Consider the following 1,153,433-nt stretch of genomic DNA (forward strand, 5'->3'; position numbering starts at 1 on the left):
AGACCCAAGGCCCTGGTGGCATGGACTCATGAGGGTATCTCCTGATCTGAGGGTTGCAAAGATCCATGGGAGAATTGTGGCTTCCCAGGCTTGCACATTCTCTCACAGCTTCCATTCACTGGGAGTGGGGGTCCTTTGGCTCTGTATCACTCCCTGGTGGGCTGTCACCCCCCCCCCCCGTTTTTCTTCATTCTCCATGGGTTGAGTTGTTTTCCTGGTCAGTCCTGATGTGAATACCTGGATATCTCAGTTGAAGGTGCTGTATTCACTCGCCTCTTCTGTTTCTCTCTGTGAGAGCCACACACCACTGCTTCCACTTGGCCATTTTGACCCCCTCCAAATTATAACTTTCAAATCTACCAGTGTTGTATTGTTGCCATCAAGGATGTTTTTCTTTTAAGTGACTGCTTAATACTAATTCCACGTCATGTAGTGATTTCTGAAATTGTGATAAAGATACAAAACATCCGCTGCGTTTTGCAGAAAATTGTGCCTCAGGGGCAAACCAGGTTTAGATGTAATCAAAGTTCGTCCTTTGGATCCTTATTTTGCCACGGACCCACTGTGTGACTTGAATTAAACCCATTCTTTGTATTCATAATTTACTGAAGAAGCAGACTAATTTGGTCCCACTTGACAAACAAGGTTGTTATTTGTGAGTGATTTCTATTATCTAATACAAATTTAGCACACAGAGAAATTAATTAATGAAATAAAACATTTACTTAAGTCATAAAAAGTGAAATAAAGAATTGAGAAAATTATCTGCAATAATTCAGACCTAGAGTAACTTTCACCTAAATTTTGAAATAATGGAAAAAAATATTATGTGAACTTTTTGTTTTGCTTACATTTTCTGTTCAATTGCTTTATCTGCTGTGTGTATAAGGAAACCATCCACTCATCCATCTTCTATTCTATAAATGTTTATTGAACACCTTGTCTGGCTAAGAACTGGAAATATGTGGTGAGATGAATAATACCATCCCTCCAGAAACTTGTCGTATTGCAGAACTCTTAGTCTCTTAGTAACTGGTTTTATTACTTTGTAAAATATAAATATAATACAGATAAATTTAAGCAGTTTTAAGGCCCACGCTTGAGATGTTAACCATCAAGAACAAAACCAGATCAATTGCCAAATATTCTGAAAAGCAATAAAATATTCACTTGAGTCTCTTGAAGCATGCCAAGTGGGATTGAAATAATAAATCTCAGCTAAATCTCCCACTCCCACCACTTCTCACACGAATGAACTCCGTCCCTTAAATCTCTGAGCTCCCTCTCTCTGAATGCCCTAAAAATTTCTTCAGCTTTTGATTTCTCCCTTCCATATCTCCATATTCTTTTTCCCAGTAACTCTGACTTGTCAGAGTTCCTCAGTTCTTCCCTTGCTCACTCCATTGACTTGGGCCAAAAAAAGACATGTCATAGAGATAGAATCTTCCTTTAGTAAGGGACACACACATCCTTTTTCTCCCATACCATCACCTCCCCACATACTTTGTTTTCTGTAGCATGAAACTTGCGAAAGAGTATTTGAGTTAGATTTCTAGGATATCTGAAAATCTGAGAAAAATATATTGTCAAATCTAAAACATCAGTTAGTTTATTGTTCCAGTCACTTAATATTAATGAATTGAATATAATAATTTTCTTTTGGTTTAGACCTTCATAACCTTGGCCCAAAGCAGTATGCCTAGGCTAAACCATTTTGCAGTTGTGGAACAGCCAAGTAGGCTATGATATATGTATTATGATTGTTTCATAAACAAATTTATTTTTAAATAACTTTTATATTTTTAATTACTATGAGTACGTAATAGGTGTATATACGCATGGGGTACATGTATTCTGATAAAGGCATATCATGTATAATAATCACATCATGGGAATTGGGGTATATATCATCTCAAGCATTTACCATTTCTTTGTATTAGGGACATTCCAATTCAACTCTTTTAGTTATTAAAAAACGTACAATAATTATTGTTCACTATAGTCACCTTATTATGCTATCAAACACTAAATCTTATTCATTCTATTTAACTATATTTTTGGACCCATTAACCATCCCCACTTTTTTTTCTCCTGCCTCCCTCTACTCTTCCTAGCCACTGGTAAGCATCATTCTAGTCTCTATCTGCGTGAGATCAATTGTTTTAATTTTTATCTTTCACATATGAGTGAGAACATGAGAAATTTGTCTTTCTTTGCCTCATTTATTTTGCTTAACATAATGTTCTCCAGTTCTACCATGTTGTTGCAAATGACAGGACTGTATTTTATTTAATGGCTGAATAGTATTCCATAGTATATATGTACTACAGTTTCTTTACCCATTCATCTGTTGATGTACACATAGCTTGATTCCAAATCTTGGCTATTGTGAATAGTGCTACAAAAAACATGGGGGTGCAGATATCGCTTTGACATACTTGTTTCCTTTTTTCTCTCTTTCTTTCTTTCTCTCTCTCTCTCTTTCTTTCTTCTCTCTCTCTCTTTTTTTTTTTGACAGTCTTGTCTGTCACCCAGGTTGGAGTGCAGTGGCACATCTCGGCTCACTGCAACCTCTGTCTCCTGGGTTCAAGCGATTCTCCTGCCTCAGCCTCCCAAGTAGCTGGAATTACAGGCACCTGCCACCATGCCCGGCTAATTTTTTTATATTTTAGTAGAGGCGAGGTTTCACTATGTTTGTCAGGCTGGTCTCGAACTCCTGACCTCAGGTGATCTGCCTGTCTCGGCCTCCCAAAGTGGTGGGATTACAGGCATGCACCACCATGGCTGGCCTCCTTTCTTTTTAATTTTCTTTTTAATATGTACTTAGCAGTGAGCTTGCTGGAAATGTTAATACTGTTCACAGTTTTTTTGAGGAACCTCTTTATTGTTCTCCATAGTGGCTGTACTTTTCCATTTCCACCAACAGTGTACAAGGGTTCCCCTTTCTTCACATCCTTTTCAGCATTCATTATTGGCTGTCTTTTGGATGAAAGTGATTTTAACTGGGATAAAAAAATCTCTTATTTTAGTTCTGATCTGCATTTCTGAAGACTGATCATTGATCACTGATGATCAATGATGTTGAGCATTTAAAAAATATACCTGGTTGTGAGTGAATAAACTGTGGTATATGTATATATGATGGCATACTACTCAGCCACAAGATGGAATGAATTAATGGCATTTGCAGCAACCTGGATGGGGTTGGAGACTATTATTTGAAGTGAAGTAACTCAGGAATGGAGAACCAAACATCATATGTTCTCACTCATAACTGGGAGCTAAGGTATAAGAATGATACAAGTGGGTGATATAATGATATAATGATCATAATTATAATGATATAAGTGGATGCAAAGGCATAAGAATGACATAATGAACTTTGGGGATTCTGGGTAAAAGGGTGAAACGGGGATGAGGGATAAAAGACTACAAATAGGGTTGAGTGTATACTGCTCAGGAGATGGGTGCACCAAAATCTCACAAATCACCGCTAAAGAACTTACTCATCTAACCAAATACCATCTGTTCCCCAAAAACCTATGGAAATTAAAAATTAAAAAAAAAACTGGTTGCCATTTATATGTCTTCTTTTAAGAAATTTCTATTTATATCTTTGCCCATTTTAAAATCAGATTATTAGTTTTTTCCTATAGAGTTGTTTGAGCTCTTTATGTATTCTGGTTATTAATCCCTTGTCAGGTGAGTAGTTTGCAAATATTTTCTCTCATTCTGTGTTGTCTCTTCACTTTGTTGATATTTGTCCTTTGCTGTGCAGAAGCTTTTTAGCTTGATGTGATCTCATTTGTCCATTTTTGCTTTGGTTGCCTGTGCTTCTGAGGTTTTACTCAAAAACTTTTTGCCCAGTCAAATGTCCTAGATAAATTTCCCAATGTTTTATTCTAGTAGTTTCATAGTTTCAGGGCTTATATTTCTCTTTAATCTATTTCAATTTGATTTTGGTATATGGCAAGACATAGGTGTCTAGTTTCATTATTCTGCATATAGATAGCCAGTGTTCCAAGGACCATTGATAGAAAACACTGTTTTACCCCAATATATGTTCTTGGCACTTTTGTTGAAAATGAGCACACTGTAAATGTGTGGATTTATTTCTAGGCTCTCTATTCTGTTCCATTTGTCTCACAAAATGCCAGTACCATGCTGTTTTGACTACTATGGCTCTGTAGTATAATTTGAAGTCAGGTAATGTGATTCATCCAATTTTATACTTTTTGCTCAGAATGGCTCTGGCTATTCTGGGCTTTTTGTGGTTTCATATAAATTTTAGTTTTATTTTATCTATTTCTGTTAGGAATTTCATTGGTATTTTGATAGAGATTGCAGTGAATCTATAGATTGCTTTGGGAAGTATGGATATTTTAACAATATTAATTTTTCTAATCTATAAACATGGAATATCTGCATATTTTTGTGTATTCTTTAATTTCTTTATTCAAGTTTTATAGTTTTCATTGTAGAGATTTTTCACTTCCTTGGTTAAGTTTATTCTTAAGAATTTGATTTTATTTGTAGCTAATGTAAATGGCATTACTTTTTGGATTTCTTTTTTTAATAGTTCACTGTTGCCATATAGAAATGCTACTGATTTTTGTATGTTGATTTTGTATTCTCCAACTTTACCAGATTTGTTTATCACTTCTAATAGTTTTTTGGTGGTCTTTAGGTTTTTCTAGATAAAGATCCTGTCAGCTGAAAACAAGGATAATTTCACTTCTTCTATTTCAATTTGGATGTCTTTTTTTTCTTTCTCCTCTCCAATTGCTATAGCTAGGACTTTCAGTACAATGCTGAATAACAGTGGTGATAGAGGGCATCCTTGTCTTGTTTCAGATCTTAGAAAAAAGGCTTTTAGTTTTTCCCCATTCAGTATGTGGGTCTGTCATATATGGCTTTTATTGTGTTGAGGTATGTTTCTTTTATAACAAGTTTTTTTTGACAGTTTTTATCATGAAGGATTGTTGGATTTTATCAAATGCTTTTTCAGCATTAGTTAAGATAATCATATGGTTTTTGTCCTTCATACTGTTGATGTGAAGTACCACATTTGTTGATTTGTGTATGTTGAACCATTTTTGCATTCCTGGAATAAATCCCACTTGGTTATGATGACTGGTCCTTTTACTGTGTTGATGAATTTGGTTTACTAGTATTTTGTTGAGAATATTTGCATCTATGTTCATCAGGGATGCTGATCTATAGTTCTCTTTTTTTTTAAATGTGTCTTTGTCTGGTTTTGGTATCAGGGTAATACTAGCCTCGTTGAATAAATTTGGAATGATTACCTCTTCTTCAGTATTTTGGAATAGTTTGAGTAGAATTTGTATTAGTCTTTCCAATAAATGTTTGGCAAAACATGTATTATGACTTCAATCTCATTACTTGTTATTAGCCTGTTCAGGTATTGGATTTCTTTATGGTTCAATCTTAGTCTATGTACATATACATAGACATATGCAACATATATGTATGTGTCTCCTTTTTCATCTTTGATTTTATTTATTTGGGTCTTCTTTTTTTCTAAGACTGGCTAAAGTGTTTTATTGTGTTTATCTTTTTTAAAATCAACTTTTTGTTTCATTGATCTTTTGTATTTTTTCAGTATCATTTATTTCTGCTCTCATCTTTATTATTTCTTTTTTTCTACTAATTTTGAGTTCGCTTTGCTTTGTTGTTGTTGTTTTTTATTTCTTCAAGATACATTGTTAGGTTGTTTATTTGATGTTTCCTACTTTTTAATGTAGGTGTTTATTGATATAAACTGTCCTCTTACTACGCTTCTGCTGTATCTTATAGGTTTTGGTATGCTGCATTTCTATTTTCATTTGTTCCAAGAAATTTTTAAATTTTCTTCTTAATTTCTTCATTGACCCACTGGTCATTCAAGAGCATATTGTTTACTTTCCATGTGTTTGTATAGTTTCCATAATTCCTGATATGGTTTGGCTCTGTGTCCCCATCCAAATCTCATCTTGAATTGTAATCCCCATGTGTCAAGGGGAGAGACCTGTAATCCCCACATGTCAAGGGAGGGACCTGGTGGGAAACGATTGGATCATGGGGGCAATTTCCCCTATGCTGTTGTTGTGGTAGTGAGTGAGTTCTCACAAGATCTGATTGATTTTATAAGTGTGTGACAGTTCCTTCTTCACTTGCTCACACTCTCTCTCCTGCTGCCTTTGAAGAAGATGCCTGCTTTCCCTTTTGTCATGATTGTGTTTCCAAATTTATAAAGAAAATTTGTCACTAGGAATTGACAAAACTGTAAGTCAATTAAATATCCTTTCTTTATCAATTACCCAGTCCTGGATAGTGTCTTTATAGCAGTGTGAGAATGAACTAATACAGTAAATTGGCACTGAGGTAGTGGGCACTGCTATGAAGATACTTGAAAATGTTAAGAAAGTGTGGCAGATATACACCATGGAATACTATGCAGCCATAAAAAATGATGAGTTCATGTCCTTTGTAGGGACATGGATGAAGCTGGAAACTATCATTCTCAGCAAACTATCACAAGGATAAAAAACCAAACACCGCATGTTCTCACTCATAGGTGGGAATTGAACAATGAGAACACATGGACACAGGAAGGGGAACATCACACACCGGGGACTGTTGTGGGGTGGCGGGAGGGATAGCATTAGGAGATATACCTAATGCTAAATGACGAGTTAATGGGTACAGCACACCAACATGGCACATGTATACATATGTAACAAACCTGCACGTTGTGCACATGTACCCTAAAACTTAAAGTATAATAATAATAATAATAATAATAATAAAAGAAAATGTGGAAGTGACTTTGGAACTGGGTAACAGGCAGAGGTTGGAACAGTTTGGATGGCTCAGAAGCAGACAGGAAGATGTGGGAAAGTTTGGAGCTTCTTAAAGACCTGTTGAATGGTTTTGACCAAAATGCTGATAGTGATACGAACAATGAAGTCCAGGCTGAGTGGTCTCAGATGGAGATGAAGAATTTCTTGGAAACTAGAGTGAAAGTCACTTATGCTATGCTTTAGTAGAGTGACTTGTGGCATTTTGCCCCTGCCCTAGAAATCTGTGGAACTTTGAACAACTTGAGTGAGATGATTTAGGGTATCTGGAGGAAGACATTTCTAAGTAGCAAAGTATTCAAGACGTGACCTGGATTATTCTGAAAGTATTCAGTTGTACATATTCACAGAGAAATAGTTTGAAATTGGAATTTACGTTTAAAAGGGAAGCAGAGCATAAAAGTTTGGAAAATTTGCAGCCTGATGATGAGATAGAAAAGAAAAACCTATATTCTGGGGAGAAATTTAAGCCAGCTGCAGAAATTTGCATAAGTAATGAGAAATTGAATGTTAATTGCCAAGACAATGGGGAGAATGTCTTCAGGCCATCAGAGAGCTGGAGGCATAGGAGGAAAAAACTGACCTGGAGGTATAGGAGGAAAAAATAGTTTCATAATCCAGGCCTAGGCCCTTGATGCGTAGTGCAACCTTGGGGCTTGGTGCCCTTCATCCCAGCTGTGGCTAAAAGGGGCCAAGGTACTGCTCTGGCCGTTGCTTCAGAGGGTGCTCTCTCTCCCTCTCTCTCTCTCCTGCTGCCTTTGAAGAAGATGCCTGCTTTCCCTTTTGTCATGATTGTGTTTCCTAATTTATAAAGAAATTCAACCTTTTGTTGAACTGACTGCTTTATCATTATGTAATAAGCTTCTCTGTCTCACAATTTTCTTTGTGAAATCTATTTTGTCTGATATAAACATAGATAACCCTGCTCTTTTTTGGTTTCTGTTGGCATGAAATATCTTTTTTTATTTCTTTATTTCAATCTGTGTGTCTTGGTAGGCAAACTATGTTTCTTGTAGGCTATAGATTATTGGGTCTTTTTTTAAAAAAATTATCCAGCCACTCTATGTCTTTGATTGGTTAGTTTAGTCCATTTACATTCAGTGTTGTTATTGATAAGTAAGGAATTACTCCTCTCATTTTGTTATTTGTTTTCTGGTTATTTTATGGTCTTCTCCTCCTTTTTGTCTTTCTTTTAGTGAATATGATTTTCTCAGGTGGTATATTTTGATATCTCAAACTTATAGGACATGTCCTATAAGAAATGCTAAAGAGAGTTTATCAGTCTGAAAGAAAATTATGTTAATGAGCAATAAGAAATTATCTGAAGGTGCAAAGCTCACTGGTAATCGGAATTATGGAGACAAAAATAGAATATTCTAGCACTTTGAATATGTCATGCCATTCTTTCCTGGACCATAAGTTTTCTGCTGAGAAGTCTGCTGCCAGATATATTGAAGCTCATTTGTATGTTATTTGTTTCTTTCTGTTGCTACTTTTAGGATCCTTTCTTTTTTTTTTATTTTGAATGTTTTACATCTTTTTTTATTTTTTAAATTATTATTATTATACTTTAAGTTTTAGGGTACATGTGCACAATGTGCAGGTTAGTTACATATGTATACATGTGCCATGCTGGTGTGCTGCACCCATTAAGTCATCATTTAGCATTAGGCATATCTCCTTAAGCTATCCCTCGTCCCTCCCCCCATCCCACAACAGTCACCAGAGTGTGATGTTCCCCTTCCTGTGTCCATGTGTTCTCATTGTTCAGTTCCCACCTATGAGTGAGGATATGCGGTGTTTGGTTTTTTGTTTTTGCGATAGTTTACTGAGAATGATGATTTCCAATTTCATCCATGTCCCTACAAAGGACATGAACTCATCATTTTTTATGGCTGCATAGTATTCCATGGTGTATATGTGCCACATTTTCTTAATCCAGTCTATCGTTGTTGGACATTTGGGTTGGTTCCAAGTCTTTGCTATTGCCAATAGTGCCACAATAAACATATGTGTGCATGTGTCTTTATAGCAGCATGATTTATAGTCCTTTGGGTATATACCCAGTAATGGGATGGCTGGGTCAAATGGTATTTCTAGTTCTAGATCCCTGAGGAATTGCCACACTGACTTCCACAATGGTTGAACTAGTTTACAGTCCCACCAACAGTGTAAAAGTGTTCCTATTTCTCCACATCCTCTCCAGCACCTTTTGTTTCCTGACTTTTTAATGATTGCCATTCTAACTGCCATTCTAACTGGTGTGAGATGGTATCTCATTGTGGTTTTGATTTGCATTTCTCTGATGGCCAGTGATGGTGAGCATTTTTTCATGTGTTTTTTGGCTGCATAAATGTCTTCTTTTGAGAAGTGTCTGTTCATGTGCTTCGCCCACTTGTTGATGGGGTTGTTTGTTTTTTTCTTGTAAATTTGTTTGAGTTCATTGTAGATTCTGGATATTAGCCCGTTGTCAGAAGAGTAGGTTGCGAGAATTTTGTAGGTTGCCTGTTCACCGTGATGGTAGTTTCTTTTGCTGTGCAGAAGCTCTTTAGTTTAATTAGATCCCATTTGTCAATTTTGGCTTTTGTTGCCATTGCTTTTGGTGTTTTAGACATGAAGTCCTTGCCCATGCCTGTGTCCTGAATGGTAATGCCTTGGTTTTCTTCTAGGGTTTTTATGGTTTTAGGTCTAACATGTAAGTCTGTAATCCATCTTGAATTAATTTTTGTATAAGGTGTAAGGAAGGGATCCAGTTTCAGCTTTCTACATATGGCTAGCCAGTTTTCCCAGCACCATTTACTAAATAGGGAATCCTTTCCCCATTGCTTGTTTTTCTCAGCTTTGTCAAAGATCAGATAGTTGTAGATATGCGGCATTATTTCTGAGGGCTCTGTTCTGTTCCATTGATCTATATCTCTGTTTTGGTACCAGTACCATGCTGTTTTGGTTACTGTAGCCTTGTAGTATAGTTTGAAGTCAGGTAGTGTGATGCCTCCAGCTTTGTTCTTTTGGCTTGGGATTGACTTGGCGATGCGGGCTCTTTTTTGGTTCCATATGAACTTTAAAGTAGCTTTTTCCAATTCTGTGAAGAAAGTCATTGGTAGCTTGATGGGGATGGCATTGAATCTATAAATTACCTTGGGCAGTATGGCCATTTTCACAATATTGATTCTACCTACCCATGAACATGGAATGTTCTTCCATTTCTTTGTATCCTCTTTTATTTCACTGAGCAGTGGTTTGTAATTCTCCTTGAAGAAGTCCTTCACATTCCTTGTCAGTTGGATTCCTAAGTATTTTATTCTCTTTGAAGCAATTGTGAATGGGAGTTCACTCATGATTTGGCTCTCTGTTTGTCTGTTATTGGTGTATAAGAATGCTTGTGATTTTTGTACATTGATTTTGTATCCTGAGACTTTGCTGAAGTTGCTTATCAGCTTAAGGAGATTTCGGGCTGAGACCATGGGGTTTTCTAGATATACAGTCATGTCATCTGCAAACAGGGACAATTTGACTTCCTCTTTTCCTAATTGAATACCCTTTCTTTCCTTCTCCTGCCTAATTGTCCTGGCCAGAACTTCCAACACTGTGTTGAATAGGAGTGGTGAGAGAGGGCATCCCTGTCTTGTGCCAGTTTTCAAAGGGAATGCTTCCAGTTTTTGCCCATTCAGTATGATATTGGCTATGGGTTTGTCATAGATAGCTCTTATTATTTTGAGATACGTCCCATCAATACCTAATTGATTGAGAGTTTTTACCATGAAGGGTTGTTGAATTTTGTCAAAGGCCTTTTCTGCATCTATTGAGATAATCATGTGGTTTTTGTCTTTGGTTCTGTTTATATGCTGGATTCCATTTATTGATTGGCATATATTGAACCAGCCTTGCATCCCAGGGATGAAGTCCACTTGATCATGGTGGATAAGCTTTTTGATGTGCTGCTGAATTCGGTTTGCCAGAATTTTACTGAGGATTTTTGCATCAATGTTCATCAAGGATATTGGTCTAAAATTCTCTTTTTTGGTTGTGTCTCTGCCCGGCTTTGGTATCAGGATGATGCTGGCCTCATAAAATGAGTTAGGGAGGATTCCCTCTTTTTGTATTGATTGGAATAGTTTCAGAAGGAATGGTACCAGTTCCTCCTTGTACCTCTGGTAGAATTCAGCTGTGAATCCATCTGGTCCTGGACTCTTTTTGGTTGGTAAGCTATTGATTATTGCCACAATTTCAGAGCCTGTTATTGGTCTATTCAGAGATTCAACTTCTTCCTGGTTTAGTGTTGGGAGGGTGTATGTGTCGAGGAATTTATCCATTTCTTCTAGATTTTCTAGTTTATTTGCATAGAGGTGTTTGTAGTATTCTCTGATGGTAGTTTGTATTTCTGTGGGATCAGTGGTGATATCCCCTTTATCATTTTGTATTGCGTCTATTTGATTCTTTTCTCTTTTCTTCTTTATTAGTCTTGCTAGCGGTCTATCAATTTTGTTGATCCTTTCAAAAAACCAGCTCCTGGATTCATTAATTTTTTGAAGGGTTTTTTGTGTCTCTATTTCCTTCAGTTCTGGTCTGATTTTAGTTATTTCTTGCCTTCTGCTAGCTTTTGAGTGTGTTTGCTCTTGGTTTTCTAGTTCTTTCAATTGTGATGTTAGGCTGTCAATTTTGGATCTTTCCTGCTTTCTCTTGTGGGCATTTAGTGCTATAAATTTCCCTCTACACACTGCTTTGAATGTGTCCCAGAGATTCTGGTATGTTGTGTCTTTCTTCTTATTGGTTTCAAAGAACATCTTTATTTCTGCCTTCATTTCCTTATGTACCCAGTAGTCATTCAGGAGCAGGTTGTTCAGTTTCCAGGTATTTGAGCGGTTTTGAGTGAGTTTCTTAATCCTGAGTTCTAGTTTGATTGCACTGTGGTCTGAGAGACAGTTTGTTATAATTTCTGTTCTTTTACATTTGCTGAGGAGAGCTTTACTTCCAAGTATGTGGTCAATTTTGGAATAGATGTGGTGTGGTGCTGAAAAAAATGTATATTCTGTTGATTTGGGGTGGGGAGTTCTGTAGATGTCTATTAGGTGTGCTTGGTGCAGAGCTGAGTTCAATTCCTGGGTATCCTTGTTAACTTTCTGTCTCGTTGATCTGTCTAATGTTGAGAGTGGGGTGTTAAAGTCTCCCATTATTATTGTGTGGGAGTCTAAGTCTCTTTGTAGGTCACTCAGGACTTGCTTTATGAATCTGGGTGCTCCTGTATTGGGTGCATATATATTTAGGATAGTTAGCTCTTCTTGTTGAATTGATCCCTTTACCATTATGTAATGGCCTTGTTTGTCTCTTTTGATCTTTGTTGGTTTAAAGTCTGTTTTATCAGAGACTAGGGTTGCAACCCCCACCTTTTTTTGTTTTCCATTTGCTTGGTAGATCTTCCTCCATCCTTTTATTTTGAGCCTATGTATGTCTCTGCACGTGAGATGGGTTTCCTGAATACAGCACACTGATGAGTCTTGACTCTTTATCCAATTTGCCAGTCTGTGTCTTTTAATTGGAGCATTTAGTCCATTTACATTTACAGTTAATATTGTTATGTGTGAATTTGATCCTGTCATTATGATGTTAGCTGGTTATTTTGCTCATTAGTCGATGCAGTTTCTTCCTAGCCTCGAAGGTCTTTACAATTTGGCATGATTTTGCAGTGGCTGGTACCGGTTGTTCCTTTCCATGTTTAGTGCTTCCTTCAGGAGCTCTTTTAGGGCAGGCCTGGTGGTGACAAAATCTCTCAGCATTTGCTTGTCTGTAAAGTATTTTATTTCTCCTCCACTTACGAAGCTTAGTTTGGCTGGATATGAAATTCTGGGTTGAAAATTCTTTTCTTTAAGAATGTTGCGTATTGGCCCCCACTCTCTTCTGGCTTGTAGAGTTTCTGCCGAGAGATCCGCTGTTAGTCTGATGGGCTTCCCTTTGTGGGTAACTCGACCTTTCTCTCTGGCTGCCCTTAACATTTTTTCCTTCATTTCAACTTTGGTGAATCAGACAATTATGTGTCTTGGGGTTGCTCTTCTCGAGGAGTATCTTTGTGGCGTTCTCTGTATTTCCTGAATCTGAATGTTGGCCTGCCTTGCTAGACTGGGTAAGTTCTCCTGGATAATATCCTGCAGAGTGTTTTCCAACTTGGTTGCATTCTCCCCGTCACTTTCAGGTACACCAATCAGACGTAGATTTGGTCTTTTCACATAGTCCCGTTATTCTTGGAGGCTTTGTTCATTTCCTTTTGTTCTTTTTTCTCTAAACTTCCTTTCTCGCTTCATTTCATTCATTTCATCTTCCATCACTGATACCCTTTCTTCCAGTTGATCGCATCGGCTCCTGAGGCTTCTGCATTCTTCACGTAGTTCTCGAGCCTTGGCTTTCAGCTCCATCAGCTCCTTTAAGCACTTCTCTGTATTGGTTATTCTAGTTATACATTCATCTAAATTTTTTTCAAAGTTTTCAACTTCTTTGCCTTTGGTTTGAATTTCCTCCTGTAGCTCAGAGTAGTTTGATCATCTGAAGCCTTCTTCTCTCAACTCGTCAAAGTCATTCTCCGTCCAGCTTTGTTCCATTGCTGGTGAGGAGCTGCTTTCCTTTGGAGGAGGAGAGGCGCTCTGCTTTTTAGAGTTTCCAGTTTTTCTGCTCTGTTTTTTCCCCATCTTTGTGGTTTTATCTACTTTTGGTCTTTGATGATGGTAATGTACAGATGGGTTTTTGACGTGGATGTCCTTTCTGTTTGTTAGTTTTACTTCTAACAGACAGGACCCTCAGCTGCAGGTCTGTTGGAGTTTGCTAGAGGTTCACTCCAGACCCTGTTTGCCTGGGTACCAGCAGCGGTGGCTGCAGAGCAGCGGATTTTCGTGAACCGCGAATGCTGCTGTCTGATTGTTCCTCTGGAAGTTTTGTCTCAGAGGAGTACCCGGCCAGCCATGTGAGGTGTCAGTCTGCCCCTACGGGAGAGTGCCTCCCAGTTAGGCTGCTTGGGGGTCAGGGGTCGGGGACCCACTTGAGGAGGCAGTCTGCCCGTTCTCAGATCTCCAGCTGTGTGCTGGGAGAACCACTGCTCTCTTCAAAGCTGTCAGACAGGGACATTTAAGTCTGCAGAGGTTACTGTTGTCTTTTTGTTTGTCTGTGCCCTGCCCCCAGAGGTGGAGCCTAAAGAGGCAGGCAGGCCTCCTTGAGCTGTGGTGGGCTCCACCCAGTTCGAGCTTCCCGGCTGCTTTGTTTACCTAAGCAAGCCTGGGCAATGGCGGGCGCCCCTCCCCCAGCCTCGCTGCCACCTTGCAGTTTGATCTCAGACTGCTGTGCTAGCAATCAGCGAGACTCCGTGGGCGTAGGACCCTCAGAGCCATGTGTGGGATATAATCTCCTGGTGCGCCGTTTTTTAAGCCTGTTGGAAAAGCGCAGTGTTCAGGTGGGAGTGACCTGATTTTCCAGGTGCTGTCTGCCACCCCTTTCTTTGATTAGGAAAGGGAACTCCCTGACCCCTTGTGCTTCCCGAGTGAGGCAATGCCTCACCCTGCTTTGGCTCGCGCATGGTGTGCTGCACCCACTGTCCTGCGCCCACTGTCTGGCACTCCCTAGTGAGATGAACCCGGTACCTCAGATGGAAATGCAGAAATCACCCGTCTTCTGCGTTGCTCATGCAGGGAGCTGTAGACCAGAGCTGTTTCTATTCGGCCATCTTGGCTCCAGCCAGGATCCTTTCTTATCCATGACTTTTGAGAGTTTGATTAGTAAATGCCTTGAAATAGTCTTCTTTGGGTTAAAATTGCTTGGTGTTCCATGACCTTGTAGCTGGATATCTTTCTCTAAGTTAGGAGAATTTTCTGTTGTTATTTATTTGAATACATTTCTACCCTGATCTGTCTCTCTAGTTTCTCTTTCAGGCCAATAACTATTGGATTTTCCTTTTGAAGTTATTTTTTAAATCCTGGAAATGTGTTTAATTCTTTTTTATTTGTTTCTCTTTTGTTTCCTCTCGCTGTGTATTTTCAAATAGACTGCCTGCAAGATCACTAATTCTTTCCTTTGCTTGACCATTTCTGCTGTTGAGAGGCCCTGATGCATTTTTAATTTGTCAGTTGAGTTTTCCAGCTCCAGAATTTCTGCTTGCATTTTTTTTGTTATTTCAATCTCTGTTAAATTCCGCTGATAGGATTCTAAATTCCTTCTCTTTGTTTTCTTGAAGCTCATTGAGCTTTCTCAGAATGGCTAGTTTGAATTCTCTGTCTGAAAGTCACATATCTCTGTCTCTCCATGATTGGTTGTTGGTGCCTTATTTAGTTCATTTGGTGAGGTCATGTTTTCCTGGATTTTTTAATGCTTTTGGATAATTGTCAATGTCTGGGTATTAAAGAGTTAGGTATTTAATCTTTGAAGTCTGGACTTCATCCTTCTTAAGAATGCTTTCCAGAAATTCAAAGGGAATTTTGTGTTGTGATCTAAGTCTTTGGTCACTGCAGGTCTGTCTGCAGTATGAAGTGCTCCAAGGCCAGGAATACTGTGGCTCTTGCAGACTCTTACACCTTGGGTTGCTTGGATACCATTGAGGAGAATTCCCCACATTACCAGGCAGTCTTTCATTCTTTTCATTCACTTTCCCCCAAAGAGAAAGAGTCTCTCTCTCCATGCTGGAGTGCCTGAAGTTGGGGGATAGGTGACCCAAGCACCCTCGTGGCCACTACAGCTGGGACTGCAGTGGGTCACACCTGAAGCCTGCACATTTCTGGGTCCTGCCCAAGGCCCATGGTGACTACTGCCTAGATCCTGCTGATTTTATTCAAAGCCTAAGAGCTCTTTAGTAATCCAGTAGTAAATCCTGCCAGTAATGGATCCTTTCCTTCCATGCAGGAGGCTCCCTTCTGGCCCAGGGTGAGTCTAGAAATGCTGTCCAGGAGCTAGGGCTTGGAATTGGGGGCTTCAGGAATCTGCTTGGTGCTTTAATGTGGCTGACCTGGTACCCAAGTTGCAAGACAAAGTTCTCTTTACTCTTCCCTCTCCTTTCTACAAGTGAAAGGAGTCTCTCCTGAGCTGCACTTCCTGGAGATGAGGTAGAGGTGATCCAAGCACTTCCTTGGCTAACACAACTGGTGTCTTGCTGGATTGCATGCATTCCAATTCCACTGGCTGTGAATCTAGTGCAGCAACTGAACTTTCCCAAGATTGCAGTCCTTGTAGCCACACTACCTTTCAAATGTATTCAAGACCTCAGAGCTCTTTAGTTAGTTGGTGTTGTAGCTAGCCAGAACTTGGATTCCTGCTGCTGTGACAGAGAATTCCCTTTAGCTGGTGCTAGTTTAAATGCTCCCTCTCTGGGCACTGACAGAATTCTTCCCTGTGTTGTGTTCTGCTGTGACAGGGCTATGCTGAGTTCCAGTGCAAAGTCCCAGAATCACTTCACTCTACTTCCCCTGTACACACAGATTCTCTTTTCATGCAGTGTGGTGCTGCTGGGAGATGTAGAAAAAGTGGTATAGTTAATGCAAGATTAATGCAAGACTTTCCTTCCTAACCTCTTCCGTGCCTCTTTCCTTGATATAATGTTAAAACCAGGCAATGTGATAACTCATCTGATTTTTGGTTCTTATGAAGGTGTTGTGTGGATGGTTGTTCAATATGGTGTTCCTCTTGGGGGACAGCTGTTGGAGGGTTCTATTCAGCCACCTTGCTTCACCCCCCCAGCTGAAAAAAATTAAGTTAGGTATCTTCTTTCCACACTGGAAACATGGTCTGATGTACGTCAATGGCTGTTAGTCTTTTAAATCCAAAATGTTTAAAAAATACTCAACTGTTTATGTTTGGAAAAACTGCTGCTTTGTGCAGTAGCTTGAGTGTGTGCCATAAAAATTTGATCTCTAATGCTACTATACCTATAAGATGTTATGGCGGCATTGCAATTATAATAGTTCTGTTGATATCATAATTGCTCTGAAGAGCCATTACAATGTAAATATGCAAGTGCTTCTGACAAGCTGTGCTGTTAAATTAAACTACCTCAAACAAACTAAATATAATAGTGTGGATATAACAAGCTGCTGGAGAAGTGGTGTTGAAGACACTGCCTTCTTCCTTTGCTAAATGAGTAGGGAATAAGGAAGCAAATTGTTTGTATTTTAGTTTAAGAATTAAAGTAGAACCACAAACCTACAAGGGCCTAAATAGTCATTTAGCTCATCCCTTTTACTTTTGAGAAAAGAGGAAGAGGCACAGGTAGGTTAAATAACTTACTTGAGGTTTCACAGCTAATGGCCTAACCAGAACTAGAATTTGAGGCTTGACTTCTGTTCAGAATTTCTTTCACTAGATAATTCCCATTCAGCAACAAAGTGACTTCAAGTAAATATAGTTGTTCTAAAATACATGTTGTTTCTCCATTTTGGGGAAAGTCTTATTCCCTGTCCTCTTATAAAATCTTAATCATTTTATCAGTCTGTTTTTACTCTGCTATAAAGAAATACCTCAAACTAGGTAATTTATTAAAAAAAAGAAGTTTAATTGGCTCAGGATTCTGCAGACTGTACAGGAAGCACGGCTAGTGAGGCTACAGGAAACTTACAATCATGGTGGAAGGTGAAGAGGAAGGGGGCATGTCTTACATGGTAAGAGCAAGAGGAGGAAAGAGTGGGGAGAGGTGCCACACACTTTTAAACAACCAGATCTTGTGAGAACTCACTATCACGAGAACAGCAAGGGGGAAATCTGCCCCCATGATCCAACCACCTCCCACCAGGCCCCTCCTCCAACATTGGGGATTCAGTTTGACATGAGATTTGGGTTAGGACACAGATCCAAACCATATCAATCACCATGTACCTTGTTCTTCAAATGAGGGTGAAATGTTAACTAGTTTTTTGTTTCACTGGCAAAACTAACCCAAATTAACAGTAGAATGCTCTTCTCATATAAATAAAAAGATTTTGGTGGGATAGAAGAAAATGCCTTCTGAAACAGTATTGGACTATCCCTTTTCCAGGAGGGTAATCAGGTGACTGCCTGGGAACATGTTCTTTCTGGCCATTGTAGGATAGGGACAAGGAAAGCTTGGGGCAGTGGATTAGTGAGGTCAGCAGAGGCCTGCTAGCCTGGATATTTAACTAATCATGGTATTTGGGAGTGGCCTGCTTGTTGGTCCTAGATCAACTGCATAATGAAAGAACTAAAGAGTTTGAAATGTTAAATTTTATTTTGTAGAGCATTATACATTTTAGTGAAACATTTCCATTGGAAACTGTTGATATAGGCTTCATTTCTCATGTTTCCTTTCCATAAAATTAAGTGTGGGTAAGAGTAAGCAACTCCAGGAGAAGGCAGAACATCTTAATTTAGTGATTTATTAATTAAATATATATATTTTGAAAGGGGGTCGTGCTTTGTTTCCCAGGCTGGAGTGCAGTGGCATGATTGCAGCTCACTGCACCCTCAAACTCCTGGCTCAAGCATTCCTCCAGTGTCAGCCTTCTAGGTAGCTGGGATTACAGGCAATTTGGTGATTCTTCATTAGTGATTTTAACTAGTGATTCCTTAGAGATAGCTGTTAAGCAACCATTGACAATTATTTGAAAAGTTACGGTTATGTGTACTTTGTAGGAGAATCCTGGAGCACCTTGAGAGGGCAAAACCACAGCTGGCTTCCTTCACAAAGTGGCACTTGAGCTAACCTCAAACTGAGAAAGTAGTAGGAAATAAAGAGGCACAGAACAGAGGAAGACCTTTCCAGCAAAGGGCAAAGATCTCAAAGTATAAAGGAATATGGCTTATTTAAGAAACAGAAAAGGTTATTATAGCTGGGAAGCAGAAAAAAGAACAGGAATGGCCAGAAAAGAGGCTCATGAGAGTGATGATCAGATGATGCTTAGTAATCAGATATTTAATAAACTATAGATGTATATGTATTTGAGGCAGTTTGATTTTTAAAGAATATAGTGGAATGACATTTTAAATTAAAGGTTTTGTACTTCTAAATATTTCACTGAAGAGAGATTAACTGAGAGAATATTAGGAAAGAATATATTGATGTGTGAAGTTAATAATAGGCTTAATAAATTAGTTAATTAGTTGATATTTTATGAATGAGTATATTTCAAAATCAAGAAAGATCAATTATTTTATTTACAAGCAAATGTAACACATGCCTAACTTATAATGGAGTGCATTAAATAATGAAACAGATTGATTTTAGTTATCACTGTCCTTTCTCCAAGATGAGACATACTTGATTTTTTCTTTTCTAATAATTCATTTTTATTGAATTAGCTTTGTTTATTCATTCAACATTTTCCTCATTTTTCTTACTCTTGGTTGATTATATTCTGAAAGATTGCAACTTGTCAGTTTGAAAATAATTTTAAAAGTTATTTAACTCTAAATTGGTTGATTCATGTCTCAGACTTCAGACTAGTTTGCCATAGGTGCTGCTGGGAAATATATACTAACTCTGGCTATTGAAGTAATGATAGGAGATGATCAAGCAACCAAAGGGAGTAAAACTTGTGACTGAAACTTTTAAATACAATTTTCTGATGAAAAGTCAGCCATTAAAAATAGTTTAGCTCTATTTTTAATGACATAAATTTACTAATGCATTTTATTTGCAAACTTAATAATATTAAATAAAAATCCCTGTATTGCCCAGCCTTAAGTAGTAATAATATGGTTACTTTTAACTGGTTTTTATTATACTCTTTTTTGAAAAACTGGTAGTCATATGATAACACATCCCATTACCAGTGTAGGAGTCAAATTGAATATTTGTTATTTTTTATACTTCCCAGATAAATTTATTATTTAGGTATTCACATGTTTCTAATATGGGGTCATGTCTCAAACAGGTGCAGATGCAGATGGACTTTGCAGTGAGCATCAATCGAAGGCCAGGTGCTGTATTGGGCACTACAGCACAGTCAGGAGCTTTTCAAGACAGGAATGATATTTATGCTCATGAGACTTCCAGTCTGGGTGGAGAGAAAGACATTTTAACTAATTATTTAAAATACAGTATCAAGTTTACAAGAACACATGAAGAAAGGGAACTAGCTTTATGTGGTGTGGTCCTGAGTGGGTGAGGGCACCCAGAAAAATCTTTCTTCTGTAAACTACATTTAAGCAGAAAGCTGCAGATAATTACAAAAGAAAAATGGGCTAAGTGGGAGGAGCCCTTGAGGAAAGGCCTTGAAGTGGAGGGAAGTGGGATCAGGTCAAGGGACTAAAAATTCTAGACAGAGGCCAGTGAGTGAGAGCCACCAGAAGTCAAGTATTGCCACCTTCACCACTCTACCTGCAGAGATTCTTTCTCTTCAGATATTAAATTTGTTGTTAAGATTTTTTCAGGTTCTTTTTACTTAACAGATTAAGAAAAATAAAAAAAAATGTTATTTTCACTGCCTTTTCTTCTCTTATGCCATACATTGAAGATCATGAAAATTTGCTTGCTTCCAAAGAATCATGAAAAACTGGAATTTAAATTGGACTGTTTCACAAAAATGAAATGTAAAAAGCTTTCCAGGAAAAGATGAAAATAGAAGAAATTATACAAGGAGGAGTGGGAATTATCTTTTTGTATTTTTTTTAATTGAAGTCAGGGAAGACATCACAAAATATGAACCAGGATTTTCAAAGCTTGAACTTTTAGGTATAGATTCTAATTTGCCCACAGACTTAAATTTGCAGAAAAAACAGGCAGGCTAAATGGTGTTTGCCTCAGGCCAAATCTGCCACATTGTACCTACAGAGTCTAGTCTACTTTTGGGCAGGACTATTTTAAAATATGTCAGAAAGTAGAATATGTTCTCTTTTAAAAAACTGAAAAACATTTCATGCTGTATAAACTTCAATTTATTGTCAAAGAATTGTGATTAAATTTCCATTATGCTTCCTGCTGTATTACTTTTACAAACTGCTTCTCACAGGCTAGGCAGAGACAGAGGCAATATAGCTTACAAGTTAGAAAAAGACTCTGACCATAGATTGCTGCGGGTCCTATCTTGGCTCCTCCAATTACTGGCTGTGTGCCCTTGGACAAGCTTCTTGAATCCTTTTTGTTTAAAAGGGATAAATATTATACCTACTTCATGGAGTCAGTGATGAGGATTAAATGAGATAATATGTAATGCATAGAGGAGTGCCTGGCATATAGTAAGCAAAAAGTAAACATTAACTGCAAAAAGACCTTAGACTTCCTGTGTCTGCTCAGGTGCATGCACTAGTACAGTGTAAGTCTGGTACAATAAACCAGGGAGGAGAAAGAGGTCTCTCTTACAGCCTTGAGAGGTGACATAAATTTAATAGTGGTCAGATGAAAGGCTGGTAGTGCTGCTATTGTTTTATTTTCTGTAGAAACTATAGTTAATGAAATAAAAACATTCAGATTATGCCTTGCTAATTTTACAAACTCAAGTTCAGTGAATCAGGGAATGTGAAGCTTTGTTCAGGATTGATATGTAGAGGAGGCTTATACTTGTTCCTGTCTTACTACAGGATATGAGTGTTGATCCCACAAGAGGCTGTGATTTCTTTGAATTTAGGCTTAGATAAAATAACAAAAGGTGAGATTTGTTGATCCTACCTCTACTCAATCCCTCATCTTTCTCATTTCCTTTTTAAAAAATCTCTAAAATATTTAAAAATAAAACCATGATGTACTAGTTATCATCTGCTCCCTATTTACTGTCCTCCTTTTATTCCTTCTTCAAACCTTTCCTGTTGTCCTTGCTCCTCGACTGCCTTCTTAGATCCTATACTTTCTCATCATCTTAATCTGTGTCCTCCTTTCTCTGAATCCTGCCTATCTTTTCTTCGTATTGAAGAGAGAAATGGGAAATGTTAGCTTGGGCCAGAAGTAAGGAGAGAGAAGGAAAAGAGCAAAATGTAGCAAAAAGGGAGAGGTGGTCCTAAGAGACACATTAAATATATCTGGCTTATGCACTGAATCCTCAACTCCGGCTTTTGCTGTGCATTTCTTGGACATAAACATGTTTAATTTTCTATTTGTTTGAGATGATTTGTGTATTATAATTCACTATTTCTAACTAGGCTGATTTTTGTTTCTCTCTTTTTTTTCTTTTTCTTTTCATCAAGAACATAGAAGAAAAGGGACAGAATGAGATCAGAAAAAAAGGAGATAAAATCTCTGGAAGAGCCTCTCCCCTGTTTGTCTTTATTTTTTAATTTTATATTTATTTAGCTGATAAATTACTGTTGCACTCCCAGAGTTCAGATTTGCTCCATCACAGGACCATTTATTTTTCATGTTGGGAGACCATTTACCTGACCTGCTTCCCCTGGTTCGCAGTGGTCCTACTGAGCTGCTATCTGACTCTGGCTGTTTAGACCTTTGCCACCACACCCCATCCCAGCCTGGCAGTGAAGATCCATCTCACGATGCTCTGACTCAATGTCTGGCATCCTCCTGAGCGGCAGGCCCGCAGCTCACTTCACTGAACCTTTTTGTGCTAAGACCCCTCCTGAGCCCTGTTGAAAAATGTCAGACAAATTCATGGACTATGTGTATTAGCATGTTATCAGAGAGGACTAAAATCTAAGTTACCATGCTCGCCTGTTGCTAAGCAGTGTCCTCAAGGCGGCCTTAAGCCCCTACTGGGTCTCAGAGGAAGAGCAAGTTCATAGAAAGTTCACATCCTGGTAGCCACACAGGTAGCTCTCTGTGGGCACTAACTTCCTTTGCCAGTCTTTGTTTTTGCTTTCCGCTCTATCTATCAGGAACACCTTTGTTGTCCTGGTCTAATTGTCAGTACCTAGCCTACACATCTTTCCTGACACTGTGCTGGGTCAGTTATACGTGATTTATGTGGCAGAGAACCATGCACACTCTTCTATCACAGGGCTTTAAACATTTGGATCTGATTTTGTACAGACTGAACTGTCTACTCCTATGTTCCCACCATTCTTGAAACTCCTTCAGAGAAGGCCCATAGTCTCTTTATTTTGAATTACTAGCACTTTGCACATCACTTGGAACCTTGTAGGTAATCAACCCAGTATTAACATGTTGCAAGAACATTCTATCTATGGTGGGAAGACTAATAGAGAAAATTTTGGGGCAGGTGACAGAGGTTTTGAGGGGAGGCAAAGAGCCACGTGTGGACTATGTAGTAGTATCCCAGATGGTGTTGTTTAAGGTGCTGTTTCCAGGATCTGTTCCTAAGCTCAGATGATTATTCTTTGAAGGCATTATTTTGTACATATCTGCAATTAAATAACCTGAATGATCATGTCTTTATTTTTATATGTGTGGCATAAGAGACAATGTGATTGATTTCCTGAGAATAGGCATTTTTAATCTTACATTTCTATTTTTTAAAATTTCTTCACTAAAATATCAATTTTGGGTTAAACAGTTTTGGCTTTTATATATAAGCTAATATATCTTCTCAAAGTTTCAATCTTGACTTTTCATCATTTTCTCTCATTATTTTAGCTTGCTTGTAGCATTGTGGGTGAAGAAGGTCCATGTAGAGAGGTCATTTCTTTGTCCTCTTGCCCCAGGTGGAACAGCTGTGTCATCCAGACAGTTGGCCAGAATCTTGTAGAGGGACATGATGAAAGCTTGTCAATCTGTTTGTCAGTCTGTGTTTTGAAGCAAATGACTAGTTTAGAAATCCTTATAGTAAAAGTCAGTTCAAATACTAACCCCTTGTTGCTTTATCTCAGTTCTATACTGCACAGAAATGATTTTAAACACTGATGATTATAAATTGGTGCAAGAAAGAAAATGTAATCCCTTATAATGTACATTCTAAATGGTGTGCACATATATGTTACTATTTCTCTTTGAAATATTATAGTTTCTCCCATTCATTCCAAGTAGGAAAAGAAACTAGGAATGAACAGATCTATGGATTCTCTCTATCATATATTATATAGATATTTGAGGCACATGGTTGATTAAAAATGCTACTAACAATATCTATGTTGTTTTGAGAAAAAAGTAAGCCGAAAATAAAAAATAACTTATACCAGTATTGCATGTTAAGAAAAATTAAGATCTAACGTATCCACTCACCTAGTTTCTAATATTCATCTTGTCTGTAGTTTGATCTTGGATAAGAGTCACTTTTTCAATGTTAAATCCAGACAACTCTTTGCTCTTTGCGTCTTTAAAATGTTTTATCAAGCATATGTTAGTAACATTTCTGTTAATTGTCTCTGAATATACTGAAAAACTTATGTGAACGTAGAATTGTTACTTAAGTAGGATTGGAGGCCTGCAGAGCAGATTGTAAATTTTGCAATTGCATTTTAGAGCCGGCTCAACCTAGCTTATAATTATTTTCTTGGCTTTTATTCATGTAATGGACATGGGTGGTTTCTGTGAGCACCAGATTGAAATGAATATTGAAGTTTGTATTTCTTTACTTGAGAAGAGTGACTTTTCCAGTTAGGCCCAAAACACAGCCCTCCTTATGGACAAAAATAATCAGAACATTCTTCAAAAAGTATATTTCAGCCCTTCATCATATTAACAATGGAATGAAGATTGAGAACTGCTCCCTAAAAAAGTGATTCTTAGGGTTTTGATGTGAATTTTTCACATATAGAAATATGGCATAATTGCTTTTCTATCCTCCTCTCCTCCTCTGTCCTATATTCCTCCTTTCTTTCCCTGCATTTGGTGAGGTTAAGCAACTCTGATGAAAATGTAAAATAAAATTTAAACTTTATTTTCCTTAGTTTACATTAATTTATTTTCTAAGTAACTGTATGGTATATAAATTCCAGTGTAAGAACCAATTTGTATCCCATAAAATCAGTGTGATTTGTACACATACTTCCAACATACATATTTAAAATGTTTATTTATTTATTTTTTAAAAGGACTATTTTTAGAGGAGTTTTAAGTTCACATCAACATTGAGGAGAAAGCACAGAGAGTTCCTACATACCTCTGCCTCCATGCTTGCACAATCCCCTTCACTATCAACATGTCACACCAGAATAAATTATCACCCAAAATCCATTGTTTACATTGGTTCACTCTTGATGTTGTAATTCTATAGGTTGTTTTTTTTTTTTTTTTTTTTTTTTTTTTTGAGATGAAGTCTCACTCTGTCGCCCAGGCTGGAGTGCAATGGCAGGATCTTGGCTCGCTGCAGCCTCCACCTCCCAGGTTCAAGCAATTTTCCTGCTTCAGCCTCCCGAGTAGCTGGGACTACAGGCACACGCTGCCAAGCCCGGCTAATTTTTGTATTTTTAGTAGAGATGGGGCCCATGTTGGCCAGGATGGTCTTGATCTCCTGACCTCATGATCTGCCCGCCTTGGCCTCCCAAAGTGCTGGGATTACAGGTGTGAGCCACCGTATAGGTTTTGACAAATGTGTAATGACATGCATTCAGCATTATAATGTCATATTAGAATAATTTCACTGCTCTGCAAATCCCCTGAAATATTTATTTTTAATAATTCTTTAGTATTCCATGGTGTGTGTGTGTTAGCCATAACCCTGTTCTTTGACATGGATCATTTTCAACATTTAAAAAAATTTATAACTTTAAAAAAAATGTTGAAAATCATCCATATGTCAAAGAATAGGGATGTAGCTAACACTCATTGGAGAAGTTGATTTTTTCTTTGTTTTTGGATAGTATCTTTAAGTCACAGTGTGCAAAGAAGAATTGGATTGGTGCATAGAAGAAATGTTATAATACTTGTTTCTTTCATCCAGTAAGCATTTGCTGAACACCATCTGTGCCTAGTCACTAAGGTTATAGATGTAAATGAAGTGTAATTCTTGCTTGCAGTTCTTAGTATGATTAATGAGGATAGGGGAATATACATGTAAGATAGAAAACAAATACTTGATGCAAAATGCCAAGTGCCATAACAGATGTGAAAAATATCTGTTCTTTTGGTTCCTAGAGGAGGTGTGATAGCAAAGAAATATAACATAGTAAAATAAAAGACAAAAAAATGTAAGACAAAGGAAAATGTCTTTTCAGGTGGGTCTTGTGGTGGTTAATTTTCTGTGTCAATTTAACTGGACTAAGGGATGCCCAGATAGGTGGTAAAATATTATTGCTGGGTGTGTCTGTGAAGGTGTTTCTAGAAGAGATTAGCGTTTGAATCAGTAGATGAAGTAAAGGTCACCCTCAGCAACGTGGGTGGGTATCATCTAATCTATTGAGGCCCCAGATAGAACAAAAATGTGGAGGAAGAGTAAATTTGTTCTCTTTCTTCTGGAGATGAGACATCCATTTTCTCCTACTCTTGGACATCAGAACGCCAGGTTCTCAGGTCTTCACACTCTTGGACTTGACAACAGTGACCCATCAGTTTCTCGTGGCCTTGGACTGAGAGTTATATCGTTGGCTTTCCTGGTTCTCAGGCCTTTGGACTTGGAATCAGACTAAATTATACCATCTTCTTCCCTGGTTCTCCAGTTTGCAGACAGCATATTGTGGGACTTCTTGGCTTCCATAGTTGCATGAGCAAATTTCTTTAATAACTTTCCTCCTATATATCTCTATTTATCTTATTGGTTCTGTTTCTCTGGACAACCCTGACATACATGGAGGAACAGTGAAAAGTGTGGGAACTGTGGGGAATGAGACTGGATTCATAGGCTGTGAGAGATCCTGTGTCATTAAAGAAACTTGAGCTTTAGCCTGTGGACAATAGAGGGTCAGCAGGGTTTACCAGAACTCCCTGTGATAATCTGGGGGCAAACAGGCAAATGGTGTGAATGACAACAGCAAATACTATGTAACCCAGTGGTTCTCAAACTTTGATGTGATTCAGAGTCACTTGGAGAGCTAATCCAGACATAAAAATGAGGCTTACTGAGATAGAATAGGGCACATACCTCTGGATTTTGCTAAGTCAATTTCCAGGTAATTCTAATAGATGACAAGGTTTGAGAACCACTAATGCATATGTGACAGCCATTGTATGACTCACTTTCGGCAGCAAAGAAACTTCATTTCACACAAAATTAGAACAAGACAATTTAAGTATTTAACAAAGTCACTAAAATAACACCAAAGTAGAATACCATTTATAACTTCATGCATCCTGCTTTCCCCAATTCTCTTTTTATGTACTTAAATGAGTTGTAATATAAACTCTCTATGCGTTGATTTCTTTACTTTTACCTTCCTCATAGCCTTGTTATAGTGAGTAAAAAGTTAATATACATAAATTTTTAGAATTGTACCTGGCACATAGTAAGGTTTAAAATATCTCAAATTTGTTTCCTCTAAACTCCTACCCTCCCTGCTCTTTCTCCCACTAGTTTTCTTAGCTCTTGAATTTTTCATGGTTCATCTCTCACTTTCTTAACTGATTCTCGTTTTTGTTTTGTTTTGTTTTCCCGCCAGCTGCTATATGTGCTATATGTTCTCAGCATAAATCTTACAAGCCCCTCTGGCCTCTGTTAGGCTTCTAGATTTGATAGTTAGCCCGCTTTAACACCACAAAAGGCTTAAGACTTTTTCCCTTAAAATGGAGATTCTAAGAAGATTTTTGTTGTTGTTTGTGTGTGTTTTTTTCTTTTCTTTTCTTTTTTTTTTTTTTTTTTTTGAGATAGGGTCTCACTGTCACCCAGGCTGGCTGGAGTACATACAGTGGTTCAATCACAGCTCATTGCAACCTCAAATTCCCAGGTTCAAGTAATCCTCCCATCTTACCTACTGAGTAACTAGGAATACAGGTGTGTGCCATCACGTCTGGCTAATTTTAAAATTGTTTTTGTAGAGATGGGGGTCTCACCAGCCCAGGCTGGTCTTGAACTCCTGGCTTCAAGGGATCTTCCTGCCTCAGCTTTTCAAAGTGCTGGGATAAAGGCATAAGCCGCCAACACCTGGCCCAAAGAAGGTTTTAATTGAATCATTTTTCTTTTGACTAAAATTATATCAAAAGAATCTTTGATAATAAATACTTCACTCAATTAGATTCCTTTCTCTGATAGAGTTTCTGACGGCTCACATACTCCATGGTGGTCCTTAAAGCCCTACTCCCATCATGTAGTTCAATTTTAATGTCTCTTTGACATGAACCCATGCCCATGTTGACACTGTTTGGTCAATAATGATGATGATAATAATTATAACTATTAATATTTATTGCATGCATATTATATGTAAAACAATAAGACTTTTACATGCATTAAACATGCAAAAAACACCACACTGTCCTAATCCCCTTTTAAATATTATTTATTTAATCCTTACAACTGTTCAGTGACATAGGTCCTACTGTGACCCAGTTTGGGAAAGAAGTCAGGTAACTTACAAGCTTACCCAGCAAGTGAGCAAAGGACCTGAGTCTAGATCTGAGCTCCCACCCAACCAATGTTGACTGCCTCTCACACTTCCTATAACTATCCTGCTTTCTGCTAAGTGTATTCATAATAATTGAAAGTATAGTATGTTTCATATAATTCTCAAACCACCCTATTCAGTAGGTATATTGTCATCCCTATTTTATAGGTGAGGAAAAATGAGTCTTGGAGAGACTGATTTGACCAGCTTTGTAAAACTAGTAAGTGGCAGAACCCACATTAAAACACAGGTATTAATAATATGATCTTAGCTCCTGGTATATTTAACAGTATGATAAATGAATCTCTTCCTTTTCTTCAGAGCTAAACTTCTCAAATCATTTCAGCTCCATCTGCTTTACTGGATTCTCAGCCTCTGCATCTCTCCTGAATGTTGACATTTCCTCAGACACGTGTCCGAAGCTCCCTTCTATGACTTCAGTAGCTATCTATGTACCTATTCTTCCTCTACAACTCTACCCACATCTTGCTCTTGTGCTCAGACCCATATACCATATACATCTACATTTCACTGGGCTATTTGCACCTCACATACAGGATGTCCCACATAAAATCATCTCCCCAAAAACCTGCTGCAGCTTCAGTTTACCTCCATCTCAGTGATTCATACCACTTTCCTCACAGTTGCCTAATCCAGAAGTTGGGGGTTCATCTTTAAGACTTTGTTCTCTTTTATCACCCAAATCCACTTGTTATAAACCTCAAATTTATACTTCCAAATCCACCTAATGTTCTCCATTTCTGCTCTACTATCTTGTGCCACCGCCATCTCTTGACTGAGTTACTGTAATAGCCTTCTAACTAGCATCCTAACTCTAATCTTGTCCCAATCTATTTATTTATTAATACCAACAGAGACTTTTAATATATGAAAAAATAATTATCAAATAATCAAATAACTTATGGTTTATAGGGCCCACCATCATGATGCTGTCACTGACCTTTTCTTATCACTCACCACTTTCCCACCCCATATTCTATATTTCAGCAATACTGAGTTGCCTTCAGTTCCTGGAAGTCATTGCATCCTCTTTCTTTGGAAAAGATAACATATTGTTCTCCTTGCCTCAAAATACTCTTTTCCCTATTCATCTCTCCTCACCTTTCACCTTGCTAAATTATCCTTATCCTTTAGAGCTCTGCTTAGAAAACCCTTCTCTTGCAAGATTATGCTTGACACCCTGAACAATTGTGGGTATTTTTCTATGTATTTTCTGCCAGATGTTCCTAGGTATGCTTCCCAAGAGTCCCCAACATAATTACATGTCGCCTCTATTTCTTCTGTAGACTGAATGTCTGTATTGCCCCCAAATTCATGTGTGGAAACCAAATCTCCATTGTGATGGTATTAGTAGGTGGGGACTTTGGGAAATAACTAAGTAATAAGGTACAGCCCTCAATATGGGATTGGTGCTCTTACAAAAGGAACTTCAGAGAGCTTTATTGTTCCTCCACTATGTGAGGACACAAGAAGAATACAGCCTTCTATGACACTGGATTGATGTTTGGCCCTCACCAGACACTGGATCTGCCAGCAACTTTAAACTTGGACTTCCTAGCCTCTGGAACTCTGAGAAATAAATTTCTGTTGTTTATGATCTATCTAGCCCAAAGAGACAAAAGCATGCGTATTGATGTCTTTTCAACAGTTTTAGAAATATTTTTAGAAAATTCTTGGTCATTGTCTTTTCAAATATTAATTCTACTCCATTGTCTTTGTTCTCTGCTCATGGTCCTACAATTAATTATAATGTATATTATAACTTGTTGCAATGCCTTCTCTCTTATCCTCTCTTCTATATTTTTCATGCTTTTCCTCTCTCCTTCATTATGTTCAAGATATTCCAGTATATCTTCCAGTTAACTAATTCTCATTTCACCAGTGTCTGTTTTGTTTTAAAATGCATCCTCTATGTTCTTAATTTTAATTGTATTTCTCAGTGTTAAAATTGCTATTTAGTTTTGCTTCATAACTATGTCATTTTTATAGTTTCTCATTCTTTGCTTAAAAGTGAATCTTTTATTTATTTGATAAGCATAGTTATTTTAAAATCTATGCCTGGTAATTCTCATATCTATAGCCTTGGTGGCTTTGTTTTTATGGTCTGCCAATTCTATTCATTCTTGTTTATGTTGTCTTGGTATTTTCATTTGCCATGTTTTATTGTTTGTCAGACATCATATTGAAAAAACCCTTTGCAAAAAATTTAAGTCCTATCATGATGTTATTTTTCTTTAGAGATGACTGGTTCATTCTGCCAAAGCATGTGGGTACGGTAGCAATTTGGATATTTAGTAATTGTTTTTCTTGGGGCCATGCATAGAAATGAAAGTTGGACTGCAGTCTGTGCAAGGTTTATGTTACTTCTGATTCACTCTAATTTTCTTTTTCTTTCTTTCTTTCTTTTTTTTTTTTTGGATCACTGAAACAAACATATTGGGGCTCCATCCCATTGTGGATTCTGGCTTCTAACTCCAGGTTTTCAAAAGTACTGCTTCCCTTCTCATCCATCTCTTCTGGAATTGGCAAATGCCCTCAGGGGTCAAGCAACCACCAATAACGGGTTTACTTTTCTGGGTATGTCTGTCATATATCATGGCTATAATTCTTCACTACAATGTTAGCTCTCTTATGCATTCATGTAGATAGTTTTAATGCATTTTATATTTTGCGGCTCTTCTAATTGACCTAAGAGAGTTGATCTGAACTCACTCATTTATCATTTCTGAATGTGGAAGTTCAATTTTGCTTTCTTTTATTTTCTACTTAAGTATGTTTTTAATAGATGATTCTTAAAGAAGTGTAGAGGATAGACTGGAGGAGGGGAAGAACATATAGTTAACACCAAATGGTTTCCAAAGCAGATATGCCCATTGGCACTTCCACTAGCATTAAATGAAAGTTACAGTTCTTCCTTGCGTATTTCTTTAACCTTGTTTGCCTGGCTAAGAATCCCTGAAAACTATCTTGTGTGTAAAACAATGGATTCTGTCTTCGTTATAGGAGCTGAACTTCTGATGTGTGGATGGGAGGGGAGATGGCATATGGCCTGGTGAAATAGGTAAGTGGCTTTTTTGGCGGGGGTTCATGCAGGCTTCTGGCTTACATTAAGAGCTATAAAAATACTGCCTGCTTTTCTGGCACCAGTGCCTACTCAAAATGTATCATCGGAACTTATCTTCAGAACTTATTTAGAATATTATCCTGGGGATAAATGCTAGTATTACCCTCAAATATTCTGTTCTTCAATAATTACCTGGTAGGACCCCATGGCCCTCTCCTGTCTTCTGCTCCCCAGCCCATGTCTGTATCCTTCTCACAGTTTCTATGGTTGGCTGGGAAAACGACCTCAATTGGAAGTTCCCTCTTGTCAGTTGTGTGTAGTCATGGGTTTTTAGTCATTGGATTTGCCCATTAATTTATTCTCATTTGTTATATATTTTCCAGGAATTCTTCATTGTTTTTTCTAGCATTCATTTGGTTACTTCCAGTGTTTTAAAATAAAATATTTGTCACAAACAAATGAAAAAACATTCCATGCTCATGGATGGGAAGAATCAATATCGTGAAAATGGCCATACTGCCCAAAGTAATTTATAGATTCAATGCTATTCCCATCAAGCTACCACTGACTTTCTTCACGGAATTAGAAAAAACTACTTTAAATTTCATGTGGAATCAAAAAAGAGCCTGTATAACCAGGGCAATCCTAAGCAAAAAGAACAAAGTTGGAGGCATCACGCTACCTGACTTCAAACTATACTACAAGGTTACAGTAACCAAAACAACATGTTACTAGTACCAAAACAGACATATAGACCAATGGAACAGAACAGAGTCCTCAGAAATAACACCATGCATCTATAGCCATCTGATCTTTGACAAAACTGACAAAAACAAGCAATGGGGAAAGGATTCCCTATTTAATAAATGATGTTGGGAAAACTGGCTAGCCATATGCAGAAAGCTGAAACTGGACCCCTTCTTTACACCTTATACAAAAATTGACTCAACATGGATTAAAGACTTAAACATAAGACCTAAAACCATGAAAACCCTGGAAGAAAGCCTAGGCAATACCATTCAGGATACAGGCATGGGCAAAGACTTCATGACTAAAACACCAAAAGCAATTGCAACAAAAGCCAAAATTGACAAATGGGATCTAATTAAATGAAAGAGCTTCTGCACAGCAAAAGAAACTGTCATCAGAGTGAACAGGCAACCTACAGAATGGGAGAAAATTTTTGTAATTTATCCATCTGACAAAGGTCTAATATCCAGAATCTACAGAGAACTTAAACAAGTGTACAAGAAAAAAAAAAAAACAACCAAAAAGTGGGGCGAAGGATAAGAATAGACACTTATCAGAAGAAGACATTTATGCAGCCAACAAACATATGAAATAAAGCTCATCATCACTGGTCATTAGAGAAATGCAAATCAAAATTGCAATGAGATACCGTCTCACGCCAGTTAGAATGGCTATCATTAAAAAGCCAGGAAACAACAGATGCTGGAGAGGATGTTGAGAAATAGAAGTGCTTTTACACTGTTGATGGGAGTGTAAATTAGTTCAACCATTGTGGAAGACAGTGTGGCAATTCCTCAAGGATCTAGAACCAGAAATACCATTTGACCCAGCAATCCCATTACTGGGTATATACCCAAAGGGTTATAAATCATTCTACTATAAAGACATACACACACATAAGTTTATTGCAGCACTATTCACAATAGCAGACTTGGAACCAATCCAAATGCCCATCAGTGATACACTGGATAAAGAAAATGTGGCACATATACACCATGGAATACTATGCAGCCATAAAAAGGATGAGTTCATGTCCTTTGCAGGGACATGGATGAAGCTGGAAACCATCATTCTCAGCAAACTAACACAGGAACAGAAAACCAAACACTGCATGTTCTCACTCATAAGTAGGAGTTGAACAATGAGAACACATGGACGCAGGGAGGGGAACATCACACACGGGGGCCTGTTGGGGGGTGGGGGGCTAGGGGAGGGATAGTATTAGGAGAAATACCTAATGTAGATGACAGTTTGATGGCTGCAGCAAACCACCATGGCACATGAATACCTGTGTAACAAACCTGCACGTTCTGCATGTGTATCCCAGAACTTAAAGTATATATATATACTAACAAATATATATATATATATATTTGTTAATAGTCTTTCATTTTTAGGGAGAGGAGGTAAATTTTGTATACTTAGAAATCTTGATATAGAAATGCTCCATAAATTTTTAAAGTAATTATCATTGATATATTTCAAAATGGCTATTTTTGTAACTTCTGCTATTTATGCTGTCACCAAGCAAATAATGCACACCCCCAAGAGAATCTAAAAATAATAATTGCTTGTATGTACATTTCCAATCCCCCATCTGTTCTTCATTGTTTTATCTTGATAGTCTTAAATTTATCTGAAATTAAATGTTCAAATTTTATGTTAGTGAAGCTATGTTATTTAATAAATGTTTAATTAAATAATGTTTACCTTAGTTTTCCTCACTTTCAAATCTGTTTATCTTTTATTAATATTTTTCATCTTCTAACTCCCATGCTTTATTATTTTGACTATCACGTCTGTAAGAATCGTTCCAGGTTTTGAAATATTCTTCTACTTTTGAAGAGAAAACTCTGTTGCTTTTTACTCTCTTTGTAGTATCAATTCTATCCTTTTTATATTTTTATAAATTTTTTTTCAAGCTTTTAAAATTATAGTCTGAGGGAAAAGGAAAAACCCTTATTTTCTTGTTATCTTATTATCTCTAATTATCTCTAATTTAAGTATTGATTCTTTTCCTTTTAGATTGCACTGGTAATGTGGTATCTAATTACTTTTTTTTTTTTTAATTTAGAGACAAGATTTCACCATGTCACCCAGGCTGGCGTCAAACTTCTGGACTCAAGCAATTTGCCCGCCTTGGTCTCCCAAAGTGCTGGGATTACAGGCATGAGCTACTGCACCTGGCCAGCCTAGAATTTTAATTTGGGGGAAGGGTCCCAAGATCTGTGAGGATCTTGAGATGCAGAGATAACTTGTGCTCTTGGTGGAGTGATAAAGGAGTTTAGTTCAGATGGTGAGAATAATAGGTAGTAATAGAAAAAGAATGCTTCAGAGGGAAACTAAATATGGGTTGGTTCAACATCCTCCTGTTAGAAGTGAAGATATTTTTAGGCTTAGCAAGGTTGAGAGACTTGTTCAAGGTTGAATAACTTATTCAAGGAAACTAAATTGATGACAGACTTAAAATGAGATACCATGTCTTTTGCATCCTAGAGTAATTTTTGTACATTTAAAACTACGCTTCTGCACAAAGTTTTAGTAGCAAGCATATCAAAGCATTTTTGTAACTGGTTTCTTGGCACCACTATTATCTGCCGCTGTAATTAGATTCCATTTCTTCTCCACTTGTCTTGAGCAGTCTGTACCTTTCCCTCATGTCCTTTGAAGTTTCTGCAGATAGTTAAAAACAATTTATTTTTTACTTAAACTAAGAAAGAGAGAGAAGGAAAATGAGCACCCATAAATGTTTAACTGTGTCCTTATTTAAAAAATTTTTAAAATATTTTTTAGGGCAAGGTAAATTTTTATCATCAATGTGTTAATATTTAGTTTTCTTAACCTCGAATTCTGTAAAATATTATATATATTTTATGATGAATTTCATTTTACTTATACTATAATTTGATGATTTAAAAATTTCCTATATTACAAATGGTGACAGTATAAATGATTTTGTAAAAAAGTGGTTTTTAAAAACTTCTTCCTAGATGTAAAAGAAAAAAAATACCCCAAACCAAAAATAACCTTAATGTTATTGTGAATTTTTAATCTTCTGGTATGACTTACTTTATTCGGAAGTAACTTCTCATTAATGTTATTATTTCAATCTTATATGGGGATGCTTTTATTTTAGAAGAATTTGTTGTCTAGTTGGGTGAGTTATTTTTAAATATTTATTTTAGGTTTGAGGGTACATGTAAAGGTTTATTACATAGACAAACACGTTTCACAGAGGGTTTTTTTGTACATATTACATTACCCAGGTATTAAGCTCAGTACCCAGTAGTTACCTTTTCTGCTCCTCTCCCTCCTCCCATCCTCCCCTCTCAAGTAGACCCCAGTGTCTGTTGTTTCTTTCTTTGTGTTCATAAGTTCTTATCATTTAACTTCTACTTATATGTGAAAACATGCAGTATTTCATTTTCTGTTCCTGTGTTAGTTTGCTAAGGATGATGGCCCCCAGTTCCATCCATGTACCTGCAGGGATCATGCAAAAGATATGATCTTGTTCTTTTTTTTGGCTGCATAATATTCCATGGTATATATGTACTACATTTTCTTTATCCAGTCTGTCATTGATGGGCATTTAGGTTGATTCCATGTATTTGCTATTGTAAAGAGTGCTGCAATGAACATTCACATGCGTGTGTCTTTATGGTAGAATGTTTTATATTCCTCTGGGTATATACCCAGTAATGGGGTTGCTAGGTTGAATGGTAGTTCAACTTTTAGCTCTTTGAGGAATCACCATACTGCTTTCCACAATGACTGAACTAATTTAAACTCCCAAAAACAGTGTATAAGGGCTCTCCTTTCTCTGCAGCCTTGCCAGCATCTGTTTTTTTTTTTTTTTTGACTTTTTAATAATGGCCATTTTGACTGGTGTGAGATGGTATCTCATTGTGATTTTGATTTGTGCTTCTCTAATGGTCAGTGATATTGAGCTTTTTTCCATATGTCTTATGGCAACATGTATGTCTTTTTTTGAGATGTGTCTGTTCATGTCCTTTGCCCACTTTTTAATGGGGGTAGTTTGTTTTTCTCTTGTAAATTTAAGTTCTTTATAGATGCTAGATATTAGACCTTAGTCAGATGCATAGTACATTTTCTCCCATTCTGTAGTTCGTCTGTTTACTCTGCTGATAGGCTTTTTTTTTTTTTTTTGCTGTGCAGAAGTTCTTAAGTTTAATTAGATCCCATTGTCAATTTTTGCTTTTGTTGCAATTGCTTTTGGTGTCTTTGTCATGAAATCTTTGCTTTTTCCTATGTCCAGAATAGTATGGACAAATGAGTTCTAAAATAATTGTAGAAATATACACAATTTGTGTTCCTCTTAAACTTCTACATAGTATTTTTTTAAAAATAAGATTAATTTGAATATAAAAAAACAACCAATTAAGAGTATTCATTTATTGATGAAGGAAAAAAACACTAACTTAATCTAATTGTATTAAGTACCATTACTTACCATCCTGGGATATGTGGGCATACAGAAAAGATATATGTAAGGCATAGATACAAGGATAAAAAAGTGACACACACACACCCACTAATGCACAAATACTGACATTTTCTGGCCTTCTCATTCATCAAGTCATAGCCTCATTGGCCTGTAAAATTTATAGTCATACTGGATTTTATACAGTTACTTTAAAACACTATATTATAATACAAATTCATGCCTTTTCTTGTAATGTTCCCTCTGTCTAGAACATCACTCCCCCTTTTCTCTCCTGATTTACCTACTTTATTGCTTACCTAGCTGTAAAGATTCAATTGAAGGGTCACTTCCTTTACTGCAGTCCTTCCTAGTAACTCCTTCCCTTAATGCACCATTAAAAATAGTCCCTTTCTCTGTGATCCTTCTGTACTGTATACATACACCTTTTGTTAGAGCTGGGACCATTTGATTGCTCTAAAGATCTGCAACAGCAAAAAAGGAGTTGTGTGTCTGTGATCATTTATGGACTTCATTATGTGTTAGGTAATTTTCTATATAGAAAAACACTTATTTGCCAAAATCTGTAGGGAAGAATACAAAATATTAACTGATCAACTGCCCCCCACAGTGGACCTTTGTTTTCTTCATTGTGAACTACTTGAGAAGAGGGAGTATGTCTCATTCATTTTTTAATTTTTTTCTCCTTAGAAAGGTATCTTATATATAGAGGAATTCAACAGATGTTTGCTGAATGAATGCATGAGCACTCAGAGATTGTGGTATATAGTGTAATTTTGTTGATTTCCTTGCTTAATGTGCTGCGTATTTCCCATTTGCCCCTCCAGGTCTATTCTCTGCCCTTACCTACTCTTCTGTCTGCCCTGGGGGCCTGACTTTTAAGGCTTACATTAATGGGCTCTCTTGTCCTCTGGCTCCTGGTTGAGGTTTATCAATGGGGAATCCTGGAAGGAGATTGGAGAGAGGGAGGGTTTATTTCTGGCTCTTTTCTTGTGAGGTCACTTCAGGTTAGTTGTACTCCTCATTGAAGATCTTTGCTCCCCTCAGGGTAGTTTCTCTACAGGATTCCTTCCTTCTTGGATATAGTAACTACTCCCTTCCCTCATCCCTTTGGTCAACGCTTCTAAGTTACTATACTACACCGTCTCTTGTGGTTTCTCTACACCTTAGTTATACCTTTGTAATTATTCCCTTTAAAAAAATTTTTTTTTGAATTACCCTAGTTTGAATGTCCCATTTGTTTCTTTTTAGGATACTAACTGGTAAATCCAGCAATGATTCTGCCTTTTTTCTTTTATGAAATTCCTTTTTTACTTTCAAGAACAGACTGCCACCATGTGTAATTTATGGGGCTGATCCCATCCCACTACTCCAGGGATTGACACATGAATCAGACTCTGCCAGAGTATCCATAGCCCTAGATTGAGTTATTGGTTTATGGGTGGGCTCAGGATCAGAATCTTTCCTCCCCCTTGCTATTTTTGCTAGAATTACTGGAAAGGAGGCACTCTCTCCTGAAATAAGTAAGCCTGGATTGTCTGGAAGCCATCTTTGCCTTCATGCAGACAAAGTGTTCATAAAAATGAAGCCAATGTAAAGGAATACTAGAAGAGGAAGAAGACTTAGGTCAGTTTGGGTTCAGTCTCTGCACTTTGTAGCTGAAAGAATCTCAGTCAATAAATATTATCATTGCCATCCTCAAACTATTGTTGTGTGTTAGAAACTGGGCAAAGGAAAATGACTGTATCTGAAGGATGTGTTGTGCTAACTTATGACAAAAAGTCTAAAGAACAGAGGTCATTTTGTTTCTGCATATGTCTACATAACTATTAACTTGTGATTGTCAAAATATAGACAATAATGATTCTAATTCTGAATGCTTGTAAGTTTATCTGTATTAGGAAACTCATCTGTGTAAAATTTTCTTAATACCTTATGGACTCAATCTTTACCACCAGTCTTATATATTTTGGTTTTCCAGATAGTGTTCTATTTTTCCACCTGGAAAATATACATAAGCTTTGTCTTTTCATTCCTCTATAGGCCATTATTTTTCAATAAAGATTGGTGGGTTTAGACTTAGTTTGAAAGAATCCATCATATTGACTTCACTTGTGATCTACGTTTTATTTTCACTTAAATCTCCAGAGCAGGAAACCTACCAGTTGCACTAACTCTTCTGTTAGTGAGAATTCTGGATGGCGCAGACAGCAAATTGCCAAAGGCAAATAAAATATGCTGTTGAAAAATGTTCTGTTTCTGGCTGCACCTCAGAATAATTCAAACTTGCTTGTTTCCTCAAGCAGGAGTTTAAAGTAAGTAGTTTAAAGGAAGTATTTGCTTAGACTTCAGCCAATTAAATATGCTGAGTCTTAGAATTCAAAAGTCATGGTTGTATTTTTATTCAAATGAGCCTAAACATTCAAACCATGTTTCTCTTTTCATAGGAAATAGAAAATAAAACAATGTGTTTATTTTTAAGGTTTTAGAATGAAGATGTTGTTTCTTGATCTATTTAGAAGCTAATAAAAGAGTTACAAACTTAAGTTTGTTAGTGTCAAGTTATTATTTCGGAAATTTTTTTAAGTTTTTAAATTATTTTTAATTTATGTGGGTACATAGTTGGTATATATATTTGTGGGGTAAATGAGATATTTTGATATGGGCATACAGTGCATAATAATAATAACAGGATAACTGGGATTATCCTGTTATAATAATAATAACAGGATAACTGGGATATCCGTTATCCCAGGAATTTATCATTTCTTTTATGAACATTCCAATTATACTCCTTTAGTTATTTAAAAATGTGTAATAAATTATTGTTGACTGTAGTCACCCTATTTTGTTGACTGTAGGTATCCTGTTATGCTAACAAATACTAGATCTTATTCATTCTATCTAACTATATTTTTGTACCCATTAACTATCCCCACTTCCTTCTTCCCCCAACTACCCTTCCCAGCCTCTGGTAATCATCATTCTTCTACTCTCTCCATGGATTCAATTGTTTCAATTTTTTTTTAGCTCCCACAAATAAGTAAAAACATGCAAAGTCTGTCTTTCTGTGCCTGGCTTATTTCACTTTATGTAATGACCTCCAATACCATCCACGTTGTTGCAAAAGCTATATATCTCCTTTCTTTATACATTCATCTGCAGATGCTTCCAAATTTGTCTATTGTGTATGGTGCTGCAATAAACATGGGGGAGCAGATATTTCTTCAGTATACTGATTTCCTTTCTTTTGGGTATATATCTGGCAGTGGGATTGCTGGATAAAATAGTAGCCCTATTTTTAGTTTTTTGAGGAACTTCTATACTGTTCTCCACAGTGGTTGTACCAATTTACATCTCCACCAACAGCGTATGAGGATTCTCTTTTCTCCACATACTCACCAGCATTTGTTATTGCCTGATTTTGGATAAAAGCCATTTTAACTGGCATGAGATGATAACCCATTGTAGTTTTGATTTGCATTTCTCTGATGATCAATGATGTTGAGCACCTTTCATATAGATACCTGTTCACCATTTGTTTGTCTCTTTTTGAGAAATATCTCTTCTGACCTTTTGCCCATTTTTAAATTGCATTATTAGATTTTTTTTCCTATAGAGTTGTTTGAGCTTATATATTCTGGTTTTTGATCTCTCGTCAGTTGGATAGTGTCCAAGTATTTTCTGCCATTCTATGGCTTGTTTCTTCACTTTATTGTTTTCCTCACTGTACAGAAGCTTTTTAACTTGATGTGATCCCATTTGCCCATTTTTGTTTTGGTTGCCTGTACTTGTAAAGTATTACTCGAGAAATCTTCACCCAGTCCAATGTTTTGGAGAGTTTCTCCAACGTTTTCTTTGAGTAGTTCATAGTTTGAGGTCTTAGATTTAAGTCTTTAACTTATTTTGATTTGATTTTTGTGTATGGTGAGTGATCGGGGTCTACTTTTATTCTCTGCATATGGATATTCAATTTTCCCAGCACCATTTACTGAATATACTATCTTTTCCCCAGTTTATATTCTTAGCAACTTTGTCAAAAATGAGTTCACTGTAAGTGAGTAGATTTGTTTCTGTGTTCTCTCTTCTGTTCCATTGGTCTATATTTTTTTATGCCAGTATCATGCTGTTTTGGTTACTGTAGCTCTGTAGCATAATTTGAAGTCAGGTAATGTGATTTATCCAGTTGTGTTCTTTTTGCTTAAGATAGTTTTGGCTATTCTGGGTCTTTTGTGGTTCTATATAAATTTTAGGATTATTTATTCTATTTCTGTGAAGAATGTTGGTATTTTGAAAGGGATTGCATTGAACCTGTAGATTGCTTTGGGTAGTATAGACATTTTAACAATATCAATTCTTTCAATCCATGAACATGGACTATCTTTCCTTTTTTTTTGGTGTTATCTTCAATTTCTTTCACCAATGTTTTATATTTTCATTGTAGAGATCTTACCCATCTTTGGCTAAGTTAATTCCTAGGTATTTATTTGTAGCTGTTGTAAATGGGATTACTTTCTTGATTTCTTTCTCAGATTGCTATTGCCATGTAGATGTGTTTGTGAGTTTTGTATGTTGATTTTGTATCCTGCAACTTTATTGAATTCATCAGCTCCAACAGATTTCTGGTGGAGTTGTTTGGTTTTTCCAAATACAAGATTATATCATCTACAAACAAAAATAATTTGACTTCTTCCTTTCCAGTTTGGATGTCATTTATTTATTTCTCTTTTCTGATTGCTCTAGCTAGGACTTCTGGTACTATGTTGAATAAAATTGGTGAAACTGGGCATCATTGTCTTATTCAAGATCTTAGAAGAAAGGCTTTCGGTTTTTCCCCATTCAATATGATACTACTGCTTTTATTGTGTTGAGGTATGTTCCTTATATATGCAGTTTTTTGAGTGTTGTTATTAAGTGGTGTTGAATTTTATCAAATGCTTCTTCAGCATCAATTGAAATAATCATATGCTTTTTCTCCTTCATTCTGTTTATATAATGGATCACACTGATTGATTTGCATATATTGAACCACCCTTTCATCCCAGGGATAAATCCCACTTGGTCATAATGAATGATTTTTTAAGGCATTGTTGAATTTGGCTTGCTAGTATTTTGTTGTCAATTTTCGCATCAATGTTCATCATGAGTATTGGCCTGTAGTTTCCTTTTTTCATGTGTCTTTGTCTAGTTTTGGTATCAGGATAATACTGGTCTCAGAATCAGTTTGGAGGTGTTCCCTCTCCTTGATTTTTTGGAATAGGTCGAGTAGTATTAGTATTAGTTCTTCTTTAAATGTTTGATAAAATTCAGCAGTGAAGCCTTCAGGTCCTGAGTTTTTCTTTGCTGGGAAAATTTTTATTATGGCTTTGATCTTATTACTTGTTACTGGTCTGTTCAGATTTTGGATTTCTCCATGGTTCAGTCTTGATACGTTGTATGTGTCTAGAGATTTATCTATTTCTTCTAGTGCTTCCAACTAATTTGCTCTTAGTAGTCTCTAATGATTCTTTTAATTTCTGCAATATCAGTTGTAATGTCTCTTTATTCATCTCTAATTTTGTTTTTTGGGGTCTTTTCTCTTTTTTTCTTAGTTCCTCTGGCTACAGACTTGTCAACTTTGTTACTCATTTCAAAAAACCAACTTTTCATTTCATTGATTTTTTGTACTGTTTTCTAATTTTCATTTCATTTTTTGCAGCTCTAATTTTTATTATTTATTTCCTTCTATTAATTTTGGGTTTGATTTACTTTTGCTTTTCTAATTCTTTAAGATATATCAATAGATTGTTTATTTGAAGTTTTTCTACTTTTTTGATGTAGTGCTTATTGCTATAAACTTCCCTTTTAGTACTGCTTTCTCTGTATCCCATAGGTTTTTATATGCTGTGTTTCTATTATCATTTGTTTCAAGAAAGTATTTAATTTCCTTCTTATTGTTTTTCATTGACCCACTGGTAACTCAAATGCACAATGTGCAATTTTTATGTGTTTGCATGGTTTCCAAGATTCCTTTTATTATGAATATCAAGTTTTATTCCACTGTGATCAGAGAATATGCTTGATATAATTTCTTTTTTTAAAATTTAATAGTTGTTTTGTTGCCTGAAATATAGTCTGTACATATATCCATATCCATATCATGAGAATGATACATGTGCTATAGAGAAGGATGTAAATTCTGCATTAATTGGATGAAATGTTCTGTAAATATCTCTTAGGTCCCTTTGGTCTACAGTACCAATTAACTCCATCATTTATTTGTGGATTTTCTGTCTGGATAATCTGTACAATGTGAAAAGCAGGCTGTTGAAGTCTCCAGATATAATTGTATTAGGTCTAGATCTCTCTTTAGCTCTAATAATATTCTCCTTATATATCTGGGTGCTCCAGTGTTGGGTGCATATATATTTACAGTTGTTATATCCTCATGTTGAGTTGACTGCTTTATCATTAAATAATGACCTTCTTTGTCTCTTTTTATAGTTTTTGTCTTGAAATCTATTTTTTCTCATATAAGTATATGTATTCATGCTCTTTTTTGGTTTCCATTGGCATGAAACACTTTTTTATTCTTTTATTTTCAGACTACTTCTGTCTTCATAGGTGAAGTGTGTTTCTTGTAGGTAACAGATCATTGGGGGGTTGTGTGTGTGTGTGTGTGTGTGTGTGTGTGTGTGTATGTTTTAAATCCATTCAACCACTGTTTTTATTGGAGAATGTAGTTCTTTTGCATTTAATGTTTTTATTGATAAGTAAGTACTTACTCCTTCTGTTTTGTTATTTGTTTTCTGGTTGTTTTGTGGTTTTCTCTTCCTTGTTTCCTGTCTTTTTAGTAGTGAAGATGATTTTCTCAGGTGGTATGTTTTCTTTTTTTTTTTTTTTGAGAGGAGTCTTGCTCTCTTCCCCAGGCTGGAGTGCAGTGGCGCGATCTTGGCTTACTGCAAGCTCCGCCTCCCGGGTTCATGCCATTCTCCTGCCTCAGCCTCCTGAGTAGCTGGGACTACAGGTGCCTGCCACCACGCTCGGCTAATTTTTTGTATTTTCAGTATAGATGGGGTTTCACCGTGTTAGCCAGGATGGTCTCGATCTCCTGACCTTGTGATCTGCCCGCCTCGGCCTCCCAAAGTATCAGGTGGTATGTTTTAATTTATTGCTTTTATTTTTTCTATTGTAGGTCTTTTGATTGAATGCTACCATGAAACTTGCAAATAATGGCTTATAACCCATTATTTTCAACTGATGGCAACTTGACACAATTATATAAACAAACTAACAAATAAGCAAAGAGAAAACTACTAAAATCTCTATGCTTTATCCACCTACTTTTAAAGTTTTTGTTGTCTTATTTATTTTATTCTATTTTCTTTTTCTTGAAAAGTTGTAGCTATTATTTTTGATTCATTCATCTTTTAGTCTTTTTACTCATGGTATGAGTACTTTACATATCATAATTACACTGTTATATTCTATGTTTTTCTTTTTGCTTACTATTACCAGTGAGTTTTGTACCTTCAGATAATATTTTATTACTCATCAACATCTTTTTCTTTTAGTCTGAAGAACTCCCTTTAGCATTTCTTGTAGGGAAAGTCTCGTGTGGATGACATTACTCAGCTTTTATTAGTCTGGGAAGGTCTTTATTCTTCTGTCATGTTTGAATGATATTTTTGCTGCATGTACTATTCTAGGAGAAAAGTTTTTTCCTTTCAGCACTTTAAATATGTCATGCCACTCTTTCCTGGCCTCTAGGGTATCCACTGAGAAGTCTGCTGCCAGACATATTGGAGCTTCTTTTTATGTTGTTGTTTCTTTTCTCTTGCTAGTTTTAGGATTCTTTCTTTGTTCTTAACGTTTGGGAGTTTGATTATTAAACGTCGGGATGTAGTCTTCTTTGGGTTAAATATTCTTGATGTTCTATAACCTTCTTGTACTTGAATATTGATATCTTTCTCTAGGTTTGGGAAGTTGTCTATTATTATCCCTTTGAGTAAACTGTCTACCCTGATCTTCCTAACTTCTTTTAAGGTGAACAAATCTTAGATTTTCTTTTATTGGAGCTGTTTTCTAGATCTTGCAGGCATGCTTCATTCATTTTTGTTTTTTCTCCTCTAATTGTGTATTTTCTTTTTTTTTTTTTTTTTTTTTTTTTGAGACGGAGTCTCGCTCTGTCGCCCAGGCTGGAGTGCAGTGGCGCGATCTCGGCTCACTGCAAGCTCCGCCTCCCGGGTTCACGCCATTCTCCTGCCTCAGCCTCCCGAGTAGCTGGGACTACAGGCGCCCGCTACCACGCCCGGCTAATTTTTTGTATTTTTATTAGAGACGGGGTTTCATTGTGTTAGCCAGGATGGTCTCGATCTCCTGACCTCGTGATCCGCCCGCCTCGGCCTCCCAAAGTGCTGGGATTACAGGCGTGAGCCACCGCGCCCGGCCTAATTGTGTATTTTCAAATAGCCTGTCTTCAAGCTCACTAATTCTTTTTTTCTACTTAATCAATTCTGCTATTAAGAAACTCTGATGCATTCTTCAGTATGTCAATTGCATATTTCCATTCTATAATTTCTGCTTGATTCTTTTTAGTTATTTTAATCTCTTTGTTAAATGTTTGTGATAGGATTCTAAATTGCTCCTCTGTGTTATCTTGGATTGCATTGAGCTTCCTCAAAATAGCTATTTTGAATTATCTGTCTAAAGGGTCACATATTTCTGACTCTTTGGGATTGGTCAATGGTACCTCATTTAGTATGTTTGGTGAGCTCATGTTTTCCTGAATGTTTCTTAGGCTTGTAGATGTTCATCAGTGGCTTGGCATTGAAGAGTTAGGCATTTGTTATAGTCTTTGCAGTCTGTGCTTGTTTGTACCCATGTTTCTTAAGTATTTCCTGGTATTCCAAGGGATGTGGGTGTTTTGATATAAGTCTTTGGTCATTGTAGCCATATCCGCTTTAGGGGGCACCTCAAGCTAAGTAACACTGTGGTTCTTGCAGACTTGTAGAGGTACCATCATGGTGGTCTTGGGTAAGATCTGGGAGAATTTCCTGGATTTCTAGGCAGAGACTCTTGCTCTCTTCTCTTACATTCCCTGAAAGTAATAGTGTCTTCCCCTGTGCTGAGCTGCCTGGAGCTGGGGGAGAGGTGGCACAAGCACCCCTATGGCCACAACCACTGGGACTGCACTGGGCCAGACCCAAAGCCAGTGCAGCACTGGGTCTCTCCCAAGGCCTGCAGTGAGCACTGCCTGGCTACCATGCATGTTTACTAAGGGCCTAATGGCTCTAAAATTAACTGGCAGCAAATCCAGTTACACTTGTTTCGTATTTTTCAAGGAAGTGATTTCCCCTCGCCCTGGGTGTGTCTAGATATTCCATCCAGGAGCCAGGGTCTGGGATTGGGTACCTTAGGAATCTACCTAGTGCTCTATTTTACTGCATCTGAGCTGGCACCTAGGCTGCAAGACAAAGTCCTTTCCACTCTTCCCTCCACTTTCCTCAGACAGAGGAGTCTCTCTCCATGGCCATCCTCACCCCAAGCCTATGGCGAGTGCTGCCTAGCTACTGCCAATATTCAGTCAAGGCCCAAGAGCTCCTCAGTCAGTTTGTGGTTAATGCTGCCAGTCCTGAGTCTGTCCCTTCAGGACAGTGGGCTTCCCAAGGTAGGTCCAGAAATGCCATCTAGGAAACAAGGCCCAGAAGTGGGGAAACCAGGCTTGCTTGGTGTTGTACCCCACTGTGGCTGAGCTGGTACCCAGGTTGCAAGACAAAGTCCCCTTTGTCTCTTCCCTCTCCATTCCTTAAGCAGAAGGCATCTGTCCTGATAGCCACCAGAGCTGAGAATGTGCTTGGTCATACCTAAAGGTCACATGGTTCTGGGTGTCCTTTGATTTTGGTATGAGTGTAATGCTGGTCTCATAAAATGGGTTTGAAACAATTTCTTCCCCTTAAATTTTCTGAAATAGTTTGAAAAGAATTGGAATTAATTCTCCTTGAAAAGTTTGGTAGAATTTAGCAGTGAAGTTTTCTGGTCTTGAGCTTTTTGTTGTTGTTGTTTTTTGATTGAAGACTTTTTATTACTGACTCAATCTTGTAACTTGTTATTGGCCTATTCAGATTTTCTATTATTCTTGGTTTAATCTTGGTAGGTTGTATGTATCCAGACATTTATCCATTTTTTCTAGGCTTTCCAGTCTGTTGGCATATAGTTGTTCATAATAGCCTCTAAGGCACCTTTATATTTCTGTGGTATCAGTTGTGATGACGCCTTTTTCATTTCTGATTCTATTTATTTGGATCTTCTCTTTTCTTTTCTTAGCCTAGCAAATAGTTTGTTGAATTTGGTTATGTTTTCAAAAAAACAACTTTTCACTTCAGGAATTTTTTTAGTTTTAATTTAATTTCTTTCTGCTCTAACCTTTATTATTTCTTTCCATCTACTAATTTTGTTTTAGTTTGCTCTTGCTTTTCTAGTTCCTTGAGGTGCATTATTGGATTGTTTATTTGAAATCTTTCTAAGTTTTTGTTTTATATATTTATTGCTATAAACTTCCCTCTTAATATTGGCTTTGCTGTGTCCCATAAGTTTTAGTATGTTCTGTATTTATTTTTATTTGTTTCAATAAATTTTACAATTTTCTTCTTAATTTTTCATTGAGTCCTTGGTTGTACAGGAGCATGGTGCTTAATTTCCATGTATTTGTACAGCGTTTTGCATTCCTCTTGCTATTGATTTCCAGTTTTGCTCCATCATTGCCTGAGAAGATATATTACATGATTTTGAGTAAAAAAAATTTTTTGAGAGTTTTTGTGGCCTAACATATGGTCAATCCTAGAGAATGTTCCATGAGCTAATAAAAAGAATGAGTACTCTGCAGCTGTTTAGTGAAATGTTTTGTAAATGTCTGTAGGGTCCATTTGCTCTATGATGCAGTTGAAATTAGATGCTTCTTTGTTAATTTTATGTCCAGATAATCTGTTAATGCTGAGAGAGTGGTGTTGTGGTACTTAACTATCATTGTATTGCCGCATATCTTTCCCCTTAGCTCTAATAATATTTGATTTATATATCTGCATGCTCCAGTGTTGGATGCATTTTTATTTACAATTATTATATTCCCTTGCTGAATTGATCCATTTATCATTATATAATATCTTTCTTTCTCTCTGTGTACAGATTTTTACTTAATGTCTGTTTTATTTATTTAACTATAGCTAATCCTGCTTGCTTTTGGGTAGCATTTGCATGGAAGTTTTTTCATCCCTTCACTATCAGTCTATGCGTGTCTTTACGGGTGAAATGAATTTTTTTGTGGGCAGCATATAATTAGGATTAGTTTTTTTAATATACTTTATCGGTCTACATCTTTTAATTGAGGAATTTAATCTGTTTACATTGTAGTTTATTATTGATAGGTGAGGACTTACTTCTGTCATTTTGTTAATTGCTTTCTGGTTGTTTTATCTTTTGTTACTATCTTCCTCTTTTATTGTTTAACTTTGCAGTTTGATCATTTTCTGTTATGATAAAATTTGATGCCTTTCTTTTTCTTATTCATGTTTCTGCTCTACCAGTGAGTCTTATATCTTCACATGTTTTCATGATGGTAGTTACTGCCTTTTTCCTTCCAGATATAAAACTCCCTTGAGTATTTCTTGTAAGGCTTGTCTAGTGGTGATGTATTCTCTCTAATTTTTGCTTTTCTAGGAAAGACTTTATTTCATCTTCATTTCCAAGGGATAGTTTTGTTGGGTGCAATATTCTGTATTGACAGTTTCTTTCCTTTACCAGTTTGAATATTTCATCTATTTTCTCCTGGCCTTTAGGGTTTCTGCTAACAAATCTGTTTTTAGTCTTATAGTAATTTCCTTGTATGTAACTTGCTGTTTTTAGAATTCTCTGTTTTTAGCTTTTGACAATTTGACTACAGTGGGGACACAAGGAGGACTTTTTTGGGTTGAATCTATTTGAAGACTAAGCTTCCTGGATGGATATCCATATTTCTTCTAAGACTCGGAAAGTTTGCAGCTATGATTTTATTATATACAATTTCTTCAACCTTCCCCATCTCTTCTCCTTCTGTAACTCCCGTAATATGAATATTTGTTTTCTTAATAGTGTCCCATAATTTCTGTATATTTTCTTCATCCTTTTTTTCTTGTTTGCCTGTGTTATTTCAAAGAAACTGTCTTCAAGTTCAGGTGTTCTTTCTTCTGCTTGGTCTGTTCTGTTATTGAATCTCTCAATTGTATTTTTTTATTTCATTAATTAAATTCCTCAGCTCCAAGATTTCTGTCTGATTTTTTTTATGATAGCTATCTCTTCGTTGAATTCCTCATTCATATCATCTATTGCATTCCTGATTTTATCGAATTATTTGCCTATATTCTTTTGTATCTCGCCAGGTTTTCTTAAGATTATTATTTGGAATTCCTTTTTTGGCATTTTTTATATTTCATTTTCTTTGGAGTCTGCTACTAGAGATTATTGTTTTCTTTTGGAGGTGTCATGTTTCCTTCTTTTTCATGTTTATTGTATTTCTACATTAATATCTCCACATCTGGTAGAATAGTTGCCTCATCCAATTTTATGAAGTCATTTTTGTAGGGAAAAACTTATTTTTATTGATGTGTCCTAGGATCTTGATTGAGTGGGGTGTGTTGGCTTTGGTCCTGGTAGAACAGAGTAGTGTAGTCTCTGTACCATTTCTTCTGCTGTAATCATGTTAGCAATGTTTGAAAGTGCCTCAGTGTCCTATGCTATAGAAGTGTGTAGTGGTGGTCATGTGCCTTTTTTGGGAATGGGCTAGGCAAGCTGTTTCTCACACTGGGGTTGTGCATGTGCATGCTGGAGGCCAGATGCATTGTGAGTGTGTCAATCGGGGGTGATTTCGCCAGGCTGTTTCTCTGCTATGTGTGGGCACATGATGTCTTGGCACCTTGGGGGAAGGTCTTCTGGAAACAGGACTACTAGGCTTTTTCTCTAGCTGGGGTTCTTGGAAGGTTCACTAAGGGCAGGTCCTGGGGTTCCAGCTAGGGATGCAGACATGAGGCTGCTTGGCTAACTTAAGTTTGGATACCCTAGGCAGCTCCAGCGGCTATTTCTCTGGCTGGAAACATGGGTGCATAGCAGCTTAGCCAGTCCAGATTTGGCTTCCCCACTGTTCAGGACCAGAGTCACAGCCATTCCTGGGTTCAGGCTCTAAGAATTTGGAATTACGGTATTGCAGCCAGCCATGTAGGCTTCATGGAGTGACCTTGGAGCTCCAAGGGTGGAGAGGCACAGTGGCTACTGGCTCCCAGAGCAGGGTGCACTCTGGCAGTGTCTATCATGTTGCAACATATTTTGCCATGGGGGTGGTGGAGGGTACACAATTTGTACTCCTAATTTGGAGCAACACAGCTGTGTGAATTCCAGGAAACTCTCCAACCTGGGCTCAGGACTTATGAGGACAGTGGAATTCTCTTGTAGTAAGGACTACAGGTGTCTGCGGCGGTAATGGGGTTGGTAGAGGGTCTTCTGCTTACCTTTTCTCCACAAAGGGAAGCCCTACCCAGCTCTGAACCAATTCTATTGGGAGAATTGGGTTGCCAGAGGCAGGGTGCCTCACTCCTCTCTTTGTGCTGCCATCCTGGGCCTGTGTATTCTGCAGCGATCTTGCCACTCCCTTGCTCTACTCTAGCACTCTCCCTCAGACACTTTAGTTGAATTTTAGTTGTTTATTTATTGCCTTTTCGTTTTGTGAGAGAGACAAATGCCAGGTGCCTGTAGTCAGCCGTCTTTTCAGTTCTTTTTATAGTAATGATTCTAACCTTGTGTTTATATTGCTCTCCTTCTGCTCACTCTCATCCCATTTCCAGATCCCTGGGGTCAGCCAATGATGATACTCTTGAAGAATTTCTGGGAAGGCATGCTGGCCCTGTCTACAATTCCCTTTTCCTGGCACTCTGTGTAAATAATCAGGGATGCACCTGTCTCATTACAGAAAAGCGTATAGAGAAATGATCAGTGTATGGGTTTTGGATTTTAAGAGCAAAATCTATTTTGCAGATTGGTCCTGCTAAGGACAGACCACAGAAAGCTCAAGGTAACATATTAATAAATTTGCTGCAAGAAATGACACATGGCAGTAATTTGCTTGAATGAGTCTTCTTATGCTTTTCCAAGATTTGGAATATTCTATCGTCCCACAAAACTCAAAAGTCCAATTCACTTTGAGTCCATTATAGAAATCCAAATATGTAGGAAGGATGTGACATTTGTTTGGTTTCCTAAATCAATTCTTGGTTCTAAAAATAGCTTACATTTTTGTATTTCTGTGAGTTTGCCTTATATTAATCAGACTTCATTGTTCAAAGGGGGTTAAAGAGTAAACATTATGCAGTTGAAAAGTACAGAATGATCGCTTGAGCCCAGGAGTTCAAAACAAGCCTGGGCAAGGTAGTGAGTCCCTGTCTCTACAAATAAAAGTAAAAAAATTAGTTGGGTGTGGTGGCACACACATACTTGTATTCCCAGTTACTTGGAAGGCTGAGGTGGGAGAATTGCTTGAGCCCAGGAGGTTGAGGCTACAGTGAGCTATGATCATACCACTGCAATCTAACACTCCAGCCTGGGTGACAGAGCAAGACCCTGTCTCTCACACAAACACACACACACACACACACACAAAGGAAAAAAAAAAGGAAAGGAAAAAGAGGAATTTGAGTGATTATACTCTGTCACCAAATTTTTTGCACTAACATTTTTGGTAGTGGATTTGCAAATATTAAAATTGCCAATACTATAAGTAGAGTTATTAGTGAAAGAAGTCCCAACTTCAATTCTGTTGGTTTAGTTTTTCCATGGTGAACTTTAGCAGTAGCTACTTTAGGCACTAAGCCTTTATACCATTTGGACTGGTCTTGTTCTTTACTGGCTGTGACCAAATATTTCCTATTATTGTACTTAGTGTGAATTGTTTAAGTCTGTTTTCATTGAGTCAGAAAGAGTGTTCCTAAAATGATACAGCATAACTTTGCTTCAGCCTGAGTTAATTTTTCTTCTCTACCATCAAAAAAATCATCACAAAATTTTGAGGAGCATTATGAAAACTCTTTATTAAGATAAAATTATTAAGATATGAATCATAGATGACAAAATTCTTCAGATCACTTTGATTGGTATTGGGCATTCTAATGGAGGTAACTGGGGAAGGTAAGAAAAATTGGATAGTGGCTGGGAGCTGTGGCTCACTCTAGTAATCCTAAAACTTTGAGAGGCTGAGGCAGGTGGATTACTTGAGTCCATGAGTTTGAGACCAGCCTGGGCAACATGGTGAAACCCCATCTTTATAAAAAGTACAAAAAATTAGCTGGGTGTAGTGACACACACCTGTAGTCCCAGCTACTGAGGAGGCTGAGGTGGGAGGATCATGTGAGTCTGGGAGGTGGAGGTTGCAATGAGCCAAGATCACGCCAGTGTACTCCAGCCTGAGTGACAGAGGGAAATCTGGTCTCAAAAAAAAAAAAAAAAAAAAGGATGATATATGCAAGGAATAAATGATGCTGAAAACATAATCTAGTTTGTGCATTTAAAAATTGTATTTCCTTTGAAATAGTGCCCAAGTGTTTTGAAGATACTTAACATGTGGCTATTTGATGTAGAGTTATTTCAAGTCAGCTGCTCATACTTCTAGTCTACATTGTTATATGGCTATCTCCAAAATTAGCCAAGTTCATTATATTTAAGATTATAGACTTTTCTGAAGCCCGTTTTTTTCTTGTTCCTTGTGTTTGCAGAATTGGTATATCCTCTCCAGATGAAATAATTCTTTCAGGAGCCAAAAAGCAAAAACCGAAAGAAAATTTTACATCTGAAGGAAAGAGCCCTCCTAATCATCAGGGAGACATGTAGCTATACCATTGCTATCATGCTCCTGTGAAACAGCAACATCTTATTTTTACTCTTTCAATGTCTTTATTTAGAAAAGATGTCCCATTGTGACATAGAATGAGCTAACATCAGAAATTCCTGTATTTTTAAAGTAAAGGTAAAAATGTCTATCTTGAAACTTTAGCAACATTTAAACAGTAACTTGAAGCTGTTTCAACCACTTAGTACACAGATCAACCATATCTCACAGCTCTGGTTGAAGAAAAAAAGAGCAAAAATTTCACCAGCTTAAATACTTTACTACTTGTATAATCTGTTTTGAACCAAAATATAGAAGAAATGCCTGGGTCTCTAAAAAGGTAATATTTTGCTATTATTTTATTTTAATAAACTTCAGCGTAAAAATTATCCCAAACTGGGTCTTTTCAACCTTAATTTTCTACTGTTACTTTTAGTAAATTTTAGGGTCAAAGATTATTTAAAGTCATTATACTCCAAAAAAAAAATGGCTACTTCAAGTGTGTGGGGCCTTTTGTACAAAATCTAGAAGATGTTCTTCATATCTAATTAATCAATCACCCAAGTGGTTCAATCTGACTATAGGTGTTCTGGTCTGGGGATGCTGCTGTGCTTAGTCCCAGGAGATAGTTTTCAGTACTTTTTGTATCATTTTCCCCACCATAACAGGTCTCTGTTGAAAGTGGTTTCAACTTAATCCACAATGTTTTGGGCCAACTTTCATGAGACCCTCTTGAGTTTGTTTCGAACATACTGGATTTAAGCTGACTAGCGGGCGTATCCAAATGGAAATATCTAAATGACTGTATCAGACCAAGTTCTCTGAGAAACAATCACCAAGACAGAATTTGAAGTATAAGAGAATTATTAAGTCAATACCTGTGAAAGATAAAAGCGGAGGGAGCAGGAGCCCATAGGGAATCTTACAGATGCAGATGTGATACCTGTAAAAAGAGAAAGGGAAAAGAGGTGGATTGGTAGGAACAGCCTGACCATAGTGCTGTCTTGAACAAGTTTTGGGAAGGCCAGTGAGAGCTCCAGAGAAAAGACTGTCCACCAGAGAAGTCCTGCGTTGAGCATGAGTGTCCTGTCACTAGTATTCCCATTGTGTTTGGTCACTGGCATGGAGCAATCAGGAGAGATGTCACTTCTGCATGAATGCTGTTGTGGTGGATCCTAAAGGTGAAGGTCATCAGCTACCTATATTCCTTGTAGCTGGTTCTTACTCGAATTGGAATCTGAGCCATACTCCTCCATGGCCTCCACAAAGGCATGTGGAACTTGGTTTAAAGTGGAACTTGGGAAAGTTGTTTTCTTAAGAGCTGGCAAAGCATTCATTTTAGGGAGTTGATATGGAAAACTAATTTAATAAGCCAATCGATGTAAAGAGAATCCCTGCAGAAGCCCAATCACTACAAACATACAAATGATAGCTAAGATTATCTGTGTGAAAAAACTCCTTTTATGGTGTACTTAATGAATATTTATTGAGAACTTATGGTATTTCAGATATTGTGAAGATAAAGCATAATCAAAACAGACTACAGTTTTTTCCCTCACAAGGTTTACATTCTAGACAGGAGAGAAAGTAAGCAAATATATAAACAAGTTATATAGACTGTCAGAAGTTAAGTATTCTGTAGAGAAATAAAGCAGGGAAAGTGGATGAGTAATTGGGAGGTGAAGGGTTGCTATTGTAAAAATGGTGTCTAGGCCAATAACAAGTTCTGAAATTGAGGCAGTAATTAATAGCCTACCCAACAAAAAAGGCCCAGGACCAGACAGATTCACAGTTGAATTCTACCAGAGGTACAAAGAAGAGCTGGTACCATTCCTTCTGAAACTATTCCAAAAAATTGATAAGGAGGGACTCCTCCCTAACTCATTCTATGAGGCCAGCATCATCCTGATACCAAAACCTGGCAGAGACAAAAAAAGAAAACTTCAGGCCAATATCTCTGATGAACATTGATGCAAAAATCCTCAATATAATACTGGCAAACCGAATGCAGCAGCACATCAGAAAGCTTATCTACCACGATCAAGTCAGCTTCATCCTTTGGATGCAAGGCTGGTTCAACATATACAAATCAATAAAAGTAATCCATCACATAAACAGAACCAATGACAAAACCACATGATTATCTCAACAGACGTAGAAAAGGCTTTTGAAAAAATTCAACATCCCTTCACGTTAAAAACTGTCAATAAACTAGGTATTGATGGAACATATCTCAAAATAATAAGAGCTATTTACGACAAACCCATAGCCAATATCACACTGAATAGACAAAAGCTGGAAGCATTCCCTTTGAAAACTGGCACAAGACAAGGATGCCCTCTCTTATCACTCCTGTTCAACAAAGTATTGGAAGTTCTGGCACAGGCAATCAGGCAAGGGAAGAAATGAAGCATATTCAAATAGGAAAAGAGGAAGTCAAACTGTCTCTGTTTGCAGATGGCATGATCCTATGTGTAGAAACCCCATCATCTCAGCCCAAAAACTCCTTAAGCTGATAAGCAACTTCAGCAAAGTCTCAGAATACAAAATCAGTGTGCAAAAATCACAAGCATTCCAATACACCAACAATAGACAAGCAGAGAGCCAAATCCTGAATGAATTCCCATTCACAATTGCTACAAAGAGAGTAAAATACCTAGGGATACAGCTTACAAGGTGTGTGAAGGACCTCTTCAAGGAGAACTACAAATCACTATTCAAGGAAATAAGAGAGGACACAAACAAATGGAAAAAAATTCCATGCTCATGGATAGGAAGAATTAATATCATGAAAATGGCCATACTACCCAAAGTAATTTATAGATTCAGTGCTATTCCCATCAAATTACCATTGATTTCTTCAAAAAATTAGAAAAAACGACTTTAAATTTCCAGTGGAACCAAAAATGAGCCCATATAGCCAAGACTAACCGAAGCAAAAAGAAGAAAGCTAAAGGCATCACTCTACCTGACTTCAAACTATACTACAAGGCTATAGTAATCAAAACAGCATGGTACTGATACCAAAACAGACATAGACCAATGGAACAGAACAGAGGCCTCAGAAATAACACCACACGTCTACAGCGATCTGATCTTCGACAAACCTGACACAAACAAGCAATGAGGAAAGGATTGCCTATTTAGTAAATGGTGCTGGGAAAACTGGCTAGCCATATGCAAAAAACTGAAACTAGACCCCTTCTTTACACCTTATACAAAAATTAACTTAAGATGGATTAAAGACTTAAAAGTAAAACCCTAAACCATAAAAAACTCTAGAAGAAAACCTAGGCAAACCATTCAGGACATAGGCATGGGCAAAGACTTCATGATGAAAACACCAAAACCAATTGCAACAAAAGCAAAAAATTGACAAGTGAGATCTAATTAAAACAAAGAGCTTCTGTACAGCAAAAGAACTATCATCAGAGTGAACAGGCAACCTACAGAATGGGAGAAATTTTTTGCAATCTACCTATGTGACAAATGTCTAATATCCAGAATCTACAAGGAATTTGCAAGAAAAAAACAAAACAAATAACCCTGTGAAAAAGTGGGTGAAGGATATGAACAGACATTTCTCAAAAGAAGACATTTATGTGGCCAACAAACATGAAAAAATCTCATCAAATAAATTCATTAAAATCAAAAAGATCATTAAATAAATGCAAATCACAATGAGATACCGTCTCACGCCAGTCAGAATGGTGATTATTTAAAAAGTCAGGAAACAATAGATGCTGACGAGGCTGTGAAGAAATAGGAATGCTTTTACACTGTTGGTGGGAATGTAAATTGGTTCAACCATTGTGGAAGACAGTGTGGTGAGTCCTCAAGGATCTAGAACCAGAAATACCATTTGACCCAGCAATCCCATTAGTGGGTATATACCCAAAGGATTATAAATCATTCTACTATAAAGATACATGCACATGTATGTTTATTGCAGCACTATTTACAAGAGCAAAGACAGGGAACCAACCCAAATGCCCATCGATAATAGATAGGATAAAGAAAAGCTGGTACATATACACCGTGGAATACCATGCAACCATAAAAAAGAATGAGATCATGTCCTTCGCAGAGACATGGATCAAACTGGAAGCCGTCATCCTCAGCAAACTTACACAAGAACAGAAAACCAAACACTGCTTGTTCTCACTCATAAGTGGGAGTTGAACCATGATAACACATGGACAAAGTGAGGGGAACAACACACACTGGGACCGGTTGTGGGGTGGGGAGCAAGGAGAGGGAGAGCATTAAAACAAATACCTTATACATGTGGGGCTTAAAACCTAGATGACAGGTTGACAGGTGCAGGAAACCACCGTGGCACATGTATACCTATGTAACAAACCTGTGCAGATGCACATGTATCCCAGAACTTAAAGTAAAATAAAAAAAATAAATAAATGGTGTCTAGGAAGGTTTCACTGAGGTGGCAATTGAGGAGAAACCTGAAGAAAGTGTGAGAATTAGGCAGATTGATAACTGAGGGAAAACTCTTGTAAGCAGAGGGGAAGAAGACTCTGGGGAGGAATGTCTTCAAGCAAGGAGGCCTTTGTGGCTGGAGCTGATGAATAAGGCAAGAATGGTAACTATTATATTAAACCTTTCATTTAATAGTTTCTAGGGGACCAGGTTATGTAGGACAAACTGTGAATACTTTGGCATTTACTCATAGTGTGATGAGACTCTATTAAAAGATTCTGAGAGAAGAGTGGCATGAACTGATGAGTTTTCAAATGACCTTTCTGACTGCTATGATGGAAGTGGACAGCAGGAGGGCAAAGTGGAAACAGAGAGACCAGTTAGGAGGCTGTCTCAATAATCGAGGTAAAAAACGTGATGAGTTCATTTTTCTCCCAAGATGAAAAGGTTACAGATAGGAGAGGAAAGGGCAGTAGACACAGGAGCTATATGAAAAGGGGCTGTAATGGTGACATGGCCAGTGAAGATTTATCATTGTAGGGTGAATAATGGACATTTTAAGAAGGTGGATGTCAAATATTACCTTTGAAATTATTGTCATGTTTCTGGTTTTTCTGCAGATTTCCAGTCATGCCTATTTTTGCTTACAAATACATTGTATAAGAGAGTAGACAGATAGGTAGAGCTATATCAATATCAGTAGCTCAATCAATCAATCAATCATCTTTTTTTTAATCAAGAAAGGTTCTGGGTGTTACAACTGGGTTGGAATTGTTCAGAAAAGAGGGTCCACAGGGTAACAGAAGCTTGAAATCAAACATCATCAGGAAAATAGAAGCTATGGGAGTTGGCATTAGTCTTGGATAAAGCTTTGAATCTTGAAACTGGGAATTGAACAAACCTTATCTAGATTGCAAGAGTCTTGAAACCTTCATCTGACTTCTGACTTGAGAGATTTACATTTTTGAACCACTCCTCGTAGAGATGATGAATACTAGAGGGGTCCTTGGAGGAAAAACACAAGGGAGAAAAGGTCTGTACTTCATTAATTATTCCAGATAGAAGAAAGAGATGGTCAATTTAGTAAAGGCAGTGAAAGATGGAATGATAAATGAGAAGCAATGTAGCACATTGTGGCAGATTCCGCTTGTTTTCTATCAAATCCACATTTCCACTTCATTTTTACAGAACTCTAATTTTTATTGGACGTCTAAAATACTATATTCTCTATCCTCCCTTTGCAACAAGACTTGACTCAGTTCTGGCCAATGAGATGTAAGCAGATGTTGGATGAAAGTTGTTGCAGAATGGGAAAGAGCCTGAAAACTGAGCAGACATTTGGGATTAGTTACTTTGTTTTTTCCCCTTTTTTTCTGTCTCTAAGAAGTTGAATATACTAAGATGGTTGGGGCTTCTGTAGTCATTTTTGACCAATAAATGCCCTTGAAGATGGACTGTAACTGCTAGGATCATGGAACAAAACATAGGAAGAGCCCTGGGCTTCCTATCTCAACACTTGTTTTATGTGGAGGAAAAATAAATTTATTTTTTATTTAAGTCACAATGAATTTAGGTTTTCTGTCTATGCTAATATCTGCCATGTGATAACTACAGCCACTATTTATTGAGCCCTATTACATTTCAGGCACAGTGCTAAGAAATTTATATTATTAGCTCAATTAATAATCACAGCAATCCTATGCCATAGGTGCTATGATTTAAAGAGGAGAAAAATGAAACTTAGAAGATGTACATAAATTGCCCCAAATCACACAGTTGGTGTGTAGCAGAGATGAGCTTCAAACTTGTTTGTTTGATTTTAGTGCTTGGGTATTACCTACTACAGTATGCTGTCAGGTGGGGATAAAACTTAATTGAAGTTCTGAGAGTCTTATTTGAAGCTACTATGTTTCTCTAAGTTTAACAACTTTATCATTGACCAACTGTGCCTCTCGGCTTGTCTTCACTCACATACTGTTTTGACAAATCCCTATCCTACCCAACACCTCATTCTACTACAGTTATGCTACAGCCCAGTAAGACTTTTAAATCTTGCCAAAATCTGTTTCACATAGTTCTCTCTGATAACAATTCCTAGGTAGAGGGAGAGCTATTCTCTCAGAGGGTAGGTCTTTGTTCAAAATCGAAAGGATGTAACAGCTGGCCTAAAATTATGACTGGCATCTGGTCTCAGACTCATTATGGTTGACCTGATGCTCTCTTAGATTCTCTGAAATATTTTTCCTCTGAGAGCAAAGCTTCTAGGAACCTAAAACACCTGTATTAACTGGTGACCTAAAAGGAACACTTACCTGCTAACTTCCTGGCTAATTTTCAAGTAGTGAAGACAGCAGTGTGCATTAGCTTATGTAGATGTTTTTGTTTCAGAATTAATATAGATTGCAGAGATAAAAGACTATAAAATCGTTTTATTTGTGAGTGTGATTGGGAGTGGATTACGAGAGGGTAGGTATGAATGGAAAGGGTTGCTTAGTCTATTCAAAATTAGGTGGATATTTACCATTTATTGAATGCCTATTAGGTGCCAGATGCCACATGATGTACTTTACTTCTCTCATTTGAGACAACCCTTATACCAGCCCCTATGAGGTAGAGCACAATTTGTAAATATGATGATGTTCATGACATTGACTGAATTGCCAAAGGTCACACAGTGGGAATTTATGTACAGATCTGTCTTCAAAGTGCAGGCTCTTTCATTTTTATAATTCCATGACAAAGTATTCAGTGCTTTGGAATATTTTGAACAGAAATCTGTTTTTTTCTTCTTTTTCTTTTTTTTAAAATTTTATTATTATTATATTTTAAGTTTTAGGGTACATGTGCACAATGTGCAGGTTTGTTACATATGTATACATGTGCCATGTTGGTGTGCTGTACCCATTAACTTGTCATTTAGCATTAGGTATATCTCCTAATGCTATCCCTCCCCCCTCCCCCCTCCCCTGACCCCACAACAGTCCCTGAAGTGTGATGTTCCCCTTCCTGTGTCCATGTGTTCTCATTGTTCAATTCCCACCTATGAGTGAGAACATGTGGTGTTTGGTTTTTTGTCCTTGCGATAGTTTGCTGAGAATGATGGTTTCCAGTTTCATCCATGTCCCTACAAAGGACATGAACTCTTCAGTTTTTATGGCTGCATAGTATTCCATGGTGTATATGTGCCACATTTTCTTAATCCAGTCTATCATTGTTGGACATTTGGGTTGGTTCCAAGTCTTTGCTATTGTGAATAGTGCCGCAATAAACATACGTGTGCGTGTGTCTTTACAGCAGCATGATTTATAATCCTTTGAGTATATACCCAGTAATGGGATGGCTGGGTCAAATGGTATTTCTAGTTCTAGATCCCTGAGGAATCGCCACACTGACATCCACAATGGTTGAACTAGTTTAGAGTCCTACCAACAGTGTAAAAGTGTTCCTATTTCTCCGCATCCTCTCCAGCACCTGTTGTTTCCTGACTTTTTAATGATCGCCATTCTAACTGGTGTGAGATGGTATCTAATTGTGGTTTTGATTTGCATTTCTCTGATGGCGAGTGATGATGAGCATTTTTTCATGTGTTTTTTGGCTGCATAAATGTCTTCTTTTGAGAAGTGTCTGTTCATATACTTTGCCCACTTTTAGATGGGGTTGTTTGTTTATTTCTTGTAAATTTGTTTGAGTTCATTGTAGATTCTGGATATCAGCCCTTTGTCAGATGAGTAGATTGTGAAAATGTTCTGCCATTTTGTAGGTTGCCTGTTCACTCTGATGGTAGTTTCTTTTGCTGTGCAGAAGCTCTTTAGTTTAATTAGATCCCATTTGTCAATTTTGGCTTTTGTTGCCATTGCTTTTGGTGTTTTAGACATGAAGTCCTTGCCCATGCCTATGTCCTGAATGGTAATGCCTAGGTTTTCTTCTAGGGTTTTTATGGTTTTAGGTCTAACATGTAAATCTTTAATCCATCTTGAATTAATTTTTGTATAAGGTGTAAGGAAGGGATCCAGTTTCAGCTTTCTACATATGGCTAGCCAGTTTTCCCAGCACCATTTATTAAATAGGGAATCCTTTCCCCATTGCTTGTTTTTCTAAGGTTTGTCAAAGATCAGATGGTTGTACATATGCGGCATTATTTCTGAGGGCTCTGTTCTGTTCCATTGATCTATATCTCTGTTTTGGTACCAGTACCATGCTGTTTTGGTGACTGTAGCCTTGTAGTATAGTTTGAAGTCAGGTAACATGATGCCTCCAGCTTTGTTCTTTTGGCTTAGGATTGACTTGGCGATGCAGGCTCTTTTTTGGTTCCATATGAACTTTAAAGTAGTTTTTTCCAATTCTGTGAAGAAAGTCATTGGTAGCTTGATGGGGATGGCATTGAATCTATAAATTACCTTGGGCAGTATGACCATTTTCACGATATTAATTCTTCCTATCCATGAACATGGAATGTTCTTCCATTTGTTTGTATCCTCTCTTATCTCATTGAGCAGTGGTTTGTAGTTCTCCTTGAAGAGGTCCTTCACATCCCTTGTAAGTTGGATTCCTAGGTATTTTATTCTCTTTGAAGCAATTGTGAATGGGAGTTCACTCATGATTTGGCTCTCTGTTTGTCTGTTATTGCTGTATAAGAATGCTTGTGATTTTTGTACATTGATTTTGTATGCTGAGACTTTGCTGAAGTTGCTTATCAGATTAAGGAGATTTTGGGCTGAGACAATGGGGTTTTCTAGATATACAATCATGTCATCTGCAAACAGGGACAATTTGACTTCCTCTTTTCCTAATTGAATACCCTTTCTTTCCTTCTCCTGCCTAATTGCCCTGGCCAGAACTTCCAACAGTATGTTGAATAGGAGTGGTGAGAGAGGGCATCCCTGTGTTGTACCAGTTTTCAAGGGAATGCTTCCAGTTTTTGCCCATTCAGTATGATATTGGCTGTGGGTTTGTCAAAAATCCTCAATAAAATACTGGCAAACCGAATCCAGCAGCACATCAAAAAGCTTATCCACCATGATCAAGTGGGCTTCATCCCTGGGATGCAAGGCTGGTTCAACATACGCAAATCAATAAATGTAATCCAGCATGTAAACAGAACCAAAGACAAAAACCACATGATTATCTCAATAGATGCAGAAAAGGCCTTTGGCAAAATTCAACAACCCTTCATGCTAAAAACTCTCAATCAATTAGGTATTGATGGAATGTATCTCAAAATAATAAGAGCTATCTATGACAGCAATCTGTTTTATAGAACTTCAGGAATATTAAAGACTAAATTGCTGCTTGTAAACAACTCTGGATCACTGACTGTGGTTTGTTTTGATGTGTCCGGATACCACATCCTTCTCTTTCTTGCTGCTACTCTTTGACTACTTCATATATGGTCAAAGAAAGAATACAGTTAATTAATTTTTTTATTATTAATTGCTTTGGCAAAAGTTTTGATGTGGAAGGAAATGGAAATTACTTATTAAAATGAACTTTGTTTGTTATCTTTCAATTTCATTTAATGGTACATTACCATTCTTCACCCCCATGATTTCTTGAATTGACTTAGTTTTAAAAAAACCCTCGAAATTGCTCTCCTTTAAGCAAATGAATACAGTATTGTTTATACAAATAAGAAAACTAAATTATATTTGCTTATAATGGTTTGTAATTACCCTAATGGTCACACAAAGAAATAAAGTACAGTCATGTGCTGCAGAATGGCATTTATTCAATGACGGACTGACCGCACATACGACGGTGGTCCCATAAGATTATAATATCATATTTTAACTGTACAGTTTCTATGTTTAGATATGTTTAGATGCACAAATACTTACCATTGCACACAATTGCCTGCAACATTCCCTACAGTATTTAATTTGCTGTACAGCTTTATAGCCTAGGAGCAATATATACTATATAGCCTAGGTGTGTAAATTATACTACCTAGATTTGTGTGAGTATACTCCATGATGTTTGCATAATGAAGAAATTGCCTAACAATGCATTTCTCAGAATGTATCCCCGTTGTTAAGTGACACATGACTGTAAATCTTTAAAGCAACCAACTGTGTTGCTAGGTGAAGAGGGCCAATAGCCACAAAATAGTAGTCTTCGATCTGGGACGGCTAAGTGTGGCAGAGTGTCAATGGAAGGTCATCTTGGTACACTTGATGGCTGACCTGGCTATTTGTACAGTTGATGCTTAAAATCCTTAGCAGTATTCATAAGATTATATCACCATTAATAGTAACACACATACTGCAGTATACTCTAAAGTTTCTACTTCAAAGAAATTTGTCATTTGCTAAATTTTACATAAAGGCAAAGCAACATTGACTATTTTAGTAGCTATAAAAAATGTATGCCCTTACTGGCTATCCTCTGTGGAAACTTTGAATTGACAATTAATTTTGAATTTCATTTATTATATTGTTCCAGCTAATACAGTTTGAAGAAAGTAATAATCAAACTCTTGAGTTTTTTCTCTTTATATTAAAATAAGGTAAGTGTTTTTCAGTTTTCTTTATGGATTGGATTGATATTGACTACATGTTATTACTGACTTATGAAATTATACAATAAATTGATTGTTCATGTGTGTAGAACGTTTGTCTCTTTGAAGGTATATAAGGGATAGAGAAAATATCTAAGTATTTACAAAGTATTTGATGAGATTAAATAATCCTATTACCACTAATTTGTTGCTGGTGGCATTTGTGGGCAAATATGTAAGAAAAAGAGGGTTGATGTACAGATTCAGCCTCTTGGGCCTTCGGCCTGCCATTTTCACAAAATACAAAAGCTTTCCTAGAGCTGAAGGACAAGTGGGAATCATGTACTTCCACTGCAAAAAAAAAAAAAAAAATTTTTGTTTGAGGGTATAATTTTGCCTGGATTTTCTTTGATTTATAAAGGATTACTTGCCTGGCTTTGTTTGTTATACAAATATAGGTGACATTTGTAGCATGTGTTCTAGGATTTGGTTGCAGCAAATTTTGGGAGGGACTTAAGTGGCTATTCCCTGAAATACCAGGTGTGAAGAAGGTAATTGCAGGAGAGAAAATAGTTGCTTGAATAATGAGTTTTTCTCATTCCTTCTCCCCAGGATTTCAAACTGGAGAATATTAGGGTAGCCTCAGTCAAGGTTCAGGGGCAAAGGCAGGAAATAGGGCTTAAGAAATAAAATGACCTTTAAGAAAGATAGAGTCCTGGTTGGACAGGCCTAACATAAAGGACCAAAGGTTTGTGAAAGACAACTGGTTTTCTAACAGTTTGTGTGTGGCTGAGACCAGTTACCCTAGTGTGGCGGTTTGCAAACTGGCATGCATAGGACTCTCTTGGAGTGATTGGTAAACACTGATATTTGAGCCTCACACCCAGGCTTTCCCGTAGTTTTCTATCTAGGGCAACTATAGCTTTACAAAGTGTATTTCTTAAATTATAATATTGGAAAGTCAAAATTCCTCCTGGATCCATGGGCTGAAGAATGGATATTGTATTAGCAGGTATGAAAACAACATTAATCTTCTTGTACCCCTCCATCAGAACCCTTGGGTAACAAGGTATATTGTCAATGAGCAGTAACATTTTGAAAAAAAATCTTTTTTCTAAGCAGTAGGTCTCCATAGTGGGCTTAAAAATATTCAGGAGACCATCCTGTAATCAGATGTGTGGTCATCCAGGCTTTGTTTTTCTGTTTACAGAGCACATGCAGAGTAGATTTAGGTTAATTTTTAAGGGCCCTAGGATTTTCAGAATGGTAAATGAGCATTGCATCAACTTCAGGTCACAAGCTGCATTAGCCCCTATCAAGAGAGTCGGCCTGTTATTTGAAGCTTTAAATCCAGGCATTGACTTCTCTTCTTTAGCTATTAAAGTCCTAGACGACATCTTCTTCCAATCGAAGGCTATTTTGTCTATATTAAAAATCTATTGTTTAGTGTAGCCACCTTCATCAATGATCTTAGCTAGATTTTTTGGGATAACTTGCTGCAACTTCTGCATCAGCACCTGTTGCTTAAACTTGCACTTGTATGATACGAAGATGGCTTCTTTCCTTAAACCTCAAGAACCAACCTGTGCTAGCTTCATACTTTTCTTTTGCACCTTCCTCACCTCTCTCAGCCTTGACAGAATTGAAGAGAGTTAGAGACTTGCACTGGATTGGGCTTTGGCTTAAGGAAATGTGGCTGGTTTGATTTTCCATCTAGACCGCTAAAACTTTCTCCATATCAGTAATATGGTTGTTTTGCTTTCTTATTATTTGTATTCACTGGAGTAGCACTTAGAATTTATTTATTTTATTTTATTTATTTAATTTTTTTTGAGACGGAGTCTTGCTCTGTCATCCAGGCTAGAGCGCAGTTGTGTGATCTTGGCTCACTGCAACCTCTGCCTCCCGGGTTCAAGCAATTCCTTGCCTCAGCCTTCTGAGTAGCTGGGATTACAGGCGTTTGCCACCACGCCCGGCTAATTTTTGTATTTTCAGTAGAGATGGGGTTTCACCATCTTGGCCAGGCTGGTCTTGAACTCCTGACCTCGTGATCCACCCGCCTCGGCTTCCCAAAGTGCTGAGATTACAGGCGTGAGCCACTGTGCCTGGCCTGAATTTATTTTAAGAACTTTTTCTTTGCATTCTGAACTTGGGTGTTTGGTGCAAGAGGCCTAGCTTTCTGCTTATCTTGGTTTTCGACATGCCATCCCTATTAAGCTTATTTCTAGCTTTGATTTAAGGTGAGAGATGTGCAACCCTCCCTTTCACTTGAACACTTAGGGGCTATTGTAGGGTTATTAAGTGGCCTAATTTCAATAGTGTTGTGTTCCAGGGAATAGAGAGGCCTGAGGAGAGGGAGACAGGTGGGGGAACAGCCGGTAGGTGGAACAGTCAGAACACACTCAACATTTATGAAGTTCCTCATTCTATATGGACATCATTCATGGCTCCCACAAACAATTGTAATAGTGTCATCAAAGATCACTGCCCACAGATCATTATAACATACATAATAGTAATGAAAATGTTGGAATTATTGTGAGAATTACCAGAATGTGACAGAGAGACAGGAAGTGTGCACATGTTGAAAAAATGGCACTGATCGGCTTGGCTTAAGGCTGAGTTGCCACAAACCTTCAATTTGTAAAAAGCTCAATATCTGTGAAGTGCAATGAAAGGAGGTATGCCCAAACATCATAGTTGATATGATCTGTTTAGAGTAAATAAATTTATGCGTATTGAAATTCTCTTCTCATGTTCTGCATTTATCTACATAAAAATGTAGTGTACTAAGTTTATTTGATTGACTAATTACTATTGCATTATCTTTCAGCCTTTGTCTTTTTTCTCCTTCTCTATTTGGTGGATCATTTTACTCCTCCCATTATTTTATCTGTTAATTTGACTTTGCTTTATAGTCAAATGTTCACTCAGTTAATAATATAAAACCTTTCTGATATATTTTTGGTCGTTTTACTATCTACACCTTAGCTAGATAATACAAAGTTGAAGACGTTTCACACTTTTTGAAACTTTCATTGCTTCTCTTAATTTTCACATAGTTTAATTTTTACTCACCTATTATTAGTCTCTGTAGAATTTGTCTCATGAAAGAACAACATCGATGCATTTTTGGCATAGTTTTCTTTATTGCTAGGACATAGTATGCTCGGTAGTGTAGGCAATAAATTGGCTTTGTTTTAGTAACTACCAGCAAAAGTTCTACATAACTACATAATTTAAAAAATTTTTAAGAATTGAAATCTCTTGAAATGTTGATCTTGTGAGATTACGCAACATTTACATATTAAGGTCTCAATAAAGATTTTGTTCAAATATGTTTCTAAGCCTCTTTATGGGCTTTAGATCTGTCCATATTAGTAATCTTCTTTGGAAATAGAATCAGGAAAGGACCTCTTCTAAAGACTCTTTGGGTTAAACTACCTTAAAAGAGAAGCACTCTTGTGGACCTGACAAAGGTGAATTTTGCAAGTTTTTGCGTTTTATTCAAGGCAAGGAATTTAGACAGAAGAACCATAGGAGAAACACTTGCTTTGAGTTTCTGAGTTAGGCAGAAAATGTGTTCACAGTGGCTCTGGTCTTTGTAAATATAGAACAAATTAAAGAATTAGTAGTGTAATTAATTAATAATGCTATGAGAGAACATTTCTCACTAATTCTTCTGTAACTCAGAAGTTCACACTAAAGTTGGAAGCTATGCTGCCCTGTGGAGCCCATTCCTTTTATATTGCCTGCTACTTGTTGGAGTGCCTATCTCTGCTTGGTAAAAAGAGCATCAGGCTGAGTCTTCAGGAGGAAAACCCCAACAGTGTTTAATTAGATAGGTAAACTTCCATGTTTGATCATGCAGCTGGAAAACTTAATAGTGAATTAAATGTTGGACATATACGTTGTCATTGCCCATCTGTTTGCAACCAAACATAAACTAGAGAACACTCTCCTAGCTTCTTTACCTCACTGATAAGGTCAGAAAATGTTTGAATGGAAGCACCAGAAAGACTTTTCTCTGAGGGAAATGATTACACGTGAAAGTGTAAATTCTGGTTCTGTTCATGCTAGTTTATTTTATAGTCTTCAGCTTCCTGTAGGAGAATACAATTCACTTGAAAGAAAGTAGCGTAGAGGAGGAGGTGAGGAACTGCACAAGGGCAGAAATCAGCAGGGCAGTGTGGGCGATGCATGTGTGCATGCACATGTATGCGTGTAGGGAGCAGGAGAGCTAGAAAGGTGGGTCAGGAATGAAATAAGAAAGGTCTTTTTTTTTTTTAAAAAAACACAATATTGTAAGAGTTAATATTTATTAAAAATTCACATGTAGTTATAGGTAAATACATGAACTGAAAATATAATTATAGAAACACTATGGATTATTTTATGAAACTAAAATGGGTAATATGATATTCTTAAAGTTGCTTCAGTGAGGTCACACATTTTCCCTATTATAGCTATTTCTTACAGTCTTCTTTTAAAATATAACTTTTTTTCATTATTCTTGTCAGTTAGGGAAAGATGGCTGTGTCTCCAAGTTTATTAACAGAGATGCTTTTGAGTTAAATCGGGAAGGATACTGGAGTTTCCTCAAAGTGCATGCTCTTGTTACAGAAGACGGAACAGGTAATGCTTTCTTTAAGAAGCCAGACCCCAATGGATATCACTGTCTCATTCGAATTGTTACCTGATTGCCAACTATACAATGTTAATACAATCATTTTCCCTGAGGGCTTTTCATTGGGTTTGTCTGATTCAAATTCTGAATGTTTCATATATCAACCAAAATTTTCACACACATGTTGATGGATGGTCAAGTACTAAACTCAAATAAGGCTACAATAGAAGTAAGAATGCCAATTTTTTTTCCCATTAAATTTGTCATAATTTATTACACAGTAATACAAAACAAATACAATCCCAATGCTTTATCTGAGTCATAGATATTTTGTTCTCTAGGAAAGAAAACATAATTATATAGTTTTAGGAATATTTACTAATTCTTATTTCTTTTTTTATTATTATTATACTTTAAGTTTTAGGGTACATGTGCACAATGTGCAGGTTAGCTACATATGTATACATGTGCCATGCTGGTGTGCTGCACCCATTAACTCGTCATTTACCAACCAAAAAGAGTCCAGGACCAGATGGATTCACAGCCGAATTCTACCAGAGGTACAAGGAGGAACTGGTACCATTCCTTCTGAAACTATTCCAATCAATAGAAAAAGAGGGAATCCTCCCTAACTCATTTTATGAGGCCAACATCATCCTGATACCAAAGCCGGGCAGAGACACAACCAAAAAAGAGAATTTTAGACCAATATCCTTGATGAACATTGATGCAAAAATCCTCAATAAAATACTGGCAAACCGAATCCAGCAGCACATCAAAAAGCTTATCCACCATGATCAAGTGGGCTTCATCCCTGGGATACAAGGCTGGTTCAATATACGCCAATCAATAAATGTAATCCAGCATATAAACAGAACCAAAGACAAAAACCACATGATTATCTCAATAGATGCAGAAAAGGCCTTTGACAGAATTCAACAACCTTCATGCTAAAAACTCTCAATAAATTAGGTATTGATGGGACGTATCTCAAAATAATAAGAGCTATCTATGACAAACCCATAGCCAATATCATACTGAATGGGCAAAAACTGGAAGCATTCCCTTTGAAAACTGGCACAAGACAGGGATGCCCTCTCCCACCACTCCTATTCAACATACTGTTGGAAGTTCTGGCCAGGGCAATTAGGCAGGAGAAGGAAAGAAAGGATATTCAATTAGGAAAAGAGGAAGTCAAATTGTCCCTGTTTGCAGATGACATGATTGTATATCTAGAAAACCCCATTGTCTCAGCCTAAAATCTCCTTAAGCTGATAAGCAACTTCAGCAAAGTCTCAGGATACAAAATCAATGTACAAAAATCACAAGCATTCTTATACAGCAATAACAGACAAACAGAGAGCCAAATCATGAGTGAACTCCCATTCACAATTGCTTCAAAGAGAATAAAATACTTAGGAATCCAACTTACAAGGGATGTGAAGGACCTCTTCAAGGAGAACTACAAGCCACTGCTCAATGAAATAAGAGAGGATACAAACAAATGGAAGAACATTCCATGCTCATGGGTACGAATAATCAATATCATGAAAATGGCCATACTTCCCAAGGTAATTTATAGATTCAATGCCATCTCCATCAAGCTACCAGTGACTTTCTTCACAGAATTGGAGAAAACTACTTTAAAGTTCATATGGAACCAAAAAAGAGCCCGCATTGCCAAGTCAATCCTAAGCCAAAAGAACAAAGCTGGAGGCATCATGCTACCTGACTTCAAACTATACTACAAAGCTACAGTAGCCAAAACAGCATGGACTGGTACCAAAGCAGAGATATAGATCAATGGAACAGAACAGAGCCCTCAGAAATAACGCCACATATCTACAACTATCTGATCTTTGACAAAGCTGAGAAAAACAAGCAATGGGGAAAGGATTCCCTATTTAATAAATGGTGCTGGGAAAACTGGCTAGCCATATGTAGAAAGCTGAAACTGGATCCCTTCCTTACACCTTATACAAAAATTAATTCAAGATGGATTAAAGACTTAAACATTAGACCTAAAACCATAAAAACCCTAGAAGAAAACCTAGACATTACCATTCAGGACATAGGCATGGGCAAGGACTTCATGTCTAAAACACCAAAAGCCAAAATTGACAAATGGGATCTAATTAAACTAAAGAGCTTCTGCACAGCAAAAGAAACTACCATCAGAGTGAATAGGCAACCTACAAAATGGGAGAAAATTTTCGCAACCTACTCATCTGAGAAAGGGCTAATATCCAGAGTCAACAATGAACTCAAACAAATGTACAAGAAAAAAACAACCCCATCAAAAAGTGGGCAAAGGATATGAACAACACTTCTCAAAAGAAGACATTTATGCATCCAAAAGACACATGAAAAAATGCTCATCATCACTCGCCATCAGAGAAATGCAAATCAAAACCACAATGAGATACCATCTCACACCAGTTACAATGGCGATCATTAAAAAGTCAGGAAACAACAGGTGCTGGAGAGGATGTGGAGAAATAGGAACACTTTTACACTGTTGGTGGGACTGTAAACTAGTTCAACCATTGTGGAAGTCAGTGTGGCGATTCCTCAGGGATGTAGAACTAGAAATACCATTTGACCCAGCTATCCCATTACTGGGTATATACCCAAAGGACTATAAATCATGCTGCTATAAAGACACATGCACACGTATGTTTATTGCGGCACTATTCACAATAGCAAAGACTTGGAACCAACCCAAATGTCCAACAATGATAGACTGGATTAAGAAAATGTGGCACATATACACCATGGAATACTATGCAGCCATAAAAACTGAAGAGTTCATGTCCTTTGTAGGGACATGGAGGAAATTGGAAATCATCATTCTCAGTAAACTATTGCAAGGACAAAAAACCAAACACCGCATGTTCTCACTCATAGGTGGGAATTGAACAATGAGAACACATGGACACAGGAAGGGGAACATCACACTCTGGGGACTGTTGTGGGGTGGGGGGAGGGGGGAGGGATAGCATTAGGAGAAAGGTCTTTTTATCTATGCAGAGCAACTTGTACATTGACCTAGGCCTGCGGTTTCAGACAGTGCTCCAAGAGCCCTTTCAGGCACCTATGTGGTAGTGGGAGGGAATGGGGCTTTGGAATCCTTATCTTCATTTCAGCCATCGTTAATATACATATTGTATAAATTTTGTTTCTTCTTATCCTCTTTGTTAAACAAAGTGCTTTGCAGCTTTCATATTTACCCTTGGTGGTTATGCCTTTGTTCCTAGTCTGGGATAATAGTTTAATTTTTGTCATGTAGTCATTAAAACCTTGTGTTACTGTCTTAGTCTATGACTTGCTTGGACCACTATGTTTATTTTGGTGCTTCACATTCTTCTTTCCTAATAAAATAATTTTTGATTGAATAATCAGAATGATTCCTGGGGAGGCTCTAGTCCTTTCAGCCTATCTTCCCTTTTAGGATTGCATGCCATAAAATCCTGAATATCTCTGTGAACTTTCAAATTCTTGACTTACTCTAGTCTGGACTTATATCAAGCCATCTACTTCAACCTTTCCCTTGCTGGTCATCGTAAGCCTCTGTGTGACAGGGCCCTTGAACCCTTAAATTCACGTCACTTTTGCTTCACCAACCCATTCATTTTTTGACCTTAAGTCTCTAAATAGTTTCTAGACTTTCTTGGTGCTCAAACTATGAAGACTTGTCCCATGCTTTGTTTGCACTGAATGAGACACAAGAGCTGATAGAGTTCCTCATTACAACAGTGTCTATTTTGTGTCCTGTCTCAGTAGTGTATTCTAGAATGGGCTCAGGAATGTTACAGTATCATCACAATACTTTTCATTTCCTTCCTCCCACTAATTTCTAGTAAAATCTTATTCTTTGTTGATTTATTTCTATTGCAATTACCTTCTACCTGCCCAGTGAGTTTTTTGTTTGCTTGTTTATTTTTTTAATAGGGTAACTCATTTTATTGTTATATTTGAAATATAGGCATATTCTAGCAATTATCAATACTACCTATATTGTCATAGTAATTAGCCTACATTACAAATTTAAGCTTGATTATTTCAATTCAATCTTGATTTTCAGGGCTATTTACATAGTTCTGCAGCTATGTTAACTTCAGCAACTATAAGTAGCATCTGTGATCTTTAAAGTTGTTTCCTCATGGTAATTGTTAGATACATACTCTCCAGTTAGATTTTCTGGTAGGCCGATGGGAGAGATATGTTGGGCAGGATAGAATTTTCAGCATTTCTCAATAGACATAGAAATGATTTTCTACTCTGTGTGCAGAGTTAAGCATTCGTAATGTAGAAGTTCAGTTGAGAGGCCTCTTTTAAAAAGAGTGGCAGAAAACATGAGAAAAAAGTGGGAAAGTTTGCTAGTTTTGCACACCCTTGGGGATTTGGCATGCTTCACATGTGATAAAACTTGATTAATTTTTCTCCTTTGTGGATCACAGTTGGGGACCCCACCAGACTGAGGTACACAATTATATTAATCCATCGCAAAACAAAACTAAAACTGTAACGAATGTATTTGAAGAGAAATATGAAAGAAATGAGATGTAGTATGACTTGATCATTTTGGCATGGTCTTATGAAATTTGCTTTTGCTTATATAAGTAGGTTCAGTTAGAGTGGTTCTGCTACAGATGACCATTAATTACTATTTAATTTATTGGTAGTTTAAAAACCTGATTTATTTGATCAAGTGGAATAATGTAGATTATTCTTGATAAACACTAGTTCAATATTATAATTCATGCTTTTGAGGATCATGACCAGTTTATCTTTAGAAATAGGCGTTATCTCAGTAGATGCTTTTCCTCTCTTTTTTCCTCCTTGTTGAGATGATTTTAGCATTAGTGCTCATATGCACAGAATGTTCACTCTCATCATTTCATTGCTCTTGATTTTGTTTTAAGCAGTGATTTTGACCCTTTTGTTTATGACTGTCTGAGGTTATTTGTTCATTTCTAGTGTTATTGGGGGAACTGAATGAACTAGATTGTTCTAGTTCAGCTATGTTATGGTTTCTTATATTTTAACAATACCTTCTCCATCCACCAAGGAAAATGGATGGAAACCTTCCATAGTAGGTGAGCTCTATAATGGTTTTCATCAGGTGAAAGCATGACAAAGCCTTCTGATGAGACTGAAGAGAAATACATAAATAAAAACACAACTGCTGCTTGAGCTCTTCCTGCAGATGGCACTGGTGTTACTTGGATAAAGAACATTTTTGTGTTCAGCAGCTTTTAGTACATTGTGCACACTGGAAAGGCTCATACATACCAGGAAACTAAGTAGATGTTTTGTAATAAGTACTCACTTATCTGTGCATGATTGAACCCCAGCATGGTTCAACCCGTCCTTTTGGAGGTCTGCTTTTCAATGAATGCATTCACGTGGACAATAAAATCTGATGCAGTACTCTTTTTGACTAGGGAAGAGACCTACCACTAAAATCACATAAAAAAGTAAAGCTCCAGGACCAGTCTCCCAGTTGCATCTGCTTGAAAAATCCAGCCTCGTCTGAGAATGCATAAATATCACAGGGGTTTGAAGGGAGATATCATGATTTTTTAAAGTAAAAAATATGTTATTCTGATAAAATCCTGGGGAGATTTATTCTGATAATCTTAAAAGCGAATTCGACAAAGATTTATTGAACACTTATGTAAGGCAATGCATTGTGCCAAATTGCTACAGAAGGTTCAAAGATGAAAAACAGAAAACAAACATGATCTGTATCTCCTCAGATCTCTCAAGCTAATTGCAAAAACAGACATAAGCACAAAGATGTGAGATGCAAGTTAGTTTGGTAAGTGATATAAAAATTACCAGTAAGATGTTATTGGAGTAAGGGAGGGGTATCAAAGAGGATTTGAGATGGGCTGTGAAAGAAGGGAATATTCAGTGGAATATGAAGTGGGGAAGAGACAAAGTAAGAATTTTCAATAAGGGAACTGTACGAGCAAAGGCATAGTAGAGAACAGTATTCTGTTTGGGTTTAATGATTTATTTAAGGACTGATACACTCAAGGCTCCCTGTAAGTTGCTCTAAAATATGACTCTATACCACTTTCTAATTTTGGGCTCCTGGGCATGTTAGTTAACCTCACTGTGCCTTTGTTTCCTTGTTTCTAATTGAGGGTAGTAAGACTACCTCCCTGAAAAGGTTTCTGAGAGGATTAAATGAGCTAACATATATATAGTGCCTGACCATAGTAACAAATATTACTGTCATTATAAAAATGAATATTGGATGGGCACATTTTATGCCAGTCATTCTACAAGGAGAATTCTAATTCTATCAGGAGACTAAGAATTAGGTATCATCACAGTTGTACAAGTAACAACATTTAGGTTTAGGTAGATTAATTAACTTGCTAAAGATGTTACAGAATAGGTTTGTACTCAGGCCAAGTCTATCTTTTTTTCTGCTTCATTTTTCACTTTTTATATAATAAGTTGATTGTAATCAGTCTGTGTGGTGAGTGGGTGGAAAGGAGCTTCAGTGACTTAAGGATGGTAGGGGCCCAGAGCAGAAGCCTTCTGATGCTTGGCCAAGGGTTTAATCTTTATTTGTTATGCAATAGAAAATTACTTATGGGTTATCATGAACACCACCTGTCTCCTTTGGCAAAGAGTGAAAGATAGTTGTGACCCATAGAAGACAATTAATAAGTGTGACTTAAGGCTAATTAAAAAAATTTCAAATATTAACTGAGGGGTTTCTTTTAGTTTAGAGGAGGGAACACAGTAGTATTTGAAGAATTATAGTCAGCAAAGCAGAGTGAAAAGAAACAGATGAAGGAAAGGAGAAAGCAGTAGGATATTTTGGGAAAGGCACAGGCATGATGGCTGAGTGAACTCAAAGGAGTGATTAGCAATGACAAGTGCAGAAAAGAAATGGAATAGAATGTAGACCACTGTCAGAAGAGTGTTGGTGGAGGAGTGGGAATAGACACTGTGCGGTAGTAGGTTGAAGAGTGACTCTGAGGTGTATTGTGTGAGAGGGAATTTAGACTGCTTCTTTGAGGAGTTGGCATTCTTCATTATGAAGAGAGAGAAGAGAGGCAGCCCCAAAGGTGTCATCGTAATCATTTTTATTGTGTGTATATGCATGTGTTTTTCTCTTAGGGATGGGAGTGCATTGATAGTATTGAGGAAGCTGCCAATAGAGCTGAAGCCAGAGAATGAGAGGTGAGTGATGGTCAGGGAGGTGATAATAGTGAATGTAGCCAGAGGCTAAAAGGGATTAGTCATCCAGTGCAATGAAGATTGGAAAGTAGGAAGGTGACACGAGAATAAGATTGTGGGTGTAGAGTATTGAAGGAGAACCTTTTTGCTTCACGGAAAAAATAGTGTGGCCAGAGGCTATTAAATACATTCTGAATTCTCATATGTGACACATAAATCCCTTAACTAATTCCTCAGTTTTAATGTCCTACTCCTTCAACGTGCTACACCACCATTTTAGAACTGTTACCAAATGCTATTCATATCCTGTATTTTGGCATATGGTGTCCTCAATATTAGAAGGTTTTTCTTTCAGATCCTCTATGGTTCAAGTATAGTTTAATATCTCTCTTCTGTGGTCCACTGGGTCTTCAATTCTGTAAATTCCCTCCGAGTAGACTTCATTAGATCGAGAGCACCTTAATAATAAGGACCATTTTCCAACATAGTTTTGTATTCTTATCACTTAGCATACAGTAGTTGTCCAATAAAATTTGTTGAGTCTAAATTTCATTTTCCAAAGTAAGATGTTTTGTGTTTTTAAGTTTTTGTGGTGATTTAAGATTACTCCAATTTATATACTTTCCATTTGTAAAGCTGAATTAGAAGCAGACTTGATTTTAAAACTGGTGAAAATGATACTTTACTTGCTAAATCACTCTCTTAAATGCACACTACCTTTGCTTTTTTGATTTGGTGTGTGTATCTGTGTATCTGTGTGTGAATTATGGGTCATCAACAAGCGTTAAATATATTAAGGGTAGAATTTTAGTCTTAATTTTTGAATCTACAACAAAGGCTTGCTAGACTCATGATCAATAAATGCCTGACAAGCAACTAGTAAACTTTTGTTTGTACTCTGTTATGTATTATGTATGCGTCCAGAATCTTCTTGGAGGGTTAATTTTATATCCCTGTGTCTGAGTTACTTCTCTGTGAAATGACTTCCTCCACTGACTTCTACACAATTATAGTTCAGAATTAAGGAGGCTATATTTGATTAATAATTTCTGCTTATAGAAGAAAAGTACTATGTAGATGAATATTCAACAAGGAAAATGTTCTTAGTCATATGCTGGCCTATTCAGTGGGTGAGTAAAATGAGTACTATAATCTGTCACAACCATCTTTGTATGCAAAGTTTAGTAATAAATCATAGAGGATTTTGCTTTTATTTAAATGAGCATAGGCCTATTGCCTCTGTTCTTTAAAAGTTCAGTTCTCTCTTATTTAGAACACTTTTTATTTGCAACTTTCTTCTTTCATAGTTTACTATACTTCTAATCTTGGTCCAAGATATTACTCCCTGATTTCTTTCTTTTTCCTTCTGTTAGCCCACAGAGTTTCTTACCACCTGAAGTGCAAACACTGTCAGAATGAATTGATGGCTTTCATATTATATGTTGACAATGCTACTACTCAGGAGTGGGAATGTGGTCAAAAAGACAGATATGACTGTCCATCCTTTCCAGAGAATATTGCTGTGATAAGAAACATTCACAGGGACCTTTTTTGTTTTAGCTCCCAAGGTTACTTTGGTGTGTACATCTTACTTTTTATTTTCCAAACATATTGTTGCTATGTTTCTGAAAGCTTTGTTTGACATCATATCCTAGGGTTTTTGCTTCTCTGAGTTTTGCTTAGCATGCATACAAAGAATTGTGGTGTTGACATTCTCTATCTTATTTAGAATATTTTATCCAGGGCCCATTGTACTGTGTAATTTAATTTTAAATAATAAATTGAATAGAAATGAAAATAGTGTGCTGCCTTCCAAAACATACTCCCTAGAGCCCTTTTCTTGAGATTGCTGAGAGGAAACTGTTACAGAAACATTACCTCATTTACTGACCCATGTTTGAATGTGTTTTTGAAGGGCAATGACTCAAGATAGTGGGTAGTTACATTGTATTTTAAGTCTTTCAGAAATTAAAAAATTCAGTGTATCTGGAGTATGATATTCTTTTGTCATCCAGGCTGGAGTGCAATGGTGCAAACATGGCTCACTGTAGCCTTGACCTCCCAGGCTCAAGTAATCCTCTCACCTCAGGTGTGCCACTGCACCTGGCTAATTAAAAAAAAATTTTTTTTGTAGAGATGGGGTTTTGCCAAGTTGCCCAGATTGGTCTCAAACTCCTGAGCTCAAGAAATTCACCTCTGTTGGCCTCCCAAAGTGCTGGGATTACTGGTGTAAGCCACTGTGCCTGGCCTGGAATATGATACTCTATAAAATTCATCTTATGATGTTGCATATGAACCAACTTCTTAATTGATAAATATTGATAAAATTACTGTTTCATTGAGACTATAGACATCAGAATCGAGAAGAATGTATTAAATTGAGTGAAAATGAATAAAACAGAAGCATATAGTTTGAGGTGGATGAAGGATAATCTGTTTTTAACCCATGGTGGGAATGGTTATAAGATTAAACACAAAATGTAGGATATTTAGTAAGGAGATTGATAAATGTGATCATATTCAAATTTAAAACTTTTATTTAAATTTGATACAATAATGTCAAGTTAAGCAGTACAATGGAAAATGTTTACAACCTCTTTATTTATTTATATGCCTTTTCATTCTTTCAGTAAACATTGATCAAGCACATACTATGTACCATGTGCTCTTTTAGACCCTAGGGTCTGGTAATGAGCAAAACAGGTTAAAAAACCCTTTGCTTTCATAAAGATTACAGTGGATTAGTGTTCAGAAGATATAAAAAACTGCTTCAAATTAAAAAAAAGCAAAAGCCCAATAGGAAAATTAGCAAAGAAAATGAGCAGGTAATTAAAAAAAGAGAAAGTACAAATGGCCAATAAATATTGTTCCTCTTTTAAAACTTCAGTAGTAACTGGAAGACACAAATTAAAAAATGAGATAGCAAATTTTTCTCAAAAATTAGGAAAAAGATAGATTACCATTGCCATATGATAACACAGCACAGAGGCCCTCCCCAGATGTCAATGCCTTGATCTTGAACTCTCCAGCCTTCAGAACTATGAAACAGTAAATTTCCATTCATTTTAAATTACCTAGTCTCAGGTATTCTGTTATAACGGCACAAAAATTGACTAAAACAAGCTGTATTAGCTTGAGCTGACATAACAAAATACCACACAGTGGGTGGCTTAAACAAGAGAAATTTATTTTTCACAGTTCTGGAGGCTGAAAGTCTCAGGTCAGGGTGCCAGTGCTGGTATAGGATAGGTGGTAGCATTGTTAGAGGATAATGGGCAGTTTCAAGCACTTAGGTGAGCATGTAAATGGAGACAGTCTTTCAGGAGACAATCTGATAGAACTTTCCTCTCTGAAACTCATTTCTTAGCCATATATCTACTATAGACTGCATGTGTGTCCCCAAAGTTCATATGTTAAAACCCTAATCCCCAATGTGATGGTATTTGGAGATGGTGCCTTTGGGAAATAATTAGGTCATGAGAGTGGGAACCTCATGGTGGAATTAGCTATCTGCAAGCCAGGTAGAAGGCCCTTACCAAGAACCCAACAATGCTGTCACCATGATCTCAGACTTCCAGTCTCCAGAACTGTGAAAAATAATTTTCTCTTGTTTAAGCCACACAGTTTGTGGTATTTTGTGATGTTAGCTCAAGCTAATACAGCTTCCGTTTTAGTCCATTTGTGCTGCTGTAACAGAATATCTGAGATTGGGTAATTTATAATGAATGAAAATTTATTGGTTCACAGTTCTGGAGGCCGAGAAGATCAAGGCACAGACATCTGGTGAGGCTGTTTTTGCTTTGTCATCACATGACAAAATGTAGAAGGGTGAGAGCACAAGAGAGCAAACTCACTCCGGAGGGCCCTTTTTATAATGGCATTAATCAATTCATGAGGGAAGAGCCCTCATAATCTAAACACCTCCCATTAGGCGCCACCTCCCAACACTGTTGCATTGGAGATCAAATTTCCAACAGATGAATTCTGGGGCGCACATTCAAAACACATTATTCTGCCCAGGTACCCAAAATTCATGCTTTTCTCATATGAAAAATTCATTCATTCCATCTCAACAGCCCTAAAAGTCTCAATGTCTTTCAGCAGCAACTTTAAAATGTAAGTCCAAAGTCTCAAATCTAAGCATTGTATGACTGAGACACAGTACCATTCATCCTGATGCAAATTATATTCTAGATGTAAACCTGTGAAATTAAAACAAGTTACTTGCTTTCAAAATACAGTGGTGGGACAGGCATAGGACAGATTTTTCCATTCCGAAAGGAGAAATAGGCAAGATGAATGGAGTAACAGGTTCCAACCAAGTTCAAAAGCTAACAGGGTAGACAATACTAAATCTTAAGGCTTGAGAATAATCTTTAACTTTGTGTCCTGTCTTCTAGGCACATTAAAACTGGTGTTGGGCCTCCAAGGCCTCAGGCAGCTCTAACCCTGTGCCTTTGCTGAACTCACCTCACTGAGCAGCTCTCATGGGTTGGAGTCTCATGCCTGCACCTCTGTAGGCTGATGTGGCATGCTGGTGGCACTACAGGTCTAAAGTCTTAGGAGTGGCCCTCATCTCATGGCTCTACAAGGCATTACCCTAGTCAGGACTCTTTGCAGTGGCTCTGCCCAAGCAGCAGGCCTCTGAAGCATCCTTTGAAATCTAGGTGGAGGCAGCCATGCCTCCACAGGGCCAGAGTTACACCTGGGCCTGCTTGAGCCACAGCTGAGGTGGCTGAAGATAGCAGCACCAGAATGTGGGAGCAGAGGACTGAGACAGCTCTGGGCAATGAAACCCAAATTCTCAAGAGTTTCCTAGGTCTCTCCCTCAAAACCTCAAAGTGCAAGGGACTTGAGGGTAGAAAGGTTTTGGCAGCCTTGAAGATCTCTGAAATGCTTTTAGGATAATTCTCCCATTGTCTTGATGAATGGCACCGGGCTTTCTTCTCTCTATGGTAATCTCCTTACCAAACAGTCACTGCTCAATCCCTTGATTTTCTCTTCTAAACATGCCTTTTCATTGTTTACATGTTCATGCTTGGGGTTTTCCAAATCTCTATGTTCTGCCCTTTTGATTATTAATTCCATCTTTAAATCATTTCTGTCTTCTCACATTTTACTATATGCAGTTAAGAGAAGCCACACAGTCCCTTCCATATTTGCTGCTTAGAGATTTCTTCTGCCAGATATCCTAGCTCAATTCTCTTAAATTCTGCCTTCCATAAAGCCCACGACATAGACATAATGCAGCCAAGTACTTTGCCACTTTACAACAAGGATGGCCTTCCCCCAGTTTCCAATACTTTCTTCCTCATTTCTGTCCAAGACCTCATCAGAATGGCCTCTACTGTCCGTATTTCTACCAATATTCTGTTTATAACCACCTAAGTAATTTTTAGGACATTTTATACTTTCCCTACAGTTCTCCTCTTCTTCTAATCCCTCACCACAAGTGCCATTATTGCTATGTTCGTGGCAATATAGGCATTTTCTAGCCTGCTCCTCTAAATTCTTCCAGCCTTTATCCATTATATGTAGTTCCATAGCTGCTTCCACATTTTCAAGTATTTATTATAGCAACACTCCACTTCTCTCATACCAGTTTCTGTCTTAGTCTGTTTTGTGCTGATATAACAGGATACCTGAGACTGGGCAAGTTGTGATGAAAAGAAACTTACTGGCTCCAATTTTGGAGGCTAGAAGTCTAAATCAAGGCACCAACATGTATCTGACAACGTTTTTGTTACATCATTACATGGCGGAAGGCAAAAGGGCAAGAGTGCAAGAGAGGGAACCCGCATGCTGGGCTTAATACTTAGGTGATGGGTTGTTAGCTGCAGCAAACCACCATGGCACACGTTTACCTATGTAACAAACCTGCACATCCTGCACATGTGCCCCAGAACTTAAAAATAAAAGTAATAAAAAGGAGTCAACCCATTGCCACAAGCCCTTTTTATAATTACATTAATCTATTCATGAAGGCAGAGCCCTCATAATCTAAACACTTCCCCTAGGCCCCACCTCCCAACGCTGTTGCATTAGGGACTAATATTTAACACATGAATTCTGGGGGACACATTAAAACTATAGCAGTATCTTAGAAAACATAGTGCACAGTCATGTTCATTGGGTTTTTGTAGCATTTTTTTTCAATGGCAAAAACGCAGGTAATCCAACTATCCATTGGGGGCGGATGGTAAAATAAAGCATGGCATGGTCACACTTGGAAGATTATAGCAAACCTTTTATTTATTTATTCACTTTTTAATATTTCAGCATTTATTTTAAATGCAAGGGGTACATTCATAAAATTTTTACCTGAGTATATTGGACCCAGGTAGTGAGCATAGTACTCAATAGGTAGTGTTTTTTTAACCCACAACCTCCTCCCTTCTTCCTCTCTCTAGTAGTTTGCAGTCTAATGTTCCCATGTTTATGTCTGTGTGTGCTGAATGTTTAGCTCACATTTATAAATGAGAGCATGTGACATTTGGTTTTCTGTTCCTGTGCTAATTTTCTTAGGATTATAGTCTCAAGCTCCATCCATGTTGCTGAAAAGGACGTGATTTCCTTATTTTTTTATGTCTGTGTAGTATTCCAAGGTGTATATCTACCACATTTTCTTTATCCAGTTCACCATTGATGGGTGCTTAGGTTGATTCCATGTCTTTGCTATTGTGAATAGCATGGTGATGAACATATGATTATGTGTGTCTTTTGGTAAAATGATCTGTATTCCCTTGTGTATATACCCAGTAACGGGATTGCTGGGTCTTACATTAGTACTAAGTTTTTTGAGAAATCTCCAAACTGCTTTCCACAGTAGCTGAACTAATTTACATTTCCACCAACAGCATATAAGTGTCCCCTTTTCCCTGCAGCCTTGTAAGCATCTGTTGTTTTTTTGACTTTTTAATAATAGACTTTCTGATTGGTGTGAGATGGTATCTTATTGTAGTTTTGATTTGTATTTCTCTGATGATTCATGATGATCATTTTTGAAATGTTTGTTGACTGCTTATATGTCTTCTTTTGAAAAGTATCTGTTCATGACTTTTGCACATTTTTAATGGGGTTATTTGTGTTTTGCTTGTTGATTTGTTTAAGTTCTCTATAGATTCTGGATAGTGAACCTTTGTCAGATGCATAGTTTGTGAATGTTTTCTCCCATTCTGTAGGTTGTCTGATTAGTCTGTTGATGATTTCTTTTGCAGTGCAGAAGCGCTTTCATTTAATTAAGTTCCATTTGTCTATTTTTGTTTTTGTTGCAATTGCTTTTGAAGACTTGACCATAAATTCTTTGCCAAGGCTGATGTTGAGAAGGTTATTTCCTAGAGTTTCTTCTAGGATTTTTATAGTTTGAGGTCTGACATTTAAAATCCATCTTGGGTTTGTTTTTAAATACGGTAAAAGGTAAGGGTCTAGTTTCATTCTTCCATACATAGCCATAGCTAGCCAGTTGTCCCTGCAATATTTATAGAATATGGAATTCTTCCTTCATTGCTTGTTTTTGATGGCCTTATGGACGATCAGATGGTTATAGGCGCACAGCTTTATTTCTGACTTTTCTGTTCCATTGGTCTCTGTGTCTATTTTTGAATCAGTACCCTGCTGTTTGTGTATGTAGCTATATATTTTGTAGCTTTATAGTATAGTTTGCAGTCAGGCAGTGTGATGACTGGCTCTGTTCTTTTTGCTCAGGATTGCTTTAGCTATTCAGGCTCTTTTTTGGTTCCATATGAATTTTAGAATTTTTTTTTCTAATTCTGTGAAGAATGATGTTGGTAGTTTGGTAGGAATAGCATCAAATCTGTAAATTGCTTTGGGCAATATGACCATTTTAATGATATTGATTCTTTTAATTCCGTGAGCATGGGGTGTTTTTCCATGTATTTGTTTCATCTCTGCTTTCTTTCAGCAGTGTTTTATGGTTCTTCTTATAAAGATCTTTCACTTTCTTAGTTAGCTGCATTCCTAGGTATTTTATTTTCTTTGTGTCTATTCTAAGTGAGATTGTGTTCTTTATTTGACTCTCAGCCTGGATGTTATTGGTGTATAGAAATGCTACTGATTTTTATACATTGATTTTATATACTGAAACTTTGATCATAGGACATCTTTATTACTGATGTGAAAAGATCCTCAGGAAAATGGATAAGAAAAAATTTAAAAAGTATTGATGTATGATATTATTTATGTAAAACAAACATGTAATCATACAAAAGTCATATATTTTATAAGTATATATGACATGTGGTTATATGTTTTACACATATTTATGTCACTGTATATAAAAGAGTATGCAACAGTGGTTGCCCATCTGGAAAGGGAAGAGGAATTGGACAGAAGTCCAGAGGAAATTTATCATCACCTAACTTATTTGAAATTCTATGCAAAAATGAATTCATTTAATAATTGTATAAAGTTGTTTTAAATGCAGACAATTACTGGAAATAGAAAGAAGTAAATGAGCAGCTAAATGAGCAGCTGAGAGTATTACAGAAACTGAGTTCTTCAAAGCACCAGAAGTTAGTGCCTAGTCAGATTTGTTTGAAGCACAGATCATTGTTTGAGAATAGAGAAGAAAAATGGGACAAACTTAATTGGAAGTGTTTGCTAATGGTTTTTAAAGTTGGACTAAATTTTATCATTAAATTTTAAGCAGAGATATGAGATTATTAGCTCTGTATTTTACAAAGTTTTATTTGTTGTACAGGATGAATTGGAAAGAAAGAGACAGAAGAGTTTGTGTGTGTATGTGTTGTGTGTGTGTGTGTGTGTGAGAGAGAGAGAGACAATTTCAGGGAGAAGGCATGTGTTAAGATACATGTCTCATAAAACCAACTTACAAATATACTACTAGTGTTCAGATAGTAGAAATAACTTTGAGTACACTACACAATATATAAATACATCTCATATCTCAATTCTACATAAAACTTATAGTATAGATGTAAGCATATACATTTCCCACCTTAGTTACTGCTATCTCTTGTATACACTTAAAGAAATTTCAAGATCTCAAGATGATTAGGAGTCAGCAAAAAATTTTAATCTGATCTTTGAGAACACCTATTTCAATTTTTCAATTCCCTTGACTTCAGATTCTTAAGAAACTATGAACCTTATATCAGGCCAAAAAGACAGATGATACCTACTTCAGCATCTATGTCAAGGTATATTTCTAACTTCTTTAAATAAAAAAGATGGATATTGGGAAAGTCATTAGTCACCACTGCCTTTCCATTTGCTGGTGATAGAGATGAAGTCAATCAACCTGAGCATCTGCCTGGGTCAGCAGACCAGAAGAGACTTTTGACATGGGAATATATAGCTCTCCCTCCAGAGTGCTTTCTAATTTCAACTCTGGACTCCTCTTATTGTTTTTAAGAAGGAAGGTTGATGTTCTTATCTCAGGCAAACTGTCTACCTTCTCTTATGCTGTTTTTCGTCACCAAGGCTTTTTAAGACAATCCATCTCATAATTTTAACACAAAACACATTTTCCGATTGGATTTTTACCTCCTAGAGCCTGATTTTTTAAAGTTAAAAGGGGAAAATGAAATCTGTCTTCTGCAAGACATTACTGCTACATATTTGTCAAGTTTCCAAAAGTAAAATTAAAATGGGAATGATAAATGAAGGTGGTGTTCCCATGTTCCCTTCTCTTTTTAAGTCCACTTAATTCTCCTCCTGTCTTCACTGATCAATATTTTACCCTTAACAACACCAGTTCCTGTTGTTCACATTATGTTTAATCACACAGACATCTGTCCAGTTCTTATTAAGTTCAAGTCCTAGAACAATAGAGCAGTCTTGTTTTAGGTGTGGATAGGAATGCACATTAAAAAGAAGTGGAATATAGTGTTCATGATTTATTAAGCACATAATTATTTTATTCAACAAATATTAAACACCAGGTACTCGGGACACAATGATGGTTTAGATGCCAACTCTGCCCTTGAAGGGCTCAGGTTATTAGGGAAGGACTATTAGAAACATGCAATTAGAATCCTAAGTGTTATAATTGAAGTATGTACAAAATTCTGCATGAGTTCAAAACAAGAACTCATACAGAATAAGAACTTGGAACTCATGGGGAGAGAGGTCAAGAAAGGTGTCATAAAGGAAGTGATACCCAGAAACAAAGGAGTAGTGCAGCAAAAAGAAGGGTATAAAGGCTATTCCAGGCAGTGTGTGTGCTATGTGTCAAGGAATGGATGAGGAATACATTTATTATTTGGGGAAAGGTAAATTGTTCAGTGTTGCTAAAGGACAGGGTACGTAGAAAATTTGGTAAAGAACTGGGGGTGGGTGGGGAAGGACTGGATGAAGTCTTGCATTGGCAGAAATGACCAATCACTGTTCTCAGTGTTTTATGTTTTTTTCACATTTACTCTTCACAAAAATTGTGAGTCAAGTATTATTACCCTTATTTTGCAAAAAAAGGAATCAGCCCAGGTAATGTAAAAACAAAAATAAAAATTTTCTAAATATATATAGATAGAAAATGGCAGAGCCAGTAATTGAATTCAGATCTAATAGGCTTTAACATTTGTGTTCTGATTCATAGAAGAGTGAATGGTCAGGGGGAAGACTACTTGTGAAGACCTTGAATGCAGTGGGAATTTGAATTTTATGTGTATGCAGTAAGAATTCAAAGAAATATTTTAAGCAACAGAAAAGGAACGTCCACCATATAGACAGAGAAAGAATAGTGCTTTCAGGACTTCCTTTGCTAACATTAGTAATGTGCAGTCGTTATTATTAGTCAAAGACTTGCTTCAAGTCAGTAATTGGGCAAGTACAAAATATAATTAAATTGGCTCATGGTAACTGGATATACTTACCTACATAGACTTAAACTAAAGTATAATTTAGTGAAACATGCTGAAAAGGACAAAAAGCTGAGGTATGATTTTCAGTACATTTTCAGCTCATTGATATTTAAATGAACTAAGAACTCAGAGACCAGCACAAATACATCTGCAAAAGCACTGCTTTTATGATTATTTAGGGTTGATGTTTGGATCAACACAGGATCCAAACAGAAAGCTAGTATGACACAATGACTATCTTAGCCAGGCTTTTCAGACTTGGCAATAAATTTAAAATCTGTATAAATTTGAAGCAAAAATGTTAGCATCATGTGGAGGTCAGTACAACACTGCATTATACGTCCTGATTTTATCTGAAACAAAGGCATACTGTAATCTGTTGTTCTACAGGAAATAAAGTATAAATCAAGAAGGGGCTCTATATCAGGCCCTATGTTGTCCTTGAACTACATGCACAGAAACTGAATTGATAATAAAAGCACAGTGGCCTGCTATGTGGCAAATGACTGCATTTATTTCCTTTCCTTTTTTTTAAATGAGTGAAATCCATAATAAGCCAGGCAGCTTGATGCATTAATCTGTTTATGTTGTCTTTTATTGCAAAGTATATGTGTATGGTAAAAGAAATCCTAATATATAAATTACCTTGAAGAGAGTTTTTTTCAAAGTATAAAAGTAAATAAATAATACTTTTCCTCTGAATTCCATATTTAAAGATGACAATTGTAGGTTGAGTGGATGAATTTGAGTTGATTCTTTTACTTTGAATTCTGATTGTTCCACTTATTGATCTGAACAATTTACTTAGCACTTCTGAGCCTTAGTTTCCTCAACTCAACTGGAAAATGGAAATAAAACGGGTCCCTTCTAGGACCCGTGTGAAAATTAAATATGATAATATATAGGGTGGAGGTAGATGCTGGGTTCATGTCAGCTGCCCTGCCTACAAAATGCCATATTTGAATTGTTTTGGTTTCAACATTTGGTTTGCTGCCAGAGTAGATAGTCCTACAGAGAAATATGTTTGTTTGTCAAAACATAAATTAAAGATGATTATAGGTCTTAAACTTTATTTGAATTTTAGACTTTTTCTGAATATTCAAATGTTTTATATTCATATTATTTATTAGAAATTTAGAGTTTTGATGCTTTTGCCTTCATTGAAGCAGTTGCTGTCCATAAGAAGAGATTTAAAAGTAGATAACAGTAGGACAGGGTGGCCTGTTCATGAAGAGAGCCTCATTTAGTGCATGGCTTTTGAAAATACTTTCTTTCCTCCCTAAGTCTTGTATTAGATTTTTGCCTAACGGAAGACAGCTTGCCTCTAATTGCTAATTTGCAGGAGAAAGCACAATCTCAGTGTCTCCCTTATGACAGAGGTGGTTTCTGAAACCAAACCAAAAAACCATCAGCAATATCGGGATAAGTCTGCCAAAAACTAGGGCGAGGGTCTTTTTTTTTTTTCAATTTATTTTCTCTTTTCCTTGCAGCTGACTTTGGGACCTGTAATTTACAGGCTGTCATGGAAACAAGTTGCACATGTGAGTTCCCATGGCCAAAGTGGCAGTCTGTGAATGGTGGATATTCAAGGTGGCACCAGGCTCATCTATGCTGAGAATAAATTCAGTTCTAAAACATCAAAAAAAAAATCTTACTAGACATAGTCATAGCAAAGAGGGCATTGTTTCAGTGAATTCAAAGACAATTGCCTAATACATGTCTTACTGATTCAAATGTGCTTGCTTAGAAAAAATAGTAAGTTCCCAGGTGTGAGTGCATCACTGTGCATATTTACATTTTGATCAGGACACATTGATTTCTTCCCCACAAATAATGAATACAATATTAATAAGAATATTGATTTGATATTTTAGAGTTAATTAGCTTTACTCTGGCAAAAGGCACCTTTGGTAGCTTTAAAGCGATCTTGAAAAATAACTCCTGCTAGTATTCTGCTTAAAAACCGATACTCATGAAACTGCTAAGAAAACAAATAACTGTAGATTGATACTGTTGATTGCTAGTCTAGTTGTCAGTGAAGCTGATAGCACAAAACCTCACAATAAAGTAAGGTTAAGATTGACCGATAGTGTATTCTCATGGCCCTGTGAGTTGTTTCATGTACTTTACAAAGGGGAACTATTTAAGTTTTATTTTTAGGTGTATTTTTCTGACCCTCATTCTTTTCACCCACTTCCCTAACTTCTTCGCTTATGAAAATAGGTAGCAAACCATAGAATAGATCAAAGAGATATAGAAATTTCCATTGGTATGTGTCCTGAATATATCATACAATTTCAGAGGTCAGGACACCAGAGATGTCACCTCTACGCATGATCAGTATTTTCATTTTGTTTTGGTACACTTTGCACTTGGAAGCCCCTCACATGGCTAGTAAAATAGATTTATTTTAATGACTAAGAGGTTCTAGTTGCAGAAACACAAGCAGACTATTTCTATTGTTTTGACAAGCACAAAAATAAAATTTTAGCTTATTGTTGATATGTATGGTTGGAATTCCCATTCTAATTCTGTTATCATAATTCAGGTCTTAATTCTACCACCTCTTCCATGATTTATTTATTTATTTATTTATTTTTGTTTTGTTGTCTTTTTTTCAGGATTTTGAATCTAGAGAAATACTTTTTTCTTTGCTATGACCACATTGAATATTTATACTTATATGCTTTACCTTTTATATACAGTTTTCACAAGGACAACTCCTTGTATATGTAGGACATATATAAGCATATCAATATTTTATTACCCTCTAAATCTTACATATGAACCAAACTTTTTCTTCTTTATTTATGGCTGCCTTCATTACAGAAGATCAAAGGATTGTATCTGAAGCTTACAAAATTTGCCTGATGTAGGTGTCAGAAACAAGTGCTAAAATGGAAAATGTGGAATCACTAGCCTTCAATGATAACATTCCGAATAATTCATACTAACACGCAAGGAAGCTCCATTCCCTAGCTCTCCCACCACTTGGTATGTGTTGAAAAGGTGCTGTGATGAACAATAGACAGGCTTTTGTCAGATTTAGTTTGCCGTATTGCATGTACATGAAGCCAAAGAGTGACTGGGAAGAATCCCAGCAGAGCACGAGAGAGCAACAAACTATAAAAGAAAAAATGAGAACGGAAAGAGGGGAAAAGGTGAGAACTCAAGAGAACATGCTAAAATGAAGCCAGAGGGAAATGTTGAAAAGGGAGAGAAACACTACAGAGGAGGGAAAAAAGAAGAAGTAAAGTGAACAGACTGCAGGCAGAATCGTTGTAGAACTGAACATATCTGAAGTGTCAGGCAATATATCTGTAAAACTGTATTTGGGAGTGCAGCCATTTCTTTTTAATAGTGGGCTATTCTCGAGTGTTAGGAAAGCCGTGTGAGATTTGATGTCAATTTTATTCTTGGCATTCAGTCTCTCTGTATGGACACAAAAGGAAATCAGGAGGTTAGACAAAAAGGTAAAAGGAAATTTTCATAGAAGGGGAAGAAGGAAACAATATATTGACATTGAAAGAAGCATCTTAGAAATACTACTATTCTAATTGTTTACACATCTGTGCTGTTAATTGCAGGCAGATTTGGTGGTATTGAAGTGCTATTGTTGCCAAACTGATTTGAAATCAAATGCTTTGCATTCTTAACATTTCAGTATACTATCTTATATTTTTAAATGCTCTCCAATAAAATATCCCTGTTTGGGATTTATTCTCTCTCATGTAATCATAGCACAAATGAACTTAATTTGGAATCTTATAGGTGGACAGAGACATAAAGTAGACTTCTGAAGGCCTCACCAACAATTAGAACAAATTACTATTTGGAGATGTGATATGATAAGTAAGTTGTAAACACATAAGAAGAGATTGTTAGGAGACTTCATTGATGAGTTTGTTTCTATAATTCTTTTTTTTTTTTCCCACAGTCTCACTCTGTCGCCCAGGCTGGAGTTCAATGGCGTGATCTCGGCTCACTGCAATCTGTGCCTCCTGGGTTCAAGCGATTCTCATGCCTTAGCCTCCTAAGTAGCTGGGATTACAGGTGCCTGCCACCATGCCCGGCTAATTTTTCTATTTTTAGTAGAGACAGAGTTTCACCATGTTGGCCAGGCTGGTCTCAAAATTCTGACCTCAGGTGATCCTCCCACCTCAGCCTCCCAAAGTGCTGAGATTACAGGCGTGAGCCACCGTGCCTGACTGTTTCTATAATTCTTAACAGTTCTTTTGCACGACCAGACTGACAAAGACAAATAAACATCTTATACTAAGTATACAGCATGTGTTGCATGATGTTTGTAACTAGTTTATACTCAAGGTAACTAAAATGAGGGCTAAGAGTCCTTAAATTTATTCAATTTTTGTACTCTTTTCTCTTCTGGATAGGGAGATACATAACATTAGCTAATACTAGCTATTCTCAAAACATTTCCTTCCAAGTCCATTCTAAGTACCTAAGATGCCAATATAAATCATAAAAAACATTGTGAATTTCAATTATTCCTAACTGACAATAATAGGAGTTGCTGGGAAATGAATCACTAATTTTCACACTAAAGCTTTTAATTTTACTATAGTTCTTCCTTTAAAAAGGAAGATTATAATTCTTCTACATGTGATGAAATTCACTTAAAGTAGAAATCATTTCTCAAATATTGTTTGGTAGGAAAATTAATGATGGACTCATCAGTTTAGGAACAAAGATAAAATATACAAGATTTTAGCACATGTAACTAATTTCATAGAAAACCTTATTAAACTTGTTGTAATAGGTTTAGAATATACATATCCTTGAAAAAAACACAGATATATGTATATATGTGCATGCAAACACAAATATTTGCATATGTGTAATTAAGATTTAGTGCTAAAATTGTTTCTCCAAATTTCAATTTCAGGATTCTGTTCCATTCTTATATTTTTTCCTTCTTTGACCCAAGTGTTCCAAATACTGTCTCAAAGGGAATGTATATTTTAGAGTTTTTATTTTGATATATCACTATCTCCTTGCAAAAAGTGCTCAAAGAGCTAAAATATTTTTATTTTAAAAGAGATGGCTTAAAAAATTTCTTCACTTTTGGATTAATCAACTTTATTATTTAGAGAGCTAAACTGAAATAAAAAGCAACTTCTATGTAAGGAAGATTATTAATTTTTTATCATAATGGTAATTTAAAAAATAAATATATGGGTTTGACTACTTCCTAAGTCATAATAATCAGACTGCCCTGCCTTCCATTTTATACCATATCCTATTGGATTCTCTGTTGAAGGACTGTACATAGCTTAAGCTTTGTATAAAATGGCTAACTGAATAATGTAGAATGTACTTGAAAGAAATATCTTAAAGTTTATTTTAAAACTCCTGAAAACTAAACTATAATCCGTTATCTCTCATGAGCACAGACACAAAATCTACTTTTTGTGTGTGTGTGGGTGTGTGTTTTTTTAGACAGCCTCTCGCTCTGTTGCTCAGGCTGGAGTACAGTGGTGTGATCTCCACTTACTGCAACCTCTGCCTCCGTGGATCAAGCAATTCTTGTGCCTTAGCCTCCTGAGAAGTTGGGACTACAGGCTCCTGACACTACACCCAGCTAGTTTTTTTGTATTTTTAATAGAGACGGGGTTTCACCGTGTTAGCCAGGTTGGTCTTGGACGCCTGAGCTCAGGTGATCCGCCAGTCTTGGCCTCCCAAAGTGTTGAAATTACAGACGTGAGCCACTATGCCTAGCCAGACAAAAAATGTTCAAGAAAATCAACAAAATAGTAGTAAACAAAATCCAACAATGTATAAACAGAATGATATATCCTGAAAAAGGGAGATTTATTCCAGGTGTGTCAGGCTGGTTCAACATTTAAAAATTAATCAGTGTAAAGCATCATATCAATTGACACAACACAAACATTTGAGAAAATCCAATTCCCATTCATAATAAAAACTCTCAGCAAACAAGATTCAGGAAAAATTTCTTAAGTTCATAAAACAGTCTACAAAAGACCAACATATAACATCATGCTTATTGTTGGGACAGTGCATGCTTTTTCCCTTAGATTAGGAACAAGGCAAGAATGTCTTCTCTCACCTCTGCTGTTAATATGTTACTGAAAGTTCTAGCTAATGCAATAAGACAGGAAAAAATAAATAGAAAATATACAGATTGGAAAAGAAGTAAAACCATCTTCAGTTGCAGATGACATGATTATCTGTGTAGAAAAATACCAAACAATTTACCAAAAATTTCCTGGAACTAATAAACAAGTAGAATTAGATAGAATGTATACAAAGTTACCATTATCACTTTGAAAAAATATTATGTATTAGAACAATTAAGAATAATAATAAAAGGTTTTATTTTACCTTCAGTTATTTTCTCTCTGATACTTTTTCTTTTGTAAAAGTGTAGATCTGAGTTTCTGACATATTTCCCTTCTCTCTGAAGAACTTCTTTTCACATTTCTTTTCAGGAAGGTCTGCTGGCTATGAATTACCTCAGTTTTTGTTTCTTTTACAGTGTATTTCTTTTTAAATTTTGAATTCAATTCAATTTTTTTCATGCCTTTTAGAATGCCTTACAAATTTTTGTTGCAATGTGGACATGATATATTGGGTAACAGGTATTGAAGTTAATGGGACATTAGTGTGAGATTTATCTGAATCTGACTAGCAGTTGGACTATGTTCAATATTTGTTGTAGCTATTGGTGTCAGATAATAAATTTCACTAGTGTCCTTGTTTTTGTTTTCTCTGTTAGCTTTGGGTTTTCTTAAGATCTTTCATGGAGTCTGAGCTTTGCAGCTCTTTCAGCTGTAATTCACTGTTTTATTGTTAATGTGATGAAAAAGAGTTGGGGAGGAAAATGCTGTATAATCTTAGTCTTTTAATGGGCCTATGTCCCTGGAGTGACCTTCACAAGTAATTCTTACATTCATTTTCTTCACCACTTAGATGAAAGGCTAGAGGGGGCTGGAGTTGGGTATTACTCTCCTGCCTATGGGAGATACAACTTCAGTAATGGCTTTTTCATTGGAGAGTAGGCTTTTGTTTTAGCATTCCAAAATAATCACTTTCCCCATCCATCAGTCAAACACATGGTGATTTTTTTTGGTTCTTGTGAGTACCTGGTGGCATCTTTGCAGGTAAAACCCATAAAATTGTGAGCCACGAGCTTAGTATACAAAAGGCAGTTGTTTTCCTATGTATCAGCAATGAACAATTGGAACTTGAAATTAAAAAAAAAAACAGACCATATACAATAGCACAAAAAATTTTACTTAGGTATATATCCAAGAAAATATGTACAGGTTGTGTATGCAGAAAACTATAAAACATTGATGAAAGGAATCAAGGAAAATTCAAATAAATATGAGATATTTGTAGTTTATGGATTGGAAAATCAAATATTGATAAAAATGGCAGTTCTTCCCAACTTTATCTATATAGATTCAAAGTTAGGATACACCTATATATATATTTTTTTCTTGTTGCTTCAGCTGAGAGAGCCTAGAAACAATGACATGCTTGTAGCAATAAGCACAGCTAGCACTCAGGTCTTTGTTTCTAATACCATTGTCCAATAAAATAAACCAGGGCTTCATGGCTCATTTTAGTACTGGAGTAGGAAATATACAAGATGAGCCTGGAACATAGTATAGTGCAAAAAAGTAAGGGAGAACTAAAAAAGCCCACCCTGTTCCAACAAAATAACAACCTCACAATGACAAGGGTATTTCAAAAGGACACAGGAGCCAAGAGAAAGAGCTCCCAATTACGAAACCTGGAACAATTTGAGCAGCAAAATAAAGTTGTATTGGATTACAATCTAAAGTAAAAAACAAATATCCATGAGTTTTTACTGATTAAGTAACTGCATAAATTTCTTCTTTTCCAAAACACATAATCCCATTTGAATCATGAGAAAAATATCAGAAAATGCCAATTGAAGGACATTCTGTAAAATATCTGACCAGAACTTTTCAAAACTGTTAAGATCATCAAAAACAAAGAAAGTCTGAAAACTGTCACATTCAAGAGCAGCCTAAGAAGAAATGGCTACCAATCTAATGTAGGACTCCAGATGGAATCTTGGAACAGAAAAAAAGAATATTAGGCATAAACTAAGGAAACACGAACAGGGTATGGACTCTTTAGTTAATAATGTTATGTCAATACTGGCTTATTAATTATGACAAATGTAAGATGTTAATAAGAAACTGGGAGGGAGTTATATAGAAACTCTTTTTACTATCTTCTCTAATTTTTGGTAATCAAAAATAATATTGTAATATAAATCATTTATTTAAAAACATTGTAAAGCGTACTTTTACCTGGTTTTATCTACTCTGGGCACTAGAATATGAAAGGACCACCTAGGCTAGATAATATTGATTTAGCAAACAGTATGTCTGCCATTCATTTTGGCTGCCCAGCAGCTTATGCCTTAAAATAACTGAATGGATTTTTTTTAAACAGAAAACTTTATTAAAAAGTAGGAGAGGCTGGGCGCGGTGGCTCACGCCTGTAATCCCAGCACTTTGGGAGGTTGAAGTGGGTGGATGATGAGGCCAGAAACTCGAGAAGACGGTGAAACCCTGTCTCTACTAAAAATACAAAAATTAGCTGGGCTTGGTGGTGCGTGCCTGTAATCCCAGCTACTCAGGAGGCTGAGGCAGGAGAATCGCTTGAACCAGGGAGTTGGAGGTTGCAGTGAGCCGAGATCGCGCCATTGCACTCCAGTCTGGCAGCAGAGTGAGGCTCTGTCTCAAAAAAAACAAAAAGTGGGAAACGTTGTTGAGAATGCCTAAACTCGTGCCAAAATGAGAATTACATACTTTTTATTGGCTAAAGTAGAAGTTAATATTATAGTCTATACATAATATAGAGGGAAATTCTGATATTGGCATATATGTCATTACGGAATTGATAAGGTTTTTAGGCATATATGACCAAGATACGTATTTCTGTTCTCCTAGCCCTGAGTTTCTCTTCTCGTGGTCTTCAATTCCTGGTATCCTCTTCTGAGTGTACATTGAGTTTCTTGGAAAGGGCTAGTCCATTTTGAGATAATAATAGTCATCTCAAATTGAATTAAGTTTGTTCTAAAGCTTTCTCCATACATATTTTAGGTATGTATGGAGAAAATACATACTGTTCCAAAGGCTTCCTTATTCATAGTGAATTGTAACCTACCTTGACGTATAAACAGACTATAACCTACTCTAGTAACAAGTAGCTGTTTGAGCCAGTCGCAGCAGCTGAATTTCAGCCAATCACAGGTGACCAGCTGTTCAAACCATGTTCAAATAAGATAAATGCTGAGCTGTAACCAATCCAGCTGTTTTTGTATTGCACTTCTGTTTCTGTACATCACTTTTCTTTTGCTGTCCGTAAATGTTGTCTGACCATGTGACAGTCTTGGAGTCACTTTGAACCTATTCTGGTTCTGGGGCCTGCATGATTTGTGAATCATTTTTTGCTCAGTTTAACTCTGTTAAAATTAATTTGTCTAAAGTTTTCCTTTCAATAATACCAAATAATTATACAGCACTCATTATGGGCCCAGTCCCCTTCTAGGTGTTTTATAGTTAACCTAATACAACAATTCTGTTGGATGGCCTCTGTTATTAATGTCCCTGATAACAAATGAGGAAAATGAGTCACACATCCTGTAAGGGGCAGTGTAGAGACTATGAACTTTTCTACCCTATTAGTAGTTAGCCATAAAGATGTGGCTTTATGGTTTTAGAGTCCATATAACTAAATTACTACATTTTTAGTTCATATGTGAAAAGTACTTGAAACACAGGTTTTGAATAACAACTAGTAAACTATACTTGGCACTAGGATGCCTTCATACCTTGAGTTCCTATGCAAGGAATGCAACCTAATTTAACACATAAACTGAGAGTCTAATTTAGGATGTCTTAGCCAATCATAGCAGCTAAGTTTCAGCCAATCATAGGCTACCAACTGACTGGAACTTGTTCAAATAAGGCAAACACTGGGCTCTAACCAATCAAGCTGTTTCAGTACCTCTTTTTTGTTCATAAATGCTACCTACCCACATTGCAGAGTCGAGCTTTCTGAACAGTTTCTGCTTCTGAGGGCTGACCGATTTGTAAATCATTCTTACTCAGTCTGTTAAATTTAATTGTCTAAGTTTTTATTTTTTCACAATTATGTTCAAAGGAGAGTTTTGTTTCCTCCAAAATGCTCAAAGGAATACTTGTCGTGTGCTTCACATAATATCGTGAGGGATCATCAACTTCTGCTTGGCACTGCCTCTTTGCTCTCTAACCTCAGCTTTCAGTTTTCCTTAACGTTCTGCCCTGTAGGTGTTCTGCCCTAGCTGCCATCCTGGAAAGGAGTTCTAACGTGTTTTGTGTAATTGGAGAAATATGTTCTTGGTTGAGATACAAGAGGAAAATAATTTTCAAACCACTCCCCGCCCCGGGCCAAATGACATCAGTGATCTTTAGTTGTGACCTTGGTAGAGTTTTTGAACTTAAAACTTTCAACCTACATAATGAAAAGTATTTGAATACAGATTCTAAGATATCAAATGCTAATAAGAACCATAAAATACCTAATAATGGTTTTCTTTGCTCTATCAAAGATCTCCACAGGAAGGAGACTGGCAATTCAGTAGGTGGCACTTTTTCTACTGAGCCAGAACTAAAGCAAAACCTCAGGAATTCAACCTGCCCCAAGAATAGGTGTCTTTCCACTGAGAGATGGGACAAAGGAGGTATTTATTTGTGGTATTAAAAATATTTTTTTGAAGTGCTCAGGTGTGTTGGTTAAAATTCAGTTTGGATAATTACATTCTTCTCACAGAAATTCCACCTACAATTTTAACTGCCACTTCCAATTTCACCAACAGTTTAAATTCTAAATAGTCTCTTTTTGACACACACTGTTCTTTAGTTCCACTGCAATGGCTGGCCAATTGTCCCCCTCCTCCTTGTAGCTGAAAGTAAAGAAGTAGCCCTCTCCCTCTCCCTCTCCCTCTCCCTCTTCCCCTCCCCTCCCCCTCCCCTCCTCCTTCCCTCCCCCTTCACCTCCCCCTCCCCCTCCCCTCCTCCTTCCATCCCCCTTCCCCTCCCCCTCTCCTCCCCCCTCCCCCTCCCTCTCCCTCTCCCCTCTTCTTTCTTCGGTCTCCCTCTGTTACCGAGGCTGGACTGTACTGCCATGGTCTTGGCTCGCTGCAGCCTCCCTGCCCTGGGCTCCTGTGGTTCTCCTGCCTCAGCCTGCTGAGTGCCTGGGATTGCGGGTGCGCGCCACCACACCTGACTGGTTTTTGTATTTTTGGAGGAATCAGGGTTTCGCCCTGTTGACCGGGCTGGTCTCCGGCTCCTGACCTCGAGTGGTCTGCCCGCCTTGGCCTCCTGGGGTGCTGGGATTGCAGATGGAGTCTGGCTCACTCAATGCTCATTGTTGCCCAGGCTGGAGTTCAGTGGCATGATCTCGGCTCGCCACAACCTCCACCTTCCAGCCGCCTGCCTTGGCCTCCCAAAGTGCTAAGATTACAGCCTCCACCCGGCTGCTACCCCTTCTGGGAAGTGGGGAGCGTCTCTGCCTGGCCGCCCATCATCTGGGATGTGGGGAGCCCCTCTGCCCGGCTGCCCCATCTGGGAAGCGGGTAGCCCCTCTGCCCGGCCACCCTGCCTGGGAGGCGGGCAGTGCCTCTGCCCGGCTGCCCCGCCTGGGAGGCGAGGTGCGCCTCTGCCTGGCCGCCCCGCCTGGGAGGCAAGGGGCACCTCTGCCCGGCCGCCCTTCGTCTGGGAGGTGGGGAGTGCCTCTGCCTGGCTGCCCTGTCTGGGAAGTGGGCGCCTCTGCCCAGCCGCTCCATCTGGGAGGTGAGGGGCGTCTCTGCCTGGCCGCGCTGCCTGGGAAGTGAGGAGCACCTCTGCCCGGCCGCCCTTCATCTGGAAGGTGGGGAGTGCCTCTGCCCGGCCACCCTGTCTGGGCGGTGGGGAGCGCCTCTGCCTGGCCGCCCCGTCAGGGAAGTGAGGGGCGTCTCTGCCCAGCCGCCCTTCGTCTGAGAAGTGGGGGGCGCCTCTGCCCGGCCGCCCCATCTGGGAGGTGGGGGGGTGCCTCTGCCCGGCCGCCCCATCTGGGAGGTGAGGAGTGCCTCTGCCTGACCGCTACCCCATCTGGGAAGTAAGGTGCGCCTCTGCCCGGCCGCCCCATCTGGGAAGTGAGGTGCGCCTCTGCCCGGCCGCCTCATCTGGGAAGTGAGGTGCGCCTCTGCCCGGCCACCCCATCTGGGAAGTGAGGAGTGCCTCTGCCCGGCCGCCCCGTCTGGGAGTTGGGGAGCGCCTCTGCCCGGCCGCCCCATCTGGGAGTTGGGGAGCGCCTCTGCCCGGCCGCCCCGTCTGGGAGGTGGGGAGCGCCTCTGCCAGGCCGCCTTGTCTGGGAAGTGTACCCAACAGCTCCGAAGAGACAGCGACCATCGAGAATGGGCCATGATGACGATGGCGGTTTTGTCGAAAAGAAAAGGGGGAAATGTGGGGAAAAGAAAGAGAGATCAGATTGTTACTGTGTCTGTGTAGAAAGAAGTTGACATAGGAGACACCATTTTGTTCTGTACTAAGAAAAATTTTTCTGCCTTGGGATGCTGTTAATCTATAACCTTACCCCCAACCCCGTGCTCTCTGAAACATGTGCTGTGTCAACTCAGGGTTAAATGGATTAAGGGCGGTGCAAGATGTGCTTTGTTAAACAGATGCTTGAAGGCACCATGCTCGTTAAGAGTCATCACCACTCCCTAATCTCAAGTACCCAGGGACACAAACACTGCCGAAGGCCGCAGGGACCTCTGCCTAGGAAAACCAGAGACCTTTGTTCACATGTTTATCTGCTGACCTTCTCTCCACTATTATCCTATGACCCTGCCACATCCCCCTCTCTGAGAAACACCCAAGAATGATCAATAAATACAAAAAAAAAAAAAAGTAGTACAGGAAACTATTTTTGGGTATAATTAAGTGACTGTAAATGAATGGCACTATATTAAAATGATGTAATATTTATTATAACATGATATGAAAATGCAAATTCGCATAGATTTTGAAATTCCTTTGGTGAAAAAATTTTGGCATTTTCTTTGTGATAACTGCCAACCTTAAGATAGCCATGCTTTATGATGCTTTAAAAAAATATGTGAGTATGTCACCTGCCTGATGACATACTTTGGTATTCATTTCATTTGGTATGACATGCTTTGGTATTCATTTCATTTGGTATGACATAATGCATTTGAAAGATAAGGCACTTTACCTGGAGAACAGAATACTTCAGTAACATGTATTAAACCCCTTGGTTTAACTGAGAAATGTATGAAATAAAAAAAAGGTTTTTGTGTTCTCAAAGAGCTTATGATTTTTAAATTGAAAGAATCAAAATTAATAAAAGCTTACCCTAAACTTAGTATTCAGAAGTGGTTATGTTATATCCCAAGTGGAAAACAGTTTTTCTAACTAATCTCATTAATATCCCTTGGTTTCCTCCATTCCTCCATCCTTTCACACCATCATTCTTATCCCAAAATCTCAGAGAAATACATTCTTAGTTTCTTATTCTTTCTTTCTACTAGTTCCTTTTGCATTACTGTCTCATGTCTTTCCTTTCCTTACCTTGAAGCCTCTTCTAAACATTGAGCATGAATAATGAATTTCATGTTTTCATTAATGCTTATAAAATACATAATAATCACTATTCAGACAAACAAAACTAAATCTCTTTGAAACAGTGAGAACTTAAAAACAGAGTAGTGCAAAGCATTAGTCATTCAGTGAATAATTATTGTACACTCATCATAAGACAGACATTTAAAAATGTAAGATACAATGATTATTTTATTTTACCAAATCAAAGTCTGAGTGAAATCTCAAGGCCTCACAGCACATCTTGAGTAAAGCCTGGCTGATACATCTGCTCTTTTTCTTCCACATCCTGTTTTTAGTTATCTAATGCCAACTGCTTATATACTGTAGCAATCAGCATCAACAACTGTACAGGAGCCTCCTCGATAGTCTGGTATCACTCCCTCAAAATATGTCAACCTAGCTAGGTGCAGTGGCTCACATCTGGAGTTCTAGCACTTTGGGAGGCCAAAGAGGGATGACTACTTCAGTCCATGAGTTTGAGACCAACCTGTGCAACACAGCGAGACCCTGACTCTATAAAAGATTAAAAAAAAAATTAGCCAAGCATGGTAGCATGTGCCTGTAGTCCCAGCTACTCTGGAGGCTGAGGTGGCAGCATCATTTGTTTCTGGGAGGTTGAGGCTGCAGTGAGCTGTGATTGTGCCACTGCACTCAAGCCTGGGTGACAGAGCAAGACCCCATCTCTAAAAATGAAAAAATAAAATAAAATCCATGTCAGAAACTCCTTTTCATATAGTAAGGGAAAACAAGTGTTAAAGAAAAACCAGAGCTTGACAGTAGTTGAAATGGTTAAAAACTTACACTATTGAGGAAAAACTGCAATAGGGGAAAAGAGACCTCAGTATAGGACTGGGGTCCATTCTAACTGCAACAGGGAAGAGGAGATTTATAGCCAAGGATTAGATTAATGGGGTTGGTGGATGAAAAATTATTAAGAAGGTGGGTTGATTCTTGCTAAATTGACCTAACATAATTCTTCCTGAAGGAAGGCCAGTCTAATCCAATATCACATGGGGATGGTGGGGATGAGAAATTTGGTCAGTTATTCAGGGTGATCAGACATTGAGAGTGGGAGATGCTTGATAAACTGACCTCACAGGATTTTTGCTAAAACTGGGCAATGCAAAGGTGGAAGCACAAAGTTTGAGGCCTGCTTGGGAAGAGGAGCCTGACTGAAGTTTGGTCAAGGGGACAATCTTTGTCACAAGCATACATTAAGGAAAAGCATGTTACTCATCTGTATGATGTAATTCGGAGAGTAACATTAGTTTTTTTTTTTTTTTTTTTAAACTCAGGGTAAAGGCAACAGGCAAGAACACAGGAACTTTGAAGTTTGGATAAACAAAATCTCTATTTGAAAAATAGGAGTTCTAACTAAAGTTCTTTTAGATCAGCAAATGAGACAATCACATACCTGTCTGATATACTCTCAAGCATCTGAGAGGGCTATTGCATACTTACGAACTGACAAGGATCCCCTTCTTGAATAAACTAGTCAGGCTCCTTCAAGTCTTTTTCTTGATTAGACTCTGTCTTTGGTCTGCTGAGCCTGCTTTTAGCAAGAATTATGCTTATCTAGTTTATATAGAATCCCATTTCCTCTAACTGTAATATCTAATCAAGTTCTTCTCTTCCAACTCTTGATATCTAATCATGTTCCTTTTAGTAATTCTCTATCCAGTAAGTCCACCGTTCTGCCCATAAATCCCCAGTTGTGCCTGTTATATTCAGAGTTGTGTTAAATCTCTCTCTCCCATTACAATAGTCTTAAATGAAGTCTTCCTTGCTTACCTCTATCTGGTACCTTTTTTTTGGACATAATTAAATTATTAAGCACTTGCTGTGTGTCACCCAGCTAGCTATGTTGGTAGAGCATAACTTGCTCCAAATATCTTTCCTCCTAGCCTACCACAATATAAAGCACCCATGCTAGCAGGCAATTTTAGACTGTTTTTGAGTGGTAGATTTACAAAACTGCAAACATGTAATATAGAATTCTAAGCAGTAAAACTTGGTAGCCCCCAAAGATAAGACCTTTCCCTGTTCATATTACAGAGCCAATACACGGAACCAAAAGTGAACTCAGCCATCCTGGAGTGGTTCTGGCCAGTCTACGGAGGATGCACACTGAGGGTTTTTGTGTCCTCTACTTCAGCAGTCTCTAACCTTTTTGGCAGCAGAGACCAGTTTTGTGGAAGACCATGTTTTCACAGACTGGGGTTGGGGTTGGAGGACGGTTTCAGGATAAAACTGTTCCACCTCAGATCATCAGGCATTAGATTCTCATATGGAGCATGCAACCTAAATCCCTCGCATGTACAGTTGACAGTAAGGTTCGCGGTCCTGTGAGAATCTGATGCCACCCCTGATCTGACAGGAGGCAGAGCTTAGGTGGTAATGCTTGCTTGCTTGCTGCTCACCTCCTGTTGTGAGGCCCAGTTCCTGACAGATGACTGACTGGTACCAATCCATAGCTCAGGGTTTGGGGACCCCCTGCTCTACTTCACCTTTTGACATCAGAGGACCCAAAACTCCACTCTCAAATCATGCCAACACCACGATTTTTGTTAATTGCAATTCATGAAGGGGCTTGAAGCTGAATTGTGCATGGGCCTGTTACTCCTTTCATAAATATTCAATACTCCTCCTATAGGTTATTGAATATGTATATTTGGCCACCTCACTCAGCATAAATTCCTGTTCCGTTTGCCCCTCCCTCAAAGTGTCTGTTTCTGGCTTCTGACCAAAGGCTATTCTTTCCAGTCTGCCGGAATGGCCAACCTGTACGCTGCAACCGTTAATGAGAAATGAAGCTCTCCTTTCCAACTTTATGAACTTCATCATTATTCCATTAACAATGGTCCACTTCCACTTATGAATAGTAAATCTATCTTCCTTATGATTTTCTCAATAACATTTTCCTTTCTTTAGCTTACTTTATTGTAAGAATACGGTATATAATAGATATATCATACAAAATATGTGTTAATCGAGTATATATGTTATTTGTAAGGCTTCTGGTCAACAGTAGGGTATTAATAGTTAAGTTTTTGGAAGTCAGACATTATTTGTGGATTTTCAAATGTGTTGTGGTAAGTAGTCCTAACCCCTACATTCTTCACAGGTCAATTGTATACCTCATGTATAAATGAGACACACTCAGAGAAATGAAATCTCAGAGATGGCTTTGAATACCATCATCCACTGAAACATAGAAAAAAAGAGTTGGGGAAAGGACAGTCATGGGGAGATGCCTAGGGAAAGAAGATAAACAAAGATAAGGTTTATTATGTAGATTTAAGTTACTGCCTTCTCCATTAATAAGCATTTCTACTGATTCAGAGTCATCCTTTTCTTCCTGGTGCTGAGCAGGAGATGCCCTTACAAACGATTTACTATATAGGTGTAAATTTCCCTTCAAAAGGGTAACTTCTCTGTTTTCAGAGCTTCTTTTCTGTCTGCAATTTCTTAAAATAATCAGCTCAAAATAATCCTTTGGGGTGGTATATTCTGGTCTCTTACAGTATACTGCTATTATTGTAGGATATGCCCTTTAGATTGATTTTCAAGGATCAGTGAAATATTTGCACTGATCTATACACATTCCTTTCCCTTATCACCTTTCAGACCAAGAGCATGTATTGAAAACAGATTTTTTTTTATGGTAACCTTTAACAGAGAAGAAAAACAATCTAATTGTCTTGCAAAGGTCTTAAACCCACGACCTTGACCAAGTTCAGGTCTATAGCAAAACAAAAGCATTGAGAAAGACAGTTATTTCAATCATTTTTATCAGAGACCATGGCTTTGAACATATTTTACAGAATCCATACCACTCTCTAAGGATCATAGTATTCTCTCCAAAGAGATAATATGAACTATGAACACTAAAAATACCAGCCTGAAAGCCTTAGAAACAACTTTTTTTTTTTTTTTTTTTTTTTTTTTAATTTTGCCTGGGGAATGGTTATCCTCATTCTTATATGAGTCTTCTGGTTCTATTCATCATTTACAATATGTGGTCCTTAGAAAGGATATCACTCTTGAATAAACTTGGGTTGATTAGTGAATTTTTTTCCAATATGTTTACAAGGATGTATCATTATGATACTTGATTTAACAAAAATAATGATTTCGTTTGGTCATTTCATTTATTTTAATGTGTGAATAATACTAAGCTACTCAGAATAGTAGGAGAAAAAACCCTGAAAAAATAGTATTAAATATAGAGATGCAAGTAAATAAAAAAATTAGAAAAAGATGAACTTTATTCTCAAATTCTAGCAGTATATTTATTTTGGCAGAAACAAAACTGATTTTTATGCATTAAATTTTAGCTTAGATTCTCTGAGTATCTGCATTAGAATCAAAAGCTGCTTTCATGGCTCTTCCCATTAAATTCGAGGGGTATTGTCTAAATGCATCAAATTCATCATATACTGCCAATTCCAACAAAGAATCTGATGAGATTCAGATCATTTGAAGGTAATTAAAATGGAACAGTAAACACAAAGCTCTTCTACTCCCACAGCAGAATGTTACTTTTCCAAATGTAAAGTGAGTACAAAGAACAATTGTGTTATACTGAAGTATGAATAGAGTCAGGAAGTCACCACTTATGCTCCTGTCCATTGAGCACATCAGAGGACACACAATCAGAAATCACTCGAAGTCTTTTAGACTCTGCAGGCACGTGGTTAATTATAGAGACTAAGACACTTAAAAAGGCTAAAACACTCCCTATTTTCACAGCAAATGTCTGAGTGAACACAATTATCATGTGAGTCTTTCCACTTTACAACAAAAACATTTTTAGCTTATATGTAACATGATTAACAACTGTGCAGCTAACTAATGCAGTCTGATTCTGTCATGTACAAGTTCTCCTTTGTTGCACCCACAAACTTGACAGCCCAACCCAAACAGGAATTTTCACCGTGGGTTGTCATCTTGCTCCAGTTGTCAGACCCATGAAACTGCTTTAACAGATTTTTCAAGAAGCCTATTGATCTACTCAGATTCATCTGCTGGAACATGTACAGCTTCTGCCTGCTCTGCCATCTTTCCTCCAAAATGTCTTTGCTTCATTTTCCCGGGGGTTTCCCTTTCCCAAAAATGTTCACTGTAAAAACGACCTTTAATACATCCATTTCAGCATATTTCCATTAGTCCACAAAAGTCCATTCTTCATAGCTCCAGAAATCAGAGTTGAATCTTCATTAAAGTTCCAGTCACCTCAAAGCATGGCCACCTTTGTTTCCCCATTCATATTGTTGTCATGTGGTTTAAAAAATATTTTTACCTTTTGCTTTATTCACTTTATTTTATTCCTTAAAATTAAAAATGTCCTCTGAAAAAATAACACAAAATAATTTTGACTGCAGCCTTCACCTTCCAGTTTTTTCATGCTGTCATTTGTCTCCTGAATGAATATAGTGCTTCTCGCCCCTATTTAGCCAAGATCATGTCAAATCCAATACTTAGAAATGCCACCTAAGGCTGGGCACAGTGGCTCACGCCTGAATTCCCAGCACTTTGGCAGGCTGAGGCAGGTGAATCACAGGGTCGGGTGTTCGAGACTAGCCTGGCCAACATGGCCCATTTCAACTAAAAATAAAAAAATTAGCCGGGCACACTGGCGCCCGCCTGTACTCCCAGCTACTTGGGAGGCTGAGGCAGGAGAATTCTTGAACCTGGGAGGCAAAGGTTGCAGTGAGCCGAGATGGCGCCACTGCATTCCAGCCTGAGTGACAAGGCTAGACTTCATCTCAAAAAAAAAAAAAAAAAAAAAAGAAATGCCACCTAAAATATTACAATAATCTAATAATGTTAACAGTTTTTTTTTTCAAGTTTAATCCAGGGTAAGACTTTTATGTTCCCAATATTCATTTAAACCAAATTCAAAATAAAGTTTCTAAAGTTTTCCTAACTTTTGACATTATGGCATTATTTTAAAATATGGCTTCAGTCACAAAATAAGGAATGCTTTTTGTACAATGTTTTGTTATAGTTTGATAATACTGTGGGTGCATATAGTTCATAGACTTGCAACTAAAAAAAGATGTACATGGGCCATCTCAAACACACACACACAGACACATATATTTATGCCTACATATATATTATGTATTTATCATGTATGCATATATTCATAATAAAAAACTAGAAGGCAGTAAATAAGCCCATGCAATGTATTTGAAGTGCAAAATTAAAAAATAATTTTCTGACTCCTCAACTACTGTTTATAGTTCTCAAGAGAAAAAATGAAATTTAAACTAATTGTCAAACTTCTATGAAATATATCTAAAATGCCGTTCTTTCCTTAAACCTTACACAATCACCTACCCTCCATCCCAGATAACTGAATGTATTTTCTACTTTGACTTCTCAAAGCAGTGCAAATCTCATTTATCTATCATCCATTTATCCATCTGTTTTCTTATTCAATTTATAATTAGTTTCCACCTTGTTACTGAAACTATATTAGGAATTCAGGAAAACGTGCACAATCCCTGCTCTTAAAGTGCTCATGATCTTGTCAGAGATAGACAGTAATTTCATGAAAACCACATTTATAATTATAGATTTTGACCTTACTTCTTTTGTTTTCTTGAGATGAGGACATTAAAGGTAAGTCCTGTATTTTCTTCGTCTCTGTATCCTCTTATAGTGTCGAAAATATTACTCGCAATAGCTATTCAGTTAAAGATTTAAAATGTACAAGGCTTTGTATACAATTCCAACTTAATTTTAATGACAATTTTTGTTTTAATCATCTTTTATCTCCCTCTAGTCTTTATGGTAATTAACAAGAATTCTAGCTGTTAGGAATTTCTATTGTTAGAAATTATCTTGCTCTAAGTTCACAGTAAAATATGAAAGATTTCTAATGATGACTGTAGATATCAGCCAAGAAGTTCTCTGAACTATAAAGTTTCAAGCAGTTATGTTTTCTGGGGAGAATTTTTAAAAATAATTGTATTTTATTAGAGAATACAAATACATACAGATTTCTTCTGGCATAAGTATGCAACTCTATGATAAAATTTCCACAAAGTAAACACCTGAATGAACACCCAGAATTAAAAATTGACTATTACAAGCCTCCAGGAAGCCCCCTCATGGTACTTTCCAGTCAGGGCCTCCACCCATTCTTACCCCAAAGGTAGCCACTATACTGACTGCTAACACCATAGCTTGGCTTTGCATCTTTTTGAACTTTTATTTATTTATTTATTTCATTATTTTATTATTTTTAAAAAGCATGTGCATTTGATTACTTCACTACATGCACTACAGTGTGGTCCCAACATCTATTCCTTGAAATAACACTGTTCTCAGCATAGTGCTCAAAGAGCACTCTTGGAAACATCTTTTTTACATGTGCGTTTAAACACATGCTTTAAAATGTGGGTCACCACATTCATTTTCTGAAATAACACTGTTTTTGAACTTTATTTAAATAGATCACTTAATATAAACTGTTTTGTGTTTAACTTCTTTTGTTCATTATGTTTGTTAGGTTAGTCCATGTATTTGTTTGCAGCAGCAGTTCATGAATTTTTTTTTTTTTTTTTTTGAGATAGAGTTTCACTCTTGTTGCCCAGGCCGGAGTGCAATGGCACCATCCTGGCTCACTGCAACCTTTGCCTCCTGGGTTCGAATGATTCTCCTGCCTCAGCCTCCCGAGTAGCTGGGATTACAGGCACTGGCCACCATGCCTGGCTAATTTTTGTTCTTTTAGTAGAGACGGGGTTTCACCATGTTGGCCAGGCTGGTCTTCTCCTAACCTTAGGTGATCCACCCACCTTGGCCTCCCAAAGGGTTGGGATTACAGGCGTGAGCCACCACACTCGGCTAGTTCATGAATTTTAATCAATATTTGGTATTCCATTCAATGAATATATCAAAATTTATTTATTTGATTATTGATAGGCTTTTGAGTGGTTTGCACTTTGGAACTTTTGAAAATGATCCTTCCAGGAGCATTCCTACACATGTCATTTGGTGAACGTATGTGTGCATTCGTGTTTAGTATACAGCTAATAATTGATGTATATATATGTTCAGCTTTAGTAGACCCTGGCAAACAGTTTCTCAGAGTATTGTGCCAATTTACAGTTCTACTAACACTGTATGAAAGTTGCAGTTGCTATGCATCCTCTGTAACACTGGTTTTATCTATCTTTTCAATTTTAGTCATTCTTATGAGTATATAGTGGTATCACATTGTGATTTTAATTTGCATTCCCCTGATGACTAATTATTTGAGGATTCTTTTATATGTTTGTCGGCCATTTGGAAATTGTCTTTTGCAAAGCGCCTGCTCATAGCATTTGCTTATTTTTCTTTTGGGTTGTCTACCTTTTCTTGATTTGTAGGTGTTCTTTATTTATTCTGGGTTCAAGTACTTTGTTAAATTTATCACAAATATCTTTTCTCATTTATTAACTTGCTTACTTATTCCCTTATGATTTCTCCTGAACAGCTGATGTTTTTAGCTTGAATAAAGTCCACTTTATCAATCTTTTTATTTATGGCTGGTGTCTTTAGCCTTGTTTAAGGAATATTTCGCAATGCCAAGAGTATAAAGATAGTCTCCTATATTATTCTCTGGCAACATTATTGTTTCATCCTTCAACATTTAGATGTTTATCCAAAATTTATTTTATTTTTGATTTGGGGTAAGGGTTGCTATGGTCTGAATATTTGTGTATTTTCAACATTTATATCTTGAAGCCTAATCATCAAGATGATGGGATTAGAAGGAGTGGGGATTTGGGAGGTGATTAGGTCATAAGTGCGAAGCCCTCATAAATGGAATTAGTGCCCTTATAAAAGAATTGTGACGGAGCTTGTTAGCCCCCTTTGCTCTTCTACCATGTGAGGATGCAGAAAGAACATGCCATCTTTGAAGCAGAGAACAAGACTTCCACAGATACTGAATCTGCTGGTGCTTTGATCTTGGACTTCCCAGTCTTTAGAAATGTGAGCAATAAATTTCTGTTTGTAAATTACCCAGTCTAATGTATTTTGTTACACAGCAGCGGGAACAAAGACAGGACTCAAGTTTACTTTTTTTTTTCTTTAAGGATATTTCATTGACCTAAAATTATTTATTAAAAAGATCTTCAGTGAAGTATTTAGTTCGCCTTTCAGGGTGAATTTAAATTCACTTTTCAGGGTGGACATTTTCTGTGTTTTCAGAAAAAGCTATTACAATGAAACTTTTAGATATATGAAGATCTCAATATCTGCCAAAGTGCAGTTATAGTGACATTGTGGCTTTTGGAACCTGGGAGAATATTGCTTTTAAGAAAGTTGACATCTGTAATTAACTAGATTGTTCTGTGGAAGGAAATGAGTTAGACACAGATGAGAGGGAAAAATAGAGAAGGTGATTTGAGACCAGATCTTTTTACTGGTACTAGGTATGTACTTATTTGATTAGAGGGTTAAGGACAAGGAAGAAAAGCTGACAGAATTATTCTCATGAGACTCCTTGAGAATCTGATTAAAGATTAGTTGCTTTGTGATCCAGGTGGCAGTGTGTTACACAGAGCTATACTGGAGCTTGTTTCCTGGTTCCTGCCTAGGCCTCAGCATTGCTCTGATTCTATTAGTACTGGCAGCCTTGGGAATATCTGAAGACAGTACACTTCCTAGGAATATGAGTGTTCTCACAGTGGGTACAGATAGGAGTAGCTATGGGTGATGAAAGTGGACAAGTGTGAGACACAATCAGAGAGAATTAGCCTGGCTGGTGGCAAATGATAGCTGCAGGCTGGTTTGTTGCCATGAAAGGTACCACTTTGGGAATATGTTGAGGTAAATGCTGTATCTGGCTATTATGTGAATGGGCCTATCAAATCAGCCTTCCTTTAGGTTATACTACCTTACAGTTGTAAGAATTCAGTAAATGCTATAAAAGTGCTTTATGAACTATAAAGGCCTATACAAATACAAAATCATGTTAAAACTCACTTTATGCAGTGGCTATACCATTGCCCTGGTACAGATTGGTATTTAATGTTTTACAAGAATGCTTAATAATTTTCATAAAGCCTGGCTGGATTTGTTTTAGGTAAAGGGGCTATGCTTATTTTTATGCTTGTCCCATTAGGTAAAGTAAAAAAGCACACACTTTTCCATAAATACATACCAGGTGGGCATTCACATCCCCCCCTGGCATCTTTGTCCTTTAGGCCTTCTGTTGCTCCTGCTTTGATGGCTCCCATGCTTGAGTGAGTCTCATTCTCTGCTTCTGCTCTCAGAGCTTCTCACTATTGCTGGATCCATTACAAATTCATGTTGGATAGTCACTGGTCCTTAGAAATCCTTTGATTCATTTGTTGTTGACTTTTATTTTTTTTCTAGAGGTGGCAATTCCAATTGGTTTGGAATCTGCTTCCACTCTTAACTCTAACTTTTGTAATTGATTTACTTTGTATTTACTGAGAAGTGTGAATGTTTCAAATTTTATAATTTCATTCTTACTTTGTTTTCTTGTCAGTGCTAATGTCCCACTGGCCTTTTTATTGCCCCGTTGCTCAACCATGTTCTTTACTCAGTCCTAGTTCTTCTCAACTCTTTGCAGCATTCTACGTTGTTTATGCCTCTATAAGACCTGGATGTATTAAGTAAAAAGGAAATGCCCCATTTTCTCTTCTCCCTCTGTGCTTATATTTTTCTCTTTCCTTGGTTTCCATCATACTTCATATGTTCTGGTTTCTTCGCTAATCATTGTATATATTCATAGCTGAGTTTTCTTCTCCTGTCCAGACTAAAATGTTTGAAGGAATTGACTTTTAAAATACTTGTATTTTTATTTAATAAATCTGTATTTTTGGCTAAAAATCTGCTGAAATTCTCTCATTTTTCTTTTCTCTATTAATCTTCTTTTTATTACTTCATTCTTTTATTTTTCTCTCTCTTCTCTATTTTTATAAAAATTCTTCTTTTTCTGGCAACTTTCCCAAGACCTGTATATAGGCTTAAGTTACCTTAATTGACACATAGACACAGAATAAACATGTGTAGTTAAATTTTTTACTTGCAAACAATGGTAACCAATTATGGTTAAATTAAACACAAAAGTTATTTATTGTGAGTCTTGGGGAAGCTCATGAAAACAGTGGGAATGATAGAAATCTAGGATCTGGTTAGAAGCTTGACATATTTATATTTTCAAAAAAGTAGTATAAAACATAAAACAAGTAACAGAAAATAACTTTTCTTCAAGTTTCTAAATACATATTTATGTCCTGCTTAATCCTCCATACTCTCCTCCCTAATGTTCTACCAAGGGAAGTAAACTCCATCCACATGCAATTTCAGACTGGCTTATGATCAACTTCTCTTCAGTTCTGTTGTGATTCTATCTTGATATTCTGCAACCTATAGACTGAATTGTAAGGTTACAGACACCATAATACTTTATAAAAAAGTGGCAAGGGAAAGGAAAAAGTAAAGGGAAATTATACGTCTAAAATTATTTAAACACATGCTCACACATGTGCACATACACATATGACCCATTGATGGAGGAAACGCAATAAGCTTCAGCCTTTATTTCTGTAACTAGTCGTGAAGTTACATTGCTTTTGTGATTTCATCCTCTAGTACTCCTTTGATGTTCCCAGTGATTCCCTTAGGAAGGTTTATGGCCTCTGTATTAGTTTGTGGTGGGAAAAAGAAGCTCCAGGGTCTTCAGCTTGGTTCTATCATAATAGCTGGTAGAAGCATAGCAATATAAGAGCATGAATTCTCTCAGGTGTGAATCTTGGACTTTGCCACTTATTAGCTTTGTGACTTTGGGCAAATTACCCAGCCCATTTGTGCCTTAGATTCTTTATCTGTAAAATTTGTAAAACAAGGATAATAATAATACAGGTTTGCTGTGAGGAACAAATAAGTAAATGCAAATGCGTGTGAAGAATTTATAACAGTGTCTGACACAGCGATTTTCAAGTGTCTTTGCTATTAGTATTAATATTAGCAGTAGTATTAGCAGTACGAGAAGTGTGCATCGCCTCAGGTCTGAGAATTGGATGACTCCCAAATATTATGAGTCTGAATGTATCTTAGTAAGCTACATATCTGTTTCCTAGGGATCTTATGTCACCAAATTCCCTGTGGTCAAAATATTCTGATTACCACACTGGCTACACTTCCAATTATAGTAAACAATCTCACTTGCATCTTCTGACTAAGGATCACTGCTGGGCTTTTGCCACCACAAAATCCTTCCTACCATTTTGGAATCATTTTCTGTACTTTTATCCCAGGCCATTACTGTTTTCACTAAATGTCACTCATTTACTATGTTATAAGTATTTCTTCAGAACACCAAATTATTCCTAAAATTTTCTTCTGGTTTTCTATAATATATTACTTTCAGGCTTCTGCTGTTCTTCTGAGTCTTCATGCTTCATAATGAGCTTTTTTTCCCCTTTGTTTTCCACTTTGTTTCTTTCATTTTAAAAAAGAAATAGCTAGGCATGCTGGTTTACCACCTGTAATCCCAGCACTTTGGGAGGCTGAGGTGGGAGAATCTCTTGAGGCCAAGAGTTTGAGACAAGCCTAGTCAACATAGTGAGAACCCCATCTCTACAAAAAATAAAAAGTAAAAAAGGAATAGTTTCTCCAGACACAGTATTTGTCAAATGTTTTTGGCTTTTCTGACCACATGGATGGTGGTCAATCTCCTTCTGGATCTTCAGTGGGGGTGTACTTTATAACCAAGTTCCAGTATCTAGAAAGTTTAATGTCTTGTGGTTCTGCTAGTCTATGATGCTGACAACTGCCTGAACTTAACATGAAAATGGCAGTTTTGAGTACCCAGTTTTTCAAAGGGTTTTTTGATATTAATTCCCTGCCTACTAAGTTTTTCATAGGCAACAGACCTCCTAAAATGTCAAATATCCCTTCTAGTCATTTCTTCACCCCCTTTTCAACCAGTTTTCTGGAAGCTCTGTCTCCTCCTGGGTATATAAAGAGAAACATTTATTAGGATTGTGGGCACAATTCTGTATGACTTGAAAATCTGCAGCAATGGGATGGTTGGTAAATTTCCTGTCTTCTCAGATTCTGACATTAGGTTGACGTTAGGCTGTTCTTGCATTGATATAAAGGAATACCTGAGACAGGGTAGTTTATAAAGAAAGGAGGTTTAATTGTACAGGAAGCATGGCTTGGACATCTGCTCAGCTTCTAGCAAGGCCTCAGGGAACTTTTACTCATGGTGGAAGAAGCAGGAGCAGGGATCTCACATGGCAAGGGGAGGAGCAAGAAAGATAGCTGGGGAGAGGTGCCACACTTTTAAACAACCTGATCTGCTGGGAGCTCACTCACTTTGGCAAGGTCAGTATCAACCCTTGAGGGATTCTTTCCCATGACTCAAACACCTACCAGGCCCCATCTCCCAGATTGGGAATTACATTTCAACATGAAATTTGGGTGGGGACAAATATTCAAACTATATCAACTATCAGCTACTAATCCTAATTTGTATGGATAATGTGAATTTCCATTTTTTTGGTCTTCTTAGTGTTTTAGTGAAAATATGGAAAAGGCTGCATCAAGCACAAATGCCCCTTTATATCAGAAGCTTTCATGCATAGAAGCTCTTGGGCAGAATTTCCCAGAGTGTATTTTGAAAACATTATTTCAAAATATTACATTAAAAATGTTTCCCAAGACAATCCTGGACCTTTGGACTATATTGAAATAAAGAAAGTTAAATGTATTCCTTTAAACTAGGGCTTCTCAAAGCTTTTAATATGTGTATCAATAATGGTTAGCGATAGAGGGTGCTGTGCTGCCCAAACTTATTTGGAAACAAATCCCTCCAGCTGTGTTATTTTCCATAAATTATTTCTTGAGACTAGCATTCCATGGAACATATTTGGGAAAAAGGCGGGTTATAGGCCATTTTTTATTTTCTGAAAGATGCTGAGATCTTACTGGAGGTATTCACTTTGTCGTTGATTATCATTGAGAGAAGAGAGAAATGGCAATGGAGGGCATAAATTCTCAGCTAGAGCTTTTTCTTTTCTTTGGGACTAGTACTCCAAAGAGTTTGTCAAAAAGTGGCATAAATATCTAAACAGTTCATGTCCAGCAAAAAGTAATACATGTTTTCCATTTGCAAATAAATTTACTTCTCAGGTGGTTGACTGTGAAGGAAGTTCACACACATATAGTTCACTTCATATCACCTTGTTTGCTTCTATTCTGACCTCTATTCAATCTTCCCTGCTGATTTAACTCAACTGCTGGGATAGGATGAAATTTTGGCTTCTGAGGGAAAAGGAGTAAAATGTAGAAAGATTAATATCACTGTATTTTGTTTTCTGATCCCGTTTTTTTCAGAGCCCAAGCAGCTTGTATTTGACCATGAGTAGAATGGGTAGGTCTGGTTTTAGGAGATCTAAATTGGATCTCAGCTTTACTGCCTTTGGAGACTGTAAATCCTGAGTATCAAGGACGGCTCATTGTTGTCTCGAATAGTGCTTCCCTACTCAAGCTATACTGTAGACTGTTAGCCACATTAGCCAAGGGTTGCAAACTTTAGGGATCATGCAGTTAATAATATTTAATGTGAAACAGGCTGTTTGTTCTATGACAAAGCATAACACTTGTATAGATACGTTGCCTTTTAAAACTTTGTGAGGGACAAAAAAATGCTGTCAACGCCCTCCCTCCATGTCCATCACTAGAGCCTGAAAGTCACCAGTTGATAATCCTTAATCTGAATACACAACAGCGAAATGCTGAGAACAGGGACAGAGGAGGAACCGGGTAGCACTAGTATAGCTATAAAGTCTAAAGGGAAAGAGAAATGAGGTGGTTTAAGGTGGTAAACATTTACTTCACCAGCATTTGGGAACTTCTAGTGTAGAATGTCCAGGGCAACTGTGTACTAGCCAGCCCCATCCTAGCTGGAGCTTGTGGAATCTGAGTCTGTATTTTTAGGAATTTTGCCAAGAATGTAATAACTATGAAACTAACAAATATTTACCACAGGGCAGACCCCATCACTGTGGTGTTAAAAAGCTTGCCAAATGCCAGTAAGTTATGCTTGAATTCTATATCTTAGATAAAATAACTATCCCTAATGTGTCAAAGATTGTCAAATGTTTTTCATATTCTTTAACAAGATCACCAACAGCAAATATTCCATATGGAGTTTACCCAGCAGTTATAATTAATTTGTAAGCTTGTTGATGGAAAGGATTGTTAGTTAAGATTGTTGATTGAGAGCAAAAATTCAAAACAGTTTTAGTTCAACCAAGAGATTTGTTTGAAAAGTACTGGCTGGATCACAGTGTTAATGGAAAAGCTGTTAAAATCCAGTTTTAGTAGGTGTGGTGGGTTATACTGAGTGTCAGCTTGATTAGATTGAGGGATACAAAGTGTTAATCCTGGGTGTATCTGTGTGGGTGTTGCCCAAAGAGATTAATGTTTGAGTTGGGGCCGGGGAAGGCAGATCCACCCCAGATCTATATTGTGGGCACAATCTAATCATTTTCTAGTGAATTTAAAGCAGACAGAAAAATGTGAAAAAGAGAGATGGGCCTCACCTCCCAACCTACATCTTTCTCCAGTGCTAGCTGCTTTCTGCCCTCAAACATCGGACTCTAAGTTCTTCAGTTTTGGGACTCGGACTGGGTCTCCTTGCTCCTCAGCTTGCAGACAGCCTATTGCGGTGCCTTGTGATCATGTAAGTTAATACTTAATAAACTCCCCTTTAAATATATATACATATATATCATATTAGTTCTGTCCCTCTAAGAAAAACCTGACTAATATAGTAGGCTACCTATGGATATTTGATTGCTATGAGGGCTCTCTGTCTCCATATCTCTATCTTCTCTGCTTTTCTCCAAATTTTGATCCTATTGTCCCTTTCATGTAGGTGAGATGTTTCTTTTGAAAAATCCTCATTGAAGCTATGTTAAATTTTGGCTTTGGTTCTGGAGGAATTCTGGAAAAATGCAGGTGGTCTTGGGATGACAGATGACTGGGTACTGAGTGGAGAAGGATTTTAGCCTCTGTCATTCCAACAACATGGCTTATGTTTAGATGAGATTCATTGCTGTCTAACACTGACATAGGGTTAGATGGGTCCCTTGTCAGGGGGAAGGGAGGAATTTGGTACCTAATCTTATTATGGTACCCATGAACATAATGATTAATTTCTCCCTAAATGCTTCTAGAAATAGGGAATCCTTGTTTCAAAGAAGTACACTTTAATAGCTATATCATTACATTATTTCTGTATATTGAGATGTATTATTACCTCTTAGATTTATAGAGATTCCATATAATCAAACATTCTTACATGATGCAGTTCTTCAATATTTGAATACTGTTCTCAAGTCCTTTGAAGTCATCTCCTCAGGGTTATTTATCTTCTGTTCTTCCAGTTACATCGCTGGTGAATGACACTTTAAAATTGCTGCAACTATTTAGTAGTACAGATCAAAACCTTGCTAATGTTTTGGCTTATTAGTCCCACTTCTAAGAGTTTATTCTAAGAAAATAATTATATATGTAAAGCTATGACTTAAGATACTTTGTGTGGAAAAAGGAGAGTAATTTATACTACTTGAAAGATATAATGGCTTAAATGTCCAATGATAATAAATTGGCCAGATTTTGATTTGTTCATATGATGGGGTATTATACTGCCATTAAAATACTGCATAAATTTACCAGTTGACAGAAATTATGTTCATCCTAAAATATGGTTTCAGCTTTTTTTTTGGCTGTATAATGAATCTCCCAGATATTAACACTGAGTTTTTGTCTCAAAAAATTAGTGTCTTAAAACAGAAACGATTTCTTTCTCATGATACCGTGGGTCAGCAATCTGGGGGATTTGCCTGTCTCTTCTGAGAGCACTTATGTAGCTGTAGTTATCTGATGGTTTTAACTGATGTCAAAGAGCCCAAGATAGCTTCACTTATCTGAATGGTGGTTGGTGATGTTGAATGGAGTGTCTCAGTTATTTGAAGCTCCATAACTCACACAGTGTTACTTTTACCACATGGGTCAAAGCAGCTCACATATCCAGCCCAGATCTAAGTGATAAGGAAATAGCTTACCTTTGATGTGATGAATAGAGCTACAAATGATTTGTGGCCGTGTTTAAGATCTACTAAAAATATCTAGTAAAAAAAAGGTTGTAAGAACTTCACTCATTTTTTATAATGTTGTTGTTATACACACACACACAAATTTCTGGAATGGTAAATGAACAAATGTTAAAAGTGACTTTTTATGGGTGATAGGATTATAATTATTTTGTGGAATTATTTTTATCAGTGGTTTATTTATGATTATCTAAATTTTCAAAACTAATCAATTTTGTCATTAATGTAAGACAGACCTCTCAAAATCGAAATCTTTGTGTTTTTTGTGTACATCCCTACTCTTCTGCTCTCTTACAGGTGCCCTGAAGGTCATTTTTCTCTTCCCTAGCTTAAAAAGCTTAAAAAAGCTTTGCAAAGGAGGAGATTCAGATATAATTTATCAATAAGAATGGGGAGAGGAGGTGGCATAGGGGCAACTTGGAGTGTAGAGAAAAAGTGGAGTGACTCCATATGGGGAAGGGGAAGGAGGGCTGTCTATTCCTACACCAGGAACACCTAAGCAGCCTTTAAGGTACCCCTTTCATGAACCTGTTATCTGCTCACTGCCCTCCATCCAACATCCAATTACGTGAGACACCTACAAAAACTCAATGGATAGAATATGGTGGAAAGGAGAGAGGTTATACTGTTCCTGACCAAGGGATCAGGAAGTAAAAAGATTCTGCAATTTCCCTATCAATGGGCAAAAGAAGGGGAAAGAGGACACACTGCCATTGTTGTATTTAAATTTAAAACGAAAACAAAACCTTAAAATACTTGAAAAAAAATCCTGGACCGAGCATTGACTTTCTAGTAATCAGATGAGAAGAAATCATTAGAATAGCTTCATTTTCTTGTTCCAAGTACAATTTCTTTCGCTAGAAGCTTCTGTTGCTCCATAAATCAACATTTGTTAGATACAATTATTCAACTAGGTGTATCAAACTGGCAAATTATATTACCATCTAGTTTCTATTTCCCTATCTTTAATAGAACACCACAAAAGGGGTTTTGTTAAATACTTTTCAGAAATTAATATGCACTTTGTTTATAGTCTTCCTTTTCTTAGGCTGCTAGACTGACTTATAGAGGATGAGGTTATTTGGCAGAGCTTATTCTTTGTTGCTACATGGTGGGTTCCAATGATCACCACCTCCTTTTCTAAGTGCTCACAAATTGCTTCCTCAAATCTCTTTAATGAGGATCTTGCTAGGGTTGTTGGAGATCTTGTTAAGCTCGCTGGATAGCACTGACAAAATTATAATTTAATCAGGAAAACCAAAATCCCCTACATGAAATAATTGTTAGTACTTAAGGGATTGTCTTAATGTGTAACTACCCGCTTCCTGAAATGTCTTCCCTCCAGCTTTGCCTCTTAAAATGGCCCCCCACACCCACACCAGCTTTAGTTCTAATTCCTTTTCAAAGCCTTCTCTGGTGTCTGGTGTACGAGGCCACATTTAACTCTTATTTTTCCCAATTTTTATTGCACCTACTGTCTGCACTTTGCAACCTAGTATTCAATATATTTTTGTGTTGCCTCAGAAAGTAGGGATACATATCTTCTGCTGTATCTCGGCAACAAGTTTATTATGTAATACTAGACTCCCATCAATAACTTAGCAAACGCTGATTCACTTGGCAGTTAAGAATTATTATTTTTCTTTGTAGTCTACTTTTTCTGAAATTGTGTATTACCTTCTGAACTCTAGAATATTCTTTTTTTTTGACCATTGTGTACTATCTTCTTAGCCTTCCTTGCCCTGTGTCTGCCCTGAACTTAGAATTAGAATTTTGCCTTTGTCTTTGTAAATTTATTATTTTTAAAAATATTGATAATTTTATGAGAGTGCACTAATATCTCAACAGAAGGTTGAGAAGATGATACCTTTTGAATTTTTAAATCTGATATCCAGAATTTGAAAATTAACTTAGTTTCTTATTTATTTATATCAGCATTCAGGAATTTAGTGCAAGGGATAGCAGTGTATCTTCTTTTAAGCACTCAAGAGCAACATTCTAAGAAGTAACATTATTTGAATTTAAGTAATAGACTATACTTGAAGTATCACTTAGTGTCTATGTGTGTTTCCTTCCTTTTTATTTAAGACTTTGTTTTTTTTTAGAGCAGTGATAGATTCACAGCAAAATTAAGAGAGAAACGTTGAGATTTCCCATGTATTCCCTTCCCTGCACATGCACAGTCTCCTCATCATCAACATCCCCCAGAAGAATAGTACATTTATTACAATTAATGAAGCTACACAGACATATCATAATCACCCGAAGTTCATTGTTTACATTAGGGTTCATTTTTGGTGTTGTACATTCTGTGGGTTTGCAAAAAATGTATAATGACATGTATCCATAATTAATTATCACACAGAGTATTTTCATTGCCCTCAAGATGCTCTGTGCTCCACTTATTCATCCTTTCTTCCTCCAAACTCTTGGACACTACTGATTTTTTATTATCTCCATAGTTTTACCTTTTCTACAATGTTATATAGTTAGAATCATACAGTATGTAGTCTCTTCAGATTGGATTCTTTCACTTAGTACTATGCAGTTAAGTTTCCTCTATATCTTTTCATGGCTTTATAGCTCATTTCCTTTTAGCTCTGTGTAATACTCCATTGTTTGAAGGTACCACAGTTTATCCATTCATCTACAGAAGGACGTCTTGGTTGCTTCTAAGTTTTGGCAATTATGAATAAGACTGCTGTCTGTACCCATATGCAGGTTTTTGTGTGAACACGTTTTCAACTCCTTTGGGTAAATACCAAGGAACACCATTATTGAATTATATGGTAAGAATATGTTTAATTTTGTAAGAAAATGCCAAGCTTTCTTTAAAAGTGGATATACCATTTTACATTCCTAAAGCAATGAATGAGAGTTCCTGTTGCTTCACATCTTCACCAACTTTTGGTATTATCAGTGCTCCACATGTTGACCATTCTATTAGATACGTAGTGGTATCTCATTTTTGTTTGTATTTGCATTTCCTTGATGACATGATTAGGAACGTCTTTTCATATATTTATTTGCCATCTGTATAGCTTCTTTGATGAGATGTCTATTAAGATCTTTGGCCCATTTTAAATTGGGTTGTTGTTTTCATATTGTTGAGTTTTAACAGTTATTTATATATTTTGGATCATAATTTTTTTATCAGATTTGTCTTTTGCAAATATTTTCTCCCGTTCTGTGGCTTGTCTTTTCATTTTATTAACATTGTATTTCACAGAGAAGTTTTTATTTTAATAGAGTTCAGCTTACCAATGATTTGTTTTATGGATTATGCCTTTGGTGTTGTATCCAATAAGTCAGTGCCATACCCCAGGTCATCTAGGTTGTCTGCTGTTATAGTCTAGGCTTTTTATAGTTTTGAATTTTACACTTAGGTCTGTGATTCACTTTGAGGTAATTTTTATCAAGGGTGGAAAGTCTGTGTCTAGATTCATTTTTTTTTTTTGCATGTGGATGTCCAGTTGTAACATCATTTGTTGAAATGTCTGTGTTTCTCCATTATATTGCCTTTATGCCTTTGTCAAATATCTATTGATTGTATTTATGTCTATTTCTGAGCTCTCTATTCTGTCTTCTTGATCTCTTTGTCTACTCATTTACCACTACCACACTGTCCTGATTACTGTGACTTTATAGTAAGTCTTAAAGTTGGGTAGTGGCAGTCCTCCAACTTTGTCCTTTTCCTTCAATATTGTGTTGGCTATTCTGAGTCTTGTTTTTACACAGAAACTGTACTATCAGTTTGCTGATATCCTCAAAATAACTTGCTGAGATTTTTATTTGGGTTGCATTGAATCTATAGATCAACTTGGAAAGGACTTGTTAATATGTCTGTAATATCTATGTTTTGATAATAGTGAGTCTTCCTATGCATGAACATGGAATATTTCTTCATGTATTCAGTTCTTTGATTTTGTTCATCAGAGTATTATAGCTTTTCTTTTACATATTTTGCTAAATTTATACATAAGTATTTCATTTTCTTGGGTGCTAATGTAAATGGTATTGTATTTTTAGTTTCAAACCCTCTTTTTTAAGTTTGCAAATGCAAATTAAAACCACAATGAAATATCACCTCACACCTGTTAGAATGGCTGTTGTCAAAAAGACAAAAGATAACAGGTGCGGGCAAAGATATGGAGAAAAGGAAATCTTGTAGACTGTTAGTGAGAATGTAAATTAGTACAATCGTGTTGGAAAATAGTGTGGAGAGTCTTCAAAAAACTAAAAAAAATAAAATTACCATATGATCTTGCAATCCCACTACTGTGTATCTATCCAAAGAGAAATAAAATTGCTATGTAGAAGAGATGTTTACATTCCCATGTTTATTGCAGCATTCTTCACATTTGCTTTTATATGTTAACCATTAACCCTGTATCCTGCAACCTTGCTATGATTGCTTATTTGTTCCAGGAGTTTTTTTTTTTTTTTTGGATTTTCTACATAGATTATCATGCCATCTGTAAACAAAGACTGTTTTATTTCTGCCTCTCCCTTCTATACACCTTTTATTGCCTTACTGAATTAGCTAGTACTTCCAGTACAATGTTGAAAAGGAGGTGAAAAGAGGAGACAATCCTGCCTTGTTCTTGATATTAGTGTGAAAACTTTGATTTTCTCACCATTAAGTATGATGTTGGCTGTATTCTTGTTGTAGATATTCTTAAGAAAATTCCCCTCTATTCCTAGTTTGCTGAGAGGTTTCATCATGAATGGGCATTGCATTTCTCAAACATTTTCTCTGCATCTATAAATATGATCATGTGATTTTTTTAGCCTCTTGATGTGGTAAATTATATAACTGAGTTTTAAATGTTGAGTGAGTCTTGCATACCTGGTATAAATCTCAGTTGATTGCAGTGTATAATGTCTTTATACAATGTTGGATTCAATTTGCTAATATTTTGCTGATTATTTTTGCATTTATATTTATAAGAGGTTTTGGTCTGTAGTTTTCTTTGTTTTAATTTTAATTTTAATTTTAGGTTTGGGAGTACATGTGAAGGTTTGTTACATAAATAAACGCATGTCACAGGGGCTTGCTGAACATTCTATTACATCACCCAGGTATTAAGACCAGTACCCAGTCGTTATCTTTTCTGCTCCTCTGCCTCCTCCCACCTTCCATCCTCAAGTAGACCCCATTGTCTGTTGTTTCCTTCTTTGTGTTCATAAGATCTTATCATTTAGCTCCCACTTATAAATGAGAACATGCAGTGTTTTGTTTTCTGTTTCTGAGCTAGTTTTCTGAGAATAATGGCTTCTAACTCCATCCATGTCCCTGCAAAGGACATGATCTCATTTTTTTAATGGCTGCATAGTATTCCATAGTGTATACGTACCACATTTTCTTTATCCACTCTATCATTGATGGGCATTTAGGTTGATTCCATGACTTTGCTATTGTAAATAGTGCTGCAATGAACATACACGTGCGTTATAATAGAATAATTTCTAATTCCTTTGGGAATATACCCAGTAATGGGATTGCTAGATCAAGTGATATTTCTGCCTCTAGGTCTCTGAGGAATCGCCACACTGTCTTCCACAATGGCTGAACTAATTTACACTCCCACCAATGGTGTATAAGGGTCCCTTTTTCTCCACAACCTTGCCAGGATCTGTTGTTTTTTGTCTTTTTAATAATAACCATTCTGATTGGCATGAGATGGTATCTCATTGTGGTTTTGATTTGTAGTTCTCTAATGATCAGTGACGCTGAGCTTTTTTTCATGTGTTTGTTGACCACATGTATGTCTCATTTTTAGAAGTGTTTGTTTATGTCCTTTGTCCATTTTTCAATGGGGTTGTTTTTCTCTTGTAAATTTAAGTTCCTTATAGATGCTGGGTATTAGATCTTTGTCAGATGCATAGTTTGCAAATATTTTCTCACATTCTGTAGGTTGTCTGATTACTCTGTTGATAGTTTCTTTTTCTGTGCAGAGGCTCTTAGTTTAATTAGATCCCATTTGTCAATTTTTGCTTTTGTTGTGATTGCTTTTGGTGTCTTTGTCATGAAATCTTCACTCGTTCCTGTGGCCAGGATGGTATTGCCTATGTTGTCTTCCAGGGTTTTTATGGACTGCAGCAGTACCATCTCTGCTCACTGCAGCCTCTGCCTCCTGGGTTCAAGTGTTTCTTGTGCCTCAGCCTCCCGAGTACCTGGGACTGCAGGTGTGCACCATCACACCCCGCTAATTTTTTTGTATTTTTATTGAGACAGGGTTTCACCATGTTGGTCAGGCTGGTCTCGATCTCCTGGCCTCAAGCAATTCACCCACCTCAGTTTCCCAAAGTGCTGGGATTACAGGCATGAGCCACCACTCCCATCCTTAATCCATACTGAGTTGATCTTTGTATATGGTGTAAGGAAGGGGTCCAGCTTCAACATTCGGCAAATGGCTAGTCAGTTATCCCAACACTATTTATTGAATAAGGAGTCTTTTCCCCATTGCATGTTTTTGTCAACTTTGTCAAAGATAAGATGGTCATAGATGTGTGGCCTTACCTTTGGGCTCTCTAGTCTAGTCCATTGGTCTATGTACCTGTTTTTGTAGCAGTACCATGCTGTTTTGGTCACTGTAGCCTTGTAGTACAGTTTGAAGTTGGGTGATGTGATTCATCCAGCTTTATTCTTTTTGCTTAGGATTGCCTTGGCTATTTGAGCTCTTTTTTGATTCCATATACATTTTTAAATAATGTTTTCTAGTTCTGTGAAGAATGTCATTGTCGTTGGATAGGAATAACATTGAATCTGTTAATTGCTTGGGGGCAGTATAGCCATTTTAATGATATTGATTATTCTTATTAATGAGCATGGAATATTTTTTCATTTATTCGTGTATTCTCTGATTTATTTGAGCATTGTTTTGTAATTCTTATTGTAGAGCTCTTTTACCTTCCTGGTTACCTGTATTCCTAGGTATTTTATTTTTTTCATGGCAATTGTGAGTGGGATGACCTTTGTGATTTGGCTCTTGGTTTGGTTGTTGTTGGTATATAGGAATGCAAGTGACTTTTGTACATTGATTTTGTACCCTGCAACTTTGCTGAAGTTGTTTATCAGCTGAAGGAGCTTTTGGACTAAGACTATGGAATTTTCTAGATATAGGATCATGTCATCTGCAAACAGAGATAGTTTGACTTTCTGTCTTCCAATTTGGATGCCTTTCATTTATTTCCCTTGCCTAATTGCTCTGGCTAGGACTTCCAATACTATGTTGAATAGAAGGGGTGAGAGAAGGCATCCTTGTCTTGTGCCAATTTTCAAGGGGAATACTTCCAGCTTTTGCCCACTCAGTATAATGTTGGCTGTGGGTTTGTCATATGTGGCTCTTATTATTTTGAGGTATGTTTCTTCAATACCTTATTTACTGAGAGTTTTTTTTTAACATGAAGGGATATTGAATTTTATCAAAAGCCTTTTCTCTATCTATTGAAATAATCATGTGGTTTTTGTCTGTAGTTCTGTTTATGTGATGAATCACCTTTATTGATTTGTGTATGCTGAACCAACCTTGCATCCTAGGGATGAAGCCTACTTGATCATGGTGGATTAGCTTTTTGGTGGGCTGCTGGATTTGGTTTGCAACTATTTTGTTGAGGATTTTTGCACTAATGTTCATCAAAGATATTGGCCTGAAGTTTTCTTTTTTTATTGTATATCCGCCAGGTTTTAGTATCAAGGTGATGCTGGCCACATAGAATCAGTTGAAGAGGAAGTCCCTCCTCCTCAATTTTTGTGGAATATTTCAGTAGGAATGGTACCAGCACTTCTTTGTACATCTGATAGAATTTGGCTATGAATCTATCAGGTCCTGGGCTTTTCTTGATTGGTAGGATATTTATTACTGATTCACTTTTGGAGTTCATTATTGGTCTATAGGGAATCAGTTTCTTTCTGGGTCAGTCTTGGGAGGGTGTATGTGTCCAGGAATTTATCCATCTTCTCTAGCTTTTCTAGCTTGTGTGTGTAGAGTTGTTCATAGTGGTTTCTGGTGGTTGTTTTTATTTCTGTGGGGTCAGTAGCAAGATTCCCTTCATTTCTAATGTGTTTATTTATATCTTCTCTGTTTTCTTCTTAATTAGTCTAGCTGATTAGTCTAGCTAGTGGCTTATCTATTTTATCAATTTCTTCAAAAAACAAACTCCTGGATTCATTGATCTTCTGAATGTTTTTTCGTGTCTCCATTTCCTTAGTTCAGGTCTGATTTTTGTTATTTCTCACCTTCTGCTAGCCTCGGGGTTGATTTGTTCTTTCTTCTCTAATCCTTTCAGTTGCAAGGTTAGCTTGTTAATTTGAGATCTTTCTACCTTTTTGATGTGGGCATTTAGCGCTATGAATGTCCCTCTTAACACTGCCTTAGCTGTGTCCCAGAGATTCTGATAGTTTGTATCTTTTTTCTCATTATTTCAAAGAATTCATTGATTTCTACCTTAATTTCATTTAGAGGTATGTAGTCAATTTCCATGTAATTGTGTGGTTTTAAGCTACTTTCGTTGTGTAGACTTCTATTTTTATTGCACTGTGGTCTGAGAGGATGTTTGGTATGATTTTGGTTGTTTTACATTTGTTGAGGATTGTTTTATGTCAAATTATTAGAGTATGTGGTGATGAGAAGAATATATATTCTGCTGGTTTTGGGTGAGGACTTCTGTAAAGGTCTGTCAGATCCATTTGGTCCAATGCTTAGTTTAGGTCCTGAATATCTTTGTTAATTTTCTGCCTCAATGATCTGTCTAATATTGTCAGTGGAGTGTTGAAGTCTCCCACTATTATTGTGTGAGAGCCTATGTCTCTTTGTAGGTCTCTAAGAACTTGCTTTATGAATCTGGGTGCTCCTGTGTTGGGTTCATACATATTTAGGATAGTTAGATTTTCTTGTTGAACTGAACCCTTTACCATTATTTAATGCCCTTCCTTGTCTTTTTTGATCTTTGTTGGTTTGAAATCTGTTTTGTCTGAAATTAGGATTGCAACCCCTGCTTTTTTCTGTCTTCCATTTGCTTGGTAGATTTTTCTTCATCCCTTTATTTTGAGTATATGGGTGTCATTATGTGTGAGATGGGTCCCTTAAAGACAGCATATCATTGAGTCTTGCTTTTTTAAATCCAGCTTGCCACTCTGTGCCTTTTAAGTGGAGCATTTAGCCCACTTACATTCAAGATTAGTATTGGTATGCATGGATTTGATCCTGTCATTGTGCTGGTAGCTGGTTATTATGTTAGCTTATTTGTGTGGTTGCTTTATAGTGACACTGGTCTGGGTTTTTAAGTGTGTTTTTGTATTAGCTGGTAGCAGTCTTTCCTTTCTGTATTTAGTGCTCCTTTCAAGATCTCTTTTAAGGCATATCTGGTGGTAATGAAGTCCCTCAACATTTGCTTATCTTTAAAGGATCATATTTCTCCTTAACTTAGGAAGCTTAGTTTGGCTGTATATGAAATTATTGGTTGAAGATTTTTTGTTATTTTCTTTTTTCTTTTCCGAGATGGAGTCTCACTCTGTCACCCAGGCTGGAGTGCAGTGGCCCAATCTCAGCTCACTGCAACCTCCACCTCCCAGGTTCAAGCAATTCTCCAAGTCTCCTGCCTCAGCCTCGTGAGTAGCTGGGATTATAGGCATGCACCATCACGTCTGGCTAATTTTTGTATTTTTTTTTTTTTTTTTTTTTTTTTTAGTAGAGACTTGGGTTTCACCATGTTGGCCAGGCTGGTCTTAAACTCCTGACCTTGTGATCCACCCACCTCGGCCTACCAAAGTGCTGGGATTATAGGCATGAACCACCGTGCCCAGCCCATTTTTTTTTCTTTAAGAATGTTGAATATGGGCCCTCAATCTCTTCTTATAGTGTTTCAGCCGAGAGGTCTGCTGTTAGCCTGATGGAGATCTCTTTGTAGGTGACCTTCCCTTTCTCTTTATCTGCCTTTCACATTTTTTCTTTCATTTTAACCTTGAAAAATCTGATGATTATGTGTCTTGGATGATCTTCTTATGTTGAATCTTGCAGGAGTTCTCTGTATTTCCTGAATTTGACTGTTGACCTCTCTAGCAAGGATGGGGAAGTTTTCGTGGATGATATTCTGAAATACATTTTCCAAGTGGTTTGCTTTCTCCCTCTCCCTTTCAGGGATACAAATGATTCATAGATTCATCCTCTTTATATAATCCCATACTTCTCAGAGGTTTGTTCATTCCGTTTTATTCTTTTTTCTTTATTTTTATGCCTTATTTCAGAGAACCAGTCTTCAAGTTCTGAGATTCTTTCTTCAACTTGGTTTATTCTGTTGTTAATACTTGTGATTGCATTGTGAAATTCTTGTATTGTGTTATTCAGCTCTGTCAGACCTGTTAGATTCTTGTTTTATATCGGTTATTTTGCCCTTCAGGCAATTTATATTGAATTGCCAGGCAGAAACGCTTGTTTTCTTTCCTACTTTTCCCCAAACAAACAGTGTTTCTCTCTTTGTTCCAAGCCACCCAAAGCTTGGGGGTTGAGTGACACAAGCACCCCGTGACCTCCACCACTGTGACTGTGCTGGGTCAGACCAGAAGCCAGCATAGTACTAAGTCTTGCCTAAGGCCTACTGTAGCCATTCCCTGGCTACTGCTTATGTTCGCTCACCTCCCTGGAGCTGTACCTACAATCAGCAGGTGGCAAAGCCAACCAGGCCTGTGTGCTTCCTTTCAGGGTGGTGAGGTCCCTCAGGCCCAGGTAGGTCCAGAGGGACTAGAGTAAAAAACCTTAGGAGTCTACCTGGTGTTCTATTTTACTGCGGCTGAGCCGACACTCAAACCACAAGACACAGTCCTCCTCACTCTTCTCTCCCCTTTCCAAAGGCAGAGAAGCCTCACCCTGTAGCTACTGCCACCCCAGGCCAAAAGGAGTACTGCCAGCCCATTAGCCAATGTTTCTTTAAGGCCCAAGGGCTCTTAAGTGAGCTTGTCAAGAAAGCTGCCTGGCCCAGGACTCCCTTCAGGGCAGTGGGCTCCCTTCTGACCCAGGGCAGGTCTAGAAATGCCATCCAAGAGTCAAGTCCTGGAATCAGGAACCCTAGGAGCCCTCTTGGTGCTCTGCCATGCTGGTACCTAAGGTGCAAGACAAAATGCCCTTTACTTTTCTCAAGCAGAAGGAGTTTTGTCCTGTAGTTATCACCACTGGTAATGCACTGAGTCTCTTTCACCTGAAGCCCACAAGTCTCAGAGGCTCATCTAAGGCCCTCGATGTAGTACCTGGGTATCATTGCTGGTTATTCAGGGTTCAAAGGCTCTTCAGTTAGCAGCTGATGAATGCTACCAGGACTGCATCCTTTCCTTCATGGCATCTCAGTCACATGTACCCCAAATCTACTCTCTCTGAGCCTGGTTCTGCCCTAGGATTTGCCTAAGAGTTGCGGTCTTTGTGACCTAAACTGCCTTTCAAGTTTACTTAGAGACTGTGAGCCCTTTGGCCCTCAGTGGCAAGGTTTGTGGGCACTCAAGTTTGGACTGCTGGGATTGGCAATTCCCCTCTCGCTAGGGCTGGTTTAAATGCTGCCCCTCTGGGCAGGCATCAGCTGAGTTTGGTTTGGTTTTCCTTTCTGCTCTAGCAGAGCAGCACTGAGTTCATGCCCCGCAATTGCTGTGTTCTTCCTCCCCCAGTGCCTAGAGATGCTCTCCGCACCACACTGTGGAGGGGTGGCATCAGCGATTTAGGACTTTAAAAAAAATCTCTTCAGTGCCTCTTTCAGTGATATGAAGTTAAAACCAGTTACTATGAGAGCTTACTTTACTTTTGGTTTTTATGAAGGTGTTTTTTCTGTGTAGTTTTTGTTGGTGTCTTTGTGATTGGGGTATGATCGGTGAGCCTTCTATTCGGCCATCTTGCCCCACCTTCTACATTCATAAAATTTGTAAAGCTCACCAAGGTATTACGCCTAGTATCCATTAGTTATTTTTCCTGATCCTCTCCCTCCTCCTACCCTCCACTCTTTAATAGACCCCGGTGTGTGTTGTTTCTCTCCATGTGTTCATATGTTCTCATCATTTCGCTCCCACTTATAAGTGACAACAAGTGGTATCTGGTTTTTCTGTTCTTGTGTTAGTTTTCTAAGGATTATGGCCTCCAGCTCCATCCATGCCCCTGTGAAGGACATGATCTTGTTCTTTTTTATGGCTGCATAGTATTCTATGATGTATATGTACCACATTTTCTTTATCCAGTTTTATATCTGGGTGATGGAATAATCTGTACAACAAATCCCCATGACACAAGTTTACCTATGTAACATACCTGCACATGTATCCCTGAATTCAAAATAAAAGTTAAAAAAACATATAGATAAAAATCAGTGTAATTGAGATATCCATCATCTAAATATTTGTCTTTTTTTCTGCTAGAACCATTCAAATTATTCTCCTCTAGGTATTTAAAAAAATACTGTAGATTATTGTGAACTATAGTCACCCTACTAATTGATCAAACACTAGGTCTTATTTCTTCCATCAAACTGTGTGTTTGTATCCATTAATCAATCCTTCTTTGCTCCTCCCTCACCCATGTACTTTCTGGCCTCTATAACCACCCATCTGCTCTCTATCTACATGACATCCACATTTTAAGTTCCCACGTACAAGTGAGAATACGCAATATTTGTCTTTCTGTGCCTGGCTTATTTAGATGAATATAATGACCTCCAGTTCCATTCATATTGTTGGAAAGGAAAAGATTTTGTTGTTATTTTTTTTTATAGCTGAGTAGTATTCCATAGTGTATACCACATTTTCCTTATCTGTTCATTGGCAGAAGTTTAAGAACCAGCGAAAAATTCAGCATCCACAAAAAATGACACTAGGCCCATTGGAAGAGGGCAAGCCTGGATCAGGCTTCTACAGTTCCTTGGTACATCTGGCATTCCTTTCATTTATCATTAATTTCCAGCAGCCCCACATGCTTACAAAGATTCCTGTTACCGTGTTTCTTGGGCTTGAGAAGGGCACTATGGCCCTAACTAGTATGTTAAAATATTATAATACTTTTAATTTTTATGAAGATGAAACTACCTTGAAGTCATGTAAGTTAAATTTTCCTATATTTTATTTTAAAATATATATTCAGAAAAATAGGAGGTTGCTTACATTTTGTTCTTGGGCCATAGATTTTATCTCTACTACCAATGACAACCATGCAATTTTCTAGAGAAAACTTTAACTTAAATCGGTGCAATATTATCATATGGTTCTTTATAAGATTTTAAATTTGCCGATGCATTATGAATCTAGTGAGTCTAACAATGATTAACATGACTAATTAACATGACTTTTACCTTCCTATTAAATGATATGTTGTAACATATATTCACTTACTTATGCTGAGAGATTCATTCTGTAGAAATGTCCTTCTTTTGAAAAATCTTGCTAATATAATGATGTATATTTCTAGAGGAACAATCTAATGGGTGGCCTGAGAAGAGTGGCAGATGGTCCAGCATTGCACAGAGATGTAAAGTCAGGTATGATGCCTAATGGTGTTTACTAGGATCACGGTGCAGTAGGAGTGAATGAAAGAGTGCTCTCAGTCTGAATCCTTCACATGTAGGCCAGTTATAGGAACTCAAACTTTTAGGCTTGTCCACAAGTTGGGAAGGTGGAGTACATCTGGAAACTCGACTAAGATTCAGTTTCCCTGTTTCATTTACTCTGTCCCCAGGTTACCTAGAGGCCAGAAAACATGGAGATGGAGATACTGAGGAGTATTATGACTAGTCCAAGAATGATCACTGTCAACTTTTCTACCTTCATATGTAGATTAAAATTCTGTAACCCTGACAAAATTCAACTCTTGAGGAAATCTGAAGAAAATAAAAATTCGGAACCTAGATATTTAATAATTCTTGGGTCTTAGGAATCATATGAAATTTAGGGGATATAGTAAAACAGCACTATTTAATCATTTATTTGTCCATTCATCCATCCACCCAGTAATTATTCACTGGCTCTTAGAAATACCAGATGTTCTGCTGGGTGTTAGAGTAGACAAGCAGATTAAGGACAAGGTTCTAGGCTTCATGGACCTTGTGATTTAGGTTAACAATTATTTTATATTTTTCTCTTTCTTTCTTTTTTCTTTTTTTTCTTTATTATTATACTTTAAGTTCTAGGGTACATATGCACAACGTGCAGGTTTGTTACATATGTATACATGTGCCATGTTGGTGTGCTGCACCCATTAACTCGTCATTTACATTAGGTATATCTCCTAATGCTATCCCTCCCCACTCCCCCCCACCGCATGACAGGCCCCGGTGTGTGATGTTCCCCTTCCTGTGTCTAAGTGTTCTCATTGTTCAATTCCCACCTATGAGTGAGAACATGCAGTGTTTGGTTTTCTGTCCTTGCGATAGTTTGCTGAGAATGATGGTTTCCAGCTTCATCCATGTCCCTACAAAGGACATGAACTCATCCTTTTTCATGGCTGTATAGTAGTCCATGGTGTATATGTGCCACATTTTCTTAATCCAGTCTATCATTGATGGACATTTGGGTTGATTCCAAGTCTTTGCTATTGTGAATAGTGCCGCAATAAACATATGTGTGCATGTGTCTTTATAGTAGCATGAGTAATAATCCTTTGGGTATATACCCAGTAGTAGGATGGCTGGGTCAAATGGCATTTCTGGTTCTAGATCCTTGAGGAATTACCACACTGTCTTCCACAATGGTTGAACTAATTTACAGTCCCACCAACAGTGTGAAAGTGTTCCTATTTCTCCACATCCTCTCCAGCACCTGTTGTTTCCTGACTTTTAATGATCGCCATTCTAACTGGTGTGAGATGGTATCTCATTGTGGTTTTGATTTGCATTTCTCTGATGGCCAGTGATGATGAACATTTTTTCATGTGTCTGTTGGCTGCATACATGTCTTCTTTTGAGAAGTGTCTGTTCATATCCTTTGCCCACTTTTTGATGGGGTTGTTTGTTTTTTTCTTGTAAATTTGTTTGAGTTCATTGTAGATTCTGGATATTAGCCCTTTGTCAGATGAGTAGATTGTAAAAATTTTCTCCCATTCTGTAGGTTGCCTGTTCACTCTGATGGTAGTTTTGCTGTGCAGAAGCTCTTTAGTTTAATTAGATCCCATTTGTCCATTTTGGCTTTTGTTGCCATTGCTTTTGGTGTTTTAGATATGAAGTCCTTGCCCATGCCTATGTCCTGAATGGTATTGCCTAGGTTTTCTTCTAGGGTTTTTGTGATTTTAGGTCTAACATTTAAGTCTTTAATCCATCTTGAATTGATTTTTGTATAAGGTGTAAGGAAGGGATCCAGTTTCAGCTTTCTACATATGGCTAGCCAGTTTTCCCAGCACCATTTATTAAATAGGGAATCCTTTCCCCATTTCTTGTTTTTGTCAGGTTTGTCAAAGATCAGATGATTGTAGATGTGTGGTATTTTTTTCTGAGGGCTGTGTTCTGTTCCATTGATCTATATCTCTGTTTTGGTACCAGTACCGTGCTGTTTTGGTTACTGTAGCCTTGTAGTATAGTTTGAAGTCAGGTAGCATGATGCCTCCAGCTTTGTTCTTTTGGCTTAGGATTGTCTTGGCAATGTGGACTCTTTTTTGGTTCCATATGAACTTTTTTCCTTGAGATTTTTAGGTATACAAAATAGGGCTACCTATGTGGTACTGAGGACTACCTTGTTCTTGATCTTTTCCATGTAGTGTACATACCTGCTCAATAGTACTTTGGTAGCCAATGTACCAAATGCAACCATACCAGAGTTTGATCAACACTTCTCTTAAAATTTATAATATACTTTTACTGGAGGAAAGTAGGTTTTGAAAATAATTCTTTTAGTTCACTTGCCCTCCTTAATTCTTAACACTTCATCTACACCATCTACTTTAAGAGTGGGTTTCATAGTTTAATCAGAGCAGTGGAGGGCATACTTCATTGTAGGTAGGCATCCTTTCCACTCCCCCTACCCCAAAACAAAAATGTCTGTGAACAAAAAGAAAATGTTTGTGAAAAAGCTTTCATAATATTTATCTCTAAAAAAGATAGAATTACATTTGCATTAATAGTGGACTATTAACAAGGTACTGTTGATCCCTGGTAGTTGAGAAGGAAAAATAATTTTAATTTTTTAAAGGAAGTAACCAAGACTTCACCAGTCCTTTTATGCAGTGGATCTAGGTGGAGAAAGCTATAAAGACAGCACGAAGTGCACATAAGAAATCATTTTTTATTGATTGTAAAAATAATAATAAAGAGCTAGAGAGTGAAAACAAAACTCAGAACTTTAATAAATAGGCATTTATTAAGTAACTACTGTGGGTAAAGGCACTGTGCTGAGCACTGCGGAAGATACAAAAACAACTGTAATCTTTGGTCACTGACTTTTAGGAAATTGCAGTCATTGAGGGTAGGGATATGACAAATATATATAACTATAATACACATCATAATACATTAAAGATTTCCATAAAGAAAATCAATATAAATGGGTAAAAGTGTTCAGGAAAAAAGAGAGCATCTGGTTGCATATGTGTTTAGGGCTTAGGGGCACTGCTGAAATTAGGGATATGGGATCTCTGTTGAGTCTAAAGATGTATGTCATTTAAATCATAAAGATGGGCAGAGGTGCAGAGGTGAGAAAGCACAGTTGAGGAAATGACCAGTAATCCTGTATCAAGGAATACAGATCATTAGTTTGGGGGTTAAATGGCTGATAAAGCTGGAAAGACAGGATAGGGAAAGTTACAGATATTTCTTATATATTTTTATCCTCTTAATTTTACATATTTATATATATATATTTTGGCTGACTCCTCGTATCTTCTCTTTTTTCTTTGCACTTACAAAAAAAATCTGTCTATCAAACAATCATTTTGCTTAATTGTAAGGTCATTTAAGCGTACATTAGTCAATTGTCTATGATATGTGATCAAAAATCACTGCAATGAAAGAGTAGTACTCAGGAGTCTCCAGTGCAGCAAGTCTTAGAGGATCAAAAAAGAGAAAAAGAATAATAGCTAAGCTTTAAATGTATGGATGTGAAACCAGGTGGTTTTCTATAGCAACATTTTTCTCCGCAGGCATATAGTTTTGATGTGATACCTTTTAACTTCTAGTGTATTAAAGAGAAAACCTGAGTTGAAACAGATCAGTAATTAGGTTTTTTTCCAGTCTCTTTACTTTAAGGAAGAAAGTAGGCTACTCTGTAGGTCTAGTTAGTTTATTTTTGGCTCACCTTATAGTTGTTCAGCTTTGAGACATCTCATGTTTAGATTAAGCATGCCTTTGGGCAAATTTGATTTTTATCAGAGTATTTTCAAACCATGTTGCAGTCACAAAGATAAAGATATAAGAGCTATTTTATGATCATGTTTCATAAGATAATGCTAGTGCTTTTGTTAATTTTAGAGGTAAGGTCTTGGATAATGTAATTGTTGTCATTGTTATAGCATAGATAAGTTATAATCAAGCACTTGCTGGTTAGAATTATAAAAAGTCATAAATGATTAGAATTGTCAAAGCTTGATTATTACTCTTATGGTTAATAATAAACCTACTTTTAAGTCTAAATCATATTTACTTTAGGTATGAGTTTAATTTATTAATTTAAAAATGATTTTTTAAATGCCAGATTAGATGAATTTCCTTTATGATGGAATCAGTTTATTTATTTTCATAGTTCCTGGGTTCAAGTTTGTATAACCTTGCAAAAAGTACTTAACCCCTCTCTATTCAGCTTTCTCATTTTATTTTTTTGTTTTTGTTTTAAAAATAATAATTTATTTTTATGGATACATAATAATTGTACATATTTATGGGGTACATGTGATATTTTGATACATGCATGTAATGTATAATGATAAAATCAGAGTATTAAAAATATTCATCACCTCAAACATTTATCATTTCTTTGTGTTGGGAACATTTTAAATATTTTCTTCTAGCTACTTTGAAATATACAATAAATTACGTTGACTATAGTCACCATACTGTGCTATCAAATACTAAAACTAATTTATTTTATTTAATTGTATGTTTGTACCCATTAAACAACCTCTTTTCATTCCTCCCCGACTCTTCCCAGCCTCTGATAACTGTTTTTCTTTCTACCTTCATGAGATACACTTTTTTAGGTCTCATATATGAGTGAGATCATGCAATATTTGTCTTTCTGTGCTTAGATTATTTCAGTTTACATGTTGTCCTCCAGTCCAATTCATGTTGCTGCAAATGACAGGATTTCATTCTTCTTTATGGCTAAATAGTATTTCATTGCGTAAATATATCACATTTTCTTTATCCATTCATCTGTTGATAGACCCTTAGGTTGATTCCATATCTTGGCTATTGTGAATAGTGCTACAATAAACATGGGAGCGCAGATATCCATTTGGTATTTTGATTTCCTTTCCTTTGGATAAATACCCAGTAGCAGAATTGCTTAATCATATAATAGTTCCATTATTAGTTTTTTGAGAAACTTCTATACTGCTTCTTGTAATGGCTATACTAATTTGTGTTCCCAACAACAGTGTATAAGTCTCCTTTTCTCAGCATCCTTGCAAGCATCTGCTATTTTTTGTATTTTTGATGATAGCCATTTTAACTAGAGTGAAATGATACCACATTGTGCTTTTAATTTGCATTTTCTTGATGATTAGTGATGTTGAGCATTTAAAAAATATACCTGTTGGTCATTTATATGTCTTCTTTTGAGAAATGTTTACTCAGATCCTTTGCCCACTTTATAATGGGGTTATTTGTTTTTTTGGTGGGTTTTTTTTTTTTTTGCTGTTGAGTTGTGGGATTCCTTATATATTCTGGATATTAGTCTTTCATCAAATGAATAGTTTGGATATATTTTCTCACATTTACAGATTGTCTCATTGCTCTGTTGATTATATACTTTGCTGTGCAGAAACTTTTTAGTTAGATATAGTCCCATTTGTCTATTTTAATTTTTGTTTTCTGTACTTTTGAAGTCAGTCATAAAATCTTTGCCGGAAGTGTTTCTGCCATGTAATCTTCTAATATTTTTATAGTTTGTAATTTAATCCACTTGTAGTTTAAGTATTTAATCCATTCTGAATTGCTTTTTATATATGTGGAGAGATATGCCAGAGAATCTAATTCCTTTCTTCTGCATATGAATATCCAATTTTCCCAGCATTATTTATTGAAGAGGGTCACGCTTACCCAATGTGTTCTTGGAAAGTGTCATAAATCAGTTGAGTGTAAATATGTAGATTTATTTCTAAGCCCTCTGTTCTGTTCAATTGGTGTATGTGTCTGTTTTTATGCCAGTACTATGCTGTTTTGCTTACTATTGCATTTTAGTATAATTTGAAGTCAGGTAATGTGATGCGTTCAGATTTGTTCTTTTGCTCAGGACTGCTTTGATTATTCAGGGTTTTTTTGTGTGTTTCCATATAAATTTTAGGTTATTTTTCTATATCTGTGAAGAATGTTGGTATTTTGATGGGATTGCATTGACTCTGTACATTGCTTTGGATAGTATGGACATTTTAACAATATTGATTCTTGCAAGCCATGAACATAGATATCTTTCTTTTGTGGTGTTCTCTTCAATTTATTTCATCAATGTTCTATAGTTTTCTTGTGAGCTTTCACTTCTTTGGATAAGTTTATTCCTAGGTATTTATTTTGTTTGTATCTATTATAAATGGAATTACTTTATTGGTTTCTTTTTCAAATTGTTTGCTGTTGGTATATAGACATGCTACTGATTTTTGTATGTTGATATTCTATCCTGTAGCTTTAATGAATTTATTCATCAGTTCTAATAAGTTTTTGGTGGAGTCCTTGGTTTTTTTATATATAAAATTATTTCATCTGCAAAGAGTAACAATTTGGTTTCCTTATTTCCAATTTGGACATCTTTTATATTTTTCTTTATCCTGATTGCTGTGGCTAGAATTTCCAGTACTATGTTGAAGAAAAATAGTGAAAATTGGCATCCTTGTCTTGTTCCAGTTCTTAGAGGAAAGGCTTTCAGCTTTTTCCCATTCAGTATGATATTAGCTGTGGGTTTGTGATATATGGTCTCTATTAAGTTGAGATATGTTCCTTCTATGTCTAATATGTTGAGGGTTTTTATCATGAATGGATGTGGAATTTTATCAAGCACTTTTTCTGCATCTATTGAGGTGGATACTTTTTTTGTCCTTTATTTTATTGATGTGATGTATCATTTATTGATTTGTGTATGTTGAGTTAGTCTTGTATACATAGGATAAATCTCCCCTTGATCATGGTATATTATTGTTGAGTAACTTTTGCATATATGTTTGTCAGGGATATTGGCCTGTAGGTTTTTTGTTTGTTTGTTTATTTTTGGTCATGTCTTTGGTTTTGGTATCAGGGTCATGCTGGCCTCTTAGAATGAGTAAGAAAAAATTTCTTTTAATTTTTGGAAGAGTTTCAAAAGAATTGGTGTTAGTTTTTCTTTAAAAGCTTGGTAGAATTCAGCAGTAAAGCCATCTGGTCTTTTGATTTCGTTTGTTGGGAGAATTTGTATTATGATACTACTTTGTTACTCATTATTGTTCTGTTCAGGTTTTCAATTTGTTCCTACTTCAATCTTGATAGATTGTATATGTCCAGGGATTTACCTATTTCCTCTAGCTTTTCCAATTTGTTAATGTACAACTGTTCATAATAGTCTCCAATGATCTTTTGTATTTCTGCAGTATCGGTTGTAATTTCTCCGTTTTCATTTCGGACTTTTTAAAATTGGGTTTTATTTTAGCTAGTGGAGTATCAATTTGTTTATTTTTTCAAAAAATCAACTTTTCATTTTATTGAGGCTTTGTATTTTTTAGACTATTTTGTTTAGTTCTGCTCTCATCTTTATTATTTCATTTCTACTTTTTGAGGTTGTTTTATTCTTTGCTTTGTAGTTTCTTGAGGTGTATCATTTTGTTGTTTGTTTGAAATTATTCTACTGTTTTTCACATAGGTGTTTTTTGCTATACACTTCCTTTTATAATTGCTTTTGATGTATCCCATAGATTTTGGTATGTTGTATTTCCACTTTCATTTCTTTTAAGAAACTTTATTTCTTTCTTAATTTCTTCATTGACCTTATGGTTATTCAGGTGACTATTATTTAATTTTCCAAACAATGTATGTTTAAAGTGTCCAAAATTCCTCTTGTTATTGATTTTTAGTTTTATCCCATTGTGTTCTGAGAAGATAATTGATATGATTTTAATTTTTAAAAATTTTTCAAGACTGGTATTTTTGGCCTAACATATGGTCTATTATAGAGAATGCTGCATGTTCTCTTGAGAGGAATGTGTGTTCTTTAGCTGTAGGATGAAATGTTCTTTAAATGTTACGTGCATTTGTTTAAAGCTCATTTAAATCCAATGTTTCTTCATTGATTCTCTCTCTAGATGATCTGTCTAATGCTGAGAGTGAAGTGCGAAAGTCCCCAAAATTATTCTATCGCAGTCTATTTCTCCCTTTTGATCTAAGAATATTTGCTTGATATATCAGAGTGCTGTGGCATTGTGTGCATATATATTTAGAATTGTTATATCCTTTTGCTAATTGATCCTGTATATGTCACTTTTTTTTTTACAGTTTTTGACTTAGTCTCTTTTTTTTTCTGATGCAAGTGTAGCTACTTCTGCTCATTTTTGGTTTCCATTTCCGTGAAATATCTTTTTCCATGCCTTCACTTTTAGTCTATATGTGACTTTACAGATAAAATGAGTTTCTTGTGGCAGCATATAGTTGGGTCATGTTTTCTCGTTATTCAGCCTGTCTATATCTTTTAAGTGGGGGAGTTTAATCCATTTGCACTAAAGGCTATTACTGATGGGTGAAGAAATTCCTGTCATTTTGCTAACTGTGATCTGGTTGTTTCATATATCCGTTGTTCATTTCTTCCTCTCTCATTGTTATCTTTGTAGCTTGATGGTTTTCTGTAGTGGTAATGTTTGACTCCTTTCATATTCTCATTTTTGTATCAAGTGTAACAGTGGGATTTTATTTTTTGTGTTTTTCAAATGATGGTAGATATCATTCTTTTGTTTTCAGATGTAAGACTCCCTTAAGCATATCTTGTAAAGCCAGTCCAGTGGTGATAAATTCCTTCAGTTTTTTATTTTCTTGGAAAGTATTTCATTAAACTTTTTTTGCATAAAATGAAATTGTCATTGTTTATAATCTCAGATCCAAAATTGATCATCCAGCCTTATTGTCTTCCATTCATTTATATTAATGATCATAAACTAACATGCTAGAAGCTTTATTTATTGTACACATTACCAGGAAATGATGCTGTTTGTGTGTCAGTATACTCTTAAATTTAAAGACCTCCAAACTAAAAAAAAATTATAGTTTTGTATAATTTTGATATACGTATTTTGTGTCTTTTATCCCTAAATGAGTGTTTGCTCTAATAATATTAGATAACAAATTTATTAAATTTTATTTTGTCTTCTTTTACTCTAATAATATTAGTATGTTTATTAAATTTATTTAGTCTTTTTTTCTAGCCCTTGTTATGATGCTCAAACAATGTTTCCTTTTTATTACTCTATTTACCAGTTAGATTAGATTTTAAAATATTTAGATTAAATGTGAAATAAGAACCTTACTTGTAATTTCCATTTTTCTTTCTTTGGTTCACTGAAGAAATTCTTTCATTATTAAGATGCCACTTCAGCATCATGTTGAAATAGAACATTTTTTATGAATTGTTAATTATAGTTGTTAAGCTTGATAATATCTTTAGAAAAAGATGCCTCTGGCCAAATGTTCAGTGTTGGAAATGAGTATTACTGATGCAAATAACAAATTACACTCAGACTGTCTCCATTAGGGAGGGATGAACAAGAGTCTCTTGTACAGAGATACAACTTGAATTTATGTGAAAATTAATTTTATAACTAATGTACTTGTCTACACTAAGAAATAGACTTGTCAGTCTATAATATCCATCGTGGGTGAGGAAAATTGAATGTCTTTTGGAAAAAAGTATAAAAAATAACAGTCCCCTTGGATGAAATGATCTCCTCTTTGAAAAAAATAAAATCAAAGTTTCTCTGCAAGACAAGATAAGCCAAGCCAACCTTCTACAATAATCTTGCCTAAAGAACAGAAACAACTCATTATGACTGACTTTAGGTTTGTTTCTAAGAAAGGAGAAGTGCTCTGGTTTAGTGCAGTTACTAAAGTATAAACTCAAAGCTATTTGTGGCCTCTTTCTTTGTTCCTATCCTAAAGTTGGAGTGCTTAAAATTTGTAAGGATGACTTAAATTTTAAAATTAAGCGTATGTAGAAATGCTTAAAGATCTAGGCAAATATCCAGTTCGGAGATGGGAATAACATTTTTGTTGTCAGTATTTTCATTCTATTAACACTCTTGGGTGGTTTAATTCCCTAGAGGCTGTCTTAATGATGTGTTTACGGAAAGATTGCCAGTCCTATAATCTTGGCTTTATAGTGCAACTGATAATGATGGAAAATAACACAGAAGAAATAGCCCTGTTCTATGTGGCTAAGCTCTGGTAGACACATAATTTTTAAGTTCCAGGAAATATGAATAATTATTAATTACTATTGCAGATATAGAATGTAGGTATATATATAGCTGTGCATTTTTGAAAGAGCACAATGAAAAAAATTGAGGGTATATTATTTTCTCCTGATTAATTTGAACTCAAAGGTAATGCTTTCTTTCTGTATCAGCATTCCACTGAAATTGTTGAGTGGAAGTGCACAAGACCAGCATATGTAACATTTTCCTACTCAGTTGAGAAAATAATGATGTAGTGAGTCAAACAGACCTTTTCTTCTAATTTGTATCCTTTGACTTTTGTCAAATTCTTATTCCTAACAATTTCCAGGACCTGTGGGATAAAGTCAAATTTAATATTTCTATTTGATACAGATGCTTTTAACCAGAATGTTAATTTCTCATGGAAAGAATCTACTGTATGTATACTTCAGTTCAAATATATAGTTGAGTTTTAAGACAAAGATTCTACAAACTTTTGTTTGGACTTAAAAATCTCCATCAGATGGAGCCAATGAGTTACCAACTGGTATAAACATTTCATAAAATGAATTTTCATTACACTTGTAAATAAGAATGATTTGAAGAATTTATCCAATTAGCACATTCACACAATAGCTATTTTTCTCTACTTTTAATTTTGGGAATACTTTTTTATGAATGGAAAATATGATAAAGAAGTAATGAGGTTATTATGAATTCTTCCATTGTCAATGTCATTGTTTGCTAAAAGAATTTAAGCTGAATTTTTTATCATTTGTTTTCTGATTGATTCCACTCTGAGAGCCCACTCTAGATTTTAAAGATTGTATTTTATTTTTAATTTCTCATAGTGCCTAGCATAGTGCATTGAATGTAGGATAACTATTATTGGGTTGAATTAATATGACAGTCATGTTCATCTAAAACTTCTCTTGCACTTTTGATAAGGGAAATATTTAGAGGAGAACAATGGGCTCAACTTGGATCATCATACCTGGCTATTCTACAAAATTTCCAAGACTTTGATGCAGATTCTTATTTGAAGTTACAAGTTGAAGATACTCCATCCTGTATTACATGTTGGGTACAATATGGGAGATCACCTAGTATTTGACGTATTATTGTGTTTTGGATATATAACTGCATTCATGCTTCTGGCATATTAGGATAGGACAAGTCCTGAGAGTAGTCTGATAACATATTAAACCACTAAAAGCCTATTTTTGTTGTTTGTTGACTTGGAAATTGCAGTTAAAATGACTTACATGCAGTTGGATAATTATCCTGTTAGTATTCTGTTTACTTGCATGTGTGTAGCATAGATCTCTTACATATTATAACAAATTTCAATGTGGAATGTGAGAAGACCAAGCAGTAGTACTTTAAACAAAGATAGGACTCAGTGTCTGGGCACTTACTATATTCAGTGTGGCAAATACCATCTTTTCTTTATCCTATCTGAATTTGACATATCTTCCAGGTCACTGTAAGGAGTGTTTTCATGGTACTTTTTCTCTTTGTTTTTTCTCAGTAGTTTAGGAAGTTTGGCTTAAAAAATAATAAACAGGCAAATCATTTAACTAATTAAAATATGGGGAAAGAGACTTTTTCAATTTTAACTCCAATGATTGCTAAATCAATAACAAAGCACAGAAATTAGAGAATAGAGTTGTTTAGATTAATGAAACCACTTCTTCTTGAATAGGAAGAGTCCTATAAATATGGCAATTGGTGTTTAAGATTTTTGTTTTTAGTTTTGAAATGTAACTTTTAAATATACATTTTCCTTCTTTATCTTAATGTAATCACTTTGCTGGGGAGATTGAAAATTGTAATAAACCCAAAAAGAGTTTTGTAAAGAAAAATTTGTCCCAGACAATAGTCAGCCAGTTGAATTCTGTTCCATTAGCACAGAATTAGTACAATGGGAAGAACAAGGTTATATCTGTTTTGTCTTTCATATAAAAATACTTTGTTTCTTCAAGCATCATGGAGCTCAATGGGATTTGGTTTTTGCATATAGGCAGATAAACCGTAATGCTCTCTGTACACAGCTTGCTCAGGCTTCCTCAAGCCTTACAGCCAGCAATAAATGCCTTGTGGTCAGATATAAATGCAGTCCATGAATTAAAAAAAATAAATCTCTTAATGGCACAAGCTTACAGATGGTGTTCAAATTTCATTCAGTCTCTGGTATCTGAAAGTCTCTTATGACTTTCCTATTTCCTTTTGCTTCAGGACATTGAAATGAGTGACTCAGAGACAAGATATGCATATTTATATGTGTTTTATAAGAACAACTAACCTTGAAAAAATGCAGAATAACTTGGAGAGGGCTGAATTATGCTTACTTTTCAAATTCCTAATAGTCTTTTATTTTCAGAGCTGTGATTTAAAGTCCTTGTGAGTGAAGAGCTTTTGAAAGAGGCATTTATTAATGTACTCAATATATTTATTTATGACCAAATATATTTTAAAAACAGCATGTGTCCTAGATTTGGAAAATGTTATTAGGCCTTTTTTTTTTTTTTTAGTGTCATTTTACTTGCTTTGGAAGACTTATATTCTCAGAAAGTATTTTAATTTTGACTGGAGAAAAAGACAGAAAAAGGAAATATACTGAAGTATTTTTAGTATACAGTTGTTTATTCAGAATGACCTTTACCAGACATCTCAGATAGTATATCTGTAAATCATACATGCAGTGATAATTGATGTTTATAATGATAAGTTTTAGTTATTGCTACATATTGAAGAGCCTCTGAATCATTAAAGAGACATTATGATTAGATTATTTTTAGTGTTAAGTGTTTAACATTTTATCTCCTTTCAGGGTACAATGCTTTATTCATAGAGATGACTTTCAAATTGTCTTTTGCCTGGGAAAGCTGGGCAAGGCTGGTTAAACGTCCTTTATGTTAGAGCATACTATAGTAGATTAAAAGGGACCTTTTTCTCTCTCTCTAATGGCTTTGTCTGTATTAAAATATTTTAGAAATGGCTCTGGATAGTAGCTAAGTCCATTCTGATCATGTCTGGTTTTAAGAGGCCTAGTCTTTGGATCAATTTGGGCTATCCTTTGCATTGGTTGTCTTACTCTTTTTTGTGTTGTTATAAAGGAATACCTGAGGCTGGGTAATTTATAAAGAAAAAAAGGTTTATTTGGCTCATGGTTCTGCTGACTGGAAAGTTCGAGATGGGGTATACAGTGAGAGCCTCAGACTGCTTTTACTTAAGGTGGAAGGCAAAAGGGAGCTGGGTGTGCAGAGATCACATAGTGAGAGAGGAGGCGAGAGAGAGTAGGCAGGTGCCAGGCTTTTTTTAACAACAAGCCCTTGCAGGAACTAATACAGTGAAAATTCACTCATCCCCAACCTAGGAAGGGCATTAATCTATTCACAAGGGACGTGCTTCCATGACCCAAACACCTCTTATTAATCCCCACCTCCAACATTGGGGATCAATATGAGATTTGGTGGAGACAACCATATCCAAACTACAGCATTAGTCTTCTCATGTGTCTGTGTCTTGACCCTTTCTGCAATTCATGCTTCACAATTTTGGAAAGGTAATGATGCTAAAATATACTTTCATTTGTGCCACTCTTACGATCCTGCCATTTACTCCTTTGTCTATCCATTCTCCCTTTTTAATTTCTTTTCTGGTTGACATCTGAAGTTTGAGATAGTGGTCAATGAATGAAAGGAGCGTATCTGGAGGAAAAAACCTGAGATGGAAAAGTGAAGACAAAACAAAGATAAGTTTTGGTTATTGGACACTCAGGACAAATTATTTACATTTTGGTTAATTTGCATCATGCTACAAATTGGAGGTATTGTTTTATGGTCCTGGAGATGTTTTTATTACTTAGAGTGATGACCTGGTGCTGATTCCTTTGTTAGAAATTATGATTTAGTTTGCTGCCTTGGAAACCAATGTGTAACACTTCTGCTAATATTTTCCAGAACACTTTTGTTTTGATGATCCAATTAACATGTATCTCCAATATTATTGACATTTTAATTTTTCATTATGCACAATTATATATGATATCTAGAAAATATGATAGCCTGAGAAATTATCCTCTGGAATTTGGCTGGGAAGGATTATTTCACTCTTAGGCCTCCATGTGGCTGTCCCCCAAAGATAGCACAATACATTCTGAAAAGAGATATGAATTAGGCAAGACAAAATTATGAAGTTGGAGAAATTAATCATTCTCACCACCGTTCACTTCCCTATATGGTGGTTCACTTTCTGTCCTCCTTGTAGAATCTTGTTATCTCAGGCAGTTTTTTGCTTTTCACTTTTACCCCAATGGGGCCTCTCCTCCCAAAGAAGAAAAGTTAAACATTATTGAATCCTACTATATGTCAACCCTGCTTACATTGTAAACCATGTTTATTGCAAAAATAAAACACAGATACAGGAATTCATCCAAGTCAAATGTATGGCTTGATGAATTACTATAAGGTAAACATCACCCATGCCAAGAATAATAACTTTTCCAGCCACATGAGAAGCCCCTTTAATTTGCCTCTTCCCAATTATAACTCCCTCCTGCCATTATTCTAGGTTTTACGGTAATGACTTCTTTGTATAGTCCTTTTTCCAGTTTTATTACTCAAATATAGACACTCTAGTCTACATTAAAAAATTTTTGACATGTCTTTTAAATCTTTTAAAAATGTATGTCTTTCTCTTCCATCCCTTTCATTTCTCTATCATGTCTATTGAAGAACTAGAAAATTTGACAGGTAGAATTTCCCACAGTTGTGGAGTTTGAAGATGCTGTCCTTGTGCAGTTCAACATGTTTCTTTCTCATGGGTATTTCTTGCACATCCAAACAGCAGTTGATCTGACTTAGGTTTGATCCCTTTGACAGGACCTACATAGTATTTGGAATGATTTAGATACATGATATCTAGTTTTCTCCCTTTTTGTAACTTTAGCAGCCATTGATATTTAATGGAATTAATTGGCATTTGTAAATGATGTTTTCTAATTGTGGTATTTATTTTTAATTTATAAATTAGAATATCTTTTATAAAGAGACATTTCCCTCATCTCCTATTTGGTTACCTAGTAGTGCGGTTCATATGGGAAAAGTTGGACACATGCTTTATTCTTTTCCTTTATTTACTAGTTTTTAAGATAACCACTTAGTTCTGTACCACTGAAAGGAGATCATTTTTTAAAATATTATTAATTTACAAATGTAAACATACTTAATAGATTTCAATTTATTGCAATTTATATCATTGTTGAAGCTCACCTACTATATGATTAACTTTTATTTAATTTTTATGTGACTGGATAGTTTTGATTATCTAGCTAGGGATGTCTTCTTCAGTAACTGAGTTTTATAAAGATAAATTTTATTTTTTTTTCTCTTCTATTTCCTCCTGCAGACTGTAGGTGGCTTTATTCTATTGTTATAACATAAGAAAATGGTCATTGTAAAATAAATCTGAAAATATAAAAAATAATTAAAAGAGAAAATAAAAGTAAGTCATATTTTCATTACCCAACATAATCACTATAACACTTTGGTAAATACCCTTCCAGAATTTTATATATATAGAAATAAATTCTTACTCTTTTGTTTTGTTATTTATTTATTTATTTATTTATTTACATTTTTAAGTTATAAAGACAAGTTATACATATTTATAGGTACATGTGATATTTTGATACAAGCATACAATCTGTAATGATCAAATCAGGGTAATTGGAATATCCATCCCCTCAAGCATTTAACATTTCTTTATGTCAGGAACATTCCAATTCCACTCTGGTAGTTATTTTGAAATATACAATACATTATTGTTAACTATAGTAGCCCTATTATGCTACTATGCACTAAATTTTATTCCTTATCACTGCATTTTTGTGCCCATTAACCCTCTGCTCTTCCCCTCAATCTCCCTGTCTCCCCATTACCCTTCACAGCCTCTGGTAACCATCATTCTACTCTCTGTTGCCATGAGTTCAATTTTTTAGGCTCCCACATATGAGTTCAATTCATCTTGTTGCAAGACAAGTAGACAAGACTACTTTCTTTTTCTTAGCTCTGTGATATTTTATTGTGTATTTGTACCACATTTTTTTTTATCCATTCACCTGTTGATGGACACCTAGGTTGATTTTATATCTTGGCTATTAGGAATAGTGCTGCAGTGAACATGGGAGTATAAATGTCTCAGTATACTGGTTTCCTTTCATTTGGAAATATACCCAGTAGTGGGATTGCTCGATTGTATGATAGTTCTATTTTTTATTTCTTGAGGAACCTCCATACTGTTCCTAGTAGCTGTACTGATTTGCAGTCCCACAAACAATGTACAATGGTTCTTCTTTCCCCACAGCCTCACTAGCATTTGTTATTGCCTGTCTTCTTGATAAAAGTCATTTTAATTGGGGTGAGTTGATATCTCATTCCAGCTTTGTTTTGTATTTCTCTGGTGATTCGTGATGTTGAGCATTTAAAAATTTAATTATTGGGCATTTGTATGTGTTCTTTCAATAAATCTCTATTCAGATCTATTACCAATTTTTAAATTGGATTATTTGTTTTTTTTCTTTTGAGTTGTTCATCTTATATATTCTGGATATTAATTCTTCATCAGATGGGTAGTTTGCAAATACTTTCTCCCATTCTGTGGGTTATCTCTTGACTTTATTGATTATTTCCTTTGCTGTGCAGAAAACTTTTAGCTTGATATGATTCCATTTGCCCATTTTTGCCTCGATTGCCTGTGCATTTGAGGTCCTACTCAAGAAATCTTTGCCAAGAACAATGTCCTGAATTGTTTCCTCAATATTTTCTTCTAGTAGTTTCATAGATTAAAGTCTTAGATATGTCTTTAATTCATTTTGATTTTAATTTTGTATATGGTGAGCAATGGGTCCAGTGGATATCAAATTTTCCCAGCACCACCTATTGAAGACTGTCCTTTCCCTATTGTATGTTCTTGGCACTTTTGTTGAAGATAAGTTTGCATAGATTTGTATCTGGGTTCTTCATTCTGTTTCATTGGCCTATGTGTCTGTTTTTATGCCAGTACCATACTGTTTTGGTCATTATAGTTTTGTAGTATAACTGAAAGTCAGATAATGTGATGACTCTAGATTTTTTTTTTCTCAGGATTGCTTTGGCTATTCAAAGGTTTTTTTTTGAGTTCCATATAAATTTTAGGATATTATTTTCTTTCTGTAAAGAATGGCACTGGTATATTGATAGGAACTGTATTGAATCTGTAGATTGCTTTGAATAGTAGTAATATTTTAACACTATTTATTTTTTCAATCCATAAACATGGATTATCTTTCAATTTGTTTGTGAACTCTTCAATGTTTTGCATGAATGTTCTAGAGTTTTCATTGTAGAGATCTTTCTCTTCATTGGTTAAGTTTATTCCTAGGTATTTTAATTTAATTTTTATCTATTGTAAATAGGATTACTTTCTTGGTTTCCTTTTCAGATTCTTTCCTGTTGACATATGGAAACACTACTGATTTTTCTATGTTGATTTTTTATCTTTCAGCTTTACTAAATTTATCACTTTTAATAGTTTTTTTGGTGATTTTTAGTTTTTCTAACTATAAGATTATATTATATTTTCTGCAAACAGGGGTAATTTGACTTCTTCATTTCCAATTTAGATGCCCTTTATTTATTTCTTCAGCCTCATTGCTCTGGCTAGAATTTCCCATACTATGTTGAATAAAAGTGGTGAAAGAGGAAATCCTTGTCTTGTTCTAGATCGTAGAGAAATAGCTTCTAGTTTTTCTACATTGAGTATGACAGTAGCCATGTGTTTGTCACATAAGACTCTTATTGTGTTAAGGTATGTTCCTTCTATAGGTAGTTTTTGAGTGTTTTTATCATGCAGGAATGTTGAATTTTTATCAAATTTATCTTTGGCATCTGACTGAAATGACCATGGCCGTGCATGGTGGCTCACGCCTGTAATCCCAACACTTTGGGAGGCTGAGGCAGGTGGATCACGTGAGGTCAGGAGTTCATGACCAGCCTGGCCAACATGGTGAAACCCTGTTTCTACTAAAAATACAAGAAATGGCTGGGCATGGTGGCATGTGCCTGTAATCCCAGCTACTCTGTAGGCTGAGGCAGGAGAATCGCTTGAACCCGGGAGGCAGAGGTTGCAGTGAGACAAGATTGCACCACTGCACTCCAGCCTGAGTGACAGAGCAAGACTCTGTCTCTGAAAAAAAAAAAAGTATTCCCTCCTCCTTATTTTATTTTATTTTTTTGGAATAGTTTGAGTAAGATTGGTATTCATTTTTTAAATGTTTGATAGATTTCAGCAATATAGTCTTCAGGTTCTGGGTTTTCTTTGCTAGGAGACTTTTTATTACTGCCTCTATTTCATTACTTTTTATTGGTTTATTCAGGTTTTGGTTTTCTTCATGGTTTAATCTTCATGGCTGTATGTGTCTAGGAATGTATCTATTTCTTCTAGGGTTTCCAATTTATTGGCATATAGTTGCTTATAATAATCACTAATCCTCAGTTGTAATGTCTCCTTTTTCATGTCTGACATATTTATTTGGGTCTTTTCCTTTTTTCTTAACTAGTGTGGCTAATTAATGGTTTTCCAATTTTGTTTATCATTTCAAAAAAACACTTCTTTTCATTTTGTATTTTTTTAGCCTCAGTTTTGTTTATTTTAACTCTGATATTATTTATTTTCTTCTATTATTTTTGGGTTTGGTTTGCTCTTGCTTTTCTAGTTCTTTAAGATGCATCGTTAGGTTGTTTATTTAAAATGTTTCTACTTTTTGATGTAGGCATTTATTGCTATAAACTTGCCTCTTACTGCTAATTTTCCTGCCTGTCATAGATTTTGGTATGTTGTGTTTTCATTTTCCTTTGTTTCAAGAAAATTTTAAATTTTCTTCTTAATGTTTTCATTGATCCAGTGGTCGTTCAGTAACATATTATTTAATTTTCATGTGTTTTTATAGTTTCCACTGTCTTGGTTTTTATTGATTTCTGGTTTTACTCCATGTGGTGAGAAGTTATACTTGATATGATTTCATTTTTTAAAAATGTTTTTGACTTGTTTTTTGACTTAATACGTGGTCTATTCTTAGGAATGTTCCACGTGCTGACCAGAAGTATGTACGTTGTGCAGCTGTTGGATGAAATGTTTATAAATGTCTGTTAGGTCTATTTGGTCTATAGTGAAGATCAGGTCAGATTTTTTTGTGTGGATTTTCCATCTAAATAATTTGTCCAATGCTGAAAGTGGATGTTGAACTTCCCAGCTATTACTGTATTGTGGTCTTTCTCTCTCTTTAGCTGTAATGATATTTTTTTTATTAATCTTGGTGTTCCATAGGCCGATAGAACAGAACAGAGAACCCGGAAATAAGACCAGACACCTACAACTATCTGATCTTCAAGAAACTTGACAAAAAACAAGCAATGGGGAAAGGATTTTTTATGTAATAAATGGTATGGGGATAACTGGTTAGCCATATACAGAAGATTAAAACTGAACCCCTTTGTTACACCATATATAAAAATTAACCCAAGATGGATTAAAGACTTAAATGTGAAACCCAAAAGTATAAAAAGCCTGGAAGACAACCTAGACAATACCATTCAGGATGTAGACACGAACAAAAATTTCATGATGAAAACATTAAAAGCAATTGCAACAAAAGCAAAAATTAACAAATGGGATCTGGCTGGGCACAGTGGCTCACGCCTGTAATCCCAGCACTTTGGGAGGCCGAGGCGGGTGGATCACAAGTTCAGGAGATTGAGACCATCCTGGCTAACACGGTGAAACCCCATCTCTACTAAAAAATACAAAAAAAAATTAGCTGGGCGTGGTGGTGGGCGCCTCTAGTCCCAGCTATTCGGGAGGCTGAGGCAGGATAGTGGTGTGAACCAGGGAGGTGGAGCTTGCGGTGAGCCGAGATCGCGCCACTGCACTCCAGCCTGGGTGACAGAGTGAGACTCCATCTCAAAAAACAAACAAAAAACAAAACAAAACAAAACAAATGGCATCTAATTAAACTAAAGAACTTCTGCACAGCAAAATAAACTACCAACAGAGTAAATGGGCAACCTACAAAATGGGAGAGAATTTTTGCAATCTATGCATTCAACAAAGGTCTAATATCCAGCATCTATAAGAAACATAACAAATTTACAGGAAAAAACTCAACAACCACTTTACAAAGTGGGCAAAGCACATGAACAGGCACTTTTCAGAAGAAGACATACATGTGGCCAACAATCATATGAAAAAAAAAAAACTCAACATCCTCGATCATTGCAAAAACGCAACTCAAAACCACAATGAGATACCATCTCATACCAGTCAGAATGGCTATAATTAAAAAGTCAAAAAATAACAGTTGTTGGTGAGGTTGTGGAGGAAAAGAGACACTTATACACTGTTGGTGGGAGTGTAAATTAGTTTAAACATTGTGGAAGACAGTGTGGCAATTCCTCAAAGATCTAAAGAAAGAAATACCATTTGACCCAGCAATCTCATTAGTGGGTATATACCCAAAGGAATATAAATCATTCTATCATAAAGACACATGCATGTTTATATTCATTGTAACACTATCCACAATAGCAAAGACATAGAATTAACCTAAATGCCCATTGATGATAGACTGGGTAAACAAATTGTGGCACATATACACCATGGAATACTATGCAGCCATAAAAAAGAATGAGATCATGTTCTTTGCAGGGACATGGATACAGCTGGAGGCCATATTCCTTAGCAAACTAACACAGGAACAAAAAACCAAATACCATATGTTCTCACTTATAAGTGGGAGCTAAATGATGAGAACACATTGACACATAGAGGGGAACAATACACACTGGGGCTTATCAGAGGGTGGAAGGAGGGAGATCAGGAAAAATAACTAATGGTTACTAGGCTTAATACGTGGGTGATGAAATAATCTGTATAACAAATCCCTATCATACAATTTTACCTATGTAAAAACCCTGCACATATACCTCTGAATGTAAAATAAAAGTTAAAAAAAATCTTGGTTTTCTAGCATTGGGTGCATATATATTTACAGCTGTTATATCCTTTTGCTGAATGATCTTTTTATCTCTCTATAGTAACCTTCTTTATTTCTTTTTACAGGGCTTGTCTAGGGATCTATTCTATGTAAGTATAGCTACTCCTCCTCTTTCTCTTTTTCAATCCCTTTATTTTAAGTCTGTGTCTTCTTATAGGTGAAGTAAATATCTTTGGGGAATATAATGTTGAGCATTATTTTTTATATGCATTCAGCCACTCTATGTCTTTTGATGGAAACATTTAGTCCACTTACATTCAATGTTGTTATTGATAGACAAGAAGATACTACTGCCACTTTGTTGTTTGTTTTCTGGTTGTTTGTTGGTCCTCTCTTCTGTCCTTTCTTTCTTCCTGTTTTATTTTGTAAACAATTTTCTCTGGTAGCATGTTTTAATTTCTTGCTTTTTATTGATGGTGCATCTGTTACAGGTTTTTGTTTTGTGACTATCATAAGGTTTGTAAATAATGTCTTATAACTAAATATTTTTAAACTGATGACAACTTAACTCTGATTACCAAGAAAAGAAAAACAAGCAAAGCGAAAACTAAAAAATGCTACACATTAACTCTATCTGCCCCACTTTCTGACTTTTTATTGTATCTATTTATATATTTTTAAGTTACCTACCTCTTAATAAATTTTTGTTGTTATTTTTGATAGATCTGTCCTTTAGTCTTCCTACTAATGATATGAGTGTAACAATCAGAAATGATAATGAGAATAACATCACTGACCACACAGAAATAAACAACCATCAGAGAATACTATAAACACCTCTATACACATAAACTAGAAAATCTAAAAGAAATGGACAATTTCCTGGACAAATACACCCTCCCAAGACTGAACCAGGAAGAAATGTAATACCTGAGTAGACCACTTATGTGTTCTGAAGTTGTGACAATAATAAATATCCTACCAACCAAAAAAAGCCCAGGACCAGATGAATTCGCCACTGAATTTTACTGGAGGTATAAAGAGGAGCTAGTACCATTTCTACTGAACTTATTCCAAAAGATGGAAGAGGAAGGACTCTTCCTTAACTCATTTTATGAGGTCAACATCATCCTGATACCAAAACCTGGCAGAGATACAACAAAAAAGAAAATGTCACGCGAATATCATTGATTAACATCAATGCAAAAATCCTTTATAAAACACTGGCAAACCAGAAGCACATCAAAAAGCTTACCCACCACAATTAAGTTGGCTTCATCCCTGGGATGCAAGGTTGGTTCAACATATGCAAATCAATAAATGTGATTCATCACATAAATGGAACTAAAGAAATAAACCACATGATCATTTCAATAGATGCAGAAAAGGCCTTCAATGAAATTCAACATCCCTTCATGTTTAAAACTCTCAATAACCTAGGTATTGAAGGAATATACCTCAAAATAATAAGAGCCATATATGACAAACCAACAACCAGTATCACACTGAATGGGCAAAAGCTGGAAGCATTCCTCTTGAAAACTGGCACCAGACGAGGATGCTTCTCTCACCACTCCTATTCAACATGATATTGGAAATTCTGGCTAGGGCAATCAGGCAAGAGGAAAACCTAAAGGCTGTTCACATAGGAAGAGAGGAAGTCAAATTATGTTTGTTTGCAGATGACATGATCCTATATCTAGAAAACCCCATGGTCTCAACCCAAAGGCTTCTGAAGCCGATAAACAATTTCAGCGAAGTCTTAGGATATAAAATCAATGTTCAAAAATCGCTAGCATTTCTATATACCAACAACAGGCAAACAGAGAGCCAAATCATGAATGAACTCCCATTCACAATTGCTACAAAAAGAATAAAATACCTAGGAATACAGCTAACAAAGAAAGTGAAGAACCTCTTCAAGGAGAACTACAAAGCACTGCTCAGAGAAATCAGAGAGTGTACAAACAAATGGAAAAATATTTTATGCTCATGAATAGGAAGAATCAATATCGTGAAAATAGCTATACTGCCCAAAGTAATTTATAGATTCAGTGCTATTCTCATTAAGCTACCACTGACATTCTTCATGGAATTAGAAAAAACTATTTTAAAATTCATATGGAACCAAAAAAGAGCCCAAATAGCCAAGACGATCCTAAGCAAAAAGAACAAAGCTGGAGGCATCACGCTACCTAACTTCCAACTATGCTAAAGGCTACAGAAACCAAAACAGCATGGTACTGCTACAAAAACAGACACGTAGACCAATGGAACAGAAAAGAGAACTCAGAAATAAGACTACACACCTACAGCCATCTGATCTTTGACAAACCTGACCAAAACAAGCAATGGGAAAAGGATTCCCTATTTAATAAATGGTGCTGGGAGTACTGGGTAGCCATATGCAGAAAATTGAAACTGGAAATTAACTCAAGATGGATTAAAGACTTAAATGGAAAACCCACAACTATAAAAATCCTAAAATAAATTCTAGGCAATACTATTCAGGATATAGGCATAAGCAAAAATTTCATGACAAAAATGCCAAAAACAATTTCAACAAAGGCAAAAATTGACAAATGGGATCTAATTAAATGAAAGAGCTTCTGCACAGCAAAATAAACTATCATCAGAGTGAACAGACAACCTACAGAATGGGAGAAACGTTTTGCAATCTATTCATCTGACAAAGGTCTAATATCTAGAATCTACAAGGAACTTAAATTTACATGAAAAAAAAAACAACTCCATTAAACAGACACTTCTTAAAAGAAGACATTCACATGGCCAGCAAACATATGATAAAAAACTCAACATCACTGATTACTAGAGAAATGCAAATCAAAACCACAATGAGATACCGTCTCCTGCCAATCAGAATGGCTATAACTAAAAAGTAAAAAAACAACAGATGCTGGCTAGGTTTTGGAGAAAAAGGAACACTTTTACACTGTTGGTGGGAGTATAAATTAGTTCATCCATTGTTGAACAGTGTAGTGATTCTTCAAAGACCAAGAGGCAGAATTACCATTGATCCAGAAATCCCATTACTGGGTATATACCCAAAAGAATATAAATCATTCTATTATAAAGACACATGCATGTGTATGTTCATTGCTGCACTATTTATAATACCAAAGTGATGTAATCAACCTAAATGCCCATCAATGATAGAGTGGATAAAGAAAATGTGGTACATATACACCATGGAATACTATGCAGTCATAAAAAGGAATAAGAGCATGTCCTTTGCAGTGACATGGATGTAGTTGGAAGCCATTATTCTCAGCAAACTAATACTGGAACAGAAAACCAAAAACTGCATACTCTCACTTATAAGTGGGAGCTGAATGATGAGAATACATGGACATGTGGAGGGGAACAACACACACTGGGCACCTGTTGGGTGGCGTAGGGGAGGGAGAGCATCAGGAAGAATAGCTAATGGATGCTGGGCTTAATACCTGGGTGATGGGATGATCTGTGTAGTGAACCACCATGGTACACGTTTACCTATGTAACAAACCTGCACATCCTGCCCATGTACCTCTGAACTTAAAGTTGAAAAAAAAGATGAGTGTATGATACACTGAAATTATAGTATTATTCTGAGATTTTTAAAATGTACTTACTTTTACCAGTGAGTTGTATACCTTCAGATACTTTCTGCTTGCTTGCTAATGTCTTTTTCTTTCAGATTGAAGAACTTCCTTTAGCATTTCTTGTAAGATAGGTCTGATGTTGCCCAAATCCCTTAGCTTTTGTTTTTGAGAAAATTTTTATTTCTCCTTCAGATTTGAAGGGTAATTTTTCTGGATACAATATTCTAGGTTGAAACTTTTTTCCTTCAGCACGTTTAAAATGTCATCCCACTGCCTCTGTTCAAAGATTTCCATTGAGAAGTCTTCTGCCAGACATATCAGAGCTCCTTTATATGTTATTTGCTTTCTTTTGCTGCTCTTACGATCCTTTCTTTTCTTTTGAGGGTTTGATTAGTATATGCCTTGAGATAGTCTTATTTGGATTGAATATGCTTGGTGTTCTTTGACCTTCTTGTCCCTCAATATTCACATCTTTTTCTAGGTTTGAAAAGTTCTCTGCTATTTTTTTTTTTTTGAATAACCTTTCTTCTCTGATCTCTCTCAACGTCCTCTGTAAGGCCAATAACTCTTGGATTTTCCCTTTTGAGGCTATTTTGTAGATCCTCTATGCATGCTTCATTCTATTTCAGTCTCTTTTTTACCCTCTGATTGTGTATTTTCTTATAGCCTGTCTTTCAGCTCACTACTTCTTTTGCTTGATCAATTGTGATATTGAGAGACTCTGATGTATTTTCAGTTTGTCGATTGAATTTGTCAGCACCAGAATTTCTGCATGGTTTTTAAAAATTATTTCAATCTCTTTGTTAAATTTATCTAATAGAATTCTGAATTTTCTCTGTGTTATCTTGAAGTTCACTGAGATTTCTTAAGACAGCTATTTCGAATTCTTTCTCTGAGAGGTCACATATCTTCACCCCTCTGGGACTGGTCATTGGCACCTTATTTAGTCCACTCGGTGTGGTCATGTTTTCCTAGATGTTTTTGATGCTTGTTTTGTCAATGTCTGAGCATTTCCTCCTTAAAATCTTACTCTTTTTTATTTTATGTCTTTAAAAAATCTAAATATATATATATATAATAAATATATTTCCATGTGAATAAAACATAGTCTGTATTGTAACTTTAAATATGTGGATATGAATGAAGAGGTACTTAGTTTTTATTATTACACTTAAAATAATGCTACTAAATAGTTACTGAAAATAATGCTACAGTAAGGAATTCCTTTTGTATTAGAAATGCAGAACATTTCCTGACCCATCCATATCTCCTTATGAATTTCAAATGGGCAGTGGAATAGAGGATATGGCATTCAGCATTCCCTCCACAAATGGAGGATTAATCTAGGCTTTCATAACTTTTGGCTTGGCTCAAAAAGATGAGATGAGTACTAGCAGGTTTCCTGCTCAACAATTTGGAACTATGGAACTAAAAAAAACTGTGCTAACCACTTATAGTTGAGTTGCAAAAATCCTTAATGAGATACTGGCAAACTGAATCCAGCAGCACATGAAAAAGCTTATCCACCACAATCAAGACATATATGACCATGTGTAAGCTGGGGATTAAAAAGAAATTGGAAATCTATAGAAAGAGAAAAAATGGAGCAGACATACGAGCACCTACTATGTGCCACTTATTGTTCTAGCTGCTTGGGATACATAAGTGAATAAAACCAAGATTTTTGCTTTCATATAGTAAGCATTCTAGAGAAGGGAGGCAATAAACAACTGACATTTTAAATGAGTAAGATAGCATATTGGAATGCTATGGAAAGAAAAGAAAGAGCAGAATAAGGGGGACTGGGAGAGCAGGTTGTGAGGATAGATGATTTGGTTCTTGTGAGGTGGTTGGAGAAAGCCGCTGCCTTGGTTTTGACAACTTTCTAGTTAGTAGTTTAAGTTTGCATGAATTCTTCCCAGCTGTACTTATTTACAATACATTGCTTTTATGACCTTTAGGTATCCTTCAATATGTCTCCTTTTATATTTGAAATAGTTTCTATCTGTTTCTGTTCTTTTAAACTTCGATAAAAATATTCTTATGCATTAATTTTTGGGCACTTATCCAATAATTCTCCTAGGATAATTACCTATTAGAGGATTACCAGATTAATGAATATGCATATTCAAATTTCTCATTTAGTTTTTAACTGAATTTGTGTTTTAATTTTATAACTCTCATAATATTGAGCGAGATGAATAAATATTCATGTGACATATTTCCAAACATAAACTATATCAGATAGAGTCCACTCAAAAGACAGAAACTGTGTCAGTAATTTAAGCAGGGAAAATTTTATATAAAGTATTTTTAATGAGATAAAAGTGGTTAACTATTAAAAAGGGTAAAAGAGAACACTAAAATGTACAGAGGAAGCATCTGTAGAGAGTAACTATGGGCTACTACTTCCAGAGATAGGGGGAAAGTACACAAGAAAGGAATTTAGAGAAAGAATCAATAGGGCTGTGATTCAGATCTCTGAGTAGAAGGTGTGGCTGCCACTGGAAGATGCTGCTCACTACTACAGTGATCAAGGAATTTGATGGAGACTGCTTGGCTTAATAACTTGAGAGCCACCACTACTATGGTGGCCTTTGTTGGAGGGCATCTGCTGCTGAACTGCCAGGATAGTCACTAGCTCCTGGAACTTCTGCAGATCCCTTCTTTCTCTTCTAACCTGGCAGAATCCCTCCAGGACTCTTGATTGGCTGTGCCTAACAATGAGCCAATTAGCAAAAAAGAAATGTAGTCTGTGTAGGAAAAGAAGATGGGTTTGGATTTGAGAGAGGTAATGTATTAATATACCTGCAAATGTAGTCATCATATTCTTTAAATCCATAAGCAGAGTGGCTTTTACCTAGTAGAAAATAAGGCAGAAAAGCAAAGAATCCTTACAGTTTTCTCTACACCAAATAGTGTATTTGGGTACAATCTTATTAGATATGAAGCTATTTTGAGCATGAAGAAGTTTCTAATCTTTTCAAAATTTCATCTTCAGGCCATAATTCTGGCTGCTATATGGAAAAATGATGGAATGGTTTGTTTCATTATTCAGTTTTATCACTCAAGTGAAGACCAGATAGTACTTGAGTCCAGAGAGAATTTTATTGATTTAAGTTTAATACTGTGTATTAATCTTGCTTTGAGCAGTCCTTTCTACTCGTCAGATTCCCTACATACTGCTTACAATTATTTTCCACGTATTACCTGCAAGCCTTTTCAAATGCATTTGTCTCATGGGAATTCAAAAGCTCTAGAAACATTTTTTAGTATGTATTTTAGTGGTTGCAATTTCAAAGAGCAGCAGCACCTGGTGAGATCATCACCATTCATCTGGTATCTCTTAGAGAATGTGGTAAGTTGTCCAATGAACTAGATACTTTTCTGTATTTATTTCTCTCCTTTTTTTCATATTGCATCTGCTCAGCAAATTATACTAAGATAAAGAAACAAAAATATTCTACATGACTACAAGTTTTATTTACATGGAATAATCATCAAAAGGCATCCTTTTTTTTTTTTTACCACTCTGTATTATACAGCCTAAATTCAAACTCCCCTCATGACTATTAGGCTAGGCCACTAAATTGTCTCCTGGACTCTATTCTTACTTGCCTCACTTCTGTCCTTCATACTATTTCTTTTTGTCTGTGAAGTATTTCAAAAAAGTCCTAATCTTGTTGAAAATCAGCTCTTTCTCCAGAGTTAAAAGTCATAATTGCTTCGCAGTGACCAAGTTCCATTGCAAGGCAGACAAGGCTCCATCTCCAGCTGCTCACCCCCTTTTACTCTGTATTTCAGTTTCCTGAGCCACCAGCTATTATGCACAACTGCATTCTGTTTCTTGCCTAGTGAGTTCCTACTCATCCTTCCAGACTCATGTCAAGGGTTATCATGAAGATGTCCCTCAGGCTTGGGAAAAATGGTTTAATCTTTGCCACCACTGTTTTCTTACAGCATTCATTCAGACATTTCAAATATTTGAACACCTGCTATGGACAGAAGAGAATAGAGAGGGATGAGGTAAAAGATGGGAGATTTTGGGTAGAATGACTTACTTCTCTGAGATAACATCGAACAGGGTGTCAAATGAACTGGTGAAGTGAGCCACGTGGCTCTCTGGGCAAAGAACATTTCAGACATGGGGTACAGTAACTGCAAAGGCCCTGAGCCAGGGATATGTTTTGGCATAGAAAGAATAGCAAGGAGACATGACTGGCAGAAGAAAAGCAAACCAAGGGGAGAGTGGTTGAAGATCGGCTTGATATTGGGGTGGAGTGAGGGCAGATTGTTTAAGGCCTTATGAGCCATGGGGAGAATTTTGTTTTTGATTCTGAATGAGATGGGAAGAGAAATATTGTATAAAAGTATATGGGATTGAGTCCCATATACTTTTACCATGGAGAGAAAATTAATCCTTTAGAATATGGGAACATGATATTTCCTAATTAAAAATCTTGTTACTTTTGCAGCAAAACCTGAAGTGCAACAATGGGTAAAGCTGCTGTTTTGTAGGTAGGAGATATATTTAAATAAAATGAAATGATGATTCTTGGAAAATTCAATTTCTTCTTATCAAATCTCTGAAAATGAAAAAGGCTTACAATTTGTGCAACTCCTTTGAAAATAGTCTTCTAGCCAGTAGTAGGTTTTGATTATGTATTAACCTATATTGCAAATCAAACTATTGCAATGGCACATTGGATTTTTTTGATCACTTTGTGTCTGAATACATGAACTATATTTGTAATTTAAATTACTTTTTAAAAATTCATAGTAAAATCTTGACAGAGGTAACAAAAATAACACAGAAGTATACAATTGTTTTCAGTATGGAAAGGACTTTTTAAAACAGATGATATCTTTATTATTTTATAGAATGAATTAACGTGCAATTTGCATAACTCTAGTAATTTAATGAGAATTCTAAAAGTAATAAAAGTACATAGGCTGTAAAAAATACTGACTTTCAACTTATTTTAAGAAATGAAAGTACATAGGCTGTAATAAATACTGACTTTCAACTGATTTTAAGAAATAAAACATATTTGAAAATCATGGACATGCTTAGGATTAAAACCACGGTCTATGTTAGAAATTGTATAAAAATCAGGGACTTGGGGAGTTTCAACAGTGCTGTAGTTCACACAATCAAAGGTGCTAAAGTTATGACATTCTCTTTATAGTATGTGGTCCATTTCACCATCTAGTTTCTATATGCATTTCAGAAGTGCAATGCCCTGTGATACTGAATGTAATTTATCACTGAAGAACTATATTAACTCCTTTTTAATAACTGAGGATGTTACATGACTAACATCTAAGCCTACCACACAAATTGATCAAAATTGTTTCAGCTACATAAAACTGTACCACAGCAATTTGAAGTGCATTAGAATCCAATGGCAGCACAGATTTTAATCCACACTCATGTTCCTGCTATCAAAAAATCTTATATGCGGTGTAAGAAGGTGATGATGAAGTTGATTTCCTTGTCTGTATGCTTAGAAGCAGTCACACCAGAGGAATAGAAGGAGGATGAACCAGAATGAAAGTTTCTCAGAAAATATTTTAAGGAAATGTGTTTCTCAAATCCTTATTATATATTATGTCCATGTTATTCAGTTTTGGATACTTGATATTTTGCCAAAAATGAAGTGTTTCTTTTCTGCTAAAGTCACATGCCTACTCCAAACATCTCCATGTTTCCCAGAATTTCATTTGAGTTCTAAGAGATACTAAATATAGAACTAGATAAAAAGAAAGTAGATGAATAAACAGCCTGTCCATTCATCTGCAAGTTTAGACCATGCCCACATAATCCAACAAACACCATTTCACTGACAATTCTTTTCTGGCATTCTTTGATTTATATATTTTCTCAGAATGACAAAATAATTTAACATAATGCAAATAAGAATGATTTGTGTAATGTTACTAATATGGTTTGGATGTTTGTCCTCTCCAAGTGTTGACATGTGATTCTCATTTTTGGAGGTGGGACCTGGTGGGAGGTGACTGGATCATTGAGGCAGATTCCTCATGAATAGTTTAGCACCATCTCCCTGGTTATCAATGAGTTTTCACTCAGTTCATGTGAGATCTTGTTGTTTAAAACAGTCTGAGATCTCCCTCTTCTCTCTCTTGCTTCTGCTGTTGCCATGTGACATGCTGACTTCCAGTCTTGGCCTTGTGCCATGACTGTAATTTCCTGAGGCTGTCACCTGAAGCTGAACAAATGTTGGTGCCGTTTCTTATACAGCCTACAGAACCATGAGCCCCTTAAGCCTCTTATCTTATATACTACCCAGCCTTAGGTATTTCCTTGTAGTGACACAAGAATGGATGAACACAGTTACATAGCCAATGTATTTATAGAAATAACTTTTGAGTAGGGTAGTAAATCTTGCCAGAGAGAACTGATAGAGCAAGCAAATTTTGTGCTCAGTACACTTTGAAGTGGCCCAACTACCTGGTCAAGCTGCATGCAGGAATCCCAGCAGTCCCAGACGCTTACTTTACTAGCTGTCAAAATATCCTCAGGTAAATCAGGCTGCCTAAATGCTTTTGTTGTCATGTGTTCTAATCCTAGTGTATCTCATCCTGCATGTTCTGGCCATGAAGAACTTGGGAACAGAAATTACCTAGTTGGGGAGATGGTGGTAGATAGGGTTTGTCTGGTAATTATTCTCCTAGAGGACATATTTTTCCTATGTCTATTCAGTCTGCAATTTCCATATTGCAGGCAAGGAATACTGAGGCAAAAGATCTAGAAAAAAATGCACAAACAAGTGTTCTGACAAAGAGAAAGTAAAAGTTAAAATCTGTGGAACCCAATAATGGGAAATTATTTGAAATGGAAATTATAGTAGTCTTGTAAGAGAACAAATAAGATGTAGCTATAGAATTTATCAAAGGCCAAAGAAAGGGAGAAATACTGAAAAGGAAATAGAGAAGGTAGATGAACAAATGTTTCATTTGTCTTTCCATTATGTAAAGCTCACTTAGTTACTTCCCACAATTCATTAATATGAAGTCATTTTCTAACAAGAATACTTGCTTTTGATGCTAGAGGACCTAACATGAGAAATGTTCAGACTTTCCCATTCTGCATTTTCTGAACATTGACAGTTCCTCTCACATGGCTTGGCCCTTTAGCAATGTTCTTGTAACCGCATTTCTCCTGCTAATCAACCCGGCAGGCCTTGGAGGTTATTAACACTGGCCTACTTTCAAAGTCCTGAGTCAAAGCCCCAGGGTATCCAGTTGTGAAGGGAAACACAGACAGGAGAAATGGCACCGTTTCTGTCTTTTTACAGGAAAGAAATCATTCATGTTAATTAAATGAAGAGTTTGAGAGGTGTTTGGAGAATTGTTTGTCGCTCTCCTGCTGAAAGAGTTTTCTTTTTCTTCTCTCTGGAAGTCAAGGTTCCAGTTCAAGCTTTTCCTTTGTGAATTAGAGTTTGAACTCTTTTTCTTAGAACAAATTTAATATTTGCAATCAAGCCACTAATTATAAATAAAAACCATAGATTTCAAATGTAGATTTAAACTATCTGCCCTTCTACTCTTAGTTTTAGTTTTAGGGAAATGATTTGAGAATCAAAGTGGTGAAATACATCATAGATAGCAGCCCAACTTTTAACTGATTTTAAGCTGCCATTTGTCTGATCTCTCTCTATTTAATATCTGTTACGAACACTGGGACTTGAAAATGCCATCTGAAGGCAACTAGGGCTCCAGACGTTGATCCTTGAACTTCTTTAGGCTGTGTGTTGCTGTGAAGTTGATGGCTTGTTTAAAATGCATTGTCATTTTGCACACTAAGGAACATGGAATGGCAGATGTGGGATACTGAAACAAGTCTTATTCTCTTTGCTAAACAATGGGAAAGAGCTTGAATTTTGGAGCCAAAGCTGGGTTCATATGTCTGCCTTACCTGTTTATAAGTGTGTGACCCTAAGAAGGTTACTTATTTTTTCAATCTTTATTATATAGATGAGAACTTTTTACACTGTTTGTATCACCTGAGACATTGCCAGCATCTGATAGGCAACCAATAGATGGTAGCTATTTTATTATTTAGACATTGATTAACAAAGTATTGGTTGTGTCACCCTGACTCTTTTGTTAGAGTCTGAATACATCTAATGTTCATACACAGCTCCATTCTTGATTCAGGTACATAAGGATTCAGGCATTTGGAAGAGATGGTTTTACTTTTTCTTCTGTTTGCATGCAAGTTTTCATAGGGAAGGCATTACATTGCATTTTGAGCACCTATTACCTCCAATATTGTCTCATTTTCCTCCCTTTTATCTACTTTTTATTAGTGAGAACAGCATTTTGTTGCACTTTAATGTTCTCTGTACTATTGCAGCTATTATAAGAAAGGCTATTGATTTCTTTTTCTTCATCTTCTACCCTAAAACTCAAGGCAAACATATATATAACCTTTCCCCACTGCTATTTCATACAGTAGACTAATAACTTTCTCCTTCATAGTATCTTTCTAATGAAGTCCGCCTTTACATCTAGAACCCTAAATTAAACTTACTCTACCCTGGCCATTGTCACCTGCATTGGTATAAGTGGTAATTGTACAAGGTTACTTAAGAGTACTTCTTTCAGCTGCTTTATAACTTGAATTCCTTAGAGACTTTCAAAGGGCCAGGTTTCCTTTAGTCTGAAGATTTGAAATTAGAATAAAATTCAAACAGAATTATACTGAAGATCCTTCACACTAAAGTCATTTGTTTCTGTGTTGCAATCATGCTTCTCCTAAGCATTAAACATGTAAATAATGTTGCTTGCTTTTGTAATTCTGTAAGAAACAAAATAAGATTAACAAGAACACTGATTTTAGTTCAGCAGGAGATGACAAGTTATAGCACTGGTCAAAATACAGCTCACTGTCTATCTCTATATGGCTTTATATTTAAGAATGGCTTTTACATTTTTAAATGGTTGGAAAACATTAAAAGAACAGTAATATGTCATGATACATGAAAATTATATGAAACTCAAATTGCAGCGTCATAAATAATATTTTATTGGAACACAGCCACTCTGATTTGTTTGCGTATTGTCTGTGGTTGCTCTTGTGCTACAATAGCAAAGTTTAGTAGTCATGACAGGGATCTTATGGTCTGGAAATCCTAAAATATTTACTCTCTGGCCCTTTACAGAAGGAGCTCATTCACCCCAGATTTAAAATCTTCCTTGTAGAGAATGTTGTTTACCTACTTTATGATTTATATAATATTAGACGCTCCTAAGTGTCTAAGCTTCTTTCATGTTATTAAAAATTTGCCTAAGATCACAATGTTAGTGGCAGAGTTTGGGTTTCACTTATCGTCTCACCAAGACTGACATGTTAAATTTAATAAAAATATTCAAAGAATGTTCATATTGGAAGAAAAATCTATATTTTAAAAACATACAGTAGTTTTTCTATTTATTTAATAAAGATTTGTTCATATCCAGGAGATTTCCCAAATAACTTATGAGTAATTTATTGGATTTTTTAATAATATAATCAATTAGGGAATGAATAGATTCATGAAATGGCTAGTGATTAAATATAGGGTAAGTCCAAGATTGAGCTACAGATTTTATACACACATCTATATTAATTTAGCAAAGGGGGAGTGTCATGAAAAGCAGTTAACTTGGGAAAGAGTTAAAGAGTAGCATTCATTCTTCTAAATTCTGTGATGTGTGATTTAAAATTTATTATACAGATTCAACATGACATATCAAACATAAAACAAAACTGTTAGATAAACTAGAATAAGTCAGTTTTATGTTTTAATTGTCTTTGCATTGATTTCTGAATCAGTGATACTCAGTAAGTGGCAGTTATTACTCTATGATATTTTTCAGTGGAAAATTGATGGATTGAAATTCTCTAGATATAAAAAGAATATTTGAAGATTAAATGACTGATTTTATAATCAAATATATAAACAAGAGGTAAATATTGATCATTTTATAATCAAATATTTGTTGTCTTCTTTTGGCTTAAACTTAGTTTGATGTGGTATAAAAAGATACTATGATTTAGCAACATACTTCCAATAATTTTTTATTAAGACAATTTCAAACATACACAAAAATAGAATAGCATAACAAATCTTCTATATAGCCATGACCGAGCTCCAATAATTTTTATTTTAGGGTCAACCTTGTTTCATCTTTAAAAGCTCTCATTTAACCCTGGATTATTTTAAATTAAATACCTATGAATAGTGCCTGTTTATGTCTCTAAAAGTTAACTACTTAAAAAAATAGTAACACTACCGTACCTAAAAATAATTTTGTTAGGATCCAAATAAAAGACGCATTTTAAATTCCTTGCTATGTTTCTTAAATCTGTATGTTCCCTGTCTCTCTTTTCTTCCTCCATGCAATTTATTTGTTGAAGGAAACCAGGGCAGAGTTTCTCATATTGTGAATCTTGCTGATTGCACTACACTGGTGTCATTTAACTTGTCCCTACGACTACTATATTTACTGTAAAGGGTATTTGGAATTAGAGGGTTGATCAAATTTAGGTTCAGTTTTAGGGCAGGAGTACTTTACAGGTGGTTCCATCAAAGGCATGTGAAAATTCTGTGTGTCTCTCTTTTTGTGACATAAGGGCCCTGGGGATCATTGATTAGATCTATTATTTCATTATGGTGACATTATAATTCTATAATTCCTGCTTCCTCTATGAGTTAGAAAAACTCTGATAAGGAGAAGCTTTCCCTCATTAATTATGTTACCTCAGGTATAGCTCATACAGGAAAAACATAATGTGATTTTTTAACGTAGTGTATTAGTCCGTTCTCACGCTGCTGTGAAGAAATACCCAAGACTGGGTAATTTATAATGAAAATACGTTTAATTGACTCATAGTTCTGCATGGCTGGGGAGGTCTCAGGAAACTTACAATCATGGTGGAAGGCACTTCTTCACAGGGCAGCAGGAGAGAGAATGAGAGGAGCATGAAGGGGGGAAAAGTCCCTTATAAAACCATCAAATCTCATGAGAACTCACTCACTATCACAAAAACAGCATGAGGGGAACCACCCCCATGATTCAATTATCTCCACTTGGTCCCATCCTTGACAAGTGGGGATTATTACAATTCAAGGTGAAATTTGGGTGGGGACACAGAGGCAAATCATATCACCTGACATTCTCTTAAAGTGCTGTATACATTTTTTTCCTTGTGCATCATTGTGGCCTCACTGATTTAAACATATTTGAAGTTTAAATCAGTTGCAGCTATTATTTTTATTGTTTCTCAAAATGTTCCTGTTTTTTTTGCCAGTGGGAATTTAGCCATGAAATTTAAAACATATTTTTAGAAAGTTCCCTTAATATATGTCATGAGAGTTTCTGTGTGATTTTATTTAAAATGTAATTTAAGTAGTTTTAATGTATTATCCTTATACATGCAATAAATTTTACTGTATTATTATTCGACTAGGAATTAAAACTAAATTTGAGTTTTGTGCTAGAGATGCCATTATCGTGACTCTTCTAAGGGACAGCCTTGGAAGTCCTGTGATCAGCCCACCTGGGATAAGGTTCCCTGCTTGTCTTTTCCCCTCTCACCATTTTCTTATTTGAAGTGGTTTGAACGTGTTTTTGTGACCAAAAGGGCCTAAGACAGACATGAGAAGACTTGGTTTTTGTTCTGACTCTGGCGTTAACTAAGTTACAATTTGTTGAATTGGTCTAGATCAGCATTTTCCCCAATGATATCCCTCAAAACACTAACTCTGTGGGATCCTCTTTAAAGGGTTTCTTGCTGAAATAAATTTCAGATATATGGCCAATAATTTTGGAGTATCACTAGGCCTAGTAGCATAAAAGGCTATCAGAATTTTACATGAAATAAATGAATTTAACTTGGTATAACTGTGAGGTTTCCTTAGTCTATCCTGCCACAAAATCATTACCAGTACTATGCTGTGCCTCTAGAGTTCCAAGGAATACTTGGAAAATGCTGGGTTAGCTAATATCTAGGTCTCTAGTTCTAACTCTGAAAGTTTGACTGCAATGACAAAATGTGTCAGAAAATCAGAGTTCTTTTTTTTTTCATGTGAAAGCTGCTTTCCCTCTTGTGTCTTCCTCTGCTTAATAATTGATACTGTCTCATCTTAATGGGAAAATTCTTTTCTGGCTCCCAAACTTCAGACGGGATGTGAATTTTTGTTGCAATAATTTCTAATGAGGACTAGAGAAAATTAGGGTTGGCTTTGTCAAGGCAGACGAAAGTAGATTTGTAGGAAGATAAGTGCAACATTGCGGTATTAGATAATTAATTTAGAAGAATGAGATTTTGGAGTCATCCAAAATAGAGATTAAAATTTAAGCCAGGGGAGTCATAGTGGAAATAGAAAATGGAAGGATGAAGTTACTCCTTATAAACTGGGAGGATTTTTACTCTTCATAACAAACATTTAGCATCTTGGGGCTTTTGGTTTATGGACCTTTTGGTTTATGGCCACTAACTGGGTCACTCTCAGTAAATCATATTCCTCTGTGGGCCACAGCTCCTTTATGTGCAAAATGAGAGTGTTTCACGAAATGGTTCCTTCTGTTCTAAGTCAGTGATCCCTATGAAATGTGCTTAAAAGCCTTCTGTGTTTTGTATACTATTGGTCTGTGGAGAAACACAGTCAAAAAGACTTTCCTTCTTAAATGTATTTATACTCCCAAGAATCAATCTGGCTTAAAATATGGGGTGGAATTTTCCTGAAGATATTGGTAATGTTCTTGGTGGAAATAACATGGTGTTGGGAAAGGAATTAGTGACAAGCAACTTAGAATTAAGGGGAAGATATAGTAAAACTCTAAAAATTATTTTTTCTTTCTAGTATAGAAATGCACAAATAAATTTGAGGTAATTATTAGAATCAGAGTAATACAGAAAAAATGCTGAATGTAATTAATTTTGATTATTTCAATAGATTATTGAAAGCAGAAAACACAGATATAGGCAATAGTAGTGAAAGAACGTAGACTCTGGGACAAGTAGAGCATTTGAGGTAGCTCTCTACACGGTGGAAAAGACCTTAAGGGCAGGCTGGGACATCATTTCAGATTTTTATTTTCAATTCCCAGCATGTTCTTTTGCTAACCTTTTTCTTTTTAATTACATTCTCATTTCATCCAAGCCAACAGCTTCAGAATTACCATGCTTTTCGTTTCATGCAGTCGGTTTGCAAATAGAGCATGTCTGGGTTCCTCTGTGGCAAAGAAATTAAAAAAAAAAGTTAACTTTGATTCTGTGACAAAATGTCTGTAAACACAACAAAACTTAGTCATGGTCCCACACAGAGTGGCTTTATTAAGCTGTCTGGTCCTGACTTCTCCCAAAGTAAAGCTTTAAAACTCCTTAAACATATTTACTAGCCTTAAGCAATCAATGGTAAATGACCTTAATGTTTACTTCTAGTGAAGAACACTTCACATCTTAAGGATACAAAAGTAGTCCAAGCATTCAATGGTTAAATAGAGCAAACAATTTTTTATTTATCACCTCGGGCCTGAAAAACTGTTGCATACAGCAGTCATAAGCAGTGTCCACTTTTAATACGGTATTTGCAACTCAAATGTTTTCTTCTTCAATTTTAATCTGCAATTGCAAATTCCATAGTCCCTTTTGTTTGCATATCCTCAGGGTTTTGTTCTGCCAAATCGTTGGCTCACCACTTTCCATGGTAATTTATAGAACCCGGTTCACTTTGTGTCACTACAGGTTATAAATGAAAATGAAAACAATTTGCTGTTAAGAAATATTTCTGAAACAAAATGCAAATAACATATTGAAACAAACTACAGCTATTTTAAAAGAGCAGTGCAGTATAATTATAGGGATTGTATGATAGTAAATTTTCTTTTTAAAAACATAGTCTTTCTCTCTGAGGGTATTCTTCTGTATTTAAATTAAAATACTTTCTCTTAGGAGCCTTTTTTCTATTTCTGCTTTTCCCAGTCATTTGGCTTCACTGGACTGTGGTGGGAGTGGGGTTCTTAGAGATATTCCTGAGGGTTTGCAAATTCATCTGTACACCAAGAATTGCTGCTAAATAATCTATACATTCATGGACCATTATTTTAAAATATGACATAAGTTGTAATTTATAATATTTGAAATTTATTTAAAACTAGGCCAGGTACAGTGGCTCACACCTGTAATCCCAGTACTTTTGGAGGCCAAGGCAGGTGGATCACCTGAGATCAGGAGTTTGAGACCAGCCTGGCCAACATGTCTCCACTAAAAATACAAAAATTAGGCGGGCGTGGTGGCGGTTGCCTGTAATCCCAGGTACTTGGGAGGCTGAGGCAGAATTGCTTGAACCTGGGAAGAGGAGGTTTCAGTGAGCTGAGATTACGCCTCTGCACTCCAGCCTGGGCAACAGAACGAGATTCCATCTCAATAAATAAATAAATAAAAATTTATTTAAAACTAAAATGAAATCATGACATTTTCCTGTTGTCCATTTTCTTAACAGATTGTCAAATATCACCTGTATCAAATGAATATTCTACATGTAAATCTAACAAGGAGTTTCTTATATTTGTAGCGAAACACTTCTCTATGTAATTTGTTGATTAGTAGTTAGAATTGAATTAGTCATTAAAAGAATCACCATGAATTGATAGTGTGATTCTTTTAGAGAAGAGTCTCTTCCTCATGAGCTCATGAACTTCTGGAAATTACTTGCTAAATTTTATGTGTACAAACATATATGTTTATTTTTTTCTGAAGAGAAACTCGATAGCGGTGTTCATCCAGTTTTTAAAGGTGTCTGTGACCATAGTAAGATTGGGAATTACTGTATGAAGAAACTATATGAGGCTGAAAATAGTGAGTAGACTGAATTTTCTTGGAATGATTTATATTTTTAAAAAATGTATAAAAATTCTCAAGTCTGCAAGTAAGAAAAGCTTTTGTATGTTACTTTGTAGTAGAGTGTGGCATATTCCAACAATAAATTGAATACACTCTCGTAATTGCCTATAAATAAGGAAAAACTCAAACTCTTCATTCTTTCAGGGAACTATTACCAATACTCACCTGTGTTTTTATAATTAAGTCACTTTTATTTTGTCCTCTGTATTTGTAAGGAGCTATCATTTACTGGAAGGAATATTCAGACCAGAAATTGAGAGGTTGGTTTTAATTTCTTTTCTGTTGCCTGATCTTTTAGCGTTGGGATAAAAAATTGTGACTTATATTCTAAAAGATGGTAAATTAATTAAAATAATTTTTTAGTTGTCTGATTTTAAACAATCATGATATCCAGGCAACTGACTGATAAAAATGTTTCTTTTTAAGCTAGTCACACTGGTATCAAGTAGTTATAAATTTAATTTCCCTTTCCTTCAATATTTGTACCTATGGAACAAATTTAACTATATATTCCCATTTGTTTACTGGAAATGCTAAGAAAAATAGATATCTGTAAACACATAATACTCAGAAAATTGAAATATGCTTTGTATTTCCTAGAAAATTCGGACTTAGTCATCAGAAAACACATAGCGCACAGACCACACATTTAATGCTTTTTCCACTTTCTTCCCCATACTTCATTCTAGTTTAAGACCTTGAATTCCACATCTATACCTTTGATCCTAGATAACCTGGTAATGTAATTTGGGCAAAGGTGGATTGTTCTTTAGTAGCCATATAGTGGTGTCCATAATTAAATATGTACGGACACAACATTTCTTTTTCAAGATTGTGCTATGGCCAGCCAACGAATAAGAGACCTTAGGCTTTCAAATATCACAAAATTCTTCAACAATATTCTGTGTTTGAGAACTCATATATTTCTTACTGACACCAGGTAATGTTATTTCAGCAATGACTTTTGACTAGTAAGCTAGGATATTTTATATTTTTAAATAATTTATTAAGATCAAATTTACCTACATCAAAATGCGTAAATCTTAAATGTAAAATTAAATAAGTCTTGACAAATGAACACACACAGGTAAACAGCATCTCCATCCAAATATAGAACATTTCCATCTCTAGCTAAGGTTTTCTGTACACACCACTTCCACAGGCAACCACTGTTCTGATTTTTATCCCTATAGACTAGTTTGGATTATACATGAACTTTCTGTAAATAAAATATAGTATGTACTGTTTTGTATCTGGCTTCTTTCATATGAACTATTTTTAAAAATCTGTCCTATTGTTTTCTCTACAGTTTGTCTTTTTGTCCCTATTTTGGTACCACAGTATATATATATGCCTGTCCTGCTAATGGACACTTGGGCTGTTTTGGCTACTAAAGACAAAGCCACTACAATTTTTTGTTTGTTTGTTTTGTTTTTTACAGAGTCTCACTCCTGTCACCTAGGCAGGAGTGCAGTTGTGTGATCATGGCTCATTGCAGCCTTGACCTCCTGGGCTCAAGTGATCCTTCCACCTCAATTTTTATTTTTTTTTGTGATCCTTCCTCCTTGGCCTCCCAAAGTGCTGGGATTACAGGCAAGAGCCACCATGCCTGGCATAAAAACATTTTATACAAGTCTTTGTGTCAACATTTGTTTTCATATTTCTTGAGTAAATACCCAGGAGCAAATATGCTCACTTATAGGGTAGGTGTGATGGTTAATAAAGGTGTCAACTTTATTGGATTGAAGGATGCTTAGATAGCTGATAAAGTATTGTTTCTGGGTGTGTCTGTGAAGGTGTTGCCAGAGGAGATTGACAGTTGAGTCAGTGGACTGAGAAAGGAAGACCTACCCTCAATGTGGGTGGGCACCATCCAATCTGCTGCCAGCACAGCCAGAACACAGTAGGCGGAAGAAGGTGGGATAGGCTGGCTTGATGAGCCTTCTGACTTTCACCTTTCTCCCCTGCTGGATGCATCCATCCATCCCTCCCTCCTGCCTTCGGACATCAGACTCCAGCTTCTTTGGCCTTTGGACTCTTGGACTTACACTAGTGGTTTGCTGGGGGCTTTTGGGCCTTTGGCCACAGACTGAAGGCTGCATCGTCAGCTTCCCTACCTTTGAAGATTTTGGACTTTGACTGAGTCACTATTGGCTTCTTTCTTCCTCAGCTTGCAGACGGCCTATCATGGGACTTCACCTTGTGATCAAGTAAGCCAATTCTCCCTAATAGACTCCCTTTCATATATACATATATCCTATTAGTTCTGTCCCTCTGGAGAACCCTAATACAGTAGGCATATGTTTAACTTTATTAGAAATTGCCAAGCAGTTTTCCAAAATATTGGTACCATTTTATAATTCCACCAGCAATGTTACAGGAGTTTCAGTGTCTCCATATCCTTATCAACATTTGGTGTTTTCAGCTTTTTAAAATTTAGCTATACTAGTGGGTGGGAAACAATATTATCATTGTAGCTTTAATTTGCATTTTCCTGATGATTAAAGATGCTGAACACTTTTAAATATGTGTTTTATGTATTTTTTATTATAGTATGTTCCCAGTTTTAAAAATTAGACTTTTATTAACTTGTATGATTTTTTGTGTTTTCTGGACGTGTGTTATATGTGCGTGTGTATGTTTGTGGCTTGACTTTTCATTTTCTTAACACTTTTTTTAGAAGCATGGACATTTTTAATTTTGATGAGGTCTAATTTATTATTTTGTTTATTTTATGATTAGTGATATTTATGTACTCTCTAAGAATCATTACCTCCCCTAAGATTGTGAACATATCCTTCCATGATTTCTTATAGATTTACAGTTTTAGCTTTTACCATTAGGTCTATTATCTGTCTTGAATTAATTTCTATTATAAATTGAAGTAATTTGCATTCTGGTCACTTGTCCCACCACCATTTGTTGAAAATATTCTGTTTTCCCCACTGACTCTAAATGTGGTGATCTATTTCTGGAACTCTATTCTGTTTCACTGATCTATTTTTCCATCCTTATGCCAATGCCATGCTATTTTGATTACTGTAATATTATAAAAAGTTTTGAAACCAGGTTGTATTAGTGCTCTAACCTTGTTTTTCTTTTAAAAATCATATTTGGCTACCTAAAGTTCTTTGGGATTTCTTAAATATTTTAGATTTATCTTGTAAATTTGTATAAGTAAACTTACTGGGGTTTTGATCAGAATGGTATTGAATCTATACAGAATTTGGGGAGAATTGACATTGTTTCAATATCGATTCTACTAATTCCTAAACATGGTATGTTTGTTTATATAGGTCTTCATTAATATCTGTTAAAATATTTGTAATTTTTTATTGTAAATTATTTTTAAATTTTACTTTCAATTAGTCATTCTAGTATACACAAGCACAGCTTTTTTTCTACATTGACTTCATATTCTACAACCTTGCTAAATTTACTTATATCTAGTGTTTTTTGGTTGTTTGAGATTTTATAGATAACATCTATATGATAAATTTATATACTTTTAAATTTCTGTGAATAAAGACTTAATACTTCCATTCCAATCTTTATCCCTTTTACGCTTTTTTGGTCTTTATCACACTGACTGGATTCCTGAAGTTGAGGGACAAAGGATAATATCCAGTATTTTGCCAATAAATATAGTGTAAGTTACAGGTTTTCACAGATGCCCTTTATCTGAACGAGGAGCTTCTCTTCCATTCTTAATTTGTGAATTTTTATCATGAATGGTCCCTGTATTTTGTTAGAGCCTTCCTCTTCTTTATTCTGTCAATGTAATAAAATGTATTAATTTATTTTCTAATGTAAATTCTACTTGGCTATGACATATTCTTTTAAAAATATATTTCTGCATTTGATGGATATTTTTAAATTTTGCATCATATATTCATGAGGGGTATTGGTGGGGTAGGAAATCTGATCAAGAGTTTTGCTACAAAGGGAAATTTTAAAATGGGGCAATAACTCGGAAAGTATAAGGTGTGGTAAGATTTTTTTTCTTTTAGCGTGGGAGAAATTAGAAGTGATCTTAAATAGATGTTTTTCTTTTTTTTATATTTATTTATTATTTGCTCATGTTCACTTTTCCCCAAGTCTTTAAGATAGATTACCAAAAAAAAAAAAAAAAAAAAGTAAAATAGAAAGGGAGTCAATTAGTAACTTTACCTTTTTATAAGGCCTTAAAACTTATCCCTTCCTAGGAAATAGAATGGGCATCATCCTGTATTTTGGAAGAGAAACAGGTGTAGTTACTGTATGGCTGTCCAGGTAGACAGAAGAACTCAAAATGTGATGTGGATGCCGGTTTTATAACCCTGTGACATACACACCACAGAGCCCAATCCCCGGCTTGTGAATTATTTTTTTGTTACTAACATTAGAAGTATATAACTTTGGTATTTATTTTGCCTGGCTGCTCCCAAAATCTGATTTTACGTTACTTTTCTTATTACAGGTAAAATAGCATGATATGCTGGTCAAATTGCTTTTTTATTTATGAAATGAGTTCTGGAATGTCATCTGTCTTTACAAGTAGAAACACACTGGCATTTTCCTACTTTTATTTTAACAATTTATTCTCAAGGTTATGCTTATCAATTCTACTTTTACATTTTATAATCTTCATTGGCCAAGAATAACATAATTCTTTTTTAAAATTAAGTGTAGAAAGGTTTTGCTTCAGAGTAAATGAGCCATTTTGGCTGGTCAGCTGTTATTAACATTTGTAATCCATATTTGCTTTTTAATTTTCCTGATAGCTGAAAGGAGTTAATGAAACAATTTCCTTATGAATCAGATACCTTATCGAAAAGTAAAACTATTTTTACCCTCAATTTTCTTGGACTTTTGTTAAAAAAAGAAGATTCACTCAATCTCTCTACCATATATAAATTACCACAAGTAAAGAACCATATTATTCTACTTTCTTAGATTATGAACACCTTAAAGGAAGGCTCTTTTTTATCCTCACCACCTAGAATAATGTTTGATATGTTGAGAGGCACTCAATAAACATTTAAAGAATCAATTTAAATGCCTTAAAATTTCTAAATATGCCAGTCCTTTTCTAGAAAACTCATTTTCCAAGGTGCTTTTGCTTATATAGTTGGTACTATAATTTAGATTTGGTAGATCTACTCTTATAATAAAACCTATATAGGGCTTAGATCCTATTTTTATTTTATCTTCAAATTAAATTTGAAATTTGAAGAACTATTTTAAGAGATTTCTAATTTCTAATTTCTTTAAAGGATTATAAAACATTTTGAAGAATTTTAAAATGGGCAATTTAATATGCTCTAACTTCTCTTAAAATATTACTTCTGCTTATTTTAATTTTTTCTTTTGTATTTTATATTCTGTTCCAAATATGCTCTCCTCTTAATTTTGACATTCCTTTTTTTCCCCTATGGTAGTAGCTCTTGAGAGCATCCAGATCTTTGTGGCATTTCTAATTGTGACTTCTCAGGTCTTTTGAAATCTGAGATAGTTGATATTGCCTAAGTCTATTTCATGCCTACACTCCCTTTTACTCATATATCCACGTTCCTTTTCATGTATTTAGAGTTAATTTCTTTTGAATGTTCTTCCTTTCCCTAAGGACTGATAAACTTCTACACTTTGGCTGTTTTCTGGAGGCATTAAAAATACTGCTTCCTCCGTTTTATTTTCTAGGATTTACTTATTCATTCACTTGTGGCAGACTGGCATGTTTACTACTTGAGACCGTCATTACAGCAGTTACTACTGTTACTGCTTGAGACCATCATTTACGAGACTGAACGAAGGGACGAACATAGAAACGAAAACTTAAGACAAAAGAAACTGTTTTAAAGGATCCAGGGGAAGAAGAGAGCTCCCTGATTCTAGTGATCAAAGGCAGCCCCCTTGAGCTTCCACAGCCCTTCCTATTTATTGGGTAGAAAGAGCAGGGAGGAGGCAGTAACGATTGGTCAGCTGCTCAATTGATCACAGGTTCATATTATTGCTAACAAGCTTCAGATGTGCCTAATCATAAGCAACACTGTGCTTAGGCCGTGACTGCCCTCAGCGTTCCTTCTGGGTGGCAGATGCAGTTTGTCAGTTTGCCAACATCCTGCTTTCATGAGAAACAGTTTGCAGGCCAGGCATGGTGGCTCATGCCTGTAATCCCAGCACTTTGGGAGGCCAAGGCGGGCGGATCACAAGGTCAGGAGATCGAGACCATCCTGGCTGAGATGGTGAAACCCTGTCTCTACTAAAAATACAAAAAAATTAGCCGGGCGTGGTGGTGGGCGCCTGTAGTCCCAGCTACTGGGGAGGTTGAGGCTGGAGAATGGCGTGAACCCGAAAGGCGGAGCTTGCAGTGAGCCGAGATCGCGCCACTGCACTCCAGCCGGGGTGACAGAGCGAGACTCCATCACAAAAAAAAAAGAAACAGTTTGCTGTTTGCTCATATAGCCTCCAGTGGTATACTGACTTGATCATGACCCTCATTCTTTCAGCCTCCAATTCATCTCTCCCTTTTTGTTATTGAATTACTTGAGAAAGGCAATTGCAAAATGTGCAACCTTCAATTGCCGGTTGGTGGTTTGTTCTGTCTTCGTATTCAGCTCATACTGGGGGATCCAGGCCCACGGTTGGGATCCATGTGTCCCTCCGATCTCCCATTCCATGGTAGTACACACCTTGAGGGCACCCACACTGTTTGTTCATTTCCTGCAAAAACAAGCATACCCTGGTCCCCAAGTTAGTAAATCTACCAAAACAGAAGCAAAGGTTTTTGTGGCTGTAGCCGGGAGGCATGCCATTGCAGAAGCATTTGTTCTGCAAGCTACAGCTCAGCCTCTCCCTCTTTGGTTAATTGCCACGGGGTAAAACTTTCCATTGATAATGAGAAGCAGGCTCTTTCTGATTAACAGAAGGCACAGAGAAAACAAATCGAAGCCTCTCCCTCTCGTGCAATAGCATAGTAAAAAAACAATCCTTAAGCCTTCAATTTGTACTGTACAGGTGGGTCTATTAGATGCTATGGGTTGTGATAGATAAATCTCTCTCCTAGTTGTACTCCCAAATTCCCGACCTCCTCGCTTCTTCTTACATAGAGAAGAGGGCAATTTACAGGGAATAAGCAACAGTTGAGCCAAATCCGCAAACTCATTTCTCCTTATGTGGAGAAGGGTGCAATTTACAGGGAATAAGCAACAGTTCTGCAAGATATTCTCCTGGTTTAAAACCTAAAATCTTATGACATTACCGCCACCTGAATTTCTCCTTCACAATCCGCATCAACAACTCCCGGGACTACAGTAATACCCGTAAGTTAAGATGACTTTTACCGAAAATTACTCCCATAGATCAAATTTTTCTACACTTATAACATTTAGCATTTTTGCAACCACAAAAGAAGATGGTACAAGCCAATTTTCATCCTCCCTCTCCTGTTCATCACTCTCGATAGGTGCTGTAGGTGGGGCAAAAAATTCTCTCAACCCCTGAAATAACAGAAGATGGCACGTACCAAACTCCAAACAAAAAAGAGAAAAGAAATAACCAAATTCTTCCCCATGTTACCCTGATCAAAAACTTCCCGTTCTTTGTACCTCTAGGGTACTGACCAGTACCTTTTTAGAGCACTGACCTTATGTTGCTGCCAGCTGACTTGTAACAGTGTTTCTTGTTCGTCTGGTTGGTTGTAGTTCTTTTCTTTTCCAGCAGATCTTCCTCGTTCAAGTCCCTATAGGACCCTATCTGTCCCTATCTGTCTCTGCCTGTCCCTGCAAGTTTCTGCTAGTCTTTGCTAGTCTCTGCTAGTCCTTGCTGGTCTTTGCTAATCTCGGCTAGTCTTTGCTAGTCTTTATCTATCCCTGTCTGTCCCTGTCTGTCCCTGTGGTCCCTGTTACTTCCTGCAAGTCCTTGTCTTTCCCTACCTATCTCTATTTGTCTCTATTTATCTCTATTTATCCCTACTTATCTCTATTTGTCCCTGCAGGCCTCTTCAGTTCCCTTCAGGTCTCTTCAGGTCTCCGTTTGTTCCTGATAGTCCCTGTTAGTCCCTGTTCAGGTGCCACTTGTGGCAGACTGCCCTGGTTACTACTTGAGACCGTCATTACAGCAATTACTACTGTTACTGCTTGAGACCGTCATTTAAGAGACTGAATGAAGGGACAAACGTAGAAATGAAAACCTAAGACAAAAGAAACTATTTTAAAGGAAGGATCCAGGGGAAGAAGAAGAGAGCTCCCTGCTTCTAATGAGCAAAGGCAGCCCATTGAGCTTCCACAGCCCTTTGTATTTATTGGGTAGAAAGAGCAGGGAGGAGGAGGTAATGATTGGTCAGCCGCTCAATTAATCACAGGGTCATATTATTGCTAACAAGCTTCAGTTTGCCCCAAAAACACTGCACTTGGGGCATGACTGCCCTCAGCATTCCTTCTGGGTGGCAGATGCAGTTTGTCATTTTGCCAACATCCTGCTTTGAACATCCTGCTTTCATGAGAAACAGCTTGCTGTTTGCTCCTGTAACCTCCAGTGGTATACTGAGTTGATCGTAACTCTCATTCTTTTGGCCACCAACATTCACTCTATTCTTTAAAGAAGACTACATTAAAATTCTTAGTTCATTAATATCATTGCAAGAATTTTTCATAGAGAAAAAGTGATTTAAAAATGCACTGAGAAGATGAAATTGTCATGAACTGGAATTTTGCTACCTATATATCCTCAATTCTTTTATGGAATCACTTTTTTATATATCAGAAACATAAGCTCATCCAACAGAGCAAATAATGTTTCCTGTTTGACTTGGAATTCATTGGTATATTAATCCTAGCTACCCTATGAAAGAAATGTGCAGGGTTGAAATATGAAGGCACATCCACTGCCGGGAAAAAAAGTCATCGAAACCATTATTTACTTGTCTTCATTTTCTGAGTTCAACCCTTAAAAACATCTAGTGTGGTGAACAGAATGAATGAGAGCAAATTAACTTTCATTTTCCAGCAGGGGGAGATGGGAGATGTACGGGAGTGAATCAATCACTCCGCCACTCGCTGCACTGACAGCATTCATCCGCGTGAGCAAACTTCTGTGTGGGCAATGCCAGTGAAATTTATTTCTCAGAGCCAGTTTACTGCTTATATTCAGGGTGTCTCATCTTTCTGGCAATCAGGATAAATTGTGTCTCGGTAATAACATTGTAGCAAGCTATTCTTTACCGTGAGGAGCCTGTAATGACTGTGTCTTACATTTGCATTAATTCTGACAAGATTTACTGGTGCTTGCTGATCTGTAAATTTCAAAATGGCAAACAGCAGCAAAGGTCAACACAGCAATAATATTAATAGCTTTAGAAAAAGGTTGAGAGACTCGGAGATTCCAGATGATAGCTTGAGTGAGGGAAATTCAGTGGATGTTTGTTATCTTCGTGGGTCCTATTACTCTACCCTTTCTTTTATGAGGTAATTATAGCACCCTAGCAAAGGAAGCATGAGGTCGTAAAGGTCAATAACGGGGAATGTAGTTTAATCATAGGTAATATTTTTCCAGAATAGATTTCTTATTAACACACTTGGAAAATCTGGTGAGAAGATATAGATCCTTAAGTGTTATAGTTTTTATCTACAGCACATAGTTAAAACTTTTTTGAAGGTTAAGGACAACTCAGTAACATTTACCACTCTTCTTTATAATATATTCCTCATTAAATGAAAAACTCAGGGTTAGAAAAGCATGTTTAAATATAAAGAAATATACTTTCCTTGATTTTTTTAGGTTTCTTGTAGGAGAACATCATCCTGGATTTTCTCTCTTGCTTGAAACATTTCCTGATGCCTCTAGAACAAGTTAACCATTCCCCCTTCTGTATCATCTCTTACCCAGATGGCACAGAGCTTTTTGCTGCTGATGCTCTCTTTGCATTGTCCTGTAATTGTTTTGTTTACTTATACTGCCCCTGTCTATACTCTATTGTCTATGGGGTAGGAATTGTGTACTTTTCATGTATAAGAGTACTTAGTTTATAATAGCTGCTTCACAGCTATTGTAGTGAAACCTAGACTACCTGAAGGCATCTTGGTAACTGTGTACGTTGTGGACAAACACCTCTTTGGTTCATATATGAAAATAACGGTCAGCTAATTTTAGTATATGGAGCAAGAAGTTCCTGTGGGAAAGATGTTGAATAGCTGTAATGTATAGAACATCCAGATTGCAATCACCGCAACGACATTGATCAAAATAGTTGGACATGGTTTGACTACTCCAGATGTTCATCTTGAAGAAAACCTGGATGAGGTCTTTAGTTTAGGCAACCTGAAGACCACAAAGCAATGGATGTAGAATAACGGGATCTACTGTGTGGGAAGAGAACTAAGTGCAGTTTGCTCTATAGTCAAACTTAAGGGGCATTATATCCAGCAAATGCTAAATGATATTGAGAGGTCTGGTGTAAAGCGTGCTAGCTTTTCTCACTAACGATATGAGGAAAATACTAAAGTGGAAAAGGAAATTTATCCTTGTGTATGCATTCTCTTTTTATTTTGTTTCATGTCTTTTAGGCCCTGTGGTGATCTGAGCCAAGATTTTGCTTGTGTTAGAATCCTTATTATGCTTTGTAGGAAAATCTCAATCTTTACCCACAGAGTCTTCATTGACTAGATTCCAAAGGAAGTTTGGTTCCACTAATGACTTGGTATAAATACTCTTGGATAACTTTTCTGTTTGTGGGCCTGCACTTATTTGTCTTACATTGATCTCTGAATGCTCTGAGTTTTTCAGGCTAGATATTAAATTTTCCCATATATGCCAATTAAAAAGGCTGTTTTCTGTCTTTTTGTTAAGGAGAGTTGTTTCCCGATTGGGTTCTGAACCAAAGCAGAGTTTACATTAGGCTGAAGGACTATGCCAGCTACTCTGTGACACAGTTCAATATCCTTGGCAAAAATGGCTCATTGTTTTTCTTTTGAATCATTAAACATCTGGTGAGACGTGAGCCTTGGGGATATAGACTAAGGATGAAAGAAGGCAAATGTATGTATTTATGTAGACACTTGTCTTGTAATTGCTAACATGACTAACGTCATAAAGAACAGGAGAATTAAAAGGGATGGCCACCATGGGGAAGATACTTCTCCCTCTGCAGGTGGACTGTGGTAGAGTGAATTACCACCACTAATTCTTCACCTCTCCTTATATCCATGCCCTTTGCTTTGTAATTGGAAGTTATTCCACTGCTGACCAAATGTGCTTTACTACCTTTAACTTGGAGGTTGGTCTTGTGCGTTGCTTTGGCCAATGGGATGTCAGCAGAAATGGCACAAGCAAAGACTTGAAATATGCTTGGATGGTTGGGCTTTACCTTTTGTTTGCCATGTAAAGAGTTTCTGCTCCATAGCTGCCATCCTTTCAGCATGGGCACCAGAACGAACATACTGGGGTGAATCTGAGACCAACCTACGAAGAATACATAAGCCCATCAGGATCCTGTAGTTTGAAGCAGGTTTGCCCAGCTGAGGTCAGCTGAATTCCCTCCACATGACCACAACCCCGTGAGTGAATGAGAGTAAGTGGTGGCTGTTTTTTTTTTGTTTGTTTGTTTTTTGAGGTGGAGTTTCACTCTGTTGCCCAGGCTGGAGTGCAGTGGTGCGATCTTGGCTCAATGCAACCTCTGCCTCCTGGGTTCAAGCAATTCCCTGACTCAGCAGTCCAAGTAGCTGGGATTACAGGCAACTGCAACCACGCCCAGCTAATTTTTGTATCTTCCGTACAGACAGGGTTTCACCACGTTGGCCAGGCTGGTCTTGAACCCCTGACCTCATGAACCATCCGCCTTGGCCTCCCAAAGTGCTGGGATTACAGGCATGAGCCACTGTGCCTGGCCAGTGGTGGCTATTTTAAGGTAATGGTTCTGAACTGGGAACAAGTTTGGTGATGTCTGGAAGTATTTTTGGTTGATACAACTTGGGGAATGGCGTCTAGTGGATAGAGGCCAGAGATGTTGATAAACATCCTATAATACACAAGATAACACCCAACTACAAAGAATTATCCAACCCTAAAACATTGATAGTGCCGCTGTAAAGAAGCCCTGTTTTAAGGAAATTGCAAATTGATACCCTCACTATCTTCTACTAAATGCTCTCTGGCCCCTAGAAAAGAAGAGTTATAATTGGTCAGAGGCCAAAACCGTCATTGGACCAAAGCTTACTAGTGAGCAGAATTTTTATGCATTAATGCATGACTCTAAGCTATGTTTTATCTTGTGTTTTTGTCACCATAGTAAATAAACCTAGGTAGGACCTATGTCCTTAGGGGTAAATCCAACCATCTCCCTCTTTTCTTCTTCCCCCTTTTCTTTGTCTAGGACCTGCTTTGCATTTTTTTCTCACTCCTGTTCTTTCTTTTTGGATACTTTTGAGCTTGCCTCAAGGGCCCATGATATTAGGTTTGGTTTGATTAATCATGAGGACTTTCTGTTATTTGCTCGGCTATAAATAAAATGGTACTTTGATTTCTGTTCTGCTATTTTTCTTAGTGCTTGGGACTCCCCTAGGAACTCTGCAGACAAAAAGGGTGTTTGATGTGACAGAATGCAAGCAGTTCTTGGTCTCAGGAGGGACTACCATCGAGTAGCACTGAAATTTCTCCCTTAGATCCTCAGCTTCTCAGCTGTTAAGTTGTCTGGTAAAAATGTTAAATTCAATTGAAGTTCAAAGAAGGAGGTATAGAAGTCACTGGGTAAGACTTAATGAAGAAAATGAGAAACATTCAACAACTATTTGTTGAACCAATTTCGAATAGGTACCCTTGGCTTTTGAGCATTCAGCCTTTCAAATTGTAGCCACAATATTTTTCCCAGTCTTATCTACCACAATTTTCTGTTTGTTTGTTTCTCGTACTCCACATGCTAAACCAGAAGACATACCGCTGTTCAAACAAGCCTGTAGCTTTACACTGCTGTGGGGTTGTATGTGCTATTCTTTGTGCATCTAACTAATTTCCTTGAATCTATGGAACCCTTTGCATTTTAATGTTTATAACCAATATCTAATGTTGGTTTCTTTTTTTTTATCTGTGTTATATTTTCTTCCTTCAAACTTCTTAGAATTGTGTTCGTGTATCTCTTGATGTTTCCAAATTTCTGACAGATATTAATCTTTGGTAGTCAGGAATGAGAAGTAGGAATTTCCAGGAATACTTTGGAATTCCTGAAGCTTTAAGTTAATCTTAAAATAATTCATTATTTTTATATTATTATGATTTCTCAAAAGGTGAAATTAATAGAGAATGTTAATTTAGGAGTATTTTACAAAGAGAATAGCCTAGAATGAACATTCAAACACTGGAAAATGCCAGTCAATGTTACTGAGTAGTGTTTGAACAGTATAAAATTTGGGTGTCTTAGCAAGGTTATCAGCACTACAGAGAATCACTTGTCAAAACTGTCAAGTTAAGGATTTATTATGCTTCCATTTCTGATTATTTCTTTAAACTTCACTCATAGGATTTGTTTGCAATATAGTATATATATAAACATATTAATATTTATTTTATCTGTAAGAATGACTATTAGCAGTAGATAGGAACATATTCATGAGTATACCCTTATTATAAGGTACCAGTTACAAACAACACTTACTGACCGGATCATGAATGCTTCCTTCCTACTTGCTCCTGGTTCTGATTCCTGGAAATATAGACTTTAACCTTCAGCCCAGTGTGTCAATATTTTCTGTCTTGCTTTCAATTTGATGTCAGTGATTCCTTTTACCAGTAATACTTTGTTGTTAATTGTTAAACTTAAATTTGTGCAGAGAAATTATGATACTTTTTTAATTTTCTGATTCCTTGGCAGATTTTTACTTGGGTTTGGGATTTGGCAATACATAAAATTTCCTAAAATATGCCAGGGAGGAATTCCTGCTTGGAAATACTAGTACTTCTCAACTTACATGTTGTCTCCTATATGCATATCCAGACTTTCACATAATACAGACCTGCTAAATCTGCTGTAGGTTTTGTGAAGAACAGCAACATGCTAGATGTAGGCCTTTAGTGAGATTAATCTAAGAACTGAGAAAAGTCAAATTGCAGGTGGTAGAAAATAAAATGAGAGTTTAATAAATTTAGGTAGAGGTAAATTATAGAATGTGAATTCAGTAATTCAGATATGAAGAAACTGACCAAGAATAGGAAAAGAAGTAACAGATAAATGAGTTACTAGTGATTGAAGCTGGGAGCAGTGGCTCACACCTATATTCCAAGCATTTTGGGAGGCTGAGGCAAGAGGATCACTGAAGTCCAGGAGTTCAAGACCAGCCTGGACAACATAGTGGGACCCCATCTCCACAAATAATAAACAAAATTAGCTGGGTGTGGTGGCACAGCCTATAACCCCAGCTACTTGGGAGACTGAGGCAGGAAGATTGCTTGAGCCCTGGAAGTCAAGGTTGCAGTGAGCCACGATTGTGCCACTGCATTCCAACCTCGGTGACAGAGGGAAGTCCTATCTCAAAAAGAAACATCTCCCAAACAAAACCAAAAGACAATAACAATAACAGCAACAGCAACAACAAAAAAAACCACAGTGACTTGATAAAGACAATGGGACAGAGAAATAACCTAAGAGATGAGCTATTAAGCTTGGGACTAATACAATTGTGGGGTACTAATAGAAATCAAAAATTTGAGAAAGGAATCTGACCTTTATGAAGCACTAGCTAATAAACCAGGTACTATGTTACTCACTTTCATATATTATCTAATTTACAAATAGAGAAAATTCAAAAAGAAAACGTATGTGTTTGGAAATCGTATGTGGATTTGGAGGACATGAAACAGTCAGTGGTCATGTCCAATTGGCAACTGGAAATATGGGACTGGATATAGGTGAGAGGTCAGGGTTACACATGTGTATTTTTTTCTGTTCTCAATATTGTAATTTGTAAAAGCAAAACAATTTTATTACTTATTATGGAGAAAGTTTGAGTGGTCTGGATAGAAGATCAAGCCAACCACGAAGTTCTCTTAAGCCAAAGCCTAATCCAGAGCAAGGCTCGAGCTCTCTTCAATCCTATGCAGGCTGATAGAGGTGAGGAAACCGCAGAAGAAAACCTTGATACTAGAAATTCATTCATGAGGCTTAAGAAAAGAAGTCATGTACATAATATAATAGTGCAAGTTAAAGCAGCAAGTGCTGATGTAGAAGCTGCAGCAAACTATCCTGAAAAGTTTTTAAAAGCTAATGTCATTGATGAAGATGGCTACACTAAACAATAGATTTTTGATGTAGATGAACCAGCCTTTTATTGGAAGAAAATGCCATCTAGGATTTTCATTGCTAAAGAGAAAAAGTCCATGCCTGCTTTAAAAGGATAGACTGACTCTTTTGTTAGGGGTGAATGCAGCTGGTGACTTGAAGTTGAAGCCAATGCTCTTTCCCCATTCTGAAAATTTCAGGCCCTTAAAATTATGCTAAATCTACTGTGCTGGTGCTCTATAAATGGAATAACAAAGTCTGGATAATACCACATCTGTTTATGGCATGGCTTACTGAATTCTTTCACAGTATTACTGCTCATTGACAACGACGTGGTCACCCAAGAGCTCTGATGGAGAGGTACAAGGAGATTAATGTTGTTTTCAAGACTGCAAATAAAACATCCATTCTGCAGTTCATGGATCCTGGAGTCAATTCAACTGTGAAACCTTATTATTTAAGATATATAAATATATATTTTTAAGGCTATAGCAGCCATAGATAGTGATTCCCCTGATAGTTCTGGGCTAAGTCAACTGAAAAGTTTCTGGAAAGGCTTCACCTTTCTGGATGCCATTAAGAACATGGATGAAGCTGGAAACCACCATTCTAAGAAAACTAACACATGAACAGAAAACCAAACACCTCATGTTCTCACTCATGAATGGGAGTTGAACAATGAGAACACAAGGATACAGGGAGGGTAACATCACACACTGGGGTCTGTCGGGGAGTGGGAGGCTAGGGGGGGTGATAACATTAGGAGAAATACCTAATGTAGATGATGGGCTGATGGGTGCAGCGAACCACCATGGCATGTGTATACCTACGTAACAAACCTGTACATTCTGCACATGTATCCCAGAACTTAAAGTGTATATATATATATATATATATATATGTGTGTGTATATATATATATATACACACACATATATATATATGAATATTTGTGATTAATGGGAGGAGGTCAAAACATCAACATTAACAGGAGTTTGGAAGGAGGTGATTCCAGCCCTCATGTATGACTTTAAGGAGTTCAAGACTTTAATGAAGGAAGTAACTGCAGATGTAGTAAAAATAGCAAAAGAACTGAAATTAGAAGTGCAGCTTGAAGATGTGATGGAATTGCTTCAATGTCATGGTAAAACTTGAATAGATGAGGAGCTGCTTTTTATGGATGAGTGAATAAAATGGTTTCTTGAGGTGGGATCTACTCCTGGTGAAGACATTGTGAACATTGTTGAAATGACAAAGAATGATCTAGACTACTACATAAACTTAATTGATAAAGCAGCAGCATAGTTTGAGAAGATTGATTCCAATTTCGGAAGAAGCTCTACTGTGGGCAAAATGTTATCAAACGTTTTTATCAAAAACGTTATCAAACATTGCATGCTACAGAGAAATATTTTGTGAAAGGAAGACTCAACTGATGTCATTGTTTTATTTTAAGAAATTGCCACAGTCACTCCAACCTTCAGCAACCACCTTCCTGATCAATCAGCACCCATCAATATTGAGGCAAGACCTTTCACCAGAAAAAGAAACTATGACTTATGGGAGTCTATGGTAATTGTTAGAATTTTTAGCAATAAAGTAATTTAAAATTAAAGTATGTACCTTTTTTAGACATAATGCCATTGTACACAGTATAGTATAAACATAACTTTTGTATGCACTGGGAAACCAAAATTTGTATGACTCACTTTATTGTGATAGTAGTTTTATTGCATCAGTCTGCGATCTGAACCTGTAATATCTCCAAGCTATTCCTGTATTCTGAATTTGACTACTTACTTACCTTTACCAATGAGTTTTATACTTTCATATGTTTTCATGCTCCTGATTAATTTCCTTTTTTTCAACCTGAGGAAATCCCTGTGGCAATTCTTGTAAGGCAGGTCAAGTGGTGATTTGCTTTCTCAGCCTTTATCTGAGAAAATCTTTATCTCTTCCTGATTTTGGAGGGACAGCTTTTCTTGTTATAGTATTCCTGATTAACAGTTTTTTTTTTCTTTCACTACGTTGAATATATTATCCCTTTCTCTTCATCTCCAAAGTTTCTGCTGATAAATCACTGATAGCATCATAGGAATTTCCTTGTATATGAAGAATTTCTTTTCTCTTGCTGCTTTCAAAATTTTTCCTTTTTCTTTTTATAACTTTATTGTAATGCACCACAGTGTAATCTTCTTTGGATTGATCCTGTTGGGGAAATTCTGAGCATCATGGATCTAGATATTTATATTCCTCCCAAATTTGGGAAGTTGCCAGCCATTATTTCTTTAAATAAGCTTTCTGTCCTTTTTTCTCTCTCTTTTCCTTTTGAGATTTGCATAATGTGAATTATCTTTCTTGATGGTGTCTCATGTATCTTGTAGGCTTCCTTCATGCTTTTCCATTCTTTTTTCTCCTATGGTCAGATTTTTTTTTTTTTTTGAAACAAAGTCTCACTCTGTTGCTCAGGCTGGAGTGCAGTGGCATGGTGCAATCTTGGCTCATTGCAACCTCTGCCTCCCAGGTTCAAACAATTCTTGTGCCTCAGCCTCCTAAGTAGTTGAGATTATAGGTGTGTGTCACCATGCTAGGCTATTTTCTTTGTATTTTTAGTAGAGATGGGGTTTCACCATGTTGACCAGACTGGTCTTGAACTCCTGGCCTCAAGTGATCCACCTGCCTCAGCCTCTCAAAATTCTGAGATTACAGGCATGAGCCACCACACTTGTCCTAAAATTGGATATATTCAAATGACCTGTCTTTGAGTTCATGGATTCTTTTATTTGATCAAGTGTGTTATTGACTCTTCACTGAATTTTAAAATTTTTTATTCATTGTATTCTTGAACTCCAGAATTTGTTTGATTATTTTTGTGATTTCTACCTGTTCATTGAAGTCCTCATTTTGTTCATGTATTAGTTTCCTAATTTTCTTGAGTTTTCTGTTTTCTCTTGTAACTCACTGGACTTCCTTAAAACAATTATTTTGATTTATTTGTCATATCTTTGGTATCAGTTACTGGAGCTTTATTAGTTTTCTTTGCTGTTGTCACATTTGCCTGATTCTTAATGTTGTGTTAACTTTGTATTGATGTCTGTGGATTTGAAGGAGAAAACACCTCTTCCTGCCATGTCAGCCTATTTTGGCAGGTATACAACTTCTCCTGCAGGCTTCCTGGATTGATATGACTGACTCTGGGATTTCAGTCAAGTGGTGCTGGAGTAGAGTCACATGACTGCTTGCTGGTCTGTGAGCCTGTTACCAGATATCTTTTCTGCCACATCGAGGTGGATGGAGTGACTTTCCACCAAGTTCATGGGACTGCTTCCTACCAGGTAGGTAGGACTCTCTAGGACCATGGTCATTGTCAAATAAGATTGGAGATTGTTTGTGGGGCTACTTCCGGTTCCACAGTCAAGTTTGCAGACAGTGGGCCTGTTACTATGGTTATAGATGAGTGTGGCTGAAGCATAGTTTCTGAGTGGGCTCCCACTGGGTCTCTGAGAAGGTCTCTGGGTGGGCAGGACTGCCTCCATGACAATGGTAGAGAGGGACTGGAGAGGGACAGCCTCAGTGTGTTCAGTTGGGTCTAGGTTGGCAGACCTGTTACCAGGAGCATGGATAGGTATTTCTCCTTGATGAATGGGTTTCAGGACTGTGACCAAAGATGGCTAGAGTTGGGTCCATAGGGATATGGGGCTGCTTTCAGTCTGCAATTGGGATCATGTTCGCAAACCTGCCACTAGGGTGGGGGTCTGCCTTCTCAAAGTGGCTCTCTGTGGTCTGGGGCCTCACTGGTGCTTCTCCTACCTGGATCTGAAAACACCACAGAGGCACTTGTGCATGGGTGCCAGGTCATTATTTGTGTGAGGGATGTGAGTTGGATACCTTCTCTTCTTCCACTTTGCTAGTGTCACTCTCCCACAGATGTATTTTTGAGGAATAAAAATAGGGTCAATGTTTGCAGCTGTGGGAAATGAATATAGCCCTCCTTGAGATTATCTGAGTCTCCCCCATTTAGAACAGAACACTTAGGCATGTTAAACTGAAAGGATTTGGGAAAAGTATGTCTTTCCATCATCATCATTGGCTTATGCTGGACAAATCCCAGGTTATGATTAACTACCTTCCTTCTAAGTTTGAATACAGAACCAAGTTTATTAATTATATAAGAAGCTTCTAAACTTAAGCTGTAATGAATTTGTTAGGACCTCTTCGGCTTGTGACCTACTATGCTATAACAAAATGACTTTTAGTCTTAGGTTTCAGTGAGCAAATGGCCTTTTTGTGTTTTTGAAATGTAATTAAGTTGCTTTTAAAAAAATCAATACCATGGATGATTTGTTGTTAGAATGGAGGAATGTGCAGCAGATATAGTTTTAGGCTTAGATGTCAAGCTCCAGTGGTATTCTCCATTCTTTTGTTGATTATATGAGTGATTAAGTAATTCACTTGTGGCACTAAAAGAAGTCAGAGGGAAAATAATAAGCTGAACTCTGACTCCAGAAAATCTCCCCACTTACATCTTTGGCTTCTGAAATGTAGCAGACCTAGGAAAAAATAATCCCGTGAGGAAGGAACAGTGACCTTCCAATATAACTAGTAAACATGACATAAGGATGGGATTGGTCAGGATTTGTGTTAGTATATTCGTTATCATGAACATCTTCTCCTAGAAGAACAATTAAAAAGTGACAAAGAGATTGGAAAAGAAAACTAAGAAAGTGGTTAGAAAGTGCAAACATGAATACTTATGATCTTTTGCTCTCTAAACCCATTTATTTTTCAGTTGTGTGCTTGTCTTCACTCCTTAAATTTCTTCCTTGACATGTATATTTATAGCTGTTCTTTTGCATAATAACATACTCTGCTTGTTTGAGTTTGATGTGTCTCCTTTAAATATATGATGAATGTAGCTTCTCTGTATGCTACATGAAGAATATGTCTCACCAGCACAGGAATAATACACTTAAGATGCATTAATGAAACTAGGTTTAAAAGCCATTCTTCATTTCATACCATCCAGCACTCTTCTTTTAAAAAAGAGTAGGTTTATTATTCAAAGCCATATTTAACCAGAAGAATTTCCACCAGTTAGCCATTCTTTCACAGAGCAGAAATGCAAATTGTATGCTGCTTATAGTCTAAGTGTAACTGTCTTATTGAACATTTTAACAGATTGTAACAATGCTATGATTATAGAGAATCTATTATGAGAAGTTTTCTAAGTTACAGGCCAAGAATTGCATTGAATTTCAGTCAAAAATGGTACATGTTGAATTGTAATTATTAATGGAGTCTTTCCACCATTTCAAAAAGAGAGAACACAACAGCTCAATGGTTCTCTTTTCTTTGTTTTGCATTCCCTTAGACAGTTTAAGTGACCACGATGGAATCTCTTGTTAATTTTTGTCCAAACTTATTTTGCTACCAAATAAATGATGCCATTTTAAAATAATTTGTTCAGCTACTGTGATTTTAAGGTTTCCATTTTTGTTCATTGAACAAATTCTTAATTATCTCAGGGAAATTGAAATGCTCCACAAATCTTTGTGCAGTCAAAGTTATTTCTGTGAATAATGTACAAACTAACCTCTTGGGAGCCCATCTATATTTGAAAGGTTTACTAATGGGCTGCTTCTTCCCCTTGCACATATGCTGGTTTATAATTTACAGCAGGCTTCCAGGAGCTATGTCTAATTTCACAGCCCTGCCACACATCACAGCACATAGCTCTCAGCTGCCACAAATCCCTGGATGGGAACTTTCTGTTCTCTTTTTTGCCTACAGTTTATGGTATTTTGTTTCTATGGCTTTAGTGTTTCCAATTATTTAACTGAGTCCAAAACATGTTAAGCTTTATGTCATTAAAGAAGTAACTTCCTTCTTTGAAGATATAGGTTTACATTTTTTATAATATTTTTACTTCTCAGTTCAAGACATGGATCATTATCATTTCTTTTTATGATTAAGTGATTGGTTAAGGAGTCAAAACAAGTGGAATGTTCTGAGAATATTTTTATGGCTGTTTCACCCATTGTGGTTCATTACCACTCATCGTTCTGCTAGTTCTCTTGCTTCTTCTGACTCAGCGGATATTTCTTCAAGAATGAATCTCTTTGGAAATAGCAGTTTTCTTTTATCTTTATGTTTCTTAGGCATATGTTCACAATTAGATTTGTGGGATGGATGAAAGCCAAGTTAATTGCATTTTATTCTTTCGGTTCTTGATATACATCTTCAAACAGGTTGCTATCATGTTAACTTAATGCCTCCTATATTAGGGGCCTCTATTAAAGAGATTGGATTGTGTTATGTTATTTTTAGTTTTTACATTCCCAAGTAATTTAAAGAACTAAATTAAGACTATGTTTTTAGTGTTTTTCCTCCCATTTTCTAATCAATTTTTTTCATAAATACAGCCCATACTTGTTTAATTTTTTATCTTTTCTACTATTTTACTGGTTTTTATTGTTGCACACTATTTTTTGCTTAATTGTACTTCTGGTTAGATGCAAATTGGATAGATTAGATTTGGGTTCTGAAACTAACAAAGACTTCAGATCTCTTTCTTTCAAGAGGAAACTTTCTTCTTACAAATAGTGAGAATTTCTTTTTGCCTGCTGAATTTAGAGCATATCCTGTAGTCAAGCCATTTCATTTAATAATGAATCATTTTTTTCACATTGCTTTTAATTTTATTTTGCTTTTTTTGTATAATCCTAAGAGTTGTGTATTTTAAAGGGAAGAAATTGTTATCTGTCTGTGGTATTTGGAAAGTTAGTTTTTGCACCACTGCTTCAATTGATTAAAAGCTGTATTTACAAAAGAATACACCGTTAAGAACAAGTTGTTTGTTGCACTAGTCATTCTTCTAAATCTTTTAATTGTCTTTTGAGCTATCTCAAAACTAGCTATGGGGACAGGAGATATGCTGTATAGTAACTCTTTCTACATTCTACCCAATTTTTTTGTGAACCTAAAACTGCTCTAAAAAAGTAAAGTCTATTAATTTTAAAAAAGAAAGAAAAACTAGCCAGGTGCCTGCAAAGAAGGAAGATTCAGATTACTTGGACACAGCAGTGTGGGATTACCATGGAAATATAGCATTAAGGCCATAATAGCTGATTTACATTGGTAATACAACATTCTCTTTTTCCTATTAAACTTTTTGTCGGGAGAAATGATTAATTATGTGACATTTCTTTTTCATTACCTTCTTTGTGATGAGAATATGAGACTGTGAAATGCTTATTACATTTTATGAATGATGGCTGGGTACAGTAACATTTTGATTTGGTTTTTGACTATACTGTTTTGTTAGCCAACGCTCTCATTTGGTTTGACTATGCAGTGTTCTACAGAATGGTTTAAAAGAGTTAGATAATCCAAATGCAGAATGCTAAGAAGGTATATTTCAAAGGCAACGTGAATCACAGAAGGCTACTGTCCAGTTAAAAGAAGATTGTGGTGAGATTTGATAATATCATAATATGAACTATTCTCATTAAAATATTGGCATTCAAGTTGGACAAGAAACCAATACTACTGAAAGTAATTTATTGCATTTTTCTTAAAACATGCAGTAGCATTGATGAAACATTGAGTACTTATAGCATTTTTTAATATGAATACAAAAGGCATAAGTTGTATAAGGATCATAGTTTTGAGTTTTAGGATGTTAGTGTTAATAACTGGGCATATTAATTGTAAAAACCCTCATGTGGTGGCAGTAGCTCTGGAACATAGAAAGAAATAAGAATATGGGAAGGATAATGTACTTCCTGTTCTATTGGGCAGTAGGCTGGGCCCCCTGATTCTTTTTTTTTTTTTTCTCTTTGCCTCAGACTCTTGTCATAAGACATTCCATTCTCATCGATCTCAATCACCAATCCCTTCTTGGGTACCACAACAGCACCTCTGTTTTCCTGGGGAAAACAACCAAATATTGAGATCTTGAAAAATCTCAGATGAAAATGTTCAACAAAAATCTCCTTGTTAATAACAAAGGTTCAATGCTGTGGCAGCTCAGCTGAAATTCCTAAGGTGACTCTGAAATGATTCCATTGTCTGTAGGTTTCTTAGGTTTTTATTAATAGAGAATGACAATATGCTAGTTGATATACTGTGCCTGTGTACCTCCATCACATTCATAATCACCTTAAAAGCAGCAACATTATATGAATTTATCATTGTATTCCTCACAGTTTTAAGTATGTGGTACCTCATGTTTAATAGGTATTCAATAAATATTTATATAATTGAGTTGGTATCCTAATAAGAGGAAATGAGCTTACATTCCACAGCAGATAGGATTTTAATTACTTTCACCATGGAGCTTACTGTGTGGTTATTAAGGGACACTAAATGGCAATTTCTAAATGTCTCTTATTTGTTCAACTACATTTATTGAGTCCTACATGCCCGGTGTTGCGCTGGGAGCTGTGGACAGAAAGAGAGATCATTAAGAGCCCAGGCCCTCAAAGGGCTTCTAATAGCAGGGTATCTTTAGGGATATTTAACTGGAATAGGTGCTAGATTAGATCAGAGGTTAGATAACAGTGTTGCTGAGATCCATATAAGTAATTTAACTTTTTCAGTCCATTTAGCCAGACACCATTCTCTAGGATTTCTCTCAGGCCTGTGTTGCTGGTCACAAGTGGGACCTGGTGATAGAATATGTGTGAATCTGTGTCAAGTCATTACTGCTATGGGGAAAATTCCTCTAAAACATATTACCAAGGTGATCAGTAGCATCATCTCCTTTTACAAAGAACATTTTCACTTCTAACACTATTTTTATTTGTGTTGTTCTTCTAGTCTTTCAGTTACGTAAAATAATTCTTTTAAGTTTCTACTCTTATTTAACCCAGGATGCTTGACAGAAATATTGCTTGGTCTATGGGAACTTCATTGTGTAATATCGCTGACTTTATTTGTTTTATGACAAGCTGTAGTGCTAGTAGCACTTGTCCAAGGTCTGTTAGCCTACCAAGAGTTTTTGGGAAAATTGTTAATAGGAAGCTTTTCTAAGAAGGTGAATTAGAAAGAGGTATCCAACTTTTTTTTCGTATAGGCTGATTCAGCCCACTAGGGCATAGGGTTTGGTGGGCAGAGCTCACTCATGGATTGGAGTTTAGCCCCACTCATACCCTCTGCCGTATCTCCACTTTGTCTTATGTGGTGAAATGCACAACTCTAGGCGGTGGAGTTGTTAACCTTAAAAAGAGGGCAGATCTTATTTTCATAAAGATTGTCATTTAAAAAATAATAAAACGAGCTACAGGAAACTTTTGGAGATGATGAATAGGTTTATGGCATAGATTGTAGTGATGGTTTTATGGGTATATACTTATTTCTAAACTCACCAAGTTGCATGCATTAAATATATGCAGCTTTTTGTAGTCAATCATATCTCAGTAAAGTGGTTAACAAAAACTCTTAATCTGCTAATGACACATCTCAGGACTCATTATGCAAGTTCTCTTACATAATGCTTTAGAGAACATGGTGTCTTGTGAGATTAGCTTAGTGCTACTTCATGGGTTCTCTGGGATAGGTGTGGAATAAAAACAGTGGGAAAGTGAAGAGCATTAAATAGTCTGAGTGTTTCTCATTGAGGGACAGGTGTGTAGTACATGTTATCATCTTTATACTACTTGACAAAAAAAAATGCTCTCCAGTTTATATTGCTTTGCTTTGTGAAGAGCCTTGTAGAATTATGTTTTTTAACTGCATGATGGTGTGCTGCAAGATTTCAATGTTAATGGCCTAGGTTTTCTTTTAAATAGAATGCATTAAAAAGATCCCTCTTAATGCATGTGAATCTAAGCAGGTGGCTCTGTACTCCTAGTAACACATAAGTTGTTGACCTTCACTTACTCATCTGAACATGTACTGCATTAAAGTACATTTTATATCATTTAATTTAAATACAATTGAAAATGACTTAAATTCTCCTCTACTTACTTGGCAGAGGAGAACAATATAAATAGTGCTGTCCTGACCATGATTCTTTCTGACTCCTCCTCCATTGCAATGTAAATTCTCCTGGAACAAGGGCCATGTTGTCTGGTTCATTCCAGTATGTCCAGATCCTGTAACAGTGTCACCATATTGAGTATATTTCCAATATATTTTTAAATGGGAATCAATGTCTGTTTATTATATCACCATTAAAATTTCATTAAATATAAAATGTGGTGATTTTTCACACCTACACTAGGACTAGATGGAACATCCGATTAAACTTAGGATATTTTAGTGAATTTTGAATTCGTTGCTCAGAAGGTGGTTGTTGTTGTTGTTGTTGTTTTTGAGAGACAGCTTGTAGGGAACTTACAGGGAGTAGATCAGTATGTGCCATAAATTAAGAGAACACTAGATATGGCTGACTAGAAATAAGAAGGTACTTTACCCAGCCATTATCTTAGCCCTCATCTTATCTCTGTGAGTGGTTCTGGTTAGAAGGTGGCTAAAGACATGAGGGTGGAACAAGTTTAGAAAAACGTGCTCTGGAACATAGTATGGCGATTCCTCAAAGACCTAAAAACAGAACTACCATTTGACTCAGCAATCCCATTACTGGGTATATACCAAAAGGAATATAAATTGTTCTATCATAAAGACACATACACATATATTCCCATTGCAGCACTATTCACAATAACAAAGACATGGAATTCATCTAAATGCCCATCTATGGTAGACTGAATAAAGGAAATGTGGTACATATATACCATGGAATAATATGCAGCCATAAAAAAGAACAAGATCATGTTTTTAGAGGAACATGAATGGAGCTGGAGGCCATTATCCTTAGCAAACTAAAGCAGGAACAGAAAACCAAACACCACATGTTCTAACTTATAAGTGGAAGCTAAATAATGAGAAGACATGGACATATAGGGGTGACAACAGACACAGGGGCCTACCAGAGAGTGGAGGGTAGAGGGTGGGAGAAGGGAGAGGATCAGGAAAAATAACTAATGGGTACTAGGCTTACTACCTGGGTGATGAAATAATTTGTATAACAAACCCCCATGACACAAGTTTACCTATATAAAAAACCTGCACGTGTACACCTGAACTTAAATGTCAAAAAAAAAAGAAAATGTACTCTGAATTGAATGGATATTTTATAAAACTTGCATTTACGTTAAAATTTTATTATTAAAAATAATTTATATTTTTGCCAATTTTAATATCAACAGAATAAATTTTCTGGCAAGCTGATTATGTGGTTTGATTGTGGACTTACCCTTCAAAGATATAGTGAATGATGTATATATATGTGTGTGTGTGTGTACAAATAACTGTATAAATTCTATTTGCCAAAAATAGCTCTGGTTTATTTTAAGAATACATGTTTTGTGAGTTCTAACATGAATTTTCTGTGTTTGGACAAAATAGGAGAGATCTTGTAGATACCTAAAATCACATATGAATGCATATCAGATAATTATTAGCATTTTCATTTCTGTTGCTAATTAATTGGCAGATATCTGTAGCTCCACACAAGCCAACACTCTTATAAATTATTGCATTAAGTATTCAGGAAGGCAGAACATATTAGAATGACTGTCATATGATTATACTCTGAAGTGATATACAGTACATGTCTTGTTCCATAACATCCTAAGAATAGACAAAATAACTCAGCATTATAATTTGATCCACTTGGGACTTAAATGTAGAGCTGATTTTACCACATGGCATAGAAGCAATAACGTATTTTGTTTTAGAGACTTGAGGAAGAGCCCTTTTTCCTAATATCTCTGTCTCACTTAGTGATGAGTATACATTATTTTACCCCCAGATCTATTCTGTTTTACATTTGTTGCCAGGGCATAATTGCTAATCCCTCTTTCACTCTCTAAATTGTCCCCGTTTTGACAAAAAATTATCTGGACACACTACTGCTAATTATTTGCCCTGAACACTAGCCTTAATCATGTGTACTTTAGTGTGAATGCCATTTAGAACGTTTCCTAAAAGTAGATTTTTTTAATTTAAAAAATCAGATGAGGAGGTATAGACTCTAAAAAAGGGTACATGACTGGAAAATTGGGAAAACAGAGGCCAAGTTAATTGATTTCACAGTTTTTTTCAGAGAAGTGCCTTTCAGGAATTTATACTTTAAATAGATTTACTTGATTTTATGCTTCTAATTCCCCTTCTCTTTAATGTGGAAACTAAGATGTCGGAAACAAACAAACAAGCAAAAAACATGGAAAGATTATTGGTCATTTTCCCTTAGTTACTCAATAACTGCCTATTTTGGGGTCATTTTTATTCCTACCATATCGACTTTATTTTAATGTCTGTCTCCTTCTGCTTCTCTCTTTGTCTCTGAGTTCCTTCTGCTTCTCTCTTTGTCTCTGAGTTCCTTCCGCTTCTCTCTTTGTCTCTAGGTCTCCTATTATATTTGCCTCTTTCTAGTTCACACTTTTCCCTATGTGTCTGTCTCATTCTCTTTCTGTCTCTCTTTGCATTTCTCTGTCTTATCTCCCTCTACCTCTTCTTACATTCAGTGCCGTTTTTGACTTTTTGCTCTTTCTCCTAAAACAGTAAGTCCAAGACCTCAAAATGTATAGCAGAATATGCTGAAATGTTTACAAGGTTTGGCTTTCAATACATGCTGATATCATTATTAGCTTTGGACAACTGTCATGTATGAGTTTTCCTGGGACCTTAATTATATTTAACAACTTTGCCTTTTGACTGGTCAACAGCATTGTCTTGACCACGTGCTGTAGATTAAAGACTTTTAAACTTGTGGAAAATTTAGCAGAGTAGAGCTGTAGCTCTCATATCCCAAAAGGTGGTAACAGTGTAGTTGGGGAAGATATTGATATGATTATAATACCTGGAATTTTAGTGTGTAGTACAAGTCAGAATGTGCACTGCTCCCAATCTATAAATAGGGTATGTTTCACGATGATTTTTAAGATAGTACCTTGAAAACTGGAATGCTTTTTTTCAGACAGAAAAAGAATCAAGCATGGCCAAAATAATGTAGTATAGAAAAACTAGTTATGCTTATAATTGATTGTTTTAATGTTGCTATAGAGCTTAAATGCTCCTAGAATAAAATTGTCCTAAATTTTAACTGGAATAGTAGAAACATATCTTCCTTCTCTGGGGTTGGGCTATCTCTCTGGTAGCAGGAGGATAAACAAGAACCGTGAAAGAGGAAGGCATAACCGTTTGGATGTAGAAGTGGTTTCCAAAGTCAGATGTTCACAATTAGGGCAATTTGAGGGTAATGAGATTCCAACCTTTGTGGCAGAAACAGTACATACTATAAAAGGTCCAAAGAGAGCTGGGCACAGTGGCTGACGCCTGTAATTTCAGCGCTTTGGGAGGCGGAGGTGGGTGGATCACTTGAGGTCAGGAGTTCAGGACCAGCTTGACCAACGTGGTGAAACCCCATCTCCACTAAAAATACAAAAATTAGCTGGGCATGGTGGTGCATGCCTGTAATCCTAGCACTTTGGGAGGCTGAGGCCCAGGTGGATTGCCTGAGCTCAGGAACTTGAGACCAGCCTGGGGAACATGGTGAAACCCCATGTCTACTAAAATACCAAAAAATTATCTGGGCGTGATGGCGTGCGCCTGTAATCCCAGCTACTCGGGAGGCTGAGGCAGGAGAATTGCTAGAACCCAGGAGGCGGAGGTTGCAGTGAGCTGAGATCACACCATTGCACTCCAGCTTGGGCAACAGAGCGAGATTCCATCTCTAAAAAAAATTTAAATTAAAAACAAAAATCCAAAGAGGAGGAGATTAATGAAAGGTTGAGTGGCCATAGCAGGCTGTAAAAAGGACATAAAACTTAAACTGAATATTAAAATGTTGATGGCTTCTTATTTACATTTTATATCATTTTCTTATATATTTATTATAGTTAGTTACTTCCTGGGTTAGTCTCTCTATCACCAAATGTCTTAATTATTTGAAGTCTGCCAGTTGACTATTCCCATACTATTGCCATGTCTATGAAGCAACTTTTCAGATGGTAGAAAGCAAAGGTAGCAAGAGAAGATCTTTAAACCATGATTTCATACTTCAATGATATGCACCTGACTTAATTATCTGCATTAGAACCATCTGTATTTGAGGACTATCTTTTAGTTTAGAGAGATATGAAGGCTGGGAAAATTTCTCTTTTATGTCTCTTATATTCCTACACTGTTCAATTTCATGTTAAGGTTTATATACTCAACTCTGCTAAGTAAAATTGGAAAAGTGTGCATTTTCTTGAAAGCTAACAGAATGTGTTTGAAAATGCAGTTTCAAAAATCTGGGTTTTAGATCTATATGACAAATATGTGGTACAGGAGAAAGATCGTAAGACTTGGAATTAGAAGACTCAGGAGTTGGTCTTGTTGGCTCAGTTTCTTAAGTCTGTGATCTTGGTGAAGGCATTGACCTCTTTGAGACTCAGTTTCTTCATCTGGCAGAAGTAGGTAATAACATAGGCCCATTTATCACATAGGAGGTTGTGAGGTTCAAATAAGATAAACAGAAAATGACACTGCATTAGAAATGACTCCATAAATCCACTTTATTATTCTCTTGGCCTTGAATTACAATCTTAGGGCTTGTATGCCAAGGCTTCTAGAGTCGAATGGTATCTTAAAATACCATTTAGTCTATCCTACTGCCATGAAGCAAATAAATAAGGGAATATAATCTTATTTTATAAATGCAGAAATTGAGACCTAAAGAAGTTAACTGACATATGCATTGTCAAATAGACTACTAGTCCTGGAACCCGCAGGATAGTTGTGTTAGTCTATTGGTGTTATTCTGAAGGAATGCCTGAGACTGAGTAATTTATAAAGACAAGAGGTTTATTTGTCTCATGGTTCTGCAGGCTGTACAGGTATGGCACCAGCATCTACTCAGTTTCTAGTGAGACCTCAGGAAGCTTACAATCATGGCAGAAGGTGAAGAGGGAGCCAGCGTATCACATGGCTAGAGAGAGAGCAACAGACAGATGGAGGGAGTGCCAGGTTCTTTTAAAAAACATCCAGATCTCACTTGGACTCATAGAGTGAGAACTCACTCATTACCATGAGGACAGCACCAACCTATTGACAAAGGATACAGCCTCATGACCCAAACACCTACCACTAGGCCCACCTCCAACATAGGAGGTACATTTCAACATGAGATTGGAGGGGACAGAACATCCAAACCATATCTTTAGTGTTATTTCCATTATATCAACTAGCTTTTGCAAAACATAATGAATTTCATTACAGTAGAATATTTTTAAAGTGTACAATTGTTTATTGCCTTGAAAACAAAGACACATAATTTTAAATTTTTTCATTGTTTAAATTGACATATAATAATTATTCACATCTATGGGGTACATAGTGATGTTTTGGTATATATATATATCTCTCTCAAATGCATGATGATCAGATCAGGGTAATTTGCATATCCTTCATCTCAAACATTTATCATTTTATTGTGTTGTGAACATTCAAAATCCTACTTCTAGCTATTTGAAACTGTATATTATTGTTAACTATAGTCATCCTACAGTGGTATAGAACACTAGTGCTTATTCCTCCTATATAGCTCTAATTTTGTATCTTTTAATTTTAATTTCGAATCTCCTTATTCCTGCTTCCCCCTACCATTCCAAGCTTCTAGTATCCTCTGTTTTACTTTTTACTTCTATGAGATCAACTATTTTTAGCTTCTGCATATGGATGAGAATATATGATGTTTAACTTTCTGTTCCTGTCTTATTTCACTTAACATATGTCCTCCAGTTCCATCCATTCATCCTGTTGACAGGATTTCATTTTTTTATGGCTGAATAATATTGCATTGTGTATATACATCATATTTTCTTTATTCATTCATCTTTTATTGGACACCTAGGTTGATTTCATATTTTGGCTAATGTGAATAGTGCTGCAGTAAACATAATCGTGCAGATATCTCTTGTATATACTGTTTTCCTTTCCTTTGGATCCATGCTCCATAGCAAGATTGCTGGATCACACGGTAGTTCTAGCTGTAGTTTTTTGAGGAATCTCTGCACTTTTCTCCATTGTGATTGTGCTAGCTTATGTTCCACTCAACTGTGTATGAGTTTCTTTTTCTCTACATCCTTGCCAGCATTTATTATTTTTTATCTTTTAGATAATAACCTTCCTAACTGGGGTGAGATACCTCATTATGGTTTTGATTTACATTTCTCTGATGATTAGTGATGTTGAGATGTTGAGCATTTTTTTCTTATGCCTGTTGGCCAGGTGTATGTCTTCTTTTTGAGAAATGTCTATTCAGATCATTTACCCATTTTAAAATAACTTTTTTTCCTTTTGCTGTTGAGATGTTTGAGTTCCTTGTATATTCTAGACATTAGTTCCCTGTTGGATGGATAATTTGCAAATATGTTCTATCATTCTGAAGGTTGTCTTTTCACTCTGTTGATTGTTTTCTTTGCTATGCAGAAGATTTTCCTTTAAAGAAGAGATATGGAATGTCTGTAATAGCTACCACTTTCAGAGTGTGAGTTTAGAACTTAGGGAACAGAACACCCATAATTGTACTTCTTAGAAGAGTATACAGTTTAATTTAAAATATCATTAGAATGCAGAAGAGTTTGTATTTGGCCCTTTCTACTTGAGTGACTAAGATCACTAAACATTGCACAGGTTACTCATCAATGCCAAATTTGTGAGAATCAGAGCGGGAATGAGTATCTTGTAAATAAATAGAAGAGTATTTACAATGTTTGCTAATTAAAACAATTGATATTATTTAAGTAAAAAGGAGGCTAAGCCATTATTGAGCATCTTACCAAGTGATTAAGAAAAATCGATGAAGCTCAGCCTCAGACTGCTGAAGGCTATAAATTGGGAAAAATTACACTTATCCAACATTTGCCTTACTTTATCCCTATGGATTTAGGAAGCTATTAGTGAGTTGTGCATGCAGGGAATCAACAAACTACATTATATATTACTCTCCTGATGAGTTACCACTCTAGCAATATCAAAGCAACTTAAAAATAATGAGCAAAATGAAAATAAGATCAGTAAACAACTAGCAGAATTTTTTTATGTCTCTGGTCTAAGAGAGGGTTTATCAACTGTAGTTCAGCACTAATTGCTACAAAATGCTAAACAGAATTTTTCAATCTTGCTTGGCTATTTTCTTTCCACTCACAGCATTCACTGTGGTCAAAAGCTTTTTGCAGTAGGCTGTGAACCCTGATTTATAGCTATTTGAATAGGACAGAAGCTTGAGAAAATTGTCTGTAGTGATATCATTTAATTAGCTCATTACTATGCTTGATATAAGGTGGTAGAATATGGTTCTTTATAGTAAAGTCTCAAGTAAACAAATACAAGTTTAGCTATTTACTAATATTTTTCCAGTTGGAGAAATTGAGTAGTAAATCGTGAGTGCTTAGGCCTTCTCAGTAGTCTTCTAATACTTCTGTTCAAACAGCAAATGCATGAAAAGAGCTTTGTAGTGTTGATCAGTTACTTCTGGTTTTAAATAAACTCAGAATAGTGGGACGGCAGAATAGAATAACATAACAATTGTATGGTAACATAGTGAGATGGCCCCAACTTTCCTTAGTCTTTCAGGGCTCTACATTTCCCAAATTTCTCACTTATCCTATTTAACCTAAACTCTGGGTCATTATATATAATGACCCATTTTATGCTTATTATGGTTCTTTGATGTCTATAATAAGGTGACAACTGTATAAGTTAGAAAAAAGAACATGGCTGATATGATCACAAAAATTTATTACAGATCTCTGAACTAAGAAATAAAATGAAAGAACTCTGGTCAACTCCTCCATGCATTTAAAAAGTAGCCCTGTGTTCAGAGAACATTTCTAATTTCCTGAAAGTTTAGGGGTTCAATTTTTGATGCAGGAAATTTGTAAAGAGAAGTCAAGTAATCAAATACATGAATCTTTTCCTCAATTTTTTAAAAAATTTACTTATTATTATTTTACTTTAAGTTTTAGGGTACATGTGCACAATGTGCAGGTTAGTTACATGTGTATACATGTGCCATGCTGGTGCGCTGCACCCACTAACTCGTCATCCAGCTCAATTTTTATTTACTAAAGGTATTTAAAAATGGTGACTTGAGAAGTCTTTTGGGAAAGTAGGCAAAGAATTGTACATATTGCTAAAACGAAATGCTAAATTGCTAAAACGTGTCATTAGTTAAAAACATACTATGAATAGTTTCTAAAATAACCTTTTACACTTAAATTTTTAATGAGTTTGTATTATTTCATTAAATGGAATGAAATAATTTGTTAACTAATTCTTACTAGTGTTCTTTTAGGTTATTGGCCATATTTTTAGTGTCATAGGTTGAATATTGTGTATATGTTTGTATGTATCAATGTATGTATGTGTGTATATATATGCATATACATGTGTGTATGTATTTTTGTGTGTGTGTATATATACAAATGTATGAATATATTTATATATATAAAATGAATATTTTTTATGTATATATATATATATATATATATATATATATATATATATAAATGTGTTGGGTCAATGGACATGCCCTTTAAAATTTTTGTTGCATATTACCTAATTGGTGTGCAGAAAATCTGTATCACTTTGTATTCCATAAAAAATATGAGAGAGTGCCTGTTTACCTGCATCCTTGACAACAGTGGGTATTATCATTACTAAAGTAAAACTAAAATGGAAATCAGGCTTGAAAAATTCCTAAGCAAACAAAATCAAAGGCCTTAAGAATAGCCTTAATCTTGCTAAAATTACAAACTTAAGTGAATCTTACTTTAGGTGATAACTACAAATATAAGCAAAACTTAACTTGGGTCATTGGCAATAAATGCTTATGTTAGACAGAATTAAAACTTAACCCCAGCCAATTATAAGCAGCCAACTGTTAACAACAGACTATGACATCTGCAAAGGAAAAAGAGAAAGCTTTCTTTTCTATCAAAAAAAAAAATCTGAAGATTGGGGAAGCACAGTCATTGGTACAAATCAAAATGTGCTCTCCAAAGGAGGAAGGAAAACTCTGGTTTAAATAAGAGAAGTTCTCCCCTGATTCTCAGTCAGGTCCATTTATGCACATGAAGGATTCAAACTTGTTCAGTTGTGATTGGTCAAAATAGTTGAGCTCTGATTGGGTGGATTCCAAGCGCCAAACCGGAAGTCTCTATCAGATGTTTATTTCATATGTTAGTGGGGGTGGTAAGATGTGGGTTGGGGGTGGGGTTCCTACTGCAGTTTATCCTGACACCAAAAATGGGAACTGGTTTGGTTTGATTGTAGAAAGGAAGGTCCTGTGACATTTTCACAACATCTTTCTGAGAACACAGAATACATGACTGCTCTTTTACCCAGGCTACTTGATTCTGTATAACCTTTAGCACTTCAGTTAGCCATAGGAAGTCCATTTTGTCTGTCAGCCAGTGGACCTTAACACCACTAACATAGGATTATATGACTAGGGACTTTCCAACAAGGTACCTATAAAGGGGCAATTTTATAATTGCAAGCCAATTAAATAATTTCTTTATTTTGCTTCTGCATTTTCCCAATAAATACTTATATCAGACATTTTGTCACTGGAATGTTAAACCTTTTTCCATCTGGCATTTCCCAATTCATGAATGCTTCTCATCCAAATAAGCTCTTTAAAATGTTATTATGCCTCAGAGTTTTCTTTTACATAATTTAAATAAATCTTTAGCAATTTCCTAGGTAAAAGTTGCACCTTTTTGTTTTAATTTTAATTCCTTCCGTTACTAGTGAGTTTTTGTTTGTTTTAGAGAGAGGGTCTCGCTCTGATACCCAGGCTGGAAAGCTGTGGTGTCATTACAGCTCACTGAAGACCTAAACTACTGGGCTCAAGCTATCTTCCCACCTTAGCCTCCTGAGTAGCTAGGGCTACAGGCACATGCCACCATGTCCAGATAATTTTTTAATTTTTTGTAGAGACAGGGTCTCACTGTGTTGCCCAGGCTTGTTTTGATCTCCTGGGCTCAAATGATCCTCCTGCTTTAGGCCTCCCAAAGAGAACAGTGATTACAGGTGTAAACTGCCATGTCCAACCCTACTAGTAAGGTTTTGACTATTTTTCTTTCTTGAATTGTTGACTTATAGCTATTGCTTGTTTTTATTATTCGTAGGTTATTTTTTTCTCTATTTAGTTCACTTGGTGTCACATAGAAGTTAATATGTTTCTTCTCTTGTGTGTCACTTGCATTGACTGTCATATTCTTTGTGACTTGTGGATGTGTTTAATTTTTACTAAGTCAAGTATCTATTTGATGATATCTGCTTTCTGTGGCACACCGCGAAAGGTGTTTTCCACCCTGAGATCTATTAAATATTTTTCTTCTAGAAATTTTATTTTTTTATATGTAAATAATAAATTATTTAAGAAAGCATTTTCTGTTGTCATGTATGCATCTAATTCTAGTTTTTTCAATCTTTAGCCAGTTATTTTTTAAACCATTTGCTGATAATATCCCCTTTCCTCACAGATTTGAAATGTTCCCTATATTAGATACTAAATTCCTATGGGCATTAGAGTAACTTTTAGGATCTTAATTCTGTTTCTTTGCTTTTTCATGCATTCTTGTACTAGTGCGAGAATAATTGTTGAGACTTTAAAGTACATCTTAACATCTGGTTCTACAGGTTCTACTACCTTCCGTTTACACATGTGTTCTTGTCTATTCTTGATTACCCTTCCAGATGAAGAGTAATTTTGAATTGATGTTTCAAGTTATAAAACAATTTCCAATGGGATTTTCGTTAAGTTTTTTAACTAATTGTGAGAATTGTGTAATATAGTGGTTTCAAATGCTATCTTGACCCAGTTTGAGGCCCTGGCTAGAGAGTAGTCACTTTTTTCCTTGAACATTTGATTTTGTTCACGCCCCAATCATGTACCCCAAACTCTGGGCCACTATGCATCAACCCAAATTGCCCCATAGCCAGATACCAGGCAACAAGGGCCAGTGCCTAGTCCTCAGAGCTCACTGAAATTATTCACACCAGCCAATCTTAAACCTACTTGCCCTGCTTCACAGTTTCATTCCTGCAGAAACCACAATAAAGGGACGTGCCCTCAGTTGCCCTATCTCCCTCTGCCTCATGACTGACTGAGGTGCGTGACCTGAGTGGCCTTGTGTGGCCTGCTGCTTTCTCCCCAGTGAACTGTGAATTGTGAGTATACAAAACTGTAAAACTCTTTCTGGTTTCTCTTTCTTGATCTGTTCCCACTATACGTCAATGAATATACTATGGAGGTATAACAAATTGTTATAATATTCGCTTTTCTCAACCAGTAAAAATATAGTAGTTTAAAAACAGTATTATCAACACGTAAATGTTTAGATAAATCTGAGTATACATTTTAAGAATACAAAGGGTAAACAACACATAGGCAAACTTTAAGGTAAATAACTTACAGGTTGCCTATATGTTGATGACTCTCTAGTTTGTGTCCTGACCTCTAAGTGTCAGGTTTATATTTTGAGCTGTTTACTTGACCTCTGAATTTAGCTATATAATGGTTGTTTTACAGTTAACATACCCCAAACTGAATTCTTTGTTTTCTTTAAATTTGCTCCTACTCTGTAGTTTTCTCACTCTTAGTTGACACCATCCCCATACACAAATTTTCTAGAGCTAAAAACTTGAGTCAATCTTTATTTCTATCTTCCATCATTCCCCACCCAGTCCATCCATTAATCCTGTTAACTGTCTCTTCAGAAGTAAATGCAGATTCTTTTCATTTTTCATCATCTCCACTACTGTCATCCTGGCCCAAGTTCCATCATCTTTTACCTGCACCACTTCCTTAAGCTTCTGTTGGTCTTTCAGTAACCAGTCTTAGCCCATTTCAATATAGTTGCTATAATGCAATCAGAATGAAATAAACTTTTAACCATGACTCGTGCTATGCCCTCCAATGGCTCATGATTGTTGCTTTATCTCCTATTCTGTCTCTTACTGTGACAATGCCACACTGGTCTTCTTTCTGTTCTTTGAGTGTTCCAAGCTCTTTTGGACATCAAGGCTTTTGCACTTTCTAGACCCTCTTTCTCAGATCTTCACAAGATTGCCTTCTTTTAAGTTCTCTTAAATTCAGTTCTCAGGTCAGATACCTTCTGAATTTCCTATTTTCCTCAAAACATATATGATACTTGAAAAGTATTTTGCTCATTTAACTATGTGCATATCGTTCTATTTTCCAAATCATTAGAATGCCCTTGTTAGAGCAGGTGCCTTGCTTTTCATCTCCATCAATGGATCTCCCCTATCTACAATGGTGCCTCTTCACTCATAATGCTTGGTTGGGGAGTGGGGTGAAAAGAAGTTGGTTAATGAGTATAAAAACATAATTAGAAGGAATAAGTTCTAGTATTTGATAGGACAATGGGGAATTTATAGGTAACAATAGTTTATTGTATATTTCAAAATTGTAAGAATATTTGAAATGTTCTCAATGCAAAGAAAAGACAAATATTTGAGGCAACGGATATTCCAATTAACCTGATTTGATCATTACACATTGTATACATGTATCTATATATCACGTGTACTCCCAAAATATGTACAACTATGATATATCAATTTAAAGCCCATATAAGTCAATTCAATACATTAAGACATAAGTTCCAAAATTTAAGGTCACAAGGAAGCATATTCTAGCTTAAGTAATTGAGGAAAACAATAAAAACAGGTTACTTATGTAACAATAACATAAAGCTAAAAGATCTTTATAACCTAAAAATAAAAAACAACCACAAACCCAATAACTGAAGTCAAGAGAAAATTATCAGCTTATTATGCTATAATGTTGTTGAAGTAGTAAATATTAAATAATAGGGATATTAAATAACATTTAGCCTCTCCCTCATTCTCTATTCTCTGTCAGGTAAACAAAATAAGAAATGTATTTAGGTTGAAATCTTGAATTATAAGTTAGTTTTGAAGACATAATAAGTTTTTATGTATGTTTCATGTATTCTGAAATTAATTCAATGGAAGACTTGGTATTAGCTATGCTCTTTGCTAATTGATCTTTTATTTAAAAGTAAAAAAATTTTTTTTTGAGATGGAGCCTCACTCTGTCGCCCAGGCTGGAGTGCAGTGGTGTGATCTCAGCTCACTACAACCTCCACCTCCCAGGTGCAAGCTGTTCTCTGCCTCAGCCTCCCAAGTAGCTGGGATTAAAGGCACCCGGCACCATAGCTGACTAAGTTTTGCATTTTTAGTAGAAACGGGGTTTCACCACCTTGGCCAGGCTGGTCTTGAACTCCTGACCTCGTGATCCACCTGCCTCAGCCTCCCAAAGTGCTGAGATTACAGACATGAGCCACCGTGCCTGGTCAAAAATAAGATTTTTAACTTAGAATATTCCCTTCAATTTTAAGATTTTAAGGATAATATTCACCAATTTCTGAAAAAGTTGTATTGGTCAATATATATTATTTAACTCTGATTTAGAATAAGTTAGATTGTACTTTATATAGTGTAAGAATACTTTTTCTGATAATGACTTATATAATATGTTGATTATTTTATTAGTCCGTTTTCACACTGCTATAAAGTTACTACCTGAGTTACTACCTAAATTACCTGGGTGATTTATAAACAGAAGAGGTTTAATTGATTCACAGTTCTGCATGGCTGGGGAGGTCTCAAGAAACTTACAGTCATGTCAGAAGGCAAAGGAGAAGCAAGCACCTTTTTCACAAGGTGGTAGGAGAGAGACAGATAGCACAGGAGCAACTGCCACAGGCTTTTAAACCATGAGATCTTGTGAGAACTCCCTCACTATCATAAGAACAGCATGGGGGAACCACCCCCATGATCCAATCACCTCCTACCAGGTCCCTCTTTTGACACCTGGGGATTACAATTCGGGATGAGATTTGGGTGAGGACACAGAACCAAATCATATCAATTACAGTTCAGCTTAATAACTGTCCTACTAAAAAGGCACAATTTAATTTTCTAATTGACCATTGCAGGTATATTCTCTCCAAGTATAGTCCTTTGTCAGTTAAGTGTTTATGAGTGTCAAAACCTCTCCTGCAAAATGGAATGAATAGCTCTGTCCTGTCATATGCTACTAAAAGATAAAAGAAACAAAAGCCTTGGTAGAGCACTGTGCAATCATCGGAGTGGGAGGAAACATCTATTATCTGTTTCCGATGAACCAAGCATTGTCCTAAAGCGATATGCAATATATCCTTTGCATAAAGTTAATCTCACAGCAACCTGATGATGCCAACAGCATTATTTTATGATTTTTTACCCGCTTTACAAATGACATCTATAACACTTAGAGAGGTTAAATAACATGTCCAAGGTCATACAACTAGTAAGTGGCATAGCTAGGATTTTAAACTTAGGAATTCCAACCCTAGATTCTCATGTCTCTTGTCACCTAGTCCTTTGTGTAGTTTAGTTTTGAATATTTTGTGTGTGACAAAAGTTTACCATGAATTGCCTTGAAACATGGAGATAGGTACAACTTTGTGAGAGTGTGTGAAGGAGAGTACAAAGGTCTGGGAAGTGTACTGCATGGGTGAGTGTGGGAACACCAATATTCTCCTAACACAAGTGTATGCATCTCACAACAGAAGACCTTCTATCAGCCATGACTAGCATCTCATTAACTTAGTATTTATACCATGGTTTCCCCTCTGTTTATCATATATTTTAAGTATTCCCAAACCTATCTTAAAATTGAACAAACTCTACTGGGCACTGTGGCTCACGCCTGTAATCCCAGCACTTTGGGAGGCCAAGGCGGGCAGATCACCTGAGGTCAGGAGTTTGAGACCAGCCTGGCCAACATGGTAAAACCCCGTCTTTACTAAAATACAAAAAATTAGCTGGACATAGTGGCCGGTGCCTGTAATCTCAGCTACTCGGGAGGCTGAGGCAGAAGAATTGCATGAACCCAGGAGGCGAAGGTTGCAGTGAGCCGAGATCGTGCCATTGCACTCCAGCCTGGGCTGTAAGAGTGAAACTTCGTCTAAAAAAAAAAAGAAAAGAAAAGAAAAAAAAGGAACAAACTCTGAAGTATAAGATACACAGGCAGAGTAAATAAATATCAGAATATAATGGCTGCTCAATGTTAAAGAAAAAACAAAGTAATTTTGAAACAAAGTACTTGTAAAAGTGCCTAAAAGAATAGAAAGGTAACAACTGACCCTACTATAAATGAAATATTAATTTCGTTATTTAGTTTTCACTTTACATGTCTTTGTTAGTTAATAATTGTAGGCCATTATTCTCTATTAAAAAAACAAAGACTGCCTTTCTATTCTCAAAACAACATTTATTTGAGGTGGATATATGCTTTCTGGATGAAAAAATATTTTCAGAATAAATTTCAAATTTAATGTGTTAAATGGTTGTTTACCACCAGAGTAATCCTACGTAACAAACTCCCACGAAACTTCAGTTCTTACGACAAGCTTTTATTGCTTTCATGGAGTGGGACTGGCTAGTTAGGCAGCTTTGCTGGTCTTGGTTGGGCTTACGCACTGAGGGTCAGCTTTCTAAGGCTGATCTAACCTGGCCTGGCTGAGACAACAGATGGGACTCAGCCCTTACTCATGTGTTTCTCATCTCTCTGTAGACTAATTGAGGCATGTTTTGTGACTATGGCAGAGGCAAAAAAGTACAAACAAGTAAGTGCTTCTTCAAACCTTATTTATATATTGTCTTCTAGAATCTCATTTGTCAAAGGAAGTCACGTGGTCAAGCTAAGAATCAAGGGTTGGGAAAATATACCTTTTGAAAGAGGGTGGTAAAAAGTCACATGACAAAGACCGTGAATGCAGGGAGGGGTGAAGAATTGGGGCTATTAATGTAATCAATGGTTAGATGGCAGTATTTTTAAATTATTTCTAGCCATCTCAATCAGGTAAGTTAATATAATTAAAACCCATCATTAATAATATTGGCTTTAGTAGAAACAATCATATTCTTTCTTTTTCATTACTTTAATTTTAGGGTAGCTTTAATATCTGGTTGTACAGGCTACTCTTATAATTCTTTTTTAAGATGTTCTTGGTTATTCTCACCTACAGTTTTTGTTCTTGCAGAACTTTAGGATCATTTTGAGAAGTTTAATTTCCCATGGGTTTTGACTAGATTTGCACTAACATCTATAAACTATATTGAATCATTCAATTCACAAACATGTTACATCTTTCCATTTATTCAGGTCTTCTTTTATGTAACTCCATAGAATTTAATAGTTCTCTTTCCAAAAGTCCTGCACATTTCCTAGTAGCTTTATGCCTAAGTCATCTATATTGCTGTTGTTATAGTAGATGTAATCATTTTTAATTTTTTTCTTTTACTTAATTATGCAGCAGTACATGAATACAAGTCATTACAAAACATTAAAGACGAGTAAAACCAAACACTCTTGTCATTAATCCTACAAACCCTCACTCCTCCCACCAAAGGGGACATCTCTAAAGAGTTGGGCTCATGTCTATCAATACAATTTTCCATGCTCCTTAAATATTGTTGAGTTTTTGGCTTTGTTATGTTTTGCATTAACAAGATTGTACTGTGGATTTTCTTTATGACTTTTCTTATAGCAGTGTTGTCTTAGAAAAGTTTCCAGGTCGGTAGATATGGCTATACCTATAGTTGCATATTATGCTATCATAAGAATTGGACAACATTTAATACATTTCCCTGCTAATGGACATTTAAATCACTTCAGGCTTTTCACGATGAAAGCACTATTTTACCAAACATACATATATATATGTTTATGTGCATATTTTATGCTAGTATTTTTGTAGGCGAGATTTATGAAGATGGGAGTTCTGGGTCAGCATATGAGCATTTTAAGAAATTGAAAGCTACTATCAAATTGCCCTGAAAGAAGGATTTACCACCTTGTGCCAACATTCTGAAAAAGTTAATTTTCCCACACCCTATTTTATTATGAATATGGATCTCTCATCTGTTTTGTATGCATCCCATGCTGTCATTTTCTTTTATTATTATTATTATTATACTTTAAGTTCTGGGATACATGTGCAGAACATGCAGGTTTGTTACATAGGTATACACATGCCATGGTGGTTAGCTGCAGCCATCAACCCGTCATCTACATTAGGTATTTCTCTTAATGGTATCCCTCTTCTCGCCCCCCACCCCCTGACAGGCTCTGGTGTGTGATGTTCCCCTCCCTGTGTCCATCTGTTCTCATTGTTCAGCTCCCACTTATGAGTGAGAACATGCGGTGATTGGTTTTCTATTCCTGTGTTTGTTTGCTCAGAATGATGGTTTCCAGCTTCAGCCATGTCCCTGTATGAACTCATCCTTTTTTATGGCTGCATAGTATTCCAGGGTATATATGTGCCACATTTTCTTTATCCAGTCAATCATTGATGGACATTTGGGTTGGTTCCAAGTTTTTGCTATTGTGAATAGTGCTGCAATAAACATACATGTGCATGTGTCTTTATAGTAGAATGATTTATAATCCTTTGGGTATATACCCAGTAATGGGATTACTGGATCAAATGGTATTTCTGGTTCTAGATCCTTAAGGAATCACCACGCTGTCTTCCACAATGGTTGAACTAATTTACATTCCCATCAACAGTGTAAAAGCGTTCCTATCTCTCCACATCCTCTCCAGCATCTATTGTTTCCTGACTTTTTAATGATCGCCATTCTAACTGGTGTGAGATGGTATCTCAATGTGGTTTTGATTTGCATTGTGGTTTTGATTTGCATTGTGGTTTTGATTTGCATAGTGACCAGTGATAAGCTTTTTTTCATATGTTTGTTGGCCACATAAATGTCTTCTTTTGAGAAGTGTCTGTTTGTATCCTTCACCCACTTTTTGATGGGGTTGTTTTTTTTTTCTTGTAAATTTGTTTAAATTCCTTGTAGATTCTGGATATTAGCCCTTTGTCAGATGAATAGATTGCAAAAATTTCCTCCCATTCTGTAGGTTGCCTCTTCACTCTTATGATAGTTTCTTTTGCTGTGCAGAAGCTCTTTAGTTTAATTAGATCCCATTTGTCAATTTTGGCTTTTGTTACCATTGCTTTTGGTGTTTTAGACATGAAGTCTTTGCCCATGCCTATGTCCCTGAATGGTATTGCCTAGGTTTTCTTCTAGGGTTTTTATGGTTTTAGGTCTAACATGTAAGTCTTTAATCCATCTTGAATTAATTTTTGTATAAGGTGTAAGGAAGGGGTCCAGATTGTTTGCTGCATATGGCTAGACAGTTTTTCCCAGCACCATTTATTAAATAGGGAATCCTTTCCTCATTGCTTGTTTTTGTCATGTTTGTCAAAGATCACATGGTTGTAGATGTGTGGTGTTATTTCTGAGGCCTCTGTTCTGTTCCATTGGACTATATATCTGTTTTGGTACCAGTACTGAGCTGTTTTGGTTACTATAGTCGTGTAGTATAGTTTGAAGTCAGGTAGCATGATGCCTTCAGCTTTGTTCTTTTTGATTAGGATTGTCTTGGCTATACAGGCTCTTTTTTGGTTCTGTATGAAATTTAAAGTAGATTTTTAAGAATCTGTGAAGAAAGTCAATGGTAGCTTGATGGGGATGGCATTGAATCTATAAATTACTTTGGGCAGTAGGAACATTTTCACAATATTGTTTCTTCCTATCTGTGGGAATGGAATGTTTTTCCATTTGTTTGTATCCTCTTTTATTTCCTTGAGCAGTGGTTTGTAGTTCTTTTTGAAGTGGTCCTTCACTTTCTTTGTTAGCTGTATTCCTAGGTATTTTATTATTTTTGTAGCAGTTGTGAATGGGAGTTCACTCATGATTTGGCTCTCTGTTTGTCTTGTCTATTCTTGGTATATAGGAATGCTTGTGATTTTTGTACATTGATTTTTTATCCTGAGACTTTGCTGAAGTTGCTTATCAGCTTGAGGAGATTTTGGGCTGAGACAATGGGGTTTTCTAAATATACAATCATGTCATCTGCAGAGACAATTTGACTTCCTCTTTTCCTATTTGAATACCCTTTATTTCTTTCTCTTGTCTGGTTGCCCTGGCCAGAACTTCCAATACTATGTTGAATAGGAGTGGTGAGAGAGGGCAACCTTGTCTTGTGCCAGTTTTCAAAGGGAATGCTTCCAGCTTTTGCCCATTCAGTATCATATTGGCTGTGGGTTTGTCATATTATTATTATTAAGCTGTTATTATTTTGAGATACATTCCATTAATATCTAATTTATTGAAAGTTTTTAGCATGAAAAGATGTTGAATTTTATCAAAGGCCTTTTCTGCATCTAGAGATAATCATGTGGTTTTTGTCATTGGTTCTGTTTATGTGATGGATTACATTTATCGATTTGTGTATGTTGAAACAGCCTTGCATCCCAGGGATGAAGCCGACTTGACTGTGGTGGATAAACTTTTTGATGTGCTGCTGGATTCAGTTTGCCAGCATTTCACTGAGGATTTTCGCATCGATGTTCATCAGGGATATTGGCCTGAAATTTTCTTTTCTTGTTGTGTCTCTGCCAGGTTTTAGTATCAGGATGATGCTGGCCTCATAAAATGAGTTAGGGAGGAGTCCCTTTTTTTCTATTGTTTGGAATAGTTTCAGAAGGAATAGTACCATCTTCTCTTTGTACCTCTGGTAGAATTCAGCTGTGAATCCAGCTAGTCCTGGGCTTTTTTTTGGTTCGTTGGCTATTAATTACTACATCACTTTCAGAACTTGTTATTGATCTCTTCAGGGATTTGACTTCTTCCTGGTTTAGTCTTGAGAGGGTGTAGGTGTCCAGGAATTTATCCATTTCTTCTAGATTTTTTATTTATTTGCATGAGGTGTTTATATTATTCTCTGGTGGTAGTTTGTATTTCTATGGGAACAGTGGTGATATTCCCTTTATCATTTTCCATTGTGTCTCTTTGATTCTTCTCTCTTTATTAGTGTGTATAGCAGTCTGTATTAGTCTATAGTGGTCTATCTATTTTGTTAATGTTTTCAAAATCCAGCTCCTGGATTCATTGATTTTTTTTTTGAAGGGTTTTTTGTGTCTCTGTCTCTTTCAGTTCTGCTCTAATCTTAGTTATTTCTTGTCTTCTGCTAGCTTTTGAATTTGTTTGCCCTTGCTTCTCTATTTCTTTTAATTATGATGTTAGGGTGTCAATTTTAGATCTTTCCAGCTTTCTCCTGTGGGCATTTAGTGCTCTAAGTTTCCGTGTAAACACTGCTTTAGCTGTGTCCCATAGATTTTGGTAGGTTGTGCCTTTATTCTCATTGGTTTTAAATAACTTATTTATTTCTGCCTTAATTTCGTTATTTACCTAGTAGTTATTCAGGAGCAGGTTGTTCAGTTTCTGTGTAGTTGTGTGGTTTTGAGTGAGTTTCTTAATCCTGTGTTCTAATTTGATTGCACTGTGGTCTGAGAGACTGTTATGGTTCCCATTATTTTGCACTTGCTGAGGAGTGTTTTACTTCCAATTATGTGGCCAATTTTAGAATAAGTGCAATGTGGTGCTGAGAAAAATGTATATTCTGTTGACTTGGGGTGGAGAGTTCTGTAGATGTCTATTAGTTCCTCTTGGTCCAGAGCTTATTTCAAGTCCTGAATATCCTTGTTAATTTTCTGTCTCATTGATCTGTCTAATATTGACAGTGGGGTATTAAAGTCTCCCACTATTATTGTGTGAGAGTCTAAGTCTCTTTGTATGTCTGTAAGAATTTGCTTTATGGACCTGGGTGCTGCTGTATTGGGTGCATATATACTTAGGATAGTTAGCTCTTCTTGTTGCATTGATCCCTCTACCATTATGTAATGGCCTTCTTTGCCTCTTTTGATCTTTGTTGGTTTAAAGTATGTTTTTTTATCAGAGACTAGGGTTGCAACCCCTGCTTTTTTTTTTGCTTTCCCTTTGCTTGGTAAATATTCCTCCATTTCTTTATTTTGAGCCTATGTATGTCTTTGCACATGAGATGGTTTTCCTGAATATAGCACATCTATGGTTCTTGACTCTTTATCCAATTTGTCAGTCTGTGTCTTTTAATTGGGGCATTTAGAAAGTTTACATTTAAGGTTATTTTTGTTATGTGTGAATTTGATCCTGTCATTGTGATGCTAGCTGGTTATTTTTCCCATTAGTTGATGCAGTTTCTTCATAGTGTCAATGATCTTTACAATTTGGTATGTTTTTGCAGTGGCTGGTACCAGTTTTTCTGTTCCATATTTAGTGCTTCCTTCAGGAGCTCTTGTAAGGCAGGACTGGTGGTGACAAAAATCTCTCAGTATTTGCTTGTCTGTAAAGGATTTTATTTCTCCTTCACTTATGAAGTTTAGTTTAGCTGGATATGAAATTCTGGGTTTACCCACAAAGGGGAGCCCATCAGACTAAGAGCTGGTCTCTCGGCAGAAACTCTACAAGCCAGAAGAGAGTGGGGCCAATATTCAACGTTCTTAAAGAAAAGAATTTTCAACCCAGAATTTCATATCCAGCCAAACTAAGCTTCATAAGTGAAGGAGAAATAAAATCCTTTACAGACAAGCAAATGCTGAGAGATTTTTGTCACCACCAGGCCTGCCTTACAAGAGCTCCTGAAGGAGCCCTGGTGATGTAGGCACCCGAGGGAATCTCCTGGTCTGTGGGTTCTGAAGACTGTGGAAAAAGCAGTAAACATGCAAAGGAACAACTGGTAGCAGCCACTGCAAAAACATGCCAAATTGTAAAGACCATCAATGCTAGGAAGAAACTGCATCAACTAATGAGCAAAATAACCAGCTAACATCATAATGACAGGATCAAATTCACACATAACAATATTAACCTTAAATGTAAATGGGCTAAATGCTCCAATTAAAAGACACACACTGGCAAATGGAATAAAGAGTCAAGACCCATCAGTGTGCTGTATTCAGGAAACCCATCTCACTTAAAAGCTGAAAATTCTTTTCTTTAAGAATGTTGACTATTGGCCCCCACTCTCTTCTGGATTCTAGGGTTTCTACAGAGGGATCTGCTGTTAGTCTGATGGGCTTCCCTTTGTGGGTAACCCGACCTTTCTCCCTGGCTGCCCTTAACATTTTTTCCTTCATTTCAACCTTCGTGAATCTGACAACAACGTGTCTTGGGGTTGCTCTTCTTGAGGAGTATATCTTTGTGGTGTTCTCTATATTTCCTGAATTTGAATGTTGGCCTGCCTTGCTAGGTTGGGGAAGTTCTCCTGGATAATATCCTGAAGAGTGTTTTCCACCTTGGATCCATTCTGCCTGTCACTTTCAGGTACACCAATCAAATGTAGGTTTGGTCTTATCACATAGTCCCATATTTCTCGTAGTCTTTGTTCATTCCTTTTCATTTTTTTTTCTCTAATCTTGTCTTCACACTTTATTTCATTAAGTTGAATTTCAGTCTCTGATATCCTTTCTTCTACTTGATCGATTTGGCTATTGATACTTGTATATGCTTCACAAAGTTCTTGTGCTGTGTTTTTCAGCTCCCTCAGGTCATTTATGTTCTCTAAACTTGTTATTCTAGTTAGCAATTCCTCTAACCTTTTTTCAAGGTTCTTAGCTTTCTTGCGTTGGGTTAGAATATGCTCAGAGGAGTTTGTTATTACCCACCTTCTGAAGCCTACTTCTGTCAATTTGTCAAACTCATTCTCCATCCAGTTCCCTTGCTGGCGAGGAGTTGTGATTCTCTGAAGGAGAAGAAGCCTTCTGGTTTTTGGAATTTTCAGCCTTTTTGCACTGTTTTTTCTTCATCTTCATGGCTTTATCTACCTTCGGTCTTTGATGTTGATGTCAGATGGAGTTTTTGTGTGGATGTCCTTTTTGTTAATGTTGATTTTATTCCTTTCTTTTTGTTAGTTTTCCTTCTAACAATCAGGGCCCTCTGCTGCAGGTTTGCTGGAGTTTGCTGGAGGTCCAATCCAGACCCTGTTAGCCTGGGTATCACCAGCAGAGGCTGCAAAACAGCAAAGATTGCGGCCAGTTTCTTTCTCTGGAAGTTTCGTCCCAGAGGGGCACCCACCAGAAGCCAGCTGGAGTGCTCTTGTATGAAGTGTTTGTTGACCCCTGCTGGGACGTGTCTCCCAGGCAGGAGGCACAGGGGTCAGGAACCCACCTGAGGAGGCAGTATGTCTCTTAGTAGAGCATGAGCGCTGTGCTGTGCTCTCTTCAGAGCCGGCAGGTAGGAGCATTTATGTCTGCTGAAGCTGTGCCCACAGCCTCCCCTTCCCCCAGGTGCTCTGTCCCAGGGAGATGGGAGTTTTATCTATAAGCCCCTGACTGCAGCTGCTGCCTTTCTTTCAGAGATGCCTTGCCCAGAGAGGAGGAATTTACAAAGGCAGTCTGGTTACAGTGGCTTTGCTGAGCTGCAGTGGGCTCCGTCTAGTTTGAACTTCCTATGGCTTTATTTACACTGTGGAGGGGAACCACCTACTCAAGCCTCAGTAATGGCAGATGCCTCCCCCTCTACCAAGCTTGAGTGTCCCAGGTTGACTTCAGACGGCTATGCTGGCAGCGAGAATTTCAAGCCAGTGGATCTTAGCTTGCTGAGCATTATACTTGTGTATGCTTCATGAAATTCTTTTGCTGTGTTTTTCAGCTCCCTCAGGTCATTTATGTTTTTCTCTAAACTGGTTATTCTAGAGGAATTGCTAACTAGAATAACCTGTTTAGAGAAGAACATAACAGAGTTATAACCAGTTTAGAGAAAACATAACACCCGCTGAGTGAGACCACTTGGCTCCCTGGCTTCAGCCCCCTTTCCAGGGAAGTGAATGGTTCTGTCTTGCTGGCATTCCAGGCGCCACTGGGGTATGAAAAAAAAAAAAACTCCTGCAGCTAGCTCTGTGTCTGCCCAAATGGCCACCCAGTTTTTTGCTTGAAACACAGGGCCCTGTTGATGTAGGCACCTGAGGGACTCTCCTGGTCTGTGGTTTCTGAAGACTGTGGAAAAAGCATAATATCTGGGCCAGAATGCACCCTTCCTCACAGCACAGTCCCTCATGGCTTCCCTTGGCTAGGGGAGGGAGTTCCCCAACCCCTTGTGCTTTCTGGGTGTGGCAATGCCCCACCCTGCTTTGGCTCACCCTCTGTGGGCTGCACCCACTCTCTAACCAGTCCCAATGAGATGAGCTGGGTACCTCAGTTGGAAATGCAGAAATCACCTATTTTCTGCTTTGATCTTGCTGAGAGCTGCAGACTGGAGCTCTTCCTCTTCGACCATCTTGCCAGCCCCCAATCATATTCTATCTTGTTATGCATGCATATGTAATGAAGGCTTTCTTTCTTTCTTTCTTTCTTTCTTTCTGACACAGAGTTTCACTATTGTCACTCAAATTGGAGTGCAATGGGATGATCTGAGCTTACTGCAACCTCCACATCCCAGGTTCAAGTGATTCTCCTGCCTCAGCCTCCCAAGTAGCTGGGACTACAGGCATGTGCTACCATACCCAGCTAATTTTTTTTTCTTAGACAGAGTTTCTCTCTGTCACCAGGCTGGAGTGCAGTGGTGCAATCTTTTCTCACTGCAACCTCCAACTCCCTGGTTCAAGTGATTCTCCTGCCTCAGTCTCCTGAGTAGCTGGGATTACAGGATGAAATAGAAAAAGAAAAGAAGATAATTATTATAATTTATTAAAAATTGCTGTCTACAGTTAAGACTGAAATGGGTACAGAGTAACCCATTGAAGTTAAGAAACAATATTAACTGCCTCCCTGTGAAACATTAACCATATCTACCCTCTGCATATTTTTTAAGGTCTGTAAATTCCTGTTTTTCCTGCTGAACAGCTGCAAGGTCACAAGGCAGAGAAGCATACTCTGCAAAACATGTTTTTCTTAAGACGTATGACATGTCACAAGACGATTAACTGCTTTTTTTCTCACTTCTGTAAACCCACTTCCTGCTTCATGTTTTTCCTGCCTCAAGATGCATAAAAGGCCCTTGCCTTCTTTGTTTGGGGCTCAGACTTTCTGGATGGAAGTCCGCTGAGCCATTGTACACCTTAATAAATCCTCCTGAATCCTATCAGTCTCTCTGGTTCCCTGATTTCCCACTACAGGCATGTGCCACCACATCCAGCTAATTTTTTGTATTTTTAGTGGAGACTGGGTTTCACCATGTTGGCCAGGCTGATCTTGAACTCCTGACCTCAGGTGATCTGCCCATCTCAGCTAAAGGCTTTCCAGTAGCCAGAAAGAATGTCTTTTGTAATGAAAAGGAATCCTTATAATGTTATTGCAAGTGCACTTTTAATTTTGCCAGATATATAAACTAAACGATTACTGAAAACCATTCAGGATTCTGATGGTATGTGGAAAGAATAGCCATTTGTAAGTTCTATCTTTACCTGATATGCTATCTATAGAAAATATTACTTCAGTACGGGTATTTCTATGAAACACCATGGAAATTATGTGACTACACAGGGGAAAACATCAGGTGCTTTGTAATACTTATAAGACTCACAAAGCCATACCACAAAATGGTACACATTACAGATGAGGAAATTGAGGATCAGAGAATAGACTGATCAAGCGTAGAGTGGGAGACCGAATTTTGTTTCCAGATCTGTCTGGATGGAATAAAATCTGTTCCTGTCCCACTGCAGCACATTGCTTGATACATGTTCTATATGATAGATTTGTATCAGAATAAAATAACTTGTATGTGTTGCTATGTTTACTGGAAAATAAAAGCATCTTTAATTCCAAATATTTTTAAATATGGTACTATTTTTGAACAGATTTAAAGTATGATATACATACAATAGAATGTATTCATTTTAAGTTCTATGAGTTTTGATAAAAGTATATAGTATTGCAGCTCCACCATGTTCAAGATTTAGAACACTGTTATTACTCCAGAATGTTTTCTCATGTCTCCTTGCAGTTACTCTCCATTTCCACCTCTAACCTCAGGGACCATTGATCTGCTTGTTGTCACTATAGTTTTCCTTTTCTAGAACTTCACATAGCATCATAAATTATGTAGTTTTTATGTTAGCACTTTTTAAATATTCGACTAAGTTGTGTGAGTGTGCATCATCGGTTTACTCCTTTTAATTGGCCAGTAGTTTTTTATTGTATGGATATTACCACATTTTGTTTATCATTATCTGTTGATGGACATTTGGGTTGTTTCCAGTTTGGGGCTATTAGGATAAGGTTGTTATAAATATTTGCATTCAAGTGTTTGTGAGAACATATGTTTTAATGTCTCTTGGGATGATACCTAGGAATGCAATTTCTGGGTCATACATTAAGCACATAATTAATTTTATAAGAAATTACTGGATGCGTGTGGTGGCTCACACCTATAATCCCAGTGCTTTGGGAGGCCGAGGCAGGTGGATCATGAGGTCAGGAAATCAAGACCATACAGGCTAACACAGTGAAACCCCATCTCTACGAAAAATACAAAAAATTAGCTGGGCCAGGTGGTGGGTGCCTGTAATCCCAGCTACTCGAGATGCTGAGGTAGGAGAATTGCTTGAACCCGGGAGGTGGAGTTTGCCGTGAGCCGAGATGGTGCCATTGCACTCCAGCCTGGGCAACAGAGGAGACTCCATCTCAAAAAAAAAAAAAAAGAAAGAAAAGAAAAGAAATTACTCATGTGGCTCTACAAATTTTCATTTCCATAAGCAATGTATGAGAGCCTTTATTGCTTCATGTTATGGGTTGTATTGTGTTTCCTAAAAAATCATATGTTGAAACCCAACCCCAAGAATGTGACTATTTTTGGAAATACAGTTGTTACAGATGCAATTAGCTAAGATGAAATTATTAGGACAGGCCCAAATTCAGTTTGACTGAGGTCCATATAAAAAGGGGAAGTTTGATACTTAAATGTACATGTAGAGAAAATACAGCTTGAAGTAAGTGAGAGGCACTAAGCCAATTATTCTCTGACTCAGAGAGATATCTCACTCAGTAAATGAGAGAACCAACACTGCCGACATCTTAATCTCAGACTTCTAGTCTCCAAAATTATGAGATGATAAATTTCTGTTGTTTAAGCTACTCAGTTTGTGGTATTCTGTTACGACAGCTCTAGCAAATGAACAGAGCCCAGATTCTCATCAACACTTGGTATGTTCTCATGAACACTTTTCAAAATATTAGTCATTCCAGTATGTACATAGTGATACCTCCTTGTAGTTTTCATTTGTGTTGCCCTAATGACCAATGATGTTGAGAATCTTATGCTTGTTGACTTTTTGTTTATCTTGTTTTGCCCATTTTTAATCAGGTTGTTCATCTTATGTTTGAGTTTTCAGAGTTTTTATTTCATTCTGGATACAAGCTTTTTTATTACATATAGTTTGCAATATTTTCTTCCAATCTGTGACTTGTCCTTTCATTTCCAAAAGAGTGTCTTTGGAGAGCATATATTTTTAATTTTGATTAAGTCAAATATACCTTTTGTCTTTTATGTTTTGTAGTCTTTGTGTCTTATCTAAGAAATTTTTGCCTAACATAAGATCATAAAAATTTCTTACCTTTTCTTCTAGAAGTTTTATAGTTTAGCTCTTATATTTAGATCTAGCATCCATTTTGTATTTTTTGTGTGTGTATTACTATCTTCGGTAAGGGTTAAGGTTTTTTTCCCATAGATATGTCCAATTATTCCAGTAGGAATATTCCAATATTCCAGTATTTCTTATGCTTTTCTACATCAGAGTTAAGAATTTGTTTTCTCTAAAGGGCCAAATGGTAACTACTTTAGACTTTACAGGCCACTGGTTTCTGTTACAACTACTGAGGCCTACAATTATAGCATAAAAGCAGCCATAAACAGTACATAAGTGAGTGTTCTACGTATATGATCATGTTATCTGTGAATAGAGGGTTGTATTAATCCTGTGTATGCCTTTTTCTCCTCTGTCTTACTGCGCTGGTTAGGACTTTCTGTATTATGTTAAAAAGAAATATTGAGAGAGGAAATCCTTCTATACATAATCCAATTACAGTTTTAGAGATGTTTTTCATCATCTTGTTTTTTCCTCTATACACTTTGATTTGGATAATTTGTATGTTTCTGTATTCAAAACACTGATTCATTTTTTGCCTTCTCTAATCTGCTATTCAGCTCATTTTTTAATTTTATCATTGTATTTTCCAGATCAAATATTTTTGTCCTTTCGTATAGTTTTAATTTCTCTATTGAGATTACTAATTTGTTTATCTATTATTAGCATTTTTAAATTATTGGAACATATTTCCTTTTAATTGTAGAACATAGTTTTTTAGCTGCTTTCAATTCCTTATTTTGTAAATCTGACATTTAAACTCATGTGGGTCACACTTTCTTGTCTTGGAATGTCTAATAGTTTTAGGTTGAAAAATGGACATTGTAACAATTCTGGATTGTTAGTTTTCAGGATTGTTGGTGTTTTATTTTAGAAGAAAATTAACTTGGTAGGGGTGTGTGTGTGTGTAGTAATAATTTTAAAGGCACAGAAAATTCTCATGTTCTCTCAGCCTTCCAATTTTCAATGAAGTATCAAGTAAGCACATGTAATTTAATCAGGGATGTGAGTTTTTATCTTAGTTTTTCTATTATTCTCTCTTGCAAGTTACCACCTTTAGACTTTTATAAGCAACAAAGCCACAAGCTTCTCATTTTTCCTTATGAAAGAGGAGAGAAAAAGCAAATGGATTCCTATCAATGAAGATGCATATTAAAAAAATATTTTCCAGAGATTCTACTCATTTATTTCAGTTATATCTCCTGGGCAACCCTATTTGCAAGGGATATTGGGAAATGTAAATTCTCTGCTTCCCTGGGTAAAATTTAGTTTCTGTTAGGAAGAAAGAAGAAAGAATAAATACTGTGATAGTCTGTGCCATGAGAGATGGTTGTCATAAAGGTCAAAGCTGTACTCTTATACATTCAAGCATAACTTGAATTTTCACACCATTTTCACAAGACTGGCAGTTCATCTAGCAGTCTTATACTTTTTGTTTCTGGCTCCCTTAATATCTTCCTTATTTAATTCTAGCTGTTGCGAAATAAATTTTCTGTGGTCTTGCCCCAAGAAGGTCAAAGCCTTTTCACTTTCTTTTTATTTATTTATTTATTTATTTTTTTGAGATGGAGTCTTGCTCTGTTGCCCAGGCTGGAGTGCAATGGTGTGATCTCAGCTGATTGCAGTCTCCACCTCCTGGGTTCAAGTGAGTCTCCTGCCTCAGCCTCTTGAGTAGCTGGGATTACAGGCACATGCCACCATGCCGGCTAATTTTGTATTCTAATAGAAACGAGGTTTCACCATGTTGGTCAGGCTAGTCTCAAACTCCTGGCCTCGTGATCTGCCTACCTCAGCCTCCCAAAGTGCTGAGATTACAGGCGTGAGCCACTGCTTCCAGCCTGCCTTTTCAGTTTCTAGTGTGTTATTGGTCAGCAGGCTTCTGTCTTGTCTCACAGTGTCTTCCAAAGAGTTGTTTTCCAGAAGGATGTGTCATTCATCTGGGACAAGTAGCAGGATCAAGACATAATACATGAGTTTGGGTGGTGTCTTTGGAGTTAGCAGGAATGTTAACAGGAAAAGAATCAAGGTAGTTGGAATTTCTCTTAGGTATAAAGTTTACATAGAGATCTCTTCCAACATTGTTTTAGTTAGCTCTTTGAGTTCCACTTAAAATGTCATCTCTGTAAAGTGAACTTAAACTTCCAGGCAGAGTTAATAGGTCTTTGCTCAAACCTGTATTACTGCTCTTTTCATATTTCCTTGTAATGATCTGTTTATATATTTTTGTGCTCACTGGATTTTGTCCTTAGCTAACTGGCATCTTTATTGGCAAGTACAGTGCCTAGCTCATAATAAATAAATAAAGCTTCATTGAATGAAAAAAGGAGAAGATCTGGGCTGCAAAATCATTTCATCTGGCAACTCTTCCCTTTACTTCCTCCCTCCCTTCTTCCTTCCTTTTCTTTTTACCTTCCCTTTGTCCTTTCTTCCTTAGCATTCTAAAATTAATACTCTCATAATAAAGTAAAACAGTACTTTTAGCTTATTTTTGGTTTTCTTGTTTTAAGATCTGCTGTTTAGATATCATTTATTTTTGCCAAATCATTGCTAAAGTGATATTTTATATGGGAAAAATAGATAAACCCTCCTGTTTACATGAATAAGCACATACACACAGCTGTTCTTGGAGTGTGCTAAGTAATTTATTTATTGGTTAGACACAGCTTTCATTTTCGTGGTGCTAGGATAATTTCAGGTGTTCCTTAGATACAGATTCCAATCATTCTTTCATAGAAGTATAGCAATCTGTTAACGAAAAAAATAACAGTTAAAATTTACTGTTGTTTTAGGAACTTTAAATATATTTCCTAACCAATTATGTTGTGGAATCTAAACCTGTTAACAATCCTGGTTTTCAGTGGACTCAGCATCGATATTACTGAGTGAATGAAATAGTTTCAAAATGTTCTTTGCTAAATGTGTTCCCAGAAGAAATTCACATCTGTAATCTATCTGCTGAGTTTCAGTATTTCAGCTACTGAAACGGATTGCTTGTAGCTGAAGGACTACCTTCTAAATTTTTAGATATAGAACATTTTTGTATTGGCTAGAATTCAGACTCTAAGTCTAATTCTTAGGCTGCAGGCAAATAATGCCTTAATTTCTTCTGCCTCGCTTCTCAAACTATTTAAATAAGACTGTGCACATGTGGAGGGTGAAGGGGAGAAAGAATGAGATTAGAACAAAGTAAGCTTTTTCTCAACACGTCTTACTGAGATTTTAAAGTTAAAAAGTATGGCTTATAGAGAGATATGGGCTTCTGGAATATAAAGTTAAATAGGATCTATGTTTTCTGGCAGTATTACCCAATAACCATGCAATTTTCCAATCTCCATTATCAAGACATTGCAGTATGAGAAAAGCAGAGAAAATAGGTCCTTGTAAACCTGTGACAAGTCAGGGTAAATAAAGCCTCAGTAATAAAGGAGAAAGGGAATAGGGACACTTGAATTCTAGTCTTTATATTAGTCTCAAACTGGAGACTTAATTCTTTAGAAACTTGAGATTCATAGTGTCAAGAAAGAAACAAGTGTAGTACTTATGATGTTAGGACATAGGTTTGCTATTAGAACATTGAAGTTATTTACATTTGACTTGCCTGTTTCCCATATTACTTTTGTCTTGAGGCATTGGCTTTTAATTGCGTTGGTAAAAATGCAAAATATAAAAACCTCAAATTATGTAAGATTGTTTAGAGGTGTATGTATTTTATGTGCATGGTTGGTTCTACATTCCCTGAGGGTAGCCAGTTGTATGTCTTGTGTGTTACTGGTGTCAGAGGCCAGTTTTTCATGTTGTCCAGCATGCAGTGGGTCACATCTTTACTTCAGTGTATTAGTATTTTTAATTTCTACTTTAAAAATTATTGCAAATATGGTGGCTTAAAACAACATCTGTTTATTATCTCAAAGTCTGTAGATCAGAAGTTGGCATGGTATGGCTGGGTTTTTCTGCTCAGTATCTCACAAGGCTGAAATCAAGGTGTTGGTCAGGCTGTATCCTCCTCTGAAGCCCTAATTCTCTTCCAAGCTCACACAGCTTTTGGCAGAATTCAGTCCCTTGCAACTCTAGTACAGAGGTTCTTGTTTTCTTGCTTGTTGTAGGACCCAGATCCCCACTTTCTTGCTAGCTGTTGGCCAGGGACCATTTTCAGAACCTAAGAGAACCTCAGGTCTAGCCACATGGCCCTCTCACAACCTTAAAATTTACCTCTTAAAAGTCCACAGAAGGATTTCTCATGTTTTAAATCTCTCTTTCTCCCTCTCTCTTTTCTTTTTTTTTTCTGGAAAGCCTAAGTCCATTTCCAAGGCTCACTAAATTAGGTCAGGCCCATATAGGATAATCTCTCTTTTGAAGAATTCAAAATGAACTAATTTTGGATTTAATTATATCTGCAAAATCCCTTCACATTTATCATATTAGTTCACTTAATTGAGGGGGTAAAATCTATCATATTCATAGTTAACTTCATACTTAAGTGGAGGAGATTAAACAGGGTACATACACCCAGGGTGGGAATCATAGTTATGACATTGAATTCTGCCTACTATATTTAGTGTGTCTTTTGTTTATTTATTTATTTGTTTTTGAGATAGATAGGGTCTTGCTTTGTCATCCAGGCTAAAGTGTAGTTGTGTAATCTTGGCTCACTGAGGCCTCGACTTCCTGGGCTCAGATGATCCTCCCACCTCAGCCTCCTGTGTAGCTGGGACTACAGGTGTGTGCCAGCACACCAAGCTAATTTTGTTTATATTTTGTAGAGGGTCTCCCTATGCTGCCCAGGCTGGTCTTGAACTCCTGGACTCAAGCGATTCTCCCATCTCAGCCTCCCAAATGCTGGGATTACAGACATGAGCCACTGCACCTGGCGCTTGGTGTGTTCTTGGAGACTAAAAACTCATTTTCGGCTGGGCACGGTGGCTCACACTTCTAATCCCAGCACTTTGGGAGGCTGAGGAGGGTGGATCATCTGAGGTCAGGAGTTCGAGACCAGCCTGACCAACATGGCAAAACCCTGTTTCTACTAAAAATACAAAAATTAACCAGACGTGGTGGCGTGTGCCTGTGTAATCCCAGCTACTTGAGAGGCCGAGGCAGGAGAATCGCTTGAACCTGGGAGATGGAGGTTGCAGCGAGCCGAGATTGTGCCATTGCACTCCAGCCTGGGCAACAAGAGCAAAATTCCATGTCAAATACAAGCAAACAAACAACCCTCATTTTCGTATTAAATTAATCAGAGATTACAAGGATCCAAATTTGCTGAGGAAAAAAAACTGTTTTCTTTGAACATTTTTCTCATCTATTAATTTCATCTTGTTGCATAAAATTTTGTACACATCTCAAAATTATAATTTTGGAACAAGTGGGTTATAAATATTAAAAAAACTAACCTAGATATTTGAGTGTTCTCATTTTAAAATTATCTGGATCACATATCCTCTGATTTATTACACTAGCTAATACAGTATCTTTTTGTTGTTGAACATTTCATGATAGTGTGACTCAGTGATCATTTCTATAATATAAACAGGGAACATTTTAAAGATTTTATTACTGTGATGATTAATTTTATGTGTCACCTTGACTGGGTTAGGGGATAACCAGAGAGCTGTTTAAACATAATTTCTGGGTATCTCTACAAAAGTGTTTCTGTAAGAGACTAGCATTTGAATCAGTAGACTGAGTAAAGAAGATACACCTTCAGCAATGTGGAGGAGCATCATCAAAATCCATTAGTTTTCTTTGTTCTCTAGCTTGTAGATGGCGTATTATGGGACTCTTTGGATTCCATTATCATGTGAGCCAAGTCCTGCAATAAATCTCCTCTTGCAAATTTCTATATATCCTATTGGTATTGTTTCTCTGAAGAACACTAATACAATCACTATACTGCACAGTGGTCTGTTTTGAAATAAACATACTCAGCAAATTAACAACTTTTTGCTTTTTTGATTTTCTAATTACACAATTAATGGTAGAAAATTTAGAAAATGTATGTTACCTTGGCACCTCAGATTTTATCAGTCACAAAACAGATTAGTCCCATTATCTTTAACATCACAATACTGGAGACAATGCCCGTTGTGTCATTTCTGATGCTCTGTATAGTATGGGAGGGTAAGAGTCGTGTTGTTAGATACTACTGGCTTTAAGGCTGACCTCAGCCATTTTGTGTGTGTGTGTGTGTGTGTGTGTGTGTGTGTGTGTGTATAAGCTTGAGCAAGTTATAAAACTTCCCTAAACTTCTTTTCATTTTAATTTTTTTTATTTAAAAATATTTTTGGGCTGGGTGCGGTGGCTCATGCCTATAATCCCAGCACTTTTGGAGGCCAAGGCAGGCAGATCACCTGAGATCAGGAATTCAAGACCAGCTTGGCCAACATGGTGTAACCCCGTCTCTACTAAAAGTACAAAAATTAGCTGGGTGTGGTGGCAGGTGCCTGTAATCCCAACTACTCAGGAGGCTGAGGCAGGAGAATTGCTTGAACCCGGCAGGCGGAGGTTGCAGTGAGCTAAGATTGCGCCACTGCACTCTGGCCTGGGTGACAAAGCAAGACTCCTTCTCAATTATATATATATATATATACGTATATATATACAAGTGTGTATATATACACACATATATATACACGTGTGTATATATACACATATATATACACGTGTGTATATATATACATATATATATACACGTGTGTATATATATACATATATATATACACAAATGTGTATATATATACACACACATATATATATAGAGAGAGAGAGAGAGAGAATGAGAGAGAGCGAGAGAGGCAGGGTCTTGCTCTGTTGCCCAGACAGGACTCTAACTCCTGGGCCCAGGCAATCCTCCTGCCTCACTGTACACCACTGCACTCAATTAACTTTCCTAAACTTTTTTTTTCTTTGTTTTTGTTTTAGTGACAGCAATCATCACTATAATTGTAGGGTTACTGTGTGCATTAGATGTGATAGAGCATGTGAAATGCTTGGTATAGTATGTGGCACCTAGGACACAATAAGTGTTAGCTCTCAATACCATCATTGTTATCTGTGAATTTATTAGAGCAATGGACTTTTCTTAATGTCAAGCTTATTTTGTTTGTGTTGAAGTCTAATAATTGCAGTGGGATGAAACGCATATTGAACACGCACAGCACTGGCAGGGTAATAGTTGGCGTGTGTTAGTCTTAGGGGGCAAGAGTGGGGATGATTCTGTTGTTTTTTGTTTTTGTTTTTGTTTTTGTTTTGAGACGGAGTCTTGCTCTGTCGCCCAGGCTGGAGTACAGTGGTGAGATCTCGGCTTACTGCAAGCTCCGCCTCCTGGGTTCACGCCATTCTCCTGCCTCAGCCTCAGGCGTAACTGGGACTACAGGCGCCCGCCACCACGCCCGGCTAATTTTTTCTATTTTTTAGTAGAGACAGGGTTTCACCGTGTTGGCCACGATGGTCTTGATCTCCTGACCTCTTGATCCGCCCGCCTAGGCCTCCCAAAGTGCTGGGATTACAGGCGTGAGCCACCGCGCCCGGCCAAGTGGGGATGATTCTGACAGGGAACTTTCTTCAAAATGTGGAGAGAGTATCAGATGGCCATCAGACCCACTAGGAAATCTGGAAGAAGATTTACTGCATTTCCTAATACTAGTCTTGCCACCTCCAATTTGTTCTCTCCATTGGTGTCAGAATGGTCTTTTCAATAAGCAGATCTGTGTTCCTCTCTTCCTACAGATCTTTCCGTGATATTCCACTGCTCAAGTGGTGAAATCCAAATTCTATCATATAGCAGACAATGTTGGTCTTTCATGAACTTTCCTTGTCTGTCCATCCGTTCCTATCAGCTACCCCTTCTTCTCCCCTAATGTGTGCTCTACTTCACCTTTTCCTTGCATATGGTTTCTCAAATTATAAACTACTTGTAGTTTTCCAAACACACCACAGATTCTTATGCCACGTGTTTTGCAGGAGTGATTTCCTCTGCCAAGAATGCCCTTCCTTTTCTTTTATTTGCTGAATTCTTACAAGTCTCAGTTCAAAGCTGCTGCTTCTCTTAACCCTCACTGACTCCAAATGCAGATGTAGACACTTTGTCCCACTATATTATGCATAGCCCTCCATCATGGTAATTTTATGATGATGCATTTCTGTCCTTCCCACTAGTTTATAAGCTGGGACCAAGCACTAGCAAATCTATCACACCCTTGGCCCAATACTTGCTCATATATTTCAGCCTTACAGTTTCACAATAATCTCATTAACTAGGTAGATGGGAACTGTCATACCATTTTATAATTGGAGAACTAGAGACCCACAGATATAAAAGGCTTTTCTAAAGTCACATAACTAGGAACTGGCAAGTCTAGGATTCAGATACAGGATTTCTGGATCCAAGTTTATTCCATTACTGAAATATTAAATTATAGTAACCCCATAGATATTTATAGAGTAACAACCATGTTAAAATCTCAGCATGGTGTTCTACAGGTGATAAAGATTTTTAAAAGAATATCCTTTAAAGGTGGTCCTGATCTCTTGATTAATACTAGGAGAATGTTCTTTTCACTTGCTAGTAATTGATATATAGTAGGCATCAAATGTAGTTATCAAAACAATGGGTGGATGGATGAATGCTTGGTGATTATGAAGGTAATGCTTTCATATGGCCTTGTAAATAAAAATGGATCAGGTGGTGACTCCTTTCTTAGACTATTTGTGGGTTTAAGGGATATTTATTTATTATGGATTTCAATTTTATATATGTCAAGAAAAATGAGTGGATGAGCTATAATAGTATACAAATAAATTGGTATAATTCAAATTAAAAACAAAAGACAGCATAAAGGGAATTAAAATTAACAGACACTTGCAATAAAGTAATTGGAGTTACATTTATAAGAAAGTTTGATAGCTAAGTGAAAGGGGATGTGTGTTTAAAGTGTATAGTTTTTTGAAAGAAGAAGGCATATAAATTCATTTGTTGAGATAGGCTCCCTAGGACCATAAGGTTTAGTTGATTAATGAGTTTGACTAGATATTATCTCTTCAGTTCCAAGAAGTTGTCCTCAAAGGAAGAGCTTACAGAGAAAATAACATCCTAATCCAGATATTCCCTACCATGTTTGAACCCATGGGAAACCAGTGTCAAATTGCCATTTTCAAGTAATCCAGAATTATAGCCTGCTGCTCCAAGTTTTGTGAGACCCGAGTTCATTCTATTTTGAGGACTATCTTTTATTTTTTTTTAATTATACTTTAAGTTTTAGGGTACATGTACACAATGTGCAGGTCTGTTACGTAGGGATACATGCGCCATGTTGGTGTGCTGCACCCACTAACTCATCATTTAGCATTAGGTATATCTCCTAATGCTATCCCTCCCCCACCCCCCACCCCACAACAGGCTCCGGTGTGTGATGTTCCCCTTCCTATGTCCATGTGTTCTCATTGTTCAATTCCCACCTATGAGTGAGAACATGCAGTGTTTGGTTTTTTGTCCTTGCGATAGTTTGCTGAGAATGATGGTTTCCACCTTCATCCATGTTCCTACAAAGGACATGAACTCATCCTTTTTTATGGCTGCATAGTATTCCATGGTGTATATGTGCCACATTTTCTTAATCTAGTCTATCATTGTTGGTCATTTGGGTTGGTTCCAAGTCTTTGCTATTGTGAATAGTGCCGCAATAAACATACATGTGCATGTGTCTTTATAGCAGCATGATTTATAATCCTTTGGGTATATACCCAGTAATGGGATGGCTGGGTCAAATGGTATTTCCAGTTCTAGATCCCTGAGGAATCGCCACACTGACTTCCACAATGGTTGAACTAGTTTACAGTCCCACCAACAGTGTAAAAGTGTTCCTATTTCTCCACATCCTCTCCAGCACCTGTTGTTTCCTGACTTTTAGTGATCGCCATTCTAACTGGTGTGAGATGGTACCTCATTGTGGTTTTGATTTGCATTTCTCTGATGGCCAGTGATGATGAGCATTTTTTCATGTGTCTTTTGGCTGCATAAATGTCTTCTTTTGAGAAGTGTCTGTTCATATCCTTTGCCCACTTTTTGATGGGGTTGTTTGTTTTTTTCTTGTAAATTTGTTTGGGTTCATTGTAGATTCTGGATATTAGCCCTTTGTCAGATGAGTAGATTGCAAAAATTTTCTTCCATTCCCTAGGTAGCCTGTTCACTCTGATGGTAGTTTCTTTTGCTGTGCAGAAGCTCTTTAGTTTAATTAGATCCCATTTGTCAATTTTGGCTTTTGTTTCCATTGCTTTTGGTATTTTAGACATGAAGTCCTTGCCCATGTCTATGTCCTGAATGGTATTGCCTAGGTTTCCTTCTAGGGTTTTTATGGTTTTGGGTCTAACATTTAAGTCTTTAATCCATGTTGAATTAATTTTTGTATAAGGTGTAAGGAAGGGATCCAGTTTCAGCTTTCTATATATAACCAGTTTCCCCAGCAGCATTTATTAAATAGGGAATCCTTTCCCTATTTCTTGTTTTTGTCAGATTTGTCAAAGATCAGATAGTTGTAGATATGCGGCGTTATTTCTGAGGGCTCTGTTCTGTTCCATTGGTCTATATCTCTGTTTTGGTACCAGTACTGTGCTGTTTTGGTTACTGTAGCCTTGTAGTATAGTTTGAAGTCAGGTAGTGTGATGCCTCCAGCTTTGTTCTTTTGGCTTAGGGTTGACTTGGCAATGTGGGCTCTTTTTCGGTTCCATATGAACTTTAAAGTAGTTTTTTCCAATTCTGTGAAGAAAGTCATTGGTAGCTTGATGGGGATGGCATTGAATCTATAAATTACCTTGGGCAGTGTTTTGAGGACTATCTTTAAGGAAAAATCATTTAAAATTATGATTATAAAATTAAGTATGAATGTATGTATTTCTTTAGAATAAAAAAATCAAAACTGCAGATTTATGAAAACTGACAAGTATCACAAACCTTTTTTTCAGTTTTATTTTTGTTTCCACAGGATATTTCCCTTTTTTTTTTTTTTTAGAGAAAAATGGATGGCTCTTAGACAAAACATTGAGTGTTAAGCAGAGAATGTAACCCAGGAATAAGGCTAATCACTATTGTTGAGGCTTGGGGGAAGAATACGGTACTCATTTCACGTAGGAAATCAGTTTCTGAAGAAATCAGTTATGAAATCAGCTACTGATTGGCTGGTGCTATCTGACCAAATTAGTTAAGCCCTGTGTAAGTGTTGAGCTGCCTGTTTTTGGATTTTCAAGGAAGTACTTTTGTTTGTTTGTTTTTGTTGTGTATGTGAAATACTCATTCCTAGACTACAATGCTATGTTGTGTTTATTGCCCAAGTAAGGTGCTTATTTCAGGATCATGGCATCTCCAGTAGTTTTAAATGTACAGCTGTCATCAGTCTGGGTGGTCATGTCAGGATTTACCATGCCTTCTTTTCATTATTCTGTTTATCCAGAGGAGAAGGACTGAGGTGTTCTATCTCTTTCTGGCACAAATCATCACTTCACATATCCCTTCTAGACAGCAGCTGTATGATAGCATGTAAGTACCTGCTAATGTCTCAAATCAAAGCAAAAATAATTCTTAGTGAAAACACAAAACTCTGTTATTATAGTTGGGAAAATTCCATGTAAACAAGGCTCCTATTTGACCCAGCCAAAACTAAGTGAATAAATACCCAAACTCAAATTGTCGTTTGAGAGCCAATCAGCTTTTCTTTTTTTTTAGGATACTTTTTTCTACTTGTTCTGAAGTGTGAACCGGAAAGAGCAGAAAGTATTAGCCAGAGAAAAGACATCCCTCTGTGAGGCTAGTAAATTCTTTAAAGTTGTATGATCTCCATTACCATGATAACAAATGACTCAAGGCTCTTTGGCTAGGCCCATATGGCATTTACTATCTCCTCTGTAATTTCAGCCATAAAACTGTGAAATTGCTCTAACTTCTAGGTAGCTTTCAACATTTCTGTTATTCCTTCTACTACTTACAAAGACTTCCTACTTTTTGCTGCTTGTATCACAATTTAATTTTTTTTTTTTTTCAATTCTAAGCCTTACAGTTGAAGGGAAATTGCATAGCTTTTTAGCTGTAATTCAGGAGGTAAGTGTGTCCAGGGCTGATCTTACAAATTAATCCTGATTTGATGTTGTTTACAGATAGCTTTTTCTTGAAAATGACAAAGATATTTCCTGTGCAAGATATGTTAATATGTAATTATCATGGAATATGTAGCCATCAAATCAGGTATTGCTCTATTTTCCCAAGTAAGTAAACTAATACCTTTGAATTGATCCTACATTCTGGCACACACACACACACACACAAAAGTAAACATTTAACATATAGTAGATATGTTTTAGTTCATGATTTTGCGGTGCTATGAAAGCAAAAGGAATTTGAGACATATTCAGGTAAACTGATTAAAAAATGATAAATTGATCAATTACATATTAAAAGCTATTAAGTCCCCAAGAAATATCAGCTATTAAAATATAAGCTAATACTTCAGAGATCACCACAGAAGCTAAAAGCAATGCCTTTGCTAGTTTATTTGGTAAACAAGCAGCTCTTGCTATCCAAACCATGGAGGTGCTATTAACTTTACATCTATCTTATTAAGCATTCAGAAAGATAATTGACTCAATTTAGGTAATTATAATTGCTTACAACTTAGCTATTCTATTTAAACTTTGCAACCAAAGCATAAGTAGTAGTATTATTTTCTCTCATTTTACAGATGAGAAATCCGAGGCTCAAATGTAACGAGTTTCTTCAGGGGAGCCAGGGTACAAACCCAGGTCCTTTTGACGTTTAAGTCAATATGCTCAACCACTACTACAGTATATTGCATAAGGTTTTCTCTACTCTTTAGAGCAGCCATTCTTTTTCTGTTTAATATTTTTTTTACTGTCTCATGCAATTTCCCTTCAAAATTGCCTTGCCTTTTTTTTTTTAATCTTTCTGGAACAAATCTTTTCTGAAAATGTGTGATGTATTTCCCACTCCCTCCTCTCCTTGCCATTTTCCCCAATTTTAAAAAATTGAGCTAAATTGTATGTAACATAAAGTATATCATCTTAACCATTTTAAAATATACAGTTAAGTCGCATTAAATACATTTCTAGTGTTGTGCAACCATCAGTGCTATTCATCTCTATAACTCTTTTCATCTTGTAAAACTGATACTCTATCTATTAAACAGCAACTTCCTTTTCTTCCCTCTCCCCAGCCCCTGGCAATCAGCATTCTACTTTCTGTCTTTATGATTTTGGCTGCTCTAACTTCCTTGTATAAATGAAATCATACAATATTTGTCTTTTAATGACTGGTTTATTTCACTTAGCATAATGTCCTCAAGTTTTATTCATGTTGTAGCATATGTCAGAATTTTCTTTCTTAAGGAAATATTATCATTGTATGTATATACTATGAGTAATAATTCTGAATTATATTGAATACTAATAATTATAAATAATATTTTTGAATAATATTTACTTGTATGTATATACCACATTTTGCTTATTCATTTATATGTCAATGGACATGGGTTGCTTCCATATTTTTGTTATTGTGAATAATACCACTGTGAGCATGGCAGTACAAGTATCTCTTGAAGACCCTCCTTTGAATTTTTTTAGATATTTACCTAGAAGTGAAATTGCTGGATCAAATGTTAACTGTGTTTTTAATTTTTTGAAGAACTCTCATACTGTTTTCTATAGTGCTATACTATTAATATTTTACATTCTTAGCAATAGTGCACAAGAGTTCCAATTTCTTCATATCTTTACCAACACTGGTTATTTTGTTGTTGTTTTCTTTTTTGGTGGTAGCTATCTTCATGGGTTGGAAGTGGTAGCTCATAGCTTTGATTTGCATTTTCCTATTAGTGATATTGACCATCTTTCCATGTGCTTTTTGGACATTTGTGTATTTTCTTTAGAGAAATGTCTATTCCAAGTTTTTTGCCTGTTGTTTAATATGGTTGTTTTTTGTTGTTGAGATTTAGGAGTTCTCCATACATTCTAGAGAGTCATCATGTATCAACCATATAATTTGCAAATATTTTCTTTTATTCTGTGGGTGGCCTTTTTACTCTGTTTTGGTGGTGTGTTCTGATAGGCAAAATTTTTAATTTTCACGAAGTTCAGCTTGTCCATTTTTTCTTTAGTTGCCTGTACGTTTGGTGTCATATCCAAGATCCAAGAAATTATTGCTAAATCCCATGTCATGAATCTTTTACCCTTTGTTTTTTCCTATGAGTTTTACAGTTTTAGGTCTTACATGTAGGTCTTTGATCCATATTGAGTTAATATCTGTATATGGTGTTAGGTAAGGGTCTGACTTCATTTTATTTTTTGTATGTGAATATTCAATTTTCCCAGCACCATCTCTCTTTGTTTCTCTCTTTCTCCCTCTCTCTCACTTTCTCTCTCTCTCTTTTTCTTTTTTTTTTTTTTGACGGAGTCTCGCTCTGTCACCAGGCTGGAGTGCAGTGGTGCAATCTCGGCCCACCACAACCTCTGCTTCCTGGGTTCAAGCGATTTTCCTGCCTCAGCCTCCTGAGGAACTGGTACTACAGGCATGCACCACCGCACCCCGCTCATTTTTGTATTTTTAGTAGAGACAGGGTTTCACCATGTTGGCCAGGATGATCTCCATCTCCTGACCTTGTGATCCACCTGCCTCGGCCCCTCAAAGTCCTGGGATTACAGGCATGAGCCACCGCTCCCAGCTGGTTGTTCAATTTCTGTGTAGTTGTGTGGTTTGAATGAATTTCTTAATGTTGAGTTCTAATTTGATTGCACTGTGGTCTGAGAAACTGTTATGATTTCAATTATTTTGCATTTGCTGAGGAGTGTTTTACTTTCAATTATGTGATCTATTTTAGAGTAAGTGCCATGTGGCAATGAGAAGAATATATATTCTGTTGTTTGGGGTGGAGAGTTCTGTAGATATGTGTCAGATCCATTTGATTCAGTGCTGAGTTCAGTTCCTGAATATCTTTATTAATTTTCTGCCTCAATGATCTGTCTAATATTGTCACTGGGGTGTTAAAATTTCCTGCTATTATTGTGTGGGAGTCTAAGTCTCTTTGAAGGTCTCTAAAAATTTGCTTTATGAATCTGGGTGCTACTGTGTTGGATACACATATATTTAGGATCCTTAGATCTTCTTGTTGAATTGAACCCTTTACCATTATGTAATGGTCTTTTTTGTCTTTTATGATCTTTGTTGGTTTAAAGTCTGTTTTGTCAGAAGCTAGGATTGCAACCCTTTCTTTTTTTCTGTTTTCCATTTGCTCGGTAGATTGTCCTCCATTTTTTAAAAATTTTTTATTTTGAGCCTATGTGTGTCACTGCATGTGAGATGAGTCTCTTGAAGACAGTTTACCAATGGGTCTTGGTACTTGATCCAGCTTGCCACTCTCTGTCTTTTAATTGGGACACTTAGCTCATTTACATTTAAAGCTAGTATTGATATGTGTGGTTTTGATCCTGTCGTTGTGATTCTAGCTGGTGATTTTGCTTGTTTTTATGGTTGCTTCATAGTGTCGTTGGTCTGTATACTTCAGTGTTTTTTTGTAGTGGCTGGTAATGGTCTTTCCTTTCCATATTTAGTGCCTCCTTTAGGAGCTTTTGTAAGGCAGTTCTGGTGGTAACAAGTTTCCTCAGCATTTGCTTGTCTGAAAAGGATCTTATTTCTCCTTCGCTTATGAGGCTTAGTTTGGCCAGATATAAAATTCTGGTTTGGAATTCCTTTTTTTTTTTTAGTAGGTTGAATATTGGCCCTGAATCTCTTCTGGTTTGTACAGTTTCAGCTGAGAGGTCTGCTGTTAATCTGATGGCTTTCTTTTGTAGGTGACCTGGACTTTCTCTCTAGTTGCCTTTAACATTTTTTCTTTCATTTTGATCTTTGAGAATCTGATGATTATGCATCTTTGGGATGATCTTCTCTTGGAGTATTTCACTGGGGTTCTCTGCATTTTCTGAATTTGAATGTGGGCCTCTCTAGAGAGGTTGAGAAAGTTATCATGGATGGCATTTTGAAACGTTTTCCAAATTGGTTAAAGTTTTTGAGACTTGTTTTGTGGCCTAACATATGGTCTATTCTGAAAAATGTTCTATATTTGATGAAAAGAATGTATATTCTGCACCAATTGAGTTAAATGTTCTGTAAATGTCAGTTAGGGTTATTTGGTCTAGTGTGTAGCCAAACTCAGATGTTTCTTTTCCTATTTCAGTTTGGATGATCTGTTCATTACTGAGAGTGAGGTGTTGAAGTCCCATACTATTATTATATTGCAGTCAGTTTCTCTCTTCAGACCTATTAATGTTTGCTTAATAAACTTAGTTGTTTTGTGTTGGCTGCGTATATATTTATAATTGCCATATACTCTTGCTGTATTGAACTTGCTATCAGCATACCGTGATCTTCCTTGCCTATTTAAAAGTATTCTAGTTTTGTAGTCTATTTTACCTCCTATGTTCTTGTTTTCTGGTGGGTTTTTTTTGTTTTGTTTTGTTTTGTTTTGTTTTTTCCGGAGGTTTGCTCTTGTTGCCCAGGCTGGAGTGCAATGGCATGATCTTGATCTTGGCTCACTGCAATCTCCGTCTCCTGGGTTCAAGTGATTCTTCTGCCTCAGCCTCCTGAGTAGCTGGGATTACAGGCATGTGCCAACACAACCTGGCTAATTTTGTATTTTTAGTAGAGACTGGGTTTCTCCATGTTGGTCAGGCTGGTCTCAAACTCTTGACCTCAGGTGATCTGCCCTCCTTGGCTTCTGAAAGTGCTGGGATTACAGGCGTGAGCCACTGAACCCGGCCTCTGGTTGTATTTTTGGCTCCTCTCTTCCTTTCTTTTTTCTTATTGTCTTCTTTTGTAGTTAAGTGATTTTCTCTTGTAGTATGTTTTAATTCTTTGCTTTTTATTTCTAGTGTTATCTATTATACCTGTTATAGCATTTTGCTTTGTGATTACCATAATGCTTATGGAAAATATCTTATAGCTATAACAGGTTATTTAAAGTAATGATAACTTATCTTTGATCACAAATAAAAGAATAGAATAAAACAAAGGAAAAACTAAAAAAACTTTATATTTTAACTTCATCACCCCACATTTTGACTTTTTGTTTTTTTAATTTACATCTTTTTATATTGCCTATCTCTTAATAGTGTGCAGCTATTATTGCTTTCAGTAGATTTGTCTTTTATTCTTCATGCTAGAAATATGAATGAATTACACACCACAATAGAGTATTAGAATATTCTCAGTTTGTCTGTGAACTCAGTTTTACCAGTGGGTTTTATACTTTCAAAATTTTTTTTTCATGTTAGTGTTTTTTCTTTTAGATTGAAGGACTCCCTTTAGCATTTTTTGTAAGACAGGTCTAGTGGTGATAAACTGTCTCAGCTTTTGTTTGCTTATTTATTTCTCATGTGTCAAGGTAGCTTTTGTACAGCATACTCGGCAGTTTTTTTTTTTTTTTTTTCTGTCAACACTTTGAATATGTCTTCTCACTCTCTCCTGGCCTGAAGGGTTTCCATTGAGAAGTTTGTTGCCAGACTAATTAGAGTTCTTTATATGATTATTTGCCTATTTTTATCTTGCTGCTTTTAGGACCCTCTCTTCGTTCTTGACTTTGATTGTTTAGTTATTATATACCTTCGGATCACCTTATTTGGGTTGTATCTGTTTGATGATCTCTGACCTTCCTGCACCTGGATATTTATATTTTTATCAAGTTTTGGAAAGTTTTCTGTTATTATTTCTTTGAATATTTTTTCTACTCCTTGCTCTTTTTCAACTCCCTTTTAAACACTGATAGTTCTTAGATTCACTCTTTTGAGGTAATGTTCTTATAAGATTCTTATATTGTGTAGGCATTCTTCATTCTTTTTTCTCCTATCACTGTGTATTTTCAAATAGTCTGTGTTTGAGCTCAATCATTCTTTTCTCTGCTAATCCATTCTGCTATTGAGAACCTCTAGTGCATTTTTTTTTTTTTTTTTACTTCAGAAAATGTATTTATCAGTTCCAGGATTTCTATTTTCTTTTGTAAAAATTTTGATCTTTTGTTAAATTTATCAGATAAAGTTTTGAATGCTTGACTGTGTTATCTTGGGGCTTTCTGAGTTTCCTTAAAACGTCTATTTTGAGCTCTTAATCAGAGAGCTCACACATTGCCATCTCTTTAGGGTCAGTCACTGGCTTCTTGCTTCGTGTGTATGGGGAAGTCATGGTTCTGTTGGTGTTGTTTGTCGTAGATGTATGGATGTGTGTTTGCGTTGGAGGATTAGTTATTTATTCCAATTTTCTCTGTCTTGTTTGGTTCCCTTGGATATGTTTACTTAGAAATTCTTTGGAACATAGCTGTTGAATTATTTCATGCTAGATCACTGCCTCTTTTTGGGCACAAGATAGCACATTAAACCAAGGTTTGCCTTGGCATTAGCAAATGTTCAGAGCACTGCTTGTCCCAGATGGGAGAGATCCCAGAGTGATCCCAGGTTATGTGGGAAGGCTGGCTAGGGGCTTGTGCCCAGGGGATTCATGGAACATACTTCCTACAGCATAGGGCTGCTAAACAGCCACTCTGATATGGCATCTCCTTTGTCTGAGAAAGAGAGCAGAATTTTAAGGGCTGTGGATGATATTCTCACTACTCTCATTTGTCTCTGGCTACCTTTGGGGGATTTTCTCTCTTCAGGCACATGTGATGCTTCTCCTAGGTTGAGGCAGAAACAATTATCCATCACCTTGGAGTTTCTTCACTTCTCTGTAGCCCTAGGAACTGGCTTATCCTCAGATTTGAGTTGAGGGTTATTGCCAGTGATAATCTTGGTGTGTAGATATTTGTTTTGTTTTTTGGGGGGTTGGTGTGAAGCCAGCTTGCGTTTAGTCTGCCATTTTGGTGATGCCACTCTCATCTATTTGTTAATTTGTACTTTAATTGTCTCTAATTTTTGTTGACTATATATATGCATTTTTGTTTTCTTTTTTTCTGGTTGCTTTTAGGTGACTTCTAGGAGATGAAGGGAGAAGTTCTATATTTACTCTGCCTTTTAAAATTAGATGGGTTCCGTGCCTGATATGAATGAACTGCCTCTGTTTGAAATCTCTGATGAATGGGAAGGCCAAGTGGTCATATTTTGCCACACATTTCTCCTGATCGTAACTGGTTAGATCTGGAAAGAACCACATTCCCAAGGGAAACGAATCAACTAGAACTTGCAGAGCCAATCAGATTTCCTTTCATCTACCCCAGAATTTAACTACGAATTTGTAATAAGTTTGTCACAGGCACTTGGGATAAAAGTCATAGAGAAATTCAACTGGGCTGGCCATACTGAGTTCTAACTTAGATAAGTAACTGAAAGAAAGAGAATATTAGGACTAGAGCAAAGTGGAAGAGCAGTGACAAAAAGAAGCAGAGATAATCTCTACTCCCTTTTTGTTTCAACTGAGAGAAGAGAAAGGAAAAAACCGGTCAGGCAGGCAGTTAGGGTGGGTCCTTGCTTGAATTCTTTCAAACAAAAGAACAGCCTGAAAACTCAAGCTGCAGGTACAGATAAGGGACTTGCACAGGGGAGCTTGCCTAGGACATGCCTACAGCTCTACAGATAAGAAAGGCTACACAGGTGACTTGCCAAGACATGCCCACAATGGAAAATTCCATCCCCTAACACAGGCGCAGTAAGGAGAAGAAAGCAATATGAAGTAACTCAAGCTAAGGGCCAGCATGTGCACTAGGAGGATGGGATGGAGCTACCAGAAATTTATAGCTTATGCAAATGAAATGCTCAGCCCCCATCAGTATCTTATAAAACCTTACGTAAAAATGGCAATTCTCTTCCAGGCCCTTTATATGCAGTGGAGAGCCTTCTTCTTTCACTTAGTAAACTTTCACTCCAACCCCACCCTTGTTTCCACACTCCTTAATTCTCTAGGTCATGAGACAAAGAACTCTGGGTGATACCTCACAATGAGACTGCTACATTGTGGTGCATTGGTAAGACTGTAACATTTTGGTGTATTGTCTGAGAAAGGAAACATTAGAAGGGTGAGTAGGAGTGGGTCTCCAACTCTTTACTTTCATTTCCAAGGCTTCTCACCCTCAGATTTTTAAATTAAACAAAACAGTGGGTCCCTATCAGCCAATTAAAGATGAATAGCATGGCTGCCAGCCTTACAAGACTCAGGGGACAGGCTTGCTGGAGAGGACTTTGTCAATTCCCCATCGCTGTCATGTGGTGGGAATGTTGGCTCTGTTTCATTCCTGTTTCCTTTCATGAAGGACCTAGCCATCATGTGAGGTTGGAAGGAGGTCCTAGGGCAACTGAGGGCATCTGGCTAAGGCTATACCTTGGTGTTACCTGCAGTTCCCTGAACTAACTCCAGCCCCTGACAGCCCCTCAGGGTGTTGCCATGAGGACTTTCAGACCTTTTAATTGCATTTACTTCCTTCTTTTCATGGCGACTATGTCTCCTATCCCTTATGTATATGCAATGTTGTAGGTATTTTCATAGCCTGGGGAGATACTCCTGTTAAGAAAAGTCAGCAAGTGCCTTAGTCACTAGGAATGTAACTCAGAGAACTGTTGCTTCTGCGATTTTCTAGAGATGGGGTAACTTCAGGATTTCAGCTTTAACTTTCATCTAACAAGGGCCTTTTTGTTTCTCAATAATAGACATTCATGGCACTGTATAGGGGAATATTTCACCCAGAGAAAATACCCTTCTTTCCCTTTTTTTTAATAGTCTATGTAAGAGCTCAGCATTGTTCAGTGAATCTTAGCAATCCCTCTATGAGACAAATTAATTTTCCTCTGCTGGGCAGCATATTATGGGGACAACCTATTAAGGCTCAAATCTCTCTTTCTAACCTTTGCCTGGAAAAAGAATTTGAAGTCAGAGTTTTTACCTAACATTTCAAACCCTACAGTGCCACCTAGTACGATGGGAGTTTTCTCTGTGGGGATCCTTTTTGGCCCTTTGCACAAAACCTCTAGTTCCCTGATTCCTTTCTCTTTTATGTCCCTCTCTCAGTGATGAGGCTCCATGCCCTGTTTGTAGACAGGAAAATTCCCCTTTCAACAGCCGGGAGGAAGCTACCCTAGCAAGACAGAGTTTGTTTCAGTGCTATCCCCATCAGAGGAAAGACAGCCATTCAATTCTTACATTGATTTGAGGCACCTGTTCATTATCCAGCTACTTTGGCATCTAAGCAAGAAAGGGATCTTATGTTTAGAAGTCAATCGGTTCCATTCTCTAGGAACTTATAACTTTGCCCACGCAGTAGTAAGAGGATGTAAGGATAGAGTTAAGACACTCCCTCCATCAAAGGGTCTTTCCCAAATTCAACTACTGCACAATCTCTCCTGGGGCCCTAAGAATCTCAAGAGCCTTATGGGCCAAGTGGGTCCAGGAAGCCAGCAGGGTGGAGAGCTAGGGCCTCAAGCAGGTGAACATGACTATTTATGCTGACTTGCTTCTCCAGGTCTGTTGGTGAAGGTCATGCTTGAATCCATGGGTAGCACCTACGTCAGTTGCCAGGACCCAAAGGAGATTGGAGAAAAGAGGAGAAGGGGGACACCCTTTCCATCTTTTTCTACACCCTGGGTCACCCTGAAAGGAGGAAGGAGGCTAAGTGATACCTTCTCCTCCTCTCTTTTCTAGATAAGTAACAACCTGTCTTCAAGCCTGCCCATGGCTTGATGCCAGAAAACTTGCTTCAAGTTTTCTTTAGGCAAGCTTCAACTTCACTCACACATAGAGGCCTTCCAGGATTTACCCCAAGTATTTAAACTCTCTTGGAATGATGTTATATTACTCTTTTATTATTATTATTATTATTATTATTATTATACTTTACTTTCTAGGGTACATGTGCACAACATGCAGGTTTGTTACATATGTATACATGTGCCATGTTGGTGTGCTGCACCCGTTAACTCATCATTTACATTAGGTGTATCTCCTAATGGTATCCTTCCTCCCTCCCCCAACCCCACGACAGGCCCCAGTGTGTGATGTTCCCCACCCTGTGTCCAAGTGTTCTTATTGTTCAATTCCCACCAATGAGTGAGAACATGCAGTGTTTGATTTTCTGTCCTTGATAGTTTGCTCAGAATGATGGTTTCTGGCTTCATCCATGTCCCTAAAAAGGACATGAACTCATCCTTTTTTATGGCTGCATAGTATTCCATGGTGTATATGTGCCACATTTTCTTAATCCAGTCTATCATTGATGGACATTTGGGTTGGTTCCAAGTCTTTGCTATTGTGAATAGTGCTGCAATAAACATATGTGTGCATGTGTCTTCATAGCAGCATGATTTATAATCCTTTGGGTGTATGCCCAGTAATGGGATGGCTGGGTCAAATGGTATTTCTAGTTCTAGATCCTCGAGGACTCATCACATTGTCTTCCACAATGGTTGAACTAGTTTACAGTCCACCAACAGTGTAAAAGCATTCCTATTTCTCCACATCCTCTTAAAATTCTAACTGCTGCTGAGAAACAGGCAGCCCTACAGATAGCAGAGAAATCTGGAGATGAACAGCATGTCTCCCACAGCCAGTCAAAAAAGAAAGAGAGTCAAAAAGGGGAAAGAGGGTGAGAAAGAGACAGAATCCCCATTCCCAGTAGGAAGAGAGGCAGTGTCCCTTGAAAACCTTAATTGGAAGCCTAGTAATCCCATAGATGAGTGGAAAAGAAAACACTTTCAGATGTGTATATCAGAGGGCTTACAAAGGACCAGAGCCAAACCTGTTAACTACTCTAAGCTATCAATGATAGATAAAAAGCTAGATGAAAATCTCTCAGTCTTTTTAGAAAGCCTGAGAGGGCTTTGGTAAAACACACTTATCTCCTAATTCAATTGAGGGACAGCTAATCTTGAAAGACAAGCTTACTCAGGTGGCCCCTGACATCAGAAGCAAGCTTCAGAATCAGGCTATAGGAACAGATGGCACGTTAGAAAACCTCCTAAGGGTAGCCACTTCAGTCTTTTATAATAGGAACCAGGAGGAGGCCCAGGAAAGGGAGAGGAAACACATAAAAAAGGCAGAAAGAGGGATACCTTGGAATGGAATGCAGGTCTGGAACTCCATGTAAGCCCTCACTTCAAGACAGCTTGGTAAAGTTGTCAGTAACAACCTTTGCTGCAGGCCTCCATCTTATTTTACATACTTGAGTGTGACCTGTAACCATGTCGCAGTACTTTTTTAAGCCTCTGCCATTTTACAATGGCGCACGGGTTCAATCCTGGCTTGGAGAATGAATACTTTCAAATTAATAGCTATGTGACTTTTACCATTTGCTAATTCTCTTCCCCCTCCATGAACAACTGCTAACTTCCTTTCTTAAATCTTTCTTTCTCTAAGTTGCCTTTAAAACTTCTGGATTTTTTTTTTGAGATGGAGTCTCATTCTGTTGCCCAGGCTGGAGTGCAGTGGCACGATCTTGGCTCACTGCAAGCTCTGCCTCCCAGGTTCACACCATTCTCCTGCCTCAGCTTCCTGAGTAGCTGGGACTACAGGCACCCACCACCATGCCTGGCTAATTTTTTTTTTTTGCATTTTTAGTAGAGAACGGGATTTCACAATGTTAGCCAAGACCTCATGATCTGCCCGCCTCAGCCTCCCAAAGTGCTGGAATTACAGGCGTGAGCCACCACGCCCAGCCAAAACTTCTGGGTTTTGTAAAAGCTGCTTATCACCCCTTTGAAAATACTTTGTACACTCGAGGTTTAGTCATAACCTAATGGAGGCTTGTTGGTTTCACCTGTGAGATTACTTTTGATAAAGTTCAAAAGTCACAAATATTAACTTTTTGGTGTGCCTAAAGTTAGGTAACAATGAATTTAAAAGGATTTTCTTAAAGAGCACTCAGCTTAATTAAAAGTGGATATCCAAGTTATAGGTATATTTAAAAGACCTTTACGTTTTTCTCTTCTTGGATCTTGTTTTTCTGGAAAAGGTTTCTTTCTCAGTTGACTGAATTACTTTTCTCCACTCTTTCTTGCCACTCTTGGTGCATGCATGGAAGGCCCTAAGATAATTTCTGATGGCCTGCGGCTTTTTGGTAAAAACGGAAGATGCACCATGGATTCCATTTTGGGAGAAACCTCTGTTTTCCTTGTGGAACCCTAGGAATTAGAGGCAGATAGAGCCCTCTCAAAATCTGTTTTTGTCTTCCAGCTATACCTATTTATTAGGCCCTAGAAACTGCATGCTTTTTAAGCCCTGCTCTTAATGGACCCTTCCCAGAGGCCAATAATCCAATTAGGAGATTGACATATGAAAAATCTTATAACTACTTGATCTTCTTCTGTTTGTCTATGTAGTTATATATGTGTTGTGTGTGATATCTGTAAAAAGAGCTCTAATTAATTGGCTTAAAGAAAAATAAATGCTTAAATCAAATATTTTTATAGGAAAGATAAAAGCAGTAATGTCTTTTAGTTCACATGACTTTAATATTTAAGAAATAAAAATAGTTTTAAAGATAATTGGTAAAATGCAAATTTTGTCAAAATGTAAATGGGGGTCTAAATCATGTACGTCAGATACTAGGCTTGCTAAATGTTTCAAGGTTGTAAACTGTCTGCTTTACAACTTGGCAAGCCGTGGGACATGTGAAATTAACCATGCCCCTAACTATGCTGGATAGATTCAGGACTTATCTGCACCTAGTATATAATTAAAACAACATACCAGGTTTTACATTAAAGTTAAAAAATGCTAAAAGTTACCATTATAACATGTAATTGAGACTACTGAAATTTGATTTACATGCAAGGTGTGTAAAAACAGTAAAATATGTTTTTAGTAAAAGATTATAAGTAAACATGAAAATGTAAATTTTGCCTAGGGTTTAAAGATTGTCTTAAATTAGATAAAATACAGCTGAAAGTTCAAGCAAGTTGTGGAGAGACTGTAAAAATTAATCTTGCAAAGGAAACTGTGTGTGTGAACATATTGACCAAATTCAAAAGGGTGTTATATGATTTTTGTAAATTGAGCACTGAAATAAAAGAACAGTAAGGTTTTCTTAAGATGCAATTCTGCTCTTTCGCAAAATTTGTAAAGGTTTATGAAAGGTTTGTAAGAATATCACCTCAGTCAAACTGATTAAGATTAGATAGAATTCTCTATAAGGTTTCATTAAAAATTGGGGTTGACACTAATAGTAAACTAATGCAAGGGTGAAGTTTGCCTTTCTCCCTCTTGAAAAGGATTTTCATGTAATAGTAAAGGCTAATAAAAGGATTTTGCTTTTTCAAATTTTTGAGTCATCATTTTGGGAAAATAAATAACTTATAGTAATCTGTAATTGTATTTCATAATATCAAGTTTTTATACCTCTAAATTTAACAGACTCCCCAAAATTAAATTTCAGTTTCAAAATTGTCTCTCCTGATGCCTAGCTTTTGGTTGTGACAGAGGGCCTCTGGAGCATCCAGAAAAGAGGTAAACAGGATTATTTAACATGTTTAGATACAAGGGATTGCCACAGTGATGTGTAATCTTCTTCAGTTTTTATTTCGGTAAATAATATTAATATATGTTCCAAAATCATATGGGATATCTAAGGTTCTAATGTCTGAACATATGCTGTCAATGATAATTAGGTTTATTATGTTAAGCTATTGTAACCACAGAAATAACCAAATGTCTTCACCAATCATATTCTTGCCTGTAACAACCCTGGAAATTTTGTCATTTACAGACAACTGTTGTCTTGTTTCAATTCTCTTCAAAAGATGGTTTATGATCAACTGTAGGACTTTAACAAGTGCTCTCAAATGCAGGTTTCTGATAAAAGAAAAATGTACACAACTCACGAAAAGCTGAAGTGGTTATGAATATCAAGCAGAATAAGAGTTAAAGAAATAGACTGAGCTAATAGGAAACTGAAGTAATTGTTCTAAATTTTTTGCTTAAAACATTGCTTATCCTTGTTTTGTTTTTCAGAGTCAAGGAAACTTTTCTTTTAAGCTAGCTATAGCTTCTAAAAATTGACTAAGTTATACTCCTGTGAACAAAATTTGGGGACTATTTGTTTCTCTCTGCCTGGCTTCTCCAGAATTTGGAAACTCTTTTTGAGTATTCTTGACTTATGGCAATATGGTTGTTTGCATCAGTGCAATAAGAATCCATTTTCTTTTGCAACAGGTTGCATTTGGAGAAAATGGTTGATTCCCTTTAAGGAATCAAGGTTAGCCTGCAGAGCTAATAAAAGCCCCTTGGGAAAACTTGCCTGATACCTTGTCTACATACTCTCTGTACAGGATTGCTAATCTGTGGTGAGTAAATACTATCACTTTCTAATAGGCCCAGGAACACTTTGTTCTTGGGACCTCAAAAAAATAGGAATTCACCCAACTCATAGGTATTTGAGGATCCAAACCCATGGCTGGGCTGGACTTTAAAAAGTTCTATCTGAGATTCTTTGTGGAACAGAGTTCCATAAAGCCAATTTGAAAGGCTTATGTAAAAATAATTATTCTTGCTGCACTTTATGCAAATAATAAGGCCAAGTAGAAAACTAAAGTGTAGTTTACAAACGACTCAGTTCTATCGTGATTTGTTTTTAACAAAAATGATGATTGGAGAGAGAAAAATTATCGTATGCTTATCATTAAATTCTAATCTCATTAGTTTTTTAAAGTTCTTGCCTACATTTTAGACTAACCCTGCTTATTCCTGTAACCAACCAGCAATCTCTGGCTGCAGCTCAGAAGAAACAAAAAGGGATGAGTAATGTAAAAATCTGGATCAATATTCAAGTTCTGGACAATTATCCTGCAAATCCTGCCTGTTAATGGGAATAAATAGGGTGCCCATAACCTAGAGGTTTCTTTGTTTGAAAAATAAAACCAAGGAAGTTAACCAAAGCCAAGCCCCATGCATCCAAATCTTGGTAGACATAACTATAGTCACCAGTGATCTGGTTGTGTTGGCAGCCTTGAGTTGTCTTTACCCTCCACCCTTGTTTCATTTTAATACATGTCCTCTAATAACCGAAATTGTTTCTTCTCACATAAAGGCTATCAAGCTCCAAACGCTAATGCAAATAAAACCACACATGGACGTGCCTTTTATCCAAGGACCCCCAGACCAGCCCCAGGAGGAAACCTAGCTGCTGTTCCCCTCACAACACCTTTCTCCAGTAGTATCATCACCCCACCTACCTAACAGAAGTTAGGGTCTCCACCCCTGAAGGGGAGAATGAGAGAGAACAAAGAAAGAAACTGGTCAGTCAGGCAGTTTGGGTGGATCCTTGGTTGAATTCTTTCAAGCAAAAGAACAGCCTGAAAACTCAAGCTCCAGGCACAGATAAGGGAACTTGCACAGGGGAGCTTGCCTAGGACATGCCCACAGCTGCATAGATAAGAAAGGCTACACAGGTGACTTGCCCAGACATCTCTGCAATGGAAAATTCCATCCCCTAACACATGTGCAGTAAGGGGAACAAAGCAATATGGAGTAACTCAAGCTAAGGGCCCTTGTGCACACTGGGAGGACAAAGTGGAGCTACCAGAAATTCACACCTTATGCAAATGAGACATCCAGCCTTCATTTTTTTTTTTTTTTTTGATATAAAAGCCTTTGCATTCAACTGTAAAAATGGCAACCCTCTTCTGGGTCCCCTCTCTGTACCAGAGAGCTTTCTTCTTTCACTTACTAAACTTTCACTCCAACCTTACCCTTTGATTCCACACTCCTTAATTCTCTTGGTCATCAGACAAAGAACTCTGAGTGATACCTCACAATTAAAGACTGCTACATTGTGGTGCATTGGCAAGACTGTTACATCATGAGGGATGGCTATTGTATATCTTACTCTTCAATTCTGTGAGATCTCTGTTTCTACAATAATACTGTGATCTGTGAAACAGGTTTAGTATGTCTTTGTTTTCTGTATTTGTAAAAAATAAAAATAATGAAGAAAGCTTTCAAATCCAGGACTGATGGCACTTGAATTAAAAATGCTAAAAATAAAACAAACTAACATCATTCACATTGGAATGATGGCTTGTATAATAAAAATTTTGGTATCACAGGAAAATTCTTAGAAATAACTGGCTGTATATTGAAGAACACTTATCAAAGAGTTAAGGTGGGTCATATATAGTCCATGTTAATATGAGTTCATCCCAGAGAGGGCATGTTGATTTGGTGTGAGACAGTAAGTTAATTAGTGCAGTAAATTAATATAGCATGCAAGTGACAATACTGTATCCAAAGCAATTTATTGGTGTTAATGTCTTTATTTTCAAATGCACAAAGTTCGCCTGTTGAAATGGATGTTTTAATATATACTATAAATTGCCTCTGAACTTGTACTTTTTTTAATTAGCTGTAGTTTGGTTAAATTTGTCTGAGAGTGCTCGAGAAGAACTCTCCCTCTTAACCCTGCATAATTGAGTATTTGTGTTTTATATATATAGGAAGGTAGGCACTGCCAAGGCCATAGGCAGAATTTTGAAAGATTACTTGTCTTCTGGTGGCTTCAGGCTCCCCTTTTCTTGCATTTTCTTTACTTCAGAGCTTGCTTTTCTTTTCTCTGACTTAAATTTTGAGTGTCCAGGTTTTTTCTTTTTTCAAATGCAACTCTTAGGACAGGATCTAAAACAGGCTTATACTAAAGTTTAAGAATCTGATAAAATGTTTTATTCTTTTTTTATTTTATTATTAAAAATTTTTTTTATTATATTTTAAGTTTTAGGGTACATGTGCACAACGTGCAGGTTTGTTACATATGTATACATGGGCCATGTTGGTATGCTGCACCCACTAACTCGTCATTTAGCATTAGGTATATCTCCTAATGCTATCCCTCCCCCCTCCCCCCACCCCACAACAGGCCCTGGTGTGTGATGTTCCCCTTCTTGTGTCCATGTGTTCTCATTGTTCAATTCCCATCTATGAGTGAGAACATGCAGTGTTTGGTTTTATGTCCTTGTGATAGTTTGCTGAGAATGATGGTTTCCAGCTTCATCCATGTGCCTACAAAGGACATGAACTCATCCTTTTTTATGGCTGCATAGTATTCCATGGTGTATATGTGCCACATTTTCTTCATCCAGTCTATCATTGTTGGTCATTTGGGTTGGTTCCAAGTCTTTGCTATTGTGAATAGTGCCGCAATAAACATACGTGTGCATGTGTCTTTATAGCAGCATGATTTATAATCCTTTGGGTATATACCCAGTAATGGGATGGCTGGGTCAAATGGTATTTCTAGTTCTAGATCCCTGAGGAATCGCCACACTGACTTCCACAATGGTTGAACTAGTTTACAGCCCCACCAACAGTGTAAAAGTGTTCCTATTTCTCCACATCCTCTCCAGCACCTGTTGTTTCCTGACTTTTTAATGATCGCCATTTTAACTGATGTGAGATGGTATCTCATTGTGGTTTTGATTTGCATTTCTCTGATGGCCAGTGATGATGAGCATTTTTTCATGTGTCTTTTGGATGCATAAATGTCTTCTTTTGAGAAGTGTCTGTTCATATCCTTCACCCACTTTTTGATGGGATTGTTTGTTTTTTTCTTGTAAATTTGTTGGAGTTCATTGTAGATTCTGGATATTAGCTCTTTGTCAGATGAGTAGATTGCAAAAATTTTCTCCCATTCCGTAGGTTGCCTGTTCACTCTGATGGTAGTTTCTTTTGCTGTGCGGAAGCTCTTTAGTTTAATTAGATCCCATTTGTCAATTTTGGCTTTTGTTTCCATTGCTTTTGGTATTTTAGACATGAAGTCCTTGCCCATGCCTATGTCCTGAATGGTATTGCCTAGGTTTTCTTCTAGGGTTTTTATGGTTTTAGGTCTAACATTTAAGTCTTTAATCCATCTTGAATTAATTGCCAAATATGAACAGCTCCAGTCTACAGCTCCCAGGGTGAGCAATGCAGAAGATGGGTGATTTCTGCATTTCCAACTGAGGTACCGAGTTCATCTCTCTGGGGAGAGTCGAACAGTAGACGCAGGACAGTGGGTGCAGCGCACCGAGTGTGAGCTGAAGCAGAGCAAGGCGTAGCCTCAACCAGGAAGCGCAAGGGGTCAGGGAATTCCCTTTCCTATCAAAGAAAGGCGTGACAGACGGCACCTGGAAAATTGAGTCACTCCCACCCTAATACTGCGCTTTTTCAACGGTCCTAGCAAACAGCACACAGGAGATTATATACGTGCCTGGCTCGGAGGGTCCTATGCCCACAGAGCCTTGCTCACTGTTAGCACAGCAGTCTGAGATCAAACTGCAAGGCAGCAAGGAGGCTGGGGGAGGGGCGCCTGCCATTGCCGAGGATTGAGTAGGTAAACAAAGCAGCTGGGAAGCTCCAACAGGGTGGAGCCCACCGCATCTCAAGAAGACCTGCCTGCCTCTGTAGACTCCACCTCTGGGGGCAGGGCATAGCCAAACAAAAGGCAGCAGAAAACTCTGCAGACTTAAATGTCCCTGTCTGACAGCTTTGAAGAGAGTAGTGGTTCTCCCAGCATGCAGCTTGAGATCTGAGAACGGACAGACTGCCTCCTCAAGTGGGTCCCTGACCCCCGAGGAGCCTAACTGAGAGGCACCCCCCAGTAGGGGCAGACTGACCCCTCACAAGGCCAGGCACTCCTCTGAGACAAAACTTCCAGAGGAACGATCAGGCAGCAACATTCACTGTTCACCAATGTTTTATTCTTAAGCTTATTATCAATAATATGCCTTATATTTATTTAGCATTTTATACTTTACATAACACTTCCACATTCCACGTATCATTTAATCACCACCTCAATTCTGTAAGGTAGGTGGCTTTTCAGTTTTTACGAATGATGAAACTGAGACTCAGATACTAAAACAAGGCTTTGAGTTCAGGTCTCCAAACTTTGGCTTTCCATAGTAATAGCTGTCTTATTAGAACATTGCACATTTGTAGCAATTAAAAATTGAAGCAAATAAAATACTCTCCAATTGCAGAATTTCTGATATCACTTGTCTACAGTGAGCTGTTTTTCTCTGTTTAACCATGTCATTTTTTCCATGATCACAGGCTCACAGGCAGTAGAAAGAAATGACAGATTACTAGGATGAAAGCATGAGGGTAGGGAACATACCATTTAATTTAGGGGAAAATAATTCTATGTACTTCAATAGTCTCTTAAGTTTACTACAAAGAATTATGTAATGGTTAAGGCAATGTAGTATGGTGGAAGGAATATGGTCTTTGGAATCCTGCAGACATGGAATTTGAACCCTATCCTAGATATGCCACTTACCAGCTATGTGACTTTGGGTAAAGTAATTGAACTTCTCCTGAGTTTCATTTTCTTCATCTGTAATTAGCGCTATTACTACCTGTTTCATGGGACTGTTGTGAGAATTCATTGAAAAACGTGAAATTAAAGTAAGAGCAGTTATTATTTGAGCACTTTCTAAATGCTCCTTTAATTTGTACAACTAAGGGATAGGTCCTATTGTTATTAAAATTCAATAGATGAAGAATCTAAGCTTAAAGACATTTACCAACATGCCCAAAGTCACACAACTATTAATAGTAATCTCTGCACCAGTGTTCATTCCCAAGTCTACCTGATTCTTATTCTGATGTCTATGCCACATTGTATGTAATACTCAATACTTTCCATTGAATGGACAGCATTTGTAATAATGATTGTTTTTGTCTGTGCAGTAATACTTCCTCCCTTCTTCTGTTAACAGTACTCATCTTATTTTGGGAAACTAGATTTCAGCCACTCTAACCAATGGAACTCTCACCCCCTAGCCATGGTGATTAGTACAAGAAGTGGGCATGTGACTCAATAAAGTCAGTCAGAACACTTCTTTGTGTTATATACAAAAGAGTGAGAAGTCCTTTAGTTTCTTTAGGATTGCTGTAGTAGGATGATATAATCTGGAAACTGAAAAATAACTGAATTACTGATAATATAAGCCAATCACTTCCTCCACAGAAATGGAGGATGCCATCTGAAGTAAGAGATAAAAGATAATGCAGAGAGGAGTGAAGATAAGAATGGAGAAAGAATCTTGATGATAGAGATAATAAGTTCCTGAGTCAAGATTTCATATAGTCCAGTGAGCCAATATAGTCCCTGCATTTGCGTGACCTAATTTGAGTTGGATTTCTGATACTCACAACTAAAAGTAATGAAGAGGTTAAAGTGTTGTCAGTTGTTTTCAATGCGTATCGTAATGACTTTCTACTATAAGGGTTTAAAATAAAATAATTTTGTGCTTAAAAATAAAGACAATTGTATGAAAAATTTTAGTTATAATTTCTCAGGGGGACTAAAAAATGAAGTATGATTTTGTGTTAACAATATCTTGAAAATATGACACAATAGTGAGTCATAATTCACTATTTATTATAGTTATCTAAAATACAAGAGAAAATCTTTTGACTAATTTGGTACTTTTATAAAAATATATTTTAATCTCTGCTTGGAAAGCTCTTCCTACAAATACTCAAGTAGCTCCCTCTCATAGTTTATTCAAGTTCCTGACCCACATTACAGTGAGGCTCTCCCTGATGATTTTATCTAAAACGTATCCGACTTCTATTCTACATTACAGTGAGGCTCTCTCCCTGAGTATTTGATCTCAAAAGCACCTACTTCTCAACATGTTTTTTGCTTCATGGAATTTATAACTACTGGACATTGTACTCTACATGTTGGTTTGTCACTGTCTTCCACACTGGAATATAAACTTCATGAGAATAGGGGTTTTGTCTCATTATTGAATGAGTGAGTCCTTTTAGGTAGACTATTAGCTATGGAAGTAGAGTAATTCATTGTGGCAAAAATAAGAGTATCAGAGACAGGCTGGCTGACTAGCTTTGATCAAATTTACATTCTTCTCTTGCTGGTGACATGTCAAGTCCATATTTTTCAGTCTACCTTGTAGTTGGGCATGACCATATGATGAATTAAGATTTGAAAAGGAATGCTGTACACTGCTCCAGGGCCTGATTCATAAAACCTACCATGCATAGGGTTGTAGTCATCTTACTGTGCCTAGGACAGTTACAGGTTATACTTAGTCAAGCCGAGTTAGTGGCCCTTTCACTCCCTAAAGTAGCCCAGTTTAGACAAATTATATAGACAGCATACGTATGCAAGACATGCCAGGCCCTTTCCTCTTTTGCAGCATGTTGCACACAAGCCCTGTGACTCTGGAAGCTGCACATTACAGACTGTGTAGCCACCAGAAGGAAGGATCCTGATACTTGAATCTGTCTTCAGAGAGAGCTGCTCATCTACCTGCTTTGAACTTTGAGTAAGAAAAAATTATTTTATCCTTGAGCTATTATATAATTTGGATTTGTTTATTACAGCAATTGGCCTACCCTCACTAACAGAGAAATATAAAAGTCAAATTGTTAGTATGCAAAATATATAAAATTAGGAAAATACATGCTTATTTTTAACTGATAAATATACAATTTGACATGCCAATTGTAAATTGGTTTAAAGAGCTCACTGAATTAGTATAATATTTCAGCATTTGATGATTTGTTTTATAACACTAATGTTGTTAGTAAAAATCAACTCAGAGTCATAATAAATTGAGTCTGGACTGTCTGTTCCCACAGGGATGGTTAATCTGGCTATTCTACTGTGGAATGTTCCATGTGCATGCAGGAAAATCTTATATGACTGGTTGGAATAATTTGATTACTCTATATTCACCAACTGGAAAGTCTAGTCATAATATCATTTTTGTCTTCATTTTGTCCCTTGATAACCAATTCATGAAGCCAATTAAGCTGAATCAATCCTTTCTGGAAGGCAGAAGTCTTGCAAACTGTCTTTGAATACCATCTGCTGCACAAAGAAAGAAAATATAGTATACTAATTAGTGTGTTATGAAATTGCTGAGGGACTAAGTGGTGGTGGTTTTGGAGTCAGTGGATTTCTGTGAGACCCCGGATTCTGACAGATGCTAGAGAGTACACAGTACCTAGCTCTAGAAGTGCGGAGAGAATTTCCTACCTGAAGCTTGACTGGCTCTTCTCTGCCATTATAGTCACCAGACAAGAAAGCAAAAACAGATTTATTTTAGCCAATTGTATGCATCTTAATTTTTAAACTAAATTAACATATGCTTCTTGAAACTATATCCAAAGCATACAGAACTGCATATTGAGGGGTAAAATAAGTCTCTTTTTCCTTTTCCCCTTCTAAATCTTCATGGGTAGCCGCTACTAAAAATTTTTTGTTTGGGGCTCTTTTTATTTTGGAATATTTTCACAAAGCTCTAATGACCCTTGCTCTTTGTTCCTCAAAATATTGGTTGGGGCTGGGCATTGTGGCTCATGCCTGTAATCCCAGAACTTTGGGAGGCCAAGGCCCCAGAAGGATTACTTGAGGCCAGAAGTTTAAGATCAGCCTGGGAAATATAGCCAGACACTGTCTCTACAAAAAATAAAAAGAATTAGCTGGGTGTGGTGGTGCATGCCTATACACCCAGCTACTCAGGAGGCTGAGGCAGGATAATCGCTTGAGCCCAGGAGGTTGAGGCTGCAGTGAGCCATGATTGTGCCACTGCATTCCAGCTTGATTGACAAAGCCAGACTCTGTCTCTAAAAATAATTTTAAAAATATTGGTTGGTTATGGAGAATCAGGTCCTTTTGACAAGTGAGTTTAGCCATGAGGCGATTGCATCTGACAAGCTGGCATTTTTACTGTGGTAACCTACAGTATCAATATCTGTAGGATTTTTTACCCTGGAAGTCCCTGAGGCCCCTGCTTAAAGAGCGTAAGACAGCACATCCTTTTTGGAAGGAAGACAAGGGATGGGGGCTGAGGGTCTCAGTATTCATTATACAGATTTTCCTTTACTACCCACATTTCCAATTTTGGATCTCAACCCTTCTCCTAATCCAAATGCTCCTGAGGTCTAAAGTTTAGATCCTCTCAGTCCAATTTACTCTCCCTCCTATCTCTGAGGGAGAGTTGGGTATTGTGTTGTTTGAGGGAAGGCTTTTTTTCTTCTCCCAAACTGTGACTTTTTTTCCCCCTTGTGCCCTATCCTCACCTTTCTATGGCAGCCTCACCTCCTGTGGTAGCTTCATGATCCTTCAAATGAAGTGGGATAAGGAGATCCGCCCAACATCCCAGTTTTTCTGAATAGTCATGTTTTATAGACTTAAGAACTTGTGAATTGTTTTTCATGATGTAACAAATATGAGGAAACACAAAAAAAGAATTTGCCTCTGTATTCATTGAGTGGGTATTTTAAGGAAATGTTTTCACTTGATGATGAAAGCCAGCATTCAGGTATCTTGATGTTGTCCATGAAACTCCTTCAGTGGAAATGTTCTTTAATTTGATTTGAAGAAAATATTGTGTAACACATGACTCTTCTACTGGGTATCGTGTGTTACACAATTATTCCATTCAAATCAAATTAAAGGACTGAACTGAATTTGAAATAACTGGCTCAGGTTTTTCTTATGTAACAGTTATTAGAAGGAGGTAATTACTTGGAAAAACTTTTATGATATATTTTTGTCATGAAACAAAATATTAGAATATCTTCTGGACCCTTGATATTACTAGGACAATGAAGCAATCCCTTTTATAGGCTAATCATAAATTTGACATAATAGTACCGAGCTTTCATAAGAGTAAGGATAAGATTGCACACCACATTGACACTCTCTCAGCACACCCTCAGCATTCAGCGGAGGTAAGGAGAAACTGGGGAATTTTAATTTGAAATGTAATAGAAAAGTTGTACTTCTTATGTTTATTAGTAACATATATTATTCATACTAAACAGAAATAACATGTAGTTGATAGAAGAAAGATGTATCAATATAATTTGCATTCTATTAAATCTCTGAGCAAGCTTAAATAATTTAATTTTTTTAGCCTTAATAAATCTCCCTCCAAAGTAAGTAGAATAAAAAGATATAGGTAAAGATATCTTATTTGTGAGGGGAAATCTTCAGTCAGTATTTGAATTTGTTGCTTAATATGCTGAGAAGTTTATCAAAATTAAGAATCAGTACCTATATTGATGTGGTTATTTTGGTTGTTTTATGAAGAAAACATTTGAATTTATTATAAGAAACACCAGATGCATCTAGGAATGCAGCCTTTGGGAAGGCAGCCTCAGGAATGGTGTTAATTTCCTGTTGCTGCCATAACAAATTATCTCACATGTAGTGGCCTAAAACAATACAGATTTACTATCTTACATTTAAGGTGTCGGCAGGGCTGTATTCCTTTTCTTGAGATGCTGGGCGAGACTCCTCTTTCCTGTCTTCTAGCTTGCAGAGCCTATCCAAATTCCTTGCCTTAAGACCCCCTTTTTCCATTTTCAAGCCATTAGTGTTGCATTTTTCTGATCCTCTTTCTGTTGTTGAATTTCTTTGTGAAAGTATACCTAATGTAGATTATGGGTTGATGGGTACAGCAAACCACCATGGCACGTGTATACCTATGTAACAAACCTGCTTGTTCTGCACATGTACCCCAGAACTTAAAGTATAATTTAAAAAAAAATAAAAAATAAGCAAAAACAACAACAACAAAAAGAAAGTAAAGGTTCTCCTTCCTGTCTTACGGATTTTGCATAGATTCCCCCCACTGGATAATCTAAGCTAATTTCTCCATCTCAAGGACCTTAATCTTAATTACATCTAAAAAGTCCCCTTCGCTATGCAAAGTAATATATTGTAAAGTCTGGGTAATAGAGTGTGAATATCTTTAGGGGGCCATTATTCTCCCTATCACAGGTTCTAACTTTGGGTTCTTCGGCAAAGTAGGGATGCAGACCCAGTTCTAGATATAATCTCATTTCCACCGCATAGTTCTTGTACTGTTTTGCTGGAGGCATTGTCACCATACAATAGGAGCTACTGTATTTTTTTTCATGCATTTGACAAATATATATTGAACTTTCAGGCAAGATGTCCCAGAGAGAATGCTATCTAAGCTTCTGTAAGTGCTTTGCAAAACTGGACCCTCTATGTGTATATGTAGAAGCTAAGTTATAGTTGAGATTGTAGGACCATTACATTTTTATTTATATTACTGCTACATTCTGGAAATGATGTTGGTACAAGCAACAGATAAGACCTCTGCCTTCAGGAAGCTCAAAAGAAATGGATAGTTCAAGACCCAAAAAGTTTAGTGTCCTAATTTAATAGATTTAGCAGGAACAAGAAACTTTATACATCAAATGTACAAGAAGGACAGAGAAAGAGTGGGAAAGAACTGAGACAGTAAGAGGGTTGACAGTCAAGAGTGTAAGAAGATAGGAGGAAGTGCCTACCCGAAAGTCTCATTTTAGATTACAAGAACATTGAAGAAAGCAAAAGTGTTCTAAACTTGAGGAAGTTTACCTTTCAGGGGTTGTTTTTTAAAAATCTCATAAATATTGAGTTGTTGACTATTTTGAGTATTTTTACTCTTTAGTTTACCTTTGGACTTAGGTTTGGGTAAAGAAGTTAATCTGTGCAAACAGAGCAGAACAGGCTCTAAACAGGAGAAAATAATTTTCACCAAACCTAGTTATCACTTACTTGGCAGAAAGTACAACTTTACAAATCCAATTTATTTTCCTGGTCTTATTTTTTGGATTATGGTCCTAAGCAGTTTATGTGTGACCTGGCTACACAAAGATTACTTTTCACTGCAAATTCCAGCAAACTTTGGCGGAATGCTTTTAGTTAGTTGTCCTCTATAACCCCTGATACCCCTCCCTCACCACCACCACCATATCCCACCCTCACCACCCCTCCCTCACCACCACCTCCCTCCCTCACCACCTCCCTCACCATCTGATACCCCTTGCTCACCATCACCACCATCTCCCAACCCCCTGCCATGCTGATACAAAACAAAACAAAACAAAACAAAACAAAACAAAAACCTGTCAAGTTTGTATGGTACTGCTATCCTGAGAGCTCCCAAAGGGACTGTGTGTCTGGACAAATTAGGAGAATGTTATCAAAATTTGTGAGGGACAAAGGAGAGCATAATAGCAATTGTGAAGTATTTATTACCTGAGAAAAGGACTTAACTGTCCTACTATTCATTCCTGCACTGAATTTTGCACTTTGAATTTCTCAAGTCTAAACTTGTGTCTTGACTTATTTGTATTAAAACATCTTCTGGAAAGTTGGACTAGGTCAAAGAACCTAACTTAACAGCAGATTGTTATTGCTTTATCTATCACAAAATGTTCATCACTTTTGGAGAAAAAAAATTGGAGTCCTTCCATATATTGTGTTAATTATTTAAATTAGTCTAAATATCACATTGACAAAAATAAATAGAGTAACAGAACTAGCAGGAGGTGAAAAAATGGACAAATGTGCTTATTATTAGTTTTGCATGAGATTCTTAAATCCGATTCTCATATTACAGTTTAAGAAGATAGGAACGCCAGAATTTTCAAGTAGAATAGGGGGCTCTTGTAATAAAATGTGAACATACATGTTATTATCTTATAAAGATTTGCGATTATGCCTTGATCGCAGCTAAGGGATTACATGTTTTTAATGAAGTGCACATTGTCAGTGTGCAAAGCAATAAAATGAAAAAAATACAGAACTGAAAATTTAATATATATGATAATACACATAAATCTATTAGAGAAAGAGAAGTGGAATTAATTATAATTCAGTACCCTGAGGGTGAATAAAAATGGTAAATAATTATGAAATAAATTCATATTGTAATTAGTTTAGCATAGTAATATTAGAACAGAAGTCTGTTTTTAAAAAATGTCCTGCTAACTTATAAAATATTTCATGAAAGGGAAGCAGAAAAAGTTAATTATAAGCATTACCTAAAAGGTAAAAAAATAATAACTAAGCTATCTTGAAATAATGATTAAATTTCTAATTAATTCCTGGTCTCATTTTAAAAACTAATTATAACAATGTTTGGAATATTCTAAATGCTCAAGTGAAATGAAAAGACATGCTTAAAGCACCAGTGATGCTCAAGTGGTTTTGAGTATCAATTTTGGAAAAGCAACATGAACTAAAACTTTTTTTCTCTTTGGGATTGCTTTCCACAGTTACTCACATTAGTGAGAGTTGTGATGGGTTATTTGGCTGTCCATGGATTTGTTCTTAATGCTTCAGGAAACACATTTTTTATTATACAAATGTTATTGTTTTCATGGTAGGGCTTTTATTATGATAAAGAAAATATTCTAAAGAAGCAAAATAAAGACACAACAGTCAGATACTATCTTTTCAGGCTTTACATGGAGTCAGTGCCTACAACAGTCTTAAAGTCACCTCACTGAGAACTCAGGCTTGTTATATGTACATGGTTTCTGATCCATAGCAGAATGGTGGTGCACACAATTTTGGGTGAGCTACAACTTTAGCCAGTGCAGGGGTCAGAGAGATCAAAAGTTGCTTTCTGTGAATAATCATGGTTGATAAGTTGACCAGAAGTAATTATTGAACTTTTCATTAAATGTTCTGTCCCTGAGGGTGTAGGTGTACCTCAAAAGTACTCTTAGGAACAATCATTTTAGTATATTATACTATATGTCAAGGCAATTAATACTGACATTTACCTGACTAGTTCAATGCACTGTGCTTAGTATTTTTAGACTCCCCCAAAACCTCTTTGGCTCCTTGCCGTATTTTGACTAAATAATCTGGCGAGTATTATTTTATATAACTGAAATTTCTTGTTCACATGGAATTGGATGCCCGTCAAGGACAGAACTGTGTCTTCAAAATTCATAGGTTGAAGCCCTAACCTAAAATGTGACTGTAGTTGGAGATAGGGTTTTTAAGGAAAAAATTCACGTTGAATAAGCTTATAAGGGTGGAGTCCTCATCCAACAGGACTGATGTCCTTATAAAAAGAAGAAGGGATATCAGAGGGCTCCCTCCCTGCCATGGTGGCTGTCTACAAACCAGGAAGAGAAGCCACACCAGAAACCACTTCTGAGGGTCCCTTGATCTTGGACTTCTAACCTCCAGAACTATGAGAAAAATTTCTGTTGTTTAAACCACCCAGTCTGTGCTATTATGTTATGGCAGGCCATGCAGACTAATACAGTACCCACACTGAGTGCATTGAAGGAATTAAACTAAATATTTTGTGATCATATATTTTGATATCCTTGTGTTGAAAGCCTGGAGATTAGATTGTAAAAGGATTGAAGATCCAGGTCATGTTCTTTGTATGTGGTTTTAAAGTTTACCTTATTCTAGGTACTACGTCAATACTCAGGAAAAATAATGCGATGATTAAGCAGCCTCTCTGTGTTTTTTTTTTTCACTTTGGTTTTATGTAAGTTATTATGTTCTTAATGTATATTGATTTATAAATTTTATGATTATTTCAGTGGAATGTTTACCATTTTATTCACATTCTCCTAAGCTAGTGTTTCCAGTAGTTTCAGATCAGTTGACATGACATTTATCTCAATACAGGCCTGCCTCTTGGTTCAGATTTCTGTGTCTTTTTTGTCTCTGAAAAGGGTTCACAATGAGTAAAGATGTGTTAATGTGTATGATTCTACAGGGAGGGTAGGGGAAGGATACTAACTCCCCTATATTACATCTATTTACTTGACCATTTATTTTTGTTTTAAGAGAAAGTAAACTTCATAAATTCTATTTTCCAGAATTGTTTTGGTTGATAACTAAACAATTGATAGTACTCATGTCTTCATAAATTAAAAACACTACTCTCTTTTTCCTTTCATCATTTCATTGAGATGTGTGCTTTTTATTTTTGCCACATAAGTTAACTGAGATGGAATAGTTTCTTATTTGAGTGGCATGCTCTCAAAAAGAAAAAAAATGTTTTGGGTACACATACAATTCCAAAAAATACTACTATTATATAACTTTGCAAAAAATTAAAACACTTATTTTTTATATTGCAGTTTTGAAAACAAGTACTATTTCACAGCATTAAACCTTTTATTTGTAGCATTGTGATGCTATGGAAAAAAACACAGAAACACAGACAGACTGGGGCTTGAATCTTGGCTCTTACATTTGTCCTTATTAAAGTCATTTTACTTTTTGACTCTTATTCATTATCTGTAAAATGTTAATAAGAATTCAATTCTTAATGGGATCATTGTAAAGAGTAAGTAAAAAAAATTATGTGTTACACTTAACATAGTGACAAGCACATAGGCAATGAAAGTCATTTTTCTGAAGAATGAACTTTTCAAGAGCTCCTGTTACTTCATTATACTCACTACCAAAAGAGAGAGCTGTGCCTGAGGTTAGCATAGATTGTTTTCAGAGTAGCCTGTGTCTCAAGCCAGTGCTGAGATTACTATACAGGCATGGAACTAATCTGCCAATTTCAGCCTTACATTTTACTTGCATTTCAGGGTCTGTGGAAGGATGAACTGAGGTAATGCATATCTGCAGAGCACTTTTTATAGCCTCTGCGTTGCAGTATGTGGCCACTGCATGCTGAAAGATAGCCAGTGACATCAGGATCATTAATCATGCTTCAGGGATCAGAACCACTCACTTTCTATTCTGATGCCTCGGTAGTGGCTCTGGACAATGACACGATGATTTGGAAATTCACTGTCTCTCTAATTCTAGGGTTTTGTTTGTAGAAAATTCTACATTGAATCAAGCTATAATAATAGTGAGGTACAGAGTACAGCCTCCTTATGTATATTCTCTCTCAGTATTCAATCTAGTTGTTCACATATTATAAAGGGTGACAAATTATTTGAAGAGAGATGAACTGAAAATGAAGGTGTCTTACGTGGATGTCATCATCTATTTTTAGCACACTGATATGGTTTGGCTCTGTGTTCCCACCCAAATTTCATCTGGAATTGTAATCTCCATGTGTTGGGGGAGGGATCTGGTGGGAGGTGACTGGATCATGGGGACAATTTCCCCTATGCTGTTCTCATGATAGTAAGTGAGTTCTCATGAGATCTGATGGTTTAAAAGCGGCAGTTTGCCCCATGCTGTTTCCAATACACAGTGTTTGCAACTAGGAAAATATTTCAATAATATATGAAAGGTTCAAGATATCCTGTGCTTGATAGTAATTGATAAACTATGTGATAACACAAAAATAAGAAGTACATATTTCAAGTTGTGACAACAATTAGAAATATGTCTTCTACATAGCATTATAAATAAAAATAAATCACCTTGCCAAGTTTCATGACCCCATGACTTATTTGTAATACATGCTTGAACATGCACATGTCTGATGTATTCCTAGATGTCTGTACATGTATTATAAAGGGCAATGTTTTCCTTGAACAACTGCTGTTTTTAGTGAGATTGTTAGTAGATATTAGTAAATTACACTTGTAGAAAGAACTCTATAGTCAGGAATGTCACATGTGACTGATGAATGTAATAAAAGTAACAGAATTATCATAATGATCACATTTGGTACTAGAAAGAACAGAAAATTTTGTATAGATACAAAATACATAGTCATTGAATGAATAGTTTCTTGGTGGATCAAAGCTTATGTATCTTATGGATAATTCCTTAGGTGTGACATGCATCTATTTCATAAGTTGTATAACTTAGTTATATTGTTTTGCATTAATTAGCCTAAGATGTGACATAGATAATAGAAAGGAAATTAAGAAACAAAATTTCCTTTTTTTAATCCAGAAACAATCAGGAACTGTTAAATGGACTAGACTTCTCTTTGATGCCACATAACCAAGCTCTACAGTTCTCTTATTTGACATATTTTTATCCAGGCTTTTTAATCCACTTATCCTCAGTAACAGCCCTCTTCCTTAGACAGTATCTCTAGTCTTTTCTTGCTTTACCTATCCCTACCTTGGACATCTTGATTTTCAGGCCTGTGAACTTAGCCCTGTGTGAAAAGGGTAAAAGGGTCTGAGAACTCCTTAGCATATATTTTTATTACACTTGCATCAATTTATTGTATTACTCTTTGGTTTGGCAATACTCTTGGAATTCATTGAGTAACTCAATGGATATTTGCTGAATTAATTAATGGACAGTGGTTACCTAGGTGAAGAAAGAGAGTCAGGGAAAGGACAAAGGTGTTTCTGTGGCTGAAAAGCAGGAAAAATAACATAGAACAAACCATAACAGCATATTTTTCGGTGTTCTGAATGAGAATTGGCTGTGGAACAGAGCGGAAGGGATACTACATGGGAAGAACCGAGCCTGGGGATCAGGCCTGGATCACTAAGAGCTGATCAAGATATTTCATCTGTTGTTCTTTCATTTTCATTTCAGAGTGGGAAGTTTGTACTAGGTTGCCTCTAAAGGGCTCTTCCTCATCTGAGCTTTTATAATTCTCCAGATGATTGAATTGATGTTGTTCCTATCCAATTATTGATGACACTATTTTGGTTAAGTTCCTAATACCTTGGGGAAATGTGTAAAATTCCATGTGTCAGGTCATAAATTGAAGAGATATTTAGTCAATTTGATATTAACCTTTAGGGAGCAGTATAATTTCATATAACAGATATTTTTAATTTATCCTGATATAAAATGTCCAAAGAAACTATCCCAAACTAGGTAGAACAAGTAAGTCACTTTACCAGAATCACAAATTCAAAATCAATAAGTGATTAACAGTGTTTACTTTTAAAAGCTATTAGAAGTAGTTGATATTAGAGAGCTAGAAACAAGTATTATAGGATATTTATTTGTATTCAAATTTTTGTTAGGAAATTGCTCTAATATTGGTCTTTGTGTTTTAGTATATTTCTAGAGAAGTGAGAATCAAGAGGAAATATAGTAATGGACATTTTGACAATGAATTATAAGAGAGTCAATATATTGAGGGTTTAAAAAATTAACATGAAGATTCATAACTGTTTTCAAGCTATTGAAAGGGAATTGTGAAAAAGATTGTGTCCAATTATCATCTATCTCCACTGGGATTGAAAGACAAGTAGTGGGCTTAATATGAAGCAAGAGAAGAATTCATTTAGAAAGGGAGATTTTTATTTTTGCCCAAATTATGATTAAACATTGTAACAGCTGACTGAGAACTGTTAGGAGCCCTTTGTTTAAAAAAAGTGAAACAGATGAATTTCAGTCTTTGTTCATGTAAGTATGTATTTTCACTTTATGATTATTTGATGATCCTATAAGGACTAACATTTCTCCAGAGTTAAAACCATTAATGGGAGATATATTTGTTGGAAGATTCTCTATTCCCAAAACATTATTTTTCTTTTTTCCTTCAAGATAAAACCCAGCACATATTGTATGCTTTGATATCTAAACAACTTTACAAGCATTCATGCTTTGAAACAGTATGAGAGGCCAAGCAAAGGACATTTAATGTTTTTTACTTTCCTCTTCCTCTCTGGTCACAGGATAAATGTAAAACTGGTTTGAGTAGCTGCTGTAAAGTCCTGTGGGTAGCTGAATTTCCTATCAGCACACTTTACAGCCTGCAGATGCCTCTGAAGAGAGACAGGCTTGACTTGTACCACTTTTCAGGTTTGTTTCTTAAACTCGCTTCTGTGAGCTTTTCCAGTGACTCCAGGGAGATGAAGCACCTCCCTACTGCTATATATTAGAGCAAAATTTAGCAGACACTTAAAAGCATTTCACAGTCTCAGAAGAGAAACAAAATAAATTCAAATATTTGGATTTTTGCCAAGTCCTTCAGAGAAAACTCAAAAAGTCTTTCCTTTCCCAGTGGGCACATTCTGAAATTTCTCTTTAGGTTATGGATATTGAATAGAGAGAACCATGGCTCACATCTTTCTAAGTTGAGACAGGAAATTACTGCCCCCTTAGGGTGCTTGCCTGGCATTAACACAGCCCAAGGTTGGAACTGGTTAATAGTTGCATGGTGTGTGTGTGTGTGTGCGTGCACACATGCATATGTGCTCTATCCTTGTAGTAGTCAGAGAGCAGATAGTAACTAAGAAAGAAAGGCAAGAAGATAATAATGAAATATTTGGGAATTAAATGAAAGTCATGGAAAATCTTGGAACCATCATGATTATGAAAGAAAATTCTTGAGATAATTCTATGTCTGCAGCTTGCTTTCCACCTTGCAAGTCCCTGGGCAAGTTACTTAATCTCTCCAGTCTCCATTACTTTTATAAACAAGGAATAATAGAAACAACTATCTCACAGAATTGTTATGAGAATTAAATCAGACGATGAACGAAGAATGACAATTACATAATAAGCATTCAATATGTTATTTGTGACTGCTGATGTTGAAGAAAAAACGTCAAAGAATACCATGATAGACAAAAATCTGTGGCTAAATTACCTGTTTTCACAAGAAATTTGGAACCTCTTAGCCTTCTGTTGATCCTGGGAAACGGCTACTTCCTGGTAGGCTGAATATTACTTTTTGCGGTTACACACTTTGTCTGCTCCCAGAGGGCTCTTGTTCTAGACTTGCTGCTTTAAAGTGCAGCTGGTGCTCCTGTTGGCAGTCTCTTGGGGATGCAAGGGTTTGGCCCAGGGCTTTGGCCCAGTCTTGCCAGATCAAGTGGGGGTAATCTCCTGTCCCCATTTATATGCAGTACTCAGAGGTTTCCAGCTGCTTCCTTGCCATTTACTCCTGGCTTCATCCCTGTGAGGTTGATGGGTAATTAGCATGGATTTTATAGCCACCATAGGAGAGAAAAGGAACTAACCCAGCAAATATGAATTTGGTAGAAAATTTAATTTGATGCTTCCTTCTTAGCAACCCACGTGCAATGCAAATAATTTTCATCTCCTAACCTGTGGTGGAATTCAAGTTCTTTCTGTTTCAAATAATGGTTTATTCCAAGGGAAGTTTTCCTCATTAACAACAAAAAATACACAAATTTGCTGGTGATCTATGATGATATTTATTCTATTTCATTTATTTAAATAGTTATAGTTGGAGAGAAGAACAAAAAGTATCAAATCTTGGATTTCTGTATGTCAAGCTACTTTATAGATTCCATCTGACTTTTTGAGAGATAAAGTTAACAGTGTTCATCGAGCTAACTATATAATTAAATGCTTACCCACTCCTTTCTCTCTCTGGCCTCTCAATTTCTGTGCATTTGCAGAATCTAGATTTTTGATTCATTTGCATTTTGAAGATATAATAATTGTAAACAACATTTCTTGGGCACGCGCTATGTGCCGGGCTCTCTTCTAAGCTCCTGTACGTGTAGACTTGTAGAAGACATTAGGAGAAACAAGAAAAAGTAAATTTTCATGCTTTTGATATTTCTTAGAGTGAAAACTCTATTTATTTATTTATTTATTTATTTATTTATTTATTTATCCAACGGAGAGATTCAGACCTGTGAATTTACTCCTAGTGAGACCAGAGCACTCCTGGTCTAGATGTTTGTTGACTTTGTTTTTGAAACAGGGCTTATCACATCAGCTAATTATTTTTGTAAGTGCCTGGGTCCTTGATGGCTAATTTTAAATATTGTTCTAGTGTCTCTTCTCTTCTACATCTAGGCTCCTATTTTAGGTTTAGATTACATACACTAATGTGATTATTTGTTTATTTAATATACATTTTGAAAATTTATCTCAGTAATAACTAACGTGTTTTTTAATGATAAATGTAAATTGACTTTAGAATTTTCTGAGGTTTTCTTTTTTTTCTTTTTGAGACAGAGTCTCGCTCTGTCGCCCAGGCTGTAGTGCAGTTGCGTGATCTCGGCTCACTGCAAGGTCCGCCTCCCGGGTTCACGCATTCTCCTGCCTCAGCCTCCCTAGTAGCTGGGACTACAGGCGCCCGCCACCCCGCCTGGCTCATTTTTTTGTATTTTTAGTGGAGACAGGGTTTCACCATGTTAGCCAGGATGATCTTGATTTCCTGACCTCCTGATCCACCCGCCTCGGCCTCCCAAAGTGCTGGGATTACAGGCGTGAGCCACTGCGCCCGGCCCCTGAGGTTTTCTTTAAGATAGACAACAGTTAACTACAGCCCTAAAATGAGAGAAAGAAATACTACATAAAGCAAACTTTTTAAAAAATTTTAAGATTTAATTTTATTTTTGTTAGCTAATATGAACCAAACATCATTCTAGAATCTGAAAGAGAGTACAGGTAGTTATCATCCCTAACTCTCTTTTAACATTTTGTTGTTCTGCTCCTTTTAAAGGTGTCTCTTTAAAGATTACACCTTTAAGATCTGCATTTTGTTCCTCATCATATTCACAATCATTGGACAATTTCAGCTCAGATTTGATTGGCTGCCCCTACAAAAAAATCCTGCCCCTATAAAATACAAAAGCAGCGGGTGGGAGAGGAAGATACAACTCCCAGTATCGCAGAAGGTATACACCCCCCTGTGATATTGTTCGTAATTTTCAGGGAAGGAGAGGATGATATTACTCCCAATATTGCAAGGCCTGTACACCCTCCTGTGATATTGTTCATAATATCCAGAAATGAGAATATTACTCCAAATATTGCAGGGGGTGTACACCCCCTTTAATATTTTTTGTAATATCCAGTGGGGAGTGGATGATATTACTCCCAATATTGTTTGCAATTTCCATAAAGGGAGAGGATGATATTACTCCTAATATCACACAAGGCGTATACCACCCTGTGATATTGTTCATAATATCCAGGGAGAAGGAGGATGATATTACCCCCAATATCCCAGGGAGTGTACATCCCCCTGTGATATTGTTCATAATATCCATGTGGGGAGAGGATGATGTTACTCTCCATACCCCACAGGGTGGACACCCCCCACTACAATATTGTTTGTAATTTCCAGGAGGGGAGAGCATGATGTTACTCCCCATAATGCAAGGGGTGTACATCCCCATACGATATTGTTCGTAATATTTAGACAGGGATAGGATAATGTTAATCCCCATATTGCAGACAGTGTACATTCCCCTGCGATATGTCTGTAATATCCGGGGAAGGGGGAGAGGATAATGTTACTCTTCATATTGCATCCCCCCGAGATATTGTTCGTAATATACAGGGAAAGAGAGGATAATGTTACTCTTCATATCTCAGGGAATATACATGCAACTGCGATATCGGGGCGGGGTGGAGAGAGAGATATTACTCCCCATATCGAAGGAAGTGTATGCACCCCTGCGATATTGTTCATAATATCTACGGGGAAAGGAGATGATGTTACTCCCCATATTGCCAGGTGTGTACACCCCTCTGCGATATTGTTCGTAATATTCAAGGGGAGAGAAAATGATATTACTCTCGATATCTCAGGGGATGTACACAACCCTGCCATATTGTTTGTAATATCCAGGGAGGGAGAGGTTGATATTACTCCCCATATCACAGAGGGTGAACAACCCCCTGCGATATTGTTCATAATATCCAGGGGGGAGATGATATTACTCCCAATATCGTAAACATCCTGTGTGTACATCCTCTGTGATATTGTTCATAATGTCCAGGGTGGCAGAGGATGATTTTAGTCCCAACATCGCAGGGTTCCTACACCCTCCTGTGATATTGTTCCTAATATCCAGGGGAGTAGAGGATGATATTACTCCCAATATTGCAGGAAGTCTTCACCCCCCTGTGATATTGTTCTTAATATTCTGGGGAGGGAGAGGATGTTATTAATCCCAATAAGTGGGGGATTGCATACTCCCCTGTGATATTGTTTGTAATTTTCAGGGGGTGGGTGGATGATATTTTTGCCAATATTGAAGGGGGAGTATCTCCCCGTGATATTGTGTATAATATCCACTGGGGGAGAAAATGATATTACTTCCAATATCGCGGGGGGTTGTACACCCCCCGTGATACTGTTCATAATATCTGGGGCTGGGAGAGGGTAAATTAGTCCCAATATTGCAGGGGGTGTGCACCATTCTGTAATATAGTTCGCAATATTCAGGGGGAGGAAAGGATGATATTACTCTCAGTATCTCAGGCTGTGTACAATCCCCTGTGATATTGTTCATAATATCCAGGGAGGGGAGAGTATGATACTATTCCCAATATCGAGGGGAGTGTACATTCCCATTGTAATATTGTTCATAATATCCGAGGGTGGGGGGTGGAGGATGATATTACTCCCAATATTGCAGGGGGTGTATATCCACCTACGATATTGTTGCTAATATCCGGGGAGGCGGAGAGGATGATATTATTCTCTATATCGCAGGGGGTGTACACCCCTCTGTGATACTGTTTGTAATATCCACGTGGGGAGAGGATAATATTACTTCCAATATAGCAGGGGTTGTATCTGAGATATTGTTCCTAATATCCAGGGGGTGAGAGGATGATATTACTCCCAATAGCACAGGGGGTGTACAACCACGTGTGATATTCTTCCTAATATCTAGAAGGGGAAAGGATGATATTACGCTTAATGTCGCAGAGGGCGTACCCCACCCCTGAGATATTGTTACTAATATAGAGGTGAGTGGAGAGGATGATATTACTCCCAATATCAGAGAAGGTGTACACCTTCTCTGTGATATAGTTCCTAATATCCAGGAGAGAAGTGGATGTATTACTTCTAATACCGCAGGGGATGTACACCCCCACTGTAATATTGTTCCTAATATTCAGAGGGAGATAGGATGATATTGTTCCTAATATCGCATGGAGTGTGTACCCTTCTTGCAATATTTTTCCTGATATTTAAAGCGGGTGACCACATATTACTCTCACTAGTACAAGGGGTGTACACCCCCCTGTGATATTGTTCCTAATATCCAGAAAATGTGAGAATGATACTACCCCCAATATTGCAGGGAGTGTACACGCCGCCCCCCCCATGATATTGTTTCTAACATCTGCAGGGGAGAGGAAGATATCAGTCCCTATATTGCAGGGGATATACATTCCCCTTTTGATATTGTTAAAATATCCAAAGGAAATGATGATATTACTGTCAATATCGGAGGGGGTGTAAACCACCTCTGTGATATTGTTCCTAATATCCAGTGGAAAGGATGATACTCATCCCAATATCAAAGGGGGAGTACACTTCTTCTGTGATGTTGTTTCTAATATCCAGGAGGGTAAAGGATAATATTACTCCCAATATCGCAGGGGGTATACACTCCTCCTGAGATATTGTTCCTAATATCCAGGGGTGAGAAGTTGATATTACTCCTAATATTGCTAGGGGAGTACACACACCTTGTGGTATTTTTACAAATATTCAGGGGTGAGAGGATGATATACCAATATTGCAGGGGGTGTACACCCCCTTTGTGATATTGTTCTTAATATTTAGTGGGGAGAGGATTACATTACTCCCAATATCGCAGGGGGTGTACACATCCTCTGTGATATTGCTTGTAGTATCCAGGGAGGAGAGCATGATATTACTCCCAATGTCGCAGGAGGTGTACACCCCTTTTGTGATACTGTTCCTAATATCCAATGTGGGAGACGTTGATATTACTGTCAATATCGCAGGTGGTGTACACCCCCCTGTGATATTGTTTTTAATATCCAGAGGGGGAGAGGATGATGTTACTCCCAATATCTCAGGGAGTGTACACCCCTCCTGTGATATTGTTCCTAACATCCAGCGGGGGAGAGAATGATATTACTCCCGATATTGCAGGGGGTGTACACAGTCCCATGATATTGTTCCTAATATTCTGGTGGGGAGAGGATGATATTACTTTCAATATTGCAGGGAATGTACACTCCCCCTTTGTGATATTATCCCTAATACTCAGGTGGGGAAAAGATTATATTACTCCCAATATCGCAGAGGTGTACATTTCTTCGTGATATTGTTCCTAATAACCATGGGGTGAGAGGATGATATTACTCCCAATGTCGCAGGTGGTGTACAACCCCCTGTGATATTTTTTCTAATTTCCAGGAGGGAGAGGATTATATTACTCCCAATATCACAGGCGGTGTACACCCCCCTATGATATTGTTTTTAATACCCAAAATGGGAGACGATGATATTACTGTCAATACCGCAGGAGGTGTACAACCCCCAGTGATACTGTTCCTAATACTTGGGTTGGGAGAGGGTGATATTACGCCCAATATCGCAGAGATGGTACACCCCTATGTGATATTTTTCCTAATATCCACGGGGGGAGAGGATGTTATCACTCCCAATATCACAGGAGGTGTACACCCCCCTGAGATATTGTTTCTAATATCCAGGGGTAAAGAAGATGATATTACTCCCAATAGAGAAGGGGGTATACAAACTTCCTGTGATATTGTTCCTAATATGCAGGGGGAAATAGGATGATATTACTCCCAATAGCTCAGAAGGTGGTCACCCTCTTTAAATATCAGGAAGATTATTACAAGAAGGCTACACACTCCATGCGATATTAGGAATAATATCATCCTATCCCCCTCTGAATATTAGAAACGATATTACGGGGTGATGTACAACCCCTGCAGTATTGGAAGTGAAACATCCACTTCTCTCTTGGCTATTAGGAATTATATCACAGAGGGGTGTACACCCCCTGCAATATAGAGAAAAATATCATCCTTTCCACCCTGGATATTAGCAACAATATCATAGGTAGATGTACACCCCCTGCGATATGGGGAGTGATATCATCCTCTACTCCCTACCCCCGGATATTACTCCCAGTAGCTCATTAGGAACAATATCACGGGGGGATGTACCCTCGCTGCGATATTGGGAATAATATCATCGTTTACCACACGGGATACTAGGAACAGTATCACAGGGGGTTTTACATCCCCTGATATATTGGGAATAATATCGTCCTCTCACCCCACGGATATTGGGAACAATATCACGGGGGGGGGGTTGTAACACCCTGCAATAGGTCAGAAGGTGCACACCCCACCCCCGTGATATTGTTTTTAATATCCAGGAGGGGGAGAAGATAATATTACTTCCAATATCGTAGGAGGTGTAAACACCCCCAGGGATATTGTTCCTAATATCCAGGGCGGGAGAGGATATTACTTCCAATATCGCAAAGGCTGTACGCTCCCCCATGTTATATTGTTCCTAATATCCAGGGAAGGAGAGGATGATATTATTCCCAATATCGCAGGGATGTATACCCTCCTTGTGATTTTGTTCCTAATATCCAGGGTGGGAGACGACAATATTACTCCCAATATTGCAGAGGGTTACACCCCCGTGTGATATTTTTCCCAATATCCATAGGGGGAGAGGATATTACTCCCAATATATCAGGGGATGTACAACCCCCTGTGACATTGTTCCTAGCATCCCCTGCCATACTGCAAGTAATATCACTCTCTCTCTCTTTTTTTTTTTTTTTTTTTTTTGAGACGGAGTTTTGCTCTTGTTGCCTCGGCTGGAGTGCAATGGCATGATCTCAGCTCACCACAACCTCCACCTCCCAGGTTCAAGCGATTCTCCTGCCTCAGCCTCCTGAGTAGCTGGGATTACAGGCATGAGCCGCCATGCCTGGCTAATTTTGTATTTTTAGTAGAGATCAAAATCATAATATCAACAATCCTCTCCTCCCCTGATTATTAGGAACAATATCACAGGGGTGGTGTACACCCCCCAGTATATTGGGAGTAATATAATCCTCCCCTGCGCTGGATATGAAAGACAAATAACAGTGGGGCTTTACACTCCCTGCAATATTGAGAGTAATATCATCCTCTCTTCTCCTGGATACTAAAAACAATAGAACAGTGGGTGCACAGCCCCTGCGATACTGAAAGTAATATCATCCTCGCTCCCTCTGGATATTAGGAACAATATCACCGGGGAGGGGGTGTACACCTCCTGCATTATTGGGAGCAATATCATCTTCTCCCTATCTGAATATCAAAAACAATATTACAGTGAGGGTGTACATACCCCCTGCGATATTGAGGGTAATATAATCCTCTCCTCCCCTGATTATTAGGAAAAATATTAGAGAGGGGTGTACATCTCCTACAATATTAGGAGTAATATCATCCTCTCCCCCCTGATATTAGGAAAAATATCACAGTGGGGGAGTACACCCCTTGCGATATTGACAGTAATATTGTCTCTCCCCTTGGATATGAGGAAAAATATAACAAGGGGGGTGTACAGTTTCTGTGATCTTGGAAGTAGTATCATTTTTACCCCACTAGATGTTAGGAACAATATTAAGGAGGGGGAGGTGTACACCGCCTGTGATATTGAGAGTAATATCATCCTCTCCCTTCCTATATGTTAGGAACAATATCCCGGGGGTGGGTGTCCACCCGCTGAGATATCGGGAGTAATATCATACTCTCTCCTCCTAGATATTAGGAACAATATCAAAGAGGGTGTTTGTACACACCCCTCTGTGGAAGTGTACACCCTCCTCTGTGATATTGTTCCTAATATTTCTGGGTTGAGAGGATATTACTCCCAACACCCCAGGGGTTGTACAACCCCTGTGATATTGTTCCCAGTATTCAGAGAGGAAGATGATTATATTACTCTCAATATCACAGGGGTTGTACAGCCCCCCGTTGTGTTATTGTTTGTAATATCCAGGTGGGGAGAGGATGATATTACTATTAATATCGCAGGAGGTGTACACCCCTCTGTGATATTGTTCATAATAACCATGAGGGGAGAGGATGATATAACTTCCAATATTGCAGAGGTGTATACCCCTGGATATTAGGAACAATATCACAAGGAGGTTATACACCCACCGCAATATTGGTAGTAATATAATCTCCACTCGTGAATATGATGAAAAATATCACAGGAAGGGTGTATACCCCATCCGATACTGGAAGTAATATTATCCTCTTCCCATCTAAATATTAGGAACAATATCACAAGGTTTGTACACCTCTTTCGATATTGGGTGTAATGTCATCCTGGGATAGCAGGATTATTATCATTCCCTCCCACCACTGGTTATTGGGAACAATATGACAGGGGTGGTATACATCCCATGCAAAATTAAGAGTAACATCATCCTCTCCCTTTCTAGATATTAGAAACAATATCTCGGGGGGGTGTACACCCCCTGCCCTGGATATAAGGAACCATGTCATGGGGGGTTGTACATCCCCTGCGATATTTGGAGTAATATCATCCTCTACCTCCCTCGATATTAGGAACAAAATCACAGGGGGTATGTACACTCTTTGCGATATTTGGAGTAATATCATGTCTCCCCAGCTGGATATAATGAACAATATTACAGGGAATGTGTACACCCCCAGCGTTATTGGGAGTAATATCAAACTCGCCCTTCTTAAATATTAGAAAAAATATAAAAGGGGGTGTGTAAACCCCCTGCAATATTGAAAGTAATATCATCCTCTCTCTTTCTGGATATTAGGAATAACATCACAGAAGGGTGTATACCCTCCTCGATATTGGGAGTAATGTAATCCTCTGTTTTCCTGGATATTAATAACAATATCATGGTGGGGGGTGTAAATCTCCTTCGATATTGGTAGTAATATCATTCTCTACACCCCTGGATATTAGAAACAATATCACAGAAAAGGTGTACACCCCTTGCGACATTGGGAGTAATATCATCCTCTCTGCCGTGGATACTAGAAACAATATCACGGGGGGGGGGCGGGGGGACACGGTTTACATCCCCTGCGATATTGTGAGAAATATCATATTCTCCCATACTGGATATTATGAACAAGATCATAGTGGGGGTGTACATCTTCTGCCATATTGGGAGTAATATCATCCTTTTCCACCTTGGATATTAGGAACAATATCATATGTTTGGCGTACACACGCTGATATATTGGGATTAATATCATCTGCTCCCTTTCTGAATATTAGGTACAATATCACAGCGGGGTTGTACCCTCCCTGCAATATTGAAAGTAATATTATCTTCTTCCCCTTTGAATATTAAAAAATATATCACAGAGGGGGTGTACACCCCCTGTGATATTGGGTTTAATATCATCTGCTACAACCACCTGTGATATTGTTGCTAATATCCAGACGGGAAGAGGACGATATTACTCCCAATATCGCAGGAGGTGTACACCCTTTTGTGATCTTGTTTGTAATATCCAGGTGGAAAGAAAATTATATTCAATATCACAGGGGTGTACACCCCCCTGTTATATTGTTCATAATATCCAGGTGGGTAGAGGATGATATTATTCCCCATATTGCAGGGGGTGTACACCTGTCTTGTAATACTGCTCATAATATCCAAGGGGGAAGAGGATGATATTACTTTTGAAAGTATCGCAGGGTTTGTACCCCCTCGAGATATTGTTCCTAGTATCCAGAGGGTAAGAGGATGGTACTACTCCCAATAGCACAGGCGGTGTGCACCTTCGTGTGATATTTTTCCTAATATCTAGAAGAGGAGAGGATAATATTACTCTTAATGTTGCAGAGAGTGTATCCCACCCCTGAGATATTGTTCCTAATATCGAGGCAGGGTAGAGAGGATGATATTACTCCCAATATCGGAGAAGGTGTACACCGTCCCCTGTGATCAGTTCCTAATATCCAAGGGGAAGTGGATGATATTACTTCCAATGTCGCAGGGGTTGTACACCCCCCTGTAATGTTGTTTCTAATTTTCAGAGGAAGATAGGAAGATATTATTCCCAATATCGGATAGGGTGTAGACCATTCTTCCAATATTCTTCCTAATATTTAAAGTAGGTGACAACATTACTCTCAATAGCGCAGGGGGTGTATACTCCCCTGTGATATTGTTCCTAATACCCAGAAAAGATGAGAATGATATTACTCCCAATATCGCAGGAAGTGTACACTCGCGCCCTGTGATACTGTGATACTGTTTCCAATATTTACAGCAGAGAGAGGATTATATGACTCCCTATATCGAAGGGGATGTACATATTTCTTGTGATATTGTTAATAATATCCAAAGGGGGAGACAATTATATTACTGTCAATATCGCAGGGGCTGTAAACCACCTCTGTTGTATTGTTCCTAATATACAGTGGAAGAGAGGAGGATATTAATTCCAATATTGAAGGGGATGTACACCCCTTCTGTGATATTATTGGTAATATCCAGGAAGGTAAAGGATAATATTACTCCCAATATCACAGGAGGTGTACACCCCACCCTGTGATATTGTTTTTAATATCCAGAAGGGAAAAGTTTGATATTACTCCCAATATTGCTGGGGGAGTACACACATTCTGTGGCATTTTCCCTAATATCCAGAAGTGAGAGGATGATATTACTACCAATATCACAGGGAGTGTGCACCCTCTTTGTGGTATTGTTCTTAATATTTAGTGGGGAGAGGATTACATTACTCCCAATATCACAGGGCATGTACACACACCCTGTGATATTGCTTCTAATATCTAGGAAGGAGAGCATGATATTACTCCCAATGTTGTAGGGGGTGTACACTCCTCTCGTGATACGGTTTCTAATATCCAGTGGGGGAGACGTTGATATTACTGTCAATATCGCAGGTGATGTACACCCCTCCTGAGATATTGTTTTTAATATCCAAAAAGGGAGAGGATATTACTCCCAATATTGCAGGGGTATACCCACCCCAGTGATATTGTTCCTAATATTCTGGTAGGGAGAAGATATTACTCTCAATATCGCAGGGAGTGTACACTCCCTTCTTGTGGTGTTATCCTTAATACCCAGGTGGGGAAAATATTAGATTACTCCCAATATCGCAGGAGGTGTACATTTCTTCGTGATATTGTTCCTAATAACCATGAGGTGAGAGAATGATATTACTCCCAATGTCGCAGGTGGTGTACACTCCCCCTGTGATATTGTTCCTCATATCCGGTGAGGAGATAATTATATTAGTCCCTATATCGCAGGCAGTATACACTCCCCTTGTGATATTGTTTTTTTAATATCCAAAATGGGAGACAATGATGTTACTGTCAATACCGCAGGGGTTGTACACTCCTCCATAATATTGTTCCTAATACCCAGGTTGGGAGAGGGTGATAGTACGACCAATATTGCAGAGGGTGTACCCCCCTTTGTGATATTGTTTCTAACATCCATGGGAAGAGAGGATGTAATCACTCCCAATATCGCAGAAGCTGTACACCCCCCTGAGATATTGTTCCCAATTTCCAGGGGTAAAGAGGATGGTATTACTCCCAATAGCACAGGGGGTGTACACACTTTCTGTGCTATTGCTCCTAAGATGCAGGGGGAAATAGGATGATATTACTCCCAATAGCTCAGGGGGTGTACACACCACCTGTGATATTGTTTCTAATATCAAGGGGGAGAGAAGATAATATTACTCCCAATATCGCAGGAGGTGTACACGCCCCCAAAGATATTGTTCCCAATATCCATGGGGGGAGAGGATGATATTACTCTCAATATCTCAGGGCATGCACACCTCCCTGTGATAATGTTCCTGGTATCCAGTAGGGAAGACGATGATATTATTCCCAATATCGCAGCAAGTGTACACTTCCCCTGTTATGTTGTTCCTAATATCAAAAGGGGAGAGGATGATATTACTCCCTATATCGCAGGGGGTTCACACCCCACTTGTGATACTATGAATAATTTCCAGGGCTGGAGAGGATGATATTACTCTCAGTATCGCAGGGGGTGTACAACTGCCCTGTTATGTTGCTCCTAATATCTAGTGGAAGCGAGGATGCTATTAATCCCAGTATCAAAGAGGGTGTCCATTTTCTTTGTGGATATTGTTCCTAATACCCAGGAGACGAGAGTGTGATATTATTCCCAATATTGCAGCGCAGTGGGTCTACACCCCCTTTGTGATATTCTTCGTAATATCCAAAGGGGGAGAGGATGATATTACTCCCAATACCGTAGGGGGGTGTACACACTCCCTGTAATATTGTCCCTAATATCCAGGTTGGGAGAGGATGATATAACTCCCAATATCACAGGGGCTGTACACCTTGCCTGTGATATTGTTCCTAATATCCACTGGGGGAGATCGTGATATTACTCCCAATATCGCAGAGGGTGTACAACCCCCCTATGATACTGTTCCTAATATACAGGAAGGGAGAAAATGATATTACTCTGAATATGGCAGGGAGTGTACATCGCCCAACCCCCATGATATTGTTCCAAAGAAGGAGAGGATGATATTACTCGCAATATTGCAGGGGGTGTACAAACCTCGGTGATATCGTTACCAATATCCAAGGGGTAGAGGATGATATTACTCTCAATATCGCAGTTGGTGTACACACCACCTGTAATACAGTTTTCAATATCCAGTGGGGGAGAGGAGGATATTACTCTTAATATCGCAGGGGGTGTACACCCTTCCTGTGATATTGTTCCTAATATTCAGAGGGGGAGAGGATGATATTACTCCCAATATCGCAAAGGGTGTACACCCCCCTGTGATATTGTTTTTAATATTCAGAAAGGAGAAGACGGTATTTCTCCCAATATCATGGAGGGTGTACACACTCCCCTGTGATATTCTTTTTCACATCAGGGAAAGGAGAGGATATGATTTTCAATATCTCAGGGGTTGTACACAATACTGCGATCTTGTTTTTAATATCCAGAAAGGGAAAGGATAATATTACTCCCAATATCGCAGGAGTGTACACCCCCGCGCTGTGATATTGTTCCTAATATTCAGGAAGGGAAAAGATTATAGTACTCTCAATATCACAAGGGGTTTACACCCCCCATCTGATATCGTTCCTACTATCCAAGGGGGAGAAAATAATATTACTTTCAAAATCGCAGGGGCTGAAAACTCCCCCTGTGATATCCTTTCTAATATCAAGGAGGGGAGAGGATTAGATTACTCCCAATATCGGAGGGGGTGTACACGTTCCCTGTGATATTATTCCTAATATCCAGGTGGGGAGAGGATGATATTACTCCCAATATCGCAGGGGTTGTACACCTTCCTGTAATATTGTTCCTAATATGAACGGAGGAAGACTATGTTAGTAATTTCAATATCGCAGGGGGGGTACACCCCCACTGTGATATTGTTTCTAATATCAAAGATGGCAGAGGATGATATTACTCCCAATATCACAGGGGGTGTACACCCCTTCTGTGATATTGTTTCTAATATGCCCGGGGGAGAGAATGATACTACTCACAATATCACAGGGAGTGTAGACCCCACTGTGATATTTTCCTAATATCAAAGGGGGAGAAAATAATATTACTTCCAATAGCGCAGCGGGTATACACCCCCCTGTGATATTATTCCTAATACCCAGCGAGGAAGAGGATATTACCCCCAATAGCACATGAGGTGTGCAACCCCCCTGTGATATTGTTCCTAATATACATGGGGGGAGACGATGATATTATTCCCAATGTCGCAGGTGGTATACACCCACCCCTGTGTTATTGCTTTTAATATCGAGGGCAAAATAAGATAAAATTACTCCCAATATCGCAGGGGGTGTACACCCCTTCTGTGATATGGTTCGTAATATCCAGGTGAAGAGAGGATAATATTACTCCCAATATCACAGATGGAGTACATCCCTCTGTGTACTCTGGTTCTTAATACCCAGTAGGAGAGATGACAATATTGCTCCCAATATCTCAGGGGATGTACAACACCCCCACATCGTGTGATATGGTTCCTAATATTCAGTGGGGAAGAGAAAACGATATTACTCCCAATGTCACAGGGGGTGTTCACATCCTTCTGTGATATTGTTTCTCATATACGGAAGGTGGAAAGTAATATTACTCCCAATATTGCAGGGAATGTACACCCCCCAGTGATATGGTTTCTAATATCTGGAAGGGAGAGGATAATATTACTCCCTATATTGCAGGTGATGTACACCCCTCTTGTGATGTGGTTAATATTGTTCAGGAAGGGAGACAATGATATCATTGTCCATATCGCGAGGGGTGTAAACTTGCCCTGTGATATTGTTCCTAATATCCAGGGGGTCAGAGAGTAATATTACTCCCAATATCATAGGGTGTGTACACACCCCCTGTGATATTATTCTTTGTATTCAGGTGGGGAAAAGATGATATTACTACCATTATCATAGGTGGGGAAAACAACTCCTTGTAATATTGTCTTTAATATCCACGGAGGGAGAGGGTGATATTACTTTCAATATCACCAGAGGTGTACACCATCTGTGTAATATTGTTCCTAATATCCAAGGATGGAGAAAATGATATTACTCCCAATAGTACAGGAGGTGTACACCGCCCCAGTGATATTGTTCTTAATATCCAGGGGAGTAGAGGATAATATTATTCCCAATATTGCAGGGTGAGTACACCCCCCTGTGATATTGTTCCTAATATCCATGGGGTAGAGGATGTTATTACTTCCAGTATTGCATGTAGTATACACCACCCCTGTGATATTGTTCCTAATATCCAGGAGGGGAGAAAATGGTGTTAGTCTTAATATCGCAGAAGGTGTAAACCACCCCTTTAATACTCTTCCTTATATCCAGAAAGGGAGAGAACGATATTACTCTCAATATCACGGGGGTGTGCACACCTTCTGTGATACAGTTCCTAATATCCAGGGGGAAAGAGGATGATATTAATTTCAATGTCACAGAGGTTGTAGACATCCCTATAATATTGTCCCTAATGTCCAGTGGGGAAGAAGATGGTATTACTCCCAATATCACATGGGGTGTACAACCACCTGTGATATTGTTCCTAATATCCAGGGAGGGAAAGGATATTACACCCAATATCAAGGAGTTGTATCCAGGAATTGTGTCCTCTGCGATATCATTCCCTGCAATATCATTCCTAATATCCAGGTGGGGAGAGGATGATACTACTCTCAATATCACAGGGGTTGTACCTTTACCCTGTGACATTGTTCCTAATATCCAAGTAAGAGGAGGCTGATAAGACTCCCAATATCGCAGAGGGAGTACACCCTCCTTGTGACATTATTCCTAACATCCAAGGAGGGGAGAAGATGATGTTACTGTCAATATCACAGGGAGTGTATACCCACCCTGAGATGCTGTTTTTAATATGCAGGGGGTGAAAGGATATTACTCCCAATAGCATGGGGACTCTATACCTCGCTGTAATATTGTTCCTAATATCCAGGGGGGAGGGGGCGGGGGCGGCGAGAGGATGATATTACTCCTCAAATCACAGGAAGTGTATACGCTCTTTGCAATACTGTTCCTAATATCAGGGGTGGGGGGAGAGGACGATATCACTACCAATATCGGAGAAGGTGTACACCCTCTGTGTGATATTGTTCCTAATATCCAGCAGAAGAGAGGATGATATTACTCCCAATATCGCAAGGGCTGTATACCCTCCTTGTATATTGTTCCTAATATCCAGGGCGGAAGACGACAATATTACTCCCAATAACGCAGGCGGTGTACACCCCCCTGTGATATTGTTCTTAATATCCAGTAAAACAAAGGATGATATTACTCCCAATATCACAGGGAATGTACACTCACCCTGTGATATTGTTTCCGATATCCAGAGGGCAGAGGATGATATCACTTCCTATATCACAGGGGGTGTAGAATCCACTTGTGATATTGTTAATAATATCCAGGTAAGAAGACGATGAGATTACTGTCATATCACAGGGGGTGTATACCAATCCTGTGATATTGCTCCTAATATCCAGTGGAAGAGAGGATGATATTTATCCCAAAATCAAAGGAAGTGTGCACTCACACCTGTAATATTGTTTGTAATATTCAGGGGGATAGAGAATGTTATTAATCCCAATATCTCAGGGGGTGTACACCCCCATTGTGATATTGTTCTTAATATCCAATGGTGGAGAAGATAATATTACTGTCAATATAGCTGGGGGTGTATAACCCCTCTGTGATATTGTTTCTAATATCCAAAAGGGGAGAGGGTGATATTACTCCCAATATCGCAGGAGGTGTACAACCCCTGTGATATTGTTCCTAAAAACCAGTGGGGGAGGGGTTATTACTTTCAAGATCGCAGGCGGTGTGCACCCTCTTGTGATACTGTTCTAATATCCAAGGGGGAAGACGATGATATTACTGTCAATGCCTCAGTAAATGTACATGTCCCCTTTGATATTATTCCTAATATCCAGCCCAGTATTGCAAAGGGTGTACACCCCCTTTATTATATTATTCCAAATATGCAGGGGGAAAGATGTTATTTCTCCCAAAATCACAGGGAATGTACAACACCTCTGAGATATTGTTTATAATATCCAGAGGGGGAGAGGATGATATCACTCCCAATATCGCATGGTGTGTACACTCCCTCATGATATTGTTCCCAATATTCCGGTGGCGGGGAGAGGATGATATTACTTCCAATATTGAAGTGGATATACACCTTTCCTGTGATATTGTTCCTAATATCCAGAGGGGAGAAGATGATATTACTCCCAATATCGCAGGGGATGTATAGCCTTCTTGTGATATTGTTCCTAATAACCAGGGTGGGAGACAACAATATTACTTACAATATCAAAGGGGCTGTACACCCCCACTGTGATGTTGTTTCCAATATCCAGGACGTGAGAGGATAATATTAATCCCAATATCGCAGCAGGGGTACACGTACCTTGATATTGTTCCTGGTATCCAGTGGGGAAGAAGATGCTATTGCTCCTAATATCCTAATATCCCCCTTTGATATTGTTAATAATATCCAGCAGGTAGAGGATATTACTCCCAATATCGCAGTACGTGTACACCCCGTCTGTAATATTTTCTCTGATATTTAGAGGGGGAGAGGATATTACACATAATATCGCAGGCGGTGTACACCCTCCCTGTTATATTGTTTCTAATATCCAGAGGAGAGAATGGTATTACTCCCAACATCGCTGGGGGTGTAGATTTTCCCTGTGATATTGTTTCTAATATCCAGAAGGAGAGAGAATATTAGTCCCAATATCGCAGGGGGTGTACACACCGCTTTGTGATATTGTTTTTAATATCCAAAAAAGTATATTACTCTCAATATTGCAGAGGGTGTACACATCCCCCTGTGATATTCTGCCTAATATCTAGGGAAGGAGAGGATGATATTACTTGCAATATCGCAGGAGGTGTACACATCCCTGTGTTCTGTGTTATTGTTCTTAAAATCCAGAAGAGGAGAAGATAATGTTACTCCCAATATCGCAGGGGGTGTACGCATCCCCCTTGTGATATTGTCCCTAATATTTAGGGAGAAGGGGATATTACTCCCAATATCACAGGGGATATACCCACCCCCTGTGATATTATTTATAATATCCAGGGTGAAGAGAGGATAATAATACTCCCAATATTGCAGGCGGTGTACACTTTCGCAGGGAGAGAGAAAATGATATTATTCCCAATATTGCAGAATGTGCACCCCCCTACACTGCGATATTGTTCCAAATATCCAGGGAGGGAGAGGATGATATTACTCTCAATATCGCAAGGGGTGTACACCCCGTGTGATATTGCTCCTAGTATCCAAGTGAGGAGAGGTTGATATTACTCTTAATATTGCAGGGGGTGCACAACCCCCCTTTGATATTGTTCCTAATATCCAGGGGTGGGAGAGAATGATATTACTTCCAATATCACAGAGGGTGTACTACCGTCTGTGATATTGTTTCTAGTTTCCAGGGTTGGAGTGGATGATATTACATTCCATATCGAAGGAGTTGTACACCCTTCCTGTGATATTGGTCCTAATATCCAGGTGGGGAGAGGATAATATTACTCCCAATATCGCAGGGGCTGTACACCTCCCCTGTGACATTGTTTCTAAATGCAGATAAGAGAAGATGACATTACTTCTAATATTGTAAGGGGGGTACACTCCCTTTGCGAAATCGTTTCTGATATTTAAAGGGGAGAGGAGGACATTTCTTTCAATACCACAGAGGGTATACTCACCCCCTGTGATATTGCTTCTAATATCCAGCTGGGGAGAGGTTGATATTACTCCCAATATTGCAGAGGGTGTACACCCCTTCTGTGATATTGTTCCTAATATCCACAGTAAGAGAGCATAATATTACTCCCAATATCGCAGGGAATGTACACCCCTCCTGTGATATTGTTCCTAATATCAAGGGGGAGAGAAAATGATTATATTCACAATAACACAGCGGATATACATCCTCCCACCGTGACATTGTTCCTAATAACCAGCAAGAGAGAAGATGATACTACTGCCAATATCGCAAGGGGTGTACACCTTCCCTGTGATATTGTTCCTTATATCCAGGAAATAGAGGGCAATATTACTCCCAATATTGCACTGGGTGGAAACAACACCTGTGATATTTTTCCAAATATGCAGCGTGGTAGATGATGATATTACTGAAAATATTGCAGGGCGTGTACACACCCCTCTGTGATATTGTTTCTAATATCCAGTGGGGGAGAGGACGATATTACTCCCAATATCGCAGGGAGGTACACCTCCCGTGTGATACTGTTCTGAATACCTAGGGTGAGAGAGGATAATATGACTCCCAATATTGCAGAAGGCGTACACCACCTTTGTGATATTGTTCCTAATATCCAGGGAGGGAGAAGATGATATTACATTAAATATTGAAGGAGGTGTACACAGCCCCTGTTGATATTCTTCCTAATATCCAGTGGGAGAGAGGATAATATTACTCCCAATATCGCAGGGGTGTACACACCCCCTGTGATATTGTTTCTACTATCCAGGGAAGAAGAGGATGATATTACTGCCAATGTGGCAAGAGTTGTACGCCCCCACTGTGATATTGTTCTTATAAATCAAAGGGAGAAAGGATATTACTCTGAATATCACAAAAGCTATACCGCCCGACCCTGGAATATTGTTTCTAATATCCAGGAGAGGAGAGAATAATATTACTCCCAATATCGCAGGGGAATGTGCACCTCCGCGCCATATGGGGAGTAATATCACCCCCACCTCGTCCCCAGATATTAAGAGCCACATGAAAGGGGCGTGTCTACCTCCCTCCATATCGGGAGTAATATTACCCCCCTCTCGCCCCTTGGATATTATGAGCCATATGACAGAGGTGTGTCCACCTCCTGCCATATCGGGAGTAATATCACCCCCCTCGCCCCCTGGATATTACTAGCCATATGACAGGAGGCTTTTTACACAGCTTTTTTTTTTTACAATAATGGGAGTAATATTATCTCCACCTTTCGAAATTATGAGCAATATCACAGTAAAGTGTACAGCACCTGCGATATTGAGTTTAATAACATCCTCTTTCACTCTCTGGATATTAGAAAAAATATCACAGAGGGGGTTTACATCTTCTGCGATATTAGAAAGAATATCAACCATTCTTCTCATGGTTATTAGGAATAGTGTCTTGAGAGGGGGTGTAGACCTTTTTTGACGTTGAGATTAACTTAATCCTCTGTGAACCGAAATAATACAAACAATATCACAGGCGTGTGTACACCCTCTGCGATATTGAGAGTTATATTACCATCTCCCCCCCCCCGAATATTATGAAATATATCAGAGGGGGTTATACAACCCCTGGGATTTTGGGAGTAATATTATCCTATCTCCCTCTGGATATTAGGAACAATATCACAGGGTGGGGGTGCATACCTACTATGATATTGAAAGTAATATCATCTTCTCCCCACCTGGATATCCAAAACAATATTACAGTGGGGTTGTACACTCCCTGCGTTATTGAGAGTAATATAATCATCTTCCCCCCGGATATTAGGAAAATATCACAGTGGGGGGTGTAAACTCCCTCCTATATTGATAGTAATATTATCGTCTCCCCGCTTGGATATTAGAAGCAATATTACAAAAGGAGTGTACACTTTCTGAGATCTTGGCAGTAGTATCATTTTCCCCCCACTGGATATTAGGCACAATATCACGGGGTGGGGGGTAGACACCGCCTGCAATATTGGGAGTAATATTATCCTCTCCCTTCCTATATGTTAGGAACAATGTCCCAGGAATCGTGTGTACACCCACTGTGATACTTGGAGTAATATCATGCTCTCCCCTCCTAGGTATTAGGAAATGCCAGAAAGGGGTGTACCTCCTCTGCGACATTGAATATAATATCATCCGCTCCTTCCCCTGGATATTAGGAACAATATTACAGGCGGGTGTACACCTTCTGTGATACTGGAAGTAATGTCCTCCCCGTCCCTGGATATTAAAAACTATATCCTGGGGAAGGGGGTGTACATTTCCTGCTCTATTGGGAGTAATATCATTCTCTCCCTTTCTGGATATTAGGTAATATATCTCGGTTGGGGTAACAACCACTGCAATATTTGGAGTAATATCATCATTTCCCCATCTAGATATTAGGAGAAATATCAAAGGGGGGTTGCACACCTCATGCGATATTGGGCCTAACATTATCCTCTCCCATTCTGGTTATTATGAACAATATCACAGTGATAGTGTACACCCCATGAGATATTGGGAGTACTATCATCCTCTCTTTCTTTGGATAGCAGGAACAATATCACAGGGGCATCTTACATCCCATGTGATATTGGGAGTAATATCATCCTCTCCCCAACCGAATATTAGGAAAAATGTTACTGGGGGGGGATATACATTCCCTGCGATATTGGGAGTAATATAATCCCATCTTCCCATGGATATTTTGAACAATATACCAAAGAGGGAGCACACCCCCTGCGATATTGGGAGTAGTATCATCCTCTTTCTCCCTGGATATAAGAAACAATATCACACAAGGGGTGTACACCCCCTGTGATATTTGAAGTTATATCATTCTCTCCCCCACTGGATATTAGGGGAAGTGTACACACCCCGGGATATTGGCATTAATATCATCCTCTATTTCCCTGGATATTAGAAACAATTTCCCAGGGGGCGTGTACACTTCCTGTGATATTAGGTGTAATATAATCCCCTGTTCCCATGGATATTTGGAACAATACACCAAAGAGGGAGTACACCCCCTGTGATATTGGGAATAGTATACTCCTCTTTCTCCCTGGATATAAGAAACGATATCACACAACGTGTGTACACCCCCTGCAATATCATCCTCTCCCCCACTGGATATTAGGAACAATATCATAGGGGAAGTGTACACACCCTAGGATATTGGCAGTGATATCATCGTCTATTTCCCTGGATATTAGGAACAATTTTCCAGGGGGCGTGTACACTTCCTGTGATATTGGGAGTAACCTTATCCTCTTCCCCTGTGGATATTAGGAAAAATATCACAGAGGGTGTGTACAGGACCATCGATATTGGGAGTAATATCATCTTTCCACCTGTATATTATGAACAATATCACTGGAGGTTTTACACCCCATGTGATATTGTCAGAAATATCCTTTTCTTCTCTCTGGATGTGAGAAACAAAATCAGACAGGGGTGTACATTTTTTGCGATATTGGGAGTAATATCACCCTCTCCTCCCTTAAATATTATAAACTAAACAATATCACAGGGGGGTTGTACATCCCTGCAATATTGGGAGTAATATCCTCTTTTCCCTTGAATATTAGAGAACATATAACAGAGGGGGTGTACACGTTCTTCGATATTTGGCTTAAGATCATCCGTTTCCCCCCTAAATATTACGAACAGTATCACAGGGGGGAGTACACCCCTGTGATATTGGGAGTAATATCATCCTCTCCTCACTTGGATATTAGGAACAATAACACAGGAGGGGTGTCACCCCCTGCGATATTGGGACTAATATTCTCTTCTCCCTTCTTCAATATTAGGAATAATATTACAAAGAGGGTGTACGCCTCCTGAGATATTGGGAGTTATGTCCTTTTCTCCTTTAGTGAATATTAGAAATAATATCACAGGGGCGGGCATACACTCCCTGCTAAATTGGGAGTAATATCATCCTCTCCTCCCCTGAATAATAAAGACAATATAACATTGGGGTTGTACATGCCCTGCGATATTGGGAGTAATATCATCCTCTCCTTTCTTGAATTTTAGGAATAATATCACACAGGGAGAGTACACCTTCTGCTTTATAAAAAATCGTAGGGATGTGAACATTCTTTGCGATATTTGGAGTAATATCATGTCTCCCCTCCTGGATATAATGAAAAATATTATAGGGAAAGTGTACACCCCTAGCTTTAAACTCGCTCTTCTTAAATTTTAGAAAAAATATAAAAGAGTTGCATAAACCTTCTATGATATTGAAAGTAATATCATCCTCTCTCTTTCTGGATATTAGGAATAATATCACAGAAGGGTGTACACCCTCCTCGATATTGGGATTAATATCATCCTCTCTTTCCCTGGATATTAATAACAATGTTATGGGGTGGTGTAAATCCCCTGCGATATTGGAAGTAATATCATCCTCTACACCTCTGGATATTAGCAACAATGTCACAGAAAAGGTGTACACCCCTGGCGACATTGCGAGTAATATCATCCTCTCTGCCCGTGGATATTAGGAACAATATCACAGGGGTGTGTACATCCCCTGAATTATTGGGAGAAATATCATCCTCTCCCAAACTGGATATTATGAACAAGATCATAGTGGGAGGTGTACATTTTTGCAATATTGGGAGTAATATCATCCTTTTCCACCCTGGATATTAGAAACAATATCACATAGGGGGTGAACACCTGCTGAGATATTGGAAGTAATATCATCCTCTCCCTTTCTGAATATTAGGTACAATATCACGGGGGTGTACCCCCCTGCAATATTGAATGTAATGTTATCTCCTTCCTCATGGTTATTAGGAAAATTATCACTGTGGGGGTGTACACCCTATGCGATATTGAAAGCAAATTCTTCCTCTCCCGCATTGGATATTAAGAATAATATCATAGTGGGGGTGTTCACCACCTGCGCTATTGGGAGTAATATCATTCTCTCCCCCCAGGATATTATGAAAAATATAACGGGGGGTTGTACACACCCTGCAATATTGGGAGTAATATCATCCTCTCCCCCCTTCAATATTAGGAACAATATCACAAAAAAGGGTTTACATCACCGGCTATACTAAGAGTAATATCATTCTCTCCCCCCCGGATATTACAAACAATATCACAGAAGGGTGTTATCACAGAAGGTTGTACACCCCCTGCGATATTGGGAGCAATATCATCCTCTTACCCCCAGGATATTATGAAGAATGTCACAGAAGGTGTACACCTCCTGTGATATTGGGAGTAGTATCATCCTTCCTTTCCTGTATATTACGAACAATATCACAAAGGGATGTACATCATCTGCGATATTGAAAGTAATACCATCCTCTCCCCCCCTGGATAATACAAACAGTATCACAGTGGGGTGTCCACCCTCTGCGATATTAACAGTAATATCATCCTCTCCCCTTCTGGGTTGAATGAACAGCATCACATAGGAGTGTACACCCTCTGCGATATTGGAAGTAATATCATCCTCTCCCCTCCTGGACAGTACGAACAATATCACAGTTGGGTGTACACCTCCTATGATATTGGGAGTAATCTCATCAAATTATAAATTGCTTTGGGGTCAGGTTTTATGAAGATGATGAATGCCTCTAATGGGTTCCAGGTGCTTCTTTTCCACTAGCCATGAGGCTGTCCACAGGTTACTGCACAGATATTATCACAGCTCAGTAATATTGATAGGAGAGCTGTGCCTAATGTTTTCCTTCTACCACCTCTTTTTTTTTTTTTCCGCCAGTCTCACTCTGCCTCCCAGGCTGGAGTGCAGCAGTGCAATCTCGGCTCACTGTAACATCCACCTCCCAGGTTCAAGCGGTTCTCCTGTCTCAGCCTCCTGAGTAGCTGGGAATACAGGAGAGCGCCACCATGCCCAGCTAATTTTTGTATTTTTAGTAGAGACAGGGTTTCACCATATTGGTCAGGCTGGTCTCGAACTCCTGACCTCAGGTGATCCACCCGCCTCGGCCTTCCAAAGTGCTGGGATTACAGGCCTGAGTCGCTGCGCCTGGCCCATCCTTATCATCTTCACATTGAGTAGTCTGAAGAGGAGGTGGATAAGGAGGAGGAAGTGGAGGAGGAGGTGTGGCTGGTTTTGCTGTCTCGGGGTGGCAGAGGCAGAAGATGTGGAGGAGGTGGAAGGGGAGGTAGGAAAGGCAGGCACACTTGGTATAACTTTACAGAAATACATTTTAATTTCTGTCTGAGTTTTTTGCTTTTTCATTTCTCTAAAAATATTTCTGTGTGGTACCTATCCCTCTTCAACCATTTACTTTAGTATCAATGCCTGTATCATAGAAGATTCCATGTGGTAAAAGAAGTCAAAAGTCATCTTGTATAAATGGAGCCCTTCTGCCAGATTGTCTGAGCCAATTTGTTTTCTGATACTGCTTCTTCTTCATCTTCGTCCTTATTGTGTGGCATCGATTTGGAAGCACTCATCTCCATTAAGTTGTCTTTTGTTAATTTCTCTGGTGTGGTGTCTATTAGCTCTTGAATTTCTGCAAGATGCATATATTGAAATCCTTCACCACCCACATTTTTTTTTTGCTATATCTACGATCTCTTTCATGATTTCCTTGATTGTCTCTGTCATAAATCCTGTGACGTTATGCACAACATCTGGACAGTTTTTTTCTGTAGGAATTTATTGTTTTGATCATGATGGCTGTCACAGCTTTTTCTATAATGATAATAGCATCTTCAATGATATAATCTTTCCAGACTTTCATAATCTATCAGAATTATCTTCCATAGCATTGACAATCCTTTTTATAGAGTACCATGTGTAATGAGTCTTAAAGATCCCTATCACCCCCTGATCTAGAGGCTGAATTAGAGATCTTGTGTTTGGGGGCAAGTAGACGATTTTGATGCTTTTGCTGTTGAACTCATGGGGTTCTGGGTGGCAAGGGGCATTGTCCAATATCAAAAGACTTTAAAAGGGAGTTTTCTACTGGCAAGGTACTTCCTGCTTCCCGACTTCACAGACAAAGCATCAACGGAATCAATCCAGAAAAAGAGTTCTTGTCCCGGCCTTCCTGTTGTACAATCAGAAGATTGACAGCTGGTCTTTATCTTTTCCCTTCAAGGCTCAAGGATTAGCAGCTTTAAGGATAAGGGTAGTCCCGACTGCATTTGCACGGAACAGTTGAGTTAGTCTATTCCTTCCTGCCTAAATCCTGATGCTCACTTCTCTTCCTTACTAGTAAATGTCCTTCGTGGCTTTTTTTCCCCCAGAATAAGGCACTTTCATCTTAATTAAAAACCTGTTCAGACAGATATCCTTTCTCCTCAAATAATTTTCTTAATGCCATCTGGGAATTCATCTACCACCTCTTTGTCAGCAAAAGCTGCTTTTCCTTATATCTTGACAGATTTAAAGCCAAATCTCTTTCTATAATTATCAAACCATCCTTTGTGGGCATTAAATTTTCCAGCTTTAGATCCCCCACCTTCCTTTTGCTTTAAATTGTCATATAATGACTTCACTTTTTATTGAATCATATTAGAGCCTATGGATATGCCTTTCTTATATCAATCCTGTATCCGCATAAAAGCTGCATGTTCAATATGAGATAAAAAGGTATTTCCCCAAAACTGCAAGATTTTTGCACCTGCTGGCATAGCTGCAGTGATGGTTTCACAAATTTCTTTTTTTTTTTTTTACAATGGTATTTATGCTGGATTCATTTATCTTGAAATAGCAGGGACTGCAGCTGCAAATCTCAATCTATGGTACATACCAAGTAATTCAACTTTTCCTTGTAATGTCTTGACTTTTCTGTGCTTCTTGGGAGCACTTTCAGCATCACTAGTGGCACTTCATATGGGTTCCATGGTGTTATTCAAGATTTATGGTATTGCACTAATGAAAAATGCACGAGAGCTGCAAGATGTCAGTTTTTACTGTGTCATTCAATTTACTGGAGAGACTAACTGCTTACAGAGAGATGATTATTAGGGTCACACAGTATTTTACAGATATTTCCCACAGTTAAGCTCACCCATTGCAATAGCACTGGGAGGTGGGTACAAAATTATTACAGTAGTAGAGTATGCACTAGAGTTCATAGTATGCAGTTATGATTTAATACTGCATCTTTACATTTTTTTACATTTCTCTTGACTGTGAATGATGCCTTGTATGGTCTATGTTTGTGTGCTTAAGCTTTGATAAATTTTAACTTTTATAACAAATTGTGTATATTTTATGGTAGCAAATGATAAAACATACTAGTATCTACATATGTTTTATGCATTCTGACATATCTAACTTTTTCTCTTTTTTTGATATTTTAGGTTATGCAGTTCATCTGCAAGTTTTCTCTCATTGTCACATATCTCCAAATAAAATCAAGATATTTATTTAAAAAATTCGCATATAAGTGGACTCATGCAGTTCAAACTTGTGTTGCTCAGGGACCAACTATATAAGAAAAAATAGGGAAAATATTATAACTCATTTTAAGTTCCTACCAGGTCTAAATTATTTCAAATTATGAATTTGCTTGGTCCAGATAAATGAAGTTAAGGGTAACTGAAATTTGTTTTTTTTTATTAAATATGGAATAAGAAGAATAAGGAAAATCAAATTTTTGTTGGCATGTTAGATGCTATTATTAAAGGCCTGTTCGTTCATGCTTACAATGGTACACAGCATTTTAAATTATGTAAAGCCTGAAACTTTGAACCTAGTCATTTGTTATATTTCTAAATTCCCACAAGATGGCAGAATTTCAGAGCATTTTAAAGTATGTGTCTGGATAGGTAGCTAGAATATTTTAAGTCTTGTAACTAGGTTAAGTGCAAATCCTGTTTTCTGATCAGTGATGCAAAAAATGCTCACACAGAGCAGGGCCCAATTCTTATTTACAAATTCTACTAAACTGAAGGAATGAAACGATATATTGCACAGGATTTACAATACTCCTCAAATAGAGAAATACTTTCTTGTTTTATAACTCTAATTTGAGGTCATTCATAATAACCTAGGCACTTACTGCTTCATCTGTGCGTTTCCTTTGTTTTATTCATGAGGGTCAGAGATGAACTGGGATGTAGGCTTTAACAGATGGAAGTGCACGTCTTGGTATTTCAGAGATTCCAGCCACATGTCAGTGTGGTTCTGCAAGCAGCGAGGATCAGCCAGGCCTGTCCGTCACCAGGCTTGTGCCTGTAAATATTTAAATGATTATGTTTTACTCTTTCAGGGTTTGATATACTTCAAGTGATACAGGCTTGTTGTTAGTGTTGGATTCCTCAAGGAAGCAAATTCCTTTGCATTCCCCCTTTATCCCTCCCTTTCTCTCTCTTTTTCCTTCTTCCTATTCTTCTTCCTCCTTCTACTCTTCTTGTTCTCCTTCTTCTTAATGCTGGTGGGGGTGTTGTAACAGTTAACAAATTTCACCAAAGACAGGTCTCTAAGTACCCATTAATGCTTCTATCTTACTTTTTTCAAGCTGATATAAAAAATACCATAGACTGGGTAATTTAAAAACAACAGAAATTTATTTTTCATAGTTCTGGAGGCTGAGAAGTCCAAAATCAAAGTGCTATCAGATTTGGTGTCTGCTGAAGGCTTACTCTCTGCTTCATAGATGGCTCCTTCTAGCTCTGTCCCCCCATGGTAGAAAGGACAAATGAACTCTGTCTGGCTTATTTTATAAGAACACTAATCCCATTCATGAGGGCGGAGCCCTAATTACCTCCCAACATCCCCACCGCCAAAGTTTCACCATATATATTTTAGAGAGGCACAAATATTCAGATAATAGCAACCTCCATAGCCTAAGAAAGAAGAGGGGTTTGTTGGACCCAAATTGAAATAAGTTACACCAAATAACCACTGAAGACACAGAGGTTTGAAGTAAACACTATTTCAAACCTGGCTTGAGTATATGTTTTGCTTCCATTTTTCTTACTAGATATGGCTTTTATATTTTTTAATGTCTTTTATTTCTTTACCTATGGATAGGATCATCTAATGATAAGTGCCATTTCTTTTTGGAAAACACCTTTTAAAATTAGGGTTTAGTTAGACAACTAGACAGTTCCTTCATTTAGCAAGTAGGACAGATGTAATTTTGAAGAGCACTTTATCTAAGTGATAATCCTGGTGCTAAGGTTATTGCTCTGCCTGAATCCACCTAGAATTTATCCAGTGCTAATGGGAAAGTGTTTATGTTGCAACGTGCAAAGCTCATGAGAAGAAAAAAAATACTAAATTACTGATGACAAGCATCGCTAAACTAAGGATGAAGGATGTGTAATCTCATAATGTTACAACCATTATAGTATCTGAGCTCTGAAAATGATTGCATTGGGTGGTTAGATGGAGGCTTGTGTTTATAACTGCTATACACATGGAAACAAGTTTATTTTGGGGAGTCCAACTTAAGTTGTTGCACAAACTGTTCCCAAAATGCTATGGGCAACATCAGAGCAATATTTCTCAAGATTCTGCAAACCAAGCTGTTTTTGACTTCCCAGTGACTACGTGGAAAACATCCACTGCAAAGGGGCACCATGATGCAATAGCACATGTCAATTTTGAAATTTTCCTAATTGTTTATTCATAGTGCCAGAGACCATCTTGAGAAGGGACACAGGATTCTTCTGCATTCCACTCCCCCACCTCTGATGAACAGACTGAATGGCCCCTATCCTATTCCATCTCAGCATATACCCAAAAAAAACTCAAGGTGATTTTGTTTATAAGAAGGAGCTTCAGTAAGAAATGAATATCTTCTGGGAAGAAAAGAAAATTACTTCTAAATGTAGATTTCTGTCAGTTGTTTCCAATTTTCATTTTGGAAAAATAGCTAGCAGCATAAAAAATTAACAATATTTAAATAATATTTCAGGAATTATATCCTACTCTAATAGTTAAATATACAGATAAAAACATTTAGTAGCAAAGAACTGAGTCCACTGTAGCTAGGTTAAATACAAAGAAATATATTACTGAATATTAAATATAATATAGAATCTTTGAGAGGGCTGAAGAAATAGACTCCCAAAGTGTCACACCATAGAAATGGACTACAAAGTTACTGCTGCTTCTACCTCAGTTTCTTGTTAAATATGGAAGTTGCTGCAACAGTTACTGGCTGCAGAGAAATATTGCCTCTGCCACAATCCACACCAGCAAATGGATGTGTTGTGCCTACCTTTCTCCAGTTTAGTTTAGTTCAGAATTCAAGTCCTTGTAGGTAGTCTAATGGAAATAATAAAAACTAAATCATAATTTGAACACTAGTTGCAAGAGAATTGGGCATATTTACCACAATACAAATTATGGCAGAAAAGATAACTGAAATTTTAGAGTTAATCTTTATCCAGATAAAACAGCTAATTGATACTTGGACTGCTGAATTATATTCTGTCTCAAGTATTTATACAACATAGTTTTAGGAATTTTCTTGTACTTCTCTTAGGTAAAACATATATGTATATATATATAAAACATATGCCATATATATATGTGTATGTATATGTGTATATGTGTGTGTGTATATATATATATAATTTGACATGTTAGAATAATGTAGTATGCAGTTCTAGTCCCGATGTATAATAAAAGGCACACAAAGCTTATGAAGAAAAAGTCACTGAGAAAACCAAGGTAATGGGGGAATTTCAGATAAAATAGTGGAAAATAAGCAATGGCAACTGTAAATCTGAAAAAAAAGCATAGGAAAGAATGGCAAAACTAGGATTTGGTTTGAATCTTGAACCAGTGATTTTAAGGTAAATACAAGGAGGCGCTAATGAGCCAAACAAAAATGTGTTATTTCATTCTTACTATGTATGCAGCACTGGCTAGACCCTATAGGAATTTTACCAGTAGATAGTGAACTTGAGTACCCTGAGGAACATGAGTGTTGTACATGCTTAAATATTTCTTTAATATTAATAAATTAATAAAAATATAAAATAAAAAAGAAGTTCAAGACTTGTTATATTTCTTCATGGAAGGTAGATTATCAAAAGAAGTCAGAGGATCAATATCTCTAAGCCTTTGGTGTAATTCATGGAAAGGAATTGCCATATAATAGAAAGGCTTTGAGTTTAAGGCAGGATTTTAATTCAGTTTTGCCAGTTGCTAGTTGTGTGATCTTAAGCAAATAATTTCTTGTAGTGTCAGTTTCTTTCTCTGTAAATTGGAGGTTGGAGACAGAGAAAATGAAATGTCCAGCTATAGTTGTGGTACATAACAGACACAAAAAACTGTGGTTATTTTTATTGCTCCTTTGTTAGATAAAAACTGCCAGTGGGGTGGCAATTATCATCTCTTTATCTATATGTGTAACCCCTTGTAGCATTCTTCATATCCTTATGTAAGTGGATTACACACAAACTTTATTGATGTCATGCATTCTTCGTATTGCCTTATTGCTCTTGTCTGAATGCTATGTTCCCCTCAAATTTATATAATGACACCTAATCCCCATGTGATGGTGAGAGGTGAGGCCAGCTGGACTTCCTGGGTTGAGTGGAGACTTGAGGAACTTTCCTGTCTTACAAGAGGATTGTAAAACGCACCAATCAGCAGGATTCTAAAAGTAGCCAATTGCCGGGAGGATTGAAGAAAGGGCATTCTGATAGGACAGAAATAGAACATGAGAGGGGACAATAAGGGAATAAAAGCTGGTCACCCCAGCCAGCAGCGCAACCCTTGGGTCCCCTTCCAGGTTCTGGAAGCTTTGTCCTTTCGCTCTTCACAATAAGCCTTGCTGCCGCTCACTCTTTGGGTCCATGCCATCTTTAAGAGCTGTAACACTCACCACGAAGGTCCGCAACTTCATTCTTGAAGTCAGTGAGATCACGAACCCACCTGCAGTAACCAACTCCGGGCACAATGGCAGTAGGAGATGGAGCCTTTGGAAGGCGATTAGGTCATGAGGACAGAGCCCTCATGAATGGGTTTAATGCCCTTATAGAAAAGGCCCAAGAGAGCTGCCTTACCCTTTCCACCATATGAGGAAATAGTAACGGGAACCATCTAGGAGGCAGAAAGCAGACACCAAAGCTGCTGATGCCATGATCTTAGACTTCTCAGCCTCCAGAACTATGAGAAATAAATTTATGTTTATAAAATGCCCAGTCTATGGTATTTTGTTGTAGCAGCCCAAACAGACTAAGTTACACATGACTAGTTAATTGCAGTAGCCTCATGACAGATTCTTTTGGTCTCTCCCACCTCTATTCCTGTTCCCATTGTAGTTCACATGCTTCTCATAAAATAATTTTACCATGGTAGCCTCCTACCAGACAGCTGCAATGGTTTCACATTGTGCTTATAATTTTTTTTAGAAAGTACAATTTCATTCATTTAGTCAAAATGATTTTTTTAGAGAAGGTGGGGGAATGGAATAGTGCTGGGATGGAATGAAAATGGATGGAGAGAGTACATAGGTAAGTTGATCTGTAGGTAAAAAGCAAGGTGGATAGCAGGTAGGTAGGTAAGTAGGTATTTGGATTGATAGGTAGATAGATAAATACAGAGAGAGAGAGAGGAAACGAATTAGAAAGTATTGGAGTGAGTAAGATGGTGGGCAGTGGGATAAAGCAGGGTCTGTGTAGTATGGAGTGGATATGAGAATTGGGAGACACAGGTCCTGTACTTCTATACATGACATAAGCCTCTAATCTCTCTCAGCTGTAATATGAACTATTTGGTTCATGTGATCTAATACTAAATGCTTCTAAGTGAAGAAGGGCTATGGATTTTTGAAGGCACATTTACAAACATTATGCCTTGGTAAAAAATCTAAGATTTAAAGAACTTGTGCAGAATGTTGTGGGTTGTCTTTTCTTCCTTCCTTTCTCTCTTGCTTTCTCTCCTCCTGTTTCATTTTGTTGCAATTTTTATACTACTATTGTATTTCTCAGATATTTTCCAAAGAAATCAATATTTGTTTTTCTGGGTAGGAAAAGAACACATCTTGTTGCAAAAATAAGTACTAAAAAAAAAAAAAAGAAGCCCACATTTTCACATTGAGCATTTATTTTATTTTTTTTACTTTTATTTTTATTACTTTTATTATTATTTTTTCTTCCTGAGACGGAGTTTCCCTCTTGTTGCCCAGGCTGGAGTGCAGTGGTGCAATCTAGGCTCACTGCAACCTCCGCCTCCTGGGTTCAAGTGATTCTTCTGCCTCAGGCTCCTGAGTAGCTGGGATTACAGGCAGCCGCCACCATGCCCGGCTAATTTTGTATTTTTAGTAGAAACAGGGTTTCTCCATGTTGGTTAGGCTGGTCTCGAACTCCGGACCTCAGATGATCTGCCTGCCTCGGCCTCTCAAAGTGCTAGGATTACAGGCAAGAGCCACCACTCCCTGCGTATTTTTATTACTTTTTAACGATACTATGGCAGTAGACATTTGAACTCTTGAACGATTGTTTTCTTTAGATAAAATTCCAGAAATGGAATTCTTGAAGAAGAGTGTACATATTTTTAAAGGTTTGGACATGTAGCCCATTTCTGCCTCCCTTGCCAAGTGTAGGGCAGAAGAATATTTGTTTCTTTACACCCTCACCAACACTGGGTATTATTGAGCTTTTAAATATGCCCCAATTCTCCAGGTGAAAAATAGCATCTAATATATGTTTTAGTGTGCATTTCACTGATTAATAGTGAATCTGAAAATGTTTTCTTATAATTATTGGCCATTTCTAGCAGGCAGTGTATTATAGCTTATCATAACACATCATTTTATCGAGAAATGCCATTATCAACTCTGCAGCAAAAAGTAGTAAGCACATGCTAAGCATGTTTCTCTGTGTACCTTATTTTGCATACAGTTAATAATAATAAGAAAAGTTAAAAAATATTTTATTTGGTAGTGGCCCAATATATGATATCCAAAATAAAAAGGATTCAGAATGCGTACTCTATATCCTTGTGCAAAATTGTTCTAATTTTAGATTTTCTGTTATATACTGTTTTGCTAATAGGAGTTATATGGTGGAAATATGTGTGTTATGTGATATTTCTAGTGATCTGGCAATTATCACTTTGCCATAACTGTATTTGCCAGCATAAGTTAAACTTAGACTAACTTTAATATTCAATGTTTGCTTAAGTGGGGTTCAGTCTGCTTTAACCTGACTATGAGACAGTTCTCTATGGATAATATCAGAAAGTGACATAGGCCATTGCTCAAACAACAGCAACATTCATTTTAGAATTGTCTTTCAAAATACCCCTTACAGTGCTTCAGTGGCTTTAAGTGGTAGATGTCTTTATTGTCTTTCTTTATAGATCTGATCTCCTAAATTTGAAAGACAGAAGTCAGTCAAACATTTTCCATAATAATATTGAAGTGAGCAAGGAAATAATCCAGTATCTTTATTAATATTTCTCTTTTAGTCTCAGGTTTCTAATATTTATTTAAAGGCATTAGTTCTTTACTGATGATTTCTGCATGCATAGTCTGGTAATGTGTGACTAATACACTAAGTGCTTTTTCCCAGTGGAGAGAACAAGATCATTTGGAAGAGATTCAATTCCAGACCTCCTTTTATCAGGTTTGCTTTATTAGCTTTGGTGTCTGGATGTACACAGTATACCTTTGTCCTTTTGCAAGTGAAATTGTTTGCTAGAGGAGGAAAAAATTATTTGCCCTTAAGAAACCTTCAAAGTGAGTGAAAATTGCTGTGATGCAAACTCTCAGAAGCAATTTGTAAATCTTTGGACCACGGGCATTGCTATTTCACATCTTAGTGTCTGTCCTTCCTATTTCATTACATTTTTTGTATCTGCCTTGTTATGTGAGAAGACTTATTTCATTTGCTATAGTAGGCCCAGGGATATGATCTGAGGAGGGACAATGTTGGAATTTAAGGAAAATCCCATAGAAATGAGATTTCATTGGCTAAGCTTTCCTTTCCCTTCCTATTTCCTTCAGTCATTTCTCTAGCAACCTGTTGGATATTGTGCCTTTTACTTCTACACTTCAAGTACCACCATCCCACACTCTCTTCTTCAAATGCATGGGTGATTTATGGGTAATGGTCTGGATCTGTCACCTAATATTGAGTATATATTTAATGAGTGGAACTGACTGGAAAAATCCCTAAGGATCTCTGGGCAGAGACTATTTAGCCTTGGAATTCCCAGTAAGTTTCTTAATACAATGTTCTGTCCAAACTATTCACCTCTGGGTGAAGTTTTTTTATTTTATTGATGCAGAGGGGAGGTAAATAGCTAATGCATTTATTTAAAGCAAGTAAATATTTAACTTTATAAATTATTCTAAGATATAAAGCAAAGTAGCAGATTTCAAGAGAGAAAAATATGAAAAGTCAGAAACATCTTTCAAAATATAATAAGAAGGGAGAGAAAGTTGGTTACTGCTACAGTCTGAATGTTTGTGTCTCCCAAAATTCTTATGTTGAAATCCTAACCCCGATAATGGTGGTATTAGGATGTGGGGCTCTAGGAAGTGATTAAAGAGCTCTTGTACTAGTCAGGGCTCTCTAGCAAAACAGAACCAATAGAAGGTACACACACACACACATGCACACACACACACACAAGCTGGTGGTGTAATTCAGTCTGTGTCTTAAGGCCTGAAAACTGGGGGTCCCTGTAATATAAGTCCTGGAGTTCAAAGTTCAAATGTCTGAGAACTAGGAAAGCTCCAGTGTCTGAAGACAGGAGAAGGCGAATGTCCCAGCTCCAGAAGACAGAATGAATTTGCTCTTTGCTATGGATTCAATGTTTGTCTCCCCAGCCCCTAAAATTATGCTGAAATTTAATTACCATTGTAACATTATTAACAAGTGGGAACTTTAAGTGGTGATTAGGCCATGAGGGCTCTGCCCTGATTAATGGATTAATGTCTGTATTAGTCTTTTTTGTGTGGCTATAAAGGAATACCTGAAGCTGGGTAATTTATAAAGAAAAGAAGTCTATTTGGCTCACAGTTCTGTAGGCTATACAAGCATGGCAAAGGCATCTGCTCAGCTTCTGGTAAGGCCACAGGAAGCTTTTAAAAGGATTTCATATAATAGGACATGTTCGCCCCTTTTTTGTCTCTTTCTTGTTTACTCTCTGAGCCTTTCACCTCTGCCATAGAATAATGCAGCAAGAAGGCCGTGTCACATGTCGGCCCCTCAATATTGAACTTCCGGAAGTGTGAGCCAGTAGAGTTTTGTCTTTTATAAATTACCTAGTCTCAGGAATTGTGGTATAGCAGCATAAAATGAACCAAGACACCCTTCCTCCACCTTTTTGTTCTATTTGGACCTACAACAGATTAGATGATGTCTACCCACATTGGTGAGGGTGGATCTTACTCAGTCATCTTTGGTCTACTGATTCAAATGCTAATCCCTTCTGGAAAGACCTCACATACGCATTCAGAAATAATGTTTTACCCGCTATCTGGCTATTCCTTAACCTAGTCATGTTGACATGTAAAAGTAATCATCACAGCCACCATTCAGTGCCCTCACTAAGTTCACTAATATTCTGTATTGGATCTTTTGCATATTAATAATAATTATTAAACCAAGCTTATATAAGAGAACAGAGCCATGGCAGTAAATACTTCTTAAATCATCATACAGGGTTGATGGTTGAACTCGAAATACTGCATTAGAATACATTCTTTTAAAGACACTGAAAAAAGGTTTTCATGTGACACTGGTGAATGTGCTATAATTACTGCTCAATGGTTCAGTTATTTTGTGAGTTTGAAATCCTCACATTTCAAGAAGAATTGTAATATTTGAAATGGGTTTTTAATATAAAAGCTGTAGACCTCTGAAAAGCTTCTAAGGGATTGGAATCCAGTTAGTTACTTGTATATTCTGCCTGGAATAATGTATCCTTAAGTACTTTTTTTTTTGGAGGTAAGTAATTAAATAGGGTTAGAAAACTGAAAAAATAGATGATGTAAACATTTGTTATAAATTAATTTGTTAACTTTTCTCCCATATTTCCATGTAATGGGTTCTAATGTTCTATTACAGCTAGAAAGATAAAAAAAAGAAATCAATGATATGATTTCTTTTTCTCAAAGGGATTACTGTTAAGTTAGAAGAAATATATTTAATGTATCTGAGAAAACTGTAGAATATTTGTGAGGTGACATGTAAGCACTGATCAAATTTGTCAGTTGCAAATGACAAAAACCCAGCTTAATTAGTTTGAGGAAAATGGGTTTATGGTCTACACAGCTTAGAAATATAGAGGACAAAGCTACCTCTGGCTAGATGGATGCCATTAGGCCACTTACTCTCTCTCCATTCATCTTCTCTTCTTTTTCCTGTGTTGGCTTTAATTTCAGGCCGTATTTTCCTGAATGGTAGTAGGGTTGGCCATTGAAGGAAAGTTATATACTCATTTTATCTTTATAGCTAGCAGTTTCAATACAAAAAAATGTCTTCTTTTCCCCTGTTACTTGCAGCTAAAGCCCCAAGGAAGGTTGTGATTAGTCTGTCCTAGGTTATGTGCCATCCCTGAATGTCCCTGTGACCAATTTTAGGGTGCTCTGATTCACCCATTTTGGATCATAAACTAATCCTTGTGGGAATGGGGGATGCAATGTGAAGTGCCATAAAATGGGCTTTTCATGAAAAAGAAAGGCTGTGTAACAAGCAGAGAATGAGAAGAAGCATGGTGAACAGACAAAAAGCATGGTTATCACAGTCCACTACCATTCATTACTTGGCTACTTAACAACAAGCTTACTTCTTGTATGCATTATTTCAAAGTGCCACTGCCTGACAATGGAAATATTAGACAGTGAAACTATGAGACAACCAATAGTGCACTCTTTCTCAAAGTAAAGCGAGGCAAGTCAATGTCTCATCCAGGTACTTCCTTCACCTCTCAGGTCCTCATCTTTATTGATTCAATCCCTTTCACATTTAAATTATGTTACTTGTCACACATCAATTCCTGTTATTCTTGTATCAGAGATATCCTGTTTAAAAGTGACAGAAAAATAGTGGAAACCATTTGAACTCCAAAGAAATTTATTATCTCCAATAAATGAAAAGTTTGCCATTAGCTGTCAGGCATGATGGATTCAGGAGTAAAAAGTGATGCTGTGAAGACATCACCTTTCCCTTTCTGAATCTTACTTGCCTTTGAGTTAGTTAAATTTTGGGACAAATTTTCTAACATGGTAATCAAGAAGACAACTAGTACCTCTACGCTTACTTCAAAGGCAAAGCCAGCAGTTTCAATGATTAGTGTCCACTTCTTCAGAGTCCAACAAAATTTCTAGAGATGTAACTGATTGACTTGGGAGAAATGCCAATCCCTGAACCAGTTTCTTCAGCTTGGTGTTTGTGTGTCTAGCTGGATGGAATACTCCTGATTTTGTTGGTCCTGCGTCATGTGCCCACCCTAGTGGTTGTGATAATGGAGAGATGTCAGCCCCAGCAAGACCATAAGAAATGGGTTTCCTATAAAAATTAGAGCCTGTTTCCCATAGAAACAGATTACTTAAAAAGGTAATATGCCAACAAAGATCATAACTGCAATACTGCAAAATAAACAATAGAGTGAAGTAAATAAATTAGTTTTGATTGAGTTCTTGTAATGTATCCAGTATCTGGCTATGTTATTTCACATTTGTTAGATAAATGTGCTCCAAATGACATAGCAGTGCCTAGTACTACTAGGATTTTTAAAAACTGTGCTAACTCATGACATTTCAGTGTCTTCCCTACCACTTTAAGGCAGGTGATTCTGGATTTCTTTCTTGTGTGAAGTATCAAATTTTGGAAAACTATGGAGAGGCATAGAGCAGATGAACAGAAAGATGGATGGTGTGGAGATAAGAAAAAGGAGGACGTGTAAGAAATAAGGTTGCCATTTAGTCTGATCTGAAGTGATCAGTGCGACCCTAGAGTGGAGTGATGAGAAATATTAGTGAGCCAGACACACTGGAATCCTTTCACAGAAGGTTTTAAATGTTCAGTGGGGAAGTTTGAGTTTTTTCTTAAGTAAGATTAAAAAAGAACTAACTAAACATTTCAAACAAAAGGGATTTTTGATGAAAAGAGTGTTGAGGTTTTTGCACAGTGGTATGTGAGGTGGACTGGAGAAGGCACTAGAGGAAAGAGATAAGCTGGCAGACCATTATCGGCTTCTTGATGTGCAGCGATAAGGACCCAGACTAGAGAAGAGGCAGAAGTATTTGAAAATCTAGACTCAGATGAATGATTTTGAAACTCTGAGGTATGGTAAAATCACTGGTGGAGTGAATGAAAATGCAGATTCTAGGGATCATTTTGTAGATGTTCAGATTCAGTAGGTCTGGAGCAGGGCACCGCAATATGTATTTTAACAAGCACTCATGGTGATTCTGATGCAGGTCTTTCCCAGACCACAGATTGTTGCAGAGGAGGAATAGGCAGATGTTTGATTAACTATGAAGGGCAATCAAGCTGGGAGGAGAGGGGAATTGACTGCTGATGGTAATTGGAAGGTTGGGAAAGGACCCTGATTGTAGGGAGAGTTGATGAATTCTATTTAGATAATTGTTATTCATGTTTATGTTTGAAGCTTGGGTGTGTGGATTTCAGTTAGTATTTTCTGTGTATTTAAAGCTATTGATTAGAAGATATCCTGGAATGGAAATGATTAAGCACTTGTCCTCTATCTCCAAACACTGGAATGGTTCTAGGCACTTACAGCTTTGGCTAGTTTCAGGCAGAGTTTGAGGTGGAATAGGGAAGTCAATATTATAAGAGCCATGCTGAAGCTATTGTGTTTAGAAATACCTGGACATTCTTTTTAGTGTCTAGAAATGACTGTCAACATTGTCGAAACTAATCCTGTGGTATCTGAAAAATTAAGATGAGGAGATTTTTGTTAGTATAACATACAGATTCTAAAATTCTCTTAGCTCGTAGCACACTAGTCAATATGTTAATAATGTTACTAACGTTGAAGGAGGCATGGAATGGGGACAGACGTTGATCAAAGGGTGCAAAGCTTCAGTTAGAACGAACACATTCTGCATATCTATTGTGTAACATGGCTATTATAGTTAATAATAATGATGGTATACTTGAAAATTGCTAAGAGAGTAGATTTTAAATGTTCTCACCACAGAAAAATAAGTATATGAGGTAATGTACACGTTAATTAGCTTGATTTAATAATTTCACAATGTATACATATATAAAAATATCATGCTGTAGACCATAATTATGTACAATTTTATTGATCAATTACATTTTAATGAAAAATAATAATGTTACTAATGAACTTTTACCCCATTGAGGCAACAGTACCTGATGGGAAAAATAATAATTTCTTTTAAGCTAGGCCTTTCTGTCAGGTAATAGTCCTCTTCTAATTTGCCTTAATAGCTTTAGAATCCCTTCCCTGCAAAATCTATGGATACTTAACTTATATAACATGTGTGCAGCTATTACTCTCAGTGGTTGATTTCTCTTTCTGTCCATCTTTCAACTGAATTAGGGAGTGGGAAGCTAACCTTTGATTTTCATTCTGGAAGAAAGCATTGGTTATAAAGTGTGCATATTGTTTCCTCTGCTGCTTTGTTCAGATCCCACGGATAATTTTTGAGACTGATTAGGAGAATTACTAAAGTCTCTCAAACAAGGCTATAAAGATATTTGTAATTATGGCTTGACAGATAATACTACTCCACTGAATTGTTATCTTAGGCAGGTTGGCTCCCCTTGGAGTCATCTCCTGTTTATAGCTCTGGACCAGAGTGCATTTGGCTATGTCTCTAATCTCTTTACTATGCCATCCAAGAGTGGATGGCTACACATTTAAAATAAATACACCCATACCCACATATGATACACACCAGAAAAACTGAGGATAATATATCTATCAGAATACAGTGTGATTTAATTTTCTTTTGATATGGATGGTGATTATAGGTATATTCTATGTTTTTGCCAATTGAGAGAGGATAAACAATAAATATTTTCATTTTATATTTTATATCTGAATTGAAAATATATCTAGTTCAGCACAGGAAGGCAATGTGACTAAGGGATATTGAGTTTGATCATCATAATTAAGAAATCTGCCAGAGTCACATTTGGAAAATTTGTTCCACTTCTCTGAGCTTCAGTTTGTGTTTTCTAAAATAGAAATACCAGAACTCTTTCTATAATTAGACATTTTGAAACTAATAAGGAAACACTATGCAAGAGGAAAATACGAATAAAATTGGGGAAACTTTTTTTGAAAATTAGTAGCAACATTTTAGGAGCAATGTCAGTGAATAATTACTGCCCAAGAGATAGAATATACTCTAAAATAGTGTTAGAATAAAGTACTTAAAAGTTTTAATACTATTTTAAAAAATATTAGAAAAATAGTCATAAACTTACATACACTGTATTTGGATGGATACTAGTATTGTGACCAAGATGTCTTTTAGTACAGTGTAGTACCTTCCTGGTATATTTTTTCCTCTAAGATTTTATTTTCAAGCATTTTGTTTCCTTAATTTGCTTAAGAGCTTTATTAAGGCATACTTTTATAACATAAAATTCATCCATTATAAGCAAGCAATTCAATGAATTTTAGTAAATTTATAGAGTTCTGAAATCATCTCCACAATCCAGTTTAGAGCAATTTGTCCTAAAAAGGGTTCTCATACAGGTGATTTCTGGCCCCAGTGATGTTCCGCCTTCTGTCTTCATAAATTTTCCTACTATGGAGATTTTATATATATAAAATCAATATGTAGTCTTTATGCCTGGCTTTTTTTTTTAACTTAGAATAATATTCTTAGGGGTCATCCTTTTTTTGTTAGCATATATCAGTAGTTCACTCCTTTTTGCTGAATAGTATTCCATTGCATGGATATACCACATTTTGTTTACTTTTTACCCATTCAGAGACATTTGGACTATTTCCAGTTTTTAGCTATTATGAATAATGCCGCTATTAATATTTTCTATTCTTGTATTTCTTTTAGTGCAGGTCTGCTGATTGTAAATTATCTGTCCATAAATAATCTTATCTCACTTTCATTATAGAATATACAGAATTGTATGTTGCCAGAAACTTTCAGCGATGTAAAGATATTACATTATATTGTAATTTTCATAGTTTATATTGATATTATTAATAAGTTTTTGTTTGCTATCGTTTTGAATTTAATGTATCTTTTTCTTTATCTGCTTTTAAGATTTTCTCTTTTTTTCTTGTATTTTCAGCAGTTTTACTATTGTGTGCCTAGGTGTCTTTATTCTGCTTAAATATTACTGGTAACAAATTACCCCAAATTTGGTGGCATAAATCAGCAAAAATTTTCCAATACTTAGAAATTCTATGTGTCAAAGAAGCATAAGAAAGGAAAAACACTGCCCAAATTATACGAAAGACATCATTAAAGAGAACCCGTAGCATTCATCGAGGCCATTAAGTAAAGGCAAGCTATTGAAAGAGCTGGATCAGTCGGACTCATCTCCCTCCCTCCCCTATACACATTAAGGGTTCACCCCCTGGCCTTGGGGATCACATTCTAAACAAACTGAACTCTGGTAAGGGATCTTAGTGTGAATATTGGGTCTGAAAATAAAGGTGCTAAATTACTTCAGACCTTTACAAAGACATATAGTTGCTTATAGTAGCCTCTAATGATCCTTTGAATTTCTCTGGTATAATTAGTAATGTCTCCTTTTTCATCTCTGATTTTATTTATTTGGCTCTTCTCTCTTTTTTTCTCAGTTAGTCTGGCTAAAGGTTTGTCAATTTTGTTTTATCTTTTCAAAAAATAAACTTCTCATTCCATTGATATTTTGTATTGTTTTCTTCTTGGCAATTTCATCTATTTCTGTTCTGATCTGTATTATTTATTTTCTTCTACTAAATTTGAGTTTGATTTGCTCTTTCTTTTCTACTTCTTTAAGATGCATTGTTAGGTTGTTTATTTGAAGTTTTTCTACTTTTTTTAGTAATTCTTCAGAACTTCTCACTTAATATTTACCTCCTTGTAATGGTTAACTTTATATGTTAACTTACAGGTTGTTTTGGGGTGAGATGAACATTTAAATTGGTGAACTTTGAGTAAGTAGCTCTCTATAATATGGGTGGGGCTCATCCAATCAATTGATTGCCTGACTAGAACAAAATGATTGGCATCCTTTCGCAGGAAGGTATTCTCCAGCCAACTGCCTTTAGCGAGGAACTGTATTTACCTTCCTGGGCTGTCCTCCAGCTCCAGCCTGCCAGCCCATGCTGCAGCTTTTGGACTTACTAGTATCCATAATTATGTGACTAATTGCATATAATCAATCTCTCTCCCTCTTTCCCTAGACACATACGTACACACACACACACACACACACACACACACACACACACACACTCATTCTATTGGTTCTGTTTCCCTGCAGAACCCTGACTAATACATCCTTAGACCCTTTTTGATTGGTTATTTCTGCTTTTATTCATTTACATTCCTTAAAATCTCTGTTTTGTCATTGTAGGAGGAAAATTAGAAGACAAGTATCCTCATTTCCACCTGGATCCAGTCTGTCTTCCTTATTACTTTTATTAACAATATCAGTTAAGGTTTATATGGATGTCTTGCTTTGGCCTGTACAAAAAACTACTTTGTATATGCCTTATTTTATTAATTTTGCTTCTGAATTTCATCAAATTCTCTGATCATAACTCTATATTCTTGTAAGGAATGCTCAGAATTATACTATTTCACTCCAAATTTTATGATTATTGAGAAGAAACTGGGTATAGAAGGTTGTGGGACCAGTTTGTAATTTATTGCTTTAAAATTTGGTCAAGCCACTCAAATTCTCTAGCTGTACCTATGAAATAGCTTTAATATTTCAATCCCCTGCATTTTCTTTGAATAATATGGAGTTTGAATTGAAGTGGTCCTGAATTTGAGTGCTGCATATGCTACTTTTGAGATATGTGATCTTGAGCAAGTTGCTTAATCACATTAAACCTCAATTCTCTCATCTTTAAAATAGAATAAATAATAGCTACTTTACAGTGTTGAGAAAAGAATAAGATGAAACAGTTTATTAAAAACATAGAAGAGTGCTTAAGACATAATAAAGTCTACATAAATTGTGCCTATTGTTATTACTAATAAAAAAAAAAAAGAAATTCTACGTGTCAGGAATTTGAACAAATTACAGCTGGATTTGCATATTTCTTCCACAAGTTGTATGTGGTCCCATCTGATAATAGGGAATTGGTTGGTAACTGGAATCTTCTTGGAAACCTCTTAAATCACAGATCTTGCACTTGTACTGGGATAATCTGGAGTGTGTGCTCCGCTGAGTTTGTTGACCAAATCACCTACAGGTGAACTCTCCATATATGTATTTTCCTAGTCAATTCCTACACTGACCTCAAGCAAACACTGATCAGCTTTCTGTCATAATAGATGCGATTTACTTTTTTAGAATTTAATAAAAATCAAATTATACTGTATGCATCCTTTTGTGTCTGGATTGCTTTTTTTTCTCTGCCTTACATTGTTGAATATATTCTAGGTATGTTTTACTAATTGCTTGGTTGTATATTAATGCATACTGCATTTTGTTTATCCATTCAACTATTGATGGAAATTGGAGTTGTTTTCAGTTTCTGGTTATAAATAAAACAGCTATGAACATTTACATACCAAGTCTTTGTGTGGATATGTGTCATTTCTCTTTTATTTTGTTTCTCAAGGTCACCTTATTTTCTGCGACCATGCCAAACACCCTTACTAATTCTGCTAACTTATTTTCCATAGAGATTTCTATATGCAGCATCATTTTGTCTGAAAATAGGGAGAAGTCTATCTCTTCCTTTTCAATTAATTTTCCTTATATTTCTTTATCTTGCTTGATTGCACTAGTTATGACTTTGAGTACAACATGAATAGGTATGATGAGAATAAATATTCTTCCTTCTCAATTTTAGGGGGAATATTCAACAATTCATATTAATTATAATGTTAGCTATATATTTTCTTGTAATGATGTTTATCAGGTTCAGGAAATATCCATTTATTACTAGTTTACTAGTATTTTTGTAATGAAGGGTTATTGCGTTTTGTCATATTACTTTTCTCTTCTTTTTGAGACATAGTCTCACTCTGTCACCCAGGCTGGATTGCAGTGGCATGACCGCGGCTCACTGTGACATCTGTCTCCGGGGGCCTCAGCCTCCCGAGTAGCTGGGACTAATGGCACTTGTCACCATACCCGGCTAATTTTTGTATTTTTCTTGGAGATGGGGTTTCACCATGTTGGCCAGGCTGGTCTTGAACTCCTGACCTCAAGTGATCCACCCGCCTTGGCCTCCCAAAGTGCTGGGTTTACAGGTGTGAACCACCACATCCAGCCTTGTCATATTACTTTTCTGTATTTATTAGATTAATATGTGGTTCTCCTTTAGTCTATTGATTGAAGTTGAGCCAGCCAGCCTTGCATTCTCAGGATAAACTCCAGTTGTAATAAAGTGTTATCCTTTTTATATATTATTGCGTTAGGTGTGTTAGTATTTTGTTAAGAACTTTTGCATTTATATTGAAGAATGTTGTTCTATAGTTTTCTTTTTTGTAATGTCTTTTTCTGCCTTTGGTTTTTAGATGTTGGATTCATAAAATTATTTAGGAGTGTTTTCCCCTGCTTTTTCTCATGGAATTAGGATAGTATTCTATTATTCTTATTTAAATGCTGACTAGGATGCAGCATGTAAACCAATAGACTGCAGTTGCCTTTTGAGGAAGGCTTTAAAGTTCAAAATAAGTTTTCTTAGTACATAAGAGCTGTTCTAAATGAGAAAATAAATAATTTTCCCATTTATTAGTTTCGGTAATTCCGATGTTCCATGAAATTTTCCCATATCACTTATGTTTTTGAATATATGGCCATAGGTTTATTAATAAATTTCCATTATTGTTCTTTTAATATTGGCAGCATCTTTCATGATGTCCATTTTATCTAAGTTGTTGAATTTATTGGTACAAAGTTGTTCATAATATTTCTTTATCATCTTTTATTGGTCTGTATGTTCTATAGTGATGTGTTAATTTATTTCATTCTTAACACTGATACTTTGCACCTTATTTTTTAGTTCTTATAATTCTAGCTAGAGCTTTATAATATCTATTGATTTTTTAATCTTTTATCTCAGGTTTGGGAGTACATGTGCAGGTTTGTTGCACAGGTAAATTGTGTGTTGCTGGGCTTTGGTGTACAAGCTTTCACCCAGGTAGTAAATTGTACCTGATAGGTAGTTTTCTCCTCACCTTCCTCCCACCCTCAAACCTCAAGGTATCTCCAGTGTCTATTATTTCTGTCTGTGTGTCCATGTGTACTCAATGTTTAGCTCCCCTTATAAGTAAGAACATACAGTATATGGTTTTCTGTTTTTGTGTTAGTTTGCTTAGGATAATGACTTCCAGCTGCATCCATATGATTGCAAAGGACATGATTTCATTCTTTTTTATGGCTGTGTATTATTCCATAGGGTATATGTACCACATTTTCTTTATCCAGTCTACTGTTGATGGGCATGTAAGTTGAATCCATGTTTTTGCTATTGTGAAAAGTGCTGTAATAAACATACATGCTTATGTGTCTTTACAGTAGAATAATTTCTATTCTTTTGGGTATATATCCAGTAATGAGACTGCTGGGTTGAATGGTAGTTCTCTTCTAAGTTCTTTGGAAAATCTCAAAACTGCTCTCCACAGTGGCTGAACTAATTTACATTCCCACCAACAAAATATAAGTGTTCTCTTTGAGAAGTGTTCGAAGTTCTACTTTGAGAAGTGTCTGTTCATGTCCTTTGCCCATATTTTAATGGGGTTGCTTGTTGATTTGTTTAAATTCTCTATATATTCTGTACATTAGACCTTTGTCAGACACATAGCTTGCAAATATTTTCTCCCATTCTGTAGGTTGTCTGTTTACTCTGTTGATAGTTTTGTTTGCTGTGCAGAAGCTTTTTAGTTTAATTAGGCTCCATTTATCAATTTTTTGTTTTGTTGCAATTGCTTTTGGAGTCTTTGCCGTGAAATTTTTGTCAAAGCCTATATCCAGAATGGTATTCCTAGATTTTCTTCTAGGGTGTTTATAGCTTTAGGTTTTACATTTAAGTCTTTAATCCATCTTGAATGGTTTTTGTATACTGTATAAGGAAGGGGTCTTGTTTCAATCTCCTGCATATAGCTAGCCAGTTATCCCAGCACTATTTATTGAATAGGGAGCCATTTCCTCCACACTTGTTATTGTCAGTTTTGCTAAAGACCAGATGGTTGTAGGTGTGCAGCTTTATTTCTGGTTTCTCTAACCTGTTCCATTGGCTTGTGTGTCTGTTTTTGTACCAATACCACACTATTTTAGTTACTGTAGCCTTGCAGTATAGTCTGAAATTGGGTAATGTGATGCCTACAGCTTTGTTTATTTCACTTGGATTGCTTTAGCTATTTGGGCTCCTTATTTGATTTCCTATGAATTCTAAAACAGCTTTTCCTAACTTTGTGAAATAAGTTTGGTAGTTTGATAGGAATAGCATTGAATTTGTAAATTGCTTTGTGAAGTAGAACTATTTTGACAATATTGATTCTTCCTATACATGAGCATGGAATATTTTTCCATTTGTTTATGTTGTCTCTGATTTCTTTCAGCAGTGTTTTGTAATTCCCGTTGTATAGATATTTCACTTCCCTGTTTAATTGTATTCCTAAGTATTTTATCCTGTCTGTGACACGTGTGAATTGAATTGAGTTCTTGATTTGGACTTCAGGGATTTTTTTTTTTTCTTTGGCATTGGTGGTAATGTCAACTTTGTCATTTCTGATTGTGTTTACTTGAGTCTTCTCTCTTTTTTATTAGTCGAGCTAATGGTCCATCAATCTTATTTATTCTTTCAGATGACCAACTTTTGCTTTCTTTGATTTTTTTGTATGGATTTTTGCATCTCAATATTGTTCAGTTCAGCTTTGATTTTTTAAAATATGTTTTCCTGACAGCTTTGAGGTTGGTTTGCTATTGTTTTTCTAGTTCTTCTAGGTGTGATGTTAAATTGTTGATTTGAGAGCTTTCTAACTTTTTGATGTAGGCATTTAGTGCTATAAAATTTCCTCTTAACACTTCTGTAGTTATGTCCCAGAAATTCTGGTGTGTTGTATTTGTTGTCATTAGTTTCAAATAATTTCTTTATTTCTGCCTTAATTTCATTCTCTACTCCAAGATAATTCAGGAGTAGATTGTTTAATTTCCATGTAATTGTATGGGTTCAAAATATCTTCTTGGGATTGATTTCTATTTTTGTTGTGCTGTAGTCCGAGAGTGTGGTTGATATGATTTTATTTTATTTGAATTTGCTAAGAATTGCTTTATAGCCAAGCATGTGGTCAATCTTACAGTATGTGCCATGTGCCAATGAGAAGAATACATTTTCTGTTGTTGTATGGAGTGTTCTATAGATTTCTGTTAGTTCCATTTTGTCAAGTGTTGAGTTCAGCTATTTGGAAGGCTGAGGTGGGAGGATTGTTTGAGCCCAGGTGATTGAGGTGGAAGTGAGCCATGATTATGCCACTACACCCTAGACCGAGCGACAGAGTGAGATCCTGTCCCCTAAAAAACATAAAATAAAGTAAAATAAAATCCTTAGGAGCAAATTTAGCAAAGCATGTGAAAAATATGTACACTGAAAACTATAAAGCACTGATGAAAGAAATTGGAGGATACACAAATAAATGAAAAGATAGCTTATGTTCATGGATTGAAATAATTAATATTGTTAAAATGCACATGTTACCCAAAACAATCTAATCTACAAATTGAATGTAATTTTGATGAATATTTCAATGTCATTTTTCACAGAAATAGAAAAAAACAATGCTAAAATTTGTATGGAACCAGAAAGATCTTAAATAGGCAAAGCAATACTGAGCAAAAGGAACAAAGCTAGAAGCATCTTACTCTTTTATTTCAAAACAGCATGGTACTAGCATACAAACAGACACACAAGCCAATGGAACAGGATAGAAAGTCCAGAAATAAATCTAGGTATTTATGGTCAATTGAAATCTGGGTATTTATGGTCAAATGATTTTTTTTTTTGAGGCAGTGTCTCACTCTGTCACACAGGCTTGAGTGCAGTGGTGTGATCATGGCTCACTGCAGTCTCAGTCTCCTGGATTCAAGTGATCCTTCCACCTGAGCCTCTTGAGTAGCTGGGATTCAGGTGCGTGTCACCATGCCCAGCTAATTTTTTTTTTTTTTTTTTTAGCTTTTGTAGTGATAGGGTCTCACTGAGTTGTACAGGCTTGTCTTGAACTCCTGAGCTCAAGCAATCTTCCCTCCTTGGCCTCCCAAAGTGCTGGGATTCCCTCCTTGGCCTCCCAAAGTGACCACACCCAACCTGGTCAATTGATTTTGACAAAGATGCCAAGAACAAACAATGGGAAAAGGACTGTCTCTTTAATAAATGGTGATGGGGAAACTGGATATTCACATGCAAAAGAATGAAATTGGACTCTTATCTCACCCCATATTCAAAAATCAGCTCAAAATACATGAAAGACATAAATGTAAGACATGAGACAGTAAAGCTACTAGAAGGAAACGTAGGGAAACATCTCCATGATATTGTTCTGGGTAATGATTTCTTGGATAGGACTCCAAGAGCACAGGCAACAAAAACAAAAGCAGACAAATGGAATTGCATCAACCCAAAAAGCACAGCATAAATAAAACAAAACAAAAGAAACAAACAAAAAACCAAAAACACACTCCAACACAAAACAAAGCAAAAACAATACAGTGAAGAAACAACCCACAAATTGGGAGAAGATGTTGGCAAAGCCTACATCTGATAAGGGACTAATATCCAAAATATATAAGAAACTCAACTCAGTAATAAGAAAACAAATAACCCAATTAAAATGGGCAAAGGATCTGAAAAACATTTCCCAAAACATGAAATATGAATAGCAAACAGATATGAAAAAAATGCTAAACATTTCTAATCATAAGGGAAATGTCAGTGAAAACCACAATGAGTTATCACCTTACACCTGTGAGAATGCTATCATCAAAAGCAAATGGTAAGTAATGGTGAGGATTTGGAGAAAAGGGAGCTTTTGTACGCTGTTGGTAGGAATGTAAATTGGTACAACCATATTGGAAAATAGTGTGGATGTTCCTCATAAATCTAAAAATAAAATCAATAAAAGAAAAACTTCAGCAGAATTAAATTTAAAGGAGTTTAATTGAGTAATGAACTATTTGCAAATTGGGCAGCCCTTAGAATCACAGCAAATTCACAGAGACTCCAGCGGAGCCAAGTGGTGAAAGAAGATTTATAGGTAAAAAAGGGAAATCATGTACAGAAATTGGCAGTGAGGTAAAGAAACAGGTGGATTTGTTACAGGTTGGAGTTTGCCTTATTTGAACACAGTTTGAACACTTAGCAGTCTGTGAGTGGTTGAAGTATGGCCATTTGGATTGGCCAAGACTCAGTCATTGTTACAGGAGCATACTCCTAATTTAGGTTTTACTCTTGTCTGACTATTAAGCTAGGTTACAGTTCATCCACAAGGACTCAAATATAGAAGTACAAAGTCCTTCTCAGGCCATATTTAGTTTTCCTTAACAGGATTACTATACGCTTTAGCGATCTCACTTCTGAGTATACATCTAGAGGTATTGAAATTAGTATATCAAAGAGATAGATGCACTCTCATGTTCATTACAACATTATTCACAATAGCTACCTTATAAAGCCAACCTAAGTGTCCATCAACTGATGAATGGATAAAGATGTGATATATACACAATGGTATACTATACAACTTTAAAAAAGAAAAATTTCTGTTACTGTTACAACATGGATGGAACTTGAGGACATTATGTTAAGTGAAATAAGCCAGGTGCAGAAAGACGGATACTATTTGATCTCACTTATATATGGAATCTAAAAAAATTGATTTGGTAGAAACAGTAGAAAGGTGGTTACCAGAGGCTTGAGGGATGGTGGAGAGATGGTGGGGAAGGTGTTGATCAAAGGATGCAGAGTTTCAGGTAGACTGTAGGAATGCATTTCAGTGATCTACTGCATTGCATGGCAACCACATTTAATAATAATATATTGCATATTTCAAAACTGGTAAGATATATTGTTTATGCTCTCACTACACAGAAAAAAAGATAAATTGGTGAGGTGATGGATATATTAATTAGCTTGACTGAATCTTTCTACAATGTATACATAGATCAAAACACCACATTGTACTCCATAAATATAAAAAATTATTATTTGTCAATTAAAGAAAAAAGAAAATATGCATCATTACCATTGAGAAAATGAAGCAATTCCTTTAAAGACTGGAGAATGAAACATTTCAAATTATTTCCTGGTTATTTATTTATCCTCTTTCAAGCCATGTTTTCATTACTTATCAGTTTTTATTTTAAAATACATCTATCATTAATTTGTTATCTCAGTAAGAAAGGTGTTTATTATCTTTGTTCCCAATGTCCTGATTTAATATTCATTCTTGTCAAATAGTTTGGTCATGGCTCAGATGCTACTGTGAAATTGAAAAGAGTACAGCATTGTTCTGCTATGCTTTTGAAAAACTGTTGTATCTTTTATATTAGGTAAATAGACACAGTTCCAAAAGGGGATATAGTTTTTATTCTAATTCTTTTCATACTGATGTTACATAAAGCATGTCCTGAGAGCCAAGAATGAACAAGAACTGCTTCTTAAAGAAGGAAGGATAAAGCAAGACAAAGACATCAAAGCCATTGCCATTACATTTTATCCTGAAAGAAACAAGAAATTACCAGGAAAGATCAGAATTTAACTGAAAGGGGTTACTGTTACAATTCCTACTGAGAGTTTCAAAAGGCAGCAGAAATTTTTCAGGGGAGGAGATATATTTATCCAATGGACAATGGGTCTGTGAAATTCTCTGGGTAATGCAAACAAAAGGCAGGGACTTTAATACACCTACTGTGTACCTGATGTTTTAAACTTCCATAGGGAAACATCTAACAATGCACAAAGTAAAAAATATCTAATGCCAAATTTTGAATAACTTTAAAGGTGCTTTCAAGATTCCTCAAAGTACAGCTTCAAGTTCAAAGTGAACTCAGTGAGAACTTGTTTCACTAAGAACCAACATCAGTATCAACCAGAAACAGTGGATTGTTAGGTCTAAGTTTTCCCATGGTGCCAAGCATTGAAGAAACATTTTTTGTTATTTTGTAACCAATACTTTAAAACTCCTGCTCTCAGTGTAAGGCACTGTTGTAGAGAATGTAGAAGATTCAAAAGTGTTTGAGGTAATTATTCTGCCCTTAGGAAAAAAAGGAGTACAAAATAGGAATTGTTGACATATTTAAGAATATTTATCAAAAAATTAAACACAATCAATGACTTATAATGAGAATTAAAATATACTATAGTTTTAGCTTCAAGAAATATTTTATTCTAACTGCATAGCTGATTACTCTTCTGCGATCTTGTATGAAAATTCCCCCCCGACCCCCAACTGCCGCCATAACTCGCCCTGTATTGTGTGTATCCTGGGGATCCCAGCACCATTCAAGAGCATAGAACAATTGTGAGCTCAGGCTTGGAATGAGGAACTTGGGTTAGAATACTTCCCTCAGTACTTGTGATTTGAACAGATCCCATAATCCCCCTCTACCTCAATTTTCTATTCTGTAAAGTGGGAATAATAAGGCAGAATTTACAACAATGATTTACACTTGTAAAGCGTTTAGCAAATTGCCTAGCCATCATACTAAGTTGTGGTTTATTATTTTTTTAAAAAAATATAAATCAAATAATATTACACCTCTGTTTAAAACAAATTGGTTTCCACTGCACTTAGAACCAAAATTGCTTCTTAGCCCTTAAGATCACCTCCAATACCTTACAAAATTTGTCCTTCACTTGTCTTTCTTAGTGACATTTTGTACAACTTTTTCCCTACGTTTTGAACTTCCCAGGAATTCTAGGCTTCTTCCTGTAACTGGATGATGCTAAGCATCCTTCATCTAGGGATCTTTAAACTTGTTTTCTCTTCTAGCTACAAAAACACTTCAACAAGATAGTTGAGTGACTACTTCATTTCTGTTCTTACATGGATCATTTTCAGTTTTAGTATCAATGCCACTTCCTTAGTCAAGCCTTACTTGGCCCTCATATGTATGTACACCTGAAGTTATTATCTTTAGTTATGTCCCTTTCAGTCACTCTTTATCTTCATTACTTCACTTAACAGTTAAATTCAACTTGTTTACTTATCTTTGTCTTCCTTAACTAGAGGAAGAACCCGTAAAGGAAGGGCTTTGTCTTTCCACTAAAATACTCTATCCCCAATTCCTGTAAAAGTGCCTCACACATAGAGATGTTCAAAAAAATTTCAGAGGACTGAACACATTTATTTTTATGGATGACAAGTCCTGTGCTGCCTAAACCTATCTCTGAAGAAAAAGTATATGAATAAGAATTATTTATTTTATTGATGGCATCTGGAATTTCAACATACTTTCTTTAAATGAATAAAAGTTTTGAATTTTAAAGTGTACTGTAGTTACATATAAGCACTGGGAGATATACCTAATGCTAGATGACGAGTTAGTGGGTGCAGCGCACCAGCATGGCAGATGTATACATATGTAACTAACCTGCACAATGTGCACATGTACCCTAAAACTTAAAGTATAATAATAAAAAAAAAAGAATGAACAAATACAGACAAGATTTACTCACACTCACTATTTGTACCTCAATTATAGACCTTAATTATTAAGTTATAATTGTGTATCTTAGTTATTACCTAGTTACTATGAAAAATTGAAATGCGTTTGGAGTTTTAAAATCATAAGTCCTGTACTTTATGTTCAGAAAAAATACTAACCCAAATATTACTTACACTTGAAGTTGAGAAAGAAAAGTAGCTGAGAGTGTTATTGGACTGAACTGGGATCCATTCACCCAGCACAGCAAAAACAAACATTGGCATCAGGACTGCAGCTAGAAGTGACGCATCTATTGCAAGGCATCAAGCAGTGAGAATCAGGCACCAGGGATGCTTAAGATGCAAATGCTTAAGACTCAAACTCCCTAATGCAGCAGTTCCCAGCTTTCTTAGCACCAGGGACGGGTTTTGCAGAAGACAATTTCTCCACGGACTGAGGAGCGGGGGATGGTTTTGGGATGATTCAAGAACATTATATTTATTGTGCACTTTATATCTATTATTACTACATTGTCATATATAATGAAATAGTTATACAACTCACCATAATGTAGAATCAGTGGGGGCCCTGAGCTTGTTTTCCTGAAACTAGACGGTCCCATCTGAGGGTGATGGGAGACAGTGACACCTGAAGTGTGTTGCTAATGTCCAGTCTACTGTTATCTCATTGTGGTTTCTGTCACTGCAGAAAACTCTGCTTCACAAAGAAAGAATGTTGGAAATGGAAGCAGGCTTTACAGTGCTTTTGTGGCAATCACAGGATATTCCTCCTTGATGATTAGGATTTGAAGTTGTCTGGAACGTACTTTTAAGGCCACTGTCATTTGTGACCTCAAGCAGTTGATCCTCTTCTGGCACAGGCAAAATCAATTCATCTGGCTTACTCACAAATGGGTCACTGATCCATTCTTTCCCAGTTTGGCAGTCTTTTGTGTTTGGGAAGTCATGTTCAAACTCTTTTGAAAGATGAGATAGGTTATCATGCACCAGCTAGGAGAAAGAAGGCCTTGGCTCAGTCTCTTTCAAAATATCTGCCAATGTTTGAAATTGTCAAATATTCCAATGTTCACTTGTCGCCCCCATAATTCCAGTTTGGCTTTAAACGCAGCCACTTTATCTGCTGACTTGGACACAGCTTTCATTCTCCCCTGAAGTGACAGATTGAGTTCATTCAGCAAGTTGAATATGTGACACAGGTAAGCAAGTTTTGCAACCCATTCTGTGTCACTGAAATGTGCTGCCAGTGGTAACTGTTTTTCTAAAAATATCTCTGGAGCAGCTCTCATAACTCAAAAACTCTGGCCAGTGATCTACCTTTAGAAAGTCATTTCACATCTGTGTGTAAGAGATGTGTGTGCTCTGTGTCCATCTCCTCACAGAGCTGCGCCAACAGACATGAGTTAAAAGCATGTACTTTAATGTTGTTGATAGTTTTAATAGCATCCTGCAAAATGTCATTAAGTTTAGGTGACATTTTTGGGGTAGCTAGGATTTCTCTATGGCAGTCACAGTGCACAGACTCACATTCAGAAGTGACTTCTTTGATCTGAGTAGTGAAACCAGAAAGCCATCCAGCCATGGCAGCCTCTCCGTTCATGCATATACCAACACAAAATGACCAATACAGTTTTCCTAATATGTAATTATTCAAAGACTTGAATAGTTCTGCAGCTGTGGTGTTGTTTGGCAACAAAAGTGCACAGAACATATCCTCATGCACATCCTCCTGAAAAATATATTGCATGAAAAGAAACAAGCATTGTTGCCTTGTCAATATCTATAGAATTGTCAACCTGGATTAAATACCACAGCGACTCATTAATTCTCTCTAAAAACTGTGCCTCAATATCCTCTGCTAGTTCATCCATTCATTTAGCTATGGTGCTAGATAAAAGAAGAACATATGCCACCTTTTGAACTGTAGCCTCTCCTAACATTTAACCACAAATGTCCTTAGCAGCCGGCAGGATGAACTCTTCACCAATAGGAAAGGATTTCTTAGCTTTAGCAATGCAGTTAGCCACTAGGAATTATGCTTTCAGTGCAGACACATTTGATGAAGTGGTGGTCTTCAGTAACTGCTTCTGTTATTTGTGTTCACATTTTTTCTTTTGAAAAACTCCAAAGGCTTGTCTTTTATTGCAGGGTCCTTGGTCTCCATGTGCCAAAGCAGTTTTGAAGGTTACAGGGCTTCATTGGATAGCCAGTTGTCACGTATTTTACAAAGTGGCCTTGGAGAATGTGAATCACCTGTTGCAATGAACCCATAATTTAAGTAGGACTTGGTGTTTTCTTTTAAATGCAGCTTTCTTTTTGTTGGCAGTCTTAGAGTCTTCTGCTGTCTCGTCATTGGGTGTTTACCCCTTTTCAAAGAGGCTCTCCAGTGATGTTTGGTTCTTACTCATTTTGGCCAGAGTTAGCTTGTGGGAACCAAAACTGTGACTAAGACAAGTGCACAGTGTGGGAAAGAGGCACAGATGAAAGTGGTAAATAAAATAATGGGTGGACCATGTCAAGACAAAAATAAGTATCAGGTTCTGACTTAAATCCTGCCACCAGATGCAGCTGTGAAATTGAAGTACACCAACTCACTTGCCACTATAAAGCTGCCACTAGATGCAGTTTAAATGCCACTTGCTACTCACTGATAGGGTTTTGATTTGTGTCTCCAAGCAATTGATTTATTATGGTTTCTGTGCAGTTAAAAATCTCTGCTAATGTTAATCTGTATTTGCAGCCACTCCCCAGTGCTGCATCACCACCTTGGGTCCACCTTAGATCATCTGGCATTAGATTCTCATAAGAAGAGTCCAACCTAGATCCCTTGCATTTGCAGTTCACAATATGGTTCGTGCTCCTATGAGAACCTAATGCCACTGCTGATCTGACAGGAGGCAGAGCTCAGGTGGTAATGAAAGTGATGGGCAGTGGTTGTAAGAACAGATGAAACTTTACTAGCTTACCCATCTTTAACCTCCTGTTGTGTGGCTCATTTCTAATGAGCCACAGACCAGTATTAGTCTGTGGTCTGAGGGTTGTGGCCCCTTCCCTAATGGCTCATTGATAAGGGGTTTCAGAGGCAGAGATACAGAGATAAAGTCATAATTCAATATATGGCAGCTATACATTATTTTGAACTAAAAAGGTGGCATATCTTGAAGCAGAAAGGAGACCTACAGATTATAGGTGGAGTCAAAGATTTTCTGATTTTGTTAACCATGGAAAAGATTCGAGTTACTGGTGGCATATCTATACAGATCTGCACCAACCTCAATTCTTGTCTCCTCAGAAGAAAGAATTTAAGTGAGAGGCATAAGAGAGAAGAAGATACCAAGGCAAGTTTCACAGCAGAAGTGGAAGTTTATTAAAAAGCTTTAGAGTGTAAGGAATAAAAGAAGAAAAGAAGGAAAGTACAACTTGGAAGATGGCCAAGTGGACAATTTGAGAAACCAAGTGTGCAGCTTGGTCTTTTGACTTGGGGTTTTATTACTTCCCTCTCCATTGCTGAGATCTATTTTTTTTTTTTTTTGAGAAGGAGTCTTGGTGTCACCAGGCTGGAGTGCAGTGGCATGATCTTGGCTCACTGCAACCTCTACCTCCCGGGTTCAAGCAATTCCCCTGCCTCAGCCTCCTGAGTAGCTGGGACTACAGGCATGCACCACCATTCCCAGCTAATTTTTTGTATTTTAGTAGAGACAGGGAGTCACCATGTTGGCCAGGATGGTCTCGATCTCCTGACCTCGTGATCTGCCCACCTCAGCCACCCAAAGTGCTGCGATTACAGACATGAGCCACCGCACCCACTCCTGAGATCTTATTGGGAAGCTGCTGATCAGTTACAGGTGTTTTCTATCTATCAGGAGCCCGTCTTTCCCCAGTGCCAGCTGTGACCAATTATTACTTTAGAAAAACAGTTACCAACTCCCTGACCATTGCTTGATGGTCACCCAACACTCTTGGTGTGTTGGGGGAAGCCCTCTCCTGCCCTGTTTATATGTTACTAGATAACTACTGTAACAATTTGATATTGGTTCAGAGGCAAAGCTTTGTCTAAATATTTGAGAGCAACTGAAAAGAATATTAGTTCTTGCCCAGGGCATGATCTCCTCCAGGCCCCTCAGGAAGGAACAAAGAACAGTGTCTTAGTCCATTTTCATGCTGCTGATAAAGACATACCTGAGACTGGGCAATTTACAAAAGAAAGAGGTTTAATTGGACTTACAGATCCACGTGGCTGGGGAAGACTCACAATAATGGCAGAAGGCAAGGGCAAGCAAGTCATGTCTTACATGGACGGCAGCTGGCAAAGAGGATAACTTGTGCAGAGGAACTCCACTTTGTAAAACCCTCAGATCTTGTGAGACTTTTTCACTATCATGAGAACAGCATGGGAAAGACTTGCCCCTATGATTCAACTACCTCCCACTGGGTCTATCCCACAACACATGGGAATTCAAGATGAGATTTTGGTGGGGACACCATCAAACCATATCACTCTACTCCTGGCCCCTCCCAAATCTCATGTTCTCACATTACAAAACCAATCATGCCTTTCCAACAGTCCCCCAAAGTCTTAACTCGTTCCAGCATTAACTCAAAAGTCCACACTTCAAAGTCTCATCCGAGACAAGGCAAGTCCCTTCCACCTAGGAGCCTGTAAAATCAAAAGCAGGTTAGTTACTTCCTAGATACAATGAGGGTACAGGCATTGGGTAAATACAGCTATCCTAAATGGGAGAAATTGGCAAAATAAAGGGGCTACATGCCCCATGCAAGTCCAAAATCCAGCAGGGCAGTCAAATCTTAAACTTCCAAAATGATCTTCTCTGACTCCATGTCTCACATTCAGGTCATGCTGGTGCAAATGGTGGGTTCCCATGGCCTTGGAAAGCTCCACACCAGTGGCTTTGCAGGATACAGCCTCCCTTCCAGCTCCTTTCGTGGACTGGCATTGAGTGTCTGAGGCTTTTCCAGGTGCACAGTGCAAGCTGTCAGTGGATCTATCATTCTGGGGTCTACAGAACGGTGGTCCTCTTCTTACCACTTCTTACCATTAGGTGGTACCCTAGTAGGGACTTTGTTTGAGGGCTCCAACCCTACATTTCGCTTCTGCACTGCTGTAGCAGAGGTTCTCCATGAGAGCCCCACCCCTGTGGTAAACTTCTGCCTGGACATCCAGGCATTTCTATGCATCTTCTGAAATCTAGGTGGAGGTTCCCAAACCCCAATCTTGACTTCTGTGTACTGGAAGCTCAACATCAAGTGGAAGCTGCCAAGGCTTGAGGCTTGCACCGTCTGAAGCTACAGCCTGAGCTCTACATTGGCCCCTTTTAGCCATGACTGGAGTAGCTGGGACACAGGGCATCAAGTCCCTAGGCTGCACACAGCATGGGGACCCTTGGCCTAGCCAATGAAACCACTTTTTCCTCTTAGGCCTCCAGGCCTGTGATTAAAGGGGCTGACATGAAGACCTATGGCATGCCCTGAAGACATTTTCCCCATTGTCTTGGGGATTAACATTCAGCTCCTTGTTACTTTTGCAAATTTCTGCAGCCAGCTTAAATTTCTCCTCAGAAAATGGGATTTTTCTCTTCTATCACATTGTCAGGCTGCAAATTTTCCAAACTTTTATGCTCTGCTTCTCTTATAAAACCGAATGCCTTTAGCAGCACCCAAGTCACATCTTGAATGCTTTGCTGCTTAGAAATTTCTTCTGTCAGATACACTAAATCATCTCTCTCAAGTTCAAATTCCACCAATTTCTAGGATGGGGTGAAATGTTGCCAGTCTGTTTGCTAAAACATAACAAGTGTTATCTTTGCTTCAGTTTGCAACAACTTCCTCATCTCCATCTGTGACCACCTCAGCCTGGACCATATTTTTCATATAACTATCAGCATTTTTGTCATAGCCATTCAGAAGTCTCTAGGAAGTTCCAAACTTTCCCACATTTTCCTGTCTTCTTCTGAGCCCTCCAAACTGTTCCAACCTCTGCCTGTTACCTAGTTCCAAAGTCACTTCCACATTTTCAGGTAAATTTTCAGCAGTGCCCCACTCTACTGGTACCAATTTACTGTATTAGTCCATTTTCATGCTGCCGATAAAGACATACCTGAGACTGGGCAATTTACAAAAGAAAGAGGTTTAATTGAACTTACAGTTCCACGTGGCTGGGGAAGCTTCACAATCATGGTGGAAGACAAGGAGGAGCAAGTCACTTCTTACATGGATGGCAACAGGCAAAGCAAAAGAACTGGTGCAGGGAAACTCTCTTTTTAAAACTATCAGATCTCATAAGATCTGATTCACTACCATGAGAACAGCATGAGAAAGACTTGCCCCCATGATTAAATTACCTCCCACTGGGTCCATAACACGTGGGAATTCAAGATAGATTTGGATAGGGATACAGCCAAACCATATCAAACAGGGTCAGAGTTCAGTGGTTGTTTCCTTCTTATCTAAGGTGATGTGCTAGAGGATCACTAGATGGGGATCCAGGTTTCTGAAAACAATTCAGGTATATATGTTAAGATGTTACCTTTAATTTCTGTAGGGGAAGCAAACATTCTGTGATCTGACTTCCTTGGCTACTGTTTTAATCCATTATTAACTTCTTGCTTACCAAGTTGCTCATTTACTTCTCAAGGCTAGCTAGCTGCCTGGAATTTCTCTTGAAGAAACTCAAGAGTTTCCTTATTTTCTGTGCTTTGAGGAGGGCCCAAGTCCTCTAAGATGGGTCCCTGCTTTGTTTCAAAACGAGTATGAAGAATGCGAGGTATGCAAAACTCATAAGGCCCAGAAAAATATGAGAACAAATCCTCAGTCACCCCTCCCATGCTAGCACCAGTGTCCCTGGGCAATTGTTTAAAGGTATGTTATTTCTTCCTTGTAGTTTTCAGGCTAGCTGATAAATTACCAAAAATGCAATTATAAGTTGCACAAGGTGACCCTCACTCATTATCTTCATGTTCCTGAAATTTTTGATACAAAAATAATGTATAGCCAATCAATAGCTTATGATCAACTTAAGAACTGCTCCTTCTTTTTTTCTTTAAAAAGCCACTTGTGGCCAGGCACAGTGGGTCACACCTGTAATCCCAGCACTTTCAGAGGCCAAGGCAGGTGGATCACAAGGTCAGGAGATCGAGATCATCCTGGCTAACACAGTGAAACCCCATCTCTACTAAAAATACAAAAAATTAGCTGGGCGTGGTTGGGGGCATCTAGTCCCAGCTACTTGGGAGGCTGAGGCAGGAGAATGGTGTGAACCCAGGAGGTGGAGCTGGCAGTGAGCCAAGATTGTGCCACTGCACTCCAGCCTGGGCGACAGAGTGAGACTCCTTCTCAAAAAAAAAAAAAAAAAAAACCACTTGTAACTGCTGTTAATTAGAGGCCTGGCAATTCAGGCCAACTTAAATCTGTGTCTCCTTGGTTGCAGTCCTCAAATTTGGTCCAAATAAACTCTCTATTTATGTTAATTTTGCTTCAGTTTCTTCCTTTATGTTGATGAAGTCCAAAGACTAAATCTCAGTTTTATAGTCTTACAACTTCAGAAGTCTGCTGTTGTGTCTTGTTTTCTAACTGCTTTATATGAATTCTTCAGTGCAATAATACATTTTTTTTTTTTTTTTTTTTTTTGAGATGGAGTCTTGCTCTGTCACCCAGGCTGGAGTGCAGTGGTGCAATCTCGGCTCACTGCAATCTCTGCCTCCCGGGTTCACGTCATTCACCTGCCTCAGCCTCCTGAGTAGCTGGGACTACAGGCGCCTCCCACCATGCCTGGCTAATTTTTTTTGTATTTTTAGCAGAGACAGGATTTCACCATGTTAGCCAGGATGGTCTCGATCTCCTGATCTCATGATCCACCCGCCTCAGCCTCCCAAAGTGCTGGGATTACAGGCATGAGCCACCACACCCAGCCAAAATAATGCATTTTAAAAATATCCTCTGGTAGTTGGTGCAATATAAAATGATTTTAAAATTTTCCTAAATAATGTCAGAAGAATTGGATTAAAATATTAAAAACCACCAATGGTGGTTAGCTGACTTAAAATAGAAGAAAATATAACTCCTTACTTTTCAGGTTTCCAAATGTAAACTAAAAATAAAATTCTAAGCCCCTCAACTGACTAAACGACCATCTGTTAGCCAAGGGGACCCCCAGAATAATATTGAAAACTGAGTTCTTAGTTGCGATGGGATGGGGTGTCAGACACTCTTGTTATACCCCCTCCCTTGCTAATCATGATTAGCCTTTCTTCCCTAAGGCCTTAACAAAAACCAGGCCTTTCAAAAGACTCCACCACTGATATCGACCAACAGCCTGACACTACCCTTCCTTTTTTGCCTGATATGATACCACTAACCAACGTGTTGTTCTGCCCAATCTATAGAGAATGTGCAGTAAGGGATTTTGCATCTTTTGCTTCACCTTTTGACATCATCAGGGTGAAAACTCCACCCTTGGATCATGCTAATGCCACTATTTTTTATACATGGGACCCATGAAGAGGCATGAAGCTCAGTTGTGCATGTTCACATTTCTTCTTCATAAATATTCATGGTTCCTCCTATAGCTTATTAAATATGTATATTCAGCTATCCTGCTCAGCATATTTGTTCCCTTTGCCTCTTCCTCAAAGTATCTGTTTTTGACTTCTGACCAAAGGCTATGCTTCCCAGTCTGCCAGAATGGCCATTCTGCCAGCTGCAATCCTTTATGAGAAATAAAATTTTCTTTTCCAAATTTATGAATGTCATAATTTTTCAGTCGACACATATTTCTCTAATGGAGTCTTTACAACTGACTTTTGAGCTTTTTACATTAAATTAGCCACTCTGCACTAAAGAATGAATGGGAAGGATGTTTAAAAGGTGTGAAAGTGTCAACTAAATGAGAAAAATCAAGCCATTAAAAAGTTAAAGTTAGTTTTATTCAGAAATCTTACTGAGGACTATAGACTGAGGCCTACAGGCTGGGAGTTTTTTCAGACTGCTTCTGCATGGTACTTCAGCCCACTCCTTATAAGCAGGTGGTGGGGTCTCAGTATATGCAAAATCACATCAGAGTTGCTCAGAAGTTGCATTAAAGCAGAATTGCATCAAGGTTTGGATGTAAGAGTATGTCCTGTTATAGATTACAGAAGAACAATCACTAACCCCATTAGACATCATGTTATATGTAGAAAAAGGCAAGGACCAGGGTAATTTATCTTTTAAGTAAATTAGTGACTCAGGCAAAAAATGTGGAAGACCACATGTTCTATCCTGCTTTGTCTTCAAAGCATCTTCCAGAAGAGCTGCAGGTCCTCACAGAGTCAGGGGCTTTGTGAAATTATGCCCTTATGCTGGCAAGTGGAAGAACAAACATGGCTTCTTACATTTGCTACTTTGTCTCACAAAGGTATTGTTTATAAATTTAAAATGACAAAACTATTCCCGTTTCCTGGTACTGTGGATATTAGTAAGTTCATTAAAGTCAAGAAAAGATATAAAGATTTTTACCCAATAGTGTTTAATTGAATAAACCTTTATTTATTTTTTGCAAATAAGTAACTGTTGTTTGCAATATAAATTACATTGTTAAGGTATCTCATGTTAATTATAACAAGTTGTTCATTCACTCATTTAGCAAATATTTTAGTGCTTATAAGGTGCCAAGCACTGAAGATGCATGAATGAACAAAACAGAAAAATCTTCGTATGCAGTGAATTATGTTAGTAGGCATTCAAATTATGTTTAACTTGGGTAAACTTAGAGTTTCTTCAATGTCTCTGTGAAAGGAAAGTAAAAACTTGGGACCCCAATTCACTATGCCAAAAGGGGAAAAAAAAAGCTGAAACCTGAGTCATGGAAGAAACTGCCTTTCCTTTTATTTCTATGCAGATAGCTACAGATACAAGGTTAAATATCTCCACAGATAGCTACTCTATATTCACCCTATCTTATGTAAAGTGCTGATTTACTGAGCATGAGAGGAATACATGATTGACTATTCCCCTACCTGTTCTTTTCCCCCTGCAACATGTGGGTTATCATACATTCCTTCTTTCTTCTCCAGCCCGCTTTTCCCCTTTAAATGTTGAAACCCTCGAAATCATCTTTGGAGAAAGGCACAGACCACAGATTTTTTCTCTGATTACATGTTTCTTTCCTTTTTTTTTTTTTCCCCTCCAGGCATGCCCTAAGCTTGCCAAAATAAACTTCTAAATTGATTGAGACCTACCTCAGATGGTTTTTGGTTTGCAACTTCTACCACATTTCCTACCTTGTAAACCTACCATGGCAAGTTTAAATGCAAGCATCTGTGGCTTTTAAAGCATGGAATAGGCTATTTGAATAGTTAAATTAAGAAACTGAAGACTTTGCTCTCAAGGAGCTGATATATACCCACTGAAAGGAAGGCAGCCTTTCCATGAGGCTTGGAAACAGTTAAAATATGCATATCAAATTATGGGTACAAGATGCTAATGAACACCTTTGACTTTTAAAAACAGGCAACTAGGTTTCAAATTATCAAATGGTCTAGTAGGACAATGAGTAAATCAAATGACCTTGAATGCTTACTATAAGGTTGTATTTTTTTCATTTGCCTTGCAGTGCCTTGGAAAACAAAGCTTCAGATAGGATTTTTACTTGCTCTCAGGCAAAGGACTCACATTTGAAATAGTTGGAGCTTTTATAATGATAGAATGATGGTAGCCTTCTCTGCATAAAAACATAGTAAATATGGTAGATTCTTCATATTTACAGATTTAAGATTCATGGTTTCAACTTGCCTTGATTCATGGCATCAATTTGCCAGTGATGCAGAAAATGCTTGGTCTTTTTAGTAAAAGAATTTGAGTCAGTTTCTCTGTGACACTAGTACCTGAGGAGAATCACTCAACTAGTGAGTATGTCTAGCTGGCACTCAGAATCAATGGTTTTGTCAGAGGCGTCCAAACCAGAGAAATTCCATATTGAATAGGGGCTGGGTAAAATGAGGCTGAGATCTACTTGGCTGCATTCCCAGGTGGTTAGGCATTCTAAGTCCCAGGTGAGATAGGAGGTCAGCATAAGACACAGGTCATAAAGACCTTGCTGATAAAACTGGTTTCAGTAAAGAAGCCAGCCAAAACCTATCAAAACCAAGATGGTGTCAAGAGTGAACTCTGGTCATCCACACTGCTACACTTCCACCAGTGCCGTGACAGTTTACATATGCCATGGCAATGTCAGGAAGTTGCCCTATATGGTCTGAAAACAGAAGGCATGAATAATTCACCCCTTGTTTAGCATATAATAAAAAACCATAAAAATGGGCAATCAGCAGCCCTCGGGGGTCTACGGAGTAGCCATTCTTTTATCCCTCTACTTTCTTAACAAACTTGCCATCACTTTACTCTATGGACTCGCCCTGAATTCTTTCTTGTGCAAGATCCAAGAACCCTCTCTTGGGGTCTGGATCCAGACCCCTTTCCGGTAACAGTTTTGTTTGTCTAACACTTTCCTAAAATGAAACCAGCTTGGCTATTTCATGAATATTCTCCACTAACTAAGAGAGAAAACAGTGTCAAAATTGGAGTAGATATATTGCAATGTGAGATGTGCCTAGGAAATACATGAATGGTTGGAAAGATGATTTAGTAGAAAGAAGCAGTTTGCATAATACCATATAATTACAGATTTGGAGATTTGCTAAGGACTAGGCATATTTTTACAACATTACACAAAACCTATTGTTTGGAGGCTATTCTTTTTCCCTTGTTAATATTAAATCCTGAATGATTTAGATAAGTATTTTTGTATTTTAGTTTTTAAGCGTATTTACCGTTATATCATGAGGGTAGCTATTAAAAGTAGGAAACTCTTACTCCTAATTTTCTTGTTACTTATTTTATTTATGTAACTTCTCCTTTGAAGTATAGGAAAATGAAAAAAATTATTTCAAACATTTAGATTGTGTTTACGTTTTAGTCAATATTCAGAACGTCTCCATTTCTTTTTCCGGCCACATCACCAGTAGCATTTGCAGCAACAGACTGTACTGACGGTTTAGGAACAAAAACTCAAGGAAAAAAGCATATATTGAGTCCTTACGAGACTGCATCTCAGTGTACTTTTAAAATTGCCTTCTAGTAGCTTGCCATCTTGTTAGAGAGGGAGAATTTATGTTCATCCGACAGTTAGTAAAAAGATCTAAGAATGATCAGTTAAATACAACCAAGCACCAAAATGTATGACAAATACAACAAAAGCCCTTTGTTCAGGGAAGGTTTAAGGGAAGAAGTGAACTTGAGGATAGATCTTGAAGGCCTAGTTCTTTTCTAGAACTTGATAAATGAAATAGAGCAAATGGGCCATAGAATCCATATGCAAAACTGTGAGGACAGGAAGAAGTGTGGTTTTTGTAAAAAAACTAAGGAGGTCAGCCAGGCTTTAGAGAAAGGTTCAGGAGAGGGAATTTTCAACATGGGGCTTGATGATTTCTGACCTGCCGTGTATATCCTTGTTTATATCAATTAGCCTATGGTAAGATTGATTTCATTATATAGTGAATTTTGCTTGAAATCACAGTTTCCAAGAACATATTCAGGATGTTAGGTGAGAACTTCCTGTATAAGATTTTTTTTTTTTTGGCATTGCCTGGTTAACTTATAAAAACCTTGGTAATTGTCTGTATTTAATTTATGAAATACTTATTTTGGGGAATCACAAGGAAGGAGCTCTCTGAAGACAGTAATATTAAATAACAGAACTCTGAATAGGTAGTATGATATTTACTCAGAAAAAAATAAATCTAGGACATAAGTTAAGAAGAATAGTTATCAACTGACAAGATTATATAAAGACTAGGGAAGTGTTTTAGAGGACAAAATCTTTGTCCTTACTCCCTGCAGAGAATCCCTTATGTTCTAAAATATCTGTGTGACAGAAAGTCATTTGAATATTGCTTTATAATACTTCCTAAATATCTCCTAAAGTATTTATTCAAATATGTATATAGGATGTTTCCAAAAAATGTTTAATGACATGAGAAAATGATCATAATATGAATGGAAAATGAAAACAAGTTTGTAAATACAATAGCATTTTCATTCTGTACTTAATTAAACAATGCTTTTGGGGGCTCTTAAATTATAATTTCTTAATTTTTTTCTCTGCACATATATATACTTTCCAAATTCTTAACATTAAACATTTAATCTTTTATACATGCGGAGGAGGAGATGGCCTACTTAGAGTTTTGGCATTTTTTTTTTTTTTTGGCACAGTCTTGCCTGTCACCCAGGCTGGAGAGCAATGGCACAATCTCAGCTCACTGCAACCTCCGCCTCCTGGGCTCAGGCAATTCTCCTGCCTCAGCCTCCTGAGTAGCTGGGATTACAGATGTGTGCCACCATGCCCGGCTAATTTTTGTATTTTTTTAGTACATACTGGGTTTCACCATGTTGGCCAGGCTGGTCTTGAATTCCTGACCTTGTAATCTGCCCGCTTCGGCCTTCCAAAGTGCTAGATTACAGGTGTGAGCCACTGGGCCTGGCCTGGCTTTTGTTTTTTTAATTGAAGTTTTGGTATTTTTTCTCAAAGATTTGTATGAATATTCTGTACATCAAGAAAAGTAATCCTTGAATGTCATACTAGTTGATTGACTTAGTTTTGTATTGTAAAGTGTTGTGAATAATCTTTAATCACCCAGACAATTAATCTTTTGCAAGTTCAGGAGACTTCGTGTTCATTCTGATTATAATATATGTGGTGTCGAGTTTCATTAAGATGGACAGTTTTCATGGTCCATCTTAATGGAAATGTAGATCTGTGTTAGTTTAAGTTTATGATTTATATCTGAAAGCAAAACAGGACGAATGCATTAAAATTATAAGATAACACATGGCTGTCAATCTAGCAACATGTGGTACTAGGGATGAAGAGAAGTATAAATCGTTATACTTATGTTACAAATGCTGTTGATACAGACAGGAGGCAGGGAAATATTAGGTAGAAAAGGTCCGGGTCCCTGGTGAGGGATCCACCCTCAAGCGTGGACCCATGGCCCTAAATGAGAAATTCACATCCCCATTTTCCCACCTGAATGTTGCCTTTTCCAAAGCACCCTGGCCTATCCTGCCTCAAACCCTGTATGCATAGAAACCCCAAGCTCCACTGCTGGGGGATGGAGAGCAGCACAGCAGAAAAGGAAAGAAGAGAAGCAGTCGGACATCAGAGAAAAGCAGCTTGACTTCAGAGCGACGGCTTGACGGTGGGACTTTGGAGGAGAGTTCAGCCAGGGACAGCTGAACTCCTGGGGAAGATTATCTTCCCACTCCATCCCCCTTCCAGTTCCCCTTTCTGCAGAGAGCCACCTCCACTGCTCAATAAAATCCTCTGCATACACCACCCTTCAATTTGTTCACATAGCCTCATTCTTCCTGGACACCAGACAAGGACCCGGGTACGGGTGCAAGAGACTGTCACACTGATGCTCCACTGATCTGTTTAACACTTAAGCCGTCCATAGATGTTAAAGCTAAAGGAGTGCACTATAACACACGCCCTCTAGGGCTCCAGGGGTCATGTGCAACCCATCAATGCTGCTACAGGCCGGTACGGGGTTCGTTCCTGCCAGTGCCCAAAGGCACTCACCCTGGCTCCTGCACCTGCTCACCTGTGTGCTCCTTCTCATGCAAGCGGTTTGAGCACCATGGGCTGAGTAAGTGAGCCACCCCTTCACAAGGCCAGCAAAGGAGTCATGGGAAATATCTCTTGATACAGATTAAATAAATGGTATTTTATAAAGATGTTTGCATATCTTCTTTCTGTTTAGACATTGTTACCATTAGGTATGTAATCATCAATTTTCAATGGGTGGATGGAAAACATTACAAATCCAGGTTCCTGGTTGTTTTATCAAAAAGTTAAAAAATAACAGTTATAGTTCACTTTAATAGGTGAATGCTAGGTATTCCTGAGGATTAGTTGGCTCTGAGTATAGTGTTTATGAAACATGTACAAGGTTGTTCACATAACAAGAACTTAAAGGTGTGAACTTTATGAGCTTTGGTGAACAGTTTAAACAATATATATATATAATATATATTATATATATACAGACTGTAAGAATGAACATGAATAATTCTAACATTGATGGAGAGAAAACAAAACAAAACTTACTGTTGAGATCCTACTGAATTTTTGCAGGGAATGTGAAATGGCTTCCATGTATTTTTAATGTTTTTATAATTCATATTTGTTTTAGGGATTTTGGCAATAGCGTAGACACATCTAAAAAAACACAGAAACCCACGGTAACCTAATTAGTATGCTTTAATTACTCTTGGGAGTACAGATTGAAAATTGGACACATTTTGAGTTCCAATTCATTCTACTTTATGAGAATTGGTGTCCCGTGTAGAAAAACTTGGTGCTATTGTATAATTCAGCTACTTTCAAAAAAAAATGCAAGGGGATATAAGATTATGATTCTACAGTTAATGTTTTGCACGACCCTAGAAAAGCTGTGTAAGAATTATGTGAAAGAAAAAACATCGTACTTTATCTTTTCAGATTGCGTGATATAGTACATGTCATTTACTCTATCGACTTTATTTTTGTTATCTTTAAAGTGATGACACTTATTTTACACGGGTTCTTGCTAGGATTAAATAAAACGTATAAAGATCTAGGACAGTATGTGGTATTTTACAGATTGAGTAAATGGTATTTTATAAAGATGTTTGCATATCTTCTTTCTGTTTAGCCCTATGTTTAACCTGGTTTCCATGAACAATTACAGAGGTTTTCCACTTACAGAACTTCCTAAATTCTGTGTAAAATATTGTGTGTGTGCTTATTTCTGGAGATGCTATTTAACTTTCATCAGATTAAAAACTTGTATATTAAAGCCCTTGATTATACAGACATACATGTTAAACTTTGTTCAATTTCACAGCCAATTTATCTTAGTGTATAGATTAATAATTTAATTTTAGGCAACTTAATGAAATGACTATGTGAACTGGAAGCTGAACCTGAGCATGTGGCAAAACATTGCAAAAGGAACCAAGAGAAAACTGAACTATTTAGTCCCTATACAGATTTTTAAAAATGTCAATAGTAAAATACATTTTCATCAAATTATCTCAGCCTCAATTGAATTGATTGTTTTGCACAAAATCATACCAAACAAAACCTTTTCTATGGCTATAAAAACAAAGAAAATTTTCAACATTTCATTTTACAGGCACATGTAATAAAATGTGAAATTTATTTAAAAATATTTTATCTTGCTTAGTGTTAATACAGGTTGACCATCCCTAATTGGAAAATCAGAAATTTTAAATGCCCCCCAAAATCAGAAATTTGAAATGCTCCAAAATCCAAAACTTCTTGAGCACCAACATGACACTACAAGTGGAAAATTTCAGACATAAGGACTTAACACAAACTGCTTCGTGTACAAAATTATTAAAAATATTGTATAAAATTACTTTCAAGCTATTGGTATAAGTTGTACATGAAACATAAATGAATGTCATGTTTAGACTTGGGTCTCATCCTCAAGATATCTCATTATATGTATTTGAATATTCTAAAATTAAAAAAATAAACACTTCTGGTCCCTAGCTTTTCAGATAAGGGATACTCAAACTATATAAAGGGGAACTATTTTTTCGTAAGCTGTTTAAACTGAGATCTTTGATTTTTTGATCTTTAGAGGACTCTTACGCATTATAATTTTGAAACTGAAGAGTATGCTAAATATTTGCTACTTTAAATAAAATAATTTGACTCATAATTTAAACTCTTCTATTAGTTACATTTGTATATTTTTAAATATGTAAACACTCAAAGGAAAAAAATCATGAGATGAGAGGTAACTAAAGTTTTATTTTTAAAAATTAGAAAGTAGAGCTACACCATGACTTTACCTTGGAAATAATTTCTGCAGTGCTCTTGAGACATTAATTCAGAGATGTGATGATGAAATTCATGGCAGAAATTTAACTGAAAACTGAAGCTGCATCAAATTTCATAGAATTATTTGTTGTTTTAAAATAAATAATTTAAAAATCTTATTTTCACTAATTGGAATATTAATTGGTCATGTTTTTTTTTATTATTATACTTTAAGTTTTAGGGTACATGTGCATATTGTGCAGGTTAGTTACATATGTATACATGTGCCATGCTGGTGTGCTGCACCCACTAACTCGTCATCTAGCATTAGGTATATCTCCCAATGCTATCCCTCCCCACTCCCCCCACCCCACAACATTCCCCAGAGTGTGATATTCCCCTTCCTGTGTCCATGTGATCTCATTGTTCAATCCCCACCTATGAGTGAGAATATGCGGTGTTTGGTTTTTTGTTCTTGCGATAGTTTACTGAGAATGATGATTTCCAATTTCATCCATGTCCCTACAAAGGACATGAACTCATCATTTTTTATGGCTGCATAGTATTCCATGGTGTATATGTGCCACATTTTCTTAATCCAGTCTATCATTGTTGGACATTTGGGTTGGTTCCAAGTCTTTGCTATCATGAATAATGCTGCAGTAAACATACGTGTGCATGTGTCTTTATAGCAGCATGATTTATAGTCCTTTGGGTATATACCCAGTAATGGGATGGCTGGGTCAAATGGTATTTCCAGTTCTAGATCCCTGAGGAATCGCCACACTGACTTCCACAATGGTTGAATTAGTTTACAGTCCCACCAACAGTGTAAAAGTGTTCCTATTTCTCCACATCCTCTCCAGCACCTGTTGTTTCCTGACTTTTTAATGACTGGCATTCTAACTGGCGTGAGATGGTATCTCATTGTGGTTTTGATTTGCATTTCTCTGATGGCCAGCGATGATGAGCATTTTTTTATGTGTTTTTTGGCTGCATAAATGTCTTCTTTTGAGAAGTGTCTGTTCATGTCCTTCACCCACTTTTTGATGGGGTTGTTTGTTTTTTTCTTGTAAATTTGTTTGAGTTCATTGTCGATTCTGGATATTAGCCCTTTGTCAGATGAGTAGGTTGCAAAAATTTTCTCCCATTTTGTAGGTTGCCTGTTTACTCTGATGGTAGTTTCTTTTGCTGTGCAGAAGCTCGTTAGTTTAATTAGATCCCATTTGTCAATTTTGTCTTTTGTTGCCATTGCTTTTGGTGTTTTAGACATGAAGTCCTTGCCCATGCCTATATCTTGAATGGTAATGCCTAGGTTTTCTTCTAGGGTTTTTATGGTTTTAGGTCTAACGTTTAAGTCTTTAATCCATCTTGAATTGATTTTTGTATAAGGTGTAAGGAAGGGATCCAGTTTCAGCTTTCTACATATGGCTAGCCAGTTTTCCCAGCACCATTTATTAAATAGGGAATCCTTTCCCCCATTGCTTTTCTTAGGTTTGTCAAAGATCAGATAGTTGTAGATATGTGGCGTTATTTCTGAGGGCTCTGTTCTGTTCCATTGATCTATATCTCTGTTTTGGTACCAGTACCGTGCTGTTTTGGTTACTGGAGCCTTGTAGTATAGTTTGAAGCCAGGTAGTGTGATGCCTCCAGCTTTGTTCTTTTGGCTTGGGATTGACTTGGCGATGCAGGCTCTTTTTTGGTTCCATATGAACTTTAAAGTAGTTTTTTCGAATTCTGTGAAGAAAGTCATTGGTAGCTTGATGGGGATGGCATTGAATCTGTAAATTACCTTGGGCAGTATGGCCATTTTCACGGTATTGATTCTTCCTACCCATGAGCATGGAATGTTCTTCCATTTGTTTGTATCCTCTTTTATTTCGTTGAGCAGTGGTTTGTAGTTCTCCTTGAAGAGGTCCTTCACATCTCTTGTAAGTTGGATTCCTAGGTATTTTATTCTCTTTGAAGCAATTGTGAATGGGAGTTCACTCATGATTTGGCTCTCTGTCTGTTGTTGGTGTATAAGAATGCTTGTGATTTTTGTACATTGATTTTGTATCCTGAGACTTTGCTGAAGTTGCTTATCAGCTTAAGGAGATTTTGGGCTGAGACAATGGGGTTTTCTAGATATACAATCATGTCGTCTGCAAACAGGGACAATTTGACTTCCTCTTTTCCTAATTGAATACCCTTTATTTTCTTCTCCTGCCTAATTGCCCTGGCCAGAACTTCCAACAGTATGTTGAATAGGAGTGGTGAGAGAGGGCATCCCTGTCTTGTGCCAGTTTTCAAAGGGAATGCTTCCAGTTTTTGCCCATTCAGTATGATATTGGCTGTGGGTTTGTCATAGATAGCTCTTATTATTTTGAAATACATCCCATCAATACCTAATTTATTGAGAGTTTTTAGCATGAAGTGTTGTTGAATTTTCTCAAACGCTTTTTCTGAATCTATTGAGATAATCATGTGGTTTTTTTCTTTCGCTCTGTTTATATGCTGGATTACATTTATTGATTTGTGTATATTGAACCAGCCTTGCATCCCAGGGATGAAGCCCACTTGATCATGGTGGATAAGCTTTATGATGTGCTGCTGGATTCGGTTTGCCAGTATTTTATTGAAGATTTTTGCATCAATGTTCATCAAGGATATTGGTCTAAAATTCTCTTTTTTTGTTGTGTCTCTGCCTGGCTTTGGTATCAGAATGATGCTGGCCTCATAAAATGAGTTAGGGAGGATTCCCTCTTTTTGTATTGATCGGAATAGTTTCAGAAAGAATGGTACCAGTTCCTCCTTGTACCTCTGGTAGAATTCGGCTGTGAATCCATCTGGTCCTGGACTCTTTTTGGTTGGTAAGCTATTGATTATTGCCACAATGTCAGATCCTGTTATTGGTCTATTCAGAGATTCAACTTCTTCCTGGTTTAGTCTTGGGAGAGTGTATGTGTCGAGGAATTTATCCATTTCTTCTAGATTTTCTAGTTTATTTGCGTAGAGGTGTTTGTAGTATTCTCTGATGGTAGTTTGTATTTCTGTGGGATCGGTGGTGATATCCCCTTTATCATTTTTTATTGCGTCTATTTGATTCTTCTCTCTTTTTTTCTTTATTAGTCTTGCTAGCAGTCTATCAATTTTGTTGATCCTTTCAAAAAACCAGCTCCTGGATTCATTAATTTTTTGAAGGGTTTTTTGTGTCTCTATTTCCTTCAGTTCTGCTCTGATTTTAGTTATTTCTTGACTTCTGCTAGCTTTTGAATGTGTTTGCTCTTGCTTTTCTAGTTCTTTTAATTGTGATGTTAGGGTGTCAATTTTGGATCTGTCCTGCTTTCTCTTGTGGGCATTTAGTGCTATAAATTTCCCTCTACACACTGCTTTGAATGCGTCCCAGAGATTCTGGTATGTTGTGTCTTTGTTCTCATTGGTTTCAAAGAACATCTTTATTTCTGCCTTCATTTCGTTATGTACCCAGTAGTCATTCAGGAGCAGGTTGTTCAGTTTCCATGCAGTTGAGCGGTTTTGAGTGAGATTCTTAATCCTGAGTTCTAGTTTGATTGCACTGTGGTCTGAGAGACAGTTTGTTATAATTTCTGTTCTTTTACATTTGCTGAGGAGAGCTTTACTTCCAAGTATGTGGTCAATTTTCGAATAGGTGTGGTGTGGTGCTGAAAAAAATGTATATTCTGTTGATTTGGGGTGGAAAGTTCTGTAGATGTCTATTAGGTCCGCTTGGTGCAGAGCTGAGTTCAATTCCTGGTTATCCTTGTTGACTTTCTGTCTTGTTGATCTGTCTAATGTTGACAGTTGGGTGTTAAAGTCTCCCATTACTAATATGTGGGAGTCTAAGTCTCTTTGTAGGTCACTCAGGACTTGCTTTATGAATCTGGGTGCTCCTGTATTGGGTACATATATATTTAGGATAGTTAGCTCTTCCTGTTGAATTGATCCCTTTACCATTATGTAATGGCCTTGTTTGTCTCTTTTGATCTTTGTTGGTTTAAAGTCTGTTTTATCAGAGACTAGGATTGCAACCCCTGCCTTTTTTTGTTTTCCATTTGCTTGGTAGATCTTCCTCCATCCTTTTATTTTGAGCCTATGTGTGTCTCTGCACGTGAGATGGGTTTCCTGAATACAGCACACTGATGGGTCTTGACTCTTTATCCAATTTGCCAGTCTGTGTCTTTTAATTGGAGCGTTTAGTCCATTTACATTTAAAGTTAATATTGTTATGTGTGAATTTGATCCTGTCATTATGATGTTAGCTGGTTATTTTGCTCGTTAGTTGATGCAGTTTCTTCCTAGTCTCGATGGTCTTTACATTTTGGCATGATTTTGCAGCGGCTGGTACCGGTTGTTCCTTTCCATATTTAGCACTTCCTTCAGGAGCTCTTTTAGGACAGGCCTGGTGGTGACAAAATCTCTCAGCATTTGCTTGTCTGTAAAGTATTTTATTTATCCTTCGCTTATGAAGCTTAGTTGGCTGGATATGAAATTCTGGGTTGAAAATTCTTTTCTTTAAGAATGTTGAATATTGGCCCCCACTCTCTTCTGGCTTGTAGGGTTTCTGCCAAGAGATCCGCTGTTAGTCTGATGGGCTTCCCTTTGAGGGTAACCCGACCTTTCTCTCTGGCTGCCCTTAACATTTTTTCCTTCATTTCAACTTTGGTGAATCTGACAATTATGTGTCTTGGAGTTGCTCTTCTTGAGGAGTATCTTTGTGGCATTCTCTGTATTTCCTGAATCTGAACGTTGGCCTGCCTTGCTAGATTGGGGAAGTTCTCCTGGATAATATCCTGCAGCGTGTTTTCCAACTTGATTCCATTCTCCCCATCACTTTCAGGTACACCAATCAGACGTAGATTTGGCCTTTTCACATAGTCCCATATTTCTTCGAGGCTTTGCTCATTTCTTTTTATTCTTTTTTCTCTAAACTTCCCTTCTCGCTTCATTTCATTCATTTCATCTTCCATTGCTGATACCCTTTCTTCCAGTTGATCGCATCGGCTCCTGAGGCTTCTGCATTCTTCACGTAGTTCTCGAGCCTTGGTTTTCAGCTCCATCAGCTCCTTTAATCACTTCTGTGTATTGGTTATTCTAGTTATACATTCTTCTAAATTTTTTTCAAAGTTTTCAACTTCTTTGCCTTTGGTTTGAATGTCCTCCCGTAGCTCAGAGTAATTTGATCGTCTGACACCTTATTCTCTCAGCTCGTCAAAGTCATTCTCCATCCAGCTTTGTTCCGTTGTTGGTGAGGAACTGCGTTCCTTTGGAGGAGGAGAGGCACTCTGCTTTTTAGAGTTTCCAGTTTTTCTGTTCTGTTTTTTCCCCATCTTTGTGGTTTTATCTACTTTTGGTCTTTGATGATGGTGATGTACAGATGGGTTTTTGGTGTGGATGTCCTTTCTGTTTGTTAGTTTTCCTTCTAACAGACAGGACCCTCAGCTGCAGGTCTGTTGGAATACCCTGCCGTGTGAGGTGTCACTGTGCCCCTGCTGGGGGGTGCCTCCCAGTTAGGCTGCTTGGGGGTCAGGGGTCAGGGACCCACTTGAGGAGGCAGTCTGCCCATTCTCAGATCTCCAGCTGCGTGATGGGAGAACCACTGCTCTCTTCAAAGCTACAGACAGGGACATTTACGTCTGCAGAAGTTACTGCTGTCTTTTTGTTTGTCTGTGCCCTGCCCCCAGAGGTGGAGCCTACAGAGGCAGGCAGGCCTCCTTGAGCTGTGGTGGGTTCCACCCAGTTCGAGCTTCCCAGCTGCTTTGTTTACCTAATCAAGCCTGGGCAATGGCGGGCACCCCTCCCCCAGCCTTGCTGCCGCCTTGCAGTTTGATCTCAGACTGCTGTGCTAGCAATCAGCGAGACGCCGTGGGTGTAGGACCCTCCGAGCCAGGTGCCGGATATAATCTTGTTGCGCGCCGTTTTTTAAGCCCGTCGGAAAAGCGCACTATTCGGGTGGGAGTGACCCGATTTTCCAGTTGCTGTCCGTCACCCCTTTCTTTGACTCAGAAAGGGAACTCCCTGACCCCTTGCGCTTCCCAAGTGAGGCAATGCCTTGCCCTGCTTCGGCTCACGCACGGTGCGCGCACCCACTGACCTGCGCCCACTGTCTGGCACTCCCTAGTGAGATGAACCCGGTACCTCAGATGGAAATGCAGAAATCACCTGTCTTCTGCGTCGCTAACGCTGGGAGCTGTAGACCTGAGCTGTTCCTATTTGGCCATCTTGGCTCCTCCCCTGGTCATGTTTTTATTTTTACTTTTATCAAGGACTTATTATGTGCTAGCATTGGTGCTAATGTTTTGTATATATAGATACATTTAATCTTTATAACAATGAAGTCTTATTTCCCATTTTATAAACAAGAAAACTAAACATTTTTTATTTATCCGTCATCTAATATTACTAAAAACATGCTATGATACAGGCAGTTTTTGGCTCTAAGGATAAAATAATAAATAAAAAATGTCCTGCTATCTTGGAACTCAAATTAAATTGGAGAGAGAGAGGAAATAAAGAAATCAATATGGTGTTAGGAATATAAAGACAATATAAAGCAGGGTAATGTGGTTAGAGGGTGGTTAGATAAGGGATAGGATAATCCGGAGATTCTAATTTAGGTATAATTGAGGGAGACCTGTCTGATTATTTGCTATTTCAGTCTGAACAAAAACAGGGAGAGATCCAGGATGATATTTGTGGAAATAACATTCTAGATAGAAGGAATAAAATAAATGCAATGGTTGTGAAAAAGTAATTTTCTTCGGACAGAAAGATCGATTTTGTTGGAAAGGCCTTATTTGGCGTGAGAGTTATAGGAAACAAATCCAAGAGGGAACCAAGGATGAGGAAAGCACAGGAGAGGGATATTCTGTGACATCTCTTTAGGCATTGGTGAAGACACTGATTCTGAATGGGATGGAAGCCTCTAGAAGATTTTGAGCAGAGCAGAGACACGTTCTGATTTACATTTTAAAATTGTCATTCATATTGAGTAGTAGGCAATAGTGGAAGTGAGAGCCTGCTAAGAAAAAGTTCAATAGTGTAGGCAAGAGATTAGATGGATAATAATGAAAATGAGCATGTTTGGGGATGAAATTAGATCAAGACTTCTGTTTAGAGTACAGTAAGTATGAAGTTTTTGTTAGATATTTAAGTGCAGATGTCAAGTTAGCAGTTGAAAATAGAGACTAGGTCTCAGGGGAAAGATCATACTGAAAGATTATCCACGGAACTGGATAATATTAATGGACAGTGTGTGCAGATACATAAAAGAAGTATGGATAAAATGCAAATTCAAGAAGATGTGGAAATGTTGCAGACAGTAAGTAGGAGTGGAGAGAGAGAAAGAGAGAGAGAGAGAGAAAGTATCACGATAGCCAAATAAAGGAAGTATTTTAGGAGCAAAAAAGTAATTAAAATGTGGATTTTGATTTTTATCAGAGAAAGTGAGGCTAATGATGGACTATGAAGTCTAAAGAGGGTAAGAATACAAAAAATATTATGGGAGAGATGATGGAGGAAAGAGAAATGTCAATAAACCCTAGGCCTCAGTCAGTTCGCAAAAAAATTGTTGGAGTTGCAGTAAAGATAATCTAACAATATCCTAGTTTTGGAGAGTGGAATATTAGAAACTCAGACTGTGGAGTGAGTGTAGTTATTGATAATGATTTGTAGTTACTAGACTCTAATATGATGGCTCTCAAAGTGTAGTCACTGAACCAGCAGTATTGGCATCACCAGGGAACTTAAGAAATGCACATTCTCAGGCCCTACTCTGGACTTACTGATTCCTAAACTTCCGGGGTGGATCCAGCAACCTATATTTTTAACTAGGTGGTTATGATTGTGGCTGTACTTTGAAAACTGTTCTAATATATGATCATGGGAGCATATAGTATAAGTGAGATGTCAGATAAGCAATTTTGTTTGATAAGTGAGATGGTTTGACTCGGTGTCCCTACTGAAACCTCAGCTGGGATTATAATCCCCACATGTGGAGGGAGGGATCTTGTAGAAGGTGATTGGATCATGGGGGTGGTTTCCCCGTTGCTGTTCTCGTGATAGTGAGTTCTCACGAGATTTGATGGTTTAAAAGAGCATGGCTTCCCTCACTCTCTCTCCTGCTCCTCCATTGTTAAGACGTGTGCGCTTTTCCTTCAGCTTCCACCATAATTGTAAGTTTCCTGAGACCTCCCTGTCATGCTTCTTAAGCCTGCAGAACTGTGAGTCAATTAAACCACTTTATAAATTACCCAGGTTTAGGTATGTTTTTATAGCAGTGGGAGAATGGACTAATACAGTAAGGTAAAAGCTAAAGGAAATAAGAGTATGCTGAAATCTTCAAGAACTATTTTAGGAGTATTAATATAAAGAGTAATAGGGGCCATAGCTTCAGGAAGGAGAGGGAATGTCTTGGAGCTTTTAGATGTCTAAAATAAGGAGGAATCTTACAAGGATCCAGAGAATTTCAGGGAGAAGTCTGCAACAATAGTGTGCAAACAATGACAAGCAAAAGTTACCTGTAAGGAAAATGGATGTGTTTTGGTGAAGAATAGGCCAAGGCAGACATCCGGGTCAGCGTGACTCAGTGCGTTTGGAGTGCTGGCACACAACTCCATTTGTTATATAACCTGTTTGTGTAAGTTCATACTTGAATCTGAGCCACCATTGCCTGTAAAAATGTAATAACTGCCCTGCTAATGCTGTGCACAAGGCTCGCACCCAGAAAGAATGAAGCTGCCGACCCTGTAAGGGAGAGCCAGTTGCCTTGAAGGCAGGCAGCGGGAGTCAGGAACTAGCAAGAGCGCCGGGGAGTGCAGCTGTAAATGTGGGAGTGGCAGGAGCCGCAGAGCCGGTTGCTAAGAGGGGCTGCAGCTGGAGCAGGCAGCCAAGACAAAAGCTGACAGAGAGAGCGCACAATAAAAGCCATATTTCACCTGCCCACGCCCCATCGAGTGTTCTTTCAGCTATCTGCCACCTGTCCACCCACTCCCCTCGGTCCTCCGCATGGGCTGGAACCTGACACTTGGTGTGACATTACCCTACCCGACTTTTACACCAGTGGTACTTGGAGTGTGGGAGAGAAAATAGTAAGGTCCAAAGAAAAGTGGGTTTTCTTATGAGAATCAGGTTTCAGAGCAAACAGGTGAGAGAATAGTCAAGAGTTGTTGACGACTCAGGTGATTTTGCTGATGACAGACTGGGAATTTCCTAGGGCAAAGAGGGAGAGTATGTGGGGATGAGAGGAGTGGGAAAATGCGTCAGACAAGGGATTGTATGGAACTGTAGCACAGGGATCACAGTTCAGAGGGTCTTAGAGTCATAGTGCTCTGGTAGTTGCTCTGGTAGTTCCCGATGGCATCCAGGGCCTAGGAACCAGTCTTGTTAGAGTTCAGGAAGGGATAATCAGAACTAATGAGGACCTCCTAAGTCAGTAGTTCTCACTCTTGGCTGTTTAGAATCAGCAGGGGGAACTTCCAAAACTCCCCAATGCCCAGGCAATGCCCATACCAATTAAATCATAATTTCTTGGGGTGGGCCCCAAACATCAGCATTTTTAAAAGCTCGCCAGGTGATTCCAATGTGCAGCCAAAGCTGAGAATCAGTTTTCTATTTTGTGAAGCTAAAAAAAGCAGCAAGAAATTTTGACTCTGGGGCCTGGGATCTGCGTCATAAGATATACTATCTCTAACGCTGTCTGCATGTAAGGTAGAAGAAGTCAGGTTGCTCTGCTCCTGGGTCAAATCATCTAACGAGCTAAGGCCTATTAGAAAAGCAAACCAAATCACACAAAACAGTTCAGTGGATGTGTTTGTGTCAGGCAGTAAAAAGTGAAAAAGGTTTCTTTCCCAAGAGCTGAACAATCACAGCTTGATGCTCTGTTCTGCAGGACAGCAGGTCACTGCTGAACCGGCAATTGATTATATATACATTGCTCTGAGTGCACCTTCAGAACTTTTACTCTTTCAGAAGAACTTCAGGTGAAAGGTTCACAGCACAACTTTTCACGGTTAATTAGCAGTTAGCATCACTTCAAGAAATCAAATAGGAAGCAGCAGATGGACTCACAGCTCACCTTGGGGCAGTAATTTGTGTGTCCCAGCCATTAGGCTTGGCTGTTAACATTATTTCAAAGTTACGTGATCTTATATTTTTGCTTATTTTCCATTTGGTTGCGAAGTAATTTAACTCCCTTAACTAATTTCTGTAAAAAAGAAAAATTAAATAAAATGTTTATATCAGAGCTGTTTAATTTGCAACTTGTTACCGCCATAATCTCCTGGCGTTGGTGCAATGCCATAAAATATACCTGGTTGCTTTAAGTGCCCAGACAACACTGATATGCTCTGGTGAGTGAAGAATTCCTGCTTGCAAATTGCAAATAACACATGATATTTTACTGGCATCCCAATAAAATAAGTTACAGAGGAGTAAAAGATTTGCATTTGGATTTAAAAAATTCTTTTATTTTAGAATTTATTACACAAATGGTCCTGTTTTTGAACAAACCTGATTGTAGTATTTTAGAAAGCCTGTATTATTTTCTTTTTGTTATGAGAGCAGTTAGTTTTGCTACATTTTAAAAATAAGCCATTACTCCTCAAACATTTATAGCACTCTGAAAAGGTTTTAAATCTCATTTAGTAGTGCCATAACTTTTGAAATTGAGATGTAGAAGTGGGATCTGCTATAAACTCTTTCTCATTTTGTCAAATTTGTGTGTAAGTGACAATATCAACCTACGAGAGAGAAGTGATTCTTGTCATCTTTCTCCACATGGATATATGTGTTCTTTTTGAAAAGAAGGCATTACTTAAATTTAACTTATTATTTTCCCAGTTGGAGTAAGAGTGAATGCTGAGTGACTTTTGTGAAATTACTTACTGTCTTGGTGAAAACTTTCCTCCATCTCAGCAGAGAAATTACCTACCGAGCTAAGAATTATGGTAAAGACAATGCTTGTCAGACATGTTTGTGGTTGTTATCCATGAGAGCATTTCAGGGCTAGTTTCTAAAATTCACCTTGGATCAAACTTTTCCAAGTCCATCTACTCTTCATCAGGCTTTTGCACTGTCATTAAGCCATGATGACCAATCCGAATTGATTCTCAGCAAAATACTGCAGTGAGTAATTTAAATTTCTGTCTTGTTCTTTCTGTGCCTTTCTCCTCCATACATCTAGAACGTGCCTATCAATATAACCTTTATCTGCTCTAACAAACAGGGGACCAGATGCAATTTCACCTTCCTACATAAGAACTCCATATGCCCAAATCAGCCCTATCTCAAGTCTTAAAAAACAAACAAAAAAAGCAATAAAAAAAAAAACAAACCCAAAAACCTTGCCTGGGCTCTACCCTAAACCAATTCAATCATTAACTTGAGAATACAGTTTGGAGAATATTTAGGTGATATATTTATTTAAGCTCCTTGGGTGATCCTAATGTACAGCCTGGGCTAAGTAACACTTTCTTAAGCCAAACTATGGATCCTTAAGAGTCTAATTCTAGAGAGTTAGCAGATGGGTAAAGAAGATATTTATAGACCAGAAATCCTTACAGGTTATAATTTATGAGACTAGAACCAATGAAATGGCATTGTCTAATCAGTCTGATGGGTGATGGCAACAAAGTTTACAATGGTATTTTCTATTGGTGTGAAATTCCTCAGTGGCCTTGACCCTTATTTTATTTAATTTCAGGCACTGGGTTATTAGTGATTATTTATCACACCTTTAAAGTATTCTCTTCCTTATATTTGATATCATAGTGTCTACAAATCAGAGACTAACTTCTTATATTGGCAGGGGAAGGGGGGTTAAGAGGCTGGGGGTGGTCGGGGAGGGTTATTAAATGGGGAGAATTCCAAACTTATTTGACATTATGTCACAATGAATTTCTGGTTCTAAGAAATGTACAATCTCATAATGACAGTAGAGTTATCTGTTCTTCTTGCATGCTTCGGTTAACTTAGTGAATCTACTTGCTTGGAATTGGCTGTCTCACTGTTCAGAATAATTAGGAGAGATGTTCTCAGAACTGCAAAAATGCTGGGACATTGTCTGTAGCCATGAAGACTTTGTGTTCAAAACCAGTTTCTTAAGCTCATTGCTTTTTGAATTTTGGACCAGGTATTAGAAAATAAATAAGTCAGGAATACAAGGAGTAATTTATTAGAAAATAAATTACCCAATACTACAAGGTACCATTAATTTTATTTAAAAAATAAATAAAATTGATAAATAAAAATAAATAAAATTGATGGCTCCTTGTATTCTTAAGAATTTACATTTAATGGCCAGGTGTGGAGGCTCACACCTGTAATCCAGTGCTTTGGGAAGCCAAGGTAGGAAGATTGCTTGAGGCCAGGAGTTTGAGACCAGCATGGGGGATAGAATGAGACCCCTGTCTCTACAAAAAAAAAAAAAATACATTTACATATAAGACATATATGACAAAGAAGCCTTTGGAGGAAAGTTGTTTCCTTATAAAGTTCTTTATTACAAGATCCCTATATTTACTTTCAATTTCAGGTTTTGAGCTCTCTTGAACTTCTACCTGATTTTAATAAAATCTAATGTGTTGCTGTTTATTTAATTTAGTGAAATGGAGACAGATGCCACATCTAGTTGCTGTTGAAGTGCTTATCTCTTCTGCTAAGCAATGGTTTAGAAGACATATGTTATTTAAATACCTTTTAAGGGAATTCATCCCACACCACTTTCACTGTAAACCTTGAGAGGAGTGCCATTATGAATTAAGGTCATGAATATTATTGATTAACAGTATTAGGAGTTAAGCTTTTTGTTAAATGCTGGAAGAGATTAAAATTTGTTTCATCCAGTTGGTGACCATTTGGTGGTTCTATGACTTATTTCTTTGGAACATTATTTTTCAATTAATTGTTTCAATAAGACCATCTTGTGAATATTTCCTGGGAATGAAGACATTGCAAATATTTCCCATGTGCTCTGGAAATGGTTGGATTTGAAAAACAGATCAGATGCTTTATGATTTTGGCAGAAGCTGTTTTTAGTCCTTGATATGTTATATCCATTAGGAAGATGGAATATTGATAATCAAAGAGTATTGCAGGTTTAAGGACTTGGTGGCTTTGGCCAGCTTTTAACAAGAAGAAGAAGGTCTATGATTTATAGGTGGTTTATTCACTTGTCAGAACTATGGGGTCCCCAAATTCATTTGGGGTCAGGTTCTTTTTAACCATAAATATTGTCTTTTGTTTGGATGATTAACTATGTGATTCATGTAGTCAAAGCACAATCTTATTTTTATCTTCCATGTCAATGAAAACTTATACAGAGGGGTAGGAAATCCTGGCAGGCCCAAGAAATTTCTTGTTCTTCTCTGGTAACAACAATGTTATGGCTCAGGTCCTTTTAAGTCATAAATACAGTGTAAATTCTTTAAGTAAATATCTCAGTCCATAAAATATTCAATATTTTAATCTGCAATGAAGATTATGACTCCTTTCCTCTCTACAGGAAGTCAGTTGTTGACAGCTTCTCTTTTCCTTAGCTAAGACCTTTAGCAGATGAGAACTTTTGTAAGAGGAAGATGATATGCTCAGCTTTTTCGCTGTTTTTCCTCCCTGTAGTCTGAATATTCGTGTCCCCTCAAAATTCATATGTTGAAATCTGAACCCCCAAGATGATGTTATCAGGAGGTAGGGCCTGTGGGAGGTGATAAGGCCAGGAGGGCAAAGCTCTCATGAATGGAATTGGTGCCTTGTAAAAGATGCCTCAGAAAGACCTTCAACTCCTTCCACTCTGTGGAGACACAGTGAGAAGGTACTGTTCTATGAACCAGAAGTAGGCCCTTACAAAACACTGAATCTGCCTGTGCTTTAATCTTGGACATTCCAGCCTCCAGCAACCTGTAAGAAATAAATTTCCTTTGTTTATAAGCTGTCTAGTCTATAGTATTTTGTTATAGTAGACTGAATAGACTAAGAACATCCCTCTTCCTGCTTCACTTCTATCACTCACTATCTTCATCAAATGAAAATGGGTGGGGACAAAAGAGGAAATGACATAAGACAGAGAAATGTCTTCTTGGGAGATGTCTGGTACCCTCATAAGCTGACTTCATGCTTTCTGGGCCTGGTTAAGTGTTCCAGGCTGATTTTTTTCCTCTGGTTGCTTGAGTGTGTTTGGGTGTGGCTTTGTTTTAAGATTTCTGTAACTGAGGACTTATCCAGCTCTCTCTCTCAATATATCATGGTATGTGCAGTACAATCCATTACCCAATTTACTGCTCTTCTTTTAGCTTCTGTTTTTTCTCCAGTAATCAACACCATGAAGAAGCTATTGGTGTTTGCTGTCTTTTCCAGGAGGTTCACTTGGACTTAAAATAGCTCCAGCCTTGCTTTCTGTCTGTCCAGTATAGCTCAGTATCTTGGGCCTGAAGTCTCTGGATATAAAGGCCAGTGTTAACACAGCCACATTTATTCTTCTGTTGCAAGCCACTTTAAGACACTGAGGCATTCTTTGTAACTTCAAGCTTTACAGAATTGACATTCTAAGATCTGAGAGTACTACAATGGAAATGCTCATTATAAGACTTTAGGTGGAAGAGAAAGCACCTCCCACTCCCGTCCCTTCCTCCTTGGGAGAAGGGGATTTCCAGCATGCCAACAACTCTCCACAAATTCATTCTCTCCACACTTTGACCTAGTTTATTATCTTTGATTTGCTTGAGGAGTTCAAAAATTATTGCTGTGGCATTTTCTTACTGAATTTTACATGTGAGCAACTGTCTCACATTCACTTCCATATTTGATATGCATCATATTTTTACCTCAATTGAAATCAAAGCAGAAGGACTCATATTTAATGACCTGTTAGATGTTCATTTGCCAGGAGTGTCTACTCGGTATCCTCTCCAAGAGCCAGGGATAAGAATAGGCAGGTGAAAGAGAATTTGGATACAGTGGTTGGTATCATCCCATTTGATTATGACCAACACTCAGAAAGATTAAAAATTTCTGATTAATTAGAAAACTGTGGCTTAGTTTGCCAAATGAACCTCATAAATTTTGGATTATCTACTATAGCTAGGAAAAAGCTGCTTGAAATAACTACTATAAAAAACAAAAATCTAGTGAGAAATATTGAGCCCTCCTATAGGAATAGTTTCCTATGAATTAAGTCAGAAAAATTACATTTGTTTTATAAGGTCTCCGGTAGCTTTATGTACCAACTGGCAATAGAGTATACTGGGCCTGTCCTAATTCATGAGGTTGGAAAAATGCTTCCTAACTTTTCATCTTTAATTGGCCTTCTGTTCACAGACATCATACCTCATATTAAAGGGACCATGTGAGTTAAAGTATTGCTGTGCTATCTGGACATTTATGTTAGTGTAGCAGATCTTACTAGCCTTGTAGGATTTATAGTTAGAACATTTGAGACATTAAGAAAGTGATTATGTTTTATAAAATTAATTCTTTTTAGCCTCTGTAATATGGTAAAATAAACTATTGCTCTGCTCCTACAACGTGTACAAGTTTTTGTACTATAGATTGCAGCTCTGTATCTTTTATGGTTTAAAGGTGAATACTATTAAAATTTGAACTGTAGTTTTTTGTGCTTATGCCCATGTTTACCATATTTGCATGTTGAGAAGTTACTCTATAAAAATTTTTCTTGTTAACATTTTTCTGATTTACTTAGATTTGGTGATTTTTCTTTTTCAGAAAAATGCAATCAATACTTTGTATGGAATAGAATTGTAATCCGAGGGCTTTAGGGAATCATAGAAAGAAATATAATACATGTACTGCATTTATAAAAAGTGACCCTTAGAATATGGTTCAACCACTGGATGGAAGGTTCCTGGGTCCCTAAATGACTATGCAAACCGCATAAGCATCATATACCTCCTGCAGCATGCTATTGACTAAATAGAAAGATGGAGCAATTTATAGGGCTCACTTCATGCATTTTGTGTCTCTCAAGGATCATATGATGGCACTGATTATTGTCCGATGCCTGAAAAGAGTTGTATGTATTTTTCTAATTTTATGGTAGTTTGTAGGAGGGCTATTCTGGTACTAATTATTTCATCATAGCCAAAAACAAAAATTTCTCAGTTCATGCAGTCTTGAAACATCAAATTCTTCTTAACTTTTTCCTTATCTTCAGGTTCCCTAAACCACAACAGCCTTTATTTATTCTTTCTCAACACTCCTTATGTTTATTCAATCATTTCTGTGATCATTACCACCATCCTGAGATCTTCATTCCCCCAAACTTCTGTGACTATATCTTTTTAACCAGTCTTCCACATTTGATACATGACTTCAGTTAATCATTTACGTATTTTTTACTGATTACTCTGTGTATTTAGTAAGAAAGTTTAGTTCTTCCTCAATTTATCCCTAAATGACCTTATGAATTTATCTCCTATTATGCCCCTTAATATACACCATAAAATACCCATATGTATATTTCCTCAACTTTGCTTATATCACCTCTGTTACATAGAATGCTTTGAATCTCCAAAATTATTTTTTTTCAGCAAATACTTATTAAGTGTCTAATGTGGACCAGACACCATTTTTGTTGATAGGAATATAGGATGGACATTTTAGGGCCCACCATATTATGAAATTTATAATTAAGTGCAAGAGATAAAAATTGAAGAAAAATCACAAAATATTAATCATGCTTGTGTTAGCAGCTATACCAAGGAAGCACAGTGTATCTTATGTGTTTTTACTCTGCAGCTCTTTTCTAGATTTTGGGCTGCATTTTTCTGGGGAATTATATTGGAGTCCTTAAGCAGTGGTATAAATTAGATGGACAAAATGAAGGTGGGAGGGGGAGCTTTCTAAGCAGAAGGCAGTTTTCTGTGAGAGAAAAAGCCCCAAGGAAGAGAGGAACATTGTTCTGGTGGAGCTGAAAACAGTCAGTGAGCCTAGCGTACAATGACCAGTGAGTGGTGAATCATGGGACTGGTGAATTCCTATATGGTCAGATAACTCAGGTCCTATAGGTGATAATCATACCTTATATTTTATCCTAAGAGTAAAGAGAGGCCTGCAGGTCACTTCTACATTGTCATCTTCTTGCTAGCAGGCACGATGACTTAACTCCTCTCTCCAGTCTTCCAACAGTTACTACTGGAAGCGGCAGGTTGCAGTAAAGACAGAGGTGCCACTCAGGGGCAGGTACATTGATTTATTGGGCAGAGAAGCAGCTGTTGTTTTGGGACACTGTGGCCCAGTACTGTGGTTCAGATTTGCTAAGGCATTAATATATTCTTCATCCATACTGCTTCTCACTACTTGGAAGCTCAGCTTTGTTTACTCCATTATTCTTTAGACTATATTACATCGTATTCGTCCTCATGAAAATGTAGTTTGTGTTGGAGGTAGTTTGTGTTGCAAGCACCATGAGAATAGAGTCAGCTTTTACCTCTAGGACATTTTATTTATTTTAAGAGCTAGTTAAGAATTGTTGGAGTACAGAAACTCTCCTGGTACAACAAAACTTGAAGGGGGCCGTAAATTCTGCTCTTGTTGCTCTTGTCCTTGTTATTGACAGAATGCCAGCATCTGTGGAGATGAGCATGTAACAATGCATGAATGTGAGACTGTGTTACCCATCTTCATTCTCACCTACTGAGAGTAGGCACACAAACTTATTTCCTGTCTCACAAAGCTGTTGTTTTAAGCAAGAAGGTAACACATTAGAATTATATTTTATTACAATTTTCTTTACTAAACTTTGGGTGAAAATTTTGCAGAGGTGCAAGGCAAGAATGGAAGCTAGAAGGTTAGTGAAGATGCTTGACTATTGGCTTAAGATGTCTGTAACTTTGGATAGGAAAGTTGCTGTGAGAAGAACTATAAAAGTGGTCATTTAAATTGTTTTATTTCTTTCCATTAGTCAGTTTTGTAAAAGGTGACTTTTTTCTATCTCCATTGATACATAACTGTCTGCTTTGTGTTTCAGTGGCGTAATTACTTATTTCATCTCTTAGGTAGAATTTCCTTATGGAAAGACTATATTTTATTTACTTCCTTATCTGCTAAATTATTTAGGGCAGTGACTACATTAATTCATTTTTTTTTACTCAAAAATAGTAGTTTATATGTTCCAGGTACTATTCAACATGCTGTGGCGATACATGCCAAATAATCAGACAAGGTTCTGCCTGTGTAGGGTTTTTATTATCCCCATAGAGATGTATATTATTAATTTTATATATATAATATATATTCATTATATATATTATTATATACTCTCTCTCTCTCTCTCTCTCTCTCTCTCTATATATATATATATATATATATATATAATTAATGCCAGTCACAAGTGTAATGAGCTCCATGTAGAAGAATGTCCATTGTACTGACAGCAAATAACAAGGCAGGCTTCCTATTGACCTGTGATATGGAAGAAATAAATTTAAATATTAAAATGGGGAGAAGACATTTCAGGGAGAAAAAAGTGCATTGATCTTGTGACAGGAGCAATTAGATGCATCTTAGCAATAGAAAGAAGGTCAACATAGGTCATGTTAAGGTTTTAGTCTTTATCTCATTAGCATATGGCATGTGTCTAATAAGGATTTACTTAAAGAACAAATCTAGGTATTTCAGGAAGCAATGAGGACAGAAGTAGCAGACAGTGAAAAGACCAACTAGCTGAGATTTACGGAATGAGATTTGAGTGACTTAGAAATGAGATGTTCATTGTGTAAGATGGTAAGAAGGTAGGCAGTGGTTTCAGTGTAGAATCTGCTGCTGCTGCTGAAATGGTAGATGAATCATCTTACTGGTGGAAAAAAAGAGAAGCTAGAAAGACTGGGCAGGTACATAGAAGAGATGGTTGCTCTGCTTTTTGAAAATGAAGCAGATATTTGTAATAAGAAAAGTGAAGATTGTCAAAAAGCTCTAAGCATGTTAAACATAAATGCCTAATAGTGCTTTTCAGTTGCAATGTTGAAGGATATTTGCATGAATCAAAGTCAGTGCCTGGCTTTTCTCCATAGTTATTTTCTGCCTTATGACATGAATGAATGCTGGGAGTCCCCAATACTATTCCCTGGCTTAGTGATTTTCTGGGAGGATTCACAGAACTCAGCAACAGTCGTAGTTATGGATATGATCATTTACAGCAAAAAGATTCAAGGCTAAATCATCAAAGGGAAAAGGGGTATGAGGAAAAGTCCCAAGGAAATAAGGTATAAGCTTCTAAAGAGTCTGCCTCCAGTAGAATAACAGAAAATGCATTTAATTATCCATAAATGAGTTTTGATGACACATGTAAAATACTGTCTACAAGGGCAGCTCATAGGAGAGTCAGTGCTCAAAGTTTTTATTAGGAGCTGATGATTATGTATCCTCTCCCTAACCTCTAGCAAATTTCCAAACTCCTAGTGTTCACCATAAACATTGTCTTAACAGAGTTCAGGCACAGTGAGTGAGTCATCAGTTTTAGCAAGGGGAAGAAACTTTCTTCACGTAATCCAAGTTCTCAGAGGCCAGCCATGGACCAATCTTTCAAGCAGGCCTTTGAAAGGATATGTTAAGTCTTTTATGTACAGCGGCAATAATAGAACTTGTAGAACATCCTTCATTTCCTAGTTCTTTGTGCTATTACACTTTCTGCATTATATTATGTAGCAAACTATCAATATATAGATGAGGCTGTCATTTATACATGAATGCCACAGACTCCTGACTTTTCTACTTTTGGGTCACCATATTTCTTCACTCTTTTTCAAAGCATACTCTTGCTACACCACATATCTGGCTGAGCTAGATATTATGAAATTCAATCTCATGCTCCTTTCTTCTAATCTCTTCTCTAGTCATTATGCATTGATCTCATGTCATACCTAAGTTACTTTGAAGGTTAATGGAAAAAACATCCTTCACTTTGAAATGTCTTTTTATATTAGTTTGTAATTTACATTCCTAACAACTCACAAAGATATCTAGGGTCTGCAATATTTCTGATTGGAGTTAAAAGATAATATTCAGGGTAAATTAAAAATTTAACAAAATCCCATAAAGATTTAATATTAATTAAAATAATTTTAGTGTGGAAATATATTATCCAATTATGGTTTACTTTGTGGAAAAATGTATGCAGATGTTTTTACTGTACTAATGTTGCATTTGTTGGGTGTAGGGTTCCACACTACTAGAAATTGCTAACAAGGTTATGGTGATCAGAACTGTGTTGCACCAAATTGTTGGGCTGTGATCTTGCTGTGTTTTAACACAATATAGTTTATATATTGTTCTCTGTTTTGTATTACTCCATATCAAATACCAAGAAGTTTTTACTTTTATTTCTAGTAATTGTTCCAATTCTCTAATTCCTTATTATTCAAAATATGTTCCATGAACAGATAACAGTGGGGTAACCTGAGAGTTTGTTAGATGTGCAGAATTCCAGGCCCACTCTCAGACCTACTGAGTAAAACTCTTATTGTTTCCCCAATGTGCCTTCTTAGCCTCTAGCCATTGCCTCAGTTCAGGGCCACTCTTCTTGGTATTCCAGACAACTGTCTAAAGGATGCATTTAGCACATTGACATCCACCCCAACACTAATGTCCCTAAAATGAAATCTCCTGCCTTTACATTTTCAATACTGTTTCTAGACAAGTAGTCACTGAGTTAGGTTGTGGTTTAAGCTGGAGTCATTCAACTTTCTCTTATTCTTATATAATTCCTTCTCTATTTTTCAGTGGTATACTTGTTCCCAGATTCTGGACAGAACTAAGATGTCCCACAGCCTTAGGCAATTTAATGATTCTCTTGACTCTGATTAAAGGGTGTCTCATGGTCAGGAAGAGTTTAATTCTTTTTCTCACTCTGAGTTCCACAAATAGGCAACCTGCTGTCCTCTCTGGTTCATTTTACTTTTGGCTGTTCTTCTCCTCTCTTAGTTGATTTAACTTAAGAGTACTTACACTTGTCACTTACAAGTTTTAGTGGATCATATATCCTAGTGGAATATTCCACAACTAAAAATTTTGGTTACATAGAATCATTACCCTTCCAATTAAAATGCAAGTTACTATGAGAAAATAATTTCTCAAAATAGAAATCAAATTTCATATAAATTATAATTTAAACTTTGTTTGAATTTTATTAACAGTTCTCTAGAAAGAGGTTAATTAACATTGGAGTTTGATCTACATATTGAGCAAATTTACTTATTAAAATGGAGTTCATATGTATTGAGCTAATTTATACTAAAGGGAAATATTCTGTTTAGTAATTTGAATTATATTTCTAAGGCAAATAGTTTCACACTTTTCTAAGGCTGGGTGAATATACAAAGTGATAGAATTAAACCAACTGTAAGAATGAACAGATCTGACTTTTTTTACACTATGAAGCAACAACATTCTCTAAATAGTAGGGTGCTTTTTGTGACTTTTTTCCTTTAAAGTGCTGTTTTCATAAGTCAGAGTAAACTGTATCTACTCAATGTAATTTTGCTGAAGTCAGCAGTCCTAGTCCTAGACTTATTATCTTCAGTTTATTACCCGTGTTTGGTGAAATTGAACAAAGTTTGTTTAGATATTTTATTCTGGATTTACCTTGACAGTTCACGATGAGAACAAGAAACCTTATTAAAGGTAACTGAATTCTAGGGTTTATAAAAATAAGTTTAAAAAACTCTGAAACACTACAATTTAAATTTCTTAGTATGATCACTTGTACCTTTCCTTGCCATTATAAGCCATTCCAGTTTAGGCTATAAATTCATAGTGCAAGATAATGAAGCCATTAGATATAACAAATCATGTCTAAAAGGGAAAGAAAATTTTCTTTTTTTAAAAAAAATTCCCCTTGGGGTCTAATTTTGATGGAGTACTCCAATAAGCCTGTCTGTAATTTCAGGTCAAATAATAAAATCCCTCCCATAGATGGATGATTACTAGGAATTGCTACAAACTCCAATGCCTTCAGGGTCAGGAAGTTCTCTAGATCAGATACAGACTGAGTGTAGAATGCATGTGACAGGTGGCATGCCTAATTATGATGATCAGGACATGCCTTAAGTTCCGGCTTTCTAAAAGTATTTATAGTTCATACATTCTATACATAGTCTACCATTCAGAGAATTTTTTTTTTTTTTTCGAGACGCAGTTTTGCTCTTGTTGCCCAGGCTGGAGTGCAGTGGCGTGATCTCGGCTCACTGCAAACTCTGCCTTCTGGTATCAAGCAATTCTCCTGCCTCAGCCTCCCAAGTAGCTGGGACTACAGGCGCCCGCCACCACGCTTGGCTAATTTTTGTATTTTTAGTAGAGACAGGATTTCACCATGTTGGCCAGGCTAGTCTGGAACTCCTGACCTTGTGATCTGCCCGCCTCGGCCTCCCAAAGTGCTGGGATTACAGGCGTGAGCCACCGCACCCGGCCTTCAGAAATCATTTTTACTATTAAAGTTGCTTAATAACAAAGTTGATATTTTATTTTTATCAGTTTTTCAGGAAAATTCAGCAATTTTCCTGCTCAATTTTAAAAGTCTTTTTAAGAGACTCATATTTGCGGGCATTTTTGCATAGTGCTGGCCTGGGAAGTCTTTATGGTTAGTAGGACTGACCACAGAAGGGTGATTTTTTTAACGCTTTACCTACAGAGCCTAATCAAAAATAACCTTGCAGGCAATAAAACAGTAATCGCTATAGTGGTAGAAACTTTTCTTTAAGGATTATAAATATTACCCTCTAATAATCTGGTGGTAAGTAGGAGATCTGAAAGCTCCTGTTGACATCAAAAGTTATCATGTGGCCCAATAAGCAGACAATACAAGTCACAGAAGGAAAAGAAATGGAAAGGTCCAGAACCTTGGACAGAAAGAAATGGAAAGGTCCAGAACCTTGGACAGAAACTTCACTTCTAACCACACTGACTAGATGTGTTTATTAATCCTTCATTGAGGAGGGATTTGCTTTGTGATTAAACAAGACTGCTTCTGAATTGTATATAGTACAATTAATTGCCTCTGTGCCTAAGTTAATTGTTTGATATGTAACATTGGTAATGAGTATGTATATAAATAGAGGCAGCAACTTCTCATGAGTATGAGCCCTAGAGTCAGACTGCCTGGCCCTGCCTTACCCTAGCTATGTGACCTTAGGGAAATTATTTTACCTCTTATTCCTCAGTTCTCAGTCTGTAGCTAAAGATAATGAATATTTATTTTCATAGGGTTATGTAAAAATTAAATCAGCTAATATAAGTAAAGCTCTTAATAAAGTGCCTAGAATAATGTAAAAAACCATTAAGCAAATGACAGGTTAATAACTTTAGTAAACAGACAAATGTAGTTTATTCATTATGTTATTTAAACTTACGGTGATTGTTATTTACAATGCCCAGACTTAGTAAGCACCATTTGGGAAGTACAAATCAGGTGAAAAGTGAATGAAATGAGTCGTACTAACCACAATGATTTCTAAGCCAGTCCAAAAATGGCTACATGTTTGAGTCACTTAGAAAACTTTTACAAACAGAACACAGGGGCCCACTCCATCTTTACTCAAACTGTATTTCTGAGAATGGTTCTCTGAAAGATTTTCAGACAAGAATCTACAGATCTTGGAATTAAAAATTGATATTCAAGACCACTAGTGAGTTCTAATCATACCACAAATCCTCTTACCAGAGTTGCACAAAGTTAGGTTTTGATGGGTTATTGTATGTTACTACTGAATATATAACATGGTTTAGTTCTTTGAGGCATTATTTTCACCATTTGGAGTAGATATATCAAGGTTAAAAATGTTTAGCTTAGATAACTGAGTCATGGACAGTAGGTTAGGTTTCTACATTCACTTAGAACATTTCTCCATGCATTAAAATAAGCAGGCAAAATTCTATCAGTCTCCATTCTGTGGTGATGGTGTTTGTGTGTGTATGTGCGTGCACATATGGATATTTATTATGTTAAATATGTCCACATATTTAGTAACTTTTGCTCATGACACTGTCTCTTCTGAGAGACGCAGTCCTACACTATAATTGGGCAGTGGACGGACTGGGAATAGACAGTTTACCTTAAAGGAAGACCATACACCGTACGGTAATTTTTGAGGTAGCCTGCTTTGACATGTTCCTGATATATGATATTAATAGGGAGCCTCAGATATGAAGGAAAAAAAGTAGTTCTTAGAATCATTATCAGAAAAACGTGGTAGAAAATATTTAAGAATATTACCTAAGCTATCTAAAATTGCTGTTCTTTCAAATAGTGTGGGAAATATTTAATTAAATCACTAAGTCTATTTTCCCTCTGGAATTAGCACTTATTATAAGTGTATACGTTGATGGATTTGGAGAATTGTTTACAGTCATGTAACCATTATCACCAGCAAGATAGAGAACTATTTCATTAGCAAGATACAGAAGTACAAAGAAGACTGGCTGGCTGGTGATGAGAAGTGAACCATGGAACAGATAGATGTATAGAAATATTCAAGAGTGACTTCCACAATATTTTTATGTGTGAATTTGATCCTGTCATTATGGTGATTCCTCAGGGATCTAGAACTAGAAGTACCATTTGATCCAGCCATCCCATTACTGGGTATATACCCAAATGACTATAAATCATGCTGCTATAAAGACACATGCACACGTATGTTTATTGCGGCATTATTCACAATAGCAAAGACTTGGAACCAACCCAAATGTCCAACAACAATAGACTGGATTAAGAAAATGTGGCACATATACACCATGGAATACTATGCAGCCATAAAAAATGATGAGTTCATGTCCTTCGTAGGGACATGGATGAAATTGGAAATCATCATTCTCAGTAAACTATCGCAAGAACAAAAAACCAAACACCGCATATTCTCACTCATAGGTGGGAATTGAACAATGAGATCACATGGACACAGGAAGGGGAATATCACACTCTGGGGACTGTGGTGGGGTGGGGGGAGGGGGGAGGGATAGCATTGGGAGATATACCTAATGCTAGATGACGAGTTAGTGGGTGCAGTGCACCAGCATGGCACATGTATACATATGTAACTAACCTGCACAATGTGCACATGTACCCTAAAACTTAAAGTATAATAAAAAAAAAAAAGAAATATTCAAGAGTGTAGTGGAATCAGTTAATGGTAAAGTCAAACGTTGCCACTTAGCTCTCCTCCTCTTCACTTCACCCATTGGACAGTCAGTCCAAAGAAACTCAAGGACTGATCACACATAAACCAGCAGTAAAGAAACTGAACAATAGCAACATCAGTAGATATTCAGAGGAGAGAGAGAGACAACATTAGCAGTGTCACTGACCTAAGCACCGTAACTAGGATAAATGTAAAGTGCGATAGCAGAATAGCCAAACATTAGAGCAGAACTGCCATTTTACCCTTTAGTAAACCCCTATCATTTGGCCAGAGTCTTTCTTTGACTAAATGGGAAAGAGGAAATGTTTTAGAGTAATCAAACACTTCTGTATCTGGCTGGTGAAATAGTTCTATATCTTGCTGGTGATGACTGTATACGATTCTCCAAAGCCATCAATCTATACACCTATAATGATTGCATTTATTATAACATAAATTATAACTCAATAAAGTGAAATTAAGTTTTTAATTAATTTATTTTAATATAATGTATTATTTAATCTTAAATAAATCCAGCAAAAAATATATATTTAAAAGCCTTGACAACTTTAGCTGTAGGAAAGTAAAAGTTTGGGTTAGATGTTTGTGTTTCAGTGGGAAGCCTAATTATATTGTAACTTGAAGTAGAGGGACCTATGAAATCATTGGTTGCAAAAAATGGAGGTAAGCTAGTAGCCAAAGTATCTTATAGAATTAATACTATAGGCACTTTGTAAAATATTTATTTACCGAGTGCACTGAGAAATTAACTGTGAGAATGATTAAGCAATCTGTTTAAGATTATAGAGAGAGACAAAGAGTAAAACAAAAAATTCTTTGAATTTTTTTTTTTTTTTTTTTTTTTTGAGACAGAGTCTCACTCTGTTGCCCAGGCTGGAGTGCAGTGGCACGACCTCGGCTCACTGCAAGCTCTGCCTCCCGGGCTCACACCATTTTCCTGCCTCAGCCTCCCAAGTAGCTGGGACCACAGGCGCCCAGCACCAGGCCGGCTAATTTTTTGTATTTTTAGTAGAGACGGGGTTTCACCGTGTTAGCCAGGATGGTCTCGATCTCCTGAACTCGTGATCCGCCCTCCTCAGCCTCCCAAAGTGCTGGGATTACAGGTGTGAGCCACTCCGCCCAGCCTGAATTGTTTTAAAGTTTAGAATACTTTGGAGAAGGTATTTTTTTTTTTTTTCTGTTTCTCTGGTAGATTTGATAGAATGAAAGCTGTTTGTCTTCTCAATAACTAGAGATGACTATTTTCTAAACTTTAATATTTCAAAGCCACCAACTACATTATATTTACTATTGACTATCCGTTTCACAGGTTAACTTATAGTTTTTGTTTCACATAATTCGCTTCTTTCCAAGTAACACTCAAAATTACTTGTGTAGTTACTGCAAATTTCAGTTTAGCTGGTAGGCCCAGTAAGTGCATTTAAAAATAGAAAATGGTCAAATCTGACCTTTGGATTCTGATAGCCGAGGGGTAATTGCATTGAAATCATTACCCTTCCAAGGAAGAAATGCTTGCTGAACATTGACCCCCTGCTTAAATAAAATGGGGTTATTTTTTTCTTACCAGGTGAATCTTTTGACACTTTGATGCCAAGTGTCATTACCTCTGTCTAGTCTGTGAATTGCTGAATTCTCAATAAGTGTGATTTAATAGCCTGAATCTGTCATGAAATATTTATAGCGTTTTTGTGCTTTGAAGATTTTGAATTTTACTTATAACTGTATTATTAAAGAAATGCCCTATATAGGAGATGCCACAATGCCACAAGATAATATGATAGTATTTATCTTGTGTAAGTACAATTATTCTGGTACAAGTGTATTTTGGGTCTTTTTATGGAGATAATGTCTAGTGAAAAGTCAAATACTTAACAAACCATGTAAGCATCATTTTTATGAGCTTTAAAAGGATGATCCAACAGAGAAGTAAGCTTAGCATTTTTAAATAAAGTTTTAAAACTAAAATTTAAAAGCAGAATTGGGTAAGATTCTGAGAAACAGATACAAATAATGTTCTTTAAGTTAAAAAATTTTAATTGACATAATATTTGTACATATTTATGGGGTACATTGTGATGTTTCAAAACATTTATACATTATATAATGATAAAATTAGAGTAATTAGTAAATCTGTCACCTCAAACACTTATCATTTCCTTTTGGTGATAAGATTCAAAATTCTCTTTCAGCTGTTTTGAAATATACAATACATAATTGTTAACTATAGTCACCCTACTGTACAACAGAACACCAGAACTTATTCTGTCTAACTGTTGCTTTGTACTCTTTGACCAACCTCGGCCCATCTCCCCACTCCCTACCCCTCCCTAGCCTCTGGTAACCACTGTTCTACTTCTATGTGATCAACTTTTTTATATTCCACATATGAGTGAGATTATGCAGTATGCATCTTACTGTGTCTATCTCACTTAACATATCCTTTAGGTTCATCTATGATGTCTTTAATGATGGAATTTCATTTTTTATGGCCAAATAGTATTCCATTATATATAGATAATAGATTTTCTTTATCCATTCATAAATTAATGGACACTTAGGTTGTTTTCATATCTTGCCTATTTTGAACAGTGCTGGAATAAACATGGGAATACTGATATCTCTTAAAATACTGATTTCATTTCCTTTGGCTATATACCCAGTAATGGTATTGCTGGATCATATGGTAGTTCTATTTGTAATTTTTATCTCCATACTGTTGTACATAATGGTCATATTAATTTATATGCCCACTGACAGTATGTAAGTGATACAGACAGGAGGCAGGGAAATACTGGGTAGAAGAGGGTGGTTCCTCAGCAAAGGCCCCACTCTCAAGCCTGGAAACCACAGCCCTAAGTGAGAACAGTTTTCTCTGTTTTCCACCAAAATGTTGCCTTTTTTGGCCTGTCCTGCCCCCCATCCTGTGCCCACAGATACCCCAGACTTCACCTGGCAAAGAGACAAGTAGCTCAATGTCAAGAGAAGTAACTGTGCATCAGAGACTATGGATAGATGTGGCTTAACTTCAGACTGCATGACTTCAGAGAGGAACCCAGATGGAGATGGCTGGACTTCAGGGAAGGATCACCTTCTTCTCACACCATCCCCTTTCCAGCTCCCCTTCTGCTGAGAGCCACTTCCACTGCTTAATAAAATCTCCACATTCACGATCCTTCAAGTCCATGTGACCTGATTCTTCCTGGATGCTGGACAAGAACCTGGGTACTAAGAGGGAGCGTGTAAAAGGTTGTCACCCTCACTCTCCACTGAGCTGTTTAACACTTAGCCATCTGTGGGTGTCAACTGCTAAAAAAGCATTAATTGTAATGCACTCCTAGATGCAGCCATGGGGCACGAGCCCAAAAGCACTTTCCAAAGCCCTGGCACCCACTTGCCTGTGTGAAGGGTTGAGCCCATCAGGTTTGAGCGAGTGAAGTTTGTGTCTGCCAGCCCCAAAGCGGGCAGCTGGACCCAGAGCTGGTGCACTCAAATTCCCACCTGTGAAAGGGCCAAGGGAACTCTCCCATCTCATAAGAAATCCTTAATCTCTACATCCTCATCAACACTTGTTATCATTTGCCATTCTCATAATGGTTATTTAACTGGAGTGAGGTGATATCTCATTGTGATTTTGATTACGTTTTCTGATGATTAGTGAATATTTATTGAGTACTTATATTTATTGAGTATTTATTGAATATTTATTGAGTACTTATAATTATGCCAGGCACTATAATAGTTACATATACATTAATGAATATACTTCCTAATCCAAAGAGAGTATTTTCTGTTCTTTTTACTATATTACTTGTGTATGTATATGTATGTATGTGTGTATATATAACTATTTTCATTGTGTACTCACTGAGTGCTCAGGCACTAATCTAAATGTCTTACATGAAGTAACATATTTCATCTTTACCACAAATCAATGAGGTAGGTCATAGTACTGATTACCACTTATCATTTAATGTTAAGGGGAAGGACACCAAAGCATAGTGCTATTGTATGAATGTTTGTGTCCCTTCAAAATTCATATATTGAAACCTGATCACCTGTGTGATGGTATTAGCAGGTAGAGCCTTTGTGAGGTGATTAGGTCGTGAGGAAGCAGCTCTCATAAATAGAATTAATGCTCTTATAAAAGAGACCCCAGAGAGTTGCCTTGCTCCTTCACCATCTTGAGGATGCAGCCAGAAGGTGCCCTTTAGAAGGTAGAAAGCAGGGCCTCAACAGACATTGAGTCTGCCTTGATCTTGGAATTCCCCGGCTTCAGAACTATGACGATAAATTTCTGTTGTTCGTAAGATACCCAATTGATTGAATTTTGTTACAGCAGCCCAAACAGGCTAAGACAGAGAATTTGAGGGCCTTTTCCATTTCACCCAGCTGGTTGAACTCAGACTATTCTACAGCTAATGCTCTTTTCCATTACAGTCAAGTTGTATATTGGATATCAAAAGCGAAATTCAATGGTTATGTCATTTAAAGGAAAATGTAGAAACAATAATCTAAATTATTTAAAATTTAAAGTTTAAAATTCCAGTTTTCTCTACTAATTCCTTTTAAACTTTAACTGCTTTTGTCTGAACTCATAAAGTAACCGTTTTTATATTCAGGTTATACATTCATATTTTAGAATTATATATTTTACTGTTTATCTAAACGTGCAATCCAATTAAAGTAACATTTTCATTAAAAAAAAAAAACTTTGAATAGCTGGGTGTGGTGGCTCAAGCCTATAATCCCAGCACTTTAGGAGGCCAAGGCAGGAGGATTGCTTGAGCCCAGAAGTTTGAGACCAGCCTGGGCAACATGGTGAAACCCCATCTCTACAAAAAAATACAAAAATTAGCCAGGCATGGTAGCATGTGCCTGTAGTCCCAGCTTCTTGGGAGGCTGAGGTGGGAGGATCACCTAAGCCTGAGAAGGTTGAGGCTGAAGTGAGTCATGATTGTGCCACTGAACTTCAGCCTGAGTGACTGAATGAGACCATGTCTTAAATAATAATAATAACAATAATAAAACGTTAAAAATCTGAATAGCATTTTTCCTGCTCAGTACTCTTTTATTTTTGAGTGATAATTGATGAAAGTTATATATACATATATATTTAAGGTATGCACTATGATGATTTGATATATGTATATATTGTGAAAGAATGAGCACTATTGAGCTAATTAACATAATTGTCATAATTGTCATCTCACATAGTTACCATTTTTTATGGTGACCCCATTGAAGATGTATTCCATTAGCAAATTTCAATTATCTAAAACATTGTTATTAACTATAGACACATATATAGATCATTATGTCTCCAGAACTTACTCATTGTATAACTGAAAGTTTGTACATTTTAACCAATATCTCTCCATTTTCCCCATGGCCTAACCCTAGCAAGCATTCTTCTACTTTCTGTTTCTGTGCATTTGACTTCTGTAGATTTCATATATAAACAAGATCATACAGTATTTGTCTCTCTGTGTCTGGCTTATTTTACTTAGCATAATGTCTTCCAGGGGCAGACATGTTGTTGCAAATAGCAGGATTTCCTTCTTTTGAAGGCTGAATAGTATTTCAATGTATGTGTGTGTGTGTATATCACATTTTAAAAAATCATTCATCCATCAATGGACACAGATTGTTTCCAAATTTTGGGTATGATGAATAATGCTACAATGAACATGGGAGTGCAGATATCTTTTCAAGATAATTATTTTATTCTCTGGATAAATACCCATAATTGGGATTGATGATTTAGTATAATTTGATTTTTAATTTTTTGAGAAAATTCCATATTTTTCATAATGCCTATAGCATCAATTTACATTCCTATCAACAATGAATATGGGTTCCTTTTTCTTCATATCTTCACCAACATGTGTAATCTTTTGACTTTTTAATAATAGTGATCTTAAGAGGTGTGAGGTGATAACTCACTGTTTACATTTTTATTTCCCTGATGATTAGTGCTGTTGAGCTTCTTTTTGTATACTTGTTGGTCATTTGTATGTCTTATTTGAAAAATATTCAGGATATCACCCATTTTAAAATCAGGTCATCCTTTTACAATTAAGTTGTGTGAGTTACTTATTTTTTTGGATGTTAACTGCTTCTCACATGTGTGGTTTGCAAACATTTTCTCTCATTCCGTAGGTTGTCTTGTCATTTTGTTGAGCACTTTATTTTATGTGCAGAAACTTCTTAGTTTGATGTAGTCTCACTTGTTTGTTTTTGCTCTTGTTGCCTAGAATTTTGGTGTCATATCCACACACACAAAAAAAAAAAACCCCAAAAAACACTGCAAAGACCAAAGTCATGGAGCTCTTTGTCTATGTTTTCTTCTAGGAGCTTTACAATTTTAAGTCTTATTTTTAAGTCTTTAGTCCATTTTGAGTTCATTTTGTGTATGGTGTTAAGGTAAGGATCTAATTCTATTTTTCTTTTTACCTGTAGATTTCCAGTTTTCCCAGTTTATTGAAAAGGCTGTTCTTTCATTTTGTGTTCTTGTTATATTCTTGACACCTTTGTTGAAGATTAGTTGACTGTATCTGAATAAGTATATTTTCTGGTCCTTATATTCTATTTAATTGGTCTATGTGTCTGTTTTTATGCCAATACCATACTGTTTGAATTACTATAGCTTTGTAATATAATTTAAAATGAGCAAGTGTGATGCTTCCAGCTTTGTTTTTTTTTTTTAATTTTTTTATTTTTTTGCTCAAGATACACATTTTAGGACTTTTTTCTGTATCTATGAAATATGCGATTGAAATTTTAGAGATTGTGTTAAATTCGTATATTGCATTAGGTAATATGGACATTTTAGCATTGATACTTTTGGCCTATAAATATGGAATATCATTAAATTTCTTTGTGTTTTTTAAAATTTCCAACATCAATGTTTTATAGCTTTTGTGAATAGATCTTTCACGTCCTTGGTTAAATTTATTCCTAAGCATTTTATGTTTTTGGATTCTATTGTGAATGAGATTGCTTTCTTAATCTAATTTTTTGGATATTTGACTATTACCACATAGAAATGCAACTGATTTTAGTATTTGGATTTAGTATCCCATCACTTAAGTAAATTACTTACTAGTTCTCAAAGCTTTTTGGTAAAGTCTGCAAAATTTCCTAGATATAAGAAAATGTTTTGTAATCAGAGACAACTTTACTTCTTCCTTTCCAATTTGGATGCCTTCTATTTCCTTTACTTGCTTAATTTTCTCTGGCTGAGACTTCTAGAGTCTATGTTGAATAGAATGGCAAGAGTTGGCACTTGCTGTGGTGTGAATATGTCTCCCAGAAGTTCATGTGTTGGAAACTTAATTGTCAAAGTAACAGTGTTAAGAAGTGGTGCCCTTGTGGTAAGTATCATGAGAACAGAGTCCTCAAAAATGGATTAATGCTGTTATCCTGAAAGTTAGTTCTTGCAGGAGTGATTTAGTCCTCTTGGGAGCGAGTTAGTTCTCATGGGAATTAATTAGTTCACACAGGAACAGGTTGTTATAAAAGTTAGTTTGGCTTGCTATTGCAGTCCCTTTTACACATTCTTGCCCTCTTACCATGTTTTGATCTAGTAAAAAGATCCTCACCATATCTGGTGTACCTTGAACATCCCAGGCTCTAGAATGGTAAGAAATAAATTTCTCTTCTTTTAAAATTACCCAGCATGTGATATTCTGTTATAGTAGCAGTGAAATAGACTGTTCTTGTACTGCTATAAGAAATACCTGAGATTAGGTAAATTATAAGAAGAGAGGTTTTATTGGCTCATGGTTCTGAAGGCTAAAGGAAGCATAGTGGCATCTGTTTACAGGGAGGCCTTAGGAAGCTTCCAATCATGGCAGAAGGCAAAGGGGTAACAAGTACATCATATGGAGAAAGAAGAAACAAGAGAGAGGGAGGTGCCACACACTTTTAAATGACCGGATCTCATGTGAACACAGAGGTAGAGCTCACTTATCACCAAGGAGATGGCCCAAGCCATTCATGAGGGATTGGCCCCCATAATCCAAGCACCTACCACCAGGCTCCACCTCCAACACTGGTGATTGTAATTCAACATGAGATTTGGATGGGCACAAATACTGAAACTGAATCATGTTGCCCCTTGCCTCTCCCAAATCTCATGTCCTTCTCACATGGCAAAATACAATCATGGCTTCCCAATAATCCCCCAAAGTCTTAACTCATTCTAGCATTAACTCAAAATTCCAGGGTTCAAAGTCCCATCTGAGACAAGGCAAATCTCTTCCACCTATGAGACTGTAAAATGAAAAAACAAGTTAGTTACTTCTAAGATAAAGTTGTGGTGTAGGCATTGGGTAATACAAGCTTCATGCAAGTTTGAAACCCAGGAGGGCAGTCATTAAATCTTAAACCTCAAAAATATTATTTTATAACTCCATGTCCTACACTCAGGACACATGGTGTAAGGGGTGGGCTCCCAAGGCCTTGTGCATCTCCCTGCCTAGGTCATTGCAGGGTTTGGCCCCTGAGACTGCTCCCATAGCTTCTTGAGTGCCTGTAGCTTTTCCAAGTGCAGGGCACACACCACTAGTAGATCTATAATTCTTGGGTCTGGGGGGCGGTGGCTCCTTTCTCAGAACTCCACTAGGCAGTGCCCCACTGGGGACTCTGTGTAGGGGCTCCAACCCCACATTTCCCCACTAAACTTCCCTAATAGAGGCTCTCTGTGGGGGCTCTACCTCTGTCTGCATCAGGCATCTGCCTAGGCACACAGGCTTTTCCATACATTCTCTGAAATATAAGCTGAGGCTGCAAAGCATTCTTCACTCTTGCATTCTGTGCATCTACAGACTTAAAGCCACCTGGAAACCACCAAAGATTATGGTTTGCATTCTCCAAAGTGACAGCCTGAGCTGTATCTGGACCCCTTTAAGCCCCAGCTAGAGCTGGAGCAGCCAGGATGTGGTAACCAGTATCCCAAGGCTGCACAGAGCAGCAGGGCCCTCGGTCTGGCTCATGAAATCATTCTTCCCTCCTTGGCCTCCAGGCTTGTAATGGGAGGGTCTGCCACAAAGGTCTTTGAAATATACTTCAGGTCTTTATCATATTGTCTTGGCTGTCAGCACTTGGCTCCCTTTAGTTATGCAAATATCTCTAACAAGTGGCTGCTCCACAGCCTGTTTGAATTCATCTCCAGAAGTAGCTTTTTATTTTCTTGTCACATGGCCGGTCTGCAAACTTTTCAAACTTTTATGCTCTGCTTCCTTCTTAAGCATATGTTCCCACTTTAAGTAATTCCTTTGCTTCTGCATCTGAGTACGGGCTGTTAGAAACAGTCAGGCCACATCTGGAACACTTTGCTGCTTAGATATTTTTTTCCACCAGATACCATAAATCATCTCTATGAAGTTCAAACTTCCACAGATCCCTAGGGCATGAACAGAATGCAGCCAAGCTCTTTGCTAAGGTATAACATGTATGACATTTGCTCCATTTCCCAATAAGATCCTCATTTCCATCTGAGACCTTGGCAGCCTGGACTTCACTGTTCCTATCACTATTAGCATTTTGATCACAATCATTTGAGCAGTCTCTAGGAAATTCCAAACTCTCTCTCATCTTCCTGTCTTCTTCTGAGCCCTCCAAACTCTTCCAACCTCTCCCCATTACCCAATTCCAAAGTGGCTTCCACATTGTTAGGTATCTTTATAGCAATGCCTTACTCATCAGTATCAATTTTCTGTATTAGGCAATTCTTGCACTGCTATAAAAAATACCTGGGACTGGGTAATTTATAAGAAAAGAGGTTTTATTGGCTCACAGTTCTGAAGCTATTCAGGAATAATAGCAGCATCTGCTCCTGGGGAGGCCTCAGGAAGCTTCCATTCATGGTAGAAGGCAAAGGGGAAGCAAGCATATCACATGGCAAGACCAGGAGCAAGAGAGAGTGAGTTAGAAGGTGCCACACACTTTTCAATGACCAGATCTTATGTGAACTGAGTGAGAGCTCACTTATCACCAAAGGGATGGCCCAAGCAATATATGAAGGATTTGCCCCCATGATTCAAATACCTCCCATCTGGCCCCACCTCCAACATTGGAGATTACAATTCAACATGAGATTTAGGTGGGGACAGATATCCAAACTACATCAAGCATAGTACAGACTAACAGAAAAACTTGGTCCTGTGAAGGGAAGCCATTGTTATGACATCTGAAAATGTGGAAGGGGTCTTGGAACTGGGTAATGGGCAGAGGCTTGAAGAATTTGGAGGCCTAGGCTACAAAAGCCTGTCTTGCCATGAATGGAGCATTATGGCCAATTCTGGTGAAAAACTCAGAAGAAAAGGCTAGGGAAAGTCTAGAGATGACTTAAGTGCTTGTAATCAGAGTATTGATAGAAAATGAACAGTAAAGGCCATTCTGATTAGGTCTTAGACAGAAATGAGGAATATCATACTGAAAACTGAAGTAAAGGCCATCCTTGTTATAAAGTAGCAAAGAACTTGACTGAACTGTTTTTGCACCCAAGGGCTTCATGGTTGATAAACTAGGATACCTCCCAGAAGAAACATCTAAACAATAAAGCATTCAGGTTCTGCCTGGCTACTTTTAATTCCTAATAGTAAGATGCTAGAGGAAAGAAATTATATTAAAACAGAATTTATAATTAAAGCAATTCAAAGAGATTTAAAAAATTTGCAGCCCAGCCATGTAAAGAACAAAAAAATATGTAACAGTGTGGCCAAGTGACCCTTTGCAGGGAGTATTAGTATGAATAGAAGGGAGCTAGGTGCTATTCATCAGGACAATGGGAGAATAAGATCCCAAAAGCATTTCAGACATTTTTGAGGCTGCCCATCTCATGGCAGGCTCAGAGATCTAAGAGGGCAGAATAGTGTCAGGTGACGGGCCCTGGGTGATCTCCACAGGCTCACTGCCCAGGGCCCTCTTTGGACTCTGCTCCCGAATTCCAATGCAGTCCTCCTCAGCCATCCCATCCATGGCTCACATGGGCCCAGGTGCAGCTCAACCTGCCACTCTAGAAGGTACAAATTATAAACCTTAAAAGCATGCATGTGGTGCTAATTCTGCAGGCTCACAGAATGCATGAACTGTGGTGCCATTGCTTCCACCACTTAAAGTTCAAGAGATGTAGTGAACAGCTTGGAAGCTGAGGCAAGACATGTTGCAGGGATGGAGCCACCACAGAGAACCTCTACTAGAACAATACCTAGTGGAGCTGTGGGTGTAGAACCATCACTGAGGCACCATAACTGTAAAGTTTCCAGTATGCAATGACAGCACAGGAGAGCTGAAGCGTGAGATAAGCCCAGCAAAGCCATAGGAGCCATAGAAATAGGAATACCTGAGGCATGGGGGCCCAAGCCCCACTTTAAAGTATGCAGGAAGCAGGACATGGAATCAAGCAAAATTATTCTGAAACTTTAAGACCTAATGTTGTTTTTCTCATTGGGTTGTGGACTTACCTGGGGGCAGTTACTTTTTTCTTTTTGCCTATCCCCTGCTTCTTAAATGGGAGTGTTTGTCCTAGGCCAGTCTTGTCATTTTGGTTATAGATAACTTGTTTTATTTCAAAGGCTCACAGCTGGAATAAATTTACCTCAGGACGAATTGTTCCTTCAGTCTCAGAGGGGACTGCGCTTTTGAGCTGGCAGTGGAGCAAGTTAAGACTTTTGGGGCTATTGAGATGGAGTAAGTGTATTTTGCATGGTGAGAGGGACATAAATTTTGGGGGCCAAATGCGTAATATTATGGTTTTAATATTTCCCCCAAAAGTTTATAAGCTGGAAAGTTAATTGCCAATGTAATATGGGACCTTTTAGACGTGATGGGGGTATGAGGGCAGAACCCTTTTGAGTGGTTCAATATCATTATTGTGAGAATGAGTTAGTTCTGATGGGAGTGAGTTAGTTTATACAATAGTGGGTTGTTTGAAAGCGAGCTCAGCTCACTATCCATGCCACTTTTGCATACTCTTGCTCTCTTGCCATGTGATCTTCTCTGCCATGTTATGATGCAATAAGGCCCTCACTAGATGCCAGCCTGTTGACCTTAGATTTCCCAAACTACAGAGCTATCAGCTAAATAAACTTCTATTCTTTATAAATCACTCAGTCTGTGGTATTCAGTAATAACAGAAAATAGACTAAAACAGTAAGAAAAAAACTTTTTTGCAAGACAACATCCTCTTGAGGTCAACAGAAATTTTGCTAATATGAATGTCAAACTTTTAGACTATACATTTCCCAATAGCTGGAACTATGTCTTACTTTGCATTTAATGTTTTAGACAGTTTGTGACATTTAATAAGTTTGCATGAAAAAATTGAAATAAAACTTTGTGGCTGACTGCCACTGCTACTACTTGAGACCATCATTACAGCAGTTACTACTGATACTGCCTGAGACCGTCATTAGAAGACTGAATGAAGGAGGACAAACATAGAAATGATAACAAAAAATGAAAGAAACTATTTTAAAGGAAGGAGCAGGGGAAGAAGAGGGCTCAGTGCTTCTAGTGAGCAAAGGCAGCCCCTCGAGCTTCCACAGCCCTTCTTATTTATTGGGTAGAATGAGCAGGGAGGAGGAGGTAACAATTGGTCAGCTGCTTAATTGATCGCAGGTTCTCATATTACTAAGAGGCTTCAATTATGCCCAATCGTAAACACTTGTGCCTGGGTCATGACTGCCTTCAGCAGTCCATCTGGGTGGCAGACACAGTTTGTCAGTTTGCCAACATTCTGCATTTATGAGAAACAGTTTGCTGCTTACTCATATAGCCTCCAGTGGTATACTGAGTTGATCACGACTTCAATCTTTTGGCCTCCAACAAAACTGTCATAGTACCTTACTAACCCTTATTTAAAAAATGGAGTTTGGTAATGGAAAATTCCTGTTGGAAAATAGTGTACTTTGAAAAATACATTAACTCTTGTATTCCACTATGAGTTTGACTCAACTGGTAAGAAGGTAAAAGGTTAATTAATTTAAGAAACATGTAAAACCTATATCATCCTATTTGTGAAGTCGTTTTCCTTGTTCATGGATCTGTGGCATTTTGAATTAGCTATGGATTTTTATTTCTGCATATGTTAGGGCATGTGTTAACCATTAACTTTTGTACTTTCATTAGGTATGTAACCTTGACTTAAATGCATTTATTAATTGGATCAGCAGGCTGTACAAAAATTCAATGCAACTTTTTGTGAGAAATGATTTAGTGGGAAGGTAGTTTTTAAAAAACATATCAATTATATGCATTTCTTGTAATTCATAGCATTTCTCTGCATAAATTTTTTTGATAAAATGAAGCTAACAACAAAGGAACAGACTTTTTTTGGAATATATGAAATGAAATAATTTGCTTCAATAACTTTCAAGAAGAAAGTGACAATTTAACTGTGACTGGAAGGACAGCTATGGAAAGTTTTCAGAATTGTCATCAAAGAAATACTTTATATAGATTATGAAAATTCCACCGTATGATAATTTAAAAAACGCTAATAAGAACAAAGAGAATAACTTTTCCTTATTACATTGTCAAAGATTTTTAAAAATACATAATATTAAAGAGAAATAATTCATTCCTGGTGGGAATATAAATTTTTATAATGTTTCTATTTTTATATTATATAGGAAGGTGACCATATGTATGAAAAACTGCAAATATTTATACTCTTTGAAATATAAATCCCATATTTAGGCATATGTCTTAATGAAATTAGAGTGCTGTTATTTTACAAGTATTAAAGTAAGGTTGAAGCATGTTTAAAAGCATAGATAAATGCTTACAATATGACATTGATATAAACACAGCAGGATTTAATTCTAGTTATCTATTACCAAGTTTTATTTAAAACCCATGGAAAAATGGAAGGAAAGAATTTTTTGGGAGTAATAATATTACAGGGGACTTTATAAAAAGTATTTTCAATAAAATTTTTTAATAATAAAAATTAGTAATGTGACAAATACTATTTTAAACCTAAAAACAATGTCTTTTAAATACATATTTTATATTTTGGGGAAATTATCTAAGCATATTGACTTATTTTGTAATGTGATACCAATTTACAATGTTAATGAGGGTTGCAAGTAAAATGATGAATAACAACTTTATACAGGTAAAGTGGCTATTTCTGTCATATAACATTAAATAAAGTTTTAAAGAATCTTGATCATTGCTATTACATAAAAATATACAGTGGACCACAACTTTCAGCTTTCTGTCTTCATAGACCTGTCTTTTCAAGATACTTCAGATAACAGCAATCATATAATATATAGTCTCTTGAACTCGTCATCCTTAAATGGTTTACCATTCATCTGTGTTGTAGGATGTATTAGTATTTTCTTGTTTAATATTGCTGAATAGTATTTTATTTATCTGTTCACCTGTTGATGGACATTTACATTGTTACAATTTGAGATTATTACAAATAATGCCACTATAAATATGTACATGTCTTTGTATGGAGACATATTTTTCTTTGTCTTGGGTAGGTTACTAAGAGTGAAATTACTAGGTCATAGAAGTGTATTTTTTTAACTATATAAGATACTTCTATTCTGATTTCCAAAGTAGCTGAACCATTCTATATTCCTAATATTTTACAATTCTACCAGGAATGAACAAGGGTTTCAGATTTTCTATATCATCTCCAATACTTGGTATTGTCTGCGTTTTTATTTTAGGCACTATTGTGGATGTGTAGTGGTATTTCTCTGTGGTTTTTATTTGCATTTCTCTAATGACTTAATGATGACCAGCATCTTTTCATGTGCATATCAGCCATTCGTTTATCTCCTTTGGTGAGATATCTATTCAAATCATTTTCCCATTTTAAAAATTAGGTTTTCTTATAATTGAGTTGTAATAATTTTTAATGAATTTTTTGATACAAATGCTTGATCAAGTATATGATTTGTGAGTTTTATCTCCCACTCTTTGTCCTGTCTTTTAATTTTCTTAATAGAGAATTTTGAAGTGAAGTTTTGAATTTTTATAAAATTCAATTTTTAAAATTTTCTCTTATGCATTGTGCTTTTGATGTTTTATCTAAGAACTTTTTCTCAAAGTTTACAGTTGTCTTCTTTTATATTTTCTTCTAGAAATACTTTGTTTCAGTTCTTAATTTTAGGTAATTATCCATTTTGAGTTAATTTGTGTATATTGTGTGATATATTAGCATCTAAGTTTATTTTTTGCATGTGCATATCACATCTGGTTGTCTCAGAAATATTTCTTGAAAAGATTATCATTTATCCCACTGACTTTGCATCTTGGTTGAAAATCAATTGATTGTAAGTATAAAGCTTTATTTTTGGACTCTCATTTTTATGCCCTCATTTGTGTTCTGTTGATCCATAGGTCTGTTTTTGTGCCAATACCACACTGTCTTGATTATTTTGGCTTTATTGTATATTTTGAAATTGGATAATTTAAGTTCTGCAACTTTATAATTTTTTTCAATATTGTTTTGGACTATTCTGTGTATTTTGCATTTCTACATAAATTTTAGGATCAGCTTGTCAATTTCTGCAAAATAACATAGTATTTTGATAGTAATTACATTGATTTTTCTTTTTTGGACCAATTCTGGGAGAATTGGCATTTTGACTATATGAGGCCTTCAATTTATGAACATACGTGTCTTTGCAGCAATATTTTATCATTTTCGGCGTTCAAATCTTGTACTTATTTAAAAATATAATTCCTAAGTAAATTTTTGATGTTATTGTGAGTGCAATTGCTTTCTTAATTTTAGTTTTAGTTTTTTTATTGTTGTTGTTGCTACAATGTAAAAGCACAATTAACTTTTGTGTAGTGTTCTTGAACCCTGAGATCTATTAAACTCATTTATTTGTTACAGTAACATTTTGTGGATTCCTTGGAATTTTCTGTGTAGATGATCATGCCAACTGTGAATAAAGACAATTTTACTTACTTCTTCCCAACACTTTTGTTGTATTGCACTAGCTTTTAACTTGCTATTAAACATTAATAACATGCTTTATATTTGATCTTATAAGGGAAGGAATTCAATCTTTCACAATAAAATATATTAGTTGTGTTTCCTTTTTCCTTTTAAAAGAAGGCTTTTCTTTGGGAGGCTGAGGTGGGTGGATTGCCTGAGCTCAGGAGTTTGTGACCACCCTGGGCAACACGGTGAAACCCCGTCTCTACCAAAATACAAAAAATTAGCCGGGCATGGTGGCACGTGCCTGTAGTCCCAGCTACTTGGGAGGCTGAGACAGTAGAATTGCTTGAACCTGGGAGATGGAGGGTGCAGTGAGCTGAGATCGCACCACTGCACTCCAGCCTGGGCGACAGAGCAAGACTCTGTTTCCAGAAGAAAAAAAAAACAAAAAAAAAAAAAAAAAAAAGCTTTTATCAGTTTTAGAATATTAGAATATTTTTGTCTATTCCTTGTCTTTTAAGAGTGTTTTCCAGAATGGACATTGAATTTTGTCAAATGGTTTTTTAAAAATTTTACATGTTTTGCTATCACCATGCAATTTTTGCCCTTTACTCTGTTAACAGACTGTATTACGTTAGTTGATTTTCAAGAGGTTAAACTAACTTGCTTTTAGGGTATAAATCCCACTTGATTATCTTGTACAATTTTTGTGTTGTTGGATTTTATTTGTTAATAATTTGTTTAAAATTTTTGCATCTACGTTGATGAGGAATATTATAGTTTTCTTGTAATTTCTGTATCTGGCTTTCGTATTGAAGTAATACTGGCCTATTGAAATGATTTTTAAAATGTTCCCTTCTATGTTTTGTGAAAGAATTTGTGAAAATTTGATATTAGTTCTGTTTTAAATATTTAATAGAATTTATCAATAAAGTCATCTGGGCATTTTTATAGAATCTATAGAAAGTTTTATAATTTCTAATTCAATTTATTTACTGCTTATAATTTATTTATATTTCTAGTTCTTTTTAAGTTAGTTTTGGTGGCTTTTGTCTTTCATGAAACTGGTCCATTTTATGTAACTTATCTAATTTCTTGGAATAAAGTTATTAAAAATTTTCTAAAAGTATTTTTGGAGTCAGTACTAAGGTCCCCTCTTTCCTTGCTAATTTTAGTAATTTGTTGCTTCTCACTTTTTTATTTGAATTGTCTAGCTAAAGGTTTATCATTTTTTTGTCATTTCAAAGAGAGAACTTTTGGTTTCATTGTTCATTCTCTATTATCTTCATGTTTTCTCTATTCATTTTTTCTTTAATCTTTATTTCCTTTCTTCTACATATTTTAAATCTAATTTTATCTTTTTTCAACTGTTTCAGGTGAAAACATAAGTTGTCGATTTGAGATATTCTTTTTCTGATGTCAGTATTAAACGCTATAAATTTTCTCTAAGCACTGCTTTTGTTGAAGTCAATACATTCACATGTTGTATTTTGGATTATTCAGTCTGAAATATTTTCTAATTTTCTTTATGATTTCTCCTTTGATTCCTGGGTCATGAAGAGGCATATGGTTAATTTTTAAGTGTTTATTGATTTCCCATATTTATTTTTGTTGTTAATTTCTAATTGTATTTTGTTGTGGTTGGAGAACATTCTTTGCATAATATCAATCCTTTTAAATTAACAGGCTTGTTTTATGGCCTAACATGTCTAATCCTGTGGAATATTCAATGTGTACTTTAAAAAAGTGAGCATTCTGCAGTTAAGATGAGTTAGTTGATAGTGTTCTGATATTCTATGTATTTGTGAATGTCCTCTTAGTTGTTTTATTAATTATTGACAGTGGGGTATTGAAATCTCAAACCAAAATTTTGAATTGTTTCATCAGTTTTTGCTCCGTATAGGTCTCTGTTATTAGTTGAGTATCTTTTTATGGTTGTAATTTCTTCCTGATATATTGCCCGTTATGTCATGAAATACTCTGCTTTGTCTCTAATAATATTTTTTTGCTTTACATTCTATTTTTGTCTTATATTACTCTAGTCATTTCATCTTTCTTATTGTTACTATTTATTTTCCCCCTTCCTTTTGTATTTTCCTATAGTATTTTCCCCCTTCCTTTTGATTTTTTGATTTCAACTTGTTTTTTAAATCTGAAGTGGTTCTCTTGTAGACAGTATATAATTGGATATTGCTTTTTGTGATGGTTAATACTGAGTGTCAACTTGATTGGATTGAACGATACAAAATATTGATCCTGGCTGTGTCTCTAAGGGTGTTGCCAAAGGAGATTAACATTTGAGTCAGTGGGCTGGGAAAGGCAGACCCACCTTTAATCTGGGTGGGCACCATCTAATCAGCTGCCAGCTCGGCTAGAGTATAAGCAGGCAGAAAACTGTGAAAAGAGAGACTGGTCTAGCTTCCCAGCCTACATCTTTCTCCCATGCTGGTTGCTTTCTGCCCTCGAACATCAGACTCCAAGTTCTTCAGTTCTTCAGTTTTGGAACTTGGACTGGCTCTCCTTGCTCTTGAGCCTGCAGATGGCCTATTATGGGACCTTGCAACTGTGTGAGTCAATACTTAATAAACTCCCCTTTATATATACATCTATTCCATTAGTTCTGTCCCTCTAGAGAACTCTGACCAATACAGTTTTGTGATCCAGTTTGACAGTCTCTGCTTTTTCATTGGAATGTTTAGATCACATATCTTTAATATTATTTAAATTAATTAACTAATATTAACATAATGTGTTAATTAGTTAATGTAATGTTACTGATATTTCTAGATTTGTATTTGCCTTTTTGCTATTTGTTTTCAATATATCTTATTTATTTTGTGTAACTGTGATCCTTCTTGTCTACTCTCTTTCGTATTAAATAATCTTTTCTAGTATACCATGTTAATTCTTTGTTGATTTTATTTATTTTTATTTTTTTATTTTTATGAGAAACTATATAACTTTATTGACAACACATACAATAACCCTTTGTTTTTCACATTGAAAATACAGTGTATTTTGCAAATGACTAAAGCCTAATTTTGTATTAAAATTTTAAATTTTATTTTATTATTTTATTTTATTATACTTTAAGTTTTAGGGTACATGTGCACAATGTGCAGGTTAGTTACATATGTATACATGTGCCATGCTGGTGTGCTGCACCCACTAACTCGTCATTTAGCATTAGGTATATCTCCTAAAGCTATCCCTTCCCCCTCCCCCCACCCCGTAACTGTCCCCAGAGTGTCATGTTCCCCTTCCTGTGTCCATGTGTTCTCTTTGTTCAATTCCCACCTGTGAGTGAGAACATGCCGTGTTTGGTTTTTTGTTCTTGCGATAGTTTACTGAGAATGATGATTTCCAATTTCATCCATGTCCCTACAAAGGACATGAACTCATCATTTTTTGTGGCTGCATAGTATTCCATGGTGTATATGTGCGACATTTTCTTAATCCAGTCTATCATTGTTGGATATTTGGGTTGGTTCCAAGTCTTTGCTATCGTGAATAGTGCCGCAATAAACATATGTGTGCATGTGTCTTTATAGCAGCATGATTTATAGTCCTTTGGGTATATACCCAGTAATGGGATGGCTGGGTCAAATGGTATTTCTAGTTCTAGATCCCTGAGGAATTGCCACACTGTCTTCCACAATGGTTGAACTGGTTTACAGTCCCACCAACAGTGTAAAATTGTTCTTTTTTCTCCACATCCCCTCCAGCACCTGTTGTTTCCTGACTTTTTAATGATTGCCATTCTAACTGGTGTGAGATGGTATCTCATTGTGGTTTTGATTTGCATTTCTCTGATGGCCAGTGATGGTGAGCATTTTTTCATGTGTTTTTTGGCTGCATAAATGTCTTCTTTTGAGAAGTGTCTGTTCATATCCTTTGCCCACTTTTTGATGGGGTTGTTTGTTTTTTTCTTGTAAATTTGTTTGAGTTCATTGTAGATTCTGGATATTAGCCCTTTGTCAGATGAGTAGGTTGTGAAAATTTTCTCCCATTCTGTAGGTTGCCTGTTCACTCTGATGGTAGTTTATTTTGCTGTGCAGAAGCTCTTTAGTTTAATGAGATCCCATTTGTCAATTTTGGCTTTTGTTGCCATTGCTTTTGGTGTTTTAGACATGAAGTCATTGCCCATGCCTATGTCCTGAATGGTAATGCCTAGGTTTTCTTCTAGGGTTTTTATGGTTTTAGGTCTAATGTTTAAGTCTTTAATCCATCTTGAATTAATTTTTGTATAATGTGTAAGGAAGGGATCCAGTTTCAGCTTTCTACATATGGCTAGCCAGTTTTCCCAGCACCATTTATTAAATAGGGAATCCTTTCCCCATTGCTTTTCTTAGGTTTGTCAAAGATCAGATAGTTGTAGATATGGGGCATTATTTCTGAGGGCTCTGTTCTGTTCCATTGATCTATATCTCTGTTTTGGTACCAGTACCATGCTGTTTTGGTTACTGTAGCCTTGTAGTATAGTTTGAAGTCAGGTAGTGTGATGCTTCCAGCTTTGTTCTTCTGGCTTAGGATTGACTTGGCGATGTGGGCTCTTTTTTGGTTCCATATGAACTTTAAAGTAGTTTTTTCCAATTCTGTGAAGAAAGTCATTGGTAGCTTGAGGGGGATGACATTGAATCTATAAATTACCTTGGGCAGTATGGCCATTTTCATGATATTGATTCTTCCTGCAAAAAGAGTCCAGGACCAGATGGATTCATAGCCGAATTCTACCAGAGGTACAAGGAGGAACTGGTACCATTCCTTTTGAAACTATTCCAATCAGTAGAAAAAGAGGGAATCTTCCCTAACTCATTTTATGAGGCCAGCATCATCCTGATACCAAAGCCAGGCAGAGACACAACAAAAAAAGAGAATTTTAAACCAATATCCTTGATGAACATTGACGCAAAAATCCTCAATAAAATACTGGCAAACTGAATCCATCAGCACATCAGAAAGCTTATCCACCATGATCAAGTGGGCTTCATCCCTGGGATGCAAGGCTGGTTCAATATACGCAAATCAATAAATGTAATCCAGCATATAAACAGAACCAAAGACAAAAACCACATGATTATCTCAATAGATGCAGAAAAGGCCTTTGAGAAAATTCAACAACGCTTCATGCTAAAAACTCTCAAGAAATTAGGTATTGATGGGACGTATCTCAAAATAATAAGAGCTATCTATGACAAACCCACAGCCAATATCATACTGAATGGGCAAAAACTGGAAGCATTCCCTTTGAAAACTGGCACAAGACAGGGATGCCCTCTCTCACCACTCCTATTCAACATACTGTTGGAAGTTCTGGCCAGGGCGATGAGGCAGGAGAAGGAAATAAAGGGTATTCAATTAGGAAAAGAGGAAGTCAAATTGTCCCTGTTTGCAGATGACATGATAGTATATCTAGAGAACCCCATTGTCTCAGCCCAAAATCTCCTTAAGCTGATAAGCAACTTCAGCAAAGTCTCAGCATGCAAAATCAATGTACAAGAATCACAAGCATTCTTATACACCAATAACAGACAAACAGAGAGCCAAATCATGAGTGAACTCCCATTCACAATGGCTTCAAAGAGAATAAAATACCTAGGAATCCAACTTACAAGGGACGTGAAGGACCTCTTCAAGGAGAACTACAAACCACTGCTCAATGAAATAAAAGAGGATACAAACAAATGGAAGAACATTCCATGCTCATGGGTAGGATTTTCTTTTTTATCCTTTTTTTTTAGTACTTGCTCTGTGGAATACCATATGCATCTTATCACAATTTACTTCAGATTAATACTAAGTTAATTTCAGTAAATTTTGAAACTTTGCTCCTTTCTTTCCCCTTTGTGCCATTATTTCATATATATTACATTTATATTTGTTATCAACCTGGCGTTATAATTGTAACTATTGTTTTGTACAATCTTATGTTTTTTCTTGGTGGGAAGAAATGAAAACAAATATTCATAGAGTCTTTTAACCCACATAGTTACAATTTCTGGTACACTTCAGTTATTCCTGTGAATTTCTACCATTTTTACCTACAAATGCCATTTCCTTTCTGACAGTGAGGTTTCCATTATCTGATGATGAACCTGTGAGTTGGTAGAACACATTAACAGTTCAAACTGTTTTCAAATCTACCCTGGGCTTTGCTTTCTGCATGGCTATTTCAAGTCGCTCTCTGCATATTTACAGCCTCATAGTTGGCCAGGAATGTGTGACTAGCTTGGGGCCTCTTTGATACAACTGTGCATGTATCTAGCCACATCCAGCATAATGTTTCATCCAATCAGTACCACAAGGGTAGTAGGGCAGAGCCAAGCATCACTCTGACCAAGCTTGGGGAGGGGTGGATGAAAGTATCGCTGAGCGAGAATGCCACATATTTTCACTGTTCTTAACTGAATTTCAATAATCCAAGCACAAATGCTTCTCAAATCATTATATTCCTTTGGTTAGTTTTCATGAGACAGATTTTCTTACATACTTTTTTAAAATCTTTTTTTTTTCCAGATTTATAGTGCTTTTTTGGGTAAAGAACTTGCAGTTCTCCTACTTCTTGGTAGCCAGAAGTCTCACTGAGTGTACTATTTCTGAAGGATGGGGGAATAATGCCTAGTAAAGGAAATCATCTAAATAAAAACACAGTTCACTCCAACATGTCTGGCTAGAATATTTTTGTCAAATATGGTTAAACTTTGAGTGATAGAAAATCATTAACATAGGAGTTAGAACCTAACAAAAAGAAATATTGGTTATCTATAAATGAGATAAAAAGAGTAGCTAGGTAAAGTAAGAAAGAAGTACTAGTTCAAAAATCATGTTTAAACCTCAAGTCTGCTATATAGGATTCATAAAAGTGTGTGGTTGGGTAATTTTAGGCAGATTAATAATGAAAAAATAATTCTTTGTTGAAATGAGAGTTGGATTAGTGATTACCAATTAAATGCTTCCAGAATTCCTGGATTTCTGTAGTGACTTATGTTAGTAAGTTTTGCTCCTAATAATAAACTGCCTGCCTTGACATCTCAGTGGAGGTAAACCTTGGAAAGAATCTTATTTGAATTTAGATTTATATACTTCTTAGGAGCGTTTTTAAGATTAATGCTAATTTTGTAATCGAGTACGTAATTAAACCTCTTGGAAAAATGTGCAACTCTATTGAAAATATACTAAATAGATAACGTATTATATAGAAAGTTTCTATCTTTTGAGAAGTAAGCTCAAAATGTATTTACCTTTGGAAAAGTAAGCTAAAATGACAAAGCATCTAGGACAAGCTTGTCCAACCCACAGCCTGCTGGTCACACATGGCCCAGGAATGGCCTGTTTTGAATGCAGGCCAACAGAAATTTGTAAACTCTCTTAAAACATTATGAGGGTTTTTTTGTGATTTTTTTTTAAGCTCATTAGCTGTCGTGAATGTTACTGTATTTTATATGTAGGCCAAGATAATAATTCTTCTTCCAATGTGGCCCAGGGAAGCCAAAAGATTAGAGACCTCTGACCTAAAAGTTAATAAGATTTGAGTCTGTTTTTGGTTCTAAAGGTGATAATATTTTATATTGACTTTGAAGTTTCACAAAATAGTAGAGGTAGCCTATTCATAGCACTGAAAGCTGGAAAATATGCAATTGAAATAAGAATTTAAAATGTATGGAGAAGAATTACGATAAAAGTGGCAGATAAGCCAAGAAAACTGAGTATTTCAAGAAGGGAGCAACATATCTAATAGTAAAAGGGGAATAAAAACCGTCAAAGAGCCTTTGGATTAGAAAGTGTATGATAAAACTGTATCTCTATCTAGCCTTAAATTACCAGCATATGAGAGATTCTGTCTCAATGACTGCTTTACAAGTTGAATTTAAACTTGAAGATTTTTCAGATGAAGAGCTAGCCCTAGAAGATAATATGTATAACATTTCTGACTTGTGATTGAAAATACATAACAGTTCAGAGAGTCACACCATGTGATCTTTTGTTATGTCTAAAAGCTTATGTAGCATTTTACAGTGATTGAATGAAATAATATGGTTTGTGATGTCTTATTTATTTTTTGGTATGTTATTGTATTAGTTATCTAATCCTGTGTTATTGTATTAGTTATGTACTTCTGTGTAACAAATCACCACAAACTTATTGACTTAAAGCAGCACACCTTGACTTCCTGTTTCAGCTCTAATGTATAAAGAGCTTGGAAATTGTCACTCCAATCTTTACAACAAGAAAAAGCTGAACAAAATAAAGTCAGCAACTTTTCTTGGATTTGTTGGAGAACTTGCGAGGAAGATCCCCTTGTGGCTCTGGCTAGGAGAAAGAATATTCTTGTGAAATACAGGGTGAATGTTCCTCATCTGAAACACTTTGGACAAGAAGTTTTTCATTTTCAGATTTTTATCCCAAATTTGAAAATCTGAAATCTGAAAAGCTCTAGTGAGCATTTCCTTTGTGCGTCATGTCAGCTCTCAAAATGTTTTAGATTTTAGAGCATTTTGGATTTGGAATTTGAGATGGTCAACTTGTACAGCCAGAGACATCTCCACAACAGAGGGCTACTCTCCAGCATGAAAAGCTTTACCAGAGATGTATCTCAGAAATGTGGAGGAAGGACATTCATCTCATGTTAGCCCCCTTTACCTTTCCTGTCTCATCTAAGGAATGGGAAGCTATATAAGAAGAAATGCTTGTGGAAGTCCCTGGCCAGGGACACAGGCCCCCAAAAATAGATCTACTTGGAAAATTATAGAATGCCCCTCTATTCACATTTTACCAAGATCATACCAACATACATGGGCTCCAGCATAATCGTGGATTATATTTGAAAGATCTGAGAAAGACAAAGAGTGTATCTGAGGAAGGAATACTTACGGAAGTCCAAAGTCAAGAGGGGAAACAAAAACAAAAACACTAACTTCTGCCACATATAGCTACAGCAAACATTAAACAAAGCCTGACTACTAGCTAGATTAACATAAATCCTCACTTCACTTCCTACCAATGCAACATGTCTGGCTTTTGACAAAAAAATCCAAGACATCTGAAAGGCAAGAAAACACGAAGTCAGAAGAAACCAAGCAAGTATCAGAATCAGGCTCAGGTGACACAGATGTTGAAAGTAACAGACAGAATATTTTTTGAAATATGATTACTATATTAATGGATATAATGGAAATGGTAGAACAAAATAAAGAACAAATAGACATTGTAATGCAATTAGATGGGAATTCCAAGAAAGGATTAAAAGGAAATGCTAGGAATATATATATAAATATATATATATATAAATATATATATAAATATATATATAAAATATATATTAAAAATACATATATAGATGAAATAAAAAATGCCTTTGAGTTCATTAGAAGATTTGACATAGCAGAGGATACAGTGAGCTTAAAATTAAGTATATAGATATTTCCCCAAACTGAAATATGCAAATAAATTAAAAAAATTAAAAAGCAAATATTCTAGAACCGTGAGAAAACTTCAAAAGGTGTAACATATGCATAATTAGTATAACAGGCAGAGAAGAAAGGAGCAGTGAAATTTTTCAGGTAAAAATGTCTGAAAGGTAACTCATGCCTGTAATCCCAGCACATTGGGAGGCAGGGCAGGAGGATTGCTTTGAGCCCAAGAGTTCCTGAGCAGCCTGAGCAACATGGGAAAACTCCATCTTTGCCAAGGCACACACACAAAAAAAAACCAAAAAAAAACTTACCACCACCAACAAAAATTAGCCAGGCATGGTGGTATATGTCTGTAGTCCCACCACTCAGGGGGCTGAGGTGGGAGGATCACATGAGCCCAGGGATGTCGTGGCTATAGTGAGTTGTGATCATGCTGCTGCATCCAACCTAGGCAACAAAATCAGACAGTGTCTCAAAAAAATAAAGTCTAGAAACTTTTAAAAGTTAATGACAGACATTAAATCACTGATCCAAAAAGTTTAGAGATCATCAAAAAGCATACATGCCCCCCACAAACAAACCAAAGAACTAATAACAAAAATTACACTTAGGCATATACAAAATTCCAATAAACTAAAGATAAACAAGAAGATCCTGAAAGCAGCCAGAGAAAAAGACACCTTAAAAGAACAAGGATAAAAATTACTAGGTATTTTATTCTTTTTGTGGCTATTGTAAATGGGATTGCATTCTTGACTTGGGTCTCAGCTTGAACATTATTGGTGTACATAAATTCTACTGATTTTTGTACATTGGTTTTGTATCCTGAAACCTTACTAAAGTTTTCTATCAGATTTAGAAACCTTTTGGTGAGTCTTTAGGGTTTTCTAGGTATAGAATCATATCGTCAGCAAGGGGAGATAGTTTGTGATATGATTTGGCTCTGTCCCCACCCAAATCTCATCTCAAATTCCCACTTGTTGTAGGAGGGACCAAGTTGGAGGTAATTTAATTATGGGGGCAGGTCTTTCCTGTGCTGTTCTTGTGACAGTCAATAAGTCTCACAAAATTCGAGGGTTTTAAAAAGGGGAATTTAAAAAACCCTGCACAAGCTCTCTTCTCTTGTCTGCTACCATGTGAGGCATGCCTTTCACCTCCTGAGCCATGTGGAACTGTAAGTTGGTTAAACCTCTTTCTTTTGTAAATTGTCCAATCTTAGGTATGTCTTTATCAGCAGCATGAAAATGGACTAATACAGTAAGTTGGTACCAGGAGTGGGTATTGCTGATAAAATACCCCAAAAAGTGGAAACAGCTTTGGAACTGGTTAAGAGGTTGAACCAACTTGGAGGGCTCAGAAGAAGACAGGAAAATGTGGGAAAGTTTAGAACTCCATAGAGATTTGTTGAATGACTTTGAGCAAAATTCTGTAATGATATGGACAATGAAATCCAGGCTGAACTGATTGCAGATAGAGATGAAGGACTTGTTGGGAACTGAAGCAAAGGTGACTCTTGTTATGTTTTAGCAAAGAGACTGGTGGAATATATCTCTGCCCTAGAGATGTGTTGAACTTTGAACTTGAGAGAGATGATTTAGGGTGTCTGGTGGAAGAAATTTCTAAGCATTCAAGAGGTAACTTGGGTGTTGTTAAAGGCATTCAGTTTTTTAAGGGAAGCAGAGCATAAAGTTTGGAAAATTTGCAGCCTGACAATGCAATAGAAAAGAAAATCCCATTTTCTGAGGAGAAATTCAAGCCAGCTGCAGAAATTTGTAAAAATAACAAGGAGCTAAATGTTAATACTCAAGACAATGGAGAAAATGTCTCCAAGGCATGTCAGAGGTCTTCATGGCAACTCTTCCCATCACAGACCCGGAGACCTAGGAGGAAAAAGTGGTTTTGTGGACTGGGCCCAGGGTCCTCGTGCTGTATGCAACCTAGAGACTTGGTGCCCTGTTTCCTGGCTGCTCTAGCCATGGCTTGAAGGGGCCAATGTAGAGCTCAGGCCGTGGCTTCAGAGGGTGCAAACCTCAAGCCTTGGTATCTTCCCCATGGTGTTGAGCCTGTGAGTGCACAAAAGTCAATAGCTGGGTTTTATGAACCTCCACCTAGATTTCAGAGGATGTGTGGAAATGACTGGATGCCCAGGCAGAATTTTGCTGCAGCAGCAGGGCCCTCATGGAGAACCTCTGCTAGGGCAGTGTAGAAGGGGAATGTGGGGTTGTTGCCCCCACACAGAGTTACTACAGGGGCACTGCCTAGTGGAGCTGTGAGAAGAGGGCCACCGTCTTCCAGACCCCAGAATGGTGGATCCCCTGGCAACTTGCACTGTGCACCTGGAAAAGCCTCAGACACTCAACACCAGCTTATGAAGGCATCCAGGATGGGGGCTAATATGCAAAGCCACAGGGATAGAGCTGCCTAAGGCCATGGGAGCCCACCTTTTGCATCAGCATGACCTTTATGTGAGACATGGAGTCAAAAGAGATCATTATGGAGCCTTAAGATTTGACTGCCTCACTGGATTTCAGAGTTGCGTGGGACCTGTAATCCCTTTGTTTTGGCCAATTTCTCCCATTTGGAATGGCTGTATTTACCCAATGCCTGTACTCCCATTATATCTAGGGAGTAATTAACTTGCTTTTGATTTTACAGGCTCATAGGCAGAAGGGACTTGCCTTGTCTCAGATGCTCTGTGAACTTTTGAGTTAATGCTGAAATGAGTTAAGACTTTGGAGGACTATTGGGAAGGCATGATTGGTTGTGAAATGTGAGAACATGAGATTTGAGAGGGGCCAGAGGTAGAATGATATGGTTTGGCTGTGTCCCCACCCAAATCTCTTCTTGAATTCCCAAGTGTTGTGGGACGGACCCACTGGGAGGTAATTCAATCATGGGGGCAGGTCTTTTCCATGCTGTTCTTGTGATAGGGAGTAAGTCTCATGAGATCTGATGGTTTTAAAAAGGGGAGTTTCTCTGTCCAAGCTCTCTTCTCTTGTCTGCTGCCATGTGAGACATCCTGTTCACCTTCTGTCATGATTATGAGGCCTCCCCAACCACATGGAACTTTAAGTCAATTAAACCTCTTTCTTTTGTAAATTGCCCAGTCTCAGATATGTCTTTATCAGCTGCATGAAAATAGAATAATACACTTTGACTTCTTTCTCCATTTTTATGCCTTTTATTTCTATCTCTTGCCTAATTTCTCTGGCTAGGACTTCCAGTACTATGTTGAGTAGGAGTGGTAAGAGTGGGCATCCTTTCTGGTTCCAGTTCTCAAAAGAAATGCTTATGCTTTCAGCTTTTGCCTGGCCAGTGTGATGTTGGCTGTGGGTTTGTCATAGATGACTGTTACTATTTTGAGGTATATTCCTTTGATGCCTAGTTTGTTGAGGGTTTTTAACATGAAAGGATGTTGGATTTTGTTGAAAGCTTTTTCTGTGTCTGTTGAGATGATCACATAGGGAAGAATTCCTATTCAATACATGATGCTGGGCTAACTGGCTATCCATATGTAGAAGAGTGAAACTGGTACCCTGTCTATCACCATAAACAAAAATTAACTCAGGGTTAATTAAAGACTTAAATGTAAGACCTCAAACTATAAAAATCCTAGAAGAACATCTAGGAAATGCCTTTCTCAATATTGGCCTTTGCAAATAATTCGTGGCTAAGTCCTCAAAAACAATTACAACAAAAATACAAATTGACAAGTGGGTCTTAATTAAACTAAAGGTCTTCTGCACAACAAGAGAAACTATCAAGAGAGTAAACAGAAAACCTACAGAATGGGCAAAATATTCACAAAACTATGCAGTGACAAAGGTCTAATGTCCAGAATCTATAAAGTACTTAAATTAACAAGCAAAAACCAAATAATTCCATTAAAAGGTGGACAAAGTACATGAACAGTTCTTAAAAGAAGACATACAAGTGGCCAACAAACATACCAAAAAATGCTCATTATCACTAATCAAAGGGAAATACAAATCAAAACCACAATGAGATACCATTTCACGCCAGTCTGAATAGGATGACTTTTGTTAAAAAGTGAAAAAGAAGACATATTGGCAAGGCTGCAGAGAAAATGGATCACTTTACATTCCCACCATTGAGAGGAATGTACGTTAATTTAGCCACTGTCTAGAGAAGTTTGGAGATTCCTCAAAGAGCTAAGAGTTGAACTACCATTTGACCTGCAATCCCATTACTAGGCATATACCCAAAGGAAAATAAACCATTCTACCAAAAAGACACATGTACCTTCATGTTCATTGCAGCACTATTCACACTAGCAAAAACATGGAATCAACCCAGTTGCCTATCAATGGTGGATTAAACAAAGAAAATGTGGTATATATACACCACGAAATATTACATAGCCATACCCAAATGAAATCATGTCTTTGTAGCAATATGGATGCAGCTAGAAGCTGTTATTCCATGCAAACTAAGGCAGAAACAAAATCAAATACATGTTCTTATAAGTGGGAGCTGAACATTGGGTACACATGGACATAAAGATGGGAACAATAGACATTGAGGAATACACAAGGTGGTGAGAGGGAGGTAGGCAAAGGCTGAAAAACTACTTATCGAGTATTATGCTTACTGCCTGAATAATGGATTCATCTGGACTCCACACCTCAGTATATTGCTCCACATGCAATATACCTTTGTAACAAACCTGCATGTATACCCCCGATTCTAAAATACAAGTTTTTTTTAAAAGAATAAGAATTATATTAGACTACTTTTCAGAAATCACACAAACAAGAGCAGAGTGGAGTAAAATATTTAATGTGTTGAAAGAAAAAAATATTACCAACCTAGAATACTGTGTCTTCTGAAATTATCCTTTAGCATGGAAGGAGGAATAAAGACCTTTCAGAGGGTCATAAACTAAATGAATTCATCTCCAACAGAACTGCATTGGGAGAAATGTTAAGAGGTTCATCAGGGAGAAGGAAAATGATATATCAAAAGCTCAAATCTACATAAAGAAGGAAGGCATCAGGAAAGAAATAAAGATGAAAATTTTATTCCTAACTGATCTAAAAACAACTTACTAAAAGTGATAATAGTAACACTGTATTGGGTGATTATCGTATATGAATAAGTGAAATGAATGACAACATCAGAAGAGATGAAAGGGAGGAATTGAGATACTCTGTTAGGTACCTGCAATACACATTGAACAGAGCAGTGTTATTTGAAGGTGGACTAAGATTAGTTAAAAATGTCTACGGTGAAGTTTAGAATAACCACTAAAGTAATACTTAAAGACATAATTGATGAGCTAAGAGAGATAAGCCATCCTTAGTTTTTGAACAAGTATACTTCTCCGTAGGGCAGCCTTAATGCATGGCAGCTTGCTTCATTAATGTCAGCAGGAGAGAGAGATTATTAGAATGATGGAAGTCTTATGTAACATAATCATGGAAGAGCTATCTCATCACCTTAGTTATATTCATTAGAAACAAGTCACAAGTCCTGCCTACTCACAAAGGGGAGAGTATTATACAGAGTGTGAATACCAAGAGTGGAGCATTATTGGAGGCTTTGAGTCTCTTCCACAGTCATTGTTCTTCATATATGAGGAGCTGTATCTACAGAAAATGTTACTGATTATGGTGTGATATACTACATCAAGTTGAGAAGGAAGCGCCTAATGTGTATCGATGTTTTAAATTATTTTTGCTCTCTTCAATTCCTCTTTTCTATTTCTATGTTTTGTTACTTCACGGATACCTTCCTTTTCTTTCTCAGAGAAGGCAGAAGACATTAGCCTTTGGATCATCTGAGCTACTTTCTCTCCATATTAGTTCCACTAGTATTTATCTTGTTTATTTTTTTCATTGTCATTTTTATAGCTTAGATAGAAGGGAATAACCTTTTTTTTTTTCCAAATGACGTGCACTATCATCTATCCACTTTTCTTGTCTTGTCAAGTTCTCGTTCTACTAACCTGCCAACAATCATTTCATATAAAAATTTACACAAACTTTCCTCTACCTTTCATATATTTTCCTATTTTTCACTGTCATTTAATTTTTTGAAAGTCTTGGACAATATTTCAGAGTCACCAATTTAATTTTCCCACTTCCTATCCACTCTTTAACCTGGTACCTCATGGTTTCTGTTCCTAATACTTTGGGAAACCCTTTGATTTGAACATTATTTATTATTTCCTATATCAGTGATTTATCAATTCCTATTCTGATTTGCTATAATTTTTCCCCAATTATCTTATCTTGGACTATTATAATAGCCTCCAAATTGTCTTCCTATTTTCCATCTGCTCTCATTCTAATTTATTATATGCACTGCAGCTCAATATATCATATGTAGCTCTAATCATGTCACATGACTTTCTAAAACTGCTTAAGTTAAATGTCATATAGAAATCCTAAAGATTGGATGTAAATAGCATCACACAAATTGTTAAATATAATTATTTCAAAATTAATAACCATAATTATTCCATATCTATTGGTATATTATTTGTCCTTTGGTGCCAATTGGCCATTGTAAATGCTCTGAAATAAATAAAATTTTGTACTAGTACCTAGGCAAATTTTATACTTCTGACCCTAAAATAAACTAGCTATATGACTTCAGGTAACCAAATTTTTTATTAGACACGGACTGCTGCTATTTCATTTCATTTGGTCCAAATAAATTGAGACTATAAGGTAAGAATGCAACTGCATAAGTACGTAACCTACAATCCAATTTTATCAGATAGACCTAGCACTATATTTGACTGAATTGAAACCTCCTCTCCCCAAATTAAAGGTAATGAATTTTTCTAAAAAATATATTTGGTGTTCAAAAACTCAGTCTCAAATATGTGAAATTCTTCTGCTCTTCAAACTGATGTTAAGATTTTAAAGTAGCTGTACAGACATGATCTTCTGTCAGTTTGAACAGAATCTTACTAATCCACCTGACATGAATTCATTTAAGTCATCTTCTTATGAGCAACAGAGAGGAAAGCTGTCAGAAAGTTTCTATCATAGCTGAAATGCAGCTGCCAAGGTTTATTTTTTCATACTGTCAGACATAGAGGAGGCTTATTTTAGTGTGCCAAATATACTTTCATTATTCTTGACTTTACAAGCATAATATGATGTTTGCTTTAATGAAAATGGAGTAGATTCTTGTGGTCTACAAAAGTGTCAGGGCATAGTAGTCTCGGAACTAGAAGCATTTGTGATTTCAATGTTAACTAATCTTCAATTTTTTTGGTAAAATATAAAACTTAATTTTTAGATAATTAGTATGAAAATAATCCCTTCAAAAAAGCACAGTGTACTCTCAGTCTTTTGAAAACAATACAGAATTCTTAAGATTATTTTACCATGTTACTCACCTGTTTATTTAAATTATTTGTACAAAGTTATTTAAATGTTTATGGTTGTTTAGGATTTAAATTTTTCAGTGTCAAAAATACATGATGTTTCATTCATTCTCTGTAGATGTCAAATTACTGCCCTCAAATCAAGTGTCACAAAGGACCTATGCTTGTACTCCCTGGACTCCTCTGGTGTGGTAAACACCAGGGCGACATGAGGAATTCTAGAATAGAAAACATAAAAAACATTGGTGTTGGAGATAATCAATAAGTTATAATGAGTTCATTCATTCATTTAATAATTTTTGAGTAGCCCAAAGCTAACACTGACTGAAATTTAAAAAGGAATCCTCTTTTTCAAGATACTTTACGGCCATCTGCTGGAACATTGTTGTAATAAATATACAAATCTATGACTACAATGTGAATTTACTTCTTATAATTGTGTGGTACCTAACTTTTTCAACACTGAAGGTGATGAAGAACAACCATATCCTTGCTGTCATGGAGAGATAAAGATGTATAAAGAAATAGTTACACTGTCTGATAGATATTATTTGGTCAGATAAGTGCATGAAAAAGAAAATAATTTAGAAGGAGCTAACAGAGAATGCCTCCTTGGTCAAGGGATAGTAACATTGAGATCTCAGTAATGAGAAGAAAATCTGCCACGTAAAAACTGTAGGAAAGAGCAGAGTGAACTATGTGTGCAGAGGCTGTGTCTTAGTCCATTTGTGCTGCTATAACAAAAACACCATAGGTGTATGAATTGTAAGTAATCAGCATTTATTTCTCATAGTTTGGGAGCCTGGGAAGTACAAAATCAAGGCGCCAGCAGATTTCAGTGTCTGGAGAAAACCTGCTTCCTCAAAGGTAGGCTTCTGTCGTTTTTCTTGCTGTGTATTCACATGGTGGAAGGGGTTAGGCAGCTTTCTGCAGCCTCCTTTGTAAGGGCACTAATCCCATTCATGAGGACCCCACCCTCATGAGCTAGTCACTTCTCAAAGGCCCCACCATCTAATACCATCACACTGAGAATTAGGTTTAAACATATGGATTTTGGGGAGACACAAACATTAAGTTCATTGCAGGCAGTGATGCATGAAATGAGTAGTAGGTATGTGTAAATAACTGAAAGAAAACTAGATTGGCTAGAGTATCAGAAACTGGAGGGAGAACAGAATAACTGAAAACAGATACATACAACAATGAGAAATGGTTGTATAAATTATGGTCCATTTGTACAAGAGAACACCATGTAGCCATTGGTGAACATGTTTTTGAAGGATATTCTATGGTATGTGAAGCTATTCATCATAAGTAAAAAGCAGGACATAAAACCCCACCATAAGTGTATATGTGCTACATGGTTTTTCAATTTCATTGCGTCTGTAGGAAAAGAGTGAGATATATAAAGATAGTTAAAGCAATTATTTCTATTGGTAAAGTTATGAATTATTTAAATTTTATTTTAATGTCTATTTTTAAAAAAAATATTCTACTCAGCATATTCTCATACAGGTATGCAAAGAGACATACACAGGAAATTTTTGATGCTTCATTCTTTGTCATAGCAAACAAGTAGAATAAAACAAATTGTTCCTCAATAAGGGAATGGATTAATACACTGTATTCTATTAATACAATAGAATGTATAGTGTTATAGTCAAAAAGGAAAAAATAACCTAAAACATTCATTAAAATACATAAGAAATAAAAAGATAATTTTGAAATGATCAAGTTAGTTGCAAAACGTAGCTATATCTTACAGTTTATATGCATTTTAAGAAAAATTTTAAATATTCATAGTTACAAATACATGTGTGTACATATTAAATAAAATACAGGCTAATTATGTTCTTCCATTAAAAAAATAGTTTCTTCGGATAAGGGAGCAAAGATAAATGGATGAGAGTAACTTTAGCTGCATTTATGATATTTCTTTTTTAAATGGATCAATCTGAAGAAAATATAACAAAGTATTTAAGATTGTTTAATCTTGTCTCCTTTGTGCCATTCTGTATGTTAATATAGTAAGAAAGAAAACAATATTTAAAGTTTTAAATTAAAAATGTTAAGACTCGTGACCTCATATGGATATCATTACTTAAGGAATAGCATATTTTGGAGAATCTCAGGTCAACTTACAATTTCTACTGTAAATAAGACATGCAAACTAAAGAGAGCATAAAACAAATACACAGTTTAGCAAGTAGTTATTAAGTAAATTAGATAATCACCACTCCAGGTCAAGAAATGGAATATTATAGCAGCTAAACCCAAAGTGGGCCATTTTCCTATTTTTGAACTTTATATAAATGAAATGATACTATATTTGTATAATTATACTATCTGTGTATAATGTATGAAATTATACTACATATGTATAGTATATATAATATATATATTCTTTTGTATGTTGTCGTATTAGTTCAGTATTGTGTTTGTAAGATTATCTATGATGTCGCATTTAGAGATAGTTATTTCATTTTCATCACCATGTAGGTTTATCCATGCACCTGTTAGTAGACATTTAGATTGTTTCTGGTTTGAACTAAAAACATAAATGTTGCTCTGAACATTTACACAGCCTATAAGTATACATATATATGTGTATCCTAGCACACACATATACAAATGTCTCTAAGGCAAATGCTTAGGAATGAAATTGAAGGGTCATAGAAAATGCTTATCTTTAACATTATTACTATATGTACTGAACTGTCTTCCACACTGGAGTTACCAGTTTACACTCCTACCAGCAGTTTATCAGAGTTCCAGTTTGTAAACAAAATTATTATTTCCCTGATTAGTAGTGAGATTGAACCCTAGTTCAAGTGTTTAAGTCATGTAGAATTCCACTTTTTAAGTGTTCTTGTGTATGTCTTTGGCCCATCTTTCTTTTGGGGTGTTTGGATTGTTTTTACTAATGACGTATTTTTGTTTTTTTCTGAATACTAAGTCTTAGAACTAGTCTAGCAACCGTCTTCTTCCATTGTGTTATCTGTGTTTTAATGGTCTGTTAATGAACGGTTCTTAATTTTCATTTGGCAAATTTATTAATCTTTTTGTTTATGGTTCATAACTTGGGATCTTATCTAAAAATTCTACAGTGATGTCATGGAGATACTATCCTGTGTTATCTGCTAAATACTTTATAATTTTGACCTTCTCATTTGATTCTACTTTTGATACAGCTGGAATTAATCCATTTCAAATGAAACTTTCCTTCTCCTTCTCCTCATTTATTTAACAGGTTGCTAAAGAAAACTAGCATTTTTGAGAAGCATTTCTTGAAGAAATGTTGAAGATAGTCTGCTTAGGAATGGGAATATAATATGGGGTGGATCAGGAAGTTTGACCTACAATAATATGTAAATTAAAGTCCATTTAATTTTATGTAAATTGTGCTAATCCTCATATGTTCAGGGAGAAATAAAGGAGTAAACTTAAAAAAAACTGTTTATAAATCAATTAAAAATGATTGAATTTATTGGGGACATAGACATGCTTTTAATGGTTAGCTAATATGAACCAAAATTTGGGACTGCAAGTAAAAGCATCCTAACAAAGGATAGATGGAGAAGGATACAGACGAGCTGAGAAGGAAAAAAACTTGTAGACATAGAAAGTTTAGTTAATTTTTTTATTTTCCTTGGTGATAAATAGGAGCTGAAATATGGTCAATTGCAAAAAGTAGACAAATTTGAATTATTTATAGTCAGCTCGAAGGGGTTTTTTTGTGTGTGTGCATGCATATAAGTTGGATGTGGAACTTAATTGTATATAGCTATGGTTAGGGCCTGGAATTTAAATCAAGTAAAAAAAGTCATAGAGATTTGATTCAGGGATTTGTTCCCCTTTCCTCTCCTAAATCATTATCAGTCTGTCCTTCTGCTTATGCAGTAACTGAATGGTCTATCTACAGGCCTGATGCCATTTAGAGGCTAAATATTCTTACTCATCTAATAACCATCTGAAAAAATCAAATGCTGTATAAAAGTTTTGGTTTTCAAGGATTTTTTTAAACATTAAGATTCTAAGTACATGCAAAATAAACACAAAATATTAGGTGAACTATCAGCAATTTAATTGGGTAAAATATTTCAGTTTCTATAGTAGACTAGAAAGCAGACTTTATCATCAAAATGGCTTATTTTAATTTTTATTTATGAGTGAACGATATACCCGAGATTTGCTTTATTTTAATGCAGAAATGTTGGTAGGTATAAATAAAGGATGGCAGCAAGTTAATTCTGTTGAGTTGGGTGATGGGTATGTTGATATTTATTGTACTATTGTTTTATTTTTTTCCTGTGTTTAATAGTTTCCATAATAAAAAATTTAAGATATAAAGCTGATTTGTAAGGATGTTACTTGTTAAGGGATAAAATTTAAAGGCTACAGGTTAATATAATTTTTTTCTGGGGTGGAAAAACTACTTTGCTCACATACATATTAATGTCTCCATCCATCTCTATTCATTTATTCTCCCAAACATCCACCCCTCCAACAGTCCAATAAGCACTGAGCCCTCACTACTCTAAGACAGTGTATAGATCATTGTAGAATATAAAATTACTTAAGGGAAGGTCACTGAAACACAGAATTATGGAAATTGAAGAAAACTTGGAGCTAATTAACCAAAATCTACATTGTATAAATGATTATCCTGAGGCTCAAGAAGTTACACAGTTTCCCCAAGATCATACAAAGATTTTAGTGACAGAGAAACATATCCAAGATTGAAAACTTTTCTTATGTTACATGTAATGAGTCATACACACTTGATGTAACAAAAATATTTATTGGGTTCCATCTACTGCAATTGTGAAGGCTTCCATGTGAGTGATAATGGAATTGCACTTTCCTATGTTCTCTTATAAAACTCATTTAATAGCCACAGTGGACTGAATCCATTGAGTTTTTCAGTAACATCCAATTCTGCTATATTCAGGTCTATCTTCATGTGCTGTGAAAAAAGATTTCACAAATATGGAAGTGGTAAGAAAGCATGCATTACAAACCTAAGTAAATTTGGCAGATTCACCTTAGGGATTTTGCTACAAAAAGCAGTTTCTGTGGGATAAAAAGTATTTTGACATGGAAATATCTTAATAACTCTATAAGGTTGTCAGTTTTTCTTAGGGGAATTTTTTTCTATCAAGATAAATTACAATTTTGCCTCTTTTGAGGTTTCAAAATGAAGGTTGCAAAGGCAGCAAATAGCTGGTGCCTAGAAAAGCAATAAACTTGCTCTGCCTTAGTTATAACTATATAAAAAATGCTCAAAACTTTTGCAGTGCTTATCATAAGAAAAATGTGTGTAATTTGGGACTAAGTAAGGCTGTGTAGACTGATGGCTATCTGAGGCTCTGACTTCTACAAATTAGTAGCTGTGTAATCTTGGACAAGCTATTAAGCCTCTCTGTGCCTGTTTTCTTCTCAGGTAAATGAGGCTAATAATAAAACCTACTTCATAGTGTTTGGGTGAGGATTAAATTACATTAGTCATGCAAAGCTTTTAGGCCACTACCTGAAAAATCATAAGTGTTCAATTAGTACTAGTTAGTATTAGTCTTCATATTATTTGATTCAACTATGTAACAATTTATGGTAGAAAATTCATTAATCATTGTTGGCTAAGTTGGCTAGAGCACTAATTTTCAAATCTGTTGAGAATTTAGAGCAGTGATTATCAGTTGCCAATCTAGAGATACATATTAGTGTCCGCTCCCTCTATCTTCCCTAGAAATAGGACCCAATTTTATTTGGGGTAGGAAGGCATCCAAGAATGAGGCAATGTATCTTGGGTGAAGTATCTTATATAAACTCTCGGTTAGGAGATGTTTGCATAAGTATTTTCTGGGATGCTGAGGAGGCTGCTTCAAGGGCAATCCCTCAACTTGAGAGTGCTTCATTTTTTTCTTCATCTAATTTTCTCCTGTTTCTTGCCGCAAAAGAAAAAAGTATCAAGCGGCTAATTTGGAGCATGAAGCAACATTGAAGATGGAAGCCATGATTAAAGATGGTAGAGCAGAAAGAAGGAAACTGGGCTCCACTGAGTTTTTAGAATTTCTATACCAATTTGGGATTTCCTAATTCACAACTTCTAAAAGAAAAATGGAAGACTGCAAATCTTTATTGTGTTTGAGCCTCAGTTATTTCGAGTTTTTATTGCCAGCATTCACATAAGAATTTTAACTGATGCAACACACCTTATGGAGAATGTTGAAAATAAAGGTCCCTTGTTCCAGAGATATTCATGCAGTAGGTCTTGGATGAGATCCAGGACCAGCTAAGTTTGGAACTATACTAGCACATAAAACTTGAGGCTTCTGGGTCATGGGGATTTTATTCCCATGTGTTAGCTTTTGTCAATTTTAGAGGGAAAATTCCTGTGAAGTGTCAGAAGACAGAAAAAAAATAACCGTTGTATGGGCATCATATATGTGTTACTCAAGGATGCAAACCATTTGAAATGCCTGTCCTATTACCAATAGTCAAATTTTCATAAAGAAAATTTATCATGGGAGAAAAGGCATTGGATGGACTTTTTAAAGTTTTATGAGATAGGAACTGGGCAGGGAAGAAAAATAAGTTATTATTTTGCCGAAATAATGGAATAATCCTGATACCTTAAAATCAGTTGGGAGAAGTCAAGCCTTAACAAAGGAATTTACTAAATGTGGGTAGTTTGTGGTTATCAACAGAGCCAGAGGGGAAAATGGCAAAGTCATTCTGGTACTAAGGGAGTCTGTACTAAATCACAGTAATTTCAGATAAAATTGGCCAAACATCAATTCTAACAGCATGCTTATGTTAAAGAGAAAAAAATGTATTCATGGTTCAAGAAAAAAAATACTCTTTACAATCACTTGTGCACAAATATTTCTTGGTATGAATCAGAGAATATATTCTCATAACCAGCATTATACATGCATGTAATAAATGAACCTAAGAAGTCCACCAGTCCCAACTGTGGAAGTTTCATTCAGCAAGATCAGAAAGCCATTAGCCAGCATGATTGAAACCTTTTCTGTGAAACAAGGTCTGCGAGGGTCAGATTTACTCAGCAATTCAACCTTCATTACCTCTCTTTCAAGTAGAAACCCACTTGGCTTACATTTTAACGGTACATCTCTAATAGGGTGGCTCCATTGAGATCCTGGGTAGTAAAAAGTATGCCAAGGTGGTTTGGATCCATTTTGATACCTTCTAAGCCTGAGCTCCAGAGCTGCAGGGTCAATTTTCCTTACCACTCAATAGTTTCTGTCTAGAGTGAGACACAAAAGCCTATTTTTGATATTTGGGCACCCTTCTGAAAGGATGAAAATCCAAGGTTATATCACTCCATGTGGAAAATAAAAAGCTTATGATATCTCTTTTAGTTGAAAGCTTATATAGCTCTCCTTGGTGAACATTTCCTGAGCTTTCGTTACTGTGCTGAGTGCCATTGCCCTTCTTAGAGTTGACCACATTTCTGAGTCTGAAGCACTTGTGGGCCCTTTGGGATGAAAGACACTTTCCTTGCTAAGTGCCATCCATTTTTATTGTTATTATTAAGTCAATTCCCAAAGTCACATCCACTAACATGGCATTTTCAAAAATGACATATTGCAGCAGTGTACTGGGAAATGCTGTTCAGCTGGCTTTCTTATGCCAGCCTCAGAAGTATTGTGTTTGTGGTGTTACTTTTGGGAATGACGCTTCTCTTTGGTGGCTCAATATGCCCACAGGTAGTAAGCTATTAAGGGAATAATGATGGGCAAAAGCAGGTGGCAGACACTTTATGACAGGCTTGTCTTCCACCTAAGGCATCTGTTGTTTAAGAGTGTATGTAGTCTCTGTACATAAAGACTGGCTCTTGAGAATAATGCAGAGTGATGATATTCAAACACATTCTTTGAGAACTGTTAGAGTAATTGGCTTAAAATGCACTGTGTTAGTAGACATCAATTGCAAGAAATATGCCAAGTTTGTGGAAGCATGGCTTTCCTATTTAATTTCTAGAGGGAATTTGTATAATGCCTTTTCATTACATGATGGTGAAATCTGCAGTGCAAATATAACAGAAATTAGGCAACTATACAGAATGAGAATCCAGGGAACAAAGCTATCATCCAGATTTTCATAGCACTAAGGTAAATCATGAGTACACATCAAAGATATAACTCTCAAAATGTTCATTTGATGGTAATAACTGCTAACTTGAAAAAATACAAAAGTACATTTGGGAAAGATTTCTGAGGACTCCTATCTATGTACTTGTTTGAATATGATATAATTTAGTGTTGTATAAAATAATTTAGAAGAGGCTTTTTAATTTTTTTCTGCTGTACCTGATAAATGCTATCTATTCTAGATAAGGAACAAAAAGAAGCAGTAGGTAAGTTTGGGCAGAGTGGTTAGTCTCAGTGCAGGCTTTATTTTAGAAGCACTTAGTACTTATTCCCAACAGTGTTTCTCCATATACACCTTATCAACTAGAAATCATAGTGGCGGCCAATGGACTCCTTAAATAAGGTTAATTCCCCTGTTTAACCCATACATTTCTCCAAGGATCACATACAGGTATGGTATAAGGGCTGTAATAAGACTAGATGTTGAACATCTAAATGGCAGCCCCGCCACGCCAACACCCAGCATATTTATCTTTATATAAACTGCTCTGACTCAGAGAGGGCCTCAAAGAAGGATTCAAAGTATATATCATGAATTTATTTTGATTAAGCTATAGAAAATACAGGATTGCATTCCAGGTTTTTGTCTAAAAACTAATAAAAATGACTCTTTAAAAAATGCAGAGTAGACATGTATTCTATTTCATTTTCTTTTCTGGTTTTATCTTTGAATACAAGTAGTTATAGCCCAGGTATTCTTTATCAAGAGAAAAGTTGAAAGAAAAAAAAATCAGATCACTATTTTTGTAGGGGAAACTTGAGTCTCTGTTGTTAAAAGAATTCTGGACTTGATATGTGTTCTTAGTGGGGCTCAGCGATACTGTGTCTGCTATCTTTAAGAAATTAACTCCTGGAATTCTTGAATAATGAATTGCTAACCACTTGTTTCAAAATATTGCCCTCTCCACAAAAGAGAAATGGATACTATGTATTTGATTTTTAAAGGAGTAAAGGACACCACCAAATTTTATGTAACATAAAGGAATAAAAAGAGCTACATTTGCTTAATTTTTGGAGAATATCAATTTCAAAATTATAAAACTCAGGATGGCATGTCAAAACATTTATGAAAGACAACCCTTACCTGACTTGCCCATCCTTGAGTTTTATTGCCTTTTCTTCTGATCCAGACTATAGAAGCATCATGATATGATACTGCTTTCAACATCCTCCTTTGGACAGTCAATAAATGTGACAATGCCTTTGCTAAAAGTGACAATCTGTAAATAATTTCACTTAATACTTTTGAGAGCCAAAAATCCTTCCAGTCTCTTCCTCACTTCTTATTTCAGGGTAATTACAAAAAGCTTAATGTATATATTCAACCACAAAATTAAACTGAAACCAAAAGCTATGATTCTAATGATTAACTACAAGCCTGCACAGTTCTAAATTGGCCAAACTGTCACTTTCATTGCTCCATTATGGGCACTGATCCAGAAATTAATTAGAAATACTAATTATGTCAAATTTGGACCTATGCAGACTAGCCAATTGAGCAATAAAAGTTGAAATTCCTATAAAGTGTAGAAACCACATGAGGAAATAATCATAGCCTTTTATCAATAACTTAAATTTATTTGTGTTTCCATTTAGATTTAATATAAATGAATAAAGTGCATGTTTTTATAGAGATTGTATTAAAGAAATGATATATTTTAAAATTTTTACTATTGTTGATAATGACTTTTTATTTCTAATTTTTAACTTTAGTGTTCCATAGAATGTAATGAAAAGCCAAGATGCTATATATAGTTGTGATTTATTTTTCTCAGTAATATGTTTGCCACTTTATTACAGTGGATGAGACGACTATTACTTTTATTTTTAAATATTTAAGTGCTAAAAAGATGGTTTATTCAGTTATTCCACATTCTGTATAATACATTCATCTTTCTCAATAGATTATGTTTCAATTTTCTTTGCTCTAAACTTGTTTTTAAAATAAAATTACCTCTATTTCTGGATCATCAATTGCTACTCTAAATTTTTGTCTTATTATGGCTTTCTTTATACTAATTCACCTTTAATTTTCTCTCCTACTTTGGTTGAATTATTTTCCAAATTCAGAACTTAAACTTGATTTGCACCATTGATATTAAATACTTTCTTATGTTTCATAAATTGTCCTTGATGCTATTAAAGGAAACATCAAATACTCAGTAGAAATTAGATTTAACAGGCAGATGAATCAATTTAGCTAAGATAGTACTATTTTACAATGGGCACTTATGATAATTCATATTTTTCAGAAATACATTATACCAACAGATTGAAAAAGAACACATGGATAGATTGCTATATTTCTATAGAGTTGAAGCTATGTAACTGTTAAATAATCTCTCTGGGTTCTTTCTAAATTTATCATTTACAAAAGCACTTATTTCTCTGGGAAGTAGGGTGAGTCACAGTATGTTTTGAACAACTGAAGACAGGGGTAACTAGTCTATCATAGAATGTATAGGGCAGTTTCTAGTGCATTAAGGAGTCATGATGTTCTAATGTAACAGAATTATACAATTATGGGCTTATGATTTATTTAAATTGGTAATTTAAAAGCCATTTGAGTCTAGATTTTAATGGGCACAAAGAAGACATACTGCAGTGGAAAGAGTATTTAGTCTGAAATAAGTGCTATGAATCTGTTTTGTCCTTTACTAATTATGTGACTTTAGGTAGGTTACTTAATCTTTCTGAGCCACAGTTCCGTTTTATATGAAATTAATATAATAATACATACCTTACAAAGTTGTTATAACAACTAAATGTCATATCATGAGTAGGCAGTTAATACAAGGTTTCTACGTGTGTTGTCTCCAGACAGATGAAAAATAAACTTCAAGACAGAGATCAAATTTTCATGATGCTAAACCATGAGGCAGACATTTAAGAATACTTCTCCCGCCTTCTGTGAACATACAATTTTGCCACAACTCTGTGTCTTTAACAGCTCTTTTAATTAATTTTAGCAAAGAAAAAAGGCCAAATTAGTATCTTAGCCTAGATTTAAATGGAATGTTTTGGGAAGGATTTTCACTATATTTAGGTTACAATAAAGACCTAGTGATTGCAGGTGATCCTGTGGTCCCATTAAGTAGCACTTTTTTTTGGAAGAAATGTAAATTTAGGAACCCTGCTTCGAATGGTAAATCCTCTCAAAGTTTGAGATAATAAGGCTTTGACAAATTTACATATTTATAAAAATTGATAATATGTGTGTGTTTCTTAACACCTTGTAAAACAAAAGAGGTGAGAGTTTTGGGAGGTCAGCCTATGGGAAGAAAAGAAGTATCACTCAGAATTTATGTGCAATCAGAAGTACATAAAGAATCTGAAGTGGAATTTAAGGAGGCAAAAGGAAACTTGAGAGCTATGCTTCTTTCTGATGAGAAAGGAAGATGCTCAAATATATGCAGAAAGATGTCAAAGACGAAGTTTTCTTATTTTCATCTGAAGCACTGAATTGAAAGTTTCATTCTTTTTTCCTCAGTATTTAAACTGCTTTTGGGTTGTGTTTTACAGGCTATATAATTCCCACTTCCCAATCCCTCTGGGAAGTTGTGGCCATTTTAGATATGCTGAAGTGAATTGAAGAGATCAAATTCCACATTACAATTAAATTGATCTGACTTTGAAATGAATTTGGTATCCAATCTAGCCTTCATTTTAATTTTTGTCTTTTGGGAAAATATAGGCCTTTCTTTAATTTTATTTACACATGCCTAGAGGCATTGTAATGGATGGATTTTACCATGAGAAAAAAAATTAGGCTACAAATAAGCACATTTGTCACTGCTGGTGAGTGAATTCTACACTTATATGTTATTAAAGTAATGGCTTTGCATGAATATATTAACTAGTGAAAAATCAAGGATTACAATTCTACTAAAGTTAAATTTATTATACTTTTAGGCAAGCCCTTTAAATAGCTGTGATTTTCCATTTAATTTGTATTGTATAGTGGTTAGTGGTGCTGCTTTTTGTTCCTCTTAAATAACAGTGTGCTATCTACTGGCATTTGCAGCCTGCTACTTTAATATGCATAAATCCCAATACGCTCTATGGCTGATGCTTTTAAGATGAGATAGTAGCTTTTCTGGCATATTTGTTGATTTATTTTAGCAACTGAGAAAGTATCAGGCCATTGAGGTTGGATCCTATTAATCTTTGCTTGCTTTCTATCTTTTCTCTCTGTAATTTTTCTCAAAGCTTTGAAAAAGAGTGCTACCAAGTATGCATATAATAGAAAAATGTTTTAAATTGGAAGTGGATCACAGTTTAGAAATTGATTGTGTCTTGTGGCATTGCTATAATGAAGAACTGTTTTAAAATACAATTATTTGACTTGCTTGAAAGTTTCTATACCACATTAATAGGAAAGTTTTTGAGGTCTAGGTTTTTCTTTCTTTTTAAGGAAGAGTCAATGCACCTTATAAATAGCATACAGTGTTACTTTTGGGATAAGTAAACTTATATGTGTTTCAATAAACAGATTCCAAATTTCCAAGAAAATAATTGGTTAAATATAAAGAAATGCTTATTTTTAAGTTGGAACATGCTGACAATGGGGAAAGTGTTCTAAATTTGGTCTTTAGCTTATGTAATCTCTGCCCACTTTTTTATTTATTTGGAAGATTTTTTTTGCAACCAGAAATGCAAACAAGTGTTGAAATTTGCATTCAAAAATTATTCTCTCTTTATTAGAATACAAATTCTGATGTGAAGCAGGGGTGATTCAAATGCTGATAACCTGTAAAAAGTAAAAGTACCTTTATAGATATAAGAAAAGAAGAAATATAATATTTTAGAAAATGATTGATTTGAATTAAAATAGAAGTACTAGCATACTTTAGTTTTTCTGTCTTATCTGAAAATGTGTAAGCCTGAATTAGGGATTTTAGTGGCTCTAGCATTATTTGGATTTTTAAAAAATTAATCAAGCATGGAGAATTAGACTTCTAAAATATTTATTTATTTTATCAGCAAATATTTATTAGTCATCTACTATTTTAGTTACCTATTGCTTCATAAAAAAAGTACCACCAACCATAGCAGCTTAAACAACAACCGTTTAGTATCTACTACAGTTTCTGAGGGTGAAGAATCCAGTCGAAGCCTGGCTATGTGGTTCTGGCTTAAGATCTCTCATAGGGTTGTAGTCAAGATATTAGCTAGGGCTGCAGTTATCTGAATGGTTTACTGGGCTAGAGGATCCAGTTCCAAGCTCACTCATGGAACTGAGTAGCTATTCATAAGAGACACCAGTTTCTCATTATGTGGAGCTGCTCGTGACATCACAGTTGCCCTTTCCCAGATGAAATGATTGAAACGAAAGAGGATGCACCCCAAACAAAAGGTACCGTGATTTTTATTATATAATCTTGGAAGTAACATTCATCACTTCTGTCATATTCTATTGGTTACAAAGATCAATGCTGGTGCAATGTGAGGTACAGATACTAGGATGTGTGGGGATCACTGGGATCCCTGTATTGGAACCCTGTTTTCACTTCTACTGTATGCTCTAGATGATATTAGATACAAATATGGATGACATTATTTTGTGTCAGACAGTGAATTCAAGATCAGATTATTTTACTTCTTGTTCTAAAAATCTAGTTACAGTACAAAGGCATTCATTTGAAAATCAATTTTCTTTAAAAAATTTCACATCTAAAGGAATACTTTAAGGATAATTTAGGATATATATCCTTAGAGAATAATTTAGAACAAAAAGATTCTGTTTCTTTTTTCTCCTATTCTAAACACCAAGCCAGATGAGTTGAAATTAAGTGAGATGCTCACTGCAGCATGGAAAAAGCAATTTCTATTGGTAAAATTTTATTTCTTAGCCTTCAAGAGCCAATTTAGTCAGTAGCTCCTTTCAATCCCAAGCTAAAACATTTCATTTCTTGAGAAGGTGTTAAATGTGTATAGTTAATGAATTTACACATATAAAATGAATTTTGCTAGGATTTCAGACAAAGGTAATAGTAGTTTGAATTTTAGTTGACTTTTTTGTTGAATGCTTATTTTATCTTAAACTATACATCCTCTTTCTTCTTCTTCCGTGGAATAAAGCAATGAAAAGGAAGTGCTTAAATTTGTTAGTTTCATTATATATTTTTTATTTAAGGACTAATCCATATGTCTGTAAAGTCCCTCTCTTCTCTGGTATATGATTCTTGTGTAATAGGGGTCATGCAAATAAGCTTTATTTAAATTTTTTGTTTTAAAAATATTTCTATTTCCACAAATATTGATTAAACATCTATTATATGTAAGGTATTATTATATTATATATATTCATATACCCTAGTTTTGAGAAACAGCAACTCACTTGCAACTGCCTTTAAAAACTGGGGAATTTATAATAAGATCACTGGAGAATCTCATGGAATACAGAGAAGAGTTGTGTATTTTTGCTTCTGGTAGAAGTTTCATTGATTTCTCTGATTTATGCCTTTTCTGTAAATATCTATTTCATTGCTTTTTTTCTCCTTGCAGACTGACTTTCTCCTCACTCCCCACCCCTGAAATATTTATTTGGAAAAGGCTCCCAATGTTTCTGTATTTACATATGTCCAGCCATAATGGTATAGACTGATTTAAATCTCACAGATATAGCTTCAAATTCACAGGGAAAATAACTTTTGCCTTCAGTTGGTTCAGTTATTCATTTTTCTGTTGTTCAGGTGAGTATGAAAGAAATACTGTGAATGTCCTTGTTTTTGTTTGATTGATTCTGGAACACTCAGTTGTGATGGGAGTGGTATCATGTTTGTGAATCTATCGTCTGGAACCACATAAATGTAGGTCAGAAGCTTTTTCCTGGAAAAGCTTGGGCATTAAACAAGTCTCTAATTTGGGCATCATATGATTTCATGAAAGTTCAACTATTTTTGTTATTCAGTGTGAAATATTCTCTTTGTGCATATTCTCATTTCCTTCCCTTTATTGTCTCTCTTCTATTTAGAGGTGTCTTTATTCATGATAAAATCATATGCCAGATTTTCTTTATTTACTTTGAAGAGGGTCTTTTTATTTTGACTGTTGTATACAATTGCAAATTACTCAAACTTGTTAAAACTTAGGGCAGTGTATATTATATGCCTGATGTTACTATTAAATGAAAATATTGCAACTTTAAACAAATGAAAGCTTTCTACTTCATATAGGTTTTACTTTTTATTATTTTTATTTACTTTTAATAGTCAAGTCTCATTTAGTTATGCATTGTAGAAATAATTTTGGTGGAAAATAAATTAATTGGAGGCATGGTGGGGTGACTCAGGGAGTCAAAGAAGATTTGGACAAAGATAGAAACTTGAAAGCCACTGGAAACCTAAGCTTGTAGCTATCATCTGTCGCTTTATTTTTCTGTATTTGGAGTTACCAGAGCTTTGCCTCTCTTTCCTTTCTCTAACTTTCTATCTCATGTCTCCTTTCTGCAGTATATCCCATCCTCGTCCTCAGTCCACTTTTCACTGCTTTGTTAGGCATATTGCTGAAAACATTTCCCCTAGTTTCTGAAATTATGTGTCCATGGTACAAGTGACATAAGAAACAATTAAATGTATCACAGATCCAAATACCCAGAAGAAAAAAATATGGTTGCTTCATTTGAAGTGAGATGCCTATTCCTGGTCCAACCAGTTTTGGCTGGTGTGACAAAGTCATATCACTACAGATACTCATGGGGAGGGTCTCACCAACTAGGCAGATACAGAAAAAGGCATCTACTCTACTTTGGATTTGTAACGTGACCATCTAATTCTAATATTAAAATACACTGCTAGGGACGTTTGAGGAACTTACAAAGCAGTCAGTATGCTTGGAGTAAAGGGAATCAGCGTATGAAGACTTGTGCATGGGCCTAGAGAGGTAAGCAAAAGCCAGGGAATTAAAGAACTTGAACATTTTCTATGGGTAATGAGGCTTTTAAACAGGGAGAGTGAAGGGCAGACTTAGAATTAATTTTTTAAAGATTACTCTGAAAGATGTGTGACAATGAAGGGATTAGAATAGAGCAAGAGTAGAAGCAGGGCCACCAGATTTCTGAAGGAGAGATAATGAGGGAGCTAAACAAAGATAGTGGCAGTGAGAGAAAGAAGGAATAATTTCAAGAGACATTAAAGTTATTGCTTGAGTAACAGATAACTGACTAAATATGGTAAGTAGTGGGAGAAGAAAGCACCCAGCTTTCTCTGGCTTGAGCAACTGGGCAGTTGGTATTGCTATGTACTGAACTAGGGAAAGTCAAGGTTAGGAAAGGAAAACGAAGAGTTTTATTTGAGCTTTTAAGTACCAGCAAGATAAATGATCTGGAATGGGTATATCAACATATGGGTCATAGTGAAGTTTAAAAAACAGAATGGGAAGACATTTGGGGGTGTTCTATGACAAAGCTGAAGATGGGCTCTAAAAGGACACTGAGGAGTCACAACCACTTACTTTGGACAAAAACTAAGTGAGCATTAAGAGTTTAGAAAGGAGAAAATTTTTTAGAAGAGATGTGGTTGATAGAGTTAAATACTGTAGAGAGGTCAAGAGAGACGAATACTTCTCAATGACTTTCATAACAAACCAGGCATTTTTGGCCTGAGCCTCAGTCATGTCAGTAGAATGTGGGGTGGGAGCAAAAGCCTGATTAACATAAATGGGTAAATAAATGGAAGCGGAACAAATAAAGGAAGTGATTGTAAATATCTCTTTCCAGTAGTTGCGACCAAAGGAGAGTGTGATTGCCAGGAGAAGACAAAGGATAAGGGGAACTTTATGTATTGTTATTTTTTTTATCTTTGGTTTTATTCTGTAAGGTATGTATTAAACATATGACAACAAAATAGCCAAATATGTGAAGATGCACAACAGCAAGGGGTAATTAATTGGTAGAGCAAGTTTGCTGAAGACAAAGGGGAAAGAAAGCACAGCATAAGCAGATGGATTAGCTTTGGGAAGAAAAATGGATACCTCTGTATCTTCAATGTTATTTTTGGTTTATCCGGCCTACTGTATGGTTGAATCAAGAAATGCTCAGTTCCTTCTGTTATCCATGTACTAACTGGGATATGGTATCTTTATTTTAGGTGTTTCAACCTTAGGTGCACATACTAGGGAGCTTAAGTACATCCTACCTACTATTAAATTATTTTTCTTTGCTTCCACTGATGGTGTCAATTGAGTTCTTTCTTTCTTTTTCTTTTTTTTTAAGTGAAATAAAATAAACTGCAAATATATAAAGTATACAGTTAAGTAGGTTACAATGTATGTGGTACACCACAAAACTGTCACCATAACCAAATAAGGAACACATTAATTACCCGCAGAAGTTTCTTGCTGATCCTTAGCAATCTCTCCTGCCTATGCATTCCTGCCCCGACTCCAGGCAATCACTGCCATACTTTCTATCTGTGTTGATTAATTTGTATTTTCCAAGATTTTATATAAATAAACTCATATGGTGCATACTATTTTCATCTGGTTTCTTTCACTCAGAATAACTGTTTTGAGATTCATCCATGTTGTTGTATTAATACTTTCTTTTAATTGCTGAATGGTATTCCATTGTATGAGTCCAGTGTGTTTTTCCATTTACTTTTTGATGGGCATTTGGGTTGTTTCCAGACTGGGGCTATTATAAACAAAGCTGTTATGAACATTCATGTACAAGTATTTGTGTGAACATATACTTTCAATTATCTTAGAATTGAATGGGTGGATCATATGCGGGTATGTATTTAACTTTTTAGGAAGCTAAAAAATTATTCCTTTTTACAAGTTACAAGCCCTTTTCCAAAGTGGTTATACTATTGTACATCCCCACAAGCACTATATAAGAATATTATGTCTTCTAATTCTTGCCAACACTTGGTGTGAACTGTCTTTTTAATTAGAACGTTGCCATTCTAATATGTATGCAATGATATCACAATATGGTTTTAATTTACATGTACCTAGTTTCTAATGAGGTTGAGCACCATTTCATGGTGCTTATTTTATATCCATATATTGTCTTTTGTGAAGTGTTATTTTTTTCTTTTAACAACATAATTTTTAAATAGAATTACTTTCTTACTACTGAATCAGTTTTTTATATATTCTGGATACATGTTGTTTATCTTTTTTTAAAATGTCTTGTGCAAATATTTTCTCCAAGTGTATGACTTTTTTCAATATCTTAATAGTATCTGTTGAAAGCCAGTATTTTTAAGTTTTGATGAATTCCAATTTATCAACTTGTTCTCATATGGATTATGTTTTTATTGGTTTTTATTTAAGGAATATTCACATAACCCAATATAGCAAATGTTTTCTCCTAGAAACTTTTGGTTTCAGATTTTGCATTTAGAAGTATGTGAGTTACTTTTGTATTTGATAATTGGGGTTCTTTATTTTGCAAATGGGTATCTATCAATTATGCTAGTACTAGTTAATTAAAAGACTCTTCATTCACCACTAATTGCCTTTGTACATTTGCAAAAAATTAGTTTTCCATATACATTTGGGTCTGTTTCTCCACTCTCTATCATGTACCACTGATTTGTTTATATTCCTGTTAATAACACACTATCTTAGTTATTACGGCTTTGTAATAAAAACATGTAGTATTGGTCTTTCAATTTTGTTCTTGTTTTCATATTTCTTTTGCCAAATTTAGTCTTCTGTATTCCATAAATTATATTTTATGGCTTTTATTATAATTTGGTCAATTTCTAGAAATAAGATTTTTATTTTGATTGTATTTGTTGAGAACTAATCGATCGACTTGAGAAAAGTTGATATCTTAATGGTATTGTCTTTCAAACTACAAACATGGCATTTATCTTCATTTACTTTAATTTCTCTTAGTTACATTTAATAATTTTTAGTATTCGACTCTTTCATGTCTTCTATAATATTTATGTTAAGTATTTTTTGCTATTACAAATAACATTGCTTTTAATTTTAATTTCTATTGCACACTGCTTGTATATGCAATTGATTTTTTTCATATTGATCTTGCATTCTGAAATCTTTTTAAAATTAAATTATTTTTAGTAGCTCTTTTGTATATTACATTTGATTTTTTATGGAAAAATTCATGTCAATTGTGAATAAAAGTACTTTTTCTTCTTCTTTTCAAATTTGGATGTCTTATTTATTTTTACCACTCTTTTCCATGGACGAAAAATATTGAAAAGAGGTGATGACAGCAGACTTCCTTGTCTTATTCTTGGTTTCAGGGGAAGGCATTCTGGTTTTTGCTATTAGGTTTGTTTAGCTGAAAGTTTTTAGTAGATACCTTATGTTAAGTTGAGGAAGTTTCCTTTTATTCTTATATTACTGAGACTTCTTATTTGACATAGATGTTGGGTTTTTTGTTTGTTTTGTAAATCTGGTGACTTTTTGAATGTTAAGGCAACCCCACCTTTCTGGGATAAACTGCATTTGGATATGATGCATTGTCCTTTGTATGTATTGATAAATTCAATTTTTAAAATCTTATATAAATGTTTTAAATTTAGGTTTGTGAGTGCTTGTTACCTGTAGTTTTCTTTTTCCGTAATATTTGTGTCTGGTTTTGGTATTAGGGTACTCTGGCTTTGTAGAATAAATTGAGAATTATTCTCCCATTTCAATCTTTTGTTTGGGTCTATTTGAAAGAGTTTGTGTAGATAGGTATTATTTTTTCCTTAACTGTTAAATAGACTTTATGAGTGAAACTATCTGCTTTTTGTGTTTTCTTTTGGGGGAGGCCTCACACTACAAATTTAATTTCTTTAATAGATAAGTATTCTAGTCATCTCTTTTTGCCTTAGCTTTGCTACTTTGCTTCTTTCAATAAATATCTATTTTGCCTAAATTGTCAAATTAATTGGCATAGTTTGGCATACTTTTTCTTTATTATTATTCTAACATCCACAGAACCTGTGGTGATATCATCATTTATTCCTGATATTAACTTGTGTCTTCTCTTTTTCCTGATCATTATTATTGGATTGATTTATTACTTACTAATCTTTTAAATCTATCCACCTTTGGTTTCATTGATTTTTCTCAATTGTTTTCCTATCTTCCATTCATTGATTTCTACTCTGATCTTTATCATTTCCTTTCTTCTATTTATTTACTAATTTGTTCTTGTTTTTCTGGTTTCTTAAACTAGAAACTGAGATAATTGACTTGAGGTCTTTTTATAAATTTCTCCATAAGTAATGATTTAGCTCTATTCCACAAATTGTCAACGTGACTAGAGTTCCAAGTCAATCAAACTCTAAGGAGTGTTGCTGTGGAGAGATTTTGCAAATGTAATTAAAGTTCCTAAGCAGTTTACTTTAAGGAAGGTAATTCTCAATTATCTGAGTAGGCTTGATTCAGGCTTGAAAGGCCTTAAAAGCAGTAATGAGGCTTCCCCTAGAAAAATAAATTCTGCCTGTGATCATTAGTTTTGGTTTTTGCCCATGGAGTTTCATATTGATTGTGCTGTTGCTTTCCTAAATGCCTGCCCTATAGATTTTGGATTTGCTTAACCAGCCCCTACAACTGTGTAAAGTAATTATTAAAGATCTCTCTCTCTCTTTTTCTCTTGCTATTTGTGTATGTAGATATATATGTGTATGTGCATATGTGTGGGTGTGTATGTGTACATAGATATATAGAGAGGGTTTAAATAATTATATATACATATTAATATATGTATATTTTGTGCATATTAATATATCATATTCCCACTGCGTATAGTTGAACCCTGACTGATACAGCAGCATGTAGTAGTTGGGTCTTACTTTTTCATCAATCTGATCTGACAATCTTTGCCTCTTGATGGAAGTATTTAAATCATTTCCATCTGATGTTGTTGCATATATGGAACAATTTATCTATTATCTTACATCTTGTTTTCTATTTTTTTTCTTTTTTCCTTTTTCTGCCTTCTTTTGGATCATTTGAATATTTTATGTCTTTTACTGGTTTATTATGGCAATAATGTTTTAGTTGCTACTTCATGGTTTAAAGTATTTATTTATTTATTTTTTAGAGTCTTGCTTTGTCACCCAAACTGGAGTGCAGTGGCACAATCATAGCTCACTATAATCTCAAATTCCTGGGCTCCAGGGATCCTCCCACCTCAGCCCTCTCAGTAGCCAGGATTACAGTGCATGCATTCATTCCTTGATATTTAAAAAAAATTTTTTATAGAGACAGGATCTCACTATGTTACCCAGGCCATTCTTGAACCCCGGGCCTCATGCAATTATTTCACCAACATGCTGGTATTACAGGTGTGCGCCACTATGCCCAACCTAATTATATATCTTTTAAGTTATCACAGCATACCTTCAAGTGATACTATACTATACAACTTCATGTACACTATAAGAATCTTATAATAGTATATTTCTATTCCTCCACTACAACCTTTTTTGTGATTGTCATACTTTACACCTCCACATGGCATTCTTTTTATTTTTGTTTATATAGTTATATTTTAAAGATATTTAAACAATGTGAAAAATATTTTCTATATTTACCTGTGTAATTATATCTTCAGTGCTCTTCACTTCTTTCCTCAGTTCTATTCCTCTATCTGTTATAATTTTCTTTCTATCTACTTGTTGGATTCTTTTAGAATTTGTATGATTGAAAAAGTATTTATGTTACCCTCATTTTAAAAACATGTTTTTTCTTGGTTTAGAATTCTAGGTTATCATTTTTTTCTTTCAGTACTGTAAAGATGGTCCTCTGCTGTCTTATCACTTATATTTTTTCTGTTAAGAAATCTGCTGTCATCTTTACCTTTGTACTGCTGTATGTAACCTCTCTGGTTGCTTTTAAGATTTTTCTCTTTTAAGCTGATTTTGATCATAAGATGCCTTGCTGTACTTTTCTTGTGGTTGAATTTTGTTGAGCTTCTTGGATTTGTGGGTTTATTGTTTTTATTAAATTTGGAAAAAAACAGACATTATTTCCTCAAATTTTTTTTTCTGCATGTCTCTGCAACTTCTCTCCTTTTAGAGACGCGTTACATGCCTATAAAGCTTCTTATAATTGTCTCACAGCTCTCTGTTCCTCCTCACATATTTTAAATTCTGTCTTTGTTCTTTATTTAGAATAGCTCCTATTGCTATTTTCAAATTCATTAATATTTTTTCTCTAATGTTTAATCTGCCATTAATCTCATTCAGTGTATGTTATCTCACACATTGTAATATTCATCTGTAGAAGTTTGATTTGGGTCTTTTTTGTTAATATATTTTATGGGCACATGGTTTTAATAATGTTTAATGTTCTTGTTTCCTAATAATAAAAACCATGTCAGTTCTAGGTCAGTTTCAGTTGACTGACTTTTCCTTTTGTTATGAGTAGCATTTTCGTGCTTTTTTGAATGCTTGGTAAGTTTTGATTGGATGCTAAACATTTTGAATATGACCTGTTGAAGGCTGGGTATTTTTGTATTCCCTTAAGTATTCTTGAGCTTCATCCTGAGATGCAGTTATTTGGAAGCAGTTATTCGTATTTTTTGGAAGCAGTTTGATCTTTTGGATCCTGCTTTGAGTGGGTTTTTGTTTTTGTTTTGGACCAGAGGAGTGCTCAGTCTATGGCTAATTATTTCCCAAGACCAGAGAAAGATTTCTGTCCTCTACCCACTGATCTTGTTTTTTTTCCTTTATTCAAGTCTGAAACAGTAATGTGGTGCCTAGTAATGAAGCAGCCATCAAGTGACCATTAAAAGTTAAGACTGGCAGGTCAGGAAGATAAATGTCCTTGTGCAACTATATCACTCTGTAGTATTGACCTCCTAAATTTTTGTTTTCATATGAGCCAAAATAAACTACTAACGTACAAGTCACTATTTATGAAGTTTTCTGCTGCTGCTAGTCTAACATTATCCTGCTTGATAAAATCCTTTATTTTCAAAGCCAAAGAACAAAATGTAGAAATGTCCCCATGCAAGTGTAGACTGTCTTCATCCATTTCAGTCCCAGTGACTATGAGTTTTCATTGGACCAACCACTGTTATGATTAGTAAGATCCTCAAGGGAAAGATAATGAGTAAAGCGATATTCATTTCCTTGAAGGAAAATGAGAATAAAGAAAATGTTGTATTGGTTTTATACATATTAATTTGTTATATTCTGCATGAGCTAAATTTTAGGTTATCCAAAGTTATTAAATACCACTTAGGACTTACGTGAAAAATTTCTATGTATATATTTTTCGTACAATGTGAACACCAGTAGTAGAAAATGTTCTATTTTATTACACATAATACTTTTACATGTTTCTTTAAAATATCAACATAATATTGTTATTTTTTCTTTATTATTGCTGTGAATGTATTCCATGAAAATTTCAAAGGTAATTTCTCTCAATATTACCTAGATAAAAGCATCATAAAAAATAAAGCTACCTAGATGATTACATCTTGCTGTCTAAATTGGGTATCAATAGATTTCATTTCACATAGAATAAAAAAATTTATTTAAAAAACGTTTTAGAGTCATTAATTTTAAGCACCTGAAAAACAGCATAAGTGGAATCAAAATAGTATATTTTTTATTTCTTCTTTGCTAAGTGATAGGGTCATCAATATCCAGAAGTATTTAAATATTCATTTTGCCTAAAACTTTAGTTTCTTTTGAATAAGGGTACATTTGATATTCATCCTCTACAGAATGAATAACCACTAATTCTAATCTATATTTAATCATCCATAGTGACTCATACATTAGTGACTCATTCCAAAATCTAAATTTCAGAATATCAGTTATTTTTAAATAAGCCTTCTTTCTCCTATTCTGCAAAGAAATTGTTGAATTGGATTGCAAGAAGGGACCAACTAAAATGCATTTTTTCAGACTTATTTGACATTTTGAATAAGTTTAAAATAGCAAGAAATATTGCTTCCAGGAGAACATGAATTTCTAAAGTAGTTGATTTGAATTAGTCACTTTCAGAAAGAAGGATGTGACTTACAATGTCACAAATTGATCACTTCAGCCCTGCCCTTATCCTTGTATTCCATTAGCATCTTACTTCAGTCTTCTAAATATATTCATTGCCATCACTTAAAATTAAATATGTCTCAAAGTGAAATCATATTTTACTCCTAGTTCCTGTACTAAGATTATTTGGTTTGGTCAAATTATATTATTATTTTACTTATCACTCAAGTTTAACATTTTTCAATAATTTGACCCTCTCCAATTTCTCTGCTTCCACATTCAGTAAGTCTTCAAATTCCATGCTGACTGCAGTTACTGTATGAAAGAATTTGCTTTTCCTCTTCTTCATTTGTAGTTCAGTTATTCTTCAAGTGCAACTCAAGTCTACCTGAGTATATGGATTATTGTGGTTTATCTTTAATATTTATTTTGTCTCTTAATTATCAATCCTATGACTCTCTACACAAGTGTAGTTTTTTTGTACAATGACTATTTTCTATCAAAGAGCTGTAGGAAATCATGGTCATTGTATCTCCTACCAGATAATTTTTCTCTTTTTTGATACTTAATAGATCAAAGGGGTGAAAATCAGAGATTGAGATGCCCTAGGGTTGAAATAGAATTTTAATTAGACTCAATCTGTCTTTGGATTATATTCATTCCTAAATTGTGACTTTCATCGGCTACCAAGAACCTGTTGAGTGAAGAGACAGAGACTCTGCATCTCTGAAAGATTGTGGATGATTCATTTTTTCACATATGGGGTTTTCAGCTTATTTCTTTAATCTTCTGCCTCATGTAGCTTCAAAATTTGCCATGTGTGCTGAAGAGGTTAATGGTCAAGTGTCTGAGGCAGGGCCCGTCTAGCCAGAGAGTTTTGCTTCCCAAACACTGTAAGATCTTAGTCAAGCTTTTAGAAATTTTTGGCATAGATTTCCAGTTTCACATGTAGCACTGTAAATTAGCAAATGGTGTGTGTGTGTGTGTGTGCGTGTGTGTGCTGGTTGTGTGTTTGAGGCCCCTCAGTTTCCTAATTTGTCACTCTATCTTCAAGTGAATTTTTTGCTTATTTTTATTGTGCCCCAACAGAAGAGTTCTGCCTCAGTACATTGTTCCTCACCCAATATGGGTGGGCATCAGCCAATCCATTAAAGGCCTGAATAGAAAAGGAAAGGTGGAGAAAAGAGAAATGTGCCTTAGTCCAGTATATCAAATGCTTTCAAGGAAAAATACAGCTGGCAAACACTAGCTTACTTCAGAACACAGCTCTACCCTTTATGAAGTTTTACTATGTCTAGTCTTTGTTTCTGTAACTGTCAATATCTTTAAAATATAATTGTGGTAAATTTTCTGGCTTTTTTCGCTTTGCTGTAACAGAAGAATTAGCTTGCCAAAAACTGGTCCATCCTATCTAGAGACAGAAGTTTCTAAGGATATCATTATTCCCTTATATTAGACTGTCAAAATGGCTTGATATATTAGTCAGGGTTCTCCAGAGAAACAGAGCCAGTAGTCTGTCTTTGTCTGTCTGTCTGTCTGTCTGTCTGTCTGTCTGTCTACCTACCTACCTATCACCTATCTATAAGGAATTGGCTCATACAATTGTGGAGGCTGAAAAGTCCCATAATCTGCTGTTTGGTAAACTCAGGAAAGCCAGTGGCATAATTCAGTCTGAGTCTGAAGGCCTGAGAACCAGGGGAGTCAGCAGTGTCAATCCAGATCTGAGAGCAGGAGAAAATGATATGGGATACCCCAGTTCAAGTAGTGAGGCAGGAACAAAGTGATGAATTATTTCCTCCATCTTTTGTTCTATTCAGACCTTCAGTGGATATAAGTAGGCCTACCCACAACGGGCAGAGCATTTTACTGAATCCACATGTTAAAATGTTTATCTCATCTGCAAACACCCTACAGAAATAATGTTTAATCTGGCACCTCATGGCCAAATTGACACATAAAATTAACCATCCCCCTTGATATAAAATTCTAACTTAAATATTGTTTGCCTTTAATGCTTTTAAAAAGTACTTTGTTATCTTAGTACCTTCACTTTTTTATTGAAAAGTCAAATGTAAACCTAACTTTTTGATTGTTGATTATTTTATTCTCTTCAGAGATTTTTTTTACAATCTTCCATTTGTCTTTGATATTCTTAATATTCTTATCCTCATGTTCACAGTGGTTTTTCCATTTTCTTTCATTATTGGCATATTATTATATCCCAATATATCTGAGTTCCTTTATCATTTTTTAATTCTGTAAAATTTATCTCTATTACTTAATTTTTCAATTCCTCTTCACCCCCGTCTTTCAATCTCTTATTATCCAAAATTGCATTTCCATTTCTATCATGCATGTTTCTTGGCTTTGTTTTCTTTTATATATGCTATTTCTCTCTAGGGAAATGATTCCACCATGGCACCCTTAACAACCGTGCACATATCTACATAGGCCACGTAGGAAACCACAGCTGATCTGAGTCCTGGCAGAATGTTTTATAATCCTCCTGGAACATGAGAAAAAGAGAGACTTGTGAAGAACTATTGACAGGACCTTTTTTTTATTCAACTCTCTATCTACCAAGAAGGCTGTCATGAGACAGTTTCTCCTCACCTTTCTGGTTCTGATAAGGTGTGAGAATATCTGCCTCACCCATCCTAAAATATATACAGTTCTGTCAGACTGATTAGTTGTGGCATGGCATTGGCTCCTTGGCAAGAGTGTGTCCGATCATTAGTGTTGCAGTCATACAGCCCTTTTGATTTGGTAGCATCCTATGGGATAAATAATTCAGGAAGCTGGGAGTATGACTATTCTTGCATTCTTGCATTCGTTGTGTTTATAAGCTAACAAACTGTCTGCATGTTAAAAGGGCTTTTTTGTTTTTTATTTTTTTACCAATGGAATCTACCAGGACTTACCTTTGCCTTGATATTCTCCTTCTGCTTCTTCTAGGGAAGTTTCTCTATATAATCGTCCAGCTAATTTCTTTAGCTGTATCTATCATACCATTTGCTTTCATCTATAATGTTCTCTTCATCCAACTATTATTTTTATACCTGTATTAGTTCATTTTCACACTGCTGATAAAGACATACCCAAGAATGGGTAATTTATAAAGAAAAAGATGTTTAATGGACTCACAGTCCACGTAGATGGGGAGGCCTCACAATCATGGTGGAAGGTGAAAGGCACATTTTACGTGGCAGGAGGCAAGAGAGAATGAGAGCCAAGTGAAAGGGGAAACACCTTATAAAACCATCAGATCTCATCAGACTTATTCACTACCATGAGAACAGTATGGGGGAGAACTACCATGATTCAGTTATCTCCCACTGAGTCCCTCCCTCAACATGAGAGAATTATGGGAGCTATGATTCAAGATGATATTTGGGTGGGAACATAGCCAGAATATAACCATACCCAATAATTCTTGATTTTTAGTAATCTCAATCTTTTTATATATTAATATCTTTCCATATCTTCTTACATATATTCATTATTTTTATTTCAATTCCTGATCTGTCTCTTCTAATAATTCTACTTCATGGTGAATTTTTCAAATTTCAAAATTTTCAGAGTTGTTTTCCTTTTACAGTGGTGTCCTCCTCAATTGTGTAGTTATTTTTCTTCGGGTATGTCTGCTATTCCTTCTGGTAATGTGAATTATGAAAGAGTCAAAGACCTGGCCCCCATCTAGTATGAGTCCTCATGACTTTAAGGAGAGTGAGGTTATTTGCTCTACAACAGACAGTTTCAAACCTTCAAAAATACTGTTGGTGGCTCCCATTTTCTTCCACTCTGCCAAGTAATTCTTCTGTTCAGGGTTTTGCCTTTAAACCCTAAGATAGAGGCAGCACTTGGGGCACGATATCTTCTTAGTTTGTTATTCTTCAGTTCTTAGGGTTTGAAGTGATGAGAATTGATGAGCAATTACCTGACTGGCAGCTGGTAGGACTTCCTTTTTTCCCCTCAGAACTTTTGTTTGCCTTAATTAGACCTCTGTGTAAACCTCTAACCAGCATTTAGAGTTATTGCTAGTAATGCCTGTGGTGATATTTTAGGTAGTAATTGTCTCAAAGTGATGCAAGGGAGAAACAGGAAGAGAACTTCAATTACTTTTCTCTAATCTATTTTTCAACTCCTCTGATGGCCTTATCTTCAAAGTTGCAACTACTAAACCATCTTCTTTCTTCACTCTCTACAAAGCTGTTCAAGAACCATTTTTTTCCTCCACTGGTGTTTATCAGTCTCTGTCACCCTTTCTCTTTCTAGTTCTCTGAATTTATATTTCCTTTTAGACTCTATGATTTCTCCAAAGTTGATTTTGGGGAAGGAATCAGTAAGCCATGCTAGTTTTTTCATCTTGTCAAGAAAAATATATTACAGAATTTTAGAACCCAATCAAACCTTAAGGAAAATACACATTTTTGTTCTTCATATAATCATTTAGAAACAGTAGACTTTGAGTAAGTAAGGGTTGCCCCATGGTCATACAGTCAGTTTATGGTAGAACAGATTTTTTTTTTTGCTGTAGTTCTTCAACTAAACAGTGATTCATTACCTCAAAGTCGCTGGGCCTTAGTTACATTAACTTTCTAATTGTATGTATATTTATAGGCAAGTTCTTGATCTTCTTTGCCTAAATGTCAATTTCTATTTTATTGAGAGACAAGCTTCTAGAAGCCTCCACTATGAGGACTATCAAATCACAAAAAAAAATTTACTTGAACTACTAGAAGCATGATTGAGAGATCTGGACATAATGATATTAAAGAGGTGCAATAAAATGGTGTGTCTATGAATATGTGAAAGAAATGACTAAATCCATTTGGACATTTCCTACTCCTATTTCCCCCACAAACTCTTTTACATATTTCAGCATAGGTAGGTTTTGCAACTGACTTTGAAATACTATAAATTGAATACATTAAATGTCAGTACTTCTCCATAATAACAGACTTTGGGTGCCACAGTCATTCCTATAGCACTGTGGTGACGCATGGTTGACACACGGCCTACATACAGATCATTGTGTTCAGGGTGGAACATTAGTAAGGAATAGAAAGGATATCAGACTCATATTGTACAATACAACCAGATGTGGGTCTGTTGACATACCAGCTGGAAACTCTTCACATTTAGGTGAATTTGGAAAATCATATGCCTGTTAATATAAAGGGTCAATTTAATATTTAAGAATTTGTATGGTTTCCGTGGATTTTTTAAAATTAGAAAATTACAGAAATTCAGATAGGTGGTATGAAAGTAAATTTTGGCTGCCACTGTACTCCTTGGCACCTAGGGATTTTTTAATTCCTTATTTTTCATGAAGCATTTTTAGTTTTATGAACTTGTTTAGTTGTTTTAGAGATTCTTCTCTATGTACTGAGTTTCATGTACTCAGGCTTAAAGAGATTAGCAGTATAGGATAAAATATTAGGATAGGCAGTAGAAAAATACATTCCTCAGACATCTTTAACATTCTTCAAACATAATTATGAAAATCATACTGTAAGAATGCTTTCAGGCACTGCCATGGACCCAAATGTTATCTGAGAATAAAGCTGAATGAAGAGAGCAGGGAATCATATGGATCTCCTCCGAAACACTGGCTCTCATATATATTAGCCATAGATCTTGGATGAATTATGCTGGGTTTTATTTTCTTCATCTGTAAAATGAGAATAATGATACTTCATGGAATTGCTGCAAGGATGAAATGAGGTGTGTAGGTAGAGTACCTCGTATAATATCTATCCATAGTAAATAATCAATAAATGGCTTAAATAATAAGTGAAGTCACTAAGAACATTTGTCTGGTCACTGATATGAAGTATATTCATTACAATTATATTTTTAAAATGCTTTGAGTTTCTATTTTCTTTAAAGAGTTGTTTAATATAGTTTTGATATTTCCAGATGTGAGGACCTTTTGGTTTTTGGCTTGTGTTTATAATTTCTGATTTCATTGTGTTCTGAATAGAGAAGTATTTGTATTATTCCTGATTTATCAAACTTTTTGAGATTCTTTATGACCCCAAATAAGATCAATTTCAATGGCCCTTGAGGACATTATCTCATGTGTCTTAGAGAAGAAGAGATATTCTCTTATTCTCTTATTTATTAATAGTGTGTGTGTGTGTTTGGTATTATGAGATGGCATTTCTCTCTAGTCTGAAAATTACAGTAAGAATTATCATTATTATATCAAACTGAGTTTACTAAATTCTGTGTGCATGATGGTATCTCTGCAAGTGGTAGCACTTTATCACCAAAGACAAGGTGGGAGTGAATACTGTAATAGCAGATTTGAAGCAATACACAAAATATTGTAAATCACAATGATCTTTAGCATTGGTTGGTTGATGATGATGTTCCAAGAACTGAAATAGTTGGGCAGTGTTCTAAAGCTTACTTGTTCTGTGTAAGTGGAAAGAATTAACAGAAGTTAGACTTGACTCATTAAAACATAAGGTTGAGCCTTTTCAGCCAATTACAGACTTCAGCCAATTCATAAAACCAAAGACCGTTTAACAGAGAAAGTCTGAGTCATTCTACTCTGAGTAAGAATCCTTAATTTATACTGTTAATCTTCCTACTAGCCTTCCTAAATGTACCTGTGACAATTTCCTAGATAGTTATACATGTGTGTATACTTAGTGAAAGGCTGATAATCAGACTGTTTAGTTTTTAATGGACAATGGCTTTGTGCCAATACAAATTCTTAGTGACATAAAACTCTCTCTGGGTCTACCAGAGACAGTAGGGACTTATGAAGAACAGGTGGTCAGTGGAGTTTTGTTTTAGATTTAGTGCACCCACTGTGTCCCTGAACTCACCCTATGGTTATTCCCAGGTTCTAGTAGGAATAATTTGAAGTGATATACTCAACAATTGGCAAAATTCTTACATTAGACATTTTAACAGTCGTAGAATGAGCTATTTTGTTAGGCAAGGCCAGGTGGAAGCCAGTAGAAGTAACTGTGATGGTTAATTCTGTGTGTCAACTTGGCTGTGCCACAGTGACCAAATAAATATTTGTCTACACATTATTCTGGGTGTTTCTGTGAAGGTGTTTTTAGATGAAATTAATATTTAAATTGACAGACTTCCAGTAAAGCAGATTACCTTCCATAATGTGGGTAGATCTTATTCAATCAGTTGAAGGCTTTAATGGAACAAAGACTGACCTCCTCAAGCAAGAAGGAATTCTGCCAGTAGACTGCCTTTAGAATTCAAACTGCAAATCTTCCCTGCCTCTCCAGCCTGCTGACCTGCCCTACAAATTTTGGACGTGCAGTCCAGAAAACAGGTGGAGCTTATGAATAGTGGATTATCATAAGCTTAATAAGATGACAATTCTAATGGAAGTTGCTTGTTCAGATTATTTTTTATAGTAAATCAACATATATCCTGGTACAAATATACAAATTTGATATCTGGCAAATGCATCTTTATTTTTTTCTAGTAGTAAAGACTGTCAGAAGCAGCTAAAAGCATTTGCTTTTAGCTGGCAGAACCAACATGGCACCACAAATGTCTTATCTCAGGGCTATATAAATTCTCTAGTCCTATGTCAAACTATAGGCTGCAGTGAATTTGGATGATTTTTTTTCACAGGAAACCATGGTGGCCTATTACATTGATGATATGCTGCTTATTAGAGCTGGTGATCAGGAAGTGTCAACTACTCTATCTTGGTAAAAACACAAGCACGTCTAAGAATTAAAAATCTCACAAAATTTTGGGGGCCAATTACCTCCATAAAATTTCTAAAGTTATAGTGGTTAGGGTTATGTTGAGATATCCCTTTCAAGATGAAGAAAAGTTGCTACATTTGGTCCATCCTACTTCTAAAAAAGTGATGCAATGCCTAGTAGGCCTCTTTGGCTTTTGGAGGCAACACATACCTCATTTGGGGGAGCTACTCTGACTTTTACCAAGTAACTGAAAAACAGAGTTTTGAGTAGTGTCTTGTGTCTTGAATAAGTAAAGACTCTGAAACAGGTCCAGGTTTCTGTGATAGCTGCTTTACCTCTTGGGACAGGTGTCCCAGTAAAATACAGTGGGGCTTGAAATGCTCATGACATGTAGAAATGCATTATAGAGCCATTAACTAGCATGCGTCTAAAAGTGAATCACAGCCCAGACCTATAGGCTTTTGGACAGATTATGCCGTCTTCCACAGATAACTGTTTGCTTCTTGGGAAACACCTGCAAGCCTCAGTAGAGGCTGAAAGCATAATCATTGTTCACTAAGTTATCCCATTATAAACTAGCCATAAATTGGGCATGCATAGCAACCTTCCATCACTAATTAGAAGTGGCATATATACAAGACCAGGCTTGAGCATGTCTGGAAGGCACTAGGAAATTGCATGAGCAAAAGGCACAAATGTACATAATCTTACATTCTGGCTCCATTGTCTCTTATCTCTCAATCGCTACATGGGCCTGGTTAACAGATGGTTCAGCTGCAGAACTATAATTTCTCTCTGCAGTCTTCCTGAAGGACAGTGGTGTAGGAAAATATCCCACTAGGTAGAACTTTGAAAAGCACACCAGGTTGTTTATTCTGGCTGGAGGGAAAAATAGAGATATGAATCTTTACTAAATTTACACAAAAAATAATTATATGAATGGTATTCAGGAACCAATTAGAAGATTGATGACAATGAGGTTTGGGCAGAAAAAAGTATGTAGATATTTTGCTCTAAATGGGCAAAGAATGTTTGTAAAATTTTATGTTTCATGTGAATACTCATCAAAGATAAATCTCAACAGAGGAGGATCTTAATAATCTTAATGGTCAGCTATATAATATAACCCATTTTGTGGGTGACAGAAAGCCTATTTTGACAGGAATGTCTTTTCTTGACTAACAGCCTTGTGCACAAAGTAGTCATGCCAGCAAGAATGGGGTTGCACATGGACTCAGAAACATGGACTTCTGTTCAATTAATCCAGTCTGAAAACTACTAATTTGTTCTCCATCTTTACAATTTTATCAGTGCATGAATATTATTTAAATTGAATCACAGTAGGTAAGCTTTGAGATTGCCTTTTTCATACAGCATGATGACCTTGCAACTCATGCATATTGTTCTGTGTATCAATAATTCCTTTTTATTGCTGTATTCCATTATATAGAGTTACCACTTTTTCTATTTTCATTCACCCACTGAAGGATATTTAGGTTGGTTCCAGTTTGGGACTATTATAAATGAAACTGCAATTTACATACAGATATTTGTATGAGAAGTTTTCATTTCTCTAGCATAAATGTTTAGGGAGCATGAGTCCTGGATTGTATGGTGTGATGATTCGTTTTATGTGTCCATTTCCCACAGCGTGCCCAATATTTGCTCACACATTATTCTGGGTGTTTCTGTGAGGGCGAGGTTAACATTTAAATTGGTAGAGAGGGTAAAACAGATTGCCTTCCCTATGTATATAGGCCTTCTCCAATCAGCTGAAGGCTTCAATAGAACAAAAAGGCTGATTTTCTCTTGAGTGACCCTTTTCCTGCCTGACTGCCTTTCAACTGGGATGTCATTTTCCTGCCTTCACACACAAACTGAAATGTCAGCTCTTCCTGGGTCTTGAGCCAGTCTACAGACTAGAACTGCACCATTCGCTCTCCTGGTTTTTCTGCTTGTTGACTTCCTGAAGATCTTGGGAGTTGTCTGCCTACATCATTGTGTGGGCCAAATCTTTATACTAAATCTCTTTATATATATTGTGTGTTCTATACAAACACACACACACACACACACACACACACACACACACACACACGTACGCATGCACTCCTCAACTTATTTGATTTCTCAGATATCACCCCATCCTAAGTCAAGGAGTATGCTGAATGCATGTGACTGTCATCCCACAGAACAGTCAAAAAATTGTAAGTTGAATCTTTGTAAATTGGGAACTGTCTATATATAATTTCTCTAGAGACCCTTAATATGTTAAGCTAATATGTTTAACTTTTTAAAAACCTGACAGACTAATTTCCAGAATTACTGTACTATTTTACACCTGCATTATCAGTACATGAGAGAGACAGTTTTTATGCACTCACATCAGAATTTAGTACTGTTAATACATTTTTTAATTGTAGGGATTCTAATAGATGTGTTATGGAATTTTATAATACTTTAATTTTTATGTCTCTAATGGTTAATGATGCTGAACATCTTTCATGTGCTTATTTGCCATGGTGTCCAGTGAAGTCTCTGTTCAATTCCTTTGCTCATTTTCTAATTGCACTGTATATTTCTTATGGCTGAGTTTAGAGTTTTTTAAATATTCTAGATGTGAGTCCTTTGTTGTATGTAAGATTTGCAAACATTTTGTCCTAATTTTTGGCTTGCCTTTTCATCCTCTTAACAAAAACTTTCACAGAGCAAAAGTTTTTTTTCTATGAAATAGAATTTATCAAGCTTTTAATGTATTGTGCTTTGGGTGTCATGTCTAAGAACGCTTCACTTAAAGCCTAGGTTATAAAGATTTTTTTCCTCTCTTTTAAAGTTTGATTATTTTATATTTAGATATATAATCCATTTGATATAAGGTGAATAGATTATTTTGACATTTTTATTTTTGCCTATGGATGCCCAATTGCTTTGGCACTATATATGGTAAATACTATCCTTGCTCCACTAATTTCCTCTCGAAAATTTGTCAAAAAGAAGTTGGTCATAGTTGTGTGGATCTATTTCTCAGTTCTCTACTTGCTTTGTCATTCTAGATGTCTGTCCCTCCACCAATCCCACACTGTCTTAATTTTTGTTTTGGATTTCTTCTTTAGAACTCCACCTATAAATATGTTGGTTATTCTTCATATATCTTCTAAATCTCTAACTTTCTCTCTGATACTTCTATGTTTTTTGTTACTGCTGAATTTTGAAATTGTATTGCAAGTTAATAAATTATATATATGGGGCACAAAGTGATGTTATGATGTATACATACAATGTGGAATGTTAAAATTAGGCTGACATATCCATCACCTCAAATACTCATTGTTTGTTGTGGTGAGAACATTTAAAATATGTTCTCAACAATTTTGAAATACATTATACAAAGTTATTCCTCCCATATAACTGACACCTTGTACCTGTATTGGTCAGGGTTCTCTAAAGAGACAGAACTAATATAGGATAAATGAATATATGAAGGGAAGATTATTAGGAGAATTGACTCACACAATCACAAGGTAAAGTCCCACAATAGGCCATCTGTAAGCTGAGGAGCAAGGAAGCCAATCTCAGTCCTAAAACCTCAAAGGGAGGGAAGCTGATAATGCAGCCTTCAGTCTGTGGCCAAAGGCCCGAGAGCCGCTGGCAAATCACTGGGATAAGTCCAGTAGTCCAAAAGCTGAAGGACTTAGGGTCTGATATTCAAGGGCAGGAAGCATCCAGCACAGGAGAAAGACAGAGATCAGAAGACTCAGGCTAGTCTATCCTTTCAACGTTCCTCTGTCTGTTTTTATCCTAGCCACACTGGCAGCTGATTAGATGGTACCCACCCAAATTGTGGGTGGGTCTGCCTCTCCTAAGTCCACTGACTCAAATGTTAATCTCTTTTGGCAACACCCTCACAGACATACCCAGGAGAAATACTTTGCATCCTTCAATCCAATCAAGTTGACACTCAATGTTAACCATCACAAGTCCGCCTCTTGTCAACTTGAATCCATACACATCTCCTGAAAAATACATAACTTCAAATAAAGAGAATAATAAGGTCTTAATTATGCCTAGCATAATACAGCTATCCCTCATACAACCAGAAATGCACCAATCCCCAACCCGAATACTATTACATAAAGTTAACAACATTTCAGTGCTGGTATGAAGTCAATAAATCTTATGTCACATGATAAAGAAAAAAGAAAGGAAATAAAATGAAGGTATTTTCTGAGTATAAGTGTATACATGCATAAACATGTTCTTAACAAAATAAGGAGGAAATACTCAAGGCAATTATAGTCCTTGTTTCTGCAACAGGTCACGTGGTCATAGCTGGTATTGATGACTACCTTCTTCTACTATCCATTCTGTATTCCCTTTGCCTTCAGCAAGCACCTCAGCAGGTCTTGATTTTTTTTTTTATCTATTGAAGTGACCCAAACCTTCATTCCTGAAGGGTCTGGGCCATTTTCAGTCCTATCTGGATTGGGTTGCTATAGTTTCCCATTGACCTTAATCATAGGGCATGGTAATACTAAGAGACTTCCTAAAGCCTCTCTGGTATTCCGTGCATACTCTTCCTTACCTCCACTGTGGAGTAGCAGACTGATTTCATCTTGATAGTTGGGGTCAATCACCCCAGCCAATACTGTAACTCCATTCTTTGTCTGTTGACTTAGAGGTAGGAGGAGCCCAAAGTGGTGAAGTGCCAATCTTAACTTCCAGTTTAACTGAATCATTGTTCTGTCACCTGGTGGCAGCATTCCTCCCTCTGGAGCTAAGACTTCTAGGCCAGCAGAGCATAATGTTGTGGGAACAGGAAGCAAAAATTTTGCTAGTGGGTTACTAGGGGTGATGGTGAGTGGTGCCACTTTCATTTCCACCCTTTGATTCCTAGGCTTACGAATCCTGGCTATGGGAGAAACAGTAGCATATATTGGACACTGATTCAGAGCATACACAGCCTTCTGGAGAACTTTGTGCCAGCTCTTCAAAGGATGGTCACCTAGTTGGCATTATAATTGTGATTTCAAAAGGCAATTCCACTGTACTATCAATCCAGCTGCTTCAAGATGATGGGGAACATGGCAAGACCAGTGAATTCCATGAGCATGAGGCCACTGCCACACTTCTTAGCTGTAAAGTGAGTGCCTTGGTCAGAGACAATGTTCTGTGAAATACCATGATGTTGGATAAGGCATTCCCTGAATCCACAGATGGTAGTCTTGGCAGAAGCATTGTCTGCAGGATAGGCAAACCCATATCCGGAGTAAGCATCTATTCGGGTGAGGACAGATCACTGCCCTTTTCATGAAGGAAGAGGACCAATATATCAACCTGTTATCAAGTAGCTGGCTTATCACCCCAAGGAATGGTGCCATATCGGAGGCTCAGTGTTTGTTTCTGCTGCTGGCAAATTGGGCACTCAGCAGTGTCTGTAGCTAGGTCAGCCTTGGTGAGTGGAAGTCCATGTTGCTGAATCCATGTGTAACCTCCATTGCTGCCACCATGGCCACTTTGTTCATGGGCTCATTGGATGATGACAGGAGTGGCTGGGGAAGGAGCCTGGGGAAGGAGGCTGAGTGGGTCATCCCATCCACTTGATTATTAAAATCCTCCTCTGCTGAAGTCACCCTTTTGTGAGCATTCACATGAGATACAAATATCTTAAGAGGTTTTGACCATTCAGAGAGGTCCATCCACATGCCTCTCCTCCAAATTTCTTTGTCACCGATTTTCCAATCATGCTTCCTCCAAGTCCCTGACCATCCAGTCAAACCACTGGCTACAGCCCATGAATCAATATATAATGGCACATATGGCCATTTTTTCTTTTAAGCAACGTGCACAACCAGGTGCACTGCTCAAAGTTTTGCCCACTGGGAAGATTGATTTCCCTTTGAAAGTTTTCCTAGAAAGAGGCTGTAATGCTGCAGCTGTCCACATTTGGGTGGTGCTTGCATATTGTGCAGAAGCAACTGTAAACCAGGCTCCAGTCTTCTCTTCCTCTGTCAACTGATCATAAGGAACTCCACATGGGGCCATCAGTGCAGGCTGGGGGAGAGAAAGCAGGGTGGCAGGAGTGGGGATCATGGACATTTGAGCCACTTGCTCATGTAACTCATCTGTGGCCTTAGGCCCTGCTCGAGCCCAATCACATATATGCCACTTCCATTTGATGATGGAATGCTGCTGTGCATGCCTCACTTTATGGCCAGTTGGGTCAGAAAGCACCCAGTTCATGACAGGCAGTTCAGGTGGCATAGTGATTTGATGACCCGTAGTCAAACATTCAGTTTCTACCAAAGCCTAGTAACCCTCCAAGAGCTCTTTCTCAAAAGGAGAGTAGTTATCTGCAGAAGATGGCAGGAACTTGCTCAAAAATCCTGGAGACCTTTACTGTGATTAACCTATGGGGGCCTGCCAGAGGCTCCAGACAGCATCCCCATCAGCCACTCACACCTCAAACACCATTGGATCTGCTGGGTCATATGGCCCAAGTGGCAGAGCAGCTTGCGTAGCAGTCTGGACCTGTTGCGGAGCCTTCTCCTGTTCTAGACCCCACTCAAAACTGGCAGCCTTATGGATCCCATGATAAATGGGCCAGAGTAACACACCCAAATGAGAAATATGTTGCCTCCAAAATCCAAGTAGGCCCACTAGGCATTGTATCCCTTTCTTGGTTGTAGGAGGGATCAAATGCAGCAACTTATTTTTCACCCTGGAAGTAATATCTTGACAGGTCCCACACCACTGGACATTTTACTGAGATAGAGGTCCCTGAATTTTAGTTGGATTTCTTTCCCATCCTCTGACATTCAAATTCTCACCAATAAGTCCAGTGTGTTTACTACTTCTTGCTTACTGGATTCAATCAGCCTAATGTCAACAATGTAATGAACCAGTGTGATATCTTGTGGAAGTGAAAAGCGATCAAGATCTTTGCAAACAAGATTATGGCAGAAAGCCAGAGAGTCCATATACCCCTGAGGATATTGCTGGCCTTCCCAGCTGAAGGCAAATTGCTTCTGATGTGCCTTATGGATAGGAACGGAGTGAAAGGCATTTGTCAAATCAGTGGCTGCATACCAGGTACCAGGAGATGTGCTGATTTTCTCAAGCAATGAAACCACGTCTGGTACAGCAGCTCCAATTGGAGTCACAACTTGGTTAAGCTTACAATAATCCACTGTAATTCTCCATGATCCATCTGTCTTCTGCACAGGCCAAATAGAAGAAGTAAATGGAGATGTGGTGAGAATCACCACCCCTGCATCTTTCAAGTCCTTGATGGTGGCACTAATCTCTGCAATCCCTCCAGGGATGCAATATTGTTTTTGATTTACTATTTTTCTAGGTACAGGCAGCTCTAATGGCTTCCATTTGGCCTCTCCCATCATAATAGCCCTCACTCTACCAATCATGGAGCCAATGTGGGGGTTCCACCAGCTGCTAGTATGTCTATGACAATTATGCCTTTTGGCACTTGGGAAATAACCACAGGATGAGCCTGGGGATCCACTGGACCCACTGTAAGTCAGACCTGAGCTAATATTCCATTAATTACCTGACCTCCATAAACCCCTACTTTAACTGGAGGACCACAATGACATTTTGGTTCCCTGGAATTATCAGCTTAGAGCCAGTGTCTAGTAGTCCCCTAAAGGTCTGATCATTTTCCTTTTCCAAATGCACAGTTACCCTGGTAAAAGTCCAGAGGTCTCCTTGGGGAAGGATGGGAGAAAGATTAACAGCATAACTTGTCAATAGGGTAGTGGGGTCCTTCCTCAAGGGTACCCGGCCTTCCCTTCATTCAAAGGGTTCTGGGTCTGTAAACTGGTTCAAATCTGGAAATTGATTGAGGGGCCGTGATCCTCTGTTTTTGTCATTCAGATTTGTCTTTTGTCCATTCAACTTGGAAGTTTTCTGCTTATATAAATTAAGAATGTAGTAGGCTTCCTATCAATTTTACTTCTAGGAACACTATGATTAGCCAATGCCAGAGCTCTACGTGAGTCAGACAATTCTGATTGCTGCTTTGCCTCTGATGTCCATTACAATAAGTATGCCCACCTTGCCTTTGATGGTTGAGTGCCACCACTTGGCCCCTGCTACCTCAGGATGCAATTATTCCCATTGCATTTATGTTTTCCAGTTGAGCCACTATGGTTCCCACTGTAAGATCTAGCATACAGAGAAAAGCAATCACAGAACTCTAAGGAAGCAGATGCTCCCCTCACAAATCTGTTTTACAAGGTATTGGTGAAGGGTGTGACTTCTGGGCCCTCCCAATTGGGATGAGTAGGTCTAAAGTGACTAATCCACTCTAGCATTACTATCTCCCTAAGCCTTTGGATCCATTCCTCTACATTAAACCAAGGGAGATTGGCATTTCCAGCTCACTCACAGTGGGCTATCTTTTGATCCATGTTTCAGCTAACCAAGCAAATAAACTATTAGAACCTTTTTTTATCTCCATGAGCTGCAACATTAAATGTAGAATCCCTGCTTAGTGAGCCCATATTAATAAATTCAGCCTAACCCATCCTTATGTTCCTTCCACCATTATCCCACACCCTTAATATCCATTCCTATGCCTGTTCTCCAGATTTCTGCTTATATAAATTAGAAAACTCAAGCAGTTCTTTTGGAGTATAGCACACCTTGTGGGACATCCTCTGAACCTCACCCCTAGGGATCTGCCAGGACGTCAGTCAAGTTATAGGTCTAGAAGAAAACAGGGGTGTTAGGGGTGGGTCCTGAGGAGAATCAACATTGTTTTTTCTTGGCAACTGCCTCCGGGGAGGCCATCACTATTGCCTGAGGCAGTGCAAGGTTAATCTCCTCAGACAAAGATGAAAAGGCTGATGGCAGTGTGAGTTGGGGAGGGGATGTTGCCACCACTAGGGATGGGGAAGCTGTTTCCTCTGGCAAAAAAGGGCTCATCAGAGTTTACAAGCTCAGTGTCCCCAGTTTCATCAGTGTCCTCCCACACATCCCCATTCTAAGTTGCAGGATCCCATTATTTTCCAATAAGTGCCCTCAGTTTAACAGTAGACATCTGGTGGACTGTGCATGCACCTTTTATTGCAGGTCAGCACTCACATGATAAGAGCTTGTGTCTGATTTTCCACAATTTCAGCCTTTTGTCTACAGGAAATAAGACTCTCACTCAGGGCAGTCTTAGAAGACTTGAGCCTCAGTATGTGTTTCTGGACTCGGGAGTTAGAATCCTGGTACTCATCCTTTTCTTTCATCACTTTGTCCAGTAAACTGAGGAGCACCCAACCAACTTCATTATATTTTTTGTTTCTCTACATGTGGTCAAAGTTATTATGTATAGAGTCACGAAACTCCTTGCCTTTCGTGAGCCGTGAATAAGGAGTATCAAATGCATTAATTTTGCATAACTCTCTAAACAGTTTATGCCAAAGTCCATCAGTGTTTTCCATACTATTAGAAGAAGGGTCCTTAATATTTTGGGCTTTAAATATATTAAGCAGCTAACTCCAGAAACTCCAAAACCAACTAAAGAAATCCATCCTTAAAATTCTGTTCCTCTAAAACCACTCCTGGTACCAAAATCTGTATTAGTCAGGGTTCTCTAAAGGGACAGAACTAATAGAATAGATGAATATATGAATGGGGAATTTATTAAGGAGAATTGTCTCACATGATCACAAGGTAAAGGCTGTCTGCCAGCTGAGGAGCCAGGAAGCCAATCTGAGTCCCAAAACCTCAAAAGTAGGGAATCTGGTAATGCAGCCTTCAGTCTATGGCCAAAGGTCTGACAGCCCCTGACAAATCACTGGTGTAAGTCCAAGAGTCCAAAAGCTGAAGAACTTGGAGTCTGATGTTCAAGAGCAGGAAGCATCCAGGACAGGAGGAAGATGGAGGCCAGAAGACTCAGGTCATTCTAACCTTTCCACACTCTTCTGCCTGCTTTTACCCTAGATGCACTGGCAGATGATTAGGTGGTGCCCACCCAGATTGCAGATGGGTCTGCCTCTCCTAGTCCACTGACTCAAACATTAATCTCTTTTGGCAACACCCTCACAGACACACCCGGGAACAACAATTTGCATTTTTCAATCTGATCAAGTTGATACTCAATATTAATCATCGCAGTACCCTCTGATCAACACCACCACATTCCCCATGCCCCATTAGCCTTTGTGAGTTTGATTGTTATCTATGTCACATGTAATTGAGATCATGCCATATTTGTTTTTCTTCTCCTGGCTTCTTTCAATTAGCAAAATGTTTTCCAGATTCATTCAGGTTGTCACAGAAATTCTTTCCATTTAAAGATGAATAGTATTCCATTGTGTATATGTACTACATGTTCTTTATTCAGTCATCCACTGATGGACACTTAAGTTGATTCCATACCTTGGCTATTGTGAACAGTGCTGCAATGAACAAGAAGTGCAGATATCTCTTTAACATACCGATGTAAAATCTTTTGGATGTATACTCAGAAATGAGATTATTGAATTATTTGGTAATTCTGTTTTTATTTTTTTTAGAAACTCCCATACAGTTTTCATAATGGCTGTGCTAACTCACATTCCCATCAACCATGTACAAAAGTTTCTTTTTTTCCTCATCTTCTCCAACACTTATCTTTCATTTTTTGATAATAGCTATTGTGACAAGTGTAAAATAGTATCTCATTATAGTTTTAATATGCATTTTCCTAGTGATTAGTGATGTATGTTTTCAAATACCTGTTGGCCATTTTTATGTCTTCTTTTGAGAAATGCCAATTGAAGTTTTTTGTCCATTTTTTAATCAGGTTGTTTTCTTGCTACTGAGTTGTTTGAGTTCCTTATATAATTTAGATATTAACCCCATATGAGATGTATGGTTTGCAAATATTTTTCCCAAATATGTAGGTTGTCAGTTAACTCTTAATTGTGTCTTTTTCAGCGTAGAAGTATTTTATTTTGATATAATCCCATTGTCTATTTTTGCTTTTGTTGGCTGACCTTTTGGGGTCCATTTAAAAAATCATTGCCTAGTCAAATGTTATCCAGCTTTTCCATTATATTTTTTTCTAGTAGTTTTACAGTTTCAGGTCTTACATTTAAGTTTGTAATCCATATTGCGTGGATTTTTGTATATGGTGTGAGATAAGGGTCCAATTTTATTCTTCTGCATGTATCAAGTATTTCCAACATCATTTATTAAAGAGACAGTCCTTCCACAATTGTGCATTTTTGGAAACTTTGTTGAAAATCAATTGTAAAGTCATGGGTTCATTTTTGAGTTCTCTATTTGTTTCATTGGCTGATGTGTCTATTTTTATGGCAATACCACATTGGTTTAATTACTATAGCTTTGTAAAATAGTTTAAAATCAGGTAGTGTGATGCTCTGCTTTGCTATTTTCCTCAAGATTAGCTTGGCTGTTCCGGTTTTTTTGTGGTTCTATATGAATTGCAGGATCATTTCTTCAATTTCTGTGAACAGTTACTATAATTTTAGAAGGTATTGCATTGAATCTGCAAATGTATGCTTTGAGTAGCAATGACATTTCAACCACATTAATTCTTGCAATTAACAAACATGAAATAACTTTTCATTTATTTGTGTTATTGTCTTCAATTTCCTTCATTAATGTTTTATAGATTTTAGTGTATAGATCTTTCACCTCCTTGGTTAGATTTATTCCTAAGTATCCTCTTTTTATGTAGCTATTGTAAATGAGAGATTGTTTTCATAATTTCTTTTCTGGATAGTTTGCTGTTAGTATATAGGAAATCAATTATTTTTGTGTGTTGATTTCGTATTCTGCAACTTTATTTAATTTATCATGTCATCATTTTTTGTGGAGTATTTAGGGTTTTCTATATATAAGATCATGTCATCTCCAAACAGGGACTATTTAGTTTTCCTTTCCAATTGGAATACTCTTATTTGTTTTCCTCACCTAATTGCTCTGGTAAGATCTTCCAATACTATATTGAATAGAAGCAGTGAGGGTAGGCATAATTATCTTATTCCTTTGAGGAAAACATTTCCACTTTTTACTATTGTGCTTAATGTCAGCTGAGGGCTTGTCATATATATCCTTCACTGTGTTGAGATACATTTCTTTTGTACCTAGTTCGTTGAGAGTACTTATCATGAAAAGATGTTGAAATTTGTCAAATCCTTTACTGAATCTTTTGAAATGACCATATGGTTTTTCTTCATTTTGTTAATGTGATGTATCACATTTATTGATTTGTGTATATTGAGCCATTCTTCTACCCCAGGAATAAATCCCACTTGATCATGGTGAACGATCCTTTTAATACGCTATTGAATTTTGTTTGCTTATATTTTGTTAAGAATTTCTGTAGCAAAAAATGCTCCATGTTCAGCAGCAATACTGGCCTGTAATTTTTTTTTTCTTGTAATGTCCTTATCTGGCTTTGCAATCAGGGTAATTCTGGCATTATAGAAAAGAGTTTGAAAGTGTTTCCTCATCTCCAATATATTGGAAGAGTTTGAGAAGGATTGTTTGGTAGAATTTAGGAGTAAAGCCATCTGGTCCTGGGCTTCTCTTTTATTAGACACTTTTTATTACTCATTCAATCTCTTTACTCATTGAACTATTCAGATTTGGTATTTCTTTTATATTCAGTCTTGGTAGATTGTGTGTGCCTAGGAATTTATGTATGTCTTCCAGGTTATTCAGTTTGTTGAGTATAATTATAATCACAATAATTGCTTATGATTCTTTATATTGTTATAGTATCATTTTTAATGTCTTCTGTTTCATTTCTGGTTTTGTTTATTTGAGTATTTTTTTTTCTTAATCTAGCTAAGAGTTTGTCAGTTTTGTTTTTCTTTTCAAAAAACCAACTGTTAGTCTTCTTAATATTTTCTGTATTTTTTTCTAGTATCTATTTCTAGTCTGATCTTCATTTCTTCTACAAACTTTAGTCCTATTATTTTTCCTCATTTTCTTGTTCCTTATACTTAATGTTAGCTTGTTTATTTGAGACCTCTCTTCTTTTTAAATAGAGGTGTTTTGGGTATAAACTTTCCTGTTAGAACTACTTTTGTTTCATCTGTATTAGTCCATTCTCATACTGCTATAAGGTTTCCCTGAGACTGGGTAATTTATAAAGGAAAGAGGTTTAATTGCCACACTTCCATATGGCTGAGGAAGCCTCAGGAAACTTACAATAATGGCAGAAAACAAAGCAGGCATGTCTTACATGGCAGCAGGCAAGAGAGGGAGTAAATGAAAGAGAAACTTCCAAATACTTATAAAACCATCAGATCTTGTGAGGACTCACTATCATGAGAACAGCATGGGGGAAACTGCCCCCATGATCCAATCACCTCCTATCAGTTCTCTTCCTCAACACCTAGGAATTACAATTCAAGTGGAGTTTGGGCAGAAACAGAAAACCTAACCATATCAGCATCCCATAAGTTTTGGTATGTTGTGTTACCGTTTTTATTTTTCTCATGATATTTTTAATTATCTTTTTATTTCTCTTTACTCATTGATTTTTCAGGAGCATATTTTAAAATTTCTATCTGTGAATTTCTCAAGATTTCTCCTTTTACTTTTTTTCATGGCATTGTGATTGCAAAAGATAATTGATCATAACAGATTTTGTCATTTTAATTTTTTCAGACTTGTTTTGTGGCCTAACACATGATCTGTCTTGGAGAACATTGCCTGAAAAGGTATATTCTGTTGCTGTTTGATGGAATGTTCTGTGTATGTCCTTTAGGTCAATTTGATCTAAAATGTAGCCAAAGACCAATGTTTTCCTATCGATGTTCGGTCTAGATCATCTTTCCGTCATTGAAAGTGGATACTGAAGTTCTCTACTATTATTGTATTGCAGTTTATCTCTACCTCAGATTGTTTGTTTTATATGTTTAGATACTCTGATATTGGGTACATATATATTTATAACTATTATATCGTCTGGATGAGTTGTCTTCTATTAGCAATATATAATAACCTTCTTTGACACTGTTTATTTTTTGTCTCAACATCTGTTTTGTCTGATGTAAGTATAGTTAATCCTGTTCTATTTTTATTTTTACTTATGTAGAATTTTTTTTTCATTCTTCACTTTCAGTCTATGTGTGTTCTTAAAATTGAGGCAGGTCTCTTGTAGGCAGAATATATTTGGATATTTTAAAAAAAATCCATTCAGTCACTGTGTCTTTTCGTTAGATTATTTAATTCATTTATTTAATACATTCTAGGCTATTGATAGGTAAAAAATACTGTCATTATTTACTTTGTCTTTCTGGTTGTTTTATAGATGTTTTGTTCCTTCCTCTCTTGCCATCTTACTTTGTGACTTGATGCTTATCTGTACTGGCATGCTTTTAATACTTTTGTGCATCTACTATAGATTTCTATTTTGTGGTTATCATGAAGTTTATATAAAATATTTTATAACAGGTTATTTCAAGCTAACATTGTTCCATCATTCCCATAGGCTTTCTTCATTCTTTTTCAACTTAACTTCTATAGCGTACAAGCATTCTACACTTTTGACCCCTATTCTATGTTTTTGTTGTTAAAATTCACGTCTGTTTATATTTGATATTTCTGAACAGTTTAGCTATAGTTGTTTTTGATAGTTTTGTCTTTTAATCTTTGTGCTAGAGATAAACTTGTTTTACAGTCCTAGAGTATTTTTAATATGAACTTGTTTTACTTATACCATTACAAATTGTGCTTTTATATGCTTAATGTTATTAGTTAGCAGCCTTTTGTTTTAGTTTAAATAATTCCCTTTTATAATTCCTCTTAGGTAGGCCTAGTGGTGACTAACTTCCTTCACCTTTGCTCTTTAGGGAAAGTTTTTATTTCTATCTCATTTATGAAGGATAGTTTTGCTGGGGAAAGCATTCTTGTTTTTTGTTTTTGTTTTTTCCTCCTCCAGCACCTTGAATATATCATCATACTCTGTCCTGGACTGCATGGTTTCTGCTTATGAATTTACTGATAGCCATATTGAGATTCTCTTATATGTGATGTATTTCTTGTCTCCTGTTGCTCTCATAATTTTTTCTTTGTCTTTAATTTTTGATAGTTTGATTATCATGTATCTTAATGAACTCCTCTTTGGATTGAAATTGGAGACCTCTGTACTTCTTGTACCTTGATGTTTGCATCTTTCTTCAGATTTGAGAATTTTTCAGCCATTGTTTCTTTAAACATGCTTTCTGGTCCTTTTTCTTTCCTCATTCTGCAATTCGTATTACAAAAATGTTAGTCCTGTTAATGTTGTTCTGTCATTCCCATAGGCTTTCTTTATTCTTTTTCATAGTTTTTGTTTGTTTTCTGACTGGATAATTTCAAATATTCTGTCCTTGAGCTCACTGTTTTTTTTTCTTTGATTTGATCATGTCATCTATTTAAGTTTTCTATTGATTTTTTTAAACTTTTAATCATTGTATTCTTCATCTCTAGGATTTCTATTTTTTTCTGTTTCTACCTTTTTGGTTTGTTTGTATATTGTTTTCCAAGTTTCATTTAATTTTCTATCCATATATTCTTGTAGCTCATTGGTATTCTTTAAGGGAATCATTCTGAATTATCTGTCAGTCATTTTATAGATCTCCATTTCCTCAGGGGTTATTATTGGAGCTTTATTAGTTTCTTTTGGAGATGTCATGATTCCCTGATTCTTCACAATCTTTGTGTCCTTGTGTTGGTTTCTGTGTATTTAAGTAAACAGCCACTTCTTCCAGCTTTTCCAGGTGTTTTTTGGCGGGAATAGACCTTTAATACTTAGTTTAGCCTGTGATTCTGAGCAAGTGAGTTGGTAAGAACCCCATGTAGGCAGGGCTTCCTGTCATATTCTTTAGTTAATAGGGTTGCTGCCTTTGCTCTGAGGTTAAAGATGTTTGCTGGTTGGCCTCCATTGCCTGGCAAAACTACTGGCTTGGCTTTTCAACTGGTAGAGCTGCTAGCTTGGAACCACAATCATAACTGATTGGGCAGGATTTCAGGGTATATTCCTTGGCTGAATGGTAACACTATTTGTGATTCACACTTGGGCAAGTCTGCAGGATGGGTTTGAGTTCTGACAGAGTCATTGCTTAAAATATATGGGTCTAGAGACTATTAGTTATAGGAATAAATGGTTGAGGCTTGTCTCCCTGCCTTGGAATGGGCTTTGAGTCTGGGCATAGCTTCTGTTTGGACTCCTGGGTTACGCAGCTCCAACCCTATGCTCCATAGAAAGGTGTTTTGGTTGTATCTCTTTGCCTGAGTGGGCAATTGGAGGCTTAGCCATGCTGCTGTTTAGACTCCTGGGTTGGGCAGGTTTATCTCCTAAACTCCACAGAAGTTCAACGTTGTGGACATTTTCTTGCCTAAGCAGGACCTTGAGGTGGGCTCTGAGGCTTTGCTGGGAATGTCTATCCCTCATGCTATGCTTATGGACATGGAGGCTGCTATCTCTCTGCCTGAGTGGGGCCTTAGAATGGGTTCTGAGGCTGGACATAGACGCTGGCCATCCAAGGATCCAAACAAGTTTAAACTTCCCACTGCATCTCTGGGAGTGACAAGTTTGGCTTTGTGGGTCTATGCCTTTGGCTGGTATCTGTGATAGGATGCTACTGCTAGCAGAAATACATAGCTGCCACCAAGATCTGCATGGTGGTTACTCAAGCTCCACTTTCTTTATATCTACCTGACCCCTGGTGCTATAGCCCTCCTGTCACCGGCAGTGTTCCTGGTGATCCAAGACAGGAGTGGGCTTCCTAGGAAGTATCTCAAAATGCTAGGGAAGCTAGATATCCACCTCCAATTTTCTTTTCCCACTGTAGAAGCTGTGGGACCAAGGGGTTCTTCTTTTGTGTCACTGTGCCTACTTGGAAATGAGAAGGAGTAACACAGCCATAGTGAGACTGTTTCTCTTACTCTTCTAATGAGGCTTTTATGAGGTTAGGCGGTTCACATTTCCAAGCCTTAGGGTTTTCACAAAGGTGTTCTTGTCTGTAGATGGTCCCTACTTGAATTTTCTGTGGGGAATGGTAAGTCCTGAGACCTTCCATTCTTATTGCTGATGTCTATTTCTGTGTTTCATTCTTTTGAATGTTTTCATTATTCTTCTCAATTACCCTTATTACATTTTTAGTCAAACCTTCTTTACCCTTATAATTTATTACTCATTTTTAAAATCTGAGATAATTTTGCTTTTTGATTATTGAATTTAAGTCTTATGAATATTTTCACATCTTTCGGTTTTATCCATCTGTTTATAGTTTTTTTAAAAATATGTGCATTAAGATTTGTTTTAAAAATACAAATGCTTGTTCCACGATATTTAATTCAGGTTGCAGTGTTGTATTACATTTTTCCTTTGTTTTATGGTTGATTTTGAGAGGAGAATTTTTATCTACAAAAATATTTTTTCTCATTTTCTTTCTTTTTACAGTGAATTTATATGGATATTATCTGCATTTTCTGTTCTTTTGAAATATCGTATTTCCTGAATCACCAGTAATAGGTGACAGAGGCTAGGTAGGAATAAGGAGTTAGAGGGTCTTTACATGTCTTTTAGTTCAACATTTCCTGTTCTATTGGCATGAGGAAGTTTAGGTTTTTTAATATATGGGGCTTTTTAAGGTGTCTGCTGATTTTGTGATTGTCTTTTGTTTTGGTAGAATCTTTAAATTCTGCTGCTTGTGTCTCTCTTCCACTTCTCCGTGGAATATCTAAAGTATACGTCCTCTTTATTTGGGTTTTCCCTCTTTTTCTTAGAAAACAGTATCCTCCTAAGACTGTTGTCCCAATGCATTTTTAAGCCTCGTACTTTTAATTCCATTATAGCCAGTTTTCTGAACCAACAGGTCTCAGGTTGCTCTCAGTATTTCCTCCCAAAAGGGGAAGGCCTCTTTCTGATGATAGTAATTTTTATTTATCTTCTTTTACCCCAGCATCTGCAGAGTTTTCTCCTATTCTTTGTATCGTGTTTGCCTGACTTTCCGGTACTTCCTGGACTCTGGAGCTGGCTCTGCTGGTATAAGATATTTATTTTTCTACATACATGCAAATTAAGTTTTACAATATGTTCTGTCTTCTTACACTGTAGACATGGATTATAAGGGTTCTGTTTGCAGTCTTTATTGAATAATATGGTTTCTAAATTGTATGAAGTGATTTAGATTCAGGTGGCCATTTTTATTTATCAGAAACATGCAATCCCCTCCCATACATATTAATACTTTTTAAAAAAAGAACATTAGAGCGTGAAAATTTCTGATATTAGAGAACTAAGCAAGATAAGTCATAAAAAATCAAGATACTTAATGGTCTTTAAATAAAAGGTTTGGTATCTTAAGAACATCTCAGAAAATTTCATTTAGTGTATATACTATTCTTAGAGAATGTCACCGACATAAATCGAAGTTCAGCATGGTTGAATACATAAAACAATATTGAAAGATCAATTTTGAAAGATGTTTTTGGGTCTGAAGCAGCCTACAAAGTGCAGCTGGCTTGTCATGTGGGGAAAAATAAGAGGAAGTAATTTATCTTTGTTAATAACTGAGGAACAGTAAATGCACACTTGAACTTGGTGCCCCTGTGGATGATACTTGGTACTGCTATATTAAGAAGGAAGATTTTTTTTTCTCTTGGGTTCAATCAAGCTAGGAAGAATAAGGTTTTAAGTTCTCTCAGCTTCGAGCAGTCCAGTAGGGAAAAACTAAGATTATATCTCATTACTGTGAATCTTTTTTTTTTTTAAGTAAAATTATCAGAGGGAATTAAAATGCTTGAAAACTGAAAGGGATAAATGATGTGGCTTTTCTTGAAAGAATAATCATCCTTGTGATGCACATAATAATTTCACTGACCAAAAATAAATCAGTGTATTTTTCAGCTTCCTTAAGTGACTTTAAAAATATCACCAAACTTTAATGTGCCATTTTATTGTAATAGTTATATCAGTTGAAAATACAACATTGTAATATGTGTACCTTTGACATTTGAGAAATGGAATGATTTAAGATATTGAAAGAGTTTCTGTTTAATGTATGCCTAATCTTCCATAAAAACCTGCAGCAAATGCTAAATATGAAATATTTTCTATATAACTAAGGCTAAACATGTTTAGTCTCATCACTTCTACTTAACATTCTACTGGAAGTTTTATCTAGTACAGTAGGCAAGTGAAATAATACAAACATGAAAATAAAGATGACACAAATGAAGCTTATGAAAGTTAAGCAACTTATCAGTGGTCACAAAAGTAGTAAATTGTAAAGCAGTATTCAAATACGGATGTTGGGTGGAGGGGTATTTATCTTGGGAGGATTCTTAACCTCTAGAATGTTGGGACTATCAGGAAAAAGACAACTTCTTATTAAGACTAATAGCTAGATAACAGTGAATTGCCAGTAATAATATGGATGGTTCCTGACTTCCAGTGGTTCAACTTAAGAGTTTTGGACTTTACAGTGGTGCAACAAAATGATAAACATGCAATAAAAACTCTACTACAAATTTTGAATTTTTATCTTTTCCTGGAATATGCAGTAAGATACTCTCTCATGATGCTATGTAGCAGCAGAAACCTGTAGATCTGATAGCCACTTGATCACAAGAGTAAACAACTGATACTCTACAGTGTGCTGTGTTGTGAGAAGATTTTGTGCAACTGCTGGCTAAGGAAAGTGTTCTGAGTATGTTTAAGGTAGGCTAAGCTAAGCTATAATGTTCGATAGCTTAGGTGTATTAAGTACATTTTCAACTTAATATATTCAACTTGAGTTTATTGAGATGTAACCTCATTGTAGGAATCATCTGTTACCTGTGTTTCCTATAAAAACTAAAATTATTTTCTAAAATAACCTTAAGCAGCTTTTTTTTTTGTTTAATTTCTATACTTAGTAAACCTGTTGAAAACCTAGTTTTTGTTTTTAGGATACATGAATAGTCCTTAAAACTAATAGATTTATAATGAGGCACCAGAAAGCAATAACAGGTAAATTATTCAAAAATATTAGATTGAGGCTAAGAAAGAGTTTAGGTCATGACCAATAAGTGCAGATTATCAGTTTTGAATGTCTCTAACTTACTTATGAATCGACAGCTGGACCGAAGATAGGTGCCCTGTTCTTCAAATAACTAAACATTGAAAGTGATGACTATGAACCTGGGTCTTCTAAACACATGAAAATTACGTAGAGGCAGGCGATAATTTTTCTCCTATGAAAAGTATCACAGGAGGGTTTGAATTGTATTTATGTGCAAGAATCTTTGATGCATACCATGAGAGGCATATTTGCGTTTTATCAAGAAATAAGAATTCACGGTGAATAGAAACAGGCTTGGTTCTTTTGTTTATTTATTTAGAGATGGAGTTTTGTTCTTGTCGCCCAGGCTGGAGTGCAATGGCTCCATCTAGGCTCACTGCAACTTCTACCGCCCAGGTTCAAGCAATTCTCCTGCCTCAGCCTCCCGAGTAGCTGGGATTACAGGTATGCACCACCACGCCCAGCTAATTTTTGTATTTTCAGTAGACAGAGTTTCACCATGTTGGCCAGGCTGGTCTCGAACTCTCGACATCAGGTGATCCACTCAACCTGCCTTGGCCTCCCAAAGTACTGGGATTACAGGCATGAGCCACCATGCCCAACCAGGCTTGGTTCTTTTAATAGGGAGTTTAAACTTGAGAAAGGCTAGATAGTCACATTAGGAAAAGCACTGTTCATGATAATAATTTTATCATATTTATAAGGCTGGAAGGTATGGAAGAAAAGAAATGGAATACGGAATCTTCTTGTGTATTTCCTCTGTTTTTAAGTTAGCCTGAAACTTTACTCCGCAGAATTTCTCTTAGGGAAAGACATAGAATTGCTGAGAGATACTGTCTTTAAAAACAAAACAAAACAACAACAAAAAACTTAAAAAAACTTAAAAAAAAACTTCTAAAATGATTTATATCTGAAAAATTCTGATGCTCTGTGTTTATTTTACTTAAGTATAAAGAATCTTTTCAGGGACATATTATTTATAGGATGTGGGGTTAAATTTAGATTTTCTAAAAGATGCAAGTAAAGGCTGTTGAGAGAATAAAAGAGTAAAAAGAGTGTGATTTTGTGCCATAAAATTTCCTATATTTAGAAAGATTGTGAGGTAGTTACACTGTGATCACAAAATACATCTATTCAGCTAAGATTTGAATAATTTTTTCTTGAAAGAAGAGTACAATTTTGAAAAGCTCTATAACCTTTAGTGTGGCTATCTATATAGCTATAGCTATCTATAGATAGCTATAGCTATCTATAGATAGCTATAGCTATCTATAGATAGCTATAGCTATCTATAGATAGCTATAGCTATCTATAGATAGCTATAGCTATCTATAGATAGCTATATCTATCTATAGATAGCTATAGCTATCTATAGATAGCTATAGCTATCTATAGATAGCTATATCTATCTATAGATAGCTATATCTATCTATAGATATAGATTTCCTTAGATTCTAAAACCTGAGGATGGGTTGCTACACACAATAGCATAGATGAATCTCTCTAACAGGATGTTGGGCAATTATGCAATTCTCCAAATAACATAAAGAATAGATTCCATTTATATAAAGCAAAAAGGCAGGCAAAATAAAATTAAATGTTTTAGGCAGTTATAACAGTGCTAAAATCATGAAAATCAAGGAAATGTTTATCTCAGAAGCCAGGACCGTGGTTAACCCTGGGCTAAAATAGGGGGTTGGGATTTGATAGGACAAAGGAGTGGGCTTTATTTATTTATTTATTTATTTACTTATTTATTTTTGAGACCGAGTCTTGTTCTGTTGCCAAGGCTGGAGTGCAGTGGTGAGGTTTCTGCTCACTGCAACCTCGATCTCTCGGGTTCAAGCAATTTTCCTGCCTTGGTCTCCCAAGTAGCAGGGATTACAGGTGCACACCACCACACATTGCTAATTTTTGTATTTTTAGTAGAGATGAGGTTTCACCATGTTGGCTAGGCTGGTCTCAAACTCCTGACTTCAAGCAATCCACCCACCTCGGCCTCCCAAAGTGCTGGGATTACAGGCGTGAGCCGCTGTGCGTGGCCAGGAGTGGGCATTATGCAGTGCAACAGTGATTCTATTTCCTAGCCTTACAGGTGGCCACAAGTATGTTGTCTTTATTTTTAAATTGTACATGCATGGGCAGGGCATGGTGGCTCAGGCCTGTAATCCCAGCACTTTGGGAAGCCGAGGCGGGCAGATCACCTGAGGTCAGGAGTTTGAGACCAGCCCTGCCAACATGGCGAAACCCTGTCTCTACTAAAAATAAAATTAGTTGGGTGTGGTGGTGGGCGCCTGTAATCCCACCTACTTGGGAGGCTGAGGCAGGAGAATTGCTTGAACGTGGGAGGTGGGGGTTGCAGTGAGCCGAGATCACAGCCACTGCACTCCAGCTTGGGCAACAAAGTGAGACTCTGTCTCAAAAAAAAAAAAAAAGTGTACATGCATGTCTTGTGCATTCTTCTGTTTGCATGTATCTCAGAGAAAAATATTTACAAAGGTTGAAAAAAGGATAAAATAATAAAAATTCTCGCAAGGAGAAAAACCATATTTCTAACTTGTAGTGCAAAAAAAAAAAAAAAGGATGTTCTAAATTAGTATTTTACAAAGTAACTTAACAGCATTTTGATTGCATGGGTAATATTTTCCAATAGAACATATCAATTTTTACCTTATATGTTTAGCTATAACTTTCTTCTAGAATATCAATTTATAAATAGTTATAATGTGCCCTTAATTTATGTGGTTAATGTAAAACTTATTATAGTGAAGAAACAAAGCATTAGTGTTGGAAGTATATATCATTCCTGCTGTTTTTAAAAGCATTATGTATATGGCTTTTAAAGAAATTTACTTTGGATCAGAAATGTAAACTGCAGCTATAAATTAGAAAAGTGAATATATTATCAAAGACTCATGGAAGTTTGAGACCCACGTGCCTTTGGTGAGTTGTCTAGGTTGAATTTTTTTTTCTTTAGCTTATTCAGAATGCAGGAGAAGATGCGTTTCAGATGAATGATGGGTCAATTTTTAAAGACCTTTAGATAAAGAAATTAAAACTTAAAAAAACTTTTCATGATTACAATTTTGTGTGTCTTACCATCTCTATGCTTCTAATTTGGGTAGTTACTGCCCATAGGTTTAATTTGGAAAGATTTAGGGAAGTTGTAATCAGTGGTCTTATTTTGTACAATAAAATTTTATGAATGTGACTTTCATAGTTTGTTAATTATATTGTCTTTGAAAATTATAAAATGATCCTAATTAGGAAAAATAGATATCTGTCAAATTTCTGTCATGCTGATATATTTTGAATATGTTTATTATTCTCTTAAGAAGTTCTTTTTCGACTTAAAAATGTTTGTCTCTAATACAGGTAGAGATACATTGAATTCATATCCATGGTACTGATTGTTTTCACAACTGCTCTGTGCTATTAAGTCATTATTTCCAATTCATTTATTCATGTTATTTAAACAGACTTATATGTCAAACATATAAGTAAGGTCATAAATGTGTTTAGCTCCTTGCATTTCAGGTTTTCAATCTCCTAATCAGTGGTATCTTCACATGTAGAGCTACTTTCCAACATTCGGACAATGTACCTTCCAAAGGAGGTAGTATTTGCCAAACACCCTTTCTTATGTGGTCTTTTGGGAGAAACAGCATTGGAATGATACACTCTATTTGTGTAGAGTCATATTTGTCCTATCTTTATTAAAACCTTAGCAAGAGAAGGCTTAGTGTGTAACATTAGGCATCACGATAGGTATTATTAACTTCTTTGCCTCATTTAATTTTCATGGCATCTCTATGAGATTAAACATTATTACTCTCATTTTACAGGTAACTAGTAAAGGCTCAGTGTTATTAAATTACTGATCAAGGATACAGTTAGGAGATCAAAGATCTGGGGGTGGACCCTGGTCTACCTGATTCCATATGTATTCTTTATATATATATGTATATATTTACTATACTTTAAGTTCTAGGGTACATGTGCACAACATGCAGGTTTGTTACATATGTATACATGTGCATGTTGGTGTGCTGCACCCATTAACTCATCATTTACATTATTCTTTATCATAGTACGGTTATGAGGTAATGTTATAGAACTGACTTAAAGTCTGCATTTGGTGGAACTATTTTACTGGTATCTTTAAATCCAGAAACTGGCTTGTAATCTCTGGCTCAGGAATCCTCACCCTTCTCCATTGTCTTTTCACTTAGGACACCATCATATCAATCACTGTGAGTGCCTACACTTGCTCTGAAAATCTAATCCAACTCTCTCTTTAAAGCACTATCCATGCTAATGCTATCTTTCTAAAAGGCTGTTCTGAGCTATGTAATGTAATAGTTAAGAGCATGAGTTCGAGAGTCAGACTGAGATTTAAATTCTAGTTCACCTTTAATCAGTCACGTGATTTTCCTTTACTCAGTCATGTGATTTTTAACAAATTACTGTCAGGATAAAGATCCTCTTTACCTTGCTAAACAAGACCCTTTATTATTTGGTTCTTGCCTATTACTCCAATGTCATCTCTTTCTAGTCAACTCCTAATCACTCTCCCGTGTTAAGGAGTTGCTTGTAGACATCTTGCTATTTTAGAGTCAAGCTTATATAAAAGCTGGGAATCATCCTTAAACATCACCTGAGGGATCAGAAAGATCTAAGATTTGTGGTTAGTCATATGCCTTTCTCAGTGGCTGAAATTCTCCTTTCACTGATTATTTACTCTCCCTTCCCCTTCTCTTCACATACATATTTGCTAAAACCTTGCCCAAAGGTAAGATCTTCTTAAGCATGGGGTCTTTGTTTTCCTTTGTGCTTTCATTAGTGCAATAAAATGCAATATTTCTTCCATCTCTTTTATATTATACTTCATTGTAGTTGTTGATTTACTTATATCTTGTCTCTAGTAGAATCAGTGGTCATTAGAAGAAATCACTTCTTATTTAACTATCACTGGAATCTATTTCAGTGCCAGCCACATGGTAAATTCTCCACATTGTGGATTGCATGAGTGTGTGTCAAATTAATTCAATAGGGTAGGTGCAAATGAAGGCCAACATCAATACTAACTTAGAATCATACTTGTTTATCATCTGTGAAATGGGTCAAGAGGAGGAAATAGTATAATTCTAGATAAGTATATTTTATGTTAGCTATAATATTTCTAATAGAAGGTAAAGAGGTATAATTCTGTCATTTATATTTTTTCTTAAGATAGACCTTTATTAAACAGTCTACTACCTTTTCATTATTTTAGGCTAATATAAGCTGTATGGCAAGTTTGCATGTTGGTGAGCCAAAATTACTGAATAAATTCAAGGTAATAGAAATAAGTATTTGCTAGCTTATAACTGACTGTATATGTGTATATACTTTTGAATATGTACTATGGACATTATGGGGGTGTGCTGGGATAGATGTGTTCATAGAGGATAGTAAATATCAAATTTAATAATTCCAAAGTTTTCTTTTTTTTTTTAAATTATACTTTAAGTTTTAGGGTACATGTGCACAACGTGCAGGTTTGTTACATATGTATACATGTGCCATGTTGGTGTGCTGCACCCATTAATTCATCATTTAACATTAGGTATATCTCCTAATGCTATCCCTCCCCCCTACCCCCACCCCACAATAGGCCCCGGTGTGCGATATTCCCCTTCCTGTGTCTATGCGTTCTCATTGTTCAATTCCCACCTATGAGTGAGAACATGCGGTGTTTGTTTTTTTGTCCTTGCGATAGTTTGCTGAGAATGATGGTTTCCAGCTTCATCCATGTCCCTACAAAGGACATGAACTCATCATTTTTTATGGCTGCATAGTATTCCATGGTGTATATGTGCCACATTTTCTTAATCCAGTCTATCATTGTTGGAACAAACCCAAATGTCCAAGTCTTTGCTATTGTGAATAGTGCCACAATAGACATATGCGTTCATGTGTCTTTATAGCAGCATGATTTATAATCCTTTGGGTATATACCCAGTAATGGGATGGCTGGGTCAAATGGTATTTCTAGTTCTAGATCCCTGAGGAATCGCCACACTGACTTCTACAATGGTTGAACTAGTTAAAAATCCTCAATAAAATACTGGTAAACCGAATCCAGCAGCACATCAAAAAGCTTTCCACCATGATCAAGTGGGCTTCATCCCTGGGATGCAAGGCTGGTTCAATATACGCAAATAAATAAACGTAATCCAGCATATAAGGAGAACCAATGACAAAAACCACATGATTATCTCAATAGATGCAGGAAAGGCCTTTGACAAAATTCAACAACCCTTCATGCTAACACTCTCAATAAATTAGGTATTGATGGGACGTATCTCAAAATAATAAGAGCTATCTATGAAAAACCCACAGCCAATATCATACTGAATGGGAAAAACTGGAAGCATTCCCTTTGAAAACTGGCACAAGACAGGGATGCCCTCTCTCACCACTCCTATTCAACATAGTGTTGGAAGTTCTGGCCAGGGCAATTAGGCAGGAGAAGGAAATAAATGGTATTCAAATAGGAAGAGAAGAAGTCAAATTGTCTCTGTTTGCAGATGACATGATTGTATATCTAGAAAACCCCATTGTCTCAGCCCAAAATCTCCTTAAGCTGGTAAGCAACTTCAGCAAAGTCTCAGGATACAAAATCAATGTGCAAAAATCACAAGCATTCTTATACACCAATAACAGACAAATAGCCAAATCATGAGTGAACTCCCATTCACAATGGCTTCAAAGAGAATAAAATACCTAGGAATCCAACTTACAAGGGACATGAAGGACCTCTTCAAGGAGGACTACAAATCACTGCTCAATGAAATACAAGAGGATACAAAGAAATGGAAGAACATTCCATGCTCATAGGTAGGAAGAATCAATATCGTGAAAATGGCCATACTGCCCAAGGTAATTTATAGATTCAATGCCATCCCCATCAAGCTACCAATGACTTTCTTCACAGAATTCGGAAAAACTACTTTAAAGTTCATATGGAACCAAAAAAGAGCCCACATTGCCAAGTCAATCCTAAGCCAAAAGAACTAAGCTGGAGGCATCAGGCTACCTGACTTCAAACTATACTACAAGGCTACAGTAACCAAAGCAGGATGGTACTGGTACCAAAACAGAGATATAGACCAATGGAACAGAACAGAGCCCTCAGAAATAATGCCACATATCTACAACTATCTGATCTTTGACAAACCTGACAAAAACAAGCAATGGGGAAAGGATTCCCTATTTAATAAATGGTGCTGGGAAAACTGGCTAGCCATATGTAGAAAGCTGAAATTGGATCCCTTCCTTACACCTTATACAAAAATTAATTCAAGATGGATTAAAGACTTACATGTTAGACCTAAAACCATAAAAACCCTAGAAGAAAACCTAGGCAATACCATTCAGGACATAGGCATGGGCAAGGACTTCATGTCTAAAACACCAAAAGCAATGGCAACAAAAGCCAAAATTGACAAATGGGATCTCATTAAACTAAAGAGCTTCTGCACAGCAAAAGAAACTACCATCAGAGTGAACAGGCAACCTACAGAATGGGAGAAAAATTTTGCAATCTACTCATCTGACAAAGGGCTAATATCCAGAATCTACAATGAACTCAAACAAATTTACAAGCAAAAAACAAACCCATCAACAAGTGGGCGAAGGATATGAACAGACACTTCTCTAAAGAAGACTTTTATGTAGCCAAAAGACACATGAAACAATGCTCATCATCACTGGCCATCAGAGAAATGCAAATCAAAACCACAATGAGATACCATCTCACACCAGTTAGAATGGCGATCACTAAAAAGTCAGGAAACAACAGGTGCTGGAGAGGATGTGAAGAAATAGGTACACTTTTACACCATTGGTGGGACTGTAAACTAGTTCAACCATTGTGGAAGCCAAAGTTTTCTCTGGAGCACTGAACTTTCATAAATTTTTCATTTGATTAGGCCAAATATTTTGAAAATTACACTTATTCTATAATCTCTAGGGACTGCAATTGAATATGTGGATGAATTTTTTTGAATGTAAACTTTATGTAAATATAATACATACTCCCCGAAATACATGTAAGTGTACATGTCAAAGCATTTTCACCTATGTAACCAGTAACCAGATAAAGAAGAAACAGAATATTACCAGAACAGGAAGACCTCTCCTCTCTCTTTACAGTCAGTCTTCACACTAACCCCCTGTCTATAAGTAGAGAATAAACTTTATCTTGGCTTCTAAAACTATGGATTAGTTTGGCCTGTCTTTGAACTTCATATAAATAGAGTCATATGCTCTTCTTTCAGTCGGGCGTCTTTCACTCAAGGTTGTGTTTGTGAGGTTTATCCATGTAGTTGCAACTAATTCTAGTTCATTCTTTCTTATTGCTGTATATCTTTCCTACTATAGATGAAAATGTGGATTGCTTTGCATTTGAGACTATTATAAATACTGCTGCTCTAAAAAATTTTTGTTGATATCTTGGTAAACATGCATACACATTTTTACTTTACATAGATCTGAAAACAGAATTTCCTTGTCATAGAGTTTGCGTATGTTTACCTTTGATAATTTCTACCAAAGAGTTTTCCAAAGTGGTTCCATGAATTTAAACTCCATTTTGTTGAGAGTTAATTAAGTTGCCTTTTTTTTTTCTTTTTTTAGTGATACATGTTTCAGAGGGAAATTTCAAATCTAGTACTCTTAACTAATGGATATTGCCAAACTTATTATTTCTTACAGTTTAGGAAACTAAAATGCATCTTAGCTCATTTTTCTTGTAATATATATGTTAAAAATATCTTATTGTAACATATTTTTAACATTTTAACATATTTATTAATAAAAATGACAGTATTTTTGTCTAAATGTAGATATATTTTTAAATTTTAAAAATTATGAGATATAATTTTTAGAGAAATATCTTTCTTCAAATATGATTAAGCTAGTCATAATTTTAATGAGCTGCTTAATTTGCTTTGCCGCAGTTTCTGATACAGACCAACGGTGCCATTTTTTTTGCAATGGGTTCTATTTAATTCAGCCTTTTTGCTTATTCTCTTTTTAAATCTCAGAAGCTGTTATACAAACTCTGAGATTTTGTATTAAATAGAACAAAGATTCAGTTTACATAAACACTTGATTCCTGCCTGCCTGATGATCTTGCTAGGTGACACACTAAAGCCTTATGAAACTTCTACTTTGACACTCAGAGAAAGGCTTGAACAATTCTTGTGGAATGATTTTCCTGGTGAGAAATGATAAAGATATTTAAATGGATGTTGAAGAAATGAATTCTCTGCAGAAGAATACAGCTAGGTAAGAAGGATTAACTGAGTTTCTTAAAGTTTCACTTTTGACAAGGATCTCTAAAACTAGTTATTTGTTTATTACTTCGATCTAGTTATCAGGCACTGAATTTACTCCAACTGAACCACAGTACTACCTAAGGAACACTGGGATAGGCTTCCTTGATTCATGATCTCAGAGCCAATCAAACAGTCCAAGGAGTCAAGAATGAATAAGACCAAAGATACAAAAAGGGAAAAAAATAAAGGATTTTAAAATAGAACATTTACTTATGGCAAAAGCAAATATAGTATTAATTTCTGCATTCCTGCATCCATAAAAATCTTATCAGTTGATGACTTATCAATTATTTATTTGGCCCTCATCCTTTTTTAATGGTCTTTCTTATAATTCCTATATAAATAGATACTCAAGGAAGAGATAAAACATGGATATGAATTATGAGGTCTCATTTATTGCCTCTTTAATTTTATTCCAAATCATAGCTTCTTTGCATGCTTTGGAAGGAGATGGAATGGTGAGCATAGAGATTGTGACAAGATTTTAACAAATGAGGAATCTGAAGAACCAGGCTGTTGCCTAACTTTTGATGGAGGCATGGTTACCACAGCTACTGAGAACCTGTTCAAAAACTTCCTACTGCTCTATTAGATCTGCTCTGGTCCATCAGAGAAGACTGCAACTGATAGAAAGGAACAGATGTGCCTGAAATATGTATCTTAGAAAAGAAAAGCCTGGTAAAGGCTCTCTAAAACTCAGCTCTAGGGACCAGAATTTGTATATGCCTGTTACTATATTCTCATCTATTTTAGATAAAACACTGAAAAATTTTATTCTCAATCATTTACTAAGTAAATGATTTTTCTTAGTAATTAGATAAATATTTCATCTTTAAAATTGTAAATTGTAAATATGTTAAATTTTTGTCTCATTGCATTATTGTTCTTCAGTTAAACCTGAATCCATTCCATGATATAATTTTGGGATCTAATTAAAGATTTAAAGATATTCAGACCCCAGATTTAATACATTGTACATGGCAGTTTAGAAAACATATTTTGTATGCTTAATAAAGAAGGGAGACAATTGCCAACAAAAACTTTATTTTGTTAGTTTTTATTTACTTTTCTTAAAAATGTTAGAATATTTTATGATAATTCAAGATAATGTGGCTAAAATTTTTATATTATAGTCATACTGGTATACTTAACAATATCTTTCTGCCCTCCCTGTTTTCTTGTTAATTATCACATACTTTGGCTTTAGATTAGATAAGCATCAGAAGACATAATTAATTCAAAAAGAAAAAAATAATTTTTATTTTTCTGAATAAAGGATTTGTTAAGCAATATCCAGTAAAGGAAGTTAAAAGAAGGCTTTTTGTATGTGTGCTTTGTAGACTCTTTTCAGGGAAAACTAATATGTTAAGTAGTGTGAAAGAAATGTGGCCCTTGGGTTTCCACTGCTTATAAATTGGATGCAATTTATACCTAGGACACCACACTAATCTCTTCTGGGCTTCCCTGCATCTTCTTTGCTTTACTGAAAAATGCTTTCTTGTCCCTTCTACACTTTCTGTGTATGAAACCCAAAATCTGTGGCTGAGTCTAAAACTAATTACCTCCCACTTAAAACCCCTTCCCCAAGCAAACTGAAACCAAGACAACCCTAATTCTCCATTCATTAGAAGATATGCCACACTTTTTATCTTATTTGTTTTATATTTTCGAACTAAGAAAAACCGTTTATTTATTTAGATTCTTAAGTGAGAACATATTTGGCCTTTGGATATTGTAGACAGAACCAATTTTTATATATTTCAGTACAATTGCTTTTCATGGATAAGAAGAGTAACAGGGTCACTGATATAGTCTGGCTCTGTGTCCCCACCGAAATCTTATCATGAATTGTAATCGAATTATAATCCTCACATGTTGGAGAAGGGCCCTCGTGGGAGGTGATTAGATCATTGGAGTGGTCTCCCCATCCTGTTTTCATGATAGTGAGTGAGTTCTTACGGGATCTGATGGTTTTTATAAGGGGCTTTTCCTTCTTTACTTGATACTTCTCCTTCCTGCTGCCATGTGAACAAGGACATGTTTGCTTCCCCTTCAGCCAGAATTGTAAGTTTACTGAGGCTTCTGTGGAACTGTGAGTCAATTAAACCTCTTTCCTTATAAATTGCCCAGTCTTGGGCAGTTTTTTATAGCAGGATGAAACTAGACTAATACAGTTAATTGGTACCACAGAGAGTGGGGTGCTACTTTAAACATACCCAAAAATGTAGAAGTGAGTTTGGAACTGGGTAGCAGGCAGAGATTAGAATATTTTGGAGGGATCAGAATTAGACAGGAAAATGTGGGAAAGTTTGGAACTTCCTAGAGACTTGAAGAACTCAGAAGACAGGAAGATGTGGAAAAGTCTGGAACTTCCTAAAGACTTGTTAAGTGGCTTTGACCAAAATGTTGATAGGCTGAAATGGTCTCAGATGGAGATGAGGGACTTGTTGGGAACTGGAGGTAGAGTTCAATCTTGCTATAGAAAGAGACTGGTAACATTTTGCCCCTGCCATAGAGATCTGTGGAGCTTTAAACTTGAGAGAGATGATTTAGAGTATCTGGTGAAAAAATTTCTTTTTTTGTTGTTGTTGTTTCTTTTATTTTTATTATACTTTAAGTTCTGGGGTACATTTGCAGAATGTGCAGGATTATTACATATGTATACACGTTCCATGGTGGTTTGCTGCACCCATCAACGCATTATCTACATCAGGTATTTCTCCTATGCTATCCCTCCCCTATTCTCCCAGCCCCTGACAGGCCCTGGTGTGATGTTTTCCTCCCTGTGTCCATGTGTTCTCATTGTTGAACTCCCATTTATCAGTGAGAATATGCAGTGTTTTGTTTTCTGTTCTTGTGTTAGTTTGCTGAGAATGATGGTTTCCAGCTTCATCCATGGAACCAACCCAAATGCCCATCAATGATAGACTGGATAAAGAAAATATGGCACATATACACCATGGAATACTATGCAGCCATAAAAAGGATGAGTTCTGGTGGAAGAACTTTCTAAGCAGTGAAGTGTGCAAGAGGAAGTGGAGAATAGACATTTGGAAAATTTGCAGCCTCACAATGTGATAGAAAGAAAAACCCATTTTCAGGGGAGAAATTCAAGCCAGCTGCAGAAATCTGCATAAGTAACAAGGAGCTGAATGTTAATCAACAAGACCGTGGTGAAAATGTCTCTAGGGCATGTCAGAGACCTTCACGTCAGCCCCTCTCATCACCGGCCCCTAGGCCTAGAAGGGAAAAATGGTCTTCTGGGCCGGGTCCAGGGCTCTCCTGCTCTGTGCAGCCTTGGGACATGGTGCCCTGCATTCCAGCTGCTTCAGCTTTAGCTATGGCTAAAAGTGGCCAAGGTACAGGTCAGCCATTGCTTCAGAGGGTGCAAGCCCAAAACCTTGGCAGCTTACATGTGGTGTTGAGCCTGTGAGTACACAGAAGTCAAGAATTGAGGTTTGGAAACCTTCACCTAGATTTCAAAGGCTGTTTGGAGGTACCTGGATATCCAGGCAGAAGTTTGCTTCAGGGGCAGAGCCCACCATCTTCCAGATTCCAGAATGGTAGATCCATGGATAGCTTGCACTGTGCACCTGGAAAAGCCACAGGCACTCAACACCAGCCTATGAAAGGAGCCTGGAGGGAGGCTCTATCCTGAAAAGCCATAGGGGCAGAGCCCAAGGCCATGGGAACCCACCTCTTCCATCAATGTGACCTGGATGTGAGACATGGATTAAAGGAGATTATTTGAGAGCTTTAAGATTTAATTACTGCTGTGTTGGATTTCAGGCTGATATGGGCCCTGTAGCTCCTTTGTTTTGGCCAATTTCTCCCATTTGGAATGGGTGTGTTTACCCAATTCCTGGACCTCCATTTTATTTAGGAAGTAAATAACTTGCTTTTGGTTTTACAGGCTCATAGGTGGAAGGGACTTGCCTTGTCTCAAATGAAACTATGGACTTGGACTTTTGGGTTAATGCTGATATGAGTTAATATTTCGGGGCACTATTCGGAAGGCATAATTGTGTTTTGAAATGTGAGGAAGATGAGATTTGGGAGGGGCCAGGGGCGGAATGATATGGTCTGGCTCTGTGTCCTCACCCAAATCTCATCATGAATTGTAATCTGAATTGTAATCCCCATGTGTTGGGGAAGGGACCTCGTGGGAGGTGATTAGATCATTGGGGTGGTCCCCCTATGCTGCTGTTCTCATGATAGTGAGTGAGTTCTCATGAGATCTGATGGTTTTATAAGGGGCTTTTCCCCTTTGCTTGGCACTTCTCCTTCCTGTTGCCATGTGAAGAAGGACGTATTTGCTTCCCTTTCCACCATAATTGTAAGTTTACTGAGGCCTCCTCAGCTCTGTGGAACTGAGTCAATTAAACCTCTTTCCTTAATCAATTACCCAGTCTCTGGCAGTTCTTTATAGCAGTGTGATAATAGACTAATATAACCACATTTTAAAAATGAAAACTAACATCAAAAAATAAAATGTAGCTTCTCTCTTGCCTGTAACAGACTTAATTATTAACAGGAACCTCCACTTGGCTAGACTGGTGACAGTATTGTGTGGGTGTATGTAAAATGTACTTTCCAATGACAGTTTGAAGTATCTTAGTTTCTTGGGGATTAAGCACCCTTAATTTAGTTACTCAGCTTTTTTCGGAGGGGTGGTCCAGTCTGCTCCATTCTTCCCTTGCCTTCAGATGTTGGGTCTCTGCCCGTGGCTGCTTTTCTTCCTGACTACACTCTTCTGTTTCCCCATTGGCACCTATGCATGTTCTCTAAGGCATGTGTGAGAGTTGCTGACACTCCCCTGTTATAACGGATGTGGTGGTGAGGTGACTGGAGGGTGTCTCTTATGAGCTTCTATATTCTTTCAAGCCATATGTGGGGAAACACGCCCCTAGCTCCTGTGCTACCCTATTCCTATCTGGGTATTTCTACAGTTTGCCTCCTTCTTCACCAATGCACATCATGTTTGAACTATGAATAAGTCATAGGGACATTGGCATGCTCTCCTTAAGTTCTCTCCATTTCTGTTACTCCTTCCAAAAGCCAAAGAGTAGAAATGTGAGAGGATACATTGCTTTCTACTTCTTCTTCATGCCTGGTGGATCCTCAATTAACTCATAACTTCCTGTTTACCTATTTGCTTTGCTCTATAGTCTTGAGCAATAATGGTGAGTTGGGGCAAGGGCCAGTAACTAGCTTGTTGATAAGGACAGTTATATTTGAAGATACTCCATTAATATTCTTCATATCAGACTAGTTTTATGTTTATGGTTACCAACTTGCCATTTTTCATCTACTGATGAATTACTAAAGTGAAAGATAAGGGAAACAGCAAACATAAATTAGACACATTTAGAATTTTTTGTATATATGAGACATTATACTATCAGCTTACATGAACTTTGAATTTCGGATTTACTGCACATTTAGGACTGAGACCAGAAAGACTCAGAAACAGAGGAAAAGTGACATATCTATAATCTCCACAATATCTAATTTATCTTTATAATTATTATAAAACCTGTATAAGCATAATATAACAGTTCTTTAGTATAAATACTAATCTTAACTATTTTATAGTATGCTAATGCATATCCCTTCAGACTTTGAATATATTGTTGAAACCGAAGACTATCTAATAAAAATTTGATGTCATCTTGCAACATCAACCAGGACACAGATGACAGTGCTATTTGTCATTATGATATTTCATATTTAAGCCCTACTAGCCAGGAACAAATATCCCCACTTTGCAGAGAAAATTGAGGTATAGAGAACAAGTAATTTGCTCAAGATCTCAGAGCAAAAGGTGACAGAGCTGAGATTTGGGTCCAAGGAGTGTGCTCTTTTGTCTTAACTCTCTCATCACACTGTCTCTCTGTTAGGAAGAGGAATCTATGACATATGGTTGTATAGATGTGCAATTGCTCTCATTCTTGCTATATATTCTTTACCAAAATGCCAGCGACTAAGCTGATTTTTAAAATGTAGCCACATAATCACACACACACACACACACACACACGCAAATAACAAACTCTCTTTTGAGTTTACATAACAAAAATAAAAATAATTTAAATGATCAGTTTAAATATGTAAACACAACCTAAAAATGAAAGTTTCAAATCTTAATATTAGCCCTGTCAATAAGTCAAGGTTTCCAGAACACACTAATTTAAACAAAAAGCTTCGTACCAGTATGGTTATTATAATTCTGATAACAATATCACAATGAAGAAACAGACAGCATCCACTAAGGGATGTTTAGCAACGCACATCTTGTATTTTCCTCCTGTGTGCCTATTCTCTCTCTCACTGGTTTTTACTTTGCTTCTAAGCATAATGTGCATTTTCTTTCTTTTATTTAGCATATTCGTTATTCATATTACCCAGATTAAGCCCGCTAGGACAATTAATGACTGAGAATGCTTCTCTCTGTTCTGTTCACTTATCCATTCTAATTATACTTAAAGGTGGCATTACATTTTCTTTATTTGAAACTTCAGAGGATAGAGACTAATGGAGCAATCAGACAAAAGGATACAAGCAAGTAGAAATGAAAGATTGCCTGTCATTAATTTATGACTCTGTGAACTTATTTGTGTTCATTTTCAAGGGGAATTTGCACTAAGTGTCTTTCATCTTGCACAAAGCAGACATTAAGTGCGTGAGACGAAAACGACAGACAAAATGTGGTAATTGAACTGGCCAAGCTATGTTACCATCATTCCAAAGCCAGCTAATAGGATCCTAATATAAAAGGACCCAGCTGAGTGAAGACAAAAAAATGAAACTCCTGCAGCTAGTAACTTAAAAAATGTGAAAGTTTGATTGAGTTATGTAATCTCCTTAAAACTTTAAATGAGAGAGGGCATCACAGTTGGATGTAGGCATAGAGATTCCTAAATATTCCAGCAGAGACTATGAAAATATTAAAAGTATCTATATGACTTTTGTGCTTCCTCTTCCTAGTTTTCTTTTAGTTTTTCAGGATACAAAACATCTTGCAGAACTTCAGAAACAAGAGGTTCCAGGATTCATTTTGCTCCTGAGAGAAAACGATGCCATCAGCTTAAATTTAGCAGAAATGACTAATCCAGTTGATCACACCAGTGAATTGTGAATTCAATCAAAATGGTCAAGCCGTGTATGAGACATGCTTAAGTATTACACAGGCTTTGACCATACCAAAGGGAGTACCGTATCACTAGTCATATTCCTTAATTTTCTGTTATAGATAAAATTATCTAAGTCTAATCTTATGGTGTTTATCCAGAGACTGTGGGCAAAAGAAATGCTATATATATATATATATAATATATATAATAAATATATATTATATAATATATATAATAAATATATATTATATAATATATATAATAAATATATATTATATAATATATATAATAAATATATATTATATAATATATATAATCTATATATATTATATAATATATATATAATCTATATATGTATATTATATAGATTATATAATCTATATATTATATATAATGTATATAATATATTATATATAATATATTCTATATAATATATCTAATATATTATATATATTATATATTATATATTATATACTATATATAATATAATATATATAATATGTAATATATATTTAAACTTATTTAATTTATTTACTTTATTTATTTATTTAATTTTAATATATATTATATATAATATATATTAATAAATATATATAATATATATTAATAAATATTATATATTATATATATTTCTGTCTATATATATATATATGGAGAGAGAGAGACTATATATAGGCAAATCTATTCACCTGCAATTAGATGTGCATGAGGTGCTAAAATTTCTAATTATGAGTGCCAATGGATTTTTGTAATAACCTGATAGAAATGATTCGATTTAGACCTAATTTTTAAAACTATTACCTGGAATTTATCAAATACGTAATGCATTTATTGTAATGTGTTTAGGTTTATTTCTCTAGTTCTTTGCTCTGATACTGTGTTTTAAATATGCCCTTTTCCCATCTTTGGCAATACTGTGTTTAAATTTTGCTTTTCAGCTTCATTATTCCCAGCTTCAATAGACATCATAATTAGCTGGAAAAAAAATGTGATTTATTTAATTAAGGAATGTTGAAAAGTCATTGTGTAGTTGGTAATTCTTTGAAGATAAATTTATTTTGATAGATCGTAGCTCTAAAATCAATATTTAGAATGCCATATCAAACCATAAATTTTTGGCAAACTTTATATAAAACTTTTAAAAAGTAAAGTTTTAAGGAGATTATATAACTGCCTGTTAAATAGGCAAATATTTTCTTGAATATCTACATAGTTATGACGATTGCTGTTTATATGTATTTGTTACATGTTTAGGTACATCATCATATCAGAATCTCTGTTCCTTTCAAAGGGGTAAGATGACTGCACTCATAAGTTCAGCTCACAATGTTAATGGAAGATAGGATTTCATAGTTTGCAAGAGTTAAAAATATGTAGGAACTTTACTTATAATCCCCAGCACCTATTTAGAGTCTCTGGTGGGCATCAGCTACAAAGACGTTGTCCTGCCTGGAGGAACTCACAGGCTGGCAGTGGAGATGGCAGATGGCAGAGCTCTCATTGACAGTCTTCTTTCACTTTTTGAGTCATTTTGGAATGCAGTCAGTTTCATGTGCGTCCATGTGAAGAGACCACCAAACAGGCTTTGTGTGAGCAATAAAGCTGTTTATTTCACCTGGGTGCAGGCGGGCTGAGTCCGAAAAGACAGTCAGCGAAGGGAGATAGGGGTGGGGCCATTTTATAGGATTTGGGTAGGTAAAGGAAAATTACAGTCAAAGGGGGGTTGTTCTCTGGCGGGCAGAGTGGGGGTCACAAGGTGCTCAGTGGGGGAGCTTTTGAGCCAGGATGAGCCAGGAGAAGGAATTTCACAAGACAATGTCATCAGTTAAGGCAGGAACAGGCCATTTTCACTTCTTTTGTGGTGGAATGTCATCAGTTAAGGCAGGAACCGGCCATCTGGATGTGGCCATAAGGATGTGTACGTGCAGGTCACAGGGGATATGATGGCTTAGCTTGGGCTCAGAGGCCTGACATTCCTGTCTTCTTATATTAATAAGAAAAATAAAATGAAATAGTGGTAAAGTGTTGGGATGGTGAAAATTTTGGGGGGTAGTATGGAGAGATAATGGGCGATGTTTCTCAGGGCTGCTTCGAGCGGGATTAGGGGCGGCGTGGGAACCTAGAGTGGGAGAGATTAAGCTGAAGGAAGATTCTGTGGTAAGGGGTGATATTGTGGGACTGTTAGAAGAAACATTTGTCATTTAGAATTATTGGTGATGGCCTGGATATGGTTTGGTATGAATTGAAAAACTAAACGGAATAAGAGAAGGAGAAAAACAGGTATTAAAGGTCTAAGAATTGAGAGGACCTAGGACATCTAATTAGAGTGCCTAAGGAAATTCAGCATAGTCCTGTCAGCAAGGATTATTTATTTACTTCAAGAGTTAAGAGTGGCAGTTTGGGGATAGCACCAGGAGATATCAGCTGTGATGGCTTGGAGAAACAGTGTAAACCGGCAGTGTAAACAAGAGCAGGGCATATGTGAGTAGTTGAGAACGGTGAATAGGAGTATGACTAGACAGAAGATAGTAGGGATGACAGGTTTTTTTGGGGGGCACAGTCTAAGTTAGTCTGGTGTCTGGAATGAGACTGGGGCCTAATAAAAAGGATCATCTATACAGGAGCTCAAATGGGCTGTACCCTGTAGCATTCTGAGGACAGGTCTGACTTCTGAGAAGAGAAAGTGGTAAAAGTATTGTCTAGTCCTTTTTAAGTTGGTGGCTGAGCTTGGTGAGGTGTGTTTTTAAAAGACCATTAGTCTGTTCTACTTTTCCTGAAGACTAAGGACTACAAGGGATATAAAGATTTCACTGAATACTAAGAGCCTGAAAAACTGCTTGGCTGATTTGACTAATAAAGGCTGGTCTGTTATCAGACTGTATAGAGGTGAGAAGGCTAAACTGAGGAATTATGTCTGACAGAAGGGAAGAGATGACTGCGGTGGCTTTCTCAGACCCTGTAGGAAAGGACTCTACCTATCCAGTGAAAGTGTCTACCTAGACTAAGAGGTATTTTAGTTATCTGACTTGGGGCATGTTGAGTAAAGCTAATTTGCCAGTCCTGGGTGGGGGCAAATCCTCGAGCTTGATGTGTAGGGAAGGGAGGGGGGCCTGAATAATCCTTGAGGCATAGTAGAATAGCAGATGGAACAGTGAGAAGTTATTTCCTTGAGGATAGATTTCCATGGTGGAAAGGAAATGAGAGGTTTTAAGAGGCGGGCTAGTGGCTTGTACTATAGCATAGCCTGCCTTTGCTGGTGTGTGGCGATTAGGCCTGGTGGAACTGCCATTAATAAATCAAGCGTGATCAGGGTGAGGAATAGGAAAGAAGGAAATATGGGGAAATGGGATGAATGTCAGGTGGATCAGAGAGATACAGTCATGAGGGTCAGGTGTGGTATCCAGAATAATGTGGGAGGGCCGAATCGAAGTCCGGGCCAGAACAATGGTAATTGTGGAACTTAACAAAGAGTGAGTACAGCTGAAGGAGCTGGGGAGCAGAAAGTATATGCATCAGGTATGAGGAAGAAAATAGATTTTGGAAGTTATGAGAAATGTAGAGAGTAAATTGAGCATAGTTTGTGATTTTGAGGGCCTCTAAAAGTATTAGGGTGGCAGCAGCTGCTGCACGGAGACATGATGGCTAGGCTAAAACAGTAAGGTCAAGTTGTTTGGACAGAAAGGCTACAGGGTGCAGTCCTGGCTCTTGTGTAAGAATTCTGACCGCACTAACCATGCCTAGGAAGGGAAGGAGTTGTTGTTTTATAAGGGATTGAGGTTTGGGAGATTGATCGGACACGATCAGCAGGGAAAGCATGTGTGTTTGTATGAGAATTATGCCGAGATAGGTAACAGATGAGGATGAAATTTGGGCTTGACTGAAGTAATGGGGGCTGTCTGTGAAGCCTTGCGGCGGTACAGCCCGGGTAATTTGCTGAGCCTAATGGGTGTCAGGGTCAGTCTAAGTGAAAGCAAAGAGAGGCTGGGACAAGGGGTGCAGGGGAATAGTGAAAAAAGCATCTTTAAGATCGAGAATGGAATAGTGAGTTATGGAGGAAGGTATTGAGGACAAAAGAGTGTACGGGTTGGTCACCACAGGATGGATAGGCAAAACAATTTGGTTGATAAGGCGCAGATCCTGAACTAATCTGTAAGACTTGTCGGGTTTTTGGACAGGTAAAATGGGGGAATTGTAAGGAGAGTTTATAGGTTTTAGAAGCCCATGCTGTAGCAGGCAAGTGATAACAGGCTTTAATCCTTTTAAAGCGTGCTGTGGGATGGGATATTGGCGTTGAGCATGGTAAGGGTGACTAGGTTTTAATCGGATGGTAATGGGCATGTGATCGGTTGCCAGGGAAGTAGAGATGTCCCATACTTGTGGGTTAAGGTGGGGGTATAGGAGAGGAAGACACGAAGGAGGCTTTGGGTTGGGGAGAAGGGTGGCAATGAGATGCGGCTGTAGTCCAGGAATAGTCAGGGAAGCAGATAATTTGGTTAAAATATCTCGGCCTAATAAGGGAACTGGGCAGGTGGGGATAACTAAAAAAGATTGCATAAAAGAGTGTTGTCCAAGTTGGCACCAGAGTAGGGGAGTTTTCAGGGGTTTAGAAGCCTGGCCGTCAATACCCACAACAGTTATGGAGGCAAGGGAAACAGGCCCTTGAAAAGAAGGTAATGTGGAGTGGGTAGCCTCCGTATTGACTAAGGGGACGGACTTACCTTCCACTATGAGAGTTACCCGAAACTCGCGTGATGGTCTATGGGGCTTCCAAGGCAATTGGGCAGCGTCAGTTTCAGCTGCTAAGCCCAGAAGGAGTCAGTCAGAGAGCCTTGGGCCAGAGTTCCAGGGGCTCTGGGAATGGCTGCCAGGTGAGTTGAACAGTCCGATTTCTAGTGGGGTCCCACACAGATGGGACACAGCTTAGGAGGAATCCTGGGCTGCAGGCATTCCTTGGCCTGGTGGTCAGATTTCTGGCACTTGTAGAAAGCTCCTGGAGGAGGAGGTTCTGGAGGAACGCCCGGTCAGTGCGGTTCAGGCGTTTGGAAGTTCTTGTGTGCTGGAGATGTGGCTGGGCTTTGTCTCACAGTGCAGGCAAGGAATTCCAACATTTTTCTATTATTGTACACCTTGAAGGCGAGGTTAATTAAATCCTGTTGTGGGGTTTGAGGGCCGGAATTTAATTTTTGGAGTTTTATTTAATGTCGGGAGCAGATTGGCTAATAAAATGTATTTTGAGAATAAGACGGCCTTTTGACCTTTTAGGGTCTAGGGCTGTAAAATGTCTCAGGGTTGCTGCCAAATGAGTCATGAACTGGGCTGGATTTTTATACTTTATGAAAAAGAGCCTAAATGCTATCTGATTTGGGATAAAGAAAAAGGAGCATTAACCTTGACTATTCCTTTAGCTCCAGCCACCTTTTTAAGAGTAAATTGCTGGGCAGGTTGGGGAGGGCTAATCACGGAATGAAACTGTAAGCCAGACCAGGTGTGAGGAGGGGAGGTGATAAAAGGATTATAGGGTGGAGGAGCAGAGGCTGAGGAAGAATTGGGACCTAGCTCACCTGGCAAGGAGCAGCCTGGGGAGGAGGGGAGAGGTCAGATGGGTCTGTAGGAAAGGAAGATTAGAAAGACTCAGTGACGCTTGGGGTTGGGACTGAGGGGACAGGAGGGAGGGAAAGAAGGAAGATTTGGGACGAGTTGCACTGGGCACAGAGACTAGGGAGGGACTGATGTGTAAAAGAATGCCTGGATGTCAGGCACCTCAGACCGTTTGCACATTTTACGACAAGAATCATTTAGGTCTTGCAGGATGGAAAAATTGAAAGTGCCATTTTCTGGCTATTTGGAACTACTGTCGAGTCTGTATTGGGGTCAAATGGCATTGCAGAAGAAAATAAGATGCTTAGATTTTAGGTCAGGTGAGAGTTGAAGAGGTTTTAAGTTCTTAAGAACACAGGCTAAGGGAGAAGAAGGGAGGAATGGAGGGTGGAAAGTTGCCCATAGTGAAGGAGGCAAGCCTAGAGAAAAGAGAGAGTAGAGACACGGAGGGAAGGGGTTCAGGGGTTCTTACCCTCCAGAAAATTGGGAAAGGGGTCGAGGCACAGAGATACGAGGTTGGGGCGTGGAAGTAAGGGATTGGGGTGCAGAGATTTAAGAGGTTGGGGTGTGGAAATAAGGGATTGGGGCACAGAGATATAAGAGGTTGAGGTGTGGAAATAAGGGATTGGGGCACAGAGATATAAGGGGTTGGGGTAGTTTCCCCTCCCCCCGAAAAGTGGGACTTGCCGCTAAGGGTGAAGGAGAAGGGGTTGGGGGTTTCTTGCCCCCCAGAAAGGCAGAGAAGGGGTAGAGACACGGAGAGAAGGGGTTGGGGTACTTGCCCCTTCCCCAGAAAAGCGGGACTTGCTGCTAAGGGTGAAGGACCAAGGCAGGCGTCCCTGCATGGTCTGACACCTCTGAAACCTGGGTGAATAATCAGAGAGATGTCCCTGCAATGATTAAACACCAAGGGAAGGCTGCCTTCCCTAGTCTGTGACCGGTGCTGGAGTTTTGGGTCCACGGATAAAACGTGTCTCCTTTGTCTTTACCAGAAAATGAAAGGAATTGAAATTAAGAGAAGGGAGAGATTGAAGTGTGGTGCCAAGATTGAAAGGAGAAAGAGGTTGAGGGATAGGGAGGTTGGAGAAGAGAATAAAAAGAGGCCACTTACCAGATTTGAAATTGGTGAGATGTTTCTTGGGCTGGTTAATCTGAGGACCTGAGGTCGTAGGTGGATCTTTCCCATGGAGCAAAGAGCAGGAGGACAGGGGATTGATCTCCCAAGGGAGGTCCCCCCATCCGAGTCACGGCACCAAATTTCATGCGCGTCCCTGTGAAGAGACCACCAAACAGGCTTTGTGTGAGCAATAAAGCTGTTTATTTCACCTGGGTGCAGGCGGGCTGAGTCCGAAAAGAGAGCGAAGGGAGATAGGGGTGGGCCGTTTTATAGGATTTGGGTAGGTAAAGGAAAATTACAGTCAAAGGGGGGTTGTTCTCTGGCGAGCAGAGTGGGGGTCACAAGGTGCTCAGTAGGGGAGCTTTTGAGCCAGGATGAGCCAGAAGGAATTTCACAAGACAATGTCATCAGTTAAGGCAGGAACAGGCCATTTTCACTTCTTTTGTGGTGGAATGTCATCAGTTGAGGCCGGAACCGGCCATCTGGATGTGTATGTGCAGGTCACAGGGGATATGATGGCTTAGCTTGGGCTCAGAGGCCTGACAGTCAGTATGTTGTTACACCTCTCTTCCAAACTCATCAAATTTTAAAAAGCTTTAATAAGAAATAATTACTAAAGATTTAGTGGGGAAGATCACTCGTACTAGACCAACTCATGCTAGAAACTTAGTGAATTTCTTCAGTAGGTATATATGTTCTTCTCTCCAGGGTTTCTCCATTCTCTTGACCACCTCATTTCTCTGCTTTTTCCTCACTCTGTGGATCTCCTTTATTACCCTAAGCAGTTTTGCTTAGTCTATTCTTTTGGCAAAACATAAGTCTGGTGGTTAATGGAATGGTGAATACTTGTTGCTTCCTAAGCAATGGCATTTGAAGGGTTTCAGTGCAGTCCAAGTAGCTTACCTAAATAGTAACAACAAATTAAACTCATTCTGTGAACTAATTATGAGGTAATAGATACTCAGATGAATATGCAATAAAATCTGCACTGGCTAAGAAAAATTAATAAAACTGGTGACTTACAGTCTGGATCTGAAGAACACATAAGGATCTTCCAGGTAGATAAGTTGAAGGTGCATTTCAGATAAAAGCGGAGGGTATGAACAGAGCATGAAGAATGAAAAGTGCATGCCTTGGAGGAAGTTGTAGTTTGCTATGGTTAAATTATGGCTACTGAGAGTGTTAAAGAAAATTAAAATGGAGACAAGGCCTAAAGAATGCCTGGGGAGACAAAGCCTGTTATGCCTCATAAGTGACCTTAGTCTTGCTTAATTTGCAAGTATAAACAACACTTAACTTGGGCTACTTCTTGTATATGCCTTTGAGAAAAATAAAACTTAAGGCTAACAAATCAGAAGCTACCAACTAATTTTTGTAACTAGGGACTTTCCAGCAAGGTAGATCAAATAAGGCAACTGTATAACTGTAACCAATCAAATATTTTCATTGCTTTATTTCTGTTTGCCTTATAAAAACCTTCCTCTTGTATTCCCTTGACAGTGCTCCCAAACCACTTCTAGTTTGTGGTTGCCTGATTCTTGAATTATTATTTGCTCAAATAAATTATTTAAAATTTTATGGTGTCTCAGTTTAGCATTTAACAAGGGCAAAAGGATGCCTAAATATGAGGTTGAAGTAGTAGTCATGAAAGGTCTTAAATGGCATGCTGTGGAATCCAGGTATTTCCTTTAGGCAAAAGTGAGCCATAGGAAAGTAATTCCTAGCTTGACAGCTGGTTGGCTAAGTAAGTAAACAAAATAAATACCAATTATTAAATGCACTCTTAATAATTATTGATTGTACTTATTTTATGTTTACTTATTTCACATAACCATATACTCATTTTATAAAACTATACTTGTGGACAGGTGGCAAAATTAAGTGAATTATATCTATATTTTTCTTTTTTAACTTTTAAGTTCAGGGGTATAAGCACAGGTTTGTTACATAAGTAAACTTGTGTTATGGGGGTTTGTTGTACAGATTGTTTCATCAGCCAGGTATTAAGCTTAGTATCCTTTAGATATTTTTTCAACTATTTTAAAATTGTCTATCTTTATCGTCCTTCCTTTCACTTAGAACTGCTTATTTGCTGTTATAATAATGCCATTATACCACAGTTACCACTTTCCACTTACTGAGATCAATGCAGTATAAATAAGGGCATCTAAACCCAAACATTTCCAAGTAGATTTCAGGAATTAGAATGTTTTCATTGTTTTTTGTGCTTCCTCATTTATTCACTCATAAAATATTTATTGAAAAAGTACTATGTGACTGGCCCCATGACACACATAGGATTGTATAGTTTTTGTACCTGGACCCTTTCATTTCCTGTGACATGCTTTATTCAGTAGTTATGTAATTTTACAAATAAGTTTCAGGATGTGAAAAGACTTGCCCAAGATCATAGCCTTAGTGGTGGCATAGACTGTACTAGGAATCAGGACTCCAGATACTTTTTCTCAGTACCTTCGAGTAAACGTCTGATCTGTAGCATAGGGAAACTGGTTGGATTGCATAAGGAGTTAATACATTGTCCAGATGCCATAATCACTGAGAGGCTGATCAATGAGTTTGGTCAGAATTTGCTGATGTTATAAATCATGGAAGGTTGACTGACTGTGCTGCAGCTATAAATATCAGGAAATTCTTCATTACTTAGGGGAAATACTCAACATTTCACAATTAATGGATCACTGATTTCACTTTTTTATTTTTAAAATGTTTTGGGCTGCCTTATAGATGAATCAGGGGTTAGTAACTGCATATTATTAAATTCCTTGTAGAAACATCAGATTTGAAATCAAAAGAAATGATTTTGCTTGCGTTCAGGATTCATCATGTCCTATTGAGAGAACTTGTCTATAAATAACAACAATCAAAATTTGTTATTTCAGATGAGTATTTTGAGAAAAGCATTGCAAAAGCATAAGGGGCTATAATATGATATTTCAGAATTTACTCAAAATAATTATTAAGTATTCTTAATTAAAAGTGATAAGAAGATATGGTAATTTCTATATAATTCTAAAAGTGAATTTAATTTTTTTAAATATTGAAAATATAAGAGTAGCAAGATCAATTACTACTTTTGTTTTCTAAAAGCGCTACTCAAATTCTATGCTCTTTGGACCTGGATTTTTAATCATCATTTTTATTCAATAATCTATGCCTAGGAAACTTATAATTTAGGTTTTTATTCATATAATAGTCTTAGTAATTACTAATAGTGTTTTTAGTGTACACCATAGTAATGATTTACATACAATCAAGTCTTGAAACGATTATTAATAGAATTATTATAAACCCCATTTTATAGCCAAGAACACCTGAAAGTTGAGGAACTTGCTTAAGTTCATATAGCTACTTAATAATAATTGGTGCAATATACAGCTAGAACCAAAATTTGAGCGTAGAGACAGTGACACCAGCACCTAAGCTAATGTACCCTTCTGTTAAAACAATTTGTTAGTATATCACAAATAAGTTTTATGTAATTTTAATGGATGTGAATAAACTCAATTTGATTTTGTTGTCACCTATCATGCTAAAAGACTAAAATATAAAAATATTTCCTCTGTTTATTGAAAAATATGTGTTTGCGATAGTGTGGAAAGGCTTTAAGCAAATGCTTGTCATCTTTATAGTTTGTCTTCAAGGGTTGTACATTTTTTACCCTTGAGCATTTACTAGAATGGCTTGTGAAGTCACATCAACTTCAGATCACATCTGCCTTCCATCACCAAGTTCCTGTTATTCTAAAGAACCCAGAAGCAAAGGTTGAATGCATTTAGTAGTAGGAACAGGTGCTCACAGATACCACTAGTTATTTAGCATAACTAGATTCAGCCTTATTCAAGCCTGTAAACTAAAAGGTCATCCAACTGAAAATGTCTTCCATCTGTTTTTATTATTCTCCTGTCCAGCATTGTGTTTTGCTGTTTATACATAAAATGAGTTCATAATAAAACATTTTTTAAAAATTACTGGCAACTTGAGGTAAAACGTTTTTGCTTTGAAGTATTTAATAGGATGACATGGATGGTTATTTTAAAATTTAAATATTATAGGCTTTTAAATTATTTTAATATGACAATTATGACAGCAGAAATTTAACTGGAAATATTCCTCATGGTATTTCCTATTATTAGTACTTCCCATTATAATATGGATTAAAATATTAAAATAGTTTAAATTATCTTCAAGAAGGTGAGAACAATGCTATATGATATATTTTTATATGTATGTATGGTACATGATATAAATGTATATACATACATTTATATGTATTATTTATATTTATGCTAAATCATATATTTTTCTAGAAATATGTGGTTTCCTATATACTATTTATTTGTTGAGATTCATTTATAATTCTCAATTATTTTACACCTACTACAGTTAATGAAATATAATGGTGATCCACTAATGCACAAAATAGACTTGATTTATCTCTAGAGAGACAATAAATATTAACCTGACAGTGACATAACTAATATGAGTATTACAATTGTGACATATTTTGAAGAAGTACATGATACTGTTTATGTAATTAAATATTTATACCAATAAAGCTGGGTTAGTGCAATTATACCAGTAAGTTTAAATACAGCTTATGAATAACTATCAGAAAATAATTGAGGGATCTAATCAATTCATTTAGCAAAATTTTTATTTATGCTGAGAAATAAATAAGATTACTTATAACCTGTAGTAGCTTATGGTCTGAGGGTGGAGTCAGAAGAGAAAACAAGATACTGGTAATGCAGCTTGTTAAGTGTTATCGTGGGGTAGCACAGGAGCCCTGGAGGCATAAAAGAGGTGCCCTCATGCACAGTGAGGGGGCTTGGAAAGTTACACTGACTTTGAAACTGAGACCCAAGGAGACTTGGAGTTCCCAACTATGTATTTGTGTCATTTTAGTGTTGTGAATAACTTACACATATCATAATTCATACATGCAATTTTAAAACCTCTGCATATCAAAAACAATAATAAACAAAGGCAGGGAGAAACCCTTGAAAAGATATTTTCAACATGCAGACAGGTTAAAAAAAGTTATCAGCATTAATATCTACACAGCTCTTTTTGAAGCAATACAAACTACTCAGTTGAAAAAAATGAACACAGGACACAAAATGACATTTCAAATAATAAATACAATGGCCAACTAAGAGAGGGGTAAATGCCGAGCTTAATAGGAATCAAAGATGTGAGTAAAGCAAGATACTTAGGCAGAGATATTTTTTAATATTTGAAATCAATATTGATTAGAGAAAAGAAGCACTCATTAGCCCTGCTGTTAGGAATGAAAACGAAGCGAAAACTTTGGAGGATTTTGTTAATGTATACTGAAATTTAAAAACATACCTATCCTTTTGACAGAAGTTCTAATGTTAGAAATTTCTCCAGAGGGAAGTGATTGGACAATTGGATGGAGACTTAGACTCATCATAATACTTATATCAAAAAATTATTAATGTAAATGTTTTATTGGAATTGTAAATAAAATTAGGAATATTTACTGGAATAATCTGGAAGTTATTAAAATTATTATGTACATATGTTCAACACATATAAATGAAACAAATTCCAAAACTAAGAACATGATTTCATTTAAAAAATGCCATGTCCATATGCATAAAATATGAAGCATATACTCCAAAATATACAAGTAGTGTTAAATTACAGGTGATTCTTTGAAATTCCCCTTTAGTTTGTTTTTCAACAATGAATATGTATTGCTTATGTAATAAAGAAATACAAAAACAGATGCAAAGATGAATGGAACAGAAGAGAGAGAACAGAAATAAGACTGCACACCTATGACCATCTGACCTTTAACAATGCAGACAAAAACAAGCAATGGGGAAAGGACTCCCTATTTAGTATTATAAATGGTGCTGGGATAACTGGCTAGCCATATGCAGAAGTTTGAAACTGGACCCCTTCCTTACACCATATACAAAAATCAACTCAAGATGAATTAAAGACTTAAACATAAAACCCTGAACTATAAAAACCCTGGAAGACAACCTAGGCAATATCATTCTGCACATAGGAATGGGCAAGGATTTCATGAAAAAGACACTAGAAATAATCATAACAAAAGCAGAAATTGGCAGGTGAGATCTAATCAAACTTAAGAGCTTCTGCACAGCAAAAGAAACCATCAACAGAGTAAACAGACAACCTGCAGAATGGGAGAAAATATTTGCAAACTATGCATCTGACAGTAGTCTAATATCCACCATCCATGAGGAACTTAAATGAATTTACAAGAAAAAAAAATCATTAAAAAGTGGACAAAGGACATGAACAGACACTTTTCTAAATACATACATGCAGCCACCAAGCATGTGAAAAAAAGCTCAACATCACTGATCATTAGAGAAATGCAAGTCAAAACCACAATGAGTTACTATCTCACAACAGTCAAAATGGCTATTAGTAAAAGCCAAAAAAATAACACATTCTGGTGAGGCTGTGGGGAAAATGGAACACTTATACACAGTTGTGGGAGTGTAAATTAGTTCAACCATTGTGGAAAGCAGTATGGCGACTCCACAAAGATCTAAAAACAGAACTACCATTCGACCCAGCAATTCCATTACTGGATATATACCCAAAGGAATATAAATCATTCTACCATAAGGAGGCATGCATGTGAATGTTTATTACAGCACTATCTACAATAGCAAAGACCTGGAATCAACCTAAATGCCCTTCAAAGAGAGATTGAATAAATAAAACGTGGTACATATACACCGTGGAATACTGTGCAGCCATAAAAAAGAATGAGATTATGTCTTTTGCAGGAACATGGATGGAGCTGGAGGCCATTATCTTTGCCATGCTAATGCAGGAACAGAAAACCAAATGCTGCATGTTTTCACTTATAAGTGGGGAGCTAAATGATGAGAGCTCATGAACAGAAAGAGGGGAACAACAGACACTGGGGCCTACCTGATGGTGGAGGATGGAGGGAGAGTAGCAGGAAAAACTACTGAGAATTAGGCTTAGTACTTGGGTGATGAAATAGTCTATACAACAAACCCCCCATAGCATGAGTTTACCTATATAATAAACCTGCACATGTACTCTTGAACGTAAAATAAAAGTTAACAAAAAGAAACATATCTAAGTGGAAGTTTTAGATAATTCAAAAATTCCTAAACAACTTTTACTCTCAATTTTGATCTAGATTGTCACTATAAATTCCATTGAGAATTTAGTGCTCAAAAATCAGGATAAGCTCAAGAAATAGCATATTTTTAAAATCTGGAAGCAAAATATTTCAAGAATAATCAACTGTCTACCTAAAATATTACTTCATTTACAAAATTCCATTATAATTTATTTTAAAAAACACTACTACATAAAACATATTATATCAGAAAAATTAAGTCATAGAAGATAGTGAAATATAGTCATTAACAAGAGGAACAAGGAAGACGTAGATAAATAAATATATATATACACACACATATACAAATAAAAGGCCCATGTGATCAAAATCAGCAATAATTTTAGATGAATAAATGAAAATGTTTGTACACATAAAATGTGGAAAGAGCCTATAGAGCCTATTGTAGATAAATTGGTAAAGTAAGACATTTAATGATGGATCTTACAGAGTTTTAAATCAGAAAAATATTTCAGTGAGCACAGGGAAAGATATTTTAGCAGAAGAGGTATTCTGTATTAGGTTTACAATAAAACTAAAATATGAGATTCCTAATTATGCCATTCATCACCTAGCTTGGTCAATTTCCTGAGAGTCCTCAGTAGAGTCTAAGTTCTGTTTTGTTAAAGTGTTCCTCACTGTTGTATACTCAATGTCTTACACTGTTCCCCATCACATGATTGAATGTTGACTGTCTGCTATGAGTTAGACAAGGCAGCTATTCTTTTAGAAATGTAGAACCTGAAGCTCAGGAATAATACTGGAGACAAGATTGAAAATTAGATATTTTCATTCTAAGTCTATGATTTTTGGTTTTGCTGTGCTGGTGAAATGTAACCAGCAAGTAATTAATAAGATTGAATCCAATACTTTGGATCATTAGCTAGGGAGATAAAGATGATTTAAGATGAAATAATAGTGAAGGATTTTGAAATTCGTATCACAATTTTTAATTTGAATTGAGAGCTCTGCATCCCTCTGGAAAAAGAATCTCTTCCTTGGGCAGGATACTACTAGCTATTAAATTGTATGTAAATGCAAGTGGAAATTGACAATAAAGAAACGTGAGTGTGTTGAGATGTAACGTTCATACTTAGCCTACTGAAGAAACAGTTCTAACTATTTTGAGAATATATTTGTAGAAGAAGATTTTATGAGATCCCTAGTAGTTCACTTCATTACCTTAATAATCATATAGTCTAAATTTCCTTATTATTCTCTCATATATAACTCAGCTTATTGATGAAAAAATTATCTAACATTTATTAAATGTTTACTTTCTGCCTAGCACTTGCTTAATGTTTTCCATTAGCTTTTTCAAATAATCCTCCCAACAATACTGTGAAGTATGTATATTATTATTCCTACTTTACAAATGGTGGCATACTTGAGATTAAATAATTTGTCCAAAATTATTTAGCTGATACATGGGAATTTTTTTCTTTTTTGAAATTTTAATTTTAGGTTTAGGGGTACATGTGAAGGTTTGTTACATAGATAAACATGTGTCACAGGGGTTTGTTAGCCACATTATTACACCACCGAGGTAAGAAGCTCAATACCCAATAGTTACCTTTTCTGCTCCTCTCCCTTTTCCTACCATCCACCCTCAAGTAGACCGCAGTGTCTGTTGTTTCACTGTTTGTGTTCCTAAATTCTTATCATTTAACTACCAGTATAAGTGAATACATGCAGCATTTGGTTTTCCATTCCTGTGTTAGTTTGCTAAGGATGATAGCCTTCAGCTCCATCCATGCTCCTGCAAAAGACATGACTTCCTTTTTTTAACAGCTGCATACTATTCCAGATACATGGGAATTTGAATCCAGGATCATCTGATTACAAAGTCCACTGACACGAGGACACTTTCATACTGACACGTATTTTGTGGCATTGGAAAATAGTTGTAAAACACATTTTTGATAAGCATTTAGTTTTTGAAGATATTAAACGTATTTACCGTCTTTCTTTAAATGGAACAACCCAGCTCTCTTTAAATGGTATTTATCTGTAAAATAACCAAATAATTCACCACATTTGCATCCAGATAGTTCCTGGGATTTCTCCTCACCCCCATAACTATATCTTACTGTAAGTCTTGTAATTTGAGTGATATATACTAGCTAGCAAACATTTTTTAAAATATATCGATCATTTATATACATTTAATGTTGAAAACTCAAAACACCATTTGGCTGCTTTTCTAGAGTGATTAAAAACTTTGTGTCGGGTCAGGAGCAGCGGTTCATGCCTGTAATCCCAGCACTTTGGGAGGCTGAGGCATGCAGATCACTTGAGCTCATGAGTTTGATTCCAGCCTGGGCAATGTGGCAAAATCCTGTTTCTACCAAAAATACAAAAAATTAGCTGGGCATGGTGGCATGGGCCTGTGGTTCCAACTACTTGGGAGGCTGAGGTAGGAGGACGACTTGAGCCTGGGAGGCAGAGGTTGCAGTGAGTCAAGATCCACCACTGCACTCCAGCCTGGGCTGGAGTCTCAAAAAAAAAAAAAAAAGAAAACAAAAGAACCTAACAACTTTGTGTCAAAGAGGGGGAAGAAGATTAAAAATATAAGTAAAAAATAACAAAGAGAATAACCTTTTAAAATATATAGTATGTGTTTGTTTTCTTATTTACTTGAGTTTACATAAATATATGCCTTCATAGAATTACCAAGATGCTGTAGGTTCTCAAAGTAGACTTCTGAAAAATTGGAATATATCAAACACACGCAAACAACAGTACCTATGACTAAATCTGTGTCTTTAAACTGGATGAGTGTGACAATTAAGGAAGTTTAATAATAGTCACAGTGGTGTACTATATAAAATGCTTCTTCACAGTAATATTACAGACATTGCAAGTATGTATTAATAAGCACATTTATTTTCATTTCTAAGACTAGAATTCTATTAAAAATAAATATTTTGTTACTTTGATCAGGATGTATTTTATTGTCTGTGTTTGAAGAGAAGGCAATATTAATTTATCACAGTTTAACAAAGGCACGATTTCTCAAAAGCATAATTTGAAGTTACATAATAATGTACAGATATTTTGCCAATTCTTAACCTAGGTTATGACACTTTACACATTCTTTTTTAGAATATGCTTTGTAAAAATTATTTTATTGCGGTAAGAATGCCTAACCTGAGAGCTATCCTTTTAACAGATTTTTAAGTGTACAATACATTATTGTTGTCTATAAGTATAGAATAAGCTTTTAAAGCACCATATCTTGGTCGTTTTTTTTTTGTTTTGTTTTGTTTTTTGAGACAGAGTCTCGCTCTGTCGCCCAGGCTGGTGTGCAGTGGCATGATCTCGGCTCACTGCAAGCTCCGCCTCCAGGGTTCACGCCATTCTCCTGTCTCAGCCTCCCAAGTAGCTGGGACTACAGGCGCCTGCCACCACGCCTGGCTAATTTTTGTATTTTTAGTAGAGACGAGGTTTCACCGTGTTAGCCAGATGGTCTCGATCTCCTGACCTCGTGATCCGCCCACCTCGGCCTCCCAAAGTGCTGGGATTACAGGCGTGAGCCATTGCACCCGTCCCATATCTTGGTCTTAAAAGTTATTTCAGAATTTTAAATATATATTGCAGAACTTTTCCTCACATTATCAAATGTTAACAGGACATAAGCTGCACCAAAATCCTTTCATATGCTTGTTACATTCTCAAATAGAAGATCAGATATTGACATGTTTCGTACATCACTTCCTTACATAAACATTTTCTTATCCTGAATATAATAATTAATGACATGTGGTAACAGTGATATTTATTAAATTCCAATTTGGGTTCAGTAGTTTCAGTAGTTTTTCTTTATACATTTTATATACTAGATGTTGTAGAATCTTGATATATTCTCAGATATTTGTTGAGTTCATAAAATAGATAAAAAAATTTGGCTGAAAATGAGAATATTTTCTTGAGTATATTAATGAATAAGAAGGTTATAAATATGCTATATAGACTGGAACATTAAATTAAGCAAAAGTATTTATTCCAAAAGTGAAACATGGTCATCTACTGCAAATATAGCATTCTTTAAATGATAGATATAAAAATGAGAAATGCAAAGGCAATGTTTACAACCTCTGCTCCCGCGTTAGTCTCTAGGAGTGATTTCTTTCCCCTTCTGGTCATGCCTGGCTTAAAGGTAGGTAAACTGTTTTAGTGCATCGGTTTGCATGATGATAGAAAATGTCCTTTACAGAGTAATGATAAGGGCTAACACATTGCATAGCATAAAGAATGTAGTTATAAGAGTAAGTGAACAAGTGATGGAAGGGATAATTCACAGTAGGTAATGGCACTGTCTATGGCCATCATTAGAAAGTACTGTCTGATAATATAAAATTTTCCATATTAAGCCTAGAAACTTAAGCTAATATAGATTTTAGTAACTGTTCTTTGTCCCTCCATTTCACAGCCAAAGTTGTGTCAAATAAGTAATGTTTCAGTAACCCCAACTGTACTCATAGTAAAGTAGGAACAGTTGACTCTGAGTGTACGGCATGTCTCCAAGATCAAATACTTTTGTCAAAAGATTAAAGAACTGTCCTTTCTTTACATCATCCACTCCCCATCTTTTTCCTTACTGACAAAGAGTGTAGAGATGACTGGAAGAATTCCAAAATGATGGTGGCAATTTTGGAGTGACAAAAAGTTTTTGAGAAAAGCCTAAAAATTTTGGCTACATTTACCTTGAATGATAATAACATTAGGAAAATTTATCAATGATAATACATAAATTTATCAGCAATTTCAAGTGCATCATGGCAAATATTTGTAATTTATGCTAAATGCTCATTTACATACATATTATAAATAAGGTATTCAATTTTCAATTTAATATTTTATAGAATACCGCAACTTTAAAGTGTATCTGTATTTTAATGTATTTATTATTTTATTTTATTGTGGTAAGAAGACTTAACATGACATCTAGCCTCTTAAATTTTTAAGTATACAATACCTTATTGTTGACGATAGGTAGAATGTTGCAGAGCATATCTTTAGAACTATTCATCTTGCTTGACTGAAACTTTAAGACCCTTGATCGATAACTCCCCTTTTGCCCCTAGAAACTACCCTTCTATTCTTTGACTCTATAAATTTAACTATATTAGATACCTCATATAAGTGGAAGTATGCAGTATATTTTTCTCTATGACTGGCTTATTTCACTTAGCATGAAGTCCTCAAGGTCCATAGATGTTATTGCAAATGGCAGGATGTCTTTCTTTTTTAAGGTTGAGTAATCTTTTGTGTATATATACCATTGTATATTCATTCAAGTGTCAATGGACATTTAGATTGTTTTCACATCTTAGGTATTGTTATTGCTGTCATAAACATAGGAATGCTAATATCATTTTTCAGATCCTGATTTAAAATATTTTTGATAAATACCCAGCAGTGGGGTTGCTGGATCATATGATAGTTCTGTATTTAATTTTTCATGGAGCCTCCATATTGTTTTCCATAGTGTCTGCACCATTTTGCATTTTCACCAACACCATGCAAGAGTGACAATTTCTTCACCTTCATACCAACTCATATTGTTATTTTTAATGTGTGCGATAATAGTCATATTGCTGAGTATGATATATTTCATTTTGGTTTTAATATGCATTTCCCTGGTAAGTGGTGGCATTGAGTACTTTTTCATTTACCTGTTGGCCTATGTATGTCTTCTTTGGAAAAATGTTATTTGAGTCCTTAGCCCACTTTATAATCAGGATTTTATTATTGATTTATAAGAATTCCTTATATATTTTAGAGCTTAATCCCTTATCAGATATATGGTTTGAAAATATTTTCTCTCATTCCATAGGCTTCTCTTTACTTGTGAATTATTTCCTTTGCTGCGCAGAAGCTTTTTAGTTGGATATAGTCCCACTTGTCTATTTTTGATTTTGTTGCTGTGCTTTTAATGTCAAATCCATTAAACAATGTCTATGACAAATATCATGAAGCTTTCCCCCCATGTTTCCTTCTAGGAATTTTACAGTTTCAGGTCTTATATTTAAATCTCTAATACATTTTGAGTTGATCTTTGTGTATGCTGGTAAGATAGGAGTTCAATTTTATTCTTTTGCATGTGGATATCCTCATTGTGTATTCTGGGCACCCTTGTCAAAGATCAGTTGACACCAGATGTCTGGATTTATTTCTTGGCTCTTTAGTTTGTTTCATTGGGCTACATGTCTGTCTTTATGATTTTGAAATATACTTTGAAGTCAGGAACTGTGATGCCTCCAATTTTGTTTTCTTTTTTCAAAATTGATTTGGTTATTTTTGGTCTTTCATGGTTCCATGTATTAGAATTGTTTTCTCTATTGAACATAGTGGCTCACACCAATAATTCCAGCTATGTGGAAAGCTGAGGGTAGGAAAATTGCTTGAGGCCAGGAGTTTGAGACCAGCCTGGGCAACATAGTGAAACCGCCATCTCTAATACAATTTTTAAAAATAAAAGAGTTAGCCGAGTGTGGTGTCATGTACCTGTAATCCAGCTACTCTAAAGACTACTTGGAAGGCTGAGGTGGGAGGATCACTTGAGTCCAGGAGTTTGAGGCTGCACTGAGCTATTCTTGGACAACTGCACTACAGCCTGAATGACAGAAGAGGGCCCTATCTCTAAAAATAAGGTAAATAGAAGGAATTGTTTTTTATATTTCTGTAAAAAAAAATCACTGAGATTGTGATAGGGATTGCACTGAATTTGTTCATCACATCGGGTAGTGTTGACATTTTGATAATATAAAATCTTCTAATGCATGAACACAGGATATTATCCTATTTGTGCTATGTCTAATTGCTTTCATCAATTTTTTTTTAGTTTTTAAATATACAAGTCTTTCATCTCCTTAGTTATGTTTATTCTGAGATATTATTTTTATGCTAACATAAAGGAGATTATCTTTCTAATTGCATTTTTAGATTTTTAGTTAGAAATGCAACTAATTTTTGTATGTTGTTTTGGTATCTTGCAACTTTACTGAATTTATTAGTTGTAACAGTTTTTTGGTGGAGGTTTTAGGGTTTTCCATACATAAAATTCTGTCATCTGCAAACAGGACAATTTTACTTCTTCCATTCTGAATCAGATGCCTTTTTTTCCCCTTTTGTTGCCTATTGCCTTTGGCTGGGAAAGCCAGTGTTCATTGAATATAAGTGATGAGTGTGGTCATTTTTGCCTTGTTCCTAATCTTACAGAAAACCTTTCGGTTTTCATCATTGAATATGATGTTAGTTGTGGGCTTGTCATACATAGCCTTTGTTATGTTGAGGTAATTATTTCTATTCCTACTTTGTTAAGACTTTTTAAAACTGTGAAATGGTATTACATTTTGTCAAACATTTTTTCTGAAAATATTTGGACAATCATGTGCATTTTGTCTTTTCTCTTTTTATGTGGTCAGTTATTTTTGTGTGTTGAACTATTATTATATCCTAGCAGGAAATCCCACTTGGTCTTGTAGCATCATCTTTTTAATGTGCTGTTGCATTTTGTTTGCCAGCATTTAATTGAGTATTTTGCATATATATTCATCAGAAATATTGACTTGTAGCTTTTCATTCCCCTTTTGGTGCTTTTGTCTAGTTTTGGTATCAGAATAATGCTGGATAAAATGGATTTGGATGTGTTTTTTTTGGAAGAGTGTGGGAAGTATTGGCATTAATTCCTCTTTAAATGTTTGGTAGAATTTACCAGTAAAGTCATCAGGTCCTAGCACTTTAATTCTTCACAGGGTTTTGGAATACTGATTCAATCAAAATACTAGTTATAAGTCTGTTCAGACTTTCTGTGTCTTCATGATTTAGTCTTAGTGGGATGTATATTTTCAGGAATGTATCCATTTCTTGGTTATCCAGTGTGTTGGTATATAATTATAATAGTCACTTATTATCCTTTTAATTTTTGTGGCATCAGTTTCTTGTTGACAATATAGAGTTGAGTCTTGTTTTTTAAAAATTTACTCAGCCACAATATCTTTTGATTGGTGTGTATAACTCATTTACATTTAAAGTGATTATTGATAGCAAAGGATTTACTATTGCCATTTACTTAGTTATTTTTCATTAGTCTTGCAGTTCTTTTGTATTTTTTTCCTGCTGTTTTAACTTTGTGTCTTGGTTTGTTTTTATTGGTATGCTTTGATTCCTTTCTCTTTTTCTTTGTGTAAGTTCTACAAGTTCTTTTTTGTTACCTTGGGGCTTACATAAAATATTTTATTGTATAACAGTCTATATAAGTCTGTAATAGTGTATTTATGCTGATAGAAACCCAAGTTCAATTGCATATGAAATCTCTATACTTCTTCACCCCCATATATTTTATGTATTGTTATGTATTATTGTTACAATTTACCTGTATTCATACTGTAAATCATTTAACTTTTCTAGGTATGGTTATTTTTAATACTTTTGTCATTTAAATTCTTAACTAGAATTGAAAGTGAGTTACTCACTACCATTACAGTAATTCAGTATTCTATATTGGTCTATATATACTTTTATGAGTGAGTTTCATAATTTCTTATGATATTGCTGTTTATCTTTTCATTTCAACTTAAAGAAATGCTTGGGAGGCCGAGGCGGGCGGATCACGAGGTCAGGAGATCGAGACCATCCTGGCTAGCACGGTGAAACCCTGTCTCTACTAAAAATACAAAAAATTAGCCGGGCGTGGTGGCGGGCGCCTGTAGTCCCAGCTACTCGGGAGGCTGAGGCAGGAGAATGGCGTGAACCCGGGAGGCGGAGCTTGCAGTGAGCCGAGATCGCGCCACTGCACTCCAGCCTGGGCGACAGAGCGAGACTCCGTCTCAAAAAAAAAAAAAAAAAAAAAAAAGAAATGCCTTTAACACTTCTTGTTAGGCAGGTCCAGTAGTGATGAACTCCCTCAGTATTGTATGTCTGAGACAGTTTTTAATCTGTTCTTTTGAGGTATAGTGTGGTATTCTGTAATATAATAGTGTAAGACTAATATAGTATAGTATAAGAATACTACAGTAACTGTATAGATACTATATGATTCTATATCTTTGAGGTAAGGTGCAGTATTCTTGGTTGCCTGATTTTTCCTTTTTGAACTTTGAATACATCATTGTACTCCCTTATGGCCTGAAAGAGTTCTGCTGGAAAATCTACTGGTAGCCTTCATGAAGTCTCCCTTGTGTGTGACAAGTTGTTTTTTCTTGTTGCTTCAAAATACTTTTTTTGTCTTTGACTTTTGACAATTTGATTATAATGTATCTCAGTGTAGATTTCCTTGGGTTCATTTTATTTGGTAGTGTGTGAGTTTTTTGGACCTTGATGTCCATTCTCCCCCTAGATTTGGGAAGTATTCGGCCATCATTTCTTTAATCTTTCTTATCCTTTTTCTCTTCTAAGACTGCCATAATGTCTAAATTAGCATATTTGATGCTGTCCCATAATTCTCTTAAACATTCTTCACTTTTTAAAATTTCTTTATTTTTTTGCTTCTCTGGCTAAATTATTTTCAGTGACATATCTTTAAGTTCAGTGACTCTTTCTTCTGCTTAATCTAGTCTGCTGTTGAACACCTCCAGTGAATTTTTCCAGTTCAGTTATTGTGTCCTCCAGCTCCATGATTTCTGTTTGACACATTTTAATATTTTCTCTTTTTTGAAATTCTCACTTTTCATGCATTGTTCTCTTGATCTTAAGAAGCATTTTTATGAAAAATATTTTTAATTCTTTCTTAGGTTAATTATTAACTATGTTTCATTAGGGTTAGTTTCTGGAGATTTATCTTGTTACTTTGTATGAAACATTTTTGCCTAAGTCTTTATTTTCTTTGATTTTGTGTGCATCTTTACATTATCCAAAGCAGACATCTCTTTGTGAACCTCTACCAACCCATTTCTTCCTCAAGGGATGCTGGGAGGTAGATTTTCTTAACCCCTTACTCTGTACTAGGCAAGGATGAGGATTAGTAATGCCTACCAGCTCAAGCCATCACTTTCATTCTCCCCTAGGTGGCTGAACCCGTCAGAGCTCAGGCCTGGCAAGACAGAAGCCAAACCTCTGGGGAGCCCTTCAGAAAAGCTAAAACCCTGAATGCACTGCCTAAACTTTTTCTTTCCCTGGGTGAATCTGAAAGCTAGAGGGAGGGCGTTTCCCTGATCATGTTGTACTGTGCCTGGGTAGGAATGTCTCAAATCTTTCTACTGGCTTTATAAGTTTCGTTTTGCTTCCTCTAAGGAGAACAGAAACAATACATTTTCAATTAATTTCTGATTTCCCACAAAGATAATTAGTCCATGAATTGCTGCTGAATCAGTGTATTTCGGGGTAAAGGAGGAGGATCCAAGGCTTCCTCCTCTACCATGTTGTTGACCTCAGTGTGTGTTAACCTATTATATAATTTCTAAAATATATCCAATCATTGTATGTTAGTAAACCAAATGTTAAGAGATAGGGTAATATAACTTTGTCATGCGACTGGCTTCATTTTCATACCATCATTATAATGATATTTTGGTATATTCTATATCCCTCCCCTATGTTCAACTGTGAAAATATAAGCAAATGCATCAAAAAATAATCATGTCATAAAAGTCTGGATTTTCAAAATAAATCAGGAACTCATTAAATAAAAGTATTTTAATTACATATACATGAATACCTCTGAATTAAATTTGTGTTTAAAAAATGGTACTTTTAAAACCAGGAATGTAGATAGTAAAGGAGACCCTAAATTGGAAAGAACAAAAATGAAGAAAAGAAAGATGAGATAAGACCAATGTTTAATGACTACACCCTATGTGGCTGGGGGTTAACCACTTTCAACCTGTCTCCTCATTTATAAACAGCAGTTTGGGGCTGGCTTGAGGGTTTCTGTGCATGACTTTGAAATTCATATTGACTCCAAAGGATAGAGTACCCAAGATTCTTTAAATCAGCTTTTCCAGACATGGAGCAGAAAGAAAAGAGGAAAATGTAAGACTTAAAAAAGTGTCAAACGTCAAATAATGGAATCATAACATTTATTACACAATATTGTTCATAATAGCCAAAAAGTGGTACAACCCAAATGTCCACCAATATCAATGACTAAACTAAATATGGTATATCCATAGAATAAAATATTATTTGATAATACAATAGGAATGAAGTACTTATGAGACATGCTACAACATGGATGTATTTAAAAAATATTATGCTAAGAGAAAGAAATCAGTCATAGAAAACCACAAATTGATTCCATTTGTATAAAATGTGTAGTATCGATGACTCTAAAGAAACAAAAGAAATAGATAAATAATTGCCTAGAGATGGGAGGTTGGTGTGGTTTGAATGCATGTCCCCTCCAAATCTCATGTTGAAATAGGATACCTAATGTTGGAGGTAGGGCCTAGTGAGAGGTATTGGATTATCAGGGCAGGTTCCTCAAGAATGGCTTAATGTCATTCCCTTGGTGGTGAATGATTTCTTATTCTAGTAGTTCATGGGAAATCTGTTTGTTTAAAAGAGTATCCCATCAATGGTAGACTGGATAAAGAAAATGTGGTACATATACACTATGGAATAATACACAGCCTTAATAAAGAATGAAATCATGTCCTTTGCAGCAACATGGTGGAACTGGAGGCCATTATCCTAGGCAAACTAACACAGGAACAGAAAAGCAAGCACCACCTGTTTTCATTTTTAAGTGAGAGCTAAACATTGAGTACATATAGACACAAGTAAGGGAACAGGAGAAAACAGACACCAGGGCCTACTTGAGGGTGGAGCATGGGGGGAGGATGTGGATCAAAAAACTACCTATCAGGTACTATGCTTATTACCTGGGTGATGAAACAATCTGTACACCAACCCCACCCACTGTGACACACGATTTACCTATGTAACAAATCTGCACATGTATTCCTGAACCTAAAATAAAATTTAAAAATAAATAAATAAAATTAAATCAGTAGAGTGTGACACCTCCCACCCCTCTCTTGCTCCTGCTCTCGCCATGTAACATGCTTTCTCCCCTTCACCTTCTGCCATGATTGTACAGACTGCAGAACCATGAGCCAGTTAAACCTCTTTATAAATCAGTCAGCCTCAAGTATTTCTTTATAGCAATGCAAGAACAGATTAATACAGGGGTGGACTGGGAAGAAATGGTAAGTGACTGCTAATCGTACAGTATTTCTTCTTGAAGTGTTCTACAAAAGACTAAATATTAATTCTGTGATGTTATTATCATGTTGCTGCGAGCTCAGGTAAACTTTGTTTCTTATTCTTTGTGAAATATAAAATTGCGCTTTTTTCTCATGCTGTTGTGAAGATAATGTATATAAAACACATGCAACATTTAATTAAAAATATAAAGGGCTTGCTATATACTTTACTTGTGTTATCTTATTTAGTCCTCACAACAACCTTGCAAAGCAAAATTCTATGTTTTTACAGCTAAGGAGACTGGCACTTGAAGAGATTAGGTACTTTCCATTTACAGTCTATATATTTTTTTCCATATGTCACACTGCTTCTTACACAAAGGTTAACTGAATATTATTTAGAATTTCCATCATCCACAAACAAGCAAATTTCAAAATATGGCATATGACTGCTTTAAGTAAAATGTGGAGTTATAAATAGCTTCGTTAAATAGCATGTTGACAAGATATTTACAGTTTTATACTGCCAAATTTCAGATTTTATCTGTTTTTAATTCACACCAAATGAAAATATGACTTTGATGGCCTCTGTAAAACATGTCATGTGCAAAAATAAAATGGGAGAGCAACCTGAAATGAATTCACTTCAGGGGATTTTATGAACCATCAACTCAGTTTTCAGTTTGCTCACAATGAAAGATGGATGTAATAAGTGAAAAAGCAAGAACTTAGAGCAGTCCTCTTTGACATATAATGTGTAAACAAATATACGACTAACAGTATATACAATTTAATAGGAAAATAGTATAGAAATCTGTTTTAATAATTAGAGCATGAATTTCACAGATGTTTAGAAAATATTGAATTACAAAATATTAGTTACAAAACCTTTATAATTTTCATTAAAGAATTAAGAATACCTGAAAAATATTACCCTAACTTAAATTACAATATCTGTTGATTTAATTTCAGAAAGTAGACCAGGAATAAATATAAATGTTCTAATAATGGTATTAATAATTTCTGAGAAAACAAATGCTTTTTGCTTTCATTATGAATTAACATTTAACAAGTGATTTGGGAGCAATAATAAATAAGGTAAATTCAAGGCATTTGAAAACTTTCTGAAATTGTAGATGGCAGTGTGATATAATGGTTAAATGTGATATAATGGTTAAGTCAAAAGACCTGAACTTGAATTCCATCTCTTCTGCTTTCTTATGGTGCAAATTTGGGCAAGGTGCTTAATATCCCTGAGCCTCAGTCTAAGGGTTAAATGGTAAAAGTAATACTCATCTTGAATGGATTTAATACAGAAGAAATCAGCATTATATGTAAAGCCTGTAGAGTGTTGTCTGATATAAGATAAACACTCAATAAATGGAAGATCTAGCTATATATATTGGATACTCAAATCCTCACATTGAAAAATGAAGTTGAAATATTGACAAGTTGGTAAACTGAGTCTGTCTAGATAACCAAATTTGATCACTCAGAATGGAAATAGTTTTTGGATTATTCAAAAATGTATTCCTCATGTGCTTTCCTGAAGAAATGGTACATGTACTCTGTATTTCAGATATACAAAGAAAATTAAATTATGTGAGGAAGTGTCCCAACTGGAAATTCTGTAAAGATAGTCTAGTAAAGTAAAAGGGAAATTTGGGTTGATACAAAAAACTAATTCAGAAAAGCAATTTAAAAAATAATAAAATTTTTTAACAGTTTGGGCTAAAACTGGCTTATGTTATAACTCATTACCTTCAGATTCTTAAAAGAAAAAATTTTAACACAAAATTAGACTCATTTGATTTGTATTGCCACATTATGCAGTTTGAATGAAAAAAAATTTTTAAGCATCTTTTTTTTCCCTTTTTGAGACAAGATTTTGCTCTATTGCCCAGGTTGGAGTGGAGTGGCATGATCATGGCTCACTGCAACCTCCGCCTCCTGGGCTCAGGGATCCACCCACCTCAGCCTCCAGGGTAGCTGGGACTACAGGTACATTCCACCATGACCAGCTAATTTTTGTATATACATATAGAGCAGAGATGGGGTCTCACTACATTGCCTAGGCTGGTTTCAAACTCCTGGACTCAAGTGATCTGCCTACCTTTGCCTCCGTATTTTAAGTATTAAAATATTATTCTACTGGGATAGGAATTAAGCTTTGGGTTAATATGGTTATATCCACTTAGAAATTTATTTAAAGGTGTATACCTAGGAATGGATGATTGAAACTACCAGTCATATGCTGACACAGACAACCTCAGTGAGAACAGTTAGTTACTTTGAATTTCAGTGATCACAATGGAAAAAAAAAGAGCAATAGGCTTAATAGAAGACATCTTTGTAGTATAAGATATAAAACTTTGACCTTGATTGTATAATTTTTCTGAAAGCTAAAAAAATAGAACAAATTTCTGCTTTTGCAAATTTTAGTACTTTTTTTCTAGCTTAAGAGTGGAAGGTTGAAACAATTTTGAAGTCTAAATATTTTTTTCTGAATTTGAGTGTTTTTCTTAAGCTTAGCAAAAGTATTTGACTAGTAACTTTAAAACAAAACCAATTTTAATTTGTTAATTCCACTTTATTTATTAAACTATTGCAATTTACAAATTTATTTTTCATCTAAAAAAATAGGCACATTTTTCATTTAGAGACTCCAAGACAGAGAAAGTGAAAACACTGACCATACCTGCAGTCTGTTTTAGTAGTGGTCCCTTTAATAATTACTAAAGCAATTAGTTCCTGGGATTAGTTCCTAAAGACCTTTCTCATCTCTGATTCATAAACTCCATCTTCAAAGCCAGCAGAGCCACAATGAGTTCTTTGCATGTTTTATCCTCTGGCCACTTGAGGCCAAACACTGGATGTGCTGTGGAGAGGCTCAGGTTCTCCCAGATCACTGGCAATCGTGTTCCTTTGGTAGCTGCAGGTGGAAGTGCTACAGTGGCATGGCTGGGAAGACCCAAGGTGGAAGTACTGTGGCAGGGTAGTGTGGATGTACCAGTGTTAAACATGATCTGTTGGGGGACCACCAGCAAAAGTGCTCTGGTGGGGTGGCAGGGCCTGCCTGCAAAAGCACTATGGCAGTGTCTGCTAGCAAAAGTGCTCTAGTGGGGCAGCTAAGGCTGTGTTATGAGCTGATGTAGCCAAGCAGAGAGTCTTGGTGGGGCCATTGGATAGAGGGGCACACAGATCAGAGTTGCCTCCATGCATGGGAAGGACAGACCTGCTCTCTCCAAGTCTAGCAGATAACAAAGCCAAAGCCACCTAAAGAAATATTGGAAATGTTGTGGGATTGGTGCCTAAGGCCATGTTTCCTTGCAGCTGTCCCCTCTGCTAAAGCACCTGGGCTCCATGTCAATTCAGTTTCTGTCTTGGCCTCCTATCTTGTTAGCTCCCCCTGCCAACTCAAGTGTCCATGGGAGACATGGGGCTGCCTGCAGCTAGGATCTCGGAGGTATATAGTGAGAGTGGGCTACTCTCCATATATTTCACTCACTCCTTCTTTAGGAGACATTGAGGGTTAGGAATGAGTCCTAGCACTCAGCAACCCCATTCAGGGTTCCCAGCTTCTTTCCCTTTCAGCCCCAGTGTCTACATCATTTCTCTATCCACTTTCAGTATATTCAGCCTGAATATCTGTTTGGAGCATGCCGGCCTACTGGATATCCTTGTCTCTCTCAGTGGGAAAAATTCTTACTGGCAGCATCCAGATGGCTATCTTGTTCTAAGCTCCTGCTCGTTTTTCATGCAGTTTCTGGAAAGGAGGACATATGTCTTCTAGTACCTTAAAATTTCTTTTGGCCATTCTTAAATGGTCATTATAATGAAAAGTTGTGCAAATTTCTAAGCTAATTTAGTTTTTCCTGTTTTAAACTTCACAGAAATTAAATCATATTGTATTTAATTTTCCCTGTCTTGCTTCTTTATCACATCATTATTATGTGAGAAACATCCATGTATTTGCTTATAGCTGTACTGTTGTTGCTGTTTTACTCTTCTGTTTTGTATACCACAATGTATTTTTCTATGTAGATGAACATAGAGATCATTGTTATTTCTTTCACAAATCAATGCTGAGTAATATTTAATATTTTTCTATATCTGTTTACCATATGATTTTTCTTCACCTTGGTAATGTTAATTACACTTTAAAATTAAATATATTGTGGCATATTTTACCTAAATTAAAGTGAACACAACTGAAATATATGGTTTGATGAGTTTAGAGAAATGAACACACCCATGTAAACATAACAATAAAGATATACATATTTCCATCTCCCCCAAAGGATTCCTTTTTACCCTTTTCAGTGAGTAGACCTGTAGACCCATAAGTTCACTGATCTGCTTTCCAAGACTACATTTCAGATTTTCTTTTCTAGAGTATCATAGAAATCGAATGATACAGTATGAGCTCTTTATGTGTCTGGATTATTTTGCTCAGCATAGTCATTTTTAAAAATGTATATGATACCATGTCTATCAGTGTGGTAGACAGAATGCCCCTCTTTCAAAAAAAAAAAAAAGGAAAATCCTTCACATCCTAATGGAACCTGTGAATATATCCCATGGCAAAAGGAAATTTCCAGGTGTTATTAAGGTTATAGACCTTAAAATAAGGAGATTATCCTGGGTTATCGGGGTTATCTAGATGTGCCCAATCTAATCACATAAACCTTTAAAAACAGAGAACTTTCTCTAATCGGAAGTAGAAGAGAGATGTGACAGAAGGGGAAGTCAGAGATATTTAAAGCATGCAAAGAACTCATTGTGGCTCTGCTGGCTTTGAAGATGGAGTTTATGAATCAGAGATGAGAAAGGTCTTTAGGAACTAATGATGACCTATAGTTGATAGTATACCAAAAACTGTGTCATTTAAAACAATAGTAATTTATTGTCTCACAGTTCTTGAGGTTGAAAGTCCAAAATTAAGGTGTTGGCAAGGCCATGCTGTCTCTGATGACTGAAGAGTAGAATCCTTCTTTGCTGCTTCTAGTTTCTGGTGTTTGCTAGCCATCCTTGGTGTGCTCTCTGGCTTGTGAATACATCATGCCAATCACATGCCATCTTTTTCCTGTACGTATTCACATTGTCTATACATGTCTGTCTCTGTGTTCAAATTTCCCCTTTGATAAAACCAGAGTCCACTCAAATGTCCTAATTTTAATTTGGTTTTGTTTGTTATTATTTTTGTATGTTAATTTTGTATGCTTACTAAATTCATTGTTTTAATTCTAACAATTTTGGTGTAATTTTGGGATTTTCTATATATATAATAATGTCATCTGCAAATAGGGACAATTTGACTTCTTCCTTTCCAGTTTGGTTGCTCTTTATTTCTTTCTCTTGCCTAACTTATTTGGATAGAACTTCTAGTACTATGTTAAAAAAAAAAGTGATGAAAGTGGGCATCCTGATGTCCCAGATCTTAAAAAAAATTGTTCAACTTTTCCCTGTTCAGTATCACGTTAGCAGAAGGTTTGTCATGTATGGCCTTTATTGTGTTGATATGTTCCTTCTATACCCAATTTATTGAGTTTTTTATTATAAAGGGATATTGAATCTTATTGAATGCTTTTTATGCATCTGTTGAAATGATCATGTAGATTTTGTCATTGATTCTGCTAATGTAATGTATTACATTTATTGATTTACATATATTGACCATCCTTGTATCTCTGAGATAAATTCCACTTGGTCATGATGAATGATCTATTTAATGTGTTGTTGAATTAAGTGTGGTAGGATTTTGTGTGGGATTTTTGCATTGAAATTCATCAGGGATATTGGCTTATAGTTTTTTTTTTTACTTTAATGGGTTCTTGTCTGATTTTGGTATCAGGGTAATTCTTGCTGTATAGAATGAGTTTGGAAGTAATCCCTCCTCTTCAATTTTTTAATAGACTTTGAGTAGTATTGGTATTAATTCTTTAAATGTTTGATAGAATTCAGCAGTGAAGTCATCAGGTCCTGAGTTTTGATGGGAGACTTTTTATTACAGCTCTGGTCTTGTTACTCATTATTGGTCTGCTTAGGTTTTCCATGGCCTTAAGATTCAATCTCAGCAAGCTATACGTGTCCAGGGCTTTATTTTCTCTAGGTTTTCCAATTTGTTAGAGTATAATTGTTTATAGTAGTATCAATTTTTTTTTGCATTTTCGTGGTATCATTTGTAATGTCTCCTTTTACTTTTTTTTTTCTTGAGGTTTCTTTTTTTTTTTTTTCTTAGTCTAGCTAAATGTTTGCCAATTTTGTTTATCATTTCAAGATACCCACTCTTGGTTTTGTTGATCTTCTGTATTATCTTTAATTTCTGTTTTGTTTATTTCTGCTCTGGTCTTTATTTCTTTTCTTATTATTTTTGGTTTAGATTGTTCTTGTTTTTCTAGTTCCTTGAGGTGCAATGTTAGGTCATCTATTTGAGATCTACTACTTTTTTGATGCAGGCATTTATTGTGATAAATTTCTATCTTAGAGCTGCTTTTGCTATATTCCATCAGTCTTGGTATGTTGTGTTTCAATTTTCATTTGGCTCAATAATCATTAAATTTTCTTTTTAACTTGTTAATTGACCCACTGGCTCTTCTTAAGCATGTTGTTTAATTTCTATGTATTTGTACATTTTCCAAAGTTCCTCCTGTTATTGGTTTCTAGTTTTATTCTATTATTGTCAGAAAAGATACTTGATATATTTTCAATTTCCAAAAATTTGTTAAGACTTGTTTTGTGGCCTAACATGTAGTCTATTCTGGATGATGTTCCACATATTGCTGAGAAGAATGTGTATCCTGAAGTTGTTCGTCAGAAGGTTCTGTAAATGTCCATTAGGTCCATTTGGTCTAGAGGGGAGTTCAACTCTGATGTTTCTGTGTTAATTTTATATCTGAATAATATGTCCATTGCTGAGAATGAGGTATTGAAGTCCTCTGCTATTATTGGATTGCAGTTGATCTCTCCTTTTATGTCTGTTACTGTTTTCTTTATATATTTAGGTGCTACATTGTTGGGTGCATACATAATTACAATTGTTACATTCTCTTGCTGTACTGACACCTACATTATTATATAATGGCCTTTTTGTGTTTTTTATTGTTTTTGACTAAAGGTCTATTTTATCTAAGTATAGCTATTCCTGTTTCCTTTTGATTTCCATTTGCATGGAATATCTTTTTTCATCCCTTCACTTTCAGTGTATGCATGTCTTTATAGGTGAAGTGAGTTTCTTAGAGGCAGCATATAGTTTGGTCTTTTTCTCTTGTTTATCCATTAAGCCCGTCTATGTCTTTCAATTGGAGAAGTGAATCCATTTACATTCATTGTTACTATTAATATATAAGGACTTACTATGCCATTTTGTTACTTGTTTTCTGGTTGTTTCATAACTCCTCTCTTCCCTTCTTCCTTCATGTTAAGTGATTTTCTTTTATAGTATGTTTTCATTCTTTATCTTATTTTTAGTGTATCCATTATAGGTTTTTGGTTTGTAGTTACAATGAGGCTTACAAAGAACATCTTATAGTTATATCAATTTATTTTAAACTGATGACACTTTAAATTTGGTTGCAAAAAGAAAAAAAGAGAAACATTCAAACTAAAAGCCTTTATACTTTAATAATCCTCCAGTTTTGACTTTTTGATATCTTAATTTATATCTTTTTATATGGATGATCTCTTAGCAAATTATAGTAGCTATTATTATTTTTAATAGTATTAAACTATTAACTTTTTAATACTTAATAATTATCAATAATTAAACTATTAATTTATTTAATAGTATTTAATGATTAATTTAATAGTTTTGCATTTTAGTTTTCATACTAAGATATAAGTGGTTTACATACCACAATGACGATTTACAGTATTCTGAATTTGTCTGTATACTCACTTTTACCAGCAAGTTTCATACCTTCAGATGTTTTCTTAGTGCACATTAGAATCCTTTTATTTTAGATTGAAAAATCCATCTGAGCATTTCTTATAAGATATTGCTGGTGGTGATGAATTCCCACAGCTTTTCTATATCTGGAAAAGTTTTTTTCTTTTCATTATGTTTGAAGGATAGCTTTTTCAGGTAATATATCCTTGGTAAACAGGATTTTTTCTTTAGCACTTTGAATATGTCATCCCACTTCCTCCTGACCTGCAAGGTGTCCACAGCACAGTCAGCTAACAGTTGTATCAGAGTTGCTATATATGTTCTTTTCTTCTTTACTCTTTCTGCTTTTTGGATCTTCTGTTTATCACCTTTGAGAGCTTGATTATTACATGCCTTTGTATAGTCTTATTTGGGTTGAATCTTTTTTTTTTTCATGGTGTCTCAATGTGTTTATTTAATTTTTATTTTATAAATAAAAATGTGCAGGTTTGTTATATAGGTAAACTTGTGTCATGGTTTTGTACAATTTTTTTTGTCACCCACGTAATAAATGTAGTACTCAATAGTTGTTTTCTCTGCTCCTCTCCCTCCTTCTTCATTTCACCCTCAAGTAGGCCCCCTTGTGTGTTGTTCACTTCTTTGTGTCCACATGTTCTCATCATTTAGCTCCTACTCATAAGTGAGAGCATGCAGTATTTGTTTTTCTGTTCTTGTATTAGTTTGCTAAGGATAATGGCCTCCAGCTCCATCCATGTTTCTGTGAAGGGCGTAATTTCATTCTTTGTTGTGGCTGCATAGTGGTCCATGGTGTATATGTACCACATTTTCTTTATCCAGTCTGCCATTAATGGGCATTTAGGTTGATTCCATGTCTTTGTTATTGTGAATATTGCTGCAGTGAACATACCTGTACCTGTGTCTTTATAATAGAACAATTTACATTCCTTTGGGCATATAGCCAGTAATGGAATTGCTGGGTCAAATGGTAGTTCCGTTTTTAGGCCTTTGAGGAATCGCCACACTATGTTCCACAATGGTTGAACTAATTTATAGTCCCACTAACAGTGTATAAGCATTCCTTTTTCTCCACAACCTCACTAAAATCTGTTATTATTATTTTTTTTTTGCTTTTTACTAATAACCATTCAGACTGGTATGAGATGGTATCTCATTGTGGTTTTTATTTGCATTTCCTGGGTTGAATCTTCTTCATGACCTTTGTCCTTCCTGTAACTGGACATTTACATCTTTCTCTAGGTGTAAAAAGTTTCCTGTTATTGTTTTTTAAAGTATGCTTTTTACCCCTTTTCCTTACTCTACTCCCTCTTGAAGATCAATGATGCTTCTATTTTCTCTTTGATCCGTGGATTTCACAAGTGCCTTTGTTTCTTTTCAGTCTTCTCTTTTTTCTCTTCTGACTGTGTATTTTCATGTAGCATGTCTTTGACCTCACTAACATTTTCTTCTTCTCGATCGGGTTTTCTCTTGAAATTCTCTAATATGTTTTTGACTTCGTCCATTGTTATTTTTGGCTCTGGGATTGTTCAGTTTTCACTATTTTAATCTCTTTGTTAAATTTCTCTGATAAACTTCTGAATTGCTTCTGTGTTTTCTTGAAATTTGGTGAGCATCCTCAAAACAGTTCTTTTGAATTCCTTGTCTGAGAGGTCACTATTTTCATCTCTCCAGGGTCTGTCACTGACACCTTGTTTAGTTTATTTGGTAAGGTTATATTTTTCTTAATGTTCTTGATAACTGTGGACATATGTCAATATGTTGGCTCTGAAGATTTATTTCAGTCTTCATAGTCTGGCTTTGTTTCTACCCATCCTTCTTCAGAGAGCTTTCCAGGAATTCGAAGAGGGACTGAATGTTGAGAGCCCGTGGTCACTTCAACCATTTTAGCACTAGAGGGTGCACGAAGCCCATCTTTGCTGTGAACCTCTGGCCAACTCCAATGTGCCCAGCCCTGTTATACTTGAGGAATACCAGGGACAGTTCCCTGTGTCCCCAGGCAAAGTTCCTTACTTTCCTTCCTCCAAATGGAAGGAGTATGTTTCCACAATGTGCCATCTGAAGTTGGGGGAGGTGTGACACAGGCAGTCCTATGGCCACTGCAGCTGATGTCATGAGGAGTCACACCTGAAGCCCACAGCCTCCCAGACTAGCACAGCAATGAGGCTCAGCCATGGAAAATAGTTGCTACAGCCCACTTTGCCACCAAATGACTAGAGTAGACTTCAACTCCAAATAAAAGTAATTAATTACAAATGTATTACAAATAAATTTACTTTTATTTGGAGTCCAAGTCACTTCAGTCATTTGGTGGTGAAATGGGCTTGGATTTGGGTCCATCTTACTGGGGCCTCAGATTCCCATCTGACCCATGGTAGGTCTAGGAGCTTTGTCCGGGGGCATTGTCCTGGAATCAGGAGCTGCTGGGTTCTCTCTGGTATTGTGTTTTACTCTGACAAGGCTGGTACTAGTTTCCAATTCCAAGTCTATGTACACTTTCCTCTCACTTTCTCAAGTGGACAGATTTTCTGCATTACACTGCTTGGGGTTGGGGGAGCAGTGGTGTAGGCAATGTGAGATTGTCTTTCCTACCCTCTTAAATGTATCTTTTCTAATTATTATGCTAAAACCGGGTACTGTGATCTATCACTGGTTTCTTTTTGGTGTTGTTGTTGTTGCTGCTGTTGTTTTCTCCTGTAAAGGTGTTTTCTTGCATGGATAGTTGTTAAAAAACTGATGTTTCTCTGGAGAGATGATTGCTAGAGGGTTCTATTCTATTTTCTTTTTCCCCCTCCCTTCTACCACAATTTTTTTCTATTCACCTGCTAATAAATGTTGCACTGCTTCTAATTTTAAGCTATGAAAAAGAAGTTGCTATGCATATTTATGTAAAAGGTTTTCTTGTGTACATGTGCTTTCATTTGCAGAATCACTGAGGTACATAATAAGTGTAAATTGAGTTGTCTTAAAAAATACCAAACACTTTTTCAAAATAATTATAACATTTTACATTATAAAAGAGGATAATTTCCAGCTGCCTTATATCATAAAAATTGCTTTATATTGCCAATCTATTTAAATTTAGACATTCTAATGTGTGTGCATTGGTATCTTAAATATTTCGTTGATAGCTAATGCATGTATTTTATGTACTATTGGCTTTCTATATTTATATCCAAAATCTTTATCTTTACCAATTTAAAACTGTTGACTGTCATCTTAAAATTGACTTCTAAAAGTGCTTTTTATATTCCAGATGTAAGTCCTTTATCAAATATATGAATCACAAATATTTTTTCCCATTCTGTAACTTGCCTTTTCATTTTCCTAATACTAACTTTTGAAGAGCAGAAAGTTTCAATATTTGTGAAGTACAATTTGTCAATTTTTAAATTTGTTCTTTTGGGTTCTTATGTAAGAAATCTTTGTATAACCCAAGGTTGCAAACATTTCTCCTTCATTTTCTCCTAAAAGCTAAATAATTTATCATTTGGATTCATCAACATTTTGAGTTAACTTTTGTATATGGTATAAGGGTTGAGGTTCTTTTTTAAGAAATCAATTTTCATTTGTTTCAGTACTACTTGTTTAAAAGACTATCATTACCTTGCTCATTGAATACTGTATTTCTGAATTCTGTTCTATCCATTGATTTCTATGTCCATCTTCATGTTAATGCATCACTGTCTTGAATGCTATGGCTATATTGTAAATCTTGAAATGATGTATGTCAGACCTCCATCTGGTCCACTTTTCAAAACTGTTTTGGCTATTCAAGATCTTTTGTATTTCCTATAAAGTTTAGAATCAATGTTTTAATTTCTGAAGTAAATCTGCCCAGGTTTTGATTTGAGTTGTATTTGCAAACAAATTTAGAAATAGTTAATTTTTATCAATATTGTTGCTTATTTTAAACATATTTATTTTTACAATTTCTAATAATTTTTAAAGAAATGTGTCATACTTTCTATTGAAATAGATCTCCTGTATATTTTTAAAATATGTTCTTTAGTATTTAATGCTTTTTGATACTTGGGTAAAAGGCAAGAATATATCTTTAAAATTCTAATTATGCGTCGCTAATGTGTAGAAATAAAATTATTTTTTGTTTATTCACCTGGTATCTGATGAGCTTATCAAACTCATTTACCGGTTTTAGTAGATATTTTGTAGATTAACTGGGATTCTCCAGTTAAGCCATTAGGTGGTCTGCAAATACTGCTTTACTTTCTCCTTTCTAATTTTTATTTTATTATTTATTTCTTTAAAAACGTTCTGTGTTTAACCATTCTTTGTAATATTAACTGGCGTTTTTCTAGGTGTCTTCATTAGGTTAAGAAAGTTTCCTTCAAATACTTTTAAAGTACTTATTATGATAATTATATGATTTTGCTCTTTTTAATATTTTAATATCGTGAATTACAAGGATTTGTTTTTTAATGTTAACTACCTTGCATTCTTTGGATAAACCCTATGGTCATGCAGCATTATGATTTTGTGGACTCTTTAGCTAAAATTTTGTTAAGGGTTTTGGCTTTATTTATGAAGGATAGGTTTATCATATACAATGTTTTTGATTTTTTTTTTGTTTATGCCTGCATCTAAAATGTGGCTTTCTGTTGCTTTCTGACCTTCTTTCTTTTTAATAAAAAGTCAAGTATCATTATATATTTTGTTGCTCTCTATGTAAAGTATCTTTTCTCCTCTGGTTTCTTTCAAGATTTTATTTTTATCACTGGATTTCAGCAGTATGTCTAGTATGTGTCTGCATGTGGTCTCTTTGTATCTATGTGCTGCTTGGTGTCTGCAGAGCTTTTTGAGTGTGTAATTTGTATGTTTCAGCACATTAGTGGTACTTGGAGACATTAAATTTTTTCACTTTTTTTTTCTTTTTACCAAACTCCAGCTGTGAATCTAATTACATATGGAATAAACTACTTAAAATTGTTCCGTAAGTCACAGAGGCTCTGCTTATTTTTCTTCATTTTCCCCCCTTTTTATCAGATAGTAAAATTCTTATTGGTAAATCATTAAGGCACTTATATTTTCTTCTACCAATTTCAATTTGCTGTTAAGTTCATTCATCGGATATTTTCATTTTAGTTATGGCACTTTTACTTCTAGAATTTGTATTTGGTTCCTTTAAAATTTTTTTTTTACTTTTTGCTACATTTCCAATCTGTTTATTTCTTAAAACTTTTCCTCAAATATTTGAACATATTATAACTACATCATCCGAGTACTCTGAGTTGGTTTTTACTGAGTTGTCTTTTTCCTTGATTATTGTCATATTTTCATTTTTTCCCATGTTTATTAATTTTTTTTCTGATATGTGACAATTTGAATAATAAATTACGGTGATCCTCGATTTCGGTGTCACTCTGCAAACTATTTAAACTTGTATACCAGGTAGTTAACTTGGCTGGATTCAAACTAAACTTTGCCTGCTCTGCAATGAGTAGCAACCAAAATATCTATTCAGTGATTTGTTTCTAACTGACAAATGTTGTTGGGCCTACTGCTTTTTCCCCTTTGTATGCATAGTTCAATCATCAGCCAAAAATGTGAATGCATTCATATACAGATTTTGAAACTCATTCATTCTATAGCTTTTCTCTTGTCCAGAATTCCCATCCTCTTTAGTCACTCTACCAGAACTGAACTCAACCCTCTCATATTTCCAGCCAATAATGCTACAGTTTTATGCCACCTTTTTTTTTCTTTTTAGGAACTGATAAACTTTTACAATTTGTAGCTGCTTTTGGTCACTTTCTAATTTCTTTAAATACTTGTCTTTGTAGGGGTTTTTTTTTTTTTTGAGATATTATAATTGTTTTCTGTAGCAGGGTGAGTTTACACAACCTACCTGGCTATTTCCAGATACCAGAACTTTTTCAGTTCATTTTTTATAACCTAACTCAATACTACCTATATTTGATTTTAAATCTATCACCTTACTGTTTCCTTTCTCTGTGGTTCATCTATTCTGTGTATCGCCTATCTTTTCTTGAATTGTTTTTAATTGTTTGATACTTTTAACTTTTTTCTGTCCTATTATTTCATAGTTATAAACTTTATGGCTATTCTTTTCGTAGTTACCCTAGAAATTATAAAATAAATTCTTTATTTATCAAGGTCTACTGTTTATACTTTTATTGTATTCTGGGACAACCCAGTGATAGAGATATCTACATGTTTATACCTCTAGATAAATATTTATATAGATAGATGTATATATTTATAAATATACAAAATATATTCCATAAGTATAAATGCATTCATAATATTTATAAATATGAATAAGCATATGTAATCATATAATCTGTATAATACAGAATACATCATATATTTATACTTATAAATATAAATATAAATACATAAATACACACACACGTGCACGTACATACGTATCTATATTTTCCCTGCAATCATTGTTAGAATTTTTTTAATACAGGCAGTATATTCCCATTGTCCCTTACATACTTTTTTAAAAATCTATATTTTTTTTGTGAGTTATCTCAGGAGCATTTTCCTTCTGCTGAAAAAATTGCTCTAGATTTTCCTTTAGTGGAATATTGTTCTAGTAATTCTTCATTGTCTTGTGTCTTCCCCAATGCCCTTAAGCAAAGTGATAGTATACATTTGTAAATCTTTCCTTATTGTTCATGAGAGGTTATGCTTAAATTTTAATTGCCAGTTTATATATTTTCAAGTTTCTTAAAAATATATGTATTAAAAATCATTACTTTTAAGAGTACCACAATATTTAATTCTGTGTTTCTCTCAAGATTTTTAACTAGTTCTTTTTGCTTGATTATTTACAAGTTTAATTTAAATAAAATATCTGAAAGAAACTTTCTTTTTCCTAAATCTTCATGATAACATCTAAATTTTTCTTGGAATAAATTATAATGAATTTCTAGTAATATAATTTGTGCTGTATATCTTTTAAGATTATACATTGCCCTGCAAAAGGCAGAAAGTGACTCATCTGTCTTACAACACCTTTAAGAGGACTTTTTATGGATGCTGAGGAAGGCCATCTTTTATTTTACTTTCTCTTTTTAATTAGATGTGATTATTTCAGTTCTCTGGTAATTGGTTAACAGAGAGTTTCAATATTTAAAACATGTTAATTCTTTGTGTTTTTTGTTTGTGAATTTTTCATGTGTATTAGTCACTTTTCTCCTGAGAAATTATATTTTTATTGTTTTAGAATGTATGTATATATTAAAATAATAATTTTTTTTTCAGTTATAAGTGAGCAAATATTTTCCTCATCTTTTTGGATTTCCTTTTGCTTATATTTTCCCACAAGTAAATTATCACATTTTGGACAGTAAAATCTATCAGATTTTTCATTCGTTTGCATTTTACTTTTATCTTTATGCTTAAACATAAGTGATAACATAAATATTTACATGTATTGTTGTAATTTTATATATTTTAATTTTTTTGAAATAGTTGACTTCTTAGTCTGTCTAAAAATTTATTTCATTGGTCTTTACTGGCATCTCTGCATAACTGAATGTTTCTCATTTTTAGGTCTTAGCTCCTTAAAGAGAATTTTCTTGACCTGTTCCTCTGTTTCTGCAGGTTCTTTCAATCTGCCTTGTGGATTTCCTTCTAAGTGACTTTTTATCCAAAAATGTTCTTGGTTATTTGCCTATTTCTTAAACAGTATTGCTCTCCTTTAATTAGAATGTAAGTTTCATAAAGGCAAGCATGTTTTATACTTTATTTTTCTTTATTATTTTAGTTTTGTAACTACGCTGCACATAGTAGAAATGCAAATATATTTGTTGAATGAATAATTTATTATACCAATTATTGTTGCTTTAAAACTTTTAAAATGGGAGTATCAGACCCTTTTTGTTTCTTTTTCACAATTTCTTCACTATTATGAGATTATTATTCAAAACTTCTTTTATAACCAACCACTGTCAATTTATCAAAATAATAGTAATTTTTTCAAATTGTTAAATCATCTTAAAAACTAAACAAAATAAATAAAAATGCATGTCTAAAGTGAGAAAGTGATACATCAGGAAGAAAAATGACCTCCACAGATACTTACCAGGGAGTTAGAAAAAAATTTTAACTGCTAATAGTATTCTAAAATAACCACAATTCATTTTTCTCATCTGTTCATTCAGTCCTTATAATTATTTCTTGTCCGGCTGGATTTTGGTTCAGCACTAACCTTTCATAATATCATCTGCTTCTGGGCTAAAAAGAGTTCTGAAAATCCTGATTCATTTCTTGGCACAGTCTCACTGTGGTCTACTCATAGTAATAATGTCAGCATATGCTGGAACCTCAAATATGCAAGAGACTACTAATTGCAGAAGAATTAATACTATCCAAATACAGGCCCTTCTGTTAAGGCTCTGAAATTGCTCATTTTTACTGAATATCTGCTTTCTTGCCAATTAACATAGGGGAACCTTGAGATAAGCGATGCTTAGATTGAATGGCTCTGGTTAATTATTGCAGAAATCACCAGTATTAGAATCAACAAGAGTTGACATTTACCACTGGAATGAACACATCCTATTTAATGAAAATTTGACCAATATGTTCCTGGTGAGTAAGAATATATTATAAAGAGGGGGACAGTGAAGAATTTCCAAAGCCTTCCAATACATCCTGTAAAAGTAAATATTTATACTAATAAACATCTACCTATACAAAAATTTTAACATGAAATAAAAACTGGAGATATTTTGGACACATAACAGAAAAGGAACAATTTTCTACCTACATAAAAACTCATATAAATTAAGTAAAAGATGAATAACCTCAAAGAAAAGAACAAAATATGTGCCTATATGTTTAAAAATGAAGTAATGCAAATAATACTTCTAAACTTTACTAGTAGTTTAAAATGTAAACTCAGTTTAAGCCTGTGTTGTTCAAAAATCAACTGTTATTATTTTATAGCACTTTCAGTTTCTTTCTTCATCATTGATCAAGTCAGCTTTTTCTCATCTTTAATCTTTTATACTAATATATATGTTTTTCTAGAAAATTGTCCTTTTCACTGGCAACATTAGTTATAGTTATAATTTTATAATTTAGAAATCTCTTCTATGTTTGTGTCTCGTTCATTTATCTTAGTTTTAATTTTCTGTTTCTTTTTGACATAGTTTTGCTTTGTCACTCAGGATGGAGTGCAGTGGCACAATCTCGGCTCACTGCAACCTCTGCCTCTCGGGTTCAAGCGATTCTTGTGCTTCAGCCTACTGAGAAAATGGGATTACAGGCACACACCACCATGCCTGGCTAATTTTTGTGTATTTTGTAGAGATGGAGTTTCACCATGTTGCCCAGGCTGGTCTCAATCTCCTGAGCTCAAGTGATCCACCCACTCTGGCATCCCAAAGTGCTGGAATTACAGGTGTGAGCCACTACACCCAGCCTGGTGGACTACTTTTAAAAAACTGATACATAATAGTTGTATGTATCTGGGGGTACATGTGATATTTTGATACCTGTATACAATGTGTAATGATCAAATCAGAGTAATTGTGATATCCATCACCTCAAACATTTATCATTACTTTGTGTTGGGAATACTACAATTTTTCTCTTGTAGCTATTTTGAAATATACATTAAATGATTGTTAATTATATTTTTCCTACTGTACTATTGAACACTGTACTATTGCACACTAGAACTTATTCCTGTCATCTAACTTTGTTTTTGTACCCTTTAACAAACTTCTCTTTATTCCACTTCCTCCCTTACCTTCTATTCCCAGATTCTGGTAGCCACCATTCTACTTTCTACTTCCATGAAATTTACTTGTTTAGCTTTTACATATGAGTAAGAACATGCAATATTTGCCTTTCTGTGCCTGACTTATTTCACTTAACATAATGACCTCCAGTTCCATCCATGTCGCTGAAAAGGATTTCATTATTTTTATGGCTGAATAATATTTCAGTGTATATGTGTGTGTGTATCACTTTTTATTTATTCATTAATCTGTTGATGGACATGCAGATTGATTCCCTATCAATCATGGGAATGCAGATATAGTTATCATATGCTGATTTTCTTTCTTTTGGATATATAACCAGTAGTGGGATTGCTGGATGATATAGTAGTTGTATTTCTAGTTTTTTTCAGTAATCTCCATGTTTTCCATAATAAGTATAATGCCACTTTTTAATTTGAAATGCATAGTAGACAAAATTTTAGAATAATCCCCAATTACCCAAATCTGTGTATAATCTCCTCATCTTGAATACAGGTAGCATCTGTAGTTTTTTTTTTAGCAATCGAATATGGCAAAGGCGAGGGCATATTATTTCCATGATTACATTACATTACATTATTTGTTAATGGTGAAGGGGTTTTAAAGATGCAATTAAGATTTCTAATTAGGTAAGCTCTAGTTAACGAAAATGGAGATTATTTGACTACGCCTGATCTAATCAGGCAGAGTTTTTTTTTTTTTAAAGTCCAGAAGTCAGAGGATCTGTCTTGCTGGTCTTAAAGAAGCAAGTCACCATGACTTCTATAGTTACAAGAAGATGAATTCTGTAGACAATCACTTGAGCTTGGAAGGCCACAATCATCATGAATACTTGATCCCTGGCTGACATCTTGATCGCTGAACAGGGGGCTTGTTTAAATTGTGTTTGAACTTCTGACCCACAGAAAGAGTGAAATAATAAATGTATGTTGCTCTATGTCTCTATGTACACTTCTGCTAATTTGATATATGCTCTATGTCTCTACGTACACTTCTGGTAATTTGCAATAACCAAAAATGAAAAAAAGAATTTGGTACCTAGAAGTGAAGTGCTGCTGATCTAATAAATGCTTACTAATGTGATTTCAGCTTTGGAATTGGGCAGAAGCTAGGGAGATTTTGAGGAGAATGGTATTGAAAGCCTAATTTTCTTCCACAAGATTATTAGAAAAAATGCACACTGAGGATGCTCCTATGAAGGCTTAGAAGGAAGTGAAGAAGGGGTATAAGTTACTGTGGGCCAGAGGATGGATTCTGAAAGACTAATACTAAATATATTTGTCATGATTGTTGAATTTTTAAAATTTATTTTAAATCCATAGAGGAGAGTTTATATTTCCCTTAGCTTTACTTGGAAATAAATAACTTTATTTGGAAATAAATATGGATATCAATTTTAGTGAATAAATACATTACACTAATTCAAGAAGCCATAAATTCTTCAATCATTTAGGACAATATGCAGTTTACAATTTACTTTTGGACAGATCAGGCTGTCCTTAATAACACATTACTTATTAAAAATGCTTTTCTCAGAATGGTTGAAAATTCTTACTGTCAGAGAAAAGGGGAAAGATAATGGGGGTTGTTAAACCCTGTAGAAATATTTTTCAGTCTTTCCTGAGGAAGTTGAAAGAATGGAAAAGCAGGGTTTACAAAGTGGGGGATGCTTTTCATACTTGTCTAAATTTTGTGCACATATGAATCCATTCTTACTGCACTGGGCATGCTGTGTGTGCTAAATGGCTTTTTAAAAATCGTTTTACTTGTTCACACTAGAGAGAACATATTGCAAAAATGGCATTGCTTATTTCAGCATGCATAGCTATTAATAAATGTGTCATAATGCCCATGTTATTCAGAAATCTCTGTGAAACCTCACTTCATGCTGTCTACATTATAAATGGTTTAGTAATTAAGACTGTAGAGTAGCTGTTAAAAAAAATGGAACATGTAGTCACATAAAAATAGCATGTTGGGATATACCATTAAAGTTAATTTATATATTCTTCTTTCCAGAGTGTTGACAAGTTCTACTTAAACATAGGTGCCTAATGTATGTGCTGACATGAAGCAGATATGAATAAAAAGTATATGATGGGTATAAAATGGAGTCAATAAAATTATTTCTAATTTGTAATCAAATGGGGTAAGTGAACAATATTCTGACGTGTGGAATTGTAGTTGAAAACTTTAATGCTCTAATAGGAGGAGAAGGAAATAACTCATATAACTCCTGAAATGTTCAGTGAATCATTTCTAACGGTTAAAGGAATCAGTGTAGAATTATTTCTAAAATATCTTTAAAACTAAAAATAGGTTGGACTGTGTTTCTCACTTGCCTGGTAGTTCATCTTCATTGTACAGTCCCTATACAGATGTTATTACCTCATATTCAAGTGGACATCTTAGGCAAACTAAACTGTCAGTGAAATATTTTCATCCAATTGGAGTGTAGATTACTAATTTTTTTTCTAGAAAGCTGTGTTCAGGAAAAATAAAAATAATCATAAAAATAGAAGTGAAATATCATAGATTGAATACTTCCTCGACCACTTTAATCCTCTTGCACATATACATTGAAGGAGATTTAATGTAAACTTTAACAAATTAGAAAAATAGAAAATAAGTTGTAAGATCAGTTGTTTTGCTTTTAAAACATCAAGCTGGAAGAACAGTGACTGTAGAGGAAACCATTGCAATAATCACAAGTGAGCACATATAGCCTATATTCAATTTTTTATTGTAGATAGCAATTAAAATAATAAACTCAAAACTGGATGCTCCCTTAAAGTATAGCACTTTCATAATTGGGGTCTAAATTGTCTTAAATAATTCATTTGGTCTTTTTTAGATTTTGACGAAAACACACACACATGATCCGAGTCAGCTAAGCATGCATAATGGAACAGAGTAAATTAGATACAGGTAAAAATAAATGCCTGTGTTGCTTTAGTAATATTTACGGTCAGTTGTATTTTGCCTCTTGGTGATCAGTTCTGAAACTTTACCTCAAACACTGAACCCACTTACAGTCTCACACTCATTTTTCTTTTTCTCTTACGCTAACAAATGTCTCATCAGATATCTCTTGCTCTTTTTATAAAGTTGGACCAGAAAAAAAAAAATATCATCTGACCAACTCCAAGCCTAAGCTAAGCTGAAAAATCAAACTTAAACAGATAGCTTAAGATGTGGAGTCATCCATATGTTTGACAAGGGGAAGAAAAAGGAAGTGAAATAGATTTCTGGGGTTTTGTAGAAATTTGGAACTTGTGTTCAGTCTCAGTAAGAATAACATTTTATAACACTTGAGAATTATCCATCTTGATATAAACTTTTACTTTTACTTTATTACCAAATCAAATGTTCCACTAATAAATGGAATTCAGAGATAATCCTCCAGACATCTTTGTTGGCCAATAGCGACAAGAAATCTTCATAACATTTCCAGAGATGTGCACTCTTTTTATAATGCAGTTATTACTGCTAGTCCTCGTAGGCAAGGACTTCATGGCTAAAACACCAAAAGCAATGGCAACAAAAGCCAAAATTGACAAATGGGATCTAATTAAACTAAAGAGCCTCTGCACAGCAAAGGAAACTACCATCAGAGTGAACAGGCAACCTACAGAATGGGAGAAAATTTTTATTATCTACCCATCTGACAAAGGGCTAATATTCAGAATCTACAAATAACTTAAACAAATTTACAAGAAAAAAGTCAAACAACCCCATCAAAAAGTAGGCAAAGGATATAAACAGACAGTTCTCAAAAGAAGACATTTATGCAGCCAACAGACACATGAAAAAATGCTCATCATCACTGGCCATCAGAGAAATGCAAATCAAAACCACAGTGAGATACCATCTTACACCAGTTAGAATGGCGAACATTAAAAAGTCAGGAAACAACAGGTGCTGGAGAGGATGTGGAGAAAGAGGAACACTTTTACACTGTTGGTGGGACTGTAATCTAGTTCAGCCATTGTGGAAGGCCGTGTGGTGATTCCTCAAGGATCTAGAACTAGAAATACCATTTGACCCAGCCATCCCATTACTGGGCATATACCTAAAGGATTATAAATCATGCTGCTATAAAGACACATGCACATGTATGTTTACTGAGGCACTATTCACAATAGCAAAGACTTGGAAACAACCCAAATGTCCATCAAAGATAGACTGGATTAAGAAAATGTGGCACATATACACCATGGAATACTATGCAGCCATAAATAGGATGAGTTCATGTCCTTTGTAGGGACATGGATGAAGCTGGAAACCATCCTTTTGAGCAAACTATCACAAGGACAGAAAACCAAACACCACATGTGCTCACTCATAGGTGGGAATTGAACAATGAGAACACTTGGACACAGGATGGGGAGCATCACACACCAGGGCCTGTTGTGGGGTGGGGGGGAGGGACAAGGGATAGCATTAGGAGATATACCTAATGTAAATAATGAGTTAATGGGTGCAGCACACCAACATAGCACATGTATACATATGTAACAAACCTGCACATTGTGCACATGTACCCTAGAACTTAAAGTATAATAATAATAAAAAAGAAAATAATAATGTAAAAAAAAAAAAACAAAATGGTGAACGAACTGGAAATAGATTGATATTCAGAAAAGGGTATAGGCGATAATCCTCAACAATATAGCCAATTTCCAGATAACTGAAAACTGGCTAAATACAGATTCTGCATCTCATTGGTTTGTAGTCATGACTCTTAAAGGTGGTAATCACTTTGACATTACCATATTTTGTCATTTTTCATACGTTATTTCCTGCTTATAAATTCATATCCCTCCATCCATAATCTATTACACTTCAGAAATTTTAGTCTCAGCCCCTTTTTAGTTCTCTTTCCTTTAAGATGAATTGATGTGTATTTTTTAATGGGCCCTGATATTTTATTTATATATCTAAACATGTAAGTGATAAACTAATAATTGGTATCTTAAAATGATTTGGAAAGGGGGAAATAGAACAAAATGTAAGTAGATTGCCATTACGGTAGTACATATACACATGAGAGCTGATTTGAGAGACGTGCTGAGAAAGATGTATACACATTGGAGAAACATTTTGGGCAAATATCACCATCTGTGGGATGGAGTGGACAGATATGTGAAATGAAGCTAAAATTCCAAACTTAGGTATAAGGAGATAGAAATTAAGAGAAGCTAGCTTGTAGAGACAAATATTCTAAATGAGTTATGAATAAATTTTGTGACAGCCAATAAAATGAACAGAAGGTAGGTGGAAATTTGTTACTCAAACTCCGGGTAGAGGGAAGGTCTAGAGAGAAATTCAATTAAATTCTTGGAGATAGATGAATAGAGTATAAAGACAATGTTTTGAAGAATATATAGTTACAATTTCGGAAGTTATTTATAAAGCTAAATTTTATTATAGACCTAGTATATGGGAACTGTATTGGATGCTAGAATTACAAAGTAGGAATGGAATGACCTTTTTCTGATTCATGGTCTACTTGAAAAAAGATAGGTACACATAAATTCAATATAATGTATTCTATTAGTCTTCTAGGGCTGCCATAAACAAAATACCTGGATGGCTTAAACAACAGAAATTAATTTTCTCCTAGTTTTGGAAGCTAGAAGTCCAAGATCAAGGTGTTGGTAGTTTTGATTTCTCCTGAGGCTTCTCTCCTTGGCTTTCAATGGCCATTTTCTCACTGTGTCTTACATTGCTTTTCTTCTATGCATGTGTATCCCTGGTGTCTCTTCTCTTCCTATGAAAGACACAAGTCATATTGGGTTAAAGTACCACCCTTATTACCTAATTTAACGTTAGTTATATGTCTAAAGGCTCTATCCAAATACAGTCACATTTTAAGGTACTGGGGGTAAAGAACATCAACATGTAAATTTGGTAGGAGGCACAATTCAGTCTATAACATGTGGTAAAGCATATGAAAACTACAGTGGTGTCACAGAGAACAGCTAAGTTTGCTATGAAAGAAATGGTAAAAAAAAAAGTTACAGAAGAAGTAAAATTTAAACTAGTTAATCTTGAGCGAAAATATAGAATATTTTAAGAGCAGGAAAAAGAAAATATATGATAGGATACCATGTTCAGGGGATGGTGAGTGGTCAGAAAACAGCATAGGCTGCAAAGAAGGAGGTGTTAGAACATGAAGATAGAGGTATATTAAAAATAACTTTGGAAAATCCTTCTAGGACATGTCAAGGAAACTGACCTGTATCCTGTTGGCCTTCTTATTCTTTCACCCTTCATCCATCCATCCAGTCCACTGGATGAATTTAGTTTACCTTTTAAATCTGTTCATTTTCTTCTGTCATTACCAGCCTGGTTGAATATATTGCAATCTCTTGTCTAAGAAACTGAACTAGCTCTAATACCAACTCCTACAGCTTTCATTAAACATGATCTTTTCATTATTTAGATGTAAACATTTCACTCCTTTTCCAGAAATCCCTCAAGGGCTTTCTGTAGCAGTTAGGATAATAAGCTTCATCATGTTCCTGAAGGCATGTATTAATTAGGCCCATTTACCTCTCAAATCTCATTTCCCTCTGTAGCCACACCCAACTTACCTGAGTCTCATCTATTTGCCAGATTTTTCTAGTCCCAAACCTTTTACATGCCTTATTATTTTTGTTGAAATTATTTCCCTTCTCTTTTCCACCTATATGTTGACACACCTGTGAACTCAGCTCATCTCTCCTTCGAGAATTTTTTCTCACTGTCCTAGCTAGATCAAACAGACCCATTATTTGATATTAAAGAAAGTTTTGTGTACTTTTCTTCTGTAGAATATATACAAAGGAGAATTTTTATTACCCAACATGTTTTTAATACTTCCTCAGATAAGTAGGTAACCTCCAATAAGTAGAGACATGCCAGGTTTTGCTCACAATTCCATAAATGGTGCCTGATATAGTTTGCAGCACACAATTAAATGTTCTTTTATTATTTGTTGAATTTTGATTTGGGGTACTATAATATAGCAGAGGATAGTGATCCACAGGGGCAATTGATAATATTTTTTACCATGCAGTCTCAACTGAATGAGTCCTACAATAACATAGTCCTTCTTTGGAAATGCATTTATACTAAGTGGCATAGTACAATAGTTACAGGGATTTAAAGCAATAAAAATGACCCACATACCCATATTTACTTTACTTCAAAAGTCCATTCTCAATGTATGTCCATTTTCGTATATCGTTTCCATAGCTCTAATAATAGGGTATATAAACCTTGGCATTTAGGTCTCCACTTGCTGTGTTGTAAGACATTCCCTATATTTTTGCTACATAGCTCATAATATTTCACATTAGGTTGATGTACAATAATTACCTTGATGCTAGGGATGCATCAAATACTCCAGATGTTTCTTATTTTTTTCTAATAGACTTTATTTTTAAAAACAATTTTAGGTTCACAAAAAAATTGAATGGAAACTACACAGTTTGTGTGTTCCCCCTGACCCCACACATGCATAGCCCCTTCCACTATCAACATCTTGCACCAGAGTGGTCCACTTTTTACAGTTGATGAACATGTATTGACACATTATTACCTCTCAAAGTTCATGTGAAGTGACACTGTTCTCTGGGGTAAGTACCCGGGGTTCGTTGTCTTGTGCAAAGAAGATTTAGGACTCAGATACACACGAGGAGGAGTTTAGGAGCAGAGGTTTAATAGGCAAAAGAAAGACAAAGGAAAATAACTCTCTTTCTAGCGTGAGAGAGGGGCTTCTGAGTGGAAAAGACTGGCCTGTGGTGGAGCGCACCGGATTTCATAGGCAGGCTTGAGGAGGCGGTGTCTGAGTTACACAGGGCTCACAGATTGGTTGGAATGGTGTGACGTTTACATAGCACACAGGGAAGGCTGGCCATTCACCCTAATCTTATTAAACAAATCACCTATCAGCTTTCCACTTGGCCAGCACCATTTTATCTGCTCCTTACTGTACACATGACTCGCAAAGAGAAGGGAAGATGGAACTGCCATTTTGCACGTGTCAAGTTTCAGATAGCTTTTTCCTGCTGGCATTCACCCGCGCAAGCTTCCAGCTTGCTTATCTGTGTCTGCAGCTCGATTTTACAGGCTGCTCTTTGTTAGAAAATGATTTTAAGGCTGCTTTTCATTAAAAAGGAAAACCTTACCGAGGACTCCCATACCCTAACTCCCTAAGTCATTTCCTCTTAACTCCTATATCACATAGTTTACACTGGGGTTCATTCTTGATGTTTTACATTTTATGGGTTTGTACAAATGTATAATGACATATATTCTACATTTCAATATGATACAAAATACTTTTACTGCCATAAAAATCCTCTGTGCCTGTATATTCATTCATTCCCCACTCTCCCTCCCAACCCCTGGCAATTATTGTTCTTTTTATTGTCTCCACAGTTTTGCCTTTTTCAGAATGTCCTATAGTTAGAATCATATGGTATGTAGACTTTCCAGATTGGGTTCTTGTACTTGGTAACATTGTTGTAAAGTGGAAGCAAATTTCATTTAAATATCTGTGATATTGGGAGACAGGCTTATTCTTTTATGATGTAGCTATTAATATAATCCAACTTATACTTATAATCCAATTTATATTTGGAATAACAGAGATGATGTTCCCCATATCTTAAGAAACTACCTTCAGACTGTCCAGCAGAGAACAGGAGTCTTTGTCAAATAAATAAGCTTTTCTTTTTTTTTCCTGTCTCTATATAGAGAACACATAAAGGAGTGACCACTACTTTATGTGCTATAAATAGCATTCCCATTTATAATTGGCTAATCACAGAAATTCCAATTTATAATTGGCTAATCACAGAAATTAATCACTGAAGAGGATCTGTTGCTGGGAAGGAAGATGTTATTTCCTTTGACTTCATGAATGGATGCTGTGACCTCACGCGGTAACTCAGACTGCTAAAGAGGACGTATCAGTTTACAGTCCCACCAACAGTGCAAAAGTGTTCCTATTTCTCCACATCCTCTCCAGCATCTGTTGTTTCCTGACTTTTTAATGATTGCCATTCTAACTGGTGTGAGATGGTATCTCATTGTGGTTTTGATTTGCATTTCTCTGATGATGCGCATTTTTTCATATGTCTTTTGGCTGCATAAATGTCTTCTTTTGAGAAGTGTCTGTTCATATCCTTTGCCCACTTTTCGATGGGGTTGGTTGTTTTTATTCTTGTAAATTTGTTGGAGTTCATTGTAGATTCTGGATATTAGCCCTTTGTCAGATGAGTAGGTTGCAAAAATTTTCTCCCATTCTGCAGGTTGCCTGTTCACTCTGATGGGAGTTTATTTGCTGTGCAGAAGCTCTTTAGTTTAACTAGATCCCATTTGTCAATTTTGGCTTTTGTTGCCATTGCTTTTGGTGTTTTAGACATGAAGTCCTTGCCCATGCCTATGTCCCGAATGGTATTGCCTAGGTTTTCTTCTAGGGTTTTTGTGGTTTTAGGTCTAACATTTAAGTCTTTAATCCATCTTGAATTAATTTTTGTGTAAGGTGTAAGGAAGGGATCCAGTTTCAGCTTTCTGCCTATGGCTAGCCAGTTTTTCCAGCACCATTTATTAAATAGGGAATCCTTTCCCCATTTCTTGTTTTTGTCAGGTTTGTCAAAGATCAGATAGTTGTAGATATGTGGCATTATTTCTGAGGGCTCTGTTCTGTTCCATTGGTCTATATCTCTGTTTTGGTACCAGTACCATGGTGTTTTGGTTACTGTAGCCTTGTAGTATAGTTTGAAGTCAGGTAGCATGATGCCTCCAGCTTAGTTCTTTTGGCTTAGGATTGACATGGCGATGCGGGCTGTTTTTTGGGTCCATATGAACTTTAAAGTAGTTTCTTCCAATTCTGTGAAGAAAGTCATTGGTAGCTTGGTGGGGATGGCATTGAATCCAGTTCAACCATTGTGGAAGTCAGTGTGGCAATTCCTCAGGGATCTAGAACTAGAAATACCATTTGACCCAGCCATCCCATTACTGGGTATATACCCAAAGGATTATAAATGATGCTGCTATAAAGACAGATGCACATGTATGTTAATAGTGGCACTATTCACAATAGCAAAGACTTGGAACCAACCTAAACGTCCAACAACGATAGACTGGATTAAGAAAATGTGGCACATATACACATGGAATACTACGCAGCCATAAAAAATGATGAGTTCATGTCCTTTTTAGGGACATGGATGTAACTGGAAACCATCATTCTCAGGAAACTATTGCAAGGACAAAAAACCAAACACCGCATGTTCTCACTCATAGGTGGGAATTGAACAATGAGAACACATGGACACAGGAAGGGGAACATGACACTCTGGGGACTGTTGTGGGGTGGGGGAGGGGGGAGGGATAGCATTAGGAGATATACCTAATGCTAAATGACGAGTTAATGGGTGCAGCACAGCAACATTGCACATGTATACATATGTAACAAACCTGCACGTTGTGCACATGTACCCTAAAGCTTAAAGTATAATAATAATAAAATTTTTTTAAAAAAAGAGGGCGTATCAGTTACATCACTGTATTCCTTAAAGGTGGTGCCCGTAATGGGACAAAAGTGATAGTTAGACACGCTCTAAGTAATGAGTGTAGTGGAATAATACCTATCTAGATGCTATACTTCTGATAATGACTTTATGACTGAAGAAGATTTGAGGAGTTGTTCAACGAGTATGAAGTTTCAGTTCTGCAACATGCGTAAGTTATAGAGATCTGATGGATGACTTTGTGCCTTAATTAATCATGCTGTATTGTACAGTTAAAAATTTGGTAAGAGGGTAGATCTCATGTTAAGTGTTCTTACCACTAAACAAAGAAAAAACATAAACACTGAAGGAGATTCAAATCACCTTTTTTTTCCAGCTTTGTCCCATTGTGATTTTATATTGCACACAAATATAATCAAATATTTTGCTATTTCTTCCAGTTGGTATTAGTGGCTTAAATATACAGCTGCTAAATATTTCCCTCATGTGTATTATTGTAGAAATAATTTTCAACTCAGGCATTTATATAATTACAAGAATTTCAATTAATCTACAATTATGTGTGATGTTATTACAAGCATGTACACTCACTGGTTTCATTTTTATTACAATATAGCAATTATTTTGTGCAGTGTCAATATGATTTTGCTTTCTCATCATGACATGTATTATATTTCTTTGTTGAAAAATTAAAATTAAAATCTAACTAGAAAATGTGGGGACATTCTGAAAATAACAATAACTTATTATTTTCCCTACGTATTTCTTCTTTTTGGCTTCATGAGGATGAAAATATGGCTCAATGTATACTATTCCTAGCAGCAACATGGAAAATAAAAGGGTACTTGTCTTTTCAATTTGAACCTTTTAATAATATATGTGTTTTTGTATTTATTATTGTTTCAAACTGTGTTATATTTTTAAATGTTTAGCTACTTCCTAAGTTCTCAAGGGGGAGCTTCATAAGTAGTTGAACAATTTGTATTATTTTATTGTATGGGGGATTTACTTTAGTCTCAGAAAAACAGACAAGTGATTTGTCCCAATTTACATTCAATCCAGTAACAACTCATTGAGCCTCCATTCTATCGTGTAGATGCTAAGTGTCAAATACAAAGTCTCATAAGACAAGACCTTTGCTTGTGTTGTGGTCATAGGTTATTTTAATCTCAGTCTTTAAAGTAAATTCTAAATTCTGTGAGATCTCATTAGAAGTTTAATTATTTTAAGGGGATCCTAAGTTATTTACTGCTATGTTTGAATTGCCTTGAGGTGATTCAACGTGAAAGTCCTAAAGGATTAAAACAAATCTTTAAGAATTTGACCTAAGTAGTGGCAGAAGACATTTACTGGGTATCCACTGTGCGCTGGGTGCTGTTATAGGGATTGTACACAAATCGTCTCTATTTAAAAGAACCTGTATCTTGTTGAAGTTCTTGTACACATTATACTTTCCTTATGGTGCTTGATAGAAAGCTGTCCTCATATGGTTGGGGTCTAGTCACCCATCCGTGAACATTGCTCACTGATGTCATATTTAGCCAAATAAAGGTTATCCTCATAATCACATTGCCCCTGAATCTAAGTGTCCCTTTGAAGCTGTATACAAAGTTTTGATTTTTGTTGCCAGTATGTTATATGCAAAATACAAATCTGATCAGGCATTTAACTTGCTTAAAACATATCTGTTGCCTTTAGTTGAAATCCCATAACACTATTACAACATTCTCCATGATAAGACTTCTTTTGAAATCACCATTCTCATCTCCTGAAATTCCCTCTTCATTTGCTGCAGTCATCTTGGGCTTTTTAAATTTCATTTTATGTAGCAGCAGTCTCTTATCTCTACTACTTTCAGCATAGTTTCCTCATACAAATATACTCTTGTCTATCTTTTCACCACGTAAACTTTTTATACTTACGTTCTTTTCCTCAACAAGAACTTCTCAAGTCCCCTAGAAGGTATATTAGAGTATCCCATGTTCCCGTAGTTATCTTCTATAATATTTATAAACATTCATTAATTTGTTTAGTGTATTAAGTTTCTTTTAGGCTTTGTTTCCTGTGACAATTCTATCTCAAGATTGAATATATTGACGTTGGATATACTATACCCTATCTTTTTATTTATTGAAATACTTGTATAAGGAAAATTATTGATTGTTTTAAACAACTTCAAGTATTCAAGATTTGAGGATTCTCTGTCTGCAAAGAATGGCTCAGCCTTGTAATCTCAGCTCTTAGCTTCAAGATTTGTCTTTTCTTTTTTTTTTTTTTTATTTTATTTATTTTTTATTATACTTTAAGTTTTAGGGTACATGTGCACATTGTGCAGGTTAGTTACATATGTATACATGTGCCATGCTGGTGCGCTGCACCCACTAACTCGTCATCTAGCATTAGGTATATCTCCCAATGCTATCCCTCCCCCCTCCCCCCTCCCCACCACAGTCCCCAGAGTATGATATTCCCCTTCCTGTGTCCATGTGATCTCATTGTTCAATTCCCACCTATGAGTGAGAATATGCGGTGTTTGGTTTTTTGTTCTTGCGATAGTTTACTGAGAATGATGGTTTCCAATTTCATCCATGTCCCTACAAAGGATATGAACTCATCATTTTTTATGGCTGCATAGTATTCCATGGTGTATATGTGCCACATTTTCTTAATCCAGTCTATCATTGTTGGACATTTGGGTTGGTTCCAAGTCTTTGCTATTGTGAATAATGCCGCAATAAACATACGTGTGCATGTGTCTTTATAGCAGCATGATTTATAGTCATTTGGGTATATACCCAGTAATGGGATGGCTGGGTCAAATGGTATTTCTAGTTCTAGATCCCTGAGGAATCGCCACACTGACTTCCACAATGGTTGAACTAGTTTACAGTCCCACCAACAGTGTAAAAGTGTTCCTATTTCTCCACATCCTCTCCAGCACCTGTTGTTTCCTGACTTTTTAATGATTGCCATTCTAACTGGGGTGAGATGATATCTCATAGTGGTTTTGATTTGCATTTCTCTGATGGCCAGTGATGATGAGCATTTTTTCATGTGTTTTTTGGCTGCATAAATGTCTTCTTTTGAGAAGTGCCTGTTCATGTCCTTCGCCCACTTTTTGATGGGGTTGTTTGTTTTTTTCTTGTAAATTTGTTTGAGTTCACTGTAGATTCTGGATATTAGCCCTTTGTCAGATGAGTAGGTTGCGAAAATTTTCTCCCATGTTGTAGGTTGCCTATTCGCTCTGATGGTAGTTTCTTTTGCTGTGCAGAAGCTCTTTAGTTTAATTAGATCCCATTTGTCAATTTTGTCTTTTGTTGCCATTGCTTTTGGTGTTTTGGACATGAAGTCCTTGCCCACGCCTATGTCCTGAATGGTAATGCCTAGGTTTTCTTCTAGGGTTTTTATGGTTTTAGGTCTAACGTTTAAATCTTTAATCCATCTTGAATTGATTTTTGTATAAGGTGTAAGGAAGGGATCCAGTTTCAGCTTTCTACATATGGCTAGCCAGTTTTCCCAGCACCATTTATTAAATAGGGAATCCTTTCCCCATTGCTTGTTTTTCTCAGGTTTGTCAAAGATCAGATAGTTGTAGGTAAGCGGCGTTATTTCTGAGGGCTCTGTTCTGTTCCATTGATCTATATTTCTGTTTTGGTACCAGTACCATGCTGTTTTGGTTACTGTAGCCTTGTAGTATAGTTTGAAGTCAGGTAGTGTGATGCCTCCAGCTTTGTTCTTTTGGCTTAGGATTGACTTGGCGATGCGGGCTCTCTTTTGGTTCCATATGAACTTTGAAGTAGTTTTTTCCAATTCTGTGAAGAAAGTCATTGGTAGCTTGATGGGGATGGCATTGAATCTGTAAATTACCTTGGGCAGTATGGCCATTTTCACGATATTGATTCTTCCTACCCATGAGCAAGGAATGTTCTTCCATTTGTTTGTATCCTCTTTTATTTCCTTGAGCAGTGGTTTGTAGTTCTCCTTGAAGAGGTGCTTCACATCCCTTGTAAGTTGGATTCCTAGGTATTTTATTCTCTTTGAAGCAATTGTGAATGGGAGTTCACTCATGATTTGGCTCTCTGTTTGTCTGTTGTTGGTGTATAAGAATGCTTGTGATTTTTGTACATTGATTTTGTATCCTGAGACTTTGCTGAAGTTGCTTATCAGCTTAAGGAGATTTTGGGCTGAGACGATGGGGTTTTCTAGATAAACAATCATGTCGTCTGCAAACAGGGACAATTTGACTTCCTCTTTTCCTAATTGAATACCCTTTATTTCCTTCTCCTGCCTGATTGCCCTGGCCAGAACTTCCAACACTATGTTGAATAGGAGCGGTGAGAGAGGGCATCCCTGTCTTGTGCCCGTTTTCAAAGGGAATGCTTCCAGTTTTTGCCCATTCAGTATGATATTGGCTGTGGGTTTGTCATAGATAGCTCTTATTATTTTGAAATATGTCCCATCAATACCTAATTTATTGAGAGTTTTTAGCATGAAGGGTTGTTGAATTTTGTCAAAGGCTTTTTCTGCATCTATTGAGATAATCATGTGGTTTTTGTCTTTGGCTCTGTTTATATGCTGGATTACATTTATTGATTTGCGTATGTTGAACCAGCCTTGCATCCCAGGGATGAAGCCCACTTGATCATGGTGGATAAGCTTTTTGATGTGCTGCTGGATTCGGTTTGCCAGTATTTTATTGAGGATTTTTGCATCCCAAAGCCTGGCAGAGACACAACCAAAAAAGAGAATTTTAGACCAATATCCTTGATGAACATTGATGCAAGATTTGTCTTTTCTTTGGGGATCACTCACTAATTTCACGCCAAGAAAGACATATTAAGTAATCTGCCAAAATCCACGTCCTCTTCTGGTGTCAGTGAAGAGATAATCTCTAACTATAAGAGAATTGTGAGAAGAGGAGTGGTTGGACTTCATAGTCCACTAATTGGGTAAAAGCTGAATTCACATATTTCCCTTCATAATCTCTCGCTAATTACCTTGGGGTTTGAGAACTGGGAGAATTTAAATTTTACTCACATAGTTGTTTTCCATAGTAGCTATTTATGAGAAATCTGCTATATTTTTATAAAAATAAATTTATTCTGTACCCTGCTGCAAAGCTTTAGTGTATTTAGTGTACAATAGGACAACTTTGAGCCAAGAACTTCATATAAAAGAACAACATATAAAATTGTCTTAAAACGTCAACTCATTGAGTGTGTGTGTGTGTGTGTGTGTGTGTGTGTGTGTGTGCAGTCCCTTAATTGCATCTGCAGAGCTACTATATTAATAGACATATCTAGGAGATATTTAGCTGTCATGTAGCCCAGGAATGGTTAATTTCAGGTGCAGATGTCACCAGTGACCCATCCCATGACTAAGGCAGATGTTTCTAATACATCACATTCTTACCTTCTGACCTTGAAGGTCAAACAGCCTGTGATTAATTTTGCAACATAAGCATCATGCAGCCACTTCCATTTATTCAGAATTGACCTATAAGGAAAACCTATTTGCCATCTTTAATTAGTAAAACCTCCCACAATTTACGTAAGGTTAAACAATATCATGTCAGTGTTAACTTACTTTGTCAAAATCAGACATATAGGAAGGTAGCTGGATTAGAGATAGGAATCTCTCTGTTGTTCTTACTTCTCTTGCAGTCGATTCTACATTTTCCCATTCCCTTGGCAAGATTTTTCTCAAATGTTACTGTTTTAGGAAGATAGTGTGACTCACTTTGAAAAATGAGATTTTACAAATATTTTTGAAGGTATTTTGTGTATACACACACACACGTATAGCTAAAATATTAATAAATTGGCCAGCTCATAAAAAAGACAATTCACAACAATAAGATTGGATATCACTTTCTCCTGTTTCATGTAGAATATATGTATTAATTTTAGTACATTCTGGGTAATACTTTTTTAAGGGGTATAAGGACTTCTCTAGCTCAGTGTCCTTGCTAAATGATGATCAAGAAAATACATTAACAAATTACAACATAATCTCTTTTGTCCTCATCTGTTAACTTTTCCTGAGTAAGGAAACCTGCTCTATAAATGCGTTGTTCCAATATCAATTTGCTGAATTTGATTAGACTTGTAATAATAGGGTCAGACATAGGAAACAGGATGGAATTTTGAGGAAATGGTTTGTTCTTGTAAAGATCTGAACTTTAAAGCATTGAAAGCTTTTCATTTTACAAAGTGATTCTAAGCCTAAACAATACATTTTCTATTTCATTTTTAAAGGCTTTGGCAGAAATTTAAAGACTTACAGTTCTCACTGAACTTTACCTTGATCTTTAAATGTAATGTCCTAATGTAAATAACCTTGAGAACATAAATATCTTGACATCTTAATGCTCTGACATTCTTTTCGCATTGTCTGATTTTATTTTCTTCTTTTCCACTGATGCTTGAGCATAATTACAAGTACTGCCTTAGAAAGGCATTATTCAAAACTTGCAAAAGGCTATTTTGCATTAGGGAATTAAAAACCCATTCACTTTGGAAAATAGGAAACTGACTTTGAATTTAAAATAATTTCCCCAAAGCTACCATCACATTTAAGAGAACGATTTCTATAGGGCATGTTTGGCAAATTCTCACATAAAATAGCTACAGAATCACCAGGCTACAACTATTTGCTAGTGCATTCAGTAATATAACAGTTTAGTATAAACTTTATTTAAACTTATACAAGGAATGAAAGATGTGGATTTTGAGCATTCACAAGGGAACAGTACCACATTAATGATTTGATGGATAGCTTGACTATCAGCTCTCAAAATAATCATGTTTTGTAAATGGAATTCATAAAGAACTCAGTAATTCTGTGATGTAGTAATGCATACAGAAAAACTAATACAGTGAGCACTGGCATATAAACTTATTTTCTGCAGTGTTACTCAGAAACACACTATGCTATTTGGAAAATTATAATATTTTACAAAAGCAGTACACCCTCTTCATAAAGGTTTTCTTAGCAGCCATGCATTTTATATCTTTAGTTCTCTGGTTTTATTTTCAGTCAGATAAATATTAAGATTTTTATGAGTTCCCAATTGCAGTAGTCTCCTAAAGCAGTTTCATAAAATAACCTTTATTATAGCCATGTAATTAAATTATCTTAAGACAGTAGTATAGAATATATTCCAAAATTTTTAGAAAAATTACTTGAGTGGAAGTGCTCAGTGTACTTAATGTCTTTATGTTTTTTAGATTCATGACTAGGGTAATATGAAATAATTCCCATCTCTCTCTCATGGGACCAGAACAGTGTTTGCCTTGAAGGCATCATGGAGTCAGAAAGAAAGAAGTTGTTCTAGGACCTGGTCTTACTTCCTTAAACCTCTCAAGCTAGTTTATTAAGTTGAATTAGCTGCATATTTTTTTTCAAAAAGAAAAAGATTAACAGACTAGTAGTAATTAGGAGATGATTTGACGTTTAAACAAGGTAACTACTTTAACTGTTTTAATAAATGTGTTTCATTTGTAACCTGAGTGAAGTTACATTGTATTCTCAAAAATATTTTTATGAATAATCTAGAAATTATTTGTTGAATGGAATATAACTAGTTTACTTCAAAGAGAAAACATGCTATTGTAGTAAGAGATATGTAAGCCATAGATTAGCACTGTTTGTGCTGTAAGAGATGAAAAATTAACTTGAGAATGAAATATAGTTGGGTTTAATTCTGGTTCCACCACTTACTAAATGTGAAATTCTGTGTAACCTAAATTTTCTTTCTAAATCTGTGTTGTTATATCTGTAATTTGGATTAATACTATATTTAATGGGTTATTTATATAAATGTGTTATGATAACCTGGTATCTTATTGTCTCTTTGGAGACAGCATTTGGTAAGTGTAATTCTTGTTGCCATTGCTGCTATTATTATCATACAATCATGTTGAATTACTAAATTCTTTCATTGTCACGTATTACCACTATAATGAAATTTGGACTTCCTTAATTTTGTATTACTACACATATGTACCACATACAATATATATTGTATACATATTATCATGTGTATAGTGGTCCATGTCCTATGAATGTATAAACAAGATAAGAAAGATCTTTATGAGAAGTGCATGGGTAATGAATAAAAAAGTGATAGTGAAGATAAACTCAATGATAATCATGGCATTAACCTTCTTAACATTTCATTGGCTCCTGATTATCTACAAATAAATCTCAAATATCATTACAGAGCCTGGACATCCTTTCCACATGGTCCTACACTGTCTGTATATTCGTATATTTCTTTACTCAAATCTTTAATTATTCAGATGCTCATTTAATAATTGCACAAATGTTTTCTGATGGTCTAGTATGTGTCAGACACTAAGTTTTAGGACAAAATCAATGAGTAACACAGAATTGCAGTTATAACTTATTGTGCGGTCTCATAGAAGTTGACCTGCGGACAGATAAATGATGACACAAAATGATAAATGTTATAGCAAAGTTATAAACAAACTTATGCAGAAATGTTAATAATTACATTTACAAAGATAGTGTATATACAGTTAAGACTGACAGTTTAGTTTGATGTTCAGTGGTAATTCAAAGATTTTTGGGTAGGAAAATGAGGGAGTATGCAAGAGTGGAGGCTGGAAAGGTAAAATGGTTCTGTTACATTGATTTATAGTGGGAAAAAATTGGAGGCTACACAGATGTCCAGTGTCTGGATACCTCATTACATAAATAGATGAAAAGGGCCTCTACAAACATTAATAATGCATTTGAGAAATAATAATGTACATTTTTGTTAAAAATCCTTTGTAAAAAGGAACTGGTAGATTCAGACAATATGGAAATGTGTCTCAAATAAAAAGCCAGCATCATTCACAATGGTGAAACATTAGACTTCCCATTAAAATAAGGACTTAAAAATAGATGACTGTTATTTCTACTGTCATTTAACATTATTTCAAAATTCCTATGCCATGCAATTAGTTCATAGAACAGAATGAGAATTATAATCACTGGGAAGGAGAAGCAAATTTTAATTATTTCTGGATGGTATGATTTATACTTGTTACCCTAAGAGTAAATTGAAAAATATATGAGAAACATTAAAATAATTCAATCAAGGGAATGGGCATGTGATTTCTATTAAAAACCTTAATAATGAATAATAATCAGTTAAAATATAATAATATGTATCATTCGTAATAGCAATAAAATACTTGCCACAAAACCCACAAAGGAAAACTAGAAAGGGAAATAATAATACATTTAATTACATAAAAGTTCTAACTTTCATTTGTGAAAAACACCAACAACAAAATGAAGACAAAAGCAAAATATCAATGGTGGGACTGGGACACCAAGGGTAATAGTAAGGGATAAATGTTCTTAACCTTTAAATCACTGTGAAAAAGGCAAGTAGTCAAATAGAAAAAGGAGAAAGATATATTAAAGCAGAGGTCTTGGCCAGATGCAATGGCTCACGCCTGTACACCCAGAACTTTGGTAGGCCAAAGCTAGAGGATCATTTGGCCCAGGAGTTTGAGACCAGACAGGGCAACAAACTGAGACCCATCTCTAAAGAAATAAGAAATTATGCAAGTGTGGTGGTGCATGCCTGTGGTCTCAGCTATGTGGGAGGCTGAGTCAGGAGAATCGCTTGAGCCCTAGAGATCAAGGCTGCAGTGAGCCAACATCATGGCTCTGTACCCCAGCTTGTGCAACAAAGCAAGAGCCTGTCTCAAAAAAAAAAAAAAAAAAAAAAAGAGACATCCCCAGAGGAAAAATAATCAATGACCAAAAATCTTAATGTGCTAAACCTAACTCATAATTAAATGCATATATATTAGGACAATATAATACCATTTAGACTTGTAAGATTAGCATACTTTTTTTAAGAGATAGTACTCAAGAATGGCAAGGGAAGGTAAAAATTTGGAGGGAAATTTGGCAGCATTCATCCAAATTTCATATGTACACAGTCTGATCTTGTAAGTTTGAATCTAGTGATTTAGTTTAAAGATACATTCAAGAGTACAACTATGTACATAAAAATATTCATCAGGAGCCACATAGACTAGGGGTAAGACTGTTGTCTCAGATCCAGATTGCCTAAATGGGAGTTTCAGCTGTGTAACCTCAGTTGCGTTATTTGACCTCTCTGAGGCAGTTTCCTCATTCATAAAATGAGAAAAACAATCATATGTACAACATATGTTTGTTGTGAGGATTAAAAAGAACATTGGGATACTGAATAAAAATGACTTAGAAAAACAATCTAAAGAGAAAAATTATAAATTTGACTAATAAAATTAAATTTCTCTGTGGATCAAAAGAAACCATAAAGAGAGTAGAAAGGAAAGCCATGAATGTTGAGAAGACAGAAAATTCGTATTGTGTGAATTAAGAACAACAAAAAAGACAACCTGAATAGAACTGGGTCAAAATCATTGTGTAATTATCTTCTGCTTCTTTGTCCTGTACCTGCTGTATACTTCCCTTCATTCTCCATACCACTGCTGTCTCACCCAGGGAGCCGACTTGTGGTATTACATCAGTAGGATTTCCATGGCCTCCATCTTCATATGGATTTTAGCTAAGGAAGAACTGAAGATAGTAGGGAGGGAAAAAAGTATTTATTCCTTTGGTTTCTTCTCTGGAAAGGTTACTTCAGGTTGTATTTTTCTGATGATGGAAGGTCACTGCATTTTCCAAGGTTGCCAAAATTACAAAGCTCCTTTTCTGAAACCCCTATTAGGTAGAATAGAAACTTTTTGATATTTTTCTCATTTCTTAACTTTGTTGTATGGTATTAATGTAATATTCAGGGATATATTTTCAAGTTGAACTTCAAAGACACTTTAACTGTGCCCATTCTGCTATTAAAAATCTAAGGAGATTTTTAGTTCAATAATTATATATATTTTAATATTTATAACTTTGTAGCTGATTTTTTTCATACATTTTTCCTGCTTTGTAACACTATACTTTATCATGAACATACTCCCTTGTTTGTCTTTGTGCATATACTAAACATACTTATTTTACATTACTGTTATAATTACTCTATCAAGTCTCTTTCTTTAGGTGTAAGTTCTGCATGTTGTATTCGTTGGGTCTCTGTCAATGTCTTGGCTTTCCTAAAAATTACTGATGATTCTTGATTATGACTTTAATATTCTGTGGCAAAATTCTTGAGGATGCATCTAAAGATCACTGTGGTGCCTTCTGTCTGCTTTCTAATTTTAGATATTTCTTATGCTTCTTTCTTTTTTGTTCAGCTATCTTTTCTTTTTTCTATTTTATAATCTGGGGTACAGGTGCAGGTTGGTTACATGGGTATATTTCATGAAGCTGACATTTAGGGTATGAATGATCCTTTCGCCTGGGTAAGAGCATGGTACCCAATATGTAGTTTTTCAGCTCTTGGCCCCCTCCACCCTACTACTACTTTCCCTTGTAGTAGTCCCCAGGGTCTATTTTTCTCATCTTTATGTCCATGTATATCCAATGCTTAGCTCCCACTTATAAGTGAGAACATGTGGTATTTGGTTTTCTGTAACTATGTTAATTTGCTTAGGATAACGACCTCCAGCTGCATTCATGTTGCTGCAAAAGACATGATTTCATTTTTTCTGGCTGTATAGTATTCTGTTGTGTATATGTGCCACATTTTCTTTATCTAATCTACCATCAATGAACACCTAGCTTGATTCTATGTCTTTGCTATTGTGAATAGTGCAGTGATGAACGTACAGTTGCATGTGCCTTTTTTGTAGAACAATTTATTTTCCTTTGAATATATATCTAGTAATGGGATTGCTGGATCAGGGTTCTCCTCCTGGTTTATAAGCATGTTATAAATTTAGTAATTAAAGAGATAGATTTTCTATAAGCTTTCATTGGAAGTTTTTAAACTGTATTTCTGATTGTTTTTATATCTAAATGTCAGATAAGGAGAGGTTTCTCTTCTTATTTTGTTATTTTACACATGATTAGGTTTTGACTTGTTATTTAATTTTTTCTCTAAAGTTTTATCTGATTTGCATTATGGTTATAGTATGTGTTCTGTACTATTTTTGATTTTTGAAATTTATTGAGATATTCTTTGTGGACTAAATAATTTTTAATAAATGAAAAGCAATATAATTATTTTATTAATACATGATTTGAAAATTCCAAAAGTACTATTTCATAGTAATTAAAATGATAGCCAAGTAATTAGATTAATTTTAAGTTCTCACATAAGCAATATTTTTCAGTAATAATCCCAATGTTATATTTACATTGCATTAATATGGCAATGATATAAAAATACATAGATGCTTTTTGGAAATTCAGTATTTTGTCTTTCATAGCTATCTCATAATGTTTTGGTGGCTACCATAACCATTGTTCTTAAAAAAAATTTGTAAAACTAATCTCTAGAGGCAAGACCTAAACAGTAAGAAGGTGAAACTGTTTATAGAGTGCTAGTTGATAAATAATGTTAAAATATGACTGGAGTAAATAGAATTTGGTCCTATTACTTGTGATATACATAATGCCTTTGAGAGAAAATAAAACAAAAATCCCTCTACTGTCAAACACTTTTGTGCTACATAAATGTTTAAAATATATTGGTTTTAAGTAGACTAAAACTATTAGATTTCTTGGAATACACACATCTTTATTAAAAATACTTTATGGCTTTTTTGAGGGTATTACATATTAAAATAGATTTCACTGTGAAGTTTTACCCTCAGAAACAATATTGTTATCATGTTAATTTTTGAATAGTAATTAAGGGGACTCAATGGCTGAAGTATTTACAACCATATTCAATCATATTTTCTCTATTGTGCCTATTCCTTCATCAGTCAAACCATAAGCATTAAAAATGTATCTCACTAGTAGTGTTATATATTTTTTGCTCCTGATCTAAATTTAAAACCAAACTGTGTGAGATTCTATAGAATGAAAAAGAAAAGAAAATTAACAGGAAGATTCAGTTTAGATGCAAATACAAGAACATTTGGTACTTTACCGTTTAAATTCTTTGTGGAAATCATACACGTAGGCTATAAAAGAATCCGTAGAGCATTATAAAATAGTCTTCAGAAGTCAGCAGAGAAAGTTGTAATGGTAGAGTTGTTGAAAGTCTGACTGGGTAAGCCACTTGGGAATAGAGACCATATATTGAGTGAAAATCGTTCAAAATAATGGAAATGAGACATTTCCATTTCCAAAGTCTGTGAACCCTGTAGTTTCATTGCACAGGGCAAGAATTTTTTTTTTTCCCTGTGGGAGTTGTATGGTGAAATCTCATGTATTGCTTTGCTTCGAAATTCATGGGTTAGTGGCCTAGCCAGCAGGTTAATGATGTGTAAAAGGCAATTGAAATCTCGATAAAATTGGGCTTCTGTGTATAATGGAGGCAAATATAAGTTTATTGTTCACTCTAAATTGGACCTATGTACTGCCCAGTTAGATAAAACTTAATCCGTGTCTGGGATTAGCAATTGTTTCATTGATCAGTGTCCATCTTTCTAAGGGTTGTGAATAAAATTAACAAGACTTTAAATCTTAGCTGGTGTTAGCAAAATTTGGTTGAGGAAAATAATTGATGTTTCTCCAAAATTTCACTTCTAAAATAAAAATTTATCAAAGTTGAAATCATAGAAATTTTTACTTGTATATTTATTTAAATTCTTATTGCACTGACTATAATTTGAATCTGAAATTTATTCCTGTTGACTTTGAATTGCATTTTTATGAATTTATTTTCCTTGACATTTTTTGTCAAGTAATCTGCTACTATACTGTGTCTCTCTGTTCAGAAATTCCTTCAGTTATCTATTCAAATACCTTGTATGTTTACCAAATTTTTTTTTTGTCACGTACAAAATTTTTCTTAGGCACAGTTCTTTCACGAAATAGGGATTTTTCTTTTTAATTAATTAATTTATTTATTGAGACAGGGTCTCACTCTGTCACCCAAACTGGAGTAGAGTGGCGTGGTCACAGCACAGCATGACTCTGAACTCCTAGAGTCAAGTGATCCTCCTACATCAGTGTCCCAAGTATCTGAGAGTACAGGCACATGCCACCACACCTGGCTAATTTTTGTATTTTTTATAGAGATGAGGTCTCTCTATGTTATCCAGGTTTGTCTTGAGCTCCTGGACTCAAGTGATCCTCCCTCATCAGCCTCCCAAAGTGTTGGGATTAGAGACATGAACCACTATGTCTGATCTGCAATGTTTTTTTTACATAATTTCAAGCCAGTTTGAAATTGCAAAAATAATCATTAAAATTCTAAACATTCTTACCAAGCTCAATATTCAATTATATTTTGGTCAACTTGCATTATTTTTAAAATTCTGTCTCTCTCTACATAACCCCCCCACTGCCGCCACGTACATACACATCCCTTAATATTGTTATATCTTTTCCTGGAATACTTACAAGTAAATTGAAGACATGGTGCCCTTTTACCATGAAATATGTAAGTATAATTTCCTAAGAAGAATATTCTTACATAGTCACAGTATACATTTTAAATAAGCCATTATGTATTGATATCCTAGTATTATCTAATCCACATTTCATATTCAAATTTTGTCATGTCAGTTTACTTAATGCCCTGGTCCAGGATCCAATCCAGGATCAAGCATCACATTTAGTTGTTATGACTCTTAAATACTGTTATTGGAGGCTTTCTTTGTCTTTCTTGACTGACATTTTGAAAAGTTCTGGCAAGAATTTTCCTCAATTTGGGTTTATCTGAGTTTCTCTATGATTAGATTCTGATTATGAATTTTTGTCAAGAATCCCACAGATGTGATATTCTGCCTCCCTCAATGTACTCCATCTGGAAGCACATGATGCCAGTTTATTCCAGTATTAGTAATGTTAACTTTGGTAATTTGATTAAGGTCTTTAAAATGTGATATGGAAGTAGAAATTTTGAGACTCTATAAATATCATATTACTCATCAAACTTTTACTTACTATTATAGTATCTATTAATCCTTCTTCTAACTCTTTAATTCCTTCTACATTTACTAGTTGCAATTCTACTCTATAGAATAAATTTTCCTCCTCCTTCCTCTATTTATTTATTTATTTAACTTCATAGTATCATGGACTCTTATTTATTCAATGGATAACATAGTCCATGGCTATAATTATTTGTTTTCATACTCAAATTATTCCAGATTTGGAAAATGGGCGCACATTCAAGCTGCTTCTCTATGTCCTTTTGATAGGGTTGCATCACTGTTAGACTTAAGATATGTTGCAGGCTCATCTTCTACTTTTCCAATTCTAGCCTTGAAATCAGCTATTTTGCCAAAGGAGACCTGCTTCATGTTTAAAGATAATGGTTCTTTGAAACCAAGGTTTGGGCATTATGTGTGCTAATTGATACTGGTGTGTCATTGCTTTCAGGCCCCATTAGTGAAATAAACCAAGATCTATGAACTATGCATGTTTGTTTTAACTGCTGGGTCTTTGCTTTTTGAAATACTCAGTGGACATAACTATATTTCTGTGTGGATGTGAATGTGTGCACACACATATCTATTTTTTTCTCTCTTCATGAGTAGATAGATATATACATACATATATACACACATACATAATACATAAATATATGGATTGATATTGACATTTCCTACCTCATTTCAACCACACAGAGTAAATTCTAGTCGGCCCAGTTTTCATATCTGTAACTCCCTTCTCAAGCAATGAGAAACCTGGCCCACATTATCATCAATGTTTTCCCTTATTCAAGCCTAGAATACATAAAAAATACTTTCAGAATTGCTAACCCACAAAACTGCAAAAAGTAAACTTACTACCTACAGTTTACTATATTTACATATTTTTTAAGTTCATGGAAATTCACAAATTCTTACGTAATTAATTGCATGGTAAATGCACATATCTGTGTAACCCATCTAATATCAAAATATAGTACATATCCTGGCCGGGTGCGGTTGCTCATGCCTGTAATCCCAGCATTTTGGGAGGCCGAGGCAGGTGGATCGCTTGAGGCCAGGAGTTTGAGGCAAGCCTGGCCAACATGGCAAAACCTCATCTCTACTAAAAATACAAAAATTAGCAGGGCGTGGTGGTGCGTGCCTGTAGTCCCAGCTACTGAGGAGGCTGAAGCATGAGAATCGCTGGAACCCAGGAGGCAGAGGTTGCAGTGAGCCAAGATTGTGCCACTGCACTCCAGTCTGGGCAACAGAGCAAGACTCTGTTGCAAGACAGCAGACAGACAGGTAGATAGATGATAGATAGGTGGATATCAATACATAGATAGATGATAGATATATATAGATAGATAGATATACAAATAGTACATTTCCATCACCTGAGTTACATCTCTTGTGCCCCTTCCTACTCCACCGAGAAACACTTTTCTGATTTTTTAAATCATAGTTCAGTCTTGCCTGTTTTATAACTTTATAAACCCCATAGTATCTCCTCTTTTGCATCTGATTTCTTTCACTCAGCCTAAATCTTAGAGATTTATGCATGTACTATGTGCTCAAATATCAGTTCCTTTTTTCTCTCATAAAAATCTGTTGTATCATTGTATGAATATAACAAAATTTATCTTTTCTTTTGTAGATTTGGCTTGTTTTTGCAATTTGGATCTATTTTCAGTACAAGTACATTCTCCTATAAGTCTGTACACCTATTTTACGTTTAAAACGATACACCTATTTTACTTATGTTTTTATTTTTCTTAGGTAAATACTTATGACTGGAATTGCTAGGTCACAGGGTATGTATGCAATGGACAGTGTAAAAAATAGTATGACAATAAGCTGGTCTTGGTGGTTTATCCCTCTTATCCCAACATTTGGGAGGCCAATACAAGAAGTTCACTTGAGGATAGGAGTCTCAGACCAATCTGGGCAATGCAGTGAGAACCCATCTATATAAAATATAAAAATAAGATAAAAATAAAAAAACTGAAAATATTTTTTCTAAGGGATTGTATTATTGTGTACTCCTACTAACAAAGTATGAGTTTATGTTGCTCCACATTCTTGCCAACATTTGGTATTGTCAGACTTAAAATTTTACCAAGAGAAACAAATTTCTGTTGTTTATAAGCTACCCAGTTTATGGTATTTTGTTATAGTAGCCTAAATTGACTGAGACTGTATTGTTTTTTGTTTCTTTTCTACCTTAAGACAGCAAGGACATTCTTTGGTGTTTTCTTTGAAAAGCTTTATACTTTTAGTTTTTACGTTTATTTTTATGATTCTTGTACATTTTTTTTCAAAGTTTTGAGGTAGAATTTTTTTCAAATAGATATTTGATTATTCCAGCATTATTTGTTGAAAGATTTTCTTTTCCCCATTGAATTGCCTTTATGCCTTTGTTGAAAATCAGGTGACTGAATATGGATGGATCTATTTCCAGATGTATTATTCTGTCCAATCGATCTTCCTGTCCTCATGCTAATACCACATTGTATGCACCACTGAAGCTTTACAGGGAGTTTTAAAATCAGGTAGCTATAAATATTTTTCTTCTCAAAAATCCTTTGGACATTGTAGGTCCTTTGCATTTTCAAATACATTTTAGGGTCAACTTGTTAATTTCTACAAAGAAAGCCTCCTGAAATTTTGAGTGAGATTAGGTTGAACCTATCAGTTTATTTGGGAAGAATTTGCATTATAATTCTTCCAAAACATGAGCATAGATAATTTGTTTAACTATTCTTTAAGAGCATTCAGAAATATTATCTATTTTTTACAGCTGAAGCTGTGTAGATATTTTTAATAAATTATCCACCGGAGTTTTATGTTTCTTCCATTATTGTAAACCTATTATTTTTAAATGTTATTTTTCACTGTCTGCTGCTAGTATATAGATATACAATTGATTTTATATATTAACCATTTATTCTTGAATTTGATAAATTGAGTTAGTAGTTCTCGTAATTTATTTATTAATTATTATTTTATGCATAAGGCACAATTTTTGAATATTTTTATGTGTTTTATTTCTACTTGCCTTTTGACCCCAGGCTGAACATCCAGTACAATGTTTAGTAGAAGTATTAAATACACATGTCTTTACCATGTTACCATTTTAGGAGAAGAATTCAGCATTTCCCCAGTAAGTATGATGCTAATTGTAAGTTTTTCGCACATACCTTTTTATTAGATTGAGGAATTTTTTTCCCTCTCTTCTTAGTGTGCTGAGAGGGCTTTTTAAAATCATGAATGGGTTTTAACTTTTATCAAATATTATTTGCTTATGCATTGAGGTGTTCATGTTTTTTTCCTTTATTCTATTAATAAAGTGAATTATATTGATTTTCAAATTTTAATTTTAATACTGAGATAAACCTCATTTGGTCATAATGTATAAATTTTTGATTTATTGGAGTAGGCAGAATAAAACTCCAAGGATGGCCACATCCTAATCTTCAAAACCTGTAAAACTTTACATGGTAAAAGGGACTTTGCATATGTGATTGATTCCATTACGAATTTTGAGATAGGGAGATTATTCTGGATCATCTAAGTGGACCCAGTATAAACACAGGGCCCTTATAAGAGGGAGGTAGGAGGATCAAATTCAGAGAGGAGATGTGACCAAGGATACAGAAATTGGTGTGATGTAGGGCGCCACAATTCAAGGAAAACAGCCTCTAGAAGCTACAAAATAGAAGAAAATGAATTCTCCTTTGCAGCTTCTAAAAAGAATGCAATTCTGCTGAAAACCCACTTTGAATTTCTGAACTCCAGAACTGTAAGATAATATTCAATCTGTATTGTTTTAAGTTGCTGAGATTTTAGCAATTTGTTATAATTTTTGCAATTATACCCATACTCATAAGGGATATTGTTCTGTACTCTTTTTTAGGTTTTAGTATTGAGGTTATGATGACTCACTAAGCAAATTTGGAACATTTTTTCTTTATTACCTGAAAAAGTTGGTATAAAATTGGTATTATTTCTTTCTTCAATGTTTGCTAAAGTCTTTTTTGGCCTGGATTTTACTTTGTGGGAAGATTTTTAAAAATAATTTATTCAATACAGTGGTTTTCCAACTTTATCAGCTTTAGAGCTCAATACAACACAGATCAACAAGCTTTGCTCCTAAATTTTCTGATTCAGTAGATCTGGGTTAAGGCCTGAGAATTTGTCTTTCTGCTATATTCTCAGGTGATAATGCTGCTGCTAATCCAGCAATAATATTTTAAGAATCACTGCTTTACAAATACAGGGATTTTTAGTAAATTATATTTTTCAAAGTTCTTTCCTGATAGTTGTCTAATGTATTGGCTAAAGTAGATGGAAATATGTCCTTATTACTTTTAATATAATCCATAGTGATATCATATTTGAATTCTTGATAATGATAATTTTCATTTCTTCCATATGTCTTTAGTTTTTCTAGTACATTATCAATTTTATTGTTCTATTTAAAGAGTCAACTTCTAGCCTTGTTGATTTTCTCTATTTTTCTCAGGTTTCTCTTACATTGATTTCTGCTCTTACCATCATAATTTCATCTTGTACTTAATTTGGACTTTCTTTACTTTTTTTTTTTTTGGCTTCTTAAGATGTAAGCCTAGAGTATTCACTTCAGACCTTTCCTCTTTTCTAATATAAATATTTAAAGCTATATATTTCCTCTAAGCACTAGTTTGGCAGCATCACTCAAGTCTTGATACGTTGTATTTTCATTATCTTTATGTTAGAAATAATATTTGATCCATGTTTCTTAGTCTCTTTCTGCTGTTATAACAAAATAGCACAAACTGGGTAATTTATAAACAACAGCAATGTATTTCTTATAATACTGAAGCCTGGAAAGTCTAAGATCAGGTTGCTGGCAGGATCAGTGTCTAGTGAGGGTTCAGTCTCTGCTTCCCAAATGGCGCCTTGTTGCTGTGTCACCTGGAAGTGACAAACTCTGTCTTCACATGGTGAAAGGGATGGAAGGGTAAATGGGTCCTAGCTAATTCCCTGCAGCTTTTTAAAAAAGGTCACAATCCCACTCATGAGGGCTTCACCCTCGTGATTTAATCACCTCCTAAGGGCACTACTTCTTAATACTGTTGCATTGGGAGTTAAGTTTTAATATTCTAGAGAGAACACCAACATTCAAACCATAGCACATGTGTTAGTTACAAAGGCTTTGTTTAATTTGCAAATATTTTGACTTCTTCTGTCTATTGTACTTTTATTGATTTCTACTTTAACTTGGTTGTCAGAGAACAAATCAAGTAAAATTTCAATCTTTAAAATTGATTGGGAGTATCTTGTGTTACAGCAAATAGTTTATCTTGATGAATGTTGCATGGACACATGAAAAAATATGTATTTTACAGTTATATTTAATGTGCTACACATGTCATTTATAGCAAGGTAATGTTCAGATATTCTATATTATTATTAATGTTTTGTTTATTTGATGAATCAGTGAAAGAGGGCATTAAAGTGTCCATATTTGTGAATTTATCTATTAGTCTTTCATATTCTTTTAATTTGTTTGTCATATGTATTTGGAAACTGCATTAATCATGTATATATTCATGTATATATTCATGACTGCTGCATCTTATGAATTTACCTCATTATTCTTATATCTCATTTTATCTTTGCGGACACTCCTTGCAGTAAAGTGTCGTTTATTTGACATTAATATGTCAACTCCAGCTTTCTTATACTTGCTGTTCACATGGTATATAATTTTCCACACTTTCACTTTCAACGTATACCCAGCATTATATTTAATACACATCTATATCGCACAGCATATACTTAGGTTTTGTTATTTGATCCAGTGTAGAATTCTGTCTTTTAATTGAGGTGTTTAATCCACTTACATGTAAAACATTTATTAACTTTATTGGGTTTACCATTTGCTCTCTCTCTTTTTTTCTTTGTTTCTCCCACTCACTAATTTTTCCTCTGTTCCTCCTACTGTGTATTCTATTGAGTTAAATGCTTTTTCTTGAGTACTCCATATTTATTTCATTTACTTTAGCTATGTCTCTTTATATTATATATATTTATAATAGGAATATAACTGAATATATAATATATTTGTAATATAAATATAACTAAATATGTAATATATTTATAATATAAATATAACTAATATTATAACTACATAACATATATAATATATATTTTAATATATAACATATATAATATATAGTAATAATATATAACATATATGATATAAATATATCATATATTTATGTTTAGTTATATTTATATTATTAATATTAGTGTATATTTAGTTATATTTATATTACAATTTATTGTATATATAATATATATTTATATTACAAATATAATGTATATAGCTATATTATAAACATATAAAGAGATAGCTAAAATATAACTAAACATGTATTTTTTAAATATAAATTTATATATATAAAATATATATTTAGTATTCCCTCTAGGGATTGTAATATTCTCAATTTGTCACAGTCTAATTGAAAGTTAATCTTGTATTACTTCAGGTAAGCTATAAGAATCTTAACACTATAGTTTCATATGCAATCTAAACTCTGCTATTTTTATCACATATGTTATATCTACATACACTATAAACTTTACAACATAGTGGTATATACGTATGTGTCTGTTATGTCTTGTAAAAGAAATTAAATATGTATGTATGTATATACTCTTTTATTTTTATTAACATATTTATCATTTCTGATTTTTTTATTCCTATAAATTCAGGTTAGTATCTAGCATCATTTCCTTTCAGCCAGAACAAATGTTAAAATTTCTCTCAGTGCAGGTCAGCTAGCAACAAATTACGTTAGTTTTATCTGAAATGTCTTCATTTATTCATCTGAAACTGTCCTTACTCGAACTCCTTTTTTAAAGACAATTTTTGCTGCACATAAAATTCTAGGTTGGGCACATTTTATTTCAACACAATTAATATATATTTTATTGTAGTTTGGATTATATTTTTACATTTAATCAGCCATCACTTATGTTTATCTATGTGTAATGTGTACTTATTTGTATGTTTGCTTTGAAGGATTTTTGTTTGTATTTAACCTTAATAGTTTAATTCTATTGTGCTTAAGTATGATGTTCTTTGATTACCCTGCTTGAGGCTTGCTGAGCTACTTGATCTACTTGATTCACAAGTTTATGTTTTTACTGCATTTGAGAAGGTTTGAGCCATTTTTTTCTTCCAAATATTTCTGCCTTTTATACTGTTTTCCTTCTCTCATAAACCCCAAGTTTCCTTAAAATAGACTATATTGTGCCCTCAGTGACTGAAACTCTCATCATTTATTTTCAATCATTGTCTCACTGTTTTACAAGTTGGATAATTTCTATTGAGCCATCTTTTTAAGTTCATTTATTTTTTTCTTTAATCACTTTCCATCTGCTGTTAGGCTTATAGAGTAATTTTTTTTTTTTCTTGAGATGAAGTCTCCACCTGTCACCTAGGCTGGAGTGCGATGGCGCCATCTCAGCTCACTGCAACCTTTGAGTCCTGAGTTCAAGTGTTTTTCCTGCCTCAGCCTCCCGAGTAGGTGGGATTACAGGCACGTGCCACCACGCCAGGCTATTTTTTGTATTTTTAGTAGAGATAGGGTTTCACCATGTTGGCCAGGCTGATCTTGAACTCCTGACCTCAGATCATCTGCCCACCTTGGCCTCCCGAAGGGCTAGGATGACAGACATGAGCCACTGCACCCAGCCCTAAATTTTTCATTTCAGATATTGTACTGGAAAAATTATAGAATTTGAAATTTATTATACAGTTTTATGTTCTTGTTGAAATGTCCCATCTGTTCATTCATTATGATTATATTTTTTCTTAAGTTCTTAAACATATTTAAATAGCTAAATTAAAGCTTTTGTCTGCAAACTACAATATCTGACTCATGATTATTTTTAATTTCCTTCTTTTCTCTTGAATGTGAGTCACATGTTTTTTGGTTTCTTAGTATTTTTTGTAATTTTTGAGGGTTTGTTGGACATTGTTGATGAAAGATTGCAGAGAATATGAATTGTGCTATTCTTTTTAAAATTTGTTCTTGTAGGCAGTGAAACCACTAGCAGCTTGTTTTTTTTCTGGTTTTCTGGCTTGTTCTTATTCTTTGATAGGATGGATCTATTACTGTTTCAAATTTAGTCCTAGTGGAGATCCTTACTCTAGGACATGATTCTTTCCTAAAGGTTGGCATTCACTGGTCTCAACTGAATGCCTGAGATGCTCAGTGAAGTCTCTCAACTACAGGTAGACTGGAATGTTGATATCTTCCAGAACTGCTTGATCTCTGGTATCTCTAGTTTTATTTGTGTATATGCACCCTTCCTTCAGAAAAGCGCCCACAGTGATTACTCCATGAAGTGTTATGTGACATGCACTCTTGTTTTCTTAAATAGACTTGTCTGTCAATTCCATTCACCTCGGCAGAACTGGAACTCATATCTTGGATACCTCATCTTATCAATACCTGTGCTGAGCTCGGGCTTCAATTCCCTGCTTCTTAGCAGAAAAGTACCCCCAGGCAGAAGGTCAGGGTGATCAAGGAACAATCAAGCAATTGCTGTTTTTATGTTTTTCTTCTTTCAAGTATAATAATCCTATGCTGTTTGTTATTTGAAACAACAGTGCTTGACTTCATATGTTTTTTCCAGTTTTATAATTTTTTGCTTCTTATAGTAGAGAAAATTCAGTATTAACTCTTCTGTTGGTTGAAAGTAAAATTTAAGTAAGAATATTTAAGCAATTTATAAAAAGGGTCACTGATTATTTGGTAATATAAAAGCAATGTCTTTGGATGTAACATATTTTAAATATATGTCTATTGACAAGAGAACACTAAACATCCCTAATTCCAATGTAAGCAGATTAAGGAAAAAAAGGAATAATTTACTACAACTCTGATTCATTGAATCAAAATTTAAAAGTACTAAACTAAAATGTTCCTTGATGTTTTTATTTCTTTCTTTATTAGTTAGGAGCTACACAGCTACTGCATGTGGTTCAGTTTAGGTAAAGTAGGAAATGCTGTCATACATTTTGTTTCATTTAGCCAGCAGCATGTTTCAAGCAGAAAAGGTATATAATGCCACCTTGTCTACACAGAATCACTCGGATTATATGTATGCAAAAAGAGTTCCCCAGGTTTCTATTACTGTTACAAACTTTGATTTATTCAGTGATATTAGTGCTTAAGCACTAATGCATTCCATTTGCAAAATACTACCATTTAAACCTTCAAATGGATATTCCATGTATCCATCAAACCATTAGTGACGTTATTCTCCTTTACCACTTTTGCATGTGGGCTGCAACCCTTCAAATACATGCCATTTGAATTACATTAGAATACTTATGGGTGGGCTATTAAAATTTATTCTCTTTTTTAATAGGTAGTGTATTAGCTTAGATTTATTTATAAATAATAATTGTAAATCCTTTGTTGGATTAATTTATTTCTAATTGGTGAATTATAATTACTGACCTTTTTAAATAAAGAAAACTAAAGAAGCAGTATGATTAATCACTTAACTGATGTCTTCTGTGGAACCCAAAAGGCAATTTTAATACTTTGCTCTTAAGATATGTGGATAGAATATTAGCAATTGTGGGGACTCATGGTCTTTTGAATGAATGACGTGTGAAGATTAGATTCCCTTACTGGTTTTGATGTCTGTCAAAAGAACACTGAAAAAGTAACTTACAGCTTTTTGTCTGCTGCCTCCTGTTTAAGTCATACTGTATCAGCTCTTGTAGTATTTCACTTCTTGAAGTATATGTGAAGAACATTGCTGTTGATAATTATGGTGTTGACATTTGTGAATAGATAAATTAGAGTAGATTTAAGATTATTCATATAATAACACTTTCAGTCACTTGCATTCCCACATGAATTTGTAAATTGTAAAGAAGGAAAAAATTACAGCTTCTGGCCCAAGATTATCCATAATTCCCAGACTATCTTACATGTACAGCTGTACAAGAGCACATCCCATGTGTGCCATCAATTATGTGTCCCAGCAGATAAGTAAATATTTAAGAAGAAATTTTCTGTGGTGTGATCTTTGTACCTAGGAATAACCTTATTTATTTTTGGATACCTAGGGCTTGGCACATGGTCATTTAGTTATTTTTTTTCAATGAATGGTTGTACATAAATCAAATAATATAAATGCATTGAGAACTGCTGACTTTTTATTAGATGGTAATTGTTTTATGTATTTTCTTGATTTGTAGCCTGAAAATAATCTGGATCAGAAAGAAGTATTCCAAATTGGCCTCTGTCTTGAAACTTAACTACCCATGTTTCCCTGATACTGACTAATTTTACAATAAAGTAGTCTTTGAGGAATCTCGTACATCTACAACTCAATCCATACATACACAATAGGGTGCTTGCAACAATTATTAGCTGTCTGCTAAAAATGACTAATTGGCTATATCACATCATCAATAACCTGATGGCACAAGTGACAGACATACTAATGTCTATAAAACATGCTTTTCAAAGATGCAAAACCTGAGATAATGATGAGACAGAGATTTTTGATTTTTGATAAGTCTTTTTATAGAAGCTCTTGTTTAAAAAAAATCTATTGCAATCTATAAAATGACTGTTTTTGGTCATCTACCAAATGGCGCAGGTATTTTGGTAACTTTAGAAGAAAGTTGAAACAAATTTTGTTTATATACCCACCATAAATCTGAACTGTATGGTTATGATTTCATTAAAAAATACCATTCTCTTAATGATTTCAATATTTTACAGGCTGCACATGGGTTACAGACAATTAATTGGTAATTTATCTTAACTAACACATTTATCTGAGTGTTTTTCTGTTGCTACGAAGGAATAGCTGAGGCTGGGTAATTTATAAAGAAAAGAGGTTTATTTTCTCATGGTTCTGCAGGCTGTTCAAGGAGCATGGCCCCAGATTCTGCTTCTGATGAGGGCCTCAAGCTGCTTTCATTCATGGTGAAAGGGAAGCCAGCATTTGAAGAGATTACATGGCAAGAGAGAAAGCAAGAAAGAAAGTGAAGATGCCAGGCTCCTTTCAAAAACCAGCTATTAGGGGAACCCTTATGGGAATGAATCTAATGGGAACTCACTCACTCCCTACACCCTCCAGGGCATTAATCTATTCATGAAGGATCAACTGCTATGACCCAAACACCTCCCCTTAGGCCCCACTTCCAACATTGGAGATCAAGATTCAACATGAGGCTTGGAGGTTGCAAACACGCAACCTGTAACGCTGCTTTCAATTTATCTGCATGAAACTTGTGTTTAATTTTGGATATTTGTTGTTACAAATGTGATTCACTATATCTCCAGCTTACAAAAAGGACTCGATTTCTCAAAAGTAAATAATTGGTTTGTAAAATAATGCTGATTTTTTCAGTGGCAATAAAACAGTCTGTAAAACTTTGACCATATGCCAAATTGTACATTAGGTAGAGAGGCTTCCCTAATTTTTATGTGTATATCTTTGAGAAATGAGAAGAGTGGAGCCCTTGAATTTACTTACTTGAAGTTTTAGATGAGTCATCACCATGATATTCTTAGAAGTCTTTCAAGAAAGATGGGGTTGAGAGGGAAGAGTGGCCACTGAAAACAGGGCAGAGGATAATGAAGAGTAGCCACTGGAGAAAGCTGAGAGTCTCTGGAGAATTTAGAAAGGAATCGGTTTAGAAAGGTGACCTGTTGTGATGCTATAGAAAGAGTAAAGACTCTTTATTGCTGAGTTATGAAGAGGGCATGGAATGAACAGGTGAGAAAATCTGTGCTAATGCTGCAGAGAATCATGGATTTAGGACAGCCATAAATACAATTTTTGAAGTCATATGGAAAAGGAATTTTGAAAATAACCAAAGAGTAGAATGGCAATTCAGTAGGCTAATCACATTTTGTCCAAGGGTTTCTTCTAATTTCATAAAGACTTTATTTTGGGAATTAAATTTTCATAGTAAACTTTATTTTAAAGACAAAAATTTAATTTTTCAGAATTTGGCTCTTTGCAACATCTGTTAGTTCCAAAACTGAAAACGGAAAGAACATTAAAATGTTTTTTTAAGTCAAAGACTAGTTCAATTTCTCTTATTCAAACATACCAATTTCTAGGCAGAGTAACTAAATCTCTGAAATTAATCCAGAAAAAGAGTTACACCAGACTACATTTGGCCTCCTTTTCAAGTCCTGTCATTCAATATAGAGTAAAAGTTGTGCCATATATGTTTTGCCATGAAAAGTCACATTTATTCTAAGTCGTTTCTATTTATGTGAGTGGAAACATTACTTAAAAATAGTTTGCATTTAAATCCCTTTATAATTGTTAATGATCAGTTAAAACAGAAAGATTTTACATGTAACTGGAAAGAATATGCCTGCTAGAAACAGTTCAGAGGTAAAAGGAAGGCTCATTTCTTCAATAAAACATCCCACAGTTTGTTGCTTTTTACTGCTAAGACTTGGTCTTTTTAAAGATTAAGAGACAATATGATTCACTTGGAAAAGCCTGGGTCTAGTACTTAGGAAATAGTTTCAATAAAGAGCTTTGACATTCACTAGCTAATTTCCTTGGGCAATTCATTCACTCTTTCTGGGTTTTCATCTTCTAAAACATGGATACTAAGGTGGAATAAACATGTAAGATGATGATGACTCTAAGGATATTTCTATAAAAAAAAACATTGGCATTAGGCCTGGCATGGAGAGAGGGGTAAAAAGAGAGATTTCCTTAACCCTTTTTTGAAACTTTGCATATTTGGGGGACCTTACAGGAGTCAAAGATGAAAGATCCAGCTCAGAGGAGCAATGACTTGTATAGTTAGTTTCCCTCTAATTCCAGTTTAATGAAGAGAAAGACTGTCAGGAGGAGCCACTCCCTTTTCCAGAACAGGGAAATTAGAAAGGAAATGAAGGGACCTATAGGTCTGCACAGCCTTGTCAGAAATTGTAAATCTATAAATGATACCGATGGCTTTAGTTTGTGATTTGGGAGCTGTTATACTCAGCCCATGGAGATATGCCCACAACAAACAGAGGATGACAAACATATGTTTGCTATTTTTCCTATCTGGATTTTTTCCAAGACTTATTACTTTGGGATGTTGGATCAGTTTTGTAGAGTTCAATGATTATACAAACCTCCAGGAATCATAAACACTTAAAAGTCCTTAAAGTCTTAGTGCCTATAAATGTATCTACAAATTTTCCTTCTGCCTCCAAACTGTACAACTTTTCTTAGGAAAAAATATTTTTCTCCTTACTCATCTGACTTTGATTTACTCTTTCACTATCTGTTCGCTGTTTTTCAAAGTATTTGGAAAAATAGCATGAAACTGATATTTCCGCAAGTCTTTTAATTTGGCATTCTGCCAAATTCAATTTAATAATCAGTTCTCCTTGTTCTCTGTGTAGCACTTGGCACTGATTATCTTTTCTCTCTTGAAATTTGTTTCTTTTCACTTCCAACATATTGTGCCTCCTTTTGTTTTCCAACCTGTGTGAAGCTTCTAGTCTCTTTCTTGGTTATTAAATCTTGGCAGTTCCCATGTTCCCTAGATTTATCTGTGGTGTTTTCTCAGCTTTTATTTACATGCTGCAGCTAATACCTCTCTAAAAATGACTGCTAAGTATATGTATCAAGTTTTCTTAGGGTGAGTGATTATTGAATAATTAAAAATTAAAGAAAGTAAAGAAATATATTTATAATAATATATAATATATAATAATTAAAAATTAAAGAAATATATTTTGAAAGTGATTTGAAACTTGACTGGAGAATTATTGCATACCATAAACTTGACCTGACAGTATCAACATTTTACTTTAAAATTTCAGAGCATCTTCTTTATGACCAGTGTGGTTTTGTTGCACAGCACAGAAATGTCCTTATTCAGAGTGTTATACTAAATTGTTTTCTGATTATTAAAGTAATAAATGGTAAATAAACATGAAAATATAAAGATTAAAATAAGAACAATTATAAAATCAGATAATATTGAAAATTTGACTCTCTGACAGGCATTTTACTAAAAACTTTATATGCATTGTGTAATTTATTTCTTACAATACTACAAAATAGATATTAATATTAATATCAATTTATTTTTGGAAAGCTAAGGGACAATGCTTGCCTCAGTTCACACAGCTATTTAGAGGTAGATCTGGGATACAAACATGGGTTTATCTGACTTCAGAATCCAACTTCTTGGTCACTTCCTTGTCTTCCTTAGGGATAACAATTGTAAAAAATATGCAGCTTTTTTTCCAGCCTCTCTTCTATATGCTATGCCATTATCTCTCTTTAACAAAAGTACTCTCCTCTGGATATATGAGGAAAAAAAGGGGTTGTTTTATAACCATTTTTGGCTCATCCCAATGGCTCATGCACATCCATGTTGTTCCTAACTTGACTGTGGCCTGGCTCTTCCTTCATGGTGGCTGTCGTAACCCCTATTGCCAATCCAAGGCAGTCCTTTCAATACAAGGCCCTCCCTTCCCTCTGCATGGGCCTTGGGAGATGAAATGGACATGAGGCAGCCACATTTCTCTTTTCTGTTTCATTCCTTTACTCCCATGCTACCAATACTAAAGAATGGAAAGGCATGTTAAGTTTTACTGAGGAGCTGGAGATAATTAAAGGAAATATTATACATTTAAAACTGCTAAATATGACTGTTTACTTATTCTAATGTCAAGCCACAGGAAGGTTAAACCCCATTCAGAGCAATTTTCTCATGGACTCAACTCAGTTGCTAGCCATGCTGCTCTATAGGTAGGCCTTTCCTCCTCTTAGAAAGGACCTTCTTCCTTAAAACTCTGTTTGAATCTCTACACCTCCCCACTTTGGGAAACCCTACCTTTTACCCACAGAAATGTGGGCATATGACCTGGCCTCTTTTCCCAATTTATGCCTGCTGCCTAGGTTATCTGGGAGATTCAGTATGTACCTGAGAGTACGTACCCTAAGTATTACTTATTCAGTGTCAATAATACTATAGGGAACTTCAGCAGGACAGGTCAAGCTAGACTTTTGTACTTTAAGTACAACAAAACAGTTAGTTATACAGTTTGGCATTCTAATCCCAAGTTGGTTCTGTGCTATTGTTTTAATAATGCACCACAAAGTTCATGTGTTAGAAACTTAATCCCCAATACAATTTTGTTGAGATGTTGGTCCATCAAGATGTGAACAGGTCATTAGGACTCTACCCTCATGAACAAATTAATGCTGTTATTGCAAGAGTGGGTTTCTTATCACCAGAGTGGGTTCCTGATAAAAGGATGAGCTCCCTCCCCCACCCACCTCTCATACACTCTATTGCCCTTCTGTCTTCCACCTTCTGTCTTGCCCTCTGTCACCATGGGATGACACAGCAAGAAGGCTGTCAGCAAGATGCCAGCCATTTGGCCTTGGATTTTCCAGGCTCCAGAACTGTAAGAAATAAATCTTCGTTCCTTATAAATTAAACAGTCTTATGTATTCTGTTATAGCAGTAGTAAACGGACTAAGACAGCCCCCAAATGCTATCCCTACATATCTGTTCACTTCTTGTAGTCTTTGAATGAGAAACTATTGAATAAAACATAGGCATTCACATATACCTCCCACAGATAAGCACTGAATCTTAGAAACAGCACAGTGTAACTCCATTCAACATTTTTCTTCACTTGTTGTGAAGAATCTTTATATACAAAAAAGAGGCCAGAATAGAATTACTGTGAGCAATAGCAAAAAAGGAGTATAAAGACTTGGCACAAGGAGGAACTACTTATGCTTAAATTCTTCTGTAGAACCTGATATTGTTAACAATAGAAAATCTTCTTCTACCATCTAATTAGAGAAATAGGAGATAAAGAATGATGATACCATAGTAATTATTTGAGAATAAATTATTTCTAATGACTTTTCTTCTTTGGTAATATTCTCTGAGTGATTACTGGTACTGACTTTTATTTAAAGTTATAAATTTTCATCATATAAAATATGTATTTTACAATTGCTAGATTCAGATGATTATTAAAATAAAAAATATTTAATTTTTAACTGTTTCAGAAGTAAGATAAATTCCTATTGGCACTAATTAATTTAGTGAGGAGAAATGATTTGATGAGCCAATATAAATAGAAAGGAAATTGTTATTAAAGGCCAGGGAGATATATTATCATTTTTTTCAAGGAAAAAGCCCTATCACATCATGTTAACAAGACTCTTACTTTATTCATCATATTCTACATCTTATGATTATTCCTATTTATGTCTTATTTATTTCATTTTAACGTAGGCTTCTTGAGGTCAGAGACAGAAATAATGTGCTGCATTTTGAGGTATTTGGTAAATATTTGGCTCTTCATTAACTTTTTTATTACCAGGTTGTGCTGCAGGCAATAAGAATGTTAAAAAAAGACAAATGATATCTATATTAAAATAAATGAAAAAGAAACAGATGAAATTAATTAAATTATATTATTTTAATGATCTATTTCTTATACCCAAAATATTATGCGAAAGGTAATCCATACAAAAGTGTTATATTTACATTTGTGTGTTTATACTGAGGCTTCAAAATCCAGTGTGTATTTTACAGTTAAAGCACATGTTAGTTTGGACTAACACACTGAGACAAAGGGTTCAGGTAGAGTTGGTAGAGGCTGAAGGGGATGAAGAAGACACTCAAGATCTGTGCTGTCCAGTGCAATAGTCCTTAGCCACATGTACCTATGAGCAATGTGAGATGCGTTTAGTTCAAGTTGTTGTTGTTGTTGTTTTATGTTTTTTATTTTATTATACTTTAAGTTGTAGGGTACATGTGCACAATGTGCAGGTTTGTTACATATGTATACATATGCCATGTTGGTGTGCTCCACCCATTAACTCGTCATTTAGCATTAGGTATATCTCCTAATGCTATCCCTCCCCCCTCCCCCCACCCCACAACAGTCCCCAGAGTGTGATGTTCCCCTTCCTGTGTCCATGTGTTCTCATTGTTCAATTCCCACCTATGAGTGAGAACATGCAGTGTTTGGTTTTTTGTCCTTGCGATAGTTTGCTGAGAATGATGATTTCCAGTTTCATCCATGTCCCTACAAAGGACATGAAGTCGTCATTTTTTATGGCTGCATAGTATTCCATGGTGTATATGTGCCACATTTTCTTAATCCAGTCTATCATTGTTGGACACTTGGGTTGGTTCCAAGTCTTTGCTATTGTGAATAGTGCCACAATAAACATATGTGTGCATGTATCTTTATAGAAGCATGATTTATAGTCCTTTGGGTATATACCCAGTAATGGGATGGCTGGGTCAAATGGTATTTCTAGTTCTAGATCCCTGAGGAATCACCACACTGACTTCCACAATGGTTGAACTAGTTTACAGTCCCACCAACAGTGTAAAAGTGTTCCTATTTCTCCACATCCTCTCCAGCACCTGTTGTTTCCTGACTTTTTAATGATCACCATTCTGACTGGTGTGAGATGGTATCTCAGTGTGGTTTTGATTTGCATTTCTCTGATGGCCAGTGATGATGAGCATTTTTTCATGTGTTTTTTTGGCTGCATAAATGTCTTCTTCTGAGAAGTGTTTGTTCATATCCTTCGCCCACTTTTTGATGGGGTAGTTTGTTTTTTTCTTGTAAATTTGTTTGAGTTCATTGGAGATTCTGGATATTAGCCTTTTGTCAGATGAGTAGGTTGCGAAAATTTTCTCCCATTCTGTAGGTTGCTTGTTCACTCTGATGGTCGTTTCTTTTGCTGTGCAGAAGCTCTTTGGCTTTTGTTGCCATTGCATTTGGTGTTTTAGACATGAAGTCCTTGCCCATGCCTATGACCTGAATGGTATTGCCTAGGTTTTCTTCTAGGGTTTTTATGGTTTTAGGTCTAACATGTAAGTCTTTAATCCATCTTTAATTAATTTTTGTATAAGGTGTAAGGAAGGGATCCAGTTTCAGCTTTCTACATATGGCTAGCCAGTTTTCCCAGCACCATTTATTAAATAGGGAATCCTTTCCCCATTGCTTGTTTTTGTCAGGTTTGTCAAAGATCAGATAGTTGTAGATACGTGGCATTATTTCTGAGGGCTCTGTTCTGTTCCATTGATCTATATCTCTGTTTTGGTACCAGTACCATGCTGTTTTGGTGACTGTAGCCTTGTAGTATAGTTTGAAGTCAGGTAGCGTGATGCCTCCAGCTTTGTTCTTTTGGCTTAGGATTGACTTGGCAATGTGGGCTCTTTTTTGGTTCCATATGAACTTTAAAGTAGTTTTTTCAAATTCTGTGAAGAAAGTCATTGGTAGCTTGATGGGGATGGCATCGAATCCTTAAATTACCTTGTGCAGTATGGCCATTTTCACGACATTGATTCTTTCAACCCATGAGCATGGAATGTTCTTCCATTTGTTTGTATCCTCTTTTATTTCCTTGAGCAGTGGTTTGTAGTTCTCCTTGAAGAGATCGTTCACATCCCTTGTAAGTTGGATTCCTGGGTATTTTATTCTCTTTGAAGCAATTGTGAATGGGAGTTCACTCATGATTTGGCCATCTGTTTGTCTGTTATTGGTGTGTGTGAATGCTTGTGATTTTTGTACATTGATTTTGTATCCTGAGACTTTGCTGAAGTTCCTTATCAGCTTAAGGAGATTTTGGGCTGAGACGATGGGGTTTTCTAGATATACAATCATGTCATCTACAAACAGGGACAATTTGACTTCCCCTTTTCCTAATTGAATACCCTTTATTTCCTTCTCCTGCCTCATTGCCCTGGCCAGAACTTCCAACACTATGTTGAATAGGAGTGGTGAGAGAGGCATCCCTGTCTTGTGCCTGTTTTCAAAGGGAATGCTTCCAGTTTTTGCCCATTCACTATGATATTGGCTGTGGGTTTGTCATAGATAGCTCTTATTATTTTGAGATACATCCCATCAATACCTAATTTATTGAGAGTTTTTAGCATGAAGCATTGTTAAATTTTGTCAAAGGCCTTTTCTGCATCTATTGAGATAATCATGTGGTTTTTGTCTTTGGTTCTGTTTATATGCTGGATTACATTTATTGATTTGCATATATTGAACCAGCCTTGCATCCCAGGGATGAAGCCCACTTGATCATGGTGGAAAGCTTTTTGATGTGCTGCTGGATTCGGTTTGCCAGTATTTTATTGAGGATTTTTGCATCAATGTTCATCAAGGATATTGGTCTAAAATTCTCTTTTTTGGTTGTGTCTCTGCCAGGCTTTGGTATCAGGATGATGTTGGCCTCATAAAATGAGTTAGGGAGGATTCCCTCTTTCTCTATGGATTGGAATAGTTTCAGAAGGAATGGTACCAGTTCCTCCTTGTACGTCTGGTAGAATTCGGCTGTGAATCCATCTGGTCCTGGACTCTTTTTGGTTGGTAAGCTATTGATTATTGCCACAATTTCAGAACCTGTTATTGGTCTATTCAGAGATTCAACTTCTTCCTGGTTTGGTCTTGGAAGGGTGTATGTGTCGAGGAATTTATCCATTTCTTCTAGATTTTCTAGTTTATTTGTGTAGAGGTGTTTGTAGTATTCTCTGATGGTAGTTTGTATTTCTGTGGGATCGGTGGTGATATCCCCTTTATCATTTTTTATTGCGTCTATTTGATTCTTCTCTCTTTTCTTCTTTATTAGTCTTGCTAGCGGTCTATCAATTTTGTTGATCCTTTCAAAAAACCAGCTCCTGGATTCATTAATTTTTTGAAAGGTTTTTTGTGTCTCTATTTCCTTCAGTTCTGCTCTGATTTTAGTTATTTCTTGCCTTCTGCTAGCTTTTGAATGTGTTTGCTCTTGCTTTTCTAGTTCTTTTAATTGTGACGTTAGGGTGTCAATTTTGGATCTTTCCTGCTGTCTCTTGTGGGCATTTAGTGCTATAAACTTCCCTCTACACACTGCTTTAAATGTGTCCCAGAGATTCTGGTATGTTGTGTCTTTGTTCTCATTGGTTTCAAAGAACATCTTTATTTCTGCCTTCATTTCATTATGTACCCAGTAGTCATTCAGGAGCAGGTTGTTCAGTTTCCATGTAGTTGAGCGGTTTTGAGTGAGTTTCTTAATCCTGAGTTCTAGTTTGATTGCACTGTGGTCTGAGAGACAGTTTGTTATAATTTCTGTTTTTTACATTTGCTGAGGAGTGCTTTACTTCCAACTATGTGGTCAATTTTGGAATACATGTGGTGTGGTGCTGAAAAAAATGTATATTCTGTTGATTTGGGGTGGAGAGTTCTGTAGATGTCTATTAGGTCCGCTTGGTGCAGAGCTGAGTTCAATTCCTGGGTATCCTTGTTCACTTTCTGTCTCATTGATCTAATGTTGAGAGTGGGGTGTTAAAGTCTCCCATTATTATTGTGTGGGAGTCTAAGTCTCTTTGTATGTCACTCAGGACTTGCTTTATGAATCTGGGTGCTCCTGTATTGGGTGCATATATATTTAGGATAGTTAGCTCTTCTTGTTGAATTGATCCCTTTACCATTATGTAATGGCCTTCTTTGTCTCTTTTGATCTTTGTTGGTTTAAAGTCTGTTTTATCAGAGACTAGGATTGCAACCCTTGCCTTTTTTTGTTTTCCATTTGCTTGGTAGATCTTCCTCCATCCCTTTATTTTGAGCTTATGTGTGTCTCTGCACGTGAGATGTGTTTCCTGAATACAGCACTCTGATGGGTCTTGACTCTTTATCCAATTTGCCAGTCTGTGTCTTTTAATTGGAGCATTTAGTCCATTTACATTTAAAGTTAATATTGTTATGTGTGAATTTGATCCTGTCATTATGATGTTAGCTGGTTATTTTGCTTGTTAGTTGATGCAGTTTCCTCCTAGGGTTGATGGTCTTTACAATTTGGCATGTTTTTGCAGTGTCTGGTACCAGTCGTTCCTTTCCATGTTTAGTGCTTCCTTCAGGAGCTCTTTTAGGGCAGGCCTGGTGGTGACAATCTCTCAGCATTTGCTTGTCTGTAAAGTATTTTATTTCTCCTTCACTTACGAAGCTTAGTTTGGCTGGATATGAAATTCTTTGTTGAAAATTCTTTTCTTTCAGAATGTTCAATATTGGCCCCCACTCTCTTCTGACTTGTAGAGTTTCTGCAGAGAGATCCGCTGTTAGTCTGATGTGCTTCCCTTTGTGAATAACCCGACCTTTCTCTCTGGCTGCCCTTAACATTTTTTCCTTCATTTCAACTTTGGTGAATCTGACAATTATGTGTCTTGGAGTTGCTCTTCTCATGGAGTATCTTTGTGGCGTTCTCTGTATTTCCTGAATCTGAATGTTGGCCTGCCTTGCTAGATTGGGGAAGTTCTCCTGGATAATATCCTGCAGAGTGTTTTCCACCTTGGTTCCATTCTCCCCATTACTTTCAGGTACACCAATCAGATGTAGATTTGGTCTTTTCACATAGTCCCATATTTCTTGGAGACTTTGTTCTTTTCTTTTTATTCTTTTTTCTCTAAACTTCCCTTCTCACTTCATTTCTTTCATTTCATCTTTCATCACTGATACCCTTTCTTCCAGTTGATCGCATCGGCTCCTGAGGCTTCTGCATTCTTCACGTAGTTCTCAAGCCTTGGCTTTCAGCTCCATCAGCTCCTTTAAGCACTTCTCTGCATTGGTTATTCTAGTTATACATTTGTCTAATTTTTTTTCAAAGTTTTTAACTTCTTCGCCATTGGTTTGAATTTCCTCCTGTAGCTCAGAGTAGTTTGATTGTCTGAAGCCTTCTTCTCTCAACTCATCAAAGTCATTCTCCATCCAGCTTTGTTCCATTGCCGGTGAGGAACGGCGTTCCTTTGGAGGGGGAGAGGTGCTTTGCTTTTTAGAGTTTCCACTTTTTCTGCTCTGTTTTTTCCCCATCTTTGTGGTTTTATCTACTTTTGGTCTTTGTTGATGGTGACGTACAGATGGGGTTTTCGTGTGGATGTCCTTTCTGTTTTCCTTCTAACAGACAGGACCCTCAGCTGCAGGTCTGTTGGAGTTTGCTAGAGGTCCACTGCAGACCCTGTTTGCCTGGGTATCAGCAGCGCTGGCTGCAGAACAGCGTTGGCTATAGAACAGTGGATTTTCATGAACCACAAATGCTGCCACCTTATCAGTCCTCTGGAAGTTTTGTCTCAGAGGAGTACCTGGCCGTGTGAGCGTCAATCTGCCCCTACTGAGGGTTACCTCCCAGTTAGGCTGCTTGGGGGTCAGGGACCCACTTGAGGAAGCAGTCTGCCCATTCTCAGATCTCCAGCTGTGTGCTGGGAGAGCCACTACTCTCTTCAAAGCTGTCGGAGAGGGACCTTTAAGTCTGCAGAGGTTACTGCTGTCTTTTTGTTTGTCTGTGCCCTGCCCCCAGAGGTGGAGCCTACAGAGGCAGGCAGGCCTCCTTGAGCTGTGGTGGGCTCCACCCAGTTTGAGCTTCCTGGCCGCTTTGTTTACCTACTCAAGCCTGGGCAATGGCAGGCGCCCCTCCCCCAGCCTTGCTGGTGCCTTGCAGTTTGATCTCAGACTGCTGTGCTAGCAATCAGCGAGACTCTGTGGGCGTAGGACCCTCCGAGCCAGGCACGGGATATAATCTCCTGGTGTGCCGTTTTTTAAGCCCATTGGAAAAGTGCAGCATTAGGGTGGGAGTGACCCAATTTTCCAGGTGCCATCTGTCACCCCTTTCTTTGACTAGGAAAAGGATCTCCCTGACCCCTTGCGCTTCCCGAGTGAGGCAATGCCTCGCCCTGCTTTGGCTCATGCATGGTGCGCTGCACCCACTGTCCTGCACCCACTGTCTGGCACTCCCTAGTGAGATGAACCTGGTACCTCAGATGGAAATGCAGAAGTCACCCGTCTTCTGCGTCGCTCATGTGGGGAGCTGTAGACCGGAGCTATTCCTATTTGGCCATCTTGGCTCCACCCTCCTCAAGTTGTTGTTAATGGCTGTTGAGATATGGTCAAATCAATTATATTTTGAAATAGTCTTTTGGGTATATAAGAAATATATTTTTAAACCAAATAATAAATAAATTAATTAATGTCAACCATTTATTTTAGCTTATTTTAATATGGCTACTAGAATATTTTAAAATTTGAAATTTAAAATTGTGTGGCTTGCATTTGTGGCTCATATTGTATTTCTGTTGGGCAATGCTGCTCTGTATTTTTTTTCTAGAATTGATCTTATAGAAAAACAAACTCTTACTTTAAAAAACAGCTTATACATATTGAAAAACTTGCATCTTAACAATGACAAATATTTTCTCTCTCTAAATTTACTCAGTCTTATTCATTGAACTAAGAAATGCTTATTTCTTAGCTTTTAAGTTAAAGATAGGCACCAACTGGTTTTGTATTTCTCAGTAACAGGGGAAATAGTAGTTAGTAGGATCAGAGAAAAGCCTTCCAATTAATGTTAACTATAAAACAGTTTACACAACACAAATATTCTTTAGGAAAAATGTTTTTAGCCTGCATACTAATACACAAGAACATTTAAAATGCTATCCTCTTAAAAATGTTTTGTTTCTCAATAGTTTAAAAATGTATTTTTTTATCTACTTTGTTTTTTAAAGACTGACTTTCAGTTTTATTTTTAAAACCAGTTGACATACTAAGTCATGCTGCAGACACATGGTCACCACCACAAACTTCAACTATTTGTTTTCCTGACTCACTATGGTGGTGCAAGAAAACTATTTTTGAGTAACTAGCTGAAATGAATTTTATAAAGCCTACCTATATTCTTTTGTGACATATCATTTAAACTATTTTCATGTTAGAAGTTCGTTCCTTCAGTCGGTTTCTTCGGACATATCTCTCATAACCTTAAATAATTTTTAACTATGACTAAGGATAATTTATCAGTTAGTGTGAGTGTTGAATTTCTGCTTTTATTTGGCTAGATTAAAATGCTATCATTCCTTTTGAATACTAAATAACTAATTTGCTAAACATGTTTTATCGATTTTCTTGCAATTAAGATGGTTCATAAATACAATCAGATAATAATTGAGATATAATTACATCTATAAACAGAAAATTTATGTAAGGTATCAATGTGTTTCTTCTTTAACATACCTTTGTAGCCACAAAGTCCTTCTACTTGTTTTTAGACCTTAATTCCTATAGTAATATTTCTCCACTAAGGAGATATTGGCACTTGGGGCAGAACAATTTATCATTTTGTGGTACTTTCTTGCACATTGCAGGACTGTTAGCCTCTCCTGTCTCTACTCACTAAATGACAGTAGCAAGTATCCAATCACCCTCCCCTTCATTCAGTAAGACAGCTACTACCCCCATACCACCACCACACATTTCCCAATATCAGCTGGCCAGTACCATTCCAATAAAAAACCTTTCATGAAATTTTTGTCATTATTTCTCTCATGGCCTTTAATCTATAGTTTACCTGGTAAAATATTATTCATCATCATAAAATACTATACTTTACTATGAAATACTATGAAAATGCTGTGAAAAACTGTGTCTTTCACTTTACCTGTCGTTTATTGCACACTTGCTAGATGCCAGGCACTCTTCTAAGTGCTTTACCTGCAATAACTTATTTATCCCTCATAGCAATGCTCTAACTTACTTACTACTACTGTCCTTGCTTGATAGACAAAAAAACTGGAGGCAAAAGAAATCAAGTAATTTGTCCAGCGTAACCAACTAGAAAGTAGCAGGGCCTCAGTTAAGTCGGGAAATCTTGATCCAGAGTCTGAGATTTTAAACACCCTCTTTTACTTACATATTATTAAAATTAAAAAGAAGAAAGAAAAGTCTGAGCCACTTTACCTTTTTTAAGATTCTACTAGAAGTTTTACTTATATATACTCTTTAATATGGTGCTCATATATCATGTTAACTTTTACAGAACAGAGTGTGAAGCACAAAATTGATAGAAATACCTCATTCCTAAAAATCAGAATCCAATTATTGTTCTATTCTCCCTACCTCTCCACTCTAAATCCTGTACCAAGTCCCACTTATGTGTTTTTGGTGGGCGAAACACATTATAAGTAACATGTCATAAATATGCCTCTTTCCATACAATGTGGAAGAAAAAATGATCACTTTTTAAAGTTGCCATCCACTGTCAATGCAAAAATTACAGTCAGGGCAAAAATTACAAGTCATTTTCTCATGTATTCGTTTTTTCTTTTCATTGTTTTATATTGTAACATAAGGGCATTTCTGTACACTCAGATATCTCTAAAGTATAGTGTAATTTCACATGACCTAGAACACAGCCTAATATATAATCGTATATGAAATATAACTACAATTTGTGTTCTTAGACAAATTTACTAAGCTTGCATTTAAATTCTACCATGTAAAGCAAAACAGTTCTTTTGATATATGCATGAATTTAAAATCTTTATCCATGAGGCTGAGCACGGTGGCTAACACCTGTAATCCCCTCACTTTGAGAGGCCAAGGCGGGTGGATCACCTGAGGTCAGGAGTTTGAGACCAGCCTGACCAACATGGTGAAACCCCGTTTCTACTAAAAATACAAAAATTAGCCAGGCATGGTGGTGGGTGCCTGTAATCCCAGCTACTTGGGAGGCTGAGGCAGGAGAATTGCTTGAACCTGGGAGGTGGAGGTTGCAGTGAGCCAAGATGGTGCCACTGCATTCCAGCCTGGGTGACAGAGTGAGGCTCCATCTCCAAAAAAAAAAAATAATAATAAAAATAATAAAATCTGTATCTATGAATTTACTATCTGTATCAATGGAATCAAAATTAGGGTGTTTCTACCCAAGCAAGTACAGTAACTCTTTACAAAGTGGCCCTAGAAACTAGACCATTATAAGAATCTAAGTAAATGACAAATTTTCTTCATTTTTCAAGAAATATAATTATGAAACTTTTATTTAATATACATAGCTGCTATTTTATTTGTTGCATTGGATCATACCTACATGAACTACCATGTGAGAACTTTTCTTTGTAATTTGTATGTGGAAGAATTTCCTTTATCCTCAGATAATTGTACAGTTCTTCCTCTTTGTTAATAAGAGTGATGCAATTTACTTCTCCTTTTTACCCAGGCTGAGAGGAAGCACTGGGCAAGATACAAATTTATTCAAAGTGACCATGTTCATCTTAACTACATATTCCTTCACCAGGATATTCCATTTTTAAGCCACTTCAAAACATTTTTAGAAAAACACACAAATAAATTCAATAATATCTATTTACAGGGACCCAGCAGAATTTCTTACCAAAAAGAAAGAGAAACGGGGAAAGTGTGGGGTGGGGGAGAGTAGGGAGAGATAGAGGAGGAAGGGCGGGAGGGAGGGAGGGAGGAAAGAAGGAAGGAAGGAAGGAAGGAAGGAAGGAAGGAAGGAAGGAAAAATGAATGGATTTTCCAACAATGTTAACATCACTAAAATTTGGTCAGGTACCTTTTACATTTGTGAAAAACATTTAATACATTAACTATGTTTTCTCCACCAATGCGTCAAACCAGTAAATCTACCATTCCCTTCACGCATTAACAGAGAAGAGTTTCTGTAGAAATGTGCACATCCAGTGTTAATGAAGAAAAACAGCTGACTTGCTCTTAACTGAAGGGAAAGCAATTATCATTTAGTTCAGTGAATCAGCTAGTGTTACTCCCCACCTTCACTTCTGTCAGCAACAAATCAAAATATAATGCATGTTAAAGGCATCAGCAACAAATTCGTTGTTGAACTTTGCGTTGTTGAATCAATTTCACTTTTAATAATATCTTCCTATGAAATGACAGACTACGTCCTCTGGAATGATTTATAAGAATGATTAGTTCTCTATTGCAAAATCTCCCCAATGTTTAAATTACTGCCAACATTTGAAATAACAGAAGAGCAGGTGGTGACATTACTTAAAAAATAAATATATGTGTGAGTCTAAAATGAAATTTAAAATATTTCTACATTTAAAATATTTGCATTGTTTTTTTCTTTCAGTTTCAAAAGGTAGTTAGAATGCATGCCTCAGAAATATTATGTTCATAATCAGAACAATGAGTTTTGTAGCCAATTAAAATACATGATCATACTAAAACAAATTCTCAACTTGAGTGTGACACTGCAGTAAAAACTCAATGCTCAGTTAACCAGAAAATCTAATTAACCACACATCTTATTTCTACAGAATCCCATCTTTTTTTCTTTTAATATTACATGAATTTCATTATATTCCTTCTAGTAGCTTCAGATAACTATAGTGGGTTTTTTCAGTTTAAAAAATAATTTTCTAAAGGTTTAATTACTCTGATTCATGCTAATATAGATTCATGTGAAATTAGGTTGTTTTTATATAATTATGGTTTTAAATTTTCAAACATGTTTATGAGGCTGTGTCCTCTGACCACGTATACGCTTCCATAAACCTCACAGTAGACTAGATAACACTGTTATATACTTTAATGAAACCTGTTAACATTTCTTTTATTTAAATTTACTTGTTCCATGATAGCTATTATCCATACACTCTAAATTTCTTAAGAGAAAGAACTATTTCTTTCAATTTACCTACCAGATCTCCAACTTTATTATAGTAAATGGTACATAGTGGGTGTTAAGAAAGATTTATTGAAAAATTGAATTAAATCTGTTTAATGTGTGAATTAATAAATGAAACTCTATTTTACAAGCCCTGAATTTAAAACTTTAATAATAAAAATGTGTGTAATAGGGATAGATTGCTTCTGGAGGAGCTTCTTAATCAGTTAGAAAATGTTTTTATTTACTAGAGAAGACATCTAGCTAAAACATCACATTGAAAATGAGGCATATTTTGAAGTCCATGTATGACGTGGTACTGGAGTTTAAATAAATTATATTTATAATAATATAATTTTAGCAATATATTTAATTACTAACTCTACTAATTACTAAAGCCTAGTCCTTTGAGATTACTATTATGGGTTTTATTTTATTTTCATATGTCACAGACATAGAACTTTTGGAATAAACAACAGTGTCATAGTATTTCAAGATTTCATATTTCCATTATTCCTGAGAGATATTTAATCCCCTTGCATGTAAATATTTGTGAATTTTCTGAAGACTTTTTTTGTAGTGTTACAGGATTCTTGGGGTGTTGCTTCACCAGCCACATACCTCTGTGGCTAGTAGCACCTTGGCCCATGTTTTGCATGGGCCCACTGGGCCCACTTGACCTGGCAGGCTGCAACTGGCTTATGCTACTGATCTGAATCCCAAGCCTGCCAAGAGTGAGTGGAACAGTGAAAAGTGTATGAGTGACTGGGTGTGGGGCATGCTGACTGTGATGGGGTGGGCAACTCCAAAAACCAGCATGGGTGCCAGCTTTCTGCAAGGCTATGGCTGGACCGGGCATCCCACAAGCAGCTTCCATAGCTGGGACCAAGGAACATAGTGGGACACAGAAGCTTAGAGATGCCAGGAACCACAGAACCCCAAAAAAGGTGTCACAGACCTGGCTTGGGGAGCTCCTAGGTCTGGGCTCCCCAAAGGGCCACAGCTCTTCTCTCCTTCTTGTTGCCCACAGTGTGGTGAGCAAGGGAAGGGGCACGTTTCAGCCCTGTTTGTGTTACAATTCTTTCAGCCCTGCCATTTGGTGGGTCTTGCATTCTTGTCCCTTGCCCAAGAAGAATGGGGTATGCAGACAAGTGGGGGGTGAGCAAGATGGACAGGAGCTTTATTGAGTGATAAGACAGCTCAGAGGAGATTCACAGTGGGTAGCTCCTCTCTGTAGCCAGGGTGTCCTGATGAGCATTCAGGTTCTCAGCAGAGAAGAGACCCTGGAATGGGTAGCTCCTCTCCACAGCTGGTCATTCTGTCATCTCAGCTCTCAGCAGAGAGGAGACTGGGGGTGGGTAGCTCCTCTGGAGCTGGCCATCTCTCTGAGCCTTTCCCTGAGACTCGCCCTGAGTCTGACTGAGTCTCTCCCTGAGACTCTCCCTGAGTCTGGATGAGTCTGGGGTTTTTATGGGCATCAGAAGGGAGGAAGTTCATCCTGATGGTCCATAGGCAGCCATGCTTGGGCCCAGAAAAAGCACCATAAGTTCCTGCTCTACTCTGCAGGGCCAGCAGCCTGGCCCTCAAGCTTCAGGCCTTCCCCAGCTTGAAAATGGGGCTTTCAAGGTACCTCCCCCTTTCCACCAAAGAGCCTGTCTGCTTCCTGCTGCTATTCATGGCACCCAGGCTGTTTGCCCTTGGCCTGCCTCATTCTTTTTTTTTTTTTTTTTGAGCCAGAGTCTCGCTCTGTTGCCCAGGCTGGAGTGCAGTGGCACAATCTCGGCTCACTGGAAACTCTGCCTCCTGGGTTCACGCCATCCTCCTGCTTCAGCCTCCTGAGTAGCTAGTACTACAGGTGCCCACCACTGTGCCCGGCTAATTTTTTGTATTTTTAGTAGAGATGGGGTTTCTCTGTGTTAGCCAGGATGGTCTCCATCTCCTGACCTTGTGATCCGCCCACCTCAGCCTCCCAATGTGCTGGGATTACAGGCATGAGCCACTGCACCTGGCCAGCCTGACTCATTCTTATTGGCACCAAATGTCCAGAGGGGACCAAGAAAGCAGGGGTCTGGCATCTCAGCACTGGCCTGAGTGTGCATACACACAGCCAGGTTGCAACAGTGCCCTGGCTCAGCCTCAACTTTCCTCCCAGATCAGAGTAGGAGCCAGGAGCAGGGAGAGGCCAGGGAGTGGGAGCAGGCATTTCTGAGCCTGTGGAGGTACAGGGGGCATTCCTGGGCCTCCAAGAGTGCGGAGATGCCTGGGAGTGGCCGCGGCTTGGACAGGTGCAGCCATGCCCAGGAGGGTGGGGCTCCTGGCTGCTCCCAGCCCCTAAGAGCACAGATAGCCTAGGATAGCCTAAGGAGTGTGAAGCTCCCACCCTGCCAACTCAGAAGGGGTCAGGGCTTCTGCCTGTTCTGCTGCTCCTGCAAGCTCTGTGGAGCACAGAGTCCTGGCCATGCCTTCCCCACTGAAGCTAGTGTCATGGCAATGGCCACTCTGGATGGGCCACAGCTGCCATTAGTATTGCAGATGATTGAGATAAAAAAATCACCTAACAAGTGGAAGAAGAGCAAAATGGCCGAATAAAAGCCTCCAATTGTTCCCCCAGCAGGAACATGAAACTGAATAACTATTCACATAAGAAAGCACCTTTGTAAGAACCAAAAATCAGGTGAGCAATTACGGAATCTGGTTTTAATATCATGTCAAAGAAAAAGGCACTGAAGAGGGTAAGACAGTCTTGGGTTGCTGACACAACTCCTCCCCTATGCTTTCCCTGTGGCTGCCTGGTGGAGAGAGAATCTGTGTGTACTGAAGAGCACAATGATTGTGGGAATTTGCATTGTAACTGCATGCTGCCATGTTACAGCAGAAAGCAGCACAAGGAATAAGAGGGGTGATTCCTCTCTGTTCTGCATGCTCTTATTGCTTATTGGTCTGTATGATCCCTCCAGTCCCATAGAAGGAGCATGTAGACCAGAGGGGAATTGCCCATTTCAGCAGTTAGAATCTGAGTTCTGAAGTTTTGGCTGGCTTCACCACTGTGGTATAAAGCACTTTGGGTTTCTAAATAAACTTGAAAGGCGTTCTATACCTCAACAGTTGCAATTCCTGGGCAAGCCTTGGTACTGTGCTGGGCTGAGGGCAAGTGGACTTGGGGTGCATATTACTTAGTGAGACACCAGCTGGGGTGACCAAGAGAGTGCTTGTGCAATTCTTCCCCCAACACAAGCCAGTGTAGCCCACAGCTCCAGGAAAGATGTCTTCCTTCTACTTGAGAAGAGGTGAAGGGAGAGAAAAGAGGACTTTGCCTTACTACTTGGATACTGGCTCAGCCGCAGGAGAATAGAGCACTAGGCAGAGACTTGAGGCCCTGATTCCAGGCCCTAGCTCCCATTTCTATACACACTCTGGGCCAGAAGGGAATCTGCTGCCTTAAAGGGAATGACCCAGTCATGGCCGGATTCATCACCTGCTGACTAGAGTACTTGGGTCTTGAATAAGCATTAGTGGCCTCAGGCAGTTCTCACTGTAGGTCTTGGGTGAAATCCACTGCTATACTGGCTTTAGGTGTGATCTATGGCATTCCCATCTGTGGTGGCAATAGGGAAAGAGTCATTCTGCTAAAGGAAAGGAGAGGGAAGAGTAAAGGGGGTTTTGTCTTGCAGCTTGGGCACCAGCTCAGCCACAGTGGGGTAGAGCACCAGGTAGCCTCCTGGGGTCCCCACTTCCAGGCCTGAGCTCATAGGTGTCATTTCTGGACCCAGTCCAGGGCAAAGGGAAGTTGACTGCCTTGGAGAGTGAGTTCTAGGCCTGTAAGCATTCCTGCAAGCTGAAGGGAGAGCCTTGGGTCTTGAGCGAATATCAGCAATAGCCAGGCAGAAATCTCTGTGGGTCTAGGGCAGTGGTGGCCACAGGAAGAGACCCCTGTTATATGAGATAAGGAGAGAGAAGAGTGGGAAGGACTTCGTCTTGTGGCTTGGGTACCAGCTTAGCTGCAGTTGAATAGAGCACCAAGTTCCTGCTTCCTGGCCCTGGCTCCTGGATGGCATTCCAAGACCTGCCCTGGGCCAATTGGGAGATTACTTCTCTTTAAAGTAAGATACAAGGCTGGAAATGTGCCATATACTGACTAAAGAGTTCTTGGGCCTTGAGTGAACATAGGTGGTAGCCAGGCAGTGGTTACCATGGGCAAGGCACAGTGCTGTGCTGGCTTTAGGTCTGAACCAGCACAGTCCCAATAGTGGTAGCCACAGGGGTGCTTGTTTCACCCTTCCCCGTGCTCCAGGCAGCTCAGCATAGAGAGAGAGAGCCTGCCTGTTTTGGGGAAAGTAAGGGAAGAGAACAACTGTCTCTACACGGTAATCCAGGGAATTCTCCTGGGTATTTCACAAGACCACCAAGCAGTACTCCCATGAGTTAGCAAAAGTCACAGTATTACTAAACTTGGGGTGCCTCCTAATGCACATGTGGCTGCAGTGACCAAAGATTTAGATTACAGAACTCAATGCCCTTTGATTACTTGGAAAGCAGTTCCAGGAAGAATGCATACAAAGCAGCCAAGACCGTGGAGACTACGATAAATACCTAACTCTTTAATGCCCAGACATTGACAAACATCCACCAGCATCAAGACTTTCCAGGAAAACTTGACCTCAACAAATGAATTAAATAAGGCACCAGTGACCAATTCTGGAGTGACAAAGATATGTGAATTTTCAGATAGAGAACTCAAAATAACTGTTTTGATGAAGCTCAGTGAAATTCAAGATAACACAGAGAAGGAATTCAGAATCCTCTTGGATAAAGTTAACAAAGATTGAAATAATTAAAAAGAATCAGGTAGAAATTCTGGAGATGAAGAATGCTATTGAAATGTTGAAAAAATATTCTTTCAACAACAGAATTGATCAAGCAGAAGAAAGAATTAGTGAGCTTGAAGAAAGCCTACTTGAAAACACAGTCACAGCAGACAAAAGAAAAAAGAATAAAAAAGAATAAGGAATGCCTGTAAGTTTAAGAAAAATACACTAAAAAGGAAAAATCTAAGAGGTACTGTCCTTAAAGAGGAGGTAGAGAGAGATTGGGGGTAGAAAGTTCATTCTAAAGGATAATAAGAGAACTGTTGAAACCTAGAGAATTATATCAATATTCAATTTCAGGATGATTACAGAACACAACCAGACTTAACCACCCAAAAGACAACCTTGATATGATTTGGCTGTATCCCCATCCAAATCTCATCTTGAATTGTAGTTCCCATAATCCCCACATGTCATGGGAGGGACCTGGTGGAAGGTAATGGAATCATGAGGGCAGTTACCCCCATCCTGCTGTTCTTGTGATAGTGAGTGAGTTCTCATGAGATCTGATGGTTTTATTATGGGCTTTTCCCCCTTTGACTCTTCTTGCTGCTACCATGTGAAGCAGGATGTGTTTGCTTCCCCTTATGCTGTGAATGTAAGTTTCCTGAGGCCTCCCCAGCTATGCTGAACTGTGAGTGAATTAAACCTCTTTCCTTTATAAATTACCCAGACTTGGGTATGTCTTTATTAGCAGCATGAGAATGGACTAACACAGTAAATTGGTACAAGGAGTGAGGTGCTGCTGCTGTAAAGATATCCACAAATGTGGAAGTAGCTTTGGAACTAGGTAATAGGCAGTGGTTGGAACAGTTTGGAAGGCTCAGAAGAAGACAGGAAAATGTAGGAAAGTTTGGAACTTCCTAGAGACATGCCATAAATGTCTTTGACTAAAATGCTGATAATGATATGGACAATGAAATCCAGGCTGTGATGGTCTAAGATGGAGATGAGGAACTTCTTGGGAAGAGATTGTCAAAGAGATTGTCGGCATTTTGCCCTTGCCATACAGATCTGTGGGTCTTTAAACTTGAGAGAGATGATTTAGGGTATCTGGTGGAAGAAATTTCTAAGCAGCAAAACATTCAAGAGATGGAAGAGCATAAAAGTTTGGAAAATTTGCATTCTGACAATGTAAATTTTTGGGGGAAAAATTCAAGCTTGCTGCAGAAATTTGCTTAAGTAACAAGGAGCTGAATGTTAATCACCAAGATAATGAGAAAAATGTGTACAGGGCAGGTCAGAGACATTTGCGGCAGCCCCTCCCATCACAGGCTGGGAGTTCTAGGAGGAAGAATGGTCTCATGGGCTGGACCCAGGGCCTCCCTGCTGTATGCAGCTTGGGTACTTGGTGCCCTGCATCCCAGCCATGGTTAAAAGGGGCCAAGCCAAGGTAGAGCTTGGGCTGTGGCTTTGGAGGGTGCAAGCCCCAAGGCTTGGCAGCTTTCACGTGGTGATAAGTCTGTGGATGCACAGAAGTCAAGGATTGAGGTTTGGGAATCTCCGCCTAGATTTCAGAGAATGAATAGCAATGCCTGGATGTCCAGGCAAAAGTTTCCTGCAGGGGTGGAGCCCTCATGGAGAGCCACTGTTAGGGCAGTGTGGAAGGGAAATGTGGGGTTGGAGTCCCCTACATAGAATCCCCACTGGGGCACTGCCTAGTGGAGCTGAGAGAAGAGGGCCACCATCCTCCAGACCCCAGAATGGTAGCTCCATTGGCAGTTTGCACTGTGCACCTGGAAGAGCTGCAGGCACTCAGTGCCAGACTGTGAAAAAAGCCAGGAGAGGGGCTTAACCCTGCAAAGCCACAAAGGTGGAGCTGGTCAAGGCAATGATGCCCTTCGCATCAGCATGACCTGAATGTGAGACATGGAGTCAAAGGAGATCATTTGGAACTTTAAAGTTCAATGACTGCTTTATTGGATTTTGGACTTGCATGGGGCCTGTAGTCCCTTTGTTTTGGCCAATTTCTCCCATTTGGAATGGGTGTATTTACCCAATGCCTGTACACCCACTGGATCTAGGAAGTACATAACCTGCTTTTGATTTTACAGGCTCATAGAAGGAAGGGACCTGCCTTGTCTCAGATGAGACATTGGGCTTGGACTTTTGGGTTAATGCTGGAATGAGTTAAGACTTTGGGGGACTGTTGGAAAGGCATGATTGGTTTTGAAATATGAGGATATGAGATTTGGGAGGGGCCAGGTGTGGAATTATATTGTTTGGCTGTGTACTCACCAAAATCTCATCTTGAATTGTAGCTCCCATAATCCTCATGTGTTGTGGGAGGGACCCAGTGGGAGGTAATTGAATCATATGGGTGGTTACCCACATGCTGTTGTTCTCATGATAGTTAGTGAGCTCTCATGAGATCTCATGGTTTTATAAGGGGCTTTTGTCCCTTTTCCTAGTTCGTTTCTTTGCTTCCACTATATGAAGAAAGATGTTTTTGCTTCCCCTTCTGCCATGATTGTTAAGTTTCCTGAGGCCTCCCCAGCCATGCTGAACTGTTAGTCAATTAGACATTTTTTGTTTATAAATTACCCAGTCTTGGATATGTCTTTGTTAGCAGCATGAGAACAGAGTAACACATATCCCAAGACATTTAATATTGAAACTCTCAAAGATCAAGGGTAAAGAAGAGATCATGAAAGCATCTAGATAAAAGAAAGAAAGAACATACAAAGGAGCCCCAATACATCAGGTAATAAACTTTTCTGTGGAAACATTACAGGCCAGGAGAGAATGACATGATACATTTAAAGTGTGAAAAGAAAAAAAAAAAACTTTTATCATATTATAGTACATCCAGCAAAAAATATCCTTCCCACATGAAGGAGAAATAATGCCTTTCATAGACAAAACCTGAGGGATTTCATCAACACCACACCTGTCATACAGGAAATGCTAAGGGGAGTTTTTTAATATGAAAGAAAAGAGCATTCATAAGCAATAATAAATCATAAGCAATAATAAATAATACATCAAAACTCACTGGTAAGGACACAGACAAACACATAATATTATAAAACACTATAATTGTGGTATGTAACCTACTTTTATCTTGAGTAGATAGACTAAAAGATGAATTGCTCAAAATTTATAACTACCACAACTTTTGAAGACATAGATGGTACAATAGGATACAAATAGGAACAATACAAAGTTAAAAATAAGAGGAAATTAAGTTAAAATTTGGAGTTTTTATTATCCTTCTGCTTGTTTGCTAGTTTATTTATTTGTTTTTGCAATCAGTGTTGTCAACAGTTTAAAATCATGGATTATAACATGCTGTTTGCAAGCCTTATGATTACCTCAAATCAAAAACCTCCTTCCCTTCCTTCCTTCCTTCCTTCCTTCCTTCCTTCCTTCCTTTCTTTTTCTCCTTCTTTCTTCTTTTTTCTTCTTCTTTTTTATTGAGGAGAGACAAGGACAAGCACTTTGGGAGGCCGAGGTTTCCAAGGCCCAGGTGGATCACTTGATGGCAGGAGTTCGAGACCAGCCTGGCCAACACAGCGAAACCCCATCTTTACTAAAAATACAAAAATTAGCCAGGCATGGTGGCATGTGTCTGTAATTCCAGTGACTCAGGAGGCTGAGGCACAAGAATCACTTGAATCCAGGAGGCAGAAGTTGCAGTGAGCTGAGATTGTGGCCATTGCACTCCAACCTGGATGACAGAGTGAGACTCAGTTTTAAAAAAATACAAAAGATAAGTGGAATGAAAGCCTTTTTTTAAGATAAACAAATTTGCCCTATCTTAGTCAGACTAGGAAAAAAGAGAGAAGACCTACCAAAAATAAAATCAGAAATGACAAAGGAGAAATTACTACCAATACTAGAGAAATTCAAAGAGTTATTAGAGAGTAATATGAGCAACTATATGCTGATAAAATGGAAAACCTAGAAGAAATGAATAAATTCCTAGAAACAAACAACCTACCAATACTGAACCATGAAGAAACTCAAAACAAGAATAGACCAATAACAAGTAACAAGATTGAAGTCATAAGAAAAAGTCTCCCAGCAAAGAAAAGCCCAGGACTTGATGGCTTCACTGCTTAATTTCAGCAAATATTTAAAGAAGAACTAATATCAATCCTACTCAAAGTATTCTAAAAAGTAGAAGAGGAAATATTTCCAAACTCATTCTAGAAGGCCAGTATTACCTTGTTACCAAAACCAGACAAAGACACATAAAAAACAAACAAGCCAAACCAAATTAAGCCTATATCCATTATGAACATTGATGCAAAAATCTGCAACATAATACTAGCAAGCCAAATTCAACAACATATTAAAAATATCGTTTATCATGAGTAAGTAGAATTTATCCCAGGGATGCAAGAATGGTTCAATATATGTAAATCAAGTAATGTCTTACATTATATGAATAAAATAAATGACAAAAACCTTACAATCATTTCAATTTATACTGAAAAATCATTTGATAGAATTCAACATCCCTTCATAATACAGACTTTCATAGAACTGGATACAGAAGGAATATACCTTAACACAATAAAAGCCAGATATGATAGACCCACGGATAGTATCATACTAAATGGGGAATAAGCTAAAAGCCTTTCCTCTAAGATCGAGAAAAAGACAACGATGTCAACTTTTACCACTGTTATTCAACATAGTATTGAAAGTTCTAGCTAGAGCAATCAGACAAGGGGAAGATAAAAAAGACATCCACACTGAAAAGGAGGAAGTCCATTTATTCTTGTTTGCAGAAAATATGATTTTATATTTGTAAAACCCAAAGAATCTACCAAAAATTTATTAGAACTAACAAGCAAATTCAGTAAAGTGGCAGGCTACAAAATCACCATATAAAAATTAGTAGCTTTTCCATATGCCAACAGTGAACAATGTGAAAAATCCAGAAAGTAATCTCATTTACAATAGCTAAAAATAAAATGATACCTAGTAATAAACTTAAAAATTGAGAGATCTCTTCAATAAAAACAATGAAACATTGATGCACAAAATTGTAGTAGGTACAAAAAATGGAAAGATACTCCATGCTCATGGCTTGGAAGAATCAGTATGTTTAAAATATGAATATTACCAAAAGCAAACTAAATATTCAATGAAAGCTTCACCGAAATACCAATGACATCCTTCACAGAAATAAAAAAATCCTAAAATCTATGCGAAACCACAAAAGACCCAGAATAGCCAAAACCATACTCAGTATAAGAAACAAAACTGGAAGAATCACGTTTTCTGACTTCAAATTATACACAGACCTACAGTAACAAAAACAGTACGGTATTCACATAAAAGCAGACACATAGTCTAGTGGAACAGAAGAGAGAATCCAGAAATAATTCAATATGTCTACAATGAACTCATTTTCAACAAAGGAGCCAAGAACATACAATAGAGAAAGGACAGTCTCTTCAATAAATAGTGCTGAGAAAACTGGATATCCACATGCAGAAGAATTAAACTAGACCCTATTTCTCATTATATACAAAAGTCAAATCAAAATGGATTAAAGACTTAAATCTAAGACCTCAAACTATGAAACTACTAAAAGAAAACTTTGGGGAAACTCTCCAGGACATTGGTCTGTGCAAATATTACTTGAGTAATACCCCAGAAGCTCGGGCAAGCAAACGAAAAATAGACAAATGGGATCACATCAATTTAAAAAGCTTCTACACAGCAAAGGAAACAGTCAACAAACTGAAGAGACAACCCACAGAATGGGAGAAAATATGTGCAAACTACACAACTGGCAAAGGATTAATAACCAGAACATATAAGGAGCTCAAGCAACTCACTAGGAAAAAAATCTGATAATCTGATTAAAAGATGGGCAAAAGATCCGAATAGACACTTTTCAAAAGAAGACATACAAGTGGCAAATAGATATATTACAAGATGCATAATATCACTGATCATCAGAGAAATTCAAATAAAAAGTGCAATGAGGTATCTTCTTACCCCAGTTAAAATGGCTTTCATCCAAAAGACAGGCAATAACAAATGCTAGCGAGGATTTGGAGAAAAGAGAACCCAAATAGCCTTGGTGGGAATGTTAATTATTACAGCCACTCTGGAGAACATTATAAGGGTTTCTTCAAAACCTAGGGATAAAACTATCATATAATACGACAATTCTACTACAGGATATTTATAGAAAGCAAATGAAACCAGCATGTCAAACGTATCTCTGCACTTCCATGTTTATCGAAGCACTATTCAAAATTGCCAAGATTTGGAGGCAACCTGCATGTCAATCAACAGATGAATGGATAAAGAAAATCTGGTACATATACACAATGAAGTACTATTCAGGCATTAAAAAAAGACTAAGATCTTGTCATTTGCTAGAACATAGGTGGAACTGGAGGTCCCTATGTTAAGTGAAATAAGGCAGGCACAGAAAGACAAATTTCGCTTGTTCTTATTCCTATGTGGGATTTAAAAATTGATAAAATTAAACTCATGGATCTAGAGAGTAGAATGATTGTTTCCAGAGTCTTTGAAAGGTAATGGGGGTGGGGGTAGTGGGGGTAGTTAATGCGTGCAAAAATATAGTTAATAGAATGAATAAGATCTAATATCTGATAGCGCAACTGTCAATAATTCATTATACATTTCAAAAAATAACTAAGAGTATTATTGGAATGTTTTTCACACAAAGAAATGATAAATTCTTGAGGTGATGGATAATCCTATTTACTCTGATGTGATTATTATGCATTGTATACCAGTATACCAAAATTTCTCATATACCCCATAAATATATGCAACACCTACTATGTACCCATAAAAATTTAAAATTAAAATCATCTAACAAGTAGATTAAAGCACTATAGTTTTGGGGTTGTATACTTACTACTGTCCCTCTCCTCACCAAGACTCTCCTTGCTGTACTTCCCTTTAGCATAACTGTGGAATTTGTCTCCAGGCTCTACTTTTCTCAAACACATTTCTCAAAATTGTGGCCTAATTTCTACATCCATGACTTTCTTGATACTTCTTTCATACATGAAGCTATCAATTCCATGTTAATAAACATAATAGGTATTTTCATCTTTCATTGTACTTGATGCTTTAAAAACATTTGCTACCAATAACTTAGAAATAGATTTTTATTTTGTGGGGAACAACCTATTGTCCTGGTGTTCTGCCTGCCTTTCTGGACTCACCTTGTCATGGTCCATTGTTGCATCATTTACTCCTTTCTCTCTAAACTGTTAGAAAACTTTGGAATTCTCTCCTAGGATTTGCTGCTCTTCTCTTTGAATACTCTTTTTGAATTATTTTGCTTACTCCTAAAGCTTTTGTTATTGCAGATATGTTAATGACTCTCATGTGGTTATTGCTATTTCGGTTTTCTTTATAGCTTAGATTTCATCTGCCTATTGGATATTTCCAATTGGAAATCCATATTTATATTAAATTCACATATTGCCCCACCACCATTTATATTAAATTCACATATGCACCACTACCTCCTCCTCATTGAAACATTTGACTTTCTTTGTGGTACATATCCCTGTGCGTCATACACCATGCACTCCACTGTTTGAGCACAAAACTGGATGTTGTCTTTGACTTCTCTCTGCCTTTTATCTCATAACCTGAGTAATCATCAAATTCTATAAGTTCTGCCTCCAAATTACACCTCCATTCTTTTTTTCACTTCTGTCCCTTACATTACCACCAATTTCATTCCTACATCACATCTCTTGTTTGGATTATGTAAGTTTTTAGCTGGTGTCCTTTCTTCAAATTCATTCTCTCCAATCTAGCCTCCACTTTTCAGTAATCTTTCTAGAATACAGATTTAGTCATGGTATTTCTATGCTTTTGCTGTGTCAGTGATTTGTCATTGCACCCAGGAAAGCCCAAACGTTCTTACCAGTCCTACCATATATTCTCATCCTTGCAAATGCCTCAATTTCTTGACACTCCTTTACTCTTATTCCAAACTTCAACTATTTTAACCTAAATTTCCTATGCTCACATACTTTGTCTTATTAGTCTGTATTATGCTTCCATAAAAGAATTTTGCAGACTTGGTAATTTATAATGAACAGAAATTTATTTGGTTAATGGTTCTGGAGGCTGGGAAGTTCAAAATCATGGGGCTACTTCTGGTGAGAGATTTCTTGCTGTGCCATAACATGATAGAAGGCATGACATGGGAAGAGAGTCAATGCAAGAGAAGAAGTGGAGGATGAAATCTCTTTTATAACAAATCTGCTCTAGTGATAATGACGTTAATCCATTCATGTGGGTGGTGGCTTTATGACTGAAACAACTTCCATTTGGCTCCATCTCTCAACATTGCTGAATTGGTGGTTAAGTTCCAACACATGAACTTTAGGGAGCACATAAAAACCGTAGCACACTTGTTTGGTTATATTAACATTTTTTTTGGCCTTGGCTACTTCCCATATCTACCTTTTATTTACCTCAAGGATAAATGAAATAATAGGTACTCACTAAATATGTGTTTATTAAAAACAGTGGTAATTATACTACCTTTAAACTTTATTTCATTGGGAAAATAAAATAAAGCTTACTGTTTCTTCAAGGAAAATTTAAAGGAAGTCAAGAAATGGTTGTGTTTTAAGCAAAACTTAGAAGTTTAAGAGACATCAATTCAATTAAATAAATTGAACTTTTTTGATTGTTTCAGTAAGTATATCAGATTTTGAAGTTATTCATCTGGTGTGATATTAGCTTCAATAAATATCCAATGTTTTTATGATATATAAGAAATAACTTGTCATTTTGGGGTCACATTTTAGGGAGAAAGTTAAGAATTATATGAAAGTGTCCATGGTGAAGCCATGGTATAGCTACTGAACTATTTTTCTATGAGTTAGCATAGACTCAGGGAGTTTAACAAGCATTTATTTGTATTCATGTGGTAATATGTATGTAACAGAGCATTTAGTTGGGTCATATTTGTGGCTAAAACAGTTCAGTATTCAAGTTAAGCCCCACTGCTCCTTGAGCATATCCACTTGAATTGGACTTGAATACTACTGATTGTTGAAATTGGATGGTATCCTTTTTCCCACATTTTTGTTTGCATTTATTAATTAATGAGCTTTTAAACTCTGACCAAATGCAGCTTATTTGTATGCAGATATTCATAATGGAATGGAACAATGTTGAGATTTTATCAGATACCATGGAGCAAACAAAAGAAGCTAGAGAGGAAGCTCACTAAAGAAATATGGTCTTGACAGGAAAGGTAGACTTAGGAATTGGTGAGAATTGTTGATTACCAATATAGTAGTGACTGATCTTCACCCAACACAGCTCACCCACTCTGTCCTTTGGGAAATATAACAAATCGGGCACAAACCTGCCGCCATCTTTTGTGGCGTCCTTCTGTGAGATGTCTCACAGATTGAGGACTTGGTAACTCTTACACTATAAAGTTTTTCCAGAACTGTGAGTAGTGAGAGGCAATGGTGTAATGTGTAATGCTAGGGTTATATCAATCGGTTGCATTAAATTCTCTGTTAAAAAAATGGACAAATGTTACACAACAAAATGCAACAAAAAACCAAGTAGAAACAAAACAAGCAAAAACAGTCTAAACATGTTTTGAATTAGGAGAGTAGGTGCTATTGGCTGCTGATGAAACTTTTTATCTGATTTTACCACTTGTGTACCTACCTCATTTCATAGAGTTGCTATACAAGTAAATGATTTACGAAGAGGTTCATCATGTTATTTTTGGACTATTTGGGGCCTAGTAGCTTAAATTCATACTGAAGACATTAGGAAACAGTTTCTTCAAAAGAAACATACTGTCAACATTAAACAAGTGTATAATACTGTAAAAGACTGTCAGCAATTTGGAGCAAATGCTTTATAAAGATCCAAAGTACATTATTAATAATTTGTATGTGCCACGGTGCCTTTCTCTGAGGATCTCTTGAAGAACTTTGTTAAACTTTACAAATATATTCATTTTCATAGACAGTGGAAGCTGTATTCTAATCCATTAGCATGTCACATTCAATTAATGTGCAACTAGATTTGCACATCAAGAAACAGGACAAATTACAGAGTGATAATTTAACAGCAGTGTCATGACACTTCTCAGTAGAAAGAGAGATTCAGCGTTATCTTATAATGCCACCTCCAGATTCATTGTGCTTATACTTGCCTCAACTTTCTCATTCTAATTTGAGCAAATTTAGGCCACTGTCAGGGCTTCATAATTTCCAGGGACTGGATATCAGAGCAGTATCCTTGGAGCTGGAATTTTCAGAGATTATTTTATTGTTTCCTCCTTTTTTTCTTTCTCTAACAAACTCTCATAGTTTGCAGATCTGAATTTTAGGCCACTCTTAGAAACTGCCCTCCTAGTTTGAATCTCAATTACTTTCTTTCATTTTGCCCCTGGGTTAGGCATCCATAAGCCCCATCCCAGTGTTGACTTTGTTACTGGGGGAGTGAGTGGGAGGGGGAGTGAGGCAGAACAGTGTAATGGGGTTGAAATAGTACCTACCCTATAGGATAGTTGTGGAAATTAAGTGAGAAAAGCTCTTAGAAGATCCTCGACATATTGTAGCACTAGAAAATACCAACTTTTATTGTTGTTAATGTGGTCTGCATTACAGGCTTATTCACTTGTAATTCTGTGTTGAGGACTTTACATTTATTATTTCCAGCGTCTTTAAGATTATTTTCATATGATATTTATTCATTATTTGTCTTCAGCAAACTTTATAATTCTTACCTTTCCTTAATTGTCTAATCTTATAATATTCTTGCCAGGGTTTCATATCAGAATTCTGTTAGTATCATAAAATGAGTTGGGAATGTTCCCAATTTTCTCTTTTCTGAAAAAATGTATGTAAGATGGGCATTACCACTTTCTTGCATGTTTAGAAGAATTCACTGTTGAGGCCATCTACTCATAAATTTTATTTATGGGAACAATTTCTATTTCCGGTTTCAATTTCTGTCATTGTTGTAGTGCTTTTAATATTTTCTATTTCTTCTTGTCTACATTTGGTTAACATTTTTTTACTAGTTACTTTTTATTTCATCCAATTTTTGAAATTTGTAAGCCTAAAGTTATTCATAACATCCTCTTATTAGCTTTTGAATTCCCTTTTATATCCTGCTATTGGGTATTTGTGACTTTTGTTATGTACTCTTACTCTCATAAGGGCTTATCAATGTTTTTGTCTTTTCAAAGAATAATTTGTTCTATTGTTTCTCCATCTTATGCTTGTTTCTAATTTATTTTGCTATAATATTTAATATTATCATATTTCTAATTTTTAAAAAATTTGCTCTTAAATTTTGGGCTCTTTTGAGGTCAATGCTAGTTCATTGGATTTCAACCTTTCTTATTTCTATTTTGTAAATTTAAATCTATAAAACACTTTACGTAGAAGTGTCTTAGCTAATTTCAAAGTGATTGGTGGTTTCTAGATGTTGTGATTGTTACTTTTAGCTAAATTCCAGTATGATTAGTTTGCATTGTCTGTAAAATTTAAGTCAGTTGAAATTAGCTTATATTTGCTATATGACCCCAATTTGGTTAATATTTATAAATGCCTCATATGCCATTGGAAAAAATGGTATATTTTGCCACTGGATGAAATATTCTATATAGGTGAATGAAAATGTATTTTTTAGGGTATTATTCACATTTTCTACATTCTTACTGATTTTTGATCTGCCTGTTATAATGTTTACTGAAAGAGGCACACTACACTCTTCCCCTGTTATTGTAAATTTGTCTATTTCTCCTTGTGGCTCTGTACATTTTTGTAATGTATAATTTGAGGATTTACTTTTAGAGGCATCAATTTTAATATTGTTATATCTTCTGTATAGATTGACTTTTTGTCATTGTAAAATGTCATCTTTACCTCTAATAATGCTTCTTGCATTTCTATCTAGTTTATATGATATAATAGCTACACCAACTTTTTTGGATTATTGTTTTCAGAGTATATTTCTCTCCATTTGCTTTCATCTAACTCTTCTGGCTTCTCAATTTTTTTGGTTTTTTTTTTTTTAGTGAAACACATATTTAATCCACTTATATATTGATGTCTCAATATATTTAGTTCACTTGTATTTAATGCAATTAATGTTGCATTTTGTTTTAAATTTGTAATTTTATTTAAATTTGTAATTTTATTATTGTTTTCTATTTTCTCACTGTTTTCCATCTTTATGATCTTTTTTGTTTCCTTTTGGATTTTTTTTAATATTTCAATTTTCAAGTTTAGTTTAGAACTTGTAAATGCTTATTACATCTTCTTTTTGTGATTACTGTATGTATTATAATATGCATTCTTAACTTACAAAGTCTACATTAATTATTTGTCTTGATATCTTACCAGGTAGTGAAGGACTTTAACACTCTTTACCTCATTAATCCTTTCACACATATGAACCATTCATGCATTAAAAGTTTAATTCTATGCCTATTTTAAATCTGACATGATATAATGACAACTGTTGTTAATAAAGTTAATGTATATTTATATTTTAAAAGTGATATTTACCCTTTTCTTAATTATTTTATATTTGGGTTTATTTTCTTTCCACTTGAAAAGCACCCTTTAGTATTCCCTTAATTTAGACTCTATCATGACAATTATTTCATTATTTTCTTAAATAAAAAAGATCTGTTTCACCATCATTCCTTGAATATATTTTCTCTAAGTAGTTTATTTTAGTATGACAACTATACTTCTTTGAAAAATAACATTTCACTGTGTTCTTATTAAATTGTTTTTGTGGAGAAATCTGCTGTCAATTTAATTGTTGCTCTTTTGAAGGTAATCTGCACATTTTCTCTGGCTGCTTTCAAAGTTTTTCTTTTTAGCAGTTTTACCTTGTTTAATGAGTGTTTCAAAAGCACTGATACCCTTTTAGTGATTCAGTTACCTTGTCTGGGACTGGCAGACACTGCTAGAGAACCAAATTTCAGGCTCCCCTGTATAAATTTCCCTCCCTAAGATTTTGCTCTTTTAATTAATAAAATACCTTAATTAATAAAATTCCTTTTAATTAATAAAAAGATCTCTGTTGTTATCTCTAACATGATTTCATGTAGTGGTTTTCGTATTACCACATATACTTTTAAAGAGAGTTCTCAGTAGGAGGATTGTTTAAAATTATTTACCTGTCAAAACTTGAGGTAGAAGTCTTTGGATAAATTTTAAATAAATAATATTGAACAAAAGAAGATAGAAAAATTAGAATGCATGCCTTATTATTCCATTTATAAAAATTTTAAAAAAGCAATAAGTATTTATGTTATAAAAGTATAAATAAAAGCTAGGAACTCATATGATTTTTGAATAATGTCTGACAATAACTTCTGAGATGAAAGAAATATTAAATTTAATATATGAGAGAATTATTGTGCATTGGTAAGTTTTATGCCTTGAAATGAGGTGGAATCCACCTTTATTTGTTAAAAAAGAAGTTAACCAAATAAATAACTGTACAGTTAAGACTTTGAATACAGATAAGATAAATTGAAAAGGACTAAAAAATGAAAAGATATCCCATATTCATAAATGAGAAGAATTAATATGGTTCAAATGCCCATACTATTCAAAGCAATCTACAGATTCAAGGCAATACCTATTAAAATATCAATGATATTCTTCACAAAAATAGAAAAAAAAACTAATTTTTGCGTGGAACCACAAGAGATTCTACATAGCCAAAGCAATGCTGAGCAGAAAGAACAAAGCTGGAGGCATCACATTACCTGACTTCAAAATATACTATAAAGCTATAATAATTAAAACAGCATGGTACTGGTATGAAAGCAGATCATTAGAACAGAATAAATAAACTATAAACAGATCTAAATATTTAAAACCAATTAAGTTTTGACAAAGGCAGTAATAATATTTGGGGAAAAAATAGTCTCTTCAATAAATGGTACAGGGAAAACTGGATAACTATATACCATAAATGAAACTAGACCCCCTATCTCCATAAAAATTAAATGAAAATGGATTAAATATTTAAATCTAAGATCTGAAACTATAAAACCACTAGAAGAAAACTTTGGAGGAAACACTCTAGGACATTGATCTGAGCAAACATTTTTTGGATGAGACCTCAAAAGCACAGGCAACAAAAGGAAGCATAGACAGATTGGATCATGTCAAACTTAAAAGTTTTAGCACAGCAAAGGAAATCATAAACAGAGTGAAGAGACACCCTGCAGAGTGAAAGAAAATATTTACAAATTAATCAACTGACAAGAGATAAATAACCAGAATATATAAGGACCTCAGATGACTCAACAGCAAGAAATAATCTGAGTAAAAAAATGAACAAATGATCTAAATAGACATTTCACAAAAGAAGACATACAGATGGCCAACAGGTCTATGAAAAAATGCTCAACATCACTAATCCTCAGGGAAATGCAATTGAAAACCACGATGAGATATAATCTCACCCAAATTAAAATGGCTACTTCAAAAAAGACAAAAAATATCAAATGTTGATGAGGATATGGAGAAAGGGGAACGCTCCAACAGTGTTGATGAAAATATAAATTAGTGCAGACACTATGGAGAAGAGTATGGAGTTTCCTCAAAAAACTAAAAGCAAAATTACCATATGATCCAGCAATCCCACTGCTGGGTATATGTCCAAAAGAAAGAAAATTAATGTATCTAAGTGGCATCTGCACTCCCTTGTTTCTTGCAGTTTATTTGCTATAGTCAAGATATAAACTCAACCTAAATTAACTCAGTGGATGAATGGATAAATAAAACATTTGTATAAATACACAATGGAAGAATATTCAGCCACAAACAAGAGTAAAATTCTGTCATTTGCAGCAACATGGATGGATCAGGGGGACATTATATAAAGAGAAATAGCACATGTTCTCACATGTGGAATCTAAAAAAGTCAGTCTCATAAAGGTAGATAGTAGAATGATGGTTACCAGCAGCTGGAAAGGGAAGGAAGGAGGAGGGGGATAGAGAAAGATAGACAACAAATACAAAATTACAGTTAGATAGAAGGAACAAATTCTATTGTTTAGTAGCACAATAGGGCAACTATAGTTTACAAGAATTTATTGTATATTTCAAAATTACTGGAAGAGAAGATTTGGAATTTTACCAGTACAAAGAAATAATAAATATTTAAGGTGATGGATATCTTAATTACCTTGATTTGATCATTACACATTTTATACATGTATCAAAGTATCACATATATAGCATAAATATGTACACATATTATGTACCAATAATTTTTAAAATTTGTTATAAGTTATGACAAATGGACTATCTTGTATATCTTTATATTTAGCAATGAAGATAGAGCATTACAGGAAAATCACATGTATAATTTTATGTTATAGTTATATATTTTAATTGTATGTTATACCATATAATTACATGCAATTACAATTTAAAAGATAACGTAAGTATACATATAATTTGTCCTTATTTCAAATTTTATTTTTAAAAATTTTAGCGTTTCAAATATCTATGTCTAACTTTATTATATTTTTAATATATTTATATGCTGAATAACTCATTAATTCTCTAAACTTAAATATTCTTATATATTAAAAAATTATGTACATAGTGTATAACTGTAAAAACTTATTAGTCTTCTTAAAAATACATTTTTTCATCTTCTATGTGCTGTTCAGAGAAGAGATTATATACATGTATGTATATTGCTTTTTTTATTATTATACTTTAAGTTTTAGGATACATGTGCACAGCGTGCAGGTTTGTTTATTTTTATGAGATGCATGCATGACTATTCATTTGAAATATGAATAGCTCCTACATTAAAAAGTACACAGTCCCAGTAGAAAAATGTTTACTCAGTGAGTAGAAAAACATTTATCTACTCAGTTTTTAAAATGTAATCTATTTGGTTTTAGCAAGTCTTGTAATTTTTGGCTTTAAGAAAATAAGAGAAACAATTGAAGTATATATTTAGTTTAAGAAAAACTTGGTTACAGTTTTGTTGAGAGTTGGGGCAATAACCTAAAGCAAACTGTTGACAAAGAAACATTTCTAATTATGATTATGACTAGTCATATTAAACCAGATAGTTTTCACAAACATGAGCCTTCAATATCTTATAGAACCAGTTGATTCTTATTTAACACATACAAATTAATTCTATAAATCAATTTGGATTTCAGAAAATTATTTATACTCTGTTTTTCTGCAACTTTACTAAATCCAAGATTTGTGGCTACCAAATAACTATGCAGTTTTATACATATGCAAGTGTCTTTTCACGAACATATTCCATTGCTATAAAATACAATTATATTTTTGTATAGATAAATGTTAAAAGATTTTATCTTTTAAGACTTATGTTGGAGTCAATTGAAATATTTAAGGCACTATTATAAAACAAGTATACAGAAAAGATATTTTGGAAGAAAACAGAATAAAAGTTACTGCTGATTTAGAAGAAGCAAACAATATGATAAAGTCTACTAGAAGAAACTTTGATATCAAGTTTGAAAAATTGATCTTGAGGACTTTAAAAGAGACTCTTACAAACAAATCTTTCCTTGGTGAGGGTTATCTCTTCTTGGAGCACAAGCAAGAGCATATAATCTTAAATCCTGGAGTGATCCTGACCAGACTCCTATCTGGGCAAACCCCATTTGGCCAGTCAGAGGCTTAGATGTACATTTTCAACTGTTAGATTTAATACAAACAGTTCAGTTCTTTTAGAGAAATGGAAGTACTTTGGGTAATGTTTGAAGATGGTAGGCCTGAAGACAAAGCAGAAGATTATGGGCCACTGGCTGCAGGCTTTCTTGATAAACTAAGCAAAGAGATCAGGAGGGTGGAAAAAAGCAGCCTCAATTTGCTTACAGGATGTGTTTGGGAATAACCATAGGCTTTTTGGTACATTTCTCTAAGGTCGCTCAAAAACAGCCAATCTCAAACATATATTAAGCAAATCTTTCTCTATGAAAAATTTGATAAACAGATATGGAAATGAAAGTAAAGCTATTTGCATTCTGTTGGTATATAATAAACCACAGACTAATAAAGTATTTTAAGACACTATATTAGAAAGCAAGTTTGAACATAGGGACTTCATGTATGATTATGCAACAGCTGCTGTGAATATTAATAATACTAGCTAATGATTTTTATTCTCCCATGGCACGTTTGGAAATTGTTTTAAATTAATTTTTAAAATGACTTTTCCTGATTGCCTTTTAGCAGTTTTTGCACAGCATTAAGTCATTTTACCCCAATGGGCTAATGCCTTTATGTATACAAATATATAACCAATCACATGAAGACCTAATTAGACAGTGCACCTCTTTGGGGGTAGTGTTTTAACAAGTAAAGCTGTGTTTCAGGGACTTCATAATGGAGAGTTTGTTTACATTTAAAATTGTCAGCTGCAATGCCAAATTCTGGCTCTAAATATTAAGTTATTTTCAAAAGGATTTTTACTGTGCTGCTCTATTTAGTCTATAGTACTTTCAAGATGAATTAAACGTCGGTGCTTGTAGCATTTTATAATCCGAGATCATACCAAACTGAAAATGGAAAAGCTTCCAGGGAAAGTGACTTTCTTTCTGAACCAATCAGTATTTCTCAAATTGATCTGTTTCATATTTGATAGGTCTAATTTCCCATGTATACCATTTGTTCTTAATATGCCCTTAGGATTTTGTCAGCTACATAAAAACTGGATCATAATTTAGATGGCTTTCTCTACTTTTTATTGACTGTGCATGATAAAAAAGAGTTCAGAGTAAGACTAGCTGTCTTAAAATGATAATTTTATGATTATTTTATATTATATATAGAGAGCATAAAAAGTCACTATTTATTTTGGAATTAGAGATATTGTAGAGACACATATTTTTAAAAAACCACTGAAGGTAAAAATGTTAAGTTTGGAAGTCCTTCAATAATGGATACAAACACAAATTGATAGAAAATAAAGGCTAATTACTATATTAAAGTATAAAAATAAACTTGTCTTTAATTTTAGGAAGTCTATTAATATTTTTTAAAAGTCTAAAATGTGTGTTTTAAAACATATATAGACTTTTAAAGACAATTTGTATAATTATAACAGAAAGTTTAATACTGTCTATATTGTGAACACTTAACAAGGTGCCAGTATCATCCTAGATACTTTTTCAGAATTCTTTCTATTCTTGTAATTACCTTACATGATATATATTATGCACATTATACAAGTGAAATAACTAAGGCTAAGGATATTGGGAGACAGTTCTCCATGGTATAATATGTAAGTATGTTTATTGTCAGCTTTTATTTCAGATTTTAAAAAAAATCATAAGGATGTCTGTATAGCAAACAGCATTAGAAGATAGAAAAAGCATCATTAATTCATGCAGATGTCAGAATTTTTTCTCTGACTGCAAAATAAAGATAATGTCTTCCTCTGTTTGCCGTATTGCTGTACTTCAGATTATTGTAGTTTCCTAAGCTTGGATTTCCTCAGATGTCACACAAACCCACTGTGTGCTCAGCATCTCCTATCTTTATATCACTGTCTTGTGATTTTGAGGGCAAGAAGAATTGAAATAACATAAAACTTGTGCTAACATTCATGCCATTAGTAATAGATTTCTTTGTCTCTGACCCAGTAGTTATCTGCCAGAATCCACAAAATTTGGCAGATGAACTTGTTTGCTTGCAAGTACAGTAAAATTTGAGACTTTTCACAGGTCTTCACAAAGTGAACTTAATTTATCTTCCTAAAGATAATGTAGGCAGTGACTGAGAAACCTTGCGTATCTGAGACCAGGTTGGTCTTCTGAAGTTGCTTTTTTGTATGTGCTACCTGCCTTCATAATGGCAGCAGGCCTCAACTTGGGAAATATAACATTCAACAAATGAAATTTGCTCATTTTGAAATATAGTTTATTTTGCTAAGCAGAGTTTTTCTACTTATATGGTCAAATTAATCAGTCTTCTTTCTTCATAGCTTTAGAATTTTGTGTTATAGTTAGAAAGGCTTTGTCACATTTAAGTTGCAAAGTAATTTACCTATGTTTGGTCCTTAACACTTTCATGTTTTTATGTTCAATACTGAATCATAAAACAGTTTGGAAATTTTTCTGGGATGTGCTATGTGGTATGAATCAAACTGGTTTTGTTCCAAATGCCGATGCAGTTTTCCTGAAAAAATTTACTTTGTAGTATATCTTCCCATTGATTTATGATGAAAACTTTATTAAATACTAAAGTCTCTTGTGCATTTAGATCAGTTTTAGATATACTACAACCATTGACAGAATGTCGATACCACTCTTAATTTCTGAGGCTTAAAAGTATGTTTTAATATTTTTTAGAGTTAATTAACTCATATTGCTTTTCTTCTACATTACTCTTTTAGGTATTTCTTGTGTTTACTTCAAAAAGTAACATAAAGTTACTCTTTCCTATTTAAATCAATAGCTAATAGCAGGCATCCTTGTCTCTTTCCTTACTTCAGATAGAATATTCAGTATTTCACCAATGAGAGCACTGTTTGCTAGAAGTTTATCTCTTACATACTATTAGTTTGTTTCTATACTTTGTTTTGTTGTCATGAATGAGTATTGATTTTTCAAAGTACAATTTTTATACTGCTTTATTTATTCAATGTTTCAGCAGATTGATTTTGAATGTTAAACTAATCTTACACTACTGGAATAAACCTTACTTGGTCATGATACATTATCCCAGATAGATAGATAGATAGATAGATAGATAGATAGATAGATAGATAGTCAGGTAGATTTGATTTGCTAATTTTTTTTATAATTTTGATCTATATTATTAGAGAAATGACAATTTTCCTTTTTTAATGTTGTGTTGAAAGTGTTATATGTTTATTTTCTATTCTCTGGAACAGTTTATTATAATTTTTTCTTTCATTTCTATTTATCACATCCAGAAATATACTCTTCTTTCTTTCTTTTTTTCTCTCCAACAAACTCATATCAAATATTTGAGTAAGCACCCATTTCTGATAACTGTATGATGTGGTAAGTATGGTTACCATATGATGGCAGAAATGAGATTGCTGGATCATATGGTAATTCTATTTTTAGTTTTTTGAAGAAAATCCATACAGTTTTCCGTAATGGCTATACTAATTTGTACAATTTCACCAATAGTGTACAAAGGTCTCCTTTTCCCTACATTGCCAACACCTATAAGACTAAAAAATTTGAGTTTAATTTTTTAAGTACAATACAACATATAGAAGAGTTTAAAACAGAAGTTTGAAACAATCTTACTTGTTTTTCTAGTTACTGCATAATAATGGATTAAAGAGAACAAGAAGTAGTTTGAGTGAGGGATGGGGAGGACTTGGACTTATGTAATAGTAGCATCACATTGAGAAGTAGTTTGATTCTTAAATAAAGGTAAAGACAAGGTAATTGGATGTGGAGTGTAAAGAAAAGAGAGGAACAAAGATGATTCCAAAGATATTGGCTGTAACAACTCACTGAAAGCTATTATTATTTAATAAGATAGTGAATATCCAAGGATAAGCAAATTTTACTAAGTGGGGAAGGAGGCATGGAGAATAAAGAGTTCAGGTTTTGAGACAAATGTGAGGTGCTTCTTAGACATCCCAGGGCTGATTTTAAGTAGGAATTGAATATGTAAGTCATGTTCAGGGAAAAATTTTGGGCTAGGGAATTTATTTTGATGAATCATCAGCATACAGATAGTACTTAAAGATGCAAGAATTGGTGATCTCAGCGAGAAAGTGAGTCTAGTAAGTGGGGAAAACTGAATGGAAAGACAAGTCTTGAGACATTCTAACATTAAGTTTGAGAAGATGAGGCATCCAGCAAAGCAAGTTTAAGAGGGATCATTAGTAAGGCAAAAAACCACATTAGGAGAATGTTTGCTGTCACTAAAGTTAATTTTTGTTTAAGTATTTCCAGAAGAAGGAAGTATTAACTGTAATGTTGCTGAGAATTAAAAGTAAGGTAAAGACCAAGAATTGCCTATTAGATTTAGCAATGTGGCTGTCATTAATAATCTTGACATGAACATGTTCGTTGGGGTTAGGGGTTTGAAATTGTAATTGGGACAGATGTAGGGAAAATGGAGGAGAGAAAGAATGGTGACACTGAGTGTAAACAACACTTGAAAGTGTTGAGTAATTTGATGAAAGTTGAAGTAGCTATGGAGTTATGGGCAGCATTTTCTTAAGTTGAGGAATATTATAGCAAGTTTGTAAGCTGATGAAAATGATCCAAAGAGGGGAAAAAATCTGATGACGTAGAGAAACAAGATGTTATTTGCCAGGGAGAATTTTCAGGTAGGTAAGATGAAATGGTATCTACTGCACAAACAGGAAAATCCTAAGGGGAGTATCAACTGTCTATCCACTGTAAAAGGGAATGCAGAGTAATATGGGGACACATGAAGGTAGGTCTGTTAGTGGGAGAATGTGGATGTTGTCCTCTGAAGGCTATTTTTTTTCATGTATTAAGTAGTTAGGGCATTGTTGAAGGGAAGAAGTAGAAAAGATTAGTTAGAAACTTTAGAAAAGTATTATTGAAATTGTCACTTTCTAGAGTGGAAAAGTGAATTAAACAGATAATTTATTAGGATTCCAGTTAATCTCCAGGACCCCACTTGAGGTTTATAAGCTTACATTTAAAGTGAGACAGAATAGCATGTTTTATTAGTTTTTTCTCGCATTGCTATATAGAATTATCTGAGACTGGGTAATTTATAAAGAAAACAGATTTAATTGGCTCACAGCTCTGCAAACTGTACAGAAAGCATGATGCTGGCATCTGCCCAGCTTCTGGGGAGACCGCAGGAGACCTACAATCATTGTAGAGGGCAAAGAAGGAGTAGGCACATCACATGACCAGAGCAGGAGCAAGAGAAAGACAGGGAGGGGCTCTATACACTTTTAAACAACCACATCTCATGAGGGCTCACTATTATAAGAACAGCAAGGAGGGGATGGTGTTAAACCATTCATGACAAGTCCACCCCCGTAATCCAATCACCTCCCACCAGACCCCACCTCCAATACTGGGGATTACAATTTGACATAAGATTTGGATGGAAACATATATCCAAACTATATCACATGGTTACTGACATTTTTCAGTTGCATTCAGCTACTTTGGTGCAGACATAGAAGAAATAAAGAACTGGTTTCTCCAAGGTTGGAGGTACAAATTTTGCTACATGTGGAGACTGAATAATACCCCTCCCACAAAATTTTCATATCCTAATCTCTAGAAACTGTGGATATTACCTCATATGGCAGAAGAGATTTTTTGCAAGTGTGATTAAATTAAAGTTCTTGAGCTGTACAGGTTATCCTCGCTTATGCAGATGTGCCAGATGTAATCACAGGATTCCTTATGAAACATTCAGAAGATCAGAATGGGGATAAGGTGATGTGAAGATGAAAGTGGGGTTAGAGTGTTGCAGCTGTGAGTCAGGGAAGGCCAAGAAGGCTCTAGAAGCTGGAAGAGGCAAGAAACAAATTCTCCCCTGGAACTTCCAGAAGGAGCCAGATCTATTGATACCTTCATTTTAGACACATGAGACTAGTTGTAGACCTCTGTCTGCCAGCACTGTGAGATAATACATTTATGTTGTTTTAAGCCATTATGTTTTTGGCAAGTATGTCAAATTATTAGAGAGATGAGAAAATAAAAAACCTGTGTATAGAGAGAGGGACTTTTGAAATTAAGATTTTGGAAGGTGATAAGGACTGGATTTTTGTTTCCCTGAAAATTCACATGTTGAAGCACTGACATCTAATATGATGGTAATAGGAGGTGGGGTCTTTGGCAGGTAATGACGTTTAGATAAAGTCATGAGAATGAAGCCCTCATGATGGGATTACTGTCCTTATAAGAAGAGAAAGAGAGACCAGAGCCTTTTCTTTTTCCACCATGTAAGCCACAATGACAAGCAGCTGTTTACAAGCCAAGAAAAAGCCTCTCACTAAGAACTGAATCTGTCAGCACCTTGATCTTGGAATTCATGGCCTCCATAGCTGTGAGAGAAATATCTGTTGTTTAAGTCACCCAATCACCCAGTCTATGGTGTTCTATTATAGCAGTCCAAGATGACTCAGACAAAGTGTGAGTATTTATGGTTTTAGATTTGAATCATCAATATACATGATAGAGATGACATGTAGGACAAATCATTGAAAGTGATAATGTCAAAGAATAAGAAATCAGGGGTATATGATCTTATACAAGAATAGTTAAAATATACATAATAATGGCAGTAGTGGTAGTAGAGAGAATTTCCAGGAAGCTGAGGTAATGCTGACCAAGGAATTCCACAAATCTTAAAAATAACTGTAACAGATCAACAAGCATAAAATCCAGAGCTTCAGCATAGAAACTGGTGAACATATAAACCTTATTTGTAAGTAGAAAAATAACCACTAATTTCCAGCAGAGTTACCTCTCAAGCTCCTGCTGGAAGCCCTTGCAGAAGGGCAGTGGGGAGCTGCGGGAGGTATGGGAAAACTGTACTGAAAAAAAAGAGAAACAAAGTGCATGGGAATGAGATGAACTCACATCCTGAAAAAGAAAGTGCATCCTTAGGGCGAACTTACTAAAAGAGAGTCCTGGTAAATCAGACTACTGACTCCAGGGATACAAAGGGACACAGAACACGTTGTGGTTATCTCAGAAAGACAGCACTTCCAGAGGAAAAAAGGGTAATAAAGGAAGGGAGAGTTTTCATTTTGAGACTGGGTAATAACTAGTAAAAGATGCAAAAGATGGAAATTTAAATTCAATAAGACAAAAATAAGCAAAAAAAAAAAATCAAATAAATTGTAACTCTTCTCCCATCCCCACCCCAAAAAACCATCCATTTAAAAATGCCACTTTTTCTAACAGAGGAAAATTATTTTAAATTAGGAATACTGCAGCCACATCAAACCATCAAACTTGATGAGAAAATGCATAGAAGTAAACATTCGGTAACTCTGTAACCCACTACACAAAGCTCATCAAAGTCCCCACACATAACATGACCCTGAAAACTGAATTATATATATTCTTACAATTCTTTTTAGCTGTAAAGACAAAAACATCCTAAGTTAGGAATTCAAAAACTAAAAAATAGACAAGAAATGGGAATAAATGAAATGGGAATTTATTGAATACAAGAAAGAAATTAATAAAAAAAACAACATTGTACCAGAAAAAAATTAAATTATAATGCACTCAAGGAGTAGGAGATTTGAAAAAATATTTAGTTAGAATCATTGAAGACAGGCAGAAAACAAGCAAGATAATAAAATATCACTATAATAAAAGAAGTATAATAGATTCAATTTAAAAAATGGTTGAAATGAAAGAAAGGCAAAGAAAATTGAATATATGAATTCATAATTAGAGTCCCTAAATAATAAAACAAAAACATGGAACTTATACCTAAAATTATAATTCAAGAACACTTTCAAGAAATGAAAGAAAACCCTGGACCTATATATTGAAATGGGCCATAGAAAAAAATGACCCAGAGCAATCAAATCTGAGGCATAGTCTAATGAAACTATCAGATTTTAAAGATAAAGAAATTCTCCGAGTCTCAAACAAAAGAGCAAATGATTTGCTAAAGCAAGTAAATTAGGCTGGTATCAGAATTCTTAACAGTAACATCAAAGCAAAACAAAAATAAAACAGCTTTTTCAAGAAACTCAAGAAAAGAAAGTCTGAACCAGTTATTACTAATCCTCATTATTAGCAGATTCTGTATTTGCAAACTTGCCCACTTGCTAAAGTTTATTTGTAACTGCAAAACAAATAGTCTCAGTGCTGTATAAGTCATTTGTTGGCATGCACATGGACAAAGTGTGAAAAATTTGAATCATCTGACATGTGATGTGAACTTTCCCATCTGACATTAAAGAAAGCAACACTCTGCCTTCTGGCTTTAGCTCATGTACTGTAAACAAAATATTTTGTTTGTGGTCTATTTATTGCCACATTTTTGTGCTTTTTGTTGGTGATTTTGCTGTTTAAAATGTCCCTCAAGCATAGGGAAGTGCTGAACACTGAACACTGAAGTCTAATGTGTATAAGCACAAGAAGGCTGTGATATGCCTTGCAGAGAAAATATGTATTTTAGATAAGCTATGTTCAGGCATGAGTTACAGTGCTATCTATCATGAATTCAATGTTAATGAATCAGCAATATATTTTTAATAGGTATCAACAGAAACACACATAAAGCAAAGTTATATTTAGATCAATTGATGAAAACGTTCTAATCAGAGACTCACAGGAACCTAGAGCTGTATTTCCCCTGGGAGCAATAATTCAGTGTTCCCTAACTCAGCATTTATGCGTGACTTTACAAAACAAAAATACCACCAATAAGGAGAATTGACTGTCTTTTATATCAAGCCAATATTTTCTTTGATTATTAAGGCCATAAAGATACAGTTTTAAACATGTAAGTACTCAGAAAATGCAGTACCAACTAGCCCTTCTTTAGCAGTCTACTAGATATGAACTTATAAGCTTCGTCTAAATAAGACATAACTGAGAAAAGATCAGCAAATCATTGATGGTGAACATTTAGTATATTAAGTGTAGATCTAAGATTAAAGCAAAAGCAGATTGAGGTTGGAACAGACATATGCAAATATATGTTATGGCGAAGTAGAAATAATGAAACTTAAAGAATGCAGAGGGAAAAAAAGGAAAAGAAGATTTGATTTTTATTTGGGAAATAGATGAGAGGTAAAAAATACCATTAAAATTGACACATAAAGACAGAACGTAGAAACAAAAATATAAACAATTTCCATCATCAAAAGAAAGTTTAAAATGAAAGACAAAGAAAATATATCATATAGAAAAGAAATAGCAAATATAATCATAACAAAATAAGATTACAGGGTTGAAACCAATTATATCAGTTATATCAATAAGTATAAATGAGGTTAAGTCATCTATTAAAAGGACTCCAAAACAAGCCCCAATTGTGTATTCTGTTCAAGATAACCTAAAATAAAATGATTCAGAAAGTGTAAACATAAGGATAGGCAAAGATGTACTAGGCAAAATAAACCATAAGAAAGGGACTGAAATCATAATATTGAAGTAGAATTTCACCTAAAATGTATTAAAGGTCGTATCATGGGCACTTTCAAATGCTAACAATCATAATTCACAACGAAGATAATATAGTTTGAATATCTATGCACCACATAACACATCAAATTCCTATAAAACAGAAATTATAGGAGTTGCAAAAATAGATGAAAAGGAGCACACTAATAATAAAATGATTTTATACACTAATTTCAGCACAAGATAGATTTCAATATATATGTACAAAATCCTAAATGATTTCACAAAGTTAAAATGATACAAGACCTTATCAGTGTATTTGTTGTGTGTATGTGACTTTGAATAGGTCCTAATTTGACTAGCCCTTATTACAGTGTACAAAATGTCTATCAATAATCTAAATAAGGTAAGTGATCTACATGTTAACTCTTGTTCCAAATAATTAAATCAAATTTGATGGGAAACCAGCTGATTAATTTTACTTCTCAGCATAAAAATCTTTTGTGGGAAAAACCAAGGTAAATACATCAATTGACTTTAAAAAAGGAGAGTGGTCAGTTTAGGTTTCCATTGCACCTCAAGATATTGACACTCACACATATTTAATAGCCCTTCAGACTCTTCCATCTGTACAGCCTTGAATCATGCTGTGCACTGATCCAAAATGACATTTCAGTATTTAGCTCCATCAGTACCCTTCTCTCTATCACGTCAGCTGTTTACAAGAAATACTGTCAGATATTCTGAGAACTATCTATCACCAGACAGTCAGATGAATGCAGAATCAGATCATTTAAATCGTGTACATAGTGAACAAAAGATAATCCATTTTGAGAATGAGAGCGGGGGGAAAGGTCATTCCTGTTCCGTTTAACATCCATAGCACCAAATTTTACATTTTTCTATAGGATAAGATATTATACTAAACATTTATAAAACCTTTCTCCTAGGCACATGGAATAATTAATAGTTACTCTAATGAAAATGTTAAGGCAAACAACACCATGACAGAAACTTCTTAAAACATAAAAGTTGGGCAGAAGACCTTTTTTATTCATCTTTAGGTGATTTTTCATGAGCACTTCCAGAATAGACTTCAGGTTATATGAAAAGGCTATATAGAAACAAAGCTGGAATTTATATTGATGTCTCTATTGTTATTCTCTCTACATAATCCCACTCATGACCTTTCTTTCAAAATAAAAGAGATCACCAAACACCTCTTTACCCTTGATCAAGTTATACGTGCTTGTGTTATTTAGTACTCTCCTTTTCTTTGTCCTTTTTTTGTTCTCTGTCTCTCCAGCTTCAGCCAGTTTTTTGTTTGTTTGTATTTTTCTTATTTCATTCCCTTTGTAGTCTACTTTCTCTAATCTGACTCAATACCTCTGACTTTATCTTTCCCTAATCTACTTACTGGTCTCTAAACATGTACAATTGTATCTATTCTTTGCCTCGGCTTACTCAGTTCCCATTGCCTAGATGACTTTACCCACTGCTATTTTTTGAGACTGTAAATTTTGGCACTTTCCCCAATCCCATCTCCTTCCTAAGGATAACAACAGAAATTGCAGCTGATAATTATCCCTCCTCCTTTTACCCTTCCAACCTACTCATTTCCTACTTCTTGTGTAGATAATTTGTTTTGTTCCTTATTGTTTTTATCTGTAAATTTTCTGCCTCCCAAGTAGAGAGGTTGGGCAATTTTCTATTTATTCTCAGAAGTTGAATTAAATATGTGTTTAGTGGATATTTGTTAATGTCATCATGTGAATAACTTTGCCATTTGCCATAAAATAAATAGATCTATGGTAATGAATCTTGTGGCATAATTAGTAGAATCCAGGACATCCTTGATCTCCAAGTTGAAGGAAAATACCAGTTAAGCAGTATTAAAAGCAAAATACAATGACAAACCTGTCCCTAGGTGCTTCTGATGTTTGAAAACAAGAGTATTTCTAAGGAAAAATTAACCAATTTCCACAAAATTAAAATACTTTTTTATTTCTTTTTTTTTCTCCTGATGAATACATTCCTTATTTGGGTACCAAGCCCTCCTAACAGCAAAGCCTAAGGTTGGAGAGCTGGGGAGTCAGCATTTTGCCAGTTGCTCATTAGATAGAATAGTAACAGAGCCACTCCCCACTTTAACATATACCCCATCTTATAGAAGAATATTGTGATATTCCAATGTGTCTTCCAGTGTCACTGAAATTAAATCTGCAATATGCCATTCAGCTGATCAATATGACCAGGCATTCTGAGGTAACGGAAAATATGGCAAGAGCAGTGAATCTGACAGCTTATCAGCTTATACCCTCATTTTCCCCCTGTGAAACAAATACATTTTTGAGGGAGTATGACTGTCAATAAGCTTTGAATACATTAATGATCATGATGTCAAGAATGTCAGGACAGAAGGCAATCCATATTTGCTATAGGTATATTCTACTGAAAAATGCATTGTCACTCCTTCTATAATTGAATATTTCACAGTTGTAGTATTTATTAAGGAAAAGTATGTGTTACTGACCCCATTCATAATTTCCAAAGTAACTCTCTAGGCTTTTTGTTCCTGAGCCCTAAAGAAGTGACTTCTGAAAGAGGCCGACTGACATCTACAGAATAGGCTATCCCATTCCTTGAATTATGAAGCACCTCCTCTTTAGAGATGGCCTTTTAATTAGCCTTTATTTAGTACATAAATATTCTCAAATATTGATCTCATTCTGAGTGCTATCTAAAATTTACCCCCTAAAAAGTCTTGCTATCTTGTTCCTTCCATACCGACACAAACTATTAGTAGATCTGACCAGACTATTAGCCGATCAAGGTTCCTGAAGTTGAAACCATCCTTGATATAACATTTGCCCTGCAAACTACTATCGTTATTAAATCATTTAAGCCCTACCTAACACACACATACAACAAAATATAATGGAATTGATACATTTTGTAAATCATAGCTGGGATATAATGGGATAATAGGGATTAGTAAATAATTTTGAGTTTACACATACATAACATAACAAATATGATGATAAGATATCCAATAAGGATATAAAACAATGCTTAGCATCATTAGCTGTTAGATAAATGCAAATTAAAAACACAATGGGATACTGATACACATCTATTGAATGACAAATGCAAACAAATCCAAATAAACAAAAATCTAAACTAACTAAATAACTAAACTGGCATAGATGCAGAGCGAATGGAATTCACACATTGCTGGTAAGAACACAAAGTTATATGGCAAAACAGTTTGCAGTTTGCCGGTTTCTTATAAGGTTAAACATATATTTACAGTACAATTCAGTAATCCTACTTCTAATATTTGTCTAAGTAAAATGTTAACCAATATTCACACAAAAAATCTGTATGTAAATGTTTATAGCCATTTTATGTATAGTCCCCCCAAATTGAAACAACCCTTCATTCCAAAATTTCTGGACTGGGGAAATAGATAAGCAAACTGCGATATATCCATACAATGGAATACCACTCGGCAATAAAAAGGAATAAACTTTTGGTACATACAACAACATGCATGAGTCTCAAATGTATTAAGCTAAGTAAAGCATACATAATACATTATTACGCATACATTAAATTCTGGGAAAAGCAAAACTATAGGATGAGGGCTAGATCAGTGGTTGCCTAAGATTAAGGATGGGCTCAAAATTTCACTTCACAGAAATACAAATGAGAATTTTGGGGGAGTAATGAAGTTGTTCTGTATCTTGACTGTGTTGGTTACATAATTGAGCATTTGCTAAAAGTCATGGAAATATAAGGACAACAAAATAAATGAACATACTGTATATAAATTTAAAAAGAAAAATGAAAATAAGAAACCTGAGGCTTAGAGTGTAAGATGTGTTCAAGGTCATTCAGTACTTCATTATTGCAGCTGGGACTTCAATTCTAAAATCCTTTTGGTTCTTTGTGGACTTCAGGAATGCTACATGAACCCAGTCAGGTACCCATCCTATCCACAACACCCTCCCTGCAAGATATCCATACCATTAACTGTTCAGGCCATCTTACTTATAATTTCTAAAAGATGTCTTGATAGGAGAGAAAGCCATTAAAATGGTACTTAACCAGTCTATCTGTAAAAATTCAGTGAGTACTTATAAGTTGTACACTTTTTTGTGTTACATTTCAATAAAAAGTATTAAACATTTGAAAAATCAGAATTCAAGAGGGCTTGTTTGGGGTGGCATAGAATAAGTCTGGTTTCAGAAATATGGCACATGAAGGGCTGACAACACATCTTGGTATGTGTCCAGCAGACAATAGGGAATGTGGGAGTTTGAAATTAATGATAGAATCCGTGATGTTAATTTTGTAGTTGTATTTATGAATACATCAAGGCAAAAATGTGGAAGAAATTGCTGAGATAGAGCAGGGATTCTTAAAGCGGAGCACAGGTTCTTAATCTTGGGTTCATAGAATCTTGATTTAAGAAATGTTTTTTGGGTGTTCTTGAACCTCTTTAAAGTAAGCAAAGTCTTGTGTGCACTTGAGTGTATGCATTTTTGTGAGTTTTACTCAGAAATCTCCTATTAGAGAAGAAAGTCTCCTTTCATATATTATAAAGGCTGAAGAGACCCAGGAGAATCTGTACATTTAGATGATATTTGGGAACTGGGTGGGGGAGAGAGAGAAAGAGAAAGCTGTAAGGGAGATCATAGAGAGGACAAGGTATGCAGTTCCAGGGACTCCATCAAGGAAGAGTCAAATATCAGGAGAAAAAGTAAATAATTTCATCAATAGTTATGGCAGTCAAAAAGTTAAAGGCTAAGAAAATATTTTCAGATTTGGCAAATAGGCATTCATTTTGGACCACTAGGAGGATGGATAAAGACGTTGTTTTGAAAAAAAAAAAAAAAAGCCGTGTTGTATGTAGTTAAGGGATAATGGGTAAGGAGAAAGTAGAGGAGGTCTGAGTAGTTCATGGAAAAACTTGACAGTTAAAAGGTAAGTAAGCAAAAACAAGCCATACCTTGAGAAATGCTAGGATGTAAGAAATATTTTTAAGCTAAGAGAGTATATTATGTAATTGTTTATACATAGAAGAAAAAAAATGAAAGGGATAAATGAAAGATTTAAGAACTACTGGTAAAAGAGATGGTAAAATCATAGATAAGAGGTCAAGGGATGCTATTTGATAAAGACAAGGGACATTTCTTTACAGACAATATTGAACAAGAAAATGCAATGAAGACTCAGGGATATTTGAAGGTGAAGAGAAAGACATTTAGTGTCTTTATTTTGAAGGCTTTGTATTTATTTAGTAAATAAGAGACAGTGTTGTTGGTCTATTGAGTGTCAAGAATAGACATAGGTTTTAAGGCTAAAAGAGAGTGGGGAAGTATTAGAACAGCTGCTGTGGAAAGTAAAACAGTGATTTGAAAAAAAGTGAAGAATAAGGGATTACTTAATTACATTATATTTTATGATATATCCTGTATATATGTACATAATATATCAAATAATGTGTATTACACATGAAAAAATGATTTTGTTCAGTACTCTATTCTCAGCATTTCTAATAGTGTCTGCTACATCATAGGCATTCAGTAAATATTTTTTGAATATAAGAATAAATGGGTGAATGAGTCGGAAGTTTATGACACTCTTTCAAATAACCCAGGAATGAAAAGTAAAAGTAAAATACACACAGAGCCAGCTTTATAAATATGTGACCAGTGCAGTTGCAAAGGGCCCAGCTTGCAGTAGGATCTCATACTTGATTTAATGTTCTGCTGTCACCATCTTGTAATTCCTAATAACTTTTTTATAACTCTCATATTTTTATGTTGCACTAGACCCTGAATATATATAGCTAGTGCTGAATATACAGTTTTGTTTACCTAATCTTAAAGTCTGGCAAAATAAAAAGTGGAAAGACAAACAGTGAGCAATTCTTGGGTAGAATTTAGGGTTGCCAAACTTGGTAAATAAAATACCACACACCAAGTTAAATTTGAATTTCTCAATATTGCATGGGACATACCGTACTTAAAAGCTATTTGTTTATTTGATTTTTCAAATTTAACTGAATGTCCTATATATTTTCTGACAACCCCACTGGGAATAAGTATATCATTGAAATGGCTACCTATGGATTCTAGGCAGATTAGTCAATGCTGGAGAATTTGAAAGACTTGAAGAATAAACGGTCAAAATAAGAATGAGGGAACAGTTTGGCAAGAGTGGGAAAGTAGTAGGGGATAAAAATTGGCCAGTGAAGGTGAGATCACAGCATTAAATCTTACAAATGCAGTTCTTTTAAGTCATAAATTCTAAGGTTTTGTGGTGCTAGGGAGAAGTTCAAGTTGAGTGGCAATAGCATCAGATATAATAAGCTTAAGATCGAAGCCAGTATGCTGGAAGAGTTATCTAGGTGGATATTTATGTCATCTATAGTCACAAATGTCAGGAGCTAGGGTAGAGAGACTAACTGAATCAGATGCTAAAATGATAAAGATAATTAAGAAAATGTCTTTACAAGTCAGAGAAGGTAGATGAGGAGAGGGTAATGTGGTTTTGTCTACAATCACCTAATTTATCTAATGTATTTCAACTACTTACACTAAAAATGGCATTTTCTTCAATGAATTATATATTTGAATTCAATATATTTGATTAAATATAAAGGCTCACAAAAATATATAACTTATTTGTCTTACACATTATAAGTTTAATTACATAATGCATGATATACATAACTGGAAAGCCTCAAATGCATGATATGATCCTATAATAACTATTTTTTTCCTGAGTTAGGGCCCTGTTTTTGACAATGACTTATTGAAGTGTTTTGTAAATCAGAGAGTTTATATAATTGTTAGAAGAGTCTTACATTTGGAATATTATAATAAAACATTTCTGGTCTTTCTAAAGAAGGCTGTGTGAAGGAGATGCTCTTAATATTCATAAAAACTTTAAGGGTATCATTTTGTAGACATCAATCAAAAGATAAAATGTGACAAAATACCTAATAATTTGTTAAATTTTAAGAATTTAACACAACAGTTTTCATTAAAGGAATTTAATATACATAATGCCTTGTGCCCCTTTATAATTATGTTGGTGATTCTAAAGCTAAACAATTTCTTTTATAAATTGCCTTTTTTCCTAATTTACATTGAAAAGGAGACAGACTAGAGGAGCCAAGGTCAGTTTTAAAGATATTTGTAGTAGCTGTCATTTTATTTGCTTATTCTCATGGTTTAATTTTTAAAAACTAGATGGTGGAGTTTTTACTTCACAATAAACAAGAATGAAGTACTAATGCATAATACAATATAAATAAGCCAAAAAATAGGCAAAGTGAAAGAAGCCAATGCAAAAGTTTTCATATTATATGATTTCATTTATTTGATATATTCAGTCTGGGAAAATCTACAGGGGACAGAAAGTAGATTTGATTTTGCCTGGGGCTATGTATGGGGATGGAGAATGACTGTGAATGTGTACAAGAGATCATTAAAATGAGGTGGAAATGTTATAAAATTGAATTATAGTACTGTAGTTGCACAACACTGCAAATTCACTAAAAATCGTGTTCATTTAAAACAAATGAATTTTATGGTATAGAAATTACATCTCAATAAACTTTTAAAAACCCTAGCTATTATTAATATATAATTCATATAGTATATCCCTGACATTGAAATAAGTGAGTGAAATAAAAGAGAAATTTTATAATAGCATTAGTCATCTACCAAATGGGATTGTACTTCTTCAGAGAAATAGTTAAACAGAACACTAAAATAGAACTTCTTTGTTTTTGCGAATTTTCTAGTGGTCTGAAGCAGCACTTTTTGGCAATGTATAAGTATATGTGTATGTGTACATGTTACATTGTCTTAATATAGCTACCATTTTTGCTATCAGCACTTTGCATATAGATTTTGTTTTTCTGTGGGAATAGAATTAGATAAATTGTCTTCTAATTGGGTAGAAATTCATTACAGATTCTGCATTCGTTGTCACAGGGGTGACTTTACTGTCTATATAAGCTTTTCACAGGAGTGAAAAATGACCAAAGTACCCAAGAATGAAGGTGAGCCAATAATGAATGAGCTTGCTAAACTGGCCTGCTGATTAAAGAGAGCTGTAATTTTCCTAGAGTCATTACCATTTTTTAAAAAATCAATGGAAACGAAAAGATAAATGTGAAATGGAGAATACAGTGATGCCTATGAACTCTGTGGTTTTTTTGGTTACTTCTAAGTAATATTAATCTTCAAATTATATTATCACAGTAGACTGATGTACAGTCCAAGTTTTATAAATGTCAATTCTGCCATTTTCTCCAAAATATATTTTAAAGAGAAAACATATTTCTACTTGTGAAATTGTGATGTGTGATAACTGTGTGACATTGAAAGTCATATATATCCTTATTCATCCCATACACTTTTCCTAGCAGCCTGTGAGAGTGCTGCACTATCTCACACTGCATAAAATTTCCTCCACTGCAATTATTCCTTTGAATTTGTCAACACAATGTGATCATTATTTCCAAAAGGCTCATGGAAAAATGCTAGTGCTATATTAATGAGGAAGTCCTGTAGCCTTTGTGGAATAGGGTGTTTTCATGTATTCTTTTAGTAAAATAGCTAGTTGTCATCTTGGAAGGCACAGATATTGTAGTTTTGTGAGAAATACATATTTTACTGGGTAGGAGGAAAATTTTAGGTAACAGCCTTGGGAAAAAGGCCTGACCAAGGCTGATGGTATTCCTCAGCGTTGACCTTGGTACTGAAGAGTTTTAGAAAGAGAGGTGGTCCCTGAATGAGAATTAATATTTGGTAGTCTGTGCTTGGTGCAAAATACATTACTGAAAAGTATATGAATGATGTTGAAGTTAACAGTGAAAAGCAATGAACATCAATTTTTTAATTTAAAAAATCGCACACCACTCATAACAGAAATGCAAATTTGTGTAGATTTTTTCTAAATTCAATTTTAACAATTCATTAGTTTTTGGAGGAATTAGAATTGTGCCCATTAAAGAAATGCTATCTATGTAAATGATTTAATTAAATTATCTCAAATAAGGAACATTGACTTAGAAAACAACTGAACCTCCACCAAGAAAAGCTTTTCATCTGTACTTATTTAAATATATTACTTAAGAACTCCATTCCGATGTTCAGCTCCCTATACTTCAAATATATCTTGCAAGTAACTAATTCTTATAAAAATCAGTAACTGTTATACAAGAAATAAAATGTTCTCCAAGTATCATGCCAAGGCTGTTTTTTATAGTTAAGGTGGCTAATCAATAATATATGACCACATTTTTTTTTCAGTGACAAATTATATACTTTTTGTTTTATGTTGGTAGTATTCTGTGGTATTATTTCTTAACAACAGAGTCAATTTTCTTTTTTGTTTGTTTTATTTCCAACTTGTATTTTAAGTTCAGGAGTACATGTGCAGGATGTGCAGGATGGTTACATAGTTAAATATCTGTCATGGTGATTAGCTGCACAGATCATCCCATAATGTAGGTGTTAAATCCAGGCTCTGTTAACTATTCTTTCTGATGCTCTCCCTCCTCCAATGCCCCAACCTCTAACAGGTCCCAGTGTCTGTTGTTCCCCCAGATGTTCCATGTGTTCTCATTACTTAGAACCCACTTATGAGTGAGAACATGCTGTATTTGATTTTCTGTTCCTGTGTTAGTTTGCTGAGGATGATGGCTTCCAGCTCCGTCCAAGTCCCTGCAAAGGACATAAGCTTGTTCCTTTATATGGCTGCTTAATATTCCATGGTGTATATATACCACATTTTATTTATCTGTAATTGATGGGCCTTTTGGTTGATTCCATGCCTTTGCTATTGCGAACAGTGCTGCAATGAACATATGCATACATGTAACGTTGTAATAGAATGATTTATATTCCTTTGGATATGTACCCAGTAATGGGATTGCTGGGTCAAATTTCTGCCTCTCGGTCCTTGAGGAATCACCACACTGTCTTCCACAATGGTTGAACTAATTTACACTCCCACCAACAGGGTAATAGTGTTCCTTTTCCTCCATAACCTCACCAGCATCTGTTTGTTTTGTTTTGTTTTGTTTGTTTGTTTTTTAAACCTTGTAACAGTAGGCATTCTGACTGGTGTGAGATGGTATCTCATTGTGGTTTTGATTTGCATTTCTCTAATGATCAGTGATGTCGAGCTTTTTTTTCACATGTTTGTTGGCTGCATGTATGTCTTCTTTTGAGAAGTGTCTGTCATGTTCTTTGCCCACTGTTTAATGGGGTTGTTTGCTTTATTCTTGCAAATTTATTTAAGTTCCTTATAGATGCTGGAGAGTAGATCTTTGTCAGATGGGTAGATTGCAAAAGTTTTCTCCCATTCTGTAAGTTGTTTGTTCACTGTGATGATAGTTTCTTTTGCTGTGCAGAAGCTCTTTAGTTTAGTTAGACCCCATTTGTCAATTTTTGCTTTTGTTGCAATTGCTTTTGGCATGTTTATCATGAAATCTTTGTTCATAGCTATATCCTCAATGGTATTGCATAGGCTTTATTCTAGAGATTTTTATAGCTTTGGGTTTTATGTTTAATTCTTTAATTTAACTTGAGTTGATTTTTGTATATGATATAAGGAAGGGGTCCAGTTCAATTTTCTGTACATGGCTAGCTGGTTCTCTCAGCATCATTTATTAAATATGGAATCCTTTCCTCCACTGATTTTTTTTGTCAGGTTTGTTGAAGGTCAGATGGTTTTAAATGTGCGGTCTTATTTCTGAGTTTTCTGTTGTGTTCCATTGGTTATGTGTCTGTTCTTGTACCAGTACCATGCTGTGTTGGTTACTGTAGCCTAGTAGTATATCAAGTGCTCTTTTTTCAGGACAATTTATTATCTACCTCAAGAAGATGTAATGAGTTGTATCTGCTTTGTTGTGTGAAGGGTGAGATTAGTATATGTCCTTGGCTGGTTTACAGCAAGAATCTTGTTTTGTTAATTTAGCAATAATCTCTCTATCCTTTATGTCTCCCCATACTAATTTTCTATTTGCTGACCCCTATGCTCTGCTCATTGGCTCTAATTCACAGCTGATTTCTCTCTGTTATGACAATACCCTTATTACAATAGTCTTGAATTATGTCTTTCTTACTGTTTTCACAAATATCAGAATTTGTTTTTTTTAATTTTATTATTATTATACTTTAAGTTTTAGGCTACATGTGCACAATGTGCAGGTTTGTTACATATGTATACATGTGCCATGTTGGTGTGCTGCACCCATTAACTCGTCATTTAGCATTAGCTATTTCTCCTAATGCTATTCCTTCCCCCTCCCCCCACCCCACAACAGTCCCCGGAGTGTGATGTTCCCCTTCCTGTGTCCATGTGTTCTCATTGTTCAATTCCCACCTATGAGTGAGAACATGCAGTGTTTGGTTTTTTGTCCTTGCGATAGTTTGCTGAGAATGATGATTTCCAGTTTCATCCATGTCCCTACAAAGGACATGAACTCATCCTTTTTTATGGCTGCATAGTATTCCATGGTGTATATGTGCCACATTTTCTTAATCCAGTCTATCATTGCGGACATTTGGGTTGGTTCCAAGTCTTTGCTATTGTGAATAGTGCTGCAATAAACATACGTGTGCATGTGTCTTTATAGCAGCATGACTTACAATCCTTTGGGTGTATACCCAGTAATGGGATGGCTGGGTCAAATGGTAATTCTAGTTTCAGATCCCTGAGGAATCACCACACTGACTTCCACAATGGTTGAACTAGTTTACAGTCCCACCAACAGTGTAAAAGTGTTCCTATTTCTCCACATCCTCTCCAGCACCTGTTGTTTCCTGACTTTTTAATGATCGCCATTCTAACTGGTGTGAGATGGTATCTCATTGTGGTTTTGATTTGCATTTCTCCGCTGGCCAGTGATGATGAGCATTTTTTCATGTGTTTTTTGGCTGCATAAATGTCTTCTTTTGAGAAGTGTCTGTTCATATCCTTCACCCACTTTTTGATGGGGTTGTTTGTTTTTTTCTTGTAAATTTGTTTGAGTTCATTGTAGATTCTGGATGTTAGCCCTTTGTCAGATGAGTAGGTTGCGAAAATTTTCTCCCATTCTGTAGGTTGCCTGTTCACTCTGATGGGAGTTTCTTTTGCTGTGCAGAAGCTCTTTAGTTTAAGTAGATCCCATTTGTCAATTTTGGCTTTTGTTGCCATTGCTTTTGGTGTTTTAGACATGAAGGTCTTACTTTAACCGTTATGTCATTTTGTTCCTGTGCAGATCACCACTGAATATGAAATGTGGCTCTTTCTTTTAGGGGTACATGTGAAAAGACTTCAGTAATACTATTGCACAGAGGTAAAACTCTTACCCCTTATTTGTAAAACAGATAAGATATATCACACTGAAAACTGCAACGTATTTTCTGAGTTGTTTGTGTATTAGAATTAACAGCTGGAATGGATATTAGAAACAACCTAGCTCAAAGTACTTAGTGATCATAACCTTTGAGTTATCACTGTTTTCTATACTCTGTATTCATAAGAATATATTCATGCAACCCTCACAACAGTTTATGTGATAAGTCCTGTTATTATCATCTCAATTTTATTGCATAGACATAGTGAGCAGTTTTCTGACATCTCTATCCTATATCAGGAAGAGAATGATTCTAAAGAATCTGAAGGAACAATCATCTCAAGTGAAACAGTAAGAAATGGATTCACAGATCCTGGAAGTTAAGAGGACATTTGACACAGCAAAGAATGAAACGTTGGTAATCTGTGTTTGGTGAATTTCCCTCTTCAGTGGAATATAACAGCCTGCCAATTCCCGGTGAAGAACAGGTTGTCCAAACTAAATTTGTGTTTTCAATTCATGAGGTACTTGATAGTCATTACAGAAGCATACATTTCTCAGCAAATCATGTGGGGAAAAATTATGAAGTCCAAAGCAGTCAGGAATAAACCTCTACTAAGTTTCTGAGAAGGAAGCAGTGGAAATTGAAAACATAGGTGAAAATTTTGCATCTTTTTTCAATTCTGTTTGAAAGAGAATAGATGGATGAAACAATGGGTGAAGAACTATAAGGATAGTAAAGCAAATGATTCTGTTTTTGAAATGATGATGAATGAAATAAAAATTAAGAGCATCTTTTATAAAATAAAAATGAATATTTTAAAAAAAGATTTAGTAGAGTAATAAAGATGGCTTTAAATTAAAATTTTGAAAAGAAGATATACAAATTACAGCTAAAACAACGAAACTAAATATTAATATTAGAAGTATAAACATGCTTGACTTTCTGCCCCCAAATTCCTCAAATCACCCTATATCTTCCCACTTAGTGACTTCTACAAAGGTTCTGGGACCAAGCCTTCTCCTAGTTTGATGGAATGGAACAAGTCTTGGACAAGTAGTTTAAAATTTCTAAATTAACTTGACTAATATTATTTCTACTTCCCAAATAGACCCTTTCTTATCAAACCTTGTAAACCAATTTCAGTAATTAGACCTAGTTCCTCAATCACAGTTTCTGCTTCCGGTGGTCAGCTTTCTCTGAATATCTTTGCCTACTGTAAGAACAAATACACATTAAAAATAAGAAGTTAATTCTCGCTGTTGAAAATAAGGAAAGATATTTCCCCACCTCTCCTTTTCTTAGAATATTTACTTTACAAAAAATTGTAATGATAAGTTCTTTCTATGCATCTTTGAGATGCATGTCTATCTTCAAAAGCCAAATAACATGGCCAAGTAATGTCTTTTTGAAGGACTTGGGAGCCATCTTTGGACAGCAAGGGAGATAACACACATCTCTCTCTCTCTCTTCTTTTTTTTTGTGTGGAAGGATAGGTGCCTACCTTCCACAGATTTCTGGCTCCAAGTTGCAAAACTATCTCCTAACATAAAGATAGAAATTTTGCATCCTATGGATAAAGTCTGTTAAATTACACAGGTGGTCACCCCATCACCAGATAATTTTAGGCGGGAATTTGTATAACAAATGGGTGCTATCAAGTGCTCTTTTTTCAGGACAATTTATTATCTACCTCAAGAAGATGTAATAAGTTGTATCTGCTTTGTTGTGTGAAGGGTGAGATTTCTTTCCCTCTTTGCAGTCTCTTAGTAGTTTGCCTGTGATACACATCACATTTTTGTTTAATTCTTACTCAATATATATATTTTTCACTTTTATCTTTCTGGAGAGATTTTCTGAGTTGGGAGGAATTTTCTTTTTAATTTTATTCTTCTAGTAGTACTCTCTGCCTCCAAATTCTGCTGATGCCCCAACTGTTCATCTAGACTTTCTGCTGTCACCCAATACTATAGTTTGAATGTATCTCCCAACTTTATGTCTTGGAAACTTAATTCTCAATGCAATAGTGTTAAGCAATGGAGCCCTTAAAAAGTGAGTAGGTAATGTGGGTGTGGGTTTGTTATCTCAAGAGTGAATTAGTAAAGTGAGTTTGGGCCTCTCTTGATCTCTCTCATTCATGTTCTCTTGCCCTTCACCTCTGCCATGGAATGATGCAATAAGAAACCCTTTTGACAGATGCAAGTCCCTTAACCTTAGACTGCCCAGCCTCCAGAATCATAAAAAACAAATCTTTTTTATGAAATACCGACTATCAGGTCTTCTGTGATAGCAGTACAAAATAAACTAAGATAACTACTCTAATCTGAATTATTGCTCTACATCCCATTTTGGTCATTCAACCCTAGTTTTCAATAATGAACACCTACTTGGCACAATATAAAAACCTTATAGAAAAATAAATACTAGTGAAGGTAACAAGAAAAGATAAATAGGGTAGGAAGCAACTAGTAAAAATTTCTAAATTATAGAATCATGGTAAAATTATTTTAGGGAAACCAAAGCTTACAACTAGTTGAAGCTCGAGTTGAAAAATATAGCTTGGCAACTAAATGCTCATATTTAATTCTATGGAAAGCAAGAAGGGGAAAAAAAGAGCATATCTACAGAGAGAAATGATAGCAGATGTCATGGAGAAGCGACAATTACTGAAATCCTATTTCTTCCATTTTATCCAGTAAGGAGAATGGTCTTGAAAGTATACATAAAAGCATAAACAAAATGTTGAAAAAGTGTTTTCCCATATTAATTGAGGATCTCATAATATGTTTTTAAAATTTTTTATTTCCATAGGTTTTGGAGAACAGGTGGTAGTTGGTTAAATGAGTAAGTTCTTCAGCGGTGATTTGTGAGATTTTGGTGCACCCATCACTCGAGCAGTGTATACTGTACCCAATTTGTTGTCTTTTATTCCTCACCCCCCTCCCACCGTTTCCCCGAGTCCCCAAAGTTTGTTATATCATTCTTATGCCTTTGCAAGAGGATCTGATAATAAATTTGCCTACAGTTACCTATCAAATAAATAAAAAATGTTGGGCCCTTAGGAAATTTAGATAAATGACCTTGGAACTCAAGTTAGTAATATTTGTGACTTCATGGAGAAGGCAAAGAAACCAGAAAACTGGGATATTGGAAAATGTTACTCTGATTTACTAAAAGTGCAGCTGTTTAAATTGATCCCTGAATATGTTTTCTGAGTACTTATCTGGCAGTAGGTTTGTGAGGCCCTAGAAAAGAATGTGACATGAAGCACAAGAATGTGAAAAGAAGCCAATAACAGCTCCAGAGAAAATGTCATGCCAAATTAACCTCTTTTTGTGTGTTTGTAGTCATGCTGTTATCCAGTTGAGGAGAGGAATACAATAACATGGTAATTTTTGAAACATTTGACAGAGGATTACAGTATTTGTGTAAGAAGGTAATATGGGTTATGTGTGGTAGGTTAAAGAATTGAATAGAGAATGTTAGTTTTTCTGTGACAAAATGGGAAGAAATCTCTAGAGAAATTCTATATTACTTTATTACTTTCTCCTTGGAAGAGCAAAGTTTCAAAATTAAAGAAAAATATGATTGTCATAGAATGTGGGTTTTAAATGGAAAGAGATTGCTCAGATTAAAAGCAACAGAGTTTGTATTTGAAATGATTGGAAAACTTGGTTGAAACCAGCAAGATGCAATAAAGGCTCACTATTAAATCTTGTATCCCCTCTTAAAATATATTTTATGGCTTTGGAATCAAAAAATATTAATTTTATGGCATTGATAATTTTGGAAAATGACTATTTGGTAGTATGGTTCATACTGTTAGGTTGATCTAATTTCAAAATCTGTTTTTTTTTTTCATTTTCTAGTAATTTGGGGGCAGATTAACCTAAGTGGTAATTATTAACCATACTTTGAAAATATTATGCCCTTCTCTTCTCCCTGGAACCCTATGCATATCTCAAGCTTGATCATTACCACATTGGAAATGATATGATTGTTGGATTACTTTTTCTATTACGTGTAAGCTTTTTGATAGTAGGGACTATTGCTTTGTTTGTATCTTGTGCATCTGATGCAAGCATCATGCTTTGCTTCTGGAACCTGTTTGATAAATGTCTTTGAAACTGAACTGAGCCATTAATACATGGCTTTCCCCAAAAACCAACTTCTTTGATTGGGTTAGTAGAAAGAGACTATCCATACCACTGAAATTAAATGCCTTTCTTTACCCTTTATTTTTAAATTATATCAGCAGCTGTGATTTTAGTTCTGGAAGTCAAATATGAATAGGAGTCTTGATGAATAGCTTACAGAGTAAAGTCACTAGGATGGTAAGAACTCATGAGAGGAATGGTGGAGGAATACATCCTATAAAGATATAAATCTAATACTAAAATTCATGGAGAAAGGAAGTTAGACTATGTGTCTGTGTTCCTCAAGGCACTTAATAGGATAAAGGCTCAGCTCAATATTTTAAAGAACTTTGTAAACAAAATGTATTGTGGTGGATTTATTGCAAAATGTCTCAATTATTTCCCTCCCTTTTAAAAATCTTTGATCTTCCACCTTTGTCTTCTGCTACCTTTTGAATTTGTTTGCTCTTGCTTCTCTAGTTCTTTTAATCGTGATGTTAGGGTGTCAATTTAAATCTTTCCCACTTTCTCCTGTGAGCATTTAGTGCTACAAATTTTCCTGTAAACACTGTTTTAGCTGTGTCTCAGAGATTCTGGTACGTTGTCTCTTTATTCTCATTGGTTTCAAAGAGCTTCGTTATTTCTGCCTTAATTTCGTTATTTACCCAGTAGTCATACAGGAGCATGTTGTTCAGTTTCCATGTAGTTGTGCAGTTTTGAGTGAGTTTCTTAATCCTAAATTCTAATTTGATTGCATTGTGGTCTGAGAGGCTGTTTGTTATGATTTCCATAATTTGGCATTTGCTGAGGCGTGTTTTACTTCCAATTATGTGGTTGATTTTAGAATAAGTGTTATGTGGTGCGAAGAGGAATGTATATTCTGTTGATTTGGGGTGGAGAGTTCTGTAGATGTCTATTAGGTCAGCTTGGTCCAGAGCTGAGTTCAAGTCCTGAATATCCTTGTTAATTTTCTGTCTCATTGATCTGTCTAATATGGACAGTGGGGTGTTAAAGTCTCCCACTATTATTGTGTGGGAGTCTAAGTCTCTTTGTAGGTCTCTAAGGACTTGCTTTATGAATCTGGGTGCTCCTGTATTGGGTGTATGTATTTAGGATAGTTGGCTCTTCCTGTTGAATGGATCCCTTTACCATTATATAATGCCCTTCTTTGTCTTTTTTTCTTTGTTGGTTTAAAGTCAGTTTTATCAGAGATCAGGATTGCAACCCCTGTTTTTTTTTTTTTCTTTCCATTTGCTTGGTAAATATTCTTTCATCCCTTTATTTTGAGCCTATGTGTGTCTTTGCACATGAGATGGGTCTCCTTATAAAAGAAATATATGAAAATATCCTTTTCAATGTGAATTTTCAACTCCTGTGTTCAAGAGGCACAGTCTATCTCCATCCCTTGAATCTGAACTGGCCTTTTGACTTGCTTTGTCTAATAGAATATGGCAGAAGTGACAGTGTATCGCTTCCAAGTCTAGTCCTCAAGGAGCCTTCAATACATTCTCTGTCTCTCAATCTCTGTGCCTGCCATGTGGACAAGCACAAGCTGGCTTGCTGGAGAACAAAAGGCCACGCAGAGTAGAGCTGATCTAGCTGATTCAGCCTAAGAAGCCCTAGACATTTGAAAGTATCCATTCCAAATTAACAAACTGATCCACAGCAGCAGCAGCTATTGAAAAATGCATGAGCAAGGCTTTCCATCCCGCAGGTACCCCTAAGACTTGTGAGCTAATTAAATATTTGTTGTTTTAAGCTTTTAAATACTGATGGGTTTTTTTATTCAACAATAGCTAATAAACATATGCAATAATGAAATAAGCTACTGCTTACGGTAATGACCTTGTCTATTTGAATAACACTGGAAATCAATAAATAGCTATCAGGAATGCTGCAGGAAGAAAAATTATATTGGGTAGAAAAGATGAAAGATGATGTTGATTTTCTCTGCACCACAGTTATCTGATTTCTTGAATCCTTACCAACTAATGGGATTATTTACTTAAGATATTATGGAAACAGCCTATCTTATTATTGTTCTAATCTTTAAAAAGTAAAGTGTAGGCCAGGCGTGGTGGCTCAAGCCTGTAATCCCAGCACTTTGGTAGGCCGAGGCAGGCGGACCACACGAGGTCAGGAGTTTGAGACCAGCCCCGCCAACATGGTGAAACTCCATCTCTACTAAATAATTCAAAAATTAGTTGGACATGGTGGCACACACCTATAGTCCCAGCTACTTGAGAAGGTGAGGCAGGAGGATTACTTGAACCCAGGAGGCGGAGGTTTTAGTGAGCTGAGGTGGCACCACTGCACTCCAGCCTGAGCGACAGAGCGAGACTCTGTCTCTTCAAAAATAATAATAATAGTTAAAAGTTAAAGTGTAAATGTAAAGTACTCAAGTGTTTTGGGCAGAGTTTTATATTAGACCAGTAATACTTATTTAAATAAACAGTTCCAAAGTATTTTTGCTTAAAAAAAATGCACAAGTTAGTATTAATAAGTAAATTTTAACAAGGCTATTCAATAAAGCTTTAAAAATAAAATTATAAAATAAAGTTATTCCAAACTGCTACAAAACACTGCAAGAATGATAATACAATGACTTAGATATTGATAGTACTTACCCGCATGGTTCTTTTACTTTAGGGCTCATCCAGACAACACTTCACCATCCACAGTAGCAAAACAGGTTGTTAAATAATAAAACTTTTGTCAGACTAGTTTATTTAATTTTCCCAACACTAATCATTGAGATATTTATAGTGTTCTAAATTAACTGGCTATTGTAAACATTGATCTATATATTCCCAATGTTATTAAATGAATAACACTGTAATGATTTACTTGATTTACTGTATAGATTTACTTGATTCATATAAATGGTGTCAACTTTCAGGAATTTTTTAATAAGCCACAGATTAGGCAAAAAGAAATCAACTGAAGAATTTCTTATTCCTGAAAAATGATAATATAATGACATTGTCTCATTTAATGTGTAGTTAAAATGCCAAATTTATGATATTTTTATTTGATTAGTTAAATGAGATATTCAGGCAACATAGCTAAAAGTTCTTTGTTTATGTAGAATATCAGATATTCATGTTACTGCACAATGGACAAGATTGTGTTCTAGAGTAAATTAAACCACTCCCCAGAAACGTTAAAAAACAAGTGAGTGAACAAAATTGTCTAAAGCCATTTCTCCTTGCAATAAATTAAGATCTAGATCAGCAGTTCTAAGGGAGTGTGATGGCTGCCAAGAGGCAATATTGCAGCCTCGTGAATCTGGAATTGGATAAAGTATTACCTGAGAGTTTCTTATAATATTTCTGTATTCAGAACACCACGAAAAATAAAATCTATTTTAAAATTAAAGATGTATCTACTAAAGGCAGGTTCTTTATCAATACATTATTTTTCTAGAGTGTGCTTTATGGGAAAAATATTTTTTAAAAATTATGGGTACATAATAGTTGTACATGTTTATAACATACATGTGATATTTTGATACAGCCATAAAATGTGTAATGATTGATCAAATCAGAGTAATTGTGTAATTAGCATATCCATCACCTTAAGCATTTACCATTTCTCTGTGTTGGAGACATTTCAATTCCACTATTTTAGTTATTTTAAATACACAGTAAATTGTTAACTATAGTCACCCTATTGTGCTACCAAATACTAGATCTTATTCATTCTATCTAACTCTATTTTTGTACCTATTAACTTTTCCCACTTTATCTCCCAACTCCCTGCTAACTTTCTTAGCCTTTGGTAACCATCATTTTACTCTCTATCTTCTTTTCTTTTTTTAAAAAAATTTTATTATTATTATACTTTAAGTTTTAGGGTACATGTGCACAAGGTACAGATTTGTTACATATGTATGCATGTGCCATGTTGGTGTGCTTCACCCATTAACTCGCATTTACATTAGGTATATCTCCTAATGCTATCCCTTGTCCCTCCCCCCAACCCACAGCAGTCCCCAGTGTGTGATGTTCCCCTTCCTGTGTCCATGTGTTCTCATTGTTCAATTCCCACCTATGAGTGAGAACGTGCGGTGTTTGGTTTTTTGTCCTTTGATAGTTTGCTGAGAATGATGGTTTCCAGCTTCATCCATGTCCCTACAAAGGACATGAACTCATCCTTTTTTATGGCTGCATAGTATTCCATGGTGTATATGTGCCACATTTTCTTAATCCAGGCTATCATTGATGGACATTTGGGTTGGTTCCAAGATTTTGCTATTGTGAATAATGCTGCAATAAACATACGTGTGCATGTGTCTTTATAGCAGCATGATTTATAATCCTTTGGGTATATACCCAGTAATGGGATGGCTGGGTCAAATGGTATTTCTAGTTCTAGATCCCTGAAGAATTGCCACACTGACTTCCACATGGTTGAACTAGTTTACAGTCCCACCAACAGTGTAAAAGTGTTCCTATTTCTCCACATCCTCTCTAGCACCTGTTGTTTCCTGACTTTTTAATGATCGCCATTCTGACTGGTGTGAGATGGTATCTCACTGTGGTTTGATTTGCATTTCTCTGATGGCCAGTGACGATGAGCATTTTTTCATGTGTTTTTTGGCTGCATAAATGTCTTCTTTTGAGAAGTGTCTGTTCATATCCTTTGCCCACTTTTTGATGGGGTTGTTTGTTTTTTTTCTTGTAAATTTGTTTGAGTTCATTGTAGATTCTGGATATTAGCCCTTTGACAGATGAGTAGGTTGCAAAAATTTTCTCCCATTCTGTAGGTTGCCTGTTCATGCTGATGGTAGTTTATTTTGCTGTGCAGAAGCTCTTTCGTTTAATTAGATCCCATTTGTCAATTTTGGCTTTTGTTGTCATTGCTTTTGGTGTTTTAGACATGAAGTCCTTGCCCATGCCTATGTCCTGAATGGTATTGCCTAGGTTTTCTTCTAGGGTTTTTATGGTTTTAGGTCTAACATGTAAGTCTTTAATCCTTCTTGAATTAATTTTTGTATAAGGTGTAAGGAAGGGATCCAGTTTCAGCTTTCTACATATGGCTAGCCAGTTTTCCCAGCACCATTTATTAAATAGGGAATCCTTTCCCCATTGCTTGTTTTTCTAAGGTTTGTCAAAGATCAGATAGTTGTAGATATGCGGTGTTATTTCTGAGGGCTCTGTTCTGTTCCATTGATCTATATCTCTGTTTTGGTGCCAGTACCATGCTGTTTTGGTGACTGTAGCCTTGTAGTATAGTTTGAAGTTAGGTAGCATGATGCCTCCAGCTTTGTTATTTTGGGTTAGGATTGACTTGGCAATGTGGGCTCTTTTTTGGTTCCATATGAACTTTAAAGTAGTTTTTTCCAATTCTGTGAAGAAAGTCATTGGTAGCTTGATGGGGATGACACTGAATCTATAAATTACCTTGGGCAGTATGGCCATTTTCATGATATTGAGTCTTCCTACCCATGAGCATGGAATATTCTTCCATTTGTTTGTATCCTCTTTTATTTCATTGAGCAGTGGTTTGTAGTTCTCCTTGAAGAGGTCCTTCACATCCCTTGTAAGTTGGATTCCTAGGTATTTTATTCTCTTTGAAGCAGTTGTGAATGGGAGTTCACTCATGATTTGGCTCTCTGTTTGTGTGTCATTGGTGTGTAAGAATGCTTGTGATTTTTGTACATTGATTTTGTATCCTGAGACTTTGCTGAAGTTGCTTATCAGCTTAAGGAGATTTTGGGCTGAGATGATGGGGTTTTCTAGATATACAACCATGTCATCTGCAAACAGGGACAATTTGACTTCCTCTTTTCCTAATTGAATACCCTTTATTTCCTTCTTCTGACTGATTGCCCTGGCCAGAACTTCCAACACTATGTTGAATAGGAGTGGTGAGAGAGGGCATCCCTGTCTTGTGCCAGTTTTCAAAGGGAATGCTTTCAGTTTTTGTCCATTCAGTATGATATTGGCTGTGGGTTTGTCATAGATAGCTCTTATTATTTTGAGATACATCCCATTAATACCTAATTTATTGAGCGTTTTTAGCATGAAGCATTGTTGAATTTTGTCAAAGGCCTTTTCTGCATCTATTGAGATAATCATGTGGTTTTTGTCTTTGGCTCTGTTTATATGCTGGATTACGTTTATTGATTTGCGTATGTTGAACCAGCCTTGCATCCCAGGGATGAAGCCCACTTGATCATGGTGGATAAGCTTTTTGAGGTGCTGCTGGATTCGGTTTGCCAGTATTTTCTTGAGGATTTTTGCATCAATGTTCATCAGGATATTGGTCTAAAATTCTCTTTTTTTGTTGTGTCTCTGCCAGGCTTTGGTATCAGGATGATGCTGGCCTCATAAAATGAGTTAGGGAGGATTCCCTCTTTTTCTATTGATTGGAATAGTTTCAGAAGGAACGGTACCAGCTTCTACTTGTACCTCTGGTAGAATTCGGCGGTGAATCCATCTGATCCTGAACTTTTTTTGGTTGGTAGGCTTTTAATTATTGCCTCAATTTCAGAGCCTGTTATTGGTCTATTCAGCGATTGAACTTCTTCCTGGTTTAGTCTTGGTAGGGTGTATGTGTCGAGGAATTTATCCATTTCTTCTAGATTTTCTAGTTGATTTGCCTAGAGATGATTATAATATTCTCTGATAGTAGTTTGTATTTCTGTGGGATCAGTGGTGATATTCACTTTGTCGTTTTTTATTGTGTCTATATGATTCTTTTTTCTTCTTTATTAGTCTTGCTAGCAGTCTATCAATTTTGTTGATCTTTTCAAAAAACCAGCTCCTGGATTTATTGATTTTTTTGGAAGGTTTTTTGTGTCTCTATCTCCTTCAGTTCTGCTCTGATTTTAGTTATTTCTTGCCTTCTGCTAGCTGTTGAATGTGTTTGCTCTTGCTTCTCTAGTTCTTTTAATTGTGATGTTAGGATGTCAATTTTGGATCTTTTCTGCTGTGTCTTGTGGGCATTTGGTGCTATAAATTTCCCTCTGCACACTGCTTTGAATGTGTCCCAGAGATTCTGGTATGTTGTGTCTTTCTTCTCGTTGGTTTCAAAGAACATCTTTATTTCTGCCTTCATTTCGTTATGTACCCAGTAGTCATTCAGGAGCAGGTTGTTCAGTTTCCATGTAGTTGAGCGATTTTGAGTGAGTTTCTTAATCCTGAGTTCTAGTTTGATTGTACTGTGGTCTGAGAGACAGTTTGTTATAATTTCTGTTCCTTTACATTTGCTGAGTAGTGCTTTACTTCCAACTATGTGGTCCATTTTGGAATAGATGTGGTGTCGTGCTGAAAAGAATGTATATTCTGTTGATTTGGGGTGGAGAGTTCTGTAAATGTCTATTAGATCCACTTGGTGCAGAGCTGAGTTCAATCCTGGGTATCCTTGTTCACTTTCTGTCTCATCGATCTGTTTAATGTTGACAGTGGGGTGTTAAAGTCTCCCATTATTATTATTGTGTGGGAGTCTAAGTCTCTTTGTAGGTCACTCAGAACTTGCTTTATGAATCTGGGTGCTCCTGTATTGGGTGCATATATATTTAGGATAGTTAGCTCTTCTTGTTGAATTGATCCCTTTACCATTATGTAATGGCCTTCTTTGTCTCTTTTGATCTTTGTTGGTTTAAAGTCTGTTTTATCAGAGACTAGGATTGCAACCCCTGCCTTTTTTTGTTTTCCATTTGCTTGGTAGATCTTCCTCCATCCCTTTATTTTGAGCTTATATGTGTCTCTGCACATGAGATGGGATTCCTGAATACAGCACACTGATAGGTCTTGACTCTTTATCCAATTTGCCAGTCTGTGTATTTTAATTGGAGCATTTAGCCCATGTACATTTAAGGTTAATATTGTTTTGTGTGAATTTGATGCTGTCATTATGATGTTAGCTGGTTATTTTGCTCATTAGTTGATGCAGTTTCTTCCTAGGCTTGATGGTCTTTACAATTTGGCATGTTTTTGCAGTGACTGGTACCGGTCGTTCCTTTCCATGTTTAGTGCTTCCTTCAGGAGCTCTTTTAGGGCAGGCCTGGTGGTGACAAAATCTCTCAGCATTTGCTTGTCTGTAAAGTATTTTATTTCTCCTTCACTTACGAAGCTTAGTTTGGCTGGATATGAAATTCTTTGTTGAAAATTCTTTTCTTTCAGAATGTTGAATATTGGCCCCCACTCTCTTCTGGCCTGTAGAGTTTCTACCGAGAGATCAGCTGTTAGTCTGATGGGCTTCCCTTTGTGGGTAACCCAACCTTTCTCTCTGGCTGCCCTTAACATTTTTTCCTTCATTTCAACTTTGGTGAATCTGACAATTATGTGTCTTGGAGTTGCTCTTCTCGAGGAGTATCTTTGTGGCGTTCTCTGTATTTCCTGAATTTGAATGTTGGCCTGCCTTGCTAGATTGCGGAAGTTCTCATGGGTAATATCCTGCAGTGTCTTCCAACTTGGTTCCATTCTCCCTGTCACTTTCAGGTACACCAATCAGACGTAGATTTGGTCTTTTCACATAGTCCCATATTTCTTGGAGTCTTTGTTCATTTCTTTTTATTCTTTTTTCTCTAAACTTCTCGCTTCATTTCATCTTCCATTGCTGATACCTTTTCTTCCAGTTGATTGCATCGGCTACTGAGGCTTGTGCATTCATTACGTAGTTCTTGTGCTGTGGTTTTCAGCTCCATCAGGTCCTTTAAGGACTTCTCTGCATTGGTTATTCTAGTTAGCCATTCATCTAATTTTTTTTCAAGGTTTTTTAACTTCTTTGCCATTGGTTCAAACTTCCTCCTTTAGCTCAGAGTAGTTTGATCTTCTGAAGCCTTCTTCTCTCATCTCGTCAAAGTCATTCTCCGTCCAGCTTTGTTCCATTGCTGGTGAGGGGCTGCGTTCCTTTGGAGGAGGAGAGGCTCTCTGCTTTTTAGAGTTTCCAGTTTTTCTGCTCTGTTTTTTCCCCATCTTTGTTGTTTTATCTACCTTTGGTCTTTGATGATGGTGACGTACAGATGGGTTTTTGGTGTGGATGTCCTTTCTGTTTGTTAGTTTTGCTTCTAACAGACAGGACCCTCAGCTGCAGGTCTGTTGGAGTTTGCCAGAGGTCCACTCCAGACCCTGTTTGCCTGGGTATCACCAGCGGTGGCTGCAGAACAGCAGATATTGGTGGACTGCAAATGCTGCTGCCTGATTGTTCCTCTGGAGGTTTTGTCTCAGAGGAGTACCCAGCCATGTGAAGTGTCAGTCCACCCCTACTAGGGGGTGCCCCCCAGTTAGGCTACTTGGGGGTCAGCGACCCACTTGAGGAGGCAGTCTGCCCATTCTCAGATCTGAAGCTGCATGCTGGGAGACTCACTACTCTCTTCAAAGCTGTCAGACGGGGACACTTAAGTCTGCAGATGTTACTGCTGCCTTTTGTTTGTCTGTGCCCTGCCCCCAGAGGTGGAGCCTACAGAGGCAGGAAGGCCTCCTTGAGCTGTGGTGGGCTCCACCCAATTCGAGCTTCCTGGCCACTTTGTTTACCTACTCAAGCCTGGGCAATGGCAGGAGCCCCTCCCCCAGCCTCTCTGCTGCCTTGCAGTTTGATCTCAGACTGCTGTGCTAGCAATGAGTGAGGATCCATGGGCATAGGACCCTCCGAGCCATGCGTGGGATATAATCTCCTGGTGTGCCGTTTGTTAAGCCCATTGGAAAAGCGCCATATTAGGGTGGGAGTGACCTGATTTTCCAGGTACCATCTGTCACCCTTTCTTTGACAAGGAAAGGGAATTCCCTGACCCCTTGCACTTCCCCGGTGAGGCGATGCCTCACCCTGCTTCAGCTCATGCACGGTGCACTGCACCCACTGTCCTGCACCCACTTTCCGGCACTGGCCAGTGAGATGAACCTGGTACCTCAGTTGGAAATGCAGAATTCACCCGTCTTCTGCGTTGCTCACGCTGGGTGCTGTAGACTGGAGCTGTTCCTATTCAGCCATCTTGGCTCCACCCCCTCTCTATCTTCTTGAGTTCAATTTTGTTTTTAGTTTCTTCGTTTGAGTGAGATCATGCAGTAGTTGTCTTTCTACGCCTGGCTTATTTCACTTCACATCATGTTGACCAGTTGTACCCATGTTGTTGCGAATGAGAGGATTTCATTCTTTTTTATGGCTTAATAGTGTTCCATCGTGTATATATGCCACATTTTATCTATTCATTTGTTGATGGACAGTTAGACGGATTCCATATCTTGGTTATTGTGAATAGTGCTGCAATGAGCTCAGAAGTGCATTTATCACTTACATACACTGATTTCCTTTCTTTTGGATACATACCCAGAAGTGGGATTGCTGGATAATATAATAGTTCTATTTTTCATTTTGGGGGAACCTTCATATTGTTGTCCATAGTGGCTGTATTAATTTACACTCCCACCAACAATGTATGAGGGTTCCTCTTTCACTTCCTTGCCAGTATTCATTATTTTCTGTATTTTGGATAAAAGTCATTTTAACTAGAGTGAGATAATATCTCATTATGGTTTTCTTTGCATTTCTCTAATGATTAGTAACGTTGAACATTTTCTCATATACCTGCCGGCCATTTGTATGTCTTTAATAAATGCCTATTCAGAACTTTTGCCTATTTTTAAATTGGATTATTTGGGGGTTTTTTGTTGCAATTGCATCGTTTGAGCTCCTTATATATTCTAGTTATTAATCCCTTGTCATATGTGCAGTTTGCAAATAATTTCTTCCATTATGTGGATTGTCTTTTTACTCCATTGATTGTTCTTTGCACTGTGCAAAGGCTTTTTAGCTTGATGTGCCCATTTTTGCTTTGGTTGCCTGTGCTTTTGAGGCCTTGCTCAAAATAATCTTTGTCCATATCGATGTCTTGGAATGTTTCCTCAAGTTTTATTCTAGTATTTTTATAGGTTCAAGTCTTATATTTAAATCTTTAATCTATTTTGATTTGAAACACCATTCAGAAGCTAAGGCCTGGAATCAGGGGTTTCAGGAATCTGCTTGGTTCTTTATTTTACTGCGGCTGAGCTGGTACCCACATTGCAAGACAAAGTCCTCTGTACTCTTCGCTCTCCTTTTCCCAAGCATAAGGAGTTCTCCATGAGCTGTACTGCTTGGAATTTAGGTATGAGGGATACAGGTACTCCTTTGGCTGCTAGAGCTGGCATCACTGGGTTGCACACACCCCATGTCCACTGCATTTAACACCAGGGCAGCACCCGGGCTGGCCAAAAGACTGCAATTTTTGTGGCCTGACAGCCACACATATTTATTCAAAGATCCTGGCCACTTTAGTCACCTGGTGGTACAGCTTGCCAGGACTCGGTTTCCTTAAACTGGGGCTGTGAATTCCCTTCTAGCCCAGGGTTGGTCTAAGTGCATCCTCTTTCTTTCCTGTGATGTGTTCTACTGTGAAAAAGAATCACTGGGTTCCAATGCAAAGGCCTACACTCACCTTCTTCAAGTACACAGATGCTCTATCCATGTGGCACTGATGAGGAATTCAGAAAGGGTGGTGCAGACAATGCAAGACTGTCTTTCCTACCCTCTTCAATACCTCTTTTTTTTGATATTATGTTAAACCCAGGTATTGTGATCACTTACTTGATTTTTTTCATTTTTATGAGGGTGTTTTCTAGCATATAGTTGTTCAATTTGTGCTCCTGTTGGGCAACAATCACTGAAGGGTACTATTCGTCCATCCTGCTCTGCCTCCTCCTTTGGAAAAATGTTTTCACATGTTCTTTTTGGTATTACATATTGATGATACATATATATGGCTCTGCCATTTTTTCTCTAAGGATATAATTATCTTTGCTGAGAATCAGCTTGCAAAGAGAAGGCAAACTTTGTGGAATCCCCAGTAGCAATCATCAAGTTGATATGATGTATAATGATACAGAAATGAAAGTCTGCACCTTACTTAATAAGCTTTATCCTAGAAGTTGTCTAGAATAAGCAGCTTTAGGTAGTGATGGTCTTGTAAGATGTAACAAGGGGAAACAGATCCACTGGCCTTGACATGTAATCATAAAAGAGAAGTAGCTCAGATGGCTTCATTGGTTAAGGAAAAAGACAAAAGAAAACCAGAATTTCAAGTGTTATTTTTAATTATCAGATAGGTGAGCTACATTCTGTGTGAAAGTTGAACTGTTTGTTGACTTTTTTGAGAGTTTGCATTATGCACACAACTGAGTAATGCAGCAGCCTCCCTTGATATCCCCTTCATTTAAATCATACTAAACTAGAATAAGCAGAACCCTTTTTTTTCAGTACAGCTCTAACACCTCTTAAACTAATGAGACTATCAGAAGGAAACAATTTATATTCATTATTTCTTACCTGCTGGATTTGCATGCAGTTAACTCTGACTGATCATCTTGGAAACAGTGGTCAAAGACTAGGTGAAATTGAGGACTAGTAGGATTTCTTACTAATGTCTTAAATTTAAATCACATGAAGTGTTTGGTAGATTTTTTAATCCAAACATATTAACAGTCATTTTAAATGTTATCAGGATTGGCACAAGAGAGTAAGGGAAAAATGAAGTAATGACCAAAACTCTTTCATATTTTCCGAAAGACATGAATGTAGAGAAACAAGCAGCACACACATGCAAAACAGGATATATTGCAAAATAAAACCAACTTGTCATGTGATACTCCTTTTTAAAAAAATTTGAAAGAAGCCAGAGAAAAAGGCCAATTATATACTATGGAACAACTATTTGAATATCCATAGAGTTGTCGTCTGAAATCATTAAGGCCAAAAGACTGTGGAAGAGTCTTTAAATTTGTGAAAGAAAAAATGAAATGACCTAGAATTCTATATTTAGTAAAAATATGTCAGAAATGAAGTTGAAATAATATTTTAAAAGAAAAGAAAACTGAAAGGATTCTCATTAGCAGATCTGAACTACAAAATATGCTTAAGGAAGTTTTTCAGGCTGAGGGAAATTGTACCACAAGGAGACTTGGATTACCAGGAAGGAATGAAGAACACTAGAAATACTAAATATCTGAGAATGGACAAAAAAAAAAATACAAAGGACTGTTTAAAGCTAAAATGACAATACAGTTTTGTGATTTTTTTCAAACATAAAAGATAACAAGAGTCAAATGGGAACATATTTATTGGAAGTTTTCTACATTTTATATGAAGTAGTACAATATTAACTTTAAGTAAACTGTGAAAGGTTAGGAATATATATTGTAGTCTGCAGAACAAGTTCTTCGAAATAATAAAAACAGGATACAAAAAGCCAATAAATGGGGTAAAATGAAATTCCAAATAATATTCAAATGCCACTAAAGAAAGTAGGAAAGGCAGATCAGAGGAAAAAAGAACATATGGAACAAGCAGAAATTGAATAATAGAATAATAGATCTAAATCTAACCATGTCAATAACATTAAATGTTAGTGCTCTAAGTATTTTAACTAAAAGACAGTTTATTAGAGTTAAAAAAAGAAAAGGGCTGGTTCAATGTTCTGATGCCTAGAAGAGCTATGCTTTAAAATAGAAACAGTTTGGGGGTAAATGAATAGAAACCGTTGTGCCTCAAAACTAGAAAGCATGAGACTGCAGTATATATAGTAGACTCAACATAATAAACTTCAAGATAAAGTATTATTGGAGGTAAAAGAAGACATTTCATGATAACAAACTAGACAGGAAGACAACAATTATAAATATGCATATACTTAACAAAAGTGATGCATGATTTTGTAATTGTGCACTTTAATTCCAGAAATTGATAGAACAATTCTCATCTACTGATGGAACTAGAAAAAAACATCAGTAATGACACAGAAGATTTGAACATCACCATAAATCACCTTGATCTAATTGATATTTAAAGTATGCTATACCCAACAAATGCAAACTACATATTCTTTTTAAGTGTACTTGGTAATTCTTCAATATAGATCATCTGTTATAATCATAAACAAGTCTCAATAAATGTAAAAAGACTGAAATTATATAGTCTGCTCTCTCACCACAGTGGAACTTATTTAGAAATTATTAACAAAATATTATCTAGGAAAACATTAAATACAACACTTCTAAATAATTTATGGGTCAAGGAACAAATTACAGGAAAATTACGAAGCTTTCTGAACTGTATGATAGTGAATATATAACATACAAAATATGTAGTTTGCAACTAAAACAGTGCTTAGGGAGAAATTCATAGCTTTAAATAATTAAATTTAGAAGAATAAAGATACAAAATGGAAGATCTAAGTTTTCTTCCTCAGGAAGTAAGAAAACTGAAGAGCAAAGTGAAAACAAAGTAAGTAGAAGGAAGGAAATTATAAATATAAAAGGAACAATTAAGAAAACCCAAACACATGGGTCAAATTACTAATAAAAAATTAATATTAGTTCTTTATAAAGATGAACAATATTTGCAATCTTATAGCTAGAATTGGTCAAAATAAAAACAGTGTACAAATTAATATCAAGGATGAAAAAGTTTGAACTATAGGCTTATTAAAAGTAACAAAAATATTATGAGCAGCTTTATACCAAAATATGCAGAAACTCATATGAAATGGCCAAATTTTAAAAAACAATACAAGGTTCAAAATTGACCTAAGAAGAAACAAAACGTCTGAGACCCATGTCAATTAAAAAATTAAATTGATTATCAAAAACATCTTTGAGACAATGAGACAATTGTGAGACCTCTTATCTCTACAATAATGCAAATTTAGCCGTTTGAGTAATTCCATTCTATTGGCATTTCTCCAAAATGACTTTTGTTAAAATAAATCTATAAGTGGATTGACACATACTATAGTACATGAAGATGGTATAGAAGCATCTTATATACCATATTTACCATTTCCAGAGGCAGTAAAAATAATATAGTATAAAATATTAGTAGGACTTGAAAAACTAGTGAGCAAAAAGCTAGAAAGAAACAGCATTATTAGGACCTCTGAGACAACATAAGAGACAACGTTTTTTCTCATATTGTGACTCAAAAACCCTGAATAGCACAGTAGTTCATGGACTCTAGAAACCAAACTACCTTGACTTGAAACCCGACTTTCCTACTTCATAGCTGTGTAACCTTAAGCAATTTATATAGCCTCTATGTGACTCAGTTTTTATGCCCATCAATGATAAAATGGATAAAGAAAATGTGGTACATATGCACCATGGAATACTATGCAGTCATAAACAAGTAAAAAGATCATGTCCTTTCCAGGGACATGGATGGAGCTGGAGGCCATTATATTTAGCAAACTAACACAGGAACAGAAAAGCAAATGCTGCATATTCTCACTTATAAATGGCAGCTAAATGGTGAGAACACATGGACACATAGGCTGCAACACACGCTGAAGCCTACTGGAGAGCGGAGGATGGGAAGAGGGAGAGGATCAGGAAAAACCACTAATGGGTACTAGGCTTAATACCTAGGTGATGAAATAATTTGTACAAAAAAACCCCATCACACAAGTTTACCTATGTAACAAACCTGAACATGTGCCTCTGAACTTAAATAAAAATTACAAAAATAAAATAAAATAAAATGGAGATAATATTGTCATGAAGACTAAACAATTATTTGTCAAGTGCTTGGAAATGAACCTGGCACAAAATAAACTTTTTAAGATATTTATTAAATTTTTTGAAATGTAAATAAAAACTAGAGACTTCAATTACAATATCCAATTAATGTATTTTACAGAATGTTGTTTCAAATCTATGAAAATAGTATAAATATAATACTATAATATAAATTAACATATAATATAACATAATATAAATTAACAATTAGCATTGGAAGTAACTATAATATCTTAGATATAATAATACTTCCTCCAAGTTCTGTTTTGGGAGTTGGTCATTATTTATGCTTCATAGGTTACTTTGTGAATCAGGCCAGCCAAATATCAAATATAGCATTAAGTAATATTCATCAGTAAAACAACAACAAATACAAACAATATAATGAATATCAGGGCTGTCACTTGGTTCTCTGAAGGTCACATTGATTGATTAGTTATATTTTTTTCTCAGATAAAAATTGACCACTCTTTAGTGTTCATCAAAATTTCACAGGTTTTAGAATTCATTAACATAGATTTCTTGGCATTATGATGGTACTCATATTGAACACTTGAATTTTTAAAAAGCATGTTAAAAATCATTGGTTGTATCTCTCTCTTGCAGTGAAAAGGCTTTTCATGACAACTTCTATCACTTAATATGCTTTATAGTTTCATATTGACGTATTAGGAAGTAAAGAGACCTGAGAATTCACAGGACATTTTTGAAAGCATTACTGTAGTATGTATTTCCCTGAGTGGCTGCTTAGGTTTATTGGCTAAACATGATTTGCCAAATTAATTTTAATACTTCAGATTTTCTAGTTATTAAGATTTCTAATCCAAAGTCAGTCCTTATGAATGTCAGAAGCACAAACTTTTAACTGCCTTAAGTCTGAATACATGTAGGTCCCATATTAAAGTTTGAAAATCGACATTAAAAATTAATTCTAGCTAGAAATTATAGCCATAGAGGATGAATTCAAGAAATCCCTGGTGTATTTTAATAAGTGAAAAAGGTAAGAGGATAAATACTCATAAGTATTAATTTTATGAGTTTTCTATGCTTGAGTAAACATAAAATTTGTAATTATATTTACAGGACTTGGCTGTGTTGAAAGATAAAGGATAATTACATTCATGCCTAATGGGAAAAAGTCAGCACAAATTATGCAGGTTTTATATGTTAACAAAACTGTAATATTAGGAAATTCAATCAAATGTTAATTAATTACAAGGAAAGGTGCTATCTATGAATGTACTACAACAAGTAAATCTATATATTTTGGGAATTGAAAATATTTTCATTTTTCTACCCATTATAATTTATTCTGTCATCATAAAATGTACCACAATTAGACTTTTACATTAAGCAGATAATTATGATATAAATAAAACTTATGCAGCTTTCTGAGATAAATAATTTAACGGTGAGCTTTCTTAGTCTTTACACAGTCCATATCACCATTACTTACATTATGAATCATGGGTTAGAGATTTTTGTCATGCAGTTTCTAATATTGTTAGTCACAAGAAAACCAATCTTTGCTCAATAAATTTTCTGTATTTATTGACGATTGTAATTACTTTTTTCTTGGTTGCATTTATATATGTAATAAACTCAATATTTAGGATAGTCAACTTACTTTTAAAAAATAAGATAAATCACTTTTCTGATACTTGGTCCTTTGAAAGACTTTAGTTAGTGTGGAACAGATTTAAATGTTATATTAGAAAAGTAATTAAAATATTCAGAGAGTCTTATTCAGTCCTTCAAACTTAAACCATGGAAGACTAGTCTCTATTATTTTATTAGTGCATGTGTGTTATCTAATTAAGACACATTGAACTGTTGGATAATACTTGTAGTATCACTGCCTGTTTTGATTTATCTTGAATGTAAACAGGACAAGGTCTTCTAAATTTTAGTGATGATATGTTTGCCAGTAGTAGATATTCTACCAATGGCATTAATTCATTCAACAGATATTCTGAGTGCCAACCTATATGTGAGAAGTTAGAAAGGCAAATGAAGCCACATCACCTTGAGCTGCTTTGCTTTGAAATACAAAAATTAAAATAAGACAAAAATAAGGTCATTTGAAATAACTGAGAATATCTTGTGCAACCTAACTGCGTGGTTGATTTGAATTACTTAAATGGATCCATATCTTTTGCATTTAGTTTTTTAATTTAAATATTCATTTGTTTCTATTCTGATTAAGCTAAATAGAAGCACTTTATGGTTAGATGGTTCAAATTTGTTCATTATTTTTATAGTAAATTCCTGTGAATAAGCAAAGCAGTAGATTTAGTAAAGGAGTGATGTACAAATTTTCTATTTTCTGGTTCATAAAGTAATGCTCTATACGATTTTGATATTACTGGATGTAACTTAGGGTTTTACATATAACCAACTATCACCAGTATTACAATAATGGTTAGTTTTGAATAAATTCCTAACATGTATATTTGGTTTTATTGTTTTATAAATACATATCTCTTTTTTTGGTTTTGATTCACTTATTGATTATGTCTAACAAAACCTGGTAGCTGATGATCGTGCTCTGATGAAAGCAGCTGTTCACATGAGGCTAGAGACTTTCTACTTAGTGACTGAAACATGAATTACTTTATCCAAATTTGCCTGCCTTTATTTTCTGAATGGGTATTAGTGAGTTTTGTATGTGATAAAGGGGATTGCTTGACAACAATGTAAGTTTCTGAAATAGAAATGGACAGGCTTCCATGCTCAATAGAATTGAATTACTGAAACCAGCACATTCTATTGCCTTTTGGTTCTGGGTTTTTAGATTTCCCAGCTGTAACAACTGCCAGGCTAGTGTGTGACTCACTGGTGTGTGCTTCTCAACCAGTACTCTTAGGTAACTAAAAAGTCCCCAAGCACAAGCAGACAAAGCAAATTCTTAACATATATACTAATAACACACTCTCTTGCTTATTACATATCGTTTGTATATTCCTTAAAACATAATGCAAAACTTTTCAGATATGATGAAAAAGAGATAAACAAGCTATTTTACCCTTTCATAATAATTTTTGGTATACTAAAATACTTTATGAAATGACTAGAAAGTTCAAAACTGCAATTGAGAGAGGCATAGAGAAAAAAACTAGTGACTAATTTATAGATTTTCCTGAAATTCAGTCACCTCTCAATTCACTTCAATTGCCAATTTCTGATTAACTGGTTGGCAGACATCTAGGAATGTGTGAAGTATAATATAAGGTGCAAACCTTTGGCATTTCCTTAGCTGGACCTCCAACTTCCAGTCAGTTTGTAGTGGATCTTCAGTCATCCTCACTATAATGCAACCTGCAAAATGAATATTTCTGTATTTAATTTGTTTTTACATAGAACTACTTTGAGCAAAAACTAAGTCAACATGATTCCGTTTCCGAAATAGTAATTCAGTGAGTTGCTTGTTAATTGTAGTTATAGTGCAATGTAAGTATACAAATTTCTGAGAATACCCAACAACTGTTAAGAGTTCATATCAAGTTTGATGCAGTAAATCCAGGAGTTTAAAGCGCTTTTGGTTTAGAAATTGTTTAGCTTTATTTAAAAACCTTTCAAGTATATTATTTAATATACATTATTTAATATATAACAATCTTTATTTTCTCGCTGTCTTTCCCACTCCTCACCCACATGATTTGCTTCAATATCTATGTATTGGTCTTATTTAAGTTCTTTTTAGTTGTTATTTATTTTTTAATAATGGTACATCTATTTGGAATATGGGTAAAATAGTATAGCTATAAAAAGGAAGGAGTGGGAAATTTTGGTAGTTGGAAGAATAATCAGTTCCAATTAGAGTGTATCTAGAATATCTTTTCACCAAATGTTGTGACTTTTCTTCTGAGGGCACATTATGTTTCAGTTTGGGATGACCATGTCTTATATAATAGTTACCTTTTAATTCACACACTCTCTCAGTTGTGATTTTCAGATAATAGATTATTCTTTATTTTTGCCACTTACTTAGGCACTTATTTTTGTTTTTATTTTTTCCCACTTATTCAGGCACTTATTTTTGTCATATGTAGAACTTACAGTTTTTCACTTAAACATATTAATCATCTTGAAACCACAAGAAAAAGAACATGGATGGAAAGATAATAAATTAGAAATTTGAATAGTTTAATAAGATAAATTCTACCAATTTTTCAAGAGTACGTTTTGAGAGACCAGAGATATTATATAAGATAAACACTTAGTTTAAAGTAAAATATCATGTAAATTGATTTAAATATTTCAAATGTTTTTCTGATATAGAAACTGCCAAATAATTTGATATGGAGTAAATCTAACTTATAACAGGAATCCATCTAATATTATTTTATTTTAATTATTTTTATTTTTCTTAGACGAAGCCTTGCCCTGTTGCCCAGGCTGGAGTGCAGTGTTACGATATCAGCTCACTGCAACCTCTGCCTCCCGGGTTCAAGCAATTCTCCTGCCTCAGCCTACCGAGTAGCTGGGACTACAGGCGCATGCACAATGCCCGGCTAATTTTTTGTATTTTAGTACAGACAGGGTTTCACTGTGTTGCCCAGGCTGGTCTCGAACTCCTGAGCTCAGGCAATCCACCCGCCTCGACCTCCCAATGTGCTAGGATTACATTTGTTGTAGTTTTATGACATCATCATCCTCCTGGGTTATGATTTTTCATATATATCCATATAAGGAACAAAGGCCCTGTCTTGTTTCAGGTAATACAATTATCCCTGTATTTCTCTGACTTTTTTTTTAATATTATATTTTGTTAATATTTTACAAAGTTAGTTATTGTTCATTAGAGTTATTTGTCCCTCTTTGAGTAAAACCTTATGGCTGGCATGGACAGTGTATATATTTCTAATACATGAAAGCGTACCATTATACCTCTATTGCTAGTGACATTTATTTCTTTTAATAGATATAAGAATCTTTATTCACTAAACCAAATGACAATGAAATCTTCATAACTAAATGAATATGTATATCTTCACCCACACTACTTTGCCATGACAATTGGAATTTTTTTGCCTTGTAGACTAAAGGGTATTAAAATAGAGAATATGCTGTTGATTCAAGGTAATATTATTTATATGAAGAGGAAAATTGCAATAATGATTATATGTTCACGTATTTTTTAAGAACAATAGCTATAAAATATTGTGAATAAATATAAACTTACATCTAACTTCTTTGAAAGAGTCTAAAATATATATACAGACTCAAATAATTTGGCATATTATTTTTATTACTTATTAAAACAAAGTTCTGAGAAGTAACAACACCAAGCAATTGGTACTATCTATTTTAACTTTTATAAATATTTCTGTTACATCAAAAGGAAATGAATTAAAAATTTTCATGTTATAATGACTTTTTTCTCTGTTGAGCTTCATAAGTATGAGATTACAATAATACGTGCTTGAAGAAAAGCATCCTATATTACTTTTTTCATATAAACATTATATGTATAACATATATAACAATTTTACTTGATATTATATTGTTAATTCAATATAATTTTATTTAATACTCATTGATATAATACATATATTTTAAATTATCCTCTAAATAGAAAAATTTGTTTAACAATTCTCTTATTACTGAGAATCATCAAGACACCCATGTCAGATAAATAAGTTCCCAAAGACCCATCTTCTACATATTATTATGACACATAATATTAGATGTGAGTATATACCAAGATGAGTAAAGAAAGATTCATGAAAATAATATTTGGTCACTATAGAAAATTTGGAAAATATAGACGAGCATAAAAATGAAAATTGCACATAATGCTATCACTCAGTGAAACAAAGTGAATACAGCAAGTTTCTTTCATTGTGTCTTTCTCAATAGATGGTTGGATGGATTGACTATAGTATATATTTATATAAATTATATATTAAATTTAAAATTTTTATTGCATAGAATTTATTCTGTATGTACTACATAAATATTATATATTACATATATACATTTTTATATAGGCTGTTTTGAATGCTTATTTTTTCACCTAGCTTTGTAGAATTGAATATGACATTTTTAAGAAAGATTGTGTCACTTTGAGAAATTATGTAGCTTTTTGAGTTCCTATTTTCTTACAAAATTTCCTGTTTGGTTCCATATGAACTTTAAAGTATTTTTTTCCAATTCTGTGAAGAAAGTCATTGGTAGCCTGATGGGGATGGCATTGAATCTATAAATTACCTTGGGCAGTATGGCCATTTTCATGATATTGATTCTTCCTACCCATGAGCATGGAATGTTCCTCCATTTGTTTGTATCCTCTTTTATTTCCTTGAGCAGTGGTTTGTAGTTCTCCTTGAAGAGGTCCTTCACGTCCCTTGTAAGTTGGATTCCTAGGTATTTTATTCTCTTTGAAGCAGTTGTGAATGGGAGTTCACTCATGATTTGGCTCTCTGTTTTTCTGTTGTTGGTGTATAAGAATGCTTGTGATTTTTGTACATTGATTTTGTATCCTGAGACTTTGCTGAAGTTGCTTATCAGCTTAAGGAGATTTTGGGCTGAGACAATGGGGTTTTCTAGATATACAATCATGTCATCTGCAAACAGGGACAATTTGACTTCCTCTTTTCCTAATTGAATACCCTTTATTTCCTTCTTCTGACTGATTGCCCTGGCCAGAACTTCCAACACTATGTTGAATAGGAGTGGTGAGAGAGGGCATCCCTGTCTTGTGCCAGTTTTCAAAGGGAATGCTTCCAGTTTTTGCCCATTCAGTATGATATTGGCTGTGGGTTTGTCATAGATAGCTCTTATTATTTTGAGATATGTCCCATCAACACCTAATTGATTCATAGTTTTTAGCATGAAGCATTGTTGAATTTTGTCAAAGGCCTTTTCTGCATCTGTTGAGATAATCATGTGGTTTTTGTCTTTGGTTCTGTTTATATGCTGGATTACATTTATTGATTTGCATATATTGAACCAGCCTTGCATCCCAGGGATGAAGCCCACTTGATCATGGTGGATAAGCTTTTTGATGTGCTGCTGGATTCGGTTTGCCAGTATTTTATTGAGGATTTTTGCATCAATGTTCATCAAGGATATTGGTCTAAAATTCTCTTTTTTGGTTGTGTCTCTGCCCGGCTTTGGTATCAGGATGATGCTGGCCTCATAAAATGAGTTAGGGAGGATTCCCTCTTTTTCTATTGATTGGAATAGTTTCAGAAGGAATGGTACCAGTTCCTCCTTGTACCTCTGGTAGAATTCGGCTGTGAATCCATCTGGTCCTGGACTCTTTTTGGTTGGTAAGCTATTGATTATTGCCAGTTTCAGCTCCGGTTATTGGTCTATTCAGAGATTCAACTTCTTCCTGGTTTAGTCTTGGGAGAGTGTATGTGTCGAGGAATTTACCCATTTCTTCTAGATTTTCTAGTTTATTTGCATAGAGGTGTTTGTAGTATTCTCTGATGGTAGTTTGTATTTCTGTGGGATCGGTGGTGATATCCCCTTTATCATTTTTTATTGCGTGTATTTGATTCTTCTCTCCCTTTTTTTTAATTAGTCTTGCTAGCGGTCTATCAATTTTGTTGATCCTTTCAAAAAACCAGCTCCTGGATTCATTAATTTTTTGAAAGATTTTTTGTGTCTCTATTTCCTTCAGTTCTGCTCTGATTTTAGTTATTTCTTGCCTTCTGCTAGCTCTTGAATGTGTTTGCTCTTGCTTTTCTAGTTCTTTTAATTGTGATGTTAGGGTGTCAATTTTAGATGTTTCCTGCTTTCTCTTGTGGGCATTTAGTGCTGTAAATTTCCCTCTACACACTGCTTTGAATGTGTCCCAGAGATTCTGGTATGTTGTGTCTTTGTTCTCACTGGTTTCAGAGAATATCTTTATTTCTGCCTTCATTTCATTATGTACCCAGTAGTCATTCAGGAGCAGGTTGTTCAGTTTCCATGTAGTTGAGCAGTTTTGAGTGAGTTTCTTAATCCCGAGTTCTAGTTTGATTGCACTGTGGTCTGAGAGATAGTTTGTTATAATTTCTATTCTTTTACATTTGCTGAGGAGAGCTTTACTTCTAACTATGTGGTCAATTTTGGAATAGGTGTGGTGTGGTGCTGAAAAAAATGTATATTCTGTTGATTTGGGGTGGAGAGTTCTGTAGATGTCTATTAGGTCTGCTTGGTGCAGAGCTGAGTTCAATTCCTGGGTATCCTTGTTGACTTTCTGTCTCGTTGATCTGTCTAATGTTGAAAGTGGGGTGTTACAGTCTCCCATTATAAGTCAATCCTAAGCCAAAACAACAAAGCTGGAGGCATCACGCTACCTGACTTCAAACTATACTACAAGGCTACTGTAACCAAAACAACATGGTACTGGTACCAAAACAGAGATATAGATCAATGGAACAGAACAGAGCCCTCAGAAGTGACGCCACATATCTACAACTATCTGATCTTTGACAAACCTGACAAAAACAAGCAATGGGGAAAGGATTCCCTATTTAATAAATGGTGCTGGGGAAACTGGCTAGCCATATGTAGAAAGCTGAAACTGGATCCCTTCCTTACACCTTAAACAAAAACTAATTCAAGATGGATTAAAGACTTAAACGTTAGACCTAAAACCATAAAAACCCTAGAAGAAAACCTAGGCATTACCATTCAGGACATAGGCACGGGCAAGGACTTCATGTCTAAAACACCAAAAGCAATAGCAACAAAAGCCAGAATTGACAAATGGGATCTAATTAAACTAAAGAGCTTCTGCACAGCAAAAGAAACTCCCATCAGAGTGAACAGGCAACCTACAAAATGGGAGAAAATTTTCACAACCTACTCATCTGACAAAGGGCTAATATCCAGAATCTACAGTGAACTCAAACAAATTTGCAAGAAAAAAACAAACAACCCCATCAAAAAGTGGGCGAAGGATATGAACAGACACTTCTCAAAAGAAGACATTTATGCAGCCAAAAAACACATGAAAAAATGCTCACCATCACTGGCCATCAGAGAAATGAAAATTGAAACCACAATGTGATATCATCTCACACCAGTTAGAATGGCAATCATTAAAAAGTCAGGAAACAACAAGTGCTGGAGAGGATGTGGAGAAATAGGAACACTTTTACACTGTTGATGGGACTGTAAACTAGTTCAACCATTGTGGAAGTCGGTGTGGCGATTCCTCAGGGATCTAGAACTGGAAATACCATTTGACCCAGCCATCCCATTACTGGGTATATACCCAAATGACTATAAATCATGCTGCTATAAAGACAAATGCACACGTATGTTTATTACGGCACTATTCACAATAGCAAAGACTTGGAACCAACCCAACTGTCCAACAATGATAGACTGGATTAAGAAAATGTGGCACATATACACCATGGAATACTATGCAGCCATAAAAAAGGATGAGTTCATGTCCTTTGTAGGGACATGGATGAAATTGGAAATCATCATTCTCAGTAAACTATCGCAAGAAGAAAAAACCAAACACCGCACGTTCTCACTCATAGGTGGGAATTTGAACAATGAGAACACATGGACACAGGAAGGGGAACATCACACTCTGGGGTCTGTTGTGGGGTGGGGGGAGTGGGAGGGATAGCATTGGGAGATAGACCTAATGCTAGATGACGAGTTGGTGGGTGCAGCGCACCAGCATGTCACATGTATACATATGTAACTAACCTGCACATTGTGCACATGTACCCTAAAACTTAAAGTATAATAATAAAAAAAATAAAAAAATTAAAAAAAATAAAATAAATTTCCTGTTTGGATACATCTTTGAGAGAGTCATTTTTTTAAAATTATACTTTAAGTTCTGGGGTACATGTGCAGGATGTGCGGTTTTGTTACGTAGGTGTACACATGCCATGGTGGTTTGCTGCACCCATTAATCTGTCACCTACATTAGGTATTTCTCTTAGTGCTATCCCTCCCCTAGCCCCTGCCCCCCAACAGGTCCCAGTGTGTGATGATCCTCTCCCTGTGACCATGTGTTCTCATAGTCCAACTCCCACTTATGAGTGAGAACATGTGGTGTTTGGTTTTCGATTCTTATGTTAGTTTGCTGAGAATGATGGTTTCCAGCTTCCTCCATGTCCCTGCAAAGGACATGAACTCATCATTTTTTATGGCTGCATAGTATTCCATAGTGTATTGTGCCACATTTTCTTTATCCAGTCTATCATTGATGGGCATTTGGGTTGGTTTCAAGTCTTTGCTATTTTGAAAGGTGCCTCAATAAACATATGTGTGCATGTATATTTATAGTAGAATGATTTATAATCCTTTGGGTATATACCCAGTAATGGGATTGCTGGGTCAAATGGTATTTTTGGTTCTAGATCCTTGAGGAATCGCCACACTGTCTTCCACAATGGTTGAACGAATTTACACTCCCACCAACAGTGTAAAAACGTTCCTATTTCTCCACATTCTCTCCAGCATCTGTTGTTTCCTGACTTATTAATGATTGCCATTCTAGCTGGCATGAGATGGTATCTAATTGTGGTTTTGATTTGCATTTCTCTAATGACCAGTGATGATGAGCTTTTTTCTTATGTTTGTTGGCTGCGTAAATGTCTTCTTTTGAGAAGTGTCTGTTCATATCCTTCACCCACATTTTGATGGGGTTGAGAGTCATTCTTTCCTTAGACAGAGAAGGGTCTTGTTGTATCCATCTTACAGATATGACTTACTGATTTATGTTCTCTAAACATAAACCTGAGGGGTCTCTTCCCACCAACCTTTTCTATTACATTTCTCATTTAATTTCTTAATATATTATAATTTGAGATAGAACATGAGAATACTTCCTCTTTGAACTTTTAGTTTATAACATAGAACATACCCATATAGTCAAGTAGTAAGTGACTAATTTAGAGTTAACAGTACAGAACTTCTAAATAATGGGATTATTCTTGATACCCAACTAAATCCTTGATTAACATTTTCCCAGTCAACTCCTTGTTATGACACTGTATTAAACCACATAATTGCTTTTTTCTAAAGATACTTTTGATGATGCTTTGTCAGTTCTTCCTATATGGTGCAGAAGAGCTCTGAGGCTTAATTATAGGAAAACATTTCCAGTTCAATTTAAAAGGTGAAAGAGATAAATCACAATTTTTAAATATATAGCTTTTAGAAGAGGTACTGTCAGAAAAGTAAAAGCACATTTATAATTTGGCAAATTTATGACTCCTGCATTAAATAAGCCAATATAGAGAGAAGAGCTAGATGCCCTTTGGATGTCAGAAAGTCAAAAATAAGTAGAAGAAGTATCTGCATACACCTGAAGTTTCCCTCTCCTTGTGATCTTTGGAAGAAACGATAATCTGACATAAACCATTCCAGAAAATGCTAGGTGGTTGTATTTTTCACATAACGTCACGCTTAACTAAATAATGTTAAGCAGACCCACAAAAACAATGTCATAAAGAGCTGAACTTTAAAAAAAGGAAAGCAAAATCATAAATATATTTCTCTGAACAAAAATTTGGTGAGAAATAGCTCATCTTTTTGTTATGTGATGATAGTGGTAATTTCTTTACTTGGTGTTTGTTGTAATGACATTTGATGAAAACATCTATAGAGAGAACGTCTTGAATTATAAATACATAATTTTGATTGGATCTACTTTAAAGACTAAAGGGTGAAGAGAATCAAAATCTGGGCCATTCCACAGTAAAATCAGAAAGGAGTGTTGATACTAAGAGAGCACAGCCATAGTACCGTGGGGAGACAATAACAGAATGACCGTAGTGGCTGGTCTAGCAGAAATGCATTAGGTATGACATTGCCATGGAGAAAAAAATAGTAATTCACACTAGAAAAAAATATTAAACTACTTTACCTGTTTGGAGAAAAGGCTGATTTGAGTTTATTTAAGAGCCTGCAAAAAATGTGGTAGGCTGAATAATGCCCTAGCCCCAGCCTCAAAGGTGTTCACACCCTAACCCTTGAAATCAGTCATATTACATGGCAAAAGGGACTTTGAACATGTAATTAAGGTTACTGACATTAAAATAGAGAAATTACCCAATATTACTTAGATGGGCCCAATATGATTATCAAATCCCTTCAAAACAGACAACTTTCCTAGGCTGGAGACAGATGTTGTGATGCGATGAGAAATCAGGGGAAGCCAGAGTAATTCCAAGCTGGATTTTTCAGTGTGCCATGGCTGCCTCTAAGATGTACAGGCTCATGTTCAAGAATCAAAAAGAAGCCTTTAGAAATCACTGCCATCCACCAGCTGACAGGCAGCAGAGAAATGGGGATGTCAACCCTGCAATCACAAGGAACTGGATTCTGCCAACAACCTGAATGAACTCGGAAGTATATGCTTCCCAGATCCTGCCAACAAAAAGCATAGCCACCAACATCTTAATCTCACCTTTAGAAAACCCATAGAAGGGAAGTCAACAGACCCAGCCTGGATTGCTGATTTACAAAATTATGAGATCTTAAATTTGTGTTGTCTTAAGCCACTAAGTTTGTGGTAATTTGATGTAACAGTTAATAAAAAACTGAAACAGAAAGCAAGCCAATATTTATTAGCAATGACTGAGAAATAAGTGGGTGTTTGGAGACATTATTGTTAACTATTTGGTTTTTATATTATTACAGGCACACAAAAGTTTTCCATATTTAAAACTATTATCTTTGGCATTCATGTCTCAGAAGTTCATGCCACTTTCCATTGGCAGGAATATATAATATGTAAAAGTGAAGGGAAACAGGTGGTATATTAAATGCTTCTTTTTCCGTAACATCTAATGTAGAAATTTATAATTTTCATTACTATCATGTAGCGAGATCCATATAAAAAGGATATAAAACTGTCATTATTTACAGATAACATGACTATGTATATACATATTTCAAAATACATATGAAACAGAATTAATACAACATTTATATAAAATTGAGAAAGTTTCTAAATTATAGATCATATGAAAAAATTCACCTATATACTTTTATATATGATCACAAATATTATTTTAAATATTGTGGTATTTACCATAGACTTAAGAAATATAAAATACCTAGAAATGAACCTAACAAAAATAGGTAAGACTTCTACTCAGGAAGATGACAAAACAATATTGAAAGTGATTAAAATAAATCATTTTGGTTTGGAATACTCTTAATTGTAAAGATTCTAATTCTACCCAAATTGATCTATAGATTTCAGGCAATACCAATAGAAATATGAGTGTGTTTATATATACAAGCTGACTCTAAAATGTATGTAGAAATATAAAAGCACAAGGGTAGCCAAGATGAATCTTGAAGAAAAGGATAAGATAAATTGGAGGACATATGCTATTGAATATTGTGATATAAGAAATATATATTTAGTATTTTCCCCCTGTTCGTGGCACATAGTTTCTAAAAGCCTTGTAGATAGGAGCACAAGGAAAATCTTTTGTTGTGGTATGTGGTCTTTGACCCTAGTTTCTGACACAGAGCTCCTAAGACCTTTGAAGTTCCCTGAATGTTAGGAGCCTCTGGGCTCCTAAATCTCTTGGAATTTCCTAGGTGATAAAAGCATCTTAATATTATTATTATTACACTTTAAGTTCTGGGATACATGTGCAGAACGTGCAGGCTTGTTACGTAAGTATACACGTGCCATGGTAGTTTGCTGCACCCATCAACCCGTCATCTACATTAGGTATTTCTCCTAATGCTATCCCCCTCCAGCCTCACCCCCGCCACAGGCCCTGGTGTGTAATGCTGCGCCCCCTCCGTGTCCATGTGCTCTCATTATTCAACTCCCACTTATGAGTGAGAACATGCAGTGCTTGGTTTTCTGTTTTTATGTTAGTTAGTTCCCTGCAAAGGACATGAACTCATCCTTTTTTATGGCTGCATAGTATTCCACGATGTATATGTGCCACGTTTTCTGTGACTTTTTGTAACTTGGTAACTTATTTCTTTTATTGCTAATAATATTCAATTTTGTGAATATGCCAGTTTGTTAATCCATTTTCTTACTGAAGAACATCTTGACTGTTTTCTGTTCTTGGTGGTTATGAATTAAGATGCCATAATCATTTGTGAGCAGGTTTTTGTATAGATGTAAGTTTTCAACTCAACTGGGTAAATAACGTAAGAGTACAGTTCCTGATCATATGGTATATTAGTTTCCTGGGGCTACTAGAAAGTACCATAAACTGAGTAAATTAAACAGCAGAAATTTATTGTATCACAATTCTGGAGGCTAGAAGTGTGAGATCTTAGTGTTAGTAGAGTTTCTTCTAACAGCAGGAAAAGTCCATTCCATAAAAAATACATTGCATGCCTTCGCCTTAGTGTTAAGTTGTTCATTGCCCATCTTTGGCACTCCTTGGTTTGTGGAGGCATCACCCTGAGCCTTCATTTCCACATGGTGTTCTCCCTGTATGCATATATATGTTCAAATATCTCCTTATTGTAAGGATGCCAGTCAATTTAGGGAACCACCCTGATGGAGTGTGACCTAATTTAGCTAATTACATCTGCAGTGGGACTATCCAAATAAGGCACACTATCTTCCAAAGTGGCTATCCAATTTTGCACTCCCATAAGCAATAAATAATAGTGCCAGTATTTGATAGTGTCAGGTTTTTTGGCTTTTAGCCATTCTAATAAGTGTACAGTAGTATCTTATTGTTATTTTTACTTGCAGTTCACTGATGATATATGGTGTTGGACATTGTTTAATATGCTTACTTACCATCTGTATTTCTTGGTGGGAAAGCTGTAAAATTTTTTTGCCCAGTTTTAAATTTGGTCATTTGTTTCTTATGGTTGAGGTTTATGAGTTCTTTGTACATTTTAGATACAAGTCCTTTATCAGTTATACGTTTTGCACTTATTTTCTCCCAGTCTGTGGCATGTCTTTTTATTCTCTTAACAGTTTCTTTCACAAAGCAGAAATTTTTAATTTTAATAAAGTCTCATGTCACTTTTTTTGTTTCACGCATCATGGTTTTGTCATTGTATCTAACACTGTTAGTTTGTAACTCATTTTTAAGACTGACACTTTGTTTAATCTAGTATGGGCTGTGTCTGGATATTTTGTTATTTATCTACTTTACCTTGTATATATTATCCCTAGTGTTTGGTACAAAATAGGCGTGCATTAAATATGCATTAAATAAATTAATTACTGAAAGGGATAGTGGATAAAGAATTGAATAAATAAGCAACTGAAAATGTGTGATTAGGCTCTAGTTTTACTTTTGTATTTTTAGGGCCAAAAATACAAATATTTTTGCAATAGCACTTTGTAAAATGCATTGGGAAGCTTGTAGATGTTTGAGTTTGCCTCCCATTTTGTAAATATACTCATGTTTAGTTTTGATCTCTTCTAAATTATTAAATCCTTCCAGTTTACAGATATATTCCAGAGAAATTTAATAAATTTTTCCAGATATATAAGCTACTTAGAAATGTATTTCTCATTTATTTTGATGTTTCCTGATATATGCAGAATCCTGAAATCTCAAAATATATTAACAATTTTTACAGATGCTAGAATTTTTAACATGTTTTATAATTTTAAAATACTATAAAGTTGATGAAAATACTATTATTTTCCAATAGATAATGAGTTTTTATACTTGTATGTGTATTTTCCATCTTGGGAATACATTTCATGTAATACAAATGAAAAATATTACCGGATACTGCTGAGTAAACAGAAAGACATCAATATGTATTATGAACTCAGTTTGTGAACTTATTAATAGCTGTCATGGTATAGCATAGAAATAAATTGTGATTGTTAGTCATTATATTTTAACTAAAGGGCTTCCTGAGTTAACTATTTGTTTCTAAAATTATTAGGACTGCTTCTTTTCTTTTTGAAACCCCAAAGATCAAATTCATGGGGCATTCTTATCAGTCATTTACTATATGGTTACATTTCTTTTACTATATTTAATACAAGAAACCACAGCCTTGCTCATTTAACTTTTCTTTCTTTTATGTTTTTCTTCTTTTTGTCAGTCTTAGGCTTTTACATCAATGTGCCACTGAGAAAAGAAATTGGAAAATTTGTAATCTGACAATGTTTTTGTAAAATTCTTCTGTTCATCTAATTTTATAAATTATTATAATTATATTTACATTCTTAAGATCTATCACAAATTGAGTCTGTCAGAGTGAAAGAAAAATTTTCCTCATTTCTAATTATAAATTTAACTTTAACAGGGGCTATAATTTCACTCTTTAATTCTAGCTTATAATAGTATACAATTTCTATAACATTTCCTGACTACAGATAAAGTCCAATTTCTCTTTGTAATTATATGTTCATTTAACATAAATTTTCAAGCATTTACACAGGATTATGGAGAAATCAAAGATGCCAAATTTGTCATATTCATCATAAGGTGTTTTAGTTACATAAACTATTATGTAACTAAATTGCTTCCTGACAATAGAGTTCATGTAATACACAGGAAGCACATTATTGGATTTTTTTTTGTGAATGCACATACAGGAGTTCAGTAGAGGAGAAAATATACATAATATGCAATTTTAACACAAAACTACCAATGGGAATACAGTGAAGCAAGTAATTGTTTTGAACTTAAGGAGATTTTCAGAAAAGGTTGTTATTTGATCAGAGCTGTAATAAATGGGTACAATTTCAAGATATGGAAATGGAAGTGAAAGAAATGAGTAAAGAAAGGCTTACAGGAAAAACCATGAGGCTGGGACGGGTGGTACATTCATTTCTGCTTATGTACATGAAAAAGGAACATTTTAAAATAAGATTGTAAAACTTTATCTAGTTATATTAATACTGATCAATTTGGTTAAACTCAGACAAAATGAGTTTAAATTTTATTGTGGGGATAAATATAAAACTGGAAATATCTGAACACAGAATTTGCATTATAAGATGAGTGTTGCAATCAATGGAATCTGGCAATGAAAGCAAAAGTGAATTGAAAATGGAGAATAAAAACAACTATTGGGATACTAGGGAAGGAGGTCCTACAATAATAATTCAGAAAAGAATTATAAGTTTGGAACAAGCTAAAGGCAATGAGCATTTAAAAAATAAAACCACAAATGTACAATATTGTCAAGATCTAATCCACTGACTTTTGTGACCACGTCTTTTGTACATAAGGAAGTGAAAGAGTAAAAAAAAAAATCTAGAAATTTTGAACATACATAATGATAGTATATACAATAAAGAAGGTAGGGGTTGGGATCAAGAGTTTGGTAGATAAGGGAAGTGGCTACAAATGCTAGCAGATTTCCTTGGCCAAGTTACATTTTAATTTTCTTATTTATTACTTATTACTTCTTAACAGAGCTTTGATGATTAAATGAGGAGATATCCATTAAGCACTCAGCATGGTGCCTAAAATAAAATAAGTTCAATAAAGATTATATATTAGTTATTATTAATAGTAGTATTGAATAGAGATCAAGCAACATTGCTAACAAGTTTAGCTTTGAATATATTAAGTATGATATTTTACAAAAAATTCCAAGTGAATATGTGGAGTAGGAAATTTGATGTTTGCCTTTAAGCTCAAGAGAGACTTTAATCTTTAGATGTACATTTAAAAGCCATCAGCATAGAATTAGTAGGTGAAACCATCAAAAGTAGAAGTCAATAACATTTCATTATTTAAACATGTTTCTAATCCTGCATTGATTTTTCGATATACATGGAAAAATTTAATGAAATTATCAGAAAAACTTCAAATATTAAAATTAATGAACTCGCTAATTAGATTTTAAAAATTCAATAAAATGTTAAATTTACCAGGAAGAAAAATTTAAATATTACAATTAATATAAAGAACAAAATTCACACACCTATAGTGAACTCATTCTTGACAAAAATGACAAGAACATACACTGGGAAAAAGACAGTCTCTTCAATAAATGGTGTTGGGAAAACTGGATATCTATATGCAGAAGAATGAAACTAGAACCCTATCTCTCACCATATACAAAAATCACATCAGAATGGATTAAAGTCTTAAATCTAAGACCTCAAACTGTAAAACTACTTCAGGAAAACAATGTGGAAACTCTCCCGGACACTGGCCTGGGCTGGAGATTTTTGAGCAATACCCCACCAACACAGACAACCAAAGCAGAAATGGACAAATGGGATTACATCAAGTTAAAAAGCTTCTGCATAACAAAGGAAACAATCAACAAAGCAAAGAGACAACCCACAGAATAATAAGAAATATTTGCAAACTACCTATCTGATAAGGAATTAATTACTAAAATATATAAGAAGCTGAAACATCTCACTAGGAAAAAATTTAATAATACGATCAAAATATGGGCAAAAGATTTAAATAGACATTTCTCAAAAGAAGACATACAAATGACAGGCATATGAAATGGTGCTCAACATCACTGATTATCAGAGAAATGCAAATCAAAACTACAATTAGATGTCATCTCTCTCAGTTAAAATGGCTTATATCCAAAAGACAGGCAATAATAAATGCTAGTGAGGATGTGGAGAAGAGGGAACCCTAGTACACTGTTGGTCAGCATTTAAATTAGTACAATTACTATGGAGAAGAGTTTGTAAGTTCCTCAAAAAAACCAAAAATTGAGCTGCCGTATGATCCAGCAGTCCTACTGCTGGGTATATACCCAAAAGAAAGGAAATCAATATATTAAGGAGATATTTGCACTCCTATATTTGTTGCAGCACTATTCACAATAGCCAGGAATTAGAAGAAACCTAAGTGTTCATCAACAGATAAATGGTTAAAGAAAATGTGGTACATATACACAATGGAGTACTATTCAGCCATTAAAAAATGAGGTCCTGTCATTTAAAACAACATGGATAGAACTGGCGATCATGATGTTACATGAAATATGCCAGGCACAGAAAGATAAACATCACGTGTTCTCACTTATTTGTGGGATATAAACATCAAAACAAATGAACTCATGGACATAGCATGTGGAAGAATGGTTGCCAGAGGCTAGGAAGGATACTGGCAGGCCTGGGGGCAGGTGGGGATTGTTAATGGGTACAAAAAAATCCAGAAAGAATGAGTAAGTTCTAGTATTTGATATCACAACGGGGTGACTATAGTCAATAAAAACTTAATTGTACATTTTAAAATAACTAAAAGAGTATAATTGGATTGTTCATAACATAAAGGATAAATGTTTGAGGATACCCCATTCACCATGATGTAATCCCATTTGTCAGTTTTTGCTTTCATTGTTTGTGCTGCTGAGTTATTGTTCAAAAAGCTGTAGCCCAGACCAGTGTCTTGAAGAGTTTACCCAGTGTATTCCTGAAGTAGTTTCATAGTTTGAGGTCTTAGATTTAAGACTTCAATCCATTTTGATCTGAATATTGTATATGGTGAGAGATAGTATTTTAGTTTCATTCTTCTGCATATGGATATCCAGCACCATTTATTAAAGTGACTGTCTTTTCCCCAGTGTATGGTCTCATCACTTTTGTCAAAAATGAGTTTACTGTAGGTGTGTGAATTTGTTCCTGTGGTCTGTATTCTGTTCCATTGTTCTATGTGTCTGATTTTATACCAGTCCCATGCTGTTTTGATTACTATAGCTCTGTAGTATAATTTGAGGTCAGGTAATGTGGTTCCTCCATTTTTGTTCTTTTTGCTTAGGGCAGCTTTGTGTATTCTGGGCCTTTAGTGGTTCCATATGCATTTCAGGATTTTTTTTTTGTTTCTGTGAATAATGTCATTGGTATTTTAACAGGAATTGCACTGAATCGTTAGACTCTTTTGCATAGTATAAATATATTAACAATATTGATTGAATCCATTAACATGGAATATTTTTCCATTTGTTGATAGGATGTATCACATTGATTAATTTGCGTATGTTGAACCATCCTTGCAGTCCAGGGATAGCTCCTATGTGGTCATGATTATTAACTTTCTAATGTATTCTTAAATTCAGATTGCTAGTCTTTTGTTGAGGATATTTGCACCAATTTTCATCATAAATATTGGCCTGCAATTTTCTTTGTTTGATGTGTCTATTTCTATTCTTGCTGACTTCACCCCTTTATCATTACATAGTGACCTTCTTTGTCTCTTCTTATAGCTTTTTTTCATGTAATCTATTTTGTCTGATAAAAACACAGATACTCCTGCATTTTTTTGGTTTCCATTTGCATTGAACGTATTTTTCCATTCCTTTTTTTCTGCTTAGATGTCATGGGCTACCATCGGCTGACCTATCTTACTGTGATGAAACCTGTTATCTCTTATTGTCGCACTTGATATGACACATATCAACTAGCTCCCACATTTCACATGGCCAATAGGGAAAAAAATACTTTAATTTGCAATTTTTTAAGGCTTACACATTTACTTTGCATTTAATGCAAAGATAGAGTTTCCAAAAACGTAAGAACATAAGCCTGAGAAACCTGAACAGTTTATGCTTGATATATACATATATATAAAATTTTAAATTTATATACATATATATGTATATATCATGCATATATAAAGGCATATATATATATACCTTGTATTTTTGTTGCTGCTTTTTTAAATACAAAGGGCTGGGTAATTTTTATTCTTTTACTTACCAGTATCTTCCACAGTGACAAATGCTAGTTGAATTATACTCACAGTAGTTTGAATTCTAATCAAACTAATCAAAATTAGTTCATCCATTTAAGTAACAATTCTAAAGATGGTGAGGATTTTCCTCTCATTATTAAAATGTTTCTGTCCCAGAAAATGAGAAATGAGTTTCTGGTATTATGAAACCTTTTTGTTTCAAGTGTTCTCCTCTATAATTACAGTGATTCATTACATATTTACTTCCATTTGCATTAGTCAGTAAATGGAAGACTTACTGAGTTATTGTGATATGTGAGTTAACCAAGCCTTAGACATGCATGATAAGTTTATTTTTAATTTACACATTTGTAGGTAACATTCTGTGCATTTCTCCCTCCTAGTATTTGTAGACATGGTTATGGTATCTACTGGTTCTTATTTAATAAGATAATAACATGATAATTGCTACTTTAACTACTTGGCACAATTTGGCATTTCTGAGCTATTTATACTATCATTTGGGGGAAATAAAAATTTGGCTAAAATATGTTTAATTTGCATTTCTCCTTGACATTAAAGAAGGTTATAGTTTTATCTGTACTACCTTAGAATATTTTTACTTTTTTCTCTTCTCACAAATGAAGTAGACCTTTTTTGATACCTTCCTTTAAAAATGCAAATTAGTTAACAAACAGTAGTTCAAAAGTTAAATACTGAATCCTTGCTAATCTTTCTATTCTTTGCTCTGGAATATGAAAAAATTTCTCCAAATGGAATTCTGTACTGTCTCCCAGCTGCTTATAAAAATTATGTCTATGCTTCTAAAAGTTCAAAACTATTCTCTTTCTGAAATATCTTTCTAACTTTTTTAAAGGCTTACACATTTACTTTGCATTTAATGAAAAGACTGAGTTTCCAAAAAAGTAAACTTGAGAAACTGTTTAGATTGAAACTAAAATTTACTTAAAATTCACTTATTTATTTATTCTCCAGACTAACAGGAAATGTTCTGTTAGGCAGAAGGAAAAAAATAAAAATAAAAAACAGAAGCGTATTTATCCACAAAAGTCAAGACAAGAAAGTGTTTTAAGGAGAATGTTGTCACCTGTGTCCAATACTACTGAGAAATCAAGTAGAAGGTCAATCTTTAACAGCCATGATTTGGCAAAATGGAAGAGTTGTTAGTGAGCTTGCAAAGAGCAGTTTCAGAGGAACAGAAGCATAATCTGAGTGAGTGAGAAGAAATAAGTGAATCACTGAATACAGACAGTCCCTTGGGTCAGTGGAGCAAGTGGAGTCAAGGGAGTTTGCTTTTGTTTTTGTTTTCTTTGTTTATTTGCTTGCTTGTTTTAATAAAAGACAAGCCAAAATCGGCTCTAGTTCTGGATCATATGTGCCATCCTTGTCTGTATCACACTGTGAAAAGAACACAAGGACCTCAAAGAAATTGGTTTCAACTGGACTCTGCTGTTAAATCTGTCATCTTAATTATGATACATTAATTATAATGATTATATATTATTATAATTATGTATTATGATTAATTAATTGTATCTTAATTATGATACATTCCCTTAATCTCATGTAAAATGACAGGGTTAAATGTCTATATTCAACATTTAATGAACCTCCACATTGACATCATTTGAGATTTTGAAATTAGATGTGCCAACTCACAACTCTGTCAGTTACTTTATTTTACTAAATCTCAAGAGGTTTCAAGACCTTTGCTGAAGTGAGGCAGGAGGTAAGAGAATGGAAGTTTTGAGAAAAAACCATTTTATATAAGACTGATGTAAATAGGTTTCCTCAAGTGAACTTTTGGGTTAAAGGATGTAAACACTAGGGCTACTGAATACAGATGGCAAATTACTCACTCAAAATAATGAACACTTTGCTTGGCAACATGTAGTGAATGAATCTCTTTAAATCATATAATAGTTAATACAGATTATAATTATGAAAATGTGTTTTAATAGCAACAACATGTTTTTCCTCTATGAACTTATGTATGTTTGATTACTAGTGTGGCTGATATTTTTCTGTACATGAACCATCTATTGTCCTCCATGTAAAAATTAAAGATTCATATTATTTGTCCATTCCTTTAGGGTTTTAACATTTTCCTTACTTATTTAATGAGGTCTTAATATGCAAAGGCTATTTGCTGAGCTGTCCTCTCAAATTGCTTTGAGATAATTAGCTATTAACAATGGGCTGTTGCTTTTAATGAATAGGTACTCATTAAGATGATGTACAAGCACCATACAATGTTTCTTCTACAAAACAGAGAAATTTCTTTCAGATCTGAAAAATAAGAAAAATTGTGCAGCCTCTGAATGGTCGATATATTTTTATCTACTGGATATGAATACTGAAGCAGATTGATTACTCTCATTTCTTTAAGAAGCTAAGAGTTTAACTTATGGACTATCATTAGTTATTGCATAGAATATTATGGTATTTTTCTTCTGATTCTATTTTTAGGATTAGCATATTTTCCATTAACTTCAACCTTTCAATTTGTTACTCATTATCGTTGTAATAATATGCATATTTCTATAAGTCATCTCCAATCCTGTTTTGAAGCAATGAAGGGTATAACAAAAACTGTAATAAACTAAACAAACCATTTAATAACTTTATTCACTAGTTATGCTGAAACTTTTTCTCATTTAAATTTTTTTTAAATCTTATAATGAGTTATATTTTAGGTATCAGTTTTGCTCTATGATATTTTCCATTCTTTTTTAAGCTTAGAAAGTACAATAAATCAAATGAGCCCTGACCGTTTAACATGCATAGATAAAAAGATGAGAGTATACAAAATGGGCCTAAGGTTTTTCCATTCTGTACTGCCTTTCTACTTGCAGTAACTTAAAATATGCCTAGATCATAAGACTCTTGAACTTTACTCCATATGAATGCACAGTGTCTTTGAAATCGTGGGATTTGGCAGTTAATGAAAACATGGTTATAAGTAATGAAAAACCCAACCAATATCAGCCTAAACAAATAGATTTTTTTCTCCACCTAAAATAACTGAGTATTTGACATCTTTGTGAAATTTTTTGGCCTTTCCCTCATAGCTGCAAGATGGTTGTTGCCACATCTCCAAATATAAAATCTACATTCCAGAAAGGAATAAGTAGAGTGACAGAGTAGTACCAGCAGACTTCTGCTTGAATCTCAATGGACAGAACTCTTTTACATGGTCACCTTGAGCTAAGAGACAAGTGCTGTCTTCTTTAGTCACATAGTGGAGTTGAGTACGACAAAGCAGGGATGCTAATGAGAGTCAAATGATTATTCTTTAATATTTGTATGTGAAACTACTTTCTAAATCTAAGTTAATTACCCCTTCTCAATCAGATTATAAACTCATTTAGGATTGGTTCTATTCCTTTTTGTTTTTCTCTGTAAGAATATCTAGCAAAACGCATAGAATTAATATTTTTAAATTATCTATTTAAATTTTCAGGATAAAAATAACTACATTATTGGTTTTCGTTAAGTCTACACTCTAATAGGGAGTCATAACCTAATTTTATAAAATCTCTTCATGGTAGCAGTGTTTGCTACCTGCATTATAACCACAAAATTATTTCCCTCAATAGATGAGAATGGGGTCATATCTAGGTCCCAAACCAAGCTTATTGTTTTAGAGCTGTGTAGAAAATTAGATTACCGGTTGCATTAGTTTCCATTGCTTAGTAACAAATTACTCCAATTTACCAGCTTAAAATAACACCAATTTATTACCTCAGTTTCTATGGGCCAGGACTCTGGATATGAATAGCTAGGTCCTCTGCTCTGGGTCTCACTGTGCTGAAATCAAGGTGTCAGGCAGGGCTATAACCCCATCTTGTTATAGTACCCTGGACCTCTAGTTTTTTGGCTGTCGTGTAGACATTAGCACTAAGCCAAAGAAATGTTTCTCAGGCAAGGCTTAATAGGCATACGGCTGGAGCAGTGCAAGAGAGCAGCATTACAGGAAAGGGATCCCGGTGCTAGCTCCCGGAAAGGATAGGCTCTTGTCATTTTAAGGAAGCTGAGGTGGCGGAAAAGAGCCACATGTGCATGTTTACGTGGGTTCTTCTCTGTGCCTGTGTTGTGAGGCTTCACGCCCTAAAGTGTGTCCCATGCACAGAAAAAGGATAAAGCCTAGGGTGGATAAAGCCCCGCCTTAGGTGGGCTTAGTATTACAATAAGATTATAATGAGAAGAAAGTCAGTCCTGGAGTTCTCGTCGCCTGCCAGCCAGATCTGGTCAAGTTTTTATCAGGAAAACCAGAGTCCCGATTCAGCAACCTGGAAGACATTACTCAAGGAGATTAACGGTTAGGTTCTTCCTTTTATAGTTAGAAATTCGGCTTGGTCGGCTAAGTTGGGAAGGCGGCTTTCTGCTACGTGGCTTAGGTCAGCTTAAGAGAGGCAAGAAGGTAGGGCAGAGAATATGCCCGGACATGAGAGACCTATTGGGATTCTGATCATCATGTCTCTTGTCTGCCAGGACCGACTCTTATCCCTACAGTGTTACTGGTTGTTGGTAGAATTCCGCTACTTTTTGGTAGAATTCCATTCCTTGTAGTCATAGCTCTAAAGTTCCAGTGTTGTTGCTGGCTGTTGAGCAGAAACCAAACATCCATCCTTGCCACATGGTCTGCTCTTGAAGAAGAAATTCACTTCTTCCAGGACAGAAGTAGCACATCTCTCCTGCTTTTGTGCATCATCTCTCATTTTTGGAATCCCTCCACTGCTTCTAGTCTCCTTTTAAATGGCTAATTTGATTACCTCAGCTCCACTCAGGATAATCTCCCTTTTTAGTAAATTATAGTCAACTGATTAGAAGTCTTAATTACATCTGCAAAATCCGTTCTCCCTTGGCAGATAACTGAATCACGGAGTGTATCCTACCTGTGGTATCCTATTCAGAGACCTGATTCACACTGAAAGGCAGTGAGTTATACATGAGCACTAGAGGCTGGCACCATAATTGTGGGTGCCCTCTTAGAATTCTGCCTAATATACTAATAAACTTTAATGCTGTTTTTAAGAACTGATTATGAAGCACAGAGTTAGAAAAAGTTTAAAAATGTAACAATTATGTCTGAGGATCTAGAGAAGTTTCTCAGCTAATTTAAGGATTTATTTGGACATGAAGTGTTTTTAAGTGTGATGAGATCAATTTTATTAAAATCAGACCAACTCCATTGTCAATATTTTTAACCACTATAAAACAGTTTTTCCATACCATGTGAAAACAGCATGGTCCCTCTCACATAAAAATTGTTCAGTAAATATTACCTAAAATTATTCTCTTTACTGATGGATTAAAATATGTTTTCTATTTGGCACCATTGCATGTTTTTGAATGTTGGATGACTAGCATTTTGTTAATGCAGTGATTAAGTACAGCCATACTGCGTGGGTGAAAATGAGCTTTGCGGAGAACTGCAAAATTGTTTGACTTCTTGTACTTTGAAGAGTGTCAAGAGAAATCGAGTTGATTACAAATTGACTAGGATTGAAAAAATTTTATGCTAAAAATGATTTTTTTTCAGAGAAATATTATGAATCATTCCTTAGTGTTTTTTTTAGGACATTCTGCTGTTTTAGCAATCACACTTATTCTCAGGAATCTCCTCTGCTCTTGTGAACTTTCATTTTATGACACTAATTTCATCAGTTAAGAAGAGATGCAGGCAAAAAATTGGGATGTCATTTGGGAGAATATACCTGTCTTGTGTTTTGATGGTACTTATGGTCTTTACAAGCATCTATGCAGAAAGAAAAAGAAACAGCTTATTAGTTATGATGAAAAAAGTTATAATCTTGCTATTCATCCTGACTCTGCCCCAACTACCCCTGACAAATCAGACGAATCTGACCTTTTAACAACATTCAGGAAAAAATGACCTCTAAACCCCATTATATACTAATGTCTAGGTAGTACTGTGTGCTGTGTATTTAAGATAGTTTTTAAAATTTAATTAAATATATGGACTGTATGAATGTTAAACCTTTTGTTTTAAATTTTCTTGTTGATTTTTAGTTACACTGGATTTTTATCTTCTTTTTAGATGCAGAAATGTGATAACGTTATGTTTCTATTCTTTAATTTGGTGAGCTTTGAGTAAAAGAACTATATTTTTCACCATACACACACACACACACACACACACACACACACACACACACACATATATATATATATAATAACTGAAGTCATGGCATAGGGTTAGAGAAAAATGGAAGTTCATCCAATTTAATTTTTTATCAGTAAATTTTTACCTCATTAATCCATTTATATATTCATTAATAGACCTATTGAAGGGAAAGCCAGGTAGCTCAGATTGAGGATAGAATAAATAGGGTATCCTACACTTATAAGCAGTATCTAGTTTTTGGATGCAATAAATCCTTGGCTTTTATTTTAATTAAATTATGGGATCCAATTAAAATTATCATATGTATAGATATCAGCTATTCATAAATTCATAATCCTTTTTGGATTCTACAACTAGAATTTATAATTTTATCTTTTATGTTTAGTTTTATTCTTGTTTTAAACTGCAATGATTATATAATTCCAAACTGAAAAAAAAAAGTTGGTTTGCATATTTACTTCCAGGACTTTCAATAGTAAAAATATCTCTTGTATTACTTCTCTCATGGTTGCGAAACAACAACTTTTCTTGTTATCAATGGTATTTTATTTAGAAATATGGTATTTAGAATAAATGTAATTTGTGATTTGTATTTTCTCTTTTTATTATTTTGAATTTGGAACAATTGAGATGCAAGTGGGGAATATGGAGATAGGAATATTTTTAAGCTTTACAAATTACAACTTACAAAGTTGCTGTCTTTGACTTCCCAGTAGTGTACTTCCTTTTTCAGTTATGATTTCTTCTGACATTTTAATGTTCTTTGCCAAACCCTTTGGAAACGCATGGTGATATTTATCAGGTGACTTGGGTTAGAAATCTTTTATTATATTCCAGCTTCAGCCTCTAACTCCTTGAATGACCTTAAGAAATTAATATTCCTCCTACTATCTGTAATGGTAAAAAAAAAAAAAAAGTAACTCGGAGGTTCTGCAGCTTCATTATAATTATGATTCATAATAAAGTCCACTGAGATATCTCGGAAAAGGCATTGTACTAAGACAAAATAATATTATAAAACTCTCCGGAGTCTTCATTTGTATGTTATTATTTACAAACTTCAACAGAATTATACTTCAGTGTGCCTGTAGGGTCTCTGATGTTTTCCTTTCAACCAGAACTTTTTCTCTTCAAAATAAATGTGTGCTAAGCCGTGGATTCCTTGAGGAGGAAATGGAATGACTCAAAATTGTTAATTAATGCTCATGAATTTTAAACTACCTTCCCTTTATGATCAAATTGGGAAGAGTTTAAGTTTAAAGTATTAAGATATCTAGTACATACTTACAGTAAGTTTGCATAAATTATCTCATTCAAATCACCATACTTTTAAATTTTGATGAGGCATTAAAGAGACTTGTCCAGGGTCACTCAGCTATGCTTTTCCATATTTCTACATACGCAGTTTTGTTTAAAGGGTATAGTCTAATGTCTAGCATCTGAGTACTAGTTATTATAGATCATCTCTGTCAAAATACTTGCTCTGCCACCTATACTTTGTGACTTTGGGAAACATAAAATAGTCTGTACCTTAATGTCCTCATTTATAAAATGGAGATAATAGAATGTATTATTAAATCAGTTAAATGAGATAATACATATAAAGCTCTTAGTGTTTGATGCATAATAAGTACTGAATAAACGTTAGCCATTCCTACAGGGCTGGTCATGGCTCTATTCTCATATGCAAGTAGTCTTTGTTGATTAAAATTAGAGTTAGCATCAATTGGGTGAGGGTATTTTCATTTCTAATTTTATTTATGTTTGTAAAGTGGGTTTTTTCCTGTTATAAAATTAGTCTATTCTGTGTTTAAACTTCTTCCTTGGGGTCTTTAGTATTATATAATCTCCACTCTCATATTTATGGATATGAGTTACATTATTCAAAGTGAAACTTTCATTTAGACACTTATTAATAACAAGTATAATAATTAATATTTATTGAGCACGTGTTATATGCAAGGGATATTTCCAAGTACTTTTGGTTAACCATTTATTTCATTTAATTATCAGGACAACAATAATGTTGGGTATTACTATCATTATCTCTATTTAGAAATTTAAGAATAAAAAACAACTAAGGATATCAGAGATTGGCTGAGGCCACTTAGGTCTTATGGGACAGAGTTAGAGTTTGATCTCACATTATCTGACAAACCCATAGATATATTTTACTCTCTATATCTATATTTTACTCTCTTATATCTCAGCTGAATGCCCAAGCAGAGGAAAAAAACATAATTTAATAAGAGTAAAGAAGGCTATGATAATTATGGGACACTATAAAACAAACTGACCACGGCATAATAGAAATTCCCAAAGGAGGTTAAAGAGAAAAGGGTCTAGAAAGCAAATTTAAGAAAATAATGGGTTAAAAATTTTCCAATTCTGGGAAAAGATGACATCATCCAGGTACAGGAAGCTTAGAGGATACCAGTCAACAAATTCAACTCAAAGAGAAAATACCCAAAGCACGTAATAATCAAATTAACAAAATTTATAGACAAATGACGAATACTCAAAGCAGCAAGAGAAAAGAAACAACACATTTAACAGAACCCCAATATGGCTTTCAGTGAATTCATCAGCAGAAACCCGGCAGGCCAGGAGAGTACACTTTAAGTTACTGGAAAGAATGTAAGTTAGTACAACTACTATGAAAACTGGCATGGAGTTTCCTCAAAAAACTAAAAATAGATCTGAAATATACTTCAGCTATCCCCTGGCTGGGTATGTATCCAAAAGAAAGAATTTCAGTATTTTGAAGAGATATCTGCACTCCTATGTTTATTGCAGCACTATTCACAATAGTTAAGCTACAGAATGAAAAAAGTGTCTATGAATACATGACTGAATAAATAAAATAGATTGTATGTTCACATCGAAGTATTAGTTTGCCATAGAAAAGAATGAGATCTTGTCATTTGCAGCAACATAGATGAAACTGGAGGATATTATGTTAAGTAAAATACGCCAGGCACAGAAAGACAAATATTGCATGTTCTCACTTACAGGTGGAAGCTAAAAATAAAAAAAGTTGATCTCATACAGGAAGAGAGTAGAATGATAATTATCATAGGCTTGGAAGTTTAGGAGCAAGAGGGTTGAAGAGAAGTTGGTTAATAGGTACTGAAATGAATTTCAATAGAAAAAAATAATTTATATTGTTCAATAGGGTGACTGCAGTTAACAATAATTTATTGTATATTTAAATAACTAGAGGAGAATATTTGAAAAATTCCTCATACAAATAAGTGATGGATATTTTAATTACCCTGTTTTGATCATTACACACAATATGCATGTTTCAAAATATCACATGTACCCCATAAATATGTACAATTATTATGTATCAATAAAAGTCTCAAAACTGGAGGAAATAGAAAAATACATGAAGATAGATACTTTACTTGGGAGATTGGGCAGGATTCGAAGGAAACATGGGGAAGAAGAGGATTAAAAGGAAAGAAATTGCTGTGGTTGATGTCCCTAGTCTCAGATCCTATCCACAATTGCACACTTCACTTAAGACAAAGAAAAGTAACCATTATTTGAGTACTTATTACATGTCACACATTGTGTTAAGTGTTTCCTATCCTTTATCTCATTTAGTTCTCATTTACATAAGACAATATTGAAAACAATCCTATGTAATATGTATGTCATTTGTATTGTATTTATTAGGAAACAGAAGATATGAGAGGTTAAGTAATTTGACTAATCACACAACTTGTATAGGGCCTTAAATACACATAAATCTTCTTATGCTAAACATTGTTGATTAACTATTAAGCAATAATAGGAGGGAAAATAGAATGGTTCTGTTCTAGACAGTGCCAGGTAATTCATCTACCTGATTGAGCTGGATATTGTCCATAGAGTAAGAATAAAGCTAAGGAGTTGAAAAGAGAATATCTGGAAAGTATTCCATTAGAAGAGTGATAAAAGCAATGTAAACTAGTTAGTTGTATGTACTCTTTGGTTTAAAAATCCTTATAAACGTATTTTCCCGTATTTTTATAGTAGGTATAAGACACCTATAAAGGTGTCTAATGACTGTTAATTTCTTCACTTGTGAACAATCTGACTCCCATTCAAAACAACCATGTATGGTCACAGCAACAACAAAACACTAAATATTGATGCTTATTTAATACCTTGTTTACATATAAATATATATGATTTATAAGTGTTAAACTATGCAGTAGTTAATGTGGACAGTGAATTAAAATAAAAATAGTTATAATTGCCACAAGAAAAACAATAGTAAAACTCAGAAATATTTTTATTATTTATGAAACTTTGTATGTGTTCAATTATTGCTGATATTAAAGCCAAAGAAAACTAAATATTATCATCTTTCAGCTGGCATTTGGAAGAAGAAATTAAGTCCATTCCTCAGAAAGGAGAACCATCATTCTCTATATAGTCTACATGAGTATTAAGCTTCTGAGGGCAAAATTATACTTCTTTCCTTAAGATATCTACAGTAACTCTTACACTACTTGAAAAAATGTATTTGTGGGCATATTATTTCATAACATCACCAATGTTATATATTTTTTAAGTGAGGAAACATAGGGAAAAAAGGTCAATGTTCAGCACCATAAAATAAATATTTCTCTGATGTGTAATTAGTACTATGCCCTTCATTGTTATCTGAGACTAAGAAATACAGCTATGGAAAGTACATCTATTTTATATAGATACAAGGGCTTAATGAACATTTAAAAAATTGAGGTTTTCCCTATTAAAATGCTTATAAAATGGATATTATTTGTAGAACATTTCAATATTAAGCTAGAAAATATAAAAATAGGAAATAAAATTTTAAATATTTTGGCTGAGAATATTATTTACAATGCAAAATATTTCCATTAATTTGAATATAAAGGTAATATCACATATCTTTTTCAAACATTATGCAATAGTCAGCAATGAACACAGCCTTTTTAAATGCTAAAACAAAATGTGTACTGTAATGCAAGCTCTATTGGTCTAAATACGTATGAATAAATAAACTTAATCAAGGAGGTGAAAAACTTGTACATGGAAAACTATGAAATATTCATGAAAGAGATAAGGAGACACAAATAAATATCCATTGTTATGAATTGGAATATTTATAGTTAACATATTTATACAACCCCAAATGATCTACAGATTAAATTGTATCCACATCAAAATCCCAGTAGCTTTTTTACAGAAATAGAAAAAAAAATCCTGAAATTCATATGTAACCACAAAAGACCCAGAATAGCCAAAGTATATTGAGAAAGAAAAACAAAGCTGGAGATATTACACTTGCTGATCTCAAAATACATTACAAAACTGCAGTAATTAAAACATTATAGTATTGGCATAAATACAGGCATACAGACCAATAGAAGAGAATAGAGAACCCAGAAATAAAGTTGCACATGTGTGGTCAACTTATCTTCAAGGAAAGTGCCAAGAATACACATCGAGGAAAGTAGTTTCTTTAAAAATGGTGTTGGGAAAACTTGATATCCACATGCAGAAGAATGAAATTGAAACCTCTTACACTACACACAATTATCAGCTCAAAGTTGCATGAAAGTCTTAACTAAGACTTGAAACTGTAAAGCTGTAAATCTCCTAGAAGGAAACATAGAAGTTCCTTTTTTTTTTTTTTTTTTTTGTTTCTCTCTTGTTGCCCAGGCTTGAGTGCAGTGGCAGCGATCTCAGCTCACTGCAACCTCTGCCTCCTGGGTTCAAGCAATTCTCCTGCCTCAGCCTCTCAAGTAGCTGGGATTACAGGCATGTGCCACCACGCCCGGCTAATTTTGTATTTTTAGTAGAGATGGGGTTTCACCATATTGGCCATGCTGGTCTCAAACTCCTGACCTCAGGTGGTCCGCCCGCCTCGGCCTCCCAGAGCGCTGAGATTACAGGCATGAGCCACTATGCCTAGCCAAGAATTTCTTCTTGACATTGGTTTTGGCAATGATTAGTTGGGTATGACCCTACAAGGATGGGCAAAACAGCAAATTAGGCAAATATCATTATATCAAACTGAAAAGCTTCTGCACAGCAAAGGAAACAATCAACAGAATGAAAAGACAACTTGCAGAATGTGAGGAAATATTTGCAAGCTATATACCTGATAAGGGGTATATTTCCAAATTATATGAGTAATTCCTACAACACAATAGCATAAAAACAACCTGATTTAAAAAGGAGCAAAGGATTTGAATAGACATTTCCCCAAAGAAGACATAAAAGTGGCTAACTGGTATTAAAAAGATACTCAGCATCATTATTTATCAGGAAAATGCAAATCAAAAATCAAACCTACAATGTGATATCACCTTACACCCGTTAGGATAGCTGTTAACAAAAAATACAGGTGTTGGCAAGGATGTGGAGAAATTTGAACCCTTGTACACTGTTGATAGGAATGCAAAATGGTGCAGGCACTATAGAAAACAGTGTGGAGGTTTTTCAAAAAAATTAATAAGTAGAACTACCATATGATCCAGCAATCTGGATCCAGCGATTGAAATCAGGCTCTTAAAGAGATACCTGCACCCCCATTTCCATTGCAGCATTAGTCACAATAGCCAAGACATTGAATAGCGCACATCAATGGATAAAGAAAATATGTCGTATACATAAAATAGAATATTATTCAACCTTGAAACAGAAATCTTGCCATTTGCAACAACATTGCTGAACCTGGAGGACATTATATTGAGTAAAATAATTCAGTCATAGAAGGACAAATACGGCATGATTCCACATATATGCTAGTAAAACTCATAAAAACAACAAATATAAAAAACCAGCTCCTGGATTCATTGATGTTTTTGAAGGGTTTTTTGTGTCTCTATCTCCTTCAGTTCTTCTGTGATCTTAGTTATTTCTTGTCTTCTGCTAGCTTTTGAATGTATTCGCTCTTGCTTTTCTAGTTCTTTTAATTGTGATGTTAGGGTGTCAATTTTAGATCTTTCCTGCTTTCTCTTGTGGGCATTTAGTGCTATAAATTTCCCTCTACACACTGCTTTAAATGTGTCCCAGAGATTCTGGTATGTTGTGTCTTTGTTCTCATTGGTTTCAAAGAACATCTTTATTTCTGCCTTCATTTCGTTATGTACCCAGTAGTCATTCAGGAGCAGGTTGTTCAGTTTCCATGTCGTTAAGCGGTTCTGAGTGAGTTTCTCAATCCTGATTTCTAGTTTGATTGTACTGTGGTCTGAGAGACAGTTTGTTATAATTTCTGTTCTTTTACATTTGTTGAGGAGTGCTTTACTTCCAACTATGTGGTCAATTTTGGAATAAGTGCGATGTGGTGCTGAGAACAATGTATATTCTATTGATTTGGGGTGGAGAGTCCTGTAGATGTCTATTAGGTCTGCTTGGTGCAGAGCTGAGTTCAGTTCCTGGATATCCTTGTCAACTTTCTGTCTCATTGATCTGTCTAATGTTGACAGTGGGGTGTTAAAGTCTCCCATTATTATTGTGTGGGAGTCTAAGTCTCTTTGTAGATCTCTAAGGACTTGCTTTATGAATCTGGGTGCTCCTGTATTGGGTGCATATATATTTAAGAAGACATTTATGCAGCCAACAGACACATGAAAAATGCTCATTATCACTGGCCATCAGAGAAATGCAAATCAAAACCACAATGAGATACCATCTCACACCAGTTAGAATGGCGATCACTAAAAAGTCAGGAAACAACAGGTGCTAGAGAGGATGTGGAGAAATAGGAACACTTTTACACTGTTGGTGGGACTGTAAACTAGTTCACCCATTGTGGAAGACGGTGTGGCAATTCCTCAAGGATCTAGAACTAGAAATACCATTTGACCCAGCCATCCCATTACTGGGTATATACCCAAAGGATTATAAATCATGCTGCTATAAAGGCACATGCACATATATGTTTATTGTGGCACTATTCACAATAGCAAAGACTTGGAACCAACCCAAATGTCCATCAATGATAGACTGGATTAAGAAAATGTGGCACATGTACACCATGGAATACTATGCAGCCATAAAAAAGGATGAGTTCATGTCCTTTGCAGGGACATGGATGAAGCTGGAAACCATCATTCTCAGCAAACTATCGCAAGGACAAAAAACCAAACACTGCATGTTCTCACTCATAGGTGGGAATTGAACAATGAGAACACTTGGACACAGGAAGGGGAACATCACACACCGGGGCCTGTTGTGGGCTGGGGGGAGGGGAGAGGAAAAGCATTAGGGGATATACCTAATGTAAATGATGAGTTAATGGGTGCAGCACACCAACATGGCACATGTATACATATGTAACAAACCTGCACTTTTTGCACATGTACTCTAGAACTTAAAGTATAATAAATGAAAAAAAAAAGTATAGTAGTGGTTGCCAGAGGCTGGCATGGGGGAACTAGGGAGTTGTTCAATGGGTATAAAGTTTGAGTAATGCTAGATGAATGAGTTCTAGAGATCTGTTATAAAACGTAGTGCCTATAGTTGAGACAGTGTTGTGCACGTCAAAATTTGTAAAGAGGAGGCACGGGTGCAGTGGCTGAGGCAGGAGGATCCTTTGAACCCAGGAGGCGGAGGTTGCAGTGAGCCGAGGTGGCGCCAGTGCACTCCAACCTGGGTGACAGAGCGAGACTGCATCTCAAAATAAATAAATAAATAAATAATAAAATTTGTAAAGAGGAAAAATGTCATTTTAAGTGTTCTTAACAAAAAATAAAAACAAAGAAAAAATGAAAACAAAAGGACACAAGGAAACTTTTGGAGGTTTTAGATACATCTATTACCCTGATTGTAGTGATGGTATCGGGGTGTTTGCATATGTCCAAATTCATCAAATTGTATATATTAAATATGTACAGCTCTTTGTATGTCAACTATACCTCAATAAAGCTGTATAAAAAAGAAATAGAAGGCAACATTTTCCAGTGGTATCTTTCACTATTTTTGAAAGATTTTGGAGTTTTAATTTTGAAAGAATTTAAAATTTACAGATTTGCTGAAATAATACAAATAATTTCTATATGCTTTTCAGAAAAATGCATTAATTTACCAGTTGTTAATATTTTGAAAGTGAATACACACACTTCTATATTATTATGTTTTTCTGAACAACATGCATGTAGGTTGCAGGCATCCAGCCTCCTTACATGTAAGTAGTTTTGAATGTCTTTTCCAAGAATAAAGATGTTTTCTTCTAAACCACAGTAAAAACTTAAGAAAAAAATATGACATATAAAGTTAACTTTTGCCAATCATCCTAATACATGTATTTTATAGAAATTTTATTTCTCTGATCTCTGATGCAATGTAGGATAATGCATTGCATTTAATTTTCATCTACTGCCTAGCTAGACGTGGCACAGGGAGACATTACTTAAATTCTTGAATTTTAACTTGCAGTTATATACTGCTAGGGAAGTTTTCTAACTTCTCTGCACTTAAACTTGCAAAGGTATTTCAGAATTAAATGAGAAACTATATGAAAATTACATTTCACAGTGCCAAGCACATAGTTGTTGCTCAAAAAATTGTAGCTTAAGAAAAAGCGATAAATAGTATATGTTTAAAAAATAGATACAAAACACAGTCTTTAGCCTAAATTTAGTGAAAGGCAAATCATTTGCTTTTATTCTTTCCAGAATGCATCTCAATTGACCAAGTGTAAAAAGGTCAAAGTCACTTTGGAAATAAAACACCTTCTATAAAGACACTCTATTTTATTGAATGGTATAGTGCTTTACAGCACGATTTAATTATGTGCTCACAATGGAAAACAATAAAGCTGTACAGCCAGCAAGAAAAGAGTCAAGGTTTCAAGACAGATATTTAGACTATGAGAGAGCATTCAGTATTGAAATACAGAAAAAGGATTAGTCTTGGATAAGAAGAAATTGCTTGAGAATGTTCTTGTGGGCGAAACATTACCTCATGTTTATGTTTAACTCAACAATTACCTCAGAAAAGTGAGTTTTAAAATAGCACTTTTAATGATGAGGAGCAGATCCCAAGAGAATACTTTGCCCTAAAGTCTTTCTCCTTTTGCCTTCCTTCCTCCCATCCAAAGTCAGGCCAACCACAGGCATACCAATCACCTGTCTTTCCAAAAGCTTATGATAGCTTGCCCAAGTCAGCCAGTAATTCCCTTCTTTGGAAACAGTTATTGTAGTTGAATGTGGTTTTGCCCCTTAACTGTAGCTGGTCTCACATTACTGTTTTATTATTTCATATATTAGGTCTTTTCTCTCTAATTAAATTGTTAGTTTTTGTATAAATTTTTTAGCTCTTATACTTCTTTTGTGTAAGCCCACCATGCTTAGTACAGTGATGAATACTTAAAGGTGCTAAAAGAATACACATGGAATTGGTATTTTTAATCTGTATCTGAGTTTTAACTTTTATCACCCATGTTTCATTGGAGTGTAAAGCCACCTCTTTTGGTCTCTACTTGCATGACACTACTGAATTAAGCTGCAAATATATCCGACTGCTTTAGACTTTTAATGACTTGCTACTTCCAATTATTTTGAGATAGAACTTCATCCATTCCTTTTAGTACAGGCAGTAGAAAATGAAGCAGGGAGCTAGAGAGAGTTATCTTTGCTGGCCTTAAGGTTTTCACTTTCCATCTGCAGAAAATTCTTCACCAGGTGTTTTCCCTCTATTCTTCTTATTGCACAGTAAAATTTTCCTCACTTACAGGATTATCTTCTGGCTATCTTGTGTCTGCTCCAAATATTACCATCCCCTCCTCACATTGAAACTCAAGTTGTGGTACCTCTCATTTGTGGTCTTCCTTTCTTACATCCACCTGCATTTCATTCTCAAATACTTTAAATACTTTCTTCCAAAGCTGCCCCTCATTCTTTCATTTTCAGACTACCATAACTAAGCTATTTTTTCTCACTTCATTGGGTTTTGAATGTGCAGACATATTCATGCTTTTAACATTCCCTATTTCTAAATTTATCATAAGGATATCCTATGGCCTAACACTTCAGCAAAATATGTAATTAATAAAATCAATAAATAAATCACAGAAAGGGTGGAAATACTTGTAAACATATCTAACAGGAGGCTTACATCCAGAATATTAAAAAAACTCTATGTCTTAGTCTGTTTGGGCTGCTATAATACAAATACCATGAACTAGGAAACTTATAAAAACACATTTGTTTCCCACAGGTCTTGACGTTGGGAAGTAAAAGATCAGAGTGCTGGCAGATTTTGGTGTCTAGTAAAGGACAGCTTTCTAGTGTATAGATAACACCTTCTATCCATGTCCTCACATGGTGAAAAAGGTAAGAGGTCTTCCTTGGGCCTGTTTTATAAGAGTACTAATTTCATTCTTGAGGGTTCTGCCCTCATGACCTAAAAAAACCCCACTGCCTAATACTATCACCATGGCAGATAAGATTTAAACATATAAATTTGGGACAGATACAAACATTCAGAAAATGGTACCCTACAAGTCAATAAAAATATTATAAACAATCCTTTAAAAAGATACAATATATGAACAGACCCTGCTAAAAGAAAATTTTTCTTGTTTCACTTATTTATTTTTAATTATCAAATAAAGAAAGTATATATTTATCATGTACAACGTGTTTTTAAATATGCATTTATTGTGGAATGGCTAAGTTGGGCTAATTAACATATGCAGGCTTATTTTTTTCTGATGAGAACACTTAAAACTACTTTCTTAGCAATTTTTAAGAATAAAATACATTGCTGTTAACTGTAAGTCACCATGTTTTATAATAGGTCTGTTGAACTTATTCCTCCTATCTAATTGAAATTTTGTATCCATTGATCAAAATCTTTCCAACACCTTCACCACCACACACCCAGTATATAGTAACCACTTAATATGGTTTGGTTCTGTGTCCCCACCCAAATCTCATGTCAAATTGTAATTCTTGTGTTGAAGGAGGAGCCTGGTGGGAGGTGATTAAATGATGGGGGTGGACTTCCCCCTTGCTGTTCTTATAACAGAGTTCTTATGAGATCTAGTTGTTTGAAAGTATGTAGCACCTCCGCCTTCTCTCTCTCTCTCTCTCCTGCCAGCCATGTTAAGATGTGCTTGCTTCCCCTTTGTCTTCTGCAATGACTGTAAGTTTCCTGAGGCCTCCCCAGAAGCAGAAGCCTGTATACTCGGCAGAAGTGTGAGTTGATTAAACCTCTTTTTTTTTTTTTTAATAAATTACTCAGTATGTCTTTATAGCAGTGTGAGAAGGGACTAATACACAATTAATTGACTATAAATGCATAAATTTATTTCTGAGCTCTCTATTGTTTCACTGGTTTATGTGTCTATTTCCTTTTTTTTTCTTATGCGAGTACCATGCTGTTTTGATTGCTATGGTTTTGTGGTATATATTGAAGTCTTGGAATGTGACGCCTCTAGTTTTCTTCTTTTTGCTTAAGACTGCTTTGCTTACCCTAGGTTTTTTATGATTCCATATTAATTTTAAGATTTTTTAAAATATTTTTGTGAAAGATGTTAGTATAATTTTGATAAAGATTATGTTGGATCTGTAGATTGCTTTGAGTGGTATGAACATTTTAACAATATGAATTCTAATCCATGAACATAGAATATCTTTTCATTTATTTGTGTCTTCAATTTATTTCATCAGTGTTTTTTAGTTTTAGTATAGGTATTTGTCCTTTGTTAAATTTATTCTGAAGTATTTTATTTTTTGTAGCTATTGTGAATGTTTTTTTTTTGAACAACTTGTTTTTATAGAAACGCTATTGATTTTATATGTTGATTTTATATCTTGCAAGATAACTGAATTTGTTTATTACTTCTAACAATTTTTAAGTGGCGTGTTTAGTTTTCTATATAAAAAACAGAGACAGTTTAACTTCTTTTTTTCAAGCTTGAATGACTTTTATTTCTTTATTTTGCCTAATTGCTCTGGCTAAGACTTTTAGTACTATGTTGAATAGAAGGGATCTTAGAGAAAAAGATTTTAACTTTTCTTCATTGAGTATGGTGTTAGTTGTGGACCTGTCATATATGGCCTTTATTGTGTTGCAATTCATTACTTTTATACATAATTTGTTGAGAATTTTTAACATAAGAGAATGCTGAGTTTTACCAGATGCATTTTCTGCATCAATTTAGTTGATCATATGATTTTTGTCCTTATTCTATTTATGTGAAGTATCTAATGTGTAGATTTTTATATGTTGAGCCATCATGTGTCCAAAGAATAAATCCACTTGACCATGGTGAATGATCCTTTATGATCCTTTTAACATATTATTGAATTCAGTTTGCTGGTATTTTATTAAGACACTTTGCATCTATATTCACTATATTCATCAGGAATATAGGTCTACAATTTTCCTTCCTTTCCTTCCCTCCTTCCTTCCTTCCTTCCTTTCCTTCCTTCCCTTCCTTCCCTTCCTTCCTGCTTTCCTTCTTTCCTTCTTTCTTTCTTCCTTCCTTCCTTCCTTCTTTCTTTTGACATGGTCTCACTCTGTTGCCCAGGCTGGAGTTCAGTGGAGTGATCATGGCTCACTGCAACCTTGAACTCCTGGGCTCAAGCGATCTCTCCACCTCAACCTCCCAAGTAACAGGGACTACAGGCATGCGCCACTATGTCTGGCTAATGTTTTTAAATTTTTTATAGAGCTAGGGTCTTTCTATGTTGCCTAGGCTGGTCTCAAACTTCAATTCTCCTGCCTTGGCCTCCCAAAGTGCTAAGATTACAGGCATGAGCCTCTATGCCTAGCCCTGTAATTTTCTTTTCTTGTAGTGTCCTTTTCTGGTGTTGGCCCCAGGATAATTTCGGTATCATAAAATGAGTTAGCAAGTATTTATTCCTTAATATGTTGGAAGAGTTTGAGAAGGAATGGTATTAGATCTTCTTTAAATGTTTTGTGGTATTCTGTAGTGAAGCCATCAGTCTTGGGCTTTCCTTTGATAGACTTTTTATTAGTGATTCAATCTTTTTATTCATTATTAGTCTGTTCAGATTTTTTCTATTTCTTCATTACTCAGTGTTGGTAGGTTTTATGTGCCTAGGAATTTATCCATTTCTTCTAGGTTATACAATTTGTTAGTGTATAATTATTCAAAGTAGTGTTTTATAATTCATTGTCTTGCTGTGACATCAGTTGTAATGCCTCCTCTTTCATTTTCGATTTTATTTATTTCTCTTCTCTCTTTTTAGTTTAGCCAAAGACTTGTCAATTTTGTTTAATCTCTTCATAAAGTCAGTTTGGTTTTGTTGATCTTTTAATTGTTTTTCTAGTCTCTATTTCATTTATTTCAACTCTTATCTGTTTTATTTTTTTCTTCTATTAACTTTGTGCTTAGTTGATTTTTTTCTAGTTCTTTGAGATATAACATTATATTGTTTGATATCTTATTTTTTAATGTAGGTGTTCATTTCTATAAACTCTTTTAGAACTGCTTTTGCTGCATCACATAAGTTTTCGTATGTTGTTTTTCCATTTATGTTTGTCTCAATATATTTTAAAATTTCTCTTTTAACTTCTTTGATCCACTGTTTTTTTTTTCAGAAACATGTTAATTTTCATGTATTTTTAATTTTCCCAAGTTCTTCTTCTTACTGATTTCTAGTTTAATACCATTGTGCTCAGAAAAGTTACTTTGTATGATTTAAATCTGTTTAAATTTGCTAAGACTAGTTTTATAGCCTAACATATAATCTTTCCTGAAGAATGCACACTTGAGAAGAATGTGTATTCTGTTGCTGTTGGATGGAGTGTTCTGTATGTGTCTGTTAGGTCTATTTGGTCTAAAGTGAAGTTTAAGTCCCAAGAAACTGGAGTATTGAAGTTCCCTAGAATGACTGAATTAGTCTGTCTCTCTCTTGGGGTATAAAAGTATTTACTTTATATATTTAGATACTCCCATATTGAGTGTATGTATGTTATTGTTATATCCTTTTGATAAATTGACAATTATCATTATTTAATGTCTTTGTCTCATTTTACAGTTTCTGACTTAGAGCCTATTTTAGCTGATGTAAGTGTAGGTACTTCTGCTCTCTTTTGGTTTCCATTTGCATGAAATATCTTCTTTCATCCCATCACTTTCATCTTGTGTGTGTCTGACAGGTGACATGAATTTGTTATAAACAGCCTATATTGGTATATATATATGTATATGTATATATGTGTGTGTGTATATATATATATATTCAGCTACTGTATGTGTATTGATTGGATAACTTAGTACATTTGCGTTCAAGGTAATTTTTGATTTTTTATTACTGCTATTTTGTTAATTATTTTTTGTAGTTCGTTTCTTTTTCTGTTGATGTTTTTCTTTGCGATCAATTTATTTTCCCTAGTAATACACTTTGATTCCTTGCTTTTTATGTCTTGTGCTATCTACTATACGTTTTTGTGTTGTATACACAAAACATTGTATAGTTAGGTAAAATTTTAAAAAATACCTAATAATCATATAAATAAGTTCATAATAGGGAAATACAAATTAAAAGCACAATGAAATATTGCTGAACACGTATTTGTTGACCAAAATAAAAAATACTGAGTACAACATTTTGATAAACATGGAGCAAATATAACTCTCATATATTGCTAGTGGAAGTGTGAAATAGTAAAACTATTTTGCAAAATGATTTGGTAATTTCTTATAAAACTACCCCATGATCCAATTATTCTGTATATTGGTATTTAATCAAGAATAATGAAAAATTTGACACAGAAAATTTACATATGACTATTTATACCAACTTTACTAATGATAGGTCAATAATGGAAATAGCCCAAATATCTATCAATAGGGAAGTAGATACATTTTGGGATATGCATTCAATGGAATATATAGCAATATAAAATGAACTATTGACACATGACAAAATGGGTGAATTTTAAAAAACATGTTAAATGAAAAGTGATTCAATTTAGATAAAATTTTAAAATAGGTAAAATTACTCTCTGGTGATATAAATAAGATTAGTGGTTTTCTTTAAGGTCAGAGTTTGATTGCAAAAGGGAATGAGAAATTTCTAGGTTAGTAGAAATGTCCTATGTCTCAAGTGTAGTATTGGTTGCATGAGTGTAGATGTTTGTCAAAACTCATGCCACTGTATACTTAAGAGCTGTATATTTTACAATATTTAAATTAAATCTAAATTTAAAAAGACAAATAATTTGTTTAATATAAGAATAAATCCTGTCATAATTGTGGCCCCTGTATTAGTCATAGTTCTCAAGAGAAACAGAACCAGCAGGATATATTAACATGTAGTTATATAGAAAGAGATTTATTCTGATGGGTTGGCTTATGTGATTATGGAGGCTGATAAATCCCATGAGCTGCCATCTGTGAGCCAGAGATCCGGGAAAGCTAGCAATGTGGTTCTAGTCCAAACCAGAGGCCTGAAACCCAGGACAATCAGTGTTATAAGTCCCAGTCCAGTTTCAAGACCTGAGAACCAGGAATACTGAAGCCTGAGGGAAGGTAAAAATCAGAGGTCCCAGCTCAAGCAGACAGAGCAAATTTCCCCTCCCTCCATTTTTTCTTCTATTTAGGCTTTCAGTGGATTGGATGAGGCCCGCCTGTATTGGTGAGGGCAGATCTTCACTTAGTCTACCAACTCAAATGCCAGTCTCTTTCAGAAACACCCTCACAGACACACCCAGGTATCCTATAGCCTAGTCAAGTTGACACATAAAATTAACCATTACAGCCCCTAGATTTCAGAGTATACATGAAAATAAATGTAAGGTTCTTAAAATTTTTATTTAGGAGTTTTCTATTGTTTAAATAGCATTTTCCATGTTATGTGAGTATTGATGCATACCTTAAATAAAATTGATTTTATAGAGATTTTATAAAATAGATTCCTCTGGTTTTCTCATTCTCTGCCAATTTCCAACACAGCACTTTATGAAGGAGAACTGGAGCATTAAGATAAAATATATTCAGATGGATAAATAAATGTTTCCTGCTAAAAACTTTACCTTCAGTCTTGTAAGATTCTTTTGTATATTTTCCTGGTGAGCTCTTAGAATAGACCTGTACTCGCTTTCTCTATATATGTAACCCACCCCCAAATCTAGACTCTTTAGCTATCTTTGATCTTTCTCTACATTGTTTCTTTTGTAGGCTATGAATACTTGGCCTCTTAATTTTTTTGAATTAGCTGTACCTCCCTGATTACTCCGTCATTTACTAGTTAAGTAAATCAAACACATGGATGCTTTACATCTATTCACATAAAATATAATTATATTTTTAACTTTTAAAAATTATATGTTGGCAGCAATAAGAGGGGAATTACTGGAATCTTCTCATTTAAAGGCCATAAAACACAATATATTTTCACCTTCTAAGAAAAAGAAAATATGTAAATACAATGCCAGTGATAAAGTATTCTGTGCCTTGCTTAGAAAAACTGGGAAGTCTGAAGTCAGAAATGTTCATTCATTAGGGAAAATTTAGTTTTCCAGCAGCCCGCCTTTCCTAACCTGATGACCCTCTGGGCAAGCTATTCTGCATTTAACAAATGGATATACTTGTTCAGTTATCTGAACCAATTAATTGGTTTAATTAAAAGAGTTTAATTTAGTTTTCTGTTACTTATAAACAAAATAATTCTAACTCTTATGAAACCATGTTTGATCTTCAGTATAACTTTGGAAACAGCCATTTTCTGGACCAGAACTGTCATATCTGGGCATAGATTATACTTTAATGGCAGGTAGGACTTCTATGGGAAGATTTTATAGAATTCCCCTATAGTTAATTAATTTATTTTGTTTTGTACAAAACTGTAGAAGAATTTGTCTAGTGTTTAATACTTGATTGTTTTATCTTTGATAATGGCTCTAATTAATGTGGCAAGTGTGAAAATAAACCCTATCGTTTCTATAGGAATCTTCATTATCAATATCTCTAAGTATTGATGTAGGTGACTTGTTCATTGAAATTACATTAAAAGAGGATAATATGGATATAACACAACATCAGGTACTTACAAGGAATTATAATATTGTACCAAGAGAAAATGATTGAGAAGTAAGAAAAAATGGAAATGTGATTTTGTTCAAATAACTATAAATGGACAGCAAAAAAAATACAAATCTACTTGAATATGAGTAATTTAATATTTTTAGTGAATAAATATATGGAGTTGGAAGAGCATTAAATTCAAATTCTAAAATTCAAACTATTTGGTTCATAGTCAGTTAAAGGGCAAAAATTATTTTTGTTCTGAACTTGTACTTATTCCAGATCGTTTGAACATTTTTACTTCCTGCTTTTTAGGTCAGAGACTATAAGAAAGACAAAAACCATATAAAGGCAAAGGAAATTGAAATAGAGAAAACTACTTTTTTTTTAATGAAGTAATGAAAGAATACACAAAGGATAATCATTCCCGGCCTTGATTTTTTAAGTGCTTACTATCTCAGTCATGCAGGAGGGAGGCTGTGATATTAAGGACCAAAGTTATGTGCAACAGATTCTTAGCAAGATCACCTTGCTGGAATTCTAATGCAAAGACAGCCTGACATACACAAGGTTTCAAAAAAATTTAGTTCCTGTGTTAAAGGGAAATTAAATGGTCTTTTTTTTATTTTTTGATGGATTAGGCTATTAAGTTCTAATAGTGTTCTCTTACTATTTTGAACATTTACTCTTTAGAAAACATCTTCAAAAATGCTTAATTCCAAGACTATATTTTCACTTATTCCAATAGAGTTGCCAGTTTTTTCTCTTCTAAATGTTGACCTTCCTCATACTTGCAAATATAAACTCAGTTAAAGAAATGTGTTTAGTAGTAAACTAAAATTAGCAAGAGAATTTACATAAAAACCCTGAAGCAATAAAAATGCCCATCCTCGATAATAAAAATATAATTTAATTTTTAACTTACAACATATAAATCTTTTAAAACCAGACACATAAGGTAAAAAATATTAAACTGCCTCAATGTTTAAGCTAAGGGGACATTATATGTTCCAAAGAAAATGTCACAGCTTAAAAGATGCATAAGCTAGAAAATTCTTATTTGTAGAGAGAATTGTAGGAAAAGTCAGGTTATATTTAAAAGATAAAATACATGGATTACAGCATATCTGATCCATTTATTTGGCTATACTAATGATTGGTGCAGATCACCAATATGATGGTTTGCTGAATAGTAACCACAGTGAAAACAGCAGAAGTCAGTGTGCTGGCTAGGCTTCAATTTTTTAAATATATCTTTGGGGCTATTAAAAATTCATCTTTGTGACTATGTATTTTAAATAATGTGTACTTTAGCCACTGTGCACAACTTATAATGTGTACTCTAGAGGCAAAGATAAAATAACTTTTAAAAAGTTAATGGACACTATAATATGTTGCAGCAATCCCAATTCTGGGCTTAAAGAAGTTGAAATCGGGGTCTCAAAAATATATCTGCACTTCCACCTCCACTGCAACATTATTCACAATAGTCAAAATGTGGAAGCAACATAAATCTTCATTGATCAATAAATGGGTAAATAAAAATATGATATATACATACAATGGAATATTGTTCAGCCTTTAAAAAGAAGAAAACTCTGCTATTTGCAATAACATGGATGAACTTGGTGGGTGTAATGCTAAGTGAAATAAGCCAGTCACAGAAAGACAAATATTACGTGATACCACTTAAAGGAGGAATCTAAAATAGTCAAACTCATAAAAAAGCAGAATAGAGTGGCGATTTCCAGGAGCTGGGGAAGGTGCAAACAGGGAGGTATTAGTCAAAGGGAACAACGTTTTAGTCATGCAAGATGAATAAATCCCAGAAATTTGCTATACATTATGGTTCTGATAGTTAACAATACTCTGTTGTAGACTTAAAAGTTTGCTAAGAGAGTAAATTCATGTTGCGTTCTTATCACATATAAAAAAAGTTAATGGATGGTTTAAAACAAAAACAATAACAATGGCAATATATTATGGTGTTTATAACAATCACAGAATTAGAATATATGATAATAATATTATAACTGGTGGGACTATGAAATGGAAGCATGAGGTTCTTTAACTGCATGTAAGGTAGTGTAATACTGTATGAAAGTAGACTGTGATAACTTAATTCTGTGTTTTGTATAAATTATAGCAGTGTTTTAAACTTTGGCATTATTAATATCTTGGGTTAGATAATTCTTTGTTGTGGAGGGCTTATATGTTGCAGTATGTTTAGCAATATCCCTGACCTCCACCAACTAGCTGCCAGTAGCATCCCCTCCAGTAGTGAGAGGCAAAAGTGTCTTTAGGCATTGTCAAATGTCCTCTGAGAGCAAAATCACCAACTGAAAACAATTGCCTTAGAAAAACAAGGAATGTAAACACAACAAAATATAATAATCAATAGAAATGATTAAATTAAACTTTAAAAAATAATTGATTAATCTGGAAGAAGACAGAAAAAGAAAATATAAAACAAGAACAGATGGATCGAGTAGAAAATAATAAACAAGATGGTAGATTTAAACCCCACTATATTAATAACTGCATTAAATACAAAATATGTAAAAATTCCAGTTAAAGAGAATCTAAGATAGGCTAAAAACACTCAACTCTATGATATCTATAAGAAACTTATTTTAAATATAAAGATACAGAAAAGTTAAAAGCAAAAGGATGTAAAGGATATATAATACACACTACAACAAGTGGGTGTGATTATATAAATACCAAAGATGGCTTCAGAATGTAAAATACATGCACAAAATCTGATAGAACTGGAAAATGAACACGAAATATCCAAAATTATAGTTGAATGTTTTATTTCATTTTATTTTTAAAATTTCAACTTTTATTTTACTCAAGGGTATATATGAGCAGATTTGTTACAAGAAATTTTTGGCTGATGCTGGTGTTATACAGTGTACGAATGCCATCACCCTGGTGGTCAGCATAGTACTCAATAGGTAGTTTTCTAACCCACCCTTCCCCTGCCCAGTATCCAGTGACTATTGTTTCCATATTTATGTCCCTGTATGCTCAACACTAGCTCCCACTTATAAGTGAGAACGTGTAATATTTGCTTCTCTGTTCCTGCATTAATTTGTTTAATATTATGGCCTCCAGCTCCATCGATGTTGCTGCAAAGGATGTGATTTTATTCTTTTTTGTGACTGTGTGGTATTTCATGGTATATATGCACCACATTTTCATTATCTAGTCTACAGCTGATGGGCACCTGGGTTGTTTCCATATCTTTGCTGTTGTGAATAGTACAGCAATGAACAGACAAGTGCATATATCTTTTGGTAGAATGCTTTATTTTCCTTTGGGTATACACCTAGTAATGGGATTGTTGGGTCAAATGGTAGCTCTGATTTAAATTCCTTCAGAAGTCTCCAGACAACTCTTCACAGTGGCTGGACTAATTTACATTTCCACCAATAGTTTATACTGTTTATACCAACATTTCCTTTCTCTACAGCCTTGCCAGCCTCTGTTGTTGTTTTGAATTTTTAATAATAGCCATTCTGACTGGTGTGAGATGGTATCATCATGGTTTTGATTTGCATTTCTGTGATTATTGGTGATGCTGAGCATTTTTAATATGTTTGTTGACCACTTGTATGTTTTCTTCTGAGAAGGGTCTGTTCTTGTCCTTTGCCGATTTTTAAATGAGGTTATTTTGGTTTTGTCTGTTGATTTGTTTAAGTTCTCTATAGAGTCTAGATATTAGGTGTTTGTCAGATGGACAGTTTGTGAATATATTCTCCCATTCTGTAGATTGTCTGTTTGCTCTCTTGGTAGTTTCTTTTGCTTTGCAAAAGTTCTTTAGTTTAATTATGTCCCACTTGTCTATTTTTGGGTTTGTTGCAATTGTTTTTTGGGACTTACAATACATTGAGATGTAAAAATACATAAAAAGATCAATGAAACCAAGAGTTTCTTATTTGAAAAAATAAATAAGATCGATAGACTCCTAGCTAGATTAACAAGGAAAAGAAAGAGAATGTCCAAATAAGCAATATTAGAAATGACAAAGGTAATATTATAACTGAACCCACAAAAATACAAAAGATCCTGAGACTGTGATGAACAACTCTATGCACAGAAATTAGCAAATGTAGATGAAATGAATAAATTCCTATAAGCATGCAGTATCCAATGATTGAATGAGGAAGAGATTGAAACCCTGAATACATCAATATCAATTTCTGAAATTGAATCTGTAATACAGAAACTGCCAACCAAAAAAATCCCTAAAGCAGATGGATTCACAGCTGAATTCTACCAGACATACAAATAACTGTTACCAATTCTACTAAAAATATTGCAAAAAACAGGGGAGGAAGGGTTCCTCTATAACTCATTCTATGAAGCCAGCATCACCCTGATACCAAATCTGGCAGAGACACAATGAGAAAAGAAAACTTCAGATAAATACCCCTCATGAATATAGATGCACAGATCTTCAGCAAAATACTAGCAAATCGAATCCAGCAGTACATAAAAAACATATATACACCACAATCAAGCAGGCTTTAATCCTGGGATGCAAGGTTGGTTCAACATACAGAAATCAATAAATATGATTCACCACATAAACAGAATCAAAAGCAAAAACCATATGATCATTTCAACAGCTACAGAGAAAGCTTTCAATAAGATCCAACACGATCTTCATGATAAATCCCCCCAGAAATTAGGCATTGAAGGAATATACCTCAAAATAATAACAGCCGTCAATGACAAACCCACATCTAACATCATACCGAATAACCAAAAGTTTGAACGATTCATTCCCCTTGAGAACTGGAACAAGGATGCTAACTGTAACCACTCCTATTCAACATAGTACTGGAAATCCTAGCCAGAGCAGTCAGGTAAGAAATAGAAAGAAAAGGGAGCTAAATAAGAAAAGAGGTCAAACTGTGTCTCTTCACTCCTGATATGATTCTATGCTTAGAAAATCCTAAAGACTGTCAAAAGGCTGCTAGAATTGATAACTTCAGTAAAGTTTCAGGATACAGAAGTCAATGTGCAAAAATCAGTAGCATTTCTATACAACAACATCCAGATTGAGCATGAAATCAAGAACACAATCCCACTTACAATAACCACAAAAAAATTTTAAATACCTAGGAATACAGCTAACCAAGGAGGTGAAAGACCTCTACAAGGAGAACTACAAACACTGCTGAAAGAATCAGATATGACACAAATAAATGGAAAAACATTCCATGCTCATGGAATGAAAGAACCAGTATCATAAAAATGGCCATACTATTCAAAGCAATTTACAAATTCAGTGCTATTCCCATCAAACTATTGACATCATTCTTCACAGTATTAGAAAAAGGCCTATTCTAAAATTTATATGGAACCCCAAAAGAGCAGGAACAGCCAAAACAATCCTAAACAAAAGGAGCAAAGTCAGAAGCATCACACTACCTAAATGCAAACTATACTATAAAGCCACAGTTACCAGAACAGCTTGGTACTAGTACAAAACAGATACATAGACCAATAGAACAGGATAGAAAACTCAGAAATAAAGCTGCACACCTACAAGCATCTGATATTCAACAGGGCTGACAAAAAAAGAGAAATGGGGAAAGGACTTCCTACTCAGTAAGTTGTGCTGGGATAACTGGCTAGCCAAAATCAGAAGACAAGCTGGACTGACCCCTACATTTCACTATACATAAAGACTAACTCAAAATGGATTAAAGATTTAAATGTGAGATCTCAAACTATAAAAATCCTGGGGGACAACCTAGGAAATACTCTTCTTGACATTATTCTTTGCAAAGAATTTTTGGCTGGTTGAAGATTTTAACACTCCTATTCTAATAATTGACAAATCAAGTAAATTGCATGCCAGTACATACATAGATTTGAATGGTACTATTACTAACCTTATCTAATTGATATTTATAGAGCACTCTAAACGACGACGCAAAATGCACATTTATTCAACAACTATAACTAACTTTCTGTACCTTTAAACAATGAGTATACTTGTGCTAAGCAGGTACTGTGCTTGAGAATGCTGCGTCAGAAAGAGAAAAAGTGTGAAATACAGTACGTGCCTGAGATGAAATATTTGTTAGGGTCTGTATGATGTGGCACAAAACTGTCCGTCATTGTTACAGCTAAACTCATAGTTGGGCCAAGAAGAAATGACACAGCCAACCAAATAAGTCTGCTTAGGTGGAAATTATAATCTTCATGTAGTCACCTGTCTTTCAAGTGCCTTCTGAGAGGTATAGTCTATATGACCTCATAAGATTACCATATAACTTTTTTCAGAAGAACCTAAACTAAAACACTGCTCTCCCATGACTTAAGGGCCACATTATGACTTTCATGAAGTATAACCACTTTGGCTTCATGGGCCCCTCCTTCCATAAGGAAATGTTAGAAATTAGGCCGGGTGCAGTGGCTCAAGCCTGTAATCCCAGCATTTTGGGAGGCCGAGGCAGGCGGAACACGAGGTCAGGAGATCGAGACCATCCTGGCCAACATGGTGAAACCCCGTCTCTACTGAAAATACAAAAAAAATTAGCCGGGCGTGGTGGCGGGTGCCTGTAGTCCCAGCTACTTGGGAGGCTGAGGCCGGAGAATGGCGTGAACCTGGGAGACGGAGCTTGCAGTGAGCCAAGATCACGCCACTGCACTCCAGCCTGGTGGACAGAGCCAGACTCCATCTCAAAAAAAAAAAAAAAAAAAAAAGTTAGAAATTATATTTTATTTTACAATTGCATTGGTATAAAGACAAATTAATTGATATCATGTATTAAAACATTTTCTTTTATCTGAAAGTTTTGTTTCTTCTCTTGATTTTTAGATATTAAAACATTTTTATAGGCCTCTAAAAATATTGTGGGTTCTACATATTGTGCCTTTTGTGGATGCTGCATAAGTTGGCCCTGGCTGACTCAAACAGAGAGGGGTGGGAGGAGGCAAGATGATAGTAGTTTGCTTTTTCTTAGAAGGACAAAATGTCCAAAGAATTCTCTCACATTCCTAATCTCTTTTATATGCTAAATCTGTGGAGAGTTTTATGATGGTTCTGTTTTGAGTTCTGTCATTTAATTCTTCCCAAAATTATATATATATATAATTTTATTATATCATATAATAATATATGTAGTATATTATTATATAGTATATAATATGTTATATATTATGTGATATATTATTGATAATATATTATTAGTAATAATATTAATAGTTATCATTAGTAATATTATGTAGTATATAATTTATTATGTAATAATACATTGTAATAATGCATATTATATAATATGTATATATACACATACACACACAGTCATGCACTGCATAACCACGTTTTAGTCAACAATGGACTGCATACAGGAAGGTGATCCCAAAAGATTATAATGGAGTTAGAAAATCATGATGTTATGACATTGTAGCTGTCATAACATCATAGTACAAAACATTACTCACCTGTTTGTGGCAATGCAGGTGTAAACAAACCTACTGCACTGCCAGTCATTGAAAATGTAAATAAATAAATAAGTAAATAAATGGATAAAAGCTTATAGAATGAAAATATAAAGAAAAAATATTTTATACTGCTGTACATGTGTTAGGGTTTTAAAATGTTATTACAAAGGAGTCAAAAAGTTGAGAAAAATTTTAAAAGTTTATAAAGTAAAAAAGTTACAGTAAGCTAAGGCTAATATTTTACAGCAAAAAACATTTGTATAAATTTAGTATTGCCGAAGTGTATAGCGTTTATAAAGTCGGTGTGGTGTACAGTAATGTCCCACACCTTTACATTCACTTATCTCTCTCACTCACTGACTCAGCCAGAGCAACGTCTAGTCTTGCAAGCTCCATTCATGGTAAATGCCCTATAAAAGTATACCATTTTTAAGATTTTATAACATATTTTACTGTACCTTTTCTATGTTTAGATATGCTTAGATACACCTATTCCTATAATTGCCTACAGTATTTAGTACAGTAATATGCTATATAGGTTTGTAGCCTACAAACAATATGCTATACCACATATCCTGGGTTTTTGGTAGCCTATACCATCTAGGTTTGTGTAAGTACAATCTATGATATTCATAAAATGGTGAAACCACCTAAAAATGCATTTTGCAGATCGAATCCCTGTCATTAAGTGACTCATGACTGTATATATATACATACACACACACACACACACACACACACACACACACACACACAGAATCATGAGTCTGCTAAGGAACTATCTTCATGTATACACCAACATTTATTTTACAATATTTCACTCCAAAAAAGACTAATGTTAAAAAACAAATAAATAAATGTATAATTGACCTTTAACCCAATAAGATTTGCATCTTTTCTTGAGCCAGTGACCATGTTAAGGTTATTAAATGTCACATGTACATGACTGTATATTTAGAAAACCCTATCATCTCAGCACAAAATCTCCTTAAGCTTATAAGCAACTTCAGCAAAGTCTCAGGATACAAAATCAACATGCAAAAATCACAAGCATTCTTATACACCAATAACAGACAAACAGAGAGCCAAATCATGAGTGAACTCCCATTCACAATTGCTTCCAAGAGAATAAAATACCCAGAAATCCAACTAACAAGGGATGTGAAGGACCTCTTCAAGGAGAACTACAAACCACTGCTCAATGAAGTAAAAGAGGACACAAACAAATGGAATAACATTCCATGCTCATGGATAAGAAGAATCAATATTGTGAAAATAGGCATGATGCCCAAGGTAATTTATAGATTCAATGGCATCCCCATCAAGCTACCAATGACTTTCTTCACAGAATTGGAAAAAACTACTTTAAAGTTCATATGGAACCAAAAAAGAGCCCACATTGCCAAGACAATCCTAAGCCAAAAGAACAAAGCTGGAGGTATCACGCTACCTAACTTCAAACTATACTACAAGGCTACAGTAACCAAAACAGCATGATACTGGTACCAAAACAGAGATATAGACCAATGGAACAGAACAGAGCCCAGAGAAATAATACCACACATCTACAACCATCTGATCTTTGACAAACCTGACAAAAACAAGAAATAGGGAAAGGATTCCCTATTTAATAAATGGTGCTGGGAAAACTGGCTAGCCATATGTAGAAAGCTGAAACTGGATCCCTTCCTTTCACCTTATACAAAAATGAATTCAAGATGGATTAAAGACTTAAATGTTAGACCTAAAGCCATAAAAACCTTAGAAGAAAACCTAGGCAATACCATTCAGGACATAGGCATGTGCAAGGACTTCATATCTAAAACACCAAAAGCAATGGCAACAAAAGCCAAAATTGACAAATGGGATCTCATTAAACGAAAGAGCTTCTGCATAGCAAAAGAAACTACCATCAGAGTGAACAGGCAGCCTACAGAATGTGAGAAAATTTTTGCAATCTACTCATCTGACAAAGGGCTAATATCCAGAATCTACAATGAACCCAAACAAATTTACAAGAATAAAACAAACAACCCCATCAAAAAGTGGGCAAAGGATATGAACAGACACTCCTCAAAAGACAACATTTATGCAGCCAAAAGACACATGAAAAAATGCTCATCATCACTGGTCATCAGAGAAATGCAAATCAAAACCACAATGAGATACCATCTCACGCCAGTTAGAATGGTGATCACTAAAAAGTCAGGAAACAACAGGTGCTGGAGAGGATGTGGAGAAATAGGAACACTTTTACACTGTTGATGGGACTGTAAACTAGTTCAACCATTGTGGAAGACCGTTTGGCAATTCCTCAGGGATCTAGAACTGGAAATACCATTTGACCCAGCCATCCCATTACTGGGTATATACCCAAAGGATTATAAATCATGCTGCTATAAAGACACATGCACACGTATGTTTATTGCAGCACTATTCACAATAGCAAAGACTTGGAACCAACCCAAATGTCCAACAATGATAGACTGGATGAAGAAAATGTGGCACATATACACCATGGAATAATATGCAGCCATAAAAAAGGATGAGTTCATGTCCTTTGTAGGGACATGGATGAAGCTGGAAACCATCATTCTCAGCAAACTATCACAAGGACAAAAAACCAAACGCCGCATGTTCTCACTCATAGGTGGGAATTGAACAATGAGAACACTTGGACACAGGAAGGGGAACATCACACACCAGGGCCTGTTGTGGGGTGGGGGAGGGAGGAGGGATAGCATTAGGAGCTATACCTAATGCAAATGACGAGTTAATGGTTGCAGCACACCAACGTGGCACATGTGTACATATGTAACAAACCTGCACATTGTGCACATGTACCCTAGAACTTAAAGTATAAAAAAGTCATATGTAAATTAGATAGTTTGAAGAATATACTTGAAATTTAACTGTCTCAAATGCTAACTGTGGAAAACTAATACACATTACAGCACATTCGTACAAACAAATATTTTTAGTTACATTAATTTTTTAAATGTATGTAATTAGATACCATATTGTATAAATAAAATGCTTCATAAAATAAAACCAAGACAAAATAATTGACTAAAGTCTTTAAGAATTTTAAGACTGGCTAGTACAAACTCCTTATACTCCTCCAAGTACTATTATCTGCATTTATCCTTACATCCTTTCCTGCAGTCTTAGATAAAGACGTTACCCACAATTTCTGTGTTTAATCTGATTCCTCCAAAATCTGCTGAGTCTTAGCAAACCAATTTTTATCATTTTTACTTTATCTTTAATATTTCCACCATCCTGATTTACTTCTTCTAGACTGAAATATGTTCAAGTTTCTCCTATTAAAAATAAGAATAAAATACTCTCTATCAGCTTTATACCTGCTTTTAAATATGCTTTAGATTCCTTCCCTTTAAAAGCACAATCTCAAAATATAAGTGTCCTCTAATTATATTAATTTTAGCAACTTTGATTCCTTCTTAAACTAGCATGGTAAGGCTTCTGGCCTCACCAAAAAGACTCCAACAAAGTTACTGATGACCACTTAACTGCGAAATCTGTATATGTCTTTTGAGGTCTCATCTTACTGGGTTTTCTTGAAACATTTGACACCATCAACCATGTCCTTCATTAAATTAGCTTCCTAAGTTGCCAAACTATGGAAGCAGCTCACCTGGACATACAAATAATATTTTTTGTTCACTTTGTTGAAAAACTCATCATCTTTCCCTCTAACCTAATCCACCTTCCTCATTTCCTATCTCAAGTTTTGCGAATATCAGTCAATCGCTCAAGCTAAAAACTTACGTGACATGATAGACCTCTCATTGACTCAAGAATCCTATCCCCACCTCCCTTGATAATTAAATATTGCAAATTCTATTTCCTGGATATCTGTAATTTCCATCTTCTTCTCTTCATCTCACAGCTTTATGTTCAGTTCTTTCATCTGTATCATTTCATTAGAACCCTACTCTAATCCAATTTTCCTTCTGCATTTCTGCCAGAAATAGCTGGTTGTATTATTTCTCTGCTCACATGCATCAATGTTTTGTGATTCTCTACAGCAGAAGGTGAAACATCTTTGTCTGCATGAGGAAAAACAGTTTTTCTCTACAGTCTCATTCAACACTCACACCACCACTTCACTTCTGGTCACCAAATTCGTGGGTTTTTTCCCATACTAAGCAATTCTCCAGTTCTCAATGGATACCAACTGGGTGTTCAGCAATTTAACTCAATCCTAATAATATCCTAGAGACAGTGTCAGATCCTACAGGTTAATAGCTCAGTCTCAAAAGATGCTCTCTACTTCAGATGCCAATCGCAAGTCTAAGTTGCAACCTGTGCTTCTGACCAACTGGCTATAAATCAAACCATCTTCTTGGGTTTGATTATTTGCTAGAATGGCTCACAGAAATCAGGTAAAAACAATTACTGGCTTCTTATAAAAAAAAAGGGTAGAGATCAATAACTAGATAAAGATGTACATAGGGCAAGGTATGTGGAAATGGGCAGGGAGCTTCCCTGTCCTCTCCAGGCCTACTACCGTCCCAGCACCTCCAGGTGTTCAGTAACCTGGAAGGTCTCCAAACGCTATCCTTTTGAGTTTCTAAAGAGGCTTCCTTATGTAGGCATGATTGATAAAATCATTGACTGCTGGTAACCTAGTCAACCTTCAGACCCTTCCTAGAGAAGGTCCGAAATTAGGGTTGAAAGTTCTTACCCTTGGCCAGGCGGGTGGCTCACTCCTGTAATCCCAGCACTTTGGGAGGCCAAGGCCAGTGGATCACCTGAGGTCAGGAGTTCGAGGCCAACATAGTGAAACCCTGTTTCTATTACAAATACAAAAATTAGCCGGGTATGGTGGCAGGCATCCATAATCCCAGTTACTCAGGAGGCTGAGGCAGGAGAATCACTTGAACCTGGGAGGTGGAGGTTGCAGTGAGCCAAGACCACGCCGTGGCACTCCAGCCTGAGCAGCAGAGTGAAACTCTGTCTCAAAAATAAATAAATAAATAAAAATGAAAGTTCTTACCCTCTAATCACAAGGTTGGTTCCCCTGGCAACCAGCTCTCATCTGAAAGCTATCCAGTAGCTCAGAGCCACTGGGCATCTCATTAGCATACAAAAATACACTTATTACATTTGGCCATTTCAAGAATTTTAGACGCTGTGTGCCAGGAAATGGGGTGAGAGGCAGACCAAATATATATTATTATGTCACAAATGCAGACATAAAGAATAGTATAATCAAGAAGAAATTCTTGTTTCAAATATATTCTATGTCATATTATTTGAGAATATATTCTAAATTCAGAAGAAATTGGAAATAGTAAACTACTTTAAAAGGAAGCCCATATTAAAGTAGGTAATATAATTCAGAGAAAACTGTCATGTAAGGAGCACACACACAAATATAACAAATATTACTGGCTATATGCCAATGAATGTAATAAGAAAAGATACAAAAAAAAGCTTGAAAATACCAACGGAACAATGGTGTTATAGAAGTGAATGAGCAAATATTTCTGAATAACAGGGGAATGTGCACAGTTAATCCTATTATATTTTGAAATTGACTACAGAAAGTAAATGTAGACTGTTTGTCATCAGCATAAAATAAACTAGACCACATGCTGACTCTCTTTGTAGGGTGAGACAGATGGCATCAATTTTGCCCTACTTCATGTTTGAATCATTGTCACACTGTAAAGATCAAATGTACCAGCTCCACATTTTCAATTGAGAAAATTTGACCTGTCACTTTTTCGACAAATCTTGGTTAACCACAGATAACTTAAAATATTAAGTGACAAGAAAGGAGAATTCTCTTTTGCCAATATCTGACAGTGTGATGTAAAATGGCTAAAGTCAGTGTAATTTTGATGATGTCAAAAATATGATTTGAGATTAACCTTGAAGATATTATTATATTCCTTTTATACTGCTAAATTTACAAAATAAATATTTTTAAAAACAGATTCAGATTTGTCTTGATTATCTCAATAGATGCAGAAAAGGCCTTTGACAAAATTCAACAACCCTTCATGTTAAAAACTCTCAATAAATTAGGTATTGATGGGACATATCTCAAAATAATAAGAGCTATCTATCACAAACCCACAGCCAATATCGTAATGAATGGGCAAAAACTGGAAGTATTCCCTTTGAAAACTGGCACAAGACAGGGATGCCCTCTCTCACCACTCCTATTCAACATAGTGTTGGAAGTTCTGGCCAGGGCAATTAGGCAGGAGAAGGAAATAAATTGTATTCAATTAGGAAAAGAGGAAGTCAAATTGTCCCTGTTTGCAGACGATATGATTGTATTTAGAAAACCCCATTGTCTCAGCCCAAAATCTCCTTAAGCTGATAAGCAATTTCAGCAAAGTCTCAGGATACAAAATCAATGTACAAAAATCACAAGCATTCTTATACACCAATAACAGACAAACAGAGAGCCAAATCATGAGTGAACTCCCATTCACAATTGCTTCAAAGAGAATAAAATACCTAGGAATCCAACTTACAAGGGACGTGAAGGACCTATTCAAGGAGAACTACAAACCACTGCTCAATGAAATAAGAGGATACAAACAAATGGAAGAACATTCCATGCTCATGGATAGGAAGAATCAATATCGTGAAAATGGCCATACTGCCCAAGGTAATTTATAGATTCAAGGGCATCCCCATCAAGCTACCAATGACTTTCTTCACAGAATTGGAAAAAAACTACTTTAAAGTTCATATGGAACCAAAAAAGAGCCTGCATCGCCAAGTTAATCCTAAGCCAAAAGAACAAAGCTGGAGGCATCACACTACCTGACTTCAAACTATACTACAAGGCTACAGTAACCAAAACAACATGGTACTGGTACCAAAACAGAGATATAGACCAATGGAACAGAACAGAGCCCTCAGAAATAACGCTGCATATCTACAACTATCTGATCTTTGACAAACCTGACAAAAACAAGCAATGGGGAAAGGATTCCCTATTTAATAAATGGTGCTGGGAAAACTGGCTAGCCATATGTAGAAAGCTGAAACTGGATCCCTTCCTTTCACCTTATACAAAAATGAATTCAAGATGGATTAAAGACTTAAACGTTAGACCTAAAACCATAAAAACCCTAGACGAAAACCTAGGCATTACCATTCAGGACATAGGCATGGGCAAGGACTTCATGTCTAAAACACCAAAAGCAATGGCAACCAAAGCCAAAATTGACAAATGGGATCTAATTAAACTAAAGAGCTTCTGCACAGCAAAAGAAACTACCATCAGAGTGAACAGGCAACCTACAAAATGGGAGAAAATTTGTGCAACCTACTCATCTGACAAAGGGCTGATATCCAGAATCTACAATGAACTCAAACAAATTTACAAGAATAAAACAAACAACCCCATCAAAATGTGGGCAAAGAACATGAAAAAACACATCTCAAAAGAAGACATTTATGCAGCCAAAAAACACATGAAAAAATGCTCGCCATCACTGGCCATCAGAGAAATGCAAATCAAAACCACAATGAGATACCATCTCACAGCAGCTAGAATGGCAATCATTAAAAAGGTCAGGAAACAACAGGTGCTGGAGAGGATGTGGAGAAATAGGAACACTTTTACATTGTTGGTGGGACTGTAAAGTAGTTCAACCATTGTGGAAGTCAGTGTGGCAATTCCTCAAGGATCTAGAACTAGAAATACCATTTGACCAGTCATCCCTGGGTATATACCCAAAGGACTATAAATCATGCTGCTATAAGGACACATGCACACGTATGTTTATTGTGGCACTATTCACAATAGCAAAGACTTGGAAGCAACCCAAATGTCCAATAATGGTAGACTGGATGAAGAAAATGTGGCACATATACACCATGGAATACTATGCAGCCATAAAAAATGATAAGTTCATGTCCTTTGTAGGAAAATGGATGAAATTGGAAATCATCATTCTCAGGAAACTATCACAAGGACAAAAAACCATGCACCGCATGTTCTCACTCATATGTGGGAATTGAACAATGAGAACACATGGACACAGGAAGGGGAACATCACACTCTGGGGACTGTTGTGGGGTTGGGGAGAGTGGGGAGGGATAGCATTAGGAGATATACCTAATGCTAAATGACGAGTTAATAGGTGCAGCACACCAGCATGGCACATGTATACATATGTAACTAACCTGCACATTGTACACATGTACCTTAAAACTTAAAGTATAATAATAATAATTTTAAAAAAATTTTGAAGCAGGGGACTCTATTTACATTGAAATATAAATAAAAATATTTCCAAGTGAAAAAAAATTCAGATTAAGTTATGAAGGATAAAATATAGTTAAAATTTGGAAAAAAGTCTACATTAGGATAATCATTTTTAAAACAAATATACTTTTGTTACATTTTGCTTTATGTAAATTAAGCTAGTAGCTAATAAGATATTTCCAGTAAATATCAGGACTTCCCTAATGAAGAGATTAAACCAACTCTTTGTCATCACTGTGTTATTTTATTCCTAAAATAAAATAACCATGTCATAAGCATAATAAAATTACAATTAAATTTGTTCTCTTGTTTCTCTCTCTATACTGCTCACTTCACAATCTGATATGCAAAGGTGACTTCCAAAGAAAACAATTTTTTTGAAGAAAAAAGTAAACTCTAGTCTATCTGTATTCTAATTATTCCCAATAATGAATCAAGTTTGTGATTAATGAATATGTGTATAATACAGCGGAAAGAGGAATCATTGGGTTAGAGGGTCACATAATGACATCATATGGTTTTAATTTTCAGTGATCTTTCGCTAAGTAGTTATTAATCATATGAACTAATATGATGAACCAAAGATCAAGATATCTATTGATTTGTATAAAATACTTTTCTAAGATATGACTCATTGCTTTACCTCAAGGATCTAAAAGGACATTCAAATTAGGCATTTATTTACAAAGTCTAATGCTGGCAGTGATAAACGTCATGACAAGTGTAAGATAAAGATCACAAAGTTATCTCTGAGATAGAAAAATGTTTTATAGCCTAGGGTAAGGGGAAGATATTGTCTCATTTGGGAATAATGGCTACAAGCATTGTTAATTCCTTTTATATTAAGCTGCGGATGACTTATCTAATACATACAACAGCATTTTTGTTAAGTGCCAACTGATGTTTGTTGTAGCAGTTAAAAGAAAATGAATTTTTAAGTTTCATGAATTCTCCTGTGATTTTTTTTGCAAACTTAAATAAATCATGTTCCTGTAGTTATGTAAATGGTGTTAACTTCCTTCTGTTCTTTCTAAAGCTAAGGTTACTAAAAATATGTAGTGCCAGACCACAGAGAATTAAATCTGATAGCATATGCTGGTGGAGCTAGGAATTATTAAAACAGACACTGAACCTGGTGTGTTGAGAGAAAAAAGTAGCTTAATTATTTAGTTATGCTGTTTCAACCTTCACAGTTGACTTTTCAGGACTAATGCATTAAAGAGGCCATGGCAAAAAGTAGAATCATCTTTTTTGCCTATTGTGGTTTAAGTGTTATCCTGCTTAAAAGCAGAAATATGGATGAGATAACCAAAGTAAATCAATTAAACTGGCTGGTGCTCTGTCCTTGTTTTGACCAGTGATTCCCAAACTTGGCTGCATGTCAAAATCACCTGAGGAACTTTACCACTGAAGCCCGGGTTCCATGCCCAGACATTTTGACATTATTAGTCTGGAGGGCCTTAGCTTTCTGATTCTAATATGCAGCCAGGATTGAGAACCACTGACCTAGTCAGAGAACATATTAGAAAAGAACATGGATTTTAGGGAGTCAAAATAGGCCTACTTAGAACCTCAACCATAAGTATGATCTAGGACGTTCAATTATTTAGGAGCCTCTGCAACAGGGCTGTTGAGACAGCAAAATAATATTATTCATGTAAAAACTCTTGGCTTAAATTGGCACTTAATAGGCATTAATAAATATTATTTTCCTATTCTCTCCCTCTGCATTACCCCTCGGCACTCTGGCCCTGTAAGAAGTAGAAGACTAAATATAATAGCTACTGTTCACTGCCTGTGTGATGTTTCTACTTTGTTTAAATTCTAGTTCTGGTTTGAAGAACACTGCTGGGTAATTAGGAATATAAAGAATTTAATGAACATAGTCTTCTACCTCCCTCACTCTGATTCCTGATTTATTGCTTCTTGATTATCCTTTAAAGTCTCCATTTGAATGTTACATCCTCAGGTAATCCTTTCCTAGCTGTTCTCCCCACCTCAACCTAAGCCGCAGTCTCCTCCATCTCATTTCCAGGATGTTTGTCATGAATTTGTGGAGTCTTCTATTGTGTCCTTTAGGGCACATAGTGCCTACTTAATAATTCCAGATGAATAAATGAAGGAATTTAAAATAAAATAATATTGTAACTAGTACAAGGCAGTATTTAGCTGAGTTTCAAATAGATGTCTGTAATATTAACATCACTTTGAGAGTGTCCAAAGTGGTTGCACATGAGTAGTTTTGTTTAATTCTTTTATTTATTATTTTATTTTCCTTTATTTTCTCAAAAAAAGGCATTTTTTGATTGCCCACGGTTTTCTGACAGGCACTGTTCTAGATATTGGAGATGTAGAAATGAACAAGATCCTGGATACTGGAGACATCAACAGTGTTTTGGTTCTCTTTGAGCTTGCATTCTAGTCAAGGTAAATAGGAAAAAAAAAAGTAGTACATGAATAAACAATGTAGTATTATTTCAGTAGTAATAAATGCTCCAAAATAAAGACTGTAAGAGAATGACTGTGGTGTCTTTGTTAACGGATATTGCATAAGGAGGGATTCTTCGAGAAACTAACATCAGAACTGGTATCTGAAAGACGGAAGTGAACCAGCCACATGATGATCTGAGGATGTAAATTTAAATTTACAGGGCAAACAAAATGGAAGTACAAATTCCTCAAGGTGGATCTGAGTTGTCATATTCTATGAACAGTAAGCAGCTCATCTAACAACATAGGAAAGAAGAAGAGAAAGATGGAAAATGAGATTAGAGGATAGTCAGGGTACGGTTCATGTAGACATTTATATCCATGGGGTCTCATTTTTTATTCTAAATATATTGGGAAATCTTTGGAGTCTTAATGGCTCTAGAGGTTGGGAAGTTTATATTTAAACCTAAGAGATTTATATTTATTTAAATAATATGGCTGACATGTGGAGAATGGATTTGCGGAGTTGGGGGCGTAGGAGTGAGGAATGGGGAATATATGAGCACCAGAGTGGAAGTGAGGAGACTTCTTGCAGTTGTCCATGCAAGAAATGGCAGTAAATAATCATAAGCAGCAGCAGCAGCAAAGGTGGAGACATGGATGGAAGGAATATATTTTGGAGTCAGAGCAGGCAAGACTTCCTGATAAATTGGGTATCAATGTTGTTATTGGAGGGGGATAGCTGAATATGTAACAGGCCAGCTCTACCCTTTATGATGAGGGCTTGGTGGTTGGTTGGTTTGTGTAGATGTGAGTCCTTCTACTGCATCCCTGATGACTTCCAAATCACAAGACACAGGCAACAATTTCTAATCAATGTTCCTGAATACAGCCTTGGCTGTTGTTGTCAGGAGAACTTTTACTGAGGATTAAGAATCTCAACAGTTCTTTAAATGATGGATTAGGGTTTGGAAGGTTATGTGTAAAAGCATGACAATAGAGAAGAAAACAATCTGAAAAAGTTTGAGAGGTCATGAGTAGATAAGTTTGTGTGGAGCTACGGTTATTGTAGGGGAAAGGGGAAAGATACATATGGAATGAAAACCTGAGTTCATTTTATGGAGAACATGGAAAGTCATACTAGAATCCATAAATTATGGGTTTATAGAACTAAGAAAGTTTTTCTGAGAAAACTTCATATGAAATCATACGAGGGTGATTCATTTAGCAGTATTCACATAATGGCTTGGAGGTGAAGAAAAGCCTAAAAGCAAGGAGACTATGTAAAAATCATTTAAGCAAGATTATTCATCCATTAGTCTGTTCAGTTATTCAGTTAAAAAACATTCATTGAGTAATTGCTGTATGCCAAAAACCCATGGTCACCAGGACTCTATTTTTACCTAAAAGCTATAGCTAGACACCCCCAAAGAGAGGATAAAATACAAATCTCTTAAATCAAAAAAGAAAACGTCTGGAAAAGAAACTTGCTTTTACTATTCTAATTTGATAACACTGTGATTTATAGTACTAGGGTGTGTTTATGTACATGAGATTGTTTCCAAGGGATAGATTTTTAAATATCTTTAGTACTGCTTTGCAAATTAATAGTATATTTTATATATTTCCAAATGAATGTTTTTGCAGGTCACCTGACTATGATTTAAAAGTCAGACCATATAATTTAAATCAAACTATTACTTTATAATATTAGTATACTGCATTATATATGCTTAAAATATAGATGTTTATTTCATTAGACAAAATAGTTGTTGTAAAAATAAAAAGATGCAATCTACTATTGGATGATTGGACTAAACTAAGTCCTTTTAACTTACATAAGGGAATAATTATTAAATTAAAATGTGAGTCTTTTCCCTATTTTAGGATATTTGGTGTGAATGTTTGTGATATGGGACTTTTTTTTTAATCATTCATTCATCAGTTTGACAGATATTGAGCTTATTTATGATATTTGACTTTTAAGAATACAATCCCTAAAAACATTTGTGTACAAGTGTACAACATAGACATATGTTTTTATTTCTTCTGTATCAATGCCCGGTAATTCAGAATTGAATTTTTTTTTATTATTATACTTTAAGTTTTAGGGTACATGTGCACAATGTGCAGGTTAGTTACATATGTATACATGTGCCATGCTGGTGCGCTGCACCCACTAACTCGTCATCTAGCATTAGGTATATCTCCCAATGCTATCCCTCCCCCCTCCCCCAACCCCACAACAGTCCCCACAGTGTGATATTCCCCTTCCTGTGTCCATGTGTTCTCATTGTTCAATTCCCACCTATGAGTGAGAATATGCGGTGTTTGGTTTTTTATTCTTGCAATAGTTTACTGAGAATGATGATTTCCAGTTTCATCCATGTCCCTACAAAGGACATGAACTCGTCATTTTTTATGGCTGCATAGTATTCCATGATGTGTATGTGCCACATTTTCTTAATCCAGTCTACCACTGTTGGACATTTGGGTTGCTTCCAAGTCTTTGCTATTGTGAATAGTGCCACAATAAACATACGTGTGCATGTGTCTTTATAGCAGCATGATTTATAGTCCTTTGGGTATATACCCAGTAATGGGGTGGCTGGGTCAAATGGTATTTCTAGTTCTAGATCCCTGAGGAATTGCCACACTGACTTCCACAATGGTTGAACTGATTGACAGTCCCACCAACAGTGTAAAAGTGTTCCTATTTCAACAGTAATGTTAGAACTGTATTTGACACTACAATCCTTGAGAAAAAGAGGTTATAACAAAAATAATTTTAAAAATATTAAGAGTATAGTCTGGGGATTTGAAAACAAGGTAAAAATTTCTGATTTTCTGGCATGAACAGAAGAGTGACTAAAACTGAGTAAAGAAAAATTTGCAAAATCCTAAAAGAAAGTACACCAGAAAAGGAGAGTGAAAGCAACCATTAGCCATAGCACTGTTGGCGTAATGACCAGCGTGTAGAAAACTGGCTACACATTACATTTCTTCCCCAAATGCTTTGAGTCTATGCTTAGGGAGCTCTTTTTCTGAGCACATGCCTGATTTTACATAAATGTAAATGCAAAAAAAAAAACAAAAGATGCTTAAAAATTATTTAAAAATCATATTTTCAGAAATTTTAGGAAGTTTTACCTGTCTGTAAATATAATTCCACTCCAGAATAGAACGTCATCACGTGTTAGAATAATTAAAATTTCAAATATTCCTGATAAAACTACATATAAAATTTGCCAGTCAACTCATAATGTTGATTAAGAATTTTTTGCTATGAATTTTGCTAATAGTCTCTGATTATTTTTATACCTTTGCTTTAAATCCATTTTAGTCAATCAATAGTTATATTGTTCTTTCTGAGAAAGTAGAACATAACTCTGGGTTTTAATTATCCTCAAGAGATAGGTAAATTTTTTAAAGGTGAAAACCATCTGATAAATTCTTTATATAGACCTGAACAAAATCACAGCTACAAGATATGCTTAGGAGTTTACTCTCAAAGAGTATTTTCTTCACACTGCATTTTTGAAACCTACATTCTGTTTGCAAAGTAATACTGGTATTAGGAAATACGCTGATAATATCACATTTTCTTCTAGAGAACTTTAGGAACTTTCTAGAAAACATATTCTTATAGTTCTTTACTGTAAATAATTTAAGACTACTTCAAGTAAATCACTGAATTAAAATTCAGATTGTATTAAAACAAGTATGATTGCATTGTATCAAATGCAAATTTCTTTGGGAGCATATTGATTAATGAGCAATTTCACAACAGATGAAAAAGAGAATGGTTAATCAAGACATAGCATTGCTCTAAAGCTCATTTAGCAAGCAATTACTTCTGATTCACTGAAAACCAGTAGGCTGTGCCTTAAGTCAATTTCCAGGTGAGGCAAAGTAAATGCCACTGATGTCTTACTATGTATTTTCAAAAATAGACTAAGTTAACCAACCCAAATCAACACAATTCATGACTTTAAGTTATATGAGTTTTTAATGAATTAAATTACTTTTCAACAAACCTGAAAAAAGATCTTGAAGTCATGCCTAGCAGTTAATTAATAAAGCTTAATTTAGTACCATCTCTTTAACAACAGAGTATATTAGAATATAGGTGTGTATTTTTTACAGGATGGTTAAAGTTTATCAGTTACTCAGCTGAGAATTTTGAATAAATGTCATCATGATATAGAATATCATAAAACAATAATACATAAAATTGCCCATGTGGCAAACCTCCATGTAATAGTGAATTAATAGACACTGCTCTATTTTTTTCTAATCCTATATCCTCTTTTTTTATAAAACAATGAAGAATGCTTAATATTGGTAGCTCAGAAATATTAGAGAGCTTATGTAACAGATGAGGATAAAATCTTCTGTGCAGCAATTGAATAAATTAATCCACAGCAGAATAGCTGAAACTGTGTTTAGAATCTTTGATTTCTGATGGCATCTTACTTTTGTTCTTTGGTTTTATTGGTTAATAAAGATTAATCAGTGTACTTCTTAGGTCACCCTGTCTTTCTGCAACTATTAAATATAGCTTTATGATGTTGAATGTAGGTGATTTAATGACATAAGCAGAAGCACAGAGGAAATAGCATCCAGCTCTCTCTAAAGGAATCAGGAGGCTTCAGAAATGAGTTGATAGTTGACCTAGATTTTGAATTTCAGATTTAAAAAAATACTGTGTGGGAAACACAAAATCTTATTGTTCTAAGATTTTAAATTCTGCTAACTATTTTAGGACAAGTTAAAATTGTTTTAATATGTCTGTTTTATTAATTTTCAGTTCAGCAAGTCAAATATGTCATAATTAAGCTTTTTAAGAGTGAGTATTTTTGTGAGAGAAGTGCTTCTTTTTATTTTTATCCCTCTCCCTAAGTAGTGTTTGAACCTACCATATCCACAGCACTCTAGAAAGCATTGGGACTACAAATACAAATTAGATATGTTGATTCCCTCTTCATTTGTCCATTGAAAAACATATATTAAGCACCTACTATGTGTATGAAATTGTCCTTGGAAAAATAATGATGGGAAAAAATTACAGAAAATGTAACTAGGCAATTGCAATAAGTGCTATAGAGAAGAGATATATAGGACAATAAGAGAATATAAAAGATGGATCTGACCTCATCAAAGATGTCACAATGTTTTCAGAGCATATGATACAAAAGCAAAACTACAAAGGATAACTAATAATAGGCTAGGTAAAGCCAGATGTGTTAGGAACAAGGTGGAGTACTCCAGGCAAGGGGAACATCGTGTGTAAAGGTGAAGACTTTTAGGCACAGAGCAACTAAGATGAGAGAAAGAAGGCCAGTGTGCCTGGAGAGGAATGAGGTAGACCGTTCTAAAATTATAGGACAAAAATGAAGTTTTGACTCAATTTTTGTAATTGATGCATAATAATTATATTTATTATGGTACAGTGTGCCATTTCAATGCATTATACATAGTATAATGGTCAAATGGGGTTAATTATCATATTTATCACTTTAAATATTGATCACTTATTTGTGGTGACAACATTCAAAATCTTCTATTCTAGCTAACTTGAAATACACACTGCATTGTTATTAGCCATAGCCACCCTACTGTGTAATGGAACACCAAAACTTATGCTTCCTGTCTGACTATAACTTTCCATTCATTGACCAAGCTCTCCCAGCAACCCCCTTCTCCACCACTCATCCCTCGCCAGTATCTGGTAACCACTATTCTACTCTCTATTTCTACGAAATCAACTCTTTTAGGTATCACATATGAATGAGATAGTGCAGTGTTTGTCTTTCTGTGCCTGAATAATTTCACTTAACAAAAGTTCTGCAAGCTTATGCATGTTATGCAAATGACAGGATTCATTCTGTTTTATGGATAAATAGTATTCCACTGTGTGTGTGTGTGTGTGTGTGCGTGCGCGCGTGTGTGTGTGTGTGTGTTGCATTTTCTTTATTCATCTGTAGATGAGCACTTAGGTTGATTCCATATCTTGGCAATTGTGAATTGCACAGGAATAAACATGGATGTACAACCCATGATTTAATTTTTTTCAAGAAAAAATAACAGCCATTGAAATGTTTTAAGCAAAGAGATGAATTAGATTTGTGCTTTGAAAAGATAATCTTGGCAGCAAGATAATTCTGGAGAACGTATTAATAGGAGGCTAGAGTGGATGTGGTCACAAAAGTTAGAAAGAAGTCCCAAGGAAAGAAAACTGTCATTTCTTTTAGGATACTTGTATAGCAGGTAGACAAGTGAACATAATTGAGATACCTTTAGGAAGTGAAGTCAATAGACCTTGGTGATGGATGCGTATGGGGGTAAAGTATGACCTTGAAGGGTCTGGTTTACCTAACTAGCAGAATCACAATGCCATGAATTAAAACAGTAGATACTAGGAGAGGATTAGGTATAAGAAAGGATTTAGATATATATGGAGAGTATTCATAAGTTCAGTTTTGGTGAAGTTAGGTTTTAAGATGTATCTCAGAGGAGATATCTAGAAACCTCCCAGAGAAGAAGTTTACTTCTTGGTTAGATATGTGTGTATAGTGTTTACAATGAAGCCTGAGTTAGAAATATAAATTTGTGAGTCATCTGCATATAGAAGATAATTGAAGCCATAAACATAGATGATATTATCTCAAAAGAGAGAATAGAAAGAGAAGAAAAGCAATAGGATTTGGAACTGAGTCTACATTTGCTAAAAATTATAATGGCCTCAAAGAGCTCATATCCTGGAAAGAAAAAAGATGCACCCACACAAATACTCAGCATTAAAATACACTTTGTTAATGGCCATAATTGTCTAATTTTCTTCTACATGGTCCAGGATAAAATATAGGGCTCGAGTTGCCAAGGAATTCTGGTCAGTGGAATGGAAGAAAACACACACAGACATCCAAGAACAATTGCACAAGGAAGAATAGATCATTTCTGTGGAAATACCATCTAATCTCAAATGAAGGGGAGTTTGAGGCCCCATACAGTTGGGATGGAGCATGAGGCCAGGGTAGACATAAGATAGATGGAGGAAGGTAGATTATATGAAATGCTTCAGGACACAGTCTGTTAATAAAATGCCTGCATTTGGTGTGCAGAGAAAGATCAGAAGATAGTGAAAGTATGCACACAATATTTTGGAAGCACAGAGGACATAGCTTCTAACTTCTTCAAATGGAATCACAGAATCTTCATAGATTAAGTAGCACTTTTTCGACAGGATGTTTTCATGTGAACAGGAGAATCAAGAGCACATTTTTCAAATTAGAAAATGTTTTTAATTTAAATTACTTCAGGAAAGAGATGCAAAACTAATTGTCTTCCCACTTCTCATGAGATGAAATATGTGAAGAGTGAGAAAGTAAATTGAGCAAATTTCACTGAAAGTGGCAGAATGGGGAATTAAGAGTAAGGAGAGAACTACTATAAAATAAAGGACTGACTTTGCAAAGTTTACCCCTAAACTGAAAGGAAGGAAGGATTCTGATCAGAAATGAGTGTGAAGAACATGGAAAGATTTAAAGACAGTTATATCTCATTGTAAAGAAGTAGACAATATTATTCAAAGTGAAAGAATAAATGCGTGGTGTGGCTTAGGGGGATTGAGTGGTGATCTATGTATCATGGCTGCTATTAAATAGCATATGCCTATTTATTAAACTCTGTGTATGTATGTGTGTCTGTGCATATGTCTTTGTGTATCGACTTTGACCTTAATAAACTTACATCTAAAAAAATATATTTTACATAGTCCTATAGAAATATATCTATTTTTATAACATGAAGTGTCTTGGCTCTTAAAACTGTAGGGATGCATTGACTGATATCTATTTCTTGGCATAAATACTTGAATACATAAACTTTATTGCTTTTGACAAAATTATATTACCAGATAAGATAATGTCCCCAAAACAGCATACGCTTCATTAACATTTTGATTCTCTTTTGGAAAGTTAATGAAAATAATAAGCACCACCATTTATTGAGAAATTACTATCTTCTAACTACTGTAGTGGGAATTTTATACCCATTATTCAGTTTATTCCTTATGAATCTGGTTTTATTATTTTATCATTCCCATTTTGTAGATGCCAAAATTGATCATTTGATCAGTTGATCAAGATCACTGCACCCTAAATGGGAGAGCAAGATTTCTAACTGGTCTGCTTGAGTGCACAGGCTTTGACTCAAACCACTCCCTAGGTTTATCTTGATAATGATTTATTTATTTCTTTGCAATTCAAACCTTAAGGGTTGATTTTTTTAAAACTTACCTCTGCTAATTTTCACATTTCTTAAATTTAGCTTCTGTAATAGAAATGTAGCCCAAGAACAACTTGGCTTCCTGGGAGTCAGTCTTAAGAGACTTTATGTAATACCTTCCCCTTGTCTCCAACACACACTCTCTCTCTTTCTCTCAAAAGAACAGACATGAATAAATTCAAACAAGAATACAGTGCAGGACTTTGTAAAAAAATTTCTTTAAATGACAAACTTCCACCAAAATTTCTTTATACCATAGCTGCTGCAGCCATTTTTGTTGTTGTTCTCACCTTATCTTTTCCTTCTAAACCCTTGTTTCTAAATTTGCTCTCTCCTCCCCTTCCTAGTTATAGCTATGACAGTGTATGTCTTTTCCTCACACAACCACAACTTTCTGGAAGGTTCTATCCTCTCCTTATTTTCTACTCTTCTATTTGCAATTTATCAACCAAAAGGCCTAACCATAAAACTGATTTTCTTTAAGATCCAATCTGCCATGAGGCAAAAGCCATAATCTTTGTTTTCTTTCATTGAAATTTGAGACACTATTTACATGGTAGCAATTAAACTTACTTTATGAACATTTTTAGATGTTTATAAATATAATACTTTATTCTTGAAATAACTAGAAATACAGTTATACCCTAAATTTGAAAACTGAATTGTATTTATAATTTAAGTCCTAAATTATGAATTCCAAATTTGAAAAGAACATACAAAACATAGTTTTTACTTTTACTTTGGAAAATCTTGAGCTGAATAACTAATACTTCTTTTGTTAAAAAAAATCTTGAACTTGGCATCCTTTTATAAATTCTTATCTGTTATTTCTTTATGCTGAGAAACATAGCTTTGTAGCTCTACCTTCTTATTCACAGTATCTTCACTACATTATTTTTAGGAAATTATGTTGAATATCTGTTTATGATGACGCATTATAAAAATTCAGATAAATATTTATGCTAAGTAAATATAAAATATACCTGACTTGCTGTATTTCAAACAGAAAGAGGCCTAAAGAAAGGACGAGAAAGAAATACAGAAGGCCTAACATATAATTATGTATTTAATTATTTATGAGAGAAACCTTGGAAGAAGTTGAAGTTTTAAAATTATATGCTTAAGAGATATCAGTTAGTAATTAGTACCACCAATTTCAGATATCAAACTGATAAGGATAAAAGAGCAAAAATAAAAATTAACGGAGCATAAGCCATTTATAGAAGCTCTTAAATCTTTTTCCTTTGCTTGAAACTGAATGAAATAATGAAAACATGTTGAGGCTATTCTGAACAGAGCTACAGAGCAAAATGTGCTAGAGAAATCGGAGAATTTTTGCACAGATGGTCTGCCACAGAACTTGCCAAATTCAGCCAACACACAGGAGCTCTGGGAAAGGCTTTTCTTCCAACAGGCGAATATAGTGCCTTTCAAATGTGGATTGCCAAAACCAAAATCTGGGAATGTCATATTGTGATATTGCTTACCACTGATGAGAATCATAAATAACCAGAACACTATACAGTTAGGATAAAAACTATCTGTGATCCAGATCACCAGACTGAAATTTTAGCCATGTATGTACTCCTTGTGGCCATTTTTGCCCCCCTCCAATCTCTTCTCAGCACGAAAGCCAGAGTGATTTGTTTAAAATGCAAATCTCATCTTTTCTCAGCCCTGAATGACACTGATCCATGGTTTCCCTTTGTTCTTGAGATACAACCCCAAATACATGACATGCTGCAGGCCTGCCTTATAGGACCCCAACTATCTTTAGTCAGAGTATGGAGTAGCTGTCTCTGACTCAGACCTATCATCCATGAAGTTCTAGCCCATGGACATTTGCTGTTTCCTATACAGGAAAACAGACCATTACTTATATTACCACATCACTCACCAATTTACCCTGGGACTTACTAAGTTAACTTGGGTTGTATTAAATTATTTTTTAGGAGATCCTTATCTGACCAATTTCCCACCCCTACCCTCATCTCCACTAGATCAGGTTGACCTGCTTATAGAATGTCATAGCATCGTATATTTTCCTTTAAATAAGATAGAATAGTTTTGCAAAGTACCTAAAGTATAAGATATGTTAATTAATATTTGTAGAATAATGAATGTATTAGTCCATTCCTATGCAGCTATAAAGGACTGCCCAAGACTGAGTAATTTATGAAGGAAAGAGGTTTAATTGACTCACAGTTCTGCATGGCTATGGGTGCCTTAGGAAACTTAGAATCATGGCTGGAGGGGAAGCAAACACATCCTTCTTCATATAAGGGCAGGAAGGAGAAGTGCCAAGCAAAAGGTGCAAAACACCTTATAAAATAATCAGATCTTGTGAGAACTCACTATCATGAGAACAGCAGCATGGGGGTAATTTCCTCCATGATTCATTTACCTCCCACCCTGTCCCTCCTGTGACATGTGGGGATTATGGGAACTACAATTCAAGATGAGATTTGGGTGGGGACACAGCCAAACCATATCAGTGAATTAATAAAATTAAACTATTTTTAAATGCAAGTTTGAAAATAATAAAAAAGGAAGCATTGATATATTCATAAATATGTTTGTGGTATATATTTCAATCTCAAGAAAAGTGAAAATAAATGTAGAGATTGTATTTACACACATTTTTTCATGCAATATTTTAAAGGACAAATAAAATACTAACTTACTACTGTACTGGTTCGTTGTTCAAAATGCAATATCCTAGTGGTGATAGTTGCATAAAGCTCTGAACATACTAAAATCCTTTGAATTGTATACTTTAAAAGGGTGAACTTCATAGTATGTGAAATATATCTCAATAGCACTGTTATTAAAAATGCAATGTTCTCATGGAACAGAGCTTAAAGAGAAAGATATTCAACACTAACTTGCAATAGTTTATTCTCAATATTTTTGATGCACCAAATAAAAAAATCCAGACTTAGGCAAGGAGAGACTTTCTTCTAAAAGATTATTGCAATAGCAGGAAGAGACTATTGCTATGAGGAGAACACTTCTATCCAAAAGATCTGTAAGTGTTTCAAAGTTCAGGTAGAAAGGGCTCTTCTTTTACAGGGAAGAATAAACAAGGCTGGAAATAACCAGGTGTTGGAAGTGGGATGAGTAAGTGGCATGATAGGACAGTGGAGCAAAAGAAATAAATGTCTTCTTTGGCAGTAGCTAATTCCCCAAAGGGGCCATTAAAAGGAGGTTGTTCAGCACTCCAGTGCTTGCTTAAACTAAGGACAGGCCAAATTTTAGGGATTTCAGGGAAGCAGAGAAGCCTGACTAAAGTTTGGTCAATTCAAATTAGCAAGCATTTGTCCATAGTGGTCAGTGGGGACAAGCAGTTTGTTTATGAGACAGATAATGAGAACTTGGAGAGTCTGTATCTGGCCTTGGTGTAGGTAAACAAGGGGGCATGCTTGAGTTTTATCTAACTCATCTGGGGAAGGTTGATTCTTTGCAGAAAACTGATCTCTGGAACACAAACAAGTTGGGAGATTTATTAACTGTATCTGTTTTCTAGGAGGATTGGGCCTCATGTGAAGGTCAATGTTGTCTGTACTCTCTAATGAAAAGAATTCTTCCAAAAGATGTTTTTGGTTACATTCATGAATACAGTGGTCAGTGCAGACTGTCAAGTGGAACATAGCTCAGATCACATTAAACCAGTGAATTCTCTGCACCCCATACATAATGAATTGTGGATATCTGCAGCAGATGGGTAGGCTGAGGAGGAGGTTAATGTTTGTAGCACAAATATTTTCTATATTTGAAATTTTGTCACCTTATTGTAAAATATGCACGTTCACAAATTTACTATTGCTTTGGGAAGCATTACTGTGGGTATCCTGATAGAAGTGGTTAGAACATAGTTTTGGCAACAATTGTAGGCAGTATTAAATATTTTATGAGAAATACATTAGTATAAATCACCATTTAAAAAAGTGGAACATGAATCACCACCCAAAGAATTGGACTTCAGTGCAAGAAATCCTGATATATCTTCACTGTTGATACTGTGTATGTAAATGCCATTTCTCAGAAGCATAAAACTCTGAGTATAATATATTGGTTAGTGTAAGCAGTATAATATATATTTTTCAGGCTGTGCTAGTTTCATTAATCATACAGTTTAAGAATTTTAAGCTTATTTTTTATGAGGCATTGCATTACATGTGGCATTGATACGCATGTGTAATTTATTACTTGGCAAGTGAATTATCCTAGACTATTTTATGTGCTTGATATATTGATTTTCAGTTGTGATAGATCATTTTAAGATTGCACGACTTTACTCATGGTGATTTATCCCACAAGTTGATACAGTTGATACAGTCCTTTGAACACTTTCTATCAGCTATAAATAGAGTTGTTAACTGGAATTCTTAACCCCAGTAGAGAAACATATTTAGCAAGTTGAAAGAAATAACTTTCATCCAAGATCTAATTAGTTGTTGAAATAAGTGTCCATAAAAAGTAGTTTCAATATGTCTTTTTCTTTCATGTATTAATATTGTAAACCCCCTTTTCTAATAAGTAATGAGGTATACTGTCAAAGAATGATAAAGATGTCATCAGTTTGTTTAAAAGATCTGTCTTCTATGATTGCTGATTGTCTTTTTATCTTCATCAGCTCAAACACATACATATGCATTGACTTGAATTATCATTACCACTTTTCCTTGTAGAAAATTTACTTTGAACAGAAGTCCATGGAAAAAAAATATGCAGTGCCAAAACACCAAATGCATGATGGACTCTTGTGAACATATTGCATAGAAGAACCAGATAAGTGAAAGGGAGTATTTTTAGAATTGTAGGAGTACTTTTGGAGTACTTATTAGGATTTCTAATAAATAGTGCCAAGGTCACTCTGAAAAAATATATGTCATTTTGTCACTGGTCGTAAGGTACTTAAATCACATGAGCATAAGAAAGGATATCTGTGCATATAGAAGGGTTATTGTCACATACTAAGCATTTGATAAATGTTGTTGACTACATTAAGGAAATACTCCGTGAGTTAAATTGGATTTGAAACTACATGTTCACTGTAACATAGTAGTCACAAATTAGGCTTTAGAGTCAGACAATTCTTTACCTTTTCTGAGCTGTCTGACCCTAGACAAGTTGCCTAACTTTCTAAGCCTCAGTCTTCTCATCGGGAGATGCAGATATGGACAGTAAAGAGATTCTGTGAGGATTGGCCGGGTGCAGTGGCTCATGCCTGTAATTCCAGCACTTTCGGAGGCCCAGATGGGCGGATCACGAGGTCAGGAGATCAAGACCATCCTGGCTAACACGGTGAAACCCCGTCTCCCCTAAAAATACAAAAAAAATTAGCCGGGAGTGGTGGCGGGCGCCTGTAGTCCCAGCTACTTGGGAGGCTGAGGCAGGACAATGGTGTGAACCTGGGAGGCGGAGCTTGCAGTGAGTCGAGATCGCGCCGTTGCACCCCAGCCTGGGTAACTGAGCGAGACTCCGTCTCAAAAAAAAAAAAAAAAAAAAGATTCTGTGAGGATTAAATTAAATGATATAGGTAAATCACCTAGCACACTTGCCTGGTAAATGACATGACCACAATAAACATCAGCTGTTGTTTATATTTCTTATTTTTTATGTTTATCACTTAATAAGTCTTTCTTCATGCATCTGACTTTGTTCACAAATGTGTTGGGTGACTTAATGAGACCTATAATAATAAAAGTGTGATTCTTTTTTGTTTAAATAGAATGGCTTGTACTAAAATGAAACAAAAGATTTCAGTTTTAATATGGTAACTTTAAAATAATTTTCAACACATTTGAATGTGAAAAAAACTGATTTTACTAGATGAGAAATATGATTTTTCTGTGCTGTGTATATAGAAGGAATGTATTTGAAGACAATGATCAAAAGGACAGTGTTTGTGAAAACAACAAACTATACGTTTTGAGATATGGGACTGACCTTCCATATGCCCAAAGCTGTAGAAAAACAGAATTTGACTCTCATATATCATAAATCTATAATTGAAGTAATAGCTATTTTTTTAAAAAAGAAGGAGTTGTAAATAAGCAGCCTAAAGCCACCTATAGAGAATTGCATTTAAAACAAGGCAATAATTGAATCATTGGAACTCACAACTGTTGTTGCAAAAACTGCCACTAGATGTCATCCAGTTCTTATGCTGTCTCCTAACAAAAAGTGTATTTTGTTAAAGAATATGATGTCTTTCAGAATTTAAATTCCAGACTCTTGATGGACATAGGTAATAAGGTATTGAGGTATATTAGGTACATTAGGATTTGATAGAACTACCTACCACTAAGATTGTATCTATTAGAGAACTAAACAACTATTTTGATCAAACTGACCTGTGATTTAGCCAAACTTAGATTTAATTAATTTGATAAGTCTGTTTTATGGCTTTGACAAATACTTGGCAGGCTTGTTGACTAATTTTGCCATTGAATATAGATTTAAAATACAGATATAGTCCTTGTTGTTCCATGTATTTATTCAACTTAGCTTCTTAGGAGTATTTTTGTATTAGTGTCATAGAAAGTCAATCCTTATTGGGTCTGTTCTGTGCTATGACTTTAGCAGAGCCTATTTTACAAGCAGGGCTATTTTGGACTCTACTTAAGAATATTATTACTGAAATAAGAAGGAACAAAAAACGCCTAAAACATGTTCACAAACCGGAGAAAAAATTCTAGCTTGTTTCCAAAATAATATTTTAAAGAGCTAGTTTGCATGCTTGCATTTAAAATGGGATACTCAACTTTTATTTTGAAGTTGGTATATATTTCTTCACCAATAATATTTGGAGAAAATTAGCTAAAAGTACACTGGTCTGAAAGCTAGAAAACTTGTGTTAGTTACACAGTTTAGATGTCACTTCTACCTTCCTAGTTATGCCATAAATTGCACGGCCATTCATCCCATCTGAAGTTTAATATTTCAATCTGTAACTGTTTGCATAAGGATCATATGTGATAATATACATTTAAAAGTTGTACAAATTTTACATTATTATGGATTTAGAAAGTTCTGTCTCCTGTAATTTTCACGTAAACAGTCCTGGAATCTCTCCAGGGATTATTGGAGGTGGGGGATTAGGGATGTGTGAGGAAGTGAAGGACAGAGAACACACTAATATTTCTCCTAACTACCTTTTTTCCTAGCCCTTCTCTTTTGGAATTAGTTCTATTTGTGGAACTTTTTTGCCCTGTGCTAAAAGTCAGCCCAATTTCTTTATTTTATTAATACCACCGTTAGGTTGCATTTGCGACAGAATTTTCCTGAGGTAGAGTTTATATTTAAGAATCTCAAACTTAAAATTGAATATTAAACTTCTTTATTATCTATTGGGTACCCCACCACTGGCAATTTCTCCCTGACCACATTTACCACCGGAGCCCTGCAGATTCCTGTATCTGGCCATGTTCCTCTCTCCCTCCCTCACTTGTCTGCTCCTATCTCAGACCTCCAACCTTTGTTCTTATTCTTTTAGGAGCAATATACATTTCTTCTGTTAGGTAGAGTCAATAAGCTGTCTTTAGATTCACTGCCTTTTTCCATGTCAGGTTGTTGAGATACACAGTTCTCACTTAAAATGGCCTATCAAGATATTTTCTAAATAAAGATGGTTCCTACTCTGACTGGAACTGTTGATGACGGCTTAAAAATTACATTCTATTCTTTTTTAAATTCACATAGTGTATGCTATGGTACTTATTGCACTAAAGCAATAAAACCAGTAGACTCAGTATCTACAAGTCTTACAGTACGAGAAATAAAGCCTTCAAATTTTCATGTCATGGATACTGTTTTCTAACATTTTAAACTCAGATTCACAGAATTAAATTATTCTACTCTATTTCATGAAATGCTATTATATTGATTTGTATAAGTACAGTTTTTACATCCTTTTTTAAATTATTAGTTTACTTTGTTTCCTATCCCTATGTTCATGCCTTTTCTACCCTTATGGATTTAGTGAATATCTATCAAATATATATACATTTAACTACAGAACTGAAAATATATATTGCTATTGCATGTTTCTATTTAATATGAGTATAAATGGCTTTATCCTGTAAATCCCATTCTCTTTCTGTTTTTAAATATCTCTTTATTTCGGAATGTATCCTGGTTGTTATATGTAGATCCAGCACCAAGTGGTATATCATTTTGTAGCATCATCTTCTTCTGTGTCTGTATGAAATTATGGTAAATGGAGCCTATTTCTTCTCTTTGTGAATAACTGATTTAAGTAATACATAGGAGTCTACATGAAAAGTGCTTAATCAATGGTAATTAATTACACGAGACTAATCTGAACATAATACATCTAGACTTTAATTCTAACATCTGTGATTACATATCTAAATACCATGTCTTCTGTTTCTTACTTTTGGAACTGAAATTGTAAATTCTACACTGAGTAACATAATATAAAAAGATACAAAATTGTCTGAGAAATGCGATGTGCTCCAGATTAGTGATTTCCAGATTTGGATGTATATCTAACATATCTGGAGACCTTATAAAAATATTTAGTTTTCCATCACCCTACCTGTACTGATCACAATCACTGAGAATGGCCTTCTGGAATGCGTGTGTGTGTGTGTGTGTGTGTGTGTGTGTGTGTGTGTGTGTGTACATATAGGCATATCTGGGCATTCACAGGCAATTCTGATAATTCTGAAGTAGCCATTTCTGAATACCGCTGCTTAGAATACATGGTACTTCTGAGGTTGATCAGAAATGGATAGCCAGATCTTCCATAACTGTTCTATCATAGAAAGGGGCTAAATTCAATGGTATTCATGTTGTCGTATATTGTTTGGAGACTGAAAACATTATTCGTTGGGTAAGCATTTAAAGTAAAAAACAAAAAAAGTAACAGTGATAGTTATTACATAGCTCCTCAGATTATGATTCTCATTGTTAATATTAGCTAAAATTTAAAAACTTTAACCACATCTTGAATTTATTGTTTTTCTAATAATTTCTAGGTCTGAGTGTTTTGGTCTCTCTCTGCATCAGGTATTGATGAGTAAAAACATTTTTCAATATTATTTTAGATCAATTAGCTTAGGGGTATTTCATTTCACATCACTTACATTAATGTATTAGATTTCTAATTCTTTAGCTACTTATTGTAACTTTATTGCATGCATGTGGATATTTATTGGTAAAAGTAAAAGCTATAAGGATGTGGTTAAAATTCACTATATCAGAGTTTATGTGCTAGTCTGAAGATCATAAATATGCTCAAAATTCTTCTCAACACCTGTTCACTAACAAGATGAGTGTTTGGTCAATTCAGATAAATCCAAAGCAAACTCTTGAGTAGATATGTACTTATTGATTATAAAGAAGAAAATGGGTGACAGGTTTACAAATCACTGGTAGTTAAACATGCTGGCCTCAGCTATTTGGAAGGGAATGATTACTAGACATTTTACTTGCTGCTTGCAATTGTACCACAACCATTTTTAGAGCCAAAATTTGATGAGGCCCTATGAATATATAAATTCTAATCTAGCCAGAACTGATTGTTATGGATTCATGCCAGACTTTTTTCTTTAACCAGTAGCTGGAAGATTTCTAAAAATAGGAGCAGAAAAAAATATTTTCTAAACACAAGTTGTTCAGATATTGCATACATATTGTTTCACTGAAGAAAAATTATAGATATTAATTAACAAATGGTGCCTTGCATTCTTTGGCAAAAATAGACTTCACTTATTAAATGGTGACAAGTGATTCTGGAAGGGGTTACATTGAGGTTATATTTCCTAAAGATGTGGTTGGTAGCTTTTATTTTTTCTTTTCTATTAAGCTATCAGCTACCCAAGGCTTTTAAAACCCCATAGGTTTGATAAGACCAATTGAAAAGGTATGAACAAAGTTTAAACACTACTCTGTTTCAACAAAAAAGGATTAATTAAATTCAGTTTGTGAAGCTTCCACTGCTTGTATCAAGACTTCAGTGGTTTAAAACTGCTAAAAGAGGAAGAGTATGCAAAAGGAAAAAATGTACCATGTTTTTCTTCAAATGGAAAGAAATAGAAATGAAAGATGAACAAGGGGCATATGATTACACATGTTCTACAACCAACTGGCTATACAAGGGAGTCCAGGTAGCCAGAAGATTCAGGGCACTAAAATGCTGCTTGCCTTTTGGTATTTGGGGCAGTATATTTATCTTCTTAGGGAAAAAAATTGATAATATTATCCTGGTTATGTAATCCTTATTTAGCCTTAGCTCAATGTCATTTTACTTGAGTCTAAGGACTGCGAATGGCCTCCAAGCTTAGACAGATAGAAAAACAGAAATCTAGTGTATTAATCCATTTTCATGTTGCTGATAAAGACATACATAAGACTGGCCATTTTACAAAAGGGAGAGGTTTAATGGGACTTATAGTTCCACATGCCTGGGGAGGCCTCACAATCATAGCAGAAGGCAAGGAGGAGCAAGTCACATTTTACATGGATGGCAGGCAAAAAGAGAGCTTGTGCAGGGAAACTCATTGTTAAAACCATCAGATCTTGTGAGACTCTTTCACTATCATGAGAACAGCACAGGAAAGACCTGCCCCCATAATTCAATCACCTCCCACCAGGCTCCTCCCACAACACGTGGGAATTGTGGGAGTTACAATTCAAGACGAGATTTGGGTGGGGGCACAGCCAAACCATATTACCTAGAAAAAAACTACTTGTAAAGAATAGCAGATCTTGGCTCAATTAAGTATTGGGAATGACTAAAAAGAGTTTATTAAATCACAAAAACTGAAAAATGTTATGCATTAATAAGTAAAATTCTGTATGCATAAACTTTTAAGCAAGTCTCATTCATCAATTTTTATTTATAATTTTTTTGTCAAATGAGAGATTCATATTATAAGCATAAGAAAAAAATCCAGGCATGTAGTTTTCCATATAGAAACTTTTCTTAAAATTGTGTCTTTTGCGTGGCCTATAACTTTCTGTGTTTTATTCCTGGTACTGAAGATTCATAATGTCCTATGTGTTGATATTTTATAAAGTATCTTTTTCAAGAAAGACTAACATGTTAACAGTAATAATAATAACTACAGCACCAACAAAGGTAATGTTTTAAAAAGCATTTTACCTTTTTTTTAAATGAGAGAAAAGGGGATATATTAAGAGATTATTGAAAATATAAACATCATAAACTGTATTAATGCCTACTGCTGATTAGCCAGTTGGAAGACAAAGCAATTTTATAATCATAACATATGTGTATTGACATCTGTAGATTAAATGTGGATAAACATATGTGTATTGACATTTGTGGATTAAATGTGTGATTTTACCTTTGTAAGAGGAAAACATGCCAATACCTAGGATTGGATAAGAAGTCTCAGACAGTACCAGTAGAAAACACCAGAAAATATATTTAAAGTGTAATATGCATAAATTGAATTTTTACCTTTCCTTACCAGAAATAAATGAATTTCCTATCCTTACATGCTAATTCATTTTATGTATTTTATCCCTATTTATATTTTCTGCTACCATGCAATAATGTTTGATGAGAACTGTTTCTCAAACATTCCCAAGGGAAGATAGTATTGATAACATTTGCTTTTAGCATCCAGGTACACTTTTCTAGTAATAAAGGCCCATTAACGCTTTTCTCAAAGAAAATTTATTTTCTAATTAGCCACATTTTTTTCTCATCAACTCCCCTAAATCAAAAGTCTTTATGCAAATGATGTAATTTTTTAACAGCAACATAAACTCAGATGAAATGTCACTGATAACCAAGAAGCATATGGCACAATCTTTGGAATCAGAGCAAACAGTGACAAACTCTCAGCTCTGCCATTTAAAGGACAAGTGATCTTGGAAAATTCCATTAGTCCTCCTGAACCATAGTTTCATTATTTCTACATTGGAGATCTTTATTGCATAGTATTGATACAATTAGATGAAAAAACACATATAACATCTTTAATGTAATTCCTGGCATTCAATTATCTCTTAATGTTAGCTATTGCTATTATTATAATTTTAAAATTATTTAATCCACTGACTATGACTGAAACAACTTTAACATTGCCCTCAGCTTGAGTAAACTATAGACAGGCTTCTTCCTGACTCTAGGCCCCTTACTTCCCATTTCTTAGAGCCTTTATTTTAGAAAACTTGTCATTTTAATGTCTTTATTTGCCCCTTTGTGATGTAATTTTTTAAAAATGTCTCTTGTCAGTTATATAACCCTTATGTTTCTCAGAGACCCCCACCCAGGCCCATCCCCTCTGAAATGTAGTCATCAAGGAATATAGCCTTCAGATCTCCCAGTTTCTGTAGGAAGTAGTAGATACCCACCTACCTAACTTCGGTGTGTATCTTGTAGTTGTAAAACTACTTCCCCATGATGAAGATAAGATAAAGTTTACTTTCTTTTTTGGTAAACGCAACTAGCAAACACAGATGGTCTACGATCCCCCACTTCTCCTCTTAAAAACTCTCCTTCCCTTTACTTCAGCAGAGCTGATTTTCCTGGCTTCCTCTGTGCTCTCCCTCCTATTGCTGACAATAGTGTTAGAGGAATATCAACTTCTATTTGCTCATCGGTCCCAGTGCAACTTTTCTTTTAATACCTAAGGCATAGTTAGCACACCATATATGGCAATACTTGGTGTTGTTTCTTATATCATTAGAATAGTGATATGAAGTATCACTTTTCCTCTTTATTTTCCCCTCAGCATTATATACTGTTACATTCTACAATGAACGCATTAAAATACATGCAAAAATTTAGAGAACAAGAATGCAACATGTTATACACATCATGACAATTTAAGAATAATCGGTCTACATCGGAGGAAGTATTCAAAAATAAAATTAAAATAGTAATCAATTACTAGGTCATGATTTGGAAACTAATGAGGTTGGCTTAAAGCCTACTACTGATTAGCCAGTGAGGACATTTTAAGAGGGAAGCGAAATAACAGTTAAAAAAAGAGGATATATTCTGAAAGTAGGGTATCCATATACACATGGGTTATTATGATAAATGGTACATTTAGATCAAAAATGGCTCAGTTAGAATTATAGCAGGTTTAAAACTTATATAAATACCTTGATGTGGAAAATGTGTTATTCAAAGTGCAGTTTGGAGCTACAAATATTCCATGTGTGCTGGGATTTTGCTTTTATGCCCCTTCATGGAAAATTACATTCTGAGAGAAGCAAAGCAGTCTACTCATACCAAGGTATTATTACTATATGTATTACAAAAAAGTTGTTGTACATCTTTATTCCAAGACACCAATAATAAATGGATAAAAGTACTGTTATAAAACTAATAATTATTTATGACATATTTGCAGTTGGTTTAAAAATATCCATTACCTAATATAGAAATGGTGGCCACAGGTGAATGTAGGAGGATACAAAGAACTAGTTAAGAGATAGCATCCCCTGATTTATCTTTACCAACTACTGGTAGTTTCCCAATCTAGATTTGAATTACAACAATAGAAAGATACAGACAAAGTGGGGAGATGTCTAACCTGTCAAATAAAAGATAAAAGTAATAGCGAAGGAATCCATTTTTAAAGCCAGGCAAGAGTCAAGAAGCAGAAGCACTCTCTGTTTCCCAGCTGAAGAATGGCTAGCAAGACCCTGCTTTTGCCCACAAGAGACTCTCGTCTTATGATTTGGGTTCTCTGTTAGCACACATAGCAGATTTGGGAGGAGGAGAAAGGGGCAGAGAGAGAGAGAACAGAGCTAAGCAATGACAAGGGAGAAAAATCATGTCATAAGCACAAGGGGCAAGAAAGGTTTGGATCAAGTTTTGAATATGAAATAATGATATTGGTTATTTTGTGAGTCTAGTGATTTTTTTCTGAGGTAGTTACAAAAATGTTTTAAGAAATGGTAGCACAAATGAATCATGTTGTTTCTCCTCTGGGCCTTTCTTTATGTTTTTTTTCTTGAAATTCTCCTCATCCCACCCACAATTTGGCTGGCTAACCCTGATGCATGCTTTAGCTTTCAGCTTTAGAACTCATTTCCATTAGGAAGCCTTCCTGTGGCTCTAAGACGTGGCTGATGTTCCCTTATGTATCTCCATAGTTACTTCACTTAATATGTATCACCATAATTCTCTTCTCAGAAAGTTTATTCAGTCAGGCTGTTAGGATCAACAGCTATAGGAGAAAGGAAGGATGCCAGATTGGGAAGAAGAGAGGGACTATGGTGCCGTCACAAGGTCAGTGAGCCCTTGAGAGTTGTGCTGAGTTGAGGTGAGGGTGTCAGGCTTCTACACACCTGTTAGCTATCAGTTGATCAGCTATCAGCCGATCAGCTATCAGCCCTCCAAAAACCAACCCAGCTCATGGAGGAATAACTCCCTCAGCCTTGAAAGGGGATCTGATTGACAGAGTTCATAACACTTACTCCAGATCAACTTTATATTTTCCACTCTCTAGCTCCAACTCAGTAAGGCTCAAATACAGGTAATCTATTAATATTTATTTGTTAGGCAAGGCTTTCTAGTTAAATGCAATCTCATCATGTTTAGCAGAAGTATTACAGAAGGTTTATTTCAGCCTTGAATTCCATCTACCCCAATTCTTTTTCAAGTTAGAAAGTGTAGTGTTAAGGTAAAATGAAAATAGGAAAATAAGAAAAAAGAAAATCACGAAGAATAAAGACCAAAAAAGGAAAAAAATAAATAAAAGAAACCAATGCCTTAAGGCTTTTTGACAGTGTAAGTAAAGCTCCTTCGTTGATACCCAAGACCAAATATGCCCTTCATAGCCCAAGCTCAAGAAAGGAAAACTTTCTGCTTCATATATAACAGAACAAGCAAGTTTGGTTTTTAATGTGTATTCTGATACTTCAGGGAAAGCTGCAATAAGAGAAGAAGGCAGCGCAGCAGGCTTCTACTGTATCCTTTAGGATAGCCTTCGTCAGAAACTCAAACTTTTTGGTTTCAGAACACTTTTACACTCTGGAAAGTTATTAATGACCTCAAAAAGCTTTTGCTTTTGTGTGTTTCATCATTGACATTTATCATGTTAGAAATTGAAACACATTTTTAAAGTATTTGTTTACTTAAAATTAACAGTTATAAATCCATTGTGTTAACATAAATAAGCTGTTTAAGTAATAATTACTACATTTTCTAAAACAAAAAATATTTAAAAGAATGGCATTAAAAAATTTTGGGCAATATCTTTAATGTCTGGCTTAATAGATGGCAACTAGACTCTCACCTTTACTTTTGCTTTCAATCTTCTGCGACATTTTGTTTTGGCTGATGAACAAGAAGAAAATCCAAATTCACACAGATTTATAGTTGTAAAGGGAAAATTTTATGAAGCTTCCAAAAAAGTTTTGGAGACACCTAAGAGGTTCTCAGACCACTCTTTGAGAACTTCTGAGCAAGACTATCCTAGAGTCCTCAAATCTCAATAGTTTACAAAAATACCACCTAAGTCTCAGAGACTTATTACAACAAAGGTTTGTTTGCATCTTGCTCTCACTGCATTTCATGTGGATCAGCTGGGGTTTTTACTCCATGGTGCCCTCACTCAGCGACACAGGCTGCCTGAGCAGCCACTGTCTGGGTCTTGCCCCTCACTGGAGAAGAGCAAAAGGATCAGAGTGATAAATGGGCTAGTTCTAAAAGGTTCTGCTGGGAAGTCACCTCACTGGTTTCACACTTCATTAGCCAGAGCAACTACTTCAAAGAGGTGACAAGCAGTGCCTCCTTCAGGGAGGGGCACTGGAGATAGGTAAAAAGAATTCAGTTTATCATATGCATACCTACGGATGACCAAAAGATGCTTGTGAAAATGTACTCCAGACTATCTTTTGATAAAACTAATATGTCAAAAGAAAATAATTATTAAATAGTTGTAACATTATGTTAAGTTGGATGTGATCTAGGTTTTGTGTTTTTCTGCTTTAGCAAGATATAAACTTCAAAAATTAGCAGGCAAGCATATATTTTTTAGCCTATGATATATTTAATTATTTCTTTTTAAAATTAAGTAGGAGTTCTTGATAAGAAATGTGGTCTTGTGGGAAAATAAAACCTGACATAATTTAAGCTAACAATGTTATAATAAAAATGACAACATTTGCAAGCATTTACTAAGTACTTATTGTGTATTCCTGTATTATGCTAAGGGGTTTTCATATTACCTAGATGAATTCCTAGATGGATTCTTGTATGTACTCAGTCATTGAAATTATGATATATAGCACAGTAAATATGAATAAATGTTTTGAAGACAGTTAAAATGATTTGGATAAAAGAAGAGTTGGTCATACTCATTTGTTCAACCGAGAAATAAATCCTATTATAGGTGCTAATGATTTTAAAACGAAATGATTTTTATTTCTTTGGAAAATAGTAGTCCTTTCATGCAATGATTTATTTTATCACTAACATTAGTTTCCTATTGTTGCTGTAACAAATTACCACAAACTTAGTGGCTTAAAACAACATACACATATTATCTTTCGGTTCTGGAGGTCAGAAGTCCAAAATGATCTTACAGGCTAAACCAACGTGCCAGTAAAACTGTGTTTCTTTTGGAGGCTCAAGAGGAGAATCCATTTCTTTTTTGTTTTTCCAGCTTGCAGAGGCAGCCTTTATTCTTTGGCTTTTTGCTCTTCCTCTATCTTCACAGCACATCACTCCAACCTCTGCTTCCCATGTCACATCTCTCTGGCTCTGACACTTCTGGCTCCTGCTTATGAGGACCTTGTGATTACACTGAGCCTGCCCAAATAGTCCAGGACAATCTTCATATTTCAAGAGTCTTATTTCAATCACATCTGCAAAGTCTTTTTTGCCATGTATGGTAACATTCACTGTTCTTCAGGTTAAGACATGAACGTCTTCAGAGTAGAGGTTCATCATTCTGTCTACCATCTTTTATTTCTAAATGGCTCAGGGAGTTTTAGAAGAGTTTCACATTCCTTTTGTGACCACAGGAGCTGCATGTTTAGAATTTAGATGAAAACTTTTTTTTTTTATTTCCACAAAAATTGCCAAATGCTGCCAAATACCCTTCCTTGCTCCTAGCTCCACATGAGTTTATCCATGAAGATTGATAACCATTGCAATTTTATCTTATGGGATTTAGGTGCTGTTTTTCAACACATGAAAAGCTTGATTAGTTTTCCTAAACAGCTTTTATAGATAGCTGGGCAAGCCAGGCATCCTCCAGAAAGAATGGTGGGGATATTCAAAACATGGCAAGGCAAAGCAACTTTATCAAGCACTATTATGGAGTGTTTCTCTCTTTTTTTTCTCCTTAAAATGTGATCACTAGAAAACTCGAAATTGTACATAAAATAACAGAACCAGAAAGTAAAGCAGATATGTCTCATTCCAAAGTGTGCTAGCAAGATTCTCTTTGCAAAGGCATTTTATAACACTATAAATGCATTTTAGGGATTTGAGGTTTTATTGTTTCTTTTGCCTTTCTTACATTTTAATATATAATTTGGAAATCTTGACTGTAAGCACTATCTGAAAATAAAGTTGAAAATATTATCTATATCTTTGATGAGTAAATAATACCAATTAATACCACTTCCTCTTTGAAAAAACATAACTTTGTGTGGAATGATAAAGAGAAATCTGAAATCACCAATAAGTACCAGAAGGGGCAAATCCAAGCAGTGAGTAAGTGGTAGAAACAAATTATGGGCTACTGGTAAACTTCAGAACCACAAATTAAACTTTATGAGAAAGCAACCCTATTAATATTATTAATCAAAATATACATTCTGGATGCATGATGAATATATATGTTTATGAATCTAGCATACCAAGCCTCAATGCTAAGCTAAGGCCAGTGCTTGTTTGCAAAGATTATTTTTAATCAATTTGCTGCAAATTGAGAAAAATAAGGATTATACATATTTTTCCTGAAGTAACACTCAATTTAAAGAACAGATTTTTATTCTTAGATTTCAAAAATAAAGCTTTTAAAATTATGTTCCTCCCCAAAACCTTTGAAATGTTTACTTGCCTGTGAAATTCAGAAATTAATACCCTGTAAAGCTAGTGCAGAGTATAGCCAAAGGAATCTGATAATCTAGTTCATAGTTTATTTTAGTCATATTCTATATATATATTATATATATATCTATTTTACATATATATATCTATTTTATAGATATATATATAGCTGTAGATATAAGTACTTCCCTCTGATAAAAACATTACATATACTCTCATTGATTAATTGGTTTAATGCATAGATGGACATGGAAAAGAGAAACCATCATTTAGTCTATTGAAATATCTGTGAAACCCATGGTCAAATACACTTTCACAATTTGAATCACACAAAGAAGGTGGGGACTGAGTGATTATGCCATATGACTATAGCAGACTATTCAAGTTGGGAAAGAATAACTTTTTCTATTAATTATTTATCTACTTGTATCTAATTAAACTGGAATTATAATTACCATTTAGAGCTTTCATGAGTAAAGGAGATGCATACATATATTTCCTAAGAGTGCATGGCCATTTTGCTCCCCTCAGAAGACATTGCGGTTTGACAGTGATGTACACATTTTTTTCTTTGCTTTTGTGCTTTCACAAAAAGGATGATGACATGCAGGGAATTTTTAAAGAGCGTATGGCAGCAAAGTCTCCCAAAATAAATAACTATTTATTCTAACCCCTTCTATGTGAAGGGATAGTAGCAGGATAAGAACATTCCAATAGCTCATTGCTGATGCATAAACATTTAGAAGGGATGCATTTCATTTACACAGAAATTCTCTGAGGTAAAGAGCCACTCGTGTTGGAAAAATAGGCTTACTCCTTGTTACAGAAACTGAGTTCTCAGGGCCTGTTTATTGGCTTGAAATAATTTTATAAAGGAAGAAGAAAGCCACTCTGATTAATTGAAAGAGAATCTGAAGCTCCAGAGGAGAACCCAAAGGGTAGCGAGTAAGCAGAAGAGAAGGGTAAAGAAGAAATGTCAGAATATTTTATACTATGGAATATAAATTTTCATCAGAATACCTACATGTTTTTAATTAAAAATAAAATCTAAAGAACCAAAAATTATGAGGCAATAGAGCAATTCTAAGTTTTCTTCAATGTCTGAGAGGTATGGAGGTCCCTGTGGCGATTTTGGTTATCCTGAGTTGAACCTTCATTATCTTTACTACTATTTTCCTGCTGCTGAGGATTAAGTATTTTATATTAGATTGTGTAATAAAAAATAGCTTATTTGTTATTGCAACAGTTAAGATTGATTACATTGATTAGATATAAATAACATAAAACCCAAGGAACTATATTTTCAATAAGAAAATTATTTATCTTATAGCCATATAACAATATAGAGAATAATATGAAGTTTGAGAAGCAGACTCTCTCTCAAAAAACATCAGGGAACACAGACACATCCCAATGCACAAAATCAATGTGCAAAAATCACGAAGCCACTATCCCAGCTTTGGCATGTAGTCCTTACCCTAATGTTTGTTAGCACTGCTGCAAAATGGCTGCCAATCCTGTAAGCATCAGGCCCACATGTTGGTCGGGGGTGTAGGTGGGGAGGGGGAAAAAGACTTGTCAGCAGCCAAGGTTATCACCTTCTAAAAAGCTATATTTAGTTGATAGGCTATTACTGCTATGATTTCAGAACTTGTTATCAGTCTATTCAGTGATTCGACTTCTTCCTGGTTTAGTCTTGGGAGGGTGTATGTGTCCAGGATTTTATACATTTCTTCTAGATTTTCTAGTTTATTTGTGTAGAGGTGTTTATAGTATTCTCTGATGGTAGTTTGTATTTCTGTGGGATCAGTGCTGAGATCTGGTTTATCATTTTTTATTGTGTCTATTTGATTCTTCTCTCTTTTCTTCTTTATTAGTCTGGCTAGCAGTCTATTTTGTTAATCTTTTCAAAAAAACCAGCTCCTAGATCCATTAATTTTTTAAAGTTTTTCATGTCTGTATCTCCTTCAGTTCTGCTCTGATCTTAGTTATTTCTTTTTTTTCTCCTAGCTTTTGAATTTGTTTGCCCTTGCTTCTCTAGTTCTTTTAATGGTGATGTTAGGGTGTCGATTTCAGATCTTTCCTGCTTTCTGATGTGGGCATTTAGTCTATAAATTTCCTTCTCAGCACTGCTCTGTGTCCCAGAGGTTCTGGTATGCTGTGTCTTTTTTCTCACTGGTTTCAAAGAACTTATTTATTTCTGCCTTAATTTCATTATTTACTCAGTAGTCATTCAGGAGCAGGTTGTTTAGTTTCCATGCAGTTGTGCGGTTTCGAGTGAGTTTCTTAATTCTGAGTTCTAATTTGATTGCACTGTGGTCTGAGAGACTGTTTCTAATTATGTTCTTTTGCATTTGCTGGGAAGTATTTTACTTCCAATTATGTGGTTATTTTTAGAATAAGTGTGATGTGGTGCTGAGAATAATGTATATTCTGTTGATTTGGGGTGGAAAGTTCTATACATGTCTATTAGGTCCACTTAGTCCAGAGCTGTGTTCAAGTCCTGAATATCCTTGTTAAGTTTCTGTCTCTTTGATCTGTCTAATATTGACAGTGGGGTGTTGAAGTCTCCCACTTTTATTGTGTGGGAGTCTAAGTCTCTTTGTAGGTCTCTACCAGATGGATTCACAGCCGAATTCTACCAGGGATACAAAGAAGAGCTGGGACCATTCCTTCTGAAATTATTCCAAACAACAGAAAAAAGAACAAATCCTCCCTAACTCATTTTATGAGGCCAGCATCATCCTGATACAAAAACCTGGCAGAGACACAACAAAAAAAGAAATTTCACGCCAATGTCCCTGATGAACATCGATGCAAAAATCCTCAATAAGATACTGGCAAACCGAATCCCCAGCACATCAAAAAGCTTATCGACCACGATCAAGTTGGCTTCATCCCTGTGACGCAAGGCTGGTTCAACATACACAAATCAATAAAGGTAATGCATCACATAAACAAAACCAAAGACAAAAACCACATGATTATCTCAATAGATGCAGAAAAGGCCTTTGATAAAATTCAACAGCCTTCATGCTAAAAACTCTGAATAAACTAGGTATTGATGGAACATATCTCAAAATAATAAGACTCATTTATGACAAACCCACAGCCAATATCATAATGAGCAAAAGCTGGAAGCATTCCCTTTGAAAACCAGCACAAGACAAGGATGCCCTCTCTCACCACTCCTATTAAACATAGTATTGGAAGTTCTGGCCAGGCCAATCAAGCAAGAGAAAAGATAAAGCGTATTCAAATAGGAAGAGAGGAAATCAAATTGTCTGTGTTTGCAGATGGCATGATTGTATATTTAGAAAACCCCATTGTCTCAGCCCCAAATTTCCTTAAGCTGATAAGCAACTTCATCAAAGTCTCAGGATACAAAATCAATGTGCAAAAACCACAAGCATTCCTATACACCAATAATAGACAAACAGAGAGCCAAGTCATGAGTGAACTCCAATTCACAATTGCAACAAACAGAATAAAATACCTAGGAATACAACTTACAAGGGATGTGAAGGACCTCTACAAAGAGAACTGCAAACCACTGCTCAACGAAATAAGAGAGGACACAAACAAATGGAAAAGCATTCCATGCTCATGGATAGGAAGAATCAATATCGTGAGAATGGCCACACTGCCCAAAATAATTTATAGATTCAATGCTGTCCCCATCAAGCTACCATAGACTTTCTTCACAGAATTAGAAAAAACAACTTTAAATTTCATATGGAACCAAAAAAGAGCCCGTATTGCCAAGACAGTCCTAAGTAAAAAGAACAAAGCTGGAGGCATCATGCTACCTGACTTCAAACTACATTACAAGGATACAGTAACAAAAACAGCAGGGTACTGTTACCAAAACAGACATATAGACCAGTAGAACAGAACAGAGCCCTCAGAAATAAGGCCCCATATCTACAACCATCTGATCTTTGACAAACCTGACAAAAACAAGAAATGGGGAAACGATTCCCTATTTAATAAACGATGCTGGGAAAACTGGCTAGCCATATGTAGAAAGCTGAAACTGGATCCCTTCCTTACACCTTATACAAAAATTAATTCAAGATGCATTAAAGACTTACATGTTAGACCTGAAACCATAAAAACCCTAAAAGAGAACCTAGGCAATTCCATTCAGGACATAGGCATGGGCAAAGACTTCATGACTAAAACAGCAAAAGCAATGGCAACAAAAGCCAAAATTGATAAACGGGATCTAATTAAACTAAAGAGCCTCTGCACAGCAAAAAAAAAAACAAAAAACAAAAACAAAAAAATAAACAAACAAAAAAACTATCATCAGAGTGAACGGGCAATCTACAGAATGGGAGAAAATTTTTGCAATCTATCCATCTGACAAAGGGCTAATATCCAGAATCTACAAAGAACTTAAACAAATTTACAAGAAAAAAACAAACAACCCCATCAAAAACTGGGCAAAGAATATGAACAGACACTCTCAAAAGAAGACATAATGTGGCCAACAAATATATGAAAAAAAACTCATCATCACTGGTCATTAGAGAAACGCATATCAAAACCACACGCCAGTTAGATTGGTGATCATTAAAAAGTCAGGAAACAACAGATGCTGGAGAGGATGCAGAGAAATAGGAATGCTTACACTGTTGGTGGGAGTGTAAATTAGTTCAACCATTGTGGAAGACAGTGTGGCAATTCCTCAAGGATCTAGAACCAGAAATACCATTTGGCCCAGCAATCCCATTACTGGCTATATACCCAAATGATTATATATTATTCTACTGTAAAGACACATGCACACATATGTTCATTGTGGCACTGTTCACAATAGCAAAGACTTGGAACCAACTCAAATGCCCATCAATGATGGACTGGATAAAGAAAACGTGGCACATATACACCATCGAATACTATGCAGCCATAAAAAAGGGTGAGTTCATGTCCTTTGCAGGGACATGGATGAAGCTGGAAACCATCATTCTCAGCAAACTAACACAGGAACAGAAAACCAAACACTGCATGTTCTCACTCGTAAGTGGGAGTTGAACAATGAGAACACATGGACACAGCAAGGGGAACATCACACACCGGGGCCTGTCGGGGGTTGGGGGCTAAGGGAGGGATAGCATTAGGAGAAACACCTAATGTAGGTGACGGGTTGATGTGTGCAGCAAACCACCATGGCACGTGTGGTATCTGTGTAACAAACCTGCACGTTCTGCACAGGTATCCCAGAACCTAAAGTATAATAAAAAAATTAGAATATATATATTCATAGCATAAAGAACATTATAAAAACTTTAAAATAAACTTGAAGAAAGAATAGAAACGCTATATTTAGACGCTCTACACCTTCATTTCTGTTTATGTCTTATTGGCAGAGCTGGGTTGTCTGACCAGATCTAGTTTGGGGAAGGTTGCTAAGGGAAACAGAAGGCCAGCACATCAAGAATGTCTGCCACAAGTTTCTTCAAATTAATTCATGCTTTTTGCGGGGAGATATTAACAGTATTCAGTTTAAATCAATGTCATTATTATAGTTAAATTGATGAAAAATAGTAAATTGATGACAAAATATTAACCAAGCTATTTAACAGATTGTTGATATTCTAATTGGAATGTTTTTAAAAATACTAAAATGTCCAATTTATCATTTTTTTGGCTTCTACTGATAAGATTGAGGCACAAAGTTATTGATCAAAGTTATTGAAACAGCTATGCAATTAAGACCAGGATAATTAAAACAAAATTAATAATTTGTCCAGGTTGTAAATAAACATAGACAATTTGCCATATTGATCGTAAATATTTACCATGTTCTGTACATGGTATTGTGTTAGAAATTATCTTCATATTTATGTTAAATTTTAGTATTTTATCCACATGAAATAGTTGATGGGGATTGAAAATGACCACTCCAGATACTTAAATTGTGCTTTTGAGGATTTCTACCCTACCAAGGAAATCCTCACACATCTGACTGCCAAAATACAAATGTTACTGAAAGGTTAATGCATTTTAAACTCCAATTTCTTTGTATTAAAGGGTTAATTGGAAGCCTACTTTAATGATAAAAGGGAGTTGGGACTTGACCTGACTTCCGAGATTGTAGGATATAGAGACATAACTCAGGAGGGCACTGAATGGAGAAATGGAAGATTCTAAAATGTTCTAGTATGTAATTTAGACAAAAAGTTATGCAAAGAGGAAGCTAAATAGTTAAATATTTAATGAGACTTGTTACAACCTCTTTTAGAATTTAGAGGTTATCAGCATAAAATCTTCATGACAGCCTTCCCTGAAAATCTATTTCTGCTTGAACAATTTTAAAACGTATATCTTTTGCTTCTGAATTATTTTTGTAGGGGATTTTCACATCCAACTTAGTAAGGAACACCCAAATGCAATGAGATAAATGATGTTCTCTCTGGTTGGCAACATGTTGAGATTTTTCATCTCTAATTCTGTTATCATATGGTTATCATCTTCTCTGAATTATGCATATATACAGTCAATTAAATTAAAAACCTTTCAATAAATTATGCTTAGAACTGTGGAAACAGTGGATCTATTCTGAGTTACTGTGATATTCTCTCTTTATTATTCCTTATTGGTTTAAGAAAAAAAGTGGCCTCTCAACCTTTTGCAAAATGTGCATATGCCATATGATTATGAGGGACCACTGGCTGGAAATGAGGAATTCTTTGTACTTATCACAATTTCACAAATGGGCAACAAGAAAACTAGTCCAAATACCTCAGGATTGGTAACTGATTATTAATCTACATTAATCAACTATTTTTAAAAGTGATATGGAAAAAACCTCCACCAAGGCATGTATATCTGCCTTGACATTCTACTGGCAAAATAACTACATATAACCTCTGTACTTTGATATCCAGGATTAGGGCCACCTATGCTGTGGCCTGCAAAGGGAAAGAGAAAAATATAGGGAGGAGTGTGTGAGTTACATCATTTTTGTCTTTTCAGTTTGAAAAAATTTCAAACTCACAGAAAAAGTTGCAAGACTATTACAAAGAATTTTTTCTTCTTAACCATTTTGCAGTAAATTGCCAACATAATGCTTCATACCTTTCAGTACTTGGGTTAGTATTTTCTACAAAAAGACGGATATTTTCCAATTATCACAATCTAACCATCAAAATCAGAAAATTTATACTGATATATTTCTACCATATCAACCACAGACCCAGTCAGCTTTTGCCAATTGTCCCAAAAATGCCCTTCATAGCCAAATAATCCAGTTGAGGATCGTGAATTGCATTTTGCTGTGATACCTTTTAGCCTCCTGCAATCCGGAATGGTTTTCTGATCTTCTCTTGATTTTCATGACTTTGGAACTTTTGAAGACTAGAGGTTAATTATTTTGAAGAATGTCCCTCAGTGTGAATTTGTCTGATACTTTCTCATAGTTAGATTCAGGTTCTGCATCTTTGGCGGAAGTGTCACAGACGTGATGCAGTGTTCTGCTCATTTAGTCCTATCAGGTGGCAAGTGATTTTGTTTTTCATTACTGATGATGATAACCTTGATGACTTGTTTAAAGTGGTAATTGTAAGATTTTTCTACTGTAAATTCTTTCGCTTCCCTTTTTTAGTATGTATTTTGTTTGAAGGTATTTTGAGAGGATGTAAATATTCTATTTCCTCTCTCCATTTCACTAACTAGTTTTAGTATATATTGATGTTTTTAGTGAAATTATTTTAGGTATGATAATTGTCAAATGGTGAATTTCTAAATCTGTTTTTTTCTATGTTAGTTCACATTTTTCTGTAATTAATAGCTTTTTTCTTTAATTATTCATTTATACTAGTATGGACTAATGAGGTTTTTATTTTCTCCAATGAGTTATAATTTCTTTATTTCATTGCTCAAATATCCTGTTTGGTCAATTTGAACCTCTTATGCTGGCTTCTGAGTTAACTTTGTTTTGTATTTATTTATTTATTTTTATTTACTTATTTTTTTTGATACATCCCCATCATTCTTTGAGCACTGCCTTAGTTTCTGGCAGAGTGAGATGTTCTTGTTCTTTTCTCGCTCCAGTCTTAGAGTCAGCCATTTGTGTAAAGTGTTCTAATTTCTTTTCCTGGAGAATGCTATTTAGGAACCAGATCTGTGATCTTGGTATGGTCATTTCCATTGAGGTGTTGCTCTTCTCAGGCCATACCAGTCAGTTGATAAAGCCAGGAAATGCACACACGTGCACACACACACACACTCACATACCCTTTTATGTCCATGTTGATTTCTATATCCTGATATATTGAAAACTGTTATTTCACGTGAATAATAATAGTTCTCTTTACTTATCAAAATTTCTGCTATAGTAGCTTTCTCTATATTTCACAAATCACAAATTTATGCTAGTGCCTCCTGTTCACACCAATACATCAAATTTCTCTTCCAATCCAATGCCACAAGGTGCATGTTAATCTTCTTTTATTCTACTTGGAACTCCTTCCTCAAGTAAAAAGTAACATATAGCCCCATTTACCCACAATCTATTTGCTATTGGATTGATGCCCTCTTTGTTTATACTATCTCCCATTTTCATTGCTACAATTCTGTCTGCACAGCTACTTCTTTACCCTACTTGGGCTCCAATAACCCACCAGAATGTCCTTCCACCACTTCCCTCCTCCCCCTTATAAACTTGCTCGTTCTTCCCAAGCTTTAAGACCCCACACTGGGCTATTACCTATGCTCTCCTCACACACTGGGGTTCTGATAACACATATAAAGTTTCTGATGCACTTCCTTCCAGATGCCCTTCACTCCATTTGGGTTTCAACAATCAGAAATGTGCTGCAGTCTCATTCCCCCATAGACTCTTAATTTACTCAAGCCATGTAATAGTGTTTAGGCTGAGTACTAGGAAAGAAGGAAGGAAGAGTGGGAGGGAGGAAAGAAGGGGGATAAAAGAAATACAGGAAGGAAGAGAGAAAGCAAAGAGTAAGGGAGCTATACCATTATTTAAAAGATCAGAGAATACCAGTTTTTGTCTTACAGGTGTGAGTGAGGACACTTTCCCACATACAATTGGGGGTGTTCATTATATCAGCTCTCCAACAGCAAAATTTAACTGATGGTTGCTGAAAACCATAATCATGCCAAAAAGGTAGCGGTTTTATAATAAAGTACAAAGTATGTGAAGCAAAAGGCTTTCCACCTGCTCAAATATCTCCTAGGCCATTTTCATCTTTATAAATACAGGATTCTTGGAAGATAAGTAGATAAATACCAACAGGAGTGTGAAGAGGATTTCAGAGAATTTCTATTGTCAGAGTTTGGCTAGGTGGTGGTTTTGTTTTTGTTTTTTGTTTGTTTGTTTCCAGAAAACAAATACCAGAGAGGCAGAAAGAGGATTTGATGGTGCAGGATTATCATCATTTTGGTTTTGGTTATAGATTGGTTATTTTAATTTGATTGCCTACAGCAGTGACTGGCCTTTGATACAAGGTAAAGAGTAATTATTGAAATCAAAGCCTAAACTGAGTGTATTGGCAATGATGACAAATCATACCCATCAACTGCCTCTGAAGATCCTGGACTGAAAGAGACTTTTGCATATTTTCAATTTTAAATTCTCATGTACTTGGATCAAAATCCTCATATTTTAGGCAAATATGGTCAATGTTCTTAAACAGTCAATATTTATGATGCTAAGCTTGTGTCAAAATGACTCTAAATGATCATATTTGGCAAAATATTATATATAACAAGCTAAAAATTAAGTACAAATATAATTACTGTGTTGAGGAAGGGAAAGCATCCAAGAGTTGGTAGTGTGTTTTTCAGAAAATACACATATACAGACATGCACACCACAATGACAGACAGCAGCTGACGACTTAAAATTTGGAAAGCATTTTTTAAGGGAAATCTATATTTTCCTAGGATCACTTTTGTGTCTACATCTACAAAGAGGATTATTTCCACAGGTGGGTCATTTACAATGGTGTTCCTCAGTATTTCATTATTTGGGTAATTCTACAGCTGAAATAGTCATGGTAAGTAATCAATCTCCTGTTAAAATGAAAACGCCATCCTGTAACATGTTAAAGAAATAGTCATAAGGCTAATAGGGATAAAATTATAACATTGACATTCAAAAATCTACTCTTCTTATACCATGTATGTACACAACTCAACTTCTACTAAAAAGGGGGACCTATCACAGGGTCTGTTCCATGCGGTCTAGATGATAGGCCATGATGAAGAAAGGGAAAGGAGACGGAAAAGCTAAGTCAATATATGTATTAAAGAGCTTAGAGAGAGGGACAACTATTTCTATTTAACTATGTTTCACTTCAGTCAATGCTCATTGCAAGAAATTTTATAGCAAGACTTCCTTTCTTATTGACAAAATCTTCATTTTTCTTAACCAAAATAATTTTAGTTGAATAACATCTTCAGAAGGATTTGATATATTTTTTGAGATTGTGAACTTTGGAATTCCTTACTTTTAACTTCAAACATGGATAATAATATTAATACATGATATCTACTAATGTAAAAAAGAAGTTTAAGGCCAGTATGATTTTTGAGTTGGGATCGTCTATAAATGGACTGTTTTTGCTGGTTAGTTCAACATAAAATTTTGTGTTTATTCCAGGGATTCCATAATGTTGCTAGGCTCTATATTGTTGTTTGCTAAAGTTTTATTTAAGTTTATTACATGTTCAGTTTTCCTTCATTTCAAATTTGTTAGGGTTATTTTAATAATAATAAACATATTTTATTCTAAAATGTTTATTATTACTTTTTAAAAATTACAAAATGATATATCTTTATTATTTGTTTCACTTTTTCTCTTGACATCCAAATCATTTCATTGTTTGATCTCTGTGTGTCAGTCTGTTACCTCCATAGTTGTTTTACTACCTTTCTAATATCACCGTAGCTCCACTTTCATCAATTGTTCAATTTACTTTACATTATAAGTGAATTTCTTAATTGTCTTCTTCACATTCCCGACTTAACTTTCTTGTTAAACCTATATTGGCTATATTGTTGAAACTTTTCTTTATTGCTTCTCACAGAATTCACCTAGTTAATTCCTTATTTATCTTCCTGTTCTCAGGAACTCATCATCTCTAAGTTTTATTCTACATTTGCACTTTGTAGGCTAGGTGCATAATTATTATGCTAACAGAACATTTGCATAACTTCTGCATTATTTCTGACACAATAATTTATGGTCAATCCTCATATTCGCCAAAAAAATATTTAGGATGGATTTTTTTTTTCCTTACTGCTCTCCCTGTTTGCAAAATATACTTAGAATCCTTAGAGACCGCTGAAATGCTGTAAGTTGATCCAGGGCTAATTTTGAACAATGGAGCAAATATCCCTTACTTTTGAATAAATACCCTTCAGATTTTATACTATCTCTTCATGTGTGGGGAGCTCAGAAATTTTCATAAAAGGTAAAGTTTAAGAAAAACATTATAAATGGAAAGGTTTTAATTAAGTTGTTGCACTTATTTTCTTCTATATAGTCTCATATCTATGGTGCCTTTTCCCTAGGAGATCCATTCTCTCCTCAATCATTCAGCAATTTATTATTAGTACCAGCTTTGTGTGAGGTACTATTTTTGGCACTTGGGATACATCATTGTAGAAAAACAAAATCATGACCTCATAAAACTTAGAGTCTAGTTAACGGAGGCAAGCAATGAATAAATTGCGTGTGTGTGTTTGTGTGTGTGTGTCTGTGTGTGTGTGTAGTTAAGAAGGTTATAAATGTTTTGGAAGAAAATAGAATGGGGCAAGAAAAATGCGAAGTATGTGAAGTGAATATGTTGTAATTCAAAATAAGATGAAGTCCGAACAAATATTTGAGAGAAGTGAAAAAACTAATGGTGGAGACAGTTGGGAGAAGAGCTTTCTAGGTAGAATTATCAAACAACCAGTGCAAAGGCCCTAAAACGAGTATGAGCCTGGTGGAGGGTATGTTTGGTGGACAAGAAAAACACTAGTATGGCAGGAACAGCATGGTGGCGGGATAGGTCAGAGAAGTGCAATAGATGAGGTCAGAATTGCAGCAGTAAACTAGGTTGCACAGGGACATGCAAGGCATTGTAAAAACTTTGCTTTTACTCAAAATAAATTAAAAAAAAAAATGTTACGATTTTGACCAGAAGAGTGACATGATCACTTTGTAGACTTATATGAAGAGTAACTATAGTGGGGCAGGGGTAGAAAAGCAGGAAGGCAAGAGGCTAATTCAATAATCCAGGTGAGAGAGAGACTAGGATAAGAGTGGTAGAGTTAAGACCGAGAGAAGAGGCCAAATTCTGGTTACAATGTGAAGAAACCAATAAAATTGCTGGCAGTATATGAGCTGCACTGTAGACACACAACCTACAGAATGGAAGAGAATATTTACAAACTATGCATCCAGCAAAGGTCTAATATTCAAAGGAACTTAAATTTACCAGCAAAAAACAACCTCATTAAAAACTGGGGTTTATTTGAAAACAGACACTTTTCAAATAAAGACATACATGTGGCCAATAGGCATAAGAAGAAATGCTCAACATCACTAATCATTAGAGAAATGCACATCAGAACAACAATGAATTACCATCTCCTACCAATCAGAATGGCTATTATTAAAAATTCAAAAATAGGCCAGGCATGGTGGCTCAGGCCTGTAATCCCAGCACTTGGGAGGCCAAGGTGGGCCGATCACTTGAGGTCAGGAGTTTGAGACCAGCCTGGCCAACGTGGTGAAACCCCATCTCTACTAAAAATACAAAAAGTTAGCTTCACATGGTGGTGCATGCCTGTAGTCCCAGGTACTTGGGAAGCTGAGGCAGAAGAATGACTCGAATCTGGGAGGCAGAGGTTGCAGTGAGCCGAGATTGTGCCGCTACACTCCAGCCTGGGTGACAGAGTGAGACTCCATCTAAAAAAAAAAAAAAAAAATTTCAAAAAATAACAGATGCTGGCAAGATTGCAGAGAAAAAGGAACACTTATACACTGCTGGTGGGAATGTAAGTTAGTTCAGCCATTGTGGAAAGCAGTGCAGTGATTTCTCAAAGAACTTGAAACAGAATTACCATTCAATTTAGCAATCACATTGTTAAGTATATACCCAAAGGAATATAAATTGTTCTATCATAAAGACGCATGCACGTGTATGTTCATTGCAGCACTGTTCACAATAATAAAGACATAGAATTAACTAAATGTCCATCAGTGGTAGACTGGATAAAGAATATTTGGTACATACACAATGGAATAATATGCAGCCATAACAAGAATGAGATTACATCCTTTGCAGCAACATGGATGGAGCTGGAGGCCATTATCCTAAGCAGACTAGCATGGGAATAGAAAACCAAATGCCACATATTCTCACTTATAAGTGGGAGCTAAACAATGAGAACACATGGACACAATCTAGAAGGGAACAGACTCCAGGGCCTACTTGAGGGTGGAGGGTAGGAGGAGCAAAAGGATCAGGAAAACACCTATTGGATACTACACTTACTACCTGGGTGGTGAAATAATCTGTACATTAAACCCCTATAACACACAGTTCACCTATATAAAAAACCTGTACCTGTGCCACTGAACCTAAAATAAAATTTTTTTAAAAAGGACATGAGCTGTACAAGACATGGAGAAGTCAAATATAAGCCTCAACTTTTTTGTGTGTCTTTTCCTGTGTCCTTTCTTGCTGTTCAAATTTCTCTTCTGATAATGTGTTAATATACTAGAGCTATTCCTGCTAAATATCACAGCATTTCTACTAAGTTGCTGCATCAAAATGAACAAATGAATAATTAGTGAATGAATATGTCAAGGAATGGCCAGATCTGTTCTTGCCGTAGAATGCTTTCCATCTATATAGGAAAATGGACTCTATATAGGAAAAATCCTATTTTCCCAATTATTTCCCAATTAGAATATATGATAATTAAACTGCTCTCTAAAAAGAAGTTTAGCTATCCATAGGACTTTATTTTTCTAAGTTGAATGAAGAAGAAGTCCCAATATCTTGTTTGCATATTTTTCTTTTTAAATAACTCTTCCACTTATATTTCCACCAAAATGTTTACTTTTAGGAAAAGTACGTTTACATAATTTCAGTGTCCTCTTTCAATCTTGATATTATTTGTGTTATTATTTATTTGCATTTATTTTAGTTGTATTTTTTGCATATTATATTAGCAAGATATCCTCAATTGCTGTGACATAATATTGGAATAATTTCTAGTTTCAATATTTTGGCATTGGTGATTTTTTTGCTTCTTTTAATCATTTTTCATTTCCAGTGACATCTTTTTTTTTTTTTCTTAATTTCAGCTCTATATTCCTAGACAACCAGAGACATCTAAACTTGATAGGGGTAGGTGTAACAGAACAATTTCTGTACTTTTCACACATGATTCCAGGTGTTCAGTGTCACAAACCATTAGATGAATTTAGGTAGTCTCTAAATTCCACTCATGTTTTACTTTATATTTTCAGTTTATTTGTGTTTTATTTCAAAGGCTAGTATTTCCTTCTTTGCTTAGTTGACATAAATTTGGAAGTGTAGAGGGGAATGAAACATTCTAAGGTTAGCTAGTCATTCTACTCTTTTCTAAGAAGACAGACTCAAGAATAGGGCTTGCAAGGAATTTTCATAAGTAGAGAATAAATTATTTTTATGTTTTGGAATTAACATACTACTGTTGTGCTGGGTAAGAAATATTAGAAAAACTTTTAGTGAACAGAGATGTTTTATAATCATCTTTCTTGTAACTTCCATTTCAAAAACGTCTCATACTGTCATTTCATATTTTAACTTCATGAAACTGTGTTAATATGCTATAGTAAAAATAATTTATTGATATAATTTGAGACAAAAATATGTGATATATGTGAATATTTGTTCTTATATAATTGAAATATATTTGACTGTGTTTATAAATTGCATATTTTGTATATGTACAGAAGTATGTTCCACTTAAACAATCCTGTTTTGAATCCTATTGTAAAGGGAAAATCATTTCCAAACAAGATAATTATTTGTTGTTATTTTAGCCATTTATACAAATATTTTCATGTTATGTACATATGCTTTTTTGTATACTTTTAGGTGCATGTTCATTTGTTGGTGATTTATGAATAAATACCATTTTCTTAGCAATAGAATCCCTCCTTAGGAAGAAATCAGTTGTTATTGAGTCAATCTATTATTAAGTCTATTAGGATAGAAAATGAGACCTCACTAAAGTCTTGATTCAGTGTGATAAGCTGCCCGCTAAAATGACCCTCAGTAATTACTGCCTCCGAGGGTTGAGGTCCTTGTGTATTCCCCTCCATGTGAATGTGGACGCAACCTAGTAAATTTCTTCTAACAAATAGAATATTCAAAAGTGATGGGATACCATTTTCGAGATTAGGTTATAAAAAGACTTTGACTTCCCTCTTGCATCCCGTCTCTCTGTCTTTTCCCAATATTGTGCTCTGATGAAGCAAACTGCCATGTCTGAATTGCCCTATGAAGAGGCCAACATGGCAAAGAGCTGTGAGCAGCCTATAGCCTATAACCAGTGAGGAATTAAATATTGTCAACTGCCAAATAATTAAACATGGAAATAGGTTCTTGGAGTCTTTAGATGACTTCACTCCTGACTGAAACTTTGACTGCAGCCTTGACAGACCTTGACGCAGATGACCCAGATAAGCTACACTCAGTTCCTAATCTACAGAAACTGTAAATATGTTTGAAGCCACTAATTTGGGGGATAATTTGTAATAACCAATACTTGAGTTAGAATATATAAAGTATTCTCTAAGAAGAGGTGGTCTGCTAATCACAGGATTTTGTTTTTTAGTAGTGGGTGAAGAAAAGTTAAATACCAGAGATAAATAGTTCCCAATGTTAGCAAAATATGGCTTTTATTGAGAGAGGGACCTGAGAGGAAGAATTGAGGTACCTAATAAGAATTATTAGGAAATTTTTAGGGAATTGCAAAGTGATGCACAATGTAAAGTTTCTTTCTAGTTTCCAAATAAAATATTTGGTAAAATCTGCATTACTAAGAAGTATATTATTAAATTGGACTTCTACAAAAAGAATATGATAATACATTGAGAATGGCTTAAAGGTGTCAAAAGGAGATCAGTAAAGCCTTCAGGAAGCTTTTGGGAGGTCATACGTTGGAGTCATAACTTGCTTATTTTATTTTGTGTTTTAAATCCATTTTACTGAGATGTGATTGACAAAAAAGCTGTATATATTTAATTTATACAACTAAATGAGTTTGGAGTTAAGTATAAATTCATGAAACCATCACCACAATCAGTAGTATAAACATAGCCATCACCTTCAAAATGTTCCTCCTGCTATATTTGTTTAGTGTTATTATTTCTGATGAGAACACAATATAAGATCTACTTTCTTAGCAAATTTTTAAGTATAGGATACAGAATTATTAACTATTACACTGTTACGGCACTATGCTGTATAGTAGACCTCTAGGACTTATTTATCCTGTGTAACTGAAACTTTGTACAATTTGACTGACACTTCTCCATTTTCCCTTCCCTCCAGCCCCTGGAAACCACCATTTCACTCTCTTCTGTGATTTTTACTACTTTAGATTCTTCATATAAATGGTTTCATGTAGTACTTGTCCTTATGTGTCTAGCTTATTTCACTTAGCACACTTAGCATAATGTCCACTAGATTCATCTATGTTGTTGCAAGTGGCAGGGTTTCTTTCTTTTTAAAGGTTGAATAATATTCCATTATAGGTATATACCACATTTTCTTCATTCACTCATCTGTTGATGGGCATGGCTATTGTGAATAGTGCTGCAATGAACACGGAGGTGCAAATATCTCTTTGAGACCCTGATTTCAATTATTTTGATTATATAGCCAGATAGGGGATTGCTGGACTATATGGTAGTTTTATTTTTAATGCTTTGAGGAAACTCCATACTGTTTTCCATAGTGGCTGTGCCAGTTTACATTCCCACCAACAGTGTGCAAGGGTTCCCCTTTCTCTACACCCTCACCAACACTTATCTTTTGTTTATGGATAATAGCCATTCTAATAGGTGTGAGGTGATATCTCATTGTAGATTTGATTTTTATTTCCCTGATGATTATGTTGAGCACCTCCTTTGAAAATTTCCTAAATAATTTGGTTCCAACTACGTTGTATTAGTCCATTTTCAAACTGCTGATAAAGACATACCTGAGACTGGGCAATTTACAAAAGGAAGAGGTTTAATGCTCTCACGGTGCCTGGTGGCTGGGGAGGCCTCATAGTCATGGCAGAAAATAAAAGGCACTTCTCACGTGATGGCAGACAGATAAGAGAAAAGAGCTTGTGCAGGGAAACTCCCCCTTTTAAAACCATCGGATCTCATGAGACTCGTTCACTATCCCAAGAACAGCACAGGAAAGACCCACCCCTATAATTCAATCACCTCCCGCTGAGTTCCTCCCAGGACCCGTGGGAATTGCCCTTGAATTAGAAAAGAGTTGATATGGGAGAAACCTACAAGAACAATCTTCATTTCATTTTTTAGTTTAGTTAGAAATATCCAAAAGATCCAAAAGATAATCAGTATTTTAGAGAGTTATCAAGTAATGTGGTTCTCCAGATCTTTGCCAAGGGTCTCAGAATTCTTACTTAGTTAAAAATACTCATTTGGGGGAAAATAAAAACAAAAACAAAACAGAGCTCTACAGCATGTAAACAGAAAGTAACTTGACTTTCTCATTTCCCTGTGTGGGTCTACTTGCTTTACTGCCTTTAGAGGAGATCTCTGACAGATAAGCACTACCCTTTCTATTGCTCTTAGGTAGTAAATAGTCTAAATTTCTAGATGCTATAAACATGACATTTGAATAATTTAAAATGATTGCTTCTGGGTAATAACCAGTATCTTAAATTTCACAGAAGGTAGGTCAAATTTCTCCCTTTCCTAGCTCAAGCAGGTTACAAGCCTGAAAGCCTACAATGTGATAGTGGAAAACCAATGGCTTCCCTTTCAATTTTCCCACTTTTCTCTTCTGCTCCTCTGCACTAACAGTCTGACTTTGTTTTCTGACCTTTTCATGTTTGAGCTAGCAGAGAGGAGACACAAGGCAAGGTGGTACTTGAATGTCACTGTCTTCTGGCATCAGTGCTCTCCGTGCTTGGCAGAAGCAGTTAGGGAGCCTCTTATTGACAGCTGATCCTTTATCTTGTAGAGGGCTTTTGTGGGCTTCTGAAAGACCCCTTATCACTTTGGATTTCTTTGCTTTCAGTGCCCTTAATTCCCAAATGTCTCCTTTGCTTACCTTTCTGTCGTTTATAATTCTTTCCACTCTTATGTACTATGTCAGAGTCTCATGGCTCCTGCAGATACCTGTCTTGGGAAAAAAGTCTCTTTACAATCCCTCCACCCTCCAAACCAATGCTTTCTCCCTTCCTGATAAAATCTTGTCCTCAACAAGCTCTGATAGGAACATCTGGCAGGAGGTTCCTAGTATTGCCGTTTCGTTCTTCTCTATTGTCAGAAAGTTAGCCAGCCATAATTTTCCATTTGACTCCTGCTGTGATCTTTGTATCCGCATACTGCTGGGGGTCATGATTCATATTTTATGATCACTTTGAATCCCCTCTTCTCTACCATGTGAGGATAGAAGTGTGATAGGGAGGAACAAAACTGTGCCACAGAAACTTAACATCTTTTTTTTTTCAAACAAATTATTTCCCTGTTTGGGTTAGTGCCATTCAGTCTCTCTCATACTTTTGAGGTAGTTATTGGACCAAGGATTGCCAAATATTTTAGATTTATGTATAGTTTTACAAAGATGATCTGGCACCTCACTTTGAAACATGAAAGTACTTCCCAACTTTAAACAGAACGTATTATGTTTCTAACATCTTATTATTTGTATAATTAGGGCTCGATACCTGAAGAAACAGGAATAGGAAATGTTACAAGCTTTCGAGCTATTGTAATGAAGAAAATGGTGGTAGTCGTTAAAAGAGAGATCCCAGAAGTAATGATTATTTTTAAATTATGATACTAAAGACAGAGTAAGAGTATTCATATTTTTTGAAAATTTGTCACTGGCTCTCAGAGAAGAAAGCTCCAGTTTGTCTTACAATTTAAGGCAAAGATTGTGTGAAAAGATACCTAGAAACATAAATTGTCTTATAAATTGGGTTAAAATTCACAAATCAGTAAATATGCTTAGGCTCTGTTCTGTCCAGGGCATTCTGGATTCTTAAATCTTGTTCGAACTCTGTCTTTCATCAGTGTTTTTGAAATTAATTGCTGTTTAATTCATATAACTTTGGTTGTTAAAAAGGCGATCACATTCAATATACATAATAATGTTCTGATTTCTATTTACCTTAATAAGAGGCACTACAAATACTTATTTGTCTTAAAATTGTCTCAGGCAAGATAATGTTTTATTATTGTCAGACAGTTACATCATACTTCAAAATACCTCAACTAGTTTGTGTTCTTAGTCTATATCTTCTGTGTATCATCTATCTATGTATCATCTATCTATCTATCTATCATCTATCTATCTATCTATCTATCTATCTATCTATCTATCTATATCACCTATCCTATCTATGTAATTTTCTTCTACCTGTTGCTAAATCCTACGGACTATTGTATCTCTTTCTTGGCTATGAGTGCTCTTATAAGGTGATTTCGCTTTTTCAGGCAGGACAGAGGCTTATTTGAGGGAGCATGGGAGGCCAGTTTTTCAATTAGGTTTCATTGTTGGTACCACTCAAGGTACAAAAATGTGGGGTGACTCATGTGAGAAAGACAGTGGATTGGAATTAGAGAGTTGAATAACTCAAGTCTTGTGTCTTAAAATAGATATATTTTTTCTTATTATTTTCTCTACCTTGGTCTTTCACTAAATTCTTCATATATGTGTATATTATCTTTTCAACTTGGTTTTCAATTTCTAAAGACAGAAACCTTAAAAATATTCTTTGTATTCTGCACAACAAATGTATTGTATATTATAAATACTACATAAATATCTGTAAAGTAGTAATTAATTTTCTTTATACTGTAGAAATTTAATCATTGGTTAGTGATTGTTCCATAGAACTCCAGGATTACCTGCTGAGAGCTTCATGGATTCTTAACTATAGACATATCTAAGTAAACACAGGACTACTAAGGCAGTAGAGTACAAAAATGTAATCAGTGAACTCCATGTCACTAACATATGTCTCTCTAGTTTACACACACTTGTATGTACACTACTCACAATTTTTAAAGTGCATTGGTAACAAAGATTGTAAGGTCACCATTTGGTTGACATCTTGTATTTTTTTCCTTGTTTAATATTTGTAAGAATAAATGAGACTCCGTGTGAAAAAATCCAACTAATATTTTATTACTTTGAAAAATAATAAGTACTTTTTAAAAAGTTTGATTAGGCAGTGTTTATTCTGGTAGTTTAAATGAAAAAACTTAGGTCCTCTAAAAAATGGTTTTTCTGAAAAATTAGGAACCCAATCAAAACAAATTAGGAACCTAATAGTCCAGCAATGTGTTACCCTGTTTCATGCCTGTTGAGAAAATATTATTGATGAGAAAAAGTATTTATTAATATGTTTAAATAACTTTTTTATCATTGGCTCATGGGTTAGGAAATGATCCCCAGATTTAAATAATTCTTCATTATTTCTTATGTGTAAGAATAATTCAGTAACATTGAAGAGTTCCAGAAGGAAAGCACTATGCTATTTGTCTTTTTCAATCCATGAGCCAGAGTTAAGAAATGATAAATCAGTATGATTTCAGAGGACAGGCTTATAATTAAATTATACCCACAAGTCACCTTTTCTGTTTCTTCAGAATTTTTTGTGAAAATCTCTTTAATTTGGCTTTAATGCTTAAATGTATGAATACATTCATTGTAACTCTAAATTGCTTCCCAATTTTTCACCTCATTTTTTCCCTATAAAACTTTTAGCATTTCTATAGTCTTTTACTAGGCATTTTATTTCTTATTCCCCAGCTACATTCATCTTTACAGGTTCTAAATGTTTCAACATTGGAAAGACCAACATTTTACTATCAGATAATTCTTGAGGTATTTCACAGAAAAACAAACTTTAAAATGAAACTGAACTGGAGCCTTACAGGATTTGTAGACCATTTACTACTGTGTAATGAAAGTGTCTTTTCAACCTCAAATTCAGGGAGGTTCAGATGTCTTTGAATATATATTACTTACTTGTCTGAATAACCCTGAAAACAAATCTATGATCAATTAGCTCTGAAATTAGTAATAAAAGAAATTCAACAGTATTCCTATTTATAAAAACAGCCAATATTTGAAGAATTATAAAAAACAAAACGCATAATTTCTGAGCACATATTAAGTGCTATGTATTATTCAGTATTAAATAGTCTTTATAACAGCCCCTTTGTTTATACTTTAAGTTCTGGGGTACATGTGCGTAATGTGCAGGTTTGTTACATAGGTACACACGTGCCATGGCGGTTTGCTGCACCCATCAATCCATCATCTACATTAGGTATTTCTCCTAATCTTATCGCTCCCCCGCCCCCCCCCCACCCCCAACAGGCCCCAGTGTGTGGTTTTCCCCTCCCTGTGTTCATCTGTTCTCATTGTTCAACTCTCACTTATGAGTGAGAACATACGGTGTTTAGTTTTCTGTTCTTGTGATAGTTTGCTAAGAATGATAGTTTCCAGCTTCAGCCATGTCCCTGCAAAGGACATGAACTCATCCTTTTTTATGGTTGCATAGTATTCCATGGTGTATATGTGCCACATTTTCTTTATCCACTCTATTATTGATGGGCATTTGGGTTGGTTCCAAGTCTTTGCTATTGTGAATAGTGCCACAAAAACCATAGGTGTGCATGTGTCTTTAAAGTAGAATGATTTATAATCCTTTGGGTATATACCCAGTAATGGGATTGCTGGGTCAAATGGTACTTCTGGTTCTAGATCCTTGAGGAATTGCCACACTGTCTTCCACAATGGTTGAACTAATTTACACTCCCACCAATGGTGTAAAAGCGTTCCTATTTCTCTATATCCTCTCCAGCGTCTGTTTCCTGACTTTTTAATGATGGCCATTCTAACTGGCATGAGATGGTATCTCACTGTGGTTTTGATTTGCATTTCTCTAATGACCAGTGATGATGAGCATTTTTTCATAAGTTTGTTGGCTGCATAAATCTCTTCTTTTTCGAAGTGTCTGTTCATATCCTTTGCCCACTTTTTGATGGAGCTGTTTGTTTTTTCTTGTAAATTTGTTTAACTTCTTTGTAGATTCTAGATGGTAGCCCTTTGTCAGATGGATAGATTGCAAAAATTTTCTCTCATTTCGTAGGTGGCCTGTTCAATCTGCTGATAGTTTCTTTTGCTGGGCAAGAAGAACAAAGCTGGAGGCATCATGCTACCTGACTTCAAACTATACTACAAGGCTACAGTAACCAAAAGAGCAGGGTACTGTTACCAAAACAGATATATAGACCAATGGAACAGAATAGAGGCCTCAGAAATAACACCACACATCTACAACCATCTGATCTTTGACAAACCTGAAACAAACAAGCAATAAGGAAAAGATTCCCTATTTAATAAGTGTCATTGGGAAAACTGGCTAGCCATATGCAGAAAACTGAAACTGGACCGCTTTCTTACACCTTACACAAAAATCAATTCAAGATGGATCAAAGGCTTAAATGTAAGACCTAGGACCATAAAAATCCTAGAAGAAAACCTGGGCACCTGGGCAATACCATTCAGAATGTAGGCATGGGCAAAGACTTCATGTCTAAAACACCAAAAGCAATGGCAACAAAAGCCAAAATTGACAAATGGGATCTAATTAAACTAAAGAGCTTCTGAACAGCCCCCATTTTTTTTTTTTTTTTTTGGTCTTTTAGAGATGCTGAGACTCAAAGGATTCTGTATGTTTCCTAGAGGTATATAGTCAGGGGTGGGATTTCAATCTAGGTTTTCCTATTTTACAGCCAGATTCCCATCACCACCTTACCACTCCAATGTGTTATTTGTGATGCTATGAGATTATTCTCACTAATAAATTTTAAAGTTTTCCATACAATATAAAAAGAAGGAAAGGCTATTCATGATAGTAATGCAATAAGATTTTATTTGTTATTCTTGCAATGAAGGTCATTTCTGGTAAATTCTTGAAACTTTTTTTATTTATAGAGAGTAAAGGGGATCTGGATAAATAACTTTAGGCTAAAAATAAAAATAAAATTTGGATATGATCCCTAGAAGATACGGATAAGAAGAGCGGTAACATAAAGTTTTCAGACATTCTGAAGTCACATCTACATGGGAGTAGTTCAGCAGATTATTAGAGTTTATAAACTACATAAAAAGGAATGAACTGGAGGATAAAACCTATTTTCATCAGTTTACTATAAATAAAAACATGTAAGAATACACTCTTTTATCAGCTGAAATAACAACTATTTCTATCAATTAAGTCTACCAAGGCTTATAGGAATTGACTTATAGTCAATTATATGGCAATTTGTTTATTCAATAATAAAACATTTCTGAAACTCAAAAGTTACTTATTTAATCAATGAGAAATTGGTATACCTTATTTTACTAATCTACTGTTACAAAAATATATTACAGGAAAGTGTAAAATGCAGAGAGAACAAATGTTTATTTCCAGTTTAGTCAACATTCTACTCTGAGTTGCAGCTAGGCACTGTCAGCTGTGATACTGTGATAGTAAGGGATAAAACCTCAAATTAGTGGCTGGATGCGGTGGCTCACAACTGTAATCCCAACACTTTGCAGGGGCCAAGGCAGGAGGAGTGCTTGAGCCCAAGAATTTGAAACCAGCTTGGGCAACATAGCAATACGATGGCCCTATTTGAAAAAGAAATAATAATTTTTAAAAATCTCAAATTACCTATTCTAGATATGCATAAATAACTAAGTAAAATTTACTTATGTTAGCAAGTGTCTTTTGAAGAATAAGTTAAATGGTTTTTGAGTTTAATCCATCTTAGATGTTACCATACGCATTATATTTAAAAATTTATTGGATATTGGCTGGGCGCAGTGGCTCCCACCTGTAATCCCAGCACTTTGGGAGGCTGAGGCAGGCGGATCACAGGGTTAGGAGTTTGAGACCAGCCTAGCCAACATAGTGAAACCCCGTCTCTACTAAAAAAAATACAAAAAAAACTAAAATAGCTGGGTGAGATGGCGAGCTCCTGTAATCCCAGCTACTTGGGAGGCTGAGGCAGGAGAATCGCTTGAATTCAGGAGGCGGAGGTTGCAGTGAGCCGAGATTGTGCCACTGCACTCCAGCATGGGTGACAATGCGAGACTCTGTCTCAAAAAAAAAATTACTTGATATTATAGAAAAGTTATATAATTTAATTATATAATAGAAGATGCCTGTCACCGGGCACGGTGGCTCATGCCTGTAATCCCAGCACTTTGGGAGGCCATTGCAGGCGGATTATCTGAGGTCAGGAGTTCGAGACCAACCTGACCAACATGGTGAAACCCTGTCTCTACTAAAAATACAAAAAATTAGCCAGGCGTGATGGTGGGTGCCTGTAATCCCAGCTACCCAGGAGGCTGAGGTAGGAGAATTGCTTGAACCCAGGAGGCAGAGGTTGCAGTGAGCCGAGATCGCGCCATTGCACTCCAGCCTGCACATGACAGAGTGAGACTCCATTAAAAAAAAAAAAAGATGCCTCTGCTGACAAGCATATGAACATTAACATTTACAAAACGGAGATACTTAAAGGTGTTTTTCTAAGGAAGAATTCATTTAGTGCATATCAAATAGGAAGGCTAAACAATAAGGCAACCAAATTATACACAACTGATAGATAAATTATAATGACAACATGTACTTTATAATATGTTTGTTGCAACTGGAATATATGTATCTACTATTTAACATTCACTTCCTCTAATCGAAGATAGTGAGGTATACCACAGTAAGCATCATCAGGTGGTTCTTTTTGGTGAAGATGGACTTAGAGGACAGAATTTGAGACATTTCATTTAAATGTTGATTTTTTTTTCTGTCTCTCTTCTCTCTATCTTTCCATTTACAAGATATTAATATTTGGGACTTTCTCCCTCAGTTTAGAATTAGGAGCAAAGGCTAAGAAGTCTTGGATCTCTTTTACAAAAAGACCATAGATAACAAGAATTTTCACTTTCCAAAGCAAAGGAAAGTGCTGAATCCTAAGCAGGACTTGGAACAGCACTTGCAAAGGAGATAACTAAGAGAGGGTTTTGTGAATCATAGTTGACTACCTAGTTATAATTTAGGTTGAGAAGTTGTGCAGCAGACACATAATTAATCTGGAGGAGTCAGAATATTAGTCTCAATTCCTATTATTAATTTTATGCCAAATTGAAAAAAAAAAACTGGGAGTTTGGGAGACACCATGGACAGTGGTTGCAAGAATCTGAATGACAAGGGGCTGGCTTCTATAATCCATGGTGACAAAATAAAAGACTGTCGTCAGGAAGTATCTATAGTAACACTGATAGTGGGCCATAAGGTGCTATTTGCTGTGAAACTGTGTAGGCCACATTGGAACTTGACTTCTATATTCTCAAGTCCTGAACAACATGGAAGCATGAGGAAACTTCAGCAGAAGGGTCTAGAAAAACATCTCTGATTGACCATGGGCTGAAAGTATTACTGTAAATAACCAAGCAGAGGAGTCACTATTGGGGGAAGCCCCCCCAATATTTCAACATAGGTTCTTTCTATGTTCCCTAAGTGTTGGCCAGTCTGAGAAATAAAGAGAAAGAGTACAAAGAGAGGAATTTTACAGCTGGGCCACTGGGGGTGACATCACATATCAGTAGGTCCGTGATGTACCCTGAGCGGCAAAACCAGCAGGTTTTTATTAAGGACTTCAAAAGGGGAGGGGGTGCAAGAACAGGAAGTAGGTCACAAAGATCACATGCTTCAAAGGGCAAAAAGATCACAAGGCAAAGGGCAAAACAAAGATCACAAGGCAAAGGGCAAAGTCAGAAACTCCTGATGAGGGTCTATGTTCATGTATTGTCTTGATAAACATCTTAAACAACAGAAAACAGAGTTCAAGAGCAGAGAACCAGTCTGACCTCAATTTGACCAGGGTGGGGTTTTCCCCACCTAGTGAGCCTGAGGGTACTGTAGGAGACCAGGGCGTATTTCAGTCCTTATCTCAACCGCATAAGACAGACACTCCCAGAGAGGCTGTTAGTTAGACCTCCCCCCAGGAATGCATTCCTTCCCTGGGGTATTAATTATATTAATAATTATTAATAATTATTAATATTATTCCTTGCTGGGAAAAGAATTCAGCAATATCTCTCCTACTTCCACGTCCATTTATGTGCTCTCTGAAAGAAGAAAAATACGGCTCTATTCTGCCCGACCCCACAGGCAGTTAGATCTTTGTCTTCCCTTGTTCCCTAAAATCACTGTTATTCTGTTCTTTTTCAAGATGCACTGATTTCATATTGTTCAAACACACATGTTTGACAATCAATTTGTACAGTAGTGGTCCTGAGGTGACATACATTCTCAGCTTATGAAGATAACAGGATTAAGAGATAAAAGTAAAGACAGGCATAAGAAATTGTAAGAGTATTATTTGGGAACCAATAAATGTCCATGAAATCTTCACAATTTATGTTCAGAGATTGCAGTAAAGACAGGCATAAGAAATTAAAAAAGTATTAATTTTGGGAACTGATAAATATCCATGAAATCTTCACAATTTATGTTCCTCTGCTGCAGCTCCAGCTGGTCCCTCTGTTTGGGGTCCCTGACTTCCCGCAACAAGTCACATTACATACAACAATGATCCTGCCTATAAGAGATCCCTGGCAAAGAGAATCTTATACATAACCCAAAAAATTTCTCTATGGCAGTTTTCTCAGCTTTGTAATACCTGAGGCTAGCTTATAACAGTACAAGTCAAGTAATATTATTCCTGCCCCCTATCTTTGACTCAAGCCAGAAGGATCAGAAACTCAGGTTCCAGCAATCTGAGGAAAGAGGGAAATAGAAGCCAGGAGAGAAAATAAAGAAATCACTATGATGATTTTCTAAATTTTGACTTTCACAGGTATAAACTAAAGGAGAACAATTGTGAATGAAATTTGGAAATTGTGATTTTCACAATGGGCTAGACACCTTAAATTCTTATAAGGGACTGACTGTATCAGAAACTAAAGTGATTAGAAGACTTTTTATTTTGTAAAATATAAGAGCTGAGTACTGTGTAAAATTTTCATTCAGGGATAAACAGCTAGCCCAAATCAAGGATTTAAACAATTCATCAAGAGAAAAATTAAAAATGCATTGTGATTGCAGTCTTTGTCCTGATCTTTCAATATACTTATTCAAACTCATCTCTATTAGGGGTGAATAACTCATCAATGGACTTAGTTAAGCAAAACCTGCATTATCACATGATAAGGTTACAAATAAAGTGGTAACACTTTAGATAGTACAGGAAGTGCCGTGAAATGCAGTTGAGAATTGCAAGATTAGGAAAAAGTATACATTCAATAAGACAAAAAGTAAATTTTTTCTCTGAATAAGTAGATCTTTAAAGGAAAGAAAATGGCTGCTCCTGTTATAAGTGTCAACAGTAGGAGAAACTACTCAAGTATTGCTTTACACCCTCTCTTGTCTTTTGTCCTTATCTATGTTAGTAAGTGATAATGTCACTGTAACAGAATGCATTTTCCAGCATTGGTCACAACATCTCTTATCCCACAAGCTCTCTATAAAGCCATGTGTACATGTTATTCCCCCATCAAGAGGCAGAGTTTATATCTCTACTCTCATGAATCTGGTTGGAACTTGTTACATCTTTGACCAACAGGATAGGACAGAGAGACAATGTGTCAGTTTCCAGCAAACCCCTTAACCACTGTGGAAGCCTCTGCTTTTTGCCTCATGGAACTCTCACTATTACGATGTTTCCTCTGTATACCTAATCACCACATTATGAGAAGCCAAAGCTACTGGGGGCCATGTATAGACATTCTGTCTATGCCATCTTGTAAATCCATCACAGTCAAGCCTTCAGATGACTACATCTCCAGCTGATATCGACTATGATCATACAAGAAACCCAAGTTAAAATCATCCAACTGAACTCAATCAACTCACAGACCCATGAGAGATAATAATTCTTCCTTTAAGTCATTCAGTTTTGGAGGGTTTTTTTCCTGCAGAAATACCTAATTAGAATCATCTATCATTCTAAAGCTAAGGTAGAGTAGTCAATCCATTTTAGCTTATAAAACCTATATAATTTTTTAAAGTGCGTAACAAAGAAATTTTATTTTATGCCAATGTGTTAGTCTGGGTTCTCAAAAGCAGAAACTGTGTAGTAATGCCAAACTGAGAAGTGCAAACTCAGGGAACCAATAGTGAAAGAAAAAAGAAATGAAGAAGAAGAAAAGCAAATAAATGTTGGTGTATTCCCAAGATGGTTACAGTTGTATAAACACAGCTGCTCTCTAAATCATGCAAAGGTCTCTGGTTAGGTCATATGGAGCTATGGTACCTCAAAATAATCCCCTATGGAGAGCAAAACAGAGGAATTAATCCTGTAGATCCTTCCCATGGGTTGTCTCTCATTAATCAAAATATGCCCAAAGGGCATTTATTTCCTCACCCTTCCAGATGGTATTGCCTCAGCCTACTGGACAGCTGCTGAAGACTCCTCAATCATAGCCATCAACATGGCATACCATTTGAGTCTGAGGTTTGTAGGAATAGCCAAAGACTCTATTGGTGGTATTAGTCCAAGCTTTGCTGCCATAGTTGCTGGAGCTTTTGTTTAACTGGGGCAATCAATCCTCTATCAGAGCCTAGCCCTCAGTGTGGGAAACCCTGAATTATCCATGAATCTTAACAGGTGAAGTCAAATATATTAGTCCATTTTCATGCTGCTGATAAAGACATACCCAAGACTTGGAAATTTACAAAAGAAAGAGGTTTAGTGGTCTCACAGTTCCATGTGGCTGGGGAGGCCTCACAATCATGGCAGAAGGTGAAAGCATGTCTCTCATGGCAGCAGACGAGAGAAGAGAGCTTGTGCAGGGAAACTTCCTGTTTTAAAACCATCAGATCTCGTGAGACTTATTCACTATCACAAGAATAGCATGGGAAAGACCCACACCTATGATTCAATTATATTCCACCAGGTCTCTCCCACAACATGTGGGAATTTGGAGAGCTACAATTAAAGATGAGATTTGGGTGGAGACAAAGCCAAACCATATTATAAAAGTAATAGCAGTTGGAGCACTCCATTGAACAAATGCCTGGGGATCAGGAACCATGTACAATCAAATAAATCAGGAGAGTTACATGTGTTGCATGTGATACAATTCACCCCATGGGCCACTTGGATTCTTTCTCATACTCCTATGATACCCAGATCTAGAGTTATGAAATAGGAAGAGGTGGTGCTCACCTTAACTTACGTTCAGGGCTACATGTACAGGTTTGTTATATAGGTAAACTTGCGTTATGGGGAGTTGTACAGATTATTTCATCAACTGCATATTAAACCTAGTACCCATTAGTTATTTTTTCTTATCCTCTCTTTCCTCCCACCCTTCACCCTCGATAAGCCCCAGTGCCTGTTGTTCCCCTCTATGTGTCCACGTGTTCTCACTATTTAGCTCCCTTTTATAAGTGAGAACATGTAGTATTTGGTTTTCTGTTTCTGTCTTAGTTTGCTAGGGAAAATGGCCTCCAGCTCCATCATGGTTTTTTTAACGGCTGCATAATATTTCATGATGTGTAGATACCACATTTTCTTTATCCAGCCTACTATTGATAGACATTTAGGTTGATTTCATGTCTATTCACCATTGTGAATAGTGTTGCAATGAACATACACAGTATGTGTCTTTATGATAGAACAATTTATATTCCTTTGTGTATATACTTTGTAATGGGATTGCTGGGTCTAAGGGCAGTTCTGTTTTTAGGCCTTTGAGGAATTGCCACACTGTTTTCCACAGTGGATGAACTAACATATACTCCCACCAACAGTGTATAATTGTTACTTTTTCTCTTCAACCTTGCCAGCACCTGTTATTTTTTGACTTCTTAATTATAGCCATTCTGACTGGTGTGAGATGGCATCTCGTTGTTTTGATTTGCATTTCTCTAATGATCAGTGGTGTTGAGCTTTTTTTCATATGCTTATTGGTCACATGTATGTCTAATTTTAAAAAGTGTTCATGTCATTTGCACACTTTTTAATAGTGTTGTTCATTTATTTCTTGTAAATTTGTTGCAAGCTTAATCATTCAGGGTTAAAGCTATTTGCAATATTATTGAAAAGACTAATGAGGATTAGAAAACAAAGCTACCACTACACCTTTCGCCATAATTATTATTTACCATTTCCCTTTCCCATCACTCATTTTAGAATTTTCTTTCTCCTTCTTCTTTTTTTTTTTTTTAGATGGCATTTTGGCTTTTTATTTGTATTGTTGGATGATCTGCAGAATCATATTTGGAGTGTTTATCAATTCTTTAAGAAAATTTCACTGAATCTTTTAAGGTTGAAAGAGTTTAACTTAATTGACTTGTCACCAGGTAGCTGAATGACCTTCATGAAGAATGGTGTCATGTAAGGAAGTCAAAATAATTCTTGGCTTCTGGCAAGTGGCTTATTCAGTAGTATCAATAGCTAAATCAACCTGGAGGAAACTTATGCTATTAGGTCATCCATAACCACTGTTTTTGCAAAAGCAGGGGCCCATCGTGCAATTGCTGGAGTGGCTGATGAGAGTATGTCTGTCTCACATCCTCAAGACAGGCCATTTTTTCCATCTCTTCTAATGCATATTTTCTCTAGTTGGTATCATGTGAGATATAAAGATACACACATTCGTGCCTCTTCTCTAGACATCTTATCCCCGATTCTTCAGTGTTAGTGCTTTCAGATGGTTAGCCCACTAGCCAAGCTTGTTCTCATTACCCAAGAATCAATATATACCCATACTGCAGGCCAACAATTCTTCCATGTGTCTATAATCAAGTGTACTGCTTGCAGTTCTGCCTTCTGGAAAAAATTTTCCTTCATTATTCTCCTCCTGGACTACGCTTAAGGGCAGCAATCCATTTCTGGCTTCAACCAATGTTTTGCATTGATACACCAGGCTCAAGTCCTTTTAAGTCAGCTGGTCATAGGAAACAACCATAAGGCCATAGGTTATGAACTGAGAGGCATTAGCGCCACCGGGGTAGGTGAACTAGACTTGCGTTCTGGACCTGATTAAGCCCAATTATAAGTAAATAACTTTCACCATATTCTGTTTTGTTTTTTTGGTTGTTATTGTTGTTGTTTGGCTATGTACACTCACTCTTGTGATTTGGTAGCTGTGATAGATAACACCAGCTCATGATAAGCTTCAGGTTATTTAGTGCTCCTTAGTCAGTCTATACTAGGGTCTAATAGTACATCAAGAGTTGATTTTCAAATAAAGAATTTTGCTCCACTATGAAGAAAAACATGCTTTTGCTCTATAACTCTAGGAGTTTACATGCTATGTAAATTTGATCATCTGAAATGTGAATATTTTGTAATGGGGATTTAATCTATTTCAATTTTTCCTGTATTACCTTGATAAGAAATGTTAAAAATTGTTATTTTCCTAATTTTAAAAAATTAATTTTTTAAATTGACAATTAAAAATGTATATATTTATGATGTACATTGTGGCATTTTGAAATATGAATACACTGTGGAATGGCTAAATAGAGCTAATTAACATATGCATTACCTCATATAGCTACCATTTTATTTTGTGTTGAGAATACTTAAAATCTGCTCTTTCAGTGATTTTCAAGAATAAAATTCATTGTTATTAACTGTAGTTACTATGTTGTACAATAGATCTCTGGAAATTATTCCTCCTATCTAATTGAAATTTTTTATTCTTTGACGAACATCTCTTCACTCCTTTCTTTCCCAAAGCCCATGGTAACAACAGTTCTATTCTTTACTTCTATAAACTTGACTTTTTTAGATTCCACATGTAAGTGAAATCATGCAGTATTTGTCTTTCTGGGCCTGGTTTATTTCACTTTATACAATATCCTCCAGGTTCATCCATGTTGTTGAAAATGGCAGGAGACCCTTCTTTTTTTAACACTAAATAGTATCCCACGGGGTGTATATATCACGTTTTCTTTATCCATTCATTACCTAACAGACATTTAGGTGATTCTTTATCTTGGATCTTGGGAATAAAGCTGCAATGAAAGCAAAAAAAGCAGATATCTCTTCAACATATCGATTTCATTTTCTTTGGTTACATACCTAGTAGGAGGATTGATTGATATAATATGGTAGCTTTATTTTTAATTTTTTGAGGAATCTCCATACTATTTTCCACAATGGCTGTAATAATTTACAAGTAATTTCCATCAGTGTTCCTTTGGTGGGACACTGTGTCTTTTCTCCACATCTTGTCAACATTTATTTTTCATCTTTTTAATAATGGCCATTCTAACAGGTATGAGGTGATATCTCACTGTGGTTTTAATTTCCCTAATTATTAATGATATTGAGAATATTTTCATATACCTATTGGCCACTTGTATGTCTTCTTTTGAGTAATGTCTATGCAGATCCTTTTCCCATTTTAAAATGGGGTTATTTGTTTTGTTATTATTGGGTTGTTTGAGTTCATTATATATTTTGGACATTAACCCCTTTTCAGATTATGGTTTGTAAATATTTTCTCCCATCCCATATGTTGTCTTTTTAATTTACTAATTGTTTATTTTGTTGTGAAGAAGGTTTTTAGTTTGATGTAGTTTAACTTGCCTATTTTCATTTTTATTGCCTGTGGTTTTAGAGTAATATTAAAAATATCATTGTCTAGACATTGTCATGGAGCTTTTTCTTTATGTTTTCTATTAGTAGTTTTATAGTTTCAAGTCTTGAAAGCAAGCCTTTAATCCATTTTAAATAGGTTTTTTATTGGCACATAATAATTTTACATGTTTATGTGGTATATTTGATATTTTGATACCATTACACATGCAATGTGTAATGGTCAAATCAGGATATAATATTTAGGGTATCCATTACCTCAAACATTTATCATTAGTTTATATTGGGGACATTTAAAATCTTCTATTCTAGCTATTTTGAAATATATAATAAATTATTATAAATTATATTTACTCTACTTTGCTATTGAACACTAGAACTGTTATATGATCCAATAATCTCACTACTGAGTATTTATTCAAAGGAAAGACAATCAGTACATGAAAGGGATACCTGCACCTCCATATTTATTGCAGCACTAGTCACAATAGCCAAGATATGGAATCAACCTAAGTTTCCATCAACTGATAAATGGATAAAGAAAATTGGATAAATATTCACAGTGGATATTCCCACATATGAATTAGAACATATGATAATTGTCTCTCTGTGTCTGGCTTGTTTTACTTTTCATAGTAACCTTTGGTTACATCCATATTGCTGAAAATGATAGGATTTCATTCTTTTTTTATATCTGAATAGTATTCTATTCTCTCTATATATATATTCTATGTACGTATACATATATAGAGACTGAGAGGTATATATATATATATATACCAGATTTTATTTATCCATTCATTCATGCATTTGATACATGCATACAGTATATAATGATCAAATCAAGATATTTAGGATATCCATCACTTCAAACATTCATAATGAGTTTATGTTAGGAATATTTCAAATCTTCTCTTCTACCTATATTGAAATATACAATAAATTATTGTAAGTTATAGTTAACCCTATTTTGCTATTGAACACTAGAACTTATTCTAACTGTATGTTTGTACATATTAAGCAACTTCCCCTTATCTTTCCCATTCCCACCACCCTTCCCAGCTTCTGGTAACTGTCATTCTACTCTCTACCTCCATGAGATCAACTTTTTATGGATACCACATATGAATGACAAAATGCAATAATTGTATTTCTCTGCCTGGCTTATTTCACTCACCATGTTAACCTCCAGTTTCATCCATGTTGCTGAAAATGACAGAATTTCAGTCTTTTTTATATCTGAATAATATTCTGTTATGTATATATACCACGTTTTCTTTATCTAATTGATGGACACTTGATTGTGTATCTTAGCTATTGTGAATAATATGCTGCATTAAACATGGGGTGCAGGTATCACTTTGATATACTGATTATCTTTCCTTTGGATAAATACTCAGTAATGGGATTACTGCATCATATAATAGATCTATTTCTAGTTTTATGAGAAATTTCCATGCTATATTGTTATTTTTATCTTTTTGATAATAGCCATTTTAATTGGAATGAGATGATATCTCATTGTGGTTTTGATTTGCATTTCCCTGATAATGTGTGATGTTGAGCATCTGTTTTTCATATACTTGTTGATCTGTATGTCTTTTTTTTAGAAGTGTCTTTGCCCATTTAATGGGATTATTAAAATTATTATTATTGCTCTTGAGTTGTTTGAACTCCTTGTATATTCTGGGTTTTAGTCCCTTGTTAGGGACTAAATCATCTGCAATTTTTTTTCTCCATTTCTACAGATTGTCTCTTCACTATGTTGTTTCTTTTGTTATGCAGAAGCTTTTTAATTTAATATACTCTCATTTGTCTACTTTTGTTTTTGTTGCCTTTGCTTTTGAAATGTCAGCCAATTTTTTTTGTCTAGACCAATATTCTGAAGCATTTCCTCTATATTTGTTTCTAGTAGTTTTATAGTTTCAAGTCCTACTTCTAAGGTTTAAATCCATTTTGAGATGGTTTTTATATATGGTAAGAGATAGGGATCTAATTTTATTCTTATGCATATGAGAGTATGGTTTTCCCAGCAACATTTATTGAAGAGAATGTTCTTTCCCCAATGTAAGTGTTTTGCACCTTTGTCAAAAATTAGTTAGCTATAAATATGCGGATTTATTTCTGGCTTATCTATTCTTTTCCTTTGCTCTGCATGTCTGTTTTTATACTAATACCATGCTGCTTTGGTTATGATACCTTTGTAGTATATTTTGAAATCAGATAGTGTGATAATTTCAGCGTTGTTGTTGTTGTTGTTGTTGTTGTTTTGGCTCAGTATCGCTTTGGCTATTCAGAGTCTTTTATGGCTCTATAGAAATGTTGAGATTACTTTTCTATTTCTGTGAAGAATATCATTGGTATTTTGGTAAAGATTGCATTGATCTTTAGGGTGCTTTAGCTAGTATGGTCATTTAGAAATATTAATTCTTCTGATCCATGCACATAGGATGTCTTTTTATTTGTTTCTACCCTCTTCAGTTTCTATCATGAGTGTTTTGTCGTTTTAATTATGGACATTTTTTACCTCTTTAGAAAACTTATTGCTAGGAATTTTATTGTTTTTGTAGCCAATGCAAATAGGATTGCTTTCTTAATTTTTTTTTAGCTAATTCGTTTTTGATTTATAAAAACACCACAAATTTTCCATCATGCTTTTTATCCTACAACTTTGCTGAATTTGTTTATCAGTTCTAAACGTTTTGTGTGTGTTTGTGTGTGTTTGTGTGTGTGTGGATTCCTGAGGTGTTTCTATATATAAGATCATGTCATCTGCAAAAAGGCATAATTTGACTTCCTCTTTTCCAATTTCAGTGCCTTGTATTTCTTTATCTTGCCTGATTGCTCTGGTAAGGACTTCCAGTTCTATGTTGAATAAGAGTGGCAAAAGTGGGCATCTTTGTCTTGTTCCAGTTCTTAAAGTCTTTCAGCTTTTCCACATTCAGTATCATGTTATTTGTAGGTTCATCACATATGACCTTTATTATGTTGAAGTATGTTCCTTCTATGCTTAATTTGTTGGAAGTTTTTAATATGAAGAGATGTTGAATTTTATCAAACACTTCTGCATCTATTAAAATATTTTTGTTTTTGTCCTTCATTCTGTTGATATCACATTTGTTGATTTTCATATGTTGAACTTTCCTTACTTCCTTGGGATAAATTCTACTTGATCAGGGTTTATTATCTTTTTCATGAGTTTTTGGAAGCAGTTTGCTAATATTTTTTGAGGATTTTTGCATCTACGTTCATCAGGGATATTGGCCTGTAGCTTTTACTTTCTAATTTTGTTTTTGTCTGGCTTTGGTATCAGGATAATGCTGGTTTCATAGAATGAGCCAGGAATAATTCCCTCTTCTTCAATATTTTGAAGTAGTTTGAGTAGTTCTCCTAAGTTTGGTAGCTTCAGCAGTAAAGCCATCCAGTGATGGGCTTTTCTTTGTTGGGAGCCTATTTATTACTGATTCATTCTCATTACTCATTATTGGTGTGTTCATATTTTTTATTCCTTCCTGATTCAGTCTTGATAAGTTGTATACGTCCAGAAATTTACTCATTTCTTCTACTTTTTAATGTATCTTTGGTCATAATAGTCTCTAGTAATCCTTTGTGTTATATTTCTGTGGTATCAATTGTAACATCTCTTTTTTCATTTCTGATTTTATTTATTTGGGTCTTTTTTGTTGGTTAGTCTACCTCACGATTTATTGATTTTGCTTATCTTTTCAAACAATGAACTTTTTGTTTCATTGATCTTCTGTATTGATATTAGTCTCTGTTTTGTTTAGTTTTGCCCTGATGTTTATTCTTTCTTTCTTTTTTTTTCTAATAATTTGGGATTTGGTTTGTTCTTACATTCCTAGTTCCTTGAGGTGCATTGTTAGGTTGATAACTTGAAATATTTCTACATTTTTGATATAGGTGTTCATTGCTATAAGCTTTCCTCTTAGCATTGTTTTTGCTGTGCACCATAGGTATTGATATGCTGTGTTTTCATTTTTTGTTTATTTCAAGGAACTTTTTGATTTATTTCTTAATTTCTTCATTGACCCAACTGTCATTCAATAGCAAATTGTTTAACTTCTGTGTCTTTGTACAGTTTCCAAATATCCACTTGTCATTGATTCCTGGTTTTATTCCATTTGTGGTCAGAAAATGCTTGATATCATTTTAATATTTAAAATTTTTGAGGCTTGTTTTTGACCTGATATATATTTTATCCTAAAGAATATTTTATGTGCTGATTAAAATAACATGTATTCTGTAGCTGTTTATTGAAATGTCCTGTATGTGTCTGTGGTTCATTTGGTCTATAGGACAAATTAATTAGTTTTGATAGTTCTTTGTTGATATTCTGCCTCAAAGATAAGTCCATTGCAGAAAATGGAGTGCTGAGATTCCCAAATATTTTGAGTTGATTCTTGTATATGGTGTGAGAGAAAGATCTAATTTCATTCTGCATGCGGATATCCATTTTTTTCAGCACCATTTATTGAATACTGTCCTTTCCCCATTGTGTGGCCTTCACAGTTTTGTTGAATATCAATTGACCATAAATGTGCAGATTTATTTGTGGAGTATGAATTATGCTACATTGGTTTATGTGTCTGTTTTTATGCCAGTACCATGTTGTTTTGATTATTATAGCTTTGTAGTAAATTTTGAAGTCAGATAGTGTGTTATCTCCAGATTTGTTCTTTTTGCTCAACATTGCTTTGACTATTCTATTTGCCTGATTTTTAACACATTTTTGACCAAATAAAAGTACTTCTGTGAATTGCAGGATTTTAAAATGTAGTCAAATAAAAAGAGCATTGCACAGAAAGTTGAAAATATGGGTACATTTTTCTACTATTTTAAGTGTCCTTGGACTGTATTTCATGTACCTAAGTCTCATTAATTTGCTAAATGCCAGTCATAATTCTAAGATAATTATAATAATTTCTGAATATTGGAGGACCAGAGGGACATTTTCTTTTATTCCATTTGTGCCCTATAAATTTAAGAGCCTTTCTCTTTGGTTCTTAACCCTGTTCACCCAAGCTCAGATGGTTTAGTTGGTGAACTGAGGATTGAGAAGATTAAAATATTTGGCTTCAATTAACAATATTACCATAAATATGCATAAATGCATCAAAAACTAATTGTTCCTGTGTGTAAAGTCCAAACCATTTCACAGAACAGATGGTTATTGAGATTGACTCACAAAATGCATATCTTTTAATTTATGAATGATATATTGTTCTATCACGGTGTTGGGGGATAAACTATAACTTAAGAACATCCTACATATTTGTATTTTTAAAGGGTTAAAATATTAACAGACTGTTTTCATATTTATATTAAAATTATATCTTTGACTATATTATTTATTATCTTTATCTTATTATCCACCCACCCGCAGGTTGTTGCTTAGCCTTGTGGAAAATAAAAGGAGCAAACTTATTTTCACATAATGTTTACTTTCTCATGAGGATTTTCATATTTTTTGCTCACACTTCCTTAATATGATGTAATTCTACTTTTCCTACATTAAATTTTAAAAAATTCTGATTTTTACTTTTTCTCTTCATAAATTGCCTTTTCTTGAAATATCTTGCATGTTTTGCTACCTTATATATGATTATTATTTTTAACCTTATATTTCAAAATGATTTTACATGGACAAATAATGTTGCAAAGGTAATAATAATACATAAAACCCCAGTATATCTTTTACGCAGATTCATCATTTTTAAACATTTGGCATATTTGATTCATCACTATGTCTTAACCCATTAATAGTTCTGTGTATATTTTTCTAATGTTATTTATCTGTATATTTGTTAAATTATTGTATAATTATAAAGTTCAAGAAATTAAATATTGAAATAATACTTTAATCTATAATCCATACCCCAAAGCAGTTAGCAGTAGCAATATTGCCCTTTTAAAATATTATTTTCCCCTACCCTGCAGGACCTTCTTTATGATCACATGCTACTTTAGCTGTCATGTTCCTTTAGTCTCCTTTAACTTGGTATTTTCAGTCTTTCGATAACATTTGTGAGGAAGACAAGTCAGTTTTTAAAATAAAATATTTCTTACTTTGGGTTTATCTTTGTTTTCTCATAAAAATGCCCCTTAGAGATAGAATCAATTGATGATTCCTGCTCAGATCAATTTTTATTATAACAATTGGAAAATGGGGATTTTTCCAATTCCATTGCTTATACTAAAGAGACGATGAAATGCTCCAGAAAGTCAAATAAAGGATAATTTGTACATCAAAATAAATCAGAAAATAATAGAATATAATCCATTAAACAAAACAGTAAATATTCCTTTATTTACACAAGAATATCCTGTTATTCCAATATCATGTATTGAAAAAAAAATAAATAACACAACTATCATTTCTCCAGTGAATTACCTGACACCTTTGGAAAATGTTGATTGGCCTTATGTGGATTTCTTCTTTGAATCTATGTTGTCTCTTTGATATAAGGATATACGCGTATTCTTATACCAATACCATATTATGTTGAGTACTGCAGATTTCTAGGCAGTCTTTGAATCCAGGTGTAGATCCTCCAGCATTATTATATTTTTTTCAAAATTATTTTGAATATATTGTATCTTTTGTATTTTCATTAAACTTTTTGAGTCAATTTGTCAACTTATGCAAAAAGGCTGCAGAAATTAGATTGGCATTATATGGGAACTATAGATATATTTGAGGAAAATTGACATCTTGATATCTTAACATTTACTGATTCTTCCAATTCATGGACATATGCATCTCTCCATTTAACTGGGTCTTCTTTAAGTTCTAGCAGTTTTTATTTTTTAATATATAGGTCTTATACATGTTTTGTTAATATGTAACTGCCTCATTTTTATGTTGTTAGGAATGGAATATTTGCATTAATTTTTTAGGAAGGTTTTTGTTATTGTATAGAAATGCAACTCAGAAAATACAATTGTGTTTATTGATCTTGTAGCCTACATTTTCCTTGATTTGATATAGAGATATCCAGATTTCTTAATTTCTTCTTGAATTGATTTTGGTAATATATGTGTGATTTCAACCTTTTAAATTTATTGACACTTGTTTTGGCTTGGCTTATCTTTTATGTCAATGAATTTTCCATGAGTGTTTGCAAGTTATATATATTTTTCTGCTGTTGAGTAAAGTGTTATATAACTGTCTATTACGTCTTGCAGGTTGATATTGTTTTCAGGTCTTCCATATTCTTACCGATTTTCTATCCACTTTTTCTATGAATTATTAAGAAAACAATATTAAAATTTTAAACTACAATCGATCATTTCTCTATTTTTTCTTTTGCTTTTGCTGCCAGATTTTTGAAGCTCTCTTGTTAAGCATATTTGTAATTGTTATATCTTCCTGCTGTATTGACCCTTGTGTAGTCATGAAAAGGTCCATCTTTATTTCTACTTTGTCTTATTTTAAAGTCTATATTTTCTTATTTAAATATAGTTTACTCATGTCTCCTTTGATTTGTGTTTGTATTCTGTTACAAAAGTAACAAGACTACTTGTAGCAGGGGATGAAAACCCCCTTAGTCTCTCTGATTTTAATATGCATGTCTTGTAGAAAGCATGTGGTTGGATGTTTCCTATAATCTAGTCTAACAATATTTGCCTTAAAATATGTAATTATTATTTTTTCTTAATTTAATATTTATTTTCTGTTTGTCTTATTACTTCTTTGCTCCTGTATTTCTCCTTGACTGCTTTCTTTTGTGTTAAAATATCTTTATTAAACAATTTTCATTCCTCTATTGAATTTTTAGCTGTATTTACATAGTTTTTACTGGCTTCTCTTAAAAAGTAGCATGCATTTTAATCTATCACACTGTATTTCAAATAAATACATAGTTACTTTTTTAAATGTAAAAACTTTGTACCAGTATAACCTGATTTCCTCTCCTTTTTTGTACTATTGTTGTGATATGTTTTACACATTTATTATAATATAAATTCAAGAATATAGTTTTATAATATTTTCTTTGAATTTTTTTGACTTTAGAGAAATTAAAAGAAGAATGTACGTACACATTTACAATTATCTCCATATTTATTGTTTGCAGTGTCTTCATTCCTTCCTGTGAATTTAAGTTACCCTTGGTGCACTTTTCTTTAGTCTAAGGCACTTCCACTAGCGTTTCTCATAGTACAAGTCTGGTGGCAACAAATTTAGTTTTTATTCATATAAAAATGTAGAAATATCTTTATACACTTTAATTTTTGAAGGATAGTTTTGCTAGATATAAAAACCTTCCTTGACAATTTTTTTTCTTTCAAAGGCTTTCATATCCCATTCTTCTGGCATCTGGTATTTCTGATGTAATATGTCATTAAAAATTTTCTTTCCCTGTAAGTGTGTATTAATTTTCTCTTGCTCTTGTTAATCTTATAACTTTAGTTTCTACAGCAGTTGTATTATGACAGATCTATATGTGATTTCCTTTGCATTTTTCTGTGTGGAATTTGTTACTCTTGGATCTGAAAGTTATTGCTTTACAGTAAATTTGGGATGTTTCTGGCCATTGTTTCTTCAAGTATTTTTCCTGTGGTTTGTCTTTCATTTTTCTTCTTCTGAAATTCCACTTGCATTTAATTTGAAATTCTTGATATTATGCCACATATCTTTGAGATTCTTTTATTTTTCTTCAGTATAATTTTGCTGTTTTTGAGATTAGACAGTTTCTACTGGTCTGCCTTCTAGTTCAATGATTCTTTCTCCAACATCTCAAAACTAATGTCAGTCCTATCTAGATAATGCTTTTCTTTTTAGTCATTGTGCTTTGTTTTTTTTTTAACCAGCTCTAAAATTTCCATTTGATTTATTTCATGGTTCTTATTTCTCTTACGAGATTTCCTATTTGTTCACGGATTTTTAGCACACAATACTACAATTCTTTGTTTTTCTTTAATTTTTCAACATATGTATAATAGCTGCTTTGAAGTCATTGCTATATCTAATGTCTGGGCATACTCAGACATTCAGATTCCTTCCTATTGGCCCTTTTTCCGCCTCTGTTATTGGTGATCATTTTCTCTCATTACACATCTAGTAATAATTTGTGAAAAACTATATATTTTGAATAATATAATGTAGCAACTCCTGATTCTATTTTGTTTTTTTGAGAGTTTCTGTATTTTTATTTGTTTGTTTAATTAAGTAATTAACTTTTCTGGACACACAATGCGAAATCTGTTTTTCTGTTGTATGCTGTCTCTGTGTTTTCATTTACTGTTGAGATCTCCAATGTTGAGGGCATATTTTAAGGCCAAGGTTTTAAATGTAGCTATGCTCAGATACTTTAAACAATTAAGGTTTCCACCCTCTGCTTTCTGAGTTGTGTGTGTGGTTTGAGGAACACATTCAAAGAGAGAAAATTCTTAAGTTGCCTGAGGCTTTCAATTTTCACTGGGCTTCTAGGGAGTCCGGCAGACATATGTTATGTATTGTAAAATTCATCCGTGATCCTGGTGCTTTTTGCATTCCCAACATCAGTGTATAAGAATACCTGTTTTCTTACAGCCAAACTGACAGAGTACTTCGTTAAATTTTAAATGTCGGCATGTTTATTAGATGAGAAATTATGTTATAATATAGTTATTTTCATGTCCCTTACCATAAGTTTACATCATTCATATATTTAATCTTGGATATTTTTTAAAGTTTATATTTTTGTCCCATTCTTCATGATTTGTCTGAGACAAACTTACTGTATTATAATTTAAATGCAATAAAATTCACCATTTTTGCCATGCGACTTTATTTTTGTGATGATTTCTGACAATATATAGTCATGCAACCACCGCTATCAAGAAATAGAATATTTATATTACTCCAAAAAAGATCATTTGTGAACCTTTTCAGTCAATACCCTCCTGCCATTTAAGTCTTTTTACATTTCTCTCAGTAAAGTGTTATAGTTTTCAATATATAGCTATTGAAAATCTGTGTCAGCTTTACTTCTAAATATTTCCTATGCTAACTGTGTAAATGGTATTGTTTGCATATTTCTGATTGTTCATTGATAGTATATAACAATACAGTTGATTTTCACATTTAAACGTTTCATTCAATAATTTTGCTAAATAACTCATGAGTTCTGGTAGCTTTTTAATAGATTCAGTGAAATTTTCTGTATAGACAATTATGTTATCTGTGAATACAAGCTTTATTTTTCTAAGCAAATGGCATGGTTTGTTATTATCATTATCATATTTGCCTTATTTTACAGGCTAGAACAAGGATTGGTAAACATTTCTGTAAAGAGACAGATATTAAATATTTTGGGGTTCGTAGGCCTTTACGGTCTTCGTCACAAACTCAAATCAGCTATTATAGTGGGAAAGCGGCTATAAACAAAAGGAAAACAAGTGGGCATGGCTGGATTTGGCCAACAGGCTATGGTTTTCAGGTGCCTTCCATCTTTTTATCTCTCTGTTTCATTTTGTAGGATTTTTATTGCTGTGTCTTCAAATTCTCTAATCTTTTCCTTTGTAATATCTAACCTTTCATTAATCCTATTCAGTGTATTTTTGTCTCTGACATTTTGTTGTCATTGACAGATTTAATGGGTTGATCTTTTTTAACCTCATTTTAAGTTATATTTTCCTACTTTTTTGCATTCCTGGTCATTTGTTAAATTAGGTGGTGGACATCATGAATTTTATCTTATGTGAGGTTTATTTTTCATTTTCGTATAAATATTCTTGAACCTTTTTTTCTGGCACATAATTAAATTACTTGAAAAGAATTCGATCATGTGGGTCTTGCTTTTTAGTAGGCAGAATCAGGGCTGTGTTTAGGTTAGGGTTAATCTTTCCCCACTACTAATGCAAGATGAGATTTTTTTTTTTAATCTAAGGCAGGTAAGGACAGTAATCTTGTTTAGCCTTGTATGAGCCGTATTCCGTTCCTTATAATCTTTTCAGGTGACCCTTCCCACAATCTGAATTTCCATACACAAATGCAATGGTCAATATTCAAGAGAATATTGACAGGGATCCTTTCAGATATATGATATTCATTCTATGTGCAGTTCTTTCTTCTCCAGTGTTCTGTCTTATAAAATTGCCCTATGAAGCTGTCTTGGCTTCCTCAAATTCCAGCTCCATCTCTTCAACCCACAGAGACCACTGTAATTCACCCAGTTTTCTCCTCCCTATACGACTCTTCAGAAAGCTTCTCCAGGACAATTGTAACCTGAGACAATTGTCAGGCTTACTTAGTTTCATTCCAGTCCCTCAGGGACCATTGTCTTTCAATGTCTGATGCTCAATATCTTGAATGCTATTGTACCATATATTTTGTCACAATTGTTCAGGTAAATCTGATCTATCCTACTACATTTTGACTAGAAGCTGGAGTTTCTACATTTTTTATTTTTATATATCATAGATTTAACCTTTTGTATTTGATATATTTTGCAAACATTTTTCCCCAATTTTTATTCATATTTGACTTTGCTTGAGGTGTTTTATCAATGTAAAACTGTGTTCTTTTTAATTTATGTGTAGTGAAATTTATCAATATACTCATTTTGTGTTCTGTATTTTGCTTTATATTGTCTTTATAATAGATATTTTGTATTCTGTATTTGCTTTATAATATTAAACTATTATATTACCTATACATTCAGGTAATAGAAGAATACTGCATGTTTTCTCTTAGAACTTGGGTATGTGAAACTTTATAGAATCTGATTTTATCCCTTTCCAAATGGCTATCCAGTAGTCCCAAAATCATTTATAAAAATATGTTTGTCCTTGTTATTTGAGATAATTATACTATCCTCCCATTCATCCAATGTTTTAAAATTATACTAATTTTAATAGTAATTCAAACCTAATGATCTGGAGATAATGTTTTTTATATAAAAGGTCAAGTAGAATCACAGAAGGTAGTTATTTTGGGCAAGAGCCCAGAGCCATTGGGTTTCTTAGGATGTTGGTGTTAATTATGTATTCAGCACTTATACATTGATTAACTAGATATGAGGCAAATTTCTCCAGTGTATGACTAATTTATTTCCTTTATCTCAGAATATGTAAATAATTCCACATATTACAAAATAGAAAGATTGCTTTTTCATTAGTAGAGCACAGACTCATAAATATTAACTTTAAAAAATCTTCTATCTGTTGGGTTTTTTTTTTTTTTTGCAACATTTCATTTGACTCTTGTATTGTCTTATCGGAATCTAAGAAAGAAATAATGGATTTGCCTGTGTTATAGTGCTCCCAGTTCCTGGGTAATTCATACTTCCCCAAGAAGTTCTTTACACTTTTGAACAGTTAACTTTAGAGAGTTATGTCAATATTTTATATTTAACTGAAATCTACCTCATCTTATTATCAATTCATTTAAAAAAATTGAATCATTTTTCATACAACAACCTTTCTAAAGTTGAATGTTAATTATTGTGTGTCTCTTGAGCTTTCATTTCTCTAGGATATTAAACCTGGAGAAAATGTTCCTAACCCTTTTATGTATCACATTCAAGCATATTTAGCCATCTTAACTCCTCTGTTCTCATCAGGTAAAACTTTGTCCCTTAAATTGTTGCCTAACATTGTACAGAATCCTCTAGGGGTCATCTAAATCCTACAGAATAGAACCAAATGCCTTCAGACCTACCAGATCTGGTTCTAACTTTTTTCTACCACAACGTGTATTCTAATTGGTGCCAAATAAATTATAATCTGATGGGTCCTTTATATCTTAAATCTTATAAATATAATTTCATTTCTGAATCCCATTTTATATGCTTTATAAAAGTGCTATATTGTCCTTTTAATGAATGTATACTCATATAAGTATGTATTAAGATGAGTGGCCATTTAAAAATATTCATATCTTTTTATTTCTTGCAAAATACTCTATGTCACCTGCTCCCAAAAAAACGAAGTTTTGCTCAACAATATCTTGAGAGATTCTACATAACAAAGGTTCCATGACAAAAAATAATTAGGAAATTCTGAGAAAGCTTTCCCTTAAGATGTCATATGGCCAGACACAGTGGCTCATGCCTGTAATCCCAGCGCTGTGGAAGGCCAAGGCAGGTGGATTGCTTGAGCCTGGGAGTTCAAGACCAGCCTGGGCAACATGGCGAAACCATGTCTCTACAAAAAATATTTAAAAATTAGCCAGATGTGGTGGCACATGTCTGTAGTCCCAGCTACCCAGGAGGCTGAAGTGGGAGGACCACCTGAGCTCAGGAGGTCAAGGCTGCAGTGAACCATGATCTTGCTACTCAGCCTGGGAAACAGAGTGAGACCCTACCTAAAAAAAAAAAAAAAAAAAAAAAAAAAAAAAAAATTCATAATGTATATTAATACATTACAGACTCTGAGAGGTGCAGCAGTAAAATAAGTACTAAATTTTACTTAGACAAGCATTTTAGACTCAGAGCTACTCATTAAATTGGAAAAAAGTAGTAGTATTATGTAGTTTATTTAATGCTAACAATGTATAATGTGATGTGTCATGAATACTGGAGATGAGATGAATATGGCATTTAATAACATCAGCTGAATGTCAAAATACCCTAAAATAACTATATGCAAATGGTAATTATTTCTATGCACCAAGACCGAAAGTTCATTCCATTATTTGTAGATAGTCAAGTTCAGAAGTAAGGGTGAATTTTATTTACTGATTAAAAGTATAGAGATTCAGAGACCCTCAGAAATTAGAAAATTATTTTAACAAGAGAGTTTATGAAAATACTGTTCTTGAGGGATGAGTGATTTGTATATATTTACCTAAAAGTAATTTTGTTGGTGCAATAATTATGTAAATGCATTCTTGCTATATATGATGCCATAAAGTATGCAATGGAAATAACACACTGATGAAATAATGACTATACTGCCTTCAGCAGAATCCAAATAAACATCTTCAATGTTGATGCATGTTTAGCATAAGTCAAAAGAAAAAAAAAGTGGCACTTCTCACTTATCCATTTTGTTTTGTATAGTTTTATGATCTTTACACTATATTTATAAATTATCTGCTGCTTGAATTGACTCCTGTCACAGTGTTGTTATATTTTAGTGTCGTAAATTAGACATAAAAATTGAGTAAGACTGAACTGAATATTTAATTACATGGTATTATTAATAGTTATAAATTTCAATGTTTTCCTTATCTATATTTTATGTTTTAGCTTTAATATATAAGCAATTAAATAATTTAACAGATGACTAATGGGGAATGCATTTAAATATATTACTTAAATATTTGAAGACTAAATTAAAGCTTCAACATGACAATATTGTTAAATAACCTAAGATGAGAGATAGATTACTTTTAAGGTATGCTTTTAGAAAATACACACATATGGTCACTAGCCCTGCTTATACAAAGTATTTATGACCTTAATAAACAAGGACCTTGACAAAGAAACCTCTGAAGTGACTAGGAGAACTTATTTTGACTTTGATATTGTTTATCTTCTTTAAATATGTACTTAGTTCTTCAAATTAATTTTATTTTAAAATATTCCATATTTTATTCTGTATATCTACAAATAAATATATTTTATATATTTATTTATATTTTTAAAACTACTTTATACATATACTTGTGTATACACATATGTGTATATACTGTATCTGTATGTATGTGTATAGACTGTACGTATATACACTCATTAGATGTATAATATATACATAAAAGTACATATATATTATACACACACACACATACACACACACATGCAGTCAGTCTTCAGTGTCTATGGGGAATTGTTTTCAGGACCTCCTGCGGGTACCAAAATCCACAGATGCTCAAGTCCCTTATATAAAATGGTGTAATATTTGCTTATAACCTATGCATATTCTCCTGTATACTTTAAATTATCTTGTAATACAATGTAATGCTGTGTAAGTCGTTGTTATACTGTATTGTTTAGGGAATAATGACCAGAAAAGTCTTACATATTCAATACGGATGCATTTTTTTTTTAAACTTTTTGATCCACAATTGGTTGAATTCATTGGTGTGGAACCCATAGATATAGATGACTGACTACATATAAAAATGAAAGTAAAATTAAATTATAAAGTGATAAAAAATAATTTTTAAATATATGACATAAACAGTTTAACAAAGTAAAAGGTGTAGGAAAAAGTAGAAAAAAAAGTTTAAAGTTAAAAATAAAATTCTACCACAGCAATAGCATACAAAATGACAAGGTATCATCATGATCAGAAGAAAGAATTCACCTAGATTTGGCAATTGTTTTGTTTTCCTTTTATTGCCTGAAGTAGTATTATGCTAAAGAAATGGCATTTCTAATCTCAGTTTAGTTAGGTATGTATTTTATATTCTGAAGTACAAATAATATAAAATAAAATGAATGAATAAATTATACCTGAAAAACAACTTTATTTCTCAACTCAGAGGTGGCCACAAATTGAGGAGAGATTCATTTATAATACCTCAGTGAACTAAAATTTAATAATGTTTTTTCAAATAGATAGTAGTCTTCAAAATATTATGTGATCCTTGCTGAGGTAAAATGATGGGAAGTTTGATAACATGATTTTCCAATTTAATATTGTTTCTAAATGAATTTTCAAATACATAACATTTGAAAATCAATATAGGTTTTCTGATATATGATGTTTATTTTCCCAGTTTTTGAGAAATTTTGCTAAAATGTATTCATAGTATATGCTAAAGTAGATTTTCTAGACTAGATTTAAGGATTTTTTTTTACAGTAATGATATAAAGTGAGATAACCTTCAGATGTATGTTTTAAGCTATCAGTATTTCTTACATTTGTCACAGCTTGTTTTTGCCCTTAGATTTACTGTAGCAGTTTCTTTGGTGAAATCTGGGCATGTATAAGGTGTTTCTGAGGTTTACCCACTGTTGAAAAACATTCTGTATTCTAGGTTTTTGCAATTCCAAATACAGATCACAGAATAGTTGGTCTCAGCATCATCTTGGGGGCTTGTTGGAAATGGCGAATATTAGGTCCCATTTCAGAATACTGCAACAGAATCTCTAATAGTAACAAGATCCCAAAGGATTTATACAAATACACACACAAACACACTTTAGCAAGCACCTAGGACCAACCCCATTAAACATTACTTTGTAGGACTTCTAAAACCATTTACTAAAAACAGTGGCTTGATTTTTCATGACAGTGAACTTTAAGGTTAATTGAAATCTAGATGTCATTACTTCCTTGTTTCTCTTCCTTGGTAGGAATGATTATAGAATGTTTTTCTAAGAATATCGTAGACCCAAAATTTATGTTGTCAAATGAATGGAGTCGTTTTGTTGACACTACTAGTATGTAGATATCAGTATGTTTTTTGATAGGTATCAATAAGGCACAAAACAATTTCAGAATAAAGTTTTCAGAACCAGCTGCATTTCTGACAGTCATTTCACTGCAGGTGGCTTCTGAATCATTTGATATTGAGATGGTAGTAAATCTCTTGTTTTGTGGCCAACCTCACTACCCAGGGCTATTTTTCCAGAAGAGACAATGCTGAGCAGGAAATATCTGCCTCTCTGTTCCTTGCTGTCCTCTCGGAATCTCATCAGCTGTTGCTATATAAAGACTTCATAGCTGTGTATTTCAGAAACTTTTGTCAGCTGTTTTATTATCATACAGATCCTCAGCATAATTGTCAATAGACCATGCATACTTGCCATCATCCTAAGATTTACTAGCTTTCATTTATTTATCAATCCAATGAGACCACTAATAATCCTGATACTCTCTGAGCTTTTCCCCATCACTTGGTCTTCAAATGATTGAACTGTCTGTAGACACCACCATCTCAAGAACTCAGAATCTTTCAGGGGTAACAAAGTCTTATTTCTCTAGGTCAATAAAGGCTTTTGAGAGAAGACTTTTCAACTAATCTTACATGAAATATGAAAAAGGATTTCTCAACTCTGATATGGTAGTTTTATTTTACCCAAGATAAAAGCCAGTTGTTTTTTAAGTGGAACAAAGCGCATCACTTTGGCTGTTATCTGTCCCCTTTCCAGACTGGAGTTAGGCTCAGCTCAAACCTACATAATTCTCCATTTCAACAACACACTCATGAGTTGAAACAAAATTAAATGGAGTGTCTTCACCTTTGAGTTACAAAATTATGTCCTATACTGCATTGCTATATTATTACTTATTTTTTTTCCAAGTAAAACAACTTGTGAACTACAAAATTGCATGACTAGAGAAATAACAAAACCCCACAAAAACAAAAACTGTCAATAAAAACCCAAAACCAAAACAAAGTGAAGTAACTTAGAAGATAGCAAGATTTATTATAAAAATATAATAATTTAGATAGGTGCTCTTTGACTCAGGAATTGACAAAGAAACCAAAGAAAAACTAGAGGCCCTAAAAGCAAAGTAATAGGTATCAGATATTGACTTATGAGAGACAGGGCATTAAAAAGCAGTGGGATAAAATACCCTTTTTGTATAATTGTGCTGAAACAATTGGCAATCCATGCATGGAGAAAAATGTAATTGGGCTTCAACTTGACACCATATAAAAGGTAGATTATTAGATCTGAAAAGCAAAAGTCTAAAATTTAAGATAATATTATAGAAGAATTTTCATTACATTTTGACAGGGAAGAGATTTTTTAAGTAAAAAGCACTGACAGGAAAAGAAAGATGGGTAAATTTAACCATAAAAAATTAAAAGTTTTTTATCAAGAGATTATACACTATTGTGAAAGTGATAAAACAAGTCATGAAATCAAAAAAGGTATTTATAAAATGAGTTTGACCAATACTTTGTATCCAGAACACTAAAAAAAATGCTCCTACAAATAATTAAGAAAATAAAAGGAAACCTAGCTAGTAGGAAAGTGAATAAAGGGGAAAAATTCAAATGACATGTTAATGTATGGAATGGTATTTTGCTTTATTAGCAATTATTATGTGCAAATAAAAAATATTACATGGAGCAATATGCCCATCATATTGGAAAAATGAACTAGTTTGACAATAGGAAGGTTTCCTGAGCATATGAAATAATGGAACTTCCATGCCCTTTGAGGAATTGGCATAACCACTTTGCAAAGTTTGGTATCATCTGATAAAACTGAAGATACATGTATTCATGGATCCACTAACTCTCTTTCTTATTGCATCTTCTCAAGATACGTATGTACATAAAATAACATTATTGGTAAAAGTTCAAACTGGAAATCATCTATACTTTTATCATTCCTTAACTATATGATTAAATTATTATATAGTCATGGCATGGAAGACTACAGAGCAATGATTTTTTATTGCTATTCTTTTTTATTGCTGACTAGTATTACGTTGTATAGATATACCAGTTTCTTCTTTCATTTGCTGATTGAAAGATATCTTGTTTCCAATTCTTGGAGTGTATGAAGTGGCTAGTAACTGTGCCATATAGGTTTTTTGTGTGTGTGAATATAAGTTTTCTTTTCTCCTGGGTAAATGCCTACGAGTAGGGTTGCTTGGTAATATGATAAATGTTTGATTAATTGCATGAAGAATGGCCAAACCATTTTTGAAAGTGGTTGTTCCACTTTACATCTAAGAATATATAAATATTTCAGTTGGGGGTTTTCAGCACTTGATGCTCTCCGTTTATTTTAATTGTTTTTTTTTTAACCATTCTATAGGGTGTGTAGTGTTATGTCATATTTTTGATCTGCATTCTAACAACCAATGAAGTTAAGTACTCTTTTCAAATGTTTATTCGCCACCATATATCTTCTTTGGTGGTTTCTGTTTAGATCTTTTCCATTTTTAATTTATTTATTTTCCAATTGTTGATTTGTGAGAGTTTCCTATAATTTCTGGATGCAAGTCATGTGACAGAAATATATGCATTTAACAAGTATTTTTGTCCAGCTGTATCTATCTTTTCAGTCTTTCAACAATGTCTTTTCCAGACAGAAAGTACAATTTATATTTTCATTTATGAGTCATGCTCTCAGTATCCTATCTAAAAACTCTTTGGGTCCAAATCCAAGATCACAAATATTCTCATTATAATCTTTTTCTAGATGTTTTATAACTTTGTGGTTTGCATTTAAATGTTGTAATACATTTTAAATTATTTTTTAGATAAGGTATAAGATGAATTGAGGTACACAGTTTTGTGTATGGATGTTCAAATTTTCAAGCAGCATTTCTTTTAAAGATGTATCCTTTATCCATTCACTTGCCTTTGCACCTAGAAAAAAATATCAGTTGACAGTGGAGGTCTATTCTGGGCTTTCTGTTCTACTCTATTGATTGATGTGTTCATCTTTTCATTAATATCACCCAACCTTGGTTTCTGTTTTTATCTTTATAATTGTTGATGTTTTTACTTTATTTGGGTTTATTTTCTTAAATTTCTTATCATGGAAGCATAGATTACTGATTTAAGACTTTTCTTCTTTTCTAAAATAAACACTTAGTGCTGTACATTTTTCTCTAAGCATACCTCTAGTGGCATTCCAATCATTTTGATCTGTTGTATTTTCATTTACACTCAGTTAAACATAGAGTTGCATTTAATATTTCTTCTTTCATGCATAGGTTATTCAGAAGTATGGTGTTTAACTTCCAGGTTTTCAGGGGATTTTTTCAAATAGCTTTTCTTTTGTAATTGACATCTAGTTTAAGTATGTTATTGGAAACACACTTTGTTGAATTTCTATTCTTGTACATCTGTTAAGAATTGTTTTATGACCCAGAATAGAGCATATCTTGGTGATTGCTTCATCTGCACTTGAAAAAAAATGTATATCTGCAATTTTTGGGTATTCTTTAAATGTCAATTAGATCAAGTTAGTAATTACAACATTTAAAAAATCATAATGGTTGCCCTATGTTATACAATAAACACCTTTGATTAACCACTGCATCTTCAAATAATATGATATTTCACATATAAGTACTTCACAATGGTATATTCCTAATTTCGCTCTCCCATCTTTGTATTGTGGTTGGCATATATTTTACTTTTACATATGCTATAAATGTACATTTACTTTATACTATTTTTAACTTACATATCAGTTATCTTCTAAAGCAATGAAAAACAAGAAATAAGTAAAGAATTTTAAACTATTATTTATGCTAGTATTCTTTTTACTGTGCAGATCTGTATTGCTGTCTACATTGTTGTCTTTCATCCAAAGAACTTCGTTTAATATTTCTTATAGTGTAGGCTGGAAATGAATTCTTTCCATTTTTGTTTGAGAAAGACTTTACTTCTTTTTTTGGAAAGACATTTTGTTTTTACTAGATATAGTTAAATAGATATATTTCCTTTTGCTAGGCCTTCAGTATAGGTGTCTGAATTACTATAGTCAGAGGTTGGACTGGGCTTGAAATTTGTTGCTATAGTTACCCACAGTGCATCACAGGCTTCAAATTCCTCTGGCAAAACCTTTGGTTTAGGATGGGGGCTAGTTGGCTTGAGGATTGTTTAGAGTGGGGACCAATTTACAATTTCTCAGTACCAGCTCCGTCTTCAACTTTCAGTCTTCCTTTTGTACTGTACCTCCATGAGATTTGCTTCTGTATTCATTATCCCAGTCATAAAGAGCATGGTGGAGGTGTTTTCTGATAATTTATTATTATGCCTTAATCTTAGGCAGTTTCTGTGTTTCTAAATATTAAGATTGTGGCCTTCACAATTTCTCCTGCCGTGCTTCAGCTGCAGCTTTTGGCTCAAGATGTTTTCCTCCCTCTCCCCAGGTGTTAGTGTTTTCTGGTTCTTTCTCCTTATTGCAGTTGTTTTTTCCTAGTGCCCTAAAGTTGACAGTCTTTGTTGTCTTCCCCCTATGAATAAAAATGTGTTCCAAAAGGAAATAAAATCGTTTTCAAAAAAAATTCTACAGCTATTTATGTCCTGTTATGCCTTTTCTAACTGAAGCCACAGAAAATGAAAACTTGTATCATACTTTCCCCCATCTCCAAGAATGAACTGCCCACCAGAGTCTGTTGCTTCTGTTCATTCTTCATGGACTTCAAGGTGCTGATTCGTTTGTTATGCTGAGGTTTTACAGCTGTTTTCTGCAGGTAGATACTCCCATTACAGTCCTCTCCCTTCATTGCCCTCTGAATACCTGAATATGTTTTTCTATGGGTTTCTATTGCTTTTATCAATCTGACCTCATGGCTTCAGGAGTTATTTAGTTTCTAGATTTATAATTTTACCTTTCTTGTTTTTCAATGAGGAAATTATTTTGCCCTAAATATGAATATAAACATGAAAATAGACACAAATACAAACATTTATGTAAATTTGGCTGGGCGCGGTGGCTCAAGCCTGTAATCCCAGCACTTTGGGAGGCTGAGGCGGGCAGATCACAAGGTCAGGAGATGGAGACCATCCTGGCTAACAAGGTGAAACCCCGTCTCTACTAAAAATACAAAAAATTAGCCGGGCATGGTGGCAGGCGCCTGTAGTCCCAGCTACACGGGAGGCTGAGGCAGGAGAATGGCGTGAACCCGGGAGGTGGAGCTTGCAGTGGCGCCACTGCAATCCAGCCTGGGCGACAGAGCGAGACTCTGTCTCAAAAAAAAAAAAAAAAAAAATTTATTTGGTATATCTTGATCAGTCTCTTTCAAACCTTTTCTAAAACTATTTCCTCGTTTAAAATGGAAAGTGACATTACATCTCACTCCATAATCTAAAATGTTTACAATTCATTGCCCATTTCCCCAAAGCCTTTTAATTTCTCCAAACAGCTTTTAATTTCCAGGAAATGTTCCTAGATGTAAAATGTGACTTTATGAATAATTTCTGCATTTCCCTTTTGGGCAAGTTGCTGCTTGTCTGGCAAGCTTTAAAAGATATTTTCAAAAAAGACTTAAAAGGGAGCAGTAATTAGCTTTTTTTAACTTTGAAACATTCTGTTTGGATTTTGTTCCACATCAAGAATATTTTGTAAGGTATTTCAGAGGAAATTTATCTACCTCTCTTTTAAAAATGAATTTAATGCCATATGATACAATATCTATGAACGGGTTTAATTAAACCTTTTGCATTCGAAGATTTTATCTTGAAAACTTAAGGTAACCATGACACGTGACATGTTTTTACTAACTATGCTATTAATGGCTATAAATTAATTTATCTAGGATATTAATATTGAATGTACAATGTTAAAGATTTCTCAACAATCAGACATGTACTTTTAAAAAGATATTTTATTCATATTGCTTTACCCTAAAATATTTTTATTACTTTACATATCTTAAATATTTTGATAGTTCACTTTATTAGTACTGCTAAAATTAGTGATATTAATCCTTGTGACCGACTTAAAGTTACATCATCTTTGTATACTGTTTATATAACTGTGCTCTTGTTATAATCCCCTGTCTGTACCTAAAATAATAAATGGCCAATCACTAGTATACACAGCAGAACACTGGAAAATTGCATTAGCCCCATACTCAGAAAAAGACAATGCAGAAGAGAATCTTTCTGACTTATTTTGTGGTAGAATAGATCATCTATTATGTCTCCCTAAACACAAATGTTCCACCTAAATAGATGGACATTTTCTCATCAATTCCAGTGATTCGTTAAAAACATCTCTCCAAATGAATCAACATGGGAAGTATTACAGATAATATATTATATTTTAACATATTTAAATTTAATACTAGCTTGCATCTATTAGAGATAACATTTAAATAATTTAGCCTTCTTGCATAAATTTGCTACTAGTTTCTGATATAATTTTCAAACATTTGAAAAGAACTAATTGGATTTAAAGTTATTAGGTAGTCTTTAATGCATATTAAGACAGGAATTGCACTGGATTGCCAAAGTAATAAAACCACTCATAAATTGTAATAACAGGAAAATGAAAAGAATCAAAGAATGGACTATATAGCCCTGGGGTAGACAGCACTGAATGACAGTCCTTTTTGTGTCCATTGATTATATGATCTACCTGTTTTTAATTTAAAATAATAAATTTTAAATAGTACTTTGTTTCCATTATATATACTTGATTAAAATAAAATTTACTTAAATTTTTTTAGAAAATAATAAAGGCAATTGCACTGTACATTGAAACTCATACACAATGCAGCCCAAATATTACTCACAGAAATTTCTGCCTTTTAAACTATTTATTTTGCTAAAGGATGAGAGCAATTAAATTAATCACTGAAATATTTTAAAAGAACCAAACCTTATGAAAACTTAAGAAATTGGGATGAAATAAATATAAAATTACACATTGATTTAAAAAAGCAGAATTAATGAATAACTAATAACTGGTCCTCTGAAAGAAAAATTAGAAGAGTAAAGCCAGCATATCTCTGGAAAATGTGGTCATAGAAAATAAAACATACTCGAAAAATTTGGAATTTTTTTAATGCCAAAAGTTTTTAAAGAAAATTTAAAAAATAAAAAAATAGGATACATATATGTACTTACAAATATATTTAAATACTCAGGTACTCTCACTTCTAATAAGCTGATATTGCTTAGTGTTTGATATTTCATGCTTTATGAGCTGAAGATCTACCGCGAACGTTTGCATTCTGCTGATTTCTCTAGGTGCTTATTGAAATACTCAACTTTCACGATGCTCTGATGGTTTTGGCAGGTGAGAGAATAACTGCATCTGTAGTTTGCATTACTTTATTAGAGATGTTGTTTAGGGCCATAAAGTGTTACAGAATTTATTAATAGCTAATTCTGTTTTCAAAATTTATACATGCCTCTTTTCTTCCGGTGTATATCACATGAGAAAACAGTTACAGAGAGATACTTTCCATACTCCCTCAACATTGTACCCCAAACCACGCTGGCTGTGTTGTGGAATCAAAGCTTTTATGCCAAATTGCTTCCTGTTGATTTTTCTTAACCTACTCATTATCTCCTGTGATGGTTAATTTTGTGTGTCTACCTGACTAGATCAGGGATGCCCAAACTGACTAAACAGTATTTCTGGGTATGTGTATGTGAGGGTGTTTCCACATGAGGTTAGCATTTGAAGTGGGTGAATTTGAATTCACTCAATGAAACTGACTGCCTTCACCTATGTGGATGAGCATCATCAATCTATTGAGGGCTTGAACAGAACAAATGGCAGAGAAAGGGAGAATTTGCCCCAGTTTCAGGCAAATGTGAGCTGGGACATCCATCTTTTTCTCTTGCCCTCAAAGCTCCTGGTACTCAGACCTTCAGACTGACTGGGATTTATACCATCAACTGTCCAGCTCTCATGGCTTCAAACTATTCTACCAGCTTTCTTGCTTTCCAGCTTGCTGGTGGCAGATTGTGAGACTTCTTAGCCTCTATGGTCATGTGAACCAGTTTCTATAATAAATCTCATTATATATATATGCATATATAAGATTTATTTCCCATACATGTATCTATAAGCATATGAATATAGATTTATTTTATAGATATGTGTATATATAAATATATGTAAAATATATAGAGATAGATATACAGATAGCAATTCTCCGGATTCTAATAATAATAGTAAAATAGATCATATAAGCCAGTATCAACTACAAGTCTTACACAATGATATCCTGGATAAGTTATTTTAATTAAAGAAATGTCAAGTAAATAATATATTTCTAAAGAAAAAAGGAAAAGACAACATTTTTATCTAGTTAGTCATTCAACTAAAATGACATCGTTGTACAAAATATTGCAAAAAGAACCTGGACCTTCTTTTTATTTTTTGTTTTGTTTGGTTTCTTTGTTTTCGTTTTGGTTTGGTTTAGTTTTTTTGCTTAAACGATATGTGAAAGCATTTTTTTTTATCTTTTATTTATGTCTATTCACCAAAATGTTCTTGATAAATGGTCAAATGTTGATAGCAGGTATTGGAAAAAGACATTGGATAGAGTTTATTTTCTTGAAGTCTTCTCAAGTTATTATATCCCTTATAAGAGAGTACCTTGCCTCTTTGGCCATGTGAGAATGTGGAGAAGACAGCCATCTATGAAGCAAGAGGTCAGGCTTTGCCATACACTGAATCTGCTGGCACCTTCATCTTGAACTTCTCAGCCTCTGGAACTATAAAAAATAAATTTCTCTTATTTTAAAACCACATATTTTATGTTACTTTGTTATAGCAATGCAAATGGACTAAGACAATAATTTATTCTAGTAAAAATGATGGGAATGGTGTCAAATTATTACTTGAAATAGGTTGATTTCTGGACAGTATTTATCTTTCAATAAGATATGTCAACAATCTATGTCAAAAGCTGATCATAAAATTTTTGTATTAACTAATCTTTTTTACTTTTTAAGAAGAAATTCTGGATGTAATGACTTTTGGCTGGTAATCACATACTGCTACTTTGGGTTATAATGTCTTTCACATAATGAAATCTAGATTTTAGTCCTCTATTTAAAAAAGGTTCATAGACAAAGTTGAAGTAACCTTTATTAGACTCAGAAAGCATTGACTTTTGAGACAAACATAAATTTATTAATGAAGGAGCTATTTTATTTAAAAATATATAAATCATGTTTATCCACTACTTGCAGGAATAATTAATACAAATGCACTGAAATTCATTCTTATAGTGAAAATAAAAATTTGTCATATGATATCAAATATTGGAGAATGTCACAGGTGTGTGAACCAGAGCAACTCCATCTTAAATAGGAGCTGGGTAAAATGAGGCTGAAACCTATTGGGCTGCATTCCCAGATGGTTAAGGCATTCTAAGTCACAGTATGAGACAGGAGGTCAGCACAAAATACAGGTCATAAAGACCTTGCTGATAAAACAGGTTGCAGTAAAGGTGTGGGCCAAAACCCACCAAAACCAAAATGGTGACGAGAGTGACCTCTGGTCATCCTCACTGCTACACTCCCACCAGCACCATGACAGTTTACAAATGCCATGGCAACGTCAGGAAGTTACCCTATATGGTCTAAAAATGGGAGGCATGAATAATCCACCCCTTGTTTAGCATATCATCAAGAAATAACCATAAAAAAAGAGGAACCAGCAGCCCTCGGGGCTGCTCTGTCTATGGAGTAGCCATTCTTTTATTCCTTTACTTTCTGAATAAACTTGCTTTCGCTTTGCACTGTGGACTCACCCTGAATTCCTTCTGGCGTGAGAGCCAATAACCCTCTCTTGGGGTCTGGATCGATACCCCTTTCCTATAACAAGATTATTTAAATAATGTTAGGAAAGCTCAGCATCATTAAGTTAACTGCACTATTGGAAATGCTAATATTTTATAAGTGTTTCATAAAGGCAAGATTATAAATAACCCTGTATGCAAATATCTCAGCTCAGAATACCATATTGAAATAACCACTCGGTTTGAAAGACTTTAAACAATTCTTGTAAAACTGTTTAGCAGAGTATGGCAATGGCCTGTGTTACTTATATATCCACGGTAGCAGTAGAAATGAGGATAAGTGGATGGATAAGAAATATATTTTTGAGATAGACTCAAATAGGACTTGCTGCTGAATTTGGTATGAGGGTTTAGGGAAAGAGAGGAAAAAATGATTACTCCTAGGATTCTGGTTGAGCATTTGGTGTGGATGATGGTAACATTTGCTGATGATGAGGAATATTGAGACAAAAGTAGATTTTCATAGCGTAGAATTGGTGAGGACATAAGACAATACTGGACATAATAAGTATGAAAGGCCTACTACATATTAAAGTGGAGATAAAAAAATAATGCATGTGCAGGAAGGAGGATAAGGGAGAGATTTAGATATATAGGGGAGAGATTAGGAAGCAGGGATAAATATGAGACATTTGACCAAGATGGCCATAAAGTTTTCCACAACTCAACTGACAAGCTTCTTCCTGACTCTAGGCTCCTGATCTCCCTTTTCTTAGAGCATTTACTTTAGAAAACTTTTAAGATGTAAATCATTTTAAATGTCTTGACAGCTTTACAACCTAAGAATGACTTTCTTAAAGACGTGGAAGCCATCCCTTTGAAATGTAATCATTAAGAAGATAATGCCCTCATCTTCCAGTCTCTGTAAGAGAGTAGGAATCTAACATCAATTAGCAGACTGGCTAAACAGGATTTCTGGGTGTGTGTGTGAGGGTGTTTCCACGTGACATTAGCATTTGAATTGGTGGACTCAATGAAACTAACTGCCTTCACTTATGTGGATGAGCATCATCAATCTATTGAGGGCTGGAACAGAACAAATGGCAGAGAAAGGGAGAATTTGCCCCAGTTTCTGCGTGACTGTGTGCAGTGGTGTGCTAATTAGGCACTGATTAGCAGACACAAATGGCCTAAGAACAGAGAGACACTTTTACACACTCAGGAATAAGTCATGCTTACCACCTTCCACTGATCAGATTCCCCCCATAACTTCTATTAAAATAATAGACCATGAAATCTAGGGCTTTACTACTGTGATCTGAGGACCAGCAACACTGGCATTCCTGGGAGATTGTTAGAAAAAAAAAAAAAAATACTCAGAACTCCCTAAATCAGAAGCTGCATGTTTAACAAGATTCCCAAATGCGAATAAGTGGATAATGGAGGATGGAAAAGTGAACTGGATGTGTTAGAATGTGGGCTGTGGGATAAATTAAATGAAAGGATGGGATGGCATGGTCAAAGCCAGCAATGTTAAATCTAAGCTGAATACAAAGTGAGTTAATGGGGTTATCAATGATGGCATGGTCAAATTTACAATCATGGGTGGGACTGGCTGACAGCAATCCAGGTGCTAGACTCACGGGTGAGGTGAGTAAGGAAGAGTGACAGGGAGGTCTTTAAGGGTGATGGCCATCAAAAAGAGTGCATAGTGCAATGGCATGTGCTTCATGTTTTGGTTTTTAGAAAAATAAAGGAAGGAAACATACTTTAGAAGTGTTAGCAACACCCCCTTTGTTGTCTCTAGTTGTGAGGTACATGCAAAGGAAATAAAAAACAGCCTTTTCTTGAAAGAGCTAGGTGGAGGTTGTGGCCTGAGGAAATGTGAGGTTTCAGATAAGCCAGGAATTGGCAAACTGTTTCTGTAGAGAGCCGGATAGCACATATTTCAGGCTTTGTGGGCCAGATGGTCTCTGTCGCAACTACTCAACTCTGTTCTTGAAGTAGAAAAGCAGCCATAGATATTAAGTAAATAAATGAGTGTTTCAATAAAACTTTTTGTACAAAACAGGCAACAGGATAGATTTTGCTTGTGGGCTGTTTGTTGATTCCTAAACTGAGGCATCTAGATGAAGAGTAGTGAGGATAATAAATGCTAAAATGAGGATAACTGACCATAGGTTCCAGAGGAATTAGTGGAAAGCATTGGCAAGCTGTGGAAGATTTATGTCAAGTTAGGAGTGTGACACCCACTCTTAGTGAGCAAGATTTCTGCTGGTTGCTAAAGTAAACACCAACATGAGTCATGGAGAATTAGTCCTGATATTGTCTTCTTAAATTATAAATTAACCACTTATTTTATAATATTTCATCAACATACAACATACATTTTAAACTATATAGAAGCTATAAAAGTGAAATGAAACTTGTGTGCCCAGCTTAAGAAATAGGTTATAACTAATGTTTTGAAGCCCTCATGCATCCTCTCACATTCATATCTGTCTTTCCCTTACTCCAAAGATAAGCTCTACTGTAAATATTTTGTTTTTGTTTTTAGTTTTTCTATACCTGGATTTAAGTTAAAGGACAAGTATAGAAATTGGATGACTGAATAAATAGTTAAGGACCTCAGGAGAGATTGAGAAACTTCTCTCCCAGAAGTGTGTTCTTATATTTCAAAGGCAGATAAAAATATGATGCCAGCCATTCATTTACATTCCAAAGAATTTGAAATTAGGAAACTTCCTCTTCTCTTCCCAGAGAAGATTTGTTTACATGAAGTAGATAAAATTATCCCCAATCTCTGGAGGAGAAGGTAGCAGCTGGGCAGTTTATAGCCCACATAAGCTCCCAGAATTGTAATTTTGGGATTCCTCGCCTTTGGTACAAAAATCTTCTTTTATACACTTGCAGACCTGGCTCTCATTGCATCACTTTGAAGGGGAGAAATAGGGTACAGGAAACCAATGTGCTTACTACTGTAATAATAGTCTTCCCCCAGTCCAGAAGCTTCATGTTTATTTTTGGGGCAAAATAAATAAACATAGATATCAAAAACTAACCATCAGCAGCAGTGGAATACATATTCTTTGTATTATATATTCTGTGGGCTCTGAGGCTTTAGAATTCCTATTTCCTAAAAGTACTCAAGAGATTCACCATGAACACAGAAAAATCTTCACTGAATTATAAGCTATGACACCTGTGTGAAAGTTGGGGCTCCTCGTGTTTGCAGACCAGAAGATGAGAAAAAGGGTCATTATCCTGGCTGCGTTAATTGACTCATGATCAGAAGAAGGTAGGGATGCTGCTATACAATAGTGAAGAATGAGGCACCTTGTTCATCCACTTGGGCACTTCTTGATAATTCCTCATACAATTTTAATAGGAAATACATGTGTATAGCAGCCACAACCTGAGAAGTACATAAAATATCCAGGGCGCAGATCACTCCAGAATGAAGGACTATGCACCCCGCAAGCCATGGAGATCTGCAGAGGTGCTTTTTGAGGGAGAGAAGAATCTAAAATGGAAAACAGAGATCATGAGTGCCAGTTATGATGGTTCTGATAGCAGCTGCAGCAATGACTGCTGTCGTTTGTCCCACTGATCATCCTCTTATATAAGTTTCCCTTAATAAAAGTAGCCTATCTCAACCTTGCATGAACTGCATCCTCTCACATTCATTTCTGTCTTTCCCTTCCTCCAAAGATAAGCTCTACTGTAAATATTTTGTTTTTGTTTTTAGTTTTTCTATACCTGGATTTAAGTTAAAGGACAAGTATAGAAATTGGATGACTGAATAAATAGTTAAGGACCTCAGGAGAGATTGAGAAAATTCTCTCCCAGAAGTCTGTTCTTATATTTCAAAGGCAGATAAAAATATGATGCCAGCCATTCATTTACATTCCAAAGAATTTGAAATTAGGAAGCTTTTATAGAAATTAGGAAACAGTTTATAAGAATACTCAAGCAGCACGAGGAATAGACGTTAGTGGATTCTGTGCTGCACTGCCCAGATCCTCCTGTAGGACTGAATGACTTATTCTCTTAGCTTCTGGTAGTGCTACTGCCGTCAGACAGCACTCGGTGGCCACCTCACAAAAAGTCGTATTTCTGACCTGGGCAGCCAATATGCAATGACTATTCAATGCTGGGGGATAATCTCCCCTCCCCTTGTACCAACATGGAACAAGTGAGAAGGGCATGGGATTGACAGAGGCCTCCTTTGTTGACACTGCATCACTGACCACCTTCACCCCTGCCCACTTCTACTTTCTCCTTTCCTCTCTTTCCACAGCTCTTTTTTTCCCAAGAACATCCTTTACTATTTCCCATAGGTTAATTTTAGTCTCATTGTCTTCTTCTTGAGGAACCCAACAAATAACACATATCAATTAATAAATTATTTTAAAAATATGTGTCTGAATGATACACTGATACTTTGAGGGATAAATGTTAAAAGTGTCCATTTGTAAAATTTAAAAAGAAACATTCTTAAAATTCCAGTGAAAAATGCACAAGCTGATGGGAGCACTCACCAAAGCTGAGCACCTGCTATAGCACCTTCTCTGGAGGACAGATGAAAACTCATAGAGCAGTACTGTGGCACCTTTGCTAGTCAAATGTGTAGCAGTGGAGTCAAATGTGTAGCAGTGGCAGCAGCAGTCACCTCATGTGGGAGCTTGTTAGGCTGTCAGTCTCGCCCAGACCTGCTGAGTCAGATTCTTCATTTTTATAAGATCCTAAGATAATTCCTATTCTCTGATTTAGATTAATGATTCTCAATCCTGACTGTAAGGTAGAATCACCTATGAGCTTTGAACAAAATACCTATGCCTATGCCACACTCCAAATAAATTCTACCAGATTCTCTGGGATATGTTGTCTGAGCATTGGTGTATTATAAAAGTTCCCAAGGCTTTTTCTAATGAATAGCTAGAGTTAAGAGTCACTGATACAGAGAGTATCCAAGGTTCGTTTTCCCCTTGAATGTCTTAGGTCAATCACAAATTTCTATAAAATCCTTCTGGATTCCCATCACTAAGTTTCCATTTTTCTCTTAGAATTTTAAACCATTTGTTTCATTTCCATTCTTTCAACCTCAGAATGAAAATATGAAACTGTACACGGATCAGTTCATTTATTGTCTGATTGTGGCTCTAGAAATTGCAGTTTTCTATCCTTCCTTCTCATGGGATTATGGAAAAGGTAAAATTAATAAATGGCCATAAAGCTCAATTTCCAGGTACAAAAATCAATGCCATATTCACTCCCTTTCAAATACTGTTTCAGTTTGGTTAGAAGGATTTTCAATTTCAACGCATTTTTAAGGGTCAGTCAATGAGGTTTGGCACCAAGGCAAATTATTCAATCCTTTTATCTTCCCCAATGCTTTGAGAAAAATAACCAAAATAAGGGATGAAAGCATATAAATAGCTGCAGGCCATTGATTCCTGCACAAGCAAACATGTACCAAAGACAGGAAAAAAAAATTCCATCTCTCCCTTCTGCTCAAAATAGGAGACAATTCATATAGTCTCAAAAGTATAGGCCTGAATAAAGTAAATAGGTCTGAATAAAGTAATAGACATAATAAATAATAAAATACGCATGTATTACATAGCAATTTTAAGTATGCCTGGGGCATGGGGGCTTCTCCACATGTTCTAGAGACTTTCTATTGACTACAGTCACTGAAGTATAGGAAAAGGAATGGATAGTTTAAATATTTAAAAGCCACTTAATAATAATATAAGTTAAGAAAGTCTATAAGCATGTCTAAGTAGAAACTTACATGCATGAATATTTTTTGTATGTTAAAGCTCACATGAAGACATATATTTAAAAACACATTAGAGCCGGGAATATTTTGTTACTGTTGAGGTTAAATAACTGAAAAAGAATATTTTGCTTATGTCAGTGGGAAGTTTATCAAACTGTTGTTAAAATTTCGAATTTGGTAGTTTTGTCATTATTATTATTATTAGGAATATATTAAGGAGAAGATACAGAAAAAATATCATAAAGAAAAATATTCAACCAAAAGTCAAGTAAAGAAAGTTCTTCACAAATTGAATTACAAACATTAGAATTCATCCCTTCCAAATATGCTAAAAATGACTCAATTCCCAGAGCAAAATTAAAATCAGAATTATTTTTATGATTGTTTTACAATTGCCTTGGCTATAAAGAAACATAGACCTATAAATCATTGTGGAAATATTTTTGAAATATTTTGAAAATAATTTTGAACTGAATTACTTGATTTTCCATTTTCAAATTCAGGAAACAATAGTACTATCATTTTTCTGACTATAGACATGCCTAAGAGGAAAAAAGTCAGGACTGGTTATAAGAGTCACACAGGTTTTCTGGCAGTGAACATATATTTTATTGACTGAACTATAAAGGCTTGAAATTATATTATTATAAGTTAACTGTTATGATCTACATGTTCACTTGATTTTAAAGCTAATTGAACATTGAATGCAATATATTTGAAAATTTAACATCTAGAAAAAGTATACACAGACTTCCAAAAATTCACAGTGGGGTTGTTTGACATTTCAAGCTATACCAGACTCAACTACTCAATCATTTTCAGAGTAAAAAGTAATATTTACCTTTTAGGTACAAGGGAAGAGAAAGAATCTCATAAATAATTATGTTTAAATCTGAAAATATATGTATTTGTTAGTCTGTAGAATAGACTCTGTCCCTGTGTTAACTTGGAAAATACATTTCCTTTGGAAAATCAAGATAACTAAGTGTCTGCAGTATAAAAGGGACTTATAAAAAGGGAGGCTTTCTGTCACTGACAGAGTATGAAACTTCTATTATGATATGTGCATGATTTAATTATTACAGCATTTTAAAGACCCTGTCAAAGCTTCAGATATTTCTGTCTGTGGCTTCGGACCTCAAATGGCATATTAATTAACTAAAAGTTTTGGCTGCATGGGTTTTTGCTCACAGATGTTAACTAGTAGTGTTTGTGCAGTTTTCAAGGTTACTGCTAGGAATCTTAGAATCACAGAAACATTGGTGGAGTCCATCTGGTCCATGGTGTGATGACAGATTCTGTGACAGCAAAGATTAGGGAGAATATTTCTCTAGACAGCCTTCCCCGATTAAAATACAGAATCCTATAACCACTCTCCCCCTCTGCTCTTGCTCTCCTCATTTGCTAAATTTTGTTTCCACTGTACCAACAGCAGCCTGGTAGCTTTAGTAGCTAGGTACTTTGGCCTCATGAGACAAGATGCTCAATAAACTTCTCAAACTTGAAAACCTATTTAGTTATCAGCAACCTAGCGACTGTCAAAAACAGGATATACTGTGAATCACCACAGAAGAAGTGAAAGAGGTTCTAGAGACAAGCGCTCCAAAGATGTTTTCTGCTTCATGCTTAATTAACTTGAATGATCAGTCTTTGGAGCATAAACAAATGAACCTTTTCACCAGAACATATTGTCAACAACCCAAGAAAACATTATGGTGCAATAAGCTTTAGAGATGATTCTTTGCCTTTTGTTAATGCATTTTGAGTTATAAGCATTAGGATTCAACCCTCTCAAATATGCTGTAAAGGACATAATTCCTAGAGCAAAATTAAAGTCAGAATTATTTTTATGATTGTTTTTGTGATTAAGAGTTACTTCCCGGAAATAATTCAAAAATTTTGATATGCTTCAAAATCTCTAAATCCTTTTCTTCTTCCATAAACCATATTTTAATTATAAACTACTTATCATAAAAACTATTGACAGACTTTAACCCTTCATACATCATAATTAAAAGTAGATTGATTTTTCTTTGTACATGAGCCTTCTATCAGCACCATCCTAGTTACATGGGAACACTTTTGAAAGACGTGAAAATATAATGTTTTTGTGTCTCAAAAATGCATTCCAAAAAGCAAGACTAAAACAAAGGGCAGTAATGACAAAAATGTAATTGAAAATTCAGAAACCTCATATGCTAATGGAGAAAATTTATTTTACTAAAAGCAATAAAAATGGATAGGGGGTTACTCTTGGTTATATATATTTAATATTATCTGTTATATAAGTGTTTGAAAAAAATACATACAAGACTTTAGACTTCAGACATAAATACACATAGGACTTCAGATTTTTCCAGTGCATTTTAAGTTGTAAAGGGCAAAATGAAATAGTGGTTTTTGTAAACACAGGAAAGTTTAGAATTTCAGAGCTTCTAAAATGTGCAAATATATAATACTAGTACAAATGTTATTTTCTGATGTTCATTTTAAAATAACCAATTTAAGACTAACTTAGTGGTTATAAGGAAGTTGGGTATTTAATTTCAAACTGTTGTCTAATTTTATTTGTAAAAGTATAATTTAGTAAATTTGGTAACTCGTCATAGTTGTTCAAGTATTTCAGTGACAATATTTTTAATTTGGAAAAGTGTTGAAAGTAATATCTTGTTCATTATATAATGAATCTTGAAAAAAACCAAAATAATGCCTTAGCAAAACCAAAATAAACACATACATACTAACTTTTTAGAGTATACTGAGGCTTGCGATTGTACTTATTCTAAAATTGCTGCCTCCTTTCAGATGTTTTGGGGCTTTTCCTTGAGCTAAAACTTATTAAAAGTAATTGGAAGGTATCTTAAAGTAGGGATTTTGCTTTAATTAACTAAACAACAACAAACAAATCAACTTCTGCTGAATCAATCATCAGACCTTAGAGTGGCTTCTCTTTCCTAAAGGGTTTGTTTGGAACATGAGGCAGGCTGCATGTCATCTGATACAACTTGGAATCAGGTTAGTTGATATACATACTCCAGTCACATACACCATATTTCAGAAACTTCTAAACACTACATCTAGGAGACTTGAGCAAAACCCAAATTCTTTTTTGTATGTTTCTCCACAAGAAACGTCATTACTTCTGTGATTCTATGCAAATCAGACCTGTCAAATAGATCTAGGTCTTCCAAAATTTTAAAACTGTATGTGCAAGTTATTTCTCTGGGTTTATGTAAATATTATCTACCATAGCTGGTGCTATTGTTCTAATAATAAATTGGACTGAATTATACTGAGCATACACAGTATTATTTTATTAAGTCCCTCCTCTGGTCAATCTTGAGAAGATAATGTCCACAAGCCTCCTCTCTTCTCTAGCTACAATATCTAAGAGAGGATTCTAGTTCTACTGATAATATCAAATATTTTTCCAAATAGATTGTATCAGTTTATAACCCTGTAAAAAATATAAGAATGACTATTGATAAACATACTCATCTATATTTAGTATAATTGTTTCATTAGTGTGAGAGGGTATTTGATCATTTTCCTGCAAAGGAAGATTAGTGTCTTTTTATATATTTCTTGGCAAACCATCTTTCCTCTCAGTAAAATGCATCTTTATGACTGTTGGCATTTTTCTATTTCTAATTCTTTCATCTATTGTATATTTATTTGTGGGAGAACTTTATATGTTATATTGACTAATTCTCAGTTTTATGTATTGAAAATATATTTCCTGGTGGTCTTTATGATCATTTTGATGAATAAAAGTTTATAATTTTAATCGAGTTCAATTCATCATAATTTTCTTTGTGGCTTTTGTGCTTTTTAATTTTTTTTGTTTAAAAAACTCATTTTAAAACTTATCAAGGTTGCCTATTACATCTTCTTCCAAGAATTTTAAATTTTTACTTTTCATGCATGAGTCCAAATTCCACCTAAAATTGATATGTATGTGTGGATGAACATGCACCTTTCTTGTTGGAAAACAATATAAATTGTCATACTGATTTTTGTATGTGCATCACTTTATTTCTAATCTCTCCCTTCTTCCATTGGTCAATATCATACCATTGTGCTAATAATAGAGTATTTTAGTGATACGAATTTATAATAGTTCTTGTCATATGATACTATACTTGTTTTTCAGGAGCTGGTTATTTTTGGCAATTTGCAATTTGACTGGAGTAGCAGATCAATTTTTGGATAATTTTTATTTTCTATTAGAAAATTTTTCTATTTATAAACATAAACTAGATCTACATATTCCAAAATGTATTTAACAACCCTTTTATGAGTTTCTATAAAGTTTTACAATTTTTTACATTATGTGTAAGATTTGTTCCTTCTAACATTACGTTTTTTCATGCTAATGTGGACTGTTACTTATGATGAGCAGAGAAGCCATCGTAAGAGTTTAAAAGAGAAGTGATATGGTATAAATTATATTTTAGTTACTCTGGCCGCTCTACAAATAAACTAAAGCAAGGGTGGCACAAAGATAGATTAAGTATAGTCATTTTAAAAGTTGTTGCTATAATTCAGGAAAAGATTATGGCAACTTTGCCAAGATTGTAGGAGTAGAGATAGAAAGGAGTTGTGACATTTTTTGACATATTTTGAAGACAGCAATGCAGGATATAGTGATAAATTTGATATGCATTATGAGAGAAAGAGAGAAGTCATGGTGAACTCCAAGGTTTTTAGTTTGAGAAACAGAAAAAGTGATGTTACCATTTAGAATATAGAAAAAACTGCAAGAGGAATACACGTGGGTGATGGGAATATAAGAAGTTCAATTTTGGAATGATAAGTCTGAGATCCCTCTTAGATGTTCCAGTTGTCGTGTTGGGTAGGTATTTGGATATAAGTCTAAAGCCCAGGGGAGAAGCCTGGTTGTAGATACACTTTTGGAAGTCATTAGATATAGGATTTTCCATGTCTTGAGAGGATGAGATGACAAAAACTTCATGTATATTCTTAAAAAAGCAAAACAGCTTGAAGAATGAGGCATGTGGCACATCATATTTAGAAATGTAATCATGAGGTGTACCAGCAAAAGAGACTTCTATGGTCCACTCAGAAATGTATTAGGAATTGGAGTCAAGTATGATGTCTCGGAAGCAAAAGTTTGTAAAAGTGTTTTAAAGAGAAATGCTTGAGCAACCCCTGATAAGCCAGGTAAGATAAGAATTAAGATTTGATCGTTTTACTTTTCAGCCTTGAATCATTAGTGACCTTGATGAGAAAAATTTCATGGAGAAATAGGAATAAAAGCATGACTAAAAAGCACTCAAGACTATTTAAGGAGAGAAATCATGTCCAGCTTCATGTGAACATGCTTGGGCTGGCGTGATGGAGGATTAAAAAAAAAATGTGAAACAAAAATGAGCCCCTAGCCCACTCAGGAGCTGATCACAAATACATGAGTAAACCAAACCAAGACCAATGAAATCTTCCAAATTGGAATCAGCACAAACTTCCAATTCTGCTGAATTGTGAACTAAAATTTTAAAATGGAAAAGAAATAGACAACAACGAACCCAGAATGATACAAAAAAAGAAACACTCAGAGAGCAAGAAAGAGTTCTTAAATTTCAACTAATAGGATAGAAATATTTTAGGAGTTATTCAAACTCCCAGAATAAAAAGTTGATGAAATCATGCAGTAAGTGGGGAGGGGGAACAACAGTAATATAGAAAAAATGCACTCGAGATGAGAAAATTAAGGAATTAAACCAAAAAGTTCAATATGAATACAAATGCAAATTTTCAAAAAAGGGAATCAGAAAATGGAGAGTAGCAAGGTATCGAAGACATGATGTTAAAAAGCATATCCTAGAACTGAAGGGGATATATTTCCAAATTAAAAGGATTCCAGGAAGAAAACAGACAAAGCACATCATGTTCAAATTTTAGCACACTAAACAGAAGACCCTGTATTAATTTCCTAGGGCTCCTGGAACAAAATGCCCAAAATCAAGTGGAGTGCCTTAAAAAACAGAAATTTATTGTCTGACATTTCTGACTGTTAGAAGTATAATATCAAGGTGTCAGTTAGGTTGGTTTCTTTTGGGGGCCTAGGGAAATATATATCTAGTCCAGATCTCTTACCTTGGCTGATAGATAACTGTCTTCTTTCTGTCTCTTGACATCATCTCTCTACATGTATCTGTTTCCATGTTCTAATATTTCCTTTTTATGAGGACATCAGTTACATTGGATTAGGGCCCACCTAAGTGACATCATCTTATACATCTGGAAGGACACTATTTCCAAAAAAGTTTATATTTTGAGGTAGTGAGTGGGGAGGGCTTCAACATATTAATTTTTAGAGAACACAATTTAACCCATAACAAGTCTTAACATCATCCAGAAAGAAAATTTTTATATAGGTATAACAAATCACATAAATGAAAGTGGATTCAGAATGACATTGGACTACTCAATATACCTTCAAGGTTCTGAGGGAAAATGATTTTCAACCTAGAAGTCTTTACACACAGAACTAATAATTAAATGTAAAGGTGGGCTACAGACATCTTTAGACATGAAAGGGCTCCTGTGTTAACTTCTCATACTCCTTTTCTCTGGAAGCCACTGCTGCATATGCTTAATAAAGGAACAAAGGTGAATTTACTATGAAGTTAATGAATCTTTGGCTGAAGAGTCCCTCATTTGCACAAGCACCTTTCAATGGATGGAAGTGACCCTAGTAATGTTTTAACATGATCAAATGATTTGGTGAACACTTAGAAGAAATATTATTTAGCCACTATTGATTAAGAAGCTACTGCTTCCTACCCTCTTGGCTAAGATCAGGACTTCAGTTTTCTAAGTCTGAAAGAAGGTTTTGGACTAACCCAGCTGCCAGAGTTCTGCAAGTGTTCTGGTCTCTGGCAGGAGCTTAAAACAGATAGAACTGCTACAGCAGTCACACCTCTACCACTTTCATTTTTAGATCTAGTCTGGTGAGACAGAATGCTCACACAGGTGAGGTAAAGCAACTTCGTTACTCACAGGCAGCAAGAATCAACGGAAGCCTAGGATCTATGGCAAGCCAATCTCCCAAGCTCAGAAAGCCTCCCAGGTAGGATACATAGGATACAGTCTTTCCTGTGCATTTCCCACCTTGCACCACAGCTGAGAGACTCTCAAGACACTCAACTCTGGGTTTTACACCCCAGGGGCAACTCGGATCACTGGGCACAAGCATTGCCGGATGTCCTGCTCTAGGATGGATGAGAACAGACACTGAAAAGATCTGAAAATATCCTCATTATCACAGGATATTGCATTCTGGGCATATTCTACAATTATTCTGAAAACTGCAGGCAAGGGTAATAAGAACTCGGTCAGCCAACATCAGCTGCGGACCTGTCCTCCTGCAAAGCCTGTTATAGTTCCCCATACAGGTGTCCTGGAGGAGCTGGCTGCAGGCGTTTTTGAAGTCCAGCTAAGATGAAGATGTATTATAAATACACTATTTGGTGTTTAGTAGGACATATTTACAAAGCTCACATCATTCCCGTGTGTAATTACATCTTTATCAGCTGTCTCAGTGTAAGAATGGCATCTGATAATCTCCCCCGACCATTATGCCAATTTATCTGGATTGGTGGCATCAAAGTTCAGTCAGGGATTTATCACACTAAGACTGTATCCTTCCACAGCTAACACCAGAGGACATGGGTAGGAAAAGAGATAAAAGATGTAAAATTTACAGGGGCCAAAATAGTTGGTGAAAAAATTAAACAGCCATCATGTGTATAAATGGTAAGCAGAACATTTTGTTCTCATCAAATCCTAGAAAAAAATAGACATTCTCTCCAGCGAGGAATATACTGGATAATACAGGCTGCATGGCTATAAATACACTTCATGTTTCTTCTTGATGGAAATTGTGCCAAAAATAGATTTTTACTGAATTCCTGTTTTTTTAGGGCATACAATTGTAGCAGTGCCACATAGTAGATCTGAGTGTAAAGTTGTGTGGATTGTATCTTAGTATCGTGTCTTGACAAATTTTGGAAGTTCCTGATGAAATCTGCCCCTAAGTAAAACAATCCGTGGTGAAACAACCTGAGGAAACCAGTCTCAAGTGGTAAAATCTTAGAAATAATCTTGCATGTGTCAATGTATGTGTACAATAAACATTTATGGTAGCTCAATACGGCTAGCAGCAATTCGTAAATGCATTTAAATTTATGGGATAGGAAATGAAAAGTAATAGGCAATTATTATCTTCATGAGAAACAAAAAGTTATGAAAGAATTGTAATCATAGTACAATACTTCGTTTCATTGAATAATTACCCAGTCAAAACAATTTGAGCACTGTACATCAATTTAGTTAAATATTACGATGTAATGACATTACAAGTTATAGGTTATGTATTTGTGAGCCTTGTGCTTATGTATCTGTCTGCTCTGTGTGGGTGTTTTGTAAGCCAGGTAAATCCTCATATTACTCTTGAAAATTAAATAACTGTCTAAAATTGTAAGTTGAAGAAATAGCAGTACAAGCATGCTAAATAGTCAGGGAAACAGCTAAAGGTGTAATAAGGTTGGTTTTGGGGAATAAGATTAATAGGTTGGGAAGAGAAGGATAGAAAATAGTGCATTTTGTTACAAACTTTTAACTACTATTTGCCTTTTAGAAACAGATTTATACATTTTTTCATTAAAATTTAACTGAAAAATGGAGTCAATTCTGACACACTTTCATAAAATGGGTCCTTATCAACTTTCTAATACCCTGCCTTTTCTAGATAACCACTAAAATTGACTCACATTTTGTGTATGTAATACTAGTAGGATTATGCTTTCAAGATGATAAAAAGATTAAATTAAATTAATTATTTATCTGAAGAATACCTAAATTCTTGTAAACCAAATGGTAATTGAAATGGAGCAGACTGTTTGAATGTCATTGCCTGGAGCTAATAATATTTTAAAGGAACGTAAGACTTAAATATTTATAAAATTGAGAGATTGTTTTTACTGTTTTCAAAAAAGATATTAAAATTTTACAACCTTTGTAGAATTGATTTTTCTCTTTCTGTACTCAACAGAAAAAAATAGTTTTACATTAACAAATCAGAATATATAAAAAACTAATTGCTTACAAAATACAATTGTATCAAACACATAGAATATTGCAGTTTAGCTTCCTATGTTTGAATTTATTATATAAAGTAAAACAAAGATTAAAAATGTATGCATTGGGGTTTTTGAAAGAAGACATCATGCATTCATTCAGATTTTCTTACAGAAGAATCATTGATTTTATTCTGCATCTACATTTGACAAAGAAAGTATCAGAGGGGAAAAAAAAAGTATGCCTCACAGGCAAGGTTGAAAACTCAGTTTCATTTTATTTCTTATCTTAATAGCAGGGAGCTGCTACACAGTAAAAAATATATGCTTTGGGAAGACTGAACTTGCTACCTTTCTCACGGCTGTTCATCTTTTTCTAAAGGACAGTTATCAACTAAGCAAAAAAGGAGGAAATAGTTATTCTGCTTGGCTTATGATATTATAAATCTATGACCACGTAGCTAGAAAAATCCAAGCATTCTAACTTAGAGTTTAAAAATTAAGAGGAAAGTGCTAAAGTGCTGTTGTCGGAAGTATAGTTTCTGAAGTATATAGAATATAGCACGGCAGGCATGCTCTAGAACGGCCCCCAATAATCTTTACCTCTTGGTATTCAGGCTCTTGTGAAATCTCATCTTTGAGTGTGGGTTGGACTGATCGGCTTTCTTCTAAACAAGAGTGTGGCAGAAGTGATAGGATGTTGCTTCCAAGATTAGGTTATAAATATCTCTGGCTTCTGTTTTTGGTGCACTCGCTCTTGGATTGTTCACTCAGAATGGAGCCAGTTGTCATGTTTTGAGGCAGCTTTGGGGAGAGTCCGATTTAGTGAGCTTGAAAGCATACCTTCTGAGTCCTATCAGAAGCCACATGTGTGATCTTGTCAAAGTTGGGAGGCCGAGAGAGGTGGATCACGAGGTCGAGATCGAGACCATCCTGGCCAACATGATGAAACCCCGTGTCTACTAAAAATACAAAAAAAAAAAAAATTAGCTGGGCTTGGTGGTACACACCTGTAGTCCCAGCTACTCAGGAGGCGAGGCAGGAGAATCGCTTGAACCTGGGAGGCAGAGGTTGCAGTGAGCCGAGATTGCGCCACTGCACTCCAGCCTGGCCACAGAGGGAGACTCTGTCTCAAAAAAAAAAAAAAAAATTCTTTCAATGGTAAAGCCCTGAGATCACTGCAATCCTAGATGGCACCCTTATTGCAGGATCTTGAGACCCTAACGCAGAAACACCGAGCTATTCCACTCCTGGATAATGATGCATTGAAAGTATAGTAATAAACATTTGTGTTTTCAGCTACTAAAACTTTAAGATAGTTTGTTATGGAGCAATATGTAACTAATAACACAGACTCTAATTGAACCTCTGAGCCCATTTAATCTAAGTCTTAAATTCTACACTGTTAAAATGGATTATCACTGGTATGTATTTTGTATAGGTGTTGTGAAGACTTAATGGGATAATTCATATAATAACTCAGCATATGTAACTGCACATATGTAGTACTCAAATAAAGGAGCTATTATTTTTATTGCCCATTTAATTTTTGACAAGATCTCTGGGAATCCTTTAGTTCATTTTTCCACTGTTAGACTGGAGTATACCCCACCTTTTCAAAAGGTCAGTACATTACCAGTGCAACATATAATTTGCCTTTAACATTTATTTTTGCCAATATCAATTTTCCCTGCTTTTCCACAGACATCAGTTACTATTCTTAGCCTAAAACTCAGTTCTCTCCAAACTGCTGAACCCATTCTGATTAAGCAGGCAATACATATATTAGCAGTCTTGAGGTAGGAGGCAAGACTTGAACTCTGGACCAGATTGAAGACTAGCTGAAACAAGGAAGAAGTGAAAGTACCTCTGTTAGACACACCCACCAGTGTCATGTCAGTTTACCATTGCCATAGCAACACCTGGAAGTTACCACCCCTTTCAATGGCAATGACCCAGTGACCCAAAATTTACTACCCTTTTTCTAGAAATTTCTGCATAAGCCACCCCTCAATTTGCATGTAATTCAAGTGGGTATAAATATGACTACAGACCTACTTCTGAGCTGCTCCTCTTCACTGCCTATGGAGTGGCTCTGCTTTGCAGGAGCAGTCACAGATCTGTAATATGGCCGCTTTGATAAAGCTGTTTTCTTCTATTACTGACTCCTACCTGAATTCTCTCCTGAACAAAGCCAAAAAATTTCTGGGGCTAATTCCCAGTTTGGGGGCTCACTTTGTCTGCAACAGTCTTAGTCTCCAACCAGCTGAGTTTAGAATGAATACTACAGTCTTAATCCCAAAACGAGATTAAGTTTGGGGTTTGAGGAGTAATAACTTCTTAAACTTCAGAATTGTAACTGTCTCTCATTAGCTTTCTTCCTGGGCTATGACTTCCCTGATTTGTTCAATAAGACAGAATACCAGGCCTGGTGGCTGTATGTCACAAAATACAATTGTATCAAACATATAGAAGTAAAGTAGATTATTGCAGTTTAGCTTCTATGTTTGAATGTATTATATAAAGTAACATAAGGATTAAAAATGTATGCATTGGGGTTTTTGAAAGTAGACACCATGCATTCATTCAGATTTTGTTAAAGAAGGACCATTGATTTTATTCTTGCATCTACATTTCACAAAGAAAGTATGGTTTATTTCTTCTACATTTCACAAAAAAAGCATGGTTGGTCCCTAAACCAACCATACTTTCTCTCTTAATTCTAATACCTCTGTGATTCCTGAGATTTTTCTTCCTTTAGTGCAAATAAGCTCTCAGTTGGCCTACATGGATTTCAGCAACTATTTGTCAGACAATTTTGATAACTCCATGATGAGGATAAGCTTTTATCATTTCCTCTGTTATTCCCTCAGAATAAATAGTCTCAGATCTTTCACTGTCTTTTCCTCTTCTTCCTCCATATGTCCTATTTTTCAATATTTGTCTCACTACACCTTCATTCTATCTTTATCACAGTAAGATTGAAAACGGCACATTTTTACAAAGTCAGTAATTTACTAAAGTTATGTGAGACAGTGTGAAGAAAAAAATCATTGTCCAACAGTTAGGATAAAGTATACCTTCTCTGTAAAAGTGAATTTGTGTCTCCAAAGATTGATTTTATTAAAGCATCTTTTATTTCCACCCCCAACAAAATGTACTCAGTACGACGAGTTTCTGATAGCACTAACTCAAACTCGTACACTAAAGAAAGTATACTTTTAAAATGATGATGACTATTTATATCTATATATAATGGGATTGATATAAACTGTCATTTTCTTTATAAAAAAGATCTTGACCTTTAGAAAATGGAAGTTTTTCCCCGTAATTTAACTTAAGAGTGAAAGGTTGATTTTATAATTCTTTATGAATAATAGACCCATGACTATAAATTCAGCAGATTGTGAGACACAGTAGTTGTGATGAATTGTTGTCAATATAAAGTAAGATATCAGGACAATTTTGTAATACAAATTGTATACAACATCACAATCATTCTGGTGAAAATTTTAAGGAACTTAATCATTCCTAAAGCTAAAATGATGGACTGATATAGTTCTACATTAATTTGTTTAGATAAATATCTTCACTCAAGAGATTTAGCACATTTTAGGAATGACAAGTGAATGTATGATAAAATCAGTAATATGCACTGATGGAGTTCACCCTTACCTTATTTTTTTCCAATTAGAATGATGTTATAAATTAAACATAGTGACAATGAGGTGGGATAGGTTCTAATGTATAAATCCTGGAGTGAATATTTCTGTTACTATAACATGCCAGGAGATTTTATTTGCATACCCAGTTTATAAGGTATTTGATTAATGCTATAATTAACCCCAACTTAAAAATAAATGTGAAGGTCATTTGAATTGCTGACATTTAATCTGTGCATGAGTTATATGGAAGAATATTTTTAATTTTATCACTTAAAGGGTGTTTGTCTCCTCTTAAAATTATTTTCTTTTTATTTTCCATGTTATAATTGTCACCTTTGCTGTTCCTTCAAAAAGCATCATCCAGAAAATGTGCTTAATAATAAAAACAAAGCACAATTACCTAAACATGCTTTTCTTCCCCTGAGACACAGCAAAGCACAGGGAAAGTATGAAGAAAGAGACCCAGCAGCAGTGATATTTTTATAACTACACCCTGTAGGTAATCAACAATTTGCTGAAATGTTTTTAAAATATCTATAAATCTTACTACATGTGTAATGGTCCTTTTACACAGTGTATCAATTACAGACAGACAATAAACTGTAGTGCATATTTTCCCAGCCCAAGGACAAAAAATATTTTGCGATTAAAAAAAGTCTGTGTGTGTGTGGGGGCGGGGGGTGTATACACATACATACTTATGAAATGCTACACAGAGTATCTATCCCATTAGCATTTATAATTCACATTAGTAAATTACTCTGTGGAAAACATTATATAGGAAACATTTTAAATTAAGTCTAGCCTAATTTTTCTAAATTTAATTAAAACTCTTCCTTTTTTTCACTGCACACGTATCATCTTCTCAAAATGTTTTGTGCAAGGAAGACTAAAACCATATGGTAGGAAGTATCATCTTCATTATACAGACAAGGTAACTGAGTTAAAATATGAAAACATTCACCCAAAGAAAACCTATAAATGATAGTACTGCAATTTTAATATGGATCAACTGACTTACGATTCAGTTTCCTTTTTGTCACCCAAATTTGTCCTTCATATATATAATTATATATTTATTTTTATATATAATTTGAACTCTATATATACAGAGAGTCTGGTTATGTTTTTAGAAAGCATATTAAATGTTAAGGTATCTCTGAAGAAAGCTACACATTATACTTAAATCCTAATTTATTTTGCCTCTAATTGCTGTATAACTCTGGGTGAACTTCCGGGATTGAGGATGCCAAGATTAAAACAGATTGCCAGGTGAGCTGGTAGGAAAAAATGTGGATATTATTACAACCCATCTTTCTGCTCCTCAAGTGCAAAATTTTGGGGAAAAAATGTGAGTAGGTGTTACTCTTACACAGTTTCTCATTTGGTGGAAAATTACTGTTTGAAAGATTGAACACAGGCAGTAAGAGCTCTTGAATTCAGAGGACTGGCTTCATTGCCTACAATCTGTGTACTTATAAGTAATTGGTAAACCATTAAGTGCATTATGAAGAATATTAGAAATGGAAAACATTTAAAAATTATTTGTTGGTATGAATTAATAAGATTGGCCATATATATAAATATGGTGTACCCATAAAAATGCAACAGTTGTATACTAAAAAGTAACCCAGATGCAGAATTGTATCTATATTGATATCTATATCCATATTTATATCCATGTAAATACATAGACATACAGACAGATATAGATTAGATATAGATATAGGTAAAGGTAAAGTACAGATATAGAGATAGAGATATCCATTTTCTTCTCAGAAAAGATAACAAAACTACTCTCAGAATCTATTTTATTCAATAAACCTTTACCTGTACCCTAATATATAGAAGGCATTGGTCAAGGCCCTGTGATTATTTAGTTAAATAATACTACTCTGACCTCAAGAAATGTAAATAAAGTCTCATAGATGAGAACAGGCTTATATACCTATAAAATAAAGGGGAAAGGACAAGGTCTAATATAATAAACACTATATAAATTCTATAGTTGAGATAAGACCATTGGATGAAGGGATTACTGGTTCTGTTTCAAGGAACTGTTAAAGGCTTAATGATTGAACAGGCTATTTATTCAGCTTAAAATATCCAAACACTTCACTCTATCACTATTTTATTAAATCTTTACCAGAAGGATCTAAAGTCCTTGAAATAACTTAGCTCTATTTAAATATATCAAATCCAGTTTCAGATTCTTTCACTGGGTCTTCACGTTGAAAGTGAATGTTCAATTGAAGGTAACTTTCAGTTCACCTTCTGAAGTCAGTACAAAAAGAAAATCAGTTTTGCTCTAATGTTTAGTGGCTTCTCTGCCTGCCTCTGAGGCATTGAAAGGCTGTAGACGATCAGCAGTCCTACAGGGTTTTTGTTTTAAATCAGTCTGAGTAATCTTGATTTTAAAAAGGTAGAATAACTTTAAGAAGGATGTAGAGGAAAAAAGCAAACATATAAACCTGCAAAAAATGATTTTTGATGTACTCATTTCCCAGTGTATTATGAAGTGAAAGGAAAGGAGAGATTATCTTCATCCTTTCCTAAGTGGAGTGCCAAACAGCCAAGTTCAGGGATTCATTCATGTGCATAAAATCACCAAACTGGCTATGCATTGTTTCAGTTTTCTTGAGGCAAATAAAAATGACACTCATCTAATAAGTCATTACTACTCTCCATCATCTTATCAGAGCAGGTATCACTTTTGTTAGGCTTATTTTGTCTGTTATTTTTACATGTTTAGATTGAGGTTATGCATTTTTGGCAATAATATCACAGAAGGGATGTGTCCATTTCTGTGCATTGTATCAGGAGGTACAAAATGTCATATGTCATTATAACTGGTGATATTAACTTTGATCATGTGGTTGATGTTGTGTACAGCAGGTTTATCTACTGTAAAGTTACTGTTTTGCATTCTGTATTGATAAATATCTTAGAGGAAGATATTCTGACACTACACAAATATCCTGTAATGTATCTCTTCTAAAAATGTGCATAATTTTAGCATGCAATCTTGCCACTAATAATTATTATTGTGTTATTCTAATGAAAATGTTCTATTTTCTTCATTTCTTCTACACTTATTAATCGGATTTATTCTACAAAGACGAACTACCCATTCTCCCACATTTATTTACTTATTCAGTTATACATTTATATCAATTGGACACATGGATATTTACATTATTCTGTGAGCTATAATACAATGCCACATTATTTTGTTGCTCAAACTGTTGTATATTGGTCATTGAAGCTCTTTCACAGAGTCCCCTCTGCCCTTTTAATGTGCCCTTATCCTTTTATGAGCATTTCCTTACTTTTTGATGTCCAGGATGCTCTGGACTCTTCTTGTATATTTCCTTTTCTTGACCTGGAATCAAACACTCCTCTTAAGCGCTCAAGTTCCTTGTAAAGGAGAGTGCTATTAAAACACTAAGGTCTGAATACTTGGTGTGCTCATTGCTATGGAAGTAGTATTGTTTCTAGGACTTCTCAGCTCACAAAGCTTAGATTAAACACACATGCATAAAACATTTATATATTTTCTCTATCTAAATATTTGTACAAATATTTAGAAACCATATATTTATAATGATAGTTTCACCTATTACTCTAACAACCACAGGTTTTATTCTAGCTGTTCCACTTCAGTCCTAGTAATTTTTTTCTCTGCCATTGAGAAACCAGAATCTCAGTATATAAAATGTATTTATTTATTTGTTCAACTTTATTATTTAGTTTCAAATTTCCTAACCCACATGCATTTGATTTAAAAAATTTGCTAACTAGAGTGCAATATTTGTTTACTATTCTCTCTTGGTCTGTCTGTTCTGCTATAACAGAATGCCTGACACTGGATAATTTATAAAGAACAGAAATTTATTTTCTCACAGTTCTAGAGGCTGGGAAGTCCAAGATTCAGTCACTGGCATATTTCAAGGGCCTTCTTGTTGCATCCTCTGCAGAGAAGAAACACTTTCCTCACATGGCAGACAGCAAAAGGCAAAGAGGCCAACAGGGGCCCAAATATGGCCTTTCATGACAATATTAATCCCACTCTTGAGGGTGGAACTATCACCTCCCAAAGGTCCCACCTTCTAACACTGCAACCAAATTTCAACATGAGTTTTGGAGGGAACAAATGTTCGAACCAAAACAATTATTTTTGTCTTTAACCTTACAATATTTAGTTAAAACACTGCTTTCCAAAGTAACTATAGTTAGTTTTCTTTTTGGTTCCTATTACACTATGTGTGGTTTTGTTGTTCACTTGTTGTACATTTAGGTTCATAGGTCACAGTTTGTGTTTGATTTGGGGTTCCCCCCACATACTGGTTATTTTTGATTTACATACAGTAAAACTCACTTTTTGTAGTATGTAGCTTTATGGGTTTTGAGGAGTCATATATTCATAGTCCTGATACAAAACAGTCCATCACACTAAAAATTCTCTTGTTACCTACTCCATTTTCCTAAATCTGACAACTACTGGCCTGTTTTCAGTCTATAGTTTTCTTTTCCGTGATATCATATAAGTAGAAACATACAATATGTAGACTGGGGGTTCTCAGTGAGAGACAAATTTGTTCCCAAGGGGATATTTGACAATGTCTGAAGACATTTTTTGATTGGTAAGACTGGAGTGAGGGTTACTACTGACCTCTAGTGGGAAGAGGTTAGAGATGCCACTCAACCTCCTGCAATGCACAGGACAACCCCGGACAATAAAGAATTATCTGGCCCCAAATGTCAGCAGTGCTCAAGATGAGAAACCCTGACACACATTTTTGGGTCCGGCTGCTTTCACTTAGCAACCAGATTCAAAGAATCACTTAAGAATTCATCCATGTTGTTTTCAAATCAATAGTTGTTGAATCAATGGTTTCTAACTGTTTTTTCTGACTAGTATTACATTGTGAGCCACATCTCACATAGATTGCCAATCCATTTACATGGGGAAGTATATCCTGTTGTTATCAGATTTTGGCAATTATAAGTTAGGCTGTTATAAACATTTATATGCAGGTTTTACGTGGACATAATTTCATTTGTCTTTGTCAGAAATGTGATTGTTTCTCCCAGTCTGTATCTTCTTTTTCTCCTCATAATACTGTTGTAGATGAAAAAAAAATTTTTTTATAAGGTCCAAGTTTCTATGGATTGTGCTTTTGTTGTTGTATCTAAATACTCTTAGCTTAAACCAAGCTCATACAATTTTCCTTATATTTTATTGTTTTATATTATTTGTCTATATTTAATATTTGTCTTGTGATCATTTTGAGTCAAATTTGTAAGGTGTGTGGCTTGGGTCAAGGTTTATTTTTGTACGTAGGAACATCCAGTTGTTCAAGTTCCAGTTAAGACTATCCTTTCTCTGTTGAAATGACTTTGTACATTTCTCAAAAAAATTAAATTGACTATGTTTGGGTGGGTCTGTTTCTGGGCACTCTAATCCATTGTATCTATCTAAAGGTCTATCCTTCAGCTAATATCATACTGTCTTAACCACTATAGCTTCATAGTCAGTCTTGACATCTAGTAACGTGAATCATCTAACTTTTTACTTATTTTTCAAAGTTGTTTTGGTTATTCTGTTTCTTTTTTCTTTCCATAAATTTTATAATCATCTTGTTAATATATATATTTAGAGAAAAAAATCATTGGTATTTTGATTGGTATTGCATTTCATTTATAATTTAACCTTAAGATAATTGAATTTTTAACAAAGTGAGTCTTTCAATCCATTAACACAGTATATCTTTCCATTTATTTTGACCTTACTTGATTTCTTTTATCCACATAATTTTCTACATACAGAAATATGCATGTATGCATTAAGTATATATATATCTCATAATTTGTTTTATTGATGATGGTAGCATTCTTATCTTTTAAGTAATATGGTTCATTGCTAGTATGCAGAAATACAATTGATTTTCCGCAGAGTGATATTTTATCTTTAGATCTTTTTGAACTCACATATTAGTTCTAGAAGCTTTTTAAAGAGTCTATGGGATTTTCTATGGGATCAGTCATGTTTGTAAAGAAAGACATTATTATTTCTTTCCCTTTAATCTGTACACTTTTTATTCTTGCCTTATTACACTAAGATTTCCAGTATGATATTGGCTTGGCTTGTTTCCAATCTTAGCACAAACATCCTTTGTTTATATCATTAAACATAATGTAAGTTAAATGTTTTTGTACCTCTTCCTTATTGAGTCAAAGAAGTTTTTATTCCCAGTGTTCTAAGATTTTTCCACATTCTATTCAATATCTATTCTTCAATAAATAGATATTGAATTTTGTCAAATCCAGTTTCTGCATCTAGAGTTAATCACCTGATTCCTCTTTTTAAACATGATGTTAATATTGTTAATTTTATCGATCAATTCTTGCATGTTGAACCAGTTTGGTATTGTTGGGATAGACCAACTTTGGCTAGGATATGCAATTACTTTTATATTATGTTTTGGTATTAATTTGCTAAAATATTTTATCAGGATTTTTGCATCTATGTTTATGAGAGATATTAGCATGTAGTTCTCTTGTAATGATTTTTTTCCCAGTTTTGGCATTGCAACAGTGTTGGGCTCATATAATGTATTTTTATTTTCTTAAAGTGTCTGAAAGAGATTATGTAGAAATGGTATTATTTTTCCTTTAATGTTTGGTAAAGTTCACCAGTAAACCCTCCAGTCTCTAGGAGATTTTTTAAAAATAAGTTTTTTACCCAGTGAAACCCTGTCTCTACTAAAAATACAAAAAAATTAGCCGGGCGTGGTGGTGGGTGCCTGTAGTCCCAGCTACTCGGGAGGCTGAGGCAGGAGAATAGCATTAACCCGGGAGGCGAAGCTTGCAGTGAGCCGAGATCATGCCACTGCACTCCAGCCTGGACAACAGAGCAAGACTCCATCTCAAAAAAATAAATAAATAAATAAATAAATAAATAAATAAATAAGTTTTTCACCAAAAATTCTGCAGCCACCAGGCTCAGCTGCCATTCCACACTCTACCAATTTGTCAACTATTCTTACTGAATTCTACTTATTGTTGTCCAGTATCTGTACTAGTTAAGCAAAGATTCAAATCCTGACTCCCTGCAGGTGCCTGTTTCTCCCCAGATAATAGATTAGCAGATTGCCCTGTGATGGTCTCTCTCTAATGACTGCCAATCAAAACCACAATGAAATACCAGGTCATACCAGTCAAAATTGGTGTTATTAAAATGTCAAAAAATAACATGCTGTGAGGTTGTGGAGAAAAAAGAGTGCTTACACACTACCGGTGGGACTGTAAATCAGTTCAGCCATTGCAGAAAGCAGTTTGGCAATTTCTCATAGAACTCAAAGCAGAATTACCATTTGACTCAGCAATCCCATGATTGGGCATATACTCAAAGGAATATACATTGTTCTGCCATAAAGATATGTGCACGTGTATGTTTACTGCAGCACTGCTCACAGTAGCAAAGACATAGAATCAACCTATATGCCAATCAATGGTAGACAGGATGAAGAAAATGTGGTACAAATGCACCATGAAATACTACACAGCCATAAAAAAGAATGAGATTATGTCCTTTGCAGTAACATGGACAGAGCTGGAGGCCATTATGCTGAGTGAACCAACACAGTAACAGAGGGCCAAATATCACATGTTCTCACTTATAAATGGGAGCTAAATATTGAGTACAGATGTTCACAAAGAAAGGAACAACAGACACTGGGGCCTGCTTGAGGGTGGAGAGAGGGAGGAGGGTGAAGATCAAAAAACTACCTATTGGGTAGCATACGTAGCATATCTACCTATGCTTATCTCCTGGGTGGTGAAATACTCTATACACCAAACCTCTGTGACATGCAATTTACCTATATAACAAACCTCCATGTGTACCCCTGCACCTAAAATAAAAGTTCTAAATAAATAAATAAATAATTCAGAAAGAAAAAGAAAAGCTACGGATTTGGAGTTTTTGTAGATTTTTCTTGGGAGGACAATATTCTTTCCAGCATTTTACATTACTGAATAGAAGTTGGAAATCTCTTGACGTGTTAAATTTTTAGTAACATGTATTATTTAATTTCCAGAATATTTTTATTCCTTATCTATTTAGATAGTTTAAGCATTATATAATGTTTCAAACATTGTTCTATTATTATGGTGATTCTAGTCATCTGTTTTGCATCTGTTGGCCTTCTCCTGATAGTGAGTACCTGGTAGTGTTGGTAGTTTGTCATCTTGTGTGATCTGCAATTTTGAACATGAACACATCTTTGGGTCTTTTTTGTTCTTTTCTTTTTCTTTATTCCTACATCTATACAATGAATTGTGGGAATTACCTGCAGAGCAATTTTCTGTTTGCCTCTGAAGGAGCTCTGATGATGAAATTAGACAACACTCTTGCATTTAGTGCTAACCTGGGATTTTTATTACTCATAAGTGAACTTTGCTTTTATTTTTCTGCTCACAACCCTTGATGCTTCCACAGGCTTCCTAACTTTTCCTCAGTTATTTAGCAATTTTTCTTGGCCAAGTTTCACTGACAAAAATCTTTTGAGGCTTCCAGTTTTGCAGAGGATTTGAACATCCTGCTCCCATAAGTTCTAAATTACAACTCCTTTTGCATAATCTGATGTACTTATCTTTTCTGGCATTAGTTTACACTTTCCATGTTGGCTTGTCAGAAATTATACCATACATAGTTTATGTACCTCTCCAAATTCAGTTCACTGTGATTTTCTGCTTAATTGTAATGATGACCTTCCAGGAAAGTCAACTTACAAAAAGGACACTGTTGCTAGTAATATGTGTCCCAGAATCATAATTATTAAGTTTGACCTGTGTCTAATTAAGAAATTAATGGATGCTGCACTTGATCAGTTTGGGAGAAGTTGTTAATTATAAGTATTGTGATGAAGGGTAGCTGTTTATTCCCTAGTAAATATAGGCTAAGGATTTTTTTTAAGTTGTGTGTCTGGCATTTGTAACTGTTTATATCAGGTAAGACAGACCTTTTTATATAGCAGCTTAGTCTATCATGTAAGTCAATTCTCCAAAAAACAAGAGAAATGTATATGATAACCTAGTCAGCATTTGCCTGAAATCAGTGTCAAACTTGGTGGTCTCAATACTTTTCAAAATCATCTCTTGAAAATGGGAAGAGAGATTTCTGAAAAACCTGGGCTTGGAAGCCAAGCTTCCTGAACTTGGAGCTCATCTCTAATGCTCAAAAGATGTAAGTACTTGAATGATTCAAACCTTTCTCTGCTAGTTTTCCTCCTCTGTTGAGAGGATTAAATGAAATAATATAGGTAAAATACAAATTAATATTGGCTGTTTCACCCCTCTCCAATGTCAGTCTCCCTCTCACCTTATGTATACGTATAAAGAGAGTGACCTTATGTATGTGAATATATTTACAAGTGTGTGTTTACATTTGTACATGTTTATATATATACATACTTATAAAGCGCAATATATATTATATATCTATGTTTATATACATATATATCATTAACATCACCAAGATTATTTCCATGACCTCACTTAGAAATGTCTTCAATACCCTGCACAAGAAACTTGAGCTCATTTATAATAACTAGGAGGTCTTTTACTACTACATCATCAATCTTGGGCTTCCATTTCTTTTTAGCAGTATTTGTTTACCTTTCTAGATCGACGATCATTTTCTGTTAAAGAAAAACTCATACAAAATATCTGAAGTGTTTTCACATGCACTCTTGTTGTCTGTATGTATTTGGCTAATGCCAACCTGCTTCTTCCTTCTTCAAACATTCTCTGTTACCATGAAGTTTTCAACCAACTCAATTTTTGTCTGGATTTCATTGAAGATAAAGATGAGTTTCTACATTGATAATGTAAAATGCATCAACTCTTTAAGCCTGATTTAATGAAAAAGGCATTAAAATGGGAGCTAAGCCTTCAGATTTATTATTCAGGCTCTATTTTTTTCTCTTCGTATAACATTTGAGAAATCACCTAACTTAAGACCTACCATGAAAACATATGGGGTTGGTGTTGGAGATAAATGAGAGTTTTCTTTATGTATACTTAGCCTCAATTTTTGATAGAGTAGTATATTTTTATTTTAAATTATGTCATAATACTGAAATGTTCAGAGAATAACATAGGTTAACATGAATAAACTTCCCCATTAATAAATATTAACAATTATGTTTTGTTTCTAATAAAATAAAAAGAATATTATGGGAAAAAATCACGCTTTTCTATTCTCAAATATTTTATGTTTTTTTCTCATAAGAAACAATTACATGCTCTTTAATGTAGACATTTTATATAGGCATATCTAAATGAAGTATTTTTTAATGTACATCTTATACCCATCATTTTGCCATGTGCTCTTCACTCAACATTAAAATTTTTAAATCTGTGTTTATATATACACTGCTTAGTTTTCATTAATAATCTGTCTATGAATAGACAATAATTTGTATACCACTTCATCATTTGATAGAAATATTGTTTTTACTTTTTATAATTATACACATTTTTTTCAAAAAGCAGTCTTTTGTTCAAATGCCCAACCTTACTTAGATTTAGCAGTGATATTAAAATAAATGATAGAAAAATGATTTCTAATAAGAGAGAAATCTGTATCACCTCCAGAAACTCTCTCTACATTGAATAAAGCAAATTAAATTGCCTTACATTCCAAGTAGTGAAGTGCTGCCTTTTCTTCTCTGCCAAATCTTCAGAAATATAATCAAAGATTTTATACATTGAAAACTACTCTACCAGGTCATTTGTAGATAATAATCTCTTATTATAACTTTTTAGTTGTGCTTCCAGATGAGTTATTTAATTCATCAACATTTATTGAATACTGTGTTTTTTTACTAATAGCAAAAAAGAAGATGGCATAAGTGCCCTTAAGAAGTGTATATTAATCAACTGCTGCAGAATATGTGTTATGTATTAGAATGCATGGGAAGAAATGAGAACTTCAGGTGAAATGGTTATAGAAATGTTTGAGCAAGTGATTTGAGTCACACCTTCATAGTTGGCTAAGAGAGGCAGAGAAGAATTGAATTGCCCAAAATATGTGAGTATATTGAAAATTTAAATCTGTAGATTGCAAGTTGGACCGTGCACAGAATTCAGAGAAGACTTTTCAGGAAGTGAAATGGAGGGAGACATACAGACTGAATTTTATGCAAAGTTAAAAATCCTGGGCTTTAATTTTTACAGGCAGAAAATGGGAAAAAAGAGTATTTATAAAGGAAAATTGTATGATACAATTAGTGTTATATGGTGTGATGCATTTAATGTATTTGATAGTGCCTAATCGACATAAAGATATGATTCTACACAAGTTTTTGTACTTTTCGCGTTCTATTAGTTTTAGGTTCAACTGAAGTGAACTATAAAACAAATGTATATTCATTGTATTTTAAATTAACTAATGCTCTTGGGAATATTGATTTTTCTAGTTTAGACAATTTTAAAGTGTCTCTAGGTATATGAATTGCTAAAATTTTCTATTTATTTGGATATCAGCAAAGCATTTCAAACAAGAATTTCAGCTAGTATCAGAATAATAATAGTGAACAGCACAAGAGAGTTATTAAAGAATTTAGATACATTAATTGATAAATTCAGTACAGGTAAGATATTTTGCTGATATTTACACTTTTAAAACCGTTAGGAAGGAGGATCTTAATTAAAATTTATTTTGATAATCCCATGTGTTTTCTAATGTCAGGGTTTTAGTCTACTACATTTAAATGCAATGAACACAAATTATGCAGAAGAAAATAGTCTTTACTTCCATATTTATGACAGTATTTAACAGAAAAAAAAACCTTGGTACATGCTTTACAACACGATAAGAAATATATTTTTATAATTTTAGAATATATTGCTCTTGCTTATTATGTAGGTTAAAACTGCAGAAGCAAAGCAATAGTGATTCACCTCCACGCTTCATGTGTGTTATTAAAATGCGCTGGATGAATTTGATGTAATTTCTAATGTCTTCAAGAGTTGAGAGCTTCCATCTTTACCCCATAACATTCCTAAAAAAGAAAATATCTGTTACTATGATTTAGAGTTTTATAGTATGAATTAAAAATAAGCATGATTCTTGGATGAGTTAAAAAGTAAAACATAAAAGCAGAGAAGTCATGTTACAGCATTTGTAAGTGTTCCCAAGTTCTTGATGGTTGCCTCAGGCCCACAATGAGGAGTGCAGTCAGGTCGCACCAAAAGAAAACAACACAGTAACCAAATGACATTTCTGTATCTCTTATTTATTCAGCAGAACTGTGAGCTCATTAACCAATATCTCCTTTCCAGTCTCCAGGTGGACATCATCTATGATTCCCTTAGCTATCATTCAGTTTTTCTTATATAACAAAAAAGCCCCAAATGCCTTAAAGCTGCAAGATGTAAAGCCACAAGCATTTGTTTAGTTCATAATTCTACAGGTAAGCAATTTGGTCTGGGCAGTTCTTCTCATGTTAGTGTCTGAAGTCAGCTGCTGGGGGCTGGCCGTCTAGGATGGCCTCTGCTGGAAAAGTTCAACACAGCTTGCACATGGTTTCTCAGCTCCTGCAGGCCAGCAGGAGCTTGTTCACATGGTATTGGCAGGGTTCAGAGAGAGTAGAATCATGCCAGCTGTTTTAGGGCTTAGTCTCAGAGCAGACGCTCTGTCACTTTCATCACATTCTATAGCCAAAGAAAGTCACTGGGACTTTCCAGATTCAGGGAGATGGAGGGATAGTCTCCACCTCTTATTGGGAGGACCTGGAAATTCACACTGCAAAGTGCATGAATATTGTGAGGGAGAAAAACTATTTCTATAATCTATCACACTTCCATTGCTCTTAATGTAGCATTATACTCTCCTCCAAGGACCACATAAGCAAGCTCAGACAACCAATGTTTTCACATATAATATATGTATGAATGTCTATACACATATCATTTGCATATGCTTTTTACATTTCATATAAATGATATTAGTATAAATTGTTATGATTTTTGTTCTGTTAATTCACTATTATTTTTGATTGCCATGAATATAGCTATAAATGCAATGATTTACCTCTGATTAGAGTATTTTATTGCATGACTATATATGCAAATATAAATACCTAATACATCACTATCATTTACTGTATTTATGGGCTTTGAGTGTTTCTAGATTTTCATTATTCCCCAAAGTGTAACAATTAACACCCATCCAAATATCTTGTGTGTGTATATATATATATACACACACACACACACACACACACAAGACTTTTATCAGGGAATATACTTAGAATTAGAATTCTGATGGGAAATTTACCTTTTCAATTTCATCATGTAAGTTAAATACAAATTTCTTTCCAAAGTGACAGTATCAATTTGCAACCCCAGCAACAGTATATTAGAGCTTCTATTTCCGGTATTCTAGCCAATACTAAATGTCATCAGGATGTAAATTTACAAATGAAAAATATCTTATTATTGAAATAAGGTATAAATTGTCACTTTCCCATATAATACTACATTCTCTCAAAAATTCTGGTATTTGTCCAAGGGAAATTGAATTGAAAAGCTTTCTGAATAACACAGAATGATAGTATTCACCAGAACTCTCTTTGAGTGTGTGTGGACTCTACATTAAGTGTTTCTCGACTCTCCCATTAGCAACCACTTCAATTGCTAATGAGTACTAATATTTCCTATGATTCCCTTCAATTCTGATGGGCGCTTGGTCGGACATAGGATGAGAAATGCTTTAGGATCGTTAGCTAAAAAATGCCTACTCAGTTGTCTTCTCATCAGTTTCTTTTCTCTTTGATTCCAACCTCAGTGGGTACATTCCTCCAGCCTTCCTCAATTTTTGTGGAAAGACATAAATTAGTAAAAGTTCTAGAGAACTCCTTGGATTGAACTAGGTCTAAAGATTTTTCTAAGTCTTAAAAATTATCATATGTAAACTAATTACTCATTTAAAGCGGAAAATATGAATATAACTTAAAAACTATATATCAAGTATCTGGAAGAAAAGTGAAAAAATCTGTCAGTCATGCAAATGTCATTCAAAAGTTACAAACATCTAGATGTTTACACATTTTAGACAATGTAATACATATTTTGAAGAATGGTTTATGTTTGTGTAATTGTAAATTTCTAGTCCACTCAGGTCTGATAAATTAAGGTTTAGGTACATATATCAGGGGTAGTTAGCTCTTGTCTGAATGCCATTTTAATAGAATACTATAGTGGGACTTTATAAGCAAAAGATTATTTAAATAATAAAATAGGTATTTACTTAATAAATACTAATAATGTATTATTTGCTAGGGAAGGTACTAAGCATGCAAAGATAAATAAGAAATAATCTCATGAGGATCTTACAAAAGAAAACAAACATGTCTGTATATATTATGATATATATCACATTATAATTATACAAAAAACAGTAAGAATAGTGCTAAGAATATAAATTACAAAAAGATATGTGTATGTGCTTGTGTGTGTGTGACAAACTAAAAATAAAATTCTAAGACCCCCAACTGACTGAACGGGTCATCTTTTGGCCATAGAGACCCCAGAGTAGCCTTGAAAATTAAGTCATTGGCCGTGATAAGAAGGGATAGGAGGTTGAACATGCCTCTTTATACATTGCTATCCCTCGCCAACTGCCATTAGTCTTTCTTCCCTAAGGGCTAAACAGATACCAGCCCTTTCAAGAAATGTCACCACTGATATCAACCAACTACCTGATGCTGCTACCCTTCTTTTTTTTTGCCTGATAAGAGGCCACTCAACACAGAGAGTTTCCAGACAGTCTATGGAGAATGCAGAGTAAGAGTTTTCATGTCCTCTGATTCACTGTCTGACATCAGAGGGCTAGAAACTCCACCATTGAAACATAGTAACCCTGACATTTTTTTGTACATAGGACCCAGGGAGAGTCATGAAGCTCAGCTGCACACCTTTCCTAACTATTTATGATTCCACATATAACTTACTTAAAACTTATATTTGGCCACCTCATTCAGCATAAATTCCTGTTCCCTTCCCTTTGCTCCTCCCTCAAAGTATGTTTCTGGCTTCTACTGGAAGCTATGCTTCCCAGCCTGTCAGAATGGCCACCCTGCAGGCTGTAACCCTTTATAAGAAATAAAGTCTCTTCCTCTCCTTATCTAAATTTATAAATTGTATTTTTAAAGTTAATGGTATATTTATTCAATAATTTAAATTAAGCCTAAAAGACAGATTATAAATATTATCCACCATTGTTCAGTTCAGATATTTGGTTGCAAGATGAACTATAGCTGCCTCCAAGAAATCTATAGAATGAGACTTACAAACCCACAGGAACAAAAATAACAGCAGAGAAACTACTGCACTGATTTCATTGCAGAAACAGGTTTATTTTCAAGGCTTAATCACGGGGACAAACCAATGCTAACTAAATTCATTCTCTTAGTAACTCCACAAATTTAAATTTCAGGGAAGCAGTATTCAATTTACCAATGGAGTACAGAAAATCTAATAGAGTACCACAAGATGATAACCAGCAAGAAAAGTCTTATTCCCAAGGAACTTGGATTCTCTTGGGAAGAATGCATGGATGCAGGAAGGCCAAGAAACAACACTGACCACTAAAAGCATTGCATCCAAAAGATATCTTCTATGGACTAAATTTATGTGCCCCTACCCCCAAATTAATATGTTGAAATCCTGACTCAAAATATTAGGATGGTATTAGGAGGTGGAACCTTTGGCAGTAATTAGGTCATGAAGTTGGAGACCTAATGAATGGGACGTATGCCTTTATAAGAGGGACTGTAGAGAGGTCTCTCACCCTCTTTCTGCCATATAAGGATACAATGAGAAGAGGGTCTGCACCAGAACCCAACCATATCCTGAACTTCCACCTTCCAGAGCTGTGAAAGATGAATTTATAGTTTATAAGCCACTCAGTCCACGGTAGTTTGTTACGTAAGCCAGAATAGATTAAGACAATATCCGTATGTATGTGTTTTGTCCTGATTATCAATTTTTCCTGATTTGTAGGTACTCAGAGGTGACTATGATCCTGCTGTCCTTTCTCCAATTCCATCTTGATCCTTTGATCTTTTCTACTATGTTTCACTCATAATATATTATTAATATTTATTTCTGGCACCCTCCACCAGCCCCCCTTTATTTTTCTCAATGATGCTGAGGTGTAGAATTGTTTTTTGGCTTAACTCAATGTCCCATGGTAAGTACTATTCACTCAGTTATTCATTTAAGAAATAGTAATTGAATTATGCATGCTTCTAGGTAATAGAGGTAAAAGGATAAGCAGAAAAAAAGCACATTTTGTTGATGCTTGACATTGAGTGTTTTTCATCTATTTTTTCCTGTTAGTCTTTATTTTTCTTTTTAAACTTCTTAAATTGTCTCTTCTCTTACCTATTTTTCCCACCCTGCTACTTCTTTTATTCTAAAATATTTTATTTATTGGTAGGAGATACTTATTCAGCTCTCTTGAAATACCTCATTTTGAAAAGAAAGAATTATATTCTCATTAATACTGCCAATAAGTTAGTTAATTCCTCCAGGAATCAAACTCTTGACTTCCTGGTTTCAAAGTGCAGGAACATAGAGTTGACTTTTCTTTGAAGCCCTCTAATATTAATTTAAGGCAGATGTCAAAGATGTTGCCCATCCCAACCAATCAGTCATCAGCATGGAAACTGATAGAAACTCTAGTGTTTCAATATAGTTCTATTCAACACACACATTTATTTAAAGAGTAGAGATTTCTTTTGAAGATGTTTTGCCTTGCTTCCCCTTAAATTAGAATGAATATCTTTGCTTAATATTATATATGTAAATAGTTTGCCATCCTCTTCCAATTTTGGCCCCCCCCTCCACCATCTGACAACAATTCACATCCCAAAACAAGCATGAATGGAGACGTTAGGAGAGATTGAGGATGCAATCTGCATCCTTCATTTGACCTTGGAGGTCTCATTTTATCTTCCGCTTCTAAACACTCAGTGTCTAAGGACACACAACGCTTTCCTACTATGTTGAGAAATTTTCATATGTATCCAAATTGCATGCATCAGCTTTTAGTTGAGTATGTCCTCCTCTGTGCATACATAGGACCAAGCAACAGATATAAACCAATAATGAATATGTTTTGAAGAATGACCACGGAAATTTCAACTTGAGAGGACCTGGGAAAGAAATCCATGGCCAAATAAGTTTAGGAAACATGATATCCTAAAATCCTCACTTGCAGATTCATAATGCATATGAAAGGTATTTATATGCATAACTTGCGTGTATAGATGTATATAGATGTTTGTGTCAGTGTAAAATATCCATTAACATCCTGCTGATCTGGTGTTTTATAGAACAAAGTTTAGAAAATAATAATTTCAGTGGCTTATACTAATACAAGTAAAGTGATGGTGAACAGAAGAAGGAAATTTTCAGAGTATGATCGGTGGCTGTGTTTATCAAATAAAAATGTGTTTAAATGAGGACTACACTATTGCATGATAAGAGGATGAAATCTGTGCCTAAACTTGGAATATATGGGAAAATGTCAAAAAGAGATATATATTTATTCAATAGATATATAGTACTCATCTACTGTGTGTCTGGCCTTGTCAAGGCATTTGGGGTAAATCAGAAAACAATGCTGAGAAAGCTCTCTGCCCTTAGGCAGTTTATTTTCTAAAAGAGAGGAGACACACAACACTCTATAACCAACATGCAAATAGAATTGTATGATACCAGATGACAATTATGATGGGAAAAAAAGTAAGGAATGTAAGAGATGCTGGAGAGAGGAAAGAAATAACAATTTTATATAGGGTGGTCAGTATACATTTCAGTGAAAAAGTGACAATTGAAGAAACATTAAAGGAGACAATGGAAAGGCAAAAGGAACAACCAATGGAAACATTTTACTGTAGGAAAGTACCTGGCATGTTGAAGGAAGAACAAGCAGTCCAATGTGAGAGAGAACAAGGCGGAGAGTGTAGAAGAGAAAATTAGAGATGTGAAGGGGGTCTGGTCATGGAAGGTTTTGTAGTCCAATGTAAAACTTTTATTTTATTGAAATGAAGAAGCCATAAAAGCTCTTGATATGAAATAATGCACAATTTCAAAGGGTCACCTTGGCAAAGGTGCTCATACATCCTGGGTTTGTCGGGTCTGTTGTTCCCCTATTGTCCCAGGTAAACTATTAATTGTTTCCTTTAACTCTCAAAAGTGTCCTGGTTTGGATGATAAATTATATGGTCCCCCTAACTTTTCCTGTTGTGTTATAAATTAACTTTAGGGGGAAAAAGATTTAATGCAGATCTACAGCACTTAAGAAGCTTATACAGAAAGAACACTCATAATTACAATGGATACCAGTCTCTGGGTGACCAACTTGGCTTTAAAACTGAAAGTTCCACGTCTCAGAAATCCCTTCATTCCCTGGCAAAGTGAGACAATTAGTCATCCTAAAAATGTTGACAAAGAAAAATGTTATACATGAAGCAAAGTGTAGATATGAGATCAGAAAATATAAACTTACTTTTTTTCTTTTAAAACTCTTAGGCAGAAAGTGCTCTATCAATATTATTTGGTTGTAAAGATGTTTCCACCAATTAAGAAAACACTTATCAAAATGGGTAGTTAAGGTCACTTTGAAGTTCCATTATAATAAGGGGATATAGCAGTTGAATCTTTAATAGTTGGGTTTTTGTTTGTTTGTTTGTTTGTTTTTTGTCAGAGTCTTGTTCTGTCGCCCAGGTTGGAGTGCAATGGTGCTGTCTTGGCTCACTGCAACCTCCGCCCCCTAGGTTCAAGCAATTCTCCTGCCTCAGCCTCCTGAGTAGCTGGGATTAGAGGCACATGCCACCATGCCTGGCTAAGTTTTGTATTTTTAGTAGAGACAAGGTTTCACCATATTGGCTAGGCTGGTCTCGAACTCCTGACCTGAACTGATCCACCCGCCTTGGTCTCCCAAAGTGCTGAAATTACAAGCGTGAACCACTGTGCCTGGCCTTAATATGTTCTTAAAATTAGGATTGTCACTTTTGTTTCTTTACAAAAGAAACTAGTAATAAATGACTAGTAATAAATGATCGTAGGACATTTTGGACTGATAGAAAATAAAGGTATTATGAAAATAGTTCTAACTTCTAAGGTGGACAGAAAGAACACTTGCAAACAAGTATACTTTTCCATTAAACAACATTTGCAAGCAAGATTTTCAAAGAAATACTGTATTTCGAGATAACTTTTCCAATGTTATCATGAACAACACTTAGGATGTATGAAGGCAAATATTGAGTAAATTTCTTACTTCTCTCCCTTTTTAAGGGCAGTCAATATATTAGAAGAAATATTTTTTTGTCACAAAGACACCTTTTGAAAAGATTTTATAACCTTAGGAAAGTCTTGTGAAAATTTACTAAGAAATTCTTTTGACTTAGTTTAGGTGAAGAAGTTGTCTAATACTGTCTTGGTCCCAATATCTAAGAGATATATTCTGCTGATTTCTGACATTTCATTAAAAGAAATGGCAAAAATCGCAATTGCTTTTATACCAACCTAATAATCTAAAACCGTTTGCAATAGAATTGTTTTAAACCTAGAAAAACTGTGGATGAGGGTTTATCCACTATTCTAATCAAATATAAATTTTACCCAATGGTATAAGCCATATTCCAACTACCATAAAACAAATTTAAAATATCATTACTTAAGTGAAAATTAGAAGTTCATTGAGGAAAAAAGCAATATTTTTCCACACTAAAGCAAAACAAATACATCTTTGTTTCCTCAAATTGCATCATTTTCTCAATTGACATTTTTCTCAATAGATACAGATTAAACCATGCTGCCAGGCTTTAGCCTTTGACTCATTCATAAATCTTCCTAAATGACTTTAGGATTCATTATCTTACCCCATTTCTACCACTAATTGATTTAAATGAAATATTTGCCATTTAAGGCACAGATGTCACTGCAAGAACAGGTTTCCCTGCTTCCAGCTCCTCATCCAATTTCTATCACATTGAATGGTAAACCTAATCTTTCTAATGCACTTTGAGCTTATCATGTAATGTCTGGAAAACTTGTGGATGGTTTTCGTCCTTCTGTACAAATTAGGGCTCTTCCTAAAACTTCATCTTTAGTCTCATTACTCTTCAGGACAAGATTTCCAATCTAGTAAGATTAGTCTCCATATTCTTCTTCCTAATTCCTTTGGTTTAATTCCCTCTACTGTCAAGCATTTTTAGTTTAATCCTGTCTAGAAAATATAAATATTTTAATGTACTGCTCAGACACTAAGATTTTCTCCTCATCTATGTTTGCCGTTATAGACTTCTCCCTTCACTTAAATTTATAATTGGACTCAGAGACATCCAGTTATTATTCTCTTTTTGTTTAATATAGTGTAACTAGTCCCCCCAAATTAGTATTTATATGCCTTAAATGCAAAAAAAGCTAGGTCTTATATTTTTCTTGTCATAGTTTGCATACCTAGAACACTGCTGGACATATAACCAAGTCAGTCATGTACTTATTAATTTATTGACTAATATCTGAAGCTGTTTCCAAACCATAGGTAAGAGTATGAATTTTAGAGAAAATGTAACTCTTCTGTTAGACCGACTGAAATGAACTGAAGGTCAAGATTTAGAGCTAAGACAAGATGCTAAATGTTCACACATTTTTATCAGTCACCACTTGAGAGCTTTAGGAAGAATTTTGTTGGTTTCTTGGATTTTTATGTGTTGCATTTATTTCTGTGACTTCAGAAAGTGTCACTCTATGGATCTGTCTTCTAAGTTTAGGAATGAGAAGTAACAGTTTTTACATATAAAGCTATATTGAATATTAGGGATCAAACAGTGAATGCATCACGTGGTATGTAATTGGAACTCCCAAATAGAAAAGAAGATAAAATTGTGTTTGTAATAATTTTTAAAACTCAACAACAAATTTAAAAAATACTTTAAAAATTAAAAAATGAACTTAAAATTGAAAAAAATAACATTTCTCATACAAAATATTTCAAATGCTCTAATAATCATAAAATAAATAACAATAGAGAATTAGTCAAAAGAATTAGACTGGCATGTCATAAAAGTAAATATATTTAGCTAATAAACACTTGAAAATATACAAAACCTCACCTATGGTTGAAACAATGAAATATTACCTTTTGCATAAAAAATAAAGTTTGAAAAACTTGATAATTGAACTGCTATCAGAGTTTTGAGGAAATGCTCTTTCCCACATCACTGGTAGTAGTAGTAATGGGCATCATTGGCGGATTTTTCATAAGCCAATTTAGAAATAGCTTTCAGATTTCTGAATATACACTCATCGTTCATCAATTCCCCTTCTAAGAATTAATCCCTATGTTTTAAACATGCATGCAAGTAGTATGTGTATACATATATATATACTTTTTTTATAGTGGAATAATAAAATGGAATATGAAAATAAATTATTAAAACAGTATAGTAAACCTATTTGTGCTGATACGTTCATAATATCTCCATTTCTTTAAAATATATGTATATATGGGTATTTGTGTGTGTGCATGTGTGCATGCTCCTGGGTATGAACAGAAGCTTTCTGAGAGGATATGTCAGACACTATTATCCTTAGTCTACTCTGGAAATTGGAACCAGATGTCTTGTATAGCAGGAAGATTAGCTTTTCAGCATATATCATTTGTAATCTTTGCAGTTTTAATCATATGAATGTATTATTTTATAATTATAAACTAATTGACTTATTACCTTATATTTATACCATCGATTATCTTTTGTATATTTTATATTGGAAGTTAAATGTGTATTTATGTGTGAATATGTGTTTGTATGTGTACCAATGTATATGTGTGTGTGTATACATATGCACACCCACTGTACACGTGTACATTTATATCTGCATTTTGTATTAAAAAGATTACAAAGAACAAAATGAAGCAAATTCTTCAACAGGGGAAAAATCTAGTCTATATAATCCCGTACCTAATTCAATTTAACCAACAAAAGGGGACCAAAGAGATTTTGGTTAGTTCATGTTCACTTAGAGAATAAATTAAAACTGGTATTGAGACCAAACTCTGCAGGTCATGTATCAGTCTAAGGCTATTTCCATGTTTTTCTCTATTAATAAATTTATATTTTTATTTATATAAGGCATTTTTATATTTTAATTATTATGTAACTCTTTGTTAGCTTTGCTGTTTCAACAAGAATTTCCCATTTGCTATTTTTCTTAAATATTTCCAATTGATTGCAATGCATTTCTAATTAAATTTCTTTTTTGTTGTTGTTGTTCTTATCGATTTTTATCCTCTTTTCTTTCCACAAGAATGAAGTTTTAAGACTTTTTTTCTTTGGCCTTATTTTGCTTTGTTAAAGTTCAAAAGTTAGTAAGATAACTTTAACTTTGCATTTTCATTACTTTTTACATTTTTTATCCCACATGTGTTTTCACTATGGTTGGTTTTTATTGGCACCAATATGAATTATGACATTGAAAATTTGCTTGGGAAATATCAGAACTGCTATTTTCTAAGTTCCCTCTGGAAAAATGTTAAAGATGGCATACCAATTTTATAATATCAATTTATTTATAGAAATTGCATCAGAGATTTCATTGACTTAAAGTCTAAGAATTTATCGAAGAAAGCAAAAATAGGTTTTATGTAAATAAATGAGTAAGTGTTATAATATTTGTAAGAAAGCTTTGGAATACCAAGACTAAATTGTAAACATTTTAATACTCCTTAGGTCATTGTTTTTCAACTTTCAGGAATGTATTTATAGAGGTAGTAGAATAAAAATTGCTGCAAATTATTTGCTTTTCCTCTCATTAAGAAGTGGGAATTCTCTTTCTTATATATCTGGACTAGCCCTAGTCACTTGTTTGACAAATAGAAGGCTGTAAACTTCCAAGGTTTGGAGAGTTCCAAGGTTAAGTCCTTAGAGCCTTCCAGAGTCCCCCTGGCTTCCTGGAATGTTAGCTTGAAGTGGGAAGCATAGTAAAACAGATACCAAGTAAGAAGCCTGACTAAGTTGAGATCACTTAAGTCTATCTTGGGATGCCCATGCTATGAAGAAATTCAGGCTAGATATGTGAAAGGGCTCCATGGAAACAATACACGGCCAGTCCCAGATGTTCCATCCAACTAGTTAGGCATCAGACATGTGAATGTGGAAGCCATACTTAAGATTTCATCCCCGGAAGAAAATGTGATGTTAAGAGGAAACAAGTCAGCTGACTGTCAGCTAGAATTGAGGTTTTATATAAACATCCATAAAAAAGTAATTATTATGGTTTGACTATTTCTGCCCATTTCCAAATTAGTTTGTTAAAATTTAATCTCAATGCAATAATATTAAGACGTGAGAACTTTAGGAGGTGATTAGTTCATGACAGTGAAACCCTGATGAATGGGATTAGTGACCTTCTAAAAGAAGCTCAAGGGAGCTTGTTCGTGTTGAAGATAGAGTAAGAAGGCACCATATATGAGGAATGGGGCCATCATCAGACACCAAATCTCTTGGTGCCATGATTTTAAACTTCTCAGTATCCAGTACTATGAGCAATACATTTATTATCAGTCTATGGTATTTTGTTATAGCAGCCCTAACAAAGTTAATAGTCAATAGTCCATAGTTCAGAACAAAAACTGAATGCTTTTATTCAGAGTGCGTGCAGAAATGTGAGAGACTCAAGGGGAATTTTCTCCACTGCTACACTGGTACAAGTGACTACGTGGGTTAAAATTTCACACATGTAATTGAAAAGGAAGCAGGGAAAATGAATGAATATCTAATTATTAGCTATTTAGGCTGGAAGCCAATAGTTACTCATCCTACTGTCAAATATAATTTATGTGAGCTTTGAGAAGTCATTAAAATTCTGTCATTTTCTATATGTGACTTCTGGTAAATCATCTGAGTTTTTCTAGTATGTATGCAAAATGAGGTTTATCATTAAAAAGATTCATTTTTATCTCTTAATAATATCACTGCTCTATTGGGGTAGGAGAATAGCAAAATTTAAACAAAATTTAAAAAGAGTAATTACTTATTTTAGAAATTTATTCATGGCATGAACAGATATCATATCCCAGATTGCTGAGAAGCTAATTAAACCAGTACTTCAGGACCAATATTCTTAGAAAAAAAAGCAAGAATCTGGCTATTAGCAAAAATTGTCTATCTGGTATCACTGCTGGATATTTCATATTAATAGCATTTAATTTGAAAAAATAGTTTCAATTTAAAATGAGATTATAAATGTTCCATTTTATATAGTTGAATTAAATTACCATTAGGCAGATGACTCAATTTTCCATGTATGCACATATGTGATGGAGAAGTGTTAAACATTTATTGCTGTCTATAACACTGGAAAACAGGATACAAGAAAATTTTGTCATTTAAAGTTATCAATTGATTTATGACTTGTGGCATAGACTGGGCAAGGCTCATGAAGATCAGAGTGCAGGGTGGGTAGTTGTGGAGTACTCTTCATTTAACTCATTAAGCCTGGTATTCTTTTTTAAAATGTATTTATATTTGAATGCAACTCTATACAATACCTTATTTTCTCAGAAATGATGGCAAATAACATATCTGTGACTATTTGTTCAGTAGGGATGAAAGCTTTAAATGGTGAAATTACCAACTCGTAGATACTATGTATTTTTAGTGAAGGGATATGTAGTGACTAAAGTTTAGTGATTTTGAAGGGAAAAGATTCTCATATAATTTCTGGGGAAATATTGATTTTAAAAAATAATGAATATACCTATCATATTTGTTCAGTGGGGATGAAAGTTAAAATGGTGAAATTACCAACTCATAGACACTATGTCTTTTCAGTGAAGAGATACGCAGTGACTAAGGTTTAGTGACTTTGAAGGGAAAAGATTCTCATATAATTTCTGGGGAAAATTTGATTAAAAAATAATGAATATACAACTATGATTTCAACTGACATACTATACAACTGAGATACTAGTGGATCTCACAGTGTATTTGGGATCATAAAGAGCCTGAACTTAATTTTTCAGAGCAAAATTATTAAACTTTGTCTTGTTACTATTATCAAAAAGTCAAAAGATAACAAATACTAGCAAGAATATAGAGAAAAAGAAACTCTCATATATTGCTGGTGGGAATTAGCACAGGCACTAGGGAAAACAGCGTGGAGGTTCCTCAGAATATTAAATATAAAACTACCATATGATCCAGCACTCCTACTACTGGGAATACAGCAAAAAAAAAAAAAAAAAAAAGAAATCAGTATTTCTTTGGTATGTCAAAAAGATATGTGTACTTCCATGTTGATTGCAGCAGTGTTTGCAATGGTCAAGATATGGAATCAACCAATGTGTCCATCAATGGATGAGTGGAGAAAGAAAATGTGGAATGTATACACAATGAAGTACCATGTAGCCATAAAAAAGAATGAAATTCTATCATTTGCAGCAACATGGATGAACCAGGAGGACATCATGTTAAGTGAAGTAAGCCAGGCACAGAAAGGCAACTACCACAAGATATCACTCAGTGGAATCTTAAAAAGCTGATTTCACAGAAGTAGTCAGTAGAATAGTGGTTACCAGAGGCTGGGGAAGGGAGGAGGAAAAGGGGTTAGAACAGGTTGTTTATAGGCAAAGGGTCATAAATTAGGAGGAATAAGTTCTGGGGTGCTATTGTACAGAAGAGTGATATAGTTAACAATTTTATATGGTATATTTCAAAACAGCTAGAGGAGGGGATTTTAATGTTCTCACCATAAAGAATGAATATCTGTGATAATGGAAGTGTTAATATATTAGTCCATTTTCACGCTGCTGATAAAGACGTACCCAAGACTAGGCAATCTACAAAAGAAAGAGGTTTAATGGACTCACAGTTCCACGTGTCTGGGGAGGCCTCACAATCATAGAGAAAAGTGAAAAGCATGTCTCACGTGGTGGCAGACAAGAGAAGAGAGCTTGTGCAGGGAAATTCCCCTTAATAAAACCATCAGATTTCATGAGACTTATTCACTATCATGAGAAAGGCACAGAAAAGACTCACCCCCATGACTCAATTACCTCCCTTCAGGTCCCTCCCACAACACATGAAAATTGTGGGAGTTACAGTTCAAGATGAGATTTCAGTAGGGACACAGCCAAACCATATTATTCTGTCCCTGGCCCCTCTCAAATCTCATGTCCTCACATTTCAAAGCCAATCATGCCTTCCCAACAGTCCCCCAAAGTCTTAACTCATTTCATCATTAACTCAAAAGTTCACAGTCTAAAGTCTCATCTGAGACAAGGCATGTCCCTTCCACCTGTGAGCCTGTAAAATCAAAAGTAAGTTAATTACTTCCTAGATACAATGGGGACAGAGGCATTGGGTAAATACAGGCTTTCCAAATGGGATAAATTGTCCAAAACAAAGGGGCTACAGGCCCCTTGCAAGTCCAAAAATCCAATGGGGCAGTCAAATCTTAAAGCTCCAAAATGATCTCCTTGGACTCCATGTCTCACATCCAGGTCATGCTAATGCACTGTGGCTTTGCAGGTTATAGACCCCTTCCCGGCTGCTTTCACAGGCTGGGATTGAGTGTCTGTGCTTTTCCAGATGCACAGTGCAAGCTGTGTATCGATCTACCACTCTGGTTCTGTAGGACAATGACCTTCTTCTCACAGATCCACTAGGCAGTGCCCCAGTAGGGACTCTGTATGGGGGCTCACATGCCATATTTCCCTTTCACACTGCCCTAGCAGAGGTTCTCCATGAGGGCCCTGCCCCTGCAGCAAACTTCTGCATGCTCATCCAAGAGTTTCCATGCATCCTCTGAAATCCAGGTAGAGGTTCCCAAACCTTAATTCTTGACTTCTGTGCAGCCACAGCCTCAACACCATGTGGAAGCTGCCAAGGTTTTGGGCTTGCACCCTCTGAAGCCATGGACTGAGTAGTACCTTGGCCCCTTTTAGTTATGACTGGGATGCAGAGCACCAAATCCCTAAACTGCACACAGCAGAAGGACTCTGGTACCAGCCCACAAAACCATTTTTTCCTCCTAGGCCTCTGAATCTGTTATGGGAGGGGCTGTGACAAAGGTCTCTGACATGCCCTGGAGACATATTCCCCATTGTCTTGAGGATTAACATTGGGCTTCTTGTTACTTATGCAAATTTCTGCAGCTGGCTCGAATTTTTCCTTAGAAAATGGGATTTTCTTTTCTATTGCATTGTCAGGTGCAAATTCTCCAAACTTTTATTTTACATTCTATTTCCCTTTTAAAAGTGAATGTCTTTAACAGCATCCAAGTCACCTCTTGCTTGCTTTACTGATTGGAAATTTCTTCTGCCAGATACCCTAAATCATATCTTTCTAGTTCAAAGTTCCACAAATCTCTAGGGCAGTGACAAAATGCCACCAGTCTCTTTGCTAAAACATAACAAGAGTCACCTTTGCTTCAGTTCCCAACAAGTTCCTCATCTTTGAGACCACTTCAGCTTGAATTTCATTGTCCAAATCATTATCAGCATATTGGTCAAAGCCATTCAGCAAGTCTCCAGGGAGTTCCAAACTCCCACATTTTCCTGTCTTCTTCTGAGCCCTGCAAACTGTTCCAGCCTCTGCCTGTTACCCAGTTCCAAAGTCAGTTGCACATTTTCGGGTATCTTTTCAGCAGAGCCCCACTCTACTGGTACCAATTTACTGTATTAGTCTGTTTTCATGCTGCTGATAAAGACATACCTGAGACTGGGCAATTTACAGAAGAAAGAGGTTTAATGGACTCACAGTTCCACATGGCTGGGGAGGCCTCACAATCATGGCAGAAGGGGAAAGGCACGTCTCACATGGTGGCAGACAAGAGAAGAGAGCTGGTGCAGGGAATCTCCCCTTTATAAAACCATCAGATCTTGTGAGACTTATTCACCATCACAAGAATAACATGGGAAAGTCCCATCCCCATGATTCAATTCCTTCCCACAACATGTACAAATCGTGGGAGCTACAATTCAAGATGAGATTTGAGTGGGGACACCACCAAACCATATCAGTTAAAGACCCTGATTTGATTATTACACAAAGTAAAGATAAAAATGCTCTCATTATAACCCATAAATATGTACAAGTATTATAATTAAAATTTGCCTTGTTAAATATTTTTAATAACACTGATTTTTAAGACACTCTTTTAAGACTGTACTATCTTTTGCAGGTAACACCATTTTTTTGAATGGATATAGTAAAGTTTCTAAAAAGCAAAGAAAATAGTTTTGTGATTGAGGTTTGTCTCACACATAATCATTTTATTTGTTCTTCAGAAACTTTATTACACATGTTTAAAAATCACATTTAAGTTACATACAACACAACAAAAAAAAATCATTTCCAGCCCCTATTTCCACTCATTGTAGTGTGGCTATCAAAATAGTCTCTATTTTCTTCAACGAGAAATCGCCAAATCACTGTGTTACTTTTAGTTTAAACAAACAAACAAAAAAACTCATAATGCTCAGAACAGAGCTACCAGATGTTTAGGTTGAATCATTGTGAATTAGGACTTTCCAACTTAGTAGAAGACATATAAGAAACAAAACCCACTAGGTGTAGATATTTACCTATGGTTATTTGCCATCAAGCTGAATATAGGAATTGTGATGAATTATGGAGCACAATTTTAACCTATCATTCCTATGAAACTAGTTTTTTACTACCTTTACTAGGGACTACTATCGATTTAATTATGCTTTATTACTTAACATATAAAGATTTATGCTCCTAAAGGTTGTGTTTTATATGAATGCCTAGTGCTCATTAAATGTCCCATGGATGTCAAAATTCTGAGAAATACTCATCTGCAAGACTGATACCATTGTGAATGGATCCCAAACTGCCTCCCCACTGAGCATGGATGCTTTCTGGAGGATTCTCTCTAATAGCCATATTTTGCTTATACATGAAAAGTCCACTCAAATGCCCCTTCACCCTTCTACTCTTTCTTGACCACATTTACGAAAACTTTTATGACTGTATAGAACATTGATGTGTACACAGTTTTCGGGTGTTTTAGGCAGGTTTCATAAAGCAAGTGCTTATTAGGTACAAGCAATTTACTAAAGATTCTCCTTCAATTATTTCTATACACACAAAGAGAGGGCTAGCAGGCATATGGGGAAATTGTCAAAGAGGAGGAGGAGGAGGATTTGAAAGCAGAATCCCTAGATGCAATCTGTAATGCACTTTATATGTTGCTGTTATTTCTGCTTCTGGAGCCTGACCTGAAGTCCACAGGGCAGTCACTTGGAAAGAAAAGATAGACGTGAAGCAGGGGAGAGTCAGAATTAAGCAGAGCCTGTATGAGCGGGAATCTCTGTTGGCCACTCATTTTAGTGATGAGATTGACTTGCAGGAGAAGCAGGCACCCTTCATTTTGTTGTTAAATACACAATGGCCTAGGAGTCAGGGAAGCTGAAAAACAGACAAGAGTTGAAAGAGCTGCTGATCTGCTGCTGCTTCAGGCCAGCAAGGTAGGCTATGAGGTCCAAGAAAATGTATACGAATTGCAACGTGTTCTGACCCTACATTAATCTTCAGAGAATAAACGTGGCTTTACGTTTTCCTTCCAAAAACTCATGGAATAATCTAATGTGGCCAATCCTACCCAAGAACTATGGGAAAAAGGGATTCTGGGAAACAGTTCCAACTTGGTTAAGTTGGCAGAGTATGAAGCCACCATAGGAAGAAACCACTGCAGAATAGGAGCTAGTGAAATTTTCTGAGGTACTATTGAGAGTGTCTCTGGAGAAATACTTTGTCTGAGAAGGCGTAATTGTATCCACTTTAATTCTGATTGGTACTTAAATACTGGATGCACTGTGGTCATTAAATAGTCAGGGACCTTTTGAGTTGTTTCACAAGATGTTTCCTTAAAATCAGGGCCCAGTAAATATGATGGAACTGCATGGGACATAATAGTTCATGGAGCAGAGGAACCTCAAAAAGTCACTGGATAAGAATCTTTTGTTGGAAGCTGTTTGGCTTAAAAGTTAGAAGTATAGATTTAGGTGTCAGGAGGTTTGAATCCTTTCTCTTCCACGTACTAGCTCTATGATCCTGGGCAAAACATTGAACCACTCACTCATTTGTTCAATACCCTCATGTGTAAAATGGGAATGATAAGGATGGCCTGATAAAGTTGCTATGAGCACAAATAACCGCTCTTTTTAAAGCACTTAGAACTTTAAAAAAAAAACTCTGACATACACTAAGAATCCAATAAATAGGAAGCATTTTTCATTGTGTTCCTATTGTAATAGGAAACTAGTTTCCTTAAAAAGGGATTAGAGAATTAGAACATGCTGAGCATGATACATTTTAAAATTAAGTAGTATAAGTTTTCTCTGGGTTTAGCACAAGGGCACCAGATCTCAGGCATGGTGGGAATGAAGGAGACTTAGTTGTGTTTCAGTGGTTGAATCTAAGGTTAAAGGTGTGTGATTTACTCAGTATCTTCTTTGGTAAGTTTGTAGGATGCTAACCAGGCCATATTCTCAATTCTGCTTTTTTTTTTGTTTATTTGTTTCTCTGTTTGCCTGTTTTTCTTTACAACCATTAGATTAAGATGGATTATTATATTCTATCTATAACTTTTAATAAAAAACAGTGACTTCCTCTCTCTTGAGTTAATGACATTGGGCCTATGGTAATTCACCTATTGGGATAAAACAGTTAAGGAAAAAGTGTCATTTGACTCAGCAGACCTTCACATCCATGCAAGTGTTTCGTTTTCCGTCCCTACCAGTTCAAGTTATAGGTACAAATGGCATCAGGGTGTAGGGAAGCCTGCTTAATGGTGTGATGAAGAACACTGACATAGAAGCTATTCGTTTTGGTTCTTCCTACAGACTGGTTCCTAAACTATAAGTGAAAGTTGTTAGAGGCGGAGAGATGATTCTACAAGCTGGAGAGGCAGAAGCATTAAAAAATATAGGAAGTGAACAGTAGAGGAAGTATATGTAATTCTTAGGTACTGTCACCTATGAGATAAGGGTCATGTGGCTGAATCTTCATAAGCCCCAGAAGTAGGCACTTGAGTGACTATGAGAAGGCTGGGAAACTTAAAGATACCATGAGTAAAGATGAGTAGGTACAGAGTGCTCAGACCAACCCTGGAGATCATCTCAAAGGATCATGGAGACAGACTGAACGTCTGGGCAGATGCCATTGAGAGTGATCAATAAGAGGACAATGATTAGTAATTACAAATAGATGACCTCTTCCAACACCATTTTCTCTACATGAGGCCCAACAAATTGGGGGAAAAGAATGAGAGAATTGCTGGGAATTCTGAATTAGTGAGGGTTAAGCTTCAAATTGCTGGGTTTACTTAGAATTGACTAAGATTTTATCTTCTGCCTTTTGGCCTAACAGAGTCTCCGAATAGAGATACAACAAATATTACATGAGCCCAAGATATGTGCCTGACACTGTTTAGTCACTGGGGAGACATCTGTGAAGAAAACAAACAAAAATTCTTATATTCAGTGAAATTAAGAAAATATGTAGGAATATAAAGAATAAATAAGACAGATACTTAGAAACTTGTATATTTAGAGAAATATTTAGTGATTGTGGTTGTAGTTGAAATAGAAAGAAAATATAGAAAAGTATAGGTTATACATCTATAAAAATTGTATTTATGCAAACTTTCATTTTGTAACATTAAAATACACTAAATATTCAAAATGCATATAACAATTGACATAATTTTAAATGCTATTGGATTATAGAGGAGAAAGAGCTTATGACAAAATACATCATAGTTAGGGCAGTAATTACTTATTTGTATCTAAAGGGCAGACAGGATTTAGTTGGGCAAAGGAGAGAGGAGAGGCCTCTGTTCAGCAAGGTAGACACAAAGAGGCAGACACAAGATGAGTTCAAAGCATATAATTTCACTGGAGCAGAGGATTCATGAAGGGAATTTGCCTGAAAAAACACATTAAATGTGATTTGAAAAGATCTAAATGTGAATTGAGTGGTGGTGTTCTGGATCCTCATTGTTTCCCCTAGTTTGGATATGCGTATATTTTTTCTATATCGTTTTGGATGACCTACTTAAAACTCAATTATAACATTAACATGATGTGTGCTTGAATGGACTGATTCATTTTTTAAATGTCTGATACAATTTCAATAGCAAGCTGCAGTAAAATTATTGGTTTTTTATTTTACTATTTCTAAAAGAACATTAATAATGTCTGAATATCACAGTTTTATGCAACCTAAATTCTATAGGCAGAGGCCTATCGAAAACGTATACCAGCTAATTAAGTAGTACATTTCCCATGTATCTAGCCTATGTGATGTGTAACTTTAGTGCATAACTTTTATAATGAAACATTTAAAATATGAAACAAAATGTCAATGTTCTTTAAATATAGATGAGAATTTATTTTAATAAATAAGTATGCAAGTAACACAGGGAAAGGAAACATCATAAAAGTTTTAGGACTAAATCAACCTGAGCTTCTCAATCTGTGTTTCAGTTCTTTTGAGGCTTATTTTTCTTATCTATAAAATGGGTATAATAATGTGTGATTCTTTGTATTGTTTGAGATACTAGACATCAAAATACATCTTTTTATCCTAGCTCAGATATTTCTCTATTTGTGGCTTATATATCATGAAATAATACTTTGATATGACAAACACTCAAGTTCAATTTTTAAAATAGTTTATCGTACTTGAAGGCAGGAAGTTGACTTAAATGGCTTCTGGATCATATGATTTTACTTTAAAATATTTTGTAAAATCGTTATAGTGTATAACATTCATTTTATTTTCATAATACTTTTTTTGGCCTCAGGATATCTCAAAAGACTATTATTCAAATATAAAAACAATTCAAGGAAATATTAGCAAAGTTTATGGAATTGTTTTTCTATATTTGAAAGAGTAAGAAGCCATACTAGCCTTTTTTAAAAAAACTTTTTTTTTTGAGACAGAGTCTCACTCTGTCGACCAGGCTGGAGTGCAGTGGTGTGATTTTGGCTCACTGCAAGCTCTGCCTCCTGGGTTCATGCCATTCTCCTGCCTCAGCCTCCCAAGTAGCTGGGACTACAGGTGCCCGCCACCACGCCTGGCTAATTTTTTGTATTTTTTAGTAGAGACGGGGTTTCACCATGTTAGCCAGGATGGTCTCAATCTCCTGACCTCGTGATCTGCCCACCTCGGCCTCCCAAAGTGCTGGGATTACAGGTGAGAGCCACTGCACCCAGCCAATACTAGCCTTTTAACAATTTTTTTTAATTCTAGAATTTTACTCTAATAAAAATGGCTCTCCAGAAATTGTGCTATCACCTAAAGAGTAAAATTTATGTCTTTATTCTGTCTATAGAAAAGAAAATTAACATCTAATGATTTGCTTAGAATAATAACCACACATTTCTCAAACTACAACTATGAACAAGGAACTATGCTTGTTTCTACTAGGATAGAGAATGAAACTGAAATATTCTCTATATTACAAATGGTCATCCAAGTGTCTACATTTGTTAAAAAAAAAAAAAAAGTAAAACTAGAATTTTTCAAACCCATCAACTAATGGTCTATTTACTTCATGTTGCAATAATAGATTCGAGTATTCAGTATTTGATGAATTAAGTTGTTCACGTGTCTAAAATATAGGGAACCTAATTATTTATAAAGACACACCAATTGAAACCTTAATTGTCTTCACTTGAATTTATTAAAAATAGGTAGTTACTGAAGGCAGAATTGGCTTTCTCCTGTTAATAATTGTTAATAAAATGATAAATGGCTGATTTGATGTGTATCTTCAATTCAAAAAGGCAATTGTCTTATTGACCTTAAAAATGGCACAATAATTACTTTAAAAATTTTTACAAATACTCTGGTTATGACTGAATTTTATACAGTGTAGCATCATAACTTTGTTATAAATGACACTAATATTAAAATCAGACATTATAGTCAACAGTGATTTTCTTTTCCACATATTACTGTTAAGTCAGTAATATTGTCATTAAACTCTTGACATTAATGAACAAATGTAATCATCTTCATAAGAAGAAAAAATAGTGTAAATTTTGCAGTCCTAAGTGTTGGACTCTAGAGAGAAATTTCTTTTTCTTTTTAATTTTTAACTGAAGTACTACACAGACTCCCTAAAACTAGCCTCCACACAGCTAATAACATCAAACATTCCCCTGCTTCATACTTTCATGCCTTTCTCATCACACTTAGAATGAGATCTATGTTTTTATCATGGACTCTAAAGCCAAATAGAATTTGTCTCTGACTCTCTTCAACCTCACCTCTTCCTTTCTCTGTCTCACTAAGTTCTAGTCATGCTGACTTCTCTTTTCTTCCTTGAACATGCCAAATTTTTCCCCTCATTCAACCGTTGCACTGGACACCTCTTTTCCCAGAATGTCTCCCCCAGAATTTTTTTGTCTGGCTCTGTCTCATTATTTAGGTCCAACTGAAATACGCCCCCAACCCAAAGCCAATGTAAAGCAGTCCCCCACCTCACAGTCACTCATATGTCATCTGATTTTATTTTTGCTTTGTGCTTGCAAAAATAAAATCTGAAATTATATAATTCATTTACTTATTTACTTGGTTCCCACAAGGATGTGCCTCTTATGAGAACAAGCACCATTTCTCTCATTACCACTCTATTCTCAATACCTAGGAAGGGCAGATAATAGGTTTTCAATTAATAATATGAATTAGTAAATGAAAAGCAACTGAGATATACTATTTCTCTTTAATCTGGAGCTTAAGAAAAGATATATAACTAGAGTGAACATTTGGACTGGGGATCGATGAGTTAAATAAAACCACTAGCACCATTCTCTTTTAATGTGATTTTCACTAGGCTTCTTTGGTCAACTCAATCAAAGGTGTTAAATAGTTGCATATGTTTTCTCAGGATGTTATGGTAATATAAGGAAAAATTAAACCAAGTCAGTAATGCCCAGTCTAGGTTTCCGAATCCACATTAGAAGAAAAGTGGTCTTTCGGTCATGTTGCACATAGAAATGAACACATTCTTCTCGCTGCCCTGTGACATGAGTTATTTTCCTTCTGTGGTGTTGGGGCTCCTGAATTGTGTTGTCCTTCAAGCAGCTCTGCAACTCCTATCTGTACAGAGGCTTCTGTCGCCGCTCCTGCCAAGTCACTGACTACCAGCACTGCAGGCACAAACTGGTCTGTGCCAAGTCACAGTTGTGCATGTCTAATGAGTCACCACCATGTTCTGTAGCCCTCTATGTGGGCCAAAGCATGGAGAATAGGAGAAAACCCCTCACCCCTTCCTTGGGGAAGGTAACTCTGTTGCCTAAGTTCACAGGCAGAGCTGCTTAGGCTCTCAGCATCTCACAAGATTTTCTTTCATTATTGGGCTTGTTTTCAATATCATCATAATGTGCATTTTTAAATCAATTAGCTCTTAGTTTTTGCTTATAGTCAGTGTCTCTGAATGATTCAGACATAAGCCTGTGGAGGCTGTGCCAGATGTTACAATAACTTGAGGGACATACCATGTTATTCTCAGAATCCTGTCTCCCTTCTGTCTCTCAGACACTGTTCTAAGCCAGATTTGGTGGTTGTTTGTTTTCTTTCCTTTGACCTTAATCCAATTAGACCCCAGGCAGTCATACCCATCCTAGAGCTCTGACATTATCAGTTTCTTAAGCACAAGACAATGATGACCTAAGCTAATGACTGCTTGGTTTCAAGTTGAGATTCCTACTATATAAAAATGTCTGATTTGGTTAAAACAGAAAGAGAATGTATTTGCGATTCACTGAAATCCTCTTAAATGTCTTTGTTATATGGCAAAATTTATAAATATTTTTTATTTGGACAAGAACCTTGCCCTTAGGGCTGTTTCAAGACAAACATCCAATCATTAAACATATTAGTAAAATATCTAAGATATAGTTAATATCATAAATAAAAAATACAGAATATGTCACAGTTTTAGTCTGCCTTAAATTGGATCTTTTTCTGGGGGTGGAAGTAGAGAAGTTCTTTTCCAGAGTAAAGATACTGCAGGCTGTCTTTGTAACTTCCTAGTCGCAAGAACTTGAACAACCTCCCTTAACTGCACTCATAACTAATGTAAGATTTTCTGTTTATATATCAAAAAGCTGTATGGAAACTCAAATAAAAAATAATTTTGAACATTTTCTATTTTTAAAGAACAATGCAAATGTTTGTCACCCATTCTTATCTTTTGGACATGAAATTACTAAGACATACATTTCTCAGAGAGCTCTGGTGAGGATTCTGAGGCAGTGAAGGGATCAGGGGGAAAGAGTGCCATTACTGATTAGTGTTATCCAACACTGATATAGAAACAGCAAAGAAGAGGGAAGAAAGGTCCTGTCAGTCCTAATAGCATGATGAGAGAGACATGCTACCAACAGTGTCCTGCATTACTCTGGGGAATATCTTAGTAACTAGCAAGAATCTTGTAACAGTAAGAAAGAAGGAGGAAAGGTCCTGGCAATCCTAATAGCATGATGAGAGTCACATATGCTACCAACAAAGTGTCCTGGATTACTCTGGGGAATATCTTAGTAACTAGCAAGGATATAGGAGTAAACCAGCCTGTTAGCAAAGAAAATCATTAAAGGACTTTATTGTCTCTAAATCATAAGCCCCTTTCCATGTGATTCAGGACAACTCATGGCCCAATCCAAATTCAGTTTCCCAAGGCTTATTCATTGAATTATCACAACTATCCACTCTCAGCAAATTCTTCCTATCTTAATACTAGTCCTCATAGCAAAAACGTTACAAAAGGAAAGTATAGATGTTATTTCTCTGTGCAAAAATTTTCTTCCAACTGATACTCGGAATTTGATTTTAAGGAACTCTTTAGCAATCAACTATGAAACCCTCAGTGACCTGTATTTTGTTGATCATTGGGAAAGCAGAAACATTTCCTAATCCATAATGTCTCTCTCTCTCTCTCTCTTTTCTTTTTTTAACTTTAGTGCAATGATTCTCAAGGGGAGGGGAGTACAATTTTCTACATTAGAAAAAGTCTGGAGACATTCTAGATTGTCATAACTTGGGGGAAGGTGCAGCTAGTAGGAGAGGTTAGAAATGCTGCTAAACATTCTATGATGGACAGGACAGTCCCTCAAAACAAAAATTATCAAGCCCTAAATGTTAATGTTGTGAAGGTTAAGAAACTTTACTTGAGAAGAACGTGTGCCTTGATAGCAAAATTGTTAGAATTCTGCTTAGAATTCTCTTCCATTCCTCAATTAGTGGAGAATCCTGGGGGAGAAAGAAGTCATTTATGCAGAAGACCAGCCACATATAACCATTCTTGTCTTAAGAATACTGGAAGAAGAGTAGTAAATGTAAAGTTATCTATCTGAAATAATCTCTAGATTTACTTTGATATTAAATTTCAGTATGTGGAATATCAGACCCCTCTATGATTATAAATATGACACCTTCAATATATGCAAAGCACATGGCAAGTACAATGATAGGCTATTTTCCTTCCATAATACCTATGAGTGGTCATGACTCTTAATTCTAGTATAACTGTAGATGATAGAAAACCTAAATATATTTTAACTGATAACAGCTTGACTCTTGCCTTTCTTCAAATTATTCCTTGTATGATATGGTTCTATAGTTATTTACAAGTCAACCTTAGTGACTTCTCATTCCTGCATAGTTAAAAATAAAAAGTGATACAAGCGTTTATGAATATCTTTCCATTCAAATTCAATGTGGTAATTAAAATGTAATGAAAAACATTTATCTTTCGTCAAATCACTTTGACATCTTGGTACAAGAAAATGATTCTATAACATCTCCTTTTCTAAGTAAGGCTAATAGCCTGTCTTTTCACTAGGAACCAAAATAAATATGACAATATTAGAGTCTTCACGTTTGTTTTCAATTAAAATATACAACTGCATAAATGTAAAAATATTAAACATGAGATATTTATTTTGTGATTTACCTTTTTAATTGTTTCATTTCTTTGAAATAAATCAGGTCAGAAATAAAATGTGCTTATTGTCCTCTTTACTTTTTCATTGGGTTTTTCTTTTCTACAAAGTTACAGCTCAGTTTTATTATGTAGGGTTACTGCATGGTTCTTTTCATATATCAAGATGAAAATAGTGACAAGTTCAGTGTCTTTAATTTGTCTCTGATTATTTTTCAATAAATCATGTCTAGAGTAAATATTGAGTTGTTTTTGTAATAAATCAAAATCTGTTATGTTTTTATGGGATATTTAATATTTAAATACTGGTATTTTGAAGGCTTCAATTGATTTTCTATTTTATTTATTTCTTCTAAAAAGAAAAAAATGGGATACATGTACAGAACGTGCAGGTTTGTTACACAGATATACACGTGCCATCGTGGTTTTTTGCAGCTATTGACTCGTCCACTAAGTTCCCTCCTATCACCCCCCACCCCCCAACAGGCCCTGGTGTGTGTCGTTGCCCTCTCTGTGTCCATGCATTCTCATTGTTCAACTCCCACTTATGAGTGAGAACACGCAGTGTTTGGTTTTCTGTTCCTGTGTTAATTTGCTGAGGATGATGGCTTCCAGCTTCATCCATGTCGCCGCAGAAGACATGATCTCATTCCTTTTTATGGCTGCAGAGTATTCCATGGTGAATATCTACCAAATATTCTTTATTATCATTAATGAGCATTCGGGTTGGTCTTTGCTATTGTAAGTAGTGTGCAAAAAACATACGTGTGATGTGTCTTTATAGTAGAATGATTTATATTTCTTTGGGTATATACCCAGTAATGGGATTGCTGGGTCAAATGGTATTTCTGGTTCTAGATCCTTGAGGAATGGTCCATATTGTATTCCACAATGGTTGACCTAATTTACATTCCCACCAACAGTGTAAAAGCATTCCTGTTTCTCTATAGTCTTGCCAGCATCTATTGTTTCCTGACTTTTTAATAATGGTCATTCTGACTGGCATGAGATGGTATCTCATTGTGGTTTTGATTGGCATTTCTCTGATGATCAGTGATGTTGAGTTTTTTTTCATATGTTTGTTGGCCACATACATGTCTTCTTTTGAGAAGTGTCTATTTGCCCACTTTTTGATGGGTTTTTTTTTCTTGTAAATATGTTTGAGTTTCTTATAAATCCTGGTTATTAGACCTTTGTCAGATGAGTAGATTGCAAAAATTTTCTCCCATTCTGTAGGTTGCCTGGTCACTTGGATGATAGTTTTTTGTTTTTTTGTTTGTTTGTTTGTTTGTTTTTTGCTGTGCATTAGCTCTTTAGTTTAATTAGATTCCAGTTTTCAATTTTGGCTTTTGTTTCTATTCTTCTGGTGTTTTAGTCATGAAGTCTTTGCCCGTGCCTGTGTCCTGAATGGTATTGCCTAGGTTTTCTTCCAGGTTTTTTATGGTTTTGGGTTTTACATTTAAGTTGTTAATCCATTTTGAGTTAATTTTTGTATAAGGTGTAAGGAAGGGGTCCAGTTTCAGTTTTCTGCATATGGTTAGCCAGTTTTCCCAGAACCATTTACTAAAGAGGAGATCATTTCCACATGGCTTGTTTTTGTCAAGTTTGACAAAGACCAGATGATTGTAAATGTGTGGTGTTACTTCTGAGGTCTCTGTTCTTCTCCATTGGTCTACATGTCTGTTTTGGTACCAGTGCCATGCTGTTTTGGTTACTGTAGCCTTGTAGTATAGTTTAAAGTCAGGTAGCCTGATGCTTCCAGCTTTGTTATTTTTGCTTAGGATTGTCTTGGCTATACAGGGTCTTCTTTGATTCCAAAAATAATTTAAAATTGTTTTTTCTAATTCTGTGAAAAATGTCAATGGTAACTTGATGGGAATAGCATTGACTCTATAATTACTTTGGGCAGTATGGCCATTTTCACAATATTGATTCTTCCTATCTATGAGGGTGGAATGTTTTCCATTTGTTTGTGTTGTCTCTTATTTCCTTGAACAGTGGTTTGTAGTTCTCCTTGAAAAGGTCCTTCACATCCCTTGTTAGCTGTATTCCTAGGTATTTTATTCTATTTGTAGCGATTATGAATGGGAGTTCATTCAGGATTTGGCTCCCTGCTTGCCTATTGTTGGTGTAAAGGAATGCTTATGATTTTTGCACATTGATTTTGTATCCTGAGACTTTGCTGAAGTTGCTGATCAGCTTAAGGAGTTTTGGGGCTGAGACAATGGGGTTTTATAAATATAAAATCATGTCGTCTGCAAACAGAGACAATTTGACTTCCTTTCTTCCTATTTGAATATGCTTTATTTTTTTCTCTTGCCTGATTGCCCTGGCCAGAACTTCCAATACTATGTTGAATAGGAGTGCTGATAGACGGCCTGCTTGTCTTGTACTGGTTTTCAAAGGGAACACTTCCAGCTTTTGCCCATTCAATATGATATTGACTGTGGATTTGTCATAAATAGCTCTTATTATTTTGAGATATGTTCCATCAGTACCTAGTTTATTGAGAGTTTTTAACATGAAGGGATGTTGAATTTTATGAAAGGCCTTTTCTGCATCTATTGAGATAATCATGTGGTTTTTGTCATTGGTTCTGTTTATGGTGATGGATTATGTTTATTGATTTGCATATATTGAACCAGCCTTGCATCCCAGAGATGAAGCTGATTTGATTGTGGGAGATAAATTTTTTGATGTGCTGCTAGATTTGGTTTGTGGTATTTTATTGAGGATTTTCACATCAATGTTTATCAGGGATACTGGCCTGAAATTTTCTTTTTTTGCTGTGTCTCTGCCAGGTTTTGGTATCAGGATGATGCTGGCCTCATAAAATGAGTTAGGGAGAAGTCCCTCCTTTTCAGTTGTTTGGAATAGTTTCAGAGCTAATGGTACCATATCCTCTTTGTATGTCTGGTAGAATTCAGCTGTGAATCCATCTAGTCCTGGGCTTTTTTGGTTGGTAGGCTACTAATTACTGGCTCAATTTCAGAACATGTTATTGTTCTATTGAGGAATTCAGCTTCTTCCTGGTTTAATCTTGGGAGGGCATATGCATTCAGAAATTTACCCATTTCTTCTAGGTTTTATAGTTCATTTGCATATAGGTATTTATAGTGTTCTCTGATGATAGTCTGTATTTCTGTGGGGTCAGTGGTGGTATTTCCTTTATCATTTTTTATTGTGTCTGTTTGATTCTTCTCTCTCCCTTTCTTTATTAGTCTATCTAGTGGTCTATCTATTTTGTTAATTTTTTCAAACAGTAGCTCCTGTACTCGTTGATTTTTTGGAGAGTTTTTCATAACTCTATCTCCTACAATTCTTCTCTGATCTTAGTTATTTCTTGTCTTCTGCTAGCTTTTGAATTAGTTTGCTCTTGCCTTTCTAGCTCTTTTAATCGTGATGTTAGGGTGTTAATTTGAGAGCTTTCTAGCTTTCTGATGTGGACATTTAGTGCTATAAATTTCCCTCTTCATATAGTTTTAGCTGTGTCCCAGAGATTCTGGTCATTACCTCTTTGTGCTCATTGGTTTCAAAGAACTTCTTGATTTCTGCCTTAATTTTATTATTTTCTCAGGAGTCATTCAGAAGCAGGTTGTTCAATTTCCATGAAATTGTGTGGTCTTGTGTGAGTTTCTAAATCCTTAGTTCTAATTTGATTGCACTGCAGTCTGAGAGACTGTTATGATTTCTATTCTTTTGCATTTGCTGAGAAGTGTTTTACTTCCAATTATGTGGTTGATTTTAAAATAAGTGCCACATGGCACTGAGAAGAGTGTATATTCTGTTGTTCTGGGGTAAAGAGTTCTGTAAACATCTACTGGGCCCACTTGATCCAGAGCTGAGTTCAAGTCCTGAATATCCTTGTTAATTTTCTGTCTCATTGATCTGTCTAATACTGACAGTGGGGTGTTAAAGTCTGCCACTGTTATTGTGTGTGGGAGTCTAAGTCTCTTTGTAGGTTTCTAAGAACTTGTTTTATGAATCCAGGTGGTCCTTTACTGGTTGCATATATATTTAGAATAGTTGGCTCTTCTCGTTGAATTGTTCCCTTTACCATTGTGTAATGCCCTTCTTTGTCTTTTTTGATCTTTGTTGGCTTAAAGTCTGTTTTGTCAGAGACTAGGATTGCAACCCCCTGCTTTTTTTTTTTTTTTTTTTTTTTTTGCTTTCCATTTGCTTCGTAAATTTTCCTCCGTCCCTTTATTTTGAGCCTGTGTGTGTCTTTGCACTTAAGATGGGTCTCCTGAATAGAGCACACTGATGGGTCTTGATTCCTGATCCAATTTGCCAGTCTGTGTCTTTTAATTGAGGCATTTAGCCCATTTACATTTAAGGTTAGTATTGTTATGTGTGAATTTGATCCTGTCATCATGATACTATTTGGTTATTTTGCACACCAGTTGATGCAGTTTCTTTGTAGTGTCATTGGTCTTTATATTTTGTTGTGTTTTTGCAGCGGTTGGTATCAGTTTTTCCTTTCCATATTTAGTGCTTCTTTCAGGAGCTCTTGCAGGTCAGACCTGGTGGTAACAAAATCCATCAGCATTTGCTTGTCTGGAAAGGTTTTTGTTTCTCCTTCACTCATAGAGCTTATCTTGGCCAGATATGAAATTCTGGATTAAAAATTCTTTTCTTTAAGAATGTTGAATATTGGCCCCCACTCTCTTCTGGCTTGTAGAGTTTCTGCAGAGAGATCCACTGTTTGTCTGATGGGCTTCCCTTTGTAGGTGACCTGCCCTCTCTCTCTGGCTGCCCTGAACAGTTTTTCCTTCATTTCGACTTTGGAGAATTCGATGATTATGTGTCTTGGGGCTGATCTTCTCTTAGAGTATCTTAATGGTGTTCTCTGTATCTCCTGAATTTGCATGTTGGCCTGTCTTGCTAGATAGGGGAAGTTCTCCTGGATAATATTCTGAAGTGTGTCTTCCAGCTTGTGTCCATTCTCCCTGTCTCCTTCTGGTACTCCAATCAATTGTAGGTTTGGTCTTTTTATTAGGTCCCATATTTCTTTGTGCCTTTGTTCATTACTTTACACTCTTTTTTCTCTATTCTCATCTGCACCTCTAATTTCAGTAAGGTGGCCTTCAAACTCTGATATCCTTTCTTCTGCTTGGTCTATCTGGCTGTTGATACTTGTGTATGTTTAACAAAGTTCTCGTGCTGTGTTTTTAAGCTCCATCAGGTCATTTATTTTCCTCTCTAAACTGGTAATTCTAGTTAGCAATTCTTCTAACCTTTTATCACGGCTCTTAGCTTCTTTGCATTGGGTTAGAACATGCTCCATAGCTCATCATAGTTTTTTATTACCCATCTTCTGAAGGCTGCTTCTGTCATTTGGCCCATCTGATCCTCCATCCAGTTCTGCACCCTTGATGGAGAGACGTTGCGATCATTTAAAGAAGCACTCTGGCCTTTTGGGTTTTCAACACTTTTTCATTGATTCTTTCTCATCTTCATGAGTTTGTCTAGTTTCAGTCTTTGAGCCTGCTTATCCTTTAATGGGGTTTTGTAGGGGCCTTTTTGTTGTTGTTGTTGATACAGTCATTGTTGCTTTCTGCTTGTTTGTTTTTCTTTCAATAATCAGGTCCCTCTTCTGTAGGCTTGCAGTTTGCTGGGGGTTCACTTCAGGCCCTATTCAACTGATTCACTCTTGTGCCTGGAGATGTCACTCAAGGAGGCTAAAGAGTAGCAAAGATGGGTGCCTACTTCTTCTTCTGGGACCTCTGACCTCAAGGGGCACCAACCTGATGCCAGTAGGATTGCTCCTGTATAGGCTGTCTGACAACCCCTGTTAGAGGGTCTCACCCAGTTTGGTGGCACAGGGAGCAGGACCCGTTTAATGAAGCACATTTTGTCCCTTGGTGGAGAGGGTGTGTTTCACTCAGGGGAAACCCACTCACCTGGGCTGCCCAGATTCCTCAGAACTACCAGGAGGAGAGGCTAAGTGTGATGGTCTGCAGAGACTGTGGCCACCCCTTCCCCTAGGGGCTCAGCCCCAGGGAGATCCGAATTCTGTCCCTGAGCCTCTAGCTGGAGTTATTGGAGTTCCTGTGGGGAAGCCCCGACCATGGAGGAAGGATGGGTCAGAGTTAGGCCTGATGAGGCACTCTGGCCACAGATTGCCACAGCTGGTGTGTTGGGCTGTAGGGACAAGTCTTGGGACCAAGCCGTCCAGCCTTCCTGGCTTCAGTAGGGGAAAAACAGCCTGGAGCTATAGAAATGGGTGCTGCCCTTCCTCCACCCAGGGAGCTAGGCGAGTTAGGCTGTTGTGATTCACAGTGCTGGCTGCTGCTCCTCCCCCAAGGAGCTCAAACAGCTTAGACATTAGGCTGCCGCCAGTGCTCCTTCAATGGATTTTCTATAACATACCTACAACCATTTAAAAAATGTGTTGTCAGTGAAAAAATATTTTCGTTTGATGATTGTGGAACCAAGAGGATCCCAAGAACATTTCAGGGATTTATTAACTTAAACTTATATATTGGTAAGAAATCCATTAAAGGACAAAATAGCCCATAGATTTTAATAGCTTTATAATCACCTTAAGCTAGATCACATGGTTTTATATACTTTCTACCTTGTACATTATTATAAATGACAGTCCTGCTAAACTTTCTGCCACTATTTAGTAATTATACCTTACCTCTAGTTTCCAATAAGATTTTCTTCACTTCCCTTTAAGTCTTTACTGATAGTCACCTCAAAGTCCAAATTTTATGAATAATTTGTTCAAGGTTCATTAAGTGTTTGCTAATATTATCATCAAAGTCCACTGCCCTGTTTCAAAGCAATTTCTTCGTTTTAAGTTTTTGATATGGTAGCATCCGATTTTGTTACTAAAATCTGTATTACTTCTCTATTGCTGTGTAACAAATAACCCCCAAAATTAGTGGCTTTAAACAACAAATACTTACTATTTCATGTTTTCTGTGGGTGAGGATTTTAGGATTACCTTAGTTCGATATCTCTCATGAAGTTGCTATCAAGATATTGCCTAGGCTGCAGTCATCTGAAAGTTGAGTGGTGCTGAATGACCTTTGTCCAAAGTGGCTCAGCTACATCGCTGTTGGCAGATGGGCTCAGATCCTTGTAGCCATCATTATAGTCCCAGTAGGTTGCCTGAGTTTCCCCATGGCATAGCGGCTGACTACCAGTAGAGTGAGTGATCCAAGTAAGAGAATCTAGGAAATGGCATAGCATCACTTCTGCTACACGCTGTGAGTCATAACCCTGAAAAATGTGAGACGGGATTACACAAAAGTATAAATACCTGAAACAGGAATTTTTGTAGGCAAAATTGGAGGCTGACTACCACATACACTTTTGCAATCCATGTGCTCCTCTGCACATGACCACATGGAACCATTGATTTGCTTTTTATCACTATAAGCTACTTTGCACTTTTTAACATTTTCAATAAATGAGTATGTACCCTTTTGTGTCTAGCTTCTATCACTCAGCATAATTTTGAAATTTATCTATATTTAAGAGTTTATGAGTCATTTTTTGTTTTTTATTGCTATGAGTTTCACTGTGGAAATCTTACACATTGTATTTATCTATTTACTTGTTATTCAATATTTGAATTTTTACCAGGTTTTTATATTACAAATAAAGCTTCTATAAATATCTGTGTCTGTCACACGCTTTATGTGAACGTGTAACTTTATTTCTTTTGGGCAAAGACTTAGGAATGGAATGACTGTGTCCTATGGTAGGTACATGGTTAATTTTTAAAGAAACTGCCAAACTTTTCCAAAGTGCTGTACCATGTTACAGTAATATATGAGAGTGCCAATTGTTTTACACCCTTGACACCATGTCGTATTTGTAGTTTTCTTAAGCTATTCTAATATCTATATAATGGTGTCATATTATAGTTTAAAGTTGCATTTCTCTGATGACTAATCATCTTTTCATTTGCTTAATTACTACTATGTGTATTTTTCCTTTCTTTTTCCTCTTTCTCTTTCCTCTTCCTCCTCTCCTTGATCGTCTCTTTCTCCTTTCTTTTCTACTTCTCCTCTTTTGCTGTTCAAATTATTTGGCCAGTGTAAGAGTTTTTACAAATTAGATTAAAGTCCTTGGTGAGGTAAGATACTAATGTTTTCTCCCATTATCTGGCCACCTTTTCACTTTCTTAATGTTTTATTTTCAAGAGAAATATATTACATTTTAATAAAGGCCAATTTTTTCAACATTTTATTTTACAGGTCCTATCTAAAAAGGCCTTTGCCTGCTTCCAGGCTGTAAAGATTTTATCTTTAGTTGTCTTTTAGAAGTTTTATATTTTTTACTTTTATATTTAGTTATATTCCCCTTTTTGAGTAAATTCTGTAGGCTGTCAGGTTAAGGATTGATGTTCATTACTTCACAGATACCTACTTCCATCAATTTTTTTTTTTTTAAACTTGCTTTAAAAATCTTGATTCAAAATCTTTGACCATATATTTATACAGCGATTTCTGGACTCTACATTGTTCAATTGACCCATATATCCTTTGTTATGCTAATACCACACAGCCTTTATTATTGTAGCTTTATATTGTGGTTTTGAAGGTTAATGTAAATTAGCAAACTTGGTTTTCATTTTGTAAAATTGCTTTGGACTTTCTGGGTTTTTTTTCCATCTCAATATAAATGTTATAATAAGCTTATCAAGTATTTCCAAAAATCTTGTTAGAATTTGGGGGTAATTGCTTTGAATTTGTAGATCTATTTGAAGAGAATCAGTGCTTAAAAAATATTGAGTTTTTCCTTCATTAACAGGTATATCTCCTCATATAGGTATTCTTTAATTTCTCTTAGCAATGTTTTACAGATCTGAGTGTAGATGTCTCATAAATATTTTTTCTAAATTTTATTATTAGGTTTTTACTCTATTCTAATAGACATTTTAAAATTATGCTTTCCAATTGCTTATTGTTAGTATATAAAATATTATTGAGTTTTATACCTTAACAATGCTACATTTACTTATTAATTCTAATAAATTTTTAAGACCCTGAGGATTTTTTTATTAAAACAATCATGTCATGTATAAATAGAAGCAATTTTATTTCTTCCATTTTGATTCTTATTACTGTTATTTCTTTGTCTTGCCTTGTTCCGATGGCTAAACATTTCATACCCCGTAAAAAAGAAGTTATTTTAAATCTTCTATGTGTGTGAGAGAGGAAGGTGGCATTAGTATTAAGTATTGCTCCACTGTATATTATATTAACTGTAGAATTTTTATAGATGACTTTTATAAGACAGAGGTAGTTCCCTTCTATTCATAGTTTGCTGGTAACTTTTACCATGAATTGGTGATGAGTTTTGTCAAATAATTTTTCTGCCTCTGTTGAATTGATTATGTGGTTGTTCTCCTTTATTTTGTTCTTTTGTGAATTACATTGAACTCTTTGGAAGACTACTACTTGATTATAATGCATTATATATTGGTGGATTTCATTTGCTATAATTTTTAAAGATTGTTACATCTATGTTCACAAAGGCTATTATTATTCCATACTTTTTCATGATTTTATCTTTACTGCTTTCAAGATTTTATTTAATCTTTGGTTTTCATCAGTTTGACTATGGTATTTCTAGGTGAGTTTTTCCTGTTTCTCTTATTTGAAGTTTGCTAAGTTATTTAAACTGTAAATTGATATTTTTTAACAAATTTAAGAAGATTTTTGTCATTTAAAAAAATTTCATTCTGAGACTCCACTTTTACAAATGTTGGAGATTCCTCTGATTCTGTTTGTTCATTATGAATGTATTTTTCTTTATTTCATTGAGCACACTTGTGATAGCTGTTCTAAAGTTCTAGTTTAATAATTCCAATATCTGGATTATATTGGAGCTGGCCTGTGTTAATTATATTTTCCCTTAAGAAAACATGATGTGCTTTGGTTGTTTGCAAGATGTTGTTTTAGATTTTATCATGGAAATGTTGAATGTCAAATATGGATTCTATTACATTGCTTCAAAAAGCAGTAGCTATTTTTTTAACAGGCAGTTGGTTAGATTCACACTACAAATGCTGTCACACCTGCTTATATCACATTTGAGTCTTATTTGCAAACTGCTTTGAGACATGTCTGCATATTCATTGTTCAGGGCTGTAATATACTATGAGACATATTGTCCATCTAAGATTAATGATCGTCATAACGCCCACTCAAGCATCTTGCAGAATAGATACAATGTGTTACCTTTTAGTATGATGGAAGCTGGTCCAGGAATTTCTAACTCTGGTCTGAGGATTTCCAAGAGCAAAAAAAAAAAAATCATCTCAGCATAGATGCAACTTTCATGAACCTTAAAACAAAGCTTACCCTTACAGGAATAGCTTAAACTCCCTTTGTGAAAGAATCACCTGGTAAGTGGTCCAGACTGAATACAGGTATAAAAAAGAGAGAAGAATCCCCCAGACTCTGAGAATAGTCTCCAGATGGAGACTCTCTGGTTAGGCAGTCATATGGCCTCTGCATTTGGTCCATGTCACTGGCCTGCACCTGCTATTCATCTTTTAATAGCACTGCCAGAATAAACTGCTGGAACATCAAACGGTGCCTAAAGCTCATCTTTGATGTGAGTTGAGCTGAAAGGAAAAATTTGTCCCTTGGGCAAGCTAGTTAAATTGGACCACCCAAAGAGCTCTGAACATGACAAAGAGTCAAACAGCAACTTCAGCAGAGTTTACCCATGTAACCTAGGGCACTCTTTCTTTGGCTCCTTCCTTTCCAGGATCCCTACGGCCTCAATTTCCAGCAGATGTGGTCACTTCAGACTCTGTTACCTGGTTAATTATGCTAGAAATAGAGAGGATTTTATAATAAAGTTTCATCCACCTTGTATCATGCCACAATCATGGCCAATCTTCAAGCCAGTCCAAAAAAAATTAGAAACCCATTTTTTTCTGATTTGTTATATCATGTTTGGACCCCTATCCAAACATAGTTTTTGTGTGTGTGTTCAAATCTGAGTTACATTTGTTCTCTGCAGTAGGGTTTTCTTAGGGACGTACTCTGCCATATAGGAAGCAGAAGCGCTAATGTTACTTAGCATTTGAGTCTTCAAATAATAATACATTTCTGGAAGATAATAAAATGAAATATGAGATTGGAAAACAGTGTCTGCTTCTCAGTATTGAAAATGTAGAGGACACAGTATTAAATATATCTGAAAATCATATATAATATAAGCGCTGTGATCTTCCAAGGTGTTTCTAAGATGAGTAGTTAAATGGATTTAAAGGTGGACTTGGGAGTTCGGATTCAAGTGTGTGTCATGATATGTGTGGAATGTATTTGTCCATGTATGTGTTGGTTCAGATACTTTTAAGAAGGAGAAGGAAAAAAATAGAGGTAATTTATTAGGGAGAAGGATACATGACATTATTGACTAAGGTTCCAAGGCTGTAAACAATTAGGCATGGATTTAAATTATGTACAATGATGGTGATAATGGTAGGAAATATAGCCATAATAATTTTAGCTAATATTTATTATTCTTTTGTTTGTGAAACATCGTGTTAATCGGTTTGCACAGTTTTTAAGATAACTTACAGACAATTCTACGAGAAGGGGAGCTATTATCTCAGTTTTACAAATGAGAAAATCTGGGTGTAGAGAGATTTGCTAACTTTTCAAAGATCTTAAAACTAGTAGAGAACAGGAATTTGAATCCAGTTTTGAGCTTTAACAATTTTTTATATGCTATAGACCAGATGTTTGACTCAATTTCTCCTTGTAGTACTTGCCCCAAAAATCATTTTCAATGTACTCTTATTACTAGGTTTTATCTGGGATAACATGCTATCATTCACTATTAGCCCACGTTAATAGCCAGATACTACATTATAGACATGTTTAAAAAGAAATTTTAGTCATTTAGCCTTGTAACTTAAAATTTTTCGGAGTTATTTTCTATGTAAGTATCTGAAAACCCTGTCAATATAAATAGCTTTTTTTCTGTTAGCTCAAGTACAAAATCTATGTGCCGGGTGTTGACCTTGTTAAATTACTGGTGAAAATATGTTTTTGTCAGCTGCTAGAGGAAACCTCTGAGGTGCTGCCTCTGGTTTGACAATTATTTTTAATATTATAAATTAATGTGTAGAAGGAAAAGAGCAATATGCACAAGCAAGCTAAACTTAAAAAATACTGAATTTAAAATAACTGAATACAGGGCTTATGATAACAAAGGATGAGTAAATGCTATAAATTAATTGATGTAATCCTCTTTGAAAATTCACATTATTTAAAAACAAAGACAATGTAACCTAAAGAACCACTGTTATTTAATAAAGATTTTAAAATAAGTTTAGCTCCTTTCTCTGCTTTGAAAAATTTGTCAACTTTACCTGAAGGTGACCTCTGAGACCATTTGTGTGTGAAATTTCTCTTCTACTCTTTTCTCAATTGTACATTCACCTTGTTCTAGCCTGAAAAATGTGTATCCAATTGTCAAAATGATTCTTTTGGGTAATTAAAAAATATTTTTTAAGAAGATATGAGAAAATGATATAGTACAACTATCTACTTTTTATTGTTGTTGTTGGCTTTTACATGTTTGGGCCATATTTACAATTATTTTCATTACACTGAGAACTTTTTTTCTTCTTTCTTTTGGTAGAGGTGAATGATTGCATGGTGTACCTCAAGAAACCAAATAATTGGTGGCAGAATATAATGTATAAATTTATCAAACAAGTTTAAAGCCTCTTTCAGGAGAAAGCAAACAATCATAATGTTATAGGCATTTGCAGGTATTTCAGTAGGGCTGGAAGTTATCAACACTGTTTCTAAGTGTCCATCTACAGCACTGATGAAATAATACATAAGGGTCTACATAAACTTTTAAACGAAGAAACAACATGCTTGGCCCAATGAGAATTTTAGACTCTTTTCTCTGGTAAAATAGGAAAGAGCTGAAAAAGAGGTAGGCTTTCAGGCAAAAATTACAACAGATCCATTGTAGGGTCCAGCCCTACAGGGCTTTGCGGGTTTTCTCCCCGTGTGCGGAGACCAGAGATTGTAAGAAATAAAGACACAAGACAAAGAGCTAAGGAGAAAACAGCTGGGCCGGGGAGACCACTACCACCAAGACGCAGAGAACAGTATTGGCCCCAAATGGCTGGGCGTGCTAATATTTATTGAATACAAGACTAGGGGGCAGGGTAAGGAGGGTGAGTTGTCCATGTGATTGATAAGGTCAAGCAAGTCATGTGATCATGGGACAGGGGGCCTTTCCCTTTTAAGTAGCCGAAGCAGAGGGGGAAGCAGCATACATCAGAGTTTTCTTCTATGCACTTATGAGAAAGATCAAAGACTTTAAGACTTTCACTATTTCTTTTACCGCTATCTTCTAAGAACTTGAAAGAGGAACCAGGAGTATGGGAGGAAAGTGAAAGTGGACAAGGAGTGTGACCATTGAAGCACAGCTCCACAGGGAGGGGTTTAGGCCTCCGGATGACTGCGGACAGGCCTGGATAATATCCAGCCTCCCACAAGAAGCTGGTGGAGCAGAGTGTTCCCTGACTCCTCCAAGGAAAGCAAACTCCCTTTCACGGTCTGCTAAGTAACGGGTGCCTTCCCAGGCACAGGCATTACCGCTTGACCAAGGAGCCCTCAAGCGGCCCTTATGCGGGCGAGACAGAGGGCTCACCTCTTGCCTTCTAGGTCACTTTTCACAATGTCCCTTCAGCACCTGACCCTATACCTGCCAGTTATTCCTTGGTAATATGAGTAATACAACAAAGAGTAATATTAAAAGCTATTAATGTTTATACTAATGATTGATAATTGTCCATGATCATCTCTGTATCTAATTTGTATTATAACTATTCTTATTCTAACTATTTTCTTTATTATACTGAAACAGTGTGTGCCTTCAGTCTCTTGCCTCCGCACCTGGGTAATCCTTCGCCCACAATCCATATTCTGAACTCTTTTATATGCCTATTAGTAGAATCATTACATGTGATGAGTTGGAAGAAAGGGAAGCAAAAGTAGTTTTTGTTCTCACAGAGAAGTACAAACATATACTTGTATTTGTCCAAGCGAGAGGAAGAATACTCTGTAAGTGATAACCTCAGTCTTTGTTTCTTCATGAACAACTCATTTCAAGTGTAACGCTGAAAAATCTGTATGAAATATTCCAGAAAAGAAAAGACTGCGGATATGGCACTTTGATAGAATCAACACCCTGTTTTTGAATCTAGGGTTCACTGCTAACTTTGTGGCTTCTTTGTGTCTCAACATTCCCATTTGTAAAGCAGGCCTAATATTGGTAATTATTTTGTAGGATAGCTATGGGAATTAAGGAAGATAATTCATGCAAAGCGTTTAGAACAATGCCTAGAACTTGGTGAGCAGTTAGTAAATACTGGATGTTACAAATTCTATACTGCTGTGTTTCAAAATGAAAATTCTTACATGAACTTCCCAAATATGTGCCATATTTGTTCTCTCTTCCCCTCGTTTCCGCTCAATGGACATAGGACTCTTCTCAGGTGTACTGTCTCCTACTAGAGCAGTGAGGATGAGTGTGACAATTAGGTGCATTGGAGGAGTTAACTCAAGAGCTTGTCAGGGTGAGATGAGGAGCTGGAACTTTAAAGTGATAGCAAAAGATTACTAAGTTGAGTGACTGAAATTTCCATAACAACAACAACAACAACAAAGATAGCACAGAAAGGAGGAAAGGAAAGGATGTGAAAGAGAAGGGAAGGGATGGGGAAAAAAAAAAAAAGACTCTAGCAATGCCATGATTCCTGGAGCATTCCTGAAGAGATGAAAATCTAGAGCTATCGAGTGTATATTTAGGCCTCTAAATAGATGGTTAAATCAGCACATTGTGGGAAATAAAATACTTGTGTTGGTGTGTTGCTGTTGGAATAAAGCATTCAATATTAAACTTTTGGTAGATAAAATTGGCTAGTAATTATCTTCTAAAAAAATGACTTTCCTCTAAATGTATATTACTAACATTAGCACCAGATTTGTAATAGAATAAGCCATCTCTTGTAAGCATTTTTAAGATTTCATAGGAAAAAGTCTGGAAGGGGCAGACTGTATTATTTATACATAAACTCACAGATCCCAAGGTTTTCTTCGTTTCATAGTTTAAAGAACAGTAGAAAGAAGAAGATGGTAGTGTCAAAGCAAAAACTGCACCAGGCAATGCTAAACAGGTAAGGAAGACTTTATAGAAGGATCTTGCAATAAAAGAGACAGACCAAGATGCAGTTTGAATTCAAGAGGTAAAGACTTTTTAAGAACTGGGACTGGGAGGAACATAGTCCATCTGTGTTTGCTAATTGACTTTACCCAAAAAAACTTTCTGGTATCATCATGACAGGAGGTAGTTTCACAACTTGGAAGAGATATCACTGAAGATAAGCTTCTACATTCACAGAAAGACTGGGAGATAGAGCCACTATGTTCCTTGATGATTATATTTCAAAGAACGGCTCCAAGTTCCTTGATAAAGACAGTCCTGAGTTATAAAAATGGGAAAAGAGTTGTCTCTTCACTTTGTTGATTGGTTTCTTTGCTGTGGAGAAGCTTTTTAGCTTGATGTGATCCTATTTGTCCATTTTTGTATTTGGATGCCCGTGCTTTTGAGGTCTTATTCAAGAAATCTTTGCCCAGACCAATGTCCTGGTGTGTTTCCCCAATGTTTTCTTCAAGTAGTTTCATACTTTCAGGTCTTATTTAAGTCTTTTATCTATTTTGATTGGATTTTTGTATAAGGTGAAAGACACTGGTCCAATTTCATTGTTCTGAATATAGATATCCAGTTTTCCCAACACCATTTATTGAAGAGATTGTCCTTTTCCTAATGTATGCTCTTGGAACCTTTGTCAAAACGAGCTGACTCTAAATGTATGAATTTATATCTGAGTTCTCTATTCTGATTCATTGATCCACATGTCTGTTTCTGTGCCAGTACCGTGCTGTTTTGGTTACTATAGCTCTGTATTGTAATTTGAAGTCAGGTAATAATTCCTACACTTTAGTTCTTTTTGCTTAGGATGGATTTAGCTATTTTGGGTCTTTTGTATAAATTTTAGGATAATTTTTTCTATTTCTGTGAAGAATATCATTGGTATTTTGATAGAAATTGCTTTGAATCTGTAGATTGCTTTGGGTGGTATAGAAATTTTAACAGTGTTGATTTTTTCAATTTATTAGCATAGAATATGTTTCCATTTTTTGTATGTCCCCTTCAATTTCTTCAGTGTTTTACAGTTTTCATTGTAGATATCTTTCAGTTTTTTGGTTAAATTTATTCCTATGTATTTTATATTATTTGTAGCTGTTGTCAAATAGGATTACTTTCTTGGTTTCTTTTTCAGATCGTTGCTGTTGGCATATAAAAATACTGCTGATTTTTGTATGTTGTTCTAGAATCCTGTAAGAATTTATTAGTTTTAACAGTATTTTTTTGGAATGTTTAGGTTTTTCTAAATAAAGTAAAAGTGAAGAGACAATCCACAGAGTGGAAGAAAATATTTACAAACTACTTATCTGACAAGCGATTAATAACCAGAATATATAAGGAACCCAAACAATTCAATTAAAAAAATCAAATAATTCAGTTAAAAATGGGCAAAATATTTCAACAGACATTTCTCAAAAGAAGAGAAATGGCCAAGAGCTATATGAAAAAAATGCTTAATATCACTAATTATCAGGGAAAAGCAAACCAAAACTACAATGAGATATTATCTCCTCCCAGTTAAAAAGGCTTTTATCTAAAAAACAGGCAATAACAAATGCTAGAGAGGATATGGAGAAAAGGGAACACTTGTACACTGTTGGTGGGAAGGTAAATTAGCATAACCACTATGGAGAACAGTTTGGAGGTTCCTCAAAAATGTGTATTGAAGGAATATTTGCACTTGCATATCTGGGAATATCTGCAGCACTATTTAAAATAGCCAAGATCGGCTGGGTGCAGTGGCTCATGCCTGTAATCCCAGCACTTTGGGAGGCCGAGGTGGGCAGATCACGAGGTCAGGAGATCGAGACCATCCTGGCTAACACGGTGAAATCCCGTGTATACTAAAAAATACAAAAAATTAGCTGGGCGTGGCAGTGGGTGCCTGTAGCCCCAGCTACTCGGGAGGCTGAGGCAGGAGAATGGCGTGAACCCAGGAGGCGGAGCTTGCAGTGAGCCGCCACTGCACTCCAGCCTGTGGGACAGAGCGAGACTCCATCTCAAAAAATAAAATAAAATAAAATAAAATAGCCAAGATATAGAATCAACCCAAGGGCCCATGAATGGATGAATGTATAAAGAAAATGTGGTACATATGCACACTGTGAAATATGTGTCAGACATAAAATGAATAAAATTCTGTCATTTGCAAAAGTAAGGATGTAACTGGAGGATATTTTGTTGAGTGAAATAAGCCAGGCATGGCAAGACAAATATCACAGGTTCTCACTCAAATGTGGAGCTAAAAGAATAATTGAACCTAGAGAACAGAGTAGAATGATGATTACCAGAGGCTCAGAAGGATAGTGGGGAGAGAGACATAAAGTGGGCATGGTTAATGGGTACAAAACTACAATTAGAGTAAATTAGATCTAGTATAACAGATCTAATATTGTAGCACAATAGGATGACTATAGTTAAAAATAATTTATTATACATTTTAAACAACTAAAAGAATAGAATTAAAATGTTCTCAACACAAAATGAGAAATTCTTCAGATGACAGATACTCTGATTACTCTGATCATTATACATTGTATACCTGTATCAAAACATAACATTTAACCCGTAAATATAGACAACTATTATGTACTCATAGTAATTAAAAATAAAAAAGAAGTAGGAATAAGTTTTTTTAAATAGATTTAAATTTCAAAGGGTCAGAAAAATAATCTAGAATTACAAATTTTCTAAAGTTAATGCACTGAGAAAACAGAGAGGAGAGAACTCCGTGCTTAGGCTATCTGGATTCTGGAAGGATGGGTGTGAGAGGGAAGTCAGGGGCCTAGAGGCAAGAAGAAGCCTGACTGAAGTTTAGTGAAGTTGAAGGAAATATTAAGTCCATCTTGGTCAGCAGAGAAAAATGTTTGGTGCTAGTAAATGTGAAAAAAAAAAGAAAAAAAATATTTTCCAGAATTTTTGTAAAATTCAAGATGGTAGGTCTTTGGCATTTAAATCATTTATTGCTGTTTCTTTATTTAAGTGACCTAAAATATTTAGTCAAACATACTTTTAAAATTTTTAGGCTTTTGAGAAACATGAAATTTAAATTGATATAAAAAGTTAATATAAAGAATTCTAGAGCATTAACTTAGTAGAAAGAAAATATAAGTGGTGACTTTAACATATTAAAGTATTCTGTAATTGCTATATGGAAAAAAATTCTCCATTAACAGAGAAAATTTAAATGGGTTAATGTTTAATAGCACTTGTGGGTTTAATTAAATATAAGGAATACTTCTCTATCTGTTAAATACAGTTAAATATTAGAGGTATATTTGAAACAACAACCTTGCACATATATCATGTTGAACTTCACCTTCACCCAATTATTAGAGAGTCCCTTTTGATATCTTGGCTAGATTCAATGACTTTCCAATTTCTCTCTGCTATCAGAACAGTTTCACTTTGCTATAAAGTCCTGTTCATTAAAAAACTTCAATCCCTGTCTCTTCTCATCGTCTCTGCCTATGCTGACTAGGTCTTAGTGGCTTTAAGGACTTGGAGTGTAAGGGGAAGACAGGGTCTACTCTTTTTACACTCCTCTTCAGTTGAAGGTGTGTTTTCAGGGTAGTGGTGGAGTGGCAAGGAGAGTGAAATGTGTAAAATATCCAACTGAAAAGGTTGTAGTTCTCTTTTTACCGGGTTTAAGCACTTTCTGGTTATCCTTGTGACTATCAACTAAAAGGAAACAGATGACTATTCCAGCAGGTTCCACTGTCTATTACAGAGTCACTTCTTTCCTGCATCTCCCTTAGTCCTGTGCTGTCTGTCCCTCCACATCCTCCTGCTGATCTTCACCTGCGACATTCACAGTTTCTCCCTCTAACATGTGATCTTTTTCCCAATGCTTTGAGTGCCCCAATAAAGCTGAAGCCCCAAATTTATCGAGCTTCTCTGGCCAACAATCAAGATTGCATTGGAACTCAGTATCTATCTCCTGCACCTTTTAGAAACAAAACATGAATAGAGAAGATCCTTGCCTTCTCTTTGCTTGGCAGTCCCCTGGGAAACCATTTATTACTATCCAATTCTCTCTTTTGCCTTGTCCAGTTAGCACAGAAACAGATCATCAAGTTGAGACTTTCAAAGGATACCCAAAAAGGGGAAAACAATACTACTCTGTGTTTTTAGGGATCTTTTATCTTTATAAGTGAGTCTCTTGGAGCCCATTTCTCTTGGCTCAAGGAAGCAAGGTTATAGTTCATAATGATTAAACTCCTGAACAAGCCAATAACATGCTTAATTTTCAGCCCTCTTCTTATATTGACTACAATTGGGCTAGGTAGAATAGGCTAGACTTCTAAATGGCTATTTTGAGTAGTTCTGCTGGATTGTGGTTTATTCTGATTTACGATAACTTTGTATACTTATTGTGAAAAGAATGCAGTGCCTTCCATCTTCAGTTTAGGGTTTATGATACATTCTTGAACAGGGAAAACTCTCACAGGATATGTGGCTGCATGTAAAATATTTTCTCATAGGATTGTTAAAGGCATTAAATGAAATTCTGTGTGTTAGGATCAGTGCTTAGAATATTCTGGACACACTGAAAGTTACCATAGTCATGTTTCTCTTTTCCATCTTGAAATTCTTTCTTACCCTGGCCTTTGTCACAGTGACCCATTCAGATTACCCTGTCTCAATTTTACCATTTACTGTTTCCTCTAGCTGTCAACAACTGGTAGGTAAGCACCAAAATTTCACTACCATTGTAATACAATATATACATATACATTCATATTTTGGAGGCCAATTCTTTCAAGTTCCAGGCTCATGTGGCAAAGTGTCTCCAAAGAATTGATATGTAGTTATTTCAGCCTAATCTCTGTTTTTCAAATCAATTTTTTATCTAACTAAAAGTATCTTTCTTTACTATAATTTCCATAATTTTTGTCTTTGACATTTTTTCCTCCATTACTGAAGACAAAAAACTCCAAATTTTATGAGAAACGTTCTTTTCTGTAATGCAAAAAAATTAGCCAGATAATAAATTTTATCAACCTTTATTATGGAAAAAATCAAATTTTTCTTTAGTTTTTCTTCTCACTGCAAACAGCAAAGGCAAACTCTTAGAACCTCATGTGTGGGCACTTGTGATAAGCCATTAACTGGTTAACCTTTGGGCCCTCTTTTCCAGTCTCCAAATCATACTGCCCAGTGCTTTTCTAAACCAATCTGCGTTAATCACTGCTTTCATAAAGGCACTCTCCTGCCAAAAAGGAAACTTCAATAGTTCCATTTTTGTCTTCAAAATAAAGTTCAAACTCTTTTATATAGCATTCATAGATTCATATCTCTCTAAATCAGCCCCCAACTTTTGCCCCTGAAAATCTCCGCTTCAGCTGAAGTGGTCTCTTCACCATTTCCAAGATATAACTTGCTCATCTATACATAAAACATATTATTTTTACTTATCTGCTTAACTAAAGCCCACCCTTCCAACAACTACCTCAAGTTTTACATTTCCAATGAAACATTCTAGGCAACACCCTCCATATCCTTGGAGTAGCTTTTGCCAAATAAATTTCTTTTTATTTAACATTGAGATTTTTGAGAGGTTAGTATGTATGTTTTAGACCCTTGTTATTTGTTTTGTATCCATGATTTCATTCAACACATACAAAAAAAAAAACTTGGAAAATGGGTATTTCATCCACATCTTTTAGATGGAAACCTAGGCATAAAAATGTTTCAAAATAAGTCAAGTTTCATTATATGGCAAGGCCAGGATTCAAATGATGTGGTTGTTCTCATTGTGAAATTCTTTTATTTTCATTACTTTGCTGAAGCATTTGAGAGATAAAAATTAATGGAGACAAAGAAAAGAACTTTTGATTTCATGGAATATTGGGAACTTAAGGCAGACTGAAAATGTTAAGAAGCAAACAGATGCTAAAAAATAAGGTAATAGATCTACTTAATATTTGGATTCATTTTATATATATGCATAGAATTATATACATAATTTCAAAAAAAATGCCTAGATGGGCTCCATGTAGCAACATAAGGATTTAAAAGAAAAAGAAAATGAAAGGATGGGGAAGAAAAATAAATAACAGGGCTTTCCAACTGTAAGTAGGCTGAGAAAACTTTTCTGTGGACAGTCACTTTTATGAAGGACATTATGTTGTTAAGATATATTCTCAGTGAGGTATCATCAAATAGCAGCAAGCCATAGATAATAAGGCCATATTAGCACATAAATGTAAAAGGTTTATATGTGCCTCATTCCAGTGACCTTTACTGTACACTGTCTTAAGTTTGCCATAAAATCATTAATAAGTTTGGTTAAAGGGGAATTGAAACTCATGCAACCGTGCCTAAATTACTTCTAGAAAAGTAAGTAGTGCCACAGTCATTAGTGTTTAAAATTAATGTGTGCATTTTTCCTATTAATAATTATGCCCATTTAAAATAACCATTACTCCTATAATGTGAATTTAATGAGGAAAATATATGAGAATATTATTAATTTTCTTTCTGTTAAATTAACAAGCCCTTTTGCTGACATCTAATGTGAGTATCAATAGTAAAAAAATCAATTAAAGTCAAATACAAAGTTGATGAGGACTCAAAAACAACTTCAACTCACATATAGCATACTGCCATTAAAATATTAGAAAATAAACATACAGGTTTCTACACTAAAGTAAGCATGCATAAATAATTAATGTGGGGACTGATATGGCATTCACCAAGTCTTGCATCTGTTTTCATATCATTTCCCATAAAGTCAACATAACATTGTGAGACTAGTGTTGAGCAATATTTTTTAAATTTTTTATGTTGAAATAATGTAAGAATAGAAAATCCATAAAAATAGCACAAATAATTCATGTACACTCTTCATCCAGATTCCCCAAGCATTGACATTTTAATATATTTGCTTTATTATTAATATTCTTTCTTCCTTTTTTCCGGTCTCTTTGTCTCTCTCTGTACACAAACAGGTGAACACACACACACACTATTTTCCTAAATGTATGAGCAACTCACACAGTTACATTATGTTCTTTAAATACTTTAGTGTGGGTCTCCTAATAACAAGATTCTTAAGCAGAGAACAAGTATCAAAATCAGATTATTAACATTTTGTATTCTTATTCAATACACATAATTTATTTAAATTTTTCTTAGCAGTGTTTTTAAAACAATGCTTTACAGGCATACCTTGTAATATCACACTTTGCTTTATTGCACTTCACAGATACTGAGTGTTTTACAATTGAGGATTTTGGCTACCTGTGTAGAGCAAGTCTATCCGTGCCATTTTTCCAACAGCATGTACTCACTTCATGTCATTATGTCATATTTTGGTAATTCTCATGGTATTTCAAGCTTATTCATTATTACTATATCTGTTATGGTGAACTGTATCAGTGATCTCTCATGTTACTCTTGTAATTGTTTTAGGGTGCCATAAGATAGCTAACTTAATACATACCATTATGTGTTTTGACTGCTTCACCAACTAGCTATTCCTGTTTCACTCTCTCTCCTCGGGCCTCCCTATTCCATGAGATACAACATATTGCATAGGCCAATTAATGGCCTACATTGGCCTCTAAGTGTTCAAGTGAAAGAAAGAGTCAAACAAACGTCTCTCATTTTAAATCAAAAGCAAGAAATGATTAAGCTTAGTGAAGAAGGCATGTTGAAAGTCAAAGCAGGCCAAAAGCTAGGCCTCTTATGCCAAATAGCCAAGTCATTAAGGCAAAGGAAAAGTTCTGGAAGGAAATTAAACGTGCTACTCCAGTGAATACATGAATGACAAGAAAATGAAACAGGCTTATTGTGATATGGAGAAAGGTTTAGTGGTCTGTATAGAAGATCAAACCAGCCACCACATTCATTTAAGCCAGAGCCTAATCCAGAGCAAGACTCTAGCTACCTTCAATTCTTTGAGGGTTCAGAGAGGTGACAAACTTGCAGAAGAAAAGTTTGAAGCTAACACATGTTGGTTCCTGAGGATTAAGGTGAGAAGCCATCTCTACAACATAAAAAGTACAAGGTGAAGCAACAAGTGCTGATGTAGAAGCTGCAGCAAGTTATCCAGAAAACCTAGTGGAGATCATTGGTGAAGGTAGCTACACAAAACAGTAGATTTCAATGTAGACAAAACAGTCTTCTATTGGAAGAAGATGTGTTCTAAGACTTCCATAGCTAGAGAGGAGAATCCAATTGGAGAATTCAATGCTTAGCCTCAAAGCTTTAAAAGACAAGATGTCTTATTAAGGGCTAATGCTGATGACTTTAAGTTGAAGCCAATGCTCATGTACTATTCAAAAATCCTAGGGCTCTTAAGAATTATACTAATGTCACTCTACTGTGATACACTAATGGAACAATAAAGGCTAGATAGATGATAGCACATCCGCTCACGGTATAATTTACTGAATAGTTTAAGCCCATTTTTGAAACTTACATCTCAGAAAAAAAAAAGATTCTTTCAAAATACTATCGCTCATTGACGATGTACCTAGTCACCAAGTGCCCTGATGGAGATGTTCAAAAAGATTAATATCTTCATGCTGGCAAACACAACATCCATTCTGCAGCCCATTAATCAAAAAGTAATTTTGACTTTCCTTTTTTCTCTTTTTTTAAGAGACAGGATCTTGCTCTGTTGTCCAGGCTGGAGTGCAATACTGTCATCATAGCTCACTGCTGCCTCAAACTCCTGAGCTCAAGTGATCCATCTGTCTCAGCCTCACAAGCAGCTGGGACTACAGAGATACACCACCACAGCCAGCTATTCTTTAGATTTTTTAATTTGTTATAGAAACGGGGTCTCACTATTTTGCCCAGGCTGGTCTCAAACTTCTAGGCTCAAGTGATCTCTGATTCTTGCTCCTCACTTCCCTATGTGCTGGGATTACAAGTGTGAGCCAATGTACCTGGCATAATTTTGACTTTCAAGTCTTATTATTTAAGAAATAAATTTCTGCCGGGCACAGTGGCTCACGCCTGTAATCCCAGCACTTTGGGAGGCCGAGGCGGGCGGATCACGAGGTCAGGAGATCGAGACCATCCTGGCTAACACAGTGAAACCCCGTCTCTACTAAAAATACAAAAAATTAGCCGGGAGAGGTGGCGGGCAACTGTAGTCCCAGCTACTCGGGAGGCTGAGGCAGAATGGCGTGAACCCTGGGGGGCGGAGCCTGCAGTGAGCCGAGATCGCACCACAGCACTCCAGCCTGGGCGACAGCGAGACTCCGTCTAAAAAAAAATAAATAAATAAATAAAATAAATTTCATAAGGCTCTACCTGCCATAGATAGTGATTCCTCTGATATATCTAAGCAAAGTCAACTGAAAACCTTCTGGAAAGTATTTACCATCCTAGATGTCATTAAGAACATTTGTGATTTATGAGAGGAGGTGAAAATATCAACATTAAAAATAGAGTTTGGAAAAATTTGATTTCAGTCCCATGAATGAATTTGAGGGGTTAAAGACTTCAGTGGAGAAAGTAATGGCAGATGAGGTGGAAATAGCAAGAGAATTAACATTAAAAGTGGAGCCTGAAGATGTGACTGAATAGCCAGAGTCTAATGATAAAACTTGAATGGATGAAGAATTGTTTATTTAGTTTTCTATTTGATGAGAATTTAGAATATTACACAGATGTATTTGATAAAGTACCAGAAGGGTTTGAGAGCATTGATTCAAATTTTGAAAGAAATTCTACTGTGGGTAAAATGCTATCAAACAGCATCACATGCTACATAAAAATCTTATATGAAAGGAAGAGTCAATTGATGCAGCAAACTTCATTACTGTCTTATTTTAGGAAATTGCCACAGACACCCCAAGCTTCAGTAAATACCAACCTGATCAGTCAGCAGCCATCAGCATTGAAACAAGACCCTCAACCACCCAAATTATGCTGTGAACTCACTGAAAGTTCAGATAATAGTTTCCGTTTTTCAGCAATAAAGTATTTTAATTAAGGTATATGCATTTTTAGACAATGCCATTGCACAATTAATAGACTATAGTGTAATTATACTTTTATATGCACTGCGAAACCAAAAAATGCATGTGACTTGCTTTACTGTGATATTCACTTTATTTCAGTGGTCTAGAACCTAACCTGCAGTATCTCTGAGGCCTGCCTGTGTATAACTGTAAATATTCATTTGTTTCTGGGTAATTTTAAGACTTTCAGAAATGCTATTCCTGTAAGATGTTCACTCTGTTAATTTTAGTAATGGAAAATATTCCTCACTTTCCACCCTAGATAAAACTCATCTGGTCTTCAAATGTTATTAAAAGAAATTTGAACTGACAGCCTGAAAATAAATTGACTGAATATAAATAAATTTTAAGGTTCAGATATAAATGAAAAATAAAAAGCTTACATCAATGATTTCAAATGGCAACCTGGATCTGCTCTAGGATACCAGACACTTAGATAATTATTTTCATGTGTCATCTCAATTAATCCTCTCAACAATATTAAGGTCAATATTATTAAATAATCTCATTGATGAAAAAACTGAAATTGAGTTTTAATAACTGGTTCAAGGTCCTAGATAACAAAAATATATAGGATTTAGAAGTTGATCCTAAGTATATGCTGCAAAGCAGAGTCCAAGCATTTCATTATGTCTGCCTTTGTATCTGCTGTGAAATTCACATTACCATGGCTTCCCATCTTGCTGTCAAGCTTTGCATAAAGGCCATCCCTACCTTCCTTTGCTTATCTCAGGAATCTCTGACTATAGGATTCCCTTTGCCTTCTCAGACTCATCATTTAAGGTCGATATGGTGCCTACATTCTTGTCCCCACACATCTGCCACATGACTCCTGTTAGAGACATCTGCCAAACTATTCACCAATAGCTTATTATGCACATGGTACATAGTAAAATATTTGGTCCAGAGGCTGGAGGTGGGCAAAGATTCCATAGCTAGCACTTTCTGCCACTTTCTGAGCTGTTCCCCATTTCAACCTGCTCTTCTGTTATACCCTTAAAAATAAGTTTGCCTTGTATAAAACATAACCTCATATGAAGTCACAAAAATTATGGCTCAGAATGCTGGCACTTCACTTAGGAACATCTATTGACTGACCCTTCTGTTATTGTTGCTTATTTTTCTGGAGGTTAATACTTTTGAAAAAGCACATTCAAAGGACTTCTAGAATAATTTACCCCAGAATACAGGTACAAACAATAGTTTCATATCTAATTCCCTTAAGAGCTGAAGAGAAAAAATTCAACAAAATAAGGATTGTCATATTTGTTGCAAAAAATCTTTGTAGGTAAGTGGAATTACCTGTTAAAACTGACATTTTCTTTTCTTGTCTTTCCTGAGAAATTCTTAGAGTATGCCCTTAGTGTAACTTTAATTTTCTCTTTGCCCTGACTTGGTGGCTTGATTTACATAATTCATAATCCTGATTCATATATAAGTCATTCATTTGCTTTCTTCTCCAAAATCCAGAGAACTTCCAAATGCAAAGATGGTACCAGTGAGTTTGCACATGCTGACACCTAAAAGCAAACAGGAATTAATAATGTACACACACAAAGTATGTTTAATTTACGAAGTCAGACCTGCATTTGTAAGGTTGTGTGCCTACTGACATCCCTCTACTAATTTTTAATGAGATGGTGAGAAGTCTGGAAACTGTATTAGATTCCTGAGAACAGGAGTGCAAAAATAATATGGGGTACATTCAATTTAGAGCATTCTGTAGTCCCAGAAGGCTTACCCTGAAGTACAGTAGAAATGGAATACAGGATACATGTAAAAGAAGAAAACTGCATAGCAAAAGTGTTTCACAAGAGTAGATTTGAGTATTTTTTTTTTCTAGAAGCAAAGTATGTATAATACTAAGACCATGCAGTCACTAGAGCTTAATGTTTTAAAATACAGGTAAATATAGAGTCTTGCATGAAGAGAAAAGTGTTATTGTATTGTTCTTTAATAGGATTTTAGGGACTTCCTCAAAAAGCTCCAGTTTGAAGAGATACTTGAAATAGATCTCTAAAAACAGTAAGTAATAAAATAAAAATAAAATATATACCTTTTGTATATTATACCTTGAAAAATCACCTGCATATTCTCATCTGGGAGAAACCTTTTATAAAAATATTTGTATTTTCTTTAATATGTACTGCAGAAATAAATTTACCTGTTAAAAGTGCACATAAAGTAAAAAGTGAATTATATATATACATTTTATTTTAACATTTAACTATACAGAAATTATACAAATAAGTTATAAAATATATTTTTTTGCAACAGCATTGAATGCTTTTTGTATTAATTTAGTTAATCAGGCCAATAAGTGATCAAAATAATTTTTTAAATTAAAATGATATATCACAAATATTTTCTAGGCCTACTGTTATTAAAGCAATTAGAAGTTTATTTTTTTCCAGTCAAAATTTGCAGGTTATCTTAAAACACTCTCAATTCAGAACACTTTTGCCATCCCAAAAGTGTTTTCTACCTCCTCAGAAGAAATCCATTTTTGTATGTCTTTGCTGCCTTTGAACTCTTTAATGACGTATTAAGTACAAGAGATACTTTTGTGCGGAGATTTGGAGAGTGGAAGTAAAGCAGTAGTTATTGGTTTTATGCTTAGAAGGTTGAAACAGGTGCTTTTGCAGCTCTTACGTGTGGCACTTGTCTGCTGGCTAATTTGGTCTGGGGCAGAAGCCAGGCCTGCAATTACTCCACCTTGCCCTAGTGGATCTTTGCTGACTGGGTTTGAGATGTGCTCAGCACTGTGATGAAAGGTGACAGCTTTTCTTGCAGGACACCTAAGGGTTCTAGACCATCTTTATGATTTCCAGCCAGCTTATGCTCACAGATTCCAGATCATGGTCGTGTGTTTAAATTTATTCTTGTTCTATGCACTTTACATTCATCTTTCTTTCTCAATGGCCACCACGTGGACCTCAAGCTCTAACAATGGAAGCAAAGATAGCAGTCATATAGTGTTTAACCAACACCTGTAATGGCTAAAGTCTTTGTTTTCTGGTTGAACCCTGATACAGTCATTACCATCATCAGAAATAATTTGTAAATCAAGAAAGCAACACTAAAATAAAACAAATTTAATCTAATAACATAAGAAGTAAAAGCAAGGTCCACAAAAATCTTTTTAAAAGTTTTATGTTTATAGCAATCTTTATTTCTTGACATCCTTATTTAAAAATTTCAGATAACTAAAAGATACCAATAATTAAGCTATTTTTTCTTAGCTTCAAATCTAGCCTTCTTTGTGATTCTGGAGTTAGAGTTCTGCAATTCTCCCCTTCATCGGCTAGAATTCTATTGGAATATATAAATTAGGAGCATGAAAGGGACACTGCATGAGGACGAGAGAGGATTTGCTTTTTCCTGTTTGTTTTCTATTCTTGTTGGAGCCTCCCTACCAATGGCTCTGCTCTGGCAGGAACAGTTGGTTATAGTAGCCAGCTTCTTTAGTTAATTCTAAAGCCAGTTTACCAAAACTCCTTATGAAGGCCAGCCAACCAGCCCTACCCCTCCCTAGAAGTCTGAGCCCTTGTTCTATGGGCCTCTCCTTTTATCATCTAAGGCACTAAAAAGAAAAAAAAAAAAAATCCCGCCTTAGAATGCTAAGTACCTCTGTCTTGTGGAGCCTTTCATCTGTGCTTCTATCTGCTCCCCCTCAAACTGCCACATTATTTCACCCAGACCTAGAGATGGCCTGTTTCTTGTGTGAGTGTTTTATTTTTTATTTTTCATACTCCTGTTTAACTAGTTCCCTGTATTAAATTATGTCTGTTAAAAATAACCAGAGTTCTTTCTGAATTCCTGACTACATCCTAAATGATATGAGACCATCACAAATTCTTTTCACTAAAGTATTTTAAACACTAACTTCATTTATCACTTTATAAAATTCTAAATGACAAGCTAAAACTGATTGTGTGGATTTTATATGACTAACTGTGTGGCCTTTAGTTAGTTAATGAAAAGATGAAATACTGGGTGGAAGCAAAGCAGATTATTTTTGCCATGTTGTGTATGACCATATAATATGCAGTTGAAGACTTTAATACTGATACTTCTTTCCAGATTCCATTGTCAGTATCCATATATGTGTCAACTTCTGGTTTAATATATGGTTCATTTTTTAATGTCTCAGTTGCCCTTTGTTCTGTTAGCATTAATATATATTTTTATGTAATTTAGTTTTACTTTTTCTGCACAATAGTTGAGTAATTATTCAATTGAAAAAGTTTTCTTTGAGCTTTTCTTATGCCTAAAGAAGTAAATTATCACATACAACATATGAAGGAGGAGTTAGATTAAAATAGCTTCAAAATAGCTTTCTACTGAAAACATTATTCAAAGGCACAGATAATTTTCACGAAACTTTTAAATTTTATACTGGAAGAATATTTACCTTGTCTGAGCCAATTGCTCTATTTGGACTTGTTATTTATAACAGATTATTTTTTTCACATGAACAAATTCATATTTTATCACTTTATCAAAGTGTTATTTTATGGGTAGTTGCATCTGAACTTTATCAAGTAACTTATTGGAATATCTAGGTGTTACATGCAATCTCTGGGACGTTTTGAATGAGAGAGGCTGAAATAAATGCATTCTCTTCTGGATTTTATATGTATTTATTGAGTATTAATGTTACTTAAAGAAATACGAGTCCCTTCAGGGCTTGTGTGTGTGTTTATTGATGTGTGTCTGTGTGTTTGTGTAAGGAAGAAAAAGCAAACACAATAAAGTAGACTGTGGGAGTAGAGCTGTGGCATTCAGATGTGAAGAGAAAATGTCAGTTTACCTCAGGCCCTGAAAAACAATATATTTGAAAAGTTCAGACATGCCCATATTAAAAAGTGGTGATCTTTAAATGGGTAAGAATATTAGTAATGGATGTATATTTAATTATAATTCCTTTTTCCTTGGTAATTAAGTTTTCAGTTTTGGTTCATAAATGGTCAAATATTTTACAAATCAAACACTTCCAATTATGAATCTTGCTTCCTGGATTATAAGTATGTCTAAAGACTTAAAAACAATATCTCAAAAGAAGTCTTGAATGTTGTAGGAAGTCAGGGACCCCAAACAGAGGGACCAGCTGAAGCCATGGCAGAAGAACATAAATTGTGAAGATTTCATGGACATTTATTAGTTCCCCAAATTAATACTTTTATAATTTCTTACACCTGTCTTTACTGCAATCTCTGAATATAAATTGTGAAGATTCCATGGACACTTATCACTTCCCCAATCAATACCCTTGTGATTTCCTATGCCTGTCTTTACTTTAATCTCTTAATCCCATCATTTTCGTAAACTGAGGAGGATGTATGTCACCTCAGGACCCTGTGATGATTGCGTTAACTGCACAAATTGTTTGTAGAGCATGTGTGTTTGAACAATGTGAAATCTGGGCACCTTGAAAAACGAACAGGATAACAGCAATGTTCAGGGAACAAGAGAGATAATCTTAAACTCTGACTGCCGGTAAGCCGGGCAGAACAGAGCCATATTTCTCTTCTTTCAAAAGCGAATGGGAGAAATATCGCTGAATTCTTTTACTCAGCAAGGAACATCCCTGAGAAAGAGAATGCGTTCCTGAGGGTAGGCCTCTAAAATGGCCTCCCTGGGTGGGGACATCTTTTATGGTCGGCTCTAGGGATGAAATAAGCCCCAGTCTCCCATAGCACTCCCAGGCTTATTAGGATGAGGAAATTCCCGCCTAATAAATTTTTGGTCAGACCGGTTGTCTGCTCTCAAACCCTGTCTCCTGATGAGATGTTATCAATGACAATGCGTGCCCAAAACTTCATTAGCAATTTTAATTTCACCCCGGTCCTGTGGTCCTGTGATCTCGCCCTGCCTCCATTTGCCTTGTGATACTCTATTACGTTGTGAAGCACGTGATCTCTGTGACCCACACCCTATTCATACACTCCCTCCCCTTTGAAAATCACTAGTAAAAACTTGCTGGTTTTACGGCTTGTGGGGCATCACAGAACCTACCAACATGTGATGTCTCCCCTGGACGCCCAGCTTTAAAATTTCTCTCTTTTGTACTCTGTCCCTTTATTTCTCAAACCTGCCGATGCTTGGGGAAAATAGAAAAGAACATACGTGAAATATCGGGGGTGAATTTTGCCCGATATCTGGCTAAATTTCCCCCGATACTTGAAGACCAAAAGTCAATTTTTAAAGTAGCCTTCAAGGTAAAAGGTAACAATTTTAAATCACAGAATTCAGAGAATAATCATGGACCAGTTGTGCCTAGAGTTAGTAGTTTCAAATGTTTAACACTCCATTTGCCCCAGATTTATATATTTATTTTCCAAATCAGTCTGTGTGTGTGTATTGGTGTGTGTATGAATGACAGACAGAGACAATATCCACTGACAACTCCAGCACTATGTGGTCTTTATCTCTTATAATTCTATATTGAGAGAAACTTTTACCCCTAACTTTTATATATCAATTTTCATTGAGTACCTGTGATTGCATCCATTTGAATCAAATGGTTTTCTCTTGAACCAATCACTTTAAATGGGGGAAACAGTTTGGCTAAGTTTGTATTACCAACCCTAAAGTCAAATTACATGTAACCATCTATATTAACTTTTCTGATAGTACAAAGATGTGTATGATTTATATCACCTTGAGATGTAATACATAATACTTAGTTTCATATTACTCTGAGAGGGTGGGAAAGAAAAATAATTAGAAATATTTGGTTTTTATGTTAATAAATTAAGTCATTTATTTCATTTAATATGAATTCTCAAAATTCTACTGCTTTTTCCCCAAGTTTTAAGGTCTTATATAATAAAATTACTAACTCTGTGAATGTGAGATAGTTCCGTTTAATGTTTTCATTTAAATAAAATTTTATGTTTTATTAAAAGTACATGAGCTGATAAAGTATATGACTTCTCATACCTATTATTCTGTTTTATGAATGTTATTGAAAATGTCTGTACTATGCCTTAACACAGCCACACTAACACTGTAATATATGATTCAGAACCTCACATAATCTAGATTGCCTCATTCATAATGTATTCATTTGGAAATATTTCACATGAGGAAAACTGAACTTCTTCAAAGTGATCTGTAAGAGTCATTTGAAATTTAGCTATTCCACAAACATTTTCAACCACTGTAGTTAGAAAAATAATTGCCTAACTCTAAATTCCTTCAGCACATATCATATGAACTATTGATTTATTTCTTAACATTAATCATTTTATCATTAATTTCTGTGGAGTCAAATTTAGTAGGCTGCTTTATATTGTAGACTTTGAAAAAAAACGAAAGAAAACAACAAACAACAACAACAAAAGAATGTGTGTGTTTGTTAAGCACTGGCCATGGTAGGGTCTAACATATATTGTTCTAATACTGATGATTTCTACTGGCCTTTCATGTGGAGTATACTGCAGCAGAGCTACATGCATAACTCAATGTCACCACCCTGGTCTACTCAATAAGGTGTCATCTACTGGTCCCTGGATATGTTCAGGAAAATTGCCATATCGTTTCCATAGGAAATTATTATGATCCCAAAGGCAGTCCACAGCTTATTTTAATAATTTGTCATTAATAGAGAAGAATAATTACAAAAGCACTTATTTTTGGAAGATGTCACAAAGGTGTTCCTGAATAATATAGTTCACTAAACAGACAATGCTTCCTTAGGCAGGACACTGTGGAGTTCATCCCTAAGATTATAGAATATTCATTTCATAATCTTAAGACTCCTCAATATTTTTTACCAGACTCTTCCCTCTTCATATTTAAGAATGGCTAAACATCAGATTCCTTAGGTGCCCAATACTGGTTGGAAAAATTGTGGGAGGAGACCTCTGTGTCCCAGAGGCAATTGTTTCAATTGTCATATTTGCCAACACTTTTCAGTAATTTCATGTTCCAATTCAGAACTGTATAAGCAGATTTGCATTCTAAATTTTTCTGCAAAATTTTAAATGCCATAGTTCATAGATTTCACAGTTATAAAGTTCAATAATAATAGTCATTGTGAAATTGAACTTTGTGATAATTTTAATAAAATCTGTGTCATATTTTGTTGTGTATGTAAGGAAAATTGAAACTTTTCCTTACAAAAGGCATATTTTCCTTATTATGTTTGTTTTAGAATGAGATTTTGCATACATAGCTACAGAAATGCATTTATAAATTTCTAACTCATGTTATTGAAATTCAAAATACAAAGTACTCAATATCTTTTCTATTGTAATTATTTAAATAAATAATATTTCAATATGTAATTAAAAATAATCCTATCCTAAATTGATACTTCTACAGATTTGTTAACTTTCAAGAAATGTTCCTGTATGTTTCACATGATATTAGATTTAGGAAAGATAAATAACATATAACATTTAATCAAATGCCTGAACTAGCAGAATACGATCAGCCACTAGAAAATTGGTTATGTTCCTTTCAGCATTGCAAGGAAAACACTCCCAAATCTGACCCTTGGAAATGTTGCCAGAGATTTGCTTCAAATCAGTGCATAACAAAAGGATTTCTCTTTGCAAATGTTAAATCCCAACTCATTTCCTTCTGAATCCATCAGCCCCACAGCTTTTCCTCTCTCGGCCTCAATGGCAGGATTGTGAAAGCAAACAGCTGTCCCTCCATTATTTTTTTTCATTACATGCTACAGACTGTCACTAGCTCTTATAAATTCAGATTGAACTGAACAGTCTAAAGAAGTTCAGTTCAGGGTCAAGCTCCCTGAAATAGCATGAAATTGTGCATTGCTGGAAACAAAGGGTTTAATCTTTGTGCCAAGGGTCATAAAACAGGATCATCTGGTTCTTTCAACCATTACTCTTCTACTGCAGCTAGTTCCTGGAAATTTGTAACTTTCAGTGATTGAAAGAAGAAACTGTCAGTTGCTTAAGAGAAGGGGAAAATGCTGTAACAGTGACTTGGACTTGATTTACTGATGTTCTGCTTCACTGACATATTCAATAAATTGCAATTAGTTTTCGCAGACTTAATATTCAAAATCCATGGTTACTGGAGTGTGCTTTGGAAGATTCAGTCATGTAAACCAGGGCAATATATTGATGCACATGTGCTACATACTTTAGTGACATTACTTCTTTTGATTTGATGTTCTCTTTGCCCAGCAATATTTCAGCTATTCTAAAAATGTCCTCCTTTGTAATTCACAACCCAAAAATCATTTTTCCCATTATCAGGCAGAAAAGAAACAGAATTCATGCTTAAAGATAACTAAGAAGATAAGAAACTAAATTATACTACGATTGCTTTTGTAAAGCTCTTTATGAATTGGGAGAAATAATTATCTATTCATTAAACAAGCATTTTAGAGGTAGTGGTTAAAACTTTCTGTTTTCAAATAAAATAATACAAAAATAATTTTATTTTTTGACATAAGTATAAGAAAATAAGATACATGACAGAAAGAAAGAAGATATACAGAATCAGTCTAGGTGCTGGTAACATTTTTTGTTACACTATATCGTTTGACATTTTGCCTGAATTTCCCTTATTCTAAGAGCCAGAATATTATGGTGAAAGTCATGTTGTATTTTTTTAGTTTGAGGTTACTTTAGGATATATCTTTTAGAGAAATACTTATTTTGGAACGTATCCTTAATTTTAATAATTCAGGTTATATGTGAAACACATACACACACACACACACACAGAATTATAGGGTTTCACATGACTAGCAACTGATGTTCTGTTTCTGGTTTGAACTGCATCTACATTTCTTTTTAGAAATCCATATAGAAGCAGTATTTATTACTTTCTATTTGCCTGAAGTCATATACTCAATGTTTTCTGTCTTACTTTTCTTCTGTAATTTATTATTTTCTCTTAATTGTGCACAGAAAATAAACTTAATCAGATGTGATTTCTCATAAATGTAAGAAAGGGATAATCCCTACCCTTAAAAAATTTTAGTTTATAAATCACTTGGAACCACTCCATATTCTATTATTTCTTCTCATGTGTGAATTCTCACAGTCATCAGAGTTTTTACTAAAGATATAGTCAATTTACTTCTAGAAACAAAAGCACGCTTTCTAACAGGTTGTGACAACAATACCGTTTTTTGAAGTTACAGGCACATTAGACAAATTGGGGTATTTAAATGGCCCTTGTAGTTTGTAATTTTCTTGTGGATGCATGTATTCACTTTTTGGAAAAATTTATTTGTTGTTGAATTGAAGTCTATACTTCAAAAGAATGTTCAGAAGCTCTGTGATCTTATGAGGAAAGGTAAAATTGATAAGGTGAGAAAAAAAAAAAACAGATTCTACCTTAGAAAATTGCGTACTTGAAAAATCTCAATCAAAAGTAAAAGTAAGTTGAGTGTATTTTAATTAGATTATTACTTATTTTAAAACATTTATTTTTATATTACTAAATTTACTTTAAATTGCCTTTATTTTATATAACTATTTTTTCTACACATTTTTTGTTTCGTGTACAATATAGGACTGCAAATTCCTAGTATATCTAGACTGAACCTTAAGTCTAAAATCTTTGAATATTTATTTATGCTTCTTACCTGTCACTGAACTATATTTTTCTTTAACATACAAGTACTACCCAGTCTTTGGAAGTATGGAAAGCTACCAAAAATTATGTATGTTTTCTTGACAATATTTAAATCACACTAAATATACTTTTGATAAACTGCTTTTTTCCTTGCTGATTTAGTATTTTTTACTTTTGCTAAGTAGAAACAGCTTAAAATATATATTTAGTTTCACAAATATTTAAAAAAATAGTTGAATGAATGACATACTAAAATTTAATACATAGTAGTTGTTTTAAATTCCTTACAGATTTTTTTTTCCAGAGGCAGTTAATATCGGAGACTCTTTACTTATTCAGATATATCCAAATATACAGGTTGAAAGTTTTTATTAATGATGCGTAATAACATAACACATATTGAAAATGACTACCATTATTTTACCTCACAGTCTTTGGTATGAAACATAAGGAAAAAGAAGAAAACAGTCTTTGTACCCATGGAAACGGTAAAACAAACAGGCCGACGCACATTTTATCTATAGGAGCCTATCAATTTGACTTTTAAAATAATTATGTTCAAATAGAATTCACTGACTTCATGGGTGTCTTTTGCATTTATAATAATTTCTAATTTCCTCTCTTTTCCTTGAGCAATATGCCTTTCCAGGATCTCATTTTGGGAATTATAGATTGGAATATTCATTGCTGGACTTTTTGCCACATAATCTAATAAGATATTTTATTCCTCTTTTCAGCTCTGTTAGATAGCAACTGTAACACAATTATGACACACTTCTCTAAAAGTAAAGGTGATTGAAAATGCTAGGGTAATTAGAGCTGCTGCTGTCTTAAATACGTGAAAGTTCAATTTTATTTTCTTAAGCTGACTCTAAACATTTCTTAACATTTACTTCAGTCATGCAGACATTTCAAATGTTGATACTTTAATAGTGCTATTGATTGTTTGGAAATTCAGAAAGGATGTGCCTTTCACCAAATCATAAAATTGCAAGTGAGTGGGTTTCAGCCATCTCAAGATCACTAGATACATTCCGCCTAGCATCAATCAAAGTATACATATTCAAAAAAGACTTTTTTATTCTTTGTGGAAGTGTTGTAGTAAAAATAAGGATATGCTTACATTTTTTTGTATGTCTTTATTCTTTAGCATTTCTGTTATTTTCCTTATTTTAACTGTGTTCTTTTTTCACATTCTGTTCTTATTTGTTTCTCATCATCTTTAAGAAAGAACATTTTTATAAAAGTCTGACTAAAAAATAAAGATAATTGAATTTAAGGAAAAGGAGTTTAGAAAACATGTCCAGTCTTAAGGTACCTAGTTGTAACATACACTTCTTTTTCTTTTTTTATTAAGACTAGTATGTGCAGTAGTGAGAAGGGAGTATTTCTATAGGATGTTTATTGTAACTAAAAATTATTTTAAACAAAATTGTTTTCTTAAAGCAATCTTTAGATGTTTGGTTTGCTGAAGAATGTATTATTATTACACTGTTACACACATATGTGTATGTGCATACAAATTTATAGTATGAATCTAATGTAACAATATATAAAAAATTAATGTTACTTAAACAAAATGTAGAAATAATTAAATGACAGAGGAATTACTGTACCAGAATGAAAAATACATTATCAGGTTATAGAATTTCAATTTACATAGTATTTTCTAAATGTTGCTTCTTTTGATATCCCTTTAAAATTAGTAAGGTTGCAAATCTAGTACCCCTTTCAAAAAAGCATCATTGGAAACTTATTTTGAATTAATATAATTGATGAATTCATTCCATTTTTTCTGCATTAGGTGGTGTACTGGTTCAGGGGCTCTGAAAAGTAGTAATAATTCATCTGGCCCTCAAGATTATTACCATTACCAACAGAATTAAAGGAATAAGGGCCCCTTTTTAGAAAACTTTGATTACTTCTGATTCCCTGGAAATATTATTTTCCTGAAGAAGTGACAGTCTATAAATTAAAATTTTCTATGTTATATTTATAATAAATACTTGTATGTGTTTATACAGTTATGCTTCTTATTATGTATTAGCTCGCTATGACTATAAAAGGGGAATATAAAAATGTTTGATAAGGGGAACTTCTGTAACAGTTGAGGTCCTAATCAGTGAATTTTTCCTTTCTGGAGTTTCTGTAGAATTGCTGACACTTATCCTGTACAGAGAATTTATGAAAACAAATTCTGATCTAGTTTCAACTGGACAAAATAAATAACCTATGTTATAAGCTACTTGCTTAGTATGAATGAATGTTTATTTTTTGCTAGGACACTACATGCAAGTATTTGCATAAATTTTGCTTTTTTAATCTTAGGGTTTTTTTTAGCAATTAAAATATTTAGAACTAACCTGTAAATATATTCAAATTAAATAAGTTGAAGAGTTTAACAGTTAAATTGGAAGGTTCTATTTCCTGTTATACAGACACTGAATATGGTATTTCTTTACAATTCTTTGAAAACTCAAATGCAATGCTATCTATTCTTGGATCCTTGGTCCAAAGCATAGCTGCTTTGGATTTCAAGTTATATTTATCACTTCTTCTGGGGTGCTCTCCCTGATTCCACATATTAAATTTGGATAAATCTTCTGGGTTCTTCTCTAGTGTCCTGTGCTTATCTTTTGGAATTCTTATATTTTATGTTAGGCTCTGCCATGACACAGAATGTGCACATAATGTTCATAGCTGGATATCACACTTTTTGAGTATAAAAATGATAATCATTATAACAATATTAAGGTTTTTTTAGTTTATAAGCTATAACTATTACATTGAATTATGAGATTCTTCTGATTATTTGTGATAAAAGTTTAATTTAAAAATGAATGTAAGTTTAAAATATGATAATGCTAGTTAAGTTGAGCTTAATTATGTGTTATAAACTTTATAAAACATTAAGGTTTGCATACTTTACAACATAAAGATCAATAAAAATGATGAGGATGCTGAAATAAAAGAAGTATTCCATAAAAGTAGCAGTATCCATTTACATTCTTTTATGGATTACTCATATATAAAACACAGACATTGATAGATTCATATTTAAAACATAGAAATTTCGGCCAGGCGTGGTCGCTCACGCCTGTAATCCCAGCACTTTGGGAGGCCGACGCGGGTAGATCACCTGAGGTCAGGAGTTCGAGATCAGCCTGATCAACATGGTGAAACCCCGTCTCTACTAAAAATACAAAAATTAGCCGGGTGTGGTGTTGAATGCCTGTAATCCCAGTTACTCAGGAGGCTGAGGCAGGAGAATCGCTTGCACCCGGGAGGCAGAGTTTCCAATGAGCTGAGATCATGCCATTGCACTCCAGTCTGGGCAAGAAAGCAAGCTCTGTCTCAAAAAATAAATAATAATGACAATACTAATAAAACAAAACATAGAAATTTGATGACCCCTAAATTCAAGAGTGGCAAATGGTCCTATGGTATGCACATCTAAAGACTAAATCCAACATGATAAACTATTCAGAAAGATTAGTATGTAAACCTATATTAGAAAAATCTGAATCTTCAATAAAATAAAGCTCTGTGAAGAGATGCTAGGGATCTGAGATCTGACATTAAACATTTACAGCAGTAAGTGAACAAGTTGACTGACTCAAGACAAGTAAGCACGGGATGAAGGCCATATATGTTTCTGATGTAATATTAGGGATTAAAGGGTCACTCATCCCACAATCTTTTGCTTATAAGAACAAAGCATATTTCATATATCAAAGAGACATCAAGTAAGTTATTAAGTCATGTGAATATCTTTAACAATTGGGACTATCACTGTGGAGTATTATTATTGCATTGATTGTTATTATTATACATTTCAGCAATAGCAGTCTCATTTTAGATAAATTTAAAATGTAATACTTATATATATGGAACAATTTTCAGAAATGTAATTGTCAAGATTTTTTCCCTATGACCCCTGAATCTCTCTCAAATCCATCTGCTTCTTTCTAATGTCTATCTGCAGCTAGATTGTCTGGGTTTGTAGTCAGACTTCAACACTTACTATGCGACATTAAACTCTATACACTCAATTTCATTCTCTAAAATAATGATCAGAATAATGGTATCAATATCATAGGTTAGTGGTGAGTATTAGGTTAATTCATTTAAGTAAAGCTCTTAGAAGAACACCTGGCAAGTAGAAAATGGATTTGAGTGTTCATTATTATTTTCCCCATTGGCAGCACCTTGGTTTAAACTTGTAGATTTTATAAAGATTGTTCCAGATGACAAGTACTTTGGACATGCATGGCGTGCATATACACAAAAGGTTAGCAGTTGCAATTTTGAGTCTGGGATAGCATGTGTTACATCGTTTTTACTAGTAATAAGGTATTTATTTAGACTAATAAGCTTTTTGACTTATTAATGGATTCAATTTTTTGTTCAAATATATAGTGAAGAGCATATTAACAAAATCCATACACTAAATTTGTTGGTACTTTGAACATTACTTTATATCAAGTTTGGGATACACATCAAATTTTCTTGAATGCCTAAAGTTTATTCACTAAGTGCTGCTTACTTGCCAGCAGGAGAGGAACAATTTAGTCACAGAGGAACAATTTTGTCACATGTTAAGAATGACCAACTTATACAATAGAGTCACCAGTAATGACTCTATACCATCACCATGCGAGACTCACATTTATTTTTCTTATATTCCAGAGAACAAAAGCTTGATCTTTCATAACTGTATAGCAACTGTGGAAAGATAGCAGTATAAAGTGAAATGACAGGCTAATGGAGTCACCTTGAGCTGGGACTCATTTGCTGGGGACATAGTTATTTAGTTGTAAGAAGTATCTTTTAGTTTAGAGGTATAATATCTCCTCTTAAGTAACTTTTGCTTTCAGCAAACCATAAGAGTAAAAAATAATCCAAAAGGTTTGGAAGTCAAGGAATATGTCAAACTGAATCCTGGAGTTAATTCCTTAGTACCCAGCTCAAAGAAAGATGCCATCGTTTCATATCTGAATTACCAGAATGACATCTTCTATTCTTGACCATATTTGACACATGAACACCTTATTCTTTCACTTTTTCTTCCTTTTTTCCTTTAGAACTTCTGAAAAATTTCAAACCTACAGAACAACTGAAAGAATAGTACAATAGGTATTTACATTCTCTTCTGGATCCACTAATTTTTAATATTTAGTACATTCTCTCTCTCTGTCTCTCTCTCTCTCTCCTGATTTAGAATTTAGTTGCAGACTTAATGACACTTCTTGCCTAGGTAGTTCATCATTTGTTTTTAAGAGCTAGAGCATTCTCTTATACAACGACAATACAATTATTATGTTCTGAGAATTTATCATTGATAGAATATTGTCATCTAGTACACAGTTCCTATTCAAATTTTGCTAGTTGTCTCAATTTTTATAGCTTCATGATTTTCTTTTTCTAGATTTAATCAAGAAAAACTCTTTACATTTGGTTTTAATATTTTCACTTTCATATTCTCTTATGGAAGTCAATATAATATTTTTGAAAGCTCAAATAAATTATATCATCTCCTGCAATCTTTTAATAGCCCTTAAAATGAAATACAAATCTCTCCTTAGCACCTCAATGCCATTTCATTTATTATCAACTTCACATTCTTTTTCAGTTACACAGAATTAACTTACATTTCCAGAAATCACCACACCCTCTCTTATATCTATATGTGGGGATTCAGTCAGGCTGGTGGGGAAAATTTTAGTTATAAATAATAGCCACAAACCTTCTTGGAAGGCCTGAAGGTTTTTGAAAAAGTTTCGGGATAAGGTTATGGCTGAAGGCAACCTAATCCTTACCTTGACTAAATAGTTTAAAGTGGGCACAAAGGAAGGAAGAGTAGTTTATCTAACTAGCTTGTTTACTCATGGGGTCATAAAACCAACCTTTGATCACTTGCGGGTACATGATGGCTCTCTCCGGGATGGGGGCAACCACATTAATTAGCCACAAGTGTATTTACTCACAACGTTTGTCAATTAATCTTTACTGAATAAATGCTAGTCTCACTGGCAAGTCGAGGCCATGGCTGCGAACTCTGTACAGAACCTTCCTTGGCGTCTGTAAGTGGTATGGACACTTAGCTGGACTGGCAAAGCAGAATATCTGTGTGTCAGTGTACTTTGTTCATCTGTCATTGAGTCAGGGTCTGCGAGGGACAGTCGCCTGCATCTGTGGCTTCACACCCTCTCTTACCTCTATGGCTTTGTATATCATGTTTCTGCATCAAAATATTCTTGAACCTTAATTCCTCTTCATCTGGCTACCTCATCCTTGTTCTAAGAGTCACAACTAGCACATCAATGCCAATAAAACAACTTCTCTGTTGACCTCAGACTGAATTTAGTGCCCCAGTACATGCTCATGGAGCATACTACAGTAATCACCAGAAGAGGATTTAATATGTTGCTTTGTATTCACCTGTTATTTACTAGAATTCTCATTCAGATTGTTAAGTTTCTTGAAGACATAAACTGTATATCTTGCTCACCACTGTATTCCTCTCATCCACTGAGTATTTTTCACATAGTTCAGTGAATGTTGAGCAATAAGACACACAAAATCATAATGCTATTTTGAATCCTTAAGCTGAGTCTGAATAGAATTATAACTGAGTGGTCTGGGTGGGTTCTAGGTTATTTCTCTGTCGAAGCAGGCAGAAAAATGTAGTTATTACTGTTATGTGATCTCTGAGAATATTTTCACAATTTATCTTTTTTTAAATGATTATTTGTGTGATATAATTTTGTAACACAAGACTATAAAAATAAAGTTTAATAATCAGGATTTGAAGCCTTTCCCAAATCTCCCACCTATAAGAAATCTAAGTTCAGATTGAGTGATTAATCTTTAGATTTAAAACTTACCAAAGGTGAACAATTTTCAGGAAAACATGCTTATCACTAATGGTAACATTGGAACATGGAAAAAGAATGCCCAGTAACTCGCTGCTTCTAATTTGTGGTTTTTGTAAAGAAATGATTCCCTTATAAACATATTTCTTATACATTAATGATAACTACCACAGAAAACTTATAGAACTACACTGAAAGATAAGACATTCTTTTAACTTGTACCTCTCCACTTTATATTAATAGCATTAAAATATTCACTGATTCGTAAGGCTTGAAAAATACCTTAAAACTGATCTAATAACTCTTTTACATACAGTAAAGTCTATGTGTACACCATTTCAGATACTTACTTTTCCTTTCTTATAAACAAACACAACCTTGAAGTAGACATTTTTCACTGTCATCATTCCATCATAGACCCAGAGCTATTTCTAAGAAAAGATCTCATTTTTATAGAAACTCCAAAAATTATAACAAAAGAAAATTTTACTCTTATAAGGCTGGTCTGCAGAAAAAGGTGGAATTTCATCCCTTCAAGAATGATACAAATTAATTAAAATAGGGTTGTTCCCCACCCTCAGCAATGGAAATCTACACAGATAGAGAAAGAGAGAAAAACTACTTTTGGGAAAACCAATATTGGCATCTACAGATTAAAGAACATCACACAGAAAAACTGCAAATTAGGTATAGCCATAAATCGATTGCCCTATAGAATTCAGAGAATCTCTGTAATTTGAAATAGGAATGAATAATGAATTGGAATAAACTGCTATTCCCAAAATAGCTCTGTATTTCCATATAATGACTCTAAACACTACCCAATCACGTCTCCCCTAAATTACTACAACAAACAAAATAAGAGATTGCATAATTCAAAGTACTCCACCAATACTGAAAACAGCAGCAATACATTCCAATTCACTTCATTGTTTTATTTATTCATTTGAGGAACTTGTAATCTAGTGTATAAGGCAAAGAAACAATTATCAAAAGTTCAAGTAGGACTGTGAACAGTGTGCTGTGGATCACAGTAAGATGGCAGAACAGAAAGTCCCAGGCCTTGACTGCCTACAAAAATATCAATTTAACTATTCTATGTGGACCAAAATACCATTATGAGGTTTCTATAACGCAGTTAAGAAGTTGCAGTGCCACAAGGGAAAACACAGCTGAGAACAGCAACATTTCAATGAGCAAAAAGAGTAATTTCATTTTACACACACACCCCTTTTCCCCAAGCCCTCACAACTCAGTCTCAAGAGACAACCCTCCAGCTCAATCCTTCTCCCTCAGGGAACAAGGAAAAAGAAGAGGAATGCATGCATCCAATGTTTTAGCTTTTCAGAGGGTTGCCCAAGAAAGTGAATTCTGTTTCGCTTCATTTGGGGCATTAATGGAACCAGCATGTCTTGGATGTCTGGAGACAACAGAGAACAAAGAAGAATTGGGAGAGGAGCTTGCTATGGCTGGCACAACTCAGTGCACTCTGGAGAAAGAGCACAACTCCAGCCTTCTACCTCAGGAAGGAGGAGGAGACGGGAAATGTGTATCCAGTGTTCTAGTTTTTTTTGGAGAGCTACTTGAGCAACTGGCATCTGTCTCACTTTACTCAGGGCATTAGGGGAAGCTGACACACTCTGAATGCATAGATGCCACTGAGAACTAGAGAAAGAAGGAGGCTTGCTGGTGTAGAATCAGGAAACTTTCACAGAGACACACCAGAAGAGCAAGAGATTATAAGCTCCTGAAAAAGAAACTGAGTAACTTTTTTTTTTTTTTTTTTTGAGACAAGAGTTTGCCCTGTTGCCCAGGCTGGAGTGCAGTGGTGTGATCATAGCTCACTGCAGCTTTGACTCCTGGGCTCAGGTAATCCTCTGTACTCAGGCTCCTGAGTAGCCAGAACTACTGGTTTGTGCCACCACACCCAGCTGATTTTTTTATTTTTTTGTAGAGATGGAGTCTTGCTATGTTGCCTAGGCTGGTCTTGAACTTTTGGCCTCAAGCAGTCCTCCTGCTACAGCCTTGAAGAGTTGTTGAGATTACAGTAGTGAGTCACAGTGCACAGCCTATAAACATCTCTAATTGAGAAACTGAATGCACAGGCCTCAGAAAAGTTCTATTTCCCCCTAAAATTTTCAGAGGCCCTCAGAATCTCCAACTGGGCTAATTGGTGAGAGTCTTTCCCTATACAAAGTCAGTTCATAAAAAATAGGAGAGGTGGCTGTTTTAAATTTGTGTAGATCCCAACACAAAGTTATGAGCTACACAAAGAAACAGAAAAACCTGACCCAAGAAGAGGAATAAAATAAATCTCCAGAAACAGATTATAAAGAAACAGAGGTGTATGTGTCACCTGACAAAGAATCAAAACACCTGTGATAAATATGCTCTATGACCTCGAGAAATGATGCCTGTACAAAATGTGAATATCAGAAAGAGATAGAAAATTTAAAAGAAGCCAAACAGAAATTTGGAGCTGAAGAATACAATAACCGAAGTAAAAACTTTAATAGAGAAGCTCAACAGCAGACTTATACAAGCAGAAAAAGGAATTGGCGAACTCAAATATAGGTGATTTAAAAGTATCCAGTAAAAAGGAAAAGGAAAACAGAATCAAAAGAAGTGAAGAAGGCCTAAGAGACTTATAATACACCATCAAGTGCACTAATATGCACATTATGAAAATTCCAGAAGTAGAGAGAGAGAAAGGTATGGAAAGTTTAAAGAAATGATGGGCTAAAACTTGCCAAATCTGGGGAAGTAAATGAACACCCAGATTTAAGAACCCCACTGGATGTCAACAATTAAGAATCCAAGAATATACACACCAAGATATGTCATAAGGAAACTGTAAAAAGTGTAAGACAAAGAGAGACTTTTGAAAGCAACAAGAGAAAAACGACTTACTATATGCAAGGGACCTCCATAACCTTATCAGTAGATGTCTATCCGGAGATGTCTCGGCAGAAATCTTGCAGGCCAGAAGAGAATGGGATGATTTATTCAAAGTGCTGAAAAAAAAAAAAAAACAACTGCCAGCCAAGAATACTATCCAGGAAAACTATCTCTTAAAAATGAATGAAAAATAAGGACTTTACTAGAAAAACAAAGTTGAGGAAATGTATCACCACTAGACATGCCTTACGAGGAATGCTAAATGGGGCCCATACTACTTAAAGCAATTTATAGATCCAATGAAATCTATATTAAAATCTATATTACATCTATATTAAAATCTATATTAAAATCTATATTAAAATCTATATTAAAAAGTGGCATTTTTTACATAAATTAAAAAATTATAAAATTTATACAGAACCACAGAGAACTCTCAGTTGCCAAAACAAACTTGAGAAAGAAGAACAAAGCTGGAGGCCCCACACTTTGTGATTTCAAAATATATTGCAAAGCTACAGTAATCATAAGAGTATGACACTGTCATGAAAAGACAGACATACAGATTAATAAAACAGAGATCTCAGAAATCCACACATCTATAGTCAACTGATCTTTGACAAGAGTGCCAAGAACACATAGTGAGGCAAAGATAGTCACTTTAACTAATGGTGCTGGGAAAACTGGATATGCACATGCAAAAGAATAAAACTAGGTCTAAGTCTTACAACATACACAATAAATCACTCGAAATGCATTAAAGACTTAAGACCTAAAACTATAAAACTCCTAAGAAACAACACAAGAGAAAAACTTCTTGACATTGATCTTGGAAAGGATTTTTTTTTGTTATGACACCAAAACACAAGCAACAAAGCAAAAATAGACAAGTGGGACACCAAACTAAAAAATCTTCTGCACAGCAAAAGAAAGAATCAACAGGGTGAAAAGACAATCTGCAGTATGAATGAAAATATTTGCAAAGCATGCATCTAATAAAGGGTTAATCTCCAAAATATATAAGCAACTTCTACAGTGAAAAGCAAACATTACTGGCTGATTAAAAGCTGAGCAAATGACTTGAATTAACATTTATCCAAAGAATACACACACATGGCCAACAGGTATATGAAAAGATGTTCATCATCATTAATCATCAAGGAGATGTAAATCAATCCCACAGTGAGGTACTACCTCATACCTGTTAGAATGCATTATTAAAAACAAGAACAACAACAAAAAGAAAATATCAGGTGTTTGTAAGGATGTGGAGAAAATTGGAACCCTTGAACACTATTGGTAGGAATGTAAAATGAATCAGCTGCTATGAAAAATCGTAGAGAACATAGTGTGTAGGTTCCTCGAAAAATTATAAAGAGAATTACCATATGATCTAACAACATTAATTGTTCCCAATTCCCACTAGGAAAATGGGGAGCTGCTTTTCAGTGGATACAGTTTCAGTTATGCAAGATGAAAAAGTTCTGGAGACCTGCTGTAAAACTTTCTGCATATAGTTAACAATAGTGTACTGCACAGTTTAAAAATTATTTAAAAGGTAGGTCTCTGGTTATCTACTTTAACTACAGTAAAAATAGTTATGGAACCTCTTTTATAAACAAAAAATTACACATGTATATAAGCATTTTCAAATCTTAGGTACAATTTTAAATCAATTAAAGTGTGGAGAGAATTTTTTTAAGTGGGAAAAGAAGATGAGTGACCCTTGAAAGTTGTCCTCATTCAGACATCAAAAACAGAGTCTGAGTTTTTGTTACAATTCACTCCTGATTTTTGATCACCTTCCTTTGGGGCCAGTGGGAGGTTCAAATGATGCAATCTCTGGCCTGTATATGTAGGAACCTCATCCCAGCCCTATTCCCTCTATCTGCTATAAAACTGAAAGCCAGTGTTCTGTCCCTGTTCTCTTAAGACATTTTCAGACCAGCCCAGAAGCCTTCCCTGCTCTTTCCAGAAAGTTTTATTATTCAAATAATAAACCTTTTCATGACTTTTTGGAATATGTGTGGCAATACATCTTGATATTTAAGCCAAATCTTTTTTATTTTATTATTATTATACTTTAAGTTTTAGGGTACATGTGCACAATGTGCAGGTTAGTTACATATGTATACATGTGCCATGCTGGTGTGCTGCACCCATTAACTCGTCATTTAGCATTAGGTATATCTCCTAATGCTATCCCTCCCCACTCCCCCCATCCCACAACTGTCCCCGGAGTGTGATGTTCCCCTTCCTGTGTCCATGTGTTCTCATTGTTCAATTCCCACCTATGAGTGAGAACATGCGGTGTTTGGTTTTTTGTCCTTGCAACAGTTTACTGAGAATGATGATTTCCAATTTCATCCATGTCCCTACAAAGGACATGAACTCATCATTTTTTATGGCTGCATAGTATTCCATGGTATATATGTGCCACATTTTCTTAATCCAGTCTATCATTGTTGGACATTTGCCTTGCTTCCAAGTCTTTGCTATTGTGAATAGTGTCGCAATAAACATACGTGTGCATGTGTCTTTATAGCAGCATGATTTATAATCCTTTGGGTGTATACCCAGTAATGGGATGGCTGGGTCAAATGGTATTTCTAGTTCTAGATCCCTGAGGAATCGCCACACTGACTTCCACAATGGTTGAACTAGTTTACAGTCCCACCAACAGTGTAAAAGTGTTCCTATTTCTCCACATCCTGTCCCGCACCTGTTGTTTCCTGACTTTTTAATGATTGCCATTCTAAATGGTGTGGGATGGTATCTCATTGTGGTTTTGATTTGCATTTCTCTGATGGCCGGTGATGGCGAGCATTTTTTCATGTGTTTTTTGGCTGCATAAATGTCTTCTTTTGAGAAGTGTCTGTTCATGTCCTTCGCCCACTTTTTGATGGGGTTGTTTGTTTTATTCTTGTAAATTTGTTGAAGTTCATTGTAGATTCTGGAGATAAACCCCTTGTCAGATGAGTAGATTGCAAACATTGTCTCCCATTTTGTAGGTTGCCTGTTCACTCTGATGGTAGTTTCTTTTGCTGTGCAGAAGCTCTTTAGTTTAATGAGATCCCATTTTGTCAATTTTGGCTTTTGTTGCCATTGCTTTTGGTGTTTTAGACATGAAGTCCTTGCCCATGCGTATGTCCTGAATGGTAATGCCTAGGTTTCGTCTAGGGTTTTTATGGTTTTAGGTCTAACGTTTAAGTCTTTAATCCATCTTGAATTCATTTTTGTATAAGGTGTAAGGAAGGGATCCAGTTTCAGCTTTCTACATATGGCTAGCCAGTTTTCCCAGCACCATTTATTAAATAGGGAATCCTTTCATTTTAAGCCAAATCTTATATGGAGATCTATAATAGTTTTGCTAAATGAGTTTAATATGTTTCATTTATTGAACAATCAAGGGGTAAATTTTAAAAAGCATGTTTTATTTCATTTTCCATTTCTGGTTCAGTTTTAGAATAGTCTCATGATCTCTGCTTTTTTTTTCCCTGGATAGGTGTGGTTAGCTCTGAGCTAGGTCTGTCTATTTCTGGCACTTCCTTTTTCATTGTTTTGCTTGTTTTCATTAAGAAATGTAACAATTTTAATTTACAGAGAGTTAAAGATTCACGTAAACAACAAAGACCTGTACAGTTGCATCCTTAGGAAGTTTAGAAATAGAATTTATTAATACCAATAAATTATATTAAAAAGATCCCAAACATTCAATATGGATTCTATACTAAGACATGACCTGTGAAAAGTAATTTCTTAAATAAGATATGCTAACTACCTGGTGTGTTTTATGATTTCAGTTTATTCAATGTCAACATCCATGCCAGATAATCACACAGACCTTCCAACTCATGCTTTCATAAAAACTATTATCTCCAATAAATCAAGTAAAATGTAGCCAAGAAATTGTTGCAAACAACCTCTGGAATAACAGTCCCATAGAATTCCCTTGTTATCTCCTGCACCTACATAATTTGTGTTTATTATTGTGAAATGTCTTGAAACCCTAAGTATCTTCCTGTTAAAAACCTACTCCCATATTTTATTTAGAAAAAGTGGTGACTCTTAGTTATTTATGTCAATTCAACAGTCAGAAAATGTGTATCAGAAGGCTTTTTGAGAATTGTCTGTTAATTTATGTGTTTTATTATTAATAATTCTGTAATTATTTTTATATGTCATTAATCTCTTACCTATTAATTAATTACCTATTACTTATTTATTATGTGAAGCTGTGAGAATATGTAATTGAACACTATAAGTTTCTCAAAGCAATCAAAATAATGCGAGGGAAAGAAAAAAAGATTGATAATTGTGCCAATTACTATAAGCCAGGTATAGACCCGGGCTTATAGATACACATTTTACATAATTTTAACTTTTATGAATCATTCCAGATAATTTTAAGGTGGCCATTCTATATTCTTCTTTTCTAGAATTATGAAGCCTGTCTGTAATGTGAGACAATGTTACCAATGATACATACTAAAATACCTATATTTACTTAATGAAAATAATGTATACAGATATGTTAAATATATAGACTGTATGTAAACACATTTTTTCCTAATGGGCTGACACAATTGGGTAACCCAATCTGGGATTTAGTAGCCATTATTTCTACATGTGCCTAGAAGTTTGATGCAGCCATTTATTCATACCTTTCAACTCTGCGTCTGTTGAACTTTTTTTTATCATTTCTCTTTCCCAGCACTGTCCAACATTATTAGTAATTGGACTATTATCTTCATACTTTACCATCCTGTAGATGTGGTCACCCCCTGATGTATAGCCCTCACCAAAATTTTCTCAGTGTCTTTAGAAGGAGAAGACTTGTCTACAATTTATGCTATTCACCATTTTGAGGAAAAAGGGAGAAGTATAAAATGTTGTTTAAAAAAGCCAGTATTTTAAATGCCAAGAAATAACCCTAATATAACAGTAAAACTATGAGGGTAGAATGGAATGTTAGACATTTTTAAAGAGAGAGTGAACATTTGTATTTGCAAAAATGAGTGGAAAGATACAAGATCAGACAAGGGTGATCTCTGAGGTGAAATGGGAAATAGGGATGAGAATATTGTCTTTGCATATAACTTAATGAGTAGAAAACCTGGGTTAATATATTTTTGTAGAGAAGCCTAGATTAATGGAACAGACATTGAGTCAATACATAGTGGTAAATGAACACATTATTTTTTGGTTTATTTTAAAAATTTCTGCCTTTGCATTTGAATCACACTCATAGATTCCCTAAAGTCAAATAATTTTTGGCTAAACTGATAAAATTTTGAATATATAAAATTTAAGGCCAAGCTGCTGGATATTGTGATCCACCCAAATATCCAGGCATATTAGGAGACCCTTCATGCACATCTATCAACCACTGACTGACTTTCCTCTACTTCTCTGCTTTGTATATGTTAGTTGACTTTATCTTTACAATGGCTTTGAAATAGGGATTTTTACTCTCACTTCTCAAAAGAGCAAGCCTGTTAAGAGAAGTTGACTAAATATTCATACATACCAGATCAATGTTAATTCAAAGCTGGAGGACATTCATTTGCACTGTGTTGTCTGTCCTCCATTCAAAATTCCTAAGCCTGCACTGTGGAAGAGATGTTGAAGTTCTGCAGTATCAGTTAATGCTATCACAAAGCCAAGAATTTTGGAAAGTTAATTTTAAAAAATTTTTGTCTGAATATAAGTATATACACAATAATTCCAAAATTCATCAAATATCCTTTACTTAGTGACTAGTGAGAATAAGAAACCTAAACTAACATATTTTTGTTTTGCTTAAACATAAATTTAAAACAGTTGTACATTTCTTCTTTTTATATTTTATTGTTTTCCAAGTGAAATGAACCCAGGTTATTAACATAATAGAATACAGCTGACCCTTCAACAATGCAGGTTTTAGAGACACTGACCCCTGTGCAGTTGAAAATCTGTGTATAACTTTTGACTCCCTCAAAACTTAACCATAGTAGCATAATATTGACAGGAAGCCTTACTAATAACATAATTAAAATATATTTTGTAAGTTATATGCATTATATACAATATTCTTACAATAAAGTAAGAGAAAATGTTATTAAGAAAAGTATTAAAAAGAGAAAATGCATTTAATATTTAATAAGTGAAAGTGGACCATCATAAAGGTCATCTTTGTCATCTTTACATTAAGTAGACTGAGGAGGAGACTGAGGAGGACAGGTTGGTCTTGGTGACTTTAGGGATGATGGGGTGGAAGAAACTCCAGGTATAAGTGAATTATTCCAGTTCAAACCCATGTTGTTCAAGGGTTGACTATGATATAACAATAATAAAAATTATTATTACAGGCCAGGCATGGTGGCTTATGCCTGTAATCCCAGCACTTTAGGAGGCCAAGGCGGGCAGATCACGAGGTTAGGAGATAGAGACCATCCTGGCTAACACGATGAAACCCCATCTCTACTAAAAATACAAAAAATTAGCCAGGTGTGGTGGCAGGTGCCTATACTCCCATCTACTCGGGAGGCTGAGGCAGGAGAATGGCATGAACCCGGGAGATGGAGCTTGCAGTGAGCCGGGATCGCTCCACTGCACCCCATCCTGGGTGACAGAGTGAGACTCTCTCTCTCAAAAAAAAAAAAGTACTGTTACAGCGACAATACAGGCTTCACTTTATTATTGTTTGTCCTACATTTCTCATTAGCTACATGTATATGAAGAACAGAAGCAGCAATGGTCAAAAAGTTTACAGAACTTTTCTTAAACTTTTCTTAAAAGTTTACAGAAACATTACACACATTGATTAAAAAGTGAGCAACCAGTTAATTTATGAGTTTATATTTTTTCCTAATTTTTAATCTTTGCCTATATGTAGCAGGAGAGTTATTAAATAATATTTTCTTGACGTATCATTTATGAAAAATCATTTATAAGAACCAAACACTTCAAAAAATTAGGGTAATTGCTTCAGGTAAATCTGCAAATAAACTCTTAGCAAAATGTTAAAAAATCTGAAAATATATTCAGAGTAGTGAAATACTTTCTTCTTAAACATACAAGATACATGCTACAGATTTATGTTGTCATCTTCTGAAGTTCTAAATAAAAATGAATTAGTAGCTATGATAATTATCTTATTTGCTAAAATAATTGTTAGATTAATAGCCAAATGTTTCTTTTATTTTTAAAATATATTAGCAATAACACAAATGATGCACTTATTTTCCATATAATTTTAAATTAATTTTATTTAATGATGATTCTGTTTATTATATTCATACCTAGTACACTAAATATCATATTATTTGAAAACTACATTAGTATTTCACTCGCATGCTAAAATATAATAAATTATTCTATGAAACAAAGTGTGTAAATTTTCATCTTCTTGTAGACAAAAGTAGACAAATTTATCAGTCTTGCACATGTGATAGAATGTTTGCTAATTTATCCTACTTTAGTGGTTCAACAGTTGACATTATCTCCCCCACTCACCCACCACATACTACCGTCCATTCACTAAAAATTAACATGAATTTGAAATTATAAAAATGCTTTTATGCCTACAGTTTTGATTTGAGGCATTTCTATTAGCTAGAAAATGTGTTAATAGCTTATCTTTTGCTAACATCCTTCTTTAGATTAAATCTCAGAGAAGGCTCGAGGATAGAGGGGTCCCCAGATTCTACCTGAATTACAGGAATCCCTGACTTCCCTGAGCATAGATGAACTATCATGGTATACAGTAACTACCCAAATACAGAGTATATCTATCATGTTCTGGTTGGATGTTTTTTCAAATACCAATTATTATAAGGGTAAAGGCGGCATGTTTGTTGGTAGAATTTCCAGAGCACAGAAATGAAACAAACTTCTAAGACAGTGGTTTATAAAGTGCAGTCCACAGACCAGTAGTGGCAGCATCACTTGGGAACTTGTTAGAAATGAAAAATTTCAATTTCCATTCCAGATCTATAAAATCAAAAACTCTGAGGTTGGAGTTCAACAGTCTATGTTTTTAGCAGACTGTCAAGTCATTCTAATGCATTGTAAAGAACCACCTCTTTACAATGAAGGTAAGTGGTCACTCTGAAATTGAACTTAGGTAAGAAGAGAGCATAGGAGGGGAAAGAAAAGTAAGCCCAATTCCTTTTAAAAGTACTTATGTATTTAGTAAGTTGTTATTTTCCACTGTGGTTAGTATGTGGCTGGAGTTTTTCCAGTCTAGAAATTTTCTGAGAGAGGTTAGAGAGGACAGAGAAAAGAAGGATAAAGCAGTTTTGCAGTCTTTAATTTGAAACATTTAAGGAAGACTAACCCGGTTATTTCATCTGAAAAACTTTTTAAAAATCTACTTCCTTGAGTTGGAAAAATAGCAAATAGCTTAAATAAACATTATTATAATTAAAAATAAAGAAAAATGAAATTAGGAAATAATCTAAGTTTTCTTTGGTACAACCTCTAATTTACTTTGATTTCTTTTTCATAATTTATAAGCCAGTGGAAAATGAAGTAACCATTTCAATCAAAGTTGTGATTGAACATCCAACAACTGTAAGATAAAAGGTGGAAATGAAAAGAATGATATTTAACTGGTGAAATTGCTTCCTGGGGGTGCCTGCACTTTGATCATTAATCTTAATTGGATGGGTCAGTGACCAGAATGGCAAGGCTGTTTCAGATCACAATACAACTTTGTAATCTGTAACCATGAAGAAAGTTGTTACAGATTTATACTATTAGCCACTGTTCTTTCCATGATGTCAATCAATGACATTGGGATATTTACTGAAGGTTTAGCTAAATTGAAGTTGCTAATAAAATGTGCACATAAAGGAACATATTTCAGAGTCTGAAAATATAAAGGAATGTATTTCAGAGACTGGAAGCTTACAAAGTCCAAGAGAATAATGTTATTGTAATAAAGTTAAACAGCTATTGTAAGTTTTAGGCTGCAATTTTTACATAGTAGAGAACCTTACATTTTAGTAGTGAAACTTTTATTGTAACAAATTGTTAGTTGAATTATTTTTAAACTAAGCAGAACATGCTATAAACTTTCTTAAATGACAGAATCATATTTTGAGCATGAGTCAGTATGATATCTTATACTGGATAATTGAGATGCGTTTTCAAATAGTTCAAATAAATTATTTCTTGTATCAGTTCTTAATGACCCTATTTTATCACCATGTGCGCTTTCACATACCTTTAGAGTTAAACATAACCAAGGTGATGTAACAAGAGATACTAAACTTTGGTCAAGAGCGCAAGCCTTGGCACCACACTGCCTAGTTTTGATTCTGAAGTTGGATAGTTGTGGAGCGTTGGCAAGTTATTCATCCTTTTAGTCTGGATTTTTGCTTTGAATATAATAGTTATGATAATGGTATCTACATCATGGTATTGTTCTGAGTATTACACGTGTGTTTATATTAATGTTGACTATTATTGTGTATGCCTTTTGTTAACTTTACAAATTATGAAAACATCTTTCTCATAAATAAGTTTTTCACTCTTCAAAGAGGCATTTATTTATTTGCATTTTACACCCTTTAGCAATATTAACTCTGATTGCTGCATTACCAAACCAAAGATTATTTGGTGTTAGTTAAGCATGTAAGTCCCTCATGTCTTCACTCTCTTTGTGTTTTATGGGATAGGTTACACACATACATAAAAGGTAGTGTAGTCCCAGAAAGTAAATGACATTCTCTTAAGAACAATATGTCAGGAAAAACTTTGATATGAAGACCGATATCCTCCATCTCCATTCATTTGTTTTTGTTTGTTTGTTTCTTTGAGACAGAGTCTCACTCATTTGCCCAGGCTGGAGTGCAGTGGCATGATCTCAGCTCACTGCAACTTCCACCTCCCAAGTTCAAGCGATTCTCATGTCTCATCCTCCGGAGTAGCTGGGATTACAGTCATGCACCACCACACCTGTCTACTTTTTGTATTTTTAGTAGAGATGGTGTTTCACCATGTTTCCCAGGCTGGTCTCGAACTTGTGAGCTCAAGCAGTCTGCCACGTCAGCCTCCCAAAGTGCTGAGATTATAGGCATGAGCCACCACACTGAGCCCAATATCCTCCATTCTTAAGGCTGTCGCCAGGGTCAGAAGTGTAAGACTAAAAAACTCATTAAAATTCAGCCATCCTGGTCCCCCAGACATATTATGAAAAATTTTAGTGTGTGTGTGTGTGTGTGTTTGTGTGTGTCTAAGTGTGTGTGCAAACTGTATCAGCTGTGTGACCAAAGAACTGAAAAATGGGAATCCAGACTTCTGGTCCTGTTGTTGGGATTATAACGGAAGCAGAAACGGAAAATTTTGAATGGATTTCTTGATGCTGCCAAGCGGACAATTCCTGCGGATACATCAGTCAGGATTGAGTGAGTTCTAATGTATCCCACGGTTACGGATTCCTTCAGATTTTGGTGCAGATAGCTATGTATGGTATTCCTAACCTTAACACCTAAAATAATGAACAAATGGTAACCTCTTAACAATATGCACCCATTTTTCCTAGTTCACTTTAATATTTTGGACATGGTATATATTAAGCAGTTCGAACTATTATAACTTGTCATACCATAGACTCGGTGGCTTAAACAGTAGACATTTGTTTCTCACAGTTCTTGTGGCTGGGAAAGTCTGAAATCAGGGTACCAGCATGTCTTCTGGTGAAGGCTCTCTTCCGGGCTCATCATTTTTTTTTTTTTTTTTTTTTTGGAGACAGAGTGTCGCACTGTCACCCAGGCTGGAGTGCAGTGGCGTGATCTCCACTCACTGCAAGCTCCATTTCCCGGGTGCACGCCATTCTCCTGCCTCAGCCTCTCCGAGTAGCTGGGACTACAGGCGCCCACCACCATGCTCCGGGCTCATCTTCTTGCTGTGCCCTCAAATGGTGAAAAGAGAGAGAGATGGCATTGAATCTATAAATTACCGTGGGCAGTATGGCCATTTTCACGATATTGATTCCTCCTACCATGAGCATGGAATGTTCTTCCATTTGTTTGTATCCTCTTTTATTTCATTGAGCAGTGGTTTGTAGTTCTCCTTGAAGAGGTCTTTCACATCCCTTGTAAGTTGGATTCCTAGGTATTTTATTCTCTTTGAAGCAATTGTGAATGGGAGTTCAGTCATGATTTGGCTCTCTGTTTGTCTGTTATTGGTGTATAAGAATGCTTGTGATTTTCGTACATTGATTTTGTATCCTGAGACTTTGCTGAAGTTGCTTATCAGCTTAAGGAGATTTTGGGCTGAGACAATCCCCATCAAGCTACCAATGACTTTCTTCACAAAATTGGAAAAACTACTTTAAACTTCATATGGAACCAAAAAAGAGCCCACATTGCCAAGTCAATCCTAAGCCAAAAGAACAAAGCTGGAGGCATCATGCTACCTGACTTCAAACTATGCTACAAGACTACAGTAACCAAAACAGCATGGTACTGGTACCAAAACAGAGATATAGATCGATGGAACAGAACAGAGCCCCCAGAAATAACGCCACATATCTACAACTATCTGTTCTTTGACAAACCTGAGAAAAACAAGCAATGGGGAAAGGATTCCCTATTTAATAAATGGTGCTGGGAAAACTGGCTAGCCATATGTAGAAAGCTGAAACTGGATCCCTTCCTTACACCTTATACAAAAATTAACTCAAGATGGATTAAAGACTTACATGTTAGATCTAAAACCATAAAAACCCTAGAAGAAAACCTAGGCATTACCATTCAGGACATAGGCATGGGCAAGGGCTTCATGTCTAAAACACCAAAAGCAATGGCAACAAAAGCCAAAATTGACAAATGGGATCTCATTAAACTAAAGAGCTTCTGCACAGCAAAAGAAACTACCGTCAGAGTGAACAGGCAACCTACAAAATGGGAGAAAATTTTCGCCACCTAATCATCTGACAAAGGGCTAATATCCAGTATCTACAATGAACTCAAACAAATTTACAAGAAAAAAAACAAACAACCCCATCAAAAAGTGGGCGAAGGACATGAACAGACACTTCTCAAAAGAAGACATTTATGCAGCCAAAAAACACATGAAAAAATGCTCACCATCACCAGCCATCAGAGAAATGCAAATCAAAACCACAATGAGATACCATCTCACACCATTTAGAATGGCAATCATTAAAAAGTCAGGAAACAACAGGTGCTGGACAGGATGTGGAGAAATAGGAACACTTTTACACTGTTGGTGGGACTGTAAACTAGTTCAACCATTGTGGAAGACAGTGTGGCAATTCCTCAGGGATCTAGAACTAGAAATACCATTTGACCCAGCCATCCCATTACTGGGTATATACCCAAAGGACTATAAATCATGCTGGTATAAAGACACATGCACACGTATGTTTATTGCGGCACTATTCACAATAGCAAAGACTTGGAAGCAAGGCAAATGTCCAACAATGATAGACTGGATTAAGAAAATGTGGCACATATATACCATGGAATACTATGCAGCCATAAAAAATCATCATTCTCAGTAAACTATTGCAAGGACAAAAAACCAAACACCGCATGTTCTCACTCATAGGTGGGAATTGAACAATGAGAACACATGGACACAGGAAGGGGAACATCACACTCCGGGGAATGTTGTGGGGTGGGGCGAGTGGGGAGGGATAGCATTAGGAGATATACCTAATGCTAAATGACGAGTTAATGGGTGCAGCACACCAGCATGGCACATGTATACATATGTAACTAACCTGCACATTGCACGCATGTATCCTAAAACTTAAAGTATAATAATAATAAATAAATAAAAAAGAAAAGAGAGAAAGAGAGTGAGAGATATTTCTCATGTCTCTTCTTATAAAAGCACTAATCCCATCATGACGGCTCCATCTTCATGACCTCATCTAAACCTTATCTCCCCCAAAGCTCCTACTTTCAAAAATTATCACATTAGTGGCTAAGGCCTCAGCATATGAATTTTATAGGAACACAATTCAGCCCAATGAGGGGTATCATGAGGACTACTTCCAAAATTTAAGATTTAATGCTATAAAAAATGTGACTTTATACTTTTTAATCATTATATATCGATTATTATATCAGGCAACTAGTTTTCCAAGCTCTCCCTAACCCTGTAGAGAGTATCAGCTTATTCATCATAAAGAGGATAGGGGACAAAGGAAACAATGTCAGTGCCTGCTAAACAACGTCGGCTAGATCTACAATCGACTAATTTAGAAAGAATTTTCAGAATATGTTATTGAAAAACAAAATACAAATGAAGTATATAATGAGCATTGCTTGTTTACTTGTTTGTTTTATGAAATAAGACCTAAAGAAAATCATGAGTGTGTGTTTCCATTTGTTTTTGAATTTGATTATATGAGATGAAATATTATGAAAGAATGAACAGCAGGTTATTAATATTGATTACCTGTTAAGTAATCAATATTAGACAAGTGGTTTAAGCAGAAGGGAAGTAAAGAATAAACAACAGAAAAATAAAAAGAAATCAATATTTGCATATCAAATTTTGAGGATATTCATAGGTAGAAACCAAAAACAACACAAGACATGAGCAACAAAGACAATGAAGTAATAAATAGACATTCTTATTCATAATGAGTGAAACAAATCCAGGTTGGAACACACAACACAGAAACCTGATACTATATGACGGTACCAGGACTATTCCTTTAGCCTCACTTTCAAAGAGGAATCATCATTTCCTCATGAGAGGAAACAGAGTCTGATAACAGGAAATATTGTATAATGCTTATATCTGCATGTAAGCATGTGTGATAAGTACAGTTTAAAAGTTTACTAATAGTCTGTCTTATTCTAAAAAGATTTAAAGTGATTTATCAAAAAGGTATACGATAAAGCAGGACAATTTAACATAAAAATGTAGTAGCAATAAGACAGTGGAAAATTTGAAGAAAAAAATGGATTATGGGAGAGATTAGTGGATAAAATGCATATTATGAGATCTTTTAATGCTTTGTAATATTGGGTCATAAATTTGATTCTAAACTCTCTGACATCAAAATTCCCCCATGAGAGCTGTGAGGGAAGCCTTGTTGATCAAGTATAGCTGAGTTTACTAATCTTGCTGCAGTAAGGAAGAACACCACCTTAACAGAGCCTTAGTAGTGTCTCAGAAGGAAAACATTAGGGACAGGTATGTGTAGGAGTTTTGAAAATGGGGATAGGTAATTTTTGAGATGAGTATTGCATGTGAGACTGCCTTGTACTTGGTTTAGCACTCTCTTTTTGCCATTTTTAAATTCTTAATTTATCTATCTTTGAACTTGTACTTTCTAAGTGAAGTGTAATGAGAGATGAGCACATTTGTGAGCAGAAAAGGTATACACAGTGTGTATATCTAGCTTCGTTGCAACTCCACTTGCAGAGATGTTCATGATGCCCTGTGAGTAAAGAATTCGTGTTGTATTAGTTCGTTTTCATGCTGCTGATAAAAACATACCCGAAACTGGAACAAAAAGAGGTTTAATGGACTTATAGTTCCACAAGGCTGGGGAGGACTCATAATCATGGCAGGAGGTGAAAGGCACTTCTTATATGGCAGTGGCAAGAGAAAAACAAGGAAGAAGCAAAAGCAGAAACCCCTGATAAACCTATCAGATCTCGTGAGACTTATTCACCATCACCAGAATAGCTCGGGAAAGACCAGTCACAATGATTCAGTTACCTCCACCTGGGTGCCTCCCACAACACGTGGGAATTCTGGGAGATACAATTCAAGTTGAGATTTGAGTGGGGACACAGCCAAACCATATCATTCTGCCCCTGGCCCTTCCAAATCTCATGTCCTCACATTTAAATTCCAATCGTGCCTTCCCAACAGTACCCCAAAGTCTTAACTCATTTCAGCGTTAACTCCAAAGTCCACAGTCCAAAGTCGCATCTGAGACAAGCCAAGTCCCTTCCACTTATGAGCCTGTACAATCAAAAGTAAGATAGTTACTTCCTAGGTACAATGCGGGTACAGGTATTGGGTAAATACAGCCTTTCCAAATGGGAGCAATTGGCCAAAACAAAGGGGTTACAGAACCCATGCAAGTCCAAAATCCATTGAGGAAGTCAAATCTTAAGACTCCAAAAATGATCTCCTTTGACTCCGGGTTCACCTCCAGGTCATGTTGATGCAAGGGATGGGTTTCCATGGTCTTGGGCAGCTCCGCCCCTGTGGCTTTGCAGGGTGCAGCCTCCCTCCTGTCCGCTTTCACGGGCTGGCATTGAGTGTCTGCAGCTTTTCCAGGTGAACGGTGCAAGCTGTCTGTTGATCTACCATTCTGGGTTCTGGAGTACAGTGACCGTCTTCTCACAGTTCCACCAGGCAGTGCTCCAGGAGGGACTCTGGGTGGGGGTTTTAACCCTACATATCCCTTCCGCATTGCCCTAGCAGAGATTTTCCACAAGGGCCTGCCCCTGCAGCAGACTTTTGCCTGGGTATCTAGGCATTTCCGTACATCTTCTGAAATCTAGTTTGAAGTTCCCAAATCTCATTGCTTGACTTCTGTGCACCCACAGGCTTAACATCACCTGAAGCTGCCAAGGCTTGGGGCTTCCACCTTCTGAAGCCACAGCCCAAGCTGTACCTTGGCTCTTTTCAGCAATGGCTGGAGCAGCTGGGACACAGGGCACCAAATCCCTAGGCTGCACACAGCGCAGAAACCCTGGGCCTGCCCAGGAAACCACTTTTTTCTGCTGTACTTCTGGGCCTGTGATGGGAGGGGCTGCTGTGAAGGTCTCTGCCATGGTCTCGAAACATTTCCCCATTGTCTTGGGAATTAACATTAGGTTCCTTGCTACTTATGCAAATTTCTGCAGCCAGCTTGAATTTCTCCTCAAAAAAAAAAAAAAAAAAGAAAGAAAAAGGGTTTTTCTTTTCTACTGCATCATCAGGCTGCAAATTTTCTGAATTTTTATGCTCTGTTTCCCTTTTAAAATGCAATGCTTTCAGCAGCACCCAATTCACCTTTTGAATGCTTTGCTGCTTAGAAATTTCTTCCACCAAATACTCTAAATCATGTCTCTCAAGCTCAAAGTTCCAAAAATCTCTAGGGCAGGGGCAAAATGCTGCTAGTCTCTTTGCAACATAAGTCACCTTTGCTCCAGTTCCCAACAAGTTTCTCATCTCCATCTGACACCAGTTCATATCACTATCAGCGTTTTTGTCAAAGCCATTCAATAAGTCCCTAGGAGGTTCCAAACTTTCCCCCATTTTCCTGTCTTCTGAGCCCTCCAAACTGTTCCAACCTCTGCCTGTTACCCAGTTCCAAAGTCGCTTCTACATTTTTGGATACTTTTCAGCAACGCCCCACTCTTCTGGTACCAATTTACTGTATTAGTTTGTTTTCACACTGCTGATAAAGACATACCTGAAACTGGGAACAAAAAGAGGTTTAATTGGACTTATAGTTCCACATGGCTGGGGAGGCCTCAGAATCATAGCGGGAGGCAAAAGGCACTTCTTACATGGTGGTGGCAAGAGAAAAATGAGGAAGAAGCAAAAGCGGAGATCCTTGATAAACCCATCAGATCTCATGAGACTTATTTATTCACTATCATGAGAATAGCATGAGAAAGACCAGACCCCATGATTCAATTACCTGTGAATCCACAATGCCTGGAGTTCAGCAAAAAAGCAAGACAAAGCAAGCACATATTGTTTTACACCTACAACTGGGTAAGCAGGGATATTGACAGCTTCAATAGGCAACACTTTTGTTCAACCAGAACTTATTTAAAATGCAGAAGAAGAAGGAAATTGTATTTCAAAAAACATAAACAATGAAAGAAACCTATATCCATATATGTCTATATATATCTACATAGGTTCTATATACGCAGTTATATCTATAGACCCATCACCTCTATATATCCATCAAAGAAATCCATATTCATTCTTACTCCTATTATTTCTAAGTATCAACCAACTTCTTATGCTAAGAGGGAAAGATAGGGCAGCACATAGTTCCTTTTTTTTTTCAGTTTTCCTTACTCATCAGTAAGCTAAAGGTAGAAAGTATTGGTAGAATGTTTGCTCATGAAAGTGAAATAAAAATGGTTAGTTTTATGCAGTATTTTTCTATTCTGGTAAGAACGGTGTACAGATGAATATTTGAGCTGCAAAACTTAAATTGTGCATTTTGGTGATTCCACATAACAGTTAAGTGTCTTTAAAACTGGCATTTCACAATATAAAAGTGAATGGAAAAAATCATGCTAATGACTTAAAAGTTTAATGTTTTAATGAAAAGCATTATTAAATAGCAAATAAAAAATACCATGGCATGTTAACAGATAGACAATGAAAGAAATAGAAAAATGCTGTATTTCGTATTTTTAATGTCATCTTGTCCTCACTTTTTGAAGAACGGGCCCCAAATTTCATTTTACACTGAGCTCTGCAAATTATATATTTGACCCTGGTTTCGGAGTCATAAATGTGTAGGGATCTGTCAGAGTTTATGACATGAAAGTTTTGAATTGGTGGTAACATTAAAGTAAGGGTCTTGAAGTATGTCTTGATGAGAAAGCTGTTCATCAAAACAGTCAGAAAAAGCAAGCTGTTAGGCTTGAAATGTGAGCCAGTTTAGTTGGTTCTTAGTTCTATTTTTCTAGTACACATATTTCCTGAAATGAAGCAAGCAGCTAAGGTATTTTTTTACTTTCTCACTATTGATGAACATAAGGATAGAAAACTATATTCCTTTAAATTCCTAATGATAATTTAGAGGGAAATGAAAATTTACAGGTTTTGCAGTGAGCATCCACAAAACAAAAATTTCTCTTTTGTGAATGTCTACTTTTACCCAGCAATAGTAATTTGAACACATGTACTCTCCATTTGTTTTTTCTGAAACCAGATCATATTCAATTATCAAGCTATCTGTAAATGTTGGGGGCATTTTTTCAGTATAGTATCAGAGGACTCAACTTACAGTGAGCTGAAAGATAGAGGAAAAGTATAGAAAACATATGTAGGCTACCTTTCTGAGACTAACAGTGAAAAGATAGAAGGAAGCTAAATATTGGGGAGAAAGAAATAATCATTGAAAGAGAGGATTTCTAACAACTTAGGCCATGGTATTCAGTGGGTCTGCTCATCGATCCTTAACTTTCTAATGGTAAAGGAAATGTAAAAGGACACAGTGCAATACAGTCGTCTTTTGGGCACTATTTTTAAGTTTATTAATAGATGCTCAAGAGAAATGCTTCTTTGAATTTTCTGCTGCTGTTGTGGAAAACATTTTGTCAATCATTATATGTGTTTCTTTATGCCAATATGCAATGTTTTCTTGATTATTACTGGATTCAGAAATTTCCTGAAGGCCTTAAGGCCCAGAAGTTTATTTTATATTTATTTGTGCCATTAATAGTGCTCTACATTCATTGGGGAAAAATACTGCAAGATGTTCCTACTGAAAAGAGGACAATTTTAATTACTTTTTATATGTGATGTTTATGAAGTTACAGTAAACACATATTTCTTACTCCTGTTAATATTTGGGCATTTTCTAGGGTTAAACTAGAGCAGAGAGTGAATCAGTCTTCCAGAAAATCAGACAGTGGCAGACTAACTCAGTTATGCAAATTAGTCAAATATATGAAGAACTAAAAGAGATTATACAGTGTTTACATGAAATTATGCACTAGAGCTGTATATATAATTAAAGAGATTACTTCAATATAGATGAGTGCATGTGATCTTCCTTTTGATTATCTCTGCATGAAATTTTTCTAAAAATCTGTGTTTTATTGAGAAACATGAAGAATTTTACATCACACATGTTCTTTATATACTAGTGATTATACAAATAGCAAAGGAGAAAAATTGTGGTCAAATATTTCTCCCATAAATAATCATTAATTCCATTACATTATCATTCATGCTTCTTGTGTCCTGTGTCTTTATTTTTTTAAATGAGCAGATACATGCAGTAGAATGAATATGTGTGTATATGTGTGTGTGTGTTTGCATGTGTGTATACATACATAGATCCATCCATACATACATGCATGTGTCCATATTGCGTGGATATACAACAGGTTATTCAAGCAATATTCTCTATTGACATTACTTTGGTTTTCATTTTGTTTTGCTCTGAAAACATGATACCACATTAATTAACTTTATGCTGATTTCTTTCTTTTCATATTATTGGAATTTTATCTTCAAAGTAAATTCTTCTGTGCTAGGGTCATATTAAGTCTCTACATGCAATTCAACACCAAATGTTTTGTGATAATTTTGCTGTTTTGCCACAATTCAGATTAAACAACAAACATTAAAATTAGACTTACAAGTAATTCACATAATGGAATTGAAGGAGTGAAGACCCAAACAATTATCCTTGAAATTTAACAGAAGATATTTAAGAAGCTTAAGAATAGAAAAAGATATAATAAAGATAAGACAATTAAAAAAAAAGACAAAGAGCACTTAAAAATAAATGTTTAATAAAAATCAAAACTTGGTTGATGAGTTACATTACAGATTAGACAGATTTGAAAAAGTTGTGAGGAAACTAACTGGAAGACAGTCTTAAATAAATTAAGCAAACTTAATACATAGAGGCATAGAGACAAGAAATAAAAATAAGAGTCAAAAATACATGGAGAATGAAATAAGATTTAACATGTACCTAAATATATTTCAAGATGGAGAAAGTAGATAAAGAGTTAATATTTGAAGAGATAATGGTTAAGAAATGTTAAGAACTGATGAAAAAATGATTTACAGTAGAATGAATAATAATAATATATATCTTGATATTTTGTGGCCAAATACTGAATACTTAAGAAGAGACGCTTAAAAGCTGTCAAGGGAAAGATAGTTTATCAACAAAGGCATAATGATTAGACTTCTCAACAGTCAGAATAAAGAAAAAAATAGGCCAGGTGTGGTGGCTCACACCTGTAATCCCAGCTCTTTGGGAGGACTAGGAGGATCACTTAAACCCAGGAGTTGGAGACAAGCCTGGCAATGTAGTGAGACCTCATCTCTACAAAAAGTTAAAGTAATTAGCCAAGCGTGATGAGTAATGCCTATAGTCTAAGCTACCTGAAAGGCTGAGTTGGGAGGATTGGTTGAGCCTGGGAGGTCCAGGGTTCAATGATCCAAAATTGCACCAGGGCACTCCAGCCTGGGCGACACAGCAAGACACTGTCTTGAAAAAAGAGAAAAAATGTAAGACATTGAAATAGAGTCTTTTAAAAAATAATTTCAACTTTTATCTTAGAATCTTTTAAATACAAGAAAAATATCTATAAACCTTGAATTTTAAATTGAACTAAGCTATCATTCAAAAGTAAAAGCTAAATAATTTTATAGGCAACAGAAACTTAAGAGAGTTTATCACCTAGTTACTTTCACCGAGGGAATTTTGAAATGCTGTACTTCATAAAGAAGGAAATACCTAGGAAGTAGGACTGAAATTTCAGGAATAGTGGGGGAAACTTGCCAAATATCTAGGTGTAGTTAAAGGGACATTGACTCTCTGTAAAAAAAAAAAAAAAAAAAAAAACAGAAGTAATTATGACTAATTTGAAACGTAAAAAAACAAAATGAGACCAAATTTCTAAATAATATGTCAGAGAAAACTAATCAGAATGAGGCTTAAGATGCTGGGTTCTGGTTCTCTTTAATAAGAACGGACCAGCCTGGGAAACATGGCAAAACATCATCTCAACAACAACAACAAAAATACAAAAAAAAATTAGCTAAGCATGGTGGCATGCACCTGTGGTCCCAGGTACCCAGGAGGCTGAGGTAGGAGGAGGATGAATTGAGCCTGGGGGTTCAAAGCTACAGAGAACAGTAATCACGCCACTGCACACCAGCCTGGGTGACAGAGTGAAATGCTGTATCCAAAAAAAAAAAAAAGAATGGCGGGATTAAGGATTAAGTGTAGACCTTTTAGAAACAAGTACACATGTAAATACATTAAGAGTAACACATAAAGTAGTAGAAATAAAAATTTTAAAGCAATCAAAGACAAAGGAAAGGAAGACTGAAATAATTTGACTATTCCAACTGAAGACAGGAAAGCAACAGCAAAGCAAAATAAATAGAAACCAGTATAAAAAAAGCAAGACAAAGCAAAATAAATAGAAAGTATAAAGTTGTTAGTCACTGACTAAAAGTAACTAATTTAGCATTTTATGAAACTACGATTTCAGGAGGTGGCTGGCAAGATGGCTAAAGATGAACAGCTCCAGTCTGCAGCTCCCAGTGAGATCAATGCAGAAGGTGGGTGATTTCTGCATTTGCAACTGAGGTACCTGGTTCATCTCACTGGGACTGGTCAGAGTGTGTGTGCGGCCCACGGAGGGCGAGCAGAAGCAGGGTGGGGCATCGCCTTACCCAGGAAGTGCAAGGGGTCTGGGAACTCCCTCCCCTAGCCAAGAGAAGCCATGACAGACTGTGCTGTGAGGAACCATGCACTCCAGCCCAGACACTATGCTTTTCCCACAGTCTTTGCAACTCTCAGACCAGGAGATTCTCTTGGGTACCTACACAACCAGGACCCTGGGTTTCAAGCACAAAACTGGGTGGCCATTTGGTCAGATACCAAGCTAGCTGCAGAAGTTGTTTTTTTCATACCACAGTGGCGCCTGGAACGCTATCAAGACAGAACCATTCACTCCCCTGGGAAGGGGGCTGAAGCCAGGGAGACAAGTGGTCTAGCTCAATGGATCCCACCCCCAGGGCGCCCAGCAAGCTAAGATCCACTGGCTTGAAGTTCTTGCTGCCAGCACAGCAGTCTGAAGTCGACCTGGGATGCTCAAGCTTGGCAGGGGGAGGGGCGTCCACCATTACTGAGGCTTCAGTAGGTGGTTTTCCCCTCGCAGCCTAAACAAAACCCCAGGGGAGTTCGAACTGGGCAGAGCACATCACAGCTCACCAAAGCCGCTGTAGCCAGCCTGCCTCTCTAGATTCCCCCTCTCTGGGCAGGGCATCCATGAAAGAAAGGCAGCAGCCCCAGTCAGGGGCTTATAGATAAAACTCCCAACTCCCTGGGATAGAGCACCTGGGGGAAGGGCAGCTGTGGGCACAGCTTCAGCAGACTTAAACGTTCCTGCCGGCCAGCTCTGAAGAGAGCAGCAGATCTCTCAGGACAGCACTCAAGCTCTGCTAAGGGACAGACTGCTTCCTCAAGTGGGTCCCTGACTCCCATGCCTCCTGATGGGGAGACACCTCCCAGCAGGGATCGACAGACACCTCATACAGGAGAGCTCTGGCTGGCATCTGGCAGATGCCCCTCTGTGACAGAGCTTCCAGAGGAAAGAACAAGCAGCAATCTTTGATTGCCTGGGTGATACCCAGGCAAACAGGGTCTGAAGTGGACCTCCAGCAAACTCCAGCAGACCTGCAGCAGACAGCATTGACCGTTAGAAGGAAAGCTAACAGAAAAAAATAACATCAACATCAACAAAAAGGATGTCCACACAAAAAACCCATCCGAAGGTCACCAACATCAGAGACCAAAGGTAGATGAATCCACAAAGATGAAGAAAAACCAGTGCAAAAAGGCTAAAAATTTCAAAAAACAGAATGCCTCTTCTCCTCCGAAAAATCACAACTCTTCGCCAGCAAGGGAACAAAACTGGATGGAGAATGAGTTTGACAAATTGACAGAAGTAGGCTTCAAAAGGTGGGTAATAACAAACTCCTCCAAGGTAAAGGAGCATGTTCTAACCCAAAGCAAGGAAGCTAAGAACCTTGAAAAAGGTTAGAGGAATTGCTCACTAGAATAACCAGTTTAGAGAAGAACATAAATGCCTGGATGGAGCGGAGAAACACAGCATGAGAACTTCGTGAAGCATACACAAGTATCAATAGCTGAATCGATCAAGCAGAAGAAAGGTTATCACAGATTGAAGATCAACTTGATGAAATAAAGCATGAAGACAAGATTAGAGAGAAAAAGAATGAAAAGGAACGAACCAAGCCTCCAAGAAATATGGGACTATGTGAAAAGACCCAACTTACGTTTGATTGGTGTACCTGACAGCGACAGGGAGAATGGAACCAAGTTGGAAAACACTCTTCAGTATAATATCCAGGAGAACTTTTCCAACCTAGCAAGATAGGCCAACATTCAAATTCGGGAAATACAGAAAACATCACAAAGATACTCCTCGAGAAGAGCAACCCAAGGAACATAATTGTCAGATTCACTAAGGTCGAAATGAAGAAAAAAATGTTAAAGGCAGCCAGAGAGAAACATTGGGTTACTCACAAAGGGAAGCCCATCAAACTAACAGTGGTTCTCTCTGCAGAAACCTTACAAGCCAGAAGAGAGTGGGGGCCAATATTCAACACTCTTAAAGAAAAGAATTTTCGACTCAGAATTTCATATCCAGCCAAACCAAGCTTCATAAGCAAAGGAGAAATAAAATCCTTTACAGACAAGCAAATGCTGAGAGATTTTGTCACCACCAGGCCTACCTTACAAGACCTCCTGAAGGAAGCACTAAATATGGAAAGGAAAAATGGGTACCAGCCACTGCAAAAACATACCAAATTGTAAAGACCAAATCAACACCATGAAGAAACTGCATCAAATAATGGGCAAAATAAGCAGCTAGCTTCATAGTGACAGGATCCAATTCACACATAACAATATTAACCTTAAATGTAACTGCGCTAAAAGCCCCAGTTAAAAGACACAGACTGGCAAATGGATAAAGAGTCAAGACCCATCGGTGTGCTGTATTCAGGAGACACATCTTATGTGCAAAGATACATATAGGCTCAACACAAAGGGATGGAGGAATATTTACCAAGCAAATGGAAAGCAAAAAAAAAAAAAAAGCAAGGGTTGCAATCCTAGTCTCTGATAAAACAGACTTTAAACCAGCAAAAATCTAAAAAGACAGACAAGGGTATTACATAATAGTAAAGGGATCAATGCAAACAGAAGAGCTAACTATCCTAAATATACGTACACCCAATATAGGAGCACCCAGATTCATAAAGCAAGTTCTTAGAGACCTACAAAGAGACTTAGACTCCCACAGAATAATAGTGGGAGACTTTGACACCCCACTGTCAATATTAGATCATCAAGACAGAAAATAAACAAGGATATTCAGGACTTGAACTCAGCTCTGGACCAAGTGGACCTAATAGAAATCTATAAAACTCTCCACCCCAAATAAACAGAATATACATTCTTCTCAGTACCTCATCACACTTATTCTAAGATTGACCACATAAATGGAAGTAAAACACTCCTCAGCAAATGGAAAATAGTGGAAATCATAACAAATAGTCTCTCAGACCACAGTGCAATCAAATTAGAACTCAGGATTAAGAAACTCAGTCAAAACCACACAGCTACATGGAAACTGTACAACCCACTCCTGATTGACTACTGGGTAAATAACAGAATTAAGGCAGAAATAAATAAGTTATTTGAAACCAGTGAGAACAAAGACACAACATACCAGAATCTGTGGGACACAGCAAAAGCAGTGTTTACAGGGAAATTTATAGCACTAAATGCCCACAGGAGAAAGCAGGAAAGATCTAAAACTGACACCCTAACCTCACAATTAAAAGAACTAGAGAAGCAAGGACAAATGATATCCTTTCTTCTGATTGATTGATTCGGCTATTGATACTTGTGTATGCGTCATGAAGTCCTAGTGCTGTATTTTTAGTTCCCATAACAAACCCACAGGCATTATCATACTGAATGGGCAAAAGCAGAAAGCATTCCCTTTGAAAAACGGCACAAGACAAGGATGTCCTCTCTCACCACTCCTATTCAACATACTATTGAAAGTTCTGGTCAGGAAAATCAGGCAAGAGAAAGTAATAATGGCTATTCAAATAGGAAGAGAGGAAGTCAAATTGTCTCTGTTTGCAGATGACATGATTTCATACTTAGAAAACCCATCATCTCAGCCCCAAATCTCCTTAAGCTGATAAGCAACTTCAGTAAAGTCTCAGGATACAAAATCAATATGCAGAAATCACAAGCATTCCTATACACTAATAATAGACGAACAGAGAGCCAAATCACGAGTGAACTCCCATTCACAATTGCTACTAAGAGAATAAAATACCTAGGAACACAACTGACTAGGGATGTGAAGGACCTCTTCAAGGAGAACTACAAACCACTGCTCAAGGAAATAAGAGAAGACACAGACAAATGGCAAAACAATCCATGCTCATGGATAGGAAGAATCAATATCATGAAAATGGCCATACTGCCCAAAGTAATTTGTAGATTCAATGCCATTCCCATCAAGCTACCATTGACTTTCTTCACAGAATTAGTAAAAAAACTACTTTAAATTTCACATGGAACCAAAAAAGAGACCGTATAGCCAATCCCATTACTGGGTATATACCCAAGCATAAAGAAGAAAGCTGGAGACATCATGCTACCTGACTTCAAACTATATTACAAGCCTACAGTAACCAAAACAGCATGGTACTGGTACCAAAACAAATATATAGACCAATGGAACAGAACCTCAGAAATAATGCCACACATCTACAACCATCTGATCTTTGACAAACCTGAAAAAAAACATGCAATTGGGATAGGATTCCCTATTTAACAAATGGTGTTGGGAAAACTGGCTAGCCATAAGCAGAAAATTGAAATTGGACCCCTTCCTTACACTTTATACAAAAATTAACTCAAGATGGATTAAAGACTTAAATGTAAGACCTAAAACCATAAAAACCCTAGAAGAAAACCTACGCAATACTACTCAGGACATGGGCATGGGCAAAGACTTCATGATTAAACTACCAAAAGCAATGGCAACAAAAGCCAAAATTGACAAATGGGATCTAATTAAAGAGCTTCTGCACAGCAAAAGAAGCTATCATCAGAGTGAACAGGCAACCTACAGAATGGGAGAAAATGTTTCCATCGGACAAAGGGCTAATATCCAGAATCTACAAGGAACTTAAACAAATTTAGAAGAAAAGAACAAACAACCCCTTCAAAAAGTGGGTGAAGGATATGAACAGACACTTCTCAAAAGAAGACATTTATGCAGCCAACAAACATATGAGAAAAAACTCATTATCACTGGTCATTAGAGAAATGCAAATCAAAACCACAATGAGATACCATCTCACGCCACTTAGAATGGCGATCATTAAAAAGTCAGGAAACAACAAATGCTAGAGAGAATGTGAAGAAATAGGAACGCTTTTATGCTGTTGGTGGGAGTGTAAATTAGTTCAACCATTGTGGAAGACAGTGTGGCAATTCCTCAAGGATCTAGAATCAGAAATACCGTTTGACCAAGCAATCCCATTACTGGGTATACACCCAAAGGATTATAAATAATTCTACTATAAAGATACATGCATACATATGTTTATTGCAGCACTATTCACAATATCAAAGACTTGGAACCAACCCAAATGCCCATCAGTGACAGACTGGATAAAGAAAATGTGGCACATACACATCATGGAATACTATGCAGCCATAAAAAGGAGAGTTCATGTCCTTTGCAGTGATATGGATGAAACTGGAAACCATTATTCTCAGCAGGCTAACAGGAACAGGAAGCCAAATTCTGCGTGTTCTCACTCATAAGTGGGAGCTGAACAATGAGAACACATGGACACAGGGAGGGGAACATCATACACCAGGGCCTGTCGGGGGTGGGGGGCTAGGGGAGGGATACCATTAGGAGAAGTACCTAATGTAGATGACGGGTTGATGGGTGCAGCAAACCACCATGGCACGTGTATACCTATGTAACAAACCTGCACGTTCTGCACATGTATCCCAGAACTTAAAGTATAATTTTTAAAAATGCAACTTTATGTTTCAGCCTAATTTATCAAATTTCAAGTTGGCCAATTCTGATAGTTGTTAGTGTTTGAATTCAGTATGAAAATTCAGTAATAATGGAATTGTTCTTTGGGTAGTAGTCACAAATTAATGTCACCAAGAAATAAGCCACTTATATGAGTAAAATTAAGGTTTATTTAAGGCATCATAACAGAACATTCATCACGAAGTCAACATGTCTTTTATATATGTTGTATAACATGTATTTTATACATGTCTTTTATACATGTGGGTAGGTGTCTATCTTGGCTAGTATTAAGAGTTCTCTTGATGATTTGCACAGATTTTTAGATTCCACAAAATATATAAGAATTGTTGCATTAGTTGCCTGGGGCTACCGTATCAAATTAGCACACACTTTGTGGCTTGAAAAAAACATAAAGTTTATTTTCTTACAGTTCTAGATTCCAGAATTCTGAAATCCAGCTGGATTGTTATACTCCCCACAGGGAGTCTAGGACAGAATCTGTTTCTTGCCTCTGCCAGCTTCTAGTAGTTGCTAGCTTGCTTGTCCTAAGGCCAAATTCCAGTTTTTGCCTTAAGCTTAATATCAACTTCTTTTCTGTGTCTGTTTATTCCTTTGTGGGTCTTTTGTAAGGACAATTGTCATTGGATTTAGGGCCTACCAAGATAATCCAGGATGATACATTCTTACTTTACTGCATCTGCAAAGACTCTTTTTCCAAGTAAGGTAATATTTGCAGGTTACATTAGAGGATTAGAACATATTTTTTTCAGAGCTACCAGTAAAACCATTACAGTAGTATCCTGGATTTCCCCTGAAGGATCTGAGGTGGTTCTTAGGGACAAGAAAGATTATGATACAATTTGGTTTTAGTTTGATTCTACTTACGATAGCATGCTCATACATGGAGTAGGCAAACGATGCTTGCGAAAAACTGCTCCCTCTGTCCTCTGGTCTCCTGGTACATGATGAATTTAGTTTCAAACGAGACAAGAAACTTGTACCAGGATATAAACTTTAATTGACAAAGTCTTTCTAGGAAGAAAATGTCAGCCAAACAAAATAGAGTGTTTAGAGATTAAGTAATTTACATTCTGGAATGAGTTTCCTGCCTTTTAGCAGGCTAGTCATGATTTACAGAGCAGAAGTTTGTATACCTTTGTTCCAGAGGGTTTTCATATTAGGCTTCTTTCTAGTTTTCCTATTGTCTGAGAGATCGCAACTTTGTTTTGAGTGAAGGTGATTAAAAGTCCACATCTTTTACAGATATTTAACTTTCGAGGTTAATTTGTAGAAAAATTATAAGTTGTGATTTAATTTTTACTTGCTGGGAACATATACACCCTGAAGGCTTTGATTTTACCATAAAAAAATGTTGATCAGTTATACCTAACTTGACATTTTAAATTCAGTATTCCTTTCCCCTTTGGATTCGTCATCCCAAATCATCAACCCCCATCTTGTCTCTGTTGATTCTTAAATAAAACTAAAATTTTAGCATGTGATTATTATCTTTATTACAATTACTTTTAACAATTTGAAAATCATGCTTTTTATATTCCTTTTAATATGAATAAAATTGTCTAAGATTATCTGGCAACATTTGGCTATCAGCTCCCCCCTTTCAAATATTAGAGATATTTTTTATTAGCAGGTTTCTCAGCAAAGGGTTTGTATTTCACATTTCAGTAAGAATTACTTCATTCATTCATTAAGCCAGCATTTCTTGACATTGTGGATACAGAGCCTCCTTAGGCATATTTTACCCTTAAGAATTAACAGACTGATAATGGATATAAAGAAAAACACACATAGTTATAATAAAATTTGATACTGGATAGTTATAAACATCATGAGAGGACATAGGAGGCATATCTAATTCAAGTGAAGGATCCAATATTTCCTAGGGGAGGTGACTTCTTGAGGTAGGTATAGAAGGAAAATTAGGAATCCATTCACTGCTGAATTCTCCTTAGCCACTATCTGTCACTCTAAAGGAATGTTTATTATATTTGATAAAAAAGAGATAACATCGGCTTTTTCTACTAAGATCTGGTATGAACTTTGGAACAGACATAGGGCAGCATGGATAGCTCCAGAAGCTAAATAAAGGAGCTGCTAGGTATTAGAAAGAAGATACTTTAGAGCAAGTGAAAAGACACCTCAGTAAGTCTTTACCTCTTTTATCATGTATCTTGGTATGTGAAGGCCATTATTCCCATAGTTTCATTTTTTAAAAAAATCTCAAGTGATGTTTATGACAGTGTGATTTAGACTGAAGTAGGTAACTTATAAACTAAGATACATCAAAACTAATTATGATCATTTTTGCTTCTTTTCCATTCTTTTGTGCATCTTGCCTTATGCATCACTCTTCAAGACACTGCCCCAACTTCTTCAGGTGGTTTTCTCCCTTACCAGGGTAAGCAATGAACTTAGCTTTGTCATATTAATAGGTTGTATTTCTGATATTTGAGAAGCAACCATTTGACGAGATTAAGCTTGTTACAGGTAGTTAGACAGGCATGATCAGGGCAGGAGAGGGCTGTCTCCACCCACCCACCAGGAATGTCAGGCAATCAGGTGATGATTCAAGGATTGTCACATTGCCTCTCTAAAAATAATAATATTTGGTAGCTGACACCAGGGAGAGACAATCTCCCGCTGATCCACAGCTGTTAATATTAAAGTGTTAATTGAATGCAGGCATCAGGGAGAAGCAAGAAGGGCTTCCAATAAAATCTCAGGTATTGGGTAAGTAAGCCCAAGCATGTTCATTAAGAGACAGAATTTTGGAGTATGAGCTTCCAGGGGCACTCCACTGGAAAAGGGAAGAAAGCCTCAGATGGGCATGCATACGATTTCCTAAACACACTGCTCAGGCTCACTTCCCAAGGATAAGGACTGCACTGCACATACAGGGAGCCCATTCTAAGGTAAGAATCACGGGAAAGGCAGGCAAGACACTGGAGGTGGGCCAGCCTATAAAGTTGTAGGATTAAGGTTAAACAGAGCACTTGCTCTTCAAATGGACCACTTGGCGCTCTCTCAAGTGCACTTTCCTTTCTTTCCCGTGCTAAAGCTTTTTAATAAACTTCCACTCCTGCTCTGAAACTTGGCCTCAGTCTCTTTTTCTGCCTTATGCCCCTCAGTCGAATTCTTTCTTCTGAAGTAGGCAAGAATTGAGATTGCTGCAGACCCAGATGGATTCACCACCAGAAACTCAAATACCTTCCACTAGTAACAAACTGGTGAAGGAAGAGTTGATAATCATAGTTTGGGAGGTTCACAAGCCAAGTGGCTTGAGTCTTGGTTTAGATAAAAGATGAGACTCTTCTTCTTTGACTCCTTAAAGTCTCATTTTTTGAGTCAGTTGAGTGGTGGGCTTTTCTCTGGTATTATCTTTGTGAATGTGCAAAGCAAGATTTGAAGCTAATCTCAAAATACCATACAACTTTTTGTTGTTGATGCTGTTATTGGCATAATGATTTACTGATTAAAAGGAGACTGTTGTTCAGGAGGCAGGACTGGCAACTCAATATGTGGTTTGCTTATAAACCTGTGAACACAGAAATTTCTGCTCCGAGTAGGTAAGGATTTTATCTTTTCCTAATCATTAAAGATGTATTTGCATTAGCATATGGAGTGAAATACAAAGGTTCTATCTTAAATAAATGAAAGAATTTGTCACGGCATGTGGCAAGACTTCCTCCCTGTGATAATGAATACTTGTATAGGAGAGGAAACTGCAAAGAACTGGGAATTGAAATACAAAGAAGGGAGCTGAATCTTACCTTACTGAAAACAGAGCTTTTGTTTTTAAGTGTAAATCTACCATTTATTATATCCTCTGTTGAGATAAATGTATTATTCAATGTGTTTTAACTACGACCTTGAAAAATTACAAAGAAATGTATACTGCAAAAGAGAAAAAAATAATTAGGCTTAACACTAAAAGACTTTCTTTTGTTTAAATTATCTAAAGTAAAAAGAATTATTAAGCCTTTGTAAAATGAACTTTGACTCCTTTTCTAATTATCAAGTGAAAATTTCCATAACTAATTATTTGTTTTACAAAGATAAGTTTCCAAACCCATAGTGCACTTGGAATAAGATTCATTAAATTACATAATTTTATGCTGAAACTACATCTTAGATTTATGGAAAGGAAATTTTCACAACTATTCCCATAAATAAATAGCATACAGTGTGAATAACCATACTTCGAAGGAATCTGATAAATGTAAAAATAGAACAACTGCCTTAATTTTACATTGTACGGAATCTTGCAAACCAGCATGTAAGACTCTGAGACATTCATTATTGTTTATAAAATAATTGCAATGATAGAGTTTAAACGTTAAAATATATCTGCCATGAGAATTACAAATTATAGACTTATTATAAGAATAAAGTTTTATGTAATTGTGGGAGAGACTGGGGAGAAAAAAATCTGAGGGAGATTTGGGAGATCAGGGAAAAGTCACAAATCAGTCCTACTAAAATAACGATTTATGCAAAAAAGTCAGGAGTTGCAGGGGATTCTGGGAAGCCGGTAATGTAGAGCTGCAAAATAAAATGGAAACATCAGAGAAGTAAAGGGAAAATATTAGGGGAAATTGTTCACATTGCATAAATCCTGCTTTTAAAGGTCTTCAGCAGAACATCTGACTGTGGGCTTCAGTTTCTTTTCAGCCACAGGGCTGGCAGTGAGAAGAGCTGAACACAGAGTAACACAAAATGGAACCAACTCTTTTTGACTGTCACAGCATTCAATTTAATCACCTTCAAAGAGTAATGGTAGCTGCTTAACTTCTGTCTTCTAAATGTGAAACAATTTCTTATTTTGGCTAACTCTAATCACAGTGACAGGAGGCAGTCATATGCCTAGGTAGATAGGGACAGGTCCTCAGTGAAACCCCACCTCCAAGGAAGACAGTTTAAAGCCTGAAAGCCAAGCTACAAGTCAAATCCACAGACTGGATTAAGAACCTGTCTTCCCATTTGGCAGGCTTTCCTCTGAGTGATCCCCACCCTTCGCCTCTTTTACAGATACCTACCCTTTCCTAATTGGTTTTCTATAGTCGTGCCCACCTTTGCACCATGTCTTCTCTTTAACCTTTTTTGCATACTCAAAGCCAATCAGCATGCACTCCCCATTCTGAGTCCATAAAATTCCTGGACGCAGCCACACTGGAGGAGAAACCCACCTCAGTGCAGGGGTGAGGAACCACGCCTGTGGCCCCTCTCCACTGAGAGCTGTTCCATCACTCAATAAAATTCTTCCCCGCCCTCCTCGCTCTTTGAACTGTCAGTGTATCCTCATTCTGCTTGGATGAGGGACAAGAGCATGAGAACCACCAAATGCAAGTACAAGTTATACCACAGGCAGGCCAAGTCGGTGGGGTGCCTCCAGTGGCAGGCCCGGCCTGAGTGAGGCCTGGGTAGCAGGGGGGTGTTGCTAATTGTGGAGGTCCCTGGTTGGCAAAGTGGCTGAGAAAAATCCTGCATCACTAGGCTGGAGGATATAAAATATGAAATTCCAGGCAACAGTTTTAACATAACGAAGTTGACAGAGTACATACTGCTACATAGTGGAATATAAATTATATAGACTTCTAAGTAATGGCTAAGAAAAATAATTGAGACAAGTGCATAGAAATTAATCTAGTAACAACCACATCAATTCTGCTTTTACCATTATAGAAAGTGTAAGTTATAGAAGACAGAAATGTGTATAATGGTAATAAATTAAAATTGCAGAGACTATTGGATTAAATTTAGTAGCATCTGAGAAAAAACTCAGATAACGGTAGGTAAACATGAATAAATTTACTTTGAGGATGAAAAGAACAAGCTCATTGATGGTCTAATTGTTTTTGATATGGAAAAATATTAGGGTTAATAGAAAATAGAAACATTTTAAATTGTTAGCAAAATTGTTATAGAAATCTCTCCAAAAACATCTTACATAAACTTAGTGAGGTCATTCTGAATGGAAAATGAATGAGAGTAGTATGAAGATTTCATCCATGCAAATCATATCTTCTTTTACATGGATGGACCTTCCTGTACGGGAATTCACTGGAACCTCAAAATCAGAATTTCAGGACAGTTTTGTCTTACGTGGGAACAGGGAGCAAAAGAAGGTAGGCAGAAAAAAAATAAGAGGTGACAAAATATTTTTATCTTGTTTCATCTTTTTTTCCCAACAATACATTTTTTTAAAATTTTAATCCTGCAGAACTTCATAGTAAACAACCATACACTTTTTACTCAGGTTGACAAATTGCTAAGCGTGTGCAGTTGTTTTGCCTATAAATAGATAGATGGATGAATACATACGTGGATGGATGGATGGATGGATGGATGGATGGATGGATGGATAGATAGAGATAAAGTGTGTTTAAAAGACTTTTTAGCTCCTCATATCAAAGGCAAAGTTGGTATCCCAACGGCTTGAATCTGGGGTGGTCTTTTGTCTTGCTTTGATCCATGGAATGCAGCAGAAGTGTCATCATGTGAGTCTTCAATCTAGGTCATGAACTCTTAGAAGCTACCACTCTCCTCCTATTGGAAATCTGCTATGATAGGAATATACTCCAGCTAACCTTCACAAAGTCCACGTAGAGCATAATTAAGGTGCTCAAGCCAATAGCCTACAAAGCACTAGGCATGTGAATATAGTGATCCCAGATCATCCACTCCCAGAAGAAATGTCAGGTGACTGACTCCATTATGATTGAGCTCAGGAAGATGAGCAGGATCATACTTCTGAGCCTTTTCCTTATTGGCAGCCAGAAATTTGTGAGTTAATGATTGATTGTTACACTAAGCCATTAAGTTTGGTGTCATTTGGAATAGAAAAGTCTAAGCAATACAATCAATAAATGACTGCTTTAGCCATTACTCAGTGAGTAACAGACCTAAAAATTCTTCATTGTTAAGTACTTCAGCATATAACTTCCAAGAATATATAATTTCAGTGTAATTTTCATACTCAAGTAAGTTAACTGATTAATATTATCTACTATACGTACTGAAGTTTTCTTAGTTCAGTAATGTTAGTTATATCATTTTCAGCTTTTATTTGGTATAATCAAGGATCAAAAATAAATTTATTAGTCATGCCTCTTTAATATCCTTTAATCTAAACGCATACCCTTATTCTTATAGTGTTTTCATTTTTTACAATCCTTGCCAATTTTTTTGCAAGATATTTCTCAATATAGATTTTTCAAATTATGTAGTTATGATTGGATGTAAGTAAAGCATTTTTGATAGATAAGACCTATATGATGCCATCTACTTCCCAGTGTATTACATTAAAAGGCACATGATTTCAGTTTATACTGAAATTGGTATAAAATTCATTATGCTAATTTCGATCATTGGGTTTAAGTGGTGTCTGATTTTATTACTTTTTTAGTACATCTTTATTTTTAATCACAGTAAGAAAGTCATTACCCATATCCAGGTCCCAGGTGAATCTACCCATGCTGTGTATATATGTATTCTTTTGATTCTTTATGATTTGAGGTACAGATCCAATTATACATTTTCTTAAATGGCTACTCAATTTATTTATACCATTTATTAAATATTATTATAGCATTGGCTTGATATTTCATCTTTATCACAAATTAAATATCCATATTACTGGGTGGGTCAGTCTATTTTGACTTTCTGTTTTGTGCCTCTCTCTACTCTTGAAGCAATATTGCTTAATATAGAAGCTCTAAGGCAATACAATCCAGTAGACTTTCGGAGGTAATAGAAATGTTTCATAGCTGCATTGTGCAAAATGATAGCCACTTGAAATATGGCCAATATGACTGATAAACTGAATTTTTATTTTATTTACTTTTAGTTAATTTAAATTTTGACTTACAAAGACATTTGTGACTAGTGGCTACTGTACCAGAGAGTATACTATCAAGAGTGTTCTATATTTGTCAGGGGTCAACTGTCCTCATTGCTTTCATTTTTGATAGTTTTTCTAGAATTTATCGAATGTCCATTTTTCATATATAATTTAGAACTGACTGTTCCCTAATCTCAGATAAAGAATGTTGATATTTTATTGGCATTATATCAAAATATATAAATTAACTTAGAAAAAATTAGCATATATGTTTCCATAGTAAACAATTTAACCTTGTCCAAAAAGAGGTCTGACCTTTGCCTTCAAATTCTAGGACATGACTTAGGGTGGCGGCATTGGGTCATGCAATATCAGGTTGAACTGCAGAGGGGATAGAGACTGAGGTCAACCTTCAATAAAAATTATGGACACCAAGACTCAGGTGAATTTCCTTGGCTGTCAATATTTAATGCCTATTGTAACATAGTGTTAATGTTATACATGACTTTACTGGAAAAGGACACCTGAAAATTCTGTATTTGGAGCTTTCCTGGACTCTGCTTTGTGGGTCTCTTCCCTTAGCTGATTTCAGTGCATGCCCTTTCACTGTAATAAATGATAACTATGAGTATTGACAGCTTTCTGTGAGTTGTGTGAGTCCTTCTATTCAATTATCAAAGCTGAAGGTAGTCTTGAGTACCCCAATACTTGCAATTGATGTGCGAAGTAAGGGTGGTCTTGAGGACCCCTAACTCTTCAGTTGGTGTCTGAATTAGAGTGATCGTGTGGACTGTTTTCTAACCTCACAATATGACAATGCATTTCATCCAAAGAATGCATTTTCAGTTGCTTAAAGCTATTTTTATATGATTTGAGTTTTTTATGGCTTTTCTTATATAGATTTTGCACTTTTTTTTCTAATTTTATTCCTTAATGTTTTTTTTTTCTTTCTTTTATTTTTGGAATACTGCTAGTGTTAGAAGAGTTTTCCCTTCTGTCTTATCTCCTAACTAGTTTTTGTTTGAGTATATGAAGGCTACTATGCTAATTGTATATTTGGTTACTTTGGGAATTATTTGCCTTGAGTTAGTTCTATGATTATCAAATATTTTTCAGGTATATTATTAGTTCTTGTGGAAATAGGGATAGTTTTATCTTTTCCTAATTTCTGCCTCAAATTCTTATCTCTTTTCTAATTGTATTGGATAAATTGAATAGACACACATGTAAAGTATCTATGAATTCCTATTTTTATTCTTTTTTTCAATCAAGGATGAGAGTTGCATTTTATGATTGTCTTTATATCAATGAATATGATGAAATATATTAATTTATATCATAATATAGAATTGTCCTTTCACTCTTGTATTCCTAGGGTAAAATCCTAGATGGTTTTTCTGTAAGAAATTCTCAATGTACTGCTCTAATATATGTGCTGATATTTTATTTAGGGTTTTTAACTGATATTTGTAAGTGAGATAGGTTAGCTTTCTTTCCATTTTCTTGTATCATTTTTTTGTAAAATTTATCAAGTATGGGTATCAATGCTACATTTTAAATGTATATTTGAGGTTTAATATGTAAATTTCAGGTTTTTCACCATTTTTATTTTCTGGAACAATTTATATAACATTGGGATTCACTGGTGTTTGAAGTTTGGTATTGTAAAAACATCTGGACCTGGTAAATTGGTGAATTGTGTGTGTGTGTGCATGTGTGTGTGTGTGTGTGTGTGTGCATGCGAGAGAGAGATACCATTTAATAATAATTTACCTCTCCTCTGAAAGTTTACCTCTCTGAACTTTTAATGGCTATGGGTCAATTTTGGTAAACTGTATTTCCAGCCATGTTTCTTCCATTTTAACTTGTGCTGCACTTAGATGTGAGAAGAGTATTAAGTTTTTAAATGTCCTGCTTCATTTGGAGCACATTTATCCCCATGAATGATTTGTTTAAATATTATGGCTTAATGTATGAATTTTAGGTTCAACATGAAATCTACCAGAGCTTGTATGTGAGGTTTTGTTCAAATTTCCCATGCTGTTCAAAGCCTAGTATTTACCTTCTGTGCTGTGTGAAGTCATTAATACAGAAGTGCTGGGGATTGGCTGAAGCTCCTTGGTAGTCTCAGACTTAGAAATTTTTTTACTTCTGACCTTGGAAATGTCTATTTATTTCTTTACTAGCTCAGTCATGTGCTAACAAAATAAAATAGATGATATATTTCATCAGAACTATTTTAGTGAAAACAATTTCAGTATGTGCAATCTGCCATAAAAATTTGACATAAAAGAATACAAATAACATCTTCCAGTTTATATTAAATAAAATAAATTCATATTGATTGCTTTTTTCCCTATTAAATTAGCTGTTGTATTATAGCACTAGTGATCCATTGTCTTCATCTCTTTTCACTAATGGATAATTTTATATTGAAAATGCGTCTTAGGATTTCTCATTTATAAGTTCACTTATTTTTTAAATCAGTTAATACAGAGGTTTTACATTTGAAAACACATCCATATTAATGCAAATAATTCTATTAAATACCATAGATTACTAAGATTATATAACATCTTTACCAAGATCATTAAATTTAAACTATTATTTGTTTATACAATTTCTACATCTAATTCTTCTCATTTGCAACACTCTCCATCTGCAGTTCATAACAAATAAGTAATATCTTAATATCTGCCTCTTCACGTTCCTTTCATAGAACATCATATAAATATTTGGTCTACATGGCAGTCAATAAGTTTTATGGATCCTGCATATGTTATAGAAAGTTTTTTAAAAAATAGTTTTCTTATAATTCCAAAAAAAAAAGGTTCTTGCTGTCAGTTCAAATGGAATAAATGCTAAGTAACTAATTCACTAATGGAAAGACCAACTCAAGGTCAACTATTTTCTGTGCTCTACCTAGAAATGTTACTGTGAGTAGAAGAAAAATTCTAAATAATGACTGGAGGTTATTTGTCATAAATAATTGCTCTTGAATACAATACTAAAATCTGCATTAAAAATAAAATATTTTATATCTGTGCACAGAATATTCAGATGTCAAAAGGAGGCCAACTTCATAATAGGAAAACTTAAATTATAAGTAGCTGTTAGAAAAATTTTTCACTGAATGCTTATTGCTTTATATATCAACATAGACATTTGACTATTTTCCAGTTTTATTGAGGTATAACTGACAAATAAAAATTGTATATATTCAAGTTATACAACATGAGTTGATATATGTATACACTCTGAAGTGATTACCACAATTAAATTAATTAACATATATAATCACACAATTACCCTTGTGTGTGTGTGTCTGTCTGAGTGTGTATAGCAAGGATCTTTCCCGAAGATTTACTATCGCAGAAATTTCAAATAAAGAATACATTATTATTAGCTAAAGTCACCATGCTATACATTAGAATATTATATTTTATTCATCTTATAACTTAATTTTTGTACCCTTTTGACTAGTAGCTCCCCATTTTCCCTAACCCCCAGCCTCTGACAAACACCATTCTATTCTGATTCTATAAGTTTAATTTTTTTAGTTTTCACGTACAAGTAAGGTCATACAGTATCTTTTTGTGGCTGGCTCATTTTACTTAGTATAATGATCCAGATTGTTGCAAATGGCAGGATTTCCTTCTTTTTATAGTTTAATAATATTCCACTGTATATACACACCACATTTTCTTTTTCCATTTATTCATTGGCAGACACTTAGGTTGTTCCCAGTCTTAGCTATTGTGAATAATGCTACAACAAATTAGGGGTGCAAATATGTCTTTGAGATACTGATTTCATGTCCTTTGAATATGTATTCAAAATTGAAATTGCTAGATGTGGTAGTTCTATTTTTAATTTTTAGGTACCTCCATAATGTTTTACACAATGACTTTACCAATTTACATTTCCAGCAATGGTGTGTGAGGGTTCCCTTTTCTCCACGTCCTTAACATTTGTTTTCTTGTCTTTTCGATAATAGCTAGATAATAGATTTCTAATAGATAATAGATAGATAGAGGCAACATCTCAGTGTGGTTTAGATTTGCATTTCCAAATAGTGATGTTAGCCCTTTTTCATATACTTGTTGGCCATTTTAATGACTTTGCTGAAAAGATGTCTATTTAGGTCATTTGCCCATTTAAAATCAGGTTATTTGAGGTTTTTGTTTATGTGTTTTCTTGTTGTTGTTGTTATTGAGCTGTATGAGTTCTTTATATATTTTGAATATTAAAAGCAAAAATAAAAGAAGGGGATTGAAACTGAAAAGCATCTTCACAGGAAAGGAAGCAATCAACAACAGGCAAACCAAGGAATGGGATAAAATATTTTCAAAACATATATTTGATAAAGGCTTAATATCCAAAATATGTTACTTACTCATAGGCATTTTGGTTTTAATTTAATTCTTTTTCATTTGACACTTTTTTCTTAAATCTTAGTATGTCTTTCTTAATCATATCTATCTATCTGTATATATATCTCATCACACACACACACGCACACATATATATATATATGTACACACATACCCATATGTATGTTTCTAACTGCCAGGAAACTCTAATGCAATGTATTATCACAACAGGTTGCCTAAAAAATGGTCAGTGACAAATTTCTAAAGAGTATTTGCTCTAAAGAGAATCTCAGCAAGAGATAGTAAACTAAAGCCTTTTTAAAATGTAATAATTTAAGATAGTCTATACATATAAGCATTTATAAAGATAATATATTGAAAAAAATCACAAAACACAGAAGTATATAGAAAATTATATAAAATTCACTGTAATTCTATTACCCAGGAGACATGACGAACGTGTTGCTACAGTTACTTTTTATTTGTAACATATCTGAATGTGTATTTTTTAAAGTAGCAACATTACTGAATATATTTTTAAACTATGAACTTTTTTCTCTTTTACATTGTACTAGGAATATTTTTGCATAATAATAAAATATACTTTTAAAAGACCTATTCTTTAAAGACTAGACAAATGGTTTGCCACCTATTTAATCAATGCAGTTATTCTTTTTTGGGAAATGTCAGTTGCTTACAATTTACTATTATAAAAAATGCCACATTGATATACATGATATCAAAATTTTCCTGAATAATTTATTATTTGTAAAGGTTGAATTACTGAATCAGGGTACATGTTTTTCATAAGGAGTATATAAATTTAATATTCCACTAATTTAATGTAAATTAGTCTATTAAGTAGGTATAAATGATATATTTCTTTGGATTTTGCATTTCTTTCTTTTATTCCAAGTAAATGTGAAAATGTTTATGGGCTAATTACAATTTTATCTTTAATATCAGGGTGTTAAAAATTTGATATTTTGGGATCGAGATAAAATCTACATAGAATTAAATGCATAAAATATTGAGTTTTAATATATGTATGTACTCAAACACCATCAAAATCAACGCATAAAATAATTCCATTACCTCAGAAAGTTCTCTTGTGTCTCCTTTCCAACAACCACAGAAACCACTCTTTTAAATTATATCACAACAGATTAGGTTAGCCTCTACTCAAACTTTATATAAATGGGTTCATATCTATTTTTAGTGTCTAGCTTTCTTTATTCAACAAAATATTTTTGAGTCTTTCCATGGTGTAAATGCTGCATGTATCAGTAATGCATTTTTATTTATTAATTTATATATATTATTTGTATTTAACTGTATGACTAAAATGTTAGTTTATCTATCTCTGGTTGGTAAATAATTACACTGATTCCAGTTTTATTCTGTTTTGAAAAAAGTATACAAACATTTTATACACTTTTTTGTGAATATATACATTTTAGTTTCTTTGGATAAATACTGAGCAGTCATATTGCTGGGTCTTAGTTTATTAGAAATTGAAAACTCTGTTTCAAATTGATTGTATGATGTGCAATGCTATTAGTAATGTAAGAGATGTTCTTCCACATCCTTGCCAACATTTAGTGCTATCTTTTTTTATGTTAGTCATTTTAGATGTTCTGGTATCTCACTGTGATTTTAAATTATATTTTCCTAACTAATAATGATGTAATGATATGGAGAAGATTTCATATCTAATGACCATAAAGTGTGTTTATTTATGATGATTTGTATATCATCCTTATGGAATACTTGTTCAAACGTTTTGCCTGTTTTTATTTTTTATTTTTATACATTTATAATAACTTTATTCTTGATTCACCTTTTATCAGATGTGTCTCAGAAATAAATTTCTATGAATTTGTGACTTCATTTTTTAACTGTATCTTTTAATGAGCTCCTTTTATTTTGTATAAATTCTGTCATTAATTTTATTTTATGTTTAGTAAATGTTGTGTCCATAGATGTAGTAATTTATTTTTAATTTAATTTTACTGTGGCAAGAAAACATATACTATAATATTTCAATGTTTTGAAATGGTTCAGAAATATTTTATGGCTCTATCTTCATTAACATTTTCATATGCACTTGAAAAAAATGTGTATTCTTCATGTTTGATGAAGTACTCTATATGTCTATTAGAGCACCCAAGACAAGCTACCAAGTAACCAACTCATGATTCCACTAACCATGTAAAAGCCTGGTGCCCACTTATCACAGGGGGAGAACCTTAGCCAAGCAACAGGCTGACCAACCTCATGCTTCCCTGAAGTATGGGCTGGACTGCACTCCACCGCCAGAAGAGTATAACCAAAATAGATGGATCAGCCACACAAACCTCTGCAGCCTAAGCTACTGAAGCATGCACATGTATCACTGACAGTAACTATAGCTGAAGAAACAGCACAAAACTGCACTATGGCACTGATCCAAAATGAAGTCAACCATTGGTTTTACCCTACCCAACCAACAATCTAGGACAAATCTGCAGGTAAAAGTCTTTTCCCACAAAAACTACTCTACAAAATTGGAAGATATGACTATTCTGCCAAATATATGGATACAAGAAACATAAAAATGCAAGGAAGCATGACACCACTAAAGAAGCAAAATAATTCTCTGTTAACTGAGAACTATACCAGTTCTTCTTTGGGAAGAAATGGAAATTTATGAATTGCCTGAAAAGGAATTCAAAATAATAGTATTAAGAAAACTCAGAAAAATATAAGAGTATGCAGATGGACAATTTAACAAATTCTGGAAAACAACTTATCATCTGAATAAACAATTCAAAATGAGACAGATATTAAAAAAGAACCAAACTAAAATCTTGAAGCTGAAGAACTCAATGAATAAAATTCTTTAAAATAATCCAGTCACATATAAAAAAGAATACAATAGAATAAAGAAAGTCTATTGGACTATGGGACACCATTAAGTGAAAAATATTTTTTAATTAAGAGAGTTTCAAGACAAGAGATGGGAAAAGGCTTGGAAAACCTATTTAATGATATAGTATCTGAAAACTTCACAAGTCTTGGAAGACATATGGACAACTAAATTCAGGAAGCCAAAGATTCCAAATAGTTTCAAACTAAAATGATCCTTTCTGAGGCACATTATAGTCAAACTGAAAAGTCAAAGACAGGGAATTCTAAAAATCTTAAAGAATAGCATCAAGTTGCATACACGGGTGTGCCCATTAGAAGAATCTTCTCACAGAAGATTTCTCTCAGGATTCGACAGATCATCTAGGCAGAAAACCAACAAAAAACATAAGATTTAATCTGCAGTATAAAAAAAAAGGACCTAAAAAACATGTACAGAACATTCCATCCAGCAACAGCAGAATACGCATTCTTCTCATTGGTGCCTGGAACGTCTCTCAGGATAAACCACATACTAGCCCCCAAAAATAAAGTATTAATAAATTTAAGAAAAAATATATCAAGTATTTTTGTGACCAAAATAAAATAAACCTGGAAATCAATAACAAAAACTTTGAATACTGCACAAATACATAAAAATTAAACAACCTCTCCTGAACAACAATGTGTCAAGGAAGAAATTAATAAGGAAGTAAATGAATTTATTGAAACAAATAAAAACAGAAATACAACATGCTAAAACCTATGGAATACAACAAAAGTAGTACTAAGAGTGAGGTTTATACCAATAAAGACCTACATCAAAAATTTAGAGAGGTTTTAAACAACCTAATGATGCAACTCAATACACTAGAAAAGTGAAAACAAACCCAACTGCAAATTAGTAAAAGGAAATAAATAATAAAATAGCTGAAATAAGTAACATAAAGACAAAAATAATATAATCAATTAAATTTGTTTTTTGAAAAGATAAATAAAATCAACAAGCTATTAGACTACCTAAGGAAAGAATAAAGAAAGAAAAACCAAATAAATAAAACCTAAAATGAAATATGAGACGTTACAGCAGATACCACAGAACTGCAAGGGATCATTACAGATGATTATGAGCAACTATATGCTAAATAAAAATGGAAAACCCAGATGGAATTTATAAATTTCTGGACACATACATCCTACCAAGATTGAACCTGGAAGAAATAGACAACTTGAACAGACTGGTAATGACTAATAAGATTGAATCAGTAAAAAAGAAAAGAGCATTCTAACAAAGAAAAGCCTGGGACAAGATGACATTATTGGCAAATTCTACCTAACATTTAGAGAAAAATTAATAATATTTTTGAAATTATTTCAAAATATTGAAGGATGGAGAATTCTTCCTAACTCATTCTATGTGACAAGCATTATCCTGATACCAAAACCAGGAAAGGACACTCCAATAGCAACAACAGTAACAATGAGAAAAAACCTACAAGTCAGTATTTCTGATGAATATAGGGTGCAAATATCCTCAAGAAAATACCAACAAACTAAATCCATAAGCACATTAAAAAGATTGTACACCATGATCAAGTTGGACTTCCCTAGGGATGCAAGAATGATCCAGTATACACGAATCAATAATGTGATATATCATATCAACAGAATAAGGAATAAAAATCATGTAATCCTTTCAATAGATGCAGAAAAACCATTTGATAAAATTCAGCATTTCTTCATGATAAAAACATTCAACAAATTAGCTTTAGAAGAAACATACCTAAATGCAATAAAGGCCATGTATGACAAGTTCACAGCCAACATCATAATGAATGGGGAAAAGTTGAAAGCTTTTGCTCTAAGAACTAGAACAAAACAAGGATGACCACTTTTTTCACTCTTATTCAACATAATACTGAAAGTCCCAACCAGAGCAATCAGGAAAGAGAAAGAAATAGAACATATTGGAATTGGAAAAAAGAAAGTAAATTGTCTCTGTTTGCAGATGACATGATCATATAATAGAAAAATCTAAAGGAGCCATCAAAAATCTCTTGGATCCAACAAATGAATTCAGTAAATTTGCAGGATGTGAAATCAATGTATAAAAATCAGTACCATTTCTATATACCAACAATGAACCAGTGGACAAAAGTATCAGGAAAGCAATGTCATTTATAATAGCAACAAAATAAATAAAAAATGTAGGAAGAAATTTTCCAAGGAGATGAGAGATCTCTACAATGAAAACTATAAAATATTGATTTTAAAAGTTGAAGAGCGCACACACACAAAAATAGAAAGACATCCTATGTTTATGGACTGGAAGCATAAGTTTTGTTAAAATGACCATACTACCCAAGATGATCTACAGATTCAATGCAATCCTTGTAAAAATACCAAAGACATTCTTCACTGAAATAGAAAGAAAAAAAAATCCTAAAATTTATATGGAACCAGAAAATACCCTAAGTAGCCAAAGCAATATTGAGAAAAAAAAAAAAAAAACATAATTAGAGGCATCACATTACCGGACTTCAAATTATGCTACAAAGCTATAGTAGTCAAAACAGCATGGCACTGGCATGAAAACAGAAGTGTAGACCAATGGAACAGAATACAGAACCCAGAAACACTTCCACATTTTATAGCCAGCTGCTATTCAATAAAGGTGCCAAAAACACTGGGGAAAGGACAGTCTCTTGGATAAATGATGTTGGGAAACCTGGATATTCATATGCAGAAGAACAAATCTATTCCTCCATTTCTTACCATACACAAAACCAATTCAAAATAAATTAAATACCTAAAAGAAAGACTTTGAAACTATGGAACTACTGGAATAAAACATAAGTGAACTGCTTTAAAATATTGATCTTAGCAAGGATTTTATGGTTAAGACCTCAAAACCACAGGTAACAAAAGCAAAAATAGGGGGATTATATCAAATTAAAAATGTTCTACAGAACAAAAGAAACAATCAATAGAGCTAAGAGACAACCTGAAGGATGGGAGAAAATATTTGCAACTATTCATCTGATAATTGATTAATATCCCATATAGGTAACTCAAACAACTCAACAGCAAAAAAGTAAAAATAAAAATTGATCAAAAATGTTCAAATGATCTGAGTAGACGTTTCTCAGAGGAAAACATACAAATGGCCAACTACATGAAAACATGTTTAACATCACTGATTATTGAAAGAAAACAAATCAAAACCACAATGAGATATCATCTCATTCTGGTTAGAATGGCTATTAGTTTAAAAAAATGGTGATGAGGATGCAGAGAAAAAGGAACTCTTATACATGATAGATGGGAATACAAATTCGTATGGATGTTCCTCAAAAAGATAAAAATAGAATTGCCATATGATCCTCCAATCCTATTATTGGGTATATATGCCAAGGAAAAGAAATTTGTTTGTCAAAGAGATATCTGCACTCCCATGTTTATTACAGCACTATCCACAATAGCCAAGATATGCAGTCAACCTAGTGTTCATCAACACATGAATGGATTAAAAAATGTGGCATATATGCCATTCAGCCATAAAAAGAATGAAGTCTTGTCATTTGCAGCATCATGGATGGGCCTGGAGAACATTATGTTCAGTGAAATAAGTCAGGCATGGAAAGATCAATACCACATGTTCTCAGTCCTACGTAGAAACTTAAAAGTTGATCTCATAGAACTAGAGAGCAAAATAGTGGTTATTAGTGGCTGAGAAGAGTGTTTAGGAAGGTTGGTTATGGATACAAAATTATAGCTAAGTTGGAGGAATAGTTCAAGTGTTCTATAGCACTGTAGAGTGAATATAGTACACAATAATTATTTTATTTTTTCAAATAGCTAGAAGAGAGGATTTTGGATGTTCCCAACACAAAGTTTTGAGGTGAAAGGTATGCTAATTACCCTAATTTGATCATTACTCATTGTATACATGTATCAAAATATCACATTGTACCCCATCAATATTCACAATTATGTGTCACCTTAAAAATATTTATTTAAAAAATTTAAAATATTTATTAGGCCAAGGTGTGTGATGGTATTATTCAAAACTATAAACTTATTAATTTTATTTTCTATTCTATTAATTACTAAAATATGGGTATTAAAATATCTAGGTATGACTACAGATTGTCTATGTATCTTATCAGTTCTGTTGGTGTTCTCTTGACATATTTTGAAGCTTTGCTGTTGGGAGTATGCACATTTATGGTTATTGTGTCTTCTTTTTTAAAAATTACTCTTTATAAAATTGTTTTCTTTATCTCTAATTATCTTCCTGTCTTGAAAATTCACTTGTTTTTGTTGAAACAGTCCAGCTTTCATGTGATTATTGTTTACATTATATATCTTTTATTCATCATTTTACTTTCCACCTAAAACTTTATCTTTAAAGTACATGGATTATAGTCACCATATAACTGTTGAGCTCTTTTTTAAAAATCCGGTCTCAAACCGTCTAACATTTAGTAGCATGTTTAGCCCATTTACATTAAATATAGTTGTTGATATTGTTGGATTTGTTTCCACCATTCTGTTATTTGTTTAGTATTTATCTCTGTATACTTTGCATTCCTCTGTTTCTCTTTTTCTGCTTTATCTTGGGTAAGTGGAATGCTTCTTTTAAGATTCAAATTTAATGTTTATATTTTATTTTGCATTTTTAGAGGATCCTCCCTGAACTGTACTGTTCAATACAGTAGCTTATATGTACCTATATGTATCTATTTAAATTTCAAATTTAATTAAACTTAATATAATGATTTGTCTATCACTTTCCTAGAGATAGAAATAACATAATCAAATTTGCATTTTAGAAAATAATTCACATTAAGAATGTTATAAAGGATGGACTAAAGGCAGGAACACACAGAGGATATGAAAATGAAAACAGGAATATAGAATGAGAGGATTTCAGAAAAATACATTATTAAATAAGCTAATATAATGAGGGTCTGAATTAGAGAAATGGAAATGAGTTTAGGATGGATTCTAGAGATACTTAGCAATAGAAGCAATGGGAATTACTGAATAGTGTTAGTGAAAGGCTCGTGAAATAAAACAATGTCACAGATGAGATTTGTAATTAGATCGATTGTTCTTTTTTTAATGTTTTGACAAGCATCAGGAATACAGAAGGAGGAGACAATTTTAAAGTGAGATGAGTAAAAAAATGAAATTAATTTTGAACTTAAAATTGCATGCCTATGGCTTTTGGATGTGTCCAATAGGAAGGATGGAAGAGCAATATATTTTAATTTTGTGCAGTTAGTAAAATAACGTCAAAGTCTCTAAAATTATACATCTCAGTACAGAAATTTATAAAATAGAAGCAAATAGGACAGTCTAATAGAATATAAAAATAATGAAATGGCATCTCACTGATTGATCATTCTCTCTTTTTGGAAATAAAGATTCCCAAACTACCTAATGCTGATTTCATTACTATTTTGTTATTTCAGAGTCTTCTGTTTCTGTTTTGGGTAGCCCTTTTCCTTTCCCAACTCCCTACTGCATTCAGTGAAAAGGGCTCTCAAGTTCACCTGTCAAATTCAATTAACTGCTGTAAGCTGTCCATGGTGACACATGCTATAATTAATTGAGACAACCAGCATAAATGCACCCTTCAGAGTACTCTGTAATTGAGTGTGAAGTCTCATGAGATCTCTTCCTCAATTCCAAGTGCATGGAGGTTTTGGATGGTATGTGGGTTGTGCTATAGAAACCATTTATAAACAAGTTGTATGTGTGTTGCCCAAACTTCCAAATACCAACAGGTTTGCACTCAGGAATCATGGTTTGAGAATACTGAGAGTTTTCTGTGTAAACAGGCAGTTTTAACTTCTTTCTTTGCTTATTTATCTGAATAGGTATTTCAAATTTTTCCCTTCTTTTTACTGTCACCTATCTATAAAAGAAAATTATTTCAATCTTCTGTAATATAATGACCATTGAATTGAACCGTGTTTAATTCTAGGTGATAATTACATAATACTTTAATAAAAATAATATTTTCTTTCAAAAATAGCAAGCAACATTTTCAAATTACTTTCCTCATTGTCCACAAAATTTGACATATTTTCTTTTTTTTTTTTTTTTTTTTTTTTTTGAGACAGAATCTCGCTCCGTCTCCCAGGCTGGACGTCTCACTGCAACCTCTGCCTCCCCGGTTCAAGCAACTCTCCTGCCTCAGCCTCCTTAGTAGCTGGGACTACAGGCGTCTGCCACCACGCCTGGCTAATTTTTGTATTTTTAGTAGAGACGGGGTTTCACCATAGTGGCCAAGCTGGTCTCGAACTCCTGACCTTGTGATCCACCCGCCTTGGCCTCCCAAAGTGCTGGGATTACAGGCGTGAGCCACCCCGCCCAGCGGATATATTTTCATAGTGGTCAGATTCATTAACACAACTTCTCGAAAGAGAAAATATTAAAATGTGCAGAAATAGTTTAAAATGCCATTAAAATTTAGGATTTCATGCTATTTTCTAAATAAGCATTAAGCAATATAACTTTGTCTCTGTAACAGAATTTGCAAAGCTTTCTTGGAGTGCCAGTGGGACAATTCTGATTAAAAGTTAAATTGATCACTACTAGATGGTAGCCTAGGCAGGGATTATTGGTCCATATTGCTAATTCCTAAGTTTGTGTTGGGACAATAAGATAATACATGTGTTATAATTATCAGTTCTAGGCATAGAATGGGCATTTAGTAAATACTAGTCATTATTTTTATTTTTAAATTAACATTTAATAAATATTTACTGTGTATCAATCATGGTATTAGGTAATCTAAAAATTGATTTGTTAATCAGTTCTTTTAAATTTTTCAATTCTGAATTTTTACTAAACTTTGATTATTTTTATAGTCCATATATTATATAGAAATATATTTAATTTTATAAATTTTAGCACAATTATTTTTAATAAAAAATTGATACTTAATTATAAGTATACTCTATCAATCCAAATTAAATACTAAGGCCTTAACATATTTTTTGCAATTTTTTTACTTCAGCATTTTCACACCATTTTTAGATTGTCAAAGCTCTACATAAAGATATTATCCACAGTTACTTAAAACATTCATTTCGAAGTCTCATTATATCAATGATCATAAGTTATATTTCATGTAGTGTACCAAAAAAACCCCACACAACTCATAGAATAAAAACTGCTTACCAGACTCTGTAGAAGATACAATGCATGACCTTTTCCTTAAATATTTAAATAATTTTTTAAATATCTCCCCTGCATTTTAATAATTTAACCTTAGGTATTTTAATTTTACAAATGTAGATGTGCATAAAGACATTAAAAGTCTTATAATCAATTAGATATAAAAGATAAGATAAATAAAAATTGAATTCAGTGTATTGTCATATTTTAAATTAAGACTTTATTTTTAAAATAAAAATAATGTACATAGGTTGTAAGGAATATCAATCATTCTGTTATAGAGACACATGCATGTGTGTGTTCATTGCAACACTAGTCACAGTAGCAAAGACATAGAATCAACTAAATGCCCATCAATTATAGACTGGATAAATAAATGCAGTATATATATATGTCATGAAATACTATGCAGCCATAAAAAAGAATGATATTATGTCTATTTAGGTACATGGATAGAGCTGGAGGCCATAATCCTTAGCAAACTAATGCAGGAACAGAAAACCAAATACCACATGTTCTCAATTATAAGGGGTTTCTAAATGATGAGAACACATGCACACATAGAGGGGAACAGCAAACACTAGGGCCTATTGGAAGGTGGAAGCTAGAAACTGGGAAGTGGAAGAGGATCAGGAAAAATAACTAATGGATAGTAGGCTTAACACCTGGGTGATGAAATAATCTATACAACAAACCCCCATGACACATGTTTACCTGTGTGACTAGCCTGCCTTTGTATCCCTGAACTTAAAAGTTAAAAAAATAGGTTTTTCTCTTAGCAATGATGTATCTAAGCCAACGGATTAATTTACAATGAGAATCAGTACCGCCATGATGACCACACACTCAGTGTCTAGGATCGGTGCATACTGTTTCTATAAGGCAGAGTGGCACATAGTTTAGAATAACAAATGAAGATTGCTGGGGAGAGTATGACTTGCTGAGTTAGTTTTAAAAATGATTTTTTAAAATTAGGCTACTGATGCTTTAAAATGTACACAATTATATGATTTCTTTACGGTGATTTTTAATGCATAATGCATTAATGTGTTGATTTCACAATTCAGTCTCTGAGAGCAACATTCATATTCCTAAATTCTTAGGACTATAGCTCACGTTAACATCAAGATAAGGATAACAGTGTTTCTGTTTACTCTTTTTGTTTGTTTTATTCTGCCTGCTAATTCTCATCAGTTCCACTCTCCTTTAACTATGACAGTAGTTGAATATATTTTAATATCTACAGAAAATTTTAATTTTTACTCTTCTATTCAAAACTATTTATTTTGGCCTCTTTCTTATTCAACAATAATTTCAGAAGTACTTGTGTTTTTAAATTTTCAAAAGGGACATTTTAAAATTATTATTGTAAGGCCAGGCGCGGTGGTTCACACTTGTAATCCCAGCACTTCTGGAGGCCGAGGCGGGCAGATCACGAGGTCAGGAGATTGAGACCATCCTCGCTAACATGGTGAAACCCCGTCTCTATTAAAAATACAAAAAATTAGCCGGGCGTGGTGGCGGGTGCCTGTAGGCCCAGCTACTCGGGAGGCTGAGGCAGAAGAATGTCATGAACCCGGGAGCCAAGATCGCATCACTGCACTCCAGCCTGGGTGACAGAGTGAGACTCCGTCTCAAAAAAAAAAAAGAAAAAAAAAAGATTATTGTTGTAGTTAAATGAATTACATAAATATTAGAAAAACTGAAATGTTTAGACCTTCAGGCCATATCATTCACAAACACGATTTGCTTCTTCATTGACTCAAGGTTTTTATATTAATAAATTTTTATTTTCTTCATTCAGGCCTTACATAATGTTCTTCTATTTTGTATTTATGTAGAATTATGGCCAACATTTTTTTTCATTATAACGTACTACTGCTGGTATTCAGAAAATATCTTTATTGGAGAACTGGAATATTGGAATATTGGAAAAGTTATTTATCTCCATTTGAAATGGTCTTATATCAAGGCCATTTGTTGAACGATCTCATTATTCTTACCCATTTATATCCACCAGATCCAGTTTTATCCAAATGATTTTATTCGTTGAGGGAAGATTTATGACCTTATAGCAGGCATTGTGTGAACCTGGAAAGATATATAGAAATAAGGAACTTTTATAACCAGTGCATGAAGGCAACTTGTTCTAGTGAATGGGAAAGGATGAAAAGAAAAACAAAAAAGTGGATATTAAAGGTGGCATTGAAAAAAAGAACAAACATCCAGCCTAGAGAATCGGTGTATTACCATGCAATGCTTTATAGACTTGCCTCAAACCACTTTGCTTACCTTCAATTATGGATTTGTGCTTGGCTGTGTTTTTCCTTGCCAATATGTGAAACCGCTCTATCTCATTTGATTCATAAAGTGTTGAACATCTTAAACATGTTTAATTGCCACATAATCATACATATTAATGGGTTACAGTGTGATATTTCAATATATGTATACAATGTGTAATGATCAAATCAAGGTAATTAGTATATCCATTACCTCAAACATTTATTATTTCTTTATGTTGAAAAAAATCAAAATCCTCTTTTCTAGCTATTTGAAAATATACACTAAGTTACTGTTAACTATAGTCACTCTACAGTGCTATCAAATGCTAGAACTTATTCCTCCAATCTAGCTGTAATTTTATATTTATTAACCAAACTCTCGCTATCTCCTTACCCTTTCCAGACAGTATATATAATAAAGTCTTGCCTTACTACTTTCAACAGATATTATATTATTCTTAAAAATTATCATGCCAAAAAGACTTGTCTCTAGGCATCACTGTTCAGAGATTTTTGAATTTTGGGGCAAAAAATCAATCTGTGACTATAGATAGATCCTATAAAAATCATAGATATTCATTTGGAGTATAGTAGTTATAAAAGCCTTTCTTTCTACTTTCAGAAAATTTCAAGTGATGATTATTTTGGGGTGATGATGTTGATAATGTATAGTATAAGAAAGCAGTACCTGCCCTGGGAAGACATGAGCTGTGAGCCCCAAAACTTTGTTGGATAGTAAAAAAAATTTTTTTATGTCCAGGTGCTACAAATACTAGTATTTATCTAAACAGAGTTAACACTATTTCCATATAGAACATATCTGTTTTGAAGAGGCATTGATCTCTTCCAAATAAAATAATGCCAAAATCTATTGATTTAATTGACATTCACCTTTTTAACACTGAGCCTAGGAAATTTTCAGCCTTCATTGCACTTCTTGTCTGCAATATCTCTTTTTATATGTTTATATATGTGTATATATACTATATATACACATATATAAACATGTATATATAGTACATATGTATATATACTATATATACATATATAAACATGTATATATATAGTGTATATATACATATGTACTATATATACACTCAATATATTTATAAGTTAGAACTTCTAAACAATGCATATTCAGCTTTCTGTTTTCATATTTTTTTCTAGTCTGGGGTAAACAGTATGGCAATATGTATCTGATGGGGTAACAGAGCAGTATTGTTTGCCCTATTGCTCCCTTATTTCAGCAACAAGTCACAATTGCATGAAAATACAGAAAAAATTCCAGAAAGACGTGGGGAATTACTTCTGGAGTATCACAGAACCAATAGTAAAGTTACAGCCTCTGGCTTGCCAGGGCTGTACTTCTTCACTATGTTATTGGTGCTGTTGTGCTTCTAATTTGAAAAGAAAAGGGAATTCTGTTGTCACTGGGGCAGCTTTTGGATATATGGCTAATATATATTTTTAAATTTTCTGGCACAGAGGAACATCCTATGCATTTATTTACTATTTTGTTTTAAAATTTCTAAGAATATGTTTGCATATGAATTATATGAGAAAATATAAAATTTGGGAAAATTATACACAGATATATTTTTGTAGTTTATCAATTATTATCAAATAACATTTTTAACTATGAAGTGAAATCACAGGCACAAAACCTAATGGGCCTTCAATCAAGCATTATATTTTGGAGCAATGTTAGCCTTACAGATGTTTTTTTCTGATCAACTATCTGGCTATCTGGCATAGACTTAATTAGCTTGAAGACCAAGAATTCACTTTATTGTTTTTAAAGAATTTCTTATTTGTGTTACCCGGCGAAAAATTCAAATGTCAAATCTACAAGCATACTAAGAACTCAAAACACTGTTGAGAGACAACAGGGAAATGAATTTTCATCTAGAAATCAAGAGATACAGGTTCTTATCATATTTTAACATCAGGATTACATGTGTGACACTAGGAAAATCAGTTCTTCTGGTTTTCAGATTCTTCCTTTACAAAACAGAATGGTTGGACTAAATAATCAATGCAAAAATATTTTGATATTGTCACATAGTCATGTTTAATGGCTATTGGATATTGTAGAACAAGAGTTATAGAAGTGAAGTGGTGATTGTTACATTTACCATAATGAATAATCATATCCTTGGGCTTATATAAGGATCAGAGTTCAAATAAAATTTTAAGATTGTTGAAATAAATTATTTTAGCTCTTCTACTTTCATTTTCTTTTCTATGATTATGTAATCTCATGAATTATGATTAATTTATGAATAGTAGACAATATATTACGCTATGCCACTGTAGCGGAAACATAGACTCTAAATAGATTTTTCTAATGGCAAGGTGAACATAACCAAAGACTGATGTTTGAATTCATATGGCTTTCTTACATGTAGAAATTGCCTTCTAAGAAAATTAGCTCAGCCCCATTTGAATCAAACTTTGGAATGTGTGGTAAGATACAAGGGAAAGTTTTACCATTGCAGAGTCCAAATTTTGCTGACTAGGACTCTGCCACAGTACCTCCTGATTCAGAAAAGAATAAACAGTATACAAACTAAACTCTGCTGAAGTAATCATTTTCATTAGCTCGATTTTCATCTCACCCTGAATTGACTCTGGAGCTCTATTTATACTTAAACTTTAAGTATAATTGTGAACATACGGTAAATGAGGAATACACGAACCTGAGTAAATTTACAAAGTCAGCTATGTGAAAACAGATTCTTAGAGGTCAAACTAAACTAATATGTAAATCTGTAATGGTTTTCACCTCCAGAAATAGAGGTTATTCTTTCCCTCAAAATAATTACCATCATTCTAGCTTTATAAGTATGCATTGTTATTGCTTTGTAAGACAAGCTGATTTTAAATCTTGCTTTTCCTCTGTTTTTAATCCTTATTATAGTATTTTTATGTTGCTCTATTCTCCTTTTAAAATGTTTCTATTTTCTTAATGCAGAAACAATTGATCTTGATGGAACAATCTTGTTTTTATATAAAATTTCAAGCTGGTGATGACATGTATAAAAGGAAAAGTGCTGCAAGCAGTAAATGCTGTTCAGTTTGCATTCCATTACATCAACATATCTAAATGATCCTCTTTAGCCCAGTAAGTACCTATACTGTGCTTACTCTTTCCAAAATGTTTTCCATTTCTTTAAAATCCAAGTTGATGATAACTCTTTCATAGGGCAGAATTCAAGTAAATATTGTAAAGGAATAAAGACTTTGCAATGACCTTTCTATATGTGATTATACAACGCAATCCCAAATTATTTGAAGAACTAAAGATTAGGCACTAAGCTGGGAGTTGAATCAGGAGACCTAAGTCAACAACGATAATTTACCTTTTATTTTTTAATGTAGAAAGTATTTGAAGTATCATGTATATTTTTCTCTATGTTGCTATTTAATACTAATAAGACTTGCCCATGACTAATTTATTTTTTGACTGGCAATTTAATTATGAATAAGCCAACAAGATTATCTCATATTTCAAAGGAATAGTCATTTTCCTAACAGTCTTTGTATTATCTGATGTATATTTAGGGAAGTTATCACACTAGCTTACCACCAATTATAGTATTATTGATATAAAAAATTAAGACCACATAGAGAATGATTACAGAAAAGTAACTACAAGACATTTGAGGTTAGTTGTAATGGAATTATTAAATGAAAACAAAGAAATTATTTGATTTAGATCAGGCAAATAGAATCTTCTTGACTCAAGGCTCCAACCTCATTTTATTCGATATTAAAACATTAAAGTAACTAATTAGTAGTTCCAAACACATTTGCTAAAAATCTAATCATGTTTACATTTTAACGAAACTATGGCTTCCATGCTCTTCCAGATTTGATGTCCAAATACTTTATGCAACTCCTCAATTATCTAGCAAAGCAACTGACAGCAAATCAAGACGAGGTATAGGAGACTATAACACAATTGGAGAGCACATGCAGTTCTGAGAGAGAGAAATGGAATGTTAAGACTAATAAGACATCTAGCATGGTTCTTGGAACAGTGGGAGACAGATTGTCTGTTGCTTGATTGGAAGATCGATGCAATGACAATGTATGAATGGCTGACTCCACTTGGCTAGCTAGTATAACCCCGTTTGTAATGCAAACACATTCAATCGCAATGTTACTATAAAGTCCAGTACCAAGGCAAAAACACAAAGTAGAAAGACATCTGAGTAGCATGTGAATTATAATGTTAAAGATTTCACCTTTGAGTTATTTCATTTATTGAAGAATAAATAGGTTTATTCACGTCTGGATTTATTTTGCTTACTAGCTTAGCCACAGATACCCATAATGCTTGTCAATCAACTATGCTGGTTCTCTGTGGCCATCACAGTGAGTATTTTTATAAAAAATACTGTGAAACAGATGCACACATAATAGGAATATAATGGTAGGAAAACCATTTCTGCCACCTAAAACTGTTCTACAGAGAGATTCTTGACTTTTAATAAGGTAAAGAGAAAGGATTCCATAAACTTTAAGTCTTATAGTATTTATATTTTATTCATACTTACAAAAGGGATTATATTGAGTATTTAGAATTCTTTTTTTTTACTTCTAATGTAATTTTATTTTACTAAGTATTTTTAGGATTTTCCATTTATTACTTTTTAAAATTTTCATCCATGCGAACAGAGCTTTCCATATTCAACATTTCTTAAGCTATGCATAATTTTTATGAAGTTCTTATTTTTTAATGGTTTTTAAAAAAATTTTATTATTATACTTTAAGTTTTAGGGTACATGTGCATAACATGCAGGTTTGTTACATATGTATACATGTGCCATGTTGGTGTGCTGCACCCATTAACTCGTCATTTAGCATTAGGTATATCTCCTAATGCTATCCCTCCCCCCTCCCCCCACCCCACAACAGTCCCCGGTGTGTGATGTTCCCCTTCCTGTGTCCACTTGTTCTCATTGTTCAATTCCCACCTATAAGTGAGAACATGCAGTGTTTGGTTTTTTGTCCTTGAGATAGTTTGCTGAGAATGATGGTTGCCAGTTTCATCCATGTCCCTACAAAGGACATGACCTCATCAGTTTTTATGGCTGCATAGTATTCCATGGTGTATATGTGCCACATTTTCTTAATCCAGTCTATCGTTGTTGGACATTTAGGTTGGTTCCAAGTCTTTGCTATTGTGAATAGTGCCGCTATAAACATACGTGTGCATATGTCTTTATAGCAGCATGATTTATAATCCTTTGGGTATATACCCAGTAATGGGATGGCTGGGTCAAATGGTATTTCTAGTTCTAGATCCCTGAGGAATCGCCACACTGACTTCCACAATGGTTGAACTAGTTTACAGTCCCACCAACAGTGTAAAAGTGTTTCTATTTCTCCACATCCTCTCTAGCACCTGTTGTTTCCTGACTTTTTAATGATTGCCATTCTAACTGGTGTGAGATGGTATCTCATTGTGGTTTTGATTTGCATTTCTCTGATGGCCAGTGATGATGAGCATTTTTTCATGTGTCTTTTGGCTGCATAAATATCTTCTCTTGAGAAGTGTCTGTTCATATCCTTTGCTCACTTTTTGATGGGGTTGTTTGTTTTTTTCTTGTAAATTTGTTTGAGTTCATTGTAGATTCTGGATATTAGCCCTTTGTCAGATGAGTAGGTTGCAAAAATTTTCTCCCATTCTGTAGGTTGCCTGTTCACTCTGATGGTAGTTTCTTTTGCTGTGCAGAAGCTCTTTAGTTTAATTAGATCCCATTTGTCAATTTTGGCTTTTGTTGTCATTGCTTTTGGTGTTTTAGACATGAAGTCCTTGCCCATGCCTATGTCCTGAATGGTATTGCCTAGGTTTTCTTCTAGGGTTTTTATGGTTTTAGGTCTAACATTTAAGTCTTTAATCCATCTTGAATTAATTTTTGTATAAGGTGTAAGGAAGGGATCCAGTTTCAGCTTTCTACATATGGCTAGCCAGTTTTCCCAGCACCATTTATTAAATAGGGAATCCTTTCCCCATTGCTTGTTTTTGTCAGGTTTGTCAAAGATCAGATAGTTGTAAATATGCGGCATTATTTCTGAGGGCTCTGTTCTGTTCCGTTGGTCTATATCTCTGTTTTGGTACCAGTACCATGCTGTTTTTGTTACTGTAGCCTTGTAGTATAGTTTGAAGTCAGGTAGTGTGATGCCTCCAGCTTTGTTCTTTTGGCTTAGGATTGACTTGGTGATGCGGGCTCTTTTTTGGTTCTATATGAACTTTAAAGTAGTTTTTTCCAATTCTGTGAAGAAAGTCATTGGTAGCTTGATGGGGATGGCATTGAATCTCTTATGCAAGATTATAATGTTTCTATAAGCATTGCATTTTGAATTCTATGCTGAATAGATATTTGCAAACAGTGATGACTCATATTAAACTATAATTTATATTTTTTTCCAATTTTCCATTATGAATTCTCTTTGTAACTTATTCTAATGCCTTAAAATGTCCTAAGTGAAGATCATTATTATACAACGTAATAAAGATTTTCTGCTTCAGATGAAACTAGTCTCTCTTTTTTTTTTTCTGAATGTAGAATATCTGGTCATTATTCTTTATAATTTATGCTTAAATTCTTTTGTTTGGTGAACGTTATTAAGTACCACATTAGTCCTATATTTACAGTTTCTGTAAGTAAATGTTTGGGAAATGAATGAGTTTCTTACTTAAAGCAATTTTTTTCTTTCATTTGAGTTTTGCATTTTCTACCTATAGTGTTCTTGTGCAATTATGATACTTCCCTTACTAGATTTGTTTTCTTTTTGAATTTGTTTTCAGTGATCTGCTTTCTGATTTAACAATTTGGATAGAAATTAGGAGAATGGTAAGATGGTGGCCTGATAATTTATGATAATTCCATATTCCTTGCAGAAAATTTAAAGAATAATTGAACATGGTTGGTGCATAGTAGGTACGTCAGGAGCATCTAAGACTGCATTCTTTTTTGTTCTTGAAGTATTTATACTTTTAAAGTTAAAAATGAACTCTGTGATTTTGTATACACTAACTTTTTAAAGTATCTAAAAAATATATCAGTTTGCCTCACTAAGATTGCGCCATTACTTACCAATTCATTTATCACTCAATTTTTACTTGTCTTCAGCCTTATTCTTTTGACTGTACTTTATCACTAATAAAGTTCTTAATATTTACTCTTTATTTAAAGAGACATTTCTGTAAGTAAAAAGATCCCAGAAGGACTGAAAATATGAAATTTCAGAAAAATATATATAAAAATTTATTAAGTTCAGCAACAGTAATACCAATTAAACTAGTATTTAGGAGAAATATTGTCAAACTGATAGAAATTATAGGTAAATATATACCAACAAATACTATCAAAAATACATTTGGAAAATTAACAGCAATTTAAAAAAAGTAATGTACACTAAAACAAATTAAAAGTAAATTTAATAATGCAATTAATGTTGATAAAACGAAATATTGCTTAAATTGATCCAAAAACAGAGGTTAATTTTTGGTGCTTGTTCTTTCCAAAATAATAAAAATAAAATATTACACAAATGTCTAGTAATAAAAATCACAGGGAATTAAGAAAACATAAAATTAGGAATAAAAAAGGAAGCAAAACTGTAATGTAGTAGAAATTGAAATATATGTAAAACAATAACCAGGATGAATTGCATGCCAATGCATTCAAAGACTGAAATGTAACTTATAGTTTTACAGGAATATATTAATTAATAATTTTAACTCATGAATTTATAGCAAACAAATAAAATATAGCCATTAAATAAATTGAATCTGTAGTAAAACAGTTTTATAAAGGACACTTTTTATTGGTATGTTTACTAATCCAAGAGGAAGTTAGTTTCTATTTTACACAAAATATTTCACATAAAATGGGAAAGATATCTAACTTATTTTTATACCAAAATTGGAAAAAATACAAGAAATTTGCAAACATTTTTTCAGTTAAAAATTTGAATACAAAATATTTTCAGACAAAATGAAGCAGAGTACTAGAATTTATATATCAGGATAAAGTAGTACAAATACCGTGAATATAATGTCATTCACCATCACATAAATTTATCATTGTAATTCACCTCATGAACATAAAAAATATTTTACCAAATGCAACAACTCTTCTTAATTTAAGAAAAAAAGACAGGCAAAACAAAAAACTTGGTGAATTAGGGGTAGATGAGATATATTATCTGCTGAAAAATTGTAGCAAATACACTTTTATATGTTTTGTACATTTGCACTTACTGTTTTCTTTTTTAACTAATTTATATATTTTTAAAATTATAATATTGATTTTTAAATTTCCAAGGTAGATGTGTTTGTGTGTCTATATGCCTGTGTGTGTCTGTATGTGCATACACATGTATTTGTGGGTTTGTGTGTGTGTGACAGGAATAAAAAATCAGAGAGAGAGAAAGTACCAAAAACTGGCTACCTCTAGAATATAAACTGAGATTGGCAAGAGAGAAGGGTGTGTTGGAATTTTCTTATTTTATTGTGTACAATATTTAATGTTTGTATATTTATACAATATACATATATTATTTTCTTTGTTTTGGAAACTTGTGAGTTGTTTATTTCTGGACTCTTTCTTTTTTAAAAACTTTTAAGTTGAAGGGTACAAGTGCAGGTTTGTTACATAGGTATCATGGGAGTTTGTTGTACAGATTATTTCATCACTCAGGTATTAAGCCTAGTGCCCATTAGTTATTATTCTGATCCTTTCCCTCCTGCTACCTTCCACTTTCCGATAGGCTACCATGTTTGTTTTTTCCCTCTACATGTCCATGAGTTCTCATCATTTATTAGGTTGGTGCAAAAGCAATTGCAGTTTTTGTCATTAAAAGTAAGAGTTCTCACTTATAATTGAGAACATGTGGTATTTGGCTTTCTGTTCCTGCATTAGTTTGCTAAGGATAATGGCCTTCAGCTCCATCTGTGTTCCTGAAAGGACATTATCTCATTCATTTTTTACGGCTGCGTAGTATTCCATGATATATATGTACCACAATTTCTTTTCCAGTCCATAATTGATGGGCATGTAGGTTGATTCCATGTCTTTGCTATTGTGAGTAGTGCTGCAATAAATATGTGCATGCATGTGTCTTTATGATAGAATGATTTATATTCCTTTGGGTATATACCTGTAATAGGATTACTGGGTCAAATAGTATTTCTGTCTTTTGGTCACTGAGGAATCACCACACTGTCTTCCACAACGGCTGAAGAAGACATTCATGTGGCCAACAATCATATGAGTAAAAAAGAGCAGTATCACTGATTAGTAGAGAAATACAAATCAAAACCACAATGAGATAACATCTAACACCATCAGAATGCCTATTATTAAAACTGAAAAAAATAAAAGATGCTGGCGAGGTTGTGGAGAAGCGACACTGTTGGTGGGAGTGTAAACTAGAAAAGTCTATTTCTGATGTATTGACAAATCATGATTCAGACTATGGCAGTCAGAAAGCCAGTCCCTGTATTAGAGTAAATTTATCATGGAATCGCCTTTATAGGAAGAGTCTTGGGAGGCAACATGATAGCCTTCTCCTGGTGGTATTTGACTTGACTGCTGGGTGCACATGACTTTTCTTCTGTGATTTCACATTTGATATTTAATAAATGTTATGATAGAATGGTGAAATTTTGATTTGTACAATAAAATATGTTGAGAAATTATGGTATTCAGCAATAAATTAATATGTCTATTTCTCCTACATTCAAGAAACGTAATTGCTCTGAAGTGCTTAAATGTGAAAATAAACAAGCTAGATGAAAATGCAGGTGAAAATTTGCCTCATCTCTGGATGAAAATCACTTTCTGCGCATAAAAGTAATAAAATAGGGTTGAGCGTGGTAGCTCACACCTGTAATCCCAGCACTTTAGGAGGGCAAGGCAGGCAGATCACTTGAGCTCAGGAGTTTGAGACAGCCTGGGCAACATAGTGAAACCCTGTCTCTATTAAAAATACAAGAAATTAGCCGGGCATGGTGGTGCATGGCTGTAGTCCCAGCTACTCAGGAGGCTGAGGTGAAAGAATCACCTGAGCCTGGGGAGGCAGAGGTTGTAGTGCACCGAGATCCCGCCACTGCACTCCAGTCTGGGTGACAAAAGTGAAACCCTGTATCAAAAATAATAATAATAATAAAATATTAAAAAGTTAATAGATTTTACCTCAACACATTACAACTTTATCTAAATATCAAAAAGCTAAAACTACAGCTGAAAAAAAATTAACTATTAAAAAATAAGGAAATACGATAGTATCTATAGCAAATGAACATTCAAAAGAAAATGTCAGGCCAGGCATTGTGACTCAGGCTGTAATCCCAGCCCTTTGGAAGGCCAAGGCGGGAGGATCACTTGAGGTCAGGAGTTCAAGACCAGCCTGGCAAACATGGTGAAACCCTGTCTCTAATAAAAATACAAAAATTAGCCAGGTGTGGTGGCGGGCACCTGTAGTGCCAACTAATTGGGAGGCTGAGGCATGAGAATCACTTGAACATGGAAAGTGGAGATTGCAGTGAGCCGAGATTGCACCACAGCACTCCAGCCTGGGCAACAGAGCGAGACCCTGTCTCCAAAAAAAATAAAAATAAAAAGTCAAAACCCACTATTAATAGACAAAGACCTAAAAAGACAATTCACAAAGGAGGAAATATATAGGATTAATAAAATTATAAAAACGTGCCCAAGGTAGTAGTAAAATAAACACAACACAAAAATGAAATATCTTAACTGTCAAATTAGAAATAATTAACAACGATATTAATATTTAAAGATTGAATGAGACAGGTAAAGTCTTATACTAGTTGGAAGGTAAAATAACAAACTTTTTAAGAAGCAATTTGTTGATATTTACTTAATTTTGTTGATCCATTCTTTATAAGGAAAAGTGAATTCTATGTCCTGCAAGAAAAACAGTTGCAATCTCAGGCAGTCATTCCAAAAGATACAAAAAATAAAGAGCAATATTAAACATGCAAATTTGTATTACTAATATTTTGTTGGTACTAGTACCTGTGAAGTTATCACCAAGCTACTTTCAGAATAAGTCTGGCAACAAATCTCACCTCATCTCCCTCTTCCTCTCCCTCTCTGTCTTTGGTGGTGATAATGATGAATGAGCGGTAAGAAACTAGTTCTCTAAGTGGAATACACACACAGGGTGTGCATGCACACACACACACGTTGCAGTTTGGATTCTTTGGGACAATTGGAGACCATGTCTAAATGTCTAGGTTTTTGAGAGTGTGCTCTAGAGATTAATTAATTTTCTTAATTACTTCTTTTATTCTTGCTCTCTTAGCTTGTTTCTCCTTTCTTCTGTTCTGATCAATTCATTGTAGCACATAGCACATTCTCATAACCAAATATCAAACATGATTTTAGCTAGAGAAAGTATTTGAGTCTTAACATACAGTATTATAATTCTTCCTTAGAGATAATTTCTTCTGGAATTACTAGACTTGTGGTGTTTGCCAAGGGCATGCCTATGGGGAACATGAAATAAGGCAGCAGATTTAACTTTAGGTGACTGTAGAAGTAACTAGTAACTTTTATGCCACATGAAATATTTACATGGTTAAAACAAGCTCTCTCATATCAAGTGTTAGGCCTCTCTGTGGGCATTCCTAGAACATGTGGATTCCTCATTTCTTAAGGGTTTCATCTCCCAAAAGAAAAAATATTGTACATGTTTATATAAGAATTTAGATATATTAGCATACAATCATCCTTTGGGATCCTTGAGAGGATTGGCTCCAGGACTGCTTGAAGATAGCAAAATTTACAGATGCTCAAATTTCTTATATACTTATCTCTATCCTGGGACTGCAAGAAAAATGGAGTAAGCAGAGCATTGACTGGAATGACTGTGAGACCATACGTGACAAGGCACGTACAATAAGGATACTTTTAATATGACATTCAATCATTAAGAACTCCATCTTTGAAGCCTTAATAAGTTTCAGAATCTATTCAAGGAGTTCAATATGTATTGACTTGTTTTATCCTCACAACGCCACAAAGATAAAGGTACATTTATTATCCTTATTTTAAAGCTAAGAAGATTGAGTTAGAGAGTTTTGCTTGCCCAAGTTCACCCAGATCTTAAGTGACAGAGCAGGATTCAAATCCAAAAACTTTGTTTAATATACTGATATCTGACTTCATTTCAGTGAAGGTATGTGCACATCTATCCAACTGCAGTTAATTTGGCATTTATTTTTAAGTAAAGATTTTGTAAAATTTATTATCTGGTTGATTATAAGAACAGCTGATGAATCACTATTTTAAAATCTTCATAGTTTCCATAAATAAGCTAATTTCCTTTAGCTGCTTCATACTGGAGATTTTATAGAAGCCAAAGAGTTGCCAGTACAGTGCCCTCTTTTATGTATACTTAACCCAGAATGTAGGACAAGTTTGAAAATCAAGGTGCTCAGAGTGCGTTTCTGGAACCTCTTCACTGAACAGCTTCTGTGCATGGAAGAACTGTGACCTGAAGAACAGGAGTATCTGTGATAGACAGAGGCTGTGTAAACCTTTCCCTTCTGCGTATGGACACAAAACCAGGTCTTGCTTGCCAGTAGATGTTGACACTGCTGAGTGAGATAACGAAGGAGTTACCCCTCACTCCTGCCCCTCCAGTATCTCATCTCTAACGTGATTATTATAGCAGTTCTCTAAAATTCTTTCCAGTTAGAAAATTTATGCACTTAAGTTGCTGTGAATATTCTCACTGAATCTCAAACTTTCCTAGTCAGAGACTTTTAAAAGGCTAACCCTTGGCACTCCAAGATTGTTAAATTCAATAAAATGCTTACCATGAATTCTAAAAGTGTTGCCAATGTGCCATTCAGATATTTACATAATTTTCTCTTGACTTGAATAGAAAATACCTTACTTCTAAATTGAGATCCTTTGCTTTTGCTATCAGAAAAAAAAAAAATTCATGGGAATTAAGGAAGTAATAAGAGGGGAGGGGAAGAGAGAAAGAGAGGGAGAGATAGGAAAAAAGGGAGCTGGAGAGAGAGTGCTGGTTCATAGCATTGCAGAACAAAGCTAAATGCTAACTGTGACAGAGTAAGGTTTATATGGCTATCACTTCCCATTGAAGTTACAGGTTTCATTTATTCAAAATGTTTTTAAAGCAGTCAGGTATTCAGCCAGCCCAAATAATAAAAAAAAACTTGCATCTTCCTCAAAGAATGAATTTGATTCTGATTAATGAATAGCAGAGAGCTAGCTAATTTTATTTTTATACTAAATTTCACAGCATTGAACGCTCTTGATAGAAAAATCAATCATGTAAAATACCTCCTGTCTTCAGGAATAGAATATCTAAAGTGCTTCTGAAGAGAAAGGCATTAGATTTTAAATAATTGAAAACAATTTTTTCAGACAATTCATCTTCTTTAGTATTGTTTACCAAATAAAGGCTTAGAATAAAAATGACAGTACATGTGAGAATTATCTTTCCAGGAAAGGATCTTTTCAGGAAAGGATCAAGGAGAGAATACAAAAGGGTAGCATAGGAGGGATTTGAAACTGTCATGATGACAGATAGTACAAAATTTAGATAGGAGAAAATGTATAGTCATTGATACTGTTTTGTTTCTGTTTGTTTGAAAATATGGAGAGGTAGACATGTTTGGAAGTGATTGTAATACAACTTGAAGATAAGTTGATAATGAAGGAAAAAGAGCTAGGCAGTAAGAATGGTGGGCATGATGAAATGAACAAGAATTATTATTGCCTCAGAAAAGGAGAGAAGAGGGAAGAGTGAAAAGAAAGGCAGAAAAGTAATTTCAGTGGTTTTAATATCAATTTAAAAAACATTTATATTTTCAGGAGTGAAAATAAAGGAGACATGACTTCAGGAATCTTCTCATAACTGTTCCTTCTGGTGCTGCTGTTAAATAATCAAATTTCACCACACTTCTGCCTAATAGTAATAGTGAGGGCAGTGACCCATGCCTAACACCAAACTGTAAACTATCAAAGTTCAGAAAATACCTAACTAAATCACAGAATGTCTGTTAGGAATACTTGTTACAAATTATTTGAAACTGGACCAAATTTTAATAAAAAGAATCCAAATAGGTTATATTACTTGAATTTGTTGATTTTTAAGTATTTTAACTTCTGAAATTATTTTATATCCCAATTAATTAAAGATTATAATTTGATGTTATAATTTCTAAATTCCAACTCAGATGCACATGAAATATGGCAGTATGACAAACTTCAGTATTGTAAGAACTCATCTACATCTTTATGAAATTTAAATTGTTCTGAGCATATTCTGAAAGCATTTTCTGTGAAAAAAATTAAGATTTTAGTTATCAACAAAACATTCATTTCAATATATAGAAAAGTAGACAATATTATTCAAGTGATTTTTTTCATTCTTCTTGATAGCAGGAGTATAATGATAGCCTCGTTAATAAAATCACTCTAACAATGTTATTTCTTATAGTTGTAGAAACTACAAATAAAGTATCATATGTAAAGTAACTGGTACAGTACTTGGTATAGCATAATTATTTAATGATTGGTTGATAAATACACTATTTAATATTAGCCTCATTGTATTCATTCATCTACTTATCGATACATAATTTACATATATTATATACAAAGCATATATAATGTAAATATATACATGTATGTACATGTGTAGACACACATATGTAGATTATTTTAATTTGAACCTGTGAAAGGGCACTGAATAATTCTGTTGCATATATATTTTGTGTCGAATTTCTTTGTAGGAAAATATTTAGGTTCTAAATATCAAGGGCTGCAATCATTCACTCTGTGCTCTCTCTGTCCCAAGTGCCTGGCACATAGTAACATGCTCTATTGATATTTATGGATTGAATTTGAAAATGAATGCAGTGTTCTGAAGAGGCACATTTCCTTTAGGTATCTTAATATTCTTCATATACACTTAATACCATGGTGTCCTACTGGCTTTCCTCCATCTTTCCTATGACCTTATCAATGTATGTCCCATATATTACAGCCACACCCATCATATTTTTGCAGATAGGGCTTTTCTTTCTGAAGTTTTGTCATCTGTTTGTTCATAAGGTCTTCATTTTCTGTAAATTTTTGTCACCTAAAAGCTGCCACAGTCCTTCTCATTATTTATATTGCATTAGCTTCCTTTTGTATACTTATTTAACTTTTGGGATAATTATCTCTAATTTCTTAATAGACTTTGAAATTGAGAGCAAATACTGTGGCCCATATTCCTTTATTACAATTTATATTATTATTTATTACATTTATTTTTATTTTCTCCAGTAAGAGCTCAATAAATATTTAATGTCTTGGGAAGTTTCCCAAAACAGAAAATTATTTCTCAATAATATACAATGGTGTGGGGAAATTGTCACTCTCATATACTGCTTGTGGGCAGTAAATTTAGTTTAGTTAAATAAATATCATTAGATAGGCTTCTGTGAAAACCTCTGCCCCTTTTCATCTCAGCCACTGTGAGAAGTTTCTCCATTTGTTCTTATGGCAAAGAATGCATAATCCTAGCACTTGACTGTGTCTCTCAATACTCTGAAATTTCTTTGAGGACAGAGAAATGTTCTTGTTTTTCAGCGCAATCCGTATATAGCATTCACTGAATTAATGTCTGTTAAGTGAATTCTAAAGTTACAGAAATTTTCTGCTTAATTTTTTTATTATCTGCTATTACATTAACAAGAAATATTCTAAGATCATATGATGTTATCATGGAGTGACGAAAATAGTTATTTTCTAACACACGAACTTTTTGTTAACCTCATTATTCCTTATTTTATGCAGTAAAAATCATCTGAATGTATATAATTTTTTCTTTGTTTTGGGGGATAAATTCTACTCTAAATTCAACTTTCTATGTCTTACTACAACTAGTAAATGTAAGATAATGAAATTTTTCTCCTGACTAGAAGAAATAATTTTATGCCAATCTAAATACAGCACCCATCCGGAGGGGGCAAACTGATTTCCTCACATATAACAACACTGCCTGCCAGCAAAAAGTTTAGTTCCAATCTGTCAACATGTTTATCTAAAAAAAGTATCTGTATAATTATTTGTGCATTTTGCTGCATTTTCTTAATAAAAATGATTAACAGCAGTGACAAGAATTATATCTCATAAACTGAATGCAAATTAAACAAAAATAAAAACACTGTTTCTCAAAATGGCTAGCCCTAGTTAGAAGATGCTTGGGATTTAATTCCTCCATCTGTGAAGGAAAAGAAACAAATTGTTAAATGTATGTGAAGTATTATACTAAAGAACTATTATCAATAATTGTGTCTAAAGTTAAGTTTAATTAAGGAGGTTGGAACATTTTAAGCTCTTTTAAAACAAAACCAGGTTCATAGCTTCCAATTCAGTTGTTCAAATGTTAACTATTCTTTCAAGAAAAATTTCAAGGACCCATTAATATTGAAACCGACTATACAAATCCAGATTATTATCTTAGTCTAGCCTCGAGTTAAAAGTAAACTCTGGGCAACCCCTTAGCATACAACTAAATAATATTCAGAGTATTATTCAGAATGAATAAATGTGGAGTAGACAACTAAGTAAATGTTTGACTATGTAAATAAATAATGAGAAAATAAAAAAAAAATAAAAGTCTGGCTTTTCCCACAATTGGGAGCAATTTGATTATACTTATTCAAAAGGGGTAAGATGTGGGGTCAGTACATAACCTACCTTATAAAACCATCCTAAATTTTCCTAGAAAACATGAAGAGCTTGTTCTTATTTTGATAGATACAAACTTATATGTGCCCCCATTTTAGCATATATTAGCTTGAATTATAACTGGTTTCAAGTCTTTCTTTTTTCCTTTTTTTCTTTCTAAGACTATGGATATTTTGTGAGAGGAGCCAACTCTGCATTTCTTTTTCTTTTCTTCATTATAACTTTTATTTTAGGTTCAGAGGTGTATGTGCAGGTTTGTCATATAGGTAAACTGCGTGTCCTAGGGGTTTGATGTACAGATTATTCCATCATTCAGATAGTAAGAATGGTATCCAGTAGGTATTTTTCTAACCCTCTCCCTCTTACCCACCTCCACCCTCAAGTAGGCCTTGTTGTCTATTGTTCTGATCTTTGTGTCCATGTTTTCTTGTTTGGCTTCCACTTATAAGTGAGAACATGAGATATTTGATTTTCTGTTTCTGCATTTGTTTGCTTGAGATAATGGCCTCCAGTTCCATCCATGTTACAGCAAAGAACGTGATCTCATTCTTTTTTTCTGGTGGTGTAGTAGTCTATGGTATATATATATATAAACACTTTTTTTTTTAATCTAGTCTACCATTGATGGGTATTTAGGTTGATTCCATGTCTTTGCTGTTGTGAATAGTACTACAACGGACATATGCATGCATGTGCCTTTATGGCAGAGCAATATATATTCTTTTGGGTATATATCCTGTAATGTGATTGCTGGGTCAAATGGTAATTCCGTTTCAGGTTCTTTGAGAAATTGTCACACTCCTTTTCAGAGTAGCTGGACTAATTTACAGTCCCACCAGCAATGTATAAGGGTTCCCTTTTCTCTGCAACCTTGCCAGCATCTGCTATTTTTTGACTTTTTATTAGCAGTCATTCTAACTAACTGTTATGAGATGGTATCTCATTGTGGTTTTGATTTGCAGTTCTCTAATGATTAGTGATGTCCAGCATTTTTCATAACTTTGCCTTTATTTATGTATCCTTATCACCTAAAATATACCACACATTTACCAGGTGTTCAGAAAAATGTGTACTGAAAGAGAGAGATAAAAGAAAAAAGTTAAAGCAAATAAAGAAAGATCCAAGAAGCTTATTAATGGTAATATTTTCACATATTTGCTATGAAGTATGAGACGATGGTTAGGGAATAAAAACAGCTCTTACTACACAGCAAAAGTATGCATAGATGTTGATACTTTTTCCTTCACCTCTGTTGGTATAATTGCAGAACTTTTAAGTAGTTCAATAGGGAATTCAGGATTACTGTATATTTTGTTGGGAGAAAAAAAAATGTGAGATAGTTAATTTGTAGCTTCGGATAAATTATGTATTCTAATCTTGATGCTGATTATTGCAAAATAATCATTGTGCTATAGTGTGCTAAAATATTAGTTGAAAACTAATTGTTGTGAACTTTTTATCTGCACCCGGTGAGATTCCTATGAATGATTAAAAGGCTAAGCAGGGCAAAATTGTTTAGTTAGCAAATTAATCTATAATGCATAAAATGCAAGCTTCTGCAAAGCTCAACCTTTTGGCTAAAGATTTTAGGTCACCACATTCCGATCTCCATGACATTCAGATAACTGGTTGAAATGTTAAAAATTCAGTCAATGCTGAACTTGTTTATACCTACCTCATGCCAAACATCTAGTTTGACATTTTGTACTGAATTGTCAGAATTGATCATTTGTCTTGACATCAGGTGGTTACACACTGATACACGTCTGATACACACATGCATGTGCACACACGCACAAACATGTACACAAACAGCGATGGCTTTTCTGCTTTATAATAAGTTTTATTCATTGTAGGAAATTATAAAATCCAGGTAATTGTGAATGTAACTAACTGGTTTCTGGCATGAGTTCACCTTCTTAGGTTTCAGGCAGAAAGTAATTTTATAGTTTTCTGTTAATTTCAGTTTCTGAAACAAAATGCTAGGGTAATCCCATGCTTTTAAGATAATTTTTAGTAAGTACAAATTCTTTTGGTCACTATTAGTTGCAAAAACATGTTCCTTTCAGTAGTAAATCCCCATCTACTGCATAAATGAAAATTCCAAATTCACATCTTTCTTGGAATGTTCTCATCCCCCATGTGCCAGCCTGCCTCTGAGTGGACAGTGGATCTTGAGGCAAAGGCAGAACTGGCTTCTGTATTGCTCCGACTTCTCTCCTAGCCTACAACTGCTTCTGACACCTACATGGTTAGGCTAGAACAGCAAGTGAAAAGAACAAGCTTTTCATTATCTGAATCAATTGCAATCTGGGATCTGGTTTGTGTGTGTGTCAAATGGACAATTTCTAGCTCTTTCTTTCATGGGAAAGGGACTGCTGAGATGTCTTTGATGTGGGTCTGCCTCCCCTGAGGGTGGTTGCTCAGCCCTCTCCTCAGCCCTTCTGGCAGAACTACTTCCGTTGTGCTCTCTTTAGTCCCAGTAGTCATTGTTGTTAGTGTCTCTTATAAAGTGATTACAGACAGCCTCTCTGTTGCCGGGTCCACATTTGGACCCTGGAAAACATTCGCCATTGCCTACTCATCAGCGGAAGTGCAACATTCGTCTAGGTCAGCACTTTACAGTTGTTCCTTCCCAGACATGAGAAGTGCCAGCCACGTAACCTTTCCTCCTGACTTCTAAAGGGTGAGTCAAATGACAGTCCCTATGTTCTGCAAATTCTAAGATCATTGATCAAACTCTCTGAGTGATCTTGTTGAAGCTCCCCCTTCACCTGAGGCAAAAGGAAGCCACCTCCATGTGCGGAGCACATGAAGTCTCTCAAAATATTTCCTTTTCCCAGCCTCCTAAACACCAATCTCTTTCATGAGCCATATCTTGATAACAGACCAGTTCTAGCCAAACTCGATTTGGACTACACGTTTTGCAAATCCTGGAGAAGAGGTGCAGCAACTCCTCACGATGCAAGGTTTGTAGAATTGATTGGTTGTTCGTTTTAGACTCTAGAGTCTCTTTGAAAATGCTGAACAAAGAAGAAAATTCGCATTTAGTATCCAATAGTATCCAATTGCATAAAGAAAAACACAAAAATTACTATCCAAATACAAATATTACTTATTTTTCATTCTTTTTCTCTCCTTTAATACAAACAAAATTGAATTCATATTTTAGGTAGGGTTATATATATCATTTGTTGTTACTCATTGTTGCTTATGAGGTCATGAGCATTTCTCCACGTTGCTAAATATTCATCCAAAGTGGAAATATTTAAATAATCGAATAGTATTATTGGGTTTTGTATATGGGGATCAGATAACTTCTTTCTAGTTCGTAATTGCTGGGCTGCATGGAGCCATGCCTTGACCTGTTAAAGAGGATATGTCTACAATCCGAAATTCCTGAGCATTGACTGAGCTGGGCCAGTGACTACTGGTTCTCTGCATTGGCTCACTTGGGAAGGAAATGAGTGGTTTTTAAGTATAGCTGGGAGAATGAAATGGAAATGTAGGCTATTTCTCTTTTCTTCTAATCCGGAACAAAATTACATTTTTGAGCCTCTTTAACAGGTAGGTACAGCTGTGGGAGTAAGGCGTGGGTAACAGAATGTAGGCAATCTGTCCCATAAAAACCTCCTTGATTATCTCTACTGTCTTGTTTTCTCCATTCATGTTAGAGTTCCAAGCTTAAAGCCGCATTAGATGACTTTGTGTTGAGCATAGTATAACTTTTTTTTTTTTTTTTTACCTTTTTATAGCAGGCTCCTGTTACAGAGCAAATAGGCTTATAGCCCAATGCTCACAGAAATTAATACCTATGGTTCTAGAAATTAATACCTATGGTTCTGGCTTTCAAGAAAAGCTGTATTGCAAAAACAGCCAGTTGAAAGGCTATTGTTGAGCTTAAATATATGTACCCAATTTGAAGTGTGGGGCACATTTTAAGAGATCAGAGGTCAAGAGAAAGGATTTAGGAATGTTGGCTTGGCAGAGTCTGATTAGAGGGCTTCAAATTTGACCACTTACAGTAAGGTATGTTGAGGCAGATCTTACCTCAGATCTTCTGGGCCAACAGACTCCTCACTTCTGAAAAAGTTCTACCATTCAGGCTCCAGTCATGTATCAGTCTTCTTGGCTCTGAGGGGAAGAATCATTTATTCCAGGTGTTGTTAGAAGTAAAAGCTTTTGCTATTGCGCATGCCCAGGCTGCATAACACAGTTTTTAGCTCTGTCTTATTGAATGATAATTTTTTTTTGTATTTGAAAATAACCCAACCCTAAATCAACAGAGATCTCCAAATGAAGAAAGCAATACTTTTGCATCAATTTACCTTTGCACTGCTTCTCAGTAAACTTCGTTTCCTGGAATTCTTATAAATAAGCAGGAATATATTGTGATATATTGGCACTGTGAATTACCAATCATTATAGTTAAGAGCATATTCTAACAATAAAATGTAAAAATAATTGGCCAGGTAAAATAAATGTAGGGTTATTTTTAAACTAAATTAAAAAAAATAAGACATTTGTTTAAGAGATTTATCTATGTTAAAAAACCAAGGGTGGCATAAAATATAATTTTGGAATAATAACTTTAAAATTTGAATGTGATAAAAATAGGCAAGTTAGCAATATTTGAACTTCAGCCAATCTCTGATGATTTTGTAAGTAAAATTTTTAAGAAATTTACTTAAAAATAATTTATTTTGTTTTATATGTGGAAACTACAAGAATTTTTATTTGAATCCAAATTTAGCCTAGTAGATTGTCATTCAGCTAATTATAGGAATACATTTGTGAGTTATGGGAGAGTTCTTGGATTAAAATAGAGATTCTGTACTACTAACATACTGACTGAACAATTATAACTCTTGGTTGGGGGTCAGAGATTTAACAAGAAGTGAACTTAACTTTATCAACAGTTTAAAGCTAAGTTAAATATTAACAATTTATATTTTTCAAAATTCTTATTGTCTTGCTGATAAAAATAAATTACAGAACTATCAGAATGAATTTTCCACATCAGCCACAAGAATGACCTTCTGGCATACAAGACACTTCTTACCATGTAATGCAAGGAAAAAAAAAAGTTCAGGTAAGGGAGTTCTCCCTAGAAACCACGTAATCTCTGTCACTTCCACTTTCTGTTTGGAAGGAGTTCTTATATATAAATTACCTGGTATTTCACAATGTGATATTGCCACATCTCATTGGTATGGGCAGCCAAACCTGCTCTGACAGGTGAACAAAGATTCTATACTACCTAGTGACTGAATGAACTAAATTGTCTCTGTTGAGGGTCAGGGATTGAATGTTGACATAGAGATCTAACCAGAAGTGAACTAACACAGACTTAAGAAACCAAGAGAGGGTAAAAATGGAAGCTGTGAAACCACAGAAACCATGGGTAAGCAAAAGCCACAAGGGGGAGCAATAGGGGAGAGAGAGTAGGTGATCACTGAAAGTGTCAGTAGACATAAAAGCAGAAACAGAATAATTGAATCACTGCAATGGAAACTATAGAGCTCTAAGCATTGAACACCTGCTGGTGAGGTGAGAACATGATTACTAGGTAGCTAGAACAGAATACAACCTGGAAAGAATTATATAACTTCATTACACATGAAGTCATGCAGCCATTGAGACTCTAAAGTTCTTTCTTACTTCTCTGGTGGTGCGGAGGTGGCTTTAAAACAATGCCTCATTAGCTGCAGTTATGTACACACATCTCTTTTACTCAGAACCCATCTGACAATTCTAACACAAATGGCTAGAATGCTTTTGAGTAGTCGTTTATTTCATGATAAATTATTGTAATTATACTCATTCATTCTTGATTATAACAAGTCAGAACATTTGTGTTTCAATTGTTTTATTATTATTCTGTCTTGTGAAATTTTTTATATTTCTTTCATAGATGAGATAACAGAGATAGAGAGGTTGAATACCTTGCCCAAATATCTCTGGCAAGTAAATGGAGAAGAAGGGTAAATGCATGAATATAAGTGCATATGATTTTTGCAAAAAATGAGAACATACTCCTCAATTTGTTCCATAAATTGCTATTTTACCAATTATGTTATATAGTTATTCTTCCATGTAAGTATACATGTTTCTTCCTCAGACTTGTTAACTGTTGAATAGTATTTCATAGCATTGAAACACTGGAATTTGTTTAACCATTTCTCTACTTACGGCTTATTTATTTCCAGCTTTTTATTCCTGGAGATGTAGCAGGATATCAAGTGATGGCTTATTTATTTGCAGTTCTTCATTCCTGGAAATGTAGCATGATATCAAGTGAGACTTTTCTCATGCCTAGATACAAATTCACAATCTATAGAAAACTATACTATAGAAATCTGGGACTAGTCTTTCTCTTAAAATGATTTAGAGGTGGCCCAATCCTTCCTTAGAATGAGTACTAAATAGGAGGAGAAAGAAGGAACATTGTAATTGTGAGTTGTCAGCCTGCCAAAGAATACTGAAACTTTTCCTCCCTCATATGCTTTTGCTTACCCTTGGTTTCTGTGATTTCACACCTTCCATTTCGCCCCCTCTCTTGGTGTCTTTGAATCAGCATTAGTTCACTTGCTGTTAGATCTCTATGTCAACATTCAATCCAAGTTGAGTGAGAAAAGTCCAACATTTAATCCACGTTGAGGGAGAAAAAAGTCCAAAAATCCAGAATAATTCTCTGAATTTGAAGGTGCCTGAGGAAGGGAAAATCAGCATCCCATTCACAGCTGTACATCTGCAAACATTCAGGTCCTCAAGCCCACTCCTTGCCAGCACAAGCCTTCTTTATAAACCACGATGTAAAAAGAGTTTGCCCTGACAAACATACTTGTCAACAGTGGTTCATTTAAAAATGCCAATGGACCATCCAGGATAAGAAAGAAAGTAACCAATAAAGAGGGATAAGTAAATGCCAATAAGATACAAATATTTTATCAATATTTTGTATTTTTCATTACTCTACCCTGCTCCATTACCAGAAAAGAAGAATGTAAAGGGGACTTAAAGAGTAGATCATGCCCCTCCACCATCTGAGTACCTCAAGCCATACTTTAACCTGTTCTGAGAGAGGGTAGGACATAGTCTTATAATTGGATTTGAGATACTGGCATTCAGTGCGATAATATAACCCCTCATTCAGATCATCTTTCCCACTGAGAGCAACTACAAACTCCAGACAAAACAAAACAAAAACAACTAGCTAAGTATTCAGTGATTCAGTGGAGTCAAACTTAGATAAATGACAAAAAAGTAGTCAATTTCCCATTTTCTTGCAGTTTTTCCCTGCAGGCTGACCACAGACACAGAGCAGCTCATCACAGGCAGCTAATTTTGCTAAAAACCTCACTTACTTTCTGGATATAGAAAAAAGGAAAAGGATCCTGGACAACCATGGCCAGCTGTCAGAAAGTGAGGGGAATTCTCACAGGAGAGAAAAAATGGAGGATGAGATCCCATGATTCTGCATATGCACACAATCTCAAATTGATCCATAAACCACATCATTGGGGACGAACTCAAATCAATCACTTCAGCAAAGGCTTAAATAATAGGATGGAGATTCGAACAAGCATCCACAGAAGATGAGACTGAGCTAACAGAATGACTTGAAAAGATGAATTATTAGCTAAAACGAAAGCATCAACTTAGAGGAATATAAAAGATCCTGGATTGAACACAACATACTATCCACAGTGCCATAGTCCAAAATTATCAACGTTAAAACAAAATGAAAGTATATGTCATGACAAAGATTTGGAAACGTGTTTATAGGCCTTTCATTTACAATAACAAAAAAATTGGAGATAACCCAAACATCTATCAATGTAAGAACATAAAAATCAAAGTATGTTCAATAGAATACTGAAAAAGTCTGCCTGTGCCAAGTGTTGGTAAAGATGTAGAGCAACTGGAACTCTCATATATTGCTGGTGGGAATGTAAAAGAGCCCAGCTACTTTGAAAAACAGCTTGGCAATTTTATAAAAATTTAAACATATGCTTATTATATGTTTATATGAAACCCAGGCATATTTATCCAAGAGAGATGAAATCATATGTCTCTATCAATTTTTGTAGATAAATGTTTACAGCTACATTATTTGTAAAAGCTCAAAACTGGAAATAGCCCAAACATCTATCCACAAATAAATGTATCAAAATGTTTTCCATAGAATGAAATACTACTTGGCAATAAAAAATGAATTATCAACACATGTAACAACATGGATGAATCACAAAATAATTACGCTAAATGAAATAAGTCGGATACAGAAAGCACACATAATATATGATTGCATTTACAAGAATTTCTAGAAAATGCAATCTGACCTATGTAGATCAGTAATTGGCTGGGGACAGGAGTGATGGGAAGATCAGATTGATTGCAAAGAAGAACATGGAAAATTCGGGGGCGTGAAAGAAGTGTGTACTGTCTTGATTGCAGTTATTTCACAAGTGTATCACATATTCCAACACTTACCCAATTATGTACTTGGCATATATAGTTTATTGTATATAAAATATAGTTCAATCGAGTAATATAAAAATGTAGATTTGAGATAAAATTTAAACTGTAATTAACTGGAAAGTTCTGGACATGTCCTGGTTGTAATGAAAGGGACTGCTACTCAGCTGGCAAAAGAAATTGAGTGCAGTGTGATTAGAAGTAGTAAAGAAAAATACTACTGTTTGATGGTTGTAGCCCAGAAATTTCAAACTGCTAGATGCCCTAGATATCCAGATACTTCACTCATGACCTTTACTCATGTTATATCTTGATAAATACTGCCAAATAGCCCTTCCAAACAGTTAAACTAATTTTAAAGTCTGACAAGAAATGCTTGTGACTGCTCACTTCCCCTCTGCATCATCATTAATACTAAATAGTTACAATCTCTTTATGGAGCGAGATGATCAATGAAAAACTTAAAATAAAATGCAAAGTAGGAGCCAAAAGGAATAGAGAAATCCAAAACTTGAAAGGTCATAAGAGAGGGAGAAAAAGTGAGGGAGAGCTTTCCAAAGAGTCAATGTAAATAATGTCAAATGCTGTACAGAGGTCAAAGTTTCTATTTTATTTAAGAACACGTAAGCTGTCAATGGTTTGGATGAAAGCATTTTCATTGTGGTGAGAATAGAAAGTTGATTATCATTGTTGAGGGGTAAATGAGGTGAATGAGAGGAAACATAGTCAGTTTTACTGTTTTTTGTTTCTGGAGGATTTTTTTTAAAGAATTTTACTGTGAAGGGAGAAGATAGTCACTACAGTATAAATGTTATTTTTTTTTAATTTAAATTTTTGGAAGCGGTTTTACTTTGCAAATGACAGATACTTGAGTATGTTAAAACATTCATGAGAAACTTAATGGCAAGGTCATTTTTGTGACAGGAAATAAGAGAAATTTGATGTAATGAGATTCCAAGTGAATGAGATTCAATATGATTTTATGTATAATTTTAGGATAAAGGCGTTGCCATTTTAGTATTTGAGAGGAAGGCAAACATTTATGTAAATGCAATAAATTCGGTAGATCTGGAATTCTGATGCTCCTTACAAATGGATCTTTTATCTGAGAATTATCAGGCTATTGTAGGTGCTGCATATTGTGAGGTTGAAAGAAACAATTTGACTTGCAAAGTATGAAAATTCAGCTCAGCACTGCTAGGGGTTTCAATAATCAGAGAGGATATCCCCAGTCCAGGTATCTGGAAATAACCACAGGGTTTATCTAATTCCTTCTAAAGCTACAGTAGGATTTATTATCTTTTAATCTGCACTAAGGAATGAAAACATTTAAATGTAATGACATGGCAAATTTATGGCATCTATGCTCATAAGTACAAATAAAATAATATACTTTCTTTTATTTCCTATGATGGAACTAAACTTTTCCTTCAAATATTCCATTTTAATTACTAGGACAAATAAGAGAAAAATGTTTATTTTAAATTTGCCAATTACCGGTATCAGAGTCTTGAGTATAAATAATCTAATTTAAATGGCTCTTTATTTTAGATAATTCTTAGTCATGTTCTTTTTTACATCCTTGCCCTTCAGCTTTCCTTCACTTCTTCATTCCTTTCCAAAAGTTTGTCTGAGTATGCAGGTGATTTTTACGGCAGTAACAGATGTTGTTCAATCATCAAATTGATAATACCCAGGGTGTGAACAGACTCAGTTGCCCTTTTGAATCACTGTACTGGCACACAACACTGTAGTCTTGGTCCTTTTTTTCAGTTAAAAAGTATCTACATATCACTGAAACCCAGATGCTATCATTTCATCTTCTTTGCAGCACTGACAAGGCACACATGAATTTTTGGACACAATCTAGACAACTCACTACTCATGGGAGTCTCTCTTGGGTTAATCTAACTGGGATGTTCCTTCTGCTAATGTAGTGCTATCCTCCTCCCTCAGTAATGAGTAGGACACTCACGTGGATGCAGCCTCCTCTTAGCATCCTGCTGTCTCCCTCAGGCAAGGCCAGAGGAAGCAGGCCACTAGCCCGCTGTTCTTGGAATCCTCCATGCCCATTTTGATATTTTCTAGTTATGATTGGCACCAGGGCAGGGCAATAGGTAGAGGTAGATGAGGATGTCTACAACAGGTAGAGATACATGAGGCTGTCAAATTAAGATCCAAAATACTGCTCCCCTTATTTTTATTTTCTATAAATTTAATCTAATACTAAATTTTACATAATAAAACATAAAGACTACATGAGGTATTAGAAAAATGAACTTCCAATTCTTTGTCAGTAAGTAGCAGGTGACATTATTTAGTCCAGTAAAGATATTTAGAAACTAGTATCTTTTGCGGTTCTCTGTAGATTCCTCTTCTTCCACTTTTGTTATTCTTATCCTTTGTCTCACAGGTATTGACCCAGTGCTCACATTTGCCAACATATCTTTATCCCCAGCCTGTGCTTTTAATCAAAACCTTAGTACTGTCTAGTTAAGTAGACTGTCCCATCCAGCATAATATTCAAAATACTATCTGCTTTCACTGACAGTGCAAGAACGGCTGTAAAACCTTTCAGCTCCTCTCTCTTGATCTTTCTCAATAATTTGTGAACTTCATTTTCATAATCAAATACATCTTTTTCAAATACAAATATTCTGTTTTTTTTATGGTGACTTTAAATGATCCTAGGCTGGAGATAGTTTTTGTTTGGATTCAAACTCACAGTAAATTCTCCCATTAGTTAAATATTGAAGGAATTGATGGTGCTGTACATTATCTCTCAATCATGATTTCAGCCAAGTAAGGCATGTTACCATCTAACCATTTCACTCTGCCATGGATGTTTGTCCCATATTTGCCTACTCAGCATCCACCTCTGCTTTCTATATCTGTGAGTCATAGTTTAGGACAAGACTCCAAGTACGTCCACTGAGAGGAGCCACTTATGCCCTATTCCCACCATATGACACCTAGGGCACAAGCATGGGAGCTGGGATGCTGAATCTGGCCTGAGTGGAGGAAAGAATAATGGAGCAAATATGCACTCACAGTGGCTGGCCTAAGCAGTGTGGTATCCACCAATGGTGCTCAATGCTAGCAGCTGTGGATTACTGCCAAATCATGGTTTTTAGTTTTCAATTTTCTGTATTTAAATCTTAAATCTAAAAAAAATTAAGTTCTCTTACACAAAATTCTTTCCATATATTCATATTTGCTCCTCATTCTTTTTTCTTTTTTAGATATTTAGATTGTTTTTATTGCTTCTTTTTTTTTATTATACTTTAAGTTCTGGGGTGCATGTGCAGAACGTGGAGTTTTGTTACATAGGTATATACGTGCTATGGTGGTTTGTTGCACCCATCAACCCATAACCTACATTAGGTATTTCTCCTAATGTTATCCCTCCCCTAGCCCCCCACTCCCTGACAGGCCCTGGTGTGTGATGTTCCCCTCCCAATGTCCATATGTTCTCACTGATCAACTTCTACTTATGAGTGAGAAACATGTGGTGTTTGGTTTTCTGTTCTTGTGAAAGTTTGCTTAAAAATATGGTTTATAGCTTCATCCATGTCCCTGCAAAAGTCATGAACTCATTCTTTTTTATGGCTACATAGTATTCTATTGTGTATATGTGCCACATTTTCTTTATCCAGTCTATTATTGATGGACATTTGGGTAGGTTCCAAGTCTTTGCTATTGTGAATAGTGCTGCAATATACACACGTGTGCATGTGTCTTTATAGTAGAATGATTTATAATCCTTTGGGTATATACCCAGTAATGGGATTGCTGGATCAAATGGTATTTCTAGTTCTAGATCCTTGAGGAATCGCCACACTGTCTTCCACAATGGTTGAACTAGTTTACACTCCTACCAATGGTGTAAAAGCATTCCTATTTCTCCATATCATCTCCAGCATCTGTTGTTTCCTGACTTTTGAATGATGGCCATTCTAACTGGCATGAGATGGTATCTCATTGTGGTTTCAATTTGCATTTCTCTAATGACCAGTGATGATGAGCATTTTTTCATATGTCTGTTGGCTGCATAAATGTCTACTTTTGAGAAATGTCTGTTCATATCCTTTGCCCAATTTTTGATGTTTTTTTTTTCTTATAAATTTGTTTAAGTTCTTTGTAGATTCTGGATATTAGCCCTTTGTCAGGTTATAGATTGCAAACATTTTCTCCCATTCTGTAGGTTGCCTGTTCACTCTGCTGATAGTTTCTTTTGCTGTGCAGAAGTTCTTTAGTTTAATTAGACCCCATTTGTCAATTTTGGCTTTTGTTGCCAAAATTGGTGCTTTAGAAATGAAGTCTTTGTCCATGCCTACAAACTGAATGGTATGGCCCAGATTTTCTTCTAGGATTTTTATGGTCCTAGGTCTTATGTTTAAGTCTTTGATCCACCTTGAGTTGATTTTTGCATAAGGTGTAAGGAAGGTGTCCAGTTTCAGTTTTCTGCATATGGCTAGCCAGCTTATCCAACAACATTTATTAAATAGGGAATCTTTTCCCCATTGCTTTTTTGTGTCAGGTTTGTCAAAGATCAGATGGTTGTAGATGTGTGGTGTTATTTCTGAGGCCTCTGCTTGGTTCCATTGGTCTATATATCTGTTTTGGTACTAGTACTGAGCTGTTTTGTTTCTGTAGCCTTGTAGTATAGTTGGAAGTCAGGTAGCGTGATGCCTCCAGCTTTGTTTGTTCTTCTTGCCCAGGATTGTCTTGGCTATGCGGGCTCTTTTTTGGTTCCATATGAAGTTTAAAGTAGTTTTTTCCAATTCTGTGAAGAAAGTCATTGGTAGCTTGATAGGGATCATATTGAATCTATAAATTACTTTGAGCAGTATGGCCATTTTCAAGATATTGATTCTTCCTATCCATGAGCATGGAATATTTTTCCATTTGTTTGTTTCCTCTCTCACTTCTTTGAGCAGTGGTTTGTAGTTCTCCTTGTAGAGGTCCTTCACATCCCTTGTAAGTTGTATTCCTAGGTATTTTATTCTCTTAGTAGCAATTGTGAATGGGAGTTCACTCATGATTTGGCTTTCTGTTTGTCTATTATTGGTGTATAGGAATGCTTGTGATTTCTGCACATTGATTTTGTATCCTGAGACTCTACTGAAGTTGCTTATCAGCTTAAGGAGATTTTGGGCTGAGATGATGTGATTTTCTAAATACATAATCATGTCATCTGCAAAGACAATTTGACTTCCTCTCTTCCTATTTGAATACCTTTTATTTATTTCTCTTGCCCGATTGCCCTGGCCAGAACTTCCAATACTATGTTGAATAGGAGTGGTGAGAGAGGGCATCCTTGTCTTGTGCCAGTTTTCCAACGGAATGCTTCCAGCTTTTGCCCATTCAGTATGATATTGGCTGTGGATTTGTCATAAAAAACTCTTATTATTTTAAGATACGTTACATCGATACCTAGTTTATTGAGAATTGTTAGCATGAAGGGGTGTTGAATTTTGTCAAAGGGCTTTTCTCCATCTATTGAGATAATCATGTGGTTTTTGTGATTGGTTCTGTTTATGTGATGGATTACATTTATTGACTGCATATGCTGAACCAGCCTTGCATCCCATTTTGTTGGAGCATACACTTAGGGTTGAACTTCCTCATTCTCTGTCCTAAATAAAGTCAGTTCCTTTGGGGTGAGCTGCAGTGCATTCTGTTCCTGTATTCTTTCCCCAAGGAAAAATTCTGATTTATTGCTTCAGAGTTATGATCAAGACAATGACCAGATCCTCTTGGAGTTACACACCTGTTTTATGAGCAGAGTTTTGAGCATAATCCTCTCGTCTTCCCAGCTTGCCTCTCCTATGTGGAACTTCCATATTATGACAGAGTTGGGTCAATGGCTATTGCGGTATTAGTGTTCTTGGTCTGTGATGCCTGGAGTTAGAGCCTCTGCTCTAAGGATGGGTGCCAGGTGGAAGATTGGGGCTTGAGATATCTTGGCTAACCTCATTTGGAATTTAGCCTCTGCAAAACAGAGCTCAAAGAGATGAAAAATGATGGCAATCTGCTTTTTCTGGTGACATATAGTAGCCATTGATGGGGAGCTGGGACAAAAAGAATTCCTGTCTTCTTGTCCACACCTGCCTAGTGGAAAGTCTGTCATGCTGAGGTGGAGGGGTGGGGGCAGAAGGATTAGGCTGTAACTCAAGTCTGACAGACTAGCTCTTCTTACAGAGGAGATTTAGTAAATTTCCATGACTAAACGTTTCTTGGTTTGCTCTATTCCCTTGTGGCAATTTTCAGGGACTTTGAATGTTTCTTTGTGTTTTTTTAAGTAATTTTCACCACTTAATGGTTTTGCACTGGGAATAGGTTAAATTATTATTTATAATGTATATTAAATTTCTATTTCTAGTCTAACAGTGTCATTGAAAGCCTTTTTTATATTTTCATGCACATAACAAATCTATTTATCTGTGGAAGGCCAGATTATATGAAGAAAATATTTTCTGGTATTACTTTCAAAACGTACATACTTCTTTTTATGATTTAGTTTTTTTATTGTTTAATTTAACAGCCCTATTGTGTGAAAGGCTTTTAGAGGCATATTGAATTATGTGTTACATATCATAACATTCTAATTCTGAAGAACGGAATTTTTGGCAGTAACTTACCAAAAGATTATAGCTCAGAAATTTCTAGGATTAATGTCCATTGCTCTATCTCTTTTGTGTAAAATGGAGACAACTGTTCAGTGTTGTTATGAGGATTAAATTAATATATGCAAAATAGTTAAAAAGAGTACCCGGCACATGGTATGCACCCAGTAAATGTTGACAATTGTTGCTGTGATTATTGTAGTTGTTATTCTTGTGAATGAAGATGGCTTGGTGGTGAGACATAGGTTTAACAATAAAACATTTTTGCCAGTATAGATTTTGATTTAAAAATATAAGGAAAGTTTCATTTTCTTTTTACTCTAAACATTAGTAAGTTTTCTGAGAGGGTAGAGATATAAAATTAGCATTGGCTCATATTCAATCTTTCACAAGGAACAGTTATTGATACACTCACCCTCTGGTTTAAAAGCTCACCGAAATTCAAAGGAATGTAGTAATTTCTTTGATTCCAGTTCACATCATGAAGCCATCTTTTGAGAAATGCTATTGCTTAGCTTTGGAGCTGAATAGAGATTCTTTCTTTTTGAATTCTACTTCATCCATGTTTCTAATATGTTTTCTATACTGATCTCTTTGAGATTAAACAATCTTAAATCAAAGCTTTATTTGTTTGAGCTATAGAATGTGCTGCAATTATTTAAAAATCACAGGCTTCTTCTGTACTCAGCAGCTGGTACAGATTTTGAGAAAAAGAAGTCGTGAGTACAAAGGGACAACACAAACATCAAATATGATGATAAATTTGGCTTATTCACTACCTTGATATTAAATCTCCAACAACTTAACTTATATGAAGTATATTTGTATTTTTTTCCAAAAAATTATTCCAATACGAGCTCAAGAATATTGGTTGAAATTATGAGTACTATAATATTGAAATTATTATTTGCATATGTGAAACTAATATAAACCTTTATCATTTTTCATCAGGTACTTCAATAGGATGTTGGAAAAGAAGACTTCCACTCTAATAGGATGAAAAAATGATCATCTATTTACATCATTCTGATTTAATTGCTTCACAATCCACTATAAAGATTTGCTCTGACCCTAATATTTAAAATTTTCTACTTTTTTTTCCCACTTTTCTCTCACATAAATTAGGTGTTTCATTCTTTTTCCTACTTATTATTTTATTTACACCATTCTGTGTTGAGCACAGAAAGGTGGAAGTATATAGCCCTGTTCTCTGTTTTTAATGCTCTGTATATTTTTATTTCCTTTTCTGTGGAATCAGTTTTTCATTATCCTTATAAGGAGTATCCTTATAAGGAGATGCCATTTTTCTCAATCGTTCCTTAAAATCTAACTTCTTTACCAAGTCATTTCTGTTCCTTATAGAATAGTGAATGTGACTGTTCTTAGTGTATTGATTGGTCCCTTTACATCAGCATTGTAACTTTTAGGTATTAGTTTACTTTCATGTGATTGTTATTTCATATATCATTGTGAACATATTTTTTTCCAAAAATAAAATACATATTGACCTAAAAGAAATTTCATCTAAAAGAAAACCTGCCTAATGTGCTACATTTTGATATTTCAGAGGAATTACTTTTAGTCTAATTCTTATAATCTATAATCCCTTTTTATATAGTGGTTTATGCACTAGTTTGTGAACTGATTGATTGATTGATTGTAACTGGTATGGGAGGTAAGGCGCTCACAAAAATATGTAAATTATGTGGTTTTTTTTTTTTTGTAGAAAGACATTTTCTATGAAAGATACAGTGTATTTATTTCCATTCTAGAATAAGCTCTCTATTGCCTAAAATACTGGTAACAGTCTGTAGGCTGGCACTGGTTCACAGACCCCATTTTGAGGTCTATAGCATTGCTATAGAGAATTCTAATACTCTCTTTAAAACCATGTACTTGAGAAAAAAACTTTATATTGCCTGTGCCTATAGAAAAAATTATAAATTTACTTTCTGTGGGTATTTTTTGGCATTCTTAAAATTACAAAATGTTGATTTTGTCAACTACAAGTGTACTGATTATAAAAGTGTTCTTTTCTTTCATAGAAATAAACATGGCTTTATGGTTGAGAAATTGTATCTTCAGGGTACAACCTAGAAAATAGAAATATGCTAACTTTTCAAAGGCGATATCAAACAGGGAATTGATTAAAAAGTGTTAGAAGGACTGGTGTAACAAAAGGGAGAATTGTTAGCAGAACACAGAGAATAAGTGTGTTTTCCAGAAAACTACAAATGCCACTGGACTAGAATCCAGTAACTAGTGCCTACTGCTGGTCTGCAGTAGGGCAGCTGTTCAGGGGCTGAAACTGCTAAAAATGGATACCAGAGCTATGCCGGTACTTGCTTACCAAACAAACACTAAGGAAGTTTAGCCACTGATGGAACTGCTGGAATTCTCATTCACCTAATCTCATCCAAGCTATACACTGATGGAACTGCTGGAATTCTCATTCACCTAATCTCATCCAAGCTATAGCAACATCAGCAATTTCCAGCAGCTACCAGCAATTGCCACTGCTGTCTATACTAAAAGCTTCTCAGTTCTAACAGCCTTCAAATTACCTTCCAGAGGCAAGAGGCAGCATGGTGAAAGCAAGAGCAAGAGAGAGGAGAGAGCAGCCACACATTTTCAAACAAGCAGATCTCACTATCACAAGGACAGTACCAACAGGATGATACTAAACCATTCATGAGAAACCGCCCACCATAATCCAATCACCACCCACTAGGCCCCACCTCCAACACTGGGGATTATAGTTCAACATGCGATTTGGGTGGTGACACAGATCCAAACTTTATCACAGGCCAAGGTCAAGGCTTGGTTGAGAAGGCTCAGAGGAGCCTGACCAAAATTTGTTGTGCTTGCTATTACCAAATTAATAACAATCCATTGATGTGTCCAAGATGCCCAGTTTTTCACATTTACAAACCAGCTATGTTTTCAGATGTGTTCACCTTTGTCAACCAGATGTGCAAAATTAGGATGTCTCCTTACAAACTTTCTGCTAGTGAATATGAAAACTCGTAAATGGGTGCATCATCTTTTCTAATAATATATCTTAAGTAATTATGGATAAAGGGCAAGGCATTTATCAATATGTTGTTTATAATAGTGAAAAATGGGGAAGTAGCCTAAATATGCCTTTGGGGATTTGTTAAACAAATTATAGCACATTCACAGGATGAAATTATTTGTAGCCATTAAAAATCATGCATAAGAGCTGGCAGGGTCACTCATGCTTGTAATCCCAACACTTTGGGAGGCTAAGGCAGGAGGATTGCTTGAGCCTAGGAGTTCAAGACCAGCCTGAGCAACATAGCGAGACCTCATCTCTACAAATAAAAAATAAAACAATTAGCTGGGCATGGCGTGCCTGTAATCCCAGCTACTCAGAAGGCTGAGGCAGGAAAATCACATTTTGGAAGTGAAGCTGCAGTGAGCTGTGATCACACTTCATCCTGGGCAACAGAGCACAATCTTGTCTCAAAAAAAAAAATCAAGCATAAAATTTTATGAAATGCCTGTTTTTGAGTTTATGGGGTCCCCTCCCCCATTTTGGTCCCATCCAAAATCTTACACAAATTACTGCTCTTTTGCATTAAAATTTTAAATTATTCAAATAATTGGCGTATATATAAAAACATGGAGACAAAAGTGAAATACTAACACTTTCCCCACTTATTCCCATTTCTAGTAATAACTGCAGCCAGCTATGCGAAGACTAGCAGACCTTTTTCTAAAATGCACTTCATGCAGTCCTTTGGGTTTTACTTTTTTACTGAAGTAACACATGAATAAATTCTCAGTCTTCAAATGTGCAAACAACACAAAATTATGTGGACTAAACTTCCCTGTCACTTTTTGGCCATAAATACTACTGCTTTCTCTAGAGGAAACAACCATGAACATGCTGATTTCTCTCTTCTAGATCTTGTTTTAAGAATTAAAGCTACTCTAATACTGACAAGAAAGGTGTTTTTAATTATTTTCTCTTTAATTAGCATTATGAAAATTTAAAAGAAAAAAAGATTTAAAATTCTTTTAAAATTTAAAAGAAAAAACAAAAACAAATTACCTTTCAGAACCTCACATTGTCTGATCATAACAGAAAGCAAGTGTTTAAGGGAGTCTGGGAAATGTAACTTGCAGGCTCACAGCCATAGCAGTTCAGACTGCAAAAGGACCAGTACAAAAGCACAATTAATACCTTCGGCTACTTGCATTCATATCTATACTTCAATCCAATTTAAACATATATTGGAGATATATACACAGACACACACACACACATATATGTAAACATAATGCAATATATATATATACATTCCCATTTTTAACCTTTATACATAACACAATAACAATCAAAAGGTCATGATTCCACCTAACAGGTTACAAGATATCCTCAGAAAAAAAAAAAAAAAAATATATATATATATATATATATATATATATATATTTCTGCAGTAGTCTGCAGTTGCTGAATATATATTTATATATACATATAATATTATCAGTCTTGGTAATGTAAGTATCTCTTATAGTTCAGTCATCATTTTACTAAGATATTCATTAACACAAATAATGGCTAGGTTGAGAAGTCAAAATTAACTGTCACCCTGACTGTTTGCATAAAATAAAAGAAAAATGGTTATGTCATATATAACAATAAAGAAAACAATTATGCAGAACTGTCAAAATCCTTACTTCTGTAACTGGTCATAAGGCCTCCTCAGTAATTATACATAATTTTCTTCCTCCAACACTGGTCCTGCTTTTTTGGATTGTTTAGTCTACCTTGCTGAACATGACAGTGAAGAGCTGCCCAAAGGAATCTCATGAATTCCCCATATCCCCTTGCGACCAGTTTTTCCTGTATGGTGTTTATTAATCACGCTAGTCAGTATAGTATTCCTTTTTTTGCCTATTAGTTTCAGTGTCAAAAGAATCTCAGATGCCCTCCTTAAAACTGGACTGGCATTGTATCTTTTTTTAATAACTATAATGCAGCAGCACTGGACTTGTGTTAATTTCACAGCCTAGGCCTTAAGAAGCCTTGTGACTTTCCCTCTCTTGGAATACTAAAACCATCATGCTAACCCCATTAAGGATAAGAGACACATGGAAATACCTCATTTCCCCAAATGGCATTCACCATCAACTGCCAGACAAGTCAGTGAGGCCAGCTTGGGCCCCCTAGCTTTTAGTCAATCATCAAATGATTGTAGTTGCATAAGTGATCACTGTCAAGACCAGCAGAACTCCCCAGAATCCCATCCCACTGAGCTATAAAAAATAATAAATCATAGTAGTTTTGATTACTAATTTGGGGATTATTTACTGTGTACCAAAAGATGACAAATACACAGCATTTTCAGTCAAGAAAAACTACTATCAGAAAAGAGAAGAAAGATTGCTTTTGCTGGCAAAAAAAGTCATGGGGATATTTAGCTTTCCAAGATGCTCAGATTCACCAGAATCCCCACAAATATTTACATTTCTACTCTAAGAGTTCTACTATTTCCCAGGGAAAGTATTAATTCTCATCAAAGATACCTAGCAAGAATCTATACTGCATAAATGTTTCAATTCCCAAACTTACAAAATTAACTTTGGTGTCTGATTTTCCAGCCATATTACCCGTGTGTCTATAAAGATTAGACTTATAGAGATGAGAAACTATTTTCTGTGCCTTGAGCTGAAAGGTTAAATCCTTGAGGCTGATATTTTACTTTATAATTTTGCAATTTAAGTCAGAAATGGCCATCCCCATCCCATAATGTTAAAGTTATGATTACTTATTTGATGGTAATATTCAACAGATACTTGGTTTCCAAAAGCCTTGCATGTGGTTACATCCAGCTGTCAGAAGTCTACTAACATCTCTAGGTTAGGACCCAGAAACCCAAACCAGCTGTGGTACAGCTGTAGCCACTGCCACTGTAAGTGTTAGAACAGCCAAAGGGCCGAGGGCCATAATCACTGATGGTCACACATCCTTACCATTACTGTGTGACAGTACTATAGCAAAGAGAAGAAGTAAAATGTTTTCCTTTTCGTCAAACTCTCTTCACCCCAAAGTCCTTCCCATTGATATTAGATAATAAGAAATCATTTGGCAATGGAATCTGAGAAATATAGTTTATTGCCTTCTAGTCTTACAGATATATAAACAGAATACAGATGCAGTAGCCTGAGAGGTGACAAATAACCAGAAGACAGATATTTTCCACCAAAGAGATTGCTCTGAGTTTCATTAAAATGATTCTTCTATTAATTGTCAATGGCATCCTAGGTAAAGCTAATTTTGGGGGAATTAGATTTTAATTAAGGCATTAAATGAGGAATTAGATTAAAATGATTTCCAGTTTCCCTTTATCCTCTAAAAATGGCTGCTGATAAATAATGATTTATCAGTTTAGCTTTCTGACTGTAGTCAGCACTATCAATAGAAGGGGAATGCAAGCCAAAAATGTCACCCACATTTGTGATTTAAAGTTTTCTAGTAGCCACATTAAAAATGGTAAAAACAAACAACTGAAAATATTTTTTATAATATATTTTACTTAATATATTCAAATTATTATCATTTTAACATGTTATCAGTACAAACACAATTTATCATATAGTTAATATACTTCTGTCATACTAAGACTTTATAATGTGGATGTATTTTGGACTTACAGAGAACACCAACTGAACTAGCCACATTTCAAATGATCAAGAGCTACATGTTGATGGTGGCTATCATATTGACTAGTGGAAATCATAGCACAGATATGAATAATCTTTTCTTTTGTAGACCAATGGAGTATGATACTTTTTTTACTCTTTTTCAAATAGTATATTTTATTGCCGATGACTACAAAGTATTTATTATTTGTTAAAAAATCAAAAAGATCTAAAGTTATAATAATAGTAATGAAGTAACTTACAGAGTAATGCAAGCACCCAACTTTAAATTTATTGTACTAGAAAGCAGAATTGTAAATAACTACTTGTTAAAAGTGTAATACAGAGTTTCTTATGTATTTACTTATTTTTTGAAACAGGGTCTCATTCTGTTGCCCAAGCTGGAGTGCATTGGCGCGATCTCTGCTCACCACAACCTCCGCCTCCCAGGCTCAAGCGATTCTGCTGCCTCAGCCTTCTAAGTAGCTGGGATTACAGGCGCACCCCCACTACCACTAGGGACATTTTTGTATTTAGTAGAGCCAGGGTTTCACCATGTTGGCCAAACTAGTCTCAAACTCCTGATCTCAAATGATCCACCCACCTCGGCCTCCCAAAGTGCTGGGATTACAGGCATGAGCCACCACACCTGGCTCGAGTTTTTTAATATATTAAAATATAGAATAGAAACCAAAGTTTTCTCAAATAAAGTTAAGAACGATGTATAGCACATAGAGCAAAAGGAAGTACAAACTTTGAAATCATAGTTTTGAATCTTTATTTCAACATTTTTTCTGTTAACTTTAGGAAGCTATGTTTTCTTCCCTCAGATTCCTCACCTATGGAAATGAAAGTGCCATTTTATCAGGATTATAATGAGAATTGTCTGAGATACTGAACACAGATCATGAAATTATCTTGGACAGGAGTTTGTAATATAACCTTTGTGAAAGTGCTGAACTTTAAATTAGTAATTGACACCAATATATACAGTGAAAGGGTAAAAACACATTTTGACATATTTAGTAAGAATAGATTAGATAAAATAGTACGACATGTAGTTAAATATACGGCGTAATATAAAAAAATTATTGCCATGAGCCATTATATATATATGTGTGTGTGTGTGTGTGTGTGTGTAAGTGGCTGCTAATGACAAAATTTATACACACACACACATCCTCAACAGCCACATGTGTTAAGTGACTACTGTTTTGGACAGTGTAAGTATAGATTCCAAGTTTGACGTGGAATCCTAATTTTGTTCACTTTTCTTGCTCTGTGTCCTTGGACACATTATTTAGCACATGTGCTTTAGTATGCTCAGTAGGAAGAAGAAGAGGAAGAAGGAAGAAGATGGGGAAGAAACTTCCATAATTTATCATGAGGGCTAAATGAATTATGATATTTAAGGAGCTTAGAACAGCGCCTAGCATATGTAAGATTTTTCCATTAATTGCAACATAGTTTTCTGCAAAGAGGTGACACATACCTGTGTTTAAGAGAATCAGTTTAAGGGAGCCAAGATGGCCGAATAGGAACAGCTCCGGTCTACAGCTCCCAGCATGAGTGACGCAGAAGACGGGTGATTTCTGCATTTCCCTCTGAGGTACCAGGTTCATCTCACTAGGGAGTGCCAGACAGTGGGCGCAGGACAGTGGGTGCAGCGCACTGTGCACGAGCCGAAGCAGGACGAGGCATTGCCTCACTTGGGAAGCGCAAGGGGTCAGGGAGTTCCCTTTCCTGGTCAAGGAAAGGGGTGACAGACGGCACCTGGAAAATCTGCTCACTCCCAACCTAATACTGTGCTTTTCCGACGGGCTTAGGAAACGGCGCACCAGGAGACTATATCCCGCACCTGGCACGGAGGGTCCTACGCCCACGGAGTCTTGCTGACTGCTAGCACAGCAGTCTGAGATCAAACTGCAAGGCGGCAGCCAGGCTGGGGGAGGGGCGCCTGCCACTGCCGAGCTGTGAGTAGGTAAACAAAGCTGCCTGGAAGGGAAGCTCAAACTGGGTAGAGCCCACCACAGCTCAAGGAGGCCTGCCTGCCTCTGTAGGCTCCACCTCTGGGGCAGGGCACAGACAAACAAAAAGACAGCAGTAACCTCTGCAGACTTAAATGTCCCTGTCTGACAGCTTTGAAGAGAGCAGTGGTTCTCCCAGCACGCAGCTGGAGATCTGAGAACGGGCAGACTGCCTCCTCAAGTGGGTCCCTGACCCCTGACCCCCGACCCGCCTAACTGGGAGGCACCCCCCAGTAGGGGCAGACTGACACCTTACATGGCCGGGTACTCCTCTGAGACAAAATTGCCAGAGGAACGATCAGACAGCAGTATTCGCGGTTCACGAAAATCCATGGTTCTGCAGACACCACTGCTGATACCCAGGCAAACAGGGTCTGGAGTGGACCTCTAGCAAACTCCAACACACCTGCAGCTGAGGGTCCTGTCTGTTAGAAGGAAAACTAACAAACAGAAAGGACATCCACAACAAAAACCCATCTGTACATCACTATCATCAAAGACCAAAAGTAGATAAAACCACAACGATGGGGAAAAAAACAGAGCAGAAAAACTGGAAACTCTAAAAAGCAGAGCGCCAATCCTCCTCCAAAGGAATGCAGTTCCTCACCAGCAATGGAACAAAGATAGACGGAGAACGACTTTGACGAGTTAAGAGAAGAAGGCTTCAGACAATCAAACTACTCCGAGCTACAGGAGGAAATTCAAGCCAAAGGCGAAGAAGTTAAAAACTTTGAAAAAAATTTAGACGAATGTATAACTAGAATAACCAATACAGAGAAGTGCTTAAAGGAGCTGATGGAGCTGAAAGCCAAGGCTCGAGAACTATGTGAAAAATGCAGAAGCCTCAGGAGCCGATGCAATCAACTGGAAGAAAGGGTATCAGTGATGGAAGATGAAATGAATGAAATGAAGCGAGAAGGGAAGTTTAGAGAAAAAAGAATAAAAAGAAACGAACAAAGCCTCCAAGAAATATGGGACTATGTGAAAAGACCAAATCTGCATCGGATTGGTGTACCTGAAAGTGACGGGGAGAATGGAACCAAGTTGTAAAACACTCTGCAGGATATTATCCAGGAGAACTTCCCCAATCTAGCAAGGCAGGCCAACATTCAGATTCAGGAAATACAGAGAACGCCACAAAGATACTCCTCAAGAAGAGCAACTCTAAGACGCATAATTGTCAGATTAACCAAAGTTGAAATGAAGGAAAAAATGTTAAGGGCAGCCAGAGAGAAAGGTCGGGTTCCCCACAAAGGGTAGCCCATCAGACTAACAGTGGATCTCTTGGCAGAAACTCTACAAGCCAGAAGAGAGTGGGGGCCAATATTCAACATTCTTAAAGAAAAGAATTTTCAACCCAGAATTTCATATCCAGCCAAACTAAGCTTCATAAGTGAAGGAGAAATAAAATACTTTACAGACAAGCAAATGCTGAGAGATTTTGTCACCACCAGGCCTGCCCTAAAAGAGCTCCTCAAGGAAGCGCTAAACATAGAAAGGAACAACCGGTACCAGCCGCTGCAAAATCATGCCAAAATGTAAAGACCATCCAGGCTAGGAAGAAACTGCATCAACTAACGAGGAAAATAACCAGCTGACATCATAATGACAGGATCAAATTCACACAAAACAATATTAACTTTAAATGTAAATGGACTAAATGCTCCAATTAAAAGACACAGACTGGCAAATTGGATAAAGAGTCAAGACCCATCAGTGTGCTGTATTCAGGAAACCCATCTCATGTGCAGAGACACACATAGGCTCAAAATAAAAGGATGGAGGAAGATCTACCAAGCAAATGGAAAACAAAAGAAGGCAGGGGTTGCAATCCTAGTCTCTGATAAAACAGACTTTAAACCAACAAAGATCAAAAGAGACAAAGAAGGCCATTACATAATGGTAAAGGGATCAATTCAACAAGAAGAGCTAACTATCCTAAATATATACGCACCCAATACAGGAGCACCCAGATTCATAAAGCAAGTCCTGAGTGACCTACAAAGAGACTTAAGACTCCCACACAATAATAATGGGAGACTTTAACACCCCACTGTCAATATTAGACAGATCAAGGAGACAGAAAGTTAACAAGTATACCCAGGAATTGAACTCAGCTCTACACCAAGCGGACCTAATAGACATCTACAGAACTCTCCACCCCAAATCAACAGAATATACATTTTTTTCAGCACCAGACCTATTCCAAAATTGACCACATACTTGGAAGTAAAGCTCTCCTCAGCAAATGTAAAAGAACAGAAATTATAACAAACTGTCTCGAAGACCACAGTGCAATCAAACTAGAACTCAGGATTAAGAAACTCACTCAAAACCGCTCAACTACATGGAAACTGAACAACCTGCTCCTGAATGACTACTGGGTACATAAAGAAATGAAGGCATAAATAAAGATGTTCTTTGAAACCAATGAGAACAAAGACACAGCATACCAGAATCTCTGGGTCACATTCAAAGCAGTGTGTAGAGGGAAATTTATAGCACTAAATGCCCACAAGAGAAAGCAGGAAAGATACAAAACTGATACCCTAACATCACAATTAAAAGAACTAGAAAAGCAAGAGCAAACACATTCAAAAGCTGGCAGAAGGCAAGAAATAACTAAAATCAGAGCAGAACTGAAGGAAATAGAGACACAAAAAACCCTTCAAAAAATTAATGAATCCAGGAGCTGTTTTTTTTTGAAAGGATCAACAAAATTGATAGACCGCTAGCAAGACTAATAAAGAAGAAAAGAGAGAAGAATCAAATAGACGCAATAAAAAATGATAAAGGTGATGTCACCACCAATCCCACAGAAATACAAACTACCATCAGAGAATACTACAAACACCTCTATGCAAATAAACTAGAAAATCTACAAGAAATGGATAAATTCCTCGACACGTACACTCTCCCAACACTAAACCAGGAAGAAGTTGAATTTCTGAACAGACCAATAACAGGATCTGAAATTGTGGCAATAATCAATAACTTACCAACCAAAAAGAGTCCAGGACCAGATGGATTCACAGCCAAATTCTACCAGAGGTACAAGGAGGAACTGGTACCATTCCTTCTGAAACTATTCCAATCAATAGAAAAGGAGGGAATCCTCCCTGACTCATTTTATGAGGCCAGCATCATCCTGATACCAAAGCCAGGCAGAGACACAACCAAAAAAGAGAATTTTAGACCAATATCCTTGAAAAATATTGATGTAAAAATCCTCAATAAAATACTGGCAAACCAAATCCAGCAGCACATCAAAAAGCTTATCCACCATGATCAAGTGGGCTTCATCCCTGGGATGCAAGGCTGGTTCAATACACGCAAATCAATAAATGTAATCCAGCATATAAACAGAACCAAAGACAAAAACCACATGATTATTTCAATAGATGCAGAAAAGACCTTTGACAAAATTCAACAACCCTGCATGCTAAAAACTCTCAATAAATTAGGTATTGATGGGACGTATCTCAAAATAATAAGAGCTATCTATGACAAACTCATAGCAAATATCATACTGAATGGGCAAAAACTGGAAGCATTTTTTGATTTTTGAAAAATGACACAAGACAGCTTTGAAAACTGGCACAAGACAGGGATGCCCTCTCTCACCACTCCTATTCAACATAGTGTTGGAAGTTCTGGCCAGGGCAATTAGGCAGCAGAAGGAAATAAAGGGTATTCAATTAGGAAAAGAGGAAGTCAAATTGTCCCTGTTTGCAGGTGACATGATTGTATATCTAGAAAACCCCATTGTCTCAGCCCAAAATCTCCTTAAGCTGATAAGCAACTTCAGCAAAGTCACAGGATACAAAATCAACGTACAAAAATCACAAGCATTCTTATACACCAATAACAGACAAACAGAGAGCCAAATCATGAGTGAACTCCCATTCACAATTGCTCCAAAGAGAATAAAATACTTAAGAATCCAACTTACAAGGGATGTGAAGGACCTCTTCAAGGAGAACTACAAACCACTGCTCAATGAAATAAGAGGATACAAACAAATGGAAGAACATTCCATGCTCATGGGTAGGAAGAATCAATATCGTGAAAATGGCCATACTGCCCAAGGTAATTTATAGATTCAATGCCATCCCCATAAAGCTAGCAATGACTTTCTTCACAGAATTGGAAAAAACTACTTTAAAGTTCATATGGAATCAAAAAAGAGTCCGTATCACTGAGTCAATCCTAAGCCAAAAGAACAAAGCTGGAGGCATCATGTTACCTGACTTCAAACTATACTACAAGGCTACAGTAACCAAAACAGCATGGTACTGGTACCAAAACAGAGATATAGATCAATGGAACAGAACGGAGCCCTCAGAAATAACACTGCATATCTACAACTATCTGATCTTTGACAAACCTGAGAAAAACAAGCAATGGGGAAAGGATTCCCTATTTAATAAATGGTGCTGGGAAAACTGGCTAGCCATATGTAGAAAGCTGAAACTGGATCCCTTCCTTACACCTTATACAAAAATTAATTCAAGATGGATTAAAGACTTAAACGTTAGACCTAAAACCATAAATACCCTAGAAGAAAACCTAGGCATTACCATTCAGGACATAGGCATGGGCAAGGACTTCATGTCTAAAACACCAAAAGCAATGGCAACAAAAGCCAAAATTGACAAATGGGATCTCATTAAGCTAAAGAGCTTCTGCACAGCAAAAGAAATTACCATCAGAGTGAACAGGCAACCTACAAAATGGGAGAAGATTTTCACAACCTACTCATCTGACAAAGGGCTAATATCCAGAATCTACAATGAACTCAAACAAATTTACAAGAAAAAAAACAAACAACCCCATCAAAAAGTGGGCAAAGGATATGAACAGACACTTCTCAAAAGAAGACATTTATGCAGCCAAAAAACACATGGAAAAATGCTCATCATCACTGGCCATCAGCAAAATGCAAATCAAAACCACAATGAGATACCATCTCACACCAGTTAGAATGGCAATCATTAAAAAGTCAGGAAACAACAGGTGCTGGAGAGGATGTGGAGAAATAGGAACACTTTTACACTGTTGGTGGGACTGTAAACTAGTTCAACCATTGTGGAAGTCAGTGTGGCGATTCCTCAGGGATCTAGAACTAGAAATACCATTTGACCCAGCCATCCCATTACTGGGTATATACCCAAAGGACTATAAATCATGCTGCTATAAAGACACATGCACACGTATGTTTATTGCAGCATTATTCACAATAGCAAAGACTTGGAACCAACCCAAATGTCCAACAATGTTAGACTGGATTAAGAAAATGTGGCACATATATACCATGGAATACTATGCAGCCATAAAAAATGAGTTCGTGTCCTTTGTAGGGACATGGATGAAATTGGAAATCATCATTCTCAGTAAACTATCACAAGAACAAAAAACCAAACACTGCATATTCTCACTCATAGGTGGGAATTGAACAATGAGAACACATGGACACAGGAAGGGGAACATCACACTCTGGGGACTGTTGTGGGGTGGGGGAAGGAGGGAGGGATAGCTTTAGGAGATATACCTAATGCTAGATGACGAGTTAATGGGTGCAGAACACCAGCATGGCACATGTATACATATGTAACCTGTACATTGTGCACATGTACACTAAAACTTAAAGTATAATAAAAAATAATCTTTTAGATGTCTAATTGTAAATAAAAACTCATAGTAAATAAAAAGAGGCTGTTTACCTTTATTTTTAGCAAACTTTAAATGTAAAATTCACTTTATATCTTATAAGGAAATACAAAAGGGTCTCTGAATTATGACTTGTCAGTATCTCTTTATAAATTTCATGAAGCTCCACTCCAGCCTGGGTGACAGAGGGAGACTCCATCTCAAAAAAAAAAAAAAAAAATTCATGAAGCTCACCTGATAAGAACCAATAACCACTACATATTGAAATTCTTTTAGACTATATTCCCTGGGAAACAGAGTCTGTGAAAAACATACATGCTGAGGTAGAGAACAGAAAGCAAATACAAGGTGCTGAATTCCTAAGCTGTCCAGAGTATCACAAGAAAATGCAGTTGCATCCTCAAGCATATATGGCTTCTTCCCATCAGTTTATATGAAACTGTTGTTTTTTGGAACAGTCCCTCACAGTGAAGGAAGGAAAGCATATCTGTCAGTTCCTTCCTATCTTCATATTTTACTCTGAGAGGCAGTAGTCTTATCCTTCAAAGACATTTGCAGTTGGTATTACCTGGTATCTTTGGACACATACCGCAGTATTCCATTTTTTATTCCCCATGTTGGGGCAATTCATCAGGGGTCAGAAGTGGTTAAAAAATAATAAGCCAGTGAGTCCAGTGTGGTTAGAGTTCCTGCTGATGCCCGCCTCTCACTTGGAAAGGGCTGAGTGCCAGCAGTGAGAGGAGATAAGACAATAAGGACAGTGGCCCCATGTCTCCAGTGAAGAAGCTGCTAGGTCTGAGGAAGAAAACAGATTGAGCAGATCTGGAATGGTTTATGAACTGAATCTGACACATAAGTTAATTTAAATAATTACAGATGTAGCAATTTAGACATCTTTATCTAATCCTAGATCTCCACTCCAATTTTCAAAAGTAAATGCCACATGGAAGCAAATAGTTTCAGAGAGAGTAAACTCAGGGAACCAGAATCTAGTGGTAGCACTTCATGATTCAGTGTTTGTTTTTCTCCTGCTAAGAGGAAATTCAACCAATCACTAAGTGAACAAATGCATAATATACCTCAAACATCTTGCCCACTTACTATGTGTAAGATATGATATTGGACTCTGGCAAAATCAAAGATAAATAACATCAAATGGAACTCAATAAGCTTACAGCCTTTTGAAAATGAAAGACATCTAATCAACCTAGTTCCAAACAATATTAGAAGCCAAAAAACAAAAATATTCTACTTAGTCATGCCAAAATGAAGGGTTTATCTAGTTCTCAAAGAAGGTAAAATACCTAATATTTCTCAAAAAGGATAATTACAGATGTTCTATGTTGAAAAGTATGACAGGAATAACACAATATTACAAGATTCATCTGGGTTCTAGACTTGGTTTTATTATATTTTAGTTCTAGGGCTTCAGGGAGTGAGTTACTCTCTCGAAGATTTGTTGCCTTTATCTATAAAATAAAGAGATTGGAGCAGACTATATCTAAAGTCAATATAACCATATATGACCAACCCGCACCTAGTACATTGAACAGAAAAAAATGGAAAGCCTTTTCTCTAAGATCTGAAATAAGACAAGGATGCTGCTCACTTTCACCATCTTTATTCAACATAGTTCTATAAGTTCTAGCCAGAACAACTAAACAAGAGAAGGAAATAAAGGACACCAAAATTGGAAAGGAAGAAATCAAATTTTCCTTGTTTGCAAATGATATGATCTTAAATGTGGGAAAACCTAAAGACTCCACCAAAAACTATTAGAACTGACAAATTCTGTAAAGTTTTAGGATACAAAATAAAAGTTTTAGGATACAAAATAAACATACAAAATCAGTAGCATTTATATATTAAAACAGCCAACAGTCTGAAAAAGAAACCAAGAATATAATCCCACTTACAACAGCTACAAATAAAATGCTTAGAAATAAACTTAATTGAAAAAATGAAAGATCTCTATAATGAACACCATGAAACACTGATGAAAGAAATTTAAAAGAAAGAGGACACACAAAAAATGGAAAGTTATTCAGTGTTCATAGATTAGATGAATCAATATTGTTAAAATTCCCATACTATCCAAAGCAATCTACTGATTCAATAGAACTCCTATCAAAATACCAATGATATTTTTCACAGAAATAGAAAATAATAATGCTAACATTTACATGGAACCACAAAAGACCCAGAATAACCAAAGCTCTCTTGAGCAAAAAGAACAAAACCAAAGGAATCACATTACCTAACTTCAAATTATACTATAGAGCAATAGTAACTAAGACAGCATGGTACTGGCATAAAAACAGACACATAGACCAATGAGACAGAACAGAAAACCCAGAAATAAATCCACACATTTACAGTCAACTCATTTTTATCAAACATGCCAAGAACATATATTGGGGAAAGGATGGTCTCTTCAATAAATGGTGCTGAGAAAACTGGAGATCCATATACAGAAGAATGAAATTAGACCCCTATCTCTCACCATATAAAAAGACATATTAAAATGGATTAAACACTTAAATCTAAGACTTGAAAATATGAAACTACTATAAGAAAACATTGGGGAAACACCCCAGGATATTGGTCTGGGCAAAGATTTCTTAAGACTGCTAAAGATTTCTTGAGTAAGATCTAGGCAACCAAAGTTAAAAAGGACAAATGGGATCACTTCAAGAAAAGAAAGCTTCTGTACAGCAAAGGAAACAATCAACACAATAAAGAGACAACTCACAGAATGGGAGAAAATATTTGCAAACTACCCATGTGATGACAAGGAATTAATAACCAGCATATATAAAGAGCTCAAACAACTCAATAACAATAAAAAATAATGCAAATTAAAAATGAGCAAAAGATCTGAATAGACATTTCTCCAAAGAAGATATAAAAATGACCAAGAAGCATATAAAAAAAAGTTCAATATCACGAATCATCAGGAAACTGCAAATTGAAACTACATTGTGATATCATCTCACACCCTTTAAAATGGCTTTTATCAAAAAGTCAGGAAATAAAGGAGGCTGGCAAGGATACAGAGAAAAGGGAACCCTTGTACACTGTTGGTAGGAATGTAAATTAGTGCAGACACTATAAAAAACAGTATGGAAGTTCCTCAAAAAACTAAAAATAGAACTTCCATATGATCCAGCAATCCCACTGCTGGTATATATTTAAAAAATCAATTTATTGAAGAGATATCTGCACTCCCATGTTTATTAAAGCAATATTCACTATAGCCAAAATATGGAATCAACCTAGGTGTCCATCAGTGAATGAAGGGATAAAGAAAATGTCATGCATATGCACGATGGAATAGTTTAGCCATTAAAAAAGTAAAAATCCTGTCATTTGCAACAGCATAGTTGGAACTGGAGATTATGTTGAGTGAAATAAGCCTGGCACAGAAAGGCAAATATCACATGTTCTCACTTACATGTGGGAGCTAAAAAATATTGGACTAATGGAGATAGAGAGTAGAATGATGATTACAGAGGCTTGAAAGGGTAGTGCGGAGGGAGAGATGAAAAGAGATTGGTTAATGGGTACAAAAATACAGTTAGAAGGAAGAGCTAGTGTTCAGTAGCACAATATGTCTACTATGGTTCACAATAATTTACGGTATATTTCAAGATAGTAAAAGAGTGGAATTGGAATGTTCCTAACACAAAGAAATGATAAATGTGTGAGGTTAAGGAAAATCTAATTACCCTGGTTTGATCATTGTACATTGTATGCTTGCATTAAAATATCACATGTACCCCATAAATACGTGAAACTAGTATGTATCCATAATAACTAAAAACAAAACATTTAAAAAATATAGTCGATCCCTAAAATTATAAATTTCTTTGTGTTTTAGGAATACCTGTCTATATAATCTAAGATTTTGAGTTGCACCTTCTAAACATATCTCACATTTATGTTTCCCCCATTTATTTTATTTTTGAAAATATGGTAACTTTTAAAAAGAAAATGTTTTTCCTCCCTCCTTTTTTAATGTTACAGTTCATCATTTTTTACCATTACCATTACTTGCCATGAATCTTTAATTCTAAGTCAGCTTTTCTGCCTTGAAGCAAGGCATTTGCTTACCTGGCTTTTGATTAGTGTCTAGATGAGCTCCTAATACTTTTCAAATAAACTGCACTTTATTATATTGCCTTGTTAGTCTTTCTTATAAATAACTTTTTACTCTTTTATTTTCTTCATCTTTCAAATTCTATTTTCAGATATTGCACAGCTCTTCAGAAAGTAGAATTTTATTTTCCCTTTGAGAAGTTGCTGCCTTGGTGATGATTTAGTTGCACATTAGATTAGTGATTGTTATAAATAATATAATATTAAGATAGAGTAGCATCTATATAGTCTGTTATACCTTGAAGTGGTTTCCTGACCACTTGATTTTTTAAATTGATTCTTGAAGTTAAGAAACCTGGTTTTCAAATAGAGCTACATTTAACACCCATGGTGGGGAGCTAACATGAAATTGCCACATATGATATTTAATTATAAGATCTTTATATATAACAAGTCTAGCATATGTATGTCCATATTCTAAGCAATATTGAGCATCTGTGAGCTATAAATAAATTTCTCTTAAAGATCCCAAAGTCACTCTAGGAATGAGGCATTTGACAAGTGAAGTGTGGGAACTTTTTCTCAGGTTATACTTGGTGAACTAGTTCATAAAACTCATTTAGTGATTGGTTGAATTCCTCTTGGCAGGAGAAGAACAAATAGTGAATTATAAAGTGCTAACACCAGACTCTGGTTCCCTGAGCTTACTCTGTTGGAAGCTATTTTCTTTCATATGGCATTAAGTTTGAAAAAGTTAGGAGTACAGATCTAGTATTTAGGTTAAAATTTCTGGTTCTATTTTCCACAAAGTATCCAGGACAAGAACAATAGAATTATATACCTTGTCACATTAGATATCTAGTTGCTGGTGATAAATATTGCCAGATACAACATATTGCCTAGTATAAAGCAGGTTGTAGCAAATGTTGAAACAATTGTTATAGGGAAGGCAAAATTCCACCTCCATTCATTTAGGGATCCAGCTCAAGAAATAAATTTACATAAGATAGATTAAAATGAATAAGAGCATACAAATGTATTTAATACAAGTTTTACAGGTCATGCAAGCCCTCACAAGAAAATAAAGACCCAAAGAAGGAAGTAGAATCAATCACTTATGTAACAAATTTGACAAAGAATAATAAATTATGAAAATGTGATAAGGCAAAGGGGCTTGAGCCAGGACAGTTAATTGGGTAGAAAAGTGGCCAGGAAGATATGAATTAAGTGTAACAAGGTTTGTACAAAGTTTCTTTGGATTCAATTTTACATCTTTGATGATAATAATGCGATTTTTCTTCTAAGATAGGGAGAACATCTTTCACATGAGACTTTCATCTCTTGCTTTTAAGAAGGCACAAAGGTCAAAGTGATCTTCTTATAATTGTTATTTTTCAATTGCCTTTAACTTAAATAATTAATATGCCAGAATTACATATTGTGGATGGCATATTCTTAACTCCTTCACTTTAAAACTGAATTAGAAAAATGCCTTATTTTGGCAAGAATTTTGTTGTTTCACTAATTACTATAACTTTTGTGCATAGTATGGTTTCTGGCCCCATAGAAGTTGCTCAGTAAGTATTTTGCTTGTAAATATTAAAGTGAATTTTAGTCTCTATGTATATCCATAGCTATATATATATCCATAGCTTTAAAACCTCTGAGTCAGTTTCAAAATATTTGAAGACACTTTTTGTAAAGATATGAGGATTGGCCTAATAGTCAGAATAGACTTCAAGTATGGCTCTGCTAAAAATAAGATATGTGACTTTGAATAAATTATTTATTTTTGTTGATATTCAATTTCGTGATGAGTAAGATGAGTGAGTTGAAAAAGAAAATTTAATATTACATTGATAGCAAACATTCTTTAATTTGTATTGACTTTTAAAAACAATAGCAAATGATATAAAATTTAAACATATGAGAAAGTAAAATATATGAAAAAACATACAGTGTGCAGTCACGAATAAATGGAATTAAATTGTTATATGATTCTAGAATCTTTAGAAAAATATTAGGTTGGTGCAAAAGTTATTGCGGTTTCTTGCCATTACTTTCAATTGCGGTTTATTGCCATTGAAAGTAATGGCAAGAAACCGCAATAACTTTTGCACCAACCTAACAGTAAAATAGTAAAAGTGCTATGGTAAATGAAGAGTGTATATTTGTAGTTCATAGGCTAACCGTTAAAGAATAATACAATATATGACTAAAACATATTTTGTGTGTGTGTGCGTGTGTGTGTGTGTGTGTGTTTGCTAAACCCTATAACAAATATTTTTAGTCTGGATAAGAAAAAATAAGAAATTTATGCAGTTACATATATATATACCATACTATAAATATTAAGGACACAGAAATATTGAAAATAAAAGGACAGAAAAAAAATACCACACAAACACTAAATAAAAGGAAAGCTAGTCTACTAAAATAAGAGAGTACTTTGAGATGAGAAATATAATTAGCAAAAAAGAGGAACATTTTATGATGTTGAATGTATTGATTCAAAAGGAAGACATAACAATGCTAAATTTGGATGCACCTGAAAAACAAAAGAACCAAATATGAAACAATAAAAGGAAGTACAAACAAATCCACAGTTGTATTTGATATTTTAACACACGTTCTCAGTATCTGGTACAATGAGCTGATCAAAGAAATAAGGATTATGTATTAGTATTATTATTAGCAACTTGATCCTGTTGGAATACATAAAACATTACTTCCAACAAATATATAACACATTCAAGTAGACATAGAAATTTATTAAAATAGACCATATGTTGAAATGTAATAAAATTTTAAATGATGTTCTCTCTATGTAAACTTAAAATAGAAATTAAGTTGTGAAGATAGACAACTCCTAAATATTTGGACAACACTATGCTAAAAAAACTTAGGGGTCAAAGAAGAAATCACAATGGAATTGAGAAAATATATTGAACTGAATGTTAATGAAAACAGGTCTTCACTAACGGTAGCAGTTAAACAGGATTTGACTGTTAAAGATTCACAGGACCCCAAATGACAATGCTTATAAATCTATGATTTATTTTAGGGAAATAATACAAAATTGGAACAAGTAAAACTTAGGACAGTAGCCAAAGGCTGCCTCACAGTTAGAAGTCTATAGAGGATAGGCACAATCTCCCATTCTTCTCCCTATGTAGGGTCATCATTGACATTCTTCTCTCTCAGATCTTAAAGCACCAATATGTGGATGGAACACCCTTGAATCCAGGGAGCCCAAAATAGAGTGTAAAACCTATTTCCTTCTGATCATGTAGGCATTTTCATGCTGCATAGACACCTCAATGGTAGACCATGGGAAAAGCATAGTATGTGGGCCACAATGCACCATTCCTCACGGCACAGTGCCTCATGGCTTCTCTTGGCTAGGGAAAGGAGTTCCCTGACGCCTTGTGCTTCCCAGGTGAGGCAACACCCCACCCAGCTTCTGCTCTCCATCTGTGGGCTGTACTCACTGTCTAACCAGTCCCAATGAGGTGAGCTGGGTACCTCAACTGGAAACGCAGAAATCACCCGCCTTCTGCATTGATCTCACTGGGAGCTACAGACCGGAGCTGTTCCTATTCAGCCAGCCACCTGATTTTTATATTTTTAAAGACATTCTTAAACTGTGCATTCCAAGACTGCTCAACCAACTCTTGTTGGCTGAGAATAATATAATGCATGCAACATAAAAAGAATAAAAATGAACTCCTCTAAAATATTTTCAGAAAAGTTGTTTGAATTGAATGATATGATGTTAAAAATGATGATCCGCTCTCCACTGGAGATTAGAGTGCAAGTCTGTGTGGTGCACAGGATATATTTAAATGAATGTTTGAATAAGTATTTCTGCAAAACCTCCTCTATAATTATCAAGATGCATTAAGTTTATGCTACTCCCAAACAATTTTTCATCCTCTAAAATGCTCTAGCCTTTATGAGTTATTCAAGATACATATGTAATCAGACTATAAATAAAATAGGTTAGGATAAATCATGCAGCTTTTCTTCCACCTCGTGTAACATTTTATCACTATGGTATGAGTCAAGACAGGAATTGCCTGAGGAAAAATGACAAATACTTCACTTCATGATTAATCTTTTTGCCATTATAAATATCTTTTTAAAATTAATGTTTTATTTTGTATCTAGAGTTTGTATTTATAAGAAACCTTTTATATTTAATCAGATCAATTTCTCATTGCTCTCCAAAAATACTCAATGCCTATTCACTTATATTTTCTTCTAAGCCAGCTTCTTCTTGAGAAGTTAGTTGAACTTCTGAGAAGCAGGAAGAACAGTGATATTATTTCCTTTCCATTACTGCGCCATCCAATAAATCCATAAATAAAATCTAGTATTCAAATTCCAAAGAAAACTGAAGAAGGCAACATGATCTGGTGGAAGTATATTCATGAATCTCTTAGGAGCTTGGCCTTGAGTGTAAACATGTCTTCAAGTCAGACTCTTTCAGTGAGGACAAGTTACATGGCCACCACGCACCACAGTAAGGGAGGCTGGGGAACAGGAACCGTCTGCTCTTGTGACTCCATTTATTTTTATAGCCTTCTTCTTACAGAATGATCACTCACCCTCCTCCCCAAAAGAAACAATCCAAAGGCAAACTCCAGGATTTCAGGGTGACTCAAGACCAGTCTACCAGGTTTACATGTGATTCCTCATATGCTAGTGATTAGAACACAAATCGGCTGCTGCCCTAAACACACACATCCATACATTCATGCCTTGGCCTAGAAGTAGCATGTATCATTTTACCTACATGTCATTAAAGGATATAAAATATTCCATTTGACACTGAAAAATTTAGAAAGTTATTCAGCCAGTTGCTTTTCATAACATGCACATGTTGAGAAGTATTTATTTTTGGTATCATCTGACAAAACATCAAAATGATTAGCTAATATTTCCATTATTGTAGACATATATCATTGATTACATATACTCACTTCTTTCTGCAATAGACTCTCTCTATAGTACTTGCCTTTACACACATATATACTCTTATGCATTCTTCTGAAAGTACTTTAAGTATTTCAGTTCATTTAATTGGGTTATGTAAAATAATTAATGTGTGGCTAAAATTTCTAGTGGCTGAAAGCTATTATAGTTTTCTAGTGGCTGAAAGCCATTATAGTTTTAATTGGCCTACCCTCACTAAGTTTTAAAACTATAAGTCAGTTTTAAAACTTATTTAAAGCCATCATAGCTTTAAAACTAAGTGAGGATAGGCCATTTAAATTAGTAAGGCTGTATTTTCATCAGAAATCAAACAGGTGTTGAAATCTTGATTGTATAATATACGCATTTTTTAAAAGTCTTCAGTGGCTTGAAAATTTTACTTTATTTTAATGTTTTCTATAATTACAAAGTAATTAAAATAATAAAAATAATTCTTATAATTTGATTTTTTATAGCTCACCAGATTCCCTAATGATATTGTTTTTTTCCTCTTTGGAGGAAAGTTTGTATTGCTATTTATAATAAATGTATAACTTCACACATCTTATAATTGAAATAAATTTAAATGGATTACGACTTTACTAGATCCTTCTCAACACAAGGAACACATCTTAGTTCACAAGGGAAAAAAGAATAGTGAAAACTCAAAAGACTGTGCCTCTTTTCTATTCTCCACCTTGCAAGGAAGTCGGGACAAGTCACAGTAATCCAGTGAATTCCTGTTTCAGAAGGGGCATTGCTCAAGGTCTGACGGGACCTTAATTCCATCACAGTATAGGTAAAAAAAATCCTCCCCTTCCCACCACAGTGTCAACACATATGCCTATTAAACTTTTGTACATCATTTGTTCTGTGGTCAGTTTCCAAATGAAATTGAATATCCTTAGTGGCTGACAATTGTTATTACTTAAATGAATCTGAATCAGACAGAACCTAAAAATGCCCAACTCATTTTTTTCCACTCACTAACTACACCACCTCCCATATTTTGAACTAGATCTTTCCATTTTTAATCACTGCATTACACAGCTCCATCAACCTCATGCTTTCTCTCTCCTTTTTCCTCATATCTTTTACATCATTGCACTGATAATCCTTGTCAATCTCTACCTTAAAAAACTGCTGTTACCTTTCAAAGAAATTATTTCATATTGGCTTTACAAAGCCATGAGTGTATATTTAGTCTGTTAAATTAGATTAGATCCTTCAGAGATTTAACTGAGGACAATAGAATATTAACTTCCTACTGTTTTTCTAATGACAGTGAACCTTCTCCATTGTTCAAGTATACTCACTTGCCTTTTAAATGACATTGTATGGATGCCATCCCTTACGGCATTTAGATATTATTGATGTGCCACAATCTGAACAATGTTCAGAAGTACACAAATATCCATAATAAGACATCTTGTTGTAAGATGAGTTGTCTAAGAAATTTCTCCAAAGGGACATAGCACGTTTGCCCCAGATGCAGCATAACATCAATTTATGAAACAATGATCGTTATTAGTTAAGAAAGATTTTAGCTTTATTGACGTGTTGGGTGGAAGAATTCTTTAATGAGGGAGGAGTTTCCTATTCCTTGTAGGATGTATAGCGTCCCTGACTTCTACCCACAAAATGCCAGCAGCCCTCACCTCCAAGTTGTGACAACCAAACATTTCCCCAGATATTGTGAAATACCTTTTGGGGGACAAAATTGTCCCTGTTGAGAACCACTGGAGTAACACTAATTGCTATAGCAGAGACCCAAAACACATAAAGGTTTAGAAAGCAGTAGTTCATTTCCCTCATAATATTCCTGGGAAGGTAAATAGATTAGTGAGTCATCTCTCTTTCATGTAGTCTTTAGGGACACATGCTGAAGGAGACTGCCATCTTCAATAAAGTCTTCCAGTTTTGTCTTGTATTCTCCATCTAAGCCAGTCAAAAGGGTAAAAGAGCATTGAAGGGGAACTTAAATGCCATAAAAGCTTTGGTCTTGAAATAATGCACATCACTCTAATTTACTTTCCATTGGTGAGAATAAACTGCATGGCCACAGTGAACTACAAGAGAAGCTGCAATAATAGCATAGCTCTATGCCTAAGAGAAGAGAGAAATTTTTTCAGCGAACAGTTAGCCATAAGACTTCCTACTCAGAAAGTATCCATTTGGATTCATTTGCATTGGATCCTTGTTACATCCTTGCATATACAACACACTTATATCCCTTTTACAAGAGACACAACCCAATTTCTCCTTTTACACCATTCAGTTCAAACCCCAGCATATCAGGGTCATACAGTCTTCTCTATTGAGATCAGCTGTGGTTCTTCACGGTGCAAAGACCTTTGAATGAAGAAACAATTTATTGGCCTCACCCACAACTATGATCTCTTGATATACAAAGACCACTCAAGTTCTAAAAAGCTTGGCCTAGAGGTGGTACACATCATTTCATTTGTATTTCATTGGCAGGAGCTAGTCACAAGACTACATTAAACTGCAATGGAGGTTGAAATATGTTGCCTAACACAGAAAAAGGAACTTTGTTTTGATGAATGAGTAACAAAGTTACCAGTTTCTGGCACATAATGTAATCTGGGGAGTGATTAGATTATATGCCAAGAATAAAAGATTAAGCCCCCAGATAATACTGAACATTAGGCATGCCTACAACATTTTGGTTCTAAATAGTCAGAAGTAAGTAGATTTTCAGAAGAATGTGGGGTGTCTAAAGGAGTACATTTACTTCCTGTGTGGGAAGGGAGTGGCGGGACACAGAGTTAGTTTGAAGGCAGAGCGTTATTCCCAATTGGAGCACAAAACTAAAAAGCAAGAAAAACGCCTCCTGTTTTAGTTTTTCATTTTGTTTTGTTTTGTTTCTGTTGTTTTTTTTTTTTTTTTTTTTTTTTTTTTTTTTAATAAGTGGATTAAGAACGAAGGCCTCTCTTGGGACACATTGGTTTCCAATGATTATTCTAGATAGTGTGAAGGCTGTTAAAGATAACAGTTCTAAATTATACTCTCAGCATCCAGAGGGTGATAAATGTTTAGAAACAAGTCAGAATTGATCTGATGAGATTGCACTTCCTCAAGTTAAGCCAATACTAAATGGCTACCACAAGCTAGGAAGAGACACTCATTCTCTTCAATGTTACTTTAGTTTTAGCTTTTTCATTACGTTTTTGTTTGTCTTCTGAATCTTTAAAAGTTTATTCATAGATTTTTTGATATGTAGTTCCTAGAGCTTTTGTCAAGGAAAACTTGCATCAGACAAGTTAAACAGGTAAGAAGTCTTTATTCAAGACTATTTCAAAGGGAGACAGAGATTGAACTCAATACTGCTTTAAACAAAAGGTGGGAGAATCTTTAAGAACTGAAGTGAACTAGTATAAAAATAGGATGTTAGGTGGGAGGTTGGTCAGTGTGATTAGTCCATTTGAATTTGCTAATTGGCATTTATCAAAGTTAGGCTACTATGCTACCCCAAAGACTGGAAGTTAGTGGCAGTATCTTCCTTGATGATTATCTTTCAAAGGGATGGCTCCTAGATCCTTAAGAAGGACATTACTGGGTTGTAAAACTGTCCAGAGGTTATGAAAAGATTTATGTCTCAAAGAGGCAAAGAACAAATTTACAAATACAAGTTTTTTGAAGTAAATGCTCCAAGAAAAGAGAGGCCATAGACCTTTAGTCAGGAGAAAACCTATGTAATGTTTATTTAAGCTGAGGAGAACACTAAGACCATCTCTTCAGTATTGAAATATAAAAGTGGTGTATTCAATGGTAAGTGGAGGCAATTATGTATACGTTTTTAGATATAGTCTTTTGATTACGAAGTCCAAAAATCCATTTGCTCTTTGGAGACTCACATAAATCTATCAATTTAAATGGCTCACAGAAATCTCTGACCCAAAATGGCTAGTTATTTTTCTTTTTTAGGACACAGTCATAAGAAATTTCCTTTGGTTCCACACTTGGTCTTTTCTATATTTGAGACATCTGAATTTCTGAATTTTAATAATTATATATTTTATATAGATATTCAAACCTTTGAAAAAACATTAAAAATATAAGGCTAATGTAACAGGGTAGAGGTTATCTGTTTTTATTAGAACCCTAGGGCCGGGTTAAGTAAAAACTGATTTCTGTAATATATTAGCATTTAGGTTATGAGTCTCCACCTATTCCTAAGTACAGTCATATGCTTCTTAACAATGATTCTGTCAATGATGAACCACATATACAACAGTGGTTCCATAAGATTACAATAGCTATACCATATAGCCTAGGGTGTAGTAGACTATATGGTATAGCTAGGTTTGTACAAGCACTCTTTATGGTGTTTGCACAATATCAAAATCACCTAAAATGCATTTCACAAAACTTATACCTGTCATTAAGTGACACATGACTGTATTTGCCAACAACTTTGAGAAAATTCAGGTGTGAAATTTTCACAACAGTACACACTGCTTTTCAAATCCAATAAAAAAGGGAACAAGTGTAATATCATGTGGCTGTTTTCAGAGTAGTCTTCTCTTGTTGATCATTAGTCCAGTATTTCCTTAATTATCCTCATGATTTAAACCTAATATTTAACTTTTATGTTTTCTCTCTGCATGTTTTCTGAGTGTCATCTAATTTTCTTCATAGTAATGATTTTTTTATGTTACTTTTACTTTATTGGTATTATTTCATGATTAACCACTTCTCTTTCTTCTTTTCAAAATATTTGCATAAACACTTTTTGGCCAGAATGTAATGATTTCATTTAAATAAAAATAGTGTTAGAAGATAAGGCACTCTTCTTTTGTTTCGTTATCCCAAGATTAAATCCTCCCAAATCCTGTATGTATGCATATGCTTCATATTTCTCCTTTATCACAGAGGTGGTTCTCACCCTCAGTTACTTGTAAAATAATCAACTCCTTCTATGGTTATTTTGCAACATTAATGTCTCCCATGCATACTTTGAAAGAATTATTTCACTCTTTGGCAATTCTAATGCCCTTGACTTTGTATGGTGCCCTTGTCAGTCCTCAGTAGGCCCATTTCTTTCCTTCTAGAAGAAAGTAATAAAGTTCTGTTGAGATAATGACCTTCAGTTTTAACTTTTACAAAAACAGAAGTAAATTTTTACCACATAATTAATTTAATGGTCATTTATCCTCAAGAATTTTTGAAAAAGGTATTCCTTATTTTTTAAAAATATATAAATAATGAGACTATATTCAGAGACCTCTTTAATGACTATTTAAATAGGTTTTAATTTTTAATTTATGTGACTTGAAATAAAAATTATTAAATTTAAAGTTCATGATCCTTAAAGATCATGAACCTAAATTAAATATAAAGTAAATAATTGATCATGCCTTGACCGTTTTTTAAAAAAATTAGACTATCTGAAAGGGGAAACATTTATTGTGAACTCTGATAATTTGTTATCAAAAGAACAATTAAAATATGCTGTCATTCAGCATATGAGTAATGATCATGATTATGACTGATTTATTTTCTTAGAGATATTGATATCCCATTGGTAGTAAAATTATTAGTTTTATAATATAATATAATTAGAGAATTTTCAGAGCTAAAGCTACATTGAGAAACCAAAGATTCAGTTCTCTGTAATCATGGAAGTCACACAGATTCTTGAGTTATAATAAGGCTTATAATTCTTTGAAAAATAATGGGTCTATGGATTTAACATCCATGCTATAGAAATTAATTATATTTAGGATGTGTGAAAGGTTATCCTACGTTTAAGTCATGAATTCAGATTTGTTTTGAACCTAACGTTTTGAATCACGTCCTTCTGATAGTGAATGAGCCTAGTTTACTGTTCAGTATATGCATCTCAGTATGGTTATGATGCTTTCTTTTGAATATGTAATACTTTTGTGAAGTGAAAGAAGAAATCGCCTGTATTCGTTTCAAAGGGCTGACATAACAAATTAGCTTAAATTGGGTGGCATACAACAATAGAAATTTATTCTTTCATAATTCTAGAAGCCAGGAGTCTGAAATTAAGATTTTAACACGGTATGTTTTCTCTGAAAGTTCCAGGGAAGAATCCTTTCTTGCCTCTTCCTAGCCGCTGGTGATTGCCAGCAATCCTTTGGTTTCCTTGGTTTGTAGCTGCATCATTTCAGTCTCTGCTTCCACCTTCAACTAGCTGTTTTCCTGCTGTGTGTGACTGTGTTTTTGCACAGCCTTCTTATAAGGACGTCAGTCATTGGATTATCTATGTAACCTCAAAGAAGCCACCTAAGTTTTATTTTCCTCATGTTAATTTCCTCCTCTAAGTAGGAATAAGTTAGCTCACAGAATTTTTGTGAGGATCAAATAGAATGTGCTTTGGGAAAGATAAAGTAATAGAAAAATATTTGAATTCTTTTTAACTTGTACCAGTCGGTAAGGTAAGCATACACCTATACCCAGGAGAACTGCCATGGCCCAAGAGCAGAAGTCAAGCAGAAACAGCCAGCTGAAAATTAGTATATTGGACTACAGTGTAGAACTAGACAGAGATCTGGGAAACATCTGCAAGAAAGTGGTGGTCTAAGGGCTTTGGAAATTTAATCATAAAATAAATAATGTAAATTCTACTTTTACATTAGAGTTAATATTTTGCAAATATAAAACATGTATCAAATCATATACAACTTTCAAAAATATCCCTATATGTTTAAACATCATATGAAAAAATTATTTATTAATATGGAATCAAACATATATCCTTAGGTTTATATTTTTTACCTGGCATACTAATCCAGTTTAAAAAGCACACACACAGTTGCAAAACATGAGCATTCTACTTTATAAGATGGCCCAGTAGCCCGTAGTTTGTAGATTACAACTGACGTGAGTTTTTAGATTGCAACTGACCTGAGTTCTGATCATCTGTGCATTTTTGGGAGGAAGGGCATTTTAACACAAGCACATGGGTAAAGAAGACAGAAAGAAATAGGCAGAATCAAAGAATACAAGGCTTCAGTTATATAGAAGAAACACAATCAGGAAAATTATTATACAACATAGTGACTATAGTTAATATAAATGCTAAGAAAGTAGTTGTAAAGTGTTCTCACCACAAGGATGATAACTGTCAGGTCTCTGAGCCCAAGTCAAGCCATCGCATCCCCTGTGACTTGCACGTATACATCCAGATGGCCTGAAGTAACTGAAGATCCACAAAAGAAGTAAAAATAACCTTAACTGATGACATTCCACCATTGTGATTTGTTTCTGCCCCACCCTCACTGATCAATGTACTTTGTAATCTCTGCCACCCTTAAGAAGCTTCTTTATAATTTTCCCCACCCTTAAGAAGGTTCTTTGTTATTCTCCTCACCCTTGAGAATGTACTTTGTGAGATCCACCCCTGCCTGCAAAACATTGCTCTTAACTTCACCACCTATCCCAAAACCTCTAAGAACTAATGATAATCCACCACCCTTTGCTGACTCTCTTTTTGGACTCAGCCCGCCTGCACCCAGGTGAAATAAACAGCCATGTTGCTCACACAAAGCCTGTTTGGTGGTCTCTTTACACGGACATGCATGAAATTTGGTGCCATGACTTGGATCGGGGGGCCCCCTCCTTGGGAGATCAATCCCCCATCCTCCTGCTCTTTGCTCCATGAGAAAGATCCACCTATGTATGACCTCAGGTCCTCAGACTGACCAGCCCAAGAAACATCTCACCAGTTTCAAATCTGGTAAGCAGCCTCTTTTTACTCTCTTGTCCAACCTCCCTCACTATTTCTCAACCTCTTTTTCCTTTCAATCTTGGCACTACACTTCAACCTCTCCCTTCTCTTAATTTCAATTCCTTTCATTTTCTAGCAGAGACAAAGGAGACACGTTTTATCCGTGGACCCAAAACTCTGGCGCCGGTCACGGACTGGGAAGGCAGCCTTCCCTAGGTGTTTAATCATTGCAGGGGCACCTCTCTGATTATCTACCCACGTTTCAGACGTGTCAGACCACGCAGGGATGCCTGCCTTGGTCCTTCACCCTTAGCGGCAAGTCCCGCTTTTCTGAGGGAGGGGCAGGTACCCCAACCCCTTCTCTCCGTGTCTCTACCCCTTCTCTGCTCTTCTGGGTCAGGGGCAAGAACCCCTCACAACCCCTTCTCCTTCACCCTTAGCAGCAAGTCCCGCTTTTCTAGGAGGCAAGAACCCCCAATCCCTTATTTCCATACCCCAACCCCTTCTCTGCTTTTCTGGAGGGCAAGAACCCCCCACCCCTTCTCCGTGTCTCCACTCTTTTCTCTGGGCTTGCCTCCTTCACTATGGGCAAGCTTCCACCTTCCATTCCTCCTTCTTCACCCTTAGCCTGTGTTCTTAAGAACTTAAAACCTTTTCAACTCTCACCTGACCTAAAATCTATTCGTCTTATTTTTTTCTGCAATGCCGCTTGACCCCAATACAAACTCAACAGTAGTTCCAAATAGCCGGAAAACGGAACTTTCAATTTTTCCATCCCACAAGATCTAAATAATTCTTCTCATAAAATGGGCAAATGATCTGAGGTGCCTGACGTCCAGGCATTCTTTTACACATCAGTCCCTTCCTAGTCTCTGTGCCCACTGCAACTTGTCCCAAATCTTCCTTCTTTCCCTCCTTCCTGTCCCCTCAGTCCCAACCCCAAGTGTCCCTGAGTCTTTCTAATCTTCCTTTTATACAGACCCATCTGACCTCTCCCCTCCTCGCCAGGCCGAGCTAGGTCCCAATTCTTCCTCAGCCTGGGCTCCTCCACCCTATTATCTTTTTATCACCGCCCTTTCTCACACCTGGTCCCACTTATAGTTTCGTTCCGTGACTAGCCCTCCCCCTCCTGCCCAGCAATTTACTCTTAAAAAGGTGGCTGGAGCTAAAGGAATAGTCAAGGTTAATGCTCCTTTTTCTTTATCCCAAATCAGATAGCATTTAGGCTCTTTTTCATCAAATATAAAAATCCAGCCCAGTTCATGACTCGTTTGGCAGCAACCCTGAGACACTTTACAGCCCTAGACCCTAAAAGGTCAAAAGGCCGTCTTATTCTCAAAATACATTTTATTAGCCAATCTGCTCCTGACATTAAATAAAACTCCAAAAATTAAATTCTGGCCCTCAAACCCCACAACAGGATTTAATTAACCTTGCCTTCAAGGTGTACAATAATAGAAAAAAGTTGCAATTCCTTGCCTCCACTGTGAGACAAACCCCAGCCACATCTCCAGCACACAAGAACTTCCAAACGCCTGAACCGCACTGACCGGGCGTTCCTCCAGAACCTCCTCCCCCAAGAGCTTGCTACAAGCGCCAGAAATCTGACCACCAGGCCAAGGAATGCCCGCAGCCCAGGATTCCTCCTAAGCCATGTCCCATCTGTGTGGGACCCCACTGGAAATCAGACTGTTCAACTCACCTGGCAGCCACTCCTAGAGCCCCTGGAACTCTGGCCCAAGGCTCTCTGACTGACTCCTTGGCTTAGCGGCTGAAGACTGACACTGCCCGATTGCCTCAGAAGCCCCGTAGACCATCACAGATGCAGAGCTTTAGGTAACTCTCACAGTGGAGGGCAAGTCCGTCCCCTTCTTAATCAATACGGAGGCTACCCACTCCACATTACCTTCTTTTCAAGGGCCTGTTTCCCTTGCCTCCATAACTGTGGTAGGTATTGACAGCCAGGCTGCTAAACCTCTTAAAACTCCCCAACTCTGATGCCAAATTAGACAATACTCTTTTAAGCACTCCTTTTAGTTATCCCCACCTGCCCAGTTCCCTTATTAGGCCGAGACACTTTAACTAAATGATCTGCTTCCCTGACTATCCCTGGATTACAGCTACATCTCATTGCCGCCCTTCTTTCCAATCCAAAGCCTCCTTTGTGTCCTCCTCTTCTATCCCCCCACCTTAACCCACAAGTATAAGATACCTCTACTCCCTCCTTGGTGACCGATCATGCACCCCTTACCATCTCATTAAAACCTAATCACCCTTACCCCACTCAATGCCAATATCCCATCCCACAGCATACTTTGAAAGGATTAAAGCCTGTTATCACTCGCCTGCTACAGCATGGCCTTTTAAAGCCTATAAACTCTCCTTAGAGTTCCCCCATTTTACCTGTCCTAAAACCAGACAAGCCTTACAAGTTAGTTCAGGATCTATGCCTTATCAACCAAATTGTTTTGCCTATCCACCCCATGGTGCCAAACCCATATACTCTCCTATCCTCAATACCTCCCTCCACAACCCATTATTCTGTTCGGGATCTCAAACATGCTTTCTTTACTATTCCTTTGCACCCATCATCCCAGACTCCCTTCACTTTCACTTGGACTGACCCTGACACCCATTAGGCTCAGCAAATTACCTGGGCTGTACTGCCGCAAGGCTTCACAGACAGCCCCCATTACTTCAGTCAAGCCCAAATTTCATCCTCATCTGTTACCTATCTCGGCATAATTCTCATACAAACACACGTGCTCTCCCTGCTGATCATGTCCGATTAATCTCCCAAACCTCAATCCCTTACAAAACAACAACTCCTTTCCTTCCTAGGCATGGTTAGGGTGGTCAGAATTCTTACACAAGAGCCAGGACCACACCCTGTAGCCTTTCTGTCCAAACAACTTGATCATACTCTTTTAGCCTAGCCCTCATGTCTGCGTGCAGCCGCTGCCACTGCTTTAATACTTTTAGAGGCCCTAAAAATCACAAACTATGCTCAACTCACTCTCTACATTTCTCATAACTTCCAAAATCTATTTTCTTCCTCATACCTGATGCATATACTTTCTGCTCCCCAGCTCCTTCAGCTGTACTCACTCTTTGTTAAGTCCCACAATTACCATTGTTCCTGGCCGGGACTTCAATCTGGCCTTGCACATTATTCCTGATACACCTGACCCCCATGACTGTATCTCTCTGATCCACCTGATATTCACCCCATTTCCCCATATTTCCTTCTTTCCTGTTCCTCACCCTGATCACGCTTGATTTATTGATGGCAGTTCCACCAGGCCTAATCACCACACACCAGCAAAGGCAGGCTATGCTATAGTACAAGCCACTAGCCCACCTCTCAGAACCTCTCATTTCCTTTCCATCATGGAACTCTATCCTCAAGGAAATAACTTCTCAGTGTTCCATCTGCTATTCTACTACTCCTCAGGGATTATTCAGGCCCCCCTCCCTTCCCTACCCATCAAGCTCGAGGATTTGCCCCCACCCAGGACTGGCAAATTAGCTTTACTCAACACGCCCCGAGTCAGGGAACTAAAATACCTCTTAGTCTAAATAGACACTTTCACTGAGTAAGTAAAGGCCTTTCCTACAGGGTCTGAGAAGGCCACCGCAGTCATTTCTTCCCTTCTGTCAGACATAATTCCTCAGTTTAGCCTTCCCACCTCTATACAGTCTGATAACAGACCAGCCTTCATTAGTCAAATCAGCCAAGCAGTTTTTCAGGCTCTTAGTATTCAGTGAAATCTTTATATCCCTTACGGTCCTCCTTCTTCAAGAAAAGTAGAACGGACTAAAGGTCTTTTAAAAACACACCTCACCAAGCTCAGCCACCAACTTAAAAAGGACTGGACAATACTTTTACCACTTTCGCTTCTCAGAAGTCAGACCTGTCCTCAGAATGCTACAAGGTACAGCCCATTTAAGCTCCTTTTTATTAGGCCCCAGTCTCATTCCAGACACCAGACCAACTTAGACTGTGTCCCAAAAAAACCTGTCATCCCTACTATCTTCTGTCTAGTCATACTCCTATTCACCGTTCTCAACCACTCATACATGCCCTGCTCTTGTTTACACTGCCGGTTTACACTGTTTCTCCAAGCCATCACAGCTGATATCTCCTGGTGCTATCCCCAAACTGCCACTCTAAACTCTTGAAGTAAATAAATAATCTTTGGTGGCAGGACTATGCTGAACCTCCTTAGGCACTCTCTAATTAGATGTCCTCGGTCCTCCCAATTCTTAGACCTTTTATACCTGTTTTTCTCCTTCTCTGATTCCATTTAGTTTTTCAATTCATACAAAACTGTATCCAGGCCATCACCAATCATTCTATATGACAAATGTTTCTTCTAACATCCCCACAATATCACCCCTTACCACAAGATCTCCCTTCAGCTTAATCTCTCCCACTCTAGGTTCCCACGCCGCCCCTAATCTCGCTTGAAGCAGCCCTGAGAAACATCGCCCATTCTCTCTCCATACCACCCCCCAAAAATTTTCGCCGCCCCAACACTTCAACATTATTTTGTTTTATTTTTCTTATTAATATAAGAAGGCAGGAATGTCAGGTCTCTGAGCCCAAGCCGAGCCATTGCATGCCCTGTGACTTGCAAGTATACATCCAGATGGCCTGAAGTAACTGAAGATCCACAAAAGAAGTAAAAACAACCTTAAATGATGACATTCCACCATTGTGATTTGTTTCTGCCCCACCCTCACTGATCAATGTACTTTGTAATCTCTGCCACCCTTAAGAAGGGTCTTTATAATTTCCCCCACTCTTAAGAAGGTTCTTTGTAATTCTCCCCACCCTTGAGGATGTACTTTGTGAGATCCACCCCTGCCCGCAAAACATTGCTCTTAACTTCACCACCTATCCCAAAACCTCTAAGAACTAATGATAATCCACCACCCTTTGCTGACTCTTTTTTCGGACTCAGCCCGCCTGCACCCAGGTGAAATAAACAGCTATGCTGCTCACACAAAGCCTGTTTAGTGGTCTCTTCACACGGATGTGCATGAAAATAACTATGTGAGGTAATACATATGTTAATTAGCTGGATTTTGTCATTTTACAATGTATATATACTTCAAAACTTCATGATATACATAGTAAACATACACAATTTTATCCGTCAAAAAAATAATAATAATAGAGTCTAAGGTGAGAGTCAACTGAGATGTGTAGCTTCTCCCCGGTAGTGACAGTGATTGAGCAAATAAAAAAATGTATTTCTGTCCACTTGACTGAGGTCCAAATAGGTTGTCCTCATTCAAGTGAACAGCAATTCATTCATTCATTTACTTATTTATTCAACTTACCTGCTGAGTGATTTCTAAGTATAAGGAACTGTTAGATGCTGAGGATATACGGGAGTCAAGCATAGCACCTATCTTCAACTTAAAATCTAGTGGAAAAATGCTACTTAAATTAGTATTGTTTAATACTAATTAATTACTGTTAATGACAGCTGAGAATTATTGACTAAATACTTGATATAAATCATTCAAAAACTCTGGTCTAAAAAGAAAATATAAGCCTCTACCTTAATTAGTGCCTGCAATTGCTAAGGGCTGTGAAGGGCAGGAGCTCAAAATTAATATTTAATTTTATATAAGTTTATGCATGTAATGAGGAACTCATTATTTTGAATCATAATATTGCTAAATTGAAGTAGAAAAAGAAAAAAGCTGACTGTTAGAACTGAAAATTTTTTAGAGATCCTCGTTTTACACATAGAGAAATAGTAGCTGAGAGTTAGCAAATAAGAACCTTAGATTCAGTTATAGTGTTTGGGAAGAGATTGGCTGATTTTGTCTTAAAACTGATTTCTATTACTTTGTGGTTATTGTCTTTATACACATTAGGTAGCCAGAGTGATCTTTAAAATATATATATATATATATACACACACGCATGTGTTTAAAGCTGTTTCAAATCGTTAAAAAGTTTTCTATGGCTCTTAAGAGAATAACCAAAATATTTATTTGGCTCATATTAAAATAGGAATAGATCTAGGTGGTCGCAGAAGGATGGAAAAACCCAAACAGCTGCCAAAACAAGAACTAGGCAAAGAAACTACAGGATAACAGAAAACCCAAAATAAGGGAGAGAACATGACTAAAACCCCCCATCAGGGTGATATGTCCATGACTCTTCTGGGCAAACCCAAATAAGGGAGAAAGTGGTCAGTAACCAGGAGTCCCTGAAATCCCCTCCTTTTCCAGAATATCTAATGATTATTACACCCCTAATTAAAGAAACACCCATAAAATAAGGATGCTGGGTAGTCACCGGAGAAGTGGGAAAATAAGCAGCAATTTCACACAGCAGCAAAAAAGCAGCTGTTCCAGTTAGCCACAAGGACAAGGACGAACTTGGGCTGATAAGATCCTAACAAACAGGATGGGGGATAAGCTGGTTGAAACCGGCTGGGTACAACATAGTATTGGGTTTAACCCATGTTCTACCCCAGACCAATCATATGCTCATTACCATACTAACTCACACACCCACCAGCACCACGACAGATAGGAGCACGGCCGTATGTAGTATAAAAATAGGTGGCAGCCGGGCACGGTGGCTCACGCCTATAATCCCAGCACTTTGGGAGGCGGAGGTGGGTGGATCATGAGGTCAGGAGATCGAGACTATCCTGGCTAACAAGGTGAAACTCCATCTCTACTAAAAATACCAAAAAAAAAAAAAAAAAAAAAAAATTAGCCGGGCGTGGTGGCAGGCGCTACTCGGGAGGCCGAGGGAGGAGAATGGCGTGAACCTGGGAGGCGGAGCTTGCAGTGAGCCGAGATCGCGCCACTGCACTCCAGCCTGGGCGACAGAGCGAGACTCCGTCACAAAACAAAACGAAACAAACAAACAAACAAAAAAAAGGTGGCACCCCAATTCCAAGAAATCTCTACCTTTTTTTTTTTTTCTTGAAATCCTCATTATTCTACCCCCTAATTAGGAGCAGCATAAAATTAGAAGCCCAAACTCTGAATTCTTTCTTGAGGCAGTATCAAGAACCTGGAACACAGGCAGGGACTTGGGTCTCATTGGCATCTGGAGACCCTCCTAAGCCCTCCAGCAACAATACTGCATGCAGGAGCTGGTCCCCTCTCTAACCACTGGCTTCCGGCATCGCAGCTACAGTGACGGCTTCTCGTTCTTCCAGAACTCTAAAGCCGCCTGTGTCCTCCGTTCTCTACAGATACTGTTTCCTCTGCCTAGATTTCTCCTTCCACTCACGTTGTTAACCGCAATCTTCAGCTCAAACCCTATTTTATAACAGATGCCTTCCTGGACCCTTTCAACTTGGTGAACTACACCTGCAATATGGTCACATAGCTTTCTAAAATATTCTTTATAATTGTAAATTTATTTTTTGAATTATTTAGTCTGTCTCCGTCATATCTCGCCCTAGGTTTCACCAGAGCAGAAGAGAAAAAGACTTGTGTGCAAGTAGTTTAATTGAAAATGGATTCCAGGGAATAGGAGTGAGAGGCCAGACTGAAATAAGTTAAATCAGGGAAGTAAGAAAGACCACTATGGACTTAAATGTGTTCCCACTGGGGCTAATAAGAAACTTGATGAAATGCATCCCTGAACTGTCTGGCTTGCAGATGACAGAGGAAATCATTTATTTATTGGCTCCATTCTCTTTGGTCCAGGGTAAGCCCATAACATCTGTGCCTAAATACTATTTTGCAAAGAAAAAAAATGCTGACTAGATCCCCATGGGGTCCTATTCCCTGGTAAGGGAATTTGGGGATGGGAATTGGGAAGGTGGAAGTCCAAGGTGAGGCACTGTTAGTTTGCACCTGTCCTAAGTTCTACCACAGCCACAGCAATGGTATGAATAAAAGGTGGGGCTGAGGGATTTATAAATGGGGCATAGGAATTATACCTTCCCAGGATATTAGAGCAGATATATGATTATCTTTCTAATTATTATATAGTTATCACCTCACTTAATGTCTGGCATATAGTAAACACTCAATAAATCTTTTTAATAATCAGTACAGTATAGAAATTTCTTTGGCCTCCAAATTTATGGGCTATTATATTATATTTGATTATTATTTTCTGTTTAAAAAGAAACAATTTGGAGTACACAAAACAGTAGTTTCATCTGGCTCAGAGTTTAATGGTATCAAAGTTTCCTCTCACTCACAAGGAAAAATACAATGCTGCCACCTTAGCTTATCAATATCAAGGATTGAATATGGACATTTCAACAGTATTCTGAAGCAAGCAACCCTATACCTTGCCAGGGTGATTGGGGGCAGTTAAATAGATAATGAGGGAGTATATCAAATGACAACTGTGTACAGACACCTGGGTAAAGAATACATTTAAAGGAGATATTCATTATATAATATTTTACTTTTTATTTCTTATATTTTCAACTTTTATTTTAGATTAAGGGGTACATGTGAAGTTTAGTTACATGGGCAAATAGCTTGATGCTGAAGTTTGGGCTACAAATGATCCCATCACCCAGTGATATGGTTTGAATTTGTGCCCCCTCCCAGATCTCATGTCAAATTGGAGGAAGGCCCTGGTGGAAGGCAATTGGATCATGGGGGCAGATTTCTTCCTTGCTGTTCTCACGCTAATGAGTGAGTTCTCATGAGATCTGATGGTTTAAAAGTGTGTGGCACTTCCCCCTTCACTCTCTCTGTCCTACTGCCAGGTAAAGAAGGTGCTTGCTTCCCCTTCATCCTTCCACCAAGGTTGTAAGTTTCCTGAGGTCTCCCAGTCATGTTTCCTGCTAAGCCTGCAGAACTGTGAGTCAGCTAAACCTCTTTTCTTCATAAATTACCCAGTTCAGGTAGTTCTTTATAGCAGTGTGAGAATGGACTAAAACACCCAGTTAGAGAGAATAGTATCCAAGAGTTATTTTTCCAGCCCTTGTCCCTCCCTCACTACTCCCTCTGGTAGTTCTCAGTGTCTATTCTTGCCATGTTAATATCCACAACTACCAAATGATTGATTCTCACTTATAAGTGAGAACATATGGTATTTGATTTTCTGTTTCTGTAGTAATTTGCTTAGGATTAATGGCTTTCAGCTGCATTCATGTTGCTGTAAAGAAAATTGTGTTATTTTTTCATGGCTGCATAGTATTCCATGGTGTAAATATACCATGTTTTCTTTCTCCAGTTCATTGTTGATAGGCATCTAGGTGGATTCCATGATTTTTTTATTGTGAATAGTGCTGCAGTGAACACATGAGTGCATATTGTGTGTCTTTTTGGTACAACGATTTATTTTCTTTTGGATAGATACCCAGTAATGAGACTTCTGGGTCAAACAGTAGTTCTAAGTTCTTTGAGAAATCTTCAAACTGCTTTCCACAGTGGCTGAACTAAATATATTCCCACCAAAAGTGGATAAGTGTTCCCTTTTCTCCACAGCCTTGCCAGATGATCTGTTGGTGTTCTTTTTTTTTTTTTTTTTTTAACTTTTGAATAATCGCGATTCTGACTGGTGTGAGATGGTATCTCATTGTGGTTTTGATTTGAATTTCTCTGATGATTAGTAATGTTCAGCATTTTGTAATATGCTTTTTGGCTGCTTGCATGTTTTATTTGAGAACTGTTTGTTCATGTCTTTTGCCCACTTTTTAATGGAGTTGTTTTGTTTTTGTTTTTGTTTTTTGAGATAGAGTCTCAGTGTCTTTTGCCCACTTTTTAATGGAGTTATTTGTGTTTTCTTATTAAGTTAAGTTCTTTATAGATTCTCTACAGTAGACCTTTGTCAGATGCTTAGTTTGTTAATATTTGCTCCCATTCTGTAGGTTTTCTCTTCAGTCTCTTGATAGTTTCTCTCACTGTGCAGAAGCTCTTTAGTTTATGTAGGTCCCATCTCTCAATTTCTTTTTTGTCACAATTGCTTTTGAGGATTTAGTTGTAAATTATTTTCCAAGGCTGATGCCCAGAGTGATATTTTCTAGAGTTTTTTCCAGAATTTTTATAGCTTCAGGTTTTACATTTACATGTCTGATCCATCTTGAGTTAATTTGTGTATATGGTGAAAGGTAGGGGTCCAGTTTCATTCTTCTGCATATAGCTAGCCAATTATCCCAATACTGTTTATTAAATATGAAGTCCTTTCTTGATTGCTTATTTTTATCTAATTTGTCAAAGATCAGATGGCTGTAGGTGTGTGGATTTATTTCTGGGTTCTGTATTCTAACCTATTGTTCTATATGTCTGTTTTTGTACCAGTACCATGTTGTTTTGGTTACTGCAGCCTTATTACTATAAGTATATTTATATAAGTATATAAGTATAGTTTGAAGTCAGGTATTATGATTCCTCTATCTTTGTTCTTTTTGCTTAGGATCGTTTTGGTTGTTTGTGCCCCTTATTACATATGAACTTTGGAATCATGTTTTTCTAGTTCTGTGAAAAAATAATGTTAGCTGTTTGATAGGAACAGCATTAAATCTGTAGATTGCTTTGAGCAGTATGGTAATTTTAATGACATTTATTCTTCCAATCCATGAGCATGGAATATTTTGCCATTTGTATGTGTTATATGTGATTTATTTCAGCAGTGTTTTATAGTTCTTCTTATAGAGATCTTTCACTTCCTTGATTAGATGTATTTCTAGGTAATTTAGTTTGTTTGTGGCAACTGTAAATGGGATTGTGTTCTTGATTTTGTTCTCAGCTTGAATGTTATTGGTATATAGAAATGCTACTGATTTTTTTTTTACAATGATTTTGTATCCTGATACTTTACTGAAGTCAATTTATTAGTTCCAGGTGCCTTTTGGGTGAGTCTTTAGGGTTTTTCAGGTATAGAATCATGTTAGCCACAAAGAGAGAGTTTGTTTTCTTCTGTTCTTGTTTGGATTCCTTTTACTTCTTCCTCTTACCTGATTGCTCTGGCTATGACTTCCAGTATTATGAAGACTGAGAGTGATAAGTGTGGGCATTATTGTCTTGTTCCAGTTCTTAGTGGGAATAGTTCCAGCTTTTGTTGGTTCAGTATGATGTTGGCTGTGAGTTTGTCAGAGATTATTCTTATTGTTTTGAGGTATGTTCCTTTGAGGCCTAGTTTGCTGAGAGTTTTTAACATGAAGGTTTATTGTATTTTTTCAAAGACTTTTACCATGTCTATGGAGATGATCATATCATTTTTGTTTTTAATTCTGTTTTTATGGTGAGTCACATTTATTGTTTTATGACTGTTGAACTAAACTTGCATCCCAGAAATTATGTTTATAAGTGTGTTTCTATGTTAGTCGGTATTGTTCTTTTGTTTCCATGTTTTGAACTTTCTTAAGCAGTGGTCCCCAACCTTTTTGATACCTGGGACCAGTTTCATGGATGATAATTTTTCCATGGATTGTGGGGGCTGTGGGGTGGATTATGGTTCTGGGATGAAACTGTTCCACCTCAAATCATCAGGCATTAGTTAGAGTCTCATAAGGAGCACACAACCTAGATCCCTTGCATGTGCAGTTCACAATATGGTTTGTGCTCCTATAAGAATCTAATGTCATTACTGATCTGACAGGAGGTGGAGCTCAGGCAGTAAGGTGACTACCTCCTGCTGTGCAGCTCAGTTCCTAATAGGCCATAGACTGGTACTGTTTTCTGGTCCAGGAGTTGGGGACCCCTGCTCTTAAGGTCTCTTATAAGGCTGGTCTTATGGTAATGAATTCTCTTAGCACTTACTTGTCTAGAAAAGGTTTTATTTCTCCTTCACTGATGAAGTTTAGCTTGGTGGGATACGAAATTCTTGGTTAGAATTTCTTTGCTTTAAGAATGCTGAAAATAAACCCCCAATATTTCTTGGCTTGTGAGGTTTTTGCTGAGAAGTCTGCTGTTAGTCTGATGGGGTTCCCTTTGTACATGATCTGGCTTTTTTTCTTTAGTTGCCCTTGAGATTTTTTCTTTAGCTTTGATCTTGAACAGTCTGGTGACTCTGCCTTGGTGGTGTTTGTTTTGTATAGTATCTTGCAGGTGTTTTATGCATTTCTTGTATTCAGATGTCTACCTGTCCATCAAGATTAGGAAAATTTTCTAAAAGTATTCCCTCAAATGTGTTTTCCAGGTTGTTTATTTTTCCTCCTTCTCTCTCGGAAATGCCAATAATTCCTAAGCTTGGTTGCTTTACATAATCACATATTTCTTGAAGATTTTGTTCATTTTTTACAATTCTTTTTTTTTTTTTTTTTTTTTTTTTTGTCTAAGTTAGTTTGAAAGATCAGTCTTCGAGCTCTGAAATTTTTGCTGAAATTCTTCGGTTTAGTCCAGTCTATTGATAAAGCTTTCAATTGTGTTTGAAATTCCTCAAGTGAGTTTTTCAATTCCAGAAGCTCTGATTCATTTCTTTTTAAGATGTTTATCTCTTCCTTTATTTCCTGGATTTATTTAGAAGTTCCTTTGTGTTGACTTTAAAACTTGTCTTGGTCTCTTTCAGCTTCTGTGCAATTCATGGTTTGAGTTCTTTATCTGTTATTTCTGAATTTCTCTTTTGGTTAGGGACCATTGCTGGAGAGCTAGTGTGATCCTTTGGAGATATCACTACAATCATACTTTTTATGGTGCCAGAATTCTTGTGCCGGTTTCCTCTCATCTGGAGACACTGGTACTTCTGATTTTTGTAATTATTTTTGTTTGGATAGGATTTTTAATTTTTCTTTTTTTATAATATTATTATTTTTTCTTTTACTTTCCCTTTCACCATCCCCTCTCCAGGTGGTGTGACTGTAGAAAATACTGGTTAGGGTACTTTGGCGTTGCTTCTATAGCCCTATGAACATCTTTGAGCAGGTTTTATATTAGGCTGTGCAATTCAATCTATAAGCCAGTAGATTGCACTTATAGGTAAGAGCCAGTTGCAGCCAATGTAACTAGATATACACACTTGACTTTTGTTTACTGGGAGAAGCTCTCTATTGCCTCAGTCAGTGGGGTGATCCATGGAGTGTACAGTGGTCTGAGCTACCTGCTCAGACCTTGGGTGGGGCAGGAGGGGCATAAGATGGGCCAGACATGGCAGGTACCCCAATGGCATGCACACACACCAGTGCACAGTGAGTATCCAGTAAGCAATGACAAAGCACCCAGAGGTGTGCCTATGCATGGAGACAGAAAAACTTCTTGACTCCAAGGTCTTAGAACAAGCAATGGGAGCAACTTAAACTCTGAGTCCAGGATAGTGTGTGATTCAGATGACTTGAGATTGGCCTATGCATTAAATATAGATGGCCATTCTGCAACACAATCTCTGCATAGGAAAGGTGGGGCAGCCCAGGCTCGAAATCCAGGCAAACAGGTGTTCTGACTGCTTGAGTATGAAGCAGAGAGGGCCCTGCTGCATTACAATCTGTTCAGGAAAAGTGGGGCAGCTCAGACTGCCAATATGGGCAAGGAGGTGATTTGAATGCCTGGAGATCTGCCTGGACTTGGAGTGGAGAAGCCCTTGCCCTGCACCAGATTCTCTGCACAGGAAGAGTGGAATGGCTCAGGCTGCTGAACCAGGCAAGTAGGTGCTCTGAATGACTACAGATCTGCCTGGGCATGAAACAGAGAGGGCCCCACTACACCACAATCTATGCACAGAAGATGGGCCAGACATGGAAGAGAGGGGCAGATTAGGCTTCTGATCAAGGTGAGCAAGTTCTCCAACTACCTGGAGATCTGCCTGGATGTAAAGGCCCCCCTGCACCAATATCTCTGTACAGAAAGAGTGGGGCACCTCAGGTTGCTAGTCCATGCAAGCAGGTGTTCTGAATGCCTAAAGCAGGCATTTAAAAGAACTGAAAAATAAGAGAGAGAAGGATAAACCCCAATAACAACAGAGAAATAGAATAGCTTTTCTACACAGAACTTGTAAATAAACTTGGCAAACATCAAGTAGTCTCTGTAATCACATGATTCTGTTTTCTGCTCATCGAAGAGAATTTCTTGCCCCTACTTTCTAAATTAGCAAGCCATTCCTTGTTATTTCAAACTCTATCACCTTATTTTTCTCTATATTTGTTGTTGGTGCTTATCCTCACCTAACATACTCTACATTCAGTTATTAATTTATTGTTATTAACTACAACATAGTAATTATTAATTTATTGTCACTAGACTCCAAGCTTCATGGAACAGGCAGTTTTTCTGCTGTACTATCTTCAAAGCCTAGAACAGATATTGGCATAAAATAGTAACTCAATCAATATTTAAAGAATAATTAACCCAACGAAATAATTCATGCATCAGTCTAGAGCAGGAGTTGGAAAATTACAGCCTGGCTCCTGCTTTTGTAAATAAAGTTCTATGGGAACACAGCCATATTCATTTACATATTGTCTATGGCCACTTTCTCACAACAACAACAAATTGGAGTAATTATGATAGACCATATGGCCCACAGAGCTGACAATATTTACTATCTGAACCTTTACAGAGTAAGCGTTCTGTTTTAGAGTCCTAGCACACAAAAAGTCAGAATTTATAATTATAATTCTCATTTTCTAAAAATCATATCACAGATGCAGACTTTTAACTATTTTTACTTTTCAGTACATGTATATATACTTATGTATTTTTTGATATTTTTCTGAATGCCATATAAATGATATCATAACTTCTGTTCTTCTCTGATATAAATTAATTTTCCCCATGCCTGTTAACTCTTCTTAAGGGGAAGAGCTGTAAGCTAAAAAAACAAAATTGTGTAAAATTTCCTAGAAATATATCTCCAAATTTAGATATAGAAGATGTTTTATTCTAGTTAAAGCACTGCCATTAACTAGATGTGTAATCTTACATCGTGTAACTACCTAGAACGACATATTTTCTTGCCTGAAAAATATGTTAGATTAATTTTAAGATGTTTCTGGCTCTAAAATTCTTATATTAATGATTATCCATATAAACATTGAAGATATAAATTTTGAGGACAAATAAGAAAGTAGTTCAGTTAAAATAGTTCAATTTATTTGTTCTCAAAAAATTGTAAAACTGAGAAAAAACAAAAGGCATATATTGGTTTAATATTCTTTCTGTATCCAGCTGACAGAAAGAATGTGACAAAGAACTAGACAGGACTGGGATTATAGTTACTGAACTGGACTGATGGAGTCTTGACATTGTACAAATTAAGACTGAATAACTCAGATTTCTGTATTGTACTGTGAAGTATTGTGATTGATTCATCTTGAACTACAAGAGTCATCTTATTTTATTTTTGAAAGTATGTTAAGGAAGTTTGGGGTTCTTGTTATTCTAACAGAATGTCCATTTCCATTTTCAGTTAGTTATTCCGTGGAAGGAATGTGAATGGTATTCATACTGAAGAACGAGATTCCTCCTCTTTTTGACTGAAGACAGTTTAGGGTGAAGCATGAAAATTCTTATTAATGAGAATTGATTTACCCCTGCCAGGCGAAAGCTTGCTAGGTGTGGGGTTTGTAACCTGAGGCCAGGTTGAAGCAGTGGTCACTCTTAATAGAAATCATTATCTATTTGTCCTCCTTCCCCAAGTTTTCCTCAAAATCTTATTAACTGTTATAAATTTATATAACTTGTTTCTGACAGAAGATGTTATTTATCCTTCTGGGGTGCTAAACACTCTCCCCAAGACTACAGAATCAGCTGCATTCACCCATAGAAAAAAAAAAAGCTTTGTCAGTAGACTTGCTAGCTGGAAAAAGCTGTTACTTTTTCTGTTATACCGTTAGAGAGTGAAGTGTAAGAAACAAAAAAAGACCCATCCCTGGATCAAATCCTGGTTCTATCATTTCTTTTAACTATGGCCAAAGTAGTGGTCAATTCAGTTTCTTCATTTGTAAAGTTAAGATAATAATTATACTTGTTTCATAAGGTTGTAACATATTAGAAGATATTATTGTAAAAATCACGTAGCCTAGTGCCTAGACAAGGCAAGTGCTCAATAACTAAGGTACATATTTTTCCAGTCATTATGATATTTTCTGTAGACAAAATGATTTGTGACTTAGGGATATAATATTCAAGAAACATGAAGAAAAAACTCTATGGAGTCAGATATGAGACAGCAAACAAGTTTGGCCTGAAAAGAGGGAAGATAAAGCTAGCTATAGACCATTAGACATGGAAGAGAGCAAACAAGTTGAACCTAGGAAAATGCTCTTAAGTATCCAAAACTTGGAAAAAATCAGCAGCACCATTTTGGAAGGCCACAGGAGAGGCCACATATTTTAAGAAATGAGATGTGTTTGACTTTAGATAATGATGTAATGGGGTGTTTAAAAAGTGAAGTGAAGATACAGTAGAGTTTAGAAAATTGCCATTTCAAAAGGATCAAGGGAGCAGTGTTTAAAATTTGGCAATGCAGCAGTCAGAATAGTGTCCAGTTCTTAGCTTTGCCAATTACTAAATGTACAACCATGGATAAGTTACTTAAATTCTCTAAGACATAATTTTCTCACCTGTACAAATGGCAACGATATAATAATATATAAGTTTGTTGGGAAGAGTCAATGAAATAAAAAGTAAAACTTGTTGGTACTGAACTAGTACTCAACAAATAGCCACCATGATAATATTATAATTTTAATAATTATATATTACTCTTATTATCAGTTGCTATTTTCAGTATATTAAGTTTGAGAAGGATAGAATTAGTAGGTTATTACATAAGGAATATGAGGCTCAGAAACATATAAATCAGAGAGTTTATATATGACCTCAGGGACTTATCTGATTGTGTAAATGACAGAGATAAAACAGAGTTCAAATATTAGCTTGAGAGTTTCAAATAAAACACTTACTTAAAAAAAAATCCTAAAAGTTGATCATAAATATAAATGTAAACCCTAAGACTATGAAAACTTCTAGAAGAAAATGGGATAGAAAATCTTGGAAACTTACGATAGGCAAAAAGTTCTTAAAACTCAAAAAGCATGAAACACAAAATACAAAAATTATTGCTCTGTGTTACCTACCCGAATGAGTTGAAAACTTTGATTCCCACAAAAACCTGAATACGAATATTCACAGATTTATTTATAATTGCCAATCTTAGAATCAACCAAGATGTTCTTCAGTGGGTGAATGAGTAAATTATAAGACATCCAGAAAATAGAATATTATTCAGTAGTAAAGAGAAATAAGCGATCAAGCTATGAAAAGCAAAATGAGCCAATTTAACAAGCTTACATACTATACAGTTCCAACTATGTGATATTCTGGAAAAGGCAAAACTATGGAGACAGAAAAAAGGTGAAATGGAGAGTGATGACTAGGCAATGCACAGAAGATTTACTCTGTGCAGTAAAAATATTCTGTATGACATTATGATAGTAAACACATGTGACTGGGCATTTGTTCAAACCTACAGAAGGTGCAACACCAAGAGTAAACCCTAATGTAAACTATGGACTTTGTGTGATTATGATGTAGATGTACATTCATCAATTGTAATAAATGTACCACTCTGGTTGGGGAAGTAAGTAATGTGTGTGTGTGTGTGTGTGTGTATATAGTGTATTTCATATATACATTATATATACACTATATATACATATATACACTATATATAGTGTATTTCTATATCTATATAGCTATATATATAAAATGTATGTCAAAGAGAAAATTCTTAGTTATGATAAAGTCCAAAATATGAATTTTCAAGACATTACTCTTTAAGAGCAGTTTTAGGTTCACGGCAAAATTGAGAGAAAGTTACAGAGATTTCCTATATATTCCCTTCTCAATTTTGCTGTGAACCTAAAACTGCTCTTAAAGAGTAATGTCTTGAAAATTCTATATTGGACTTTATCAAAACTAAGAATTTTCTCTTTGAAATACACTATTAAGAAAATGAAAAGGCAGGTCACATATTAGAAGAAAACATCTCACATATATCAATGAACTTTTATTCATAATATGTAAAAACTCTTACAACTCATAATAAGACAAACATATAATAAAACATAGGTAAAATATTTGAAGAGACACTTCACAAAAGAAGATATATGAATTACCAAAAGTATATGAAAAGATTTTCAACAACATTTGTAATCAAGGAAATGTGAGATAAAATCATAATGAGACACTACTTCTTTAGAATGACTAAAATAAAACAACACCATTCCAGGTGTTGGTAAAGATATGCAGGAAATGAAACTGGAATTGGTAGGACTGTAAAATGGTACAATCAGTTTGAAAGAGAGTTTGGCAGTTTCTTAGGAAAATAAATATAAACCTACCATACAATCTATTCTGCTTCTAGGGATTTACCAAAAAGAAACAATGACATATGTCCACACAAATACTGTATTTGCATGTTCATAGATGCTTTACTTTTAAGAACCCCAAACTGGAAACAACCCATATGTACACCAGCAAGTGAATGGGCAAGCAAACTTTGGTATATCCATAAAATGGAATAATACTTTTCAATAGAAAAGTATAAACTACTCATATATTTAACAACATGGATGAAACTTGAAATTATTATTAAGTGATAGAAACTAGAGCAAAAATTAAAATGTACTGTATCATCCCATTTATATAAAATTCTACAAAATGTAAACCAATGTATAGCCACAGAAAACAAATCACCATTTGTCCTGGAACTGGCGTGGAAAAAGACAGGTCAGGAGTGCTTACAAATGAGGGTATGAAAACCTTTGGTGCTGATTGCAGTAATGGTTTTATGAGTTTGTATTAGTCCATTGTCACACTGCTATAAAGAACGCTACCTGAGGCTCGGTAATTTATAAAGGAAAGAAGTTTAATTGACTCATAGTTCTGCATTACTGGGGAGGCCTCAGAAAACTTAAAGTCATGGTGGAAGGCGAAAGGGGAAGCAGGCACCTTCTTCACAAGGCAGCAGGAGAAAGTGAGTGCAAGCAGAGAAAATGCCAGAAGCTTATAAAGCCATCAGATCTCACTATCAGGAAAATAGCATGGGGGAAACCACCCCCATAATCCAATCACTTCTCCCCTTTGACAGGTAGGGATTACAATTCAAGATGAGAGATGAGATTTGGGTGGGGACATAGAACCAAACCATATCAGAGTGTATAAGTATGTCAAAACTCAACAAATTATGGCCCTTAAGTATGTGTAGTTTATTGCATTTCAGTTATACCCCAGTAAAGTTTAAAATAAACTTTAGAATTAAAATAATGCAGTGAGAGTCCACTGGACACTCAGTGATACTGGTATCATTGACCTGTTCAGTAAGAGCTGAGTTTGACGTGTGCAAAACCTCCAAGACAAATTGATGTTCAGATACCTTGAATTGTCAGTAGTCTATTCTCTAGTTGCTTTTGTGTGCAGTCTTCATATTCTGAATTTTTTAAAAGAAGATGTTTAGTTGTTTTGTAATCAGAAAAAACATGTCTTCAAGACATAGAAGTCTTCAGTTGTTGCCCCTTTTAGAATACATCATCTACCTTTTTAGAAATTGCTAGAAGTATTTCTTATATATTTTGAAAGGAATAAGACTAAAATATTTATAAGAGAGGACTTTCCCATAAAAGTCCTCACCCATCTTAGAAAATTGCTTGATTTTCCTTCCTCCCACCACAGAAAATGGGTAGAAAAGTGTAATTTATAGTTTCTTCTTTCATAATAATATTGTATACTCCTCATAATTTATGTTCAAATAAATAACACAAGATTTTTTAAGTGTTTTCCTAAATTTTTGATTGAGTTTGTAAAAATATCTGCCTATACAATAGTAATAACTAGAAACTTACCTTAAGAAGAAACTTTCCGTGCCATTCATTGAGAAGTCTACGTGAATGTTGGTAGATTCCTGGAGAGCAGTGGCATGCAGGAAAATCTTTGTGAGCAGCCAGGAAACTAACTGAAGAACAGCTGAAATCAGCTATAGCCACTGAGAATATGAAATCCAACATAAAAAAGTAAAAAAAAAAAAAAAGATATCTCAGCAAAAACAAACTCTACTAACCGGCATTTGCTGACATTTTCTTAGATAAATACTGTGAAGTATTAATCAGTATGTACTTGGTTGGATTTGGGCTGATTAGAAGCTTTCCTATTGTTTATTTGAAGTCTTATAATCTAGGTTTTTAGTGAGAACAGGTTATAAGGTATTTCTCTATCATTTTAAATATGAGTGGCATTGTTTTTGCATCAGAAAATGGCATCTTGCAGTGGTTAAGAATTTTTTAAAATATTTGCAGGTCTTATTTAACACACACATGTTTTAGCCTCAGTCAGAACTCTTTAATCAAGTATTTTTGGGGCTATTAAGGTTTTAAACATAGTAACTAATACATACATTTAAAGAAAAATAACCACATCATTTGATAAAAGCTATCCCCTGGTTAACAAAAACTCACCATATGAAATGTCTCCATATTTTTCACTTTAAACTACCTGAAGCTTGACAATAAAACTTTTTTTTAAGATTTCATCAATAAGTAAAGTTCTTGTGACTAGGCTAAAAAGTGAAACATATTTTCTGTCCGTGGCTAATTGATTGAAGTGAATAATATCCCTAGTCTGTAGGTGCTTTGTTTCTCCCAATAGAACATTGTACATACAACTTACAGAGCTTCAGGATAATTCACAACCACATTCGCAACAATTCGCAACATTCACAATGTCCATGAAACCATTTTAGTTTTTATTTGTCTAGAAAGGGTCTTACTATATATTAGCGGATATGTGCTATTAATAGATGTCATTGGAACTATGAGGAGTCCTGTATTTGGGCATGTGTATCAATCAAGGAAGCAGAAATCATTCACTTTAAAGTCTTAGAAATAGAGGATTTTTAATGAAGGTAAATGATTACACTGTAGATGGAAGAGCCAAGGGACCAAACAAACCCAAAATTATGAATAATAGGAGGTACTACTCTTGCTAGTCCTGTAGGGACAAAAGCAGATTTTGCTATCAGAGTTGAAAAATCGGAGCCATTTGGCAGAGTTGAGGCCCAGGAAGAGATGCTAGGTGCCACAGCAAATGGTGGGATACCTAAGTTGCTCCCCTACTCTTACCCCTCCCAATTTCCACTGGCGCTTCCTGCTGGTGAACTTCCCACAAATCCAGAAGGCAGTTTCCTGTTAGCAGTGTAGGGCATTGGTAGAGAACAAATCTGAAAGCAAAACAGGTAGTCTATTTAGCCAGCATGCACATGAGAAATGAAGTTAGTACACATAGATAAGGAGAAAAAAAGTAATAAGAATCATAGCATTTGGCTTATATAAATCATATTATGGTATGAATTCTCTTAAGTGCTACAGAAGCATCACAAGCATTGGAAGGGATCAGTGAAGAACAAATTACATTATATACTGCCTCTTTTCTCTGTAACAGGGGTGGCATTAGAAATTAAGCATTACACAACTGCTGGGGTTGGATACCAAATAATCACAATCAGCCTGGGAAAAAAATAAGATTTCTCAATGAGAAATTGTTATTATAACTAATTCCGATAAAGTTTGAGATAAGTTGGCCTTATAAAGGCCTTGGCTCCCATTTTTGCAGGCTGTACAAGAAGGTATGGTGTAAGCGTCTGTTTCTCAGGCTTCAGAAAGCTTCCACTTATGGCATAAGGTGAAAGAGAGTAGGGATCGTATGGCAATAGAGGAAGAGCATGTGGAGAGAGGTGTCAGGCACTTTATAAGAATCAGTTCTCCTGGGAACTAATAAAGTGAGAACGTACTCTGCCTCCATGAGCCAAACACCTCCCATTAGGCCCCACCTCTAATATTTAGGATCAAAATTTAACATGAGATTTGGAGGGGACAAATGTCCAAACTATATCACTTACCAAACTTAAAATATGTGCTGAAATTAAAGAGACAAATTAATTTTCTACTAAAAATATCTAGAAAATTATTTAATATTTCATGATTCTTTAGCTAGAAATTAACATGATTCATTTTTATTATGTACTTTTTCATATTCTCTTAAAGTGCATCCTGAAAAAAGTGATGAACCTTGTTCAAAATAGTGATATATTTAAAATTTCTTTCAGTAAATTAGAGACCACTTAATTTTGGCCAAGGTTTATAAATTGCTTTGAAATAAAACTACACTTTTCAGGCATAGTGTCTTGGGAAGATTCACAGTTCACAAAATAAATTTCTATTCTCTTCTATTAACTATCTCTAGAAAAGCAATATTTTCACTATGGAATAAGTAAACTGACACATCATTCACCTAGTAATATTATATTAAGGAATATTTTAATATATTCAGAAAGTTTTTTTATTTAAAAATGATTAGTTTTATTTTAGGATGTCATCTCTGAAAAGCAAAGAGTTGCATTTATTTGCCTATGGATAAAACAATCCAATCATCAGCTCTTTCAATTATAGGCTAACAAACATGAAGCTATTTGGAGAAAATACTTTCAAAATTTTTCTTCTTGGGTCTAAATAATTGGGGTTGTTTTATTACAATGTAGGTTTAATCTTCCCTTCCACAGATGATTGACTTGGTCTTCCACTTTTTGCCTGAATGTTTCAGCCCCATCTCTATTCGGCATGTGTTCCAGAAAATGGAGGAAGTTAGTTTTTCTATATAAGTTAAGGCTTGCAAATTAGCGGCCCACAGTTGTGCTGTTTGGCCCACACACAGTGCAGAGGAAAAAATAATCTTTGATTCAAAGTTAGAAACTTGGGAATTCACACACACACACACACACACACACACACACACACACACACACACACAGAGTATATTGCCTGCTAATTTTGAAAAGTCAGACTTGGTTATCCTGTGCCCATATTCCTCGTGTCAACAATTCACTGCTTCTTTGGATTTTATACCGGGTATGCTTTTTCCAGTTCACCAAAGTCACTATCACTTTATCGTTGGGTTAGCTCATTCAATGAAATGGGTCAGATATAAGGAGACATTTATATTACCTGCATGCATGATACCCGTATGCATCTGAATTTGCCATCCATGCCATGAGGCAAGATTAGATTATGACTCCAATGTCCTCCAAGCTGATTTTAGGATTCTACTATTTTATAAAAATGGAGTTCTTAATATTTTTTTTTGTAACTTTCATTTTAAGTTCAAGGGTACATGTATGGGTTTGTTACTTGAGTAAACTTGTGTCATGGGAGTTTGTTGTACAGATTATTTCATCACCTAGGTATTAAGCATAGTACCCATTAGTTATTTTTCCTAATCCTCTCCCTCCTCCTACTCTCCACCCTTCAATAGGCTCCAGTGTGTGTTGTTCCCCTCTATGTGTCCAGTGTTTCATCATTTAGCTCCCACTTATAAGTGAGAAAATGCAGTATTTGGTTTTCTGTTCCTACATTAGTTTGCTAAAGATAATGGCCGCCAGCCCCATCCATTTTCCTGCAAAGGAATTTTTGTTCTTTTTTATGGCTGCATAGTGCTCCATGGTGTATATGCACCACACTTTCTTTATCTGGTTTATCATTGATGGGCATTTGGGTTGATTCTATGTCTTTGCTATTGTGAATAGTGCTGCACTGAATATATGCGTGCTTGTGTCTTTATAATAGAACAATTTATATTCCTCTGGATATATACCAAGTAATGGGATTGCTGGTTCAAATGGTATTTCTGTCTTTAGGTCTTTGAGGAATCACCACACTATCTTCCACAATTATTGAATAATTAACACTCCCACCAACAGTGTATAAGTGTTCCTTTTTCTCCACAACCTCACCAACATCTGTTATTTTTGGACATTTTAATAATAGCCATTCTGACTGGTATGAAATGGTATTTCATTGTGGTTTTTATTTGAATTTCTCCGATGACCAGTGATGTTGAGCATTTTTTCATATGATTGTTGGCCACACGTATGCCTTCTTTAGAAATGTGTCTTATGTGTTTTCTTTGCCCAGTTTTTAATGAGTTTTTTTCATGTAAATTTGTTTAAATTCCTTATAGATGCTGGATATTAGAGCTTTGTCAGATGCATAGTTTGCAAAAATCTTCTCCCATTCTATAGGTTGTCTGCTTGTTGATAGTTTCTTTTGCTGTGCAGAAGCTCTTTAGTTTAATTAGATCCCATTTGTCCATTTTTGCTTTGGTTGTGATTGCTTTTGGTGTCTTTCTCATGAAATCTTTGCCCATGCCTATGTCCTGAATGGTATTTCCCAGGGTGTCTTCCAGGGTTTTTATAATTTTGGGTTTTATATTTAAGTATTTAATCTGCCTTGAGTTAATTTTTGTATATCATGTAAGAAGGGGGTCCAGTTGTAATCTGCATATGGCTAGCATGATATCCCAGCACATTTATTGAATAGGGAAGCCTTTCCTCATTGCTTGTTTTTGTCAAGTTTGTCAAAGATCAGATGGTTGTAGGTTTGTACTCTTAATTATGTGTTCTCTATTCTGTTCCATTGGTCTATGTGGCTGCTTTTGTACCAGTGCTATGCTGTTTTGGTTATTGTAGGCCTGTAGCATAGTTTGAAGTCGAGCAGCATGATGCCTCCAGCTTTGTTCTTTTTGCTGAGGATTACTTTGGCTATTTGGGTTCTTTTTTGATTCCATATGAATTTTTAAATAGTTTTTTCTAGTTCTGTGAAAAAATCCCAATGGTAGTTCAATAGGAATAGCACTGAATTTATACATTGCTTTGGGCAGCATGGCCATTTTCACAATACTGATTCTTTCTATATATGAGCATGGAAAGTTTTTCCACTTGTTTGTCATCTCTGATTTCTTAGAGTAGTCATTTGTAGTACTCCTTGCAGAGATCTTTCACCTCCCTAGTTAGCTGTATTCCTAGGTATCAAGTAGGATTTATCCCTGGGATGCAAGGTTGGCTCAACATAACACAAATCAATAAATGTGATTCATCACATAAACAGGACTAAAGACAAAAACCACATGATTATCTAAATGGATGCAGAAAAGGCTTTTGGTAAAATTCAACATTCAATCATGTTGGGGCCTTTGAAAGATAATTAGTTTTAGATGACATCATGAATATGGGGCCCTCATGATGGAATTAGTTCTCTTTTAAGAGTGCCAGAGCATTCTCTCTCTCTCTCTCTCTCCTCCCCTCTCTTTACCATGTGAGAACCCAGCAAGAAGGAAGCCATCTTACTACTCAAGAAGACACCACTCACCAGAAGATCTCCATGCTGGTGCCTTTATCTTGGACTTCCAACCTCCAGAAATGTTAGAAAGTAATTTTCTGTTATTTAAGCTACCCAGTCTATGGGATTGTGCTGTGGTAGCCTGAGATAACTAAGACACCAAGTGAAAATGTCTTTCAAAAATGGATGTAAAATAAAGACATTCAGTTACACAAAAGTGGATATAATCTGTCACCATCAGACTCACACTACAAGAAATGCAAGAAATGCTAAACGAAATCCTTCAGAGAGATTGGATAAAAAGCAAGACCAGAGTATATGGATCCTTTGGGAAATTCACTTCCAACATAAAAAAACACAAAATGATTAAAAGTAAAAAGATAATAAACAATATACTATGAAAACACTAAATAAAATGAATTTTCAATGGCTATATTATCTTCAAAGTAATTTTAAGAGCAAAGAACATTACCAGAAATAAAGAAGTTTGTTTCATAATGATAAAGGGGTCACTTTAAGAGGCTATAACAATCCCAAACAATAATGCATCTCATTATGCATAAACCAAAATCAGATGGCTCTGCAAGTAGAGATAATCAAATCCACAGTTTTAGATAGTAATTTTAACATTTTTCTCAATAACTGACAGAACAAATAAAAAATTAGTTAAGTATACCACTTCACCTAATTTACATTTATACAGCACTGCAGCCTAGGACAGCAAAATACACATTTCTATAGTGTATATAGAATATTTACAGAGGTAGATAAGATTTGGGGACATTTAAAAAAAGCCTCAATCACAACTACAAAAGGACAAAAGGAATATCTTGGGAGCGATGGATGTGGTTATTATCTTGATTGTGATTATGGTAAAATGAGTGTGTATATATATACATATATATATGTCAACATTTACCAAATGTTCACTTTATGTGTGGGTTATTTTTCATTTATATTTCAATTTTATCTAAATATGGTTGTTTTAAAAATATGATTTTTAACCAGTTTGTAATGATGTGAAAAAAACTCTTAGGAAAAATGGCAAAATCTAGTTGTTCCACAAAGTGTTATATTACCTTTCGTTTTTCTTATACTACTTACTCATAATTTATTGGACATTGTTTGCACTATCATTACGCAGGAAATATTCTAAAGTGTAATGCAAACCAATTAAGAAAATACGTAGTAATAATACTATTAAATTAAGGTAAATATGGACAACAACAACAAAAGGACCAATATTGACTTGGGACACCATTCACTGTTTCTCATCTACTGTAATAGGTCATATTCTTCTTAAATAATGGTCAATAATTTTCCTCACTTCATCTTCCAGCCTTGATACTTGTCTCTTTTCCTTACGTATGTGTCTTACTGGTGATCAAGAACCATAAATCTCAAAATGGGAACGTTCGTGAAACAGACATTCTCCTTTTAAAATTTTTGATCTGTGATCTAGGCAAAGTGCCTATTACTGTTTACATAGATTATAATAGTTTAAATTGTCTTCAGGTTTCTACATTGCTTAGGGCATTTCACATCTCATATCATGTGTCTTTGCATTTTCAAACTTTGCTTCTCTATTGTCTTCCAATTTAAAGATACAATCTTCAGCTTGACATTCAAAGCCCTTCAAAATTGTACAACTACCTATGACAACCATATTCTATTCACATGTATTCAAAACTCCAGTAAAAGCATTCACAATTTCCTACATATTTTAGTATTTTCCTACCTAGTATACTTTATTCATTCTTTCCCTTCATATCTCTTTCTGTTGAGAGTCTATGTCTCTGTTACCCATTTCATAATACTTTCATAATTCTCCCTACTAATAGTAGTATTTCCTTCTTACGAATTGTCATGTGTTGGTCACGAATTTACTACAGACTATGCCTTGCATTAAAGTTCTTTTCAGTTGTTTTATATACCTTGTGTTACATCCTTTAGAGCAAGAGCAAGGACTCTGCTATGTTTATTTCTTTATTTACCAAACTATCAAGCACAAAGCAATGCACAACAGATTGCCAAAATTTTGTTAGGTTGATGTTAATGATTGTCATTTCAGTGATGAATCATAAAATGTGTTACCCTCGAATTTTGCTCATGTTTCCTTTTATTTCATTATCTCTTTTGTGCAGTACTGTCTCATAGATTTTGTAATCAGTATTTGGCTTAGATATCTGGTCCTACCCTTAGAAGATGTATGACATTAATTGGATATGGCCTAACCTCTTTTTACTTCTGTTTCCAGGATATGCCTTCAAATAAATCCACTGAGAAATAGAAGAAAAAAATAAGGTCTAGAAATGTGGTTAGAGGCTAACCACATCATATGTTTGCCTATTAAGTATAGAGATTCTTGATGTATTTCTTAATATATAGATAATTGTGAGTATGCAAACCACAAAAGCTTATGACTTCATGCCAGGATTCAGTCATATGGGTTAAGCTTCACATAATTTGCAGATTAGCTCCTGTTTAAATACTGGATGAGCTCATCACTGCATTTTTCAGAGGGAGTGAGTCATCTCAAAGATATACATAAATATTACTTTTAATGTTGCTTATATTTTCCAGAAAATAGCTGAATCCTCCAGAAAAAAAATACCTTTAGCAAACAACTGACTGTATCATTTACCATACAAAGTAGCTGTATGTAAACTATGTTTGGACTCTACAAGGGAAATATTCTCTTGTGTTAATTAGTATCCCAAAGCCCCATATTTATCATTAGAAGAATTTTCAGGTGGAAGGGATAAGTTGATCAAAGAGTTTCATTCTTTCCTCATGAACTTCTTTGTTTACCTTATAATACCTACCATATAAGCCAAAGACATTGTATGGTTCTCCTTTAGGTTTTTGGTCCAGGTGTGAAAGCAAGCTCTTTAATATGTCTATTCTTAGTATAATTAGAACTATATAAAATTTCGAAAGTTTGGAAAATTATATTGTTCTTTAAAATTGAGAAAAAAAAGCAAAAACAACCAAAAGCCTGAGGAAAAAAATGGAGAAAAGATACAATAAAAAATTCACAGAAAAAGCTATAAAAATGGCTTTTAAACACCTGAAGATATCCAAAATTCAGTCATGAAAAAAGAAATTCAAATTAAAAGTACTCTACCATTTTTCTTAGAAAAGCAAAACTCAAAAGCAAGAAAACATAATTTGTTGCTTAAGTTGTGAGGAAACAAGCACTCTATTGCATTGGACACCCAGAAAATTCAATGTGATCGAGTAGCTTGGGTTATCAACATCTAGTTTGCATATGTTTCACTAAAACATTTAAATACTTGTTACTTGCTTCTCATGAGACTTCATCACGGTAATGTTACCAATATGATGGACTGGCATAACATTATATGGAATGTCTAAATTATTTGGTTTACTCTTCAACGTATCTTCTTTCTAGCCAACATTGAAAAAACATTGCCTATCCTTACCTTTTATTAAAATATAACTGGACTCCAAGATTGCTGTTTTCTTTAATATTGTCGTTATTCTTTTCTGGTCCTTCAGTGTTAGTTGCTTCATATAGTCACTACTTCCACCCAACTCAAAAATTCTTTCCAAAAAGGTAGTAGAGAAAGAAAACAGTTTTATTATTGAATAAATTTAAATCAGAATGTGATGTTCAGTACAGACAATCTGCTAAGAGATTGCAAACACAAAAAAACCTCAGCCTTTTATATAGCCAAGCAGACCCAAGTCATTACATACATATTTTCAAAATAAACGATAACTACTAATTTTTCAGAAAGTAGATCTGACGGCATCATTTGTCATAGTTCATCCTAAAGTCAGTCTGGTAATTGAGGTGATAATCTGCATTAGCTAATTGGACTTATTCAGAGGAAAAACTAATGTATATCTTTACAACAGGAAGTACTCCACTACTTAGAGTAATATGTCCACCTAGGTTAGCCCCTTATCTTCCCATAGTAGCTGGAATCTGGGGTTGTTACCTCCCTTATTGTTTACATTTCAAAGAGATGGCTTCCAGATGCTTGAGAAAAGACATTCCTGGGTCATAAAACTGACAAAGATCCTAATTAGCTTTCAAAATGATATACATGCATTTCAAAAAGAGGAGAAAGTACTTAAAATTACAAGTTTAGTTTTCTAAAGTAAACACTCCCAAGAAAAAAGGTTGGAGGTGGGGAGAAGTCTCTCCCTTTATTTTTAACAGGAAGAAATGAGCCTCTTATTTTAAATTTTTATTTGCCTCCACAATGGCTGACAGGCTTTGCTGATAGATTAGATGTGGGGAGTGAGAGAAGAGAGGTAGTTGCTTTTTAAGCCTGAGCAACTGAAAGAAAAGATTTATTTAGATGGAGAAAACATCAGGATAAGCAAGGTGAGGGAACGGGAAATCAACACATGGGCTTTGGTATATTAAGTTGGAGATGGCTTTTGGACCTCTAGTCATTACCTTAAGCCAGCAGATAGCTATGAAAATTTGAAGTCCAAAGGAAAGGTCTGGATTAAAATTTTTGAAGTCATCACTGTACAAACATTTAAAACCATGGAACGAAAGACAACCATTTTACAGTAGTTCCCCACCCCCTTATCCATGGGGGATACATTCCAAGACCCTCAGTAGATGCCTCATCTCACAGCTCTAACCTAACAATATGTCTATGGGGTTTTTCTCAGTGTGATAACTGAAACAGCTACTAAGTGACTAATGGTAGCGTAGTTATTATATATACACTGGACAAAGGGATGATTCACATCCCAGAAGGGATGCAGCGAGAGGGTGAGAGATTTCATTATGCTACCCAGAACAGCACAGCTGCTTAATATTTTCAGACCCTGTAGACCATGGGTAACTGAGACTGTGAAAGGTGAAACCATGGATAAGTGGGGGACTACTGTATTTATTAGAGATGCTAAGAGAAGAGATTTAAAATCTGAGACCCCAGGAGCACAACAAAGTAAGTTGATTAAGGTAGAAACCAGTGGAGAATATTATGAAGTGGCCGTGAAGTAAAACAAAAAGCCATATGAAAATCTGTCTTCTGTATAGGAAGTGAAAAAAATGTTTCAGGAAGCAGATTAATCATCTGTGTCAAATGCGGCTGAGGTCAAGCCAGTTGAAGACTGGGAAATAATCACTGGATTTCTCAATGTGGAAGACACTGGTGACATTCAAAAGAACATTTTCTATGGAGTTGTGAGGATAAAAGCCTGGCTGGTATAAGTTTGAAAAGGAACGGAAAAGTTTCAGACAGTAAATATAGACCACTTTTTCCAAAAGTGTTGTTATAAATAGGAGCAAAAACATACTGTCTATGTGTAGTTAAATGGAAAATCGTGTTTTTTTTTTGTTTTGTTTTTTTAAATGGGAGAAATTGTAAGACATGTGAATGCTGATGGAAATGATCCAGTAAAGAGGGGGAAGTAAGCAATAGTCCAGAAACAGGAGGAGGCTGCGGAACAATGTCCTTGACTGGGTGAAAGGGCACAGTGGAGGATATGATTTTTATTTTTGGCAACAATAATTAATCTATTGTAAAGGAAGGAAAGGGTCCAGATGCTAGTTGTTTGGTAGCTATGAGGGTAGGAATTTAGAACATTCTCTTCTGACTGCCTCTATATTCTCAGAAAACAGGATGGGAAAAATTGTGAAGAGTTTAAGGAAAGACTATAAGCTATGTCTATGACAACAGGAGAGTATTGTACCAGTGCAATGGAGTGTGATTGCTGGGCAGCCTTAAGAGCTTCTTTGAGGTTATTGCCTTTGAATTTAAAGTAAAAGCAATCCACATGGTTGTGGTTTATTTTTGTTGTTTTTACTTCCAGTTTAGGGGTTGTAGGTACAAACCAGAGCTTGTATTTTGCCAAGCTAATGTGGCAAAGACAAGGGCAAGAGCAAGACAAGGGAGTTGAAATTACAGGAAAGGAAGATATTATAGTAACTGGCCATGGAATTTAAGCTGGCTTAAGAGGGAAGCAAAAAGGTGATAAAATCAGTGGGTTGTAGTTATTGATGGTTATGCCATCAGAGAGTGAAAATTTAATAGAGCTATAGACACTCAAGGTCTTTTCAATAAGGGACTCTGCAGGATAAACCACATCACTAACACATGCAGCAGGCACACTGAGCACTGTAGAGGGTGAAGAATCATTCAGTGTTGGAGTAGTTAACAGCACAATTTTTCTAAATTTCAAAAAATAACAAATTATAAACTACTATGCTTATTACAGTTTAATAGCTTATTCTTCATTACTTATCATTGAATAATGTATTCTTGCCCATTAATAGTTAAATCTAATATAATGGATAAGCTTGTATGTCAATTTAAACTTAACCATAATAATATTTTATTATTTAAAATATATATGAATAATTTAGAAAGCTTTTCAATGATAATCTTATTTATATTTATGCCAACATTATTTTCAACACAGAGCAAAAATTAAACTTCATAACCAAAGTTACATTCATGAATTTTTAAATCTTCCTCTAAGAAAAACAGTTTGCCAAATTTGCTATAGTAATAAATATGTCAGTCACAAGATTCCCTTCTCTTCTATTAAATAAAAATAAAAGAAAATATTCCTCTTTGGAACTAAAGCTCTGGCATGTCCAAGAGTGGAATAGAAGCATATTGGAACATTCATGATTTGGAATATATGCTTTGCTTTGCAAATCTAAAATAAAAAGGATGGCTCAAAATATTGGAGATAAGCTAGTTTAAGGTTCTTCATAAATCATGGCATATTTTCATAAACATGAGGCAAATTTATGTCTCAGGAAGGTTTTGGTATTATTGCTTAAACAAGTGATAAGCCTGTGTACTAAAGATTTTCCCACAAAATATTTCCACTAAACATTTTTCCAAAGCTTTAACTTTGTATTAGATATTGACATTTTTTGTTACAAAGAAAAATAAATCTTTTTCTGCAGATTGTTAGAACTGGAATACCTAAATATGTCATTGTTTTTCATAGAATAACAATTAATAGATAAACCTGCAGCAACATAGTGGTTCTATACCAAGGAACTCATCTAATGTCTATTTTTCAATAACAATAACAACAACAAAATCATTTTGTGTCAGATTGCTGAGTGAAGTGAAAGGGAGATATGAAACTGATTTGTGATGGCGTTTGGGTGCCGACCAAATAGAGAACTGAAGAGGACCATTGGGAAGTCATCTTGGGAGATATCCTTCAAATCACAAGGGAGATTACAGATGAACACATTTAGGGGTTTTGCTCTCAAGAGTAGATTTTACTGAGTGCAAAGCAGGAGGCTGCCACAACTGTAAAGATATTACCTGTGCCTTTCAAAGCTACACAGGTGTTCCTTGGTATTTATTTTATTGAAAAAAAATGTGCTAGAGTATTCAGATGAGTGTCAGAAAAATAATTTGTAGAGAGCCATGTTTATGAATTGTTCAGTGATAGAGTAATATATTTTTAAAATGTTACAAGTATGCCTAAAATGTCTTCTCTATAAAAGTAAAATTTATTCATATTATCATAAAACAACTATTTATTTTTAGCCCAATATGTGCAAAGCAATGTATTAGAGCCAAAGAATAAAATTATCAAATCTGTTTTTTTAACTGCATCAAATATATCAAGTATATACATATCTGTATACATATTAGCTAGAGATTTTTTTTTTTAACCACGGGGGAAAAACAAACAAACAAACAAAAACAGCATAGCATCTAGTCTCATGACTTTAGGTGGTCATAGTTCCCAAATTCATATTCACAGGCCAGGCATTAGCGCTGAAATCGAGATAGTCTACTTGGCATTTCCACTCGAATATCTAATGGGGATCACAAACCCAATGTTTCTAAAATAAACTGTGATTTTATCAACTAAAACTTGCTCTTCTTCTCTGCCTTTATATTCCAGTAAATGCTTCTATGTGTTTATTTCGTTTCTTGCCCCGCATATTCTACAACCAACAGTTAGATAACCCTAGCTACCTCGCACATACATCTTTTTTTTTTTTTTTTTGAGACTGAGTCTCACTCTGTCACCCAGGCTGGAGTGCAGTGATGCCATTTCGGCTCACTGCAACCTCCACCTCCCAGGTTCAAGCGATTCTCCAGCCTAAGCCTCCTGAGTAGCTGGGACTACAGGCTCGCCACCATATCTGGCTAATTTTTTTAGAGAGTCATGGCTACATGCTACAGGAGGGCCACCATATCCGGCTAATTTTAGTAGAGACAGGGTTTCACCATCTTGGCCAGGCTGGTCTCGAACTCCTGACCTCATGATCCACCAGCCTGGGCCTCCCAAAGTGCTGGGATTACAGGTGTAAGCCCAGCCTCTCTCACATACATCTCTAATTTATCCATGTATTTCCTTCTGCATTGCTTCCATCTGATCAAAAACATCATCTTTTACTTGGACTATTGTAATTTCCTTACTGATCTCTTATTTTCCATCCTTGCATCTACCTCTCAAAATCTTTTAAACTCACAGAAGAGCCACGATGATCTTATTAAAATGTACATTTTTTAAAAAGGTCAAAATATAAACCAAATTATGTCACTGTGTTAAATCCTTCAGTGGTTTCTAATTACATATTGAACAAAATTCAAATATTTTATTGTGAGTGCAAATACCTGGATTACCTGTTATCTTCCCATTTCTTTTACTGCAGCTCCTTTTCCTCTCCCCCAAAGCACTGATAGCTAATTCTAGTGAATTTTCTTTGACTATGCCATCACTTGTAAAGCCTTTGTACTTATTCCTTTAAATTCCTCTCCCAGCACATGTGTCCGATAATGGCCCTCCTTGGTTATTTGTTATAGAATTTACACCAATCTGTAATTATCTCCTTTATTATTTCTTTATTTCTCCTATGTCTTTTTATTAGATTGCAGGATCCAGGAAGGCAGGAACCTGGCTGCTTTTATTACTACTGGAAGCATATAGAATAGGACCAGACAAAAACGGTATAAATGTTTTTTGATTAAAATAATAAATACAGTATTCCAAATATTCCCATTACTCCTGATTCTCTTTCAGTGTTTATTAACAGTGTATACATATCTATACTTGCCTACATAATTGCAATCACTACAAATATTGTAAGCAGTATATAGAACCTTATTATTTAACATGATCTTTTATATAAGTGTTCACGGTAGCATCTTAGTTCAGTTCCATTTAACAAATATGTATTGCACATGTATTGTATATCAGACTTTGTGTTAGGCACTGGTTACACAGAGATTAATACAGTATGGTTCACTGAAATATTATTAATGCTTGTAGTTCTGGAAGGATCATAGGTGATTTTTATTTTATTCATCTGTTGTTTACTCTTCATACTTTATTAATTCTTTACATTTTGTGATAAAATATTTTTGTTTACTGATTCTAAAATAAATAGTACATGTATGACATGAAAATTCAAACAATATAGATGTGTATGTAAGAGGACATCAAAAGTCTTTCCACATATTCTTCATCAATCAAATAGCATTATTTTTAGATTTATTCCATGAAAGCCAATTATAACTACTGCTATATAGTTAGTTATTAACTCATCAGTATGACAGGGAAATCTTTTCATGTTTATACAAGTATTTATAACCTGACCTTAATTATAGCTGCATAATAGTCTATTATTAATTACTTAATTATTTAATCTATCTTCTGTTGTTAAAATTTTGCAAAAACAAAAAGGTAAAGCAAGTTTGAACACTCATCAAATTACTTATGTTAGATGAATTTTATACCTTTAATTATCTCATTTTTAAAATCTTTTTTATGCAGTATGAGTTTCTTTAAACAAAAAACACACTTCTATTTAACCTATACTTATTAGTTATAATTACATGTGTGTTTGGTATTAGTTTTCTATCATTTTCAATATCTTATATTCATTTTGCTTTCTTACTTTTTCTTTCTTCCTATTTTTTCCCAAATTGACAATTTTTTTCTATAGTTTTTCTCTCTTTATAACTTTTCTGTATTGCACTCATTTTCAAGCATGGTGCTAGAATTTCCTGCACTGTTTTTATCTAAAAGTTACTCTGATAGTTCATTTTGTACTAGAGCCTGCTCTGGATAGTTTAATTTAACGACATCTTGAATCACACTGAGAATACAAATTAAACTATGCTATCAACTTAATTATGTCCCCCTGTCTCCCAAATTCATATGTGAGGCCATAATCCCCAATATGATGCTATCTGAAGATGAGTCATTGAGAAGTAATTAGTGTTATAGGAGGTCATGAGGGTGGAGTCTTCATGATGGAATTAGTAGATTTATTTTAAAAAATAAAGATCTCTCTGTCACTTTCTCTCACCACTTTCTCTCTCTCCCCCTCGCCCACCTGCCACTTGAAGACAAAGTGAGAAAGTGGCTGCCTGCAAGCCAGGAAGAGGGTCCTCACCAGGAAACAAATTTTGGAGTTGAACAAGCCTCCAGAATTGTGAGAAAATAAATTTCTGTTAAGTCCTGCAGTCTGTGGTATTCTGTTATGGCAGCCTGAGCTGTCTAAGACAAATTATTAATGTAATCTTTTGCATTTGGCATCAACTCCCTTTCCCTAGGGACCTCAGCCTGTGTACTGAATCCGAGGACCTCAACCTCTGTACTGAATCAACCTCTGTACCGAATCTACTTATGCTTGCAGGTGATAATCTACATCAGTAGTTCTCAAAATGTGTTATGCTTCATAATTACATACTGAGATTTTTATTTTCTAAAAATGTGCTTACCTGACACATCTTGGCATGTCCCAAATCAGAATCAGGAAATCCAGAGAGGTCTATGATCCAGGGTATTTTGAGAAAGCTTTTCAGGGAATTATTATATGCATCCTTGATTAAAAAAAAAACAAGTGGGTCATATTGACATATTGGTAGTTTGTTTGGACTCCTTCAGCAATTGTATAGATCAATATTTCATTGATTTTGATGATCATCTGATCAATCCTCAGGAAGTGGCAATGAGCCCAGTTTAGTATTAAAGTTCAATCCATTCAATGAACGAATTGAATTGAATTTCCTGAATAAGTAAACTTGGGAGTAAAATGCTGCAGCTAGGCCTTTTGGTGGCCAGGTTCTCCCGTGGCCCTGCTGCGGTTTCTTAGAAGTGATTTCATTTGGTAAGAGCTATAAGTTATCAGTTGAAAGTAGGGTTATACTAAAAGCTAATCACCTTAGTGATTTTCACTCCTGAGTGTTTTATCAAGATGAAACTAGTTAGAGATTCTGCCTCATCTCATTTTCATACTAGCAATATCAGGAACCTGTAATGTTAAGTTCCTCACTTTACCTTTTGAAGTGCATTTGGTGCACCAATATTCTTGTTTGTCCCATTCCAATTTTCACACAATTACCCACCCAAAGCTCTTACTTTCAGAAACTTCTTCCCTTGGCTTGGGACAGAGTGGGAGGAAATTATTTACATATTTCTCTGAAAGTCCTTCCTTTTCCAGTATGACATCATAGGTGTTTCAGCATTAATGGCCTTTTCTTTCAACTTGACTCCCTCTGCTTAACATATTACAGAAATTTCGCCAAGTTCCTGGTTGTTTTCTTATTTTCACGAGGAAGAAATCTGTAGTCTCTTCTTGTCACCACTGGAGGGCGACCAAGTTCTTGGCGTCTTGAACAAAGAATTGGCCAAAATGCACAAAGGAAGGAAGGAATTAAGGGATTTATTGCAAATAAAAGTACACTCCACAGTGTGGGAGTGGGACCAAGCATAGGGGCTCAAGGGCCTCATTACATAATTTTGGGGTGTTTAAATACCCTCTAGAGGATTCCATTGGTTACTTGGGGTACACCCCATGTAAATGAAGGGATAAAGTACAGTTACAAAGTTATTTACTTGGCCTACACCCTATGGAGACAATATTTCCTGTCATAGCTGAAGTGTGAATTGGCCTTATGTTCCCTGCCTTCAGACCCTCTTTTCCTGTCTCATCTCCCCCATGAGAGATGTGACCCCATAAATCTTTATGGGAGGCAGAGAAACCGATTATCTTTTTTCTGTATCTGCTTCATGCTGGCTTGAGGTGTAGTCCCTACCTACTGAGGATCATGGAACTCTCACCCTGCTCTGTCTGGTGAAGGCAAGGTAGCTTCTTGATGGCCAGGGGTGGTGTCTTCACCTGGAACTGGCTGGAACCTTTGTTGCATGATGATGTGAAGCTTGATGGTCTCTAGACAAGAGGAAATGAATTTGGTTAAAAGATTGTGAACTTCATGGGGTGGATACCTATGCTATCAAAAATGTTTGTTACAAAGATTTGCAGCAGGAAAAAAAACAAAATCTGGTTTGTTCTAGAACCTATGTGTTTTCTTAACACACAAGCAACTCCGTTTTGTTTGGTTTGGTCTGTTGGGGCCTAGTGCATGAGCTTAGTCCAAAACAATGGCCCCCAGAATTTTGTTTAAAAAAAACTCCCCCTTTTTGGTCAGGTTCTCACTCAGGTGAGAGTGTGACCAAAACTTAGGGCCTTAGCACCATTCTCAGTTACCATCGTTTTGGGTTTCCTGTCTTAACACGTCATTCTTAGGTTACTGTGTCCTCATGGTTGCACATTTCTTTTAGCTCCTGTCATTCCAGTTGAAGACAGACCACATGACATTCTACAGATGGCTGCATGTAAGCATTTAAAACCTTTGAGAAAATACAGTGCACCAGGGAGACTATTATTATGACTATTGGGAGGATAATACCAAGAGTTTGGAGTATGCTGCTTACCCAAGGTCCCCACAAGCCAAACCTCCTAAAATCAAATGGATCAAAAAATAAGCTAGATAAAGAGTATGCTCACTTAACTAAGTAGTCTCTTTGTTAATCCCCTACCACTGAATTTCTATAATATTCATTTGATGTATTTTTCCATAGGCCACAAGTGCTAGTGGCTGCACCGCTGCTTCTTTGTTTAGCCAATTCTATTATAACTTTCACAAAAGAATTTAAAGTCTGTCGCATAACTGTAGCCTTTACAGTAGAATTTGCTACAGACGTTATCATGGGAAATACATTTCTAATCATTGCCTCTTTTACTTTAAACCACAGAAAAAAGAACTAACAAATGATCCCTTTTAGAAGAGTGAAGGCCTCCTGGCAATGTTCTCTTTAACCCATGATGTGAGTTAAGAGGAATCAACCAATGTTTTGTTTTTGACTGATTATGAGCCAACGTACATACCATTAAAGTTCCTTACCTACATTGGGCCTTCATCTTTTATCTATCAAAGTATAAGTTTATCTATGTATAAGGCTGGCTATAAACTTCTTCACAAATAAAAGTACACCCCATAAGTGCACGTAACAGACCCCTTTTCCACTTGTATTGTTTATAAAGGCATAAGCAAGGGAAAATATTCAAAGATAAGAGTTTCATGATAGAAGTCTTCATCTGCCAACTTGGGAAAAACTATTCACATTAAGGATTCCATCTTTTTCTTGGAAGACATTTCCCTGGTTAGTTTTACCTTAAGGGTTCCAATGGGTGTACAGTTCTGAGAGTGTAGAGGGACCCTTCTCATTTATGAGATTATGAACCCAAACTTCAAGGTCCTAAAGTTTTTGTTGTAGTCTGGATGGCAAGGACAGTCTTTCGCTGATGTTTTTGGAAGATCCAAAACAAAAAAAGCTTTTTCACCTGCTGAAAATACACTGTTGCATAATAATCTACTGTTACAACATCAGCCCTCTCGCATGGGAAAGCTTTATACAACCAGAAAACATGCACGGAAAATAACAATTGAATGAAATCCCTTTATAAAAGGTTTAAATGGCCCACCAGGTGACCAAATGTACCTGAAGCTTTAATTGTTTTCCCAGGCATATAGGACCAAACACTGATAATAAACTATTTTAGTAATTTATAAGTCACTACACCATTGTATTCAATCTGGATCATTTTATCTTTTCCATGATGAGTCATGGAATGCAGAACTTTTAATAATAAGAGCTTTAAGGACTCAGGAAGGACAAGAAGGCCATCTGGTTCTCCATGAGTCCATGCTTAATCAACATTAGACTTCTATGCTCTTGAATACCAGTTTTTCCAAATTAGGTGCATAGCACTGACAAGGAAATTTAGTTATTCCTGTGGTTATTTAATTTAATTATTTAATTTGGTTATTACAATAACATAATAACCATACTTAGACATTAGAATTTTAGAAATCCCATGCAATTTTGGAACATATATTAGCATTATTCACAAAAATATAACCTAAAGAAGACTGAACATCATTTTAGCAATCCCATGTACCTAAAAATGTCAAATAATTGTTTACCTCTTTTCTGGATGTATTCAGGGGCTCTCTGATCCATCCAAAAAGCCAGGCATTCAGAAAGAGAATTTTGAAACTGAAGTTTGACTTTGGAATTCCAGATTCTCATAAATTATATATTTTGCCAAAATGATGACTCAGAAATTTTAAAGAAGCAAAAACCTTTTGTAACCTTTTACAGGGAAAAAAACACAGTTTACTGTTCTTACATACCTTGCATGTAAAACTGTTTCTAGTAGTCATAATTGCATGTTACAAAGGCAACTCTTAGCAATTTTAACATAAAACCTGGAAAGTTATGTTCTGAAAAGTTTTGACTATTTCCAGCATAGCTAGAGAGATGTGGCCAACTCCACATGTCCCCAGGCCTTACCTAGCTGGAAAGCAGGCAAGTTAAACAATTTTCAAAAGCCAAAGAAACAGTTTATGACCTTAAAGTATTTAGAAAACCTAAGATTTGAACATAATTTAGACCACATGTTTACATTTTGAAGACATTTGTATTTTACCAATAATCTTTAAAACTCTTTATTTCCCAAAAGATTACTCAAGTCACATGAACTAAATAAAAGACATTATGTTTTTCAATTTTCTGACAAAGTATTTGATTTAAGCTCTTATTATTAAACAAATTAATGTAAAACTTTACATAGGAGATAAACAGGTGACTTATACCTTTTATTTAACCAGTTTACATAGAGAGAAAGAGGCCAGAGACTAGCTGGTAAGAAATTCTTACCCTTTTGCTGGCATGCCAGGTTCCTGGGCTCTCTCTCCCTGAGCAGCCCTAGTGACCCTGCTTGACTGTATGCAAACAAACACATTGCCATGAATTAAGAATATTCACAAACAGTTTACAAATTTTGGACCAATTAGGCAGAGAGAGAGAAATATGATTCAAATTCCACTTATGAAAGTATGCTCAATACACGTAAAGTATCAGGAAGCCTAAAATCCAAAGTTAGTTTAAGGTTAAAAGTCTGATGTGCTCTATCAGTTCTTGTGGGCCAAAGGTAGCCTAGGAATTTAAGATAAATGAAGAGTAAACAGCAAACAAATGAAAACTAGAAGCTAAAACAAATGAACAGGAAACCAACCCTAAGTTTTTCTATTTAATTTACCCTGAAGGCTACAGTGTTACCTAGGGTCTCAGAAAACCCACGTAATAAGTATTTTATTCCTAATACGCAATTAAATATCCTTAAGTTCACCAATATTGTCATATATCCTATGCAATCATGAAATTCACTTTAGGCACATGACCAATAAGTACTCTAACATTATCCACACAAAATGGCAAATATAGTGTGAAGCAATGCAGGCACGTATATGAAACTTGGCCTCACACTAAATCCAGCTTCATGCTTAACTATATTAAAAAATGAATTGGCAAACTGCCAATGCATTTCTCTTTTTTTTTTTTAGATGGAGTCTCGCTCTGTTGCCAAGGCTGGAGTGCAGTGGCATGATCTTGGCTCACTGCAACCTCCACCTCCCAGGTTCAAGCAATTCTCCTGCCTCAGCCTCCTGAGTAGCTGGGACTATGGGCGTGCACCACCACACCTGGACACTTCTTATTTTACTTTAATTTACTTTAATCAAGATTAAGAGCTTTAACTATGAAAGTGTAAATCAGCCAAATGTCTCCAATTCTCTACCAGGTTTTAAAAAATATTTTATTAGGCTGGGCGCGGTGGCTAATGCCTGTAATCCCAGCACTTTGGGAGGCCAAGGCAGGTGGATCACGAGGTCAGGAGATCAAGACCACGGTGAAATCCTGTCTCTACTAAAAAATACGAAAAAATTAGCCAGGCCTGGTGGCAGGCGCCTGTAGTCCCAGCTACTTGGGAGGCTGAGGCAGGAGAATGGCGTGAACCCGGGAGGTGGAGGTTGCAGTGAGCTGAGATAGCGTCACTGCAATCCAGCCTGGGTGACAGAGCGAGACTCCATCTCAAAAAAATATATATTTTATTATTTAAACTTTTTCCACATCTTTCTCCCCTACTTAATAACTCCTAACTACACTGTTTCATAAGTAACCTTTGCAAATCTGTAATTTGAACTAACTTTTAGATAACTTCTGAATTAGACAAAATTATTCTTTTTTCACTAATAACATAACCCTTTATGGCACATTTTGAATACAGAATTTTTGTCCTTAGAACTAGAATTTTTATCCTTAGTAACCTAAAACTTTAGTGAAACCCTAAAAAGCAAGAAATCCTGACCTATCAGATATGAGCATTTATAGATCAGAACTATTCCACAATTTTAGAAACGTATTTCCCATATCATAATCCTTTCTTAATTGGAAATGACCCAGATATTAAATGAGCATCAAAAATAAGTTTAAGATTTTAATTTACACAAAAAGTTAACCTAAAATATTTATCCCATTCACTGTACTTAATTTTTACTTTTTTTTTTTTTGTAACAGAGTCTCACTCTGTGGCCTAGGCTGGAGTGTAGTGGTGAGATCTTGACTCACTGCAACCTCTGCCTCCCAGGTTAAAGCGATTCTTCTGCCTCAGCCTCCCGAGTAGCTGGGATTACAGGCGTGGGTCACCATGCCTGGCTTTTTGTATTTTTAATAGAGACAGGATTTCACCATCTTGGCCAGACTGGTCTTGAATTCCTGGCCTCAAGCAATCCGCCCGCCTCGGCCTCCCAAAGTGCTGGGATTACAGGCGTGAGCCACTGTGCCTAGCCTTAATTTTCAGTTTTAACAAGGGAGACATGAGCCATCAATCCACATAGGTAAAATGAACATTGATTTGTCTGGCAAGGCAGGACAAATCGAGTTGGGGAGGGAGTTTGGGGACTTTCAGATCACAGGTAGGTGGGAGACAAACAGTTGCATTCTTTTGAGTTTCTGATTAGCCTTTCCAAAGGAAGTAATCAGATATGCATTTATCTCAGTGAGACTTTGAACAGAACGGGAGGCAAGCTCACCCCAAGCAGTTCTCAGCTTGAAATTAACACTGACATTTAAAAATATCTAGCAAAGACAAACATAAAATTCAGACAAAATGTATGCTGACAATTCTGAAGGCATTTCTATTTTTATTCCACCAATAATTTTAAAGCTAGCTTGTTCAGTAAAGTTATACTTTAAGTCACGTGAACTTGAAAAATGCTTAGACTTATTTTACTTATAAGCCAGTTTGGTAGACACAACATATAACAACAAGTGTATATACAAATAAACACATCTAGACATGTATGGACACACATAAACGAAGATCCAATAGCTTGGAACCTCAGCCATGAGACAGCAATATGAGCTTGCCAGTTTTACTTTGCCCCAATAGATAATCCAATGAAGGCTGTGGACCAAAATTTCGGGTAAAGCAGTCTCCACGGCAGTTTCATTTTTAGGGGCCAAACCTCCCCAGACTCCAAAGAGTACTCGGGCCAAATAGTACCAAAGGAGGGCGTCACATGTTAACTAGACCCCCTGCTTAGGACAGCAGCACAAGAGCCTGGATACATGCAATGCCATCCCACTACCGAGTAGACCGTAAACTCCAGATTCAAAACAATATTGGGGCCAAAAAGCATTGCAATGATGAGAGAAAATTCTAAGGAGGGTTTAATACTTTTAATACTAGACCTCAGAACCTATGCCAAGAGCATCCTCTTTGGAGGGGTTGAGGTACACTGGATCCCCCAGAGTGTCCTCCTGTGGGGTCCAATCTTAGTGTCAGTAGTCTCTGACCTTAGGTGGGCACTGGTGCCACTTTACATGCTTTCCCTCCAGAGCCTACAATGAGCTTTCCTTTGGTGCCTGGGTGTAATTCCCGACTTTCAGCATTCTTATAATTTGATAAGGCCACACCTTCCCATGCTTCCCCTTCCATGAACTTTAATGATAGGAACTGAAGTTTGGGTGGGTTTCTTTTGCCCTTAGCCAGGTGAATAGGGGAAAGGAAGAATTTAGCATAAGATAAGAAGGTATAAGTAGCCTGAAAAATGTGCAAGTTTGCTGTAAGCTGCACCACATGTAGTGATCAGTGACCAAGGGCAGAAAAGATTAAAAAAAAAAAAAAAAAGAGTCCTTCCTGCTCTGGGCAGGGCAATTATTTCCATTCATTCCTAGGCCTTTAGGGAATACCAGGTAGGGACCCCAGGCGATTGCCCTCAATTTCCAAGGAGCTACTAGGAAACAGCTGCTGAAAGGCTGAAAAAGAAAGAGAGGACAAAAATGAAAAAGACCCAGGTCCCTTAAGTTATCTGGGTGGTGGCAGTTAGGCTTCTCCTCATGGAAACCCCTTAATTTCATTAGCCATGGCCAGAAACCTGCAGTTGCTTCCATGTTTAGGTGCTTCCCACCAAGAGTCCTGAGTTGGAAAGGAGAGAGAGAGAGATTGATTCCCCAGTATGCAGCAAAAGGGAAAAGGAGACAGGAGAAAACTAAGTCCCCAACTTAGGGCTTACCTCCTCCTCCTGGCTGGATCACCAAAACATGTGACCGGGGGAGGGTGTCCAGGTTCTTGGTGTCTTGAAGAAAGAATTGGACAAAATGCACAAAGTAAGGAAGGAATGCAGGGATTTATTGAAAATGAAAGTACACTCCACAGTGTGGGAGTGAGCCTGAGCATAGGGGCTCAAAGGCCCCGTTAAAGAATTTTGGGGAGTTTAAATACCCTCTAGAGGATTCCATTGGTCACTTGGGGTAAGCCCTATGTATATGAAGAAGATGAAGTAAAGTTACAAAGTCATTTACTTGGCCTACACCCTATAGAGACGATATTTCCTGTCATAGCTGAAGTGTGAATTGGCCTTATGTTCCCTGCCTCGGGACTCCATTTTCCTGCCTCATTGTCTTGAGGGATTTTCATTGTTCACAGTTACTGTTTCATATTATGCAGAATCAATTTGCTTAGACATGTCTTATTGGCCATTTGAGTGTTTTTTCATATTCAAAGTAATAAATATCACTTCTCGAAATATTTTGATAAAATAAGGGACAGAGGAAGTAGGGGACAAGTTCCATGGAGTACATTTCCCAAGGAGTATTTTACTGGGGAAATACCGTATGTGAGTAATTTTCTTTAGGACATATTACATATAAGAAATTGGCTCTCCTAAAAGATTGATGATATTTACAGTGCTACTGTCAACATGTAAGTATATCTAAATTACACACAATTTATCTTTATTATTTTAAATAGGTGAATAACGATATCTATACATAACCTTATTGCTTTGGGCTGTTCAGTATCTTTCTCACTGTTCTAGTAATAGTCAGAGGTTTTGCAAAATCAGTATTTCCCTACTCTACATCCACATGGTTTGAGTAGGCCAACCTACCACAGGCTCTTCCCTAAACATTAAACATTGACCTGAAGACTAAAAATGACTCCAACTGATTTATGCTGGTGGATGCACACTCGGTAAGATTGTGTTTTAGTTTCAATAGCAAGATCCCCAGAGCTGTATTACTCTTGGCCTTTACTGAGCCTACTTCAGTAGCTTTTCTTTGAATATACGAGCCCCTCCACATAATATCCAAACAATTCTTTATTTGCTTAAATTTCTGAGAGTGATTCCATTGTTGAAAAAAAATTACTGGTTCTTATACAGTATTATTTTTATTTGCTTTTTATTTTTTATTTGTTAATGAGAACACGAGTTTCCTTTATACTTTGAACTAATCCACTTTTTTTACTCAACTAGCATATTTTGGGCATTCTATTAATTGTTTTGGGATAAAAACACTAGTGTGTTGTAAATTCTGACTCAAAAAGCTTACAAAATACTTGTGTAGACAAACATGTAAATATCTAAGAATAAGCTATACATTTCAGTTGAACTTTTTTTTCTATTTTTCAAGTATAATTGGTCCATTAGATTAACATAGCTTAATACAGTCTTCGCATTTGGATAATTGCTATTCTCTGTTATGTTATGTTTGTAAGTATTTTCCTGATTTATTTGCTTTTCTTTTAATATTTATTTTCATTATATTTTATTGTATACATATACCAGAATATAATATATAGCCATCCTTCTGATTTATTAAAAATATTGTATGTATCTTCATTGTAAAAATGATTTTTTATTATTTTGTTTTAATATATATATTATGTATTTATCCAGCATACATTATGACATGTGGTATCGGATCTATTTCACATTGTCCTCATTCTCATATTTAATTATACTAATATTTGCTTAATGAAACACTTTCTCATTGCTGATTTTATTTCTTTGCTTAAGCTTAGTATAAAAGTTTGAATTAATTTTTTGAAACATTAATTTTTGGAAAACATATTATTGTCTTTTCTGTTGAAATATAATACTGCACATGTTAGAGAAGTTAAATTTTTAATATACTTCAAAAATTTTGAAGGGCATGTCTACTGCCAATACCTTAAAAAAAAGAAAAGAACTTTTGCTTGCTTTTCCAGCAGGAGTTTACTTTCTTTGATGCAAGTTTTATGAAATGTATCACAAGAATGTTAAGTAGAAACGGACTTGTCTATATATTAACTCAGGGGTGCTGTCATCCTTACCATATTTAGTCTTCCCAGCAACGATCAAAATCTTATAATTATTCATGTCTTTATCTTTCTTAATTTTTTCATTAGTGTTTTATAATTGGTTTTGAATAAATAGCCTAGCTTAAGTTAAATTAGTCTCAAACCAATTCTATTCACCATTGTAAATAAAGCTCCTTTTATTTTCATGTTGCATGTTACTTGCATACAATAATATAAATGACTTTTAACAATTAATGGTATACATTCCAAACTTGCTTAATTAATTTATTACCTAAACCCATTTTTAGTTCTTTTCCTTATGCTTGTATTTATGCTAACTATACAGATTTATATTTTTAATTTATCAATTAGTGTAATTTAAAATTACTTACAGGCCAGGCCCAATAGCTCATGCCTATAATTCCAATACTTCGGGAGCTCAAGGCAGGATGAATCGCTTGAGCCCAGGAATTTGAGACCAGCCTGGCAACATAGTGAGACCTTGTCTCTACAAAAAAAAAAAAAAATTTAAAACTAGGATTGCTTGAGCCCAGGAGGTCAAGGCTGCAATGAGCCATGATCCTGCCACTGCGCTCCTGCCTGGGTGACAGAGCTAGACTCTGCCTCAAATAAAATAAAATAAAACATTACTTATCGATTTCTGAATCAGGAATGTATCTTGGATTTAAGATTTTCCAATAAACTGCTTATATCCAATAAACTGCTTGAAAGCTTTTTAGTGTTAACATATTAATTGCAATGCATCCTAAGTGAAATGACAATTTCATTTCAAAAGTGAAAGTGAAACTTCAGGCTGGGCGCAGTGGCTCAGCCTGTAATCCCAGCACTTTGGGAGGTCGTGGCAGGCAGATCACTTGAAGTCAAGAGTTCAAGACCAGCCTGGCCAACATGGCAAAACCCTGTCTCTAGTAAAAATACAAAAATTATTCGGGTGTGGCTTCGCAGGCCTGTAGTCCCAGCTACTCTCCTTGAACCCAGAAGGTGGAGGTTGTAGTAAGCCAAGATCATGCCACTGCACTTCAGCCGGGGTGACAGAATGAGACTCTGTCTCAAAAAACAAAAACAGAAAGTGATACTGAAATGTCACTTTTTCTGAACATTATATTTTATACCTGAATTTTCTCTACTCTGTCCTCACCGTTTTCTTTGTCATCTGGGTTGAAATTCTTAGAAATTTCTTGTTTAGTTCTAAGTCCACATTCCATATAGCTAATTATTTGCTAAGTCTTAAGGATTCTTTCTTTACAGTGTTTTTCCACATATACCTTCATGTTTAATTTAACTGTCAACTCTTATTTAGAGACTGCAGCAATTATTTTGAACTAATTTCCATTCTCCTTTAATCTCCGTGCTACATTTCATCCTAGATATATGACAGGTTAATCTCATTTTCACTTCACAACTCTTATGCTCAAAGGTCTTTAATAACTCCTTACTAATTTCTAGTTTTGGTTTAAACCTCTCTACCAAGGGACTCCTAAAACATGTTCCCAAATAATCATTCCAACCTTTTCTCTCAGTGGTACTATTGCACATATCCTGAGCTGCAATTATATTTAACCAATCACTTTTCTTCCTGTCCAGGAAATTTGAACAGAAGTCTTAAAGGTTCCTGAACTGTTAATACCCTTACAAAAAGCATATGGACACCCCTCAAATATTTCTGTGGTTTGTCTTGCAGACTTTGCTATAGCAATTGATCAATGGATGTCAAAGACATCTTTGAAAGACAGAAGAACTGACCCTTCTTTTTACATTCCTTTTTAGAAAAACTAGCTCCACCATCCCTGGATTCTGCCCATACTGGGGACAACATTATAGAATGGTCTATATGGAATACACAATACCAATGGAAATATTCCCTCCCTAAGCAGAAGACTGAAGCACTTTTCAAGTAAATAGCTCTTCACCTATATCAGCATTTCATTTTATCCACCAGTACATCTAGAACAGCCTATATTCTCTTTAAAAATAAGAAGTGATTTTATAAATGAGTATCCTAAGCAGAAATAGAGAGGATTGCCTTAATTATGTTATCCTTAAAACAAGTCCAACCTTCAGTCTGTAAATTCTACAGAAATAACATTATTTGACCCCAAAAAATAGTAGATTGTAAGTCAACACAAAGCTTCCCCTTTGTGAATGCATTTTAGTATTCCAAGAAATAGGAAAGAAAAAGTATTCACCAGAAACTCCCAGGTACAATATCTGGGATGTGTGCACACTTTGGCAAAGATACAGACACCCCATTTAAACCCTAATTTTTGTTGTGAGTCAATTGTGGGCTGGTAGCAAGAAGACAGGTTCATTATATATACTTCCACGTGTTCCTTTCTCTAATATAGGTTCTGAATAATGACGGGTCAAGTCTGGACGTGGGCCAACTTTATTCTAGACAATTTCCCAGAAAAGTTGGAAATAAAGACCTGGGACATAAATTGGAACCTGAATTAACAATCTCATGGGACAGAGTGGTAGCCTGGTACAGGGGTCTGAACACATCAGAAGAAATATAAATAAATAGAGGAAGTTTAAACCAGCAAACAATCACTAAAGTGAGAAAAGAGATTAAACTCATTTTAGACATACCAAGTCTCAATAAGATTTACTACACACATGTCTTTTCTAAGTAAGTTACTACCAGATATCATGTTGCATATTAAGCAAGGAAATCAAGGCAGAGGAAAAAAATAAGATGTAGAAAACAGTGCATCTTCACTAACATCCTAGCGAATAAAAGTCCCAAAGCCCAGTTTTATATAGAGGAATTAAAATGGTCTTCAATACCGTTATCGTTAATCATAATCATTTGTACAAATATTTGTACAATATTTATTGTCCACTTATTATATTCAAGGTGCTGTTTAACATATACTAACTCCTTAAATACAAACACATTCCTATAAATTGGATACAGTTGAGACTAAGTTGCTTGTCCAAGGAAAACTATAAGTAGGGACCAGGCCACCAACACTGGCAGTCTAATGCCAAAGACTCAATATCATCCAGTAGTCAGCTATTATTTAATTTGTCAAAAATCACTTGGGTGTAAATAAGTGCCCCCAAAAAGGAACATTAAAGTAAAATAAAATTATCTGAATCTAGTATTAAAACTATATATCATATAACTTCTGTTTGGCAAACTAGAAAAAATGGTCATTACCATGAAATAATTTACTTATCCAACTACACAAACCGATTATCCATGAAAAAAAATTCTCATTGAATTATTAAGTCCCCTGTTTCTCCAAACCTTGAAACTTCAACATTATGCAATTTTCAGGTCCAATCTGTAAAACTGCATTATAAGTTTTATTATGTTTTGTTTTACCACATCAACCACCAAATAATCTCATTTGGGTATATTTAAGAAGGGACCTACCTTATAATATTTATTACAGTAAACTTATATCTATAGTGAAACACCACTCATAATGGAACAATTATTTATCATTTTCACTGATTCAATATAAAGCTATAGCTAATAAAATATGTGAGTTTTACTATATGTTGCTTTATCTTAAAAGTTATTTTTGCAGGGCACAGTGGCTCACGCCTGTAATCCCAGCACTTTGGGAGGCGGAGGTGGGCGGATCACGAGTTCAGGAGTTGGAGACCAGCCTGACCAACATGGTGAAAACCCGTCTCTACTAAAAATACAAAAATTAGCTGTGCGTGGTGGCGCGCGCCTAGAGTCCCAGCTACTCAGGAGGCTGAGGCAGGAGAATTGCTTGAACCATAGAGGCAGAGGTTGCAGTGAGCAGAGATCACGCCATTGCACTCCAGCCTGGGAGACAGAGCAAGACTCTGTCAAAAAAAAAAAAGTTATTTTTGTAAAGTAAACAGTTGTTTTATACAAAATTTATTCAAAACCTATTACATTTTGCAAATAAGTGGCTTATGCACATTCTTAAGTTATAACATCAATACTAAATAATTAAGAATGAGTAGCTAAGGAAATTGGAATAAATTTCCTTAGAAAGTAGAACATATTTTTAAAGGTAATGTATGACAGAATTCTTTGTATATGTCAGGATTCTCTTAATTGTTACCAGAAAAGCAGCTCAAGCTAAGTTATTTATAAATGAGAGTTGCTATAGAACACCAAGGTAGCTCATAATAAAGAAGCCATCATTATGAAACATGAAGATGAGAGCAACTCTGAAATCATCAGTTACTGGATCGAGAGACAGGAACAGTTTTAAGATTATCTACATTCATATTTTTTCTTCTTCATTAAAAAAATTATTCTTAATTGACAAATAATAATTGTATATTGTTATGGCGTAAAATGTGATTTTTTGCTCTATGTATTCATTGTAGAAGTTTAATCAAGCTAATTAATATCCTATCACCTAATTTGTCATTTTTTGTGCTGAGAATATTAAAAATTTATACTTTCAGTAATTTTGAAACATACAATATATTATAATTAACTGTGGTCACTGTGTGGTGCAATAGATCACTCAAACTTATTCCTCTAGTCTAACTGAGACTTTGAACATTTTGAAAACATTTTCTCTTTCCCCATCCCTCCTTCTTCCCTGACCAGCCTCTGGTAACCACCCTTCTATTCTGTTTTTATGAGATTGACTTTCTTAGATGACACATGTAAATGAAATCATACAGTATTTTTCTTTCTGTACCTGGCTTATTTAATTTAGCATAACATCCTCCAGTTCCATCCATGCTGTTACAAATGATGGCATTTCCTTCTGTTTTAAGTTTGTATAATACTCCATTGTGTATACATATCACATTTTCTTTATTTATTCATCTATTGATGGATACTTAGGACACTTCCATATCTTGGCTACTGTAAATAATGCTGAAATAAATATAAGAATGCAGATATCTATTCAACATACTAATTTCAATTCCTTTCACTGTATACTCAGAGATGGGATTGCTGGATCATATGGTAATCCTATTCTTAGTTTTCTGAGAAATCTCCATAATACCAAAATAGCTGTACTAAGTTACATTTCCACCAACAGTGTACAAGAGTTCCCTATTTTCCACATCCTTGCCAACACTTGTTATCATTTGTCATTTTTCTAATAGCAATTCTAACAGATGTGAGTTGGTATCTCATTGTGGTTTTAATTTACATTTCCCTGAATATTAGAGATATTGAGCATTTTCTCATACAGCTGTTGGCCATATCTCTATTTTTTGAGATGTCTGTTCAGTTCCTTTGCCAACTTTTTAATTGGGTTATTTGTTTCTTTGCTGTTGAGTTGTTTGAGTTCCTTATATATTTTAGATATTAGCCCCTTGTTAAATGTATGCTTTGTGAATATTTTCTCCCAATTTGCGGTTGTCTCTTTATTCTCTTTCCTTGATTTTTTTTCCTATGGCTATAGTGATTTCCATGTAATAGGGGAATGGTTTTAGTTGGCCAAGAGTTTACAAACTCATAAACAAACAACTAGAAAGCAAAGGTAATTTCCTTACAGGACAAATTAAAACAAAATTAGAGAAAGACTCTGGCTCAGGTTGTGTCATACAGCCAGCCATAAATCCATCACTGTGGCTGTGGGGGTAAAATGCTAATATTAGCTACTTTGAGTCAGATATTTCAGTAATTTCCCCTGGTGTCACATGACCTATCCCCACATCCCATTCCCTTGCCAGCTCTGATTTCAGCTTCAGCAACATTAGACAATGCTGTGAAAGTTCAGACTTATTCTGGAACTATTTCACCTCAACCTAAATCCAGCTGTCATTCTGCTTTCATTCTCAGGGCCTTCATGAAGCCATAAGAGCCCATGTACTTAAGAAGCCTGGTGAGATAGGGAAGTCAATGTTCCAGAGAGCAATCCTCCATCAGTGGAGAATGGGAACTGGGGAAGGGGAGCTTTTGATAATTCTGAGAAGCCCTAGTTTCCACAGTGGTAACCAGATTAATAATGCACCTCTATGTTGATCTTTCCCTGTATCATTCTTGCCATTCCCTCATTCTGGCTTCATGATAATGTCCCAAATAAACTATCCTTTCCCAGTTCTTATCTCAGGCTCTGCTTTCAAGGGAACTCAAACAAAGATGCCATCACTTTATCAATTATTTTATCCAGGAAATTTGTTTTCTCTTATTTTTTCTTCTAATCAATGATTTTAGTTTTTTAAAAAATGCTGGTTCCCCTTTATTCACCAACTTTAAATATTGGTATGGTTTCCACATCTTCTCTATCTATGCTGTCTGAATAAATTATATGCACTCTCATGTCTTTACAAATCATCTGTAAATTTGGTGATTACAAATTTATATTTCCAATTGAGACTTATTCCTTGTATTAGACTTTTTACCCAAATGACTACTAAAATTGCTTGACAGTCTATTAGGCATCTTAGAATTAGCATGTCCAAAGAAAAACTCTCAATACTCCTTCCAAACGTGCTCTTTTCACAGTCTCCCCAACTCAATACATGCCAACTCCATTATACCAGTTATTCAGGCTCCAAAGCTGGTGTGGTCCTTGAAACGTCTTTCTTTCACTTTCTACATTGAATCAATCACCAAATTTCAAAATATACCTAAGATTCAATTACCTCTTACCACCTTTACTTCTAGCAGCTTGGAGAATTTCAGTAGTATCTTAAGTGATCTCCATTCTCCACCATTGCACTTCTAAAGACTCTTCTCCAAACAGCACTGAGAATGATCCTTAGAAACATAAATCAAATGTTAACATTCTATCGTTCAACACGTTCCAACAGTTTACTATAGCATTCAGAGGAAAAATTAAAGTCTTCATAAAAGTATACATAATCTGATAGATTTTCTTCTATTACTGTCACCTACTTCACTTCATTCTAGCCACATTGACTTCTTTGCTTTACTTGAATAAGCCAAGCATATTTTCCCAAAAATCCCCACAGTTCAAACCTTTTCTTCCTATAGGTTCCTACTCATGTCACCTAATCAGAGAGGACTTTCATGAATACCATGTATAACATATTCCTTTAATACGTCTCTCCATATTCCTTTCACCTCTTTAGTAAATGTCATTGTACATAATACCAGTTGAAAAATACATTTTTTCTTTGTTTGTTGTCTTTCTTTCCTCTCTAGATTTTAAGCTTTATGAGGGGAAGGAATTTTCCACTTTTTTTACCTCTATAGTTACAACACCTCCAAGAGAGCTTGACATGTAGTAGGCTCTCAACTTATATTTGTTGAGTGAATGGAAGAAGATGGATGAAAGAAGATAGTTCTAGTTCAGTTCATGTGACTGAATCAGTGAGTCAGAAGGGAGGAAAGGAAGTACTACTAAATGAAACCTGAAACATGAGTAATTTGGGTAATTATTGGTAACCAATGGGAGCAGAATGGTGCCCTCCCCATCCCCACTGGAATACAATATAGCCCTTTACTGTTACTGGAATTGAGTTACAAATGTGAATCTATGTTTTTCAGGGACAAACACACACACACACAATTAACAACGTCAGTGGGGTAAAATATATGAGAGCTTTGTGAAAAGCACGACAAATTTTGGTTTAAACATGGAGAAAATGTTTTTCTTTAGGCCTCAAAAAAGAGGATATTATGTAAAAAACAGCCTCAAAAATACAATTACGGTAAATATAGCAATATCACTTTTTATTTATTATGCCTATGGTTTTATATGTAACAAGAATGCAATGTTTTCAAGATACTTTTTTTATAGTTTTTGATGTTTTTTAAAAAAATGTATTCTTGATAATTCATCTGAATTAAAAATTGATCATTTGATAGACAAATATTAAAGAGGAAACCCAGTGGTTAATGACAATTGAATGTACTACAGAATCTATTATAACTTTCAAAAATTGTAATTTAAAAATAAATCTTCCTTTATAATATCTTTATATTCCCCACATTAAAATGCTGCAATCAACCCATTGTATCATTATGAAAACTGGATTAAAATCCATCCATCTTTTTTATTACAATTCTGAAGTGTTTCTCAAATCAAGGAAAATTTAATAAATCTTTTCAGGACTTAATAAAAGAACAGAAGATTTATATATCTAATAAAAATGCATTCAGTTCCAATGGTTTTATTTAATTTGTTTTCATATGTCTTCTTATCGCCTATTAGATATCATTTTGTTTCTCAAAATCCAGAGTGGAAATCACTTCTAAAATAATTTTTATAGAAAAAAAATATAGATTACTCAGGTATTCCATATGTCTGTCCTTTAAAAAATGTGGAAGATTTGAGAGTAGCTTGCACAATCAGAGGACATCAGGGGAAGGTCTATTTGGCTATTGAACTTCAGATCAATTTTGCGATTTTAACACTGTTTTTTTCATAACTCATACAGATTTCCTCTAGAGAGTTTCAGAGAATGAGGAAGAGTTAAAATTAAGCATTTTGAAATGCATTTGAAATTCATTTCTGTAGCTAAACTACAGAATCCAAGCCTCCTCTTCTTTTTGTTTTCAATAGCAAAGAGGCTACCTTACTGATGAATATTTCATAGCATGTCAAATTGTGTTGTAATCCTTCTTTTCTCAAGGAGAAATAAGTGTAGGTCTCATTTAAAAGCTCTTTTGAGTATTTATAGCTCATCAATTAAGAATTAAGAGCAATTAAAAAGGAATCTGTAAGGTTAACAATTTGCTGATAATTAGAATATGCCTATTCCGAATATAAGAATCTGAGGATTTGAATAATGGGGGTGGCTTTGTCTCCTGAAGATAATATTGGATGATGATGGTAATATTAATTTCCTTTAACAAAGTATGCCCTTCCTTTGAGGACCAGAAGAGAAGTTTTAAAACTGATATGGAGCACAAAATAAATGAGAACTCAGCACTGGCATAAGCTTTCTTAAGCCACATGAGTACTTCATTACAGCACTTACCAAGAGCACTATGCAATGACTACGCCAGAGCAGACTAGAAACCTTTACTCTAGACCCTCTCTCATTTAACTAATTATGTGACCTTGCACAAACTCCTTAACACTTTGGAGTCTCATTTTTTTATTTTTATAAAATACAGGAACTTTCACCAACAAGCTCTGTTCCGGTTTAATACCATCCTTTGTTTCAGAAGTAATATACATGAAGCTTTCCTATTGTGTTTAATATCTAAAATATATACAAAATTGTACATTATTGTGAACATGAATGGTTTACACATATTCTAAGCTCAAATCATCATAGGACTGTTGGGCTTCTCAAAATAGAAATATTTGTAATAAACCCTAAAACTCATGAATGTAACAAATAAAACAATACTTTAATAAATTATAGAATTTCTTTATTTTTTATTAATATCTATATACTGTAGTATCAAGATGGAAAAAGAAAATCTAAAATAGCTGGGCCATATGATGCCTTATCTCCTGATAATAAGTATGCTTTGAATTTAGCACTGTTTATGTTATTTAAATATGCCTTTCTTTACCTGCAAATTTTACATCTGAGGGAATATATAATTTTTCCCTAATATTTATATCTGCCTTTTTCTAAAGTCAATCTTAAGTCAGAGTTTATGTATAAACTTCACAACTGCCTGCTTTGTCGTATCATTACATTCTTGACAGCTCATAAATATAGTCAAGTGGTAGGTTAAGACTGCAGTTATTCAATTTGTTTAAATTAGTTGCACAAATAAAATCTGCTGGTACATAGAAAAGCCTTCCCATCACCATATCAGTGTGCTCTGATGATCAGTGTGCTCTGATGATCAGGACTTAAAAAAAAGTATAAGAAATAAACAAAATGATATTATAGTAAAAGAAGAATTATGCATCTTTTAATTCAATCAAATTCTCTATTTGAGTTCCCAGTATGATAGGAAATAAATGCTGGTTAGAGAACCAGATGGACAAACAGATTGAAAAACATGTTAAATAAAACATGTCCACTAGTGTTTTCTAGTATTTACACTTCTAGTCTTCAACAATTATAAATTAATCAAACTTTATCTTTTCTAATTTTAGTCTTTTAAGTTAATACCTTTTCATGACCAAATTATTTCTCTACTTTAAATATTGTACCATATTAAAATGCACAAATTATATCATTACCTCAGTCCCACACAGCAGAAGGAATTTTTCCCAGCATTTTTTTAAACAGCAGTGAACAAAACAGACAAAATTACCCTGCTTCATATTTGAGGGTGAGGGGCAACAGACAACCTAAAATAACCAAGACAGCCTTACCATTCTCCTCAGCTTGACTAAACTTTAGACAGTCTTCTTCTTGCATCAAGGCCCCCAACTGCCCTTTCTCCCAGGTCCTTACAGAATCCAGATGACCTAACCACTGAGGTTCCTCCACTCCTTTGTCTTAGAGCATTTACTTCAGAAAACTTATAATTGCAAATTCCTTATCTGCTCCTTTTAGATATAAGTATTCTTATAGCCTTTTGCCAGTTTTACAACCCAGGGCTATCTTTTTTTGAAAATTTTTTTCATTACACTTTCAAATGTAATTGTCAAGAAAGATAGTGTCTCTATCTCCTGCTCTCTTTGGGAGCGTAGGAGCCTGACTTAAGTGGGTACCTTGGTTCAAGTTGTAATACTACCTCACAGCATGAAAATTTAAAAAACTTTACTTTTTCTTACAGTAAGCTCAATTAGCAAACACAGAGGGCCTTTGATTTCTCCCACTGCAGCTCTTAAAAACTCTCCAGTCCTCTGTTTCAGTATAATTGAGTTCAGACTGTGCTTTGGTATCTCTACCTTATTGCAATAGCCTTGAATGAAGTCATTCTTACCTATTTAACTTTACTTCAATTTTTGCTTTTACAAACAGTATATGTAGGTTTGTCAAAGCAAAACCTTTGTCAAAAGAAAACCTGTGGGGTGAAAAAATAAGCAGGGTTTAGGGCACTAGTGCTGAGAAATATGTCTTCACAATTTTTAGAAGACTGGCCAACATAATCTTCAAGGAAAAGGAAACATTTGAGCAAAAACTTGAAGGTGAAGAACAATTCTTGTGGAAGTAGCCTTCAGACAGAGGAAACAGTGAATTCAAAGACCTTAAGATGTGAATGAAGATGTGCAAGATGGTCAGTGTATTCATAGTGAAGTGACAAGGGCAGAGAAATACAATATAAAATTATGGAGTTTACAGGTGCCAGTAATACAGGACCTTGCAGGCCATTGTAAGGATTTCTGCTTTTACCTCAAGATAGAATAAAAAGATTTCATGGAAGACTTTGAGCAGGAACAGGTCATGATCTGAAAGTTGTCATGGAGCACTTTAAGCAGGAACAGGTCATGATCTGAATTATGTTTTAAAGGGGCCACTGCTGTATCAAAAATAGACATTCAGAGACAAGAGTAGAGAAACAAGGAAACCAGTTAGAAGCATATTGCTATAATTAAGGAGAGAAAGAGACAGAGAAAAAATGGTTCTTGAGCCAAAGTAGCATGGAGATGTTAGGAAGTGGCAGGATTCTGGTTGTATTTTGAGTGTTATTTGAATAGAGAGTCAATATCATTTCCTAACAGATGGAGTTATAAGAATAAGACATGTCAAACATGGATCGAAGTGTTGTTATTGTTCTGTTTTGTTTCTTTGTATTTGTTTGTTTGATTTCGATGTTTTGTTTTTGTTCATTCCTCCTGGAAGCATTGTGTTCCCATTAACTGAGATGGTCAGTTTGGGGAGAAAGTTCAGGAGTTCAGTTTTGAACGTGTTAAGTTAAAATATTTGTTACATTAAAATACTTGAGGCCGACAGCATAAATGAGTAATAGAAGCATTGATTTCAAAATGTTAGTTATGAGAATCAACAGAGGTTTCACATGAATAGTTAGTAGCCCTGTGCATAGCATATAACAAGAGCCTTAAAATGTTAATATAGTATTACATACACAGCGGTAGGCCTGGACCGTGTAAGACCCAATGCTGCCTTTGACTACTCTGAAATAAAATTCATAAGTAATATAATCTATCTGTATGATTAAAAACATAAAGCTCCAAGTATACTTTTAAAAATAATCTCAATAAATAATCTTATTGTAGATGTTCCATTACAATGCTAAATAAATTGGAAGTCAGGAGGCTAGAAATAATGTAAGATTTTTATAATAATATCTATTAGTGAAATATAAAGAACCTCTGGGTCTGACGTTTCCATGCTAATTTAAAAATACTTCATTTTAAGTTTATTAAAAACATATTTCTCTGTTAAATATTTTCAATAGGACTTACTGATTTTGTACTAAGTGTGTAATCAGGCTAAAATATTTTCAATTTTTATTTAGTTGCCAATGCCATAATACAGTAGAATAAACAGTATGGTACAAGTTAATACATTATTCAATAATTTTAAGAAAATGTCTTCTCAAAAATTAAGCTTTCTTCTTCATGACAAGCTTTCTCTCTAGTCTTGGAATTCTTATTAAAATTGAACTTAATAAAACTTATTTTAAAATTAGATATTATTGATATATATTTGTAGTGGGTTTAATATGGCAGGATATTTAAAAATAATGTTGGACAGAATATAGTTCCCTGATTTACAGGAAGTATAACATCCCTAGCCCCTATTCACTAATGCCAGTAGCATCTCATCTCTATTACTGTAATAGCTAAGAATACCTTCACAAATCTTCAAGATGCCTCTATCATGACCACTTATGTAGATGAATAAAATAGAGGCCTATTGTCCTTAAACTAGAGGAACAAATTCAGCCACTCCTATAAATAATTACCAGTTATGTATTGAAAATATCCATTCCTTTCATAAATATTAAAGCATTTAAACAACCTAATTGAACATTCATTTCTTTTACCTGAAGTCGGCAATAGTATTTCTCATTTTTTAACTGAGAATGCTAAGAATGTATAGATGCATAATTTAATTTATATAAAGTATAAATTAAATATATAAAGTATATTATATATCCAATGGAATATCTTTACTATTGGTAATTGTACTGGACTATAACAGCATTCATGTTAGCAAAATGGAAGGTAATATTCTTCAATCAGGAAACTAAAAATATATGATTGATGTTAGTCAACATTTATAGATTATTTACTCTATGACAGGTATTCTACTAGAGAGCTTGCCTATTATATCGGTTGGGGTCCCATCATTCTGATTGAAATTAGGGAACTCATCTCAATGGCAGCAACTCTTATCATTATCCTCAGCCTACAGAGACAGCCACCCAGAGCTTTTCAAGGATGCTCATACCCCCTTATTTCCCGCTGCTTTACTGAAAGAAGACCTTCTGGTCTTTCTCAGGGTATATAATAGGGAATTAATATGCAGAATGCAGATGATAAAATCTACCTCTGCATTTTCATTTATTTAAGCCTTTGGATTTTTTTCTCTGTATTATCCCAGGGAAGTTTTAGCATCTTACTCTTATTAACATTAGGCTACCACTGACCAAGGGTTTCAGCCAAACATTCAAGCAAACTCCTTAAACTAATACATTAAATCCAAAATATCTGTTCATGTGCTGCTATACCTATAAATTGGACCAGTCAAAGGTATGCTCATTCCTGCTTGAACTAACACATGTTGCATTGGTAGGGGTTCTCCAGAGAAACAGAACCAATAGGAGACAGATAAATAGATGATAGAATGAAAGACAGATGGACAGATAGATAGATGAGAGGACATTTAATAAGGGAATTGGCTCACATGATTATGGAATATGAGAATTCCTACAATAGCCCATCTGCAAACTGGAGAACCACGGAAGCCAGTAGTGTGGCTCAGTCCAAGTCAGAAGGACTGAGAGCCATGGTAGCCAGTGGTATAAATCTCATGCCTTTGGCCTCAGACTGAGACTCTGAGGGCCATTGGTGCAAGTCCTAAGGTCTAAAGGCCAGAGAACCTGGAGTTCTGATGTCCAAGAGCAGGAGAAAATGGATGTCTCCGCTTAAATAGGGAGAGAAAGAGAGGGTCAGGGAAGAGAATTTGCCTTTCCTCTGTCTTTTATTGTTCTATCCAGACCTTCAGAGGATTGGATGGTGCCACCTACACCAGGTGAGGGCGAATCTTCCTTATTCAGTCCACTGACTCAAATGCCAATTTCTTCGGGAAAAACTTTTAGAGCCAAACCCAGGAATAATGCTTCACCAACTGTGTATCCTTTAATCCAGTCAAGCTGACATCTAAAATTGACAATCATACATGTGTTCTTCAGGATTCTACATATAAAAAATTACAAAGTTTTACAATTCTTCTGGAGTATAAGATGTTTCCTTGTATGTCAGATTTTGCACTTATCCTCCCTGGAGCATGCTGAGATCCAACACTACAAATCTAAAAGCAATGAGATAATACACTACGTCTTCAGGAAAATAACTTCCCCCTTACAAGGCAACAACTTCAAGTTTGGTTATAAAGATCTTTAAGCACAGGAAGACAAGTATCTACATTCAAGTGAGAAGGGGCTGGGCTGCTTCTGTCAGAAAGGGTGAGTCAAAAAGGCTTAGCAGTTTAAAATTCTCAGTTTTATTCTAATAGAATTAATGTTACTATTCCAAGCCTCAAGATCCCACTACTTCTTAATCAATGCCTCAATAATCACAAAAGAGACTTACATATAATTTCTGTAACCTATATATTTAAAATATAGGTCTGATTTTTAGCTATATATTCACTTTGGCTATAAAAATTTGAGATTAATTTAAGGTTATCACAAAGGGTCTCTGGTTCTCTGATATATTATTAACTGATCATTTAAATCCCTCAGTTTTTCATTTTCTTTTCTTAAACTCTACAGTGTAGTTAGAAACTGCAATCGTGCCTTACAGTCTTTATCATTAGAATTTCTACCATCACAGTCAAATTCAGTGGTCACTTGTTTTCTCAAAGCACTGATCTTTTTTTTTTTTTTTTTTTTTTTTGAGATGGAGTCTTGCTCTGCCTCTCAACCTGCAGTGCAGTGGTGTGATCTTCACTCACCGCAACCTCCGCCTGCCGGTTCAGACAATTCTTCCACCTCAGCCTCCCAAGCAGCTAAAATTACAGGTGTGCACCACCATTCCTGGCTAATTTTTGTGTTTTTAGTAGAGACAGGGTTTCACCATATTGGTCAGGCTGGTCTCAAATTCCTGACCTCAAGTGATATGCCTACCTCGGCCTCCCAAAGTGCTGGGATTACAGGCATGTGCCACGGCGCCTGGCCTCAAAGCATTGATTTTTAACTGATTATCTTGCCCCAGACAACTTGTGGTGATAATTTAATTATTGGTGATGCTACTGCATGTGAGATTTTTGCAATACTACTTCCCATTGCCATTGTCCAGTAGCGCAGCCAAAACTGGCTTTGACTCCAGGTCAAACACAAACAAACCAATACCAAATCCTAGATTTGTGTATCTTTCTCCCTGGTACTACTCCTGATACCAAGTAGCGTAGTACTATTGTGGTAGTACAGTACCTAGTACTATAAGTCCAATTAGGATACCAAGCCCCATTAGGTGTATCAAAAATGAATTTAATACACAAAATTGGTTAGAAAAGTATTAGGAAGCTAAAAAACCAAAAACAATGTGGGATTCATCTAGAATATTGCATAAAACATCTACTACCACTAGATCTGAGGGAACACAAAGGAAGAAGTGGCATGAACAGAACCTGGGACTCAGTAGGACCTACAGGGATGGTGCTTGACTCTCTGGGGAAAATGACACAGTTGATGCTCAGGTATCTGAAAAAGGGATATGACTCAGTAAATGCTCAGTGTGAGGGTGTGTCAGTCACTCTCTAGGAGAGGAAATATGGGCCAAGATGCACTTTGATTGTCAAAGGGGTGCAGTGCTGATGTTGGAACTCCTGCAGGGTCAAGGGAAGAATGCTATAAGCTGGCTGATGAAATGTACCGACCAACACTTGAAAACATGAAGATACAGGCAACTGTAGTCCCAGCTACTCGGGAGGCTGAGGCAGGAGAATGGCGTGAACCCAAGAGCCCGAGCTTGCAGTGGGCCGAGATCACACCACTGCACTCTAACCTGGGAGACAGCGAGACTCCGTCTCAAAAAGAAAAAAAAAGAAAAAGAAAAAGAAAACATGAAGATAGCATCTTCTCCCATCCTTTCATCTTCCAATTTCCTGCTTGGATTTTACAATGGAAGAACCTAACTAGTATAGATGTGTTTGGCTTTCCTCTGACACAGAAGTTTGAGACACTTATTTTTCAGAGTCCCTGTCTCAATATCACAGGGCAGAGAATAGAATAGTAAGCCTGGAGCTAAAAGACAATAGATAAATTACCAGCACTCATATATTAGCTTATTTTACCAAAACAACAATATGGTAGTATAATATCATGGTCTTTTTCTAGAAAAGGAAACTGAGGCAAAGAAAAATTAAAATACCTGCCCAAATTTACTCAGCTGATAAGTGCCAAGATTTGTTACCAAATATCATGTGTTCAAATGAAAATACCAAAATACTGTTAAAGTGCAAACAATTTTCCAATCATGATAGAAAAATGATTTGGTCTAGCTAGATGATTCCTCCAAACCATAGGCTTGATACATGCTGCATCTTGGCTATGGCTATGAATGCTTTAAATAGTTCAATCTGGCTGACAGCCTGATTTATACATGTATTCATGCCTTTGGCATATATTATATTAATGAGAATAATACACAAAATAATACATGCTGAAAGTCGATTCAAAGGTCTGTATCTGAGTTAATAATATTATACCAATGTCAGTTTACTGGTTTTGACAATATATTATGTTTATGTAAGATACTACATTGGGGGAAGCTGGGTACTGGGTATATGGGAACTCTGAACTACTGCAATTTCTTATGTGTCTCAAACTATTTCAAAATAAAAAGTTATTTTTAAAAAGTCAACTAGAATTTCTGAACAGTGGTTAAAATTGATGTTAAAGTTGTTATGTGATAGTATGAGATTACATTGAAATATGTATTTATAAATGAAAATTTATAATGTTAAAGTTATTAACCTACTGGGTTAAAATACAATAGTGGCTACCTCTGTGCCCTTACTATTCAAGACCCAGTGCTAAGTTTTTACCAAAATGTGTAAATTGTATGTCAGTCATCACAGCATTTCATTGATAAGGAAACCTAAGCTCAAAGATTTTTTCTGGATGACAGTACAGCTGGCAAATGCAAAATCCCATGCCATTTCATTACAATCCCTGCCTTTCACAGAATTCTAATATGTTTTTTGATTGAAGAGCTTATCTTGTCTAGCTCACCAGTCAGTGACACTGTCAAATGTGACTGTATTATTTCACCCTGCTCATAAAAAAGATAGAGTTAAATATTCCATAATATGCACCGTTTCTTGTAATGACATAATATATTATACTTAACTTGCAGATTAATAGATGGAATAAACCAAAAATGAACAGTTGCTTAACAACCCTTGCATCTCAAACGTTCTTAGACCACATATTTGTAGGCTTTCCTCTCTTATAACTATAAATAAACAAAACCTCTAGGAGAAATATATACCTTAAGCTCAGTATTGTAATTTCTGTACTTATATGTTTGTGCAAATAAAGAGCGTTGTATTAATTGACCTGAAATGAATGGTGTTATTAAATGACCATTCTGACAAGTTTACTATTAATGCACATTGATGTTTGACAAAGTATATTGTCTTTCTTATTATCCATGTAGAGATACAGATGTATTTACAGGCTATCTAAAAAAGTCAAGTAATGATTTCATATCAAAGAAAATTATACAAATTATATTAAAATTATATAAATTATATAAAATCTTTATATTATTAGATTTAATACTGAACTTGGGAACTTGATTAATTTTTCAAATGAATAAAATGTTCATGTAATAAAATGAAACAAAATCCCATGTAAATCTGTGTTTTATTTCTTTCATTTTTATTTTAGGCTTAAGGGTAAATGTGCAGGCTTGTTATATAGGTAAACTGCATGTTACTGAAGTTTATGTACAGGTTATTTTGTCACTCAAGTAATAAGCAGAGTATCTGATAGTTTGTTTTTCAATCCTCACTCTCCTCCCACCCTCTACCTTCAAGTAGGCCCTGGTGTTTTTTGTTCCCTTCTTTCTGTCCATTTGTACTCAGTGTTTAGCTCCCACTTACAAGTGAGAACATGCAGTGTTTGGTTTTCTGTTTCTGTGTTAGTTTGCTTGGGATAATAACCTTCAGCTGTATTGTTGCTGAAAAGGACATAGTATTCTATGATGTATATGTACCACATTCTCTTTATCCTGTCTACCATTGGTGGGCATAAAGCCCAAGACCAGACAGATTCACAGCCAACTCTACAAAATGTATAAAGAAGAGGTGGTACCATTCCTACTGAAACTATTACAAAAAATTGAGGAGAAGGGACTCCTCCCAAACTAATTATATGAAGCCAGCATCATCCTAACACCAACACCTGGCAGACACACACACACACACACACACACACAAAATCTTCAGGCCAATATCCTTGATGAACATAGATGCAAAATTACTCAACAAAATACTAGCAAAGCAAATCCAGCAGCACATCAAAAGACTAATCCACCACGATTAAGTCAACTTTATCTCTGGGATGCAATGTTAGTTCAACATACACAAATCAATAAATGTGATTCACCACATAAACAGAACTAAACAAAGACCATGTGATCACCTCCATAGATGCAGAAAATGCTTTCAATAGAATCTGACATTCCCTTATGTTAAAAACCCTCAACAAATTAGGCATTGAAGGAATATACTTCAAAATAATAAGAGCTGTCTGTGAAAAACCCACAGCCAATGTCAACCTGAATGGAGCAAAAGCTGGAAGCATTCACCTTGAAAACCAGAACAAGACAAAGATGCCTACTCTCACCACTCCTATTGTATCTGGGACTGACAGTCCTAGCCAGAGCAATCAGGCAAGAGAAAGAAATAAAGGTATCCAAGTAGGAAGAGAAGAAATCAAACTATCCCTGTTTGCAGATGATATGATTCTATACCTAGAAAACCCCATAGTATCTGCCCAAAGGCTCCTAGATCTGACAAACAATTTCAGCAAAGTTTCAGGATACAGAATCAATGTATAAAAATCACTAGCATTCCTGTACACCAACAATGCCCAAGCTGAGAACCAAATCAAGAACACAATCTCATTCACAGTAGCCACAAAAAGAATAAAATACCTAAGGATATAGCTAACCAAGGAGGCAAAAGACCTGGACAATGAGAATTACAAAACACTGCTCAAATAAATCAGAGATTACACAAACAAGTGGAAAAATGGTGGATGTTCATAGACAGGAGAATCAATATTGTTAAAATGGCCATCCTGCCCAAGACAGTTTACATATTTAATGCTATTCCTATCAAACTACTAATTATGTATTTCAAAGAATTAGAAAGAAAAATTGCTTTACAATTCAAGTGGAATTTAAAAAGATACCAAATAGCCAAAGCAATCCTAAGCCAAAAAAAAAAAAAAAAAAACAAGCCTGGAGGCATTACTGTACCTGAATTTAAACTGTACTACAAGGCTACAGCAACCTAAACAGCATGTCACTGGTACAAAAGCAGAAACATAGAGCAATGGAACAGAAGACAGAGCCCCAAAATAAGGCCACACACCTACAAACATCTGATCTTCCACAAAACTGGCAGAAACAAGCAATGGGGAAAGGACTCCATATTCAATAAATGGTGCTGGGATAACTGGCTAGCCATACGCAGGAGATTGAAATTGAACCCCTTCCTTTCACTATAAATCAATGTCTTATCTTACATTTTTCATAGACAGTTGGCTTTAAAGAACAAATTAAATGTCTATGGGAATTTATAGTTAGTTTCCCCTACTTACTATGTTTTATAACAAATTTACAAGGAAGGAGGAAAACTCTAAGATTTTAATATTATGCAGTTTGAGAATATGGACTGGGGACAACCTCATGGGCATATGCTCAGAAATTTGTTACATACTCATTCATCATACTCATTGCATCATTTATGTTGGATTACAGTTACATGTTTGATAATATGATAACCATTACACATCTGTAATGGTTTTGCAGCTTCCAAGAATAATTGATATGTGATTATACTAAGAGACTTAATGTCCCTTCAGAGTCATAATTTGTATTTTACAGCAGTTCACAATTAAAGAGAAGGAAATCAAAGCTTAGGAATGTTACATAGCAAGCACTGAGCTAAATGAAATGAACACTATGGGGTAGTGTGCATGTGTGTGTGTTTAAATATGAGAAATTCTTGAGCTTGTTAATATGCCAAAGACAAGGTAGAGAAAGTTCGAATACCCAGGAAGGGGAAATGGATAAGAAATTAAGCAGACCTGCCCGAAGAATCATAAAGTGAAGTAGTCAGGGAAAAGCCTAGTTGGGTCATCTAATATTTTAGTAAAGTAGTAGCTGGAAACTTTTGCTGTATGTTATTCAGCCACTTGATGGCATTTTGTGACTTATATGTAAGTCATGTTAATCTGTACAACTCTACTTAAAACATTGTTAATAATTAAGTGCATTGATGGACAGATAATAATTATGTGTTTAAAAGAGTAATAAGATTAACTCACTCTTTTGAATCTAAAGTCCAGAAACAGATAGAAACCAAATAAAGGTTGTAGAAAATATGAAAGAAATAATACATTAGGCAGACCTGGATGTGACTTTTATAGTTATTTAACTTATCTAATTTTCCTAAGGTTTGGTTTCCTCATCTCTAATGTGGAGATATCAATTTTAACTTTCACACTGAATTCTTTTAATATTAGCTGAGATACTGTATGTAAAGTGCTCAGGATAGTAAGTATTTAGTAAACTAGTATTCTGTACCTTTCCTTCTTTAGTAGCATAAAGATACAGGACATAGAGTTTAGACTTAGACCTCCTGGATCAAATTCCTGGTCCTCGATTTACTAGCTTTATGACCTTCGGGCAAATTGCTTAAACTTTCTATGCCTTCGTGTCTTCACGTGTAAACAAACCACATTTACAGAGATTAAACAAGTTAATACATGTAAATTACTTTAAAAATTTTGATTTATGTTAAGGCATATAATAAGATTCTGTCTTCTCTTCCTTATTCTTCATCTGTTACTATTACCATCATCATCAGAATCAGTTTTGTAGAAGGAACAGTTATACTAAATGCCTCATATTTCTCATCTCCTTGACCCAATGCTATCTAGCTTTAGCACTCCTCTCTCAACACTTTCCTGTTCAATGTTCTTAGGATTATTGTTTCATCCTCTATTTGTAAAACCCAATGGCCTCTCTTCAGTTTTTATCTTGGTCAAATTTGGTTATCCCCTCGCTCTTATTAAGTCTCTTCTTCCTTTTTATAATTCCACCCTTGGCTTTCTTTATACCTCTAGTTGTTCCTCCTACATTATAAGGCATCTTTTTTCTACATTCACTTTCTTTCCAACATACAATGCCGGTATTAGTCAAGGACTCTGCAATTAGTTTTTCTGTCCTCACTCTGAACATTATTACTGAGAAATTCCATCTATGACTGTGGCCCCATCATCTAACATACAAATAAATACTGCAAGTCTATATCTCTTTCTAGTCTTATCATAAATGCCAAAGCCCCAGCGATGCCTTTTTTTTTATTCCCCAGATGGAGTAGGTCTTATAATAGTTCACATTTCTGTTAGCATTTTGACGATATATACTTATTTAAGAAAATTGAAGTACTTTTCTCAAATTATAAGTTTATTATCCTGTTTTCACACTAGCCTGTAACCTATAGAGGATTCACACTTTGTTTAATTCACCAGTGTATCACAATAACCTTCAGCATGCCAGGCACATTTCTGACATTCAGGTATGTTTGTTAACTGATCATTGAACTGAATCTGAGTTCTATAAGTGAATATCCACAACCATTTGCAAATATCAACCTGAATGTCCCAAAGGCCCCAGAAGCATAAATCCAGAAAGCAAAATTATGTACCTTTTTTTTGGTCTCTATATATTTCCATGGAATCATTGCTTGTGCAGTTATTTATGTGCAAGAAATTTCCTTTGCAATCTCTCCAAGAAATGTTCTTAAAGTTACAGCCTAAATAATAGATTTTGGAGTGAACCTAATTTTGTATGGAGATATTGAATGAATGACTGATACTGCCATTTTTTGCTTCATATGTAGTTTGATATATTGAAAGTTTTTTCCACTGATGTGTTGTGAATAATCTTTTCATCAACATTAATGGATTAGTCATTGAAGGCAAGGGTAGTATATCTTTAGCATATTTTTGAATATATAGCAGGGAACCATAGAAAGGGAGATCCATTTCTTTTTGACAAAGATGACATTATACTAAAAAAAGAAACTGTTTAGAGAAGTATTGCAAGCTCTTAGACTTCCCTGGCTTCTAAGGTCACTCCACTAAGGTTATAACTCATTCCCTGACCCTGCATGAAAAGTAAGTAGCATCCCCAACTCATCTATCTGTCAACAAAGCTGGGACTTCAACTTCTGAAACATCGCTATGAGCTGAACTAGGTCCCCATATTTCTCTGTAACCTTGCCCAAATATGTACCAAATGAAGGTTGAAGAAAAGATATTCTGTTGTGTACTTGAAATATCTCCATGCTGTTTCTGCTCTTTGATATAGAATTTGATGATCATTACTCTTATAGGTGTTTATAGTTTTGCTTACTCTAACCATTTCTCTCTTATTAAAGATATATCCATTTCTAAAAGCTTATATGGCTCTTCCACAGGGAAATTTCATTTTTACTGTCATCATTGTCATCTTTGCAAAAGATAAAGTTTCCTTTGATCCCCAGCTATGTATTAAAAAATACGTACATATATATTTCCTCTGCCATCTAAGAGTAGTGTGTTGTTTTAATATAAGAATTATTCATACTATAGTAAGTGTACAAAATGTCAGTGCTTTCAAGCTACATATAGTGCAAAAACCAGCAATATCACTCATTTGTTCAACAGCCCAATGGGAAATTAAGTTCATTCTAAAAATCTATTATTTATATTGTAATTACAAGAAATTTTCTTGTACCTAAATAATCAAACAAGCAAACATCAAAATGAGGGAAAAGTGAAGACTATTTTTAAGAACGTAATCAAAAGGACAGAAAATAAGTAAAATCTTCATTTATTTTTCTTTGGAAGATAAGTTTTACTAAGGGTCACAAAATTCAAGCAGCACATTCTTAAAAAAATTGTGTGAATCTAGAATTTAGATTGTCAACTTTATAGAGGTAATGGCATTGGATTATTTCCAGTTTCATAATTAGTCGTGGCAGCTTTAAATTTATATACATATAAATGTATGTATATATATACTTAAATAATTATATATACATTCATAAAACAAATATTTGGATGATCAAATTTTATTTGTTAATTGCACTGTATATATCTGGTGCTTTTTATATCACTTCAACTGGTTTTAGTTTGAAATGCATTTTGATCTAGGCTAAAAAAGAAATTAAGGTTAATTCATCTAGTATGTATTATTTCAAATTTGGGAATTAGGAAGAGATGAACCTTAAAGTTTTAATATTTATATTGATTACTTTAAATTTTTCTTTTAAAAACCCAATGCTGTGTTCTTTCACTCAGCCTGGTGCCTGGTGTCTCTCAGGGCTCTCTTTACTGCCAACATCAGCATGTTTTCTGGATGCTATTAGCTTGCAAAGCTAAGGCATTTGGGATTTACTAGAAAATAAAAATAGGTTTGAACTTGTTCATATTCACCTGCTGTTTTCAAGATGAAAACACTCAGGAAAGCAATTTGGAACTGCATAAGACTTTTTTCTTTTTTAATTTAAGGAAATTATTATATTTAATGAAAGTATGTCAGCTCAATTTTGCACCAGAGAGAAAACTACTAAGCTTTAGACAGTCATGTCTTGGAAGAAGCCTAAAACGTTTATATGCTCCTATTTTTTTTTTTTTTTTACCTACCGATCATGTATATGTTTAATTGAAGAAAAAAGCAACTGTATGTACAATATATTTTAACTTTTCTCTGTCCTGAGACTACACAATTTTGGTAGGTGGTTTCTAGGGAGTGTATACCACTTCTAATTCTACTGTGAACACATACTCCCCTCAAAGTGATATGGTATATGGGTCAGGGAAATGAAACATATATATCTCTATATATAGATGTATCATATATATAAATCATGTATAAATCATATATAAACTTGTGTATATGTATTGATTAAAGTGACACCTCCAACACCAAACCAGCTACCAACAGTGCCTGAATTACCTGCTATTAGAATTAGTCTTGGTTTTAGTTGAATTTTATATTGGATTGGCACTAGGAATTCATGTAAAACATGAGTCTTCTACTCACCAAGTTCTGGGCTCAAAGTCAGGTTTGGCTTCTTATGAACTGTTTGACAGTGGACAAGATATTTCTCTGAGATTTGCTGTATTAATCTGTAAAAATAAGACAATGACATGTCTTATAGAACTATTGTGAATCTTAGAGAACTAAGTTGAGAAGTGTCTAGCATAGTGTAGGTACATAACAGATTTTTCCTGTTTCTTTTCCTTACACATGTTTAAATATGCATTCAACATATAATTTCTTTATTATTATACTTTAAGTTTTAGGGTACATGTGCACAATGTGCAGGTTAGTTACGTATGTATACATGTGCCATGCTGGTGTGCTGCACCCATTAACTCGTCATTTAGCATTAGGTATATCTCCTAATGCTATCCCTCCCACCTTCCCCCACCCCACAACAGTCCCCAGAGTGTGATGTTCCCCTTCTTGTGTCCACGTGTTCTCATTGTTCAATTCCCATCTATGAGTGAGAACATGTGGTGTTTGGTTTTTTGTCCTTGCGATAGTTTACTGAGAATGATGATTTCCAATTTCATCCATGTCCCTACAAAGGACATGAACTCATCATTTTTTATGGCTGCACAGTATTCCATGGTGTCTATGTGCCACATTTTCTTAATCCAGTCTATCATTGTTGGACATTTGGGTTGGTTCCAAGTCTTTGCTATTGTGAATAGTGCCGCAGTAAACATATGTGTGCATGTGTCTTTATAGCAGCATGATTTATAGTCCTTTGGGTATATACCCAGTAATGGGATGGCTGGGTCAAATGGTATTTCTTGGAAAAGGTTTCATGATCTCCTCTTTTTGCATCTTAATGGTAATCATTTTATTGTACCAGAAATAATTTAGCAGAAAACTGGGTTTGAAGGGTACTTAGGTACTGGAGTGGTGGAATTATAGTGATTACAAAAGACACCTCATTTACTTGGCATTTCCTTCTAGGGTTGTGTTATGCCCCTTCTAAAACTCCTCTTGCATGTAAACTTAAGACAGATGGATATCATCTCAAATTCTCCTTCTAGATTCCTATTTTCTTCCCTATGTTTAAGATCAAACTACGGTTTGCAAATATTTTCTTTCAATCTATAGGTTGTTTTTTATTTTGTTGACTGTTTCTGTTGCTGGGCTTTCTAGGTGTTGTGCCAACAACATCAAGAAACTTTTCCATTGTGTTTTGTTCTAAGAGTTTTATGATTTCAGGTCTTACATTTAGATTTTTTATCCATTTTGTGTTGATTTTTGTATATGGTGTAAGATAATGTGTGAGATATTGATAAGAGGTTAATATCCAAAATATTCAAGGAACTCACACAACCCAATAGCAAAAACAAAACCTGATTTTTAAAATGGGCAAATTATCTAAATAGGCATTTTTCCAAAGAAGATTAAAAACATCTAACAGGTGTATGATAAAGTGCTCAAAATCACTAATAATCAGGAAAATGCAATTATAAGCCATAATGAGCTATCACCTCACATGTATGGATAGCTATTATCAAAAAGAAAAGAGATAACAGGTGCTGGTGAAGATGTGGAGAAAAGGGAACCCTTGTACGCTGTTGGTAGAAATATAAATTGGCACAGCCATTATGGAAAATAGTATATAGGTTCCTCAAAAAATTAAAAATAGAACTTCCATATGACCCAGCAATCCCTCTATCGGGTATATACCCAAAGTAATTAAAATAATCACCTCATAAAGATATCTCTGCTTCCATATTTATTGCAGCACTATTCACAATAGTGCCAGATATGGAAATCACCTAAGCATCCGTTGATGGATAAGAGAATTGTGATACATATTTTTTAAAAATAAGGAGATGTCACCATTTGTGACAACGTGGATAAACTTGGAAGATGTTACACTAGGCAAAATAAGCCAGACACAAGGAAACAAATACTCTGTGATCTCACATATTTGTACAACCTAAAAAAAATCAAATGCATAAAAACAAAGGGTAGAAATTTGGCTACTAGGGACAGGGAGGGGAAGAAAATGAAAAGTGGGTACAAATTTGCAGTTATTAGAATGAATATGTCCAGAGATCTAATATACAACATGATCACTAGAGTTAATATTGTATACTGAAAAGTTGCTGAGTATATCTTAGATGCTCTTACCACTGACACACACACACACACACACACACAAAGGTAACTATAGAAAGTGATTAATAGGTTAATTTGTTAACTGTAGTAACCATTTCACTATGTATATGTATACCAAAACAGCCTATTGTACATCATATATATATATATATATATATATATATATATATATATATATAACCATGTAACTTTGCCTAACAAATGAAATAGATAATGGGTAAGACATTGTGACCCTTTATGCTCCCTAAAACTTTTATGCTTCATATTTCCAAATCTGTTTTTTTAGTCTCTATTCACAGGACCAAATATTTTTTCTGGTTTATATTTTTGTGGTACTTGGCCACAGGTTGCCAGACACGCTTATTTAGGGAAGAAGCAAATCAAGACAGATTTCTTAGTCCATTCTCACACTGCTATAAAAAAACTTCCTAGGACTGGGTAATTTATGAAGAAAAGAGGTTTAATTGACTCACAGTTTCTCAGGCTTTACAGGAAGCATGGCTGGGAGGCCTCAGGAAACTTACAATCATGGTGGAAGGTGAAGAGAAAGCAAACACACCTTATCATGGCTGGGCAGGAGAGAGAGCAAGTGAATGGAGATGTGCTACACACTTTCAAACAACTAGATCTTGTGAGAACACTCTCACTATCACAAGAACAGAAAGGGGGAAATCTGCCCCCATGATCCCATCATCTCCCACCAGGTCCCTCTCCCAACACTGGGGATTACAATTCAGCATGAGATTTGGGTGGGGACACAGACCCAAACCATATCAATAGGCAAAGGAAAAACTGTAATTGACAAAGAAGAGCTAGTAAGTGTTCTTGGAGTAAAAATTGACAAGATTCCTTTGCTTACTTTTTAGCAAAGTAACAAATATTGAGTGACCTAGGTTTATTTCTATAATTCTGAAAATAATTTTCATCTTTCAAGGGAAAAAAGCCCTATAAATTAACAAATTTTATTCTTTTATACAAAATTAGAAACATTTTTAAAGTATAGTGCAAGGATATCAGAAATTACTCTACCCTTCAATCTCATTAGTCTATCCAAAGAATTTATAGTCCCAGTTATGTGAAAGGTAAAGAAGTTAGAAAATATTAGCTCTTTACATTTTAATATACATGATTGAGTTTCATGACATCATGCTGTTTAAACAAATCCTCTCAAAAAAAAAATTTGAAGCCTTTCTTCAAAAAAAATCTTTAGAGAAACCAAAAATAGAAAAGAGTGAAAACTGGAATTTCTCTTATTGAAAGAGGGAAGGATTTGAGAGAGTTTGCCCCTTGTTCCTTTACCACCTGGAGTCATTTCTGGGCCTCCAGGTGACTTAAACTCTAGGATTTCAGCGCGCAGGCCAAGATAAAGCAAACTCTCACTACTCTTAGAGGCAGTCTACTGTCCTAAACAGTTTTCCATACTGTAAGAGATAGACACTGTCTTAGTCCTTTGCATATCTTGGTCCATATGTCAATGCCTGGCCTGGCTTTTAGTTTCTATATCCTAATAAGGACAAAGATGGCACTCAAGTAAAAGTCTTTTCTGTGTATATTATATATATATATATATATGTATATATGTGTATATATGTATATGTATATATGTGTGTATATATGTATATATCTATATATATATTTTTATATATATGTATTCATTACTAGCAAGCAATTCTAAAATATTCTACTATATTCTGATTATTAATCCCTTGTCAGATTAGTATTTTGCAAACATTTTCTTCCATTCTGTGGGTTGTATCTTCACTTTGTTGATTATTTCCTTTGCTGTGCAGAAGCTTTTTAGCCTGATATCTAGCTTTGCTTTGTGTCTTTGCTTTTGAGGACTTACTTTAAAAATCTTTTCCCAGACAAATGTCCTGGAGCATTTTCCCAATATTTTCTTTCAGTTGTTGCAGGTCTTAGATTTAATTCTTTAAATCATTTTGATTTGAATTTTTTATATGGTGATGGATAGGAGCCTAGATTCCTTTTTCTTCATATGACTGTCTTCCCCATTGTATATTCTTGGTGACTTTATCAAAAGTGTGTGGGCTATAAATCCATGGATTTGTTTCTGGGTTCTGTGTTCCATTAATCTATGTGTCTGTTTTCATGCCAGCACCATGCTGTTTTGATTAATATAGTTTTGTAGTATATTTTGAGATCAGATAATGTGATGTCTCCAGCTTTGTTCTTTTTGCTCAGGATTGCTTTGTCTATTTGGGTTTTTTTTTGTGGTACCATATAATTTGTTTAATTGTTGTTTTTCTATTTTTGTGAAGAATGTCTGGCATTTGATAGAAATTGCATTGAATCTTAGATCACTTTGGGTAGTATTGCCATTTTAACAATGTTAGTTCCTCCAATCAATGACTACGTATTATATTTATATTTTTTGTGTGTCCTCTTCAATTTCTTTCATCATTGTTTCATAGTTTTCCTTGTACAGATCTTTTAATTCTTTGGTTAAATTGATTCCTAGGTATTTTATGTTCTTTGTAGCTACTGTAAATGGGATTACATTCTTGAATTATTTTACAGATTGTTTGCTGTTGGCACACATAAATTCTGATTTTTGTATGTTGATTTTGTTGCTGGTGACTTTACTGAATACGTTTATTAAAACAGTTCTGCTTTTTGGTGGAGCTTCTACATATAACATCATGTCTTTTGTGAACAAATCTAATTTGAACTTTTTCTTCCCAATTTGGATGTCCCTTATATTAATTTCCTTTGCCTAATTGATCTGGCCAGGACTTCTAGTAATATTATGAATACAAACTGTGATGGTGGATATATTTGTTCCAGATCTTAGGGAAAAGGATTTCAATTTGTCCTTGTTCAATATGACGTTAGCTGTGGGTTTGACATATATGGCCTTTATTATTTTGAGATATTTCCTTCTATACCCAGTTTGATAAGGTTTTCATCATAAAGAAATGTTAAATATTATCAAATGCATTTTCAGAATCCATTGAAATAATCGTATGGTGTTTGTTCTTAGTTCTGTTAATGTGATGCATCATGTTTATTGATTTGCATATATTAAATCTTCCTTGCATCTCTGGGATGAATCCCACTTGATCATAATGAATGATCTTTTTAATGTGTTGTTGAATTCAGTTTGCTAGTATTGTGTTGCTAGTATTTTTGCATCTATGTTCATCAGTGATACTGGCCTATAGTTTTCTTTTTTGGTTGTGTCCTTGTCAGTTTTGGTAACAGGGTAATGCTGGTGTCCTAGAATGAGTTTGAAATATTCCTTCATCTTTAGTTGTTGAATTGGTATTATTTCTTCTCAAATATTTGATGGAATTCATTGATAAAGCCATTAGACTCTGGGCCTTTCTTTGATGGGAGACTTTTTAAATTATACTTTAAGTTCTGGGGTACATGTGCAGAATGTGGTTTGTTACATAGGTATACATGTGCCACGGTGGTTTGCTGCACCCATCAACCCATCATCTACATTAGTTATTTCTCCTAATGCTATCCCTCACCCAGCAGCCCACTCCTCAACAAGCCCCAGTGTGTGATGTTCCCCTCCCTGTGTCCATGTATTCTCATTGTTTGACTTCCACTTATGAGTGAGAATATGCGGTGTTTGGTTTTCTGCTATTGTGTTAGTTTGGTGAGAATGATGGTTTCCAGGTTCATTCATGACCCAGCAGAGGACATGAACTCATCCTTTTTTTCACAACTGCATAGTATTCCATGGTGTATATGTGTCACATTTTCTTTATCCAGTCTATCATTGATGGGCACCCAGATTCATAAAGCAAGTTCTTAGAGACCTACAAAGAGACTTAGACTCTCACACAATAATAGTGGGAGACTTCAAAACTCCACTGTCAATATTAGACAGATCAACGAGATAGAAAATGAACAAGGATATCCAGAACTTGAACTCAGCTCTGGACCAAGCAGACCTGATAGATATCTACAGAACTCTCACCCCAAACCAACAGAATATACATTTTTCCTAGCACCACATCGCACTTATTCTAAAACTGACCACATAATTGGGAGTAAAACACTCTTCAGCAAATGCAAAAGAAGAGAAATCATAACAAACTGTTTCTCAGACCACAGATCACAGTGCAATCAAATTAGACCTCAGGATTAAGAGACTCACTCAAAACCACACACCTACATGGAAACTGAACAACCTGCTCCTGAATGACTACTGGGTAAATAACGAAATGAAGTCATAAATAAAGATGTTCTTTGAAACCAATGAGAACAAAGACACAACATACTAGAATCTCTGGGGCACATTTAAAGCAGTGTGTACCACTGCTTTAAATTTATAGCACATTTATAGCACTAAATGCCCACAAGAGAAAGCAGGAAAGATCTAAAATCGACACCCTAACATCACAATTAAGAGAATTAGAGAAACAAGAGCAAACAAATTCAAAAGCTAGCAGAAGGCAAGAAATAACTAAGATCAGAGCAGAACTGAAAGAGACAGAGTCATAAAAACCCTTCAAAAATTGATGAATTCAAGAGCTGGTTTTTTGAAAAGATCAACAAAATAGATAGAAAACCAGCCAGACTAATAAAGAAGAAAAGAGAGAAGAATCAATAAGAGGCAATAAAAAATGATAAAGGGGATATCACCACTGATCCCATAGAAATACAAACATCTCTATGCAAATAAACTAGAAAATCTAGAAGAAATCATTAAATTCCTGGACACATATACCCTCCCAAGACTAAACCAGGAAGAAGTCGAATCCCTGAATAGACCAATAACAGGTTCTGAAATTCAGGCAGTAATTAATAGCCTACCAACCAAAAAAAGTCCAGGACCAGATGGATTCACAGCCAAATTCTACCAGAGGTACAAGGAGGAGCTGGTACCATTCCTTCTGAAACTATTTCAAACAATAGGGGTCCTCCCTAACTCATTTTATGAGGCCAGCATCATCCTGATACCAAAACCTGGCAGATACACAACAACAACAACAAAAAGAAAATTTTAGGCCAATATCCCTGATGAACATCGATGCGAAAATTCTCAATAAAATACTGGCAAACCGAATCCAGCAGCACATCAAAAAGCTTTTCCACCATGATCAAGTCAGCTCCATCCCTGGGATGCAAGGCTGGTTTAATGTACACAAGTCAATAAATGTAATCCATCACATAAACAGAACCAATGACAAAAGCTACACGATTATCTCAATAGATGCAGAAAAGGCCTTCAACAACATTCAATGATGCTTCATGATGGGAGACTTTTTATTATGGTTTCAACCTCATTACTCTTACTGACTTGTTGAGGTTTTTTTTTTTTTTTTAATTTCTTCTTGGTTCTATCTTGGTAGGTTGGTAGGTATACATTCAGGAGTTTATCCATTCCTTCTAGGTTTTTAAATTTTTTCACACATAGTTGTTCATAATAGTTTCCAATGCTTCTTTGTATTTCTGTGGTTTCAGTTATTACATCTCCTTTTTCTTTTCCACATTTATTTCTTTGGGCCTTCTCTCTTTTTTTATTACTGGTCTAGCTACAGGTTTGTTGATTTTGTTTATTTTTTCATAAAAACAACTTTTCATTTTTTATACCTTCTGTATTTCTTTTTAGTCTCAATTTCATTTATTTCTGCTCAAATTTTTATTCTTTCTTTCCTTGTACTAATTTGCGGTTTGGTTTTTTCTTGTTTTTCTAGTTCTTTGAGGTGCATTGTTAGGTTGTTGTTTATTTGAAGTCCTTCTGTTTTTGATATGGGCATTTATTGCTATAAACTTCCCTGTTAGTATGGCTTTTGCTGTATCCTATAGATTTTAGTATGTTGTATTTCCTTTTTCATTTGTTTCAAACATGTTTTTTTTTAATTTCCTTCTTAATTTCTTCATTGGCCATTGGTCATTCAGGAGCATGTTGTTTAATTTCCAAGTGCTTGGGTATATTCTGAGTTTCTTCTTGTTATTGATTTCTAGTCCTCTGCAGTCAGAAAATTATTTGATATGATTTCTACTTTTCTGAATTTGTTGAGACTTGCTTTGTGACCTATATTAACCTATTAAATTGGCCAGACTTTTGCCAACTGCATCATATGTTTATTGGTCTTTATATGGTATCAAATTCAAAACAAAAATTATAATAATTACGTGGTTTCAAGTAGATAATTTTGTTTAAATGAGACCTTGGGAATATCTGACATTAATTATAGATGTATTGAAATATCTCATTATATACTGTATCCCAGCCACACATTCTTTCTCCTTTATGTCTGTATTTCTAATAGTGAAAACTACATCTTTTCAGCCATTCAATCTTAGAGACATTGAGTTACTTTCTCTTCCTCTTACTCCCTCTATATGTTTAATTATCAGTTCTACATTCTCTAAAACTCTTTCTTTCAATTTTTAATATTATTGTTGTTCTTCTTACCTCTTGTTTGTGTGATTGTATCAACCTGTTGTTAATCTTCTTCTACATATAACTTGTCTTCTCCTCTATTGCTAAGTTAATTTCTTAAGGCATAACCATGATTGTAGTCAGACGCTGGATGAAAAATGTTTCCTGGATTTTTATGGCCAACAGAATAAAATAAAATATATAACAGATCATAATATAGTCTGAATCACCTTCCCCTATCATGTCTGCATAATTGCAACAAACTCTTCACTTACATTTACACAATTAAGCACTGTTATTCTTCCACTTAGGTCTTGGCCACTTACGTCATGACTATATACCTTTAACTTGGAATACTCTTCCTTTAATATCCAATATCAATATGTAACCCATTATTGAAGGGCCAATTATTTGATATAATTTCTACTTTTTTGAATTTGTTGAGACTTGTTTTGTGACCTATATTAACCTGTTGGAATACTCTTGGAATACTCTTCCTTTCATCTCCAATATCAATATGTAACCCATCCTTGAAGGGCAACTGACATTCAATTTCATATATTAAGTTTCATTCTCTATCTTAGCAAAAAAAAACTAATCACTATACTTTATCAGCAATACAGAATTTGTCAAAATATGCCATGTCTTAACTATCTGTATACGTCTTAATCTCCACACAGTAAGCTATAAAATCCTCAAGCATAGAAAACATGCTTCATTTTAACTAGCACTCTTGTCTAGCAGAGTTTCTGACAGATACTCATGGAATGTTTATTGAATTGAATTATTTAATGACATATAAAATGTCCAAACTGGCACAGTGCCTTTAATAGTTTCCTCTCACCTATAGTAACTCTATTTAATTAGAGGTGACCTGGTTCTCTATCATCACACCTAAGGGAATATTTCTTGGCTATATGTACTGTTTTTCCCCTGAACTCACTCATTCCATTTAACTGAAATTTGCTTTATTTACTTCACCTAGCTGTCCCTGCTCTCTCCTTCAAAATCCCCTTGAATTTGGTGCTTTGTATTTCTCTATCATTCCCAAAATTTTCATGAAAGTTCATCTTTCATTCAAAAAATCTTTCTTTGGCTTATCTTTGCCAGTTCTTTCGTATCCCTTTGTACACACACACACACACACACACACACACACACACGCATGCACTGATGTGGGACTTGGAAATTAAGGCAAGGCCAGTTTATTACTTTTGTTATTGTGGTGCTGAGTATTCTATTTTCATGGGTGGGTATTTTAGGTATTACACTCAATTTTCCTAATGGCAGTAAGATTCAGAAGGAAGCATATGCACTGACTTAATTTTACTAGGAATGAAATCCAAAAATTAAAATTAAATTAATTACAGGAAAAGCAAGTGAGTTTGGGTAGGACAAAATAATAAAGAGAAAGTATTGTACATATTCAATCAGCATGACATTTTTTCCTCAATTTTTTCCGTGTTAGAATTCTTACATATTTTGCTCACCTATATCCTATGTGATCTTTAATATTTCCTTGTTTAGTTAAAACACACTTCACTTTCTCTTTTTTTTTTTCTGGGATGTATTTCTATTAAAGAAAAACAAGAACACTTAGTCTTGTTCAAGTAGAGATGTGAAGAAGTGTTTCTCCCTGATGCTTTTCATCCTTCATATTCTGGTTCATTCCTAGAACAAAAAGGAAGAGGTAAAGGAAGTTGTAAGAAGGTGGAAAAGGAATCGTGCAGTGAAGAAATCAGATAACTTATGAGCAACACGCACCCCCCCCCCAGTTATGTACAAAGTAAGTTTCTGATTACTAGATAATACAATCTTCAAAAGTGGTTTGATAATTTCCAAGACAAAAAGAAATTTTACATTATCCTTACCACTACTTCTATAGTTGCCAGAAATTAGGCAAAGTCTTTACAACTGTGGAAGACGAAATGGCCATATAGGTCCATTGAGCCAAATAAATGGCCAGAGGATATTTTCAGTGGCAAATATGTTTTGATTGAATATCTGTGTGCTGAACACAAAAATTAAGATGTGAATGGCTGAGGTATAAGGACTGCTCAATAAAAGTTAGGGTAGTAATTTGTGAAGACTAATGTAGGCAGACAAATGAAATATCAGGGAAGCCAGAAGAAATAACTGGTGATAGACAAATATAAAGGTCAAGGGATTGACCCAAACCATAACTGACCAAAAAACATTCAGGTAAGAGAAGACATTGAGAAAGAGAGAGAGATCAGTACTTAATGAGGAAAAATTTGAAGGCATGTCCAAAGCAGCAGGTAAACAAGGTAGAATGGAGTGAAAATTTTTCAAAAGACTAAGGGCTAGAAGCATTAAATCAAAAAAAAAATCAAAATATTATAGCTGAAGTGTGGAGACTAGGAAAGGAAGAAAGAAGATCAAAGTAGAAAGACAGTGAAAAAAACAATATCCAGTGGAAAAGGAAAACATATGAATGACAAATTATTCCTGCTTTTGGTAAGATAATAGAGAAAACAAAGAAATATGAATTAGTTATGTAGCTCACCAAATTAAGTGAGATATATAATTTCCACTAATCAATTTTTAACATCCAGTAATATCTAAGAAGGAAAAGTTAGAAGCAGTAGTATTAAAACATTAAAGAAACACACACACACATGCACGCACACACACACACAAATAAAACTCCTGGGTTGCTTTTATTATATAGTAACAAACCAAAACAATCCCTTCAAACAGGAAAAAGAGACAAAACAAAATGAAAAAACAGAAAGTTGATAAAACTTTGAAATCCCAAGACTAGAAACAAATGTTTGAAAAATTGTCAATGTAAAGGAAATGCTTTGTACAAAGATGTCTTTTATGGGATTTGTTGTAATCTCCCAGAGAAACAAACAAAAGCAACAACATCAGGATAGGAGAGGGAGACTGTGACCATGAGGACGAGTAACAAGGGAAAAATCTAAGGAATTAGTAAATATTTAAAATGGAAAACCACATAAGGGAAGAGAAAGAATAAAGAATTTAAATAAGCGAAGAGCTAAAGGAAATCCGCATAAAAAAGATTGCAACAGGACACAAATGCATTGTGTACCTTTGTGCATTCCTAAGGTATACATAATTTGGTTACAGCTGATTTACAATGTTCCATCTCAATAACTCCTTGAGTGGCAGGAATCTGAAAATGCTATCGCTTTGGGATATTTTAGTGAGACATGATAAAGTAAAAAGGCTGACGTTTGCAATCATATCTGATTTGGCCATGCTACATCTACTTGAGCGGAGGATGGATGGCACAGGAAACATAATGGAAAGAAAAACAAGGAGATGTGATGAAGAAAATAATAATTAGGCACATGTAAGCTTGAGAGAAAGAGAGAAGATAACACTTCAATAGTCAGCAATTTTGTATCCCAGCCACTAAGTATTGGCTAAAATCTTCCATTGAAATTCTGCCCTGCACCACTTCCTTCATTGCGAGCAAAGCCATTCATCAGTTCTTTCATGCTGGTTCAATTAAATCCTATAGTGCTCCCAGGCAATGTAGCATCAGCTCTGGTGAAGAATTTCAATTCCATAAACAGGCCTGTAAATATGCTACTGTGGATAAATTGGCCATCAGGGTGATAGAGAGTAGCAAACGAAAATGTGTGATTACAGCTAGTTTTAGTGTGCTAGAAAGCTGCTGAGCCATTACTGTGAGCAAGAACAATGTTTTTGCCTCTTCTGCTTATCTAGTGTTTTTGCTCTCTCCATATTAGCTATTTCCAGGCAAATACACTTTGTCTGATTTATATTTCTCACTTAGTTACTCTCACAATGACCCTGACATAGATTTTTTAGAACTCAAATCTAACACACCCCTCAAGCCCACTCTCCTCCAAGTACCATCTTCATCATGCTTTGTCCTCCTAGGCTCTCCAGTCTTAGAGTGCTAAGAATATAGGCTGGCTTTCTGTTTTGTTTTTAACCTTTAAATTAAGTACATATGGAGAACTCTGACCTATCTGCACCTTTCAGTTTTCCTACTTTTATATCCTTGTTTTTATATAACGCTTAGACAATCAACTTTACACTGTAATGGGAAAAAATGATTTAAAGTTTTTTTACTATCATTACATTATAGACAAAAGTCACACTTGTCTTCAAAGCAAATGTCTTTTTAAAAATAGCAATTTGTTTAAAGAAAAAGCACTAATATTGTATAAAGCTAGCAAAAGTGCTTTCCTCTAATAAACTAGTTATCTCAAAAATTTCCAGAAATAAAACTTAGGCCTTAACAGAAGGAAATAACTTTGTGTAAAAAAATTTCTGAAACTTATTTATATTTATCAAATACAATGAAATTTGTTCTGCCAAGAAAGATAGATGAAGGATTTTCCATGTTCAATAAAATAAATAACATGTTAAGTCTTTGGGTTTAAGGGTTTTCAAATAGAAAATCCCCAAGAAAGGCAACTATGTAATTGTTCCGACATTGCTAATCACTATATACTGAACTTTAGATTTTCACTTATTTTTTCCTAACACAAAATTCATGTGAATGTGGATTTTGTATTGAATATTACAGGTAACATCATTAACCAGAAGATTTCCATAATCTTCAATAGCCCTTCACCAGCAAGAGAGGCAGCAGTCTCTCTTGCTACTACTTTACTTAATATTAGCAATCACAATCCTTCTCACCTAAAAATGCTGTATAGACTGAGAGTGGTGGCACATACCTGTAATCCTAGCACTTTGGAAGGCCAAGGCAGGAGGATCCCTTGAGGCCAGGAGTTTGAGATCAGCCTGGGCAATATAGTGAGATCCTGTCTCTACAGAAAGTAAAAAACAAAACAAAACAAAAACAGCTGATTCTCCCAGCTAATCGGGGGCTGAGGTGGGAGGATCATTTGAGCCCAGGAGGTAGAGGCTGCAGTGAGACATGATCACACCAGTGCACTCCAGCCTAGGCAAAAGAATGAGACACTACCTCAAAAAGAAAAAAAAACATGCTGTATGCCTTCAATGCATTGTTCTTTCAATTGTATTCTAAGAATTAAGTAGAGAAGAATCAACTCTTCTGTTATATTTACAAGTAAATATATTTTAACAGAGTTGAATTAATATTGTCCTTGACTCTAACATCAGCCCTTTTAATTATGTTTCATTCTTTAAATGAAGCATGATAAAAGTGTGTTTGGGTCACACATTGATTTGTCAGAGAGGGATTTGAAACATTTAGTCAAAAAATACATGATTTTTTTTAACAAGAGGTAAGCAGAGAAATGTTTTAAATCAGAGTAGCTCTTGAAATAGATGGAGAAGAAAATTTGAGGCTACTAAATGGGAATAAAGGCTGAGATATGTTCCCTTTCTTTCTAACAGTCAATCAGTGTCTAGGATTTTAATACATTTCTTAGACCTCCAAGTCTTCTATTCAGAGTGAAAGAAAATGTGTTCTCATCTTTTATATAAAACGAAAGTAACTATGTTCTGATTAGTTCTATTTAAAAACATACTTCAGTCAGATGTGGGGTTTATGTAAGTTCAGAATTAATGATTTTAAAAAGAGATCTTATTAGATTTTATCAGAGCCATCTATGAGCATTCCAAAACTTTTATCTTTTGTATTCTTTTAAATATTCACATAATTGTTAGAGATAACAGACCAAGTGGCCTCAGAATAGTTGTGCAAACTCCAGTGCAATGATGAAGTAATTAAGCCTAGATTTTGATTGAAATTATAGATCTGCTAGATATAAAGAAGGTTATTTAATAATTGATAAAGGATTGTTTAACAAGGAATATACATCTTTCCTAAACCCTAGTTATTTGCTCATTCTTTAAACTTCAGTTACTTCATTTGTAAAATAAGAAATAATAGTAATAAGTAACTCATTGGGTTTTGAGAAGCTTAAGTTACATAGCACAAGAAAAATTCTTAGCATAGTAAGTGTACAACAAATGTTAGCTAAGCTAATAAATCATAATACATTGGTTTACCTTTCAATGACTAGCACAATGAAGTGATTTTTCCTCTTTTTGTGATATTAGGACTGTTTCTATAAAGAGGTATACACATTTTTAATGCAAATTTTGAAATAAATGCTCTGAGAGTCTACATCAGAGGTTGATGAACTATACCCCATTGGCCAAATCAAACTCACAGGCTGAATTTTTAGTCTTATTTGGAAGACAACCTGCTCATTTGTTTTTATATTGTCTCTGACAGCTTTTAAATATCAACAACAGTGTGGAGTAGTTATTACAGACACTGTATGGCCCACAAAGCCTAGAATATTTACTCTCCAGCCCTTTACAGAAAAGCTTATCAACCCCAGGTCTATATCATGCTAAACATCTGGATTTTTTTAAGCTCAGTAATTTTACGGGAATTTCAGAGTTTTCCCAAAGGTTTTATTATTATTAGCAGATTCTTCCTGTCTATAGGATGTCAATGAGACAAACTATAACATGCCTGAAACAGAAATCTTAATGCCCCACATCCCTCATCTACAATTGTTTCTCTCCCAGTCTTTCCTCTCAGCTAACGACTCAGTTTTCTAACGCATTTTTTAATTTATTTTTTGCTTCCACTCCACCGTATCTAATCCACCAGCATGTGGTCATAGAACCTGGCCCCAAAATACTTCCCTACACTCATCTCTCCTCTTTATGGCTTTGCCCCACTCTACTTCAAGCTATCTGTATGGGTTTCGTATAGCTACTGCAACAAACTGCTACACACTTAGTGACATAAAACAACACAAACTTATTATCTTATGGCTCTGGCAGTCAGAAGTCTGAAGTGGGTTTTCCTATTGGTGTCCACAGCTGGGTTCATTTCCGAAGCTCTAAAGGAGAGCCCATTTTCTTGATTTTCCCAACCTTTAGAGGTTCCCTTGCATTGTAACAGCCAGCAATTGCCAGTTGGGTTTTTCTCATGAAAGAGCCATCTCTTGGCTGAGGCAGGGGAATGGCGTGAACCCGGGAGGGGGAGTTGGCAGTAAGCCGAGATCGCGCCACTGCACTCCAGCCTGGGCGACAGAGCGAGACTCCGTCTCAAAAGAAAGAAAGAGAGAGAGAGAGAGAGAGAGAGAGAGAGACAGACAGACAGACAGACAGACAGACAGACAGACAGACAGACAGAAAGAGCCATCTCTCTGGTTGTGACTCTTCTACCTCCCTCTTCCCCATTTAAGGACCCTTTAACAGTCCTGGATAATCTAATCTTAAAATCAGACAATTAGCAACCTTAATTCTATCTGCCACCTTAACTCCCCTTTGCATTTTCATGGGAACATGAAATATTCCCATGCTTCTGGAACTAAGTCGTGAATGTCTTTCATGGTGGAGGGATGTTATTCTGCCCTTTTATTGAGTTTAAACTATCTACCTGGACTACTGCAACAGGCTCTGACCTGTTCTTTGTTTCTATTTGTAATTCCTTACAATCTATTGAATCTGCTGACATCACCATATACAACATAAAACCATAAAACTTCGCTGGATCATGCCACTTCCCTAGTAAAAACCTACCAAGAACTTTCCACTTTACACAGAATAAATAACCAAACTCCTTACTGAGCCCTTCAAGGCTGTGTGTGATCTTCTGTTTATCTTTTCCTGGATCACTTCCATCACTTTCCAGAAAGAAGGGTATTATGACATCACCTTGATCTTGGCAAGCTTATTACTACTTCTATACCTATGTACTTCTTCAGTCTTTCCCAAATCTTCACATGGTTAGCTCTTTTTTGTCACTTAGGTCTCAGTTCAAAGGCCACTTCTTTAGATATTTTTTTTCTAGCACCCAAACTAAAAGTGTCCCTCAACAAATAATTCACTGTACTACAATATCTGTCTTATTTACTTCCCTGATTATTAATTTGTTTGATTGTTTATGATGCATCTTTTTCTATCAGCGTTTAGCTGAGAGCTGAGACTTCATCTATCTTGTTGAGGATGCTACGTCTGCGCATTGGGTAGGATGAGGAACAAATAGAAAATAAATACTAGATGAATAAATAAAAGAAAGAACAAAAAAGCTGAAGCTGACAATCATGATGAAAACGTTCTCTGTCACTAGTATACCTCATTTATAAAATAGGTTTAATAATTAATATGGATTATATATAGTAAATTCCCAATAATTACCTATAATTGTCATCATTATTACTATTTCACCAGTAGTATTAGTGCTCTAATTTTATACTCAAAGATACAGAAGTGCTCTATAGCAAGGGTAAAGGGTAGGTAAACAAGAGATGATAGTATAATAACAGCTAATAATTATTTCATATTTTGGGATTTTATGATCATCATATGAAACAATTTACAGAGATCATCACATTTAAGTTTTATCTTCAATTTTACATAAGAGGAAACTAGCCCTTTATGAATTTAAGCAACTACTTAGTGGCAGAGATGTGAAGCAAAATCCATGCTCTCAATCTGTTCGTTATCTAAATGACCATAGAAACTCATGAGCTCTGTGCAAAAGAGTTCAAATGCCACATGGGAAAGAAAACAAAAATGAATCAATAATAACAGAATGGATTTTGAATTATTAAAGCAAGTAAAGAAATAAACAAAGAAAAGCTACAAAACAAGACAACAAATTCAGGAAAAGTGTATTAGATGTATAATGACTAGAAGGTAGAACCCTCTTCTACACACCACTCTGCCATTTCCTTGAGTTCTGCCATAAATTTCAAAAACAAATTTGTAAAACTGATATTCTTAGTTAATGCTGACTTAAATAAAAATTCAGAGATGGCCATAATTGCTTAAACAAAAGCCTTTCCCTGAAACTAAATTAAAATGTCTTCATCTATAAAAAGGGCCTTCAAATAATGATAAACAAGAGCAGTCCTGAAATAGAAGCTCTGCAATGAAGTAAGAGAGTATATTGCCATTTGAAAACAAAAATACCACCACACAAAATGCCCAGAGTTACAAATCACATAGCAATCATAGAATAATGGATCTCATATCTGTTCTTGGCGTGCATCACTTGTCAAGCAAGGGGGGGGCTCTGTCTGCTTCTTTCACTCTGTGCTACCAAAGCACTACAAAGTCTTCACATGTGTGAGGAAACTTCAAGTGTGAATAGAGTGATTTATGAGATTTATGAGAAAGGAGAATAAAATTAGGTTGTATGTGATGCACCATGAGTGGAACATAAAAATGTAATAGAAAAACACTAACATGGACATCTCAATAGTTTGAAAGAAGACACAATAACAAACAGGTAGAAAAGATAACATTGCAATGTTCATCTGTCACACACAAGAAGAGAGTCAACTATTGTGTTAAATATGACAATGTTAATCATTTAAATGAACATGAATAAAACACTAATGTTACTATTGGGAAAATGATTGTTTTGATGAAAAATTATGCATTTTTTCTAGCACAATATTTAGCTTTATGTAATTTGTGTTCATTGAAGCTATTTTACAAATGTATGAATTGTAAGTTACTGATGGCAAAGCAAAAAAGTTCTTCTTTTTAGACATACAAACTCTGCCTTGTCAGGGAGTAGCTCAACTGACTTCTCTCACTCCCTGTAGAAGTTAGTTTTACCTCTATTTATGAATTCAATTTAATGTCCCTCTCCTATAATTATGGCTGTTCTTTAGATCCTCTTTTGAAGCCATTATAAAATTTTCCTAGTTTCCTCATTATTAGTTAAATAAAATGTCTAGCATGCATTCATATTTATATCTGTATGATAGTCATAATTTTACCTTTCTTGAAAATTATCTCGTAACACTAGTGTCTGTATTAACCGTGCAAAGCCACCATTACTATACCTAAATCTACTTTTTTTTCTTTTCAATAAGGGGCTTTTCCCCCTTTGCTTGGCACTTCTCTCTCCTGCCACCATGTGAAGAAGGACATGTTTGCTTCCCCTTGTGCTATGATTGTTAGTTTCCCCGGGCCTCCCCAGCCCTGCGTAACTGAGTCAATTAAACCCATTTCCTTTATAAATTACCCAGTCTCAGGTATGTCTTTATGAGCAGGATGAGAACAGAGTACCTTGCATAGTCTTTTTCAATGGGGCTTTAAGAGATTCTTTCTTTGCTGAATATTTAGCACTCAGACATGCAGCTGATGGCAAGAGTTCTTAGTCTCAAGAGATCCTCTTGTGTCGTCTTCTCAAAGTGCTGGGATTACAGGGATGAGCCACCACACTCAACCCTTTGTTGAGGATTCTTCCATCTATGCTCATCAAGGATACTGACCTGTAGTTTTCTTTTTCATTATGTCTTTGCCAGGTTTTGATAGCAGAATTATTCGGCTCATGGAATGAATTAGGAAGGAGTCCTTCTTCCTCAATTTTTTGGAATACTTTCAGTAGGATTGGTTTCAGCTCTTCTTTTTATGTCTGGTAGAATTTGACTGTGAATTCTTCTGGTCCAGGGATTTTTCTGGTTGGTAGGCTTTCTTACTGATTAAATTTCCAGATTTGTTATTGGTCTGTTCAGGGTTTTAATTTCTTTCTGGTTCAATCTTGGGAAGTGTATGTTTCCAGGAATTTATCTCTTTCTTCTACGTTTTCTAGTTTGTGTCCATAGAGATGTTCATAATAGTCTCTGAGGGTTTTTTTTTAATAGTTTTGTAGGATTGGAGGTAATGTGCTTATTTCAATCTTCTCTCTTTTTTTCTTTATTAAGCTAGGTGGTGGCCTATCAATCTTATTTATTCTTTCAGAGAACCAACTTTTGGTTTCATTGCTCTTTCATATGGTTTTTCATGTCTCAATTTCATTCATTTTAGCTCTGATTTTTGTTATTTCTTTTCTTCTGCTAGCCTTGGATTTGGTTGGCTCTTGTTATTCTATTTCCTTTATGTGTGAAATTAGGTTGTTAATTTGGTATCTCACTTTTTTATGTAGGTGTTAGTACTACAAACTCTCCTGTTAACACTGCTTTAGATATTTCCCAAAGATTCTGGTATGTTGTACTTTTGTTTTCATTAGTTTCAAATAATTACTTGATTTCTGCCTTAATCTGTTTACCCCAAATTGTCATTCCGGATTAAGTTGTTTAATTTTCATGTAATTGTATAGTCTGAGAGATCTTCTTAGTATTGATTTCTACTTTTATTGCACTGTCGTCTGGGAGTGTTGTTGGTATGATTTGTTTGTTTTAAAATGTGTTTAGAATTGTCTAAAAGCGAGCATGTGGTCAATTTAGCATATGTGCCATGTGCAGATGAGAAGAATGCATATTCTGTTGTTGTTAAATGGAGTGTTCTGTAGATGTCTGTTAAGTCCATTTAGTCAAGTATTGAGGTTAGGTCCTGAATATCTTTGTTAGTTTTCCACTTTAATGATCATCTAAGACTGTCAGTGGAGTATTAGAGTCTCTCCTTACTATTGGGTGGTCATCTAAGTCTCTTTGTAGGTGTGTAACAACTTGTTTTACGAATCTGAGTGCTCCAGTGTTAGGGATGTGTGTGTGTGTGTGTGTGTGTGTGTATATATGTAGAATATTTAAGTCTTCTTGTTGAATTGAACTCTTATCATTACACAATGCCCTTCTTTGTTTGTTTTCCTTTTTTCTTGTCTTTTCTTCATTTTTTTTTGAGACAAGGTCTTAAGTCTGTTGTCCAGGCTGGAGTGTAGTGCTGTGATTATGGCTCACTGCAGCCTTGATTTCCTAGGCTCAAATGATCCTCCAAACTCAGCCTTCCAAGTAGATGGGACTACAGGCATACACCACAACACCTGACTAATTTTCTTGTTTTTTTTTTTTTTTTTTTTTTTTAATAGAGACTGTGTCTTGCTTTGTTGCCCAGGCTTGTCTCAAATTCCCACCTCAAACGATCCTCCCACCTTGGCCTCTCATCTTTATCCTTTTTGATTGTTCTAGGTTTGAAGTCTGCTTTGTCTGAAATAAGAATGGCAACACCTGCCCTTTTTTTGTTTTCCATTTGCTTGGTAGATTTTTCAACATCCCTTTACTCTGAACCTATGGGTGTCTTTGCATGTGAGATGGGTCTCTTGAAGACAACACACAGTTGGTTTATTTATTTATTTTTTTATCCTACTTGTTTTGTCTGAAATAAGAAGGCAACACCTGCTCTTTTTTTGTTTTCCATTTGCTTGGTAGATTTTTCAACATCCCTTTACTCTGAAATTATGGGTGTCATTGCATGTGAGATGAGTCTTTTGAAGATAGTACACAGTTGGTTGATTTATTTATTTATTTATTTATCCTATTTGACACTCTCGGCCTTTCAATTGGGGCATTTAACCCATTTATAGTCAAAGTTTATATTGATTTGTGCAGATATGATTTTTGTCATTGTGTTGTTAGCTGGATGTTATGCAGGAATTACTTTATAATGTCAATGGTCTATATACTTAAATGTGTTTTGTGGTGGCTGGTAACAGTCTTGGTTTTTTGGCACCCCCCTTAAGTACCTCCTGAGGGCAGACCTGGTGGTAACAATTCCCTTAGCATCTGCTTGTCTAAAAAATATTTTATTTCTCCTTCACTTATCAAGCTTAGTTTGGCTGGATATGAAATTCTTATTTGGAATTTATTGTTTAAGAATGCTGAACATAGGCCCTCAATCTCTTCTGGCTTGTAGGGTTTCTGCTGAAAGGTGTGCTGTTAGCCTGATGTGCTTCCCTTTGTAGGTGACCAACTGTTTCTCTCTAGCTGCCTTTAATATTTTGTCTTTTGCATTGACTTTGGAATATCTGATGACTATGTGTCTTGGGGATAGTCATCTTGTATAGTATCTCACAGGGGTTCTTTGCATTTCCCAAATTTGAATGTTGACATCTTTTGAGATGTTTGGGATATTTTCATGTATAATATCCTCAAAGATGTTTTCCAAATTGCTTGTTCTCTGTCCTTCTCTTTCAAGGATGCCAATAAGTTGTAGGTTTGATCTCTTTACCTAATCCCATATTTCTCAGAGGTTTTAATTTTTTTATCTGACTGAATTAACTCAAAGAACTTGTCTTCATACTCTGAAGTTCTTTCCTCAGCTTAGTCTAGTCTTCCATTAATACTTCCGATTGTATTATGAATTTATTGATGTGAATTTTTCAGCTCTATCAGATCAGTTTTGTTCTTTCTTAAAGTGGCTTTTTCACCTTTCAGCCCTTGTATCATTTGACTGGATTTGTTTTACTGATTCCTTAGATTCTTTGGATTGGGTTTCAACTACCTTCTGAATCTCAGTGATCTTCGTTGCCATCCAGATTCTGAATTCTATGTCTGTCATTTCAGCCATTTCAGCCTCATTAAGAATCATTGCAGGGGAGTTAGTACAGTCACTTGGAGGTAAGAGGACACACTGGTTTTTGAATTGCCAGAGTTTTTGCATTGGTTCTTTCTCATCTGTGTGGGCTGATGTTCCTTATAATCCTTGAACTTGCTCTCCTTTCGATGAGACTTTTTACTTTTATTTTTTTTGCTGTTGAGGGTTTGACTGTAGCGTTAAGTTGGATTCAGTAATCTGGCTTTGTTTCTGGATGATTTTAGGGGGCCAAGACTCAGCGCAGCACTCCTGCGCTTTGCACTCTATCCCTGGAGGGCTGAGACCAGGCCCAAAACTTTGTTCTCTGGCACCTCAAAGTTAAGCACCTGCTGCACTTGAGGAACCTAGGTATATCTGGTGTGCTGGCAACAACACTCCAACGGGCAGTGCCTGCAAAAGCACTTTGTCAGAGCAGTGACAGTGGCATCTGCAGTGTGTACTGGCAGGGTTGAGATGACTACAGTGAAGTCCATGCATGCACAAGCACACTGCTGGCGGTGGGGCAGTGAGGTCTGCTCATGCAGTGGCAAAGCAGTGTTGAGAGTCTGTGGGTGGGTGTCTGTCAGCAAAATGATGTGGGAAGCTATGCATGGGTGCATGTTGTGGGGTACCATCTGCAGAAGCTCTCCAACAGTTAGGCAGGACCTACCTGCAAATGAGCTATGGTGGCTGCTGCCAGGAAGTACCCCATTTGGGCATCCAGGGCTGTGCTTCAAGCAGACTTGGCCAGACAGGAACCCTAGGAGAGGCTGGTAGACAGAGGTGCACTCAGATCAGACTGGCTTTTTCCCACGGACAAGATTGCTCTGATCTGTCCAGGTCTGAGAGTCAACAAAAGCCAAAGCCATCTAGAGCTGTGTCGTGAGCCTTGAGGCTGGGCATCCCTGGCCGTGCTCCATTGCAGCTATTCCCATGCCAAATCTTTGCTCAGCACAGTCTGGAGTCCTGTCCCTGCCACATCTCTAAGGTGGCACAAATGTCCATGGGGGTTGTGGAGTCTCCTGAAGCTAGAATTCTGGAGGTCTGTGGCAAGAGTAGGCCAGTCCTCACCTATTTAACTCACCAAGAGCCACTGTGGGCCAGAAACGAGTCCTGGTGCTCAGCATCCCTGTGCAGGGTTCCCAGCTTCCTCCCACTTCAGCCCAGGATCTATGTCCACCCTCCATCCATTCTCAATGCCTTCCTTTCTAAGATCTGCTCAGAGTGTGCCGGTCTTCTTGATGGTCTCGTCTCTGGGTGGGAGATACTCTTCCTTGCTGTGTCTATTGGCCACCTTAGTTCTTCTCCAGAAAAAAACATTTAAAGAAAATATAAACAGTAAAAACTATCTTAAAGAAAAATTTTTAAAAATACAAACAATAGAGGAAATAATTTACATATATAAATACAGTAAACTTCATTTCAGCTTATCAAAACACCATAAAGAAGTTGAAAAGATACATGACAGATAAGCAGAAGACATAAGGAACATATAAAATATATTTCATAAAGGTCTAATATTCAGAAAAACTCTAAATTCAAAGGCAAAATAAAAACTGCCATGCAGGATATTTCCAAAAGACAGAATATGTCATTTCACAAAGGACGAAAAATGAATGGTCAAATCACATTCAAAAACCTGTAAAAGCTCCTCAGAAAAATGAAAATTAAAATCACATTTAGATATCATTTCAACATTATAAAATTGTTTAAAAGCATAACAAGTCAAAAGAAGTTATGGGAAATATTTGGGAATGGGAATCTCATACATTGCTGGTAGAAGAATAAATTCACATGGTATTTTTAGAAAAGGATTTAGCGTTATTTGGCAAAATTGAAGCATTCGACCACCTACAATTCTATTCAGTGACGTTTTCCCTAAAGAGATTCTTGCACTTGTGTACCAAGAAACCTATGCAATATATGGAATCCTCTAAAGCACATGGAGTAATAAAGGGACCACTTTTACTCAAATTTAAAAACAGTTATACATACCATAATTATGAACCCCATTTTGATCTTTTATCCCAATTCTGGTAAGTTGATCAATCACTATATTTATAACAAGCCTATTTTCCCTTTTACAGACCTGAGAGTATTTTCTTAGTCTTGATAATACTTTTATCTGAAACTAAAATCCTGTGGCTAAATCCAATTCTTACGACTTTTATCCTAATAGTTATTGAGATTTTTTTCTTGCACTGATATTACCAACCTCGTTGGGACTGGAATTTCCATGTTTCCATACCAGCTTGTAAAGATGCCTAGAGACTTCTTGAAATTGCACCAATTGTAATGACAGCTTTGCCAATTGTTACCTGTGTCCATATATTTGTTAGAATGTTCTACCTTTCAGATGAAATTGGAACTTCATTCCAGGGATTCCATTTCCAGGTTCAATTCTGTCTGAGTCTGCCACATCCCACTAAAATTATTTAATATTCAGATTAACCTAATAAATGGAACATATTTTATCTAATAGTACATCTGTATTAAGAAAGAATACTATTTACCTTTCACACAGCTACTCCATATTTACATGAATAATGGATTAATTTGTGGTTGGTAATAATGAGCCTTACTGCATTACTCAGACTACTTTTTGTTGTAAGACTCTTTAGGGGCATTATTATAATTTGCAAAGAGTAAGCTTAACTAGGAATTCTATACATAATTTCTAATTCCTTCTTATATATTAACATCTGATCAATATAGTAATTATTATTCTCAAAGTTCAAAATATTATGCTTATTTAAATATAATACATTTTTTGATAAACAGTTGATATTTAAAAGCTTTCATTCCAGAAGTGATTTTTCCTTTCTTCCACCCTTAGTTGATTGGCCTGTGATTAGACTGGATTGAATATGAAACTTCCAAATTTGCTAGAGTACTAAGTTACTGACCATCTCAAATATATGTGTATGTAAAAAATGTATACACACATATGTGTATGTATGTGTGTGTGTATGTGTGAGTGGGGGAAGAGAGAGAGAGAAAAAAATGCACAAATCAGAATCTAGCATGAAGACTTTGCAATTATGTGAGAATTTGATACACTGGTAGGGTTAAGTCCAAATGACAGACAATGCCTAGGTCAACATTCTTTATGATCTTACAGTTGCAGTCCAATGTTTTTAAAATCAGTTTAATTTATACAGCCCATTCTTTCATTTTATAAACCTCTTAAAATACATGAAGACAAATTGAAATGCTTTCTCTAACTTAATCATAGCTTTTCATGGTTCATTAAATCTAATATAATATATATCAATATCCTGCTGTAGCTTATAAGTTGGAAATAATGAATTATCTTGGTATTTTTATACTGCTATAAAAATAAGTACATTATAATATTATTTTTTCATAACACACAAATAATCATTTGTGGAATTAAAATTATCATTAAATGCCTTAAAAATATATTAACATATACTTTAAATGAGATACCATCTCACACCAGTTAGAATGACAATCATTAAAAAGTCAGGAAATGACAGATGCTGAAGAGGATGTGGAGAAATAGGAATGCTTTCACACTGTTGGTGGGAGTGTAAATTAATTCAACCATTGTGAAAGACAGTGTCGTGATTCCTCAAGGATCTAGAACCAGAAATACCATTTGACCCAGCAAACCCATTATTGAGTATACACCCAAAGGATTATAAATCATTCTACTATAAAGACACATGCACACATATGTTTACTGAAGTAATATTCACAATAGCAAAGACTTGGAACCAACCCAAATGCCCATCAATGTTAGACTGGGTACAGAAAATGTGGCACATATACACCATGGAATACTATGCAGCCATAAAAAAGGATGAGTTCATCCTTGCAGGGACATGGATGAACCTGGAAACCATCATTCTCAGCAAACTAATACAGGAACAGAAAACCAACCACCACATGTTCTCACTCATAAGTGGGAGGTGACCAATGAGAACAGATGGACACAGGGAGGAGAACGTCACGCACTGGGGCCTGTCAGGGGGTGGGGGACTAGGGGAGGGATAGCACTAGGAGAAATACCTAATGTAGATGATGGGGTGATGGGTGCAGCGAACCACCATGGCACAAGTATACCTATGTAACAAACCTGGATATTCTGCACACGTATCCCAGAACAAAGTATAACAACAAAAAAGTTAAAATATGGCAGAATTGTGTAAGCTACAATAGTTATTTCATATAAATTTTTTGTGTCTTCAGTACAGAATCAGAATTAATATGCCAGGCAATACTGGATATGATGGCTATTACATACCTTTCATACTTATATTCAAATACTTCATCATTGTTGGATTTACTGAGAAAAGAATACATACAATGCATACTTTAAACATGAATTTTAAAGATAACATCAAGAGATTTGGAGATTCTGCAATCAAAATGTGTGCCACTTCAATTTCATAACCAGAGTAATGATATAAATTAGTTTAATACATAGTGAATTCCTTTTAAGTTCTAATATTTAATAAGAAGGACAATAATGATAAGCAACATTATTCAGAGTGTACTATGACCCAGAAGCTGTGCTAAGTGCATATTCTCATAAATACCATTATAATGTTTTACAGTTGAGAAGTTTATGAAGCTGAGGCCCTGAAAGGTTCAATAAACTGCTCAAGATGAAAGGAGAAGTAGTGGGCAGAATGAGGATCTAAACAGACATCTGTACATTCCAATACATTTGCTCTTTTCAATAGCTACATTGAACCAAGTTTTGATCTTTTCCTGATTTTAATGATCATAATGGCCATAGCAGTTACAGTTTGCTCAAGGAAGAAGTATTAAGTGTAATATAGAATAAGAGATTTATTATGTGTGTTAGGCCTTGCATAATAATGAGAGAGGCTGGGAAAATAACAGTACTGAAGGAGACAGTGTGATCAGACAAAAGTCACCTAAGTTACTAATATAGTTTGTATCTGTGTCCTTGCCCAAATCTCATGTTGAATTGTAATCCCCAATGTTGGAGGTGGGGCTTGGGAGGAGGTAATTAGATCATGGGGGCAGATTTTCCCCTTTGTACTGTCTTGCCATAGTGAGTGAGTACTCATGAGATCTGGTTGTTTAAAAACATGTAGTACCTGACACCTCTCTCTCTTGGTCCTATTCCTGTGATGAATACGACCTGCTCCCACTTCGCCTTCCACCATGATTGTGAGTTTCCTGAGGCCTCCCCAGAAGCAGATGTTGCTATGCTTCCTGTACAGGCTGCAGAACTGCGAGTCAATTGAACCTCTTTTCTTCACAAATTACCCAATCTCAGGTATTTCATTATAGCAGTGTGAGAAGAGACTAATACAGTCACCAAGCAGGGACAATGAAATTTCCTGAATGTGATTGCCTCTTTTCTGGTGGTGAGCACGAAATTGCTACAAGCAAGTAAGGCAGGTAATTGGGAGAAAAAAATGCAAAGTAAAGGTAAGTATAGATAAACAGCATCTCACAGGACAACTGGAACTCACAAGGATAAATTGAAACCCATGAAGACAATCTAAAATCCAGGTCAATGCCTCTAACTCCAATAATGTCTGTGAATAGAAGTCTGTGCCACTCGGCACAAAGATGCACTTATGCCTGGCCTGGGTCTCAGAGAGGTGAACGGCAAGATGTAGCAAGGGCTGGAGGAAATGACATTGCTGGAATCCTTCAATTAAGTGAGCCAACAAATCAACCACAGCATTTCTGAATCACAAAGATGCCTGGGGCCCTGCACCGATTTTATAATTGTTGCTTCATTTCTGCCTTCCAAATTTCATGTCAATTTCTATTGTGATTAAACACCCTATGGAGAAGAGAATTCTGGAGAACATATTTCCAGCTTATGCAAGATAAGGCAATAAAAATCCACCATTTTGCACAAAGTATTTTGGATCTAAATTTTTGAAGTAGACAATAAAATTAGAAAGACTATACTATGTATGAATCTGTGTACACTAATATGATTCCAGGTTGTAGATATCATGGTATTTTTCAAGAAACAGAGATGAAATTAAAATACATCACAAAACTTCCACTTAGCAGTACGGAAAACTAAGTACTGTAAGTGATCCTCCCGTCTAGATATAACTAGATTCTGCCTACAGTCTTACCTTTTAATACATTTCTAGGTTCACTAGAAAATAAATAAACCTTCAAGGACTTAAACCAGAAGCAAACAAACGAGTGGGAACTGGAGCAGAGAGCTGTGAATGGTTAGTACATGTAAGGTGGTGGATTTATCAGGGACACACAATTACAAAACCTGAGGGCATAGCAAAGTCAGAAAGCTCAACCTGAGAACCACACATTTTTTTATCCCTCATGACAAGAGAAATTGGTTTGAGGATGGTAGCATCCTAGGGAACAGGCTGAATCAACTACAAATTTTCTCTGGTGGAAAAAATATAAGAATTAAAGAAAGAGGAAAGAAACATGAGCAAAAAGTACCCAACACAGATCTTGGTATACAAGAGGATAACTTAAGCAAAGTATAGGCCCACAAAAACAAAACAACACAAACTACTATGAAATAGGAATAAAAATATAAACAACAAATAATAAATTTACATCTCTCAAGACCTCCATAATAAATTAATTATAAAATATCAAGTAATATATTTTTAACTTTATAAATTTAGTAAGTTTTTGAAGGCAACTGACAATGGTAATTTCACAAGCTGATTTTCAAATTTAGAATCATTGGAAGGGAAAAGTTCCAAGAATTGTCCAGACATACTGATGAATAAAGACCTGGAAGGACTTACTTTAAAAGATAAAATATTATTATACAGTACCCTCCATAGACTATCCCTGTTCCTCCCCTGCCATGTTATGCCCCACCCATGCAACCACTATCCTAAATTTTCATAGTTAGCATTACCTTTAAAAACTAGATCTATCATATATTTATTTACACATAACACAGTATTACCTCTGGTTTTGCTGCATTTTGAGCTTTACAAAAATGGCATAATATTATTTAGAGTCCTATTTTCTTTTTTCATTCAATATTTTCTGAGAATTATCCATGTTTTAGCTGTAGATGTCATTCATTATTCTCACTCTGTATAGTAGCTCCCATTGTGAATATACCACAATAGATATATTCATTGTCCTCTTTATGTAAATTAAGGATAAAAAGTGTTTGCTACTGTGAACAATGCTATGAAAGCTCTTTGCATATATCTTCTGGTTCATGTAATTGAAAGCATTTCTATAATAGTTATCTATAGTGTTATTACTGGATCTTAGGACAGAGGCTTTTTCAAATCAGTTATGTAATAAAATATTTTCTCAAGTTCAAGGGTCCATGGACTTCAAATTCAGTAGTTCTATCAATAAATCCTAATGGTATTTGGTACAAATATGTTATGAACTGTACTTATGAATAAAACTTTTAAAAATCTCAATCTTGCTTTTAGATACTGTGGTTTTGACCTTGTAGACTGTTATATTTGGACAACTTAAAATTATCATTTGAAAAATGTATATATACAACTATGAAAATGGTATTTTTATTAATGGCATTTTATTAATGGCATTTTTGGCAGTTTTGTTTCAAAAATGGATGGCTTACAATTGCAGAGTATTGGCATCAATTGAAGCAGTCCATTGTATGTATAAATCAAATACCTATTAAGTAGATGGAAGATAAGACTGATAGGCATTATTTATGAGAAATTTGGGAGATCTATAGATAGGTAGTAAGTAGGCAGGTAGGTAGGTAGCTGAGAGATAAAATTTGACTACGGCCACATGAACATGCGTTTCAGTGACGATAATTTAAAGTTTGCTTATATTCAAGGCAATTTATACAAGTGAGAGAGGTGGAGGGACCACAGTTAAAAGTGTATTTAGGAAGTGGTATAGAAGTTTTCTTTGTGTTGAATAAGGTTTTACTTTTGTCTGGTGAAATTTCAATGGTTTCATGCTGTTTTAGTAATTTGGACATTTGCTAGCACGCTTAGTGGAATTTTTTCATCAAAATGGTTATGTAACTGGTTTGACAGGAGAAATACTGAAGTGTACATTACATGAAATTTTTATTTTTCAGGAACAACCAACTGTGCTCCATTGAAGTTCTATTACTTTGTAAGTAGCACATTTCCTTAATGATATCTAAGCCTCTTTCCATAACTTTTCAATCACTGCCAATTACGAAAATTGTTACTTATCCTTTTTAAATCTCTCATCTGTTCCATTAGTGTAGCACAGACTAGTAGTTCCAGCTACTTAGATCAGGAAAGAGGAAATTATATGCTCTCTTATTCCTCTCTTTTTCTCCCCTATCCCTTGATTTAGATTATTGATAACAGAATGTAAACATAGACAATATTCTCGTTGTTAAATGACTTCAAGTCACGACAGACATGTTCTCTTTCAGCTGTTGCTGGTTCTCTTTATACTACTCTTGGTTCTCCATATATTTGGTGGCCAAGTGCTGGCGACCATTAAAAAGTCAGGAAACAACAGATGCTGAAGAGGATGTGGAGAAATAGGAACGCTTTCACACTGTTGATGGGAGTGTAAATTAGTTCAACCATTGTGAAAGACAGTGTGGCGATTCCTCAGGGATCTAGAACCAGAAATATCATTTAACCCAGCAATCCCATTACTGAGTATATACCCAAAGGATTATAAATCATTCCACTATAAAGACACATGCCTTTGGTTCTCCATATATTTGGTGGCCAAGTGCTGAGTCTTTTATAGGGTCTATTTGTCAGTTTTTTAGAGGATACTGGAGTTTCTCTCCCTATTCAATTCTCTCAAAGGAAATCTAGCTGAGGCACAGTGGCTCTTTTCTTGCTGCCTGCAGCTGCAACGATAGATTAAGTCCCCCATACAGCCTCTTGCTGCCATATTTCCCCCTCCCAATAAACAATGCTTTTGAAGAATAGGGCAAAGAACATACAATATTGCTTATATTTAAAACACCATAATGGCCCCACACTCACAGGAAATGTAAGTCTTATCCTTATTATATCAGAGACTGAACATAAGGGCTGTTTCCTGACAATCTCTACATCAGTTCCGCCATCTCTTCTGTCTCCACCATCACCATTAAGTCTCAGTTTAGTGACGTAACATTTGGGCAAAAGAAAACACCATTTCCTGTCATTGCAATGTCCTGTCCCTCTCTGAGAGCAGATGGAACAGTTACTCCTTTGAGAAGACTCCATTTGCCCAAAACATTCTGTCCTCTTCCTCAACCTCATATATTTCTATTTATCAGTGACCAGTAAACTTAGGACAAAAGGGAATTTCATGAATAGGACACTTGAAGTGTCTAATAATATGGTCCTCAAAATACATTTTCTACTGTACATATGGTCTTGTTCTTTAAATATGTGAAGCACAAAAATCTCTCTTAATCAGTAACTCTCATCTATTTAATTTATATAAATATATAAAACTAATTAATTAGCTTATTATTTACAACATAATGAGAGTTGTTAAGATTCTGTATGGACACAAACACAAAATTGATCTTTTTGGAATTGATATTTAAAGTTTATCATTTTGATACTCAAAGTATTTTAGGTATAATTATTTGAGAGCCATAACAATAAAAAATAACTGGAAGTTGTTACATACATGGAAAGTAAGTTTTTATATGAGTTGTCTGAAATATTAAAGTCTCCAAAAGTAGATAATTCTTTAGTCCGACATTAAAAAAAAAATTCTGGGTAAATAACCTGAGGAAAAACATGATCAGATTATTTCTGTCCCCAATACCTAATGAAATGAATAAAATGTGATAAAATAAATATAGCCAAAGGCAGACAAGGAAAGGGTTATATATGTCATAAATTTAGGAGGAGATATAAAAATGAAGGCAGTAGTCTCATGTGGTAAGTCAGAACCAGATTTTGCTTTTTTAAATTAAAGATTTCTGGCTAAATACATGTAGTGTAATTCCATATTTTGAGAGATTGCAGGAAATCATGAGTTATATAAAAATCATTTATAGAATATACCTTTTCAGAACTTTCCAACTTCTTAGAATAAAAAATTTCTGAAAAGAAACATGAACTTAAAAAAATATGTTTCAATAATGCCTTAATATGTAGAGAAACGTACTTAACATAGACTTACACAGGAAAATTTGTAGAAAAATCCATTGACAAGTGGAGCCCACACCAACACCAAAGAAGCACAGCAATAGGGCTTGCCATTTTCCAGGGTTGTGCACTGAATAATAGCAGGCCAAAGGTGAATATGCCACAGCTGGAGAGTGGACTGTGTACCTGGCTGACTGGAGTGTGCTTTTGTGTAGGATATCTAATGGATCTCAGAAGAAGTGGAAACTAGCCAGCATCAAAGGGTATACTTAAACCTTCAAGTTCTTTCTTTTTCCCATCCTCTCATCCCAAGGCCATGGAAAAGCAACACCCAGAGAGAAGTCTAGATGAACAGAAAAAAGTCAAAAGTTTTGTGAAAGAGTGACAAGAGAAATGCACCCACAACCTTTCCGAGTAAATAGAATGTCTGAGCAGAATAGTCTACATCACATATAAGCCATATAAAAATAATGACATGATAGCCATATAATCATCTTTGGAAAATAAAAATGAGAAGAAAGAAAAATAATATTGAATTTAACAAGTGGTTAAAGTAGATAAAAAATCCATTTGGGGGACAGGAAAGTAAGCTAATCCCCATAAGGGAGTCATATGTAGAGGATAATCAGTAAAGCATAAATTTTTTCAAAAGAATTCCACAAAGAGATGACAAAATACAATGACATGAAACTGGGAATTACAAAACTAAAGATTAAAAAAAAACTTGAAACAGAATATTGAATCCAATTAAATCTAGAACTAAGAGTATATAACTGGAAGCAATAATGATTGCAAAACAGAATATTAAGGTTATAAATCAAGAAAAAATAGTAATACAAGCACCAAAAATTAGGAGCTGAGGAGTGAAGCAAGAGCAAATGTAATAATAATAACATCAATATTAACTGAATATCAATGTTGTATAATGAATATGTGCAAATTACAATACTGTTCAATTTCTCTACCGGGTACAGTGGCTCACGCCTATAATCCTAGCACTTTGGGAGGCTGAGATGGGCAGATTGCTTGAGCCCAGGAGCTTGAGATCAGCCTGGGCATCATGAAAAAATCCCATTTCTACAAAAAATACAAAAACATTATCTGAGCATGGTGTTGCATGCCTGCAGTCCCAGCTACTTGGGATGCTGAGATGGGAGGATCACCTAAGCCTGGGAAGGTTGAAGCTACAGTGAGCCATGATCACACCACTGCACTCTAGCCTGGGTGAAAGAGTAAGACACTGTCTCAAAAAAATAAATAATCATCATAATAATAAAAATCAATTTCTCAATGCATTATCTCATTTAATCCCCAAAACAATCCTATAACTAAAGTGTCTTCACCTCACTTTATAGAAGGCAAAATTACTAAGAATGGCGATACTTAGTAATTTGCCCAAGAAAGTAAAAAGGCTGAGATTCAAATCCAATCATCCTGACACCAGCTTTTCTTATCTATTGTTAAGTGACAATAACCTCATTTTGAATTATTATTGCAGGTATAATTTAATTATTTTGACTTTACTATTTTTTACCTAATTTGCTGTTAAAAAAGAATACATAGGTATTTTTATGAAAATGAAGTCATTACGCTAAAATACAAACAAAAACAAAAGGGCATTAATATAAAGCCAGGAAGATGAACGAGGTGAAATGATGTCTTAGCTCAATCCTTAGATTAATAGTAACATTCTGAGAACCAGAAAGCTCTACTTAAATTATGTAAGGGTAGGCAGTACAAGGCTGCTAAAGCAGAAGTAAAATGCTTGCCAGTGTTAGTGACAGCCAATTCATGGAAGAGCTAATGTACATTTTTTAAAAATTAAAGATTTTCAAGCAAAATATGCTTAATACAGTTGCATATTTTGAGGGAGTAGAAATGATGGATTATATAATAATCATTTATGAAATGTGCTTTTCGAAACTAAATTGATACACTACATAGTCCTACTGAAGTTTTCTTCATCTTATTCAGTCAGTATTTTCCATTAAAACCTATATATTTCATCAATTAAATAAAAAAGTTTCATTGGGCAGTATTTGCTTGAATTTCATTAACTACACTTGTATTTTTTTATTTAAAATGAGCAAACAGTTCATTTTATTGCAGCAATAGATGAACAGAAATATGTTCCCAAATGCAATTTTCTATTTTGAGCAGAAATTTTAAAATAACGAACTCTGCAAAATTATAATTAAATGATCCTTCAGCCCAATTGTCTTACTATTTTTTTTTAAATAATTAGAATGACCCTAAAATAAGAAAATGCTGAAAAAACAAAATAATGACTTGGGGAAAATTAGTAGGAAGGATTTTTAACAAAAACAAGTAAAAGTGCTTGTATGTCAACGTTTAAAAAAAGAATTTAGATATAATCTTTATAACGTGAAACTGTGGGAAAATTCAAATAAAAAATTTATTGACAGCTACCTACCAGTTTTTAATGCATTAATTTTTAATCATTCATTTCCTCTTCACTCCCATATCTATATGCATAAACAATTACTGTTACCAATCTCTTAGGGCAAGGAAGTTCATGAGCTTATACTTACCTCTCTCCCTATATATTTAGTTGAGTGCAGAGTTCCAAGTTTGAAGGTCAAGATGTTTTGAGAGGTTTAAGACCAAAGAGAAAGGGAAATAATGAAGATGGAAAATATTTTCAAAGCTGGGCCATGGTTGTACTAGAAGCTAAGGGGTTGCTGATTTTATTGTGTTTTGTATTGCCTTTCTCTTTTGATTATTATTATTATTTAGAGGTTGAATTTTCGTTTTTGAAAGTGTGGTAAAACGCAAACATGAAAAACGCCTTAAAATAGCAACATAGCTTAAATATATACAAATAGGAAATATCTTATAGCAAGGGCCTAAAATAAATATCCAGCCAGATACAATATGTTAAGACTGACATAGCATTTCTTTAAATAAATGAAAATTAAATAGTAGTGTTTCTTACTATTTCTTTTGTTGTTTTCATTAAATGTGTTGACTTTGAAAAAGAACCGTTAGTATAAAAACACTGAAGGCACTGTTAGCAGGATTGAGATTCAAAAGGCTAAGTCAATTGTAAAGAACAAGAATTTTTTTTTAATGCAGTACAAACTCAGGAATTTTAGCTTATGTAGTTTCAAAAATAAAACAAAAAGCACCTGTGTGATCAACGTAACTCTAATTCAGGGCAAGCACCTACAATTGCAAACTCTCTTTAGGGTCCTTTTATAGCACAGATAACCGATTTAGTGTCATTTTCTCTCTTCTTTTGGTTCTACTGGAGCCCAGATACAAGTAATATGAACTCTGTTGTCACCTATGACCTTTCTATGATGAAAAAAAGATTAGACTGTTATCTCTTGACTGTGAGACAATGTAAAGTTCGTCTGGAAAAGCCTTTCAGAATGATACTCAATTGTCCTAAGGCTGATAATCAGACGTGTAAGGTAATTCTAAAAACAATGTACAGAAATTTATAGAAAAACATAAGGCAACCAAGTTTAGAAATAAATTACTTCCAAAGAGGCTGTGGGTGAAATATCACTAATGCCTACTATTATTTTCATCGCTACTGTTTAGTTTATATTCTATAAACAAATTTTTTCACTCAAATCTATTTTTTATTCAAGGAATGATAGCTGCATAAGTTATGACTTTACTACAAACAAAACTTTCAACATATTGCTCTATACTCTCCTAAATTTAAAGTGTTTGCTTAAAACAGCTTTCTCTATAAATCGTAGTTTTACTGAAGCAAGGAAGGTAACATTTGCCATTAAAACTGAATAAATAGAAAAAAATTCTCTAGTAGTCTATATTCTAAAACATTGGATATTTAAAAAATATTAAAACTTAATAAGTAGTTATTTTTTGCCAGTAAACAGAATTTATTAGTAAGCATAAGTCAGACCAGCATGGCCCAAGGAGACAGTAGTGCCAAAGCCTTCATGAGTGCAGAACCCGCCACTTGTCCAAGGGGCCATGACTGGGAACGTACTTGACTCCACAACCATCAGGGATGAGGCACTTCTTGGCCACCATGTCTTCAAATTCGTCAGCATTAAACTTCGTGAAGCCCCACTTCTTGGAGATATGAATCTTCTGGTGTCCAGGGAACTTGAACTTGGCCCTGCGCAAGGCTTCAATCACATGCTCCTTGTTCTGAAGCTTGGTGCGGATGGACATGATGACTTGACCAATGTGGACCCGGGCTACAGTACCCTGGGGTTTTCCAAAGGCACCTCGCATACCTGTCTGGAGCCTGTCAGCCCCAGCACAGGACAACATCTTGTTGATGCGGATGACATGGAAGGGATGGAGCCGCACTCGCATGTGAAAGCCATCTCTGCCACAACTTTTCACCATGTATTTGTTGGCACAAATACGGGCGGCCTCCAGGGCTTCAGAAGACAGCTGCTCATATTCATCAGACACCATGTGGCCACAGAGTGGGAACTCATCCACTTTTGCCTTCTTTCTACCCAGGTCAAAGATGCGGATCTTGGCATCAGGAACCCCTCGGCAGAAACGAGATTTTGGGTATGGCTTGTTCTTACAATACCGGTAACAGCAAGCTGGACGGCGGCCCATGGCGACACAGTAACGTCGGCGGTGCATCGAAGTCAAAATGCGCTCCCTGAACTACGCCTGCGCGCATTTATATACGTTGCCCCTCGTCCCTCGCGGGAACCATAGAGTCCTGAGGCCGGAACCATAGAGTCCTGAGGAGGAGGTGACGACTCTCTTTCAGGACGTCCCAACCAGAGACGCAGCGACGTCTGGCGCCTCAGCGCCTGCGCCAACTGGCGCGCTTGAGGTGAGCCGAGTCAGCTGTGGGTAGACTCCCCCTGGCGGCCAGGGAAGGAATTGGGCCCCGCCCCAACTGCACAGCTGCTGCTTCCTTTCTGCTAGCCATCTTGGGCTAGGAACTCTTGCTTTCAGCTTTGCTTTAAGTATAAAAGAGGTTATTTCCAGGCAGGAGAATCTCTTGAGCTCAGGAGTTCGAGGCCAGCCTGGGCAATATAGTGAAACGCTGTCTCTACAAAAAAAAAAATATATATATATATATATATCAAATAGCTGGGCATGGTGGCACATGCTTGTAGTCCCAGCTACTCAGGAGGCTGAGGTGGGAGGATCGCCTGGGCCCTGCAGACAGAAACTGCAGTGAGCTGAGATAGCACCACTGCACTCCAGCTTGAGTGACAAAGGGAGACCCTGTCTAAAGAAAAAGAAAAAAAGAAATCCTAGAATTTGAGAGGAAAAATCCTTCCAGTTATTCAACATGCTGTTTCCAGTTTGGTCAATTCATTTTCCAGAGCTTGTATCTCACTGTCAGCATTTGTAGATCAATTGCTGTTTCTTGGGTTATGTGGCCACCTTCCCTGGATAAAGTGGTTTCTTGGCATGAGTGCTTTGATGAGACTCAGGAAGAGATGAGAGGAAGAGAAGAGAGAGGGATAAAGAGAAGATATCTGTTGTATCTGTAGCTTGGCAATTGTTTTATAAACATGAAACTTTGTTTTTTCTTTATTTGGCCTAAAGAAATGATTTTATTATCAAAATGATATATACAAAATTGAAACACCAACTAGATTTTTTTTAACTTAAGGCTATTTGCATTTTCAAATGTTAAAGCTGCTGAAACTATATAAAAGAGTAACAGTTTGTGTTTTAGTAATCTTTTGCCCCTGAGAATAAATTTAAACTTTTTTTTCTTCTCAGAGTTTGTAAAAATATTATGACAGGGATCAGAGTGTAGGAAAGGAGGAAGAAGAGAGAGGAAAATAAATTAATAGTTTACAAACCCTACTTGCATTTTTCCAGCTTTCTTTTTTGTTTTAATGTTGTTTCACAAATCCATTACATCATGGAACAAAATCCCCCCAATGTGAATATATTCTGTCAATACTCTTTGTTTGAAGGGAGAAAAATAACTCCTGCCCTTAAAGTGAGTGGATTTTTACAAAATACTAAAGATAAAACAATTAAATCTCCCAATGTAGAAAACTTTCTGACCTTTAAGAAAACTTTCTCACTTCCCTTTTCTTCCTTCATTTCTTCTTTCCCCTTTTTCTCAACTAGTTCCTGTTTAATATATTGAGATAAAGTAGCTAATACCATGTTGCTCTCACCAAGCTTACAAGCCTAGGAGAGGATTTAGATACTTCTCATATATCATCATATTACCAAGTGTAAAATGTGCCAAAAAGGAAAAGCAAAGTAAGCCCTGAGACCGTGGGATGAGGCTGGGGATGAGACCTTGATCTAGACTGAGGAATAGACAGGAAAATCTTTATCAGAAAAGAAATTTCATGTAGTGACCATGGCACATGGGGTCTGATGTATAAAAGGCCTGAAGCAGGCAGAAATATGGAACATTTTAAGGAACTTAAAGTCAGGCCAATGTGACTGTGAGTGAGAGAGTGAGTCACATAACATGAGCCCAGAGTGTGTGTATGTGTGAGAGAGAAGGGGTCATGCTTTCATACAGGGCCCATTTTACTAAGTTAGGGATCCTGATCTTTAATGTGAGGCCATTAAAGAGCTTTACATAGGTTTCATCACTCTGGTTATGGTATGGTGAATAGACTGAAACAAGCCCAAAAAAGGTATGCAAGGAAATCAGAAAGGAAGACTTCGCAATACTGCAGAAAACACACAATAACTTGAACATACTTTAAAATATTTGACTTTATATACAAGTTAGTATCTTTTTTATACTACTACATGCTCTGAATCTATGATCGCGCCTCAGGGAGAGGTGTTTGTGAGGCAAAAGGAAGACGCCCAGAGTTTATGTGCCACGACACACTCACTTCCACTTGTCTGATCTCCCACCTGTCTAATGTTGCCAAAATGCTAGAATTATCTGACCAGCAGATGCTGTTTTGCTGTGGGGGCCTGTCTACATAAGTTTCTTTCTTTAATCCAAAGCTTGAGCAATCCTGGTTTGTCCGGGTCTGTACCAGTTTTAACATTCAAGTCCTGGGTCCTGCAAAACCCCTTAATACCACGCGAAGTGGGAGGGTTGGCCACCCTACTCCACTCATGCATGAGGCCCTTCACAGTTGCAGATTAGGAGGGAGGAAAGAGGAAAGGGAGGGCCACACTGGGATCCTCTGTTTATACTCCTTTTCCTAACCTTGCGGATATAAAAGGAGAGCCTGTGGAAAAATGCATGAAGCACCACCATTCTGTTGAAATATTACAAGCATTCCTCTTAATCAATTCCAACATTTTGAGAGTTTCCCTACCTCTCTACTCTTGCCATCCACAGTGTACATCATGCTAAGCAAACCTTGCAAAAATATATAAAACTTGTCTGCTTTGAGATATATAGCTAAGGGAGACACTAATATCATGTATAATAGAGATGGCTTAAAGAATGGGTAGAACATTCACAAGTAGAAATATGGGATATGGTAGAAATGAAGCAACACAACTTCATAAAACCATTAAGAGATATGAGAACAGAAGTATCTCTATCTGGTTCACTGTTTTGTCCCCTGTTTTTGGCACATTGTGTGACCAGTAGCACAAGGAATACACACACTTCGGAGGCGCGGTGCGGTGTTAATAAACATTTAACAACCTGCTCTTAGTGGAGGTCAGGATTTTGAGGAGAAATCCCTGATTTGTAGTGTTTGCTGATTGATTTGGTAGAAATGCTTTTCCCGTCATCAGTTTCAAACATCAGTGTGATTTACTGAGCACAAAGATGGGGAGAGATGTGCACTATCAGCTTCTGTAAGCCAGTGTTAGCCAGCTCCAGCATGCTGCCATTTGGTGTGCATACACAAGACAGAAAAGACAAACTTGTCTTTTGTTAATGCTAATAATGCATATCCTATAATAATAAATTTTGGAATGATCAGGGAGAGATCTTTTTTAGGAGCCCTTAGAAAGCAGACAGGTACGAATACTTAAACTTGATTCAGCTTTGACTGTGAAACAGTTTCCCTCTGTGGTTTCTCCCTAGGGTTTCACAACCCTTAAGAGGCCTGCAGTATTCTTTACTTATTGATTGTAAGTACTTTACTTATTGATTACTTACTTGTAATTAGCACTAGACAGTGTGAGAAATACAATCAAATTCCAGATATCCTCTGTCTTCACGCAAAGGCTGGAAAAGAACAGTTCTGTGTATTAGTTCAACACAGCATTTACTTTCCTTTTTTGATATAATCTTTCAAATGTTTCACAATGAGCTAAACCTCACTTTGTTCTCAAAGGGGAACATGCACTGGAGTCTAATGAGTTGAGTGGCACACACCATGGATGCCCTCTCCTGCTACAGGAAGCATCTGCATTGTTGATCATTCAGTCATTATGTAGAGTACCATCATTTGGTGCTTTACAATATACTGCGATTCATAAATCATGTTCCACTTGGACTCTGAATGAAGTGTGAAGGCTCCACTGATGATAACAGTCATTTTCATCTGGATTTCTTAGTAACTTCACACTGGGGGCTGTAATCTGAATGTATTTGAGAATAGGTGAGCAATTTGACTGTCTATATACAGTATTCCTAGAGTTGAATCATGAATATAAAAGAGCCATGGTTATGGCTGGCCTTTTCTTCAAAGCCAGTGGATTGTGCCTATTGTTATGGCTAAAGAGTGGTCATGCTGCCTGTCTCTCATGCACTTGATTCACAATGGTCTCTTATCTATTGACAAGAAAACATGTAGAAATGCACATTTTTTGAACAGAAATATATTCAGATAATTTTAACTCTTTAGCCCAGCGCCCTAATACATTTTCCTTTTTGACTGGTATTTTCTACATTCGTCTTCTTCTTTCTTCGGGAAGCTTTTTTTACTTTGGATATAGGAACGGAGCATGTACACTTACCTTTGTAGTTTGCTTGTAGAGAATGAGTTCCCCCCAAATGAATGACTTTTGACATTGTTCCAGAAAGCTGGAAAAAAGTAGGAAAGTATTAAATCAGGGAGAGGTGGCACAAAAACATGCTTGCTAAAATTTCGTTGATTTTTTTTCCATATACATTTTAAATTTACTTGTTTAGGTTTCATACTTGTACAAAATGTATAAGCCATTAATTAGTTTTGTATGGTAAGTAATTGAAATGTAGTTTTATAATTATAAATATTTAAGCAATGCTATAAAAAAGATATGATACATAATAAACAATTTGAATCAGCATAAGACTCTACATCAGTTTTTGAAAGCCCTTTTCTCTAAAAAGGGATTAGTTCAATCTGCAAATTTGAGAAACACTGATCTGGGTTAGGGTGCTGTGTATGAAGTTTGCCTCCCACATATTGAATGCATAGATTTCCTGTGCTTTAGATCTAAATTCCTGTCTATTCATTTAAAAGGCATAATGATGGGAGCAATGTTGTTACTTCCTTTGCCCAGTTTACTTAACAGTAGTTTGTGTGGTTTACAAGGTTTACAGAAATGCATGAAGCACATATTTAGCTAAATATATAGATTATTTAATCATTTATATCACAACAGCCAACTCTATTTCAGGTTAAATTCATCTTGTACTTTTAATGGATGACTCCTTTATCCATTAAACAGATTTTTTTTTAATTTCAAAAGTGAGCAATCAACTTTAGTAATTACATTATGGGTTATTTATTTATGAAACTACTAATTCCAGTTGATAAAGCACTTTGGAAAGCTTTTTAAAAAGCTTTGCTTCACTTATTGTTATAGACTGAATGTTTGTGTGCTCCCAAAATTCATATGTTGAAATTCTAACCCCCAAGGTGATGGTATTAGGAGGTGGGGCTTTGGGAGATAACTAGGTCATAAAGGTGAAACTCTTATAAGTAGGTGAATACCATTATAAAAAGAGACCCCGGAGAATACTCTGGCCCGCTTTTTACTACATGAAAATATAATGTGAAGTTGGCAGTCTGTAACTGGAAGAGGATCCTCACCAGAACCCAACCTATACCACTTTGATCTATTACTTCCAGCCTCCAGAATTATGAGAAATAAATTTCTGTTGTTTATAAGCCACCAGCCTATAGTACTTAGTTACAGCAGCCCAAACTCACTAAGACATCTGTCCAACATTTTCATTCATTCACATTGTTCGTTCATTCATTAACAAAAAAAAAGGAAATAGATTATGAATACAAAATTAGAGATAAAGCAAATACTTGTTTAGAATGAAAAAGAAAATAAATTGCAAACTATAAGTAGCTAATAAACAGCATTTACATCACAAGGTTTAAAAAATTTTTTAATTGCCTAATCCATCTTTATATTCTTTCTTCTTTATATTTTCTAGCTGCATTTGACCATTACTTTCTAATATATTTATGAAAAGATTGAAAGCTTAATTCAATATGTCCTCTAGTAAATTATTTGAAATTTGTATTGATAACATACAAGTTTCTTTTGGCCTCACAACTCAATGTGTATATAATATGTATACTTAGGATTATTGTCAGATTGAGAAAATCTTACATCTTTCATATGTGAACTATAGTATTTCAAAAAATTTCATTTCTCTGGGCACTGACTACTCTCGAGTATTAATGGAAAATCTTCATGAACTAGTTACAGTTGATATCCTCCTTGTAATATAGCATTTGATGGGATGGAAACCACTTATACCAATTGTACTCAGAAGAACTAATTGTGTGCATCTCTTCCCAACTTTCTAGTTCAGTCACATAATATCGGCAGGTTGAATTGGTGGTAGTGAGAGTATTTACAGCATTGGAAAAACTACAAATCCAGTCTTATTTTCTCCCTGGAGAGCCACTTATTAAACATGTATCAGTACACCACTGTTAATACCTTCTTTCAAGTTATATGCTTCCTTTATTGGTTTCACTAACTAATGTCAGGTCAGCCAGAAACTTCAGGCTTTTTCTAATGAGCTCAAACAATTTATTATTCTTCATTAATTGGATTGTAAAATATTAATAATCTTAGAGCCGATTAACTGCAATTAAAATATTTGCTTAATTAAAGACATTGATATGATCTGAAATTTGTTTTGTCAACAATTTGGTTCTTTATCATTAAATACTTTCTATTGATATTATTCATCTGCATTGCATTTGTTTTATATTCTACTAGTTTTTTACCAATTTTTCTCTCAATTTTTTAATAAATAAATTTGAAATTACTGCCAAATAAGAAGTCTGTATATTTCAGTTGTTTTAAGTGAAATGCTCCAAAATGTCTTTTTCAATTGCAGTGAAAATAATGTATTTCATCACTTTGAATTATTTAAATAAACATTTACCTCTTTGGGCATATATCTTTGTATCAAAATGTTGATGAGTGCCAGATGAGTCAGCACAGGGGTAGTCAGAATACTTTTAGAAGCAATTCCAACACCAGACACACTAGCAATACCTCATCTATTCATCGATGTGACTACAGAACACATAAACACACCCTATTAAATGTGAACTAAATACATTCTTTAATAACTTTTCCTTTAGCAAGATCCCCAAATTGCCAAAATCACTTCAATGATGCCTACTCTCAGGGAGAAGTGTGAAGGAAAGTGGGAGTGCAAAATGGAGGGCAAATTTTATAAAAACAATACATGAGCTCATTGCTAGGGCCCATCCTAGGGCCTGAGAAAGGACCTGTGAACATGAAGATTCCTGAATCCAAGGCTTTATTAATTTTGTTAAAAGTTAATTTTATTTCTGAGCAGGTGATATTACTGTTTTTTTAAATCCCTTTTCATTTTTGCCTACCTAAGTGGTATTCTTCTCCCATTTGCTTTCTACAGCCCCAATGTCTTCAGAAATCTCCAAAAAATATTTATACCCTAACTACCCTCAGGTCCTTTACTCACTAAAGTTCTTTACTGTACTAAAGTCCTTAACTGTCCTTAAGTCCTTTACTCACAATAAGGACTTGAGGGCAGATGGGGTATAAATATTGTTTACTAATTTCCTTTTACTTACTAAAATGTAGGTTATAGTTTTCAACTTAAAAGTGTTTCTCTCTTAAGATTTCCAAGATCAAAGCCTTACAATAAAAAACATGGGTAATAATAGTAAACAATTTCAAAATCATGAATTAAGACAAATATTTTGGTGCATGGGACTATACAGATTCTTCTAAAATCATAGTTTATATTTTAGTTGGTTGAAGAAATAAAACTATTTAATACATGTTGGTTTGTTATTTGAAAAAGAATCTGTATACTTGCTGAATTTTTTATAATGAAATAGATTCTAGAGGTATTAGTAACTATTTAAACATTAAAATAAAATAAAACACTAGATATTGGGGGAACCAGCCCCCAATATTTTAACGTAAGTGCTTTCTATTTTCCCTAAGTGTTGGCTGGTCTGATAAATAAAGAGAAAGAGTACAGAGAGGAATTTCACAGCTGGGCCTCTGAGGGTGACATTATGTATTGGTGGGACCATGATGATGACCCCAAGATGCAAAACCAGCAAGTTTTATTAGGGATTTTAAAAGGGGAGGGGGTGTATGAACAGGGAGTAGGTCACAAGGATCACATGCTTCAAAGGGCCATAAAGATCACAAGGCAAAGGCAAAATTAGAATTACTGATGAGGATCTATGTCCAGCTGTGCACGTATTGTTTTCATAAACATCTTGACAGGAAACAGGGTTCGAGAGCAGAGAACCGGTCTGACTAGAATTTACCAGGGTGGAGTTTCCCAATCCTAGTAAGCCTGAGGGTACTGCAGGAGACCAGGGCATATTTCAGTCCTTATCTCAACCGCATAAGACAGACACTCCCAGAGCAGTCGTCTATAGACCTCCCCTCAGGAATGTATTCCTTTTCCAGGGTTATTCCTTGCTGGGAAAAGAATTCAGTGATATCTCTCCTACTTGCACATCCATTTATAGGCTTTCTGCAAGAGGAATGATATGGCTCTATTCTGCCCAACCACGCAGGCAGTCAGACCTTATGGTTATCTTCCCTTGTTCCCTGAAAATTGCTGTTATTCTGTTCTTTTTAGGGGTGCACTGATTTCATAGTGTTCAAACACACATGTTTTACAATCAGATTTCATATTGTTCAAACACACATATTCTACAATCAATTTGTACAACAGTGGTCCTGAGGTGACATACATTCTCAGCTTACAAAGATAACAGGATTAAGAGATTAAAGTAAAGACAGGCATAAGAAATTATAAGAGCATTATTAGGGAAGTGATAAATGTCCATGAAATACTCACAATTTATGTTCCAAGACTGCAGTAAAGACAGGCGTAAGAAATTATAAAAGTATTAATTTTGGAAACTGATAAATGTCCATGAAATCTTCACAATTTATGTTCTTCTGCCGCGGCTTCAGCCGGTCCCTCCATTCGGGATCCCTGACTTCCTGCAACAACTAGAAGAAAAGACACAGGAAGTCATTATATTATTGAAGTGGGAAAGGCTTATTGAAGCAAGACACAAAGAACAGAACCTGTAAAGGAAACTTGTGACATCATAAAATATTTAAATATCTGCAACATTAAAATGTATATATTATGTACATATACACACATTTTAATCATACATACAGGTATATGGATATAAAGATCTCAATATTGAGACACACAGAATCTCACACACACACACTATGTAAGTCACAGTTTTTTTTACTTTATTTTTAGACAATGTTTTCCTAACAGTGCTCTGGATTTGATCTTTGCCTGGAAGCTATTTCTGAATTTGAAAATTGTTTGCCATTTGGATAATCTGGGAATGAAAAACGGTTTTATTTTGAAATCAGCAAATTTTGGCTCTTTTATATTCAACCATCTGTTCATTAGCTAATCTCTCTCTTCATTTTATTATATGCAAATAGAAGAAGCCAGGTGGCACTTTCAACACTTTGCCTGAAATCCCTTTAGCCAGATATCCAGTTCATTAAGCACATTTTCTATTTTCTATGCTACCACAGGCAACAACATTGCTAAACTTTCTGCCAGGAAGTAACAACGGATTTCTTTTCTCTAATTTCCAATCACATTTTTCTCACTTTTTATTAGGTGCTCACCAAAAGCCTTTCAAGTCCCTTCAGCATTTTATCAATGATCTCAAGGTACTTCCAGTATTTTTCCACTGCTGAATCTGAAAGACACTGCCACCTATTTAAAATTTGGGTCCATAGCATCCTACCTCTAGTATCCCAAATCTGTGTCAATAATCTGTGACTATGTGACATGAAGCAATAGTTTTTTACTATTATCACTAAGGTTTCTGAGAGTTTATTAGGTTCAGCTAGGAAGTCCTTGCTCGGGACTTTTTCACGCAGTTTTGTCAGATGGTGACTGAAAACAACTTGAAGGCCTTTCACATACATAGCTTTAGTTGCCTCTGGCTTTTGGCTGGGGTCTCCCCAGGCACTGTTAATAAAATTTTCTGCACTTAGCCTCTCCATGTGTCCTGGGCTTCCTTGAAACATTGTTTGTGCATTTCAAGGGATGGCATCTCAAGAGTGGAGCCAGACAGTTTTTATGTTGCCTTTTGCGACCTAGCCTTGGAAGGCTTGCAATATCACTGCCACCACATTTTATTTGTTAAAAGTTAGTCACTGAGGAGACTTACGGAATGGTGAAGAAAGGACCTATGAAAATCTGTTTCTCCATAAAGGCAGTAAGAACACTGGCAAAAGTTGTTAAAATCAACTTTTTCAGAACTCTGGAAACTAAACTAAGACCTGCAACATTCCAAGGAATGTTTATTCTAGAAAACTTGCTTCTCCTCAAGGACAGTGAGCTTTGTGGTTAACTTGCCCTATGTCCATTTCCTTTTCTTCAGATCCATGGCTGCTGTGAAAGCAGGCAAGCAACCACTAGGGGGGCTGACTGGGTAAGGAGCTTTTCCTAAAGCTCCATCTCCAGAGAATTGTCACAATTTGACTTGTTTGTTGGTACCCCAGTAAAACCTCATACACAGGGCTGTTGTTATTTGATCTAAATCAGAGCTTGCTCAGTGGGAAAAGCTCTATTACTGAGTTGTTTGTTGGAAACAATCAATAAATAGCAGTTGTTTAGTATTGCAGCTGCCTGAGGTGGAAATACCCATTGGGAAAAACAAGAGACTGGCCAAAAGACTTAAAAGAAAGCTCTTGGGAATGAGATATCTATAAAGAGCTTTGAAGGGGTCTGACATAATTCTGGGGGTATAGAAAACCACACACATGTAAAGGGGTGTGTACATGCTCCAGAAATCCTGAGAAGGCTCTAATCTCTTGTCTTTGGCTGGCCTTGGGTCCCTGTGTAAAAGTAAAGCCTAAGACAGAGTTGTAAACTGTGAGAACATTGAAGGAATGCCTCAATATATAGGTAAATCCCGGCCACATCCTGGTGTGTTTTGGTGACTTGAGACCCTCCCTAGTTCATGGGATTAACTGGAAGAGACTTCCTCACATTAATTATGCAATGAGCAGGTGTCCTTGTGCAGGAGTTGTGACCTGCAGAATTATTGCTACTTGGATAAGCCTACAATTTACTTCTTTCATCCTTGGCTGAGAATTTGAATTTGCAATTGTCGGCAGAGAGAGGAAGAAACTGTTCCACTCGGGTTCAAGGAGCATACAGAGAGAAGGCAGGGAAGAAGGAACATGTGCAGCTTTTCAGTATGAGTAAAGTCAAGATTTGAAATGCACATTTCCTGCCTGAGGGGCTCCAGAGTGTTGTGAGCCTCTGATCTTCACGGTAAAGAGGCCTATCGGAAGTTGGAGGTTATTTTTATAATTTTGAACTTTTTATCGGTATTCTTTGGTGATTCTCATACCTTCCTTTAATTCTATAGACATTATTTTTATTCGTCTTTGAAGATATTTATAATAGTTCATTTTAAGCCTTTGTCTAATAAGGCCAACATGTGAACTTCCTTTGGGACAGTTTCTATGCATTCTTTTTTTCTTCTATCTATGGATAATATCTGTTTCTTTGAGTTCCCGTACATTTGAGTAGAAAAATGGGTTAAATATCATATGGCAGCTCAAGAAATCAGATCTCTGTCTTCCCATTTGTTGTTATTGTTATTGTTGCTACGACTGTTGCTCTTTATTTGACTAATAGCATTTCTGGAGTAATTCTTTCCAGGTTTTATTCCCTGTTGTGTGTACCGGTTAAAAGATACTGCTCAGTTAGCTTAGAGATCTGCTAATGATTGGAATGACTGGACAGATATTTTCTTAATTGCTTTGAACCAATATGCTTTCCACTCTTGGCTGAAGGGATTTATGTGTCTGTGTGTATATATATATATATATATATATATGCACATATTTTAAATTGTATTTTACTTTCACATTTACACATTCAGGAAACCACTCTGAGAAAAGGAAAGTCAGGGCCACCTTTAAGCAAAGGAAAGTAAGGGCCACCTGGCTCCCTCTTCCACCCTGTCTCAGCAGCACCCTGCAGACTCAAGCTGGCGGTCATCCCAGGAAATTGTCCAGAGTCTCAACGGCCTTGGCTGTGGATGGCCTCTAAAACAGTTGCTGTGGCTTGCCCTGCACCAGGGACTCCCTCAGTGCCTGGAAGCTGTGATGTTGGAGGCTGTCTGGGCCCAGGATTTTATTGCTGGTAAACTTGGTTATCTACCTTCCAGTCACGTGGTCCAGGATGGTGGCATGATCAGAACTAGGTCCGGTGGTGCCCATTTTGCTGAGATGAAAGGAATGGAAATGTGTAAACTGCACTGAATTCTGTGATGCTGGCATGTTCCCCCTGCAAGTCTTCATCCCTAAGGGGCAGGGGTGGGGAGGTCCTGGAGGATACAGGTAGAGACCCACTGCTGACCACCCAGGTGGGGCAAGTCAGGACTAATGTGCCCAAATCCACAGTGGCATGAGCCCCAAGATGATGATTCTCCCCAAATTGATAATTGATTTAAAATTTCAATACAGGCTTTATCAAAATCATTGCTGCTTTTTTTTTTGGTGGAAATTGTTAATTAAGCTGATCCTAAATTCGTGTAGAACTGCAAGAGATCCAGAATATTCATTAAAGTCTTGAAAAAGCCAAACAAAATTGGAGGACTGACACTTCTCAATTTCATAACTTATTGAAAAGTTACAATAATCAAGACAATGTGGTCTTGGAGTAAGGATAAACACACATGCGCGTGCACACACACACACACCAGTTGAATATAATTGAGGGCTCTGAAGTAAGCTCTTTTATTCATGGGCAGCCACTTTTTGACAAAAGTGTCAAGGCAATTCAAAAGGAGAAAGAACAGTCATTTCAACAAATGGCTCTGAGACAACAGCTATACAAAAAAGGACAAGGCTGGACCTCAACTTCAAACCACATAAAAATTTAACTCAAAATAGATTATAGACCTAAATATAAGAACTAAAAATGTAAGACTCTTAGAAAAAAATACTGTAATAAAACTTCATGATTCCTTTTATACAGCACCAAAAGGAAAAATGACAAAGGAAAAAAATAGAAAAATTGGACTGCATCAATTTAAAAAATCTTGCATGCTTCAAACAACACCTGCAGGAAAATGTAATGATAACTCATAGAATGGGGGAAAATATTTCTTACATATACATCTTTTCACACTGATCAGCATACCCTAGCTAACTTCATGTATAGATTTAACTAGAGTTTGTCCTTTAATGTATTTTTAAAAGACATAAACCAAATGGTAGCATAAGTTGGAAATGTTTTAAAATGTACTTTGGAGTAGTTTTAGCTATTATATTTATGCCAGTTGAAACGATGTAAAAGGTGTACAGATAGCCTTTATTAATAGCATATCACAGTAGGAGCTGAACTGGATGCTTTGCATTTCTTTTCTGCCTTGCTATATTTAATACAAATAAAATGCATATATTTCACAAAAAAACAGTATTTTGAAAAACTCTGCATGATGCATATTTTGTTCAAGCCCATTATTTCCAGAAATACACATTAACACTTCAGCTTTATTTGGTACTTTTAAAATAATAAAATGGGGATAAATTGAAACCTAAGAATAATCCTTTAGATAAGTATGAAATATTAAAGATATAGGTTATTAATGACTAATTTAGAATAGTGTGAAACAGTACTCCTAAGCAACTCTTAACTAATTCTCAAATGCAACTCTTACTAATTTTGAAAAACAAAAATCCAACCAAGCATTTCAGGACATGTGTTTTTCATGAAACATCATTACCAGAAGATATAATTCCTGATATGCTAAATATTGCAGCATTTGTATATTGCACAAATTATTTTCATGGATGAGATGATCAATTGAAATGATTATTATAAAGTAGTTAATTAGCTACTGTAGATAAATATCAATATAGTTAAAATGTGTAGAGATCAGGATATTATAGTACATTAATTTTTAATTTCAACATTGATCTAGTGTTGGAATCCCAACTCATCTTTACTGTGTGATGGATATAGTTTCATCCTCCTGGAAAGTGACTTATAGAAAGGATTTCACTTTGTCTGGCACATCAAGATTCACACAGCCTCTCCTAATTATAACAGTGGCAGTTCCTCATCCAATCAGTAGCACAGTGAATCAGACACTATCTCTTGACTACAGCTGCATGGATCTGTCAGCTCCAAACTTGTTAAATCTCAGTGTTCTGACTGGTATTCTCTTCTCTATTTCTTAAACAAAGTCTAATTTTAATTAAGATTTAAGCTATGGTAAAACTTAGGTTGTGATTTGTATGCTACTCACCTGTTAATTATCCAACAGGCAGAATAACTTTTAAATTTTTGAAAGAGCAGAGGACCAAGGCTACTAAATTAATACTGTACATATGTCTTCATAATAGAACTATTTTCATAGTAGTTGAAATTTTGGAAAATTTCCAAAGTTGAATGTTGGAAATTTTTTTTTTCATTTCAGTTTACTATATCTGAATCAAATTGAAGTCTGTATACATTTTTATATAGAATTAAAGGAATCCGATTACTTAATGAACGAAGATCTATTGAATGCCAAATGCTCAGTTCTGCTCTAGTATTTTCCAGATGTTTAGGGGGACATAATCAGGAATAGATGTGGGAAAATCTAATTTGGGAGATAAAATGTGTACATGTTAGAAGATAACTAAAAACTCAAGACACTATAATAATCATAATTTAATTGGTGTACACAATTAGAGATATAAAAAATTGGAGGAAAGTAATAGTTCCTTAAATTTAGATGGTGAAACACACCTTATGGAAGAGGTTTCAATTATAAATTCAAACGCCATCCTCATTTCTTCTTCTAAGATACTGCTAATATCTGACAGGAAACTTGTTTTTTAATTTCTGTTTCCACAGTGGCCCTTCTTTACTTGTCTTTTCCAGTGCCTTGCAATCTGCTGGAATGGATAAGTTCCACTTTACAATACAAAGTTTAGACAGAAATATTTATATCCATCACCAGTGAGGCACAAAATTAGACTCTCAACATATTAAATAATGACTGATGTGGAGGCACACACATATAGTGACTTTTATCCAGATAGTTCCTGAAACCTCAGGTTGGAGACATTTAACAAGCTTTAGCAGCTCTAATAGGAAGAAAGTGGAAGTCAGATTTTCTTGTCCTTTATTTGCTCTCAAAGAGCAAACATATGTCTTATTTGAGTGTTTTCTATAGTTTCTGTAACTACCTTAACTAGATAAATATTACCTTCTTTGTTTGACAGGCTTGAAGGTCTGCAGCCCATGCTAATTTGTTTCCATTTCACGTCACCTCTTTTTTTTAATGATACAAAATAGCTGTACATGTTTTTGTGGTATAGGTGATGTTTTGATACATGTAAATAATATGTAATGATCAAATCAGTATAATTGAGATATCCATCACCTTAACTATTTTTTCTTTCTGTTGGAAACATTCCAGTTCTAGCTATTTTGAAATATACAATAAATTATTGTTAACTATAGTCACCCTAGTGTACTATCAAACACTAGAACTTATTCCTTCCAACTGTATTTTTGTACCCATTAAGCAGTTTTTCATAATTACCCACCCCTTTTCAGCCTATGGTAACTGCCACTCTCTACTTCCATGAGATCGACTGTTTTAGCTCCCACTTATTGTCTTTCTGTGTTTGGCTTATGTCACTTACGGTAATAACCTCCAGTTACATCTATGTTGCTGCAAATGGAAGGATTCCATTCTTTTAATGGCTGAATAATCTTTCACCACATTTTTCTTTATCCATTCATTCACTGATGGGCACTCAGGTAGATTCCATGTCTTCTTGGATACTGTGAACAGTTAATATATTACCTTTTGATGGAGAATTGAAAACTACTTCTACTTGTTTCTCTTGGTCTTGCCTGGCATGTCTTATGCCCTCAAGATGTTTGGCATTACACTTAAGTCTTTCTGAGGAGGAAAAGATTGGATGAATAATCATAGTAAGTTATTATCTGACCATAACTTTCCACATACAGGATGCTTTTCACATTTATTTTATCTTATTCTTCAAATGTTATTCCTTTCCCTTGGCAATCTATTAAAAATTGAATCTAATATTATAATAGTGTGATCTTTCTTTTCTATGGCACCAAACATTGCTATATTTACTATTTTGTCATATTGGTGTGTAATTAACAAATCATAGCATTTTAATTATTATAACTAATAAATATATTCTATAGACACTAATCAGATGTGGAATAAGTGATTTATGTTTAGTTAGACATTAGCAAAACTCTCTACATATCGTTAAAGTTTCTGTCACTCAAATTAGGTTAAAGGGGTAAGAAAACAATATTGCCTTGACCCAGTGCTGGGAAAATAATAAATAGTTCAGTAGATATAAAATCAAATCAGAAGAAAAGTCATTTTTAACCTTGTTAGTGGGATAAGTTTTACTGACTGGGGAGATTCAGCTGGACACTTGGGAAATATAGGAGCACAGAGCTTGCAACTGGCAAGTGAAATAGGAAAGACACAAATCAGAGTTAAGATGCTGGGTCATCAGTGGGCTTGTTCTAAGGTAAATGATAAGGAAGTCATTGAGATGAGACAGAGTACAAAGTAAAAGGGACCTTAAGCCAGACAGATGAGAGGCCTGTGTACAGGCAAAAGGAAAAATATGGGCTGAGGAACTTGTTAAAGAACGATGATATAGAGCAGTTTAAAAACACTAGGTTCGATCTTTTAATACTGCTTTTAAAAAAAGTTGTTCTTAATAAATTAACATATCTCCTATTTAAGTATAAAAATAGGCAAAACTAATCTTCAATCTAGAAGTCAGGATGGTGGCGACCTTTGTCAAGGAGCAGTTAATGACTGGGAGGAGGCATATGGGCTACTTCTCATGGTGGTAATGTTCTGTTTTTCAATCTGGATGTCCTTACAGGGGTGTGTTCAGTTGGTGAAAAATTTTTTACATTTACCAGGTGTGCACTTTATATGCATATTTAATGTTATAACATTTATATATTCATGTTATATTTTATATATATTTTATATATTAATGTAATATTTATGTTACCATATTTTTTAAAAAGGGGTTTTTTGAAAGGTAAGGTAAGACACGAGTAGATTTAAAAGGAAATTCACCTCTGCAGTGCATCAGTCCTGAGTGAATGGTTGGTAGGTACCTCTCAAGTGCTGGGAGATGAGCCAGTGCTGTAGAATGGCCTCTGTACTTGCCGACCAGCGCTGAGAGAGCCTCTGTGGGTCCTCTCCAGTCCACCTCTATGCTTCACCTTATGTTAGTAGTCTTAGCACCTAATTAAATACTAATAAGGAGAAAGCTTCATCATTGTGTAGTGGGGTGGATAAACAAAATACAACAATGGCTTTGATGTGTCTCCACCCCTGTTACTGAGGTGGGATATCTTCAAATGCTAGCTCATCTTGTTCAAAATAGATTTGGCTAACAGTATATATTTGCAACCCCTGATTGAAAAGAAAGTGATAGTCTTTTGCCTCTAGATCCTTTTGTGGTCATGGTGGTTGTTTTAAATCATGGACACATGATTAAAATGTTTAAGGTGGGTCTTAGTAGCTGCACTCTATCACCAGGATCTGAGTTTTATTGCTGCTCTCTTCCCCCAGTGTTTGTGCTTCACATTACAATCATGCTCTCATTGATCCTATCTTCAAAATGCTATTATATCAGGAGTGAAGTCTTTATTTCTCATTAGCTTATTCCTTCAGATAAGATGAGATGTAGTGTGACAGTTAATTCTATGTGTTAATTTGACTGGACAAGGGATGCTGACATACCTGGTCAAATATTATTCCAGGTGTGTTTGTGTTTAAGATGAGATGAATATTTGAACTGACATAATGAGTGGAGCAGATTTTCCTTCCTAATGTGGTGATCCTTATCTAATCAGTTGACGGCCTGAATAGAACAAAAAGATTAATCTTCCAAAGAGTAAGGAAGGAACTCCTCCTGCCAGAGCATTTGAACTAAGACATAAGTCTTTTCCTGCCTCAAACTATAATGGAAACATTGGCTCTTTTTTGATCTTGAGCCTACTGGCTTTTGAACTGGAACTTACACCAACAGCTCTCCTGGGTCTCCAGCTAGCCAACTGCAGATCTTGAAACTTCTCAGCCTTCATAAATGCATAAGCTGATTTCTTATCCTCTCTTCTCTTCCCCCTCCTTTCTCTCTCAACAGAGAGATAGCTCCATTGGTTGTGTTTCTCTGGAAAACCTTAACTAACACACATAGTCTATATGGTCTAGTAGCTACAGTCTCAACAACTATAGCTTATTTATGTAGAGACAAGGGTGACGGGACAAGTTTATGATAGCTAAAAAAAACAAAGTCAAAATATTATTCTGGCTAGAGTGTAGTAACCAAGGTTGACTATATTTTATCTGTAATACCTTTTATTTTAAAATACAACTATATGAGCTATTTTACAAAGAAAATACAAACAACATACATTTAATAGGGAAAAAAATCTCCCATACTCAGGTTCACACTTGTGTCAAATTGATGTCTTTTATTTCAGCCAAGTTTAGAAAATCACAAACAAAATTTTAAAAAGACAATACTTTCCTCCAGTGCACATGCTGCTAAAGGAAGGAGAACTTGGTTCTTCTGTCATAGAGCAGATGAGCGTTTGGTCATCCCTATTAAAAGAAGTTGGACTGACAGGTAGAGCGACCCATTTGAGAAAGAGTGGGGTCAGGAAAGGACTCTGCAGGCTATTTAGACCTCACCAGCAGGGAGAGTGAGACTTAGTGGTGCTAGTTATCTATTTTTAATAAAGTCAAGTACTTCCACCCTGGTGTGGGCAGTATTTATTCTATCATTTGGCTGTTTTAGAGAAAAATGGCTTCAATGTGTTCTTATTCAGGATAAAGAGAAGTCAATTTAAAATTTCAACTTATACTGGAAAGGCTTCAAATACCAAACCTAGAAAACTTTTTAGTCTTTTTTAGGAAAAAAAAAAAAAAAAGGAAAGACAAGAGAATCACCTATTTGATCTAAGTTATAAAATGTACTCTTGAATTTAGAGCTTATGCAGGGAATGTGTTAGCTAACTTAATGAATGCATATACATAAGGAGTGGTACATTACCTTGTTGATTTGTAAAAGTTTTTAACTACATGTTAATTAACTGAAGTCAATGCTTTAGCTAACTCCCTGGCTATAGTACTGAATGCAGCTACAAAAGGCAAAGAGCCCCAAACAGAAACTAACTAACCTCTAAGGACATCTAACCAAGTCTACTTAACTGTAACAATATCAAATGTTACACAAGTTTAATAGACTTTGTAACTTTTCAGTGAATGTTAATCAAATATTTTTACAGAAAACTTGCTTAGTGTCATAGGATATATTGTATTATTCAACTCAAAATTATAAAATTATTCTTTGGGTGGACAGCATAATTATTAGAACATAATCTTATAATATTTTCTCATTCATTTAGAGCCTTTATACCTAGAAATGCTAAGAAAACAGATTCCACTTAAAATATCTCAATGTTTTTAGAACACAGAAGAGTGTTAGACTTTAAAATTTTTGACGTGGATAATTTATGGCTTGGAAGCTATGTATAAACATCACAGTAAAAACAATGGCATGCTATTACACTAGCAAGTAAGAAATATTTCTGTATCACACCCATAACCAATATCTTAAAGCAAAATTTTGGTCAATGGCTAGGAAAACACATTTTTCTTTGAGTTTTTAATGTACACAATTATAAAAGGCACTCACATTAAAAAAGCATCTGGCTAAAAACAACAAATGTGTTTTAGTAAACATCTACCTGAGGATGACCTCTAAGCTTTATCTTTTGGACCAGCTTCAGCAACATGAGGGAAGGCTAGGCACCTTGAATTAAGAGTTTTGAAGGTACTCTGGGTTCATCAAGAATGACCAACTGGCAAGACTGATTTCCCAATATTTGCCTTGGAAAACTCAAGATGGACAAAGTGTGGCAGCAACTTTTTAAATTATAGATAAATTAAGTTTTCTCAATTACTTAAAGAATCAGAGTTGTCTATGGCATTAAGTTCTTTGAATTTTCAGAGGACACCCTCAATGACGACATCAGAGTTTCTTCAGGGTTTGTGCAGAGGAATTTAAACCTAACATCCTGGTAGATTATGTGGTAAAGAAATAAATGGACAATTGTCCCTTCACTGTGTAAATAGTACAGATTTAAAAGAAAAATTTAGATGAAGCTTGCAAAAGTTGATAAAATACAGCAATGGAAAAGATGTAGAGAAGCAAGTATTTAATTATTCTATTAGTGGGAGTATAAAATAGTACAATTTTTAGGGAGCATAATCAAAAGATATTAGTCAAAATCTATAACGTGCAAATTCTTCAATTCCATTATTCTATTTCTTAGGTTTTATTCTAAAGCAATAATAAACAATTTTGTGTACTATTAATTAAAATAGTAAATTTGTAGACAATTTAAATGTTTCACCCCAGGAAATAGGAAACAAATAGTATAGCAACATGCTGTTATAAAGCTGGTATATTGATGAGGATGTCAAAGTTATGTTAAAAAGGGTAAGGCCACACTGGCTTGAAAGCTATTGGACTAGACTTAAAAATCAAAAGCAGGATAAGAAAAAATTCTTTCTGTATAGTCGGTGCTCGATATGCTCCTACTTTGCTAGACACTCTCTATCTGATTTCCCCAAGCACTTGAGGGCCCTCTCTGACCTCAGAAATATGCATGGCTGACCTGAATTGCCAGGAAGTTAATACCTTTGCGTACACTGTCAGCCAATAATGGTTAGGAATGTGTGAATAAATATTCCAACTTCCTCACACATTGGGTGGGACAACTCTGAACCATGTTCTCTGCAGTTTCCCAGATGTTCCCAGCAGGACTGATCCTGGGTCTCTTATAGTGGCAATTTATCCATTAATGCCCCCAGTGGGCTTTCTTTTCTTTGCATGCCATTTTTCTATACATGCTTCTGGTTTACCTTCCAAATAAAATGATTTGCTCTTCAGTCCTCACTTAGGGTCTGCTTATGGAAAAATCCAAACTAAGGCAATATTTTTATGTGTATTATATGGTGTGTAGGGGTGTGAGAGTGTGTGTGTTTGTGTGTTGTGTGTGGTATAAGGCAGTATAAGAATATAAACCAAAATGTTAACAGTACATCTCTATGCAATAGAATTAGAAGTCATACTTCTAATTTTCTGTGTTATATTTTAACTTTGTTCAACACAAGGAAGATTTGTGGACAAGAAAGGCAGTACCCTGGGCCTCCTGGGTATACTGCATCTTAGACTGAGCAGAGATGTACTCCAGATGGGGGAAAGAAGATGTTTGCAGTTCATATACTGCCTTCCTACAGTGGGATTGCCCTTTCTGTTCTGCAACTTGGCAGGATACAGGCTGAAGGTGTGGTCTCTCAGGGGGCCTGCAGTGAGGAACTGGAGCAGGCAGAAGTAAAGGAAATGAGTTGGATCTGTCATGAAAGCAAAAGAAAATCAAGCTTCCTGGCTTTCCTAAAGCATATCAGTTTAGCACACAGTAAGAATTACTTAGTAAATTCTTTTCCTGATAGAACACCCTTTCTATCATCTTGACTGCTGTTTTTGATAATTGCTTTTAAAAAGGACTATGTGATTCTTAAAAAAAAAATTGAGGTCTATTAAAATAGATGTAAGAATATTCATATCAATATCATACTATGGCAAAGGCATATTCATTAGTGCAGTGCAGGTTCACATGAAGAAATGTCAACACTGAATATATACAAATTTTAAGGAATAGAACTGCAGATTATTTAGACAACCTCCATTAATTTTCTTGATGTTGAAAGACAATGATTTATTACCATATCTCTATGCATGTTATGTGTCTGTATAATTCTCTACTCACTCCCTAAAAAGAAGAGCTTTTTTGTTATAAAAATTAGATATATATTGCTCAGAATGTGATTTTCACTCATTACAATAACTAAAGAAAAAATTATATATTTTTATTTATTAGTCACAAATGTCATGGATTGGTAATTTTACCTTATTAAGCACTAATTCCCTGTTTATTCCACTTAATTCTAAATTAAATACAAATTTGGCTGGACTTTTTACCAACTAAAATTACATATGATACTAATATCTATTATGTTCTACTCTAAAATTTAGAAATGCTGGAAAACACAGGCTAGTGGTGAGCCAGACTTGCTCTTGCATTACTTCTGTAAACCATATATACATTAGGTCAATTAGACAATGTTTGGACTATGTAGAAAATATAACAGTAAAAATTTTGGTGTTTTGATAATGGAACAGGAAAATAATATTAACTGCAGAATAACATTATATTACCTTTGTCAGGGTGTTTACAGCGCACTATTCTATTTAGTCAAGGGGAAGTGAAAGTTTGATCTACATGACTACAGAATAATTCCACAGGGAAAAGTTGTGTTTAAGAAACATGATTCATTTAAAAATGTTTTGGGAGTAAATGGAGGAGGTGGAACAAGGTGGCTGAATAGAAGAAGCCTCCACTGATTTTCTGCCTGAAGGAACACCAAATTTAACAACTTTTCACACAAAAAAGCACCTTCATAAGAATCAAAAATCAAGTGAAGGATCACAGTACCTGGTTTTAACTTCATATCACAGAAAGAGGCATTGAAGAGCCTAGGAAAGACAGTCTTAAATTGCCAATGCTATCCCTCCCCCATCCCCTGGCAGCAGACACGTGGCACAGAGAGAGAATCTATGCGCTTGCATGAGGGAAGCACAGTGATTGAAGGATTTTGCATGGGAACTCAGTGCTGCCCTGTCACAATCAAAAGCAGCAGTGGGCAAACAGCTGGCACCTAATGAGGGAGCATTTAGACAAGACCTAGCCAGAGGGGAGTTGCCCATTTCAGTTCTGGCAAGCCTTTCTCCTGTGGGCCAAAGTGCTGTGGGGTCCTAAATAAACTTGAAAGGCAATCTAAGCCGCAAGGACTGCAACTCCTGGGTAAGTCCTGACCCTGGGCTCAGAGCCAGTAGACTTGGAGAAACATGCAACCTAGTGAGACCAGCCAGGGTGGCTCAGGGAGTCCTTGTGCCACCCCTCCTTCAACCCCAGGAAGCACAGCTCCCATCTGTGGGAAAGAATTCATTCCCCCACCTGAGGGGAAGGAACAGTGAAGACGATTTTGTCTTGCAACTTGGATACCAGCTCAGCCATAGTAGGATAGGGCACGAGGCAGAGGTGCCCTATCCTATGGCCCTCATTCCAGGCCCTAGCTCCTGGACAAAGTTTCTGGAAAAACTCTGGGCCAGAAGGGAACCCACTGCCTTGAAGGGAAGAACCCAGTCCTAACAGCATTCATCATCTGCCAACTAATGAGCTCTTGGGCCCTGAGTAAACAGCAGTGATAGCCACATCATAGTACTCGCCATGGACCTTGGGTGAGACCCTGAGAAATACTGGCTTCAGGAGTGACACAGCACATTCTTAGCTGTGGTGGCTACAGGGAGAAGTCTCGCTAATGGTTTGTCAACTTTTCAGAAAAACAACTTTTTATTTTATTAATCTTTTGTGTTGTACTCTTTATTTCAATTTTATTTATTTCTGCTCTGATCTTTATTATTTATTTTATTCTAGAAATTGTGGTTTTGGTTTGCTCTCCTGTTTTTCTAGTTCTTTAAGATGCATCATTAGATGGTTTATTTAAAGTAGAGCAATCGGATAAGAAGGAGAAATAAAGGGCAGGCAAATTGGAAAGGAAGAAGCCAAATTATCCTTCTTTGTAAATAATATGATCTTATATTTAAAAAAATCTAAAGAATCTTCTTCTTTGTAAATGATATGAGCTTATATTTAGAAAAATCTAAAGAATCCACCAAAAAACTATTAGAACTGATAAGCAAATTCAGTAAAGTTGCAGGATACAAAATCAACACACAAAAATCAAAAGCATTACTATATGCCACCTGAAAACAATTTGAAAAAGACATAAAGAAAGTAATCCCTTTATAATAGTTACAAATATAACAACATACCTAGACATAAACTTAAAAAAGTATATATCTATAATAAAAACTATAAAACACTGATAAAAGACATTGAAAATGAAAAAATATTTTATTTTCATGGATTGGAAAAATCAATATTGTTAAAATGTCCATACTACCCAAAGCAATCTACAGATTCAATGAAATCCCTATCACAGTACCAATGACATTCTTCACTGATAGAAAACAATAATGCCAAAATGTATATACAAACCAGAAAAGACTCAGAATAGCCAAAGCTATCTTGAACAAAAAGAATACAATATGACTGAAGGAATCACATTACCTGACATCAAATTATACTATAGGGCAATAGTAATCAAAACAGCTTAGTACCGGCATGAAAACAGACACATGGAGCAGTGGAACAGAATAGAGAACCCAGAAACAAATCTATATTTCTACAGTGTACCCATTTTCAACAAAAATGCCAAGAACATACCTTGGGGAAGGAATAGTCTTTTCAAAAAATGGTGCTAGGAACACTGGATGGAAAAATATTGAGGAAGTCTCCAGGATATTAGACTGGGCAAAGATTTCTTGAGAAACACCTCACAAGCACAGGCAACTGAATCAAAAATGGACAATTGGGTCACATCAAATTAAAAAGCTTCTGCACAACAAAGGAAACACTCAGCACAGTAAAGATACAAATAATAGAATGGGAAAACATATATGCAAACTATCCATCTGACAAAGGATTAATAACAAGAAAATATAAGGAGCTCAAAAAACTCTACAGGAAAAAAATCTAATAATCGGATTTAAAAATGGGCAAAATATCTGAATAGATAATTCTCAAAAGAAGACACACAAATGGCATACAGGTATGTTGAAAAGTGCTCAACATCACTGATTATCAGAGAAAATGCAAATCAAAACCACAATGAGATAGCATCTCACTCCATTTAAAATGGCTTTTATCCAAAGACAAGCAATAACAAATGGTGGCAAGGATGAGGACCAAATGGAACCCTCATACACTCTTGGTGGGAATGTAAATTAGTGCAATCAATATGGGGAACAATTTGGAGGTTCCTCAAAAAATTAAAAATGAACTACCATATGATCTGAGAGTCCCACTGGTAGGTATATACCCAAAAGGATGGAAATCAATATATCAAAGAGATATGTATACTCCTATGTTTCTTGCAGCACTATTCACAATAGCCAAGATTTAGAAATAAACTAAGTGTGCATCAAAAGACTAATGTATAAAGAAAATGTGATACATATCTACAATGCAGTACTATGTAGCCATAAACAAATGTGGTACATATATACCATTGAGTACTGTGTAGCCATAAAAAAAGAAAAGAATGAGATCCTGTTGTGTGCAACAACATGAATAGAACTAGAGGTCATTATGTCAAATGGAATTAGCCAGGCACAGAAAGACCATCTTTGCATGTTCTCACTTATTTGTGGAAGCCAAAAGTTAAAACTATTAAACTCATGGAAATAGGGTCTAGACTGATGGTTACCAGAGGCTGAGAAGAGTAGCAGAGTGGTGAGGAGGGAAGAAGTGAGGATGCTAAATGGGTTAAAAAGCAGAATGAATAACATCTAGTATTTGACAGCACAAGTTAACTAGTCAACACTCATTTATTGTATATTTTAAAATAACTAAAAAAGTATATTTAGATTTTTTGTAACACAAAGAACAATACATGCTTGAGATAATGGATACCCCATTTACCCTGATGTGATTATTATGCTTTGTACCTTTGTATCAAAATATCTCATAAACCCATAAATATATAAACCTACAATGAAGCCACAAACATTAAAAATGAAAACTTTTATTTAAAAAGTAATGTGAATGGACAAAAACTGGAAGCATTCCCTTTCAAAACTGGCACAAGACAGGGATGCCCTCTCTTACCACTCCTATTCAACAGTGTTGGAAGTTCTGGCCAGGGCAATTAGGCAGGAGAAAGAAATAAAGGGCATTCAATTAGGAAAAGAGGAAGTCAAATTGTCCCTGTTTGCAGACGACATGATTGTATATCTAGAAAACCCCATTGTCTCAGCCAAAAATCTCCTTAAGCTGATAAGCAACTTCAGCAAAGTCTCAGGATACAAAATCAATGTGCAAAAATCACAAGCATTCTTATACACCAATAACAGACAGAGAGCCAAATCATGAGTCAATTCCCATTCACAATTGCTTCAAAAAGAATAAAATACCTAGGAATCCAACTTACAAGAGATGTGAAGGACCTCTTCAAGGAGAACTACAAATCACTGCTCAGTAAAATAAAAGAGGATACAAACAAATGGAAGAACACTCCATGCTCATGGGTAGGAAGAATCAATATCGTGAAAATGGCCATACTGCCCAAGGTAATTTAAGGATTCAATGCCATCCCCATCAAGCCACCAATGACTTTCTTCACAGAATTGGAAAAAACTACTTTAAAGTTCATATGGAATCAAAAAAGAGCCCGCATTGCCAAGTCAATCCTAAGCCAAAAGAAGAAAGCTGGAGGCATCACACTACCTGACCTCAAACTATACTACAAGGCTACAGTAACCAAAACAGCATGGTACTGTTACCAAAACAGAGATATAGACCAATGGAACAGAACAGAGCCCTCAGAAATAATGCCGCTTATCTACAACTATCTGATCTTTGACAAACCTGAGAAAAACAAGCAATGGGGAAAGGACTCCCTATTTAATAAATGGTGCTGGGAAAACTGGATAGCCATATGTAGAAAGCTGAAACTGGATCCCTTCCTTACACCTTATACAAAAATTAATTCAAGATGGATTAAAGACTTATATGTTAGACCTAAAACCATAAAAACCCTAGAAGAAAACCTAGGCAATACCATTCAGGACATAGGCATGGGCAAGGACTTCATGTCTAAAACACCAAAAGCAATGGCAACAAAAGCCAAAATTGACAAATGGGATCTAATTAAACTAAAGAGCTTCTGCACAGCAAAAGAAACCACCATCAGAGTGAACAGGCAACCTACAGAATGGGAGAAAATTTTTGCAACCTACTCATCTGACAAAGGGCTAATATCCAGAATCTACAATGAACTCAAACAAATTTACAAGAAAAAAACAAACAACCCCATCAAAAAGTGGGCAAAGGATATGAACAGACACTTCTCAAAAGAAGACATTTATGCAGCCAAAAAACACATGAAAAAATGCTCATCATCACTGGCCATCAGAGAAATGCAAATCAAATCCACAATGAGATACCATCTCACACCAGTTACAATGGCAATCATTAAAAAGTCAGGAAACAACAGGTGCTGGAGAGGATGTGGAGAAATAGGAACACTTTTACACTGTTGGTGGGACTGTAAACTAGTTCAACCATTGTGGAATCGGTGTGGTGATTCCTCAGGGATCTAGAACTAGAAATACCATTTGACCCAGCCATCCCATTACTGGGTATATACCCAAAGGATTATAAATCATGCTGCTATAAAGACACATGCATATGTATGTTTATTGTGACACTATTCACAATAGCAAAGACTTGGAACCAACCCAAATGTCCATCAAAGATAGACTGGATTAAGAAAATGTGGCACATATACACCATGGAATACTATGCAGCCATAAAAAATGATGAGTTCATGTCCTTTGTAGGGACATGGATGAAGCTGGAAACCATCATTCTCAGCAAACTATCACAAGGACGAAAAACCAAACACCGCATGTTCTCACTCATAGGTGGGAATTGAACAATGAGAACACATGGACACAGAAAGGGGAACAGCACATACTGGGGACTGTTGTGGGGTGGGGGGAGGGGGGAGGGATAGCATTAGGAGATATATCTAATGCTAAATGACGAGTTAATGGGTGCAGCACACCAACATGGCACATGTATACATATGTAACAAACCTGCACATTGTGCACATGTATCCTAAAACTTAAAGTATAATAATAAAAAAAGGAAATCACATACAAAAGAAAAAAATAAAAAATAAAAAGCTTTAGAATTTTCTGTTGTGTGTAGATCCACAATATTTGCTGAAATTTCAAATCAGATTCACAAAGATGTAGTCTAAACTTTAGCACCAAACAAGCTGTTATTAAGCAGAAACTCAAAGTACTTCATGTTTCAAGAAAGTGAAAATATACAATACAGTTCAAGAATAGCCTGGCACAAAATAGTGATTAAATAGGTTTAGTTATTTAGAATAAATTATTCCAATCTAAACATGAGATTTGGCTTACTGGTTTATATGTTAAATCTGATCTGTTATTCTACTACTAAAACTATTAGGCAAAAAGCCTGAAGAAAATGTTCTTGTGAGCATTTTCTGTGTATAGCATTTGTATTCAAAGTTTTTTTCAGCCAAAATTTGAAAAAACTTTAAATATTTTAGGAGAACTCAAAGATTAAAATGTTTAGAGCAAGGTAAAACTAGAGCATTGAGTATTATGTCATATACTTGTTAGCCATTTGTATGTCTTCTTTTGAGGATATACTCAATGTAAGTTTTCCTTAATAGTTATATATTGAGAAATGTTCTCAATATTTTATTAAGCATAAGGATAAAGCTTCGCCTGGGGAAAATATTAGCTGCCAATGTTGTGAACTGAAAGATGTATTCACTTAAAAGATACAGTGGCCGGGTGCGGTGGCTCATGCCTGTAATCCCAGGATGTTGGGAAGCCGAGGAGGGTGGATCACCTGAGGTCAGGAGTTCAAGGCCAGCCTGGCCAACATGGTGAAACCCTGTCTCTACTAAACATACAAAAATTAACCAGGCGTGGTGGCAGGCGCCTGTAATTCCAGCTACTCGGGAGGCTGAGGCAGGAGAATCGCTTGAACCCGGGAGGTGGAGATTGCAGTGAGCCAAGATCATGCCATTGCACTCCAGCCTTGGGGAGAAGAGTGAGACTTCGCCTCAAAAAAAGAAAATATAAATACAAAATTATAATTTTTTCCTGGTAAAAAATTTTATTCTCAAACCTAAATGAATAAACTGATACTTTGTGTGTTTCATGCATATGAATAATAGTTTAAAAGTCTAGAGTAGTTTCTCTTTTATTCTCTTTATACCTACACTACTCTTAATTTTAATATTAAATAATGGAAATGATAATTCAGTGAATATAATATTTCAATACACTTTTTGCCTCATAAATGAACTTCTAATATTAATTTTTTCTGCCTGGTACACCTCTGGAAACCACTCTACTCACTACTGTCCTGATATCAACATTTAACTCCCATATACAAGTAGCAACATGCAATCTTTGTCTTTCTGTATCTGGCATATTTAGTTTAACATAAAGACCTCCAGTTCCATCCATGTTGCTGCAACTTACAAGACTTCATTCACTTTTATGGCTGAATAGTACTCCATTGTGTGTACATACCATATTTTCCTTATCTATTTGTCTGTTGATGTACACTTAGGTTGATTCCGTATCTTGGCTATTGTGAATAGTGCAGCAATAAACATGAAAGTGCAGATAATCTCTTCAATATACTGAGTTCCTTTCTTTTGTGTGTATATATATATATATATATATATATATATATATATATATACCCAGCAGTGGGATTGCTGGATTGCATAGTAGTTTCATTTTAGTTTTTTGAAGCAGCTCTATACTGTTTTCCATTGTTTACATTTCACTAACAGTTCTTAAGTGTTCCATTTATTTGCATCCTTGCCAACATTTATGACTTTCTGTCTTTTTGATAAAAAACATTTTAACTGGGGTGAGATTATTCCTCACTGTGGTTTTGATTAGCGTTTCCCTGCTGTTGAGTATTACGTCATATACCTGTGATCCATTTGCATGTCTTCTTTCAAGGCATACCTATTCAGATCTTTTGCCCACTTTAAATTGGATTATTTATCTTTTGCTTTTGAGTTGTTTGATTTCCTTATATATTCTGGTTATTGATTCTTTGTCAGTTGAATAGTATACAAATATTTTTTCCCATTCTGTAGGTTGTCTCTTCACTTTTTTTATTGTTTCCTTTGCTGTATAGGTTTCTACTTTGATGTGATCCCATTTGTTCATTTTTTGCATTGGTTGCTTTGAGGTCTTACTTGAGAAATATTTGTCCAGACCCATGTCCTGCATTTTCCCAGTGTTTTCTTCTAGTGGTGTCATTGTTTGATATCTTTCATTTACGTCTTTAAACCACTTTGATTTGATTTTTGTATATAGTGAGAGATGGGAATCTGGTTTTATTCTCCTACAAGTTGACATCAAGTTTTCTCAGCACCACTTATGAAGAAACTGTCCTTTTCCTAATGTATGTTCTTGGCACCTATTTTAAAAATGAGTTGTCTCTAATGCTTAGATTTATTTCTGGGTTCTCTATTCAGTTCAGTAACATTCTCGATTGACTACTATAGCTATGTAATGTATTTTGAAGTTGAGTAGTGTGATACTTCCAGTTTTGTTCTTCCAACTCAGGATTACTTTGGTTATTTGTGGTCTTTTTTAGATTCCATACATGTTAGAATTTTTTTTCTATTTCTTTAAAGTATATCATTGGTATTTTGATAGGGACTGCATTACATCTGTACATAGTTTTGGGTAGTATCATTATATTAACAATATTGTTTTCCAATCCATGAACATGAGATATCTTTCTATTTTTGGTATCTTCTTCCGTTTTTCTCATAATGTTTTATTGATATTCATTGTAGAGCTCTTTCTCTTCTTTAGTTGATTCCTAGGTTTTTCTTTTTTGGGGTGGTAACTTCTGTAAATGAGATTGCTTTCTTGATCCCTTCTTCAGATGATCTCGATTGGTATATGTAAGTGCTACTGAATTTTTGGATGTTGATTTTGTATCCTGCAACTTGCCTAAATTTATTTATCATTTCTAACAAGTTTTTTTTTTTGGTGGAGTCTTTAGGTTTTTCTAAGTATAATATCCTGTAATCTGAAAAAAAAAAAAGAGGCTAATTTGAATTCTTCCTTCCAGTTTGGATGCCCTTTATTTCTATGTTTTACCTAGCTGCTAAGCCTAGGACTTCTGGTACTACGTTAAATAAAAATGATGAAAGTGAGCATCCTTGTCTTGTACAGATCTTAGAGAAAAGGCTTTTAAATTTTCCCTGTTCAGTATGATGTTAGCTGTGAGTTTGTCATATATAGCCTTAATCATGTTGAGGTATGCTACTTCTATACCAAGCTGGTTAAGAGGTTTACCGTGAAGGGATGTTGAATGTTATCAAATGCTTTTTAAAGTATCTATTAAAATAATCATATGGTTTTTCTCCTTCATTATGTTAATTTGACATATCATGTTTATTGGTTTGATATGTCACTTGATCATGGTGAATAATTATTTTGTACAAATTTATGTAGTACAGCAGAAATTTTGTTACATGTATATAATGTGTAAGTGATGAAGTCAGAGTACTTAGGGTGTCCATCACCCTAGTGTAATACATTTTTGTTAAGTGTATTCACCATACTCTGCTATCAAACACTGAATTTATTCCTTCTATCTTACTGAATGTTTGTACCTTTCTTCCCAGTTTTATTCATTTTCCTCTCTTCTCCACACTCTTCCCAGCCTCTGTTATCCATCCCTTCACTCCCCACCTCCATGTAATCAAACATTTTGGTTCCCACATGTGGGAGAACATGTAATAGTTTTCTTTTTATGCCTTGCTTATTGCATGTATGATCATGACCTCTAGTTCCATATATATTGCTGCAAATAGTATGATTTCATTTTTTCTTATGGCTGAATAATATTCTATTGCATATACATACAATATATTTTTTTGGCATTCATCTGTTGATCAACACTTTGGTTTATTCCATATCTTTGCTATTGTAAATAGTGTTGCAATAAACATGCAAGTGCAGGTATCCCTTTGATATATTAATTGATATTCCTTTGTGTAGACACCCAATAGTGGGACTGCTGGATTTAATGGTAGTTTTATTTTTAGTTTTTTGATAAATCTCCATAATGTTTTCTATAGTGAATGTACTGGTTTACATTCCTACAAACAGTGTATGAGAGTTCCCTTTTCTCTGCATCATTGCCAAATGTGGGGGTTCATTCAGGCTGGTGGGAAAAAATTTAGTTATAATAGCCACACACCCTCTTGGAAAGCCTGAGAGTTTGCATAACTTCAGTCATAAATCTGGCTGAAGGAAGCCTAGTTTTCTTACCTTTAGTTAAATAAATTACAGTAGAAATAAAGGAATGTGGGGAGTTTATCTAAATAACTTGTTTACTCATGTGGTCTTAAGACTAACCTTTGTTCTACCGTGGGTGTTTAATCGCTTTCTACTCGGGAAGTCCACAGTGTCAATTATCCTCTAGTGGTGTTGACTCAAGCCTTTGTCAATTAATCTTTACTGAATAAATGTGAGTCTTGCTGGCTGATTAGGGCCACGGCTGCAACTAAGTGGCCTGCATGCTCAGTCAAACTGTCAAAGCAGAATATCTGTGTGTCAGTGTTCTTTATTCATTCGTTGTTGGGTCAGGGTCTGCAGGACAGACCCCCACAGCCAAATATCTGTTATTTTTTGTCTTTTTAATAGTAGTCATTCTGCCCAAGGTGAAATGATATCTCATTGTGGTTTTGATTTGCCTTTCTCTAATGATTAGTGAGCCTTTTACCCTCATATACCTGTTGACCATTTGCATGTCTTCTTTTGAGAAATCTCTGTTAAAGTCATTTACCCACTCATTATGAGATATTATTTATTTATGTATTTATTTATTTGAGTTCCTTGTACATTCTGGATATGAGTCCCCTGTCATATCCATAGGTTGTAAATAGTTTCTCCAACAGTGTCTCTTCACCCTGTGGATTTTTCCCTTTGCTGTGCAGAAGCTTTTTAGTTTAATATTGTCTCATTTGCCTATTTTTGTTTTTGTTGCTTGTACCTTTGAGTTCTTAGTCATAAATTCTTTGCCCAGATCAATGTCCAGGAGAGTTTTCCCTAGGTTTTCTTTCATTATTTTCAGAGATTCAAATCTTATATTTAAGTCTTTAATCCATATTGAGTTGATTATTGTATATGGTGAAAAATAAGGTTCCAGTTTAATGCCTCTGCATGTGGCTATTCAATTTTCCCAGCACTATTTATTGAAGAGGGTGTTTTTTCCCTCAGTGTAAAGTTCTTGTTGGCTTTGTTTAAAATTGGGTGGCTATAAATATGTGACTTTATTGCTGGGTTCTCTATTCTGTTCCATTGCTCTGTGTTTCTATTTTTATACCGATACTATGCTATTTTGGTTACTATAGTCTTGTAATACATTTTGAAGTCAGGTAATGTGATACCTCCAGCTTTTTTCTTTTTGTTCAGGGTTGTTTTGGCTATTCAGGCTTTTTTTTTGTCCATACAAATGTTAGAATGCTTTTACTAGTTATGTGAAGAATGACATCTGTATTTTGATAAGGATGGCATTTAATCTGTAGGTTGCTTTAAGCAATATGGTCATTTTAACAATATTAATTTTTTCGTATGAGCATGGGATGTTTTTTCATTAGTTCGTGTCCTCTTCAATTTCTTTAATCAACGTTTTGTAGATTTCCCTGTGGAGGTGACCTCCTTGGTTAAATTGACTCCTACAGGTGTTTTTGTGTTTTTTGGCCTTTCTGATTTATTTCTCAGCTAGATCATTATTAATGTATAAGAAACGCTAATGATTTTTGTATGTTGGTTTAGTATCTTGCAACTTTCCTAAATTCATTTATCAGATCTAAGAGTTTTTTGGTGAAGCCTTTAAATTTTTCTCAGCATAAGATCGTATCATCAGAAAAGAGCAACAATTTGACGTCCTTTTTTTTTTGCAGTTTGGATGTCTTTTACTTTTTTCTCTTACCTGATTGCTCTGGCTAAGGCTTTCAAGTACTATGTTGGATAGGAGTGGTTAAAGTGGGAATCATTGTCTTGTTCCAGTTCTTAGGGAAAAGATTTGAACTTTTCCCCATTTAGTATATTGTTACTTGTGGGTTAGTCATATATAGCCTTTATTATTTTAAGGTATAATCTTTCTATGCCTAGTTTGTTGAAAGTTTATTTTCATGAAGGGATGTTGAATTTTATCAAATGCTTTTCTGCATCTGCTGAAATAATAATATGGCTTTTGGTGATCTTTGACCTTGCACCTGGTTATCCATGTCTTTCTTTAGATTTGAAAATTTCTGTGTTATTATTATTATTATTATTATTTGAGACGGAGTCTCGCTCTGTCGCCCAGGCTGGAGTGCAGTGGCACGATCTCAGCTCACTGCAACCTCTGCCTCTTGGGTTCAAGTGATTCTACCGCCTCAGCCTCCCCAGTAGCTGGGATTACAGGCACCTGACATCATGCCCAGCTACTTTTTGTATTTTCATAGAGACGGGGTATCAAAATGTTGGCCAGGCTGGTCTCAAACTCCTGACCTCAGGTGATCTGCTCACCTCAGCCTCCCAAAGTGCTGGGATTCCAGGTGCGAGCCACCATGCCCGGCCTATTTTTTAGATAAGCTTTCTACCCTTGTCTCTTTCTCTGCTCTCTCTTTAAGGCTGGTGATTACTATATTTGCCTTTTCTATGGTATTTTCTAGATCTCATACATGTTCTTTGTTCTTTTTTATTCTCTTATCTTTTTTCTCTTCTGACTATGTATTTTCAAGTAGCCTGTGATTGAGCTCATTAATTCTTTCTTCTGCTTGATCAGTTCTGCTTTTGAGACACTGTGATGCATTTTTCCCTTCATCAGTTGTATTTTTCAGCTCCAGGATTTTTGTTTGATTTATTTTAAAGTTATTTCCATCTTTAAAAACTTTCTCTGATAAATTTCTAAATTGCTTTTCTGTGTTTTCATGAAGTTCATTGAGCTTCCGCAAAGCATCTGTTTTGTATTCCCTGTACGAGAGGTCACACATCTTTATCTCTCCAGGGTCTGTTGCTGGTGACTTACTGAGTCCATTTTCTGAGGTCATATTTCCCTTAATGTTATTGATTCTTATGGTTGTTCATTGATATCTGGGCATTGAAGAGTTAGGTATTTATTGTAGTCTGGCCTTGTTTGTATCTGTCCTTTTTCAGATCTTCCAAGAATTCAAATGGCCCCTCAGCCTGTGGTCATTGCAGCTGTTTCAGCACTAGAAGACACCCTAAGCCCAGTTACACTGTAACTCTCTTGCAGACTCCTAGATATGCAGTACTGATGGGGTTGAGAAAGATCAGGGGGAACTCCCTAGATTCCGAGGCAAAGTCCTCTATTACTTCCCTTTCTTTCACCGAAGTAGAAGAAGTGTCTCTACATGCTGAGCTGCCTACACTTGGGGGAGGAGTAATGAAGGCACGCCTGTGGTCACCACAGCTGGCACTGTGACTGTGTTGGGTCATACCTTCAGTTCTTGGCCTGACTACTGCTGCTTCACTTACTCAGCTACTGTCTGACTGCCACTGATGCTTATTCAAGGCCCAAGGTTACTTTAGTCAGCCACTTGGGAAGCTTCTGGGACTCTGGTCTGTCCTGTGGGGTGCTGGATTCTAGAAGCATCCAGGGGCAATGGCCCGGAACCAGCTTCTCCAGGATTCTGCTCAGTGCTGTGTTTTACTATGTCAAGGCTGGTACCAGTTCCCAGGCAAAGTCCCCTGTAATCTTCATTCTCCATCACTGCCTGGAGTTGGGTGAGGGGTGACAAAGGCATCCCATCATTGCCATAGCTGGTGTCACACTGGGTCTCACCCTGAGTTCACAGCCTTTCAGACCAGGGCAGCACCAGGGTTCCCCAAGGGCTGTGGTTACTACTGCTTTGCTGCCACTGAAATTTATTCAGGGCTACAGACTACTCTAGTCAGCTAGTGGTGAAGCTGGTCAGAACTCAGGTTTCTCTTGCCAGTGCAGTGTATTTCCCTCTGGCCTAGCATAGGCCTAAATGTTTTATCTGTGGAATCAAGGGCTGTGGAATTCTGCCCTGTGCTGTGTTCCACTGTGGTGGGAGCCAGCCCTGAATTCTAATGCAAAGTCTCACACTCAATTCCGTCTCCCACATGCAAGCACACAGATGCTCTCTCCTCTCTGTGCTGCCTGAGGTTGGGGAGAAGAGTAATATAAACAGTGTGACAATGTTTATTTTTTACCCTCTTTAATGAGTCTTCTTATTACTGTGCTAAAACTAGGCATTGTGATCTCTCACCTGAATTTTTACTTCTGGTGGAGGTGTTTTCTTACATGAGTAGTTGTTCAGTTTGATGTTCCTGCATGGGGACAATTGCTGGAGGGCATTATTTTGCCATCCTACTCTGCTGAACCTTTAATTATTTGCATGTTCACGTTTGACTACAATGGAAAAATTAAACAGGTACCTATTTTATTGTTTGTTTTTAATTATGGTGGTGGTTGTTTTAATAGCTTACTATTTGTCATTTTGGCTAAGCATTCAACATATATTAACTTATGCAATTGTCAAAATAAACCTACTAAATAGATTAATTTATTGTTCCCATTGAACAGATGAGATTACTGAGACTTAAGCAGCTCATCTAAGTTCACACAGCTTCTATATGGCAAAATTGGGATTTGAGTACGTCTAATTCAGAACCTGGGCTCTGATTATTTAGTGTAACTAAGAAATTATCTTACTGTTTCTTTACAAAAAGTATGCAGTTTATCATATTCTTATGTCTATAACCTTGTCTAAAAATGTAATATTTTATAATGCATCTGTTCATTTCTAATACACTCTTTTCTATATCCTTTAGAAGGATATGATACAAGACATCATCTAAAAACTACAATTAATTTAATATACCAATAATGTACATCTTGTACTCATGCTCCCATTGTACCATTCTTAAATTAGGAAATAATTGTTTTTTAGAATACGATTATATTATGCAAGATTATTTTGCAGTCATCAGGCCCATCACTGAAGAGTGGTAAAACAAAAAAGTCCTGTAATTACACTGGTGTCACATCCTTGTTCTACCATTTACTGACCATAGGGTCCTAGGAAAGTTAATTATCTGTTCTTTGCTTCTGATTCTGTGTTTATAAAACGAACAAAGCATTAACACTTTGTGGAATTGCAGTGCATTGATGATTAATGTATGTACAATATTTAGAATAATGACTAACAGAGAGTGCTCAGTTAATATTAGGTATTGTAATGAAAGTAATGGTAAGTAGTAAAATGTGTAAGGTGCTCAAGTCTTCTCCTCCCACCACTGGTCTCTATTCCTGTTTATGTCTTCCTTTAACTTATTATCTGTTTCCTATACATCTTGATGACGTTTGTTTTTCTGGAAATATATTATTTTACATTTTATTGCATTAAAAAAAGAGCTTGTTATTTTACAGCAGTTTTTTTATTATTTCTGTTCTTTTGGCCAAGTGCACAAAGTACAAACTGAGTTACTTCCTAATCAATCACTCCAAGTATCTGGGTTTGGCATTGCATACTGGTTGGTTAATAGCTCTAATGATGTTCTCAGCAGTAGGATGGCTTTTTTAGCACAAGTTTCAGTTTTCACTAATATTCTGGTGGAACATTCTCTTTTATCATTTTGTCATTCTTCTGATGGAATCTCTTACACCAAGATATTTGAAAAATCTATCAACTCAATTTTAGGATTACATTTTCATTACAAAAGGTAAGCTTTCTAAATGTTTCATTTCAAGCTTACAAATGATCACTTGTTTCCTTTTTATGAGAATCATTTCCTTCTCATTATAAAACAGCTTATACAATCTGAATTGATTCTAAATTTCTTCTTCCACAAAGGTAGGCAAAAAGAAATGTCTCTAGGGTATTTTCAAGTAACTCTATTCTCCATATTCATTTATTATTTCAGTGAATTAGTAAAGCAGAAAATCAAGTTTTGAAACTTAAAGAAAAAGCCTTTAAAAATTCTTAGAATCAGATTAAGAGGATACATCTCTGGAAAATTTCTAATTAATATATCTATTTCCATATAATCTCATTATAAACATTTAACTTATTTATAAATAAACTTTGGAGCAATTATATTTATATAATTAAGGGAGAATATAAGAAATTATTTTATATATATTTATTTTTGACAAGGTATTTTTGGGTAGTTTCTGATCAAATATATTCACATAATTAAACTTACACCTTCCATTAAAATTTGGTGTTTTACACAGACATGTTTTTTCCTCTATCAAGCCTAATACCATATTCCTAGAAAAAGAGAGCTATTTATAAGAAAAGAGAAAAGCAAGTATTCCTATACCCTGCTCAAAATTGCTTCTTGAAATTTGCTAAGGATTACAAATTAGCTAGAGTACATAGCAAGTCATAGGCAAAAAATAAGATCATGATAGTCAATATGTAAAAACACAAACCCACACAAAGAATTTGGAAATAACATTTCCATTAAATGTAGACTCACCTAATCATCTAATTTGACCTTATACCTAATCATCTAATTTGATCTTAAAATCTGGGGTCTTACTATGTCTTTTGAAAATCTTATGATAGTTATTGATCCTCTCTCCAGAACTGTACATCCTGAAATCTATCTACTTAAGAAGTAAAGATTAAGAATACTCTCAGTTCTATCAACTAATCAAATAACTATGCTTTACTATCTCTTAACTTTAGCAGTCTATACTCACAACCATTCTCAGAAAAACTGCGACTTTCTTAGAATTTTTGCTGTTTTAAATTTTTTCATATCTGTATCCAAACAACTAACAAAAATCTTTTATCAGTTTGATTTTCTCATCGGTATCATCTTATTCTACAGGATTTAAGCCTGCAAAGTTGATAGAAAGGAAAGAGCCCATACTGTCTAATTATATAGTTTCATTGAGATACAGTAAACTTTGAGAGAAGTTCTATGAAAATAAGTACTATAAGGTATAACAGAATAGTGTGGAACCATTTCTCTCTAAGGTTTTTAGATCATGGAGAAGCCTAATTCAAAAGGCTCAGAAATCAATCTTTAATGAGGCCCACCATTCTTGTCCTTTTTCCTAACCCTCCAGGATTAATTTTAGGGTTTTTGCAACTTTTTAACAATTCCAAGAAATACAAAGAGTGCATTTTTCCTCTTCATAGTAGAGTCTGATCTCCCATCAGCAAGAAGCCTATCTCCTTACTGCAAAATAAAAATAGAAATTACCAAAGAGCTTTTTTTTTTTTTTTTTCAAAGGCCTGGCTACTTTCCTAGAATAATAGTTAATCCATTTATTTCCTCCTTTGATTCACTTTCTTCTCTATTTCCCCAAGCTGGCAAGAATAGATAAATATTTTTTCCCTCCAGTAGGAACAAAATAAAATCAAACAAGTATGAAATCTCAATATGTCATTCTATCTCACTTGTTAAAATGAATGGCTTTACCCATTGTGGCAGCTACTCTGGTTGCCCAGTCAATAGACACCCTCTGCCATTATTCTTCCTTGCTAGAAACACAGAGTAATTTTGTTTGAGTAGTCTTCTGCCATACAATCAGTCTCAGATGTGGTTATAATCCTCACCTACCTCTAGGCCCTAGAGTGAATGATGAATGTTCTAAGCTAATCATAAAAATCTTATTACTCTAGCCATTGGTTAGTTTATATATGAATATTTGTCACATTCTTTGCCAATGAAATCAGATGGAAACCTTCCTTCTTAGAAAGGTTTTCCTCACTAGATCATATAGACAGATAAGAAAAAAAAAATGCCCAGTTCCCCATTGGATGATGTTGCATTTACATGTGATGACTGAAATTGTGGAGTCCTCATACGTAAATGTAGTAATACTTAGCATGACTGTCGTGCTAAGTATGGCAAGACAGAAAGATGGACTAGGACATCACTAATTCCTGAAGTATTCATCCTGAAAGACCTTTCCTGTTATATAAGAAAACAAGGCATATTCTTTAAGCCACTTTTACTAGGGTCTTCAGTTACAACTGGAAGAAACCTATTTGACAATCCAATTTTCTTACACAGGTATTTTTATAAACGTATTTGTCTACCTACAATGAGCATTAAAATAGCAAAAATAAAATAAACTAACCCTCTGTAACAAATGGGAGTGTTACTATATGAAATAAAGTCATCTGGTATGTAGAACAAATTGTGCAGAGTTTCATTTTTCTTACCAGGAAACCAGATTGTTTTATTATCTGATAATACTTATTCATACAGCTTTAGTTAAGAATTCAAGCTAACAAAAATGTTGGTCCCATTGATGTGTTTACTTTTTCAAGGAAGTTGTGGTCACATTATTAGCTACTTTCCCTGATAATTACGTTTTTTGCTTTTACATAAAGGTACACTGGATGATTGACTGATTGATTTTCAGACTACAATCATCAAACAGAACCTCCAGACCTCCATTTTCTATTTATCTATGTCCTAAAGAATCACCTTCCTTTCTGTTTTTAAAGACTCTCTTACCCTGCCAAGGATGTTATCTTAGAAACCTGTTGAGCAGTGGTAGGACAGGTTTCTATCCAGACACTGTTCTTGTTACGTATATCAGCACATGTTCTTATTAAACGTCTCAACAACTCTCATAAGCAAATGCCAGTGTTATATCCACCTCAGCTATATAATGAATCACTTAGTAACACAGGTGAGACATATTCCATTCTTTCACAGGGCTATCACCTCCAATCTATACAACTTAATACTTCATTGAGAGAATAGTGCTTATGAAGACTTGCCAAATATTACAAAAAATTCATATTTGACATACTGGTAAAATTTTACCTTGAATTTAACTAGTCTTCAGCTTCTCATTGATGGAATTGTTGCTAAGGTTTTGGTGGGGATGATACTCACTGATTATACCGTATTATTTTTATAGAGAACTGCATAGAAAATGTCTTTTGGTTCCTGGTATCAGGAATTCTTATGCTTCTGTTAAAAAGAATGATTCACTTTTATCCTCTAAGTACTGTAAGAAATTACATATTTACTTCTTTGTGTCATTTTCTAAAAACATCAGAGGCCCATGTGGCCAATATCTAGCAAAATTCATGGATCAATCTAACCTTTTGCTTTCTATTCTTGTTTTTTCTACTTTTAAAACATTTTTACCACACTTACTTTCCTTTGCTATAATCTTCTCACTCAATAATTTGCCAGCTTCCACATACCCACCCCACTTCGCTCATCAGAAAGCTGAGGGTTTTACATTTAAGTTTCTCTTAAACTATTTTATTTCCAATAAAATCACCTTAGGACAGGTTGCTACAATCTCTCTTTTAAAGCTATGAGAGTTCGCCAAATTCCTTTTGGGCCCTCTCTAATTCATTCTGTTGACTGTTGGCAAATAGTCTTTTCAACATGAAAATTTGATTGGGTACTTCTAAGACAAAACTTCTGCCAGAACAACACACACACACACACACACACACACACACACACACACACACACACACTCCTCAAATTCTTATTGCCTTATGTAAAACTGCCAAATCCTGGAGAATTTTAAGACCAAGGGGAAACTATTTCCATTCTCTATGTTACTAGCCCAGACCATAAAAGAGAAACTTTCAACTTCCTGGGAGATGAAAAGGTGGTTTCTTCCCTTCCTTCTTTGTCCTTCCCATGCTCTTTACCATGGATGAAATGTTTATCTGATTGGAAAGATTGGAGAAGTGATTAAACATGTATATCTCACATATTCTGCACAGTGTCCTTGGTTCTGCAAACATCAAATAAATTGTGGATTCATGAGGAAGATGATGCATAGTTGGCAGGCAAGATTCTATTAGTTTCCTAGGGCTGCTATAAAAAAGTACCACAAAATGGGTGGCTTGAACCTACAGAAATATATTGCCTCACAATTCTGGAGGCTAGAAGTCTGAAGTCAAGGCTTTGGTGGGTCAATGCTCTCTCTGAAACTGTGAGAGATAATTATTTCTTGCCTCTTTTTAAATTTTGGTGATGGTTGCGGATTGTTCCTTGTCTCTTAGCTGCATCATTCCAATCTCTACCTCTGTGGTCACTTGGTGTTCTTCCTGTGGGTCTCTGTGTCTTCACATGGCATTCTCTTCTCTGTATCTTTCTTTTCTTCTTATAAGGACACCAGTCATATCGGATTCAGGGCCCACCCTACTCCAGTGTGACTTTATTTAATTAATTAACTACATTTGAAATAACATTTTTTCCAAGCAAATTCACATTGTAAGAGGTTGGACTTTAGCATGTCTTTTTGAGTGACATGATTCAACCTGGTTAAAACAAGCTTTCTAATTGTTTTTATTTAAGGAGAAAGTTAATCTTATCTCTATTATATTTGTGTGCATGTTTCTCAACTGTTTCAACATTTTTGAATGAAGAAGTGTGATTAGCACATCAGGAGCAAACCTAAAGAAGCCCAAAAGTTATGTTTTGGTGCTGTGAAAGAAAAATAGACTCTCAGGACCACAGAATCACTAGGCAAAAGGGAAAGTTAAGCTTTGGTACTAGGTCACCAGTAGTCTTCCTTTGTTCCCAAATAGATAGCTGGAATTTCACAACCCTGTGTCACAGCCTCGTTTCCTCTACTCCCTCTTTTTACATGTTTACTTTCTCTTAAGTAGGATGTACATATACTGAGCAGGAGGTGACAAATAATTCAATTTTTCCTCTACTCCCTCTTTGCACATGTAAAATGTAGATTTTCTGAGGCTAGTCAAAGCCTCACAAGAATGTAATCATCTGCCTCACTTGCTTACCCTCTTTCCCTTTTTCCCCCCTCCTGCTTGCTCTTTCCCCATTAAATACCAAAGTTCACAAATCCCCTTTTGGTAAATACCTAAGACACAGATGCTCCTGTGATTTTTGTGTTTCCCAAGCACTTCTCCAGTCTTGGGTAAATAAAACTCAAATCGGTTGACACTTGTGTCAGTCACTTTTTGGTTCACAGTGCTAACCACTCCAGAATTATCCCATAGAGCACATCCTTCTCTCTAATCTAGTTGCAGGATTATTTGATTCCTCAAACTCATCTTGTTTCTCCTTCACAAGCACTCCCTCACCTCCCCATTCATATTCTCCAGCAGCACAGTGCCTGGTACATACTATATGCTTTATTGATTGTAATACTTTCCCCATCTCTTTTCACCTAATGAAATTGTCTTTATTTTTTACATCTTAGTGTAAGTACCTCTTCCTCAATAAACCATACAACTCAGAAGTCTGGTCAGATTCTCGTCTTATATACTCTGACACACAAGATCCCTTGTCTTAGGAACCATTATATGAATGTGTTAGTAGATACTAATCAGAATATTAACAAACTCCTGTTTTCTCCTCTACCCTGGAATATTCATAAGTGATCTCTTTTTCATCACCATAATTAGCACCAATAACTATCAAAATCCCTCATACGCTCCAAGAAATATTTGCTGAGTATATAAATGTTGAGTTATTTATTTTGTTTGAAATACTTTTGTGCTGTTTTTTTTTTAAGTGGAATAAGCTGGAATAGAAGAAATAGTGAAAGAGAGAACCAAAGAACAAGAGAATGAACAAAAAATGAAAGATAAAAGGAAAAAAAGAAGGAGAATGGAAGGAGGGAGGAAGAGAGGAAGAGAGGAAAAGAGGGGCGGAGGGAAGGTAGAAGGCAGGAAGACAGGAAGGAAGGACGGAAGGAAGGAATGAAGGAAGGCAGGAAGGCAGGCAGGCAGGCAGACAGGCAGACAGGCAAGCAGGAAGGTAAAACAAAAGAGAGAACTTACAAATAGATGGTGATTCATAGCTCCATTCTCATTTTTAAAATATAAGAAAAATCTTGTGTATATGTTGTGTTGTCACATTTTGAATGCTTTTTCATGTTTGCTTTTACCACCTGCGTGTAACTACGAATTCTAGAGTTAACACATATGCTTGGCCTTTCAAAATATGTCAAACTTGCCCTTGGAAAGTACTTTTTGAGAATTTCCAGGATGTAGGTATGTGAGTTTTGGGGGAAAGCTGTTTCTTCAGACTCATGTATATAATTCTGTACATTCTGGAAGAGGACAATTTTTATGGCTGCTGTGATTTTATATATTTTATCAAGTGTGAATGTATTATATCCAATTGCAAAGTTACAAAGATTATATACATAAGTTTGCAAGAAGGAAACTATGGTATTTTTATTTAAGAAATTTGATATAAAATATGTTTCACATTTAAACACCACATACATGACAAACACCCAAAGCTCTTTGATTAGCTGGTATATTTGCATATGTCATTATATCTGGTTTGACTGCTCTTCCTCTTTTTTTCCCCAAGCTAAAACTCTGTCATTATTTGAGACCCAGGTAAGAAAGATTAAGCCTTCCCTTGCTACTTCAGTTAGAAAATACATGCTCTGTAATTTGCACATAAATCTATAAAAATATTTTCATTTTAATCTAAATGGAGTTTTACATGTTTATATGATTGCTACTCCTAGTCTGGTTTTTAAAATGTCTGTCCATTCATTTCACTGTCCTGTATAAACTCTTCAATGTCTTCTCCTTGCATAATCAAATTAGGATTCCCTCTCTGGGACATCAAGAAAAATCTGTATTATCTTGGGTTTTCATACCTCTCCTGTGCCAACCAGAATCATTCATTACATTCAGTATGGCTTCTTTTTAGTCTTCAAACTACTAGGTCCACATTGCCTCAGAACTTTGTTTCCTTGGTAGGTTCTTCTAACTAGAAAGCTCTTTCACAGGCTCTTACATGGCTTCTCTCCCTCTGCATGTATTAGGTTCTTAGTCCTAGCTAACCTTTACAGAGAAATCTACCTTACCAGTCTGTCTAGTATCCTTACCTCCTAGATCTCCAACGGACATCTGTTCATTGCTTTCATAAGATTTAAAACAATCTGAAATTGTCTTGCTTATAGATTTTATGCACTGATTTTTTTAAATCTTCCTGAAGTAGAATACGATCTCCATAAGGGCAGAGCTTTGTCTGCCCTGCTCACCATTATACTCGTATATGGTTCCATTATTGGAACTCTAAGCACGTGGGAGTGATTTATATCTTACTGCTCAAGGTCATCGCTAAGGTCTGATTTCAAAATTCAAAAAATTGCAACCTCAGGCATAAATGGTTTAAAAATATGTCCCTATTTTTTGAAACTTCCTTCAAAAAATGGAGCTTAATTCCCCTACTTTTGGGTGTGAACTGGACATAATAACTTGGCTCCAATGAATAAAAAAGAAAAGTGTAAATGATAGCATCTTAGTTCATACAGGTTGCTATAATAAAGTATCAGAATGGGTGGCACATAAACAACAGAAACCTATTTCTACAGTTCCGGAGGTTGGGAAGTACAAGATAAAGGCACAGGAAGGTTCAGTGCCTGGTATGGTCCTGCTTCCTGGTTCATAGATGGCCATCTTTTCATTATAACTGAACATGGCAGAAGGGTTATGGGATCACTCTGGGGTTCCTTTTATAAAAATGATCCCATTTGAAACTGCCTTTGCAAAAATTATGACTGAGGAAATTATGGAAGTGAAAGATCAGACCTAACTGACTCCATCTCACTTCGAACATAAAACCTGTCCTTGTTCATTGCTGGGCATAGACTGAACTAACTTTGGGAAGGAATTCAGTTCATGGTTTCATTCTGAAATAAAATTGATGATAGCCTTTCCCCCAAAAAGACCTCCCTCTTGCCTGGGATCCAGTCTGCTTTTGCAGGACTAACAAATTAGCTACAAGTTTAGAAATTATGGTTTAGGGGTCATGCAACTTGTGGTTCCAAGAGTCTGAACCTCCCCAAATTGCTCCTGGGGATAACATCAGTATTGTAAAACCTAAGATCAGTGCTTGAGATGTTTTGCAGACCCTGCACTGGATGGATCAGTTGACACCACCCAGACCAGTAATCTGTCTCAACCATTTTTGCCATCCTACCCAGGAACAGAAGACGGCAAGAAAACCTCACTTTGACCCACTATGATTCCATCTCCAACCTGACCAATCAGCACTCCCCTCTTCCCAAGCCCCTGCCTGCCAAATTATCTTTAAAAATTCGAATCTCTGACTGTTCTGGGAGGCTTATTGGAGTAATAATAAAACTCCAGTCTCCCGCACAGCCAGCTCTGCATGAATTACTTTTTCTCCATTGCAATTCCCGTCTTGATAAATTTGCTCTTTATAGGTAGCAGACATGGTGAACCCATTGGGCTGTTATAAATTCATGAGGGCTGTACCCTCATGACCTAATCACCTCCCAAAGATCCCACCTCCAAATACCATCACATTAGTGATTAGGTTTTAACAGATGAATTTTGGGGTACACAACATTCAGCTTATAGTACATACTGTGGGACTTCTGAGACAACATCGTAAAAGGAACTTCAACTTTTTGCTTGCACTCTCTCTCTCTCCCCCTCTCTCTCCCTTTCTCTGTTGTAGTTTGCTATGGGAGAAATTAGTTGCTTTATTGTGGGAACACTTGAGCAGCCTATGGAAAGGCCATGTGGTGAGGAACTGAGGCATCTTGCCAAAGCCATATATGGGAGCTGCTGGGACTTAGAAAACAATACCCCCAAAGTAAAGCCTCAGAAGCAAAAGATTTTCTCTGGTCTTCTTCTTCCCTCCTGCCTCTGAGCGGCACTCTCCCCTGAGCCTAGCCATGTAAATTAGAATCCATCTTCCCCAAGGCAGGTCATAGAAACCAGACCTCCTTTTCCCCAAAGCCAGCCATAAAACTTACAAATATTACTCTAACTTTCCTTCGGCCTTTCTGTGTAAAACTGGCCATACAAGAATTATCTGATCTTCTTTTTTGAGTGTAGGTTATGAGACCCCAATTCCAGAGAGTTCTACCCTATATCCAGAAGGAAGGAATGCATGCTCAGAGAGGCCAAGAAGTTTCTAGACAGACAGGCCTTGATGGGTTTCCCCACTCAGTCTATTAGCTTTGGATCATATTCTTTTTGTTCAATCATGTTTCCACATGCCTGGCCATACTTGGTTGAACTTAAGTACAAAAATGGACAATTTCTCCTCTATTTTGGGATCTTCATTCTGAAGGCTCTCGTGTCACATATAATTATGACCAAATACATTTGTATGCCTTTTCTTTTATTAATCTGCCTCTTGTCAGTGATTTTCAGCAAATCTTGAGAGGCTGAAGGGGAAGTTTTCCTTTAGCACGGACAGAGACATTTTGGAAATAATTTCTCCAATCCCTATCAATATCCTGACTGCAACCACAACAGTGAATCTGAGCCATACAAACACAGCCAGAGGTTTGCCAGTCCCAATTCCTGACTCCCAACAGAAAATTTAGGATAATGAGTGTCTTTGATAGCACTTAGTTTTTGTTTAAAATTTATGTAATATTTAACTAACATACTCTACTAGCTAAAATATTTTGTTACCATGATAAGTTCTCATTAACATTCTTGAATAAATGAATGAATTAGTTGATTTTCAAGCATTAATGGAGTAAAATATCCAATCATGAAGAATAGTGCTACAGCTAATTCATGTTTCAACTTCTGCTAAGCTCATGTTTCTGCTCAGCAGTTCTTACTTTGCCACTATACAACTGCCTCAGCTCCTTTCCTTTTCACACTAAGGCAATGAATGTGCCTCCTAATTAAGGAAAATAAAACAGCATTGTGGAGGAGGACACTTTTGTTACTTCTTTTTGTTGTTGTTGTTGCTGTTGTTAATGAATGGTTTCTGAATCCTTCCCGCTTGCTTCAGAGAAAGATGTTTCTTTCTCTTCTAGGTTTACCTGGAGTCTAACATAATTCACTTATTTATTAATTTATCCATTTACTGCCCATAGGCTTTCTGTTATAACACAGGATCTAAATTGGGTGCTTTGTTAGTAGGGATAAGTATTAGAATGTGGGGATAAACACCCAAACATAAGTTACAGTATAATGTAATAAGAACTGTAATAAAGCTATGGAACAAATTTTATGATGCAGCAGATGAGGTGGAGGGTAGAGTGTAAACCAAAGCATGACTTCATAGAGGTAAGCTTTGAAATATTAGGAAAAAATTATCAAGCATGTTAGCTGAAGAATGGCATTTATATGACGACACAGAGGTCTGGAACTGGCCATAGAGGAGGTATATATTATAATTACAAGATGTGATTTCTTCTGTCTAGAATGCTCTGGACTCTCTCTACCTAGAAAATTCCTTTAAGTCTGTTATATCAGTAGTGTCATTTATGAGTCTTCCAGGCACAGCTTGTGCATTTTTTTTTTTTTTTTTTTTTTTTACTGTTCAAAAGAACATACTTCATTCTCCTGTAACTTTTCTCATAATGTGTATGCCTTCTGACTGGGAGATAATTCTGGGAAGAGCACATTTTTTCCCCACTAAAATAGTTCTTATTCCAACTCCTGGCACAGAGCAGGAGATCAATAATTGTTTGTTGAATGAAAAAATATATACCCACAGAGAAGTATGGAATTAAATTAAATACTCAAACTAAGCCTCTGAGAATATTTCCTGGTATGTGGACATAATTGAAGGAAGGATAAGTAGAATTTCATTTAGTTTGAAACCAACCCAATTTTCGCATAGAACTGAAGCTTGAGAAACTTAGACTTGTCTTATATGAGTTCCTTTATCAGTAAACCTACCATCAGGCCTCCCAGCTAGTATGGAGGAACTTAAACTTTCTGGATCACTGTATCTGGACAACGAGATGCACCTGCTGCCTGTTGACAAACTCCTCTTCTTTAATCTTTCCTAATTCCCTGCTCTGCTATGTAAACCCCTAACTTTAGTCATTTAGGAAAGGGACAGGTTTGACAGTTAAGCTGATGTTACCCACAATAAAGCCTTTCTTCCTTGGCAATACTCATCATCTCAGTGATTGGCTTTCTGTGCAGCGAGCAACTGGACCTAGGCTGAAACTTTGGCATTCAGCAACAATTCCAGTAATTATGTCCAAAGTCTACAATGCAAAGATAAAACTATTGTATCCGAATTTTTAAAATACAGAAATGATCTTGTAGATTCAATTGTATCTAGATAAAGAAAACAGATGTTATAACCATAATTGAAGTCAACACAATGGGCATGAAGCTGACATGGAAATATATTTGTCTTAAAAATATATATGGCCTTTGAATTACTCTTAACATCCTCTTTTGAATAAAGGGAAAATGATAAACTTATATGCCAATATTTACAAACATGCTATTTGTCCCCTGGTTTAACTGCGTCATCTGTCATCATAATACTCAATAATTTTAGAGGTTGTTGTGTCCTTCCAACATATTAATTAGTACTTTTTAATGAAGCTGTATTATTTGGACCAGTTAATTAATTTTTATGTTTTTTACCAATGGCAAATTGCCTGGGAGATCAAGATATTTAATATATTTTACAGTTCTGTTATGAAGGGTTCCTAGGTAATGTGGAGAATTTGTAATATTTCGGTGGTATTCTCTACTCTTAGGGATCTAGTCAGAGATGAAAGTAAGCAAAAGAAAATAGCCACCAGGTGAAAAACGTGCCTAAGACCAAAGTTGGAAAAATAAACACTGAGGCCATAGCCAATGCCTTTCTTTATATCACACTAATTGTTTAAATGAACTAGAAGGGAGACTTAGTTCACTCATTTATTTCTAACCATGAGGTTTGGTAGTAATCTTATCCATAGGCTGTATATTTGGATGATACCAGCCATGCAAATTTTAAGTATGTAATAAGTACCTTTTAGCCCATTATGAAATCATTCTGTAGCTAAACCACGTTGAAATTTGGTCACCCATTAAACAAATCTGGACAAAATTGATATCTAAAATATTATTCTCTAGTCAATGTACTCTTACATTTTTCATTATGTCTCTATTTTTATTTAGCTTTTCTTTTTTTTTTTTTTAAAGGTGGGTTATTTTATGTATTTATTTTTTTAACTCCACTCTGTATTTTAGCTAAGAGAAGCAGCTTTGGAACTTCTGAAGTCTGTACATCTGTGCGGCCCCCAAGGATTACTTGTTTTAAATATTGTTTTAAAAGTCTAAGTTTATTATGGGTCAACTTGATTCTTTTTTTTATTATTATATTTTAAGTTTTACGATACATGTGCACAACGTGCAGGTTTGTTACATATGTATACATGTGCCATGTTGGTGTGCTGCACCCATTAACTTGTCATTTAGCATTAGGTATATCTCCTAATGCTATCCCTTCCCCCTCCCCCCACCCCACAGCAGTGCCCGGTGTGTGATGTTCCCCTTCCTGTGTCCACGTGTTCTCATTGTTCAATTCCCACCTATGAGTGAGAACAGGCGGTGTTTGGTTTTTTGTCCTTGCGATAGTTTGCTGAGAATGATGGTTTCCAGCTTCATCCATGTCCCTACAAAGGACATTTAGCTTTTCTTGTAAACATTTTCCACAAGACTTATAATTTTTATCTTCAAGCAAAGATTTGCATCTCAGCTTTTTACTGTTGAGTAGTTTTTGTTCCTTAAATGTTAGTTTACTCATCCTAACTTAAGTTCCACAGTACATTTGTAGTATATTCACCTTAAAGGCATTAGAGAAAAAATTATTGGGAATTCTTGTAGCTGTTACTCTTGTACCCCACCTACAGAGAAAGTATTTAACAAAATTTTAATTATATATGTTTTGAATATAATTTGCTCTTTAACAATGTGAAGACATTCATATGCACCAGAGAATAATATGCAACTAAAGACAGAAAATTACTTCTCTTAAAATTCAACAAAATGAGAGCATGCATTTTTCACTAAGAAAGTTTTTGCTAGAAAAAAACAGTATATTATACTGTATATAATAATTATCCCTCAAAAGTTAGGTCTATAATGGCAAATTAAGTAAAAACTAAAACTGAATAGGCAAAAAAAAAAAAAAAAAATCCAATGCAGCAAATTCAGAGTTTTTAAAATATACAATAAAGTTAGAAAATGTACTAACGTAATTTTACTTGAATACTACATATTCTGAAAGAAGACTAAGGGAACTACTTTGTATTTAGTTAGAAAAGTCTGAATTATAATTACATTTTCCCCATAGGAACTTGAATGAAACTAATTGAGAGACACTGATTTTTTGTTTGTTTGTTTTATAATGACCAGTATAATTCTTTCTTTCTAGTATATGCAATAATTTTTAAAAAGATAATTTTTCAATTATCTAATTTAATTTCTAATGATATTAAAATTTTTGCTAAAGTTGTTTTTCAGTTCCTGAAGAATTTTCCTTATGAGGTATTTTCCATATAGGAATACAATATAAGGCATTGCAAATTAGAGTGAATTTATAAGTGTCCTCAAATTAAAAGGATTTCCTTCTTCTTGTGTAGATATTTTAGTAAAGCTGAGGTGATCTGTGTAATTTTTATTGTGGCTATAGAGGTGTGCAGAAGAGTGATTTTCTAGCTTTTGATTCTGCACATATTTAGAACATAATTATTTTTTAAAGTACCAATCATACAAAGGGAATAATAGTAATAATTTATTTTGTACTAGTTATCATTCAGTAATATAAGCAGAAAAGTAATTCAATTATGATCTTAATATGCAAACCTATTTAAAATATGATGATCAATTTTGCCCCTTCTCTGAACAGTAAAATAAGAAATAATAAATACAGGATAAATCTAAAGGATTGCCTTTAAATACAAGAATTATTTTTACAGGAAGTATCATTGAGGGTAAAAGTAGATAATCAAATTTTAAGAATTGTATTCTAGTTATGTTGCTGCAAAAAGCTGCATAGTCAAAATGTAGATTATTTCAATATAGATCTCTCCTTAAGTCAAGAGAATGTAATTCTGTGAAGATTCAGGAGTTAAGTGAATAGTAATCCTGATATCTGTGAAATAATTTCTTTATGATATAAAAAGTTTAATTGTGTTCATATCAAGTTAAGTTTTCTCAAATATATAGTGCATGATCAGTCAAAAAAGTTAATGCAGGAAAAAGGTGGATACAGAGCTAATTTCAGAAATAGGAAGATGAATCCTATTTGTCTCATCTTCCTCATCATGATTTGTTGTACATCATGAGCAAAATTATTGTGTTTCACAATTCTAACATCACTTCATCACCATGTTCAGAGTTCAAAAGGAATTGTCTTATATTGAATTTCATTTAAGTGCAAGGAAAATCTATGAGAAACTCTACAATAGACCTACCTTCATATTGCATTGGCCAGAATTATGTGATATACCATGACTAAACCGATGAGTTAGCAATGGGAGCAAGACAACCATGATTGGCTGTGATTAATCAAGGTAAGGCTGAGGAGAAGTCACTTCCCTGAGCTCATGGCACAGCAAGGAAGAAGCAATGGAGGACTAGACCTGGGAAAAGAAGTATCTGCTACAGGTTTTCAGGAATCCTGAGACTGCAAAAATTTTATTCTTTTGAGATATTGCAATGCATTTGAAGCCATGAGGGTGATAGTATAGAAGGTATCATACTCTATACATAGAAATTCTGGGTTTTTTCTATACAACAGATCCGGAGAGTTGAAAATTAAACTTTATTATCTATTATAGAAACATTTAACTAAACCCAGCATGTCAATTACACAATGAAAGTTAACAAAGAACAGAGGCTGAAGAAGTATCTGCTATACATTGAAAGTACCCCTGTAAGTGTAGAAATCAGGGAACAACCACAGGAACAAAAACAATATGATTCATTTTTTTCCTCTGTATATTTCACCTGAGACTCTTAATAGTGCTACATGACTAGGAGAAAAAGCAAGTATTGTGGGCTGTCCACTCAGAATAAGGGTTTATTACATTGTGACACTCTGTAAGTGAGCCAAGTTTTTTGACATTTCTTTTTTTCTTTACCATCATTATGACAATGATTATTACAATTCTAAATCTAGTCAAATGCAATTGGATATGATTTCATGAGTCTTGAAAAAACACACTCAAAATGTCCACTTGTTTGATTTTTCTCTGGATATTACCAAAAATATATCTTTTGTTTATCTCTTTCAGTGTTCCATTGTTTTAATAAAATATAAGCATAATAGAAAAAGCCTTACGTTAATAGTTTCAACAGAAAATCTTTTTTGCATTTTAGTTGATTCAACCAGAAAATTAGCCGCATTCTCTGTTCACTGTATCATATCATGCTTATCTTCTCTAAAGTAAGCTCCCATAGAACAGAAAATGTTTTATTTATTATTGTATCATCATCTATTTTAGTAGAAACTAGATAGATTTTTAATTAAAGTGAGCTATAAAAACCAACAATGCCCATTTTCTGATAGTAGCAATTCTGAAATCCAGCAGGGATATGTTTGGCCAATTCAACTCCATTTAGTTAGAGCAAATAGCACATGGTCTAATATGTTTCTAGTTTACACTTAGAAAATCCTCTTAAATGTCTGGGAAAATAGCAATGATATGTTTTCAAATATTCTGTATTGACTGAGTGGATACACTATTGGTAATGTTATCAATTGCTACCTCAGTTACATTCCACTCAAAAGCCATTTTTGAATCTGTCACCAAGATTTTCGTATTTCACTTGAACATCACGCTGTCATATATCTGATAAAGAAAGATATACTCCAGTATTTCCACTGATTTGTAGTGGTGGGCCACTATTTGAATGTGAGATATTTTAAAAGGTTAAAATCATTTCAGTAATCATTCTGTATGAATGGGTAGGTTTCCATCAGGTAGCAAGGAGTTTGGTATATCATCCTTGTGGTTATATGCCCAAATGCTCAAATTCTAAGTGCTGTCATTTGCATTATTAAGTTTAATAATGTTCATTTGACCTAACCTGTGCACTCTGTGGGACTGATGAACCTCGAAGGAGATTACCTATCTCCCATATAAAAAAAGCCAATAAAATGTTAAATTTTTATACTCATGTATATCAAAGTGAAACACATGATCTTTTTCAAATGGCTTTTGGAATGTTTCTTTCATTGCCCTTGAGAAGAATTAGCTGTAATAAATAACTACTTTAATGTCAATTCATGAGACCCATAGTAAGTCACTTAATCTTTCAATATTTCCCTTCCTCTTATTGCCTCATAATTACCATATTTAACAGTGCTGACCAGCTTCTGAAAATTACATAAGGAATAGTTAGCCAGTGCAATTTGCCCAGACTTTCTACTATAACTGGGCTCCCAGCCTCCAGTTTCTCCTACCAGAGAAATCTCCCTCAAACTCAGTTCATATCATGTTAATTTTATGAATTATTTTTTATTCTACAAATATTTACTGTTGTATTGAAACTTTTCTCTGTGCCATGTTAGAACATCAAAAATAAACACTGCATCAACCAACTTATTGATTTACTGAAGACAAAAACATAAGTAAACAAGTACGAAAATGTGTTAACAGTTTAATGATAGATGGATATGCAGAGTGTTAAAGGCAGAGAGGTCAGAGCACTTAATGCCTCTTAGATTAATTGGTTAAAGGTGTCAGGAAATCCTTTATAAAGAAAAAAAGCAACAATTAAATTTTAAATAATCAATATAATTTACATGGTAAATATGTTAGGGAAGTTTGAAGAAACTGTTCAAAAGCGAGATGTGTAAAGCAGGTAGTTTGGAAAACTCTAAGAAAGCTGGAAAATCACATATGAACTAATAACGTAATGTGCACCCTGCTTAGGACTTTGGATTTAAATTGATATAATGAAACATTAAACAAAGAATAATGAATTTGACACAGGAGAAGGGTATGATCAGATTTATGTTTTAGAAAATCTCTCTTAGATGGATCATGGATGTACCAAAAAAGGGAAGAATTATGGAAAAATAGATGCCGAGAGAGCAGACAAGAAACACTAAGTAACAGTTTGCAAAACAGTGGGCAAAGAAAGATGAACCAAATACACAGCCCTGTTACCAAAGAGCAAGATCTAGCGCTAAATTCTTATTTTAATGTTATATCTCACAGCTTTCCAGCTGGTACTCCATGTTTCTTGAACTATTTTCCTGTTCTTGGCCTTACTTATTTGCTTTACTGACTCTATTCATGTCACTTGGACTAACCTTCTCTTTCCTTTCAATTAGTCCAAATTATCCTCATTATTCACTGCCTGGGTCAAAATCCAGCTACTCCATGGAGTATTTTTGATCTCCCCAAATAATTTATCTTCCCTTTCTCTTACCTATCAATTTACCAATTTATATGCTTCAAAAATGGACTTCAAGGAGTTTAACAAATAAAAGGTATAAAGTACCTTAAGCAAGGTGGGGAAAATGGAATTAAAGAATGACATAAATTATTCCTGCCAGATAACTTCTGGGCCACTACACAAAAGAAGAAAGAAAATAGGAAGAGAGAGAGGTCATAGAAAAGGTGAAAGTTAATCTAAGTCTTCATTCTCGGGTAGGATTTGAACATATAGCATTGTAAGAAGACATTTTCTGATGGCAGGGAGAACATAGTAAAGATGCATAGATAGGGACTAAAATTAGCTCAGGTGGCTGTAATACAGGCAAAGTAGAGAAAACAAAACTTGAAAAGATATGGAATACCAGAATACAGGGAGCCTTAAATACAGGTCAAGCTAAGGGGACTGGGATTCAGTTTTTGAGCAGGCAAATCTTAGAAATTGTAAGTGTCTTAGATATTCTCTTCTTTATTCATATTCCCTCCCGCTTCAGACAGCTAGACTTCCAGATTCTCAGGGTACTGTCTTCCTTCTGCATTTCAGAATATTAAATTTTGGCATACAACCAGTGTATTAGTCAGAGTTCTCTAGAGAAACAGAACCAGTAGGATATATAAGAGGTGATTTACTGTGAGAACTGGCTCGCTCACATGATAATGGAGGATGAGAAGTTCCACAATATACTGTTCATAAGGTAGAAGGCAAATGGTGTAGTTCAATCTAAATCTGAAGACTTAAGAACTGGGAGAGCCAATGGTGTAACTCTTAGTGTAATCCAGAAGGCCTAAAACTTGGGGGATAGAGGGGTGGAGTGTTGGTGTAAGTTCCAGACTCTAAAGGCCCCAGAATTTGGAGCTCTCTAAGGACAGGAGAAGATGAATGTCTCAGCTTCAGAAAAGAGCAAATTCTCCTTTTCTCTCTCTCTTTTTTTTTTTATCAGGGCCCTCAAGAGACTGGATAATGCCCACCCACATTGGTGAGGGTGAATCTTCTTTATTCAGTTTGCTGATTTAAATGTCAATCTTTTCCAGAAACACTCTCACAGACACAGCAAGAATTAATATTTTAATAGCTGTCTGAGTATCTCTTAATCCAGTCAGGTTGACACGTAACATCATTACAGTCAGGTCTGTCCTTTCCTCTTTCTCATCAACACTTCCAGAAGGACCACACTTGTAAACATTGCAGCCAACCTACAAACCTCTAGTGGTAGCACAGCCTCCAGTTTTCTTACAAGTCCAGTGCCTCTGACACTACTTCGCAAAAAATTATTTGAAGGTATCAAGGTCACATTCAAGTGATGGTGCACTGCTTTAAGGGAACTGTATTTCCCCATCATATCACCTCCTCCATCACACATGAATTCTAGTAATATCAGATAGTTCATGTATATAAAAGTGACAACATTCATTCATCATTTTTATTCCCTCAGTTTGACTTTATTTTTTTTCTTGTGAAACTGGAATATCTGAGTAGACAGAGGAAAATGGTACTCCTGACACCGAAGTGTATATTTTAGCCTTGTTTGCTGCTGCTGCTGCTGCTTGCCCAGTATCAAGATGATTTTCCTTACTGGATGGATACCTATATCAGTATTATTGTTAATAATAATACCAAGCACTTAAAGGCATGTACAGTGCATATTCTCTGTATTATCTCATTTAATCTTCCCAGCAACGTTTTTACTTATTTTATAGATGAGTACATTTATGAATAAATAACTTAATTCCCCCAGGTCACAAAGTAGTAAATGGAAAAACTGTTTTTTGAACCCAGGACTATCTGACTCCAGAGGCTGAGCTCCAAACATCAAGCTCTGACCCTATGTTATTAGCTCTCTTGAAGCCATTTTTCCTCCATTTTTTCAAGTAAAAGGTACTTTTTGATTTCTCATATTAATTTGGAGGAGGTGTAGAACAGACATTTAGCTTTCCCAATACAAAAACATCAAATAAAGAGCTTACAGTTGCCAATAGGATGGTGTTTCGCCTCATCCTTTCACCTTTATGTTTTCCTGGAAATTATCAGAAAATTGCAGATAAAACTGATTTGTGGAAAATGGCATTTTTCTTCTGGATGTAAGGAACACTATTGCTTAAGGGTTTTTTTTTTTGGCACTTTTGAGTAAGCAATTCTATTATATCCACAGGTGTTTTGGCCTGTCTTGTAAAAATATTCTCGCTCAGAAAATGCTTTAACTAAGGATGTATGTTATGTAGTGTTGGTTTATATGACTTATTTTTATGTAGTGTTGGTTTCATGTATGTTGGTTTATGTGACTAAACCAACACCACAGGAAAAAAGGAAATGATTTCTATGTTTTAGGTTTTTATACTTTAAGTTTATGCAGTTACAGTCTTTGATGGTTTTGATAGGACTAATGTAGCAGTTGCATTTTAATTCTCAATAGTAAAGTCCTGAATGCTAAATATTGGGAAAATGAATGCCAGTTTGATGCTTTCAAAACAAGTATGTTGAGATTATCTTTATTATGTTGAGAAGATCAAAGTTTTCTGCCACTATGGACTGAATATTTGTCACCCCAGAATACACATGTTGAAATCCTAACCCCCAAGTTGATGATATTGGGAGGTGGAGTCTTTGGGAGGTGAATAGGTCATGAGGTAGAGCTCTCCTTAATGAGACAGGATGCCTTTCTCTTTTCCCATTTGAGGACACAGCAGAAAGATGGTTGTCTATGAACTGGGAAGAGGGCCCTCACCAAACGCTGAATCTGTGGGTACTTTTCTTTTTAAACTTTTATTTTAAGTTCAGGGGTATAAGTGCAGGTTTGTTCCATAGGTAAACTTGTGGCATGCGGTTTGTTGTACAGATTATTTCGTCACCCAGGTATTATGCCTAGTATGCATTAGTTATTTTTCCCAATCCTCTCCCTCACCCCAACATCCATCCTGCAAAGGCCCCAGTGTGTGTTGTTCCCCTCTATGTGTCCATGTTTTCTCATCATTTAGTTCCCACTTACCAGCGAGAACATGTGGCATTTGGTTTTCTTTCTGATCTAATTAAACTAGGGAGATCTGCTGGTACTTTTCTAGGACTTCCAGCCTCCAGAACTGAGAGAAATAAATTTCTGTTCTTTATAAGCCACACAATTTATGGTGTTTTGATATGGCAGCCCAAACGAACTGAGAAAATCTCCCACTGCCTATGCCATTTTACCATTTAGCAGATAAAGGATTATTCTTGTTTTGTTTACACTTCGAAGAACAATCTGCTTGTTTATGTAAGACAATCTACTTCCTATTTTTAAAAAATACTTTTACATTATTTACTTACATGTGAGGATTATAGAACAAATATTGATTTTTTATTGTGGATTATTTTAATCAAAATATTACCAAAATCTATAATATTAGATATATCATTTATTGTTTACTAACACTTAGGAAGACATTTGTTATTAGAAAAATGAACTGCTTCTTGGAA

The 1,153,433-nt window shown here is 35.6% G+C and overlaps 1 protein-coding gene and 2 long non-coding RNA genes across 3 annotated transcripts; 1 reads left to right on the top strand and 2 right to left on the bottom strand.

Annotated features, from left to right (window-relative positions):
• Positions 1-168,458: 168,458 nt before the first annotated feature.
• LOC130540770 (uncharacterized) lies at positions 168,459-177,754 on the bottom strand. Its single transcript, XR_008954768.1, has 3 exons — positions 177,492-177,754; positions 174,038-174,092; positions 168,459-168,703 (listed from the first exon to the last, which is right to left on the bottom strand). It is a non-coding gene; the product is annotated as an uncharacterized LOC130540770 (long non-coding RNA).
• Positions 177,755-396,657: 218,903 nt separating this feature from the next.
• Positions 396,658-959,553, top strand: LOC134728893 (uncharacterized). The gene is made up of 4 exons (XR_010109755.1): positions 396,658-396,729; positions 661,848-661,963; positions 662,733-662,830; positions 958,543-959,553. It is a non-coding gene; the product is annotated as an uncharacterized LOC134728893 (long non-coding RNA).
• Positions 959,554-1,093,679: 134,126 nt separating this feature from the next.
• Positions 1,093,680-1,096,082, bottom strand: RPL10L (ribosomal protein L10 like). Its single transcript, XM_003831751.4, has one exon. The coding sequence runs from the start codon at positions 1,095,213-1,095,215 to the stop codon at positions 1,094,544-1,094,546; it is 672 nt and encodes a 223-aa protein (XP_003831799.1). The 5' UTR covers positions 1,095,216-1,096,082; the 3' UTR covers positions 1,093,680-1,094,543.
• Between the last annotated feature and the right edge of the window lie 57,351 nt (positions 1,096,083-1,153,433).

The sequence above is a fragment of the Pan paniscus genome, chromosome 15 (assembly GCF_029289425.2).
Source record: "Pan paniscus chromosome 15, NHGRI_mPanPan1-v2.0_pri, whole genome shotgun sequence".
NCBI classification, from domain to species: domain Eukaryota; kingdom Metazoa; phylum Chordata; class Mammalia; order Primates; family Hominidae; genus Pan; species Pan paniscus.

Bases quoted from the DNA above. Each gene is read 5' to 3' on its own strand.
- RPL10L (XM_003831751.4), bottom strand. From the start codon at position 1,095,215: ATGCACCGCCGACGTTACTGTGTCGCCATGGGCCGCCGTCCAGCTTGC.